The 1,153,433-nt window shown below is 38.0% G+C and overlaps 3 protein-coding genes, 2 non-coding genes and 2 pseudogenes across 9 annotated transcripts; 5 read left to right on the plus strand and 2 right to left on the minus strand.

Moving 5' to 3' along the window:
* The first annotated feature begins 1,931 nt into the window (after positions 1 to 1,931).
* On the plus strand, positions 1,932 to 2,040 carry LOC122894893. Its single transcript, XR_006381896.1, has one exon. It is a non-coding gene; the product is annotated as a U6 spliceosomal RNA (small nuclear RNA).
* A 3,087-nt stretch (positions 2,041 to 5,127) lies between these two features.
* GABRA5 (gamma-aminobutyric acid type A receptor subunit alpha5) lies at positions 5,128 to 89,849 on the plus strand. Of its 3 annotated transcripts, none has more exons than XM_044230944.1 (11): positions 5,128 to 5,201; positions 6,740 to 6,799; positions 7,219 to 7,378; positions 21,316 to 21,437; positions 23,291 to 23,358; positions 23,469 to 23,689; positions 53,783 to 53,865; positions 76,830 to 76,973; positions 80,061 to 80,213; positions 83,058 to 83,269; positions 88,565 to 89,849. In XM_044230944.1, the coding sequence occupies exons 3-11, from the start codon at positions 7,293 to 7,295 to the stop codon at positions 88,865 to 88,867; spliced, it is 1,392 nt and encodes a 463-aa protein (XP_044086879.1). In that variant the 5' UTR covers positions 5,128 to 5,201; positions 6,740 to 6,799; positions 7,219 to 7,292; the 3' UTR covers positions 88,868 to 89,849. The 3 variants fall into 3 exon arrangements, with proteins under 3 accessions (XP_044086879.1, XP_044086881.1, XP_044086880.1); XM_044230946.1 differs by having other exon boundaries at positions 80,165 to 80,213; positions 88,565 to 88,796; XM_044230945.1 differs by lacking the exon at positions 5,128 to 5,201 and adding an exon at positions 5,380 to 5,474.
* A 27,413-nt stretch (positions 89,850 to 117,262) lies between these two features.
* On the plus strand, positions 117,263 to 824,421 carry GABRG3 (gamma-aminobutyric acid type A receptor subunit gamma3). 3 transcript variants are annotated; one of them, XM_044232134.1, is made up of 10 exons: positions 117,263 to 117,383; positions 122,654 to 122,802; positions 169,808 to 169,875; positions 495,178 to 495,398; positions 497,350 to 497,432; positions 745,997 to 746,134; positions 804,128 to 804,280; positions 817,800 to 817,996; positions 818,292 to 818,369; positions 822,300 to 824,421. In XM_044232134.1, exons 1-10 carry the CDS (start codon positions 117,331 to 117,333, stop codon positions 822,579 to 822,581), a joined length of 1,422 nt encoding a protein of 473 aa, XP_044088069.1. In that variant the 5' UTR covers positions 117,263 to 117,330; the 3' UTR covers positions 822,582 to 824,421. The 3 variants fall into 3 exon arrangements, with proteins under 3 accessions (XP_044088069.1, XP_044088070.1, XP_044088071.1); XM_044232135.1 differs by having other exon boundaries at positions 818,292 to 818,351; XM_044232136.1 differs by lacking the exon at positions 804,128 to 804,280.
* On the minus strand, positions 307,997 to 308,064 carry LOC122894937. Its single transcript, XR_006381926.1, has one exon. It is a non-coding gene; the product is annotated as a small nucleolar RNA SNORD29 (small nucleolar RNA).
* LOC122894392 (3-hydroxyacyl-CoA dehydrogenase type-2-like) lies at positions 420,406 to 421,060 on the plus strand. Its single transcript, XM_044232137.1, is given in 2 exon segments — positions 420,406 to 420,719; positions 420,721 to 421,060. Coding segments are annotated over 2 exon segments (498 nt in total). The 5' UTR covers positions 420,406 to 420,425; the 3' UTR covers positions 420,925 to 421,060.
* Positions 624,246 to 624,419, minus strand: LOC122894810 (annotated as a pseudogene).
* A 57,066-nt stretch (positions 824,422 to 881,487) lies between the features above and the next one.
* On the plus strand, positions 881,488 to 881,888 carry LOC122893884 (annotated as a pseudogene).
* The last annotated feature ends 271,545 nt before the right edge of the window (positions 881,889 to 1,153,433 follow it).

A 1,153,433-nucleotide genomic window follows, 5' to 3' on the forward strand; every position in this document is an offset into this window, starting at 1 on the left:
AGCTGGAGGACTCACACTGGTTTGTGAACTTACAACAGAGCCATAATAAACAAAAGAGTGTGGTATAAGCATTAAAAATAATAATAATAAGCCCAGAAATAAATCCCTGCATATATGGTCAAGTGGCTTACCAAAGTGTGCCAAGACCATTCAGTGACAGACAAAAGTAGTCTTTTCCACAAAGGGTGCTTGGAAAACTGAACATTCACATGCAAAGGAATGACTTTGAAACTTCACCTAACTATATGCGAATATGAACTCACCATACGTCAAAGCTAAAACTATCAGACTTGAAGAGAACAACATAGAAGAAAGTTGCATGAGTTTGAATTTGACATTGATTACTTGGATATGACACAAAAAGCACCAGCAACAGCAAAAAAAAAAAAAAAATAGACAAATTGAACGTCATCAAAATTTAAAATTTTAAGCATCAAAGGGCACTATCACTCAGTAGAGAAGCAACATAAATAATAGGAGAAACTATTTTCAAATCATATATCTGGTAAGGTATTAATATCCAGAATATATATTTAAAAAACCCTATCATTCAAAAATGGAAAAAAAGAAACAACCCATTTCAAAACTGGTCCAATCTGTATAGACATTACTTTAAGAAAGTATATACAAATATCCAGTAAGCACATGATGTGATGCTCAACATTACTAATCATTATAGAAATGCAAATCAAAACAATAGTGGCATTATAAAAACAAAACAACCGTAATTGGGTATTTTAAAAACAAAAAAAAATAGAAAATAGGTATTGTTGAGGAAGTGGAGAAATTGGAACTCTTGCTCTTAGGAACGCAGAATACTGAAGTCACTGTGGAAAGCAGTAGGCCGGTTCCTCAGAAAATTAAACATATAAAAAATTAAACATATAATTACCCTATGATCCAAAAATTCTACTTCTGGGTATACACAGAAAAGAACTGGAAGCAGGGGCTTGAACAGGTATTTGTATACCAATGCTCATAGAAACATTATTCACAGTAGTTAATAGGTAGAAACAACCCAAATGTCCACAGATACATGAATGCATAAACAAATTTTGGAATGGAATGTTATTCTGCCTTAAAAAGGAATAAAATACTAATCACATGCTATAACATGTATGAACCTTGGAAATATTATGATAAGTAAAACAAAACAGACACAAAGGGAGAATTATTATATGATTCTACTGATAGGAGATACCTAGAACAGTCAAATCTTTTAGTGTCAGAATTATACGCTTAAACAAGGTTAAGTGTAATTTTATATCAGGCATACCTTACCACAAATAAAAAAGATAATTCATTGTTAATGTAAAAGACAACTGAGGGACAACTTATGTAGAAGTAATGTGTGACAACAGCAAAAAACAACAGAAAAAAAAGAAGTATATTACAAGATTCATATACCATACATGAAATGGCATAATGTTAATTAAAGGTAGACTATGTAATACTTTAAAGGTATCTATTTTAAACTCTAGAACGAGTAAAAACAAAATAAAATAGATATAACAAGTAATACAGAGAAAAATGAAATCAGAATAGAAAATTTTAAGTCTTTTTAAAAACCTCAATTGCTTCAATTGCCAAGTAGTGTAAGTGAAGGAGTCAGGCTAAGTATAAAAATAAATAGACTATATTCTTCTAAGAAGCCCATTCTCAATATAAGTGGAGTAGGGTAGGATGAAAGGACAGAATGTATGCCTATTAATTGTTAAATCTGCTTTCAATTTTTTTCTCTTTTAAGAAAAGCCAGAGATCTCGAGTATTTTCTCACTCATTTCTTTGCTTACTTATTTATTTATGTGAAACCTGGTTTTTAATTGTTTTCTCTAATTTATTTTAAAACAGTACTGGCTAATTAAAACATGGTCATAGTTTATATGTAGCCTTCAGATGACTACTATGGAAGTTCTAATTTAAATAAGGTGAGTGCTCTATTTGGCCGCACAATATACTAAAATTGGAATGATATGAAGAAGATTAGCATTGCCCCTACACAACAATGACACACAAATTAATGAAGTATTCCATATTTAAGAACTAACGAATGAATGAATGAATGAATGAAATGAAAATAAAAGAAATAAATGATGAATTAAAAATACAGAGTATGCTTTCTGTGGATGGAGCATTTATTACATAGCACACCCCGTACCTTCTACCCTTGTTCCTTTGTTCTGTATACCCTTGTTCTTTTGCTTTTTTTGATATTTTCTGTCAAATACTCTTTCAGAGTCCAAATCAAGTGCCATCTTTCCCTGGAATTTTTCTTCCTCTTCTAGTCAAACTTGAGCTTTCGGTTTTCTTAACAATCAAGACTGCCTTGTCTCTGTTTGGGCAAAGCACTTAAAAATCTGCTTTGAATATCCAAGAATCAGCTTATTGTTCCATTAATGAAATAACTCAAACGTCTATTAAAGTCCCAGCATGGGCTGGCACTGTGATCTTCATACCTGCTTTTAGCCTGGATTTTCCTCCTTCCAACACTTTTTCTCTATACAGTTTGCCAAGGTGAATCTCTTCTAGAATTATGTCCTTCCCCATCCAACAAAACTATTCAGTAGCTCCTCTTATTTGCAGGAGGAAGTTAACTTCTCCCCATTTCCTGTCTTCTTGTACCTGGCCCCAGTACATCTGCCTCATCTTACCTCTTGCTTTCTTTACCCTGATTCTTCATAAATACAAAATTACCTACAGTCCCACAAAATTGCCTTATTCTGTACAAGTTCACTCTTAGCTTAGGACATCCTCCACTCAACTTGTCAAGTTCTGCTTCCTCATGGTGATATTGGTTCCCCATTTCAGCCATCTCTACTACACCTGCCCACATGAACAGAGCCTCCCTTCTCGGTCTCTGCTTAGGATGGCACAGAGGGGGTGTTATTGGGGCAAGTGCTCCACCCATTGCCCAGTTTCCCCATGTTCAGCTATTTTAGGCTCTCACACTGGAAACTAAATTCTTAATGAGACTGGTTAACCCTGAGGTTATGTGGAACTGGGGTGCCCTCTACTGCTTTCCAGAACTGTAACTAACTATTTTGCTTTATGTCTTTCAATAAAAGGTAAAATGCTAATGGAACAAATGGGAATTCAGCTGATAGACTGTTATTTCTCAGGGCAAACACTGAATTCTGTATCAAAACAAATAAGCACTATTAAAATGGTAATAAGTATTCCTCTACATATGAGTTTCTATATAGGTTTTGATATGTCATTATTTTACTATCCCCATAGGTCCATCTAACCTAGGGCTCAGTTATATGTTCATAAAAATTAAGAAAAGAGACTGGGTTATCATGTCATCATACAGAAGAGGTAAGTATCTAAGCCACAAGCTTAAATAAATTTAAAAGATTAGATTTTTTTAAGATAATTTCCACTATGTTCCATATGTTCAATATGCACTGAAATTAAACTAATAGAAAGGTTACCCAAAACATAGAAATTTTAAAATTGATTCATTAAAAGAACATAAATGCATTTATAGTGGGTATTTCATTACTTATCAATGATATCTTGATAAGGTGTTATTGTGAAGATTTAATGTAACTCTCACTAATCCCAAAGTAATCTCTGAGTTCTCCACATTTTCTTTTCTTGCAAAAAATTCTGATTGACTTTGTTTCATAACCTGGAAAGCTTTAAATTCACTAGTTATTTGAACTCTTTCATTTGTCTTATGCTGTTTAATCCTGAGAGAAAATTAGCTGTCACCGGTATACCTAAATCTAGAATTCTAAGACCTAAAAGGTGAAAATTATATTAAGTTGATTCTGATTGTTTTTACTGATTTTGACTGTCAACAAGACTATCTCAGTGATAGGCCTTTTGAAAAATTAGAAAATGAAGAAATGTATGTGTTCAAGTTAATCAGTTTAGAATCAGAAAAGCCTTTCAAATGAATATCTCATCTAATTTATATTTCATGCAGAACCACTTAAATCAGAATTATTTAATATTGTGGTAAATGTATATCCAGAGTAACACCTTCCGTATATTTGCTACATCTCATACATTTTTTTATTTCTTGTTCAGAAATATATTTAAAATTACTCATTTTTGGAGAAACTCAGAATTTTTGAAATGTGCAAAAGTATCAGCATGTAACTTAGATTTGGAACACCTGGTATTAGGCACAACTGAAGAATAAAGTAACTTCACACACTGAAAGATTAAAGATCCTTTCTGGAGAAGAGTAAGAGACTTGTCTTTTCTCACAATCATTCTGTTAAAAGTGACTATTAACAATGCAGTGTCACAAAAGCTGTGGAACAATAGTATAAAGCTCATCATTTTCTTGGTGGTTTAACTTTAAATCTTGATCATTTTCTCCCAGATGTTTTCATAGTCAAGAGGCATCTACCTCCTGAGGTACTGGGCTTGCTTTTTGCATCCATCTTATTTGTGCTGCTTGACCCTATTTCCTTCCAGTTGTCTTTAGTACCACCTCGCAGAGTCTGTATCACTGAAACAGAGACAGACATAACTCCACAACCCCAGTACTGAAACCCAGGTATGCATGGGTACCAGCGGCAGTGCAGTGCACCAAGGTCCCGGTCCCAGGAGCTCTCCCGTTGCTTAACCCCAGAGCTGCTCTCACAATCCTAGCTATAGACACGGTTTGTTGTTGTTGTTGTTGTTGTTGTTGTGCTTTGTTGTTGTTGTTGTTTTTGTCAAAAAATAACACTTCGTGGGGGTGGGGAATGTATATTGCGATTAGGTAAGTGTTTAATTCTAATCCAGTTTTGCTCTTTCTTTCCCGTCGCAATGAATTACAGGTAAAAAAGGAGCCTCACTAAGGAGTTCTTCCTCCAGAGAGGAGATCGGGGCATGGAGGCCTGTGGTAGGACTGAAGAGGAACACCAGGTTAGGGAGGTACTCAAGCTTGGACCTAAAAAAGAAAAACTTGGCCCAACGACCTCTGGCTACCGCTTTGCTGACAGTCCCCCTCCACCTTTGCTGTAAAAAGGGGAAACCAGTGGTTATTACAGGAGGCACCAAATATGCTCCTGAAGGCCATCAAGAAACTTCAGATATATGGCCTATTCCAAACCAGGCCAAGCCGCGGGCCCTCAGCCCTCCCCCTCTGCTGAGCCGGCCCGAGGGCGCATTTGGTGAGAGTCTGGCGGCCTCTACCGGAGCGCCTCTGCAGAGGAACGTTCGTCAAACCCAGAGACGACATGTGGCGCTCAGGAGAGGTGAGAGCGAGCGCGCGAGTGCACTGGGGGCGCGGGGGGATCTGCAGCGGGGCAGCGCGCGGCCTCGGGCGCGGCGCAGAGCGGAGCCGCAGGGCGGCGGCGGGAGCGCGGGGCGGTGGATCCGCTCGGCCGGGGAGAACTGGGCAAGTTCGCGCTGGCAGCATGGGGCGGTGACGCCGCACCGGCCTTCCGCGCCTGCCAGCCGGGCGAGAGCAGGCGGAGGAGGAGGAGGACGATGCACCCTCGCCGACGGCTCGCCTTCCTGGCAGCTGGGTAAGAAGATGCGGGCGAGGGTGAGAGAAAGGGCGGCCCCGGCCGGGCGCGCACCCCTCCCCTCGGCTCTCTGGAGCCGCGAACTGCATGGCCCGGGAGGGGAGGTGGAGAGCAGGCGGGGCGCCGCAGGCGGCCGGGAGCGCAAACTTTCCCTCGGCGACTGCGGGGGCAAAGCCAGCGCGGGAGGGCAGGGGCGGCCTGAGCGGTACAGCCTGGCCGGACGGGGCACCAGGGCTCACCGCGGGCCCGCTGGTAGGACTTGGGGTGTGGGAACACACGCCGCCGCCGTCCCTGGAGCCGGAGGGGCGAAATCGCCCACCTGGAGGACCCCGCCAGCCCCGGGGCTCTGAGGCGCTGGGTGTCCCGGCGCTGCTTGCGGGGTGGGCGCGGACTCCGCGGGGGTGTCGCGGGTGGGTTGGGCGGACTGCTAGAGGCCGGGGGTCTCGGAGCCGCCGCTGCACAGCGCGCTCCTCGCCGAGGAGGCTCCGACCTGAGGCTAGAGCAGTGGAGGTGTGTGAGGGCCAAAACGAGCGAGGGAGGGTCGGGGAGCGAGAGGCGCTGGGCGCGCTGCTGCGGACAGGGCGGGTGGCCGACGCTGCCCGGCCGCCGGCGCCAGGTTGGCTAGGCTGCGGCTCCGCAATGCCGCCCCCGCGCCCACCTGCGCCCGCAAACCCCCACGGTGGTCTGGGGGCGGTGGGAGCGGAGCCTCTCTTTGGGGGTCTTGGCTCAGGGCTGAGGGCGGCAGGAGGCGCCGCCCCGGCTTCCCGCATGCAGCGCCGAGTGCTCGCCGCCCGGAGTACGGCCCGGGTCAGGCGACAAGCTCCAGGACGCGCCCAGGCGACCACCGCATGGCATCCTGCCCTTCTCGACAGGAGGGCTTCAGAGGTGGAAGTACCTGTTGTATGTTTCCCAATTCCCGAGTTCGCCAGGGGTCTCCTTGGGAAAATGTTCCTTCTGAACACGCGGTGTTCCTCTGTAGTGTGCACCTATTTGCGTTATGCGCATATCGAGAAATATGTGCCTTCGCTAAGGTTAGTTGCAGAGCCCAGGGACTGTGCCTGCCTGGACTTAAAATGCATTAATTAGGGCCCAGCACAGAGATGAGAGACTTCCCCAAATGTAGTGATTAAGTTATTTAGTTATGGGGACAGAATGCTGAGAAAGCGGCAACCTTCTCTTATAAGCAGATCTTATATTATCGTGATCCTGTAGATTTGTTTCTTAAATGTGCCTTTTTTCCCCTCTTTCCACATACTTTCTCTCAGCACCTTGCAGAACAAGGAGTAGCTTGCTGGCTTTGAACGCGTGGCAAATATTTCAGAAAGGTAAAATGATTCCACTTGTGGATTTGACAGATGCAAAAAAACCCCAAAAAACAAAAAAGCCCACAATCAGATAACTTCAAACATTTAATCTAATAAGACTAATGGGTCATTTGATAATATGTTGAGAAATAAAGCAAAGTATTTGAAATGTGTAAGAAATAAATTAGAATGAGTCTGCACTCTGACTAAAAGTGGAAATTAAGCCCTATTGTAACTCCTTTTCATGCCCCAACTTACTGCCTAGTAGACACAGATAACACAGTGGAGCTGTGTTGGTGAAGGACGGCCAGGTTCCTTTCTCTTTGTAAATTGTGCTGCTGGCAGTATGAGTTGATTTCAGGAGTTGTCACACACACACACACACACACACACACACAAACATTCATGTTGTATGCTTTCTCCCTTTGTGTACCTTTCAGCTTCAAGATCAAGTTGGAGAAAGGAACAGTTATTCTTCAAAATTCATCTGCTTCAACTATTATTCTTATTGGGAATGGACAATGGAATGTTTTCTAGCTTTATCATGATAAAAAACCTCCTTCTCTTTTGTATTTCCATGAACTTAGCCAGTCACTTTGGGTGAGTTACCGTCTATGCTTTAATTTTATGTGTTTGGTGCACAAGTGCCTTTAAGAAACTTTGGTGACTAGTACATCAGCAAACCCTCCCTTTCGTCTTTGCAGTCCCATGCCCTTCCATTTGTTGTAAATAGAGTCCTCACGCTACCCCATGCTCTTGTTTTGAGCAGGGCTGTGCCACAGAGTATGTTTTCAGAAATGGAAGCAGAGGTGGTTTCAGAGGAGTCAGCTGTGTTTTCTCCTACTCAGGTTAAAACAAGATTTCTAAGTTCTCATGCATGAAGGACACTTACTGATTGTCAGTGTTTTGGTTGCCTTCCTTGGTTCCATTATGCAAAGCAATTGCCTTGACAGCCAAATCCACACTGTGTGGCATTGACAAGGACGTAACAGTGGTCCTGGCCTGAGGCAAAGGCTTTGAACAGTGGCCACCTGAATGCGGGTGTAGAAACTACTACGTGTACTAGAAACTACACGTGTCTGAAGATCTGCAAGACACACCTGGCCATCAGGCATTATTGATTTCTGGAAGGTCTTTCATATTGACCTTTAGTATTAGCATACTGATTATAATCTTTTTGTTTTGTTTTGTTTTGTTTCCATCAAACTAGGCATAACCAACATTCCAGGCAAGTGTTCTTATGGGTGCTGATCCTCCTCTCCTCTGACCTCCCCAAAATTGTTCTGGCTAATCGAAAGGAGTATAACTTGAAGTTGATGGAGCATAATTAAGAAATTAAATTTCATGACAAAAGTTGTCAAGCACTTGTTCCATAAAAATTGGTTCCGAAAGTTCCACGGTGTAGTCCACACTCACGTAAATCATGGAGGGATCTTGAGCATGCAGCAGCTCTCTTACCACCCAGAGACCCCTTCTCTCTGGCCAGTAGGGAGGACCCTCCCAGGTACATAACATTCTCTGTCCTGTGGTCATTTTCTGCTCTTCTGACCTTTCCAGGTCTCTACAGAGGAGAGAAACTGTGACCATTAGCAGTTGCCATGGCTGGTAAACGCCCACACTGGGACTGTAATCCAGGTCAGCCAGGGGCATGCTCGTCCCTCAGCATTGTCAGGACGGCAGCCTGAGCATGCTGATATGCACAGCCAGAGTATTCCCTTGGGACAGAGTATTCATTGTTATTCTTGCCTTGCTGGTGGTCTTGACTTGACATCTCCCCTATCCTGTCTTCAGTTTCCTTATCTGTTCAATGAAACTTTCCCTTTCCAAAGTGTCTCCCAGCTGTCAAATCCTATCAACTGTGGTGTTCCAGGTGTTCTCCTGAATGAAAACGTTGTAAGTGAACTCATACATAGTATTCACATTTCCAAGTAAAGACATGAGGTAGTTAGTATGTTTATTGACATACCGCATGTATTTAGCAGTATTTCAGAGGTGAAGAGTATGCTAGGATTGGAAACATTTTCTTTTTAAGATTTTGGTCCAATCTATTATCGTGAATTTGCATTCTGTAGGCATGAAGTTTCTACACTCCCTGGTGGCTGTTAGTCTGAAGTATGAAGTCATGTGCATATATGGAGGCTAGACATTAGACGCAGCTATGCTTTCTTATTTAATTTGGTGGCTTTCGGAGGTCAACTTCAAAATAGAGAGATAATTGCTAGTTTCCAGAAGCTAACACTGTGCAAGTGGTATAGGACACTTCAACCTCCCCATAGAATTAGCTGTGAGAGAAGTTTTGAATTTTAGTTTTATGCTCAACAGTCCATCCTGAAACAATGCCTACCAACTGCAGAAAATCTGTAAGACACAGAATATCACATAAAAAAAGAAAATGTCCTTAACTCCACCATACAGAAACAATCATCTTTTATATTTTGGTGTCTTCTTTCATTTGCCTCTATGCATATTTTGATACAGTTGGGATGATATTGCACCTTCAGTTTTGTACTGTGCTTTTTTCATGCTTTTTTTGTTATTACAGTTTCTTTAAAATATATGATTTAAAAATGGATGAATATTATTACACTGCATGAATGCTTCATCATCTGCTACTTCTCTAATTTGGGGTGTTTACATTCTTTCTGATTATGCTGTATAAATTTTCCTATAGTGAACACATTTGGCTTTAACTGTTTTAAATATTTGAGACCATTTCTATTAGAAGATATTTCTATAAGTTGATTTTTATATCAGGTTCCCTCAGTGCTTTTAACTTGTGACCCTGTGTGTCCAGTTGCATTCAGTGAAGTGGGATCACCAGTAAAGTGAAAGGGTGGGTTTCAAAAACCCTGGCCAGCCACAAAAGCCATTTTAACATCTGGGAGCATAAGTTTCTATTGATTTTCCTTCTTATACAGGAGCCTTCTTATACAAGGCTCCTCTCACTTGCTTATACTTTAAATGTACTTAGGAATTAACTTTGTTAAATTGCAAAGAAAGTTTCATAGGACTCATTTGGCTTAAAATCTTGACAAAATAACAGCTATGCAATCTGGAACACCTATTGTTATGTTATCTGCTTTAGGTAAATCCTAGGAGGAACCTTATGAGCTAAACACTTATTAGCCCAGTCTTACAGTCTGGGAAGGTAAGAGAGAAGGAGCTAACCCAGACAGGAAGCCAAGATTTCTTACTTAGCACTCTTCCGTGATTCAGCCCTGGTGGTCCTTGGCTACGTGGAGCTTGCTTGGCTGGTCTGAGTCAGACCAATCTATAGGGGGCGGGGAATGCAATTCTGGAAGGCATTCTCTGCATTGGGGTAGAGAGAGTTTTCTGTTCTGAGATTAGGGGGAGAAAAAGAGTGATGGTAAGCTCTGTCTTTTCCCCCTAAAGAACGCATTTGTTTGATTAGGTTTCAGAGAAAGATGAAAGGGGCAGCATGAAGGCCCTAAATTTGAACATTTCGGGACAAGAGAAATACTGACTTCTGCAGATGTTTAAAAGAAACGAGATAACTGGTGGAGAGCAAAGAGGGTTACAGAAGACCAGTCAGGGAACAAAAGGAAAAAAAGGCGAATGTGAGCTTTTGTGCATATACTTAGCGTTTGTGACAAGTATGTGGATTTGGGCAATCAGAAAATTTATAAATGTGATAAGTAAAACATATTTGGTGATTATGTAAGATAATTAATGTGAAATTGCTTTGAAAATATACGAGTATTCTTTCTTTTGCTTCTTCCAATTTGATCAGAGTCACCAGCAGCTCATTTTCAATAGCCTTTATAATTCTTTTATTAGTTTTAAGTTATATAACAGAGAATGAGTCAAACATATAATGGGACAGAGGCCTTATTTGACTGTCAGTCTTATGCTATGTCACGTTCAGAGACATGGTATTATTTGAAGCATTGTAATTATTTTAACAAGACCAGTAATCAGAAGAACACAGTATCGAAAAACTAGCACAGAAACGATATTTGACTCAATGTAATGTCCAAATACGTAATATTAAATTTAAACTGGAATTAATTTATTATCATTTGAAAAATCACAGTTTATCAGACTTGACAGACCAGTGATAATTTTAAGATAAATTTGAGGATTATCAACTTAATAATAAGGTAAAATTTATTTTCATTCATTTATTTGTATTAAATATATTTTAGGGGTTTATCTATTGGAAAACAAAAACTGCATTAGCATTTTATTACATGGGAACTACAATTAAATATACTTTAGAAACCATGTTTTATCATTTGCAATTAAAAGGAGATTCTTGTAGGAGTAACTTACGAACATGAACAAAGTTATTCTTTATTTGTCTACCTAAGTATGCTAACCTGGACCTTTGGTTTCATGAAGAGAGCTTTCTCATACACGTTCTCAAGGACGGTTCTTTTCTTTTAACTGGAGCAGAAAGTACATTCTCTCTGAATCATTCAAGTACTCACAATGTCTTTTTAAATGGCATGTTTTCTCTTATGAATCCCCAGATGGCAAGTTCTTTCTGCACCGTAGCTGCAGGTTCATGAGGCACAGGACAAACGGTCATTGTAACAATTATAAAAACACATGGAAGCATCACCTAAGCAGTTGGGACACTTGCAGGAGGTGGGATATCTAAGTGGAGGCCCCAGGGATAGCCAGAGATCAGAAGGGTAGTTCTTCTGCATAGCAAAAATTTTAGGTGACTAGGACTTTGCTACAGAGTAATACCCAATATATATATATATATATATATATATATATATATATATATATTTAAGGTACCAAAAGAAAATACTTTCCAATCATGTAGAGAGGAAACTTTTAGCATGTTCGTCATGCCAACAGGCAGTGAGCTAAGTAAAGCTTAGAAGGACAGTCGGCCAGCACCGACCCAGCCGACCCGGTCTGGCGATCAGCTCCAAGATGAGTCACTGGCTGGGTTCAAGGGGAGAAGGAGATTGTGGGCTTTTGGATTTTTACAAAGGTGCAATTGTATAACATGCATATTTTAACTGGTGTGAAATTTCAGAGGAAAATATTAGAATCAAAAGTAAAAAGATATCTTAGAACTCTGTTGGTAGCAACAGTAATTAACAGTGTTTATATGGGTATATCTCCTTCATTTCTAGAAGGCCATTTCAAAAAATGTGCTATTTAATTTCTTACTACAAATTTTTTTTTTAAAAAAACTCCTTTTGTAGATGAAAAGAGTTCAGGCTGACGAGCATAGGGAAATGTGTCTGAATTTCATGGGAAAGTGGCAGAATCAGGATCCATATCAGAGATCAGGACCTGGGCCAGTCCTCTCCATTGTGGGACCTTCTCCAAAATGTCCTGATATGTTGATTGCAGTCTAAAGGGAAAGAACGGGGGTGGAAATCTATACATTGGAAACAAAAGAATATTCTAATCTAGAACTCAAATAACACTGTTCTAAAGATAGTGTGTCTACCACTGCCCAAGTAAAATCAAACGCAAAATATCTCCTATGAAATAAAATATTATAGAGAAGTGATCATATGAGGGAAAGAAAGATGTGCCAGGAAACAGGCTTCAGTGACTCATTGAATACTCTGTTTTATTTGTATTTATTTAACAATTCATTTAAAGATCAAAAAGCAAACCTAAAAATATATTAAATCCAGAACCAGATCATTTTCAATTTTAACAAACAAAAAAAATTGGGCCATTACTCTACAATCGAATTGTATGTCCTGTTTTAGGACCCCTGTCAAGTATATAATAGTGTTGGGTATCACTTTGACAGAGAGCAGTCAGGTACTTCTGATCTCTGTTGCTGCACACTTGCTGTGTGGCTGTGGAGGAATTTCTAAACCTGCCTGCAACTCAGTTTCCTAATCTCAAAGTGGAGTTATTAATGGATCCCACGTCACAGGGCTGATATGGAGAATACGTTGCCAAATGTATGCTAAATGCTGAAACAAGGCCAGGTGGGGGGGGGTGTGCTGAGTATAGGCTAGCTATCTTTTTAGATGTTGGGACCAGAAGGCACCCAAGGTTTACTAAGACCTACAGGGCAAGCACGGTGCTGGGCCTAGGGCCAGAGCATGGCAAAGTCAATAACCTTAATCATGTCTGCAGAGTCTCCCTTGCCATGTAAAGTAGGACATCCACAGTCACAGTCTGGGATTAGGGTGTGAGCATTAGGCATTAGAGAACAATGCCTTACTGCTGCATCAATGTGCCAGGAACTGTTCTAGGTGCTAAGATCCTGCAGTGGGCAGAGATTGCCTGCCTTCAGGGAGGGTACATTCTCCTGTGCAGTGAACAAATACATTCAGTTGGGACACAATTGCCATGAAGAAACAGAGTAAGAGACAGTGAATGTGCTAGAGACAGATGACTTAGGAAACATCTAAAGGCAGTGAAGACATGGGCAGTGCTGTGTAGAGAAGGTTGAAAGGTGAGCGGAGCAGTGAATGCACTGGCATGCTTGGCATGGAAGGGGCAATGAAAGCAGTATAAGGAAGGGGGGGTAGGTAGGAGGCTTAATCAGAAAGGCAGTGGGGAGAGGAGAGGGTCAGATCATGAAAAACCTTATAGGACATGCTAGGTAGTACCAAGAAGAGTAGTTGGCTGTTATAGGTCATAGAGGGTCTTTGAGGGGTTTTAAGTAGGAGTGAAGTATGACCCAATTGAGATGTGACAATAATGTGACTTAAAGTTTAAAGGTTGCTCTGGCTGCTGAGTGGAGGATAGAATAAAATCTGGGGTGGAGATGGTTAGTAGAGGAAGGAGCAGAGATGGCATTTGAGAGAATACAGCAGCACAGGGAAGGAATGATTTGTTAATGGGTTGATGAAAGAAAGGAGTCAAGGATGATACCCCTTGCCCCCAGATATTTGACCTAAGAACGTGACACATTCAATTGCCTACTATTGAGCTAGAGAAGACAGCAGGAGAAAAAGTTCTAGCAAAAATCATGAGTGCAGCTATAGATGTGTTAAGCCCTGTTAGATATCCAAGGGTCCAGACAGGCTATTGGACATAAAAGTCCAGAGGTCAGAAAAAGCCTGGGCCTGGAAACATGAATTGCAAGTCTTTCATCTATGGCGGATATTTAAAGCCACTAGACTGGATGAGATCATTTAGGATTGACTGTAAACCAAGTAAAGTTACCTAGACTGTGCCCTGTCTAAGTTTAGGAAGGTAATGGGGTGAGGGCAAGCAAGAGGAGGAGGCCAGTGAAGATAGGAAGAACAAAGAGAGCAGCATCCCAAGGCCCGGTGGAGAAAATGTTGTGAGAAGGGAGACATGGTCGGATGAGGACTGAGGCTTGATTGTTGGATTTGACAGTGTTCAGTAGCCTCCAGATGACAGGCTTCATTGGAATGCACACAGCAAAAGCCAGACTGGAGTGGGTCCAAGAGAAGGGAGGAGAGGCAGCAGAGGTTTCTAGTGTAGACAACTCTTTTTTTTTTTTTTTTTTTATTTGACAGACAGAGATCACAAGGAGGCAGAGAGGAAGGCAGAGGGATAGGGGGAAGCAGGCTTTCTGCTGAGCAGAGATCCCGATTCAGAGCTCAATTCCAGGACCCTGGGATCATGACCTGAGCCAAAGGCAGAGGCTTTAACCCACTGAGCCACCCATGTGCCCCTCTAGTGTAGACAACTCTTAAGTGAGTTTTGAGATGAGGGGCAAAGAATGAAACAATAACTGGAAGGAATATGAGGTGAATGAGAGATGTTTTAAAGACCTGTTACATTGCAGCAAATGTAATTACTGATGGGAATGATTGGGAAGGGAGAGAAAACTATGTGAGATCAACACAGGATGGTTTATGTGCAGCATAATCACATATTTAGGGCATCCTGTGTGATTGGGGAGAGTCTAGGGAAATGTGGGTAGGATTAGATGAAGGGAGTGTGGCCTGCAAGAAGGGAGACCTATGTTTTACCTTGTAGGCTATAGGATTCTGAGCAGGGCTGTAGTGATAGGGATAAGAGTTGAGGCTACATGAAAGGTGCAAGCAGGGGTAAGCTAGAGAACTGTGTAGGGAGCTGATAGACAGCAGTGGAGAGTGAACCCGATGGCAGTGGGAACAAGCTAAGAGTTCTGGCATAATTTCATGGCCATGACTTTGTGCACATGAGACACATTTCAAGTCCATGGTTCCACCACAAGAGGGGATGACTCTTACTGGGAAACTTGGAATTGCCTTTCATTGTCTAGCTAGTGTCTACCATGTTTGTTATTTTCTTTTATGTAGTTTTTGAAATGGTTAAAGTAGCGTGCAATGGAAATTTCAGGAAAACATCACAAAATGGTGCCACTTCGAGGTATTTATTTAATAAGGTGAAAGTGACAAGCAAATAATCTGAAGATCTATTTCTCAGAAGTAATTAAATACTGGAGAAAAAAATGTAGAAATACAATTTAAGAAGACAGAGAAGCTGCCACTTAAAAGCAATCTAGTTCAGTTCCCAAAGTAAGTTCATTGCCATTATTGATCCCATCTTATGTAAATCAAAAATGGCTATCAACATAAGCGGAGATGACATCACAAAGAAATGTGATGTTATCACATTGCCTTCAGTAGCAACATTTGTGGAACAGTTCTCAACAGGTTTTTCTAAACCCCGGAAATTACGACATAACTGTTGACCTTGTACTCCTTTAAGTGCCAAAATAAGACACCCTCAGGCATCACCTGATGAAATACCTTTAAAGCTGGAATCTGCAGCATATCCTTATTACTATCATTATTATCATTAGAAATTATAATAATGGTAGATAAATAGATAAAGTTATGTTAGAGTAAAATCCTTCACAGTTCCTGAAAAAGAAACTTACTCTGAGATTGAACTAATGATACAATTCCCCTTTCAGAGTAATGTGTGGATTCTACTGCAGGGTTAACTCTGTGTGATAACTGGCTAATTTGGGGGATAGTTTGCTTGGGAGTCCCTTTCCTGTTGTACTCAGACTCTTCCTTATATCCGCCCTCAGAAATCTTGTTGCCTCTGTCACCACTGACATGGCCTTAGTAACTGGCCTCTATGCCTCTGGGCTTGCCTTTGCCAAGTCCATCATCCACAAAGCGCCAAACGGCCAGAGGGAAATAAAGTGCACCTGTTTAAATGCTTTAAAGCTCCCACTACCTTGACTGACTCCCACTCCCACTGACTCTAGGAGTGCAGCATGGCATGTGAAGTCCTTTATGGTTTAATGTATGCTGTCTCTCCACTAGCATGCGTTACTTTACTCACCAAAGATCTTTCGTAACCTCTACAAGCATCATTGTTTTCTTTCCCATGTCCACTGGTCACAACTCCTTCAACATCCCCTTCTTTGATTGAGAGCAGGTCAGTTCTCCTTTCTGGTAGCCCTGGACAGAGCTCCGTCTCTTTCCTTTAGGTTCCTAGAATGTCTTGTGCATCCTATAGATCCCTACACTTACCATGTTCTGTTGAAATGCTCTGTGAATGTGACCGATTCTTTTAGAACACAGCTGTGTCCTGCAGGTTGGGAATACTATCTTTGTCATCTTCATATACCCAGTACTCACCACAGTACAAGATAATTAAGTGGTTGACCTTCCAAAATACATTGTTGAGCTGAGCTGGTGAAATAAACACTGAGCCTAATCATATAGCCTCTTGAAGACATAATGGGGGAGAGAAGCTCTCTGAAGTCATGTAGAATCACTCTGGTTGTTGGCTTAAAGAGCAGCCTTTCCATTTCTAATCTAGATAGGCCTAGAGCCACCAGGGCTGCACACAAGCATCACTTGGGGACCTTAAAAAAAATAATAATACTGGTTCTTGTTTCTCCTGGATCGATTAAAGCCACATCTCTAGGGCCTAGAAATCAGAAAGAAGTTAGTGCAGGAGACCAGAATCAAATGCCCTGAAGAAGTAGTAAGACAACAAGGAGGGGTGAGAAATTTACACAACTGCCAGGAGTTTACTCTTTCTGAGGATGCTCATATTTCCTTTTCTTAAACACTCTGTTAAATCCATTTGTGGACCAAATTACTTGAGATTCTCATTCTGACTTCATCAGAAGTCCCTGAATGGCCCAGAACTTCAAGTTGGATGGAGTTCCATTGCATAGCTTTTTGAGAAGCCCATCCACACCCCTGAGCTTCATTCTGCTGTCCTACTGCACATCCATGTCCTTATGCATTTCACAGCCACCGCCTTCCTTTCTCAGCTTAGAATATGGGACTCAGTGGCCTTATTTCCTTATTTTTCAAACTTTCTTCAAATTTTAAAGTCAATGTAAAAGAGTTTAAGTTTAGTGATCAAGATCTTGTGTATTTTGTGCAGAACAATATTTGAACAAGGAAATCTCACGATGTTTTAAGAAGAATGGTTGATTCTATATTTCCTTTATTATTTTGTTTTATTTTTTAAATATTTTATTTATTTATTTATTTGAGAGAGAGAGAGAGAGAGAGAGAGAGTGCGCGTGCACACACGAGTAGGGTGGAGGGCAGAGGGAGAAGCAGACTCCCTACTGAACAGGGAGCCCTGACACTGAGCTGGATCCCAGGACTCCAGGATCATGACCTGAGCTGAAGGCAGATGCTTAACTGACTGAGCCATGCAGGCATTCCCTACATTTCCTTTATTATTTCCTTTCTAGAACAATCAATAATCTGTCAGTGTTGGAACTCTTCACATGGACTAGATATGACATTTTTTTTTAGACAAAATGCACTAAATATAAGGAAACAGTTCATATTTTAAGAAAACCTAGTTAATTAAGATCAATACTGAAGGGTCAGCCACCAAGCTTTTAAAATATTTCTTATATGTGCAAGGCTATTCTCAGTAATAATGGGGATCTGGCCTCAGCTCACAAAGATCTACTCCCCCACACAACTGAGCCTTTAGCTTCTCCTTGAAGCAATTGTGTACTCACAGTTGACCTAAGATCAGCAGAGATCCTTGGTTGTAGTCAATACAATTAAGAAAAACTGAATTGGAATGCCGACAAGCTCAAGCCTGCTGTCTGATCCTAAGTGGAGTGAGCGGTCAAAGAGATGAGGGCATCTTATGTTTCCATCTGGAGGCCTCATAGATGTAACACTAAAGGCATAGCGTTTTTGTATTATTTTGTTTTTCATGTGGTTTCAACTAACCAAAATGGAAAAAAGCAAGCTGAAGTTACTTTATACCTTAAGAGCAGTCCTCACAGATTATGCACCTTGAGAGAGGCACACCTAAGTTTGCCAAAGATCTGTGAGATTCTCCTGTGTGCAGTCATATCACATGTGTTTTAGGAGATGGGGAGGACCTTCCTCTCCATGGCTGTGGAAATGTTGCATTTCATAACCACACGCTGCAAATTAAGCATTTTTGAGGATAATCTGCGACCTCAGAAGGCTTCCTGGTTGTTCCTGAGAGAAAACCTCAACTCCTGCCCTGATAAGCATTTTCAGAGATTCTTTTTTTTTTTTTTAAGATTGTATTTATTTATTTGACAGACAGATCACAAGTAGGCAGAGAGGCAGGCAGGAAGAGAGAGGAGGAAGCAGGCTCTCCGTGGAGCAGAGAGCCCGATGCGGCGCTCGATCCCAGGACCCTGGGATCATGACCTGAGCCAAAGACAGAGGCTTTAACCCACTGAGCCACCCAGGCACCCCGAGAGATTCTTTTAGAATGTTTCCTACCGCCTAGGTCCTAACTTCTGTAAAAAGAGAGAAGTCACAGAAAATTTCCAGCCATGGCCTCTATTGTAAATAGGCCCTTAAATAATTACAAGAAGCAGTTATAGCAGAACAGGGCCGACACTGAAATTGATCAGTAACTGGAAGGTGAGATTTGAAATGCTTAAGCCTTGCATTCATTGCATTGCTCTTGGCAATGATTTGGGTATTTGTGAAATAGGTTTCAGAGCCAGGTGAGATAGTGTTTCTTTGGAACTGTAGTGAAGCAGACAGAGTACCAGAGGGCCAAGGGAGGCAGCGGTCATGAAGATGATCCCTACAAGCTCACAGTGTCTGGAACATCTTGGATGGTCAGTGATGTAGTCAAGGTTTGTCTCCTAATAGCCAGGGCTGTTCAGATCAAATGTAATTTAAGAACACTTCACGACAGATAATAAATAGCTTAGAAAAACATACTTGAAACACTGATATACTTTTTCTTTTCTCTTTTTCTGATTCATAGTGATATTTTTATTTTTTAATAAAAATTGAGATATAACTGATCATATAATGTGTTGATTTGATACATGTATATATTACAAAAGGATTACCACTGTAGCCTTAGCTAACACCTCCATCATTTCTCATAATTATCATTTCTTCAGAGGCTCCTGGGTGGCTCAGTTAGTTAAGTGCCTGCCTTCAGCTCAGGTCATGATCTTAGGGCCCTAGGATCAAGCCCTGCATAGCGCCCCTTCTGGGCAGGGAGCCTGCTTCTCCCTCTCCCTCTGCCTGCTGCTCCCCCAGCTTGTGCTCTCTCTGTCTAATGAAAAAATTTTAAAAAAATCCTTTCTTTTGTGGCTAGAACATTTAAGAGAATCTTTTGGCAGTTTTGAAGTTTATAATATAGTAAGTGACTGTAATCACTATTCTGTGCATTAGATCTCCAGAACTTTCATCTTCTAGTTACAAGTTCGTATTTTTTGACTGGCATCCCCAGAATTCCCCACCCGTAACGCCTGCTAACTGCCATCCTACTATTTCTGCAAGTTTTTTTTTTAGATTGCACAAAGAAGTGATCTGCTTTCTTTGCTACTGTGCATGCTCTCCCCTCCATGCTAAGTTAAAGAGCCAGTGAAGTGCCCCTCCCCAACCCAGACAGTTAGACATGGCCTAGAATTAAATAATCAAACTTGTTGATAAGAGTTATGACCACCATAAGAAGTGGACAGTGAGGACAGATTTAGTTTGAGCAGTTTACTCAATTGGGCAAGTACAAAATGTCACTGTTTCTTTCTCTCCCAGACTCAGGGGACAGTGGTAAGGCCTGTTACCACTGGTATTAGGTCTGTGAGGCTGAAGTTTTCATCATTCTCAAGAGTGAAACTATGGTGGATGTAAGAGAAAGGGAATTTGATATTTTCAAACACTGTCACAGAGTAAAAAAAAAAAAAAAAGTCTGTGGGCTGCATATGAACAGGACTGAATTTTAGCTTGTTAGAGTTTCAACTGTATGCTTAATGGTGATGTGAAAATTAGATCAAAAGAACTTTATAGTCTCTCATTCAAAAGGGAATAGCTTTAAAGCGGTAAAGAATTGATCTGTTTAGATGCAATCAATACAAATGACTGAGTTTCAAGAACTGGGTGGGGCAAGCATACATCGATTCTGCCCTCAACATCCAACTGCTGATGGTTGGTCTTACTCTCATTTCAGAGAATTTATGGCAAAGGAATCGCCATTAGTAGAGCTGGGGCACTGTAAGAGACACTTCAGGGAAATCCCAGGGATCTCCTGTTCTTCTCCCAAGTGCCCAGGGTGCTAACTTCCTGGGACCCACAGCTGGCTTTCAGCGGCATAAGTTCTACCCAAAGCCAAGCTATACGTGTAGGTCGAGGTCTTGGTAATTCCAAACATCTTGCTTTTTTGCAGCATTTGAAAGCAGCCGTAGAAACCTGTGGTGGGATCCGTGTTCCTGAGGTGTATTACCTTCTTCTAGACGTAGGGTTTTCTTTCCCTCCCAAATAATTTCCTCAGTTTGCCCACGTCTGCTTGAGACAGTTTCTCATTTCCATCTGCTCCAGATCATCCACACAAGTGTTTGGAACCTGGATAAATGCACTGAATTGGAAAATCCAGGACTGTTCTAGGTTTTTCTTTGAAGGTTCATCCTACTCTTCTTGGGGTTTTGCTCTAAGTCTGATATGCTGGGTCATTCAGAATACGGTGCTCCCTGAGTCCCTGATCTGAGGTGATGCTGAGTAAACCCTGAGGAGGGTTTTCAGTCCAGTCTTTATAATTCATGTCCCCTGGGTCCTGTGCCTTGGTTGGAGCTGAATGTGCCAGCAACAAGCAGTACCGATGAGTGAGGAAGCCCAGAGACATTTCACAAACTTGATTGTTTCTGTCACCATATGCTCTAATTCTGGCATTCTGCTCATGGCACAAATGCTCCCAATTAGGGATGCAGTGAAATTTGGGCCCACCAGTCTTTCGAATTGCATCATTTTGAACATCTTTTCCACACTCCACTGCTCATTACAGGTGATTCATTAACAATATGAAAACTCATTTTTTCTGTGTTTAAACCAAACATCTGAACTCTCCTAAGAGTGGATTAGGCACTGCTAGTCTAAGTTTTAAAAATGTCTATAATCCTAATAGAAACTGTGCCTCAGAATCAGGCAGAGATGGTTTTGAGCATCATGTTCTGTTGATGGGTGACCAGCCCAGAGCCAGCACACTCTATGGAAAGTCCAGAATTAAGGATTGTCTGTGAAAAACAATAGCCTAAATTAATAGAGGAGATGTTTTTCAGGTGCCCTCCCTCCAAGGCAAGTCGCCCTATCGTTTTCTGGTTTCTGTATTTTGAGAAGAATTTGTAAAAAATATTTAATGCACGTTTGAATTCTTGCTTCTCTGTTAAAAAGCTTTTCACAGATGCCAACCAGTTCAGTAAAAGATGAGACCAATGACAACATCACAATATTTACCAGGATCTTGGATGGGCTTTTGGATGGCTATGACAATAGACTGCGGCCTGGCCTTGGAGGTGAGTAGGTTCTCCTCTGCTGCAGCCCACTAAACTTGGCCTCAAACTCACATCTGCTGTGATGCAGACCATTCGTTCAAGAGCTTCCTTGCCAGGAGTTTGCACTGATGGTTGTTGCAAAGGCTCTCAGTATTCTTTGTTGTCATTCCCCAGGTACAAAAAGCTGGGGGATGTGGTTTATCTGCAAACTCCCTTTTCTTCAGATAATCTACCCATTCTGCTTCACTTAGAGAGGAAACAGTTCCTCTGTGTTACTAAAGCCAGAATTACCTTATGCTAAGAAATAACGCATAATCAACTTCCTACTCTCATATTGATGCAAATCCTTTTTGCAAATCCTTTCCACAATCCATTGTTTAATGCAATTGCTCTTTATATCTTCATATATTATGTTTAATTTTTTCACTAGGACCATAATAATTGTATTTACTTTAACCCCATAGAAGTTGATAAAAATAAGTGGTGAGCAAAAGATGTTTTCAGGGTGCAATTAGAACAGCTTAATTTTGTGCTGAGTCTCATGTGCTGTCTCCAGGCGTATGCAGTGCCCTTGGCTGTAGCTGATTTAGATGTGGTGCATTTGAACTTGCTCCATTAGGTAAGTTAGAGACCCTCTAGCAACTACATTCTTAGAGGAAAAAGTTCTTTTCCATTATTGCATTTTTAACAGGGAGATTCACTTAAAGCATGAATTGCCATTCACTACATTTTGGGCAGGAAAAGTCCACAAAGCCTCCTTGACACCGTCTTACTCCACCGTCTGACTTACGCCCCTGGGCCTCTTATGTCCAGAAGCCCCTGTCTCTTTGACCACATCCACAAGGATCAAAGTATGCAGCGATCCAGTTAGTTGCTGCTATACAGTATTTTCTCCTCTACCCAGTATGTGGCACACCTCTGTGGCACAGGAACATGAGAACACTGCAGAGAGCCAAAGGGGCTGACTACTGGGGCTGGCATCTCCGTGGGCATCAAAAGTACACACATCATGCTAACGCCTGCACATACATAACTACACACCATGCACATCTATGATTACCATGCAGCGAGATGTCCAGAGAAAAAGGTCCCCCTCGTCACCGCCCCCCAGCCCCCTAGCTGTGACTCAGCAGTGCTACCAATGGCATGGCAGTATTTATAGTGAACTGTAGTATACTGTTAACGATCCCCATTCATGACCACAGGGCCTGGGTGATGCCCAGGGAGCACACACTTTTCACCCTCAATATTATTAGCTACTTTTATTGCTCTATAAATTTCAATAATTGTAACTGATACAATAGTCTGCCATGATAGAAATTTCTAAACAATTCAAAATGCAACATAAGGTGAGATGGGTCTTCTCAAGCAGTCCTGTCCCAAGCTACACTGTGGACATGTTCTCATACAGCCTTTTCCAAAACCACCCACTGCTGTAGTCTGGAGCTGACATTCTTTCAGATCTTAATCCCCTCATCAGAACTGCCTAACCCTTTTAAAAGGTGTGGGATAGCGGGTTACACAATGTTAGATTGGGAGTCCTGCTCCAGGCTTAAGGAGGAGGAAAACTAAAGCCCGCCCCAGGTCCCACAGCCACGGCCCCGTTCTTCTCTGTTCATGACTGAGCCTCACCGGGCAAGAAGTACAATGAGAGCCAACACTCTTTCCTTACACGATGGGCATTTTATTTTCCTACTGTAGTTTGGAGCAGTTTGGCTTCCTTTGGAGTTTTTTCCAAATTCAACAAACACATTATTAAAGCCCTGTGATTGCCAAGAGTGAGATTGGTTACTAGGCTAAGGACATAACGACGCTGTGATGGGCGGATCTGTGGGAGCTCCGTGCCCAGGCAAGAACCTGTGTCTGTGTTTCAGAACGAATCACTCAAGTGAGGACGGACATCTACGTCACCAGCTTCGGCCCGGTATCCGACACAGAAATGGTAGGTCCCGGTGCATGGCCCCTCCCAGACCATTCTAAATAGGCACTGAAACAACTCCCCAAAGGGCCTTCTCTACTGACAGGTCACCCGGTTGCCTTCCTTTGCGTTAGGAATATACCATAGATGTGTTTTTCCGACAAAGCTGGAAGGATGAAAGGCTTCGGTTCAAAGGGCCCATGCAGCGCCTCCCTCTCAACAATCTTCTTGCCAGCAAAATCTGGACCCCAGACACATTCTTCCACAACGGGAAAAAGTCCATCGCGCACAACATGACTACACCCAACAAGCTGTTGAGGCTGGAGGACGACGGCACGCTGCTCTACACCATGCGGTGAGTACCTGCAGCTGCGGGGAGAAGGCACAGCGCGCACACAGGGCCCAGGGCAGCCGCGCACACAGCGCGCACACAGCGCGCACACAGGGCCCAGGGCAGCCGCGCACAAATCGCGCACAAAGCGGCAGAAGTGCCTGGCCAGGGGTGCAGCGCGGGGTCCTTGCCGCCGCCTGTCCTGCCCTTGGGGGATCCTACAGCTTAATGGGTACAAAGGTTGTTTTGTGTGTGAGCACCTGCATGTTTGCGATAGTTTTTGCCTTTTCACCTGTCTGTACTGATGTCCATGCAGATTATTTCCCTGAGCTGCAGTAGGCCCGTGTGTTTGCTATCTGTACTTGTTGGCTCCAGATAGCGTCTTTGGAACAGTGACGTAGATGATGTAAGTTAGGGAAAATTTATTTTATACAAAATTTTATTTAAAAATCTTTAAGGAGAATTGTTTTTATTGAAGCTGTGCACCCTATAAATTTTTAAAAAGCCCGTTTCTCACATGTTTTGAAAACATTCCAATGCCGAGGTTAAATTTTAGTATTTCTAATTTAAAATGATCAGTAGTCATTTTTAAATTCTGAATATTCATTGCCTTCGAGTAAATCAATACATCGACTGGCAAGAAAGGCTCCTTTATAGCTTTTTAGTTTCCATGGTGGGCCTAAGTATTTAAAAAAAAATTTTTTTTTAATTAAAAAATAAAAAAGCACTAAATCTAAGTTAAATTTTTAAAAAGAAACAACATGTATTTATATAAACATTATTGGAATTTCTCTCTCCATCAAACTTACAGTTCTTTACAATAAACAATGTTTGAAAGAAATAATCATAGTGGAAATAACACTGATGCTGCATCTTCTGAGGTTCATGCCCTAACATATGTTCCGAGGAATGTTTTGACATATTGTGCCCCAAACCTATTTGACAATAGATCTCGACTTTTCTTGTAACAGCTCCATAAGGATTCTGATAAATGAGCCTATAATACACACCTCAGCATTTTGCACTATTTTTCACTCTTCTTTTCCCTACATTGATCTTGAACATGTTTTGACCATAAATGGAAACATAAATTGTGAACATCAGTGCCATGGGGCAGCCTGTTCTCCATGGAGAGAAGTATGTGGAAAAGCTACGAAATATCTCAAGTGTAGAAAATGAGTCCTTGGACATCATTCTTGTTAAAGAGAGTCAGTCTATGCAGTGAATCCAAGGGCACTTTGTTCAGCCTTGTGAACAGAGACCAGGTGTGGAGAGTCCCAGGTCTTAGAAGATGCTGGGTGGGATGAATGATTGGATGCCATTAATATGGGGACCCCATGTGAGCCTGCTGTGTGCCTTCGTTCTATTCATAGAATAAAAATACTCCTGGTCCTCACAGATTATTGACCTTGATTCACATCTGGTTTCTAACACTGAGCAAGTGTAATTAGGCCCAAGACAGTGGGATGCTTTAATCTTGGTGCATGATTGCCTGGCCAGAGCTAGGTAGGCCCCTTGTTTAGAAGGGTAAGGGATAGCAGAGGTTCCTCTTACTGAGTGTCTATATACCTGGCAACTTTACAAACAGCCTGGCCACTATGTGATATCATTTGCATTGACCAACAAAGAGAATGAGGCTCTGAGAGGTTTGGTAATCAGCCCAAGGTCACACAGCTAGTGAGAAAAGCACGGGGAATTTGAATTCAGGTATAACCAATTTTCTTGTTTAATCCACCACACTTGAAAATTGAAGGACACAGCATTACTAGACATATCCTAGCTTTTTTCTTATTCTTGTCAAATATTATGCCCAGAAGGAAGATGATGAGAACCAGAGCAGCTTGTCAGCAATAACTTTTCCTTTTTTATGCAGAGGATGTATGCTAATGATTTGCGAAGTTGATAATGAGTTTTCTCTTTCAGTCATATACATTTGGAAAGTGCACGTAGTTTCACTTGAAAGGGTTATGAACTTTATGTGCTAGAACTATAGCTATAATTTGATACCATTTTACCTACTGATGTAGCAAAGAGTGTGATAGGACGAATCACACAGCTGTTGGTGCCCCAGCTGCCCCACCCTGTCAGTGTTAGAGCCTTTCTGTTTAGCATTTGGGTCAGGCCTGTCAAGCCTTACAAAAACAATGGTATACTTAGATGTGGTAATTCCCACCTAACATCCATATTAAGGGAATAAGTAAGAATATAGACTAAGCTTTAGGTACAAAGATTTTCTATTAGTATGTTACTTGTGGTACCAATCATTTAAAGGAATCTAAAAAATTCACATTTTCCAACTAAAACAATGTTTTTACATTTTTTTTTAAAGAGAGAGTATGAATATGCGGGGGCAGGCGTGAGGAAGAGGGAAAAGGAGAGAGAGACTCTTAAGTAGGCTCCACACCCAGCAACAGAGCTTGATCTCATGACCCTGAGATCATGACCTGAGCCAAAACTAAGAGTGAGAGGCTTAACTGACTGAGCCAACAAGGCTCCCCGATTTTTATATTTTTATCCAGACCTTGGACCTAATGAAAAAGATGAAATATGAAAGTGTAGAACAAACTAGGGTTCATGTGATGCTCTGAGACAAATGTCTAATAAAATACTGTTATCAGCTTCTAAAAGTAATTCCGTAAAGATCATGGTACATGGATGGCATTTATTTGTGTAAAATCCCTTCCATGCCCCAGAGATCATTTGAAGTAACATTCAAAGATACACACAGTTCTTAAGATGGAATTCTTTAAATAGGTGATTCCAAAAAAGCCAAGGGAACATTTGTTCCTAAATGTCTGCCAGAAAGTCTTAGGTGCTTGCCTGGAAGTCATTACCAATTTTGATTCTGAAGAACTTTCAACCACCAATGGGGCATCTGCTTATAGGATGTAAAGGTAAAAATCATCAGCTGCTCAGGATAATTCCATGGAGAACAACAAACATTTCTGGTTGGGCCCTCAAGAAGAGGATACATATAGAGTACTGAACAATTTGTTGAGGATGGTCTTTAAACAAACAGAGGGATACATTTTACAGAACTGTCCCCAGAGTTGTGCTTTAAACATTAGACAGGTGGCCAGGAAACCTCAAAGGGAACCCTAACATGGCAATTTCCTGGGCCTTCCCTTGCAGAACTGGAGAAAGGGGGTACAGAGCCCAGAGCTCAACATCAGTCCATCTAGGGACCAAAGGACTTGTCCTTCTGGTCAGCCTTGCTATTTTTTTTTCCTTTTATTCCTGGGTAGAACTTGTGGTTGTCATCACATAGCGGGAGGTCCCAATTCCACACCCAGGCAAACCCATGCAGTATAGGATGACCATATCTCTCAGGGAACATGCCAAATCTGATGATCCATTTTCCTTTATGAACGTGTGAACTGGGAGACAATGCCTTCCTCTCATCTCCACATTCTCCCCATCTTCTAATAGTGCAAACTCTTGTGAGACCCACAGTGATGACCACTTTATGGCATAGTTCCCTGGTCTTTGAGCCTCTGGCAGAAAAGCAAGTCTCTCTTATTTTCTTGTGATGGAAGCCACAATAGGCAAGAAAGAATTTACTAGAAGGCAGGCTCTGCTAGGACCACATGATCCTGCCTGTCTCAGAAAACCTGAATACCATTCTATCCAAGATCACCTTGCAAAAGACCTGTAATAGAGACATCTGAGCAAATATTTTGCACTTCCTTTGGACCACTGCAAGGGTCATAGAATGCACTGTACATAGTAAAAGTACTGGACAGAGTCATGCACTGCATGCCACTCCACATTGTCACTTTCACACACTACATATTAGCCTGTGCTATTTTTATATGAAAAAGGCATTTTTTTCAACTTTGATAAACATCTTTATTATGTGTGTTTTTAAATACTACTCTGAATGCATTTAAAAATGGCAAACACATCTCTTCACTTAAAAAAAAAACATTGTTCTTTTCCTACCAATCAAATACAGAACTTTTGAATTTAGTTATTACAATTGTTTTTAAATACTTCTTCACATGAATTATGGAAGATCTATCATCTGTTCCCTGAAATAACACTCTTCTAAAAATTTCCTGCACATACACATCTCATAAGCATTTTTATTGCATGTGCTTTTGGCACTTATCTTAATAGAAATGTGTATCTTTATCATTGCTTACACCCCATTTAGATTTTCATCAGTGGAAAGCCTTGCTTTGAATTGAACTATAATGTAGTGAAAAGAGCATGGACTTTAGGGTTAGACTGATTTAAGTTCAAGTCCTGACTCTGTCACTTAGTAGTCATGAGTCCTTGGTCATTTATCTTTTAAAACCATTTTTGTTGTGTTTCTTTTCTTACTAAGCAGTATAGCTGTAGGGTCTGAGAATTTGTTTGAAAACTAGTAGTAGATACTTTGATTCCTGGAATGGCCACTGGGAGGCAGCATAGTCACATTTTTGCATAGTAATTGGCAGCATCTGTTAAAGTTAGAAGACCAGTAATTTGAAGGAAGTTATATGTATGTTATACGTGTTTGACTTGTGGATAACATATCTAAAGGAAATTATACACTTATAAGTAGAATTTTTTAACAGTGCACTGATATGTATATGTACCCCTATATATCTGTATTTACACACACATATACACACACCAATGTGTAGATAAAAATGTCTTTCATGATGCCAACAGATATGCTGGCTAAATATTGCAATATTTAAGATAATCTTTATTTTAATGACAAGGACCAAAACATGAATTAAGAATTTGTAAAACATGGAAAATCACCAAGTATGGAATACAGCTATAACACTCTGACCAAAGGGAATCAATGTTTAAAGTTTGGTGTGTATCATGTACATGTGTTTTGTGTGTATATCAGTTTATGTCTGCACACATACTCTCCTATAGCTTTTGAGTGGTCTCACTCTCTGAAAAGTTTTTTGTAAGTAGTTTTTATAATTTAAAATATATTAAAAACTCTGCCTCACCCCCCCATCATTAAACATCATTCTGAAATGTCATGGTCCATCACGTTCCATCATGTGGATATCCTGTCCTTATATAGTGTCTTAACAAAAATTCACGTCCTTTCCATTTTTCCTGTCATAAGCAACATTGCCATGCAAACTCATAATTATACCTTTGGGGTAAATTCCAATAACTGACCAAAAGGTGAGACTTCTGATATCCACTTCCAAATTGTTCTTTAGAAAAACTAGCAATTTCCTTTTCACCAGGAGTGGGAGTGGAAATCCTGTCTGTTACTTCCGTCTTCACACTTTAAATGCAAAGACGAAGATGGAGTATTGCCCATTTTTGCTACACAAGATGTTATTGGTAGCCACTGTCTAAAAGTTGACTCATCCCGAGATTTCTAGTAACATGGGCTTTCTTCTTTCCCTTTGGGAGATGACTCCCACAGGATAGCATGTGCACTGTCTTGACTAAGAAGGATCTAAATTTGGGGACATGCAACCTGACCTAGACCACACCGCCACTCTGATCTCCATTACACACACATCCACACCCTCCCTCAGTTTCCTCAGCCATCGAAAACCAAGACTTCCCCAGGACTTCTTCCCGACATCTCCTGTTCTCCATCAGTCTATTGTACCCTGACTCACCTGTGGGTCCTCTGTGTTTTGTGGCACCATGAGTAATCTCGTTTCCTGCACCTGGCACCTGGGCTGGCCTTCAAGAGGAATGTCCTACATATTTATGCAGGGAGAGTGGTAATGGAATGCATGGCACTGCCTTCTCTTAGCCTAGGCCCTCCCACTTCTCAGACCTTAGTTTGAGGGATTGAGACAGGACACCTGCAGAATTTCTTTTTAACAAACATGCTCAGTGCATAGATTTCCACCAGTTTATAAAGACTAGAGTCGATGTTTGGATAACAATTTGTATTTGTGGGATACAAATGAGGATATTTTAATGCATACTTATTGCATATTTGGTTTGAAAACATGACTGGAATAATCCTGGGTCAGTTCAATCTGGTCAGTCTGGACTTTTGGACTGTTAGGCACACATTTCATGAAGGACACTTCATCTTTTGCAAATGGGCCATCTACAGCACATTTTTGTCTTCTGAGGTCCTGACCCCACAGAGGCTGTAAGATATTCTCTACTAGCAAGAGAGAAGCCAGGCTCCTGGTCAGCTCTTCACTTTCCTGTCTAGGCAGGGACCTTCTTGGAAATGAGCCACCTACAAACTTGGGGCCATGTCTTCAAAAGGTTTCCAGGAATCTCTAGTGACTGCTCTTTGGAGGTGATGGTTGCCAAGTTCTGGGTGGAAACCTCCAGGAAGCTGCTGGCTAGGGTCTTGGTTCCAGGCCCCCCCAGCCCCAGGCCCCCAGCCTCACAAAGTTAATGTCTGAAAAGAAAGAACCATTTAAGCTGATCTGCTAATTACTTTTCAGAAACGTGTGGCCTTTATTGTGTGCTGGGTGCTCCAGAAACGTAATTTCTTAAAACCTTAAGAATTTAGTACCATCATTATGCCCATTGGCAGATGAGGAATTAGACTATCACTAGAGCCCAAATGCCATATCCATCCTCCTATATCTATTTTGATATAATATCTTATCTAAGAAGTATACAATGGGAAGCTATGCACACCTTTTTGCCAACACAGGAGAAAATAATGTCCACCAGGTGGTGCTATGCCAATTTAGGATAGAGAGCGTTTCTGACCCTGCTTCTTTACTAGATTCAAGTAAAGCACTGGTTTTACTAAAACACTTTTGGGGCAGGGAAGGGGGCACCTGCTGCATTTCTGGAGTGAGTTGCATGGAAATGAAGTTGGCATATCTGCAACAGATCTGAGGATGCTCAGAGCCAAGAAATCCATCCTTAGCCCCACACTTTCCCCAGTGTATAATCAGCTTGAAACTACCACCAAGCCACTGTGTCACCAGAGTGCTGACTTACATGTTCAAGGAGGTGCTGAAAAGTCCTTCCCTCCCTTCATCTGGAAAAAGTGAATAACCAGCTCTCCTCTTATCAGCTAGGATTATGGTCAACGAATGCTGAAATTGGTCATCTCATCTCATGCTCACTCTCTCCATGCTTTGAGTTTGAGATGATCTATAAATATTAGACAAGTGTCTTGGGTAATATTAAATTTACAGGAGTCGTTGTCTTGGTAATGTGGCCAGTGCAGTGAGGCTTTCTGTATTTTCCCTGAAAATAATGAATTTGATGTGTATGGAAAGAAAGAAAAAGTGATGCTTATGGAAAAGAAGGAAAAAAGTGGTAGAGTCCTCCACACTTAAAATATTTCCTAGGTAAGCCTGGAATCATGAGTTTTTGTTTTTGTCTTTCCTATAATCTATGTTGTTCAATACAGTAGCCTATAGACACATATAGCATGTTAAAGTTAAATCAAATTTGAGGGGCACCTGGGTGGCTTAGTTGCTTAAGCAACTGCCTTCAGCTTAGGCCATGATCCCAGGGTCCTGGAATCATACCCATATGAGGCTTCTTACTCTGCAGGGAGCCTGCTTCTCCCTCTTCCTGTGCCTGCTACTCTGCCTGCTTGTGCTCTCTCTCTCTCTCCCTGTCAAATAAAAAACAAACAAACAAACAAACCATAAACTCTCTCTTAAAAAAACAAACTGAAATTCTGTTCCTTAGTTGTATTAGCCTATGTCAAGAGGCCAGTGGCTAGTTGTGGAGTGGCTTCAGTATTGGACAGAACAGATAGAGGACATTTAGGTTATCACAGAAAGTTCCATTGCAGTCAGCCTGGTTTAAGAGAAGCAAAAACAGTTTTTAGTGGTCATCTTTATCCACTGGCCCTTATTGGCTTATGATGTGCAAAGCACCATAAGCCAATAGGAATGAATAAAAAACAGTGGTCCAAGGATGCTGGGAATCCTCAGACTTCAAAAATATTTTAAAATAGTTTAAGGATAGTTGAAGTATTTATGCTATAATCGCTTACTTACATATTTATTTTTCAGATTTTCTGAGATGTAACTGACATAATATGGTATAAGTTTAAGTGTACAACATGCTGATTTGGTACACTTATATATGGTAAAATGATTGTCACCTCCATCGGATCACATAACTACCTTTTTTTTTCTTTTTGATGAGAACATTTAATATGTACTCTCTTAGCAACTTTCAAGTATATAATACAGTATTATTAGATGTAATAATTATACTATACATCAGGTTTCCAGAACATAATCATCTTATAAGTTTACACTTTTGACCAAATCTTCCCCTTTCCCACACCTGTCAGCCTTTGGCAACCATCAACATACTCTCTATGAGTTCAGATCTTTTAGATTATGCATTTGAGTTGTATCGTATAGTGTGTCTTCTCTGACTTATAACATGTAACATAATGCCCTCAAAGTTCATTTATGATTACTGCAAGTGGCATGATTTCCATTTTTCTTATAGTTGAATAATACTCCATTCTATAAATATACCACATTGTCTTTATCCATTCATCCATAGCAGAGCACCTGGATAGCTGCCAAGTTTCTTGACTATTGTGAATAATGCTGCACTGAATATGGGAATGCTGATGTCTCCTTGAGATCTTAGTTTTATTTCCTTTGGCTATATACTGAGAAGTGTGGTTATGGGATCATATGGTAGTTCTATTTTTTTATTTTTTTTTGAGAAACCTCTATACTGTTTCCATAGTGGCTGTACCAATTTGCATTCCCACTAACAGTTCACAAGAGTTCACTTTTCTCTACATCCTTGTCAACAGTTTTTATCTCTTATCTTTCTGATAATAGGCCATCCTGACAGGTTTATTTACTATAGTCCACTTCTTAATTTTTGCTTTTGTTGCTGGTGCTGTTTGTTGCCAAAATATCGTTGCCAAGACCAGTGCCAAGGAGCTTTTCCCATGTGTTTTCTTCTAGGAGTTTTATGGTTTCAGGTCTTATGTTTAAGCCTTTAATCCATTTCAAGTTATTTTTTGTGAGCGATATAAGATGGGTTCCAATTTCATTTGTCTACATGTAGTTGCCCATTTTTCCCAACACAATTGAAGAGACTATTCTTTTCCCAATGAGCTTGTTTAACTCCTTTGTCAAACGTTAGTTGATTGTATATATGAGGATTTCTTTCTGGGCTCTTGATTCTGTTCCATTGGTCTATGTGTTTATATTTAAGTAAGTATAGCCTAGTGCTTTGATTACGGCAGCTTCACAATATAGTTGAAATCTGGAAGCGTGATCCTCTAGCTCTGTTCTTCTTTCTAAGGACAGCTTTGGCTGTTTAGAGTCTTTGGTGGTTCCATAGGAATTTTAGGATTGTTTTATCTACTTCTGTGAACAAGTCCATTAGAATTCTGGTAGGGATTACACTGAACATATAGATGGCTTTCAGTAATATGGACATTTTAACATGGTTGATTCTTCTGATCCATGAACACAGGATTTGTGTTTGTTCGTATTTTCTTCATTCAATTTCTTTCACCAAAGTCATGTAGTTTTCATCTTTAACATCCTTAGTTAAATTCATTTTTAAGTCTTCTATTGTTATTTCATTTTCAAATGCCTCATTGTTAGTGTAGCGAAACACAGCTAATTTCTGCGTGTTGGTGTGGTATTCTGCAATTTTGTTAATTATGACAGTTTCTTGGTTGAGTCTTTAAGATTCTGTCTATATAAGATCCTATAATCGGCAAACAAAGAGGACTTATACTTATTTATTTCCAATTTGGATACCTTTTATTTCTTTTTCTTCACTGATTGCTCTGGCCAGCACTCCAGTACTATGTTAGAATAGGAGAGGTGAGAATGATCTTAGAGGAAAAACTTACAAACTTCCACCATTGAGTATAATGGTAGCTGTGGTCTTGTCATATGACTTCTTTATGTTATGTTTCTTTTTTTTTTTTAAAGATTTTATTTATTTATTTGACAAACAGAGATCACAAGTAGGCAAGGGAGGCAGGCAGCAGAGAGAGAGGAGGAAGCAGGCTCCCCGCTGAGCAGGGAGCCCGATGCGGGGTTCAATCCCAGGACCCTGGGATCATGACCTGAGCGAAGGCAGAGGCTTAACCCACTGAGCCACCCAGGCGCCCCTGTTATGTTTCTTTTATACCAAATTTGTTTTTACCATGAAATGTTTGTTGTAGTTTATCAGATAGTTTTTTGCATCTCTTGAGTTGATCATATGATTTTTATCTTTATTATCCTATTAATTTGGTGTTTCATATTTATTGATTTGTGTATATTGAAAAATCCTTGAATCCCAGAAGTAAATCCTGCTTGATCATGGTGTGTGGACCTTCTTTTTCTAGTTTTTATTTAAATTCTAGTTAGTTAACATATGGTGTTATAGTAGTTTCAGGTGTACAATATAGTGATTCAGCACTTCCATACATCACCCAGTGCTCATCACAAGGGCTGTCCTTAATCCCCATCACCTATTTAACCCATTTCCCCACCACACTCCCCTCTGGTAACCATCAGTTTGTTCTCTATAGTTAAGAATCTGTTTCTTGGTTTGCCTCTCTCTTTTTTTACTCCTATACTCCTTTGTTTTGTTTGCTAAATTCCACAGTAGTGAAATCATGTAGTATTGTCTTTCTCTGACTGACAGTTTTCTTCGCATAATACTCTCTAGCTCCATCCATGTCAGTACAAAAGACAGGATTTGATTATTTTTAATGGCTGAGTGATATCTCTGTGGGGGTGTGTGTGTGTCCATAATTTGGCTATTGTAGATAATGCTTCTGTAAACATCAGGGTGCATGTATCCCTTTGAATAAGTGGTTTTGTGTTTTGGGGGTAAATATCCAGTAGTGCAATTGCTGGATGGTAAGATAGTTCTATTTTTAACTTTTTGAGGAAACTCCATAGTGTTTTCCAGGGTGGGTGAACCAGTTTGCATTCCTACCCACAGTGCAGGAGGGTTCCCCTTTCTCCACATCCTCACCAACACCTGTTGTCTCTTGTGTTGCGGAGTTTGGTCATTCTGACAAGTGTGAGGTGGTATCTTGTTGTGGTTTCGATTTGTATTTTCCTGATGATCAGTGATGTTGGGCATCTTTCATGTATCTGTTCGCCATCTGATTGTCTTCCTTGGAGAAATGTCTTTTCCTTCCTTCGGTTCATTTTTAATCGGATTATTCATTTTTAGGTGTTAAATTTTGTAAGTTCTTTACATATTTTGGATGCTAACTCATATGTCATTTGCAAGTATCTTCTCTTATAATATAGGTTATCTTTTAGTTTTATTGATCGTTTCTTTTGCTCTGCAGAAGGTTTTCATTTTGATGTAGTCCAAGTAGTTTATTTTTGCTTTTGTTTCCCTTGCCTTAGGAGACATATCTAGAAAGAAGTTGCCCTGGCTCATGTCAGAGAAGTTAGTGCCTGTGTTCCATTCTAGGATTTTTATGGTTCTGAAACTATAAATCATGTGAGACCTGAGTCTCACATTTAGGTCTTTGATCCATTTTGAATTTATTTGTGTATATGGTGTAAGAAAGTGGTCCACTTTGTTCTTTTGCATGTTGCTGTTTTGTTTTCTCAACACAATTTGTTGAACAGACAGTCGTTTTCACATTGAATATTTTTTCCTACTTTTTTAAAGATTAATTGGCCATATAATCATAGGCTTATTTCTGGGTTTTCTATTTTATTCTAATGACCTATATGTCTATTTTTGTGCTAGTATCATCTTGTTTTGATTGCTACAGGTTTGTAACATAACTTGAAGTCTGGAATTGTGATGCCTCCAGCTTTGCTTTTCTTTTTCAAGATTGCTTTGGCTATTTGGGATCTTTTGTGGTTCCATACCATGGTTCTTTTAATATAGTGTTGAGTTGAACTTATTAATGTTTTGTTGTGAATTTTTGCATCTGTATTCATCAGGGACATATATCTGCTCTTTTCCTTTTTTATGGTGCCATTGTCCGGCCTTGCTATCAGGGTAATGCTGGCCTTGTAAGGTGAATTTTGGATTGTTCTCTCCTCTTCATTTTTTTGGAAGAGTTTGAGAAGGATCGGTGCTTCTTCTTCTTTTAATGTTGTCAGATTTCACCACTGAAACCATCAGGTCCTGGACTTTTCTTTTTTTGGAGGTTTTGATTCCTGATTCATTCTCCTCACACATTATTCATCTGTTTAGATTTTCTTTCTTTCTGAGTATAGATTCTTAGCCTCTTTGGTTAGGTTTATTCCTAGGTATCTTATGGCTATGCTTGTGCATAGCCCAAAGGGCTAGCTGCAGATCCTGGGCTCCAGTGGGGGACACAGTGGGGAGGGACTTAGGTAGCTGGCATCAGTGACTGTGAATACCAGTGGGGCAAAAGCTGGCAGAATCCGCAGGGGTTCCATGGTTCCAGGGGCTAGCCATTGGTTTCTTTGATAATAAAATCTGCTGGGTTTGTCCGCAGAGCAGATTACTGTGAACTGCTCTTGCTCCTACTGGGTGGCTGCTACTGGCAGTCCCTGTGTTTGTTCTCTGTTCTTCACCACCGCTGTCTCATTGTCAGTCTTAGTTGGGTCGAAGTGAAGCGGGAACTTAAGGTGGTGCCTTGAAAGGCCTGGAAAGTGTCCTCCTGGCTCTGAGTAATGATAGTTTGAGGGGTGGAATGATGGAACCAAGCAAAGTTGTCTTCCTTTCCTTTCTTCTGTGTGGTTATCTGCAGGCTTTTGTTCCATTGTGTCACTAGAGTTTCTTAAGTGGACTTCAGTTCTCTAATAGAGCTGTTTTTGTTCGTGGATAGCTGATTATTGATCTTTATGAGGTTATAGATGCTGGGCTCTCCTAAGTTGTCATTTTGGTTTTGTTACGTCCCTACAGTCTTTCAATTGGGGTGATTTTTTTTTAAAGCATTTTAAAAGTATGAATAACCAAATAGACTATAAATATTTTAATAGACTTCTAATAATGAAATAGTAAAGAGTGCTAATCTAATTTTTATTATTGAAATTATTTTTGTTTAAAATTGAACCTACCTTTTTTCCATAATGCTGTAGGCAATTTTAATAAGGTCAATAAATATACACTATTAAATGTAAGCCTAGGAAATGTTGTTTCTGTTAGCATTGAGATACAGAAGAAAAAGAACATGGGAGAATAATAGGAGGGGACTTTCAGGCTGAAAGTAAGGCCAGAATGGCTTCTTTAAGTCACTTTGCATTTGTGGCTAGAAGGATGCAGCAGCATTGGGTGGGTAAGAAAAAGGGTGTGCATAGACATGCAGAGCTCAGTATTTTAAGGAAACGGCAGGAGGTTAATGTGGGGAGTGAGGTCCACTTTAATGTATTGGGGACCTCTCTTGTGTTTTAAGCTTAGGAGTCTGCTGCCTTGTGAAAAAAATATGGCTTAAAGAACTCGGGCTTCCAAGTGGCATCAAGGAGCCTTGCTTGCTTTATCTAGGTAGGAGATGAAGACAACTCTGCCAGAGGCAGAAGCCATGGGGGGAAAATGGACAGGGTCATTTTGGAGGGAGAACTGACAGGATTTGCTGATAGAACTGAAATGGGGTGGTCTCTGAGAAGTGTGCAAAGTCATTCCCAGATCTGTCTTGCAGAAGTTGTGCTATTCCTCAAGGTAATGATTTGAAGGAAGGAATGAATGGAAACACTTGGAAGGGCACCAGGGTTTCTTGAGAAGGTAAGAGAAAGGTTAAATTTTGTTTTAAATAGCTTGAACTTGTGTAGTCTCTGAGACTGGTTAGTGATGATATGTAGTGCAGACAAAATGCAACCAAATTAGATGTTTATGTTTGGCTCTCAGCATTTTACTAAAGACTTTTCCTGAGTGTGGGGCAGCAGAGAGCAAGCCATGGGCACCAGGCAGTCAGCGCACTGGTGCTCAGACTTGGCGGGATGGCAGACAACATGAACCTTTCCTTCAGGGCTCTGGGTCGTGTCCATGCACTGGTGTTTACCTGCATTGGGTGCCCTGTCAGGCCCAAGCATACAAGCTATGCTTTGCTTACCTAAATAACCGAAATTTTCAAACGCTTCTGAAGGACGTACACCTCTCCCTGCTCTACATTCTTGGTGCAGCTGAGGTAGTGAAAACATCCTTACAGAAGATGTCAGTGCTGAACTTGGAGCAATGTGTGAGCACATGTGTGTTGAGGGGCGGGAGTAAGAGGATAGGCCTTAATCTTCTGATTGAAAGTATATTATTAAACAGGGAGAGGAGAGTCAAGACAGATCTGTTTGGACAGATCTCCCTGAGTGTTAATTTAAATAACTAAGCAGTGACCCTAGGAGCTGACCCATAGTCTGACTGCTTCCTTGTCTTCACTCAATCCTTCACTTAACCATCATTTTCTCTCTACTTGCTGTATCCCTTCACCAGCGCAAAAAAACCCGCATTGAACACCAGCTGTAGAATCTGGATGGCACCGAGATGGAAGCTGTCAGATTTGGGAATACAGCAGTGAGTGAGGGGAGGCCTGGCTTTTATAAGTGGGAGAGGAAGGAGGAAGGGGTTCACAGAAGTCATATCTGAGCTAAGTCTTGAGGAGGTGCGGCAGTTGGGAAGGAGGTGTGGAGTTGCAGGGGTGTCCCAGATATAGGGACAAACATGTTCAAAGTTTCAGTTGAAAGTATCAGTTGAAAAGTGTATTCTGCAGCAGGAATAATACCTAAGTGATGGACAGACACTGATTCAGAGGATCCCTGTATTCAGAGCAGTTCCTTTTGCTGTGGGCTGTGGGAAGTTTTAGGGCAAGGATCAGAAGAACATAGGCCACATAGGCCACACATCTACATTTCTACTCAGATATCTGTCTGTGGAGTGGGAGGACTCACTGTTTTCATTTAACAGGAGGGGACATTATGAGGTCAGAGGCCACATCAAAGCCACCAGGTGAGAAAGTCCTGCCCTACACAGCAGGGGGCAGGAGGTCTGGACCCCTGGCCTGGGAACTGCCATGAACAGCAGCTACACCATTCACTTGGGAAGAAAAAATCAAAATAAAAAACCTTCTGGAAGGGATCCATGTCTCCATGTAATAACTAGGATTCTGTCTGAATACTCGGACTACTTAAAGAGAGACTAGCCATGTGCCTCGAGCATAAACCTTGTTCATCAGACCCGCTGGCAGGGATCTGGCTCTGTACTTCACCAGATGCTATCATCTCTTGGTCTCAGGTCCCATCAGGCAGATTAGAACGGTCACTGTAGCATCTTCTCAAGCTGGGGAAATCACCAATGAGATGGTGCAGGCAAGGCTCCTAGCACAGCACCTCCCTGGACTCCAGCCTCACACAGGAGGTCTTCTGTCCACACCCCCATCCTATGCGTGACAGTATGTGTTTTCTCATAGCTTTGGACTGTTGCACTTTCTTTGTCTTCTGTTTACAATAAGTGATCCAAGGTAGCCAAGGATCTTCTCCTAGTCACATCCAGATTCCCTCATTTTCCCTTCTTCTCCATCTCTTGGCCTCCAGAACACTGAGGCACTAAAGCATTTGTTGTCCTTCACGGCATGAGCCTTTGTTTTCCTGTAATCTTCACTCTCCAACAACGTTCCTTTCCTCACTCACTAGGAAGGATGATAAACTGTGCTATTCATGGCCACTCAAGGTGTGTTTCCTGCTCTCTCGAATGGAGGTTAGACATCTATTTTGCCCTGTTTTGTGCATGATTGAACTAAGACTTGGCCACGTGGACCTAGAGAAAATAGGGTTCTTGTAGTGTTTTGTCTTCTGTATCACTCTTGGGTTTCTTTGAAAATTCATCTGCTTCTGTGGGTCCAACTACTCTCTGTCTACCTATATGCTTTAAGACATAGTCAAGCCCTGATTAATGGCCTACAGGACACCTCCTCATGCACATTCCACCAATGTTTGAAACTCATTCCAGTGTTCTCAAATAGTGACTGCTTCCCTAGTTCTTTGTTAACCAGCTGGTTTTGAATATCACTGCCTGCTTTTTAATTATTTCTCTACTGTACTGCGCGGGCCCTTCTGGGGGCCACCTTCTACTCAGCTAGCATGGTGCAAAGTAGTCATCACCACTTGTAGGACTAACTGTGTCCTGGGGACATAACTAACCCACGGAGGGGCTTTTTACTGCTTTTTAAAAATTACACTGCTAAAAATAATGCACCATTTCTATGTTGATGACCCTTTACTGAGTAGCCTTGAACTCAGTAATTTGAAGAGTAGTGAGAGAAACCTGAAACCTTACCTGATTCACAGAAACTCAGAAACTCCAGATAGTCTAGAATATTTGTCTGGTTTTGTGGGAGTGATAGACTGTCAAAATGAGTTACTGTGCATTCCACATATAAGTGAAATTATATGGTATTTGTCTTTTTCTAATTTGTCTTATTTCACTTAGCACAGTGCCCTCTGGGTCTATCTATGTTGGCACAAATGGCAAGAATTCATTGTTATTTTGTGACTAATTAATATTCCATACACACACACATCAATATTCTTTATCACTAAAAAACAAAACAAAACAATAAGAAAACAGAAACAAATCTAAACACAGAGAACAAACTGGTGGTTGCCAGAGGGGAGGTGGTTGAGGGGATGAATGAAATAGATAAAGAGGATTAAGGAGCACAAACTTCCAGTCGTAGAATACATGAATCAAGGAGATGAAAAGTACAGTATAGGGAATAAAGTCAACAATATGATAACTTTTTATGCTAACAAATGGTAACCACCACATTCATACATTTCATAATGTATAGAATTGTTTAATTATGATATACACTTGAAACTAATAAAATACTGTATGTCAACTACACTTCAGTAAAATAAAGAGGTCACCAAAGTAGAATCTAGAGCATTTTGAAATGTGAAGTGTAAAGAAGAGATTGAGAGCAATGACCCTGAGTGGCAATTCTAGATGGATAGTCAGTGTCAAGTCTCTGAGTATGGAAAAGGAAATCCCCTCTGCTCAGTGAATAAAGGACAACAGAAAACTCAGTGCAAGTCGTTGTGTTTTGGAGGATGCAGGCTGCCACTCTGATGTGGCTGCCCTTAGATCAATCTTCTTAGCCTCACTTAGTACATTAAGTGTCTGTGCCCCCACCTGCTGCAACACCATGCTTTCTATTAGCTCTCCTAAAGAAGGATGTGGTGTCATTATTTGAAACATTCTGGGTCTTAAAACATGTCAAATAACATTCTAAAACCAGCTGAAATGTCCCATTCATCATCTTTAACATTCAGAAATCTGGAAGAAGGGATTCAGGAATTGAAAATAGCTCCAGCTCACTACTTGCATGCCCTAAGACCTCTTTGTAAGTTCAGTGGACTATTGTTTTTCTGTTCTTTATATAATTTATCTTGTCTTTAATATTTCTTTCCTTCAATTAGTTTTAGGTTTAATTTGCTTTTCTTTTTCTAGTTTCTTAATATATGAAATGAGATTGTTTCCTCTTTTTTAATGTAGACATTTTATAGCTCTGAATTTCAACCTAGGGACTGTTTTTGTTGCATCCCAAAAGTTTTGGTATGCTGTGTTTTTCATTTCCGTTCATTTCAATGTTATTTTCTGATTTCTCTTGTGATTTAGATTTATTTGTTACTTAGTAATGTGTTTATGAAGTTTTCACTTTTCCTTCTGTTGCTGATTTTTTATTTTATTCCACTGTGGTCAGAGGAAATACTCTGTATTATTTCAATATTTTTAAATTTATTGAAACTTGTTTTGTGGCTGAACACATGGTTTATTCTAGATAACATTTCATGTGCCCTTAAAAAAATGTATATTCTCCTGTTGTTGGATGGAGTGTTCTGTATATGGCTGCTTGGTCTGGTTTGTTTATAGTGTCTTCTCTTTAAGTCCTCTATTTTCTGACTAATATTATGTCCAGTTTGTCTAACCATTATTGAAAGTGAAGTATTGAAGTGGGTTCATGTATGTATATAATTTCTCTATGTTATGATACATTGAACATTTTATCATTATTAGTGTCCTTTTAACAAATTTTGTCTTACATTCTCTTTGGTTTGAATAGAATGTCTTCTTCTATCTTTTCACTTTCAACTTCTTGGGTTTTGGGAACTAACATGAATCTGCTATAGACAGTATAATTCATATTTCTTTATTGATTCTATCAGTCTCTTCCTGTTAATTGAAGTTTTTATTCCATTTATATTTAATGTAATTACTGACAAGAAAAGACTTGGCCTTTTTTTTTCTATTTGCTTTCTATTTGTTTTACTTTGTTTTTGCTTCTTAATTTTTCTATTAGTATCTTCTTTTGTGTTCAGTTGATTTTTTTTCCTAGTGTACCATTTCAATTCCATCTCATTTCTCTTACTGTATATATTTTAGTTACTTTCTCATTGGTTACTCTGGGTATTTAAATTAACATCTAAATTCATGAAAATCAAATTTGAATTAATACCAACTTAGTTTTAGTGGTATCCCAAAACCTTGCTTGCATAGCTCTGTTCCCTTATTGTTAATTGTAAAAAATTACATCTTTTTCCATAGTGTAGCTACTAATGTAAATTAATAATTCTCGTCTTATGCATTTGTCTTTTAAATAATATAGAATAAGAGAGGGGTTATAAACCAAAATATAATACTGGTATTTATATTTATGTATGTTGTTAAAATCTGGAAGAGTTCCACAAAAATTAAAACTCTCAGTCTTTGCAGAAGTTCTAGATGTGTTGGGGTGCTCCTTCAGTGCTTAGCCAGGCAGTTTACAACTTCCATAGCTTTCATTCCCTGCATTTGAAGGGCCCTTAGCTCAGCTGGAAGTGAGAACTCAGTCTTCTCAGGTCTTTTCTGAGCATGCATCCAGCCCTGGGCATGCACATATTTTTCTAGATTATCTGGAAGATGTAGAGTTTTTAACCCTTACTTCCCCAAGTATCCCTTTCCCTAGCCTCTCCTTCCTAGACTTTTCAGTGTCTGTTGCTTGTCCCAACTGTATACATTGCCCCATGGCTGTGGTGAATATATTTGTGTTTAAATGTTTTAAACAAATGGTCCTTTAGAGGACCCCTTAGCCTTGGAAAACTATGAGTCAGTTGAAATGAAAGCATACCCTGAGTCAGTCCTTCAGGGACCTTGAAGGACCTTCAGGGATCCTTGAAGGGACCTTCAGCAAACTGCAGCAGGATGTGGGCTACCATTTTCAAGGTCACTGCAGAGCTAGAGAATGGGGGCTGATAGCATTAAGTTCAAATGCCACAGAGCTTGCTCACTGAAATTCAGGTATTCATTTTCTTCACTAAGCATTCTCCTGGCTATCGTAGGTTCTTTATTAGATTCCAGTTTTCTAAAGAAAAGAAAAAAAGATAATGCTGACAGTTTTTGTCTGCTTATTCATTGTTTTGTGGATGTTCCCTAAATCACCACTTTTGCTGATGTCACCTTTACTTCTCCCCAGGTATTTTTAAGGCATCTATTATGTGTCAAGTTTTGCATTATATATTTGTATTCAGGGCTTAAAACAGCAGTGTAAAATAAGCTTTATAATCCCCTTTAGTGGATAGTTTGGGTACAGGAATGTTGAGTAACACAGCAAGTACACAGAGCCTGATATGAGAGTTCAAGTGGGGTCTCTTTAATTCTACTACCTCTTTTCTCTGCTTTCTCATATGTTACAGTATTGGTTGCCTTATGATTAAAGACATACTTGAATTTCATTTTGAGAAAGGAACTTCTTTGTATATTTGTGCTATTCCTTTTTTTGCAGTGTTTTTTTTTTTAATTGTTCAGGCTTATTTATTTTCCACATTTGATCTAATAATAATTATTGCTGGGCATGTGAATACATATAGAAAGAACCAAGATGCCCTTCAACGGATAAATGGATAAGGAAGATGTGGTCCATATACACTATGGAGTATTATGCCTCCATCAGAAAGGATGAACTTTTGTAGCAACATGGACGGGACTGGAAGAGATTATGCTGAGTGAAATAAGTCAAGCAGAGAGAGTCAATTATCATATGGTTTCACTTATTTGTGGAGCATAACCAATAGCATGGAGGACAAGGGGCGTTAGAGAGGAGAAGGGAATTTGGGTAAATTGGAAGGGGAGGTGAACCATGAGAGACTATGGACTCTGAAAAACAATCTGAGGGGTTTGAAGTGGCGGGGGGGTGGGAGGTTGGGGTACCAGGTGGTGGGTATTATAGAGGGCACGGCTTGCATGGAGCACTGGGTGTGGTGAGAAAATAATGAATACTGTTTTTCTGAAAATAAATAAATTGGAAAAAAAATTTAAAGAAAATATTTCCACTACCAGGTTAATCATTACAGTGCCTTCCTGAGAAACAGGAGTATTAAGAATAGATACAGCCATGTAAATCAAAATAGATCAATAAAGTTTGTGTTCCCTTTTGATAAAAATATGCTAAATTTGAAAAATTATCACACATACACTAGTTTTCTCAACATAAGTAAGAATTGCTGGCATCTTCTTCCCAATAGCGGAAGAGGAATACTAAGTTCAAAGAGAATTTTTAGCACAGCATAATTCCAATGGTTGGTCTCATGTACATTCTTCTTACAGTAAGAGTACAAAATGAATAAATTAGCCCACAACTAACTAATGAAATCTGTAACTCAAGCTTGAAGTAAGTTGTAGAATGTGTCTCTGTTGCTAAAAAGAAGATATTTATTATGTTAAAACAGTTTTTAAGGTGTGAAACTCTACAATTGTATAAATCAGAACATTCATCATTTTAGTATATTCTTATTTCAAATTTCATATAGTTTCCTAATTTCTGCTTTTTACAAGGTTTTCTTTCACTAAATTTAAATTCTGTTATATTTTATGAAGGTCACCGCACACTCTATTCTTTTAGTTCTTCATTGGATACTCCCCATTCCCATACCTCACTAACCCCTGATGATCTCATCTCTTCGTGATCTCAGGCAGAACCCCTGCCTGTGATTTGGGTAGGGCCAGGGTTAGTGCTATGGTGAAGATCCCTTAGAAGGTTGGCTAACCAGGACAAGCACAATGGTCAGGACCTGAAAGCAGCTAGGCTTGCAGTTTTGATCTGGACCAAACACAATTGCAGATCTACAATCATCACAAAAGGGAGCAGTACACACATTACAGTTAATAAAAAGTCAAAGGAATGGATGAGCCTGGCAATGACCTTTGGATTCCAGCATACACAGTTCCCAACTTGACAATGTTTAGATTCAAAAAGTTCAGTTTTTACATATTTGACTGAGTTTTAAAATACATTTTTCCTCAAAACATTATTATAAGTTGTAATTAGATTCCCAAGAACTGGTAGTTCCTAACTAACCAATAGTATGCATGGTATATCGTGTTAGTGATTGTTCATAACAAGTAAATGCAAGCAAATGAATGTTGCATTCTTTTATTTCATGAAAAAGTTTGCAGTTTTTTTCCTGAATGCAGGCATACAAGGGAGAAAGCTCCAGTCGGGTAGGATTTTAGCAAGAGGAAGGTATCAAAGGGAAATTTCTGAAGGAGAAACAGGGCTATATGTATTCCTAACACTAGTAAATTTATGTAATTTATATTAAATATAATATATTACATATTTTATTAATAATAATGCCAATTCTCTGTAACTGAATACATGAATAAACTTCTCTGCATTTGTCAATCTAGAGGTGAGTCAAATATAAGAAGAGGAGGCCTGTACTCCTCAGATCTGGGCTTGCTTTCAGCCACCCCCTCACAGTAGAAGAGATCCTCCTTGAATGCAGTGTGACTCTCCAGGTCCATCAACAGTGTGGATGTGACTTGCTATAGAGCAAGGAGAACTTTCCAGCAGCATTCCTCCTAGAGGGTTGAAGAATCCCTTCACAACGCCGTGCAGGTGGGAATAAGCCAGAGGCAGCACAATGAGGCTACAATAAGAAAGGAAGCTACCTGCAGGAATGCCAGGTGAACAGAATCAGCGTCACTCTATCTCAAAACCCTGCAGCCTTTCAGATGGGAGCAGCTGGGGTAAATAGAAAGTTATCTCCATTAAGCATTCATCTGTTCTTTACAAGGAATCATAGGGCTAGAAACGTATCATTACCCAATGAAGCCTTATTTCTTTCATAACACCAATCATTAGATGCTGTGTTAATACTTAATTCTGAGTCCCCAAATAAATTTCTTATATTGCCTGAGAGTCACTGTAGCATCTTTCAGAGAGGTTGTGTTTCCATTGAGTGACTCTAGCTGAGGCATGATGTACAGCTCACAAACTGACGAAGGCAGGACACTTTGCACAAGATGCTATTTCATTAGCAAGGTCTGAATTTTCACAGTAGCTAACACTTTGTGAGCTATTTATAAATTGGCTAATATTTCTTTCAAATTTCTTTCTTAACTTTGGAAAATGATTTCAAAATACAGATGGGGCTCCTATTCAGCACACTAAAAACTGGCCATTTGACTTGTAATACTATTTTTTAAGGGAAATTACTGTATTAGTTTTCCATTGCTGCTGTAACAAATTACCATGAACTTAGTGACTTAAGACAACATACATTTATTGTTCACTGCTCAGGAGACTAGAAAACATTTGGCAAGATTGTGTCTCTTTCAAATTCTCTAGAGAAAACTATTTCCTTGCCTTTTCCAGCTTCTACAGGATGTGTGCGTTCCTTGGCTTATAGTCCGGCATCACTCCTTCCATCATCACATCTCTTTCTCTGACTCTGACACTCCTTGGCTTTCTTCTTATAAGTAGCCTTATGATTACATTGGGATCAAACCCAGATAACCCAGGTTAATCTTCCCATCTCAAGAGCCTTAATACCATCCTATCTGAAAAATTCCTTTTTGCTGTGATAGGTAGGAAGGATTAGGACATGGCCATCTTTGGAGGTTATTATTTTGCCTACCACAATCTGTCTTCTGGTCCTCCCCAAAACTCATGTCTTTCCCCCATGCAAAAATATTAAACCCTTCCGAGTATCTCCAAATGTCACAACTCATTACAGCATTGAATTAAAGACCATATTCTCAACTAAATCTCAGCAGCTCAAAAGTTCCAAATATCATTATTGGAGATATCTAAATAAGCTACGATTGGTTATGATCTACCCTGAGGCACAGTTCCTTCCCATTGTAAATTTGTGGAACTCAAGAAACACATTTCTGCTTCCCAAATCAAATGGTTGGACAGGCATATGATAACAGTTACAGATACTCTCATTTTAAAAGGGAGAAAATGTCTGGAAAAAAAAAATGAAGCACTCTTCCCTCTCCGCCTTTTCAGTTCAAATTGGCAGTGTTTCTGCTGGTATAAAATTCTCAAAAGTTTTGCAGGTCTTCTGTGCATGTCTAGAGAGTTCACACTGCTGGACAAAAGGCTCCTACTTAAATCTTTCATGGATAATCTAATCTTTATTCCTGGCTTTTACGTACATAGTTGAGCGATACCATGAGTCACATACCTAATCTCATAGAGTCTACTGTGTAACTGAACACTCTGACCTATTGATACTTTTGAGACATTAGTTTGTGCAACCACACCCTTATCTTTATTTTAAGAGCATTCTTCCCTGATAGTTTATCTCTTCTAATTATACCATCTTTTGCAACCTGGATAGACAAAATTTCCTAAATCAAGTCCTGGTCCCTTCAGTTGGCAGTTCTTCCCTCATCTTATCTTTTTCTTCTCACATTTTATTATAAGCAAAAGGAAGAAAACAGGCCACAAATATAACACTTTGCTTGGAATTCTCATCTAAGTATCCAATTTCATTATTTTATCAGTTGCATATAACACCCAGAATTCTTTCTGGATTCTCTAGAGGAGAATCTGTTCCCTGCTCTTCCAACTTCAAGAAGCTACCCACATTCCTGAGTTCATGGCCACATTGCTCTGATCTCTGCTTCTGTCATCACATCTCCTTTTCTTACCTGGATACTCCTGCCTCTATTTCATAAGATCCCTTGTGATTATACTGGGCCCCTGTGGATAAACCAGGATAAGCTTCTGTGTCCCAAGGGACTTAATTTAATCACGTTGGTAAAGCTCCTTTAGATACCAAAGTATCTATAGGTTTGGGAGTGTGGAGAGTTAGGACATATGGGCATCTTTGTAGGACCATTTTTCTACCTGTCACCACCATACCTTCTGCGACACTGATGTAGTATTTCCATGTGAGTGAAGAAGGCTCAAATCTAAAGAGATTATTGGGTAGACATCTGGAGACTAACCCCCTTTTCACACTTACCAACTATTTTTTTTCTTTCAGAAAATAAAAGTGGCAGTTATTTTCTTTCTTCTTCAAATGGGATCAGAGAGGTTAAAAGACAGTTTTACAAAGTTTACACAGTTAGTTAGTGGCAAATTCTAGCTACCCTAGAATATGACTCTTTTAGCCATCTTAAAGTGATCCACTGTGAGCTGCCCCTGGTCAAGCAGAAAGCTCCCTAGTGAGTCCAGTACCCTAACCCCTTGATTAGGGTGATACAAATCCAAGTTGAAGCAAGTAGTTTATTTCACAAAATGCCCTTTCCTAACCCTAAAGAAAAAACTGTTGAAAATTGGGACATGTGTTTCAACAAGTTAATGCTTGAATGTCTTAACAGAAATGGGAAGCATAATAGAAATTTGACCTCTGGGGGGAAATGCTGGATTCTTGGATCTACCAGTAATTCAGTGAAGTTTTTCCATAAGGCACATTTCTTAACCTTTTAGGTTTTATTTCCTTCATCTGAAAAGTGAAAGTTTCTAGTAGGTGGCCTGGCTGGCTCCTTTGAGCTATGCCAATCTATTATCCCTTAGAGTGCTTTGATCTCAATTCTGTATGAAGGAGGTTGGTTGTGTATCAAGGCATTCTACATTTCAGGAAAACCATCAATGGAAGGCTTCCTCTTATCTAGAGATATTTTTTGAGTATTACAAAAGCATAGGCCATTTTTGAAATGTTCAAAGAGATAAAAAATTTGAATGTTGCTCCCCTACTGAGGCTGAAACATTTGCTATTGGGGGTTTAGCTGAATAATACATTCATCCTTTAGAAGAAAGATGCTATCATAGATATATATTTTTCCAGTGTTTGGAATTCCACTTCTAAGGAGATATGTTTAAATGGGGGAACAATCCGTGAGGCTTTAATGATAGCACTTTTTGAAAGGGTAATTGTAGAATTACTATCTTTATTATGTTTTTACTAGAATTATTTTTTCTTTAAACATACTCTTTTTCTCAGGTCCAACTAAATCCCGTCCACTGGTCTCTTCCCACCATCACTAAACTCTCTGCTCCTGCAGCTATATTCTGAAAGCAGACTTCTTACTGTATAATCCTTATCATCTTTATATGTTAGTGCAGTAACTTTCAGGAAGTAACCAGCTCTCAGGGCCGAATAGCCAGAATAAAGCAGGACATGAGATGAACTGAATAAGTAAGAGATGAGACTACCATGACAGAAAGGAACACTTCTCATCACTCTTGTAAATACATCGTGCTGGCCAAGAAAGAAGGAGGGCATGAGGAAAAGGGGGAAAAGCCAGGAATGGGCAGTGTGCCCAAGGTGGGAGGTCAAGTCTCCATGAGGGGATCTTCTCTGACAAGTAGGGGCAAACACTAGAAATGCCAGGTGGCAGTGCCTCCAGTGGTCATGGGAATGGAAGCAACGTACCAACGTGAGCACAGAGGGAAGAGGAATTAACCATGATTCATGACACTGTCAAGGACTCAGCCAACACATCTGGCTTCAAGTCAGCCTCCAGACCCAGTGGGAAGTAGAGAGTTTCCTGGCAGACAGAAGCCCAGTTATATGAGCTGGCAGACATGGCTGTGTCTAGAGAGAAGCTTTCTCCGTGGAGAGACCATCTCCACATCACACGGATGATGGGAGTGGGTCCCATAAAGTTGTCAGCATTTTGGGAGGGCAACTTAAAGACTGCCGTGCTAGGTCTGCTGGCTCAAGTGTGCAGTACCTGTGGCTGGCCTAAGACAGGATCACCTGAAGCATCCCTGCTTACAGCCTACCTCACACTGGTCCCACTGCCTGAGCCCAGGGCTGTCTTTGCACCTGCATCTGTAAACTGAACAGAGGCTGTAAACCAACACAGAATCTCCAAATCAAACCTGTTCTCCTTTAAGCTTCTGCAACCCTGCTGTCTTGTGTGCTGCTTCTCACATTTATTGCTTTTACCTGGCATTACAGCTTTATACATACTTCCTATCTTCCCACTAAAAAATTTGCTTCTGAAGAAAAATTTTACGTTTTCTGAGCTCATTGTGACTTTACTGTCCAAAACATTTTTTTCCAATTTATTTATTTTCAGAAAAACAGTATTCATTATTTTTTCACCACACCCAGTGCTCCATGCAAGCCGTGCCCTCTGTAATACCCACCACCTGGTACCCCAACCTCCCACCCCTCCGCCACTTCACTCCCCTCAGATTGTTTTTCAGAGTCCATAGTCTCTCATGGTTCACCACCCCTTCCAATTTACCCAAAAGCACATACCCTCCCCAATGTCCATAGCCCTACCCCCCTTCTCCCAACCCCCCCTCCCCCCAGCAACCCACAGTTTGTTTCGTGAGATTAAGAGTCACTTATGGTTTGTCTCCCTCCCTATCCCATCTTGTTTCATGGATTCTTCTCCTACCCACTTAAGCCCCCATGTTGCATCACTACTTCCTCATATCAGGGAGATCATATGATATTTGTCTTTCTCCGCTTGACTTATTTCACTAAGCATGATACGCTCTAGTTCCATCCATGTTGTCGCAAATGGCAAGATTTCGTTTCTTTTGATGGCTGCATAGTATTCCATTGTGTATATATACCACATCTTCTTGATCCATTCATCTGTTGATGGACATCTAGGTTCTTTCCATAGTTTGGCTATTGTAGACATTGCTGCTATAAACATTCGGGTGCACGTGCCCCTTTGGATCACTACGTTTGTATCTTTAGGGTAAATACCCAGTAGTGCAATTGCTGGGTCATAGGGCAGTTCTATTTTCAACATTTTGAGGAACCTCCATGCTGTTTTCCAGAGTGGTTGCACCAGCTTGCATTCCCACCAACAGTGTAGGAGGGTTCCCCTTTCTCCGCATCCTCGTCAGCATCTGTCATTTCCTGACTTGTTGATTTTAGCCATTCTGACTGGTGTGAGGTGATATCTCATTGTGGTTTTGATTTGTATTTCCCTGATGCCGAGTGATATGGAGCACTTTTTCATGTGTCTGTTGGCCATCTGGATGTCTTCTTTGCAGAAACGTCTGTTCATGTCCTCTGCCCATTTCTTGATTGGATTATTTGTTCTTTGGGTGTTGAGTTTGTTAAGTTCTTTATAGATTTTGGACACTAGTCCTTTATCTGATATGTCGTTTGCAAATATCTTCTCCCATTCTGTCAGTTGTCTTTTGATTTTGTTAACTGTTTCCTTTGCTGTGCAAAAGCTTTTGATCTTGATGAAATCCCAACAGTTCATTTTTGCCTTTGCTTCCCTTGCTTTTGGCGATGTTCCTAGGAAGATGTTGCTGCGGCTGAGGTCGAAGAGGTTGCTGCCTGTGTTCTCCTCAAGGATTTTGATGGATTCCTTTCTCACATTGAGGTCCTTAATCCATTTTGAGTTTATTTTTGTGTGTGGTGTAAGGAAATGGTCCAGTTTCATTTTTCTGCACATGGCTGTCCAATTTTTCCAACACCATTTATTGAAGAGCCTGTCTTTATTCCATTGGACATTCTTTCCTGCTTTGTCAAAGATTAGTTGTCCATAGAGTTGAGGGTCTATTTCTGGGCTCTCTATTCTGTTCCATTGATCTATGTGTCTGTTTTTGTGCCAGTACCATGCTGTCTTGATGATGACAGCTTTGTAATAGAGCTTGAAGTCCGGAATTGTGATGCCACCAACTTTGGCTTTCTTTGTCAATATCCCTTTGGCTATTTGAGGTCTTTTCTGGTTCCTTTCCAAAACATTTTTGACTCTTTTAAGTTCTCTGTCCCATTATTTGCTTTACTTTAAAATTTTCTTAAACTTGCTAACAAACAGATAAAGTCAACATTATTTTCTTTTGTGTTGGCCGAATGCTTTCTTCACAGGCTGTGATTTTTTTTTCTTAAAGATTTTATTTATTTATTTGACACACACAGGGGGTGCAGAAGCAGGGAGAGTGGCGGGCAGAGGGAGAGGGAGAAGCAAGCTCCCTACTCTGCAGGGAGCCTGATGCGGGACTGGATCCCAGAACCCTGGAATCTTGACCTGAACCCAAGACAGATGCTTAACTGACTGAGCCACTCAGACGCCCCCAGGCTGTGATTTTTAAGTCAAAATTTTCTTAATTCTGATAAGTTAATACCTTATCCACTTCATGGTTTCTGATAATAGTCCTTTTACATAATTTATGTTTGAAGAAGTCCGCTGCAGATTATTTATGAAATAAAACAATCTAAAAGTCTAACAATAATCACTTTAAATATATATCCATTATTATGTTTTATTATCTATGTATCTGTATATAGTGTATACAGATACATATACCCACACATCTGCATCCTAGAATTAAATAATTCATCTTTCAAAGTCATGATTATATAGAGATTTTCACATGGGAAGTACTCTGTTCCCAATGTTAGGTATATGAAAGACTGAATTTTGTATGCCAAGAACAAAAAGAAAATAAACCATAAAACCAAAAAGAAAATATAAATACATGTCAGAAAACTCTGGACAAGACTTACCAGGTAAAATTATAAGTGAAAGGACATCTATTTATGGTTTTCTCCTTTACAGTTCTCCTGTACTTTCCCATATCATTCTTTGAACATATACAGTGTATCATTTTAAATGCCATCTCCCTGCCTGAATGTGGTATGTGGTGCTGGGTTCTAGTCCATATGCACTCCCACCTTTTAAGCATTACTCCATCCCTGGGGGAATGGTGCCTCAAACCAGAGGCAGCAGATGATTTCTTCTCTTTGATGGACACAGACATTTCTTACACTGGCTCATATTTTTGTGTCATCCATTCCAGGAATACATACATTAACTACTCTGTCTGCAGTTATAAAATGTGAGTTCTGTACGCAATTTAATAACCAAAAGTTAATCTGTTTTAACAAGTGGAAGTAGTAAAGGCAAAAATGAGTGTTTTTGCATTTTTATTCTCACCCTGGGCACATAGGCAAGATCCAGATTCAATATAAGAAGGAAGGACCAGTAGTGCTAATACCATGTCAAATTAACATTTGTATGAAAATGTAATTATAACATCTGTTTAAAGGTGAATGTTTTCTATTATGATTTCATTCTGTATAATTTCATTTTAAATAGTAGAATAAGAAACTTAAACAGATTAACTCATTAATGAAATTTAGATTCACTATCTAATTAGTAAAGTCTGTAGAGGAGTAAAGGCAGGACAGTGTGGCAACATTGGAAGTGTGCAGAACCTGTTACCAGTTAGTATGTGGTGGACATGCCATTACAGAGACACAGCAATAGGGGGCCTGGTTTCAGATCATGACTCCACAACTTAATAGTTCTACATGCTTGTCCTGATCCTTTAATATCTGTTCCACACTTTCCTGCCTTAGAAACTGGGATATTAACAGCAGCAAATCTCCTAAAGCTATTTTGATTAGTTGTGTTGATGCAGCTAAGCATTTAACACAGTGCCTGGCATAGATCTGGTGGATATTATGTCCATTACAGTTTGAGACATTGGTGACAGTGGTCATAGATGGCGGTATTATTATCTGGGAGACCAGGCTTGGATTAAAAACAATTAGTTGTTCCAGAAAGTTGCTCTCATAACAATTTCACCTACTCTTTAGTGTCATGTCATCAGTCCAGTACACAATAATTGTAGCCAGCTTCTGGTTAAAATGTGGACTGAGCATTTATTACACAATTATGTTTTTTGAGGTTATCAAGTATTTTAGAAAATACATATATTTTCAGCCTTGTCAAAGGAAGTTTTCTTAGATTATTCTGAATATGGGATGGGAAACAAAGAATAAATCATTTTTAAAGGCATCTGAAAATTGCTTTGCAAGTGGTAATGTATGTACAGACACAAACACCAACCCTCAGAACCGATTAGATTTGACTTAAGCCTTATTTCTAAATGCATCTTCAGTGCAAGCCTGTACAATTTGGTGAAACAGTTTAGGCAATTTCATGAAATATGGTAATTAAAATAATGAGTGACATACTTAATATGGCTTATTGGAACATGGTGACTGCTCAGTAAATAGCCAGAATTGGCGAGTTATTTAAAGATCTTCATCTCTTACTTTTCAGCCTGACCATCTCCGCAGAGTGCCCAATGCAACTTGAGGATTTCCCGATGGATGCCCATGCTTGCCCTCTGAAATTTGGCAGCTGTAAGTTGTTTTCACAAGTAAGAACCATGGATATACTTTTGGGGTTATTTCCACATTCATTCAGAATTTAGGTTCCGTATGCAAATAAGCACAATATGTGGCAGTCTGCTTGAGAAGACCGGAATGTTGCGGATTACTCATACCTTTGTCCTTGTCTGCAGCCTCATCCTCACTTCTGAAATGTTGGAAGGCAGGGTTAGAACCAAACTGTTCCCTTCTTTCTTTATGCTATCCATTTGTGCTTAAGTTATGTGAAGTTTTCATGTTTGAAATCAGAAGAATGTGCTCTTTGAGACTGAGCATCAGGTTTTTTATAACTGATGAACCAATATTGTTACATTATCATTAATTAAGGTCCATAACTTACGTTAGTGTTCACTCTTGTGTTGTATATTATATAGGTTTTGGTAAGTGTATAGTGACATGTATACATCATTATATTATCATACTAAGTGGTTTCACTGCCCTTAGAATGTTGTGCTCCACTGATTCACCCTCCCTTCCATCAGTCCCTAAAAACTACTGATCTTTTGTATCCATAGTTTTTCCTCTTCCAGAATGTCATATAATTGGAATCGTATAGTATGCAACCTTGTCAAATTGCTGCTTTTACTTTGTAATATGTATTTATGGTTTCTCTGTGCCTTTCATGGTGGAAAAATTTATTTCCTTTTAGTGCTGATTACTGGTCCATTGTTTGGTAATACCATAATTTATCCATTCACTTGCTGAAGGACATCTTGTCATATCCTTGTGACATATGATACTGAATAGCTTTTGCTTTTTAAATTAAGTTCAATTAGCCAACATATAGTACATCATTAGTTTTCGATATAACGTTCAACAATTCATTAGTTGCACATAATACCCAGATCACGTGCCCTCCTTAGTCCCCATCACCAGCTACAATCCCCCCACCCACCTCAACTTTTTTCCCAGAGTCCAGAGTCTCTCATGGTTTGTCTCCCTCTCTTGAGTTCTTCCCATCCAGATTTCCCTTCCTTATCCTGTGGTTCTTTGCACTATTCCTTATATTCCACATATGAGTGGAAATGTATGATAATTGTCTTTCTCCAACTGACTTATTTCATTTAGCATAATCCCCTCCAGTCCCATCCATGTTGGTGCAAATGGTAGGTACTCTTCTTTTCTGATGGCTGAGTAATATTCCATTGTATGTATGAACCACATCTTCTTTATGCATTCATCTGGTTGAAGGACATCTTGGCTTCTTCCACTTAAACTACTGAATAACTTTTCATATATTTATTTGCTCTCTGTTCATGGTATTTTGGTGAGGTGTTTGTTCAGGGCGTTTGCCCATTTTTAATCTGCTTGTTCATGTTCTTATTGTTTAATTTCAAGAGTTCTTTGTATATTTTCTGTACCCATTCTTTATAAGATATGTATCTTGCAAATATTTTCTCCAAGTCTACAACTTATCTTCTCATTTTCTTGACAATGTCTTTCATATAGCAGGCATTTACAATTTTAATGAAGTCTAGCTTATGAATTACTTCTTTAATGGATCATGTCTCTGAGGTATATAAAAATAAGGTTGTCTATATTTTCTTCTGTGTCATCATCTAGGAGTTTTATAGTTTTACATTTTACACATAGATCTGTGATCTATTTTGAGTTAATTTTTTGTGAAGATACAAGGTCTCCTTCTAGATCCTCTTTTTTTCTTTTTTTTTTTAATTTGCATGTGGGTGTGTAGTTGTTTCAGCACCATTTGTTGAAAAGACTATCTTTAATCTATTGTATTGCCTTTGGTCTTTTGTCAAAGATCAGATGACTTGGTTTGTGTGGGCCTATTTTTGACCTTTCTAATCTGTTCCATCGGTGTGTTTGCCTATTCTTTTGCCAATACTACCCTGTCCTGAGTACTATAACTTTTTTTTAATACTGTAACATTTTTTAAAATATTTTATTTATTTATTTTACAGAGAGAGCGAGCACAGGCAGATAAGAGTAGCAGGCAGAGGCAGAGGGAGAAGCAGGCTCCCTGCTGAGCAAGGAGCCCAATGTGGGACTCGATCCCAGGAGGCTGGGATCATGACCTGAGCCGAAGGCAGCGGCTTAACCCACTGAGCCACCCAGGTGTCCCAATACTATAACATTTTTTAAAGAATATTTTTATTTATTTATTTGAGATACAGTGAGAGTGAAAAGGGGGTGGGGAGCATGACTGGGGGGAGGGGCAGTGGGAGAGAAAGAAGCAGGCTCTCCTCTGAGCAGGGAGCCCAACTCAGGGCTTGATCCCAGGACCCCAGGATCATGACCTGAGCCAAAGGCAGACACTTAACTGACTGAGCCACCCAGGCACCCCAAGTACATGAAGAAAACTTAAAGCTATATTGCTAAGGCAAAGAAACGTATCTGAAAAGGCTACATACTCTGTAATTCCAACTATATAACATTCTGGAAAAGGTAAAGCTATGGGGACAGTAAAAAAGATCAGTGACTGCCAAGCATTAGGTAGGGAAAGAGGGACAACAGAGGATTTTTTTAGGGCAGTAAAAATTATTCTGTGAATACTCTAACATTTTATACTCAGTCTTGAAGTTGGGTAGTGTCACTTCTCTGGCCTTGCTCTTCTCCAATATTATGCTGGCTATTCTTTTGCCCCTCCACATAAACTTTAGAGTCAGTTTGTTAATATCCACAAAATAACTTTCTGGTATTTTTATTGTTATTGCATTCAATCTATAGATCAAGTAGGGAAGAACTGACATCTTGACATTATTTAAGCCTCCTGTTCATGAACAAGAAATAACTCCATTTGTTTAGCTTTTTATTTCTTTCATTAAAGTTTTGTACTTTTCTTTATATAAACCAGATTACATTGGCCCCAAACCAAAGATATTGCAAAAATGACAAAACTTTGGATCAGTATCCCTGACCTTTTAAAAAGTCCTTAACAAAGTACTAGTACATTGGATTCAATAAAATGAATAATACACTATGACCAAAACCAAGTAGTTTATTCTAGAAATGCAGGACTGAGTTATAATCCACTATTTTTTTTGCTATTTTAACATTCTAAACAAGAAAACCAACATAATAGGGGCGACTGGGTGAGTCAGTCGATTAAGTATCAGACCTTTGGTTTCAGCTCATATCATGCTGTCAGGATTGTGAGATCAAGCCTCATGTCAGGCTCTGCACTGGGTATAGAGCCTGCTTGGGATTCTCTCTCTCATCCCCCTCTACCCCTCTACCCTGCTCACACACTCCCTCTGTAAAAAAATATAAAATTTTTTTAAAAAAGGAAAAAAAGAAAACTAACATAGTTATATCAATTGATGCAGGGAAAACATTCTCAGAAAACTAATAGTAGAAAAGACACTCCCGAATTTGATAAAGTACTTCTACAAACAAACAACCACAATGAAAAACTATAATATTACACTTAATGTAAAAAAAAAAAAAGACTGAATAGTTTCCTAAGACTGAGAATAAGATATTGATGTCTGCTTTCACCACTTTTACTCAACATAAGGAAATTCTAGCCTTTGTAGTAGGACACGTAAGGGAAATAAAAGTGTACAGATTAGAAAAAGAAGAAAAATAGGTTTTTTTCTTGTTAATCTTTGTATCTTTTATTCGCTTGTCTTGTCTTATTGCATTAGTTAGGACTTCCAATTTTTTGCCTGGCTGTTTCACACCAGTTCTTGAGAAAGAGGTATTAAAATCTCCAAATATAATTGTGTATTTCCACTTTCAGTTCAATAGTTTTTGCTTTACATATTTTTCAGCAGATATTTGGTGAATATACATTTGGGATTGCTAGGGCTTCTTGGTGGATTTGCATAATATTCTTCTCTGTCTCTGGTATTTTTCTTTGTTTTGAAGTCAGCCTGATATTTATGTAGCCATTCTTGCTTTCTTTTTGAATAATGTTTGAATGATATTTTATTTTTTTCTTAATTTACTCTCAACACTTATATATCATTATGTGAAAATAATTTTCTTGTAGATGGCATATAGCTAGGTCAGATTTTTTAATTAACTTTGTCAATCTATGCCTTTTAATTGGTGTATTTTCATCATTTACATATAATGTAGCTATTGATATGTTAGTGCTTGGGTCTGCCATTTGTTTATTTTTTGTGTTGTTCCCTATTTTTTTCATTTCTCTATAATCTTTTTTCTGCCTCCCTATTGGTTAACTGGATAATTATTATGATTAATTATTGTATTATTATTAAATTTTATTTACTTATAGTATTTTTTCTATACAGTTTTTCCTCAGCTCATAAAGGGATTACATCTTGATGCACTCATTGTAAGTTGAAAATATTGTAGGTTGAAAACACATTTATTATACCTAATCTATAGAACATTATACCTTAATCTAGCTAACCTTAAATGTGCTCAGAATACTTACGTTAGCTGACAGTTGGACTATATCATCTAACATAAAGCCTCTTTTATTATAAAGTGTTGAATATCTCATGCAATTTACTGAATATTACACAAAAATGGAAAACAGAATGGTTGCATGGGCATAGTATGGTTGTAAATGTGTCAGTTGTTTACCCTTGTGATCATGAGGTCGATTGGGAGCTGTGGCTCAGTGCCACAGCCCAGAACCACATATTGCTAGCCTGGGAAAAGATCACAATTCAAAATTTGAAGTGTGGTTGATACAAAGGGTGTATTGTTTTTATAGCATCATGATGAAAAGTCGTAAGTCAAACTATCTTAAGTTGGAAACTGTTTATGTATATTTTTTGTATAGCTTTTTAGTTGTTGCTATAATTGTTTACATACAGTTAACTCTTGGACAATATGACAGAGGTACCAACTTCCCACCCAGTTGAAAATTCATGTATAACTTTTGACTCCCCAAAACTTAATTACTAATAGTCTACTGTTGACTGGAAGCTTTACCAATAAAACCTAGTCAATTTACACATATTTTGTATGCTATAGGTGTTACATACTGTATTCTTATAATAAAGTAAGCCAGGGGAAAGAAAATGTTATTAAGAAAATCCTAAAGAAGAGAAAATATATTACAGTATTGTACTATACTTATAAAAAAAACCCCATGTATTAGCGGACCTGCATGTTCATACCCATGTTGTTTAAGGAGTCAACTGTATCCATAGCTTATCACTTAACTAGATCAAATGAAAAATAAAAACCTTACCTCCCTTTTATGTGCTGATCTTCCCAGAATTATAATACAGTTGCCTAAAGATGTTCTTTTTGTACATCTAGAACCATATCAGAGAATGCTGTAGTTTTTATTTGAACTATCAAACTTAGTTTTACAAACTCAAGACAAGAAGGAAAATTCTATTATATTTACTCATATTTTTACTTACTGTGTTCTTTTTTAAGTGTTCCAAGATTTCTTTTTTAAAACTAAGCTATTTTATAATAAAATACTAATAAAAATTTAGTAAATAAAATAAAAATACTAACGATAAAATATTTTAAAATAAAACTTATTTTATAACTCCTTAGCAAACTTCTGTTAGCCATTTTTTAGGATAGACTAGATTGGCTTTGCTCCATTGATTGTCAAAGATCAGTTGACTTGGTTTCTGTGGTTCTATTTTTGAGCTTTCTAATCTGTTCCATTGGTGTTTTTGCCTGTTTTGCCAATACTACTCTGTACTGAGTACTATAACTCTCGCAATAAATTCTCTTTGTTTTCCTTCATCTGAAAATTTTTTATTTTTCCCTTCATACCTGATGGATATTTTCATCAGATATATGTGTTCTGATAGTTCTTTGACACTTGAAAAATGTGTTGCTTTATTCTTGCTTTCTTGCTTACTGATAACACTCAAATCATTTTTCCCTTATAGGTAAGATATTATTTTTCTTTGGTTGCTTTCAAGATTTTTTCTTTGCCTTTAGTTTTCAGGGGTTCAACTCTGACGTGTATTGGTGTAGATTTCTTTGAGTTTATCCTGCTTGGGCCTTCCTAAGCATCTTGAATCTAGATTTTTGCCAAATTCAAAAGTTTGAGCAATTATTTTTGAATACTTTTTCTGCCCCAGCCTCTTTCTCTTCTCTTTTCCTAAATCCAATGTCATGAATATTAGATCTTTTATTGTTGTTGTTGTTATACCTCCCCATAGGTTTTGAAGCTCTTTTCATTTTCTTGGGTTCTCTCCATTTTTCATACTTCTGTTCTTTAATTTCTGTTATTTTATCTTTGAGTTTACTAATTCTTTCTCTTTTCTCCTCCATCCTGCTTATGAATTCATGTATTGAGCTTTGTATTACGTTTTTTTTTGTATTTTTCAGTTCTGTCAAATTTAATATTTCTGTTAACTTGACTGGGTCATGACATGCCCAGCAATTTGGTCGAGCATTATTCTGGGTGATGTCTGTTAGGATGAGTTTGGATAGATTAATAGATTGAGTGAAGCAGATTGCCTTTCCCAATGTGGGTGGGACTCATTCAATTAGTTGAAGTCCTGAACAGAACAAAAAGGTTGACCTTCCTATTACAAAGGAAAACTTCTCTTACCCGACCACCTTGATCAGGACCATTGGTCTTTTCCTGTCTTTGGATTCAAAGTGAAACATCAGCCCTTGCGTCTCTGGCCAGCCAGTTCTGAGACTGGTAGTACACCATCAGCTTTCCTGGGTCTTCAGCTTGCTGACTACAGGACTTCTCAGCATCCATTTTCACAAGAACCAATTCCTCATAATAAGCTTTTTTTAAAAAAAGAATGTCTACCTATGTTCTGTTGGTTCTATTTCTCTGGAGACTAATACATATATTGGTTCTGAGAAGTGGGTGCTGCTGTAACAAATACTTAAAAATGTGGATGTTTCCTAAAAAAAGTAAAATAAAATGTGTAAGTGTCATTAGAACTGCATAATGGGTAGAGAGGCTGGAGAGTATTGTGGTGCAAGATAGAAAAAGCCAACATTGCTTAAAGGGACTTGGTGATTCTGGTTAAAGATGAAAAGGGAAAAGGAGAGCTGGAGAGAAAGCCTTCATCTTCTTAGAGAATCCATAAATAATCACGAACAGAATGCTGGTAGACATGGCTCTTCTGGTGAAGTCTCAGTAGAAATGTGCGACAAGTTACAGGAAACTGGAGGAAAGGCAATCCTTGTTATAAATTGACTAAGTTGTGTCCAGAGCAGTTGGCTGAATTGTGTTCTAGTGTTTCATGGAAGGTAGAACTTGTGAGCAATAAAATTGGATATTTAGTCGAGATTTCTAAGCAAAGTGTTGAGTTCCTCATCATTGCTCATAGTAAAATATGAAAAGCAAGGGATGGATTTGAGAAGGAATTATTAAGCCAAAAAGAATTAGAATTTAAAGATTTAGAAAATCTTTAACCTTCCCTATTCTGAAAAACAAGGAAGCTTGTTATGGAGAAAACACCAATAGCGTGAGTAGACAATTGCTTCATAAAATTGACGCCCATCATGTTGATTGGCTGCCTCAGCAGAAACCAGAAACAGTGACTCCAAAGGCAATTCAGAGATGATAAGGACTGCTCGTACCATCACAGGCCTCAGTTTCAAAGGGCAGAACTGCCAACCAGCAGAACTGTGTGGACAGAGTTCTTGCAAAGAACCTTGACAGCAGCACATCAAGAGCAGTGGGGTGAAGGTGCCGCCCCACTGGGCCTGGATGGCAGACCATTGAACCAAAGAGGACGATTCTCAGGCCTTAGGAATGTTCCTTGCTAGGTTTTGGATTTGCATGGGACTCATCACCCTTTTCCTTCTGATTTCATTTTTGGAATCGGAATGTCTATCCTCTGCCTGCCCCACCATTGTGTTTTAGAAGCACATAATTTGTTTGGTTTCACAAGTTTACAGCTGAAGAATTTTGCCTCAGGATAAATTGAATCTCACCCATATCTGATTTAGATGATACTTAGATGAGACGTTGGGCTTTAGATATTGGGGCGGATGCTGTTATTAAGATTTTGATGCTATTGAGGTGGGATGGATATATTCTGCATGCAAGAAAGACATGAATTTGAGGGGGGCAGTGTCAAAGTGCTATGTTCTGAATTGTGTCTCCCCCACACATTACAATGTTGAAACCCCAATCCACAATGTTATGTTTGGAGACAGAGCACAATTAAATGACAGACACGTAACACAGAGATTAAGATTAAGGAAGTCATAAGGGTGGAACCCTAATTCAATAGGATCGGTGCCCTTAGAAGAAGAGGAAGAGAGAGAAATCTTTCTTTTTCTGCAAACACATGCAATGAGGAAAAGCCACGTCAACACATGGCAGAAAGGCAGCCATTTGCAAGCCAGGAAGAGAACTCTCACCAGAAACAAATTTGCTGGCACTTTGGTCTTGGACTTCCCAATCTCCAGATCTGTGAGAAAATAAATCTTGCTAATTTAACCACCCAGACTATGCTGTTTTGTCATGGTAGCCCAAGCAGACCAACATAACTTATAAAACTTCTGTTTGGTCTTTCCTTATCTCTTCTATTTCTTTACAGAGACCTTATAGTTTCTCATTTGTTTCAAGCATATTTTGAATTGTCATTGCAGCATTTTATTATGGCTGCTTCAAAAATTATTTGTTGGGTAATCCTAGTATCTCTCATATTTGTTTTGGTATGTATTGATTTTTTAAAAATTCAGTTTGATCTTCCTAGTTGTTGGTATGATAAATAATTTTCTGTTGGAACCTGGACATTTTGTGTATTGTGTTATGAGACTCATTCAAGTCTCCTGTTTTAGTTGGCTTTTTTTTTTTTTAAAAAACCCTGCTCTAGCAGGGAAGGTTGCAGCATAGCCTCATTACTGCCAGGAGTGGGTAGAAGTCCAGGCTCTCCACTCAACACCCATGACACAGGGTGTGTGGGGCTCTTTATTTCTGCTGGGCAGGTGCAGGATTTCCAGCTGCATACCGGACCTCTGCAGATACCAAATGAGGTAGGGTGCTTCACTGGCATTGTGCGGCAGCAGAATTCTCAATTTTTACTAATTCTCTACTGAAACAGCTCCAGCAAGGAGCAGGAGGGACCTGCTACTGCTGGATTAGTGTGGATCTCCGGGCTCCCCACATGGTTGCCAGCACACTGTAAGGAATGGGTGTCATTACTGCCTCATCGGAGTGATGGTGCTAGTTCCCTTTGCTCTGATGCCACTACGTTGGTGAGTTGGGAATCTGGTGAAACTGGAAGTCTGGGACCTTCACTTTCTTCTTGGTCAGCAGAACTGCAATTCTTCTGTGGTGTTTGACTGGACTTCTCTAGTTACTGTTTAAAAGTTTTCTGTCTTGATACGCTGACCCTTTCCTGGTCTTTGGGCTAGAGAGAGTACAGGCTTATGGTGGCAGTGTTACTGTACTTTGTTTATGCCTTATGTGTTTCTGGGTTGCTAAGCTTCTTGGGCTCCCGTCTGAGATGTATGAGGTAAGAATAAAACCATAGAACTCACTATTGGGTCATCTCTTGGGAACCAAGACCCCAAGACTTGTCTGCTTATTCTTTCTACCTTTCAGATTCTTCCTATATTTTATGTCATGTCCAGGTTTTCTAGCTGTATTTAATGGGGGAAATAGGGAAAAATACATCTCCATTTTCCTGGAAGCAGAAGTCCCCTTACATATGTTTTTATTTTTATTGGTACTTCCTAGAGTTTGTTAAACCTTGAATATATAAATTGGTCTTTCATCAAATTTGAGGAATTTGATGGACAGAGACCACTCTTCCTTCAAATATTTTTCTGTTTCATCCTCCTTTTTTCCATCTGGAGTTTTAATTATATTCATTTTTTAAAGAATTGTTTTCTTTCTGTATTCTTTCTATTGAATAATTTACATCAGACTGTCTTCAAGTTCACTGACTTTTTAAAGAAAGATTTTTATTTATTTATTTTTTATGAGACAGAGAGCACAAGAGAGAGAATATGAGGGGGAAGATGCAGAGGGGGAAGTAGACTCCCCACTGAGCAGGGAGCCTGATGCAGGTCTCAATCCCAGGACCCTGAGATCAGATCATGACCTAAGCTGAAAGCAGATGTGTAACCAACTGAGCAATCCAGGCTCCCCCCAAGTTCACTGACTTTTATGTCATTTTCAATATGCTGCTTAATTCATACAATAAATTTTTTATTTAATATCTTTGTCAGTTTTAGAATTTGTATATAGTTCTTTTAAATGGTTTCAGTGTCTCTGCTCAACTTACTCTTGGTTTTTCATTACAGAACATTATGTTTTTTTCCCTTTACACTCTTTTTTTTTTTTTTCTAGCAGGTGATCCCTTTACACTCTTAAGCATAACCATTTAAGCTGCTTTAAAATCCTTGTGTGCTAAATCCAGGATTAAATCCTCTTGGGGTCATTCCACATTGATCATTTTTTTTCTCTTAATTGTGGGTCTGTTTTTTTCCTGTTTCTTTTACATTTAATATTTTGAATTAATTCCTGGATATTTCAGTGTTATATTGAAGAGACTGGATTCTATTAAACTTAGAGTATCACTTTCTTTTTAGCTAATTAACTTGACCAAAGGAAAACTCCAAACTCTGTCTTTGGTGCAGTAGGAAACAGCTGACATTGTCAGGTGGTTCCTCTACCTTAGTTGGGCTGACAGGATTATGCTCTAGGAATGCGTAATTCAGGGGTAAGTGTTGATAGTGTAGAGTTCACATACATCCATTACATCAAGTTTGGGGCTCCTCTGTAGCTCTTTTTCTTTCTAGGATTTTACACCGCATTTTTCAGATGCATTATTTTGATAGCTCTAGACTCTTTTAGGTTCTTCAAACCCGTAAGACTAACCCATAAGCTTTAGTCACCTCACAGCTCTGACTCAAAGCTTTTTAACTAAAAAGGCATTCCCTTCTTCTAAGTGGCAACTCCCTCCAGTTTCTTCCTGTTTGTTCACTCTCCAGGGCCTTCAAGGAGTTACTTCTCTTTTACATGGTGTCCAGAGCTAATAGCTATTACCTGATTAACAAACACTGGCAGGAGAATTTCGTTTGACTCCAGGGGTTTCCTTTTGTATTGCTTCTCTCATCTCAAAGAGATGTTTGGAATTAGGAGAGGGGACTGTGTGTGATGAGCCAAAAGTTTAGGTTGGATGGAAATAATATATGTATTTTTTCAAACAATGAACCTTCAATGCCATGGAAAAATTAAACATATATTTATTGAGGGGAAGCAGTATAAGGGAAGGAAGCTTTCAGGAGGATTTATTTAAGTCATTTGTTGTCTTGGGGTAGCTGTGCACACCAGTGCTTGACAAGACTTCAAAAGATCCTACGGCATCTTATTTGGGAATCCCTGATTCATGTCCCTGAAGGGAAATGAATTGTGCATGTCCCCAAGAGGAAAATGAGTTGTATGACTTAAAATTATACCCTCTTTGCATATGAAAATTATGCTCTTGATTTGATCAAAGGCAAAACACTGAAAGTGAAATTGTCATTTTTTTCATCATTAATCAAATAAATTCAAGATAGTGTGATGTTTAAATATAATGACAATGATATGCAGGACAGGCAGCACAAAAGCCATTTTTGGTGGAAGAAAATATATGACCCTCTAAATCCTTCTTCACTAAATTTTCTCATATTCAACTGCCAACCAGCTGCAGTTAAGTCATTTATTACATTCAAAGATAAAATACGCATCTGATAGGATCTCATCACTTCTACAATCAGTCGCACCAAATGACATCAATTAGTGTATGTATATGTGTATGTGTGTGTGTGTATATACACATATAATTTGAACTCAGTAGAAAGCCTAAAATCAATATAAACACTTCATGAATTCAGTAGAGATTTTGAACTTTCATGCTAAATTTCTTTTTTATCTGCCTGGTATTTTGAAGATTGGTTTTAGATGCTGCTTGTATCTTTATATCTGATGTTAATATCATTACTACAATATACAAAACAATTAGAAGGATTTTTTAAAAGATTTTATTTATCTGAGAGAGAGAGAGATAGCAAGAGAGAGCATGAGGTAGTGGCAGGGAGAAGGAGAAGAAGCCTCCTCACTCACCAGAGAACATGATGTGGGGCTTGATCCCAGGACCCCAGGACCATGACCTGAGCCAAAGGGAGATGCTTAACCAACTGAGCCACCCAGTTACCCCAGAAGGATTTTGATTTTCTTAATACATCATGTTTATATACAGTTGTCCAAGGGCTAGAAAACTGCAGAAATTTCACCTTTCTTCAGCTTATATGGTTTCAGCACAGGGCAAAATAATTTTAAGAGAAGAAATATTATTTAAGTTTTTTTTCTTACTTATCTTTCATCTTTTTTGATTTACTAAAAATAGCTGCTTGGCCAAGTAGTTCACTTATACCATGGGCATCTAAGCATGATGCAGAGGCTAAATGTGATAGTATAATGAGTTTCAAATTACCCAATCTAACAGTTCTCTGCTATTAGGAGACAAAGGAATGCAAATAGGTGTCATTATTCTAATGAGCCACATGCTCTGGCTTCTCTAATGCAGACCTGAATTAACAGACATTTCTGTTATTGCTATCTCTACTCTCAAGAACTGAAACAAATGTTGAAATTAGCCCTACTTTACAGAGGGATGTTTTCTAGTCCATAAGGAAATCCCGAGAAGATAATGGCATGGCTTATATTTGGAAGTGAATGCTTAAATCAAGACTTTTATAAAAGAAAAAAAAAACTTAAATTTTTTTGTTCATTTTATTTGCAGAATGATGCATTAAATAGTAGATTAAGTCATGAGACAACATCTGGATTCATGAAAATATATGCTAAATTAGATACAGATGCCTCTTTGGTAAACATCCAGTGGAGAGAATTTCACAAAATCAGGGTAAATCTCCCTGTAGTGAGCTATTAGTTCATTCAAACATGTGGAATTATGACACTATTAGCTGCATTCATCATTCCCAGCATGTAGCGACTCAGCATGAGTGTGGGTGATGTAGAACACAGATTTCAGAGTATCTAATGAGGGTACGATAGTCTGTGAGGTCTTGAAGCACATTGAAGTTCTGTCTGTGTTGTGTCTGAGTTTAGATGCACTAGTAAGCCTTGGTTACTGTTTAACCAGTAACCACTGGCTGTGTTCTTCCTTCTGCTGGGTGCAGTTAAGAATTACAGGGGCGCCTGGGTGGCTCAGTGGGTTAAGCCGCTGCCTTCAGCTCAGGTCATGATCTCAGGGTCCTGGGATCGAGTCCCGCATCAGGCTCTCTGCTCAGCAGGGGCCTGCTTCCCTTCCCTCTCTCTGCCTGCCTCTCTGCCTACTGTGATCTCTTTCTGTCAAATAAATAAATAAAATCTTTAAAAAAAAAAAAAGAATTACAGAAGCATGAGTAGTGCTCTGCTCCCAGTGAACTAAAGGACAATTGTATAATAAGGTTAAATATCATTGTACAGCTGAAAGCCAGTTGGAATTCAGACAGGGAAACTCATCATGGGGATGACACTTTAACCTGGAAGGATTTGAGTAGAAGGCATAACCAAGATAAGGGCAAAGCGCAAAGGACTAGGGGTTGATTAGTGAAGGAGATGAACACCTCCTCTGGGGAAATGACGGGATGGCCTTAATGACTCAAATGTGAAAGTATGAAAATAGTAGTCAGACTGGGAGACGTTTGTGGAGCAAGGGGAGAATGTCTGGACTCACTATTAGGGAGGTGACACCCAGAGCTAGGAATTAGCCTGAAGCAATAGAAATGCGGAGAGTTGAGAGCAGGGTGGTGGCCAGATGTGACAAGTGGATATGAAGACTCGAAGGATCAAGGATGACATTACGATTTTAGGACATCGTAACACAGGAAATCTATTTTCTGTGAGGACATTGAAAGTAATTAGAAGAAACTACCAGTTTCAAGGTTTAGAAAAGCTGGTTGGTTTATGAGATAGTGGGAAACTACATGAAGGGATTTTTTCCTGTTACCTCTAGCCTTCTGCTCTGCTTCTCACTCCTTTCCAGAAGAAGAGGGTCTTTTCTGCTGGGTGACTGATAGTCCTTAGTCCCTCTTTCCTGATTTGTTCCCATTTAAATCCAAGAACATGGAGAGTGCAGTTTTTTGACTGTCTTTCTGTCAGACCAGTCAAGCCATTGACTGTAATTTTACGGACTGGACTGTGGAGTGGTTATGGGCCATTTGACTGGCAAATCTCAACCTTCCTCTGGAATTCCTTTGGTAATAGGGCAGAAGTATTATCTGTCCATCTCCACCTGTAGATAGCTGTCTTTATGTCTCAGTTGATTCTAGGCAAGGAATAAAGCCTGGCAAAGCCCCTCTTTTAACTTTTACCTGGTGACTCGAAAGCAGGGATACTGGGTATCTAGTAGGTTGTTAGAGATAATGTATGTGCATACATTCATATCTTACAAAGTTTGTAATCTAGATTGCAGTCGATAGGTCAGGTGTTGACTTGGACCTCAGCTCAGAATACTGAGGTTTAGGGAGGTTGAGGATTCTGCAGAAGGTCCCCCAGGTGATGGGTAGTGAGATTTTCTGAGGCAGTTATTCTGTTCATTCCCATCTTCCATTTAGAGAAGAGAGGAAGGCTGAGGACATGGCTGTCAGAGAAGTTAAATTCTGTATGTCTGGATTGCCAAATTCTGCTTTTTGGGTACAACCTAATCAACATTTCTTCTATCATCATAGGCAATGAATGCACAGAGTAAAACAGATTTCCTACCTGGTTATTGGCAGTTCCTGGGTTCCCAGGTGCCCATGTAGCCTGGCTGATAAGGCTAAGCACATTAGGTTTGCTTCACACATTGGGTTTGCTTTTTATTGACAGAAAGTGAATTCAGGTAGAAAGATCTTTTCATAGAGCTGAATCTGACACACACCAAGAATCCTTCCCACTATATGGGTACATTCCTAATATTTATTAAGCACCTACTTTGTCAGGCATATGTTAAATATTTGACATTGATGAATATACTTTGTCCTCACAGTACCCCTAGGAGATAAGAGTTATTTCCCCCAATCTACAGATGGGAAAATAGAGGCTTAAAGTTCATGCTGGTTGTTGAAGTTCAGAGTTGTGTCACCATATTTCTCTCATAGTTTGGCGAACACTCATTGCTTTTGAAAGACCTTGTAAATAAGGATTAATCATGACATCACTACCTCCTCATCAGTATTTGTAAAGCTAGACCTTAGGAAAACAGAAAGTGTCAATCCAGGAGAAGGAGCCACTCAGGCAACTATGATGAATTCCCCAGTCAGTTAAAAGTGAAAATATTTCAGACCTTCCTGCCTTGCTCTGCTGATATATGGTCAACAGGAGGTGAGCACTGTGTTTCTGGAGCTCTAAATCATGACAGATGATAACAGAACAAACCTGATTGCCTCATTTACTGTTGTGTCTGGCTAAGAGATTGAATGCCACACAGCTGACACAAAGAGGAGAATTGAGTGCTACTAAATACCCAAGATGAAATGCACAGGACTGATCATTTATTCCACCCTTAGTTCGAGGAAGAGAGCAGAACTCACCAGTGCTGCACTGTCATGCCAGAGGTCATACTGCCTCTTGTTCTTGTTACTGTTAATGCAATTAACGTTATCAATACCACATTTGATACTTACTAACAATTTGAAAAGTAAGATGATGTGAATTATTAGTATGTATTGTGACACTCATATATCACTTTGTGATTTTAAGTAACTTTTAAATTTTAGGTAAATTTTAAATAAATTTTAATTTTAAATGATTTTTATTTTTATTTCAAGTAAATTTTAAATTTAAGTAATTTTTCAAAATTTTAAGTAAATTTTAAGTAACTTTTATCTGGTTACAATTATTATTGTGTTCTTATAAGATAACTATTATAGACCCCCCACCCTCCCCACATACACACCAACAATGGAGAAAGAGGCTTGTGTGTCCAGCAAGTCTGCAGGTATCAAAACCAGCCTTGTCCCCAGCCACTGATCCCTGCAGCACAGACCTCCCTGGTCAACATGCTTAGCCTCAGGGCCCAAGGAGAGCCATCTGTAACTGTGTGCCATCTCCAATCTCCCCACAGAAAATGATGTCCAGCACTGCAGTTAGGAGAGCAGATGGGGTGGGGTCTGTGCCTTCCATAGGCCTGCTCCAGTCTCCACACCTACCTCCATGGCTCCACCACCCCAGGACTCACATCTGCATCCTCACTTCCTCACTCAGCCTCCCTCCAGGCCACCAGAGGGGACTTGTGCCCCCTAGACCTCTGTCACTTTCCAGAATGCTCCCTGTGTCCTGATGTCCTTTCTCTCCTGACTCTTATATGTTCTTTGCTTCCTTTCCCTTCTCTCTTGAGCAGATCCAGGCACCAAGTAGACAACTCCACGAGGGAAACATTGTTTCCTGTTTTCCGCACTCTTTGTAGATACCATCTGTGTTCCTAGATGTTCTTAACTCTCAGAACTGACCCTGATGACTCTGACCTATTACCCTGGGATTTGAACTTGCTTATGAGCTTCTGGATTCACATTTTCCAACCTACTCATATTTCCCAAGGGTTGGGGGTAGGGGTGGGGAGACCCTTCTCTTGACCAGAGTTAAGACTCACAACTCCCTTGTGGTTTGGGAAATAAAATGAAGAGGTATTAATGGGACATCTGCAGCCCTCCTCTCTGGAAATATAGCCACGGGGTGGGGGGGTTGTGGGGAGACAGCTTCCCAGTATGAGACAGATGAGCTGGGGATAAGATACAGGGCAGGTGTAAGGACAATAGAAATGGAAGCTGCCTGAGTCACTCTAGGGACAGTAAGAAGCCAAGGGATCCTATCTCATCACCGTCTACTGTCTGCTCCACACTCACAGCCTTGGCAAGAATCCAGCAGGGTGCTCTGTCCAAGTCCATGTCTGAGTGCCATAGCTCTTAATATTCAGGGTCCTATAGCATTTACATAGTAGGAAGGAGATAAAATCTCATTGTTATTTATATGGAACTCAGGACATCTTCACAGTCTTGGCATATGCCCAGTGTCTATGACTAGACATTTGGAAACCAGCTTGCTAAGGGACAGGGCGTCATCAGCCCCTATATACACTCTCAGTGCCCAGAGCCACCCATCTCCCCAGCAGAGAAGGGAAGTTACAGCAGAAGCACTTGTGTCAGGGGAACTCCAAAGCTGCCATGTGAAAAATACACTTCTATATTACTTAAAACTTAAAAACAGAAGGTCATGTTAAAAACAAAACAAAGGAATACCACTCAACATATACCTGCAATGTGAGTTAAGTCTAGCATCCATTTTTCATCAGTTGCTTTAACAGTCTATTTACTTCCATTTCATATCATTTATATGCAGATAATCTCAGAATTATATAAATAATTCTCATGGTTCTGCCCCAGCCTTGCTTAGCAACTTTCTGACAAGTTGGCCTATCATTAGACCTTTGCTCAGGGATAGGGAGCACTGGTTATTGGAAAAGACTAAGTATCACATATCTACGGGGAGAAAATCTAGCAAAAGATAGAGAATAGTATACTTTATTGAAAAATATTTCCTTACAGAAGACTCTTTTAGGTACTTCCCAGCTTATCAATAGTGATGCTGTCAGCTAGGAATGTTGGGCACTTGCCTGGCCATATTATTCGTAGTGATGTTTCTCTGAGCGGAGCCAGTGCCCTGGTGGGATCAGCCCTGTGTTTCTCATGATGATTGCAAGATGCACCTCAGCAACAACCATTAGGGAACTTTGAAAAAAAAAAAAACATGTATTATTCACCTGCATGCCCGGGACCACAGGTAGAGAGAGGGAAAGAGAGAGCACAGACCTAGGGTCTTTTTATTGGGGACTAGGTTGGGGTGATGAGGGTTTGGCAGCTTCACTCTTTATTACTGCCAGATTTAAAACATAAGAGCAAGAATTAGGGTACAGGAAAGGAGAAGTGGGTGACTCCAGTGGCCAGCTATCTAGGTCATCCCAGGCTTTCTAAAAGGGGAACCTCATGGGTGGGGCGGCCTTGCTCTTTATTTAGTTGTGTAGCTGGCAGTGTGATCGAGAGGGATGTCTTTGAAGGGAGTGCCTCCAAAACCAAAAGCTTAACATCAGGTGCTTGTAGGGGCTCCTGGGTGGCTCAGTCATTAAGCATCTGCCCAGGGTCCTAGGACTGAGCCCAGCATCGGGCTCCCTGCTCAGCAGGAAGCCTGTTTCTCCCTCTCCCACTCCCCCTGCTTGTGTTCTTTCTCTCGCTGTCTCTCTCTTATCAAATAAATAGATAAAATCTTTTTAAAAATCAGGTGCTTATATTACAATCAAAAAAGCTTATTGTCAGTCACTTTCACTACGGAGACCTAAATATGTGGAGAGATACTTCATGTCCATGATGAAAAAGATATGATTCCAGAAGATGTCATGTCTTCCTCAGTATAATCTATAATAATACAGATCCTGTTTAGTTCCAATATAAATCTCATCAGAGTATTTTTAGGAAAGTTGATTCCGACATGCATCTGGGTGAGCATAGGACCAACAATAGCTGGGGCCCCCTGAAGAAGAAAAGATGGGGACCTGACCCTTCCTAGCTCTTGGCATCTTCCGAACAGGACAGGAAAAGGGAGCAGAGCAGAAGATCCAGCAGAGAGAAGACCCCTGGATGAAAGAAACCTCACTTGGTGGAGCAAAATCTGCAAATGAGCAGGTGGGAGGGATGGCTTGAATGAAGTCAGTGGCAACACAGAAAATGGAGAAAATGCCATTGGATACCTTAAATACAATCAACTCCTGGTGATTAAGGCCCTAAGGGTGAAAGACAATGCATTAAAACTTTGATTATGCACATGTAATACATAGTGTGACCTCAGAACAGGGAGAGCCTCTGAAATAAGATGCGGAGAGATGAAAAGATGGATAAATTAGACTAAAATTAATGTTTTTCAAAAAAGAAAATAAAAGCCAATCATACAGTGAAATAGCCACAAATGTGAAGATCTGTGTAACACATAAAACAAAATGTATCAGAATATATAAAGGGAACATGAATCAAATGAATAATAACATGAACATGTAAAGCAGAATATGAAAAATAATTTCACAAAGAAAACATAGCAAAGCCGGGGGAAAAAAAAAAAAAAGTGTGTGGTTGGGGAAGCTTCGTTTAAGGACTTCTGGCGGGAAAGTAAAACTACAAAGCAAACAATGAAGTGATTATCATAAAATTCAGTTACCACCTTGTAGGGAGGAGGGGAGCTTACAGTGAGTCATGCACAGAGGGTCTTGAAGCTTCTGGGGCTTTCCTCTGTATTAAGCTCAGTGTTTCACCATACATGATGATTTCATTATTTTTGAACTGTTATAGGTACTGTACTGCACATAAATGAAGAATAAAGGTAGTGATCTACATTAGCAAAGAAACATCTGCACTTTTTAGTAGAACTCTTGGTCATTCCAGAGACCATTCTCCTGGCTTCTATCTGTTAAGATCTCTGATCTAAGTGGATAGTTTTGCTTGTTCAGCCTAACAGCTGCAGGGGTCCTTCACAGTGCAGTGAGCTAGCCCCTTCTGGTGGAAAATTGCAGGGCATGCTGTCCTACTTAGGGAGGCCTCCCCTGCCAGTCGCAGCAGCAGACCTCTGCAGCTCTTCCTCATCTCCTGAGACATCTACAGATTGTTCACCTGGGAGGGTGCATGGTTCCTTTCACCCTAGAGTGAGGGTCGTTCTGTTTAGGTAGCTGGGAGCAAAGATTACAGCTTTGTTCAAAAGGTGTCAGAGCGGTTGGGCGTGCATCTGTTCATACTCATGGACTTGATGATGGGACAAGTGTGTTGGTTTACTTCCAGGGACCTCAAGAGACAGCTGGAACAAATAAGCCCGTCAGTTCCTCAAAGCCAGCTGCTCTTGCTGAGGTGGCCAGATTCTACTAGGTCCTGGGGTCACTCCTGAGCCATCAACTGAAGCCTGTGACACAGGCCTCCCGGACAAGGACATTCCCCATGCCCTTCCACGGCAGTGCCTGCTGATCCAGTGGCTTTGCTGTTCTCCCCTCAGCTTCTCAGACTCCAGACCCTGCAGCACCCTAGGAGGGCATGCCCCACCCTTTCTTTTTCTCCACCAGCACCCCTCAGGTGATCTCACCAGCCTGTGCTTCAGCTGACATCCATATCCTGGTGATGGGAGAAGTCACATCCATCCGGGACAATTCCCATGATCTAATGTGTACAACTGTCCACTCAGCATCCCCAAGGAAAGCCCTCAAAGGCCTCAACTCTGACATATAGGCACCTGCATTGCTCCCCTTTCACTGGATGCCATGTCCTTCCAGAATCTCTGCCATCCTCCCACATGCAAATGACCTGTCCAGACGCCCAGACTAGCCACCTTCTCCCTCTCCCAGTTCACATGATTTGTTAGCACCTGGACGACCCTTTCCTTTAACATGGATCCCGAATTTCTCCTCTTTGTACCCTTGCCCACCACCCTCATCTTCCACCTAGATTATTTTAATATTGTCGTAGGCAGTCTCCCATTTGTCTGGTTCCCACCTCTGTTCTATTCTCCCATCTCAGCCAGATGGATCCTTTTATTTTTTTTTAATCTCTAGATAAATTAACAAGTTTATTCACTAAATGTTCATCAAGTTTTCTGTAAAGTATAAAAATTTAATGAAAGTTATAAATTGTTCATTATTTTCTATTAAGGAATATAAGAAAAAATTCTAGAAATAAATCTACATTCAGGTGCCACCCAACTGACTCTAGTTAAACATAATGAAGAGTATAAAATTTATGCCAAAGTTAACCAAAATCATCATGAATTCCAAATCCCTCAATATTTGATATTTTCAAGGACAAAAGTAAAATTAAAATGTCTATAAAATGAGATGTCTTTATTTCTTAATTTCTCTTTCTGCTGCTTCACTGTTGGTATATAGAGATGCCACAGATTTCTGTACATTGATTTTGTATTCCGTGACTTTACTGAATTCAAATTATTAGCCCTAGCAGTTTTTTGGTGGAGTCTTTCAGATATTCTATATAGAGTATCATGTCATCTGTGAATAGTACAAGTTTTACTCCTTCCTTGCTTCTTTTTTAGGTCTTGTATTTCTTTTTGTTGTCTGATTGCCGTTGCTAGGACTTTCAACACTACGTTAAATAACAGTGGTTCATTACAGTTTCTTCTTTCACCTTATGCTTAAAATTAAATAAAAATTATATTGTTAGAACCTACAGTTTAAAGTTATAGAATCTTAGTAACATTTGACTCAACTAATTAGTTAAGCCAGATGGATCCTTTTAAAGTATGTTAGAATATGTCTGTGTCTTCTGACTAGCTCAGAGCAAAAGTCAAAGGCCTAAAAATGGTCTTGAGGCACTGTTTTTTAAAAAGATTTTATTTATTTATTTTCCAGAGAGAGAGAGAGAACATAAGCAGGGAAGAGTGGCAGGCAGAGGAAGAAGCAGGCTCCCTGCTGAGCAGGGAGCCCAATGCCGGACCCAATCTCGGGACCCTGGATCATGACCTGAGCCAAAGGCAGACCAATTGAGCCACACAGGTGGCCCAAAGCACTGTTTTATCTGGTCTTTTCCTCCGCCCCCTGCCTGGCTTTTCTCCAGGTATTGCAGCAGGACCTTTGCAGCATCCATCCCTTGGATGCTCTTCCTCCTGACAGCCACGTGACCAGCTCCTGCACACTTCTTGGGTCTCCTAAATTAGGCCTTCCCAGACAACGCCATTTAAAATTATGCCTCCTCCCTTTTCATAGCTTGTAGTTCTCTATAGCATTAACACACCCGTTACATGTTTTATGTGTATTTGTCTCCCTCTTCCCTTCTCTGTTCCTCATCTACCTGTCCTAGTTTTCTATTGCTCTATGACAAGTTATCACACACTTAGCAGTTTAAAGCCATACCTATGTAACTAACCTTATCATGATAATTGTTTCACAATTCATACATATATAAAATCTTTACATTGTATACCTTGAGCTTACATACTGCTCCATGTCATTCATATCTCAATAAAGCTTGGGAAAAGAAAAAAAAAAGAAAATAATATCTTTATTTTCTTAGAGTTCTATAAGCCAGAATATAGTGTGTTTGCCTGATATCTCTGTGCTGGGTCCCACTGGCCAGAGTTATAGTGTTGGCAGGGCTGCGTTTCTTTCTGGGGGTGAATCTACGTCTAGCTTCATTCAGGTTGTTGGCAGGGTTCAGTTCTGTACGGCTATAGGTTTGAAGTCCCTGTTTCCTGCCAGCTGTCACCACGGGTGGTCATTCTCACCCTTTAGAAGCTGCTCACATTCCATGTCCCCTTCCACCATCTTCAAAGCCAACATTGATGGTCAAGTACTTTCTTCATGCTTCAGATTTCTCTGAGCTGGGTCTCTGACTGGCTCCAGCTGGAGAAAGTTCTCTGTTTTTGAGGGCTCAAGTGATTATACTGGGTGTACTGGAATAATCCAGGATAATCTTCTGATTTAAAGGCCTCTAGCCTTAACTCCATCTGTACAGTGCCATATACCATATAAGGTAACATTCATAGACATGATACCAGGGGGAGGAAGTCTTACCTACCATGCCACACTCCCACCAGAATAGCAACGGGACGATAAGTACCAGTTGCAAAGTGGAGTCTTTATCATAACTAATGCTCTCAGGGGCTGCTCATGTGCTCAATGCATTAGTGCGTTATGGAGCTTGTATCGTGACAGCAGGAACTCCAAGAAGTAGCTACTGTTACTGCCCCATTTTACAGATGGAAAAGATGAGGCACAGAGCATAGGTGACTCTCCCAAGACCACAGAGCTGGGAAAGCCCCCAGCACTGTGGTCTCAGCCCATGCAATACTGTACCCTACAGAGAAAATACATGCTAGGAAGCACCAGGCACTGATTGCTGACCACCCAGATCTTTAGGAGTGAAAAGGATCTAAACAGTAGTGACATCTGCCCTGGTCTGACCACCAGGACCTTTAACTTTGACCTTCCACTCATCTCTCTTGCTACGTTTATAAACATCTTTGGTTGTGCAGGCTGGAAATAATTCCTTGCTTTTATACCACCTTCTGCTCACCCCCCATACAGATGCATATCCTAATTCTGAAGTTGTCTATGTCTGGACTAATGGCACCACTAAGTCAGTGGTGGTGGCAGAAGATGGCTCCAGGCTGAACCAGTACCACTTGATGGGGCAGACAGTGGGCACCGAGAACATCAGCACCAGCACAGGTGAGACCAAGTGCATGTAGAATGACAAACCCTGGGAGAACTCGGTGCTCCTGTGGTATGTTGGTGGGGAGGATTCCCCTCAGGCTCACCTCAGTTCTACTTAGCAATCTGGGGCATGGCTGTTGCTGTGCAATGCTGGACACAAGGACCCCTCCAGTTCAGGTCCCAGTTCCTGCAGTGGCCTACAGAGGCACCAGCTGCAGTGACTGGCAGTATTGAGAGCCATGGGAGGTGTAATCTCAGGTGTGTTTGCCTTCATGTGAGCACACCCCTGTGATTGCTTGTTCTGCCTGGAGGATGCATGAACCTGCTTATATAACAGAGCTCCTGCTTCAAGCACTGAGACACAGAGGCAATAGTAGTCTCTGCAGGAAAGGTAGAGAGCTTCCTGCAGGTTTCCTGTTTACCTGCTCCCCTTCCTCCTGTTCTGAACATTTCTAAGATTTCCCAGGGGTTGAATTTTGCACAACAGCATCATAGAAACAGCTGAGGCCTCACCAAGAAGGAAGGGGCTCTCACTCTCACATGCATAGTGCTGGGGTGAGTACCACAGGCCGAGTACAACCTGGATTCACCTGACACAAAATGGGTGAGGTGTCCAAAAGAACAGAGGAGGTTCTACTTTCTGCACTTGAAAGGTGTGTCCCCGGTTGACTCCTGGCCACAGGGGGCCCTGCCTTAGCAATCAGGAGGCTTGGCTGTTAGCAGAAGAGGAGATTCCACTGCCTCAGAGAGTCTCCAATGCAGAGAAGAAAAGTGTAGCCGAGATAGAGTGGGCCCTGTAACAGGGATGAGTTGCAAGTCCCAGAAGGTACCCTGGTCAGCATCACTCTTTCCCACCACTGCCAAACCTCAGAGCTGGCAGGAAGTGCATGCTGCTTCTACATACAGGCTCCCAGATCCTACCCACTGGCCTTATTGCTGGACATCCCAGGGAGAGAGAAGAGAGCCTGGCAGGACTGAGAGGGTGGTAGCCTAATTTTGTGGGAATAAGTGAAAAGGTGGTGTAGCAGATGTGTGGGGTAAAGAATTGCCATGCTAATGGAGGATGCTACAGTCCGGAATTGTTTCACATAGTTCTTTAAAAATGTATAAATGGGGTTTCTGCCTCTATTTCTGTTCTAAAAAGATGGTCTTTTTAAAAAAAACATTATTTTATATTGCTACTTTCAACTCAAAAATAAAACAAATTGGTGGGGTGAAGGGATGAGCAAAATGGGTGAAGGCGAGTGGAAAATATGGACTTGCTATTAAGGAATGAGTAAGTCACGGGAATAAAAGGCACAGCATAAGGAGTATAATCAATGATACTGTTTAGGGATGTATTGGGACAGATGGTAGCTACATTTGTGGCAAATACAGCATAATGCATAAACTTGTTGAATCACTATGTTGCACATCCAAAACTAGTGTCACATTGTGTGTCAACTTTACTCAAATTAAAACAAAACAAAACAAAACAGAATGAGAACAACAATAAAAACATTATAAGCAAGAGAGTAATCTCAAACTCTACTGCAAAGAAATAGAATGGCATTTCCCCTCTTTTCAGATGTCAAGGAGAGGCAAAGTTGGATCATTATAAAGATCCAGTCCTTGCTCTTAAACATATCTCATCCTCCTTCTCTTTGTTGCTGCTTCTTTCTGCTGTGTTGGAGCCCACTCAGCCACTCTCCTCTGCTCTGACTTGCCTTGGAACTATGGGGACAGTGTGGCCTGCCTCTGTTGGCATGTCACAGGCACTCCTAAGGATTTTGATCTCCTTTTCTGTAAGGGGGCAGATTTTGCTGCATGTGATTTTAATGGTTCCCTCTGCCTATGACATCTGGCACGCCGTGAGGAAAGGCATGTAGGGACACATCCACAGCTGGCCATGCTGAGCTCTGGGCTCCGATTCCAAAAGCAAGCATCGGAGCTTGTTATCTGGCTCAGTTGTCCCAGTGCTCCACATTGGTCTCCAGCAGACCACCCCACAAATAGACAGCTCCCACTGCGTCTGCTTTAGGGGCTGCCTCAAGCCCTTCTCCCCACTTTGCAGTTCCATCCAGCCACGCCATCTACTCCTTGCAATTCAGCAAAAGAACTCTTGTCCTCAGATCAGCTTAACTCTGCTTCTGCTTCTCAAAGCAGCCTTCCCATCTCCCCATAAGCAGTCTCCAGAGATGAACAGTGCAGAACAGGAAATACTCAATAATATTGTAATAATGTTATTTGGTGACCAATGATGGCTACACTTATCATGGTGAACGTTGAGTAATGTACAGAATTGTCAAATCAATATGTTGTACACCCGAAACTTATATAACATTGTACGTGAACTATACTTGAATAAAACAAACAAACAAACAAACGAAAACATTCTGGCACTGGAGATTCTCCAACTGACAGCCATTCACACACCCTCCGACCACAGCCCATCTCAGCTCCTTACCAGTTCACCATCAAGGCAGCATCATTCTCAGCAATGAACGGAAGGTCCCCGCTGGCCTCCCACACTGCCAGGCAGATCCAGAGAAGTCCCTGGGGCATTGCCAAGGAAATGCCCCAAGCTCCCTGGTAGGCGGCGGGAAGGGGGGCTGCCAGGACCCGTGGCCTCCTCCAGCTGCAGTTGCTCACCCTCCACCCAGGTCTGGCAGGGAGCACGGAGCAGAGGGTTGGTCACCCCTAGCTTCTTCCAGCCTTCCCTGGCTGGGAAATAGGAAGAAAATTTCTCCACCTGCAACAGGGCTCTGTGATGTCCTGAGTTATATCTGGAGAGGCTAAATCCTGAAATCCTGATGGCAGTAGCGGTGAGGGGGTGGGCAGAGAGTGGCACAGATTGTGACCAGAGATTAGGAAAACACACAAATCTGATTTTCCCCAGGAAAAACATCTACCAGTAAAGGCTCTTCAGAAGATGAGGCTCATAAGACTGACTTAAAATTAAGAAATCCCTGTATCCTCCATTCTTTCATTTACTCCAACAATATAAACTAATACTTTTCTAAGGGGGAGATGGAGAGAAGGACCACCTCTGGTCCAGGAGCAGGAAGGACAGGCAAGACTCTAGGACAGGGGGCTGTCCTGCATTAATTTGCTTATTTGCAGGGGAATACACAGTCATGACGGCTCATTTCCATCTGAAGAGGAAGATCGGTTACTTTGTCATCCAGACCTACCTTCCCTGCATAATGACCGTGATCTTGTCACAGGTGTCCTTTTGGCTGAACAGAGAATCGGTCCCTGCCAGGACAGTGTTTGGTGAGTGTCTCTAAGCCTGCACTGGTGTCTTGGGACTGCTTCTGACTATCCCCAAACAACAAAATCCTCTAAACTCCTAGTGATTACTGTCTGTTCTGTGACCTGGAAAACAAACAGACCTATTAGTTAAGAATCCAGTGTTAGGGAGGACATGTATTGCATGGAGCACTGGGTGTTTTATGCAGACAATGAATCATGGAAAACTACATCAAAAACTAGTGATGTACTGTGTGGTGACTAACATAACACAATTTTTTTAAAAAAGAGAATTCAATGTTAAGGATTAGGAGTAAGGATGGCTCTCTAACAAGGGTTTAGGAAATGATGCATGATCTATTTGATCATTGTTTCCATTTTGAAAAGCCTTTGCTGGTAGCCTTTTTTTTTTTTTTTTTAAGGTTTGAAACTGTCGGCACTCTGTCTTATGTGATATTTTGCTACAGTATTTTCATACTTCTCCCAAAGTACTACTTTGTTTGTTATCAGGCAGTTTTCTTTGAAACGTGTGTGCCACTTTAAAATGAATTCCCAAGGGCATTCAATCCATCATATCTTATATGGTAATAATAAGTCACATATCTATATATCATATACACCATCATATTTATGGGGTATATGATATGAATATGTGGACATTTGCATATTACATAATGCATATATATTATACATAGATATTCACATAGACTTATTTGCAGATACACATATATATGATAAGAATCTAGAACATCATTTGACATCCCTAAGACATGCGTTAGGTTTAGCAAGATATAGTTCAGGAGGTACCTTGGCAGAGCAGACATAGTTAAGCATTTAACTCTTACCTTGAAGCTCTGCTTCCTCACATCTGTGTTGCGATACTAAAGGTAGTTTTGCAGGTCAGTTGTGATAATGGCTGCTGACATATTTCTAAACCATAAGGTACACTTCATGCCTCAGCTCTTAACTACTGCAAAGAAGGAAACCATGACCTGCGTTTTATGTTACCACTACCTAGTCTGTAGGAAGTCTAAGAGCCCAGGGAGTTTCTAAGTGATGGCCCAGGAGTATTCCTGTCAGACTATTTCTCTACCTACGTGGCCAGCTACACTTGCTTCAGGAATGTTTCAAAGGGGTATGGAGGTTAGTTCATGGCCAGGCAGTGCTTCCCCAGTAGTTTAGGGGAATATTAGTAGGTGGGTAGGAAAAAAAAAATAGTTTGGAGAATGCTGGATATTAGTTTCTGTTTCTTCTGGGAGATTCCCTAAGCAATTTGGGATGTTCAAGGACCCAAGAAGTGCAAGAAGTCTATTTCAAGGTCATGCAAAGAACCTTCTCCCCCAGCACAATGATTAAGTGGGTTTCTAAGAAAAATCAAAGTTGCCTACTGATTTTTCACTATGCATTAATTCCACTCATGGTACCATGCTCAGTGAGTACATATAAATACCTTTGAAGGATGACATTGGATGAAAACTCAGCTGCTGTGACCACCAGTGACATGACATACTTGGTGCTCTGATTTCCTAGGGCTCCATAACAAAGTGCCATGCCTTGAGGGGTTTAAACAGTGGAAATTACTTGTTTCAATTCTAGAGGCTACAAGCCCAAAATCAAGAGGTCAGCAAAGCTGGTTCCTTGTGAGGGCTGTGAAGGAAGGGTCTGTTCCAGGGTTAGGGTTAGGACAGGCAATTCCAGTGTTCGCACCCCATGTGCATGTCTGTGGTACCAGTCATATTGGATCAGGGGCTACCCTAACAATCTCATTTTAACTTGATTACTTCCGTAAAGGCAAGTTTGCAAGTAAGATTACATTCTGAAATTCTGGAGATTAGGATTTCAACGTATGAATTTGGGGGAACATAATTCAACCCATAACAAGTGCCTTGTGCCCACACGCCCACACAAAACTGTGGTAAGGAGGAAGGCACCACACATGTGGCAGCTGCGTGGGCTGTAAAGGGTCCTGCAGACCTGGATCTGAATACAGGTTCTCATTTGCCAGCTAGTGAAATGGGGTACATTGCTAAGTATTTTTAAATCTTTAAGCCTGTTGCCTGTGAATTGGGATAATGAGATTGTGGCTTAGATCAGTCTGGCACTGATTGGATACTAGATGGATGGCTCATAATCAGCCAGTCCTCAATGTCCCCCTCCAGTAGTCTGGCCTTGCTGCATGGTCATTGCAGAGTTTCCACAGAAGCCAAGGCAGACAGCCACAGGCACCTCACACAAGGGCTTCGAGGGGACTTTGTTCCGTCTTGGGTAGAGTGAAGTGCTGAGATCCAGATCCAGATTCAGACACGGTTCTTCTCTTGCACTTGGCTCCTCGAAGTTTCCTGGAAGTCTGCAAGTTGGGTTAATCCATGTAGAAGCAAGTCTGTCTCTAGTTTGCCTTGAGCCTAGTACTCACAGGGTACATAGCACATTTTATTGAAAGTCTTCACTAGATGCCATGTGAATGTCATTGCCTGTTATCTATTGGGTATCGCCCCTTTGCCACAGAGGGATATGACCTATTTAACACATCATTGTTGGACATGAGCTATCTGCTGGGCTTGGTTCAGGATAATGGGAACACAACATATGTATATATATCAGACCCAAGCCCCACCTTCCTCAGTTTATATTCTAGAGGAAGGAGCCAATTAATAAGATAAATCAAATAAGCAATATTATAAATGCTATGAGTTTGTTAAATGTTAGGAAATCAGGAGAGAGGGGCAGGTTCCATCTGGGGATAAAAGCAACCAGTTCCTTTCCTGTGTTCATCTGTCACAGTCAAGGGTGTTAGACTGGGGTCTGGGTGCCGATATTGATTCTTGTTTCCATTCTCCTTGCCTGACCCCCCGTCACTAACAACCACAGGGGTGACCACAGTGCTGACCATGACGACCCTCAGCATCAGTGCTCGGAACTCTCTGCCCAAAGTGGCTTACGCAACAGCCATGGACTGGTTCATAGCTGTGTGCTATGCTTTTGTGTTCTCTGCGCTGATCGAGTTTGCTACCGTCAACTATTTCACAAAGAGAGGCTGGGCCTGGGATGGCAAAAAGGCCTCAGAAGCCGCCAAGGTCAAGGTAAATTTTCACCTTCATTTTCCTTTTTTCCAGAGAAAATGTGCCTGATTTAAAATAGCAAATATAAGACAAGTGCTTCTCCTCCCTGTCTCCCATCCCTCCAGTGAAAAAATGACCTCATGCTTTATGTTCAAGGTTCCTGTCAAGTCTTATTGCAACAGGTCCTGTTTCAACTTTGTTTTGAATCATCGGCTTCGATCAAGCAAGAGGTCTCATGCCATGTGAATGGCTTGGACTTGCATAGATTTTATTGCATAGATATTGCATAGATATCTATTGCATAGATATTATTTTTGCTAAAGTACCTCCTGTCTGTTCAGTCATTACTTGTCCAGTTTTGAATTATACATCTTCTCTTCACTCTTCTGTCGCTTCAAAGCAGTAGATCATCTGCAGGGTAGCTTTAAGGAATGAGGAGAGTGTGCCACCTACTAGAAGCCTCAAAAGACACTCTGTTCCACTGAGGAGATGATTCGGTTCACTTAAACGATGCACAGTTATTGTGGAAAGCATTACTCTGTTCAAAGCAATTCAATATCGGGTATTTAGAAGGTGATCAGTGCCTAAATCTAAGGAATTGTTGAAGAAAACAGGTCACACAGAATTCCAAGCTGCTGAACCATGTCCTTGGTGAGATGAGAATAACATATATGGAACAGAAAATAAAACGGCACATGATAAACTGTTAATTATACCATGCATTAAACAAAATAGGCAAAGCTTTTCCCCTGAGACAAGAGCAGGCCAAAGTTAACAGGGTAGACCTGAAGTAAAAATCTGTCCTTGAAAATCAAAGATCTGTCCATGAGAACTCAGCATGAAGGGAGTCCTGGAAGGTATTATAGAAGACTGGAATTGTATGGCCTGACCTCCCAACCAGGGCCACAAACCAGGAAGGGCAACCCAAGACACTTTTTACTGAGAACACAGCTGTGTCTCACTGATGGCCTCATACTTGCTTTTTGCACTTAGCACAGCTATTTCCTTCCTCCTCCTCACGAGTCCCCTCCCATGCCAGAGTTTCAGTCTGAGAAAACCCATTTCCAAGTCCAGCTTTCCTGTCTGGCCATGTTGGATCCATGATGGATCCTCTCAGGGGAGAAGGGACAGCAGGGAGGGCCTTGACAAGCAGCAACCCCAGGAGTGGGTGTTTTGGGGGTTGGAGACCAAGTGAAGGAGTAAGAGTGAGATGACCATAATGGATGATTGATGGTGACCTGGGAGAACATTTGTAGAGGCAGACTAGGGATTCTTGACCAAAGCATCTAGACTTGATGATGAAAATAAAAGAAGCCATGGAGGAGGTTTGCAGGGGGAGGAACATGAATGGAATTGGGAGGGAGGGCTTCCCAACACCCAGCACTATGTTGCCGGAAGTTAAATGATTGCTAAGGGCTTGGTGGCTCCTTGACAGTGGACTGGAGACAGCCAAGTCTGAGTAGGAAATCAGGTGAGAGTCTATTACAGGAATTGAGGCCTCAGGCTCATATCTTAGAGTTTAAGAGAAAGGGATGGGTGGAGAGCCCCAAAGTGTCATGTAGGCTCACCATCCTTGTCAGCCACCACTTTCACACTTGGCTCCACTGTTGTTACTCCTTGCCATAGACCCAGATCTGAAGGGAGAGGGAGAGATGATGTTAACATAGATTGCCTAGTCCTAGATTAGCACTGATCTTTTAGAACAAGCAGTACACTTCAGTGTAACAAGCAGTACACTTCAGTGTCTTGTGCAATTTCAAGACTACATGTTGTTCTCCAGAAGGCTGTGGTGCTGGGGATCCTACCATTTAGGACTGAAAGGGGTTGTGCAGCTGAAGCATCAGGACATCTGAAGACATTCAGGCAGGGAAGTCACACATGAATTAGTGGTTAGTACACATTAATTAGTAAACATAGTATTAGCCTATTCGCATAAACTGACTTTTACTTAGAAGTAGAGAGCTTGAAAAATAGTCTAGGTTCACCATTGTCACATGTTGGGATCTCCAGAGGCAAACGTCAGCTAAGGGTTTGGGGTGAAACATAATTTTTAAGGGTGAACATCAGTGAAAGAACAGACCTTATTTAGAGCAACATTCAGTAGAGGAAGAAGTTGAAGTCTACCCTGAAGGAGTTGGAGTTGAAGGATGTCTCCCACCCACTCTGCCCGCAGTTGGGCAGCAAGTCATCCTGGAAAGGGGACTGGGAAACATCTCTGGGAATGCTACAGCCATTGTGACTGCTGAATCCTGGGCTGCTACTCATCTCCCCAAGTAAAACATGCATTACCAGGACAGATTAGTGTCTTCTAAAATGTCTGTTCTTTTCTTGGCCCCACCAAGAAATGGGAGCCATTCAAGGTAGTAAATTCATAGTAGTTTCTTCTTGCAGACCAGTGTGGGTGCACACATGATCATTGGTATATGGAAGAGCTGTAGTATTTCTGAAGAGTGGCCCAGAGGGTCCCTACTCTGGCCCAGGACTGTTGTAGCCTACCTCATGTTACCATGTGGTCACCATGCTTTTTTGTATCTGGTTACACATTTATTCTACCTCCCTTTTCACTTGCTTCCATTTTCTCCTTGTTCCATGTGTTTCCTTTCTACTTGTTATCTTTTCCATAGTTTTAATGGTTGATAGATTTCTTTTAATTTACTCTCCTATGTTTTCACAATTAAATTTTACCTAATGGTGCTATATTAATGGAACAGAAATTTTGCAATGTTTTATTATGTACATTTGCAAACTGACAGCAACGTTTAAAGAATCTTACAATGAAAATCTATTATGAACATTTTACTATGCTTGTGTCACTACCGTCTATTTGTCCATCATCTATCTATCCATGCATTCACTCTTCTTCGATCCATCTTGCATTCTTATCCATTTCGAAGTAAATTTTAAAGGACAATACATTTCCCAGTAAATATATTTATATACATGTAAATTTATGTATGTCATTAACTAGAGTTCAGAATTTATTTACAGTTTGATTCTTTCAAAGAAAAATTTGCATAGTGTAAAATACACAGATATTAAGGATACATTTGCTGCATTTTGATGAACATGTTCACCTGTGTAATGCAAATCCCTTTCAAGAGAGAGAACTTCACTAGTACTCCAGAAAGTTCACCATGCCACTTCCCAATCAACAGATGCCTTTCCAGTTTCTACCTCAACAAAGACAACTACTGTTCTGATTTTTTTTTTACCATGAATTATTTTGCCTGTTGTAGAATTTCTTTTTATTTCCCATTTTATTTTATTTCTTTTCAGTGTTCCAACATTCATTGTTAATGCACCATACCTAGTGCTCCATGCAATACTTGCCTTCCATAATACCACCACCAAGCTCACACAACACCCCACCCTCTTCCCTCCCCTCAGTTTGTTTCTCAGAGTCCACAGTCTCTCATGGTTTGTCTCCCCTTCTGATTTCTCCATCTCACTTCTCCTCTCCATCTCCCAATGTCCTTTGTGTTATTCCTTATGCTCTGCAAGTAAGTGAAACCATATGATAATTGATTCTCTCTGCTTAAATTATTTCACTCAGCATAATCTCTTCCAGTCCCATCCATGTTGATAAAAAAGTTGGGTATTCATCCTTTCTGATGGAGGCATAATACTCCATTGTATATATGTATATGGACCATATCTTCGTTATCCATTCGTCCATTGAAGGGCATCTTTGTTCTTTCCACAGTTTGGCAACTATGGCCATTGCTGCTATGAACATTGGGGTACAGGTGGCCCTTCTTTTCACTACATCACTATCTTTGGGATAAATACCCCGTAGTGCAATTTCAGGGTCATAAGGTAGCTCTATTTTCAATTTCTTAAGGAATCTCCACACTTTTCCAAAGTGGCTGCACCAACTTGCATTCCTGCCAACAACGTAAGAGGGTTCCTCTTTCTCCACATCCTCTCCAACACACGTTTTTTACTGTCTTGTTAATTTTGGCCATTCGAACTAGTGTAAGGCCATTCTAACTGGCCATTCGAACTGGTGTTATCTCAATGTGGTTTTGATTTGAATCTTCCTGATCCCCAATGATGATGAACATTTTTTCATGTGTCTGTTAGCCATTTGTATGTCTTCTTTGGAGAAGTATCTGTTCATGTCTTCTGTCCATTTTTTGATGTGATTATCTGTTTTGTTGGTGTTGGGTTTCAGGAGTTCTTTATAGATCTTGGATATCAGCCCATTGTCTGTAGTGTCATTTGCTAATATCTTCTCCCTTTCTGTGGGTTGCCTCTTTGTTTTTTTGACTGTTTCCTTTGCTGTGCAGAAGCTTTTGATCTCGATAAAGTCCCAAAAGTTCATTTTTGCTTTTGTTTCCTTTGCATATGGAGACATATGTTGAAAGAAATAGAAGTTGCTGTGGCCAATGTTGAAGAGGCTACTGCCTATTTTATCCTCTAGATCTTGATAGATTCCTGCCTCACGTTGAGGTCTTTTATCCATTTTGAGTTTATCTTTGTGTATGGTGTAAGAGAATGGTCAAGGTTCATTCTACACATAGCTGACCAGTTTTCCCAGCACCATTTATTGAAGAGAGTGTCTTTTATTCCAATGTATATTTTTTCCTGCTTTGTCGAAGATTATTTGACCATAGAGTTGTGGGTCCATATCTGGGCTCTCTACTCTGTTCCACTGGTCTATGTGTCTGTTTTTGTGCCAGTACCATGCTGTCTTGATGATCACAGCTTTGTAGAAAAGCTTGAAATCAAGCAACGTGATGCTCTCAGTTTTGTTTTTTTAACATTTCCTTGCCAATTTGGGGTCTTTTCTGGTTCCATACAAACTTTAGGATTGTTTGTTCCAGCTCTTTGAATAATGCTGGTGGAATTTTGATCAGGATGGCATTGAAGGTATAGATTGCTCTAGGCAGTATAGACATTTTAACAATGTTTATTCTTCTGATCCTTGAGCATAGAATGGTTTTCCATCTTTTTGTGTCTTCTTCAGTATCTTTAATGAGTCTTCTGTAGTTCCTTGAATTGAGTACAGATCCTTTACCTTTTTGGTTAGGTTTATTCCCAGGTATCTTATGGTTGTTGGTGCTATAGTAAATGGAATCAGTTCTCTAATTTCTCTTTGTATATTTTCATTGATAGTGTATAAGAAAGCAACTGATTTCTATTATAGAATTCTTTAGTCAAAACTGGCCACATGGTGTTGTAGGCTTAGAAGTCTGTGGAGAACCGCCTTTCTCAGAGCTAAGTTGATATTTCTCTCTCTCTCTCTCTTTTGAGAGATTAACTCTTCAGTTGCCTGCAAATGTCATGCCCTTACAATCTTATTATATTTTCCAGAAAAAGGAGCGGGAACTCATATTAAACAAGTCAACAAATGCTTATACCACTGGGAAAATGACCCACCCCCCCAACATCCCAAAGGAACAGACCCCAGCAGGGACCTCAAATGCATCTTCAGCCTCAGTAAAGCCTTCTGAAGAGAAGACTTCTGAAAACAAAAAGACTTACAACAGCATCAGCAAGATTGACAAAATGTCCCGAATTGTATTCCCGGTTTTGTTTGGCACTTTCAACTTAGTTTACTGGGCAACATATTTGAATAGGGAACCGGTGATTAAAGGGGCTGCCTCTCCAAAATAACCCACCACACTCCCAAACTCCAAGAGAGCCATACTTCCAGCAGAATGGTACCAAGGAGAGGTTGAGCTCAGAGGGAATTTCAATATTCGGGCACTATCTTTCAGGAAATTTTTGCATGTTTAATAATATGTACAAATAATATTGCCTTGATGTTTCTATATATAACGTCAGATGTTTCAAAGATGTCACATTGATAAATAAAGCAAACAACTTTCTAGGAAAACAGGAGATAATGGCTCTGACACTCAGATACTCAGTATCTTACACTGATAGTTTACAAACAAGATAAGTATATTTTTAACTGTTCCAAGTGTTACCTAACAATGTTTTTTATACTTCAAATGTCATTTCATACAAATTTTCCCAGCAAATAAATATTTTAGGAAATGCTCCATGATTATTACTTGACCAACTCTCTTGCAAGAAACAAAGATCACAAAGAGCACATTTTTCATTAAAAAGGAAACTGTGGGCATTTATGTACAAAACTAATTGCCTTTGATAATTCTTACTGTTCTGTAATTAGAAAGTATTGCATGATCTTACATTAAGAAATAGATTAGGCAAATATTTATGCAGAGAAATTTAATAACAGAAATATATGGTATGTTAGACTAACAGATAAATTATTTCCCCAAGGAAAAATTTAACTGCTTTAAAAATCTTTTTTTTTTTTTTGAAAAGAAACATTTCTCTCACCCCACCCACCTCCCTATCCAACTGAATACTGATCAGAGAAAGAAAAGGAAGTGTTAAAACAAAAAGTGATGTGATGACAGTCTTGGCATTTGGCCCATGCATTCACTGGCTGAAACATTGACCACCTCTCTTGGCAGCCAGCGTGTAGTGCTTCAGTGGTGAGAAATTGTAATTGAGTTACTTTCCATTTTATTTCCTTGTACTTATTTCATGATTGACTTACTGCTCTGTAGCTTTTGTATATGAACCTTAAATGTTCATTAAAAAATAAAAAATGAACCAATCTTGTGGATAAATGTCATTTTTTGAAAAAAGAAATCCTTATTTTGGTGGGCTCGTTTCCTAAAGATGCCATAGAGAAAACCAATCATGAAACTGCTTTGAAAACAAAACAAAAAAAAAACAAAAAACCCTCTTGGTTGTTCATGTCTGTTTCAATTTAATTCTCTGGAGTAGGGTAGTAAACAGAAAGCAATTTCAAAAAGGGTTAATGAGAAAACCAGAAGTTCATTGCCACGACATATGTCACATGCATCCTACCTGTGGGTGTTGCACAGTGGATTCTTTCCATGGGCAAAGTAACTGCTCAGTCCTTGCTCCTACCATTTGATCTTCATGAACAGTGATGCAAAGTACTGCATTTGGATAATCTATTTTCTGTTGAAGGAAGTATCTGGGAATGACAGGTATAAAATAAACACTTCCTGCCTCCTCTGTGACTCAGTTGGAATTATAAAAGGGGAATTATGATGGTTAGCAAACAGTATCAAAATTAGGCCTGCCTAAATGGACTACATAATGGTACACAATTCTTTAATACCAATTTACTTCACTGTGTTTGGTAGACACAGCCATAGCCATGGCTGTGGACACACACATAGGCAGATATTCAGCAATGTCTTTCATCCTGAATAACCATGTAAATGCCCCCAACATCCTTTCATTGAGGACTCCACGTATTTATCCTGGAAAGACTTTTCATGGGATTTAGCTACTGTATTTGAGTAGTAGGAGAGATCATTTTGTTCTTTAAAAAGAAGCATGCCCATTTTTCACTATCTCTGCCTGGTTTCAGGATATCACACAGAGAAAGGTAAAGGTCAACAAAAAGGTGCTCTTAAATCTTCAAGCAAGAAACATTTCTTGGTTATACATGGTACTATATTTGTAGAATTAATATGTGTGTTTTTCCTATGTCACAACACAAAATCTGCTATAACAAAAGGCAAACCCAGCTCAGTATGAAGCTTCTGTTTTATCAATTGTTTAGTTATAGTCTGCCTATACAGTTCTCACAGTTTAGCATTGCACTGTAGTTTGGAGAAAAAATATACTCTAATTTAGTTCTAGATGGCTATACATACAAACACCTTAAAGGTCTAATGGAAAATTATGTCTTCCACATCAAGTTGCAATAATTTTCTTGACAAGTTCTAGCCTCTGTTACAGAGAATCCTAGGAGCTCTGCTGGGTGAATTCCAGTTTGAAGGTATGCCTATTGCATTTACATGCTGCTCAGTCTGAAAAAGGATTAATATTTAGTGAAAAAGATCACATTAGTTTTTTGCTCTCTGATTTTGTATGGTAGATATTTCAGTTTGTTATTTTTAATGAGGACATAATAAAGAATCACCTTGGGAAGAATGATAACAAGGCAAGAAATAAAAATTTTTTGGAAATAATTATAAATTACAGTGTCCTACTTTTAGAATGAGGGTATGTATTTCAATGTATTTTTTTGACATTACCATAAATAGAATATTCTAATAAGTGAAAAATCAGTATTACTTTTGTATTTCTCAAGAATTTATGGATCTATCTAGGGCAGACTTTGGCTAAAGATGGCCTAAATTCTTGTATAAATAATTGGGTTCAAATGCTTCTAGACTAACCATCAAAGTTTAAGTAGTATAGCAAACACTATCCTACCTCACTGAAGGTTAACAAAGAGGTTGTAAATCTTTTTTTTTTTTTCATTTTCTTTTATTTCTTTTCAGTGTTCCAGCATTCATTGTTTATGCACCACACCCAGTGCTCCATGCAATACATGCCCTCCATGATACCCACCGCCAGGCTTACCCAACCCCCGACCCACTCCCCTCCAAAACCCTCAGTTTGTTTCTCAGTGTTCAGTCTCTCATGGTTTTTCTCCCCCTCCAATTTCCCCCAACTCACTTCTCTCCATCTCCCCATGTCCTCCGTGTTATTCCTTATGCTCCACAAATAAGAAAAAGCTTATGGCAATTGACTCTCTCTGCTTATTTCACTCAGCATAATCTCCTCCAGTCCCATCCATTTGATATAAAAGTTGGGTATTCATCCTTTCCGATGGAGGCATAATTCTCTATTGTATATATGGACCATATCTTCCTTATTCATTTGTCTGTTGAAGGACATCTTGGCTCTTTCCACAGTTTGGCAACTGTGGCCATTGCTGCTATGAACATTGGGGTACAGGTGGCCCTTCTTTTCACTACATCAGTATCTTTGGGATAAATACCCAGGAGTGCAATTGCAGGGTCATAGGGAAGCTCTATTTTCAATTTCTTAAGGAGTCTCCAAACTGTTTTCCAAAGTGGCTGCACCAAACTTACATTCCCACCAACAGTGTAAGAGGGTTCCCCTTTCTCCACATCCTCTCCAACACATGTTTATTCTATTTGTATGTGAATGCCTTAGAAATAGTGTTTAATGTCTCCTATGGAACAAGCTATTGGAAGTAGGCATAGTAAATGAGAAATCTGTTTTACAAATAAACATTGAAACCCAAAGAGGTTAATCAACTAATTCAAATCATGTCTTATGTTTGAAGAAAATGCAGGCCTAGATTTTAGTTCTCCTAGTTCCTAACTCCGAGTTCACAAAACCATGTGATTGCTTCCAGGGGGAAGTTGATTTAGATAAAAAATGTAACCTAAAATGAAAAATCTTGCTTTGCGATCTGGTTGAATGATTATATATTAAGAACACCTTAGAGGAGGGGCGCATGGGTGACTCAAAGGGTTAAAGCCTCTGCCTTCAGCTCAGGTCATGATCCCAGGGTTCTGGGATCAGGTCCCGCATCAGGCCCCGCATCGGGCTCTCTGCTCAGCAAGGGAGCCTGCTTCCCTTCTCTCTGCCTGCCTCTCTGCCTACTTGTGATCTCTGTCAAATGAATAAATAAAATCTTTAAAAAAAATAAACAAACACCTTAGAGGATATTTTTGGTTTATATTTATTTTTGTTTTGTTTTTGTTTTTGTCACTGAAAGAGTGACCTTTTTTTTTTTTTTTTTGCATGTCAGTACTGTTACACATTCATATGTAATAAAATTATAAAAAGATACAGGAGGAAAAATAATTGATGTGTAATAGTGCATACATGGGAAGTAGAAAGTGAGGAATGGAATGGGATAGAATTTACAGGTTTTACCTGCATCTGTAACATTAGTTTTTTAAAAGTTGAGGGGTACCTGGTTGGCTTAGTTGGTTAAGTGTCAGACTCTTGATTTCAGCTAGGGTCTGATCTCAGGGTCATGGGATTGAGCCCTCAGGCTCTATGCTTAGCAGGGAGTCTTCTCAGGATTCTGTCTCTCTTTCTCTCTCCCTCTGCCCTCCCCCCTGCTCATGCTCTCTCTCTCTCTCTCTTTTAAATTTAAATTCATTAATTAACATCTAATGTATTATTGGTTTCAGAGGTACAGGTCTGTGATTCATCAGTCTTCTATAACATCTAGTGTTCATTACAACACTCTCCCCAATGTCCATCACTCAGTTACCCCATTCCTCTACTCTACCCCCGCTAGCAATCCTCATTGTACTTCGCATGATTAAGAGTCTCTTATTGTTTGTCTCCCCCTCTGATTTCATCTTATTTTTTCCTCTCTTCCCCTATGATTCTCTACTTTGTCTTTCTCTGATTGACTTATTTCACTTAGCATAATACCCTCTAGTTCCATCCACTTCATTGCAAATGGCAAGATTTCACTTTGATGGTATTCCATTGTATATATATACCACATCCTTATCCATTCATCTTTCGATGGACATCTGGGCTCTTTCTACAGTTTGATTATTATGGACATTGCTACCATGAACATTGGGGGTGCAGGTGCCCCTTTGGATCACTAGAATTGTATCTTTGAAGTAAATACCAAGTAGCTGAGAGCATGACCTTTAAGTCTGTACCTTTTTTATGTAAAAATTCTGTGCTTCTGCGCGATCTTAGAAACTCCTTTTGATGGAATGGACCTGTCAGTGCAGCACTCTCTATCTCACCTCCCCCCATCTAAAAGACAAAGAAACAGCAAGTGAGGGAATTGGTAGAGAGAAGTGATAAGGAAGGAGGAAGCAAGGAGCAAATGGGTGGAGGGAAGAAGGGAGGGGAAGGAGAAGCCCTGATTGACTGGAGCAAAGTATCTTGATGTGATTGCTCCTTCCAGAGTACTGATCCAAATGATTACGGTTACTGCATTGGGCAGGGTCTACCTCAAGGAGAAAGCATAACTACGATGACATCAAGTCTTCAATCAACATTAGTTTCCATTGTAAGAACTGGCTTCAAATCAAAAAGAACCATTTTTAGAAAATTGGAAATGCCTTAGTTCTCTGAGTGAAAACAGTGTTTTAAATACTTAAAAATTAGTCTTGGGGGCCCCTGGGTGGCTCAGAAAGTTAAAGCCTCTGCCTTCGGCTCAGGTCATGATCTCAGGGTTCTGGGATCAAGCCCCACATCGGGCTCTCTTTTTGGCGGGGAGCCTGCTTCCTCCTCTCTCTCTGCCTGCCTCTCTGCCTACTTGTGATCTCTCTCTGTCGAAAAAAATAAATAAAATATTTTAAAAAAATAGTCTTAATGTCTTTTTTACAATACTAGTCCATCTGGGATAATCAATGAACAAACATGTTGAGAATTTGAATATGAATAACTCTGATCATTGCAATCACTTGCCAGGTTTGCAGTGATATAAGGTAATGCTTTTGAAGTGTGCAAAAGGCTCATTTCATCAAAGGTTCACGTGATTATGTTTGTCCCTATTGTTTTCAATAGAATTTCTCAACCCCAAACTCAGATGCCCTGTATCTTCTCTTGAAATGATAATGGGTTCTGTATGGAAACCTGTGATTCAAAAATATTTACTGCTTAGAATTTCCCTAATACAAAAGTCTGAAGAAATGAATTTCTTAGCTTTTCTGAGTTCGAATTGAAAGACAAACAAAACCAAAGATGAGATACTCTATTTTATAATGTATAATCTTAGCAAATTTTGAAATGAGCTGTAATTGACACAATACTAATTCAAGTCCAGTTTACTCTACATCCTTCATGTTGCTACCGCTGCCTCTCTAGCAGCCAACACTCTTCCAGAGCACTGGCAGATGCTCAGTGAATGTGAACTGCTAGAGGGAATGAATACTGGAAAGTGGATGGACTGGATGTCATGAAACTTCTTTGGGTAACGGTGGTTGTATCCCAATCAAGGAAAATATTTTCTTAAGAATGTATAAAATAAAATTTTCAGGGTTTTTATGAACTTATCCATATTTTCACATAACAACACTACTGGGAGCACAACCTCACATAGCAACCACTGGCTTGGTCTGGCTAACCCTTTAGGTAGAGTGCCTATAAAATGTATTATCTAGGGGTGAGCAGGTGGTAGAGTGAGCACCTCAGTAAATTATCTCCTGTCAAAAAATGACAACACTGGCAAGATTATCAAAAACAATCATTCCAGAACTCTGGAAATTTAACCAAAGGCATACAACAAATTAAAAGTACTTATCGAAGAAAAATTACTGAACCTAATTTGAAACAGAGAAGTCTATGGATTTTAAGTTAGGGTTAATTCCCATCTTTCTATCAACTCTTTAGAATGATAATGTGAAGACCAGAGCCTTGCTGCCACCAGGGGGAGCTAATGTGATTTGGAACATCACCAAAAAAAAAACCCCTGTCCCTAGGGCTTTGTCACTATTTGACCTGACTTGGAGCTTCATGATAAAACTTTATTCCCAGGGTGTAGCTGATAACAGTAGAAACCAGTAGTAGTCAGGGAAGGTCTTTATCATGGCTTCATAAAGCTGTGATACTAGCTGGGCAAGAAGGAGCCCAGAAAAAAATTTAAAAGGAAGATCTATCTACATAATTACACATCCATGGTGTGCTAGGAACACCTCTGACATATTCCTGGGAGATCTGGAATGTTGTTTGCATGTTCAGGGTTTTTTGAACAGTAAAGGAATTGCTGAGAGATCTATGCTGATGCATCAATGACACCTAAGAAGCTATGACTAAAAACCAAGAATTAAAACAAACAAATGGAGATTTCACACTACATGGGATACAAACACTACTGACTTGGTCCTAGGAAGTCACTAAACAAAAGAGAAATCAAATTCCCAATAACAAAAACAGCAACAAAAAGTACAATAACAACAAACAGTGGTGAGATGGGAGGGATGATCAGATTCCAAATGGACTAAAATATACATCTAGTATATTTAGTTTTCAACAACTATTAGGAGGTGTGCAAGGAGACAGGGATGTACAGCCTGTATACAGGAAACAAAGCGATCCAAAGAAATTGACCCTGAGGGTGCCTGGATGTCCGACATAATAGGTGGGCTTTAAATGAGCTTTTATAAATATGTTCAAAGAAAAGGAAATTATAAAGAAAAGTGGAACAACAATATTTCGCCAAATAGGTAATAGCAATACAGGGAGAAATCGTTTTTATAAAGAATCAAATAGATTCTGTAGTTCAAAAAATAATTAACTGAAATGAAAAATTCACTAGAGGGTCTCAGTATCAGATTCTAACAGGCAGAAGAAAGAATTAGCAAACTTGAAGACAGTTTAATAGATATTAATGTCTGAGGAACAGAAAGAAAAAGAATGAAGAAAATGAACAGAGCTTAAAGTACCTATGGGACACCATCAAATGGACCAACATGTGCATAATGGAAATTCCAGAAGAGGGAAAATGATAAAGATATTTGAAGAAATAATGATCAAAATTTTCTAAAATTGATTAAAAAACATTAATCTACACATCAAAGAGGTACAAGCAACTCTAAGTATAGTAAACATAAAGAGATCTATACCTGAACACATTCTAATCAAGCTGTTGAAGGCCAAAAACATAGGAAGAATCTCAAAAGCAACAAGAGAAGAGACTTCTCATGTACAAATTATCCTCCATAAGCTTAACAGCTAACTCCTCAGAAACCATGGAGGCCATAAGGCAGGGTTAAGAGGGCTAAGAAAATATCTTTCTTAGATATTTAGATATGCACTTAGATATGCACTAGAAAATATCTAATACAAAGGAAGGGAAAAACAAGAAACACCGGGACAAAGGATGTAAGAAAACAAATAGCAAAACAGAAGATGCAAATCTAATCATATCAATAATTACATTAAAAGAAATGTATTTAGTACTCTAATCAAAAGTCAGAGATCATCAATTGGATTTTTTTTAAAGACCCAACTATATGCTGTCAACAAGAAATAGGTTTTAGATTCAAAAGCACAAACAGGTTGAAAGCAAAGGATGAAAATGTATAGCATGCATACATACAGTAATCAAAAAAACACTGGAATGATTATACCAGTATCAGAAAAAGCGACTTTAATACAAAATATATTACCAGTCAAGGTGAGACATTTATAATGATGAAACAGTCAATTCGTCAGGCATATGTAAAAATTGAAAACAGACATGTACTTAACAACAGAGCCCTAAAATACATGAAGTAAAAAGTGACAGAATTGAAAGGAGAAATAGCTCAACAATAATAGTTGGAAATGTCAATACTCCACTATCAACAGTTGCTAGAACAACTAGCCAGAACATCAGCAAGGATGCAGCAGACAAAAACAGCACTATCCTTAATCTCACTAAACACACTGAGGGTTGCAGGGGGGTGGGGTGAGGCAGGTAGGGAGAGGGTGGTGGGGTTAATGACATTGGGGAAGGTATGTGCTATGGGAGTGCTGTGAAGTATGTAAACCTGGCGATTCACAGACCTGTACCCCTGGGGCTAATAATACATGATATGTTAATAAAAAATTAAAAATTGTAATAAAAAACCCAGCACTATCAACCAATTTGACTTGAATGATGTCTACAGAACGCTTCACCCAACAACATCAGAAGATACACATATTCTTTTCAAGTGCACCATTCTCTGCGATAGCACATTTTCCATGCCACAAAACATAAAATCATAAAAGTTTGTTTTCAAAACACAGTGAAATTAAATTAAATATTTATTGTTCAAAGCAAGATACTTTTAAGAGGGGCTCAATACTGATAATTACACCATAATTGACATAAATGAAAACTAACGAGCAAATCAAGGCATGTTCTCATTCTTCCTTTAGCTGGGAATCAACTATACTGTCTGCCATAGTTCTCTCTCTCTCTCCTTCAGTCATCTCCAATTTGAAACTTATCTCACTGTAAACTTTTGAGTTTGTAACACATCTTCTAGACCAGTTTGAGTTGGGGTATTTCAGGGTTCATGCACTTTATTTTTAAATGAATTAATCTTAAGTTCAGCATGCCTATTTAAAACAATTTTTAAAGACAAGTTTAGTTTGATTTTTTTAGTTTTAAATTAAATCCACATGACAAAGGGGGGCTATGGGAAATTCTAAAAAAAACCCGTTTGGCTTTGTCCATTTGTTGCATTTGGCTTCAGACTCAGTCTTGGCCTTTGGCATGTTTAGCATTTTATTTATTTATTTATTTATTTTAAAGATTTTATTTACTTATTTGACAGACAGAGATCACTAGTAGGCAGAGAGAGAGGAGGAAGCAGGCTTCCCACTGAGCAGAGAGCTGGATTCAGGGCTCTATCCGAGGACCCTAAGATCATGACCTGAGCTGAAGGCAGAGGCTTTAACCCACTGAGCCACCCAGGCACCCCTGTTTAGCATTTTGGAATGGTTAATTTCTACTTATTGTATCTACCTGGAAATTCCATGCTTTACTAGAAATGTATGCTATTCTTAACCTCAAACATCCTAAAACCTTGAAATGGTAAATAAGAGATGGGAAAAGGGATATTTTTCACTTCTTTCACCTATTATTTCACTTACAGGGGTGAGCTAACGGAGTCTGATTATATGGAGGAGATTTTGTTAGTAGTCATATTCTGACCTACATGTCTGCGCATAAAAGGGGCAGACAAAGTGTAAATGTTTGGTCAAAACCACTATTCTTCTCAATTCCTGACCATTGTATGTGACAGAAAGCAGTTTGAATATTTTTGTGATCCTTTTATTTTTATTTTTTTTAAGATTTTATTTATTCATTTGACAAAGAGAGAAAGAGATCACAAGTAGGCCGGCCGGAGGAGGGGGAAGCAGGCCCCCTGCAGAGCAGAGAGGCTGATGCGGGGCTCAATTCCAGGACCCTGAGATCATGACCTAAGCCAAAGACAAAAGCTTAACCCACTGAGCCACCAGGTCTCACGATTTTTATTTTTTTAAAGATTTTATTTATTTATTTGACAGAAAGAGAGAGAGAGAACACACAAGCAGGCAGAATGGCAGGCAGAGGGAGAGAGAAGCAGGCTCCCTGCCAAGTAAGGAGCCTGATGTGGGACTCAGTTCCAGGACCTGGGATCATGATCCGAGCCAAAGGCAGCCGCTTAATGGACTGAGCCACCCAGGGGTTCCTTTTGTAGTCCTTTTAATTTGCTACTAGAACTAACAGTATACCTCCAAATGATTTTTATGATTTTGTATTTGTCAACGGTAACCCAGAGAAGCAAATCAGCTGGATATATATAGATATAAATAATATAGATATATAATTGCTTACACAATGTAGGGGGTGACTAAGCAAATTTAAAGTCTATAGGGCAGACCACCAGGATGGGTGACTGGAGACTTTAATTACATCAGCAAATTCCCTTCATAACAGCACCTAGGTTAATGCTTGATTGAATAATTGGTAATAGTAGCCTAACCAGATTCACATATCAAAATGCCACCACAGTCTATCCCTTGTCAGATTAGTACCCTCAAACTGTATCTAATGTCTCCTTAAACTGTATTCATTCAGTCTCCTGATAAAGATAATAACAAAGTTCTATCTCTGCATAACATGATACAACTAACCTATCCACAACCAAAAACACACCAACATTTTCCCAAGATGAGTACACAAAGTCTTTGGGTGCTATTCATTCATCCTGATATTTCATATCTTAAATAATGAGATAGAAAATTACTATCAACACATTTTCTATTAGATGAAGGCATAATAAAGAGGAAAAAAAAACAAAAAAAATTTGTATATCCATACAAAAGTATTCACACCAAAATAAAGAAATATTTGTAATTATTAGTACTAATTTCTGAAATCGCCCTCGTGGTTAGAGCTGGCATTTACAAATACCTCCTTCCACAAATCATTTCATGTTTGCTTTACTCTCAGCAAGCATTTCACCTGAAGGGGTGAACCAGGTCCATTCCTGAAAGGTGTCTGTTATTAACAGTCCTGCTTCTTCTGGGTTGTTGAAGTCTTCCATTGGCTTTAATCACAGGACATGAGAGTACTAAATGATTCCCCAAGAGGTCTCCTGTATTCCAGACACACTCTTTCCTACCTCTATTAAGTGACAGTAGTCGAGTTTCTCCTTGGTAATCAGGGTCAGTCAATCCACCTAGTGGTGACTCTATTTTGGCCTTTTGATTCAGAAGCATGAGGACCCCAAAATGGCTGGTTGCCAGACTCATCTTTTAGTTTTCAGTGGAATCAATGTTATGTCCCTAGGTGGAAGCATTCCTGCCTTTGGATCTGAGCTCTCTAGACCAGTAGAGTCCAAGATCAAGGGAATGGGAACCAAAATTTTGCTAGGTATCGCCAATTAACCAGTGTCATAGCTGAGTCTTCAACGGGTATTTGTCTTAGTTGGTTCTGGCTGCTATAACAAATTACCAGAGACTGGGTAGCTGAAACAACAAACACTTCTTTCCCATAGTTCAGATGATGAGAAATTCAAGATCAAGGTGCCAGCAGTGTCTGCTGAGAGCCCACTTCACTGGTTTTCAAAAGGTTGTCTTCTCTTTGTTTCTTCTTTATAGAGGAGAGCAGAGAGAAAGAATTCTAATTCTAATTAGGATACTAATTCCATCATGAAGTCTCCACTCTCATGACCTAATAACTTCCCAAAGGCCCTCCTAATATCATCACAGTGGGGTTAATATTTCAACATGTGAATTTTAGGTGAATACAAACATTTAGTTTATACTACTATTTCACCATTCTATTAAGAAAGTTGCTGTAGGATAATGAGGAACATAGTAAGACCAATGAATTCCACGAATGTGGGCCCATTGTCATACTTTATTTGTTGTGAATGAATTTCTTATCAGAAGCAATGCTGTCTGGAATACCATGGTGGTGGATAAGGAATTCTGTTAAGTCCATGGAAAGTGCTTTTGGCAGAGGTGTTATGGGCAGGGAGGGCAACTTTATATCCAGAGTAAGTACCTTTTCCAAAAACAGCAAAACACTCCCTTTTTACAGTGGAAGCAGTCCAAAGTAATCAGCCTCTACCACCAGGTAACACCATGGGCACTGATCACCCTGAGAACTGGTGCCACACTGAAGACACAGTGTAGCACTCTGATGCTGGAAAACTGGGCTCTCAGCAGTGGCTGCAGCCATGTTGGCCTATTTGAGTGAAAGTCCATGTTGCTAAGTCTAGGCAAAACCTCCATCCTTGTCACCATGGCCTCTGTTCATTAGCCTATTGGTCAATGACATAAGTGGCTGAAAAAAGAGGTTATCTGGTATCCCAAGCATGGGTCATACTGATTCCTTAATTATTAAAAATCATCACTGCTGAGGTCATCTCTTGGTGAGCACTCTCATGGGACATATCTGTCTTTCTTCTGTGCACATATGAAAAGTTCTTTCCCTATGCATCTTCCCCAGATGACCTTTTCGCCAGTATTCTAACTGTATTTCCTCCAAGTCTCTGGTTGTCCAGACACACTACTGCCACAGTCCATGAAATAGAACAGATTCAAATGCCTGAACATCTTTCCTTCCAGGTAAAATGGCCATGGGTATTTGAGTGTCTTCCCTTTTTTGAATGGGAAATGTGATCAAGATTTCTGTGGAATAAATGTTGCATAAAGCTAAAGAATTGGTATACCAATGGAAATGAGAATAAGTGGGTATTGTAATAAAAAGACAACATGAGAGATCCCAGTGATAAGGGAAGTATTCTATATTTTGATTGTATTAATGCCAATACTTTGGCTATAATATTGTGTCATCATGCCATAATTGTTACCTGTGGAAGAAATTTATTAAAGGATACCTGAGGTTTCTTTGTATTGTTTTTTTACAAGTTCATATGAATCTGCAATTACATAGATAAAAAATGTTTAATTAGTTAAAATTTCCATCCTTTTCCAAATTAATAAAAATGCAGAGAAAAAAAAAGACAAAATGAATGTTAAATTGATACCTCTTTTCTCCACTGCATATGAGAAACCAGAAGATAATGAGAGTTAAGGGAAAATAACTTCAAATTAAATTCTATACCCAAGACAAATATATTTTTAAAAAGAAAATACAGTGGAGACATATTTAGGTTAATAAAATCAGAGATTTAATGCCAAATGATCCTCACTGAAGGAAATTCTAGGAGATGAAAAAAGATACTAGAAGGAAGTTCTGATAGGAAGAAAGAAATGTGAGCAAAATTGTTGTGAATGTGTCGATAAATCTAAACTTGCACTAAAGACACAAATCAATTTAAACATTGCCTAATGTGTGGGAAGAAAATAAAAGAGGAAAATAAAGTCCTGGACAATTATAGCATGTGATGTAGCAGGAAGAGGACGTCTGATTGGAGTTAGGATATTCAATGTACTCATATTATTTTTGATGAAGTAAAAAATTTATTACTTTCAATCCTGGTAAAACTAAGGAAACTTTGTTAAAAATAACTGATAGTAAGTACTTCATGTGTTTAATTTTGAATCTAAAATGCAAAGGAAGGGAATGAGGGTAGGAGAATAGTATACAAATGTTAAATACTGTGACAAAGCAAAAGAATAAAACTGAAAAACGAGAGCAGGAAGAACAGAGAAACAGGAGGATAGAACTACTTTCTAACTGTTGTAGAGGGAAGAGGCAAAAGAGAAGGACATTCAAAATAGCCAAAGTGGAGAGTAAATTGTATTCCAAAATGAAATCCAAAAAGAACAAAGAAGACATACCACATAGAGATAGTTTAGACCTGATACCAAAGTGAGTCTTATTATAAAGGTGAAGATCTTATCTCTTTTGTCAAAAGTAAAATATTTTTAAGCAAGTTCATAGTGTAGAACCCAACTTTATGTTCTATATAAGAAATACCCAAAAAACCCAGTGATCCAAAAAGTCCAAATACAAAGATCACAGCAAAGATATACAAGATAAATGAAAATTAGAAGGAAGCAGGTTTGAAATCTTGGCATCAGGTAAGGTAGCATTCAGGAATAAAGTAATTGAACGTGACAAGCCACAACTACAAACAAAGATATAACAGAATATCTAGAAATACACTAAATTATATAATGATCACCCATACAAGGCAGAAACTATGCGAGATGAAAGAAGACAAGGATATAAACACATAAATATTAGAAACTGTAACACACCAATATTAAGACAAGATAAAACAAGAGAACAAAAAGTAAGTAAAGATAAAAAAAAAACAGTAGAATGAAGTGGGACTTATGGATATATATTGAGTATTGCACACTCATAATTAAGAATATACTTCTCAAATAGACATGGAACAGTGGCAAAATTAATCACTTATTAGGATATTCACTAATATTAAAAAACACCGTACACTTTAAAGTAGAAATTTCATGAACATACTTTGATCATAAGTAATAAAGCTAAAAATTAAGGACAAAATTTAAAAAAAATCTTTTCCAACTAGAAAGTTAAAAATTCTTCCATTAAATAGTATAAGAATAAAAAGGAGACATAAAAATTACCAAAATTACAAAAAAAAAGAAAAGTAATTTTAAACTGCTCATAACAGTCTGTGAGATAGGGGCACCTGGGTGGCTCAATGGGGTAAAGCCTCTGCCTTCGGCTCAGGTCATGATCTCAGGGTCCTGGAATCAAGCCCCGCATTGGGCTCTCTGCTCAGTGAGGAGCCTGCTTCCTTCTCTCTCTCTCTGCCTACTTCTCTGCCTACTTGTGATCTCCTTCTGTAAAATGAATAAATAAAATCTTAAAAAAAAAAAGTCTATGAGATACATTTAAGGCATGCCAAAAGAAAATTCACATTCTTAAACACTTATATCAATAAAATGAAAAAATGCATAAAAAAGGAATTAAATTCTCACTCAAGAAGCTAGAAGTAAAACAATGAAATAGGCCAAAAGAAAGCACAAGGTAAGTATAATAAAGATAAAAGCAAAAATTAATGATGTAGAGCATATAAAAGCAGTAGACCTAACTAATGAACAAAAACTCTGGTGATAAAATGAAATGCGCAATCAATTTAGGGATAAAAGGGAATCACACACAAAATAAGAAATGATACCACATATACAGAGAAAAACAAAAAGAAGTCAAAACAGAAAGAGTACTTAGCAAACCTTTATTCAAAAACATGGAAAATGGATGTTATGGATGATTTCTTAGATGAAATACAGTTTACTGAAATTAACCTTCTCAAAAATAGACAGATTTAGCTTGAGGAAACCATTTTCCATAGAAGAAAAGAAAATAACTTTATCAAGAAATGTCTACACAGGGGAGGGAGGAAAATGGCAAAGGAGTTGGACTCCCTAGTTTCATCTGGTCAGTGGAATTCAGCTAGAGAGCTATCAAATCATTCTAAACACCTGTGACTCACCAGAAATACTGGGAGTACCTGGAGATCTAAGAAAATGAATGCTGCAATTCTACAAATAGAAAAAAGACCACTTTTTGCAAGGTAGGAGGTGCGGAGAACTAAATCTGAGGCAATATACCAGAAGATTAAGTACATGAGGAGGGTGCCTCCATAAGCCTGCTACCAGAAACTGATATAGCCTCAGAGTGCAAAATCAGAACTTTTAGAAGTCTGCTCCAGTGAGGGCCATCCCTGCTCAAAAGGCATTCAGATGGCAAAATGGGGGATAATCCTAGGTGAGACAGTGTGGTCTACAGATCCCTGGGGCCACAGAAAGAACAAGTGTGTCTGAGTGTGGCAGAGTTCCCAGGCACTGGCATGGGAAAGCGAACTGCAATCAGCAAGCTCCAGAGTGACTTCTCAGCTAGATGTTGCCATAAACTGCAAACCCTGGCATTGTCAGGCAACTACTCTCTGAATAGGGGCCTAGCAAGCAGCAGAACCAGGGTGATGCCTCCCCTTCCCCTGGGAGGAGTGGCGCAGGTGCACACCACAATAGTCCAGAAGGTTTGGGGACCCGAACTAAGGTTGCACGCCTAAGATAGAAATGCTTGGTCACAGGTTGAGTAGGCACAGAGTTTGGACAGAGTGATTCATTGCTTTTCCTTGAGGGTCCACTGAAGAGGAGGGTGTGTGATCTTTCAACTCTGGAGCTAGAGATCAGGAGGCCACCATTTTCATTTTCATCCTCTAAAGTGGTATGGAAAGCCATCAAGAAACAAAAGCCACATAGAGCAATCCAGAGGCCTGACACTAAGCCTGTTCCTCTGGCAAGGGTGATGCAATTCCACCTGGGCAAGGGCACCAGAGAATGAGCACAACAGGTCCTTCCCCCAGAAGATCAGCAAGAACATTCAGTTAATACCAAGTTTACCAATTACAAAGAACTACAAAACTCCAAACTGAAAGTGGGGGGTGGAAAACAATTTATCACGTTAATTAACATCAAAACAAAGCTGGGATAGTAATCCTTATATAAGACAAATTAAACTGTAAACCAAAGATTGTAGTAAGAGATGAGGAAGGATACTATATCATAATTAAAGGGTCTATCCAAGAAAAAGATCTAACAATTTTAAATATTTATGCCCCCTAATATGGCAGTAGCCAATTATTTAAACCAATTAATAACAAAATTAAAGAAACACACTGACAATAATATAATAATAGTAGGGGACCATAACACCCTGCTCACAGCAAGGGACAGATCATTTAAGCAGAATATCAGCAAGGAAACAATGACTTTGAATGACACACTGGACCAGATGGACTTCACAGAAATATTAAGAGCATTCTATACTAAATCAACAGAATACACATTCTTCTCAAATGCATGTGGAACATTCTCCAGAATAAATCACATATTGGGTCACAAATCAGGTCTCAACTGGTACCAAAAGATTAGGATTATTTCCTGCATATTTTCAGACCACAATGCTTTGAAACTGGAACTCAATCACGAGAGGAAAACTGGAAGGAACTCAAACACATGCAGTTTAAACAACATCCTACTTAAGAATGAATGGATCAACCAGGTAAAAAGAATTTAAGAAGAATTTAAAAGTTAATGGAAACAAGAGAAAATGAAAAAACAACTGTTCTGAACCTTTGGGTTGCAGCAAAAGCAGTAGTAAGAGGGTAGTATATACCGACATAAGCCTTTCTCAAAAAACAAGAAAGGTCTCAAATACAAAACCTAACCTTATACCTAAAGGAGCTGGAGAAAGAATAGTAAATAAAGTCTAAACCCAGCAGGAGAAGAGAAATAATAAAAAAATTAGAGGAGAAAACAATGAAAGTGAAACCAAAAGAATAGTAGAAGAGATAAATGAACCAGGAGATGGTTCTTTGAAGGAATTAATAAGATTGATAACCCCTGCCCAGACTTTAAAAAAAAAAAAAAAAAGAATGGACCCAAATAAGTAAAATGAATGGAAGAGGACAGATCAGAACCAATACTGAGGAAATACAATTATAAGAACATATTATGAACAAGTACATGCCAAAAAATTAGGCAGTCTGGAAGAAATGGAGGCATTCCTAGAAACATATAAACTACCAAAACTGGAACAAAAAGAAATGGAAAACCTGAACAGACCCGTAACCAACAAAGAAATTGAAGCAGTAATCAAAACTTTCCCAAAAAACAACAGCCAAGGCCAGATGGCTTCCCAGGGGACTTCTACCAAACACTTAAACATAATTAATATCTATTCTTCTGAAGCTGTTTCAAAAAATAGAAATGGAAGGAAAACTTCCAAACTCCTTCTATGAGGCCAGAGTAACCTTGATCCCCAAACCAGACAAAGAGCCCACCAAAAAGAAGAATTAGGGACCAATGTTCCTGATAAACATAGATGTGAAAATTCTTTTTTTTTAAGATTTTATTTATTTGATACAGAGAGAGAGAGAATGGAGCAGGGGAGCAGCCAAAGGCAGATGTTTAATGAATGAACCACCCAGATGCCCAGAATTCTCACCAAGATACTAACTAATAAGATCCAATAGTATATTAAGAGGATTATTTACCATGATCAAGTGGGATTTATTTCTGAGTTTCAAGGGAGATTCAACATCCACAAATCAATCAGTATGATACACTACATTAATAAAAGAAAGGACAAGAACTACATGATCCTCTTGGTAGATGCAGAAAAAGCATTTGGGAAAGTACAATATATTTCTTGATTAAACCTCTCCATAGTTTAAGGATAGAGGAAACATACCTCAATATCATAAAAGTCATATAGGAAAAGTCCACATCAAATATCATTCTCAGTGGTGAAAAACAGAGCTTTTCCCCTGAGGTCAAGAACAGGACAGGGATGTCCGCTATCACCACTGTTGTTCAACATAGTACTAGAAGTCCAACAATCAGACAACAAAAGGAAATAAAAGGCATCCGAATCACCAAAGAAAAAGACAAACTCTCACTCTTTGCAGTTAATATGTTACTCTATGTGCAAAACCCCAAAGACTCCACCACAAAATTACTAGAACACATACAGGAATTCAGCAAAGTGGCAGGTTATAAAATCAGTGCACAGAAATAAGTTGCCTTTCTATACAATAACAATGTGACTGGAGGAAAAGAAATTAAGGAATCAATCCCATTAACAAATACACCAAAAATCATAAGATACCCAGGAATAAATCTAACCAAAGGGGCAAAAGATCTGTGCTCTGAAAACTATAAAACACTCATGAAAGAAATTGAGGAAGACACAAATAAATGGAAAAACATTTCATGGTCAGGGATTGGAAGAAGCAGTGTTGCTAAAATTCCTATGCTACCTAGCAATCTATACATTCAATGCAATCACTATCAAAATACCAGCAACATTTTTCATGGAGCTGGAACAAATGATCTTAAAATTGTATGGAACCAGGAAAGACCCTGGATAGCAAAGGTAATGTTGAAAAAGAAAACCAAAGCTGGTGGAATCAGAATTCTGAACTACAAACTACATCACAACGCGGTAATCATCAACACAGTATGGTACTGACACAAAAACAGGCACACATATATCAATGAAACAGAATAGAGAACCTAGAAATGGACCCTCAACTCTATGGTTGACTAATCTTTGACAAAGTAAGACAGAATACCCAATGGAAAAAGATAGTTTCTTCAACAATGGTGTTGGGAAAATTGGACCGCCACATGCTTAAGAATGAAACTGGACCATTTTCTTACACTATACACAGAAATAATCTCAAAATCAATGGAAGACCTAAATGTGAGGCAGGAAGCCATCAAAATCCTGGAGGAGATCACAAGCAGCAAACTCTGTGACCTTGCTTACAACAACTTCTTGCTAGATATGTCTCCAGAGGCAAGGGAAACAGGCAAAAATGAACTATTGGGACTTCACTAAGATAAAAAGCCTTTGCATAGCAAAGGAAACAATTGACAAAACCAAATACCACTGACAGAATGTGAGAAGAATGTCTTATCAGATAATGGGCTAGTATCCAAAATGCATAAAGAACTTCTAAAACTCAACTGTCAAAGAACAAATAATCCGTTCAAGAAACGGGCAGAAGATATGAACTGATATCTCTACAAAGAAGACATCCAAATGGCTATCAGACAAATGAAAAAAGAAATGCTCCACATCACTTGGCATCAGGGAAATGAAAATGAAAACCACAAAGAGATAACCACCTTACACTGGTCAGAATGGCTAAAATTAACATCAGGAAACAACAGATATTGGAGAGGATGTGGAAAAAGGAGAACCTTCTTACACTGTTGTTGGAAATGCAACCTGGTACAGCCATTCTGGCAAACAGTATGGAGGTTCATCAAAAAGTTGAAAATAGAGATACCTTGCAATTTCACTACTAGGGATTTACCCCAAAGGTACAAATGTAGTTATCTAAGCACTGCAGTGTTTATAGCAGCAATGTCAACAATAGTCAAACTATGGAAAGAACCCAGATGTCCATTGACAGACAAATGGATAAAGAAGATGTGGTATATGTATATATACAATGGAATACTACTCAGCCACCAAAAACTGAAATCTTGCCATTTGAAATGACATGGGTATTACGTTAAGCAAAATAAGTCAATCAGAGAAAGGAAATTATCATATGATCTCACTTATATGTGGAATTTAAGAAACAAAACAGAAAATCATAGGGGAATGGAGGGAAAAATAAAACAAGATGAAATCAGAGAGGGAGACAGACCAAAGAAGACTCTTAATCATAGGAAACAAATAGCGTTGCTGGAGTGAAAGGTGTGGGGGGATAGGGTAACTGGGTGATGGACATTAAGGAGGGCACATGATGTAGTAAGCACTGGGTATTATATGACTGATTAATCACTAAAATCTGCATCTGAAACTAAGAATACACTGTATGTTAATTAATTTAATTCAATTTAAAAATAAATGAATGAATGAATGAATGAATGAATATGCCTTATTATTGCCTAGGACAACCCAGTATATCATAAAGTTGTCAATTATCCCTAAGTTAATTTATCTGGTAAAGATGAAGAAAGTTTTTTTTTTTTTTCTGCAGCTGTCCCAGTGGAGAGTAAAATTAATTTGGAAAAATACATAAAAGTATATGAAAATACTGTACAAGAAGACTAAGAGCTATTGCTAACCCAAACAGATGTTAAAACATAGTACAAAGTCTCTGTAATTAAAACGGTGGTATTAGCACATTATTAGTGAAACAGCCATTGGAATTGAATAAATATTTAAAGTCAGATCTAGGTACACATAGAAATTTAGTATATAATAATGGTGATATTTTAAATCAGTGGGAGCAATCTTGAACTTTTGAATAAGTAGTGTGGGGAGATCTGGATAGCTATTTGGAAAATATTAAAATTACATTCATACCTCACACATTGCACATGCATATACTCCAAATAGATCAAAGATATAAACATAAGAAATGCAAGCTTATAGGTATCAGAATAAATAATGGGTGAATTATTTTATAACTTAAATGTAGGGAAAAGTTTTCCAACTAAAGCCAAATCAAGATGCAAAAAAATAGTGACAAATTTGACCACAAAAATATTTTTAAAGTTTGCATGATGAGAAAAATTTAACCAAGTCAAATAAAAAATGACAAATAGGAAGGAATTATTTATAACATGTACTATAAAAAAAAACCCATAATATATAAAAATATAAATTCTTGAGTGTAAGGACAGGATATGAAGGAATCTTACAGAAAAAGGTTCAAAAAGCATAGGAAGGCAATTTGCTAAAATATAAAATGTTTACAATTTATATTTAAAAATAAATAAATATATAAATATATGAAAAATGAAGGAAATAGACACACCTCCAACAGAATGGAAATAAACATGCACAAGAATATATAATCTAGCATTATATTTAATTGCAAAAGATTGAAAATTACTAAAATTCCCCAACAAAGTAGAATGATATAAAAATGGTAGTATTTACTCACAGAGTAACTTCATAGAATGGAAAAGAATGGCAGTAACTGGTATAGAGTGGTTTCCAAGATACATTTTTGAAGAACTTAAAGAAGAGAATATGCAAAAAATTTTACCTAGCATGCAATATAAAAAAACAAAGGAAAGGAATAAGAAAATAGTTATTCACCTATTTATTTTTTGTAAAAAAAAAAAAAAAGGAAAGAAAGAAAAAACAAAAAGCAGAAATTCATGGAATAAGTTATATACAAGAAGGGTATGTATGGTGAGAGGCAAATGGAAAGGATAGGGTGGGATGACATTCTTTTGTGTATTCCTTACTCCTCTTTGTATAGTTTTGACTTTTAGAATCATATTAATACTTTACATATTAGAAAATAAATTTAAATTTACGATGAAGGGGAAAAATCCCTAAAGTTGAGTACAAATGGATACAAATGAAGTCTGCTCCAGTTCAAATTAATAGCATACTCTCATTGGGAAAAACAAACAAACAAACAAACGAAACTTAGACCAAATAACTTTTGAACACAGTATTTTGATTACATTCTTGAATTCTTAATTTAAAGAAGACAGGGACACTTGGGTGGCTAAGTAGGTTGAGCGTCTGCCTTCAGTCCAGGTCATGATCTCAGAGCTCTGGGATCGAGACCCGCGTTGGGCTTCCAGCTCAGTGGAAGGCTGCTTCTCACTCTGCCTGATGCTCCCCTTGCTAGTGCTCTCTCTCTCTCTCTCTATTTAAAATCAATAAATAAAATCTTATAAAAGGGTGGGACAAAAAGATCTGAAAAGAAATCCTAAACTCAATCTTGAAATCTGCTTTTCATTGTAGTTATGATTACAATAATTCTGAAACTACCTTGCCTATATTGTAGGGTTGAGTAAATTAATAAATACGTTAATTTTGTTGAAGATTGGGAGTCTCAATGTGAAAGAAGAAAGTTACAAGTAGAAGTGCAAAGGTAAGGAAGAATGCTATGGGAATACCATTAGTACTCATTAATAATAAAATATAACATAATATATGATATATTACATATGTAATATATAAAATATATCATGTTATATATTATATATAATTAATTCTATAATATTATAGAAGATGGTATGATATATAATATTCTATAGTAGTATAGTATAGTGTACCTATAGTGTAATATAGTGTAGTAGAATATATATATATATATATTATTCATTTTAGCTCACCCTTCTAGAAAGCCTCAAACTAATGACACTTCAGAAGAATTAGATCTTGTTTTCTAAATATCATACCTGATTAAAAGGAACCAGGAAGAAATTGTGGCTTTGAGAGCTAGAAAAGGAAATTATGAGTGGGCCTTGAGAATCTCCTTGCACCGCAAAGTAAGAATGTGCTCAAAAGTATACTGGGAATATACTAAAAGGATGTCAGCTTGGAGAGACTCCTACTGTCTAAATCTTGGATAATATGAGAAAGCAAATAATTACAGATATGGATTAAAAAGCACTGAATAAAACAAAAAAACATGAACCCATGATGAAAATGGTAAGAGAGAAAGTGTTTCCTTATAGTATACTAATAATAACTCATAAATGTAGAAGGAACAACAAAATTACCTTTTACAACTAGCTAGTGGGACGCCTGGGTAGCTCAGTCAGTTGAACTCCAGACTCTTGGTTTAGGCTCAGGTCTTGATCTCATGGGTTCTGGGATCCAGCCCTGTCTCTCTCTGTCCCTCACCCCACTTGTACTTCTCTCTTGCTCTCTCTCTCTCAAATAAATTAATAAATCCTTACAACTAGCAGGGAAGAACCACCAATGTAAGCTATAACTAAAATAGTTAATGTTTTCAAAGAATTTGTCCTAAAGAATAGTTAACAATAATTCAAGAAGAAGGAAAAAAAAAGTTACTTCAGTGTAGAAATAGATACCAATTTAACCAAGTGATCAGCAATATCCATAATAGGATAAACTAACATATGTGCCCCCATGTGAGAAAATCAACATTATTATGGTAGATTTGTGCCAAAAATTCATAACTCAATCTGAGCAAGAGGAAACAGCAGGTAGACGTTAACTGAGATGCATTCTACAAAATCACTTTGACTATTGAAACCATCAATGTTATGAAAGATCAAGAAAGGCCAAGAAATGTTCTAGATTAAAAACAGACTAAAGGAACACAATAAATTGTAAATTGTGTGACCCTGAATGGATCTTGGAGTACATGAGAGGAAACGCTTTGAAATATGTAATTGGAACAATTACTAAAATTTGACTATGGACCGTAGATTATATTATATGAAATTTGTGTATTATTTTTATCAGTTACTTTTTAAGCTTGTGAAAATTTACAATTTTGGAGGAAGCTTACTTCCCCCGAGTGCATGGAAGTGCAACCAGCCTAGAACAGCTAAAGAAATAAATTCAGAGTACTAAAAAAATGCTATTAAGAATAATTTTGAAGCTTTAGTAATTTTCAAAAGTGTGATATTGGTCCAAATATGGACAAAGAGATCAACAGAATAAAACTCAGCAAAAAAGATGCATTCATATATGGTCAACTGATTTATGCAAATTTAGTGGTTAAAAAGATGGTATTTTAAATAAATCATGCTAGGTCAGTTAGTTGTTAGCATAAAAAGAAATAAACAGTGACTCACAAATAAAGTCATATACTAAAACTAATTAGAAACAAAATCTAGACCTAAAATAGGAGTTTTCTTCTAAAGCTTTCTGAAGAAAACCTGGTATTCTATATTTCCGATGGTTGAGTATGCTATCATTTATTACATAGGACACAAAGAAATAATGTTCATGAAACACTATTCAGAGAATGTAAAGACAAACTATCAACTGAGAGAAGATATTCATGACAACACATGACAATAACACACATGGCAACACATGTTAAAGAGCTCATATCAAAAATACATAATGAGCTTTTATAAATAAAAAGAAGAGGACCAGGCTAATTTTAAAATGGACCAAAGACTTGAATGACACTTCATAAAAGATATTCTAATGGCTAGTAAGAATTTGAAAGGCGCTCAGTGAAATTAGAATTAGAATAAAATACAGAATGGCTATAATTTTTTTTAAAAAAGCTATAAAATCACATTTCACTAAAGCTATGTATGGAACTCACTCATAGCTAATGGGTGGTGAATTGATACAACTACTCTGAAAATCTCTTTAGTAATCATTATTATAATTAAACATATACCCTCCCTGTGGTCTAAGAATTCCATTTTTAGTCAGAAAACTAAGAGAAATGAGCACATATTTCTACACAAAAAATGTACCAATATGTTTATATAGGATAAATAATATGTAGTATATTGAATACCACAATGAAATACCATGTGCAGCAAAAAAGCGTAAGGAATGAATACATCTTGCCGACACTGTATTGGGTGAGGTAAATCACATGTTAAATAAAACATACTACATGATTCTGTGTGAGCTTCAAGAGCAGGCAAAAACCTGTCTATTGTGACAGAAACCAGAAGAGTGTTTACGTGGGGTCAGGACTGCCTGGGAAAACGACCCAGTAACTGGGAGGGAGCACCTGGAATATGTTCTAAATCTTTATCTGGATGATATATATGTGCTATTCTTATACATATGGCATATGAATGTATAAAAATTCATTGAGCCATAATTTTAAGATGAGTGCAATTTGTTGTGTGTGTTCTCTTAATATTTTTCCGTGAAGAAAGTTTTTTTTCCCAAACAATTATAAAACATCATAATATAATTCAGAAGTATAATTTTGAGAGCAGGGGAGATTGCATTCAAACCAAATTCAGAAGCAATAAAGAGTAAAATGCAGAGCCGATGCAGTCAGTGGTCCAGTTATATTCAGCACGGTGACTCGCTCTGCTCCTTCACGCCTGCAGGAGGTGAAGCGAGGCCAGGAAAGAAAGCCTGAGGTATTTTTCAGAGACGCCGCAAGAGGATCCCTAACCAAGCAGCCAGTCTGGCTGCCTCCGTAGGTTTCTTCCCGCCTCCTGCAGAGATGCAGGTTAACCCACACGCTGTGCAGGCCAGCACGGGTCTTTCCCCGAAATCCTGAAGTCTAGACTGGATGCAAAAATCGAAACAAACAGCATGCATTGCTGGAAGATGTTCGAAAGTCACAGAAGTGCGCGTGTTTGGGTTGAGTGGGTCGATCCCCAACCCTTACCTCTTGTGTTAACGTTTAATTTTCCTTTGTCTTCCTGTGAACTTGGGGAATTGAATGAAATCAAGTCCCGCGTACCCACCCAAGGGGAACTGTCAGTGTCTCTGGTGCTGAAGATGGAGAGAGCGGAGGTAAACCTAGAGTAAACACCGCGCATGCTCCGTAAAGATTACCACTCTCCCCATCCCCCATCCCTTTTCCTTCCCTTCCCCTCCCCGCCCCTCCGGTCAAACTGGGCAACAAGGAAAATAAAAATCAAAGCCTGGAAGTTTGTCCTTTGCAGATTCTATATTTTGGATCTTGCATTTTGCTTTTACACTTATGCCCAGAAAGCTTGTTTTGGATTTTCCTTCCTCTCAACTCAGTTCGCTTATAAAAAAAGAGAGGAAAAGAGAGGAGAGGAGAGGAGAGAAGAGGGAACATTTTGCTTCAGACCCCAACATGAGAAAGGGAGCTTTTGAAAGTAAAATGGTCATGTCTACCAAGCTGACCCATTAAGTCCAGTAAGTGGAGCAAAGCATTCCAAATACCAGAAGAGCTTCGAAAATACTTAAGTGTTGCTCTATTTTTATTACAAATAACTAGTAAACATTTTACTCATGCTCAAATAATAAAGAATGCAGGTACAAGTCTAAAACTTTGCTCAAAGGAGGAAACAACAATTGTTCACTGAGTTCCTACTCATCTGAGAGGCAGTATGACATAGTGATTAAGACTGAGACATTGGAACTGACTGTCTGGGTTTTAACTTCCAGTTCTCAACTTGTGAGATAGGGAAGTGACCTAACTTCTCTATATTTTTCCCTCCATCTTTGAAATAGGAAGATTGCTAGGAATTAAAAATGAGTTAATCAAAGAAAAGCCTTCACTTCAGCCCTGTGCTCCCTTATGTTATCAATATCTGAAGGTTGTTTTTACCTACATTCCTATTGCTGTGTTAAAAATTGAGGGTCAGAATTCTTTCTTTACTTGCAGTTTTCTCACACATTTAAAAACTATGTGAACATTTGACATATTTCTATTAGCAAGTAACAAATGATAAGTCATTACCTAACTGATTTTTAAAGTGTTCAGTTGTGTGATAGAGAAAATTAGAGATTAGGGCAGAGTATGATAAAAACTCATATTCCCATGAAGCTGGAAGAATTTCTGGAAGTGGCAGAATGCTGGAATGTTGGGGGTCCTCTTAGAAAATAAGACTTGAATGGGGTCTGTGCATTTAAGTAAGAAAGATGTGGAACGCAGAGGAGGATACCAGAAGGAACCCTGAGAAGCAATGAGCTAGAGTGAGCTCAAGGCCAGACAGAGATAGGAAGATAGTAATGACAAGGAAGCAACCAATACTGTCATCCTTGACTTCACGCCACCCCACTTCATGACCATGGTCATGTTGATGAACTAGAAATAAGAGAGAAAACACCAGACAACTTCCAACTTACTGTTCTATATATTTTATGAACAAAAATATTTGACAATATTAAGAAACAGTATCATACTCTTTCATAATTATATGAATAACATTTCAAATATAAAATACTTTATAAGAACTATTTTTTGCAGTATAAAAGCAAACTTCTTAGCGGATTTATTCTAAACTATGCTAATATTGTAATACTCGGTGACAGACTAGCTTTAGGGGTGACTATTATAAATGAAAACACAAATGCAATTTTCAGTCTTGGGGAATGAAAATACATTGAACGAAGTGTTCTTCCTGGTTCGATCAAACAATGTCTTCTACTTTTTGACTGAGGGTCTTTCTCTCTCCTACCTTTAACTTTTTCACCTATTTATTGGTATGTGTTACAATGGTACATATTAGGAGTGCTTTTACCTAAATATCCCTAGCGAGCCGCTTTTTCACCCAGAATCTTACTAGTGCATAGGAGTTCAGTAGACCTAGCGGGGCATGTGCATGGAAGGGGCGCTTTCAGCAAACCATCTCACTCCTTTGCCATGGCTACCTAGCTGAAGATGTGCGGGGAAGGTCGGGCAACAGGAGGTCAGGGAGCACGGGAGAACCATCATGTCTGCTGAGAGGACAGAAGGGACGCACTTTGCCCAACTCGGGAGCTAGCTCTCAAGGAGGAGGTGCCAGTCCCTGGGATCCTTCTAAATGCTCCCTGCGGGATCCCCAAGCCTCTCCTCTCCCGCTGAGCCCCGCCCCCTTCCCGGCCTCAAACTCTTGAGTCCATTCAAACCTTGCTTTCTTCGCTGCGCGCGTTGTCAGGCGTGTAATTGGGGAAACTCCTCCCCGCCGGGACCGCCTCGCCGGCGCTGCCAGAGGAACGGCCGCCTCGCTGCCCCCACCTCCGAGCGCGCGGCGGCCTCACACCGCGCGCACAGCCCACCGCCGGGGCACTGGCGCTCAGCTCGCGGCGGAGGGGGCAGTGCCTCGGCCGGCCGCGGGGCTGCAGGGCCAGGGACGGCCCGCGCCCACCAGCTCCAGCCACCAGGCTGCGCGGACCGGGCGCCCGAGCGCGGGCGGGGGGCGGCGCGCCGCGGTGGCCGGGTGTCCCGCGTGCGCCCCGCGGAGTCGCGCGCAGACCCGCCGGCCGTCGGGGGCGCGGCGGGCAGCCGGAGCCCACACCTGTCCGACCGCGGCTGCCGGGAGTCTGTGTGGCGCCGCAGTCCGTGGCACGGGAGGCAGGGAGAGAGAGGAGAGCGGGAGGAGGCGAGGCCCGTGCTTCGGCTGACGCCGCGCCCGGCTGGAGGCCCTGGACGCCGCTCCCCAAGCTCCACCGCACCATGGCCCCGAAGCTGCTGCTCTTCCTCTGCCTGTTCTCGGGCTTGCACGCGCGGTAAGTGGCGCCGGGGGCCCCACAGCCCCGGGCTCTGAGCCCGGCTGGAGGGCGGCGGGGGGCGCTGTCTGCCAGTAAGGAATCCCCGCGCGCCCCGCCGTCGGCTGGGTTGCGACATAGCCCGCTTGGGCCAGACCAGAAGAAGAGGGGAAGTCGGCCAGCACCTCACCTGTCCCATTGCCCCCTTACATGGCCGTCTGCCTTTCCAGGCTGGGTGGCTGCAGCCTTCCCTGCAACTGCGAATGTGGGGACTCTGAGATTAATGGGCTTCTCCTGAAGCTTTTAGGATCTGGTTGTTTTAAGGGGTTTTGAAAACCACTATCATAAAGAACCGAAGGTGTCTACCTCTTATTTACCCCCTTCCTACAAGTGTTCCAGGGGCGCGCGCGCGCACACACACACACATACACAGGCTGATATTCTGTATAATTTACATCATTGTGAAATCTCCCAGGAGCCAGAAGTCAAGATTTCCTAGCTGCCTAGTTTGGATCACACTGACAAAGAGCATCCAAGCTGGGGGCAGGTGGGAGAGGATTGGAACAAGGGGCTGTTTGCAGCCCCCCCGCCCGGCCAGGGCCTGCAAACACACACTGTACACATGCACCCCTTTTAGATGAGCCACTTTTTGCACACAGGAACATATACACCTTTACCCCATAAGGCAAACACGTTGAAATTGATAGTAAGGCTTCTGCCTGGTAACTGTAAGATATCATTTTACCCCAAATACCCTTAATCTGCCTCCTAAAACAGCAACCCACTGATGGGAGCTTAGAAACGCTCCTGGAAGGGATGAAGATGGCTCATTAGGATGGAAGGGCAGTGGAACCAGAAGAGTTAAACCCTATTGCTGTAAATAAAACTGGATATTCTGGGTTTGGTTTCTTTAATTCTGTCTCCCAGACTAGTTCTTTGGCCCATAGCCTGCAGACTTTGGAAATCAGAACAGCTCCATTACCCCCAACACCCTCATCCCAAGAATCTCGGGATGCCCCTTTCCCCAAAACATTCTTTGTTCATTTCCTGAGTCTGGAAGCCAGGGAGCTAGAGAGCCTTTCTATGGGCAGTTAGTCCTGCAGGTGTCAGCAAGCAATGTCAGGTCTTAGATTTTCATTTATATTTGTGAAGAAGGAAGGCACATTAACAAATCTTAGAAGACATAAAGGGACCCGCATTTTCACTCCCCACTTTTGACAGGGGTGTTTGACCCTGAGAAAGAAAACCCCAGTCCTCTCCTCCAAACCACTTATCCCTATTAAGATGTGAGAGTGTGAAAGGCAGACAATGTGCCAGAGACCGTGTCCGCTGGTGAAACGCAGGCAGCTCTCTCAACCAGGCATAGTACTCCTTGGGTCTTTCAACTCAAGTTTCTTCCTGTCTAAGAAGAGAGCTAGGGAAGCTTATGGAAGTGCACTTTCTGAAGTCAGCTCTGCCTGGATGTATCTCTGTTTAGAGGAAGAAAGACCAGCAGATGTCAACAGGCCTAATGTAGACGTCTGAAATATATAATCTTGATCTGAAGTTGCATCTGCGTGACCTTTCTGTTGCTGCCAGCTGCATGAAGTAACCTGCATTTCAGAGTTAGATAATTACATATAGTTTAGACTTATAGCTACTTAACATGCTACAAGGAAAGCTGCTTATTGTCCTCATTAGTATGTGTGCTTAGTAGGAAGATATCTTAGTATCTAACATGAAGTAGTCGGGTTTCTAAGGATTCCCAAATACATGAACAATTTCTTAAGATTCTTCATCCTTCCTTTTCACCAAAGCAGATGTAATGATATTAGTATGTTCTGTATCTTGGTTCATTCCCTGGCCTTTATAATAGAGGTTACATATCTGTTACAAAAAAAAAAAATCCAAATGTTAAACTAATTGCTTTGTTGTATGCCTCTCCTTTGTAAGTGTCTTTGTTCTTTGAATGGGTTTCACAGACATGTAAAGTAATCTGATGTCCAGTGTCATCTTTCAAAACTATTATTAATGCTGAAGGGGTTCTCGTTTGTCCTCTGGAATGCCTTTCTGGTGTTCAGAGTCCCTGGAAAAGGCTCTGACAGTTGTGCTCTGTGGTGATGGTTTGGTAACTCCATGGAGAGAAAAGCACCCTATTCCTGACACCCATGGATAAGCTCATTATGCGTTACAATGCACTATATCATGCCTGGACCCTGGTGATTCCTTGCAGACACTTAACTGCTTTCTGAGGTTTAGGAGTTCCTTTTAATGTTTAAAAATACTTCAGATTTTGTCTCTGTACTTCTAGTTGAAGAGAAGGTGTAAGACCTGAAAATAGCATCTGAAGATTGAACAGTTCTTTGACGATGACAATACATTGCTGATTTGTTTTTAAGAAAAGCTAATTGCAGTGATGGTATTTAAGATCCAACATTCCTGATAACAGAACACTCATAAAGATTATATATAGCCCACCTAGAATTTAGAAAAGCTGATCATTCTAGTTTTATTCATATTCTAGTGGGTCCTCTGAGACAAGATTTGTTTTTCATGAAAGGGAGGATTTTCCTGTGGGGCTGGTGGTCTGACACTTAGCACTGTGAGATTTCTACTTCATTCCCTAAAGTCCTGCAGCAAACTGACAGACGAGGATTGGGAGAAACTCCGTGTTGGTCTCTAAGAGGACAAGAGGATCTCTGCCCACACTTTGCCATTGTGTACCCCAACCCAGCTACTGCGCTGCAGGGGCTGGTTTACCTGCTGAAGGGGTGAGAGAGGACCCTGCTGCTTTTCCTTCCTCTTTCCCACTCTCACCTGCCTTGGCCTCTAAGGAAGAAGCTTACGCAATTTCAGGAAAACCCTCTCGTCACCACTAGAGGGAGAATTCGGCTCATTATAATACCTGCGTTTGAAGTAGCTCCAAGTCTTTTCTCAAAAACGAAGGCTGTGTGTATACAGAGCACTGATGAACAGATAGTGTGCTCAATCTATGTACATATGACCACTGGGGCAGTAGAAAATCACAGGGCATGGAGAGCACAGTCTGGCCTGTGCTGGTGAGCTGTCTTTGGGGATGGGGGAGGGGACACAGGGAGAGGGATAAGAGAGAAATGTAGGGGAGGGGAAGAGAAGAGAGAAGAGAGAGAAAGAGGCAGAGAGACAGAAGAGAGAGAGAGGAAAGCACTATGGTGGAGTTGGAACGTGTCTTGAGAATGTTGTGTATGATTCTGCCAAAGTGATCTGTCCCTCTGTCCGTAGTCCCTCCAAATGGTTTTGCCTCAGAATGAATTGCAGTGATTGCTTCCAGCTAACCATGTCCTGTAGAACCTGCTTCAACCTATTCCTTTTTTTCCAAGATGATAAAATTAATATCCCTGACAATATTTCTGATAAAATATTCTACAGTGACATTTTATATTCTGTAGTGTTATTTCTAAAAGTTCAATTTTACAAATAATGAAATGCAGCATATCACTTCTTGACTGTGTCCCAAACTTTTTAAGTTCCTATTGATGGCGAATGTTCAGTGCAAATAAAAACTCATAGCATTTTCTAGTTTCTGCGGATAATTTATTTTAACCTTCTAGCCAATAAAATATTCAAGAAATGGAAGTATAGTCTAAGATAAGCCTAGGAAAACCTTAAATGAATTCAATCTGCCAGACATATGCCATATACTCATTTTCAAAATCTCATATATATGTATATAGTCAAAAAAGGACCATACTATGTGACACTTCCCTAGTCTAGGTTAAGGCTAGGTAACACTCATAAATGAAGGGGAGGGAGGTGGGGGAATGGGTGAGCCTGGTGGTGGTAATTGAGGGCACATATTGCATGGAGCACTGGGTGTGGTGCATGAACAATGAATCTTGGAACATGAAAAATAATTAAAATAAAAAAGAGAAAGAAAAACTACTGTAATGTATTACATACATGACATATGCATATACTTACATATTATGTAAAGTCATGTATACTATTATACTATATATATAATTACATGATTATGATATTATTTATATGATTGTGAGCATTTAAACAAAGTAGAGGAAATGATTTTTTGAAATTTTTTTCTCTTCCTTTCTTTCATGTTCATTATGGAGAACTTAAGCAAATCCAGAAATTAACTTAAAGAAACTTGAGTCCCAGAGCACAACTGCCCTGGTATGATTTAACATTTTGGCTCCTGTGTGGGAAGCTAAACAGAAATGATCTCATACCAAGTCAGGACAAATAAACCTCAATACAATTTTCTATTCTAGATTTTGTTCTCTTTGGTGAAGAAAAAAGTCATTAAGGCATTTATATTGACAAAGTATAAGAAAACAAGCAAAGTTGTTTGTTGTTTTACAAGTTTTTCTTGCCTTTGTAAATGAAAGTCCACCTGGAAATGCTGCTGAAGGAGGCTTTCCTTTTTTCAAGCCCAAATGGTTGTGTTGTTGATTTGGCCTCACTCACTGAGAAAACTAGCTTGTCATTCTGAGGCCTCTCCATTCAAGTACTCCTGTCAGTGTGTATCACCCAGGAGAGGCGGCTGTCCTGCTACACGAGACAAGCTCAGATATGCTCAAGCATTCATTTCAGCCTATTTATTAAGAGGCCAAATGATTAAGACATATTAGAAAGTCTTTTCTTTAATTTTTAATATCTGTATTAATCTGCTCTGTAGGAAATGAATCAGTTTTTGTTGTAAGAGGTAAAATTACCAGAGGGTATTCTCTAAACATCATCTTTGTTCCTTGCCACCACACATGAGTGCTGGCCAAGCAGACCACCTCATCACATCCCCATGTATCTAGAATGAAGGTTTCAGTCTCCTTAAGAAGCACAAAAGTTAGACTCAGCTATTTTCAGTGAGTGCGATTCTGCAAAAGCAATTCTCACCTTCAACTAAAACGAGGTCTTGGCAGTAGGGGATGGAAACAACATCATAAAGTCACCATTTGACAAACATCTGGAAGGTTGAACCTTCAGAGGTTCTCAGGGTGGGACCAAACATGGCTGATTGCTTGCTGTTTGATCTTCTGGCATTGATTTGCTTATCATTTTGCCTATAGCTTACCAAAGACGAGGAATCATTTTGTGACATTTAATGAAAACATTATGACATGTTAAGAGCAGTGGCATTCCTCCTATTGGATTCTTTCTAAATGGTGTTTTGTTTTCATTTTAGAGGTAATCCATTGATTGGGCTGTGAGTATTGGGGACTGTCTACTTATGTCAGTGGTGCTTGAGTGAGCCAAGCTTAAGACATTTCCTGGCCCCTGCTGCAACTTATACTTCACTCTTTGTGCCATAATTACAGGTCCAGAAAAGTGGAGGAGGATGAATATGAAGATTCATCATCAAACCAAAAGTGGGTCTTGGCTCCAAAATCCCAAGACACTGATGTGACTCTTATTCTCAACAAATTGCTAAGAGAATATGATAAAAAGCTGAGGCCGGATATTGGAAGTGAGTGTTGATGTTTGTTATTCTAATAGAAAATATACCATGATGATATATTTTTTAAGTTTTTTTTGTTTTGAATATTTACAGATTCACAGGAAGTTGCAAAGATGGTGCAGAGTCACAGAATTTATGAGTGTAGTATGACAGCAAAGCCAGGAAATTGGCATGGGTGCAAGGTGTATGCATGATTTCATGTCATTTTATTGTGTGTGGATTTGGTGGAAGGATCACGGCAATCAAACTACAGAACTGTTTCATCATCATAAAGATCCACTCCTGCTGCCTCTTCATAGTCTCACCCACCTCCCTCCTCCAAAATTCCTAAACCTTGTCAGCCACTATTTGTTATTTCTGTGTTTTGGTCATTTTTAGAATGCCACATACTTGCAATCGTTCAGTATGTGACCTTTTGAGATAGAATTTTCTTCCCTCAGCAACGTGATTTGGAGATCCATTCAAGTTGTTGTGTGTGTTACAATACACACAGTAGTAGTGTGTACTAGTAGTAGTTCTTTCTTATAGCTAAGCAATCTTCCATGCCAGGAAGAAACACCTATTGAGAAATATTTTTGTTGCTTCCAGTTTTTGTTTATTACAAATAAAATGACTACGTGCATTTGTATTCAGCTTCATGCATGGAAATATGATTTCATTCCCTAGGATGAATGCCCTGGAGTAGTATGATTACTAGGTTGTATGATGAATGTTTAGTTTTTTAAAGAAACTGTCATACTTTTTTTTCCAAAGTGTCTGTACCATCTTCTAGTCAAACCAGTAATGTTTGAGAGATCCAAGTTCTCTGTCTTCACCAGCAATGAGTATTGTCACTATTTTTTTAAAATTTTACTTACTCTAATAAATCTAATAGGTTGATGCTTCATTGTTGGTTTGATTTGAATTTTCCTGATGATGGTTAATGATATTGAACTTCTTTTATGTGCTTATTTGCTAGCAATATATCCTCTTTATTGAAATATCTCTTTATTTTAGTTGCCTTTAAAAACTGGATTATTTTGTTTTGTTTATTTTTTTTTCTGTTAAATTACTGAGTCCTTCATATAATCTAGGTAAGATTCCTTTGCCAGATGTAGTTTGCAGATGTTTTTCTCTCAGTATATAGCTTATCTTTTTATTCTTTTAACAAGATCTTTCACCAAGGGAAAGTTTTTAATATTGATGAAATTCAATTTATTGATTTTTAAATACTTTTTGGGACATACTTTTGAAGTAATGACTAAGAACTCTTCATTAAGCCCTAGTTCCTGAAGATCTTCTCCTTTGTTTTCTTCTGAAAGTTTTATAATTTTGTGTTTTACATTTAATTCATTATCTGTCTTTATATAAAATCAGTGTGCGAGGTTTAGAGCTGAGTTCCCCCCGCCATTCCCCCTCCCCACCCCGGCTATGGGTATCCAGTTCCTCTATCACCATTTATTGAAAAGTCTATCTTTCTTTTGTTGAATTCCATTTATAACATTTGCCAAAAATCAACCAGCATAGGCTATTTCTGGATTCTCTATTTTGTTCTATTTATCTATGTGTCTATCACTGTGTCAATACCCACTTTCTTGATTGCTATAGTTACATAATGAGACTTGAAATTGGGTAGATTGATTCAACCTCTTTATTCCTCTTTTTAAAAATTATTTTAACTCTTATAAGCCATTTATTTTCCATATAAATTTTAGAATTATCTTGTCTATATCTAGAAAATCTTTTCTGGTAAGTCTCTCTATCTAAGTATCTTTATTCCCAAACTCTGTCAGTTTGGGAAAAATGCCATCTGCACTATGTTGAGTATTCAAATCCACAAATGTGATATGTCTTTCCATTTTAGATCTTCTTTAATTTCTTGCATCCAGTATTTTATAGTTTTTAGTATACAAGTTCTGTATATATTTTGTTAGATTTACACCTAAATATTTCATGGTTTTGGAGTAATTATAAAAGGTACTGTATTTTAAAATTTCCTTTTCCCTATGTTCATTGCTAGATATATAGAAATACAGTTAATTTTTGTGTAGTGATTTTGTGTTCTCTCACTTGCTGAAACTCACTCACTAGCTTAAGCAAGTTTTATGTGTTTGTTTTTTGATACATTCCTTGGGATTTTTCTGTACATGCCATCATGTCATATGGGAAGTTTTATTTCTTGCTTCCCAATTTTTATGTCTTTTATTTTATGTTATTGCTTTATTTCACTGACTGGAATTTCCAGTCATCACTGAACAGTACTGGTGTGAATGGACAACTTGCTTTACTCCAGATCTTAGAGGAAGGACATTCAGTCTTTCACTATTAAGTGTAATGTTAGCTGTATTTTTGTATATATATTTTTTTATCAAATTGAGGGAGTTCCCTTTATATCTGGTTTTCTGAAAGTCATTTTTTTTCCTTTAATCATGAACAGATGTTGAGTTTTGCCAAATACATTTTAAGCATCATTAGATGAGATCATGTGACTTTTTTGGGGGGGCAGTTAATATGGTGGATTAGGTTGAGTGATTTTCAAATATTGAACCAATCTTCCAACCCTAGAATAAGCCTCACAGCATTATATGTTTGATAATATTCTTTTTAAAAACATTTTTTTAAAATATATTGCTGAATTTTACTTGCCAGTGTTTTGTTAAGGATGTTTGCTTCTCTATTCATGAGGAACATTGGTCTGCAGGTTTCTGTTTCCTTTTTTTTTTTTTTTTTTTTGACAATCTGTTTGGTTTGGTATCAGGTAATACTAATTTCACAAGATAAATTAGGAAGTGCCCTCTTCTGTTTTCTGGAAAAGATTGTGCAAAATTTTGTGTAAACTTCAATATTTTATAGAATTCTCCTGCAATATTCTCTGGATCAGGAGATTTCTGGAGTTTTGTCATTAGAAATTAATTTCTTTAATAGGTATAAGTCTCTTCAACTTACCAATTTTATATTAGGTAAGTTGTGATCATTTGTGCTTTTTAATAAATCGGTCCATTTCTCTTAGGATGTTAATTTATATGTGTAAAATTGTTCATGATATTCCTTTATGATCTTCTTAATATCTTTATGACCTATAATATATCTCCTGCTTCATTTTTGATATTAGTAATTTGTGTCATCTGTCTTTTTTCTTTGTCATCTTGCTAGAGGTTTGTTTGATTTACTTTTTCACAGAACTACCTTTTTGTTTCATTGTTTTTCTCTATTATTTTTCTGTTTTCAGCTTCACTAAACTTCACTTTTATTTTTATTATTTGCTTTTTTCTGTTTGCTTTGGGTTTATTTTGAAGCTTTTCTTTTTTGAGATAGCACTTATTTTTTGACGTGAGACTATTTTCTAATGTAAGCAGTGGTGCTTCAAATTACCCTCTCTGCACTGCTTTAGCTAGTCTCTCACAGATTTGGGTATGTTGAACTTTCATTTTTATTAAGTTCAATGCATTTATTTCCCTTGAGAATTTTTTTCCTTGACTCAGATTATTTATTTTTATATATATATATATATTTATTAAAGATTATTTATTTATTTATTTGACAGAGAGAGATGACAAGCAGGCAGAGAGGCAGGCAGAGAGAGAGAGGAGGAAGCAGGCTCCCTGCTGAGGAGAGAGCCCGATGCGGGGCTCTATCCCAGGACCCTGGGATCATGACCTGAGCCGAAGGCAGCAGCTTAACCCACTGAGCCACCCAGGCACCCCGACTCATATTATTTAGAAGTGTGTTTTTCTTTTCCAGATGTTTGCAAATTTTCCCGTTATCTGTTACTGATTTCTAGTTTGATCCTTTTATAATCAGAGAATATAGTCTATATGAGTTAAATTCATTTGAATTTGTCTGTCTTTGATTTATGACCCAGACTATGGTTTATTTTGGTGAATGTTCCATGGAAACTTGAGAAGAATGTATGTTCTATTTGTTATTGAATGGATTGGATCCTGTTGTTTGATGGTATTGTTGCATTCTTCTATATCTTTGCTGATTTTGTGTTTGGTTTTTCTATCAGTTATTTTGATAAGTTAACAAGAGATAGACTAAAAAGTAGATTCTGATCTAAGACCAAGACAAGAGTGGTGTGTTTGACCAGGAGAGAACTGCATACAGTTATTTGTATAGGCCTGTGCCATATTCATGATGATGATCAAAGACCATGGGGTTGTGGCAGACATATTGTTCATAGGATGAACCCAATAAGAAGACTTATTTCTTCTCCGTGGGCCTCAGTTTCATTTAGAGCCCAGCAGCTTGCCAGCTCACATACTACCCCAGCCGGTTTATTCCTATGTCTTTCCAACTTTGAGGCTCAGGTGTCTAATTTATCAGTAGCAGGACATAGTACTACCTTGGTTCCAGTAGGCATAAACATCAAAACCCTTGTGGTGTAGTGAGCAGAGGGCTTAGAGATGCATATCCTCTGCATTACTGGAGCAGTCAAGTCATCATTACATGTTTCTGTTGTCCTTTCCATACAGTAAAGGAAGGGGACCAAATTACTTGTAAACTTCCTTCCAGTTTTAAGATAGTTATTCAGTAAGCAATACATCTAAATTACCATTTCACAAGGTTCATAAATTCAATTGTCACCACCTTTCCTCCTTCATAATTATATGAAGGGTCTATCTAGTGTGAAGAGTGTGCAACAGTTCTGTATTTATATAGAAAGAGAAGATTGAGAAAATGTTGCCAATTTCTTCATTAATTGTCAGACACTGTGCTTGACCTTACAGGAACAATAACTAAGACTTGTTCCCTGCATTTCTGATAAGTCCTTTACTTATCTTGTGCTATACTACAGCACTACACTTTCCATCTATGGTACTATTCAGTACCATGTTTGTCTTCTGTGGTGGAAAATTGGACATGGGTAGAAAGTGGATGAGCTCAGCTTCCCACCCAGGTCTCTGAAGATAGCTGAATCATTTAGCCACTGTGCTAGTTGTAGAAAATGCCAGGTGATTCTATTCAGAAACAGGAAACCCCTCTTACACACGCACGCACACACACAACAAAACCTCAGAAGGGGATGTACTAAGCCTTCGTCATGTACAACAGGCAAGCAGAATTCACAGTACTAGGGGTTTTATTTTTCTACTGTGTACATAAGAATTGTGAATTTTCTAAGTGAAACAGCGTAATACACACTAAGAAAGAATGCTTTTTAAAATGGCAACTCTTCTAAAACCTCATGTCATCAGAAGGTCTTTGTAATCTTTGAAAGAGATTTAAAAAACAACTAAATATAAATCCATAAAGCAGGATGCTCCTTTTTTGTTTCTTGACTTTAAAGTTCCACCAAGCACTTTGTCATGATCCCTGGGGCAGCAGAGTGACCTGATGGAAGTCTGCAGGATCACTGGTGCGTTTTAGGATTCCTCTTCCTGTCTCATTTAAATGCTAAATAATGTCTGAGTGGCAGAATCCAGCAACTCACTGATCCTCAGTCAGAATTACTGCCCCAAAACAGCTCTTCTGGTCAAAGATACTGAATTATACACCATTTTCTTTCATGGTTTAGAAGGACTCTGCTTTAAAGGACAATTTCCTATAAAAATCTGAATTTCTTTTCTTTTTTTTTTTCATGACTTTTTTCACTTGCAACCTATTTGTTACAACCATTATGCCTTTTCCTCAAGGCACAATCATCCTGTATTACATAACATAGTGCCATACAAGGATTTACCACTAGTTTACTGCAATTACCAGTTTATTTGCTCGCTTCTCCTACCCTCTCCCTCCCTCTCTCAGTCAGTCTGTTTGCTGTGCTTTCACTCTGTGCCAACCTCTGGGCCATGGATGTGTGGGGAGGAAAGCAGATACTTGGGTTTTTCTGAAGGGGAGGCTAGAGGGAAGGGTCCTGAAGACAAGCATGTAGGAGTCTATATTGGCATATTCAGATTCCTAGTTTTCAGTAAGGCAAGCCTGTTTAAGGTACTTGTTAGTTTAAATTCCTTGAAAACTCCATTTAAATTCTAGGATAAATCCAAGCCCTTAGAATGACATAAAGCAGGAAGCCGCTACTTGGCCCTTGCTTACTTCTCTGCTTTCACTTCCTCACACTCCACATCTCACATGTTATACCCTTTGGAGACACAAAAACCTCCTGCTTTCCTTATCTGGATGCTTGCTTTTACTGTTCTCTCATTCCAGCATGTGGTTCTCTTAACACACTTCTCCCTGTTTTGCACTGAGCTCTTTCCTACCTTTCTTCAAGCCTTGAAGTTACCTCCTATTGGAAGCCTTCTTCCATCATCTGTCCCCACTCTCACCTCCCTGCCAGTGTGGATCAAGTGTCTTCTCTGCATTTCTTCTAGCATCACTTTCTCATCTGTACAATAGGTACATTTTGAAGAACCGTCTTGAAGATGGCATAATGTGGTGCAGCCATGAAATAGCTTCTGCAACATTTTTGTGTACTTTCCACAGTTCTGCAGCTGGAAATTGATCTTCTTTCCCCCCACCCCAGGACACAGTTCCCAGTTCCTAACTATAGATATATCAGGGTACATTGGCATATCCCAACATACGTAGTCCAACTGCATCCACAAAGATCCAACATCAGGAAATAGATAAAACGGCTCATCACTGTTATTGTCCACAATAAATAGATGGAATCGAACAGACTCATTTATGTTGCACAGAAGTAACATATCCACACATAATTTTCTACGTAATTTTCATAATACAAATTGTGATCATTGTGTTTTAAAAATACTCATTATTTTCCAGCTATTATCACTCTTCAACTAACTTTTAAATTATGGATGTATCTGTTTTAGTTCCCCGTCTTTAACTATCCATCATTCTAAGTAATACTTCAGCTATGTCCTTTACTAGTTCAGGGTTATTCAGGGTATCATTTATCTCAGGAACAGATCTTGTCATGTGAACTCGAAAAGGCCAGAGGAGGATAAACCTTCTAATAAGAGAATTGTGAAAAGGAAAGGAAATGAACCTGAGTGAATTTCTCTCCCTTCAGGGTTTGAAGAAATTTGAACCAGTCTCCTGAAAATAGAGTATTTCAGAATACAAATTCCCTGACTGTAATCTGGATAGTCTATACCAAATACAGTCAGTACTGGGAAAAATAAAAGGTTATGTGTTGGGTTTTAAAGGTGAATGAACACTGAATACAGGCACAATGAATAAAAATGACTCATGAACCCTTTTAATTAAGGCAGAACATCTGAATAATCTTTTCTTGGCTATGTCCATGACAAGAGGGATTAATTTTTCTATTCCTCTTCTTCAGGCATTTGTCTATCTGGACTTCTTTTCCAGGCTTTTCTAAAGCTTATTTTCCCAGTTTAGTTAAAATTTCTTCTAAATGTGGAGTGACGAGCGTCCAATATGAGAAGAAGCTGTTTGCATGAGTGAGAAGGTGAGCTTTGCATTGCTATAACTTACTGGCAAAAGACGGAGAAACCCCAGCCTCCTCCTCAGTGGGGAATACCCCACTGGATGAGAGGCCACTTGGGCTTCTTTTCTTCACACTTTCCAGAGCTGGACATGGCCACTGGACGCTGATTCAAGAGTACTGAAGTGACAGGACCATTTTCTTGCTAGCGGGAGCTCCTGCCCATTCCAGGGTCACATTCCTGGATGTGAAAGCGGGGAAGGACAATGACTAAGTAGTGGGAATATGACCCCAGATAGGTCAGGAGTTAGTTTTGTGGCAGATAATGTATGTTAAACAACTAAAAGACATACCAAGTGGACTTTGAAGTATAATTTTTAAACCACACCTTATCATGTTGTTCTTTAAGATCTTTCAGTGCAGAATTATGAGGATGATTGAGTAACCTAAGAACTATAAAAAAAAATGCCTAAAGACTATTGGTCGCAGATGTGATCTCTCTGAGAGGGGCCCTGATTATCAGCCAGTAGAAAAGCAGAGAAAACCCTCCTGTGTTTCTGGGCTGGTTCCTGGTGTATGTAGATGTGACAGCCTCTGTCAGGACCTGCCATAGGACTTTGAGAGTTTAGGCTGGATCACAGAATTTGAGAGACTTTTGAAATGTGTGAAGGACTGTACAAACAATCAAATGTATCAAGATATGATGTATAATGGATATATACAGTTGTCCCTCATCCTGATGGTTTTTATGTTTCTAAGAAGAAAATAAGAGACATAAGGTTTTAATCTGAAGGAATGAAATACAAGTGTTGAAGGTGGGTGCTTGTATGCCAGAGGAAGAGATTGTTGATTTGTTGATTTTGGGGTCACTAAAGCATAGCAACTTGATCGACCACAATCTAAGTGCCTCAGCTGGGTACTGATTTTCAGATGATATTTCTAACTATCTATTCCTGTCTTAATGCACATCAGATGACTGTCTCAACTGTACATTTGTGTTAGGTCGGTTAGTCTTCATCTAAAACCACAGTGTACTATCCAGACGGGTAAGTCGTCGTTTCCCAACAATTACTGTATATCCAGAAAATAATTCAAATATATTCACTCCATTCTCAGAACAGATGTAGGAGGAGAGGAAACAGACATTCTTAATTGCTGTGCTCAAAGTAAAAGCTATTACTGTAGACTTAGTTAACTGATTTTCTCACAAAGTTAATTCAAATGCATAGGGAGGTGGAGAACAAATTTTGTGGAGAAATACCTGTCATCTCTGTGGGAGAGTAATTAGGCATCCAGAGGATGCTGGGTTAAGACCCATTACCTCAGCTCAACACATGTTGGTAAGTGACCCTTCCCCACATAATCCCTACCATTTTGGACATTTTTCACACATATAGCTTAACATTTAGGATTTCACCATGGCACTCTACCTAAGGCAGAATTCTGCATAAGGCAAGGCTATATGAGAGCATATCCCTATAGTCTGGTTCATTAAAAAAAAGAGTTTTTTACTAGGCTATATTTTTTCTTGTAGGAGACATATAATGGGATCTCAATGCACAAGTATTTTTTTTTTATCTGTAATTTGGTAAATAACTCTGATCACATGTCCCTAGGAATAATCTAATGACTGGACTTGATTTGAATATGCAATTTAGTTTATAGAATAACAAGTGATCTGTTTCTTATGTTTATTCATTACCACTGCAGGAATTGAGCAAAATAGCTTCATATGGCTTAGAGAAGGTTTGAGTGAGAAAAGAGCTGGACCCAAATAATGGGTTCCTCTAGCAGTTGCCAGCAGATTCACTTAGAGATACAACCTCACTGGCCTGTAGGCTTCCACCTCTAAATGGGATAATTAAAACTATATCCGAGTCCTGTTGTAAGAATTGTAGATTATAACACCTGACCCCTAGAGAGAGAACAGAATGTGTCATGTGCCTTCCACCCACTGTATTCCTAGACCTACACCTGTTTTGGCTACTGTTTCAGCCTAGTTTATGAGTCGTGAAGTAGAACTCTCAGGCAGCTACACTATCAAAAAAGCTTTGTCTTAGATCGAGATTTCTTTTCATCTGTTGGCATTTCATCAGTATGTAATTAACATCTTGATCCAAAATATCTTACAGATCCTTTTATAAAGTATTACTGTGCCCATACTGATTAGGTTGTTATCCTACTAATTCACATTTGAGGGACAAATGCAGATGGGATAATCATAGTTTCATAGAATATCATGGCTTGAAGAGATTCTAAAGGAAATCTGTCCAACGGTTTATGAATTATATCTGAATTACCTTGGGAGCTCTTTAAAATACAGAGATGAGGCCTGACCCCAAGGCATACTATAGAATATTATTTTTCTGTTTTCTAGTTCACTGATTTTCACTTAGATCTGTATTATTACCATTCTTAGACTTGCTTTAAATTTAATTTGCTTTATTTTTAGTTCCTTAAAGTGGAAGATGAACTTGCAGATTTGAGACCTTCTTAACTAATTTTAGTGTATAATGCTATAAATTCCTCCTAAGCAATACTATAGTGACAGTATACAGATTTCAGTATTTTGATTTCATTTACATTCAATTAAAAAAATACTAATTTCCTTTTTGATTTCTTCTTTCACCCATGCATGGTGTTCATTTAGATATGTGGCATTCATTTTCCAAATATTTGAGATTTTTCCAGTTATCTTTTTGTTTTTGATTTCTAATTAAAATCCACTGTGGTTAATGAATACACTCTGTATAACTTGGATCTTTTTAAATTTACTGAGACTTGTTTCATGGGCCAGGATGATCTATATTTGTGTGCACTTGGAAAGAATGTGTATTCTGCTATTTGAGGTGGAGTGTTGTGTAATTAGATTAGGTGAAGTTAGTTCATATTTATTTTTTAAGATTTTATTTATTTATTTGAGAGAGAGAGAGAGAGACAGAAATCGTGAGAGATAGCATGAGTGAGGAGGAGAGGGAGAAACAGGCTCCCCATTGAGCAGGGAACCTGACACAGGGCTTGATCTCAGGACCCTGGAACCATGATCTGAACTGAAGGCAGACATCTAACAATTAAACCACCCAGGTGCCCCAGTTCATATTTTTATAGAGATCTACTTGCTGATTTACTATTTTTGTTGTTGTTGTTGTTATTGAAATACAGTTAACATATGTTATATTAGTTTCAGGTGTACAATGTAGTATTGTGTGCTTACCACAATAAGCAGAGTTACCATGTGTCACCATATGACATTAAAATATTATTAACTATCTTCCCCATGCTGTACTTTTCATCTTCATGGCTTATTTATTACTTAGTGATTTTTAAAAACCTATTTTTATCAATTATTGAGGGTAGGGTATTGAAACCTCTGGCAATAACTACAGTTCTGTCTATTTCTCTTTATAGAATCAGTGTTTGATTCAGAAATTTAGAATCCATTATAAGGGTAGAAGCATTTAGGATTTTTATGTCCTTTTGATCAATTGACCACATCATCATTAGAAAATGAATATCCTTATACCTGCAATATTCTTTTTTGTGAAATCTACTTTGATGTTAAATTAAACACTCCAGCTTTCTTTCGCCTAGTTTTAGTATAGTACAGGTCTTCCCATTCTTTTACTAATAATCTATATTCGTCATTAGGTTTAAAATGTGCTTCTTGTAGACACCATACAGGTTGGTTTTGCTTTCCTAACATTCAGTCTATCAATCTCTGCATTCTAATTGGAGTCTTTAGACCATTTACATTTATTGTAATTAATGTGATTAGATTTAAGTCTGTTGACTTTTTATTGATTTTCTACAGATTCTGTCTGTTGTTCCTTTTCCCCTCTTTTTATGATTCTCTTTAATTTCCTTTGTTATTATCTATTATCACTTATTTTGCTATTTTAGTGGTTGCTTTAAAAGTTTGTAGTATAATTTTTAACTTATCACAGTCTACCTCTAGGTGATTTTATACCAGTCTACACATAGTTATAAATGTGTGTGTGTGTATGGATACGTATTTCTATATTTCATCATTTTCCTTCTACATAAAGGACTTCCTCTGACTTTTCTTTCAGTATGAGTCTGTTATGATGAGTTTTTCAGCATTTGTAAACTTGAAAATATTTTTAGTTTACTTTAAAAAAATCTTTATTGAGATATAATTCATATACTCAAAATTCATTCAATTAAAGCATACAGTTCAGTGGTTTTTATTTTTGTTTGTTTGTTTATTTTTATGTATTTGAAAGACAGAGAGTGAGTCAGAGAGAGAGCTTGAGCAGGGGGAGGGCAGAGGATGAGAGAGAAGCAGACCCACTGCTGAGCAGGGACCCCCTACTCAGGACACTGGGATCATGACCTGAGCTGAAAACAGAAGCTGAACTGACTGAGCCACCCAAGGGCACCTTAATGGTTCTTAAATATTCAGCACATTCTGCTTCCATAATTTAGTTTAATAACATTTTCTTTTCTTTCTTTCTTTTTTTTTAATTTTTATTTTTTTATTTGAGAGAGAGGGAGGGAAAGTGCACAAGTTGTGGGAGGGACAGAGGGAGAGTGACAGGGGAAGCAGACTCCCCATTGAGTGCCCACTGTGGGACTCCATCTCAGGACCCTGAGATCAAGACCTGAGCTGAAATCAAGATTTGGACACTTAACTAGATGAGCATCCAGGCGCCCCTAGATTGAAAACCTTTTCATCATTCCCCCAAAAGACAAATATCTATTAGCAGTCACTATTCATTCCTACAACCTCCCACTTTGGGCAGTAGGCAACCAGTAATCTCATTTACATCTCTTATGATTTGCCTGTCCTGGACTTTGCATATAAATGGAACAGAATATGTGCATTTTTGTGACTGGCTTCTATTACCTAGCATAATTTTTAAGGTTCATTTATATGATAGCAGGTATCAATATTTCATTCTGAATAATATTTATTGCATGGGTGTATTTTGTTCATCCCATCATCAATTAATAATAACAAGGTTCAATAAGGTATTAAGATTGTTTTCACTTTTGGCTGGTTTCAATAATGCTTCTATAAATATGTGTGTATGGGTGAAAATTTTCTGAGTTATTTCTTTTTTTACCTATTGTTTATTTAGAAGTGCATTATTTATTTTCCACATATATGTGAATTTATCAAATTTCTTTGTTATTGATTTCTAATATAATTCTATTATAATTGAAGAACACATTTTGTATGATTTCAGTCCTTTTACATCTATCAAGTCTTGTTTTATAACATATCATATTATTCTAGCATGTTTTATGTGCATCTAAGGAAAATACATATTCTGCTGTTGTTTGATGGAGTGTTCTATAGAAGTCTATTAAATCTTGTCATTTTGTAGTGTTGGTCAATTTCTCTGTTTCCCTGTCAATTGCTGTCTAGTTGTTCTATGCATTATTGAAAATAGAGAATTGAAGCAAGGTATCATATACTGAATTATCTATTACTTCTTTCAATTACATTAGTTTTATTCCTAATGTAATTTGGGCTGGGTTAATAGTTATAGTTACTGCATTTGTCAATATATTGACTCTTTATAATTATGAAATATTCCTCTTAATTTCTAGTAACATTTTAAAAAAGTATTTTGTCTAATATTACTGTAGTTATTCCAATTTCCTACAGTGCTGTTCGCATAATACATCCTTTTCCATCTTGTTGATTTCACACTATTTGTATCTTAGAATCTAGAATGTTTCCTCGGAACCAAAAAAGTATTGGATCTTATTTTTATATTCATTTGGATTGTACTATTTAGTCATTTTACATTTAATGGTATTATTATTACAACTAGACTTCTGACATTTTGCTTTTCGTTTTCTATGTCTTATTTGCTTGTTTGCTTGTTTCTTTGTTTATTTATTCATTTTCTTTGGGTTCCTTTACTACTTTCTTTTATGTTAAATGGATACTTCATGTATAACATTTTAATTTCCTTAATGACTTAAAAAAATAATATTTTTCAACAGCACTTTTCGGTTTACAACAAAATTGAGAGGAAAGTACAGAGATTTCCCATATACCTCCTGTCCCCCACACATGCTTTGCTCATTATCAACATCACCACAAGAATTGTATAAATTCTAAGGACAAGCCTACATTGATGAATCATAGTCACATAGAGAACATAGTTATCTTAGTTTCACTCTTGGTGTTATACATTCTGTGGGTTTGGACAAACGTATAATGACCTGTATCCATCATTATAATGTCATGAAGAGTATTTTCACTGCCTTAAAAATCCTCTGAGCTCCATCTATTCATCTCCCTCCCCTAAACGAGCAACCACTTATCTTTAACTGTGTCCATAGTTTGGCCTTTCCATAATGTCATATATTTGGAATCATACAGTGTGTAGCTTTTTCAGATTGGCTTTTTTCACTTAATAATAAGTATTAAGGGTGTCTTCATATCTGTTTATGGCTTAATAGCTTATTTCTTTTTTTGCGGTATTACTCATTTGAATATACCACAGTTCATCCATTAACCTGCTGATGGACCTCCTGGTTGTTTCCAAGTTTTGGAAATTGTTAATAAAATTGCTATAAATACCCTGTACAGGTTTTTTTGTGGATCAGTGATTTTTAATTATATATTTTTTGTTATTGTCTTAGTATTTGCAAGCTGATTACACTACACATCTTGTCAAAATCTTTTCTACTCTAAATAATATCTACCGTAGATCATGCTAAGAAACACAAATAAATATAGAAATTTACTCTAGTAGCTTCATTCACTCACCCATTTTATGCTATTATAAATATTATAGTTATATGTATTATAAACCTAATAATTTATTCTTCAAGTTATTATTTTATATAATCTTATGTGTTTTAAATTGTATTTACTATTTAAATACTATACTTATCATTTCTGATTCTTTCGTTTCTTCTTGTTAGGTTAGAGTTGTCATCTGAAATTATTATCTATTCTGATACAGCTATATTCCCACCATGCTCTTATTGTTAAACATATCACTTGTCTTTTGCTATTGTTAAATGTATTTCATCAAATATATTTGTTGACAAACATATATTTGTTACATACTTTTTTAATTTTAAATTTTATTTCTTGTTATAGTACTAACAATACAACTGTATATGGACTGGGTTTTGCAATTACTTTTTAAATTAATTAGGAAGAAAACAGAGAAGACATTTGCAATTATGTTTCTTAAAATAATTGCCACATAATTATCTTTATCAGCTTTATGGGTTTATTCTTTTTTCTTTTTTTATTTGAATTATTGTCTAAGTTTGTTTGCTTTTCACCTGAAGAACTTATTTGGTGTTTCTTATAAGGCAGATCTACTAGCAAAAAAGTTGTTTCAGTTTTTGTTTTCCTGAAATATCCTTGTTTTGCCTTTATTCTGAAAGATAGGGTTTTTTAAAAAATATATTCAGCACTTTGAATATGTCATCCCACTGCTTTCTGCCTTTGTTTTTGATGAGAGGTCAGTTTTCAATTTAATTGAAAATTTCCTTGTATATGATGAGTTATTTTTCTTTCTGTTTCTGGCATTTTATTTTTGAGTTTCAACATTCTGACTATAATTTTTATGGATGTGGATTTCCTTGTGTTTCTCTTACTTGAAGCTAAGTTTCTTGAATCTGTAGATGGATGTTTCTCATCTAATTTGAGAAGATTTTAAATCTTACTTCTTTGAATATATTTTCTGCCCCTTTCTCTTTCTTTCTTTTTTTTTTTTTTACATTTTTTATTTTTTATAAACAAATATTTTTATCCCCAGGGGTAGAGGTCTGTGAGTCGCCAGGTTTACACACTTCACAGCACTCACCAAAGCACATACCCTTCCCAATGTCCATAACCCCACCCCCCTTCTCCCAACCCCCCTCCCCCCAGCAACCCACAGTTTGTTTCGTGAGATTAAGAGTCACTTATGGTTTGTCTCCCTCCCTATCCCATCTTGTTTCATGGATTCTTCTCCTACCCACTTAAGCCCCCATGTTGCATCACCACTTCCTCATATCAGGGAGATCATATGATAGTTGTCTTTCTCCGCTTGACTTATTTCGCTAAGCATGATACGCTCTAGTTCCATCCATGTTGTCGCAAATGGCAAGATTTCGTTTCTTTTGATGGCTGCATAGTATTCCATTGTGTATATATACCACATCTTCTTGATCCATTCATCTGTTGATGGACATCTAGGTTCTTTCCATAGTTTGGCTATTGTGGACATTGCTGCTATAAACATTCGGGTGCACGTGCCCCTTTGGATCACTACGTTTGTATCTTTAGGGTAAATTCCCAGTAGTGCAATTGCTGGGTCAATTACTGAATTCCTGTATAAGTTCTAGCAGTTTTGGAGTGGAGTCTTTTGGGTTTTCCACATATAGTATCATATCATCTGCGAAGAATGATAATTTGACTTCTTCTTTGCCAATTTGGATGCCTTTAATTTCCTTTTGTTGTCTGATTGCTGAGGCTAGGACTTCTAGTACTATGTTGAATAGCAGTGGTGATAATGGACATCCCTGCCGTGTTCCTGACCTTAGCAGAAAACCTTTCAGTTTTTCTCCATTGAGAATGATATTTGCGGTGGGTTTTTCATAGATGGCTTTGATGATATTGAGGTATGCGCCCTCTATCCCTATACTTTGAAGAGTTTTGATCAGGAAGGGATGCTGTACTTTGTCAAATGCTTTTTCAGCATCTATTGAGAGTATCATATGGTTCTTGTTCTTTCTTTTATTGATGTGTTGTATCACATTGACTGATTTGCGGATGTTGAACCAACCTTGCAGCCCTGGAATAAATTCCACTTGGTCGTGGTGAATAATCCTTTTAATGTACTGTTGAATCCTATTGGGCTAGTATTTTGGTGAGAATTTTCGCATCTGTGTTCATCAAGGATATTGGTCTATAGCTCTCTTTTTTGATGGGATCCTTGTCTGGTTTTGGGATCAAGGTGATGCAGGCCACATAAAAAAATGAGTTTGGAAGTTTTCCTTCCATTTCTATTTTTTGGAACAGTTTCAGGAGAATAGGAATTAGTTCTTCTTTAAATGTTTGGTAGAATTCCCCCAGGAAGCCGTCTGGCCCTGGGCTTTTGTTTGTTTGGAGATTTATAATGACTGTTTCAATCTCCTTACTGGTTATGAGTCTGTTCAGGCTTTCTATTTCTTCCTGGTTCAGTAGTGGTAGTTTATATGTTTCTAGGAATGCATCCATTTCTTCCAGATTGTCAAATTTGTTGGCGTAGTGTTGCTCATAGTATGTTCTTATAATAGTTTGTATTTCTTTGGTGTTAGTTGTGATCTCTAATCTTTCATTCATGATTTTATTTATTTGGGTCCTTTCTCTTTTCTTTTTGATAAGTCTGGCCAGGGGTTTATCAATTTTATTAATTCTTTCAAAGAACCAGCTCCTAGTTTCATTGATTTGTTCTATTGTTTTTTTGGTTTCTATTTCATTGATTTCTGCTCTGATCTTTATGATTTCTCTTCTCCTGCTGGGCTTAGGGTTTCTTTCTTGTTCTTTCTCCAACTCCTTTAGGTGTAGGGTTAGGTTGTGTACCTGAGACCTTTCTTGTTTCTTGAGAAAGGCTTGTACCACTATGTATTTTCCTCTCAGGACTGCTTTTGTCGTGTTTTGAACCATTGTATTTTCATTATCATTTGTTTCCATGACTTTTTTCAATTCTTCTTTAATTTCCCGGTTGACCCATTCATTCTTTAGAAGGATGCTCTTTAGTCTCCATGTATTTGGGTTCTTTCCAGACTTCCTCTTGTGGTTGAGTTCTAGCTTCAGAGCATTGTGGTCTGAAAATATGCAGGGAATGATCCCAATCTTTTGATACCGGTTGAGTCCTGATTTAGGACCGAGGATGTGATCTATTCTGGAGAATGTTCCATGTGCACTAGAGAAGAATGTATATTCTGTTGCTTTGGGATGAAATGTTCTGAATATATCTGTGATGTCCATCTGGTCCAGTGTGTCGTTTAAGGCCTTTATTTCCTTGCTGATCTTTTGCTTGGATGATCTGTCCATTTCAGTGAGGGGAGTGTTAAAGTCCCCTACTATTATTGTATTATTGTTGATGTGTTTCTTTGATTTTGTTATTAATTGGTTTATATAGTTGGCTGCTCCCATGTTGGGGGCATAGATATTTAAAATTGTTAGATCTTCTTGTTGGACAGACCCTTTGAGTATGATATAGTGTCCTTCCTCATCTCTTATTATAGTCCTTGGCTTAAAATCTAATTGATCTGATATAAGGATTGCCACTCCTGCTTTCTTCTGATGTCCATTAGCATGGTAAATTCTTTTCCACCCCCTCACTTTAAATCTGGAGGTGTCTTCGGGCTTAAAATGAGTTTCTTGGAGGCAACTTATAGATGAGTTTTGTTTTTTTATCCATTCTGATACCCTGTGTCTTTTGATTGGGGCATTTAGCCCATTAACATTCAGGGTAACTATTGAGAGATATGATTTTAGTGCCATTGTATTGCCTGTAAGGTGCCTGTTACTGTATATTGTCTCTGTTCCATTCTGATCTACCAATTGTAGGCTCTCTCTTTGCTTAGAGGACCCCTTTCAATATTTCCTGTAGAGCTGGTTTGGTGTTTGCAAATTCTTTCAGTTTTTGTTTGTCCTGGAAGCTTTTAATCTCTCCTTCTATTTTCAATGATAGCCTAGCTGGATATAGTATTCTTGGCTTCATGTTTTTCTTGTTTAGTGCTCTGAAAATATCATGCCAGCTCTTTCTGGCCTGCCAGGTCTCTGTGGATAAGTCAGCTGCCAATCTAATATTTTTACCATTGTATGTTACAGACTTCTTTTCCCGGGCTGCTTTCAGGATTTTCTCTTTGTCACTAAGACTTGTAAATTTTAATATTAGGTGATGGGGTGTGGGCCTATTCTTATTGATTTTGAGGAGTGTTCTCTGAACCTACTGAATTTTGATTCTCGTTCCCTTTGCCATATTGGGGAAATTCTCCCCAATAATTCTCTCCAGTATACCTTCTGCTCCCCTCTCTCTTCTTCTTCTGGAATCCCAATTATTCTAATGTTGTTTCGTCTTATGGTGTCACTTATCTCTCGAATTCTGCCCTCATGGTCCAGTAGCTGTTTGTCCCTCTTTTGCTCAGCTTCTTTATTCTCTGTCATTTGGTCTTCTATATCGCTAATTCTTTCTTCTGCCTCATTTATCCTAGCAGTGAGAGCCTCCATTTTTTATTGCACCTCATTAATAGCTTTTTTGATTTCAACTTGGTTAGATTTTAGTTCTTTTATTTCTCCAGAAAGGGCTTTTATATCTCCCGAGAGGGTTTCTCTAATATCTTCCATGCCTTTTTCGAGCCCGGCTATAACCTTGAGAATTGTCATTTTGAACTCTAGATCTGACATATTACCAATGTCTGTATTGATTAGGTCCCTAGCCTTCAGTGCTGCCTCTTGTTCTTTTTTTTGTGGTGAATTTTTTTGCCTTGTCATTTTGTCCAGATAAGAGTATATGAAGGAGCAAGTAAAATACTAAAAGAATGGCAACAACCCTAGGAAAATATGCTTTAACCAAATCAGAACAGATCCCATATCGTGAGGGGGGAGAAAGGGGATAAAAAGAGGTTCAAAAAGAAAGAAAGGCAAAAAACAAACAAACAAACAAACAAAAAAAAATTAAAAAAAGAAAACGAATAAAGAAAAGTAAAAAAAAGAAAAAAAATATATATATTAGATAAACTAGTTAAAAAACGTTAAAAAGGAAAAGGGTAAAAGTTAAAAAAAAATTTTAGCAAAAAAAGAGAAAAAAAAATGAAATAGAAAGAAATTACTTTCACTGCAAGACTAAAAAATCACAGGGAGAAAGCCATGAGTTCCGTGCTTTGCTTTCTCCTCCTCTGGAATTCTGCTGCTCTCCTTGGTATTGAAACCGCACTCCTTGGTAGGTGAACTTGGTCTTGGCTGGATTTCTTGTTGATCTTCTGGGGGAGGGGCCTGGTGTAGTGATTCTCACGTGTCTTTGCCCCAGGGGGAATTGCACCCCCCTTACCAGGGGCCGGGCTGAGTAGTCCGCTCGGGTTTGCTTTCAGGAGCTTTTGTTCCCTGAGCGCTTTCCGTAGAGTTCCAGAGGACAGGAATAAAAATGGCGGCCTCCTGGTCTCCGGCCCAGAGGAGCCGAGAGCCCGGGGCCCCGCTCCTCAGTGCGCCCTCAGAGAACAGCGCCAGTATCTCCCGTCTGCCTGATCTCCAGCCCTGCTCTGAGCTCACCAAGCCTGCGACCGGTTCAAGGTAACCCCGAGCTGCGAGCTTACTGTCGGCTCTGTCTCTGTAGCCGGCTTTCCCGTTTCAATACCCGCAAGCTCTGTGACACTCAGACACCCACGATCCTTCTGTGATCCTGCGGGATCTGAGGCCACGCTGACCCCGTGTGGGCTTCACCCCGGTTTAGCCTCGGGAGCGATGTCCCTCAGCGGAACAGACTTTTAAATGTCCTGATTTTGTGCTCCGTTGCTCCGCCGCTTGCCGGGAGCCGGCCCCTCCCCCCGGGGTCCATCTTCCCGTCGCTTTGGATTCACTTCTCTGCCAGTCCTACCTTTCAGAAAGTGGTTGTTTTTCTGTTTCTAGAATTGCTGTTCTTCTTCTCTTCGATCTGCCGATGGATTTGCAGGTGTTTGCAATCTTTAGATAAGCTATCTAGCTGATCTCCTGCTAGCTGAAGTAGTCTCAGCCTGCTACTTCTTCGCCATCTTGACTCCTCTCTCTCTCTCTTTCTGATATTCCCGTTATGCATATATTGGTATATTTGGAGGTATCCTGCATTTCTCTGAATCTTTGTTGACTTTTTTTTTTTTTCCTTTCTGTTCTTTAGATCACATTCTCTCTTCTGATTTACCTTCAAGTTTGGTGATTCTTCTATCAGCTGAAATCTACTGTTCAGTGTCTCCGGTGAATTTTTATTTTGGTTATTATTCTTTTCCATTTTGGAATTTCCATTTAGTCCTTTGTTATCTTTTCTCTTTATTGATATCCTCTATGCCATGTGACTTTGTTATCATATTCCTTTAGTTCTTTAGGTTTCCTTGAATTCTTTGAACATAGTTAGTTTGTAATAGCTGTTTTTGTCTGTTAAGTCCAATATCTGAAAGCCCTGAAGAGTAAGTGCCTAGTTTTTTTTTTTTTCCTCCTTGTCTGGGTCACAGTTTTCTCTTTGTGTGTGTGTGTGTGTGTGTATATGTATATAAATATATATATATATATATATTTTTTTTTTTTTTTTTTAAGTTTACACTTCAGATAATGTATTATGGCAACTCTGTATACTAATCCTCCATCATTTAAGCACTGATACTGTTTTTGGTTGTTTGGTCCTTTATTTGTTTAGTGACTTAACCTGTATTAACTCTGAGAAGTATAGTCCACCCCTTCCCCCCAGAGCATGCAGCCTTTGATGTATCTGCTCAGATTTTTTTTCCCCTTTTACCTAGTTACCAAGTGGTTGAGTCTTGCCTGAGTCAGCAGGTCTACTACATACTGGCCAATGCGTGTCCTTAAGTACCCTTTTCCAGTTAGATTTTTTATGAGAGGATGTCTTTGTGATATGGAGCCTACTCTCAAAGTTTTGAAATTTTATATTTTACCACATGTTCAGCTAGGGACTGAGATTGCATATCCACTCTCCCCCAACACACACACACATCACTCCTAAGATGTTGCACCTTTGTCATACAGTCTTCCAGACTTCCGAGAATGCAAATGGCTTTATTTTATAAATACATACATACATACAGACATACATAATTTTTTAAAAATAAAATAAATAAATAAAACCAAAGTCTGATTTCTTTAAGAATTGCCACTGGGTCAGAGTAGTTTGTTCTTCAGCCAGTGTTTGGTCAGTGGTTTCGTTTAAGCCCTTGTGTCATTGAGGCTTCTAGGCTTTACTGATGTATCTGTTTTGGGAAAATATTCTCAGTATATTCATATTTTGCTCTAATTGTTCCTGAGTAGATTGAGCTTAACACATATTCACAGAATTTCTGATGCCCAGTGTTGAGTGTGATTCCACAAGCACTCTCACTCTGATTCTCTTTGATAAACTTATGGGTGCCCTTTTTTTTTTGTTTGTTTTAATTTGTTTTGTTTTGTCTTGTTTTGTTACCAGTGGCATAAGCTAAGATCTTAATTGCTTTTTTCAGAAATCTCCATTGTTTGCAGCAACACCCTTAGACATGGAACTACCCACAATCTGGAGCCAAATAATATCATCCTCCTTATATAAATATGAAGAGTATTTCATATTTATGGCCTTCCTCTTTTCCTGGAAAGAGTCTCTCTCTCTATGCCACTGGATAGCTCTGGGGACTGGAACAGCACTCTGCTACACTCAGATAGTGACATTTCTGCTGTATAAGGACTGTGGGGGAGGGGTTTGGTGACCTTGGCCTATCTGGCTTGCTCTTTTCAGTATGCAACCTTCACTGTACAATTGTACAAGGTATGAACACCTGGATTAAGCTTCTTCCCTATGAGGAAGGCCTCAGTGATGAAAGGCAACATTAGTCCTCTAGACTATGCCTATCTGAAACAGAACTACTGAAAAATAAGGCTAAGAAGAGTGAAAATACTGGTAACCTTTCCCTCCAAAGGTGAAACCCTAACCCTAATCTCACAACCTGGAAAAGTGAGGACTTTTGCTATCTTGGTCAAACCCACTCAACATAGATTTCCATAGCAGAGTTTTTAAAATGGATCTGGGAATGAGGTGGAGGAAGTATTTTGTGTCTAAAATGCCATAGACTCAAACTGTTTTCACTGATGGTTAGTAGTTTTTCTTAAATGAATGTATCTCTATTTGCTTTATGTCCTTAGGAAATAGGGACTTTAAATTCTTTTCCCTCCAGCTTTATTGAGGTATAATTGACACATAAGAATTTAAGATGTTCAAATTATACATTATGATAATCTGATGTACGTATATATTGTGAAAGTATTCCTCTCATCTGGTTATTAACACATCCATCATCTTGTATATATATAAATATACATATATATGAGAGATATAAATTCCAATGTCTTAGAAAATTTCTAGTAAAAAATACAGTGTTGTCAACTATAGTCACCATGTTATACATTAGGTCCTAATAATTTTTGCTAGTTAAATGGCTATTTTGTAGGTCTACTGAAATCCTCATTCTGCCATTTTGAAAGTCCTGTTACTTACCTTCATTTTTGATATAGGATTCTGGGTTAGTAGCCATTTTTTTTGTTGTTGTTGTTGTTAATTTATTCCCTTTCAATGCTTAAAAGACAATGCTTCACTTTTATCTCACTTATCTTTTTCTGATGAGGAACGTACTATTGTACTTCTTTTTGGTTCCTTTGTACTACATATGATTTCCTCTTTTAAGGTATTTTTAAGATTCTTTTAAGATTTTTTTATTACCAGATCTGAGAAATTTGATTATGATTTGCCTCGTGGCATGTTTCTCATGCTTGAGTCTCCTCAAACTTCATGGATGTGTAGGCCTATAGTTTCATTAAATTCTGAAAATTTCAGCTATTATTTCTTCAAAGATGTATTTGTTCTGATTCCCACACATCTTTTGTCTTCTCTAGTATATATATATATATATATATAGAGAGAGAGAGAGAGACAGACAGACAGAGAGAGAGAGAGAGAAAATCCTAAGCAAGCTCCACACTGAGAGTGGAGCCCCATGCAGAGCTTCAGTCTCATGACCCAGAGATTATGACCTGAGCCAAAAATCAAGAATTGGATACTTAACAAGCTGAGGCACCCAGGCACCCCACTTCTGTAAATAATCCTGAATGTCATTCTAGGGCATGTTAAGTTACTCTAAAATAGTTTGATCTCCTAAATCCTGCTTTTTTTTTTTTTTTTTTTTTTTAATTTGTTCCGCAGATCTGGAGAAGTGCTCTTGGCAGATTCTAGGGCTAATTATTCTCCACTATTAAGTCAGACTTTTTGTGAGTACCAAAAACCCCATGAATTTTGCATTTTTCCACTCTGGCTTTTGAGAACAGGTGCTGTTTCCAGTCGTATGAGAGTAGAGGAAACCCTTCTCTAATCCTTATGGATTGTTCTTACACTGATTTCAGTTAGTTTTCCTTACCCACAAACACTAATAAGTGCTCTGCTGGATAGCAGAGAGGCCTTCTGCAGATCTCCATAATTCTCCTGAGCAGGTCTTTCATCTTCCAAGTTGTATTCTGTGAGCACAATATGCCTTCATCTCATTAAACTCTCAGCTCCATCTCTTCAACTCAGGCAATCCACAGAGCTCTGACTGGGTGCCTTATCAATGGCCACAGCCTGGAAACTCTTCCAAGGCAGTAAGCTGGACCGTTGTCAGGCTAACCTTACTTGTTTCCAGGCTCAGAGACCACTGTCTTTCATTACCACATACCCAGGGTCTTGAAAACCATTGTTTCACATATTTTTTCTGATTCTCTGTATCAAGTGACAGAGTAAATCCAGTTGCTATTACTCCATCTTGGATGAAACAGGAGTGTTCACTGTCCTGGCTGAGTTTAACATTGTAAGCTTGTTACTTCTCTATAGGCTAGCACTTGTGGACATTGAATTTCTTCTTTCCACTTGATTTGAGGAGCTACTCCTTAAATTGGTAATAGCAGGAGGGTTTGTATGTTCCTTTTTAGACCTTTTCTTACTGAGTTACTCCTTAAGTCATATTTGTAGCAGGGTAAGGGTATGCAGTAGTTAGTACTTATAGTGGTTTTATATCCACCACATTCTAGTACTTGTTTCTAATAGGTTGCAGAAAGAATGAGAAAGATGAGTTGATATGTCCATACCCTAGTGGTCTGTTTCTGACCACCATGTTCTGAGGTAGTCCCTGATTCTGTGTGAATCAACTGACCACTGTCCGGCTTAGAAACAGATGGGAGAAGGGGATTTCTCTTAAAGAGAACTGCCCATATCTAGCTTTTAAGATTCTGGTAGGAGAAGTGGACTCTTCAAGGATTGTTGGAGTATTATCAGCTAGTGGCAAATATTATGATAACTATCATGTATGTTATATATGTTTTTACCGTGATTACATAGGAAACCATATATTTTTACCTATGTCAACCACAATAGTGAAAGAGCTTAAAGTTTTAAAATATTCCTACCAATAAACCCAATCTTCCTCCAAAAATGAAGTTTTAAAAATAATTATCATTTTACTCAAACATTGACCAACCCTGTCATTACATGTACCTTGAGCCATAACTATAATACAGTTGTTGAAGGCTACTGCCTGAAGACACACCCTGATGACACACCACTGTGTTTTCTGTGAAAATCTCACCCACAGGGAGATTTTCCAGTGTCATCCTGGGGCAGAGTCTGTTCATTGTCTGAATCCATCTACTTCCCTCTGGCAGCAGGCTAGTCTTCACTGATAAAATTTCCTCACTAACCAGATCATTCTGATTTCATAAACTTCTTTAGAAATTTTTACAACAAGATTATGGTAGTTTAAACCATTGACATTTTCCCTCAACATTTAAATTGTTAAATATCTTAATGAGGTAATCTGCTTTGGGTACAACGTTTCATTTTTTTCCTTTGGTTATTTTTATTTTTAAGTTAAAAAAGACATTGTATTGTAAAAAATGTGGGATGTGTGAAATAGTATGAAAAATTAAAAATAAAAACACCACCTACCCAGAAGTTACCATATGTGAATATTTTGGCATACTTCTTTCAAGCGTCTATTAAAAAAAATTTAAAATAGTGAAATTATAGGCTTTAGTAGTCTCACTTTCTCCACAAAACTTTATAAAATTGATATTCATGTGTCATGAAATATTTTAAAGTTGTAATTTGATTGTTTTATCTTTCTCCATTATTGGACATAATATTAAAAACATATAACACACATGATAGTTATCATAATTTATTCATTTTTTAAGTTTTTTATTACTATAAATAACACCAGTGCATCAGTTTTTATCTACATTTCACATTGCTGTAAAATAACCCACTCCAAGTTTTAGTAGCTTAACACTGATTATTGTGTGATTTCACAGTATGAGTAAGAAATAGCAGGGCTGGGCTTAGGTGGAGGATCACCTGGGGCCTGGCTGGTGGCTACTGGTGTCACCAGCCCGCCTGCCCAGGTGGGATATATGGCATAAGTAGAAGAACCAGAATACTTGGACCTCTCTGTCCATGTGGTGAGATCTCCACGTGGTGTCTCTTCCTCAAGGTGGCTAGTGTAGGATTGTTTACAAAGGAGCAATTGGAATTCAGATGGGTCCAGAATCTTGTCATGAGCAGAAGTCACATAACATTACTTCTATGATGTCCTATTAGTCAAAATCAGTCAGAAGGCTTACTTAGATCAAGTAGATTCTACCCTTGCTGGTAGAGTTTTGGCCATTTTCAATCTACCATGACAGCTTTTCCCTACCTTGAATTTGTAGAAGCAGAAATACTTGGCCAAAGGATACAAACTTTCCAGAAAAGTTGGCCGAATACGTACTTCTCCCAGAAGGTAATGAGAGTGACCATCTTTAAAAACTTACCACTATTTCTCCAGTTCTAAATCAAAACCTTGAACATCAGTAGCATAAAAATGGTGAAAGGGATAACTTCATTTGGTTATAAATAGTTATATCTATAATATATAATATATAATCAATATTTATGGTATAATTAATATATATCATCATTAATATATCATAAAATAATCATTAATTAATATAGTATAATACTATAATATAATATAATAATATAAATAGTTATTGGTTCTTATCTGGACCAATGCTTTGGGCTTTATCTAGGTACATATTTTCTGAAAATAAATTCTTGAAAAGTTACCTCAATAAATCTTATCCACTATCCATCTTTCTAGAGAGCAATCCAAACTGTCAATAAACATATCATAGATACTGATATAGATAGATATGAATTTGGCTGTGAGTTGAAATTACCTTAAATGTTTCCATTATATGCTCCATTTAAAAGTAATTCAGCTAAATAATTATTTTAGATGCATTGCTTTTAAATGTAGCAGAAAAAAATCACATGTAGAATCTGTTGAAAATACATATGTATTAACCTACTTAAATATATTAGAATGCAGTCACTGAATATTTAGCATTACTGAATATTGTTATTATAGAAGGTTAATAATGAACCTAGATGGGTAAAAAACGGTGATGAACTCTTTAATACTCTCATATTCTGAATATTTGTTTTGTATTTCAGGTGAATATGCACATGCCCTTAATTTTAATTCTAAACTTATCATGAGCAGTTGTTCTCCCAAATATTCATAGGATAGGAAACTTTTGAGTGAAAATTCACTCAAAGATTCAGTTGAGAGTAGAGTCTGGGGTATAGTGGCCTGGATTCTGCTCGGATAGGAACTGACAGGCCTGTGTGGCCTCTGTATATAAAACTACTTAATCTGGCTGCTTTGTTCACCTCTCAAATTTCTTGCCTAGATATTAGGTGCTTACAGTTTCTTCCTTCCCTCCTCCTCCTCCTTCTTTTTCATCTTCTACTAATTCTTTTTCTTCTTCTTCTTCTTCTTCCTCTTCTTCTTTTTTAAATTTTTCCTTCACTACTTCCGACCAACCCCTGGCAAAGAGGCACATACATATATATTTTTTATGTTGAAAGGGAAGAAAAAAAAATTAATGTGATAAATAATACCAGCAGACAGGTCTCTTGCTTGCTTCCGAATATCACCATAAGGTGAGGTTTCTGTATCACTTCTTTGGGGTTAAGCTCAGCTGGTGAGATGATACATTCCCCTGAGCCTTCTCAACAGCACCTAGCCACAGACCAAGTCAGAGTACATTTTCAGTACAACTGTGACCCTGTGGTGGAGGCATCATCCCAGAAGGGAGAGTTGGAGGTGTGGGGAGGAGCAGGGACAGGTAAACATCCTCTGAGCAGTTTCAGACTCTGCTCTGCCTCTGTCCCTTGTCCTGTCTAGAAGAGGCTTTGTCTATAGCTGCCATGGGCATGTGCAGAAGTTCCTCAGAGGCACATGGGTTGATGGGGCCTTCTCTAGGTGGGCATAAAGAATTCCAAGTTTACAGAGTATTGATAACAACCCATATAGAATGATCCATCAGTTTGAAATAGGATTAGTCTTTGGAGTCTTCTCACCTCTTTCAATTTTGTCTTGATTTCCTTTTACCAAGCTGGTTATGCAAATCGGAAAGTGGTAAGCTTACCGATGTATTTGTATTTTATCAGGTGACACATGAAGATTGAAAAAAACAGTTTCAGTAAATAAATACATATACACATACATAGGTAGATGAACAGGAAAAGAAAAAAAAAAAAAGCTCTAGTCAGGTAAGGAAGAAATTTGAGTAGGACCAGGAATGTTGCTAAGTGTTCTTCAACTTTTAATGTGTATTTACTTGCCTGGGATTTTACCTAGTGCGCTTATTGCTTAGAAAATAATTGTGTCATAAGTGCTCAATAAATGCTAACTGGTATTGGTCTTACAGTTAAGATAGTACTCATCCTCAAGGCAGAGGGCCAATGTTCCAAACATGGCATCTTCAATTCAAAGTTGGAACTGGATTTGGTCAGTGGGCAACCAGGAAGGGTTAGACATGTTATAGTGATCACCTGTATGCTTTAGCACAGAACTGACCATTTCTCTAAAGATGTAAGGCATTTCTAGGGTGGGAGTCCTATGGTCTTTAGCCAACATCTAATTCTGAAAGACTAACGGTGCTTACTGTGTTGCAGACCTAGGCTGATATGTTGGATATCTATGCTGATATGTTATATAACTGGGCTGAATTTTGCATATCTAGGTCAATATGTTACATAGGTAAGCTGATATACTGTGTACCCAGGTTCATGCATTACATGCCTAAGCAGATATATCACATACCTAGAACCACTCCTATTCCCCATACATACATGTGTGTACATCTACTTCAGAAATTTGTCCTTTCTCTGTTAATGCCTTGCCCTGAAAGATTATTTTTGTTTGTTTGTCATTTGTTGTTTTTTGTTGTTTTGTATTATTTTATTTTGCCTGGAATAGTCTTAATCAGAGAATGTCCAGGACACAAGGATAGATAGGGTTCTATTCTCAGCAATTAGAGTAAGCAACTAATTAAATATTCTAGAAACATCTTACCTTTGCCTGGTCCTTTTATCTAAAGAAATTGAGGCAGCTTCACTGTGGTCAAAATAATATCCCCAGACATTCCAAAATTAAAAAGAGATTAAGGATAACATCAGGGAAATATCAAAGTTAGATTACAGTAGGTAGAGTAAGCTCTGTGCTCTTGAATTGTTCCCACACCATGTTCAGCCTTCTCTGTATTAATGACCCCTCACCCATTCATATTCACTTTGGCTCACTGTACTTTCTTCTCTTTTCTCAGCTCTGTTCCCATTTTTTTAACAAGACACCCATGTCCCACACTCAGGACCTACTCAGTTTTAAAGAGTTTAATCTCCATTCTGGTTTCCGTTCCACCATCCTAAAATTTGGTCCTTGATATAACTCAAGACTACTTAAAAATTGAAATTATTTTAAAAAAACTGAAATTCTTAATTTTATTTTAAACTCTGACTTTGCATCAACTTTTTTAGAGCATTTTTTAATTTAAATCCAATTAACCAAGGTATAGTACATCATTAGTTTTTGATATAATGTTTAGTGATTCATTAGTAGAGTATATCAGCCAGTGCTCATCATATCATGTGCCTGCTTTAATGCCCATCACCCAGTTACCCCATCCCACCACCCACCTCCCTTTCCGCAACCCTCAGTTTATTTCCTGGAGTCAAGAGTATCTTTTGGGTTGTTTCCCTCTCTGATTTCTCCCATTCAGTACCCCCCATCCCTATTGTCCTCTGCACTATTCCTTATGTTCCACATATGAGTGAAACCATTTGATAATTGTGTTTTTCTGACTGACTTTCTTCACTTAAAATTCTCCAACTGCTTTAGTCCTTTCAATTTTTGTTTTCCTTTTCACTTCATTCTGTTGAACCCCGACACCTTTTTAATAGCAATATATCTTTCCCTTTGCTTCCGTGAAATACTTTCTCCTCTCTTATTATCCCCTTTCTGGTATCTCTCTCCCTTCCCATCACCCGGATTCCTGGCCTTCAATAAGTTTTCTTCTGTTCTTCTTCTTCTTTTTAAAAATATGATCACTTATACTGTGATAGTGACATCACCATGTGTGACTTCAACCACCATCCACATGCATTCATAAAATATTTTCCAAAATGTGTCCTCTGGACTAGACCACTTTACTACTTCGTTCTTCATTTGCAGTTTACTTCTGGATATTTGAAGTGTATGCTATTCCACCAGACTCTTTAACTTTACATATGCAGAGGCTTTAAAATAGGTCCCAACAGGCCTGGCAGTTTCCCATCCCATCCCTACAGCTATCCACTGTTGCCAGAACCATCTGGATAAAGTCAGTGGTGACGCAAAGCCTCTTCTTGTTAAAGTTCTTCACCGTGAAAGTCAAACTTATTCTGGCAACAAAATGGTATAATAATTTTTATACCAAGGAACATTTTTTTCAAACATATTTTCCCTTCTTTCTTGCATGCATGCTATATACCAGTTAAAGACAAAGGCGCTGTCTAACAATTTTAGTATCTATTTAATGATTTCCACTTTCAGACTGCCTGAGTCACTTGTTTCTATTAGCCTCACTTTACAAGGTCACTTTGTCCTGTGGGCTTTCACTGCAAACCACAGTAAACTCTACAACATGTGTAATTTTATTAGAACATATTATTTTCAACTTTGTTGTCTACTTAGGCACATACATATCATTTTCTTTACTTCACTGTTGGAGCCTCACAGGTAGTTCATCTAATTTGTCCTTACTTTCCCCCTTGGTACAATGCTTGCACATAGTGGGCCATAACAAATTTTGATTGAATTTAATTAAATATTGTCTGATAACTCTATAGCCAATCTTTTACAGTGTGTTTCATTCCTTCTTGCAGATTCAGGCTTCCATATGCTATAATTTATTAATAGTGTGAAGACTTTCCTTCAGTGTTTCTTACAGTGAAAATCTGATGCAGATGAATTCTTTCAGATTTTGTCTGGCTGGAGATATATTTATTTCCCATTGATTTTTAGAGGATATTTTTGTGGGTACACAATTATAAGTTAATATTTTTTTCTTTTAGTACTTAAAAAAATCTTGCATCATTGTTTTCTGGCCTATATTATTTCTTATGATGACTCAGTCATCATTTTCCTTTTTTATATAATATTCCTTTATTAAATGTAAATTCTTAAGGTTTTGTTTTTACTGACTACTCAGCAGTTTGATAAGGACATGTCAAGATAGAGTTTTCTTTATATTTATGGTTCGTGGTGTTAAGTGACTCACTTAAGTCTGGGATTTGATATCTTTCATCAGTTTTGGAAAATTTTTTTCTAATCTCTTTAATTTATTTCATCCCAATATCTCTTTTTCTGAGAATCCAATTCTATACATTTTTTTCTTCATAAATCATTAGATGTAATTGGACTGTCTGAATATTCAAAAATAATTACAGTCAAGGCTCTATTAACTATGTAGGGCATCATGGCTATAAGGGAGTGCACCACAGTACTGAGAGCAGACTCCTCACACCATACTCACTCTTTATATCAGCATCTAAGTTTATTCCCATCATGGTACCCATCACTATCAAAATGCCTGATTTATGATTAGTTTACTTGTTTCCTATCTGTTTAACTCACAATGATTTAAAGTTTATGAAAGTAGGAGCTTTGTGTCTTGACTATGGACTGTCCTCAGGGCCTAGGACTCTGTCTAGCTCAGTAATTGGCCACTAATTATTTGTGAGTGAATGAAGAATGTTAAGTATGAAGGCAAGGATAGGACTTACCATATACTATTAGAAAGGACAATATTAAAATGTAAATATTAATAAAACCCTCTAATTCTAGTACTGAAATGTTGAATTGTAAAGGTAGATTGGAAAGTGAAATGAATTTGAAATCATTCAGTAAAAATATTTTGTAGTACTAGTGCGTAATTGGTTGTAATAGCATCACAGGATCACAGCTGGATTTTGCCTTCATATGAGTGGAATCATGTAGCATTTGTCCTTTTGTGACTGGTTTATTTCACTTAACAAAATGTCATCAAGGTTCATCCATACTCTAGCCTATAATAGCATTACCTTCTTTTCTAGGGATGAGTAGTATTCCATTGTACTTGTGCACACATTTTCTTTATCCATTCATATATTGATTGACATTTAGGTTACTTCTATCTCTTGACTATTATGATTTCAGAAGTTTTTAAGTTTGATGCAGTCCCATTTATTTGCCTTTGTTCTTTGGGCTTTTGATGTCATATCCAAGAAATCTTTGACAAACACAAGTATCATGAATATTTTCCCATTTAGTTTTAGGAGTTTGCTAGGAGTCTTACAGTTTTAGGTATTATGTTAAGATCTTTAATACATTTTGAGTTAATTTATTTATGTGGGGTAAGGTAAAGATATAACTTAATTCTTTTTCATGTAGATATACAGTTTTTCCAACATCAATTGTTGAAGAGATTGTCCTTTCCTCATTATGTAGTTTTGGCACTCTTGTCAAAAATCATTAGGCCATGTACACAAGGATTTATTTCTGGTTTTCTATTCTGTTTCATTGATTTATATATCTGCCTTTCTGCCACTACCACACTGACTTTGTTAATGTTGCTTTGTAGTATTTTAGGGATATGTGAGACTGCTAACTTGAGCCTTTTCCTTTTTAAGACTATTATGGCCTTTAAGGTCCCTTGAGATTCAATATGGACTTTAGAATGAGATTTTCTGTTTCTGCCAAAAATGTCACTGGTATTTTGGGTAGATTGACATCTTAAAAATATTAAGTCTTCCAGCCCATGAACACAGGATGTCTTTCCATTTACTGGTGTCTTCTTTAACTTCTATTACTAATGTGTTATTAGTTTTCAGCACACAAGTCCTTTGCTCCTTTGGTTGAATTTATTCCTAAGTATTTTATTCTTTTTGATGTTATTATAACTGGAGCTGTTTTTTAAATTTCTTTTCCAGATTGTTCATTGTTAGTGTATAGAAATTCAACTGATTTTTGTGATTTTATATCCCGCAATTCCGATGAGTGGGTTATTGTGTGTGTGTGTGTGTGTGTTCATATGTTGAACTAACTTGCATTCCAGGAATAAATCCCACTTGGTCATGGTATATAGTCCTTTTAATTTTCTGTTTCTGTTTGCTAGTGTTTTGTTGAGAGTATTTTATCAGACTTCAGAGACACTGGTCTATAGTTTTCTCTTCTTGTAGATCTTTGGCTGGCTTTAGTATTAGAATCATGATAGCAGCCTCACTGAATGAGGTTGGAAATATTTTCCTCCTCTTCAGTTTCTTGGAATAGTTTGGGGAGGATTTTTATTCTTCAAATGTTTAGTAGAAATCAATAGTGAAGCCCTCTGGTCCTGAGCTTTTCTATGTTGAGATTTTCATTGCTAATTCAGTATTCTTTCTAGTTATTGGTCTGTTAAGATTTCTCTTTTTTTCATGATTTAGACTTGGTAGGTTGTATGTTTCCATTAACTTATCCATTTGTTCCAGGTTATGCAATTTGTAGGTGTATAATTATTTGTTATTATAACTGCTTTTATTTCTGTGACATCAGTTGTAAGTCCCCTCTTCCAATGATAATTTTAGTTATTTGAATTTTCTCTCCTTTACTCTTAGTGTAGCTAAGAGGTTGTCACTTTTGTGGATTATTCTGAAGAATCAACTTCTGGTTTTAATTTTTTTCTGTCATTTTTCTATTATCTATTATGTTTAAGTCTTCTAAAATCATCATTATTTTCTTTCATCTGCTTTTAGTTTAGTTTTTCAAGTTCCTTGAGATGCAGAGTTAAGTTATTGGCTTAAGATCTTTCTTCTTCTTCCTCCTGCTGTCCTTCTCCCTGCCCCCCCCCCCACCGCCGCCTTCTTTTTAATGCAAGTGTTTGCTGGTATAAAGTTCCCCTTTACTACTATCTCTGCATCTCTTAAGTTTTGGTATTTGAGTTTTTGTTTTCATTTGTTTCCAGATACTTTCAAATTTCATGTGATTTCTTCTTTGACCCACTGGCTGTTTAAGAGTGAGTTGTTTGATTCCCACATATGTGTTTAATTCTCTCTTCTCATAGTGATTCCTAGTTTCATTACATTATAGTCAGAGAAGATAGTTTGTATGTGTGGTTTCAATATTCTCAAAATTAAGACTTGTTTTGTGACCTAACATATAGTTGGCTGCAGGAATGTTCATGACATTTAAAAAGAGTGTGTGTTCTGCTGTTGTTGTATGGAATGTTTTAAATCTACCTGTTAGGTGCATTGGTCTGTATGTCGTCAGATTTCCTGGTTCCTTATTGATCTTCTTCCTGGTTCTTATATCCATAACTGAAAGTGGGGTGCTGAATCTTTTACTAATAACGTGTTGCTGTCTATTTTTTTTTCCTTTCATTCTGCCAATATTTGCTTTATATATTTGGGAGCTCTAACATTAGGTGCATATATTTTTATATCTTCCTGGTAAATTGGCCTTTTTTGTCATTATATAATGGCATACTTTTGTTTCATGTGACACTTCTTGTCTTAAAGCTTCTTTCATCTTATATACGTATGGCTCTTTCTCTGTTCTCATTTATATGTAATAAGTTTTTCATCTTTCACTTTCAGCTAATGTGTGTCCTTAGATCTAGTGTGAATCTCTTGTAGACAGCAATTTGGATCTTGTGTTTTTTTAACTTTGAGCCAGTCTGTGTTTGTATCTGTTAATTGAGGCATTTAATCCACTTACCTTTTTTTTTTTTTTAAGAGAGAGAGAGAGAGAGGGAAAGAGAGATAGAGACAGAGAGAGAGAGCAAGAGAAAGCATGGGTGAGCAGACGAGGGGCAGAGGGAGAGAGAGAATCTTAAGCAGGCTACATATGGAGCTCAATCTCAAACACTGAGAACATGACCTGAGCCAAAACCAAGAGTCAGATGCTTAACCTACTGAGCCACCCAGGTGCCACAATCCATTTACTTTTAAAGTGATTATTGATATGGAGGGACTTATATTGCCATTTTAGTGTCTTTCATATGTCTTACAGTTTTTTGTCCTTTTTTCCCTTTCAATGCATTCTTTCATTTATTTTTTGTGGTGACATATTTTGATACCCTTCTCATTTCCTTTTGTTTTTATTTATAAGATACTTCCTTTGTGTTATACAAAACATCTTAAAACTATAATAATCAATGTTAAACTGATGACAACTTCAATTTCATATAAAAACTCAACTTTTTTACATCTCTGTACCTCCTGAAAACTTTATGCTTTTGATGACACAAATTATTTATTTTTATATTGTGTATTCATTAACATAGATTTATAGTTATGTTCTATGTTTTTTAAAAATTCTCTATGATATTTAAAGTGATTTATGTACCTACATTACAATACTCCGTAATTATATATTTATTAATATACCTTTACCAGGTATTTTATATTTTTGTATAGTTTTGTGTTTCTATTTATTATGTTTTTGCTTCAGCTTGAAGGACTGCCTTCAGCATATCTTATAGGGCAGGTCTAGTAGTGATGAACTTCCTTAGCTTTTGTTTAGCTGGGAAGGTTTTAATTTTGCCTTCATTTTTGAAGGACAGTTTTGCCAGACATAGTATTCTTGGTTGTCAGCTTTATCTTTCAGCACTTTGATTATATCATCCAATTACCATGGAGCCATCAAAGTTTAAGCTGAGAAATCCAGTGATGATCTAGTAGGAGCTCCCTTATATATGAAGAGTCACTTTTCTGTTTTCAAGATTCTCTCTCTGTCTGTGATTTTTTGAGTTTGATTATGATGTGTCTCTGTGTAGCTTTTTTAAGATTATCTTACTTGAAGTTCCTTGAGCTTCTTCAATTTTTATGTCCATTTATCTCCTCCAAATTAGGATTTTTTTGGTCATAATTTCTTCAAATAGGCTCTGCATTTTTGTTTCTTTTCTTTCTGGAACCTCCATATGCTTATGTTGTTCTGCTTGATGTTATTACAAAAATCCCTTAGGCTAGCTTCATTTTCTTCATTCTTTTTATTTTTGTTTTTTTAGCTTGGTAATTTTGAATGTCCTGTCTTTGAAATTACTCATTTTTTTCTTCTCTTTGGTCAAGTCTGCTCCTATGTTCCTCAAGTGAATTTTTTCAATTCAGTTATTGTAATTTTCAGCCCCCAAATTTCTGTTTGATTTTTCTTCATGATTTCTATATCTTTGATATTCTCATTTTACTCAGTATCATTTTCTTTATTTCACTTAGTTGTCTGCCTGTACTCTCTTTTCATTCGTTGATCATCCTTATGGTGGTTATTTTTAATTCTTTGGTAATTAATGTATTTCTGTTTAATTTCCTGGAGATTTAATATATTTCTTTGAACCCTGTTTCTCTTACCTTCTGTGGGATTTAGGCATTTGAAAAATCAATGACTTCTCCCCGTCTTTGTGGTCTGGTTTCATATCGGGAAGAAATCTTGCCTTGGATGCATCCTCCTTGGGCTTTTTCTTGTAATAGAATTGAAGAGGTTTGCCAGTACTACCCAGGAGCCTCACCTAGTGTCTGACTGCTGTCCTGAGGCCTCTCCAGTGCTGTAGCAAACTAGGCTGGAGCTCTTCTTAATGTTTTTGTGGGATACCGTAGATTTTGCTGATTGACCAAACCATACTGATGGCTCTTGTTCTCAGTAGTCCCCAACCTGATGCCCATTTCCTGTCAGTGCTTAAATTCAGACAAGATGGAAAGTAGCTCCTGGGGCAATTCTCCCAATAGTCAAAATGTTGAACGTATTCCTAACCCTTTTTTTTTCCTCTCCAGGGAGAAGTTGGGAAATAGGAGCTTTGTCTTGATATTTTCTCTCAATCTTAGGGGACAGGGCCCTGGTGAGTGGGTGCCATGAATTTTCTTGCTGGGCTTTCACGTGGCTGGCTTCAAGTTCACCTGGGGTGCAGAGACCTCTTAACTGGCTTTTGGACTTCTTACAAAGGCAGCTATTAAGTTGGGTTCTTTGTGGGGGTAGGAGGATCTGGGGCTTTGTTTTCAATCATCTTGCTGGTATTGCTCTGTTACACATTTTTAAAATTAATTTTTAATTTTTTTAATAAACATGTATTGTATTTTTATCCCCAGTGGTACAAGTTTGTGAATCGCCAGGTTTACACACTTCACAGCACTCACCATAGCACATACTCTTCCCAATGTCCATAACCCCATCCCCCTCTCCTGACCTCCCTCCCCCCAGCAACCCTCAGTCTGTTTTTTGAGATTGGGTCTTTTATGGTTTGTCTCCCTCCTGATCCCATCTTCTTTCATTTTTTCTTTTCCTACCCCCAGACCCTCCATGTTGCATCTCCACTTCCTCATATCAGGGAGATCATATGATAGTTGTCCTTCTCCAATTGACTTATTTCACTAAGCATAATACCCTCTAGTTCCATCCACGTCATTGCAAATGGCAAGAGTTCATTGCTTTTGATGGCTGCATAGTATTCCATTGTGTGTGTGTGTGTGTGTGTGTGTGTGTGTGTATGTATATATATATACCACATCTTCTTTATCCATTCATCTGTTGATGGACATCTAGGTTCTTTCCATAGTTTGGCTATTGTGGACATTGCTCTTATAAACATTCGGGTGTACATGCCCACGTTTGTATCTTTAGGGTATATACCCAGTAGTGCAGTTGCTGGGTCATAGGGTAGCTCTATTTTCAGCTTTTTGAGGAAGCTCCACACTGTTTTCCAGAGTGGTTGCACCAGCTTGCATTCCCACCAACAGTGTAGGAGGGTCCCCCTTTCTCCGCATCCTCACCAGCATCTGTCATTTCCTGACTTGTTAATTTTAGCCATTATGACTGGTGTGAGGTGGTATCTCATTGTGGTTTTGATTTGTATTTCCCTGATGCCAAGTGATGTGGAGCATTTTTTCATGTGTCTGTTGGCCATCTGGATGTCTTCTTTGCAGAAATGTCTGTTCATGTCCTCTGCCCATTTCTTAATTGAGTTATTTATTCTTTGGGTGTTGAGTTTGCTAAGCTCTTTATAGATTTTGGATACTAGCCCTTTATCTAATATGTCATTTGCAAATATCTTCTTCCATTCTGTCAGTTGTCTTTTGGTTTTGTTAACTGTTTCCTTTGCTGTGCAAAAGCTTTTGATCTTTGTGAAATCCCAATAGTTCATTTTTGCCCTTGCTTCTGTTGTCTTTGGCGATGTTCCTAGGAAGAAGTTGCTGTGGCTGAGGTCGAAGAGGTTGCTGCCTGTGTTCTCCTCAAGGATTTTGATGGATTCCTTTCTCACATTAAGGTCCTTCATCCATTTTGAGTCTATTTTCGTGTGTGGTGTAAGGAAATGGTCCAATTTCATTTTTCCGCATGTGGCTGTCCAATTTTCCCAGCACCATTTGTTGAAGTGGCTGTCTTTTTTCCATTGGACATTCCTTCCTGCTTTGTCAAAGATTAGCTGACTATAGAGTTGATGGTCTATTTCTGGGCTCTCTATTCTGTTCCATTGATCTATGTGTCTGTGTTTGTGCCAGTACCATACTGTCTTGATGATGACAACTTTGTAATAGAGCTTGAAGTCTGGAATTGTGATGCCACCATCTGTTATGCATTTTAAAGTATAGTAGGATCTCTCAGATACCATGCCTCTCATACCGTTCTGAATCTTCTCATTGTTTAAATTTGTAATGTATTAATTTTTCATACCTATTTTCATATCTATTGATGAATACAGTTTGATATTCCCAGTTAGGTAGTAGAAAGGACAAGGTGTTATCATGAAAAACATTTTTAAAATGTATCATTCCTGTAATGGCCAGTTATACTCATGCTTGGAGGAAAACTTACTTTAAACACTCAGTTTGCAGATGTAGAAACCGAGCCACAGAAAATTTAAATTATTTTCACAAGGTGGTGTGGTGTTTGACTACTTCAGAGTCAAATTTATAAGATTATTAGACTTTGTGGATGACTTTCTAAGTTCCTTTATCCTCTTATCACCAAACTCTTTTTTTTTTTTAAAGATTTTATTTATTTATTTGACAGAGAGAGATCACAAGTAGGCAGAGAGGCAGGCAGAGAGAGAGAGGAGGAAGCAGGCTCCCTGCCGAGCAGAGAGCCCGATGCGGGACTCGATCCCAGGACCTGGAGATCATGACCTGAGCCAAAGGCAGCGGCTTAACCCACTGAGCCACCCAGGTGCCCTCACCAAACTCTTTTAAGAGGTGGAGATTTATATACCAATTGGAGTTCTGAAGTTGTCGTTCTGAGCTGTAGCACTATTGTTCTTTTCATTCTTTTGAGAATATGAATTCTCAGGCTGTCTACCTCAGTAATACATTTTTATCCGAGTGCATACAAAAATGGAATCTCACTGTTTGCCTTCTTTCATATTACTTATCAGGTGTGACACAGGTCTGAGGTGATAACAACTGTATCTTTATCTTTTAGCTCTTGTTGGCCCACTTGAGATTACACACTTACAGAAAGATTGGGAAAGACATAGGGCTTTAGCATTGGCATCTATAGTTCTGGGACTGGGGGAGGTGGGATTAGCTGTAAACCTTATAATGGAATGTCAGAACCAAGTTAACTGGCCAAGTAGGAACCCTAATATACTTGAAATGGGACCCACAATAGTTCTCTCAATGCTGCGGTTGTCCATTCTATGTACCTCTTCCCTCCCAAATTCCTTCACCCATTCCCACATAACCTAGTATTCTTTTAGCTAGAGAATGGCATTTTAAAACACCTCTCTACTGACATGGTATAGATGGACTTACTTTAAGACTCAGAGGCAGTATTTGCATTTTCAGGAGTTTGGAAAGATTATTTGTGATGATGATGGTGATGGTGATGGCAATGGTGATGATAAACTGAAGTCATTTTTTAAAAGATTTTATTTATTTATTTGAGAAAGAGAGAGAGAGCGCATGCATGAGCACACACAAAAAGGGGGAGGAGCAGAGAGAGGGAGAAACAGGCTCCCTGCTGAGCAGGGAGACTTAGAGAGCTAGATCATAGGACTCTGGGATCATGACCTGAGCCAAAGGCAGATTCTTAATGCACTGAGCCACCCAGGTGCTCCCCCTCCCCCCATGGAAGTCATTGTTATCCAGAATTCCTTTAAGCCTCATTGCCAAAGTTAAGCCTCTGGGGAGTTGTGGGTGAACCCTGAGATTTTGCTCTAGTGAGGCTGCAGAATCCTGGATGAGTCACCCCCTCAATCATGTTTTTAAATGCCCATCTTTCAAATGGGAAAGAGAATCCTAGATATTGATTAGATGCAAATGCTTATTACCATGCAATGTAATAGATATTAATATTTTGTCTATGAGCATCAGCAGGAGGGGAGGCAAAGCTTAAAGGGACATTGGCGATGGAGTTGGGGAGTGAGGCTACCTAATGCGTCATCTTCCTCTTAGTTCAGGTAAAGGAAGGGGGCAATAAATTGGAGGGGCCAACAGCAGATGAGTTCCCACTTTTTCCTCAAAGGCAACAAAGATTAGAAGGGAGTTTATCAGCTACAAGAAGAGCCCTATTGTTTAACCTCATGAGCATGAGTTGGTATTACTTATTTCTCTTTTCTAAAAATTCATTTGCAGATATTTAAATATTTCTCAGTATATTTAAATTTCTCATGATAAAATTTAAGTGACCAGAATGACTTTTAAACATAAATATTAATTGAAAGGCAACACATAGAAGATTTTGGCATTCTTTCCTCCGTCAAACTGCAGATGTTCCAGCAATCATAGCAAACATTTAGTGAGCACCTACTACTTACTTCACAACAGTCTAACCACCCCTTTTGAGTCCCCATCATGATTTGGGTCCTATTATCAGCTTATCTTACACTTAGTGGGACTGAGGCACAAAGATGTTAAGTAAGACACATTTCTGGATTACAGAACTGGTAAATGGCAGAGCCTCTTGGACAGCCAGGCAGTATGCTCTTCTGGCTGTGTTGCCTCACTTAGCACATTTGCTCAGTGCTTGGGGTCCCATTCCTCCTCCCTCTTGCGACCAGTCTGGGGCCAACTCATGAAGGATTGCCTTCTCTGGAGAGCTATAATCACTTGGAGCTTTCCCTCACTCTGCATCTTCTATTCTTGTCAACACTGCCCCTATATTCCATCTATTGTAATCTATGTTTCTGTTGCTGCCTATTTCTTGCTTGTTTATGAATGACTATGAATGGTTTCATTTGCTCTCGCAACTCTCTCAATGCCACTCTCAGCTTTTACCTCTTTCAGGGAGTTAATGCAATTTCCATTGTAACAGATGCCTATTTCCAGGAGTACCCTTGTCTTGGACAATCTTTTATCAGTCTTGACCAATTGACTACTACTTGCATCAATCTGTGGTTGTCATCAAAATTGATTCTTCCTGTTGTAGTTTGGAATCTCATGTGAACATTTAATGTGTAAAATCCATTTAAATATAATAAAACCACCATTTTCAGGAACCATAGTTATCCAGTATACAATGAGTACCTACTGTGTACCAGGAACTGTGGCAGATGCTGTGGGAAAGGGTGAAACTGGATTACCTGTAGACCCCTCTCTCCAAGGGCCAGTCCTCACTGGGAATGTTAAAGGATGCTCATGACCTAAAAGTAGCAAATAACCTAACAATATGTAGATTCAGAGAAAGGCTATAGATCTTTTTCTCTCAGTTACTACATGTAAAATAATTTTTCCTAATAGACCCCAGGCACTTAGTGAAAATTTGTATAAGACTATCTTCTGTAAGAGATATTAATCAAATGACTGAGAAAAACCAAATGATTATTAGTAGGGTCCTTGTGGTCTCTGAGGCCTATCACTTCAACATGCTGGGTATTTTGTGTAAATCTTTAAACTCATTCCTTCTGGGATGGATTCCTGCTCTTTTACCTTTCCCAGAGGAATTGACGCCATAATGCCAACTCACCCAGGGTCTCATGAACACACATTACAGCAAGCATAACTCCTGTTTTCTACTGGGTTTTTTGTTTGTTTGTTTGTTTGTTTTAGTTTTCTCCTCCAATTCTTCTAAAGTAAAACATGCTGCCATAATTCTATGGTTTTAGAGAGGAATGGGGTGCTTTGGTCAGTAAAGCATCTGACCTTATTTTGAGGCATCAATGATATATTTGATTCATTAAATGACATTGGTGCTCACCTCTAGGGCCCAGAACCAGAACAGCAACCACCAAATTTGGCAGACAGAAAAATGAAAGATGTTTTTTAAGATTTATATGTAATGGGGAAGCAGTAACTGGTGGCAGATTATACAGAAATGTTTTTATTACCTGTTTTATTCAGGTTTAGCATTGTGGACAGCTGCTAAGAAGTACTCATTTATGATACAGCAATGCAGTCCATTAACAGATAACTTGTTGGGAATTTTGGAAATGAAATTTGATTTACTTTTCTATTTACAAGAGGGGCTGAATTGGTCTAATAGGAATCTTATTCTATATTAGATGTGCTTTTGGATGTCAAGTGTCAAAAAAATAGACTTTCTTGCATTGAAACAACCTAATTTACTTTTTATCATGACAGCTTTCCTTTTGTGTCCAAAGTCAATAAGACAGGCTTTAAGCAGCATACTGAAAAGCAAAACTCAGCCATGTACCCTTAGGTTCATCAGTAGACAGACCCACCCTAGACCTATACTCTTCCCACAGTGAGGCTTCTCTGACAGGTGCCATTTCTTTTTTCTTTTTTTTTTAATTTTTTATTTTTTATAAACATATATTTTTATCCCCAGGGGTACAGGTCTGTGAATCGCCAGGTTTACACACTTCACAGCACTCCATAGCACATACCCTCCCCAATGTCCATAACCCCACCACCCTTTCCCTACCTCCCTCCCCCTGCAACCCTCAGTTTGTTTTGTGAGATTAAGAGTCTCTTATGATTTGTCTCCCTCCCAATCCCATCTTCTTTCATTTATTCTTTTCCTACCCCCCAACCCCCCCATTGCATCTCCACTTCCTCATATCAGGGAGATCATATGATAGTTGTCTTTCTCCGATTGGCTTATTTCGCTAAGCATGATACCCTCTAGTTCCATCCATATCATTGCAAATGGCAAGATTTCATTGCTTTTGATGGCTGCATAGTATTCCATTTTGTATATATACCAGATCTTCTTTATCCATTTATCTGTTGATGGGCATCTAGGTTCTTTCCATAGTTTGGCTATTGTGGACATTGCTGCTATAAACATTCAGGTGCACATGTCCCTTCGGATCACTACGTTTGTATCTTTAGGGTAAATACCCAGTAGTGCAATTGCTGGGTCATAGGGTAGCTCTATTTTCAACTTTTTGAGGAACCTCCATGTTGTTTTTCAGGGTGGTTGCACCAGCTTACATTCCCACCAACAGTGTAGGAGGGTTCCCCTTTCTTCACATCCTTGCCATCATCTCTGACTGATAATTCTTGAGTACTTGTTCTAAGAGGAGGAAGCCCATGGTTGAGTGGAGAAAACTAACCAAACAGGTCTATGCATTGGTTTTGTGACAGAAGCAAGTAGAAGTGCAGTCTACATTACTGCCTTTTAGGCCATATACCTCTTTTAAGGGAATGAATGTGGTTGACCCCTGTCACAGCTTACCCAGTGCATCTTTTCCACATTCCTTTATGCTGCACAGTTTATGAGTTTGTGATTCTTCTCAGATACACTCATTCTGAATTTATAGGAAATAAAGACACCCAAATAAGCAAGATATAATTAAAAAAAGAATTGAAAACTAAACACATTAGCCCTCTTTTATACCTTTTGAATTGAATCTGCCTCCTTTCACTCAGAAAATCACATCCTCTGCCCCCCTCTCCCCACTTCTAGCTTTTTCACTTCTGTGTAACTCTTCATCCTTCTATCAACTACCCAGAGCTTAATCTTTTTTTATTGTGGTAAGATATACATAACGTGAAATTTACTATCTTTTCCACTTTTAAGTGTAGAGTTCAGTGGTATTGTAGGTATTCACATTGTTTTGCAACCATTACTGTCCACCACCCATCTCCAGAACTCTTTTCATCTTGCAGTGCTAAAACTCCACACCCATTGAACACCACCCTCCTTTACTCCCTCCTTCAGCCTTTGGCAACCAACGTTCTTCTTTCTCTCTGTGTGACTTTTACTACTCCATGTACCTCATAGAAGCGACTTACAATGTATGTCTTTTTTGACTGACATATTTCACTTATTATAATATCCTTAAGGTTCATCCATATTGTAACGTGTCATTGTATTGTGTATATGTATATACAAACACACATGCATATTTTAATTTTACATTTTATATTTATAATTTTAAGATTATAATGTTTTGATATCTTAAACTGCTCCCTCCCCCCCTTTTTTTAATTGAGGAGAGACTGCTCCTCTGGGCCTAGCCAGTTCTTAGAGATAGCATAGGACTTAGCCAGGAGCATACCTTTGATATGCAGGCTAACCAATCCAGAGCCATAGTCCCTCTCTCTGGCCCTTACACTGCAGGAACCAATATTCTTCTGCCTTAATCATTCCCAAACCACCAGAGATCACAGGAATTATTCAAACTATTCAATTCTAATTGTTTATCCTGCCTTGCTGTGTCTCTCCTGTGGAAACCCCATTTATGATCATGGTATAAGTGCCTTCTCCCTCTGCCTTTCCCTGGCTTCTGTCTTCTGACATGGTGGTATCTTTCCCATGTGATCCTGCAAGGCATATCTCCAGTCTCTAGGACTTGTGAATGTAAGGAACTTTGTTATCTGAGCATTTTGTCTTGTGGCTACATGTGACTGACCATCACATAAAAGAAAACAAAACAGTGAAAATCTTCCTTTCTAAGGCTAAATGATATTCCATATGAATACACTGCATTTGTTTTATCCATTTCTCCCTCCATGGGTACTTGGGTTGTTTCCACCTTGTTGGCTTTTGTGCATAATAGTGCTATTAACATGGGTGTACAAATATATGTTTGATTTTAATTCCTTTGGGTATATCAGAAGAAGTGGAATTACTGGGTCATGTAATTCTATGTTTAAATTTTTTTTTTTTTTTTAAAGAAGTGTCATACTGTTTTCCACAGTGGCTGTGTCATTTTACATTCCCACCATGAGCAAGAGTTTCAGTTTCTCCACATCCTTGCCACCACTTGTTGTTTTCCATGGAAGTGAAGTGGTATTGTAGTGGAGATGAAATAGTATCTCATTGTGGTTTTGATTCACACTCCTTTAATGACTGGTACTGTTAAGCATCTTTTCATGTGCTTAATGGTCATTTGCATATCTTTGAAGAAATGTCTAAGTCCTTAACTGTTTTTAAATCAGGTTTTTTGCTTATTTGTTGTTGAGTTGCAGGAGTTCATTCTATGTTGTGGATCAACCATGTATCAGATATGTGATTTGCAAATATTCTTTCCCAATCTGTGGGTTGCCTTTCCTTTCTGTTGACTGTTTCTGATACACAGAAGTTTTTAATTTTGATGTAGTCTAATTTATTTATTTTTTGTTGCCTATACTTTTGGTGTCATATCTAAGAAATCATTGTCAACTGCAGTGTCATGAAGGTTTTATCCTATGTTTTATTATAAGAATTTTGTAGTTTCTGGTTTAACTTTGGGTCTTTGATCCATTTTAGGTTAATTTTTGTATTTAGTAACATAAGGGTCTAACCTACTTTTACATGCGAATATCCAGTCTACCCAACACCATTTGAATGGTCTGGCCTCCTTTGTCAAAGATTATTTGGGGTGCCTGGGTGGCTCAGTGGGTTAAGCAATTGCCTTCATCTCAGGTCATGATCCCGGAATCCTGGGATCGAATAGTGCATTGGGCTTCCAGTTCCACAGGGAGTCTGCTTCTCCCTCTGACCTTCTCCCCTTTCATGCTCTCTTTCACTGTCTCTCTCTCTCAAATAAATAAATAAAACCTTTAAAAAGAAAACAGTTAATTTCCCCCTAGTTTTGTGTGCACACGTGTGCATCTGTGTGTGTGTGTGTGTGTGTGTTTTCCAAACTGTTATCCCTTAAAACCTTCATTGCACTAATGCACTTAATACTGATTTAGTACTTCCCACTTCAAGTTGTTAAGGCTTTATGTCTCTAGGTCATTTTTTAATTTAATGAGATTAAGAGCTCTGGAAGCCTAAACTCTAATACCATAAAATAACCAAAAAAGTCTCTTGCAAAAAGTAGGTTCTCAATTGATTGACTTAACACAGCCTTCTGTATGACATCACCAAAGGTTATGTGGTATCTGGAAACAGAAAACTTGCTGAATCCAGTGAAGTTGAAGAAATGTGCTACTTACTATTTATAGTAGTTAAAAAATCTGTCTAAAATGAAGAATAGTCCTTTTAGGAAATGTAACCACCATATATATAATACATACAATGGTGTTGGTTTGTTTTCCAAAATGCCAACAGCTCTTTGAAGCTAATATAATTTGGTTATCCTGACAGATGTTAGAGTAGTTGGCTCAAATTCATAATCATTGTTTTCATTTTCATAGAAGTCTGGAAAACGGCTTGGACTACAGACTGCTGGGTATGCAATTTATTGAGACTGTAAGCTCACAAGTGTCGTTCATAGTTCCGAAAATAGAGTGCGGAAGTCCAATTTGTGAATGATAGGTTATTTAGTGAAACTGAAGGAAGCTTATCGAAATAATTGCAGATACAAACACTCTTATATCTGAAATGATTTGTTTCATATGCAAAGGTTCAGAGTCTTGTTCCTGTTCCTCTGGGGAAGAAATATTCTAAAATTGGTGATGTCATTCCCTTTATCAGTTGCTAAGTGCAAAGAAGGGAACCTCCTTCTTTCCAAAAGGCATGAACCTCTGGCTCAGATGTTGGCCAGCTCTGCAATCTCATTATTGGTCTCTGCCAAGGAAAGAGAAACTGGTTTTCTTTAAGGGGAAATTAACTAATTTCACCTCTGATGCACAATGTTGGATTGTGGTATCTCACCACAATATCTCACCTATAAATTTTATGCCATCGTGGTTGAAACTGTTATTCCTTGACTTACGAAAGTGTTATTCATTTATTAATTATAGGATTTTAAATTTGTGATACATTACGTTTCTTTAGTTTTTACAGTAACAATAATCAATATTCCTTATTCTTCTTTGATGCGTGCACTCTCCAGATCTTAGCTTTGAGTCATTTTGTTAGGCAGAACAATTAGTTAGGCAGTCAGGTGATGGCTAACCATCTCTGATATTACTCATCACTGGGAGGCTTGGCTTTATAGAAAATGTTGGCAATAAGTTGCTTATGCAGTGTTTTCTGTCATTTAACATTTATCATCTTATATTTTCTTTGCCATTTAATCAGCTTAACAAATATTGCAGGATATCTTTACAGTCATCTATTCCTGGCAACTTGCAGGGTATAAATGTCCTATTTTCCAAGAATTTGTTAAATACAAGTAAGAATTTCTCATCCTTTGAGAATTTTAAAAAGGAAGATGGGCAGGATTTGAATTGCAACTACAAGGCAAATCCAAAAGAAAAATCCACCTTTTTCCCACATACCCATGAGGTGTTAGTGCATGAGTCAAAGGAGGTTGAATACTTCTTTCCTCCATCTCTCTGACACAAGGTATTAACACACATGTATTTTTCTCCACAGTAAAACCGACTGTAATTGACGTTGACATCTATGTTAACAGCATTGGTCCTGTGTCATCAATAAACATGGTAAGAAGCTCTTTTCTTCTCTGATCTGAAGACCTTAATATTAGTTCTTACATTCTTGTTGTGACTTTCTGTTTGAGATGTATCATGCAAGTTTAAACTCACAACTGACTTCTTAAATCAATAGCATTGATTTAAATATCGAAAATGGTTAAGAAAAATCATGCAGTGGAGTTTGTGATGCTAGGAGTGAGACATGGCTCTTAAAAGACATCTCACGCTCCACCTGCTCCACACACGTATTTAATGCACATAGATTTTCAGGCGAGATTATTTGCAGTTGTGCAGTCATTGGCTACTTCTGGTTTCATTACTATTAGGGATAAATATAAATGACAGATTTTTAACTTTTGGTTCAGTTTTTCAAGACCCCAAAGAGCTGCCTTTTAGTGTTTCTTAGGAAAGGATCTGAAATTACCCACATTATACTTTGCTCTTCAGTTTGAACTCTGGGGGTAAATAAACTGCCTTATTTTTATTTATTTATTTATTTTGGCAGGAGAAAGTGTGGTATCAAGTAAGTGATTTTCCTGAGTAGGGTATTCTCACAGATTTAGAAGCGAAATGAGCTCCAGAAGTAAATGCAATGTGAAAGAAGGCCTTCCCTGTAAAAGGTGCTTAGCTATGAGGAAAGTGTTGGAATGCTGGAGTATATTAGCATAAAAGTGTCCCAGGAGGTGCTGTAGGCTGGTGTCTTGGCTCCAAGTGGAGTGTGCAAGGTTTCAAGAGCATGTATTGGCATTTGTGGACCCAGTGATGGCAGGAACTCTTGTATGCTGGGGGGCTTCTTTGTACTTTACTGCTGCACACTGGCTCCTGGATTTGCAGGGAGTGGGGTGAGGCTGAGGGTGGGGAATTGCCAAAATGCTGACTTAGATGCTGTCTTTTCATTGCAGTGTTCTGTGGTTAGAAATAATCCCTCCAGAATTAGTAGCAAAAATCAGTTCTTTTCATTGCCAGATATTAAAAGTGTTCATCTTTTCTCTGATGATATAAAGTTTTCTATGTAGGGGTAAAATTATATTTATGGGTGACTCACTTAAAAATATGTCATCCATAAATTGAGGATGGGGCACTGGCAAAACGGTGGGTATTAAGGAGGGCACGTATTGCATGGAGTACTGGGTGTGGTGCAAAAACAATGAATACTGTTATGCTGAAAAGAAATTAAAAAAAAACACGGTGAAATGAATAAAAAAGAATTCAGTTCACACGGCTTATGGGCTGCGGATTGTAAAATGTAAATTGTAAATGTAATATTCCCTTTCCTTGATAAGTAATGAATCAGTTGACCGAATAAAGACTGTAATCACTTCTCAGTTCATTTGTTTCTTATTCTGGAGTTTTTTTCTTACATCAGTTCCACATTAAGTCTAAGACTAATTTGTACCCAACATTAAAAAAGAAGTGCCTCCATAGAGATATAGTTAACAAAATTATTTTAGAAAGAGGTGCTTGTATTTGTATATTGTAGGGATTTTCATGAACTTCTATAACTTTAAGATCTACTCATTGCCCAGGATTAAGCTTTGCTATTGGAATTGATAAAAATTTCTGTCTGGAGGTCATAGCTTCAGAGGAAGAGGCAAAGTAAGTGACAGTCATGTACAGAGTGATAAGGACCTGCTAATTGGCAAACACCCTCTTGGGAAAGCTGGCAACATTTGGAATAGATTTCTCTGATGAGGTCTCAATCTGAAGCTTGATAGATAGGCAGGTGTTTGCCAAGTGGGATGGTGAAGTCCTCAAAAGATGTCGGGAAGACAGGTGTGTGACCTGATTGGGGGGATGAGGGGCTAGTGTGCTGTTTGAAAAGGCAAGGGAGTGGGATATGGTTGGGGAGCACTTGGACCTTCCTGGGACTGAGGCCCGAAACGTTTATGAAGAGTTGGGTTTCATCCTTAGTCAGACATTGGCATTTGAGAAGTGCATTGACCGACTTCCATCTAAGATATGTATGTGCCAAATTTCCTAAGATTGGTTCATATCCAGCAAGATCTCTAGTCAGACCCTTTCCTCCATTTTAAAGAGAGAGAGAGAAAGAGAGAGAGCGAGAGAGAGCTCGCAATTACATGGCATACAAATGACAGTGATTTAAGTGGTGCATAAACAGTGTATCTTGGAACACTGAAAAAATAAAGTTAAATTTAAAAAAAGAAAAAAAAATCATTATTTTAAATAATCCACTTTGATCCCTCATCAAGAGGGGATGAATGATATTAAAATGGTCTGAGGTGTTGTAAGACCTGAGAAAAATTCATGAGCATCAAACCATATATGTTTTGTAGCAGACACACCAAAATACTACTACTAATGTTATATTTTTAATAAATGAGATTAAGTAGATAGCTTTTCCAGTTAACCTCTCACTTAAAAAAAATTGCCCAGGGGCGCCTGGGTGGCTCAGAGTTAACCCTCAGAGTTAAGGCTCAGAGTTAAGCCTTTGCCTTTGGCTCAGGTCATGATCCTGAAATCCTGGCATTAGACTCTGCTCGGTGGGGAGCCTGCTTCCTCCTCTGTCTGCCTGCCTCTCTGCCTACTTGTGATCTCTGTCTGTCAGGTGAATAAATAAATTCTTTAAAAAAAATAGCCTGAATATTGTGAAATTCATTTGGTCCAATTTTTCTTTCTTTCTAGGAGTTATCTACTGTAGTGAAAGGGTAGACCAATAAATGTTGGTTGCCTTTTATTTTTAAAAGTGAAGCAAGTATCTAAGCACCACTGGGCAAGCTGAACGATAGGAAATGCATTGCTCTGGAAATAATGGCATGTTTATAGACCGTTCTCAGCAGAACTAGAGTTGTCTAGACTATCTTCCTGTTTCCAAGATAAATATTAATGTACTACTAACTTATGTCAGCTAAGCAAAGCATAAAGGGTAGGCAAAGTTTTGATAGAGAGATAGCCAGGCAGGCAAAGGCTTGTTTTATGGATATATAGCTCAGTTAACCAATCTAGGTATATACAGGTACATTTAAATATTCAATTTGTATGTTCTCTGGGATGAATTTCTCTATTTCCTTTTTTTGTTTGTTCAGTAAACATATGACATACAACTATTGTGTGTCATGCAAGGTGCTGAGTGCAGGTTAAGACAAAGATGAGTGAGAGGAGTAAGTTTAGATTCATAAACAAACTATTATGGTACATAGGGGGCCAGAGCAGAGATAGATTCAATGCCAAGTGTCCCAGAAGGACAAATATCCAATAGCCCAGAGGGATGTTTCAAGAGGTTCATGAATCAAGAGCTTCTGAATTACTTTCTATTTAATTTAAATGTTTAATTTTTAGAAAGACTTATTTTTTTAGAGCAGTTTTAGGTTCACAACAAAGTTGAGAGGAAGGTAGAGAGATTTTTCATATACCTCCTACCTTCACACATGTGCAGCTTTACCCCTCATGAATATCAACCCCCTCATCCAGAGTGGTACATTTGTTACAATCAGTAAACCTATACTGACTTCTTTATCACTGAAACATTCTAGTTTACATTAGGGTTCACTCTTGGTAGGGTACATGTGTGAAGATGTATCCACCATTATAGGATCATACAGAATAGTTTCACTGCCCTCAAAACCCTGTTGGTGAAGCTGCTTCTTAAAGGATGAGCATTTCTAACTTGGAAATTTCCAAACTTCTAAATTCTTTTTAATAGAAATTGTGCATCATTTATTTCAAGACTAGGAATCTGAAGATCAGGAGAGCATGCACATTTATTTTTGAGTGTTCCCCGTAAGCAGCATTTTAGGAAAAGAACAAAGAAAACTAATGCTTTGATACCTACACTGTGGTATTGACCTCATCTCCTTTGATCATCACAAGGTCATGGTAGAGAAGATACTGCTCTTTCCACATAGTATGTTTGTAACGATTATGTAAAGCTCTTGAAGATGGAGATCCCAGGGCAATGATTCCAACTATGATCAAATGCACTTCTGTAGTCAATATTGAAATACAGCAGTAGAACTTATGGAGTTTCAGCTTTAACTTAGAAGTTGAGAAGATGAGGTCTCAGAGTGAGAGTAATGTTAGAATTATTTTCCTTTTCTTTAAAAAAATAAATAATAGACTTTATTTTTTTAAAGCAGCTTTAAAAATATTTTTCCAGCTTTGTTGTGATAGAACTGACATGTAACAGTGTTTAAGTCTATAGTTTACAACTTGGCAATTGGATTTATGTTTATTGCAAAATGATTATCACAATAAGGTTGGTTAATACCTCTATCACCCCACATAGTTACTCCCCCTTTTTTTGTGATGAGAACCCTTTAGATCTGAACAACTTTCAAATATATAATACAATAGTTTAACTATAATCAGCATGCTGTATGTTAGAGTCCCAGAACTTATTCATCTTGATGCTGCAGGTTCGTACAATTTGACTGGTACATCTTTCCATTTCCCCCACTCCCAGACCCTGACAGCCATGATTCTACTCTGTGTTTCTATGATTTCCATTTCTTTAGTCTCCACATATAAATAATATCATACAGTATGTGTCATTCTATGACTCACATCATCTAGCATAATTTTAAATTTATAGAAAAATTGGGCAGAAATCACAGAGAGTTTCCATATGCCCCCCCAACACACATACATACAATCCCTTTTCCTATCATTAACATCTCTCATTATTTTGGTACATTTGTTACAATCGTTAAAAGCATATTGATATATTATTAGTAGCTGAAGTCTTAGTTTATATTAAGGTTCACTTTTGGTGTTGTACTTCTGTGGATTTTCAGCAATGTATGGTGGCATTTATCCTCCATTGTTGTATCACATAAAATATTTTCACTGTCCTAAAAATCCTCTGTGCCCCACCTGCTCATCCCTATGCTCTAACCCCCAGCAACTACCAACACTTTTCCTGTCTCCATCGGTTGCCTTTTTCAGAAAGTCCTACAGTTGGAATCCTAGATTATGTAGCCCTCTCAGACTATTTTCTTTGCCTTTGTTTTAAAGAGAACCAGTGCCAAGTCATCTCAGGAAATCCAAGACACATAGTGACAGAGTCAAACGTGATGTGACTGTAATATCTGGTTGTGATGATGTGTTACCCAGAAATGAAGGGGCTGCTGTACAAGTCCTGAGGGCAGGTCAAACATCACCAAAGTATGCTCCATGGATTAGAATTATAAGACCTGGGGGAGGACATGCAGCCAGGAGGAGAAGGGGAGAACATGGGCCCGTGAAGCTTCTTGTGATGTCTATGAACCTCATCCCATCTCCTCTCGCTGTTGGCTACAGTTTTAAGAGGTGAAGCTAGGTGACCATGAATCATGGAAGTCCAAGAGGGAGGAAGGTGAGTAAATTCCATTACAGAAAAGTCTGATATGACTACAGGATGCCCATTGCTCATTAAAACTTTTCTGAAGGCATCTAATCTCAGGAAAGTCCAAAGGAAGTAAAGCTTGCAGTGCCCCAAAGATACCCTTGTTTTGGTTTTCTTTGCATTTATTCTGCTTAGGGTTTGTAGCAGTTTTGCATCTGTACTTTGGTACCTTTCATCAGATTAAAAAAATATATATTGGCTGCTATTTCTTAAATCTGGCTTCTGCACTATTCTTTCTCCCTCTTCACTCTCTAATACTCTAGTCACATGCATGTTTAACATTTCTCCTACATTCCCCTTGTCCCATATGCTTGTGGTCTTTTTGACATTCCTTTGCTCCAAGCTTCCGGCCTACCTTTCAGCAAACCATCACTCCTCATCTGTGTCCAGTTATCTCCAAAAACCATCTGTTGAGTTCTTAATTTCATCTCTAAAATTTTAATTTGATTGTTTCTAAGTTAGTTCTCTGGTGAAATTCTCTGTCTTGCAATCTATTTCCTTGAACACATTAATTATTAAATGTGACTGATAGCTGCAGGATCTGGCTATATGTGGCACCAGTTTTATTGCCTGTTCTATTGATAGGCCCCATTTTCTGATGTGCCTGATAATTTTGATTATATGCAGAAATTTGCAGAGGCTTCAGGTGATGTTGTCTCTCATGTCTGGATGTCACAACTGGTGTGGTCTGTCTTCAATCTTCCTGAGGTACTGTTGGGCTCTGTTTTTCTCCTACTCCAGGGCATACCTCCCCAACGGTCTCAACTGAGGTCCTGGGATGCTTCCCAGGGCCACTCTAAATGGATCTATACTTTAGTTTTTATAATTTTATAATTTATAAATTTATGATTTTGACCAGAAAATGGCCAACAGTTTTGCTCTTCTTTTTAAGCCATTTTTATGACTGCTTTTTAATTTCTTCTTATGTGGCTTAATCAGTAAATGTATTGAGGGCAAATGAACGTTGTATGGCTCACTTCCCCACTATTTGTTTTCTCTGAAATCTTAACCTCTCATATTAGGACTCCTTGACTTCCCCAAACTCCAGCTTTGCCTCAAGCTCGACTGCGTTCTGTATTCTTAGCAGCTGCTCTCCACCCAGCTCCTCCACATCACGTACCACACTGCCAGGAAATAGGTTCTGGGGAGATGACTGCAGGTGGGAAATCTGGTCTATCATGGCCAGTCCACTTTCTCACCTCCTCAAATTGATTATTATTATTTTTTTCTTTAAAGAGGGAGGGAGGGGATGGAGGGGCAAACAGAGAGAGAAAGAGAACCTTAAGCAAGCTCCACACCCAGCATGGAGCTGGACATGGGGTTTGATCTCACAACTCTCAGATCATGACCTGAGCCCAAATCATCAGTTCAATGCTTAACTGACTGAGCCACCCTGGTGCCCCAAATTGACTTTTTAAATGTGTATTAAAATAAATTAGATTTTTATATGTGTATTTTATCTAGCTTTTCTGTATGTTCTTAGTGAGACTATTGGTCTAGGACAAGCGATTTCCATCATTGTCATCCACATTTGGTTTGAAATTTTAAGTTTAGATGGAATAAAGTTTTATTTCTAATAATCAGCAAGGAAGTGATTTGGAGCCAAGAGGGAGACCCTAATGAAATATTACTGTAGGGTTTTTTTTTCTTGTTTTAGTGACCTCCCTGATTGCCTTCAGATTAGTGAAAAAGAGGAAATTTTTTAGAGTCTAGTGTCTATGATTTCCCTATATAATGACTCTCCAAGAGAAATTAGAGGAAGTTAATGATGTCTTTCTTATAGCAATGTTAGCTTTAGAAGATTAGAACACTTATCTGTTATGTGTTGTTTAAAAGGAAGGTCTTACAGATGTGGTTTCAATATTCTTTTAATAAGTGAAAAATAATACTTCACACATAAAGCTTGTGCATTTGAGATGTGGTTCATCACAGGATAAAAAGCCATTTTCAAGCTAACAGTGGTAGAAATAATAGTATATAAAATATAAACTTTATTAAATAAATCAGTAGAATATACTGGAGAGCGGGCACCTGGCTGGCTCAGTCAGAAAAGCATGTGATTCCTGATCTTTGGGTCTTGAGTTCAAGCCCCATATTGAGTGTAGAGATTACTTATACAAACAAAACTTTAAAAAAAGAAAAAGAATACACTGGAGGAGCCACACAGTGTAAATGACGATGGTTTCTGGGATTTAGAAAATAATCTCCAAGATTGAGAAAGATGATGACATTTAAAGACTTTTTCAACTTGGCATCCAGCAAGCCTCATTCTGTAGCAGGTATCCACTTGACTTTGAGCCCTAATGCCAACACCCACTTCTCTTTTTGATCCCCCTAGTATTCAGTCCAGTCCAGTCCTGATAAGTGTGTATCAGATAAATGAAGGGACAAAAATCATTTCGCTCTCTGTTTGTCCACATACATATGTGTTATATATTTATGTGTGAACAGATACACATCTTTCACACTGCACACTTTGCCATGCCTTTAGGTTACAATTTTATTAGTTACCAGATTAATTTCTCTTTCTCTAAAAATATTAGCTAACACTTTTCCAGTGTTTCCACTGTTGTAAGAAATTAGTCCTAATAATAAACCTGTGGAGGACATTGATATCATTACCCAAGCTTATGGCTAATGGAGCTAAAGTTGTAACCCTCATGTCCTATCTCAAAGGCTGTCCATCTGGAAGGTGGTAGAACAATCACTCACTCTTTGAAGTAAAAAGGAAATCAGTGTGAGCTATTCTAATAGATGGATCTTAAATGTAAAATCAGTGCATTTTAAACTTATATTCTATGTCTTGTTTTCTTTGTCCTCCTGTTTCTTGGAACTTTTCACCATTTTATACAAATGTTATTAGAGGTACTCCCTGGTAGGATGGGACATTCATGTGCATTGTGTGAATAGATGTGAACTTTTCAGTGATGTAAGAACAGTGTAATATCTGTAATGATAATAAAGCATCTGTCCTTTGTTAGTGGTGATCTTGCACACAAACTCCTTCAAATGTATGAATAGCTTCTTATTTTTTTCATCTTGAACTTTTCCATTTCTGTTGTGTATTTCACAATTGGTATCTGTCATTCTTCACAATATGGGCTCCATGATGTACCTCTGAAAAGAGCACCTTCTTTATGTTGTATATAAAAACCATTTTCTGAAAGGGTGGGCCATAGAAATGGGACTTAATATTAAAGAATCTGAAGAAGTTCTTGCATCTTACCTTGATGAATTACCTATAAGCCCTCACACAGGTCCAACTTGCCTAGAGGCAGAAAATAGCACTCAGTTTGCTATGGCCTTATTTTGCACCTGTGGTAGGATCAGAAGGACAGGTATGTTGTGCTGAAGTGTTGCTTCAGGTGGCAAGGTACAATTTTTGGCTCCTAAGAGGAGTTGGTCACATGTATCTTCCAGAGAAGTCCCTCCTATAGCATTGTGGAGGATGACAGTAGGGACTGGCAAGGCTGAGTTGGAGAAATATCTGAGGATTATTGTGTAAGCCCAGGGTGAGAAATATGAGTCCTAAACTTGAATAGTAGTGGTGGGATATAGAGGTGCGTGTAGACTTGAGAAATGTAAATTTCCAGACATGAAGATTGACCTCATGCAGGCATTAAAGAATGGGAGAAGTCAAGGGTGACTCACAGCTAACAAAGTTTGTTAATCCAATAAGTATTACTGAGCACCCACTATGTGCCAGATGCTGAGGCGTGTAATAGGGCAAAGTGTTTGTGTAATAAACCACAAAAGGCCAAAGTGTTTATGCAACTTCAAGTGCTACAGCATAAAACATTGAACAAGCACAAACACTATGGCTTCAATTTGTGGGCAGATCCACAAAGAAATAAAACATGTAAATGTGACCACACACTCAAGGTTTCCTTATATGAGAGTGGAGAGAGCTAGTAATGATTGCTTATTGATGCCAGATCACAGTGAGGGCTTTGTAGAACATAGTAAGTTGTTTGGATTTTAGGAAGAAACCTATGGAAGTTACTAAACAGATAAATTATGTAGCTTATCTTTCAAAAATAATGCTGTACCCTGACTCTGCAAAGGGTTGAAAGGCCAGCTTTACCCCTGTTGCCCAGCTCCCTGGAAGCAGCAAAAAGCATCTACAAATCTTGTTAATGAGACCTGCATTGGGCTTAATTGTACCCCCCATCAGATCCCTCCTACTTAAATTAATTTATTGAAATATTTTCCCCAAGTACATTAGAATGTGACCTTATTTGGAAACAGAATCACTGTAAGTGTAATTAGTTAAGATGAGGTCACACTAGAGTAGGGTGGCCCTTATCCAACAAGACTAGTGTTCTTATATAAAAAAAAAATTTGGACATAGGTATGTGCATAAGGAGAACACCATGTGAAGATGAAGGTAGAGATCTACAAGCCAAGGAATGCCAAGGATGGCCAGCAAGCCACTAGCAGCTAGGAGAAAAGCCAGGAATGGTGTCTCCTTCACAGACCTCAGAAGGAATCGACACTGACAACTCCTTGATCTTGCGGTTCCAGCCTCCAGAGACGACCCATTTATGTTATTTAAGCCACCCAGGTTGTGATACTTCGCTGTGGTAGCCCTAGCAGCATAAGATAGGGCCCATCCCATATTTTGTAGGTTCTGGTTATTTATAAGAGGTTGTCACTTTCCATGTGACCCTGACTTGTTGCTTCAGGAGGGCTGTAGTTTACCCACTACCTTTACCCTTTTCTCAGGACTCAGCGTCACAGCAAGGGTGACTGACCAGTCAGTGGAAGCAGGTGTAGCTTCCCTCTTTGTATAGCTACTCCCCTAGCAAGGTTGTATTTCATATTATATTCTAAGTCTAGGACAGTCCTAGGAGTTAGGGATTATTGTTCCACTTAATAATGAAGAGCACAAGACCACCCCCACAGAGATAAGTAGAAGTCCTACTTTAAGTAGTTCTGAAGCCAAGGCTGGTTCTAGAGGTGTGAGGGGGTGCTTCCTGAATCTCCCACTCTGAGAAATGAAGATATTCTCTGGTTTTGCAAGAGCCAGAGCTGGGACCTGTGACCAAACTGGCAGCCATTTTCAGCTCACCAGCAGTGAGACTTCCTAGGTGGGCAAGGAGGTTGGTATGGGTCACTGGACATGACCCATGGTTGTGAGAGATTTTACAGAAGGAAGAATTGCAGTCCCTACTCCCCACTGCTTCACTAGAAAGGCAACCACTCATGTCAGCTCCTTCTGGCCACTCTGCCCCATTTCACACTTTGAGATCTGTACAGGTTGTGAATCCCAAGGTCAATGTGAACATCAGATATTATGGCACCCTTATAATTGCTGTGGCCAGAATACCACTGCATAATTGATAACCACTTACTTTCACATCTGTCTTTCTCATGAGACTCAGAAATCCCCCAGGGCATGGGTTTGTATTTCTGTCATCCCCTGACTAGCACAGATGCAGGACTCAGAGCAGACTTGTATTTGGTGGGTGAGGTGCTATGGATGAATGACAGAATGGATCAAGCCCTCTGAGAACAGAATTGTGAGGGTAATATTTAGGGATGTCCATTCTAGAAGGCAGGACCTTTAGCATCTTGTTCACTAACAAACCTAGCTTCTGCATGATGCCAGGCACAGAACACTAAATACTGGTATTTACTGGAAGTGCATAATTTATCCTTTGAATCTAGGTGTAAGAGGCCCAGAGTTGTAGGCTGCTTTCCCTCATCATTTTACCTCTTTTAGTACCTGCTATGATGCTGGTCATGTATGTGCCTTGTTAGATGGTCTTAACCAGTAAGGAGTGCAGAATAGTCATCAGGAGTGCTTGGAGCTTGGCCCTCCCAAGGGCAGAGCATGGATGCAAAGGGAGCAGGAAATGTCCAGAGAAAGAGTAAAATGTGGGCATATGTTCTCTTCCTCATTTGTGAAGAATTAAGAGATGAGCAAGAGAGGCTGGTCTTTGGAAAAGATGCCATGCTTTCCCTCTGTGCTTCTAGGATTTCAGGTGGCAACAAAGAACACCTTATTTGCTTGGGGGCTATCAGCCGTTCATACACCCTGACACAGATCCAGGCTCCAGCAGCTGTTGTCTGGCCTCTCTTCTCCCAGCCCAGTCTAGGCTAACCCTGATAGGGGCTCTTTATGGGCCCCCTCAGCCACCTCCTCTCCTCCTCCCATTTAAGGCTTTCCTTCTGCTCCCTGGAACTTTACACCAGGAACTATTTTCTTTGTTTATATCTTTAATATCTTCTGCTCTCTCTTCAGGTTCTCACTTGTTTTCCCTGGGTTACTTCAGTTTTCTGACTGGCTTTCCTGTGTATAGTATTCTTTCTCTCCCACATTGTCTTCACACAGGTGCCCCAGTTGTCTTCCTGGAGGTGGGTCTCAGCTCGTTGCTCCTCTGTTGGAACACCTTGTGTGGGTCCTAGGTGTCTGTGGAATAAAGGCTCCTCGGCCAGCACTGTATGTCTTATACAGTTTGCCTCTAGCCTCTTTCAGCGTCACTACTCACTGTAGTCCCAGAAACAGGATGCTTTCGGCATGCTGAACTAACAGAGTTTTTCCAATTTCCTATTCCTAGCTCTGGCCTATTCTCCTCCTGTTCCTCTCCTGGAATGACTGTCCAATTTTTCTTTCTGTAAAGATCACATTCACTCATCAAGGCTCCCCACATTCTTTCTGAAGGCACCTCACCACTGCCATTCAGCTAATTCCTTTTTTGCAGCTACCATTGCAGAAAAAAAAAAATCCTCAATTTTGGTGTTCACCTCATGTTTCTTCATATTCCTACTAGTGGCATATATGTCTGACCCCTAACATTTTTCATTGCTCCTGGAGTTCACTTCTTGAAAACTGTTCTTTTTATTTTTTCTCTTGCTGTCATTTTCCAGGGTTCTGTGCACATAGAAGAGGATTAATAAGTGTGTACAGGTTGGTGAAATTCAGTCATAAGAAAATAATCGAGTGGGAAGGATGTAATAAATAGTAAGAATTAATTCAACTTTGAAATTAAAGAGATTTTTTAAAATTTTTTTACTTTTAGAGAAATTATTTTTAAATATAGTGTCTTACTCTAGTCCTAGAAAACTCCCATTGCGGAGTTCCCTTACACTTACTTAGCCATGTACCTAAGGGAATCTGCTTCTTGTTTTTTCTTCCCAGGAAGTTCTTCTTTATTTTGACACTTTTGTCCTCCTTCGTGCTTCTGCCATCCTCATGTTGTTCAACTTCGTTCTCATGTCCTTGAGTCTGCCAAGTCTTTGCTTTGGTCATACAGCTGCCTCACCGTGCATGTCCCTGCACTTGGTGTCCCCCGCAGCTCATGGCAGCAGAGCCGGGCCAGTTAGGATGAGGTGCGTGCCCCAGGTGGGTTGAGAATACAGTTTATTAACTAACATTTCCTGAGTTTACTGCCCTCAGGTTGCCAGGCAGTCACCCAGGACGAGGAGGAGCCTATACAATTATTCAGTCTGTATAAACCACATTGCTCACTCTTTCTTTGTCTACTCAAAAGCTCCTGAAATCCTGCAAGAGGATAGAACTAGAGTGAAACAAATGGCTGGCCCTTGGAGGCAAGCAGGTTGTACCTTTGCTCTCGGAGAGCAGAGCCTGCTGTTTCCAGGTCACCAAGGTGCCCCAGTGGAAAACAAGGTGCTGGGGGCCTTGTTGAGGAGAAGAAACATGCATGCAGTGTCCTCTTTGATCTCTTCTAAAGTAAATGTCCTACAGTTTCATGAGCCTATGACACAAAGAGGAAATTTTATAATACTGAAAAACCTCTTTCAAAATTTCCTACCAACAATTAATTGTGCCAATGATTTGCAATCACTCACCTTTTGTTTCTAGACTCTAATCTGCCCATCCTTCTCTTTCATAATATCGAAGTCTAAAGATAGACTTGTCCTTGGAGTTATGCAAGGAAATGAAAATGAATTATCAAAGAAAGCAGTAAAATACTGTTTTCCTTTCTTTTCTTTTGGCTTCAAAGTTACAAGTTAGAGATTTCAAGAAAGACATTTGAATAAGGAAACCAATTAAGGCTTAAGCTTTTAAAAGGAATTTACATGAGATTAAAAAAGAATGACCCTGTGAATTCAGTTTCCCTTTCTTTCTCTTCTGGAATTGTCCAGTCTTCTCTAACTAACTCTGTTTTGTTGAAATTGACCAGCAAGACCCCTTCTCTAGGAGGAGTTGACCTTTGTGTCAGGTGTACTGAACCGTGAAAACTCTTCCAGCATCCAGTATTTAAGGAGTATCCATGGACAACATTTGTTGAAAATCTCTCTCTCTGTCTAGCAGTGCTGGGCAGGCTAAAAGCCACAGAAGAGAGAGAACGTTAGCTGCTCTCTGCACTGTACACAGTGCTCCTTATTTGGAAAATTCTGATTTGAACATCTTGTGAGGTTTTTTTAGCCTAAGCTGTAGACGTGATTTCTGACTTCTTCCTAGATCTTGTGTGGCTATCTGGTAACTACTCCTCACTCAACAAATTCTTAACTGAACATCCTTACTTATCAGTCCAAATTCCTGCTTTTTGGTTTCTCTGTTGTTAGCAACATATTCTTTTGCAAAAGCAGCCTAGTCAAAACAAATGTATAAAGTCAGAATCAACTTTGATCTTGTGTCTTTTACTTTTCAAATATGTCTTGTCACCAGGTATGCTGCTGTTGGCACAGGTGATGCTACCAGCATGAAATCAGATCTCTAAACTTATCTCTGAAACCACAGGAAGATACTAGGAGAAGAAAAGTGCTACCATCCCCTGCAGTCCCTGGTAGAGCTCGCCTGGCCCTTAAAGTGGTATAAGAAGTCCTCAAATAGGTCCTCTTATCCATGAAGGATGGATGATATCCTCCAAACCCAGCTCTGTTCCTATATGCAAGGCAGGTCTCCATTTTGGGGTCTTATTTTGTGGTGTATGATTTCTTTAAAGGAAACTGAGGTAGAGAGCCAAAACTGGCCTCAGTGACGGCAATACCCAGATGGCCTAGCTTGATGCAAAGGACTGCCCTAATGGATCCCCTCTGTATCCACACTCTCACTCTTGATGGAAAATCTCATACTTAATGATTTTTCACCTGAACTAGAGAATTTCAATCGAGTAGCTCTACAGCCCCCCACCCCCACACTATTTTCTAAATTCTTACACAGAATCAAAATATATAAAATGGGTGGATGTTTGAGCTTCTCTGAGGCAAGTAGGAGGAGGAAGCTGGAGACATGCCACTCGGACCCTCCCACCACCTCAGGAAGCCACCTGCTTTTGGAGGCCCATAGAATGTCTTCTGAAAATCCCTCACCTAGAATGCTACAGCTCCCTCCTGCTGCTTCCTGTCTTCCTTCTGTATCCTTCCTGGACATGGCTGCCAGGTAACCTCCAGAATGTGCAAAGTAAGCTGGCCATCCCTCTGCTGAAAAGTTTTTGAGGAAGTCCCCTTGCCCTTTCATGTGGTTGTGTGATTACTGATGGCTCCCCTTCCCTGTGTACCATCCTAGGCTCCCTGCCTTCCCTTCTACCTGCTGGCACATCACCAGGTGTTGCTGGCATGATAACTGCAAGAGGCTCCCCAGCCTAGGGGCTCTTGGTCACTTCTCATAGCTGCCTGTTCACATTCTTTCTATGTGAACAATATTTTGGGGCTCAGCTCCAAACTGCTTGCCGTGGATGTCAGGCTCCCCACAAGGTTCATGGGACTTGTCCCTTGGCTGGTGCCATTGCTTCCACCAGGAATGCCTCAGTCCCTCTCTTTGCCTGTATCAGTGTTATTGTGCTTCTCCTCCCAAGCAGTCTTTTGCCATCATTCCAGGCTGAGCAGCAGACTCTCAGGAGTGATTATAGAGCCTGGTACAGATGTGTTAGACACTTAGCGGATACCATTGTTGACTTTCTCTCTGTAGGTCTGTGTGTTGTATTTAGTGGCAAGCCTTTATGGGTGGGGTCCCGCATTTGCAGGGCTCCAATGGCTGCCCTTAGCAGACGGCTCAGTAAATATCTTTTGCTCTACCTGAATCTGATTAGCTTGTGCATGCTTCTTCCACTGCCTGAAAGTTCCTCCCTGCCCAGACAAATGATTTCCATCTTTTCAGCTCAGCTCCAACATCTATTACTTCTTTAGTAATGTTTTCTTCAGCAAAGCCCAGGAGGAATTGTTGATTGAATTGAATTTGGTGGACCACTTCATTTTTCTACAACTCAGAAAAACACCATATTTTTTCCCTGTTGCTTGGATGTAAATATGCATTTCTCCATCAGTATATATTTCTCTATCAAGTCAGGAGTATACAGTTAAGTATGGATAGCTATCTATTGCAGCATAACCTATTATCTTTTTTTTTTTTTTTGAGAGATCACTATTTATTTATTTATTTATTTATTTTTCAATTTATTTATTTTCAGAAAAACATTATTCATTATTTTTTCACCACACCCAGTGCTCCATGCAAGCCGTGCCCTCTATAATACCCACCACCTGGTACCCCAACCTCCCACCCCCCTGCCACTTCAAACCCCTCAGATTGTGCATAACCTATTATCTTAACAGTGACTTAAGATGACATATTTCTTGTGTCACGGTTTATGTGGTTAGAAATCTAGGAACAGTTGGGGGGGGCATCTCTACCCCAAGATCTCTCGTAGGCCAATGAGGCCAGACCTTCAGACACGTCAGTGTTTGACTGGGGTTGGGGGAAGGATCCATTTCTGGCATCACTCACATGGCTGTTGGCAGGACTTGGTTCTTCACTGGTTGTTGGACTCAGGGTCTCAGTTCCTTGCTGGCCTTTGCTAGAGCCTCCCTTAGTTCTTGCCACACTACACCACACAGTTTTATTAGAGAGAGGCCAGAGAGAGTGAAGAGGGAAGGAAGGAAGGGAGAAAGAGAGAAAGGAAGGAAGAAAAGGAGGAAGGAGGAAGGAAGGTTGAGGGATAAGAGAGGAAGTGTGTAAGAGGCAAGTTTTTATTATCTAATCACTTCTGCCATAGTCTGTTCATTAGGAGCAAACCATTAGGTCCAACCCACATGGTAGTGGGGAATGTTCAAGGGCTGGAATGTCAGGAGGAGGAGATATTTGAGAGCCATTTCAGAAGCTGATGATCACACACCTGCTTTATGCCAGTCACTGTGCTGGTTTTCGTCAGTACTGTGAAAACAACCATGAAACTTCCTCTGCTGTGCTTCAAGCAGCGCACTTGGAACTGCAGACCGAAAGTAGACATGGCCTCTGAAATCTGGGTTATAAAACCTAGAAAGTATAGTAGCCATGAGTTCACATAACTGCTGAAACAGATTATTATACAAGTTGAGGTGAGTTATTTGGAGAAAAGGAGTGAGCAGCTTTGAAGTGATTGTATGATGGAGTTTGACCTAGATCAGAGATCATCGGAGGATTCCTTGAGGAACTCTTGAGATCTGAAGAGATGAGTTGAAATTAACCATGGAAGCAGGTGGTGGGAGTCCTGGGCTGGGCATCAGGGCATCCTGAACAGGAAGGAAGAGCAGGCGCGAAAGTCTCTTGGTGAGTGCTGCATGGCACATCTCAGACGCTCAGAGAGGGGCAAAACATCTCACCAACTCTGACCAGGAGAACAGACTGGAGAAAGTTGCTACCTTATGCTCCATCCTATTGGTTTGTACTCAGCCACATACTTCATCCATTTTGTCTTTCTGGAGTTCAGCTAGTGTGTACCACGAGATAAACTATTTGGAATGAAGTGATATATGCTTTGGCAAAATCAATTTAAACAGCTTCCAGCTAGAGCACAAAACCATAAATCTGCTGAAATTGCTGGGTATCAAGGGACGTTGGCCGTCACAGTACTTTGCTTTATCAAAAGCAGATGTGCCTTCAGTGAAAGAGAAAGGGAATGGAACTAGCACCTACTGAGTTCCCAATACCCACCAAAAAATTTACCCAAATTATCTCATTTAGTCCTCACAGAGCCCCATGAAGTCAGTATGATCAGTATCTTTTCAGAGATGGAATCAAGTGCAGTTAGACATTGGCCTGAGACCCATACCCACATCTGTCCACTCCAAGGGCAGTGTGCCCTCTGCAGAGTAGCTTTCCCTCACTTTGTTGCAACACCTCATCCCTACCAACAGGCCAGTTAATCCTAAGTGTACAGAGAAACCCTGCCTAACTTTGGAGCACAATTTCAATCTCTCTGTCTGCAAATGGTGGTGTTAATTATGTTTGCATCTCAGCCAGGGTGGGTGGATGTTAGCTTGACTTGAGAACTGTGGAAAGTTCAAAACTCAGAATGATGACAGAGAGCAGGCAGGCAAGCCCTGAGTCCTTATATTCTTCTTAAATTAGTTCTTCTTCCTCAGTGTCTCTCTGGCCTATTCCTGTTTTCTCCAACAGCGTGGAGACAGCAATGAAACTTCTCTGCTGTGCTTTGAGCTGCTGTACACTTGAACTGCAAACCAAAGACTGATGAGGAGACAGGGTGTGTAAAAAGATGAGGAAGACTGACCACACATCTTTATATACATCTCCATATACACATAGTTTCCTCGCCAGTCTTTGGTTTGCAGTTCTGTGTCACAGGAGAAGACTTTCCTCCATACTTCTTTTGCTCTTTAATACATTAGTAGGAAATTTTCTGAACTCTAGTTTCAAACATTCAATTCATCTTCATGTTTCATTTCTCTCCAATATGGGAGGCATGGTTTTCAGAGTCAGAAAGTAGGCACATGCTTTTACAATGTTATTCCAGTCTTGGACTGGAAGAAAACATTCATTACACTTTTGTCTTCCAGGCTTCTTTTGGAGGTAAAAAATCATGGGGCACATCTGCAGCTCACAAACGCTTAAAATAGCATGATATCTACAGGAAGAATTGTACCTAAATTGAACTGTTAATCACGGTCATGTCTCTATGTCTTTCTTGTTTTATATGTTTTATTATTTATTTAAAATCTTTCTTTAGTGACTCTCTTCAATACCTGAGATGGCGAAAGAGAGCATAAGATAATGTCTTCAGTGGGACCATATGGTATCAGTTACTTACTTAGCTAGTTACATAATTGTTCATGCTTGCTTGCTCTCCAGAGATAAACTACGACATATTCATTTAAAATCCAGCATATTGGGCATCGTTAGGTGGCTGTATTCTGAAGGAACATTCTGGTCAAGTGTCTGTATACTCACTGAGACTTTCCAGTCTTGTGCTTCTTATATTACCAGCATTATTGAGGAATAAAAAGTCCAGGGGTACACACTTGTGTAAAGGATACAACACACCCTCACAGCCCATCATAATTATCTGTGGCCTCACTGAGGAAGAACGAGGTCCAGTGCCTTCATGACTATAGTTGTCAGGACTGGCTGTCATTTTGATAAACAAAGACATGTCCAAGGCCTGGCTTAGAGGGAGCCCCGAAGTCATATCATAATTAATTATACAACTCCGATACATGTTCATGATTCTTGGTTCTCATATGTCTCTTGCACGAGAAAACATTCAGCTAAAGGACAAAGGTGGTTCCATTTGTATTGACGTTGCATCTATTGAATACAGAAAAGGGAATTGTCAGTGCCTGAAACATGTTTGATGATACACAGTTTTAAGTTTTTCAAGTTTATATTTCATAAGCATCCTTGAAAAATCATTTTTAGCTACAGAGGGTCATGGCCAGGCACTGTCTTAAAAGAAATGAGTTGGAAATATTATTGCATTTGCTCTTGGGCTGCTACCGACTCTGCTGATCTGGGAGAGGCAGCGTGAATCTATTTGTGGGCCGAAAGTGGAGTCACGATGGATTGCCTCGGCCCGGGAGACAGCGCTTAATTGTATACTTTATCTTTATTTGAATCTATTAGGTTTTAATCAGAGGTCATTTTGCTAAATGTTTTGAACCCGAATAAGGGTTTAATTTGCAAAACAACTGAATTACAGAAAATTAGAGAATCAGGTAAGTGGAAGTCTAAGCCGATGAATTGAGGACAGCTCATTTCTATTTAGTAAAATGATAACACAAAGGGGTTATTATTTTGTGTGAGGCGACACCCTAGCAGGAGCAGAGTTGGGCTCCATCGTGGGCTGAGGGGGTGGTGTTTGCCGTTGCCTGGAAGGAGGCTCTGGCAAAGGTCCTGCCGATGACTGCCCCAGAGCCTCATCCCTACTGCCCCTGGAGGCAGAATGTATGCCTGTCAGGTGCTCATTACTCTGCTGAGGGCTTGGATACCCAGACTCTCTCTCCCTTCCCGAGAGTGGTCACTGGTCTGGTTTCAGAGCCAGCGCACCCTCTGCTCCAGAGCCTTCAGCACTGGACCAGGTAGATATCACAGTCTCTGGGGAAACCTCATAAACTCCAGGTGCCAAGCCCATAGCAGAACAAGTGAACAAATGCCTAAACAGGAATTTGCTTAGAAAGGCCGCAGGGGGTTAATCTGGCCCCAGCAGCGGAGTCTTCTGGGGATGTGTCCTGGAGAGCAGAGGAACTTGCAGGATCAGGAGATTCCAAGTGAGTGCAGCCCCTCCATGAGGACCACAGGCAGGGCCACCAGAGTCCCACTGTTCCCTACACCCATGGTAGTAGACATGAGGATTTTAGGTATTTGAGAAAAAGATGAGGGTTTCAGCCTCCTGACACTGCCATTCATGCTAATATAAAATCATGAAATTATAACATCCGTTGGCTCCCTGAGAGCTGGCATTGTAATTCTTTCTAATAAAAAAGACATCTTCCCCTTAAATGACCGTCTAACTGTTACCTTGAATTTGTGCCATTGAGATGTCACTCTTATGCCGTCCAGGTAGTGACACCCCGGTCTCAGACTCCCCCAGCCAAGGCAAAGCTCACGGCCTGGGATTAGCTCAGAGTGCCGGGCTCCTCCAGTATCTCCCCTGCCCTTCTGCTGTGTCTAAACCTGGTACATCCCACCTTGGAACTTGGTCCTTCTAACTCTCTGCCCCTGGCCAATACAAGGTTTGTATCTCACATCCTGAAGGTCTTGATGAAATGGTCCGTTTCCCCAATCTGTCTCTTTCTCTGTTTTACTTCATGACTCTCGGGTATAGTCAGTCCCTGACTTTCCTCCGTGAGCTTTAGGGCTCCTACATTCACTGCTCACCATAACCTGGGCTCTGTACACCTTTGTGGGGCACAGACCTATTGGAGGAAATCTGCGCTCAGACACTAGAGAAAGTGCAGAATTGCAGAGATGATGAAAAATGCTGAGCTGCCTTCATAGGGTAGCTGTATGGATGAGTGCCTTATGTAGGCACAGGGTGCCATATGTGAGTTTAATGCTCTTGTGTCACTATCTTCACATTTTTATTAATTTTTGACCAAGGGGCCCTGTGTTTTATTTTGCACTGAGTCCCACAAATAATGGATGCAGCCCATCTCCCAGTGAATCTGTACCTTCAAGTAGTAACTTTGTTTCACTTGACAGGCTTACACAGCCCCAAATCCCATGAATTAGAGCATCACCCGTGCAAGCTATTATGCAGTCATGCAATTTCAAAATCTTCTAGAAAGATCTACTAGCCACTGGCTATTCACACTGTTTATATTAGTGTCTTCCAATTTTTAATCTTACGGTTTCTAATTTGCAGCTCATTTTTCTTCCTAGAAGCCTTACCAATTACTCACCTGCGTTGGGGACCGACTTTAATAGTTAAGAGCCACACATGCGGTTGGTTGGGATACCCGCACAGCACCCTGCAGAGATGTGGAGAGGAGAGCAGTTGTCAGTCATGCAGTAAGACAAATCGGGGCTCACATGTTCTAACTTTCAGGGTTTGACTCTCATGCTTCTTATCTCCATGTTTGAAAAGTGGAGACAATAGAACATCGATCAAATTAATTTATAATTATACCAGATAGCACATGTAAATATGTATAATTAGTTCATTAACTAGTAATTACTCCCTCAAAGAAAAGTAGGTTAAAAGGATGAGTGAAATGTACAGATGGCTAGAACTCAGGAGAGTTGGGTGTCTGGGAGCTTTAGTTGGGAGGTTGGGAGGAATGTGGGGGACGGAAGGCAAGAAGTCCAGGAGTGACCATATCCAGGATGCACGTGCCCTCCCTGAGCCTTTGTTTTGTATTGGTTAAACCTGTTATACATGTTAGTTAATGAAATGATTATGTCAGGTACTTGCAGTGCTCTCTGATATATGTTGAATAAGACCTATTATAAGTGAGTTCCTCTCTCTTGCTTGGAGATGGGACTTTTCAAAAGCAGAGATGAAGCAAGAATCTTTTGGTGGAGGAAGATGGTTTAAAGGTAATTTGTGGTACATCTTGTCATTCTAATACCTGTGTATATTGCAGATTCTTAAGTGAGTTTTCATCTCTAAAATACACATAAACTCAAATAGCATCCATTTATGCTTGGATAACACACAGGGAGATTAGCTTTAGAAAAAAAAAACTACACTATTTTATTTCTCTATGAAAGAGCAAATTTGCATTGGACTGTTTCCTTCTCCTTATGCTCTTGCATGGGGAGCTCTGTCTCTTAGCCTCTTAGATCAGCAGCATTGACTTCATATGATATTCCACCCCCGCCCCCCGGAGCAGGAGTGGGTTCACCTATAACACAAGCCCCAGGACCTCCAGCTAGCATCAGCAGGCTCTCCCTACCTGGGCAATGATAGAACATTGCTTCGTCTACCCATCTCTTTAGAGAGAATGCATCCCTCCATCTTCCTACCATTCTTAGAATAAAGTTCCATTTTAGAATTGAACTTAGGAGGATGTATGGATTTTACTAACAGTAAAACTGTTACTAGTCCAAGAGAGCAAGATTTCCTCAGATAAGTAAACAAAGTTATGTAGATGCTGCTGAGTTAAGATTCTAAGATTCAGACTTCCTAGTGTTGATCATTTTCATAATTAATGTTTTATTTCCAAATTGATGACAATGCATCATTTTTACAAGGTTTTTCTATTAAGTTGTAACATTTTATCAACTAATTGTTCATTTTAACAAATTATAAACTATAAATGTATAATTATAATGAAATTATAATCTACCATAGTAATAAAACATTACTAGTAGCTATAAATTATGTGTCATAATGTTGCAAATAGCCATACTTAAGTAGTTTGTTTACAATGTAAGATTCAATATAGTGATTCTGCTCTTCTAAGTTTGGTAGTTTCTTAATTCATATGAAAAGGTTAAGACACTTACCCACTATATAGGATGAAAGGAAAATGATTCAAATATTGTTCAATGTCTATTTAAGCTGTTGGTAATTTCTAGCATATAAATGCTATACCAAGTCTAGGTGTAACCAGAATCATTTAGGCAGTAAGATGCAATCCACAAATTTTGTGCACTTATATGCCCATAGTGTTTTTTGTTATTTTTTGTTTTGTTTTGTTTTTCCTGCCTGTCGCCTAAATGTCGAACATTCTGGTAAAGTTGGTGGTTTCTTTAACCGTTGCATTTTTTGTGAAGATTTTATTTTGTTTATTTTTTGAGAGAAAGAGAGAGCACGAGGGGTCGGGGGGCAGAGGGAGAAGCAGGCTCCCTACTGAGCAGGGAGCCCAGTGCAGGACTCAATCCTGGGACTCCAGGATCATGACCTGAGCCAAAGTCTGTCCTTTAACCAACTGAGCCACACAGGTGCCCCGAGATGGGCCACTCTTGATCTTTGTTTCCTGGAGCATGGGTTATTTTGATCATGACACCTCTGGCTGTCTTGAGAAGAAGTTTCTCACTTCCTTGCCTCCGCTTGAGACCAGGTTATGATGAAGGACTGAGCCTTCAGGTTCTGGAGCTTCAGAATATGGCACTTGAGGAAGGGAGAAAAAAATCATCATTCTGTGGTCCAACTATGGAGGATAAACCCCTCATTAATCACAGAAAATCCCAAGTGTGTGACACATCTTTTCTCTGGTAACCCCTTAATGAATCATTTGAGTGCCCCTCATGTCTCCATATAGCAGACCACATCCTTTTTACTGCTTCCAGAACACAAAAAAATATAATATCGACAAATAAATGGGACAAAAGAGTTAGCAAATAGATTAACCATTAATTTTTAAAAAATGTAATATATAGTTTTTGTTAATAGTTTTAAAATCTAAATAAAATGGACAATTTATAGGGAAGATAAGTTGAAATATCTGGACCCATGAAGTAAACAACTAACATTAGGAAAAATTATAAAAGTTGTCAAAGAATTGCCTCCAAATAAGACGTCAGAGCAAAATTCATATTTTTCAAATTTTCTCAGAATGAGTAGTTTCAGAACTATAAAACTCGACTGGGCATTACAAGGAGGATGGAAACGCACCCTCCTTGTAATAAAAGGTTTATTTTGTGATGACTTTCCTATGACTACTCTGCTTAACTCAGAAAGCTAGCGAAGGACGATGAAGTGCTGTACCTCTGTGGTGTATAATGAATTTAGATCAATCTCTACACAAAAGGCAATGCTTGCAAGGGAAACTCTGTATTACATTGAAAGGACCTTCTGCAGATCCCGGGACTACTTGACAGGGCGTAAGGTGGTTCTGCATCAAAGGACAAGAAGGTGCAGCTGTGCAAATGTCACAGCTGTAACACAAAGAAGGAAACACTTGTAATCATTGAGATTAACTACAAAAACCTTAGTGATAAACACTGTTCCTTTCCGCGGTGACCCTGAGACAGAGTCCTTGTAGGATGATTGTCAGCCTTTAAGCAAGAGTATCAAGCCTGGACATGAAATTGGGCAAGGTTTGGGAAATTACAGCCCATGGGCCAGATAGGAGCAAGATGTGGCTTTCTTCCTTGTCTTTTTTACTCTTCTCCTCTACCTCTTTTTCCTCCTCCTCCTTCTCCTCCTCTTCGTCTTCCTTCTTCTAAGCTAAGAAAAGTCTTTACATTTTTAAAGACTATTAAAAAAAAAAAAGAACAGCATTAGCAATACCACCAACAAAGCCCCCAAAACTAAAGAAGAATGTGTTATAGATTCTGTGTCCTGCAAACCTGAAATTTTTGATCTCTGGATCTTTATAGAACAGAGTTTTATGACACCTGCTCCAGCAACTTCCTTACCTTTCTGCCTTTACAATGTAACTTTTTTTAATATTAAACTCAATCAATACAAAAAGTAACATGAACTATTAGGTGAATAATTTGGGGAAATTTGTTCTAAAATTATTACTTGCTAATGACATGTTATATATTTAGGAAACCAAAAGGAGACAATGGAAAAGTTAGATGATAGAGATTTTTAAAGGTTTGAGAACAAAGATAAAAGCATTCTCAAAAGCCAGTAAGGAAAAATAAACCATCATCATACACACTGGGAAAAATATATATATTTTTTAATTTACAAAAGAAGAATCATGAATAGAAAACACAGGTACAAAACAATTATTAAATCAGTAATCAAAGGCAGTAACTCATTAAACAAATGTGTACTGCCTGCCTTCTCTAGATCAGGCATTGTTTTGGGTGCTGAAATAAAAATGAATACCAGACTTTACCCTGGGAATTAGCCAAGATGTTCTCAAAGGTGCTAACACAGTGTTGTGAAAGACTGTGGGGAGAGGTGAGATGTGTCATCCAGTGTTAGCAGGAGAATAATGCTGGGGTTTATGGGGACCAATTTTGAGAAGCCCACATATGGAAGTGCACCATGTCACATCTGCTAGGACGTTATGCATGGGCCAAATGGAACCTCTAAGCCCCACTACAAAAGCATCCACTGCAAACAGAAAACATATATGCGGGCGCCTGGGTGGCTCAGTGGGTTAAGCCGCTGCCTTCGGCTCAGGTCATGATCTCAGGGTCCTGGGATCGAGTCCCGCATCGGGCTCTCTGCTCAGCAGGGAGCCTGCTTCCTCCTCTCTCTCTCTCTGCCTGCCTCTCTGCCTACTTGTGATCTCTCTCTGTCAAATAAATAAATAAAATATTTAAAAAAAAGGAAAACATATATGCAAGATGAGAGAGGTGGGCAAATAGGTTGTTTTCATTGTATTTGTAATATTTATTCTGAAATGAATGAAACTAAATCATACAGTGGAGTTTTAAGAATGGTTCTAGCATATTATTCTGGATTCCTTTACTGACTCCTCCTAAGTCCCAACATTTTTATCAGGAGAAAGCAACAGTAGGTCACCCAGTTCCTATATATACAAGTGCTTGAACCTTCCTGAAAGAAACATGCTATAAGAATGTAGGCCATTTCTCCCACTTTGCAGACTCTGTGCTTTTCCTTGCTTAATGCATTGAATATATGAAGACAGAGTCTAAAGTAGACAGTGCTCTTCTATATCCATTCTCCAGGTGGAAAACATGAAATCCCCCAGCAAGACCTTGGCTGTCTTGAAGCATTCAGTACTTGGTCCCACCTGCCTTTTTTTTTTTTTTTTTCCCATCAAAAAAATCACCAGAGTATTAAACCTGGGCACGAAAATGGGCATTCCCAGGTTTGATACTGGTGTTCTTCTCAAGGGCAGTTCTTCCTTCCTACCATGGAGCACATGAACATGAGCTTATCTGTGAGAAACCGTCTATACCCTGCAGTCACTGAGAACTTTAATAAAGATATTTTCTAACTGGGTCCTTTGCACAAAACTAGTTAGTACAAGTGATCAGACAAAGATTTTATGAAACTAAGTAATTTCTATTCTTGTAGTTCCAATAGAGAACGTTTTTTAAATAATTAACAAGAAGGCTTCAACACCTATGGTTATTTAGGCTTTGGAAATCTCCAAATCCAGGAGAAAATGGCAAGTAAACAACTTAAATGTCTCAGATTTATGAAAACAAAATAATTCCAGAGGATGTGCCATGGAATCATTTGGGGTTTGCTCAACTGTCTGTGCCTTATACACCTACAGGGCAGCACAGTCCTGAAGGATGCCTCTATACTGTCTGAAAAGACTGGGCAGCAGAGGGCTCTGGCGATGAAGACAGTCTTTCTCTCCAGGTTATCCTTAGTGCTCCCTTTGGGCATGGCCTCCATGTCATTTCTATGTAAAATGTGCTGTCATTTTAAAAGGGATTTTACCATGTACTCATTCTTGGGAAACTTACAATACTGGTTGGTAGGTGTAAGACAATATCGTTCAAGATATTTCCCTTTTAATCCAAACACAGAAAAGCCACGTTTACTTGCCCAGAAGTCCCTGACACAAAGTAATAAAAAAGAAGTTCCCACAGATGTCCAGAATGAAGCTCATTACGTCTAGCCCCACTGCAGTGCCAGGAGGACTTGGCTGTGCCCTGTGCAGTCAGGTTTGTTGCATGCTGTGAGAGCTCAACTGCGAAGCTATTTATTCACTCACATTCATGGTGAATTTTAGGGATATTTCCCAAAGTTGAGGAAGCATGCAGATTCTTACAAACAGCTGGACGGCAAGGCCACGGACTTTTGTTGAAGAGTGTGCTAATCTGTTCTATTTCCAAAGACAGTCTTTGATCTTGAAGTTTTCTCTTATTGAATTCGCACGATGGCTCACAATGATAAGACATCAGGTCACACAGATCTTCAATATCCCAGAAGAGAACAAGAGAGTTGCTGATTTCTACTAGGAAGCCTAGGCATCCCAGTTTGCCCTGTCTCTGAGGATCAACTGGAAGGTAGTGGGAGTCCATATCCAGCTCTCTCCATAGAGCTGTCCTCTGTTCAGTGGGATTACAGATGGCAGAATCTGACTGAATAACTATGGATGAGGACAAAGATTTTTATGCATGCTTTTTCTTTTAAGCTTTAGATGTACACTTTTAGGGTGAAAATACTCAGCAGAGGTCTGAATCATTTGATTTCTCAATTTGATTAAGTTCTGAGAAATCTATTGAACAGGAAGTGAGCTACACTAGGCTCTCCCAGAAGTCACAGTATGTCTGAATTTGGGAAATCAATTTATAAACCTCCAAAATCTCTACCTACACATCTATTTCTAGTCAACTGTTTTGATCTATTGTTGTCAAGGTATTTTTTTTTAATCAAATTACTCTAAAGGAAACTAAGAACCACCATCACATGTCTAATCAGATGTACTGTCTGATTGTATCCGTGTAGTTATAAAGGCTAATTTAGTCTATTAGATTCCAGTAGATTCATTGACTTATTGTAAAGTGATATGTGATTAGCACTAAGTATGTAACTATCCGTTTTGTATAAAATAAAATTGCTTCTTAACTGCTTTTATATTGTTACAGTATGTGACCCCCTTCCCACTTTATTGAGATATAATTGACACATAACATTGTGTAAGTTTAAGGTGTACCCTGTAGTATTAGCTACCACCTCCATCCCATCCCACAGTTACAATTTAATGCTTTTTGAAAATATCTTAAGCTAAATGCAACCATTGTGACCAATAAAACCATTTGTGAAGCCTATACACAGATTTTGTATCCCATGGCCAAAATTAAAATAAATTTAGAGTTTGATTTGTTGGATAGGGAGCACTAAGCTGCTGTAACAAGAGAGTCCAAGTAATTCAGTGATCTGAAGAGAGTAAAAGTTTCTCATGTAGGAATTTGGAGGTGAGTATTTCAGGCTGGTAGGCTCATCTGGTCCCTCAGTCATTCCAGGAAACAGGCTCATAGTACATGCTTCTTGTCCCTTTCAGCATGTGACTGCAGAGCTTGGGGGGTACTCTCTACTTCTGTTTGCCCATATTTCTCTTGGAGAGAGATAAGTCCCAGAGCTACAATCAGCTGCAAGAGAGTTTATGAAACAGGTTTCTTTCTATCAGACACCTTCCATCTGTAACACCACTATATAGAACATTGGGAGAATAGATTTTGGTGGACAAATAGCAGTCTTTGCCACTACATTAGTCTGCACAAGTTACATGAGGAGTATTTTGTCCTGTAATTTCTGAATTGCTGTTGATGACCAGGATAACTTTAACCTTTATTCCAATTTGAAAATATGGTTCAATAAACAAGGAATGAGAATGTCTTTATCAAGTCTTTATCACTATTTTGTAACAGTTTCTAAACCCAGATTCTCATGGCATTTCTTTTGTTGTCCTCACTGATGGTTTCCTCCCATCATATGGTGACAGTGCACAGGGCGACTCACCTGGCAGAAACAAGTCCCTTTCATTTCCTTCTGGGCAACATGCACCACAGTTGTCACAGATTGAAAACTGTGTTGATATAAATATGTCTGATTATTTTCAGGCCATCTGGATCTATTTTAAAAAGTGATATTAGCAGGGCACATGACAAACAAACTCCACATCCTCTTTGGCTCTACTGAGGGGTCTAGCTATGCGTTTATTCTCATTACCAATCCCAAAGAGAAGGCTAAAATTGTATCTATAGTCAAGCAAAACCACCTGCGTTTCTCTCACCCTGTCGAGAAACCTGAAGAAGTTTGGCAAATATCCTTTTTCATTTCCAGCTTAGATGTTCAAGAGAGACTGAGATCCTGTGAAGGTAAATTATTGCAAAGTAAAAGGATTTGCACCCATATGCAAATCTACCTACCTAATGAAAATGCCCCTGTGGTTAGGAGACACAATTAGGTTATTGAGCCACCAGGTGGCACCACAGAGAGAGTAAATTTCTGCACCAGTCACCAGGGTATGGGAAGGTTTGTTCTTTGCTTAAGTCTCTGTTATTTCTAGCATCAAAATTTGGTCATACAGCTGTGCAAAGTTTATTGGAGAATGAACCATGTTCCCCTTCTAGTTTATTTCCTTAAATTATGTATGAACGTGTCCTATTAACTATAATCTTTTATCAGATTTCCAAAATTAAATGCTAGAATATAGACCATGCATTTATGATTCATCGCGGTTTTAAACCAAGAGATGAAGAACAGTGGAAACTACAGACTTTGAAAATGTGTACTTTAATTTGCATGCATGAAAGAGAATTTAAAATCCATTTTTTTTGTTTTTTGTTTTTGTTTTTGTTTGTTTTTAATTTCCAATATTGAACCACTCGTGGTCATGAATTTTCATGAGAGGAGAACTTAAGACTATTGGAATCTTTCAAACATAAACCCTCTTCTGCTTGTCTCCAGAAAGGACACACAAGGTGGTTACCTATTTGAACTCGTTCCATGGTTGGTCAGTGCACTTCCTTACTAGCTGACCGGTCCCCTGGGCAGGACTGAAACTCTACAAAGGTCCTACAAAATCATGGCATGTTGTTCTGGGAACTCTTTGGCAAACATCTGGCAGCCCCACAGGCACTCAGACATAATGGACTGTGTCATGGCCACATGTTGCAAAAAACTCCCTGCCCAGAAGGACTCAACTCAGCCTCAGAAGGTCCCTGAGATTTCTAAAATGTCAACAGATACTTGCATTAACACGCAAAGCAATTCAATGAACCCTGTGGAATTACTGTTTTACATGTTAGGTGGAGGGAGAGGATACAAAGATAATTCCTGATGAGAGTCTGCCCCCAAAGAGGAACAAGTGTTGAGGACACAGGAGCCCTTGCTAAGTAGAATCACACATACCAGCTGTAGGGGTGGAAGGAAAGAGTAACCTTTTCTTTCTGCTAACCACACTCTGCCAGTCTCATTGATTACTTTGTGTGCTTGAAAACAGATGAATCTGATAGCCCCAAAGCTCCCTCCTCTCTGTAAAGGGGTGGATACCTTAGGTCTGTTTTTGTTGTTTTGTCTTTTTTTTTTTAATATTTCTCTCTTTAGCTCTCCTGACTTGTAGCAGTTCCAACTATAGTTCCATTGTTCCTCCTGTGATTTTCTAGGGAAGCCATCAAATGCCCTTAAATATTCTGCAGTTTACCTAATGAGGCAATGGGCACTGCCTCAATATGATTCCAATGAGTGAAGCCAATAACTTCAAGTTTAATAGATGACAAGTTCACAGTACAAAGTTGAAATCTATTAAGGATGAGGGAACCTACTCTCTTGTGTTTAATATTTTCTTCTCCCAATAAAGATAAATAATACATGGACAAGTGTGTCTGTGCTGGCAGGAAATGAAAGGCTACCTTATGGAGATGTTGTGTACTTCTAATGATGATGGGAGCTTTGACCAAACACATATTCTTATATTGCTGATGCAATGAACTCTGTAGTTTCATGGGTTCCCCCAAAGAAGGCCTGAGTGGGTCATCACAAGAAATGCCACACTCTTTGGTCTCATGCCCTATCCTGGAGTGGCTGGATTCTTAACTCTGGCCGGCTAACTAATTAGGGTTTTTAATAAGTCTATGATAACAAAACAATGTTCCATTGAACTAACTAGTCCTTTTTTGTTATTAAAATTAAGCATCATATTTTACCATTTAAAAACTGCTGGATAAAAACTGCTTAGATTATGATCACAACTTTCTCAGGCTTAATCCATGTGCTTATTAGTCCTGTTCTCACATACCTGTCAGAGACAGCCAGGGATTTATGATCAGTACTAGTTTCAAAGAAAATGCTCAGATTGATTTATGGAACCAGTCTCCCTATCTTTTATCTTCCCGCCTCTCCCCTCTCAACAACAACAACAACAAAAAGAAAAGAAAAAGAAAAAAAAAAAAAGGAAGAAAGAAAAAGGAAAAAGTGTTTCCCCTGAGGACTGAAACTCCAGCTCTGACCCCAGCTTAGTCGATAACCTCAAGTAAATTATTTTCCAGCAACAAGCCTGGTTTTAAAAGGTAACTCAGACCTGGTAGAAGCCTTAACATCAGTGCCCCTTCCCTGAGTAGAAAATATCCCTGACAGGATCACCTGCCTCTGCTTCAGCATTTTCCATGCTTGAACAATTTGAATTCATAAAAAGATTCCTCTCATGATGCTAAAATCAGCCTATTTTATTTCTACATACTGGTCCTGTATTTTGCTGCCTGGAGTCTTCCAGAATAATTCTAACCAATTATCCACAGGCTCCCTTTGAAACGTTTGAAGGCAGCTGCCCTATTCTCAGTGTTCCTGTGTCGCATGCCTGTCCTCAGCTTCCCCAGACTCTGGTGCTCTGGTGGAGTTTCTGACCTGACCACACCACTGAACTGTCTGGATATCCATGAGCTTGTCTCAGAGTTCCGACCTCTAGGTTAAGCTTCCTCTGTAGAAAGAGCTGACTAGCACAGAGTCACGAGAGAAGAAAACAGCTCATTGCACTGATGGTTTTGTGTGTGTGTGTTCAGATGGGTGCCTGTGATTGAACACAGCCACTATTAAAAGACTGGGAATACTTCAGTCTTTAGCTTGAGAGTAGGAATAGATATGTTGACTAGACTTAGTGAATAGTTCAGACAGATATTTGTGCTCATTTGTAGGCCCCATGAGGACCAGATAGGATCAGTTAATATTTGCTACTTAAAGCTCAATTAATGTTTACTGAACTGAGAAGGATTTTAAAAAAATTAAAAGTAAACCCTAAAAGAGAAATTTAACAAATTACTTTCTCTGAAGTTTATTATTTCATTTATAAAATAAGTGGATTTAGCTCAAATATATCTGAAACCCCCTTCACTTCTTATTTTTGCTGGTGATTGGCAAATAATAGGAGTTCAGTCTCATGAGAAGTCGTATTCTGCACTGCAAAAATGCAAACATCATTACTCTTTCTTTCCCCAGTGAGGGACAAGCTCAAAAGATAAAATATATGCTTTGCATTACTCACTTGCCTAAGCCTGGCTAAGCTGTTGCAAGGCAAAAGCAAAGTTGGAACCGTGATAAAAAAAAAATGGAAACTTTAAAAGAAAAAAAAAAGAGTTTTGCGTTTAAATGTTGTCAGTGTCTATGTCACAACAATGACAACATATTATTGTCTCAACATATATTTCTTCAGACGGGAAATGCAGAGATTCAGATGGCTTTGGGAAACCTTGTGCACTGTTTCAGAAATCAATCAGTGGGGTTACCATGCAACACAGTAGTAATGCTTTCTTTTTAGTGAGCACGGAATTGACCAATGGACGGTCTCCCATGCCTGACCTCAGGAAATTCAGGCTGATCTGGAAGAGGGGAAATGGGCTGGTGTGGACTGGCTGCCCTGCCTGTTCACTTTCTCTGTATCCTTTCTCATTTGCATCCTCTTCCACCTGATGGGCATAATTTCAGTGTTAATGTGAAACCAACAAATGCTAGCCCTCACTGCTATCTAGGGACAAAAAGCCATTTTGTCCAGTAAGAGTACCTGTTTGTCCCTAATTAGAGAAATGACTGACTAAGTTACTGTCTCTAGAGAAGCAATAAATCATTTTAATGTTTTACTTCAAGATGCAAGTGTTGATTTGGGTTTCAGGAGGGAAAAAAATGGGAAGATTCAGGTCCATGGAGTGGGGTGGAGGGATGAGATATACAAGAGGCAAATGGCTTCTAAACAAGTGGGCAGGTGATTTTTCTCCATTTTTAAATTTTTTATTTTTATTTTTTTAAATCTGTCCCAAGATTCATTGTTTATGCATGCAATACACACCCTCCTTAATACCCACCACCAGGCTCACCCAACCCCATGCCCTTCTAAAACTCTCTGTTTCTCAAAGACCACAGTCTCTCATGGTTTGTCTCCTTCTCTGATTTTCCCCAATTCACTTTTCTTTTCCTTCTCCTAATGTCCTCCATGTTATTCCTTATGCTCCACAAATAAGTGAAACCGTATGATAACTGATTCTCTCTGCTTGCCTTATTTCACTCAGCATAATCTCCTCCAGTCCCCTCCATGTTGATATAGAAATTGGATATTCATCCTTTCTGATGGCTGAGTGATATCCCATTATGTATATGGACCACATCTTTATCCATTCACCTATTGAAGGGTATCTTGGCTCTTTCCACAGTTTGGAGACTGTGGACATTGTGGCAAAGGTGATTAAAAAACCTAGTGTTCACAAGGGAACAGGAAGAAGGTGGCCATTGTAAGTCTCATTAATGTTATGAAAGTGAAAATTTTTGACAGATGAGGTAAACTTTACTTGACCGTCAAGTTTGAAAGGCCCAGCTAGGCAAGGCAATGTGGTTACACATCTTGGATTCTCTGGACTCTTTAAAGCTGTTAAATCCACAGAGCTTTTCTTACCCTTCCCCTAAATCCATGAATCCCACTGTTTACAGGAACTCTACTCCCACTGCTTCCTGGAGGAAAGGAACATTTAATTTTCTGCCTTTTGCCCTTCTTGGTGGGACAGTCAAGGTGACCAGCTGGCCCACAGCCGAGTGAAGACTCAGGTTGGTGGTGTCCTTTAGCATCGTGGTTTCAGAAAGCATGCTGAATAATGGAGAACATTGCTGCCTTTTGTTCTTTTGATTATCCTCATTTCACTCCTCTTCACCTTCACCAAAGGTTCAAGGCACTTAAAGAATGAGTGGCTAACAGAGGTCTTCTTTCTGGCTCTTCTCATCATGGCAGAATGTTCAAGGGCAATTCCCGGCATGATCACCTTTGCATACCACCTTGGTATGTTTGCAATATTACACATTTTCTAACCATAAAGAACAAGTATTGATCATGCATTAAAAACCAGTTCTCATTCCACCTTCTCTTCATTTCATTCATTAAAGTTTATCCCTTTTTTATCTTTTTTAATCAATGTAAAAGCAAGACACTAAATTAAAGCAGTTAAACTTGTTTCTTCAGAAGTCACCAGAGGTGACCACCAGTAACAGAGACCCTCCCAGAAAGGCCTACATGCCACATCATTTAGGGTAGGTTCCCCCACAGTTTCTTTTTGGTGCCATGTTGTTTACTTTGTAGTTTCCAATAACTGACACCTGTGTTTTACAGTGCCTACCCACTGTACTGGTAATGCCTGTGTGGAAAGCTTCGGTTACCTGTTTACCTTACACTTAGCAAACTGGTAATGAATCAAAGCAATTCACTGAATAAATAAATGAATGCGTTTGATTCTTATTTGTACAACAAATTTCTTAAGTAGGTCTTTGCTATTGTCTCAGGACTGGGGCTTTCAGCTAACCCATAGTAAACATTGCATTCATCGAAAACCTGGTCCTAGATGTATATTTCTGAAAATTTGAAATGATATGAAGTTGTTTCATTATTATAGGAAGGATTGGAGGCAGAATTCCAGGAATATGTGTTTTCCTCTGGTTGGTCAGTGGTAAGGACACAGGAAGTCAGTTTCTCTCTTTTCTGCATGTCCCCTGAAAGCTGTGCAGTACAACAGATGGGTCTCTATGCCTCCCGTTGGTGACATCCCGTGGGTAAAACTGCTGGTCTTACAAGGAATTTGGGAGTCAACTCAAATTATGTCTATATGCTTTGTGTTGTTTTGATAAAAGATGTGTGGTGTAAGATTTTTTGTTTCCAGAGAGGTAACAGGAAAAGAGAAGAGGACAAAACACAACTTTGCTGTCTGCTGAGCCGCCATCAGGCAGTTGCTGAAGCCACAATACAGCCTGAGAGATCATAGAACTTCACATGCTTTTTTTTGAGAAACAATAGAAAAACAACCCAAGCATACTTTTAGCTTTTATCTCTACTGGAATCCTCTGTAGGGAATTGAACCAGACAGCTACAGCATTGTGTGGACCTCTTTTTTCATATAGACAAAATCCTGGCCAATTTAGACATGTCAGCTTGGATTTATATTTTAAAGGGAAGAGTATTCTCTGCGGGAAAGTGACATTTATTTCCAATGTACGTTCCCAGAAAATGACTAATTTTGCATGATCATAGTTCTATAATATTGCTCAGTGATAGCTGAAATAAATGAGCTAAAGTGACAGTGGCTGTTTGCAGGGATTAAAAATTGGTTTTTTTGGAAAAATTATATTTCAGACTTTCCTAAAATTCCCCCCTACTTTTTTTTTTCCTAACCCTTGATAGAACTAGGAATGCTTAATATACACATGTTCACACAAAACTTACTTAATGCTGACTATATCTTTTGAGCATCAAAGATGTCATCAGTTTAATTTATTCTGCCATTTTCTATATATCCCTGAAATCACGGTGGTCTTTTATTCTGTATCTATGGCTTTTAGAGATACAGTGTTGCTTAAACTTCCCAGCTAAGTGGTCTGAAAAACTAGTGGGCTCAAACCGTAGACAAGAGAAAGCACCTCACTAACAGTTAGAACAATTGGGACTAATTTTGATGAGATGTTAATTTTTTAATGGTATAATTCAGATATTTCTGTAAGAAAAAGAAAGTCACCATCAAAATGCAAGCACTTAAAAGTAGACCCCAGGTTGACTGAGGGATTTCAGAAAAGACTAGTGTTGTCCATAGTTGGATGGAAGCACTTCAAGTTTTTGGAAAACTTTAAAAGAGTTTTCAGCCCGAGTCCCACTCTATGTCAAGCACTCAAAGTAATAACTTTTAAGTAACTTCCCTTAAATAACTATTGTTTTCTTAGAGCATTAAAAAACACCCTTTATAATTTGCTATCTGTTGAAAAAGTGTCTTTTTTCTTTTCTGCTAGTCTTTTTTTAACCAAAATTCATTAATCATGGATGTTTGCAAAATTGAATTTCAAATGCAAAATACTTAACTCATTTTAAGCTAAATTTTCTTACTGATCCACTTATAAATTGTCATTGCAATGAATTTTTCAGAAAAAAAAACCTCATTACTTTCTGGAAAATGCAATGGAACAAATTTCTATTAAAAAAAATGGAAAGATCTTTTAACCTCAAAGCAGTTTTACAGAGTTGGCAGGCTATCACAGAGAGAGTGGCTACGATGGTGGGGAGAGGTATGGACTTCATCAGGATTCAGGAGGCACCACCTGGATCACATTTCCTGGATTCTCACTCCAGTTCAACTTGGAAGATAACATCACTTTCATTTGCATACTTCCAGAACAATCTGTCTTTTTTTTTTTTTTAAGATTTTATTTATTTATTTGACAGAGAGAAACCACAAGTAGATGGAGAGGCAGGCAGAGAGAGAGAGAGGGAAGCAGGCTCCCTGCCGAGCAGAGAGCCTGATGCGGGACTCGATCCCAGGACCCTGAGATCATGACCTGAGCCGAAGGCAGCGGCTTAACCCACTGAGCCACCCAGGCGCCCCCAGAACAATCTGTCTTGATTTTATCCTTTTAAATTCTTCATTCCAAGTTCTAAGGGTGAAGAGATTTATAATTTTTATTTAGAATATTGAATCTTGGAACACTGAAAAAATAAAATAACATTAAAAAATAAAATATTATATGCCTATATTTATGTGCCAAGATGTTGGGGAAGAGCTTTCAGGAGTAAGGGGGACAAAGTAATAAATAAACATACAAACAACTTCAGTGTGTATATGACTTTCGGGAATGCAGAGGGCTAATTTGTGAACTTCTCTCAAGAGAAATGAAAGCACTGATGTATACATAAATGAAATATTCCTACTTTTTAAAATTCCATAAACACATTAAAATATATTACAGCCTGAACTGCCTTCCTTCATACAGTTTCCCTTTCCCAGTCAAAGAAGCATTTTTACAGTATTTTATGCTTGTGTCTCACCAAATGAGAGGACCTGAGGTTTCGTGAAGATAGGACATGTTTTGAACTTGGATGGACCTAGATCCATCTAGATAAAATCAACAAAAAAGCATTTCAGCTATTTGCATGTTCCTGACATCTCGTTCCTGTTTTATTCAAAGCCAGTTGTATCAGGATTGTGAATTAGTGTTAAAGTTTCTATGTCCTGATTCACAGGCCCTGCCTGTGTCTATTTGAGGTTTTTATCCTTTCCTTTCTTCTTTTACGATATATTGTGGAAGAAGCTGCAAGCTGAAGCTCATGGTTGCCCCTTTCCAGAGAACATTCCATGCTGAATGGAACCACTCTATGTAGGAGGTATTGTACCACTCTCCCAGGACAGCAGAGACTGACAGCTGCTACAAGGCGCTGGCCCTTTTGCCATAAGTGGAGTAATTCTGTTATATGGTCCATGTTTCCCCTTGGGGCCAGTCTGCTTCCAGCTAAGACCTCCTCCTTGCTTGGCTTTTTTCTCTTACCCTCATCTGCTCCCCTCACTCTCCTTCTCCTGAAATCACTCCTGCAGTATATCCCTTGCCCAAGACCGCCATTTCAGGCTCTGCTTTCAGGAAGCCTGACCCAAGGCAGGACTTCCCAGGAACTTCGACACCTAGAACCCTAGATCTGTTGAAGTTGCTGTCCTTTCTGAGCCCAGCCTCCAGCCTTCCCCTTCATTCTTCCCTTTCATTCTGTTAATGCACTTTCACTAATCTCACTTCTGTTCTTAGTTAGATAGAGACCGTGCATATTGTTTGCAACCATAGAACTCTGACAGCTTGATGCTTGTATCTGTCAGCATCAGCTCAGGACAGAAGCTGTATCGTACTTTGAATGGGGGAAGTTTAATACAAAGAATTACTAACAGTAACAGAAGATTGGAGTAAAAAGGGGTTGGCGAATAAAAAGTAAAAAGAACACTAAAAACTACATGAATGAAAGGATAAAAGGAGAGAGACACCGGAGAAGGTGTCCCCAGGGGATATGATGCAGAATTGTTGGAGGGACTGTGGCCCTGGCTCACTGAGTGACAGAGAAGTCAGTGTAGTCCTGCACCAGCGGAATTTATTAGAAATCCACCCTCCAATTTGCTGGGAAAGTGTCTTTACTGGGAGGTGTCCAGTCAGGGAGTCACTCCACTACAGAATCACCCAAGGCGGGTGCTGGGGACGCTGCTGGCACTGGGTGCTACTGCCTGCTGTACAGTAAGGAGGTAGATGTGAGAGGAACCACCCACACTGCAGGAGCTGGGCACAGGGGAAATGGGTGCTGCAGGAGTCTAGACCTGGAAAGCCATGTGCGCTGTTCAGAGCCAGGCCTTGGAGACCCTGCCATGCTGCAGAAGGTGGAGACTGGGTAAGTGGCACACACTGCAGGAACCTGCTGGGCAAGTTCCTGAACCAAGAAGCAACCCTTTGCAGTGTCTCCACAGCACCCCCTGCTGACAAAACTTACTGCCAGTAGGCTGAGAAAACCTATTTATAGAGGGCCCGAATCCATTTCCATGAACTGGCAATGAAGGGCAAACTCAGAGCTGAGAGGCAGTTAATTAATAAATGGCACAGTGTCCTAGTTCTTCATGGGATGAACCAGCAGGAACCCTTTCTTAGTCTGGTAGAAGAGGGACTGTCTGATAAAGAGGCGGCAGAATGGCAAAAGAACAAGACATTGAAGGGAATGAATTGTTCACACTTTGAAAAAGAAAAGTGAAAACCATTTACCTTGGAACTGTAATAAGAGTATTTTATTTAAACAGAGCTCTCTAATCTCTCACTCTCTCGGCTGTCTACATCTTCCGAGATAGATAATACGCATGGATCTGAGGGCTCCATTTTCCAGCAAGCACACCAGCTCAAACATTGCAGGGACTCCCCACTTTACGTAGGAAATTGTTCTCTCTCACTGGCAAATGGGACTGCAAATCCCAAGGCAAATAAAGGACTGAAAGGAGGCACGCACACTGTGGATCAAAAAATTTTGCTTCTGTCCCTGTTCTTGCAAGCTTGCAGTCCTGCACCTTGGATGTCACAGAAATAGCTAAATGGATGCAGTGTGCCCTTGAGCCATGCATCTTTTCTTAGAAGTCTTAACCATAATGATGCTTTTTCAAAATGTACAATACTCTTGGACTTGTGATTTTCCCAAGGTTGAGTGTCAGTTTGGGATGAAACACTTTACCCAGACATTCATGACATAGTGGAGAGATCATTGTACCCAGAGGCAGGCTACTTCACTCCACACATAGCTGGGTCATTGTGAAAAGCCACTCCACGTCTCCTGTTTCATTGCTGCATCCATAAAATGAATGAGTTACATTGAAAGGCTCTAAAATATCATGTACTTTTACAGTTCTACTGGGTATCAAAGAACTGAATTATAGTAGAAGGCCTAGTGCAGGAATCACACTGTACACACACAACCATCTTTCCCCTTTCTCTCCTCTCCATACATATGTGTGTGCCTGAGTGGGTTTATATGCATACATATGAGGGGAAGACCGACAGGATATAGACTAAAATGTTAACTGTAGTTATTCTAGGAGGTAGGATTTTGGATGACTTAAATTTCTTTCTTTATACCTTTCTAAGTCTTCCAAATGTTACACAATCACAATCGTAGTCAGGAAAAGTAGATCTTATTTAGAAGTAATATTCACTTTATCATCTTGTAAAAGATGTGCCCAATGTTACACATGTACAAAAGTGAAATGTCCTGGTAGCCTGCTTACTGAGGGGAAGAATTCAGAGAGTCTGCAGCAATGCCTGTGGATTTGTGCTTTCTCCAAATGCTTTTCTTTCTTTCTTTCTTTCTTTTTTTAAGATTTTATTTATTTATTTGACAGACAAGAGATCACAAGTAGGCAGAGAGGCAGGCAGAGAGAGCAGGGGAAGCAGGCTCCCCGCTGAGCAGAGAGCCCCATGTGGGGCTTGATCCCAAGACCCTGGGATCATGACCCGAGCCGAAGGCAGAGGCTTTAACTCACTGAGCCACACAGGCTCCCCTCCAAATGCTTTTCTGTCTGGTGGACAGAAATCTATTTTCAAACATCCTCAACTGTTTCTGATCACACTGGTAAATTCCATCATTTGAAGGTGATCCAAGCTGCACTTCCCAGAAGAACCATAAAGAGAAGCAAGTTAGAGGAGAAAGAATTTTGTAAGCATGTTGGCATGAGGCAGAGGGTGGATATGCAGACTCCCTGACTCCCTGGGCAGAAATTGTCCTCCAATTTAGGAGAAGGGAAGTGTCCAGCTTCCAGTTATACCACCTTCTGTGCAAAACAAAACACATTTTTTCAACATTCTGAATGCTTTCCAAACTTTGCTTTGTGCCTTGAATGTCAATATAAACAGACAAAAATCATTTGGGGGTATTGCTTCCTGTTGGTGAGTTATCACTGCATGTGATGTAGCACAGGGACTGTTCTGGAACAGTATCAAGTAGTTATGATTATCTTCAAGATTGTATCTGTGTTTCATCATTGAGAGTGACTGTGGTGAAGGGAAGAAAAAATTCTCTACCCTTAAGGTCTTCCAGCTGGATTAAGATTGAATTTACCTGAGGCAGATTAACAGGAGAAGAAAACAAAATTTTATTATGTGCACACAGAGGCTCAATAATGAAATTGAGACCTAATGAAATGACCAAGGCAAGCAGTTTTTGTACTTTTAGACAAAGAGACAATAAATTCATGAACAATTGATAGGAATTAAAGGAAAAAAAAAAAGAAAAGCTTAACCTTGGGAGCTTCAGTTAAAAAGGAATTCTAAATTTCCTGTCTTTGGTGAAAAGGATGTCTCTTTACTTCCTGATACAGGGAGGGTAATTTCACATGGGAAATTTGTTTCCTGCAAAGATCTGAGGAAGATCTGAGGGTCCTTCTTGCACAGGCTGTCTGCTCAATGACTTTATTTAAAATAATCAGTATAGCAAAATGGTACATTTGGGGGCAGCCTGCCCTTGGCCCCTACAGTGGCCACATATGACTTGTCCCTGTGTCATACGTCCCGCCTCTGTTCAATCAGACTCCATCCATCCTATGGCATGAGTGGAACCCATTTTTAAGCAAGTCTTATAAATATGTAAGTTTCACATCAACAAAATATCTTCTTTATATTTGGGAATGGAATTATACTTGTACCCTTGTCCTTTTTGTCTTAGAGATTGAAGTATTGAATTTGATGAGATTGTTAAGGCTCACTGTAATTGGTATAAATAAAGACAATGGAACATGTTTCTGGTTGGCCCTGAGCAAGCTGTGACCCTAGAGACATCCTGGGAAGCCAGAAATGGAATGAACTGGTAGGATGTGTTTATTTAGTAAACTGGAATCTTTGAAATAAGGCACTGAAGTAAATGTCTCAATGATAAGCGGCCACATTTTATTCTGAGTTTAGAAAAAGAGAACTACCCAATTAATGTTCTTGGTGTTCAAACATAGTAGCTTAGAGTCTCCCACTGCCTGCTAAAACCAGATTCACTTTGCAAATGCAAATGAACCTTGCTAGGCCCTCTCCCACCTAAGGACCTCCTCCTGAGGCACAGGGAGAATGGGCTTCACTGCTGCATTCTAATTTCTCTTCCATCTGACTAACTTGAAAGATGTCTGATCTTGCATTCAGTGTCTGTGTTGTTTTTCAAAATCTGGGCTCCCTTGTATCCTAGGCAACCGTTTAGAGCAAAGATAATATAAAGTAGGAAGCTTCCTGTGTGTTTGTCACAGCCTCTAGCCCCAACTAGTAGCAACTATCATGGTACTGTCATTGACCTTTTGGGGTCAAAGCTCACAGTAGACAGAAGCCTTTGGTGGCACTGCCTGGGCTTGGCAGCCAAGGAGAGAACGCTCATATCCTTTAATCACCTCTCCGCTCTCCTCCCCTCTTTTGTCAGTACAGTCTACTAAGAATTGTAGAGAGGTGAGGAAAGAGATATTGTGCTAATTACACAGTTACCAATATACTGCCCAATCTCGGCTTTTCGTCCTTGCTGGCAAGTGCACCAGTGATGATGCAAACTTGGGTGTGTTTAATTAGGGAAGCCTGTTTACCAGTCCTGATACGGTGCTGCGGCTTGATAAATCTCTGACTTTGGCACCATGTCAGAAAATGTGATTGCTCTTCACTAACTAGGCAGTCTGCAAAGCGTTGCTAGCACCTCTCTCTCCTGAGTTCAGTAAGGGAGAGTGGATTTTTCCCCTCAGTGATAAAGCAGTACCCACTCTAAATATACTGAAGACTTATTTCCTAGAGATGCCAAAATTGTCATGTTTGCAGTCAGTTATGGATATTTACTCTGAATTTTGGTTGTTAAGATGTTACCTTCTTAAAGTGTGTTTTGGAGCTTGAACACTTTATTCAGGAGTTCTAGGACAAATTTTCTGGTGAATACCAATTACTTTCCTCTTTCACAGTTGTGGGAATCAGGAAAAATAATCTTGACACCTCCTCTCAGGCTGTACCAATTCATGCAAATGAAACCTCACAGAGATTTTTCTGCCCATTAGCCAGCCTCAGGGTGTGGACAAGAAATCTGGGTCATGTCTAATAAATCTGGATGATATTTAAGCCATATGCAAAGCTGGACCTCAGTTCATACAGCCTTGCTTTTCTCATTCTACCCTTAGAAATGAGAACCTATTACCACACTCATTCCCAGGCATGTTGCTAGCCCCTACCTTTCCTTTCTGGGTCCTAAAAGACTGGATACTCTCCTTGTATCATGTACGCATGGTCTGAAGACTCTTACCTGCAAGAAAAGACTATTTGTCTTTCGAAAAATGCCCTCTGTATAGTCCCAATCCATTTTCTAATATTGGTGAAGCAGACACACTTTGTTTTCAGCATCTCATCACCTCTTCTTTGAAGAATCCTTCTGATTCGTACAAACTCGCATACTCAGGTATGCATCTTATTCTAGAATTCTACTAAGTACTCAAAATGGCTGCAAACCCTCCTCTCTCGTGGGACATGCTCATCAATTCCCACCAACAGTTTTATCCTACAGAGTAGAAAATGTAGGCTTCTGGTGGTGGTTAGCCGTCTCTGCAATAGTGCATCCTTCTAGCTACCAAATATTCAGGTTTACCCTATTTTTGAAATATAGAACAAATCTATTCACTATTGTCCTCATCAGACAGCCACATTCTTGACCAGGACTGTGTTCAGCTCAATGTGCAAGGTGTTTGGGTCAGTCTTTCCAGTTCTGGTGTGACTTGGACATCCAGGGATCAATAAATCATGAAATATCTGGTTCTTGCACACCCATCCAATTTGTGATAGGCAGGTAGAGACAGAATTTTCTCATAAAAAATAAAACCAAAACAAACAAACAAACAAACAAACAAAACCTTTCTGGAGAAGAGAAGAAAGGGGTGCACACAAGCTTCAGGAATCCAACTTCATAAAGTCCCACATGGCAGAGGTTGATCAGCATTTCTGTCCTGATAGAGGAGGCAGCTCCTGGCAATGGCAGTGCCTTCCAGAGGTTCTTTCTTGTCCAGGATGCTTTATGGCTTCAGGTGTGGTAGGCATTGGAACTTCTTTAGAGTTGTCATAGTGTGTGAAGTTTTCTTTTGCTTAGTGGTGGCCACATTGAACCCATATGAAACAATAAACTTTATTTAAAGACAAAAATATCCCCTGATGCTTTATGATGTGAGGCGTCAACAGATTTGGTTGAGAATTCTTAATGGGATTTTATGGCTCAAGACATCTTTTATAATTCTACTTCTATCATTGGCTCTAGAAGCAGTCAGTTTCACCTACCTAAAGTTCCCACATTTCTAGATTCTTCTTCTATTATTTTGCTTTTACACAAATTGGTATTACTCTGAGCTTACCTCTTTCTTATAATACCTTGTTTACTAAGTTATTGTTACATAATTATATTACCCCAAACTCAGTAACTTAGAATAATATTTATTATTTCACATACTCTGAGGTGTAAGAGTCCAAGCACAGCTTCGATAGGCCTCCTGTAGGGCTGAGTTCAAGCTATCGGCCAAGGTTGAGTTCTCATCTGATGGCTTGACTGAGGAAAGCTCCACTTCCAAGCTCATGGGGTTATTGTTCACAGGTGGTTTCTTGTAGACTGTTGAACTGAAGGCCTCAGTTTGTTACTGACTATGGCAAAAAGCTGTCCCTAGCCCCTGGCATATGGATCCATCCAGCAGGGCTGTTTGCTTCATCAGAACCAGCCATAGAGAGTATTCTAGTGAGACTGACATTGCAATCATAATCATGAAAGTGACATCTGGTCATTGCATGCTATTTGTTAGAAACAAATCATGGATTCTGCCTACATTCAAGAACAATGGATTATATAAGGGCTTGAGGACTAGGAGGAGGTATAATTTCAGTCCACTCCAGAGCCTTTATTGAAAATGTCTGTAAATATATACTATAGCCTTTCCTTTTTACAACAAATTTTGCAGCAATTATTGTCCTTATCACACATACAAGAAAACTGAAGTTCAGAAAAATTAACAATCTGATAGTAAGTGTGTAGCAAAGGTTCAAATCTAATATTTAGTATGACACATTTAGAAGAGTGTGAATGTATATATGTGTGAGTGCACACATGTGCAAGTTTGTAATGTGTGTGTAAGTAATAAATGTAAGGCAAAGGTAGAAAGTGAGTAGAAGGAAGTGAAGCTGCAAAGATAGATTGGTGTTGGTTTGTAAAGTGCTTGAGCGTTACACTGAGGTTTTTTTTTTTTTTAAAGATTTTATTTATTTATTTGACAGAGAGAGAGAGAGCACAAGTAGGCAGAGAGGGAGGGAGAAGCAGGCTCCCCGCTGAGCAGAGAGCCTGATGTGGGGCTCGATCCCAGGACCCTGGGATCATGACCTGAGCCGAAGGCAGAGGCTTTAACCCACTGAACCACCCCGGTCCTACACTGAGGTTTTATTCTGAAGTTCTAGGAGGAGCCACTGTGTTTGAAGGACTGAGAATATATGTACTCTTTACTTATTTTTAAGTAATATTCAGTTATACCTAACGGCTCAAGTTCAAAGTTGATGATATCTTACTGATACCAATATGTGGATCTTAACTAAACTATTTCAAGTTAAATATGGTTATGATTCATAAAACAATTTTTTAAAACTGTTTGGCTATCTTGGCTATAATTTCTTCTCATTCGTTTGGAATAACATCACTGAGTATTTATTAGTAGTACTTGAGGTTATGTAAATGTTATTTAACAGGAAGACTGTCCTCTCTTATAGAACAAAACATCTCAAAGTATTTATTGGGGAAGGTTTATGTTGATTTTAAGGCATATTAGAAAATTGAAAACAAATACAGTTTTCTTACAAATGTTTCAGTGTGCAGGCTCTACCTTGGTTGAACTACACTGTAGATTCTTCAGGGAAGAAACTGAACCTTGTTTATTTTGACAATGCAGTACCAAGGACAGTGCCCACCACATAGCAGAAGCCCAATGCTGGTTTGTAGGAAAAATGAGTTGTGTAATTCATCTCAGCCTAGTGCAATAATGAAGTCAGCTTCTAGGAGATGACAGCTTTGGGCAGCCAGCAGAGAACTCTTCCTATGGTGTTTGTATAAGAAATCTGTTCTGCCCTCTGAGTAAATCATTGAACCTGAAAAAGTCAAATAATTCAAAACACAGAAGTCAAGCTAGAAGTGATGTTCAAAGTGACATAATTTAGAATATTTTTCTTAAGAATCAAACAATTTAAAACACACAAGTCAAGCTAGAAATAATGTTCAAAATAATAAAATTTAGAATAATTTAAAAAAATTACATGATGACCTTTGCTATTGAAAGAATTTACAGGGGCGCCTGGATGGCTCAGTGGGTTAAGCCGTTGCCTTCGGCTCGGGTCATGATCTCAGGGTCCTGGGATCGAGTCCCGCATCAGGCTCTCTGCTCAGCAGGGAGCCTGCTTCCCTCTCTCTTTTTCTGCCTGCCTCTCCATCTACTTGTGATTTCTCTCTGTCAAATAAATACATAAAATCTTTAAAAAAAAAAAAAAAGAAAGAATTTACAAGTCACTTTGTTAAGGAAGGCTTGGTGGAGGTGGTATTTGCACTAGAAGATAAGTCCTTTTTCTGTCAGACAATGAGAGGTTCAAGGGAGTCCAGTCTAGGGAAACCACAGTGTGAAGGTCCTGATGTGGAGAACTGCCACCCAGATACATGTGTGTCTAGTCTACCATCTACTTGTCCCTGCAAGAATGCAATGTGACTCATAGAGTGGAAATGTTCCTAGAGTTGATTTAGCATTAGAGTTTCTGCATTGAAGGTCACAGGTTTGTTGTTGTTGTTGTTGTTTTTATTTTTTTTCCCCAAGGGCTTCTTCAGAGTCCTGAACTTACTAATATTTAACTCCTGGATACCCTTCTTGCAGACCCTGCATGCATTTCCATTTGTCTTGGTTTCAAAGGAGTGTTGGCTTCGTATCACATTGTTTACATTGATTTAGAATGTCAGGGTTGAGTGGATCCTATAGACTGCCTCACCCAGCCTTCTGTGGGAGGCTGAAACACAGTTCCATGAAAGATATCACACCAAATCCCTGGGACTGTGAGTGTGCCCTATTTGGTAAAAAGGCCTTTGCTTATGGGATTGAGTTTACAATTTTGAGATGAGTTCATCTCAGATGATTGGGGGGAGGGTGTCCTAAATACAATGAGAAATGTCCTTATAAAAGAATGGCAAAGGGGAATATGAGGCAGAGGATAGAAGACACAGACAGAAGAGGGAATATGGCGTGAAGACAGATACAGAGATTAGAGAGATATGGTCACATTCCATGGAATGTGGCAGCCATTAGAAGCTGGAGAAAGCAAGGAAAGATTCTCCCATGGAGACTGGCAAAGAGTGGGACCTTGCAACACCTGGATTTCACACTTCTGACCTCCAGAACTGTGAAAGAAGAAGAGCTTGTTGTTTTAAGACACCAAGTTTGTGGTATTTCATTATGGTAGCCACAGGAAGCTTTACCACTGGAAAATGGAGAAATTGATTTCTGAGAGTTCAGTGACTTGCTCTCACCCAAGGCCTCCCTCTGATTAATCCATATATAATCCTTGAGTTTAGATTCTGCAGTTCTGCTCGGGTTTCACACCTCTTCTAATTGTCTTCCTCTGCCATTTCCCGGAACAGACCATCCAATGAGGCCGAACAGTGTGCAGTCTTAACAAGGTAGTTGGTAGAGCAATGTCACCCAGAGAAATACAGTTTCTCGAAAATACTCTCCATTTCCAGCCATGCTGGGCAGTCACCATGTTGCAGAGTGTTTGTGGTATACATCTTATGACCTGTACAGGTCCAACCATGCTAGCATCTCCATTTCATAAAAACTTTATTCTAATGAAAATTAGGACTAAAAGACCCACATGCATCCAAGGGCCCATGTAGCCACACTCTGGCTTATTAGATTCATTCCTGCTCGGCTGCATTTTCCAGAGCAGCTGGACTCTCATTCTCTCATTATTTTTTTCCTATTCTGTTCTATTCTGGGGTGTATTAATTTTAGAAATGCCAAGACAAATGGAGACTAATTTCCAAATTCCCCTTATGGCTTAATTGATTGTTTCCTGCACTGACCTTTGTGGGAAAGTGGCAGCCAGCAGGAAAATGAACATCCTCCTTGTGTCCTCAACAAGCCTTCTTCCCTGTTGCCCTGTCAGTTTCCAAAATACTTTGAGGAAATTGAGTAAAGATGAAAGAAACCATTTCCTGAGATGGCTAGTGATTTTCTGGGCTTTGTAATGATCAGCTGGTCTCTTCTCTTATTTAGCTGAAGACCACTTTGGTAATCAAAGGAAGGGCTTTCCCTCCTCTTGCCCTAATCAGTGCTTAAGGCTGAGATCTATGAAGACCAGAGACAAAGAGAGGGTTAAGAGTGGATCACTCTGAAGGGCAGTTTTGAGTATTAAAATAGTCCAATAAGCTCTTATGCAATGAGACTGACAGCACATATGTCTCAGCCCCCCACAGGCTGGCCAAGCCTTCTTTGGTTCACTTTTTAAGTCAGGTCACATCAGGTACTTAAACATATTCCATGTTAATATTTTCCCAGGCTCTCAGGGATACTAAAATGTGCAGAATGTAGACTTTCCGTGTATGGGGTTAATTTTTTGTGTCAACCCAAGTAAGTCACAAGGTGCCCAGATATTTGGTCAGTACTCTAGGTGTGTCTGTGTGCTTTTTTTCTGGATGAGGTTAACATTTGAATCACTAGAATGAATGAAGCAGATTGTCATCCCTTATGTGGGTGGGCCTCATCTAAACAGTTGAAGGCCTGAATAGAACACAAAGACTGAGTGAGTACCCTCTGGGTAAGAAAGTATTTACCTGCTTGGTGGCCTTCAACATTTAAAATAAAATAAAATAAACTTTATTCTAACTGAAATATTGGGTCTTGATGACTTGAATCTGCCACCCTTAAGATGAGAACTACACAGTTGTTTCTCCTGGTTTTCAGGCTGTTGGACTAAGACAAACTACACCATTGGCTCTCCTGGGTTTCTACCCCGCTGACTCACCAGCATATATACCTGCAGATTTTGGGACCTGCCAGCCTCCATAATCCCATGAGCCAGTTCTTTTTAATAAATCTCACTGTGTATACACTTATTAGTTCTGTTTCCCTAGAGAACACTGAATAACACACCTTGTTTTATTTTATCATTTGGGGCTTTGATCATTTTCTCATTCTTCTCACAATATTTCTAACTTTTAACAATCAAGTTCTTAGCTCTTCTCCAATGGAAAAAAAACCCCATATTTATGGAAGGGAAAACATGCCTTAACCATAAACACATTACAGAGGTCATTAAGATATTTGTAGAATTAAAATAAAATGACAGTAGAGAAACTGGAGGATGTAACATCAGACATCACTGGGTCATTGCCCAGGGTCTTCTCATCTGTAAAATGGGAATAATTATAGACTCTCTCTAAGACCATTGTTGGCATGATGAAAAGAGACATTGAAATGTCTTTTGAATGATGGCCTTATTACAGATTTTGATAAAAATCAGTTGATGAAATAAAGAGGACTGTAATGCATTGGATAGTGTCCTCCCAAAGTTCATGTCTTTCTTAAAACGTCAGGATGTGATCTTTTTGGAAATAGTGTTGTTGCAGATGTAGTCAATTAAGATGAGGTCATGCTAGAGTAGTAAGGTGGACACTTGATTAAATATGGCTGGTATCCTTATAAGAAGAGGGGAAATGCAGAGACACAGACACAGACAGAGAGTGTGTCATGTGAATGTGGGGATAGAGATTGGAGTGATGTGTCTATAAATCAAGGAATGCCAAGGATTATTGGCAACACCAGAAGCTGGAAAGACATGGGACAGTTCTCTACTAGAACCTTCAAAAAGAGTATGGCTTAGCTCTGCAAGATCAGGTGTGAGTATAGGCCACAGCACTTTGGGAGATAGACTTGGTGAACAGTGAGGATATTTATTAATATCCCTAACCTTAAACAGGTAGTTGCTAAAAAAAAAAAAAAAAAAAAAAAAGGCAAAGAGTAGAGAGACAAAAAGAGTCACTAAGAAAAAGAATCAAAAAGGCTGTTCTACAAAGTTGAACAACTGTTGGAAGTTAGAATACTTTTAAAAATTAAGGGCAATTTAAAATAAAATGGGAGCAGGAAGCATTGGTGTTTGAAGAAAACAACAGCTCTTCCATATAATTTAAGGACAAAAGCTACAAATAGAATAAATTTAGAAGAGACTGCATAGGATGTGTGTGTTGTGAGTGGGTGAGATTTCTCTGGAAGATGGACTTAAATCTTGGCAAGGACTAACAATCAATCAAGTGGCTGGGATAAAAGGAGACAAAATGGTAGTATAGCAGTTTCATGAAGAGGTCCAATGAGAGTTTGGCAACAAAGTCATTTTTCTTAGCCAATGGGACTGGACCCAGATCTTGCTATTAATAAACATTATTAAAAATAACTGGCATGTCCATTACCTTGTTGGAAAGCAAGGTAAATTGAACACACAGCCTCAAACAGTCCCAAAGCAGTCCTGAGAACTGGACTCAGTCACAGCCTCAAGACTTTTAATGGCAAAAGATGGGATGATGGAAAATGAAATAAAAATTAATTCTCATCTTATAAGGTTTACTCCTCTGTTCATCGTATTCCTGGCAGAAAAGTATCTTCCCAAAATAATTCGTGGTTCACTGTCTGCATGCAGAGGTTGATTTTTCCAGGGGCTGGCTTTTGGCTAAGGATAATCTCTAAGATCAAGTGAAAAGTGAGGCATTCTGTCAGCATTTCAAAGGAGTCAAGTCTATTTAAAGGAAGAAAGATGTTTCCCTTGGAGTTATCCTGAGGCCTTCAAACCCACAGGAAAACCCCTTGGGGAACAAAGGTAAATGACAGCATTTTTAAAATTCAAAAGATAACCTTGAATGATTGCCTATAAGCAGTGGGCATAGTTATGTCCCTCTCTGTGTCCACATCACTCCACTGTGTGACTTTTCAACTCCCACAATCAGAGTTGGAGTCTCTCTCTAAAACCTTTTCATCTGACCTAGCTTTGGGACTTACTTTTTCCTTGGGACTTAGGTGGAAGTTATCCTTCAGTCCAGGTCTGGGAGACAAGAAGTCTTATGGCTCCCATGTACTTGCTTGGAACCCTTCCCAAGCTGCATGGAAACCAGACATAGTAGCCTCTGGAGGATGGGAGAACATGTGGAACTGAGATGGGCCAACCCAGCTGAAGCCATCTTAGGTGGGACAGCCTTTTGGGGCTGATGACACCCACATGAATGAGCCCAACCACAATTAGCTAAGTCTGACTCACATCAGTAGGACTACTTAGTTGACCTATACACTCAAGAACAATAATAAATGGTTGTTAATTTAAGCCAGTAAATGTTGGCTATAGTGAAAACTAACAGATACAAATGGTAATATTGACAATTTGCAAATTAGAAAACTGAGACCCAGAAGAATGCTAGATGCATGGTAATAAAACCAGGGTCTACTTATTCTGATGTTTGTTTAATGACTTTTCCTGCTTGATTTGTTAGAAAACTGATGACAAATATTCTGGTAAAGTTGGTGGTTTCTTTAACCATTACATTTTTTGTAAATATTTCATTTTATGTTTTGAGAGAAAGAGAGAGCACAGGGGGGTGGGGAGATGCAGATTTCCTGCTGAGCAGGGAAGCTGGTGCGTGGCTCAATCCCAGGACTTTAGGATCATGACCTGAGCCAAAGGCTGATGCTTAACCAACTGAGCCACCCATGGGCCCCAACCATTGCATTTTTATAAAAATTCTTTTAAAATTCATTAAATATTCATTTATTGATTCTAAAATAAAAACATATTTGCTGATCAAAAATACATTTACTAGTGTTATTTGCCCTCAGGCTGTGCCTTATACAGACCTTCAGAGCATGTATGGACCAGAGGGATCTGGTCCCCAAATAGATATCAGAGTACATTGTGTGAAATGCTCTTGGGCTCTGGGAACTGGGAGAAAAAGAAAGGGTTGCAAATGTGGAGCAATGCGCAGGACAGAGGTCCCTGCCATCCAGTTATAATACCAACAGCACATGCTCTGCAGAGTCAGTATCTGATAGCCTGTATCTGAACATATCTGCTTATGGCTGACCCTGTTCACTGGGGGAGACATACTTGGAATGTTTGTGGCTTGACAGCATGAATGTCAAATATATTTTTAATATTAAAGAAGGCCCTTGGAGCTAGATATGCTAATGTGGCACATCCTTCTAGTGGCTATTACCTGGGCACATTTCACTGAATTGAGTTTTAATCCTCAGTGAAAGTTCTCTTGGGAACCCAGAATGTACTTAAGTTATAGCCTGTATATGAACACGTCTTGGTTAATCTTTAGTTGTGAGGCAAAGCAAACAGTCCCACAACATTATAATCTGGCCATTACAGTGATGATCATTGATCATTACAGATGTGGACATCATTGTGAGAAGCTCTGTTTTTCTCTGATTATGAAGATTCCCTGTGTCTAATTCTGGCTGAGGTATATCCAGATATGCCCTTACTCCTACTGCCATGTTATCCCCTACAATGAAGGGAGCAATCCTGTGTGCTCCCTCACGATGACATTTGGTATCAGACATGAAATGACTTCTGAAAAAAAAAAAGTCACAGGGCATTTGGCTTCTAATCTGGCAACCTGTACAATCCTCAAGTGACATGGAACCTGCTATCCTGCTTTTAGTCAAAGGAAATGAAGATGCAGATATAATGGTAGAGAAGAAAGAATCCAGGAGTGATCATGTGTCATTTATCTGGGAGAACACATGAGCTTCTGTGGCATTCATTAGAATTCTTAACCAAAATTTCAAAAATAGCAAAATGACTTCGTAGGCAAGGTTTCAGATCAGAAATGTTGTTTTAAGAAGATTCAAGATGAATGGGTGTACTCCAATAAATGGAACCTGATCTAAAATCACTAATGCAGGGGCTTGGCCTGTTTCTGAACCAAACAACTGAAGAAAGATGCCAGAGAATTTAAGATCAAAGGAAAATCACAGTGTCATTAAGTAGTTGGCAGAAAATGGGACTTATGTGAAAGGATAAAATGACCTTCTGTAGCTTACCAACAGACAGATGAGAAATAACTCTCAGAAAACACCAGACAGCTTTTTAAAATTCCCTGCAATAAAAGACCCCTGGCTTGGTGAATAAGGACCAACTAGAATAGCAGCAGGGATTTTGGTGAGCTTAGTAGAGGTCCAGCGCCCTGCAGCATCTGTTCCAACTATTCTGTTCCTTGTGCTCATCTTCCAGAGTCCTGCTGAGGTCCCTGGATCCCTGGGCCCCCCATAGTGTTTTCAGTGCTATAAGTTTTCTTCATTAACCATTTTCTATGCTTGAAGAAGCTTTTGTGCATATGTGCCGTGTAATTTAGATTTTTATCATTATTCTTTACAATATAAGGAAAGAATCAAATAAATCTAAAGTATACAAAATGTAATTTTTCATGTTTTTAATGGTAATTTACAAGCTGGGCTTGTTAGCATAACATAAATGAGGTAAGGAAAAATTAAGTGGTTTTTATTATTAAAATAGCACTTGCAAGCAAGCAAGCTAACCCTCATTAACAAAGGCTAAGATCATTTTTTCCTGACTTGTATTCACAAAGGAAGCTACATAACTGCATTAAATTTTTAGTTATCTGAACTGACTGATGGCAAAATTTGAATTACTGGAAGAAAAAGGGCCACTGACTATTTTTTCCAAGAATAAATTTCTTCACTTCTAAATACATACTGTTAAATGCAAAAGCCAGAGATGGCCTCTGCAAAGGTGAGTCTCTCTCCCCAGCACATCAAAGTCCACATGTGGATTCTTTCCCAATGTTGTCACAAAGCTCCAGGCCCTGTGTGCAGCATAGCACACCATTTCACCATACGTGTGGGGCATGGGTGCTTTAACACTGCATGAATGGACTGTAAGTACATGTTTTCTTTCTAGACTTCTTTTTTACCATTTATTCAGCAAGCCTCATTTTTTACATGCTGTGAAAGTGAACTACTCACCTTTCTCTGTCTACACAATCATAAATTCATTTACTAATAGCTTATATGTTAAACTGTTCACAGTGAAGAGCATGTGGAGGGCAGCCTGGTTTGGTTTCTGGGCTGGGGAGGCAGTGCAAAGACATAGCTTCTTCCCCACCCCAGGATCCCAGATCCCAGTAGGACCACTTTTTTTTTTTTTTTTTTTGTCTGAGACCCTGTCTTGGCTCAACCATTTTGCTTATGCCGCACCCCCCATCCAACTGAGAACTTGTCTAGATAACCAGTCTCACTGGAAATCCTCATTCTTTCAGTTCAAATTCAAATACTTGTCCTTGAGTCTTTCTGGATTATCCCACATGTTTCTGAATTCCTGTGGTGCCTTTGTCTCTCTTAGACTTTCTTTTGCAACTTCTCTTTTTTTCCCTTTGGTTTTCCATACACATGTCTCATTCTCTGGATAGGATGAAATTCAAGGAGGGACCCTAAATGTCTTTATCTCCACTGCATCTGGCAGGGTGCTTTCTACAGTCCATCTGGAATGGAAACGTGTATGTTCTGTGCTGGTCCTGGGCTAGGACGCTGGCATATAATAGAGATTGGTCTTTACCTCAGCAAGCTTTTGTAGTGAGGAAAATGAGGAGACTCTTAGAAGACAAGGCCATCATACAACAGTGAAGGTGAACACAAGGTACTTTAGGTTCATTTGGCACTGGTGGGGCCACAATCAGGTAGATTTCCAGAAAATTCAAAGTATACTCAGGAGGTGCTCATCAGTCAATCAGTTAATTGTCTCTTTGAGGTCATGGAAACCAAAGGAATGGTTAACAAATTTTGTACAAGATGGGCAAAAAATCCTGTTTTACGAAGCAGACGTGGAGCTAGTTTGCACCCAGCTTCTGCAAGCAGCCATATCCCTCACCCATGGAACTACAAAGCCTAAGCAGCTCCAAGGAGAGAGCTATCCTCTCTGAGGAACTTTCTCCTTTGCTACTTGAGCAAATAGGATTAACATAAAAAGTGATTCTTGTTTTGATGTTGGTGTTTTCTAATTGTTTGACTCAGCACTTGGAGCCTCTTTCACAGGATCTGGGACTTTTATAGTAATTGAAGTGTCTCTAATCTCAGCAATTCATACAAGTGGTTTATGTCAAAATTTGTTGAGAACTACTTCAAGGTTATTTATACTCAGTAAGTTCACTTTTGAATGAGCACAGGCCATGCCACAAGAGAGGGCATAGAAGGACTTCATTTCCAGGCTGATTTGAGTGGTGAGATTCACATGATCCTGAGGACCCTGAAGGAAGAGTTACAGATGAGCGGAGTTCATCCACATGGGACGCCCTATCTCTAAGCTGTAATTTTATTATGTGTAATTGCCTTTTACATAATGTTAATAGATTTGCCCCATTCTACTTAATTGATTCAAAGTATCCCATAGTATGGATGCATGGTCTGTTTTTTAACCAGTATACAGTTGATGGTGTCCCTAGTTTTTCCTCCAAACAGACTAGTTAGAAATTAAGCAGTTGCAGTTTTTAAGGTCTGTGCCCTTAAGTTTGCATAGTTATTGCCAAATTTTACTTGAAAAAAATTTAATATATTGTCTCAAATTATGTCAATTGTATAGAAGGATGATTTATTTTTTTTCACAAGCACTGGATATAAACCATTCTAACTTAGAAATTTACAAATCTAGTAATTATTAACAATTTGTTTTTAATGATCTATGATAGGGAGAGACTGAATGAGATATATTTATGTGTGTATTAGAGGAGGGTAGAGCAAGTTCCAGTTAATTTTAAAATATTAAAATGGTTACTTAAAATAAAATCAAAATTCTTTGGCTTATTTTATGTCTTGTATTTTAACATACAGAAAGACCTGATGTGTAAACTTTATAGTTTACTTTCCTCTCATAAGTCTAAAATTCTTTAAAATTGATATTATTTGAATAGATCATGCCTTTTAGATGGAAGATAATGATTTATGCACTCTACAGTAACCATCAATGTAAACATTTCATTGAAAATTTTAAAATTAACTCCAAATGGATATTCAAAATGGCATAATGCTAACACCTTCCTGTTCTTCCAATAAATTCATCCTCGATTCCTTTAAAAAAAAAAAAAAAGCCATCAGGGAGATCCAAATCAAACCACATTGAATACCACCTTACACAGGTTAGAATGGCCAAAATTAACAAGATGGTAAACAACATGTGTTGGAGAGGATATGGAAAAAGGGGAACCCTCTTACACTGTTGGTGGGAATGCAAATTGCTGCAGCCACTTTGGAAAACAGTGTGGCGATTCCTTAAGAAATTAAAAAATAGAGCTTCCCTATGACCCTGCAATTGCACTACTGGGTATTTACCCCAAAGGTACAGATGTAGTGTAAAGAAGGACCATCTGTACCCCAATGTTTATAGCAGCAATGGCCACAGTCGCCAAACTGTGGAAAGAACCAAGATGCCCTTCAATGGGTGAATGGATAAAGAAGATATAGTCCATATATACTATGGAGTTTCATGCCTCCATCAGAAAGGATAAATACCCAACTTTTGTATCAATATGGACTGGACTTGAGGAGATTATGCTGAGTGAAATAAGTCAAGCATAGAGAGTCAAGTATCATATGGTTTCGCTTATTTGTGGAACATAAGGAATAACATGGAGGACATGGGGAGATGGAGAGAAGTGGGTTGGGGGAAATTGGAGGGGGAGATGAACCATGAAAGACTGTGGACTCTGAGAAATAGACTGAGAGTTTTGGAGGTGATGGGGGATGGAAGGTTGGGTGAGCCTGGTGGTGGATATTATGGAGGGCACATATTGCATGGAGCACTGGGTGTGGTGCATAAAGAATGAATTCTGGAACACTGAAAATAAATAAATAAAAATAATAAATTTTAAAAAAAAAACCTAATGCTGTGCTATATGTTGGTGAATTGAATTTAAATAAAAAAATAAAGCTACCAAAAAATAAATAATTTTTTTTAAAAAATTTTATTTTTTCAGTATTTCAAGATTCATTGTTTATGCACCACACCTAGTGCTCCATACAATACATGCCCTCCTTAATACCCACCACCAGGCTCACCCACCCCTCACCCCCTCCCTTCCAAAACCCTCAGTTTGTTTCTCAGAGTCCACAGTTTCTCATGGTTCGTCTCCCGCTATGATTTTCCCCAATTCACTTTTCCTTTCCTTCTCCTAACGTCCTCCATGTTATTCCTTATGTTCCACACGTAAGTGAAACCGTATGATAATTGACTCTCTCTGCTTGACTTATTTCACTAAGCATAATCTCCAGTCCTGTCCATGTAGATAGAAAAGTTGGGTATTCATCCTTTCTAACTGTGTTAAGAATACATAGCATGAGATCACCCTCTTTATTTTTTTTTTTTTTAAGAATTTTATTTATTTATTTGACAGAGATCACAAGTAGGCAGAGAGGCAGGCAGAGAGAGAGGGGGAAGTAGGTTCCCTGTGGAGAAGAGAGCCCGATGCAGGACTCCATCCCAGGACCCTGAGATCATGACCTGAGCCAAAGGTAGAGGCTTAACCTACTAAGCCACCCAGGCACCCCCACCCTCTTTTTTTCTTTGTTCTTTTTTGTTATTGTTGTTGTTGTTATTTATTTATTCATTTTAAAATTATTTTTATAATTTTATAATTATAATTTTTATAATTAAAGTCAGCATATAATGTATTAGTTTCAAGTGTATGACATACTGTCTCAATAATTTTGCATATTATTCAGTGCTTACTATGATAAGTACAGTCACCATCTTTCACCATATAATATTATTACAATATTATTGACTATATCCCTTCCCTATGTTATACTTTTCATCTCCATGACTTGTTTATTTCATAGCTGGAAGTTTGTACCTCTTAATTCCCTTTATCAGTTTCATCCATCTCCCCACTCACTTGCCCTCTGGCAATTGTTTGTTCTCTGTATTTAAGAGTTTGTTTTGGAGCACCTGGGTGGCCTAGTGGGTTAAAGAGTCTGCCTTTGGCTCCGGTCATGATCCCAGAGTCCTGGGATCAAGCCCGGCATCAGGCTCTCTGCTCAGTGGGGAGCCTGCTTCCCCCTCTCTCTGCCTGCCTCTCTGCCTACTTGTGTCTGTCAAATTAAAAAATAAATAAATAAAGAGTTTGTTTTGTCTTATAGACTCCACATATAAGTGAAATCATATGGTATTTGTCTTTCTCTGTCTGGCGTATTTCACTTATTTCACTTAGCTCGGTGCCCTTTAAGTCCATCCATATTATCACAAGTGGCAAGATCTCATTCTTTTCCATGGCTTTTCCATGGCTGAGTAATATCCCATAATGGAATATATATATGTGTATACACACGCGCACACACACACACACACACACACTTAAATATCACATCTTCTTTATCCATCCATTTATTGATACAAATGATATATCTGAAAAGGGGATAATATACAAAATACATAAAGAACTTACAGAACTCAACTCCAAAAAATCTCAAATAGTCCAGTTTAAAAGTGGGCAGAGGACTTGAATAGACATTTCTCCAAAGAAGACATATAAGTATCCTACAGGCACATGAAAAGTGTTCAGCATCACTCATGATCAGGGAAACACAAATCAAAACTATAATGAGGTATCTATCACCTTCCACCATAAGGATTGGTCCAGCCACATCACCTTACACCTGACAGAATAGCTAGCATCAAAAAGACAAGAAATAACAAGTGTTGGTGAGGATGTGAAGAAAAAGAACCTTTGTGCACTGTTGGTAGGAATGTAAACTGGTGTAGACGTTGTGAAAAACAGAATGGAAGTTCCCCAAAAATTAAACATAGAAATATCATATGATCCAGTAATTCTACCTTGGGGAATTTACCAAAAGAAAAGGAAAACACTAATTGAAAAAGATATATGTGCCCTTGTGTTTAGTGCAGCATTATGTACAATAGCTAAGCTATGGAAGCAGCCCAGTGTCTATCGAGAGATCTACCCACTAAACAAAAATTTTAAATATTCAGTACAGCATTGATGAGATTAAATGTTACATATTATTTTGAAAAACTGATTATTTTAAAACGTTGACAATTTGTTTTCTTCCATAAAGAACATGGGAGTGGAGAATCAAATATGTGAATGATTATGACCTGTACATGCCTGTATAGACACTCCAAGAGGCACTTCATGAAATGTTCCCTTAGGGTAGGAGGCAGAGAAGGAAGCCACCTGTAACTGGTAGAAGGACTCAACCTCCTATATGTAACCTGCTCCTATTGGGAGAAGCATGTGGGCTGAGCTACCACTGAAGAAGTGTAGGCCATGGAATGAAAGACTAAGGACTAGAAGTTTAAGGCGCAGCTTGTTCCTCTGAAAACAAGGGCAGTAATTACTACCCTGGGTACCTTAGCAGGATTTACTGAAAATCCAAGGAATAATAAGCATGAAAGCATGTTGCAAATTGGAAAGTCTTATACAATGGAAGGAAGTTAAAACTGTAATAAAGTTTAAATTTGAAAGGTAATTTAACAAAAACTATTGTAGTGTAAGTGCCTAACATTAAGCTTTTTTGATTGCAATGTTAAGTGCCTGATGTTAAGCCTTTGACTGCCAAGGCATCCATTTCAATGACATCCATCTTGAATAATCATCCTGCCAGCTGCGTGGCACAGTTCCTCACTACACAACTATATAAGAAGCCAGGCCTGCCCACCCATGAGGTTTCCCTTTTAAGAAACTCTGGTAACCTAGACAACTGACAACCTAAGTGACCCTGCTTTTCCCTTCCCACACTCTAATTCCCACTCTTTAAGTTCACCAAGAAAGAATTAGCCTAGGAAAAATTGGACACCCCACCCTCAACTCTAATAAAAACAGAAGCCCAAGTCTGAACTCCCCTCTTTTTCTCTTCCTCCCTCTCTCCTTCCCTTTCCTCCCTTTCTCCCTGAGACCTCACTGTGTGGCCCTAGGTGTGCTGTGCACCTCCCAGGACTTCTGAGTAATAAAACTTGTTTTGTCCTGATGTTTGTTGCTGAAGTGCATCTTGGAGTCATAGTGAGAACCAGAAGGACTGGCCCAGCCATATACTGGCTCAACTCAGAGAACTGTCTGTGGGGCTGTCACCAGTAGGGTGGGCCCAGATGAGTGCCCCAGGCATTAGTAGTGATAGCATCAAAACAACTATGTTACTATATTAACATTATAATATTTATGTTTAGGTCTGTTAGACAATTCCCTCCCCCACCCATGGATAGTTTATTTCAATTGCTAATTCCTAAGTAAAGCATGCAAAAAATATTCAGGGTTGACTGAATTTGCTGATTTATTTTTGACATATTTAAAATGTAATCTTTGTACCAATCTCCACTCTGCAATGATGGAGCTCTTGACCTGCTCTGGGATGTCTGTGCTGCATTCTCAAAGCTCTGCTAGGTTAACAGTCTTTATCTCCATACCACATCTGTAGTATCCAGGTATCCAAGATAAATGGAGCCAGGAACATTCCACCCCATTGGAAGTCATGACTTCTATTCCCAGAAAGACTCCAACAGCAAAAGAAAACTGCCTGGAGCTTAAAATACACCCATGGGCATCTGGCTTGACAGAGTAATACGTCCTGTGGTCCTCTGCAGCCAAGCCCTGTTCTCCGAGGGCTGTTTTGACTGCAGCAGGCAAGGTTTCCATGACCTAGGAATCCTCTCCAGCCCTGAGTCTTCATGGTTGTTGCAGTCCAAGCTTGTTCACACATACACTGGACCTTGCTGCAGTTCTGTGGTACAGACCAGATACTTCTGAGTAAGTCTAGATATGGAAACCTTGCTGAGAAGAGAGGTGGTTGCTGTGCAGTGAGGCTGCTGACAGACACCTGAATCAAATTTGAGCCCCTGGACTTCCTGACCTCTAAGTTCAGAATTCTTGAATTTGAGGATCACATTTTCCATTTTGGCAAAAAATGTCCTTGGGATTTTGATAGAGATTGCTTTGGGTCTGTAGATGATTTGGGGGTAGTATTGACATCCTCTTTGGATTGTTAATTGCTAGTATAGAGAAATGCAGCTAATAGTTGATGAGTTTTTCTTGACTCCTACAATATTGCTGGTATTGTTTATTAGCTCTAATATTGTCATGTGTGTGTTTGTATTTTTTGGGTTTGTCTACATATAAGACAATGCCATCCTCAAATAAAGATAGTGTTAGGGCCTATTCAGCCAGAGCAGCCCCACACCAGTTGTACTGCCATTTTGCTGTAAAGCTTAAATTGACCTTGCCCCACCCCCAACCAGGGGAACTTAAAAGCAAGTCTGGGAAACCAGTCCCAGGTAACAATGTCCAAGTACAAAGGTGGGTCAGGCCAGGTGGAGGTATTCAATCAGTGGGGGTGCAGACTGTCTCCTAGCTACCAAGGAGTATGGGCCCACGCCCTTTGGGAGCCTTTTGGAGCCAATCTTAACCAAGGTGTGATAGGCTAAATCAAATGTCTACTAGGGTAAATTGTAATTCAATTGGTCGCCTAGCATCACTGTGGAGTTTCCTGTGTGTGGCCAGGCCCAACCACATGGACTTTGCTCTATAAAAGTTAGTCTGGAAAGCAGGGAGGGGTCGTCCTCTCTGTCGGGGCGGCCCCGACCAGTCTGTTTGACGGTCGGTCTGATTCCTGATGCTTGGCGTGGAATAAAGCTTTGCTTGACCTTCGCTTTGTATCAGTCTCGCTCCTCTAATCACAGACCTATTATTGGAGTACCCAATTTTGGGGGACCCAACATTAGCATTACTCCTTTCCTTCCAATTTAGAAGCATTTCTTTTCTTTTTCTTTTTAATTGAAGTATAGTTGACACATAAGATTATATTAGCTTCAGATGTACAAAATAGTAACTCTCTGTATATCCCCAAATGCTCACCATGATAAGTGTAACTACCATAAGGATATATTATATGCCATATATATATATATATATATATATATATATATTTGTCTCCATGCAAAGTTATTATAATATTATTGACTATATTTCTCATACTGGATGTTTCATCCCTATGACTTACTTATTTTACAACTGGAACTTTGAATCTCCTAATCCCCTTGATCTGTTTTGCCCATCTCACCATCCCCTCCCCTCTGACAACCACCAGTTCTCTGTATGTATAAGCCTATTTCTGTTTTCTTGTTCATTTGTTGACTTGTTATATTTTTTAGGTTCCATATATAAATGAAATCATATAATATTTGTTTTTCTCTTCTAAAACATTTAATTTAGCTTAATACCCTCTAGGTTCATCTATATTGTCCTGAGTAGGGAAATTTCATTCTTTTTAATAGCTGAGTAATGTTTCTTTGTGTATATATATATACACTACATCCTTTTTATCCATTCAGTTATCAAAGGATACTTAGGCTGTGTCCATATCTTGGCTATTGTAAACAATGCTACAATAAACATAGGGGTACATATGTCTTTTCCTATTAGTGTTTTCATTTTCTTTCAGTAAAGGCTTAGAAGTGAAATTACTGGGCTGTGTAATATTTCTGTTTTTTTAGTTTTTTTGTAGAGCTTCCATAGTTTTCTGTACTGGCTATACCAGTTTGCATTCCTACCAACGGTACACAAGAGTTCTCTTTTTCTTTCCATCATCACCAAAAGTTGTTATTTCTTGTCTTTTAATGCTAGCCATTCTGACAGGTGTGAAGTGATATCTCATTGTAGTTTTGATTTTCATTTCCCTGATGATGGGTGATTTTGTGCATCTTTTCATGTGTCTGTTGGCCACCTATATGTCTTCTTTGGAGAAATGTCCATTCAGGTCCTCTGCCCACTTTTTAATTGGATTATTTGGGCTTTTTGGTGTTGAGTTGTATAAGTTCTTTATATATTTTGTATATAAACCCCTTATCAGATACATCACTGGAAATGTATTCTCTCATTCAGTAGATTGCCTATTCACTTTGTTGATAATTTCCTTCATTGTGTAAAATCTTTTTAGTTTGATATAGTTCCAGTTATTTATTTTTAATTTGTTGCCCTTGCCTGATGAGAAGGATCAAAAAATTATTGCTAAGACCAATGTCCAATAATTTACTGCCTATTTTCTTAAGGAATTTTATGGTTTTGGGTCTTATATTTAGGTCTTTAATCCCTTTTTTGGTTAATTTTTGTAAACAGTATAAAAAAGTTGTCTAGTTTCATTCTTTTACATTTTGCTGTCCAGTTTTCTCAGCAGAATTTATTGAAGAGACTGTCTTTTCCCCCTTGTAAATTCTTGCCTCTGCTATAGATTAGTTGAACATGTAGGCTCTAGGCTCTATTCTGTTCTATGGATCTGTGTGACTATTTTTATGCTATTGCCATACAGTTTTGATTATTATAACTTTGTAGTATAGTTTGAAATCTGGGATTATGATAGCTCCAGTTTTGTTCATTATTTTCAGGATTACTTCAGCTATTTGAGGTCTTTATTGGTTCCAAACAAATTTTATAATTTCTTGTTCTAATTATGTTAAAAATACTATTGGTATTTTCATAGAAATTGCATTGAATCTGTTGAATGCTTTGTGTAACACAGACTTTTAACAATATGGATTATCCCAATCCACGAGCTTGGTATATCTTTTCATTTACCTTCTCCCCTCCAGTTTCTTTCATCAATGGCTTGTAGTTTTCAGAATACAGATTTTTTGCCTCCTTGTTTACATTTATCCCAAATATTTTATTCTCTTTGATACAGTTGTAAATGAAAGCGATTCCTAAATTTCTCTGTTAGTTTGTTATTAGTGTATAGAAACACAGATTTTGGTATACTGACTTTGTATTCTACAACTTTGCTGAATTCATTTATTCTAATATCTTTTTTTTGTGGCATCTTCAGTGTTTTCTGCATATATTATCATGTCATCTACAAATAGATGTTGTATTTCTTCTTTACAAATTTGGATGCCTCTAATTATGATAATTATGGTTCCTATGGGATTGCTGTGGCTAGGACTTTTTTTTTTAATTTTAAGATTTTTATTTATTTGTTTGACAGAGAGAGGGAGCACACACACAGGCAGAGTGGCAGGCAGAGGGAGAGGAGGAAGTAGACTCCCTGCTCAGCAGGAAGCCTGATGCAGGGCTCGATCCCAGGACCCTGAGATCATGACCTCAGCTGAAGGCAGATGTTTAACTGACTGAGCCACCCAGGCACCAGGTGGTTAGAACTTCTAATACTATATTGAATAAAAGTGGTGAGAAGGAGCAACCTTGTCTTGTTCCTGATTTTAGAGGAAAGGCTTTCAGTTTTTCTTCACCATTCCATATGATATTGTGTGGGGTTGTCATATTGTTTTTTATGTTGAGGTATTTTCCCTTTATACCTACTTTATTGAGAGTTTTGTTATGAATGGAAGTTGGATTTCATCAACTGCTTTATGTACATCTATTGAGATTTTCCTATGATTTTTACTTTTCATTTTGTTAATATGCTATATAGTGTCGATTGATTTGCAGGTATTGAACCATCTTTGCATCCCCAGAATACATCCCAGTTAACTGTGGTAAATAACCATTTTATTGTGTTGTTGAATTTGTTTTGTTAATATTTTGTTGAGGTTTTTTGCATCTATGTTCATCAGGGATATTTGCCTGAAATTTTCATTATTCTGTAGTGTCTTTGTCTGGTTTTGATATCAGGATAATGCTGGCCTTGTAGAATAAATTTGCAAGCATTCTTTCCTTTTCAATTTTTCTGGAATAGTTTAAGAAGCTTAGGTATTAACTCTTCTTTCAATGTTCTGTAGAATTTACCTATGAAGCCATCTGTCCTGGACTTTGGTTTGTTAGGTCCAACTTTGATACTTTTTACTTTTTTTTTCTTAGTTGCTCTAAATAAACTTTTAAACTTCTTGTACAGTGTTGACTGAATGTAGGGACAAAATTGCGCATCCTTGATCTTAGTAGGAGACATTTTCAACCTTTTGTCATTGAGCATGTTGGTAGTTATGGATTCACCATATGTGTTTCTATAATTTTAAGGAGGTTCTCTTCCATTTCTAGGTTGCTTTATTTTTAATCACTAAAGGCTAATGTACTTTGTCAATTGCTATGGCTGCCTCAATTGAGATGATTATGTAGTTTTCTCTTCATTTTGTTAATGTAGTGTATTATATTAATTTGTTTATCTTAAACCTCCATTACTTTTCCATGATAAATTCCAAAATTATTTTAAGAAGCTACTGCATTCAATTTGCTAGCATTTTGTTAAAGAATTTTGCATATATTTATTTTTTTCAGTGTTCCAAGTTCCATTGTTTATGTACCACACCCAGTGCTCCATGCAATATGTACCCTCCTTAATACCCACCACCAGGCTCACCCAATGTCCCACCCCCTTCTCCTCTAAAACTCTCAGTTTGTTTCTCAGTGTTCACAGCCTTTCATGGTTCATTTCCCCCTCTGATTTCCCCCAGCTCACTGCTCCTCTTCTCCTCTCCATCTCCTCATGTCCTCCCTGTTATTCCTTATGCTCCACAAGTAAGTGAAACCATATAATAATTGACTCTTTCTGGTTGACTTATTTTACTCAGCATAATCTCCTCCATTCCTGTCCATATTGATACAAAAGTTGGATATTCATCCTTTCTGAAGGAGGCATAGTTCTCCATTGTATATATGGACCGTATCTTCTTTATCCATTCGTCTGTTGAAGGGCATCTTGGTTCTTTCCACAGTTTGGTGACTGTGGTCATTGCTGCTATGAACACTGGGTACAGATAGTCCTTCTCTTCACTGCATCTGTACCTTTGGGGTGAATACACAGTAGTGTAATTGTGTATATATTCTTAACTTAATATATATTCTTAACTAATGTATATATATTCTTAACTGTATATATTGTATATATATTCTTAGTGTAATTGTATATATATTATTTTATTATATACATACATATATATGTGTATGTATAAATATATATATATATATTCTTATTGTTTTATAGTTTTCTTGTGATGTCTTTGTTTTACATTGTAATGATGACCTTATAGAATGAGTTGGGAAATATTCCCTCCTCTTCTAGTTTTGGAAAAGTTTGAAAAGGATTAGTGCTAATTCTTTGTTAAATATTTGGCGGAATTCATCATTGAAGCCACCTGATTCTGCCCTTTTCTTTGCTGGAAGGTTTTGATTGCTGATTCAACCTCTTTACTTGCTATAGGTCTATTAGATTTCTTGTTTTCTTTCTGAATCTTGTATCAGTTCTTTACGGAAATCACTTTCAGGGCTAAACCATCAAACACAATTTCCTAGGAATAAGGTTTGCTCTGCTCTTTCTGGAAGCAAGTAGCCCTCCGCCTGCCACCCAGGGCACACAAGCTACAGTTTTCAAGACTGATGCTGTATTGGGTAAGAGGGTTAGCCTAGAAAAGTTAAAATATCACAAAGCTCTCCTATCCTGTTTCAGTGGACTTATTCTTTTTTTTTTTTTTTTAAGAGTTTTTTTTTTTTTTAAACTTTTATTTTATTTTTTTTTTTTAAGATTTTATTTTATTTATTTGAGAGAGAGAGACAGTGAGAGAGAGCATGAGCGAGGAGAAGGTCAGAGGGAGAAGCAGACTCCCCATGGAGCTGGGAGCCTGATGTGGGACTCGATCCTGGGACTCCAGGATCACGCCCTGAGCCGGAGGCAGTCGTTTAACCAACTGCGCCACCCAGGCGTCCCTCAGTGGACTTATTCTTGACTTAATGTACACTTGGTTAGCAGCACCCTTTGACAAGCTTTGAGAGTTCTGATAAGGTTGATTCTGATAATTTTTTGTGATTTTTTTGTTGTTGTTGTTTCTTTGGGACCTAGGTTTCCCTACTGCACTATTTTTTTGCCACTCTTACTCCTCTCAAACTGTTCTTACTTCTTCAAGCATTATTTCTTTTTAATTTGGAGTTTTAAACATTTTCATTACTTTTACAGTCTTATCTAGGCTCTCTGGTGAAAGCATGCTATTGAATCAATTAACTCATGGCTTCCTTGTCTGGATCACATTGCATCAGTTGATAAACTAGCCATTTCATTTCTATGTGACTTGGTTCATCAGCTTTTTATTTCTTTTCTGGGAGAAATAAGGAATCTTTAGGGGAAATGGTCTCTCAGATTTGAATCTCATAAAGAATATTACTTGTGTGGGCAAATTCTTAGTATATAAGCAAACATGGCAGGGAATGTCTTTCTCATTTGCTTCCCCCACTATAGTATTTCTAGAGGATCCGGGAGGGTTCATGCACATCTGTTCTGCTTTTATTTTTCACTTATTTAAACCACATTGTGTCTTGATGTGCTCACCTTTGACATTTGTTACTGACCTTTGGCTGCTGTGTAAGGATCCATAACACTCTCACTTCATGGTTTTTTCTTGTTTTTCCCACCAATATTCTGAACATTTAAGGCCATGCTTCCCAGCCCCCCATGGACTAATTGTTTTCAATCTCTGGTGATTTAGCACCAGTGAAAACAGAGACCAGCCTGGAAAAAAAAAAAAAAAGATGTTGAGAAAGAGATGTGTTTATTAAAAAATTCTTTCCCTGTGTGCAAGTTGAATTAATAGATTTTTCAGAATGGAAAAGAACCTTTGAGATGACCTGTTCAGTATCTTCATTTTACAAAAGAGGGAATAGAATTCACAAAATCCCTTCAGGCAACAGATTCCTTCCCTCCAGGAAAGTATGCCTCTGCTGTATCACGCAGTTGCTAGTGTCTTCGTCTAGATGGCTCTTCTCAGTGACTTTTCACTGAGCCTTACCTGGTAGCTGAATTTTCAGATTGCTGTGTGGTATAGTTTAGAGGGAACTGAGAAGATCCCTTTCCTAATGTTTTCCTTGCATATTTCCCCAGTCTTTGAAATCCTACCACTATTCATTTCTCTAGATCTGTACTGGTTAGTATGAATGAAGGTATCTCTTCAGGAGGGATGGCAACCCAGAGCATCAGTGCCTGAGGTGAAGGCCCTGGCATCTGGAGCAGGAAGCAGGAGTAGAAAGGACTATACAAAAGAAAAGGGAACAAACCAAAGGCAAGTATGGTTGGGTTGGTGATTCAGAAGTAGAAGCACAGTGATTAAGATGGTAGAGGCTGAGCCAGGCTGACTCAGGTCAAATGGTGGGGTGGCGGGTGTGGGGGGGTACTCTGCCACTTATTACTGTGTGACTTTGACAGGTCAGTTATAGGTTCTGCATCTCAGTTTCTACATCTGTACAAGGGGGATAATAATGATAGAAAAGATTAATGAGGAAAATGTATGAAGCACCTAGGACTTACACAAAGTATATGAGCGTTAGCTAACTGTTATTACTTCATTGTCATCATTTGTAAACATATGTTAAGCACTGAGGCTCTCCAGTGGACTCAGGGATTCAGCTTTTCAGTATGCACAGGGTCCAGTCCAATGTGCTTTCTCTTCATCTTTACTGCTGGCTCTTCTACTGGGATGTACAAAATAATTACATGTATTGATACCCAAGATATTTTTGTGAAAAAGAACACTTTTAGAATTTTAACTTTTTTTTTTTAATTTTAGAAAGATACCAGGCTGGATAATTTTGGCAACTAATGTTTGGACGCTCGAAACAAAAACCCAGTTTTCCATATTGTAGTCAGAGAATGACCTAAAGAGCCCTAAAGAAGCTCCAAATGATATTGACACTATTGTACTTTTAAAATGTTGAGGTCACTTCAGCGTGTCATTGCATGCATTAATAATGTCTTACTGTCTACATATAGAGGGTGGCAGGGCATAGTGACTCAAAGTTTGGTCAGATAAGGGATCATGAACAAGTATATAATTTTCAACTCCATGCCTCATTTAAAAAATGAAAATGATACTAATAATACATTCTCCCAAAGTGTTCTACAACTTAAGTTGGTTTTATGCATGCAAATCACATAGCAAAGTGCTTGGCACATAATACACATTCGTAATTAGCATTAATGGTTGCAAATATTTACTCAATACAAACAACAAACCTTTACTGATCTGGGTGCTTCCATGTGCTCGACCCTGGGCTCTGAGCCAATAACTCAGGCACTTATCCTTCCCATTTCATAGTGCATACTCTAATAACTGATTATTCAAAGGCTGCAAGAGTAATCATATTTCCTTGTTATTTCTTTGGAAACCAGGGCACAGAGAGACTGAGAGCATTGCTCAAGGCATTTGTGGGGACATATAAGATTCCCAAATAAGGACTGTCAGACTATAAAGCTTTTCACAGTACCAGACTACCTTTTTGAAAAATTGCCTGTCCTGATATTTGTAACTTGGTCCAGAAAGCAGTGTCTACAAATCTCAGCCAAGGAAAAGAGATACTGGATTGTAACCATAAGAGACTGCCCTTCTTGGATCTTAGGAAAAGCCTCTGGCCCTAAGGAAAGGATGCCTAGATTCTTGAGGTCCAGAACATAAAGGCAGATGGCAGTAACACTGTGAACAGAGAGATCCAGGCCCCTTGTTATCTTGATAGACTAGGTCCCAGCAACATTGCTATCCCCTTGTGTCTATACTCAAAAGGCAATTTAAAAAAAATATACCATGAAGATTTTTTTCCTGACCACAAATGTGATAGATGCTTTACTGTTGAAATTTGAAAATTAAAAAAAAAATAACCCCCCACCACAAATACACACACAAAGAAGAAAAAAAAGTCCTAAATATCACCATTTACACTTAAATACATAGTTTTTCAAATATATACATTATGACAACATGTATATACACATATACTTTTTATACAGAATGCATTTTAAGTACCTAGGTAACTAGCTTCTTCTATACTGCGGTTCTTATGGTCATGAGTGAAAACCCTTGTCAGTATAGGTCCTTAATACATTCTCCACTCTGACAGGCAGGCATCTTTGCAAACAAACCCAGTGTACAATACTGGATTTCTGCCACTTTGATGCCTCCCATTGTAAAAAATAAATAAATAAAATAAAATAAGAGATGTCAGTTAACAAATTCCACAAGGAGCAGGACTTAGCCTGTCCTGCCATCATCATATCTACAGTCTCTGCCTCAGGCCCCTGTGTGGCTGGCTGTCAGCAACTGTGTTGAATGAAGGCATTAGTAATTTTTTTTAGTTAATGTGTACAGATTTTAAGATACTTAAAGCTTTAAGAATTAAGGTTTTAACAATAGCCAAACTATGAAAAGAACCTAGATGTCCATCAACAGATGAATGGATAAAGAAGATGTGGTATTGGGGTGTGTGTGTGTGTGTGTGTGTGTACACACACACAATGGTATACTATATAGCCATTAAAAAGCCCACAAAATCTTGCCATTTACAATAACGTGGATGGAACTAGAGGCTATTATGCTAAGTAAAGTAATTCAATCAGAGAAAGACAATCATCATATACATCTCTCTGATATGAGAAATTTTAGAGGCACGGTGGGTGGTCATGGGAGGAAGGAGGGAAAAAAAAATGAAACAAGATGGGACCAGGGCAAGAGACAAACCATGAGAGACTCTTAATCTCAGGAAGCAAACTGAGGGTTGCTGGGAGGTAGAGGGGATGGATAGGGTGCGTTATGGACACTGGAGGGTATGTGTTATGTGAGCACTGTGAATTGTGTAAGACTGAAGTTCACAAACCTGTACCCCTGGAGCAAATAATGCATCATATGTTAAAAAAAAAAGAATTGAGGCATATATATATATGTGTGTATATATATATATATGTACACACCTATATAACATCTGACATATGACATGCAATATATAATATATTAAAGTGCTTATATGTGTTCATACATATATGTTTGCTTATATGTGTATATATGTATGTATATATGTATTTATAATCTCCTATATGGCAAAAGAGAGTTCTAGGAATCAAGATCCTTTCAAAAATCACATCTGGAAGCTCAGCCTCAGTGGTCATCCAGCTTCTTGGCCATCTGTACACTTTCCTGCAATAGATGTGGTAAATGTAAGTTTTCTCATTTAAAATGATTTTCTCTGGCCAGGCCTCTCTTATACTGGTGATGTGCTGGAGTATGGTGGTGTCTGACAGTGAAACCCTTCTGGAATCCCATGTGGTTGTCTTTCATTACAATTTGCAAAACCTTCTCAGACTTCTCATAACCAAGTTCATACTAATCACTTGCTAGCAGGGAATGGGGAGTGGAGGCAAGTGTCATCTTCTCCCCACTCTTTCACTGAATTTAGGTTTTTCCTTCTGGTTGATGAGTTCTGTGGAGCAGGTGTTTGGGAATTAGGCCTCCTCAGAGAAAAGCCTTCAGGATTTGCCCTGAGGAGAGATCCTGCTGGATCCCTTCCATCTGCTCCTGCCTCTGATTCTTGGCACGAAGGCTGCATTCCCTTAACCACAGCCAGAAAGGATGTGCTTTCCCTGGCTCCCCCTGCTCTTCTGCTTCCTCTTCACACCACCCCAGTGTTCAGACACGGATGCCCACGTCTTTCCTGCATTCTGAGACTGAGTTCCCCTGGCTGCAGAATTTCCCAGGGGCCTACCTTCCTTTCCTGTGTATCCGTGACAGCTCTTCAATTTCCAACAGTTCAGCTTGACCTGGATTATTGCATTTGATAAACAGCCACCATATGGTCAGCCTGGCAGGCTGTGGATTCTTGCATTCAGAAATGCTCCAATTCATCATGCACAGTTCCCATCAAAATGTAGTCAATCAGCTCATACTAAATCATGACAAATTGTTCTTTCACAGATTCACAGTGGATGCCATCACACAAAGCAGGGTTCTGTTTCCATGTGTGTGGTTTTTTTTTTTTTTTAATCTCATGTTTGTCATTCAATTTAACAAATATTTACTGAGCAGAACCGAATAGAGGCCCTGGGCTTGGTGTTGCCATGGATCCTGAGGTTGGTGAGAGAAAGTCTCTGCCTTTCTGGAGTATCTGATCTGGGGCATGGCTAAAAGGTGCACACACACATCTGGCACAGATGAAGCATTGTGCTTTTGCTGTATTTTGGACATCAGGAGAAGTTGGATCTTTCAGCAGGGATGATGGATTAATTACTTATGTGTGTTCATACTCATTGTTCTTATATCTTTGGACTTTTAAGATAGAGCAGCAGTGCTACAAGCTGAACTGGGTTAAGACAAGAATCTTTGGTCAAGAGTAGTTAGCTATAGACAAAACATAAAATTAGAGCCAGCATTTACCTTTGAGTTTTGGGGAGCTCTGTGCGCACACCTTTTATTTGTATGTTTTCTGAGAAAGACAAATAACTGTGAGATACTCATTTCCCTTTCTAAATTTATTTTTTCAAATCTAGAACCACTTTCCAACTAAATTTGGACTGGGTCAGATAAAGGGCAAGGATTAGATCCTATCCACCTCCTTTTTGGGTTTCCTTTTATTTTTCTATCATTGTAGGATGTCTACCTCTGTATTATAACATCTGAGGGGTGCCTGGATGACTCAGTGGGTTAAAGCCTCTGGCTTCACCTCAGGTCATGATCCCAGGGTCCTGGGATGGAGCCCCACATCAGTCTCTCTGCTCAGCAGGAAGCCTGCTTCCTCCTCTCTCTCTGCCTGCCTCTCTGCCTGCCTCTCTGCCTGCTTGTGCTCTCTGTCTGTCAAATAAGTAAATCTTTTGAAAAATAAATAAATAAATAAAATTTAAAAATAATAAATAGTAAAACATCTGTGAATCACATGCTGATGTGTTATTTACATCAGTTCCTTCTACTAAGTTCTGAGGCTGGTGGGCAGGTACTTGCAAATTCTGGCCCACTTTCTGGGACATAAAAAGGTGAATGATGGAAGAAGCTGTATAGGGAGGCCTGGGGTGAGTGAAACAAATTGATTTGAAGCAAGGGGTGTGGGCTAGTGGGGGCCTGGGGTACATGGGGCTTAGGACGAGGGACCTATTTACCTGAGGTATAACCCCAAGAGTAGGAAGGGCTAGTAAGAAAAGATGTGTTCTTCCTAGACACAGCTCAGCTCATTCATATTTTCTTCCTGAGGCACAGAAAAGTTTATCCAGTTATTGTTACTTTTCTTTCCTTCCCCTCACTCTCCTTTCGTCTCTACGTTCCCAAACCTTTCTTTCCTTCAGTGCTCTGGCTTTAGTTATAATATTCTTTAAATTGGCTGATCACTCTAGAGCAGTGATACACAACCAGGGCAATTTTTCTGCCCTCTCCACCCTGACATGCACATACAAGAGGACATTTGGCAATGCTCAGAGCCATTTTTTCCCCCTGTTGGTGTGATGTATACAGGTAGTTCCACTGACACGAGTGGGTGGAAGCTGGAGATGCTGCTAAATATCCTACCATGCACAGGAAAATCCTAACTTAGGGGGAAATTATTTCCCCCCAAATAGAATGATCTGGCCCAAATGTCAATAGTGTCAAGATTTTGAGAAACGTTGCCCTAGGACATAAGGATATTTGGGATAAAGGATTCTATTACAAGCCTGTTACCATTATTAGCTAAAAGCTTCCTTCTTAAGTGTGTTTTTTTTTTTCCTTTTTATCTCTTTTTTTTACAAGAAGAGATGGCAGGTAGAATTAACAACAACAACAACAACAAAACCTAAAAATATATGGTCCCATGTATGTGGAGAATCTAAAACAAAACAAAACCAACTAATAGGCTCAGAGAGCAGAATGGTAGTTGTCAGAAATAGGAGTGAGGAGTGAGTGAAATGCGTGAAGGATTTCCAAAGGCACAAACTTCTGATTGTAAGATGAATAGGTCTTGGAGATGTAATATACCGCATACTGGTGATAGTTAACAACACTATACTGTATATTTGAAATTCGCTGAGAGAAGAGATCTTAAAAGTCTTTACCACAAGAAAAAAAAATTGTAACTCCGTGAGGTGATGGATGTTGACTAAACTTGTTGTGGTTATTGTTTACAATACATACATATATGTTATGTCATATAATGTTATACAATGTTAGACATATATGTCATACAATGTTATATGTCAGTTGTATCTCAATAAAATTTTTCTAACTGAAAAGAAAAGAGAGCAACAAAGGTGAGGTCCCTGTGGTGGGTCACAGCCCTCAAGTGCATCTAGCTACACCTTGGCCTGGACATGCTTCTCCATAGGGAGCCAGGAGACTGTGAGTGTCCTGTGTAACATCTTCCTTCCTGTGAATAGTAGCCCCTACCAGCAATGCTCATTGGCATTCAGCTATATCCTTTGCATGGTACCCACTAACACAGTAGCCCTTCCAAACCATTCCTCTGATTATTTTTTCCTTAAATATGTCATGAATATCTTTCAGTGTAAGTACCCATTGATGCACATTGTCTTTTTTAACGATGGCATGCTATTTTAATGCATAGGTACACCAGCATGTAATTAGCCAATCTCTCTGTTGTTTCCAATTTGAATTCTTCCAGTTATTCACAGTAAATACAATACAGCGGTGAACAACTGTGCAAACATCTTTGTAAGCTTGTCTGATTATTTCTTTGGTATAAATTCTTTTTTTTTTTTTTGGTATAAATTCTTATAAGTGGAATTACCCTAATAACACATCATCTGAAAAAAAAAAAAAACAATTCCATTTATAATGGCATCCAAATAAACAGTAACAGTGACGTCCTGGGTAATGCACAGTTAGAGTTAGGCCTGAATATTTGGAGTATTTTGAATTTTATTTTTTTTTTGTAAATATGCTCCAAGAACAGAAGAAGGGAAGATTTGGTTTTTAAAAAAAATACTCAATGCTAATATTACAGGGCCTACCTCAGAAAATATGCCCCCATTTTTTTAAAACCAAATTTTACTTGGATACCAGGAAAAAGAAGTACTTTGTTAGCTTTTAAATAAGAAATTTTGCATAATTATCATTATTTCTTAAATAATTTGAGCATTTTCCAAGCCTAGTTTTCAGAGTAAGTGCCTGAAAGCCTCCTAAGTCTGATAAGACAAGCAGAGTCTCTACTCATTAAAGTAAATCAGAAATTCTTATAAAATACAGATATGGCAAATTTCCATATGGAAAATGACAAAAAGAAATGACCAAAATGATAGAAATATTCAGTGTACCAGACAAAATGTTTAAACATATCAGGGAGACGTCTAGTTCCAGTCAAGATGGTGCAGCCCCATTGCTCTCAGGACCTTCATTTTAGGACAGAAAGTCCTTGGATCTAAAACAATAAACAAGTGTACAAAGACTGAAACATGGAAACAAGGAGGCAAATCACCTTGGGACTTTAAAAGAACAACACAATAGTGAGTTAGCCCCGGTGCCATAGTATGTTATCTGGAATGTTGCATATACAATTGAAACTCACTTGTTATACAATGAGACAGGAAAATCGCAGACTGAAAGAGAAGAGAAAATGAACAGATGCCATTACCAAGATAAATAAGACATTATAATTATTTAAACAAAGGATGTAGTATGCAGAGAAAATACTGAGATGATTACATTTAAAAAGTGGGGAAGATAAAAAAGCCTGAATGAAACGAGTTCCCTCTACTTCACTCAAAGGGCTAACATGTCAACACTAGTAGATTTGTGACTGTGATGCGTTACTGCATTGGTTGGCTAGGGCTGTCCTAACAAAGTCCCACAGACTGTGAGGCTTACTTAAGAGAAGCTTATTTTCTCGAAGTTTGGGAGGTTGGAAGTTCCAAATCAAAATATATGCAAGGATGGTTTCCCTTGAAGTCTTTCTCCTTGACTTGTAGACAGTTGTCTTCTGCCTGTGTCTGCTCTCTGTGTATGCCTGTTTCCTGATTTCCTTTTTTAAAAAAGATTTATTATTTTAGAGAGAGAGAGAGAGAAAAGGAGAGAGCACTGGGTAAGAGGCAGAGGGAGAAGAAGAGAGAGAATCTCAAGAAGACCCCCCCACTAAGCACAGAAACCAATGTAGCGCTTGAACCCATGACCCTGAGACCATGACCTGAGCTGAAATCAAGAGTCGGCTAACTGACTGAGCCACCCAGGTGTCCCTTGATATCTTCTCATAGGGACACCAGGCATATTAGCTTAGGGCTTACTTTTATGACTTCATATTAACCTAATTACCTCTTTAAAGACCCAATCTCCAAATGTAGTTGCATTCTGAGGTACTGGGGGTTAGGATCTAACATATGATTTGGGAGGGCCCATAATAGTTATGCATATTGTATTTTATGCAATTACACGTATATTATAATATCTAGAGCAATCACAAAGAAAGCCATAGAAGTGATAGGAGAAAAAAAAAAACCCTAAAACTAAAAATAAGATAAGAAATCCTTAAAAATGTTCAAGTATCCTTAGAGAAATAACAAAAGAAACTTAAGAATGAGAGAGGGAAATTAAAAACCAGGGAAAAACCCATTAATCACCACTATTAAGAAGAAAACAAAGTGTATCACTACAGATCCTATAGCCAGTATGGGGATGATAAAGATATAATACAACCAAATTTAAACCCAGATTTGAGATTATTTTACAAGTTAGAATAAATAAGCCATTTAAAAAAAATCACTAACTATAGAAGAAAAAGATACAACAGAGAACCTGAATATTCTTATGATGATTAAATAATTGAATTAGTGATTAAAAGCTCCCCAAAAAGAAATATTTAATTTCATTTGGTTACACCAGAGAATTTTACCAAATAACTAAAGAATATTTAATAATGACTTTGCATAATCTCTTCCAGGAAATAGAAAAGTGGAGAACATAATTCAACTCTTCTTATAAAGCTAGTGTTATTAGATACCAAAACCAGATAAAGACAATGCAAACAATAGAAAAACTACAGATTAGTTTATTTGATGAAACTAGATGCAAAAAACCATAACAAATATTAGCAAATAGAACCCAACGGAGTATAAAATAATTATACTTCACGACCAAGTAAGATTTATACCAGGTATGGAAGACTAGCTCAACATTCAAAATCAATCAATGCAATCTACAAAATCAATGGGCTAAAGAAACAAGCATCATATAATCATATCATTTGGTGCAGAATATGTATTTGATGAAATCTAATGCCTACTCATTATAAAAACTCTCAGTAAACTAGGAATCAAAGGAAACTTCCTTGATATGGAGCATCTACAAAATTAAACATCCAACCTACAGCTAACATTTTACTTAATGATGAAAGACTGAAAATTAGGAACAAGGCAAGTGTGTATGTTTTCACTAGTCTTATTCAACATAGTACTGACAGTCCTAACCACTACAATATGGCAAGAATAACAGGCAGTCTGGAAAGAATAACAGTATATTTATTTACAGATAACCTGATTGTCTACATAAAAATCACAAGGAATGTTCAAAATACACTTAGAACTAATGAATTCAGCAAGGTCTTAAGAGAAAAGATCATCATACAAATTGAATCATATCTATATATAACAGAAAATATGTAGAAGCCAAAGTTAAAAACACAATAACATTAATAATTGTTCCAAAAAATGAAACACTGAGGTATAAATCTAACAAAACATTCTATATACTGAAAATTACAAAATGCTGCAGAAAGAAATCTGAGAAGCCCTAAGTAAATAGAGAAATATTCTGTCCCATGTTTGGAAGACTCAACAAAATAACGATGTCAGTTTTCTCCTACTTGACTATAGGTTTAATGTAATTCTTGTCAAAATATTATCAATGAATTTGGTGGATATAGACAAGCTTGTTTTCAAACTTATATAAAATGAGGGCACCTGGTGGCTTCATAGGTTAAATGACTGCCTTCACCTCAGGTCAAGATCTCAGGGTCCTGGGATTGAGCTCTGAGCCAGGCTCTCTGCTCAGCAGGGAGTCTGCTTCTCTCTCTCTCTGCTCATGCTCTCTCTCTCTTTCTCTCTCAAAAAAAAAAAAATAATAATAATTATGGGGCACTTGGGCGGCTCAGTGTGTTAAGCCTCTGCCTTCAGCTCAGGTCATGATCCCAGAGTCCTGGGATCAAGCCACACATCAGGTTCTTTGCTCATCAGGGAGCCTGCTTCCCCCCTCTCTCTGCCTGCCTCTCTGCCTACATGTGATCTCTCTGCCAAATAAATAAATAAATAAATAAATCTTTAAAAATTATACATACATATATATGTATATGTGTATGTGTGTGTATGTATAATTGTATAAGACCTAGAATAGCTGAAGCAATTTCGAAAAAAAAAAGAATAAAACTGGAAGTATTAATCTATCTTACTTCAAGATTTTTTATGTAGCTGTGGTAATAAAGACAGTAAGTTTGGATAGAAGAATAGACAGGTAACTCAACAGAACAGAATGAGGAACCCATAGTAGACCCACATAATTATGCTCAACTGATTTTTGACAATGTTGGGCATCTATAGGCAAACAGACCAAAAAACCCTTACAGAACCTCAACATTAACTTCAAAATTTATATTTAAAATATTCACTCAAAATAAAATGTAAAATTATAAGCTTTTATTTTAAAAATAGGTAATTCTTAGGATCTAAGCTTAGTCACAATAATTCTTAGACGTGACCCAGATTCATAATAAAGGAAAAATTGATAAGCTGGGCCTCATTAAAATTAAGGCCCAACTGAAGAACTTTTAAGAAGATGAAAGGAGAGAAAATATTTGTAAACCACATATCCAAAAGAAGATTAGTACCTAGAATGTATAAAAAACTCAAAACTTAGCAGTAGAGAAACAAACAGTCCAATTGGAATATGGGCAAAAGACATGAAGAGACATTTCATTGAAGGACATAAGCAGATAACAAACAAAAGATGTTTAATATAACCAGCCATTAGGGAAATACAAATTAAAACCACAAGAAGAGGGGTGCCTGTGTGGCTCAGGTCATGATCCTGGGGTCCTGGGATTGAGCCTTCTATCAGGCTGCCTGCTCAGAGGCAACCCTTATTCTCCTTCTTCCCTCTGCCTTTCCCCACCCCTGGTGCTCTCTCTCACCCACTCTCCCAAGTAAATGAATAAAATCTTAAAAAAGAAAACACACACAGAAAAAGATACCCCTACAGGCCAGTCAGAATGACTAAAACAAAAGAATAGTGATAATGTCGCAAGGATATAGAGTCCAAAACTATTCATGTGACTGGTAATTCAACCCATTGTACTCTTGGACATTTGTCCCTAAGAAATGAAAACTATACAAAAACCTGAATGTACCTTTTCATAGCAGGTTTATGAGTAACAGCCCAAATCTGAAAGTAGTCAGATGTTCTTCAGTGGGTGAGAATGGCCAAACAATCTGGTCCATTCCTACCACTGAATAATACTCAGCTCTGAAGAATGAACTGTTGATACATAGAACAGTTTGGATGGTTCTCAAGTAAATCATGCTGAGTGAAAGAGTCCACTGAAAAGGTTACATACCATACAATTCTATTTAGATAACATTCTTGTAATGACAAAATCATAGCAACAGAGACCAGATGAGTGGTTGCTATGTATTGGGGGCTGGTGGCAGGAAGGAAAGGAAAGTGACTATGAATAGAGTTGTGTGAGGGATACAGCTCCGTGCCTTTACTATGATGGAGGTGACATAAATCTACACATGTGATATATTTGTGCTGAACGAAACACACACATGTGAAACTACAGGCAAAACTGGTGAAATCTAAATAAAGTCAGTGAAACTTGGTTGTGAATTTTTACTATAGTGTTGCAAGATCTTAACATTGGGGGAGACCAGGTCTGCATTACTTCTTAAACCTGCATGTGACCTACAGTGATCTCAAAAAGAAAGTTAAAATATATATGAGCATGCTTTTCACATGTGTGTATATGAATGTGTTAAGAATGATTTGGACATAATTTTATCCAGTGAACACTGTAGGGGGTGCCAAAGACTTCTGGTCTGAGAAAGGGTCTTCACAATAGGCACAGGCTGTGTGCATAATGTGAGTACCCTCACAGTCTTGCTACAGAGAGGCCACTCGGGTGTGAATAAGACCCACCTGGTGTCAAAGGTCTTCCAACATGGGCTTGTATCACCTGAGCTCTACTTAGCGGGGCCCTCCTGTTCAGATAAATGCATTGGGTGCAGTTGATGTTAGAAGTTCATGGATCCAGTTAATTAATTTTAATCTTAAAATACAAAATCCTAAAAACTTCCCTTTTCCAGTTTGGGAAATGACAGTCTTTGGTTTGTGGTATGACCTCCCTCTTTATTCCTAGTGGTCTAATTATATGAGGATTTGGGGATAACTAATCAGAATTTCCACTGAGGAGTTAAGACACTCACACTTGGCTCTAAAAAAATGATTTGGAGGCATATTCCGTCTCCTCAAATGTGTTCAAATAAATGCCAAGGTTCTGTAACAATAAATGATATTGAAGATGATGAAAATGATGATGATGGTGATGATAGTCTTCCTATGAGGGGCATTTCCCATGGTGGGAAGCATTGTTATTCAAATATTATTCATTGTTATTTGGATCTTTGGCTGAAGACTGTTCTATGGTCATATAACTACAAACACATAGCTTTCTATACTATATGCCTCAGGAATATGATGCTGTGGATTGAATTTCAGAATTGCCACCACTTTAACACATGAGCTCACTTCTCCTAATTGAAGTGCTGACAGGACATACCTTTTAATTCATTAAATTTAGTATATGTGATTATTAATATTTTATGTCTCAACATAAATATGTAATTTGAGTGAATGTTTGCATTTTTTTGCACAGTGCTGCCAAGAGTACTATGCATAGTAAAAGTTAACCAAGTCTCAAATCTTAAAAATCCCAGGGAAAGGGTGCCTGGGTGGCTTAGGCAATTAAGCATCTGCCTTTACCTCAGGTCATCATTCCAGGGTCCTGGGATGGAGACCCACATCAATCTCCCTGCTCGGTGGGGAGTATGCTTTTCCTTCTCCCTCTGCTGCTCCCCCTGCTTATGCACTCCCTCTCTCTCTCAAATAAAAAAAAAAAAAAAACTAAATCTTCAAAAAAAAAAAAAAATCTCAGGGCACCTGGGTGGCTCAGTGGGTTAAGCCACTGCCTTTGGCTCAGGTCATGATCTCAGGGTCCTGGGATCGAGTCCTGCATCGGGCTCTCTGCTCAGCAGGGAGTCTGCTTCCCTCTCTCTCTCTCTCTCTGCTAGCCTCTCTGCTTACCTGTGATCTCTCTCTGTCAAATAAATTAAAAAAAACAAATAAAATCTCAGAGAAAAAAAAATCCCAGGAAGAGCAAATAAAACTTACATTAATAGAAATGACACAAAATTATTTCTAACTAATATTTTCTTTAATTGTTTTTGGATTATTATCTTTTAAAGTTTAAAAACTTGATTATGCCAGGCTTTCATATTTGTGAATTCCGAAATAAGTATTGGTCACTGTAAAGAAAAACATTCTTCTCACACTTCTACTGCCATACTCATACCACTGCTGATACCAGTTGTGTGGGTTTTCCACACGTCAGGTAATTCTGTAACAATAGCTGGGTATCTTATAATTTAAATCAATCCTGACACCATCTACCTGGCCATACCATGAGATCCCACAGGTTAAGCTCAGACCCATAAGACTGCTCTACTTTCTATGCCAATTGCAAGACCTAGATTATCACCTGCACTTCTGACTACTGGCTATAAATCAGGTTTCCAGTGAGCTCTTCCTTAGGTTGCATTATTTGCAAAAATGGCAAACTCAGGGAAACAGTTACGTTTACTGATTCTTTAAATAATCAAGGATACAGATGAACAGCCAGATGAAGAGATACATAGAGTGAGGTCTAGAAGGGTCCTGAGAACGAGAACTTCTTTCCCCATAAAGTTGGGTCTATAGACATTAAATGGACAAACCTTTCAGAATTTAAAAAAAAAAAAAAAAAAAAAAAGGAAGAAAGTTTTATTCAAGCCAGCCCCAAAGTAAGGACAGCTGCCTGAGATACACAATCTTCACAAAGAAGAGTGTTCCAAAGAAAGAATGTTTAATACAGGGTTACACTTTTTTTTGTTACATTATTACAAATCATCATGATGAAAGACAGTTCATAAAATAATGGATCTTATCTTGTGCTTTTAGTATGTGCAAGGGTGCAGGCTTTGGAGGTAGGAACTTGGGGAGATTTTTACTCTTTAGTTTGAAATGTTTCTTTTAGGTTATTTGTTAATGAGGCAGATGTACAATGTGTGCCTGGGGCAGAAATAGAGCTCATGCTCTGGAGTTTGGTGAAGTAATTCTGGCCTTGATAAAAATACAGCTTCTCTGGCATTGCAGAAACAGGGCCCACAAACATTAAAAATTAAAAATTTCCTTTCTTAGGGTGCTTGACCCTTCTGGCACAGAGTTGTATTCATCAACCAAGGTCTCCAAACCCCATAATAGTGGGATTGTTATGAAGGTTTCATCATATAGGCATGATGGATTATTAACTCAGTTTCCTTTTTTCCTTTCTGGAAGAGGGGTAATTGAGCTAAAAATCCCAAGCCTCTAATCATGGTGTGGTCTTTCTAGTGACCAGCCCTGCCCTCATCATCCTGAAGCTATCCAGTGCCCAACAAGCATCGCCTCATTTCAACAAAATATATTCCTATCATCTAGAACATTCTAAGGGATTTAGGAGCTATGTGTCAGGAAGTTGGGTCAAATACCAGATATTAAAATAAAAGATCATGTTAATGCTCTTATCACTTAGGAAATTGAAAGAATTATATGTGCCACTGAAGGCAGAGACCAGTATACTATGTTTTATAGTCATACATTTCTTTTCAGTGAATGTGGAAGATTTGACAAGTGTTTATGTGTGTGTACTGTAATCTTCATCATATAGTAATATACTCAATGACACTAACCAACCATTCTCAGCAGGTTCTAGGCCTACTGTAGGCCTTGCCTCTGCTTTGACATACCCATCTGTATCCACATTTGTCCTGCACTGAAAAGTCAGTCCTTGGAACTGAATCCCCTATCCTTCAGTGTTCCTAATATCATATTAGCTCTGTCTAATGCTTAGAAGGTAAACTCTCTGTTGTCAAAGTCTCAAGTCAAAGACTTCCACTCAAGCATAGTTAAAGTAAGAGCACATGGAGCTTGGGGCTGCCCACAGTAGGACATATTCAGATGACACAGGTCTGTCCCTGCAGCAGGAGGGAATCAGAAGAAATAGGACCAGTTTATAAATACCAAAGTGTGGGCAGGCAGCCTGGAAAAGAGAACACTAAAAGGAATTGCTTCTTATTTTCCTTTAAATCTTTCTTTATTTGGTTTTATAAATCATAAAAATTATACACATGCATTGTAAGAAGTATATAATAAAAAATAGTTATGTATTAAAAAAGAGCTAACTCCCTTTTCTGGTCTCTGTTCTTTCCCACCCACTTGGGGTGACCAATATCAATAGTTTGGGGGTATGTTCACCCACAGTTTTCTCCTGGCTCTTATACATGCATTCAAATATAAATTATATGCCTTTTAAAATGACTGCCTTTTAAATGGTCTTTTGACATATCTGTTTCTCATGGTGAGGGCTCTCTTTAATGGTTAGTGGGAAAATAAATAAACAGCTGTTTTAATGAACAAAAGGCTAGCTCAGCCAGAACCCTATAGAATGTGCCTCTCAGTACATGGAAATTACCAAGTTGAGGCTGTCTTAGTGCGGCACACATGCATGTTGAGGCCACAGAATAGAACATCCCTTGCCTTAAGGTGTTTGGGGAGGGAGAAAGCCTACTCCTAATAAAATGTGAAGTCACGGGGCGCCTGGGTGGCTCAGTGGGTTAAGCCGCTGCCTTCGGCTCAGGTCATGATCTCAGGGTCCTGGGATCGAGTCCCGCATCGGGCTCTCTGCTCAGCAGGGAGCCTGCTTTCCTCTCTCTCTCTGCCTGCCTCTCCAACTACTTGTGATTTCTCTCTGTCAAATAAATAAATAAATAAAATATTTAAAAAAAAATGTGAAGTCACATGAAAAATAACTCTTGTTAGCTTCTGTTTACAGACTGTTGAGCCATTTGCTCTGCCTTAAAATAATGATTTTAGTAATTTCCTTTATGATATCTTCGTTTTTGTTTTTGTTTTTGTTTTGTTTTGTTTGCTTACACTTTGCCCATGGCACTTGATTGAATCAAATGACAAGAAAAGTGGCCAAGTCCTGTTGCCTTCCCAAGGCTTTTGTACATTGATGAACATGGTCCATTAAATGGTCAAGCTTTCCAGGCTTTGGAGTAGGAACTTGGATGCAAACTTAGTCTCAGGGCAAGGTAAATTTTAAGAGTGATTAAAATTTGTCTGTTTTATTAAACCTTTTTTCTTATTCACACATTGAGGGAAACGTGGAGGGCTGTACGTATGACTGGTGCTGTCGTATGCATTTGCTACACCGACACCAATTAAGTACGGCTTATGTTTCCTGTGAGATGTTAAGCTAATCTCAGCAGGCATATTACCTGTAGCTTTTTCTTCTGCCTCATACCGTTTTAACTGGGCTAGTCTACCTAGGTAAGAATAAAAGCCCCAGGTGATCTTCATTCCTTGGTTGAATGGGAGATGGAAGATGTAATACACTGAAATACAAGTTAACTGGAATCATACAGCTAAGAGAAATTCATTGTAACAAATTAAGATATTTCCTTCCAAGGTTATCTATGTGTAATTATAAGTTTTGAAATTTTAAAAGTAAAATTAAGAGGACCAGCGGAAGCAAAAAGAAAATTTAGTATTAAATGACAGACTTAATCCCCTTATATATCAATAATTACCTTAAATGTAAATAAATGGTTAAACAGGCGAGGCTGAAAATTTAAAAATGATCCAACTCTATGCTCCTTATAAGAACCTCACTTCAAATTCAATGATACAGGTAGGTTGAAAGTAAAAGAGTGAGGACAATTATACCATGCAAATATTGAATTAAAATTTAAAAAGTAGGATAATTATATTAATATCTTATGAAGTAGAATTCAATAACAAGATAAAGAAGGGCATTACATAAAGATAAAAGTATCAACCCACAAGGAAGATGTAATGATTCTAAACATGTGTATCAAACAATAGAGCCTCAAAATACATGAAGCAAAAACAGTTGAGACTTAAAGAAGAACTATATACACCCATTTGAGAAGTACATAGTCATATGTACTTCAAACATACTTCAGGAAGACTACAGGAGATCTATCAGTGCACTCAACCACCAGGATTTAATTGACAACAGCATACTCATTGTTTTTCAAGTGTTCATAGAACAGATACCAAGATAGATTATATGCTAGCTCATAAAGCAAATTTCAACAAACTTAAGAGAATTGCAATCATACGGGGTGCCTGAGTGGCTCAGTGGTTAAGCATCTGCCTTTGGCTTGGGTCATTTTCCCCGGGGTCCTGGGATCTGAGTTCTGCATTAGGCTCCCTGCTCAGTGGGAGGCCTACTTTTCCCTCTCCCTCTGTCCCTCCTGCTTGTGCATGCTCTCCGCTCCTTTAAATAAATAAATAGAGTCTTTAAAAAAAGAAGAATTGAAATCATACTTCTGTGCCTATAATACAATCAAATTAGAAATCAGTAACAGAAAGACAAGAAGATCTCTAAACAAATGGAAATAAATACATATCTAAATAATCCATCAAAAATTTAAAAGAAAAAATAATACATAGAATTGAACAAAAATGAAAACATATCAAAATATGTAGGATAAAGTTAAACCAGAGGGACATTCATAGCAAGAAATGTTTGCATTAGAAATCAGAGAAGATTTCAAATCAGTAATCTAACTTCCTACTTTAGGAAATTAGAAAAGCAAAATGGACCCAAATCAAATAGAAGGAAGACAGTACTAATGATAAGAGCAGAAATCAATGAAATTGAAAGTAGGAAAATAGTACACAAAATCAATGAATAAAAAAGCTGATTCTGCCCTCCAAATCAATAGAACTGATATGCAAGATGACAAAAATAAAAAGAAAAATGAAAATTATCATTATTAGGAATATCAGTACAAATCCTACAGCTGTTACAAAGGTAATGAGGAAACATTATGAGCACTTTTATGCTCATAAATTCAACAACTTTAAGAAATGTACCAACTTTAAGAAATGATCCTTGAAAATTACAAAAATTCAAGAGGATTAAATAGACAATCTGAATAGAGTCCCTGCAGAAATTTAATTTGTGATTACTACACTCCCCCCCCCCCGCAAAAATATCTTGGCACAAATGGTTACACTAAATAATCTCATGCAATCTCTTCAATTTTACACAAGCTCTTCTAGAAAATAGAATTAGGGTCTCATATCTCCAATTCTTTATACCATTTAAAAAGCTAAGTGTTTAATTTTAGGATAGTTTCAGATTTATAGGAAAGTCAGGAAGATAGTAGAGTGAGTTCCCATATATCCCACACCTAGTTTCCACTTCTGTTAACATCTTATATCAAAATGATACATTCATCACAAGTAATGAGCCAAAACTGAGACATTATTCTGAACTGAAGTCCATATTTTATTTATATTTCCTAATGGAATATATGGAAATGTGAGTTCTATGTCATTTTTCTGTTCCAGGATCCCATTTAGGGTAGCACATTATATTTAGTTGTCCTGTCTCCGTTGTGGGTTTTTTGTTTGTTTCGTGCTTTCTTACTTTCTGGTACTACAAGGTGCTCTAGGGTCATCTTATATATTCCCCTTCCCTAGCCCTAGCATCAGTCATTTTCTCCAAGAGTTTATGTCTTGTAACCTTAGACCACTGTTAGCATCACTGGAGCAGCCTTGGTATGGTGGTTGTATATGGAATAGGAGAACCATGCTATACTTTTCTGATATATTCTCAGTCTTTAGGTAGGCCTGTGTCTCAATGTTGTGGGCTTCATAGTTATTTTTGTCCTTGCTCTAGTGGTATAGATTTTCCTCCTACCCCATTCTTTCAGGGGTGGTAAAGTTTCTGAATTCTGCTATTGCAAAGTAATTTCCTCTGGAGAGAGGCTTTTGTTATGGAGCAGGCTCTGTGAATGTTTCACAATAATTACTGTCCCTTACCCACTACCAGGACCATTAGGATGGATTCCTCTTATGTCCTAACCTTGAAAATCTAAAGAGTTTATGTCTTGTAGCTAATCTAGGGATTCTGAACAATTGCAATGTATTTGTGTGTGTGTATGTGTGTGCTTGTGTGTGTGTTGGGAGTAGGGGTTTGCAAGACCCCAAGAAATTCTCTGACACCAGCTCAGTGTCCTACATAAAGTTTAGCTCTGACACTATGTACTTGGAGATAGCATCAGAATCCACAAGATAAGGGCCCAGTCCTATAAGACTGCCCACTCCAATACACACACTTCAAAAGCCAGTTGCAAGTGAAAGTTATTGCCTGTGCTTCTGACAGACTAGCTACAGATCAGGAGTTCCAACTGCCCCCTCCTTAGGTTTGATTAATTTGCTAGAGGGACTCACACAACTCAGAGAACTATTTTACTTACTAAATTACCTGCTTGTTATGAAAGGATATAACTCAAAAACAGCCAGATGGAAGAGATGCATAGAACATAATATGGACAAAGGACACAGAGCTTCCATGGCCTCTCTAAGTACAACTATCTCCAAGCATCTTCACGTGTTCACCCACCTGGAAGTTTTCCAAGCCCTGTCATTTTGGGGTTTTTAATGGAGGTTTCATTACTTAAACATGGTTGATTAAATCACTGGCCATTGACAATTGATTAATTATCCAGTCCTTCTCCCCTCTTGAGAGGTCAGAGAAGTAGAACTAAAATTTCCAACCCTTTAATCACATTGTTGGTTCTCCTGGCAACCAGCCTCCATCCTTAGAGGGCATCTGAAGTCACCTCATTAACATGACAAAAGACACTTGGTTGTTCTCATCACCTAAGAAATTTCAAGCATTTGAGGAGCTCTGTGCCAGAAACAGGGAGGGAGACTAACTAAAGTATCTCTTATAAACCACAATATTACAGAATCTGGTGGAGTTCCTGAGAAAAAAGGTCCAGGAAAGCATTGGGTGTATCTTATGATAGGGCCCACGAGATTTTCTCATTGTTGTACTCATCTAAGCTCAGCCTCCAGAAAATCAACCTTTCATTGATCCTGCCGTTTTATGGCTCCTGTGGCTTCTGCCCAGTACAAGCTGATCTCCTTTGCTTGCTTCTCAGAATGTTACCATCTCTTCAGATTTTGGTGTGACAGTTCGCCCTATGACTTTAGTTCTCTGAGGCGTCCAAGAAAGGTCATTGATTTTCAGTTTGTACAGATTTTTCTTGTCATAAAGCAGGAATGAGAGCTTTTGGGTTCTCTGAATATACGGGAACGAAATTCATATGTCCTACTAAACAATTTTTTTCCCACTTGAACTTCTACCTTAAGTATTTTCTTACGTCATTTAATTTCTTTAGAAAACACAATTTTGCGTTGTTTTCACTTACATTGTGGGCCTATAAATTAGACATCTGATCCCTCATGTATAATTAGTTAACTAGTTTGCTAGTTCATAGTACTATGATTTATTTGGAGACTTTTTCCATCCACTTACTTTATTTACAGTCAGTAATCCTTTCCAACAAGGAAACTCTGCCCTTTAAGTCTAGGAATAATCTTGAAATATTTCTTCAATAATTTCCTCTAATGGGATGCCTGGGTGGCTCAATCAGTTAAGTGTCTGGCTCCAGCTCAGGTCATGGTCTCTGGGATCAAATCCAGCATCGGGAGTCCTGCTGAGCAGGGAGCCTTCTTCTTCCTCTGCCTACAACCCCCCCTGCTTGTGCACTTGCTCTCTCTCTCTCTCTGACAAATAAATAGATAAAAATCTTAAAAAATCAATTTCCTCTAATATGTGTTCACTGATTTCACTTTTAAAAATTCCTACTCTTTAGATAACTTCTGGCGGGATCCTCTCTTTTACATATATTTTCCCTACTCTTTTCATTTTTCTTGTTGTTGTTGTTTATTTTTTTAAACTTTGGTCATAGCTTTCCTCAACTTTATGTTTTATTCCTTCTAATTAAACTATCATATTTTTCCCAAGAGCTTTTTCTTTCCCGAATAATTATTTTTTTCTCTTGAATGCAACAATTCTTTTCCTCTCTCTGAGGTTATATTAATAACAGTTTATTTTATGTTATTTTTCCATGCATTGCTTCTGCTTCCTCCAAGTTCTTTTTTTCCTGTTTGTTTTGATTTCTGTGTTTTTATATGAATCTATGTTTTTCACCTCTAGTGGTTCTTCCTTGTCTGTCCATAAATTTGGTTGTCATGTGACAAGTGGATCTAAGACTTTTCATTAGGTAGTGAGTGATTGGGAGTTTAATGGAGTAACCACATAGCAGTGTGTCTATGAACTAGACTAAGCTGAGAGCAAAGATAAGGGATTTTTCTGGCTGTGATCTGGTGAGAGGTTGGAGCATTTGGAGGAGGTATATTTCTTGAGTTTTAAGAACTGGGCAAACATTGAGACAAAGGTAGGCTAGACAATCAGAATCCTAATACAGTTTGGCAGAAGTCTGTGCCCCCTAGCTTATATCGTTCAATACTTTTTTTTTTTACGATTTTATTTATTTATTTGACAGAGAGAGAGAGAGAGAGAGAGAGATCACAGGTAGGCAGAGAGGCAGGCAGAGAGAGAGAGGGAGAAACAGGCTTCCTGCTGAGCAGAGAGCCAGATGTGGGGCTCTCCATCCCAGGACCCTGAGATCATGACCTGAGCTGAAGGCAGAGGCTTAACCCTCTCAGCCACCAAGGTGCCCCTTAATCATTCAATCCTTAAAGCTTTAAATCTAGAGATTCCTGCTTTCTCTTTTTTGAAATATGTCCCTTTGGGCATTTGTTTCTAAGGGAGACCAGTTTCATCAAAATTAAAAATCTGATATAGAATAAAACCTTCTACATGAATGAAATATGGGTAACGGCCACAGGAATATGAAACTGTATAAAAAACTTATCAACTATTTGATTACCTGGATACCTGGAAAAGATGAGATAAATGCTTAATTCTGCCTTCTCCCCTTTGTTTACGGGTTTGGATGGTAAGGCACTAGCTAATTATTTTGCAAAAATGAGTAATATTAAAAAAAATCTCTATAAAGGGGGCACCTGGGTTGCGCAGTGGGTTAAGCTTCTGCCTTTGGCTCAGGTCATGATCTCAGGGTCCTGGGATTGAGCCCCACATCGGGCTCTCTGCTCAGTGGGGAGCCTGCTCCCCCCCCCGCCTGCCTCTCTGCCTACTTGTGATCTCTCTCTCTCTGTCAAATAAATAAATCTTAAAAAAAATCTCTATAAAGGCATGGAATAAACATATCTGATATATTTTTAATCCATTGCACTTACTCTTACACTTACTAAAACTCAGATTGTCTTGTTTGTAGCCAGTGGGAAGATATTGAAATTTCCTCCTAACTTCTTTGGGTATATATTCAATAGTCTTTAACAGATTATTTGCATTTTGTTATAACAAGATACTCCAGGCTTATCTCATGCATTTCCTACTTTAAACCTGGAATGACCATTTCTTAAAAGAGTACCTGTTTCTCTTTACTGCTAAATAATATTTAGTGACTACCATATCGATTCTAGGAATACTCATTACTGGTAGATTTAACATTGTTTATAGGTTTTTTCAGTAGAACAACCTGGGAAATACGTGCTGTGTTGTTGTTATAAACTAAAATGCAGCTGAGTGCACACTGATACATTTAATTCAAACTTAGGACTATGTGATTTTACTTAATTTCATCAGTGTTAAAATCATATATTCTCTCTCTGGTGATTGGAGATCCCAGGTCCCTCACTTAATTTTTCATTTTCTTTGTTCTGAAACACACACATAACATTTTTGGCATAACAATAACAACACTAAGAAGTAGTGTTTTTTTAAGCATGTGCCGCAATAAAAACGAGTTTTGATTGAAAAAATTGTAGTCATGAAGGTAGCTGAGTAAACATAGATAAACATTCTGCTACAAGTTTCCAGGATGGTTTTAGTTAATGAATGAAGTCAGTGATTTAAAAGTGAAAGTAAGAGATGAAGTTAATTGACTAGATAATACAAGGTACAGATTTATTGAGGGAATAAGGAAATATTTACCCAAAAGGATTATTCCGTTTGCTCTTAGAAATGTACCATTACAATGAACTCACAGGTATAATTATCACCTGTAGCCTTTATTGCAAAGAGTTTATTATAATAATTACATGGAATAAGCCTTTTAGTAGAGGTAATTGGCCTTTTGATTTCTGGAAAAATTAATTTTTAGATAAATTTTGATAACTTATTAATGTTAAAATTTGCCCTTAGTTTACTTTCCTATTATCACATCCAGGACATACTTTAAAAAGTGAAATAAACAGAAACAGTGAGCTATTTCTAGACTTTTTTTTTTTTTTAAGTCAGCTATATCCTTTCACTAATGGTGGAACTTAGATAGGGTTTGATTGCTAAGAAACCTCAGAGGACCCAAAATGACCATGCCTACAAAGCTATAGTTTACTACAGGAAAAGGATTCGGTATAGCAGCAACAGCCACTAAAAAAAAAAAAAAAAAAAAAAAAAAAAAAAAAAATTGTGATAGTCAAAGACACCCTGATAGGTCCAGGTGAGACCTATAAACACTCATTCTCTCAGACCCAGAAGCACTGACACATGCACAGAGCGTCTTGGGTTCAGATGCCCAGAACTGAGTCTCAGTCAGGATATTTTAAAATTTGCTGGTTGTGTGGGCATATCCCAGCCACACAACCAACCGAAATAGCAGATACTAATGGGTTTCTCACCTTCATCACTGAGAGTGTAATTCATCACTCTCACTATTATTGTCACTGAATGGAAAGGGCTTGCTGCTTGGAATATGTCAGACACTAGATCGGCCCAAGTCCTTTCCGTTTGAGCAAATAGTTTTTATTACTTGCAGCATGAAAGGAAACAGGGAGATAGCTCTCAAAGCACTATCTCCTCATAGCATTATTACAGGAAGTTTAATTCATTGTATTAGGGAGCAGAGGAAGGCAGCTCACATATACATTAAAGAACTTAGGCATATTCTATTACTTAGGAACTTTGGTTCAGTTGTGCATTCCCAGCAGGTCAGCATGCTAGTGCATATACCATTTGTTCAAAAACTGGGAGAAAGCCCCACTCATAGGAGGAGATCTCAGTATTATAATGAGCTAAAAGTAAGTTTAAGACAACTTAGGGCGTCTTCTGCAGAGGTCCCCAACTTCAGTCTGGTTCAAACTGGCTCACATAAGGGATTATCAGATGAAACACCTAGCAAAGGACTCTAAGGTGAAACACCTAATTGGGTGTCCCCGTGGAAGGAACTGCTCATTCTTCAAAACAAAACACATTTTTCCCTGCTTTTGTCCCTATTCCCTCCTGTCTCTTCTAGTAATAGTTGTCAGCCGTCTAATTTAAGTACCTCCTTGTTGCATTCTAATGGATATTATCAATAAAATGCTAATGGTACAAACTACCCCCCAAATTTCTTAGATCTGTGCTTATAAACAATGTTGTCAATTATTATGTGTCATGCCTTGACTAGGTGTCAGTTCCAAGCAAGTGTCAGTATAACAGCTCAGGCTAGACGTAGTCCTGTTGAAATTAACTTCCACAACGTACTTTTGAATTTAGTATCAATCCAATACATATACTGATAAACATTTGTTTTATTAACAACTAAATTAGCAGTTAAAAACTAAAATTTTTATTAACAATTATTTTTATTAACAATTAAGTTAACAATTAACAATTAAAAATTCTTTCATGGGTTTATAAACAGTAAAATTTTCAAAGTTCCCAATTTCCAAATTAATGCAGTTACCTACAAATCTTGAAAATAGGATTTAATGCTGATTCATCGTTCATTTTCCTCTTTACAGAAAACAATAATAACCTTGACAATGACAAAAATAAAACAAGTTAGTAACAACTTTGATGTCCTTTACTGAAGGGAAGACAACCCATGGGCTGGGGGAGTCCACTGCTATAAGCAGAAAGAGTTAGGGGGTCCTGGAAAAAAGAAAGATGAGGCATAGCTTTTTTTTTTTTTTTTAAGATTTTTTTTTCCAATTTATTTATTTTCAGAAAAACAGTATTCATTATTTTTTCACCACACCCAGTGCTCCATTCAAGCCGTGCCCTCTATGATACCCACCACCTGGTACCCCAACCTCCCACCCCTCCGCCACTTCAAACCCCTCAGATTGTTTTTCAGAGTCCATAGTCTCTCATGGTTCATCTCCCCTTCCAATTGTGGGTTGCTGGGGGGAGGGGGGTTGGGAGAAGGGGGGTAGGGTTGAGGCATAGCTTTTTTGATATAAGAAAAGTCATTTTATGTCCCTGGCCATCTTGTGATCTATGCCTGACCAGCGCTATTTGACCAAAGCATATTTCTTGCAAAAACTTCCTGGGATATATTAAAATTGCAGAAGCATAGATCCCAATAGATAATGATTTTAAAGGAACTAAAGAATGTAAGAACAAAAAGCCACTATCAGGCCAAGAGATAGCCCAGTCATATCAGGGACAATAAATCAGTAGACCTCCTAGTGCTGGTTCAAAAGTAAAGATTGACCTGAAACACATTTTAAGTTATCTTTGTTGGATTTAACCCTGCTTGAGCACTCAGACACCAAACCAATTAAAGCCAGAGAATTGATGATGCTGACCCTTGCAGCCCTTGTGATTTAGACCTGGATTCCATCACCTTCAGATGACTATTGTTCCAAAACCATGTTAAATCCCCTATTGTCCAAGCCTCTTCCAATATATATGCAGTCAGGCATAAAGCTTTCCCAGTTTTGTGGTTCAAGGAGGTATTTCTTTGGGAAATATCCCTGGTATTCTCCTTTACTTGTTGCAAGTAAAACCCTTCTTTTTCCTATTCTTTGGCTTTGTTGTCTTTTGGTTTGACACCCACCGAAAGGACTCAGTTTTGGCTAACAGTGCCTCACAAGCAATGGAGCACTCTTCCCAAAGGATTTTGGGCAAGAGTGAGTTTTACAGATTGTTAGGAGAGACAATATAGAAATGGCATAGCTGGCTAGGAAGTTGGGAATTTCCCTTTAAAGCTAACAGGTCCTGTTGTGTAGGGTAAGCTGAGTTGGAGGATATAATTAGTGTTATGTTTCCTTGACACTGAGGTGTTTTACTTTGTTTGTTTTGTTTTGTTTTTTCCAATTTATTTATTTTCAGAAAAACAGTATTCATTATTTTTTCACCACACCCAGTGCTCCATGCAAGCTGTGCCCTCTATAATACCCACCACCTGGTACCCCAACCTCCCACCCCCCCGCCACTTCAAACCCCTCAGATTGTTTTTCAGAGTCCATAGTCTCTCATGGTTCATCTCCCCTTCCAATTTACCCAAAAGCACATACCCTCCCCAATGTCCATAGCCCTACCCCTCTTCTCCCAACCCCCCTCCCCCCAGCAACCCACAGTTTGTTTCGTGAGATTAAGAGTCACTTATGGTTTGTCTCCCTCCCTATCCCATCTTGTTTCATGGATTCTTCTCCTGCCCACTTAAGCCCCCATGTTGCATCACCACTCCCTCATATCAGGGAGATCATATGATAGTTGGAACTAGAGCGTATCATGCTTAGCGAAATAAGTCAAGCGGAGAAAGACAACTATCATATGTTTTGTTTTGTTTTTAATGTAGAATGACAGGTTCAGGTCCATTTTGTGGGTCTTGGTGTGCAAATTAACTTTATTAGCCTCTATAATTTGTTTATGATTATTTTTTTGTATACATGCCTGGAACTTAGTAATACACTTGTTACTTGAGTTCCTTAAGAGCCAAAAAAAACCTAGAAATATTTATTGTCTACTTATTTTTCTCAAGGCACAATGAAGGATTCTAGTAAACAATATTAGTACTGCAACTTTTACTACTTCTTCTATACTACTACTAAGGGAAGATAAGAAGAGGAAGTGGAGGAGGAGAATTATAGCTACCAGTTGTGTGTAAAGCTCTTCTAAATACTTTACACATAGTAACCCATTTAATGCTCATATCAACTCTATGAGGTAGGTAATATAACTGTCTTGATTTTTTAGATATGAACAAATTAAGGCAATAGCTCAAGGTCACAAAGCTAATAAGGAATGGAGACAGAATTCAAACCAAGAGTTTGGCTTTAGAGCACAAGTCTTTGTTTCATACCATTAACTCCCTTGTTTTTTGAATCTCATTTCACTTAGGTGTTTTTCTTGAAACCTGATTCTCCCTGTAAGTCTTACATATGCAAATTTCTCCCTTACTCCCCTGAGATGAGGCCTGGATTTCAGTTTAGATTCCTTCTTCCCTGAATGAAAGAAATATTCAAGATTCCTTAGATGCAATATTAATAGACCACAAAGAAGTGCTTTCTCTCTCCATATTCTGAAGGGCTTACCCTTGCCTTCTCCCTCATGCTCACAAAGTATTCCTCCTGTACCATTTTGCAGTGGGGTTGGACAAACGGACTCTGATAAGAGGGATCATTTGATTGTTGAGTGATTGAAACAAAGACATTTTTACAAGAACTCTCCTAAAAAAATCATAATTATTTGCAAATTTCCACAGGTGAAGTGTCCTTTACTTCAAACAATGTCATTTACATTTCAGGCCTGCTCAAACAATTAGAAAGTTTTTCTTTATGTAGACCTGGTCTCTGTCTCTAATTTCCATCCACCAATACTAGTTCTGATTAAAGAGTGAACCTACTTTTAACTAGCCTTTTAGCTAATGGGAAAATACTAATGATATTAATACTGATCACTAGTACCTCCTAAGTGCTACTGAGTGTCATGCTTTTTTCTAAGTTGTGTAAATGTGCTAACATGTTGTCTCTTCATGAAACACTCCTGAGATGGATGTTGATATTCTGATCTTCATTTTACAAATAAGAACACGTTAATTATAAAGGGAGAAAATCATGTCAAATGCAGGCGTAGGAGCTGATTTAAACTCAAATAGTCTTGCTCCTGTGTCTATGTACTTAACCAGCGTAGGGGAGAAAAGTTTTCCTTGACCCTCTTAGGGTCTACTTCTGGTATGAAAACTAAACTGTCAAAGACAGTCTAACAGGAAAAAAATTTTAAAAAGCATAGAAATTCATTTTATATTAGATCTACATGACACAGAGACTTCATAAGGAATGAAGACCTGAAGAAATGATTAAAATTGAATGTTGTATGCCAAGTTTGAGGAAGAATGGAAAGCTGGAAATGGAAAGAAATGTGGAAAGATATGGTAGGGCAAAAAAGTATGACCAAAGGGTGATAAATTGAGGGAAACAGCAAGTCCTTTTCCTTCAGATTCCACTCTTTGTCCCTTTGTCTTCAGAGATAAGGATACTCCTTTCTTCTGGGTATAGGGAGGACAACTTTCTCATGAGGAATCTATTACCTGCTTCACAGGAAGATCTGAAAGGTATTCTTACGCATGCCATTTCTCAAATTTCTTCAGACGACATATTCAGTACGCCAAGATGCTTTATTTGGGGGCAATATATCCTTGAAATCCATTATGAGTATACTATAATTGCAAACTGAAACCCCCACTTTGTCTTCTACTAATTTAAGTCTTCCTTTTCCAAAGAGTTTCTTGTGGCTTTAGCTTTCAGACTATTTGTTCACTCCATTCATAATGTAGTTATTCAATAAGTATTTCTTGACTGTCAGCCATGTACCAGGCACCATACAACCATGCTGCTTTACCTCCTTTAAAGGACTTTAGTTGGTGATACCTGTCAAACTTGAACATTGTTCTCCAACACATAGAATCAAGATGGGATGAAACCTGGTAGCATGGTTCATGTGTGTATATTATATGATGCATGCAGTAACAATGGTGGGATTAACCAAAAGCGCATTTCTTTTGATTCACAAAGAAGGGGCATATAGCCCAAGACATAAGACCTTTCCATTTCTCTACCATATATACTCCACTTCAGGGTGTGGTTTGTAATTTTTAACCTAAACTGAGAGATTTCAATTTATTCCTTAAAAAATGTGTATCATTAGAGTTGGTGCAAGATTCTGGCCTTTTGAGTCTGTTGCGTTCTATTTTCTAATTCATTTTCTTTTCCTCCAAATAACATGTCATTTATGAATTTGGTATCCAGAAACTCTGTTTTGCTTTGAGTTACTAATTCTAATATTGTAGAAGAATAGCACAAGGGCAGGCACCTGAGGCATGCCAAGGTGGCTTCTGTCCATTAAATGTCATTCAGGCATCCATTTAACATATAATTACTGCACATCTAGCTCTGTTTTAAATGCCATTTGGTGAGTCACCCAATCTCTAAAAAAATCTACCTCTGAAGTAATTGTTATGATCTAGACCACACTCATTCAGTCTTTGTAGAAATGAGCACATAAATCTTTATCAAATGTGATAGTAAAATTTAGGGTTATGCTTCAGTCATTTTCCTGATTCACTAATGAGGAAATGAATTAAAAAAAAAAAAATACCCTGCATGTACTATAATGACTCTCAGGGTTTATCTGTTTCCTCTAAATGTTTTGATCTCAGCCTAGAGAACATTATAATTTTGGCAAATATTGATGTCATGTTTAATAGAATACAGCAGGTACTATAAGTTAGTTCTCCGTGGCAAAACATGTCTTTTAGATGTGATTTGTTTATTTCACATAGTGTGTTAGTTGCATAATGTTATATAACAAAAAGAGCACAAACTGATGGCTTAAAACAGCACACATTTTTCATCTCAAATTTTCTCTAAGACAACTGTCTGAACATGGCTTAACTGGGTCCTCTGTTTAGGGTCTCATGAGGCTACATTCAGAATGTCATCTGGATGTGTTCTCATCTGGAGTCACAACTGGGGAAGAATCTGCTCTAAGATAACTCAGGTTGTTTGTGGTTGTATCGAAGGCTTTGGATTCTTGCTAATGTCAGTTGTAGACTACCTGTAGCTCTTATGTACCAGAGAATACTCTCAGCCCCTGGATACCACCCTGGCCCTAGTTCCTCTAGTTCCTAAAGGTCACCTCTAGCTCTTTGGTATATGGGCCTTCCCTACTTGGGTATTTACTTCATCCATCAATAAGGAGACTCTCTAGAGTGACTCTACCAGCAAAGCAGAGTCCTATAAAATGTCACGGAATCCTTGCAGTGACACTCCACCACTTTGCAAAGTTTCCTTGGTTAGAAGCAAATTGCAAGACCTGCTTATACCCAACAAGAGGAGACTGAAGAAAGATATGAACATGAGGAGGTGGAGGATCATGGGGGCTCTGTGACACATGTTTCAATAATCAAAGTTTAATTAAGTTTATTGCTACCACTTAAATGTTAGAAAATCATATATAAAAACCAAGTGTTTCCAGATTTTAAGAAGGCTGATAGGAGGTATGTTTTTATATGGCAAGGAATGGTACAGGCTAAGAAATAGCTAGTTCCTTTGAACAGATCACTTGATCTTATTTGTTCACAGTCTCTCTTTTCCTTACTGTATGCTGCTGTTTATCATGCTTGCATAGTTGTTCTTCTCACATCTAAACAACATCAATTATTTGTAGTACCTGTCTGGCCTCTGCTGGCATTTGAGTTTTTATGACTCCTATCTAAATATATAATATGACTTCTTTCCTTTCCTTAGGATTGCATGATGACTTTGATTGCTCCTACCCCTTGTGAAATTCTAGCCATCATTTTGTGTTAAAGATTATAAGGAATCATCATAGTCTATCTTTGGCCATGGAAAAGTTTCTAATCATCCACAGGTTTGTGCTTGTCAGTCGGTATTCCTTGACCAGGATCCTAGTGTTGAGACTGCTGGTTGTAGCTGCCAACTAAAACTGCTTTGGTGGAGGCCAAGTCCTGGAGCCACATCTTACTGTTATTGGAAAGTTGACTTGTAGGAAACTTCTTTAAATCTCTAACTTCCTTGAATGTGTTTCACATAGTATAGATATTCGCCTTAGTCAAAGGTAGCTTGAGGTTATAGATTAGTTGTCATAAAGATGTTAGTTATCCTTCCCTGGTTATTAATATCTCAATACTCTCTGGAGGCTGTGCTATCCCAAACTGATCACTTGTTTGGCCTTTAGGAGGAGGAGGAGGAGGAGGAGGAGGAGGAGTGGGGGGGGAGGTGGGGAGAATAAGAAAGAAAATAAAAAAAGTAAATAATCTGAGGTCAAACATAGCTTGTAATTCAGAGAATGTGCTGCCTCAGGGAAGGATGGTTATTCATTTTTAGACTACATTTCACTTTATTTATTGTCTCTGTGTAGCACAATTCTTATAGGCAACAAGAGGGTAGCATTCCTACAGATTATTTTATGTCTCTGGTACAATACGAACATCAGCTCCATCATGGCCGCTATATAAGAAATCAAATGTCTGCTTATTCTGGAAACTGGTTAACTTTCTCTCCAGTAACACGGAGCTTGCATTTTGGTTCCTTATTTGAAGCTGAACTGCGATAGTCTTGATTGCTTTAAAGCAGATGTTCATAGACTACAGATGCCTTTGCCCTTGGAGAGCACTCAGATTTTTACCTCACAGCTTCAGGGAGTCAGAATCTTAAAGACTGGCTCAGCTTCCCTTTGGTGATACCCATTCTGGTTTCATCATCTCTAATTTCCCTTTGAGCAGCTGGTAAGTTATTCAGTCAACAGCTATATGCATAATTACTGAGTGATTCCAGGGTTGTGCTGTAATGTGTCTAAAAGAGACTGTTGTAAAAGTTCCAGCATGGATCTGCCCAGCCAGCCGCCGCACAATAATACTAGGCACTATGGTAAAAACTGTGCCATCTATTCTTCTAAGCACTTTGCATACTTAGAAAGGTTATATAATTTGCCAAAGGTCATAAAGCTAGAATATAACTGAGCTGGGGTATGAACTCAGGCATTTTTTTTTTCCTCTGCAGTATTACATAATCCTAAAAAAGCACAGTATATAAGATCTGCTTTGTATAAATAATATCAATATAAACATTTATGTGCCAGATACTGTACTATATACCTCATATGTAGTACTGCATATGATTAAAAGAACAACCCAGTGAAATGAGATATATTATTATCATCTTATTTCAGAAATGAAGAAACCAACATACAGAAAAGTGATGTAACTTGTTCTAGGTCTCACAGCTAGAAATGGGTTCAAACCCAACATCTCCACTGTTAAACAATGTACTAGAAATTATGAGCTGTGTAGAGGAATTTATTTATCCACATGACCTTGTTCTGCATTTAATAAAAAAAAGAAAAGCAGAAAGGAGAAAGCCAGAGAAGCATCATTTCGGAAAAAAACCCTTTCTTACGGTACGAAGGCACAGACAGTCAGTGCTCTGCATCTAAGTCTGATCTGGCTCTGTGGCCCCATACCAATAGTATCAATAGACCTTGCTACTAAAAGGTGGCTGCTTAGCAACTGATCCAAAATCAAAGTAGATAATAAGCTTATGGTTATTCTTGAAGCTCAGTAAAACAGTTGTCCGTGATCGATTGTCATGGGCCTTGTCAGTTTTGTCTCTCATTAAAGGGAAACTGTTCTCAGAAATGTGTACCAGTCATTCACTGGGTGAATAAATACCTTGTTTTACATTGCAGCTCTAGTAGGGGAGGATAGGAGTGGAGAGAGGCACAGAAAACTCTCTGGTAGGAAAAGCCGGGGGTGCACTGAGTAAACCTCGTGCTCTTGGACCCGGCCTGCTGAAGGTTCTCTCTGTACTTTGGAAATCCCGGAGGAACTGTTCTGGTTCCCTTGAAAAGATTATATTTTGAAAGCTTGCCCTATCTTTTCTTTTTCTCTTTCAGCAATGTTGTTGAGACTACCTGTTTGATGCCTTATAATTACATTTTCACTCTAATTATAGCTGCTTCTTTCTAAAAAACTCAGTTCCTTCCAATATGACTCTTAATGCTTGCTTAAGTGGGCTTGTTTTCCACAAATGTTCATTAGACATTGGCTTTTAATGATAGAAGCCAGTTGTATTTCCAAAACATCTTTATATAATTATATTACCTTTTTTGAACCTAAAGAGATTCAGTCTGAGAATATGCCAAAGGGTTTAAAAAAAATTTTCTTTTTGAGTTAAAAAAAAAAAAAAAAAGAAGAGCCGAAATCTCTCACTGATAGATTCAGCAGCCACTGTTGTACAATAAAAGGCAATTCAAACGTAGGTAAAGAAATAGCCTTCTTAGCTGGAGTGCCATCTTACTGAGAGCGAGATTGTCTCTCAAAGTAAAACATGGTGAAAGGCAGCTGCCCACCACATGACTGGGTCATGTGGATTATGTGCAGGTGCCCAGAGTCTGCTCAGGACCACTACCAAATGCAACATTGGATCTAACTCTGTAATTGAATGCCTCTTAACAAAATTGAAGGGAAGTAATAAAAAGATGTATTAGGAGCGTATACAGTAAAAAGAAAACTGCCGTAGGTGATGCAGCAGAGGTAATTAGAGAAAGTTGCTGCTGATCACAGTGGAATGAAAGGTGCCTCTTCTTAGGCCAAATCCATTAGGAAATTAGAGAAGCAGAATCACACGCTATCACAGGAATCAGGAGCACAACAGAAAACCAATGAATAGCAAATTGAGAGAATGAAGTTTTTCATTTCACACTAGCTTTACTAAACACTTCACATACATTAGCCTATTGGATCTTAACAAATACCCTAGAGGTAAATATTGTCCACTTTGCCGATCAGTGGGCTAGGTACTTAGTCACAATCATGTGGCACTTAAAAGAGGTGGAACTCCCGGCCAGGTACTGTCTGACTTGGCGAATGCACCTTAACATTTATTTTAAAAACTCACATTGAAGTGCATCCAGTCCTCAAGTCTTTCATGCCAGTGGCATTGAGTATCGTACTTCTTACAATACTTCTGAGTCTTTGTTTCTGATCACCCTCAGGGTTGCACTTCCTGACTGGTTGACTGTGGTCACCTAACCAGGTAAGGTCATGGGTCTTTCACAGAAGTGATAGGTGTCACTGCTGGACCTGAGCATCAGATGGCTTATGTGAGGCCCTTCCAAACTCTCTACTCTCATGCTGTGGATGTGGTCCACTCCCATCCCCCCTGGTAGAGTAAGGCCACAGGGAGGATGGCACAGTGTTGCCTCTGCCAACCTGCTATGGAAAATGCAGAGTGAGTGAGGAATAATGTTTGTTGTTGTAGACCAAAGAAATTGTGGGGTTCTCTTTTGCAAAAGTTTAGTTTACCCATTATAATGGATTTGGAAATTGCTGCTAAGAATGGATGATATAATAACCAAACACCTGAAATATGCAGCACTGATTTCACGGTTGACAGTAGATGACAGGAGAAACATTCTCTGGGGCCGATGGCATCTTGATCTGTGTTAGACAGTGATGTAACATTTAGTTTTGATGAGCAACAATTTGGAGGCAGAGCAGGGACTACAGACCTCAGGGCCAGGGGAGAGATCAGAAAACAGATTGTCAATGGTACATGTTACTTTGGTATTAAAAGAGATGATCCCCCAAACAAGTGGTTTTTACAAGTAGAAATTTAAGGCACTAATAGAGTTCATAAATTCAGGGATGTATCAGATGGAAAAAGGCAATTACTTCTCAATTCCAAATTCTAAAGGTTAAAATTGAGAAGCATCTTGGTCAACAAAATCTGATTATAAATATACCAGGGGCAAGCACACAACTGAGAGTTTGCTCATTGTAATCACTAAAAATCTGACACCCAGTAAGCCCTTCCAACTGGGCATGAAGACTTGGAGAAAGAAATACAAATGCAGTCCTCACACCGGAGTGTGACCCACCAAAGCACCCACAGTGAAAGCACCCACAGTTGAGAAAAAAAAAAAATGATGGCAAGAAAGAGGAAGCTGAAGGCATGGGGAGAGGAGGCACAGAAATAAACCACACTTCACCAGTGTGTCTAGAGGGCTGCGGGTACAGCTGCAGGAATAGCTTTGAGCATGTCCTGTTGGTGGCATCATGCTTAAAAAAACATACTTGATTTCAGAAGACTCACACTGCCAAAATAATCAAAATCACAAAGACCTAAATACATGAACCTGAACAAAGTTTCTGTGACTGTGTGCAGCGTAACCCATTAAACATCTATGAGCAAGGCTAAGAAATCTGCTTAGTCCCCCGAAAAGGAATATTCTCCAGTGCCCACTGCAGAAGGGTCTAAGGAAGGTAACAGAAAGGGAAGCTCAGCCCTGCCTCCAAGGTCAGAGCCAAGGTTGTTGGGAGACCTATCAGAGAATGATGGGGATCCTTCCAAAGAGTTGGCATCCTTCAGAGCCAAGTCCCTGCCATCCTCCCAGTGGGTGGGAGACAAGGCAGGCAACTGGTCATTTTAGTTCTGAGTCCCCAGATGAAGAGGAACTGTGTCTGGGACTTGAGAGAGAGACTGCTGCGTATTCCACAGAATGCTGGAGCTGTGAGCCAGATGCCATGCATAGGAAGGCCCGTGGGTTGTCTGCCTGCTGGAAGGAAAGGAAGCCAAACCCTGACTAAAGTGCTTTTCATAAAATATTGCCACCCCCTGCCTTCCCTGTACATGGTGGGATTGTATTTCCTGACCCATATAGTTGGGTAGGCCTGGGGGACTAGTTCAGAACGAGATTGATACCACTTTCACATTTAATTGTCAGTTGGATACTCTTTAGCACTTATTTTTCTTCTGCCCTGGGGAACAACATGAAAGCTTATTCCAGACTGTTCCAGGAATCTGGGCTCACAGAGTGAAGGGCAAATAAAGTCCTGGATAACCAGGGAACAACAGCAGGGACACCTGGGATGTCCAAGGCCAGTGAGGTACAGACAATGACAGCCCCTGGACAGTGATCCTGAACCAAGGCTAGTCCGTGAATACCAAATCTTATTGGAAACATTGTCTCTTACGCTTCACCCCCCCCTTTTTTTTTTTAAGAAATCATAGGTTCTTCTATGAACTCTAATCCTTACATTTTAAGGTAGAGTGAGAATTTAAAGACAGTGGTGAACAGAGACTTTCTCATTGTCTGGACAACATGAGTTTAATTTTCAAAGAAACAATCATTTTTTTTTTCTTTAACACATATTTTGTGTGTCCTTTGAATAATAATACATGTAATCATAATAAAAATTGCCTTTGGCCTTGGTAGATTTGGACAACACATAACTCTCATTAAGAGTACAAATCAGGGGGGCACCTGGGTGGTTCAGTGGGTTAAGCCGCTGTCTATGGCTCGGGTCATGATCTCAGGGTCCTGGGATCCAGTCCTGCATCGGGCTCTCTGCTCAGCAGGGGGCCTGCTTCCCTTCCTCTCTCTCTCTGCCTGCCTCTCTACCTACTTGTGACCTCTCTCTGTCAAATAAATAAATAAAATCTTAAAAAAAAAAAAAAAAGAGTACAAATCAGGGCACTTGGATGGCTCAGTGGGTTAATAAGCCTGTGCCTTCAGCTCAGGTCATGGTCTCAGGGTCCTGGGATGGAGCCCTGCATCAGGCTCTCTGCTTAGTGGGAAGCCTGCTTCTCCCTCTCTCTCTGCTTGCCCTTCTTCTTACTTCTTCTCTCTCTCTCTCTGTCAAGTAAATAAAATCTTTGAAAAAAATGTATAAACCTTCAGCTGATGGGTGCATGAAGGGTAGTGGTGATAATGGAGGGCTATACTCTGTCCCATGAGCTGGTCAAAGAGCAGTCAGTTAAGGACATAGGTGTACATTCAATATTATGAAATGAGAAGCAACATATGTGACTTGGATATCATAATCAATAACATTAACACACATCTAGTGACATTTGGAGAGAAAGTCCTCTTTCATCCTTTAAAATCTTATTTGTTATGATTAAATGGCGTGTGTTATCCATGTCCAGTGGAGGAAATGAAAGTGGCTTTAATTAACTGTCTACAGAACAGTACCATGCATCTTATTATTTTAACAAGGTCTTTTTTGATATTTTAATTGATTTTGAGTTATGTATTTTGTTTATAAAACTGGATTTGCACTTCCATAAAAATTAGAAGATATGGAATTTAAAAAGAAGATATGGAATTTAAAAAGAAGATATGGAATTTATATATCTACTTTTAAGTTCCCACATATTTAAGTAAAATTAAGATTAAGATAATTTAAGTCAGTATTAGAAGTTTGAAAAACATTTTGGGGGTGTTTTCTTACTTCTTTCTTATTCTTACATACATAACAAAATTCATCATTTGAACTACTTTATAGCTCAGTGTCATTAGTAAACTCAAATTGTGCTGTCACCACCATCTGTCTGAAAAACTTTCTTCATCTTCCAAAACTGAAATTCTGTACCCATTAAAAAATAGGGGCACCTGGGTGGCTCAGTGGGTTAAAGCCTCTGCCTTCGGCTCGGGTCATGGTCTCAGGGTCCTGGGATCGAGCCCCACGTCGGGCTCTCTGCTCAGCAGGGAGCCTGCTTCCTCCTCTCTCTCTGCCTGCCTCTCTGCCTACTTGTGATCTCTGTCTGTCAAATAAATAAGTAAATAAAATCTTAAAAAAAAAAAAAAAAACTCCCCGTTCCCCATGCCTTCCAAACCCTAGCAACCACAATTCTATTTTCTGTCCCTATGAATTTCACTACTCTAGGTGTCTCTTGTAAGTGGAATCACACAATCTGTGTCCTTTTGTTGTTCACTTGATTTGCTTAACATAATGTCTTCCAGGTAGCATATGTAGCATATGTTAGGATTTCCTTTCTTCTTAAGGCTGAAGAGTATCCCATTCCATTTGCTTAGCATAATGTCTTCCAGGTAGCATATGTAGCATATGTTAGGATTTCCTTTCTTCTTAAGGCCAAAGAGTATTCCATTGCACAGATTATACCACGTTTGTCTATCTATCTCTCAATGGACGCTCGGGTTGCTATTACTTTTGACTCCTGTGAATAATGCTGATAAGAACATACGAACACAGATAGGTCGGAGTGCCTGCTTCCAAATCTTTTGGGTGTGTATGTACCAGAAGTGGAATTGTCTGGTCATAGCATAATTCAGTTTTTAACTTTTTGAGGAACTGCCGTACCATTCTTCATAGCAGGTGCACCATTTCTCATTTTCATCAACAGTGCCCAAATATTCCAGTTTCTGCACATTCTTTACTAACTCTTGTTACTGTCTGTTAATTTTTTTTTTCTTATAGATATCTGACTGGGTGTGAAGTGATATCTCCTCGTGCTTTTGATTTGCAGTTCCCTGATGATGAGTGATGTTGAACATCTTTGCATGTGATTATTAGCCTTTTATATATCTTTGAGGAATTGTTACTCATGTTCTTGGCCCACTTTTAAATCAGGTTGTTTTTTGTTTTGTTTTACAATGGTTGAGTTGTAGTTCTTTATATATTCTGAATATAAACTCCTTATCAGGAATATGATGTCCAACTATTTTCTCTCATTAATTTGATGTAATCCAATTTATCTAATTTTTATTTTAATGCCTGTGCTGCGGTGTTGTATCCAGGAAATCACTGACAAACCCAGTGTCATGAAGCTTTTTCCCTATGTTTTCCTTCTCAGAGTTTTATAGTTCCAGCTCTTACATTTAGGTCATTGATAAACTTTTAGTTTTGAATATGGTGTAAGGTTAAGAGTCCAACTTCATTTTTTTTTTTTGACTATCCAGTTTCCTGGCATTCATTGAAAAACTGTCCTTTCTCACATTTAATAGTAATGGTGCCCTTGTAGAAAATTATCTGACTATACAAGTGTGGCTTTATTTCTGGTCTCTCTTTTCTATTCCATTGGTCTCTATGTCTGTCTTTATACCAGTATTGCACTATTTGGATTACTGTGCTTGTAGTAAATTTTGAAATTAGAAAGTGGAAGAACTCTAACTTTGTTCTTCTCCAGATCTTTTTGGCTATTTAGGGTCTTTTGAAATTCCATTTGAATTTTGGGATTTTTTTTTTTTTTTTCTATTCTGGCAACAGGCATTGTTGGAAAGCAGACAGAGACGACACTGAATCTGTAGGTCACTTTACATAGTGTTGACATCTTAGTATTGTCTTTTAATCCATGAACACAGACTATCTCCTCACTTATTACTGTCTTCTTTAATTTCTTATAACAACATTTTGTAGTTTCTGATGCACAAGGGTTTTTGACTCGGAAAAATTAGTTCTAAGTATTGATACTATTGTAAATAAGGTCATTTGCTTCATCTCCCTTTTGGATATTTCATTGCTAATATATAGAAACACAATTGATTACCAGGTGTCAATTTTGTATCCTGTAAGCTTTGAATTCATTTATAGTTCTAAGTGTGTGTGTGTGTGTGTGTGTGTGTGTGTGCATGTGTGAGATCTTTAGGGTTTCTACATGTTAGATCATGTTATTTTTCTGAAAAAATAATTTTACTTCTTCCTTTCAAGTTTGGCTGCCTTTTAATGTCTTTTTCTTTCATAATTGCTGTGGCTAAGACTGCCAGTACTACAATGAATAAAAGTGGTAAAATGGTAATCCTTGTCTTGTTCCTGACTGTAAGGAAGTTTTTAGTTAGTAATTAATGGGTATGATGTTAGCTGTGGACTTTTTAATATATGGCCTATGTTATGTTGAAATTGTTTCCTTCTGGTTCTTTGTTCAGTGTTTTTATCATTAAAGGTGTTGAATTTCATCAGATGTTTTTCCTACATCTGTTGAGATAAATGTATAATTTTTCCCCCTTCATTCTGTTAATGCAGCACATTACACTGATTTTCATATGTTGAACCATCCTTGTTGTTCTACTTGGTCATGGTCTATAGTTCTTTTAAAATACTATTGAATTCTGTTTGATGACATTTCATTGAGTATTTTTGTATAAATATTGGTAAGAGATACTAGTTCTCTTTCCAAATAATGTCTTCATCTGATTTTGGTATCAGGCCTCATAGAAGGAGTTTGGAAGTATTTTTTCCTCTTCAATATTTTGAAAGAGACTGAGGGGGATTGGTGTTAATTCGTCATTAGATGGTAGAATTCACCAGTAAACCCATACAGTTTCTGGGCTCTTCTTTTTAAGGAGGTTTTAGAGTACTGATTCACTCCTCTAAGTAGTTATAACTTTGTTTAGATTTTCTGTTTTTTTCATTACCCAGTCTTGATAGGTTGTATTTCTGGACTTGCCATTTCATTTAGGCTATCCAATTTGTTGATATACAATTTTTCATAGTTTCTTTTTTTTAAGATTATTTATTTACTCTGAGAGAGAGAGAGAGCATGCACATGGATAGTGGGGCAGGCAGAGGGAGAGAGAGAATTGCAAGCAGATTCTGTGCTGATCTTGGAGCCTGATCTTGGTCTTGAGCTCATGACCCTGAGATCATGACCCAAGCTGAAATCAACAGCTGGATGCTTAACCAATTGAGCCACTCAGGCATCCCACCTCATAGTACTTTTTTATAGTATTTTCATTTCATTTCAGTAAAATAGGTTAGAATCTCCCTTTTCATTTTTTAATTTAGTTATTCGAGTTTTCCTTATTTTTTTCTTAGTTTGTCAATTTTGTGGATCTTCTCAAAGAACCAATTTCTGGTTTTATTGATTTTCTTTTTTTTTTTTTTAAGATTTTATTTATTTATTTGACAGAGAGAGATCACAAATAGGCAGAGAGGCAGGCAGAGAGAGAGAGAGGAGGAAGCAGGCTCCCTGCTGAGCAGAGAGCCCGATGCGGGACTCGATCCCAGGACCCTGAGATCATGACCTGAGCTGAAGGCAGCGGCTTAACCCACTGAGCCACCCAGGCCCCCAAGTTTTATTGATTTTCTTTATTGTTTTTTAATTGTCTATTCAATTTATCTTTGCTTTAATATTTATTTCCTTCCCTCAGCTAGCTTTTGGTTTAGTTTGTTCTTATTTTTCTTTCCTTTAAGTCTAAAGTTAAGTTATTAATAATAATAATAAAGTTATGGATTTGAAATATTTCTTCTATTTTACTATAAGCATTTACAGCTTTATATATTTCTCTTAACCCAGTTCGTGCTATATTCTGTAAGTTTTTCTATATGATATTTTTATTTTCATTAGTCTTAAAATACTTTCAAATCTCACATGTGATTTCTTCTTTGGCCCATTGGTTTAAAATGTGGTTGTTTAATTTTTACATGTTTGGAGATTTCCCAGATTTTCTTCTACTTCTGATTTCTAGTTTCACTCTAATTGTTGAGGTTTGTTCTGCTCAGGAATAAAGAACAGGAAATTGAATATGGCCATGCTTTCATTACCCTTTCTGCTTGCCTATCGAGAAATTAAGAGGTTTTAAAATAATGGGTTCCTTACTTTTTTACCAAATGTTCTGAATTAAATGCCTGCACATTCTCAGATTCTCCATTGCCAATTTTTTTTTCTCATTGACCAATTATTATTCATGGAAATTCCTACCCCTGGGAGAATGTGTTGTGCTTCTAGTTGCTGAGTCATGGGGTAACTTTCTGTAGCTACCACACAAGGGACTCTGGAGGCAGCTTATAGATTGCCTATATTTCACTTCAGAGCTGTGAATTGTCCTCCTCCTCTTTAAGCCTTTCCACCTTGGAATGGACTTCTAATAAAATGCTTTCATAGTGACACAGTCTAGTTGCTCTGCTTCCAAGTATATAATTGTTTTCTAACATCCAAATACAAACCGCTTTGGGAGAGCTTTCTATTAATTCTTATGACAATGGAGTTTCTCTCCATTAGGCAATTTGTGATGAATTATTTGAATTTGTCACTTGTAAAGTTGAATAGCAAATTGTTGTAAGTTGCAAATGCAATCAGTTTGTTAATTTGAGCATGATAAATGATTTTTGTTAATGTAAATACCTAGGTTCATCTTATAGTATGCATTTACAAGAATTCACATTTCAGCAAGATCTATATACTTCAGCAAGCTTAAAAATTTATCACAGAATGCCAAATATTAGGACCTCTTTGAGCTACTTGTATTTTAAGCATTTAATTGCAGAAAATCAACATTTCTTTACTCATAAACCAAAGGAAATTATTATTTGGTTCTTAAGGCCTTCCTATAATTAATTAAATTGTCTTTATCTCCTGCTACTTAAAGAAAAGACACTCACATCCTTGAGTGTGTCCATAGGCTCAGAAAAAAATTTTCTGACACCTCATTCATTTTATCCCTTATGGAATTCTGAGTGTAGGAAATGACCTTGGCCATAATCGTGATGATTGGCCAGAGACCAGAGTTTAAAATATATGTCATCAAATTAAACATACATAAATTAAAGAGCAAGTGCCAGGTGTTAAGCAGAGATTTGTCCCAGAGATAACAACATCATGTCCTTGAAGTGCAAATTTGCTGCCATTCCCTCTTCTCATGGTATTGAAAGGGCATCTCCCTCTTCAATTCTTTGCCAGGGGAGCCTAACACTACCTTTGTGAGTAACACCCTTCTACTCAAGGCCACCAGTACATCTATTCAAGGTTAACCTCCTTTGCTTGGCTTCTGGGGGCTTCGAAATGTGATGACAACCCACTTGTCTACCCAGATGCCCCCTACCTGCTGAGGACTCATGGTCACCATGCTATCCTCTGGCTTATTCCCACCCATGACTGGCTTGTCGTTTCACCACCACCCAGCTGTGCACTGTCTTCCTCAGAATGACCACAGGCACAAACTTCCTGGTTTTAGACAGAGCCCTCTCAAGGCCCCTCCTCCAGGAAGCCTTCCTGAAATTCTGTTTTTCATGTTGGTCTCATCCTTCACAGAGATCCTCCTGCATTCATAAGCTGGCATTTTGTAATTAGCACTTCTTCCAAAGCACATGACAATGATAAAACAATTTCCTCTGGAAGTTCATCAAAAATTCCTTGGAAAAAATGTTCATTTCTGAAGCTCCTGTGTTTCACTTCTGAATCTCACATAGTTGGTCCTCTATTCATTAAAATAAAAGAAAGAAAAGAGATATGGATTTCCAGAGATTCATTAATGATGTTCCCCACCTTAGAGTCAGTTTTCCAAAGTGTGATGAGAACAATTATCACCACCAGTGATAATGTGGGACTTGCAGACATCATAGAAAACAAGGTCAGTAATTTCCTCTAAAAATTTATATTCAAAATATATTATACTGATAAGTAAATGGGTACTTTCAGCTATTGTGAAGAGAAATAGTCAGTGACAATGTAGGATGCTAATTTTTTTATCATAAAATTTCACTAGTTTAAATAAATGTGATTAAGAAATGGTGCATTTATTTATGTGTGGATATGTATTCTTATGTAAATAAATAATGAAACATCAACCGATCTTAATTAGGGAAAGCATTAAATAACTTTGAGAGTAACAGAATATGTGGTTAGTTAGAACTTCTTTGAATGGATGGATAATGGTAATTTTCCTAAGTAGATGTTCTTATGTACTTGAAGACAATCTGTTCTCATAAGCAGCAAGGGGAATTCTGCATACCATCTTGTTTCCCAGCTTCTTCCCTGTAGCACCCACCATCCAGTACTTGGACTAGACATTTAAGGAGGATGGTTTTGATGCATTGGGTAGATGATGTTTCAAGCATGCTAATTGTGTGAGCTAGGGCAACTAAAGTCAAATTTTCCAGCACCAACTTTAGGTTTCCTGGTAGAGCTAAAGGAAATAGGGAGAAAGTCCAATAGTGGCCCTGAGGTGATGCTCAGTAAGCATGTTTTTTTGTGTTTTGTTTTTTTGTTTGTTTGTGTGTGTGTGTGCTTTCCTTTCCCTCTAACTGGGAGTTATGAAGAGGTCGTCATCCATGATGTGGTATGAGTGTGGCATCCACAGCCACATGATGTCTTGAAGCACAAGAAAGCTAGGTCCTGTCCCTTTAGCTCCAGCTCTGTCATGTATATGAAAGGAGGCTATGATCATTCATTAAATATAAATACAGTGATTAAACATTTTATCTTTTCTAAGGCTCTGAAAAGTTTTATTTAGCAAAATGACTTCTGCATCAAGAATTATTTATACTGGTCTTCAAAGTGAAAATTTTGACTGAACTTTATAATTATGAGGTAAGGTGCAAAACTGACATGTATAAGCTTTCAACGAGTCATTTTCAGAAGTATTGACTGTGTATTTGGATGCTCCTTAATTATATCTGAATATAATAGAAAACAACTTCAGATGAAGTATAGGTTTTAACATTAAGACTTGGATTGTGGCTCTGTTAATTCAAGTTTTTGCTTGTGTTTTACCATCTTTTGATTAAACGTGTGAATTAAGTGATGATGCTAAAAGGCTGGGATCAGTCATAGATTCTAGAGATCAGTTAATAAATGATCACTTATAATGAGCTCATAGGTTAGCTACTTCATGTTCTTCTTATGTAAATAGGGATATAAATTCTTTTTAAAAATTGCCATTTCCCATTTATGTTCTCTTGGGCATAATACTCTAAATTTGTTTGCTGGTCTAGAAAATGTGAATTAATCCTAGGTTCTCTGGTACTTGGGTGGCACGGTCAGTTAAGTGTCTGACTCTTGGTTTCAGCTCAGGTCATGATCTGGGGTGGTGGCATCAAGCTTCGTTGGGCTCCATACTCAGAATGTAATCGGCTTCAGATTCTTTCTCACTTCCCCTCTGCCCTTCCCTGCTTAATCTCTCTCTCTCTCCCTCTCTCTCTCAAATAAATAAATAAAATCTTTTAAAGAAATCATATGTTCCGGGTGGAACATCGGTGGCTCAATCGGTTAAGTGTCTGCCTTTAGCTCAGGTCATGATCCTCGGGTCCTGGGATGGAACCTTGAGTTGGGTGCTCGGCTCAGCGGGAAATCTGCTTCTTCCTCTGACTCTTTCCCTTCCCCCACTATAACGCACATGATTTCTCTCAAATAAATAAAGTCTTTAAAATAAATTGTAAGTTCTCCCCCATATCATCCAACTCAATCTGTGGGTCATAGGATCTCCCAATTATACCACCAAAATTCTCTCAAATGTAGACCACCCACTGTAGTACACCTTCCTTCTTTCAGCCCAAGTCCTTGCTATTTCTCTCTTGGATGACTATAGATGAGGCTGCTTCCGATCACTCCTCAGATTAGAATACTCTAGTGATTTCCACTTGACTTCTCTCTAAGAGCAAGACCCAGTGCCCTCCTGGGATGGCACTAGGATGTACAGGAGGCCCTATTACCTGAATTGGGCCTCCAGTCTCACCAATCTCTCCCAACATCTCCCATTGCAGACCAACTCCAAACTGTCTATGCAAGTTTTCCTGTAATCTTAATATCCGGGGTCCTCTGTCTGGGCGGCCTTCTTGCTTGTTGCCTCCCAGATCCAGTAATCCATGCCCTTGTCTGAGCTCTGTTCTTTCACCCCAAGGTTAGTCTTTAAAAAGATTTATAACATTTATCATACTGTCTTAAAACTAGACCTGTCTTACACTAGACCATAAACTAGACCATAAACTACGGATTCATTCTTATGGTTATCTCCAGTCAATAACACATTGCGTAACACAGTGTGTGATAATTCCCTGTAATAGTGGAGAGCTGGAGGAACCTCATGAGATAATTGTAATGCAGCAAAGCCATTGATGAAAACATCTCTAGAAAATGCCAAAATCAAAATGTTCAAATGAATTCAGAAGAAAGAAGCATATGGATAGAAGTACTATGAAAAGAGGAGGGGCCATCATTGCAGTGACAGCAAGAGGAAAGCCAAGGGCTCTGTCCAGAAAAGACTCCCCTTCCCAGGCTGAAATGTACCAGAAAGCATGTAGTTTGGAATATTAAAGCTAACTGTCAGTAAGCTTTTAAGTAACTCCCAATCAAATTCCCAATGGCCTAAGGGGACATGGTTACAAGACTGAGGCTAAAGTAAAAAACAATAATCCAGTACCACATTTTTACTTTATAGTTTTTACTTGTGGTCCCTCTGTCCTGAAGAAGGAGATCTTGAGGAAGAACCATATTATGTTGTTGTAATTTTTGAAAACTTCACTTATGTAAGCAAAGTCATGTTATTTTTCTTTTGATGTAATAAGTACATCAATGTCAATTTAATATTAGGTATTCTAAACACTCTGTGCACATCCTTTCTGGACAACCAAACCTAGTGCATAATGTACCAGAGCAAAGACCTGGGAAGTACTGTGACTAACCATTTGTAATACAGACTCCATACTTTTTCTCTGTTTTCAAAGAGTTCACAGAAGTTGCTTATAAATATTTGGAGGACTTTGTGACTGCTGCTTGGGTATATGTGGTTTTCTCTTTTATAAAGCCACAGGTATTCTCTGACAAGTGAACCTGTGTTCAAGTTACTTAGTCCTTGTTGTCTTTCTCTTCTTTGGGTGGTGTTGGGCTGGGAAGTTTGCTTCGTTTCCATCTAAGGTGTTTGTTTGTTTGTTTTGCTGGATGTTATGCATGGTTAAGTATGTGACAAAGTCCTTCATTAGATTTGACAAACCAGGTAATGCCCCTGTTAAATGAGATGGTGCAATAACACTTTTGAAATGTCTTTACTTTTCTATTTTTCTATTTTTAAATTTTTTTTATCTTGTTCATTTAACTTATTTGCTATTCCTACTTACTTCTCTTATTTGTAAATACTTTAAAACATAACAAAAAATCATGTTTCCTTTCTCAATCCTGTTTTCCAAAGGAAATTACTTTCAACTTTTCCAGCTTTTTTTTTTTTCTAATATGTAACCTTGTGGTTTAGAATAGTGTGCATATTTAACTTCTTTTATTCAATTTTAGACACAGGCTATTAACTTCCTATAATGATTGCTGAAGAATGTGGGTAACTCACAGCTCCTTTCCATAACCTTTATCCTTCCTGTGAAAGTGCATCTTAATTGGATAAACACATAATAAGAGTTTTCATTCTTTTGACCATGTAAATTCTGTTCACTCTTGGGGTAGTATACTGTAATTATATATCCATTCTCATCAAACTCTTTGTTTTTCCTTGGAATCAAAAATTGACTTTTTTTTTTCTACTTTAGTCTCAGTTTTCTTGGATCACATCACAAATCTTCCTATATTCTCAAACAGTTTATAAAATACCTCTCAGAAGAATTTTGTAGACACTCAATTCTGTCTGATTATTTACCCATCCCCCACCTCTAGAGCCCTGGCCTTGCACTGCTTCATGTAGAGTTATTCCCTGTGAGAGTGATATAACACTGACCGACACCTGTCCCACTAGGCTCTTCCTTGAGCTTCAGCTTCACCTCTCTCTGGCCTTGGATATCTTTGTCTAGAATCTCAGGCCTCCTTCATCCATGGTTAAGCTCCATTGTGGAGTTGAAAATCACTATCCCTCAGGATTCTGAAGGCATTGTTCCCTTGTCCTTCAGTTTAGCTGGTTAGGGAGTTCTATATCATTCTGATTAATTATCCTTTGTAATGTTTTTCTTCTCTCTGGAGGCTTTGGGGAATTCCTTTTATTCTTGGTGTTCTGAAATTTTACTATGAAATGACTAGAAATGGATCTTTTTTCATTTTACTATCTAAAGATTTTGGGGGGACCTTTATAATCTTGAATGTTTCTCCTTCTGTTCTGAAATTTCTTCTTATAGTATTTAGCTGACAATTTTACTTTTTTTCTTTTTTTTTTTTTTTGGCCTGTCTTTCTGGAACTCCTATTAACTGGGAATTGGACCAATCATATATTCTTTTCATTACTCCATTAACTTTGTCAGTTTTTTCCCATAGGGGAAATTTCCCTAATTTCAGTTTACAAATTTCTATTGAAATTTTATAAATTATCATGTATTTTCTAAGATTTATTTTCTTGTTCTCTGATTGTTCCTAAATAATAGCATATTGTTTTTATTTTGTGGATATATTGGCTTTTATCTTCCTGAGTATATTATGGTTACTTTAATATTTTCTTCTATGCTTCATTTTTTAAATCTTTTTATTTTATTGTCTGTTTCATGGTTCTGGTTTCTTGATATTTTACTGCCATTTATATCTGAAAGTGAATTATTAAAGAGTTGATTAAAATTTTTTGCGTGTATGTGGGTGGAGGGGAATGTATAGACCAGAGTGCTTCACTACAGGGTTTTTCCCGTATTTTTTCCTTTGGAGTTCACAATCATCAGCATTTGCTGATTTTTTTTTCCTTTCTTATTATTGTTTCTTTGTGATTATCTATCCAGAAAAATAGGTTCATGCATCCTGTCTGCCTTGGAGGGGATGTCATAGGGTAGGCTAGGACTGGATATAAACTTATTTTCTGACATTTGACATACTTAGCCTTTGGGATTGTGGAAAAACAAAATGTTCCTGGAATTCGTATTGTTTTTATTAAGAAGCCCTGGTCCCCTAAGCCCCAGATCTCACGAACCTTAAGAATTAGATCTCTAACCATTTGTTTAGTTAACTGCTCTGATCTGGAATGACAATAAAACATCTTGTATCTCCACAAAGAGGACCAAATCTTTACATCTCAGGCCAGATCCTAGGTTAGACTCTAGGGTTCCAAGAAGACCTAGATGGCTATCTCCCTAGGTATTTACATTTCAAAAAGGAAATGTCTCTAAGATGATAATTTCCTGAGACTCCTTTATTGACATACTAAGTGGCTGGAATTGGGACTCAGACCCATTACATTCCCAAGGAGATCCTGTCAGGTGGAGCAAGGGACAGCTGTTTCTTCCCCTTTAATAAGCAGAGAGATATCATATTTTTTTTTTTTAAAGTTGCGGCCAGCACGACGAATGGACCAGGGTAACCGTGGGGGCTAAGAGGACGATGAAAAAAGTTGAGACAAAGAGATGGGGGCAGGAGGGACACTGAAGAGGATGTCCAACAGTGCCAAATTTATTCCACGTCTTATAAGCATTTATAAGGTAAACCAGAATAGGAGGGGCATTACATTAGTACCTAGTCAGATAACTGCAAGTTCCTATAACAAGTTTACATTAACTACAAGCAAACCCCGGGAGCCCGGGTAGTTTTGGCTAAAGTCATTAGCAAGACAATCAACCAGGGAGTGGATCATGGGAGGTACAGAACAAGGATTAACTAAGAACTCAGGACTCTGGCCACATTGTTCCCTACTGCAGGGAGAGTGTGTGGGAAGTCACATAGGCAAGCGCACGACACAGAGCACAGACCCTTTCTCAGTGCACTCAACTTTCCCGTCCTTAGCCTTGTCAAGGTGTCCAGACTTTGAAGGAGACACAAGTCAGGGCCTGGTTTGGTCCTCGACTCCAGCTGTGCCGTGGCCTCCAACATAAAGATTTTATTTATTTATTTGACAGAGCGAGAAATCAGAAGTAGGCAGAGCAGCAAGCAGAGAGAGGGGGGAAGCAGGCTCCCTGCTGAGCAGAGAGCCCAATGCAGGGCTCCATCCCAGGACCCTGAGATCATGACCTGAGCCGAAGGCAGAGGCTTAAGCCACTGAGCCACCCAGGTGCCCCGAGATACCATATTTTCTTATCCTTCACGTACGACATGTCCAGCTACCCACACAGGGCAATTGATTTGGCTGTTACATTACTCTGTGGATAAGGACTAGTGAAAGTGGAAGAGAGGGGCACAAACATATTATTTACTATAATGTATTTAATAAGAACTATGCCTTTGATCCTGAATAACACATGTGCACATTAAGGATACAATTAATAAAGAGAAGATTAAAAACCCAAGAGAGATCCTGGGAATAAATAGTGTTTCCTTTTTTTAAGACCGCTTTTCACCAATCTATTCCCTTTTATCAACTTGTGTTTGCTCTTTCTGCTTACTACTCAGTCATTTCTCATTTATCCTACTGCTTTCTGTCTACTTATATTTGAATAAGGTTTAAATATTTCTAGCTTTATTGGAGTTTATAATCCTATTTCTCTTTCTCTTCGATGTTTCTTGAGAAAAGAAGTGAAAACATTTTTATTCCTCTGTATAGATTTGAAAACTATCAGGTTTCTTCTTTTTTATTTTATTTTACAATCAGCCTTTCATAATCTCTACTTTCATAATGGAATTCTAGATGGTTGACTTCATTTTAGAAAATACATATGATTTTGGTTTTTCTTTAATAATTTATTCCTTTATTATATTTTGCACAAATATTCTGTTTTAAGATGAAAGTCACATTGCAGACACTTGAAATGCTTCTGCTGTACGTGACTTTTCCCTCTTGATCAAATTCTCAGTGTTTTGCATAAGTCAGTTTTCCTTACATACCCATTTGTTTATTACTTCAGTCCAGTCCCTTCATAGCCACTGCAAAGGGTTACTGGGTTTCATAGGAGAGGAAACAGCATGAGAGTCTTCAGTTTAACCTTTCCATAAAGATTAGATTAATCTTACAAATACTTGTCAATTATTTTCACAGGTTGAAATTACTTTATTTATCAGATGAGAATTTCGCTAAAGAATCTTTCATGCTCGCAGATAAAAGCGAGGTAAATCATACATTATCAATAAAAGGAAAGGCCAGGGTGACAGGATGGCATTTCATAGCAGCATCTGAGATAATGATATGGTAATCTGTGAGTGTATCTTTCTTAGAGACCAAAGAAATGGCTGACAGTCTATTAAGACTAGAATGTTTTGGGAGGAGTGACCAAAACAATAACATAAAATATTGAATGGCTTGCTTTGAAATAACTGTCTAAAAGACAGGTTGAATTGTAACTGGCATTGGGTTCTGTTTTCAAAGCTGATTTGGATGTTTATATACCTCCTCTTGATTAATTCATAAATGTACTGACCAGAAACTTTGGTGTGATGACAATAATAGACTTTCATAATGTAGGGAAATAAATAGAAGAGGGAAAATATATTTCTCTATTGAAAGACAAGACAGTATTTTGCTACATTTTAAAGACATTTAAATGCAACCCAGAGGATGGCTTGTGAAATATTGAGAACTCTAAGTGGATTTAAGAAAATGGTGGAGAAAGAGCCTCCCAAAATTCATTCTTCCATAAAAACAATGTGAATACTGACAAAAATTGTAGAAATCAACTTTTTTAAGAAATCTAGAAATCAACCAAAGGCTTATAATAATCTGTAACATTTATTCAAGTAAAATATTTCAGTCTTGGTAAGAATAGTGAGTTTGTGGAATTTAAACCTGCTCTCTTCCCATGTCCCTCTGCACAGTTCTGTGGTCACCTTGAAAACCAACAGCCCTGGTCATGGTGAAAACCAGAAGCCTAGGAGATACTGGAAGAGGTAAAATGGATTTGGGACTTCCCTAAAGCAGAATTCCCAGAGAACTGTCATAATTCAGACTGTTTAGAAGTTCCCAGAAAGCTGTTTTATCTTTATTTGACCTAAATCAGAGTTGTCTTAGTACAAATAGTCTTTTCCCCAGAGATATTTGTTGAAAATATTTTCAATTTAATTTGTCCATTAAAGAAGACCACAGGGTGCCTGGGTGGCTCAGTCAGTTAAGTGTTTGCCTTCAGCTCAGGTCATGGTCCCAGGGTCTTGGGATAGAGTCCCATGTCCGGCTCCCTGCTGAACGAGGAGTCTACTTGTCTCTCTGCTCCTAGTGCTTGATCTCTCCTTCACTCTCAAATAAATAAATAAAATCTTTAACAACGACAACAACAAAAACAAGACCACACATTTATATTTATACTTTTATAATTTTATATATTTAACTTGTCATATTAATTTTATAATATATAATTTATGTTCTATTATATAATTTTATAATTTATATTTTATATAAAATACAGAAATAATTTTATACCACCATTTTCCTGTCTGCCTCTTACCCATGTGTAGAATGGCATTCCTTTCTAAATACAGAAGCTATAGGAAATGATAAAGTCTGCCTTCCTAGACATTCCCCCAGCCCAACAGAGAAAGAATCATATTCCTGTAGTGGAAGAAAAACATATATTATTGGCAAACCTATTTGCACTTGTGGTTAGGGAACACTGCACTATAAAGAATAAAAATAATTTTGCCAATAGTATATGCTTCTGTTCCACTTCAGAAATATGATAACTGGAATTCAATTGCTGCATGCTTGGAGCCGAAGATGGAAATTTTTATATTTTGGTGAAGAAAACATTACAAATACTTTTTGAGAATTATGTTTTGCAAAATTATGTGGTATATCCAAGTTTAAAAAAAACTCACCCATATGGCACTAAAATTTATGCTAACGTGATACTTTGCCCCATAAGAATTATGAACATATGAAATGCAAATTCCCAGGATTTGAACACAGGGGCCATAAAGTGAAGAAAAACTAGCAATAGTTTTTCATTTGATAACACAGTGAGTTAAAATAATATATTAAAATTCCTGTAGCCTCATCCTGAAGCTATGCATCACAGCTCTTGTGTCCCCCAACCCCGACTATCAGTCCTTTTGGTTTTACATATATTTATTATCAACCTGAACTTTGAAAGCACTTGAGATATATACTCCTGTGTTCCAGTATATCCTGGATTTGGAAGGTGGACATACAGACCTAGACTCAAATATTAGTTTGTCCATTACTCCCTGTATGACATTTGGGTAAAGTATTAATCTAACCACGTATCTATTTCCTTGCCTATAAACCAGAAATAATGATATTATCTTCTTATAATAGTAATAATTCTTATACAGGCATATTCCAAGGTCAGGTGCATATATGCTTATTATTATAGTTTTTACTATACTGAGGTATCACAATGTACAAGGCAGAATATATTGGACTATGTGTACAGTGCCAAAATTTCTCATGTTTTAGCAAATTTCTCTGGATCTTGGTTTTAAGATTTCTTGTGCGTAGAGCTCTCCTGTTGAATATAAATTACTATCTGCATTCTCCATCTACATTCACCCAGATGCACAGAAGCCCTACTACTTACCTGAATGAAGTGTGTGGAGTTCTTGTGTTCTTGGTTTACAAGTACTTGTTGAGCATCTACTTTGTGCAAGCAGGCTCTGGCCCCTGATTATACGGCAGTAAACGAGACCCACAGGTGGGCTTTCCAGGTTTTTCTCCTGACTGATTGGGTCAGGTTAGGTTTTCAGATGGGCAGGAGCTTCTGGAATGCAGGTGAGATGGGAAATACAGTTATTAGGAATGAGACTTGGATTATAAAAACCCATATGGAAAAGAATATGGTTAGTTTGGGGCTCCTTACACAAGAACAGAAGAGAAAACGCACTTAAAACCATGGGTCAGACACTGAAGTGAGCTAAACAGCCCCCACCATCACAGCAGATTTTGCATTCCTGTAGTGATTTTGGGCTGAGCACATATTAATCTAAACCTAACAGATCCTGTGCCTAGGAGTCCATGAGGAAACCATTTTGTTAAAGGCTTTTTATTTTCCCATATTCCATGCTCTCTTTAATGTGATTTTTAAAATTTACATTCAAATTATACCTACAAATCCTATTTAAATGTGCTTTATATTAAGCATTTTGTCTAATTATGGCAGTAATACAAAGGAATTATACTACTCCTACCGATTTCCATAAGAATTTTGAGTGTAATATGTTATTTTATCCTAGCCATGAGCCTGTGTTGTTTCCTTTTAAATAATGTGCCAAAGGTTAGAATAAAACAGTATTAATCTAGGGGTGCTTGGGTGCTTCAGTCGTTAAATGTCTGCCTTTGGCTCAGGTCATGATCCCAGGGACTTGGGATTAAGTCCTGCACCAGGCTCCTGCTCAGAGGGAAGCATGTTTCTCCCTCTCCCACTCTCCCTGCTTGTGTTCCCTCTCTTGCTGTGTCTCTCTGCCAAATAATAAATACAATTTTTTTAAAACCTACTATTAATATATTAAAAGTTTAATAACAAGAAAATAACATTTTTGTCAGATATGAATAAAAAAGGGAAAATAAAACACTCATTATTCCCTGATAAACCATGCCACTTGGGGAATACTTCCTTTATTAGATGAAAATACTTTACTGCTATTTTTTTATTTAGAAATACCATCTGAATATTAAATTATTCCGATAATGGCCTTTTACTTTTCTTTGGTTTAAAGACGTCATCCTTATAATTTACATATCCCTTTCCCACACACATTGCCCACCTTTCCCACAGAAATTATTTACCTCATTACATAGGTCATTTTAGTATTTCATGAAGTCATGTGACATTTTCTTCAAACCTCTCACATTGCTTATGCACCTACCAAGGATTTAAAAAATATATATTTCTTCTACTCCTCACTGTTCTCATCCCCCTTCTCGTTTCCTATTCCCCTTCTTCTCCCTCCTTCTGCTTCTTCTTCTCTTTAAAATATATGTTAAAAAATAAAATTTATGTTAATTAATGGAGTTTCATTTTCATCTTGAAAGAAAAAATAATACGAAAAGATTTTAAAAAGAAACATAAAGCTGCTTCATGCTCTACCCTTCCTGACTTGAGTCCACTTTCCATTCTCTACATTCTGTTATTTTCCTTCCCATTCCTGAAATACGTTCATACAAAAATTTTTGGATCAGCCATTGTAAGATAATTCATAATCGTGCTTACCAGAGATGACTAGAATTTAGTTTTCTACTTGTAAGATTTTATAGGCGAGATAAACACGACACCAGGCGAGGTAGGCACAAGGCAAGATTTATTAAAGGCACCCTTGGGTGAGGTTCCGCGACCCCGGAGAGGAGTCAGGGAAGTCGCACCGGGAGGAGGTCCAGTGGGTCTTTTATGTGGGTTAAGAGAGAGAATAAGTTCACAGCCATATAAGGTACGGTATTCGGGGATTGGAGGGTTGGGGGAGTCCTGATGTTCCGGTTTCTTGCATAGGTATTGGGTTACTTGTGGAGATGTGACCTGGGCATATATCCTTATGGCTGGAGAGTCAAGGGTTAGGGAAGGGCGTGGGGTGAGTAGGGGGAAGCCTGGAAGATGGCAGCCCGTCGGTCATTTCTATTGTTTCTCTGCATTCCCTGAGCCTCCGACCCAACACTACAACACTACTAACTACCTTTCCTTGTGTATTCTCCACTCCCATTCTCCCCAAACAAAACAAAATTTGATCAAATATATATCTCCTGCTTACAATGTTATAATCATGTGATAACTAAACTCTGCAAAATTTCCTAGTGTGATTTGCTTAATTTTTGGGGAGGAGAATAAAAATTCTGTTTGTTCAGGAGGTAACTCCTTTCTTTAAAAAATGTAATGTCATATCTTAGCATCAGCATCACAGTGTTTTATCAGTAATTCTGATTGAATCAAAATCTTCTCTAGGTCTGAGTTCTTCAACAGTCCCTTTTGGCCATCTTCCTCAGATTTGCTTTCCCTTCATCTGCTCATGGGCTGCCTACTGATTGGACCTGGAGTCTCCCTACAGCATCATCCTAGGAAGCCCCTTCCTCTCTTTCTTGTGTTAACTTCCTCATCTCTAGACCAGTCCTTCCCAGTCTTACGCATTCTCTTCCCTTATTTTGGTGGAGCATATTCTCCAAGAACTTCCTAAAGAATGTTCCATAGAAGGTACATTTTTGGGAAATCTTGAATATCTAAAAATTTCTTTATCTTCTCTCTTGTAGGCTGGCAATAATTGCACCTCAGAGTTACACAAATATTAATCTATTGCTGGCTAGATTCTGTTATTGAATGTGGATGGGCTCTATCTCATTCTTATTTATGATGATTTAATTGTGACTACTTCTTGCCTCAATTCCTTTACTCCTTGCCACAATCAGAAAAATTCTTTTCCCCTTCAAAATTTGTAATTTTATGATCCTGTGTTTTAAATACAAAGTATTATCTGGGTTTTGTTTTGTTTTTTTCTTTCATTATGCCAGGCACTAGGCAATTCTTAACTATCTGGAAGGTGAAGGCTTCGAATAATAAAAATTTGTCTTTTATTATTCCTTTTTTAAATATACCCACCGTAGTCTTAATGTGTTAACCATAATGCTAGTCTAACATGCTTCTACACATAAGTTTACAAACATTTGTATCTGAATGAAAGAAGATATAACTCAAAAGTTGATTTGTACACAGTGTAGTGTCAATGAATTTAACATATGTCTGTTCTTACATGCATCTATACACATGCTCCCAAACACTTCTATCTTAATGAAAGAATATGTTACAGGAAATACTCATTATATGTAATAGAGTTTCACTGAATCAGTAACAGGAATACTGTAAAGTGCTTCCACACATACCTTTATAAATACTTACATCATAATGAATAAAGATGTTATATGAAGGAAGTTATATACACAGTGTATTGCAATCTTTTGAGCATCTGGCTATTCCCATGTACTTCTACTGTATGTTACTTGAAAGAAGGTTTATACACAATACAGTTTCACTGAGTTAAGCATGTGACTATTCCCATATGATTCTACACATATGTTTATGAACACTTACAATAACAAATAAAAGTGTTGCTGGAAAGATGCATTATATGCAGAGTAGTTTTAATGAGCTCAGCATAATGCTACTCCTATATACTTCTACATGAGTTACATACCCCTATCTTAATAAATGAAAATGTCGTTTAAAACACGTATTATACAAAGTGTAGTTTCAATGAGTTAAGCATAAGGCTATTCACATATGCTTCTAAATATAAGTTTACGTACACATCTGTCTTAATGAAGAAAATGTTATTTGAAGAACACAGTATGCACATTGTAGATCTAGCGAGTTAAGCCTACTGCTATATCCATTTGTTTCTATACAGAACTTTACAAACACTTTTTTAAAGTTTTTATTTAAATTCCAGTTAATTAACATACAGTGTAAAATTATTTCAGGTGTACAATATAGTGGTTCAACAGTTTTATACAACACCCAGTGCTCATCACAAGTGAACTCCTTATTCCCCATCACCCATTAACCTATCCCATTAACCAAACCCATCCACCTCCATTCTGGTAAGCATCAGTTTATTCTCTGTAGTTAAGTTTCTTGATTTGTCACTCTTTCTTTTTTATTTTATTTATTAAATTCCACATATGAGCAAAATCATATGGTATTTCTTTTTCTCTGTCAGATTTATTTCACTTCATAATACTCTCTAACTCCTTCCATGTCATTGCAAATGACAAGACTTCATTCTTTCTTTTATGGCTAAGTAATATTCGTGTGTGTGTGTGTGTGCAGGCACATATATAATACTTATTTATCAATTCATCAGTCAGTGGGCACATAAGCTGTTTCCGTAATTTGGCTATTGTAGATAATGCTGCTATAAACATCTGGGTACATGTATCCCTTTAAAATAGTATTTTTATATTCTTTGGGTAAATACCTGGTAGTGTGATTCCTAGATCATAATGTAAGATTTTATTTATTTATTTGACAGACAGAGATCATAAGTAGGCAGAGAGGCAGGCAGAGAGAGAGAGGAGAAAGCAGGCTCCCTGCCGAGCAAAAGGCCCGCTCGATCCCAGGACCCCGGGATCATGACCCGAGCTGAAGACAGAGGCTTTAGCCCACTGAGCCACCCAGGTGCCCCAATGTATTTCTATTTTTAACTTTTTGACAAAACTCCATACAGTTTTCCACAGTGGCTGCAACAGTTTGCATTCCCACCAACACTGCAAAAGGATTTCCCTTTCACCACATGCTTACCAGTACCTGTTCTTTTTTCTGTTATCAATTGTAGCCCATTCTGACAGATATAAGGTGATACTATGTTGTAGTTTTGGTTTTCATTTCCCTCATGATCTGTAATATTGAGCTTCTTCCATGTGTCTGTTGGCCATTTGTATGTTTTCTTTGAAAAATATCTATTCATGTCTTCTGCTCATTTTTAAATTGGATTATATGTTTTTTGAGTGTTGAGTCATATAAGTTCTTTACATATTTTTGATACTAACCTCTTATCAGATACGCCATTTACAAATATCTTCTCCCATTTCATTGGTTGCCTTTTAGTTTTGTTGATTGTTTCCTTCACTGTGCAAAAACCTTTTATTTTGATGAAGTCCTCACAGTTTATTTTTGCCTTTGTTTCCCTTGCCTCAGGAGACATATCTAGATAGAAGTTGCTATGGCTGATGTCAGAGAAGTTACTGCATATTCTCTTCTAGGATTTTTATGATCTCATATCACATTTAGGTCTTTAATCATATTTATATATGTGGTCTAAGAAAGTGGGCCAGTTTTTCTTTTTGCATGGTGCTGTTCAGTTTTTCCAACACTATTTATTGAATAGACTGGCTTTTTTCCATTGGATATTCTTTCCTGCTTTACTGAATATTAATTGATGACATAATTGTGGTTTCATTTCTGGGTTTTCTCTTCTGTTCTATTGATCTATATTTTTGTTCCAGTACCATGCTACATACCACATACTATAGCTTTTTAAAACAACTTGAAATCTGGAATTGTGATACCTCCAGGTTGTCTTTTCTTTTTCAAGATTGCTTTGGTGTTTTGGGGTCTTTTGTGGTTCCATAGAAATTTTAGGATTGTTTGTTCTAGCTCTGTGAAAAATGTTGTTGGCATTTGGATAGGGATTACATTAATTATGTAGATTGTGTTGGGTAGTATAGATGTTTTAACAGTATTTTTTCTTCCAATCCATGAGCATGGAATGCCTTTCCATTTCTTTGTGTCCTCTTCAATGTCTTTCATCAGTGTTTTATAGATTTTAGAATACATGTCTTTCACCTCTTTGTTAGATTTATTCCTAGGTATCTTATTGTTTTGAGTGCAATTGTAAATGCAATTGATTTCTTAATTTTTCTTTCCACTGTTTCATTATCGGTATACAGAAACTCAAGAGATTTCTGTACATTGATTCTGTATCCTATAACTTTACTGAATTTGTGTTATCAGTTCTAGAGGATTTTTAGTGGAGTCTTTTGTGTTTTCTATATATATATAGTGTCATGCCATCTACAAATATTGGAAGTTTAACTTCTTCTTTGCCAATTGGGATGCTTTTTATTTCTTTTTGTTGTCTGATTGCTGTGGCTAGGGCTTCCAGTACCACATTAAATAAAAGTGGGGAAAGTGAACGTTGCTTTTTGCTCCTGACCATAGAGGAAAAGCTCTCAGTTTTTCTCCATTGAAGATGATATCAGCTATGGATTTTTCATATATGCTCTTTATATGTTGAGGTATGTTCCCTCTGAACTTACTTCATTGAAGATTTCTTACGTAATTGTCAAATGATTTTTCTGCATCTATTGAAATGATCATACATTTCTTACGTTTTCTTTTACTAATGTAATATATCACGAGAGATTTATGAATATTTTTTTTACCTTCTACTTTTCTTTTTTTTTCCAATTTATTTATTTTCAGAAAAACAGTATTCATTATTTTTTCACCACACCCAGTGCTCCATGCAAGCTGTGCCCTCTATAATACCCACCACCTGGTACCCCAACCTCCCACCCCCCCGCCACTTCAAACCCCTCAGATTGTTTTTCAGAGTCCATAGTCTCTCATGGTTCATCTCCCCTTCCAATTTACCCAAAAGCACATACCCTCCCCAATGTCCATAACCCTACCGCCCTTCTCCCAACCCTCCTCCCCCCAGCAACCCACAGTTTGTTTCGTGAGATTAAGAGTCACTTATGGTTTGTCTCCCTCCCTATCCCATCTTGTTTCATGGATTCTTCTCCTACCCACTTAAGCCCCCATGTTGCATCACCACTCCCTCATATCAGGGAGATCATATGATAGTTGTCTTTCTCCGCTTGACTTATTTTGCTAAGCATGATACGCTCTAGTTCCATCCATGTTGTCACAAATGGCAAGATTTCGTTTCTTTTGATGGCTGCATAGTATTCCATTGTATATATATACCACATCTTCTTGATCCATTCATCTGTTGATGGACATCTAGGTTCTTTCCATAGTTTGGCTATTGTGGACATTGCTGCTATAAACATTCGGGTGCACGTGCCCCTTTGGATCACTACGTTTGTATCTTTAGGGTAAATTCCCAGTAGTGCAATTGCTGGGTCATAGGGCAGTTCTATTTTCAACATTTTGAGGAACCTCCATGCTGTTTTCCAGAGTGGTTGCACCAGCTTGCATTCCCACCAACAGTGTAGGAGGGTTCCCCTTTCTCCGCATCCTCGCCAGCATCTGTCATTTCCTGACTTGTTGATTTTAGCCATTCTGACTGGTGTGAGGTGATATCTCATTGTGGTTTTGATTTGTATTTCCCTGATGCCGAGTGATATGGAGCACTTTTTCATGTGTCTGTTGGCCATCTGGATGTCTTCTTTGCAGAAACGTCTGTTCATGTCCTCTGCCCATTTCTTGATTGGATTATTTGTTCTTTGGGTGTTGAGTTTGTTAAGTTCTTTATAGATTTTGGACACTAGTCCTTTATCTGATATGTCGTTTGCAAATATCTTCTCCCATTCTGTCAGTTGTCTTTTGATTTTGTTAACTGTTTCCTTTGCTGTGCAAAATTTTGATTTTGATGAAATCCCAAAAGTTCATTTTTGCCCTTGCTTCCCTTGCCTTTGGCGATGTTCCTAGGAAGATGTTGCTGCGGCTGAGGTCGAAGAGGTTGCTGCCTGTGTTCTCCTCAAGGATTTTGATGGATTCCTTTCTCACATTGAGGTCCTTAATCTCTGTTTTGTTATTGTCTCTGTTCCTTTCTGATCTACCACTTGTAGGTTCTCTCTTTGCTTAGAGGACCCCTTTCAGTATTTCCTGTAGAGCTGGTTTGGTGTTTGCAAATTCTTTCAGTTTTTGTTTGTCCTGGAAGCTTTTAATCTCTCCTTCTATTTTCAATGATAGCCTAGCTGGATATAGTATTCTTGGCTGCATGTTTTTCTCGTTTAGTGCTCTGAAAATGTCATGCCAGCTCTTTCTGGCCTGCCAGGTCTCTGTGGATAAGTCAGCTGCCAATCTAATACTTTTACCATTGTATGTTACAGACTTCTTTTCCCGGGCTGCTTTCAGGATTTTCTCTTTGTCACTAAGGCTTGTAAATTTTACTATTAGGTGACGGGGTGTGGGCCTATTCTTATTGATTTTGAGGGGCGTTCTCTGAACCTCCTGAATTTTGATTCTCGTTCCCTTTGCCATATTGGGGAAATTCTCCCCAATAATTCTCTCCAGTATACCTTCTGCTCCCCTCTCTCTTTCTTCTTCTTCTGGAATCCCAATTATTCTAATGTTGTTTTGTCTTATGGTGTCACTTATCTCTCGAATTCTCCCCTCATGGTCCAGTAGCTGTTTGTCCCTCTTTTGCTCAGCTTCTTTATTCTCTGTCATTTGGCCTTTATATCGCTAATTCTTTCTTCTGCCTCATTTATCCTAGCAGTGAGAGCCTCCATTTTTGATTGAACTTCATTAATAGCTTTTTTGATTTCAACTTGGTTAGATTTTAGTTCTTTTATTTCTCCAGAAAGGGCTTTTATATCTCTGGAGAGGGTTTCTCTAATATCTTCCATGCCTTTTTCAAGCCTGGCTAGAACCTTGAGAATTGTCATTTTGAACTCTAGATCTGACATATTACCAATGTCTGTATTGATTAGGTCCCTAGCCTTCGGTGCTGCCTCTTGTTCTTTTTTTTGTTGTGAATTTTTCCGCCTTGTCATTTTGTCCAGCTAAGAGTATATGAAGGAGCAAGTAAAATACTAAAAGGGTGGCAACAATCCCAGGACAATATGCTTTAACCAAATCAGAAGAGATCCCAAATCATGAGGGGGGATTTCTCCCCCCTCACGATTGGGTGAGGGATCTCCTCTGATTGGGATCTCCTTTGATTGGGATCTCCCAATCTCTTCTGATTGGAATCTCCCAATCTCTTCTGATTGGGATCTCTTCTGATTTGGGGATAAAAAGAGGTTCAAAAAGAAAGAAAGAAAAAAAAAGAAAAAAAGAATTAAAAAAAGGAGATTGAATTAAAATTCAATCAAGAATTTAAAAAAGAATGAAGAAAAAAAAAGATTGAAGAGATTAGGATCTCTTCTGATTTGGGGATAAAAAGAGGTTCAAAAAGAAAGAAAGAAAAAAAAGAAAAAAAAATAATTAAAAAAAAAGAAAATTAATAAAGAAAAGTATAAAAAAGAAAAATATATATATATTAGATAATCTAGTTAAAAAACGTTAAAAAAGAAAAGGGTAAAAGTTATAAAAAATTTTAGCAGAAGAAGAGAAAAAAAATGAAAAAGAAAAAAATTAAATTAACTGCAAGACTAAAAAATCACAGGCAGAAAGCCATGAGTTCCGTGGTTTGTTTTCTTTTCCTCTGGAATTCTGCTGCTCTCTCCTTGGTATTGAAACTGCACTCCTTGGTAGGTGAACTTGGTCTTGCCTGGATTTCTTGTTGATCTTCTGGGGGAGGGGCCTGGTGTAGTGATTCTCAAGTGTCTTTGCCCCAGGTAGAATTACACCGCCCTTACCAGGGGCCGGGCTGAGTGATCTGCTCGGCTTTGCTTTCAGGAGCTTTTGTTCCCTGAGCGCTTTCCGTAGAGTCCCGGAGGACGGGAATACAAATGGCGGCCTCCTGGTCTCTGGCCCGGAGGAGCCGAGAGCCCAGGGCCCCGCTCCCCTGTGCGCCCTCAGCGAACAGCTCCCAGCAACTCACATCTGCCCAACCTCCGTCCGCGCTCCGAGCTCACCGAGCTTGCGACCGGTTCAAGGCAACTCCGAGCTGCGAGCTTACTGTCGGCTCTGTCTCTGCAGCCGGCTTTCCCGTTCCAATAGCCGCAAGCTCTGCGACACTCAGACACCCCCCCCCATCCTTCTGTGACCCCGCGGGACCTGAGGTCACGCCGACCCCGTGTGGGCTTCGCCCCGGTTTAGCCTCCGGAGCGATGTCCCTCAGCGGAACAGACTTTTAAAAGTCCTGATTTTGTGCTCCGTTGCTCCGCCGCTTGCCGGGAGCTGGCCCCTCCCCCCGGGGTCTATCTTCCCGTCGCTTTGGATTCACTTCTCCGCCAGTCCTACCTTTCAGAAAGTGGTTGTTTTTCTGTTTCTAGAATTGCTGTTCTTCTTCTCTTCGATCTGCCGATGGATTTGAGGTGTTTGCAATCTTTAGATAAGCTCTCTAGCTGATCTCCTGCTAGCTGAGGTAGTCTCAGCCTGCTACTTCTCAGCCATCTTGACTCCTCCCCGAGATTTGTGAATATTAAACCATGTTTGCAACCTAGGAATGAATCCCACTTGATCATGGTGAATGATTCTTTTAATGTATTGTTGGTTTTGATTTCCTAGTAGCTTACTGAGAATTTTTGTATCCTTTTCAGTAGGAATAGTGGCCAGTATTATTATTTTTTTTTATTGTGGAGTCTTAATCTGGGTTTGGTATCAAGGCAATGCTGGTATCATAGAAAGAATTTGGAAGTGTTTCTTCCCTTCCTATGTTTTTGAAATACTTTGAGTAGAGTAGATATCAGATCTTCTTCAAATATTTAGTAGAATTTGCCTGTGATGCCAACTGATATTGAACTTCTGTTTGGAGTTTTTTGAGTATTGATAAAATTTCTTTGAATGTTATCCACCTATGCAAGTCTTCTAGTTATTATTGTTTCAGTTTTGTGAGTTTATATAGTTCTAGGAATTTATCCATTTCTTCCAAGTTGTCTAATATGTTGACATATAGTTAATATTCTCTAAGAATTGTTTGTATTTCTGTGTTGTTGGTTGTTATTTCTCTGTTTTCATTTGTGATTTTGTTTGTTCATTCATTTGTTTTTTGTTTTGTTTTGTTTTTTTATAAGGCTGGCTAGAGGTTTATCAACTTTTAAAATTTTTTCCAAAAACCCGGTCTTGGTTTCATAGATCTGTGTTTTTTTCCCCCTATATCTTTTATTTCTACTCTAATCTTTATCATTTCCTTCCTTCTGCTGGCTTTAGGCTTCATTTGTTGTTCTTTTTCCAGCTCCTTTAGGTTTTTAGGTATAAAGTTAGGTTGTTTATTTGCGGTTTTTGTTTGTTTGTTTTTCATTTTGTTTTGCTTTGGTTTGTTTTTGCTTCATGAAGTAAGCCTGTATTGCTGTCTTGCCTCTTAGGATGGATTTTATTGCATCCCACAGGTTTTGGACTACTATGTTTTCATTTTCATTTGTTTCCTTGTACTTTTTGATTTATCCTTTGATTTCCTGGTTGGCACACTCATTATTTAGTAGCATGTTGTTAACCTCCATATATGTGTGGTCTTTCCAGACTTTTTTCTTGTGGTTGACTTCAGTTTCATAGCATTGTGTTCAGAAAAGCTATGTGCTATGACTGTGATGCTGAGGCTTGTTTTATGGCCTAATATGTGGTCTGTTCTGGAGACTGTTCCATGTGCTCTTGAAAAGAATGTGTATTCTGCTGCTTTAGGATGAAATGTCCTGAATATACCTGTTAAGTCCCTCTGGTCCAATGTGTCATTCAAAGCCATTGTTTCTTTGATGTTTTGTTCAGATGATCTTTCCATTGATATAAGTGGAGTGTTAAAGTCCCATAATATTACTGTGTTATTATCAATCAGTTCCTTTATGTTTGTTATTAACTGTTTAATACATATGGATGTCCCCATGTTGGATGCATAACTGTTTACAATTGTTATATTGTCTTATTGGATTGTCCCTTTTGTGATTATGTAGTGCCCTTCTTTGTCTCTTCTTATAGTCCGCGTTTTATAATCTATTTTCTCTGATAGAAGTATTGCTACTTTGGCTTTCTTTTGACATCCATTTGCATGATAAATGTTTTTCCATGACCTCATTTTCAATCTGTGTGCGTCTTTAGGTCTAAAATAAATTTCTTGGAGGCAGCATATAGATGAGGCTTTTTTTTTTTTTTAAACCATTCTGAAGCCCTTTATCTTTTGATTGGAGCATTTAGTCCATTTACATTGAAAGTAATTATTGATAAATATATATTTATTGCCATTTTATTACTTGTTTTGTCTTTCTTTCTGGAGATTTTCTCTGATGATTTCTTGATTTTGTCACTTTTGGTCTCCCCTCTAACTCAAAGGGTCCCCTTTGATATTTCTTGCAAGGGTGGTGTAGTGGTCCTTTAGTTTTTGTTTGTCTAGGAAACTCTTTGTCTCTCCTATTTTGAATAACAGCTTTCTGGGTCAAGTATTCTTGGGTGCAGACTTTTCCTATTTAGCACTTTGACTATATCATGCCACTCCCTTCTGGAATGCTATATTTCTGTTGAGAAATGTCCAACTACATGTTTTTCCTTAAAAGTTAAGGACTTGGGGCACCTGGGTGGCTCAGTGGGTTAAAGCCTCTGCTTTAGGCTCAGGTCATGATCCCAGGGTCCTGGGATCGAGCCCCACATCAGGCTCTCTGCTTAGCGGGGAGCCTGCTTCCCCCTCTCTCTCTGCCTGCCTCTCTGCCTACTTGTGATCTCTGTCTGTCAAATAAATAAATAAAATTCTTAAAAAAAAAAAAAGTTAAGGACTTTTTTTTTCTTCTTGCTATTTTTAACATGTTTTCTTTATTATTATATTTTGCAAATTTAATTACAATATGTCTTTGTGTTGGCCTGTTTTTTATTTTGATGTGAGTTCTTTGTGTCCCCTGAATCTGGATGTCTGTTTCCTTCCTCAGGTTAGAGAAGTTTTGAATTATAAAATTTCTGCCCCCTTTTCTCTCTCTCTTCTTCTTCTGGGACTCCTATAATATGAATGTTCTTATGTTCAATGGAGTCACTGAGTTCACTAAGTCTATTCTCATAATCTAGAATTCTTCTTTATCTCTTTTGTTCAGCTTAATGAAGCTTTCAATTAGTTTGCCTTCTAGATTACTAATTCATTCCTCTACTTCTTCCAGCCTGGTGTTCATTGGATCAAGCACATTTCTAATCTCATATATTGCACTCTTCATCTCTTATTCTTTTTTAACTCTTTTATTGCTCTAGTAAGGAGCTCACTGATGTCCTCTATTAATTTCTCAGACCTGGTATCTTTATGTTTCTTGCTTGAAGTTCTCCATGAGAGATGTTACTCGTATCCATTTCACTTTGATCTAGCCATGCCCTTGACTTGTTCTTTCATTTGGAATAATTTCTTCCATCTTGGCATTTTTTTTTTTTCTAAGTCTATGCCTTCTCTGTGTTAGAAAAGTCAGTTATGTCACCTGCTTTTGAAAGTAATGGCTTCATGAAGATGTCCTGTAGTGCCTGGGGCCCGGTGCTTCGAGGAGTGTCTCCACTGTGTGCGCATGAGCTCTGTTGTTCTGTTTTGGCTGCTCTATTCTTCACACCAGTCATCTTCTGAGGCTCTCCTTGCATGCCATAGTCAGTTTTTGCTCTGTGACCTGAATGCGGTAAGTTTTAATGAGGTATGCTCTGGTCTGCTTGTGAAATGAGACTTGTCACCATCTCTACTGTAACTGAGGCCATACAGAATTCTGGTTCAGAGAAGCAGTACAGGGAGGGGTTTGTGAAGGTCCTTCTGGTGGAGGGGTCTGCGTGCTGGGACTGAGATAAGTGTGACTGAGAAGGGCACTCCTACCAGAGCAGAGGGATGGAGCTTAGTGTATGCAAGTTAGGCAGCCAGTGTCTGTGCTGTGCTGTTCCCCACAGGGGACTCTATGTTTATAATGAAGGGCAGCAGAGGGAAATGACACTGGACAATTCCTGTGTTCCCTGAGAGGTGTCTCCATGGAAGCTGCCTTTCAGGGATGTACTCTAAGAAAAGTGAATAATCTCCCCACAGTGGGCCCCACATTCTCTTCAGATTGATGTGTCTAGGTTTAGGGTGTCTACCTCCAGTTTGTTTGCCTTCCTTCTTTCCAAGAGTAGGGCAGTGCCCTCCAGGCTTTATATCAGCCTTTAACCTTTGCTCATTGCATGAAGTCATGTAATTCAACCCTTCTCATTTTCCAAGCCAGTGGCTTTGGTGTAATGTTCCCCTTGTGCATCACCTTGTCTGTTCCTCTCTCTCCCTTCTCATTTTTTTTCCACGTCTTACCTTCTTTGATGTGGCCTCTTCTCTCTCTTCAGTTGTGGTGTTTGTTCTTTAGGTCTATTTCTGGAGTATTTAGGATGATTTGATACTTATTTATTTGTTTTTATGGGAAGAGGTAAGCCACCACCATCTTTCTCTGATGACTTTATTATATTATTTCTTTAATAAATTCTTTCTTCTGTGGTATTATCTTTCTCTTATAATTTTATTATAACCACTTTATATTGTATACATTTTTCTTATTCCACTAGTTTTTAGGAATTTTTTTACCAATTTACTCTCCAACTATCTACTAATTTTGAAAAACAAATAAACAAATAAAAATTCCAAAGGACTTTCTTGTCCTTGGAATATTCCTCATTAACGGCATCCTGCTATTATTTTGATGACTTAATAATGTCTCTTCTCTCTCTGAGGACATTAATCACCATTACTTTGAAGATTTTTCTGGTCCCACATTGCTTCTAATACCTCTGGTACTATTTCTTCCTATTTGTTTTGGAATACATTTTTATATAATAGAGAATTTCCTCACTTGTATCTTATTAATATTTAAAAATGAAGTACTTATGGGTGATTGGAAGTTCTCTGTAGGTCTCACAGTGGAGCGAAGTCTGGGAATCTAGAGGAAGTACTGCTTGTTAGTATTTCTAGGTCTTTTTACTTTGGCTTATTAATTTCACAAGGGTTTTTTGTTGTTGTTTGTTTTTTGTTTTTTGTTTTTCCTTTGCTTGGGAAGTTGCAAACTTGTGGACACATGCTGGAAACCAAATAAGGAAATGGCATTGTGTGCTCACCTTTTATTTCTGTGTCACTGAATCTTGGGTTTTTGATTCAGCCTCCAAAGATCAGGAAATTCCGTGTTTTATTGGGATGGAGAAAGACAATCACCGCTCTGTTTGTTTTATGATGTTTTAACTCCCTCTTCTCTTTTGGATCCATTACAAGTTCTTGTCCTGAGATACCGAGAACCTCTAACTCTTGAGATTCTTCATGGTTCTCCTTATCTAGAACCATGACAGTCTGAGATATTACCTCACTTGTGAGTTAACAAGTTGGCCTACTACAGTTTCATAGATTCTGGGAGAAGAGAGGAGATGCTTGGTTCAAAGACAAAAGACTTTATTATTCAGGTCACTGCAGTCATCATAAGTTCCATATTTCCCTCTATTCTCCTTGCCCCCCAAGTTCTGTGGGTAAGTGTGAAGCAGTTTGTGTCACAGCTGAGGATCTCTGAAGTTAGGAAACCTCAACATTTATTTTTTCATTTTATTCTATTTCTTTTCAGTGTTCTAGAATTCATTGTTTAAGCACCACACCTAGTGCTCCATGCAATACATGCCCTCCATAATACCTACCACCAGGCTCATCCAACCCCCACCCCCCTCCCTTCCAAAACCCTCAGTTTGTTTTTCAGAGTCTGTAGTCTCTCATGGTTTGTCTCCCCCTCCATTTTCCCCCAACTCACTTCTCCTCTCCAATCCCAACATTTTTAATGTCTGCACATCTTTTCATGATGTATTTGATGAAGGAATTTCTTAATTTTAAAGAAATTCAATTTATCAGTTTGTTCTTTTATGCTTATGTTTTAATGTCTTATTTAAGAGATGTTTGCGTTTCTCCAAATCATGAAATATTTTAAAAATTTTATTCTTGGGATGCCTGGGTGGCTCAGTAGGTTAAGCCACTGCCTTCAGCTCAGGTCATGATCCCAGGGTCCTGGGATCGAGTCCTGCATCAGTCTCCTTGCCCAGCAGGGAGCCTGCTTCTCTCTCTGCCTCTGCCTGCCACTCTGCTTGCTTGTACTCTCTCTCTCTCTTATAAATAAATAAATAAATAAATAAATAAAATTTAAAACAATAAAAATTCTATTCTTAACGTTTTAATATTTTAACATTCACATATAGGTCTATAATCTAGTTCAACTTAATTTTTTTCTATGACATGAGGTAGGAGTCAAGGTTAATTTTTTCCCCCACTATGATATCCATTTGCTCTATGACCACATATTAGAAGAACTATCTTAAACAGTGCATAGAATTCTAAAAACTGGGAGTATGTTTCAATACTTAATATGTTCTACTTTAATGAACTACAGAATGTGAGACCAAATGCAGCTGCCATTATTGTGTATTTACCAAATGGTGATTGGGCTATTCAAAGGAATAAAAGATCTGTTTTTAAGGAGGTTAAAAAAAACGATAAGAATAGACTTTATACATATACTATAATTCATAAAAATGAAGGAAAGAGTTATGTAATAAAATAGATAACATGTTTTTTCAACACCTCTTAACTATTACTGTAGTACTGCAGTTGTCACTTTTGTTCCAAAATATCTGTTCACTAAGGAAAATTAGGGAGTGTGGACAAATTGTACTTCTTGATATATTAAGGAATTTCCTAGGAAATCTCAATTAAAGAAAAAGAGTACCAGGAAAGGCAAATTGGATTCATTAACAAAGTTTTGGTTAATACACATAAAGGATCATTCTGAGTATGGTCACACTCCCTTTCTATGCTACCTGAAGAGATGTGGGAGGCAGAGGTTAAAGCTATCATTAAACCATTAAACCATTGTAGGATATTGGGGCCCTTGCAACCCCAATTTATAATTTCTTAAGCCAGGGTCTACACAAAAGGGTGAAGTTAATTATTTCTCACTTTGCTACTAACCACTGTGCAGTTTTGGTCCTCTGAGAGCTGCAGGACAAGTGAGCTAATTATAATGTCACCTTTTGAAGTTTTGGTTGTTTTTTTTTTTTTTTTTGACAGACAGAGATCACAAGCAGGCAGACAGGCAGGCAGAGAGAGACAGGAGGAAGCAGGCTCCCTGCTGAGCAGAGAGCCAGATGCAGGGCTAGATCCCAGGATCCCCAGATCATGACCTGAGCTGAAGGCAGAGGCTTTAACCCACTGAGCCACACAGGCACCCCTATAAAGGTGCCTATAATGGCACCTTTTGGACATGGCAGGTGCCAGATCAGATGGCAGTACACAGCAACAAAGGAAATCATATACAATGGATGAAGCTTGTCAAATGTATCTGGTATTTTCTAGACTAGGATTAGAGGAAAGAAAATGAGCATTACATTTTAACTGTCCAGAGAGCAAACTCTCTCTCTCTCTTTCTTAAAAATGTTTTTATCTATTCATTTAAGAAAGAGAGAGCATGGACAGGGGAAAGGTCAGAGGGAGAGGGAAAAGCCGACTTTCTGCTGACTAGGGAGCTCAATGTGAGGGAGGCTCTATCCCAGGACCCCAGGATCATAATCTGAGTTGAAGGCAAATGGTTAACTGACTGAGCCAGCCAGGTGCCCCATTATTTATTTATTTTTAAATATTTATTTATTTGTTTGTTTGTTTATCTATTTATTTGCTTTAAAGAGAGAGTGAACATGAGTGGATGGAGGGGCAGAAGTAGAGGAAGAGAATCTCAGACTTCCTCATTAGTGCACAGCCCAATTTGGGGCTTGATCTCATTAGTCTAAGATCATGACTCTGAGATGATGACTTGAGCTGAAACCAAGAGTTGGATGCTGAACCAACTGAGTCACCCAGGCATCCCTGGGATTGTTTCTTAGATGTGTGAAACATCCCTTTGAGGCTCTTAGATATAGATTATGAGAAGGAGAAGGGTTGGCATGAGGAAGAATAGGGATCTAGTTAGCAGCTAGGATAAAGACAAATAGAAAACTATCTTGAACATATAAATGTAAGGCATCATTATTATTGGATTTAAAACATTTAAATTACCTATTTGATTCTCTTAACCCAAGAGTTTGCAGCCAGTTTTCCTAAAGTGAAAAAGAAGGAATCACATGGAGGTTAAGAGATTTGTTTACTATTTTAGTAGTCAATCCAGGTCTGGTGGAGCCTAGATCTATGGACATCATTCTCTATCTCGTGCCTCTTTTCTCTGCAGCCTCACTGTTTCCACATGCCTTCTCACCCTAAATCCCTCTCAACAATCCTGACCCATCAGCCTACCAAGACCACTCTCAGGCAAATTCTGCTGAAAAATACTGCTCTTACTATATTTCTACTCTATTCAACATATGCAGAGACTCCCCACTGGCTCCTAGATTACATATGAATGTCAAAAAAACAAAAACTTCTATTTATAAAGAAATAGTTGTGTGCTAATTTGAACAGCTAGATTGTACAAAAAATGGCTTGAAAAATCCCTTTTGATATCCTTAAAGAGCTGGATTCCATTATATATATATCTCTCTCTCTTCAGAACCTCTTAACCTCAGAGTGGAATTGGGAAGAAATATTGCTTAGGTTCCCTCAAATCATTCTTGGGCACCAGACATTGTGCTGGACCTCGGAGCAAATAAGCACGTTACTTGTAACAGTGCCCAGGGAAAGACAAAGCTGTGGGTTATGAAAGTTCCTTCCACATGGCATCCCTTTACTCCTGCAATCTCCAGTTTCTCAGTTGTTCACATGTTTTCATAGTCTAAGTCATAGTGAGCTAAGTTTGATTCATCATAGCATGATCTATATTAACTTTTAACTTTTCCAAATTTACTTTCTCTTTCTCTCTTTCTCTCTCTCTCTCTCTACACACACACACACACACACACACACAGACACATGCACACACACATGCACACACACACAGAGAATTGTTTTTTTGCTAATATGTTGAAAATCAATTGCAGGTATCACAGCATGTCATCTCTGAATATTTCAGGTTCCCTACCTATGAATGAAAGTTCTACTCCCTACTCACAATACCATTAAAATAAAGTTATCATTTAGTATCTAATCTATGGTCAAAAATTTTCCAGTTGCATTTGAAATGTCTTCCATAGCTATGTTATTTTGATCCAAGAATCAAGGTTCACACGGGACACTAATTATGTCTCTTCAGTCACTTCTGAACTAGTTCGGCACCCTCCTTTTTGATTTGTTGGGTTTGTCATGGCATTTACTTTTGTGAGGATTCCAGGTTGGTTATGTGCTAAATGGTAGAATGTCCCACATTCTGGAATACCTGATTGTTGTATCATGATTAGATTTACAATGAACATTTTTTTGGCAGTAATATCTCATTGGTGAAATAATTTTGATTAAGCACTAAATACTAAGCATTACATTTTCTGTTTTTGTGATAAGGAGTCTTCATCATAATGGGCATGTGTTCCTTAGCTTCCAATAAAATTAATAAGTGATATCGACACACGTAGATCTTCTTCTCTGTATGGAAAATGATATCTCTCACATTAGATCCATGTTGCTTTTGAAGTGTTTAGAAATTCAGCTCCATAATCAGATCAGTAATCAGTCTTGGATCAGAATTTTCTGCATATTGTTCTTATAAATATCTCCAAGAGATCCAAGGTGGCAGTTGTGCTTCTAAATATTATTACTTGAAACCTTTAAAAAAAAAAAAGAATCCAAATTTTGACACAATCTACTTCTTTCTTTCTTTTTCTTTCTCTCTTTCTCTCTCTCTTTCTATGTCTTTATCTCTTTCTTTCTTTCTGATATGGGGCAGATGGATTGGGGTTTCTTATTAAAGTACCATATGAGTGATGATACATTTATCTACAACCAGATTCAGTGTTGGGAGGCACCTACATGATGATGTAATACAGTGTTCCAACTCACTGCACCAACTCCCTGCAGAGAACTGGTCCCCACTAGCCATGGCGACATCCATTACCAGTGGCATCCATTAAAATTTTTGAGATAAAATTCCCCCCTATTTTTATTTATCAATATAATTTTTAGTTCTTGTAAGCCTTTATCTACCTTAAAACCCTTCAAATATTTGTAGACAACTCTACATTCTCAGAAGAATTTTCTTCTCTGGTTTAAATATCCTAAGCTTGTCCTCTATCCCCTGGGTATTTCCTCTAAGTGGGAACTTTCTGCATGCTTTCTTTTTGAAATGTGTATTCCTGCCCTCTCTCCCTCCTTCCATCTCTCATTTCCTTGCTCAGACAGTAATTCAGGTCTCTCATGTACAAACCAGGCATGGAAATGCCAAGCTCACTGCTTGTCCTCAGTGAGCTCATAAATCACAAAAGTACAAGGAGATAATCAGAGGAACCAACAGTGCGCATAGCAGTGACTCAACACCATGACCAGGACTGGGGCTTCTGTTACACTCATCACAAAGGAGGAGGTGGTCACTGGACCCAGAGAAAAGAGAAGCTCAGTTTCGTATGAATGGTAATATTCTAGGGAAGAAGGAGCATGGCCTAAGTTCTGGATGGAAGAAGACGAAGTCATGGAAGGTACAAAGCAGGGAAGTGTAAGGTGGCAGGAGTATAGGATGAAGAAGAAAGCAGAAAGCCAGTTGTAAAGAGTCTTTGGAGCCTTTCTCAGTGGTTTGGATTATGTCTTGGGCAGTTGGAAGCTTCCAGAATGAGTTTTACATTACAGAGTTAGTAACAAGATAGACACACCCTTTAGAAGGATATCTGATGGAAAATGCATATCTATATATGAAATAGAACATTTTCTTGACTAATCATCAGATGTGCCAAGGAAGAAAAAAATTAAAAAAAAAACGTATTTTCCTTTTGTCTTAACACATTAGTATTTCTTACAGCAGCTTAGTTGGTTGTAAACAGAATATTACCATTGATTTCATTTTATTATTGTATTTGCTCTTTAAACTTTTAAGAAGTGATCTGACATGTATAACAGCTTCTTCTTTGGGTTTTAGAGCCTTTTTTTTTTTTTCATTTTTAGAAAAGTAAAGGCATTCTTTGCCCTCCTTCCCAGCATTAGTACTCTTTGGAGAACTCTCTGGGATAGAACAGATGTTGCAGGGAGGTCTGTTCCTGTTCTCTTGGCTTGGACCACATATAGAAAACTGTGGCAACCCTCAGCTTTCATGTACTGCAGCCACCATGCCCATCAGTATGGTCACACCCATTGGGTTCCTTCACCCAGTGAGGCACTGGCATTGGACTAGCAAAGCAAATAGCTCCTGCTGTTTCCAGAGGAATAAAGATACTCAATATATTATCACAAATAGTATTACTATAATTTTGTTTAAATAAAATGACAACAAAGGAGAAGCCAATCATCCTACAGGATGAATATCTCAAACTGTGTGCAGGTCACGCTTGTTTAGCAAAGATAATATCCCACCTTTCTTAGCATATTTTTTTTCACAGAGATGATGGAACAAGTCTTGCAGCCTGAAACTCTCTCCTGTGTTATCTCAGGGGAATTTAGACTGAAGACAGACTCTTCATACCAAAACTTAAGTGATAGGAAGCTTCATTCTTCCTAGGTTTAACTCGCCAGCCAATGTGACCTTGACTAATTTTGCTCAGCTCCTCTGAATATATACTTCTCTAAAATATAATTCCCTCTCTGTGGGGCACCTGCCTTTGGCTCAGGTCATAATCTCAGGGTCTTGGTATTGAGCCCCACGTTGGGCTCTCTGCTCAGAAGAGAGCCTGTTTTTCTCTCTTTCTTTGCCTGCCTCCCTGCCTACTTGTGATCTCTCTCTATGTCAAATAAATAAATAAAATCTTTAAAAAAATATATAATTCCCCCTCTCTGGTTCTCTGGACTATGAGCTCATGTAGAACGGGGGCTTCTCTTCATTTTTGTGTCCCAGCTCTTGCATAGTACAAGGCCCAGGCTCTGTGCTTTTGTTCTGTTGGTTTGGGATGAATAGTTGAAGGAATGACTACAGGGAGCACATCCTCAAGGCTACTATGCTCCCACCATCATATTGCCTCATGCTGCTTTTCTTTCTTCTGCCTTTGGTTCTCTTTGGGCCCTTGGATGTATTAGATGATGCCTACCTATGGTGGTTCATCGATTCAAATGCTAATGTCTTCCAGAGACATCCTAACAGACACACCCAGAAATAATGTTTTTGTTTTTTTTTTAAAGATTTTATTTATTTATTTGACAGGCAGAGATCACAAGTAGGCAGAGAGGCAGACAGAGAGAGAGGAGGAAGCAGGCTCCCTGCGGAGCAGAGAGCCCGATGTGGGACTTGATCCCAGGACCCTGAGATCATGACCTGAGCCGAAGGCAGCGGCTTAACCCACTGAGCCACCCAGGCGCCCCAGAAATAATGTTTTTTCAGCTCTCTGGACTTGTCTTAGCCCAGTCTACTTGATGCATAAAATTAACCATTACAACTCTCCCCAAAATGGTCACCCCACTTATGTCTGAAAACATACAATAATTTAGCAGGTCTCCCCATGAAAAGCAGAACATGTAGCTATTTTGTTTAAAAGTTTCTCCTTCTGTTTTTCTGCAAGATTCTTGTAGTCGAGGTTTGTGCAGAGGAATTAAGCCTAGGCCTGAGGGGAGAACCGTGATGGCATCACCTTATGTATATGGAAGTCCTTATTATTCTTTATTAGCATGTTTATTAGAATAGATAAGTTAGGCCATAATAGATATGTGCCAAATCCTGCACTGAGGGGTACAGATACAATGGTTAGCAAAATAGACATGGGGGTCATTGTCCTTATGGAACAAGGAAAGAAGAATGGAGGAAAAGCCATTTATCTCACACTCATAGAAAACATACTTCACAGATGTTGATAGGTGCTGTGTAGAGATGTCATGAAATCTATAATGGGAGAATTTATCTGATTAGGAAGGTCAGAGAATTTGCTGGCAACTGCTAGATGTGAAATGGAGTGAAAGTGGATGTCATGCAGAGGGAATGATATAACAGGGCATGAAGCTTGGAAGGAGCATGACCTATTGGATCTGATCAAAGACCATTGAGTCTAAGGAGGAGAATGAAGCGGAGCATGTTGATGGATGGGCCTGGAGAAGTGGGCTGAGGAAAGCTTACCCAAGGCTTGTAGGTGATAACAGCTATGGAAAACCATTGGGAATGGAGGATGTGGTGATAGGAAAGTGAACAAAATTGTGTGCCCAATCCCTTCCCTTTGAGGGTTCTTGCACAAGAGGAGCTATAGCTGATGACGAAGAAGAGCATGTGCTGTTTCCTCATTGACATAATTCAGCCTCCTTTGATAGCAACTCTCACTGTCTGTCTTATCTTGGGCTGTCATCACAGAACACAGGAGGCTGGATGGTTTAAACAACAGACATTTATTTTCTCAAGGTTCTGGAGGCTGGGAATCTCTGATCAAGGTCCTGGCTAATGCAGTTGCCAGATGAGGACCCACTTCCTGGTTAGTAGATGGCTGACTTCTTGCTATGTCATTACATGGTACTGAGAGAGAAATGCTGGTGTTTCTTTGTCTTTTTATAAGAACACTCCTCCCTCCATGGGGGCTCCATCCTCACAATTTCATCTAATCCTAATTCCCTCGCAGAGGCCCTTCCTCCAAATACCATTACATTGGGAGGTTAAGACTTCAATATATTAATTTTGGGTAAACACTGACATTCAGTCCATAACACAACCCTTTCAAAGACCATCAAGTAAAAGGCCAGCAACAATGACAATAACAATAATAGCCAAACTTTATGTAGCACTTTCCATGTGTTTGGGATGCTTCTAGATGTTTTACATATATTCATTTATCCTTCTAGCAGTGGCTTAAAAAAACAAAATTCCAACCTCCCTCTTTGAAAAGGAATTAATAGCAAAATTATTGTGCTTCAATTTGTCTGCATGGGATATCAGTCAACCAAACGCCCAGCCTTTCTTTTTTTTTTTTTTTTTTTTCTTTTTAAAGATTTATTATTTATTTGTGGAGGGAGGGACAGAGGGTGAGACAGTGTTGAGCAGACTCCATGATGAGTGCAGAGACCCATCTCACACCCTGAGATCATGACCTGAACTAAAACCAAGAGTTGGACACTTAAATGACTGCCACCCAGATGCCCAACACACATTCAAATTTAGATCCTCAGATAAATAATGCAGAAGCACTCAATGAACACCCAGCCCTTCTGCTCCCACTTCCACCTCACCTTTTCTCTTCTTTGGTAAAATGCTAAGTCTTATCTCAGCAGTTCAGATTCTTAAGTAGCACCCCTCTTCCTAGAGGTCACCCCGAAGAAAAGTCCTGTCTATGTCCCCATTATGACTAGCCCCATATTAATGGGTCCATGACTATCTCTCTTGTTTATCAGTCATCTCTGCCCCCAAACCCAATGTGTGGGTCACTGTAAAGCTTAAAAAAATATATTTGTGGAATAAATATAATTTTGGCCATGACGCTTGTTAGCATGTCCAAGCCTGGTGTATTTCTGCCCAAAGTGTCTTGAATCAAATATCTTGCTCAAATATCTCCCACATAAGTATATTCCTAATTACTTATTAACATCTGTTGAACCAGTGCTCCTAATTCTACTTCCTGGAATTGGCCTTTAAAAATTATGTCCTTCAAATATTTGGAACTATAATCCCATTACCAATAAGTCTTCCATTTTGGTTCAAAATGCTTTGTTGTCTCCTCTCAATCAGATTCCCTTTATTAGGCTGGTTGGACATAAGAAGTATTTTTATCTAACTTGTTCCTCAGAATATTCAACTTTATTAATAATTCCACTGGAAATTTTCCTATTCAACAATGAACTTGAAAAATAAGTTTCCAGGGGTGCCTGGGTGGCTCAGTGGGTTAAGCTGCTGCCTTCGGCTCAGGTCATGTTCTCAGGGTCCTGGGATTGAGTGCCGCATCAGGCTCTCTGCTTGACAGGGAGCCTGCTTCCTCCTCTCTCTCTCTGCCTGCCTCTCTGCCTGCTTGTGATCTCTCTCTGTCAAATAAATAAATAAGATCTTTAAAAAAAAAAAAAAAAAGAAAAGAAAAGAAAAATAAGTTTCCAACCATGAAGTGACTCCAGATGTAATTAATTCAGTGCCTAATGCTGGGTCCTTAATAGGGATAAAAGACTTCTGTTTATGCAGCATAAGGCTATACTAGCATTTTTCTATTTTATTTTTTGTGTATTGTTTTATTGGTCTATTGATTTTTGCTGGCTTAAATTTTGTTTGCAGACCAAACTCTGAGGCCTTTTCTCAAATCATTTCCTGCTCATGATCTCTTCTTATTCAGTTCTTATATACTTAATTTTTACTTTTTTTTTCCAATTTATTTATTTTCAGAAAAACAGTATTCATTATTTTTTCACCACACCCAGTGCTCCATGCAAGCTGTGCCCTCTATAATACCCACCACCTGGTACCCCAACCTCCCACCCCCCCGCCACTTCAAATCCCTCAGATTGTTTTTCAGAGTCCATAGTCTCTCATGGTTCATCTCCCCTTCCAATTTACCCAAAAGCTTGACTTATTTCGCTAAGCATGATACGCTCTAGTTCCATCCATGTTGTCGCAAATGGCAAGATTTCGTTTCTTTTGATGGCTGCATAGTATTCCATTGTGTATATATACCACATCTTCTTGATCCATTCATCTGTTGATGGACATCTAGGTTCTTTCCATAGTTTGGCTATTGTGGACATTGCTGCTATAAACATTCGGGTGCACGTGCCCCTTTGGATCACTACGTTTGTATCTTTAGGGTAAATTCCCAGTAGTGCAATTGCTGGGTCATAGGGCAGTTCTATTTTCAACATTTTGAGGAACCTCCATGCTGTTTTCCAGAGTGGTTGCACCAGCTTGCATTCCCACCAACAGTGTAGGAGGGTTCCCCTTTCTCCGCATCCTCGCCAGCATCTGTCATTTCCTGACTTGTTGATTTTAGCCATTCTGACTGGTGTGAGGTGATATCTCATTGTGGTTTTGATTTGTATTTCCCTGATGCCGAGTGATATGGAGCACTTTTTCATGTGTCTGTTGGCCATCTGGATGTCTTCTTTGCAGAAATGTCTGTTCATGTCCTCTGCCCATTTCTTGATTGGATTATTTGTTCTTTGGGTGTTGAGTTTGTTAAGTTCTTTATAGATTTTGGACACTAGTCCTTTATCTGATATGTCATTTGCAAATATCTTCTCCCATTCTGTCAGTTGTCTTTTGGTTTTGTTAACTGTTTCCTTTGCTGTGCAAAAGCTTTTGATTTTGATGAAATCCCAAAAGTTCATTTTTGCCCTTGCTTCCCTTCCGGGGGGAGGGGCCGGCTCCCGGCAAGCGGCGGAGCAACGGAGCACAAAATCAGGACTTTTAAAAGTCTGTTCCGCTGAGGGACATCGCTCCGGAGGCTAAACCGGGGCGAAGCCCACACGGGGTCAGCGTGACCTCAGGTCCCGCGGGGTCACAGAAGGATCGGGGGTGTCTGAGTGTCGCAGAGCTTGCGGATATTAGAACGGGAAAGCCGGCTGCAGAGACAGAGCCGACACTAATTTTTACTTTTTATCCCTTTAAAATTTCTTCTTAGTTTAAATTGATCACAATAACCTGCGGAGAATATTTTGGGCATTAATTTCACCTAAGATATTCCTCTCATTCTACAGAATGCTCATCTCTGGTTCATAATGTTATGATGTTCCATATTTCAAATGTGAACAAATGTTTATGATGCTGGGAAGTGTGTTCTCGGCTGATACTAACTTCTACTCTCTGAGCATGACTCCAATCCTCTTTAAACCTCTATACTGCTCAGCATATAGCTGCTCCATTTCTATGCTGGCCACAGCATTCAGTGTCCACAAATGCCTGTTAAAAACCAAGACATACAGGCTCTCTTTGGCTTTCCTCTAATCTGCAATTGCAGTAGCTGTCTTGAAAATGGTTTGCTGTCAACTTTTTTTTTTCCCCGCACTGATTCCATCTTATTCGTAGTGATTAGAACATCATTTATTAGAGGCTTAAAAACCACCCAATAATTATTTATTCTTACCATTGAGGAGAGATTGTTAGATTTACCTGTCTATCTCAGACCTACCATGTCCCTGTTAGGAAAATCATAACAGGATGCACTAGTTTCTACTATTCCATAACCGCTACCTTCTCTGCACTTCCAAGAGTTTGTAGTTAACATCTATATGGGGGTAATTCTCTTGAACATGAAACTTTCAACCTAATTGTAACCACTAAATGTTACCTTCCACAGCTAAGACTTCCTGGAAGTCCACGTTAGTCTTACATTTTCCTACACCCCCTGGATCTCTCATTATTTCTATAGCTCACTAGAGAGTACCATCTCCAGTTCTAAAATTCTCCCACCTCCCATTGCTTTGCTGGGCTTCACTTAGCATTAACATTTATTGCCATCTTTAACTTCTATTTTTATACCTAACCAAGTTCTAAGACTTGGTAATCTTACCTATCTGGCAGCTGTGCCTTCTTTTTAAATCCCAAGGTCTAGTTCATGTTCTTATATCCTCTTGCCTGGGGCATTCCCAATATAATCAGACCCTGCCCTTTGCTTCTCTCCTCATATGTTACAGCAGATCAGTTTGCTGAAGCCCCAATTTTATCCTGGTATTTTCCTTTCCAAAGCTTTCAAAGTTTCTCCATTTCCTGTGGAATCAAGTCTTCCTTTTATCCCTCTTCTTAGCCATCGTGTGTTAAGTCCACATGGAAATCTTCATTTTGTCATTCATTTCACATTCCTTTGGTGGCAGACTGAAGTTTATGACTTGATTCATTCTGCTGGTCAACCTTGTCTGTTGCTTCTCTCTGGAAGGCTGGGAAAACCTAAAAGGGAGGCAGCAAGGAGCTTGGGTTCAGAATCTCAGGCCAAACACTTCCTTGAAATGTATTTCCTTTACTAACAGAATGGAAATATCTATTAAAAAATATTAGTAGAATTGTAAAATGTGGCTGAGGAGTCCTGAAAACAGTGCTCAGAGTGTGATAAACACTTGCTGTATAAATGCATGCAGTTGCCTAGTTTAGGAGATTGAAGTGTTCATTATTTCAAGTACTATAACTTAACTCCAGTGAGCCTCAGTTACCTTCCTGAAGAGATGGTTGGTCATACAGATAAACAACAAGGTTTACAGTTAGACAGACCTGGGTTTGAGGTTCAGCTAAGCCACATGTTAGCTCTATGACCAAAGGAAAACTAGTTACAGTTAGTTACAAGAGTCCAGTTATGACATCCTCTTAATGCAATGCCTTGTAAGCATTTAAAAAAGAATAATTGAGGGGTGCCTGGGTGTCTCAATGGGTTAGAGCCTCTGCCTTCAGCTCAGGTCATGATCCCGAGGTCCTGGGATCAAACCCCACATCAGGCTCTCTGCTCAATGGAGAGCCTGCTTCATCTTCTCTCTCTCTCTCTGCCTGCCTCTCTGCCTACTTGTGATCTCTGTCAAATAAATTTTTAAAAAATTAAAAAAGAATGATTGAATAAATGGAATCCTGAAAATGGTTAAAGAAAGATGAACTGGAAGACAGCACTATCACTTTCTATTTAAATGAATGTGAGCAAGGCACTTGACCCCTCTCTGTTTCACTTTTCTCCTATGAAAGTGTAAGGATCAATGAAATAATGCATGTAAATAGAGTAGCATGCTCAAACTTATTTGGCTCTCAATAAATGTTAATTTTAATACATTATAATAAATAATAATTAAATAAGACATGATGCATAATGTTCCTGGTGGAGCTGGTGTGCAGTATACATTCAATAAATGACATTTGTCAGTCATCATCACTGTTGTTGTCATCATCATCATTCTTCTTATCATTCTACCTTTTCCAAATCCAAAATCATTCCTTTTGATAGAAAAGGCATAGATAGTATTTGAAATAGACTTAAACTCAGAAAAGTAGAAATCCAATGACTAGCTAGAGGCAGGTAATTCTTCCAGCTATTTCCAAGGCTGGAATTTAATCAAGGATAACAGTATTCTGGATTTTTACTTTATTTCACTCTGTGTGTGTGATATTCCTTAGTTTACTGTTGGAGACTAGAGAACATTTTTTTCCCTTATGATCACTATCCTACTCAATGGATCCTCTGTTATTTTTCAGAAAATAGGTGGAGAACCATGAAAAATGATTAGAGAGCTTACTAGGAATTTCAAAGAGCAAAAAGGCAAGTTGAAAGCTTCTAGGACAATGGTCCCAAGGGAGACACCTGTGACCATGACCTTTGCTTAAGATTTTAGAATTTTCTCAAAGCCTAATAATTCCTCTTTATTCCTATTACTTTACTGTGTGCTTACACTTCATCTCTCCCACCCTGCTTCCTTTCTTCTACAGGTAGAACTGTAGAACTTCTTATTCTTAATTTTCTCTTGGAAACTCTTTTCATCTTTGAGGACACCTTTAGCTCTTCCATCCCTACTTATATTTTACCTCCCCTCCTCTCTTGATTTTAATTCTTAACATATAAATTTGAATAATATGTTAAATGTTTTATACATTAGAGAAGATTTTCACATCTCTTAGAAAAAGTGAATTTATAATCTTTTGTTACTCTTCTCTGTGATCCTTGAATTGTTTTTTTCCCCCTCTCTGATTAGTAATTTTCATTTTTAGGAGAGTAGAAAAATATATTTTATCCTGAAGGCAATGTTTTTGTTTAAATAGGTGACTTTATGTGAATTTACTTATGATTAAAAAATATATTACAAAAGCATACCTATGCTAGACCTATTTTATGAGTACACAGTTACAACATGCGATCCCTACTGAGTGTCGGAATGTATCGTAACTTCTGTATTATCATTTCCAAGTCTCATTCCACAATGAGCCTTCAAACACAACTTTTGCCCATATTTTTCAGATAAGAAAACTGTTGTTTACAAAGATAATTATTTGGGGGAGCACAAGATTGAGAAGTGGCAGAGAGTAGCTTCAACCCAATGATAGCTGAGTCTAAACTTCTTCTGACTGGGAGATACTGAAGTATGGCTGGAAACGCAGAAAACCCCAGGGTTGGCATAGGGTTTTCATGTACTTCTAACGAAATTTATCTTAAAAAAAAAAGTTTATATTAAAACATATAGGATGTATTATATGATAGACTGCAGATTTTTCATGAATTTTAAAGCTACAATAGGTAACTTCAAAGTCATCAATGACAGCAACACTTTTGTGGGTTTCTTCATGAATTTTTTTAACTTTTCATTTTGAAATAACTAAAAGATATGCTCAGGTAAATAATTATTTAAAATAAAGTACATCTGTTTTATTTTATTTACATATATCAAATAAATGTATTTTACTTTAAATAATTATAGGAAAATACAACAGTAGTGTAGAGAAGTCCTGTGTATCCCTCACCCAGTTTCCCCCACAGTTTGCATTTTATATAACTACAGTGTCAAAATCAGGAGACTGGGATTTTTATAGTGTGTGGGTAGACATAGTTTAATGCCATTTTATCACATGTTTATATTTCTGTACCCACAATCTCAATGAAGATATAAAGCCATTCCATCACCCTGTTCCATCATCACAAAGATCTCTCTCCTGCTGCCTTTTTATGGTCATACCTGCATTTCTAATCCCCAAAAACTGCCACTCTATTTTCCATTTCTACACTTTTCTTCCTTGAGGGCATGTTATATAAGTGGAATCACACAGTATGTGACCTTATGAGATAGGCTATTTTTTCCCTCTCACTCCACAGAAAGTCCTTAAGTACTATCCAAGTTGTAGAGTGAATAACTAGTTTATTTCTTTTTACTGCTGAGTGATATTCCATAGGATAGATGTACCACAGACTCCTTAACTATGTACTTGCTGAGAGAAATTTTAGTTGTTCCCAATTTTGGGCTACTACAAATTAGGCAATTATGAGCATTATTATACTAGCCTCTTAGGGCTGCTTACACGAAATGCCAGAGACTGGGTAGCTTCAAAAACATAAAACTATTTTCTCACAGTTTTGGAGACCAGAAGTTCCAGATCAAGGTGCTGTCAACGTTGGTTTCCAATGTTCGTAGCTTGTACACAGAACCTTCTCACTTTCTTCTCACATGAACTTTCCTCTTAGAGAAGGGTCGGGGGGAGGGAGAGAGAGAAAGAGGTATTAAAAAAAATTCTAGTAAGGGACAAGATGGCGGGGTACTAGGAAGAGGCGTCTTTTCAGCTGGTACCCCAAAGTGAGCTGATTACCTACCAAAGAACTCTGATCACCCATGAAATCAGCCTGAGATCAGAATTATACACGTCTGGATCTCTACAGGGGCAGAAGACGCCAGTGAGCAGGTAAAGCGGAATGGGAACAGCGGACTGATATCAGAAGATAAACAAAAGGGGGAGGGAGCCACCAGAGGCGACCGGTGCAAAAGTAATACCCCGATACGAGCGAGAGTGCCCTGCGTCTGGGGACCAGCATTAACTCGGAGACTGGTTGAAAGCACTCCAAAAGAGCAAAGGATCGCGGGGGCAAATTGTGGGAATCGGGGCGGCTAGGGACAGGGGCTTGAGTCCCCAGTCCCAGACGGCCTCCCCGGCGCGGAGGCAGAGAGAGTGCGGCGGAGAAACCGGCTCCTGGTCCCTAAGCCGCCAGCGCGCCCCAGAGCGCGGGGGTTCCGGCTCCTGTGAGGGGATGGGAGCCGGTCTGCAGAACGCGCGCTAGCCCTACCACAAAGCTTGAGATGCGCGTGCACGTCGCTCCAGCTCTCCTGGGTTTCTAAGGCCCTGGGGCGCTTCTTGACCCGGGCCATTGTTTCAACCTCTAAGCCGCGCGCGCCCGAAACTCTTCCCCGGACAGAGGCGCGCAAAAGCCCAGACTGCGGCTTACGGACCAGCGCCCCGTTCTCAGTGCCCCAGACGCGCGCCCGACCCACAGCCGCCTCTGAAAAGAGGTGCACGCAAGCCGGGCACTCCCAGCCCCGGCCAGCGGCAAAATCTCAGTGTGCGATCGCTGCTTGGAACCTCTCTGGTGGTCAGGAGCTCCCAGACAGCCGCCACTGCCTTGGCTTTGGGGACGAGCAAAAGATCCTGCGCCCCCAGGGTCTTTAACTTGGAACCTGCACTGCCAGCGTCCAAGGGGGAATTTATTCAGCTTCTGCACCCAGACTGAGGCTTCTGAGATGGAGATCAGGAAGTGTTCCAGGGTGCACCTTGACTGCACCAGAGTTGATACATCCAGCTACATCTGTTCAGTCTTCTCCCACCAAAATGACTAGGAGGAGGAATGCCCAACAGAAGAAAAATACAGATGATGGACCTTCCGCAACAGAGCTAACGGCTATCAACATAGACAATATGTCGGAAAGAGAATTCAGGCTAACAATTATCCAGGCAATAGCTAGGTTGGAGAAAGCCATGGATGACCAAACAGAATTGATTAGAGCCGAACTGAAAGCGACCAGACAGGATGTTCACAATGTTAGGGCGGAGCTTAAAGCTACCAGGGAGGAGGTCCACAATGCTCTCAATGAGTTCCAATCCAATCTAAACTCTCTCAAAGCTAGGGTAACTGAGACAGAAGATAGAATTAGTGATCTGGAAGACAAACAGATAGAGAGAAAGGATCAGGAGGAAGCCTGGAACAAACAGCTTAGATCCCACGAAAGCAGAATTAGGGAAATAAGTGATGCCATGAAGCGTTCCAACGTCAGAATTATTGGAATTCCTGAAGGGGAGGAGAAAGAAAGAAGTCTAGAAGATGTCGTGGAACAAGTCCTTCATGAAAACTTTCCGAATCTCGCGAATGAAACCAGCGTCCATGTACTAGAGGCTGAACGGTCTCCACCCAAGATTATACACTCCAAAAAAACATCACGACACCTGATAGTCAAATTGAGAAATTATAATTGTAGGTATAATCTCTTGAGAGCTGCCAGGGCAAAGAGGCTCCTTACTTACAGAGGGAAGCCCATCAGAATAACGTCAGACCTGTCCACAGAGACCTGGCAAGCCAGAAGAGGCTGGAAAGATATATTCAGGGCACTAAATGAGAAGAACATGCAGCCAAGAATACTTTATCCAGCAAGACTGACATTCAAAATGGATGGAGAGATAAAGAGTTTCCAAGACCGGCAAGACTTAAAAGACTATGCAACCACCAAGCCGATACTGCAGGAAATATTAAGGGGGGTGCTATAAAAGAGGAAAAATCCCAAGAATAGCATTGAACAGAAATATAGAGACAGTCTACAGAAAGAAAGACTTCAAAGGTAACTCGATGTCAATAAAAACGTATCTATCAATAATCACTCTCAATGTGAATGGCCTAAATGCACCCATAAAACGGCACAGGGTTGCAGATTGGATAAAACGACAGGACCCATCCATATGCTGTCTACAAGAGACCCATTTTGAACCTAAAGATACACGCAGACTGAAAGTGAAGGGGTGGAGAAGCATCTTTCAAGCCAATGGGACTCAAAAGAAGGCTGGGGTAGCGATTCTCATATCAGATAAATTAGACTTCAAACTAAAGACTGTAGTCAGAGATACAGAAGGACACTACATAATCCTTAAAGGGACTATCCACCAAGATGATCTAACAATTGTAAATATCTATGCTCCCAATATGGGAGCAGCCAATTACTTAAGAAAACTGTTAATCAAGATAAAGAGTCACATTGATATGAATACACTAATCATAGGTGATCTTAACACGCCTCTTTCAGAATTAGACAGATCATCGAAGCAGAAAATCAATAAAGAAACAAGAGCATTGAATGACACATTGGACCAGATGGACCTCATAGATATATACAGAACATTCCACCCTAAAACAGCAGAATACTCATTCTTCTCAAGTGCACACGGAACCTTCTCCAGAATAGACCACATACTGGGTCACAAATCAGGACTCAGCCGATACCAAAAGACTGAGATTATTCCCTGCATATTCTCAGATCACAATGCTTTGAAACTGGAGCTCAATCACAAGGAAAAGTTCCGAAGGAACTCAAACACCTGGAAGCTAAAGACCACCTTGCTTAAGAATGCTTGGATCAACCAGGAGATCAAAGAAGAACTGAAACAATTCATGGAAACCAATGAGAATGAAGACACTTCGGTCCAAAACCTATGGGATACAGCAAAGGCGGTCCTAAGGGGAAAATATATAGCCATCCAAGCCTTGCTCAAAAAAATTGAAAAATCCAGAACACACCAGCTGTCTCTACACCTTAAAGAACTGGAGGATCAACAACAAATCAAACCAACTCCACACATAAGAAGGGAAATCATCAAGATTAGAGCTGAGATCAATGAGGGAGAAACCAGAGATACAGTAGAACGTATCAATGAAACTAGAAGCTGGTTTTTTGAAAGAATCAATAAGATCGATAAGCCACTGGCTACACTAATCCAAAAGAAAAGAGAGAAATCCCAAATTCATAAAATTATGAATGAAAAGGGAGAGATCACAACTAACACCAAGGAAGTAGAAACAATCATCAGAAGTTACTACGAACAGTTATATGCCAATAAGCTTAGCAACCTAGATGAAATGGATGCATTCCTGGAAAAATATAAACTACCAAAATTGAACCAGGAAGAAATCGAGAACCTGAATAGACCAATATCTAATAACGAGATTGAAGCAGTGATCAAAAATCTCCCAAAAAACAAGAGCCCAGGACCTGACGGATTCCCTGGGGAATTCTACCAAACCTTCCAAGAAGAAATAACACCTATTCTCCTGAAGCTGTTTCAAAAAATTGAAGCAGAAGGAAAACTTCCAGACACTTTCTATGAAGCCAGCATTACCCTGATCCCCAAACCAGGCAAGGACCATACCAAAAAGGAGAATTTCAGACCAATATCACTGATGAATATGGATGCTAAGATTCTCAACAAGATCCTAGCCAACAGGATCCAACAACACATTAAAAAGATTATCCACCATGATCAGGTGGGATTCATCCCTGGGCTACAAGGATGGTTCAACATTCGTAAATCAATCAATGTGATACAACAAATTAATAGGAGAAGAGAGAAGAACCACATGGTCCTCTCAATTGATGCAGAAAAAGCATTTGACAAAATCCAACATCCGTTCCTGATTAAAACGCTTCAAAGTATAGGGATAGAGGGAACATTCCTGAACCTCATCAAATCTATCTATGAAAGACCCACAGCAAATATCATCCTCAATGGGAAAAAGCTTGCAGCCTTCCCGTTGAGATCAGGAACAAGACAAGGATGCCCATTTTCACCACTCTTGTTCAACATAGTATTAGAAGTCCTAGCAACAGCAATCAGACAACAGAGAGAAATAAAAGGTATCCAAATTGGTAATGAAGAAGTCAAACTCTCTCTCTTCGCAGATGACATGATTCTTTATATGGAAAACCCAAAAGACTCCACCCCTAAACTACTAGAACTCATACAGCAATTCAGCAGCGTGGCAGGATACAAAGTCAATGTGCAGAAATCAGTGGCTTTCTTATACACTAACAAGGAAAATACAGAAAGGGAAATTAGAGAATCGATTCCATTTACTATAGCACCAAGAACCATAAGATACCTGGGAATAAACCTAACTAAAGAGGTAAAGGATCTATACTTGAGGAACTATAGAACACTCATGAAAGAAATTGAAGAAGACACAAAAAGATGGAAGACCATTCCATGCTCTTGGATCGGAAGAATAAACATCGTTAAAATGTCTATACTGCCTAGAGCAATCTATACTTTTAATGCCATTCCGATCAAAATTCCACCGGCATTCTTCAAAGAGCTGGAGCAAATAATCCTAAAATTTGTATGGAATCAGAAGAGACCCCGAATCGCTAAGGAAACGTTGAAAAACAAAAATAAAGCTGGCGGCATCACCTTACCTGATTTCAAGCTTTATTACAAAGCTGTGATCACCAAGACAGCATGGTACTGGCATAAAAACAGACACATAGACCAGTGGAACAGAGTAGAGAGCCCTGATATGGACCCTCAACTCTATGGTCAATTAATCTTCGACAAAACAGGAAAAAATATACAGTGGAAAAAAGACAGTCTCTTCAATAAATGGTGCTGGGAAAACTGGACAGCTATATGTAGAAGAATGAAACTCGACCATTCTCTTACACCGTACACAAAGATCAACTCAAAATGGATAAAAGACCTCAACGTGAGACAGGAATCTATCAGAATCTTAGAGGAGAATATAGGCAGAAATCTCTTTGATATCAGCCACAGCAACTTCTTTCAAGATACGTCTCCAAAGGCAAAGGAAACAAAAGCGAAAATAAACTTCTGGGACTTCATCAAAATCAAAAACTTCTGCACAGCAAAGGAAACAGTCAAAAAAACAAAGAGGCAACCCACGGAATGGGAGAAGATATTTGCAAATGACAGTACAGACAAAAGGTTGATATCCAGGATCTATAATGAACTCCTCAAACTCAACCCACACGAAACAGACAAACACATCAAAAAACGAAACAGACAAACACATCAAAAAATGGGCAGAAGATATGAACAGACACTTCTCCAATCAAGAAATACAAATGGCTATCAGACACATGAAAAAATGCTCATCATCATTAGCCCTCAGGGAGATTCAAATTAAAACCACATTGAGATATCACCTTACACCAGTTAGAATGGCCAAAATTAACAAAACAGGAAACAACATGTGTTGGAGAGGATGTGGAGAAAGGGGAACCCTCTTACACTGTTGGTGGGAATGCAAGTTGGTGCAGCCTCTTTGGAGAACAGTGTGGAGATTCCTCAAGAAATTAAAAATAGAGCTTCCCTACGACCCTGCAATTGCACTCCTGGGTATTTACCCCAAAGATACAGATGTCGTGAAAAGAAGGGCCATCTGTACCCCAATGTTTATAGCAGCAATGGCCACAGTCGCCAAACTATGGAAAGAACCAAGATGCCCTTCAACGGATGAATGGATAAGGAAGATGTGGTCCATATACACTATGGAGTATTATGCCTCCATCAGAAAGGACGAATATCCAACTTTTGTAGCAACATGGACGAGACTGGAAGAGATTATGCTGAGTGAAATCAGTCAAGCAGAGAGAGTCAATTATCATATGGTTTCACTCATTTGTGGAGCATAACCAATAGCATGGAGGACAAGGGGCGTTAGAGAGTAGTAGGGAATTTGGGTAAATTGGAAGGGGAGGTGAACCATGAGAGACTATGGACTCTGAAAAACAGTCTGAGGGGTTTGAAGTGGCCGGGGGGGGTCGGCGGTTGGGGTACCAGGTGGTGGGTATTATAGAGGGCACGGCTTGCATGGAGCACTGGGTGTGGTGAAAAAATAATGAATACTGTTTATCTGAAAATAAATAAATTGGGAAAAAAAATGAAAAAAAAATTCTATATCTAAGGAAAACATATTTCAAAAATGAAGGTGAGGGTAAAATACTCTAGGATTAATGAGTGAGAGAATTCATTATTTGCAGGGATAAACTATAAGAAACATGAAAGTAATTTTTTCATGCTGAAGGAAAATTATACTAAATAGAAGTTGTGCACTGAAGGATTGAAGAGCTCAGATAAATGTAAATATATAGGGAAATTTAAAACACTTCTTACTTCTTAATATCTTCAAAAGGCATTTGGTCATTTAAAGAACAAGTAATAATGTAGAATTAAGTTTATAATATATATGGAAATAACATGGTACATAGCACAAAGGATATACTCCTAAGTTTCTAATATCATATGATATGTAAATAATATAATACTAGTTTATAGTAGGCTCTGATAAAAGATGCATATTATTATTATTTTTTAAAGATTTTATTTATTTATTTGACAGAGAGAAATCACAAGTAGGCAGAGAGGCAGGCAGAGAAAGAGAGAGGGAAGCAGGCTCCCTGCTGAGCAGAGAGCCCGATGTGGGACTCGATCCCAGGACTCTGAGATCATGACCTGAGCTGAAGGCAGTGGCTTAACCCACTGAGCCACACAGTTGCCCCAAAAGATGCATATTATAAAGCATAGAGCCACCAATTAAAAAAAAAAAAACACAAAGAGGTATAGCTTAAAAGCAAATAAGGGAGATATAGTGAAATATGAAAAAATACTTAGTTGATCCAAAAGAAGACATCAAAGAACTATAAGGACCAGAGGACAGATAGAAAAAATAGAGAACAAATAACAAGGCAGAAGACAGAAACATACCAATAATCACATCAAATGTAAATGGACCAAATACTCAAATTAATTACCTAATACATTCGTTTTTCAATAGCAGTATTAGCACTCTTAATTATTTTGAAATCATGACAGTGGAATCATGTAAAGAATGTGACAAATAAGTTGTGTGAAAGAAATAAGATTTCATTTTTATTTTGTTAGCATTTTTTTGCCAATTGTTTTAAATGAGTGTTTAAAATAGGAAGGCTGATGTAAAAAATGTGCCAATTATCAGTATATTATTTATGCATTCCCCAAATAGATTTTGAATCTCTCAACTCAAGCATTTTTCAAATTGAAAATATATAATTACTACTTTCAAGTCTGTCCCTTCCAGATTGGGCTTTTAGTTCTCGCTCTGTAGCTGACTCAGACTTCACCAGGGCGGGTGACAGAAAAGAAAGAGCTGGGTATGGTCTGGTGCTGGGGTGACAAGAGAAGGATAGGAAGAGAGGACTAGTGTCTCAGGGCATAGAAGTCTGGATTACACTGCTCAGAAGTGGGTTGGGTGGGTTTGATGCTAGAGCCAAATCATCATAAGTTTCTCCTAAAATTATAGTCCATAATTTGGTAAGGCAGATGAAGCACCAGTATTTTAGAATCCATGCTCCTAAATTAAGAAATAAATTATAGCTTTGAGATTCTGCATCAATCTTAAATCTTGAAACCCCTTCACTTTAACTAATGATATCTTCTAATATTAAATATAAATTATTTTTCTTCCACTTGGTCCAATCTAAGAGCTAGAAATAAAGGAATAGTGTTGCATGTAAGTGTTCTTATAGAGTCATTATTCCTGATAGAAGGGCCCCAAAGTACCGTCCATGCCATTGCCTTTCTCCGCAAGGGGTTTGTGTGTGTGTGTGTGTGTGTGTGTGTGTGTGTGTGTGTGTGTGTTTGATGTGTATGGAGAACAAGAAAAAGGGAGAGAGACAAGAGAGAGAAAGTGGGAGAAGGAGAGAGAATGTTTTCCTCTCTTGCCACCTGACAACAGCATTTCTTACACAGTGTTGGTGCTGAGAAGTGAAGCTTCCTGAGTGCATAGAGTTGTTGCTCCTGTGAAATCCTGGAAGACCTTGAGTTCTCAGGTTGATGGCTTTCCGGTTGTAAAATTTTCCTGGGGATTGTCAGCACTGGGTTCCACACTGACCTTCACTCCCCTTTCCTCCTTTGAAACCCTTTGGCTCAGAGCCATGACTTGTGTGACTCAGACAAGTCACTATCCTGCTCTTTTGCATAGTTAACTCCTCTCTGACACTTCTGTTACTACTTCCATGGGATCTTCTCTGTCTTTCTCTAGCTCCAAGTTTTAACAGGACAGGTGGATCTGGACAGTATTACCTCATTTAGCTAACACATCTAGCAGGAGTGCACCTGCAGCTCCTAACCTCCACGAGCCAGAGATATCGCTGAATCCTTTTTAGTTCAGTGTGACTGCAAGCCCCATCGCTTAGTGTAATCCCAGTTATTACTGGCCAACACCTTACTCTCCCTCTAGGGACTCAGGGATTTCCATGCTACTCAGACCTTTAAAGAAGGGCCTCTAGTCTACAACCAGCCTCATTGCTCAGGTCTCTGTACCCAGAAATCCTGGTCACATTTCTCTTGTGCAAACTGCAGTCTCAGGATTAAGTGGTGAGTCTGGAAATACTGGGCAAAGCATCCAGCCACTCTGTCAGATGAGGGCTGTCAGGTTGCCAGCGCAGTTTGTACCCCATCATCATCTGAGTGGCCTGAATTTCACTCATTCATGTGTGAATGCACCTAGAGAAATACTCTTTCTGCTTGCAAACCTCACTCCCGTATTAAGAGAGCAACACCCCCATCAAACAGTTAGACTCATCTCTTGTGACAGAGGCATATAATGCACCATTCTAAAAGTCTATAATCATTTGCTAGCTCTAAAGCTGATATGTCAGGGCTTTCTTCTGGTTGCATTTTAACTACCTACTTCATTTCAAAATGCTCTGTGTGTGATTCTCTTTATTGATGTAGGGAAATGCTGTATGCAGTTAGGGTCCCATTAGCAGTTCAGCAGGGAATTGTCTGCATTCTAGCAGTGCTCAAAAGATAACCCAAACGCAAATACCCATTATGTCTGCTCCTTTGGCTAGCAATTCCAAGCCATCTGGATATGGTTAGTATGGTTTTATGAGAAAGGGAGGTGGTAAGGGGGCAAGGGGAGAGTGGACACCTAGTGTGGAAATTCTAAATGACATTCCTTGCTCCAAAGACTGTAAGACTTTATCTTTTACTTGTAGTGTATTTGAGGTTCTTTTGTCTTACAATAATATTTGCAAGAAAATTTTATTTTGAAATGTTTAAATGCATGCAAAACCAGAGAATACTATAATGAAACTGTGTATGCCCATCACTTGATTCACTAATTAAGACTATTTCTCCACATTTTTCGTGTTTTTACCAAAATACCAAATTTTGGGGGTTTTAATTTCAAACCCAAGCCTCTCATCATTTTATCCTTAGGTACTTGAGAACTCATTGTTTGGGGGAAAAAAAAAAGGACTCTTAACAGCTAAAACAATGTTATTATATTACCAACAAAATTGCCAGTACTTCTCTGACATCCCATATGTAATGCCCAGTCTACATTCAAAAGTATTTGTGTGGCTTCCTTGCTTAAAGCAGTATCAGACTCCACTGTCCACACTTGGAAATACCTACATGTCTGTTGAACGTCCTTTGTTCTCCAACAGAACCTCCATCTGCTTGTTTTCCATAGCATTTGATGCCAGCAAGCCAGGTCAGAGAAATCAGAGGGGTTCCTGCAGAAACAGCCAACAGGGTCCTTTGTTGCACACAGGACAGAAATCAAACATGAGCCAGCAGGACATGAAAGCAGAATTTATTGAAGGTATAGAAAGAGATACAGACAGAGTGTCTGGGAAACTCAAAAAGGAAAGGAGAGAGTCTCCTCTTTGGAGTCCGGGGGTTTTACTGAGGACGGTGTTTTGGTGTCCATGTCCTCCTGGGCATCCAGGAACCAGTTAGAACAAAGATGAGGACCTGGTGTTATTCCTTGGAGCCAGGGTTTTGGCATTAAGATGTCTAGCTCTGGTGGTCTGGAATCTGCATATGATAGCTTCATCTGGTCATTCTCACCTGGTTCTTCCTTAGATGTTACCTGTTCTGTAGAAATCATTAACTCCTTGTCCCTTACAAGGAAGACATAAGCCATTTGCATTCCAAGGCATATGTCAAGTGGGGTGGAGGTGCAGGTCCTAGAAGGAACTGAAGCAGGTAAAGGAGAAAAAGCAGATTTTTGGGAGCCCTTCAGTTTCCTTATCTCACAGTGATTTGCTAAAGAAATTTTGCTCTTTCCTTTCTCACTAGGCCATTTAACCTGTTCTATTACCCCTCCTTCTGTGCATTGCAAATACTGCATCACATCCGATGCCATCTCTTCCACTTTTAATAGAGCTTCTTGGTGCAAAACTACTTTCCCTCATCAATTAGAGCTATCTGGTTACCTGGAAAGGTTACTGTACAGGAAATGAAGGATAGATGTGAGATCTCCCCCGCCCCCCACCAGTTGTCAGTTTGTAGAGTGGTTGGTGCTCCAGTTCTCTCCAGTGTCATCCAGTGACTGTTCCCTCTCTCTCCTCCTCCTGCTCCCCCGACCCCTCTTTCTCTTTCCTTTCCTTTTCTCTATTTCACTTCTTTCCCTTCTCACCCTTGTACCTTGTTAAATATCATTATAAACTTACTCATTCTTATACATTCAGTGTATTTCAATCAGTTACAATGGTTACATTTTGATTCTCACGTATTTCTGTCTTTGGTCAATGGAAGTCCCATAAGTTGGCTTCTGGACTTTTCACATGATTCTCCTCAGGATGTCCCAGAATCTTTTTTTTTAACATTTCTTTCTCAAGCCCTGATATCAATTATCCCTCTCCAAAGCTCTGCCCCCATACAGTGGGGAATAGCTTTTAGAATACATCATCAGTTACCTATGGGTGAGTTTTCCTATTAAGTTGCACAGTTTCTAGAACCTTCTATGGTTCAGAGATAGGAAGTACACAGTGTCTAAAGAAAGCAGTTGGGATTAAGGGTTAGCCATAGATTTGTCAGTCTTCCACCAGGCCTTTCCCTGGGGATGGTGGATTTTGCTGTTTGTCTATCTCTCTGGGGTCCTCTGCTTCTGCACTCCTCTTACCCCAGGGAAACTTTGTCTTTTCTGGCCCAGGGCTTCTGCTACTCAAGGGACACCCTGCTTTTGTGACCATCCACTGTTTGTGACTATCACAGAGCTCCCTGATGCTGTGAGATCCATCAACCTCTTTGCCAAGCACACGTCCTTCTCTTACCTACAGCTTGGGGTCTCCACTGACTTCTGGTTTTACTGTCATTTGCTGACCTGGTTTCTATCAGGGGTCAAATCAACCTTTTGGAAAGATGGAAACTGGTGGGTAGCCTATGGGACCTCAGGTACCCCCTGCATCATCTGTGATCCCAATACCCCATGTTAACCCCACCCACCAGTTTGGTCACCACAAGTAGTTTAGGGCTCAGTCTATTCCCTGACACTTATTTGTTTCAAAGATGTTATCCATGAGTTTTCCATATGGTATCCCCATTGATCTGTTCGTCGTCTTGCATTGGGAATTTGGGAAAATCCAGAAACCACACAGACACTCTGATTCCATCACCCAATAATGTTTTAAATTAAAATCAGTATATAATTAGACATAGCCTAGACATATGCCTCTCATGGAGACATTACAGACATGTTCCCAGTGGAGAAGATAAAACAAAAGCAAATGCCAGAAAGCAAGGCAAATGGGCCCCTGAAGTTTCAACATCCCTCAGGATTGTCCTAAAGAAGGGATGCTTTATTCTCTTTGCCTTACAATGCATCCTGACCTTTGTGCTAAGAATAGTTCAGTTGTTGCTTTAAACATTTCTAGTTCACCTCTAACTGCTGGTTACAATGAAAGAAAAGAGCCATTGTCCCTTCCTCTTAAGCACACCTGCGGAGTCACCCAGCAGAATGGTTTGGAGCAGCGGGTCTGGGGCAAACCAGAAAAAGGCTTAGAGAGTAGCTCTTAGCAACCTTGTATTAAAAAGGCTTGGAGCTTAAAGGAAAAAAAGAAAAGAAAAGAAAAGAAAAAAGGCTTGGAGCACAAAACTGGTATTAGGGAAACTTATTTTAGCCTATGTAAATAGACATGCAGAGAAAAATGATAATAAGCAAAAAAAAAAAAAATTCTGTAGCTTAAATATGTCTCCTAAGTAAAATTAAACCTGTTCTTTTAGTTTTTATTTTATTAAAGTAATTGAAACACAATGTTGCATCAGCTTCAGATGTACACTATAGTGAAAATCTGTTCCTTTTTCTCTTTTAAGAGATCAACACACTCTTTGGTATGCTAATGCAATGCACATACATATAATAGCAATGTATATAATAATGAATTTCGTAAAGAAAGTCAGCAGTCAGCATGCTCCCAGCTACCTTGACTACCCACCCCTTTTATACTTATATTTTACTTGTATTATACTTATATTTTATATTTATATATTTATATTTTATACTTATACTTTATATTTATATATAGTTCATTCCCAAGAAACACAGCTATAGAATCAGTGTAATGGGGCTCTAGCACTTACCAGCACCAAAAAAACTACTATGAGCTTAAGAAAGGTAATGATACTTATTCTTAAACTACTTACTTATGAACTAATGTTTACTGAATAGTGTGGTGTCATCCCAGGTTATGCTAATTAACTATGCTAATTAAGGAGACAAGGGTGGTAGGAAGTCATTATAACAGAACATGATGAGTACAGCAATTACAAAGTATGAAGAATTATGGCTAAAAGTACAAGTGGTTTTATTGTTACTTTAAACATTGGTAGTTTATTTCTACTGTTAAAAGTTAGACTGAGGCACCCTAAAATTTTCATCTCTGTTTGCACAAACATCAATTTGAGTCAGGCAGTGCCAAGCCAGAAGTGGTTAGGAACGCCCCACTGACAGGAAAGGGGACAAAGCTTTTAAGGAGCAGACATAGAAGCAAAGAAAGGAAATGATTTGATTAGCTATAGCTTAAGCAGTTTCCTTATTTGGGAAAGCCTAGTTGACTGTTTATGTTTGTTTGTTCTTAAAAATTTCATTTCCATTTCTTTAAAAGATTTTATTTACGTATTTGTCAGAGAGACAGAGAGAGAGTGCACAAGCGGGGGAGCGGCAGGCTGATTCAACTGAGCCACCCAGGCACCCGCTAAATTTCTTTTTCTGGAATACCACTGCATTTATAAGAATTGACTCTGGCTTAGGTTTCGGTTTGCTTACATAGGCTGCCAAGGCATTAGAGCCACTCGTCTAACGGCCTGTTTGTTTAACCGTTTTAACACAAGTGATTGCCTCTGCCTTCAAAAGTCAGAAAAGCTTCCCAGAAGTGGGGGCCATAGAGTACCAGTCTGAGAACTTGCATGGCAGAAAGCTCCAAGAGTTGGGAGTGCCCAGTCCCACCATGTTGCATTACATTGTGTGCTTTTCCACTGGAAGGAGAGCTTGGAAAGTTCTGGGATACAAAGGCTGAATTCAGTGCCTGATTTTAAATAAAGCAACAAAGAGCATCAGTGACAATGCTCAAGTTATGAGTCTTGGATTAATGGAACATCGTGTGGAAGAGTTGGTGGTTCTGAAGCAGGAAAGTGAAGTTCTTGTCTCACGGAGTCAAAGAATAAGTCTCGCAGACAAAGGAGAGTGAGTTTTATTAAGCGAGGATACAGAAAAAGCTCTCAGGAATGACAGGGGTCCTGAAAGTGGCCTTCCACTGATAGTCTTTTATTTAAAACTGACAAGGGAGCTTGTGGTCTTAACATTCTTGTAATGTCTTGGTTGGAGTAAGGGCTGGTGACAAAATCTTTGATGACTCACATCTTCCTTGGGGTCTGCTTATTCTTTGTTGCTCATAAGTGACGGTCATAAAGAGACCCTACCTCTGACACCCAGGGCAGGGTGATCTGGTTTGTTCCCATATCTCCGGTTTCATTATGCTTGAGCATTTCTGTGAGCCTGATCCTGTAGCCCTCTACCTATCTCTCCAGGTCTGTCCCTTTTTCAGTGACACCCTTCAGATGTATATCAGTGGGGATGATCCCCAACTGGTATCATTTTTGGGGGGCAGGCAGAGATAAAGGAATTTTCTAAAGGAATTTTTATATGTTAAAGTAGACTTACAGGATCCTGGGGCAGGGTGGGGGGCAGGCTAAGATTGCTTTTTGCCCTTTAGCAAAGTGTCAACATTCACACAGTTGAGTCTGTAGTGAATGTCACTCTAGGGGAATATTATTCTGACTGTTTTAAGGACCCATCAATGGGCTGCAAGTAGTAAGGAAATTTAATAACTTTTTCTTTTCCCTTTGTTTCCTACATTAGTGTGGTTTGTGTATGTCATACCTGCCTGCGTGTATCTCATTTCTGTGGTTCATTAAGCAGAAGGACACCACTTGAATGCTTCAATGCATTTCAATTTCTTTTTTTATTATATTTTATTTATTTATTTATTTTCGAGAGAGAGAGAGAAAGTGCACACAAGCAGAGGGAGTGGTAGGCAGAGAGAGAAGACTCCCTACTGAACTGGGAGCCTAATGTGGGACTTGATCCCAGGACCTGGGGATAATGACCTGAGCCAAAGGCAGACACTGATGCGACTGAGCCACCCAGACATCCCACATTTCAATGTCTTTCTAAAAACTTTTCAGGGCTACCAAGAAGACTAACTTAACCAAATCATGAAAAATGATATGAAGTAATCATAGATGTTTCAACAGTGATTATGAGTATTATTGACTCAGTTAATATTTTCTCTTGGTTAAAAACCACAAATCATACAAGCCTAAATGTCAAAAATTGTGAAATTCCTCTTCAGCAATTCAAATTAATGCCAGAATCAGAAATACTACATATTTTGTAAATGAAAATAGTATCACCAATGAAGAGCCACAACTTGCCATTTTGAAACGTGTCCAATTTAGCAATCTAGAAAAGCAGTGTTGTCAGTGTTCCCTCAAAGAGCAGCTTGCAACAATGTCCCACACATTGTCTCATGCCCTTTGCAATGCAGTGTCTCTATGCATCCGTCATATGCATCCAAGTTAATAATGGATTAGTCACATTCAGAAAAGGTGCATTGTGCTTTCTCCATTTTTGTTGATAATGGTGCCTCCAGGTTTATAATCCCTTATTTTTGGCCTACTAACCTCTTTGTAATACAGATTCCTCTGATTTTGTGATGTGATTGTGATTTTGTGATGAACTAAGCTTGTTGCTTAGTCTGACTCCCAAGAAATTTATCATTTTCTCTTCTGCTATAGTATGAAAACTTTAATCAAGGATTACCCAAGTGAGCACTTTGCAGTTTGAAAATGTTCAGAGTTTACCTCTTTACAGAATACAAAGAAACAGAACACCCTAGGGTTCTATTGCTGGGTCAGGAACCCATTTATCTTGTGTCTTCAAAAGTTTGAATTCCTACTTGTTGCCATTTGTTCCTTATTCTTTCATGGCAGCAATTTCAAAGGCCACAGTATTGCAGGTCAGAGGAAGTGCAGGGTGCTTGGAAAAGGAAACAATGTAATGATGTCAACTGGGGGAGGGGAGCAGTTTCCTCTTCAGCCTGGTGTGCCTCAAAACAGCTCTTCTGCTTTTAATCTCTGTTACCCCATTGTTCTCTGCTGTCAGAGTAAGTTCATCACCTTGTAGATGTAACTGAAGGCAGTTCTGAGGAGTCAGAGCAGTTCTGCCTTGGAGTGCATTGTGCTAGCTGATAGACTGCCTGCTGGAAATCCTTGGATCCTTGGCTCTCCCCGGGAAATGGTGGGCTCAGTGTGCTTCATCTTAATGTCACAGAGCTCATGAAGATGCTAGCTGGCACCTAGGGCTGATAGAGATGAATTGGTCATGACCACCACATTCTTTCTGAAGAAACTTAGTACTATCTAAGTAGAGGTATGGGGACAGTTAGTTTAGAAGACTGAGTAGATTTCAGCAGCTGAGAACAGATAGGCAAGGGCCTGAGTGGAAAAGCAAAGAAAAAGAAGACACTGAACACGATAACAGGTGTAAAATTCTCCCAGATCACTTAGTGACAGTTGTTTTCAGATGCATTTTCATCCTCAGGTAGCCCACCCTCTGGTGGGCTCTGGTATCCTCTGTGTAAAGTACTAGACTCCTACATAGTAGCTTGCATTCACCTTCTTGAGATACACTGATCAACGTATTTCTGTTAGCCAACCCTGGCTCCTTTCATACCCTTAAGCTCAACACAGGGCTCCAACCACATCATCATTTGCCCTATTCCCTTCACCCCAACTTAGATTCCATTTCTAATGTGAACCTATACTCTCTGTGTGTGCACGTGTGCATGCTTGCATGTGTTCAAGCAGAGTCAGTTCTAGACACTATTGGAAAACACCACCACCATCAGTTCTATTTTCTTTCATTGTTCTTTTATCTCCTCCTTCATTCTCCCTGGCCCCAAACCCACTGACTAACACTAATGCTCTTTCCATCCACACTCTGTCACTGTTAGCATATATACTCCTTATGGCCTCTGAAAATTCTCTAATTCTTAGTTAGGACTGAGATTTGGACTGAATGACCAAATGCACAAAATTGTTTTGGTTTGGTATTTTAAGCTTTGTTTTAGTCATCTCAGACCACAATAACAAAATACCATAGACTGGGTTACTTAAACGGCAGAAAGTTTCGTCTCACAGTTCTGGAGGCTGGAAAGTCCAAGATCAAGGTGCCAGCTGATTTGGTTCCTGGTAGGACCTTCTTTATTGTCTTGCAGATGGCAGCCTTCTCTCTGTGTCTTCACATGGCAGAGACTCATTTAACCCCATCTCTTTGGAGTCTCATGCTTATGACCTCATTTTGCCTTAATTACTTCCATAAAGGACTTATCTCCAAATATAGTTATATTTGAAATGGTTTGAAGTGGTGGGGTTTGGAGCCAATGGTCAAGAAAGAATTCTTGACACATCTTCAGTGCAAAAAGGTTGGATTATTAAAGCACAGGGATAAGACCTCTGGGCGGAAAGAGCTGCATTGGGATCATGAGGAGTGGCTGATTATATACTTTCAAGTTGGGAGGGTGTTAGGGATAGTGTAAGTCTCTAAGGAATTTTGGAAACAAGGTTTCCAGGACCTTGGTGGGCAAGCTTTTGTTAGAAAAAGGCCATTTATTACTGTCTAATAAAGCCTTAGTCATGAGACCCTTCAGATGTATATCAGTGGGCCATATGCTCGGGGGATGATTGCTAACATATATATTGGGGGGGTAGAATTTTCCAAAGGAAATTTCTAAAGTAATTTTTATATGTTAAAGTAGATTTACAGGATTCTGGGGGTTGGGCTATGCTCTTAGCAAAGTATTAAATTGAGTATTAAATCGAGAATTAAAATTAAAAAGTATTAAATCAAGGCAGCTGTGTTCCTAGAGAAATGTCATTCTGCCTGTTTCAAGGACTTGTCAGTGGGCTATAGGTAGTAAGGAAATTTAATTTTTCTTTTTTTAAAGACTCATTTACTTAGAGAGAAAGGGGGAGAGGGGCAGAGGGCAAGAATCTTAAGCTGACTCCTTACTGATTGCAGATCCCAGTGTAGTGCTCTATCCCAGGGTCCATGAGATCATGACCTGAGCCAAAACCAAGAGTAGAATGCTTATATAACTGAACCAACCAGGCATCACAGAAATTTAATTTTTCTTTTGCCTTTGCGTCCCACATTGACATTGGGCATTAGAGCTTCAGTGTATGAACTTGGGGACAAGGGACACATTCAATCCACAGCACGGTTGGAAAATCCTCTCTCACATCAGTTGTTAGTTTAGCTGGTAGATCACACTGACTCCACTTACATGAGCCCCAATTTCAACCTTCATGACAAGGAGCAGTGAAGTAAGGACCTAAAGAGGTGAAGAGTTAAAATTCAATAAATTCCTTCATATCTCACCATCAGATTTATTTATCTCCCAACATTTCAGGGTGAAGACATTGCAAGCAGACACCTGGTAGGAAGGATGGTTTGTTAAAAGCTGATTTTCTGCTCTAGTCCTGCACCACTGACAGCCACTGAGAGCTGCTTATGTCATGTGGGCAATTTGGGGGATGTTTTTCGTGGGGATTCTAAAATAAGCATAATCATGATGCCCCATTCCAAATCCCCAAAATCTTTCCTTCTAGATCAGGGAGGGAAAAAGAAGACAGCCCTCTTGCCAACACACACCCTATTTACTAGAAGTCTTACCCAGACTCACACCTGGGACTGGATTTGTGTAACAGACATATCCCAATACAAATAGCTGTGCATGCAGCAAATAAGGAAGGCCGAGTTACAGATGTGTGGCCACTGAAAGAATTGGGCAGAGTTTAGGGCCAGAAACATGGATTTCATGATTTCTGTCTGAATGAATTGCTAATTCTATTAGTTCTATGATAATGCACTGTCATATATATACACAAAGCCATCTGACCACACACGTACATCCAAGCCACATCTTTCTGGAGGCGATTGTTCCTTTTTCAGTTACATAATATATCAATGATAAATGATTATCCATTCACTTACAAATACTTAGGGAGTGGTTGTTACATGTAAGCACTCCCCAAAGTGCTGCGTAAGAAGCAGTAAACCAAAGACTCTAGCACCAAGAATGACAAGTTCTGGTCATATTCAGATCATAAGATCCTAGTTAAGATATCTCTGGACTTTTTAATGACATACATGCCATATACTTAATTTTTTTATGCCATATACTTAGCAATCTTTCCCATTCAGTTCTGCACACAAGAAAGTACAATGAATTCCCAAAACTACCAAATGCACAGCATTTCCACTATAAAATACAACTGAATATGACTGAAAAATATACGTGAATCCTGTTGAGAGTTACTACTTCGTAAAAAGCAATACAATTGAATGTCGACATGCATTTTAGAATAACATTGACAAGCCAATAAAAATGCAGATTCTGAGACACCCTTGCACATCAGTCCTGGGGATGGTCCCTCACCACAGGTACTTTCTATTGTTTCTCTGGCTGATTTATAGACCTCAAGCTCTATGCCAGAATGCAAACTGATGTGTGGACCTACATAATTCACTCCCACAAAGTAGTCTTGTTAGGTTTATTATTCAAATATGCGTTTATTTAAAATTATAGTAAAAAAAGTCATGGGCCTGAGAAGTTATTCTCAAATACTCAAGACTTTGGGTAGTCAACTCCATGAGTTACAGTTTTACTGGCTTTTATTGTTTTTCATAAATGAAGTTTAAGAGGAGGCCCTTAGGAATCAGAGATCATGCTCTGAATCTATATGCCCTGATGCCAGGACACACCTGGGCTTCCGTTCCTGATTTATGCAATGGAGGTACAGATTCCTGTTTCCCAGCATGGTGCTGAGATTTGAATGAGATGACCTGAGGAGGGTTCTTAGCTGAGAGGCCGGTAGAGAGAGAAAAGAGCTTCCCACGCAGCCATCAACTAAAGAGATTTGTGCTGAACTCTAGTGGCCCCACTGGATATCCAGCTGTGCACAGCTGGATTTTCAACTGCTGCAAATCAAAAGTGGTTCTGCTGGGGGCTGGCTGTGTGTGGGCTCAATGGTCTAACTAGCAAGATGTCCACTTGACGGAAATGAGCTACCACCGGCTTGGGCTGCTAATGGGCAACTAATGTTTACAAGAAACCTACAAAAAAAATCCTTTGATAACTGAGGACATAGTCTTAAGGTGATGCCAAGGTAAATTGAGCAAACAGCAAGAAAATAAAACTCCCACTTTATGATTTATTCTTAGTTTTTACTGAAGAACGACCAGTTTATCTTAGAAGAGCCTTAGGTGGTGGATTTCTTTAAATCCTTGACTTCGACTTTGTGAAATATTATTTCACAGATGACAAGCCAGTTTGTTTGTTTTCAATTTTTTCCTCCTGGCAAGCAGTGAAATGGTTGGCTGGAGTTTTAAATGGATGACAAACATACCTCATTTCTTTCTAATAACTGCCTGATCGTGTTGTTGATTTCTGAATGATAAGGATATAAAAATAAGTTATCTTTATTACCACCTCCCCTACTCCCTTAGCTACAGAAAGACTGGAAAGAGAAAACAAAACAAAACATTAGGCTTGGCTTTCAACTAGCATTTCGCTCCTGGCCTTGAGATAAGAAGAGAGAGAACTGAGTGATGGAGATGTGTGCCCGAGGTTGCACAGCTAAGCAGAGGGAGCCAGACTGAGAACAAGCAGTTTGGATCCCCATTCCCTGCTTTCTATCCAATACTGCACATTTAGATAACAAAAAGTGCTGTTTGGAGGGAGGTTTGAAATGGTTCTGGACATTAAAAACTCTCAAAGTATATTTTTCCCCATTTTACTGAGACGTAATTGACATACAACATTGTATTAGTTTGAAGTGTACAACATGATGACTTCCAGATGTATATATTGTAAAGTGGTGACATTTTATGGTTGCAGCTCTTTTCTTGGGATGAGAACTTTTAAGATCCATTCTCCTGGTCATTTTCAAATACAAAATACAGTATTATTAACACGGTCACCATGCTGTACATTACATCTTCAGAACTTATTTACGTTATAACTGTAAGTTTGTACCTTTTAACCACCTTCACTCATTTCTTACCCACCCCCACCCCTGCCATGACAACCTATCCCTGGCAACCACCGATCTGTTCTCTGTATCTATGTTTTGTTTTTCAGATTCCACATGTAAGTGAGATGGTAGTGCATTTGTCTTTCTCTGGCTGACTTATTTCACTTGGTTCTGGAGGATTTGGCTCTGGGTGCAGATCCCAGCTCCACACCACTACCAGGGCCCTTGATCATGTGGATCACAGCTCTGCATCCATGAAATATGGGCAGACCTCCCAGGGTTGTTGTGAAATTTAAAGGAGACGTTGCATGAGAACTCCTGGTGTGAGGCACTGAGCATAGAAAGCACTCGATAACTTTTGCAGTTCTGGTTATTGCTGGGCTTAACATAAATGCCATGCCATAAAGTGAGGCTTAGTGAGGTGAAATTAGCCGAAGAGCACACAGGTCGTAAGTGCTACAAGGTCGATGTCTGTCTAACACTGGAAGCACAGGGTGGGAGGAGGAGTAGGTGGAATGATCCTTCTGGTTTCTTCCAGGTTTCCTCTATAGGAAACTCTAGAAAGAACAAAAACCATTGCATTTAAAATGTGATATATTAGCTGCCTGCTTCTGTCCTGAACAGCTCTCACAACGAAACTTGCCTCTCTGTTCCATTATGTGAGCAAAAAGTTGATGTTCATAGGAGTGCTTGTTGAGGAGATACCAATGGCACGCCCCATAGCAAAATAAACATCTGCCTATTTCTTTAATTATTGTCTTCTCTAAATGAGTGTTTACTTGACCTTGAAAGCAGTGTGGATGAAGTGGCAGCTGCATATGCTCCTGGTGGGAGTGACCTTCTCAGGAATCAGCAGTGGAGCTCACGCTTCTCCTTGAGGCTGGTGTCCAGTGGAGTACATACAAGTGAACGTCAAATATGCATTTTACGGAAGGCCTCACAAGAAAGGATTACGGATAGATGGAGCCAAAGCTTATTGGAACAAAAAGACCACATATTGACAGGCTGCTTTGTTTCTTTTTTATTTTGATTGTGTGGTTAGAATGACAACCATTGTATTAATCTGGTCCTGGAGGTGATGCTCTTTTGTTTTAAAGTGAATTTGTTTCTTGTTGTTGTTGTTAAGTTCAATTAGCCAACATATCATCATTAGTTTCTTTTGTAGTGTTCAATGATTCAGTAGTTGTGTATAATACCCAGTGCCCATAACAATATGTGCCCTCCTTAATACCCATCACCCAGTTACCCCATCTTTCCCCCTCCTTTCTATAATCCTCAGTTTGTTTCCTGGAGTCCAGAATCTCTCATGGCTTGACTTCCTCTCTGATTTGTTCCTTACTGCAACAAAACAAGACTGTCTGCAACATATCTCAATGCTAGCATTAACTTGGTTCCCATCTGATGGTGCCTGGATGAAAGAGAATATTTCACCCTGCCTACTGCGAGGGTGAGCACAGCAGCCATGAGTGAATACCCACCACATAAACTTCTGTGGCTGGTTTGTCTTATTTATTTTCCTTTATTTCTCTCTCCCTTCCCTTCTCTCCTTCCTGCCCTTCCTCTCTCTCTTTCTCTTTTCTTTCCCACCTCTCTAATTTTCTTTCTTTCCTCTCCCTTTCTTTCTCCCTTCCTTCCTTCCTTTCTTTTTCTTGCTTTCTTCTTTCTTTTCTCATAAAATAATGCCTCCATTTCTTCCAAACAAAAAAAAAAAAACCCAGAAGAATAAGTAGGATGTTGTTTACCAGCTTATCTGTGACCCTTTAACATAGAAATTACAGCAGATACAGTTTAGCAAGATTTCTTGGCTGACGTTGTCTGTGTGCAGTTATGACATTTTATGTTTAAATTCAGTTTATATGGGGCAAGTATGGCTTTCCCTCTCACTATAAATTATCTAACTAGTTATGAAGTTGAATTCTATGAGCCATACTAGACAGACTGTTTCAGCACTCTTCATTTTTAAAATACATGCTCCTTTGGGAATTTTACATGAAACAAAATGAGAAATTCATGTTTTTCCAGAGAGTAGCATGTTAGTCAACTGTTCAGGATTTCCATCGAGTATTTGGTGCTTCACCAATGGCATTGCTTCTCTAGCACAAGATGCATCCCTGAGCAAAGCAGATGCACCCCCTTCCTTCAGAGAGCTTGCATTCTGGCATGAGGAAGAAGAGTGACTGACCCATTTTCCATGTTAGATGAGAGGTCAGACAAGTCTTCCTATAAGAGTCCAGATGATAAATTCTTTAGTCTTTGACCACTGGGTCTCTCTCACCATTGCTCACCCATGTCCTTGTAGTAGAAACAGCCATGGACCATATGTGAATGGGCATGGCTGTGTCCAGTGAAGGTTTATTTACAGAAGTATATACCTTAAGTGGACTTGACTTGAAAGTCCCAGTGTGCAACTCCTGGGCTATATTCATCACTCCCTACAAAATCTTTTCTTAGGGCCTCGGTATTTACTTCATTTTAAATTTTTTATGGATGTTGCTTACATTCTCTACCCCTTTTAGCTGCCTTCAGCTTTTTAGCTCATTTATACTTTATGAAATGCAGAGAACAGCATCTCCCACATTCTATATCGATACCCAGTTATCACTACACATCTTCCCTGGAATAATCCCCACTAATCCAAACAAATAAAAAGTAGAGAGAAGAAATAGAGCAGAATATTTGTCTTTAGCTTCTGTCTGCTGCTTGACTAAACTGCATCTGCTTTGATTTCTAAAGAAGAGATTAAACAGAAATTCTTCTCTGTTGAGTACCTTTTGGATCCCTACCAGTGTGCTGTCTTTTGCATATGCAGCTGCGGGACATGGCCGCTATCCTTTTAAATGTGGGCAGGTCAGGAAGAGAGTTAGAAAGGCAAATACCCAGCGGAGTACAGCGGTAAAGTTAACCAGCAGAGCTCAACATAGGATGTCACTGGAGTACATGGAATGAGCATCTAACCAGGTGTGTGTGTTTGTGTGTGTGTGTGCACACGTGTGTGTAATAAGAGAAAAAGAAAAAGGAATATAGAAGGAAAAAAATAAACAGTCATTCTGAGCAGCAAACACAACACAACAAACGTAACAACCTGCCCAAGGATAGTGGACCTGTGTCCATAGTATTTTTGAATACTGGGAACTGCTTCTTGAGAGTTTTGCTCTACATAAATAACTCGGGATCTTTGAGGCCTGGAAGTCTGGTTTAGGGCTAACTAGTAGGATGAGAAAAATAGTCCAGCAAACATACAAGTTCCTTTATGGAGGCTGGACAACATGACCAGTTTACCAGGGACTGGCCACTTCTATGCAGGAATGCCTGTCTCTGAAGACCACAGATTCAAGGCCACATGAGCCCTAGGTAGGGGTCAGAGTTGAGGTCAATGTTTGAATGTTGACAGGTGGCCAAAGTAGAAGAAAAGATCCCTCTTTCTTTCTTCAGCCTCCAGTAACACCTGTAATTTCTTTTTTTTTCCCCCAAGTTATTTATTTTCAAAAAAACAGTATTCATTATTTTTTCACCACACCCAGTGCTCCATGCAAGCCGTGCCCTCCATAATACCCACCACCTGGTACCCCAACCTCCCACCCCCCCGCCACTTCAAATCCCTCAGATTGTTTTTCAGAGTCCATAGTCTCTCATGGTTCACCTCCCCTTCCAATTTACCCAAAAGCACATACCCTCCCCAATGTCCATAACCCTACCCCTCTTCTCCCAACCCCCCTCCCCCCAGCAACCCACAGTTTGTTTCATGAGATTAAGAGTCACTTATGGTTTGTCTCCCTCCCTATCCCATCTTGTTTCATGGAACACCTGTAATTTATTTTAAACTTTCCCTTCCTAATTGCAGACCACAGAGCTGGCCTTTATTTTACATATGCTAGAAAATGAGTGTAGTAAGAGGAGTATTCATGAATACATTTTCCCCCATGTAGATGACTTTCAGCTTTCTAGTTCCCATAGTCTTTAGTGGCATATTGTCCTATCTTCTCCCAGCCAGGGATTCTTTGCAGTTCTGGGCTGCTTCAGCTATGTGAATTTTTTCTCTATCATATGTACGCACCTATACATACAAACACAGGCACTTTCACAAACACATGCTCGCTTTCAAGCAGGAGACCTGCTGGTTAATTAAGTTGGATGTGGATAAACTCTTGTTGAAAATGTGTCTCCTTGTGTCCATTGAGAGGACCAGATATTGCATCTTTAATGTAATTTTGGCTAACAGAAGTTGACCATTCCTTCAAGATAAGAAGCTTGTCTTCCTTCAGTCATCTCTTCACCAGGACTATGCAGCACAGAACCTTTCATGGGACCCAAGCAAACACTCCATATGCTCAAAATCACAGGAAGTCCCTAGAACACATAAAAAGTCATCATTCTTAAGTTATAGGGATAGATCTAACTATACCCTTCAGGCAGTCTCCTTTCGAAAATGTAATTTGCAATTTGGTGTTCTTAAAGACAGTTCATCAAATGTTAAGTTGTTCTGTCGTCCTCAAATGGAAGACTGGTTGGGGACCAAGAGGTCCTCTGGCATGGCAGCACTGTAAGGGCTCCTGAAGGCTGGAGCTCTCTGATGTTCTGTGTCTGCTTGTTATCATTTCATTCTGTCTCCTCCTGATCTTATGCTCTCCTAACATTTTGAAGCCATCAATAAAGTGTCTAAACAGTCCCTCTGTTTCTAATTAACATTTCCAAGCTTCTAAGCTTCCAGAAGCTTGAAATTCAGAAAACAAATCTTAAAGTAAAACAGAACTGGAGGAGCTTGGAAAGATGATGGAGTAGGAAGACCCTGAGCTCACCCTGTCCCACATTTTCAACAAGAGTTCATCCACATCCAACTTAATGAACTGGACAGTGATCCAAAGACTGGCAGAACAAACTCCACAACTAAATATAGAGAAAAAGCTGCATCTGAAAGTTTACAAAAGTCAGAAGGATAGAAGGAGTCTGCCCACAGGAGAGAGGGAGCTGTGTACTCACAAGAGAGGGCAAAGAAACTAGCCCTTGAACTAGGAAGCTCCCGTGGGGAAGACTAATCCCTTTAAACGTTTGGCTTTAAAAACCAATTCTAGTTTTTAAATTTTTATATTAATTCTGGAATTTTGTAAAACTGGTAGGACTTGGAACCTGGAGCTTTGGAGATCAGCTGACTCACCACTGGATGAACTAGAAGGGCACGTAATAACCCTTTGCCACCCTTGAAGAGAAGCCTGCATGGAGAAACAGCCTACCAATGGTCGTTTACACAATGCAGGGGGCAAACAGAGGACAGACATTCACACCGACTTCTGAGGATGTTAGGGGACTTCTCTGAAAATGAGGGAGTTGGTAGGCATTGTTTTCCTCCACTGCCTCCCAAGCATAAGCGCAGAAAAAACTGCTAGAGGCAGGGCTGCACAAACACTTACTACCTAACCCACTAGCAGTATATCAGGCCCACAAGTTCTCCTTGGAACTTGCCCACTCCAAACCTGCTGGCTTCAGGCCTGGGCTGAGGGCAAATTTTGTTAAAAACTCACAAACCCCACACCCAGATGCCAGATACACAGCTGCCACTGACACTGTGTACCTCTCTTGTGCTTAGCTGTGCACCCCCTTGTGTGTCTACCCAAACATGCACCACCCCAAGACACCACCATGTTCCAAGGGTTGCTGCACTATCTTGACCCTGCCTAGGGGGCCCATAGGTACCTCTGGCCCCACCCAGTTATGCAAACCTGACAACAGTCATGTGCCTCACCCAGCTGTCAGGTGCATAGCCTAGGTCATGCCAGCTACCACAATAGGCTAAAAGGCCACACCATGCTTAGCCACACATCCCCAGCCACTATTTGGCTCTGCAACTAGCCTCTTGCCCCTGGCTGCCCTGGCGCACAGCCGCCTGCCATGCCAGTACTGAACAAGATCTGTTGTAGGAATTGTGTCCTACATGCGCTCCCAGAGCTTGCTTACTAAGTCCCACTAACACCACAGAGAGCAAAGCACACCCCAAATCAGGCAGAGAGTCAGTGCAAATGATTGCACTGAAAGGAAAAGTGACTCAGACACAACAATAAGGTGTAAATAACACACAGAGGATACTTTCCTGAAGTGCCAGGTTTTGGTGCACAGGAAACACAGCACTGCAAGGCACTCTAGGACCTCTTCTTCATAAAGCCACTACTTTGAAGAGGAAAAGACACAGCTGACATTGTTAACACAGAGAAATAGACACAGAAAGCCAGACAAAATGAGGAAATGGAGAAATTTATCCCAAATAAAGGAACAAGGGAAGGCCACAGTTAGAGATCTAGCAAAATGGATATAAGTAACATGCCTGATACATAATTTAAAGTAATAATTATAAGGATACTCATTGGACTTGAGAAAAGAGTGGGAAATATGAGTGATATCCTTACACAGAGATAAGGAAATCATTGTAGCAATAAAGGGTACAATAAATGAAGTAAGGAAATAGTTTGATGGAATAAACAGCAGGCTGAAAGAAACAGGAAGAAATTAGTGACCTAGAAGACGGCGTAATGGAGAGTAATCAAGCTGAACAAAAGACAGAGAAAAGAATTATACAAAATGAAAACAGACTTAGGGAACTCAGTGACTCCATCAAACATAATAAAATTTGTATTATAGGAGTTCCAGAAGAAAAAGAAAAAGGAGGCAGAAAATTTATTTGAAGAAATGCTAGGTGAAACATTCCCAAATCTGGGAAGGGAACAGATATCCAGATCCAGGAGGCACAGAGAACCCCCAACAAAATCAACAAAAGCAGACCAACACCAAGACATATTGTAATTAAGTTTGCAAAATGTAGTGATAAAGAAAACAACAAGACAAAAAGTCATCAATTTACAAGGGAAAAATCCATAAGGCTAGCAGGAGATTTCTCAACAGAAACATGATAAGCCAGAAGAAGGTGGCATGATGTATTCAATATGCTGAATAGGAAAAATCTATAGGAAAAAAATAGCCAAGAACACTATACAGAAAGGTAATCATTCAGAATAGAGAGAGAGATAAAGAGTTTCCCAGAAAAACAAATACTAAAGGAGTTCAAGACCACTAAACTAGCTCTGCCGGAAATATTTAAAGGAACTCTTAGAGTGGAAAAGAATACCAACAATGGCTTTATAGGTAGATATGAAACAAACAAACAAACAAAAAAAACAGGAAAAATGAATATTTCTGTAAAAAATCAGTCATGGAAATCACAAAAAATAATAAAAACCTAATAACATATACCTTAAGTGTGGGGAGGAGAGGAGAAAAGAATAGATTCAAACTTATATCACCATCAAGTTAATATAGACTGTTATATACAGAAGAGGTTATATACAACCCTAACGGTAACCATATATAAAAAACCACTAATGAATAAGCAAAGAATAAAGAGAAAGAAATCCAAATATATCATGAAAGAAAATGAACAAAACATGAAAGAGAGAAAGACAGGGAAAGATCAGAGAAAATCTTTAGAAACAACCACAAAACAAGTAACAAAATGACAATAAATACATATCTACCAATTTTTTTTTAATGTAAATGTATAAATGCTCCAATCAAAAGACCTAGGGTGGAATTATGGATAAAAACCAAAACCCATCTATATGCACCTAGGAGAGACACATTTTAGACCTAAAGACACCTGCACATTGAAAGGGAGGAGGTAGAGAAACATCTGCCGTGCAAATGGATTCTTTTTTTTCTCAAAAGAAAGCCAGAGTAGCAATACTTTTATTGGACAAAATAGATTTTAAAACAAAGACTGTAACAATAGACAAATAAGGCCACTATATAATAATAAAGGGAACAATCCAGCAAGAAAATATAACAATTATAAATATGTGTGCACTCAATGTGGGAACAATTGAATACATAAAACAGTTAATAACAAACATAAAGGTACCAATTGATAATAATACAATAATAGTAGAGGACATTAACACCCAATTTGCATCAGTGGATAGATCATCTGAACAGAACATCAACAAGAAAACAAAGGCTCTGAAGGACACACTGGACCAGATGGACTCAACAGATATATTCAGATCATTCCATGCTAAAACAACAAAAGACACATTCTTTTCAAGGGCACATGGAACAGTCTCCAAAATAGGTTACATATTAGCCTGCAAAACAAACCTCGATAAATTCAAAAATTTCAAAATCATACCATGCATATTCTCTGGACACAAAACTATAAAACCAGAAATAAACCAGAAAAAAAAATCTAGAATACACAGAAGTTAAAGAATATGCTACTAAACAAGGAATGGGTTAACCAGGAAATCAAAGAAGAAATCAAAAAGTATATGGAAACAAATGAAAATGAAAGCACAAATGGTCCAAAACAGCAAAAATGATTCCAAGAAAGAAATTTATTGCATTACAGGCCTGTCTCAAGAAGCAAGAAAAATCTCATGTAAACAACCTAAGATTGTACCTAAAGGAGCTAGAAAAAGAACTCCAAAACAAAAGCAAAAACTAAAACCCCTGAGACCAGAAGAAGAAAAGAAATAATAAAGATTAAACAGAAATAAATAATAAAGAAACTAAAAAACAAAATAAAACAAACAAATAAAATAGAAAAAAATCAATGAAACCAGGGGCCAGTTCTTTGAAAAAAATCGAAGAAATCGGTAAATTTCTGACCAGAATTATCCAGAAAAAAAGAGAAAGGACTAAAATAAATAAAAACAGAAGTTAAATAAATAAATAAATAAATAAATAAAAATAAAAACAGAAGTAAGAGAGGGCAAACAACCAATGTCACAGAAATACAAACAGTTATCAGAAAATATTATGAAAAACTAGATGCCAACAAATTGGGCAACAAGAAATGGATAAATTCCTACAAAAGTGTAAATTTCCAAAACAGAAACAAGAAATAGAAAATTTGAACAGACTGACAACAAGCAAAGAAATTGAGTCAGTAATCAAAACCCTACAAACAAAAGCTTAGGACTGGATTACTTCACTGGAAACTCTACCAAACATTTAAAGAATTAATACCTATACATCTTAAACTATTCCAACTATGGAAGGAGAAGGAAAACTTCCAAATTCATTCTAAGAGACCAGGATTAGCCTGATGTTAAAACCCGATAAAGACGTCACAAAAAAAAAAAAAAAAAGAAAGAAAGAAATATAAGCCAATATCCTTTATGAATATAGTTGTAAAAATTCTTAATAAAATCTTAGCAAACTGAATTCAATAATACATTAAAAAAAATCATTCACCATGATTAAGTGGGATTTATTCCAGATTGCGAGAGTGGCTTAATATTCACAAATCAATCAGTGTGATACATTACATCAATAGGAGAAAGTATAAGAACCATATGATCACTTCAATAGAGGCAAAAGAAGCATTTGACAAAGTACAATACTGATATATGATAAAACCCTCAACAAAATAGGTATGGAGGAACATATCTCAACATAGTAAAGGCCATCTGTGAAAACACAGCTAATACCATCCTTAATAGGGAAAAACTGATTATTTTTCCCCTAAGGTCAGGAATAAGACGAGGATGTCCACTTTCACCACTTTTATCCAACATAGTACTGGCAGTCCTAGCCACAGCACTCGGACAACCAAAAGAAATAAAATCCATCCATATTGGTAAGTAAGAAGTAACACTTTCACTATTTGCAGATGACATGATAATTCACAAAGAAAACCTGAAAGACTCTACCAGAAAACTGCTGGAACCAATAAATGAATTCAGTAAATTTATGGGATAAAAAAAATCAATGTACAGAAATATAATGTATTTTTATACCCTTGTAATGAAGCAGCAGAAAGAAATTAAGAGAACAATCCTGTTTACAATTGCACCCCAAATAATAAGACACTTAGGAATAAACTTAATCAAAAGGGGAAAGGCCAGTACTTGGAAAACTATAAATAGAACACTTTGAAAGTTATTCAAGACAACACAAAGAAATGGAAAGACATTCCACGGTCATGAACTAGAGAAACAAATACTGTTCAAATGTCTATACTGTTCAAAGCAATCTACAGATTGAATGCATTCTGGATCAAAATACCAATAGAATTTTTCATAGAACTAGAATGAACAATCCTAAAATTTGTGTGGAACCACAAAAAGATCCTGAATACCCAAAACAACCCTGGAAAAGAAAAGAAAAGCTGGAGATACCACAATTCCAGACTTCAAGTTATCTTACAAAGCTGTAATAATCAAAACAGTATGTTACTGGCACAAAAAAACCCACATAGATTAATGGAACAGAATAGACATCCAGAAATAAACCTACAAATAAACAGTCAATTAATCTTTGGCAGAGGAAAGCATATCCAATAGGAAAAAGATAGTTTCTTCAACAAATGGTGCTGGGAAAAGTGGATGGCAACATGGGAAATAATGAGACTGGATCACTTTCTTTTGCTATACACAAAAATAAACTCAAAATGGATTAAAGACCTAAATGTGAGACCTAAAACCACTAGAAGAGGTGGCTAAGTTGGTTAAGTATCTGACTCTTGATTTTGGCTCAGGTCATGATCTCGGTATCCTGAGACTGAGCCCCATGTCAGGCTCTGTTGGGTGTAGAGTCTGTTTAGGATTCTCTCACTCTCTCTCTCTCCCCTCTCTCTCCAAAAAATCAATCAATCAATCAATCAATCAATCCTGGAAGAGAACACAGGCAGTAACTTCTTTGACATTAGCTATAGCAACTTTTTTCTAGGTGTGTCTCCTGAGGCAAGGGGAACAAAAGGCAAAAAACAAACAATCGAGACGTTATCAGAATAAAACTCTTCTGCACAAACAATCAACAAAACTAAAAGGCAACCTACAGAATGAGGAAAGATATTTGTTAATGATGTATCTAATAAAAGACTAGTATTGAAAAAATATAAAGAACTGATAAAACTCCGCACCCAAAAAACAAATAACCCATTTAAAAAGTGGGCAAAGACATGAACAGACATTGTCGCAAAGAAGACATCCAGATGGCGAATAGACCCATGAAAGATGTTCATTATCACTTATCTTTAGGGAAATGCAAATTAAAACTACAATGAGACATTAGCTCACACTTGTCAGGATGGCTAAAATTAACAACACAGGAAACAACAGGTGTTGGTGAGGATGTGAGGAAAAATGAACACTTGTGCAGTGTTAGTGGGAATGTAAACTGGTTCAGCCACTGTGAAAAACAGTATGGAGATTCCTCAAAAAGCTAAAAAGAGAACTATCTTATAATCCAGCAATTGAACAACTTGGTATTTACTCAAAGAATAAAAAACACTAATAAAAAGGGATACATGCATCCCTATGTTTATAGAAGCATTCTTTACAATAGCCAAGATATGGAAACAGCCTATGTGTTCATTAATTGTTGAATAAAGAAAAAGTTCATATATATGCATATGAACAAGTTATATATATAATGTATGTGTATACATATATATATGTATGTATACACATACATATATATAATTAATTCATAAAAAATGATGAAATCTTCCATTTGCAATGAATGGATGGAGCTAGAGAGTACTATGTTAAGCAAACTTAGACAAAGACAAATACCATATGATTTGATTCATATGTGGAATTTAAGAAACAAAACAAATGAACAAGGGAAAAAATATAGAGAGACTAATCAAGAAATAGACTCTTTCTTAAAAAGATTTTTATTTATTTATTTGACAGAGAGAGATCACAAGTAGGCAGAGAGGCAGGCAGAGAGAGGGGGAAGCAGGCTCCCTGCTGAGCAGAGAGCCTGATGCGGGGCTTGATCCCAAGACCCTGAGATCCTGACCTGAGCCGAAGGCAGAGGCTTTAATCCACCAAGCCACCCAGGCACCCCCAAGAAATAGACTCTTAACTGTAGAGAATAAACTGATGGTTACCAGAAGGGAAGTGGGTGGGCAGGATGGGTGAAATAGCTGATGGGGTTTAAGGAGTGTATTTGTCATGAGCACAGGGTGTTTTATGGACATAGTGAATTACTTCATGGTACACCTGAAACTAATATAACATTGTATGTTAACTAACCATTTAAAAACAAAAAAATAGTAAATCAGAATCTGAGCAACTTAGATTCATGGAAAGTCTGGCTATGTTTTGGCTCCTGGGAGGTTTACTTGGGTGAACTTCAGTCCATGCTGGATAGAACGATAGGGGTTACATTTCTTGAGGTCTTGATACAAGCTATCTCCATACAGACCCCATTGTGGAACTCTTTTTTTTTTTTTTTTTAAGATTTTATTTATTTATTTGAGAGAGAGGGAACACAAGCAGGGGGAGCGGGGAAAGCGAGAAAGTAGGCCTCCTGCCGAGCAGGGAGCCTGATGCAGGGCTCGATCCCAGAACCCTGTGATCATGACCTGAGCCAAAGGTAGACACTTAACAAATAAGCCACCCAGAAGCGCCCCACCCCCGCGCCAGTTGTGGAACTCTGACTAGTCCTTCCAGAATGGGGATATTAGGAGATAGTTCCTGTAGAAAACATACTGATGCCTCGAGATTCCCTGCTTTTAGCCAGTTGATTACTAGATCACAGAAGCAGTACCATGATTCATTGGTTAACCTATGAAAAATTAATATAAAAGTGAGACATTTGAGCCACAGCTGGAGAGTTGTTAACCATGTGATAAATAAGACTTTTGGTATAACAGAGAAATACTGCTTAGGAAACAAATAATACTTGAAGCATTAGAGACTTCCTGTCTTAGAAACAAACCCACTTAGAAGGTTTAAATACTCTTAAACTAGAATACAGGTCATCAACATGCCTATTTTTATAGTGTAGTTAGGCTTATGCACAGATACATTGAAAAATAACTAACAACATATGCTAATATGTTTTTCCTCTTATCATTGATTTGAGAGTATAATTTAGAATGATAACTTGTTTTTTTTTTTTTTCTTTTTGAAACTAGTAAGACAGGCCAGTTAAATATCTCCAAGCCTCTGTGCTAATAAAAATGAAACACATTCAGCTCCACTGGTCTGTCCTCCTGCTCTCCCATCTAGATTTTGACTCTGTGTTTGTTTGAAACATTTACTATCTATTCATGAAGTTGTATGTATAACCTCATTAAATATACATAAAAATACTGTGGTGTTGGAAATTTGTTTTCCCATTCTAAAATCAAGAAAATTGAGGCTTAACTAATTTGAGTTCAAACTCAAGAATGTTCAGGGACAATTGCACTTACATTTTCAGCTTAAGGAAAACTATATATAAGGGAAAAAAACTGAATCTTGTCATTAAAATGAGCATCTTGAAAATTTGAATAAATTGACAAAAAACTTCTGGAACTAATAAGTGATTATAGCAAGTGATGATAGCAAGGTTGCAAGATACAAGGTTAAAATAAATAAGTCAGCCCTTTCCCTATACCAGTAATGAACAAGTGGACTTTGAAACTAAGTTCACAATACTATTTACATTAGCACCCCAAAACAATGAGGTATTTAAATATAACTCTAACAAAATGTGTACAGTATCTTTATGAGGAAAATTACAAAACTGTGGTGATCAAAATAAACAGATATTCCTTGTTCATGGATAAAAAGACTCAACAGTTTCCTGATGTCAGTTCTTACTAAATTCATTTATGGATTTAATGCAAGCCCAGTCAGAATCCCAGAAAGTTATTCTGTGGCTATTGACAAAATGATTCTGAAGTTTACATGGAAAGGCAAAATACCCAAAATAGCCAAGAAAATATTGAAGGAGAACAAAGTTGGAGCACTGATACTATCTGATTTCAAGACTTTACTATAAAGCTACAGTAATCAAGGCTGTGTGGTATTGGTGGGAAAAAAATAGTCAAGTAAATCAATGTAACTATATAGCTCTATTGATCTCAGAAATAGAGAGGTCCCAGAAATAGACATGTATATTCAATTAATCTTTGAAAAAAGCAATGGAACAAAGATAGTCTTCAAGAAATGTGCTGGGACAGCTGGATATCTACAGGCATAAAAATGAGTCTAAAAAGGATTTTATACCCCTCACAAAAATTAATTCAAAATAGATCATAGATCATAGACTTAAATGTAAAATGTAAAGCTATAAAACTCTTAGAAGTTAATGTAGGAGAAAATCTCGAGATGACCTTGAGTATGGTGATGGCTTTTGAGAGACAGCACCAAAGGCAAGATACATAAAATAGATAAGTATTAAGCTGGGCTTCATTAAAATTTAAAACTTCTGCTCTATGAAAGACAATATCAAGAGAATGAGAAGACAAGCAACAGACTGGAAGAAAATACTTGCAAAAAACTCACATCTGATAAAGGACTGTTATCCAAAATATACAAGAAAACTCTTAAAACTCAACAGTAAGTAAACAAACAACTTGATTAAAAAATGGACCAAAAATCTTAACAGACAATTCACCATAGAAGATATACAGAGAGCATTCTAAAAGATGTTCCATATCATATGTCATCAGGGAAATGCAAATTAAACAACCATGAGATACCACTCTACATCTCTTAACATGACCAAAATCTGGAACACTGACAACACCAAAGGCTGACAAGGATGTGGAGCAGCAGGAACTCTCATTGATGGTAGGAATGCAAAATGGTATTTGGAAGACAGTTGCTTTCTTACAAAAACTAAACATACTCTTACCATACTGTCTGAATTGTGCTCCTTGGTATTTACCCAAAGTATCTGAAAACTTACGTACATATACAAACCTGTACACACACATTTATAGCAGTTTTATTCATAATTCCCAAAACTTGTGAGCAGCTGAGATGTTCTTCAGTAAGGGAATGGATAAACAGACTGTGGTACAACCACATCAGTGGAATGGAATATGATCCAGTGCTAAAAAGAAGTTATCTCTCAAGCCATGAAATGACATACAGAAAACTTAAATGTACATTACTAAATGAAACAAGTCAATCTGAATAGGTTGTATACACTATATGGTATCAACTCTATGACATTCTGGGAAGGGAAAAACTATAGAGACAGTAAGAATATCATTGGTCTCCAGTGAGAGGGAAGTATGAATAGGAAGAATGAATATAGTCTTGCTGACCCCTCTTCCTCTTTTGAGATTCCCAACCTTTCCTTGCAAGGAGTTACGCAAAAATGCTGGCTGTTTCTCTTTAAAGGAATATTGGCATTGAGGAAATTTGACATAGAGTAGACTTTAGATAGAAGGCTGGCAGAACTTATCTAGGACTAAAAAGAAGAAGAAGAAATAAGGAGGGATAGGGGTGCCTGGGATTCTTAGGGTATTGAAATTATTCTGATGATACTATAATGATGGATACATGTCATTATACGTTTGTCCAAATCCATACATAAAACATCAAGAACGAACCCTTGTGTAAACTACAGACTTTGGCTGATTATGACATGTTGATGTAGATTCATCGATTGTAATACGGGGGAGGCTATGCATGTGTGGGGGTGGGAGTTTATGAGGAATCTCTGCATTTTTCTTAATTTTTCTAGGAACCTTTAACAGCTCTTTAAAAAATCATTAAAAAAGAACATCTTGTATACTTTCCAGGGAAATGAATTAGAAGATTAAACATGGGTTTTTCAGCCACTAAACCAGTTTCATTTATTTCAGATTTCCTCCAATATATTTAACATTGAATCCAATTGAATCACTCATACTCACATTTTTTTTTTTTAAGAGGAGGCACATGTCTTGTTTTATCAAATAGCCTTTGGAACCCCTGGTCATTGAGATTGAGATCCCATTGCAGGTGCCTGAAGAGCTTGTGTAAGCCCTGCTGGAAAGCTGAATTGTCCTCACCTCCCTTCAGAGAAAGGGAGGGTTGGTCAGTAGGAAACTTTCAGGGGGAATGAAAGTTTATGTAAATGCCACCTCTTCTCACATAAAACAAAACCAAAACAGAAAAATCCAAAAGTTGTGCTCCGATATTAGAATGAGTTGTATGTATGGTTATACCATTGGTAACACATGGAAATATATGCATATCGGTAGGATGGCAGGTCTCAGTTTTGTGTTTTGTATTTATCCCTACTTCTTTCTTTTTTTTTTTTTTTTAAGATTTTATTTATTTATTTGACAGACAGCACAAGTAGGCAGAGAGGCAGGCAGAGAGAGGAGGAAGTGGGCTCCCTGCTGAGCAGAGAGCCCCATGCTGGGCTTGATCCCAGGACTCTGGGATCATGACCTGAGCCAAAGGCGGAGGCTTTAACCCACTGAGCCACCCAGGCACCCCTATCCCTCCTTATTTCTTCTTCTTCTTCTTCTTTTTAGTCCTAGATAAGTTCTGCCAGCCTTCTATCTAAAGTCTACTCTATGTCAAATTCCCTCAATGCCAATATTCCTTTAAAGAGAAACAGCCAGCATTTTTGTGTAACTCCTTGCAAGGAAAGGTTGGGAATCTCAAAAGAGGAAGAGGGGTTAGCAAGACTATATTTAATGGGTAATTCGAGACCCTGCACACTCCTAGTGGCTTCTGAGCTCCCTGGCTTCCCTTTCTTTCTCTAGTTCAATATAAGGCACTCTCCCGGACTTTGCTGTTCTTTCAAATATGCTACAGCTCCCTAGGCAACCATGACAAGGCCTGACACAGTTCAATGATCAATACATTAGGAATGTGAGATATGTCTTCCCTGTGCCGCTCTCCAGAAAGCACTTTGAGGAGGGGTTGCACATGGCCTGAGGGCAGAAGCATAGAAAGATTTGCCACTGTCTGTCTTCTTCAGTTTTTGTCCCACTCTTGCCCTAGCCTTAAATATGTGAGCCCTTCTCAGGGACTTTCTCCTCCATGTGTTTCCTAAGGGTTAGGGTTAAAATAGGCAAGGAGTTCTCCAACAGGCACCTCATTCTTGCCATTGAAACTTTCCTGGGCTTCCCTGGAGTTTATCATTCTGCAAGCTTTGAGCCCATCAAGATCCTAGGTCTAATCCTGAGAGATACTTCCAAACTTCTCCCACACATTGCAGGGACCTTAGAACACTTCCTTATGATTACTGGAAAAGACTCAGTTTACCTCTCTATATCTGATGCTGTATCATCAAAAATATTTGCAAAACCTGTGTGGGGGAATTGGCATCCAATCCTTGGGCATGAATCACAAGCCAAGACCAGAGTATTCTGAGTCACTTGCGTAGATCTGCAATGACTGGTGTGTGACAGATGAATGTGGGCAGTGAGTCTCTGTGAGGACATGTGTGTTGTTTTTTCTAGTCTTAGGGATGGATTCTGCTAGGTCATGTCCTCTCTCTCCTGGTCCCTCTTCTGGGAGCTGGTGAATATCTGCATATTGTTACCTAGGATTAGTGGCTCGAATTAAAATAATTTATTCATATATGCTTCTTTTATGAGCGAGTTTGCAGGCTGTAGAAAAGATGAAAGTGTGTCCTCAGTTGCATTTACACACAACTTAATGAACTGAGGGAATTGGCTAGGATAAACCTGCACTGTATCAAGATTATCCAAAGATCTCTGCATACTGTTGTTCTAATATGGTGTTAGTTCATTTGCGACATTTTACAAATAAGACTGGCGCAGGCTGGCCATCCTGTAGATCGCAAAAACTAAGGGAGGTGGATACTGGGCCAAACATGGGTTTGCCTCTGCATGCTTGGGGTGGAAACATACTAGGCTATGGATTTGGTGATAATTAGGCACACAAAGATGAAGTTTACCAAGATTTGAGAGAAGAGCAGGGAGACTCTCCAGAAAACTTTGGAGACAGTGAAAACTAGAGGGGCTTCCAGCTCAGTTCCACCGCCTGGGAATACAGAGGTCCTTCTGCAGAGCAAGCCAGAGCCCAAGGAGTTGGGCATTCAAAAGTCACACAAGCAACCATTGCTCTGAATGCAGTCCCCGAGGCAGAAGCTTCTTTATTACTGAGGATCACCTGTTCTGACATTTATCTCCATCAGTGTGTTTTCAAGAAAAATCCACTGTGTATTTCACAAACCAACTCTTGGGAATCAATTGTTAAGCACCGATGGTTAGCAAACTTGGAGCTGGGCTCATACTGTGACTATACATTTCCTTTTTCTGCAGGTGTAATCGCCCAAGCTTTAAACTTGCCATTATATTTGACCAGTTCATTTCCATGCAGGGATGCTTGAACATCTGCTATGGCTGTTAGTATTGGGAGTGGACGACAAGTACAGCCCTAGTCTCCACAGTTCTATACATGTGATATTTTGGGAAAGGCATTTTAGCTTCTTTTCTTCATCCACTTGGGCATCATGAGATGCCTTCTGAGATGCTACTGTACAGCTGAATAACACCCGCTACTTTGTGTTCTCTAGAGGCCCCTTCTCTGGCCTCACAACCTTACCCCAGAACCCCCTGGAATGGCCTTCCTGGTCCTGCCTCAGTTTCCAGAATTGCAAATCTCCACCCACACCAGCAGAAGTCTCTAGGATCCTGTTGCAGGCTGTGGCCACACTGGTTGTTAAAAATTTTGCTTTCACCCCTGCCTGCCTCAGGTGGTAATGCTGTGTATGGAAGTGTGTTGTAAACAGTAAAGTATTAGTGATCACACTGTCACTACAGTTTGACAATCTCTGTGTCATGCAGTGAGGGACACAAAGGAGACCAAAGTATTTTGATCTCAAGATAGACACACATAACACAGAAAGCAGGTTCAGTGGGTAGTCCTCATAGGCCAGACACTGGCCAGCTCACCTGTGCACAGCCTCCTAGGAGGCAGAGCTATCTTGCTTCTCCCTGGAAAGGGCTTTGAGGGAAGTGGGATGAGCAGCACTCCCAACTTCAGGGGCAGGGGTGAGAGGAAGATGTGAACAAGGGTCACAATCTCTGAGTGCCCTAGTGACTTGCACTTCGGAAGTCTTACCATTCCTCTAGGCTTTGGGGGACTCTCTGTCTTCCTATCATCCATGCTCACAGGGTGGTAGCCCTACTTCTTCCTCATGGCAAGAAGGAAAAGAAACTTTCCTCTACCCTTTTAGGTTCAATAATTGAGGCCCTGCAAATTGGACTGAAAAAGGACAGGAGAAAAGGTTTATTTCGTATGCACGTGGTAGGCCTCACAGACACAACATGAAAACCCCAAAGAGACAGGCAGACCTGGACGTCTATAAACCATTTTAACAAAGGGCAATAAATTTCTGTAGAAGTGATACATCAAGGGAAAAGGGTTTTGAGCTTCTAGGATGGTAAACTGTGAGACAGTAAATATATAAGAAAACCAATGGAAGATAAGTTATTTAGTAATGCTTGTGTAGTCCAATCTTAGTCCAAATTCCCCTGGAAGAGGGGATTTATGGCAGTCCTTATTTCTCAGAAGTTCATGTTCTTAGTCAGATAAGGGATGCTCTGAGAAGGCTTCTTGCTATACTTATGGAATCTCAATGGCCTTCAGCTTAAAATAATCCATAGCCAATGTGGCATATTTGGGGTGGCACATCTGATCTTGACACAGCAGTGATGAATGTTCACATCCCAGGGCAGCCATGCCCTGCATTTCCTCATTAATACTCAGTTTCTGTCTGTCTGACTGCGTTGAATGTGGCAGCCCAGCCTGAATGTGTCCTCTCAACTCTATTAACCCCTCTATCAACTCCAAGGCCAAGCTCTGAGGGTAGTAATGCAACTCTTTTATCTTGCCTTTTTTGCAGAATGGAAAAGGATTTAGCAGAGGACTCAGGACTCATCATTGGGTTTGAATGGCTGGGACTGATGCTAACAGGTGGGTGACCTTGATCAGGTCACCTTCCAAAATAGTCTCCTTTTCTCTGCCTTAACAGTATGATACATGTTTTATGTCTATTCACATTAACACAGAGAAAGTCAGCTACTATTATTCTAACTATTGCAGTAACAACTAATGAACACAAACCCTGTGGTTTCCTCCTGCCCCTGAAGACCCTGGCATTCTCTCTGCCAGTCTCTCAATTTACCTATGTTCTGCTCTACCCTAGGCCTTCTCCTTTTGGTTGCAGTTCAAGCCCTAACTCTGCCCTGAGATTCGGAAACCTTTCCTGGACTTGTTTCTTTCTTGGTTTTGTTTCTTCCCTCTAGATTTTAAGTTCCTTAAGGGAACAAGGGGCCGAAAGGAACCCTGTACCATATATATATATATATATTTTTTTTTTTTTTCTTTTCCAAGTGGATGGCATTGCTCTACACATGGTAAGCAGTGATTGCTTTCACCTAAATAGTCCTCCTTGCCTGAGGGCATGGGTTTCCCTTTGGGGCAATGGCTTGTTCTCCCTGGCCACTGTAATTGCCCAACAGATAAGCAGAGTCCAATTAGGGCAAAACCTCTTTCCCAGTATTAATCATACAAGGTCCAGGTGAGAGAAGTTCTGTCCCCTTTCTGGCCTTTGAATTGTGGAGGTGCCCCACACACAGCTGTCACAGCCGGTGATAGGATAGAGCAAGGAGGAGCAAGATGATGGCTGAGGATCCCATGGCCTTGGAAACCTGCTATGTGATCCCACAGCTGTCCACCCTCAGCCTCCACCTTCCTGGCCTCTGCCCAGCAGCCAACAGGTCACCACCCTGCAGACTGCATCCCTCAGGCTCCTGCTGGCTGGAAAACGGTGCCTCTTCCCTCCTCGTGTTGTTTAAAAACATCTCCCTAAAAGTAATATGATTTACTTAAAACAGATTTTCAGAAATGCAATCATTAGATTCAAGTCTGTTTGCTATGACTTGTGCAAATGTTTCTCTCAAGAACTATTCCTGGTTATATATATTCAGCAACAGTTGAGGAATAGGGCTATTTTACTACTGCTATTTTACTACATACTTACTACAAGGGCTATTTTACTACATGGTAGTAGGAGCAGGTGTTTGTTGCCATCATTGGTCCGTAATCAAAAATTGCAGATCAGAAATTCTGTTCAAACTTTTAAATTGACAATACTTTATATGCAAGGCTTATTGAACTTTTTAATTGGTTGAAACTAGAATTATTTTTTCTTTCTTTCTTTTTATTCTCTCTATCCTTTATTCAATAAATATTGAGGTGCACATAGAGACTACATCGAGGGAAGAAAGTTGCTCAGACTTTTGGGATTAATTAAAGGGAATTAGAATATGTTCTAAATAGATGAAGTTTTTTTATTTAATACATGTTAACATTATATAAAATATTCCAGGAATATTTGTCTTCTGAAACATGCAGAAATGTGGTTCTTTTCCTTTCTTCATGACTTTCATTTTTAGACACTTGCTCTGCTCCCAATATGCTCTGTAGAGGAAAACCTCCTTCTCTTCCCATTTGCTTGAGGAAGAGGCTGAAGACCAGTTAATTCCTAGGTGCAATGTTAGTTTATGTTACTGCACTTTATATATTTAAATCACAAAATCAATGACCACATGGTTTGAAAAAGAGTAGAGGAAGTTATAAAACAAACAAACAAACAAAAACCCAGAAAAACAAAAAGCAACAATCTTTTTTTGTTTGTTTGTTTTGGCAAGATTAAGGCACAGCAACTAAGTGGATACTGATTTTTAGTTTTAAAGCATTCAGAAAAGGAGTCTGGTAAGAGATGCTGTTTTCAAGATGGATTCTCAGAAGGCCCTGGGGGACAAAGACATACCCATGTATACCAAGTTTGGGGGCTCCTATCAGGTCATCCATCACACTAGTGACTTAAAGTACATTTCCAGTTCCTTCTGTAATATTTTGCCTTATTACAATCTAGTGGTCATTTTCTAGAATGTCTAAATAGCCCTTCATAACTTCTTCTGAGTGTGCCTGGATAAATGTAGCCTGTTTTAGCTTCATAAAATGTTGTTTCCGTCTGTTTCTCAGCTACTCAAAATTTGAGGTCAGTGAACTGACATCGCCTGTCCATATGGCAAATAAAGATGATGAAAATCCTGTTTTTTATTTTTTATCTTCTTTCTAAAGTAAAGCCGTGCACTAGACATTTTTATGATTGCCCCCAAATGGGTTACATGATTGAAATCCATTTAGTTTGAGGATAGCAGGTGCTTTTGGTTTTCCTTTGCTGGCTCTATATTCTTTTTTTAACTCTTTTTAATATATTCATCTGCCTTTCAAATGCAGATTTCTCTATCCTACTGGTCTCAACCCTTCTCTATCTTCCCTCCTTATTCTTTTTTTGGGGAACCTTTCTGGGGAAGCTAATTCTAAGATTCTGACACGTTCTTCAACAGAAGATTCCCTGAATGCTTTCTACTTTGTGAACACTATCCTGGGTGGAGTCTATGCCCTACCCCTTCAACACTGAGAGTCAGTAGGTCTGAGCCAGGTGCATAGGCTTGAATATTGGCTCTGTTCTTTACTGGCAATGTCATCTCAGGCAGGGTGCCCGCAGATTTAAAATGGGAGTAATAAAATAATCTGCTGTAAAGATGTTTGAAGATCATATACAAAGTCTCAGAAGAGCACCTGAGAGATACTTCATGTCGAATAAGTGTTAGTCATAATTATCAGTGATATGATCTCTGTCAGACCAACCTCTTCACTTGGATTTCATACTAGAACTTTTGGCAAAAGATCCAAAAGCAGATTCGTAATTTTCTAATGTAAATTAGTGGAGGATGTTGACTTTGGAATTCAGAGGGTACTTGAATAAAATATGGGTGCATGAATCAGGAACACAGAATCAGTGCAAATAATAATCTAGGAATTAGAGGTGTCAAATACATTCCTTTTTATCTCCAAAGATGGAGCTCCTTAATCCTGAATGTGTTCAAGATCTAAGAGATATTTGGAGTGAATTCTTATTTTCAATTAGATGACCTCTTTTGCAAACCAGAGACCGATTCCAACCATAGCTACTGTGATGCCCTGGGGAGCCATAGGCTGAAGCCATGCCATTGCCAGTGGAGACACTCTCTTGTGAATAGTTTCAGCCCAGGAACACACAAAGAGGGCCTCACATAAATTCTTGATAGTCTCCCTTTAGATTCCTTGCCACACTTGGGTGCCCAGAGCAGAATTAAAACCATCTGCTGCCAAGCTTAATAGATCCTTCCACTTTCCTTCATTTGTTTGCCTCTTTTGGTTGATTCTTATTTACTTTCTTGAGGGTAGATTTGAAGTAATTGAAATTCATGATTCATTCTTTTTAAAAGCAGAGAAAGGAGTGCTGTGAATAATTTAGAGATGTAACATCCATTTGTATCTTTACAGCATCTCTTTTCAATCCAAAACTGGTGGGGGGGGTGGCGGTGAGGAAACTTTCCTATAAACAACTAAAACATGGGACACCTGGGTGGCTAAGTTGGTGAAGTGCCCAACTCTTGATTTTAGCTCAGGTCATGGTCTCAGGGTCATGAGACTGAGCCTCGAGTTGGGCTCGGGACTGGGCATGGAACCTGTTGAAGATTCTCTTTCCCTCTACCCCTCCCCCACCCAGCTTATGTGTGTGCATGCTCACTCTCTCTCTCTCAAAAAAAACTTCCAAGAACAAACAAAAATCTAAAACACATTTTTTTTTCATTGTGCAGGAACTTGGGAGAAGTTTATAATTAAATGATTTTTCTTACTAAAGTAATAGAGATGCATTCCAAAACACTGGAATAGGAAGAAAAAAAAAAAAAAAAACGTTAAAGATCCACAGTCTTACTACATGAACACAGCTACAGCTTCTTTAAGCATTTTGATAGGATTGTTTTTAAATGTTTAAAATACTAGGTAGATTACATAGATCAAAATAAATGTTATATCTTTAAATATGGGTGTGTATTTTTTTATACATTATACATAGACACCCCATATTGCTACATATATTGCTACATACCTAGATAGATATAGAAGGATATTTAAATAAATTATCCACAGCCTGACACTGCACACTCAGAGAATGTGAAATCTCGTGCAGGATAATGCTCAGCTGAATCCAGTGAGTGGCTGCCCTTAAATTCAGTTTGTCCCACTTGCTCATTGCAAGACATGTTGACTGATATTTTCATGTTAGAGAACACTGCTATACACGATCTTTCCTATATAGAACCATTTTCTTTAGGTGAATTCCCAGCACCTACCTGGGCCTAACATTGGATATTTCTTAAAACTTTAAATCTACTTTAAATCCCAGCCTCCCACTGCTGGTCCCCAATTTCCCAGGGAATGATTAACAGTTAACATGATTTTCACTAAGAGAAGGCATTCTGTAGTATCTCATGTTTGTGTCCTCACTGTGCCAGCACCTAGAGTTGTAAAACACGGAAAAATCTTATTTCAGCCAAGCTGGATTTTAGTTTCTCTGAGAGCAGAGTCATTTTCTTAGAAACCCTGAAATATTGAATCATGTTACCAAGTTTTTGTTGTTATATGGAAAATAGCTCTTACAGAACCTGGACAGTATCTAGTTTTACCTGAGCCTGGGAAGTGGGTCCTCCTGTGGGCCTGACCTTTCTCTGATGCAGACTGGTGATGTTGGCTGATGGACAGCATGGAGCTATTGGTCTAAGGGGAATACCATGCCAGGATATTGCTTCCCCTCTGTGCTTCAGTTTCCCTACCTGAATGGGAAAAGACTAGACATCAACAGTTGTTGCTGAAATCCCTTTCCCTGCCCTTGCAAAGAATCACCACAAAATGATTTATGATAGGAATGTATTCTTTTTTGTTTTCCAGCTTTATTGAGATATATTTACCATATACCATTGTGTAAGTTTAAGGTACAGAGTACATTATGTCATGTGTTAACCTATGTTAATTTGATACATTTATATATTGCAAAATAATTGCCCCTAAAACATTACCTAACACCTCCATCATGTCACACATTACTACTTCTTTTTTGTGAAGAGGATATTTAAAATCTATTCTCTTAGCAACATTCAAGCATATAATACAGTACTGTTAACCATAATCATCATGCTGTATATTAGATCCCCAGAACTTGTTATCCTTATAACTGCAAATTTGGACCCTTTGACCAACATCTCTTTACTTCCCCCACCCCAAAGTCCCTGGCCAGCAACACTCTTCTTTCTGTTATGATGAGAATGTATTTTGTCTCCAAGTATTTAGGATGGAAAGAAAAGCTTAAATAGTAACAGTATAGATTATTTCTAAGACCCTACAAGTGCAAAATTCACTTATGCTATGTATTTAGGAATGACTTTAGTGGATTGTATACAGCATTTTAGCAGAACCATTTGCGAACTTAATGGAGTTCCTTTTCCATTTACAAAGTAAAGCACTTCACAGCTATGGCTCCAGGAAGCAGTATTCAATATGACCATGGTTTCCTTCCTATGGAAGAGTCAAACATTATCTTTTAGTATCGGGGAGGGCCATCTGGCCATGATGTGAACTCCCTGTATGGGGACAAGAAGGGAAGTTCTCCCACTTCTTGGGAGTCCCGACTCTACTCCACCACTTTGACAAACAGTAAGCCTTTTCTTTTCATCCTGCAGGGTATGGTCACTAGTATGTTTATCTAGTCATTCATAATCAAATATTTTATTCTTCCCGATTTTATTATCTTAACTCTATTGTCTTAAAATAATCACAATTTAGCTTACACGGTTTTAATATTTTTAATTAGAAACAAAAGCTATATCTGAAAGCCTCCTCTTGCTGTGCTTCCCATGATAGTGACCAAAACTTACAGCAAGGAAGCTTGATCTCCCAGGACACTGCTCTGCAAATCACAGAATTATAGCTACCACTTGGAAAGGATGAGCAGAGAATATTGAAAGTGGGCTTCAAGCAAGTCTCTCTGGGCTTGTGGGGATCTAGCCTTTCCTCATCACTGATTTCTTTAGTCTAAGACTTTACTTCTAGAGTCTGAATATGTTTACTTATAGATGAAGATCCACTGTAAAATTTGTTTTTCATTCCTGACTGAGGAAGAATAATCTTTAAATCAAAATTCTGGACTTGTAGATGGATAAGATTACCTTCACCCTTGCAACATGTGCTCCATCCAAAAGGATAAAGACCAAAGTGTAAAAACACTCCTTCATTCAACTAACAACACTTTGTCAAGGACTACTATGTTCTAGTCCTGTCAACCCAAAAACAGTATGATGAATTTTACAACATATCTGGTAAAATGCATCTAGAATTACCAGTTGCACTGTAAGAGGTTTGCTTTACCTGCTCTGGGAATCAGAGAAATCCTCTGTCAGAGTGCAATACCGAGAGTGACCTGGGGCTTGCAGGATATGAGAGTGGGGTGTTGAGGATGGAGAAGAAGGTCCAGAAGAGAGAGAACTCCTTGTGGCTGAACTTCAAGCATCAAGGAAGAGACTAGAAGATAGGGACTGATGCTCAGATCTTGTGACTAAGGCGCTTGACCTATTTGGTGCTCCACTTGGAAGTCATGACCATTTCTGTCAGTTAATTTTCTCTAGAATTGGTCAGCAGGTAGGCACAGGCACCCAGAGGGCAATGTGGAAGCCCTTCAATGTGGAAGGCCTTTAATGTGGACGTTCTTCAATGTGGAAGAACATGTTGATGGATATGAGTCTAAGAAAATGAGAGTAGGAAGTTGAAAGCCTGAGCAGAAAGGGGTCAAGGTAACTGTGTGGGCCTCAGCAGGCAAAGAGTGAGGACAGAGTGCTCAGGGACAAGTGCAGGGCACATTCCAAGGTATAGAAACTCATGTTATGGGAACATCACCAAAGGTTTGGGAGTAGCTTTCTTGGACACCTAGAGATTAGAGGAACAAGGTCTCTGGAGCCATGGGCCTAGGCAGATGAGCTGTCAGCCCAGGGAGCATGGTGTAAATTTTGTGCTCACAGAAAGCATGGTCCTGACTGCAACAAGACCCAGGTGCTCTGGGCTTTGGGGGAGGAGGGAGTGCAGGTCACTGGTGAGTGCCCACCTTCTGGCCTACAGGGCCCATGCTGACAGAAGTGCTGAGTAGGGGACTTCTCTTCCACTTTTAGCTAATGTAATCTACCAGTGAAAAGTCCCAAGTTTATAGAATCAGCGCTGCCATACCTTTCCTAATGAGTGATCTTTCTCTCCGTTCCTGGAGACATGAGGAGCACCTTGACCTGATTCATGTAGGGCACCTGATTCATGAAGGGCACCTTGACCATTTATTTGGTCATAGCCAGAACTTCCTCTTAAACTATTGTTTTATCTCCTGGAAGAATGGAGCACTAAGGGAGTTTGACTGGATCATATCATCCCTCACTGTTACAAAAGGAACTAAACCCCAGACCTCTGCCTCCCCAAGGAACTTTTTATCCTCCTTTAATAAAATGTCCATCCCCCCCTTAAAACAAACAAACAAACAAACAAAAACAAACAAACAAACAAAAAAAAACACGAAAGAAAGGAGAAGAAAAAAGAAAAAGGAAAGGAAAAAAACAAAAACAAAAAACAATGTTCTTCATAAGTTGCAAAAAGCGCCAAAGGCCCTGAGGCAGACTGCAAAGTTCCCTAGATGTTAACTTATGTAGAAGATTGGGTTGGGGAACCTGGGTGGTTCAGTCAGTTAAAGCATCTAACTTTTGATTTAGACTCAGATGGTAATCTCAGGGTCTTGTGATCTAGCCTAGTGTTGGGCTCCTTCTTCAACAGGAAAGTGTGCTTGAGGATTCTCTCTCTCCCTCCCACCCTGGGCTATCTCTCTCTAAAATAAATAAATAAATCTTTAAAAATAAAAGGCTCTTGACTTAACATTAAGGTATCAAGTTTATTAACAGGAACTAGAAAATATGATAATCTCATAATTAAAAAAGAGACAAAAACAGCCATGGTAATCTCTTTTATAGAAAAAATCAGTTACTAGATTTTAACCATGAAATACAGAAATGCTATCAATTATTTAGTAGAAAAGCCTTGTACCCTTTCTGCTCTTCAAAAATAATATAATGGCTGAGGCAATTATCCAATAATTCCATCCTACCATGCACATTTTTCCTCATGGTCTTAGTAAAACATATAAAACTGCAAGTTGGTTTTTTTTTTTTTTTGCTTGTAATTAGGAATACAAAATTTTATATATTTTTATAATTTGGTTTATTTAAACTTTTTCTTTTTTTAAGATTTTATTTATTATTTAGAGAGAGAGAGAACACGTACAAGTGGGGGAGGGGCAGAGAGACAGAATCTCAAGCAGACTTCTCGCTGAATGCAGAGCCTGAGGCAGGGCTTCATCTCACAACCCTGAGATCATGAACTGAACTGAAATCAAGAGCCTGGTGCTCAATCGACTGAGCCACCTAGACTCCCCTATTTTAACGATTTTAATGTTCACAAAAATAAATTGAAGGATAATGTTTACCATGTTTTCAAAGTTAAATGACCATGTTGGAACCTATTAAATACCCATTGTAATACAGAGCTCTGAATTTCTACATTGAATCAAATCTATAGCATGAAACTGAGGTGCATTTATGATGGTAACTGTCTGAAATTGATTTACAGATAAAACCTAGGGAGTTTTTGTACTGTTTCATTTGTTTCCATATGTCTAACAGCTTCTACCTGTCAGAATATCAGGGCTTACCCTAGAGAAGGCAATGTGTCAGGTGGACAGACTACTCACATTCATTTTCCTTAGTTTCTACCTTGGATGTTACTCTTACTGTTACTTTTTAATTGTTAATTTTTTCCTTACAAATACTTGTTCTCCAAGCGTGGATTTTTATCATTTGTGTATGTTCAATAGTTTGCATACGATTTCCTCTAAATTATTTGCTGTTGGTTTTTGGTAAACAGGTTTCCTCTGCTTTGTTTGGCCCTTTAATAGTGGAGAAAATAATTAGTCCAGCCCTCTTTGCAAGAGCAGCCATTTGAAAATGGGAAACACTTCTATTGTGGTCTTCTTATTTATTTATTTTAACATTGAATATTAAGCCATTAAATGACTTAGCACTGAAAATTGTTTAAAGTGGCCTAAAAATAAATTTTACAAATTATAGACCTGAGCCTCCCATGCTGTCGTAGCCTGTCATTAGCAGCTGGGTGTAAAGGACTTTGCAGGAGGCAGTAGAGCAGCTGAAATCTGGGTCATTGTTTTGGTCCTTTGAATAGTGAATATAGTTTTAAAACTGTATTTTAAGTGATTGGACCAAATTAAAAGCGTTGTGTGTATGTGTGTGTGTGTGTGCACAGGTAGGCTTTCTTCTTAATATTAAAGGGTATTCAAGAAAATAAATCTTTAACATACTTACACTTTCTACATAAAATATCAAATATCTAAATCTCAAACTAATGTTTTCATGTTACATACACACTAGTGTCACACATATTTATATGAATAAACTAAGACATTTTAACGTTATCTTTATATTTTACATATTTTCCCAAACACCTAATTTTTTAAAAAAACCTATATGAAAAAAATCCTATATGTTCAAGTACTAGAGGCCTAACAGAGCAATATAATTCAGTTAAGCTAGTGATAACAAAAGAAAGAGAGAAAGAAAGAAAGAAAAAGGGAAAGAAAGAGAGGGAAAGAAAGAAGAAAGAAGGAAGGAAGGAAGGAAGGGAAAGAATAGACCCAGCAGGAGTCTTACCGAGCTTTAAGGCAGTACTTTCACTTGAGAATTTTGGAGGCCTCTTGAGCAGCAAATTTGTCTTTGATCTCAGCACATTCCCTGAGGTTCAAGTGCTACAGATGTTGTGAAATGGGAAGGGGGAAGAGGACATCAGCAGAGGGAGAAGAGGAGGGCTAGGTCGTATACCAAGAAGACTGTAGCCTGGAATGAAATAAGCTGTTAATTTCTAAATGTCTTATATTATCTGCCATCATTCATGGATGTGGGTTGAAAACCTGAATTTGGTGACTTTCTTTCTTGGAAAAAAGCTTCTGGAAAAGAAAGGCAGAGGGTGCCAGTTGAGGTTGTCATCATAGAACCCTCCCTAGTCTCCTAGCTGTAGAAGCCAAAACAGAGATTTCAGCTTTTTGTCATTTTCTTTTTAATTGATTCATTTTCTGGATATGGTAACATTCTTATGTTCTGCTTGGTAGACAGGGGATATCTAAATTGTGTTGACTCTTCCACTGTTTTACGAGGGAAAGAATGATCCAATTATCTAAACCTTGCAAAACATATTAAAATGTTTTTTTTAACTTGACAAAGATCCTTTCTACTTCATCAAACGATCTAAATAGATGGGAAAACTGTAATGCTACTCTTGTTTACTGTGGTTCTTAAGAGCTTCTCATACAAAAAATCCAATTTTTATGATGGTAAATAATAAAGCCAACTCCATAATAAATTGTGTTAGGCCTCTTACAATTCAGGTAAAAATAAATTTTTAATATGTGAAAATTATATAAAAAGTGAGACAATTTTATATTAATTTTCTCAGAGAAAATGGAAACATCACTTTATAATAATTGTGCTATGTTAAATGGAGTAAAATCCAATTTCATTGCAGGAAATCCTGTCATAATTCAGTCTAACTTTGAGGTCTTGAAAATAGCATGTAACCACCTGGAATATAAATTGAGGGCAGATTCTTCAAACTTAAAATAACTCAGTAAAATAACAGAAAGTGAATTTGATTTACATTAAATTTAGTAGGTACTTAAAGTGACCCATTTTCCTCATGCCTCTGGCCTGAAATCTAGTGGGGGCAAGTGTGGTCCAAGCAGCTGCCATTTTACCTGGGTCCACCTTCCTCATTCCAGATCTGAGGTCTTCTGTACAGAGTTTACACATGTCCACTTACTGGATGGAGACCACAGATCTTGGTGAACTGTGCTGGGGGGTGAAAGGATAGTTTAACAGTGTGCTGGACTGAAAAGGACACCCGGAGTACACCAGGGGTGACTCTCTATCGTAGGTGTAAATTGAGGCAGCTTCTCTCCTGCCAGGTCACATTGTAAGTGCTGAAACCCTGGACATTCTGTTTATGATCAGTCAACCTTGACTTGGGGCCAGGAGGCAAGGAGACATAGATGAAAGAGGAAAGGCCATTATTCTCTTTTGTTTGATGACATAAAGAGTTGAAATTACTTTTATTCACAGACAATTCAGTGGAAAAATGATACAGTGTCTTAAATATTTCCTCTGAAATAAGATACAATAGTTACGTCCATGGTGATTGAGCTAACTCTCTTCTACCTACATCTCTAAAGGAAATGAGTTGATGAGAAACTTGCTTCTTTACTTTTGACCCAGTGACCTCTGGGGAACCTGTGTCAGTCAAGAGGGGCTGTGCTCTCCTGGGTATGCTGCAGAGAAAACAGGTGGAAGCAGACATTTCCTCTGTGAACATCTGTCCATTTGAATGATTCCCTCACTCTGAAGTGGCTCTGTTTGTCCCTGGAGTGGGAGAGATGAGAGCCTGGATTGAGAAGAAGTAATCAGAGGTGAGGTTGTGTGGGAAGCTACACTTGTCCCACTGGGTGGTTTGCCTGGAAATGTGGAAGCCTTTCTTCTCAGGCTGGGACAAAGAGATGGGGCTGCTGGGTGATGGGTTGGGTTTATCTTTGCCTTGTACTCAAACATCTATTTGTTAGGTTTCCTTTTTCTTCAAATTTCTCTTTTATTTAGCTAAACTTTGAAAGCAAGTGTACAGAAGTGGAATAGGGTGTGTGTCTCAGTCAGTTTGTGCTGCTATAACAAGATACCATAGACTTGATGACTTTATCAATTATTTCTTACGGTTCTAGAGGCTGGAAGTCTGAGATCAGGGTGCTAGCATGGTTGAGTTCTGACAAAAACCTGTTCCTGGTTTACAGACTGGCTTCTTCTTACTCTTATCTCCACACAGCAGAGAAAGAATTTCTGTCTCTTGCTCTTTTCATAAGGGTATTAATCCCATCCTGGAGGCACTACCCACATGACCTCATCTAACCCTAATTTTATCTCAAAGGTCTCACCTCCAAATATCATCACACTGGAGATTAGAATTCCAACACATGAGTTTGGGGGGATACAATCATTTGGTCCATAGTAGTTTATATAAATAGTGAACCCACTTCTTTAATATTTTTCTACAAGATACACTAGACACCTATAGAAACCACTAGATAGCTTGACTAACTATGGGGTTAATTTTTCCCCATTCACGTTTTTTAATGTTTCTTATAAACTGTGACACTATTAGATGTAATATGAAATTAGCATTCTATGAAAATTATTTTATACCATTAAATAAGTAAAGTGATTTACATGTATGTATCACATCTCCCTCTTTACATATTATGAACCATGCAACTCAAGACCACAGAACTTTAGAGAGGAATATTCCTGTCTTTCTTTCCTTTGCTCGTCCTTTTTTCTTTCTTTCCTTTGCTCGTCCTTTTTTCTTTCTTTCCTTCTTCATTAGTCGGAGAAGATTTAAAAAATAAGGAATAAAATTCTATAATTATATTAAAAAGGAACCCAAAAATTAATTAGAAATATTTAGTTCTAATTCTATTCTGTTGGGTTCTTGACATTAGGTTGATGGGATAATGTATTAAGAAAGATTATTATTGTGTAAAATGCAAAACAAAACAAAAAACTTCCAGAAGTCCACATTCTCCCCAAGGAGACTCCCCATTGTCTCATCTATAACACCTGGGCAAGGGTGTGGCTCTGCACCATATGTCCCTGGGTCCCAATGTCAGCCCTGTCATATTCTTGCTGTGTGATCTTTTCACATGTATTTAGCTTCTCTGGGCCTCAGTCTTCTCATATAAAATAGAAAGACCTTCTTCCTAGGGTTTCTATAAGAATTAGTTGTATTAGTATACTTAAAGCTTAGCTCTCTGCCTGCTCCATAAGTAGGCTGCTTCAGAGCCGAGGTTTATCCTCCATTTCCTCCAATGTTAATGCTGGGAAGGAGGGATACGTTCTTGGTTCTGGAGCTCACTGTATTCTGAGTTACGGAGCTGCTGGGTTGTGGTGCTGGGATAATGTGATTTGGAGTCATCATCTTCTAATTACTAAGTTGGTGGTTCCTTTAGAGGATTCTGTATTTGGTCATTTATAAAGTCTTTATATTGAAGTTTTCAGATTATTGATCAATAAATATTCTGACCCATGTACAGTGGAATTCCTTTGTGAATGATCTAACAACTAAGAAGCAAAGCAACCCAGTCCAAAGAATGCTTGCATCATTAATGCCTGCTTCTAGGACCCCAAGAGAGATTACCTGAGCTCCAGCCACTGAAATGTTTAGGTCCTCTTTGAGAGCAGCTGTAAACTCAGCCCTCAGCTGTAATCCTACCAAGAATTGGCCAGCATGAGAGAAAGAGGGGGCAATGTTGGGTCAGCAAGGAGATGATGAAAATGTACCTCTGTGATCTGACAAACAGCCACATTTGCAGCCTCTTTACTTGGTAGGAAGCATGTTCTGGTCTCCTTTCTCCTCATGCAGTGGCAGAGAAAGTGACCTTCATATCCCTGGGGAGTCTAGTTATTACTCTAAGAGGCTTCCACTGGAAGCTCTAATTTTTTTTTTTTTTTTGTCTTAGACACTTACACAAATTTTACATTTTAATTTAAATTACATTTACATTTGTTCAAAGGAATAAAATATAATGTCCCTAAATCTTTCCAAAATAATGCTATGAAAACAGATATATTTATTGTCCTTGCTCCTGCACAGGAAATGGAACTTGGCTTTGAGAGACATGAATTGATGGCCACCCCCCATGGCCCATCAAATCTGCAGGTATTCTTAGCTGGCTATGGCTGACTGCTGGCTTACCTGACACTCTGGCATTTAACTCCACATGACTCAGTATATTTGTGAAATTATGTACTTATCCTCATAAATCATGGTTCGGTTTAGACTTATTTCTTCAAACTAGCATGTGGAAAGCTGTGATGTGTATAGGAATTTTGTCTTCCTCAGGTTTAGTTTAGAAAAAAATACCAATTTATCTTTCCTATATGAACACAGCAAATGACATTGCATGTGACAAAAGAACACAATAGAGAGGATATATTTCTCAGTTATATGTTAATTCAGATTAAGATATTAAATTCAAAGGGAGAACAAGCAAGAACTAAAGAGATAGTCCTTGATATTTTGATACTTGATCCCTTTGAAAAGCAATCTAATGTCACTGTTTGTCCACTGAGGTAAAACCTTTCCCCTGGACTGGGTAAAAAATGTGCTGGCAGTCACAGCCTTCTTGACGAACATGTTTTGTATCATTTTGTGACATTTTGCAATTTGCGTCTTCCACTTGCGGTTCATATTTGTTGTGAATCACTTTTCTGCTTCCCTTGGACCATAAGGATGTATGCCTCATTCCAGGTAGGATCCACATTATGTCAGGCAAGCAACTTATAAAACTTTCCCCCACTTCAAGGAAATAAGACAACTTGCATGAAGCTTGTGCCTTTGGGGGCATACTGCTGCAGTCCTAGAGGCTGTCAGAAGTGGCCAGTGGGAGTGAAGTGCTGAAGCATATGCCTCACTGGTCTTGAGGAAGATCCCCAGCAATTAGAATTTAAGTGGGCTTCCTTGACAGTAGCCCTAGGCTTCCTGTCCTCTACTCTCCAGTGTGCTGCAATGTTCCTTGCCTGGGATAGTGAGGTGATAAAACCATGATAGAGTCATATTTATCCTACAGGTGCTACTGCTGGGACATTTTTCTCTGTGAGAACTCTAGAAACACACATTTGAAGGTTTTTTTATTTATATTTTCCTTCATGGTGTTCTCTATCAACCACAATTCCTATTGGCATGGCACTTTTTATACCATATTTAAAGTCTCCCTTCTTACCAAGTTTGATACTGTAGATTCTAGGTCAAACAATGGCTAAAGAGAAGCTCTGAAACGGAGAGCTTCTTGACCCAAATCACTCAGGGAGACCACACCAATCTTTTGTAAAAACAGAACTTCTGTTTACCAGGGCAGGCGCCTCTGATTTTATTTCTGCAGGGATGCCAGAACTCTGTTGCTAGTTTCAAATGGAAAATGGTTTAAAATATCCACTCTGTCATGCAGACCACTCAGTGCGCACTTGCTGTGGTTGATTGTTATGTTAATGACCCTCCAGAGTCCAGCCTTATATATCCAAGGACATAGTTCTTTCTACATTGATTCTGGACTGGGTCCTGTGGTCCCTGACCACTTAGTCCTAAGCAAACCTGACAAGGGCCTTGTTATGTGCTGTATGTGGGAGCCTGCCTTCTTAGAATGCTGCCATATTGCCAAGAATCTTCTCTAAGCTTCTTGAAAATTAGGCTCACAAAGAGGGAAATAGTGAGCTCCCCCAGGGACACAAGCCCACAACAGAATCCAGGTGCTGTAGTGAACTCAGCAGCAGGCCCTCAAAGCCAATTCACAGAGTCAGGAGAAATAGTACTTGGTTCTTCTTCTTCTTTTTTTTTTTTAAGATTTTATTTATTTATTTGTCAGAGAGAGAGAGAGCGAGCACAGGGAGACAGAGTGGCAGGCAGAGTCAGAGGGAGAAGCAGGCTCCCTGCGGAGCAAGGATCCCGATGTGGGACTCGATCCCAGGACGCTGGGATCATGACCTGAGCCGAAGGCAGCTGCTTAACCAACTGAGCCACCCAGGTGTCCCTACTTGGTTCTTCTTTAAGGTTACACTTTGAACTGCTTTATTATACAATATATCTTTGATGTACTTTTGGATGACACATTCCATTTTCCACTGAATAAAGTGACAATATTGATACTTAGGAATTAGAAAACATTTTATATCAATCACTGATACTACTAATTAATGAAATTATTCAGTACAATCATTAGTGTTGCTCTAACAAAAAATTTTCTTTTTTATAAACTCTGAATTATATTTAATATATGCTTTATAACCACAATAAAAGTTCATAGATTTGTTGCACATTTATAGCCTAACAGGCAAACTAATCTATAGATTGAGTTTTTAACATGCAAAATCACATCATCTGAAAATGTTTTGTGCCCTTATTCCAAGTTTTGTAATTTTCTTTCTTGCATAAATGTCCTGGCTAGGATGTCCAGTACAATACTGAGGATTACTGTTCTCAGACATCCTTGTTTCGTCTCTCATCTCAAAGAGAAAGCTCTCAGTGTTTCATCATTCACTATGACTTTTTGCTATATATTTTTCCAATTACCTAGGTTTAAGAAGATTATTTTCCTTTAATCTGCTAATGTAGAGTGAACCACATAGCTCAAGCTTCATAGGTATAAACAAAGTTAATGAAAATCTAATTTATTTCTATATAGCAGTAAGAAAGAGCAAGTGGAATTTTCTACAGGACACATTTACAGTTGGAGCAAAATATATAAAGTACCTGGGAATAAAACTAAAGACGATGAGACAGATCTTAACAGAGAATAATAAATTAATTTGAGACAGTTAAGAAGATCTTGACCTAAATAAGTGAGGAAATGAAACATTTCACGGATAGTTAGACTTAATATTGTATAGATGACAGTGACCAACATACATTGTGGCCCTGAGGAAATCTCAGTGGGTTTTTGAATAGACATTGATACTAAATCTTGCATGAAATACCATGCCTAGAACAGTCAAAACTCTGCTACAGAGGGTAAAAATCATTTTGTGGCCTTGCCCTGACATTTATCAAGACTTGTTATCAAGCACTAATAATTATGGTATATAGGATTGGTGTAGAAATGCCTAAGTAGACCAAAGGAGCAGAAACAGATTGATGTATAGATCTCTTTATGGATGGGTCCTAGAAACACAACAAAAGTAGAATTTCAAATTATGGAGAGTGAATGAGGACTTATAATAAATGTTGCTGGATAATTTGTTGATTTGATATATCTGTATCTATATACACACAAAAAAAACAAATAAAAATAATTGATATACATATTAAAAATCTTTCTATGCATATATACATATACATTTTACTGGATAATTAGGTTATATACATACTTAGATGGGTTAAAATTATGAATTACCATTTTATTACATAGTAATCCAAAAGGACAAATACTAAGAGTATGTAAAATCTTCCTTGCAGAAAAAATCTCGGACTAGATGGCTTTAATAGTGAATTCCACAAAGCATTTAATGATGAATTAATATCAATCTTTGTCAGACCCTTCCAAAAATAGAAATGGAGGTAAGACTTCCAAAATTATTTTATGAGGACTGCATCGCCCTCATACCAAAACCAGATAAGGACACCAAAGAAAATTACAGGCCAATAGCCTCAATGAACATGGATGCAAAACCCTCAACAGAATATTAGCAAACTGAATTTAATAATACATTAAAAAGATCACATACCATGATCAAGTGGGATGTACTCTGGGGATGCAAGGATGATTTAACATCACAAATAAATCAATGTGATGAAATACATTAACAAAATGAAGGATAAAAATCACATGGCCATCTGAACAGATGCCAAAAAACATTTGATAACATTCAACATTCACTAATGATAAAAAACTCTCAACAAGGTGGGTATAGCAGGAATATAACTCAACATAATAAAGGCCATATACATATACATATACATATACCTTGTCATATAAAATCCCACAGCTAATACCATACTCAATAGTGAAAACCTATAATGCTGAAAATGTTCCTGTAAGATCAGGAATAAGACAAGGTTGTCCATTCTCACCATGTTTATTTCATAATAGTATCAGGAGTTCTAGCCAGGACAATCATACAGAAAAAAAGAAATAAGAGATATCTAAATCAGCAAGGAAGAAATAAAAATGTCACTATTTACAGATGACATGATATTGAAAACCCCAAAGACTTTACTGAAAAACTGTCAGAACTAATAAGCAAACAATAAAGTTGAGGGATAGAAAGTCAATATACAAAAATCTGTTGCATTTCTATATACTAATAACAAAATTATTATTATTAAGAAATGAATAAATTAAGAAAACAATCACATTTACAATTGCATCAAAAAGAATAAAATATCTAGGATTAAATTTAATGAAAGTTGAAACACCTATACACTGAAAACTATAAGATATTGATAAAAGATATTGAAGAAGACATAAATTGAAAGATAGTTTGTGCTCATAGATTAGAAGTAGTTAATTCCTTTTTAAAATGAATAATATTCCATTGTACAAATATGCCACATTTGGATCCATTCATCCATTGGTGGACATTTAGGGTTGTTTTTACTTTTTCTACTGTCATAAAGAGTACTGCTGAACATTTGTGAACAAATATTTTGTTGTATATCTGTTTTCAATTATTTTGGATATATAACTTGAAGAGGAATTGCTTTCAATATGAGAACTCTGTTTAACCCATTAAGGAACTGCCAAACTATTGTCAAACTATTTCATAAAATGACTACAATGTTTTATATTCCCATGAGCCAAAGTACAAGGGCTCCAACTTCTCCACATCATCATCAACAGCTGTCATTTTCCACTTAAAAAAAAAAATTATAGGGACACCTGGGTGGCTTAGCGACTTGAATGATTGACTCTTGGTTTTAGCTCGAGCCCTGTATTGGGCTCTGTGCTCACCAGAAAGTCTGCTTGAGGTTCTTTCTCTCCTTTTCCCTCTGCCCTTGCTCCTCACTTCTCAAATCAATAAATAAAATTTTAAAAAAATATAGCCATTACAGTGAGTGTGAATTGGTATCTCACTGTGGTTTTGATCAAGGAATGAGTAAAGAAATGGGATGGAGATATGTATATATATATATATATATATATATATATATATATACACACACACACACACAAACATACATACATATATAAATATACATACATATATGTATGTATATGTATACTCATTACAGTAAGTGTGAATTGGTATCTCACTGTGGTTTTGATCAAGGAATGAGTAAAGAAATGGGATGGAGATATGTATATATATATATATATACACACACACACACAAACATACATACATATATAAATATACATACATATATGTATATATAAACATAAATACATATAAACATATATATATAATTCACCATAAAAAATGAAGAAAATCTATTCATTTGTGAGAAAACAGATGGCTTTGAGGGTATTATGTAAAGTGATATAAGTCAGACAGGGAAAAAATACTATATGATCTCACTTTTATGTTTAATCTAAAAAACAAAAACAACACAAACAAATAAAAACACCACAAAAACTCATAGATACAAAGAACAGATGGGTAATTGCCAGAGGTGTAGGGTAGTAGATGAAATGGATGAGGGTGGTCAAACCATACAAACTTAAATAAACAAAAGAACAATATAAATGGATTCCTATAAAACAGAAAATGGCAAACAACCCATGATAATGATGGGCAAAGAAATTTAATAGGTATTTCACAGGAAATGTAAATAGTCAATAAAAATCTGAAAGATCCTCAACCTCATGAGTAATTGAGGATTGCCAAGTGAAAAATACAAAACTTTGTTACTTGGAATTATAATTTTGTTACTTGGAATTGCATAGAGAAATAGTAAGTCTACAGTGCATGTAAGAGAACTATTAGCACAAATTTAAAGTAGTGAATGCCTTCAGAAGAGAGATCTGGACATACAAGGGATTGACGCCCCTACAACATTCTACTTCTTAATCTGAGAAGTCTTAATAAGAGAGTTTGCATGAAAAAGAACTGCTACACTTAATATATTTTTATACATTCTTTTGAGTGCATATTTTATTTACAATTTAAAATAGGATAAAAGTTAATTGTAGAGCCATGTATATTATATGAGGCCATTAAAAATTATTTTTAAAAAACTGGCAAAATTTACTTGGTAACATAGGAAAAACCCATAAGAAGGAACATCACAGGTTGATGAGAGCCTCAAGGAGTTAGGTATGGGGCTCGGGGAGAAGGATGAATGTTTTGCTTTGTGTTTGCATGATTTTATTTCTGTCACATACATATATTACTCTAAGTAATTTTAATAATGGAAATAAAATTCATAGCATAAGTCCATACTCCAAAAGTTTTTAATAATCTACAATAGGTTTAGAAATCACATAACTCCTGCAGCAATTTTTAGTACTTTTACTTTTTTTCCCCTTAAATGAAATCTACAGCAGAAAATCATAATAGAAGACAGTGGTCTTGAAAGGGGCCCAGAGCCCTCTTCAAATACTCTCATTTCACCCTATCCCCAATTGACCCAAGTCCCCAAACCCTGGGAAGTGGGTAACCCAAGTTGGAAGCCATCCTGCAGTGCAGCAATTTCATGGTAGAACAGGCCAATCTGTGATGTATTAAAGGAAATTGTTCACTAGGCACTTGTTAAAAATATCAGGGCAGATTTTATTCAAGACTATTGCAATTGGCTGAACTCAAATCCAAACACCTGTTGGACAAGTGGGAATTTATAGTCAATGTACAGAGTCAGGGGTTCAGTGGAGGGAAAATTACTAAGAGGAACTTGTTTAGGTATCAAGGGTAGAGGGATTCTCATTTGACTGACCTAACAGGATTCTTGCTGACAGCAGTTCAGGATTTCTACATCATAGGTGGGGATGAGGAACTTGATGAGATAGCAGAGATGATCAGATACAAAGAGTTGGGGGATTCCAGCAAAAAGGACTTAGCAGAATTCTTGCTAAAACTATGCTAGGCAGGACCGGCAAGGATAGGATAGATACAGAAGACCAAGGTTGAGGTATAGGTGAGAAGAGAGTTCAGAGGAATGGGGCTAAACTTTGGTCAAGGAGAGAGTCTTGTTATTTATACTAACCTAAGGTGTTTCTTGACTGTGTTATTTCCACCAGAGTTCATAAACTCTTTGAAGAAGTGAACTAGAGGTTTGGGAAGAAGGAAGGTGGAGGAAAACATGTAAGAAGTAGAGTCAATATTCTCTTAATGTGAATTACATGCAAATAGGAACACAGGATCCTAGGAGATTGGAAATGCAATAAGAAAGTTCAGAGTCTTGTTTATCCAATTTTGAGAATTACTCCTGTCATGGATACAACTGGGCACAGATTTCCAAGCTATGGGGGAAACTGAGGTGTGGGCTGGTGATCCTACCTTCCTGCAGAGAAGTAAGTGAGTGCAAGTAAGGAACAGGATGCATGTTTATTTTTGGTTTTATTTTGTTTTAAAATTCTATTTTAATTTTTTTTAAATGGGGAGGTACCTTGGTCAGAGGTTTGAGTAATGTTATTTAAGATTTTATTGAAAAAAATTTCACTATCCAATGTTAAGAAATGCATTCAAAGTAAACCTTTTATATAAGGGATGGTTAATTCCTTCCTTAGCCTTCCTTCCATCCTTTCCAACTACAGTATATTTGACTTTTGAAATTGTCTGCAGATCACACATTTTATGTGTATAAGGGCCCTCATTTAGACCTGCAGAGAGAGTTCCTATTTTGGACATGTCCTCTTTCATTTGTGTGTGTGTGTGTGTGTGTGTGTGTGTGTGTGTGTATGTGTGTTTAAGATTTTATTTATTTATTTGAGAAAGAATGAGAAAGAGAGAGTACCAGGTAGGGGAGGGTCAGAGGTGGACTAGATCCATGAACTCCAGGATCATGACCTGAGCAAAAGGCAGTCCAACCAATTGAGTCACACAGACACCCGGAAAATGGAGTTTTTGATAGCATTTGGGGACATTTTCCTGTTTGACAGTAAAACAATTAGCCACCTCTTCTCTTAATGTGAAAAGATAAACAGATAAAAGATAAACAGACTGTTTAGCAGCAGACAACTAGGGATTAGTTGAAAAGCAATTCCTCTGCCTTCCTCTCTTCCTGTGCTCTTCCATAATGCCTAGGAGCTGTGCTTTCTTTTCAAAGGGGTACTCAAAGTTCAGGAACTAGGGCACTTGGTTTTGGCACATTACTTCTATTAGCAGGCAAATGGTTGATAATAGACAAGGGAGGTAAAAGGTCATAGTGAGGAGAAATTTAAGAGAAGGCTGAGCCCAGAGGCTAAGTTTTTGCATCACAGTAGGTGGAAAATATGACTGGCACTAACTCAGTCTTGTCACAGAATTGTAAAGATTTAAGTGTTTTAGGGGGTTGGAATTTCCAGGTTAAAGTTTTTATTTTATTTTATTTTATTTTTTACTAAAATGATTGGAAAAACTGAACTCCTTCATAGCCAGTTACAACTCCACACTAGTATCCAGGCAGCCCTCTGGGATTTACCACTGTTCTGTGGCTTCTACATGCTCTGCATTTGGCATTGTAATTACTGTCCCCCTAGAAGCTTTGATTTGCATGTCATAACATAATAAGTGTAAACTAACTAAAAAACTCTCATAAAATCATTGAGTCTCAATGACTGTGCCCACATATTTCTTTGGTAAAATTCAGCCAATTCATTTAATGTGTTCAAACTGGAATACCCATTAGGAAATGTGTATCACTCTATCCCCCATATCTTTTTTTTTAAATTAATTTATTTATTTTCACCATAACAGTATTCATTATTTTTTCACCACACCCAGTGCTCCATGCAATCCGTGCCCTCTATAATACCCACCACCTGGTACCCCAAACTCCCACCCCCCCGCCACTTCAAACCCCTCAGATTGTTTTTCAGAGTCCAAAGTCTCTCACGATTCACCTCCCCTTCCAATTTCTACCAACTCCCTTCTTCTCTCTCACTCCCCATGTCCTCCATGCTATTTGTTATGCTCCACAAATAAGTGAAACCATATGATAATTGACTCTGCTTGACTTATTTCACTCAACATAATCTCTTCCAGTCCCGTCCATGTTGCTACAAAAGTTGGGTATTCGTCCTTTCTGATGGAGGCATAATACTCCATAGTGTATATGGACCACATTTTCCTTATCCATTCGTCCGTTGAAGGGCATCTTGGTTCTTTCCACAGTTTGGCGACCCTGGCAATTGCTGCTATAAACACTGGGGTACAGATGGCCCTTCTTTTCACGACATCTGTATCTTTGGGGTAAATACCCAGGAGTGCAATTGCAGGGTCATAGGGAAGTTCTATTTTTAATTTCTTGAGGAATCTCCACACTGTTCTCCAAAGAGGCTGCACCAACTTACATTCCCAACAACAGTGGAAGAGGGTTCCCCGTTCTCCGCATCCCCTCCAACACATGTTGTTTCCTGTCTTGTTAATTTTGGCCATTCTAACTGGTGTAAGGTGATATCTCAATGTGGTTTTAATTTGAATCTCCCTGAGGGCTAGTGATGATGAACATTTTTTCATGTGTCTGATAGCCATTTGTATGTCTTGATTGGAGAAGTGTCTGTTCATATCTTCTGCCCATTTTTGATATGTTTGCCTGTTTCGTGTGGGTTGAGTTTGAGGAGTTCATTATAGATCCTGGATATCAACCTTTTGTCTGTACTGTCATTTGCAAATATCTTCTCCCATTCCATGGGTTGCCTCTTTGTTTTTTTGACTGTTTCCTTTGCTGTGCAGAAGCTTTTGATTTTGATGAAGTCCCAAAAGTTTATTTTCGCTTTAGTTTCCTTTGCCTTTGGAGACATATCTTGAAAGAAGTTGCTGTGGCTGATATCGAAGAGATTACTGCCTATGTTCTCCTGTAGGATTCTGATGGATTCCTGTCTCACGTTGAGGTCTTTTATCCATTTTGAGTTTATCTTTGTGTACGGTGTAAGAGAATGGTCGAGTTTCATTCTTCTACATATAACTGTCCAGATTTCCCAGCACCATTTATTGAAGAGACTGTCTTTTTTCCACTGTATATTTTTTCTTGTATTGTCAAAGATTAATTGACCATAGAGTTGAGGGTCCATATCTGGGCTCTCTACTCTGTTCCACTGGTCTATGTGTCTGTTTTTATGGCAGTACCATGCTGTCTCGGTGATCACAGTTTTGTAATAAAGCTTGAAATCAGGTAACCTGATGCCCCCAGTTTTATTTATGTTTTTCAACATTTCCTTAATGATTCGGGGTCTCTTCTGATTCCATACAAATTTTAGGATTATTTGCTCTAGCTCTTTGAAGAATGCTGGTGGAATTTTGATCTGAATGGCATTAAAAGTATAGATTGCTCTAGGCAGTATAGACATTTTAACAATGTTTATTCTTTCAATCCAAAAGCATGGAATGGTCTTCCATCTTTTTGTGTCTTCTTCAATTTATTTCATGAGTGTTCTGTAGTTCCTCAAGTACAGATTCTTTACCTGTTTGGTTAGGTTTATTCCCAGGTATCTTATGGTTCTTGGTGCTAGAGTAAATGGAATCGATTCTCTAATTTCCCTTTCTGTATTTTCATTGTTCGTGTATAAGAAAGCCACTGATTTCTGCACATTGACTTTGTATCCTGCCACGTTGCTGAATTGCTGTATGAGTTCTAGTAGTTTGGGGGAGGAGTCTTTTGGGTTTGCCGTATAAAGAGTCATGTCATCTGCGAAGAGAGAGTTTGACTTCTTCATTGCCAATTTGAATACCTTTTATTTCTCTTTGTTGTCTGATTGCTGTTGCTAGGACTTCTAATATTATGTCGAACAAGAGGGGTGAAAGTGGGCATCCTTGTCTTGTTCCTGATCTCAACGGGAAGGCTGCAAACTTTTTCCAATTGAGGATGATATTTGCTGTGATTCTTTCATAGATAGATTTGATGAAGTTCAGGAATGTTCCCTCTATCCCTATACTTTGAAGCATTTTAATCAGGAACGGATGCTGGATTTTGTCAAATGCTTTTTCTGCATCAGTTGTAAGGACCATGTGGTTTTTCTCTCTTCTCATATTAATTTGTTGTATCACATTGATTGATTTGTGAATGTTGAACCATCCTTGTAGTCCAGGGATGAATCCCACCTGGTCACGGTGGATAATCTTTTTAATGTGCTGTTGGATCCTGTTGGCTAGGATCTTGTTGAGAATCTTAGCATCCATATTCATCAGTGATATTGGTCTAAAATTCTCCTTTTTGGTAGTGTCTTTGCCTGGTTTGGGGACCAGGGTAATGCTGGCTTCATAGAAAGAGTCAGGAAGTTTTCCTTCTGCTTCAATTTTTTGAAACAGCTTCAGGAGAATAGGTGTTGTTTCTTCTTTGACAGTTTGGTAGAATTCCCCAGGGATTCTGTCAGGTCCTGGTCTCTTATTTATTGGGAGGTTTTTTATCTCTGCTTCAATCTCATTACTAGATATTGGTCTATTCAGGTTATTGATTCTTCCTGATTCAATTTTGGGAGTTCATAGTTTTCCAGGAATTCATCCATTTCATCTAGGTCTAAGCTTATTGGCATATAACTGTTGATAATAACTTCTGATGATTGTTTCTATTTCCTTGGTGTTCATTGTGATCTCTTCCTTTTCATTCATAATTTTATGAATTTGGGCTTTCTCTCTTTTCTTTTGGATTAGTGTGGCCAATGGTTTATCTATCTTATTGGTTCTTTCAAAACACCAGCTTCTAGTTTCATTGATACGTTCTACCGTATCTCTCGTTTCTACCTCATTGATCTCAGCTCTAATCTTGATGATTTCCCTTCTTATGTGTGGAGTTGGTTTGATTTGGTTTTGATTATCCAGTTCTTTAAGGTGTAGAGACAGCTGCTGTGTTCTGGCTTTTTTAAATTTTTTTGAGGGAGGCTTGGATGGCTATGTATTTTTCCCTTAGGACCGTTTTTGCTGTATCTCATAGGTTTTGGACCGAAGTGTCTTCATTCTCATTGGTTTCCATGAATTGTTTCAGTTCTTCTTTGATCTCCTGGTTGATCCAAGCATTCTTAAGCAATGTGGTCTTTAGCTTCCAGGTGTTTGAGTTCCTTCGGAACTTTTCCTTGTTATTGAGCTCCAGTTTCAAAGCATTGTGATCTGAGAATATGCAGGGAATCATCTCAGTCTTTTGGTATCAGTTGAGTCCTGATTTTTGACCCAGTATGTGGTCTATTCTTGAGAGGGTTCCATGTGCACTTGAGAAGAATGAGTATTCTGTTGCTTTAGGGTGGAATGTTCTGTATATATCTATGAGGTCCATCTGGTCCAATGTGTCATTCAATGCTCTTGTTTCTTTATTGATTTTCTGCTTCATTGATTTGTCTATTTCTGAGAGAGGCATGTTATGATCTCCTACGATTAGTGTATTCCTATCAATATGACTCTTTATCTTGATTAACAGTTTTCTTAAGTAATTGGCTGCTCCCATATTGGGAGCATAGATATTTACAATTGTTAGATCATCTTGGTGGATAGTCCCTTTAAGGATTATGTAGTGTCCTTCTGTATCTCTGACTACAGTCTTTAGTTTAAAATCTAATTTATCTGATATGAGAATCACTACCCCAGCCTTCTTTTGAGGTCCATTGTCATGACAAATGCTTCTTCATCCCTTCACTTTCAGTCTGGGTATCTTTAGGTTCAAAATGGGTCTCTTGTAGTCAACATATGGATGGGTCCTGTCGTTTTATCCAATCTGCAACCCTGTGCTGTTTTATGGGCACATTTAGGCCATTCAAATTGCGAGTGATTATTGATAGATACATCTTTATTGACATCAAGTTACCTTTGAAGTCTTTCTTTATGTATATTGTCTCTATATTTCTGTTCAATGCTATTATTAGGATTTTTTCTCTTTTATAGAACCCCCCTTAATATTTCCTGCAGTGTTGGCCTGGTGGTTGTATAGTCTTTTAAGCCTTGCCGGTCTTGGAAAGTCTTTATCTCTCCATCCATTTTGAATGTCAGTCTTGCTGGATCAATTATTCTTGGCTGCATGTTCTTCTCATTTAGTGCCCTGCATATATCTTGCCAGTCCTTTCTGGCTTGCCAGGTCTCTGTGGACATGTCTGACATTATTCTGATGGGCTTTCCTCTCTACATAAGGAGCCTCTTTGTCCTAGCAGCTTTCAAGAGATTATACCTACAATTATGATTCCTCAATTTGACTATCAGGTGTCGTGATTGTTTTTTTGGAGTGTATAATCTTGGGTGGAGACCGTTCGGCCTCTAGTACATGAACACTGGTTCCATTCACGAGATTGGGAAAACTTTCATGAAGGTCTTGTTCTACTATATCTTCTAGACTTCTTTCTTTCTCCTCCCCTTCATAGATTCCAATAATTCTGACATTGGAACGCTTCATGGCATCATTTATTTCCCTGATTCTGTTTTCCTGGTTTCTAAGCTGTTTGTTCCCGGCTTCCTCCTGATCCTTTCTCTCTATCTGTTTGTCCTCCAGATCACTAATTCTATCTTCTGTCTCAGTTACCCTAGCTTTGAGAGAGTTTAGATTAGATTGTAACTCATTGTGAAACTCCTCCCTGGTAGGTTTAAGCTCTGCCCTAACATTGTCAGCATCATCTCTCATCGCTTTCAGCTTGGCCCTAATCAATTCCGTTTTGTCATCCATGGCTTTCTCCAACCCAACTATTGCCTGGATAATTGTTAGCCTGAATTCTCTTTCCGACATATTGTCTATGTTGATAGCCATTAGCTCTGTTGCAGAAGGTCCATCATCTCTATTTTTCTTCTGTTGGGCATTCCTCCTTCTAGTCATTTTGGTGGGAGAAGACTGAACAGATGTAGCTGGATGTATCAACAGTGGTGCAGTCAAGGTGCACCCTGGAACACTCTGAGCAATCAGGCTTCCCCACCCAAACAAGAGACAAAAGAAAAAAAAAAAAAAGAAAAAGAAAAAAAAAAAAAAAGAAAAGAAAAGAGAGAGAGAGAGAAAGGAAAGAAAGGGAAGATGAAATAGAAGTTTCAGCCCAAATGGGCCCCAAGGTAAGATTTATGAAGTAGACAAACAAAAACAGACAAACAAAAAGACTGATTCAAGTATATGATAAAAGAAAATATATATATATATATATATATATATATATATATATGAAAATAAAGGAAGAAGCTCATCAAAAAGAACTCCAAGTGTAAGATTTATATGCTACCAGGACAAACACAAAAACAAAGAAACACTGGTGGAAGAAATCTCAGTGTGTGCAAGGAAAGTTGTTTTTATTCTTCCTGGATGTATCTTGATATCTTTGTTAAAGAACTCAACTTTCCTAAGATAAGGGGGATTAAAAATTGGTTTACCTATAGGGGTAGTATTGATTAGGGAAAGGGGGTTACTTTGAAGTTTAACTCTATATGAATATTAGAAGATAAAAATAAAAAGGAATAAACTAGACTAAACTAAACTAAAATTTAAAAAAAAAGGAATTCAAAAAGTAGAAATGCAAAAGAAAAACATCGGTGTATGTATCAAAAAGTTCAGGTTAGAAGGTTATTATGGAATTTGATGTACAGTACAGCTCGCTGTGATGGTAAATAGGTTAAAAAAATTACCTATGTATAAAAAAAAAAAAATGAACCAGAATAGTGGGAACGAGTGAAAAATAAAAGTTTTCCTATGAAGTAGTGGTTGTTCTCTTGTAGTCCTTTTTTTTTTTTCCCTCTCCTTTTTTTTTCTTTCTTGGTTTGTTTTCTGAGGGAGGGGCCTGCCGCGTAGGTTTTCAGTCAATGATGTTCCCTGAGTTAAGCTCCCCCCCCAAGGGGGTGGGCTCAGAGGAAACTGGTTTTCTTCAGGTTTTTGTTCTCTGGCGGTTTTTATGTTTGTTCACTTTTTTTTTTTTCTCTCACTTTGACCGTTTTTGATGGTTTTTGTAGTTTTAGAGGAAAAGAAACCGCACCCTGATCTCCCTCTCAGAGAGAAGCCTCAGTCTGGCTGCAGAGCCCAAATAAGTTCCCCCTTGGCTGCTGGCAGAGCAGGTTCCAAGTCGCGGACCCTGGGGACACAGGAACTTTTGCTTGTACCCAAAGCCAAGGCAGTGGCGGCTGTCTGGGCAGCTCCAGCCCGCCAGAGAGGTTCCAAGCAGCAATCGCACACTGAGATTTTCCCGCTGGCCCGGGCTGGGAGTGCCTGGTCTTTCTGGGTCTAAGAGCGCCTGGCTTGCACACACCAGTTTCAGGGGAGGCTGTGGGTCGCGCACGGGTCTCAGGCTCTGAGAACCAGGCGCAGGTCCGAAAGCACCAGGCTGGGCCTTCCACACACCTCTCTGTGGGTAGAGTTTGGTGCAGGCGTCTTAGGCTCTGAAACAATGGCCCGTATCAAAGGGCACCAGCTGGGCCTTTGTACCTCTCTCAAGGGAGTATCTCAGGCTCTATAGCAGGGCTCTGTGTTCTGCCACCCGTGGCTCCCATCCCCTCCCAGGAAACGGACCCCATGCATTCTTGGGCGGGTGCGCTGGCGGCTTAGGGACCAAGAGCTGGTTTCTCTGCTGCACTCTCTCTGCCTCAGCACCAGGGGAGGCTGTCCTGGGACCAGAGACTTAGCCCCTGTCCCTAGCTGCCCTGATTCCCACAATTTCCCCCTGCGATCCTTTGCTCTTTTGGAGTGCTTTCAACCAGTCTCCAAGTTACTGCTGGTCCCCAGACGCAGGGCACTCTCGCTCCTATTGGGGTATTACTTTCCAACCGGTCGCCTCTGGTGGCTCCCTCCCCCTTTTGTTTATCTTCCGATATCAGTCCTCCGTTCCCACTCCGCTTTACCTGCCCACTGGCGTCTTCTGCCCCTGCAGAGATCCAGACGTGTATAATTCTGATCTCAGGCTGATTTCATGGGTGATCGGAGTTCTTTGATAGGTAATCAGCTCCCTTTGGGGTACAGGTTGAAAAGGCGCCTCCTCCTACTTCCCCACCATCTTGTCTCCGTCTCTATCCCCCATTTCATTAAGTAATTTTCACATTCATAAAACAAGGTAGATAAATGGTTTTAAATCAAATGATTATTTCAGAGCTTCTTAAATAAGACATTAATGGCTATAATCCATGATTCCCTAACTCACAGTTTCTGGGTCTTTTGGGACTCTCAGGGACTGGCAATTAATCCCTACCTTTTTATACCCCCAAAGGGGTACACTGTCTCTCTTACCCCTCTCTCCTTGCCAGGGATTGCTACCAATGAGAGAAGGAAGGAAGCTGTCCTTTGCACAGGATATTTGTTCTTTCTGGATTATTTTTATCGTGTCTTCCAATTAAAATTACAAATCCAGTGAAAGCTGACAATGGATAGATATTTTTGTTATTTACCTAACAGATTTTAGCACAACTAGCTTTAAGCATATCAAAGTTACTTATTAGATTGGATGATTGCTGAGTTGAATGATCTTTATAGATTATTAGAAAGATATAAACTGACATAATTCATGAAAGTTAATGATACCCTCAGAAGAAATTGAATCTATGAAATAAATGGGAAGCTATTGGTGACAATGCCAACAATGACAATGCCGACCATTTTTTAATCACAAGACTGAGTGTAAAGAAACTACGTTCAGATGAACACAACCCCTTTTCAGCTCTAGGTCATCATAGTTTGATCACCTGAAGAATGGTATTGCAGCACATTTTATAAAGAACCATGGCAGGGACTCAGGAAACTTGTAAGTAGGACACATCCAACATGCATGCACCCATTTAACAAAACAAAACAAACAAATAAACGAAAAAACAAATCCCCAAATTTCTATGAGATCTCCAGTGTATTTAGAGTTCATTAATGAAGTAATCCCTCCGTACTACTTAATGTCTAGTTGATGTTTTCATGTCATCAAAAGAGGTGTGCTGTGGACTGAATTGTGTTTCTCCCAAATTCCTGAGTTGAAGCCCAACAAACCCATCATTGACTGCATTTGGAGTTACAGTCATTAGGAAGAGTTTAAGTTTAAATAAGGTGATAAGATGGGAAGACCTAATCTGATAGGACTCGTGACCTTACAAGAAGTAGAGAGAGAGGTCTCCCTCCTTCCACACACACATGCTGATAATAAGCCATGTAAGGATATAATGAGAAAGCAGCTGTCGGCCATCCAGGAAGAGGGCCCTTACCAGAATATGACCAGGCTGGCACTCTGATCTCAGACCTGCAGTCTCCAGAATTGAAAGAAATAAATTTCTGTTGTTTTTAGGACACTCTGTGGTATTTTGTTATAGCTTCCCAAACAGGCTGAGATAGATGCCATGGTCCATTCAACTGACTTTACAGCCCAGCAGGTAGATTTCTCATCTGTAAAAGGACACTAACAATGTTCCTAATATAGAAGGTCTCTGTGAGGAGTAGATGAGTTATGTGGATCTGTGTGTATTAAATTTTTATTTATACCTGTTGTGCATAGACTGCACAGTGCTAATGAACACTTGAACATTTAGTTCTATCTGGGGGAAGGAAGGGAGGGAGGAAGGGAGGAAGGAAAGAATGTTAAACATAGGAGAAGAGTTTATTCAGACCCTCCATCAATTCTGTACTTGGGAGGTGAAGCACTTGGTCCTTTGCATTGGACATACTATGATAGACTCATCCTAGCACTCCACACCTAATAGACAGCAACCATGGTACATTTGCCACTTCTTTTTCTTTTGTTTTTGTTTCTTATTAGATATGTGAAAAATGAGGCACCACCCTCCTTCCCACTCAGGAATTCCTGAGGAAGACCTGGGAGAATAGTATACATTATCCCATTTATTTCACATTAGGGCAATAATGTGGAAAGATATGAAGTGAATTTGTAAAGTCACAGAGATCTTAGATGAGATTTATTTTATCATTTCACTCTTTCCTTCCCTAATCTGTAGTAGGAGGAAAATAAACATAGATTAAAGCCAAAATCTTTGTGTATGACACATAATCAAAATAAATAATAATTTTTAATGCTACATATGTTTCCTTTCTCTTTCCTGTTTGTAAGAGTTGGAAATTTTTGAGTTTTTTAATTACTTAAAGAATTTGCTTCCTGTAACAAGACCAAGTAAAATTTCTCAATAGTTAGAAAATGTTCAGCAACTACTGGTTAATTCACCTGAAGTTTCAAAGATCAGTCAGCATCGCTAGTGTACTAAACTAACTTGGATGGGTTAGGGTTGCTTTAAATGCGTCTATATTTATCATGGTTGTTAGTATCCTAAGAGTCAAACTAAAATTCTGAATTCAGAAGAGTATTTGTAAAACATTTTTATGCTTGGACCTATAGCTAATTGTATTAGGATAATACCATATCCTTATTATAATACTAACAATGATTAGTTATGCCCTCAATGTTTAATTCAGTCATTACTATTGATGCTTTAAAACTTTTATGAAAATCCTAATGAGTTAGTGCTATCAATTACTTAATAATTTTTCTGAAATTTGAACTTTAGAATGGCAAGCCCATACAAATCCACTGAAATTTCCCACTTGCTTTATGATTTTGTCATCTTTGGCTTTTTAAAGCTTCCTGTATTTTGTTATGTGTAAGATAACTTTATATTTTTAGAAAATGAATTAAACACAGCTAATTATCTTGCTAGCAAGGTGGTAAAAGCAGCCAGCAGGGCCCTTAGAGCAAAAATGGGGCCATCGTACACACAGATGTGAGAAACTCTTGGTCAGGGATGTGGGTAGGCTAGTGATAGATAGTAGGAGTTCATTGCCTAATGATGTAGAACATTGAGTTCTGCAAGTGATGATTTCCATACATGAGTATTTGCATGATTTGTGGAAATTACTTCATATTTAGCTAACACATTAAAAATATATGGCCCATTTCAAAAAAATGTCCAGAAGAATAATTAAATGTTTTTCTTCCATCTGGATTATCTAAATTGGTAATTTCTAATATTCCTGACAATGTTCTTTATATTTTATAAAGTAGGTGCGAATTATGACTAAATTGTGTTGACAAAGAATAAGAAAACACCTATTTAAATGTATCAAGATTAATCTAAACTTAAGGTAACAGATATTTTCAAATTGAATTCTGAAATTTTTTATTTTTCTTTTAGGTCTGCAGAATGACTTCTATAGAGACCTCAGTATATTTATGTTTTCTGTTATCATGATGAAATGATGTGTAAAATGTTGATTTCAGTGTTGCATGGCATGTGGTTAGGTGCCTTTCCATACCATTGTAAATGTTTAGGATAGTGGTGTTTGTTTCTTTGTTTTTATTTACTTATTTTAGGCTTTGAAACTTTTCATCAAATACAATTTTATATGCAATCCTGATTTAAAAAGCTGAGATGTTCTTACTGAAGTTGGGGCAAGTGTAAGTCCTTCCATGTCCACCAACCCCTGCCTCCCTTTCTGCCACCCCTGTTGACCCTTCAGGTAACTCCAGATATCCTGAGCATTGGGCATTGGTAAGAAACAATGTGAGAATAACTGTTTTAACACACATTAAAATAATTGGATTCATTTGCCTGGAAAAGCAAGTGTAAATTGTGTTTCTTAATGTCTTTTCAAGATCAAAATCTTCATGTGTATTTTAAGATACCTGAGGTTACAACAGTTCATTTCTTCAGAGGCAGATAGAGTAGAAAATCATAATCTATTACAAAGAATGTAAATTGGTGATAGCATTATCTCCTTTGTTTCTTCATATATGCTTATCACTTTAATTTATCAAATTAAGACATGTAGAAACAATTGGGTAAAAGAATGGTTGACTTTTTAGGAAGTATACTATTTCTGTGACTGAATGCCATACATCCTAGTGCAGCAGGTGAAACTTCATGGTTTCCAGCACAGTCTCCCATTTAACATGCATACTGGGTATCTGGTGACAGGGCTGTGTTGCAATTGAGATGTTTGGATGCTGCATCTAAAATTCTCACTTTTTAAATCTCCATTTAAATGTTCTCATTCATGTACTATTTGATTCTAGTCACATCAACTACTATCCTTGTGCAAAGTTAGCAGTCCATGAGCATTCTAATTTCAGTTGAACATCTGTCTTTCCAAGGTGATCAATCAAGGCAAGCCAGATTTTGCCTCTTGATATGTCCCTTCTTCTAAAGTGAATAGCATAATAGATTTTGAATTTTTTTTTAAGTTTTTCCTCTAAAAGGCCCACTTTCCACAAAAGCTAAAACTGGATTTAATAGTATATCTGCAACCCTGTATATTAGTTAGAAATTGAGCTTGATAAATAGTCATGAAGATTCCACATAAATGGCTTAGCCATACAAGAGCTGATTCTCCCAGAAGTTGTCTATAAGTAAATAGTTCAGAGCTAATAGGGTGGCTTCTTAAAGTCATCAGGGATCCAGGATCTTACCTCTTGGTTCTGCTCTGTCTTGGTTGCTTTCAACTTTCATGTACATAATGGATGGCTTGCCTGGACAATTGCTTTTCTAGCATTTCAGGCAGCAAAAATGAAGAAGGGTATGAGAAGGACTTGTAGAAGTTATATATAACACAGGATCTTTTTAGCTGAAACTCAAATTTCTGGCTATACCAACCTGGAAGAGACCCTGGGCAATTCTACTCTTTAAGCTGGACACATTTCCTAGGGTTCTTTAGTAGGACATGTGGTCAAACAGGAGACAACTATATATATTTATGATGCTGCAAGATTCACTTGTTTTGGGCTTAGATGAGTTTTGTTTTTTTCTTAATTTTTTGAGTATTTTTGATTAAGACAGTTTGTGTCTACCCAAATTATTAATTAACTATGGAAAATCCCATTCGGTCTTTCCTGAGTAGACCTTAATTTACATAAAAATTAAATTTACTCACATTACTTTGGACAAAATAATGAATTCTATATCTCATTTCTTTTGAAAAGCCTTGTTGCAATAATTCCCAATCAGAATAATGATACTTCAAGAACTCAATGTATTTATCAAACCAATGCTCAAATTACTTTCTATCCAGTTGAAACTGATAGTTGATATATGTTAAGTCTTCATTGGACAGAACAGGATAATAGCAATCGCAGTTTGGACCACCATCTGCTAAGGACCACAGAATGAGCCACAACAGAAAAATGCATGGGTGATGAGAATTTGATGTGAGGTAATTTTCTTTTTTTCTTTTTTTTTTTTTTTTAATGTTTGTTTTTTTTTTTTTTTTTCCAATTTATTTATTTTCAGAAAAACAGTATTCATTATTTTTTCACCACACCCAGTGCTCCATGCAAGCCGTGCCCTCTATAATACCCACCACCTGGTACCCCAACCTCCCACCCCCCCGCCACTTCAAACCCCTCAGATTGTTTTTCAGAGTCCATAGTCTCTCATGGTTCATCTCCCCTTCCAATTTACCCAAATTCCCTACTCCTCTCTAACGCCCCTTGTCCTCCATGCTATTTGTGAACTTATTTTTGACTCTCTTCCTATTTCTTCCTAATATCCATGAAGATACCATTGACATTGCAGCTGCGTGAGTGGAAGGATAGATGAGAGGGATAGTGGGAATCACCATAAATTATTGTGAGTCATAGCATTTTGAATTCTGCTAAGATTATAGACTTCAGTATCAAATCGTCTCAATTTCAAAGAAGTTTTCTGGATCCCTACCAGTTACTCTTCAACTCCTGTTAGGGAATACTCCTAATAAAATTCCCTTTTTATAATTGCTAGAAAGATAAACATTTGATAAAAAGAATAAATACTTGATACGGTTGCATGTTTTTCATTCAGATGCAGAAAGGAAGGTACTCTAATGTTACCATTATTAATACTGTAGAAATATACAAGACCACCAAAAAAAGAAAAAGTGAAGGCTGCTTTTTGTTTGGAGCTTCCTATAGCAAGGAAGTCAGCCATAATCACTTGGAGGTGGTGGAGACTCAAAAGCAGGTAAAAAAGTGGGAGAACTTTATGTGGGAAAAAGGAAAGGTTTCAGCGCTGCCCTGAAGGCCATTGGCATGGGAGTCTGGAGGTGGGCTAACTAGAAACAGGGCATCTGTGTAATTGGTTAGGAGTGCATATCTGCTTTTCTTCAGTTGTTCTTAAGTTGGAAGTGGAGGCAAAAATTAGGGAAATTGGCAGTTATTGACCAAGCTGAGAACATTTTGAGTGAATTGCTGTTGTTTGGCTTCCCTGGCTGGTTGCTGCAAAGGTCATGGCTCAGTTTATGGTTTTATACATGGTCTGGCCATTGCCTGTTTGCATAGTCCATCTATTAGTATCAGTTTAATATAAATTAATACTAATAAAGCTTAATGGGAATCCTCTTAAATATTATGACAGAACATTTTCAGAATTTCCATGGTGTTCTTCCTCCTAGAGAGAAGTTATTTAAAGTTCCTAATAGGGGTCCCTTCTTTCTATATGCATCTCACAGGTCATGTGTATGGGTTGAGATGTGTGTAAAGCAGGACCTCCTCAGCCCTGTGAGGTGTATAGAGAGAGAGACATGGACACTCTAACAGAGGAGGGCCTCACAGAAGAGGGCTGCCATTCTGTATTGTGATGTGAGAGCTGAGGAGAAGCTATAAGCGGGAGATGAGGTCTGTTCTGAACCTTAATATATGATGATCTGGGCCAACTAGCAGTTTCCAGGCAGAAGGAGCACATGAAACAGCCCTACCATTTGGAAAGGACATCTTTTTCAGGGGAACTACTTCCTCACTTGTGAAAGACCTCATGGATTCAATGGATTGTGTAGATTCAATGAAGTAGCATTGACAATACTGGAACCCCGTTGCCCAGCATTTAGTTAACCCTCAAGGAATGATATTTATATGTGAACAAATGTGCTAATAAGTAACTGAAATTATTGAGAAATATTTAGTTAAAAATGGGATTTTCCTTCAAGCTGTCTTAAAAAGGTGGCTGAAATATGCTTTAGGTATCCAAAAACCTGACACAGCATAGACGCAGTCTCTGTCTCTGTTTTTCTTTAAAATATAGCAATGTCAACATATTTAGGAATGTTTAATTCTGAGATGATATGGCATACTTTTTACATGGGGAAAATGAATGTGAATGTGGTTGAACATAGCTGAGTCATATAATCATTTTATGAATACTTTCTACATATATACATGTTCCATTTACAAATGGAGATTGATGTGCAAAGATAAACAAATACATCTGAGATAAGGCAGTTGTTATTCTCTACAGGTTGGGTATGATTTGGTCACAAGTGTATAGACCATTAATATAATAAAATATTATCCATCAACTTCTCTCTTAAGAAAACTACCTGGCAAAGCTTTCTTAGCTTTTTTGTTTTTTAAAATGGCTTTAAGTAATATTAAACTTGGACAACTGTCCCAATTAAAGCATGACTCTAGCTCAAAGCACTAGGATTCCAATTCTAACATCATTAGTTTCCTTGAATTAAAATCATAACATACCTAATTAGATAAATATTGTGGCTATCATGATCTGATTATTAAGCAGCAATTTGGAAAGACCTGCCATGAAAGAATATTTCTTCTGGTTTTATAAATATTGAAAGGCAGCAGCACTGTAACAAAAGCATGTGACCTGAATATAAGATGGTAATAAATAGCATCATGATTTACAAATGCGTCTTTTGCTTATAATTGCATTTTGTGCATGTGTACTCATACCCATATAAATATACATTTATATAAAATCCCATCTTTAAATTGTCTTATATATACCCCTCTTCTCATGAGCTCTGGATGTCCCTGCTGTCCCTAAGTCTCTTATTTCTCTTGTCACCGCATCCATCCTCCTTGCAGAGCTGCTGCCTCAAGCACACATTGGGCTACCACCTTTGATTCAGTTTTCTCACTTCCAACCTCCAAGAACCATAAGCTCAATAATTGATCTGCTTTGTATTTAGCGTTACAATATTTAGCCTTGTAATATTTCCAGATGTTATCTGATGCTGAAAACCCCACACTTTCATTCTTATTCTGAGAAGTTTTCTTCAAATACTACTCAACCCTACCATAAAAGAAAAAAAAAATGTCTATTTTAAGAGACAGAAAAGAATCCCCCCGAACTGTCACATGGTACATGTAAGCAGATGATCACTATCCGAGTCTGAAACACAGAGAGAAGACGACGGGAGTGACTCCACTGTCATCTGTATGCATTTCTACTTATTTTTTCTCCCAGAAACCATGCAGAAAAGCTCTTCATGTATTTGGAAAAGCAGTTTCTGCCTCATTGTCTAATTTTTGCCCATTGCCATTGAAGTCCTCCAGACAGGTGTCCTGTCTCACCTGCAGTCTCCCTAATCAGGCAAAACTGCTTTTTCAAATCCTCTGTGAATCTCACTGCTTTAAAAATCATCCCATTCCAGTCCTGTCCATGTTGCCACAAAAGTTTGGTATTCATCCTTTCTGATGGAGGCATAATAGTGTATATGGACCAAGAGATTATGCTGAGTCAAGTAAGTCAAGCAAAGAGAGTCAATTATCATATGGTTTCACTTATTTGTGGAGCATAACAAATAGCATGCAGGACATGGGGAGTTAGAAGAAGGGAGTTGAGGGAATTTGGAAGGGAGGGTGAACCATGAGAAACTATGGACTCTGAAAAACAATCTGAGGGTTTTGAAGGGGTGGGGGGTAGGAGGTTGGGGGAACCAGGTGGTGGGTATTGGAGAGGGCACTGATTGCATGGAGCACTGGGTGGGGTGCAAAGACAATGAATACTGTTATGCTGAAAAGAAATAAAAAATTAGAAAAAAAAATCATCCCTTTCTCCTAGGAATAGGTGCCATAATCCTATTTCAGTGGGTTTCTACTGTCATTCTCTATTTGGTCACCATCAAATCTGGTGCAGTTTGCATGTAGATGAGCCACCCTGCCTTCTGTTTCCCACCTAGTACTATCTTTCACATGATCAGGGCTAAACCAGCATTGTATAATGGTTGGGTTATTGCTCATCCCAGTAGTATCAAAAGTCAAGGCAAAGAACTAAAGTATAACTCCAGAAAATAGCACATATACCCAAGAGAGAGAACATGAGTATTTCCCAACATTCAATATTGGTACAAGTTAAATCCTCTCTTAATTTTTGTACTTGAGTTGTTTGGACACATAAAGCTTTGGCATATGGTTCCAGTCATGTCACTGGCATTAAGAACAAATTAAATATTCAAATCAGTGATCTGTAGAGTATTTGATGATACCAGTAATGACACCTAAAAATGGAAGAATTTCAAATGAGAAGGAAGTAAAAAAGAAGAATGGCCTCCATAGATCTTGGAGAAAGGAAGGACTACTGGGACTTCAGGGGCCTGTGTCTCAATCATTAAGGAGAACACCATTGAAACAATGAACCATCTCAACTTTGAGGATGGATTGGCAAGTCTGTGTTCTGGGTGGTAGGGGTGGTATGTAGAGTGAGGGACACATACAGTCTGCCTGCAAGGAGCAACAACATGGAACTTAATTAAATGGCTGGGATATCTAGAGACAACATACAAGGAAGAATATTCGGGACATCTGACCAATATGACTTGGGTTGTAAAAGTGACAGTGACTTCTAATTTTCCAAGTAGACACATTTGGGAAGAAGGTCAGGAGAAATGCTTGAACCTGAAGGTCCTGGACTACAGGTGACAGCCATTATCATTGGGTTTCTCAGATTCATGTACCATGCTCCTCAGAGGTTTCTTCCCAACATGATAAAAAACAGACCCAGGGTCTAAAACCAGAGACCTGTCATACAAAAGCAGGGCTGAGAGGCTTGGGGTAAGTCACCAGTTACTCATATATCAGGAGGGAGGCTCCAAGATTTCCACTTCAAAGCTTGCCATATGCACCTGCTGAGGACATCTATGAATCCATTCCAAGATCAGTCCATGGAACCTACCCTACTCCAAGACCACAACACCACAGGGCATTCACATGTCTGCATCTATGTTAGCATCTCACACCAACTCAGCCTGGCTATGTGAACTCTATTACTATCATAAGTTTCCTACCAGGAAGGAAGACATATCTTTTGCATGCCTATTAGTGTGAATTAGATGTAGAGCCAGGCTTGATATGCTGATGAAATATTTTTGTTGGTAATAAAGAAGCCACAATATCTGATTGTGGCCATACCAGCAGACATGTAATGCATTTGTTTTTTTCAGATATAATATATATAATATATAATAACCAGTTTTTCTCTCACTTCCCATGATTGGAGGATAGTGAAATTTGGTGTTCTGTAGGACCACAGAATTTCAAATAAGACCATCTCTGCCACACTGATAAAAGATAGAGAACCTTATAAGACCTTTGGAGAGCATAAGTGACCTGTTAAGTGGACAGCCACCCTCTCCTGGAGTGTCTCTTCCATCTTTTCTACTTACCTGCACACTGGTAAATTGTATGATGGAACATTTGTGTCTTGGGGGTACTTTTCAATGAATATGATGACACAAAGAAGGCACTGGGGTGGAAAATGCCTAGGGCCTTATGCATGGATATAATGCATAAACTTTACGTGAACTTTATTGAAATCTTAAAGATTAGTCAAGTTTCACAACCAAATACACAAAACATGAAAGTGAACTTTGGCTTTGATGCCAACTAAGGTTGAACTGGGAGTACCTAATCCCACATTTGGGACATCAGGCTCTCTGGGAGCAGGGTGCATATCTGGACAACTGTAGGCTAGTTGTATTGTTGCCTTTCCTAAAGGCATTAATTGGTACTGAAGCCTACTTTATTAATGGATCCTGCATTTCACCATGATTATAAAGTCTGAAGGTGGAGATTTACACACACATACATGTCTGATCTACTCCACCTCAGCCCCACGCCTTAAACACAGCTCAGGGCTATGTCTTTGCGATTTATCCTGCCTGGCACCATCTTTCCCCAGATCTTCTTGGGTCCCTTCTCCCTTCCTCAGAGCCATTTCCTGATCATCCCTCCTCCCTGAGGCTTTGCCCTGCTTAATTTCACCATGGTCATAGTGTCACCACTAAACACACTATAGCATTCTTTGTTGTCCTCCCCTTGTAGGATTAACTACAAACTACTGCATCCCAATAACCTTCAACTGTATGACAGTGTGAGCTCAATGACACATGTTACTTGAGCAAATATGTGTATTAATTAAAGAATGTGGCTTTAAAGGAGATTACCTAATTGATCACTCAAACATTTTCAACCCAACCTGCAAAACCTTTTGCCAGACACTGTGGAGGAGGGACAGCACAAAGAAGGAAGTAATGGTTCATTTGGCAAGACATTCAGAAAGAAGTTTCTGCGTATTTCCATTTGATGCATTAAGATAATGACATTTTTGTGATTTGTGAAACTGAACAGGTTAAGTGTCAGGGGACAAAAAGGAGCCAGGAGCCTTAGATTTGACCTTCAGTTCAAGGCAGCAAAGATGCTGAAATCCATGGGGTAGAAGCAGGCAGTAACCTGGCACAGCCTGGCCTAGGCAGGGGGCATCACCATGTGCACATTGTTTCCTCAACTTTCTGTCCTTCTCTTCATCTTCTCCTCTACTTCTTCCTCTTCTTTCCACACTCACCTAACCCCCAACCCCCCACCCACCACCACATTTACCTCAATTCCATTGGCCTGGTTGGGCACTCCTGAGTTTAAGAACAGAGATGACTTGTCCCTGGACACAAGTGATCTTTGTGCATCCAGCCACACTCTCCCATCCTTACCCCATGGAGGAGCATCTGTGTTGTTTTGCCCGAAAGCTACTCTCTGTTCCGTGCCTTGCAGCAAAGCTTTGCTTGCCGTCAGATCTGTCCTGTCCAGTACCATAACCACGGGTCACAAGAGGCTATTGACATTTACATTAGTGAAAAATAAATAAAGTTAAAATTTTGCTTCCTTAGTGGCACTGGCCACATTTGAAGTGCTAAATAGTCATGCATTTTATGTGAACATTTCTAACATTGCAGAAAGTTCTGCTCTAGAGCAGAACTCTATATTTGAGCAGAACTAAATATATTTTCACATTGTCCTCGACTGTCAGGTTATAAGGTAGGAACAGTGCAAATTCAGAGGCTGTTCAGAGTGTAAAGGAAGAAAAGGGTTAGCTGCAGGCACTGTTTCTGTTAGCCATCCCCAGGGCTGGAGCCCCCTGCTTTCACAGCTTCTCTTTGCATCCCATCCCTGCTTCCCTGTCTCACCTTCGGAAGACCTGGGGCAAGCTGAACCGTCAGGCACACTTTATAAACCAGGGACCACCTCCCAAATGCTCTGCTTGTTTCTTCCTATCCAGCTTCACTGGATATCCACTATCCACTCACTTTTGCAGAGAGAGCTCTGAAGTGAATTGACAGGCCATGCCTGTTTTCTGGCATATTCTAACACCTATATGGTAGTTACTAGAAAGGTAAACTCTTTCATCGTGATTCTCCTTTTGCTGTCTTCAAGTACTAACTCCTTTCATGTTTTATTTCTAGCACAGCAGAAGGTTTTTCTCTAGACACTTTTGCATTCCTGATTTCCAAGGTTATGGCCAGTGAGGGTTTCTTTTGATTACAAGAATGACAGTGTTTGATTACAAGAAGGACAGTGTGCCTTCAGAGACAGTGACATATCTCTACCTTCCATTCTTCTCAATGCACAGAGGATAAGGGGCACTTGGAAAATGTAGAATATTTGGAGAGTAAAATCTTTTTATGTGTTTGTTTACATATTTGTTTTTTTTCATTGGTTATTTGATTTTAAAAGTGCTATTCTTGGGGTGCCTGGGTGGTTCAGTCATTAAGCATCTGCCTTGTGCTCAGGTCATGATCCCAGGGTCCTCGGATTGAACCCGCTTAGGACTCCCTGCTCACCGGGGAGCCTGCTTCTCCCTCTCCCATTAACCCTGTTTGTGTTCCTTCTCTGTGTCTCTTTCTCTGTCAAATATTTTTTATTTAAAAAAATAAAATTTTTTTAAAAAGTGATATTCTTAATGAATATAAGTTGTATCCTATTGACTTGAATCAAATGTTACAGATGAACTACAGTGCTTTTTGAAGATATCCTAATAAAATATTAAATATAATTTAGTAAGCTGTAAATCACTTGATGGGCTTTCAAAAAATTAATTCAAGCATTTGTGTGAGGTTTTGATTTATTCTAAGTATATATTCCTTTCTGTAGTTCAGAAATGATTCTGTAAGGAAGTCTAGTCCAGGATAACCTGAGAAGGAAAAGCGAAAGAGACAGAATTGACTGCAGCCTTTTTTTTTTTTTTTCTGTGTCCCAGCCAGCCAGTCCCCTCCTTTGCTGTGGCTGCCTCTGTCTGCTTGGGCCAGGACCTTGGGATCCTTGTTGCTAACAGATAGGACTTCCCTGCAGGGCTACTCACATTCAGCCCTCTGAGAGTTTGGGTGATACGCCCTGCCAGGGCTTGAGGGCTGATGCCTGAAAATCCCATATAGATGAGCCTCCTTGAAAAAGATGCATGCTGAGGAAATTAATAATTGCTAAAGTAAAATTTGCAATCTCCCTCCCCTTGTCTAGTGCCCCTTTACTGGTGATACAACACTGGCTTTTCATGCGCTAGGGTTCCAGTATATCTGGCCTGATGGCTTGGAACCCATCAGGCCAGATATACTGACCTGGGGGGATGAATTGGCCCCCAATTTATCATCAGGGGCCAGCCCAGGTCTGGCTTCCCTGGGCCCTTACCAGCTCCAGACCTTAGGCTGGGTAGTCACTCAGTCAACACTACTTCCCTAACTCCCAAGGGGCCATCCTATCCCATGCATGGACCCTAGGTAAAAAGCCTGTGCCCTTAAGGTATTGAGTACTTAACATAGATGAAATTGCCCCAAGTCTGGGGAGAACATACCTGCCTCCATATCTCCCTTTGCCAGGGGAAACTCATGCCATCTGTTTTGTGGGCAAACCAACTGGACCTCTGAGGAATTTGTACAACATTCTTACCCCCCACCCCCACCCAAGAACTCTGCAACAGTGGAAATTAAATGCATCTGCAGGGTCAAGTGGGGCAGATTCTTTCAGATGAGAAAATTTGACTCTGAAAGGCGACCCTTCCCACCTGTGTGCCTAACACCAGGCAGAGCAGAAAGAAAGAAAGAGCAGAACTAAATCTGGAAGAGATTTCTGAGATAATCCAATGTCATTATCTTACGGATAAAGAAACTCAGGATTTGAAAGGCCCAGGTCCAGAGGATTTCATTGTAAATAACAGCACAGCACTCTGCCTAACAGTTTATAATTTTAATCGGTAATCATTTGTATGTCTCCAACACAGGGTTTGTATTAATCTGGCCATGTGTCTTCAAGGATCGTGACATTTGCTTTCACATTGAAAGCCATTTACTTTTACTGAATTAGAGCGTGGGCCCAAACACTGGCTCTGGCGCTCAGAGCCAATATGATTGAGGTCATAATGTCAGGTTATTTCCTCAGTGATTTAACGATGTAGACAAACACACTGTATACTGCCATGGCAGTTTCACTGAACTAACATAAAACAGTTTTGGGGTATCATTGACCTAATCACAGGGCTCCTGGGCCCACTCATGGCGTGTTTGCCTGTCAGCCCGAAAGGACTTCCTGGGAAGGAGACATTGCAAAGACAGCAGGTATCAAAATGTAGACTACTGTATTTTCTACATGGATGGGTTTAGGCATTTAGGGAAATGAGGGATTTTTAGTGAGAATGCCCAGAGAGGGCTCTCCTGGGTGCTACAAGGGACACAGCAGGGTGAATTGCACTGGAGCTCTTTGTCTCTTCCCTGCCCTGGTAGGGATGGCTCATGTCCCTCCCTCCCTTGGTGCTAACCACCTGGCTGGCCAAATTATCACATTCCAGGCTTTGAGAAATCCCCATGAGGTAAAACTCCCCAGAGGGTTTCCTGGCCCTGTGTGCACACATTCCTTTTGCTGTTGGTTAGAAAATGAATTTTCAAAGGCAGAAGCCTCCCTGTGGAGTAGGCTTCCTCTGGAAAGACTCTCAAGAGACCCGGCCTCTGACCTCAGTGTTGTTAGCCTTAAGTTCAGAGCACAAAGCAGGAGAGTAGCCCAGGCACCTGGAGTCACAGTTCAATACTGTAGGTGCTCACCCCTGGTGGGAAAGGCAGAAACTCTCTTCTGATCTCACCAACAAACCTTGGGCTTAGGACTCCATCTGTGGTGCCGTGGGTATTGTCTTGTATGGTATAATGGGATGGAAAGTAATATTCTCATTCTACCATGAGCCAGATTTTAGTTCTTTTATTCCCAGCTTCTTGGAACAGCTCAGTTTCACTTTGGGGAGAGGGATATATGACTGGCTGGTGATATTTTAAATTTCCTGCTTTAAATAGAATCATTCTCAAAGGTTGTGTCATTCTCCAATTGACTTGTTTTCCCTGTAATTCGAAAAGTAACCTAATGTGATGCTTGAAATTAATTTTCCCAATTACTGACTATAATCACTTTGCTTTGAAGAATCTTAGGCATCTGTGAAGAATCCTATCTTGCTGCAGTTCTAGAATTCTTCCAGCAACTGCAAAGACATTGCCCCAGAACTCAGAGGTGACAGCGCAGTTGTCTGGCTCTCAGCTACTCAGCACACTAACAGTCACCCAGGCACATGGTGTCAGGTGAAGATAAAGGCTGGGGAGGGAAAGACCTAGGCAAGTGGACCCGAGAGCAGGGAGGCAGGGTGCGGTTGGGAAGGGTCTCTGCAAGGGGTTGCATTCAAACAGCAACCAGACAAAGGGAAGGGTTTGCATGCGGACTTCACAGGAGCACAAAAGACAAGGGACCAAAAACAGGAAGTAGCTCCATGTGTTACAGACCGGAGAGAAGGCAAGGTGAACTGAACACAGGAGAGGGACACTGTTAGATGGAGTACATCACATGGGAGGGTTCTTTAATGCTTTTCTGAGTAAGCTTCCGTGTCGTATTAATCAAGGAAATGGCACTGTCTGGGTTTGATTTAAGAATCTTCTCCCTTGTGCTCCACTTCGTGGGACTAGGTTGCAGTAGGATAGGAGCAGAGCCCATGCTGCAGGGAGAAGTAATCCAGCACTCTTGGAGAGAAAGGGATGGAAAACGGAGAAGGCAGATGAGAAATGAGCAACCTGGCTGCTCTGACACTGGCAGGGAGGAACACACTGAGCTACCCTGGTCCCACCTGTGCCAGACACCACTCACTCTACCCAGACTTCTTTTAGCAGCTTGTCCAGGTTCACAGCTGCATGGAGACCTCTGTGTGGGCTTCCCAAGGCTCCCCAGGGCTGCCCCTCAGGGCATATGACCTATCTGGCTTGGCATTTGATGCCGAGAGAAGAAATATTTTGTATTCTTCCCACACAGTCTAGTCCCCTGGGCAAATGATGGACAGAAACAGGATCCCACAGATCCATCCCTCCACCTCTTCTTCCATGGGCAGAGAACTTCCTCCTGGGAAATGCCCTGTGAAATCAAAAGCCAGGAACTCCAGACACAAACTTATTGCTGGCAGCCTGTGTTGGCACCCTTTGTCTGACCCCTTTCTTCCTCCACCCTCAATAGACCAGTAGCTCCAGGAACCTTTGCTGTGTGCAGCTTTGGGGAAGCCAGGCCAAGGCAATGATCAGCTCAGAGATGTCAGGCTACTCATGCCTTGCTTGGCTTGTCAAAAACCCAGATAACAAAATTAAAATCTCCTGATCAATAACATGGTAACCAGTGAGAGTATATTGGATACATAAAAACGGTTGGTGAATGGGAGCTTTCAAATCCTAAAGGCTAGGGGCAAGACCTTCTAGAAAGGTTTATAAAAATAAAAAGGAGGAAGTTGTTTAACCTTTATAATGACTAGATATTATCGTGGGGTTTCTAGATGCCAAGGGATTGTTTAAAAGTGATTATCTTATACCATTTTTAGAAAGGTGACTTAAGTTTATTTTATGATTATTGAGCCATTTACAAGAAACACCCCAAGTTAAGTTTTGCCTATGTTCATAAAATATTAGATTTAGTTTTGCCTACCTGGTTTAAATCGTGTCCTCTGCTCAGAGAATTTTGAGGTGTGGTCTTCATTTTGTTTTGTCCTTTGATGGGCTACTGGCTTATGTATAAAACTGAATGAAATGGGTGCGGACATGCCACCTACTCTCACACATTACCATTTCATTTCGGACTATATCTTTAGGTGATAGGGAGGACATAAGGTCTTTTCAAATTGAAATTTCTATTTCATTTTTATATTTTTGGGGAAATGTATTAGTGATCTATTATACCTCATTCTTTAGAATTTTGTTGTAAGTAGTAGTGGTATCATAAATTAGGCTCCTCCAAGCAGCTCACATGGTCCATTGCATCAATCCTCCTGAGAGGCATTTGGTGATTAAGCCAGTAAGGGCTAAGGGGCAGAAACAGGCTGGAATCAAGGTCTGGAATCTTCAAGACAGAGGGGTTCTGGGGCTACATAGCACCCCTTCTCCTAAGTTGGCTTTGAAGATGCCAAGCTACATTTGAAACTGAAATACACTTTGGTTATTTTTGTGAGTTATTAGTGAGTGTGGCAAGCAGAATAATGGTCCTCTCTCCATGTAATATGTCCATGTCTGGGAACCTGTGAATATGCTATGTTAAAAGACAAACAGAACTATACAGATATGATTAAGTTAATGTCTTGATATAGCAAAATGATGCTGTATTATCTGGGTGGGCCTTCTGTAATCATGAAAGTCCTTTTCTTAAAATATTTTATTTTATTTTTGTTAACATATAATGTATTATTTGTTTCAGGGGTACAGGTCTGGGACCCATCAGTCTCACACAATTCACAGCACTCACCATAGCACATACCCTCCCCAATGTCCTTTAAAAAGGGAGGCAGGATGGTGTGGAAGGAAAGAGATATGGCGGCCCTGGGCCAAGGAATCTGGATGGCCTCTAGAAGCTAGAAAAGGCAAGAAATAGATTCTATCCTCAAGCCTCCAGAAAGAATGCAACTCTGCAGACCCATTTTAAATTTCTAGCCTTTAAAACAAGATATAAATCTGTGTTGTTTTAACCTAAATCTGTGGTAATTTGTCAAAGCAGTGATAAAAACTAATACAATACAGTGTTTCTAGAGTGATTCTACAAAATCATAATTTCAGTTGGTCACATTGTATTGTGTTCAAGGATTTTTCATCCCTGCAGAAGAATATTTAGACTAGTATGTGAAACAATAGGGTATTTATTTACTTATATCTTTATAAGCAATTTGGCTCAAAACAATCAGTTTTCTACTGAGAACTTTCTTAGTTTATAAAGTAGTTCAACAGGAAAATGTTATTTATATTTTAAAAACAGCTTATCGTCAATGGTTTAAATAACAGCCTTGCACTGTGTATCACATACAGGTTATTTTCAAATGCATTATTGTGCTTGCTTCAGTAGTAACATGGACCTGGGATGCCAGTCCTTCAAGAGAAAAATTATGAAGGGAACCATTTGATTTCCAAGGGTATCCTGTGTGTAGGAAGAAAATCTAAAGGACACATGTTGAGCTTAGGTGTGAATATATAAAGATTAAGCCTTATTTCAAGATCATCATAATTGCAATGCCCAACATAAATCTTAGTGATGAATGTACAAACTGTTTTTAAATTAAGAAATATTTGACATATAAAACTGTATAAATTTAAGATGAAGGCTATGTCGATTTGGTACATTTATATACTGTAATATGATTATCCCCATGACATTATCTAACACCTCGATCATGTCACATAATTAACATTTCTTTTTTTTTTTGAAATAAGGACAGTTAAGATCTAGTGTCTTAGTATCTTTGAAGTTTATAATACAGTATTGTTGACTATAATCACTATGCTGTGCATTAATTTTCCAGGATTTATTTTAACTACTAGCTGTAAGTTTGCATCCTTAAATAATATCTCCCAATTCCCCCACCCACCAGCCGCTGGCAGCAGCCTTTTACTCTCTGCTTTTATTAGTTTGGCTTTTTTAGATTCCACATAGAAGTGAGGTCATACAATATTGGCCTTTCTTTGACTTATTTCACTTAGTATAATGCCCTCAGGGTCCATACAAGTTGTTGGAAATGGCAGGATTTCCTTCTTTCTCATGGGTGAATAACATTCCATTGTATATAAATACCACATCTACTTTATCCATTCATCTATTGACCAAAAGGAAATGAAAACAGGATATTAAAAAGATATTTGCTCTCCCATGTTTATTGCAGCATTATTGACAATAGCCAAGATATGGAACAACCAAAGTGTCTGTCAAAGTATGACCTTTTAAAAAGTGGTTGCATAATCCACCCCTCTATCTCTACAATCTTCAGAATCACTATCTCCACAGCCTAAGAAAGTCTCCTTTATAACTCTAAGCTTTGAGTGACTCCCAGCTTCACTGGAGACAATTTTTTGGATTGGTGGGGAAGACTGGCACCCCCTGATGCCCATGTTGGTGCCCCCCATGCCAGGGGCTAGCACTGTTCCCAGAGGATACCCATATCTTTTCTCACGTTTTTAAAAATTGAAGTATAAAGAATATTATTAATATAATATTCTCCAGGTATATAACAATGATTTGACAAGGATATATACATTACAAAATGCTCACCATTCTGTGTAGTTACCATCTGTTATCATACATTATCACGATATATTGACTATATCTCCTATGTCTATTTCTTTTTAGTATTCCTGAACATCCCCGTCCCTTGGGTTCTTTCTTTCTGCAGCTCTCACTTCCCTACCAGTCCTGTAGTGTGGCTCTGATTCTCCTTCATCCACTTCTCTATTCTCTCTTGTGCTCTCTCTTTCTCTTGACTCCTTCTTTTTCTATTGCAAGATGTCCTTGGGTACTGTGAATACAACAGAGGGCTTTCTACAGAACCTTGTTTTTTCTGCTTGTTATAGTCAGTCGTTAACTATCCAGAGTCTCGTATTACTCCAATACCTTGGGAAGATGCCTGCCTGTGATACAAAGAAAGACTCCTTTTTTTTTTTTTTTTAACTTTCATGAGTTCTAAGACATCATGGTCGCATCATCTTCAGGTCCCAACCCTTCAAATCTTGCGATGGATAGTAAGAGATAAGCTCAAAGATTCTCTTATACCTTTTGGGAGTTAACTTGTCATCAGTCTCTTTCCCTGAGGCATACTGGGACCTACACCATCATTGGCCTTATTCCCATTTCCATGAGACTGAGGAACAAAATGGCACATCTTTACAACATTGAAGATAGGAAGAAGAGCGTCTTTATTGCGAGTGATGGGAAACATCTTGGAACATGGAAATCAGGTGGAGAAGTGGGGTCTTTGAGTGGGGTAACTGCAGCTCAAAGCCCACTGAGGGACTACAGAAAAGGGGCATGCTTGGTCATAGAGAACTGGAAGAGGCCCAGTCTTCAGATACATGAAGCAGGAAGAATCCACCATTGATCTCACAGAGAGAGTGTGACTTTCCCTGTCCCTAGGAGAATCATGCTGGAAGTCATGTGTTTGCTACCAAAGAACACACAAAAGTTGTTCTTCAAGAGAGTTGAACAGGGAGGTAATGAAAGGCAAGGTTCCTGAGTACAACCTTGGGCATTTGTCTATTTGGACATCTGTCTGCTTACCCTAGAGTTCCCCTTCCTAAGGAGGAAGGATGAAATCTCCCTTAAGAGCTTTCCTCTTGCCTTCCATGTAAATATGTATGGATGGATAGCAATGTCCACGATGTTATGTTATGCCATAACATAATAGTATAGACTACATGGCTTAAACAACAGAAATTTATTTTTTTCACAGTTCTGAAGGCTGAAAGTCTAAGATCAAAGTTTGTTTTCTCTTAAGGCTTTCCTCATTGACTTACAGAAGGCATTTTCTTGTTACTGTCTCACATGACCTTTTCTTCTAGTGTACATCCCTGGCATCTTTTCTTTTTCTTATAAGGTCACAATTCTATTGAATCAGGGTCCCACCCTATGACCTCATTTAACCTTAGTTACATCTTAACTACCCCTATCTTCAAATATAGTCACATTGGGGGTTAGGGCTTCAATATATAAATTTTGGAGGGACAAAATTTAGTCTATAACATGTGTGATGGTAAAATAAGATATTTATGTATGTCAAGGGATCAGACAGTTTGCCTGGTAAAAACTGGTAAACCAAATTTCAAGGAAGATCCTGGATCAGGAAATAAGGAGCCCAAAGTGGGAAATCTGTGAAGAGGATTCAAAGATGATCCTGTGTAGATGTTCTGTAGAAAGGAACAGTGCAAATGGACTGGTGGGTGGTAGGTCAGGAGCAAGGGCACTGGGAAAAAGCAGGTATGCACTGAATGATGTAACATGGGCCACAAACACAAAGGTAGAGGAAAAATAATTATGGAAAAAGCTACAGGATGTACATAAGTAAAAGGACATAACAATACTCCACCTATCTCTGTGGTAAAAATACTAACATAAATTATTTGTTTTTCAACTTTCAGAATCAACATGGAAACTTTGTGTTTATAGATGACCAAATAGGAGCTGAGAGTTTTTTAAAAGAGAAGGAAGGGAGAATAGGTTATTCTGTAGCACTCTGAGTCACGATCTGTTATCTGCAGAAGGAAACATTTGGAAGCAGGTGATTTAAAGTTACAAATGTAAGCAATATAGGAAGTAATAACAGTCTTAGAAGCATTTTAGGAGAGTTGATTTTCATGTAGTAGAGTCTAGAATTGGTAAATCAATATATGTTTCAGTGGCAAAGTGTTATCAGGAGAGCTGGAATTAAACCTCTGAGATGAGGAAAAGTTGGAAGAATTAACACCCCCATCTTTACCTCCACACTTGCTTCTGCTCAAGGTAGAGGGTATTTAGGTTGGTGAGATGGGCAGGGAACTGTTGATCCCCATCACATATCCTTCTGATACTCTTTTTGTTCATATATGAGTATTTAATTAAATAGGTATATCAAATGCATGTAATTAAATATATTTGATATTTATAACATTGGCATTTTGGTTGACAGAGGCTTATAAGTAAAAACTACCTCTCCCTCTCCTTTCTTTCTTTTTTTAAGATTTTATTTATTTATTTGACAGAGGGAGAGAGAGATTGCATGTAGGCAGAGAGGCAGGCAAAGAGAGAGGGGGAAGCAGGCACCCTGCTGAGCAGAGAGCCCAATGAGGGTCTCGATCGCAGGACTCTGAGGTCATGACCTAGCAGCTTAACCCACTGAGCCACACAGGTGCCCCTCCTTTCCTTTTTATATAAATCTTTTCCTGGCATATTTATGCCTGTAGGATTAAAGGAGCATCTTTTTTTCTTTCTTTCTTTTCTTTTTTTTTTTTAGGAGCATTTTCTTAACTTGCAAAATTATTGAAAAATTTATTTCATTTCACAACAAGGCATGTTTTTAAATTGTCCCATTTCTACCTAAATAAAAAGCCTCCATTATATGAATGACTACCATTTAAGGTCTACATTTTTTAATTCTATAAATTTATATGTTGTGAATTGAGGCCAATAATACCATTTTCCCTTATTTTTCCCTGTGGATCACTTGGTTACACATCTGTGTCTTATATGCAAAGCTGCTATAGTAAATGCCTTTGTTTTTTTAACTATTGCTTTCTTCCTTTCTCCCAACAGTTTTCTGAACATAGTCCATCTTGCCTTTCTTTTCCATGCGTATACAGCAAATCAGAACTCATTTTTGAGAACTGATTACACAGCCATTCTCTATCAAATTCTTCCCTTTCCAAACTTCCTGTGTTAGAGTAGAAAACAATGACAAAAGCTCCATATTTGTGCATCCTACTTAGGCTGTGACCTGAGACCTGTGTATTTTTCAAGGGAGGGAAAATATAATGTGTGCCAGGGAAGGGAAAGGAGCATCTCAGTATTGAAAGGGACACTTTCATTAGTTATCTCTTTTCAGATCAAAGCTGCAGAGAGTCAGTGATGCTGGATGCCTCTAATGAGCCATCTCTGTAACGCTTGCTTATAAGAATGCTGTTTTCAAAACAAGGATACAGAAGGGTTTGTTGATCTATAATGTGTCTTGATGACTCTTTTCCAGATCTTCACAACCCCTATTACATGAGTGATTTATTTTTAGGGTCTAGTTCTGCCTTGTTAGGAAAGTGATGTTTCGTTAAGCCCTTCTCCTCCCTGCCCCATCATCTATAGTTGACTCCCACTGGAGTGTTGAAGAAGTTTATAAATTTTACTCACTTGTTTGTCATTTGTAATTATTTCAGGTGAGACAAATATCCCACCTGTTTTAAGTATCATCTTCAACAATTTGGGAACTTTCTAGGGATGCACATATAGAACTAAAAGGCAGTGAAGTAACTTGCTAAGAAATCAATTTAATAAATATATTTTTTAATTTACCAAATAATTTTGAGAAAATGTAGTCCACTAAATTATGTATCTTCTCTCTATTCCTTCATTCTGCCTAGTGCCATTTTTCTACACAAAAGAAACACGTATTTCCTCTTTTTAAAATTAGCAAATAATTTTGAGAAAATATAGAGTCCACTAAATTATATGTCTTTTCTCTCTTCACTATGCCCAGTGCTATTTTCTACACAAAAGGAACACACATTTCCTCAATTGGTTATTGTATCAGTTTGGCACAGGTGAGAAGTACTAATTTTGAATCAACTGGGCTCTCATCCCCATCATAGGCAAGGATACATGTTAATGAATTCCTCTTTGAAAATGAAATCATCAGAGCTCACTTACATTAAAGCCAGGAACTGTCATGGATAGTGCAGATTGCATCAGTGGTAATGACAGATTGGCAATGGTCATGAAATTCCCTGAAGGACAGATGAGAAAAGGAGGTGATTTGAATTTAGCACTCAAGTGTAGAGTCATATAGCTAGGTTCTTGTTTTCCTGAATTTAATAACATTTTGATCTTAACCCAAGTGGTCAGTCATCGGTAAGCTCTAGTGTATCTCAAGAAAATTCATCTGAAATGTGTGATGTTGTTTTGTTCGTCACCGAGCCCTAATTTCTAGTAACCATTCATTCTATGACAGAGATGATGCTATAACTGATACTTGAATATTTCCCCACATTAAGAGATTTGAACTTTTTAAACACTTTCAAATAAGCAAATGAAGCTTGTCGTTAGCCATTTTAGGAGCAGATGGAAAGATCTGATACACAGATGGAAACCAAAGTATTTAAAACACCCATTTTCTTTCTATCTATCAGTGGGAATCATTTTTGTTTTAAACTTATACCCTAACCTCCCACCCCCCCCGCCATAAACCAAAACTTCTATGCCTAGGATTCATTTCTACCAAGTCAGTGGTGTTCAGTTATGATTCCTGAAACAAAACTTTATGGATTATTTTTACATATTGATTGATGCCACTTGCTGAAACAGTTGAGTAGATGAATACTGATCAGACTATTATTAAATAAATTACAATGGTAACTTAAAAGCACTGGAAAAGAGGAGCACAGGATTCTGTGAGAACCCATGTCTTGGTCTGGTGAAGGGTTAAGAGTGCCTCTTGGGAGATTAAAGTTTGAATTGATAGCTGAGAAGTAAACATGGCTTGTTGGGCTCAAGAAGAGGTGGCAGTTTTCTATTTGGAGGTAACAGCAGACGAAGGATGTAGAGGTGTGGAGGAATGCTGGCACGGACTTCTGGAGAAACTGAAGCCAACAAATCTCATGGTTAGAGAGAAAAGAGTGAACATCCGAGACATAACACAACGAGTTGATAACAGTCAAGGTACCCAGGGCTCTAGAACCATCCAAGAGTTTGCTTTTCATGGCCAGAGCTAAAGGAAGCAGTGGAAGCTTTAGGCATGCATGTTACATTAATGGATATGCATTTTAAAAGGCTCCTTCTGGCCCCAACTAAAAGTAGATATTTCAGGGAGCAAAAGTGAGTACTTTCGTTTTGGCACATGTCCTTTACCAAACATGCGCACTGCAATTTTCTTCTCACAGCCTTTGCTTGTTCTTCATTTTCTTAGTACTGTCTTTAGAAGAGCAGTTTTTTTTTGTTGTTGTTTGTTTTAATTTTGCTGAAGTCCAGTTTATCTAATTTTCTTTCTTTCTTTTTTTTTTTTTTCCTTTTTCTTTCATGGGCCATGCTTTTGGTGCTTTACCTAAAAACTCATCAACAAATCCAAGCTCTGTGTTTTTTTTCTTGAAGATTAGAGTTTTAGGTTTACTTTTAGGTCAATGGCCTATTTTGAGGTAGTATTTACATGTGATGTGAAGTATCGATCAGAATTTTTTCTTTCCTTCCTCCCTCCCTTTCTCCCTCCCTTCCTTTCTCCTTTGCTCCCTCTCCCTCTCTCCCTCCCTCTCTCTTTCTCTCTTTCTCTTCCTTCTCTCTCTCTTTCTTTCTTTTCCTTTCTTTCTTTCTTCTCTTCTTTCTTTTCTTTCATGGATACCCAATCTTTCCAGGCTATTTGTTGAATACTACTTGTTGCAAAGATTATCATCCCGCATGGTCTTCTTATCTTTGTCAAGAGTCAGTTATTCATGTGTGTGGGTCTGTATCTGGGCTCTGTCCTTTTCCATTGATCAATTTATTTGTTTTGATCACACTGTCTGGATTACTATAGCTTTAAATAAACCTTGAAGTCAGATCTATAGCCGTGTATAGTTTTGTTCTGCCATTCTTCTCTTTCCAGGTTATATTGGCTATTACAGGTGTTTTGCATTTCCATATGAATTTTACAAATAGGTTGTCAATTTATAAAAAAAAAATTACACTGAATTTTTATTAGGAATGCATCAGTCAGTTTACATCAAAAAGATCATTTGGGGGGCACCTGGGTGGCTCAGTGGGTTAAAGCCTCTGCCTTCGGCTCAGGTCATGATCCCAGGGTCCTGGGATCGAGCCCCACGTTGGGCTCTCTGCTCAAGAGGGAGCCTGCTTCCCCCACCCTCTTTCTCTGCCTGTCTCTCTGCCTACTTGTGATCTCTGTCTGTCAAATAAATAAAATCTTTAAAAAAAATCATTTGGGAGGGTTAAATGTTACATTTCCTTTCTAAAAATAGTATTTTTGGATTTACTATACTAAAAATGTGCTTAAATTTCTGCATGTATTTCCATGAGGAATATTGCTGTGTAATCTTGTAATGTCTTTTCCTGGTTTTGACATTAGGGCAATCCTAGATCATACAATGAATTAGGAAACATTACCTTTTTTGCAGCTTTTTGGAAGATGTATACAGATTCTATAGTTTGGTTTCATTTCTTTACTTATATGTTGATTACAGTCACCAGTGAAGCTATCTGGGCCTGGAGTTTTGTTTTTTCTTTGCTTGTTTTGTTTTGTTTTATTCTGCTTTATTTTCATGGGAAGGATTTTTAATTGAAAATTCTATTTCAAAATAGATACAGGGATAGTCAGATTAACTATTTCTTTGCTTAAATTTGGAAGTTTGTGTCTTAAGGAATTTGCCCATTTTATCTCATGTATCAATTTATTGTCAGAAAGTTGTAGTCTTACCTTATCTTCCTTTTAATAGCAATAGAATGTGTGATGTCACTCCTCTCATTTTTGATACTACTGATTGTGTCTTCTCTCTTTCTTGATCAGCCTGGCTGCAGTTTTGTCAATTTAATTGATTTCAAAGAACTAGCTTTCATTTTAATTTTATTTTTGTTGTTTTCTGTTTGTTTATTTTAGTGTTTTACTTCTTGAGCTTTATATTTCTTTTCTTTTAATGAAAGGTGAGGATTAAAGAAAAGATGAGGATGTTAATTTGCTCTTACTTTACAAGTTTCTTAAGACAGAACCCAAGGTGATTGATTTGAGATCTCTCTTCTAATATGTTTAGTACAATAAGCTTAGTGCAATAAGAAATTAACTTAGTGCAATAAATAATAAAATACAATTCTGCTTTAGATGCATCCTGCATGTTAACAATGTTAGGTTTTCAGTTTTTTTCATTTCAAATATTTTCTCCCAGTGTAGTTCTCTCCTCCAGTGCTCTGTTTTGCAAACTCAGTCACCTAGGTTTTCCAGGCTCTCACCTTCATCTCCTCAATGCAAGGGTTTCCTTCATTGCCCTGAAGCCTAGGAGCTCTTCTAAGTCAATAGACCAGCACAACCATAGGAGTCACCTCTCTTCATTCTCTTTTCTTGGGAACCATCCACTGATGCCCAGTTTCTTGCAAACACTGGAAGTGAAGTATCTTCACTTCTACCACCTGTCATCATCCATGGTCTCTCAACAGGGCTACTTCAATGCCTATTCTTCCACCCCTCACACGAAAATATCAACCAATCTGCTCCCCTCTGCTGGAGTATCTGCTTCCCAGAATCTCTCTGTGATCTCCACTGACTTCAATGTAAAACCTAAATATCTTTAATTTGGAGAGAAGACTTTTCTTTTTAATTTATTTTTATATTTATTATTATTATTATTATTATTATTATTATTTAGGTAGGCTCCATACCCAGTGTAGGGCCCAGTGCAGGGCTTGAATTCATGACCCTGAGATCAAGTCCTGAGTCAAAATAAAGAGTTGTAAAAAAAAAAATAAATAAATAAAGAGTTGTATGCTTAATCAATTGAGCCTCCCAGGTGTCCTAAGCCAAGAATTTTCTTGATCTTCCTGCTAGCTTTCTTTATCCTGGTCCTTTCTCAGGCTACCTTACCCAGCACACCATTACCTGATCCAACAGTTCAAAGTCACATGGAGTTCTCATAAACCTGTTCTGATTCACAGGTTGTCATTTTCCTATAATGTCTTCTGTCTCTAGATGTCATCAAGAAATTCTGGCTATTATTTTAAGCATCAGCCTAAAATTGTATCCTCTAATAACCAACACCCCCATCCCTCACGAACTTCAATGTTTTCCCTTTTGTGTTTATACTACATTTTGCACAACCTCACTTCTAGCAAGCATCACATTTAAATGAATTTTTGCATATCTATCTTGCTAAAACTCTCTAAAGATCTTGAAGACAGGGCTTTTGCCACTCTTGGTTCATCTTCTATGTCCCAGGCCTTGTGTAGTGATGTTAATAAGTAGTGAATATACTCACAGACCAAAAGAACAATTCAGCATGAAATTGGCCTGAGGATGATGATCATAGAACATCACTGGAAGCCTGAAAAACTGGTTATAGGTAATTGAAAGATGTTTTATTGTTTATTTTCTGCTTAATATATATGTCATAAATACACATGGCTATTCTATGTGTCTGGAAAAAGATATTATTAGTACTAACAAATATTAAGTATCATATTAACTATAACCATAAAGACAAGGGGAATTGTTTTTAAACATTTAAAATTTAATACTTCCATTATTAACTATTTTATACTGGAAGATACTTACTACCCGAGAGTCATAGAAATTAAAAAATCCATCACCTGAAAGGAAATTATGTCAGGAAAAAAATAATGAATATTCCAGATAGTATCCAAAATAGAAGTGGTACCAAAAAAAAAAGGAAATAAAAAGACCACTTTTAGAAAAATTAATCCATTTTCTCTGTGCTATTATGAACGATCTGTGTTTGGGCTTAGGATCTAGAAACACCTCTTTTGCAAGCGGGAAAGGCCACGAGAAGATGTATTCAGATGCCTAGTAAGTGAATTTTTCTTTTATCTTTAAAACACAAATGATGGTGTGGACATTGCGGTTGGTCATCCTAGCTTTGTTTCACTCTGTCTGTTGGCACCTGGTCATGTAGCCTTGCTCATTCAGCAAAGAAATTAAGGCAGATTAAGAGGAAAAAAGTCCATTTATAGATGATGTACCTTGACTTCACTACCTAATACCATAACATGCAAAGAGAATAGACTAACTCAGCTATTCTTCTGGGATGTAGGTGGCCAAGTGCCACTCCCGGAGAAACTGGCAGAGGAAATTCAAGGATTCAAGGTCATGGTGATGACTATTTTTATTTCTTCTCTTATTATCATTTTATGTTATGTGCCCAGTGAGATAGAGCCTGAGCAGAGAGGGGGAAACATTGAATTTAGGGAGTTTATCTCTCTAACCCTCCTTCTGTCACTAGGGGTTGATGAGACGATGGGAAGAAAGGCTCTTCCACACAGTCAGAACTCTCCCAGCTGGCCTACCCACTGAAATTGCTGGTTCTGATAGCTGGACCCAAGTTTGCAGCCCTGCAAGGCAGATCTTTGAGTTGTGCTTGGCTCTTCTGCCAGAAATGTCTCTTTGTGTCTCTTGGGCTGTTACTCAGGCTCACATGCTTGTGGTTTGTGTGTGCCATATGTGCTCTGACATGCGCTAGGCACTAGAGGTAGAGGTAAGTCGGGCTCAGTCCTCACCCTTGGGGATAGCAATAACCAAGAGGGTTGGGTGGAAGTTGGGCTGGAAGCATCTCAACTTCCACTTTGATGATAGCTAAGCACAGGAGAGGGGTATGTTTCAGTCTTATTGGAGAGAAAGGATGTTTCATAAGAAGACTGCATTTTTTTTTTCTTTTTCTCCATTAGGAAAGTAACAGGTATGTAAGCAACCAACCACCAGTCACAAACGTGACAAGAAAGCGAGACATTCTCTGTAATCTTCTGCTAGTAACTGTGTATCAGAGTAGGCATGTATAGGTGGCTGAGGGTCCCTCCTGGATAATGCAATTTACAGAGGGTGATGGAGACTCCTGCAATATCTTAGGAGATCAAGTGCAAAGAGAAAGATGGCAGAGGACATATGCAGGCTCCAGGGAGGTCTTGAGGAATAATACCCATGTAAGCTCTGCCAGTAAAGCCTGCCTTTTTAAATCACATTAACTAGATTTGAAATTTCCACCTAACTTTAATGAGCATCATTCAATTTACATAAGGATTCCCAGTGTATATTACTAAAGTCCTCTGTATATGTGCTGCTGAAGTGAGCACTACTAAAGTCCTCTGCAAAGAGCTATGTCTTTTGAAATTCTTCAAAAGCCTTTCTCCCCCCTCCCACCCCGAATGCCTGGCTGCTAAATCAGGGCTGAATCATGCTCCTGAAGACAGGGGAGGAGACCAAATAGAGCAGCTGAGACCCATGGTACAGCATCTCAGCCACGAATGTGATGAAGCTGAGTGCTGGTGGGGGGTGTGTGCTTCAGTATCATTCAGGAGAAAGGGTGCTTCATAAGAAGACTGCCTGTTCATGAAGACATACAACTTAAAGAAGAATCAGGCCCATTCCTTGGAGGATTTCCAGCGAGTTCTTAATGTGAATCTCCTAGGCACCTTCAATGTGATCCGCCTGGTGGCCAGTGAGATGAGCCAGAACGAATCAGACCAGGGAGGCCAACGTGGGGTCATCATCAACACTGCCAGCGTGGCTGCCTTTGAGGGCCAGGTTGGACAAGCTGCATACTCTGCTTCCAAGGGGGGCATGGTGGGCATGACCCTGCCCATTGCTCGGGATCTGGCTCCCATGGGCATCCGAGTGATGACCATTGATTGCTCCAGGCCTGTTTGGCACCCCGCTGCTCACCACCCTCCCAGAAAAAGTACGCAACTTCTTAGCCAGCCAGGTGCCCTTCCCCAGTCGACTGGGTGATCCCGCTGAGTATGCTCATCTGGTACAAGCTATCATTGAGAACCCATTCATCAATGGAGAGGTCATCCGGCTGGATGGGGCCATTCGCATGCAGCCTTGAAGGGAGAGGGCAGAGAAAACACACGCTCTTCATTCCTTGCTTCCCTTGGAGTACTTTACAGCAACCTGGGAGGAAGTCCCACAGCCATCTTGTAACTGCCTAGCTATCACACCCCGTACCTAATAAAGTCTCTGTTTCTCACAAAAAAAAAAAAAAAAAAAAAAAAAAAAAGACTGCCTGTTTCTTTTTCTCCTTTTAGAAAGTAACAGAAGAAACTGGCTCTTTGGCTATCCAAAATAGAATTAGGGCAAGTGAATTTTTAGACATTGTACTTTTTAATAATGAATCAATTACAAAGTGTTTTCAACAAAGTATTTAATGGAAACGTATATTCTCACAGCAAGGGTTAAACTATTTTTTTTTTCTAAAGCACCAGGTGGTAAATATTTCAGGCCAAGTCTTGCAACTTGTCACCTCTGCTGTTGTGCAAAAGTGGCCAGCCACAGACCACATGCAACTAATGGGGTATGGCTGTGTTCTGATACAACCTGATTTACAAAAAAAGATTCCTGAAAGACATTGTATATAGCTTAGTTCAATTGTGTGTTTAATACCTACACTTTGATAAAATTGCTTCAATAAGTTCCAGTCTATCCTGTTGCAACAAAGAAATCAAACAGTAGAGAGCTTAAAACACATAGACGCTTATTTTATTTCTCTTTCATGTAATGCTTTGACATGAGCCATCAGGGCAGTGGGATGACTTTGTTCCATGCAATTACTCAGGGTTCAGGTTCCTTGGATGCTTTGATTCATCATTTTATGCAAGGGCATTATGATGTTCTGCATGGTTAAAACTAGGTTACTGCCTGTCTGCATTTCTGCTGGTAGCAAGAAAAAGGGAAACATAGAGGAGGGACCTAATGGTCCAAGACATAGAAGCTGCATGAGCTTATAAGAAATTGGTAGCCTCTCCACACTGGGCTGCACAGAAGACTGGGAATTGGGGTCAGCCTGGGCCCAGCTACAAGTGGAGTCACTGTGGACATGAAAGATTCTGAAGCCCAACTGGAGTTATCTTCCAAGTAAATGCACACTTGAATGCAAGGTAGAGAAAGGGATTATCTGCTTATTTCACTGCTGTATTTTAGTGAATGGCTCAGGGTGTCAACATATTCCACACTTGATTTCATGAATAAGCATGTCCTCCTGATACAACCTTAACATCATATTCTCCAGATCTTCTTAATGATCTCATTTCATTAGTTACCTATTACTGCATAACAAAGTGCCCCCAAACTTAGTACCTTATGTAAACATTTAATGTCTCACAGGAATTCATGAGGGGCTTGCTTGGTGAGGCTGGCTTTGGGTCCATTAAAGGTTGCTACCAAGAAGTCCACTGAAAGTTCTATCAAAGGAGGACTATCTTCAAGTTCACACACATGGCTGCTGGCACGAGGCCTCCATTTCTCACCAAATGGTTATCTCCATAGGCTGCCTGAACTTCCTCACAACATGACAGCCAGCTTGCCCCAGAACTAGAGACCCAAGAAAGGATAAGTCCAAGATGACAGTCATAGCCATTTATAATACAGCACTTCTGCCACATTTTGTTGGTCACATAGGCTATCCTTGGTAGAAGGTTGGAGGGTACTACACAAGGCTGTGAATAATAAATAACAAGGATCATTGAGGTCCATTTTTGTGTCTGTTCTTTAAGTCCTGTGTCAAAAAGCACCACGTATCACATACTGGCTTGAAGTCTAGAATACCTGCTGAGACATGCTAAGCCTATGCAATGATTTAAACATGTGGCCAAAGAGAAAAGTTTGCATGTGGAAATATCTGGGAAACACTGAATTTAGTAATTTAGTACAAAAAGTAAAACTTTTTGTTTGTTTTGTAATTTCAGGATTTCTTAGAGACTTTGTTATAGTAAAATTCCTTATGAACCTTGGCAGGGTTGGAGCACACGGTGGGCATTGTTCCCCAATGTTATTAGACCATGGACAACTTTTTCATGGAACCTCTATTAACATTTCATAGAAATTATTTCACAGTGAAAGATTCATAGAAAGGCTGCTTAGAGAAAAAGACATAAACACTGTAAGAGGACGCAGCCTCAGTCCCATGTCAAAGATAGAGTAATTATCTGAAGTGAAAATTCATGTGCATTACATGGTTCATTTACTTGTCTTGCTTGTCAGCTGCGGAAAGAATGTGGCACTGGCCCTTGAAGAATCATCTACTCCTCCAGTCATCCTTGGTTATTTATCATTCTTCCCTCTGCCTTCATCTTCTTTCTCATCCTTCCTTCTATAACACAAATCATATATATGCATAGTACTTTGCTTACATCCTTCTTGAAAGAACACTGCAGTTAATCATGGTAAATATTGTGTTCATTAAAGAATAAATTAGTCTTAAAGGCCTCTTTCCTTTTACCAAATTGTTGTCATTTCTTGAATTACTAAAATGTTTGTGTTGGATGTAAAGGCAAAAACCATAGAAATGCCAAGTGTTATGAATTGAAGGCTAACAAAGGCAACATGATAAAGTAAGTGATGCAATAAGCTCAGTGTTTCCTGGACTTGGGCCACAGAGTGCTGCATCTGCATAGTGTATCTGTTCATCTGTGACCTCTGGGATATGGCAATGGAAAAACAAAGACTCCACCCTCGGTGCAAGCATTGGTGAACTCAGTCATGCATGCTATAATCATGGATGTCAGGTAGATTTGCATTCTATGCATCTTAAGATTCCCTGGGTTGTCTGCAAGTAACCTTGAGCTGTTGACTTATACTTGAATGTTATTGTTCAAAATATCCTTGTTCTTTCTAAATCTACCTATTATCTCTTTGAACTAAACAAAATATTTTAAAAATTATAAAATAATGAGATTTTAGTATTAAACATTTTACTGACATAGAGCTTTGTAACTAGTCCTATCGAGTCAGTGGACCTTTAGGGACTGCATGAAGAAAGTGAGGTTCAGTGATGAAAGTCTAAGAAAGTCCATCTCGCCATTGGGATACTTCCCCCAAATGGCACCGAACTTCCCAGGTCTGTTCCCACAAGGGTTGGGTTGAGCTTCTGATAGTTCCCAATGGTCTTCACTATTCTGTCTCTTGAGACATAAGAGAAAATGTATCTTCTCACAAATGCCACCAGATAAATACTAATTGTCTCAGTGTGTGGTCAGTTTTTAGTATTACTTCTCTATGATAAACAGAGAAACCCTGAATATTTAAATTAGGCCATCAGTAAAATGCATTAATTAGCCACTGATTTCTGTGATTGCAGAGCTGACCAAGGGACCTCATGTTATCATTTAGTAGCAAGAAAAAATGATAATGAACACAGGGATGTCAGAGAAAATAAGGAGTTTTGAAACTGGAGTGGTAGAAATATTAAGTTGGATGATAATGACCTTCTCCAGCTTCTGCCCACGCCACATCATGGTCCCTACTTCTGCCAGTGATGCAGATGACCTTGTGGATTGTAGGGCTTGTGGAAATAAATAAGACCACCCATATCTCAACAAAGAGAGGTTATTCATAGGTTGCTATAGTAAGGAAATCAGCCACCATGACTTGCATTTGACAGAGACTCAAAAGAGGACAGTAAGGTTAGAGAGCTTTATAGTGAAAAAAGTGATGGCTTAAGGCATGTCCTGCTTGGAGGTTTGCTGGCATGAGGAAGCTGGAGGCAGGCTAATTAAAGTTGGGTATCCTATGTGATTGGTTTGGGGAGAATATTTGGCTTTCTCTGTTTTTTCCTGAGTTAGAAGTGTGGGCAAAAATTAAGGAATCTAGCAGTCATCCACCAAGCCCTGACCATTCTCAACCAATGACCGTTGCAGTTGAGTTTAGCTTCCTGAGCTGTTAGCTGCAGAGGTTACAATGCAGAGTTCTATTGTCATACGTGGCCTGGTTGTTGTCTGCCTGTATGTTCATTCTTTCAGATTGGGATTAAATGGGATGTCACCAAGTATCCAGCAAAGCACCTCATGTATGGTAAAGCTTTCAATGAAACATACTACAATTTTTAAATATTAAGAAACAAATAAGACTGGGCTTAATTACCAGGAGACTTGAGTATGGGAATAATGAAAATTTTGTTTGGAGAATTTTGCCCTGAAATGCTATGTGGAATTGATTAAAGGGATAATGGTGGCATGATGCAGGCCTGCATGACCATCTCAGAGTAAGAAATGCCTGCTCCACAAAACAGCTTAAAGTATAAGAAAAACCTGACAAAGCAAAGCCAAAGCAGGGTCTGAATTCAGATTCTGAGACATGTATTTTTTATATCCCTGTGTGGATGTCATTCCATGCCACTGGAATTATTAATTTTACTGGGGTTGGACAATATTTGTATTCTATGCCTCCCCCACAACCCCCAGCTAAAATACAAACAGAAGTTTGGTGTTGACTGGATATCTCTGAGAGAAGTTTGTAGTTTACTTAGATGAAAAATAAGGAACAAAATATCAACACTCAGAAGTTAACAAGGTGCTCAAGAAAGGGAAAGTCAGGATGAGGCAAGTCTCTGAGACTGAGGGCTGAGATGTTTGACTACAGCAGATTTTGACAAGGGCTGAGGAGGCTACAGATCCAAGTTCAGACTGACAAGAAATCAAAGAATTTTTCCGCAATTTCTCCTTTATTTCCTCCCTCTCTCTCTCACTTCCTTCCCTCCTTCCTCTCTCTCTTTTTCTTTTTCCTTTTCTTTTCTTCTTTCTTTCTTTCTTTCTTTCGTTCTTTCTTTCTTTCTTTCTTCTTTTTCTCTTTCTTTCTATCTCTATCTATCTCTATCTCTCTTTCTCTCTCTATCTTAACTCCTGCAAGGAATTCTTTGAGAAAGAGACAGAGTGAATGAAATGTATACAGAAGATAGTATCTGTGAATGATTTTAGAAACATATGACTCATGACCACACGTGTTTTGAAGTCTTCTTGTTCTTACCCACTTTGTTCATTCCTTTTATTTTTTCCTAATCACTATGTAATGTTGCAGGGTATGGAATGGATATTTGAGTACAAAATAGTTTATATTGAATAATTATGAAGAGGGAGATTATAATTACTCACCATAAATTCCTTGATGGCTTCTGAGAATCCATCCTGGTATCTAACTGGAGGAGACTGATAGCATAATTAGTGGGATCAGTATAAAAATATTCATAGACTTTCCTTGTTCCAGGGCATATAAACTTGTAATTATATAATGATCTATTGATAGCCTGACATTCACTTCTGCAGTGCATTTAAGCTTTTTCTCCCATTTTCTACTTTATAATACTGGTTATAAAGACTGTAAAAAGACTTCCATTTTAACTACTATAATTCTGTGTAATTGTAATCTAAATTTACTATTGTTAATCAGTAATGAAGAAATATAAAGACAATTGAGCCATTATTTTTAACTTTTTATTTTGAGATTATTATAGATTATGAGGAAATCACAAAAATAGTACAGAAAGTTCTGGGAACTCTATCTCATTTTCCCCTGGCGGAAACATCATGCATAACTTTAGGATAGTATCAAAACTAAGGGGTGCCTGGATGGCTCAGTGGGTTAAGCTTCTGCCTTCAGCTCAGGTCATGGTCTCAGGGTCCTGGGATGGAGCCCCACATCGGGCTCTCGGCTCAGCGTGGAGCTTGTTTCCTTCTCTCTCTCTGCCTGCCTCTGCTTACTTGTGATCTCTCTCTCTGTCAAATAAATAAATAAAATCTAAAAAAAAACCTAAGACATTGATTTGGTAAAATCCACAGAATTTATTTAGATTTTACCAGTTCTATATGCACTCATTGTGTCTGTGTGTCTGTGTGTGGTTCTAAGAAATTATGTTACATGGTAGGTACCTGTAATTACCACCACAGTAAACATACAGGACTGTTTCCTTACCACAATGGTGTCTTGAGAAGATGTGCTCTGCTTGATAGCCAGAACCATCTCCACTCCTATTTGTAACTACTGGAAACCACTAATCTGTTTTCCAAGAATGTTTTATGACAGAATGTTACATTTTGGGATTGCGTTTTTTTTCCCCTCTCAGCATAATTTTTTTGAGATTCATCCAACTTGTTTTTATTCATAGTTTGTTTCTTTGTATTCCCAACTAGGATTTCATGGTATGGATGGACCACAGTTTGTTTAACCATTCATTCATTGAAGGACATTTGGATGATTTGTAATCTTTAACAATTAGAAAGCTGCTATGAACATTCTTGTACAGGTTCTTATGTGAGCCCCAGTTTTAATTCCTCTGTAATAAAAACCCATGAGAGTGATTTCTGTATAATATAGTAATGATATATTTAGTTTTATTTATTTATATACTTACTTACTTATTCATTCATTTATTTATTGAATTTATGAGACTACCAAACTATTTTCCAGAGTGACTGTACCATTTTACATTCCCACTACCAATGTGTGAGAGATTTATTTTCTCTACATCCTTTCCACATTTGGTGTCATTACTATTTTTTTATTATTATCATTTTAGCTATTTTTTATAGCTTTTTTTAAAAATTTTATTTATTTACTTGTCAGAGAGAGAGGGAGAGAGAGCAAGCACAGGCAGACAGAGAGGCAGGCAGAGGCAGAGGGGGAAGCAGGCTCCCTGCCGAGCAAGGAGCCCGATGTGGGACTTGATCCCAGGACACTGGGATCATGACCTGAGCCGAAGGCAGCTGCTTAACCAACTGAGCCACCCAGGCGTCCCTCATTTTAGCTATTTTAATAGGTGTGTTGATATCTCATCATGGCTTTAATTTACCTTTTCTTAGTGGTTAATGATATTGAACTTTTTATTGTATGCTTACTTGCCATCTATATATCTCCTTTAGTGAAATGTCTGTTGGTGTTTTTGTCCATTTTCTAATTGGATTGTACTGTTGAGTTTTGAGAGTTCTTCATATATTCTAGATAGGGGTCCTTTGTCAGATATATGGTTTGCAAATATTTTCTCTAAATCTGTATGTTGCATTTCCATTCTCTTAATAGGGCTTTGTGAAACAGAAGTTTTTAATTTTGGTAAAGTCCCATTTATTTTCTGTTCTTTTTTGTTGTTGTTTTTCTTTATGGATCAAACTGTTGGTGTCAACTCTTCATCTTAATGGAAGTCTTAAAGTCTCTTCTCTTATGTCTTATTTAAATTGTTTTGTACCTTCACAGTTTTCTTTTGAACCTATGATCAATTTTTACTCAATTTTTGTATAAAGTGTGAGACTTTGCTATAAGTTCACTTTTATTTTTCCTGTGGATAACTAATTGCTTCAGCACCATATATTAAAAAGAATATCTTTCCTTCAATGAATTACTTTGCACCTTTACACACAATCAGTTGGTCATACATTTTTGGGTTTATTTGTGGATTCTCTATTCTGTTCCTTTGATCTGAGTTTCTATTTTCTTCCAGAACTGCAGTCTTTTGAGTACCACATTTAAATAGTAAGTCTTAAACATTAGATAGAAAGATTCCTCTCACTGTTCTTCATTTAAAAAATTGCTATAACTATCTCACTTATTTGCATTTCCACATGAATTTAGAAAAGGCTTTTTCTACATCTATAGGATTTTGATAGAAATTATAATAAATTTCAGATCAATTTGGAGTCAGTCATCTGAAAATATCAAAGCTTCTAATTCATGAATACATTATGCTTCTCCATTTACTTGGGTCCATGATTTCTTTCATCAGTATTTTGCAGTTTCCTGTGTATAAGAGCTACATAGTTATTATTAGATTTATACCTATATATTGCATCTCTAGTCATTGTAAATTATAATGTGTTTTTAATTTATATTACATTTCTGAAATAAAATTCTCTTGGTCATGGTGTATAAATTCTTTTTGTGTGCTGCTGGATTTGATCTGCTAATATTTTGTTGAGTATTGCTGCATTTATAATCATGAAGGATATTAGTATTCTTCCTTTTCTTATACTCTTTATCTCGTTTTGGTATTGGATAATACATGAGTTGGGAAGTTTTCCATTCTCTGCCATTATCTAGAAGAGATTGGATAGAATTGATCTTAATTCTATGAACATTTGGGAAAAAAAAATTCTATGAACATTTGGTAGAATATCTGCTGAAATAGTCCAGACTTGGAGAGATTTTTTTCTTAAGAAACTTTAAACTGTATATTTAATTTATTTAGTTAGTATAAGGCTATTTATTTGCAAAGACTTTACGTATTTATTTGTTGGAGGGAGAGACAGAGAACGCAAGGAGGGGAAGTGGCAAGCAGAGGTAGAAACAGGCTCTCCACTGGGCAAAAAGTCTGATTCAGGACTTGATCCCAGGACCCAGGATCCTGACCTGAGCAGAAGGCAGGCATTTAACCAAGAGCCACCCAGGCGTCCCTAGGCTATTTATTTATATGATCTATTTATTGTTAGTCGACTTTTGTTACTTTGTGTTTTGGGGGGAAATGGTCTATTTTATCTAGGTTATTGAATTTATGTGTGTAGAGTTGCTTATTGTAGTCCTTTATCATTCCCTTAATATTTGCAGGGTGTGTTATGACACTCACTGTTTCATTCCTGATAATGGTAATTTGTGACTTTCTTCTTTGTCAGGCTTTCTAGACCTTTGTGAACTTTCTGAGCCACCCAGGTGCCCCTAGTTGTATCTTACAAATTTTAATGTGTTTTATTTTTATTTTCATTCAGCTGAATGTATATTTGATTTCTTTTGTGACCTACTCTTTGACTTATGGTTTTTTTAGAAGTGTCTTGTATAATTACCAAATGTTTGGAGATTTTACTGAATTTCAGTTTCAATTCACTGTATATGCCCTCAACACCTATACATTTGTTGAAGTTTGTTTTGTGATTCAGGATATGATGTATTCAGAGAATGTTTGATAGCTGCCTAAAAAAATATGTATCTTGTTGATAGTGGTGGAAAGTTCTGCAGATGGCATTTCATATCTGTTGATTGATGGTGTTGTTTAGTCCTTTTATATTCATACGCATTTTTTGACTAGTTGTTCTATCGATGTTAAAAGGGAGTGTTGATATCTCCAATTATAGCAGTGAATGTGTCGATTTCTTTTTTCAGTTTTATGTTTTGTTTCATGGACTCGAGTCTATGTTGTTTATGCATACACATTTAAAAATTGTTATGTCTTCTTGGTAGGTTGACCATTTCATCATTAAGTAAAGTCTTTTTCTGTCCCTGGTAATTTTCTTTGCTCTGAAGTCTTTTTATCCTATACTTTCTTTTGATTAATGTTTTTATAAAACCCATTTTCAATACATGTGCCTTTTCCTTATTTATGTTTCTGGTGAAAATCTATTATTCATTCAAATATTGTTCTCCATATGTAAAGCTTGTTTCTCTCTAGTTTCATTTTTTTAAAGGACTTTTTAAAATTATTTATTTATTTGACAGAGAGACAAGCAGGCAGAAAGGAGGCAGAGAGAGCAGGGAAGCAGGGTCCTGCTGAGCAGAGAGTCCGATATAGGGCTCAATCCCAGGATCCTGAGATCATGACTTGAGCTGAAGGCTCAAACACCCCTCTCTCTAGCTTCTTTCAATGTTCTTCTTTGTCCTTTATTTTCAGAAGTTTGATCAATGTGTTTTGATATGGATTACTTTGGATTTACCCTGCTTCCTTAATATGTAGGTTAATGTTTTTTGCCTAATTTAGGAAGTTTGATTTATTTGTTTTGTTTGTTTGATTTTTTTTAAAGATTTTATTTATTTATTTGACAGACAGAGATCACAAGTAGGCAGAGTAGCAGGCAGAGGGAAAGGGAGAAGTAGGCTCCCTGCTGAGCAGAGAGCCCGATGCGCTGGATCCCAGGACCCTGAGATCATGACCTGAGCCTAAGGCAGAGGCTTTAACCCACTGAGCCACCCAGGTGCCCCTGTTTGTTTGATATTGTTTTTAGTACTTCTTCTGCCTGTTCTCTTCTTTCTCTCCTTTCTTGACTCTGTCATGAATGTCGCATCTTTTCCTATAATACCAATGTCTCTAAAGCCCTCTTTCTTTGCTTGTTTTTTAAGTTATTCTCTCTGTTTTTCAGACTAAGTAATTTCTGTTTATCTATTTTCAAGACTAAACACTAAAGAATCAGTAGATTCTTTAGTCCCTCATCTCTATTCTTCTGCTAAGCCCATCCAATAGGAATATTATATTATATATTGTATTTTTTAGTTCTAAAGTTTCCCTTTGGGGGCACATGCATGGCTCAATCAGTCAAATATCTGACTTTGGCTCGGATCATGATCCCAGGGTCCCGGAATCAAACCCTGCATCAGGCTCCCTGCTCAGTGGGAGTCTGCTTCTCCCTTTTCCTCTGGTCCTCTCCCTGATCTCTCTCTCTCTCAGATAAATAAATAAAATTTAAAAAAAAGTAAATAAATTTTCCACTTGGTTCTACTTTATTATCTATTTCTTGTTTTGTGATTTTCAGTATTTTCACTTGTATTAACCGTGGTCTCAACTACTCCTAAAAACATTTTTATGATGACTGCATCAAAATTCTTTTCAGATAATTCTGACACCTTGTCATCTGGTTGTTGGTTTCTGTTGGTTGTCTTATTCCATTCAAGTTGAAATTTTCCTGGTTCTTGGTACTATTAGTGATTTTCAATTTTAACCTGTTATATTATGTTATCAAACATCGGATCTTCTCTTTTACCAATTGTTCTCTGAAACCATGCTGTCAGGTAAAAAGGGGAACCAAGTCCTTACTGATGGGTGGTGGGATGGAAGTCCAGGCTCTACACTCATCTTCAGACACACTGGTTGGAGAGGTGCTTGGTTGTTAGTGGGGGAGTGAAGTCCAGGCTGTCTGTTTAGCTCCCTCCAATATCCCACTCAGCAAAGAGGAAGGGCACTTTGTATGGCTGAGCTTCGGTGGAAACCCAGGCTGCTCATTCAGCCTCTACCAGTATCATCCTGCCGGGGAGACAAGAGGCTCTTCCTCCTCTGGGTGGAATAGACATCCAGGATTCTCACTTAGCTTCTGATGGCACTTTGGAGGGGTTGGTGCACTTTGTTTTTACCAGACATTTGTTGATAAGGTTAGGGACAGTACATTAGTGTTTCCCTGATGCTCTAGTTGAGTAGGATGTGTGTTATCAAAAAGATTTTTTATCTTGCTAGGATTTCCCTTTCCTGGTTTAATGGCAAACAGAAGCAGGCTTTTCTTGAGGATATTTTTGTCTATGCCTATTGGCATTGCCAGGTCACAGGCTTTCCCAGGTCCTCTTTGGGATTTTGAGACAAAAAAAGAAACTCAGAGAATTTACCACTGTGTTGGTTCTTGACTCGTGGGATCCCAAGCTGATCTGATACCTTCTCCTTACCTTTTAAAATTATGTATAGTTTTTAGGGTTTTTAGCTATACTCAGTAGGAGAGAGGAGAAAAAAATAGTGTATTAGTGTATAAGTATATAATCTATTTTGTCTTGTCCAGAACTAGAAGTCCTCAATCAAGTCATTTTTGTGGTCTCCGAAAATCAGAAGACAAACTAAGCAGTATACAAGAATAGACACATACGTATTCTCTTCCTTCCGATTAACAACTGCAGTTTATAATAAAATGTCAGTCATCTTACTCAAGGTCATGAGTCGCAGAAACATAGATTTAGAAGCAAATTTAACACCTGCTTCCTATGGGAATAAAATTTGTTCACAAAAATCTAGGAGTTCATAAAAATATTTCCCAAATATTTGCCAAGTGACTCTTGAGATTCAAGTCATGAAAAAATAGAACTGTGGTCAGTTTTGGTTACATACAGGACATGGTAAATAAGAAAGATAAGTAAAAGTATCATCTATGTCTTTAAGAACAGACACCAGGACATTTTCTTTGTGTGACATCTTTCTATCCATTTTTCTCTGTGTCTGTCTCTGTCTTTCTCTCTCACATACACACACACATGGCCCAGAGGAAGCAGCATCTGAACACCACACCCCTTTTGTTTTTCCCACTGGGAGAGACTGGCTGGAACCCAGCAGAGCAATAAGAGGAAAACACTGTGAGCACTTAAAAAAAAGTCTGAAAAATCCTCTCATACTCAGGATAATCAAGATTTGACGGGAGTTTCCATGGAGACAGAATATAACTCATTATTAGCTTACAAACTCCAAATAATTTAACTAGCTATCTACAAAAATGACTCCTGTTTCCTTCCTCTTCTTTGCCGTAGTCCATAATGATGGAAATGAAATACAAGAAAAAAACAGTTGTATTTTCAGTTCTAATAGCTTTTGAGAAGAAAGACCGCATGGAAATAAATCAATTTATTAAAAAAATCATATGTGCATTTTTTTTCTCTTTATTAGGTGACATTTCAAAATGTAGAAAGCAGGTATTGCATTTGGCTAATGAAGACTCTCAGGCCTTTGTTCTAACTTCTGCCTTCAATCCTTAAATTTGACATGATGACTTATTAATCCTTGGATACAATAAAGAATGTTTCCACCAATCCATAAAGAGCTATGAATTGTAGTACCTTGGAGATTTTGTTATGGGTAAATGTCAGAGCAGAACAACCTGTTCCTCCCTACTTAGTTCTATATATGTATACTTAATTCAAGAATTGGGTATTAGGGGCGCCTGGGTGGCTCAGTGGGTTAAGCCGCTGCCTTCAGCTCGGGTCATGATCTCAGGGTCCTGGGATCGAGTCCCGCATCGGGCTCTCTGCTCAGCAAGGAGCCTGCTTCCCTCTCTCTCTCTGCCTGCCTCTCTGTTTACTTGTGATTTCTGTCAAATAAATAAATAAAATCTTTAAAAAAAAAAAAAAGAATTGGGTATTAAGGAGGGCACGTACTGTGATGAGCACTGGGTGTTAATACACAACCAATGAGGGGCTCCTGGGTGGCTCAGTGGGTTAAAGTTTCTGCCTTCGGCTCAGGTCATGATCCCGGCCAGGGCCCTGGGATTGAGCCCCACATCGGGCTCTCTGCTCAGCAAGGAGCCTGTTTCCTCCTCTCTCTCTTTGCCTGCCTCTCTGCCTGCCTCTCTGCCTACTTGTGATTTCTGTATGTCAAATAAACAAATAAAATCATTTAAAAAATACACAACCAATGAATCATTGAACACTGCAAAAAATTAAGATCTTTAAAAAAATAATTTTAGAGACTCAAATTTTCCTATAACGTGTTTTCTGTAATGTGGTAGCTATAGTTTGCTGAGCTTTCAGAGGTGTGTGTGTGTGTGTGTGTGTTACCTGTAATATGGTGTGCAAAGGAAAGGATGAGCTCTGAAACCAATGAGAGGAAAACTCATTTGGCTTCTCTAAACCTCATTGTTCTTCCAGGAATAAATGTACTAATTTTTCTTGATAAAAACTTTATCAACTTGTACTGAATTTTTTTAAAATTCTGAAATCTGAAATTTTACATCATTTGAATTTTCAGTCATTCAGCAAAAAAAAGAGAGAGAATAGAAAATAATATATTTGCTTTTTTCTAAATGAGAAATAATAAGATATTTAATGGCATGTAGTATAGATATGTAGTTTGTTAATTAGTATTAGCCATTAATATTTGATGACGGAGGAGACATAACCACAGAATGAGCAGACATTTAAGTTTTTTTTTTTTCCCCTGCTTTTATTCTTAGCTACAAAATCTTTATCTCCTTTGGTGATGAAGGAGTTTGAGAGGAAAATGGATCCCATCTTGTCTGCCATCAAAACAGACTGGTTTATACTAGGCAAGAGGTCACTCATTACATCTGTAGACATCTTGCCTTATTTTGTCTCAAGTTGTACTTTCTACCTCTCTTTATTTCTGCATTTATATATAATCCTAATTGTGCCTTATGGTCTGCTTCTGGCAATAGAATGAAGCTCCCAGACAGCTGAGTGGGCATCTTATTCACCTTTGTGCCAATAACACATTGCTTGGCACATGGTAGGATCTAGAAAAATATCTGAAATATTAATTAATTCATTTGGAAACTTTCTTTGCTTAAAAATAACCAAAATAGGCAGTCATAAGAGATCACAGAACACAAAACCAATCTTATAATTTACACGCCAGGCAAATGTACAAGCAAAATGAGCCTTACATTTAAATTTTATTCATTCATCAAGCATTTCCTAAAATCTTCATTTGAATTGACCTGATATGTATGTATATACCTCTTAAATGCAGGGCACCGTTATACTTTAACATATACAGAGTCAAGTGAAATATAGTCACTCCTTTCAAGCCCGAGACCCATGATGATGAGCCCCAACTTAACTGAATCTCCTGACATCGGGACCATTTTCTTTCTCTGGGGCTGGATGGTTGGTTTGTTCTTCTTCCCATTTGGAAAGCTTCAAACAGCTTCCTACTCTTCCCACAAGGGTTGATATAGGGACATGTTCCTTGAGGTTGTGCTCTGAGGAAGGGATGGAAACAAAGGGAAGTCTGCTGCATATGAAGAGAAAACAATGATAAGAAAGAAGGCAACTGTGTGGTCGTGGAAAGGAGAGTAACATTTGAATCAAATCTTCCCAGTCATCAGAAGAATCTGGTTGAAATGACTTTACATAGAAAAGGTGCAGTTTGTACTTTCAGTGTTTGGAAAAATGGAGAAGAAACATCAATAATTCAAGGAGTGCACAGAGCTTGAGTACTTTCAAGAAAGAAGTTCCTGAATGACTACTCAGAAATACAAGATCTCACCTCAAGCAATAGAAATATTATAAGGAGTTCCTTGGTATAGAACAGAAATATACCATGATATATTTTAATCAGTAAATCAAGTATTCATGTAAGGGAGAGTCCTACCTTCTGAGGCTCACCCTCAGACAGTGGTGTCTTAATTTCATTCCTCCTCATCTTTTTCCTAGATTGGTAGCTCCTGGCATAGATAGGTAGCTACTATGCCCTTTCCCACCAGATCTTTCCTCAATGTAATCCTACAACTCAGCATGTAATATGCAGTTAAAATGATCAACAGATCCATGATACAGAACTCCATAGCATTATCTTCTGCTATTGCTGGTTTGAGTGTCCCATGGATAGGAGTGAAATCTTGTTAGTTGATTGTATTGTTCAGTTATTCTATATCTTCCTCATTTTGTGCCTAATAGTGCTGGTGACAGTGTGGTGTTGAAGCCCCCAACTCTGTATTTGTGGACTTGTCTATTTATCTTTTTAGTATTCTTGTTGCATTTATTTTACAGTTGTGTTGTTTTTGACATGCTTTTTTAGAATCACTGTCTTCTTGGCAAATTGATCTTTTTTTATCATCATGTAATGTGCTTCTTTAATATCTGATAATTACCTTTGTTCTGGAATCTATTTTATCCTTTATTAAGGAATGATTCTTTCTAAATCTCCCTGATTCACTGGGATAAGCAGTTCTGTTTCTCACTCCTATAAGAAGGTGCTGTGGCTCTGTCCTCGGTGAGGCTCTGTCCTTGGTGAGGCCCTGGGATCATATCATACTGCAATGTCAGTTGCCATGGTTGGTGTGATGACCCATTGCCAGAAGAGAAAAAGATTAAAAAAAAAAAAAAAAAAAAAAAGCTGATGTCACAGGATAACTGACAGTAACTGCTTTGTACCTATGGGTTTTCTCACCCAAGGAAGAGACAGTACAGAAGAGATCTCGCAGAGGGTTAGAAATCTTTTTTTTTTTTTCTTTTAAAGGGAAACTTTTTTTTAAAGATTATTTATTTATTTATTTATTTGACAGGGAGAGAGATTACAAGTAGGCAGAGAGGCAGTCGTGGCAGGGTGGTGGGGGGAAGCAGGCTCCCCTCTGAGCAGAGAGCCAATGCAGGGCTTGATCCCAGGACCCTGAGACCATGACCTGAGCTGACGGCAGAGGGTTAACCCACTGAGCCACCCAGGCAGCCCAAGAGTTAGAAATCTTGACAAAAATGATTTAGAAGAAATACGAGCTGAGTGGCAAATGAAATAATTCACAGGTTGGCTTTTTCTTTTCTTGCTTCACACACAGTCATTCTCCCGAAAGACTCCATGACATCTCTGTTAGTTATGTTTTCAAAAAAAATAATTTTTTTTTTCTTTAAAGCTTTGAGGTAAAACCATGGATAAAAGTGATTTCATCAAGTTGACCAATAAACAAGTAGATCTCTTATAATATAAATCAGGAACCCACACTTGACTTTCAGATATGAAGGTTTAACTTAATAAAATCATATTTTGTTCAATTTAGTAATTCTATTTTTTTTACATCAGTGCTTTAAGAAAAATGAATTCAGTATTTAATGGATTTAGGGTTAAAGAACTTCTGTTGCTTTCAGGAAATCAAGATAATTTTATCATAAGCTATGTTCTATATTGTATATTGTCAGTACTCCACACTAAAAGTAATAAAATGAGTGACTGTCACATCATAGAAAGCTAATTCTCTTAGGGCTAATAAATTAAGGAATTGGGGAATTGATGGCTTGGAAGGAATCTTTGAGATGGTCTTGTTCAGCTCCTAATTTTGTAAAGGGAGTGGGTGGGTCAGGGCTTCTTAGCCTTGCAAGAGGTCTCCTAGGAAAGGACACAAAGAAAATGTATAATCTTATTTATATTATATTTACATTACTATATTATATAATATTATTTACATAATATATATATCATTATGTTGGGAGATTTATAATATTAAGAATAAAATGAAAGTCTTCAGTAGGTAATATATATGAGAAATATTTTCCAAAAAAATGTGTTCAATATGTTTTGAGTAAAAATAGAATTATTGAATCAGTACAATTAGGCAAAAGGTCATGATTAACAAGACCATGTCTTAAAGATATATTTGAATATGCAGACATTTAAGTATACTTTTGAGGTTATGTCGATCACAAGAGAAAGGATTCAGATAATGAAACTGGTGCAGGTGAAATGACTAAGATGGTAAGGCTTAGAGTAAGAAGTTTACCTTATCTGGTAATAGATTAAGTCTAGAAGGCATATTATAAAAGTCTGGATCACATGAGATACTATGATAAATTTCTCAGTTTTCAGCCCTGAGGATACATCAGCAGATGAACTGCTAATTGAAATCTGTAGATATTTTACTCCTTATTGCATACCAAGTTCCAATTAAATGTAAATAAATATTAACTTTCAGGTACATATAAGTAACACTAAAAATTATTTACTCTTTTTTTAAAAAAGAATTATTTACTCTTTTCTATGAAATCATTTACCAATTCTTTTCTAACTTTTGGAATAATCTACTATCTTAAACTACTTTGGTTTGATAAATTGACTTCACAACTTTTTTATTTACTTCCTTCTGAAATTCAACATCAATGACCTTAATAAAATTCCCAAATCATATCCTCATTTTATTAGGTTTTTATTATTGTGAGGAACAGCTGTTCAATGTTAACACCTTCTTTATAATTTAACAAGTGTTATATTCATCAACAGACATTGGCCATCACCCTGTATTTATTCATTGCCTTTTGCAAGCGAATTAAAATGAAAAGTTTATTTAGAAACATTACCAACCTTTTCTCAGCCATATTAAAAACATTTCAAAAAGCTTAAAGTCAAACAATAATTGCTTTTGATAAACAATAACGTTGGTAATATAAAGAAGGAAAGGTGAGTTGGCTTTGGTATGAGTCTCACTTCTTTATATGCTTTCATCTTCTTGCAATCTTTTCATATAAATTCTTCCTCTTTCCAAATAGATTTTCAGAAAAAGTAGGAAGGTTAATCTATGAAATAGGCAATAGAAAAATAAAATATTAATGTAGCAGAATATGCAAAGAACACCCTCTTCCTACACATCTTCATGGGCTTTGTCATGAATGATGAATATGTTTGCATGTGTATCTGACCTTTATAACATTTTCTTTTATATGGAGCTGCAATGCTGTGAATAAGAAATACTCTTCTTAGATATTCCTGAAAATAGCTATTTTATATGTTAATTTCCACTGATATCCTGAGTCAAAGTCTATCTGCTTAGGCTTTTAATTTGGTTAATTATGAAAATTTGTTTTTTTTTTTAAGATTTTATTTGTTTATGTGAAAGGGAGAGAGCACAGGCTGGGGAGAGTGGGAGAGGGAGAAGCAGATTTCCCCGCTAAGCAGGGAACCCAATGCAGGGCTCAATCCCAGGACCCTGGGATCATGACCTGAGCCGAAGACAGATGCTTAACAAACTGAATCTCCCAGATGCCCTGGAAATTTGGTTTTCTTTTTGGAAATATCTTTATAAATTTTAAGCTGATTATTTCAAGCAACTTTCATTTGTTTATAGTGCTGTTAATGAAGTGAGACAGTGTTTCCTTTTTATTAGTTGATATTTTCTTTAAACAACAAGAAGTAGAATACTTAAGATAAAACTAAAATCACTTTGTTTGCCTCCTAATACCTGTCGACATTGCTATGACCAGAATCAACCACACTCATGAATTTGGTGTGTATTCTTCCAATCACTATATTTTTTACTTCCACTAACTAGCTGTATTATCTCTAAAATCTATAATATGGCTTTGTGTGTCTTCAAATTCACACAAAAGAAAAAGGAGGGAAAGGAGAATCCATCAGTAAACAGTAATATTCAAAGCTAAACAGTGAAATAATATTTGCATTCGTGAGACTGCAAATCTTAAAATGTCTGATGACATCAAATATTGGTAAGGATATGCAAAAATAGGAACTCTTTCCTATATCTTCCTGAAGGAAGTTAAAATTGGTAAATTACTTTGGCAAATAACTGGTTATAGGTAATCATTTTTAAATAAGATAAATATTTATGCATTTACACATTCACAATTATAACTCTCAATTAGTAAGATATTTTTATTATGAATAAATATTTATTATGAATGAGGAAGGTTTTTCTTCAACTACTGAGGTAATGCTACAATTTCTTACTTTATATATAATTTCTGATGTTGAGCCAAACTTGTGTTCCTGGCAAAACTTGCATTTATTCAGCATGATTTATTGTCTTTATACACATTTAGTTTTGATCCAAGTATTTATTTAAGATTTTTTATTTTTGAGTTTGGCAGAATAATGGCCCCCCAAAGACATCTGCATCAGTTATTCAGTCTGTGAATGTTCTCTTACATAAGTAAGGGGACTTTGCAGCCGCGATTATGTTAAGTATTTGAGATGGAGAGAGGATCCTAGTGTCTGGTATGTGAACCTAATTCCGGGGGTTCATATAAGAAAGAGGCATAACACCAGAGTCAGAGAAGGAGACATGACAAGAAAACAGCTAAGTGATGTCAGACTAGAGCAAAGGAATGCCTCTGGAAACTGGAAAAAGCAAGGAAATGATTCTACCGTTGGTCTTCCACAGGAGCATGCAGCCCTGCTGACCCATTTTAGACTTCTCATCACCAGAACTACAAGGGCTGCAGTTTGTGCCACTACATTTGTGGCAATTTGCTGCAACAGCAGTAAACAACGATGAAAACAACGTCTTTAATTGCATTGGTATTTTTCTTGTATTTTCTTTGTTTTGTTTATTGTCAAGGTTATTTTCACTTTATAAAACCAGTTAAATAACTTCCTGTTTTGTTTTTGTTTTTGCTTTATTCTCTGAATCACTTTTACAAAGGAGAAATCATCCACTCATTCAACACTTGATAAAGTAACTCCCCTGACTATGTATGTTTTTTGTTTGGATGAGGGTTGGGGGAAGGCGTTGGCAAAATATTTTACAACAATTTCAGTTCTTTTAGTTGCATAAGGTAGCTTCCTGTTCTTAGTTTATTTTTAGGTTGATTTTGATAAATAAGAACTCTGCAGAGAATTTCTTATTTTATCTAAAATTTTAAATTTATTCATACTAGGTTGTTTGTAGTATTCTTTTGTTATTCTTAAAACTTATACTACATTTGTGGCTGTACTCTTTCTTTTATTCCAAATATTTTGTATTCATGGTTTCTTTTTCCTTTTAAATAAGTCCTCTTAAAGTTATTTTTTGTTTTATTCAGGTTCTCTTTTAATATTTTCCATATCTTTTTCTCTAGCTTTATTCACATATAATTTATACATAATAAAAGTTGCTAATTCTGTGGATTTAGTTTATTGATATTAATTATTTACAGTCATGTAACTTTCTCTACAAGCGACATTTCTGTCACCCCATCATCCTCATGACTCTCTGCAACCAATCTCCTCCATTGATACAGCCCCAAGCAGTCATTGATGTACTTCTGTCACTAGGTTTTGCTTAGGTTTTGGTTCAAAATTTTATATAAATGGAATGATGCAATATGTAGTCATTTGCAGTTGATAGCTTTTACTTCTTGCCATGTTTGTAAGATTCATCCATGTTGTATATATCAATAGTTCATTTGTTTTTGTCTAATTAATATTTTATAGCATAGACTACTACAATTTATTCATTTACAACTTGACATACATTTGAGTTGTTCCCAGAGTTTGTCTATTATGAATAATACTACTCTGAGCATTTGCATACAAATCTTTATGTGAGCATATGCTTTTATTTCTTTTGGGTAAATTCCAAGGAACGGGCCTCCAGGGTTTGGATGATAAGTGTATGACTAATTTTATAAGATGCTGACAAATAATTTTCCAAAGTGACAGTACCATTTTGTATTCCTACCAGAAATATAGAAGATTTCAAGAGACTCCACATCTCTAGCAATGTTGAATAATGTCTTTGAACATCTAAGGATTGAGTTTGGGTCTATATTTTTATTTTTCCCTATGATGTCTGATTTTTGTTCCTCTGTTGTTCCTTTCCTACCTCCTTTTATGGGATTACTTTAGTATTCTTAGAATACAACTGTAGATTTTAGGTTGTTTCATGTATAATACTTTGCACTATATTTGAGTGTTTGTTTTAGGAATCAAAATAGGCTTCTTTAAGTTTTCACAGTCTTTTAGAATCGATGTTGTACTACCACACACAAAATAAAGAAATTTCAAAGTGGCGTAAATCCACTTAATTCTCTCCCCTATACTTTATACTATAGTTGTTAAAAGTATTGTAACTGCATATATTATATATGAGAAAATATATTATTTGCTCAAAACTGTCATATGTTTATAAGGAAATTAAGAGGAAAATGTAAAAAGTTGATGATTTTTATTTACACAGGTATGTAACATTTGTGATATTCTTCCAAGTTTTCATATAAAATTTTTCTCAAACCTGAAGAATTTTCATTACATACAGACATACTTTTTTCCAGTTTGGCTATTTAAATATTATTTGTCCATTTTTTCTTCCCTTTCTACCTATTCCCTCTTTTTAATAAGACCAATTCCTCAAATGTTGGTGTCTAAGAGGTCTCCAATTATTTATATATTTTAATTTTATTTTACTTATTTTTCAATCTGGACAATTTATTTTTGAGTTCATTGGCACTACCATCTATCACCTATGTTTTTCTCTTTATTATGGATAAATTTAAATCCCTGTATTAAATGAATAATATGAGAAAACATTCTAACAATATCACATATTTATGAAACAAAAAGTGCAGTGAAAACCTAATGACCTAACTTTGTAAATAAGTACAGTCTGTAGGAGTAAAGATTAAATGCTGTAAATAAACACTGTACACTAGAAGGTAAATTTGTGTCTTCTGGGGGTATGGTTTAAAATTCTGGTACCACTATATAGTATACTACAATTGCACAATTAAATAAGTGGATGGAAGATTAGGAGTCAGGTTTCTCATAGTTGGAGTGAGAATTTTTACATAAGCAAGGGGAGGAAGCTGAAATGATCTGTGTGGTAGTAATTTAGAGTTGGTTATGATTTAGCTGAGTGTGAATTCATGTTTAGTTTAATATAGATATAGCTACAAGTAGGGATATTTATAAATAAGTGTATACATAGAGTAGAACACACATAGATATAGTCCCTTATTCTTTCAGCTAAGAATGCCTACAAACAACAAGCATAATTAGTATCCAGATAGGGGTTTCTAATAACAATCTTCAATAAAAAAGATGTAAACCAGGGCTTCTTGGAGAAATAGCAGATTCTAGGACTAGAGAAGGAAATACATGAATCTGGAGTATCTTATAGTGCCAGAAACAAGACAGTTCTAAACACACACACACAAACACACACACACATACACATTGGTATAGGTATGTCAAAAATGCACATGAGCCAATAAAAAAGCTCCCCAAGGCCAAAGCTGGAAGAATTTGAGCCAAAAACACATAAAGTACAATTGGTTTATAAATGAAAGTATAAAATAAATACCAATGAGACCATATATAAATGAGATATAAATGAGAGAGTAAATAAATAAATGATTGTGGAGAAGAGGCAAATCTTCCTTATAGGAAAATTCCAGATAATTTATGTATATACTCCTTTCCAGGAGGTGGAGCTTAATTTTTCTTCCCCAACTTGAATGTAAACTGGGCTTAATGATTTTCTTCTAAAGAAATAGAATATGGAAAGAGGGCAAAAAAAAAAAAGTTTACAGAGGAGAAATTTGACAAACATGACCTCATCCTGGGGATCAAGGTCAACATCAGCAGTGCTAAGCAGGTGTGTGCCCTGGATACGATGTATTGAGTGTGTCACTATACTTCTTGTGGTCTTCCTCCAAAAACCATAACCAAAGTCTAATCATGAGAAAAACATGAGACAAATCACAATTAAAGACGTTCTACACAATTCCTAACTAGTACTCTTCAAAATTGTTAAGGTAATAAAAGACAAAGAAAGTATGAAACTGCCACAACTGTGAAGAACCTAAGGAAAAATGGCAACTAAAAGTGATGTGATACACTGGATGGGATTGTTATGGAAAAACCCAAGTTTGGCTACTTGCAGCTCAAAAAGCCAACGCTCAAGAAACAAGTTTTGTTTGGAAAAGAATAGGAAATTCATTCCAAAGAGAGAGAAGGGACACTCTTGCCCAAAAACCAATTCCAAGATTTCTGCCTGGCCCAAAATTTTTTTAAAGGAACTTCACAGCAGTTCACCAGTAAAAGGGAAGCACAGTGGTCTGTAACACTTCTTGATTGGTGCAGACTCAATGTTGACAGCTACAGATCTTATTATGGTGTTTGGAGGTTGTGTATTGGTGCTGATGGAGCGGTTGTATAAGAAAGTCTGGTTCTGAGTCTTTCTAGGAAGCAAGGCATGATCTATAGATACACAAAGCAAGGTTTAGTTAATCAACCATGTGGACTAAAGGTTTACTTAATCAATCTTTTGGGCTAAATCATGTGCTTGCTGAAATTTAAAGACTACTAAGCTGGCTGGAGGGGTCCAGGCATTAGTTTCAGGATCATGGAATAAAAAATGTATGTATTAGGTAAAAACTAAGAAATATGAACAAGGACCTCCTGGGTGTCTCAGTTGGTTAAGTATCTGCCTTTGGCTTAGGTCATGACCTCCAGGTCCCGGGATCAAGTCTGCATCAGGTTACCTGCTCAGTGGGGAGCCTGCTTTCTCCTCCTTCCTCTGCCACTCCCCCTGCATGTGTTCTCTCTCTCTCAAATAAATAAAATCTTAAAAAGAAAAGAGCTTGTATATTTTTAAAAAAAAGAAATATGGGGGCGCCTGGGTGGCTCAGTGGGTTGGGCCGCTGCCTTCGGCTCGGGTCATGATCTCAGGGTCCTGGGATCGAGTCCCGCGTCGGGCTCTCTGCTCAGCAGGGAGACTGCTCCCCTCTCTCTCACTCTCTGCCTGCCTTTCTGTCTACTTGTGATCTTTCTCTGTCAAATAAATAAATAAATTCTTAAAAAAAATTTAAAAAAGAAAAAGAAATATGAATAAAATATGGGCCTTAGTTAACAATAATGTATCAATATTGGTCCATTAATTGTCACAAATATTCTATACTAATGTAACATGTTAATAATAGGAAAAACTGGGTAAAGGTTATAGGACAACTTTATATTATCTTTCCAGTTTTTTGTAAGTCCAAAACTGTTCTTAATTTTAAAATTATTAAGAAAATGAATAAAACATTAAAAAAACACACTTACAGTTTGTTGAGTGTACAATGAATTATAGGTGCCCCAATAACAGCAGAAGTCCTCCAATTTTCTGGGGCACCTGAGTGACTCAGTTGGTTGAGAATCTAATCCAGTTTTGGCTCATCATGATCTCAGGGATGTGGGATCCAGCATTGTTTTGGGCTCTGTGCTCAGTATAGAGTCTGCTTGAGATTCTCACCGTCCCCTTCCCCCTCCCTGACTCCTCTCCCTGCTCACACTCTTTCTTTCTTAAATAACTAAATAAAATATTTCTTTAAAAGTCCTATTTTCTCATAAAGCTTTTCTCAGTAATTATAGAAATAATAATATTAACAGAGAATTTTATAGGTGTTTCAGAAATACATACTCATATATACATACACACTGTATTTATGGCCAAATTGTCCTTAAATTCCCAAGATATTTGGATATTTGATGTGATGTGGGCCAGAAGCAAATGGTCAAGAAAGAATTTTGATACATTTTGGTGCAAAAAGGTGTTTTTATTATAGCACAGGGACAAGACCTCTGGGGCAAAAAGATCTTCACTGGTTTTGTGAGGAGCAATTGGTTACATAATTTTAAGTTGATGGGGTAGAGATAAAGGAGGTTTCTAAAGTTATTTTCTTTGTTTTTTAAAAAGATTTTTGTTTATTTATTTGAGAGAGAGAGAGAGTGAAAGAAACGGCAAACACAAGTGGTGTGAGGGTCATGGGGAGAAGCAGACTTACCGCTGAGCAGATCCTGGTGTGGGGCTTGATCCCTGGACTCTGGGATCATGACCTGAGATGAAGGCAGACACTTAGCCAACTAAGCCACAACAGCAATTTTAATATGTTAAACAATTCTTAGAGGATCCTGGAGGTCTGGCCACTGTCAAGCTAAGGTTTTTTGCATCTAGTAAAGCATAACATTAAGGCAGTTGTGAGTTCCTTGAGGAATGTCTAATACTCTGTTTGTCTCAAGTATTTGTCAATGGACTGCAAGTTGTAAGGAAATTCAATTTTATCTATATTTCTTTTGCCTTTGTTCTCCTTATCAAGGCAACCTTCCATAACTGACTGTTCTGAGTATTATAAAGCTAGATATAATGCATCCTTATGAAAGTAGATCTATGATTAATGGTTTTGGATTCTGTGTAATTTCAGATATCACTTTTATTTTTTGGATATTATCTTAACTTTATAGTAAGTTGCTGCGAATCTTAACGTTTTGTGTGTTAATATCTGTGCTATGTCTGGATGACATATTAGTATAACCTTGGTTTTCATTCTTAACATCGATCATTAAAATTATCCCTTTCTATGATCTGTACCCATATAATTGAATCTCACTGAAATCTATCAACAAGGCAGCATATGGTCTTATTTTAAAACACCAGTTTTCATTTAACTTCAAGAAGTAAAACAGAATTATGCAGTCCATTTGAGAAGTTTCTTAGTTAATGAAAACATTCTGTAAAAAATGAATATTTTGCCCTTTTATAGCATTCCAGGTCTTGTCAAAATCATTGAACTCTTTTAAAGTTAACTGAAGAACAAAGAAATGTGTTCGAGGCAGAGTTGTAATTGTGACTTCAGTTCATCCTGCTATACATTTATGGATCTAAGTGCTGTTGGGGCAGCCCTCCATTAGAAAGAAGAGCCTGTGCTCTTTCTTCAGGCTGTCCTCTTTGTATGTCTAATAAATTCAGTTATGGGTTAGATGTATGTGAGAGAAAGAAAGAGAAAGGAGTGTATATATCCATGTAATAAACAATTCAAATGCCTTTGAGGTATTTGCATACTCGTGTTAGAACAGGTTATCTGATACTGTTTCCTAGGCAATAAGCCATGTCACTTAGCTGAAATAAGGACTGTATCCTGGTATGCAGAGAAGGCAGAGAAGCGGTGATGTGAAAAGCAGCTTTCTGCAAGCTATTACTATTGTTAACAAGATGCAGTCTATTTCTATAAAAGCAGTAAACAGAAGTGCTTTCAGACAAGGGACAAAGGCAAAAGAAATCGGGGCTATTTCCATAGCAACAGGGATCTACTGTTGTTGGTAGATTATACTTTTTTTTTAACCTAATAATATTGATATTACTCATTAATGATTTTATAGAAGTAGAAATTTAGAAAGCCCCTGATCCTGAACTAATGACTTAAAATGTAAGACGTAGAAACTGCATTAATTGAAAATGTCACTAAAGTCCAGGGGTGATGTGGTGAATTTGGATGACTGACACTAGAGAAACTAAGAGATTACTGACTGCTACAAATGTTGCTTTTTGTTTTTCTGAAAAATTCAGAGAAATCTTCCTTAATTTATTTGTACCAAGGACTGTGTCAGGGGACAAGTGCAAGATATAGAATATGTCGACATAATGTGTGCCTAGGCCTCTCAGTCAGTTGAGCATCAGCCTTCTGCTCAGATCATGATCCTGGAGTCCTGGGATCGATCCCCGTGTCAGGCTCTTACTAAGCAGGGAGTTTGCTTATCCCTCTGCCCCTTACCCTGCTCATGCTCTCTCGCGTGCGCTCTCTCTCTCTCTTAAATAAATAAAGCCAAAAATAGACATTAGAGAAGTGATGTAAATGGAATTAAGTTTAGAATGTGTAAAGGGAATCTGAATAGATTACAACATTACATACAAAGATCTGATTTAAAAAGAGAGAGAAAAATGTAATTGAAACAATAATGTGTTTTCTTTAGAAGTAAATCCTGGAGAGAAAAAAAGAAAAGGAAACAAAGGGTAAGATTTCAGAGCTGGAAATGCACTTTAGGACCATGCATGTTCAATTTGCATATGAAGTGTTAAAAGGCATTCATTTATGCAAATATTTATTGAGCCTCTACTATATGCCAGATACTATTTTGAGTACTTGGGAGTATATGAGTGATTTAAAACAGACAAACATCTCTGTCTTTGTGGACTTATATTCTCAAGTGAAAATAAAGACAATAAAAAGTAAGTAAAGATAATAAATAAGAAAGTTGTGCATGTGTGTGCATGACAAGTGCTATATAAAAAATGCAAAATCAGCAGGATAGCAGGCATGAAGGTGGAGCTGCAATTTAAGATGGAGTATCAGGGTTGGCCTCATTGCATAAGCAACATTTGCAGAGGTTAGCAATGCCAAATCGCTTAGGAAGACCATCCCAGTTAGAAAGAAGGGAACTGTCTTGACAATATCACATGCTCAGATAATGGTAGACCAGGATCAAAACCCAGTGCCTGTCCTCTCTGTCTCATTGTCTTCTCTATCTCTCAATTTTAAATAATTGCCCACCAATATCATTTCCTGTACAATTGTTCTAGTTCAGAGGTTCTCGGTGGGCTGTCGTTGGACCAGCAGCATCAACATTATCTGAGAACTAGTTAGAAATAAAAACTATCAGGCCTTACCCAAAGACTTACTAATTGAGCAAGCTCTTCAGCTCCCCAAGCTTCTGATAGTTATTTCTCTAAATACACTGCATATCCTCTTCAGTGACTTCGCTCACTTTTGATTCTGGGGTCTGTAACATCTTTCATAAATGAGTCCTAACTTATCAACTATCCTAGTCCCATAATATCCCAGTCTGGTTTGTTTGTTTGTTTGTTTGTTTGTTTTGTTTTTTTGTAAGAAGGAAATATTCAACAGAAGTTATTCCAGAATAAAGAAGACACACCTTCAATGTACTGTAATCAGAGCCAAATGATGACAGAATGGATACCCAAAGATGAAGGCCTGTCCTGGTGCTATCCGAACAAAAACAAATATAAGAACAGCCAAGTTCAGGGCACCTGGGTGGCTCAGTGCATTAAAGCCTCTGCCTTCAGCTCAGGTTATGGTTTCAGGGTCCTGGGATCAAGCCCCGCATTGGGCTCTCTGCTCAGCGGGGAGCCTGCTTCCACCCCTCTCTCCCTGCCTGTCTCTCTGCCTACTTATGATCTCAGTCTGTCAAACAAATAAATAAAATATTTTTAAAAATATTTAAAAAAAAGAATAGCCCAGTTCTGGGACACCAATTCACCCAACCTGGAAGAAATTTTTGGGGAAAGGAATCTCATCCATAGAAAAATAAATGATTTTCTAAAACCAATCTGAAAGTAATGTGTCTCTGGAGAGAAAGACCCAACAAAAGTCACTGTTGAGTCAATTTTCACCTAAATGTGGGGCAGTATAGATTTTCAATTAAATTTTTTTATGTTTTCTTCCTTTCTGTTACTTAATATTAGAATTATACTCTAACTTAAGGTGGATAAGTAAAAGGATACATTATATCTTATTGTTCCTTTCACTTCGGCCTAAATCTTACTAGTAGTCATGATGTTTTGAACCATGTTGGACTTTTATTTCTGATAATAGATCATAAGGAGATCAGAACACCTAATCCACTAAAAATAACCACAAAAACTGAACAAAATACAAAAATTCTTCTTGAAAGCAGAATCAGGCTTTCTGGAAATCAAGCATCATGGCTGTGAAAGGTTTTGGGACAGAGATTCAAGGGATAAAGAAAATTCACAGTAGGTATCCAGGCAGTTAGGACTATGTTACCTTAAGAAGCATCTACATTTGGGGAGAGTTGTTGACAAGATGATACTCTGAGCAGAAATTCTAGCCAACTCTATAGGGATTAGAGACAAAAAATTAGAGTCCAGAGACCCCCAGAATATGTCTGGTGATACCTGCAAGCTTTGGATTTCAACTCCAAAAGTCTATAGACTAGGAGTAAAAGTGGATGGAAATAGACCCACACTTAATCCGGTTCCTAAATCTGCCTGCCTCTCTGCTTATCTATGATCTCTCTCTGTCAAATAAATAAATAAAATCTTTAAAAAAAAAATACTAAGGCATTCTTTCAGCTATGAGCAAGTGATCCTAGACTGTAATTCCCATGAAAAATAAAAGCACCAGTAAAGGTAATTATGTAATTACAAAAGACAGTGAAATTGCATATTTCTTCTCTTAATTGATTTAAAAAGCAATTGCATAAAACAATATGTATATATATAGAGAAATGTAATTATTTAATAATAATAGCATAGAGGAAGTGAGAATAAAACTGTATTAGATGAAGATTTTTTTTTTTAAAGATTTTATTTGTCAGAGAGAGAGAGGGAGAGAGAGCGAGCACAGGCAGACAGAATGGCAGACAGAGGCAGAGGGAGAAGCAGGCTCCCTGCCGAGCAAGGAGCCTGATGTGGGACTCGATCCCAGGACGCTGGGTTCATGACCTGAGCCAAAGGCAGCTGCTTAACCAACGGAGCAACCCAGGTGTCCCTTAGATGAAGACTATTGACACCAGATGCTAATTTGAATCTATTAGAAAAAAGGAAAATAATCAGAAATGGTAAATAAGATGGCTAATATAACAAACTCTACAGATGCAAGTGTATACTTGATCACGTTTCTTCTTTCGGCTTTCTTATAATGTATAAGATTATATTAATAATAATTAAACAATGTGTTGAGTTTTTAACATATAAATATCATACATATAAAAACAACAACACAAAAATCAGAGGAAATGGAGCTATGTAGGAGTAAAGTCCAAGAACAACAACTGAAAATATATTTTTTATAGATAAATATAATTTAAAAAATTACTCTAGAAACTCAAATGTTATATTAGAAAATGTGCACTTAATATAAGTGAAGTAAGTAAACAAAGAACAGAAGAATAAAAGAAGTATGAATTTTAAATTTTTAAATTTAAAAATATTTAAAAATATATTTAAAAAATATTTAAAAAAGCAAATGGCAGATGTAAATCCAACCATATGAATGACAGTAAATTGGACTGAATTAAATAATTTAATTAAAGGCAGAGATTATCAGATTAGTAAAAAAAATGAAAGATGTTACCTACCATATACGTTTTACGAAGACACCGTTAGATTCAGGGATGCAAATAGGTTGAATGTAAAATGATTGGAAAGAGATTAATGCATAAACAGCTAACATTAGTGTGCCAAAGTATCTATATGAACATCAGGCAAAATTGACTTTAAGAAAAACAAATGTTGCCAGAAATAAATAAGGGTATTACATAATGATAAAATGGTCAAAGCATCAGGAAGATATTAACAAGAACATAAAAACAGAGCCTCAAGTAAGGTCAGCATATGGAATATAGTCGGTTATTAGTGGTTCCTGGTGACAGAGTGTAGCTACATCTGTGGTGAGCACAGCATAATGTATAGAATTATCAAATCACCATGTTGTTCACCTGAAACTAATGTAACATTATGTGTCAACTATACTTCAGTTAAAAAAAAATCTCCACGGCTTGCATGGAGCACTGGGTGTGGTGAAAAAATAATGAATACTGTTTTTCTGAAAATAAATAAATTGGAAAAAAAAATCTCCAAAATACATAAAGCAAAAACAGAATTGAAAAGAGAAATACACAATTCAACAATAATATTTGGAGTCTCCAATGCCCACTTTTAATAATGGATAGGACAAATAGAAATCAATAGGGAAATAGAAGACTTAAACAGCAGTATAAATCAATTAAACCTAACAATTGTCCCTGGAATGCTCATTCCAAAACAACAAAATGCACATCTTTCTCATGAGCACCTGAAACATTCCCCTAGAAAAACCACATCCTGGACCAGAAAACCAGACTCAATAGATTTAAAATGATTGAAATCATGCCATGTATAATCTTTTTAACAACAATGTAATTGAGTTAGAAATAAACTGTATACATAAAAAGCCCCAATAAAGTCTGTTTTTAAAAAGCAGTGTGTGACTTTTCCATGGTTCTTGGCCATAAGGTTAATATTTAATAATTAACTACTTTTATATACCAATGGGAGATCAGTTAAAATTAAAATTTTCTTAAATATACAATGTATAAGTTCTTATTCTAGGTTAGATAGGATAAACATTCTTCACTCTTTCTTTCCCAACTCATTACAGCAATAAAAAACATAGGCAGAAGGGGGGGACAAGATGGCGGGGTAGTAGGAAGAGGCGTCTTTTCAGCTGGTACCCCAAAGTGAGCTGATTACCTACCAAAGAACTCCGATCACCCATGAAATCAGCCTGAGATCAGAATTACACACGTCTGGATCTCTACAGGGGCAGAAGACGCCAGTGAGCATGTAAAGCAGAATGGGAACGGAGGACTGATATCGGGAGATAAACCAAAGGGGGAGGGAGCCACCAGTGGCGACTGGTGGGAAAGTAATAACCCAATCCGAGCGAGAGTGCCCTGCGTCTGGGGACCAGCAGTAACTCGGAGACTGGTTGAAAGCACTCCAAAAGAGCAAAGGATCGTGGGGGGAAATTGTGGGAATCGGGGCGGCTAGGAACAGGGGCTTAAAAACCTGGTCCCAGATGGCCTCCCCGGCGCTGAGGCAGAGAGAGTGCGGCGGAGAAACCGCTCCTGGTCCCTAAGACGCCAGCGCGCCCCAGAGCACGTGGGTTCTGGCTCCTGTGAGGGGATGGGAGCCGGGTGGGTCTGCGGAATGCACGCTAGCCCTACCACAAAGCTTGAGATACGCGCGCACGTCTCTCGAGCTCCCCTGAATTACTGAGGCCCAGCGGGCGCTCCTTGACCCGCGCCATTGTTTCAAAGCCTAAGCCGCGGGCACGCGTGGGAAACTCTTCCCCGGACAGAGGCGCGCAAAAGCCCAGCCTGGGGCTCACGGACCCGCGCCCCGTTCTCAGTGCCCCAGACGCGCGCCCGACCCATAGCCGCCTCTGAAAAGAGGTGCGCGCAAGCCGGGCACTCCCAGCCCGGGCCGGCGGCAAAATCTCAGTGTGCCATCGCTGCTTGGAACCTCTCTGGCAGTCGGGAGCTCCCAGACAGCCGCCACTGCCTTGGCTTTGGGGACGAGCAAAAGATCCTGCGCCCCCAGGGTCTGCAACTTGGAACCTGCACTGCCAGCGGCCAAGGGGGAATTTATTCAGCGTCTGCACCCAGACTGAGGCTTCTCTCTGAGAGGGAGATCAGGATACAGTTTGATTTCTTCTAATAATACAAAAACCATCAAAGGCGGTCAAGGTGAGAGGAGAAAAAGTGAACAAGCATAAAAACCGCCAGAGAACAAAAGCCTGAAAAAAACCAGTTTCTCCAGAGCCCACCCTCTTGAGGGGGGCAGGAGGACTCAACTCAGGAAACATCATTGACTGACAACCCATGTGGCAGGCCCCTCCTCCAGAAAACAAACCAAGAAAGAAAAAAAAAAAAGGACTACAAGAGAACCACCACTACTTCATAGGAAAACTTGTATTGTTCACTCATTTCCACTATTCTGGTTCATTTTTTTTTTTTTACACATAGGTAATATTTTTAACCTATTTACCATCACAGTGAGCTGTACAGTACATCAAATTCCATAATATCTTTCTAATCTGAACTTTTTGATACATACACCTATGTTTTTCTTTTGCATTTTTATTTTTTGAATTCCTTTTTTTAAAAAAAATTTTAGTTTAGTTTAGTCTAGTATATTCCTTTTTATTTTTATCCTCTAATATTCATATAGAGTTAACTTCAAAGTAATCCCCTTTCCCCAATCAATACTACCCCTATAGGTAAACCAATTTTTAATCCCCTTTATTTTAGGAAAGATGAGTCCTTTAACAAAGATATCAAGATACATCCAGGAAGAATCAAAACAACCTTCCTCGCACACACTGAGAATTTATAAGAACTCTCCCATCTTCTTCCACCAGTGTTTCTGTGTTTTTTGTGTTTTTCCTGATAGCATATAAATTTTACACTTGTGGTTCTTTTTGACGAGGTTCTTTGTTTGCATATATATATATATATATATATTTTTTTTTTTTTTTCTTTCTCTTGCCATATAATTGTATCAGTCTTTTTATCTCTTTTTGTTTGTCTACTTCATAAATCTTACCTTGGGGCCCATATGGGCTGAACCTTCTCTTTCATCTTCCCTTTCTTTCCTGTCTCTCTCTCTCTCTCTTTTTTCTTTTTCTTTTTTTAAAGATTCTTTATTTATTTATTTGACAGAGAGAGATTACAAGTAGGCAGAGAGGCAGGTAGAGCGAGAAGGAGGAGGAAGCAGGCTCCCCGCTGAGCAGAGAGCCCGATGCGGGACTCAATCCCAGGACCCTGAGATCATGACCTGAGCCGAAGGCAGCGGCTTAACCCACTGAGCCACCCAGGCGTTGTTTTTCTTTTTCTTCTTTTCCTTTTTTTCTTTGTCTCTTTCTTTTCTTTTGTCTCTCGTTTGGGTGGGGAATCCTGATTGCTCAGAAGTGTTCCAGGGTGCACCTTGACTGCACCAGAGTTGATACATCCAGCTACATCTGTTCAGTCTTCTCCCACCAAAATGACTAGGAGGAGGAATGCCCAACAGAAGAAAAATACAGAGGATGGACCTTCTGCAACAGATCTAACGGCTATCAACATAGACAATATGTCGGAAAGAGAATTCAGGCTAACAATTATCCAGGCAATAGCTAGGTTGGAGAAAGCCATGGATGACCAAACAGAATTGATTAGGGCTGAACTGAAAGCGACCAGACAGGATGTTCACAATGTTAGGGCGGAGCTTAAAGCTACCAGGGAGGAGGTCCACAATGCTCTCAAGGAGTTCCAATCTAATCTAAACTCTCTCAAAGCTAGGGTAACTGAGACAGAAGATAAAATTAGTGATCTGGAAGACAAACAGATAGAGAGAAAGGATCAGGAGGAAGCCTGGAACAAAAAGCTTAGATCCCACGAAAGCAGAATCAGGGAAATAAATGATGCCATGAAGCGTTCCAACGTCAGAATTATTGGAATCCCTGAAGGGGAGGAGAAAGAAAGAAGTCTAGAAGATATTGTGGAACAAGTCCTTCATGAAAACTTTCCGAATCTCGCGAATGAAACCAGCGTTCATGTACTAGAGGCTGAATGGTCTCCACCCAAGATTATACATTCCAAAAAAACACCACGACACCTGATGGTCAAATTGAGGAATTATAATTGTAGGTATAATCTCTTGAAAGCTGCCAGGGCAAAGAGGCTACTTACTTACAGAGGGAAGCCCATCAGAATAACGTCAGAAAGGTCCACAGAGACCTGGCAAGCCAGAAGAGGCTGGCAAGATATATTCAGGGCACTAAATGAGAAGAACATGCAGCCAAGAATACTTGATCCAGCAAGACTGACATTCAAAATGGATGGAGAGATAAAGAGTTTCCAAGACCGGCAAGGCTTAAAAGACTATGCAACCACCAAGCCGACACTGAAGGAAATATTAAGGGGGGGTTCTATAAAAGAGGAAAAATCCCAAGAATAGCATTGAACAGTAATATAGAGACAGTCTACAGAAAGAAAGACTTCAAAGGTAACTCGATGTCAATAAAAATGTATCTATCAATAATCACTCTCAATGTGAATGGCCTAAATGCACCCATAAAACGGCACAGGGTTGCAGATTGGATAAAAGGACAGGACCCATCCATATGCTGTCTACAAGAGACCCATTTTGAACCTAAAGATACACACAGGCTGAAAGTGAAGAGGTGGAGAAGCATCTTTCAAGCCAATGGGACTCAAAAGAAGGCTGGGGTAGCGATTTTCATATCAGATAAATTAGACTTCAAACTAAAGACTGTAGTCAGAGATACAGAAGGACACTACATAATCCTTAAAGGGACTATCCACCAAGATGATCTAACAATTGTAAATATCTATGTTCCCAATATGGGAGCAGCCAATTACTTAAGAAAACTGTTAATCAAGATAAAGAGTCACATTGATATGAATACACTAATCGTAGGAGATATTAACACGCCTCTTTCAGAATTAGACAGATCATCGAAGCAGAAAATCAATAAAGAAACAAGAGCATTGAATGACACATTGGACCAGATGGACCTCATAGATATATACAGAACGCTCCACCCTAAAAGAACAGAATACTCATTCTTCTCAAGTGCACACGGAACCTTCTCCAGAATAGACCACATACTGGGTCAAAAATCAGGACTCAACCGATACCAAAAGACTGAGATGATTCCCTGCATATTCTCAGATCACAATGCTTTGAAACTGGAGCTTAATCACAAGGAAAAGTTCAGAAGGAACTCAAACACCTGGAAGCTAAAGACCACATTGCTTAAGAATGCTTGGATCAACCAGGAGATCAAAGAAGAACTGAAACAATTCATGGAAACCAATGAGAATGAAGACACTTCGGTCAAAAACCTATGGGATATAGGAACGGCGGTCCTAAGGGGAAAATATATAGCCATCCAAGCCTCGCTCAAAAAAATTGAAAAATCCAGAACACACCAGCTGTCTCTACACCTTAAAGAACTGGAGGATCAACAACAAATCAAACCAACTCCACACATAAGAAGGGAAATCATCAAGATTAGAGCTGAGATCAATGAGGGAGAAATCAGAGATACAGTAGAACGTATCAATGAAACTAGAAGCTGGTTTTTTGAAAGAATCAATAAGATCGATAAGCCACTGGCTACACTAATCCAAAAGAAAAGAGAGAAAGCGGAAATTCATAAAATTATGAAAGAAAAGGGAGAGATCACAACTAACACCAAGGAAGTAGAAACAATCATCAGAAGTTATTACGAACAGTTATATGCCAATAAGCTTAGCAACGTGGATGAAATGGATGCATTACTGAAAAATTTAAACTACCAAAATTGAACCAGGAAGAAATCGACAACCTGAATAGACCGATATCTAATAACGAGATTGAATCAGTGATCAAAAACCTCCCAAAAAACAAGAGCCCAGGACCTGACGGATTCCCTGGGGAATTCTACCAAACCTTCAAAGAAGAAATAACACCTATTCTCCTGAAGCTGTTTCAAAAAATTGAAGCAGAAGGAAAACTTCCAGACTCTTTCTATGAAGCCAGCATTACCCTGATCCCCAAACCAGGCAAGGACCCTACCAAAAAGGAGAATTTCAGACCAATATCACTGATGAATATGGATGCTAAGATTCTCAACAAGATCCTAGACAACAGGACCCAACAGCACATTAAAAATATTATCCACCATGATCAGGTGGGATTCATCCCTGGGCTACAAGGATGGTTCAACATTCGCAAATCAATCAATGTGATACAACAAATTAATATGAGAAGAGAGAAGAACCACATGGTCCTCTCAATTGATGCAGAAAAAGCATTTGACAAAATCCAGCATCCGTTCCTGATGAAAACGCTTCAAAGTATAGGGATAGAGGGAATATTCCTGAACCTCATCAAATCTATCTATGAAAGACCCACAGCAAATATCATCCTCAATGGGAATAAGCTTGCAGCCTTCCCATTGAGATCAGGAACAAGACAAGGATGCCCATTTTCACCACTCTTGTTCAACATAGTATTAGAAGTCCTAGCAACAGCAATCAGACAACAGAGAGAAATAAAAGGTATCCAAATTGGTAATGAAGAAGTCGAACTCTCTCTCTTTGCAGATGACATGATACTTTATATGGAAAACCCAAAAGACTCCACCCCCAAACTACTAGAACTCATACAGCAATCCAGCAACGTGGCAGGATACAAGGTCAATGTGCAGAAATCAGTGGTTTTCTTATACACTAACAATAAAAATACAGAAAGGGAAATTAGAGAATCGATTCCATTTACTATAGCACCAAGAACCATAAGATTCCTGGGAATAAACCTAACTAAAGAAGTAAAGGATCTGTACTTGAGGAACTACAGAACACTCATGAAAGAAATTGAAGAAGACACAAATAGATGGAAGACCATTCCATGCTCTTGGATCGGAAGAATAAACATTGTTAAAATGTCTATACTGCCTAGAGCAATCTATACTTTTAATGCCATTCCGATCAAAATTCCACCGGCATTCTTCAAAGAGCTGGAGCAAATAATCCTAAAATTTGTATGGAATCAGAAGAGACCCCGAATCGCTAAGGAAATGTTGAAAAACAAAAATAAAGCTGGCAGCATCACCTTACCTGATTTCAAGCTTTATTACAAAGCTGTGATCACCAAGACAGCATGGTACTGGCATAAAAACAGACACATAGACCAGTGGAACAGAGTAGAGAGCCCAGATATGGACCCTCAACTCTATGGTCAATTAATCTTTGACAAAACAGGAAAAAATATACAGTGGAAAAAAGACAGTCTCTTCAATAAATGGTGCTGGGAAAACTGGACAGCTATATGTAGAAGAATGAAACTCGACCATTCTCTTACACCGTACACAAAGATCAACTCAAAATGGATAAAAGACCTCAACGTGAGACAGGAATCCATCAGAATCCTACAGGAGAACATAGGCAGAAATCTCTTTGATATCAGCCACCGCAACTTCTTTCAAGATACGTCTCCAAAGGCAAAGGAAACAAAAGCGAAAATAAACTTCTGGGACTTCATCAAAATCAAAAGCTTCTGCACAGCAAAGGAAACAGTCAAAAAAACAAAGAGGCAACCCACGGAATGGGAGAAGATATTTGCAAATGACAGTACAGACAAAAGGTTGATATCCAAGATCTATAATGAACTCCTCAAACTCAACCCACACGAAACAGACAAACACATCAAAAAATGGGCAGAAGATATGAACAGACACTTCTCCAATCAAGACATACAAATGGCTATCAGACACATGAAAAAATGCTCATCATCATTAGCCCTCAGGGAGATTCAAATTAAAACCACATTGAGATATCACCTTACACCAGTTAGAATGGCCAAAATTAACAAGACAGGAAACAACATGTGTTGGAGGGGATGTGGAGAAATGGGAACCCTCTTACACTGTTGGTGGGAATGCAAGTTGGTGCAGCCTCTTTGGAGAACAATGTGGAGATTCCTCAAGAAATTAAAAATAGAACTTCCCTATGACCCTGCAATTGCACTCCTGGGTATTTACCCCAAAGATACAGATGTCGTGAAAAGAAGGGCCATCTGTACCCCAATGTTTATAGCAGCAATGGCCACGGTCACCAAACTATGGAAAGAACCAAGATGCCCTTCAATGGACGAATGGATAAGGAAGATGTGGTCCATATACACTATGGAGTATTATGCCTCCATCAGAAAGGATGAATACCCAACTTTTGTAGCAACATGGACAGGACTGGAAGAGATTATGCTGAGTGAAATAAGTCAAGCAGAGAGAGTCAATTATCATATGATTTCACTTATTTGTGGAGCATAACAAATAGCATGGAGGACAAGGGGAGTTAGAGAGGAGAAGGGAGTAGGGGGAAATTGGAAGGGGAGGTGAATCATGAGAGACTATGGACTCTGAAAAAAAAATCTGAGGGGTTTGGAGTGGGGGGAGTGGGAGGTTGGGGTACCAGGTGGTGGGTATTATAGAGGGCACGGATTGCATGGAGCACTGGGTGTGGTGAAATAATAATGAATTCTGTTTTTCTGAAAATAAATAAATTGGAAAAAAAAATGAATTACTACACATAGTCAAGGAATTTACCATTGTTTTTCTTCCAGGATCTTCTGACCTAAATTCAACACAAGTTGAAACCTGGAAGTCAGCACTATTTTTCAGGCAATGAGAGCTCCTAAAATAAGCCCTCTAGTCTGGCTTGAGGCATTAGAATAGAACTAATTCATAGAAAGGACAAAATCTCCCATTTCTTCCCCCCATTTCTTTTATTCTCTCACATCTGAGTCCCTTTATGAATCAAGTGTATCTCTGTATAGTCTAAATATATATTGGAAAACAGAAAAGTGTGAAAACATCATTTAAAATAAGTCTAAAATTGAAAGACTCGGGAATCAAAGTAACAAAATATGCACAGTGTCAGTTTATAGAAAACTAAAAATGTGATGAAATAAATCAAAAGAACATAAAAATGAAGAGTTACATTGTGTTCATCAAATGGAAGTGTCATGTAGTAAAACATAAAAATTATCCATAAATTGATACATAATTTTAATGGAAAACCAATCCAAATGCCAGAAGGATTTTTGTAGATATGGACAAGTGATTCTACAATTTATTGGAAAGGTAGAGGAACTAGACTATCCAAATTCTGGATAAGTATGATAAAGTTTTAGTTTTAGTTTTATCTTCTGATAATTTTGGAAAATGAAGAACTGTTCCATGATCTTATTATGTTGATAATTACACAATTATATACGTGTTTAAAATTCATGGAACTATATATCCACAGAAAGAGTTACTGTATGATAGATACAGAAATAAAATATAATATCAAATACCTAAGGAACTCCCAACAAAAGATGCATATAACTCTATAGCTAACTATAAACCATTAAGGAGAGAATTAAGAGCCCTAAGTAAAGGTTGGTGTTTTCTATGTTCATGGATATGGAAGACTCCATTTTGGAAACAAGCAAGTATCCATTAATCTGTAGAGTCAATGCAATCCCTACCAAAATCCTATCAGTTTTTGTTTTGTAAAAAAATTATAAGCTAACCCTAAAATGTATGTAATATGCACATAACCAGAAATGCCCAGCATACTTTTTCTGTTTGTTTGAGTATAGCTCACACACAATGTTACATTAGTTTCAAGTGTACAACTTAGTGATTTGATAAGTTTATACATTATGCTGTGAAATTTACCACAAGTGTAGGTACCATCTGTCCCAATACATTATTACTACAATATCATTGGCTATATCCCTTATTCTGTGCCTTTTATTCCTGTGACTTATTCATTCCATAACAGGAAGTCTGGATCTCCCAATCCTGTTCACCAATTTTGTCCAGCCCACCACCCACATATTTTTTCACCCCCATACTTTTGAATAAAAAGAACAAGTTGTGGGGGGGTGGGAGGTTGGGGTACCAGGTGGTGGGTATTATAGAGGGCACGGCTTGCATGGAGCACTGGGTGTGGTGAAAAAATAATGAATAATGTTTTTCTGAAAATAAATAAATTGAAAAAAAAAAAGAACTAGTTGGAGGGAGTTTCTCTACTAGGTATCAGTATTTATTAGAAAGCTATAATGGTTAGGATAGTGGTATCTGTGTCAAGGTACACTAACAGGGAAGTGGAACAGATTCAAGAGTCTGGAAAAAAGGCCTAGGCATAGATAGATACTAGATTTTTGAAAAGATTAGTAATGACAGCAGAGAGAAAAATGTGGCCCTTTCAATCAGTAGTGTTGGGATAACTGTATGGCAATATGAGAAGAAAACTTAACATCTATCTCACACAAAACCCAATTCTGATAGATTATAGACTAAAGTATGAATGACAAATCAATAAAACTTCTGGACATAAATAAATGGAGATAATCCCATTAGTGTTATAGTCCTGGGAAATTGACAGATTGGAACCTAAATTTGAAGCATTCTCATCAAACACATTCTTTCTCTTCTTATGATGACAGATACAAGTCATATTACATTTATGCACAGAAATCCTTTTATCCTATGAAATCATGTGCTTTAAAATAATTTTGGTAATATTGACCATTTTTATAAAGCACATTCATTATTAAAATGTTGAGACTTTCCAAATAATAAAATGGTCTTAGATGTACACAATGGTCTTAGATCTACACAATGGACCTTAGATCATATGCAGACTATACAAATGTATATTTCACTGGACTTCTGAAATTTTTCAGCATGCAGTCTTTTTGCAGTTCAAACTTGATTTGACTTTTTTTTTAAAAAAAGATTTTATTTATTTGTTAGAGAGAGAGAGCGCGCATGGGAGCACAGGCAGACAGAGTGGCAGGCAGAGGCAGAGGGAGAAGCAGCCTCCCTGCTGAGCAAGGAGCCTGATGTGGGACTCGATCCCAGGACTCTGGGATCATGACCTGAGCCGAAGGCAGCTGTTTAACAAACTGAGCCACCTAAGCATCCCTTTGATTAGACTTTTTTGAAAACATCCAAATTCTGATTTTTGTAGTTGTAGCATTCTCATTTTTAAACATTACCTATAGTGAGTTCTTTTTAAAAATTTGTTTAATCCACTTTGACAACTTCAAATGATATTTTCTTTGTAATTATATTTTATAAATTACATTCACTTATTCTGCTTTCTAATTCATTAGTATTTTCAGAAAAAAATTCTGAAAATGGTTTGGCTCTCTCTAATTCAAAAGAAAGTATATCTTCACTGAACCATCTTTGGATAGAAAATTCAGAAAGTCATGAACTCTACCTCATAGGGCAGTTGGACAGATTAAAAAATAATATTTGTCAAATAATTGTAACACTTGGGATGTATGAGTGCACGGTAAATTAATTACTCACTGGTGCATTAAAATGCCTAAGATTATAATCCAGGATTTTATTCAATGTCTTTAACCTGGGTATATTTCTCATGTGAGAGAAATTCCTCTGATTGATGAGGAATTTAGTTTATTTTAGAGAGCAGAGCTTTCGGCATGACCTCTAACTTCCACCTGAACTATAGCTGTCAAACAAGGAGTGTTATTTTATGAAGTGATGTTTTCATCTCTACTAGTTTATATGAGAAAGGGTGATTTTCAAACAACTCCTTTTTTAAAAAAAATACCAGTTTCCAAATTAAAATCTCTTCTTAGATATTTGTGAGAATCCAAAATGTTTAAATAGAGGAAGATTAACGATATCTCAGAAATTTCCTGCAGTGTCACAGAGTACGATCTATCTAGGAACAAAACAAAACAAAACACCTCTTTTCTGTGAACCCTAATCCCCAAGTTTATAAAGTTTGTGCTCGCTTGGTTTGCTTATTTTAAACTTTCTAGGTCAGAGGTCCTAAACTCTGATGTGTTTTGGAGTTCCTCTCCATTTTTGTAATTGTTTTCCAGGTCCTTCCTCCATATCCTGCTTCAACCTTTCCCTTTAGTTAAGTGCTGGTTCATGTGCTTCCCATGTATCTGTCCTCTCAGCCTTGCACTGAAAATCTGACCCCTCCTCCCTCTTTTTTTTTTTTCTTTTCCCCAATTTATTTATTTTCAGAAAAACAGTATTCATTATTTTTTCACCACACCCAGTGCTCCATGCAAGCTGTGCCCTCTATAATACCCACCACCTGGTACCCCCAACCTCCCACCCCCCCGCCACTTCAAACCCCTCAGATTGTTTTTCAGAGTCCATAGTCTCTCATGGTTCATCTCCCCTTCCAATTTACCCAAAAGCACATACCCTCCCCAATGTACATTACCCTACCCCCCTTCTCCCAACCCCCTCCCCCCAGCAGCCCACACTTTGTTTCATGAGATTAAGAGTCACTTATGATTTGTCTCCCTCCCTATCCCATCTTGTTTCATGGATTCTTCTCCTACCCACTTAAGCCCCCATGTTGCATCACCACTTCCTCATATCAGGGAGATCATATGATAGTTGTCTTTCTCCACTTGACTTATTTCGCTAAGCATGATACGCTCTAGTTCCATCCATGTTGTCGCAAATGGCAAGATTTCATTTCTTTTGATGGCTGCATAGTATTCCATTGTGTATATAAACCACATCTTCTTGATCCATTCATCTGTTGATGGACATCTAGGTTCTTTCCATAGTTTGGCTATTGTGGACATTGCTGCTATAAACATTCGGGTGCACGTGCCCCTTCAGATCACTACGTTTGTCTTTAGGATAAATACCCAGCAGTGCAATTGCTGGGTCATAGGGCAGTTCTATTTTCAACATTTTGAGGAACCTCCATGCTGTTTTCCAGAGTGGTTGCACCAGCTTGCATTCCCACCAACAGTGTAGGAGGGTTCCCCTTTCTCCGCATCCTCGCCAGCATCTGTCATTTCCTGACTTGTTGATTTTAGCCATTCTGACTGGTGTGAGGTGATATCTCATTGTGGTTTTGATTTGTATTTCCCTGATGCCGAGTGATATGGAGCACTTTTTCATGTGTCTGTTGGCCATCTGGATGTCTTCTTTGCAGAAACGTCTGTTCATGTCCTCTGCCCATTTCTTGATTGGATTATTTGTTCTTTGGGTGTTGAGTTTGCTAAGTTCTTTATAGATTTTGGACACTAGTCCTTTATCTGATATGTCGTTTGCAAATATCTTCTCCCATTCTGTCAGTTGTCTTTTGGTTTTGTTCACTGTTTCCTTTGCTGTGCAAAAGCTTTTGATTTTGATGAAATCCCAAAAGTTCATTTTTGCCTTTGCTTCCCTTGCCTTTGGTGATGTTCCTAGGAAGATGTTGCTGTGGCTGAGGTCGAAGAGGTTGCTGCCTGTGTTCTCCTCAAGGATTTTGATGGATTCCTTTCTCACATTGAGGTCCTTAATCCATTTTGAATCTATTTTTGTGTGTGGTGTAAGGAAATGGTCCAATTTCATTTTTCTGCACGTGGCTGTCCAATTTTTCCAACACCATTTATTGAAGAGGCTGTTTTTTTTTCCACTGGACATTCTTTCCTGCTTTGTCAAAGATTAGTTGACCATAGAGTTGAGGGTCTATTTCTGGGCTCTCTATTCTGTTCCATTGGTCTATGTGTCTGTTTTTGTGCCAATACCATGCTGTCTTGATGATGACAGCTTTGTCATAAAGCTTGAAGTCCGGAATTGTGATGCCACCAACTTTGGCTTTGTTTTTCAATATCCCTTTGGCTATTCGAGGTCTTTTCTCGTTCCATATAAATTTTAAAATTATTTGTTCCATTTCTTTGAAAAAGATGGGTGGTACTTTGATAGGAATTGCATTAAATGTGTAGATTGCTTTAGGTAGCATAGACATTTTCACAATATTTATTCTTCCAATCTAGGAGCATGGAACATTTTTCCATTTCTTTGTGTCTTCCTCAATTTCTTTCATGAGTACTTTATAGTTTTCTGAGTATAGATTCTTAGCCTCTTTGGTTAGGTTTATTCCTAGGTATCTTATGGTTTGGGGTGCAATTGTAAATGGGATTGACTCCTTAATTTCTCTTTCTTCTGTCTTGTTGTTGGTGTAGAGAAATGCAACTGATTTCTGTGCATTGATCTTATATCCTGACACTTCACTGAATTCCTGTATAAGTTCTAGCAGTTTTGGAGTGGAGTCTTTTGGGTTTTCCACATAGAGTATCATATCATCTGCGAAGAGTGATAATTTGACTTCTTCTTTGCCGATTTGGATGCCTTTAATTTCCTTTTGTTGTCTTATTGCTGAGGCTAGGACTTCTAGTACTATGTTGAATAGCAGTGGTGATAATGGACATCCCTGCCATGTTCCTGACCTTAGTGGAAAAGCTTTCAGTTTTTCTCCATTGAGAATGATATTTGCGGTGGGTTTTTCATAGATGGCTTTGATGATATTGAGGTATGTGCCCTCTATCCCTACACTTTGAAGGGTTTTGATCAGGAAGGGATGCTGTACTTTGTCAAATGCTTTTTCAGCATCTATTGAGAGTATCATATGGTTCTTGTTCTTTCTTTTATTGATGTGTTGTATCACACTGATGATTTGCGGATGTTGAACCAATCTTGCAGCCCTGGGATAAATCCCACTTGGTCGTGGTGAATAATCCTTTTAATGTACTGTTGAATCCTATTGGATAGTATTTTGGTGAGAATTTTTGCATCTGTGTTCATCAAGGATATTGGTCTATAGCTCTCTTTTTTGATGGGATCCTTGTCTGGTTTTGGGATCAAGGTGATGCTAGCCTCATAAAATGAGTTTGGGAGTTTTCCTTCCATTTCTATTTTTTGGAACAGTTTCAGGAGAATAGGAATTAGTTCTTCTTTAAATGTTTGGTAGAATTCCCCCGGGAAGCCATCTGGCCCTGGGCTTTTGTTTGTTTGGAGATTTTTAATGACTGTTTCAATCTCCTTACTGGTTATGGGTCTGTTCAGGCTTTCTATTTCTTCCTGGTTCAATTTTGGTAGTTTATATGTTTCTAGGAATGCATCCATTTCTTCCAGATTGTCAAATTTTTGGCGTAGAGTTGCTCATAGTATGTTCTTATAATAGTTTGTATTTCTTTGGTGTTAGTTGTGATCTCTCCTCTTTCATTCATGATTTTATTTATTTGGGTCCTTTCTCTTTTCTTTTTGATAAGTCTGGCCAGGGGTGTATCAATTTTATTAATTCTTTCAAAGAACCAGCTCCTAATTTGGTTGATTTGTTCTATTGTTTTTTTGGTTTCTATTTCATTGATTTCTGCTCTGATCTTTATGATTTCTCTTCTCCTGCTGGGCTTAGGGTTTCTTTCTTGTTCTTTCTCCAGCTCCTTTAGGTGTGGGGTTAAGTTGTGTACCTGAGACCTTTCTTGTTTCTTGAGAAAAGCTTGTACCGCTATATATTTTCCTCTCAGGACTGCCTTTGTTGTGTTCCACAGATTTTGAACCGTTGTATTTTCATTATCATTTGTTTCCATGATTTTTTTCAATTCTTCTTTAATTTCCCAGTTGACCCATTCATTCTTTAGAAGGATGCTGTTTAGTCTCCATGTATTTGTGTTCTTTCCAAACTTCCTCTTGTGGTTGAGTTCTTGCTTCAGAGCATTGTGGTCTGAAAATATGCAGGGAATGATCCCAATCTTTTGATACCGGTTGAGTCCTGATTTAGGACTGAGGATGTGATCTATTCTGGAGAATGTTCCATGTGCACTAGAGAAGAATGTGTATTCTGTTGCTTTGGGATGAAATGTTCGAAATATATCTGTGATGTCCATCTCATCCAGTGTATCATTTAAGGCCTTTATTTCCCTGTTGATCTTTTGCTTGGATGATCTGTGCATTTCAGTGAGGGGAGTGTTAAAGTCCCCTACTATTATTGTATTATTGTTGATGTGTTTCTTTGATTTTGTTATTGGTTTATATAGTTTGCTGAGCCCACGTTGGGAGCATAGATATTTAAAATTGTTACATCTTCTTGTTGGACAGACCCTTTGAGTATGATATAGTGTCCTTCCTCATCTCTTATTATAGTCTTTGGCTTAAAATCTAATTGATCTGATATAAGGATTGCCACTCCTGCTTTTTTCTTATGTCCATTAGCATGGTAAATTCTTTTCCACCCCCTCACTTTAAGTCTGGAGGTGTCTTCGGGTTTAAAATGAGTTTCTTGGAGGCAACATATAGATGGGTTTTGTTTTTTTATCCATTCTGATACCCTGTGTCTTTTGATTGGGGCATTTAGCCCATTAACATTCAGGGTAACTATTGAGAGATATGATTTTAGTGCCATTGTATTGCCTGTAAGGTGACTGTTACTGTATATTGTCTCTGTTCCTTTCTGATCTACCACTTGTAGGCTCTCTCTTTGCTTAGAGGACCCCTTTCAGTATTTCCTGTAGAGCTGGTTTGGTGTTTGCAAATTCTTTCAGTTTTTGTTTGTCCTGGAAGCTTTTAATCTCTCCTTCTATTTTCAATGATAGCCTAGCTGGATATAGTATTCTTGGCTGCATGTTTTTCTCGTTTAGTGCTCTGAAAATATCATGCCAGCTCTTTCTGGCCTGCCAGGTCTCTGTGGATAAGTCAGCTGCCAATCTAATACTTTTACCATTGTATGTTACAGACTTCTTTTCCCTGGCTGCTTTCAGGATTTTCTCTTTGTCACTAAGGCTTGTAAATTTTACTATTAGGTTACGGGGTGTGGGCCTATTCTTATTGATTTTGAGGGGCGTTCTCTGAACCTCCTGAATTTTGATGCTCGTTCCCTTTGCCATATTGGGGAAATTCTCCCCAATAATTCTCTCCAGTATACCTTCTGCTCCCCTCTCTCTTTCTTCTTCTTCTGGAATCCCAATTATTCTAATGTTGTTTCGTCTTATGGTGTCACTTATCTCTCGAATTCTCCCCTCGTGGTCCAGTAGCTGTTTGTCCCTCTTTTGCTCAGCTTCTTTATTCTCTGTCATTTGGTCTTCTATATCGCTAATTCTTTCTTCTGCCTCATTTATCCTAGCAGTGAGAGCCTCCATTTTTGTTTGAACTTCATTAATAGCTTTTTTTATTTCAACTTGGTTAGATTTTAGTTCTTTTATTTCTCCAGAAAGGGCTTTTATATCTCTGGAGAGGGTTTCTCTAATATCTTCCTTGCCTTTTTCAAGCCCGGCTATAACCTTGAGAATTGTCATTTTGAACTCTAGATCTGACATATTACCAATGTCTGTATTGATTAGGTCCCTAGCCTTCGGTACTGCCTCTTGTTCTTTTTTTTGTTGTGAATTTTTCCGCCTTGTCATTTTGTCCAGCTAAGAGTATGTGAAGGAGCAAGTAAAATACTAAAAGGGTGGCAACAACCCCAGGAAAATATGCTTTAACCAAATCAGAAGAGATCCCAAATCGTGAGGGGGGATTTCTCCCTCCAATCGTGAGGGGATCGTGAGGAGAAATCCCTCCTCACGATTGGGTGAGGGATCTCCTCTGATTGGGATCTCCTTTGATTGGGATCTCCCAATCTCTTCTGATTGGGATCTCACAATCTCTTCTGATTGGGATCTCTTCTGATTTGGGGATAAAAAGAGGTTCAAAAAGAAAGAAAGAAAAAAACGAAAAAAAAGAATTAAAAAAAAGAGATTGAATTAAAAATTCAATCAAGAATTTAAAAAAGAATTAAGAAAAAAAAAGATTGAAGAGATTAGGATCTCTTCTGATTTGGGTATAAAAAGAGGTTCAAAAAGAATGAAAGGAAAAAAACAAAGAAACAAACAGAAAAGAATTTTAAAAAGAAAACGAATAAAGAAAAGTACAAAAAGAAAAAATATATATATTAGATAAACTAGTTAAAAAACGTTAAAAAGGAAAAGGGTAAAAGTTAAAAAAATTTTAGCAAAAGAAGTGAAAAAAAAAAGAAAAAATAAAGAAATTACTTTCACTGCAAGACTAAAAAATCACAGGGAGAAAGCCATGAGTTCCGTGCTTTGCTTTCTCCTCCCTTGGAATTCTGCTGCTCTCCTTGGTATTGAAACCGCACTCCTTGGTAGGTGAACTTGGTCTTGGCTGGATTTCTTGTTGATCTTCTGGGGGAGGGGCCTGGTGTAGTGATTATCAAGTGTCTTTGCCCCAGGCGGAATTGCACCGCCCTTACCAGGGGCTGGGCTGAGTAATCCGCTCGGGTTTGCTTTCAGGAGCTTTTGTTCCTTGAGCGCTTTCCGTAGAGTTCTGGAGGACGGGAATACAAATTGCGGCCTCCTGGTCTCCAGCCCGGAGGAGCCGAGAGCCCGGGGCCCCGCTCCCCAGTGCGCCCTCAGCGAACAGCTCCTAGTAACTCGCGTCTCCTAACCTCCAGCCGCGCTCCGAGCTCACCGAGCTTGCGACCGGTTCAAGGCAACTCCGAGCTGCGAGCTTACTGTCGGCTCTGTCTCTGCAGCCGGCTTTCCCGTTCCAATATCCGCAAGTTCTGCGACACTCAGACACCCCCGATCCTTCTGTGCCCCCGCGGGACCTGAGGTCACGCCGACCCCTCGTGGGCTTCGCCCCGGTTTAGCCTCCGGAGCGATGTCCCTCAGTGGAACAGACTTTTAAAAGTCCCGATTTTGTGCTCCGTTGCTCCGCCGCTTGCTGGGAGCCGGCCCCTCCCCCCGGGGTCTATCTTCCCGTCGCTTTGGATTCACTTCTCCGCCAGTCCTACCTTTCAGAAAGTGGTTGTTTTTCTGTTTCTAGAATTGCTGTTCTTCTCTTCGATCTGCCAGTGGATTTGCAGGTGTTTGCAATCTTTAGATAAGCTCTCTAGCTGATCTTCTGCTAGCTGAGGTAGTCTCAGCCTGCTACTTCTCCGCCATCTTGACTCCCCCCCCCTTCACTGTGGCACCCATTCTGAGGATGTGGTATCTTCTGTAAGGCTTGAAAAGTGTCTACACAGCTTTCCAGTACCACTGTGAGGACTGCTTTCCAATCTGAGAATGAGGTCAACAGTTTCTTGTCTGGCTAGCTCAGGCTAACACTTTGTATGCCCCAGTTTGCATAGTGGCCTCATGGGACCCAAGCATGGGAATCAGCTGTCATTTTCTGTGTTAGCCACCATTTGTCTTAGATTCTTCTTCATTATTCCAGATTCATCCAGACTTCCTTTAGAAGTGCCTTGTGTTCATTGAGAATCCCCACTAGTGCAAAGTTATTTAGAGACCTGGCAAGGCTAAGGACTTGCTATGTTATTTCTAAATATTAAAAAAAAAAAACAACTAGATGTCCATCAACAGATGAATGGATAAAGAAGATATGGTATATATACACAATGGAATACTATGCAGCCATCAAAAGAAATGAAAGCTTGCCATTTGCGATGACGTAGATGGAACTAGAGGGTATCATGCTTAGCGAAATAAGTGAAACGGAGAAAGACAACTATCATATGATCCCCCTGTTATGAGGAAGGGGAGATGCAACATGGGGGGTTAAGGGGGTAGGAGAAGAATAAATACACAAGATGGGTTGGGAGGGAGACAAACCATAAGTGACTCTTAATCTCACAAAACAAACTGAGGATTGCTGGGGGGAGGGTGTTTGGGAGAAGGGGGATGGGGTTATGGACATTAGGGAGGGTATGTGCTATGGTGAGTGCTATGAAGTGTGTAAACCTGGCGATTCACAGACTTGTACCCCTGGGGACAAAAATATATTATATGTTTATAAAAAATAAAAAATTAATTTTAAAAAAAGCAATAGTTTTGTCTGAAGATAAAATGTGATTCGGCAATAAACTTTGACCAGGAATGGTCACCAACTGTGACCAACTTCATGCTGGTATCGGCTGTACAACGAAACATTTTGTATGAACTTACATTTTCTCATGGAATGGTCAAACACTTTCAGGCTAAAAAATGTTATTGAGAAGTCTCCTTGTTAAATTACAGATCTTTTTTCTCTGTTCTCACCACAGGAATAAAATGTAATGATGTGATGGAATGGAGGTGCTAGCTAAAGCAATGGTAATGATCACTTGCAATATATGTGTGTCATACATTGTATATCTTAAAACTTAACACAGTGAATATGTTAATGATTTCTTGATAAACTTGGAAAAAAGATTCCCCCCCATCCTTTGCTCATCCAGTTTAGAGTATTGTTAACATAATTTGCAATACATTTTAACACGCACTGTGTTAAAACAACAATAACAGCACTATGAAATCTGGAATCCTGATTTTTATGGTTGCTGATAAGAGAAAGAGCTCGAGTCAATTCTTCAAGAGTAAAATCAAATAACACAAAGTAAAAACCTTGCTTATGTAAGCACCTAATACAGCTTCCTTTACAAAGTTTTACTAGACCATTTTACATTCTAAAATTCTCACAATTCCCTTTTGGGTAGTGATGAGTACTTCTGAGTGATGCCTAAAAGGAAATTACTTCATCATTCTGGAAAAAAGCTTAAAGCAGGGATCTCCCAGAGGCCTATTTACGGAGGTAAATATTAAAAATATAACCCAGTACAGAATTACAATACTTCTCTCTATGCACAGGAAAGTTACATTATTTTTTTTTTCCACCTTCCACTGTTACCTTTATAGAGCCTCCTATAAAGCAAGGTCCCAAAGGGAGTTTTACATGTTTATAGTCACCTCTAATTGTAAGGGTCCCCTAGGGTAACACAAAACCTTCTGTTGGAAAGGAGAAGAATACTGTATGTTCTACCTCCTTCTTCCTTCCTCTACCTTGGAACATTATGTGGATTCTCTAAATCACTGATGAGGTCCCAGGAGCTAAAAAGGTGTTATTTCATATTGGTCAGAAGTTCGGTTTGTCCTTTATTGTGGTGCTGCCCCGGGAATGCTGCAGAATGTTGAGTCAGATGGTGACTCAATTCATTTCATGTTACTTTACCTGGAAGGATTTTATATCTCTGTAATACATCCTTTTTAGAATGTATTTAGCTTTTGCACATATGAAGGCAATTCCTAGAATGGGGGCTAGCACCCCCTTTAATTAATGAGGAAAGGTGAATACTACCACAGGCTGGGTGTTTGCCGCCAGAAAATTTAGGGATTTACTGAGCTGTCTTAGAACCTAGGCAAGCACCTAGACATCTACAGATGACATGGTTTTCTTTAAATATCTCTATGCAAAGGTGTACTTTACAATGGGAAAGCATATCATTTGCATTATTTTTCAAAATTGACAGTAAATTTTGTTTTGCATAAGTGCAAGCACTAATGAACTAGAAATTTTCTTGTAGACATTGTGACTACCTTCATTCTCTTAACATTCTCTACATATTCAAGAATTTTAATGGTCTCTGTCAATGTGCAGGGATATGAAAAGAAAGCCACGCTGCCATGACTATTTGTAAAAGGTGATACTTACTTCATATTGTCACTTCTTCCATGGCCAGGTATACTCTTTCACAAATTAGTACATTGATACAATTGTTTATATATTTACTAGTTACATACATGTAATATGCATTTGAATAATAGACATTATTTGTATAATGTATATTTGTATAAATTTTATATTTTTACTTTTGTATAATTTGTATATATTTTTGTATATTTTGTATATACTTGTATATTTTGTATAATTTGTATTTTTGTATAATATTTTGTATATTTGTATAAATTTGTATAAACATACATAGACTAAGCTTTCAAATAGTTTTTAAACTAGGGCTATATGAGCTGACTAAATTATTTCTTAAAAACAAATGGCCACTTATTTGTGGAGCATAACAAATAGCATGGAGGACATGGGGAGTTAGAGAGGAGAAGGGAGTTGGGGGAAATTGGAAGGGGAGGTGAATCATGAGAGACTATGGACTCTGAAAAACAATCTGAGGGGTTTGAAGTCGTGGGGGGGGTGGGAGGTTGGGGTACCAGGTGGTGGGTATTATAGAGGGCACAGATTGCATAGAGCACTGGGTGTGGTGAAAAAATAACGAATACTGTTATGCTGAAAATAAATAAATTTAATTTTTTTAAAATGGCCCTAATGTGTTAAATGCAAACTATATGTTTCTATGGTGCAATTAAAATATATATGAATCATTATTTTTCCAATTTGCATAGCTAATCTTTGGCATGAAGAGGTGTTGTAGTATGCCCAAGTTTTCACTACCTTAAGTAGTGATGTGGGATATAAACCCAGGCAGGCTGACTCTAGGTTTGCTTCCATCAGGACACACCGTGAGAGGAAGCAGAAAGAGTGATAGAAGCAATGGGCTTTGCAGTTCTTCCCTTAGAACAACATGAGAATATGAGGCTAATAAGTTTGAGAAAATGGTCAGACCTGGGCTATGATGCTTTCTCAGTCCCTGGTGCTGTCAGTCATGAAGTGCTTGGGATGGACCCATTTTTTAAAAGAAATCTGGGTATAGGGAAGCATCTTTGAAAGGTACCACCTCTGTTTTCATGTTGCACTGTGCTCCAGACATGTATGATCCCAGAATCATTCCCAGTTCTGCCATTTGGAAGGCACTCAATACTGTTTTTGAGAACTAGAATCATACAAATATAATAATTGTTAACACACATTTCTTGTATTATCTGTAATGGAACAAAGTAAAATTTGTAAACCATTTTTTTAAAGTTTTTATTTCAATTCTAGTTAGTTGATTTCAGGAGTTGAACTTAGTGATTCAGCACTTATATATAATACTCATTCATCACTTATATATAATACTTATATATAATACTCAGTGCTCCTCAAAACAAGTGCCCTCCTTAATACCCAACACCCATTTATAATTTGGCTTTTTTTAAGGTAACATATACTGTATTACTAATTTCAGGATAGAGTTTGGTGATTCATCAGCTGTAAATAAGACCTGTTACATGAAGTGCCCTCCTTAATGCCCTTCACTCAATTAACCCCACTCACTTTCCCTCCGACAACCCCCAATTTGTTTCCTATAGTTAATAATCTCTTATGGTTTGCCTCTATTTCTGTTTTATTTATTTTTTCTTCCCTTCCTCTATGTTTATCAGTTTTGTTTCTTAAATTTCACATATGAGTGACATCATATGGACTTATTTTACTTAGTATAATAAATTCTAGCTCCATCCATGTCATTGCAAATGGCAAGATTTCATTCTTTTTGATAGTTGAGTAATATTACATTGTATATACATATAACATTGTTCTTCACCTATTCATCCATCAATGGGCATCTGGGACTTTTTGCATATCTTGGATGCTGTGGACATTGCTGCTCTAAACATTGGGGTGCATGTGCCCCTTCAAATCACTGCTTTTTTACCCTTTGGATAAATACCTAGCAGTGTAAGTTTTGGGTCATAAGATATAAACCATTTTTGAAATTTCAAAGATAAAAGTTCCTGACGAGTATCTAGTCATCAAGGGGTGACAAATGGAAACTATTTTTATGGCAGTCCCTCTTTACTTTGGATATGCATGTGCCGTTGATATTCCCTCTAGTGGTATGTTTGCATTTTTATGTTTTTATGTTTATGATTTTACTTGTGACTGTGATTCTCTTTGCTGTCTTTTCATCATAATACCAACTTCTTCAAATCTGGATGAGACTACAATGGCATTTTCATCATTTGATTCCAATCTGTTTATGAAAATAGAAAAAATAGCAATTTTTAGATAGTGGAAGGCTATATTCCATTTTCAAGTAAACGTATTATGATATATTTGCAGTCCATACAGAAATTCCAATTTCCAAGAGGCAAGATGGCAGAAGAGAAGGGGACCTCATTTCATCTGGTCCCTTGAATTTATCTAGATAACTATCAAATCATTCTTTACACCTATGAATTCAACCAGAGATGTAAAAAAAGATGTTGGGATTCTACAAATAGAAAAACAATAAATTTTTGCAATGTAGGGGTGCAGAGAAGTGAATCTGAGGGGCTATATTGGAAGATAAATGGTAGGGGGTGTAGGGGAGCCTCCATAACCTGGCTACTGGAAAATGATATAGCCCCAGACTGCAAGATTGGAACTTTTAGAAGTCTGCTTCAGTGAGAAATGTCCCTGCCCAAGAGGTGATCAGACGAAGTGGGGCAGAATCCTAGGGGGGACAGTGTGGTCTCAGGATCCCCAGGGTCATAGAAAGAACAGGGGTGCCTGATCCAAATTTCCCAAGCGTTGGAGCAGGAAAACCAGCTATTGTCAGGGAGCCCAGAAGGGGGTTCTCAGATCAATTTGCCATAAACCCTGAACCCCAGCAGGATCAGGGAACTGCTGTCCATGTAGGGGCCCTACAAAGGGAAGAAACACAGTGACACTCCACCTTCCCTGGGAGGATCAGTACAGGCATGTACTACAGGAATCTGCAGAGTTTGGCACACACAGATTGAAAATTGCTTTTCCCTGCTGACTCCCTGAGGAGGAGGCCAGGAACTTTGACCTCCAGGGCTAGAGATCAGGTGTGGCCAATTTTATTTTCATCCTCTAAAGGGAAGTGGAAAGCCTTCAGGAAACAAAAGCCTCATAAAGCAACCCCAAGCAACTTACACTGAACCCAGCTCACTGGCAAAGGGTGGTGCAACTCCCAGGCAAAGATACCTGAAACTCAGCTCAAGGTCCCTCCCTCAGAAGACCAGCTCGAACAGCAGGTGAATATCAAGTTTATGGAGCCTACAAAACTTCAAAACTCCAAGCCTAAGGGAAAATAGTATATGGAATTCAAGGGATTTTTTCATGATTCTTTTATATTTCAGTTTAAAATTTTCCTTTTCCTTTTTTCCTTCTTTTCACTAGTTTCTTATTTTGTCAACTCTTTGTTTTGAAGTCTTTTTTTTTTTAAAACTGACATTCTTACATTTACATTTTATAGATATAGTCTTCATTTTTGACTTCTTTTCACTGTGTTCAATTTCATATATATATATATATATATATATATATATATATATACACACATATATCTATATATATATTTCCTTTCTTTACAAATTTGGGATTTAGTGTTTTCTAACAAGTAGACTAAAATACACCTAGGACCAAGTGGATCACCCTGTTTTGTCCAAATGAACATTATATGTTTCTCTCCCCTCCCCCCTTTTATCTTTTTCTTTTCTTTTTTGGTTTCTTACCTCTTCGGATTTGCCTAATGTGTATTTCGCTTGGGTCATGTTGATATTTTTGATTTTGCTCTCTTGTTCATCCATTCTTCTCTGGGCAAAATGACTAGGAGGAGGAGGAAAGAACCAGAAGTAAATTTCTCTACCACAGATCTAGTCAGTATGGATATAAGTAAAATGTCAGAGCTGGAATTCAGAATAATGATTATAAAGTTACTAGATGGGTTGAAAAAAGTCATAAGAAACACCAGAGAATCTCTTAGTACAGAAATAAAATTTTATGATGCTGAAGTTAAAAATGACTTAACAGAGAGAGATGCAGTCTAAAATAGATCCTCTAACAACTAGGATAAATGACACAGAAGAAAAAGTCCGTGACATAGAAGACAAGATGATGGAAATGAAGGGTTCTGAGGAAAAGAGAGAAAAGCAACTAATGGACCATTAGGGAAGGCTTTGAGAAAGCTTCGATATCATAAAGTGAAACAATATTAGAATCACTGGGGTCCTGGAAGAAGAAGAAAGAGAGAAGGGGACAGAAGGAATATTTGAGCAAATCATAACTGAGAGCATCCTTAATCTGGGGAAAGAAACAGGCAATCAAGCCCAAGAGGTAGAGAGAATCCCCCCTCAAAATCAATAAAAATAGATCAACACCCCAACATGTAATAGTGAAACTTGAAAATTTCAGAGATGAAAAGAAAATCCTAAAAGCATCTCAAGATCAGTGGTTCTTAAGCTACAGGAGTAGGGTCATCAGACTGGCAGCAGACCTATCCACAGAGACTTGGCAGGTCAGAAAAGGGTGGCATGATATATTCAGGATACTAAATGAGAAAAATAGGCAGCCAAGAATACTTTATCCAGTAAGGTTGACATTCAGAATGGAAGGAGAGATAAAGAACTTCCTGGACAAACAGAAACTAAAAGAATTTCCAACCCTGGAGAAATATTAAAGGGGATCCTGTAAGTGAAGAGAGCCAAAAGTAACATAGTCTAAAAAGAAACAATCTACAGAACAGGGACTGTACAGATAATACAATGGCACTAACTTCTTATCTTTCAGTAGTTACTCTGAATAAATGGGCTATATGCTTCAATCAAAAGAGACAGAGTATCAGATTGGATAAAAAAGCTAGAATCATCCATATGCTGTCTACAAGATACTCATTCCAGACCTAAAGACATACCCAGATTGAAAGTGAGGGGGTGGAGAACCATTTATCATGCTGATGGACATCAAAAGAAAGCTGGAGTAGCAATATTCATATTAGAAAAATTAGTTTTTTTAATGTGTACAATTTTAATGGTTTCCTGCAATTGGAAAAATACATGGCATATTGATCAATTAGTATCCTTTTTGTACTTATATTATAAAAGTTATGCTTTCATTAATTATAAGTACTGAAGATTCCAAAATGGAATTTGTATCTAGGTAGTGCATTTTAATGTAAACAATTAAAACACATGAGAGATTATGGACTCCAGGAAACAAACCGAGAGTTTTAGAAGGGAGAGGGGTAGGAGGATGGGTGAGCCTGATGATGGTATTAAGGAGGGCATGGGTTGCATGAAGTACTGGATGTTATATGCAAACAATGAATCATGGAACACTACATCAAAAACTAATGATGCGGGGTGCCTGGGTAGCTCAGAGTGTTAAGCCTCTGCCTTCGGCTCAGGTCATGATCTCAGGGTCCTGGGATCAAGCCCCACATCAAGCTCTCTGCTCAGCAGGGAGACTGCTTCCCCCTCTCTCTCTGCCTGCCTGTCTCTCTGCTTATGATCTCTCTTTCTCTGTCAAATGAATAAATAAAATATTAAAAAAAATGATGCACTGTATTGTGACTAACAACATTAAAATAAAATAAAAAAATAAAATATAATTATGCACATATACATACAGAGTTCTAAAAATGACATAGGCTATTGATTCAATCTGCAAGCCAGGTATATAATACAAATTAGGTTTTTTTTTTTTTTCCAATTTATTTATTTTCAGAAAAACAGTATTCATTATTTTTTCACCACACCCAGTGCTCCATGCAAGCTGTGCCCTCTATAATACCCACCACCTGGTACCCCAACCTCCCACCACCCCCCGCCACTTCAAACCCCTCAGATTGTTTTTCAGAGTCCATAGTCTCTCATGGTTCATCTCCCCTTCCAATTTACCCAAAAGCACATACCCTCCCCAATGTCCATAACCCTACCCCCCTTCTCCCAACCCCCCTCCCCCCAGCAGCCCACAGTTTGTTTCATGAGATTAAGAGTCACTTATGGTTTGTCTCCCTCCCTATCCCATCTTGTTTCATGGATTCTTCTCCTACCCACTTAAGCCCCCATGTTGCATCACCACTTCCTCATATCAGGGAGATCATATGATATTTGTCTTTCTCCGCTTGACTTATTTATAATACAAATTAGTTTTAAACCAAAGTGATGAAGAGGGACACGACATCATACTTAAGGGGTCTATCCAACAAAAAGATCTAACAATTATAAATATTTATATTCCTAACTTGGAAATAGCCTATTATATAAACCAATTAATAACAAAATTTTAAAAAAATGTCAAAGATAATACAATAATAGTAGGGGAATTAAATACCCCACTCAGAGCAATGGACAGATTATCTAAGCAGAAGATCAGCTAGGAAAGAAGGGCCTTAAATGATGCACTGGACCAGGCAGACTTCACAAATATATACAGAGCATATCCTAAAACAACAGAATACATATTCTTCTTAAGTACACATGAAACATTATCCAAAATAAATCACATACAGGGTCACTCATCAGGTCTCAACCAGTACCAAATATTGGGATTATTCCTGCATATTTTCAGACCACAATGCTTTGGAACTTGAACTTAATCACTGGAGAAAATTTGTAATGAAGTCAAACACTTGGAATTTAAAGAACACCCTACTAAAGAATGAACGGGTCAACCAGGAAATTAAAGAAGAATTTTAAAAAATTCATGGAAACAAATAAAAATGAAAACACAATTATTCTCAAGTTTTCATACAACTATGGTGGTCCTAAGAGGGAAGTACAAACCAATAAAAGCCTTTCTCAAAAAGTTAGAAAAAATCTCAAATACACAATCTGAATATACTAATAAAGTTACTGGAGAAAGAACAGCAAATAAAGCCTAAACCAAGCAAGATAAGAGAAATAATAAAGATTAGAGCAGAAATCAATGAAATAGAAACCAAAAGAATACTAGAACAGATCGATGAAACTTGAAGCTGCTTCTTTGAAAAACTTAATATTAATGATAAACTCCTAGCCATACTTCTAAAAAAGAGAAAGGACTCCAATTAACAAAATCATGAATGAAAGTGGAGAGATCACAACCAATACCAAGGAAATACAAACAATTATAAGAACATATTATGAGCAAATATATGCTAACTAATTAGATCTGATAGAAATGGTTGCATTCCTGGAAATGTATAAACTATGAAAACTGAAACAGGAAGAATAGAAAACCTGAACAGACACATAACTGGTAAGGAAATTGAAGCAGTGATCAGAAATCTCCCAACAAACATAGTTCAGGGTCAGAAGGCTTTCCAGGGGAATTCTACCAGTAACACCTATTCTTCTGAAACTATATTAAAAAAAAAAAAAGAAATAAAGAAAGAAATGGAAGGAAAACTTCCAGACTCATTCTGTGAGGCCATCATTACCCTGATCCCTCAAAAAGAAAAAGGCCCTATCAAAAATGAGAATTACAGAATGATGTGATCCTTTCAATTGATGCAGAAAAAGCATTTGGCTAAATGCAGCATCCTTTCTTGAATAAAACTCTCCACAGTGTAGGGATAGAGGGAACACACCTCAATATCATAAAAGCCATCTATGAAAAGTGCACAGTAAATATCACTCTCAGTGAATAATTGAGAGCTTTTCCTTTAAGGTCAGGAACACAACAGAGATGCCCACTCTTACCACTGTTGTCCAACATAGTATTAGAAGTCCTAGCCTCAGCAATCAGACAACAAAAAGAAATAAAAAGCATCAGATGGCAAAGAAGAAGTCAAGTCTCACTCTTCACAGATGACATGATACTTTATATGGAAAACCCAATAGACTCCACCCCACAATTACTAGAACTCATACAGGAATTCAGCAAAGTGGCAGGATATAAAATCAACCCACAGAAATCAGTTGTATTTCTATACACTAACAATGAGACAGAAGAAAGAGAAATTAAAGAATTGATCCCATTTACAATTGCACCAAAACCCATAAGATACCTAGGAATAAACCTAACCAAAGAGGTAAAGGATGTATACTCTAGAAACTACAGAAAACTTAAGAAAAAAATTGAGTAAGACACAAAGAAATTGAAAAACATTCTATGCTCATGGATTGGAAGAATAAATATTGTTAAAATATCTATGCTACCCAAAGCACTATACAAATTCAATGCAATCACTACCAAAATACCATCATTTTTCACAGAACTGCAACATATAATCTTAAAATGTGTATGGAGCCAGAAAAATACCCCATATACCCAGAGAACAGTTGAAAAAGAAAACCAAAGCTAGTGGCATCACAATTCTGGACTTCAAGCTACATTACAAAGCTGTGATCATAACAGTACTGGTACAAAAACAGTCATATAGATCAATGGAGCAGAATAGAGAAACCAGAAATGGACCCTCAACTCTATGGCCAACTAACCTTCAACAACACGGAAAAACATAGCCAGTGGAAAAAAGACAGACTCTCCAATAAATGGCACTGGTAAAAGTGGACAGCCACATGTAGAAGAATGAAGCTGGACCATTTTCTTACATCATACACAAAGATAAACTCAAAATGGATGAAAGACCTAAATGTGAGACAGGAATCCATCAAAATCCTAGAGGAGAACACAGACAGCAACCTCTTCGACCTCCGCCACAGCTATGTCTGGCTAGATGCCTCTCAAAAGGCAAGGGAAACAAAAGCAAAAATGAACTATTGGGACTTCATCAAGATAAAAATCTGCACAACAAAGGAAACAGTCAACAAAACTAAAAGGTAACCTATGGAATGGAAGAAGATATTTGCAAATGACATATTAGATAAAGGGCTAGTATCTAAGATCTATGAAGAAATTATGAAACTCAACACTGAGAAAACAAAGAATCCAGTCAAGAAATGAGCAAAAGATGAACAGACATTTCTCCAAAGAAGAAAGACAAATGGTCAACAGACACATGAAAAAATGCTCCACATCCCTTGGCATGAGGGAAATGCAAGTCAAAACCACAATGAAATACCACCTCATACCAGTCCATATGGTCAAAATTAACAAGACAGGGAACAACAAATGTTGGCAAGAATGTGGAAAAAGTGGAACCCTCTTGTGCTGTTGATGGGAATGCAAGCTGGTATGGTCACTCTGGAAAACAGTATGGAGGTTTCTTAAGAAGTTAAAGATAGAGCTACCCTACAACCTAGCAATTACACTACTAGGTGTTTACCCCAAAGATACAAATGTAGTTTTTCAAAGGGGCACCTGTACCCCAATGTTCATACCTGCAATGTCCACAATAGCCAAACTGTGGAAAGAGCTGAGCTGTCCTTTGAAAGATGAATGGATAAAGAAGATGTTGTGTACATAGACAAAGGAATATTACTTAGCTATCAGAAAAGATGAATACTCATCATTTACATCAACTTGGATAGATCTGGTGGGTATTATGCTAAGTGAAGTAAGTCAATCATAGATAATTATCATACAGTTTCATGCATATGTGAAATATAAGAAATAGCATAGGGGATGGGGTGGCTGAATGATAGGCATTAAGTGATGTAGTGAGCACTGGGTGTTATATGCTACTGATGGATTATTGAACATTATATCTGAAACTAAGTATGTACTATATGTTGGCTAATTGAATTTAAACAAAAAAAAATGGAATACTCTTAAACACCTATATAACAACCCAAAAAGACTATCTAAGTACTGTGCTGGTTTTGAACTATAATTTTCTTCCCCATTTCAAAGAATACATGCTATGATGTAAAGAATAGAGAGATAGTATCCAAAAGATAATAAAGATACTATCTAAAATTGGACTCAGTTTTGCAATAGGTTTGGTAGGTTTGAAGACATGAATATCACAAACTTTGAGGAGTTAAACTTTCTAGGAAAGGGAAGGGGATTGAAAAATGTAATGCCAATAAATGTAACATCTGGTGTATGGGCCTATCGGTCAGCTTGCTGTGTAACAAACCATCCTAAAAATATGTGGGTTTTTATTATTCCTCATGATTCTTGGATTGGTTGTGTAAGCTGTATGATCTAGGATGGCTAGATTAGGATTGGCTAGTCAATGATGGCATTACTCATCTGTCTAGGTGATGGCTTGACTTTAGCTGGGGCCATGAACATGTCTGGGCATTTGTCTCATTTCTAGCAGATTGACCTAGACTCATTTGTTTGGTGGTTACAGGGTTCCCCAAAGCAACAAGAGGGGCCAGCCCCAGCACTCAAGACTTTCCAAGTTTCTGCCACATTTGCTATTAAATCACATGTACAAGGCCATGGACAAAATAAAAAGAATCTTTATAGCTGTTTTCACAAATAACTTTCCAAAGTCCAAGACACATTTTTACCCTTCACCTACCTCTTTAAAGTTTTGCTAATGTGCACATAAAGATTCAATATCACAGATTTTCCACTTGGTAGTAAATTTAGATAATAATGTTTGTGAACTGTCATAGTGAATATTGAGACAGTGAGAGTTTGGGTAGCAAGGACAGGTGCATTTTCAAATGGAAATCTGAAAGTGGCAGAAACTGTGTTTAAGGAAAAATGAACACCTTTGGATAGCTTTGTGTTGTACTTCTTATACTTTCAACTAACCTTTGCCCCTAGATGAGTTATCTGAGCAGCCTATAATTGGAATGGGTCTGTGATTATCATTTTATAAAGAAAATTTCCAGTGATTCATTTTACTAATATATTTATCCATCAGTACCACGCATGGTGCTAATGTGCTTGGGATCTAAGGAAGAACGCCTTTGGCCCCTGGGAATGTGTGTCTCCTGCAAACCCAATCTCCAAGTCCCTGTCCTTTATTAATCATTTTTTTCCCATTTGACCCTCTTCTATGTTAAAGGAAAGGGGAAAGTGTTAGGAAGTAATTTTTCTGAGTTTTAGAAGTTACAAATTGATATCATTAAGAAGCATGATTTTTCTTCTGTTTTGTCAAAATGCTCCACATGTTGCAATAATTCATGGCCTATTTAAGTATCATTAAGCTCTCCAATTATTAAAACAAATTATGAACATAGTTTCTCCACATGCATGATGTTTTAAACTGGGGGATTCTGCACATGCATCATTAGTGTTTTAAACACATTAATTTCACAGCTACTTATCGATTGCATAAAATGTTTATCTGTAAGAATAATTTTTTTCTTCTACAGAAAGGAAAAAATGATTAATGGCATTACAAAGAAAGTTTGAGAAACATAAAAATATTTCTCCATGGATGGGAAATGTTTCTTCAACATTTAATCAAATGGAGACACAATAAAACATCTACCCCATGTACCACATATACCATCTTCACTATACCCCCTTGAGTTAGAGTTTCTGTCAGGGCTTCAGAATAAATGAGTATCCCTCCAAACCCCACTGTCCCTAATCCCAGAGCATTATGGTGTGCTCTTTTCCCTTACAAGAAAGTAATATTGGGGTTGGGGACAGGAATCCAGTCTCACTCTTCAAGCTACAACCTCACACATGGCTCTGACTATAGTGGCCCCCACTTATCTGTGGTTTCACTAGCCCTTAATCAACCTCAGTCCAGAAGAGATGACTCTCCTCCTGATCTATCATCAGGTCAGTAGTAGCTTAATGCTATGTCACAATGCTTATGTCATTCATTTCATCAGCTCATCACATACACATTTTATCAGCTCACATCATCACAAGAAAAAGGATAACTATAGTACTATAAGGTATTTTAAGAGAGATCACATTCATGTAACTTTTTTTTACAATACATTTGTTATAATTGTTCTGTTTTTAATCAGTTATTAATATCTTACTATCTTTAATTGATAAATTAAACTTTGTCATAGGCATGTCTGTATAGGAAAAAAAACATAGTATATATAAGGTTCAGTACTATCCATGGTGTCAGGTATACACTGGGGGTCACAGAATATATACCCCCCAAAATGATGGGGGGAGGCAACTCTACTTCATTTAGAACTCAAACATACAAAGTTCTTTCCAGTGGCAGGAAATAGAACATGTATAGAAGTCATTCTATCTCATCTTTATTGCAAAATTAAGACAGAAAGGAAGGAAATGGAAAATTAATTTCAACAGTGAAACACTAATGTAAGCAAGGATATGGAAATATAAAATGTTAGAATTGGAAGGTCCTTACATAAGCTACGTTAACCACCCCATTTTACAGATAAGAAAACTGAGTCCAAGGAAAGTAACCTCATGTGGTTTGCAAACAGGGTGAACAAGGAGGGAACTTCTGCTTTGGAGCCCTTCCTCTCACATTTCCAGTGGTTTCTACCTCTAACAACTAGATTTCAGTTGCTCTCAATCACCTCCAGGGAAGCAGGTTTTGACTATGTAGTTTAGAACAATTGGTACTTAGCTGCTCAGTGTGACTTGATGAAAATTACTTAATCTCTTAGGTCTCAGTTTACCCCCTGAGAGGAAGGGTTATTAGAGTCTTTTACTCAGTAATCAGAACCTAGAAGGTACAGAAGCTTCTGTACCTCATAAGAGTGACTTTGGATAAAGTTCTCATCTTGCTATATAATTTACTGATTTCAGATCTGCATTTCAAAGTATTTTATTGTGAAGGTATATAACCTGTGTATTAATGGGAATAGGGACCAGAGACAATAGGAGAGGAGGGGCAAAGAGGAGGGCCCTATCTTCAGGACACTCTTTGTTTTGCCATTTTTACACAGCACCATTGTAAGGCTAAAACTCTGGCCTGAGGAGTTAAGGTGCCTACCCACTTCATTCAGTCTACCCTGTCTGGCAGAATTGTTACTCTCTCATCCAGTATGCTTTTGAACTTGCTTGCTCCACTTATCTGTATGGCTCACTCCTGTACCTCACCAAGGTCTTTTTTATAAGTCATCTTCTCAATAAAGAAGGCAGTAACTCCTCCCTGCATCCCACTCCCCTTTCCAACTCTTCCTGGGTACCAGTTGGTACAGGCTGAGAAGTGATCCTCTTACAAACTGCTCCAGGTAATTTTGCATCCACGATATGTGTCCAGTGTGAATCAACAAAGACTGTGCTCCATAGTTTCTCAGAGGCTGTAAAGGGGTTGTGCTCTGAAAACACCATCCCAGAAATGGCACACCCCACTCTGTTTACATTTCACTTCATCACAAATAAGATGTCCAGCCACGGCCCCAACAGGGGGTAAGGGAGATGCAATTCTACCACATATACACAGAGAGGGCTGGTGCAGTTTTTGGTGAATAGGACCAATGACCACCATAATCTGGCCAAATATTTTCTCTTTCCTTCGTCAGGGAAGATTCACCCTACCCTTCTTTAAATGAAGCATCCCCAAATGTTCACCTGGTCCCAGCCTCAAGCCCAAGATTATTTGAATGTGTGCTGGCATCCACATTAATTCACATGGTTTTCCTTTGTCCACTGACTCCTAAACAAAAAGAAAAGCTATTTGACCTATCCCCACACGTGTAGTATATCTGCACTGATGGAGAAGAGCCAGGAAAATCACAGTCAACTCACTGGTTTGCAGCAATTCTGAGACCCCACTGGACAGATCCTGAGCAGGCTCTGTTCCCTGGGAAGAAAGCAACTCCTTTGATTAAACTAATTCTGCTCCCAGGGTATGGCTCCAAAGGACAATTTTCCTGGCTCTTGACTCCATTGTTTAAGAGTTTATTATTTTTCCACTAACTGCATTGGTCATGGGAAAGTGGGCACTGGAGATGAAGCCCTCATTAAGGTCTAATCAGCTTTTCCGATTACAATCTGCCCTTTATAGAGAGGAATGCAAAAGTACATCTTAGTTTCACATAGTCACAGATTTCTTTTCCTGACTTGATGGTCCTTTGGCAGTAGAACTCTCTAAAACCTAGCCAGCTTCTTACCTATTAAGAGAGTTTCAAATGTGCATAGCCACACTCACAGAACTTTTGTCAACGCAATTCTAGGGTCCAATAAGTGTCTTGGCTTTCCCATGTCACTGCTTCTCCCACCCTTTTACTTTCAAATGAACTCTTACTCCTTCTTTTAAATGAAGTACAAGTGACTTGGCTATATCAGCCTTCAGTGGAAGAGTTAGACCTTGGTCTCTTATCCTGAAACCATATACAATTAAAGATTTTATAGGGTGGCAACTTAACCCATTTACCAATTTTTAGCAGTCGTCTGATTATTTCTGCAAAGCTGAGTTTCAATAGGCTTTTAACTCTCAAGGGATTTCTTGATATGATTTACTGATGGAGATGAGGAGCAGTTGCCTTTTCTAATCCTACAAGAAACTGTATGTGATTTATCTTTCTTTTCTCTTTCATAACTACTTTCATAATTGGCCTCACTTGCTGGCCAATTAGCTTCTGAGATAATTTCTTTCTTATGTAAACTTACCAAGCACAGCCAATAGCAGCCAACACATTCTAATTAATGTTCCTTTTCCAACCATTGTTCAAAGAGCTCTGTACTCATTAGACATGCTCTGCCTTACTGCAGGTGTCAACTTTACCAAACATTTTACCCATGTGTGACATGAGCAACCTTGCTTTCAGTCCTAAGCCAACACTACACATTATATATTTGTTATAGCATTATTTTTCAATGTACTGATTTTGTTTTTATTGAGATAAAATTGATATTTAACATAATATCAGTTTCAGCTATACAAATAATGATTTGATTTACATATATATTGCAAAATGGTCACCACAATAAATCCAATTAGAAATATATTTTTCTTGCGACAATCTACTCTTAGTGACTTTTGATTATGCAATACAGTATTGTCAACTATAGTCACAATGCTGCACATTGCACCCCTGGGATTTATTCATCTACTAATGGGAAGTGTGTACATTTTGATTCCCTTCACTGCTTCTTCCACTTCTCAGTCTCCACCCCTGGAATCCACTAGTCTTTTCTCTGTATCTATGACTTCAGTTTTTTGTTTTGTTTTGTTTTAGTTTCCACATATAAGTGAAATCATAGGTATTCGTCTTTCTTTTTCTGACTTATTTTACTTGTTTCAGCACTGTTTGAAACCCATGCTTATTTATTTATTTTTGAAGTTTTTTAAGGTATTTTTTTAGAAAGAGAGAGCACACATGCATGAGTGAAGGAAGGAGGAGAGAGAGAGAGAGAGAGAGGGAGAGAATCTCAATAGACTCCTCACTTGCTAAGAACCCAATGTGGGACTCTATCACAGGACCCTAAGATCATGACCTGAGCTAAAAACAAGAGTTGGACACTTAACGGACTGACTTTTGGTGCTCCAAACCCATTTTAAAATTAGTCAGTATACAACAGGAAATAACACATATGCATGCGCGCGCACACACACACACACACATACACACAAATTTCCTCTTGTCTCTCTCTGTGTGTGCATTTCCAAGTTTAGAGTCTGTTCATGAGAGACATGGGCAAAGTTCTGGAAGGCGATAATGACACAGAGGTTATTATTGCCCAGAGGCATGTTTAGGCAGGCAAATGGACAGAGGGGAGGACTTGCACTGGGTCCCTCTAGATGTTGACAGTTCATTCAGCCCTGAAAGTTCCCGCAATAACCTGCCCCTAGCTTTGTTCCCCTAGCTGTTCAAATGCTTAAGCAAGACTCAAATTCCCTATACATAATTCTTTCCACATTAAAAACTTGGATGCTTTTTGTCTTATCTTGCTGGAATCCTAACCAAATTCATTTTTCTGGTTGCTATATGTGACCATCAAACTCATGCTGTTTTGTTTTTGGTTTTTGGCTTTTAACCTTAACTGAATATTTAATTCCCAGACTAAAATATAAGCTCCATGAAGGGAGAGGGAGAGGATTTTCTTGACGGCACAGTGCTCTGTCTTTAGTGATTTGCAGGGCATGGCATACTCACTGCCACAGAGAGATGATGAATGAATGGATTTGTTAATAACAAACAGGATCTGGTAAGTTGAATTAACTACCTCAGAAAGGGTCTTTAACTTGAAACTTGGTGGAAAGAATAAATGTGGGATTTGTTCAGAATTACTAAACCCACACTCTGTAAGAGTAATTCATTATTATATCTAACATGTAAATGAAATGAAAGAAATAAGAATCTCTAACAGTTTGCTTCTAGATCCTCTTTACTATGGACCTAATTGATGATAATCCTTTAAACTGTGCTTACGGTAATGGCCTTTGGGATGGTACAGTCTCGGGACATTTCTTTAGGTCTCATGGTGAAATTGGTCCTATTCCACATCTAATGGTTGCAGCAAAGTCTTATTCTGTTCTGGGAATACCAAAAAGTTTCTAGTTACAGAGGTCCTGTGAGCCTCATCAGCCTTCTGTTGGCGTGGGTGTCTGTCACCTTTATAATTCTTTGTTGTTGCCCATTTCTTACTTTCCTTTTTGATTTGAGTGTGTGGTTCAATAAGACTTTAAAGTGAAAATGATAATCATTATATAAGTTAATACTGTATGGATCTATGCCAGACACTAAGGGTTTTTCATTTAATCATCTCCTTTCTTCTTTATAACCCATTTAGGATGTGGGCATTCCACCCATTTTACAGATTAGAATGAGGCTTCAATAGGTCATATTACCTGTTAAAGCTTGGACTTGTGAATGCAGGGGGATCTGATTCTGGGCTTTCAATTATAGTCTACTACCACTAGCCCCTTATCACATTTTATGTGTTTATTATCATTTAAGACTTACAGAATATTTTGTACATATCTTATCACATAATAATACTGGTTATCATTTGTTAAAATGTTTACCATGTTGAGCAAGGCACTATACTGAGAGCTGGTAGAAAGGGATGTGGGGGATAAGGATGTAAACATGAAGGAAAGCCAAACTTTTTTATTTTTTTATTTTTTAAATTTTTTATAAACATATATTTTTATACCCAGGGGTACAGGTCTGTGAATCGCCAGGTTTACATACTTCACAGAACTCACCAAAGCACATACTCTCCCCAATGTCCATAACTCCACCCCCTTCGCCCAACCCCCCTCCCCCCAGCAATCCTCAGTTTGTTTTGTGAGATTAAGAGTCACTTATGGTTTGTCTCCCTCCCAATCCCATCTTGTTTCATTTATTCTTCTCCTACCCACTTAAGCCCCCATGTTGCATCACCACTTCCTCATATCAGGGAGATCATATGATAGTTGTCTATCTCTACTTTACTTATTTCACTAAGCATGATACGCTCTAGTTCCATCCATTTTGTCGCAAATGGCAAGATTTCATTTCTTTGATGGCTGCATAGTATTCCATTGTGTATATATACCACATCTTCTTGATCCATTCATCTGTTGATGGACATCTAGGTTCTTTCCATAGTTTGGCTATTGTGGACATTGCTGCTATAAACATTCGGGTGCACGTGCCCCTTCGGATCACTACGTTTGTATCTTTAGGGTAAATACCCAGCAGTGCAATTGCTGGGTCATAGGGCAGTTCTATTTTCAACATTTTGAGGAACCTCCATGCTGTTTTCCAGAGTGGTTGCACCAGCTTGCATTCCCACCAACAGTGTAGGAGTGCTCCCCTTTCTCCGCATCCTCGCCAGCATCTGTCATTTCCTGACTTGTTGATTTTAGCCATTCTGACTGGTGTGAGGTGATATCTCATTGTGGTTTTGATTTGTATTTCCCTGATGCCGAGTGATGTGGAGCACTTTTTCATGTGTCTGTTGGCCATCTGGATGTCTTCTTTGCAGAAACGTCTGTTCATGTCCTCTGCCCATTTCTTGATTGGATTATTTGTTCTTTGGGTGTTGAGTTTGCTAAGTTCTTTATAGATTTTGGACACTAGTCCTTTATCTGATATGTCATTTGCAAATATCTTCTCCAATTCTGTCAGTTGTCTTTTTGATTTTGTTAACTGTTTCCTTTGCTGTGCAAAAACTTTTGATCTTGATGAAATCCCAATAGTTCATTTTTGCCCTTGCTTCCCTTGCCTTTAGCGATGTTCCTAGGAAGATGTTGCTGCGGCTGAGGTCGAAGAGGTTGCTGCCTGTGTTCTCCTCAAGGATTTTGATGGATTCCTTTCTCACATTGAGGTCCTTCATCCATTTTGAGTCTATTTTTGTGTGTGGTGTAAGGAAATGGTCCAATTTCATTTTTCTGCATGTGGCTGTCCAATTTTCCCAACACCATTTATTGAAGAGGCTGTCTTTTTTCCATTGGACATTCTTTCCTGCTTTGTCGAAGATTAGTTGACCATAGAGTTGAGGGTCTATTTCTGGGCTCTCTATTCTGTTCCATTGATCTATGTGTCTGTTTTTGTGCCAGTACCATGCTGTCTTGATGATGACAGCTTTGTAATAGAGCTTGAAGTCCGGAATTGTGAGGCCACCAACTTTGGCTTTCTTTTTCAATATCCCTTTGGTTATTTGAGGTCTTTTCTGGTTCCATATAAGTTTTAGGATTATTTGTTCCATTTCTTTGAAAAAGATGGATGGTACTTTGATAGGAATTGCATTAAATGTGTAGATTGCTTTAGGTAGCATAGACATTTTCACAATATTTATTCTTCCAATCCAGGAGCATGGAAATTTTTCCATTTCTTTGTGTCTTCCTCAATTTCTTTCATGAGTACTTTATAGTTTTCTGAGTATAGATTCTTAGCCTCTTTGGTTAGGTTTATTCCTAGGTATCTTATGGTTTGGGGTACAATTGTAAATGGGATTGACTCCTTAATTTCTCTTTCTTTTGTCTTGTTGTTGGTGTAGAGAAATGCAACTGATTTCTGTGCATTGATTTTATATCCTGACACTTTACTGAATTCCTGAACAAGTTCTAGCAGTTTTGGAGTGGAGTCTTTTGGGTTTTCCACATAGAGTATCATATCATCTGCGAAGAGTGATAATTTGACTTCTTCTTTGCCGATTTGGATGCCTTTAATTTCCTTTTGTTGTCTGATTGCTGAGGCTAGGACTTCTAGTACTATGTTGAATAGCAGTGGTGATAATGGACATCCCTGCCATGTTCTTGACCTTAGCAGGAACGCTTTCAGTTTTTCTCCATTGAGAATGATATTTGCGGTGGGTTTTTCATAGATGGCTTTGATGATATTGAGGTATGTGCCCTCTATCCCTACACTTTGAAGATTTTTGATCAGGAAGGGATGCTGTACTTTGTCAAATGCTTTTTCAGCATCTATTGAGAGTATCATATGGTTCTTGTTCTTTCTTTTATTGATGTGTTGTATCACATTGACTGATTTGCGGATGTTGAACCAACCTTGCAGCCCTGGAATAAAACCCACTTGGTCGTGGTGAATAATCCTTTTAATGTACTGTTGAAGCCTATTGGATAGTATTTTGGTGAGAATTTTCGCATCTGTGTTCATCAAGGATATTGGTCTATAGCTCTCTTTTTTGATGGGATCCTTGTCTGGTTTTGGAATCAAGGTGATGTTGGCCTCATAAAATGAGTTTGGAAGTTTTCCTTCCATTTCTATTTTTTGGAATAGTTTCAGGAGAATAGGAATTATTTCTTCTTTAAATTTTTGGTAGAATTCCCCCGGGAAGCCGTCTGGCCCTGGGCTTTTGTTTGTTTGGAGATTTTTAATGACTGTTTCAATCTCCTTACTGGTTATGGGTCTGTTCAGGCTTTCTATTTCTTCCTGGTTCAGTTGTGGTAGTTTATATGTTTCTAGGAATGCATCCATTTCTTCCAGATTGTCAAATTTGTTGGCGTAGAGTTGCTCATAGTATGTTCTTACAATAGTTTGTATTTCTTTGGTGTTAGTTGTGATCTCTCCTCTTTCATTCATGATTTTATTTATTTGGGTCCTTTCTCTTTTCTTTTTGATAAGTCTGGCCAAGGGTTTATCAATTTTATTAATTCTTTCAAAGAACCAGCTCCTAGTTTGGTTGATTTGTTCTATTGTTTTTTTTGGTTTCTATTTCATTGATTTCTGCTCTGATCTTTATGATTTCTCTTCTCCTGCTGGGCTTAGGGTTTCTTTCTTGTTCTTTCTCCAGCTCCTTTAGGTGTAGGGTTAGGTTGTATACCTGTGACCTTTCTTGTTTCTTGAGAAAGGCTTGTACCACTATATATTTTCCTCTCAGGACTGCCTTTGTTGTGTTCCACAGATTTTGAACCATTGTATTTTCATTATCATTTGTTTCCATGATTTTTTTCAATTCTTCTTTAATTTCCCGGTTGACCCATTCATTCTTTAGAAGGATGTTGTTTAGTCTCCATATATTTGGGTTCTTTCCAAACTTCCTCTTGTAGTTGAGTTCTAGCTTCAGAGCATTGTGGTTTGAAAATATGCAGGCAATGATCCCAATCTTTTGATACCGGTTTTGGTCTATAGCTCTCTTTTTTGATGGGATCCTTGTCTGGTTTTGGAATCAAGGTGATGTTGGCCTCATAAAATGAGTTTGGAAGTTTTCCTTCCATTTCTATTTTTTGGAATAGTTTTGGAATAGTCCTAATTTAGGACCAAGGATGTGATCTATTCTGGAGAATGTTCCATGTGCACTAGAGAAGAATGTGTATTCTGTTGCTTTGGGATGAAATGGTCTGAATATATCTGTGATGTCCATCTCATCCAGTGTATCATTTAAGGCCTTTATTTCCCTGTTGATCTTTTGCTTGGATGATCTGTGCATTTCAGTGAGGGAAGTGTTAAAGTCCCCTACTATTAATGTATTATTGTTGATGTGTTTCTTTGATTTTGTTATTAATTGGTTTATATAGTTGGCTCCCATGTTAGGGGCATAGATATTTAAAATTTTTAGATCTTCTTGTTGGACAGACCCTTTGAGTATGATATAGTGTCCTTCCTCATCTCTTATTATAGTCTTTGGCTTAAAATCTAATTGATCTGATATAAGGATTGCCACTCCTGCTATCTTCTGCTGTCCATTAGCATGGTAAATTCTTTTCCACCCCCTCACTTTAAATCTGGAGGTGTCTTTGGGCTTAAAAAGAGTTTCTTGGAGGCAACATATAGATGGGTTTTGTTTTTTTATCCATTCTGATATCCTGTGTCTTTTGATTGGGGCATTTAGCCCATTAACATTCAGGGTAACTATTGAGAGATATGATTTTAGTGCCATTGTATTGCCTGTAAGGTGACTGTTACTGTATATTGTCTCTGTTCCTTTCTGATCTACCACTTGTAGGCTCTCTCTTTGCTTAGAGGACCCCTTTCAGTATTTCCTGTAGAGCTGGTTTGGTGTTTGCAAATTCTTTCAGTTTTTGTTTGTCCTGGAAGCTTTTAATCTCTCCTTCTATTTTCAATAATAGCCTAGCTGGATATAGTATTCTTGGCTGCATGTTTTTCTCGTTTAGTGCTCTGAAAATATCATGCCATCTCTTTCTGGCCTGCCAGGTCTCTGTGGATAAGTCAGCTGCCAATCTAATATTTTTACCATTGTATGTTACAGACTTCTTTACCTGGGCTGCTTTCAGGATTTTCTCTTTGTCACTAAGACTTGTAAATTTTACTATTAGGTTACGGGGTATGGGCCTATTCTTATTGATTTTGAGGGGCATTCTCTGAACCTCCTGAATTTTGATGCTCGTTCCCTTTGCCATATTGGGGAAATTCTCCCCAATAATTCTCTCCAGTATACCTTCTGCTCCCCTCTCTCTTTCTTCTTCTTCTGGAATCCCAATTATTCTAATGTTGTTTCGTCTTATGGTGTCACTTATCTCTCGAATTCTCTCCTCATGGTCCAGTAGCTGTTTGTCCCTCTTTTGCTCAGCTTCTTTATTCGCTGTCATTTGGTCTTCTATATCACTAATTCTTTCTTCTGCCTCATTTATCCTAGCAGTGAGAGCCTCCATTTTTTATTGCACCTCATTAATAGCTTTTTTTTTATTTCAACTTGGTTAGATTTTAGTTCTTTTATTTCTCCAGAAAGGGCTTTTATATCTCCCGAGAAGGTTTCTCTAATATCTTCCATGCCTTTTTCGAGCCCGGCTAGAACCTTGAGAATTGTCATTCTGAACTCTAGATCTGACATATTACCAATGTCTGTATTGATTAGGTCCCTAGCCTTCGGTGCTGCCTCTTGTTCTTTTTTTGTGGTGAATTTTTCCGCCTTGTCATTTTGCCCAGATAAGAGTATATGAAGGAGCAAGTAAAATACTAAAAGGGTGGCAACAACCCCAGGAAAATATGCTTTAACCAAATCAGAAGAGATCCCAAATCATGAGGGGAGAGAAAGGGGATAAAAAGAGGTTCAAAAAGAAAGAAAGGAAAAAAACAAAGAAACAAACAGAAAAGAATTAAAAAAAGAAAACGAATAAAGAAAAGTACAAAAAGAAAAAATATATATATTAGATAAACTAGTTAAAAAACGTTAAAAAGGAAAAGGGTAAAAGTTAAAAAAAATTTTAGCAAAAGAAGAGAAAAAAAATGAAAAAAGAAAGAAATTACTTTCACTGCAAGACTAAAAAATCACAGGGAGAAAGCCATGAGTTCCGTGCTTTGCTTTCTCCTTCTCTGGAATTCTGCTGCTCTCCTTGGTATTGAAACCGCACTCCTTGGTAGGTGAACTTGGTCTTGGCTGGATTTCTTGTTGATCTTCTGGGGGAGGGGCCTGGTGTAGTGATTCTCAAGTGTCTTTGCCCAAGGCGGAATTGCACCGCCCTTACCAGGGGCTGGGTTGTGTAATCCGCTCGGGTTTGCTTTCAGGAGCTTTTGTTCCTTGAGCACTTTCCGTAGAGTTCCGGAGGACGGGAATACAAATGGCAGCCTCCTGGTCTCCGGCCCGGATGAGCCGAGAGCCCGGGGCCCCACTCCTCAGTGCGCCCTCAGAGAACAGCGCCCAGTAACTCCCTTCTGCCTGACCTCCCGCTGCGCTCCAAGCTCACCAAACCTGTGACCAGTTCAAGGTACCCCCGAGCTGCGAGCTATCAGCTCTGTCTCTGTAGCTGGACTTCCCGTTCCAATACCTGCAAGCTCTGCGACAGTCAGACACCCCTGATCCTTCTGTGACCCTGTGGGACCTGAGGCCACGCTGGCCCCATGTGGGCTTCGCCCTAGTTTAGCCTCTGGAGCGATGTCCCTCAGCAGAACAGACTTTTAAAAGTCCCAATTTTGTGCTCTGTTGCTCCGCAGCTTGCCAGGAGCCGGCCCCTTCCCCCGGGGTCTATCCTCCCGTCGCCGCTTTGGATTCACTTCTCTGCCAGTCCTACCTTTCAGAAAGTGCTTGTTTTTCTGTTTCTAGAATTGCTGTTCTTCTTCTCTTCGATCTGCCGATGATTTGCAGGTGTTTGCAATCTTTAGATAAGCTATCTAGCTGATCTCCTGCTAGCTGAAGTAGTCGCAGCCTGCTACTTCTTTGCCATCTTGACTCCTCCCCCCGAAAGCCAAACTTTTGACAAAGAAAACAAAGCATACAGAAAATTCATTAACGGAACCACTTTGCCTCTCCTTTTGCTCTATTTCAGGAATATCAAATTGACATATTTTTTGCTCAGACCTGGACAGACAGTCGCCTTCGATTCAACAGTACAATGAAAATACTCACTCTGAACAGCAACATGGTGGGATTAATATGGATTCCAGATACAATCTTCCGTAATTCTAAAACTGCAGAAGCTCACTGGATCACCACCCCCAATCAGCTCCTCAGAATTTGGAATGATGGGAAAATCCTTTATACTTTAAGGTGAGATGTTGGTGGATTTTTAAACACTGACAGGTTGATAATTTAGATCATTTTAGAGATGGGACCCTATTTTCATTGTTGCATTCTATCACTTCTCATGTTTGACAGGCTACAGGATCCTGAAAAAGTTTGTTCCAATGTCACTATATGTGAAAATAAAGAATAAAGGCATACAGATGATCTTCAATGAATATAAACTGATTCCTTCATCAGAATCCATGTCTGTTGGAAGTGGGCTATGGAATTTTCTTTAATATATTTAACCCATGGGTCCACTAGGCTAGAAAAATAAAGATGCCTTGGTGTACTAATTAACAAATGTAATCATAACCAAATTTAAGACCACAGGAAAAAAAGATCACAGAGGACATTTCCCAGTACATCCTTAATGGAAGTGGCAGCTACAGTGTAATGAGCCTTTCTGGGGGCCAGGCAGCCCTTACAAAGTTGGGCAAGGTAAGAGAAACTGTACTTCAAAGACGTGAATTGACTTGCTTGTCCAAAGTCACCATTGAGAACTAGTGTTACCAGAATTTGTGCCTGTGTCTGTATCTCTCAGAACTCTTTCCACCAGGCTGGCCCAAGTCTAAGTAAACACCAAGCTGTAACATACCAGAGGAATACCCTGCACCTTGGGCAGCTTTTCTGTTTGCCTAGAGTTAGGATCAGGGCAGTACCCTCCAGACACTGTTGTTCCCACTGCCTATGAGCTCTTAGGAGCACTATATGTGCTCACTCTCTTCTATCATTTTATTTCACCACCTTTGCAGCACCATGGCTCTTCTCTCTGTCTCCTGTTCCTGCTTTTGTGAAGCCCTTTCTCCTTCTGATTTTTCTGCCTCAGGACTCCCTCATTACTAATTTATTTCCACATCTATTCTGAAGTTTCCCACATGCCTACCTACAACCCAGAACTTCATTTCTGGAATCCAGATGCTTGGAGCTCCTGCCTATGGGACGTCTCCTCCTGAGTGTCTGAAAGGCATTGTAAATTCCGCATGCCTCAGCAGAAGGTGACTTGTCTAACTCTTCTGACCCATTTATGTTCTTGGCTCAGTGAAGCCCATTACCAGCCCCTGAGCACTTCTCTTCTCTCACCCCCACATTTAGTAAATGAGCTCTTATTTGCAGGTGAGTTGTGGCCACGCGAAGTCTATAACTCAGAATGGTAAACAAGTATCCACAGCACAAACAAAAGTACAGATTAAAACCAAAAGAAGTGGAAGATTGGAGAATTTCAACTTTCAAGGAAATAATAATTTTGTTAGGCGGGGAACAACAGCAACAAATCCACAGCAGGTAGCTCAGCTGATGGATTAGATTTAGAAAGTTGGAGTCTGTAACAGGTTTTTCCACATTAGTCTTAAAGGAGTGCAGAAAAGACTCTGAAGTGAAGGTGAACCTCAGCAAACCAGACTGGGGACATCACCTATCCTGGGATCCTTCATAGGAACTCGGGCCCCAGGGCTGTCTGTTCTTGAAGGATGCAATGCACACGCTTATATAGCCACCACCTGCATAGTCTAATGAGAGTGTTGTTCAAATTTGAAGTCCCTTCTACAAGTATATTAATTTGGCATTATACCTATTTAGACAAATACACTAGTTTGAAAATGGAAGGTTTTAATTCAGTCAAACATATTGAAGACAAAGACGTATAAAATAATAGTTGTTTTTATTGTCTCCTCTCTGACTTGAGTTTTATTTCTAGACATAGTTTGGAATTTTTAGTAACTGAAATTCTCTCTGCTACCAATAATTAAAAACAGAATGAAATAACACAAAAGCCACTAAATGGTTATCCCTGAATGGCACCAATGCCGAGAGTGAGGTAAGTGCACTGCTCTCACTCCCCAGTTATGGTAAAAGGTGACTGATCCTTAGCTTTGACCTGAGACTTTTCTGGGTTGCTCCTGGCTGACCTCAAGAGTGACCCTTGGCTCTCCTGCAGGCTCACTATAAATGCAGAATGCCAGCTGCAGCTGCACAACTTTCCCATGGATGAGCACTCCTGCCCGTTGATTTTCTCCAGCTGTGAGTACCAATTTGGGGTATAAATGCTGTGTAAAGGAATGTCTATCTTCTGTTGATTTATGACAGATGGTCATGAGATTGATTATAGCATCATCACGTCACAGAAAAAATGGATAATGATTTTGGTATTAGACACGTGGGTATTTTCACTCTATTGTGTAAGACGTATGTTACAGAATACGTAACATTGGAAAAGCTGTGAGCAACCTGACCATTACTTATAATGATGAAAGTGTCAGAAATTGGTGAACAGTTGACTTACAAATAACCTTTATGCTAATGAGCTGTGCATATTATCCTGAAGTATACAAAATTCATTTGTGATAATTTTGGGTTTAATATTATCTTCAAGCAAGGCATTTTGTCTTCTGAATTGAAAGATAAAAATTTATTTAAATATATTTACATTTGTCTTATTGCAGTACTGTAGAATATAATTTTTCACTATTTTATTTTCTAATATCTTACATATGATTAATATTAGCTAACAAACTAAATTCTTCAAGACAATTCTAGTGCATACAAGGATACATAAAAAAGGAAATATCAAATTTATGTTTTTATAAAATAACATTTTAAGTAAAGCTCAATAGGGAAATATATCTGTAGAATTTAGAATAGTTCCTTTTAAATGTGTTGATTACAAGTAGCTAAGTATGACTCATAAGAATTTAATTAACTTTATTGGCTTTCTATAAAATTGCATATAGAGCTTGACAAACAAATGTGATGAAATCTCAAGCAGAGCTTTTGTGACTTCCCTTGCTTGACATTAAAGTGAAAAGACAAAAATGAAATAAGAGATGAACACACTTTACAGTTCATTTTAGGCAGTGAAAAAGACAAAGTAGAAAGCAAAATTACACTGATCTACACTGGGCAAAAATATTCTTTTGCAGAGATTAGTTTAATTAGTTGAATCCTAATTTAAAATAACATTTTCCCCCAAATTATTATATATGTTGACAACACATATTTTTAATGCCTAGGAAGTAGATGGCTAATGTCTGTGAATGTCTGGTAAACATGCCTGTAGGTTTATTAGGACTGCTATTCTCTATTTATTTAATTACTTTGAAAATTATGGAACCATTCAAATAGTCTATTTCTTTGTGAGTCAGTTTGGTATATATGTATATAATTTTCCTAGTAATTTTTCCACTTCACTATTTACCAGTGTTCTCAGTGAACCCAGTTTAGCTATGTAGACCCTTCCAATACCAGTGTTCTCAGTGAACCCAATTTAGCTATGTAGACCCTTCCAATGCTCTGATATGTTATTAATTCATCTATTTACTTTATAATTTTAATGGTTGTTTCTTATTATTTTAGACATCCTATATTTTGCTTTTTTTCTAGTTCTTTATGCAATTTGACAACATCTTATTTCTTCACTAAATTTTTAATGTCATCTTCCATTTATTTAAATTTCCAAAACTTTCTGATATCTTTGTGGGAGCAACTTTCAGACTTTGTTGTTTTGTTTTGCTCAGTTACATGGTAATTCGTTCACTTTTCTGTTCAATAAGTAATTTTTCATTTGAGCTCATGTTTCTTGTAATTTTTTTTCTGTAGGATTTCTTTGGGGCTTACATTTAAAATGGGTTTTTCTAAGGAGGTTTTGCTCTGGCTCTGGTGTCTCTATAACTTTAAAGTTTAAACCTGGATTCCTAGGCTACAGAGTTGGTATGGATTCTAGCTACAGATCTGTGATTTCAAGTTGTGACTTTACATTCCTGGAAGGAATTTTTTCTTTTCTATTGTTCCCAGAGCCAAGTCAGGACAGAGAATCTACTTTTAGGGAGAGTTTCTCCTGAGTCCACAAGCTGAGGAGCCCAGTGTCCATCAATAGATGCGTGGATAAGCAACCAGTGTCTATCAACAGATGCATGGATATACAAAAAGTGAGAGAAAGGATAAAAGATCATGATCCTACCATATATTGTCTATATGAGGCACAATTTAGATTCAAAGACAAATCATTTGGAAGTGAAATTATGAAATAAGATATATAATGCAAGTAGTGATCAAAATAGAGTTGGATTAGTTATATTAGTATAAAACAAAATATATTAAAGAAAGTTGTTATTAAAGACAAAGAAGCACATTTAATAATAAAATGTATCAACATATCAAGAAATACACAGTAATAATAAACAGGCATAATGTTCTAATAATGCAACATTAAAATACATAAAGCAAAATTAAAATTTAAGTAAAAATTGACCTATCTGGAGAGAAAAACAGATGACTCAGCAATAATAGTTAGATATTTTAATAACTCACTTTCAAAAATGGAGAGAAAAAACTAAATAGTTCTACCAGCGAAACAGAAGACCTGAATAGTACTTCGAAGAAACCAGATCTAGTAGATATATATAGAGTAGTCCACTGAACAACAGAATATACAGTTGTTCTTAAGTGCACAGGGGGCTTTGTGCAAAATAAGCCTTATAGTAGGTAATGAAGTAAGTCAATAAATTTCAATGTATTAATTAAGATTACAGGATACAAGAGCAATATACAAACAACATTTGTATTTCTATAAATTATAAAATGAAACCTTGAATAGGAAAGTAAAAAAACAATTAATTTACTAAAGTATCAAAAAGAATATAATACTTAAGAGTGAATTTAGCAAAATAAGTGCAAGAGTTGTATGTTGAGAACTACAGAAATGTTGAAAGAAAAGAAAGAAAATCTAAACAAATGTAAAGGCATGCTATGTTCATGAACTGAGACTTAATGTTTTTAAGGTGGTTGTGCTTTTCAAAATAATCTATAGATTCAGTGCAATACTTACCAAAACCTCAGCTGGATCTTTTCCTCTGAAATTGACAAATTGATTCTAAAATTTATGGGGAAATTAAATAAATCTAGAATAGCCAAAAAAAATCTTGAAAGAAGAACAAATTTAGAGGGCTCACACGTCTGATTTCAAAACTTACTACTAAGGTACAATAATGAAGACAGTGTGGTCTGGTACAACTATAAAGATAGATATACAGATATACTCAAATCCCATCAACTGATGAACAGATAAAATTTGATATGCTCATACAACAGAATATATCTTTCCCTTAAGTAGTTTGGGAAAAGAAACAAATCTTCCATGCAGAAGAATTCCTAATAATTTATATAGATATTCCACCCTCATGGAGGTGGAACATAACTCCTTACCTCTTAAGTCAAGGATGAGCATAGTGACTTCCTTCCAAGAAATTTATCATAGAAAGGGATAAAATGAGGCATTTTATAGTGGAGAAAACTGACAAACACTACTTCAGCCAGGTAATTAAGGTCAATATGAACAGATATAAATTGTATTGATAGTAGGTACCCTTGATATGATGTGATGATAAAGGCACTTCCTCCTGTGGTCTCCCTTCTAAAAACCCATAACCTCATATAATCATAAGAAAAACACCATACAAATCTTAATTGAGATACATTCTACAAAATCTTGAATAGTACTGTTCAGAAATGCCAATGCCATTGAGAACAAGGAATGTCTGTGAAACCATCATAGCCAAGGTGGTATCTTGGATGACATCCCAGAATAGAAAAAGAGCATTAATTGACCATAGAGTTGAGGGTCCATATCTGGGCTCTCTACTCTGTTCCACTGGTCTAATGTGTCTGTTTTTATGCCAGTACCATGCTGTCTTGGTGATCACAGCTTTGTAATAAAGCTTGAAATCTGGTAACGTGATGCCGCCAGCTTTATTTTTGTTTTTCAACATTTCCTTAGCGATTCGGGGTCTCTTCTGATTCCATACAAATTTTAGGATTATTTGCTCCAGCTCTTTGAAGAATGCCGGTGGAATTTTGATCGGAATGGCATTAAAAGTATAGATTGCTCTAGGCAGTATAGACATTTTAACAATGTTTATTCTTCCGATCCAAGAGCATGGAATGGTCTTCCATCTATTTGTGTCTTCTTCAATTTCTTTCATGAGTGTTCTGTAGTTCCTTAACTCTATGGTCAATTAATCTTCGACAAAACAGGAAAAAATATACAGTGGAAAAAAGACAGTCTCTCCAATAAATGGTGCTGGGAAAACTGGACAGCTATACGTAGAAGAATGAAACTTGACCATTCTCTTACACCGTATACAAAGATCAACTCAAAATGGATAAAAGACCTCAACGTGAGACAGGAATCCATCAGAATCCTAGAGGAGAACATAGGCAGTAATCTCTTTGATATCAGCCACAGCAACTTCTTTCAAGATACGTCTCCAAAGGCAAAGGAAACAAAAGCAAAAATAAACTTTTGGGGGACGCCTGGGTGGCTCAGTTGGTTAAGCAGCTGCCTTCGGCTCAGGTCATGATACCAGCGTCCTGGGATCGAGTCCCGCATCGGGCTCCTTGCTCTGCAGGGAGCCTGCTTCTCCCTCTGCCTCTGCCTGCCACTCTGTCTGCCCATGCTTGCTCTCTCTCCCTCTCTCTCTGATAAATAAATAAATAAAATCTTAAAAAAAAATAAACTTTTGGGACTTCATCAAAATCAAAAGCTTCTGCACAGCAAAGGAAACAGTCAAAAAAACAAAGAGGCAACCCACGGAATGGGAGAGGATATTTGCAAATGACAGTACAGACAAAAGGTTGATATCCAGGATCTATAATGAACTCCTCAAACTCAACACACATCAAAAAATGGGCAGAAGATATGAACAGACATTTCTCCCATCAAGACATACAAATGGCTATCAGACACATGAAAAAATGTTCATCATCACTAGCCATCAGGGAGATTCAAATTAAAACCACATTGAGATATCACCTTACACCAGTTAGAATGGCCAAAATTAACAAAACAGGAAACAACATGTGTTGGAGAGGATGTGGAGAAAGGGGAACCCTCTTCCACTGTCGGTGGGAATGCAAGTTGGTGCAGCCTCTTTGGAGAACAGTGTGGAGATTCCTCAAGAAATTAAAAATAGAGCTTCCCTATGACCCTGCCATTGCACTCCTGGGTATTTACCCCAAAGACACAGATGTCGTGAAAAGAAGGGCCATCTGTACCCCAATGTTTATAGCAGCAATGGCCACGGTCGTCAAACTATGGAAAGAACCAAGATGCCCTTCAACGGATGAATGGATAAGGAAGATGTGGTCCATATACACTATGGAGTATTATGCCTCCATCAGAAAGGATGAATACCCAGCTTTTGTAGCAATATGGACGGGACTGGAAGAGATTATGCTGAGTGAAATAAGTCAAGCAGAGAGAGTCAATTATTATATGGTTTCACTTATTTGTGGAGCATAACAAATAGCATGGAGGACAAGGGGCGTTAGAGAGGAGAAGGGAATTTGGGTAAATTGGAAGGGGAGGTGAACCATGAGAGACTATGGACTCTGAAAAACAATCTGAGGGGTTTGAAGTGGCGGGGGGGTGGGAGGTTGGGGTACCAGGTGGTGGGTATTATAGAGGGCACGGCTTGCATGGAGCACTGGGTGTGGTGAAAAAATAATGAATACTGTTTTTCTGAAAATAAATAAATTGAAAAAAAAGAGCATTAGGGGCAAATTGATGAAATCTGAAAAAGAAGACTGGACAATAGTGTATCAATGTTGACTCATTAATTGTGGCAAATGTACATATTAGTGTAAGATATTAATAATAGGGGAAACTAGGTGTAGTGTGTTGGGAACTACCTGTAGTCTTCTTATAATTTTCCCCATAAGTTTAAACCTATTTTAAATTTCAGCAAAGGAAACAGCAGAAAACCAAAAGACAATCTATAGGATGCGAGAAGATATTTGCAAATGTCTTATCAGATAAAACGCTAATATCCAAAATCTATTTTTTTAAAAAAACAACTTATTACACTGTTGGTGGGAATACAATCTGGTACAGCCACTTTAGAAAACAGTATGGAGTTTCCTCAAGAAGTTAAAAATAGAGCTACCTTATGACCCAGCAATTGTGCTCCTGGGTGTTTACCTCAGAAATATAGATACAGTGAAAAGAAAGCCATATGCACCCAAAGTTCATAACAGCAATGTCCACAATATCACAACTGTGGAAGGAGTCAAGATGCTTTTCAACAGATGAATGGATAAAGAAGATGTGATTCATATATACAATGGAATATTACTCAGCCATGAGAAAGGACAAATACCCACCATTCGCATTAACATGGGTGGAACTGAAGGAGATTATGCTTAGTGAAATAAGTCAAGCAGAGAAAGACAATTATATGGTTTCACCCACGTGGAACATAAGGAACAGCATGGAGGGCATGAAGAGAATGTAGGGAAAACTGAAGGGGGGCAACCATGACAGCGTGAGAGACTGGACTCCAGGAAACAATCTGAGGGTTTCAGAGGGTATGGGGTAGGGGGATGGGTTAGCTCAGTGATGGGTATTAAGGAGGAAATGTGTTGTAATGAGTGCTGTGTATTACATGCAAATAATGAATCATGGAGCACTACATCAAAAACAAATGATGTACTGTATGGTGACTAACATAACATAACAAAAAATATTTATAATCTTAAAAAAAAACTTAACAAACTTAACACCCCCAAAATCTTTACTTCATAAAGATAGAAATATGAGTAATCATACTGAGGTGGCATTATAGGCCCAATTCCTAAATATAATTGATCCAAATTGCTGATAAATTAATATTTTATGGTCTTACGTGAAATAATAAAGTGAAAAATGACAAATAAAGATCCTATGCCTCCTCCTTCACTCCAGTGAAACAAACTTCTGAATTATTAGAAATTTCTGGAAACCCTGGGCCAGAAGTTCCAGCTTAGAGATCTCAGTGATAAACAGTATTTTACAATGGTTCTTACATATTTTGGGGTCACATTCCACTTTGAGATTCTGGACAAAACTATGGTCCTTTATTCATACACTTAGAAAATTTAATAGAATATTTTGAATCTATCAGCTACATAATTTGTAGTTCAGAGTTTAAAAACTCCTCATCTAGTCCCTCTTGCTCATGTGTAGATGAGGAAACAGAAACAGATGCTGTCACTGTCCAAGGTTAAGGGATTAGAAATGGGATTCTCTGACTTCTGGAAAGTGCTTCTTCCATGGTATTAAACCAATTACTATTTAGTCTGCCTCAAAAATGTCCTTGAACTTGTTCACTGTTAACTGTTTCTACCTGTTGGGGTTTCCACTCCCACTCTTGTATTTCAAGTTCATTATATACATATATCCTGACATTGGCTTACTAAAATATATATATAAAAATCCTGTACTTCTAACTGTTCAAAAGTTCTTACCCCTGGTGATAGTATCAAGCTTGAATGCTTTACCATAACCTACAAGATTCCTTCTTCCCTCTCTAACTTCACTTCATTCTGTCTTGAAAGTGCATGCTTTACCATTTCTTTTATGGATTTTGTCTCTTTTTCATTCAAAATATAGCTATATACAACACTAATCTATCTCCTTTATATTTTCATTTTATTTATTTTTTTAAAAGATTTTATTTATTTATTTGACAGAGAGAAATCACAAGTAGATGGAGAGGCAGGCAGAGAGAGAGAGGAAGGGAAGCAGGCTCCCTGCTGAGCAGAGAGCCCGATGCGGGACTCGATCCCAGGACCCTGAGATCACGACCCGAGCTGAAGGTAGCGGCCTAACCCACCGAGCCACCCAGGCGCCCCTATATTTTCATTTTAAATTTTTTTTTTTAAAGATTTTATTTTATTGATTTGAGAGAGAGAGACAGTGAGAGAGAGAATGAGCGAGGAGAAGGTCAGAGAGCGAAGCAGACTCCCCATGGAGCTGGGAGCCTGATGTGGGACTCGATCCCGGGACTCCAGGATCACGCCCTGAGCCGGAGGCAGTCGTCCAACCAACTGCGCCACCCAGGCGTCCCTATATTTTCATTTTAAACTAAAGCCATCCTCAATAACTTGTGTATAGACAATTCAAACACAAAGATCTAGTGTCTATGGATTTTACTCATAGAGTTTTAATTGCAAACCAAAAATAGCTTATTCTACAGTTTTTAGTTACATGATTTAATAATTTAATAATTTCACCTGCAGAACAACACATATGAAAGGAGTAAAATATAGTCATTGTGAGTAGAATGGAGGCCTTTAAAGAGGATCATAATCATCATGACAATAGGATTATCCTCCATATTCCTTCATGGTTACTTGATGAGGAGGGATGTTTGCTAGCTCTTCTAGCATTCCATGAGCCCCTCATTCAAGAGTAGCTATGTGCTTGATGAGAAATGGCATCTGGTGGCCAATGACAGTTGTGCTTCACTTTACTCAATTTCATGAGAAGTTTCTGTGAAGGAAGGAGGACACACTAACCTGTTGTGTTTTTCTTAGGAATTTGGTTATCTACTCAATAACAGTACCTCACATGTATAAATTTCAAGTCCACCCCTCCATTTTCTGTGAGCTTCTGATTATTGATATGTTCAGCTTCCTTCTGATGTTGAGCTCTGATACCTCTTTCCATATCTCTTTTAATATCTGAAACTGTTATGCTATCATATCTAGAAGGATATTGCTTTCTATTCCTGATCTTGAATTATTTTTAAATTGTTCTTATAAGATATAATGAAAAAATATATATATGGATATATATATGATATATCTTATCTTGTAAGATAAATTGAAAATATATATTAGTGTCCCAGAGATAGTTATCTTTGATCATCCTTTAATTATTTTCCCTGTTGTAGTCTGGTATGTCAGAAATTACTGCTTCTTTTTTTCCTTATCTAGTGCTCCTAACTCCAAGAAACTCATATTCTGTACAGATGCCAAGATTTACTCTTAGCCCTTCTTCACTCTGTACCATGCTCTTCTATTCTATAGGGTAGGGGTTGCAAATGCAATGAACACACACACACACACACACACACACACTCTCTCTCTCTCTCTCACAAAACAAAACAAAACAAAACAAAACCAACACAAAACAGAGCCACATCAAGAATTTCAGTGAATGACTCTGGTTACCATATGTATTTTTTTCCCTCGTAAGTATACAGCAAGAAACACGACTACATGCTTGACAAATAAATAGCAGCTGACATTTAATTTCAGGCTCCAGTGTACAACAGGTCATGGTGGAGATTATGGCAAAGTACATAAATTGCCTGTGAGAGAATCACTTTCAGTGTTTGCCAGATTTTACTTTGATGGAACACAGGAAAGATTTACTAGGTGTTTTTATTTCTCAAGGAGGAGATTTGAATGTTTATATGAAGGCTTCCAATATTTCTAAAAGTCAACAACAAATTCATTTAAGAGTAAATGTATAATTAAAACATTTTGTAGGTTAAAACTTTACTGACCAAATAAAATATATCCATGAGCTGTATAAGCAACAGCACAGTCTCTGTATTAGCTTTTTCCTCTGTTTTACATTTCTTTTAAACTGTGTAACTGTTCCCTCTGAGTAGCATTGTGGTCTCTTTATTTTCTGAAGTGTTTATTTTCAATTAACACTCCTTGATCTTCTTTTATCATACTAAGAGAAATAAATGCAAACCAAAGATATAATTATACATTTTCTAGGAGTCACATCATTTTTTAAAGTGGGCTTCATGTTCAGCAGGGAGCCCAGTGTGGGGCTTGAAATCATGACCCTGAGATTAAGACCCAAGTTGAGATCAATAGTTGGGCACTTAACTATCTGAGCAACTCAGGCTCTTGAACTCACATTTTAAAAAGTTAAAACAAACATGAAATTAAATTTAATAATATTTTATTTAACAAAATTTATCAAAATATCATCATTTAAACATGTAATAAATGTGAAAAATAATTGGTGAGATGCTTTAATAAATCAGTATGGGACAGTTTCATAGTGTCTTCAATATCCAATGTGTATTTTATGTTAACCTCGCTTTTTAGTTTGGAGTAGTCACATTTCAATTACTTAATAGTTTACCTACAGCTCATGGCCAACTGTTGTTGGAAACCACAGTCTTAGACTCTCCCAGAGGTTTTCAAACCAGCTATTCATCTCCTTTAAATCTGTGTGATTTGCTTAAAATCATAATGTTCTTGATTCCTCTTTCCTATGTTGCTCCCTGTTCATGTCATTTACCTAAGTACCTAGGTGTAGTCTGAAAGCTAAAAGACATTAATACAAAAAAAAAAGATATTAATACACCTAAATACCTAGGTGTAGTCTGAAAGCTATAAGAAATAATTGAAGAAAACACAAATAAATGGAAAAATACTCCACGCTTATGCATTGACAGAATCAATATTGTTAAAATGTCCACACTACTCAAAGCAATAAGATACAGTGCAGTCTCTATCAAAATTCCAATAGCTTTTAGAAAAAAACAGACACAAATCAATGCAACAGAAGAGAAAGTCCATAAATAGACCCATGCATATATGCTCAATTGATTAATGACAGAGGAACCAAGAATATGCAATGGAAAAGACAGACTCTTCAATAAATGGTGCTGGGAAAACATGAAAAAAAAAAAAGAAAAACAGTTGACCAATATTTTACACGTACAAAAAAATTACTCAAAAAGGATTAAAGAGGGGTGCCTGGGTGTCTCAGTGGGTTAAGCATCTGCCTTCAGCTCAGGTCATAGTCTCAGGGTCCTGGGGTTGAACCCACATTGGAATCTCTGCTCGACAGGGATCCTGCTTCCCCCTTCTCTCTTTCTGCCTGCCTCTATACCTCCTTGTGATCTCTGTCAAATAAGTAAATACAAAAACGTTTTTTTAAAAAGGATTAAAGATTTAAATGTAAGACCTCAAACCATAAAACTCTTAGAAGAAAACATAAGATGTAAGTTCCTTGACATAGGTCTCAGTAATGATATTTATAATCTGATACCAAAACCCAAACTAAATAAATAATAAATAAATAAATAAATATCTGGGGGATGCATCATACTAAAAGGCTTTTGCACAGCAAAGGAAACAAAAAAAAAGAAGAAGAAAGAAAGAAAAGGCAACCTATTGAATGTGATAAAATATTTGTGAATCATATATATGGTAAAGGACTAATATCCAAAACATATAAAGAACACATACAATTCAATAGCAAAAAAAAAAAAGACAATTTGATTTAAAAGTTCCTTTAGTAATGCATGCCTTCTATTTTCCTTTTAATACATACCTGCCATGACGAGATGGGAAAAAAACAAAAACAAAAACAAAAAAAAAGACAAAGGGCAACAGAAACCAGTTTCAGCTGATCAAAAATTCCCCAGTTCTGTGGCTATGAAGCTAAAATCATTGCTACTGAATTTGATTGAGACCGTGGTTCACTGTGTTCCAATCCTTTCATGGCTATAGGATCCCTGAGGAATATTGACTTGGAAAAAGAATCTAAAGACATCAGTGAGGTTCATGCTCCAAGTTAGGTCTCAGAACCTAGAGGGAGGTTACCATCTACATCTCATGGTCAGTTGAACTGTATCCTTTCAAGACAGGAAGGCAGGCTGGTCAGGACTGGAGGATTTCACTTAGCCTTATCACTATCAGGTTCCAGCAACATCTGATGGACTGTGCAGAGGTACATACAAACCAGAAAGACTTATTTTTAGGAGTCACTAATACCTTCTTTATTACTATGTGTGCTGCAGCCAGAATACAGCCAAATGTATTTTATTCTTAGCCTTTGTTGATGTGACCTGGAGAGGGAACTAAGTACTCTTGGTTCATCCAAATGCTTTCATGGTGTGTGTGTGTCTTAAAATAAGCTGAGTCAAATTTGCTTGTTTCCTGAATGCTGCCCAAGTGCATTAATGAGTTGGGCCTTCTGCCAGGTAGAGCATCCTGGCAGGTGGGGCTGTCTCCCTCCCATCCCTTTTGCTTTGGAGGAAAGGAATCACACAGCTCTTTGAAAGTTATTTTCCTTTGTTGGGAGGAGATAATTACCAAATAGCAGATGGTGTGAAATGCCAGCAGTCATCCTATGTCCTCTGAAGCTCAGGTGTGAGACTTCCAAAAGGAAACCCATCTTCCTTGGGGAGAGTGGTGGTTAATTTTACCTGTCAATTTGGCCATGCTATGTGTTGCTTGGATAAATGGTAAAACATTATTTCTGGGTGTGTCTGTGAGGGTGTCTTCAGAAGAGAGATTAGCATTTAACTAGTAGACTAAAATAGATTACCCTCTTCAGTGCTGGTACCCTCATCCAGTCCACTGAAAGTCCAAATACAACAGCAAGGCAGAGGATTATGAAACTTGCACTCATTACTCATTGCTGTCTTCTCCTGCCCTCAGGCATTTCTTCTACTGGTTCTGAGGCCTCCAGACTCAGACTGGGACTTACATGATTAGCTCCCAATTGTCAGGTCTATGGACTCAGTCTTGCATAGGCATACCTCATTTTATTTCCCTTCACTCATTATGCTTCACAGATATTGTGTCTTTTTTTACACAAATTGAAAGTTTGTGGCAACCCTATGTTGAACAATTCTATTCATGCTAGTTTTCCAACATTATTTGGTCATTGCATGTCTCTGTGAATATTTTGGAAATTCTCACAATATTTCAACCTTTTTCATATTATTATATTTGTTATGGTGCTTTGTGCTCTATGATTATGATTCACTGGAAGCTCAGATGATGGTAGTCTTTGTTAATAATATAGTATTTTATACTATATATAGTTATAGTTTATATAGTTATAACTATATAGTTTATATAGTTAATAATATAGTATTTTAAATTAAGGTATGTACATTGTTTTTTTTTTTTTGTTCATACTATCATTGCACACTTTATAAAGTGCAGTTAGAATGAATGCTGGGAAACCAAAAACCACATTTGACTAGATTTATTGTAATGCTTCCTTTATTGTGTGATCTGGAACTCAACCTACAATTTCTCCAAGGTATCCTTACATCACCAGCTCTTTTGAGTCTTCAGCTTATAGATGACAGATCATGGGACCTCTTGGCCTCTACAACCGCATGAGCCAGTTCCTCTAATAAGTCTTCTCTTATGCTTATGCCCATCTATATCTGTTTATCCTGTTGGTTCAGTTCTTTGAAGAACCCTGACTGATACTGAGAGGAAGTTCCCACCCTTCCAAATACCAATATGTGGATTCCAGGGTCTCAAATGTTCCAGCATCTGCTTGAATCTACATAATTTGGATGCAGTTAGAATGAACTCTCTGGCATGTCTGGGAGACAAAACTGAGTCTGGCACCCTACACCTCTCGGTGAGAATCAAGACAGCACCGTGGTAACCAGGTTTCCCATCAAGGACCACATCAGGCAACCTGTGTGGTGGGTGAGGTGGACATTGTCACATTCTCTCTACCTGTCCCATACTCCTCAAGGGACTTACCCTACACTTGCCAGGCGGCTCAATTTCCCATGTATTCCTTGATCTCTGCCCTCTCCTGTTCTGTATTGTCTCTACCTTCCCATGTAAACCTTGCAGGGGGATGGTGGGAGGATGTGTACTGCAATGGTTATGACTGGTCATGCCTTCTACAATGACAGTGATGGTATCCGCAACAGAAATAACAGGGCTTTGGGATATCCTCCATGTAAATATTACCCTCAATGTGGTGGAAACTCATTAAAAGTGGTAAACTACCGATACACATGATTATCATGGCTTCACTGTCCAGTCTTGAAGGTGGGTTATTTTATTCTAGCTTTAGGTAAAGTAAGATGTTCAGAGAAGTTAAGGACTTGATCATGGCAGAATAAAGAATGCTTCACTGCAAGAGGTGTTGTGAATTTGAAGGCTGTGCTCTTCTTTTTTTCTTTTTTTCTTTTTTCCTCCTCTTCTTTTTTCTTCCATAATGACATTCTGCCACTTTCATTTTTTTTAAAGATTATTTATTTATTTATTTGGCAGACAGAGATCACAAATAGGTAGAGAGGCAGGCAGAGAGAGAGAGAGAGAGAGAGAAGAGAAAGCAGGCTCCTGCTGAGTAGAGAGCCTGATGCAGGGCTTGATCCCAAGACCCTGAGATCATGACCTGAGCTGAAGGCAGAGGCTTTAACCCACTGAGCCACCCAGGCACCCCTTGCCACTTTCATTTTTTGAAATGATTTTATTGAGGTATGATTGATGTGTAAAAAGCTGTACATATTTAATGTGTACAACTCAATAAGTTTGGGGGTAAATATATACCCATGAAATCATTACCACTATCAAGGCCATAAATATATCCATATGTCCCAAAGTTTCCTCCAGCTCCCTTTATTATTTTTCATTGTTTGATAATTGCACTTAACATAAGATCTACCCTCTTAGCAGATTTTATGGACGTAGTGAAGTATTGTTAGCTATAGGCACCATGCTCTAGAGTGGATCTCCAGAATTTATTTATCTTGCATAACTGAAACTTTGCACCCTTTGACCATTACTTCCCTATTTCCTCCTCCCTTGAGACGCTGAAAGCCATCTTCCTACTCTCTGCTACGTGTTTGAATATTTTATGTTCCGCACATAATTGAGATCCACGTACATTTTGTATTTCTGTGTCTGGTTTATTTCATTTAGAATAATGCCCTCAAGATCCATCCATGTTGTTGTAAATGAAAGGATTTCTTGCTTTTTCAAGACGGTGTAACATTCCATTATGTGTGTGTGTGTATGTCTGTGTGTGTATTTATGTATATATCACAACTACTTTATTCATCCATTGATGAACACTTAGGTTGTTTCCAGTCTTAGCTGTTATGAATAATGTTAAAATAACATGGGTTGGAAGAGCTCTTTGAGATCTTGATTTCACTTCCTGTGAATACATGCTCAGAAGTGGAATTGCTGGATTGTAAGGTGGTTTTTCTTTTAATTTTCTGGGAAAACTCTGTACTGTTTTCCATAGTGGTAGAACTGGTTGACATTCCCACCAACAGAGCACAAGGGTTTCTTTTTCTCCACATCCTAGCCTAATGCTATTTGTTATCTTTTTGATAATAGCCATTTTGATAGGTGTGAGGTAACATACCATTATCACTTTGATTTGTATTTCTCTGATGATTAGTGATATTGAACATTTATCATGTACCTGTTGGCCAGCTGTATGTCTTTGAAAATCTGTCTATTCAGGTTCTTTGGCCATTTTTTAATCACATTATTTTTCCCTACTGAGTTGTGTGATTTCTTTATATATTTTGGATATTAACCTCTTACCAGATATATGGTTTACTAATATTTTCTCCCATTTTGTAGACTGCTTTCCATTTTGTTGATTGTGTTCTTTGCTTTACAGAAGTTCTTTGTTTCATGTAGTCCCACTATACCCAACCCTGTCAGAGTGGATCGCTGGAGGTATCTTGCCTCTTTCCCAAATGACCTACAATAGGTGGAGGTAAGGAGAATGGTATGGTGGTAGGAAGGTCAAGGAAGTGCCAGAGAAGATGATATTTCAGGATCCTGCAGATTCTATCATATAGTAGCTAGACCACTTCTCTTGACACCTAAAGGATATGCAGAACATGGTCTTGGGTGTGCCTGTATTCAAGCCTGGATCACACGGAGAAGAGTGTGTTTTGTGACTCTTGCACTGGAATGTACACAGAGGGTGTCTGCACATTCCAAACACGGCATGCCTGTAAAAAAACGAAGTTGAAGTATCGGAGGTCTAGAGTGAAATAGGAGTGAGCTCTCCTCCACTTTCACCACTTCTCACTGTATAGGTGTTTTCATATTGTCTAACCCTTCTGAACATGATATTCTCATCTATGAAAGCAGAATAATACATACATAAATTAAGTGATAGTATGTATACAATGAGAACCACTTCCCAGGGCTCCACTAGAGGTCAGGAGGGAGTCATCTGATCCTCATTACTATGAAGAACCCTGTGGCAGTAGAATATTAGGTGCAGATTCTGTGAGGGAGGGTCTAAGGACATCAAGCAAAGCTTTCTAGTTTAGAATCCCAGCTCCCTGCTCACTCACTATAGAACATCAGGGAACTTCTTATATATCTTTCAACCCCTTTGTTTTTTTAGTTACTAAGTTTTTGTTTTGATACAGTGTTATGTTAATTTCAGGGATACAATATAGTGATTCAACAATTCCATACATTACCTAGTGGTTATCAGGGTAAGGGTACTCCTTAATCCCCATCACCTGTTTAACCCACCCTTCCCTTCCATCTGCCGTCTGGTGGTGATCAGTTTGTTTTCTATTGTTAGGGTCTATTTCTTTGTTTTTCTCTCTCTTTTTTTCCCTTTGTTTTGTTTCTTAAATTCCACGTATGAGTGAAATCACATGGTATTTGTCTTTCTCTGACTGATATATTTTGCTTAACATTATACTCTCTAGCTCCATCAATGCCATTACAAATGGAAAGATTTTATATACTACTCAAAGCAATCTACAGATTTAATGAAATCCTTATCAAAATTCTGATAGCATTTTTTACAGAACTGGAGCAAACAATCCTAAAATTTGTGTGGAACCATAAAAGACTCCAAACAGCCAAAGAAATTTTGAAAAAGAAAAATTAAACTGGAGGTATCACAATCCCAGATATCAAGATATACTACAAAGCTGTGATAATCAAAACAGTATGGTAATGGCACAAATAGATCAATAGATCAAAATAGGAAACATAGAAATAAACCCATATTTATATGGTCAATTAATCTCCAACAACGGAGGAAAGAATATGCAATGGGAAAAAGACGGTACCTTCAATAAATGGTGTTGGGAAAACTGGTCAAGTACATGCAAAATAATGAAACTGGACAGCTTTTTATACTGTGCAAAAAAAAATAAATTCAAAATGGATTAAAGACCTAAGTGTGAGACCTGAAACCATAAAAATCCTAGAAGAGAACACGATCAATAATTTCTCTGATCAGCAGTAGTCACATTTCTCTAAATCTCTTTAAACCTCCTTCTTCCCATCTGTAAGCTGAGAATAACAACAAGTTACTAAATGATGGAAAAGGACTAGAGGCACTCTGTTTAGAGATACTAGTTGGTTTGGTCAAGGATGTCAACATCAATAGGACTGGGATAGCAAGAACAAGTGTGAGAGATGTTTGTACATTTCCCCTCTTTCTGTTGGATTTCCCAATGATGTACAACTATAGTAGACACACTCTGCACAGGGAAGGCTTTCTATGGAAAAGGAAAAAGACTAACTTTCACACTATTATCTTTTCCTACTGAGCTCGACTTCTCCTAGTCAGAAGAATCTACCCAACAATAAACACATTTCTGTATATGATTGTCTGCAGACACCAAGCTCTGTGACTTGAAGCTCTGTGAAATGAAGCTGGTGATATGATGGCCACTCTCCTTTCCCTAGGCCATATCAATGATATGTTCACTGAACTGTGCATTGTTGATGAGATGTAATTTAAGGTTTAAGAAAATCAAGGTTTCAATCTGAGAATACTAAGAAAGTTCATTTTGGGGGAAGTGATGGGGAATCTTATCAGTGGCAGTAGTAGTCCAGCTCTCTGTGTTCTGCTGGGGATCAAAAGTACCCCAGTGATTTATGGTACAACTTCATTGAACTACCATATCATGGGGAAAACATCAGTAGTCTGACCATTCTGCCAGTCAAGACCTCACCCCCATCCTCAGCCATTACCTCCACATCAGCACCAATACCATAGACAACAGATGTGAGCACCATGACATCAAGAGTATGCAGCTAATTCTGCCCAAGTGCACAGCCATAGCATAAACTGATTTGAAGGAGCCAATGAAAGTAGTGGGTGTTGCCAAAATGCTTGATCCATCACAAGCAAATTCTGCAAAAATAACAAGGTCAGAAAACCTACATGTTTCTTACATCTTGCAAAAAGCAAAACTTCAAGTCAGCAAAGATGGAACCAAAGCTTCAGCAACAACAACTGGGAATCTAATCACAAGGTCATTACTTCCTTTGTTCATTGTAGACAGATTTATTTTTATTTATTTTTAATTAATTTTTTTACATTTTTATTTACATTTTATTTACATTTTAATTTTTTTTACATTTTTACATTTTTTTTACATTTTTACATTTACATTACATTACTTTTTTTTACATTTTTTACATTTTTTTTACATTACATTTTTTTACATTTTACATGAAATGTAAAAGTGTTGTCTTATTCTTGGGGCAGACAAACAAACACTGAAGAGTACACAAAAGAAACCAAGCAAAGCACAGACTGCTTGGTTATGAAGAAGTATTGTTTTCCTCCTTTTTTTATAGTTCTGCTACATATTTTTTATACAGTATTTTCTTTCTTAAAACAAATTCTTAGGAAGAGATACTCAAAGATACAAACATTTCTGCTCTGGGATTTATTTTTAGGGGAAAACAGGTCAGGACAACTGGAACACTGGAATGGAGAATGAAGAGGAAGACTTCAAAATACCTAAGTGATGCCTTAAGCTAATGAACAGTTACCTACGTCAACAATCCACTTGAGTATTTACCTACCAGTTCAGGATTTTTGTTTTATTTTATTTCTACATTTGGCTTTCCAGAAGAAATTTAATGAGTGTGGTGGGGGCAGGATAGACAGCTAATAGTTGTTTCCAATTTTATAGAAGAAAATTATTTTCCTTTAAAACTTTATCCCCTAACAAAGTCTTGATGGTAAACATTACCTGAGTGAATAGAAATGGTGAAATCTCTGTTCTCTTTGTGTGTCTTTATTGTTTTATATAATGTATGTATTCTCTAAAATAAGTCTTAAACACTTTCTGAATTTTAAAAATACAGTATGAACCGTGCTGAATATGAGGGAAACCCTGGTTTCTTCCCTGCTCAGACCTACTCACAGGCTGGGGTAGAGGGATTGTGGCTTAATGTTAAGCATAGACCTCCATGCTCGAACATGGGAATCTTCAGTGTATCCCTAACACTTACGTAGGTGCACTTAGTATGAGCCAGACACTATTCTGAGCAATTACGGTCATCACCCCATTTGATCCTTAAAGTGACTTTTTCACAGCGTGGAAATCCAACAAGAGAAATGAGGTCATCTACTACATCACCAGGGGTCTTAAGCACAATGGTTATTGATTCTGTGCTCTTTATTATTATTATTATTATTATTACTTCTATTATAATAATAATTATTACTATTGGTAGAGGAGAGGTGGAGCAAAAACAGATATCCAGGTCAAAAGATATGAGATGTATTTTGGTGCAGTATGGCTTTATCCCAATAAACCATTTTAGACAAAAATAAGCACACGCACACACACACACACAGACACACACACACAGAGTATATTTTATCTTTGACACTTGTGTCAACTTCTAACCATACTGGAGTTAGAAAAATTATTAGGGAAATGTCACTGCTGCTATAACGATGTATGAAATGTCTGAGCATGTTGGCTGATTTTCAGAGTTTTAAGAGGCAATGCTTCATTCTCCCAAAGTAATTAATTCGGAAGAGGAGTAAATGCCAGTTAGTATATCTCAGCATCAGTGTGTCTGGGTCCTGCCACTGCTGAGTTACAGCAAAGGGTGCATCCAGTTCTCTGGGCTGATGCCACACCCAGCACCAAACAGTGGCACAAAAGCAGTGACGGATCTTCTTTTATGCATGTATTTCCTGTCAATGTGCAGAGAAGCACATTTTGAACCCCATTCCTACCAGCCAAACCCCCTTTTACAGATGAGAAAACTGAGTTTTACATAAATAATAAACTTCAGGTTCAAGGTCATATATAGTAGTGCATAGTAGTTAAAATCAACACTTGTTTTTTCCCAAATGCAGGGTTTTCTCTACCAGACCAGACTTTACCTTGGTTGGGGGTATAGCTCAGGGGTAGAGCATTTGACTGCAGACTTTACCTTGGCAGTTATTACCTAAATAGAGCGAATGTCAAGGCAAATGACCCCTTAGAGGACATTCTAGAAATGTATTATCTGTCATTTCCATCCATACTCTGAACACTGCCTCCTCAATGGATGATTGAAAGGCATGAAACTGCATGCAGGACATGACACAGCTACTGCTTCTATTTTCCCCAAACATTCCAGATGGAAAAGGAACTTGGAAATGTAAATCTCAGGGTATTCCTAGGGAAAGGAAGCATTTTTCAAAGGAGAACCTGGCACATTCTTTATCAAAGCTTTGTGGATGTCATTTGTAAACAGCTTGTTAAATGGTACTAGGAATTCCTTAGGGCTTCTCTCCCCTCCAATTTGCCTTTGTTCCACTGAGTGAAGCAAGATGGGGAGCCTGCCTTCTAGATCCTGATTCAGAGGGTTCTTTCTTTTTTTTTTTTTTCCAATTTATTTATTTTCAGAAAAACAGTATTCATTATTTTTTCACCACACCCAGTGCTCCATGCAAGCTGTGCCCTCTATAATACCCACCACCTGGTACCCCAACCTCCCACCCCCCCGGCCACTTCAAACCCCTCAGATTGTTTTTCAGAGTCCATAGTCTCTCATGGTTCATCTCCCCTTCCAATTTACCCAAAAGCACATACCCTCCCCAATGTCCATAACCTTCCCCCCTTCTCCCAACCCCCCTCCCCCCAGCAACCCACAGTTTGTTTCGTGAGATTAAAAGTCACTTATGGTTTGTCTCCCTCCCTATCCCAGAGGGTTCTTTCTGAAACAGGTGAGCCATGGACAGAAAGCAGCACTTTTGCTCACCTGCTTCTTCCCTGTGGCTGGGCTCTTTGGAAGCTTCACAGTGTTTCCTACTACTCTGCTTAGGGGTTTAAGTGCATCTCAGCAAGGGTGTGGTGGATAGTTCTAGGATTTTTTGAGCCATAAAAAGTGGGTGCTCTCAGTGAACAACAGCAAAATAGAGTAAACTGTGAACACAGAACCTCCACAAAAAATATTTTGAATTCCCTGCCTGTCTACTATAAAACTTGTCTTTTTCTCCTTTAAATTCTCCTGCCCTTTAAACTGTCCAATGATAGTTTGCATGGTGCCACTAACTTATCTGACCTTCATAGATAAATATGAAAAAGGAAGGAGAAATCTGGACTAAGAGCTTGACTTTTTCATTATTTAGGAAAAGTTGCTGTGCTTCATTTCACTTGTCTACTGATAAACCTGTTTAATAGGTGTAAGAAGATGATGGAGTGCAGAAGACCTTAGGGTCTTCAGTTATGAAATGAAAGAATGTCTGGGAAAAGTGCTTTGTTGTCACTTTAACAACATGAAAAGATAAAAATAGGTAATCTGTAAACCATGTAACTTCTCCTGCTGAGTCAATGAAGCCAGAATAATGTAATTGTAATTTCTGTACACTGAGTCATTATTAAAAAAACAAAAACTAAAACAAAAACAAAAACTTGTTGAGTTTTGGAGGTTAGGGATCATGTTTTCTGTGAGCTATGAAATACCTGTTTACAGTAGGTGCTTAAAAGATATTTAATCTGTGTAGATAGCTGGCTAAGTTCAACTGTGTATATTAACAACTCAAGATGATGTAGCCCACATAATGCCTCATTTTGGGAATACCATTTATTGGTCTAAGTAGGTGGTGAGCTCATTAATGACAATATATGCTGCTCTTACTAAAGAACGTTGCCCATCCACAAATTCTAAAATCTCTTCTCAAACAAGAAGAGACATAGGAAATCTCTGTAATTTTGTCTCAGTTTGGCTGTGAAGCTAAAACTGTTCCAAAAAATAAAATCCATTAAAACAAACAAACAAACAACAACAACAACAACAAAACAAGTCTGAGGGAGAGAATCCAAAGAAGAGACAAATGGGAAGTAAATCTTCTCCCAAGGATTTGCACTGGGACCTTGTTGGAGCAGGTGTGTTGGCAGCTTTCCAGATAGTGGAGACGTCTCTGAGCTGACCTGGGCCAGAGTTGCTTTATCATTGGCATACAAGCAGGAAGCACCTGGTCAGAATACAAGTGGGCAAAAACTTGGTTAGTTTTTTCAAGCAGGAAACAACCCTATGGGTATAGGTGACCAAGTCTCATTTGAAGTCCCAGAGAGGAAGTCTGGGCTTCAGGGGCTGCTAAATGGCTGTGTGATATAAGGCCTGTGTCAGATGTTTCTTGACACACTGATGAGGTGCAGGTAGACCCAGGAACATGGATAAATTCATTGAGGAGGACAAGACATCAGGAACTGGTCGCTGAATGATTAGCACAAAAGTTGGGGTGTACAGTGTGCCTCCCGAGAGAACTAACTGCATTGAGGTGGTAAGCAGGCCAGAACTGGGACTACAGATTCACAAAGGATTGCATGCTCTGAGTGTATATTGTATAGCAGAAGGAAGAAAAAGCCAAAAGATGCCCACTCAAACTAGGAAAAGAAGTCCTATTCTTTTTTTTTTTTTAATTTTTCCAATTTATTTATTTTCAGAAAAACATTATTCATTATTTTTTCACCACACCCAGTGCTCCATGCAAGCCGTGCCCTCTATAATACCCACCACCTGGTACCCCAACCTCCCACCCCCCCGCCACTTCAAACCCCTCAGACTGTTTTTCAGAGTCCATAGTCTCTCATGGTTCACCTCCCCTTCCAATTTACCCAAATTCCCTACTCCTCTCTAACGCCCCTTGTCCTCCATGCTATTTGTTATGCTCCACAAATAAGTGAAATCATATGATAATTGACTCTCTCTGCTTGACTTATTTCACTCAGCATAATCTCTTCCAGTCCCATCCATGTTGCTACAAAAGTTGGGTATTCATCCTTTCTGATGGAGGCATAATACTCCATAGTATATATGGACCACATCTTCCTTATCCATTCATCCGTTGAAGGGCATCTTGGTTCTTTCCATAGTTTGGCGACCGTGGCCATTGCTGCTATAAACATTGGGGTACAGATGGCCCTTCTTTTCACGACATCTGTATCTTTGGGGTAAATACCCAGGAGTGCAATGGCAGGGTCATAGGGAAGCTCTATTTTTAATTTCTTGAGGAATCTCCACACTGTTCTCCAAAGAGGCTGCACCAACTTGCATTCCCACCAACAGTGTAAGAGGGTTCCCCTTTCTCCACATCCTCTCCAACAATGTTGTTTCCTGTTTTGTTAATTTTGGCCAAATATACAGTGGAAAAAAGACAGTCTCTTCAATAAATGGTGCTGGGAAAACTGGACAGCTATATGTAGAAGAATGAAACTCGACCATTCTCTTACACCGTACACAAAGATCAACTCAAAATGGATAAAAGACCTCAACGTGAGACAGGAATCCATCAGAATCCTACAGGAGAACATAGGCAGTAATCTCTTTGATATCAGCCACAGCAACTTCTTTCAAGATACGTCTCCAAAGGCAAAGGAAACAAAAGCGAAAATAAACTTCTGGGACTTCATCAAAATCAAAAGCTTCTGCACAGCAAAGGAAACAGTCAAAAAAAACAAAGAGGCAACCCACGGAATGGGAGAAGATATTTGCAAATGACAGTACAGACAAAAGGTTGATATCCAGGATCTATAATGAACTCTTCAAACTCAACCCACACGAAACAGACAAACACATCAAAAAATGGGCAGAAGATATGAACAGACACTTCTCCAATCAAGACATACAAATGGCTATCAGACACATGAAAAAATGCTCATCATCATTAGCCCTCAGGGAGATTCAAATTAAGTCCTATTCTTTTTTAGTTTCTTTCCTATGCCCTGTGCTGACAATACTTAACACCATACCAGCTGTAAAAGATAATTGTTGACAGGGGTCCATGTCTGTCAACACAGAGCAGGTAGTAGAGGGTGAATTTAAAGCTATAAGGTAATACATTTATAAATGCAAATAACTATCAAATGCATATTATTTTAAATATAACTTGAATTTGTGTATTAATTTCCTTCCCTCTATATACTGATTCTTTAAACTTTCACTAACACTCAGATTTAAAATCTGTTCTCTACTGATTCAACTAAATCGCCTACCAAAATAGGAAATCTGAATCATTCTTCTTCAAAATATTTCAAAAATTACTCATTCATAAGTGAACTTCAAATTTATTTATCTAGAAAAGAGAAAGCAAGAAAATAAGGAAGGAAGGAAGAAAAAGGGAGGGAGGGAGGAAGAAAGAGAAAGAAAGAAAGAGAAGAAGGAAGGAAGGAGGGAAGGGAGGAAGAAAGGAAAAATGGAGAGAGAGACAAAGACAGAGAGGGAGGAAGTTGACAGTCAAAGAGCACCCTTCATAAATTTTCATTGTTTGGGAATAGAATTAAAACAATCCTGTTATTCTTTTTGTGAGCATGAACAGAGGACTTGGGTAAAGATTAAATACCAAGTGAACTATATTCTATACCTTTGGACACATTTCCTTTCTTTGGATGACCAAGAAGTAGAGAATATCAGATAAATCTATACATTTTCATGTTTCATTGTAGCCGGGGAGAGGCTATAGAATTGAATATGATGCATATCTTTTGTGCTTGAATAAGAAGGAAAATAGTTATGGTAAAAGGGAGTATTTGTTTCAAGAATCTATACATATCTTTGACACATATCTTATATCAAGTGGTGTATTTCCTGAGAACTTAGATTTCAGGTCATCATCTTATGAAATACATGCTCTGTACTGAGAGGACCAGGAGGGAAGAGCATCATGACTGTTCTCAAATTGTTGGCTTATTCTTTTTTTAAGCTTTTATTTAAATTTCTGTTAGTTAACATGCAGTGTAATATTAGTTTCAATCATACAATATAGTGATTCAACACTTCCATACAACATCCAGTGTGCAATCACAAATGCCTTTCTTAATCCACATTACTAATTTAACCCATCCCTTACTCACCATCCTTCTATAGCTGAGAGCCTATTTCTTGGTTTGCCACTCTCTTTTACTTTTTTTTTTTTTTTTTTAGTTTTCAGCATAACAGTATTCATTATCTTTGCACCACACCCAGTGCTCCATGAAATCCGTGCCCTCTATAATACCCACCACCTGGTTCCCCCAACCTCCCACCCCCTGCCCCTTCAAACCCCTCAGATTGTTTTTCAGAGTCCATAGTCTCTCATGGTTCACCTCCCCTTCCAATTTCCCCCAACTCCCTTCTCTCTAACTCCCCTTGTCCTCCATGCTATGTGTTATGCTCCACAAATAAGTGAAACCATATGATAATTGACTCTCTCTGGTTGACTTATTTCACTCAGCATAATCTCTTCCAGTCCCATCCATGTTGATACAAAAGTTGGGTATTCATCCTTTCTGATGGAGGCATAATACTCCATAGTGTATATGGACCACATCTTCCTTATCCATTCGTCCGTTGAAAGGCATCTTGTTTCTTTCCACAGTTTGGTGACCATGGCCATTGCTGCTATAAACATTGGGGTACAGCTGGCCCTTCTTTTCACTACATCTCTTTTTTTTTTCACTACATCTCTTTTACTTTTCAACCTTTGCTCATTTGTTTCTTTTTTCTTTCTTTTTATTATGTTCAGTTAGCCACTGTTTAATACATCATTAGTTTTTGATGTAGTGTTCATGGATTCATTAGTTACATATAATACCCAGTGCTCATCACAACATGTGCCCTCCTTCATACTCATCACCCTGTTTCCCCATCTTTCCACCTCCTCCACTGTGAAACCCTCAGTTTGTTTCCTGGACATAGCCTCTCATGGTTCATCTCCCTGTCTGATTTCTCCCCCTTCAGATTTCCCTCCTTTCCCCTGTGATCCTCTGTGCTATTGCTAATGTTCCCTGCTAGTTCCATCCATGTCGATGCAAATGGTAGGTATTCATCATTTCTGATGGCTGAATAATATTCTATTGCATATACATACCACATCTTCTTTATCCATTTGTTTCTTAAATTTCATATATGAGTGAGATCATATGGTATTTGTCTTTCCCCAACTGACTTATTCTAGTTACCATAATACTCTCTAAATCCATCCATATCATTGCAAATAGAAAGATTTGATTCTGTTCTATGGTTGAGTAATATTTCATATATAGGCCCACATTGAGTGCATAAATATTTTTAATTGTTAAATCTTCCTGTTACTATTACATAGTGTCCTCTTTTTCTATTGTTACAGCCTTTGTTTCAAAGTCTAGTCTGTCTGATATATAATTTTCTACTCTACCTTTCTTTTGTCATCCATTTGCATGATAAATATTTTTCCATTTCCTCACTTTCTTTTAATTTTTTTTTTGCGTGTGGCCAAAAGCCATACCATTTTATTTATTCATTTATTTATTTATTTAAAATTAAATTAATTTATTTATTTTCAGAAAAACAGTATTCATTATTTTTTCACCACACCCAGTGCTCCATGCAAGCCGTGCCCTCTATAATACCCACCACCTGGTACCCCAACCTCCCACCCCCCCCACTCCAAACCCCTCAGATTGTTTTTCAGAGTCCATAGTCTCTCATGATTCACCTCCCCTTCCAATTTCCCCCTACTCCCTTCTCCTCTCTAACTCCCCTTGTCCTCCATGCTATTTGTTATGCTCCACAAATAAGTGAAATCATATGATAATTGACTCTCTCTGCTTGACTTATTTCACTCAGCATAATCTCTTCCAGTCCTGTCCATGTTGCTACAAAAGTTGGGTATTCATCCTTTCTGATGGAGGCATAATACTCCATAGTGTATATGGACCACATCTTCCTTATCCATTCGTCCATTGAAGGGCATCTTGGTTCTTTCCATAGTTTGGTGACCGTGGCCATTGCTGCTATAAACATTGGGGTACAGATGGCCCTTCTTTTCACGACATCTGTATCTTTGGGGTAAATACCCAGGAGTGCAATTGCAGGGTCATAGGGAAGTTCTATTTTTAATTTCTTGAGGAATCTCCACATTGTTCTCCAAAGAGGCTGCACCAACTTGCATTCCCACCAACAGTGTAAGAGGGTTCCCATTTCTCCACATCCCCTCCAACACATGTTGTTTCCTGTCTTGTTAATTTTGGCCATTCTAACTGGTGTAAGGTGATATCTCAATGTGGTTTTAATTTGAATCTCCCTGAGGGCTAATGATGATGAGCATTTTTTCATGTGTCTGATAGCCATTTGTATGTCTTGATTGGAGAAGTGTCTGTTCATATCTTCTGCCCATTTTTTGATGTGTTTGTCTGTTTCGTGTGGGTTGAGTTTGAGGAGTTCATTATAGATCTTGGATATCAACCTTTTGTCTGTACTGTCATTTGCAAATATCTTCTCCCATTCCGTGGGTTGCCTCTTTGTTTTTTTGACTGTTTCCTTTGCTGTGCAGAAGCTTTTGATTTTGATGAAGTCCCAGAAGTTTATTTTCGCTTTTGTTTCCTTTGCCTTTGGAGACGTATCTTGAAAGAAGTTGCGGTGGCTGATATCAAAGAGATTTCTGCCTATGTTCTCCTGTAGGATTCTGATGGATTCCTGTCTTACGTTGAGGTCTTTTATCCATTTTGAGTTGATCTTTGTGTACGGTGTAAGAGAATGGTCGAGTTTCATTCTTCTACATATAGCTGTCCAGTTTTCCCAGCACCATTTATTGAAGAGACTGTCTTTTTTCCACTGTATATTTTTTCCTGTTTTGTCAAAGATTAATTGACCATAGAGTTGAGGGTCCATATCTGGGCTCTCTACTCTGTTCCACTGGTCTATGTCTCTGTTTTTATGCCAGTACCATGCTGTCTTGGTGATCACAGCTTTGTAATAAAGCTTGAAATCAAGTAAGGTGATGCCGCCAGCTTTATTTTTGTTTTTCAACATTTCCTTAGCGATTCAGGGTCTTTTCTGATTCCATACAAATTTTTGGATTATTTGCTCCAGCTCTTTGAAGAATGGCATTAAAAGTATAGATTGCTCTAGGCAGTATAGATATTTTTTTTTCCCCAATTTATTTATTTTCAGAAAAACAGTATTCATTATTTGTTCACCACACCCAGTGCTCCATGCAAGCTGTGCCCTCTATAATACCCACCACCTGGTACCCCAACCTCCCACCCCCCCGCCACTTCAAACCCCTCAGACTGTTTTTCAGAGTCCATAGTCTCTCATGGTTCACCTCCCCTTCCAATTTACCCAAATTCCCTACTACTCTCTAACGCCCCTTGTCCTCCATGCTATTGGTTATGCTCCACAAATGAGTGAAACCATATGATAATTGACTCTCTCTGCTTGACTGATTTCACTCAGCATAATCTCTTCCAGTCCCGTCCATGTTGCTACAAAAGTTGGATATTCGTCCTTTCTGATGGAGGCATAATACTCCATAGTGTATATGGACCACATCTTCCTTATCCATTCATCCGTTGAAGGGCATCTTGGTTCTTTCCATAGTTTGGCGACTGTGGCCATTGCTGCTATAAACATTGGGGTACAGATGGCCCTTCTTTTCACGACATCTGTATCTTTGGGGTAAATACCCAGGAGTGCAATTGCAGGGTCGTAGGGAAGCTCTATTTTTAATTTCTTGAGGAATCTCCACACTGTTCTCCAAAGAGGCTGCACCAACTTGCATTCCCACCAACAGTGTAAGAGGGTTCCCCTTTCTCCACATCCTCTCCAACACATGTTGTTTCCTGTTTTGTTAATTTTGGCCATTCTAACTGGTGTAAGGTGATATCTCAATGTAGGCAGTATAGATATTTTAACAATGTTTATTCTTCCGATCCAAGAGCATGGAATGGTCTTCCATCTTTTTGTGTCTTCTTCAATTTCTTTCATGTGTGTTCTGTAGTTCCTCAAGTACAGATCCTTTACCTCTTTTGTTAGGTTTATTCCCAGGCATCTTATGGTTCTTGGTGCTATAGTAAATGGAATTGATTCTCTAATTTCCCTTTCTGTATTTTCATTGTTAGTGTATAAGAAAGCGACTGATTTCTGCACATTGACTTCGTATCCTGCCACATTGCTGAATTGGTGTATGAGTTCTAGTAGTTTGGGGGTGGAGTCTTTTGGGTTTTCCATATAAAGAATCATGTCATCTGTGAAGAGAGAGAGTTTGACTTCTTCATTGCCAATTTGGATACCTTTTATTTCTCTTTGTTGTCTGATTGCTGTTGCTAGGACTTCTAAGATCAGGAACAAGACAAGGATGCCCACTCTCACCACTCTTGTTCAACATTTCCTCACTTTCAATCTGCAGGTGTCTTTAAGTCTACAATGAGTCTCTTGTAACAGCATAAAGATGGGTCTTTTTTCATCCATGCTGACATCCTATGTCTTTTGATTGGAGAGTTTAGACCATTTACATTCACAGTAATTGTTATTAGATACATATTTATTACCATCTGATAAGCTATTTTTTTGTTTTTTTCTGGAGATTTTCTCTGATCCATCCTTATCTTTCTTGCATATTTTGTTGTGAATTGATTGTGAAAATGATATATTTGGATTTCCTTCTCCTTTTTCTTTGCATTTTCATTAATGGTTTTTGATATATGGTTACCATTAGTTTTGTATTTAATCTCTTCTGCAAATAGCAGTCTATATTAAGTTGACAGTCATTTAAGTTTGAACCTATTCTTTCTCCTCTTCTTCTCATATTTTTGGTATATGTTATATTTTAATATCCTTTTTATATGTTCCTTGACTTATTTTTTACAGAAATATTCATTTTTACTTCTTTTGTGATTCCTGCCTTTATAATGTCATTTTTGGTCCTCCCTTTCCACCCAGAGCCTCATGAAGTATTTCTTGCAGGGTTGATCTAGTGGTCACAAACTCCTTTCTTTCTTTCTTTCATTTGCTTGGGAAATGCTTTATCTCTCCTATTCTGGACAATAACCTTGCTGAATCAGATATTCTTGGGTGTAGATTTTTCCTCTTTAGCACTTCGGATACATCATCCCACTCCCATCTAGATTGCTTTGTTTCTGTTGAGAAATGTCCAGCTACCATTATGTGCTATTTCTTGTAAGTTAAGGACTTCCTCTTGCTTTTTCTTTTCTTTCTTTCTTCCTCCTTTTCTTTCTTTCTTTTTTTAATTTTTGTGTGTGTAAAACAATATAATATTTATTTATTTATTTATTTATTTGCGTACGATGTATTATTTACTTCAGGAGCACAGGTCTGTGAATCATCAGTCTTACACAATGCACAGCATTCACCATAGCATATAATCTCCCCAATGCCCATAACCCAGCCACCCTATAGCTCGACCCCACCCCAAGAACTCTCAGTTTGTTTCAGAGATTAAGAGTCTCTTATGGTTTTTCTCTCTCCCTGGCCCCAACTTCTTACATTTTTGTTCCTCCCTTCCCCCCATAACCCCACCCTGCACCTCAAATTTCTCATATCAGAGAGATCATATGATAATTGTCTTTCTATGATTGACTTATCTCACTCAGCATAATACAGTCTAGTTCTATCCATATCATTGCAAAAGGCAAGATTTCAGAGTTTTTTTGATGGCTGTGCAGTAGTCAATTGTATTTATATACCACACTTCTTTATCTATTCATCTGTTAATGGACCTCTAGTCTCTTTCCATAGTTCAGCTATTGTGAACATTGCTGTTATAAACATTTGAGTGCACGTGCCCTTTTGGATCACTACATTTGTATCTTTAGTGTGAATACCCATTACAGTGATGGCTGGGTCATAGGGTAGTTCTATTTTCAACTTTTTGAGGTAATTCCATACTGTTTTCCAGAGTCACTGTACCAACTTGCATCTCCACCAACAGTGTAGCAGGGCTCCCCTTTTTCTGCATCCTCGCCAACACTTGTGTTTCCTGACTTGTTAATTTTAACCATTCTAACTGGTGTGAGATGATATCTCACTGTGGTTTTGATGTGTATTTCTCTGATGCCAAGTGATGTTGACCACTTTTTCATGTGTCTGTTGGTCATTTGAATATCTTCCTTTCAGAAATGTCTGTTCATGCCTTCTTCCCATTTCTTGATTGGAGTATTTGTTCTTTGGGTATTGAGTTTGATAAGTTCTTTATAGATTTTTGGATACTAGGCCTTTATCTGATATGTCATTTGCAAATAGCTTTTCCCATTCTGTTGGTTTTCTTTTGGTACTCTTGACTGTTTCTTTTGCTGTGCAAAAGATTTTGATCTTGATGAAGTCCTAATAGTTCATTTTTGCCCTTGGTTCCCTTGCCTTTGGCAATGTTTCTAGGAAGAAGTTGCTGCGGCTAAGGTCAAAGAGGTTGCTGCCTGTCTTCTCATGGATTTTGATGGATTCAGGTCTCACACTAAGGATTTTGAGCCCATTTTGAGTCTATTTTAGTGTATGGTGTAAGGAAATGGCCCAGTTTTATTCTTCTGCATGTGGCTGTCCAATTTTCCCAATACCATTTGTTGAAAAGACTGTCTTTTGTCCATTGGATATTCTTTTGAAGATTAGTTGATCATAGAGTTTAGGGTGAATTTCTGGGCTCTCTATTTTGTTCCAGAGATCTATGTGTCTGTTTTTGGGTCAGTACCATACTGTCTTGATGATTACAGTTTTGTAATAGCGCTTGAAGTCTGGAATTACGATGCCACCAACTTTGGTTTTCTTTTTTGATGTTCCTCTGGCTATTCTGGGTCTTTTCTGGTTCCCTATAAACTTTAGGATTATTTGTTCATTTCTTTGAAAAAAGTTGATGGTATTTTGATAATGATTGCATTAATTGTATAGATTGCTTTAGGTAGCATAGACATTTTCACAATATTTGTTTTTCCAATCCATGAGCACAAAATGTTTTTCTATTTTTTTGTGTGTGTCTTCCTCAATTTCTTTCATTAGTACTTTAAATTTCCTGAGTACTGATTTTTTGCCTCTTTTATTCCTAGGTATCTTATGGTTTTGGGTGCAACTGTAAATGGGATCAAGTCCTTAATTTCCTTTTCTTCTGTTTTGCTGTTGGTGTGTAGAAATGCAAATGATTCCTGTGCATTGATTTTATATCCTGACACTTTACTGAATTCCTGTATGAGTTCTAGAAGTTTTGGAGTGAAGTCATTTGGATTTTCTGCATAAAGTATCATATCATCTGCAAAGATTGAGAGTTTGACTTCTTCTTTGTTGATTTGGATGTCTTTTATTTCTTTTTGTTCTCTGATAGCTAAGGCTAGGACTTCTAATACTATGTTGAATAGCAGTGGTGGTAGTGGACAGCCCTGCCATGTTCCTGGCCTTAGGGGAAAAGCTCTTCGTTTTTCCCTACTGAGAATGATATTCACTGTGGGTTTTTCACAGATGTGTTTTATGATATTGAGCTATGTACCCTCTATCCCTACACTGTGAGGAGTTTTGATCAAGAAAACATGCTGTAGGTTGCCTAATGCTTTTTCAGCATCTATTGAAAATATTTTATGGTTCTTGTTGTTTCTTTTATTAATGTATTGTGTCACATTGATTGATTTGTGGATGTTGAACCAACTTGAAGCCCTGTAATAAATCCAACTTGCTGTTGGCGAATAATCCTTTTAATGTACTGATGGATCCTATTGACTAATATTTTGGTAAGAATTTTTGATCTGTGTTCATTAAGGATATTGGTTGGTAATTCTCTTTTTTCATGGGGTCTTTCTCTGGTTTTGGTATAAGGAAATAATCCCTCATAAAATGAGTTTGGAAGTTTTCCTTCCATTTCTTTTTTGGAACAGTTTCAAGAGAATAGGTATTAATTCTTCTTTAAATGTTTGATAGAGGGGAACCTCGGTGGCTCAGTGGGTTAAAGCCTCAGCCGTTGGCTCAGGCCATGATCCCAGGGTCCTGGGACCCTGCTCGGCAGGGAGCCTGCTTCCTCCTCTCTGCCTGCCTCTCTGCCTACTTGTAATCTCTGTCTGTCAAATAAATAAATAAATAAATCTTTAAAATAAATAAATAAATAAATAAATATTTGATAGAGGGGTTCCTGGGTGGCTCAGTTGGTTAAGCAGCTGTCTTCAGCTCAGGTCATGAACCCAGGGTCCTGGGATCAAGCCCCACAGTAGACTCCCTGCTCAGTGGAGAGCCTCTCTCTCTCTCTCTTTCTCTCTCTCTCTGCCTGCTGCTCTGCCTACTTGTTATTTCTCTCTCTTTCTAATAAATAAATAAAATCTTAATTAAATAAATAAACAAGCAAATAAATAAATATTTGATAGAATTCCCCTGGGAAGCCATCTGGCCCTGGGATCTTTTTTGCTGGAAGAATTTTGGTTACTGCTTCAATCTCCTTACTGGTTATGGGTCTGTTATTTCTTCCTAGATCACATTTGATAGTTTATACATCTCAAGGAATACATCCATTTTTTCCAGGTTGTCAATTTTTCTGGTGTGTAGTTGCTTATAATATGTTCTTATATGGAAGTTTTTCTTCCATTTGTTTTTGTATTTCTTTGGTGTTGGTTATGATCTCTCCTTTTTCATCCATGATTTTATTCATTTGAATCCTTTCTCTTTTCTTTTTGATAAGTCTGGCCAGGTGTTTATCAATATTAATTCTTTCAAAGAACCAGCTCCTGGTTTAATTGATTTGTTCTTCTGTTCTTTGGTTTTTATTTTATTGAAGTTTGCCCTGATCTTTATTATTTCTCTTCTGCTGGGTTTAGGCTTTGTTTGCCATTCTTTCTCCAGCTCCTTTAGGTGTAGGATTCGGTTGTGTATTCAAGACCTTTCTTGTTTCTTTTTCTTTATTTTTTTTAAAGGTTTTATTTATTTGACACAGAGATAGAGAGTATAAGTAGGCAGAGCAACAGGCAGAGGGAGAGGGAGAAGCAGACTCTTCGCTGAGCAGGGATCCTGATGTGGGGCTCAGTCCCAGGATCCTGGGATCATGACCTGAGCCAAAGGGCACCACTTAACTAACTGAGCCACCCAGGCACCCCACCTTTCTTGTTTCTTGAGAAAGGCTTGTATTGCTCAATATTTTCCTCTCAGGACCACCTTTTCTGCATCCCAAAGGTTTTGAACAGTTGTGTTTTCATTTTCAATTGTTTCCATGATTTTTTTAAAAAAAATCTTCTTTTAATTTCCTGGTTGATTCATTCATTCTTTAGTAGGATGCTCTTTGACCTCCATGTATTTGTGTTCTTTCCAATCTTCCTCTTGTGGTTGAGTTCTTTCTACTTTCAAAGCATTGATGTCTGAAAATATGCAGGGAATGATCCCAATCTTTTGGTACTGGTTGAGACCTGATTTGTGACCCAGGATGTGACCTATTCTGGAAAATGTTCTATATGCACTAGAGAAGAATATGTATTCTGTTGCTTTGGGATGGAATCTCTGAATATAACTGATGTTATATTCTTTCTGTCTTTATTCATTTATTAGAAAGAGAGAAATAACAAGTAGGCAGAGCAGCAGGCAGAGAGAGAGAGAGAGAGAGAGAAACAGGCTCTCCACTGAGCAGGGAGTCTACTGTGGGGCTTGATCCCAGGACCCTGGGGTCATGACCTGAGCTGAAGACAGCTGCTTCACCAGCTGAGCCACCCAGGAACCCCTCTATCAAGCATTTATTTATTCATTTATTTATTTTAAAGATTTATTTATTTATTTATTTATTTGACAGACAGAGATCACAGAGATCACAGACAGAGATCTGCAGAGAGGCAGGCAGAGAGGAGGAAGCAGGCTCCCTGCCAAGCAGAGAGCCCAACTCGGGGCTCCAATCCAGGACCCTGGGATCATGACCTGAGCTGAAGGCAGAGGCTTTAACCTACTGAACCACCCTGGTGCCCCTCTATCAAACATTTAAAGAAAAAATAATACCTATTCTCCTGAAACTGTTGATCTTTTGCTTAGATGATCTGTCCATTTCAGTGAGGGGGTGTTAAAGTCCTCTTCTATTCCTGTATTAATTTTGATGTGTTTCTTTGATTTTGTTATTAACTAGTTTATATAATTGGCTGCACCCATGTTAGGGGCATAGATATTTACAGTTGTTAGATTTTCTTGTTTGACAGACCCTTTAAGTATGATACACTGTCATTCCTCGTATCTTATTATTATCTTCATCTTAAAATCTAATTTATCTGCTATAAGGATTGCCACCCCAACTTTCTTTTGATGTCCATTAGCATGGTAAATTGTTTTCCACCCCTGCACTTTAAATCTGGAGTTTGGGTCCAAAATGAGTTCCTCGCAGATGGCATATCAATGGGTCTTGTTTTCTTTATGCATTCTGATGCCCTGTGTCTTTTGATTAGGACATTTAGCCTATTTTCATTTAGAGTAACTACTGAAAAATATTAATTTAATGCCATTGTATTGCCTTTAAGGTGACTCTTACTGTATATTGTCTCTGTTACTTTCTGGTCTGTTTCTTTTAGGCTCTCTCTTTCAATATTTCCTGTAGGACTGGTTTAGTGTTTGCAAATTCTTTTAGTTTTTGTTTGTCCTGGAAGCTTTTTATCTCTCCTTTAATTTTCAATGAACACCTAGCTAGATATAGTATTCTTGGCTGCATATTTTTCTCATTTAGTGTTCTGAATATATCATACCAGTCCTTTCTGGCCTGCCAGGTCTATGTGGATAGGTCTGTGCCAATCTAATATTTCTACCATTGTATGTATGTCTTGTCCCAAGGTACTTTCAGGATTTTCTCTTTGTCACTGAGACTTGTAAGTTTTAGTATTAGATGACAGGGTGTTGGCCTATTTTTATTGATTTTGTGGGGTTACTGGGTAGTTTTCTGTGCCGCCTGCATTTTGATACTTTTTTCTCTCCCCAAGTTAGGGAAGTTCTTTGCTATAATTTATTTCAATATACCTTCTCCCCCCCCTTTCTTATTCTTCTGGGATCCCAATTATTCTAATATCGTTTCTCTTGAATTCTCCCCTCATGGTCCAGTAGTTGTTTATCTTTCTTTTTCTCAGCTTCTTTATTCTCCATCATTTGGTCTTCTATATCACTAATTCTCTCTTCTGCCTCATTTATCCTAGCAGTAAGAGCCTCCATTTTTTAAATTGCACCTCATTAATAGCTTTTTTTTTTTAATTTCAACTTGCTTAGATCTTAATTCTTTTATTTTTCCAGAAAGTTTTTTTTTATTTCTCCAGAAAGGGATTCTCCAGTATCTTCTATGCTTTTTTTTGAGCCTAGTTAGCACCTTGATAATCATCATTATGAACTCTGATTCTGACATCTTACTAATGTCTGTATTGATTAGGTCCCTAGTCATCAGTACTGCCTCCTGTTCTTTGATTTTGGATGTATTTTAGTCTGTTAGAGGAAAATGCCTCCCAAAATTTTAAAGAAAGAAAAACTTATATATATACACAAAATAAGAGTAAACATGATGAAGGGATGGAATATGACTGTAAAGATGAAAATGTAAAACGATTCTAAAAATGAATTGATAAAAAGTTGCTTGAAAAAGAAAGAAAAAAAAAAGGGGAGACAATGTGATCAGGCTGGAGACTAGAACAAAGGTACATGCTTGATTTAGGGTATATTTTGATCTGTTAGAAGAAACTGTATCCCAAAATTTTAAAGAAAGTAAAACTTAAATGTATACAAACAATAAGGTTAAATACAATGAAAGAATAGAATATGACTATAACAGTGCAAATTAAAAAAGATTTTTTAAATGATATTGATAAGATAAAATATTTAAAATAGGTTAGACTAGGAAAGAGGGAAAATTTAAAAAATAGAATAAGAAAAAAAACTTTAGAAGATTTAACTTTGAAAGACTAAAGAATCATGGGGAAAAGAAAAAAAAAAGCCATGAATTCTATGTGCTGCATTCTCCTCACTCTGGAGTTCCACAGTTCCCATTGACTGGTGATCTTGGTCTTGGCTGGATGTTTTTGTTGATCTTCTGGGGGAGGGGCCTGTTGCTGTGATTCTCAAATGTCTTTGGCTGAGGTGGAATTGCCCCACCCTTGCACCAGGCTAAGTAATCTGCTTGGTTTTGCTCTTGGTAGCTTTTGTTCCCTGAATGCTTTCCGTACAGCTTTGGACGGGAATGAAGATGGTGGCCTCCTAATCTCTGGTCTAGAGGAGCCGAGAGCTCAGTGCCCTCAGAGAAAAGCAATCAATCACTCCTGTCTGTCTGGTCTCTGGCTGTGCTCTGTGCTCACCTGGCCTTTGACCAAGCATTTCTATCTCTGGCACACAACCCCATTTGTAGTCTCCAAACTCAATAGAATCCTGCAGTGTGCTCCTGTGCCACTCCTCCCAGGGGAGGAAGGAGGGATCTCCCCAGATATGCCACCTTTTGGGGTATCTGCTCCAAGAGAAGTGGCCCGACTATGCTGGGGATTATGGTTTATACCAACACCGAGCTGAGAACCCACTCCTTGTTTCCGTGTTTGCAGCCAGCTTCTCCACTCCAGTACCTGGGGGCTCTGCCATACTCAGGCACTCCCAGTCTTTCTGTGTCCCCAAGGGACCTGAGGCCACACTGTCCCAGTGAGGGCTCCACCCGCCCCCCCACCTTCCACTCAGCTTCTGGAGCAACATCTCTCATGGAGTGGACTTCTAAAAGTTCTGATTTTGTGCTACAGTGTTCTACTGCTTGCCTGGAGCTGGCCCCTCCCTTTACAGTCTATCTTCCCATATTCCGCCTTGGATTCATGTCTCTGCACATCTTACCTTCCAGAAAGTGGTTAGTTGTCTGTGTCTAGAATTGCTGCTCTTCTTTTTTGATCTCCTGTTGAGTTTATAAGTGTTCAGAATGGTATCATAAATATCTAGCTAAATTACTGGGGCCCAACAAAATTTAGATCTCCTATACCCCCACCATCTTGATCCTCCCCCCATATTGTTCCTATTTAAACAGTTATATTTACATCAATTAAAAGTTATTAAAATATTTTATTTTCTCTTTATTTTTCCCTAATACTTCTTTATTTATGTTGATCTTAATTTCTGACATTATTTTTCTTCTGTCTGATAGACATTAACATTTCTTGAAGGGCAAGTCTGTTGTTGACAAATTTCCTTATTTTGATTTTATATGAGAAAGCGTTTTTCCTTCACTTTTGAAGGATAATTTATCTGGATATTGAATTCTAGGTTACTGTTTTATTCTTTCTTCCAGCATTACAATACTTTCGTCCAGTATCTTGCTTGATATTTTTTGGAAGACTTTATTATTGGGTTTCTAGAAAAATTAACAAGAAGTTACAGATTTTCCATATACTCCCACCCACCCCCACACACATAGCCTCCCTTATTGTCAATGTCCCCCACCAGAGTGGCACATTTGTTATAATTTATGAGCCCACATTTACATGTCATTACCCCAAATCTTTAGTTTACATTTGGGCTCATTCTTGGTGTTGTACACTCCACAGGTTTTTGAAAAATGTATAATCACATATTCACATTATAGAGTACTTTCACTGCCCTTAAACTCCTCTGTGCTTTGCCGGTTTATCTATGCATCCTGCACCCATCCCATAGCAACCACTGATTTTTCCACTGTTTCCAGGATTTTGCCTTTTCCAGAATGTCATATAGTTGAAATCACAGTATATGGCCTTTTTAGATTGGCTTTTTTCACTTAATAATGTTCATGTAATGTTCTTCCATGTCTTTTTATGGCTTGATAACTCATCGCATTTTAGTGCTAATTACTATTTCATTATTTGGATGTACCATAGTTTGTTTAACCATTAACCCACTGAAGAACATCTTTGTTGATTCCAAACATCTGTGTGGAGCTTTTAGTGTGAACATAAGTTTCAATTACTTTGGATAAATAACAAGATGTGTGATTGCTGGATTGTATGGTTGGAGCTTGTTTTGTTTTGTAAGAAGCTGCCAAACTGTTTTCCAAAGTGTTTGTACCAGCATGGTTTCTGACATGTGCACTGAAATTCTTGTCCTTGTTTCTCTAATGTTAGGATTCATAAGCCCTCTTACTACTTGCTATCATACTCGTGTTTTGTTTTGTTTTGTTTTGTTTTCACATTTACTGTTTGCCTTATTTTTCTGCAGTTTGAATATGATATGTCTAGGTTATTTTGTTGTTGTTGTTGTTGTTGTTGTTTTAATGCTTCATGTTTTCTGAGCTTTCTGGATCTGTTGTTTGGTGTCTGTCAATCTTGGAAAATTCTTAGCCCTTATTGTATTACTTCATATATTTATCTCCTCCTTTCTTTCCCTTCCTTTTAGTATTTTATTTTTTTAAAAAAAGATTTTATTTATTTATTTTTCAGAGAGAGAGAGAGAGAGAGGGCACAAGCAGGGGGAAAGACAGGCAGAGAGAGAAGCAAGTTCCTTGCTGAGCAAGTAGCATGATATAGGACTCAATCCCAGAACCCCAGGATCATGACTCAAGCTGAAGACAGATGCTTAACCAACCAAATGAGCCACTTAGGCATCCCTCCTCCTTGTAGTATTATAATAAAATATATGTATTTTATATCACTATATATATTATTTCTATTTTACATATATATATATTTTAAAGATTTTATTTATTTATTTGACAGAGATCACAAGTAGGCAGAGAGGCAGGCAGAGAGAGAGGAAGAAACAGGTTCCCCGCTGAGGAGAGAGCCTGATGTGGTGCTCGATCCCAGGACCCTGGAATCATGACCTGAGCCGAAGGTAGAGGCCTCAACTCACTGAACCACCCAGGTGCCCTTACATATATATTTAACAATGTATATATGTATATATTTATTTTTTTAAGTAGGATCCATGCCCATCATGGGGCCCAGGCTAGGGCTCAAAGTCATGACTCAGATCCAGACCTGAGCTGATATCAAGAGTCAGATGGTTGACCAACTGAGCCACCTAGGCATGCTTTTAATTATGTATATATTAAGCCTTCTGTAATTGCCCTACATTTCTTGAATGTTATGGTCCCTCTTTTTTTTCCCCTCACTTTCCATCTGTTGTGGAAGTTTCAAATGACATATCTTCATTATTTCCTTGGTTGTGTAAAGTATACTGATGAGCTCATAAAGATAGTCTTTACTTCTGTTACAGTGTTTTTGGTTTAAAATATTTCCTTTTTTGATATTTATTTATTTATTTTAGAGAGAGAGAACACATGTAAACGGGGGGTGGGGCACAGGGAAAGAATCTTCAAGTAGACTCCCCACTGATGTAGAGTCCACAGTCATGGGACTGGATCTGACAACCCATGAAATCATGACCTGAGCTAAAACTAAGAGTCAGATGCTCAACCAACTGAGCCACACAGGCACCCCTATAACATTTCTTTATTATTTTTTTTTAGTGTTTTTAGCTTTCTGCTTATATGACTCAATGGTTCCCCTTCTTTTCCATTAGAACCTTTAATATATTAATCATAGTTACTTTAAATTTCTTATCTGATTATTCCAACATCTGTGTCATCTTGAGTGTAGTTTTATTATTGGCTTTGTCTCCCCAGAGTTTTTGTTGCCTTTTGGCCTGCCTTCTATTTATTTTTGAAAGCCAAACAAGTTATATTAATTAGTAAATATCAAGAAAAAGGCCTTTAATGTGAGAATTTATGTTAATCTGATGAGGAGCTGGGCTCTGTGTCACATTTGCTGGAGCTGTGCGTGTCAAAGGCTAAAAATCCCTCCAGTGTCCTTTTTTTCCCCCCAGTGTCCTTTTTGAGTGATTTATGCTTGCCAGGTGCACCTTCTCAGAGAGAGTCTGCATCTTACAGCTCTCTCAGCTCTAATCCACTGTTCTTACACTGGAGCCTTATTGGTTTATAATGAAGTATTGGGGAGGGGGAGCTCTCTCTAATTTTATAATTGCATGTAAGTCTTTAAGTAAGCCTGGGTTTCTGGCTATGACTTTCACAAGTGTTTCTCCAGTGGTATAAGATATTTTCTTCCTTACCCCTTACTCACCTCCCTGGCTACAGTATGTTTATCTGATATCCTTGAAGCCCTAGTTCCTGTTGACTGTATCTCACCACCTTTGGTGAGATAGGAATGCCAGAGGGGCCTGAAGTGCCAGGAATACATTTCACCATCTGAGATAAGGTTCTGGTAAAGACTTTTCTCCTCTCCAGTAGGTCTTTGCTATGTAGTGAAGGCTCCAGGTATATTTTATAATGATTAATCTTCTCCTGCCAGAGAAAAGAAGATATCTTTCTTGGATCTTCACTTTAAGAACCTTATAAGGTTTCTGGAAGTTAAGTCCATGAAAATGATGGAAGACCTCTGAGGTTGTGGTCGTAAGAAGTTTTTCAGTCCATTTTTGTTCACACTGAGCCTCCAACAATCATCAGAATTAAATGTGAGTGTTCCTATCAGCTTGTTGCTTCAGTGATTTCTCCAGAAAAATAAATAGACCTTTGCTTTGATTCTATGTTTACGTGTCTCTCCATATTTCTGAGTGATGATTTGCCTTGTGACCTCAGTTCTTGGATGGGTCTAAAAAAAGTCAGTGACTTTCAATTAGTTCAAGCTTTTACCATTGTTAGGGCCAGTTGAGACAACTTGCAAACTCTTTTCAGCCTGTAGCTGAGCCCAGAAGTATCTTCATATGCTATTTCAGTTACGGCGAATAGTTAAGAGTCAGGAATTTTCAAAGAAAGATGTCTTGAAAATGGAAACAAAAGTTTGCAGAGTTAATTAAATGTCATACACTCCTTTCATCAGTAAGAATTTATTGAGCAGCTACTGTTTATGAGATAGTTTAGACTGCTGTATTTATGAAAAAATTAATTAACTTAATCCCTTAAAAGCCCCACTGTGATACATACCATTGTTGTTTTCACTTTTCAGATGAGGACACTGAGCACAAGGTGCTCAAGTAATTTGCTCAAGTCCCAAGAGTGAAGATTCTAAAAGAAGTCTGCAGATCTCATTCTCTTAACCATTGTATTTTGCCTCTCTCCAACTATTATGTGTAGATAATATACTAACACATAATAATGCAAATAATAATAAGGAAAACAAAATGTTCTCTGACATTTTAGGAGGCAGGAAATTACTCCTGTCATGGGAGATCAGGGAAGACTTGGCATTTCCATTTATTAAAGCTAGGATTTAATAGACAGTTATGATGACAGGAGTTTTGAGAGGAAAGAAAGTGGTGGACAGACCCAGAGATTCATAAACAGTGTGCAGTGCAAGAGAGAGAGAGAGAGAGAGAAACTTAGAACAGGATGTCAGCCTGGGAGATCTCAACTGTTTCCTGACAACAAGAAAGAGAGCTTTGAATTAAGAACTGAAAGATCACTTGCATGTTTGAAAAAGATCAATGTGTAACAGGGAGCACTGGAGAAATAAGGAACAGAGACAAACATATCAGTTAGATACTTGTTAGACAGTTGTGTAGTGAGAGTGGAAAGGAGGAGAAAGGGCCAGAGGGGACAAAGACTAGTGAGTTGAAGAAATAAAAAATGACTCTAGTGTTTAAAGTTTCTGTAATTAGAGAATGATGAAATAGATTGCTAATGAACAAATTTATATATATAAACATATATATGTTATATATGTCATATATTACATATATATGTATATATATATAATGAAATTGGATATATATATATATATATATATATATATAATGAAATTGGAACCCTTAGGGGAGAAGTCAAATACTCCTTTAGCTTTTAGGGTGGTTATAATTAGTTGGGCTAGAATCTAAAATGAAGGGTGGTGATCTTCTCAATAACCAGAGACCAAAGAAAAATTATGTCTGTCATAACTCTTACTCATGAGAGGGATTATGTCATTTTTTTTTCAGAAGAGACACACTTTTAGTTAAGTTTAAAGTCTAAAGAAAGTTTATTCAACTCAGATAAAGGGGACAATAGAAATGGTGAAGGGTGGTGTCCTCAGCTCCCAGTCTCACCAGAACATTGTCAACACTGTTAAGATTAAATGGCTCTTTGCAATCTCCCAGCTTTAGGAACATGCTGACCAGACATTGGGTCTGCCTTTCTGTCCTTGCAAATGCCCAACCCCCACCCCCACCCCACCACCACTAGGGCATTTCTTCATTGTTTGCCTGGAATAACAGAACCTTGCCTGCTTTGTGAGCCTTGTAAAGTTTTACACAGTTCATAGTTTGTGAGGTTATCACCAAAGGAGATGGAGGGATGTTTAGAACTTGTGTTTTGGGGGAAACATGCATTTTAGAGGAATGGTTGCACTGCAGTCTTTTCCCAGAAACATATTTTTTGGGGGTCCCCAGTGATTTGTAGACCATGTTTATTATTTTGTCAGACTTTACTACATCCTTTACTGCCCTATTTTTTTTTCTTTAGTGACAAAAGCACTTCTTATCAGTATTTATTTTTGGCAACTTAAATAATAGCCAAAGGGTTATTGTGTTGGGTTGTGATTTTCCCATGTACACACAATAAACTTTATCTGGAGAAATTACCACACCTTTATTCCTTCCAAATTGCTTTCCCAACCATCCTTTTAGCCTTCAGGACTTCTCCCCCCGTATATCAGAAACATTTAAAAGTTTCAAGCTTGAAGGTGTCTTACAGATAATCTCATCCAAGATTTTCACTCCATTCATGAGGAGCCAGGGCTCAAAGAGCCTACCTGTGCTTCTCACAGCACATAGCCGGTCCTGGTAGATCCATGGGGGAAACCACATCTCCTGATTTCTGGTCCAGTGATATTTTTATTACTCAATTTTCAGAGAAATTATAGGAGGGAAAATCCAACATCAATTCAATAATGTAAAACAGTCTTTTTAAAAATGGATAATTTATCAATACATAAAAATAGAAATATTGAATATAGATTGATAGGAAGATATGCAAGGGATGACTGCACAAAAAAAAAGGGTTACCAATTATTTGCCAAATGAATTGTAGAGATCCCATTGGTCCTTAGGTTTGGAGAGCCAGAATAGAGCTGGATCAGAAGTGAGAGAAAACTGGGATGGCAGGTCTGCCATGGGAGGAGAGCCCAGCAAGGCTGACTCTGGAAGCCCTGGTAGGAGAGGAAAGGCACCCCAGACTTGGCAAACCAACAGGGTGGCCTGTCCAGAGTACTGAGACAGAAGACCTGTGCTGTGTAGCTTTTGGAGGTTACAGGGTTTCCACATGAGATAGTTTGTCCACTGGACATTCCTTTGCAGCTAAAATACACGGGTATTTTAGGCCAGGTATTCTTTCTTGTGAGTGTTTTTTTTTTTTTTTCTTTTTGTCCCCTTACATTCATTTAAGACTGCCTGGCACGTAGGGACTCTGCCAATCCACTCAGCCATTTAATCTCCATCTCTCTGTCCCTCTTCACCTCGTAAATCAGGACAGATAGTGAGAGAAAGAGGACCAAGGGAGAGTGCGTGCAGTTCTCTACACTAAAAAGGGAGAGGGTGTGTGGGGATGACATTTGTTAGCTTCTCTTTTTCATTTTCCTGAACGAGAAAAAATGACCCAGGAAATCCAACAGGACGTAAATCTAAGGTGAACCAAGCAAGTTGTTAGCCTTCAAATTAAGACGAAAACATACTGAAGTATGGGATTCAAAGAATGAAAAAAATGAGAGACCGTGAACACATTTTGGGTCAGGGGCTGTCTGAGATTATTCCTCAGTGGCCTGTCAGGCAGGTGCTCACATCACCCCATGCTGCAGAGGGGGAAGGAGACTGCAGGAGCAACTTGCTTGGGGCCACAACCCACACTATTAGGATCATGGTTGGACTCAGCCCTTAATCCCTATAGCTGAGCTTAAGTGTCAATGCTGAGTGATGCTCTCACTGTCTTCCCCATGCCCCACATTTGACACAGAAGCAGGATGAAATGGTGGAAGTCGTAGGGCCCAGTAGTGGGCCCAGAGATAGTGACAGTTAACTCACAGGATTGTGGGGATAAAATAAAGGAAACCACCTCTGTGACGTGCCCAAGATTGGCCCCAGCTTGTGCTCATTTGGTAAAATATTGATACCTCATTTTATCTCTATTTTCTAATTTTGCTATTGTTTACAAAGAGGCACTGAAAGGGGATGGGTATTCTGATATCTGGGTGCCCATCATGTATTTCAATTGTAACACCTACAATCCACCCCAAACCTGTCCCTTTCTGTTCTTTTCTCTGCTCATTAAAAGAAAACTCTGTCTTTACAGAATTTAGAGTTGTCCTGGACGTCTCTCTCACTCCCTCACATGTAGTCACTGCGTTCTCTAAGGGCCTATGTGTGCTCTCAGCGTCTGGGTAGCTTCCTCCAGGCCCGGTGGCAGTTTCTTCATGTGCAGGCAGGTGGATGCCTCTTGCCACCACTTGGGCATTATATGTCATCTCATTAGAGCAGCCAGACTGGTCAGATATCAACTTGCAATTGCTTTCCACCTCACTCAGAATAAAGACAAAGTCCTTACCACATTCCCAAGGCTTGTCCACCTCCTATACAGACACACTATGGGTCCTCCAGGGCCTCAGCCACACTGGATGCCTGTGTTCTGCCCATGTCAGCCATACCTGCCTGCAAACGCTGATCAGCTCTTCTCTCAGACCAGAAGCTTCTTCTCATACAGCTTCTTCTCATACACCTATGCATCATTTTCTTGCATTTCTTGCATTTTATCAAGGTTATGGTGTAAAGTTTCACCATATTCAAGAAGCGTTCTGAGATTTGTTTGTAATGAAAGTACTACACCCACCCTTGTGCTCTGCTATATTTCCTTTGAGATGTCACTCATGTTCTTGTTCCTGCATTCACTGCCTTTTCCACCCCAGTGATTACCATGAACACAGCAGTTTTCTCTGTTCACCCTGGCACCTCTCGCCCCTGAAGGCAGTACCTGGCACTGTAAGAGCTCAAAGTGCTTTTGAAAGAAGGGAGGAACTCTGAAAAACAGTCTGAGGGGTTTGAAGTGGCGGGGGGGTGGGATGTAGGGGTACCAGGTGGTGGGTATTATAGAGGGCACGGCTTGCATGGAGCACTGGGTGTGGTGAAAAAATAATGAATAATGGTTTTCTGAAAATAAATAAATTGGAAAAAAAAAAGAAAGAAGGGAGGAAGAAAGGGTTAATGAGGTAGCTGGCCAATTCCAAAGTCAGATCTCTTTGGCTCAAATATAACCTTGCACTGATGACCTTGGGCAATTATTGTATTTTCTAAAGCCTCAGGTTCATAGTCTGAAAAATTATGGTATAAGAGGAGAATGAAGTTAGACAACCATTATAGAATGGCAAGCCTTGTCTTGGTGACAAAAAAACTGACAGCAGGTGCAAGTTATCATTTGTACACTTATTCACCATGGGATTAAAGAAAGTCCCTGTCCACCTCCTTCTCAGAAAAACAAGATGGAATTCAGTGAGGTGCCATCATCACCATAACCTTGAATCTTTTCTAATTAACAAGTGTATACCCTTTTTCAGTTATTTTGACTACAATGAATGAATATATCTTGGGCCCCACTTCACTTTGAGATGGAAACACAATGACAGCACCTACCCCCCACAGAAGCTGTCTAAGGATGGCTGGCGCTGCCTGTGTGTGGATGGGGACTTTGAAGGCTCAGCACTTGTCAGGGGCCTGAGGAAGGGCAAGAGCACTTAGCTGCACAGGGAAGCATCAAGAGAAGACTTTAAAAAATGCTGATGTGTTTTTTCATATTTAGTGGCTTACGGCATCGTTATATCCCAACCAGAGAAGCTACTGTAAGAAATTAATATTTGTTAAGGTTCACTTCAGGGTTGTTGCATTAGAGACTGTTTCACATGTGTTTAAAAAATGATTCAATTCCCATAGTCTTAATATCTACCACAGTTTTATGGAAGACTCCCATTAACTAGATAAATGCTCCCAGAAGTCAGTGGCTACACTTGCTATATTCAGCACCACATGTCTTGCACTTAACCTGGGTGATGCACAACCCATCTTATGGAGTTTTTGAATGGACTTCTGCTGTTTAGTGGTGTTCATAACCAGGACTTGTACATCATGTGAATTCTTGTTTCAATCAAAACACTTTTAATAATCAATAATCAATAATTCTGGGATGGCCAACAGGACCAAATTGTGTTGTGCCAGAAAAACCCAGGATGTTCAGGTTTCACATCAACAAGAAAAGGTCTGTCTCCACTGGCTTCCACCGTGAGATATGCCTTGTTTGTCTCCAACTTTCTCTATGTGTCAAAATCTGTCACTAGATGGGAGCTGGTAGTGACTCCCAACCTTTAACTTGGTGGGAAGTCTGTCTCAGTGTGTAAACAAATGGACCATGAGAATAGAGAGAATAAGAGTGTGCAACTGTAAAACTCAACAATAAAAAGACAAATAGACTAATTAAAGATGGGGAAAGGATTTGAATAGGCTTTTCTCCAAAGAAGATACACAAATGGTCAATCAGTTCATGAAAAAAATGCTCAATAACCCAAGTCATGAAGGAAATGTAAATCAAAATGCAATGAGGTGCTACCTCAACCCACCAGGAGGGCTAAAACACAAAGACATCATAATAAGTCTTTGCAAGGATGCCAAGAAATTAGAAACTTTCATTGCTGGTGGACATGTAAAACGATGCATCTGCTTTGGAAAACAGCTTGGCAGTTCTTCAAACAGTTAAACATAAAGTTGCATATGATTCATCATTTCCATTTCTAGGTATATAGCCAGGAAAAATGAAAATATACATTCACACTTATATAAAGCTTGTTCATGAATGTTCCTAGCACCATTATCCATTATAAACAAAAAGTGAAAGAAATACAAATGTCCACCAACTGATGAATGGATAAAAAAAGGTGTGATATATCCGCATAATGGAAAATTATTCAGCAGTTAGAAGAAATGAAGTCCTGGGGTATGCTACAATATGGATTAACACTGAAAACACTTTATTCAATGGAAAGAAAAGCAGATACAAAAGGACCAATATTTGTATGACTCCACTTACATAAAACATCTACAATAGACAAATTTATAAAGACAAAAAGTCTATTAGTGGATGCCAGGGACTGGGGCTAAGGAGGAATGAAGAATAAAAGCTAAAAGGCATAGATTAGGCTTTCCTGTTGGAGTGAGGACATGTTCTGGAATCAAATATTGGAGTTCAGGAATATTTTCTCTATCCCTATACTTTTTTTTTTAAATATTTTACTTAATAAGTTTTTTAATTCCTCTGTTAACATTTTGGAATACATCATTTTTTTTTCCAATTTATTTATTTTCAGAAAAACAGTATTCATTATTTTTTCACCACACCCAGTGCTCCATGCAATCCATGCGCTCTATAATACCCACCACCTGGTACCCCAACCTCCCACCCCCCCCCGCCACTTCAAACCCCTCAGAATGTTTTTCAGAGTCCATAGTCTCTCATGGTTCACCTCCCCTTCCAATTTCCACCAACTCCCTTCTCCTCTCTAACACCCCTTGTCCTCCATGCTATTGGTTATGCTCCACAAATAAGTGAAACCATATGATAATTGACTCTCTCTGCTTGACTTATTTCACTCAGCATAATCTCTTCCAGTCCAATCCATGTTGCTACAAAATTTGGGTATTCATCCTTTCTGATGGAGGCATAATACTCCATAGTGTATATGGACCACATCTTCCGTATCCATTCATCCGTTGAAGGGCATCTTGGTTCTTTCCATAGTTTGGCGACCGTGGCCATTGCTCCTCTATCCCTATACTTTGAAGCGTTTTAATCAGGAATGGATGCTGGATTTTGTCAAATGCTTTTTCTGCATCAATTGATAGGATGTATCAATTGATAGGATGTGGTTCTTCTCTCTTCTCTTATTAATATTGGTAATTAATTGATTGGTAACCAATGTGTAAATATACCAAAAACAACTGAAATTTCCACTTTTAAAGGGTGACCTTAATGGTATGTCATTTATAGTTAGATAAAGCTGCTATTAAAAATGAATATAGATGATTTATAAGGTGTATTGATCATAATGAATTTTTTATGGTTATATAATAAATTATATCTTACCCTTGATTTCTGTAACAATTAAATTGAATAAAGATGTTTCTATCCAGAAAGTGAGGAAGATTTTATGGAGGATGTGATGGAGGCAGGAGATCTCAATGTATAGCTAAATTTGACTTCCTAGCATCTTTGCAATTTTTACCTTTTAACCAGAGACGCAAGAAATAAATCTCCTGTCACTGTGGTTTGTCATTAAGTTATTTATTACTTTGATACTTATTGAGGACCCACTATGAGGCAGGATGCGAAAGGAGCTACTAGTGGCCCATCTATTCCTCATCTTCAAACTTTCTTTGATGTCTACATATGGATTCATATTCATGTGCATGTTCATGTTCATAAGACTTGCCACAATACATGCAAAAAGCCTTAGAAAAGTGTATGTTCACTCACTGAAGAATCCTAATTCTCAGACTTTATCTTAGGGAAATAAAGGATCATTGTTATGGAAAAATGTGTCCATCTCAGCATTTCTCAAATTAGTAAAGAGTTTAACCAATCCAAATATTAAATAATCTGAGATAATTTTTTTTTAAAGCCTCATTCACAGAGCTTGTCTTTTTTTTTTTTTTTTTTTTTTTTAAGATTTTATTTTATTTATTTGAGAGAGAGAGACAGTGAGAGAGAGAATGAGCGAGGAGAAGGTCAGAGAGCGAAGCAGACTCCCCATGCAGCTGGGAGCCTGATGTGGGACTCGATCCCGGGACTCCAGGATCACGCCCTGAGCCGGAGGCAGTCGTTTAACCAACTGCGCCACCCAGGCGTCCCTGAGATAATTTTAAAAAGATCCCGGTGTGTCCTTTACAAGAACAGACTGCACACTTTGAACATGGTGCTAAGGACTTGTATTCATGACGTGGAAAGAATTTCCCAACATAATGTTGACAGATAAATGTAGTTAGATCACAGCAGGAGTTCTATAACCCCATGGATTTATTTGATTTATACAGATAAGGGTAAAACAAGTACAGTACAATGTTAATTAAAGATTCTACATGGATAGGGTGCTCATTATAAAAACCTTGCAGTGTTTTTGTACACTTGAAATTTTTGTAACATTATAAAGATAAGTTAACTTCAAGAGTGGGACATTTATTAGTTTTGTTTTTATTTTTGTTCTTACTGGGATTCCACAGGGAGGTACTCCAATGCAGAAATTACCCTTGCAGTCTAGAAGTCCTCCATTATGATTAACTCCCATCCTCTCATTGTCTTCCCTAATACTGAAGAGACTAGCCCTTTATGTTCATTCTTCCCATTCTGCCTCTGAAACTATTCCCAGTGAATAACTTGAATTTCTTAAGATACATTAAGTCTCAGTGAAATTTATATTAGCAGCCATGACTTCTAAATGTGTGAATTGACTTAGCATAAGATTAAAAAAAAAAAACAGTGAATGTGCCCACTAATAAAACAAAAATGTTCTCAGTATTAGGTAAAACTCATAAAAATTATTGAAGACCCAAAAAGCTTTTATTGATATGCATTATCTCCATCAGTATTTACTAAATTAGAGATTAAAGGAGTCATTTTTTAAAATTATATTTTATATTTTCAGTGTTCCAAGATTTATTGTTTATGTCCCACACCCAGTGCTCCATGAAATATGTGTCCTCCTTAATACCCACCACCAGGCTTACCCACCCCCACCCCTCCCTTCCAAAACCCTCAGTTTGTTTCTTAGAGTTCACAGTCTCTCATGGTTTGCCTGCCCCTCCGATTTCTCCCAATTCACTTTTCCTTTTATTCTAATGTCCTCCATGTTATTCTTTATCTTCCATGAGGAAGTGAAACCATATGATAATTGACTTTCTCTGCTTGACTTATTTCACTCAGCATAATCTCTTTCAGTCCAGTCCATGTTGATACAAAAGTTGAGTATTCATCTTTTCTGATGGAGGCATAATACTCCATTATATATATGGACCACATCTTCTTTATCCATTTGTTTGCTGATGAGCATCTTGGCTCTTTCCACAGTTTGGCTATTGTGGACATTGCTGCTATGAACATTGGGGTACATATTGCCCTTCTTTCCCCTACATCTATATCTATGGGGTAAATACCCAGTAGTGAAATTTCAGGATCATTGAGCATTTCTATTTTTAATTTTTTGGTGAATCTCCATACTGTTTTCCAAAGTGGCTGTACCAACTTGCATTCTCACCAACAGTGTAAGAGGGTTCCCCTTTCTCCATATCCTTTCCAACATTTGTTGTTTTTGCCTTGTTAATTTTTGCCATTCTAACTGGTGTAAGGTGGTATCTCAATGTGGTTTTGATTTGTATTTCCCTGATGGCTAATGATGATGAACATTTTTTCATGTGTCTGATAACCATTTGTATGTCTTCTTTGGAGAAGTGTCTAAAACTGAGTCATGTTAATATATGCATTTATTAGTTCATTTAAAAATAACAAAAAACCTGCATAAGTAATGTGCTTCTATAGAAACAACTATATTATTCAAAACAAAAGAATTTAGCAAGAATTTAGTGAAATTATTTTACATTTTTCCAAATTTCTGTAATATCTGACTTAATGAAAGACAGATGATTTTCATATCTTTCTGTGCATTCAGTATTTTATGATATACAATTTTGATTGAAGAAAAGCCAGCCTGAGACAGCTTTGCAGTTAAAAAATGGATGAGCATTTTATTAGACTTTTCAGGTAATCATGGATGTACTTCCTTGATGTCACATGAAATTCAACAAGGAGAAATTTCTTTGAATTTAATTGCAGTGTGAATCCTGATACAGTATAATGAACTCTTCATATTATCACATTGCGATCCATTGGTCTATCTGGTTATTTGAATATACCTTTTACCCATGCATGGTTTTGGAGCATCATGCACTGGTCATTTGAAAAATATTGGTTCAGAGAATCATGCAGATCATCCAAATGTTGACACAATATCACGAAGATCACACTTGTTAATGTTCTCAACAATCTCATTAGAACAGTATTTAACTATTGGGAAGCTATCAAACTCATGATGGTGAATACAAGTTTCCCAAAATTTTAATGTCTGCTTGAAATCTGAAATTTTAGTATTGTCCACAAAAATTTTCAATTGTTTTCCTAGAAGTGACAGATTCCCTTCTTTCTTCTCAAGAAAGTATCTACCGAACACCCAAGTCTGAGTATAACCATAAGTTGCCTGCTTTTTGTTTTTGTGAATAGCATTCTATTTCATGAGAAAAACTGTACCTTTTAGCACCATGGGTGTAAGGTTGGCTGTAGGTGAATATTGTAAATTCATTCTGAATCCTTTCTGGGAACTGCTTTATTGAAGACATTATCCTTCCCAGCTTTAGGAAATTTTATTTCAATGCAAATAATACTGTGTAGAAACAGGAAAAGAAGTGTAGAGAGAAGGGCTGGTGGTTGGGAGCAAAGCAATCAATCAATCCAGAGGTGAAAGAAGAAGTGACACACTCTAAATGTACCTCCCCAGTGGGAAGCTGTGCCTTGAGCTAACAGATCTGTCTGAAGCCCCTTATTCTGTTACCCCTCCAGGGTTCCAATGAGATCCAAAAAGAAAAACCGTAAGAGCACAGGACATGTGATAAATGAGACAATGGATTAACACTTAAGAATGTAAAGAAAATGTATTGCATAAAAATAATTTATTCCCTATTCAATGACAGATATCAAGAGCCTACTATGGGTGAAACGTACAGTCAAGAAGCAAAGATTTTTTGTTATTTTTCTCTTGAAGCACACAGAAACTTAGGAGACTATGGTTGCTGTGTGAGCTGGAAAGTAGTTTGTTTACATGTCTTGAGGCGCCTTGAAGGGCTAGCCTCAGCCTTAATTCACAGAGTTAAGCAGTGCAGAGTGCCACTTTGGGGGGCATTTGATCAGAAGGTCTGACTCCTACCCTGGTTGTACTTTTGGAGGGCGACAAGTTCTTAGATCAAGAGCCGCAGTGACACCCTCTGGTGGCAATGAGGCACTGCAGGCTTCTTTTATAGACCATGAAGTTTGGAGGGAAATCCATGGAAAGGCATTATGCGGAAGGCCGGTTTGGCCTCCCTCCTCCCATCCAGGATGTCCCAGAGGCCTCCTGGCCCCATGCCAGTCCCACTTCAGGATGGTGCCCCAAACATCATGAGCGGGACTCATCTTCTCAGCGGGACAATTGTCTATTGTCTCTTTGGTCCTTCACTTCCCTCAGTCAGAAGCTGTTTAACATGTTATGCAATTATAATGAAATATATTTATTTTTATTGTTATACCTTCTTTTCAACCTTTTTTTCTCAATATGTTCAATTTTAATCAGACTGTAATGTTTTCCACAGTGACCTATAATTAAAACTTAATTGAATGAAAGAAGATATATTCATTTAGTTATTTTGTTTTTTAATTTTTTTAAAGATTTATTTATTTATTTAGAGAGAGAGTGTGTGTGAGCTGGGACAGGGGCAATGGGAAATGAAAAGGAAGAGAATCTCAAGCAGAGTTCCCTGTTGAGTCTGGAGTCAGGGATGGGGCTTGATCCCATGACTTTGAGATCATGACCTAAGTCGAAATCAAGAGTTGGGCACTTAACTGACTGAGCCACCCAGACGCCCCAGTTATTTTGTTTTTGCAAGTGATCAAATAAAATACAAAACAAAAGGTAGGATAAACAATGCAATTCTTTATGAGCCTGGATATTATAAACTGTGGTTTGGAGCTGAGGAAACAAACATTTGTGATCTATCTCCATGGTTAAAAGTATAATAAAATATAAAATGAAAGGGAAAGTATCTGTATAAGCATTTCTATCTAATTTTCTGTGATCATTTCTGTGAAGTTATTAGAGTGAAATGACATGTTGCAATTTTTGAAGGTTTACTAGATAATCTCTGTTATTTCCATGCATGTTTATCTTAACCCCCCATCCAGATTTTTCCTTTCTTTAAGACAGATTTGAAGCAGAGGCTTATGTAAGCCAGGGAAGTCATGCCAAGATTATCTGAACATCTTTATAAAACCTTCACGTTCTCTGATTTAGGTCTGATATAAATATTTTTGTATGTGTCCTCTTTCTCTTCCTCCTCCTCCTCTTCCTCCTTTGTAAGATTTTCTACTTTGTTTGTTAATTTACCCCACAGTTTTTTGGTATGGCGCACACATTGGGCTCTGTATTAGGGCCTGGGTGCAGAGGGAACCTGCTTCTCTATCTCTAGGAGTCAGGACCCAGAGCATTTCCAGACCATGATGCAGTGTCAAAGGTACTATGCAAGGAGAGAAAATACTTTTTTTTTAAAATTTTTATTGGGTTATGTTAGTCACCATGCAATACATCATTAGTTTTTGATGTAGTGTTCTAAGATACATTGTCTATGCACCATACCCAGTGCTCCATGCAATAAGTGCCCTCCTTAATACCTACCACCAAGCGCACCCATCCCCCCCTCTAAAACCCTCAGTTTGCTTCTCGGAGTCCACAGTCTCTCATGGTTCATCTCCCCCTCCGATTTTCCCCCTTTTGCTTCGTAAGGAGAGAAAATACTTAAGGGTTCACCAGGTACTTTTAACCTAACCAGGGGAGGTGATACTCAGTCTGAAACTGAAGTAGCTATAGCAGGACAGGCAGGATTATCCAGTGACCAGGAGGATGGGGGACATCCAAACCTTATTGCTTTTTCTCGGGCAGACTCATTGGGAGTCCTATCCTGCCTGGAGAGTACGATTCAAAGAATGAGCAGATCGGAGGGCTTGAGAAATGTGTCTATTGGGGCATGATCCTGGCTTCTGAAAGCCCAAGTAAAAAAGAACTAGCATTCTCTTGTCCAGATATTTAACTGCTCTGGACCCAGGGCCCTGCAAGTCAGTTGGAAGATATTTTACCTGGAAAGCATTTTCCTTAGAATGTGTGGTTGTTTCAATGAGAATGTACCCAAGGGAGATTTTATTAACATGAAACACCACAGGTGAATAATTCCTAGTAGACAAACCATCATTGTCCAGGCATGTGACCTGGATAAGGAACTCCCAGTCTCCCTGCCAGTGTGTCTAGTGGCAGGAAGTGCTCCTCCTTGAGACACCTGGGTGGCTCATTTGCTTAAGCATCTGCCTTCAGCTCAGGTCATGATTCCAGAGTCCTGGGATCAAGTCCCACATCGGGATCCTCCTTGCCCCATGAAGAGCCTGCTTCTCCATCTGCTTGTGCACTCGCTCTCTTTCTCTCCCTTTCTCTCTGACAAATAAATAAATAAATAATTTTTTAAAGGAAATGCTCTTCAACATGCTCACTATTCCTTTGCAGTTACTACATAAGCCCTGCAATCCTCCTTCTGCCAAACAAGACTCTCCTGTTGCAAAGATGACCCCTGAGAAATTCAAAGGTTGCCACTGTGATATTAAACTCCCTTCTGCTTCTGGGAGGAGGAGCCCAAGTGTCTTTGGCTCCCAGAGGAATGTGTGGGATGCTCCCTCATCTGTGTGAAATGGCACCCTTGATGCTTCCAGATGGTGCTGTGTGTCCATGAGTCAGGCAAATATGGAGTTGAGCTCATGCATTCAGGGCTGAGGTCCACTTCTTAGCAGTATGACCTTGGGTAATTCATTCTGGGACTGACTTGAGGTCTTTGCCTCCATAATTGGGAAAGAGAAATCATTAATATCATATTTCAATACCACTATGCAAGAGTAAAACCATCACTTATTTAAATGCCTAAATATTAAGCCTGGCAATGAGCAAGTCCCCAGTATTTGTGGTCCATCATGATCATAGCCTTTCCCAGGCTGAATGAGGGCACAGAAGAGCAGAGCCTTCTGCTCATATTCTAGGCCCCAGGGCTCTGAAGGAGTATATCCATATGGTGTGTTTAGCTGTAGGTTCAACAAAACACTTGGGCTTGTGGTGTGATCTAGCATGGCACCTGGGGCACTTCCACAGTGAACCTCTTTCTTCTGGGTCAGCCCACTTCCACAGTGAACCTCTTTCTTCTGGGTCAGCCCGTTTCTGGATTTTGAGTGAGGTCTGTTTATCTAAATGGTACCACAGAGGTGGGAAAAGGCCAATTCAATGTCTTAGGTAGGATTCTGAATTAACTTGTTCCTGGAATGATGCTAATAAACTAAAACTGAGAACTGGATCAGTGCTTTCTGGGAACATTATTCCATTCTGGAGGTAAGGGTGAAGGGAATAGCATTATTTTCCTGGGTAAACTTCCATGAAATTGAATTCAAGCTGGTTTCACCCTCATGAACATCCCTGGCAAAAGACAGCATACCTCTCCTCTCCCTGGAGAGCCCAGAGAGGATTCTTCCAAATTTGGGCCCAAGCACACTGACCTTTAGTGAGGGTGAGTGGTCAACAGACTGAAGATAAGAGGGCAGGTGATCCTTCTGCATTTATGTATTCTAGTATAGGTGTCTCTCACTTTTTGTTACACTCCTAAATCTGCCCTTCAGTTAGAGACAGTCTAACAGAAATGTATCTGTCAGGGATGCCTGGGTGGTTCAGTTAGTTGAGCACCTCAATCAGTTCGTCTCAGGTCATGATCCCAGGATCATGAGATTGAGCTCGGAGTCTAGCCCCCCATCAGGCTCTGTGCTCAGCAAGGAGTCTGCTTGATACTCACTCGATTTCTCCCACTGCTCTTCTCCCTCTCTTTCTCACCCTCTAAAACAAACAAAAAAAACAAGCAAATAAATCAATCTATTAAAAAAGGAGTATGGCCAATTAAGTCAAATCACATTTCCCATTCAATCCATAATTTCAACAATTCTAAAATGATTATCACATAATCTGTAAATATTAAGACTTATTTAACTGGTTGATTTCACTAGTCCCTTTGAGGATAATTCAATAACCCCCATTTTATTTACTTTGAGAAAAGTTCATGTTACAAAATTAATATACACACATGTATTTTGCAGACACTCACATTCAACATCATTTTTCTGTCTCCCAACTCATTGTACTTAATTATGATGACCACAAATGTCACTTATACAAAATGATCTTCTATTTGCTTCCATGTACTTAATGTTAGATTGGATATTTTCCCAAGCTACTGAAAGTCTTTCAAGAGCTGAAATTGGCTTAATTAAATGTACATAAAGAATATTAAAAACATACAAAAGTGGAGAAATGACACCTTCTACAATCATCTTCATATTTTGTTCTTTATCTGGTGGTTTCACTTTAATGACAGAAATTAGGTTAAAATGTAAAATCTAGATTAGTAGGTCCCACCAAGAGGGAATTTTTGCACATGGCAAGTGCCCCAGCAGGATTCATTTGTGAGGTTCAGACATAGAATTAAAGATGATGTTTTAGTTTGAGTCAGTGTGTGAAGATGTTCTTTGGAAGAAGTCAAGAATCAAAATTAAAAAAAAAAAAGAAAAAGAAATATTGTGATGACCTTATAATTCCACAAAAGTAGAGCTTTTCAAGGGACTAGTTTTTGGCTAAGAAGGCAATAAGAACAGATTAATGCCTCTTTCAATCGTTAACTTTTCATGGTTTTTACTTTTCAGTGTACATTAAGACCCTTCTGATGTAGTATTTATTTCAGTATATTAAAATGTAAAAAAAAGACATTAGTGAAAATGCCTCCCATTTTGTGATTTTTGTCATGTAACAGGAAATGGAAATTTCACTAAAAGGATGTTGCTCTGTATACCTTGAAATTCAGTTGGATGCCTTTTACTTACCACTGACATCATGCTCTTCTCTAGGTTATAGTCACTGCTTCCAACTAGTTAGGGTTTACCTATCCATCTCAGATGTTAGATGTATTTCAAATGATGTATCATGTAGATGTATCAGTATTTCAAATGATCATCTCTCCACACAATGTTGCAACTGAACCTGTTTAAACTGTCAAAAATAACACTTTGTTCTTCAGTATGTCAAGGGACTAGAGAGTACATAAGAATAAAACAAGTAATTATATTGATAAACAAGAGTTTATGAAAATAATGATATTGTATATTGTTTCAAATTATAGAAAGATTTACAATAAATCCAGTTTTAAGAGCTTATAATAGGTACATAGTTCATTAACAATTTGTATCCTCCTCAAGTTTCTGTAAACTTTCTGGCCACCCCAAATGCTCTCTGTGTTTGAGGGAAAAAGACCCTACATCTCCATTTTTCAGACTCCCTCACAGACATTGCCGAGGCACATTTCCATCTTGCAAAGAGGTATATCTCTTGATAAAATCAGCAAGAGTACCCTGAATTTCTCATGTTGTAACTTTGATATGATTTCTATATATTAAGGAATGAAAATGTGGAGGAAATCTGTGCCCATTCCCCAGTAAGTCCTACCAGTAGGATTCTAGGTCCAGCTAGGAACAAGACCTCGCTCTAATCTCAAGCCTAGACAAAGAAAATGAATTCCCAGTGTTTGCCACTGGGAGCACTAGAGCTGTGACCTCCCTTCAGAAGGGTCCAAAGTTGAGGCAATCAGCCCAAGTTTCTGTATCTCCATATCAGTGGCAGGTCATTAGCCATAGGTGTTCCAAGGAGGAGGCAAATCCTGGGCATGGTGGTCCCATGTAACTGTGGGTGATTGCCAGGGAAAGATGCAGCTATGAACTGACTTTCTCAGCAGCTGAAGGTCAGGTACATCTGCCTGAAGAGAGGATCTGGGATGAAGCAGCAGGTTATCTACAATGGAAGCTGAGTGAAAGGATGTGAAAGACATGAGAGGATTCACTCATTCAACACATATTTATTAAGCACTGATCACACACCCATGAAGGTTCTTGGCATGGGGAAAACAGGTGAGCATGGCTAACATATCACCTGACCTCATGATCACAGCATTCCTGGGAAGAGAGGCAGACCATCAGAAATCAGGCAAGCATAAGAAAATTGGTTTATAAAAATTAAGATTTAAGAAAGAGGTAAGTGCTATGAAGTAAATAAAGTAATGATTGGTGTGGAAGTGTATAAGGCTTGGTGAGACTTGTTTGAAGTGGTATCAAATGAGCTGAACTGAAAGTATAAAAGAAGTTCCTCTGTGAAGACCTGAGGATGAGCATTCAGATATAGGGCTGGACAAGATAGAGGGAATTGTCAGGCCATTGAATCTAAGCCCCTTGCCACAGTGGTTAGGTAACTTTAAGAAATCTAGTTCTGTCCAAAGTGGGGGGAGGGGGATGGCACCAACCAAGTTAAACTGATGAATTTAGATTCTTCTTTTTTTTTTTTTTTAGATTTTTAATAAGTGTTAGTAGGTCTCTTAGTGCCACCATATAGTTTGTTTTATTTTAGACAAGTTTGTGAGAGAAGGATGGCCACTCTTAGGTCTTGCTCATCCTTTGTTCTCAGAGCCTATGCCAGTTTGTCTATATAGGCTAATTCATAAAGAAAGCCTGGAATGGGAGGGCTGTGCTTCTTAATGGGTGCTGGTAATGACCAGATGAGCCACCCAGGCCAGACAAATATGGCCCAAAATGTCCAGCATTGTTATTCACAGAGGGTCCTCAGTGGTATGGGGGGTTTCCTTCTGGATGCTTCAGGAAGTCTTTAAGAAGGACTGCAGTTGTGGGGCACATGGGTGGCTCAGTTGGTTAAGTGTCTTCCTTTGGCTCAGGTTATGATCCCAGGGTCCTGGGATTGAGTTCTAAACTTGAACTCGGCTCCCTGCTCAGTGGAGAGCCCACTTTTCTCTTTCCTTCTGCCACTCCCACTGCTTGTGCTCCTTCTCCCTCTGTCAAATAAATAAAATCTTAAAAAAATTTAAAAAAGGACTGCAAACACTTTGGATACCTATGAGGACAGTACTTTGAAGAATCTATAGAATAAGAGCAGACACCCAAACTAGGAAAGAAGTAGGTTATGGGGAGGTGCCTGGGTGGCCCAGTTGATTAAGCATCTAACTCTTGTTGTTGTTGTTTTTTTTTAAGATTTTATTTATTTATTTGATAGACAGAGATCACAAGTAGGCAGAGAGGCAGGCAGAGAGAGGAGGAGGAAGCAGGCTCCCTGCTGAACAGAGAGCCCGATGTGGGGCTCGATCCCAGGACCCTGAGATCATGACCTGAGCTGAAGGCAGCGGCTTAACCCTCTGAGCTACCCAGGTGCCCCTAACTCTTGGTTTTGATTAAAGTCATGATCTCAGGGTCAAGAGACTGAACCCCAGCTTGGGTTCTGCGCTCAGCACCAAGTCTGCTTGAGATTATTTCCTCCTTTCCTTCTCCTCCTGCTCATGCTCTCTCTCTTTTTCTTTTTAAAATGAATAAATAAAATCTTTAAAAAAAAAGAAGTAGGCTATAGGACCTAATCTAGGGACAATAGGATACAAAAGTAGACTGGGTTTGCAAACCTGAGGTCTGGCATCACTAAAGCAATGACATTACAAGATGGGCCATGTTGTCTTTCTGGAGTTTGTTCATGCCTGAGAGTAATGGAGAAGGATAGGAAACTTGGACTAATGCTAGTCCAAGCTTTTTTTTCTGTCCAATGAGAGTTTCTGCACAGATGCTATAGAGAGAATGACTGAGTCATGAGTGAGAAGAGGGAGATGGTAGGGGATCCAAGATGAAATGTCATGAAAGGAGAGAGGAAGAGGACTCCAGAGGCAAGATGCACATTAGAAACTTAGTGAGATCTATTTTCACTATTCATTCACCCTCCAGGACTTAGTCCTGATTTTGAGCAGGTCTAAAGACTTGAGTCAGTTCTGACAAAGGTCCAAAACCTGTGGTCATCCATTCCCAGGGTACAATTGCCTCCTCTATGACAGGCACTGCTGCAGGAGCTGGGGATACAGACGAGGAGAATCCATATGCCTCCCTTTCACCCCTGGAGTGAGAATGCCTCTCATTCCTTGGCTACAGTGAACAGACACATAGTAGGGACTTTGTCTTTTGAAGACAAACTTATTGTCAGTATCAACCACCCTCTCTGTCTGACTTAACCCCAGGATTGAACAGTGAGCAATTGTATTTTCCCTTTCTCCACCAATTTCCCACCTTGAGGGCATTTCCTCCTCCCCTCTCTACCATTTATGCATCTATTCAGCTCTCAGCTCTCAACTCAGTCACAATATGTGAGTTGTTAATTCTTCAAAGGCATAAGAGAACAAAGAGGACAGTAAGTCTGCTATGGTGCTTCAACATCTCCCTGGAAGGATGACTGCATGGTCCATCTTGATGCATAGCCTGTCTTCTGTAGTCCTTCTGTCTGTACACAGGAATGTGGGATCGGATAGGTACATATATTGGACCTAAATGGACCTTCCTTTAGAAGAAGATGGAACTAATATTTATACCAAAAGAGGAGAAGGATAGTAACAGAGACTAGCCACTAGTCAAGCACAAGATATCATGCTGTGGACATGTAACTCTACATCAAAATCATGTTCACAGTGACCTCAGTAAACATTTTAAGAACCAGATTTTTGACATTGTAAGTTTATATTACAAAAATCTTTTTTCTGGTTTTATACATTTCAAGAGAAAAACTAAGTAGACTAATCGCTTCCAACTAAAGGGATCTGTTTTTGTGTTTAGAATTTATTTTGCATGGCAGTCACAAGGCTAAGTTATACTCAGGCACTAAGTAGACGTGTCCTTTTGGACATTAGTATGATCTCACAGGGCAGATTGTGCTTCTACATGTCTTAAGGTGACCACAGTTTGAATCTGAGTAATGATGAGATTGCGATGTTGCCTAGACAACAAGTCCTCCAACCACATGAAGGAAAAATATTCTTGGAGGACCCAGCACCAGTGGCATCTCTTAATATGACTGTAAATGGAGATACTATTCAAATATTATTTGGAAAGTCCTGGCCCCATTTAAATAAGAAACTTACATACACATTCCCTGCTATGAGTAGAAAGTGCCATTGTACACTAACACTGACAATATTTCCTTCACAATACCAAGAGAGCAGTGGAGGGCAGGAGAGTATGGTGTTTTCTAGAACTATTTTTTGTCAGCCTTCCTGGAGTACTTGAATTTGCTTGAAGCATATTATTTTAAAAATACCTCTTTTTTAAAATTTCAATTCTATTGCCCAGCATATAGTGCATCATTAATTTCAGATGTAGAGTTCAATAAATCATCAGTTGTATATAGCACCCAGTGCTCTTCACATCATGTGCCCTTCTTAAGGCCCATCACCCAATTACCTTATCTTTTAACTTGGGTGTGTCATGTTCATATAGCATAATTCCAGACTGTTTACCAATCAAAGGTAATAATAATGTAGTAATTGAGGTCAATATCAAAGAAATGTGAATACCATTCTATGTAATATTCCTACAAGTTTCATATGGCATTATCACTTTTTTGGTCTTTTTATTCTGAATTAATTTCAGAATTATAGGAAAGAAGCACAAGTAGGAAAAATAATTTTTGTATACTTTTTTACTTATACTCCCCAAATGTTAACATTTCACCACATTTACTTAATTATTCTCTCTTTATACACACACACAAACACAAAAACACAAACACCCAAGGTTTTTGAGGGTTTTTGTTTGTTTATTTTTGCTGATCTAGCTGAGAGCAAGTTACATATTGCCTTTTTACCATTGAATACCTCACCCAGTATTTCCTAAAATGCAGGACATTCTTTTATATAATATGAGAATGTTTATAGTAATAAGGGAATTACATTGATATGATACTATTATATAACCTACCAACTTTTAAAAAATTTCACTTGCTGATCTGACAATGGCATTTGTAGCTAAAATCATACACACAGTCCAAGGTTATGAGTCTAGAATAAACAGCTGTATTTTTCCTGTTCTGATTTCTTAAGCCTCCTTTATTGTGGAGTGGTTCTTCAGTCTTTTCAGTTATTTTGTAGAACACCTCTCCATAGGATTTGTGTGATGTACCTTCATGAACAGAGTTGCATTATGTATTTTTGGCAGGAGCACCACTAGGGAACATTGGCAGTGCCTCATGTTGGGGGCACATGATGCTCCTTGTCCCTAACTGGTGATGTTAATTTTGATTACTTGTTAATACAAGTCACTATTTTTTATATAAAGTTATTAATTTTCTATGTGTAATTAAGTATTCTTACAAATGCTGCTTTCAAAATATTCCTGGAGGATGATCACTGTCATTAAAAATATAGAATCAGAGGTTCAGAAGTTACATAACTTGCACAAGTCACATATTCTGTTAGGTATACAGATTCAGGTCTAATGCCAAAGTTCAAACACTTTTCTCTCTACTATTAAAGAAAGGAGCATAAAATGAAAAAAAAAGTTTTATTTTTATATTGATTTATTTTTTTTAAAGAATTAATTTATTTATTTGACAGAGAGAGAGAAACAAGTAAGCAGAGAGACAGGCAGAGAGAGAGGAAGGGAAGCAGGCTCCCTGCTGAGCAGAGAGCCCAATGTGGGACTCGATCCCAGGACCCTGAGATCCTGACCCGAGCCGAAGGCAGCGGCTTAACCCATTATGTTTTGTTTTTATTCATCAAAGTTGCTAAAATAATAACATTTGAGTAATTGTAGATCTAATTGGAAGAATAGTCCTCTACAAGGCAGTTTTTTTTTTCTTTCTTTCTTTTTTAATATTTTATTTATTTATTTTCTGAGAGAGAGAGAGAGAGAGAGAGAGCAAGAGCATAAGCCAGTCTGGGGAGGGGGGTGTGCAGTGAGGGAGAGGGAGAAGTAGACTCCCCACTGAGCAAGGACCCTGATGCAGACCTGATCCCAGGACCCTGGGATCATGACCTGAGCTGAAGGTAGACACTTAACTGACTGAGCTGCCCAAGCACCTGACAGTTTCCTTTCCTTTTTTTTTTTTTAATTTCTTCTCAGCATAACAGAATTCATTGTTTATTTATGCACCACACCCAGTGCTCCATGCAATACATAATAACCAATGCTCCATAATACCTATCACCTGGCTCCCCAACCTTCCACCCCCCGCCTCTTCAAAACCCTCAGATTGTTTTTCAGAGTCCATAGTCTCTCATGGTTCATCTCCCCCTCCAATTTCCCTCAACTCCCTTCTCTCCATCTCCTTATGTCCTCCATGTTATTTGTTATGCTCCACAAATAAGTGAAACCATGATAATTGACTCTCTCTGCTTGACTTATTTCACTCAGCATAATCTTTTCCAGTCCCATCCATGTTGATACAAAAGTTGGGTATTCATCCTTTCTGATGGAGGCATAATACTCCATAGTGTATATAGACCACATCTTCCTTATCCATTTGTCCATTGAAGGGCATCTTGGTTCTTTCCACAGTTTGGTGACCGTGGCCATTGCTGCTATAAATATTGGGGTACAGATGGCCCTTCTTTTCATTACATCTGTATCTTTGGGGTAAATACCCAGTAGTGCAATGGCAGGGTCATAGGGAAGTTCTATTTTTTAATTTCTTGAGGAATCTCCACATTGTTCTCCAAAGAGGCTGCACCAACTTGCATTCCCACCAACAGTGTAGGAGGGTTCTTCTTTCTCCACATCCTCTCCAACACATGTTGTTTCCTGTCTTGTTAATTTTGGCCATTCTAACTGGTGTAAGGTGATATCTCAATGTGGTTTTAATTTGAATCTCCCTGATGGCTAGTGATGATGAACATTTTTTCATGTGTCTGATAGCCATTTGTATGTCTTGATTGGAGAAGTGTCTGTTCATGTCTTCTGCCCATTTTTTTGACATGGTTATCTGTTTTGTGTGTGTTGAGTTTGAGGAGTTCTTTATAGATCCTGGATATCAGCCATTTGTCTGTACTGTCATTTGCAAATATCTTCTCCCATTCCATGGGTTGCCTCTTTGTTTTGTTGATTGTTTCCTTTGCTGTGCAGAAGCTTTTGATCTTAATGAAGTCCCAAAAGTTTCCTTTCAAAATTATGAAAGAATAGGAAGACAAAAGGAAAATGGAAGCATTTCTTTTTCTTCTGCAATCCATGCAAGGAAGGACAGAAAGCTCCTTTTAAGTTTAAGTAAAGAGGGGCTCCTGGGTGGCTCAGTGGGTTAAGCCACTGCCTTCCGCTCAGGTCATGATCCCAGGGTCCTGGGATCGAGTCCCACGTCGGGCTCCCCGCTGGGCAGAGAGCCTGCTTTCCTCTCTCTCTCTCTCTCTCTGCCTACTTCTCTGCCTACTTGTGATCTCTCTCTGTCAAATAAATAAATAAAATCTTTAAAAAAAAAAAGTTTAAGTAAAGAACCCAAAGACACCCATAGACATACTAGAATGAGGCATAAACTATTTTTACAGTTAGAAAATCATTTTTACAGCTGGAAAATTTTAAAACTGGAAAATCACAGAAGTGGAAGCTTTTGATCTTCAGCAAGATCAAAAGCTTCTGCACAGCAAAGGAAACAATCAACAAAACAAAGAGGCAACCCATGGAATGGGAGAAGATATTTGCAAATGACAGTACAGACAAACGGCTGATATCCAGGATCTATAAAGAACTCCTCAAACTCAACACACACAAAACAGATAACCATGTCAAAAAAATGGGCAGAAGACATGAACAGACACTTCTCCAATGAAGACATACAATGGGCCCCATGGAGTGCAGAAGAGGATATCAGTATGGGTCCCAGGGTATGTGATAAGCCACAGTTGTCCAGCCAGCCAGGTTGCAACTGGACATAGAGTCTGTGATTCCAAATGTCTAACTCCATGCTCTTATCTAAATCAGACATAGAGTCTGTGATTCCAAATGTCTAACTCCATGCTCTTATCTAAATCAGATGTAGAAAGATCTTTGGAGCAAGATAAAAGTGTATCCCCTTAAAATTGAGGGCAAGAACAAAAAAGGAGAAAGAAATCTCATTATCTTTTTTTTTTAATGACATTCATTTAAACTTCATCACATGGTATCATTCTCACTGATTCTTGTATGTTGGGGACAGGCCATGAGTTTGCCAATTAAAAGTATACCACCTGTGTTATAAAGCTGTCTTGTTCTGCCTTTGCTCTCTGCCTTGAAGTAATTGCTCAGTCTTTCCAGGTTCTTCTCCCATCCCTGTTCTCCTGGCTAAGGTGTGTCTGTGCATATCATGAGTAGAGTAACCAGTACTTGGAGGACTGTGTCCTCCCAGTGATGAGGGGAGCCCTGGTCCTCACATATGTCCTTGTACATATGTGTTAGCTCATCTCTGTAGCAGTGGCCTTTTCCTAACTCATCCTAAGGTGCCTCCTGCATCCACTTCTGATCTGCACAATTTGTAAAACCTGTATTCTCCTCTGCCAGAATAGAACCTGGCACCACTATTCCCCACCAACTTGAACTTCATTTTTTCTGTGCCTCCTCTGTCTCTGCAAACCCACACTTCCAGGACACTCAGTTCCAGCTATGTGATTTCTGTACCCCCTATTACAGGAGCATCATGAGAGGCCCTCTGGCTGGCCACTGGCTATTAACTTTCCTGTGGCTCCACTAACCTCTGGTGGCTTAGGAGGCAAGATTCTCAAGGGAACTGAGGGATACCCCTGAGTGTTTTTCCAGTCCACTTGGCCTAAGCCTCCTGAGGCCCAAGGCTTTTACTCCTGTCTCCCTCACATGTTGGGACCTGCTGCTTCAGATTTCTCTATCTAGGTGTTTTTGTTTTGTTTTGTTTTGTTTTGTTTGTTTTTGTTTTTCCCCTCCTCTGGAGTTTCATGCCACTCCCCCCTCCAGGCTGGTAAAAATATCCGTGGCATCTTTCTCATTCCCCACCTTTAAAACCTACCTGTCATACATATCTGTTTACGTCATCTAGATGCAGATACTAGTCTTCTTCCTCCTTCTCTAAAACAATATAACTTACCCTCACAGACAAAGGGATGCAAAAGAAGCCAGCTACCAATAAAAATGTGTGGTGTCTAAAGGTCAAAGAGTAGCTCCATTATTCCAAACAATTTTGTAAATCTTGGTAAGGGTGGGCAGCAAGGATACTATTGTTTTATTATTAAAAGGCATTTTATATTCTGTTGAGGAGCTAGTAAATTTACAGTTTTCTTTTTTTGCACAGTCCACTTCCCATTACATGGAGAGAGGGAAGGAGAGAGAGGAAAATGAGGGATTGGGGAGACAATGGGAGAGATACAGAGAGAGGAGAGGGAAAAAAGTGAGAGAGTAGAAGGGAATGAATTAGGAAGAAGTTAAACTTTCAAACTATGCTTAAAACCCTTCAAATATAGTAGGAGTATCTATAAATATTATGACAAAATTGAATCATTTTATATACAACATATGTGTCAGCTTCTCTAAATTGTATGCAGCTTGTTGATTATTTAAATTTTAGTCATCTAATCATACAGTAATTGTAAACCCACATGAAGCCATGTGGCTCTCATTTGTTAACCTTCATGGGTTGTACCAGTTTTCCTTCTGTTTACTAGGCAAAGAGGTCCAAATGTGAGATAAGGAAAGTCAGACAATTGTAATGGAATATTTTTATAGGTGGGAAGGAGATAAGGGTAAATCTCTTACCTTTCTCTGTCTCTCTCTTTCTGAGCTCTGTGTCCTTTCTTGCTCCTGTCCATCTCATTGGGGTATTTCCAGGCTCAGGACCTCACCACCTCCTGAAGCCCTCAGAATGGCCAGGAATGGGATAGAAAAAGGACTGATGGGAAGAGCCATTCAGCTTACAGTCTTGGAAAGAAGGACTCTTCCTTCTCTTCATTTAATTTCTTCTGCATTTAAGTAAAGTCAGAGCTTACTGACTCAGATTATAGCTTGGATTCAAAGGAATGGAGACAAGAAGACAATTTGCCCACCCCCATACAGGTTTTAAACTCATTCCTAAAGCTTATCATCATCAAACTTAATAGAGGTGTGTGGGCTCAACAGCATGGACACACACACAGACACACACACACTCACATAAAATGTTACTATGGTTGGTCAAGAATGTTGTGATATAGTAGATCTAGGTATAAGGAATATGAAAAGGACATGAAACTGCCCTCACAATTCTACTGTCCCTGTCAGAAAATAATAATATTGCAATCAGTTTATTGCATAATACCAATAATTATAATGCTATGAACACTAATGGTTATCCTATCTGACATGCATGTGCTGCTGCCACCGTTCCTGTCACTGTCCTGGTGTCGTCTTACTTAACTCTCACAACACAATTTGTTGTCAGTTTACTCCAGTTTTACAAGATGCTGATGCACAGGGTCGAAGAATAACTCACTCTGGGTAACATAGGGTTTAACATACAGGTTTTGTTATACTCCAAAAATGAGAAGTAGAACATCGTGGAAGGAACAAATGCATCCACTTAGGAGTCTGGGAAGCATCACAGTAGAGACAATGAATAAATGAGGATTTGACAGATATGAGGAGTTTTCTGGATTAAAAGGAAGCAATAAAGTGAAGGAAAGGGAAGGGAAAGGATTGAAAGGGAAGGGGAGGAAGGACATTGACAAAGGCCAGCATGATGAAAAGGCTTAATACTTGGTGAACTAATTTCCCTACTGGTGAAGCTCCAAGTTAAACAGCCCAACACCTTGAAATGATCTTTGATAGGAAGGGAAGAGTCAGATAATAAATCATCTACGTTTTCTAAGACTTTTCATTCGCTTTTTAAAATTTCACCATTTAAAAAGGTTTTATATGTTTTTTCATCCCACCTAGTATTTTTGCTTTTTAAATGTAATTGATCTTTCTTAGACATAATACTAAAAATGTACTGAACAGCTTAATTGTATCTTGATCATTCAAAGGATTTCTTTAATTTTAAATCCTCAGAGGTCATTTTTATTTGACATCAGGTAGTATTACACCATAGGTGTATAGGGAACCAATTATCAGAAAGTTCTAGATAACTCAAGTATATTCAGCAAGGAAATCTAATGGTAAATGAATAAAAAAACAAGGAGATACCCAGTTCAGATATTCTTTAGAAGACCTTTCATTAATGGGCATAAGAAGCACATCTAGGAAAATTGCTCAACTCAAAAGCTGAATTGGAAATGTAGACAATACCAATATATGCTGTTTCAACACAAAATGATGCAGCTATTCTGTCTAAAAACTGGGTGAGATTCTAGGAATTTTTGTTGTTGTTGTTGTATGAAGTTAAGACACATCTGAAAAAACTTTCCAATACGGGTATTGACAAAATTTCTCATTTTGTCTCATCTTCTTTCATCACATGAAGACTGAGAGTGAGATGTTCCCTCTGCCCCCTTACTCTTCAGATAAGCATGTGAGGCCCATAAATTCCAATGTGTAAGCTTAATAAGTTGGATACTGATTGCAAAATCCTTCAACACATCCTAATCAAGTGAACTTTTAGTTCTTGAAGAACAAAGCCATTCTTTAAAATATGCCTTTTACAGAATTCACCAGCAAAAGCATCAAAAAACAACATGCTTAAGTGGAACTAAATATTGCAATAGTCACTTTTCAACTGAGGTCCTTAGTTTTCACATCTGTTAAATGAAGTAATTTGCCTGGGTGATTTTGAAGTATCTTTCAGCTTTGACAATGTGAAAAAATTTCAATCTAAAATGGAACTGAAGGATATAAAATGGAAAATCTCATGCATATGCCCTCAGGAAAACAAAAGTTAAAAGACCGAGAAACTAATATCTTGTAAATGACTGATTTACAGAACACTGACAATATTGGAATGTTTTTAAGTGATAAGGAGTCGGTCGGGGGTTATTTCATATCAACCATGGAAAGTATTGCTACATTCTGGGGCATGAGCAAAAAATGACCCAGGTCGGGTTGGTCGCGCAAAATAAACTGAGCAATTTTGTCTGTATGACTGGACTTGTTCTGCCTGCTTGGGCAATTTTTGAAGCTAGTCTTTTTTTATTATTATTATTTTAACAGACTCTAACTGACCTTTTCCCTTTTTAGATTTCCTGCCTATAAAACAGTCTGCCTAAAACCCTTAGTGGATTTGCTTGTAGATTGCTACTGTTGGTCCTCCCAAATTGCAATTCATCAAATTGCAATTCAGTTGCAATTGCTATTCCTTCATCTTCTAGACAATTTTGAGTTTGCCTCAGTTTATCTCTTTATTTAGGTAGGCATCAACCATAATGACTACATTAGGCATTTAGTAGAACCTAGGGGCAAACTAAGGAGAACAATGCAATGTACAGATTGCCAGGGAAGAATTACCAATGAGATGGTTACTTAGCTACCTATCTTGCTCAAACAATGGCCTGGAGTAAACAGTTTACAGCTTTCCCTTGCTTTGTTTTTGCTGTCAGCATCAGACAATTTAAAGTTGCCAATCTCCTACCTGTTTGGATAATGTCCAGATTGCTTGGTGAATTGTTTCTGTCATTCCACTCGGGATCTGAGCAGCAGTCTGGGGCCACCCATTTTGTTTGGTCCAGCAGACTTCAGGCACTGTGACATGGACCCTAGAATCTCGGAAGTCCACTTCAGAAGAGAAGCCAGGTGCCTCCCACTTCATTAGTTGCTTGTTTAAAGCAATTTCATGTTTCTTTTTTTTCCCCCTCAACAGTTACATTTCAATGATGAAAATAACAAAATGAAGTGGCAGTCTGGCACATTCTCCTGCTGTATTTAAAATAACAAATATCTGTGTTTCTCATGTATGGAGATGCTACCAGTTACTACTATAAAGATATCATTGTTGTTCCAACAGTGGCCAAAAATGGGTGTGGATCCATGTGCACACTGACAAACTTGTTGGTTCTGCACTGCACAGCTGTGACATTCACTGCTCTCCTGTGTCCTTTCTCAATCACCAGGTCAAGATACTAGAAAAAACCAAACATACAAGCAGCTGTGTCTGATGTTGAGTTTTAAAAATGACATAGATGCCCTCATTTACCTCTGTAATCACATGATTGCCCTACATTAACCAGCTTTTAAGGCCAGTGCACTAAGTTCCATTGTCTAAAACTCCTAAAAAAAAATAGAAATAGAGTGAAGTGTGTAAACCTGGCGATTCACAGACCTGTACCCCTGGGGATAAAAATATATGTTTATAAAAAAATTAAAAAATTAAAAAAAATAGAAATGGAAAATTTTGTGAGAGAAGATAAACTATACTAGATCAGATACTTCGAATCAGATTAATGATTAACCATTTATAGAACACATTAACATTTTCATGCCTGTTTTTTCCCTCAAACAACATTTTTTTAATGTTTTACAAATATATCTGCAATTCCCAGTTGTGAAGTAAACAGTACTCTCTTTTAGCCTACGTAAGAAGATGCAAGGAATTTATTGAAGAAACTCCTGATAGTTTTCTACAAAAGAAGGATGATTTAGAAAGATGAATCTGCTCTGTTAGAAGGAAAAGCTGACCCTCTTATTAATATATATTATATTATATAACACATATATAATATATTATATCATGTAACATAGATATATAATATAATATAATATTATTGATAATATAACATGATGTAACATAACATAACATAACATAACATAATATAACATAAATGTATCTTTCCTTGTAGTTTGTGGCAATTATTTTGGTGATAGTTAATAACACATTTCGTAATACAAGACTACCATTTATAGTTAATGTTAAATGATTTCCAAAACCATTAATGATTGGGTACCAGAAGAAACTGAAACACAACTTGTTTCTATGGATTTTGACTCTTCTGTTTATATCCAACAAACCTGTGCATATGTGAGGAAAAAGAAAAAGAATTACAAAAAGATGACCTATTTCCCTAAATTTCAATTGCAATAAAGCTCATTATAATGATTTGTCATTCACAAATATTAGTATTTTACTTCAGTATAACTTATAAAAATCAAATAATGATAATGTTATCAAAATATTATATTGATATCCTAAAATAAGAGCATGAAAGTGATGGGAACATGATGTTCAACAATGTTAATTCATTTTTTATTCCTTAAGAGCAAAGAACACTGGATTTTTTTTTAACAGTTTAAAATTTAAAAAAAGTCAACAGCATTGCAATGGCTTTAAGCACACACCTTTTAGTTTTACTTGTTTCATTGACAAAGAATATATTTATATTTTATTAAGTTAATAAAAACCTAAAATAGTGTACAAAATTATATTCAAATATTAACTCAGCTTCAAGCTTTAACCTGTCCACATTTTATAGAATAGAATTATTATAGGGCTTGATTCTTATTATAGGATGCTTTTTAGCTAAAATAATATCAGAATCTTAGGGGCTGATTTTATGGTGTTTTTGTGTGTTTTTTTTATCAGTTGAATTATTAAAACCTAGTTTGATTAACAACCAAACTTTATGATTCTTAAGAACAAGTTATTTACAGCATTAGCCTACTTCTTAGAACTTAAGTCCACCACTAAATACAAAAAGTTACCATCACTGAGCCTGTTTAAATTGTCCAACTCAAAACCAGCTATCCCTTTGAATCCTTCACTGTGTCTCCACCTCTGATTGCCCCCCTTCTAGCCCCAGCAGCACTCACTGAGCCCAGACCTCTCTCCAGGTCCCAGGCCATTATACCTTGAATGGTCTTTAAATGTAACTGACAGCTCCTTTTGGGCATCAGCCATACTGTGGTGATCTGATAACTAGATTTGTGGCCTCAAGCAAGGTACTATCCCATATGTGTTCAATTTTCTCCATTTGCAAAATACTAGGGTTTAACCCATACCTAACAGTACCTATATAAGTGAAAGGACATACAGATGTCAATTAAAATACAGTAGGAGATGAGGTGCCTAGGTGGCTCAGTCAGTTAAGCAGGTGCCTATGGCTCAGGTCATGATCCCAGGGTCTTGGGATCAAGCCCCATGTTGGGCTCTTTGCTCAGCAGGGAGCCTGCTTCTCTCTCTTGCTCTCCCTCTCACTATGCCTGCTTGTGTTCTCTCCCTCTGTCAAAGAAATGAATAAAATGTTTTAAAAAGATAAAGTACAGTAAGAGAAAGATTAGCCATTCTAGCAAGGGCCCAGTCTGGGATTTAGAATGCATGGGTTCAAACTCTTCTTTTTTTAATCTTTTTTTTTTCAAAATTTTTTATTAAATTCTTGTTAGTTAACATATACTGTAGTATTTATCTCAGGAGTAGAATTTAGTGATTCCTCACTTACATATAGCATCCAGGGCTCATCATAACATGTGCCCTCCTTAATACCCTCAAATTATTTATCAGGAATTTGCATAATCTAAGTGTCTCTGCCTACAAAATGAAGAATTCAAGCTATATGCTGTTCAAGTATAATTTTCAAAAAGCTAAAAGAATGACTTAAGAATATAAAATGAACATGTGTCAAATATTTTAATAAACACATTAAAAAATGAAGAAATCAATAAGATGCCAAACTGGCTAGATGAGCATTTGAAGAATAAGGTATTTATAGGAAATTTGATTTTAAAACTGATAGAAAGATTACTGTGTTAGATATAGAATCATTAAATCCCTTCAGGAAAATAACCCTTAATGTTTAGGGTTATCTGTTCTACCAGACAATATTTTTTTATTTTATTATGTTATGTTAGTCACCATATAGTACATCATTAGTTTTTGATGTAATGTTCCATGTTCCATGATTCATTGTTTGTGTATAACACCCAGTGCTGCATGCAATACATGCCCTCCTCAATATCCATCACTGGGCTAACCCATTGCCTCACCCCCCTGCCCTCTGAAACCCACAGTTTGTTTCCCAAAGTCCATAGTCTCTCATGGTTCATCTCCCCCTCTGATTTCCACACCTTCATTTTTCCATTTCTTCTCCTAATGTCCTCCATGCTACTATTCCTTATGCTCCATATATAACTGAAACCATATGATAATTGTCCTTCTCTGCTTGACCCTTGTCCTTCTCTTTGCTTAACATATTCCCCTCAAGTTTCATCCATGTTGATACAAAAATTGGGTATTCATCCTTTCTGATGGTTGAATAATATTCCATTGTGTGTATGGATCACATCTTCTTATCCATTCATCTGCTAAAGGGCATCTCAGCTCTTTCCACAGTTTGGCTATTGTGGACATTGCTGCTATGAACATTGGGGTACAGATGGCCCTTCTTTTCACCACATCTGTATCTTTGGGGTAAATACCCAGTAGTGAAATTTCTAGGTCATAGGGGAGCTCTGTTTTTAATTTTTTGAGGAACCTCCACACTGTTTTCCAAAATGGCTTCATCAACTTGCATTCCCACCAACAGTGTAAGAGGGTTCCCCTTTCTCCACATTCTGTCTAACATTTGTTGTTTCTTACCTTGTTAATTTTTGCCCTTCTAACTGGTGTAAGGTGGTATCTCAATGTGGTTTTGATGTGTATTTCCCTGATGGCTAATGATGATGAACATTTTTTCATGTGTCTATTAGCCATTTGTGTGTCTTCATTGGAGAAGTGTCTGTTCATGCCTTCTGCCCATTTTTGACTTGATTATCTGTTTTCTGGTTGTGGGTTTGAGAAGTTCCTTATAAATCTTGGATACCAGCCCATTATCTGCAGTACCATTTGCAAATGTCTTCTCCCATTTCATGGGTTTTCTTTTTGTTTTGTTGACTGTTTCCTTTTGTACAGAAGTTTATATGTTGATGAAGTCACCAAAGTTCATTTTTGCTTTTGTTTCTCTTTCCTTTGGAGATATGTCTTGAAAGAAGTTGTTGTGGCTAATATCAAAAAAGTTACGGCCTCTGTTCTCTTCTAGGATTTTGATGGATTCCTATCTCACAATGAGGTCTTTCATTCATTTTGAGTTTATCTTTGTGTATGGTATAAGAGAATGGTTGAGTTTCATTCCTTCGTATATAGCTGTCCCATTTTTCCAGCACCATTTATTGAAAAGATTGTCTTTTTTTCCATTGGATATTTTTCCTGCTTTGTAGAAGATTATTTGACCATAGAGTTGAGGGTCCATTTCTGGAGTCTCTATTCTGTTCCATTGGTCTATGTGTCTGTTTTTGTACCAGTACCATGCTGCTTTGGTGATCACAGCTTTGTAATATAACTTGAAATCAGACAATGGGATACCCCAGATTTGTGTTTTTCTTTTTCAACATTGCCTTGGTGATATGGGGTCTTTTCTGGTTCCATACAAATTTTAGGATTGTTTGTTCCAGCACTTTGAAAAATTCTTTTGGTATTTTGATCATTGTGGCATTGAATGTTTAGATTGCTCTAGGCAGCATATACATTGTAAGAATGTTTATTTTTCCTATCCATAAACATGGGATGTCTTTCCATCTTTTTGTGTCTTTGTCAATTTCTTTCACAAGTGTTCTGTAGTTTCTAGATCCTTTATCTCTTTGATTAGGTTTACTCCAAGTATCTTAAGGTTTTTGGTGCTATTATTAATGGAATCAATTCCCTAATTTCTTTTTCTACAATTACATTGTTAATGTATAGGAAAACAACTAATTTCTGTGCCTTGATTTTGTATCCTGCCACATTACTGAATTGCTGTATGAGTTCCAATAATTTGGGGGTGGGGTTTTTTGGATTTTTCACATAAAGTATCATGTCATCTGCAAAGAGAGAGTGTTTGACTTCTTCTTTATTTATTTTTGTTGCCTGATTGCTGTTGTTAGGATTTCCTGCACCATGTTGAACAATAGTGGCAGGAGTGGGCATCCTTGTTATGTTCTTTATCTTAAGGGAAAGGCTCTCACCTTTTCCCCATTGAGAATGATATTCACTGTGGGCTTTTCATAGATGACATTTTATGGTATTGAGGAATGTTCCCTCTATCTCTACACTCTGAAGAGTTTTAATCAGGAAAGAATGCTGTATTTTGTCAAAAGTTTTTTTCTGCATCAATTGAAAGGATCATATGGTTCTTGTCTCTTCTCTTATTAATGTATTTTATCACATCGATTTGATTTGTGAATGTTGAACTACACTTGCATCTCAGGAATAAATCCCACTTGGTCACGGTGGATAATCCTTTTAATGTACTCTTGAATCTACTAGGTAGGATCTTGTTGAAAATTTTGGCACCCATATTCATCAGTGATATTGGTCTGTAATTATCCTTTTTGATGGGGTCTTTGTCTGGTTTGGGGATCAAGGTAATGCCGGGCTCACAGAATGAGTTTGGAACTTTTCTTTATGTTTCCAATTTTTGGAAACACCTTCAGGAAAATAAGTATTATTTCTTATTTGAATGTTTGTTAGATTTTCCCTGGGAATCTATCCAGTCCTACATCCTTGTTTTTTGGGAGGTTTTTGATCACTGCTTCAATTTCATTACTGGTTATTGGTCTATTCAGATTGTCAATTTCTTCCTGTTTCAGTCTTGGTAGTTTATAAGTTTCCAAGAAGGCATCTATTTCTTTTAGGTTGCTTAATTTATTGGCATAAATTTGTGGATAGTAATATCTAATAATTGTTTCTATTTCCTGGTATTAGTTGTGATCTCTCTCTTTTCATTCATACTTTTATTAATTTGGGTCCTTTCTCTTTTCTTTTGGATAAGTCTGGCCAATGGTTTATCAATCTTATTAATTCCTTCAAAGAACAGCTTCTAATTTATTTTTTAAATATTTTATTAATTTATTTGACACAGAGAGAGAGAGGGATCAGAGGTAGGCAGAGAGGCAGGCAGGGGACAGGGAAGCAGGCACCCACTGAGCAGAGAGCCCAATGTGGGGCTTAATCCCAGGATCTCAAAATCATGACCTGAGCCAAAGGCAGTGGCTTAACCCACTGACCCACCCAGGTGCCCCCAAAGAACAAGGCTTCAGTTTCGTTGATATAGTCTACTGTGTTTCTGGTTTCTAATTCATTAATCTCTGCTCTAGTCTTAAATATTCCTCTTCTCCTGAATTGCTTAGGCTTCATTTGTTGATCTATCTTTGTCCAATTCTTTCAGGTGTAGAGTTAGTTTGCATATTCAGGGTTGTTTGTTTGTTTGTTTTGAGTGAGGCTTGAATGGCTATGTATGTGCCTGTTACAGCAAAGATTGCCTTTGGTGTATCCCATAGGTTTTGGACTGATGCGTTCTCATTTTCATTGGTTTCCATGAATTGTTTAAGTTCTTCTCTTACTTCCTGGTTTACCCAAACATTCTTAAGCAGGATGGTCTTTCACTTCCATATGTTTGAATTTCTTCCATTTTTTTTTCTTAATTGAGTTCCAGTTTCAAAGCATTGTAGTCTGAGAATATGAAAAGAATAATTCAATCTTTTGGTATCAACTGAGACCCGATTTATGACCCAATATGTGGTCTATTCTGGAGAAAGTTCCATGTGCATTACATTAAAGAAGAAAGAGTATTCTGTTGTTTTAGGGTGAAATGTTCCATATATTATGAGGTCCATCTTGTCCATGTGTCATTCAGTGCTCTTGTTTCTTTATTGATTTTCTGTTTAGATGATCTGTCTATTGCTGAGAGTGGAGTATTGAGGTATCCTACTGTTAATGTATTATTATCCATATGTCTCTTTATTTTGGTTAACAGTTTACTTATGTAGTTGGCTGCTCCCATGTTGGGGGCATAGATATTTACAATTGTTAGAGCTTCTTGGTGGATAGACCTTTTAAGAATGATATAGTAACCTTTTGTATCTCTTACTACACCCGTTAGCTTAAAATCTAATTTTTCTGACATGAGAATTGCTACCCCAACTTTCTTTTGAGGTCCTTTGGCATGAAAGATGTTTCTCTATCCCCTCACTTTCAGTCTGGATATATCTTTAGGTTCAAAATGAGTCTCTTATAGACAGGATATGGATGTACTATGTCTTTTTATCCAATTGGCAACCCTGTATCTTTTCATGGGAACATTTAGGCTGTTCATGTTGAAAGTAATTATTGAAAGGTATTATTTTGTTGTCATCATATTGTCATCATCATGTGTAGTCCTTGCTTTTTTAGATAGTCTCTGTAAATTTCTGTTCTATATCACTCTGGGGGTCTTTCTTCTTTTGTATACCCCCCTTAGTATTTCTTGTGGGGTCAGATTCATAATCACATATTCTTTCAGTTTCTTCTGGTCTTGGAAGCTTCTTGGCTCTCCATTCTTTTTGAATAACACCCTTGCTGAATAAAGTATTCTTGACTACATGTTCTTCTCATTTAATTCCCTGAATATGTCTTGCCAGCCCTTTTTGGTTTGTCAGAACTCTGTGGACAGATTTGACATTACTATGATACCCTCCCTCTTTACATAAGAAATCTCTTCCCTCTCTATGCTTTCAAGATTGTTTCCTTGGATTTTGGATTAGCAAATTGTACAGTTATATGTCATGCTATTGTTCTATTCTTGATCTTGGGAGGGGTCCTCTCTGCCTCTTGTACAGGAATGCTTGTTTCCTTCCCCAGGTTATGGAAGTTCTAAGCTACAATTTGCTCAAATATATCTTGTAGATATCTCTCTCTCTCCATCCCCCTCAGGGATCCCAATAATTCTGATATTGGAATGTTTCATTGAGTCATCGGTCTCTCTCAGTTTGATCCCCTGGGCTTTAATCTGTTTTTCCCATGCCACTTTGGTTTCCTTCTTTTCTATCACCTTATCCTCTAGCTCACTAATTCGTTCTTCTGTCTCATTTACCCTGGAAGTCAGAGTATCCAGTTTAGACTGCATCTCATTCATAGCATTTTAAAATTTGGCCTGATTAGATCTAATTTCTGCCCGTAGAGATTCTATATTGTCATTAATATTTTTCTCAAGCCTAGATGTCAACTTCATAATTGTTACTCTGAAGTCTATTTCAGACATCTTGGTTATATCCATATCCATTAATTCTGTGGCAGAGACCACAGTCTCTGATCCTTTCTTTTATTGGGGTTCCTCCTCCTAGTTGTCTGTTAAGGAGTGGTTGAAGGAGAGTACAGAGTTTGAAGTATTAAGCACAACACAAGCAGGCCCACCTGTTTTATAGGGACTTTAGGGTTGTTGGGTTCTTGTTCTTCCAGTCTGTTTCCAGGTGTGTCATCTCACTGGGGAGGGGCTTGGCATGCTGGTAGAAATCCAGTTCAATTCAGGAGATGGGTTGAAATAGTTGAAATAGGGTCCCCTGCTCCTATGCTATCTTTTTGTTTTTGTTTTTGTTTTTCCTACCAGACAGAAATTATTTGCATCTCTACTCAGCAGAAGCCTACAAGTTAACAGGTGGCTTCACTAGGACAAGAGCTTTCAATCAGTGGTCTTGACAGTTTTCAATAAAAGGGCTCTCACAACTCTAAAATGCTATGAATCAATATGAGTAATATTTAGTTATATTACTGGCAAATGTATTAAAATTTATTTGAAAAATATGAAGTTTTCCAGCTTCTGGCATTTACTTTTGGTGTTTATTTTTGTTAATACCCAATATTACAAAAAATATTTTTTTTTGTTTTACAAACATGATTAAAAGATGGATAATCTTACTTATAAACACTCAAAAGATAATTAATACTCAGTAATAGAGAATCTTCATTAGACCCCTCTCCTGGTCACTCAAGCTAATTTTAGGTTTTCTCTGAAACACTATCCTGTACTAGCTGAAGTCCCAATGTAATGAATATGCTACTAATATTTTCATACATCGTTATTTTGTTATTTATTTTCTATTCTCAGAGGGGATGCTCAAGGTTAGTTTAGATTTCATAAATAGCATTTAACTTTCTTTTTGTCAAAAAAGAGTTAAAACTGATGTATCTTAGAACGTTTTATTAATATATTTGCATTTTGAAATTTAAGAATCCAATTAATATTTTGTCTGTTTTCAAGTTTGTCCCTGTTACTCATAAACAAATTCTTTACCCATACCACCAGGTTGTATGGTCTGTGTATTTTTACTGTCTCGGAGTAAAAATAGAACCTATAGCAAGCACTGACTCCAAGCAATATATTTGGGAAGAGACCTCAGAAAACACTGGTAACAAATCAAAGGTTTGCATAGAGTAAGCTGTGGTCTTCTTGAATAAAACACACTTCAAAACTGTCTTAACTGGGGGTAAGGAAGCTGGGGGCTTATCCTCCAGCTGCACTTACCATTGGCTAAAATCCCGCCACTTGTAGTGGGAGGAAGCTTTCAAACCAAATTCCAGAAACCAAACACTCGTATTGGAGCTGTGAATGCCAAAGGGGCCAACACCATCCACCTGGATATATCATTAAAAGTACTTTGTTTGAACATGGCTCTTTGTAAAGATTACCTGTGGAGTCTTTGAAATAATACCTAGTATTGGTTTTTCATGCTTCATTCAACTAAATTTTAGTTGGCTCTTACCACATTCTGAAATCATTTTTTTAAAAGATTTTTGTGTTAGAGTAAGCTGTGGAAAATTCAGATGGCAATTAAATGATCATATAATATTAACAGGCATAAGAAGTTAGAAAAGGAACCATGGAAACAATTTAATTCACCCACTAACCTTACAGATGATTGAGTAACTTGCCCCAAAATCGTCAGTTGGTGAGTGGTAACTTCTTGTACCACAAGTGCTATCTGCTCCTAAAAAAACAAAACAAAACAAACAAACCCCTGTTTTATCTGATGTCATGATATTAGGATAGACTCCATGCAGAAATTATGAGGTAGGAAAGTTATCTGATGTCCTTCTACTTCTTTTTAAACAACTAACAATCTCTCCCTTATCAACATTCCCAAAGTACTTATTCCTTCCTTGGTCCTTGGTTCCTTGAATGGGCTACTTGAGGCACAAATATGGAATAGCTGAATTTGGTCAGTTTTGTTGGACCATCTGTCAGATATGAGAACTTTGATATCTATCAGAAGGAACCAACAATGGCTAATAGAGAGTTGGGCATTTGGCAAGAACAAAGTTACCCAGTGAGAATGTACCTTACTAGTGAAGTCAATATTACTGGAATAAGTAAGGGCATATTTACTGTCACTGTATGATTCAGGTATGGATTCTGAAACACCACAGTCTTGCAATTACATAAGTAACCTAATATGCCATGCATGTTTAAAGCATTGTTATTTTTGATCCATGTTTTGACCCTGTATTTTATCTATATAAAGCCTTAATTATTGATTTATTGAAGTCATGATAAATGGTTAGAGTTCTAATGGTTAAGCTAAAGCAGCAATTTCACTTATTTTATGAAAGGTGTGTCATCTCACTGGAAAACTAAGATGAGGTCATATAAATCTCTTGTTTTCTGGAACTGGTGTGTGTGTGTGTGTGTGTGTAGGAAGCCAAGTTAATTGTGAACAGATGGGAGAAGGGGTTATGAGACATTAAAAAAGAAAGTTGGGTGCAGTAGATCTTCAATGAATGCCATCCACAGATGTGTATATTAGAAAAGGTTTGTTTTGTTCTGTGCCCCTGTGCATGTGTGTGTATTTATGCGCATGTCTGTTCTTTGCTGTCTTTGTTTGAAAGATCCCCACTTATCCTACTCTGAAGAAGTAGGATGAGCTTGAAAAGCTAAGACTTCCCAGTCTCCCAAAGCCAAGGGTCATCTCTTCTCCTTTGCTTCCACTCTTTTTTTCTGCCTTTCATGGTTTTATCTGTGCAGTTTGTATTTTGTTTTTTCCATTCTTCTCTCCTCAACGTATTTATTATGCTTTTTTTTTGCCCTGTTCAGTGGTTGCTCTTGAGTTTGCAATATATATTTACAACAAAGTCGAGTTCACCTTCAAGTAACACTGTATCACTTCACAAGTATTGCAAGTACCTTATAACAGAGTATTCCAAGTTCTCTCACTTCCTTCATCTCTTGTAACATTGCTGTCATTCATTTCCCTTAGCCTTAAGCTATAGTCAAATTGATAACTATTATTATTTTGTACAAACTATTCTCTGTTGGGTTAATTAAAAATAATGCAAATAAAATACCTTTTTAACCTTTTTCCCTAATGTTCTTCTTTGATTTATGTAGATCTTAGTTTCTGACTTATATAATTTGCCTTCTTTATGAAGAATTTCTTTTAATATTTCTTCAAGGCAAGTCTACTGGCAACAAATTCCAACAATTGTTGTTCATATGAGAAAGTCTCTATTGTTTTCCACTTTTGAAGAAAAATTTTTCTGGATACACAATTTCTAGGTTGGTGGTTTTCTTCTTTCAACATTTAAGTAGTTTTCTCCATTGTTTTCTTGTTTCCAAGATTTATGAAAAGAAATACAAAGTAATTCTTATTTTTACCTCTCTGTAAATAAGGGGTTCCCCACATGTATACCTGGCCTCTCTCAAGTTTTTTTTTTTTTTTAAATTTTCTGCAGTTTGTATATGATACACAACCCTGTTTTTTTGTTGTTGTTGTTATTTTTGTTTTTGTATTTACCCACTTAGTAGTCTCTGAAATTCCTAGATCTGTGCTTTGATGTCTATCATTAATTTTGGAAAATTCTCAGTTAATATTTTTCAAATATATCTTTTGCTCCTTTTTTTCTTTCTTTCTCTCTAGTTTTCTCATTGTGTACATGTTACATTTTTTTCATCTTTATTTTTTATTTTTTATAAACATATAATGTATTTTTATCCCCAGGGGTACAGGTCTGTGAATTGCCAGGTTTACACACTTCACAGCACTTACCATAACACATACCCTCCCCAATGTCCATAACCCCAATCCCCTCTCCTGAGCCCCCTCCCACCAGCAACCCTCAGTCTGCTTTGTGAGATTAAGAGTCACTTATGGTTTGTCTCTCTCCCAATCCCATCTTGTTTCATTTATTCTTCTCCTATCCCTCTAACCCCCCATGTTGCATCTCCACTTCCTCATATCAGGGAGATCATACGATAATTGTCTTTCTTTGACTGGCTTTTTCACTAAGCAAGATACCCTCTAGTTCCATCCATGTCATTGCAAATGGCAAGATTTCATTTCTTTTGATGGCTGCATAGTATTCCATTGTATGTATGTGTGTATATATATATATGTGTGAGTATATATATATATATAAGTATATATATTACATTGTATGTATGTGTGTGTGTATATATATATATATATATATATATATATATATATCTCACATCTTCTTTATCCATTCATCTGTTGATGGACATCTAAGCTCTTTCCATAGTTTGGCTATTGTAGATATTGCTGCTATAAACATTCGGGTGCATGTGCCCCTTTGGATCACTACGCTTGTATCTTTAGGGTAAATGCCCAGTAGTGCAATTGCTGGGTCATAGGGTAGTTCTACTTTCAACATTTTGAGGAACCTCCATGCTGTTTTCCAGAGTGGTTGCACCAGTTTGCATTCCCACCAACAGTGTAGGGGGTTCCCCTTTCTCCACATCCTCGCCAGCATCTGTCATTTCCTGACTTGTTGATTTTAGCCATTCTGACTGGTGTGGGGTGATATCTCATTGTGGTTTTGATTTGTATTTCCCTGATGCCGAGTGATGTGGAGCACTTTTTCATGTGTCTGTTGGCCATCTGGATGTCTTCTTTGCAGAAATGTCTGTTCATGTCTTCTGTCCATTTCTTGATTGGATTATTTGTTCTTTGGGTGTTGAGTTTGAAGTTCTTATAGATTTTGGACACTAGCACTTTATCTGATATGTCGCTTGCAAATATTTCCTCCCATTCTGTCAGTTGTCTTTTGGTTTTGTTAACTGTTTCCTTTGCTGTGCAAAAGCTTTTTTATTTTTTTTTTGAACTTTTTTTTTTTCAATTTATTTATTTTCAGAAAAACAGTATTCATTATTTTTTCACCACACCCAGTGCTCCATGCAAGCTGTGCCCTCTATAATACCCACCACCTGGTACCCCAACCTCCCACCCCCCCGCCACTTCAAACCCCCCAGATTGTTTTTCAGAGTCCATAGTCTCTCATGGTTCACCTCCCCTTCCAATTTACCCAAAAGCACATACCCTCCCCAATGTCCATAACCCTACCCCCCTTCTCCCAACCCCCTCCCCCCAGCAACCCACAGTTTGTTTCGTGAGATTAAGAGTCACTTATGGTTTGTCTCCCTCCCTATCCCATCTTGTTTCATGGATTCTTCTCCTACCCACTTAAGCCCCCATGTTGCATCACCACTCCCTCATATCAGGGAGATCATATGATAGTTGTCTTTCTCCGCTTGACTTATTTCGCTAAGCATGATACGCTCTAGTTCCATCCATGTTGTCGCAAATGGCAAGATTTCGTTTCTTTTGATGGCTGCATAGTATTCCATTGTGTATATATACCACATCTTCTTGATCCATTCATCTGTTGATGAACATCTAGGTTCTTTCCATAGTTTGGCTATTGTGGACATTGCTGCTATAAACATTCGGGTGCACGTGCCCCTTTGGATCACTACGTTTGTATCTTTAGGGTAAATTCCCAGTAGTGCAATTGCTGGGTCATAGGGCAGTTCTATTTTCAACATTTTGAGGAACCTCCATGCTGTTTTCCAGAGTGGTTGCACCAGCTTGCATTCCCACCAACAGTGTAGGAGGGTTCCCCTTTCTCCGCATCCTCGCCAGCATCTGTCATTTCCTGACTTGTTGATTTTAGCCATTCTGACTGGTGTGAGGTGATATCTCATTGTGGTTTTGATTTGTATTTCCCTGACGCCGAGTGATATGGAGCACTTTTTCATGTGTCTGTTGGCCATCTGGATGTCTTCTTTGCAGAAACGTCTGTTCATGTCCTCTGCCCATTTCTTGATTGGATTATTTGTTCTTAAGCTTTTGGTCTTGATAAAATCCCAATAGTTCATTTTTGCCCATACGTCCCTTGCCTTTGGCGATGTTCCTAGGAAGACGCTGCTATGGCTGAGGATGAAGAGGTTGCTGCCTGTGTTCTCCTCAAGGATTTTGATGGATTCCTTTCTCACATGGAGGTCCTTCATCCATTTTGAGTCTATTTTCATGTGTGGTGTAAGGAAACGGTCCAATTTCATTTTTCTGCATGTGTCCAATTTCCTGAACACCATTTATTGAAGAGGCTGTCTTTTTTCCATTGGACATTCTTTCCTGCTTTGTCAAAGATTAGTTGACCATAGAGTTGAAGGTCTATTTCTGGGCTCTCTAATCTGTTCCAATGATCTATGTGTGTGTTTTTGTGTCAGTACCATGCTGTCTTGATGATGACAGCTTTGTAATAGAGCTTGCAGTCCGGAATTGTAATGCCACCAACTTTGGCTTTCTTTTTCAATATTTCTTTGGCTATTCGAGGTCTTTTCTGGTTCCATATATGTTTGGAGATTTTTGATGACTGTTTCAATCTCCTAACTGGTTATGGGTCTATTCAAGTTTTCTATTTCTTCCTAGTTCAGTTGTGGTAGTTTATATGTCTCTAGGAATGCATCCATTTTTTCCAGATTGTCAAAATTGTTTGCATAGAGTTGCTCATAGTATGTTGTTATAATTGTATTTCTTTGATGTTAGTTGTGATCTGTCCTCTACATGTTACATTTTTGAAATTATCGCCTGGTTATTGGATATCCTCTTCTGTACTTTTGTTCTTATTTTTCTTTGCATTTCTATACTGGACGTTTATATGGACATGTCTTCAAGAGCACTAATTATTTTCTTGATTATGTCCAGTCTATTTATGATTCCATTAAAAACATCCCTCATTTCTGTTAACAGTTTTTTTTTAATTTTTAGCATTTTCTTTTTTTTTAAATTTATTTATTTTCAGAAAACCATTATTCATTATTTTTTCACCACACCCAGTGTTCCATGCAAGCCGTGCCCTCTATAATACCCACCACCTGGTACCCCACCCTCCCACCCCCCCGCCACTTCAAACCCCTCAGATTGTTTTTCAGAGTCCATAGTCTCTCATGGTTCACCTCCCCTTCCAATTTACCCAAATTCCCTACTCCTCTCTAACGCCCCTTGTTCTCCAGCTATTTGTTAACTCCACAAATAAGTGAAACTATATGATAATTGACTCTCTCTGCTTGACTTATTTCACTCAGCATAATCTCTTCCAGTCCCGTCCATGTTGCTACAAAAGTTGGGTATTCATCCTTTCTGATGGAGGCATAATACTCCGTAGTGTATATGGACCACATCTTCCTTATCCATTCATCCATTGAAGGGCATCTTGGTTCTTTCCATAGTTTGGCGACTGTGGCCATTGCTGCTATAAACATTGGGGTACAGATGGCCCTTCTTTTCACGACATCTGTGTCTTTGGGGTAAATACCCAGGAGTGCAATGGCAGGGTCATAGGGAAGCTCTAATTTTAATTTCTTGAGGAATCTCCACCCTGTTTTCCAAAGAGGTTGCACCAACTTGCATTCCCACCAACAGTGGAAGAGGGTTCCCCTTTCTCCACATCCTCTCCAACACATGTTGTTTCCTGTTTTGTTAATTTTGGCCATTCTAACTGGTGTAAGGTGATATCTCAATGTGGTTTTAATTTGAATCTCCCTGATGGCTAGTGATGATGAACATTTTTTCATGTGTCTGATAGCCATTTGTATGTCTTGATTGGAGAAGTGTCTGTTCATATCTTCTGCCCATTTTTTGATGTGTTTGCCTGTTTCATGTGTGTTGAGTTTGAGGAGTTCATTATAGATCCTGGATATCAACCTTTTGTTTGTACTGTCATTTGCAAATATCTTATACGATTCCGTGGGTTACCTCTTTGTTTTTTTGACTGTTTCCTTTGCTTTGCAGAAGCTTTTGATTTTGAGGAGTCCCAGAAGTTTATTTTCGCTTTTGTTTCCTTTGCCTTTGGAGACGTATCTTGAAAGAAGTTGCTGTGGCTGATATCAAAGAGATTACTGTCTATGTTCTCCTCTAAGATTCTGATGGATTCCTGTCTCACGTTGAGGTCTTTGATCCATTTTGAGTTTATCTTTGTGTATGGTGTAAGAGAATGGTCGAGTTTCATTCTTCTACATATAGCTGTCCAGTTTTCCCAGCACCATTTATTGAAGAGACTGTCTTTTTTCCACTGTATATTTTTTCCTGTTTTGTCAAAGATTAATTGACCATAGAGTTGAGGGTCCATATCTGGGCTCTCTACTCTGTTCCACTGGTCTATGTGTCTGTTTTTATGCCAGTACCATACTGTCTTGGTGATCACAGCTTTGTAATAAAGCTTAAAATAAGGTAAGGTGATGCCGCCAACTTTATTTTTGTTTTTCAACATTTCCTTAGCGATTCGGGGTCTCCTCTGATTCCATACAAATTTTAGGATTATTTGCTCCAGCTCTTTGAAGAATGCCAGTGGAATTTTGATCGGAATGGCATTAAAAGTATAGATTGCTCTAGGCAGTATAGACATTTTAACAATGTTTATTCTTCTGATCCAAGAGCATGGAATGGTCTTCCATCTATTTGTGTCTTCTTCAATTTCTTTCATGAGTGTTCTGTAGTTCCTCAAGCATAGATCCTTTACCTCTTTGGTTAGGTTTATTCCCAGGTATCTTATAGTTCTTGGTGCTATAGTAAATGGAATCGATTCTCTAATTTCCCTTTCTGTATTTTCATTGTTAGTGTATAAGAAAGCCACTGATTTCTGCACATTGACTTTGTATCCTGCCACGTTGCTGAATTGCTGTATGAGTTCTAGTAGTTTGGGGGTGGAGTCTTTTGGGTTTTCCATATAAAGAATCATGTCATCTGTGAAGAGAGAGAGTTTGACTTCTTCATTACCAATTTGGATACCTTTTATTTCTCTCTGTTGTCTGATTGCTGTTGCTAGGACTTCTAATACTATGTTGAACAAGAGTGGTGAAAATGGGCATCCTTGTCTTGTTCCTGATCTCAATGGGAAGGCTGCAAGCTTTTTCCCGTTGAGGATGATATTTGCTGTGGGTCTTTCATAGATAGATTTGATGAGGTTCAGGAATGTTCCCTCTATCCCTATACTTTGAAGCATTTTAATCAGGAATGGATGCTGGATTTTGTCAAATGCTTTTTCTGCATCAATTGAGAGGACCATGTGGTTCTTCTCTCTTCTCTTATTAATTTGTTGTATCACATTGATTGATTTGCGAATGTTGAACCATTCTTGTAGTCCAGGGATGAATCCACCTGATCATGGTGGATAATCTTTTTAATGTGCTGTTGGATCCTGTTGGCTAGGATCTTGTTGAGAATCTTAGCATCCATATTCATCAGTGATATTGGTCTGAAATTCTCCTTTTTGGTAGGGTCCTTGCCTGGTTTGGGGATCAGGGTAATGCTGGCTTCATAGAAAGAGTCAGGAAGTTTTCCTTCTGCTTAAATTTTTTGAAACAACTTCAGGAGAATAGGTGTTATTTCTTCTTTGAAGTTTGGTAGAATTCCCCAGGGAATCCGTCAGGTCCTGGGCTCTTGTTTTTTGGGAGGTTTTTGATCACTGCTTCAATCTCGTTATTAGATATCGGTCTATTCAGGTTGTCGATTTCTTCCTGGTTCAATTTTGGTAGTTTATATTTTTCCAGGAATGCATCCATTTCATCTAGGTTGCTAAGCTTATTGGCATATAACTGTTCGTAATAACTTCTGATGATTGTTTCTACTTCCTTGATGTTAGTTGTGATCTCTCCCTTTTCATTCATAATTTTATGAATTTCGGCTTTCTCTCTTTTCTTTTGGATTAGTGTAGCCAGTGGCTTATCGATCTTACTGATTCTTTCAAAAAACCAACTTCTAGTTTCATTGATACGTTCTACTGTATATCTGGTTTCTCCCTCATTGATAGCTCTAATCTTGATGATTTCCCTTCTTATATGTGGAGTTGGTTTGATTTGTTGTTGATTCTCCAGTTCTTTAAGGTGTAGAGACAGCTGGTGTGTTCTGGATTTTTCAATTTTTTTTTGAGCGAGGCTTGGATGGCTATGTATTTTCCCCTTAGGACCATTTTTGCTGTATCCCATAGGTTTTGGACCGAATTGTCTTCATTCTCATTGGTTTCCATGAATTGTTTCAGTTCTTCTTTGAGCTCCTGGTTGATCCAAGCATTCTTAAGCAAGATGGTCTTTAGCTTCCAGGTGTTTGAGTTCCTTCGGAACTTTTCCTTGTGATTGACTCCAGTTTCAAAACATTGTGATCTGAGACTATGCAGGGAATCATCTCAGTCTTTTGGTATCGGTAGAGTCCTGATTTGTGACGCAGTATGTGGTCTATTCTGGAGAAGGTTCTGTGTGCACTTGAGAAGAATGAGTATTCTGTTGTTTTAGGGTGGAATGTTCTGTATATATCTATGAGGTCCATCTGGTCCAATGTGTCATTCAATGCTCTTGTTTCTTTATTGATTTTCTGCTTCGATGATCTGTCTAATTCTGAAAGAGACATGTTAAGATCTCCTACGATTAGTGTATTCCTATCAATATGCCTCTTTTTCTTGATTAACACTTTTCTTAAGTAATTGGCTGCTCCTATATTAGGAGCATAGATATTTACAATTGTTAGATCATCTTGGTGGATAGTCCCTTTAAGGATTATGTAGTGTCCTTCTGTATCTCTGACTACAGTCTTTAGTTTGAAGTCTAATTTATCTGATATGAGAATTGCTACCCCAGCCTTCTTTTGAGGCCCATTGGCATGAAAGATGCTTCTCCATCCCTTCACTTTCAGTCTGCGTGTATCTTTAGGTTCAAAATTTGTCCCTTGTAGACAACATATGAATGGGTCCTGTCGTTTTATCCAGTCTGCAATTCTGTGCCATTTTATGGGTACATTTAGGCCATTCACATTGAGAGTGATTATTGATAGATACGTTTTTATTGACCTCGAGTTACCTTTGAAGTCTTTCTTTCTGTAGACTGTCTCTATATTTCTGTTCAATGCTATTCTTGGGATTTTTCCTCTTTTATAGAACCCCCCTTAATATTTCTTGCAGTGTCGGCTTGGTGGTTGCATAGTCTTTTAAGCCTTGCCGGTCTTGAAAACTCTTTATTTCTCCATCCATATTGAATGTCAGTCTTGTTGGATAAAGTATTCTTGGCTGCATGTTCTTCTCATTTAGTGCCCTGAATATATCTTGCCAGCCTCTTCTGGCTTGCCAGGTCTCTGTGGACAGGTCTGACGTTATTCTGATGGGCTTCCCTCTGTAAGTAAGGAGCCTCTTTGCCCTGGTGGCTTTCAAGAGATTATACCTACAATTATAATTCCTCAATTTGACTATCAGGTGTCGTGATTTTTTTTGGAATGTATAATCTTGGGTGGAGACCTTTCAGCCTCTAGTACATGAACACTGGTTTCATTCGCGAGATTTGGAAAATTTTCATGAAGGGCTTGTTCCACTATATCTTCTGGACTTCTTTCTTTCTCCTCCCCTTCAGGGATTCCAATAATTCTGACGTTGGAATGCTCCATGGCATCATTTATTTCCCTGATTCAGTTTTCGTGGTTTCTAAACTGTTTGTTCCAGGCTTCCTCCTGATCCTTTCTCTCTATCTGTTCCAGATCACTAATTCTATCTTCTGTCTCAATTACCCTAGCTTTGAGAGAGTTTAGATTAGATTGGAACTCATTGAGAGCATTGTGAACCTCCTCCCTGGTAGCTTTAAGCTCCGCCCTAACATTGTGAACATCCTGTCTGGTTGCTTTCAGTTTGGCCCTAATCAATTCTGTTTGGTCATCCATGGCTTTCTCCAACCTAGCTATTGCCTGGATAATTGTTAGCCTGAATTCTCCTTCCAACATATTGTCTATGTTGATAGCCGTTAGCTCTGTTGCAGAAGGTCCATCCTCTGTATTTTTCTTCTGTTGGGCATTATTCCTCCTAGTCATTTGGTGGGAGATGACTGAACAGATGTAGCTGGATGTATCAACTCTGGTGCAGTCAAGGTGCACCCTGGAACACTTCTGAGCAATCAGGATTCCCCACCCAAACGAGAGACAAAAGAAAAGAAAAAGAAAAAAAAAAGGAAAAGAAGAAGAAGAAAAAGAAAAAGAAAAAAAAGAAAAAGAAAAAAGAGAGAGAGAGAGAGAGGAAAGAAAGGGAAGATGAAAAAGAAGGTTCAGCCCAGATGGGCCCCAAGGTAAGATTTATGAAGTAGACAAACAAAAGGAGATAAAAAGACTGATACAAGTATACGGCAAGAGAAAAAAATATATATATATGCAAATAAAGATAGAACCTCGTCTAAAAGAGCCAGAAGTGTAAAATTTATATGCCATCAGGACAAACACAAAAAACACAAAAACACTGGTGGAAGAAGATGGGAGAGTTCTTATAAATTCTCAGTGTATGCGAGGAAGGTTGTTTTGATTCTTCCTGGATGTATCTTGATATCTTTGTTAAAGGACTCAACTTTCCTAAGATAAAGGGGATTAAAAATTGGTTTACCTATAGGGGTAGTATTGATTGGGGAAAGGGGATTACTTTGAAGTTGACTCTATATGAATATTAGAGGGTAAAAATAAAAAGGAATATACTAGACTAAACTAAACTAAAATTTTAAAAAAAGGAATTCAAAAAATAAAAATGCAAAAGAAAAACATAGGTGTATGTATCAAAAAGTTCAGGTTAGAAAGGTATTATGGAATTTGATGTACTGTACAGCTCGCTGTGATGGTAAATAGGTTAAAAAAATTACCTATGTTTAAAAAAAAAAAAATGAACCAGAATAGTGGAAATGAGTGAACAATACAAGTTTTCCTATGAAGTAGTGGTGGTTCTCTTGTAGTCCTTTTTTTTTTCTTTCTTGGTTTGTTTTCTGGGGGAGGGGCCTGCCACATGGGTTGTCAGTCAATGATGTTTCCTGAGTTGAGTCCTCCTGCCCCCCTCAAGAGGGTGGGCTCTGGAGAAACTGGTTTTTTTCAGGCTTTTGTTCTCTGGCGGTTTTTATGCTTGTTCACTTTTTTTCCTCTCACCTTGACCGCCTTTGATGGTTTTTGTAGTATTAGAAGAAATCAAACCGCACCCTGATCTCCCTCTCAGAGAGAAGACTTAGTCTGGGTGCAGAAGCTGAATAAATTCCCCCTTGGCCGCTGGCAGAGCAGGTTCCAAGTTGCAGACCCTGGGGGCGCAGGATCTTTTGCTCATACCCAAAGCCAAGGCAGTGGCGGCTTTCAGGGAGCTCCCGACCGACAGAGAGGTTCCAAGCAGTGATCGCACACTGAGATTTTGCCGCCGGCCTGGGCTGGGAGTGCCTGGCTTGCGCGCACCTCTTTTCAGGGGCGGCTATGGGTTGGGCGCGCGTCTGGGGCACTGAGAATGGGGCGCTGGTCCATAAGCCCCAGGCTGGGCTTTTGCTCGCCTCTGTCAGGGGAAGAGTTCGGGTGCACGGCTTAGGCTTTGAAACAATGGCGCGGGTCAAAGAGCACCGGCTGGGCCTTTGTAACTCAGGGGAGCTTGAGGGACGTCCGCGCGTATCTCAAGCTTTGTGGTAGGGCTAGCGTGCGTTCTGCAGACCGGCGCGGCTCCCATCCCCTCACAGGAACTAGAACCCAAGCATTCTCGGGCATGCTGGCGGCTTAGGGACCAAGAGCGGTTTCTCCACCGCACTCTGTCTGCCTCGGCGCCAGGGTGGCTGTCTGGGACCGGGGACTTAAGCCCCTGTCCCTAGCCGCCCTGATTCCCACAATTTCCCCTGCGATCCTTTGCTCTTTTGGAGTGCTTTCAACCAGTCTCCAAGTTATTGCTGGTCCCCAGACGCAGGGCACTCTTGCTCGTATTGGGGTATTACTTTCCCACCGGTCGCCACTGGTGGCTCCCTCCCCCTTTTGTTTATCTTCCGATATCAGTCCGCTGTTCCCATTCCGCTTTACCTGCCCACTGGCATCTTCTGCCCCTGTAGAGATCCAGACGTGTATAATTCTGATCTCAGGCTGATTTCATGGGTGATCGGAGTTCTTTGGTAGGTAATTAGCTCACTTTGGGGTACCAGCTCAAAGGTGCCTCTTCCTACTCCCCCGCCATCTTGTCCCTCACCTAGCATTTTCTTTTGATCTCAGAATTTTCCTCTTTATGTTTACATTGCCCATTTATTCCTGCCAGATGTTCACTTTTTCCATTAGATATTTTAGCATATTAATTACAATTGTTTTAAATTTCTGGTATGATAATTTCAAAATTTCTGCCATATCTGAGTCTGGTTTTGAAATTTGGTTCATCTCTTTAAACTGTATTCTTTTGCTTTTAGGATGTCTTGCAAGTTTTTTTTTTTTTTTTTTTTTTGGAAAGCTAGATATGTTGTATTTGTAAAAGGAATTGAGGTAAATAAAGCTTTAATATGAAGTCTTGCACTTATCTAGCTAGGAGCTATGTTGTGTTTATTCTTGGCTCTAGCTGTGGTTGTCAGGGGCTAAAATTTCCTGATTTCTTTGCTTTGGTCCCTATGTTGTCTTTAGATTTCCTCAAAGACATCTTAAATGAGGTCTATGATATGTAGTTCTTTCAGCTGTATGCTCCTATTATAATAAAGAAAGCTATTGATGTGGTAGTAAGGTGTCAGGGGAGGAAAAGTGTTCCATAGTTCTAATATGAATTCTTAGTTTCTTAGTGTGCCTGTTTTCCTGGGCCCTGACCTTTGCAAATGTTTCTCCATTGTTTCCACTCAGGTGAAACAAGAAAGCTAATGGGAGCATGGATAGGTATTTCTCTTCCCCAAGGTTAGTTGGGTTCTGGTAAAACAATATTTTACTTTTTTTTTTTTTTTTCTGGTAAAACAGTTTCCTTGACAGCAGGCCTTTTTAATAACAGAATGCTTTAGGTATATTTCAAAATGGCTAATTCCCCCTTCTTCTGCTGGAATAATAAGAGGGTTTCTCTGGTCTTCACTGTGAAAACCTCGTGGATCCCCTGGGGGTAAAAGTCATGAAAATGTGAGAGTCCTCCAAATACTGGACTCTCTGGAATTTTTAATTCTCCAGATTTGTCCACACTAAGTCTCTGGCAACTTGGCCATTACAGTTCAGTTTTCTATACCAATACTGGTTCCCATGGAAGTTTCTGTTCCTAGAGTTCTGCTTCAGTAAGTTATAAGTTCTGTATTTACTTGTCTGTCTTCAATTTTGAGAGCAATGGTTTTCTTTGTGACCTCGGTTCTTTAAAAGATCTAAGATGAGTTATTTTCAGTTTATTCAGCTTTTTTTCTTGTGATGTTTAGAGTGATGTTTTCCAAGTTTCTTATATGCTGGACCAGAAAATAGAGAAGAATGGAAGTCTTCCTCCTTTGTTTCTCCTGATACTCTCTTATGTATAAGATCCAGGCTGATGTACATTTTACCCCTCAATGATATATCTGATTGGATATGCAGAATGAGACAAAGGGAGGCTGAGATGACTTTTAGGATTCAGAGTTGTGTTGAATAGTTGGAAGTATGATTTATTTATGAGCTTTCCATCTATGTCACCTTGCTTTTCTGCTCTTTCATACCCCAATTACAAGAATATCCAGAGGAATTTATTATTTTAGAACATAATTTATTAAATATGTAGTGTAGTTGTTATGATTGCTTCTATAGTCTCTATCAAAACCAGTGTTGCATTTGTAAAACTTTGCTAAAAATTAAGCAACACTTAGTTGATATTTTGCTGAATTTCTCTAATTTATTCACAGCACATTTATTGAATATCTACTATGTGTTAAGTACTCTTCCAGGAACTGGAACTACATTAGTAAATATGATAGAGAAAAATGCCTATCTTCTGGGCATGGTGTATTCTTTAGTAGAAAAAATCAATAAGCAAATATGAGAAATATCCAATATGCTATATGAAGATAAGATATATGGGTAAAACTAAGGAGAGGCATATAGAAATGCTGGAGAGGGGGATCTTTCAAGTAGTGTAAAGTCAGATGTGTTGATTAAATGACAAGGGCATCAAAGGCAGATGCAAAAACAAGTGTAAAGTTTCTAAGGCAGAGCATACTTAGGCTGTTGAAGAGAAGCTAGAGGCCACCATATGACTTTCACTTGAGTGAAGATGGGAGCCATTGTAGAGTTTTAAGCAGAAAACATAATTTGATTCATGTTTTTTAAAAGTTTGTTCTGGATATTGTGTGGAAAATAAATGGGACAAGAACAAGGGTACAAACAAGGAAACAAAAAGAGGACAAGTTATAGTAATAGTTTAGACTAGTGTGTATTAAAAGAAATGATAAGGTATAATTGGATTCTAAATTTATGTTGAGTGTATAGTGAAAACCATTTGATGAGGGATTAAATATATGGGATGAGAGTACAGAAGAGTCATGGATGAATCAAATTACTATGTATAGCGATGAGGAGCACCAGGAGAAGAGTCAGTTTTGGTAGACTAGGGGACAATTTTCAGCTCTTTTTGGAGGATATTAAATTTGATATGTTTGGTAGATATTTAGAAGTGTTGAGTACAGTTGGAAATACCACTACTAAATTTAATGGAGAATTGAAAAGGAAAACACTTTGAATGGATGAAATCATATAAAGTACAAGTTGAGAGAAAAGAAAAATAACTGAACACTGACTCTTAAAACACTCCTGCATTAAGGGATTGGAGAGATGAAGAGAAAACAACCAAAGAGACTGAGAAGGGGTGCATGGGATAAAATGATGCATAAGGACCCCATCCTGACAACAATTTTGACTGTGTTGACTAATAGTTGATGTGTGTTTAAGCACTTTCTTAAATAAGACATAGTTATCTTCATCTGAGTAAAGTTACTTTAATTTGGGGTTTTCATGAAGATAGAAAATCTGTTTTGTCTTTCTCTCCTGTTACTCAAGACAACTCTTGCAGTTGTTTAATCTAGTTTACCAACTAGGCTATGTGTACTTTGACAGACCCCTGTCTTAGGGTCCCACTGAAACTAGGATACTGTAATTCTAGACTGTAACTTTAGGCAAGTCCTTTTTTTTTTTTTTTAAGATTTTATTTATTTATTTGAGAGAGAGACAGTGAGAGAGAGCATGAGCAAGGAGAAGGTCAGAGGGAGAAGCAGACTCCCCGTGGAGCTGGGAGGCCGATGCGGGACTTGATCCCGGGACTCTGGGATCAGGACCTGAGCCGAAGGCAGTTGTCCAACCAACTGAGCCACCCAGGCATCCCAGGCAAGTCCTTTATCCCTCAGTTTCCCTATTGTAAGTGATTGTTCATCTAGCTTCCCAGAGTAATTCTGATTTCTTCTTATTTCACAGCTATATGCCCAGTTTAGTAATTGTCCCATTTGTTTCATTTGTCAATAAAATACAACATTAAGTGAAATATTTCTAGCCATTCTGCCAACTGTATCAAACAAAACAGGGCATAGGTATATCCAAGTACCTATAAGAAGACACAACATCTGAAGGAAAAAAATATTTCTCACCTTATAAAATTTCACTAAGTTTGAATCATTATAAATGCATATGTCATTATCTTCACTGTTTATTTTGCTAAACTTCCTTAATTGAAATTTTAAAATAATTTTAAAAAATCTTATTTATCTGTCAGAGAGAACACAAGCAGGGGGAGTGGCAGGCAGAGAGAGAAGCAGACTCCCTACTGAGGAAGGAGCCTAATGCAGGACTTGATCCCAGACCTTGGGATCATGCCTTGAGCCAAAGGCAGACACTTAACCAGCTGAGCCACCCAGGCATCCCACCCAGGCAATGTAATTTTTAATCAGTGCTTATGTGTTTGAAACTAAAGTAATTTTATAAAATAGAGTTTTTGATAACTACAGGTTTATTTGTATAATGTTACCAAGTGCAGTGTCAATGGAAAATTGATTTAGGCCAAATGATTAATATTTTTATTGATTGTTCTGCAAATTTTCTTTAAGAATGAGCAACATTTAAGTACCACATAAGAGACTTTATATAGTAGATGTCTTCTGCTATTTTTATTTTAGTTAACTGTAATCTGTTCAACAGAGGAACTAGGTTTAATTTTGCTCAACAGAAATGCAAACGTATCAGTTCAATGCTATATTTATATTATATTTAATGGTTACTGTATGTCTAAAGTGCAAAACCTGAGGTCAAGTAATTTCGGCAATAGAAAACATGCAGGACACAATGGTTCACTGCAAGAGGCACAGAAGATGGCTCAGGCTTCCAGAATCTGTCGCTTCCCTTGACTAAATGCAAATCACATGTCACTGAGGATGATTTTCAGAAAAACCTTGAAATCTAGCATAAGCCTAGAAAATGAGAATTGAACATTGTATTAAATAAGATGATTCTAGCCATGATATCCCAAAACCTACCAGCTGGCTGAAAAAATAAAAGAAGATATTTTAACAAAAGGATTTTTGGAAATTACTAAGACCAAATGCAAGTGAAAGGTGAAACACACACACACAAGTACCTGGGAAAGGTGCTGTGAGATCAGTTTAATTGATAGAATAATTTAATTCATGTTTCAGATTAATTACTAATATTTAGAGAATAGAGAATCATAAAAATATCCTGATGATTGGTCCCAATTTAGTAATGATTTAACATATTCTGTGCCATAGAGCACCATAATTTTTTTTAATTTGTATTTAAATACCAGTTAGTTAACATACAGTGTAATATTAGTTTCAGGTGTAGAATTTAGTGATTCAAAACTTACATAGGGCATGCATTGTTTAACACAAGTGCACTCCTTAATCCCCATCACTTATTAACTTATTGCCCCTCCCACCCCCTCTCTGGTAATCATCAGTTTGTTCTCAGTAATTAAGAAGGACAAATACCATATGATTTCATGCATATGTGGACTTTAAGAAACAAGACAAATTACCATGGGGGAAAAAGAGAGGAAAACCAAGAAACAGACTAACTATTGACAACATAATTCTGAGTTACACATTAATGATATTGTACAAAAGTAGGGAAAAGTAGAAAAGTCTTGTGGGTAATACAAGTAAAAAAAATGCCTTTATTTTTTAAAACCCATATTATGTACAAACTTTGCACTGTACATGGTATCTGGCCCTCATAGTAATTTTCCAATATAGACTTTTTGTTTAATTTTAATATTACTATTACCATTATATTACTATATCAGATTAATTTTCTTAATTTTATTTGTACTTCTAATTTGATCAAAGTATAATTAGCATACCTTAAAATGCACATATCTTAGATGTTTGGTTTAATGTATTTTGACACCTGTCCACATCTGTTTAAGCATAATCCAAAAAGATATAGAAAATTTCTGTTATCCCAAAAATATTCATCCTGCCCTTTTATGTATTATTAAGTATAGCTTTTTTTTTTTATTCTGATGCCTTAACATTTTTGGATTTTGCTGATCCTATAAAGGACTGCCTTTCCCAGGGTTAACTAATTCCTAGGGATAGCAAACAACTTGCCTGGGAGAAAACCAACCAATCCAGAGCCCACACCCAAAGAACCTCCTGCAGGATCTCTTACACTTGTCCCTCTACACCTATCTGTTCACCCCAGAGCTAGGTACCAGACAACTAGGGACAATCTATATTCTCTAGAGTCCGCTGAAATTATTCAAACTAGTCATTCCTAAACAGCTTACTCTGCATTATCTATTCCCTTCTATACAAACTGTATTAAAGATTCTTGATCACAGATTCACCCCTTTCCCTGTATCCCTGAGCAAATCTGGTGCTTTATCTTTCGCCTCTCCTGACACTACCATTATGTGTATTTTGGAGTGCTAAATGATATTCCACAGGTCTCTAAGTCTCTTCTTATTTTTCCTCATTTTTTTCTTGTGTTTTAGAGTAATTTTTATTGGGCAATCTTTAAGTTCATTCTTTCTTCTACCAGTTCAAATCTGATATTGCCTTTAAAAAAAAAAAAAAGATTTATTTATTTGACACAGAGAGAGAGAGCCAGAGAGCACAAGTGAAGGGAATGGTGGAGAAAGAAGCAGAAGCAGGCTCCCCACTGAGCAGGGAGTTCAACGCAGGACCCTGGGATCATGACCTGAGCTGAAGGCAGATGCTAAACCAACTGAGTCCCCCAGACACCCCTAATATTGAGTCTTATGAGTGAATTTTTGTTTCATTTATTGCCCTTTCAAATCCAGAATTTCCATTTGGCTAATTTTTACAATTTCTTTTCTTTTTTTTTTTAATTTCTTTTCAGTGTAACAGTATTCATTGTTTATGCACCACACCCACGTGCCCTCTCTAATACCCACCACCTGGTTCCCCCAACCTCCCACCTCCCGCCCCTTCAAAACCCTCAGATTGTTTTTCAGAGTCCATAGTCTCTCATGGTTCACCTCCCCTTCCAATTTCCCTCAACTCCCTTCTCCTCTCCATCTCTCCTTGTCCTCCATGCTATTTGTTATGCCCCACAAATAATTGAAACCATATGATAGTTGACTCTCTCTGCTTGACTTATTTCACTCAGCGTATTATATTTTGATACTCTGCATTTTGTGACTCATCATCATCATACTTTCCTTTAATTCCTTGAACATACTTACATCTTCTCTGTAGCTCTTGTGTGCTTGTCCAACATCTGGACCCTCTCAAAGGGTTTCTCTTGATTTTTTTACTATGCATGTGTCACACTTTCCTGTTTAACATCTCATATTTCTTTATTAAAAACTGGACATTTAAGATAATGTAGCAGCTCTGTATTATAAGATTTATTGCCTTGAAGGTGTTTTTTTTTTGATTATTGATTTGCCCAGAATAATTTTGTAATATCTTTTACCCTCACAGAAAGAGATTCTGATCTATTTTCTTCCTTTCTTCCTCTCCTTCTTTTCTTTCTTTCTTTCATCTTCTTTCTTCTGTTTTTCTTCTCTTCTTCTTCTCCTCCTCCTCTTCTTCTTCTCCTTGTCCTTCTTCTTTCCCTTCTTCTCCTTCTTTTTCTTCTTCTTCTCCTTTATTTTTCTTTTTAAATTTGGCTTTGTAAGTGGATCAGCACAACTTTAGTTGTGTTTAAACTCCTTGAGTGAATTAGGTTATCACCCTTTGCCACTGGATTTTTTTTTTAATTAAAGGACCTGGTGTGTCTCTTCAGCATTCCAAAGCCCCTCTCTAATCTTCTGAGCAGGTTCAAGATAAGCGAAATATTAGCATGGCCCTTTTTGGCAGTCTCTTTCTCTGGCTCTATCTGTCAAGTCTCTGGTTGGTCTGCTTTTTTCTTCAACTAACATCACAGTCATGTTAGCCTTCATAGTTTGCCACTGAAATTTCTATTGTTTTGAAACAAGTATTTTATTTTTAATAGGAAAATCTTATTTTCCCATGCTCTGCTTCAAATAAAATAAGCCTTGTCTGACAGTGCAGTGGAGCTGTCAGTACTCATGGGATATCCCCAACAATCATGGAAGAACTTACATATCATGCAGCTGGGGGTGGGTAAAGGCAATCCATGGCAAAATTGACACAGATTTTATAGTCTATATTCAGTATACAACAGCTTTCTTTAATGAATTATTATTGACTTGTTATATGTGCTTCAACCAATATCTTTAAATCATAACTTTAGAAAATTTTGTGGTTTTTTGTTGTTGTTGTCTGTTTGTTTGTTTGTTTGCTTTTTTCTGGAAAAGGATTTACCAAGTTATTCTCACAGACATTCTGCTACCATGGATTACTTTTGTGTTTTTCTTTTCTTTGATTTCAGAAAAATAGAATTATATAGTGTGTGCTTTAGTGTGCATGTGCATGTGTGTGTGTGTATCTGACTTATTCTGACAGCTTAAAAAATTTTTCCATGTTACTATTTGTCTGAGTAGTTTTTCTATTTTTTAATTTTTCCAATTTATAAATAATTTTGCCTTCACATAGAAACTTGAGAAATAGTACAGAGAATACCTGTATGTTTTATCCAGAATCTCCCAATATAGTTTGCAGGATCAGACAAAGAAATTGACATTGATAAAATATATTAACCAAATGACAAACTTTATTTGGAGTTTACCAGGTTTTTTTTTTTCCATTTCTTTTCAGTGTTCCAAAATTCATTGTTTATGTACTACACCCAGTGCTCAATGCAATATGTGCTCTCCAAAATACCCACCAACAAGCTCACCCAACATCCCCCCCAGAACCCTGTTTGTTTCTCAGAGTCCACAGTTTCTCATGGTTTGTCTCTGCCTCTAATTTCCCCCATCTCACTTCTCCTCTCTATCTCCCAGTGTCCTCAGTGTTATTCCTTATGCTCCACAAGTAAGTGAAACCGTATGATAATTGACCTTCTCTGCTTGACTTATTTCACTCAGCATAATCTCTTCCAGTCCCGTCCATGTTGATACAAAAGTTGGGTATTCATCCTTTCTGATGGAGTCATAATATTCCATTGTATATATGGACCATATCTTCTCTATCCATTAATCTGTTGAAGGGCATCTTGGTTCTTTCCACAGTTTGGTGACTGTGGTCATTGCTGCTATGAACATTGGGGTACAGGTGGCCCTTCTTTTCACTACATCTGTATCTTTGGGGTAAATATCCAATAGTGCAATTGCAGGGTCTTAGGATAGCTCTATTTTTTATTTTTTGATGAATGTCCACACTGTTTTCCAAAGTAACTGCACCAACTTGCATTCTCACCAAGAGTATAAGAGGGTTCTCCTTTCTCCACATCCTCTCCAGCACTTGTTGTTTGCTGTCTTGTTAATTTTGGCCATTCTAACTGGTGTAAGGTGGTATCTCAGTGTGGTTTTGATTTGAATCTCCCAGATGGCTAATCATGATGAACATTTTTTCATGTGTGTGCTAGCCATTTGTATGTCTTCTTTGGAGAAGTGTTTGTTCATGTCTTTGCTCATTTTTTGACATGATTATCTCTTTTTTGGGTGTTGATTTTGAGGAGTTCTTTATGGATATGAACCTTTTGCCTGTAGCATCATTTGTGAATATCTTCACCCATACCATGGGTTGTCTCTTTGTTTTGTTGACTGTTTCCTTTGCTATGCAGAAGATTTTGATCTTGATGAAGTTCCAAAAGTTTATTTTTGCTTTTGTTTCCTTTGCCTTGGGGACATATCTTGAAAGAAATTGCTGTGGCTGATGTAGAAGAGTTACTGCCTATATTTTCCTCTAGGATTTTGATTGATTCCTGCCTCATGTTGAGGTCTTTGTGGATTTTACCAGTTTTTAAATCCAATTGCGTGTGTGTGAGTGTATGTGTGTGTGTCTGAAAATTTATCATGTGACTAAATTAATGTAGCCTCCACTATAATCAGGACACAGGACTATTTTATTGCCTAAAAGAAATCCTCTATCCTTTTACATTCATATCCTCTACCTAAATCTAACTAGTCATAACCATCTATCTGTTCTCCATAAATGATTTTATAATTTCAAAAATGTTATATAAGTAGAACAATAGAGGATGCAAACTTTTTGAGACTGTCTTTCTTCACAGAATAATGCCACGCAAATTGTTGCATGTATCAATAGTTTCTTCCTTTTACTGCTGTATAGTATTCTATTTTATGGATTTAGTATAGTTTGCATATCTACTCACCCACTGATATTTAGATTGTTTCCAGTTTTCAGTAATTACAAAGAAAGCCACGATGGAAGCTTGTGCACTGTCATATGAACATAAGTTTTCATTTTTGTATGGTAAGTAATGTGGTATGGAATGGTTAAGTCATAAGGAAGATGAATGTTTAATTTTATAAGAAATTGCCAAAATGTTTTTTTTAAGTTACTGTCATTCCATATTCTCATCAGAAATGTAGGACGTTTTCAGGTGCACTGTGCTCATCCCATTTTTAATTTTACCAACTTTTTTTTTTTTTGTCATTCTGCTTTAACTTGAATTTACCTTTGACTAATAATGTTGAATATATTTGCAATACTTATTTGTCATCCATATGTTTTCTTTAGTAAACTGTTTACCCATTTTCCAATTATATTTTTTTATCTTACAATTGAGTTAAGAAAGTTCTTTATGTATTTTTGATAGAAACAATTCTTAAATGTATTATGTGCAAATGTTTTCTCCCAATCTGTTAGCATATGTTTTTCTTCTATTAACAGTGTCTTCACAGTGATAAAAATTTTGATTTTGATGAAACTCAGTTTACCATTTTTTCTTTTGTGAATTTTGATTTTGTGTTGAATCAAAGAAATCTTCAGTTAATTTTTGATCAAGATTTTCTATATTTTTAGAAAATATTATTTTGTTATACATTTACATCTATGACACATTAAGAGATAATATTTGAACTTTATAAGTTACAAGGTTTAAATTAAGGTTCATTTAGTTTTATGAATCATTTATTGTTTTATGTGTTGAAAAGACTATCAACTCTCTATTAAATTAATTTTGCATCTTTGTAAAAAAAACATTGGCTATACTTGTGTGAGTCTGTCACTGGTCTGTCTTTTGTCTTACTGATCTATGATTTTATTGCTATGCTAATTCCATACTATATTTATTATTATAATTCCTTAAATTAGATAGTGAGAGTTCCGTAACTACTTTTTAAATTTTCTACATATTTATCTTTATTTTTTCATTTATTTTTATTGTGTTATGTTGTTAGTCACCATACAGTACTTAGTTTTTGATGTAGTGTTCCATGATTCATTATTTGCATATAATACCGAATGCTCTATGCAATATGTGCCCTCAATACCTATAATTTTGTTCTTTTACAAAATTGTTTTACCTACTCTAGTTATTTTTCCTGTACATATATGATTTTTGAAATAGTTTTCCTATTGCTACAGAAGAAGAAAAAAAAAGACTTCAGGGTTTTGATAGGAATCTTATGGTACTAGTGGCTTCTCCAAGAGTTCCAGTATACATCTTTAATTTATCATGGTCTAGCAATGTCAACATTTTACCACTTCAACTGGACTGTAAAAATCTTATATTTCTTTACATTTTTACATTTCTTTAACCTACCCTTCTGTCTTTTATAAGTGTTTTAAATATTTCTACTATGAACATTGAAAACTGCGCCTGGGGGGCTCAGTGGGTTCGGCCGCTGCCTTCGGCTCGGGTCGTGATCTCGGGGTCCTGGGATCGAGGCCCACGTGGGGCTCTCTGCTCAGCAGGGAGCCTGCTTCCTCCTCTCTCTCTGCCTGCCTCTCAGCCTGCTTGTGATCTCTCTCTGTCAAATAAATAAATAAAAAAAAGAAAACTACATTAAATGGTGTTATTATTTTTTATTAAATCATCAAACATAATCTTTAAAAAAACTCTAGAGAAAAATGGTGTATTATGATAACTCAGATATTTATCATTTCTATCACTTTTTTCTTAATGTTTATGTTCTGTGTTCCCCTCTGTTATCATTTTTCTGTTTGAATAACTTCCTTTATCAATTATTCTAGAATGGGTCTAATACCAGCAGGTTCTTGTCATTTTATTATTATTTTTTTTAATTTAAAAGAATATATTTTTTTACCTTTATTCTTAAAGGCTATTTTCCCTAGAGCTCAAATTCTAAGTTGACAGTTTTCTTTCAGCATCTGGCAAATTTCATGATATTTTGTTTAGGCTCTCATGATTTCTGATGAACTTTATAATTGAACAATTATTCCCTGGTAAGTATGTAAGCAATGTTTCATGTCTCTCTGGATACTTTAAGTTTTGTTGTTATTGTTGTTGTTGTTTCTTTGTCTTTGTGTTCTCTTTCTTTCTTTCTTTCTTTCTTTTTTAATTCCAGAAATTTGATTATGATATATCTGGTGCAGATTTCTTTGAGTTTATATTTTTTGGAGTCTCTCATCTTCTTGAATCTGTGGGTTTATGTATTTCACTAATATTGGGAAGTATTCTTTCATTATTCCTTCAAACATTTTTTTTCCCAGACCACACTTTTCCTTTTCTCCTTCTTGTACTTTCATAATGCAAATATCAGTCCTTTTGTACATCTCTCAGGTCCCTGAGTCTCTGCTTCTATTTTTACAATTGATTTTCTATACATTGTTTAGATCGGAATGTTTCTAATCCCATCCTATCTTCAATCCACTGATTCTTTTCTCTGTCATCTCCATTCTGCTTTTGAGCCCATCCACCAACTGTTCTATTTTAGTTCCTTCATTTCTGAGCTCTAAAATTTTCATTTAGTTCTTTTGTATATCATCTGTTTAATTGCTGAGACTTTCTATTTCCCCATATGCTTAAAGAGTTTTGAATTATTTGTTAAAGCATTTTTTGAGCACTGCTTTCAAATCCTTGTCAGATAAGTAAGTACACCACATGTGTTTTCTTGGTGTTGATCTCTGCTGATTATCATTTGTCATTTCAATTGAGATTTCACTTTTTTTGATATGATGAGTAATTTTGGACTGTATCCTAGACATTTTGAGAATGAAATTATGATACTTCTGTATCTATTTAAATCTATTATTTTAGCAAAAAATAAATCAGTAGGTTTCCAAATACATATTCTGGTGCACATTTGTGAGCTCATTTGAATGTTAATTTTATTTTCAAAGTATATGCTGCAGTGTTCTGGCCCACCCTACTTAGTACTACCCAGAGGCCATTTTTAATCACATATCCCATATTCTAGTTCATTTATTAAAGCCTTTCTGTTTATTCTGGTTGGTTTCATTCATTCACAACTTCGGTGTGTGCCCAGGACTCAAGACACCACTATGAAATATTTTTTTCCAGTTTTATCCTCTTTAGGTGGAGGAGGTTGGAAGCCAACTCTGCTGTTATTTTTTCAGTACACACTTGGGATGCTGGCAGGTCTCTGCCCCCCAGTGTCCACAGACCCACTGGAGAGTGAGAGGAGCTATACCTCTGCTAATAAGAGTGCAGAGTTGGTGGACTTTGCAGTGTTCCTCCCCACAATCTCTACAGCACCTTCTGGGCAAGGTGAGAAGTTTGCTATTTTTGTGACGTTCACCTGGAGTAAGGCAGGTATAGCCCCTCAAATTTTTATCTTGCAGGCCTACCCTCTTCCTAATCTCTTGATTAGAAAGAGTGGAGTTTGTGTGTGTGTGTGTGTGTGTGTGTGTGTGAATGAATATGTATGTGCATACATGCATGGAGACATGTGAGTGCACAAGTGTGTATTGTCCCTGGCATTTTCAAGTTGCAAGTTTCTCAATTTCTCAGGCCAATGTATATATAAAATATAAACACAGAATCCCCAGAAACTCACCACCATGTCTTCCCTTCTTTAAAAATTATATTTATATACTAGTTAATTAACATACAGTGTAATATCAGTTTCAGGAGTAGAATCATTGATTCATCACTTACATACAAAACTCACTGTTCATCAAGTACCTTAATACACTTATCCAGCAAATTCCCCAGCTGCCTTTGTCCATCACCCCTCTCTTTGTTCCCTATCTTCAAGAGTCTCTTATGATCTGTTTCCCACTCTTTCTCCCCTGCCATAGGCTCTTCTGTTTTGTTTCTTAAATTCCACATATGTGTGAAATCATATTGCATTTGTCTTTCTCTGACTTATTTCACTTATCATAGTATACTCTAGTTCCAGCCATGTCACTGCAAATGTCAAGATTTCATTCTTTTTGATGACTGATGAATGAAAAAGATTTCATTCGTTTTGATGATGAAGAAAAGGTGATGGTCATCTTTCCTTCATCTATTCGGTAGTCAATGGACATTTGGCCTCTCTCCATAGTTTGGCTATTGTTGATAATGTTGCTATAAACATCAGGGTGCATATATCACTTTGAATCTGTCTTTTTGTATCCTTTGGGTAATTACTTGGTAGTGCAATTGCTGGATTGTAAAATAGTTCTATTTAACTTTTTGAGAAACCTCCATATTGTTCACCAGTGGCTGCACCATTTTACATTCCCACTAACAGTGCAAGAGGGTTCCCTTTTCTCTGAATCCTTGCCAACACTTGTTGTTTCTTGTGTTGTTGCATTTAGTCATTTTGGCAGGTTCACCCTATCTTCTTTTGAGTCTCAAAGTCCCTAGCTATTCTAACTTCTTTCTCTCATTTCAGAATATTCTGATAGTTGTTTTATACATATTGTCTAGGTTTTTGAGTTGTGATCGGTGGGGGAGGAGGGATGGTGGAACATGATTATTTCATCTCTTCTGGATTTTTTTCTTTTTAAAGATTTTATTTATATATTTATTTATTTGTCAGAGAGAGAGAGAGCAAGAGAGAGAGTGCACAAGCAGGCAGAGTGGCAGGCAGAGACAGAGAGAGAAACAGGCTCCCTGCTGAGCAAGGAGCCCAATGTAGGACTTGATCCCAGGACCTTGGGATCATGACCTGAGCCAAAAGCAGCAGCTTAACTGACTGAGCCACCCAGGTGTCCCATTTTTCTCGATTTTTAAAAATGAATTTTCTTATGTTTAATGAATATACCAAAATTTGCTTTCCCTTCTTTTGTAAGTAGACATTTGGACTGATTTCAGGTTTTTTGTTTGTTTGTTTGTTGTTGTTTTTTTGTTTTTTATGAAGAAAACAATTCTTGTTTAACTTTCAATCAAATAGTTTGACTTCTTTTAGGTAAGTGAACTAATGTGTCATAAATAAACTATATTTTTACATGGATGAAAAAAACAAAAATGATGGATAATAAGGGTTATTTCTTTGAGTTTTTGGAGTTTCACACCTAATTTAGAGAAAATAGAAGTACTTTTAATAAAATAGTACAGGAGCACCTGGCTGGTTCAGGTGGTAGTGTGTGTGGCTTTTGATCTCAGGGTTGTAAGCCAAGTCCTCATTGATCTCTAGATTACTTAAAAATGAAATCTTAAAAAAATTCTACTTTTAGTACAAAATGGTTGACTGAGTAGGACATTAACTTTTCTTTCATCCATTATCCTGCCAAAATTATGGAATATATATAAAAATAAAATAATTTCATAACATCACAAAAGTTGAAAAAGGTTTTCATTATTAGAACAGACTATTAAAGTACATGTGAAAAATTAAGGCAATGGAATATTATACAGTAATAAAGATAAATAAACTATGATGACATCCCATAAAGATAACTATAGAGCAATATTATATTTAATGGAAAATGCTCAAAAGATTGTTTACATCATAGATTGTTTACTTAATGGTAACATTTATAGAAAGTAAAAAAAAACAACATATGTGTATACATGTATGTGTGTGCATACACACACATACACACACACAGAGGCAATACAAATATATAAGAGGAAATCTGGGGAATAATAAGCACTAAGATAATTATTCCACTGTGGATATTCAAATAGGTGGGCTTGGTGGGGGGACTTCCATGTTAGAAGCAGGGTGTTATTGAAGTCCTATTTTTTACCTCAGGTGGTATTTTGTGGGAGCTAATTATACCATTAAAAATATCTAGCTGAATAAATTAATAAAAGAAGACTTTGAAGGACCAATAAGTGTTTGTCATGAAACAAAGATAATGATTCATCCAATTAGGTGTGCCCAAGATCCTTAAAAGGAAAGTGGAGAGGAAGGAAGGAAGGAAGGAAGAAGGAAGGAAGGGTAGAGAGGGGGAGGGATGAAAATTAAACACAGATGGGATTGTGTTAACTGTGATTCAAACATTGTTGAGAGATTTGCAGCACAGGCAAAGCTAAGAAGATTCATGTCCAATAAGGTATCAGAAAATCCTCAGGATTTTTCATAGCACTGTGAAAGACCAGGACTAGTCCTTGGTGATGGTTAAGGGAAATGACTCAAAGGGCTTTTGACTACTACAATAATTCTGAAATCTGAGATGTTTGGCTGTGGTGTTGTATTCCACATAACACTATTGTTTTCATAGTGTCTGTAAATAAAGTATCTGCAGTAGACATGTGCTGAGTATGCATGGAGTCAGAGTAGAATCAGTGGAGAACACACCAACTGGATATCATAAACTTCAAGGAAACAGAGTTAAGTCACAAAATATAAAACCTTAGAATAACTAGTAATTATAATTATCAGAGTGATGAGAATTTGTTACATCCCTAAAGCAATAATAAATACTATATGCAAAAGAAGAAAGCAAATTCCTTTATGGTTAGTGATGATAAACATTTTTTCATGTGTCTGTTAGCCATTTGTATGTCTTCTTTGGAGAGGTGTCTGTTCATGTCTTCTGCCCATTTTTTGATATGATTATCTGTTTTTTAGTTGTTGGGTTTGAGGAGTTTTTTATAGATCTTGGATCTATAGCCTTTTGTCTATAGTGTCGTCTGCAAATATATTCTCCCATTCCATGGGTTTCTTCTTTGTTTTGTTGACTGTTTCCTTTGCTATGTAGAAGCTTTTGATCTTGATGAAGTCCCAAAAGTTCATTTTCACTTTTGTTTCCTTTGGCTTTGGAGACGGGTCTTGAAAGAAGTTGCTGTGGCCAATGTCAAAGAGGTTACTCCCTGTGTTCTCTTCTAGGATTTTGATATCTATCAAAAGGGAATGATATCTATCAAAAGGGATTTTGATATCTATCAAAATCCTAGAAGAGAACACATGGAGTAACCTCTTTGACATTAGCCACGGCAACCTGCTTCATGTTGAGGTCTTTCACCCATTTTTTTTTTCTTTTGTTGCTTATTTATTTCCTCTTTTTTTTTCAATATATTTATTTTCAGAAAAACATTATTCATTATTTTTTCACCACACCCAGTGCTCCATGCAAGCTGGGCCCTCTATAATACCCACCACCTGGTACCCCAACCTCCCACCCCCGCCACTTCAAACCCCTCAGACTGTTTTTCAGAGTCCATAGTCTCTCATGGTTCACTTCCCCTTCCAATTTACCCAAATTCCCTACTCCTCTCTAACACCCCTTGTCCTCCATGCTATTTGTTATGCTCCACAAATAAGTGAAACCATATGATAATTGACTCTCTCTGCTTTCACCCATTTTGAGTTTATCTTTATGTATGGTGTGAGAGAATGGTTGAGTTTCATTCTTCTATTAAATATATTAAATAAGTTAAATAATTAAATAAATATTAGATAACTAAATAAATTAAATATATGAATTCTAAAGTTTCAAGCATTAAGATTCACTAAAAGGACAGAATAATAATTAGACAACATTGTGATCTGGCAAATGAAGCTGAAGAATTTTTACAGAATATGAAGAAAAAAGCAATGAAATAGTTAATTACAGAAAATAAAATCTGAAATTATGAAGAGAAGGATATAGAGAGAAGAGGAGAGTAGAGGAGAGGGAGGGAGAGAGGACCTGGAAAGAAGCAATGGAATTTAGTAATGAAATAATAATTGAAAATTAAAAATTAGGAATTGTCGTTGAGGAATGACTTTCATAAGTGTCTACAGAGTGCCTTTAGGTGTATTCACTCATCCCACAGTCCTGCTGCCCCAACCCACACCACAGACAATAGACAATAATGACATTTATAAAATCCAGAAATGGAAGAAATTTTACACATTTAATAGGGAAATAAATGAAAAAAGATTGTTCATACTGGCATAAACCTTAGTCATCTAACTAATAAAAATACTACTGCCTTATGGATTTCAGGGTTTCTTCCAAGAAATCCACTGATAGTTTTACTAGGGAGTTCTTTTATGTGATGAGTTGTTTTTCTTTTCTTGCTTTCAAGATTTTCTTTATTTTTGGCAGTTAATAGTGTATCTATCTCTGTGTACGTTTTCAAGATTTGTTTTACTTGGGAGTAAATTGATTTTCTTGTATTTGTATATTTATCTCTTTCCTCAAATTTGGGAAGTTTCAAATAACCTCTCTGATCTTTTCTTTCTCTCTCTTCTGCGTCTGAGAAACCATAATCAATATATTGGCTAACTTAATTATGCCCCATAAGACCCTTGAATTTTTCTCATCTTCTTTTTAAATATCTATCAACTATCTATATCTATATTTCTATCATCTACCTGTATCTATCATCTATTTATTTATTTCAGACTCAGTAATTGCAAATGACATGTTCTTATATTCACTAATTCTTTCTTCCTGATAGAGTCTGCTGATATTTCATCCAGTGAATTTTTCAATTCAGTTATCATGATTTTCAGCTTCAGAATTTCTATTTGATTATATTTTTAATTTCTATCTCTGTTTATATTATCTTTTTGTCCTTAGAGTATTTTTATGATTTCTTTTCATTTAGGTGGGGTTTTTTTGTTTTTGTTTTTGTTTGGTTTGGTTTTTTGGTTTGTTTTTGTTTGTTTGTTGTTATTGTTTTTGGTATTTTATCTTTGGTCTTTGAGAGCATTTAAAACAATTGCTTTAGTCTTAAGTAAGTCCAGTGTGTGTGTGTGTGTGTGTGTGTGTGTGTGTGTGTGTGTGTTTCCTTCAGAGACTCTTTCTGGAGAATTTCTTTCTTTTTTTTTTTTTTTTCCTTTAAATGTGGTGTTTTTCTTTCTTTGTGTGCCTTGTGATCTTTTGTTAAAGTCGGACATTTGGGGAAAAAAAATCCACATCCCCCATCTTTGCAGACTGTAAAAGGTGTAAAAGACCTTTCCTACTCAGCTTCTTCTTTTTTTTTTTTTTAAAGATTTTATTTATTTATTTGAGAGAGAGAGAGAGACAGTGAGAGAGAGCACGAGCAAGGAGAAGGTCAGAGAGCAAAGCAGACTCCCCATGGAGCTGGAAGCCTGATGCGGGACTCGATCCCGCGACTCCAGGATCACGCCCTGAGCCGAAGGCAGTCGTCCAACCGACTGAGCCACCCAGGCGTCCCTCCTACTCAGCTTCTAAAACTCGAGATCTATCCAGGGTGAAGTCTTAATGTGTTCTTGGTTATTTTATGGGTATACCTCCCATTTGTGTGTGTGTGTGTGTGTGTGTGTGTGTGTGTATTTCCCCCAGTTTTCTCTAACTGCTTTTAAATGACTTAATTTAAAAAAAAAATTATCCCAGTTTCTTCTAGGGAATTTAGGTATTCTATTGTATTACTTTTCTTATAATTTCTTATTTATACCTTCCGTAAGTCTATAGGCCTTCTGAAGTTTTCACACACTGCTATGTCTGCCACTATCTTTCTGGCTTTCAGCATGAAATCCAAATTACATTACCACAGTTTGTTTCTGTCTGAGTTTGAAATCAAGTAAGACAGGTACCAGTTGCTTACATACCCCACAGACAAGTCAGAACACTGCAAAGTATAGCCACTCTGCTCTTTCTGGTCCAAGTGAGGGATCTAGGACTTTGACTCCTTTTTCTCAACCATACCACCCCTCACCACACCAGTGAAATGTGGGACAAGGGTGAGAAAAGTGCCATTAAATGGATTCCTGATGTTAATACATTTTTTGAGCAATTGGATCCATCCTTTTCTGAAGCCATACCTGGCTTTAATTTTGTCAGTTACACAATCCAATAAATTATTTTTTAAGTTATTCTGCACTTGATTTTATGATTTGCAATGGAAAGAATCATGACTATATATATCTCCCTTAAACAGCAGTCCTCTAAATGTAAATAAATAAAGATATACCTAAATAAATAAAGCCTAGAAGCTGTGTGCATAATTCAAACATGAAATTCACACAGAAAAAGAAACACTAATGGTAATTTAACAACAAAAAAATTGCCTATCAATGAAATAGGAAATATAAATAAAGATAACAATTGAGTGTCATTTTAAACTATGAAAGTAGCAACAATTAAACTGTTTGAAAGGGTCCAATGGTGAGTATGTGTGGAATGATGCAGTTTTAAAATAATCTAAATCAATATATCACCTTGAAAATAACTTGGTATTCAATGCAAGTTTTATTTAAACCTTCAATATTTTTCCAAGTCAGAAAATATTTCCTGTACGACCAAGAACTAATCAGATGTCTATATAAGTTAAAAGCTTATCCAGCCACATTTTGTGCAAATGCAACCAGTGTCATCTGAGGTCAAATGGATTCAAGATACATGGATTATTTTGATAAATAATGTGTAATATTTGTGTGTACCCTCAGAAAAATGCTGGTCATTGTTTAAATTTTATTACTCAGCACATATTCCTGAGCTTTTAAAGTGCTGTCTTCTTGCTTTTAGTCCATCCCACAATCTAATTCTGATTTGTAAAATGTATACATATGATAGCACCCAAGAGTCACACCTACTTAGAGTAAGCTATTTAAATGGACTGTGCTAAAAAAATTTAATTTGGTAAAATGCTTAAATTTAATTAAATATTTAGTTAAACATTTGGTTTCCATTTTTCCTTTAATAAATACAGAAAACATAAAACAATTGAAAAAAGCATGTTGTGTTCTATCCTCATTTATGGTTAAATTTAAAAGCAGTACAAAATATGCAGACATAAAACTGCCTACAGGGTATAAAAATGTCACAAAGCCAAGGAAATATGTAAATAATTATTCAAGAACAAAGAATGTAATCTATCTCATCTCTTATGCTAACTTTTCGTGTGCTAGGAATCTATTAAAGAATGCATAAAAATATAAATGTCAATGTTTAGAGTATAAATATCTCATGATGCTCCTAGTGAGGTGTTTGCTATTTTTATTGCTTTAGTTTTTTAAAAATCAAATACTCACAGTAGAAAAATCATATAGGAGAAATATTGAGCAATAAATACTTTAATGAGTAATTCTTCATAAATAATAATACCACAAGTCAATTTTGCTCCTTTGATGACCTCATTAGAAAATTGGAAAACAAACCACTGTTGTTTATTGTTAACATTAGTTGCTCTGTAGAAATTATATTTGACTTCACTAGGAATAGATTATAAACTGTGAACAGCTTGTAATTTCTAAAATACAAGTTAAGAATGAACAAGCCAGGGACACCTGGGTGGCTCAGTCAGTTAAATGTCTAACTTCGGCTAAAGTAATGCTTTCAGGGCCCTGGGGGTGAGTTCTGTATCAGATTCCCTGCTTAGCCAGGAGTCTGCTTCTCCCTCTCCCCCTGCTCCTCCCCTGCTTGTGCTGTCTCTCTCTCTCTCTCAAATAATTTTTTTTTAAATGAAGAAACCAAAAATAAATCTTGATGTTTTTTCTCCTTTGAAGCACTGGACTTCAAGCTATTGCCATGATTTGATTTGTTTTATTGTGATAATCAAGAATCTATTAGATTAGTAGTTAACAGCATGGTACACCCCAGAGTGTGAGTAAGTCCACAGTACCCAAAATGCAAATATAGTTCATCAACTGAATGAAGTAGATTCACCTTCCTCCTCATGGCCCCCATGCTGTTACCTCATCATAGTGACCCTGGGGAACATGGTATGTTGTCTGCACCTTTGTCCCTGGTCATTTCTATAGATGTCCCACAATGAGTCAGATAAGAACTAGAGATCCATTCCATGTTTTTTCCTCTAGCTAAACCAAGAAGGAAGGCTAATGAAATCTTTTTTTCAGGCCTTTATGGTCTGTCTGGGGATTTTCTTGCCAGTTCCAGAAAGTCTGCGGTATTCTGATCAAAGGATGCAAACAGACATCCCTCAGGTAGACAATAGCCCCTAATGCAGGCTTGGAACCAAATATTCACATAACTTCTCAAAAGACATTGTTAAGAAAAAATAAAATAGCCCCCAGTTTTGCCCACAGGAATCATTTTAAACTCTGTTTAAATCGTGCTGATACTATCTCAGTCCATTCATTTGGAAAAGTTATTCATTATCCATGTAACTAGATCAGAGTGACCCAGGGAAGGAAACAGCAAAGAGCAAGACATTTTCCAGGTTTTTGCTCCACATAGCCACATAGCTTAGATGAAAATAATTTGCTGACATCTGGTTTAAGAGTTAATTCCCAGTTTCAATACATACACTATGACATGCATCATTTTCTGATTTCTTTAAAATAAACTTTAAAAAAAAATTTAGGATAGTTTAGATTTACAGACAAATTATGAAGATAGTATAGAGTCCCTACACCCTCAATCCCCAGTATCCCTATTATTAAGATCATACGTTTATGAAAATTCACAAACTAATGTTAATTAATTAATGTCCACCAGTAAGCCTACTGAAGGAATTCTTCATTTATATTATAATGGTTTTGATTTCTATCATTACCTTTTGACACTTTAGAATTTCCATCTTTCTGCTTATATTCCCCATTTGACAAGTTTTCTAACTTTTTTAAAAAATGTTTTATGTGTTTTCCCATGTTTCTCACACCTCTACCCCATGCCTACCTTCATTGTTCTAGCCCATGTAATCTTTAAAGCCCTGATTCTGTTGGCTCTCTTCCCATGCCCTCTTAGGTGAGAAAATAGGGGTAAGGGTAGCTGTAGCAGGAGGAATCTCCTTACCCCAACAGGGCTGGCAATGCCTTTTTGCCCTGTAAAGTTGGTCTTTCTTATTGAGAAAACTGGGCATATTTCTCTGTGATTACTACACTACACCCTACTTCACCCCACTTCCCCTTTTTTCTACTCCTCACTCCAAAACCTAAAGGGTGTCTTTCTTGAGTCTTCATTCTTAGAAACTTATGAGGTCCTTGAGGTAAAGTCCCAATGTGTTGGAGTCCTCCATTACTGGGCTCCATGACTTTCTTTAATTCTTGCTCAAACTCAACCTCAAGCATTCCATCAATATCACCATTTAAGGTTTCAACCATTTTATGGTCAGCTGCTTCTGCTCCAGGTAACTGATTTCAGTTGTTTTTCCATGGATGCACCTGTCTCTCTAGATGTCAGGGTGGCAGTTTGACAGCAACCTCAATTCTCTGATGGGTCCAAAAAGTCATTGATTTTCAATTTGTCCTGTTTTTACCTGTGGTGTAGACTGGAGTAACAAATTCCAAGTTCTTTGCATGTTAGAATTTTTAAGGTAAAATAATTTCATTAATTAGGAGCACATTTTTGAAATCAAAATTTTATATGGCTTTAGGGTCTTTACTTTTTATTTTATGTTATTTTATTTATTTTATTGTATTTTTTCAGTGTTCCAAGATTCATTTTTTATGTACCACACCCAGTGTTCCATAGAGTCTTTACTCTTAACTCCTATGCAAACTGCCTGTAACCTACATACAGTCCTCAACAACTAAATGAGAATTATCCTTGCTAGCAATTGCCACCAATAAATAGAGGAGGGATGGCACTGCTACATTTTTTACTATATGATGTACACAGATCAAAAGCTACATATAAAAGAAGATGCATGAGTGAGTATGTTCTTTTCATTAAGCCTGACCAATAAGGAGAGCCCTAACTTACATCATTTTAGATATCGGGAATAAGCAAAGAGGTGTGTTTAGAAAGGTCATGTATTTTAAACAATGATTTGGTACCTTTTTCCCAAGTTGTTTGATTAAAACCAGAAGCAAAATGTTTAAAGTGAAGATGTCCAAAGTAAATTTTCATATTAGTATACTAGTACATTTGTCAAAATGTACTCATATTCCCAAAATGCACTTCAAGTCTCCATAGGGATGTAAGAGGGGAGGCAATGTGAAGACCAATAGTCATGAGAATTTCCTGTGCAAACGCTGGGTAAGAACACAGACACCAGATACAGTAATAAAAATACTGTGGTGGGAAATGCTTTACTTGGTTTTGGTTCTATTAAAAAAAAGCATCATGGATAAGAGAGTCACAAATCTGTTAGATAAGGAATATTCTTAAGAAAGACACAGTATGACTTCTTGCTATGTATATCAGTTATGAAAATGGACAATTTGGAACCATCAAACATTACCTGTTCACTTTGCCTTTCATCATTAATCTGACCAAAGTCTTTCACATGCAAATTAAAGAAAATTTTGAGAAGAGAGTTTTATTTACTCAGAGAAAGATAACTATTTAATATTAAATAATGTCAATGCTATCCCCCAAAATTTTCTCTGAAACTTGACAGTTTTTCTTGTAAGCTTCCATGGTTATTTTTTTTTTAATAATACTGTTTTTATTATCTAAGTTTGAAAAAAAAAATCATTCTGGTCTCTCTTATTGCCACCCCCCAAGGAAAGAATTTATCCCCAGGATTAACAATGAATGTATTTTTCTGTTTATTTAGCATAATCAAACACTCCTCAGCCAGAGGAATTGTACCTAAAGGCTACTGCAGGACTGTACAAAAATCTCAGTTCATTAATGATCAAAAAAAGAATGTGACCTTTCCAAGGCCCTAAAATAGTTTCTCACTAAGAATCTGATTGAGTTTCTTGTTTTTTCTTCCTTTATTTTCCCTTACTTCTTCTTCTTCTTTTTTTTAAAATTTTTTAATTTTTTATAACATATATTTTTATCCCCAGGGGTACAAGTCTGTGAATCGCCAGGTTAATACACTTCACAGCACTCACCAAAGCTCATACCCTCCCCAATGTCCATAACCCTACCCCCACTTCTCCCACCCCCCTCCCCCCAGCAACCATCAGTTTGTTTTGTGAGATTAAGAGTCACTTATGGTTTGTCTCCCTCCCAATCCCATCTTATTTCATTTATTCTTCTCCTACCCACTTAAGCCCCCATGTTGCATCACCACTTCCTCATATCAGGGAAATCATATGATAGTGGTCTTTCTCCACTTGACTTATTTCACTAAGCATGATACACTCTAGTTCCATCCATGTTGTCGCAAATGGCAAGATTTCATTTCTTTTGATGGCTGCATAGTATTCCATTGTGTATATATACCACATCTTCTTTATCCATTCATCTGTTGATGGACATCTAGGTTCTTTCCATAGTTTGGCTATTGTGGACATTGCTGCTATAAACATTCGGGTGCACGTGCCCCTTCGGATCACTACGTTTGTATCTTTAGGGTAAATACCCAGTATGCAATTGCTGGGTCATAGGGCAGTTCTATTTTCAACATTTTGAGGAACCTCCATGCTGTTTTCCAGAGTGATTGCACCAGCTTGCATTCCCACCAACAGTGTAGGAGGGTTCCCCTTTCTCCGCATCCTCGCCAGCATCTGTCATTTCCTGACTTGTTAATTTTAGCCATTTTGACTGGTGTGAGGTGATATCTCATTGTGGTTTTGATTTGTATTTCCCTGATGCCGAGTGATATGGAGCACTTTTTCATGTGTCTGTTGGCCATCTGGATGTCTTCTTTGCAGAAATGTCTGTTCATGTCCTCTGCCCATTTCTTGATTGGATTATTTGTTCTTTGGGTGTTGAGTTTGCTAAGTTCTTTATAGATTTTGGACACTAGTCCTTTATCTGATATGCCGTTTGCAAATATCTTCTCCCATTCTGTCAGTTGTCTTTTTGATTTTGTTAACTGTTTCCTTTGCTGTGCAAAAGCTTTTGATCTTGATGAAATCCCAATAGTTCATTTTTGCCCTTGCTTCCCTTGCCTTGGCGATGGTCCTAGGAAGATGTTGCTACAGCTGAGGTCGAAGAGGTTGCTGCCTGTGTTCTCCTCAAGGATTTTGATGGATTCCTTTCTCACATTGAGGTCCTTCATCCATTTTGAGTCTATTTTTGTGTGTGGTGTAAGGAAATGGTCCAATTTCATTTTTCTGCATGTGGCTGTCCAATTTTCCCAACACCATTTATTGAAGAGGCTGTCTTTTTTCCATTGGACATTCTTTCCTGCTTTGTCAAAGATTAGTTGACCATAGAGTTGAGGGTCTATTTCTGGGCACTCTATTCTGTTCCATTGATCTATGTGTCTGTTTTTGTGCCAGTACCATGCTGTCTTGATGATGACAGCTTTGTAATAGAGCTTGAAGTCCAGAATTGTGATGCCACCAACTTTGGCTTTGTTTTTCAATATCCCTTTGGCTATTTGAGGTCTTTTCTGGTTCCATATAAATTTTAGGATTATTTGTTCCATTTCTTTGAAAAAGATGGATGGTACTTTGATAGGAATTGCATTAAATGTGTAGATTGCTTTAGGTAGCATAGACATTTTCACAATATTTATTCTTCCAATCCAGGAGCATGGAACATTTTTCCATTTCTTTGTGTCTTCCTCAATTTCTTTCATGAGTACTTTATAGTTTTCTGAGTATAGATTCTTAGCCTCCTTGGTTAGGTTTATTCCTAGGTATCTTATGGTTTGGGGTGCAATTGTAAATGGGATTGACTCCTTAATTTCTCTTTCTTCTGTCTTGTTGTTGGTGTAGAGAAATGCAACTGATTTCTGTGCATTGATCTTATATCCTGACACTTTACTGAATTCCTGTACAAGTTTAGCAGTTTTAGAGTGGAGTCTTTTGGGTTTTCCACATATAGTAACATATCATCTGCAAAGAGTGATAATTTGACTTCTTCTTTGCCGATTTGGATGCCTTTAATTTCCTTTTGTTGTCTGATTGCTGAGGCTAGGACTTCTAGTACTATGTTGAATAGCAGTGGTGATAATGGACATCCCTGCCGTGTTCCTGACCTTAGTGGAAAAGCTTTCAGTTTTTCTCCATTGAGAATGATATTTGTGGTGGGTTTTTCATAGATGGCTTTGATGATATTGAGGTATGTGGCCTCTATCCCTACACTTTGAAGAGTTTTGATCAGGAAGGGATGCTTTACTTTGTTAAATGCTTTTTCAGCATCTATTGAGAGTATCATATGGTTGTTGTTCTTTCTTTTATTGATGTGTTGTACCACGTTGACTGATTTGTGGATGTTGAACCAACCTTGCAGCCCTGGAATAAATACCACTTGGTCGTGGTCGTGGTGAATAATCCTTTTTTTTTTTTTAATTAATTTACTTATTTAAGATTTTTTTTAATTATTTATTTTATTTGACAGAGAGAGAGATCACAAGTAGGCAGAGAGGCAGGCAGAGACAGAGGGGGAAGCAGGCTCCCTGCTGAGCAGAGAGCCCAATGCGCGGCTCGACCCCAGGACCCCGGGATCATGACCTGAGCCGAAGGCAGCGGCTTAATCCAGTGAGCCACCCAGGCGCCCCGGTGAATAATCCTTTTAATGTACTGTTGAATCCTATTGGCTAGTGTTTTGGTGAGAATTTTCGCATCTGTGTTCATCAAGGATATTGGTCTATAGCTCTCTTTTTTGATGGGATCCTTGTCTGGTTTTGGGATCAAGGTGATGCTGGCCTCATTAAATGAGTTTGGAAGTTTTCCTTCCATTTCTATTTTTTGGAACAGTTTCAGAATAGGATTTAGTTCTTCTTTAAATGTTTGGTATAATTCTCCCGGGAAGCCATCTGGCCCTGGGTTTTTGTTTGTTTGGAGATTTTTAATGACTGTTTCAATCTTCGTACTGGTTATGGGTCTGTTCAGGCTTTCTATTTCTTCCTGGTTCAGTTGTGGTAGTTTATATGTTTCTAGGAATGCATCCATTTCTTCCAGATTGTCAAATTTGTTGGCGTAGAGTTGCTCATAGTATGTTCTTACAATAGTTTGTATTTCTTTGGTGTTAGTTGTGATCTCTCCTCTTTCATTCATGATTTTATTTATTTGGGTCCTTTCTCTTTTCTTTTTGATAAGTCTGGCCAGGGGTTTATCAATTTTATTAATTCTTTCAAGGAAGCAGCTCCTAGTTTCGTTGATTTGTTCTATATTTTTTTTGGTTTCTATTTCATTGATTTCTGCTCTGATCTTTATGATTTCTCTTCTCCTGCTGGGCTTAGGGTTTCTTTCTTGTTCTTTCTCCAGCTCCTTTAGGTGTAGGGTTAGGTTGTGTACCTGAGACCTTTCTTGTTTCTTGAGAAAGGCTTGTACCGCTAAATATTTTTTTCTCAGGACTGCCTTTGTTGTGTCCCACAGATTTTGAACTGTTGTATTTTCATTATCATTAGTTTCCATGATTTTTTCAATTCTTCTTTAATTTCCCGGTTGACCCATTCATTCTTTAGAAGGATGCTGTTTAGTCTCCATGTATTTGGGTTCTTTCCAAATTTACTCTTGTGGTTGAGTTCTAGCTTCAGAGCATTGTGGTCTGCAAATATGCAGGGAATGATCCCAATCTTTTGATACCGGTTGAGTCCTGATTTAGGACCAAGGATGTGATCTATTCTGGAGAATGTTCCATGTGCACTAGAGAAGAATGTGTATTCTGTTGCTTTGGGATGAAATGTTCTGAATATATCTGTGATGTCCATCTGGTCCAGTGTGTCATTTAAGGCCTTTATTTCCTTGTTGATCTTTTGCTTGGATGATCTGTCCATTTCAGTGAGGGGAGTGTTAAAGTCCCCTACTATTATTGTATTATTGTTGATGTGTTTCTTTGATTTTGTTATTAATTGGTTTATATAGTTGGCTGCTCCCACATTGGGGGCATAGATATCGAAAATTTTTAGATCTTCTTGTTGGACAGACCCTTTGAGTATGATATAGTGTCCTTCCTCATCTCTTATTATAGTCTTTGGCTTAAAAATCTAATTGATCTGATAGAAGGATTGCCACTCCTGCCTTCTTCTGATGCACATTAGCATGGTAAATTCTTTTCCACCCCCTCACTTTAAATCTGGAGGTGTCTTCAGGTTTAAAATGAGTTTCTTGGAGGCAACATAGAGATGGGTTTTGTTTTTTTATCCATTCTGATACCCTTTGTCTTTTGATTGGGGCATTTAGCCCATTAACATTCAGGGTAACTATTGAGAGATATGATTTTAGTGCCATTGTATTGCCTGTAAGGTGCCTGTTACTGTATATTGTCTCTGTTCCTTTCTGATCTACCACTTGTAGGCTCTCTCTTTGCTTAGAGGACCCCTTTCAATATTTCCTGTAGAACTGGTTTGGTGTTTGCAAATTCTTTCAGTTTTTGTTTGTCCTGGAAGCTTTTAATCTCTCCTTCTATTTTCAATGATAGCCTAGCTGGATATAGTATTCTTGGCTGCATGTTTTTCTCGTTTAGTGCTCTGAAAATGTCATGCCAGCTCTTTCTGGCCTGCCAGGTCTCTGTGGATAAGTCAGCTGCCAATCTAATACTTTTACCATTGTATGTTACAGACTTCTTTTCCCGGGCTGCTTTCAGGATTTTCTCTTTGTCACTAAGACTTGTAAATTTTACTATTAGGTGACGGGGTGTGGGCCTATTCTTATTGATTTTGAGGGGCGTTCTCTGAACCTCCTGAGTTTTAATGCTCATTGCCTTTGCCATATCAGGGAAATTCTCCCCAATAATTCTCTCCAGTATACCTTCTGCTCCCCTCTCTCTTTCTTCTTCTTCTGGAATCCCAATTATTCTAATGTTGTTTCGTCTTATGGTGTCACTTATCTCTCGAATTCTGCCCTCGTGGTCCAGTAGCTGTTTGTCCCTCTTTTGCTCAGCTTCTTTATTCTCTGTCATTTGGTCTTCTATATCGCTAATTCTTTCTTCTGCCTCATTTATCCTAGCAGTGCGAGCCTCCATTTTTGTTTGAACTTCATTAATAGCTTTTTTTATTTCAACTTGGTTAGATTTTAGTTCTTTTATTTCTCCAGAAAGGCTTTTATATCTCTGGAGAGGGTTTCTCTAATATCTTCCATGCCTTTTTCGAGCCTGGCTAGAACCTTGAGAATTGTCATTCTGAACTCTAGATCTGACATATTACCAATGTCTGTATTGATTAGGTCCCTAGCCTTCGGTACTGCCTCTTGTTCTTTTTTTTTTTTTTTTTTTGTGGTGAATTTTTCCACCTTGACATTTGTCCAGATAAGAGTATATGAAGGAGCAAGTAAAATATTAAAAGGGTGGCAACAACCCCAGGAAAATATTCTTTAACCAAATCAGAAGAGATCCCAAATCGTGAGGGGAGAGAAAGGGGATAAAAAGAGGTTCAAAAAGAAAGAAAGGAAAAAAAAAAGAAAGAAAAGAATTTTAAAAAGAAAATGAATAAAGAAAAGTATAAAAAAGAAAATATATATATATTAGATAAACTAGTTAAAAAGGTTAAAAAAGAAAACGGTAAAAGTTTAAAAAATATTTTTAGCAGAAGAAGAGAAAAAAATGAAAAAGAAAAAAAGTAAATTAACTGCAAGACTAAAAAATCACAGAGGGAAAGCCATGAGTTCCCGTGTTTTGCTTTCTCCTCTGGAATTCTGCTTCTCTCCTTGGTATTGAAACCACACTCCTTGGTAGGTGAACTTGGTCTTGGCTGGATTTCTTTTTGATCTTCTGGGGGAGGGGAGTGGTGTAGTGATTCTCAAGTGTCTTTGCCCCAGGTGTAACTGCACCGCCCTTACCAGGGGCCGGACTGATTAATCCGCTCAGGTTTGCTTTCAGGAGCTTTTGTTCCCTGAGCCCTTTCTGTAGAGTTCCGGAGGATTTCCCAAGGATGGGAATACAAATGGTGGCCTCCTGGTCTCCGGCCCAGAGGAGCCGAGAGCCCAGGGCCCCACTCCTCAGTACGCCCTCAGAGAACAGCGCCCAGTAACTCTCGTCTGCCTTACCTCCAGCCGTGCTCCGAGCTCACCGAGCCTGTGACCGGTTCAAGGTAACACTGAGCTGTGAGCTTACTGTCAGCTCTGTCTCTGTAGCTGGCTTTCCCATTCCAATACCTGCAAGCTCTGAGACACTCAGACACCCCTGATCCTTCTGTGACCCTGCGGGACCTGAGGCCACGCTGCCCCCGCATGGGCTTCACCCCGGTTTAGCCTCTGGAGCGATGTCCCTCAGTGGAATAGACTTTTAAAAGTCCTGATTTTGTGCCCGTTGCTCCACCGCTTGCCGGGAGCCGGCCCCTCCGCCTGGGGTCTATCTTCCTGTTGCTTTGGATTCACTTCTCCACCAGTCCTACCTTTTAGAAAGTGGTTGTTTTTCTGTTTCTAGAATTGCTGTTCTTCTTCTCTTTGATCTGCTGATGGATTTGCAGGTGTTTGCAATCTTTAGATAAGCTATCTAGCTGATCTCCTGCTAGCTGAAGTAGTCTCAGCCTGCTACTTCTCCGCCATCTTGACTCCTCCTCCCATGGTTATTTTAGATAGGTGAAACATTTTCTAAGGGAAATAGAATGTTTACCTTCTTTCCATGTACTTAGAATATATTCAAAGAACATAGAAAGCTTCTGTAAAGTCTCATATTTTTATTTAAAGGGGTATATGCTAAAATAGAAAAAGTCAGGAAATCAAGAACTGCAAAGAAAATGAAAGGATGGTCAGTGTTTTCCCAATCGTAGTGGAGGTAATAACTCAAACCACCAACAACAAAATGATGGTTATCAAGCTATTTTTTTATGTACTGGGAGTTATGTGTGCTTGTCCATCACATTTAAAATTAAAACTATCCTTTTATTTTGAAGGAAAAACACACCCTAATTTAACTTATTCCTTTATGTTTATTTCATACATTTAATGAACATTCTAGAGGAAGTATATTAGAGTTATCTTAGTGATAGTATTTTCCGAAGAAATGTTGAGTAATAAATATATCATTTGAATGGCATATGAACATAGAACAAGTACGTTAAGACTTTATATGTAGTTCATATATCTCCATCCATATATTTTTATTTTTGGACACTGGTCTTCCAAAGTGACAATATAATTCACATTTTACATGAATACTTGTCACATGCCTGGTTTTAAAAATGGAATACAATATTTTTCCTCCAGAAATTTGTATTTTAGTCGTACGGAGTATCCATGCCCTCAACCTCCATTAGACTTTTATGTGGCTATGTCAGCAGAACTGCATTCTAAATTTGGTTAACAGAATCTGGTCAGTATTTCCTTAAGGTGGTCCTAAAGTCTTTAATTAATGTATCTCCTGTAGTTATTAATTTTCTCAATGTGTATGGCCTCCAAGAAAGCATCTCCAATGTCTCCCAAAAGAACCAAAGTAATTTCTATTTTTCCTCCAGCAAATTTTCTGGTCTTATTAAATATAAAATGATCAAATTTCCTAGTGCTATTAGAGATTTCTTTTCCCTCTATTAAATTCTTTGCTTTGTAAGCTGAGACTTTTATGTACTATAGACTAAGATGTTCTCCACTGTTTCAATCACTCTTGGGCAGCAGGAACTTATTTGGTGCATTAACTGTTTTTGACTCTAAGGACCATGTTTAGCATAACAGGGGAAGTATGCACATGAATTATTCCTCTGTAGTTTAGAATAGTTTATTTTTTCCCTAAATTCAACAGCAAGAGTTTCCCAAGTTTTCAGGAAATAGAGCCAGATGCATGTATTCTTGAGGCTATCACCCAAATTTGGTTGCTGAGGATGCATACAGTGTTCATAAGAGAAACTAAGAGGAAATGATGCTGGCTTCCACGTTAGAAATATCAGTGATTTGTGAAATAAGCAGGTTTTTAAAGGAAACGATGTCTGGGAAAGTGAACCGGCAGGAGAATTTTGTCCCTAACAACTATATCAAATGAGAGGGAATGCAAGATGGAAGCTGTAATGCTGGGTAGCAGACTCTCCCAGGCAGATGATACCACTGCAATAAGATCTTTTCTTCTGAATTCCTGGAATCTGTGGCATTGGAAGAAGGCATGAGCAGAACTAAAGAACAGATCACCTAAGGGATTAAGCACAGAATTAAGCATAGAATTAAGTGTTTATACACATATTTTGAAGTTTAAATACATAGGTTAAATTTGTAAATTTTGAAGTTTAAATACATAATTTAAATCTGTAGGTATTTTTTGTCAAGGGAAAAAAAAAGGTAGTGAGTTTCCACATATAAAATGTCTGAAATCAAAATTATAAGATGACTTTTCTTGCTGAAACCACAATATTAATTTTATAGGGAATACAGTTTGACCATGCCTGTTTGGCTCTGAAGAAATTTGGCTTTATTGTGTAGCAAACAACAACAGAACAAATAAACAGAAGATAATATACCATCAAATAAAAAGAATTAATATGTGAAGACATTATTTTCTGCATATATGATTATCATTCTCAAAATTTAAAGAGAGACAAACCTAGATTTGTTGAGGCATGAAAATAACAAAGAGACAGAGAGAAGCTCATGCTTAGACATGAGAACACAATACTGTGCTAGACTGAAATTTTACTGACTCACGTTCATTAACCATACTTCAGAATTTTACCAATACAGGAGTTCTATCAAAAGCATTTAAGTTTCCTGTGTTTGAAACTGACATTCATTTGAACACTTCAAATTTTAGGTTCCCTCTCATTGGCTCTAATCTTATCACATGAAGCAGAAATGCAGAGATCCAAAGGGGGAAATTAGTGTGTCAGATTGACACTTAATTATGCAATACTTTGGTTTTCTCAACTGAGAAAATGAGCTATGCACAGGAAATGAGATTTTCTAGAGGGATATTAGAAATACACAGAGATATTAGAAATACACTGAAGGATATTAGAAATACACAGTTGGATGGCTTAACCATTGTAGAGAATTGTTTGATGCTATCTCCCAAGCTTAAATATATACCTATTCTATGATCTGGCAATCCCACTCCTGCCATATGTTCAAGAGAAATAAGTGCCCACAAATATTCACTTCACCTTGGTTCAAAGTTTCAAACACCCATCTACAGAAGAATGGACAAACAGTGGTACCTTCATACAAATAAATGCTTCTCAGCAATAAAACATAGAATGAACTGTTGATATAGGTAACATGATGAATATCTCATACTTTAAAAAAAAACAGACACACACAAAAAATGTGTACTGATTATTCTAATTATATGAAATTCAAGAACAAGAGAAAATAACATGTGAGCAGTGAAGGCCATATTCACTAGAATTATGTGCTAGGTAGCATACAATTTTGATTTCAGGAACGTCTTTTGTTTGAATAAAATATGAACATACCAAGTGATTAGGATTTTCCTGTTTATATCCCACATTATGAATACTTTAAATTTCTGTTATTGTTTGAATTCCAAAAAACTAACCATAGGGTTGACTTTTTCTAAGATTCTTTTGTAACTCTGACTTCAACAACTTTTCTTCAGTAGCTGTTTAAACACTGCTATATAAATGAATTTCCCATGTAATGCCTCATAAGAATTATATAAAATTTCACTTATGCTAAGAAAGTAATTTACCAAGTTCATTTATTTCTTAGACCTATTTTTTGGTTCTCAAAAAGAAGTAGTTTGCAAATATCATGAGTTGAAAGCAGAGTTTTTATCCAACTTAGAGCAAAACTCCCACACAAAAGAATTTGTTTCAATAACGGTATCCTTTTTTTCTATTTTTATGTTTTAATTTTTATTTTATTTAATTTTTATTTTATTTTTTAGTAACTATTTCTTAAAATCTTTGGTAATCTTTTCTAAGCACAGCAATATTGACTGACAAAGAAATGCACTTTTACTTGTTACCAAATCATTTTCAAGATATTATATCTGCCATTTTTACAGAAGGAGAAATAATGTTTTCAAAAACCAGTACTGAACATTTTTTATTCTGTGAGAAAAATTTTATAGCATATAAGAATAGTCTGGATTCCTAGGGCTTTTCCTTCCCTAATGCTGCCTACTAGAAGAAGGATGATTTTAACATACTCCACAAGATAGCTATCTTTTGTTGTTTTCTTAAAAGAAAAATTCAACTGAAATCAAGAATTATGAAGTGAAGGGATGCCTGGGTGGCTCAGCCACTTAAGCAGCTGCCTTTGGTTCAAATCATGATCCTAGGGTCCTAGAATTGAGTCCCACATCAGGCTCCTTGCTCAGAGGGATCTTGCTTCTCCCTCTGCCTGCCACTCACCCTGCTTGTGCTCACTCTCTATCTGATTTAAAAATAAATAAATAAAAAATATTTTTAAAAAAGAATTATGGAGTGGCACTTGAGCCAGGTATTAACAAAGCAAAGACTGAAACCATATCAGATTCACTAAAATTATTCACTAAAAGAAAATCTGAGTTTCTGAGTATGTTTTTTAACATTGAATAAAATTATACATACATACAGTATAGGAACAAGTCAGTGCATTTTCCCTACATATTCACCCATGTAACCACCACTATTCACATATAAAACCCTTCAAGAACCCTAGAGGTCTCTCTTGTGCATTTTCTAGGTAATACCACTACATACCAAACCCCAAACAGAGGTAACATGGCATTTTGAATTCTATCTCCATTGATTACTTTTACCTCTTTTTGGAAATCTTATAAATTGTACCATTTTGTATAATCGTTTTTGATTCTTTCATTCATCATATTGTAAGATTCATCCATGTGTGTACAAGTGGTTCATTCTTTTTCAATTAGCAATAATCGCGCCTCGGATAAACCTCATTGGCTACGATACTGCCACTGCGCAAAGCTTGGTTCATTCTTTTTATGGCTGAATAATATTCCAGAGTCTAAGTATGCCATATTTTAATTTATTGTATTTTTTAAGTGTAATTGGATTATTTCAAGTTTATGGATATTACCAATAAACTGTAAGACAGTGTTGGTTATATATTTCTGGTGAATATATAGATATATAGATATATAGATATATATATATATAGATATTTCTACTAGGTATATAATTAGCAGGATGGTGCTGATGGTGCTGATGCACTTCTGCCTCTGGAAAGGTGGCATAGTGATGTAGCCCTGCTGATAGCTTGATTGCAGCCCAGTGAGATCAATGTGACTTTTGACTTACAGAATTATAAATTAATAAATTTGTATGATTGGATTAGAGTTAAGGTTTCAACCTATCTGTATCAATTTCTCTGTATTTTCAATCTGAAGTGAGCTTTGTACAGAGAGTGAATTGTTGGATCTTTTTTTCTCTTCAATTTATTCTGTCAATATTTGCCTTTTAATTGAATATTTAGTGATTTTACATGTGATGTAATTACTAATGAGGTAGGATTTACAACAGACATCTTCTATTTGTTCTCTATATGTCTAATGTCTTTTTTTGTTCCTTTATTTCTCCACTTCTGCCATCTTTTGTGTTAAATATTCATTTTCTAGTGTACCACTTCAGTTTCTTTTTTGTGATTACTGAATGTTATGTTCTTAGTGTTTTCCCTAGAGATTACAATTAGCATCTCAACTTAAAACAATTTAGTTTAAGTTAATACTGATTTAATTTGAATAGTTTACAGAAATTTGTCTTGTTTTTTTTTTTATAATATGTGACTTCTTCCTCTTCCTGTCATTATTATTATCATCATTATCATATAAATTACATTGTTTACCTCATATGTCGTATTTCAAATCATATGGGAGTGGAAAGCTTTTATAAAAATACATTGCTGCTGGACTCCTGGGCGGCTCAGTGGGTTAAAGCCTCTGCTTTTGGCTCAGGTCATGATCCCAGAGTCCTGGGATCAAGCCCCGCATCAGGCTCTCTGCTCAGTGGGGAGCCTGCTTCCCTTCCTCTCTCTCTGCTGGCCTCTCTGCCGACTTGTGATCTCTGTCTGTCTAATAAGCAAATAAAATCTTAAAAAAATACATTGGTGCTTTTATTCATTATGTTATGCTCAGTATAAGTATAGCCACCATCTGTCACCACATACTATTATAATATCATTGATTGTATTTTTTATGCTCTCTCTTATTCCCATGATTTATTAATTCCATAACTGGAAGACTGTATACTTAAATTTAAAAAATAATAATAAATAAAATTACAATTAAAATTTGAAAAAGAGTACATCAATACTATTTTTTACATTTGCCTATGTGATTACATTTACCTTGACTCTTTTTGTGGCTTGTCTGTCTCTTCCTTTCAACTGGAAGGCCCTTTAGAATTTCTTATAGGGGATGATAAAAACTGATTCTCTCAATTTTTTAAATCTAAGAATGTCTTAGTTCTTTCTTAAATTTTGAACTATAGTTTTGTTGAATGTGGAATTATTGGTTGACAACCTATTTCTTGTGGCAGCCTATTTCATTGCTGTCTGAACTCCATTCATTTTCTTGAGAAACCATCTTTTCTCTTATTGATGATCCCTTGTACATGATAAGTATTTTTCCCTTGTTGTTTTCATAATTATCCTTTTGTTGTCTTTGTCAGTTTGACTATTATGTTTAAATGTGTGGAAATCATGGAATTTATTCTAGTTGTAATTTATTGAGGTTCTTGGATATGTAGATTAATGTTGACATTATATTTAGGGATTTTGAGGAAATTATTTTTAAAAAATTTTTAATCTCTTTCCTCTCTCCTTGGGCCTCTCATTATGCATGTTGATAACCTTGATGGCATCTGAACCAAAGCTATGTTCATTTTCCTTCATTCTCTCCTCTCTTTTTCAGTTCCTCAGACTGAATAATCTAAATTGACCAATTTAAAATTTCCTTTCTTTTGCCAGTTCATATCTCTGATGAGACTCCTTTGTGTAATTCTTATGTCACTTATCATACTTTTCAACCCTGTGATGTCTATTAAATTCATCTGTATAATTTCAATCTTTTTTCTGCTATTATATATTTGGTGAAATCTAAGGACTTGTAGATATTAATAGGCTAATTCTAAAATTTAGATGGAAAAGAAAGAGATATTTAAAGAATTTTGGAAAGGAAGAACGAAGTTTGAAGCCTTGTATTACTTAATTTTTATACTACTATAAAGCTAAATCAATCAACACAGTGTTATTGTCAAAGCCACAGACACAAAGATCTCTGGATAGCATTGAGGGTCTATAAATAAATCCACACTAACATAGCCAACTGAGTTTTGACAAAAGTGCAATGGAAAAGATCATCTTTTCAACAAATAATGCTGGCAAATTGGATATGCATACAAAAAATAAACTTAGACACCTAACACTTTACATAAAAAGTAACTAAATATAAAAAGTAACTAAAATGGGTCATTGACATAAATGTGAAATGTAAAATTTGCATATTTCTGGAAGGAAACATAAGAGAAATTTTGCCTCATTTGGGGTTAGTCAAGGTATTTCTTAGATATTACTTCAAAAGCATGACCTATAAAAGAAAAAAAAGGACATTATATTTATTAAATTTAAAATACTTTGTTGTGCAATTAGATACAGTAAGAGAATGAAAAGACAAGCTATAAACTGAGATAAAATATTTACAAATCATATTTGAACAAAGGGTTATACCCAGAATATATGAGAATACTCAAAAGTTAACAATATATAAACCTACAAAAATATATAAAAGACTTCAATATTTCACCAAAAAAGTGTATGACATTAAATATGTATATGAAAAGATGTTCAACTTCAGTAATCATTAACTGACTATAAAGTAAAACTACACTGGGGGATGGATACATACCTGTTAGAATGACAATTAATGACGACACTTGTCATGACCAACACTGAATAATGTGTAGAATTGTCAAATCAATATACTGCACACCTGAGAGTCATTTGACATTGAATGTTAGTTGTATTTATTTTTTTAAAAAATAATTTATTTATTTGAGAGAGCGTATGAGTGGGAATGGGGCAGAGGGACAGGCAGACTCCCTGCTGAGCAAGGATCCTGACAGGGGGCTCAATCCCAGCACCCCATGACCTGGGCTGAAGTTAGACTCTTTACCCCCTGAGCCACTTGGGTGCCCCTGCCTGCTAATTATATTTCAACAAAAGAAGAATAATAAAACTGCACATTTAAAAAATGACATATGGGGGTGCCTGGGTGGCTCAGTTGGTTGGACGACTGCCTTCGGCTCAGGTCATGATCCTGGAGTCCCCGGATTGAGTCCCACATCGGGCTCCCAGCTCCATGGGGAGTCTGCTTCTCTCTCTGACCTCCTCACTCATGTTCTCTCTCACTGTCTCTCTCTTAAATAAATAAATAAAATCTTTTAAAAAAATAAAAAAAATAAAAAATGACATATGAAGTGCTGGTGAGGATATAGAACAACCAGAACTCTTTTATATTTCCTCTAGTAAGCAAAATGGTGCAACTACTTTAGAATACAGTTTATTGGTTTATGAAAAATTCAATACACATCTGCCATATAATTATTAGCATTCCCACTTCTAAGAAATAGAAAAATATATATATACATGCACAATCTGTACATGAAATTCTATAAATTTATAAAACTCATAATTGCCAAAATCTGAAGACAACTCAAATTTCCTTTAACAGTTTTAGTTATAAATAAGCTATTACACATTCATATAATGAGATGCTACTCACAATTTTTTAAAAGATGAATTAATGATTTATGCAACAAAATAGAAAAATATTGCGTTTATTTATTGCATTGTATAATTTCTATTATTTTGAGAAAGAAAACAATTTAGGAGGAAAAGGAGTATTTGGTGGTTGTCTTGGATTAGGGATTAGAAGGCATTGTCAGTAAGGGGTGGCATGGGGAAATTTGGGGAGTGATGGAATAATGCTGGTGAGCACAAGTCTATGTGTTTATACTGGTGGTGGGTATTATGGAGGGCATGTACTGCATGGAGCACTGGGTGTGGTACATAAACAATGAATTCTGGAACACTGAAAAGAAACTAAAAAAATAAATAAAAATTTTTAAAAATTCAATGGAACTGCATTCTAACAAAAGTTAATTTTTGGTCAGCGTAAGTTTTTAAAAATCATCAGTGTACGAAAGTAAAGATGAAATTCATCTCTGACAAATGAATCTGATTACCTTATGGTGGCACCATATGACCACACTAAAAAGGGTAGGTGAGAAAAGAGCTGTCCACAGTAACAATTTTTTTTTTATTTAATCTTCAAACGCTAAAGATAAAAACAACTGCAATTTTAATTTTGACTACCATGTTTATTTCATAATGTCTATAATTCCAATCCTGGTATATAAGGAAATGATGACTATTTATAAATGCTGTAAGAGTTTGTCATTATTATGTAATTTCTCCATATTTTCTGATTCATCATGTCCTAAGTTTTCTACTTGGCTTTTGGTAAATATTGATCCCATTCCATGTAGTTCATCTTTTTTAGACTCTTCTGTAATCTGCCTCTCTTATTCCATTCACAATGGCCCCTTCAATAAACCACAACACATTTCTTCTGCCATGTAAGGGACATACTCCTCTGATTTTTCAGTGTTTCTTTCTTTTAATTTTTTTTCTCTGCTTATGCTTATGGTATGTTCTTTCTCAGCCCATTCCTGTACTTTCCTCCAAACTTCAGATTAAGTTGATAATGATTAACATGTAACCTATACAAATAGAGGATATTTTATATACTGGTATTTGTTTTGGGTGTTCACAGTATCACACTAATCTTTTTTTTTCCAATTTATTTATTTTCAGAAAAACAGTATTCATTATTTTTTCACCACACCCAGTGCTCCATGCAAGCCATGCCCTCTATAATACCCACCACCTGGTACCCCAACCTCCAACCCCCCCCCCGCCACTTCAAACCCCTCAGATTGTTTTTCAGAGTCCATAGTCTCTCATGGTTCACTTCCCCTTCCAATTTACCCAAAACCACATACCCTCCCCAATGTCCATAACCCTACCCCCCTTCTCCCAACCCCCCTCCCCCCAGCAACCCACAGTTTGTTTCGTGAGATTAAGAGTCACTTATGATTTGTCTCCCTCCCTATCCCATCTTGTTTCATGGATTCTTCTCCTACCCACTTAAGCCCCCATGTTGCATCACCACTTCCTCATATCAGGGAGATCATATGATAGTTGTCTTTCTCTGCTTGACTTATTTCGCTAAGCATGATACACTCTAGTTCCATCCATGTTGTCGCAAATGGCAAGATTTCGTTTCTTTTGATGGCTTGCCACACTAATCTTTATCTCAGCATCAAAGTTTTTTTTTTCTGAAACTTTATTTTCTATGTCATTTATAAATGTAAGTCAAAGCATATTATAGTTATAGCATATATAAATGCCAGTTCAAGACACTTATGGAAAAACCTAAGGCTGACATTTGCTGGAAAAGACTTTTCTGGTTGTCAAGATCTTAAATGGTACCTGATATTTAAAATTACATATATATATATATTAATTATATAATACATAAACTGCAATAATTACATATATATACTTACTTTAAGGTGATATGTTTGGAGTTTGATGGGCTTCTCCTATTATAAGTTTTTAGAAGGTAGAGATCAAGGAATAGGTAAAATTTATTGCCATTCTCAAAACCATACTCACTAACTTAAATTATTTCCTTTCTTATATTCCATAGCATGTTTTTTTAAAAAAAAGATTTATTTACTTATTTAAGAGAGAAAGCAAGAATGGAAGGGAGAGAGAGAAAGAGAATCTACAGCAGACTCCCTGGTGAGTGATGAGCTGAACATGGGGCTGGATCTCACAGCCCTGAGATCATGTTCTGAGCTGAAATCAAGAATGGGGGCCTAACCCACTGAGCCACCCAGGCACCCCAATGTATCACATCTTTAAATTTATAAATATTTATTAAGCAAATGTCATTATATTTGTTTATATCTGTGTGTATGCATGGTTGCAAATTATGGTAAGAGTTGCAAAGGAAATTTTTATTCACACCTTTTTTTTAAAGAAAGAATTTTATCTGGAAATCACAAATACTTACTAATTTCCTACCAGCATGGTGTACTAGAAATGTATAAGACAAAGCATAAGAATTAAAAAGTTTTACCATCTATTTGGGAAGATCTCACATACACATACACACACACCCCAACCACAGCACAATGGAAGGCACTGTATAATTAAATAATGTTTGAGTTCAGTAAAGGACTTGCTAAAAGACCAACATGGACTAAAACTATTTGCTAAATTTTTCCAAAGATTGAACATAATAGTCCCTGAACTACAGATAAAATCCACATTATTAGGAGTGCACAAGAGAAGCAATTCTGCGTAGAAGAACAAATAAAACATGGAGGTGGGGTTAGAACACAAGTGTGGGGCACATTCAACACGTGACAGCCAAACAGAAATTTGTTTTCTGCATTGTGAACAAACCTTCCCATCATCAGAGCAGCAATTTCTGTTTCACTCTTAACTTTAAATATGAAAAATGGCAGGACTTTCTTCTCATTAACTAATCTAGATGAAAATAGGACTGGTTAAAAAGTTGAAAGAATGGCATAGTCTGTGGGCAGCTAAAATTTGTTATTACCTGAAATTTCAGGAAGTTGGTTTAGTAATAGTAGGCTTTCTACCTGAAGACTTCCTCTGAGTTCATTCAGAAACTGAAAAGACCCTACAAAAAAGATTGAGTGATTAAATGAAAAATGGACAAATCAATGGATGTCAATTCTGTCTATTGAAAAGGAGAGAAAGGACAAGTGCTCTCTCTGACTGACTCAGATGCTTAAGATGCTTAATAATGGTTTCTAATCCAGCACTTAATCAATATTCAAGTGCCTTATTTAATTACATAGCAACGGTTTCTTTGTAATCCCTTTGCTTTCCCTAGACGTACCTAGTAACCTTTGTTCAAACTGTAGTGCATTTTCAATTAATATATCAAAAGGCAGTAGCTTAAGCTTTGACATGTTTAGAAACCTTTGACTTAGAAGTATGTTTTCTAAAGAAATTCATTCCTGTGCTTGACCTCAGGACACTTAGTAGAGGAAAGAGAGTATTTTTTTTTTTTTTTTAAGGTGAGTGAAAATATCGTATTTATTTATTTTTTTTTCCCAATTTATTTATTTTATTATAGATTTATCTTTAAGCATTATCTGTACTTGCTATTTGAATGGCTGACTCTGAGCGTTTCGTCCATTTTGTGAAAAATGTCTTCAAATTTCTGCCTCGACACTATTTATTTCCTCTGAGTGATGACAGTAGACCCATATCTTCACAAGTAGACAGTAAAGGTCAGACCTGAATCAGATGTTAAGTATCCCCTTTTATTAACACACTCTTTAGGGTACTCAGACAAAGAAGAGAGGCATTTAGACTTATTTCCAGGTAAAATATAAGCAGGTATATATTTTTATATAATAATCTATATGAATAATTAAAGTCTGTGTCTATTGCTTGCTGGTATTATTTTAATTTTTATTCCATATTTTCAAGGTTGAAATAAAATCTAATTATTTTACAACTTTGTTATCAGATAATTTTTTGAAGCAAATATCTACTTCACAGATGATGTTCCCCCTTCTCTACTAAAGTCAAATACTGAAGGTTTTAGCACTATTTTTCCTCCTCTTTACAACTGGTAGCTTTTGGAACACTAAAGTGAATCGTCCTCAACATATTTTTAAAAATATCCTTTTAGGTCCTTCCTTAGATAATAGAAATAAATAAGTTTATTTTGGGTATTTCTGATCTAAGATTTTTATCTCACATTTGTATTTATTTTTCCATGATTTTGCATAGTATTCTGTTAAATGTAACTAAAATTCTGCCATTATCCATGCTGGGATAATGTTATTTGGTGTTTTTGCATAATAATAATTGACTAATTTCCTTTCACTTTATTTCCCTTCCATGTACTTGTTTGTTTACTTGTTTTATTTTATTGTTTAATTTATTTATTAGAGAGAGATGAATGAATGAGTGAAAGAGAGCACAAGCAGTGAGGTAAGGGAAAAGCAGGTTCCCTGCAAGCAGAAAGCCCAACATAGGGCTCTATCCCAGGACCCTGAGATCATGGCCTGAGCTGAAGGCAGACGGTTAGCCAAATGAGCCACCCAGGCACCCCTGTTTACTTGTTTTAAGTGGCATTTAGGAAGGCCTTGATTTTCTTAGAACTAAACTATGTTGGACAAACAAAGCCAGATTTTTTTTTAATGTGTAACTTTATAACTCTATTATTCCTCATCGTTAGGTAAGAATATTCTCTTTCAAAATAGTTAGATGAGGAGTGTTCCAAGTTTAAGATAAGCTTATCAAAACAGCAAGAAATCAACTGATTCAAAAAAACTTTGTTTCCTAAATTTCTTTAATACTGTTGTCATTTCGCTTGTATGTGGTAGTGCAATGTGCATTCAGTGCAGAGAAGTGTGTCTTATAAGCAGTAAGCAAAGAAGATGAATTTAATCTCAGGGCTGGCTAACTCAACTACAAAATTGATAATTAAAGATGAAATGGTCCTTTTGCTTTTCATTTTTCTCATTTGAAGTGCCTGAGAAAAAACAAGGTATCCAAAGGGAAATTAAACATTTTCCTTTTCTCTCCTGATTTTCAAGCCCTCCCAAACATAAAGGTTTGATAACTTATAAAAAGCACTTGGTGATTTTATTATTGAGATGAAATCCGGAAGTCCAAACCTAACCAGTTTATGTATTTCCTACAGACCCTGAAGTTCAAATATTGTGGTTCCCTTCTCAAAAGTTACACCTTGCCATGCACATGCAAAACACCCATCAGGGTTACAGAAGGGAAGTGGGTGGGGGAATGGGGTAACATGGTGATGCATATTAAGGAGGGTATGTGTTGTGAGGAGCACTGAGTGTTATACACAACTCATGACCTGTTGAACACTACAAAATAAACAATCAAACAAACAAACCACCCAGTAAGGGGTTGTTGAAAAAAAGTCACCTAAAGTGAAATGTTGACTGCAGGATTTGACAAATCCTTGGATGGGGAAAAGAAAAATAAATAAATGGATGATGTGTGAAACTGGTCAGCTATCTAATAACATCCAAAATTTGGGTCTACTTGGCTATTTATTTATTTATTTTTGAATTTTTATTATGTTATATAATCACCATACAGCACATCATTAATTTTTGATGTAGTGTTACATGATTCATTGTTTGTGTATAACACCCAGTGCTCCATGCAATCTGTGCCCTACCCAACACCAGGCTCACCTATCCCCCTGCTAAAATCCCCAGTTTGTTTCTAGAATCCATCTTCTCTTGTGGTTCATCTCCTCTTCCTTAAGCCCAAGCTTTGATCTCTCCCTGTTCAAGAGGGCAGGAGGCTGACAGATACCATCTCCTCTTTGGGAAGCAGTTATGCAAGAGACATTGGAGAGATCCTATGTCCGTCAGAAACTCTAAGTTAGGACTGTGAGGATAGAAATTCTTTATCATCATCATCTGCTGTCCTTCTGCATGCACTGACCCATTAGTTCTTGTGGAAACACTTCTATTTATCTTCTGCAGAATAAAACTGACAAAATAAAACATTGAAAAACTAAAGGATAGATAATTCATAAGAAAAAGCCTAACATATGAACAATTGGAGTCCTAACCAAAGACAAGATAGAAAATAAGGCAGGCAATATTTGAAGTAATAATAGCCATGGAATTTTCAAAACTGATGGAAGATATCAAATAAAAAATTCAAAAACCTGTATGAATTCCAATCAGGATGAATGAGAAAGTAATTCAAAAATACTTAAACACATTGAGGTAATCAGCTGAAAAATTAGACCAAATAGAGAAATTTAAAATTCCTAGAGCAAAAATACTCCTTTTCTTGAAAGGTGCAATCTTTGGATTGAGGGCTCTGTTCCAAATGAAAAGATGCAATTCAGAGGACAACAGAGTGAGTGAATTCCTCAACATACTTTGAAAAAATAACTGACATCAGGGTCTTTGGGGTCCCCATACTTTGGAGTTCCCTCCTTAAAAACTCTTAAATCCCTCTCTGTTGCTTGGGATTGCCAGTGCATCCAGGTGGGACATCTCCAGCACAGACCAGGTCCTGCATGGCTCTCACTTCCTGGATATGACAATTTTAAAAATATCTAACTCACCTTCTGGTATCTGTGACCAGGGGGTTGACCAGTTGGTTTGGGAACCTGAATCCCGGTTGTATACATCTGGCCCTTGTCTGTTTCTTTCCTTAGGAGTGCTTTCTAACCCTCTGTTCTGTACATAACATCAAGTAAATGCCCCTCTTAGCCCTAGATCTTATGCCTATGGTTCATCCTGGGGTCCAGTGGCAAGGCCTGGTGCTGGGTGCTTTCCCAGTTCCAGATGTCATGAAGTTTATTTACATCCACCTAATATAAAATAAACATTCAATTCAGAAAAGAAGCAGATATCATTGCTTTCTTTTCAGCTTCTCTTGGTAACACATTATGAGACTTTGAGTCATGCAGTGATTTTTTTTCCCCCATGGTCAAATATTAATTTTTTTTAAGCCACAATAAATCATCTTGCACAATATGTGTTATACGGCTATTCAAAAATAACTTTTAAGGGCACCTGGGTGGCTCAGTGGGTTAAGCCGCCGCCTTTGGCTCAGGTCATGATCTCAGGGTGCTGGGATCGAGTCCCACATCGGGCTCTCTGCTCAGCCGGGAGCCTGCTTCCCTCTATCTCTCTCTCTGCCTGCCTCTCCGTCTACTTGTGAATCTCTCTCTCTCAAATAAATAAATAAAATTAAAAAAAAAAAACTTAAAATGTTAAGACAATTAAATAACTTGCCACACAACAGGAACTTTTCTGGATCTACCTCCCAGTAGATTCATCAGGCAAGATTTATTTACCATGTCTTCCAATTTATCTCCTTCTTGGCTTCCATATCACCTCTCTGAATTGTCTACCATCCACAATACCCGCAGCTTTAGTCTCTCCATTTCAGTACTTTCTGCAGTGCTCTCCTCTTTTTCTTCCAGAGTGGATTGGTGTCTCAGTTGGTAGCTCTACTCTTCTTAGTGTGAATATGCTTGCAGAGCCATTATCATTTCAATAACTGTCTCTATTTGAATGAGTTTCATACACTTAGCTCCTATCCAGACTTCTTTTTTTTTTTAATTGACAGACAGAGATCACAGGTACGCAGAGAGAGAGGAAGGAAAGCAGGCTCCCTGCTGAGCAGAGAGCCTGATGCGGGGCTCGATCCCAGGACCCTGGGATCATGACCTGAGCTGAAAGCAGAGGCTTTAACCCACTGAGCCACCCAGGTGCCCCTCCTATCCAGACTTCTGTCTTAACTACAGATCCACTCATCCCACTACCACCAAATGTCCCATCATTTCTTCAAAGTCAGGATTCTGCAAACCTCATTCATTACTACCCACCAGGCCCTCATTTCCCATTCCAAAACTGTTATTTCCATTTCTTTACCCAAGTGAAAACACTATCTGCACCTTTGCTCAGATGGTTATCAAAGCTTGTGGATTTTACATGGAAGTTTATTTTCTCTGCTGCAACACTGTCAAAGTTGGAGCCAAAACTATTTGTGGGGCACCTAGGTTGCTCAGTTGGTTAAGTGTCTGCTTTCAGCTCAGGTCATGATCTCAGGGTCTTGGGATCGAGCCCCACATCATGTTCCCTTCTCCCTCTCCCTCTGTCCTGCTTGTGCATTCTCTCTCTCTCTGTCAAATAAACAAACAAGCAAATAAATAAATAAAATTTTTAGAAAGACTATTTCTGTATGAAAAAACTTCTAGACTTAGAGCAACAATAAAGACATGGAAAATTCTAGAAGATAAAACTTTTTTCTTACAGTTTTCGTCTGGGGACAGAGTAACCTAAAACATTTGGTATTAACTCATTTGCTATTTAATTTCATAAAACATTGCTGAGTAACTTTTACTCACCTAATTATTTTATGAGAAAAGAATTAAGTAAAAATATTAAAGGTTTTGGGCACTCTATTAGGCAATGAGGTTAAAAAGCTTATTCCCCACTTCCAAGGAGATAATCTATCAGAAAGTGAACCATGACGTTCTCCCTGCCTAGGGCTTGTGGATAGTAAAAGGAGTATATACATTACATTTCTGGCTAAGCTTCACTTGGTCATTGACTAATACCATTGCTTGAAGTAGAACATAGCCTTGGGTAATGTTTTATAATTTTTAAAGATTCTTTTGATGGTAGGACACTCAGTACTCAGGTAGATGAAAGGCAAAACATGTTTATAACTTGCAGTTTCACACAAAAGAAGGCTGCCAGGCAGGTTCAAATCAGAGGGTGACCCCTGACAGAGTAACAGCACGGTGCAACTCTAGGGAACAGCTTGTACATGGCATGTGGGGTGGAATTGACCAGGTTTTATGGATTCCCTATAGATTAGCTAATATAAGTAATTTCTTGGGCTCAGAGGCATAAAGATTGTCCTTTGTTGTCTGATATATGGCCCTGAGTGATTAGGGCTATTGTGTAGTGGCTCTGTGTGTGAGATCCTGATAAGAGAAGTGGTTTGGGTATGGATTTACTCAGCTGCTCAAGAAAGGGAACTGATCAGCTTCTAGCCAAGACCCCAAAACTAAGTCCAGATGGCATTTCAAACAAACAAACAAAAAAACTTATAAGCAAGTGATTTGTTAATCTAATTTTTGCCTTCCTTGTCTTAGATTATGATACCTACAAGACGTAAAATTCTGTGATTTTTTTTTTCAACTATTAAAGCTGTGTCCTTTGGTTTAGGAACATTGATAATGTGGCAAGTGCTTATCCTTTTATGAGAGGTTGTCATGGGTTGAAGGCTGTCAACCATTGTCTTTGGTGACATGACCCTTTCTCTTCAGACTTTGTCAGCACTATTAACTTCAGGGATGGTGACCACAATCTCTTGTTGATAGTATGATCTTTGTTAAGCAGTGATCTTCAGTGTTCTGTCAACAAGACTGTATTTCAAGACTCTAGTCTATTTGCTGTTTCCAAGCTTCCATTCTAAATGTGAACATGCTACCCTGATTCCCATGTAGACTTCATCCAGCTTCTGTAAATAGTGAACAGAGATAAGGGCTAGAGAAAAATTTACTGTAGGTCGAGCACTTCATTTAGTTTGGCTATTTCTGGTTATTGCCACTGCTCTGAATCAAATTCTGCCTTAAAATGCAGTATCTTCTTCTGTAACAATTTAATTATTTAGAAGAGACTATGTCCTGGACCCACATCAGGTGAAGTCAGCAACTTTCTGTATAAAGAATTGAGAATATCAGAAGTCATCTATGCCTTTTCTCAAATCTCTCCAATTAACTTTTATGTAATTGTACTACATTTTAACCAACAGAAAATAGGTTGTTTAATTTTGAAAATAATAAAAAGGAGTCTCTGTTTTAAACAAATCCTAAAAGATAGCATATGTTTTATTAATGGGAAAAAGCAAAAGCACTAAGTTTCTCCTCTATCATTCTCATCTTATCAAAATACTGCCTCTTTCTTAAGGCGACTCCAGTATTTTTAGTCTTACCAAACATATCTGGGGCTCAAAGAGCCCATGAAACCAAATCAGAGGGTGTGGGACAGAAGGATTAGAAGCCCTTAAACCCTGCAATTGCACTCCTTGGTATTTACCCAAAAGATACAGATGTCATGAAAAGAAGGGCCATCTGTACTCCAATGTTTATAGCAGCAATGGCCACGGTCGCCAAACTATGGAAAGAACCAAGATGCCCTTCAACGGATGAATGGATAAGGAAGATGTGGTCCATATACACTATGGAGTATTATGCCTCCATCAGAAAGGATGAATACCCAACTTTTGTAGAACATGGACAGGACTGGAAGAGATTATGCTGAGTGAAATAAGTCAAGCAGAGAGAGTCAATTATCATATGGTTTCACTTATTTGTGGAGCATAACCAATAGCATGGAGGACAAGGGGTGTTAGAGAGGAGAAGGGAGTTGGGGTAAATTGGAAGGGGAGGTGAACCACGAGAGACTATGGACTCTGAAAAACAATCTGAGGAGTTTGAAGTGGCGGGGGGGGTGGGAGGTTGGGGTACCAGGTGGTGGGTATTATAGAGGTCATGGATTGCATGGAGCACTGGATGTGGTGAAAAAATAATGAATACTGCTTTTCTGAAAATAAATAAATTGGAAAAAAAAAAAAAAGAAGCCCTTAAACCCATTGAGTGTTCTCCAGAGCAAGAACCTCATCACACCAGTTTATGTTAATTTATCGAATTGCTACTTACAGAGTTAGAAAACACTAAAACCAGAATTCAAAAAGCATGGGACACAGAGAGAATGCTTTACTTCAGGAGGAGAGAAGGGTGGGGAATTGACAACAATCTGCTAATGCACCAGAAGAAAATAGGGAGCAACAAAATGCAAAGGGCTGGGCATGCCTGGTGGCACATGGAGTGGGACCTATGGAGGAAGTGTCAGGGATAGGTAGGAGTTAAGCTGATGGCAATAACTAAAACAAGGGAGTACTCCCCATCCCCTACTGAAAACTTTAAATTTTGAAATGATTATAGATTTCAAAAATTCCACATAGAATTCCATGTAGTCTTCCCCACACTTATTGCAATGGTGACATCATATATAACTGAAGTGAAATAACAAAACCAAAAAATTGACACTGGAACAATATTGGTAAGCAGAGTACAAACCTTATTTGGTGCTTACCTTTTCTTTTAATTGACTTATTGATTTGTGTGTTTGTATATTTCTAAGTGGTTTAATCACACACACAGATAATGTGCAACCTTAACCACAATCAAGATACCAAACTGTTCTATCATTTCAAAAGAATTCCTTCCTGCTACTTTACATTAGCACCATGCATCACTACTCCCCACCCACCTCCCAGCCCTGCCCCCTAGCAATCACTAACCTCTTCTCTGCTCCTGGTTTTGAGATCTAGATAAATATTATCATATAAGCATGTAACTTATAGCTTAATTGGGGGAATATCTTTACTACATTGAGTCTCCCAATCCATCAACACATTATGTCTCTTTATCTGTATTTTCTTTGATTTCTTCTATCAGATTCGTTTTTCACTAAGCATAGGTTGTTGCCTAAATCAGTAGTGTGTTTCTTTTTATTACTGAGAAGTATTCCATTGTATGGATGTACCAGATTTCCTTTGGCCACTCACTCCTTGAAGAGCATCTGAGTTGTTTCCAGGGTTTTTGCTATTACAAATAAATCTGTTATGAATAATTATTATGAATAACTGTTCACAGCTTTTTATGTAAACATAGTTTTTATTTCTCTGCTACAAATTCCTAAAAATGTGGCATGTTGTAAATTTCATTTATCTTTTTGTTATCTTTTCATTTATCTTTTTGTTTATCTTTTGTTAAACATCTTTATTAAACTATCATTCCTGGTGGCTCAGGAGGTTAAGCCTCTGCCTTCAGCTCAGGTCATAATCTCAGGGTCCTGGTATGGAGTCCTGCATTAGGCTCTCTGCTTGGTGGGGAGCCTGCTTCCTCTCTCTCTCTGCCTACTTGTGATCTCTCTCTTTCTGTCGAATAAATAAATAAATAAAAATCTTAAAGAAAAGCTATCATTCACATAGTATACCCTTTTAAAATGTATGATTCAATGGTTTTTAGTATATGCACAGACACATGCAATGATCACCCCACTCAGTTTTCATCACCTGACAAAAAGACCCATATATGTCCACTATTGCTGTTTACCTCAATTTCCCCTGTACTCTTCAGCAAGTAATCTACTAATCTACCAAATGGCACTCTAGATGTGCTTATTCTGGACTTTCATGTGAATGGAGTCATATAATATCTGGACTCCTGTGCCTTATCTCTTTCATTTAGCATAATGTTTTTCAGTTACATCCAAGTTATATCATGCATCCAAGTTATATCATGCATCAATACTTTGTTCCTTTTTATAATTGAATAAAATTTCATTGTATGGATATACCACATTTCGTTATCCATTTATCTGTTCATGGATATGTAGCTTGTGCTCACTTTCAACTATTGTAAATAATATTGGCATAAACATTTGTGTACATGTTTTTGTGCAGACAACTGTTTTCTTTTCTTTTGGGTATATACTAAGTAGTAACAGGCCAAACTCATATGGTAACTCCATGTTTAATCATTTGAGGAACTACCAAATTGTTCTCCAAACCAATTGCATTATTTCACATCCCTGCCAGAAGTCTATGAAAGTTCTGATATCTCTGCAACCTTATCAGTACTTGTCATTATCTCACTTTATTATTCTAACCATCTTAGTGGGTGTGAAATGGTATATCATTGTGGTCTTGTTTTACATTTCCCTGATTACGAAGGTGACCAATGATGTCTATCTTCTTTCATGTGTTTATTGGCCTTTTGTATATATTCCTCAAGCCACTTATCATGTATTTGATTTGTAAATATTTTCTTCTTCTCTATGGATTGGTATTTGCACTTTCTTAAGTGCCCAAGAAATCACAAACATTTTAAAAATTATTTTGATGAAGTCTGTTTATCTAAGTTTTCTTTTCTTAACCAACAAAATGGTTGCTGTCATATCAAAGAATTCTTGCCGAATCCAAGGTCATGAAAATTTTATCCTATGACTAATTTTAACAGTTTTATAGTTTTGGTTCTTTAATTCATCTTGAGATAATAATTTCTGTATACAGTGTGAAGGAAGGATTCAACTTCATATTTTTTTTTGTGGCTATCCTATTGTCCCAGCACTATTTTTGAAATGTACATCTTTACTTTTATTAAAACAATAACAACAACAACAACAACCTTTCAGACAATTTTCCAGAGTATTTATGCTATTTAGATTCCCACAAGCAATGTGTGAGAGATCCAGATGCTCTGCAAACTGGTTAGTAATTTGGTAACATGACTATTTTTATTTTGGCTGGTATACTAGGTAAACTTGAATTTCCATATGGCAAATGATGTTGAATAACTATTTCTCTGTTTATTTGTCATTTGTCATACATATCTCCTCTCTGATGAATTATCTCTGCATGTATTTTCCCATCCTTTAATTGTTTGTTTGCTTGTTTTCTACTGAGTTTTGAGTTATGTATTATAGATATAAGACTTTTGTCATATATATGTGGTATAAACTTTCTCTTGGTCTGTAGGTTTTTTAATTCATTCTGTTCCTAGGGCATTTTCATAAAACCAAATTTTAATTTTGTTGAAATCTAATTATCTTTTTTTTTTCTAATGTAGATCTTGCTTTTGGTATTACATCTAATAACATTTTGCCTTTGATCTCAAAGATTTCCCCATGTTTTCTTATAAATATTTTAGGGTTTTTTTGGTGGTTGTTGTTGTTGTTTTCTTTTTTGAGAGAGAAAGTGTATGACAGAGAGCAGGGGGAGAGGCAGAAAGAACAAGAAAGAGTAAATCTTAAGCAGGCTCCATGCCCAGTGTGAATCTGAAGTCAGGCTCCATTTCATGACCCTGAGATCATGACCAGAGGCAAAATCAAGAGTGAGATGCTTAGCCAACTAAGCCACCCAGAAACCCCAAAAATTTTTATAATTTTACACTTAAATCCACTTAAAATTAAGCTTTATCCATGACATAAAGTTTAGGTTACAGTTTCTTTCTTTTACTGGTATTTGATTGTTCCTATACCTTCTGTTGAACAGGCTATGATTCCTCCATTGACTTGCTTTTGCCACATTGTCAAAAATCATTCAGACATATCTAGTCTATTCCTGTGGTCTTTAGTTTGTTTTAGAGATTTGTATTTCCACCATCTGCTCATATAACACTATCCTGATTATTATACCTATAAATTAATTCTAACATTATGTAGTGTGCTTCCTCCCACTTTAGTTTTCTTATTTATTTATTTATATTTATTTTTTAGTTATTCAAGTTCCTTTGTCTTTTCACATAAATTTCAGAATAAGATTGTATCTACAAAAGAATCTTGCTGGAATTTTGATAGAAACTAGGAAAAAATGATGATGCCTTTCCATTATTGTGTCTTCCAATCCAGGGATACATTGTATTCCTCCATTGATTTAGATGTTCTCTGAGTTCTTTGGTTTGTAATTTAGTATGCAGATTCTATACATACTTCATTAGACTTAGATTTTTCTTTCTTTTTTTTAATCTTTTTTGGGCTGATTATAAAAAGCATTGTTATAAATTTTTGTTTCCACATGTTCACTGCTAATAGGTAGAAATGAAACTGATTTATGTGTTAACCTTATGTCCTTGCTAAACTTATTTATCAGTTCTAGTAAAGTTTTTTTTCTTTTAGATTCTTTAGGATTTTGTATATAAGAAATTAAACAGTTTTCTTCAATCTGTGACTTTTACATCATTTTTGTTTGTTTGTTTTTCTTTGCCTGATTACAGTGGTTCAAGCCTCTGGTTCTGTGTTCAATTAGAGTGGTGCATTGTTTTAATATCAGAAAAAGAACACTCATATTTTTTAGCTATAAAATATGATGTCAGGTGCAGAGTTTCAAGGTTCTATCAATTCTCTTTATCAAGTTGAGGAGGTTTTTCTGTTTTCCTAATTTGCTAACAGTTTCGATCACAAATGAGTGTTTTATTTTTGTAAAAACAGTTATAAAAATTGTAAATTTTTTAAAAAGATTTTCTGCATGAATTGCTATGATCATGTGATTTTTCTTCTTTGACCTGTTGATATGGTGGATTACATTGATTGATTTCTAAATGTTTCTAGATCCTAATAACTAGATTCTAGTAGATTCTAGTTATTCTGTTACTAGATTCTACTAGATTCTAATTATTCTAATGTTACTAGATTCTAAATATTACTAGAATGAACCTCACTTCTTAGTGACTTGTTGTCATTTTTATAGACTACTAAGTTCAATTTTCTATTTTTGAAAAATACAGTAAAAATACACATAACACAAAATTTACCATTTTATGTAGCAGAGTTCAGTGGCATAAAGTGCAGTCACACTGTTCAGCAGTCAATCTCTATAACTATTTTCATCTTGAGGAACTAAAACTCTATGTCTATTAAACAACTTCCCATTTCCTCCAAGATCCCCTATCCATGGCAATCACCATTCTATATTCCATCTTTATGAATTTGACTAATTTAGATATTTCTATAAGTAGAATCAGACAGTACTTGTCTTTTTGTTACTGGATCATTTTACTTAGCATAATGTCCTCAAGATTCAAACATAGCCTGTGTCTGAATTCCCTTCCTTTTGAAGACAGAATAATATTTCATTGCATGTATATACCACATTTTATCTATCCATCTGTCAATGGACATGTGGGTTGGTGTTCATATTTTGGTTATTGTGAATGATGCTGCTAGGAACATGGATATACAAATATATCTTCAATATCCCACTTTCTATTCTTTGGGGTATATATCAGTAGTAAAATTGCTGGATCACATGGTAATTTAATTTTCAATTTTTTGAGGAATCTGCATACTCTTTTCCATTGTGGCTGACCATTTTATATTTCCATCAATAGTACAAAAGAGTTTCAATTTCTTTACATCCTTTCTATTATTTTCTTAAGTTCATTGTTTAATTACAGTTGACATGCAATGTTACATAAGTTTCAGGTATGCAACATAGTGTTTTGAGAATTCTGTACATTACTCATTGTTTGCCATGATAACTATAGTCACCATCTGTCACCATACAGTTGTTACATACAATATTTTTGACTATATTCCCTGTGCAGTACTTTTCATCTTTATAGCTCATTTATTTTATGACCATAAATTTGTACCTCTTAATCCCCTATGCCTATTTCACTAATTCCCTCACCCACCTCCCCTCTGGCGACCTTGCTTTATTCTAAAGACCTTGCTTCTTTTTTAATTAGTTTGTTCATTTGTTTCTTTTAGATTCCACATCTAAGTAAAATCCTATTGTATTTTTCTTTCCTTGATCTGACTTATTTCACTTAGCATAACTGTAAGTTCATCCATATTGTCCATATTGCCATCCATATTGCCATTAACAATGGCAAGAATTCATTATTTTTTGTGGCTGGGTATATGTATATACCACATCATCTTTCTCCATTCATTTATTGATAGACACATGTGTTGCTTCCTTATCTTAGCTATTGTAAATAATTATGCAATAAACATAGGAGGCATATATCTTTTTGAATTAGCATTTTCTTTTTTTTTTGTTTTTTCAATAAATAGTATTGGGAAAACTGGACAGCTACATGGTAAAGAATGAAGCTGGAGTACTTACACCATACAAAAAAAAAAATCAAGATAGATTAAAGACCTAAATGTGAACCAAGTGTGGTCTGGAACCATAAAACTCCTAAGGAAAATATAAGCAGTGATCTCTTGGACATTGGCCTTAGCAACATATTTACAGATATGTCTCCTCAGGCAAGGGAAACAAAAGCAAAAATGAACTATTGGCTACACCAAAGTTAAAAGCTTTCGTAGAGTAAAGGAATCCATCAACAAAACAAAAAGGCAACATAGTGAATGGGAAAAGATATTTGCAAATGATATATTCAGTAAGTAGTTCATATCCAAAATATATAAAGAACTTATACAACTCAACATCAAAAATAAAATCCAGTTTAAAAAATTGGCAGAGAATCCAAATATACATTTTTCCAAAAAAGATGCACAGATGGCCAATAGACACATGAAAAGATACTCAACATCACTAATCATCAGGGAAATACAAATCAAAACCACAGTGAGGTATTTCTTCATACCAGTCAAAATGGCTAGAATCAAAAAGACAAGAAATAACAAGTGTTGGTAAGGATGTGGAGAAAAGAACTCTCCTGCCCTGTTGGTGGGAATGTAAATTGGTGCAGCTGCATGTATTATTTGTCATACGCAGCCCATGAAGTCTTGTCAGTTAGCCTAATGGTCAGCTAATCGTGGGGGAAGATCTCCTTAATACCTTGAACCAATAGGAATTCTAGCATTTGCTGAAGCTCTGTGAGTGTGTGTGTGTGTGTGTGTGTGTGCGCGCGCGCGTGTGCATGTGCGCACGCACATGTGTTTTTGATGGAATTCTTTCAGTGCTTCCCCAGACAGTTTAAAACCCTTCACTCTTCCTTCACTCAACCTTCACTCTTTTTTTTTTCCAATTTATTTATTTTCAGAAAAACAGTATTCATTATTTTTTTCACCACACCCAGTGCTCCATGCAAGCTGTGCCCTCTATAATACCCACCACCTGGTACCCCAACCTCCCACCCCCCCGCCACTTCAAACCCCTCAGATTGTTTTTCAGAGTCCATAGTCTCTCATGGTTCATCTCCCCTTCCAATTTACCCAAAAGCACATACCCTCCCCAATGTCCATAACCCTACCCCCCTTCTCCCAACCCCCCTCCCCCCAGCAACCCACAGTTTGTTTCGTGAGATTAAGAGTCACTTATGGTTTGTCTCCCTCCCTATCCCATCTTGTTTCATGGATTCTTCTCCTACCCACTTAAGCCCCCATGTTGCATCACCACTTCCTCATATCAGGCATGTACAGGGCGTTCTTGACTGAGTTTTCCAGTCAAGTCAAAGAAACACAAGCCCTGTGAATGGGGTTTTCCACAGAACTGCCACACAGATTAAATAGACTAGGTGATTCTCTGGAAATTCTAAACCATTCTGTATCTTCCATTGTTGTTAGGTGCTGTTTTTCACAGTTACCAGTTCTGTTAGGAAAGATGTTAAGGTTCAATTTCGATGGCCGAGAAAGAATTCTTGAAACATTTTCGATAGAAAAAAAAATGGTTTTACTAAAACATGGGACAGGACCTATGGGCAGAAAGAATTGCACTGGGGTCATGAGGAGTGGCTGACTGTATGCTTTCAGGTTGGGAGGGGGTTAGAGAGAACATAAATCTCTAAGGAATTTTGAAATCAAGGTTTCCAGGACCTTTGGGGGGCTACCTATTGTTAAGAAAATGTTATTTATTACTGTCTAATAAACCTTAGCCATGAGACCCTTCAGTTACATATTGGTGAGTCACATGTTTGGGAAATGACTGCCAACATGTGTCTTGGGTGGGTGGGTGGGGGACAGAGATAAAGGAAGTTTCCAAAGGAATTTTTAAAGTAGACTTACAGGATCCTGGGGGTCAGGCTGATTGCCTTTGCCCTTAGCAAAGTATTAAATTGAGGCAGTTGGGTTCCTTAACGAATATCACTCTGCCTGTTTCAAGGTCTTGTCAGCGGGCTATAGGTACCATAAGGAAATTTAATTTTTCTTTTACCTTTGTTTCCCACATCAGTTTCTGGGCTTCTCAGTGTCAGAGCTTCCATTGAGAGTAGGAGTATGGGATGGATACCAACCAAATTAAATGCCACATGGTTTGCTTACATTACCGAGATTCAGCTATTTTTCTTGACTAAACATTGCTTAGATTGTTGCAAATCTTTGATTAATTTTCAGGGTTCTGATATGTTTCATCTTTATTTTTATTTCTTTTTTGAGTGTTCTTACTGCTTTTATGAATGAGCAGATTTTTGGACTTCCTTCTTTTCTCAGCCATTGCAAAAGTATTTCTCCACACCTCTATTATTAACATATATGAACCTTCATATTTAGAGTGGATTCCTTATGGACAACATTTACTTAGGTCTTCTGTGGGGTGTGTGTGTGTGTGTGTGTGTGTGTGTAATCCAGTCAGATGCTCTGCATCTTAACTGATATATTTAGGGTGTTTATATTTAAAGTGATTACTTATATAAGTGATTATAACTACAATCTTAAAATAGTTTTTTTTTTAAGATTTTATTTATTTATTTGATGGTCAGAGATCACAAGTAGGCAGAGAGGCAGGCAGAATGAGAGAAGGAAGCAGGCTCCCTACTTAGCAGAAAGCCCAATGCGGGGCTCGATCCCAGGACCCTGAGATCTTGACCTGAGCTGAAGGCAGAGGCTTTAACCCACTGAACCACCCAAGCGCTCCAACACATTTTTGATTCACTGTGTTTGTTTCTTCTCTTTTTATGACCTCCATGATCTTAACTGATAATTTTATATGATTCTATTTTTTATTCTCTCTTAGCATATCATTTGTACTTTTTTTTCACTTTAAGTGGTTGCTATGGAATTTATAACATACATCAATAACCTAAGCTCACCTTCAATTAGCACTCTACCATTTAACATATAGCACAGGCACTTTCTAACAGAGCACTCCCAATTCTTTCCTCTGATTCCTTGTATTTTTGATGTCTAATCATCCAATACCTTATTTCTGTTATTGCCTTTAACAGTTATATTTTAGATCTAATTAAGAATAAAAAAAGAATAAGAAAAATTTAAAAATATTGTTTTACCTTATTTTTTTCTTTGTAGATCTTTTCTTTATGTGGATCTAATTCTTCTTCATATCACTTATTATCTGCTTGAAAAACTTCAAACATTTCTTGCTGGGCAGATCTTCTGACTTTGAGTTCCCTAATTTTGTGTCTGCAAATCTTAATTTCTCCTTAACTTTTTCCATCATACAGATTTCTTTTAGTTAAACATTTTCATTTTGCAATAATTGTAGATTCACACACAGTTGTGCAAGAAATAACTTGGAATCTTCTTATGTCCTTTATCCATTTCCCTCAGTAGTACTATCTCACAAAAGCATAGCACAACGAGAAAATCAGAACATTGACATTGACACAGTCAAGATACAGAACATTTCCATCTTCACAAGTATGCGTTGTGCTATCTTTGTCTTTTTATGGTTTCATTCACTTCCATCCTGTCCTTAACCCCTGGCAGCCACTAATCTGTTCTCCATTTTTGTAATTTTGTCATTTCAAAGTTATATAAATGAAATCACACAGTATATAAGCTTCTTAGATTGGCTTTTTTTCAATGAACATGATTCTTTGAGATTCATCTAGGTTGTTGTGTGGCTTTTGTCCTTAATAAGTAAAACATATTTTTAAAAAATGACTAAGTCATGTTTATACTGTGTTCTCCATTCACATAACATAAATCAGTGAACTAAGTTCATGAATTTGAGGTGGGTGAGAAAAAAAAAGGGTAAATTGGGCATTCTTTGAACCTCTCATATATTTGCACATGGAAGAGAAAAGGAGTGGCCTTTTTGGGCCATTTTTGAGCATTCTAATGCAGAAAGATTATACAGTGCTGTATAACTGTCAGCTTTCTTCTTTCCTCAAGCTCCAGCTCAGTTAAGGACTAGGATTTTGTGTCATAAGTTATTTCTTTGACGGAAAAGGCAAATATTATGACTTCTCTTAAGAAAGTAAAAATTAAAGTTTTTTTCCCAGTAATTATTACTCTAATTTCAATCTTGCATATCCAGTTACAAATGATATATTTGTTTTTTGGAAAAATATCACAGTAGGATAGTCACTCTTTGTTTCCTACTTATTGCAAGTCACTGTAAAAATGAATATAATTAATTGCAAAGTTATTTTTAATGTTTATCTAAATTTGTTTCATTATTCTTTTCAAGTCAAAGCAACCAAAGTGAAAAGATGCATAAATCCCTTGAGAACAAACACCAAATGAGGCAATAAATAGATTATAAATCATAGCTTATCCATTTTAGTGATATGTAGGAAAAATATTTTGCAGATGATAATGCACACTTACAGGAGATTTGTGTTTACAATAATTCATGTTTAAAGTATTGTCAGGGAAGTAATTACAAGTCTGCCATAACAGCTTCTGTTAATCTTACACACCTTAAAGTTGTTATTAATTAAGGAAAAACTATAGATATAGAGGAAGATCTAAACATGAATTAATAAAGTTAGTTGGGGAGAGCCAGTTTTACTGCAGTTTAGAGGTTTTATAAAGAAATTTATTATTAATAAAAGAAATGCATATTTTTAGAAAATAGATTATATGTTTAAAAGAAAAAGCAATTAATATATGTGTGCTAACATTAGAAATGAATTCTCACCTGTGCTTAATGTAGCACAAGAAAATCCTGATACTTAAGTTGTGGTTAAGGTTTAAATCACATTTGAGTAGATAATTTAAATGTTCAGTTTCATATTTAATTGGGCTCTTATCTTAAAAAATGCATTCAGATCAGTGTATATAACTTACACTTACTGGTTGATTTTAAGATGTAGAATTACAGAAGGAGGCAAGAATGTGAGTTCCAGCTGCTCAAGCTTGCTGACAGAATAAAATTTCTTCATCCAATGCTATAATTTTGCATTTATGCCTAACTAAAGATGGCTCCGTTTCTTCTTTCCTACAACTATTTTTTGGGGGTGGAAAGAAAGAATGAGATGACAATTTTTTCCATATTATTTTTCTCTTGAATATTTTCAGTTAATTAATGTTCATGTTCAGAAGGACTAATTTGAATAAAATCTCTACCAAACATCTTTTAGATGCCTGATTTATTCTAGGAAATTAAATTTACACAGATAAAATGTGCAAGGTTGATTCCTTTAGAAATATTAATGTTCACAATATTTCTTTTTATTGCTTATAAAGGAATGATAGCTATTTCAGCACTTAGTGGAATTCAGTGACAAATACTGTATAGCTTATACTGAACCAAATTTTTATTCACAAGCACCTTAAAGTTTACGGAATAAGGATATGCCATAATTTTTTAAAAGCAAATAATCTAAATGTTTCATTTCTGACTCTTCTCTCTCTTTGGAATAAGTTCATGTCATCTTTTCTGCTGCATGAGTTTCCTTAAATTCTCACAATTTCTCCCTTCTTCCATTCCATTAATCACCTAACCTTTGTTACCCTTTCAGACATCTGTGTGAACACCACACTCCCTATTCTAATGAAAAATGGGTTTCTGAACAACCAGAAGGAGGTTTATCTGAGGAAGGCTTCCTTCCGAGCCTGAAAGAGTCTATGACTCCATATGACTCCATTACTGTAATGTTTTGAGGGGCAGGGTCCTCCCATTTATTTTAAACAAACAAAACAAATATTTAGAAATTGGGAACTCAAAGGTAATATGGGGATTACAGAGGAATTGTTACGAAGGTAGTAGGTATTCATTTGATCTAATTAATATCTTGAGTCTATGGATTTGCTCTCCATAGCATCTTTAGCCTGGATGGCTGAGACCCAGTTGTCAGCATCACAGAAACACTCTTTCAAGTAGTCATATCCCACCTCAAAGACTGACCACCTGTTGTCTACGGGGGTTCCAGCATTCTCAAGTTCAAATTCCTTTTTTTCAAATAATTTCCTTGCCTTGTGTTTTTCAGTTTCTTGGGCATCCTCTTCAACTGAATTTTTTCTTCCTTACTCTTTGGAAATAGGTTGCCAAAGTCTTAAAAATAATAGTAATTACCTTTCTAAGAACTTACCTAAATAATAAGAGGTATGGGTAGTCAAAGCTGCTCACTGAAGAGAAATATTGTAAATGACTTGAGAGTGTTAAACAAGGTGACTGTTTAATAATAATACTTTGTCCATTTAGTGGAATTCTCTATAGCCAGAGTTCTCACCTGGAGGTGATATTGCTCTCCTAGAGAACATTTGAAAATATCTGCAGACATTTTTGATCTTTACTACTGGGAGTGGGATGCTAATCATGTCAAGTGGGTAGAAGTCAGGGATTATGCTAAACATCCTAAAATTGAAATTTCTTGATCCATCAGAAAACTGCTCCTTAGTTGACATTCTCTTCCTTGAGAATACACCTATCCTTCTGGAAATAGCAATGATTTTCAATGATCAGTTGACTGATGGCTCCCAAATATATTCTTCCTGCCCCCTACTTATGTTTCTCTCTGGTTCCAACACTTTGGTATGGAGTGGGCAGTGTTTTCATCTCTAAAACTCATTTCCTATCCTCCTCACCTACACCTAAAGCATAAGCTTTAGTTAGCCCTTCAGTTCCACAGGCTCACTGACCTTCTAGGGTCTTTTCCTTCTCTTTCATATTCATCTATTTGCATTCTGGTTATAATAAAAGATGTAATAAAGATATTTGGGTTCAAAGCCAATGGCCAAGAAAGAATTCTTGAGACATCTTTTGTGCAAAAAGATGGTTTTATTAAAGCATGGGGACAGAACCGATGGGCAGAAAGAGCTGCACTTGGGTCATGAGAAGTGGCTGATTGTGTACTTTCAGGTTAAGAGGGGGTTAGGGAGAGCATAAGTCTCTAAGGAATTTTGAAAGTAAGATTTCCAGGACCTTTGGGGAGCTAGTTTTTGTTAAGAAAAAGTCATTTATTACTGTATAATAAAACCTTACTCATGAAACCCTTCAGATGTATGTTGGTGGGTCACATGTTTGGGGGATGACTTCCAAAATGTATTTTGGAGGTTGGCCATAAAGGAAGTTTCCAAAGTAATTTTCATATGTTAATGTAGACTTACAGGATCCTGGGGATCAGGATAAGATTGCTTTTTGCTCTTAGCAAAGTATTAACATCAAGGCAGTTGAGTTCCTAGATGAATAGCATTCTGACTGTTTTGAGGTCTTCTCAGTGGGCTATAGGTAGTAAGGAAATTTAATTTTTCTTTTCTCTTTGCTTCCTGCATCAATAAATGCCAATAATCTCACTCCTGGGCCATTCTTTCCTTTTCCATTTTCCATTTCCTGCCAGAGTTGGTGCTTTCCTAGAACACCATCTATTACTCCTAGTATATCAGAAGGACCCTCTACCTTTGTCCTCTCTCTAACAAGGGAGTCTTGCCCCAAGTGTTTTGTTTTGTTTTGTTTTGTTTCTATTCTTCTTCCCCTCCATGTCTATAACTGAACAAAGTTTCCCTCTCCTGTCAGTCCAAATGGTATTTGTCACTTAAGTGTATGGATAGTTGGTGGGCCTGGTAGGAGCTTGACAAGTAGCAGGCATGCATTAGGGTCTGTGTCCCCATTTTCTAGTGTCTGCCCTTGGACTAGCTCCCTTGCTCCCTAGAGCCTCTGTTCTTGCATAAAGGCTCAGCTTATCCAATTTCCTGTGGAGCTTTGGAAGGGATTAGATAATAAGGCAAGTGTGAAAGGTATTCATGTTCAGGCATTCAGAAGAGGAACTGATCACCTTCCTCTTTCTCTGTTTGCCCCCTCCTTCCTCACTACTCTTCACTGTCTGGTGAGTCTAGGCAGGATACAGGTTCATTTGCTTGACTGTCTGGGTCACTTTTCTCTCCAGAAGCAATGTTCTTTGCTCCCTTCTCTGTTAACAGATATTAAGTCAGGGCTACCCATCTACTCTTGGAATCTCTCCTTGGTGTACTCTATTGTGATGTTAATGTTCCCCTTAAGAAAGGAATAACCAGGGTAACTAGCTACAGGTGATAGATACTCTCACAGGGGAAGATTTTGAATAGTTGGAGATGAAACGGGTTGTGGTTGCACCGACTGTTCATATTTCCTAGAAAAAGTCTTCTGTATCCCATCATGCTGCCCACAGCTCCCTCCCCACAGAGCTTTATGCCCTCTATTCCCCAGCTGTGCCTGTCCTTCACCTTCTGATAGAAACATTGACATACCACAACCTGCACATATTAGTCACAGTGCCCCAGAGGGCAGCAGTGACTTTGACACTTAGCCAATGTGAATTCAAAGACTGCTTCTGCACTTTTCTCTATGAGTGTCCTTTTCTCATATGCAAAATGGGATAATAAAGAATACTTCACTAGAGTGATGGCAGAGTTAAGCATGTGCCTGACTGCTGGACATCAACATCCCAACCTCTGCCCATAGTCAAACTGTGCAGTAACTATACCTTGGCAAGATTGGCAGGCCTTCCCAGCCTTAGAGAAGGCTTAGCAAATGAAGCAACCCCTAAATACTTTTGAGATGGTATGGTTTCACCCCAACTAAAGACTGATTGTGAGCAAAAGTAACTTCCTTTGCTACAAAGCATTGCATGCTCACAGTACAAGTGGAGGAAGTGACGTGGTCCTCTCTTGGATGAATGTTCGGAGAGGATGCCTGAAGGTCAAGGAACTTCTGAGCCCACCGCGAGCTCCAACACTCCAGCCTACATTGGAGGGCAAGATGGGGATGAAAGGAAGGATCTCCTGGGATCCAACTTCACACTTAGAGACATAGTAGAGAGGAAAGGTCACACAGCCTCAGGAAGAAAGCCTGGAAAGCAGGACTTTCCTTTTGACAGTTTGCACTTTGCACATCTGCAGTGAGAGAGAGGGATTTCCTAGAAACAAAAAGGCACTCCCTGCAGAAACAAGCATCCAGCCCTGACTCTAGGATTTGGTGGATACAACCAACTTCTACTCCAGCCATGCCTCTGGGTAGCAGAGACTCTTCTGCCCCACAGACACATTCTGATGGTCCCCACAGGTAAGCCTTTAACCTCACATTACAGTAGGCCCTGGTACATTTTTAGAAGAGGAATATGTTAAGGAATTAACGGGTAAACACACGTATTATATTTTTTTTAAACATAGTTTTTACTTAAAATAAAACATTTTTTCTTTTTCCAACTAGAAGGAAAAACCTCCAGTACAATTATGTCACAAATTGTGGCAATCTTTAAGTTTTATTGCACAATCGATTTATGTTTAAAAAAAAAAAGTCAAACCATTTAAGTCAGAGACAGCAGGGAGCGGGCATGGATGTCAGTGTTCAGGGAAACAGTTGCCATGACAACTCAGGGCTTTTCTAGAAGCCAGGCTCCAGCTCAGGCTCAGTGGGCTGTTGCACAAGATGCCTCTATGGGCACAAATGTTACACACATAGTTCAGGTTCTGAATATACACATACTGCACCTCTCATAACACATAGAGCTCTCATTATGTTGTCATTGGTTTTCTCCAACACATCAGTATGGTGAGTCTTCTTGGACATGAACAATGGCTCAATTAATCACAGACTGATTTGCCATCTCCCAAAATATGAGGTGTTTTTGTAAGGCTTCATTGTCCAGTTCTGACAGTGTTCCATGTGCCTTGGCTTCTAGAATCCTGATGCTTGAACAATCCCCCACTTTTCAAAACCTCATACTATAGCACCCACTGCATTTACACATACAGATGGCCTCAAGCCTGACAACCCTTTGGTCTTTATTTCTGCTACCTGGTTTCTCTGTCTGTACCTTATTCCCTTCAGGCTTTCTCAGTTGTGTAGTATACTATTTTTCTGTTAAACTGATGAATACTAAGGAAGAAATAGTTCAGTGTGGTCCCTGCACCATACCCTTCACCCTCAACTGCCTGGCCAAGAGTTATTTGTACTTATAAAAGGGCATCATGTCACTGTTGCCAAAACATGGAACTTCTAGGTATGTCCTTGTAAGCAAGGTAGCAAAAGTAGAAGAGTTATTTAAACTTTTCAAAAACTCTTCTGTACTAAAATTATGAATGTTACATAAGTAACTTTATCTAGCTCACTTACATATAAGGCTGGTTCCATTATTATTTACACTAAAGGGGAAAATACAGCTTTAAGGTAAAAAGAGATATTTGGCAGATAGTAATATTTTGTTCTCATATCACACCTGCATGACAGAAGAGGGGTTTTGATCACCGGTGTTTAGAATTGCAACATGTCAAGTTGCTTTTCTGACAAATAGGTTGGAAAATTGCTGACAAAAATTTATAGGATAGACTCGAAGAGCAAAGTTGTTCCTTTTTTTTTATGTATTTAAAACAAAACACTTCAGGAGTCATACATTTTAAGATTTTTTTTAAATTTTGTTTATCTTTGAAGATAATCTGTTTTCCTATTAACTTAAACATTGCAGTATTACAATTCTGGATATAATAGCAGAGGCTGTCAAGAATATCAAGTGACGTTTTCTGCCCTTGAAAACTTTCATTTTTGGTAACGAAATAGTAGTATACTACTTAAATTCAGTACTTCTATAGGCAATGGACACTTCCCTGTAAATCCCTTTTCTATTAGAATTTTCCTGCTTGCACATGCTTTCTCAGTATTCTCTGAAATAGCCTTTCAGTTACTAGTCAGGTAAAATGAAAAGAAAGGATTTTTGAGTTAAAAAGCAAGATAAATATCCCTTAAGAAGATAAGAAAATGAAGAACACGCACTGTTAAAATAGTGTCAAACAAACGCATAGAAGAAGAAACAATTATGCTCAATAAGTGAATGTGTTAAGGATTTTGTGGTTGATGTCTGATCCCCTTCTTATACTTTTTGCTCATTCAGACAAGTTAAGAAGCCCTTTTGTTTTTTTGACTCCTGGACCCCCCCTTTGACATTTCCATTGGCTGATTACAGTCTGTATTGTATCTTTTTGCTGAAATAAACTGTAACTGAGAGTAGAATGCCTTGTCTGAGTTCTGTGAGTTCAAGTACATTATAAATCTGAGGGTGGTCTTGGGGATTCTCAAACTTGAACTTGCTCTTGGAGTGTGCTCTTGGAGACCCCTGCACTTTGTGGTTTTATAAAACCAAATATCTATTTATCAATGTCTGAACAACTTTAATTTGTTCCTAAGTCAATGCAGTATGAGATTTTTGAAAGAATTTTGTCTTATTACACCCTTAGGAGAATGGAATTGTGGTTATATGATTGGTATGAAAATTTAGACTTGGAATGTGCTGTTTTTAGTAAGATAGTATAAATGTGTTCTCAGTTTTCTTCTTTTATTCAATGTCTGAAATTTCGGTTTGCTTAAAAATAAGAAAGAGACTCGCTTCTTCATGTGAGCTTGGCTTAACAGTGAAGCAGCTAACAGATTTGTGATAAATAAACCTTCATTCCTGCAAGAGAAGTAGTGGAGGGTTATAAAATAATCACCTTTTATTCCAGGTTGAATTTGTAGACAATTCAAATACTCCAAGATTTTCCCCTAGAGTAAAAACTTCAGAATTTCTATAAAGAACAAGGGACATCTGAGTTATGTTCCAAGATGAGAGGCCATCACCAAACACAACCTTCCCAGAGAAAAGAAATAGCTGGCCACTGAAAACGTTGGCTGGGAAAAAAGAAGCGGACAAACCATTTCTTTTGACTCTGCGTATTTAATAACAAAGATGGGCCTGGTTTGCTGATACAAACAGGCATGAGGAGGAAAAAGAAATATTTTAACACTTGAAAAAAGTACCCCTTCAGGAGCCTGTGTTCAACACAAGGACTTATGCAGGAGGTAGTCCTAACGGAAAATCCAGTTACAGACTTTAACTAAATTCATTAGCTAAAAAACACAAACGTGGAATAGATTTCAGCATTGGAAAGAACAAAAGAAAGCCATCCTTAAGAACTTCCCTGCTGCTCCTCTGGGTGTGGCTTATAGTACTTAATGCTTTTGGTCTCAGAGATTTTCCAGGAACATTTGGAATTAGCCCTGCCATATTATCATTAGAGAATTGTGTTCTCTGAGAAACCCTGAATGACAACCAAGCATCTGATGTTTAGATCCATCAACAGAGGAAATAAAATTCTATTATTTTAACACTCTCTCTTCTGGGAAGTGATCCAAATATGTGACCCTAAATATGTTCTTCTATATAAGATTTATGATAGTGTTATACAACAATATCATTTTATAATTGTGTTTCATAGTGACTGGATTTTAATTTCTTAATATTTGATGAAGTATAATTTTAAATCCCACATCTTGATTCATCCACATTTAAATACTCTCTATATATGTAATATTACCTCATCTTTACTTAAGTAATTTGAAGCATCCATTTTCCAATCCATTTTGTAGACAAGGCACCTAAATTTTAAAGGCATTAAAAATAGGTAGTATGGTTGCCAAGAATTTACTATCAGATAATCTCTGTTCAAGTCTTACCTTTCCTATTTGGGCTGGATATTTCACTCTTCTAAGTCTTTTTCCTCATTTGTACCCTCCTTATAGGGCTATAGCATAGTTTAAACAAAATATAGCATACAGTAAGCTTGACACAGAGGCCTGACACAGAGGAAGTGCACAATAATGTTTGTATTATTTTTATTGCTATTATTACTAGGCATATGGTAACTGACTGGACCTGGATCAATACCTAACACATGTCATTTACAAAATTTGGACTCAAAACTCTATTTTCATGTCAAATTTTCATTTCATTATTTGTTAAAGGGGGAAAAAAAAAGTCCTGTTTGAACAAATTGGGACCAAGTGCGGTGACTCAGTAGTTGAATAAATTTCATTTAAAAATTGATATGAGGGGCACCTGAGTGGCTCAGTGGCCTCTGCCTTCAGCTCAGGTCATGATCCCAGCGTCCTGGGATCGAGCCCCGCATTGGGCTCCTTGATCAGCAGGGAACCTGCTTCCCTTCCTCTCTCTCTGCCTGCCTACTTGTGATCTTTCTCTCTCTGTGTCAAATAAATAAATAATCTTTAAAATAAAATAAAATAAAATAAAAATAAAAATTGATATGAATATAGTGACACACAATGTTACCTTGATTTCTGGTGTATAACAGTGATTTGACACGTTTATATATTGTGCTATGCTCACAAGTATAGTTACCTTAGTTATATTGCTATTATAATAGCATTGACTACATTCCTTACTTTTTTTTTTTTTATCCCCATCGGCTAGTCATTCCATAACTGGTGAATCTCCCACTCCCTTTCACTCATTTTGCTAGCCCCAGACCCCTCTTCTCTGGTAGCCATGAGTTCTTTCTCTATTTATAGTTCTGATTCTGATTTTTGTTTGTTTATTCATTTTTTAAATTCCATTTATGGATGGAATCATACAACATTTTTTCTCTCACTGACTTACTTTATTTACATAATACTCTCTAGGTCCATCCATGTTTCTCAAAGGGCTCAATCTCATCCTTTTTATGGCCATATAATATTCCATTGAATATATATACACTTTCCCTCAACCATTTGTCTCTAGATGGACACTTAGATTGCTTCCCTGTCTTAGCTATTATAAATAATGCTGCAATAAACATAGGGTTGGATATATCTTTTCAAGTTAGTGTTTTCATTTTCTCTGGGTAAATACCCAATAGAGGAATTATTGGATATTATATTTCTATTTTTAATTTTCTGAAGAACCTTCATATTGTTTTCTACTATGGCTGAACCAATTTACATTTCCACTAATAACATACAAGTGTTCCTTTTTCTTCACACTTCCACCAACAGTTGTCATTTCTTGTCTTCTTGATTTTAGCCATTCTGACAGGTGTGAGGTGATATCTCATTGTGGTTTTGATTTGCATTTCCCTGATGATGAGTGATGTTGAGCATCTTTCCATGTGTTTATTGGTCCGCTGTATGCCTTCTTTGGAAAAAGTATCTATTCAGGTCCTCTGCCCATTTTTAATTGTACTGTTTGGGGCTTTTTTGGAGTTGACTTGTATAAATTCTTTTTTTTTTAAATTCTTTATATATATTTGGATATTAACCCTTTATCAGATATAACATTTGTAAATACCTTCTCCTATTCAGTAGGTTGCCTTTATGTTTTCTTGTTTTTGTTTTGCTTTTGGTTTTGTTTTTTTGTTTGTTGTTGTTGTTTTCCTGTGCAAAAGATTTTTATTTTATTTATTTATTTTATTGTAGTCATGGTAGTTTATTTTTGCTTTTGTTTCCCTTACCTCAGGAATACATATCTGGGAAATACATATCTGGGAAAATGGCCAATCTGAGAGAAATTACTGCATGAGCTCTTTTCTGGGATTTTTATGGTCTTAAGTATCACATTTAGGTCTTTAGTTCATTTTGAGTTTAGTTATTTGAGTTTATTTTTAGGTGTGGCATTAGAAAATAGCTCAGGTTTTTTGTTTGTTTGTTTTTGCTTGTATGTTGTCTGCTTTGCCCAACACCATTTATTGAAAAGATTCTCTTTTCCTTCTTGTGTATTCTTGCCTCCTTAGATAAATTAACCATATAAATATAGCTTTGTTTCTTGGGTCTCTACCTTGTTCTGTTGAACTGTATGTCTGTTTTTGTGCCAGTATCATACTGGTTTGATTACTAAAACTTTGTAGTATATCTTGAAATCCAAAATTATAGTACTTCCAGCTATCTTCTTCTTTCTCATGATTGCTTTGGCTATTAAGATTTCTGTGGTTCCATATAAATTTCAAGATTATTTGTTCTAGTTTTTTGTAGAATACTATTGGTATTTGTATGTTGCTTTGGGTAATTTGGGCATTTTGATGATATCAATTTTCCCAGTCCATGAATAAGCATGGAATATCTTTCCACTTGCTTGTGCCATCTTAAATTTCTTTCACCATTATTTTATAGTTTTCAGAGTGCAAGTATTTCATCTCTTTGGTTAAGATTATTCCTAGGCATTTTTCTTTTTTTGGCAATTATAAATGGTTTTATTTTTTAATTTATCTTTCTGTGACTTTGTTGTTGGTATTTGGAACACTACCAATTTCTGGGTATCTTATTTTGTATACTGTCACTTTACTGAATTTGTTTATTCTATAAATTTTGTGGAGTCTTCAGGATTTTTTGGGTATAGTATGTCATTTGCAAACAATGGCAGTTTAACTTCTTTACCGATATGGAGGCTGATTCTTTTTCTTATCTAATTGCTGTGGCTAAGACTTTCAGTACTATGTTAAATAAAAGTGGTAAAAGTGGACAGCCTTGTCTTGTTCAAGACCTTAGAATGAAAGCTCTCAGTTTTTCACCAGTGAGGATTATGTTAGCTGTGGATTTTTCATGTAATGTTGAGGTATGAGTATTATATGATTTTTAACTTTCATCTTTTTGGTGTGGTGTATGACATTGATTGTTCCATGAATATGGAACTATCCTTGCATCCAAGGAATAAATCACAGTGGATTGTGATGAACGATCCTTTATTACATTTGTGTATGCATTTTGCTAATATATTGTTGAGAATTTTTGCATCTATGTTCATTAGAACACATGGGCCTGTAATTTTCTTTTTCTGTGGCAACTTTGTCCTGTTCTATAATCAGTGTAGAGCTGGCATCATGGAATGTACTTGGAAGCTTTCTTCCCTTTTTTAAAAAATTGTTTTTATTTTTTGGAATAGTTTGAGGAGAATAGGTATTAACTCTTGCTTAAACGTTTGGCAGACTTCATTTGTGAATCTGTCTTGTCCTGGACTTTAATTTTTTGGTAGTTTCTTGATTACCAATTCAACTTAATTACTTTTAGTTGGCTTGTTCAGATTTTGTTTCTTGCTGATTTCGGTTCAGAAGATTGCATGTTTCTACGAATTTATCCATTTTTTTTTCCAGGCTGTCCAGTTTGTTGACATATATATATATATATATATATATATATATATATATTTTTTTTTTTTTTTTGGATTCTCTTATACTCCTTTGTATTTCTGTTGTGTCGATTACTTCTCCTCTCTCATTTTTTATTTTATTGATTTGGACCTTTTATCTTTCTTTCTTGATGAGTCTGGCTAAGGGTTTCTCAATTTTATTTATCTATACAAGAACCAGATCTTGATTTCATTTATTTTTAAATTGTTTTTAGTCTCTACATCATTTATTTCTTTTTTTTTTCCCATTTTTTTTCCAATTTATTTATTTTCAGAAAAACAGTATTCATTATTTTTTCACCACACCCAGTGCTCCATGCAAGCTGTGCCCTCTATAATACCCACCACCTGGTACCCCAAACTCCCAAACCCCCGCCACTTCAAACCCCTCAGACTGTTTTTCAGAGTCCATAGTCTCTCATGGTTCATCTCCCCTTCCAATTTACCCAAAAGCACATACCCTCCCCAATGTCCATAACCTTTCCCCCTTCCCCCAACCCCCCTCCCCCCAGCAACCCACAGTTTGTTTCGTGAGATTAAGAGTCACTTATGGTTTGTCTCCCTCCCTATCCCATCTTGTTTCATGGATTCTTCTCCTACCCACTTAAGCCCCCATGTTGCACCACCACTCCCTCATATCAGGGAGATCATATGATAGTTGTCTTTCTCCGCTTGACTTATTTCGCTAAGCATGATACACTCTAGTTCCATCCATGTTGTCGCAAATGGCAAGATTTCGTTTCTTTTGATGGCTGCATAGTATTCCATTGTGTATATATACCACATCTTCTTGATCCATTCATCTGTTGATGGACATCTAGGTTCTTTCCATAGTTTGGCTCTTGTGGACATTGCTGCTATAAACATTCGGGTGCACGTGCCCCTTTGGATCACTACGTTTGTATCTTTAGGGTAAATTCCCAGTAGTGCAATTGCTGGGTCATAGGGCAGTTCTATTTTCAACATTTTGAGGAACCTCCATGCTGTTTTCCAGAGTGGTTGCACCAGCTTGCATTCCCACCAACAGTGTAGGAGGGTTCCCCTTTCTCCGCATCCTCGCCAGCATCTGTCATTTCCTGACTTGTTGATTTTAGCCATTCTGACTGGTGTGAGGTGATATCTCATTGTGGTTTTGATTTGTATTTCCCTGATGCTGAGTGATATGGAGCACTTTTTCATGTGTCTGTTGGCCATCTGGATGTCTTCTTTGCAGAAACGTCTGTTCATGTCCTCTGCCCATTTCTTGATTGGATTATTTGTTCTTTGGGTGTTGAGTTTGTTAAGTTCTTTATAGATTTTGGACACTAGTCCTTTATCTGATATGTCGTTTGCAAATATCTTCTCCCATTCTGTCAGTTGTCTTTTGGTTTTGTTAACTGTTTCCTTTGCTGTGCAAAAGCTTTTGATTTTGATGAAATCCCAAAAGTTCATTTTTGCCCTTGCTTCCCTTGCCTTTGGCAATGTTCCTTGGAAGATGTTGCTGCGGCTGAGGTCGAAGAGGTTGCTGCCTGTGTTCTCCTCAAGGATTTTGATGGATTCCTTTCTCACATTGAGGTCCTTAATCCATTTTGAATCTATTTTTGTGTGTGGTGTAAGGAAATGGTCCAATTTCATTTTTCTGCACGTGGCTGTCCAATTTTCCCAACACCATTTATTGAAGAGGCTGTCTTTTTTCCATTGGACATTCTTTCCTGCTTTGTCGAAGATTAGTTGACCATAGAGTTGAGGGTCTATTTCTGGGCTCTCTATTCTGTTCCATTGGTCTATGTGTCTGTTTTTGTGCCAGTACCATGCTGTCTTGATGATGACAGCTTTGTAATAAAGCTTGAAGTCCGGAATTGTGATGCCACCAACTTTGGCTTTGTTTTTCAATATCCCTTTGGCTATTTGAGGTCTTTTCTGGTTCCATATAAATTTTAGGATTATTTGTTCCATTTCTTTGAAAAAGATGGATGGTACTTTGATAGGAATTGCATTAAATGTGTAGATTGCTTTAGGTAGCATAGACATTTTCACAATATTTATTCTTCCAATCCAGGAGCATGGAACATTTTTCCATTTCTTTGTGTCTTCCTCAATTTCTTTCATGAGTACTTTATAGTTTTCTGAGTATAGATTCTTAGCCTCCTTGGTTAGGTTTATTCCTAGGTATCTTATGGTTTGGGGTGCAATTGTAAATGGGATTGACTCCTTAATTTCTCTTTCTTCTGTCTTGTTGTTGGTGTAGAGAAATGCAACTGATTTCTGTGCATTGATCTTATATCCTGACACTTTACTGAATTCCTGTATAAGTTCTAGCAGTTTTGGAGTGCAGTCTTTTGGGTTTTCCACATAGAGTATCATATCATCTGCGAAGAGTGATAATTTGACTTCTTCCTTGCCGATTTCGATGCCTTTAATTTCCTTTTGTTGTCTGATTGCTGAGGCTAGGACTTCTAGTACTATGTTGAATAGCAGTGGTAATAATGGACATCCCTGCCGTGTTCCTGACCTTAGTGGAAAAGCTTTCAGTTTTTCTCCATTGAGAATGATATTTGCAGTGGGTTTTTCATAGATGGCTTTGATGATATTGAGGTATGTGCCCTCTATCCCTACACTTTGAAGGGTTTTGATCAGGAAGGGATGCTGTACTTTGTCAAATGCTTTTTCAGCATCTATTGAGAGTATCATATGGTTCTTGTTCTTTCTTTTATTGATGTGCTGTATCACATTGACTGATTTGCGGATGTTGAACCAACCTTGCAGCCCTGGGATAAATCCCACTTGGTCGTGGTGAATAATCCTTTTAATGTACTGTTGAATCCTATTGGCTAGTATTTTGGTCATCAGAAAATATTGGGCTATAGCTCTCTTTTTTGATGGGATCCTTGTCTGGTTTTGGGATCAAGGTGATGCTGGCCTCATAAAATGAGTTTGGGAGTTTTCCTTCCATTTCTATTTTTTGGAACAGTTTCAGGAGAATAGGAATTAGTTCTTCTTTAAATGTTTGGTAGAATTCCCCCGGGAAGCCATCTGGCCCTGGGCTTTTGTTTGTTTGGAGATTTTTGATGACTGTTTCAATCTCCTTACTGGTTATGGTTCTGTTCAGGCTTTCTATTTCTTCCTGGTTCAATTTTGGTAGTTTATATGTTTCTAGGAATGCATCCATTTCTTCCAGATTGTCAAATTTGTTGGCGTAGAGTTGCTCATAGTATGTTCTTATAATAGTTTGTATTTGTTTGGTGTTAGTTGTGATCTCTCCTCTTTCATTCATGATTTTATTTATTTGGGTCCTTTCTCTTTTCTTTTTGATAAGTCTGGCCAAGGGTTTATCAATTTTTTTAATTCTTTCAAAGAACCAGCTCCTAGTTTGGTTGATTTGTTCTATTGTTTTTTTGGTTTCTATTTCATTGATTTCTGCTCTGATCTTTATGATTTCTCTTCTCCTGCTGGGCTTAGGGTTTCTTTCTTGTTCTTTCTCCAGCTCCTTTAGGTGTAGGGTTAGGTTGTGTACCTGAGACCTTTCTTGTTTCTTGAGAAAAGCTTGTACCGCTATATATTTTCCTCTCAGGCCTGCCTTTGTTGTGTCCCACAGATTTTGAACCGTTGTATTTTCATTATCATTTGTTTCCATGATTTTTTTCAATTCTTCTTTAATTTCCCGGTTGACCCATTCATTCTTTAGAAGGATGCTGTTTAGTCTCCATGTATTTGTGTTCTTTCCAAACTTCCTCTTGTGGTTGAGTTCTAGCTTCAGAGCATTGTGGTCTGAAAATATGCAGGGAATGATCCCAATCTTTTGATACCGGTTGAGTCCTGATTTAGGACCGAGGATGTGATCTATTCTGGAGAATGTTCCATGTGCACTAGAGAAGAATGTGTATTCTGTTGCTTTGGGATGAAATGTTCTGAATATATCTGTGATGTCCATCTCATCCAGTGTATCATTTAAGGCCTTTATTTCCCTGTTGATCTTTTGCTTGGATGATCTGTCCATTTAAGTGAGGGGAGTGTTAAAGTCCCCTACTATTATTGTATTATTGTTGATGTGTTTCTTTGATTTTGTTATTAATTGGTTTATATAGTTTGCTGCGCCCACGTTGGGGGCATAGATATTTAAAATTGTTAGATCTTCTTGTTGGACAGACCCTTTGAGTATGATATAGTGTCCTTCCTCATCTCTTATTATAGTCTTTGGCTTAAAATCTAATTGATCTGATATAAGGATTGCCACTCCTGCTTTTTTCTGATGTCCATTAGCATGGTAAATTCTTTTCCACCCCCTCACTTTAAGTCTGGAGGTGTCTTCGGGTTTAAAATGAGTTTCTTGGAGGCAACATATAGATGGGTTTTGTTTTTTTATCCATCTGATACCCTGTGTCTTTTGATTGGGGCATTTAGCCCATTAACATTCAGGATAACTATTGAGAGATATGATTTTAGTGCCATTGTATTGCCTGTAAGGTGACTGTTACTGTATATTGTCTCTGTTCCTTTCTGATCTACCACTTGTAGGCTCTCTCTTTGCTTAGAGGACCCCTTTCAGTATTTCCTGTAGAGCTGGTTTGGTGTTTGCAAATTCTTTCAGTTTTTGTTTGTCCTGGAAGCTTTTAATCTCTCCTTCTATTTTCAATGATAGCCTAGCTGGATATAGTATTCTTGGCTGCATGTTTTTCTCATTTAGTGCTCTGAAAATGTCATGCCAGCTCTTTCTGGCCTGCCAGGTCTCTGTGGATAAGTCAGCTTCCAATCTAATACTTTTACCATTGTATGTTACAGACTTCTTTTCCCGGGCTGCTTTCAGGATTTTCTCTTTGTCACTAAGGCTTGTAAATTTTACTATTAGGTGACGGGGTGTGGGCCTATTCTTACTGATTTTGAGGGGCATTCTCTGAACCTCCTGAATTTTGATGCTCGTTCCCTTTGCCATATTGGGGAAATTCTCCCCAATAATTCTCTCCAGTATACCTTCTGCTCCCCTCTCTCTTTCTTCTTCTTCTGGAATCCCAATTATTCTAATGTTGTTTCGTCTTATGGTGTCACTTATCTCTCGAATTCTCCCCTCATGGTCCAGTAGCTGTTTGTCCCTCTTTTGCTCAGCTTCTTTATTCTCTGTCATTTGGTCTTCTATATCGCTAATTCTTTCTTCTGCCTCATTTATCCTAGCAGTGAGAGCCTCCATTTTTGATTGAACTTCATTAATAGCTTTTTTGATTTCAATTTGGTTAGATTTTAGTTCTTTTATTTCTCCAGAAAGGGCTTTTATATCTCTGGAGAGGGTTTCTCTAATATCTTCCATGCCTTTTTCAAGCCCGGCTATAACCTTGAGAATTGTCATTTTGAACTCTAGATCTGACATATTACCAATGTCTGTATTGATTAGGTCCCTAGCCTTCGGTACTGCCTCTTGTTCTTTTTTTTGTTGTGAATTTTTCCGCCTTGTCATTTTGTCCAGCTAAGAGTATATGAAGGAGCAAGTAAAATACTAAAAGGGTGGCAACAATCCCAGGAAAATATGCTTTAACCAAATCAGAAGAGATCCCAAATCATGCTGGGGGATTTCTCCCCCCTCACGATTGGGTGAGGGATCTCCTCTGATTGGGATCTCCTTTGATTGGGATCTCCCAATCTCTTCTGATTGGGATCTCCCCGTCTCTTTTGATTGGGATCTCTTCTGATTTGGGGATAAAAAGAGGTTCAAAAAGAAAGAAAGAAAAAAAAAAAAGAATTAAAAAAAAAGAGATTGAATTAAAAATTCAATTAAGAATTTAAAAAAGAATTAAGAAAAAAAAAAGATTGAAGAGATTAGGATCTCTTCTGATTTGGGGATAAAAAGAGGTCCAAAAAGAAAGAAAGAAAAAAAAAGAATTAAAAAAAAGAAAATGAATAAAGAAAAGTATAAAAAAGCAAAATATATATGTATTAGATAATCTAGTTAAAAAACGTTAAAAAAGAAAAGGGTAAAATTATAAAAAATTTTAGAAGAAGAGAAAAAAAAATGAAAAAGAAAAAAAAAATTAACTGCAAGACTAAAAAATCACAGGCAGAAAGCCATGAGTTCCGTGGTTTGTTTTCTCCTCCTCTGGAATTCTGCTGCTCTCTCCTTGGTATTGAAACTGCACTCCTTGGTAGGTGAACTTGGTCTTGCTTGGATTTCTTGTTGATCTTCTGGGGGAGGGGCCTGGTGTAGTGATTCTCAAGTGTCTTTGCCCCAGGCAGAATTACACCGCCCTTACCAGGGGCCGGGCTGAGTGATCTGCTCAGCTTTGCTTTCAGGAGCTTTTGTTCCCTGAGCGCTTTCCGTAGAGTTCCGGAGGACGGGAATACAAATGGCGGCCTCCTGGTCTCCGGCCCGGAGGAGCCGAGAGCCCAGGGCCCCGCTCCCCTGTGCGCCCTCAGCGAACAGCTCCTAGTAACTCGCGTCTGCCTAACCTCCGGCCGCACTCTGAGCTCACCGAGCTTGCGACCGGTTCAAGGCAACACTGAGCTGCGAGCTTACTGTTGGCTCTGTCTCTGCATCCGGCTTTCCCGTTCCAATATCCGCAAGCTCTGCGACACTCAGACACCCCCGATCCTTCTGTGAACCCGCGGGACCTGAGGTCACGCCGACCCCGTGTGGGCTTCGCCCCGGTTTAGCCTCCGGAGCGATGTCCCTCAGCGGAATAGACTTTTAAAAGTCCTGATTTTGTGCTCCGTTGCTCCGCCGCTTGCCGGGAGCCGGCCCCTCCCCCCGGGGTCTCTCTTCCCGTCGCTTTGGATTCACTTCTCCGCTAGTCCTACCTTTCAGAAAGTGGTTGTTTTTCTGTTTCTAGAATTGCTGTTCTTCTTCTCTTCGATCTGCCGATGGATTTGCAGGTGTTTGCAATCTTTAGATAAGCTCTCTAGCTGATCTCCTGCTAGCTGAAGTAGTCTCAGCCTGCTACTTCTCCGCCATCTTGACTCCTCCCCCTACATCATTTATTTCTGCTCTGTTCTTTATTATTTCTTTTCTTCTATTCACCTTGGATTTTGTTTATTCTTCTTTAAATTTCATTTTTGTCTTGAGTAGATCAAAGAGAAACTTGATTCTACTCATTTGCTTTTGATTCCTTCCTTTCCTAACTTTTATATACAAATCTATACCTAAACATTTTCATAAATTAAGATATATCTAGCATGGGGTGCCTGGGTGGCTCAATGGGTTAAAGCCTCTGCCTTTGGCTCAGGTCATGATCCCAGGGTCCTGGGATTGAGCCCCTGCATTGCATCAGGCTCTCTGCTCAGCAGGGAGCCTGCTTCCTCCTCTCTCTCTGCCTACTTGTGATCTCTGTCTGTCAAATAAATAAATAAAATCTTTTAAAAAAAAGATATATCTAAGGCATCCCCTGGAGTGACTTGTTATATTTAACTTCTCTGAAATTTAAAAGGCTTATGGAATAGCATGTAGGTGGCTCAGTCTGTTGGACATCTGCCTTCAGCTTGGGTCATGATCTCCGGTGCTGGGATCAAGCTCCACAGAGAGTCTGCTGCTCCCTATCCCTTTGCCAGCTGCTACCCTTGCTTGTGCCCTCTCTCTCTTTCTCTGTCAAATGAATAAATAAAATCTTAAAGAAATAAAAAAATAAAAGTCTTACGCAAATAAACCTTTAAAGTGCGGGTTTTAGGATAGGGAATATGGCTTCCCTTTGAAAACTACTACCACGGAACGTGAAATCTGCTACCATCTCCTATGTTGCTCTTAACTAAATATGAAAATATAACTGTGTTGTATGATTAAGGATACTGCTCTTTCATTCATATCAGAGGTATATTGCCAAGGGTCATTTTCATTCTGGATTTATTACTTTCTGGTCTGGGATGATTTGGCAAAATCTAAACTGAAGCCTTGCTCCCATTTTTTTTTTTTTCCCCACAAGAATGATTGACTAATGGCATACCTGGGGGCTCAGTCAGTTAAGTGTCTGCTTTTGGCAGGTCATGATCCCAGGTCTTGAGATTGATCCACGTGTTGGGCTGCCTGCTCAGCAAGGAAGCCTGCTTCTCCCTCTCACTCTGCCCCTGCTCCTGTGCTCTCTCTCTCTCTCTTGCTCATTGTTTCTCAAATAAATAAATAAAATCTTAAAAAAAAAAAAAAAGAATGATTGACTAAGGGGAAAAAAGAAGGGGGAGAGAAATTAAAATGAGACCATGAATGATCTTCTGCTATTCTGTTGACTCTGTTGTTATTTAGGAGATTTGTGTAATTTTCAAAAATAAAATATGTAGGAATCTGAATTCTTCTTGCTCACTTTTATGTGGATAGGGCCTACATTGTTTAGCCTACTGCTTCCTAATTGGTCCACCAGATAGGAATGAAATAATCAGAGACTAACTTAATAGGAAAAAGTCTTTACCACATTCTTACCTAATACTTATGCTTAACCACAAGAATTGATGGCATGTGATTTTAACTGTTTCTGACTGAATAAGCAAATAAGCAAACAAGCAAGGAATCTAAAACTGAAGAAAACATAAGGTCCATTTAAATGTTGTGTCAGTTCACAAATGGATTTCCTAAAACTAAAATAGCTACATGCCAAAATTTTGTCTATACTTCTCAATGTTTACAACAATTCAGGGAGGAAAGTTGAATGTGAATCTGTGAAACTAAGCATTTTGAAAGTTCCAAAAGTATTTTCATGGGCAAAAAAATAACGTATACTTCCATTCTCTTACTTAGGTATGCTTAAACTAGATTTTTGCAATGTAGAATTATAGATCAAACTGAGTCTCCTAATATGATACTTTATTTTTTTATTTCTATTTTTCCAGTGTTCCAAGATTCACTGTTTATGTACCACACCCAGTGCTCCATGCTATATGTGCCCTCCTCAATATCTACCACGAGGCTCACCCATCCCCCTCACCTTCTAAACACTCTAAACCTTCAGTTTGTTTCTCACAGTCTCTCATGCTTCATCTCAGCCTCTGATTTCCCCCAATTCACTTTTCCTTTCCTTCTCCTAATGTCCTCTATGTTATTCCTTATGTTCCACAAGGAAGTGAAACCATATGATAACTGACTTTCTCTGCTTGACTTATTTCACTCAGCATAATCTCCTCCAGTCCTGTGACATTGATACAAACGTTGGGTATTCATCCTTTTTGATGGAGGCTCAATATTCCATTGTATGGTATGGTGTAATATCTAAGAAAGCATTGCCAAATGACGGTCATAAAGTTCTATTTCTGTTTTCTTTGAAGAATTTTATAATACTACATCTGATATCCAGGTCTCTGATCTCTTGTTAATTAATTTTTGCATATGGTGAGAGGAAGTAATCTAACTTTATTCTTTTTCATGTGCATAACCAATTATCCCAACACCATTTGTTGAGAAGACTCTTCTTTCACCCAGTCAATTGTTTTGGCACCCTTGTCAAAAAATAATTGACCACATACATGAAGGTTTATTTGTGAAATTTTAATTTTATTTCATTCATCTACATGCCTAAGATTATGACATTGCTACCCTATCTTGGTTATTGAAGTTTCATAGAAAGTTTTAAAATAGGGATCTGTGAATCCTCCAACTTTTTCTCTTTTCCAAGATTGTTTTGTTTATTATAGGTCCTTTGAATTTCCACATGGCTTTTGGGATTAGTTTGTTAATTTCTGTAAAATGCCATCTGGAAGTTTTACAGTGGAATTATTTTGTAATTTTCCTTTCTTTCTTTTTTTAAAGATTATTTATTTATTTATTTGACAGAGAGACACAGAGAGATCACAAGTAGGAGGAGATGCAGGCAGAGAGAGAGAGGGGGAAGCAGACTTCCTGCTGAGCAGAGAGCCCAATGTGGGGCTCGATCCCAGGACCCTGGGATCATGACCTGAGCCAAAGGCAGAGGCTTAACCCAATGAGCCACCCAGGTGCCCCATAATTTTCCTTTCTAATTGTTCATTGCTAGTGTATAGAAACACAATTTATTTTAGTATATTGATCTTGGAAACTGCACATTTACTGAATTTCCTTATTATATTTAATAGTTTTCTATTAAATAGTTTGGATTTACTAGTTTACTAGATTAATAGTTTGGATTACTTAGGATTTTCTGTATTTTATACCATGTTATCTATACATAGAAATAGTTTTACTTCCTCTTTTTTATTTTTTAAATTTTTAAAAAGATTTTATTTATTTATTTGAGAGACAGAGATCACAAGTAGGCAGAGAGGCAGGCAGAAAGGCAGATAGAGAGAAAGAGAGGGGAAGCAGTTTGCCTGCTGAGCAGAGATCCAGATGCTGGGCTTGATCCCAGGACCCCGAGGTCATGACCTGAGCAAAAGGCAGAGGCTTAACCCACTGAGCCACCCAGGCACCCCACTACTTCTTCCTCTTTAATATGAGAGCCTCATTTTATTTTCTTGCTTAATTCCTTGTATAGAAGCTCTTGTTCAAGCCTGCATAGTAATGGTGAGAACAAATATCTTTGTGTTGTTCCTAGGGTGAAAGCAGTTTTTCAATATTCAGCATGCTATAAACTATGAGTTTTTTTGTAGATACCCTTTATCAGGTTTAGGAAATTACATGCTAACTACCCCCTATTGGTTATCTGCTCTTATTATAAAAAAGTATTTGTTTTGCTAATTTTTTCTGAAACTATTAAGACCATCATATTTTTTCTTCATTATATTAATAATATGCATTTTACTGATTGATTTTCATATATTAAATGAAATTAAATTAAAATGTTAAACCAATTTTGCATTTCTGCACTCTCTAAAAGTATTTCCTTATTTCCCTTGTGATTTCCTCTCTGATATTTTCATTATTTAGGAGTGTGTTGTTTAACTTGCAAATATTTGTGAATTTACCAAATTTACTCTTGCTATTAATTTTAATTTAATTCTATTGTGTTTGGAGAACATATTTTGGATGGTTTCAATAATTTTAAATGTAATAAGGTTTCTTTTATGGTTTAGTCTATGCTTCATCCTAGAAAATATTCTGTGGTACTTGAGGAGAATATGTATTCTGCTATTGTTTGGTGGAGATTTCTATAGATGTCTGTTAGTCTAACATCTTTAATTAAAATAATAGTTCAGATAAAATATTGACTTAACTTTAATATTGTATAAGAGCTCTGTTCCAGTATAGCTCCTTTCCCTCACCTCATCTTTGTGCTATTAAGTATATACAAATTATTTATTTGTATGTTATTAACCCATCAACACATTTATATAATTATTAACGTATGTATTTGTTTTTTAGACAGAAGAGTGTAACAAGCAAATTACATTTATAGTCTTTTATATAAACAACTATAAATTTCTTTGGTGTTCTCTATTTCTTTGTATGGATTCAAGTTATTGTCTAGTGTTCTTTTATTTGCTGAGGTGGTTGAGTAGATCCAAGAATCACATGCCTAATCTTATAAAAGAGCCTTCTGTGTGATTGTGTATTCTAGTTTTTGATCCTTAGGAGGAAAAGAAAGTCTAGCCACATTCTTGGAGTTTTCTTCAGAACGCATTTCCTCACTATTTCCTAAATTTAGCGTCTTTTGCAAGGATAAGCTGATAATTTTTCATATCATGAAATCCTGGTTCTTTTTTACATAACAGTTTATCTCCTTATTTTATCTCTTTCCTATAAGATTTTACTATAGGCAGCAAGAAGAAACACTCTGCTCAAAAAATCTCCTTAGTTAAACTCACAACTTACTGTTCACAAGTTATCAGTGGGCCAGGGTCAAAGCCAAACCCAAGGGCCAAGTCCCGGGGCAGACCTGCAAGCAGGGTAAATGGGGGCAACCGCATTCCACGTAACTGCAGCACATGATTTTGCAAGTTTCTTCTACTATAGAGCAATGAGTCTCCTTCCTTACTTTTCAATGACACATTCCTTATTTCCTTTTAAGGCCTCATCCCTAGTGCCTTTAATATTACTATTTCTATCAACAGTGTGCTTATGGTGTTTTAAATGTTCTTTGAGATAATGTTTTCTTTAGCATGGTCCTCACTTTGAATTCTGCTAATATCTTCATTTATGCTGCCTTATCAAGAAAATCTAGGCTTTTTCTGTTGCTCTCCTATGAATGATGCTAGCCTCTGTCCACTGCCCAAAGTCAGAACCCCACTTCCAGTATCAAAATCCAGTATCAAAAAATTAGTTTCCTATTGCTGCTGTAACAATTACTACAAACTTAGAGATTTAAAAGAACATAAGGTCTCTTATCCTATAGGTCTTATGTTCAGAAGTCTAAAATAGATCTTAGCTAAAATCAAGTTGTCAGTAGATCCTTTTTCCTTCCGCAGGCTGTAGGAGATTCTGTTCTTTGCCTTTTCCAGCTTCATGAGGCAGTCTGCATTCTTATGTTCATTGCTACACTGGTCCAGCCTCTGTTCTATCATCACATCCTGATCTGAATCTAACCCTTGCCTCCTTCTTAACAAGGATCATTGTTTACATTAAGCCCACTTTGAGCCCTGAACAATGCAAGATACTTTTCCCCTCCAAAACTCTTAATTTCATCTGTAAAACCCTTTTGGCATGTAAAGTAACATACAAACAGTTTCTGGGAATTATGATGTCAGTATCTTTGTAGGTTATTATTTTTCCTACTGATACTGCCAAACAGAATAAACAGTGAAAATTCTATGGTCTAGGACTTGTTGGGGAATCCCTAGTACATTCTGAATCTTTTCGTGCCTTCTAAGCTGCTGGTATTCATAGCTACTGTGGTCAGGAAGCCTTTGGTTTTCAAAGCCACCACAGATGAGGGGAGAGGGTGCTGGAAGTCACAACACCACAGAGTCTTTTCTTCTCACTAAACGGTCAACATTTGTCTATGTAAATTGTCCTTGATCTGTTATAAGGCTTTGTTATAATTTCCAGAGTTCTGAAAAGATTAAAAGTTTTCCAATGTTCTACTTGCTATTATGGAGTAGTGGCTTTGCAGAGATCCTTACTCTGTCACTATAGAAATGTTGCCACTCTGGTGGTTATTTTAAAATCCAGTTGATCCACTAGTTTATCAAAATGATCTCATTAATTATTTTAGCATCTTTAATTTACCCTGTGAAGCCATCCTTGAGTTTAGGGGTACCATTGCATGTGGTTGTGTATAGTTCATATGACAAAAATGTGCCTTATCACTCTGCTTTGGTGGATTCTGATTCAGAACTTTCTGGGAACCAGTGATTATATCAGTCCCCACATCTTCAAATGTCCTAAAGATAAATTTCAAGATGACCTGTGCCTTCTGTAGAAACACTAAAAACCTAAGATTAATAATTTTCTAACAAATGTTTATTTCCTCCCAAATGTTTAGACAACACAATTCTTATGGAACTGTACATGTATCTTTTTTTTTATAACAATTTTCTTCACCGGGTACCCATGTCAGTGCAGCTATGTGAAGTCTTCAATCTGACCCAGGAAATATATTTGCATAACAAATTGCAGGCAGTTGATTTTTAGCTTTTTGGTTTGACTAAAGCTTTTTGGTAAACATGGAAATTGTTCATGTGACACTATAGTTCATGCACATCATAAGCAGCCCAGAATAATGCATGACATATTTATGCAGATGTTAATAGCAGATTCAATTAGAATAGTTAAAATTTGTGTTTATGGCTAGAAAAAGATGGAGACAATGAGCACTTAAGGATAATCATTTTGTCAAATAAAATTATGAGGAATGACTTCTTTGAATAACAGTTGAAGTCAAGCACAATGAAAAAGAAACATTTAAGTTATACACAGTAATTTGTACTGCAGTATAAGGACATAAACAAGAGAAAAATAGATGGTTAGATAGATGATAGGTGATAGAAAAAAGAAGGAAAGAAGGAAGGAAAGAAGATGGAAGGAAGGAAGGAAAGGAAGGGAAAGAAGAAAGAAAGAAAGGAAAGAAAAAGAAAGAAAGGAAGGAAGGAGGGAGGAAAGAAGGGAAAGATAAAGAAAGAAAGAACGAAAAAAAAAAGAAGAAAAGAAGGAAGGAGACTTCAGTATAGATAGTATTTCTGACAGAGGTCTCATCTTGTCATCCTTTTTGTCTTTATAATACATAACAGTGATGGATTAAAAAAATACCATCTTTGATATGAAATAATTCATGAGATATTATATATATATACATATATATGAAAATTCAGAATATAGAAATAATCGTATTCATATTGAATGCCTCTTAAAACTGAAACAAATGATAGCATATACTATAGCATATACTATACACAACTAAAGTGAGTCTGTAGATATAACATTTCTCTCATATGTCATTAGAATCAGTGTCACTTATTAAAAGCAGTAGACTTGGGCCAGAGCAGTGGGGTAGTCTCCTGGGGGAGACGAGGGGGGAACTCTCATTTCTCTCCAGGGGCTTTGGTTTGGAAGTTCTTTCTCCAGTGTGTAAGGAGGAGGGAAATTTTCCTGCCTCCTGCTTTACAACTGGATCCCTCTTCATCTGTAGTCTGGTTTGGGTTAGTTGTGTTCCATTTGTGCATTTATCTGAATTTTCATCCTGCTCTCATCTCTTTCTACTCTTCCCTAGTCACCCAGCCCAAGAACCATGACACCTTTGTTTTTGCTCCAATATGCCAAACTTTCTTTTACTGAGCTTTTGTATTAACTCCCACTCTGTTTGGATACTTTTCCCCTGCAAGTGCAGCACTTGTTCCCTCACATTTTTAGGACCTGTTGGAGGTTTTCTTTACCCTAAGGGCTTTCCAAATAACCCTGGGTATCCTGCCATAATCCCCATCCCACAATCTCTTTCCCCCCTTATACTACTTTCTTTCTGTTCAGCAAACTTCCTCTATAAATGTCAAAGTGGTCAGTAGTTTAGGCTCTGTGGGCTATATTGTCTCTCTTGCAATGACTCAATTATGTCACTATGGCATATGGAAAATACACATATAAATGTATGTTGTAATTCTATAAAATTTATTTACAAAAATAGGTGTAGTCCAGATTTCACCAATAGCCATTGTATGATGGTCCCTGCTCTAGAACTGGCACTTTGCACCCCTGGAAAAATGTTGCTTATTTATTGTATTTATTGTATTTTACCAGAACATGAGTGCTCAATAAATAGGTTGAATGTATGAGGAATGAATAAAGAGTGTCGCTTAAACATTGAATGGTTGATACTAGTTTCTTCTTACCTTTTCTCTGTTAAATAATTTAAATTTATGGCATTAAAATCACCACCAAAGCCTACTAAAGTAAAATGTCTAAATCTGGAGACAAGTCAGAGTCCAAAACCCCTTAGACTTCAAGTCTCCCAACTAGTTGTCCGTTAGCCATTTTTATAATCATTTAGCAAACATTCCATACATAGTTTGTTGATGCTTCCTTTATATCAGGTATGAATTAGGGGGAGCAGGATCCAGTTCGCCTTCCAGCTGCTGGTAGTTTTATTATTTTATTATTTATTATTTTTTTATTTATTATTTTTTATTATTTCTATGAGTTCTGTGAATGGGTGCAGGGCCAAGAGAGGCCATCGTGGTAGTTCCCATACCATAAAGATGTTTGACTTACACAGTGCAGTGAAGATGAAGAGAAGTGTTCAGACTCAAGATATATGTTGGGGTTTGTACAGATAGTAATTGTTGATGAACAGAGTATTAGAGTTACTGAAGGGATAAATAAGATACTTTCATTTTTGGCTTGAGCAGTGAGTATGTGGGGGAATAGACTTGTAGACAATCGTAAGTATTTTGGACATGGAAAGGTAAGGTTGTGATTCCTATTACATATATAATTGGAAATTCTGAGTTACTCACTCAAAAGATGTGCCTGGAGGGTAGGAGAGACTAGGAGAGAAAGAAATGTAACAATTATCCACAGGTCCTTTGTATTTAAAGCCTCAGCACTGAATATAGCCCCTTAGAGAGAAAGTGCAGATCACAGGATCCATGACTGAGGGCTGGGTCCCTACGTGGACTGGCCCAAAAGTGGGGGAAAAACATGCAAAGGACAGGGAGAACATCCAGGAGGTCAAGAGGAACAATCAAGGGGCAGTCCACAGTCTGATCAGAACACTAGCAATAATATATATTTCTTTTCAGGTTCTATTTACTTAGCTTTGATAATGTTGATTATTATCAAGCATCTTTTAATTTGTCACACACATGCCAGACTGTTCTAAAATTGCAATTGCTTAGGAAGAGTGAAAAAAAAATGTTAAAACTTCAGGTGAATCTGCTGACATGATGCAATTTATTCAGCATATAAGCAAATGAAGTTGCAAATTTGAGTTACTGATAATAGCAACTCTAATTGGTCTCTGCTTAATAAGTGGAATATAATTAAATTTTATTAAATACAGGATTTTGGTGGGAAAAGAAATTTTCTTTATTATCTATGAAATAGATTATTCAGCTTTTTTTGCAAATCTTTTCCTACTTTCAACTCCCCTCTACACCTCACCCCACTTTTCATTTTAATGGAGGCATTTCCTTCCACTCATTCCTTCATTTTTAAAAGATTTTATTTATTTATTTGAGAAAGAGAGAGAGCACAAGTGGTGGGGGGTGTGCGGGGAGCCCAACACAGGCTTGATTCCAGGACCCTGAGATTGTGACCTGATGAAGGCCGATGCTCAACCATTGAGCCAACCAGGGGCCCCTTATCCCTTATTTTGCAAATATTTGTAAAGCACCCACTATATCCAGACCCCGAACAAAAAGCTGGCATGCAGTGGAGAAAAAGAAGAGCTGAGTAACTCCCAGGGAAGCATTCTCTCTGGGAGAAATGCAGGAATGAATATGATATCTAACTAAGCCTAACAGAACTGAATTCACCTCCTACAAATGACGAGAGGCTGTGCCTTAGGAAGCAGGCCTGGGAAGGCCTCTATGGAAATGCTGCCTCAGCTGAAAACAAAGCAGGAGAGAAGTCTGTGTGCTGATGTGTCCTCTGTGAGCATTCACATTTCAGCAAAGGAGCGAGGAGGAGAGAGGATCTCTGTGGATCCAAGGTAGACCCCTGAAGATGTTCCTCCTGCATCAATAGGACATCACCAGTTCAGTTCCTTAGGTGCAAAGTTATCCAGATTTGATTACCTGAACATAATGGTGTGATTGTTGAAGTGACATTTGAATTCCTTACTTCTAATAAATGTATCACCAGAGATCTGTTCAGTGTTTTCTTAATTGCTTAGCTAAATGTAAAACTATTTTCTCATAATCTCATTCATATCACACATTTTTGTGAAGGTTTTTTATAAAAAAAATAAATTATTTGAAGTTCAGAGCTTATTTTCTAAAGACAGTACATAAGGCCAGCATTATCTGTGAAGTCAAAGTATGTGGGAAATTCACATGTTTAGAAACATACAACCTACCAACATTCAACAACCAAAAGTCTGGGAATAAATGGACTCACAGGTAAATTCTACCATTAAAAAAAGAGTTTATTCTTATTCTTCTCAAACTATTTCAAAAAATAGAAAAGGAAGAGAAGCTTCCAAACTCATTCTATGAGGCCGGTATTACTCTGTTACTTGGGAGTTTTTTTATCAGTTCAATATCCTTATTCATTATTGCTCTATTCAGTTTTATATTTCTTCATGATTCAGTGTTGGTAGGTTGTATGTTTCTAAAACTTTATCCAGTGTTTCAAGGTCACTCAATTTGTTGGCATATAATTGTTCAAGTAACCTCTTATGAACCTTTGCATCTTTGTGATATTGGTTTTAATTTTTCCTCTTTCACTTAAAATTTTATTTACTTGAATCCTCTTTTTTTCTTGGTAAATCTAGCTAAAGGTTTGTCAAATTTGTTTATCTTTTGAAAATACCAATTCTTAATTTTACTGATCTTTTCTAGTCTTTTCAGTCTTCATTTTATTTACTTCTGCTCTGATCTTTGTGTTTTTCTTTTTTTTTTAAATCCAAGTTAGTGAATATATAGTGTAGTACTGATTTCTGGAGTAGAATTTGATGATTTATCACTTACATATAACACCCAATGTTCATCCTAACAAGGGCCTTCCTTAATGCCCAGCACCCATTTAGCTCATCCCCCCACCAACCTCCTATCCAGCAACATTCAGTTTGTTCTCTATAGTTAATAGTTTCTTATGGTTTGCCTCCCTTTCTGTTTTTTTTTTTTTCTCCTTTCTTTCTTTTTTTAGAGGGGGCAGGGGCAGAAGGAGAGGGAGAGAGAGAAACTCAAGCAAGTTCCACACCCAGCTAGAAGCCAGAGGCAGTGCTTGATCTCACAACACAGTCTCAGGGTCATGACCTGAGCCAGAATCAAGAGTCACATGCTTAACCAACTGAGCCACCCAGATGCCCTTCACTCTCTGTGTTTACCTTATTTTAGTTTTCCTTCCCTTCACCTATATTCATCTGTCCTGTTTCTTAAATTCTACATATGAGTGAAATCATCTTCTTCCGCTAACTTTTGACTTAGTTTGTTCTTTTTCTAATTGCTTGAGGTGTAAAGTTATGCTGTTTATTTGAGGTTTTTCTTTTTTTTTAAATGTAAGCATTTGTTACTATAAATTTCCCTCTTAGCTCAGCTTTTGCATCATCCCAAAAGTTTCCGTATGTTGGGTTTCCATTTCCATTTTTTTCAATATATTTTTTATTTCCCTTTTGATTTCTTTTTTGACCCATTCAGAAGTGTGCTAATTCCTATACATTTGTGAATTTTTTAGTTTTCCAATTTATTTATTTTCTCCTGTTACTGATTTCTATTTTCATACCATTGTGATTAGAAAAGATAGCTGGTAGGATTCCACTCATCTTAGGTTTGTTTTGTAACTGAGCATATGATTTAACCTGGACAATGTTACATGAGAACTTGAGAAAAATGTGTACTCTGCTTTTGTAGATGGAATGTTCTGTATATGTCTATTAGGTCCATTTGGTTTAATGACTAGTTCAAGTCCAATGTTTCTTTACTGATTCTCTGTCTGGATAATCTGTCTATTGTTGAAAGTAGGATACTGCAATCCTTTACTTTTATTATATTGACATCTTCTACTCTTTTCAGATCTGTTAGTATTTGTTTAAAATATTTAGGTATCCAATGTTGGCTGCATATATATTTACAATAGTTACATCTTCTTGATAAATTGACCCATTTATCATTATATAATGACCTTCATTGTGTCTTATTAGTTTTGACTTTTAAATCTGTTTTATGTAAGTATAGCTCCCCCTGTCTCTTTTGGTTTCCATTTGCATGAAATATCTTGTAATATACCTACACTTTGAGTCCATGTGTTCTTGAAGCTGAAGTGAATCTCTTATAGGCAGAATAGTGTGGGGCCTTTCCATTTAACCACTCTATGTCTTTTGATTGAAGACTTTAATCTATTTACATTTATTTATTTTTTTAAATTTAGGTTTTTCAGTGTTCCAGGATTCATTGTTTATGCACCACACCCAGTCCTCCATGCAATACATACCCTTCTTAATAACCACCACCAGGCTCACCTAACCCCCCAGTCCCCTGCCCTCCAAAACCCTCAGTCTGTTTCTCAGGGTCCACAGCCTCTCATAGTTAATAGTCTCTTATGGTTTGCCTCCCTTTCTATTTTTTTATTATCTTCCCCTCGAATTTACCCCAATTCTTTTCCTTTCCTTCTCCTAATGTCCTCCACGTTATTCCTTATGCTCCACAATTAAGTGAAATCATATGATAATTGACTTTCTCTGACTTATTCCACTCAGCATAATCTCCTCCAGCCCAGTCCATGTTGATGCAAAAGTTGAGTATTCATCCTTTCTGATTTATTTACATTTAAATTAATGACTGATTGGTAGGGAGGGACTCTGAAGTTTGGTATCTGTGAATATGAAAACCTGAGAGCCAAAAGCTGGTGAAATCTGCAAGGAGTCCAAAATGTCTGTGCTGGCTGTTTCTTCAGTGGGAAAAGGTGCTGAGGTTATTAAAGGAATTACGTTGCTAGTTCACAAAGATGCCTTCCCATGTCCTATTTCAACTCAAATATGGATCTTCCTTGTTAACCCAAGTGAGGAAAAAGAAAAGATCAGGATTTGTTTTTGGTTTTGTTTCTGTTTTCTTTTTTTTTTATTTCAAAAAATCATAAATATTAAGAACAACAAAATTTGTCAGATACTTCTAATTGTTTTGAACATTTATTTCAATGATCCATTTCACATGACTTATGAAATATTGCTCTGATATTCTTTTTCAAAGGGACAGACTACTTTGGAACGTTTGTACAATGTCAATTTTCTTTACTCATTGTAGACTTATATCTCTTGCAGGGAAAATATTTTGTCTTCCTAAGTTCGTCGTGCTAAGTTATTGATCTGTATAAGCCATACGGCAGGTGTTCACTGTTCTGCTCTAGGTTAACAGATAAATCTCAGTGTATCCTATGAGGTGGTTGTTTTTCATGTTTGGCATGGAAAGTAGCCCTGGAAAGATATTTATCTTATATCTTTGGACTCTCAGCTACAAAGCAATCAGGAATTCCCAAAGCACACTCTAGGGTGAGTGTGGTGACAAATCATTTCTCTTCTCCTTGATATGACAGAACAATTTCCTGATAAAAATATGTCTTCATCTTCATTTTCTCTGCTTGGAACCAAAACCTCATCTCTAAACTCTTGGGGGCTTTCAAACCACCCTGAGGACATATCCAAATCAGGGAGGTCCCAGACCAGCAAGTAGCTGTCATTGAGCCCTCCCCTCTTAAATTTGCTTGTCTGTGCCTGTGGCTTTCTGGGAAGAAATAGCCAAGTCCACACATTCTAATGCAGTGGTTTCCATAGGATGTTCAGAGTGTTAATGTTATTTTTTTTTAAGTTTGTGATAAGGTTTGGAAACCACTGAATTAAACATATTTCAATGAAGTTTACTTGGGAATTTGAAAGTGAAAGCATGGTATATAGCATTCCCCAAATTATTTTGCCACAGACTCATATTGTAAAGAAGCACTTGAGATTACACAAGGGAAAATCTTGGGCCAAACAGTGAGCTTTGCACAAAGCCAGCCAGCCCCAGAGAAACCTACTGCTCCCTCCTTAGAGCCTCTAGGAGGGAGGAATGACTTCCACCTCTCCACCCCCAGTATCGGAAGAGTTCACAGCTGATATAGTTGGCAAGACTTTCTATTAGCCTCCTCCTCTAATCCTTTGTTCCCAAAAGCATAGATTTCTCTGTGTTCCCTTTCTATTTCTCCCAGAGTTTTCCCTTTTTTATAGTGTTTATGAGGATTACTATCCTGTGAGTGCACCAGAACAGTGATGTTCTCTATAACCGCAGCCTCAGAATGGTGGATAATGCATGAGAGTGCTGAGTAGATGGTGGCTGAATGAGCACTGGAACACACTTATGGGCACAAGTCCACTTTATAGCATGAACAAATGAATATACCACAGCTCAGCTTCTCCTGGTAGCAAACAACTAGGGAAAGGAATCCACTAAAGGAAACCAACACATATGTATTTTGATCAAGGTGTCCAGTCAAGCCACCTTGGGCGCTGTCGGACACTCTTGAAGCTAGACGATACAGGTAATACCTTCACAAAAAATGCACTTTGGAATCCAATTAAGTTCTCTCTTCCATATATTTAGTATTGGGTTCTAGTTTTTATCCTGCTCTAACGACCTCCACAATTACATTTTTAATCTTATTTTTCCACAACATGGTCACTTTATACAGGAAATTTGAACAAGGCTATAAATCCTGAAAACATTTTTATATCTCAGATAGAAAAATAGAGAAAAACATTAAACTGTTTTCTTCTAAGTAGTAAACTGCATGAGGTCAGAGGGGCCAGCCATCAAAGCAAATAGGAACTGTCAAATATCAAAGGCAAGAAGAACATTTCTCTTCAATAAGGGTGCTCTTTATGCTACCAAAGTAGAGAGTGGTCTAGGAGCTGGCCAGAGTCTGGCCCTCCCTGCATGAAGTCTGCTATGGGCTGAACTGTGTCTCCTAAAAATTTGTATGTTGGAGTCCTAACCTCCAGTACTTCAGAATGTTACTACATTGAAAGATGGGGTCTTTGAAGAGGTGATTAAGGTTAAATGAGTTCATATTTGTGGGCCCTAATTGAATCTAACTGGTGTCCTTACAAAAAGAGATTAGGACATAGACACACACACAGAAGGATGACCACATTAGGGATTAAGGAGATGTCCATTTGCAATCTGAGGCCTGAGACATCAGAAGAAACAACCCTGCTGACACTTTGATATCAGATGTCCAGCTCCTAGAACTATGTGGCATATATTAATTTTATTATTGAAATGACCCATTCTGTGCTATTTTATTATGGCACAAATGGCAGTCAAAAAAAACCCATATAAAGTCCTTCCTGGGGAGCATCCAGGTGGTATGTGACTCTGTCACACAACAGCTTGGATTTCCTCAGTTTTTATTTCTTATTCATTGATACCCTTGGGAACCTTTTGCATGTTAGGTAGGGTTGTTCATGTTTTAATTTCACTTTCAATGGACATCTCCTCAGAAAATTTAGAGTTAAAAAAAACAAAACAAAACATTCTGCACTGATGGATTTTTACCTATTGGCTTTCCAAAGAACTATAAAGTAAGAACAAAGGAAATTTTAGTCATAACCATGGAATTAATTGTTATAAAATCAGAAAACTCAACTAAGCTGACTAGAAGTTGTGTAAAAATTTAAGGTCATGTTTGTTTTTGTTTGTTTGTTTTTCTTACTTTTTTTTTTTTTAATGAAACTAGGAATTTTTTGTTAAGGATGATGAATGCCCACTTGTTCTTCCCAGTCACCTAATAAAAATGACATTTTGGACTATAGTGAAATGTGACTGCTATAATTCTCTTTTCTCTAGCCTTTCCCATTGAACTCACAATTATTAGTCAGTAGATCAAAATTCTGCCATTAAAGTACCAGTATTCCCAAAGGGTAATGTATCTTCCTAGCTGATAAATCTAGAAATTATTCTACAAATAAGCTGCAAGAAATATATAACAATTACCTGCATGATTGGGAGATTTTGATAGGCACTTAAGTATTATCTCATTTAACCAGCATCTGATGATGATTTTTAAAAAATATTTTTTTTATTTATTTATTTTGTCAGAGAGCGAGAGAGAGAGAGAGAGAGCATGCACAGGGAGAGTGGCAGGCAGGGGGGAAGCAGGCTCCCTGGTGAGCCAAGACCAAGATATGGGGCTTGATCCCAGGACTCTGAGATCATGACCTTAAACGACTGACCCAACCAGGTCCCTGATGAAGACATTATTAATCTTTTACCCTGAAAGCAAATTAAGGCCTAGTTTGGTTAGTGATATGACCATAGTTTAGAACTAGAAATACAATAAGTTGCAACATCAGTCAAATGCCTGGAGACACTCATAGTGACACTAAGGCCTTAATAAATCAGAATATTTGTGGCTTGATGTGCTGACCAGGGAAGTTCTTGGGAAAGCCCCTAGGTTCATCAGCATAAATTTACAGAAACAGTTTTAATAGATGCCATTGGAAACATGTCTTCTATAGGAAGTCCTTCCTGATAGTTGTTCACTTTGTGATGATGTCTTGGCCACAGTTCTGCTGAGCTGTATCACCACTGGGGCTTCAGTCAGTGGCAGCTCCCAGGGAGAATGTTTCTGTTTTCTCTAAATGGCCCTCTGAATGTAGTGCATACTGTATGTGTTCCCCCAACTGCCCTTGGATTCTGCTGGCATTCCAAGGCATCTTCCCCAGACATACTTTCTTTGTGATGGGCAGCATCTTTAATGGAAGGCTACCAGAGCAGATGCTGCCTGGAGCTCCAGAGAGATGGGAAGTATATGTCCTCCAAGTGCTGCCCTTTCTGCAGACAGGTGCAGAAGTAAAATTACCCCAACTCCCACCTCTTGCCTTATGGGGCAGCTCTGAATGTGGTCCATACCAAATTTTTTGAGTCCCTTTCCTTACTTGCACCCCCTTACCCACACATTACTCATTTTCCAGCTTCAGAACTTGTCTCAGGGTCTACTTGCTGCTGAAGAGCCTAGGACAAAGTATCTTGTGCTTTGAGTCATTTTGTAAGTTTATTCAAACACACACACACACACACACACACACACATACACACATGAGCAAACACACAATTAGTATTTTATTTGGAATGGCATTGAATTTTTAATACATTTGGTGTGAATTGATGCCTTTGTTTAGGTTTAACTAACAACAAACCCTAAGAGAAGTGCAAATAGCAATCTGGGACATGAAAGAAGCACTACTACAGGAACACTATCAAGAAGGAAGGGACACAGCCCACTTTACAATGAAGTGTATAATTATGCAATTCACCAATTCTGCAGGGAAGCTCTGAAAACGAGCACAGTTCAAGGCCTCAGAATTGTCTCACTGGAACATTAATACATCAGAACCACAGCAATGGGTTGAAACCTGTCCCCAAGGGATAATTATTCTCCAGTCTTCCAGCCACCATACAAATAGTCAAAAAAAGAGACCTTTGTGGCCAATAAAATGAGCAGGCAAATGGGAGGTTAAGCTTCCAAGCCCTAAAGCTATAGGAGTATAGGGAACTGAGAAGGACCTCACAGACAACTACAATTGATACCTGCACAAAAGTGAATTTCAATCTATGGATACAGAATATGGAATGCAGAATGATTAAATTATCTTCCCCCCACCCACTCTGTAAGCTTCTGTATATGTTTTTAATATCCTTTAATTATTTAGTAGTAAAAGATTTACATTTTCCTTTTTAAAATTTTTATTGTGTTATGTTAGTCACCATACAATACATCATTAGTTTTTGATGTAGTGTTTCAAGATTCATTGTTTATATAAACACCCAGGTCTTCATGCAATATGTGCCCTCTTTAATACCCACCACCAGCCTCCCCCACCGCCCTACTCACCTCCCATCTAAAACCATCAGTTTGTTTCTCAGAGTCCATGGTCTCTCATGGTTCATCTCCCCTCAGATTTTCACCCCTTCACTTTTACTTTCCTTCACCTAATGTCCTCCATGTTATTCTCTATGTTCCATAAGTAAGTGAAATCATATGATAATTGACTCTCTCTGCTTGACTTATTTCATTCAGTATAATCTCCTCTCATCCCATCCATGTTGGTGTGGAAGTTGGGTATTCAACATTTCTGATGGCTAATATTCCATTGTATATATGGACCACATCTTCTTTATCCATTCATCTGTTGAAGGGCACCTCAGCTCTTTGCACAGTTTGGCTATTGTAAACATTGCTGCTATGAGTATTGGAGTACAGATGGCCCTTCTTTTACTACATCTGTATCTTTGGTGTAAATACCCAGTAGTGCAATTGCAGGGTCATATGGTGGCTCTATTTTTTATTTTTTGATGAATGTCCACACTGTTTTCCAAAGTGGCTGCATCAACTTGCATTCCCACCAACAGTGAAAGAGGGTTCTGCTTTCTCCACACCCTATCCAACATTTGTTGTTTTTGCCTTGTTAATTTTTTGCCATTCTCAATGTTTCTCAGTGTGGTTTTTCTTTGAATTTTCCTGATGGCTAATGATGAACATCTTTTCATGTGTCTGCTAGTCATTTGTATGTCTTCAATGGACAAGTGTCTGCTCATGTCTTCTGCTCATTTTTTTTTTTAACTTGATTATCTGTTTTTTGGGTGTTGAGTTTGAGGAGTTCTTTATAGATCTTGGATTTTAGCCCATTGTGTGTAGTATAATTTGTGAATATCTTGTGCCATTCCATGGGTTGCCCCTTTGTTTTGTTGACTGTTTCCTTTGCTGTGCAGAAGCTTTTATCTTGATGAAGTCCCAAAAGTTCATTTTCGCTTTTGTTTCCTTTGCCTTTGGAGACTTGTCTTGAAATAAGTTGCTGTGGCCAATGTCAAAAAGGTTGCTGGCTATGTTCTCCTCTAGGATTTTGATGGATTCCTATCTTATGTTGAGGTCTTTCATCCATTTTGAGTTTATCTTTGTGTATGGTGTCAGATACACAAAGAATGGTCAAGTTTCATTCTTTGATACATAGCTTTGGATCAACCAGGAAATCAAAGAAGAACTTAGACAATTCATGGAAGCCAATTAGAATGAATACACATTGGTCTAAATCCTATGGGATATGGCAAAGGTGAGCCTAAGAAAGAAATACATATCCATCCAAGTCTCACTTAAAAAAATAGAAATATCCCAAATACACAAACTATCTTTACACCTTAAAGGACTGGAGAATCAACAAGTTAAGCCAACCCCACACATGAGAAGGGAAATAATTAAGATTAGAGCAGGGATCAATGAGTTAAAACCAACAACACAGGGCGCCTGGGTGGCTCAGTGGGTTAAGCCGCTGCCTTCGGCTCAGGTCATGATCTCAGGGTCCTGGGATCAAGTCCCGCATTGGGCTCTCTGCTCAGCAGGGAGCCTGCTTCTCTCTCTCTCTGCCTGCCTCTCCGTCTACTTGTGATTTCTCTCTGTCAAATAAATAAATAAAATCTTAAAAAAAAAATAAAACCAGCAATACAAAAGAACACATCAATGAAAATAGAAGCTGGTTCTTTGTAAGAATTAATAAGATGGATAAACTGTTTGCCAAACTAATCCAAAAGAAAAGAAAGAGGACCCAAATTAATAAAATTATGAATAAAAAGGGAGAGACCATGACTAACACCAAGGAAATAGAAACAATCATCAGAAATTAATATCAACAGCTATATGCCAATAAGTTAAGCAACCTAGGAGGAATGGATGCATCCCTGGAAACCTATAAACTTCCAAGAATGAAACAGGGATAAACTAACTGACAACCTGAATAGACCAATATCTAGTAACAAGATTGAAGCAGTGATGAAAAACCTCCCAAAATACAAGATTCCAGGACCTGATCGATTGCCTGGAGAATTCTACCAAACATTCAAAGAAGAAATAATAGTCTCCTGAAGAATTTAAAAAAAAAAAATAGGAAGAGATTGAAAACTTCCAGACTCTTTCTATGAAGCCAGCATTACCTTGATTCCCAAACTAGGCAAAGACCCCAACAAAAAGGAGAATTTCAGACCCATATCCCCGATGAATATGGATATAAAGATTCTCAACAAGATCCTAGCTAATAGGATCCAACAGTACCTTAAAAAGATTATCTACCATCACCAGGTGTGATTTATCCCAAGATGCAAAGGTGGTTCAATATTCTCAAATCAATCAATGTCACAAAACAAACCAATAAGAGAAGAGAGAAGAATCACATGGTCCTCTCATTGATGAAGAAAAAGCATTTGACAAAATACAGTATCTTTTCCTGATTAAAACTCTTCAGAGTATAGGGATAGAGGGAACATTCCTCAACTTCATAAAATCCATCTATGAAAAACCCACAGAAAATATCATTCTCAATAGCAGAAAGCTGACAGCCTTCCCATTGAGATCAGGAACACGACAAGGATGCCCACTCTAGCCACTATTGTTCAACATAGTACTAGAAGTCCTAACAACAGTAATCATACTACAAAAATACCCTTTTTACAGTTTCATTGTTATTTTATAAGAAAACAACTGATTTCTGTGCACCAATTTTGTATCCTGCCACATTACTGAATTGCTGCACGAGTTCTAGTAATTTGGGGGTGGAGTCTTTTGGGTTTTCCACATAAAGTATAATGTTATCTGTGAAGAGAGATTGACTTCTTTGCCAATTTGAATACCTTTTATTTCTTTTTGTTGTCTGATGGAAAAACATTCCATGCTCATGGATCAGAAAAATAAACATTGTTGAAATGTCTATCCTGCCCAGAGTAATCTATACTTTCCACACCATCCCAATCAAAATACCATTGGCATTTTTCAAAGTGCTGGAATAAACAATCCTAAAATTTGTATGGAACCAGAGATGACCCCGAATGTTGAAAATGTTGAAGGAAAGGCAAGGAAATGTTGAAAAAAAAAAAAAAAAAAGCTGGGGGCATCATGTTGCCTGATTTCAAGCTTATTACAAAGCTGTGATCACCAGACAGTATGGTACTGGCACAGAAACAGTCAAATAGACCAATGGAACAGAGTAGAGAACCCAGATATTTACCCTCAACTCTATGGTCAAAAAATCTTTGACAAAGTAGGAAAAAACATCCAGTGGGAAAAAGACAGCCTTTTCAATAAACGGTGATGGGAAGTTTGAAAAGATTTACATTTTAAATTATATATCAAGTGCTACCTTTTAAGTTTTTCCTCCAATTATTTACTATTAATACATGAAAAGATAATCGATTTTTTAAAAGGAACATTTGAGTAGTTTACTTATAATCAACTTTATTTACTTCTTCCTCTACAGATTAATTATGCCTATTCTAGAATTTTATGTAAATGGAATCACAAGTGTAGAGTATTTTGAAATTGACTATTTTCACTCAGCTTAATTTTTTTAGATTTATTATGTTTTTATGTGTAAAATTAGTCCATGCCCTTTTTATTAGTGAAAAATATTCTCTTATTGTAGATAGACAACAATTTATTAATCCATTGGTTGATGGAAAGTTAGGTTGTTTCCAGTTTTGAGCTTTGAGGATTAAAGCTACTTTAAGCATTCATATGCAAGTCTTTGTATGCAAGTCTTTGTATGCACATAACTTCACAATTCTTTTTGGTAAATACCTGGGTGTGAAATAATTTGGCCAAATAAAAAGGTATGCTTCACTTTATAAGAAACTATCCAATAGTTTTACGAAGTGACTGTACAATTTTACATTTCCGTCAGGAAGATTATGAATGTCCTGGTTGCTCCACTTGGTATTATTCATCTTTTAAATTATAGTCATTCAAGTAGATGTGTAGTGGCTTTCCTTCTCAGTTTTTTTTTTTTTTTAACGTGTATCTTTCAAAAAGAAAGAGCCAAAGGTATTAATTTGGGAGAGTCCAATTTGTGTCATTTTCTTTGATGTGATTTTTGTGTTCTGTGATAAGTAATCTTGACTTACTTCAAGGAGGTGAGCATTTTTTCCTATTTTTTCTTCTTGGTGGTTCATATTTATAATTTTTACATTCAAGTCCATATTAAATTACATTAAACATTTCTAGTTAAATCTTGTAAATGGTGAATGGTAAGGGATGAGCTTTACTTTTATTGAAAAGACTATCCATTCCCTATGACTTATCTTCACTCTTTCTGTCAAAAATCAATTAACCAGATATGTCAGATATGTGTGAATCTAATTCTTGATTCTGCTCTATTTTATCCCAGTAACACAATGTCTTGATTACTGTAGATATATAGTAAATCTTAAAATCCATCTTTGATCTTTGAAAAAAAATGTTCTAAGTCATAAACATATAGTTTCCAAATTATTTTCAGATTATCTTGTTGATTTCTGCAAAATAATGCCTACTGGGATTTTGACTGGGATAAAATTAAATCTACAGATCAAAGACAATTGGCTTTTTAAGAATTAAAGTCTCTCAATCCATTAAGTTGGATATGTCTCTTCATTTAGCTGGGTAGTCTTCAAATGTTCTGAATAATACTCATACCACATATTATACAACATATTTTGTTTAACTTATCCCTAAGAATCACTCTCTTTCTCTCTCTCTCTTAAATTTGTTACAATAGTCTTTATTGTTGGGACATATTGAGCCTCAAGTTTGGGGAATCTCACATTTTAATGCAATTGTAAGTGGTATTATACTTTAAATTTCATTTTAAACTATTTCTAATAGAGAAATATAATTTATTTTTGTCATTGACTTCATATCTGAGACTTTGCTAAATTAACATATAAGTTTAAATAAGTTTTTGTAGATTTGCTAGTATTTTCTACATAGAAAATCATGTTTTCTTTTTTATTTTCCAATTGGCTTGTTTTTATTTCTTCTACATGTCTGATTGTTCCTGCTAGAATGTCCGTTACCACACTGAATAGGAATGGAAACAAAGTATGTCTTTTCCTTGTTTCAGATTTTAGAAGGAAAATTGTTACTCTTTCACCATTAAATATGATGTTAGCTAGTTTCTTTATGGATGTCTTTATTAAGTTGAAGATGCTCCTTTTACTCAAATTTCCTGGGAGGTTTTATCATAAATCCATTTATGATAAATATACACTTATCAAGAATTGGTGTTGAATTTAATCAAATGCTTATTTTATTTATTGGAAATTATACTGCTTTCTCTCTTAATCTGTTAATATGGTAAGTTACATTGATCTAATGTTAAAATGATTTTGTATTTCTGGAATGAGCTCCACTTGGACATGATTGATATATTGTCTTTTTTAGATTCAAATAACTAATATTTTGTTGAGGTGTTCATGCTCAATTTCTTTTCTTGAAATACTTTTGGTTTTGGGGCACATGGGTGGCTGAGTTGGTTAAGCAACTGCCGTCAGCTCAGGTCATGATCTCAAGATCCTGGTACTGAGTCAGGCTCCCAGTTCTGTGGGGAGCCTGCTTCTCCCTCTCCCTCTCCATGCAGCTCTCCCTGCTTGTGCCCTCTCTCTCTGTGTCAAATAAAAAAAAATTTTTTTTAAAGAAATATCCTTAGTTTGGGGATCAGGTTATCAAAGTAAAAATGGCCTAATAAAATTAGGTGGGAAAAATTGATTTAAATTTTTTTTAATTTATTTTTTCAATTATTTTTCAATTCAAATTATTTTATTTACAATTATTTTTCAAAATTCAAATTTTATTGAGTTTTATTCAAAATTCAAAAAATTTATTTTTATTTTTTAAAATTTTATTTAAAAATTTAAAAATTTAAATTTTTTTTAAAATTTAAAATTAAATTTTTTAAATTTAATTTTATTTTTTCAGGTGAAAAAATGCACCACACCCAGTGGTCCATGCAATACGAGCCCTCCTTAGTACCCACCACCAGGCTCACCTAACCCCCCATCCGCCTCCCATCCAAAACCCTGAGTTTGTTTCTCAGAGTCCATAGTCTCTCATGCTTCATCTCCCCCTCCAATTTCTCCCAGTTCACTTTTCCTAATGTCTTCCATGCTATTCCTTATGCTCCACAAGTAAGTGAAACCATATGATAATTGACTATCTCTGCTTGACTTATTTCACTCAACATAATCTCCTCCAGTCCCGTCCATGTTGATATGAAAGTTGGATATTCATCCTTTCTGATGGAGGCGTAATATTCCATTTTATACATGGACCATATCTTCTTTATCCAGTCTTCTGTTGATGACTTTTCTTTATTTTTAAGTGTTTTTTTTTCACACAGCAATATGGATATTTTTGTGAAATTCTGTTTCTGCATTTATTGAGAGAATCATGTGTTTTTTATCCTTTATCATATTAAAATAGTATATTATATTAATCATTTTTTTGGATATTAAGTTGTCCTTGTCTACCTGAGATAATACCACTTAGTAATATTATATAATCCACTTTATATGTTGCTGGATTTGATTTGCAGTATTTTGTCTATTACTTAGGGGAGGTTGTTCTAGAGTTTTGCTTTGTTTTATCTTACAACATGCTGTCTGGTTTAGTATCCAGGTAATACTGGCCTCACAAAAAGTTAGAAAACATTTTATCTTCTATTTTGTGGAAAACTTCCTAAAATATTGATATTAACTCACTATTAAATGTTTTGCAGTATGTGCCTGTGAATAGATATAGGCCTGGAATTTCTTTGTGGGAAGTTTTAAAGTGTGAATTCAATCATTTAACTTGTTAGAGATCTATTCAGATCTATTCAGATCTGCCCCTTTCTATTTCTTCTTTCTCTTTCTGTGTATGTTCAGCAGCAATGTCTCTTCTTTCATACCTAATTTTAGTAATTTGAGTTTTCTCTGTTTTGTTTTCTTGGAAAGTCTATGTGGAGTTTCATTTTGTTAAACTTTTCAAAGAGCCATTTTTTTATTGTTTTATTTTCTTTAACCTTATATTTTTATTTCATTAATTTATTCTCTGATCTTTATTTTTCTTACTTTTGCTAACTTTAGGTTTAATTTATCCTTATTTTTCCAGTGTCTTAAGGTAGAGTTTATTTATTACTCTTATATTTCTTCTCTTACAGTATGGATATTTACCACTATAAATTTCCTTCTATGGATTGCTTTAGTTGCATTCTGTAAGTTTTGTCATATTTTTCTTTATTTTTCATCTCTAATTTAATTATAATGTGGTAGGGAAATATTACTTCTATACACCTCTATACTCTCTCCTCTTTTTAATGCAATTAATATAGCACATAGTGCTTAATAGTTTTTAAGTACTGGATGTTACATATAAAAATATACTGAGATAATATTAGCGCACAGATATAATTCATTCTTCAGAGTGAGTTAAATTTTCTTCTGGCAGGCATTTGCAACCATGAGATGATTTGCAGGTAGTTTTCAGTTCTACAAAGCCTTCTACCTCTTAACCACACTTACTCATTTAAGACTGAATGATAGTTAAAGTCTCTATAGGATTTTGCCTTATACTTCATGCTTCTTTGTCTCCTTTCCTATCTAATCCCCTTTCCTACTTCCTAGTTGTTTTTCCCAAGAATACATTTTCCTGGGTGACTTGTTTCCTTGTGTTTTGTGTGCTGCTTGATTATGAACTAACATTTACTTAATCTTTCCCATACTATTTTTAGAGTCCAGATGCTTTACTTCAAAGATAATTTTTTTACAGTGAAGATTAAACCATAATTTATTTAATATAGGCATCTTTCCATAGAGAATGAGATTTTCCAATGTCTCATAATTATAAGCAATATAACAAAAATACAAATGTGTATTTGTGCATAGGTGAAAATATTTTAGTAGAATAAATAGGAACAAAATTACTGGGGCACCTGGGTGGCTCAGTAGGTTAAAGCCTCTGCCTTCAGCTAAGATTATGATATTAGGGTCCTGGGATTGAACCCCACATCAGGTTCTCTGCTCAGCAGGGATCCTGCTTCCCACCACCCCCTGCCTGCCTCTCTACCTACTTGTGATCTCTGTCTGTCAAATAAATAAAATCTTAAAAAAAAAAAAGGAATAGAATTACTGAGTCAAAGACATGTCTTTAAAATTTTAATTTTGATACGGTCAGAATGCTCTCCAGGAAAAAGGTATCAGCATTTAAACTCCTACCAACTGGGTATACAATTGTCTATTTTATTAAGCCTTGTATCAACACACAATATTATTTATTCTTTTTAACTTCAACCAGTATGGTGAATGAAAATATATCTCATGATTTCATTTTTTTCTTTTTCTGACTAAAGGAAGTTGGCCAAAAATTTAAACTTCTTTTGGCCATTTGTGTTCCTGTGAATGGCCCATTTTTAACCTTTGCTCATTTTTCCATAACAAAGTTTGAGGATGCACATTTTGTTCATTCTACACAGCATTTTATAGTTCTTGTCAAAGTACTGGAACATTAAGAAATGGGAATATTTAACATTTTTAAAAATCCATATTTATAGCTTCTCCTGAATATTAAGGCTCTTCAACCTGGGCCCCTTTTGGCCATAAATACCAGGAACAGAAGGAAGGCTTTTTTCCTCTAGTGGTGCAGGTAGGTCTTGGATCCCAAGTTCCTCTCCCAGAGATATTTTTTGTTTTAATTCTTATGGCATCCATTGTGCAAAACAAAGTTGGGGATACTTTGGCTCTGCTCCGTTGTTCTAGCTTAATGTGGAAATCTTAGATTCTTATCTGCCACTTTGTGACAGGCTGAATAAATGAATTAATGCAGGTAAAACATTTATGGAAGCACTTTGCATATTTAAGGAGTCCCTGAATAGTATTGTCATCATTATCATCATTATTATCATTAACATTACCGGTTCTCAACCTCTGTGTCAGGCTGTCAGCACCACCAAAAAAGAACAAAGACTCATAGGAGGGACTCTGCTGAGACTTCTTTTATTATTTTTCTTTAAGTTCATAATAAATTAGCACACAGTGGATAATTACATCTATTTATTATCTCAGGATTCTGTAGATCAGACATCTGGCATAGCATGATTGGGTTATGTGCTCAGGTTGAAATCAAGAAGTTGGCCAATTACATGCTTATATGGAGGGTCCTCATAGGGCCCTCTCCCAAACTCATTTCTGGTGTTGAAAGAATTCAATTTCTTGTAGCTATAAGAATGAAGTCCTATTTTCTTGCTGACAGGCACCCAGGGATATCTCTGAGCTCATATATGCCACTCACAAGTTCTTGTTCCTTATCCTCTTCCATATCAAAGCCAGGAACAAAGAGCTTTCTTCATTTTAAAATCCCTCTCACTTTTGCAACGTTTTGACTAATATCTGTGATCATTCATAAATCTCTGTACTTGTAAAGGGCTCATATGATTAGGTTAAGGCCACCTATAATCATTCTATTTTAAGGTCAACTGATTAGTAATTTTAATCATATCTGAAAGCTCCCTTTTCCATGTAAAGTATAATCATGTGAACTAACATCAGACACCAAGATTATGGGGCCTATCTTAGAATTCTACAACACTAATCATGGCAGCCCTAAAGAAACGGCACTCATAGGACATCTTTAAAATCACATCAGTTAGTAGAGCTATGAAAATAAACCCATATTGTTCCACACAATGCCTCATTTCTATCTTTCTCTGTACATTTGAAAACTGAGCTCTAGTGTAAGCCCACTGATTTCCTGGACTACAGAGGGTCCTTATCTCCCCAAGTGGATGGTCTTACCAGTGCCTGAGGTCACCTATCCAACAGGATCAGCAAGAATCTCTAAATTTTCATTTTACAGCCCTCTTCAGTACATAAGAGCTATACAAATAGAATTCTAAAGACTTTTGGTAAGATTGAATTAATTCTAAGTGAGATTCCTAGGCCAGGTAACTCATTCATAAATAATGCAAAATAGATTCCCTGATATTCTGGTACTTATTTATTTATTCCCTCCACAACTGTTATGAATGCAGAAATGTTTCAAAGCTCTCCCATCTGTGTCAAAGTCAAAATGTGTTTTCTGATGGCTTGAATTCAAATTTGCTTATTTGATTTCTTTTTTCCCCTCATGGTGCCAAGAAATTGGTCTGGCAATTAGTTAGCTATGTAGTTATCTCTTAGTACAAAGGTCAGGTGGATGTGATGTCACTGAACTCCACATCAGCCACACCACTGCTGTACCCTCTGTCATCTGCACATTCATAATGGATGCCTCAGGCACCTACCACTTCTTTCCCAAAGCTGTATGGTGTTCATATTCACTTACTAATTACACTAAACGCACAACAAGAAGGCTATTGGAGGAATCTCTTTTACTTAGATGTGAGGCACTTATTTCTACCTCTGATTAGGTTGACAACAAAGCTGTACCCACTGGGAGGAGGAATCCCATTCATCAGTGAGGCTTGCCCTTTGAAATAAAAATCCATTGCATGAGCCTGGGCTTGAGGTCGTTTTCACAAGGGCTGACAACTGGTATTCCACACACACTTATCAGAAGTAAAGAAATAGATCTCTTTTTACCATGCCAGAGGCAGGCTTCATTGTTGCTGAATCCCGATGAAGCCCACAGAATCCTTGAGAGGGAGCTAAAGCATCCAGAGTGGATGCAAAGGCACAGGGACCTGGTGGGTTGATTATTGCAGGAACAATAACTAATTAACTGATGTGGAAGAATTTCAACAGTTTAGAAATTTACTCAGCCATGTCAGTATATACTTGACTTAGGAGAAACAAAGTTAATGGGACCTATTCTACCCATATATTTTTGCCTTTTGCTTATTTCACTCCTCACTTCTATCCCTGGATGAACATCCCTTTCTTTGTGTCATCTTAAAGAATTCCATTTCTCAGGACATATTTTTCTGTAATAAAGACCTATGAGATGTTAACTATAAGCTGTAAGCTGTCCAGAAAAAAAAAAATACAATGACTATTAGGGAGGAGGAAGTGCTCTAGGCAAGAAAGAAATGCTGGGAATAGAATCTGGAGGCCACACACGAGAACACTGACCTTCCTAATGTCACAGAAAGCACTGAGGGTCACTGTAAGAAAATGCTGCTAAATTCTGGCTCACACTTACTATAGATATCTCACCTCCTCCAGTACCCAGAATCCTTCTCCTCCATGACCTTATATAATTTACAGAGGTATCCCCAAGACCTAAAGCCAATTCTCTTATACCCTATTGTTCTACCCCCAAACTGATTTTCCCAGTAACAGAGTGAAGACCTCGACACTATTTGAATTCTGCTCTTGTTGATCATTTTTCTGCTGAACTGAACATATGTGGTTTGGGAAGATGGAGAAAATATGCAGTGAAACATGGACCCTTAAAACACATCATGTCTACAATACTCTCATGTGTGACTAAGTTCAGAGAACTATTCCATCTTAATGTTTCAGGGAGGATTGTGGAAATCTCATAAATGACAACCACAAAGCACTCAAACCATGATCCTGGTACAAACATGAATGACAAGTTTCTCTTATTCACATCACATATTCTTTTGACAGATCAGATTGATGGTTTTGAATATTTAACTTGACAACATAAAGCTTTGAAATTTGGGCAGGTAATGTGTGTGTGTGTGTGTGAAGTCTTACTATACTCTCAGGTGTCTGTTTTCAACAGAACAGTGGTACATTTCATGAGAATCTAATAGTACTTGATTGATTTTTTTTTCACTTGGTGCAGATGAGACCTGGACATATTTCAAACATCACAGAATATTTTGTATTCCTAAAACAAGACATGTATTTAGTCCAGTATTTGAAATATAGCATAAGAAAGAGTGGTTCACTGAATTGTTCTTTGAATCACTCCCTGATATGGTCAGAGAAGAGCTCTCTTCACATTCCAATCCTTCCATGATATGAGAGGCATAGCTGTCCCTGAGGGATAGATAACATGGTAAAAAAAGAGTTAGACCACCTCTTTTCCAGTGTGGGGAGAAATGCCCTGATTCAGTGAAATGTTCTTAGCTGTAGTTTGGTGTCCTTTTCTCTGAAGGTTGCTATAACAAAATACCTTAAACTGGATGGCTTAAACAAGAGAAATTTATTTTTTCGTAGTTCTGGAGGCTAGGAAGTCCAAGATCATGATGCTGGCCAATTGGGTTTCTGGTGAGGATTCTTCCTGGTTTGCAGATGATCACTTGTTTCCTCATATGACAGAGAGACAGAACAGGATTTCTGGTGTCTGTTTTTATTAAGACATTAATCCAACTCAAGGACCCTACTCTTATGAGCTTTTAAACCTAATTATCTCCTAAAGATTCCATCTCCAAATAATATCACATTGGGGTTTAAGGCTTCAACATATAAATTTGAGTGGGACACAATTCTGTCATAGCAGTTAGTGTAGATCCATGATTTGTAATCCCATATAGTATTGTAAAATTTGCACTATATTTGCTAAAGCTGCACTGTTGTTTGAATATGTGTTCTCCCGGATTCATATGTTGAAATCTTAAACCCTAAAGGTGATAATATTAGTAGGCAGAACTTTGGAGGTGCTTAAGTCATGAAGGAGAAGCCCTCGTGAATGGGATTAGTGTTTTATAAAAGAGGATCTAGAGATATCTTTAGCCTACATTGTTGGTACACAGTAAGTAGGCACAATGAACGAGGGAAAGAGATTTCAAAACAAAGGTGACCATGCTGGCATATTAGTATTGGACTTTTCAACTTCCAGAACTGTGAGCAATACATTTCTGTTTTTTATAAGCTATCCCACCCATGGTGTGTATTACAGCAACCAAGCAGACTAAGAAAAGCTACCATAAGAAAATACCATAAAATGGTTGGCTCAAACCACAAAAATATATTGTCTTACAGGTTTGAAAGTTGGAAGGTATCAAGGTATTGGCAAGAAGGCTCCGTCACAGGGCTGTGAGAGAGGAACCTCTTCCAAGGCTCTCTGCTTGGCTTGCAGGCAACCATTTTCACCCTGTGTTTCTTCATATATTGTCTTTCTTCTATCTATGTTTGTGTCCACATTTTCCCTTTTACAAGGACACCAGACATTGAATTAGGGCCTACCTAATGCCATCAATTTAACTTGATTACCTCTGTAAAGACCTTATTTCCAAATGAGGTCACATTCAGAGGCATTGGAGACTAGGATTTCAACATGTGAAATTTGGAGGAAACAATTCAAGTCATAACACCCATAACACCCATGCTTCCCTCTTACAACAAATACCTGATGTATCTTACTTTTCTGAAATAAAATCTGTAAATAATATAACCTACTTACACAGAAAAATTAAAAAGAAAACGAGTATAATGCTCTGTCACATCAGGGGGAAAGAAAATGAAAGTAATTTAGAATAATAAGGATTTCACTTCCACCTTGTGCTTTAATTATTCTTAGGAATCACTGAGCTGTCTTGGAATTTCCAGAAAGACATGTGTGTGACTGCATGTGTCTGTGTGTGTGAGAGTGTGTGTACTTATGGGTCGGTATACATATGTGAGTGTGTGTGCATTAATGTATGCATATGAGTGTGGTATGTGTATGCATATGACTATGTGTATGTATATGAGTGTGTGAGTATTGTATGTGTATACTTGTGTGTGTGTGAGGGAGAGAGATGTTATTCACTGAGACTATGATGGTTGTGCCTTTTCACTATATTCAGGTCCTTGTCACACTTGATGCTGTCAAGGAGGCATTTAAAAATAAATACCTCCTCATCTAGGACTCATTAGCTGTGGATGGTAAATGCTCTGTTTACAGATAGTATCTCAGGGTACAGAGGAGATCTAGGGGCTCTGAACTAAGTCAAGAATGATGGGGTTGAGCAGATAGGGAAAAGATACAGACTACATGTACTGATGATTAAATAAAGGACAAGTGGGGGATGACTCTGATAATTTTCTGCCTATATGTCCAGAGAAATTGTAATATTTTTACCCAAGAGAAGGGATAGTGAAAAGAAATAAGAATTTGTTACAAAAGAGAATAAATTTCATTGTAGATACATTGAAATAGAAATTGAAATACACAGCACAAATCTGACCTGGAATTCAGCTAAATGGGACTAGAGTGTAGATCTGGAAGGCAAAAATCCATGCAAAATAGAAGATTCTAGCAGGAGAGAGCATATAGGCTTCTCACTTGTAAATGCAGCTCATTTTCATTTGAATACCAGTTATGACATAATTATTCGCATAATTATGCTTGAAAAATGTAGTTTGAATACACATCCATAGCACTAGGATTTGATGATATTATCTTATATGCTTCAGAGAACCCTGATTCAAATCAGTTTGGCAAGTTTTGATGAGTGCACACTCCGTAATCCTTGTCAGGGAGCGAAGATAAGGATCTCTGCTAGGTTCACTGATACGTCTTGTATGCATAGATTCCATATGGTAGCTACCAGAAAACAATTGTTCGTTGAAGTGACTGTCCTCATAAAGCCTGTAGAACTTGAGAAAATACAAGACTTCACACATGCATGTTGTGGCTGCACACAAATGTAAACATATAGGCATGCATGCATAGCATACATATGCAAAGATACTAAATTACAATTTTCTTAAAGTAGCTCCTACTGGGACACCTGTGTTTCTCAGCCAGTTAAGCGTCCAATAATTGATCTCAACTCAGGTCTTTTTCTTAGGGTCATAGATTCAAACCCTGCTTTGGGGCTTGAAAGAATAAAAAATAAACTAAAAAAATAAAAAATAAATAAAAAATTTAAAAATAAATAATAATAAAGTAGATCCTGCCATGTATAGTCTGAATGAGGGGTTTTCCAAAGTGTTTCTTTTGTAGATTTTTCAGATAGACTCAGGAAACTCCCTGAAAAACAAAATCTAGTACATTTATTTAAAACCAATTTTTAAGAGTCTCTAATACATTCATCATCTCCAAGAGGGGAGAAGAATGTGTGTGCTGTCCAAAATGTACCTTTCGCAGACACATAGTGTCTTCCTTTCTTTTCTTCTTTCTTCAACCCCTCATTCTTGCCCTGATGTCCTCCTATAAAGGTGTCTCCTATACCAGTAAGTGAAGGAAAGGAACGTTTTGAGAGTTGTAATCTTTCACACAGACCTCTGCCTTTGCAGAGTTGGAATACTACACCTCCCTGAAAGTTCTCAAGCTCAGGCTGGGCCACTTTCTCCATCATCTGGGCATCTCCTCAGTAGTATTCCTTACCTCTGGAAACTCAGCTCAGGTGGGATAGAAGAGCCCACAAAATTCAATCAGCAAATTCCCTGCTCTGCAGAAGACTTTTTTTTTTTTAATCATCTTACCCCATTTGGCACCAGCCATCCCATTAGCCTTCAGTAATGAAATCTAATCTTTTTAAAAAGTCTATTTTGAAAAGTTAAGATGGTAAATCCCATGAAAATGGAAAAATATAGAATGTTTACATTTCTTGTTGTTATTAGATAAGGAAGGAAATAATTTTGTTCTTTGAGATTCTTACATTTTACTGGGGGAATCAGATAAACTGGTTTAAAATAGTGGAAAACAAAATGAGAAATATGGAATCATTATGTGGGCTCCAGGTCTAGAAGAATGAACCCATTTGTGTGAGTTGTATAGGAAAAGGTATCCACGTTGTGCTGGGGTATTGTATAGGTTATGACAATGTGGGCCGTCTCTGAGATGGCTAAACACCTACATGAGTCATGCTTTAATCAACTCAATATGAAGTTTGTGTGACGTTCACTTGAAAGAACTGATTGTCCTCAAATGCTTGCCAGACTCAGTAGAAAGTGAGGTGTTCTCCTGGGGTATATGAAAGTACTGGTGACTTTGATTTTGTACCTTTTCTATAGATGCACGTATATAAGTCTTTTAAAATACTCAAAATATTTGAAATATGATTTTTCAAATTCACCCTGCTATCAGGCATCTTGCACTAAGGATAGGCAGAACGGATGTCTGGTTCATAAATGGAGATTCTGGAAAAATTCTGCCTCCTCCGTGAGAATAGTTATTTTTTGGCAGACATAGACATTTGGGGGTGGATTTTCATAGGCTTGACAAAAACATATCTTTTGCAACTTCCTTCCCTGCTGTCATTCTTTTCATTTTTAATCTACTGCATATGCTTCCTCAAAATATGAAAATATAGAAGTTATTAATATACCCAAGAGTAGAATAGAACATAGCCATTTAATCATATCAGTAACCTTTGAAATCTCACAAAATCCCTCAAACTATTTAAAGTTCATGATGCCACCAGTCTTACTCTTTTTTTCCCTGTGTAATTTTGATCAACAATTTCTTATTTCCCTCATCCTCCCCAGCCCCCAATAACTACCATTCTATTCACTGCTTCTATGAGTTTTTTTTTAAATATATCACCTGTAAGTGATCTCATACAGAATTTGTCTTTCTCTGTCTAGTTTATTTCATTAGAATAATGCCATCTAGATCCACCCATGTCATCACAAGTGGCAGGATTTCCTTCTTTACCATTGATGAGTAATATTTCTGTGTGTGTGTGTGTGTGTGTGTGTGTGTATGACATCTTCTTTATCCATTCATCCATTGATGGACATTTATGGTATTTCCATATCTGTTGTGAATACTGAAACCATAGACATGGTTATGCAGATATCTCTTTGAGATCCTGATTTTGTTTCCTTTGAAAACTTGCCCCAAAGTGAGATTACAGGATCATATGGTAGTTTTACCTTTTAATTTTTTCGGGAGCATCCATATTGTTTCCCATAGGGACTACACTAACTTACATTCTCACCAATAGTGCATAAGCATTCATTTTTCTCCACACATTTATCAGCACTTACTGTCTCTTGTTTTATTGATGATGTCCATTCTTTTTTTTTTGTCTACCTTCCAATTTTATTTGTTTTATTTTAATTCCAGTGTAGTTAATATATATTATATTTAGATTAAATTGTACAATATAATGATTCAACAATTCTATGTATTATTCAGTGCTCATCAAGATAAATGTACTCTTTAACCCCCCTCACCTATTTCAACTATACACCCCATTCACCTCCTCTCTGGCAATCCTGTTTCCTATAGTTGAGAGTTTGTTTTTGTTTGTTTCTTTTCATTTCCCTTGTTGATTTGTTTTGTTTCTTAAATTCCATGTCTGAGTGAAATCACAGGCTTATTCCACATAATATTATGCTACTGAGATTGTTCTATATTGCATGTTGTTGCAAATGGCAAGTTTTCATTCTTTATGACTGAATAATATTCCAATAATTCTTTTTTTTTTGTAAGATTTTATTTATTATTTGACAGAGAGAGAGAGAGAGCAAGAGAGGGAACACAAGCAGGGGTAGCAGGAGAGGGAGAAGCAGGTCTTCCCCTAAGCAGGGAGCCTGATGCAGGGCTAGATCCCAGGGCTAAGCTGAAGGCAGATGCTTAGCAACTGAGCCACCCAGGCACACCCCAGTCATTATATATATATATATATATATATATATATATATATATATTTCTTGAGTTGTTTATTCTAGCCATTGTGACAAGGAAGAGGTGATATCTTACTGTGTTGGTGATTTGCAGCATCATCAAGTGGAGACAAGAGCCACTTACACCAAGCCCAGCACCCCTGTGCCCAGCAGGTGCATCTCTATGAGAACAAGTCAGCCTGAGAATCAGTGCAAGAGGCCTTGCACAAACTCCTCATGTACTACTGATCAAAGTATCCTGCAAAGCTTCACTTCAATTCTTATTTTTATTTTTAAATTACTGTATTTTTATTTCTGAATTGTTACAAATAATATATATTAATGTATATATTCTATAGATGTGTACATATATGTATATATGCATATGTGTGTGTATATATATCTTCTTATATACATTACATATATATATATATTCTTTTAAGAAGCAGACCAAAACACATCTAGGGTATAGATTTTTTTTTTCCTAGACAAAATGATAAGATGGGGAAATCACCCTCCCCAAAAAAGAACAGGAAGTAGAAGTAATATCCAGGGATTTAATCAATATAGATATAAGTAAGATGTCTGAAATAGAATTTAAAACAATTATAAGGATACTAGCTGAGCTTGAAAAAAGTTTAGAAGACACTAGAGAATCCCTTACTACAGAGATAAAAGAACTAAAATCTAGTCAAGCCAAAATTGAAAATTCTATAAATGAGATACAAACCCAAATGGATGGCATAATGATGAGGATGGATGAATCAGAGTAACAAATCAGTGATATAGAAATAAAATTATAGAAAATAATGGAGCTGAAAAAAAAAGAGGGAAAGAAATACATTAGATCGTGAGGGTAGACTTAAGGAGCTCAGCAACTTCTTAAAATGTAATAACATTCATACATTAGAAGATAAAGAGAGAGAAAAGGAGAAAGAGGGTTTATCTGAGCAAATTATAGTTGAAAACTTCCCTAATCTGGAGAAGGGCACAGACATCAAAATCCAAGAAGCACAGAGAACTCCCACAAAATTCAACAAAAGCCAGCCATCACCAAGACATATCATTGTCAAATTCACAAAATGCAAAGATACGAAAAGAATCCTGAAAGAAGGAAGGGAGAAAAGTCCTTAAAATACAAGGGAAAACAGATGAGGTTCTCAGGAGATCTATGCACAGAAATAAAGCAGGGCAGAAGAAAGTGGCAAGAGGTACTTGGGTGTTTCAGTTGGTTAAGCCTCTGCCTTCAGCTCAGATCATGGTCTCAGTGTCCTGGAAGTAAGCCCTGCATTGGGCTCTCTTCTCCACAGGGAGTTTGCTTCCCCCTCTCTCTGCCTGCCTCTCTACCTACTTGTGATCTGTCAAATAAATAAATAAAATCTTTTTTTTTTTTTAAGTGGCAGGATATATTTCATGTGCTGAATGGGAAAAATATGCAGCCAAGAATATTTTATCCAACAAAGCTTTCATTCAGAATAGAAGGAGAGATAGTTTCCCAAAAAAACAAAAACTAAGGAGTTTGTAACCACTATGCCAGCCCTGCCAGAAATATTAAAGGGACTCATTGAGTAGGTGTGTGTGTGGGAAAGCAATACAGACTAGAAAGGAACAGAGAACATCACCAGAAATTTATAGGTAACACAATGGCATTAAATTCACGTTTTTCAATAATCACTCTGAATGTAAATGGACTAAATGCTCCAGTCAAAAGACACAGAGTGCCAGAATGGATAAAAAAAAAAAAAAGACCCATCATATGCTGGCTACAAGAGACTCATTTTAGTCCCAAAGACACCTGCAGATTGAATGTTAGTGAATGGAAAGCCATCTGTCATGCTAACGGATGTCAAAAGAAGGCCAGAGTATTCATACTTATTTCATATAAACTAGATTTTAAACAAAGACTGTAACAAGAGATGAAGAAAGGGATTATATCATAATTAAGGGTTTATCCAAAGAGAAGATCTAAGAATTGTAAATATTTATGCCCCCAACTTGGGAGCACCCAAATATTTAAATTGATTAATAACAAAATTAAAGAAACTCATCAATAATAATAATAATAATACAACAATAATAGGGGAATTTAACCCCACTTACGCCAACGGATAGATCATCTAAGCAGATAATCAACAAAGAAGCATTGACTTTGAAAGACACACTGGACCAGATGAACTTAACAGATATATTCAGAACATTTCATCCTAAAGCAGCAGAATACACATTCTTTTCAAGTGCACATGGAAGACTTTCCCAAGTCAAAAATCTGTCTTCACCAACAACAAAAAGATCAAGATCATTCCATTCATATTTTCAGACCATACTATGAAACTTGAAGCCAACACAAGAAAAAAATTTGTAAAGATCACAAATACATGAAGGTTATAAAGAAGATCCTACTAAAGTATGAATAAGTTAGCCAGGAAATTAAAGAAGAAAATTAAAAAGTATGAGAAATCAAATGTAATTTAAAACACAGCAGTCTAAAACCTTTTGGATGCAGTAAAGGCAGACTTAAGAGGGAAGTAATTGTGATACAGGCCTACCCCATAAAGCAAGAAAAGCCTCAAATACACAACGTTAAACCTAAAAGATAGAAAGAGAACAGCAAATAAAGTCTAAAGCCAGCAGAAGGGAAATAATAAAGATTAGAGAAGAAATAAATGGTACAGAAAATACAAAAAAAAACCTTGTAGAACCAATGAAACTAAGAGCTGGTTCATTGAAAAAATTAATAAAATTTTAAATCTCTATCCAGATTTATCAAAAAGCAAAAAGAAAGGACCCAAACAAAAATCAAGAATGAAAGAGGAGGAATCACAACCAATGCTGCAGAAATACAAATAATCATAAGAGAATATCATGAAAAATTATATGTCAACAAATTGGGCAATCTAGAAGAATTGGACAAATTTCTTGAAGTATACAAACTACCAAAACTGAAAATGAAACTGAAGAAGTAGAAAATTTGAACAGATCCATAACCAGCAAGGAAGTGGAATCAGTAATCTCAAATCTCCCAACAAAATAAAGTCCAGGACCAGATGGCTTCCCAGGGTAATTTTACCAGAAATTAAAGAAAATGTAATATCTATCTATTCTTCCAAAATTGTTCTAAAAAACAGAACTGGAAGAAAAACTTCCTAACTCATTCTCTAAGGCCAGCATTACCTTGATCCCAAAACCAGAAAAAGACCCCACTAAAAGGAGAATTACAGGCCAATATCCCTGATAAACACAGGTGCAAAAATTCTCAATGAGATACTAGCAAAATCAAATCCAACAGTACATTAAAGAATTATTCACCACAATCAAGTGGGATTTATTCCTGGGCTGCAAGTGTGGTTCAATATTTGTGAATCAATCAATATGATATACCACATTAATACAAGAAAGGATAGGAACCATATGATCCTTTAATAGATCTAGAAGAAACATCTGCAGAGGACAGCCTCCATTCTTGATAAAAACTCTCAATAAAGTAGGTAGGGATAGAGGAAATGTATTTCAACATCATAAAGGCCATATACAAAAGACCTGCAGCTAATATCCTCAATGGGAAAAAAAAAGCAGAGTTTTTCCTTTATGGTCAGGAATAAGATACGGATATCCATCTCAACATTACTATTTAACATAGTATTTGAAGTCTTAGTCTCAGCAATAAACAACAACAACAAAAAAAAATAAAAGGCATCCAAATCAGCAAGGAAGAAGCGAAACTTTCAATATTAGCTTACAACATGATACTTTACTTAGAAAACCAAGACTCTACCTGAAAACTGCTAGAACCAATAAACAAATTCATCAAAGTCTCACGGTATAAAATCAACATACAGAAATCTGTTGCATTTCTATACACCAACAATGAAGCAGCAGAAAAAGAAATCAAGGAATCGATCCATTTACAATTGCACCAAACCAATAAAATACCTAGGAATAAACCTAACCAAAAAGGGAAAAGATATATACTCTGAAAACTACAGAACATATATGAAGGAAATTGAGGAGGACACAAAGAAATGAAAAACATTCCTTGCTCATGGTTTGGAAGAACAAACATTGTTAAAATATCTATACTATCCAAAGCAATCTATGTATTTAATGCAATTTCTATCAAAATACCACCAGCATTTTTCACAGAGCAAGAACAAACCCTCATCAAATTTGTACAGAACCAGAAAATACCCTGAATATCAAAGCAGTCCTGAAAAAGAAAAGAAAAACTGAAACCATCATGATTCTGGACTTCAAACTATATTTACAAAACTGCTGTCATCAAGACAGTATGGTACTGACATGGAAATAGATAAATCAATGGAACAGAATAGAAAACTCAGAAAGGGACCACCAACTATATGGTCAAATAATCTGTTTTCTAAATATTTATTTATTTATTTATTTGAGAGAGAGAGAGAGAGAGAGAGAGAGACAGCACAAATAGGAAGGGCAGAGGGAGAGAGAACCTCAAGCAGATTCCATGATGAGCACAGAGTCTGACACAAGGCTTAATCTCAGGAATTTTAGATCATGACCTGAGCTGAAACCAAGAGTCAAGTGCTTAACCGAACGCACTTCCCAGGTTCCCCATGGTCAATTAATCTTTGATGATATAAGAAAGAATATCCAATGAAAAAAAGATAGTCTCATCAACAAATTGTGTTAGGAGAACTAGACAGCAACATGCAGAAGAATGAAACTGCACCACTTTCTTACACCATACACAAAAATAAATTCAAATGGGTGAAAGACATTTATGTGAGACTTGAAGTCATAAAAATCCTAGAGGAGAAAACAGGTAGCAACTTCTTTGACATCAGCCACAGCAACTTCTTGCTAGACAGGTCTCCTTATGTAAGGGAAACAAAAGCAAATATAAGCTATTGGGACTTCATCAAGATGAAAAAGGTTCCGCGCAGTGAAGGAAATAATCAACAAAACTAAAAGGCAACTTTCAGAATGAGAAAATATTATCAAATGACATAGCTGACAAAGGATGAGTAATCAAAATCTATAAAGAACTCATCAAACTCAAAACAAAATACCTCAAATAATCCAGTTAAGAAGTTGACAGACGACATGAATAGACATTTCCCCAAAGACGTACAGTTAGATGGCTAACAGACACTTGAAAAGATGCTCAACATCACTCATCATCAGGGAAATACAAATCAAAACCACAATGACATACCACCTCAACACCAGTTAGAATGGTTAAAATTAACAAGTCAATAGGTGCCTGTGTGGCTCAGTGGGTTAAAGCCTCTGCCTTTGGCTCAGGTCATGATCTCAGGGTCCTAGGATCAAGCCCCACTTTGGCCTCTCTGCTTCATGGGGAGCCTGCTTCCTCTGCCTGCCTCTCTGCCTACTTGTGATCTCTGTCTGTCAAATAAATAAATAAAATATTTTTAAAAAATTAACAAGTCAAGAAATGACAGATGTTGGCAAGGATGTGGAGAAAGTGGAAACCTCTTAGACTCTTGGTAGGAATATAAACTGGTATAGTCACTCTGGCTATTGAAGTATGTTTCCTATAAACATACTTTGTTAAAGGCTTTTATCAGGAATGGATGTTGTACTTTGTCAAATGCTTTTAATCTATGTATTGAGATGATCATATGATTTTTATCCTTTCTCTTATTGATTTGATATATCATGTTGATTAACTTGCAAATATTGAAATCCCTCTCACATCCTGGGACTAAACCCCATTTGGTTGTGGTGAATGATGTTGTTAATGTATTGTTCAATTTTTTTTTTGCTAATATTTTGTTGAGGATTTTTGTATTTACATCAATCAGAGATGTTACTCTATGGTTTCCTCTCTCTCCCTCTCTCTCTCTTTGGTGATGTGTTTATCTGGTTTATCAGTGTGATACTGGCTTCATAGAATGAATTTGGACTTTTTCTTTCCATTCTATTTTTTTGTAATAGTTTGAGTAAAATAGGTATTAACTCTTCTTCAAATGTTTGGTAGAATTTGCTGTGAAGACATCTAGTCCTAGACTTTTGTTTTTTTGTAATTTTTTGATTATTGATTTATTCTCCTTGCTGGTAATCAGCCTGTTCAAATTTTCTATTTTTCACTACTTTAGTTTTGGTATGTTATACGTTTCTAGGAATTTATCCATTTCTTCTAGGTAGCCTAATTTGTTGACATGTAGTTTTTCATAATATTGTCTTACAGTTTGTATTTCTGTGATGTTGGTGGTTGTTTCTCCTCTTTCATTCATAATTTTATTTGACATTTCCCTCTTTTTTGAGTTTCTTATTTTACTTGTTTGTTTCAAGTTTTTATTTAAATTTTATTCAGCTAATACATATGGTAATATTGGTTTCAGGAGTAGAATTTAATGATTTATCACTTACATGTAACAAGTACCCTCCTTAATACCCATCACGAATTTACCCCATCTCCCCCACCTCCCTCCATCAACCCTTAGTTTGTTCTCCACTGTTACAAGTCTCTTATGGTTTACCTCTCTCTCTATTTCTCTCTCTCCCTCTCTCGTTGATGAGTCTGGCTAGAAGTTTACCAATTTTGTTGAACCTTTAGAAGAACCGTCTCCTGGCTTCATATGCTCTTTTGGTGTTTTTTCGTTTTGTTTTTAGTTTCTATATCACTTATTTCTGCTCTAGTATTTATTATTTCCTTCCTTCTGCCTGTTTTGGTTTCATTTATTCTTTCTTTCCTAGCTCTTTATGTGTAAGATTAGGTTATTTATTTGAGATTTTTTTCTTGCTTCCTGAGGTAGGCCTGTAATGTTATAATTGTTCCTCTCAGAGACACTTTTGCTACATCCCAAAGATTTTAGACAATTGTGTTTACGTTTTCATTTGTTTCTCTATAATTTTTATTTTTTCTTTAATTTTTTGGCTGACCCACTCATTGTGTAGTAGCATGTTATTTAACTTGCATATACTTGTGCTCTTTCCAGATTTTTTTCTTGTGGTTGATTTCTAGTTTCATAGTGTTGTGATCAGAAAAGTTGCATGGTATGATTTTGATTTCTTTTACTTTGTTGAGACTTGTTTTGTGGCCTAATATGTGACTTGTTTTGAGAATGTTCTATGTGCACTGAAAAGAATGTTGTTTTAGAATAGAATGTTCTGAATATATCTATTCAACCTATCCGATCTCAGGGCGCCTGGGTAGCTCAGTCATTAAGTACCTGCCTTCAGCTCAGGTCATGATCCCAGAGTCCCAGGATCAAGCCCCATATCTGGCTCTGCTTGGCGGAAGCCTGCTTCTCCCACTCCCTTGGCTTGCGTTCCCTCTCTTACTGTGTCAAATATATAAATTATATAATAATGTATATATTAATCATTTATTATATTATTTATTAAATATAAATTAATTATTAAAAATAAACAAATTATATATAATATATGTATATGTATATATGTACATATATAATATATTTATATATGTATTATATATAATTATATATAGATTTTTAAAAAGATTTATATAATATAAATATATATAATATATAGTTATAAATGTATTATAATTTATATAATTATATAAATATATATATAAATTATATAATTATAATATTATAATTTCTGTTTAGATGATCTGTCCATTGATGTAAGTGTGGTATTCAAGCCCCCTACTCTTATTGTATTACTATTGAGTAGCTCCTTTATGTTTGTTATTAATTGTTTTATGTATTTGGGTATTTTCATGTTGGGTGCATAAATCTTTACAATTGTTTTATTTTCTTGTTGCCTTGTCACCTGAATTATTACAAAGTGCCCTTCTTTGTCTCTTATTATAGTCTTTGTTTTAAAATCTATTTTCTCCAGTATAAGTATTGCTGCCCTGACTTTCTTTTCACACCCATTCATGTGATAACTATTTCTTCCTTTCAATTTTAATCTGCCTGTTTCTTTTGGTTCAAAATGAGTCTCTTGTTAGGATATATATGGATCTTGTTATTTTATCTGTTCTTTACCCTATATCTTTTGATTGGAGCATTTAGTCCATTTACACACAATGTAATTATCAATAGGTACATATTTATTGTCATTTTGCTATTGGTTTTGTCATTGTTTTGTATATATTCTCTTTTTCTTTCTTCTAAGGGAAGAATTTGGCTTTCTTTAGTGATATACTATGATTTAGTTCTCTTTAGTATTTGCATATCTATTACTGATAGATCAGTGGTTTGTCACTGATTTGCAGTTACCACTAGATTTGTCTATAACATTTTCTGCACATAACAATCTATACTAAGTTGATGGTTCTTTATTCCTGTCTCCCCACATTTTAGGTACAGGGTATGATACTTTATATCTTTTATTTTGTGAATTCCTTGACTGATCTTTACAGATATACTTATTTTTACTGCTTTTATGTTTCTTAATTTCTTACCCATCCTTATGGGCTTTCCTATGCACTCAGAGTCCCCTTTAATATTTCTTGCAGTGCTGATTTAGTGGCCATGAATTTCTTTATCTTTTGTCTGCCTAGGAAACTCTTTGTCTGTCTTTCTATTGTGAATTATAGTTTAGCTGGATAGCATATTCTTGGCTTCAGAATTTTCCTTTCAGACCTTTATTTATTTTTTAAAATATTTTTATTTATTTATTTATTTATTTATTTGACAGAGAGACAGAGAGAGAGATCATAAGTAGACAGAGGGAGAGGGAGAAGCAGACCCCTGCTGAGCAGAGAGTCCAATGTGAGGCTCAATCCCAGGAACTTAAGACCATGACCCAAGCCATAGGTGGAGCCTTAACCCACTGAGCTACCCGGATGTCCCTCTTTCAGCCCTTTTAAATATAGCATTCCTCTCTTCTTTAAAAAAATATTTATTTATTTATTTATTTGAGAGATAGAGAGAGAGAGAGTGGGGAGAGGGACCAGGGGAAATCATCTTCAAGCAGACTCCTCATTGACCACGGATCTGACATGAGGCTTGATCTTATAACTCATGAGATTATGACCTGAGAGTTGGACACTTAACCAACAAAGCTACCCAGACACCCCATCATGTCCCTCCTTTCTGGTCTGCAAAGTTTCAGTTGAAAAAATCAGATGATAGCCTTATGGAATTTCTCTTGTATGTAACAGTTTTCTTTTCTATTGTTGCCTTTAAAATTCTTTGTTTACCACTGGTTTTGCTATTTTAATTATTATGTGGATTGGTGTGACCTCCTGGGGATGATTTTGTTTGGGGATCTCTGGGCCTCCTGGAACTGAATTTCCTTTTTTTTTTTTTTATTTATTTGATAGAGAGAGAGACAGTGAGAGAGGAAACACAAGCGGGAGGGTGGTGGGAAAGGGAAAAGCAGGCCTCCCACTGAGCAGGGAGCCTTACACGGGACTCCATCCCAGGACTCCAGGACCACAGTCCTGGCTGAAGGGTCAGAAGGTCCACCTACCTTAAGACTGAACCACCTAGCCACCCCTGGAACTGAATTTATGTTTACTTCCTCAGATTTGGGTAGTTTACACTATTTCTTCAAATAAATTTTCTGCTCACTTTTCTTTCTTTTTCTCTTGGGATCCCTATAATGTGAATGTTATTACACACGATGGAGTCACTGAGTTCCCTAAGCTTATCACATTTTGCATAATTTTTTTTTCCTCTCATCTACTCAGTCCTTTCAATCCTTTTCATTACTTCAATCCTTTCCATTACTCTGTCTTCCAGGTTGTTAATCCATTACTCTGCTTCCTCCAACCTACTATTTATTTTATCCAGTATATTTTTAACTTCACTTATAGTGTTCTTCATCTCTGATTTTTTTTTTATCTCTTTGTTAAGGGCTCTTTTCTCAAGTCCAGTGATTATCTTTATGATCATTACTTTAAATTCTCTATCTGGCATATTATCTATCTCCATTTTGCTCAGGTCTCTCACTGTAATTTTGACCTGTTATTTCATTTGAAACATATCCCTCTGTCTCTTCATTTTGTCTAACTCTTTTTTGTTGTGTCTTTGTGTTAAGAAATTTAGCTATGCCTCCTTTCTTGAAGGTAGTGGGTTAGGGGGGAGTAGTGGGTGGCACATGCACTTTCACAAGGTGGCACTGGTCATTTGCCAAGAACAGGCCAGCCAGGGTGGGACCACATAGCATATGTGGGTGGGAACCCAGTGTTCATAACTTTTGTTCTCTAGTCCTCTTCCACCATGCTGTGTGAGCATAATAGACACTGCCCACAAGTTATTTACCCCAGTTATCCTCCACAAGGAATGTGATGCCCTTGTATTGGCAGTGGAATGGCAGTGGGGGGTTGGGGATTACAGTGTCCACAAGTTTTCCACAGGGATATACTGTCACTGTCAAGACTAGGGCCCTTCTAAATACATGAGTTGGGAGACTCAGTGTTGGCAAGTTTTGTGTTGGTCTTCTCAGGATGGGACCCACAACATAGTTACTGAGGCAGGACTGGTTGCAGGGAGTGGGGAGATGTATAACTAAGTTATGTAGTGAATATTTTCATTGTGCTGGTTCCCACAGGTGACCAGTATTTTCATGCTAAGGGACACGGGAGGGAAATGGCACCTGCCAGCTGCTTTGTCCCTAGAGAATTTTTCCAGCGATCTCTGTCCCTTTGGGATATACTCTGCAATTAGTAAATAAATCTCCCTCCCATATGCTTCAAATGTTTTTCAAACTGCTGCTTGTGTGCTATATCTCCACAGGCTCTTTGTTATATTGCTTTTTTCCTTTTCTTTTCTTTCTTCTATCGATCTACCTAACTTTCTTTCTTTCTCTCTTTCTTTCTTTCTTTCTTTCTTTCTTTCTTTCTTTCTTTCTTTCTTTCTTTCTGTTGTTGTTATTTTGTTTCCTTAAAAGTGAGGACTCAATTTCCTATTGCCTTTTTAGATCTCCTATAGCCAAGCTGGCTAATTTTTAAAGTTCTAGGATTTAAGTCCCACTAGTAGTAAGAAATCATGGAATTCAGTTTACTTTTTTCTTTTTTTTTTTTTTTAAATTTTTATTTATTTATTTATTTTTTTTTTCCAATTTATTTATTTTCAGAAAAACAGTATTCATTATTTTTTCACCACACCCAGTGCTCCATGAAAGCTGTGCCCTCTATAATACCCACCACCTGGTACCCCAAACTCCCACCCCCCCTTCACTTCAATCACCTCAGACTGTTTTTCAGAGTCCATAGTCTCTCATGGTTCATCTCCCCTTCCAATTTACCCAAAAGCACATACCCTCCCCAATGTCCATATCCCTACCCCCCTTCTCCCAACCCCCCTCCCCACAGCAACCTAAAGTTTGTTTCGTGAGATTAAGAGTCACTTATGGTTTGTCTCCCTCCCTATCCCATCTTGTTTCATGGATTCTTCTCCTACCCACTTAAGCCCCCATGTTGCATCACCACTCCCTCATATCAGGGAGATCATATGATAGTTGTCTTTCTCTGCTTGACTTATTTCGCTAAGCATGATACGCTCTAGTTCCATCCATGTTGTCGCAAATGGCAAGATTTCGTTTCTTTTGATGGCTGCATAGTATTCCATTGTGTATATATACCACATCTTCTTGATCCATTCATCTGTTGATGGACATCTAGGTTCTTTCCATAGTTTGGCTATTGTGGACATTGCTGCTATAAACATTCGGGTGCACGTGCCCCTTTGGATCACTACGTTTGTATCTTTAGGGTAAATTCCCAGTAGTGCAATTGCTGGGTCATAGGGCAGTTCTATTTTCAACATTTTGAGGAATCTCCATGCTGTTTTCCAGAGTGGTTGCACCAGCTTGCATTCCCACCAACAGTGTAGGAGGGTTCCCCTTTCTCCGCATCCTCGCCAGCATCTGTCATTTCCTGACTTGTTGATTTTAGCCATTCTGACTGGTGTGAGGTGATATCTCATTGTCGTTTTGATTTGTATTTCCCTGATGCCGAGTGATATGGAGCACTTTTTCATGTGTCTGTTGGCCATCTGGATGTCTTCTTGGCAGAAATGTCTGTTCATGTCCTCTGCCCATTTCTTGATTGGATTATTTGTTCTTTGGGTGTTGAGTTTGTTAAGTTCTTTATAGATTTTGGACACTAGTCCTTTATCTGATATGCCGTTTGCAAATATCTTCTCCCATTCTGTCAGTTGTCTTTTGATTTTGTTAACTGTTTCCTTTGCTGTGCAAAAGCTTTTGATTTTGATGAAATCCCAAAAGTTCATTTTTGCCCTTGCTTCCCTTGCCTTTGGCGATGTTCCTAGGAAGATGTTGCTGCGGCTGAGGTCGAAGAGGTTGCTGCCTGTGTTCTCCTCAAGGATTTTGATGGATTCCTTTCTCACATTGAGGTCCTTAATCCATTTTGAATCTATTTTTGTGTGTGGTGTAAGGAAATGGTCCAATTTCATTTTTCTGCACGTGGCTGTCCAATTTTCCCAACACCATTTATTGAAGAGGCTGTCTTTTTTCCATTGGACATTCTTTCCTGCTTTGTCGAAGATTAGTTGACCATAGAGTTGAGGGTCTATTTCTGGGCTCTCTATTCTGTTCCATTGGTCTATGTGTCTGTTTTTGTGCCAGTACCATGCTGTCTTGATGATGACAGCTTTGTAATAAAGCTTGAAGTCCGGAATTGTGATGCCACCAACTTTGGCTTTGTTTTTCAATATCCCTTTGGCTATTCGAGGTCTTTTCTGGTTCCATATAAATTTTAAAATTATTTGTTCCATTTCTTTGAAAAAGATGGATGGTACTTTGATAGGAATTGCATTAAATGTGTAGATTGCTTTAGGTAGCATAGACATTTTCACAATATTTATTCTTCCAATCCAGGAGCATGGAACATTTTTCCATTTCTTTGTGTCTTCCTCAATTTCTTTCATGAGTACTTTATAGTTTTCTGAGTAGAGATTCTGTGCCTCTTTGGTTAGGTTTATTCCTAGGTATCTTATGGTTTGGGGTGCAATTGTAAATGGGATTGACTCCTTAATTTCTCTTTCTTCTGTCTTGTTGTTGGTGTAGAGAAGTGCAACTGATTTCTGTGCATTGATCTTATATCCTGACACTTTACTGAATTCCTGTATAAGTTCTAGCAGTTTTGGAGTGGAGTCTTTTGGGTTTTCCACATAGAGAATCATATCATCTGCGAAGAGTGATAATTTGACTTCTTCTTTGCCGATTTGGATGCCTTTAATTTCCTTTTGTTGTCTGATTGCTGTGGCTAGGACTTCTAGTACTATGTTGAATAGCAGTGGTGATAATGGACATCCCTGCCGTGTTCCTGACCTTAGTGGAAAAGCTTTCAGTTTTTCTCCATTGAGAATGATATTTGCAGTGGGTTTTACATAGATGGCTTTGATGATATTGAGGTATGTGCCCTCTATCCCTACACTTTGAAGTGTTTTGATCAGGAAGGGATGCTGTACTTTGTCAAATGCTTTTTCAGCATCTATTGAGAGTATCATATGGTTCTTGTTCTTTCTTTTATTGATGTGTTGTATCACATTGACTGATTTGCGGATGTTGAACCAACCTTGCAGCCCTGGAATAAATCCCACTTGGTCGTGGTGAATAATCCTTTTAATGTACTGTTGAATCCTATTGGCTAGTATTTTGGTGAGAATTTTTGCATCTGTGTTCATCAAGGATATTGGTCTATAGCTCTCTTTTTTGATGGGATCCTTGTCTGGTTTTGGGATCAAGGTGATGCTGGCCTCATGAAATGAGTTTGGGAGTTTTCCTTCCATTTCTATTTTTTGGAACAGTTTCAGGAGAATAGGAATTAGTTCTTCTTTAAATGTTTGGTAGAATTCCCCCGGGAAGCCATCTGGCCCTGGGCTTTTGTTTGTTTGGAGATTTTTAATGACTGTTTCAATCTCCTTACTGGTTATGGGTCTGTTCAGGCTTTCTATTTCTTCCTGGTTCAATTTTGGTAGTTTATATGTTTCTAGGAATGCATCCATTTCTTCCAGATTGTCAAATTTGTTGGCGTAGAGTTGCTCATAGTATGTTCTTATAATAGTTTGTATTTGTTTGGTGTTAGTTGTGATCTCTCCTCTTTCATTCATGATTTTATTTATTTGGGTCCTTTCTCTTTTCTTTTTGATAAGTCTGGCCAAGGGTTTATCAATTTTTTTAATTCTTTCAAAGAACCAGCTCCTAGTTTGGTTGATTTGTTCTATTGTTTTTTTGGTTTCTATTTCATTGATTTCTGCTCTGATCTTTATGATTTCTCTTCTCCTGCTGGGCTTAGGGTTTCTTTCTTGTTCTTTCTCCAGCTCCTTTAGGTGTAGGGTTAGGTTGTGTACCTGAGACCTTTCTTGTTTCTTGAGAAAAGCTTGTACCGCTATATATTTACCTCTCAGGACTGCCTTTGTTGTGTCCCACAGATTTTGAACCGTTGTATTTTCATTATCATTTGTTTCCATGATTTTTTTCAATTCTTCTTTAATTTCCCGGTTGACCCATTCATTCTTTAGAAGGATGCTGTTTAGTCTCCATGTATTTGTGCTCTTTCCAAACTTCCTCTTGTGGTTGAGTTCTAGCTTCAGAGCATTGTGGTCTGAAAATATGCAGGGAATGATCCCAATCTTTTGATACCGGTTGAGTCCTGATTTAGGACCGAGGATGTGATCTATTCTGGAGAATGTTCCATGTGCACTAGAGAAGAATGTGTATTCTGTTGCTTTGGGATGAAATGTTCTGAATATATCTGTGATGTCAATCTCATCCAGTGTATCATTTAAGGCCTTTATTTCCCTGTTGATCTTTTGCTTGGATGATCTGTCCATTTCCGTGAGGGGAGTGTTAAAGTCCCCTACTATTATTGTATTATTGTTGATGTGTTTCTTTGATTTTGTTATTAATTGGTTTATATAGTTTGCTGCGCCCACGTTGGGGGCATAGATATTTAAAATTGTTAGATCTTCTTGTTGGACAGACCCTTTGAGTATGATATAGTGTCCTTCCTCATCTCTTATTATAGTCTTTGGCTTAAAATCTAATTGATCTGATATAAGGATTGCCACTCCTGCTTTTTTCTGATGTCCATTAGCATGGTAAATTCTTTTCCACCCCCTCACTTTACGTCTGGAGGTGTCTTCGGGTTTAAAATGAGTTTCTTGGAGACAACATATAGATGGGTTTTGTTTTTTTATCCATTCTGATACCCTGTGTCTTTTGATTGGGGCATTTAGCCCATTAACATTCAGGGTAACTATTGAGAGATATGATTTTAGTGCCATTGTATTGCCTGTAAGGTGACTGTTACTGTATATTGTCTCTGTTCCTTTCTGATCTACCACTTGTAGGCTCTCTCTTTGCTTAGAGGACCCCTTTCAGTATTTCCTGTAGAGCTGGTTTGGTGTTTGCAAATTCTTTCAGTTTTTGTTTGTCCTGGAAGCTTTTAATCTCTCCTTCTATTTTCAATGATAGCCTAGCTGGATATAGTATTCTTGGCTGCATGTTTTTCTCATTTAGTGCTCTGAAAATGTCATGCCAGCTCTTTCTGGCCTGCCAGGTCTCTGTGGATAAGTCAGCTGCCAATCTAATACTTTTACCATTGTATGTTACAGACTTCTATTCCCGGGCTGCTTTCAGGATTTTCTCTTTGTCACTAAGGCTTGTAAATTTTACTATTAGGTGACGGGGTGTGGGCCTATTCTTACTGATTTTGAGGGGCGTTCTCTGAACCTCCTGAATTTTGATACTCGTTCCCTTTGCCATATTGGGGAAATTCTCCCCAATAATTCTCTCCAGTATACCTTCTGCTCCCCTCTCTCTTTCTTCTTCTTCTGGAATCCCAATTATTCTAATGTTGTTTCGTCTTATGGTGTCACTTATCTCTCGAATTCTCCCCTCATGGTCCAGTAGCTGTTTGTCCCTCTTTTGCTCAGCTTCTTTATTCTCTGTCATTTGGTCTTCTATATCGCTAATTCTTTCTTCTGCCTCATTTATCCTAGCAGTGAGAGCCTCCATTTTTGATTGAACTTCATTAATAGCTTTTTTGATTTCAATTTGGTTAGATTTTAGTTCTTTTATTTCTCCAGAAAGGGCTTTTATATCTCTGGAGAGGGTTTCTCTAATATCTTCCATGCCTTTTTCAAGCCCGGCTATAACCTTGAGAATTGTCATTTTGAACTCTAGATCTGTCATATTACCAATGTCTGTATTGATTAGGTCCCTAGCCTTCGGTACTGCCTCTTGTTCTTTTTTTTGTTGTGAATTTTTCCGCCTTGTCATTTTGTCCAGCTAAGAGTATATGAAGGAGCAAGTAAAATACTAAAAGGGTGGCAACAATCCCAGGAAAATATGCTTTAACCAAATCAGAAGAAATCCCAAATCGTGAGGGGGGATTTCTCCCCCCTCACGATTGGGTGAGGGATCTCCTCTGATTGGGATCTCCTTTGATTGGGATCTCCCAATCTCTTCTGATTGGGATCTCTCAATCTCTTCTGATTGGGATCTCTTCTGATTTGGGGATAAAAAGAGGTTCAAAAAGAGAGAAAGAAAAAAAGAATTAAAAGAAAGAGATTGAATTAAAAATTCAATCAAGAATTTAAAAAAGAATTAAGAAAAAAAAGATTGAATAGATTAGGATCTCTTCTGATTTGGGGATAAAAAAGGTTCAAAAAGAAAGAAAGAAAAAAAGAAAAAAAAAGAATTAAAAAAAAAGAAAATGAATAAACAAAAGTATAAAAAAGAAAAATATATATATTAGATAATCTAGTTAAAAAACGTTAAAAGAGAAAAAAGTAAAAGTTATAAAAAAATTTAGCAGAAGAAGAGAAAAAAAATGAAAAAGAAAAAAATTAAATTAACTGCAAGACTGAAAAATCACAGGCAGAAAGCCATGAGTTCCGTGGTTTGTTTTCTCCTCCTCTGGAATTCTGCTGCTCTCTCCTTGGTATTGAAACTGCACTCCTTGGTAGGTGAACTTGGTCTTGCCTGGATTTCTTGTTGATCTTCTGGGGGAGGGGCCTGGTGTAGTGATTCTCAAGTGTCTTTGCCCCAGGTGGAATTACACCGCCCTTACCAGGGGCCGGGCTGAGTGATCTGCTCGGCTTTGCTTTCAGGAGCTTTTGTTCCCTGAGCGCTTTCCGTAGAGTTCCGGAGGACGGGAATACAAATGGCAGCCTCCTGGTCTCCGGCCCGGAGGAGCCGAGAGCCCGGGGCCCCTCTCCCCTGTGCGCCCTCAGCGAACAGCTCCCAGTAACTCGCGTCTGCCTAACCTCCGGCCGCGCTCCGAGCTCACCGAGCTTGCGACCGGTTCAAGGCAACTCCGAGCTGCGAGCTTACTGTCGGCTCTGTCTCTGCAGCCGGCTTTCCCGTTCCAATATCCGCAAGCTCTGCGACACTCGGACACCCCCGATCCTTCTGTGACCCCGCAGGACCTGAGGTCACGCCGACCCCGTGTGGGCTTCGCCCCGGGTTAGCCTCCGGAGCGATGTCCCTCAGCGGAACAGACTTTTAAAAGTCCTGATTTTGTGCTCCGTTGCTCCGCCGCTTGCCGGGAGCCGGCCCCTCCCCCCGGGTCTATCTTCCCGTCGCTTTGGATTCACTTCTCCGCCAGTCCTACCTTTCAGAAAGTGGTTGTTTTTCTGTTTCTAGAATTGCTGTTCTTCTTCTCCTCGATCTGCCGATGGATTTGCAGGTGTTTGCAATCTTTAGATAAGCTCTCTAGCTGATCTCCTGCTAGCTGAGGTAGTCTCAGCCTGCTACTTCTCCGCCATCTTGACTCCTCCCCCCGGAATTCAGTTTTCAAAGCCAATTATTATGGGAATTTGTCTTTGCTGTGTGGACTCCATGGTGTAATAGTCTGTTTCTCACCCTTCTCCACATTCATGACTCCCCCTTGTCCCTGGAAGGCCTGAGAGTTCCTTTAGCTCCTTATAGTGTCTCTGCCCTTCTTACCCTCTTTAATATGGTCTCTTCTCTACCTTTAGTTATGAAGTTTGTTCTGCCAGCCCTCAGGATATTTTCCAGGTTATTTATGTTGATAAGAGTGTTCCTAGTTGCATCCATAGGATGAGGTGAGTTTAGGGTCTTCCTACTCTGCCATCTTTCCAAGAAGTTCAATGATACCTATTCTAACAGGTGTGAAGTGACACTTCCTTGTGGTTTTGATTTACATTTCCCTGGTGATTAGTGATATTGGGAACTTTTTCTGTGTACCTGTTGGATGTTTGGTTGTCTTCTTTTGAGAAACACTGATCTTATTCTTAAGTTTCCCTCCACTCTGCTTGTCCTCCAACCCCATTTGCTTCTATTCTTCCTTTTCTTACATTATTCCTTCTGTTTCATGGATATGTCTGTGAACTTCTCCCTATGGTCTTGTCATAAAACTCTTGAGTTCTGCAGTTTATTCAAATCCTATATTGAAAGTGATAGTCACAGTGATGGCTGCCATGTCAACAGGTCAGGCAATGTTTACAGGAAAAACTCCTACACAAGGTCATTTTGGGGGAGACATTTGTTTATGCAGCTAGTGTGTCCATCTTTAGATAAGCTTTTCATTATTCCCCTAATGTTTTTATAATAATAACACAGAACTTCCTTGAACATTTTTGGAAAAATTGAACATATTTGATATGACATGGACATAAACATCTGCCCCTGGCCCTACAAAAAACTGAGAGAAAAGCTATTGTGCAGCATACCTTATCTAGATATTTATAATTCTTCTTGGGAATTTCTGTATTAGACATCTAAATATAGAAAAATTGAGTAATGAATTTCTAATAACTTTACTTCAGAAATGAAGAAACTTTGAAAGGGTAATTGATCACACTGGTGACATTGGTGTTAATATTTCCCAAGCAGAGGAAATGACATGGTCCAATGGCTCAAGGTTCCACGTGGCTCAGTAATGCTGCCACCATGCAGACACCTAGTGTTGCTGATATAATCATGTTTTGTTCACACTAGCAGAGCACAAAAAGGTGAAACCCACACATTGGACCCTGTTATTTAACTGCTTGGTGTATTCAGACCATAATGGCAAAGTGGCTATTGCATTATGATCTATCTATCTATTCTTCCATTCATGTGTTTCAGTCCTTAGCAAATCATCCTTATCTGCATTTGGAAAAGTGCTCAGTTTTGCTTCTTGCAAAGCAGCTCTCACATCAAACTATACATATGTTGACAAAGTGAAAAATTGCAAACAGTAACACCTGCAGGAAGCAATAATGAGTTCATCCAATTCTATACTAAATCTTGTATAAACTGTAAACTTGGAATGTTACATGGTCATTATTAATCTTTTCTTTCTGCCTTTAGGCAGTTAACTCTAAGTGCATTCTCTTTGACATCAATAAACATAGACATCATTCCCATTTACTGTAGTATCTAATGGTTGCTCAGTATACATTTTCCATTTTCATTTTAATAATGCTGTGCCTGAGGTCTGAAACTGCCAAAAAAGAATTTGCTTCATTGGAGCCTTTCTCTTTTACTGGAATCTTAAATTTTTTAAGGTCTTTTAAAGTAAAAAACTGTTAATATTCCTGGTTATCACCATTAGCCTGGCTGGCAAGAGGTGGAAGATAAACAATCCAAGAAAATAAATCAGTGCAAGCAGCTATAGAACATTCTTTGTGTTCATACCTCTCTTCTAATCTTCCATTATTTGTGTATGTGTGTATGTGATGAGTATGTGTATGTGTATAGGTGTATGCATGTGAGTCTTTGAGTGATGTATTATGAGTGTGTTCATATGATGTGTGTGCGTTACATATGTGTATGCATGTCATGTGTGATTGCATAAGTGTATATGTGTGTAGGATATGTATGAGTGTGTGCACATGGTATATAAATGTGTGTGTGTGTATGTGTGTGTGTGTGTGTGAACCTAATCTGAAGATTCTACATCTCCTAACTCTCGACCATTAAATAAAGCTTCCAGATGCCAGGACTACTGGGATATTACTGGATACAGCCTGGCAAAGGAGGCAGAAGCAAGGCTGGTGAAAGATGTTTTTTTCCCCTTATTGTGAATTTTCAGGAAAGTGCATAAACAAGGCCTAAAACTCCTTTCCGCCTCCTCTTGATACTCCACTGCATCTCAGCTTCCATGTTAGTCAGGACTTTCCATGGAAATAGAACCAATAGGGTATAAAGTAATTTATGGTAGGAATTGGTTTATGTGATTATGAAGGTTACAAAGTCCCACAATCCGCCATAAGCAAGCTGAAGAGCCAAGAAAGCTGGTGGTGAAATTCAATCTGTCTGAAGTTCTGAGAATCAGGGGGAGCTGATGATGCAATTTCCAGTCCAATCCCAGAAAGAGGTAAAGACAAGTCCCAGCTTAATACGCAAAAAAAAAAAAAAAAAAAGGTAGGGGACTCAAATTCACCCTTCCTCGCTTTTTGTTTTATTCACACTCTCAACTGGGATGCCTGCCCATATCAGGGAGGGCCATCTGCTTTAAGATTCCACCAATTCAAATGCTAACCTCATCTGGAAACACCCTCACAAACACAGCCAGAGATATGTTGAGCCAGCTATCTCTTTAAACATCTATCTATTCCAGTAACCCTGTCAATCAACACAAAAAATTAACCATCATAAGTCCACCCCTTGTCAACATAGCACCCATACACATCGCCATAAACCATGAGTAATCTCCAAATAAAGACAATGGCAAATCATAATTCCTAACATGATACAAACACCATGATACAACTGTCATGCTACAACTATCCTACTTACAACCAAAACACAGTAACTTCTTCCCCATAAAAGGGACTAAGTCCTTACTCTTCTTGATATCCTCGAACTTAAATGCTATAATGTAAAGTTAATAGTACTTAAATATTATGATACAAAGTCAATACATCTTGTGTTACATAAAGGAGTAAAAGAAGGAAGAAAAAAGATATTTGAATACATATACTCATAATGAAATAAAGAAGACAGTTACTCATCAGACAGTTATAGCCCTCTTTTGTGTAACTGGTCATGTGTTCACAGTTGGTATTTATATGTATATTCTTCTACTATGCACTCCATATTTCCTTTGCCTTCAACAACAGCTCACTTCGTCATGATTCTTTACCTAATGAGATGACCAAGTCTTCATTCTCAGAGTCTAGGCCTTTGCTAGTTGTGGTTGAATTGAGTTGTAGTTTTTTATTTATCTTAACCACAGGGAATGAAGAATCACTTGTATTCCAGACATAGTCTTCTTTAACTCCATTGTGGTGTGGTATTACTTAATCTTCCCTTGGTGTTCAGGATCAGTCATCCCAGCCAACACAGTAACTGCCTTCCTTTCCTGTTGATTCAGAAACACGAGAGATCCAAAGTGAATGGGTGAGTGTTTTCTCTTTCAGCTCAGTGGGATCTCTGTTGTGTCTCCTGGTGGAAACATTCCACCTTTTGAAACTACGACCTCTGTTCAGGAGGACAGGAAGGAAACATTTTGCTTGTGGATCATAGACAATGAGTGGTGACACTCTCATTCCCATCCCTTGATTTCTGAAGTCATAAATCCTGGCTATGAGAGAAGTAGCACCATTTATTGGATGCTGATCCAGAACATACACAATCTCATGAATAATCTTGCCTTACCCCTGCAAGGTATTGCCATCCAGCTGATGCTGCCTTTGAGTCTTCAAGAGGTCAGTCCACCATTCTATGAAACAGCTGCTTCAGGATGGTGGAAAATATAGTAATATTGGTGAATTCCATGAGCATGTGTGCATTGTCAGACTTTTTTACTGACACATGCTGGACACTGACCAGTGTACTCTGCCTGAAGCATGATCAGGTTAACATCTTCAGGGCAAGCAAATGCAGATAATGGCAAGCCCCACTGGAATGTGGCTTATAAGGGACATGTTTCTCTTATTTTTCAAACGCAACTAAATGACTCATCACAATGCTCTACCCTAGTGAATCACATTGACAATTATTCTGTTTATCTTCATTACAATTTGGGGAAAAACACCATAGAACCATTCAATAATAGTAATTTTTGACATGTATTTGTCTAGCCAATTCTCACTCTGATTGAAACAGTTGAAATTGTCCAATTTAATATAGCCTTGGTTACTTGGAATATAATGCTTTTTCCCTGAAATTGCATCCCTATGCTTATTCACATGCTTATCAAGTCTTGAGAGGTTTTCCACAGCTGTTTCATGATTTGGGGAAATGTAAGCTCAATTTCATTATCTGGCTGAGGAGCAATCGATTCCTTGTGGTTTCTTTGGATCAGAGATTGGGAAGCAATTAAATGTGTCTCTCAGGAGAGTATCCTAACTGAGAAGGGCTCACTTTCTCCTTATGCTTTGACAAAAAATAACCCAAATCTAGACTTATTTTCCAGAGGTTATTTTTTATGTGAGCTAAATGGATGCAAATTGCTGCTTATAAGAGAGGAGGCAATGACAAGAGTCTAGGCTGTTCAGTCTTTTATAGGAATTCTTGGTTTCTGTGGCACCCAGGCTGGAAGAATATAGTTCTCCAGGAGGATGCTGTAAGTATAGGATCCCCAAGAACTTGTTTTCTCTGACTGTCCTGTCTCTATCATATTTCTGCCTCTCCTTTCTGGTTCCAGCATTCCATACCCACTATTTTCATGCTCTCATAGTTCGATTCTACCAATATCCTCTCTTACAAAATTTTCCTTCCCCCGGGACACCTGGGTGGCTCAGTTGGTTAAGTGTCTCCTTCAGCTTAGGTTGTGATCCCAGAGTCCAGGGATGGAGCCCTGTATCAGGTCCTTCTCTGTATTCTCAAGACATACATCTTTCCTCAGCATACATTCCTGAATATTAACACTGGTTGTTCTTTGCCCTTTGTTTCAACAATTTTAAATGAAATATATGATAGCTATTAAAAATGTGTCAGTGTAAAAGTATAAGAGGACTTTTCTCTTTCTTTTTTAATGGTGAGACAAGCAGTCTTCAGAGTCAGTTCCCACATGGTAGTGATTTTCTCTCTTCCACCTTTTTTTTTTTTTTAAGATTTTATTTATTTCATGGCAGCCCATAGGGTGGTATGATTGCTTTGTTCTCCCTTTGTTCTCCCTCAGTCTTGCATCCTCATATCCGTGGTGAGTCCCTGGAACTTCAACATGAGCATATGCATCCTGTGGGCCTTGGTCAGCCCATGTGCTTCATGTCACACAGGTGACAATGTGGGAGGTTTCTAAAAAGAAGGGAAAACCACTTTTAAGGATGTCATCATCCAAAAAATGTCACTCTCCACAAAAAAAAAAAAAATTGGAAAACAAATAACAATTAACAAATGAAATTTAACTATCAGGGTGATAATTTGAACATGGTCCCTGGCCAGTCCTTTGCAATTTCATGGATGCAAACTTCCTTCAAACTCTAACCAGATTCCTCAGACTGATATTCACTGTTCAATATGCAGAGGTTTTCGTTCCCATTTTTTGCCATCAAGTGATCAAAGAGTGTAACTGGCATGTTCTCTATATTTATCTCCTGTTAGTTGTTTCTGTCTGGGGGGAGGTGTGGGGAAGGTGACCATGGCTAGCTGAATCATGGGGAATCTAAAAATCTCAGCGTCCATTCACTAAAATTAGACTGTGTCACTGCTGTTGTAATTGCTCAGAGTCCATACTTCTGGAGTTGTAAATGTATCCAGGAATATTTGAACTTAGTAACAAAGCATTGATCATTGGATAAATGTAGGTATTATAATAGTATAACCAGAAAAAAATATTTAAATATATTACCACTGTCAATACTTTTGCCCATAATTTCCTCAAATAGAACATTTTATATATTTTTAGTTTCTGGTTTTTCATATTGTTTTAGGTAGATAGACAATATATATATATTGTCTGCCTGACTTTTTTTGTGATAAGTTGCATGAGGCAATAAATCAAACAATGTCTAAATTAAAGTAAAAGTCATTCCACCCCTCCTGATGGCAACCTATATCTCTGCTTGACGCTGAGTTAGTGCATGGCTTCTCCCATGCGTTTATGTTTGCTTGTGGAAGCATACAATAGTATGTACATGAATACACACATGTACACATACCTGTTTTTTGAGATAAACTTATACTCAACATATCTTTCTGGATCGTGTGTTTTTTAAAGGGCCGTGGGCATACTTCCAACTCGGTGCATGCTCTGCTACCTCCTTCTTTTTAACAGTTTTATTATAATCAAGAACATAGATGGAAGATAATTTTTCCACCTTTAAAAACAGCATGGCAATAAATATTTTTTACTATTATTATTTGTTTTCTGGGGCTGAATTTTTATCAAACAAATTCACAAGTCAAAATTTATGACATTTGCTACTTTAAAACATAGTGCCACATTTCATTCCATGATTTTATATTAATTAATAATATGTAAGTGACCCTTTTTTTTTAAACCACCTTTACCAGCCTGGGTGTTATCACACCGATCTCATAAGAAAAGTAAATCTCAATTGTTGCTTTTATTTTTATTTTCCTGACTGTTGATTAATTAGGTCATTTCCTACCATGTTCACTGGCCACTTGCTCCTCCTACTACTGCTCACTGATCTTGCCAATATTCTCTCCCATTCTTTCTGAACCACACCATGCTTGCCTTTCTTTGTTCACAGCCTTAATGCTGTCTGAAACCTCCAAGTTTCTCCAGCACTTTCTTCACCTCCTGATTATCTCACATCGCAAGCCCATCTGTCCCTCTCAGTCTGTCTCTCCATCTACCTCTATACGCTTATTGTCTCATTCCCCAGGAAAGCAGGTAGTTTGGCACAATCCTTGCTGTTTCTGCAGCACTGAGAGTGATGTCAGGTACCTAATAAGGTGGAAACAAAGAGTAGAACAACCAATCAGCCAAGGTTCTGAATTTGAAAGAAAACAAAGAAAAGGAACTAACCACAAAAAAATTCAATACAGAACAATTAAACAAACACATCTAAGATTATGAAAGAATACAGAAATGATAATACTTATTTAAAGCCATAAAAAAATACATGAGAAATTTAGAAAAAGAAATTTTAATGGAAGAATTATACATAATTTTCTAACAAAAAATAAATGGCCAAAATTGGTTCAAGAATTAGAAAACACTAAAGGACCAATAACTGAAGAAAAGTGAATGATTCACAAAAAGCTACTATTTTTAAAAGTATGAAAAAGCAACCAGACACAAAGGTGAACATACTAATTGTTCTCACCTGGGGAACAACTTTAAAAAACAATGTTGATTATTCTAATTAAAATTGCAATGTTGAAATCGTATTTTATTATAATCTTACTTCTGCTATCACATGAACATAGGATTTTCAACTAACCTTTGTGTTAAAATGTAGCACCCATGGTGCACCACAATCTAATATTTTACCGAAGCTGCAAAGATTCTAAATAATTTACTGATAAGCTTAATTCGCAAGTTTTTTTAATTGAACAGTACAACTGATTAGAACTTATTTCAGTAATGTGCTGGTGGTACATTGGACTATCTCTGAAAATAATTTATTAAATAAACATATTAAAACCTAAAAAAATAATTCAGTGGCATATTTAATTAAAACCCTAAGCATGGGGACACCTGGGTGGCTCAGTGGGTTAAGCCTCTGCCTTCAGCTCAGGTCGTGATCCCAGAGTCCTGGGGTTGAGCCCTATAGCGGGATCTCTGCTCAGCGGGGAGCCTCTTCCCTCCCCGCCCCCACCCCACCTGCCTGCTTGTGATCTTTCTCTCTCTCTCTGTGTCAAATAAATAAATAAATAAAAAGATTTAAATGTCCCTTCCTTTAAAAAAATAAAAACAAAAAAATAAAACCCTAAGCGTGCATTACAGGGAGAAATACCAGGTGCCAGACACAAAGCAAGCATCAGGGATGTTAACACTGCTTCAGTGAATTATATGAAGAAAATAAAAATAAGTATCATGAATTTTGGAAATTTCAGTATTATTATTTTTAGATGAAATGACCATATATCCTGAAAAAGTAATGTATGCAACTGTATGATTAAAATTAATAGAAGTTTTGAAATGGGCTCAGTAAAAAATTAATACATAACATTTAACAGCTTTTATTTATATAATCAATACGTATGTAAAATATAAAAGAAAAATGCCTCTCTATTAGACAGAAAATGAAAGTAAAAGGAAATTTATACATCACTGGGAACATTTTTTTTAACATTAATGGCACAAGACATAGGCTAAGAAAATCACCAAAATTCTATTGAAGAACCTAAAATATAAGTCCTTTAAATGAGGAATATGTTCCTGAAAGAAAAGACTTGCTATTGCAAAGATGTCTTCCATGATTAATCTGATAATTAAGATATTTCAATCAGAATTCCAATGGTGTGAGTTTTTCTGTATAATTGTTCTGATAATTGCTGTTATAAGTGCTGAAGGGATCTGAATGTTAACAATAATGCAGGGGAAGATTACGGTGATGACGATAAGCTTCAACTGCCTGACCCCTCATTTGCACAGACTCTTTACAACCCCAAGGATCCTGGGATCCTCAGAAAATCTGCAAAAATATACTCGAGCCATGCTATGTGATGATGCTTACCCCTTTCCACATTGCCTCTCAAGCACTTTGGAGGGGGCAATGAGCATATTGGTGGCCACATTTAGGATGCAGCAGAGGAGGCTGTTTGGAGTCAGAGGTGTCTGCACTTCACACCTGAGCACACATCTTGAGACATGTTCCTGAGTCCATGCACCATTCCTGAACTTCTCTTTGGGGTTGCTAGAAGCAGCTCTGCACTTCCAAAACTTTTCAGGAAAATTAAGTGAAAAGGTTAGAGTAATGGCTGACAGCTCTTCTGCTGCTCTTGGAAAACTAGATGTTTACTACATTACTTAATGAACTTCCCTCTCCTGCCTCCCATCCCAATGAGTGAACTCAATTTGGCATCACCAAATCCAGAGCCCCTTCTCATAACTAGAATTTAAGATTTGTTGAGTCTTTATTCATATCACTCACATGCAGCTTGCCATCTGTTAGTGAAAAAGGGGCCAGTTTCACTCATGCATTGGTGCCCCCAAATATTTATTAGAGGTCTGAGAACTGTATTTTTATGGTACTCCTTTTTTTTGAATAACAACTTTATTGAGTTTTATATACCATAAAACTTACTAGTTTGAAGTATACATGTCAGCAGTGTTTGGTATGTTCATAGACTTGCACAACCATCATCACTACCTAAATTAAAACATTTTTGTCACCCCAAATGAAACTGTACCCATTAGGCAGGCACTCCCCATTCTCCTGTCAGCCCTAAGTAACCACCAATGTATTTTCTGTCTCTCTAGATTTGCCCATTGTAGACATTTCATGTAAGTAGAATCATACAATATGTAGTTTTATTTTTACATCATCAGTTGGTACATGCCGGGTTGTTTCCACTTTGGGGCTATTATGACTATTGCTGTTAGGAACATTAGTTTCCAGGTTTGGAGGTGAACATATGTTTTCTTTTCTCTTGGGTATATACCAGGAAATATACGACATTTTGAGGAACTGATAAATTGTTTTCCATAGAAGTTGTACCATTTTACATTCCTACCAACAGTGTTCAAAGGTTCCAATTTTTCCACATTCTCTCAAATGCTTGCTGTTTTTTTTTCTTTTTTTTTTTTTAATTGTACCTACACTGGTGTATGTGAAACAGTATCTCATGTTAGTTTTGATTTTCATTTCCCTAATGACTAACGATGTTGAGCATCTTTTCCTGCACTTATTGGCCATACACATATCTTCCTTTAAAAATCCATTTAAACCTGTTACCTATTTTTAATTAGACTATTTGTATTTTTATTGTTGAGAGGTAAAAATTCTTATATATTCTGGATTCAAGTGTCTCATCAGATGCATGATTTGCAAATATTTTCTCCCATTCTGTGCCAGCATGCTTTTAAATGTTCATAGCAGCAATGTCCATAATAGCCAAACTGTGGAAAGAGCCAAGATGCCCTTCAATAGGCAACTGAATAAAGAAGATGTGGTCCATATATACAATGGAATATTACTCAGCCATCAGAAAGGATGAATGCCAAATTTTTGTGTCAACATGGATGGGACTGAAGGAGACTATTTTTATTTTTTTTAAAAACCATGTAGGATATTAAAATTGCACAATAAAGCTAATAATTTCAAATTTATGACTGGGTAATTCTTTGTGAGTAGCTGAATTTTTTTAAGTAGTGAGTAGGTGAAACCTTGGAAGACTTCAGAAGCCACATACACACATACTCCCAGGCACAGAGCACACGGATTCCTCTCAGACTGCGCTAAACAAGGACGGTCAGAAGATGTGGTCCCATTCATTTGGTGGGTGGCGTGTCAAACTCGTGTGGCTACACTAGCCCCTGCACACCTCTGCTGGGCTCATTTGTCTTCCATCTGGTGAGATTAAGGATTGATGACACTTTTCTGAGAAAAGAAAATTTAAAAAATATACAAACGGTACAATTGAGGGTCGGTAGTGACCTAATGCCACAACCAAATGCCCACATCTTTCCCTTCACTTCTTCCCCTCAGATGGACATTTTATCATCTCACACCATCATGACAAGGGTGTGAAAGTTCTAACAAAGATGCAAGAAAGAAAAGGAACACTATACAGCAAACTAAGAGGAAGTATATGGACACTGTAGATTTAAAAATATGAATACACAAGCATACATATACAGTATGACTTATCAAGCCTATCTGAAAAAAGAAACTTCTGAAAGCTTTCAATCTCCTAATCATCAAGACTGATTATGATTTCTAGGCAACTGATGAGTTACTTTCAACATACACCTCAAATAATGTGCCCCGTGGTCACTGGAACCACAGATTTCAAGTACACCAGTGATGAGAAAGCTCTTACAATGTTTTTATAAATATATACACAGACAAAAAGTTTTTTTCACCTTTTCTGAAGCTAAGAAACCTTTAAAAATAACACACACACACACACACATAAGCCCAAGGGTCTCTGGTTGACTATTAACTTCCCAAAAGACTTAGGACTGCTGTCTCCCAAGGGAAACACAATTCAAAAGATTTTAACTTTTACCAACTGATTCCCTAAAGGGTAAACATACATCCCATAGAAAATTTTGGCTTGTTGAAGAAGAAGAAGGAGGAGGAGGAGGACGTGAAGAAGAAGAAGAAAAAGGAGGAGGAGGAGGAGGGGAAGTTGTCAACATTTAGAAGCTAGGAGGTTTTAAACAAAATTACATATTTCTACTTTTTTTTTTAAAGTCCAAATATTTGGTGACTCTGGCAAATTCAGGGAGTAGGCACTACTCTAGATAGAGCTGTGTGCTACAGGTCTCTGTCACACTTACCCTCTCGTCCCAGTTCACCCATGGCCTCTCTCATTTATTTTCCCTGCTTCCAAAGGCACTGAACTTGAAAACAAGTTACTTTTCACACCAATCCCCCCTGTAAAATACAATTTCCATTCCAGAATCAGGACATGTACACATATATATGTGTACTGAAAATAGCACAAAATAATATTTTTGGGGACAATGTATGATGGCTTCTGATATATTCTTTTCTATTCTACTGTACTTCATTTAAAAATTCTGGATATGATCCAATATAATGATTTCAAAGACCCAGTCTTCAAAGACACTGGGTCTTTGAAATCATTATATTGGATAATATCCAATATAAATTATATTGGATATGATGGGATATATAAGACTGGATATATTGGATATATCCATATATATATATGGATATATATATTGAATATATATTAAAAATATATATTTTTTAAGATTTGTATTTATTTGTTAGAGAGATAGCGGGGGGAGAGAGAGGGAGAGAGCAAGAGAGTGTGCACACAAGTGGGGGGCAGCAGGCAGAGAGAGAAACAGGCTTCCTGTTGAACAAGGATTCTGATGCTGGACTCAATCCCAGGACCCTGGGATCATAACCTGAGCAAAAGGTGGATGTTTAACCAACTGAACCACTTGGCATCCCTAACCTATCATATTTAAAGAGATAAAGCCCCAAGAGGTTGAGTGGCTTGTCTATTATCTAGGAAGTAGGTAAACAATGTGTTTAGATGAAAAAAATAACCTACAAACTTCAATTCAAGGGACCTTATTTAATAAAAAACAGCCACTGAATGTTGGACCACATTGAGTTGAGAAATTTCTGAATGAAAAATTTTGAGGAAGAATCTGGACTGATTTTTAACAGTGGATATAGTTTTATGACCTGGCAGCAGATACTATGATACCTAGTAGACTCTACAATATCCAGGGGACTACAAAATATTCTGTAGTCCCTATAGTACCTGGTAGACCCATAATGTCCGGTAGCCCCTAGACTATCTGATAGACCTTACAATATCTCTTAATCTCTGTACCCTCCTACTCTGACAGTAATAAATTTGACATTGATGCCTGAAGCAACCCCCCACCTCTGGAGTACTTTTGTGATATTTGCATTGAGAAAATAACATTTTTCCTAGCATCAGGAAAATTATTATTATAGTTGGCTACATTAACAACCATAGACAAGAAATTGATTGCAATTGTCAGAGTGGAATTTATTTTTTCTTGCTTAGAAACAAAAATAAATTTAAAAACAGCTTCTTATTACATCTTTTAAGTCAATGGTGTTCTCTTTCACCTCTGAGCATTTCTCAAAGTAGGTCAAATGCAACAGATAAGGAAGCTACCACTTAACTCTCATCATTCAAAACAAATACCACTTTTCTCTAGACAAAAGGCAGTGCAGAGTGTAATTTTTCTCTAAGGCTGTTGCCTCTTGACCCATTGTGTCCTAAGCTGAAAGTACAGAAGATGTACTTTACAAGAAGAGCCCACCAGAAGGGCATGCAAGAGAGCATCCTCCAAGGTGGAACATATTGACAGTTGGCATAGCTAATCACCCTCCCTCCTTTAGTCACCTGGAGTGGAAACCCATAATGGAAAGCCTTCTGAACAGCTCAACAAAAAGAGGGAAGAACTTTTCAAATGCAGTATTTTGAATGAAGGATGTAATTTTATTTTATATTTGGCACCACAATAAAAAGTACGATTGACATTAATTCAGTAATCACCATGGCCTGGAACACTGCTGAGTACTTCATACGATCTCTTAGTCAGTTTGGGCTGCTATTATAAAATTCTGTAAAATGGGTAGTTTAAACAATAAACATGCATTTCTTATAGTTCCAGAGACATGAAGTCCAAGGTCAAAGTGTCAAATTCGTGTCTTCTGATGGCCCACTTCCTGATCTACAGATCTCACTGCCATGTCTTTATGTGGCAAAAGAGTGATCATCTTTCTTGTGCCTCTTCTAAAGACACCAATCCCAAGAACTCCACCTTTATAAGCTAGTTACCTTTCAAAGGTCCCACATCCATACTCCAACACATTGGGGATTAGAGCTTCAGCATATAATTTGGTGGGGTGTTAGAAACACATTCACTCTATAACATTTAATTATGTGCAGTCCTTGGTGCCTTGACACTATTAGGGGCTAGGCTCCCATCTACGTTCTTCACATTTCACAAATTAGGAGCCTAATACTTGGAAAGTATCTCACTTAATGGGATCAAAGCCTTAGAGCATATAAAAGGCAAAGTTTGATTCCAGGCTATAGGGCTGCTGGTATTGCTGTTTTTGACATGCCCATATATTTTCCTTTTGATAAACCTTTTAGGCTCCCAATGGCTATTTTGTTGGCTAAATATAAGCTTTGGTTTACAAATTGTATGAACATTTCCCAGTCTTTTTTTTTAAATAAGGGAAAGAGTGCCATGAAACCCCAAGTTATAGTTACCCAACATCAACATTTTGCTCTTTCAACTTAGAATGCCTCCTCTCATTTGTTAAAGAATGACTTAGGTGCCTCTAAAAGATATGCACAAGTGTCATTATCACACAAAGTTAATAGTGATTCCTTAATATCATAGAACACTCAATCTAAGGCCAGTTTTGCAGATTATTTTTACAGTCATTTGCAAATCAGTATCAATCAAGGTCTACTCAGTACATTTGGTTGATATTTGTCTCAAGTCTCTTTTAATGAATACAAGTTCCCTCTATTTATTTAGACATGAATTAGGCCATCTTGCCTATCAAGTTTCACACATCCTAGGTTTGGCTGATTGTATTTTCATGGTGTCATGTATTCCCCACATTTCTTACAAACTGGTAGTTAGCCCTAAAGCCTTAGTATTAGAACACTTCATAGACAGTCCTGTATAATTTTGATTACAGTATGGCAGAAGGAACATAATGTCTGCTTGTCCATCTTTAGTGATGTTAAGACAGACTCCTAGGTTTTTCAGATGCTGCAGAAGGGCATAATTTAATCACACCACTTTTTCCTGCATTCATTAGCTGTGGTTCATATGTAAAAAATAACTTCTCGTAATCAGCATTTATTTAGCATAAATTCAGTCCTTAAAGGGTACCCATAAAAATGCATATTGCCCTTTATTTATCAATTTTCAGTACAATTTGTTTGCTCCCAGCAACTTCTAGTTCTTTCTCTTTTTTTGGTTGAGGATTGGTGTCTTTATCAACTTATGGTTCATTTTTATTAACTGTTTAGTCACAGATTTTACTATCAGATTTTTGGTCTTACTTTTTCTCATTTTTACATGTAATTCTTTATCAGTAAAATTAGTCCTTTGATTCTGTTATATTAACCATATTTTTCTCAATTTATCACTTTTTGTTTTTACTTTCCTTTAAGAATACTTCTTGCTATTAATTGTTAAATCATTTTTATATTGCTAATTTCATAAATATGTTTTTTAATTGCTTTTGGATTTTGAGTCATTGTTAGGAAACTTTTTTTTTTTTTAAGATTTTATTTTATTTATTTGAGAGAGAGAGACAGTGAGAGAGAGCATGAGCGAGGAGAAGGTCAGAGGGAGAAGCAGACTCCCCATGGAGCTGGGAGCCTGATGTGGGACTCGATCCCGGGACTCCAGGATCAGGCCCTGAGCCGGAGGCAGTCGTTTAACCAACTGCGCCACCCAGGAGTCCCGTTAGGAAACTTTTTTAACATCCAAAGTTGTGAAGGTATTCATTCCTATTTCTATTATAGTACTTGATGAAGTTCTAGAACCTAGGTGAGGTTTGGTGGGCTGAGGTCCGGAGCCGATGATCAAGAAAGAATTCTTGAGACATCTTTGGTGCAAAATGGTGGTTTATTAAAGCACAGGTACAGGACCTGTGGGCAGGAAGAGCTGCTGCCCCAGGTTGTGAGGGATGGCAGGTTATATACCTTGTGGTTGGGGGTGGGGGTGAAGGGATGGGAGGTTTCAACGGAGTTTTCGTATGTTAAAGAGGGCCTACAAGGTGCCAGGAGGACACCTTGCCCTTGTGGCTTGATCAATGTCATCTTTAGGCCAGCCATTAACATCAAGATATTTGGGAGATTCTTGGTAGGGTGTTATGATCCTGCTATCATTTACATTCCCTTCTACCTCAGCCTCCTCCAGTTTTGTTTATGATGGGGAGGTAGACATTAGGTCTTGAGGAACTGAGAGTTATTTGCCTCTGGAAATTTGTGCTATTGATAAGGTAACCTCCCTGTTTGTAGATCTCTAGGACATCTGTAGAGCAAAGGAGATTCCTGTCCTGCAGGATTGTGATCTCAGCAAGTTAACCATTTATTGTTTTATGGCAGTCAGGGGTGCCTGAGGAATGCTACACATATTAACGGAGGGGAGCAGGTGGAGAGGGGGGTGCAAGGTGCCAGCTTTTGCTCTGTCCTCAGCCAGCCTCCTGCTCCCTCATCAGTACTTGCAATTTCTCTGTTTGTTTTGTTTTTCCATAGTTAGATCTCTGATCTTTTTTGATTTATCCTAGTGTATGGTATAAGAATGCACCCAATTTATATTTTTCTCAAATGGATTCCACAGATCATAAACTCCCTCCTCCGCACTAATCTAAGTTGCTGCCTTCATCATATACTAATTCCAAGAGAATCTCACCTGTCTTGGTCCCTTGGGCTGTTATGTACCAATTCCAAAATTGTATTTAGTGTAGTCTTTTTCATATTAAATAGTCTTAAAAAAAGAAAAACTAGTTCCCCTCATTGCACTTCTCCTTATAATTCACACTTATTATTCTTTCAAGTAAAACTGACAAATAATCAACTTGTGTGGAAACAGAAAAAAAAAAGAAGCAAATGATCTTAATTGAGATCACATCAAAAGTATATATTTAACTTGGGTAAATTCAACACCCTTACATTGTTGAGTCGCCCTATGCGAGAACATGGCATGTCTCACTTATTTAGTTTACTTTTGTCTCATAACAACTTATGGACTGCCTCTTATAGAATTTCACATTTTTGTTGTTATAACTGGCTATTTTATGTAGCTAAAAAAAATCATTTGTGTTAGTTTGTCTATTATTCTCTGTCTTGGCGCAAAACAATATTTTCTTTCTAATTTGTGTGACTTTATTATTTTATTTATTTATTTTGCTAGAAATATTTTGGTTAATGTATCCAATACCATGACAAATAATAGTGAAGATAATGGACATTGTTTTAAAGGAAAAAGAAAGTTTCTAGTATTTCCTTTTCTTAAGTTATTGGTTTCCAGTAATATATGCAGACCATGTATATACAGTTGTATATACATGTACAGTTATACATATATCTGATATATCATTTAAGCCCTCCTTTAGGGAGTATTTTTTATTAAATACATGCTACATTTTATCAAATATCTTTTCCTTCCATGGAGATGAACATCAGATGGATTACATTCATGAATTTCCACTCTTTCCATCCTATTAATCTCATTAGATCATATGTATTTAAAATAATATGCTGATTGAGACTGTTTACTAGTAATTTATTTGAAGTTTTGTATCAGTATTTGTTAAGTGAGATTTGCTTTTCTTGTGGATCCATTATCAGGCTGTATATCATTGTTATACTTACTATACAAAAATAACTAGGATGTTTTCCTTCATTTTCTGCTCTCTAGATGGGCTTAAATAGCACCAACGATATCTGATTATTAAAGGTATTGTCAGACTTCCTGTGTTTCTACCCGGCCCGGTGCTTTTTCACAAAGTCACTCTTGCTACAACCTTCCATTTGTCCTTCTGTGGGAATCAAATTGTTTTGAAAGAAAATGTGAAACTATGAAATAGGAGAAAAATGCACATGGTTTTGAAAATTACAACTTGCAAAGTGAATTTTTTATGAGTAAAATGCTATCTAATTGTGAAACATTATTGTTTGTCAAATCTGTGTTAGAAGGAACTATAAACTTCATGACAAACTTGACCAGCCACTGAAGTAATGAATGTCTGGTACATGAATCATTGATTATTTTATATGTTAACTATTCAATATAATAAGCTGATTGGTCAGATTGTTTAATCAAAGCCTAATTTTATGTATTTCACTGTGAAGTGAGGAAAAAGAGTTTTCATGTTTTCACAATTAGCAGATCAAACAGGTCAAGTGAGAAAGACTGATCAGATTTGGTTTCCCAAGGAATATAAGGTTATGGCATGGATTTTGAATTCTGTATGATACTGTAGTAAATATTATACCTGAACTGACAATTTAAGTACTGGGCTAGATCTCACGTGTATGTGAAAGAACTTATTGCTTAAAAAAATAAAATAAAATAAAATAAAAATAAAAATTTAAAAAAAATCTTTGTTTTAATGCAACAACAAAGCAACAGTTAATAGAAAAAGCCAGTAAAGATTAAATCTTTGTCTTAGCTTTTTCTTAATATTGTTTTCTAGCTTCAAAAATTAGAAAATGCTTTATTTGGGGCACCTCGGTGGTTCAGTCAGTTAAGTGTCTGATTCTTGAATTCAGCTCAGGTCATGATCACAGGGTCATGAGATCCAGCCCCACCTCAAGCCCTGTGCTCAGTGCTGAGTCTGCTTGAGATTTTCTCTCTCCCTCTGCCCCTCCATTCTGTACTTTCTCTCTCTCTCTCTCTCTCTCAAGTAAAAATAAATAAACCTTAAAGAAAAGAAAAAGAAAAAGAAAGAAAGGAAGGAAGGAAGGAAGGAAGGAAGCAAATACTTTGTTTTATAGGATACACACAGAGGGCCTGAAGATAGTTTTTTTCCATCATGGCAGCCAGGTACTAAACCTGGAAAGTAAGCATATCTGCTACTGCCATGACTCTTAATACAAACTTTGGTAAAATCACTGTAACATGAAGCGAGCTGGGCAGTTTGATGGACAAAATTAGGAATTAACTTTGTTGATATGAAAACTTTATTTTCATAATCACAGGGCATGTTTTTCTTTAAAATATTGTCATCAAGTAGTGTTAATATCATATGTACACACAAATCACACATATGCATGTACATATACATGTACACATACAAAAAACTGACTTTCAAGTAGAAGGAACCTATTCAAAATAAGTTGAGAATAACTAATAAAATTAATAATAGAACTATAAAATAACTATAATTAAATTTTAGAAATGCTTATCTGAACATATTTTAAGGAAAAATTACTTAAACATCAATACAAAGATAAATGCAGAAATGATTGATAAATTTACTTATACAAAATTGTTGAAGTTCATTATATCAGATAGACAAGAAAAATACCAAGAGAGAGAAAACAAATGGGAACGAGAGACCTTCTCTAAATGATTCAAAATTACCCCCCCAAAAAGTTTCTATGCCCTGCCCAGAACTTTGGAAGGTTCCTGCAAGTAACAGCCCCTTGACCTTAGAACATTGCTTGGCACATAATTGCAGTTATACATGACAATAATATGATGGTGGTGGTGGTGGTGGTGGTGGTGGTATTGGGGAAGTTTATAATCACTGAGATGATGATGATGATATGATGACCATAACTGAAATGATATTTATGATGATTATGTGTAGGAAGAGGAAACATAGAAGAGAATTTAGTAGCTAAGTAAGATACTGAAAATTTCCTCCCACTTTATCTCCTCTCTGAAATCCCAACTACCATTGTTATTTCAAGTTATTGCATGTATCTTTGGAAAACTATGATGAATTTAAGTATAAATATGTTTTATTGAAGGTGTTACATATACATTTATCAACACATTAGTATTGATTTATTTGTGGCAGGGAGGATACAATGGGAGGCCTTCTGAATTAGAAATAAAAATAGAAGTTTTGTAAAAGGAGAAGTCAGGTAGAATGGAGTTGAAAGAAGGCTCTGGGTTTGTTCTGTAGCTTGGATGAGCTGTGTGGCACTGGATAAGTTATTTAATATTACAGTGCTCAGATCAGTCTACAACAGGATTAAGATTAAATGGAAAATGTAGTTAAAAATCCTATTGAGCCTGGTGGCATGCAATAAATAGAAGCCTTTGTTTGTTGCTCTTATTATTGTTATTAGAATTTTGGCATAGGGAGATCAACTTTGGAGTGGTGGAGTAAGGATCTTAGTGACCACTTTTCCACATAAGCAGTGAAAATACTGGCAAAGCAACTAAAATCAACCATTTTAGAATACCATAAATTAACCAAAGTCATATAAAAAACTGAAAATTTTCTATCAAAAAGAAACGTCTGAATCTCAGAAAGGCAACAGAGCCTGTACATGTCAGCTTAGGACTATTCCCTTTCTCTCTGCCTCCCTGCTACCTCAGTAGCATGGTAGTTCTGAAAGATTTGCAGGCTCACAATGAATGGAGAGGTAAGAGCTTTATACAAAGAGCACCATCAATATTATGTCAAAACTAGCAGTATTTGAAAAATTTCATTCCCAAAGTGTTGTTGGTCATTCGATTAGACTCAGAGCTCAACACAGCTAAAAAAAAATAAATTTAAGAAGCAGTATCATCAGGACATCGAAAAAAATGGAAAACTTCTGACAATGTTATATCTGCCTGTTTGTGATATCAATTTTTTTCATCAAAAGAAAAGATCAGCCTACCATCCCCCCTTCAAAAAAAAAAATTAAAGCAAGACCTAGATACAGAGAAATTTGAAAAGCTCCAGCAAATTCTTAGGGATCTATAAGAATTTTGCACACATGTGAAGTGCTGCATGCATGCCCAGGAAAGACCTAGGAAAGGAGAAAGCCCTGGTCACTCACCTCTTGCTTGGAGGAATAGTGCAAACAGAAAATTAAAGCTAAGCCTGTCTTGTAAATTGTTTAAAGTTTAAAGTCAAGCTTTCACACATAGAAATCCTTGGCAGAGGTAGAAAAAATACAGGCATGGCATTTAAGGAAACATTCTTACTGATCATTGGCTGACTACTAAATTATAATGAACCAAAGGTGACCCCTAGGAGACCAGGCTTGAAAACAAGAACATAAAATTAACAACAATAACAAAATACAGCAGGAAACTCAGTGTCTACACACTGTGGAGAATACAGAGTTTCAAATTAGCCTGGAAGAGTCACTAAGAAAATAAACAACAAGAAGAAAACAAAAACAGAAATCCAAGAACAACTACCACCTCTGGAGTGGAGAGAGGGTTCTGATACTGGAGTTATTATAATGCATTATCTAAAATGTCTGGTTTCCAATGAAAAATTACAAAACCTACCAAAAAAAGGCAAAGCATATCACATACACAGGATAAAAATTGTCAATAGAAATAATCCTTGAATACTCCCAGATGTTGGATGTACTAGACAAAATTTAATTCTGCTATTTTACATAGATTAAAAGAACTAAAATAAACCAGTGTCCAAAGAATTAAAGGCAAGGAAAGTCTGACAACTACGTGTCATTAAGTAGAGAATATCTGTACAAAGATAGAAATTATTAAAAAGAAACTAATTGCAATTCTGAAGTTAAAAAGTACAATGACTGAAATAAAAAAGTCACTAGCCAGCTACCAACAACAGATTTGAGGAAATAGAAGAAAGTATCAGCAGACTTGAAGATAGGCAAGTAAAGATTATCCAGTAAGAGAAAGAAAATGAAGCCTGAATGGAGAAAAATGTGTAGAAATTCATACACCTGTGATATATCATAAAAATTACCATTATACAGTGAATGGAAGTCTCAGAGAAGAGCAGAGAAATAAGGCCAAAATTATTGGAAAAAATAATAACCAGAAGAGGCTCAAGAAACTCCAATGAACTCAGAGAACCATACCTATTCACAGCAAAGTCAACTTGATGATTTCTCATCAGAAACCATGGAGGTTAGAAGACAGATAAGAGCTTCAAAATGTTGAAGGAAACAGACTGGCAACTAATAATTCTATAACTAGCAAAACTTTTCAAAAATGCAGGAAAATCAAAAGATAAGCCTAGAATGAGAGAAAATGTTTATAAAACATATGCCTGATAAGGGACTTGTCCCAAAAATAAACAAATAATTCTTAGGACTCTACAATATGTCTTCTTTGGAGAAATGTATGTTCATGTCTTCTGCCAATTTTATTTTTTATTTTTTATTTTTTATTTTCAGCTTAACAGTATTCCTTGTTTTGCACCATACCCAGTGCTCCATGCAATCCGTGCCCTCTCTAATACCCACCACCTGGTTCCCCCAACCTCCCACCCCCTACCGCTTCAAACCCCTCAGATTGTTTTTCAGAGTCCATAGTCTCTCATGGTTCACCTCCCCTTCCAATTTCCCCCAACTCCCTTCTCCTCTCTAACTCCTCTTGTCCTACATGCTATTTGTTATGCTCCACAAATAAGTGAAACCATACGACAATTTTTTTACATGATTATTTGTTTTGTGTGTGTGGAGGTTGAGGAGTTCTTTATAGATCTTGGATATCAGCCCTTTGTACTGTCATTTGTGAATATCTTCTCCCATTCCTTGGGTTGCCTCTTTGTTTTGTTGACTGTTTCCTTTGCTGTGCAGAAGCTTTTGATCTTGGTGAAGTCCCAAAAGTTCATTTTTGCTTTGGTTTCCTTTGCCTTTGGAGACATATCTTGGATGAAGTTGCTGTGGCCAATGTTGAAGAGGTTAGTGCGTATGTTCTTCTCTAGGATGCTGATGAATGAATGAATTCCTGCCTCACATTGAGGTCTTTTATCTATTTCAAGTTTATCCTTGTGTATAATGTAAGAGAATGGTCGAGGTTCATTCTTCTACATGTAGCTGTCCAATTTTCCCAGCACCATTTATTGAGGAGACTGTCTTTTTTCCACAGGGTATTTTTTCATGCTTTGTCAAAGATTATTTGACCATAAAGTTGAAGGTCCATATTTGGGCTCTCTACTCTGTTCCACTGGTCTATGTGTCTGTTTTTGTGCCATGCTGTCTTGGTGATCACAGCTTTGGAATAAAGCTTGAAATCAGGCAACGTGATGCCCCCAGTTTTGTTTTTCTTTACTATAGAGTATTATGCCTCCATCAGAAAGGATGAATACCCAACTTTTGTATCAACATGGATGGGACTGGAGGAGATTATGCTGAGTAAAATAAGTCAAGCAGAGAGAGAGTCAATTATATGGTTTCGCTTATCAGTAGAGCATAAGAAATAACACGGAAGACATGGGGAGATGGAGAGGAAAAGTGAGTTGGGGGAAATTGGAGGGGGAGATAAACCATGAGAGACTGTGGACTCTGAGAAATAAACTGAGGGTTTTGGAGGGGAGGGTTGTGGGAGGTTGGGTGAGCCTGGTGATGGGTATTATATAGGGCATGTATATTGCATGGAGCACTGGGTATGGTGCATAAACAATGAATTCTGGAATACTGAAAAGAAATTCAAAAAATAAAGAAATTTTTAAAAAGTTCATTGGAAAATTAAAAAAAAGACTCAACAATATAAAACAAATAACTCAAAAAATGAACAAAAAATCTGGATACCTCACCAAAGAAGACGTATATGTGACAAATAAACCCATGAAAAATTGCAAGATATCATCAGTCGTTAAGGAAATGTAAATTAAACAGCAAGGTACCATTTCACACCCACAATGGCTATTATAATTAGAAAGACAGTCATTAGCAAATGTTGGAAAGAATATGGAGAAATTGGAACCCTCATGCATGGCTGGTAGGATTTTAAGGTATAGACTTGAAAAACAGTTTGGCAGTTCCTCAAAAATGTTAAGTGTAGAGTTACCTTATGCCTCAACAATTTCACTCCTATTTACATATCCAAGGAAATTGAAAACTATGTCAGCACAAAATCTCATACAGAAGTGTTTTTAACTCTTGAGAAATTAGGTGGGTACACAAACACTGCTATTTGCTTAGATAGAAAAATGGAGGAGAAAAAAGTCTGGATTAAGGGAAAGGAAATCTGTTCTGGAACAAGATGTAAATCTTTTTAAAGGTTTTCTTAAGGATCTGGGAACCATTTCTTTAAAATATAACCAAGAAAGATAATATCCCAATTTCCTTGTTTCTATGGGAAGGTCATAGCTTAATTCAGTGGAAACCTTGCCCCAAGTTGCAAAACTACCTTTCATCCTAAAGATATGTGAAGTCCTTATTTGCTTAAAAAACAAATCACTAACATTCATAACAGCATTATTCATAGAAGCATAGAAGTGGACTCACTGCCTATCAACTGACAAATGGATAAGCAAAATTTGGTATATTCATTTAGTGGGATATTGCTGGGTAATAAGTAAGGATGAAATCCTAACAAGGGTTTCAATATGAGTGACCTTAAACACATTATGCTAAGTGAAGGACATCAGTTCAAAAGATAATATATTATATGATTCAATTTATATGAAATGTCCATAATAGGCAAATATATAGACGGAAAATATATTAGTGGATGCCAAGAACTGGATGAAACAGGTGATGTATGCAATGCGGGCAAGGAAGGAGAATGGGGATTGACTACTACTAGTGGGTCTGGGGTTTCATTTTGGGTGATAAAAATATTCTAAAATTACATTGTTATAAAAGTTACACCACTCTGAGAATATACTAAAAACCACTGAGCTGTGTATGTTTTATGTATTTGAATCACACCTCAATAAAGCTGTTTAATAAAACAAATTAAAAGAAAGAATTACAGCATAAAGTACTTTTTCTGATTATGATAATATAATAGGAAGATAAAGCAAGCAGTACAGTGGCTTATGACCAAATAAAAGGTCTAGTTACTTCATAGAAATGTCTGGGTCTGAGTCTTAGTGACTTGAAACCAAGATTGTCAAGTTAAAAGAGAGCAGGTATCCAAGCTATGGTGACAATAACTTCACAGAACAATACACAATCAGAAAGCAGGGGGCATGCCAGGGTTTAATTTTAGTCTTTGAATGAGGGAGCCATGATGGGAAGAAAGGGAAAATACCAGGAAGGAATATCATCTTTACAAGATTTACAAATTGATCTTCACAATGTCTAATTAGAAATCTCCAACCACTTATTAATATGTTTGTATAAGTATGTATTTATCAGTGTGGTGTTTTTCATATTCAGGATGGTACTGCATGTATTTCTCTCTACCACAGTCACGCCATCAGTGTCTATATGAATCTGTGAAGGGCTAATGATATCAATGCTATCATGTGTTGAAAGACAACATGGGATCTAGGCCTGCCCCGGGGAGCAGACCTTACCATAGAGCCTGGAGGCAATTACTCTAGAAAACAAGTATTATCCAAGTGGTATTCAGAAGTAGAGATCCGGGAGTTGAGAAGTAGTTATTGGCACAATCTCTGGCTTGGGTCAGGGAGCCCAAAGGGCCCTAATAATAACATCGGTCCATGACACTTGGCTCTGGGCAGGTTGTCACCCTAGGCTTAAGGCAGCAGAAACATACCAGTATCTTGCTTCCTGGAGTATTGAATGAATAAGATAAGCATTGGTCTATAATAAAAGTTAAAGTTCACTGATCAGAACTGGAGACTGATGTCAGAGCAGGACTGAGAGTCAGTTGACCTCTGGAATTCTGAAGTAATTGCCTTATTGAATCTGTCTTTCTTAAGATTTGAATGGTCTAAGTTCTGGGGAAGGGCGAAGGTATTATGAGCCTAGGCCAGGTAGTTAGATCTCAGAGTCTGGAAACTAGTAATACTCTGACCAGGATCTCCACATTTTGAAAATGACCACACCCTATGGTGACTAAAAGCGGCTCTCCAAGGTTAAAGAAATAAAGACAGTAACCCTCTTATATGGTGTGTCCACATAAATGAGGCTTGTGGCTGGGAACATCTTGCTGATGAAGATCTGTAGCAGGAATTCTCTGGGTTGAGTGGCCTTTAACCATTAATTTTTGAGTTTAAATGTCTTTGAGGAAATTTTTGAGAACAAATATGGCCTAAAATTTAAACTTCTGTTAAATGATCAGAATTATAATTTTGACTTTTATTCTTATAAAACTATGTCTTCAAGTGTTAATATTTATTCTGTATTTTCAGATGGCTACCCCAAAGAAGAAATGATTTACAGATGGAGAAAAAATTCAGTTGAGGCAGCTGATCAGAAATCCTGGAGGCTTTATCAGTTTGACTTCATGGGCCTCAGAAACACAACAGAAATTGTAACAACATCTGCAGGTAGGAATTAATTTAAGGAAACATAGCTCTCAAAAAAAAAATCTGACTTTTTCCCCTGGTGCCGGAGGCATAATCAAGCCTTTAATGTAGAATTTCATCATGTTTATGTTTTAACTAGTTATATTAGGGCAATCAAATACCTCGGCAATATCTGAGACAAAACAACTGATTCAATAGTGAAAATATTTTTAATGTTTTATTGGGATGGAAAAATGATCATGAGAATTGTCTTATTTTTTAATCAAGATGGCATTTACATCATGTTTATAAATTTAACTAGGATTCCCACTACCAACCATATTTATATAAACTGATTTTACTAATAACGAGAGTTCTACAACTTTCCATATACATAATATGAATAAAATATTATTGAGAATCTACACATAAAAGAAGCTGCTGTGAAATGTCCTTTGAATTTTAATTTCTAGCTTCTTCCTTTAACCTTTATTTGAGCTTTGTATTTCTTTTCCAATATACTGAGCACAATAATTATCCACCAGTTTGATTTTATTAAGTGATCATTAAGTGCATAATGTAAGGTACGTAGTTAGGTAGAAAGAGATGTTTCCTCTATTAGCATATTTGAATATTTTAGGGATTTTTGTTTGTTTTATAGGGTTTTTCTTCTTGCTTTGTTTTAGGAGGGTTTTTTTGCTTAGTTTTGACTACTTATTTATTCCTATGACCCACTGTTTTGCAACTAGTTTATTTTGCCAGTGTGTGGGGCACAGATGAGGTTAGAACCAACCTTTCTACTGGTCTTATTATTAATATGAATAGCTTTTAAAACTTCATAATAATTTGTTTCATCAATGACTAAGATTAAGATGTAAACTTTGATAACCACTGGTTAATATCTTTAAAGGATAGCCTGAATTCTGGATAGAGTTGAAAATATAGAATATTTACACATTAAGAAAAGTCTGAAAAGCTCTCTGATTAACAGAGAAAAAACTTCCCTATAGGTGTCATGGTGATAAAGGTGAGAAATGCCATCTGTGTTTAAATATTAAACAATGATAAAGTTAAAAAAATAAAGAATCATAATTTATTTAAATAATCTGCGGAGAAAGCAAAAAGGGAAGTGTTTTAGAGAGACTTTTTCCCAATTATGAGTCACCTACATTAAGAATGTAATTCTGCTTCTTGAATGGTAGAAATGCACTCGTAGACCTTTCAGTATAAGGCAGCCCAAGGAGGGTACCTAAATGAGGGGATTGTTCTAGCATTTAAAAGCTAAAAAAAAAAAAAAAAAAAAATTGCCAAATGTCGATTCTGTTTTTCCTTTCTTGGTGTTTTCTGAAAGATGATGTTAAAGGATAGGAAATTTCAAAGGAAAGTAAAGCACAGCTGCTATGGGGTTTTGAAATTGACTGTAAGAGAATACCAGCCAGCACAGGGAAGCAGCAAATAGAGGGAGCTGTGGAGTCAAGGTAATAGTCTGAGTGACTGTATGCTAAGTGATACTTTTACCAGGCAGAAAACCCATTCCAAACTCAGGTTCAGCTACCCTATGCTTGAAATAAATATCAATAGTCAAGGGGCGCCTGGGTGGCTCAGTGGATTAAGCCTCTGCTTTTGGCTCAGGTCATGATCTCAGGGTCCTGGGATTGAGCCCAGCATCTCTGCTCAGCAGGGAGCCAGCTTCCCCCTCTCTTTCTCTGCTTGCTGCTCTGCCTACTTGTGATCTCTCTCTGTGTGTCAAATAAATAAATAAAATCTTAAAAAAAAATCAATACTCAAGAGATGTGTGATGGCAGAAAAAGAAAGGTTGCTTTATTCAGGAAGCTGAAACCTAAGACGATGGTATGCTAACATCTCAAAGATCATCTTCCCTGTCCAGCTGAAGTTGGACGGTATTAAAGGGAAAGGCATAGGAAAAAGGGAGGGGGAATCCATCCAGGAGCTAGTCCTCTGTGGACATGATCCTGAAAAGACTTGCTGACATCAGTAGCAGCTGTTTTCAAATGCAGTCAGACCTTATCTTCTGGGAAATTTTGGCCATTCACTCCTCGAGGCCAGTGGTCTGCAAATCTCAAGGAAAGTAATTTAGTTTTGCTAGGGATTAAGGGACTTAGTTCTGCAAACAAGGAATGCATAAACTTGAAGCAAGTTTACACTTCAGATGGGTTGGAGTGCTATTATGTTACTGTTGGTTTAAAAAATATGTGGAAGACATTCACTGGCAGCAAGGAGTTTTTGGTCTCACTGGAAAAACATGATAGATATGAGAGACTTATGAACAAACTAGGAATTTATACACCAGCATAACAAATAGACCTTATATTAAGTTAAATTGTACTCAAGATGGAAGCAATGTTTAGGACAGTCCTTAATGAATAAGAAATGAATGTTTCCCGGGATTTTTTTTTTTTTTTGTCATTCCTTTTTCCATGAAGTCAGTGAATGTTTTAGCATTGATGAATGTTCTCCATCTACTCCTCTTCTCTGGCTTCCCTTATTTTTATATAAATCTCCACATTATATTGAATCTTGTTAATCACTCCATCTCTTTTAGAAAATAAGCAAAAAAATGTTCTAAAGAAATTAATCTAAATTAAAAAAATTAAACTCCCTTGCCTCTAATAAATCAGATGATACTGTTGGAAGATGAGAGTGAGATATAAATGATGGATTTACACTCTTCATTTCTAAATTTCTTATGAGCCCAAGGTGGTCACCTCCCATATCTGTCTTTAGCAGCCCAATATTCTATCTTATTTGCCCAGTGGAAGATCCTGGAGAAATCATTACAATCCCTCTTTTGCACACTCCCTCAGTCCCCTTTCCCCTTTTTCTTGTGTACATCCAACCATAGTGAAATCCAGCCCTCTACCTATTCCACACCACAACCATACAGCATTATGGGGGAAAAACACTAGTAAATGAAACACACTGTTTTCATCCCTGCTCTCTTTTGAAGGTGTTATCCATGAATTTCAAGAGAGTTTTGAGGTTATCATATCATAGTATGTGATGGTCCAGTGTTTCTCAATCTTTTATTCATTATACCTCTCCCAAAGAGTCTTTTTAGGTATTTTTAACCACCTCCCTTATAAATATTGATACTACAGATATGCTTGTATATATTTTCATATATGATGGCCTTTTGGAAGGCTACACATAGCAATATCAAAGATTTATCCCCTCCCTACCCCCCAAAAAGAATTTTCACTCCCATAGAAATAAATATCACCTCCATTAAAATCCAAACCTTAGTCTGTTTATTCTTTCTCTTTTCTAGAAGGGGTTTCTATTTTGTTCTTGGTCCCAACATCTGACAGCTACACCTTCTTTTACTTTCCACTAGTGATCTTGCTCCTCACTGTTCCTGGAATCTTGAGGAAATCAGAGAATGTCCCAACATCTTTGCCCACCTATTGCAACTTTTCCCTCATAGTGTTGCAGATGAGCTCCCATTGCTTATCCATATTTACACCAGATCCTGTTCTTTCCCCCTACACAAGAGATTGCTCCAGCAAAACTCCCTCTCACTCACACCCTTTTTTTTCTTTTCTTTTCTTTCCTTTTTTTTTTTTTTTTTGCTCTCTACTGGATCTTTACTATCATCTACTTAAAAATAAGCTTTTATTTCACGAACATATTTTTTTTAATTGTTTTAGTTAGGTCTCCAGCATGCAACAAGTGACATACACAAACTAGGTAATTAGAAGTTAATGAAGGGAAGAAACTATGCACAATCTTGCTGGCAGGGCTTATGACTTATTGCAATAATGGATTGTGGTAGGCAGAATAATGGTTCCCAGAGATTTCCATTTTCTAATTCTCAGAACCTGTGAGTACATCATGTTACATGACAAGGGGGAATTAAGGTAGCAGATGGAATTAAGGTTGGCAGTAAGCTGACTTTCAGATGGAGAGGTTATTCTGGATTATTGAGATGAGTTCAATGTGGAAGAGAGAGTCAGAAGTGTCTGACGGTGGAAATGTGTCAGTGGAAGAAACTCACAGAGAAGAACAGCTATGCTGGATTTGAAGATGGAGGAAGGGACCATCAGCCAAGGCAAGTGGGAAGTTGTAGAATCCGGAAAGAGCAAGGAAATTAATTCTAGAACATCTAGAAGGAAACATGGCCCTACTTATATCTTAATTTTAACCGAACAAGATATGTGTCAGACTTCTAACCTGAAGAACTGCAACATAACAAATTTCTTGTTGCTTCAAGTCACTAATTCTGTGATCCTTTGTTACAATAACAATAGGGAACTAATATAGACATATTGTAATAATCTCAAGCTAGTGGTATTGGGAAGCTTTTACCACTTTGCTGAAGAGGAAAGAAGAGGGAATGGTTACTGGAATCTGGAGAAATAGAAGAAGTGAGGAGACTGCATGACAATTGGTGTCACTTTCAGTAGACACTGAAAGCGTCTACTTTCCAGCCAACCTGCAGAACAGAGGCAGGGCAGAAACCTAAGGATACATGACTTAAGCTCCTTTACCTCACATTATCTGTTCCTTTTCTCCAGTAGCCAGAAGCCGAGGCTCAGGGAACTTATATGGTGCACCCTAGGCAGAAGCTTCCTGGGGATGAGGCAGGTGGAAAAGAGTAGAAAGTAGGTACAGAGGGGCAACAGAAGGTGCCCAGCACACTGTTATTCTAATCCTTCATCCTCCACAAGATTATGCCTTATTTGTGCCCTCTGCAGCAAACCTTTCTAAAGAATCATCCTGTCTCACTGACCCAGTACCTCCATGCCAACCTCTTGAGCCCACTCTAGCCAAGCTTTCCTTTTTACTTCTCCACCAGTACTGTTGGTAACCCTGGGTCACCAGGGACCTCTACAATGATAAACCTTCTTCTCTAATCATGACTCATCTTCCCTTGGCTCCCAGGACACTCCCCTTTGGTTCTCCTCCTCCTCATGTCTCTTTTGCATTTTTTAATAAAGATTTTATATATATTTATTTATTTACTTATTTATTTGACAGAGAGAGATCACAAGTAGGCAGAGAGGCAGAAAGAGAGAGAGGGGGAAGCAGACTCCCTTCTAGACAGAGAGCCCGATGTGGGGCTCGATCCCAGGATCCTGGGATCATGACCTGAGCCAAAGGCAGAGGCTTCAACCCACTGAGCTACCCAGGTGCCCCCTCTTCTGAATTTTTGTGTTGGACCTCCATGTTCTCCACCTTCTATTCATTTGGGAGTGCCCCAGAGCTCTGTTTTCTATCTATACTCACTTCTCTGTGAGTCTCATACAGGCTTCTGTGGTGTTAACTCCAAAATTACATCTTTAACTCCTAGATCAAACATCTCAAAAATTCCAGCCCCATAGACTCAAATGCTTGTTCAGGATTTTCTCTTGGGATGCCTTGGAAACCAGCTCTACTCAGCAGGTCCCAAACTAATGCTCACAGGCAATTCCACCCATAGTCTTTCCTTACCAGATGATGGCCCCTCTATCCTTTCATTTTCTCAGGCCCAAACTCTAGTATCATCAATTCTTCCTTCTTTGATACATCAAATCCAAAATATCAGCAAATGCTTTTGATTATATCTTCAAAACATTCTAAATATGGTGGCTTCTACCAATTCCATTGCTACTATCCTGATTTGACTCATCATCACCCTTTTCCTCATTTATAGCATTAGCTCCTTTTACCCTTTGATTCTAGACTTGCCTACGTATGGTCCACCACAAAGTAATATTTCATTATAGAAGTCAGCATTTATTTGCTCAAAACTATTTCATGACTCCACTTCTTACTTAGAGGAAATACCAGTCTTCATGATGGCCTACCAAGCCCTACATGATCTACCTCCTGATGGCCTGACCCCCACCCCTCTCCCAAGCACTCTCTCAGACTGCTCCCACCATATCAAGTGTGTTCTGGCCATTTGACTTTTGACGGACTGTTCTATGCCTGGATGACTTTCATTAGGGTTTCTGAATGACTAATTCCCTATGTTCTGTAAGTCATCTTACAGAACATCAAAAATCATCTTCTCATTGAATCCTACCCTACGAGCAATCTCTGCCTTCACTGGTTGATATAATCTATCATATAATTTATGTATGTGTTATGTTTATCTTATTTTGTGTGTTACACGAAGGAGTTATTATCTATGTTGAATGTAAACTGTGCTTGACTCCTAGTGATGCTCTCTTAAATAAGTTAGAAAGGAAAATATTTGAGTCAAGGAGATTAGTTCAGAGGAATTTGTGATTCTAGACAAGAAATCATGAGTGTTGACTCAGAAATAGGCAATAAGAAGGAAAAGTATTATATTTAAAAGACTTTCTGTCATTTAAATGAGCAAGTCTAGTAAGTTATATATAAATGAGATGAGACAAATACCTTTAAAAACAGAGGATAATGAAGTAAGGCATATTGGAGAAATATGTGATCACATCAGTCAAAGAGGATTAGACATGTGTTGGAGGGAATCACGAGACTGACTCAGATATTCTGGAGAAAAATTCTCACTAAGATTCCTCAATAGCTGATATGGCTCCAAATCTAGTAGGCTTATCTGAAATGGGGGCTGAACAAGTTGATGTTCATGTTTCTGTAGAATCATGTAGTAGAATCAAGCATGTCGGTAACTACTCACAATCAAAGGGTGATACCCATAAGAACAGATCTAGATCAAGTAGCTTTTGGAATAATGTCTGCCTGAGATTGGATCCCTCCCTGATTGTCCCAGCTTGTGAAGTTCTTTGCCTGAAGGGAATATAGCTGTTGCATTTCACCTGCACTTTCAGGGAGATTCCTGAGATCTCACCTTGGTGCAATATCAATTCTGGCAACTGGCTGTAAATCTGTGAATATAACATTTTCCCCAAAGATCTGTAAAGCAGTTTGGTAACTGGGAGATCTCAGATATAGCACAATGAGCTGGAAGACCTTGACTATAATAATACCACCTAATATGTAATATCTCAGTCATTATTTTAAATGTTTTATATGAATTAGCTCATTTAGACTTCACAATGCCCACACGTTATTACTGTTAGGGAATCCAACACTCATCAGGATAAAGTAATGTGCCTACAGCAAGTTATTGGTTGAACTCAAATGCTTCAAAGCCTATATGAACTACTCTTGCTAGAGAACCCTAGACAAGCTTTATGAATATGGGATGAGCTGTTAAATATAGGTTTTAAATATAGGCAATGTTATTTCTTTGTTAAAATATCATGATAGAAAATGCTAAAATATTTAGGAAGTGGTGGAAATATTCATAATGAGCTGATTTCTTCCTGAATATTTTTATACAAACTTTGCTATGCCCTTTAAAGTATTTTCAACTACTATTCTTAGATTCAATCATCTATTAACTCTTTTAGTTGCAAAAGGGTTCCTGGAAAAGCTAAAATGTGCTGGACACTTCTCGAGGAGTCTTCATGTTTACAATTACCTTAAGGATTTAGAATTTAGTGAGAGATGTGTCAATATAAATGTGTTCCACCAACTGCTGCAGGAGCACAGAGGTGAAGGGAGAGCTTATTGTTGGCACTTCACATATAACCAGGTGTCTCAGCATCTCCCCAGCATTTTCTATGGGTCACCAGTATACTACAAGATACCAACATTATGTCAGCAAAAGTGTTTCTTAACTATGGTGATAAATTAGGCAACAGTGCATATAGCATTCTCTTCCTGAAGATATCCAATATGTCTAAACACAAAGAAGAATTATTTTAAATAAATCAGTCTGTGTTTAATCCTGCACTTTTCAGATGGATTATACCATAAAATACTTTTTAAAAAAAAAGATATTTATTTATTTATTTATTTGACAGACAAAGATCACAAGGAAGCAGAGAGGCAGGCAGAGAATGAAGGAGGGGAAGCAGGCTCCCTGCTCAAGTGGGGCTCGATCCCAGGACCCTGGGATCAGGACCTGAACTGAAGGCAGAGGCTTTAACCCACCCAGGTGCCCCTCTTTTTTTTTTTTTTTTTTGATGGAATATCCAACATCTTCCTGGGTAGCATTACTAGTCTGCAAAACACCACTTTGGGCATTCCATTTGCGTATAATAATACTGAGGTGTTTTGTTTGTTTGTTTTTTTGTTTTTTTGTTTTTTTTTTTTTTTTTAGACAACAGTTTGGTACTGAATGTCATAATTTAGAGAAAAAATTTAAAAAAGATAACCTCACAAATCCAACATAGTAGTCAATAATTGAGCTTTTACGTTGGACAAATATGGAATATTTACATACACCGCTTACCTGTACTATAAGAGAGGAAAAGAAGAAATACTTTCTGCCACAGAAAAGCTTGCAAATTTATTTCTTATTTAAATTTTTATCATGGAGAATACTAATTTCCTTCAAATGAAATTATTTATTTTTACAAATGCTGTGGTCCATAAGAAAATTGGAGTAAGTCTGAGTTCACACTTTTTAAAAGTTTTATGGCCATAGTCAATCTTTTGTATAATTACACCTATAGCAAGAACTTTACATTTCAAAAATATTCCAATTCATATATTTACTAATTGATAATTTTTACTTGCACTGTTAGCCATCAATGGGCATTAATCACAACAACAATATCATTCTCACAGATTGTTGTTGCTTATTGGCAAAACTTAGACCATGTGAACCAGAAAATCAATTCACTAGTAGGATGAGTGTTTACAAAATAAAATTAAAAATACAAATATTTCTTTTAGGTGTTTCTTTATTTGGCATTCACATTCTTGTGTTGTAATGTTTCCAAGTATGAAAACAAAAGCAAAAACACACAAAAAAGTCTGCTCCTGTAGAAGTTTATCTACACATCAAAAATATTAGGTTTTTATACTCTTTAAGAATATATTGATAATTCAGGTGCGTTCCATGTTATGCAGTGACTCCTCACACTATTCTTAGCTTCACATCATCTTCCTAGGATCCCCAGAATGCTCTTACAAATATGACTGCAGCTAGGGAGATCTGACTTGATACCCCACTTCCTACTGAGGGAATTCCCAGGTAAAGCATTCTTCTTTGTATAGAAATGCAAGGTTAATAGGATTCATATCCAATAATGGATATGAAAAGGAGGTACTATGAACCCCTTAAAGTCCTAAAGCAGCTTCATGACAAATGTCCAACTTTGCCATGTTGATCACCCTCTTCATAATCTTTTTTATATAGATAGATTTATTTTTTCACTCATTCATTCATTCCAACCACTCATTTATTCATTAATCTAACACCCAATTAAACCTCTGGTTACAATTGAGGTTTGAAAGAAAATGCAGCGGGAATAAATGGGAAGGAATATTTCTCATATATAACTGTGAGAAATTTCTGTGGACTGAAGATAATGTGACATGAGAGTGTGGTAGCTGGAGGCCCCAAGGATGAGAAAACATGCTGTACCTGCACACCACAGTATGCTGTTCTGTATGTGTTTTTCTGGCCAAATCCAGCATGAATTTAGGTGTCAGCAATTAAGACAGTTTAATGAATATTCATGAAACACAGTTGTGTGGCTAAGTGTGTCTGGCATTTTACAACGTAGAGGATCACCGGCAGTACTCTGATGACGTTTTAGAGAAACTCTGTTAGAAAAATATCTTTTTACTTTCTTAAATTTTGTTTGTTTGACGAGGTCTTATTTATTTATTTATTTAAAATTTTATTTTTTTCAGTGCTCCAAGATTCATTGTTTATGCACCACACCCAGTACGCCATGCAATACATGCCCTCCTTAATACAAACCACTGGGCTCACCCATCCCCCCAACTCACTCCCTTCCAAAACCCTCCATTTATTTCTCAGAGTCCACAATCTCTCATGCTTCATATCTCCATCTGATTTCCCCCAATTCACTTTTCATTTCCTTCTCCTAATGCCCCCATGTTATTCCCTATGCTCCACAAGTAAGTGAAACCATATGATAATTGACACTCTCTGCTTGACTTTTTTCACTCAGCATAATCTCCTTCAGTCCCATCCATGATGATACAAAAGTTGGGTATTCATCCTTTCTGATGGAGGTATAATATTCCACTGTATATATAGACCATATATTTTTTTTCTTTTCAGCACAACAGTATTCATTGTTTTTGCACCACACCCAGTGCTCCATGCAATACGTGCCCTCCCTAGTACCCACCACCTTGTTCCCTTAACCTCCCACCCCCTGCCCCTTCAAGACCCTCAGGTTGTTTTTCAGAGTCCATAGTCTCCCATGGTTCACCCTCCCTTCCAATTTCCCTCAACCCCCCATATCCTCCATGTTATTTCTTATGCTCCACAAATAAGTGAAACCATATGATAATTGACTCTCTCTGCTTGAATTATTTCGCTCAGCATAATCTCTTACAGTCCCATCCATGTTGCTACAAAAGTTGGGTATTCATCCTTTCTGATGGAGGCATAATACTCCATAATGTATATGGACCACATCTTCCTTATCCATTCGTCCGTTGAAGGGCATCTTGGTTCTTTCCACAGTTTGGTGACCGTGGCCATTGCTGCTATAAACATTGGGGTACAGATGGCCCTTCTTTTCACTACATCTGTATCTTTGGGGTAAATACCTAGGAGTGCAATTGCAGGGTCATAGGGAAGCTCTAATTTTAATTTCTTGAGAAATTTCCACACTGTTCTCCAAAGAGGATGCACCAACTTGCATTCCCACCAACAGTGGAAGAGAGTTTCCCTTTCTCCACATCCTCTCCAACACATGTAGTTTCCTGTCTTGCTAATTTTGGCTGTTCTAACTGGTGAAAGATGGTATCTCAATGTGGTTTTCATTTGAATCTCCCTGATGGTTAGTGATGATGAACATTTTTTCATGTGTCTGATAGCCATTTGTATGTCTTCATTGGAGAAGTGTCTGTTCATATCTTCTGCCCATTTTTGGACCATATGTTCTTTATCCATTCATCTTTTGAAAGGCATCTTGGCTCTTTCCGAGTTTGGCAATTGTGGTGATTATTGCTATGAACATTGTGGTACACATGGCCCTTCTTTTCACTACATTTGTATCTTTGGGGTTAATACCCAGTAGTGAAATTGCAGGGTCAGAGGGTAGCTCTGCTTTTAATTTCTTAAGGAATCTCCACACTGTTTTCCAACATGGCTGCACCAACTTGACTTCCGACCAACAGTGTAAGAGGGTTCCCCTTTCTCCACATCTTCTCCAACACTTGTTGTTTCTTGTCTTGTTAATTTGGGCCATTTTGACTTGTGTAAGGTGGTATCTCAATGTGATTTTGATTTGAATCTCCCTGATGGATAGTGATGATGAACATTTTTTCATGTATCTAATAGCCATTTGTATGTCTTCTTTGGAGAAGTGTCTCTTCATGTCTTGTATTTTTTGACAGGATTATGTTTTTTGGGTGTTGAGTTTGAGGAGTTCTTTATAGATCTTGGATGTCAACCTTTTGTCTGTAGTGTCATTTGTGCATATCTTCTCCCATTCTGTGGGTTACCTCTTGGTTTTTGACCATGTCCTTTGCTGTGCAGAAGATTTTGATCTTGATGAAGTCCCAAAAGTTCATTTTTGCCTTTGTTTTTATAGACAAATGTCATTTCTTATTTTCAATCTCCAAACTCAAAATGATATGACAATAATATAGAATTACACATCTCTTTTTTTCTGAGAAGATTAACGCATTTGGGGCATTATCTATATAATGGTTTCTCAGAATCATTGTGAAGTTTGAAGAGGATGGATATTATTATTCAATATTTTTAAATAGGTATAAATAATTCTATGGAACTTAACTGTGAAATAGAAAAACATTGTAGAACCTCTCAATCTTAAGGTTAGTTTTCCAGTCTCTAGGTGTGTTGTCAACACCAAGTACTTTGAGGTGGACTGTCGTCATTATTGCATCACATCATCACAGAACCTATGTAAACATAATCTTCATTAACCTCAACATCTTTTGGGTGTGAACCTGGGAAGCCACTTTTGTCTGACTGGTCCTACTTTTCTCCATTAACAGGAATATAAAAGTATTATATATATTACTCTGAGACTTTGATATAAAATAATAAATATGTTCACCTAAATTTTGCAAACACTGTTTAAGAGCATGAGTGACTTAGGGGCTCCTGGGTCGCTCAGTGGGTTAAAGCCTCTGTCTTTGACTCAGGTCATGATCCCAGGGTCCTGGGATCAAGCCCTGCATAGGCTCTCTGCTCAGCAGGGAGTCTGCTTTCCCCTCTCTCTCTACCTGCCTCACTGCCTACTTGTTATCTCTGTCAAATAAATAAATAATATCTTTAAAAAAAAAGAGAGAGAGAGCATGAGTGACTGTATTTGTTTCCTGGGGCTGTTGTAACAGTAGCATGGAATGGTTATTTTACAGTTCTGGAGGTGTTAAGTCCAAATTCAAGGTGTCATCAGGATTATTTCCTTCTGAGCATCGTAAATGAGGATCTGTCCTAGCTCCCCAACCCTGGCTTGTAGATGACATTGTTTCTGTGTCTTCATGACATCTTACTTCTGTCCGTGTCTGCTCTGTGTTCAAATTTCTACTTTTGTATAAGAATATCAGTCATGTTGGATTAGGAGTCCACCCTACTCCATCTTAACTAATTACATTTGTAATGACTATTATTTCCAAACACGGTCACATTCTAAGGTACTGTGTCTTAGGACTACAATACTTTTGGGGGAACACAATTCAACCCGTATCAGTAACCTAGAAAGTATCACATACTATGAAAATCAGTGTTTTAATTGTATTTGGAAATGAGTCTTTCTCTTTGTCTCAAACAGATTCTTTATACTTGGTTTCCCTTAAGGATCAGTGTTCTCTCTGAAGTAAACTGTTTGCAGTCACTGAGAAGAAAACAGGCCATGAACCAGCCTTGTTAACATGAATGTGACCTGTTAATAGGCATCCTCTGCATCACCTAGTAGGTGGTAAGAAATTGAGATTCCAGGGCCTCACCCTAAAACTTTTAGATCAAAATCTTTTGGTTAGGATCCCAGGACTCTAGATTTCATACCCCTCCAGTGATTCTGATTCTGAAGGTTGGCATACACTGGGTGGATCAGACTAGATTATAGCTGGTGGATAAAAATTGCATTCCTGTGACTTTGAAGTCAGTGAAGAATAATCTACTATGATTTCTGACTGACTCAACACTGTGTTGCATTTCTTTTGCTACTGATGTTTTTGAACATTCTGTATCTAATCCTTTTACCTTCCTCAACTATTTCTCTGACGATGCTTGCAGAATATCTTTTCCTTTGTATTAGGTAAATGCTACCTTGTGAAATTAAAACCAGAAACTTTAGATCTAAATATATAAAGTCTATAATTATAATAGGGAACATATCTACAGACATATCTCATAGAAATTGTTGTTTTGGTTCCAGACCACCACAGTAAAGCAAATATCATAAATTTGGGGGGGGTTCTCAGTGCATATAAAAGTTATGTCTATAATAGACCATAGTCTATTAAGTGTGCAATAGCATATGTTTAAGAAAATAATGTACCTATCTTAATTGTAAAAATATGTTATTGCCAAAAAATGCTATTATATGAGCTTTCAGCAAGTCATAATCTTTTTGCTTGTAGCAGGTCATTCCTTGGTGATGATGACTGCTGACTGATAAGGATGGCAGTTGCTGAAGGTTGGGGTGGCTGTGGCAATTTCTTAAAACAAGAAAACAATGAAGTTTGTCACATCAATTGACTCTACCTTTCAGAAACAATTTCCCTGCAGCATGCAATGCTATTTGATAGCATTTTATCCACAATAGAACTTTGAAAATTTAAGTCAATCCTCTAAAAACACTGACACTATTTTATCAAATAAGTGTATGTAACATCATAAATCTTTTGTTGTCATTTCAACAAACTTCACAGTATCTTTGCCAGGAGTAGACTCCATCTCAAGAAAACCACTCTTCCTTTGCTAATCCACAAGAAGCAACTCCTCCTCCATTAAAATTTTATCATAAGATTGCAACAATTTAGTCACATCTTCAGGTTCCACTTCTAATTCTAGTTCTCTTGCCATTTCCACTACACCTGCAGTTGCTTCTTTCACTGAAGTCTTGAACCTCTCAAACTCATCCAGGAGGATCAGAATCAACTTCTTCCAAACTCCTATTCATGTCGATATTTTGACTTCTTCCTATAAATCACTCATGTTCTTAATCGCACCTAGAATGGTGACTCCTTTGCAGAAAGTTTTTAATTGACTTCACCCAGAACTATTAGAGGAATCATCATCTATGGTAGCTATTATTCTATGAAATTTATTTCTTAAATAATAATACTTGACAGTTGAAATGACTCCTTGGGTCATGGGCTACAATGGATGTTACATTAATGGGCATGAAAAAAATATTAATTTCATACCTCTCTATCAGAGCTCTTGGGTGACCAGGTGTATTGTCAATGAGCAGTACTATTTTTGGAAATAAATCTTTTCTGAGCAGTAGGTCTCAATAGTGGCCTTAAAATATTCATTAACCATGTTGTAAACAGATGTGCTATCACCCACACTTTAGTATTCCATTTGTAGAGCCCAGGCTGTAGATTTGGCATAATTATTTTTCTTTAAATATATATATATTTAAATATATATATATATATAAATATATATATATATATATATATATATATATATATATATTTTAGAGAGAGAAAGAGAAAGAAAGAGCAAAACAAGGGGCAGAAGGAGAGGGAGAATCTCAAGAACATTCCTTGTTGAGTGTGGAACTCAACACGGGGCTTGATCTCACAACCCCAAGATCATGACCTGAACCAAACTTGAGTCAGTTGCTTAACAGAGACACCAAGGCACCCCAATTTAGCATAATTCTTAGGGGCCCCAGGATTTTTAGAATAGTAAATAGATGGCTTCAATTTAATGTTGCCAGCTGTATTAGCTGTCCTTTGAAGTTTTGAAGCCACATGTTGACTTCTCCTCTATAGCTATGAAAGTCCTAGACAGTATCATAATTCACTATAAGGCTTTTTCATCTGCATTGAAAGTCTATTGCTTAATGTAGCCACCTTCATTAATTATCTTAGCTAGCTCTTCTGGATAACTTGCTGCAACTTCTGCATCAGCACTTGCTGATTCACCTTGCACTTTTACATTACGGAGATGGCTTTTTTTCTTAATATTCATCAACCAACCACTGATAGCTTCAGACTTTTCTTCTGCAGCGTCCTCAACCTCTCTCAGCCCTCATAGCATTGAAAAAAGAGTTTTGCTCTGCACTAAGTTTTTCTTAAGGGAATGTTATAACTGTTTTGATTTTCTATTCAGACCATTAAAGCTTTCTTCATATCAGCAATAATGTTGTTTCACTTTCTTATCATTTCCCTGTTCATTGAAGTAGCACCTTTAGTTTTCTTAAAAACTTTTCCTTTGTTTTCACAGCTTGGATAACTAGCACATGAGGCCTAGGTTTTGGCTTATCTCAGCTTTTGACATGCCTTCCTTGCTAAGTTTAAACATTTCTAGCTTTTGATTTCAGGTGAAAGACATGTGACTCTTCTTTTCACCTTCACTGTTAGAAGCCATTGTAGGGTTATTAATTGGCCTAATATTGTTGTATCTCAGGGAACAAGGAGGCTTGAAGAGAGGGAGAGAGAGAGGGAAACAGAAGAACACGACATTTTTCAATTAACTTTGTCATCTTGTAAGGGTGTTATTTATGGTGCCTCAAAACAATTAGAATAGTCACATCAAAGATCACTTGATCACAGATCCTCATAATAAAAATAGCAATGAAAGAGTTTGACATATTAGGAGAATTATCAAAATGTGATACAGAGACACAAAGTGAGAAAATGCTATGGGAAATATGGTGCCAGTACATTTGTTGTCTACACAGTTGCCACAAACCTTCAATTTATAAAAAATACAATACCTGTGAAGTGCAATAAAGCAAAGATTAGTAACACAAGGTATGCCTGCACTAGGTTGTTATTTTAACAACTAAATTGTGTATATCAATAACTTCACTGAGAAAAACATGCAGGAAATTTAAGGATATATATATTGGAATTATTTGAAATAAGTCAGTGGTGAGACATTTGGCTTGGGTTTTCAAATAATTGTATTAATTTAAAAAAAGTAAACTATTTGTAGATATGTATATATGCACAAGTTGGTATATACAGATACATTTTCTTGCTCTGTCAGCTGAGAGGTTCCAGAAGCAATGACACCCCGGTATCAGTGAACCCAAATCTTGGTTTCTAATGCTATTCTCCAGTAAAAGGAAACAGTGCTTCTTGGAGGAATGATTGATTGTATGGCTTGGGCAGGAAATATATAAGTAAGATAAGAGCATCTTATAGTGCCAGGAAGAAAGAAAACACACAATGACAAGGTATGTCAAAGGGAAATAGAAGCCAACTAAAAGATGTCACAATTTTTAAAGCTGAAAAATTTGAGCAATAAAATAAATAGTGTTCAACTATAATCCAAGAGTAAAATAAGTATACATGACAATTATCTGGAGTCCCTACTGACATAAATAAATGATTAAATAAGTAAATAGGAGAAATTTGACAGATGTCCTGTGCATAAAAATTTACATAATAAATTATGTAGATGTTATGCCCTCAAGGAAAGGTAGACTAACTCCCACTCCTCAAGTTTGAACTACACATACTGATGGAAAAAAATAATTTTACTAGGAAGACATCTGACAAACACTAGCTCAGCCAGGGGATGAAGGTCAGCAACAACAGTGATATAATGTCAGTGGTATATATCTTTAAAATGATGATGTGATGAAAATGGTACTTTACCTCTGGTCATTTCCTCCCAAAATCACAGAAGCCCAGTCTAATAATGAGGAAAACAGTAGCAAATCACAATCAAGGGATATCCTACAAAACACTTTACGAGTACTTCTCACAACTATCAAGGTCAGTACAAACAAGGGAAGCCTGAAAATCTGTCACAATCACTTAAATTATATAGTATCCAGGTTAGGATCCTGGAACAGAAAAAAGACATTAGGAGAAAACTTTAAAAATCTTAGTAAAGTATAGACTTTAGTTACTAATAAGGTACTAATATTGGCTAATTAATTGTATCAAATGGGCTATACCAATGCAATTATTAATAATAAGGGAAACTGGGCACCTGAGTGGCTCAGTGGGTTAAAGCCTCTGTCTTCGGCTCAGGTCATGATCCCAGGGTCCTGGGATTGAGTCCCGCATCGGGCTCTCTGCTTAGCCAGGAGCCTGCTTCCTCCTCTTTCTCTGCCTGCCTCTCTGCCTACTTGTGATCTGTCTGTCAAATAAATAAATAAAAATCTTTAAAAAAAATAATAATAAGGGAAACTGAGTGTAGTGACCATGAGAACTCATTACCTTCACAATTTTGCTGTAAATCTAAAACTGTTATAAAATTTTAAAAATTCATAATGATGAAGATCTGCTTCCAATTATTTTTGAGTGGTTTGCAGTATGCCAACTCTTTAACTGAAATAAACTAAAAAATAAATGGATAGGATAACATTATAATCTCTTTGAAGACATTAGGTAGGTGCCAAACCATGACTTGAGGGTACAAAACCCTGGAAATGTGGACACCACATAGGAAGATGAACCCAGATTCTGTTGTGACTTTATCTTTGTGAACATTTGCTGAGCATCTGGAAATAGAAAATGAATTTTAAAAAATATAGGTAAAGACTGTGGAGAGAGGGTACTCTAAAAAGCTATCTCTTTGGGTTAGAGCATCAACAAAATTTAATAATTAAAAGCCCTTTGGGCCAGAATCCCAGGGGGAAAGAAGGAAGAGGAAATGAACTCTGTTCTCCAGGCATTTTCTGAATTCTGATACTATGAAGAGAAGGAAGTTAAAACAAGCAAAAACCTTTGAGAAGAATAGTCTAACCACTCTTCAGTGTTGAGAAGACAAGAATTATCACTGAGAATGTAACAGAATTGGGGTCATGGTGAAGACACCAAGAACTCAGAATCCCTGAAGGGTTATGGCCTAGAGCAATTGTGAAAGAGACCAAAACAAAAAAATAAATAAATAAAAATAAAAACAAACCAGCAAACAAATAAAACCAACCACAAACACAAAAATAAAATAAAACTCATCCTACTACTAAATGAGGCTTGAGTTACTCCAACTCTTCATTGTGATAGACTGACTAATCCCATACTTACTTACTGCCCCCCCCAAAATAAACTGTCTTTGGAGGATCAAAAGAAAAAAAGTTTCATATAAATTTCACACAAGGTGTATGCTGATGCCAAATGAACAAAACCCAAAGGAAAAATGAAAGAAGATAAACACAGACCCACAGGTGATTAAGATATTGGAGTTAGCCAACAAACACTTTAGAATGGAAATAAATAATATTTTTAAAAGAACAGAAGAAAAGAGAAAATTATAAATGAAAATATTTATACTTTCACCAGAGAACAGGAATTTATAAAATAGGAAACATTCCGATGGATTATTGTAATTCAAGGATTTTAATTTTAAACACAAAAGATAAAGTTAAATTACTAGATAAAAATAGATAAAAGGACAAATATGACTACTAAACTATAAAAGAGATCAATAGAAAATATCAAAACTGAGGAAAAACATAGAAAGGAATAAATAATTAAAAAGATAAGAGTGTTCGGGCACCCAGCTAGCTCAGTCGGTAGAGCATGAAACTCTTAAAAATATAAGAGTGTAATAAATATGTGAGATATGTTAAAAAGTTATAATGTAAGTGAATTGGTAAAGAGAAAAATTAAAACTAAGTGCAATTGGAATCCCAGAAATGTAGGCCATAGAAAATGGGAAGCACTATCTGAAGAAATAAAGGCTTATACTTACCATAGATAAATGACGACATTCAGTCACACAGTAACACTTGTGAACTCCAGAAGATGTATAATACAAAGAAAACCACTAAACTGCCAAAGACCAAAGGCAGAAAGTATGTCTTTAAGCATGGAGAGTAAAAAAGACAGATTACCATCAAAGGAGCAAAATTTACACAGACATCTGACTTTGAATCCAAAATCAAGGCTGACAAAAGACAATGGAATTCAAAATGTGAAGAGAAACAATTTTTCTTTTCATTCATAGGTCCAATTTAAGAAGCAAAACAAATGAACAAACAAACAACAACAAAAAAAGAGAGACAGAGAGGGAAAGACAAACAAAAAACCAGACTCTTAAACAACCTTGTGATTTGCCATAGGGGAGGTAGTTGGGGGTGTAAAGTTTTATAGGCGAGATAAACACAACACCAGGCAAAGTGGGTGCAAGGCAAGATTTTTTTTTTTAATTTTATTTATTTATTTATTTATTTTATTTTATCCTTCATTGATCTAACTATATTTTTTGTATACACATAGGGTTTTTTTCTTCTAAAAGAATTTGGGATACAACTTCTAATAGATCAAAATTTATTTGATCGTCTGATCAGAAGAAACTTCTTAAATTTTACAGTCATATAAGGACGGATGATAATTTAAAATTATCCATAAAAAATTATACTTTTGGTGAAAATTTATTTTGATCTATTAGAAGTTGCATCCCAAATTCTTTTAGAAGAAAAAAACCCTATGTGTATACAAAAAATAAAGTTAGATCAATGAAGGATAAAATAAAAAAATTAAAAAAAATAAATATAATTAATTAATTAATTAATTAATTTAAAAAAAAAGAAAGGCAAGATTTATTAAAGGCACTCTCCAGTGAAGTTTCAGCACTCAGGAGAAAAGGGGAGCCAGGAAAGATGCACCGGGAGGAGGTGGGCACCCTCAGGCGAGGTTCTGCGATTCTGGAAACCAGAGTGGGGTAAGTGCACTGGGAGGGAGTTGGCTGGGGGGTCTTTTATCTGTTTCCTGCATAGGTATCGGGTTACCTATGGAGATGTGACCTGGGCATACATCCTTTTGGCGGGAGAGTCAAGGGTGAAGGAAAGGGTTGGGGGGGTAGAGTGGGGGGGTGTGGATGAGGCTGGAAGATGGCGGGACCCAGCGGTCATTTCTATTGTTCCTCCTGCACTCCCTGGAGCCCTGCCAACCTAACAGGGAATATAATCACCCAAAATAGATAAAAGGGGTTAACACTATGCTTATCTTTATGAGCTCTGAGAAACATATAGAGTTGTTGAATCATTATAGTGTACACCTAAGACTAGTATAACACTATATGTTAATTATAGTTCAATTAAATATAAATAAAAAGAAACAATTTGATATCCAACAAAATAGGCACTAAAAATAAAAGTGAAATGAGATTTTGTGATTTTTATAGCAAACGGCTTTTCTTTTTGGTTAAATGTTTAAGATATTTGCATACTAACCATTTATTTGCTGTAGCCAGGCTACCCATAATGTCCATCTGAACCTGAGTCTAGTTATCTAAAATCATGTGGACAAGAGACACAGCATTTCTTATCCAGAGTGTCAAAGCATCTAGAGCAAGGTTTGTGAAATGGGACCGGAAATGTGAGACACTTTCTGTGGTGGGCATACTTATTGCAAGCTTAGAGCATGTATCGAAGGAGGAGATCAAGTCAGAAACCTGGGGCCTAGATTTAACGGCACTAGTAGATTGTCCCCTGGTGTGTTTTTGTTACAAAGTCCTAAGATACCAAAATTGTTATTGTCAAAGTAACCATGGGAAAGAATTGCTCTTCCCTGACTTTGGCAAAAGCCATACCATTTGATGAGAATGCCTGATATTTTCAAAAAGTTTATTCAGGCTTTAAGCTTAGCAGCTTTTGTAACTAATTCTCCAAAATCCCCCCAAATTATTTTGTACATGAAATTTTATATATTCAATAGATAGGTCATGCTCCAGTTGAAATTTTTTAACGTGTTTTCTCCGACAGTGCCCGTGGTAAAAAGTAAGCCCAGAGGGTAGGAGCGAAGGAGCCAGACTGCCCGGCTTTGAATGCAGCAGCACCACTCACCTGCTATCTGACCTTGGGCAAGTTCTGGGATCCATGCACGCACATCTCTCATAATGAGAAGGAAATTGCCTTTCCCTTTATATGGCTGCTGTGAATTGAAGTAAATGACCATATGTAAAGTGCATAATTGCCATCCCTACATATAAATATTATCTCTTATTATTACCTTAATCCACTTTCTGTAAGAGGGAATTGTGAGATTTCTGCAGTTTCATTTAGTAAATAGTCCATGAAATCAACTGTTAGCATTTTATACAATGAGACATGCTTTACCATGGCACTAGAGTGAGATTTATATCTTGAATGCAAATAGGAATATATGTTTAAAATAGCTCAGTAGAAGAAACTCTAAAAGTGGTTTCTTCTTGGCTTTTTGTCATATTTGTCCGAGTGCAATCTGAGTAATAAATCAGTCTGGGTTTTAAAGTCAGAATTTTAAAAATAGCGACAGTGTCTTTGTTCACAAGATTGAGTGAAAAATCTTTCAAACCCACTGTGAGTCATCTTCTTTCTCTAATTCAGAGAGGAAATGTGGAAAAACCATGGCTTGGTTGAATGAACTGCTCACCCACTAAGAAAATTGAAATTCTATGATACAAATCACATCTGACTATGTCTGCTCTTTTAAAATCAAATTTAATTAATTACTCCTTAAAAGCAAAATTATCTTTCCATGGGACCTGAACAAATTATAACACTTAGTATATGGTGACAGTGATATTTATACATATACCATTTTAAAGTTTTCATTTGCTTCTCATCCCGCACTCTGAGGATGGTAGAACATGTGTGAATATCTTTATTAATACATAGGGGACTGAATCTCAGGAAGATTGTGGGCCATGTCCCACACCCCCAATATGCACTGCAGCTGATGTTTGAGCCTGTTACTCTGAGGTCAGTGTCTTTTCCATGACACATCTGAAACAACAAGTTAAACTTGCTTCTTGCAGCCAACTATCAATTTTCAGAATGTTTTCTTTTCTCTAGTCCTATGTTGGGTTAAACTTTTTTGGATATATTTCCTGCTGTGGCTGATATTGTATATCATTTTTTGGTTTTTGTTTTGTTTTTCATTATGGAGTTACATTCTTGTTCCCAATCGTCTGATCAGAAGAAACTTCTTAAATTTTACAGTCATATAAGGACGGATGATAATTTAAAATTATCCATAAAAAATTATACTTTTGGTGAAATTTAGAACTCTGGCAAGGAATACTCTAGCATATCCCCATGTTTAAAATGCTAGTTCAAAAAAAAAATAAAAAAAAATAAAATGCTAGTTCACAGATGACAAAACTAGGCCTTAAAAGCATGCTTGTTTGTGTAAGCCAGTGTCAAGCCTCAAGACAGCTATCAAGTGTTCTGAGTACACCATTCTAAAACGTGCTAGAGGAGTCCTGTTAGAATAAAATCAAACAACTTTCCAAACCTTGTGCTAAAGTCGCCTGGCATACTTTAATTCCTGTCTACATCCTAGCAAGCATGTCACACCATACTTCTCCACAGTCCATTCTTCACCACCCTGGTTAACTTTACCCTTCATTTGTATGCATTGATATTGACCAGCCAGGAAGACATTTTTAAGAATCTCTCAAACACCAGGTTGAATAGGACAGCCATTTACTTCCACAGTTCCTGACCTTGCCAAAGGTAACATTTAGCACTTTACAATGTATTGTGATTGAAATTTCAAAGAGAAAATATGAGACATGTAGAGAACAAGAACTCTAGAGCCATCCTGTCTGGGTTTAAATTCCAGGCTTTATACTTACAAGTTGTATCATCTTGGACAGTTATCTTACCTCTCTGAGACTCAGTTTTCTCGTCTGTAAAATGAGAAAGATAATACCAGTGCCTGCCTCATAGACAAGGATTTTTTGAAGATTAAATGAGCTTGAAATGTTTCAGTAATCATTGTCTAGCATTACTTTTATGGGTATTTCTCAATACTGACCTATTTGTATCTCAGGGTTCTAGCAAAGTACATAGTTCTCTTGAAAAGAAAATACTTGGTAAATATATGAATATGTGGAAGAAAAAAGAGCCATTTGTTAACCAAACAATAAAAAAGGTAAATGTTTCACTTTGCCAACATTTAATTGTCATTTTAGAAACATGAATATGACACCCTTAAGGTGATATAATAATAAAGAAAATGTATTTTGAATTTTAGTAGTATATTTTATTTTTTATTTAGTATTTTGTTTATAGTTTCATGATTTAAAATTTGATTAAGAAGGACAGTTTTATCTACTTTGTACTTTATAGATAACACTTGTTTTGGTATGTGGATACAAATGTCTGAACTGATATTTGGGAAAGAAACAGAGCAGATTAATTTATTAAGTTCTTTAATATACATATTTATATTTAAATTTATGGTAACAAGTTCATTTTCTATGAAAAACCTGAATACTTTTGTCAGGAGTCAGTCTTAAGAAGTTTACACTGTTAATAACCTGGAACCTGTTTGGAGGCTGGCTGCCTAGGTAGGGAATTAATTCCTAAATTAGGAATCCCTTACCGGTCAGGAGCTTTAGTTGTTAATGTTCATCCAGAAAGTAACTCACCTAACTCACCTGGAGATTTTTGTTTGACTTCCATTTTCTCTTTAATCAACATACAGTCTGGGCAAACTTAGACCTATTTTCCAAAATAACTGTTTGCTTGCTAGGGACAACCTTCCTTCACCATAGTGATGGTACTATGATGGCACAGTAGGCCATCAGTTATATAAGTTGGAGAACACTTCCTTTGTCCAACGACACTTTTCCTATTGGTTCTGTCTGTTATGGTTGTCACTGAATGTCTATTTCAGTATAAGAAGTAATCCTTACAGACCCCAAATTTCCCTGGGAAATTTGGAACCCTGTTCTTTGGAACTTGCTACCTTTTCCACTCTGCTCTTGACACTCACTGAGACAGGAGAATCAGAAGGCTTGCAGGGGTCCACTTCTAGCTCTTCCTCTCTCATCCCTCCATGCCATTTCTTCATATTGTCCTTGCCTCATTCCTATGCCTGTATCTATAGCCATCAGAGTCACGCTGCTTTGGATTTAGTATTTCACCTTCTCTCTTTAATTGGTTCTTAAAAGAGAGAGAGAGGGAAAAGATGAAGAAGAAGAAGACTTATTCAATTTACCAGAATATCATATAGTTACAGCAGGATTGCTGTGGTTTTCCAATTGCCTGACCCTTGGCAGTACCCTTCTCACATTTTCTTTGCTGTGCTCTGCTGACAAGAAGACTATTCTGGTTTAGGTGAATAATCCATGTGAGCCCACCCCCACTTTGCTTTTGGTGGGCTCCACATCAGCTCCTCACTGAGGCCCATGTCACCAAATCATGATCATCAATGACTTAAGGTCACTCTTCTTGGGAGTACATACAAACTGTTAGTCAACCTTCTTAATCTTCCTAAGGAAATAACATAATTCAAGAAACCACACATCTGAGGAAAATCTTACACTGAGGAATACTGATAAGACATTTAGAAGTTACCGTTACACCTGTATTCTTATTTCAAATGCATAGGCAATATTGGCAGCTGGCATACCTCTAAATTTTCTTCTCCATTACTCTATATACTAATGCTATCATTATTTCATTTTTTACACTTTTTGTAATATCACATATGATGTGTAATTTGTTTATCAAAGCCTTGCTATTAAATCATGTTAAGGTAATTCCTTGATCCTTTGCACCAAAAGGTTTTGTCTTATCAATATATAAAGCTCTAAAAGTTTGGAGTTTATCCAGAATTGCAGTGTTGTGACTTGCCCATTTGTCGGGACTAATTATGCTATACTTAGAACAAAGTATCTTGAAGGAGGGGGAAAAAATGTAGCTAGCAAGCCCATAGCTTTAATGAGGATGTAAAGTGCAGACTTGGCTAAGAATTTATCACAGTTCCCTAAATATGTCTTAAGTAAAAGGATAGGGTGCATTCCAAGAGCTTTTTATTTCTTCTGTAATAGAGTCATAAAGGAGTAAAAAAACATATGTTTTGATCTTGGTTTATGTCTCACATCAAAAAGATCTAAAGAATGGTGTGAAGTTAATATCACTGGCTCCTAAAACATCATAAGGTGTTTAAGCCCATGGCCCAAGGTGAATCTCTGCACCAATTCAACATTTGTGCTGGTTAGTGGGCAACAAGTGTGTCTGAAATAGATAGATCTGTTGTATTCAGAGGTTCCATCCCAGGCCTTTATCTCAAAGGGTTTCTCTTTTTTTATGCCATTTTTTATTACACTGAAAGCCAGAATGCTTTCTAAGAATGAAGCTTCAAAGTACACTTGGATTGAATAGAATGACACTATTTTATAAAGAAATGTGTTTTGCTGAAGAAGAACAGCTATTTGTTTAAGACAGATTTTTATATTGTTCTTTGTACTGAAGAAAGAACCACTGGTAAACATACATCTGTGCATTTATGATTTGTATATAAAGCCTGGCCTTAAACATCATACATGTTATTTGAAGTTTCTGTCATCAATGATATTCTATGTCTGCAATTCACAAACTGTTCAGTGGCCCCAAAGGAAAAGATGATTTATTGAATAAGAAGACCATGAAAGGATTAGTTATGTTGAACAAGGAAAAATGCTTATAACAAAATGTTAGATCAAATAAAATAAGACCATAATGATGGTTTTACTGTCATCTCTGGGGAATATTTTGCATCCTTAAATTATGTGTGCATGTTTCATATGTTTTAAAATATTGTTATTCTTTTTTTAAAGATTTTTAAAAATTATTTTAGAGAGAGATAGAGCATATGAGCAGGGGGAGGGACAGAGGAAGAGGGAAAGAATCCAAGCAGACTCCACACTGAAGGTGGAGCCCAATCCAGAGCTCCAAATCAGAACCCCAAGATCTGGACATGAGACAAAAACAAGAGTTGGATGGCTAAATGACTGAGCAACCCAGGGGTCCCTGAAATACTGTAATTATTAAAAACTTAAAAATCATAGGAAAATACAAAAAGGAGGAATAAATCTCCATCCTTCACCAATCATTAATATCTTGGTAAATATATTTCCAAAGGGTTTTTATTTTTAACATTAAACATACTATGTTGCATGTAATAGATTTGTTGTCATATTTAAAAAAATTAAAACTTTAAAAATGAAGAAAATTACAAAGATGAGAGGTTTTTTTGTTTGTTTATTTGTTCTTGCTTCTGTTTTTAAGTATCTCCTAGTAAAGCCCACAGCTAATATTAAGTAGATGTATTCCACAACTGTATGCAATGAGCCCACACAGATTAGTAGATCAATATGTAAGCATAGAAATGTAGATGTGTTTTTTGGACAACTTAGAATGGATGAATTCCTAGAAACATAGAATCTTCAAAAATAAAACAGGAATAAAGAAAATTTGAACAGACCAATTACCAGCAATGAAATTGAGTCAATAATAAAAAGACTCCCAACAAACAAAAGTCCAGGACCAGAAAGCTTCCCAAGTGAATTTTAACAGACATTTATTTAAAGAAAAGTTAGAACTTATTGTTCTCAAAGTATTACAAAAAATTGAAGAGGGAGGAAATCCACCAAATTCATTCTATGAGGCCAGTACCACCTTGTTACCAAAACTAGATAAAGACAACACCAAAAAAAGAGAACTGCAAGCCAATATCTCTGATAAACGTACATGCAAAAATTCTCAACAAGATATTAGTGAACCTAATCCTAAATAAACTAAAAAAAAAAAAGAAAAAAAAATTCACCAGGATCAAGTGGGATTTAGTTCCAGGATGCAGTGTTGGTTGCACATTTGCAAAACTGTCATTTTAATATACCACATTAGTAAGAGAAAGGATAAAAGTCATATATCATTTCAACAGATGTAGAAAAAGCACTTGACAAAGTACATCTATTCATGATTTAAAACAAAAAACAAAAAACCTGGGCAAAGTAGGTCTAGAGAGAACATACCTCAAAATAATAAAGGCCTTCTATGAAAAATCCACAGCTAACATCATACCCAGTGGGAAAACCTGAGATTTTCCCCCAAGGTTAGAAACAAGAAAAGGACGTCTAAGCTCACCCTTTGATTCAACACAGTATTGGAAGCTCTAGCCACAGCCATTAGACAACAAAAAGAAATAAAAGACAACCAAATGAGTATGAAAGAGTGAGTCTTGTTATTTGTAGATGACATGATACTATATACACTAAAAATCCAAAAGACTCCATCAAAAACTACTAGAACTGATAAATGAACTCCATAAAGTTGCAGTATACAAAATCAATGTGAAAAAATCTATTGCATTTCTATACACTAATAACAAAGAAGCAGAAAGAGAATTAAGAAAACAATCCTGTTTACAATTGCACCACCAACAACAAAATACCTAGGAATAAAACTAACCAAAGAGATGAAAGACTTGTACTTTAAAAATTATAAAACCCTGATTAAAAAAAATTTAAGACTATGTAAAGAAATGGAAAGACATTCCATGTCTTCGAATTAGAAGAACAAATATTGTTAAAACGTCTCTATTACACAAAACAATCTACACATTCAGTACAATCCCTATCAAAATGCCAACAGCATTTTTCACAAAACTAGAATAATCCTAAAATTTGTATGGAATCACAAAGACCTCGAGTAGCCAAAGTAATCTTGAAAAAAAAATGGATGTATTGCAACTCCAGATTTCAAGTTCTGTTACAAAGAAACAATAATTAAAACAATATGGTATTGGTATAAAAATAGACACATAGATCAATGGAGTAGAACAGAAAACCCAGAAAAAAATTATATGGTCACTTAGTCTATGATAAAGGAGGAACAAACATAAAATAGGAAAAAGTCTCCATGTCTGGTTAGCTACATGCAAAAAAAAAAAAGAAAGAAAGAAACTGGACCACTTTCTTTGACCACACACAAAAATAAACTCAACATGAATTAAAGACCTAAATCTGAGATCTGAAATCATGAGTCCTTGAAGAGAGCACAGGCAGTAAATTTTCTGACATGAGCTATAGCAGTTTCTTTCTCAATGTCTCCCAAGACAAGTGAAATAGAAGCAAAAATAAACTACTGAGACTATATCAAAATTAAAAGAAAACTGAACAGCAAAGGATCACAACCTACAAATGGGAGAAGATATTTGCAAAGGATATATCTGATAAAATATTGTATCCAAAATATATCAAGAACCTATACAATTTGACACTAAAAACCAGACAATCCAATTTAAAAAAATGGGCAGAAGACATTTCTCCAAAGACGACATATAGATGATCAACAGACACATGAAAAGATGTTCAACACTGCTCTTCATCAGGGAAATACAAATCAAGACTACAATGAGATATTACCTCACACCTGTGGAAACGACTAAAATCAAAACAGAAGAAACAACAGGTGTTGGTGAGGATGTGGAGAAAAAGGAACCCTCTCTCACTACTGGGAAGTCAAACTTGTGCAGCCCCTGTGGAAAACAATATCTTCAAAGGTTCCTCTGAAAGTTAAAAACAGAACTACCCTAATATCTAGTAATCACATTACTGGCTAATTACCAAAAAAACACAAAACACTAATTCAAAGAGATACATTACACCACTGTGTTTATTGCAGCATTATTTACAATAGCCAATGTTGGAAAGAGCCCAAGTGTCCATTGATAGATTAATGGATAAAGAAGCAGTGGTGTGTGTGTGTGTGTGTGTGTGTGTGTGTGTGTGTGTGTGTGTATATAATGGAACACTACTCAACCTTTAAAAAAGAATGAAATCTTGCCATTTGCAATAACATGAATGGATCTAAAGTATAATGCTAAGTAAAATAAGTCATAGAAAGACAAATACTATATGATCTCACTCATATGTGGAATTTAAGAAACAAAATAAGCAAAGGAAAGAGAGAGAGAGGGAAACCAAGAAATAAATTTTTAACTTAGGGAAAAAACTGAGGGTAGGTTGGTAGGGGATGGGTAAAATAGGTGATGGGTATTAAAAAGTACACTTATTATGATGGGGAAAAAAACCAGCAGCAACAATAGTTATTTAGAATTTAGACCAATAAAAACATCTTTCAGGGACATTGTTGGGAATTTTATGTGCATGATGTTAAAAAAGTCATAATAAAATAAATAAATAAAAATGTAGATATGTTTCATAACAATTTTATATTTGATGCTCATTTCTAAGTTAAATAATGTATATAATTTCTCTTGGTTCTAATTAAATAATAGGAAATTAAAGAGTAATTAAAACTTCAAACAAATGTTTTTCCACTAATGTTAGAGAGACTCAATAGACTCAGCTCCAAGACACTGAGGTAGTGGCCAATACATTTCAGCTAGAGATCATCAGGAACACACCTACAGTTAAACAAGCTGGAATTATTACTCATTGATTGAGGGAGAACATGAAGTGTGGAAACCATGGGGCATTTCAGTAAGAGGAACATTAAAGAATTATAGTATTCATGTGTCTGGGGGAATAAGGTTTGAGGGTAGGACTTGGCTCTGATTTTGGATGCTGCCACATGGTTATCTGTGAGTATCATGTCAGCTCCTACTGACCCCAAGGGAGCCCTGGCCAGTAGTATCATGTCAGCTCCCAGATGCCAGAGACTCTTTTCTCTTTCTCAGAGAGATCTTTCCAAGTTTTCTTATTTATATTCCACATGGCTATATATTGCTTACATTAGGATTTTTCACTGTTAGATTCCATAAATTTCAAATTATCTTCTGGAATGATATTTTCCAAAATTTTAAAAATTCCTTCTATATTAAGGTGAATCCAATGATTACTAAATTTCCTGATGTAATATCCCTTTGTCCTTGAGTTCTTTTTTTTTTTAACAGAAGAAAATAAAATTTAATTACATATGTACAGGAAAAACACATACACATGAGATTTTGAAGGCAGTCAGACAAAATGAGTTATATATGCTCTATTGCTCTAAGGAGACAGGGATAAGGTCTGGGAAGTCAAAGGGAAGGCAATTCACAGAAAAATGAAGAATAAATGTTTGGTAAACAAACGTTTGCTATGCTATGCAGAAAAATGGGATATAGAGAGATATTTTAACAAACAGACCTTGCTAAATTCCTTTCCTTCTACCACCCCTACTTCATATTATACTGTAGTTGTCTATGGTGAAATAGCTCCCTTCCTGGAATCTCTGTTTAAATTCTTTTAAGGAGGGGAAAGGTCAACTTGGAAGTTTACTTTTTTAATAGCAAAAACTTAATTTTTCACTACATTTTTATTTAAAAAATTTTAAACCTTTAGAATAATTCCAATGAGCATTTGTATGCTCTTCACCGAGATTCATCAATTGTTAACATTTTGCTGTGTTTGCTTATCTTTTTCTGAGGGGTGGCCAAGTTAACACTATTTATGGGATATGTATGAACTTTGCATTTGCAAGATGGCTTATCCACATTTATTGTGTTGTGGGATGGAGCTTGAGATGAGAAGAGGAAGTAGGAAGCTGCAGGCTTGGGGCCAGAAACCAGAAGCTTACTTTCCTTATAGTGCCATGTTCCAGGATGAATTCTAAAGATCGAGGAATTTCATATTTGAACCTAGACTACTAGGACACAATAAAGTATATTTATCAAGTTAGGAGGATAAAGAGGATATAACATATTTTATTACTTTATTAAATTGGTTTATGCCTTCTAACCCTCCAGATATACAATAAAGTTCTCTATTTGTAATCTTGTCCTGGGTTATAAAAACATTAGGGGGGCACTTAACACCTATTTAGAAGTAAAAGGGAAATACTGCTTTCCCACCGATTTCACTTATATGTAGTATAGGGGTTCAGAAGGAGTAGCCCCAAGATATGCTGCTTTGGCTTTCAGATTATTTCAAGCTGAAAACATTTAAGGCCCAGAAAATTCAGGAAGAAACTTTGACCTTTTCCCTGAATTCTTAAATTGAGCCAGTACTTAATGGGGTGGGTTTTATTTTTTAAGTTTTTTTTTTCCATAAAAGACCCATGACTGCTGTATCCCCTGACTCCTATTTTTAAGAATGTTTGCCCTTGCTTTTATTCTTTAATTGTGTCTTAGCTTAGTCGGTTTCTTTCCCTCAGAACTTTGTAGACATTTTTTTCTATATCTTCTGGCCATGGATGTTGATTTGGAGATATCTGAGGCCAATACAATGCTTTCCCCTTAGAAGCCTATACCATATCAGAAAGATAGCAGCTTTACAGAGGTAATTACTGTGAATTTCCAATACTCCATTCACATGGCTTGTCTACTGACTCATATGAGAAGTATTATCAGCTTTTGGAATTAGAGCTGGGCTTATTCTAGCCTTTGATTATAATTTAGGAAAAAGCTATCTGACATTAGGAATTTATTAGCAAACAAACATGGTCAGTTATAGGGATACTAAGCACCATGCTTTTATTATCACAAGATAGCTAACATCATATGGCTTAAGATACATTTTTTTCATAACTATAATTGCACATTATAACAATTCGTAGAATTTTTAGGATTTAGTTTGATATAAAGATGTAAGACTAATACTAAAAATACTGGAAACACAGATTTGAGAAGCATTACATTCTAAGCACCAATTGATCTCAGATAAAACATCCCCAGAAGGAGTCTTAGGAGATAAGATATAGTCTACAGGGGAGACTGACTTCTTAATAGCCACTTTTCCATTCAAATCTTTCATTATTTAAATATAGCTCTAAATCTAGAGACATATTACTGACTGTAAACAACCCAGTCATAAGCAAAAGGCACAAGTCCTGTTAAAAAAGTATTCAACTCTAATCTGAGAATTAGCCTTACATTTGTTTTCAAAAACAACTCAACTCCTGTTTGATATAAAGCTTTGTTTTAATGAAAATGTTTATTTCCATGTAAGAAGCAAGGCTTCTGAGGATATTAGATAAGCAATGAGCATTAGCAGCAATTAAGCTTGTAATCCTTATTGAAGTAATTAGATACAAATTATGAATTTTATTTGGTCCTTGAATGTGTCATAAATTGTCTACAACATCAGCATAGTTTAAAAACATAGTCGACATGTGCTGGCAGCTTCCTTCTGCTAGGCCCTGTTCTGAGGGCTTTACACTTAACTTATTTAACTCCCCAACAGCTATAGGAGATATAGGTACCATTATTATTCCTAGTTCACAGCTAAGGAAAATAGGGACACAAAGAGATGAGGTACCTAGTCAAAAGCCAGGTAATACAGTTGCTATGGCTGTACTCTGAAATATGTTACTCTGTTTCTTTACAAAATAAGAGTTCTGATGATGGATGAGTAAATGCACTACCAATTCTGATAGGGACAGAGAACAAAACTATTGCATTTGAGTCTACAAAGCACATCAGACAGTTGGCAGGTGCTAAGAATATTACCAAAAGAGTGAGGAAAGCAGAGGAGGACCAGAGTCCACAGCTGTTCCTATGAGGGCAATATCTTGCTTAACCTACTCATACATTTGACTGCAGTCTGAAGTGGCAATTGGATTTTCATTCATTTATTGGCTGATATGATTAGTAATCATCTCCTCTGAGTAATGCCTCTTGTTAGAATTAGAAATGCAATTGTGACTGCAGGAAGCAAAGGCCTGGCTCTTCTAAAAAAGATTTCTTAAGATTTTATCCATTTATTTAAGAGAGAGAGAAAGAGAGAGAGCACAAGTAAGGGGAGGGGTACAGGGACAATAGACTCCCTGCTGAGCTCAGACTCTGATCTGGGGATCCATCCCAGGACCCTGAGATCATGACTTGAGATGAAGTCAGACACTTAATTGACTGAGGCACCCTGCAAAAGCCCAGATCTTAATGAAGTTTGTAGTCAGTAGGGACTGTCACCAAAAAGTATGAAATCACAACTGTGATAAGTTAAGGAGAATAGATGGACAAAATTCTCTGTAAGACAGTAACTGGGGAGCCTGACCTCACCTAAGTAGCCAGGAAGGTGATCTTCAAACTGAGACCTGAATGAACGAGCAGGTACTTACCAAGCAAAGGGGTACATTTGGCATGGTGGAAAATGTGGCTCTGGGAAGCTAGGTTTTTAGAAGGAGCACAGTGCCACTGAAGAAGACCTGGTATCTGGAAGAAGCATAAAAGACAGATTAACTTGAAGAAGTAAGCATATGTCTCTCTGTATGGGAAGTATACCTTACATATTAGCTGACCTGAGCTGGTCAGAGAGTGACCAGGAAAACAGCTGAGAGAGTTGAATGTAGGGGATTGGTTAGACAAGTGATTAAAAGGCAGAGAGGCAACCAGGGCATATAAGATGGCCTAGAGATTAGTAAAGATGGGACACCCTAGTCCCCCATATTAATGGGACAAAGGAGAGAGTATTCAGAATAGCCTCATGGAAGCCCAGTTAAGAGGAACCTCATTGAACCTAGTGGGCTCCATGTCCCTAACACATAGCCAAGACAGCCAGGGAGAGGGGAAAAAAACTTGGTTTCTCCAGTTCTCCACTCTACCAGCTATTTTTCCCACTGAAAATCATTTAGCCACTTACCTTGGACCTAGGGAAATAGTCACAGTTGCCACTCTCTGTGAAGTACAGAATGGATCAAAGGAGATACCAGGATAGATCTGTAGTAAGAGGCCCAAGGCCAGGACAGACATGACATAAACCTGTCTTGTTAAAAATGTCCCTTAAATTCGCACTCCCTAAAATCTGCCTTTTCTGGAAACATCTTCTATGTTAAGTTCCATCTGTCAATTTGAAATCTGAAAAAAGCTGCCCAGCCTACTCTCCAATCTCATTTATTTTTATTTTAGGATACGTTCATTTATTTTATAAAGTTAAAGTAGTGTAGTACAAAATCTACAGAGTCCAACGTCACAGATTGAATAATTATATTAATAATATAACCAATTGTCTATTATTTTTGGTAATTTGCAGGCATCATCTGTATTTGCTATAAAACAATCAACTCAAGAACGTTATAATAAGGGAGAATAAAAAGATAAAAGATGACCATAGATTAAGCCTTGAGTAACTGTCGCATCAACATTAAGAACCAGCACCTGTTTCTAAATGTTGCCTGGGGTATAAAAGCAGATTAGCACGTTTGTCCCTAAAGAACACACATTTCAACTACAATTATGTGCCAGGAACAGAGATTCTCTTCTCCAAAGCAAGACCCACAAATCTTCCCAAAATATTCCCAGCAGACAGTTACAGACTGATCATGAGGCCAGTTCTTGAGCTTCTTTTAGAGTCTCAAAATCAGTCACCTGAAAAGCATTTTAAACCCTCATCACAGATGTAATGAGTTCTATCCCAAAAGAGGCTCATTCTTCTACCATCTGTTTAAATCAGGCTTCCTAACTGACAGTCCATCCCTGACACTGAATTTGAAGGAATTCTATCAGCTGTGGAAAATCCCAAAGATTTAAAACAAAGAATTGAACAGACTTAATATGAAGTAAAATATATTTATGAAACAACCCTTGTGAACCCTCCTCCTCAGACTTCTTCAGGCACTTGAGCCTGTACCCAAGTTGTCTTGGTTGGTAATGTTAAAACACCTTTGAACACCTGGAGATGAGAAACTAGTAGTTTTAATTTTAATTCTATCTCTGATTTTCCTTAATGGAGTTGCCTACAAGTAAGAGAATAGAGTGTCACAGCATATTGAGAAAATGCCAACTTTAGAAGATGACACTTGTTTTATTACGAGAGTTGGTCTTGCATTATCATGCTGAAACATTCTCAGAAGTTGACTTATGATGACCTGACCAAGGGCCTACCACAGATCTGGTGATAAAATCGCCAACAGAGTCCAACCACAAGGTAAGGAGAGCACATAACTCAGATTTAACAAAAATCAGATAGCTTAGGTAAATGAAACATACAACTTTGACAAAATCTGAATCAGAATCATTGATGATTTTTACTGAGCTCATTTTCATTCAACATTTATATTCAACAAAATTTTCATTTAGTTAAAAATACTTTCACATTAGTTGGTTGATAGGGTGTTTTAATTATCTTTTTAAATTTTAATTATTGATTAAAATATGAATATAAGAAATATATATAAATGATATATACATGTGTAGTCTTTTTTTTAAAGATTTTATTTTATTTATTTGAGAGAGAGAGAGAGTGAGAGAGAGCACGAGCGAGGAGAAGGTCAGAGAGCGAAGCAGACTCCCCATGGAGCTGGGAGCCTGATGTGGGACTCGATCCCGGGACTCCAGGATCACGCCCTGAGCTGAAGGCAGTCGTCCAACCAACTGCGCCACCCAGGCGTCCCATACATGTGTAGTCTTATATATATTATATATGTGTAGTCAAGTTATAAAGATTATAAAGTGTGTCACAGATTAGTAACACAATCAAGATATGAAATATTTCCATAACCACAAGGATCTCTCATGTTGCCCTTTCATAGCCATGCTCATTTCCCTTCCTCTTTCATTCCTTCCTTAATTCTTGACAACCATTAATATGCTCTCCATTTCCATCTTGCCATTTCAGGAAGGCTAGCTATGTAAGTGGAATCATGCAAAATGATACTTCTGGCCTTTGCTTTTTATCTATGTCATTACCATTTAGAGGGCTGGTTATTCTTGTGTACATCCATGCTTCCATTTTTTTTCCCCCCATGAGAATGATTTCCTTTAACATTTCTTGTGGATCTACTGGTGATGAATTCTTTCCTTTTTATATGTCTGGAAAAGTTTATTTTTCTTTATTCTTGGAAGATATTTTTGCTGGTATAGCTTTATAAGTTTACAGGATTGCTTTTATTTCTCTTTTGAAAAGGTTTTAGATTTACAAAAGAATTATAAATTGTAATGTAGAAACTTCTCACTTACCTTTTGCTTACTTTCCCTTACTGTTAACATGTTATATAGCCATGGCAAAGCTGGCAAAACTAAGAAGTTTACGTAAGCACGAAAGTATTAGCTCAGCTACAGCCTTTGTTGACACTTTAATCAATTTCTTCATTAATGTCCTTTTTCTGTTCTAGGATCCAATCCCAGATACCATGTTGTATTTAGTTTTTATGTGTCCTTAATCTCTTCTAATCTGTGGCAAATTGGCCTTGGCACTTTTGGATACTACTGTGAAATATTTTGTGGAATATCCTCAGTTTAGGCTTTTCTGACATTTTCTCATATTAGAAATTTTCCATCACATAATATTAGGGATTATGTGATATCAACATTACTTGTTACAGGTGGCATTAGTCTTCATCTCTTTGTTTAGATACTGCCTGCCAGATTTCTCCACTGTAAAGTTACAATTTTATCCTTGTCAATTTTCTACTAATTAGAAGTCAGTCACTAAGTCTAGCCCATATTCAATGGAAGGGAATGATGTTAGCTGCAGTGTTTTTGTTTTTGTTTTCTTGTAGATGCTCTTTATAGATTAATGAAGTTCCTTTCTATTTTTAGTTTTCTGAGATTTTTCTCATAAATGCATGTTCCCTTTCCTCAAATTGTTTTTCTACATTTCCTAAATGATCAAATAATTTTTCCTGTTCATACTGCATTACACTGACTGATTTTTTAAATGTGAACCAGCCTTTCATTCCTGGTATTAATCTTACATGTCATGATGTGTGTTTTATATATATTGCTAGATTCAATTTGTTCTTATTTTGTTGATGGTTTTTTGTGTCTACATTAATAAAGAATATTTGCCTTCATTAGTTTTATTAACTTTTCTTGTAATATATATATATGTCTGTTTTTGCTATTAGTAAGACAGGCCTCATAAAATGAGCCAGAAAATATTCCTTTTTGTCCTATATTCTGGAAAAGTTTGTGTTCATAGTACTATAAATGCTTTATAAAATTTGATGTTTGATAAAATTTCATAGAGAAGCTGTGATTAGAGTTGTGTACTTAGAATATTTTTAATTAAAATTTAATTTCTTTAATATATATAGATTTATAAAGATTATTTTTTTAATGAGTTTTGATAGTTTATTTTTTTAAGGACTATGATAATTTAACCTATGTTGTAGAATTATTGATAGAGCATTTTTCATTTAATTTTGTAATCATATCATTATGTTGCTCCCTCTTTTGTTTATGATCTTGATTTTTTGTGCTTTATCTTTTTGTCCTTGGCAAGCCTGTCCAGGGCTTTTTCAGTTGTATAGGGAAAATTCTAAGATGGCTTCCAAAATTTTGTAACCTCAGTATATTCTTCCATACATTAATTTGATATATTTTGCTCCCATGATTAGGTTATGTTATTTACATGGCATAGTTGAATTTAAGATATGGAACTTATCTGGATGGACCTTGCTTAATTACATGAATCCTTTAAGAAAAACAAGAGTTTTCTCTAGCTAATTCCAAAAGTGAAATTTAGAGTAAAACATTAGAAGGATTTCATGTGTCTTTGTTGGCTTGAATGTGGAGTTAACAATATGGCAAATAGTAGACAGTGTGTTATTGTCCCATAGCTCTTGGTTTCTCTGTTCTGATTTTTTAACTTATTTTTTTTTCCTTTGTGTTTCAGATTGGATAATTTCTGTTCAACTGTTGTCAAGCTCACTGGTTCTTTCCTTTGGCTGTGATAAGTCTATTGATATAACCATCAAAGACATGCTTCATGTTCCCTATGTTGTTTTGTTTTGTTTTTTGAATTCCCATTAGATTCCTTCGTATTAGTTTCCATTGATCCACTGAAATCACCTATTGGTCTTGCATGTTGTATACCTTCTCCATTAAAGCCTTTAACATATTAAATGATTATTTTAAACATCTCTTTTATGTCTGGTTCTCTTTCTAAAGCAACTGAGCCACCCAGGCGTCCCTGGTTCTCTTTCTAATGACTGCTCTGTCTCTTCAGACCACTACTCTTGGATTATTGTTGGACATATTGTATAGAATAATAGACACTGAGGTAAATGTTTTGTATGTCTAGAGATGAGTATGCCTTTAATCCTCCTAGGCCTTTAGTGTAAGGGTTTTTGCTTATATGGTAGGAAGTTGATATAGGTTTAAAGTTTTCTTCCTACTTGACTTTGAGTCTTGTGACTTGGATTTGAGTCTTCCCTTTTCTTCTGCCTAGGGATGATCTGTCTCTCCACAATTTCTTTACCTGGATTACACTATTGTTTTTATTCACTGCTCGTTAGTGTATTAGTGGTTATAACAGGGGAAGGTGGTTGTTATCTGATATTTTGACTGAAATCTAGTCTTGGGCAAAATTTGTGAATCTAGTTCTTCAGGTGTTTCTCTTCCCTCTCCAGACATAATGTTGAGCCTAGCAAGTATTCCTACTCTCCCTGAAAGTAGAGTTTCCTTTATTTTCCAGTTCCTCTCTCACAGCTGCAGTAGGTTTCCAACAGTTCCCTAATGCAACAACACTTGCTTCTCTCTTCCTGTATAGTAAGATATTTATTTCACAGGGAACACAGCAATACATGTCTGGGTAGAGCTTTGTCAGTAGAGACTGTTGCCTTCTCATAGGTTGTACCATTGGAGAGGCTTTCTCAGGATTCTCCCTGATCCTCCCTTTGAAAGCCCTTGAAATTCCTGGGTAAGAAACCTGCAAAAGGATGGAAACTCTCATCTCTGGGGCTCTCAGAGTTTTCATGTTTTCATGCTACTCACATTTAGCATTTAGTAATTTGGTAAACACTTTTGGCTCAATAGTCTTAATGGATAAGATAGTGTTTGATGATGCTTATCTCAAGTAAGCAGTGCTTAAATAAGCAAATGTCTACTAGTGTTTCTCTAAAGATTTCAGATAAGTCATTTGCACTGAAACCTTACATCCTTGATAGATTCAATAAAAGTTATTAATTTGTAAAAATAATATTAATTTGCAATCACTACAAGCAAATGAATACATTGCCCCAGTTAGCCAACAGTAAACAGTGTTCACAAACACACAGGTAATATTCCTGAGAAAGGGAAAAGAACAAACCAAATACAGTAAAATATTTAAAGATATTATTAGAAAAAAAAATCCTGAAATGAAGGAAGACATGACGCTGGAGACTAGGTCCCAGGAAAACAGTATATGAGATGTCTTAATAAAGTTATAAAGAAATAGCAGAGAGGCTGGGAAGATGGCAGAGTAAGAGGACCCAAAGCTCACCTCATCCCATGAAAATAACTAGGTAACACTCACATCAGCATAAATAATCCAGAAAATGACTTTATGAAGACTGGCATAACAAATTCCACAACCAAAGGTAGAGAAGAGGCCATCTCAAAGAGCTAGGAAAGGCAGAGATAAATGGGGGGGGGTAGCTAAATGAACCATGGCTGTTCATTGGGAAGAGGGAACCTCAGGCATAGAAGAGGGGAAAGCAGACTATTACAACAGAGAGCCAACACAGGGAAGATGAATCCTCATATCAACTGGCTTTGAAAGCAAGAGGGGTAGAATTTCTTGAGTTCTTACAATAGTGGGGTTTAAAGACTAGAATTTCTCCATGAAAAAAAAAAAAAAGTGCTTGGGTCATTCCGTCAGTTAATGTCTGCCTTTAGCTCAAGTCATGATCCCAGGGTTCTGGAATCAAGTCCCACATTGAGCTCCTTGCTCAGCGGGGAGCCTGTTTCGCCCTAAGCCTGTTGTTCTCCTGCTTGTGCTCTCTCTCTCTCTCTCTCTGACAAATAAATAAATAAATAAATAAAATATCTTTTAAAAACCTAGAATTTTAAAAATCAGCAGATTTAGTTCTGGGACAGCCTGGGTGAAGCGTTGGTGATAGGAAGTTGAGTCTTTACCCTTAAAGTGATAGCAGGACAGCTTGTGGAGATACAGTGTAAGAAGCGATTCAAAAAGCACCTGGGATATACAGGAGGGAGTTATTTACTAATCTTAGAGCATGCCCCAGAGGGACAGAGTTCAGTAGGGACTTCACTAGAAAAAAAAAAAGGAGCTGGAAGGCACCATTCCCCTTAATCTCCCAGCATAAACAGGGCCACCAGTGGGAACCAGCAGGGTGCCAATATTCACTGCTTAACTTGCTTGCTCCACCGAACCCCCAGGGCTTAAGTAGATCTGCCCTTACAAGTCATATTTGCCCCAGTCCTGAGACTTCAGACCCATTTCCCAGAAGATTAGCATGAACTGTGACAACACCATTTTCCAATACGCGTTATGCAGAGCCTCAGTCCCAATAATGCTGACAGAAGCCTGAAACCATCTTGTTAAAATTGTATGCCCTGTCCACATGCATTTTGTGGGTCTACACAGGCTGGCCCTGTCCTGGCAACAGCAGCAGAAGAAGGTCTCATTACACAGGCAGACCAGTGCTCACACTGAAAACCACATGTCCCACCTTGGCTGAGAACAAACCACTGCCCACAACAGACAAAGAGAGCCTTTACAGAATACTGCACTGAAGGAAAAAATGGCCAGGACACAACAGCAGGGCACACAAAACACAGAAGATACCCCCTGAAGCACTAGGTTCTGGAAAAAGGGGACACTGTATTGCAGAGCACTTGAGGACCTACCTATTCATCATAAGGCCATTACTTTCAAGAGCAGAAGATGTAGCAGACTTTACTAACACAGAAAGACAGAGAGAAGTAGACAAAATGAGAAGACAGAGGAATAAGCCCCAAATGAAAGAACAAGACAGTTATAACAGTATAGAAGCAAAATGGAAATAATACGTTGGATAGAGAATTTAAAGTAATAATCATAAAGATACTCACTGGACTTGAGAAAGAGTAAAGGACATCAGTGAGACCCTTAACAAAAAGATAAAAAAATAGAGATAAAAAAACAATAAAGTAAATTAAAAATCCACTAGATGGAATAAATAACAGGCTACAGGAAGCTGAGGAACAAATTAACAACTTGGAATACAGAGTTATGGAAAGGAATGGAGCTGAACAGGTGAGAGGAAAAATATGCCAAATGAGATAGATTTAGGGAACTCAGTGATTCCATCAAGAGTAATAACATTTGCATTATAAGGATCCCAGAAGAAGAGAGAGAAAGGAGAACAGAAAATTTATTTGAAGAAATAATAGCTGAAAACTTTCCTGATCTGGTGAAGGAATCCAGATCCAGTAGGTACAGAGATCACACAACAAAATCAGCCCAAAGAAGTCCACACTAAAATGCATAGTAATCAAAACGGCAAAAAGTAGTGATAAAGAGAGAATTTTAAAAGCAATAAGAGAAAAGAAGACATTTACATACAGGAGAAACCCCATAAGGCTATTACCATATTTTTCAACAGAAATTTTATATGCCAGAAGGGAGTTGCATGCTATGTTCAAAGTGCTAAATGGGAATAATCTGTAGCCATGAATAGTCTCTCCAGCAAGGGTATCGTTCAGAATAGGAGAAATAGTTTCTCAGACAAAAGAAAGTTAAAAGCATTAACAGAGTTCATGACAGCTAAATTAGCCTTACCAGAAATGTTAAAGGGGACTCTGAGTGGAAAGGAAAAATCATAAATAAAAATAAGTGAGAAATACAAAGTCATTGATAATAAATATATCTGTAAAAACGATTCAAGGCATTCACAAGATAAAAACATAGAGAATATGAGACCATATACCTAAAACCTAAGGGATAGAGGAATAAAGAATGGGTTCAAACTTAAGTCACCCAACTTCTACTATTGTGGAAGATGTTATATACAAACCTAATGGTAATCACAAATCAAAAACCAGTAATAGACATGCAACAAATAAAGAGAAATACATCTAAGTATATCATTAAAGAAAGCCAGCAAAAGGTGAGAGAAGAACTACAGAGAAGAACTACAAAAAAAAAAAACTACAAAATAAGTAACAAAAGGGCAATTATACACACATAAAAATAATTACTTTGAACATAAATGGACCAAATGCTCCAATCAAAAGACAACAGTGACAGAATAGATAAAAACTGAAGTCCCATATATATGCTGCCTACAAGAGACACACTTCGGACCTAAAGACAAAAACAGATTTAAAGTGGAGAGACATTCATCATGCAAATGGATGTCAAAAAAAGGTGGATTAGCAATGCTTAAATTGAACAAATAGATTTTTTTTAAAGACACTATCAAGAGCTAACAAGGACACTATGTAATAATAAAAGGAATAACCCAACAAGAAGATATGACAACTGTAAATATTTATGCACCCAACATGGGAAAACCCAAATACATAAAACATTTAGTAGAAAATATAAAGGAACTAAGGAATAGTAAACAATAATTATAGGGGACTGTAGCACTCCACTTACATCAATGGACAGATCATCCAAAACAAAAAACCAACAAGGAAACAATGGATTTGAATGACACACTGAACCAGACAGATTTAGTAGATATATCTAGAACTTCCCATCCTAACATACCAGAATGCACATTCCTCCCCAGTGTAGATGGAACATTCTCCAGAACGGATCACATATTAGTCTACAAAACATGTCTCAACAAATTTAAAAAAAAAAAAAGATCAAAGTTATACTGTATATCTTTTCTGACCACAGTGCTGTGGAACTAGAAATTGACCACAAGATAAAATCAGGAAAGACACAAATACATGGAGGTTAAATAACATGCTACTAAAGATAGAATGGGTCAACCAAGAAAGAAAAAGAATCAAAACTACATGGAAAGAAATTACAATGAAAGCAAAATGGTCCCAAATCTTTGGGAGGCAGCAGAAGTAGTTCTAAGAGGGAATCTTGTAGTAATACATGCTTACATAAAGAAGCATGAAAAACTTCAAATAAACCACTAATTTTATACTTAAGTAGCTAAAAAAAAAGAAAAAAGAACAAAGAAAAACCAAAAGGTTAGAACAGAAATAAATGAAATAGAAAAAAAAAAAAAAAAAAAGGACTCAAATAACCTACCGAAAGTGAAACAGGGAAGAACAGAAAATTTGAAAAGAAAATTACCAACAATGAAATTGAATTGGTAATCAAAAAACTTCCAACATACAAAAGTCCAGGATCAAATGGCTTCACAGATGAATTCTACCTAACATTTAAAGAAGAGTAAATATTTATTCTTCTCAAACTTAAAAAAAAAAAAGAAAAAGATGGAAAACTTCCCAATTTATTCTGAGAACAGCATTATGCTAATATCAAAACTAGATAAAGACACTACAAAAGAGAGAGATAGAGAGAAATGTTTTTCACAGAACTAGAAAGAAAGAGTCTTGAAATTTGTATGGAAGCATAAAAGAGCCTAAATAGCAAAAGCAGTCTTGGGGGTGGTGTGGGGGTGGGGGGGGAGGTGGGGAGAGAAGGGCGAAGCTGGAGGCATCACAATTCCAGACTTCGAGTTATATTACAAACTGTAGTAATCAAGACCATATGGTACTGGCACATGGATCAAGGGAACAGAATAGAAAGTCCAGAAACAAACCCACGGTTATATGGTCAATTAATCTTTTTTTTTAAAGATTTTATTTATTTATTTGACAGAGAGAGATCACAAGTAGGCAGAGAGGCAGGCAGAGAGAGAGGAAGGGAAGCAGGCTCCCTGCTGAGTAGAGAGCCTGATGCAGGACTCGATCCCAGAACCCTGAGATCATGACCTGAGCCGAAGGCAGCGGCTTAACCCACTGAGCCACCCAGGCGCCCCTGGTCAATTAATCTTCAACAGAGGAGATGAGAATATCCAATCAGAGAAGGTCTTTTCAACAAATGCTTTTGGAAAACTGGACAGCTACATGCAAAAGAATGAACCTGGGCTATTTTATTACACCATACACAAAAATAAACTCAAAATTGGCTGAGGGCCTACTTATAAGACCTGAAACCAGAAAAATCCTTGAAGAGAGCACAGGCGTATATGTCTTTGAATCAGATGTAGCAACTTTTTTCTACATGCATCTTCTGAGGCAAAGGAAACAAAAACAAAATTTAAACATCAACATGAAAAGCTTCTGCACAGCAAAGGAAACAACCAAGAAAACTAAAAGGCAACCTACTTAATGGGAAAATATATTTGCAAATGACACATCTGATAAAGGGTTATTATTCAAAATATATTGAGAACTTAACACCAAAAAAAACCAAATAATCCAATGAAATGAGCGATTACATGAACAGATATTTCTCCAAAGAAGACATCCAGTTGGCCAACAGACACATGAAAAGATGCTCAACACTGCTCATCATCAGGGAAATGCAAATCAAAGTCACAATGAGATATTACCTGACAGCTGTGGAATGGTTAAAATAAAAACCTCAAGCTGTGCCTGTGTGGCTCAGTCAGTTAAGCATCTGCCTGTGGCTCAAGTCATGATCCCAGAGTCCTTAGATCAAGTCCCGCATTGTGCTCCTTGCCCAGCAGAGAACCTGCTTCTCCCTCTGCCTGCCACTCCTCCTGCTTGTGCTCTTTCCTTTCTCTCTCTCTGACAAATGAATGAATGAATGAATGAATGAATAGAATAGAATAAAAAACCCAAGCAAGAACAAGTGCTGAGGAAAATTCAGAGTAAAAGGAAAGCTCTCTCACTATTGGTTTGAATGCAAACTGGTGCAGCCACTGTGGAAGACAGTATGGAAGTTCTTCAAAAAATTAAAAATAGAACTATCCTGCAATCCAGTAATCACACTATGAGGTATTTACCACAAAATATACAAAAATACTAATTTGTCAGTCAAGCAGAGAGAGTCAATTATCATATGGTTTCACTCATTTGTGGAGCATAACCAATAGCATGGAGGACAAGGGGGGTTAGAGAGTAGTAGGGAATTTGGGTAAATTGGAAGGGGAGGTGAACCATGAGAGACTATGGACTCTGAAAAACAGTCTGAGGGGTTTGAAGTGGCGGGGGGGGGTGGGAGGTTGGGGTACCAGGTGGTGGGTATTATAGAGGGCACAGCTTGCATGGAGCACTGGGTGTGGTGAAAAAATAATGAATACTGTTTTTCTGAAAATAAATAAATTCGGGGAAAAAAATAATCATCACAGTAAGGTTAAAAAAATAAATTTTCCAGTTAAAAGACAATGATGGCTGGACTAGATAGAAACACAACAAAATCCACTTCTATGTATAAGTGGCAAACCTGGAACATCATGCTGTAAAAAGTTTGACAGTAAATGAATAGAAGGATTTTTCAGGGAAATGACCAAAAAGAGATGGTATAGCTGTATGAATTTAACAAGCAAATGGTGGTACACAGAGGAATGCCATTCAATTTGCCAGGAAAATACACAAATAAATTTTTATACTTAAAAAAAAAAAAAAACAAAAAAAAAAAACAAAAATACTAATTTGAAGGGATAGATGCACCCCTATGTTTGTTGCAGCATTATTTATAATAGTTGAACCATAAAATAGCCTAAGTGTCCATTGATAGGTGGTGAATGGATAAAGAAGATGTGTTATATGTAATATGGAATATTATTCAGCCATGAAAAAGTCTAAACTCTTTATGCTTTCAACATGGATGGACTGAAAGAGCATAATGGTAAGTGAAATAATCCAGTCGGAGAAAGACTAATAGCATATCATTTCATTCATATGTGGAGTTTAAGAAATGAATCAAAGAACAAAGGAAAAAAAAAAGGAGGGACATAACAAGAAACAGACTCTTAACTATAGAAAACAAACTGACAGTTACCAGAGGAGAGTTGGGTGAGGAGATGGATGAAAGGATTAAGAGTATACTTATCTTGATGACACTGAGTAATATATGGAACTATTAAATTACTATATTATACACCTGAAACTACTAGAATACTGTATGTTAACTACATGGGATTAAAATTTTAAAATTTTTTTAAAATTATAATATAGAGAAAGAAAAAATTAAAACAACAAAAGATTGCTCAAGATGATCTTTCTGTTCTGTTAATATGTGACCAGAGGTAGATAATTCTGCATAGAAAGCCCAAAAGACAGAATCCATAGAAATTATTATTCAAATTAATAAGATTTTAAAGGTAGTTTAAATTTCATTTCTGTATGCCGGAAAAACAGAGTTATAAAATGTAATTTAAGTAGAAATATAATTTAAATATATCATTGTCCATAACAACAGAATATATACCCAACAACAATTAAATTTAACACAAGACATGCCAAGACTGTATGGAAGAAATTTAATGTCTTATTGAAGGATATTCAAATTGAAATAAGTAAATCTTTATGAGGGCTAAAATTTTGTTTTGTTAAGTGTTCTACCTCCACGTAGCCACAATGAACTATAAATAAATGAAGATACATTAATTTATTGATATACTAAAAAAAAAATACCCAAAGTGTGGGGGCCCTGGGTGGCTCAGTGGGTTAAAGCCTCTGCCTTAGGCTCAGGTCATGATCCCAGGGTCCTGGGAACAAGCCCAGCATCAGGCTCTCTGCTTAGCAGGGAGCCTGCTTTCTCCTCTTTCTCTGCCTGTCTCTCTGCCTACTTGTGTTCTCTCTGTCAAATAAATAAATAAAATCTTTTAAAAAAATACCCAAAGTGTTTATTAAAGAACTTGTGTTTTTTTTTTTTTTAAGTTTTATTTATTTGAGAGAGAGGGAGGGAGGGAAAGAGAGAGAGCACAAGTTAAGGGAAAGGCAGAAGGAGTGGGAGAAGCAAACTCCCCATTGAGTAGGGAGCCCAACACAGGGCTTGATCCCAGGACCCTGTGGTCACGACCTGAGCTGAAGGCATACACTAACTAATTGAGCCATATAGGCACTGCAGGGAACTTTTCAATCTTTACAATTTATATAGAAACACAAAGACCCACCCTAGCCTTGGTATGCTTGGAGAAGAATACTAAGTTTGAGGATTTTTCTACTAGTAATCAATGCAATTGTATTATTTTTCCATCTCTTGTTTTCCAGTTTTATTGAAGTATTATTAACAAATAACATTGTTGTGTGTTTATGGTATATAACATGTTGATTTGATACATGTAAATTTTGCAAAATGACTATCGCAATAGGATTAATTAACTCTGTCACTTTACATTATTACCTTTTTTGTGGTAAGGTTATTACAGATTTACTCTCAGTAACCTTCAAGTATATAAAACAGTAGGGTAACTATAGTGACTATGTTGTATATTAGACCCCTAGAACATATTATTCCTATAACTGGAAGATTTTAACTTTTGACCAATATCTTCCCACTCCCCCATCCTCCCCATCCCTGACCCTGGAGACCGCAATTCTTCTCTCTGTTTCTATAGTTTGGCATTTTTATAGCTTGCTTATAAATGAGATTATAAAGTATTTTTCTTCTGTGTCTGACTTATTTCACTCAGATAATGCCCTCGAGGCCCATCCATGACGTTTGTTGCAAATGGCAAAATCTCCTTCTTTCTCAGGGCTGGAAAATATTCAGTTTTACATATATATGTGTGTAAACATATGTGTATGTGTGTGTGTCTGTGTGTATGTAAGTGTGTGTGTGTGTATATATATAATTGTTATATTGTTTTATAATTGTTATATATAACAAAACAAAAACTTACACACATACATTATATATAAATATATATTTATATATACATGCATTATATATAAATATATATTTATATATACATACATTACATATAAATATATATTTATAATATAAATATATATTTTATGAAGTATATTTATTTAAATAAATTTATTTATTTTTATATATAAATAAATATATATTTATTTATATATATTTATATATTTATATTTATTTTATTTATCTTATAAATATATATTTATATATAATATATGTGTGTAAGTTTTTGGTTTTGTTTTTTTTTCACTTCTTTTATCCATTTATCTCTATGTGAACACTTAGGCTGTTTCCATACCTTGGCTGTCCTAAATAATGCTGCAATGAACATGGGATACAGATATCTCTTTGAGAAACCTTTAGATATATACCCAGAAGTGAGATTGCTAGATTATATGTTGTTCTATTTTTAATTTTTTCAGAATCCTCCATACTGCTTTCCATAGTGTTTTCACCAGTTTATATTCCCACCAAAAGTGCATAACTGTTCTCTTTCTTCCACATCCTCTTCTGTAATTGTTATTTCTTGTCATGTTGATATTAACTCTTCTAAGAAGTATAGAGTGATATCTTATTATCATTTTGAGTTGCATTTCCCTGATATTATGGATGTTGAACATCTTTTCATGTATTTGTAGACTATTTGTATGTCTTCTTTGGAAAAATTCTATTTTGGTTCTCAGCCTGTTTTTAGTCAGATTTATTCCTTGTTGAGTTTCTTATATACCTTCCGTATAAATCTGTTATCAGATATACGGTTTGCACCTATTTTCTTCCATTCCATTTGTTGTCTTTACCTTTTATTAATTATTTCTTTTGCCATGCAGAAGCTTTTTAGTCTGATATAGTCCCACTGTTTAATTTTGCTTTTGTTGCTTGTCCTTTTGGTATCACATCCAAAATAAATTTTTGCCAAGGCCAATGTTAAGGAATTTTCCCCCTACGTTTTCTTCCAGGAGTTTTATATTCTAAGGGATGGACATTGAAGTCTTTTAACCATTTTGAGTTAATTTTTGTGAATAATATAAGGAATCAGTTTTATTATTTTGCATGTTATTTTTCAGTTTTCCAGTTTATTGAAGAGATTATGTCCCTTATTGAATATATTTAACTTCTTGGTCAAATAGTAGTTGACCATATATGTGTATGTTTATTTCTGGGCTTTCATTCTGTTCCATTTGTCTACCTATTTTAATGCCATTACTATATTGTATTGATTACTATAGATTTGTAATATAGTTTGAAATCAGAAATTGTGAAGCCTCCACTTTTGTTCTTCCTCAAGAGTGCTTTGGCTATTTAAGGGTCTGATGGCAGTGCACAGATCTGCCCCAAAGGCCAGCTTGAGGGGTGGCCTTAGGGTGAGGTTCAGTTTCTGGTATGGTCTCGGGGCAATGTTCATAGTATCTCTGAGGTTTAGGTTTTTCACTAGGACCATGCTCTCCAGCAACTCCCTGGGGATTCCAAGTGGCCTGGTTTCTTCCTGTGCTCCTACCTGGCACGGCCAGGTGTCCCAAATCCATGTGCCTTCAGAACTAGTGTTTGGGCCCTGTCTGTGCCCCAGCCAGGGCTAGGGTTGAGGTTATGGACAGGGAATCCACAGTCCAGAGGCCTATCTGATGGCACCACCCAGAACTCCCTGGGGGGTGGTTGAGGGTGAGCATTAGGGTGAGGCTTAGGGTTCATGTTTGGATTCAGCGATTAGACACATGATGGGGCTGAAGATCTCCATGCTCTCCAATGGGATCCCAGTGGTTGCACCTGGCATGGTTTCCTCCTGTATTCTTGGCTGATTTGTCAAGGATGAGTCTATGTCCCAAATCCCATCTTTGCTGAGACTTGGCATTTAGGCCCAGGGAGGGACAAAAACCAAAGCCATGCCTATGCTTAGGGTGAGGATCCAGTGGGCAATATGCACCTATCATTTATATCTGGACTGATCTTTGTTTTTTTTTTTTTCTCCTTCCTGCTAAATCTGGTCTTAGCTTGATTTATTTTCTTTCCTTCCTTCCTTCTTTCTTTCTTTCTTTCTTTCTCTCTTTCTCTCTTTCTTTCTTTTTTAGTTCCTTGATATGTAAAAGTAAGTTTTTTTATTTGACATCTTTGTTTTTGCTTAAAGCTGGTATTGGTCACTATAAAGTTCCCTCTTATAATCAGGTTTGCTACATCCTATAGGTTTTGGTACCTCATGTTTTCATTTTTATTTGTTCCAAGAATTGCTTTTATTTCTCTTTGGTCTCTTCTTTGACCTACTGGATGTTCACAAGTGTGTGGTGTTAAGTTTCCACATATTTATAAATTTTCCCTTTTTTTTCCTGTTGCTGATTTGTAGGTTCATACCATTGTGGTTAGAAAAAGAATTGGTATGACTTTAATCTTCTTGAATTTGTTAAGACTTGTTTTGTGACCTAACATGTGATCTATCCTGGAAAATGTTCCCTGTGCACTTCAGAAAAATATGTATGTTTGCTGCTGTTGGATGGAATGTTTTGAATATGTCTGTTAGGTCCATTTGGTCATTGATATAGTTCAAGTCCAACATTTCCTTATGGATTCTCCATCTGAATCACCTCCCCATTGTTGCAGGTGGGGTACTGAGTTTGTACTATCGTCTATTTCTCTCCTCAGATTTTTTGGTGATTGCTTAGTGTATTTAGATGCTCCAATGTTGGGTGCACTTATATTTGTAATTATTATATCCTCTTGATGAATCGACTACTTTGACATTACATACTGACCTTCTTTGTCTCTCATTACTGTTTTTGACTTGAAATCTTTTTGTCTGACATAAATATAATCTAACCTTGTTATCTTCTGGTTTTCACTTGCATGGAATTTCTTTCTATCCCCTCACTTTGAGCCTATGTATGTCTTGAAAGCTGAATATCCTATAGGCAGCATAAAGTTAGATCTCCTTTTTAATCTATTCAGCCACTATATGTCTTTAATTGGAGAAGTTATTCTATTTACATTTAAAGTAATTGTTGATAAGTATGTATTAACTAATGCCATCTTATTCATTGTTTTCTGGCTATTTTATAATCCTCTTAATCCTTTCTTTCTCTCTTGCTGTCTTCCTTTGTAAGTTGATAACTTTCCATTGTAGTATTCTTTTATCCCCTTCTCTTTATCTTTTGCATATCTATAGTAGACTTTATTTCCATAGGACAGTAGGTTTTTGCCTCACAGTTACCATAAGGATTAAATAAAATACTTACAGCTGTGAGTCTATTTTACATTAACTTCTCTTGCATTAAAAATGTTATTTTTATTCTTTCTCTTTTACTTAATTTTTTATATTTCTGATATCAGAATTTACCTTTTATTTTGTGCCCATTAACAAATTATTGTAACTATAATTATTTTTAATACTTTTTTCTTTAAGTTTTATATTAAAGTGGTTAACACTCCATCATATAATATTTTAAAAATATTCTGAATTTGATTATATACTTACCTTTATCAGTGTGTTGTATATTTCCATGTTTTTATGTTACTGACTAACTTCCTTTTGTTTCAATCTGAAATCCTTTCGGCATTTCTTTTAAAGCAAGTCTAGTGGTGATGAACTTTTAAAGCAAGTCTAGTGGTGATGAACTCCCTCAGCTTTTGTTTGTTTGGGAAAGTCTTTAGCTTGCCTTTATTTCTGTAGGACAACTTGCAAGGTAAAGTATTTTTGGTTAACAGATTTTTTTTTTTCCCCTTCAGGACTTTGGATATATCACTCCACTCTCTCTTGGTCTGCAAGGTTTCTGCGGAGAATTATGCTGATAGCTTCTTTGGGGTTCCCTTGTATGAGAACAATTTTCTTTTCTTTTTCTGCTATAATGTTCTGTCTCTTTTATTTTAGTCAGTTATATTACAATATATTTTGGAGAAATTGTTTTAGATTGAAATGTTGGGGTTACCTATCAGCTTCATGATCTTGGGTATCCAGACCTTTCCCCAGATTTGGGAAGTCTCAGTCAGCCATTATCTATCTAATTAAAATTTTTATCTGTGTCTCTTTTCCTTCTGGGACTCCAGTAATTAAATTGTTTCTATTAATAATATTCTATAGATCACATAGATTTCTTCACTCTTTTTTCTTCTTCTTCCTTTATTCTTTTTTTGACTGAATAATTTCAAAAGTCCTGTTCTCCTATTTAAGATTCTTTCTTCTGATTTATCAAATCTGCTGTTGATGCTTTCTATTGCATTTTCCCCCCCACCTCATTAATTGTATACTTGAGCTCCAACATTTCTGTTTGGTTCTGTGTGTGTGTGTGTGTGTGTGTGTGATTTCTTTTTCTGTGTCAAATTTCTGATTTTTTGTGTGTCTTGTTTTCCTAATTGTATTATATTGTCTTTCTGTGTTTTTTTTTTTTTTTTTTGTAGTTCAGTGAGTTTCCTTAAAATGGCTATTTTGAATTCTTGGTCAGGCAAATCATAGATCTCTGTGTTTTGTGTTGGTTATTGGAAAATTATCGTGATCTTTGTTGGGGTCCTGTTTCCTTATTTTTTTATATTCCTTTAAGTCTTGCATTGCTGCCTTTGCATTTGAAGTAGCAGTCACTTCCTCCAGTCTTTACATACTGACTTTGGGAGATAAATACATTCCATCAGAACTGCTAGCGATTCTGAGTCTTTCTCACACTTTTTCCATGAGTGTGCCTGCTCCCTCTTGTGGCATAATATTCAAACTTGTATGCCTTTTCTCAATCCCCAAAAGCCATAGTGGGTGCTGACAGCCTCTCTTTTGCTTTCCCTAGTGCTTTGCTAAGAGCTCAAGCTTGTAGTTTCTCCCAGTCCTATGGATTTGGATGAGCTTTCTGTGTGTACTCACTAGCCATCTGCTGAAGCTTGCTCTCCCCACCCCAGAAAAAGCACACTGGGAGCTAGCCACTTTTGGGGGAGGGAGTGGTACACAGAGCACTGGAAATGCCTGTGGGCCAGTTAGGGTGGTCCATAGTTGAGATTTCCCCAGCAACTTGTTGGAAGACCTCCTGATGGAGTCCATGAGACTACTGGGAGGATCTGTGTCTCTTAATTATGTTCCATTCCTAGCCCTGGTTGCTATTCTTTCAGTGCTCACCACCCTCCAGGCATGCAGGTCAGGACTCAGCACTCTGTGTGAGAGGAGGGAAAATGGGCCTCATTAGCAGCATCCCACACAGCTAGGGAAGCCAAGTACTCCGTCACATTTTCTCACTTACCTCTGTGGGAGAAATCACAGACCAAGAACATCTCTCTTATCACTAAGCTGTGCTGCTTTGCGGTATGGGTGATATGGCTAAAGTCAAACTATTCCTCTTCATTGTATCCAGTCTCAGTTTTTTTTTCTTTTTCTTTTCTCTAGCAATGTGTTTTAACATCTCCATTGACTCTTGGGCTTCCATGAAGGCTCTCTCATCTGTGGGTAAATGTCTAAGTCAGTGTTCTTTAGAGACTCCCAGTTGACCCACAAGGCTGGAGCTGGTTCATGAGCCATTTTGTGGTCCACAGCTGGGATTGAGTTCTTCATGTCTATCACCCAACACACAGTAGGTGTGACTTTTCATGAGTCCCTTGGCATATTGTGCTAGCAACAGAACCAGTGACAAGTGAGGCTGTAGATGAGTCCTCATGTAAACAGAGCTGTTTTTAGGTTCATTGAGTCAGTCGCCTTAGTAAAAGTCTGTTTTCTTAAAATGGCTGTTTTCATTCTTGAATGATTTCATAGTCTCCTACCTGGATCTCACAGCTCCCACAAAAGTGCAAATATGGATGGATGCCAAATTAGTGTTATTGAGGAGGAATAAGTTCAAAGGACATCTTATTTGGCCATCTTGTTTATGTCACTCTCCTTTAATTTTTCATTTCTGAGTAACAGATTACCACAAATTTAATGGCTTAAAACAGAGCATTCAAAATTCAGCAGTTTCTGTGACTAAAAAGCATGGGTTTGGCTTAGCTTGGTCCTCTGTTTAAGCTCTCATAAGACTGCAGTTGGGGCATTGGCTGAACTTCATTCTCATCTGGAAGCTTGACTAAGGAAGACTCTATTTCTATACTCATTAGGTTGTTCACAGAGTTTATTATTTGTAGCTGTAGAGCTAATGGTAGTTCACTTCTTCAAGACCAGAAGGAGAATCGCTTTTCATGAAAGTCCCAGTCCTCCTTTAAAGGGTTTTCACCTGACTGAACCAGGTCCAGTGATAATTTCTCTTTGGATTAGCTTGAAATCAACAGATCTCAAAATCCATTCACCTTTGCTCTATAAAGTAACCTGATCAAAGAAATGACAGGTTACATTCTATTGGTTAAAACAAAATCACAGGTTCTCACACTCAAGGTGAGAGAATTGTACCAGTGTGTTATTAATATAGGGTCATTTTATGTTGCATCTCCCAGTTTTAATAACTAAGATAATGAGGTAATTATGCTGGAATTGACATGTAAAACAGATCCGTACATATATGGATATATGAACAAAACAGATCCATACTTATATGGCATTGTGGATGACTGAGGGTGACAACGAATGATGCTGTGACAGCCAATCTTGGACTTTAAGAAATTTAATTTGAAGAAGAATCAACTACATATAAAAATAAAAACAAAACTTATAGACAAAAACAATATAATACCTTTGTGATAAGAAACAGATTCTCAACAGCATGAACAGTAACAAAAGTTTGATAGATTTAATTCCTTAAAATGAAGAATTTAATTCATGAACATATGTCATAAACCAAAGAAAAAGATAAGTCTTCCATGGAAAAACTTTTTTTTTTTCTTAACTGAATATTGCTTTCTAATAACCAAGTCTTGGCCAGCTTTTGAAGGGTACTAACTTAGGATATTTTGAAAGGAGACCAAGGAGATACCTGTGTGAAGGAGTGAGAAGACATGACCATCACAAGGGGAGCAAATCTGGAGAAATAGCAATGATGTTTAAGAGAGATTCAATGATGATTCACAGACCTGTACCCCTGGGGCAAGTAATACATTATAGGTTAATAAAAAATAATTAAAAAAATGAGAAATTCAAAGGAAGTTTTTGGTGCATAAGGTGTAATAAATAAGGTTATTGATAGCATGGAGTAAATAATTATTTTTAATCATTCTTTCTGGAAAAAAATGCTGGAGTACGGAAGATGTGGCTGGCAAGTCTTTAGCTTTGGGAGAACTCTGATTCTTACTAATCTTTGTACTTCCAACTTCATGAAACACAGTATTAGCTTAATAAATTTGTATTTCATAAATATGTGCCATTGTGCTAAAAGGTAGTGCTACACGTGCTCTTCCAAAAAGCTTACACTGGCTCAGGAAACACACACATACACACACACAAATGAACAATTGGCAAAGAGCAACTTGTTCTTATAATTCCACTAGGCCCAAGTTGATTTTTTTTTTTTTTTACTTTGATGGATCAAAGAGAAGCTTCTCAGTGCCTCCCCAATTTTTTCTTTTCCATTTTCCCCCAGGGAAGTGGGCATCAGGCACATTCCAGGTGGACTCTGGAGAACCTCTGTGGATTCTAGATCCCTATTATCTGGCATGAGTCAACCAAAAAACTATGTCCCTTTGGTTTGGAAAGAACTTATAACAGAAAATGAAAACCATTCTGGTCCAGTTCATGAACTGCATTAGGAAAGCTGCACATTGATAAAAGTGCATAGCTTAAACATATCATAGAGAGGGAAAAAATCGTCCAAGGAACACAAAGCAGGAGCTGAGACTTCACACCCAAGTTGGAGCAGACTGGGTCCATGGGGGTGTGTGAGTGTCTGAGTGTGTGAATGTATGTGTGTGGGTATATGTACACTTACAGAAGGGGAGCAGATAGAAAGAACTATATTATTCTTCAGTCAAGAGCCCTAAACCTAATGGCAGATATAACTTAGGCATATACTTGGTCTGTCTGAAGAGCTTTTCATGTTTACAGATAAAGGGAGGAACTTTTGCATCCTCTGAGGGTTTTTATCTCTTCTCCTCAGGCCTACACAAACAAATTATGTGTATACAGAAACATGTGATGTATCTGGAAATTAGGACCCCATGGCCTCTTCTTTCCAATTTAGGATGAGAGGCACATTGACTATGTGTTGTTCTTATGTGGGGCAATGGTCTAGAACCCACAATTCCTCCCTCTCTGGAACTGCTTCTTGTAGTGTGTCCCAAAACCTCACCAAGAACCAACTGAGTTATAATATCAGGCCCCAGAATGTGGCCCTGACAGTCCATCTGTCTTTCATACTTGATAATGGGACATTCGGCAGATCTCTGGGTTAGCAAAGATGTATGCTGAGCACAGGTATAGTGTCCATTTACTTCTTGTTGGGGAGAAGCAGATAGATTTACTAAAATGAATTGTGTGTCTGCTCTGAAATTGTCCCTCTTTATCTTTCTCAGAAAACTACAGTGGTAGCTGAAGAAATTATTCAACTCTGGATATTCCATTGAGGCTGCATTCATAACTGATTTATTATGTTTTGTCTTTCTATGTTTGTTTTCTGCTTGGCTTTTAATTGAAATTTTTGTAAAAATTAATAGACATTTAAGTATCACACATAATTCAATAATATTTCCCCAGGAAATGATGTAACTTGGCATTCATATTAGAAAAATATCTTTGTGTCTTTTGATTGCTTCAGGTTAATCATTTTTATTTCTTTGCAGTGAAATGTTAATTTGCTTAGAATTATAAGTGTTTCTTGGAAAATGATCTCAGTATTGATGTTTCTATCAACCATCTTGAATACTGCTACAAGAGAACACCACAAAACACTCTAATAATTAAAAGGAGGTTTTCATATGGACTCAATAGAATCTCCTTTTCAATCTTCTTAAGTAAAAATGGGACTTTCATTATGATCTTTTCATTAAACAAACACTAATCGATTGCTTATCACTAAATAACACTGGTAAACAAGAGAGAGAGATTCTATAACCCAATCATTTTATTGGTCTGAATAACATATTAGCAATTATAGGAATGAATTAATAAGAGTTGTTGAGAGGGGCATAGTGAGGATTTCCTGGTAAACTAAATGATTTCTAAGCTGAGATTCAAAGTAAATGGAATTACTGGGATGCAGGGGAAAAGAAAAGTGCACCTAGGCAGATAAATAGAGATTTACTGGCCCAAGGGAAAAGGTCTTGGTATATCTGAGGACTTGGGGAGACTCTGATGTCCAGAGTGCAGACTTCCTTTACAAGGGGCAAAGGGCATTGCATGCAGAACGATATAGACCATACTAAATTTATGACAATAATACAAGAGTAGCAAGATGTTGGTGAAGGATTATAAGGAGAGATATGTTGGATATTTGTGTTTTAGAATGATCTTTTTTTTTTAATTTTTTTCCAATTTATTTATTTTCAGAAAAACAGTATTCATTATTTTTTCACCACACCCAGTGCTCCATGCAAGCTGTGCCCTCTATAATACCCACCACCTGGTACCCCAACCTCCCACCCCCCCGCCACTTCAAACCCCTCAGACTGTTTTTCAGAGTCCATAGTCTCTCATGGTTCATCTCCCCTTCCAATTTACCCAAAAGCACATACCCTCCCCAATGTCCATAACCTTCCCCCCTTCTCCCAACCCCCCTCCCCCCAGCAACCCACAGTTTGTTTCGTGAGATTAAGAGTCACTTATGGTTTGTCTCCCTCCCTATCCCATCTTGTTTCATGGTAGAATGATATTTTTGATGATAGGACATAGAATTGTCTGGAGTGGGAAAGGGTTAGTTGTTAGGAGACAGATGGGAGCTGTAATAGAATCTGGCATTTGTGGGGAAAGGAATTAAGAACAATGCAGGAAATGAGGAAGGGAAAAGGAGGAGTCACAGGTAGCTTCTGTATTTCTGCCTTGCCTAGTGAGAAGGACTTGACTTTGGTGAGAGAAGAGTAGGCATTGGTGTGGGGGAAGATGATAGTTCCAATCTGGACATGGTAATTTCAGGTGCCAAAATGCTGAATCCAGAATGCTGAAGAGTGAAGGTTAAGCGGAGGTGGGGGACAGACGTGTTCTCAACAGGATGTTGCCTAGAAAGGACACAAAGAAATGATTTTGGAATAAATTGTCTAATGCATTAAGTGTGCACCCTCTCCCAACTCTTTAAGGAATCTCATGGAATCTTTAGTAATAACTTTTATGGTGTGGCTTTGTTTTAGTGGGAGGAAGCAGAATGTCATAAAATGATTTCTTGTGTTTGTTTTCTGGGTTGGCACAGCCTAACTGCTGGAGTCATGAAAGGATAAGATCAACATAAAAATATCAAATAAAACATAAAATACAAGGTTGATATGCTAAAATAATGCTATAAAATAGAAATATAAAATTGTTACATAAATTTATGTATGAAAGTTTATGTTTAGCTCTGTTACTATTAAAAAAACAAAATGACTATATATCTGCTTGAGGGTAGATTATGTTTCCCTTTATTTTAAACATAAAACATATAGATGAACTCAAGCAATAGTAGCTCATTGAGTAATGGTCTATCACAGAATAGATGTGCATGTCTGTCTCCTCTATAAATTAATATGTTTGTTTGTCTTTTTCCAGTGATCAGTAAAAGGTCCTGCACAGCCATGGACAAAATAAAATTTATAAAAATTAAGTTTAAGAACACCAGCATTTTGACCTTTTTTCACAATTTGATCTTATTGTAGTTGTATATTTTTATTCAGGTCATACATTTAACAAAATTATTTCCCTGAAATATTCTTTAATCAAAAAAAGTTGTTTTACTTTTGATAATATTTTATTACAGGTGATTATGTTGTCATGACCATATATTTTGAATTGAGTAGAAGAATGGGATACTTCACTATTCAAACATACATTCCCTGTATATTGACTGTGGTTTTATCCTGGGTGTCATTTTGGATAAAAAAAGATGCTACACCAGCAAGAACAGCATTAGGTGAGTTTCAAAAACAAAAACAAAAACAAAAGTCTCCCGTCATTTTATATAATATTGATACAGAATAAAAATTCTTCCAGTGTAAGAGATTTAGTTCAAATGTAATTGATCTAATTTGAAGGCTACTTAAACTGTGCTTAGATTGTTTCAAGTAGTCAAGTTAGACTCTTTCCGACAATAGAGTTCCAAGTGTGCCACTTAAAATAAGCTGGGTTAGAGATTAAGAATAAATCAATTGCATCATCTGATACTATGCTCTAAGGATGAACTCATCATAAAAATACTGTCACATCCTGGGAATCTGCCACACTGAAAAGTCTCATTACATTAGTGTAAAGGGACACAGCTTTTCATATACTTTTGAGGACTAAAGACATAATATCAGTAAAATAGTCTTTCAGTAACAAAAGTTCTGATTGCCTATAGCAACTTTACCATTAAAAAAGAAAGTGATCATTTTTTCCAGCTACAATCTACACACTAAATCTCAAAGTCTTTTCATGAATTATCCTCTGATGCCCAAAGTCCTCCTAATAAAACACTAAATTCCAGGGGTTTTAGAATTATGTAACATTTTTATACCAATCTTTCTTTATGATAGGAGCATTACTTAACTTTCAATATTTTTATGTATGAAAACATATAATGGGTAAGAGTGATATAAAGGTTGTGTCTGCTTTAACATGTTTTTCAGAAAAGAGGGCATTTTCTCAATTTCAAAATCTTTGCAAATGTCTCATATTTTTTTCTGTATTTGTTACTTTATTCTTTGTTTGTTCAACCAACATAGTACTTTTTGAGCAAGATAAATAGCCTGTAATACCTCCACCAGTGTTAGTTTTGCAACTAGAAAATACACAATAGAATTGATAAAGTATTCAGCAAAGTAACTATTTAGTAACTATTTTTGAGGTTATGAACTCACAATTGGTCAGGTGCCATAGTAAGCATGACTTGAAAAATCAGCTCTCAAACAATATAATATGTAGTAATGGTTGCACAATGTGAAGTTATGAAAGTCCTGTCAAAGAGTCACCATGGTGGCATTAAGGAGATAGAGATACTAGAAATACATAATGCTTGAAGATAATGGATTTACAGTCTAGAAGAGTAGAGAAAAGTCATTAACATCAGAATATTTGGTTAAGACACCAGAAAAGGCTATGCCTGAGACTGAAGGGGTACTCTAGAACCCCTCTAAATAAAACTTAAACCAAACCATAACAAGATCAAGGAGAACCATCAGTAGATTAACTGCCATAAGAAAGCATTTAACATGGCTTAAAAAAGGATGATACATTTCATAATCTTTGTATTGTATCATCCACAATATTGAGTATGCAATAAAAATTATTCAGTATTCTTAGAAGCAGGAAAATGTGACCCATGATAAAGACAAAAAATAGTCAATATAAAAAGAAAAATCTGGTGTTGAATCAGCAGACATGAGTTTAAAGCAACTTATTATAACAATGGTAAAGTTCTTACAGGAAAATATAATGTCAGTGAATGAACAGATAGTTAATCACAGCAGGTAAAGTATATTAAAAAGTAAACTCTAGAATGAAATGTATAATAATTAAATTGAAAAATTCACTAACTGAACTTACTAGTAGATTGAAGATGGCAGAAGAAAAGATCATGCATAATTGAAACCATCATATAAAATTTATCTAATATGAAGAAGAGAGGGATGAAAAGATTTTAAAAGATGTAGAAAGCCTCAATGATCAGTAGGACAATATGAAGATGTATAACTATAACTTGGGTTCTAAAATGAGAAGAGAAAATGAATGAGATATATATTTTTTTTAATAAATGAGGTTAAAGTCAGACATTGCCAAATGTTGTCCATGATCCTCACTCCACAATGAGCCTCACTACATTGTGAGGTAGATATAGATGGGTAACAGAAGTGCATCACATTGGATTTGCTTTTACTGTGTAATGGGGATAATAATAACATGAGCTTTGAAGAAGAGGAGCAAGATGGCAGAGTATTAGGAGACCTAAATTTCATCTGGTCCCAGGAATTCAGCTAGATAGTTATCACACCATTCTGAACATCTACAAGCTAAACAGGAGATCAAAGAGAAGAATAGCAACAATTCTAGAAACAGAAAAGCTAACACTATCTGGGATATAAGACATGCAGAGAGGTGAGTCTGAGGTGATATACAAGAAGATAGGCCACAGGGGGAGGGGCTGGATCCCAGAAAATAGTAGAGCATCAGAGCACAAAATTGGAACTTTTAGAAGTCTGCTCCATGGAGGGACATCACTCCAGAGGCTAAGTGGGGGTTAGAACCCTCATTGGGATGGGTGTGGTCTCAGGACCCACAGGGTCACAAAAAGACCAGGGGTGCCTGAGTGTGGCAGAGCTCCCAGGTATTGGAGCAGGGGAGCCACCTGCAGTGATGGAGCCAAGGAGGAGGCTCTCAGCTCAGGATTACCTTAAACTGTTATCTGAGGCACTGTCAGGCCACTAATCTTCAAGCAGGGGATCCACAACTGGCAGATCCAGGGAGACCTCCTCTCTCTCCCCAAAGAGGAGTGGTACAAGAACATGCCACAGGAATCTGCTTGGTTTGGAGACTCCAAATGGGCCCGGCCATGTGCCAGAGATAGGAAGGCTCAGTCATAGTCTGGGTGAACTTGGAATATGGCTGGAAACCAGGGAGACAGGAGTGTTTGACTGCTTTTCTCTGAGGGAACACTGAAGGGGGGGGGCAAGCTCTCAGCTCCTCCAGGCTGGAGATTGGGAGGCCACCATCTTTATTCCTGTCCTCCATACTTGTACAGAAAGGGTTCAGAGAACAAAAGTTACTGAGAGCAAAACAGCAAATTACTGAACATGGCCCCTGCCAAGGGTGGTGCAATTCTACCTTGGGCAAAGACATTTGGGAATCATTGCAAATCCCCCAGAAGATCAGCAAGAACATCCAGCCAAGATCAAGTTTACTGATCAATGAGAATTGCAAAACTCCAGATCTAGGGGAATATAGCACATTAGAATTCATCGCTTCCCCCCCATGATTCTTTACTTTTTCAAAGTTAAACATTAAAAATTTTATTTTTTTATTATTCTATTTTTTTATTTTACCTCTTTCCTGTTTTAACATATTTTAATTATTTCATTTTATCAATACCTTTTAAAAATCTTTTTTTAATTTTCATTTTTATAGTCATATTCTCTCTCTTCATTGTATTTAACCTTATTTTTTGTATACATATAAGCTTTCCTTTCTTTAAAATTTGGGATACAGTTTCTTCTAACAGACCAAATATACCCTAAATATAGCATATGACTTTGTTCTAGTCTCCAGCCTGATCATGTTCCCTTCTTTTTCTTTCTTTTTTTCAACCAACTTCTTAGTTACCAATTCCTTTTTAAAAATCTTTTTAAAATTTTCATCCTTAAAGTCATTCCATCCTTCATCGTGTTTACTCTTGTTCATATATATATATATATATGTGTGTGTGTGTGTGTGTGTGTGTGTGTAAGTTTTTCTTTAAAATTTTGGGAGGCAGTTTCCTCTAACAGACCAAGATACACCCAAAATCAAGTCTGTGGCTCTGTTCTATTTATCAGCCTAACCATATATTTTATTTTCCCTTCTTCTCCCCCTGATTTTGGGTCTCTTCTGATTTGGTTATTGTATATTTTTCTGATCTTGTTTCTCTTTTAGCATTTTGTTCTCTTACCTGTCTATTCTTCTCTGGACAAAATGGAAAGGTGGAAAAACCAACTCAAAAAAAAAAAAAAGAAAAAGAAAGAAAACAAGAGGCAGTACCAACTGCTGGGGACCTAATCAATATGGACATTAGTAAGATGTCAGAACTAGAGTTCAGAATGGCAATTATAAAGATGCTAGCTGGGCTTGAAAAAAACACACAAGATAATAGACAATCCCTTTCTGGAGAAGTAAAATCTCTTTCTGGAGAAATAAAGAACTTAAATCTAACCAACTTGAAATTTTAAAAAAAGTTATTGAAAAGGTGCAATCAAAAGTGGAGGGTCTTACTGCTAGGACAAATAAGGCAGAAGAGAGAATTAGTGATATAGAAAACCAAATGATGAAGAATAAAGAAGCTGAGAAAGAGAGATCAACAACTACTGGATTACAAAGGGAGAATTCAAGAGATAAGTGATACCATAAGACAAAACAATGTTAGAATAATTAGGATCCCAGAAGAAGAAGAGAGAGAGGGGCAAAAGGTATATTGGAACAAATTATAGCAGAGAACTTCTCTAATTTGGGGCAGGAAACAGGAATCCAAATCCACGACGCACAGAGAATCACCTCCAAAATCAATAAAAATAAGTCAACATCCTGTTATCTAATAGTAAAACTTACAAATCTTGGAGACAAAGAGAAAATCCTGAAAGCAGCTTGGAACAGGAGGTCTGTAACCTATAATGGCAGAAATATTAGATTGGCAGCAGACCTATCCAGAGACCTGGCAGGCTAGAAGAGACAGGCCTGATATATTCAGAGCACGAAATGAGAAAAATATGCAGCCAATAATACTATATCCAGTTAGGCTGTCATTGAAAATAGAAGGAGAGATAAAAAGTTTCCAGGACAAACAAAAACTAAAAAATTTTGCAAATATCAAACCACCCCTACAGGAAATATTTTCCTCTAATCAAAGAGAGAGCATAAGAGAAATGACCAGAGGGGAACAGAGAAAATATACAGTAAGAGTCACCTTAAAGATAATACAATGGCACTAAATTCATACCTTTCAGTAGTTACCCTGAATGTAAATGGGCTAAATGCCCCAATCAAAGGGTATCAGAATGGAGAAGAAGAAGACCCATTGATATGCTGTCTGCAAGAAACTCATTTTAGAACAAAGACACCTCCAGATTTACAGTGAGGGGATGGAAAACAATTTACCATGCTAATGGACCTCAAAAGAAAGCTGGGGTGGCAATCCTTATATTAGACAATTAGATTTTCAGCCAAAGACTATAATAGATGAGAAAGGACACTATGTCATATTAAAGGGTCTGTCCAACAAGACTGTCTAACAATTTTAAATATCTATGCCCCTAATATAGGAGCAGCCAACTATATAAACCAATTAATAACAAAATCAAAGAAACACATCAAAAATAATACAATGATAGTAGGGACTTTACACCCCTTCACTTAAATGGACAGATCATATAAGCAAAAGATCAACAAGGAAATAAAGTCTTTAAATGACACACTGGACCAAATGGACATCACAGATATATTAAGAACATTCCATCCCAAAACAATAGAGTACACATTCTTCTCTAGTGCACAGGAAACATTCTCCAGAATAGATCACATCCTGGGTCACAAATCAGAACACAACTGGTACCAAAAGATTGGGATCATTCCCTGTGTATTTTCAGACCACAATGCTTTGAAGCTAGAATTCAACCACAAGACAAATATTAGAAAGAACTCAAATACATGAGGGTTAAAGAGCATCCTTCTAAAGAATGAATGAGTCAACAAGACAATTAAATGAGAATTTTAAAAAATTATGGAAACAAATGAAAATGAAAACACAACTGTTCGAAATCTTTGGAATGCAACACAGGTGGTCCTGAGAGGAAAGTATAGAGCATTACTAGCTGTTCTAGAGAAACAAAAAAGGTCTCAAATACATGACAAGGATATTCACTCTCACCAGTGTTGTTCAACATATTACTAGAAGTCCTAGCATCAGCAATCAGACATCAAAAAGAAATAAAAGGCATTCAAATTGGCAAATAAGTCAAACACTCTCTCTTCACAGATGACATGATAGTTTATATGGAAAACCCAAGAGACTCCACCCCCAAACTACTAGAACTCATTCAGCAATTCAGTAATGTGGTAAGATACAAAATCAACATACAGAAATCAGTTGCTTTCTTATACATCAACAACGAAAATACAGAAAGAGAAATAAGTGAATCAGTTCCATGTACTATAGCACCAAGAACCATTAGATACCTGGGAAAAAACCTAACCAAAGAGGTGAGGATCTGTACTTGAGGAACTACAGAACACTCGTGAAACAAATTGAAGACAGAAAAAGATGGAAAAACATTTCATGCTAATGGACTGGAAGAATAAACATTGTTAAAATGTCAATACTGCCTAGAGCAATCTATACTTTCCATGCCATCCTGATCAAAATTCCACCAGCATTTTTCAAAGAGCTGGAACAATCTTAAAATTTACATGGAACCAGAAGAAACATCGAATTGCTAAGGAAATGTTGAAAAACAAAAACAAAACGGGGGACATCACATTACTTGATTTCAAGCTTTACTACAGCTGTGATCACCAAGAAAGCACGATACTGGCACAAAAACAGACACATAGACCAGTGGAACAGAGTAGAGAGCCCAGATATGCAACTCAACCTTTCTCTTACACCATACACAAAGATAAACCCAAAATGCATAAAGAACCTCAATGTGATGCAGGAATCTATCAAAATCCTAGAGGAAAACATAGACAGTAACCTCTTCAACATCAGCCACAGCAACTTCTTTCAAGATATGTCTCCAAAGGTAAAGGAAACAAAAGCAAAAATGAACTTTTGGGACTTCATCAAGATCAAAAGCTTCTGCACAGCAAAGGAAACAGTCAAAAAAACAAAGAGGCAACCCACGGAATGGGAGAAAGTATTCACAAATGACACTACAGACAATGGACTGATATCCAAGATCTATAAAGAACTCCTCAAACTCAACATACACAAAACAGATAATCATGTCAAAAAATGGACAGAAGACATGAGCAGACACTTATCCAAAGAGCACACACAAATGGCTAACAGACACATGAAAAAATATTCATCATCCTTAGTCATCAGGGAGATTTAAATCAAAATCACATTGAGATACCACCTTACACCAGTTAGAATGGCCAAAATTAGCAAGACAGGAAACAACATGTGTTGGAGAGGATGTGGAGAAAGGGGAACCCTCTTACACTGTTGGTGGGAATGCAAGTTGGTGCAGCTACTTTGGAGAACAGTGTGGAGATTCCTTAAGAAATTAAAAATAGAGCTTCCCTATGACCCTGCAATTGTACTACTGGGTATTTACCCCAAAGATACAGATGTAGTGAAAAGAAGGGTCATATGTACCCCAATGTTCATAGCAGTAAAAACCACAATTGCCAAACTGTGGAAAGAGCCAAGATGCCCTTCAACTGATAAATGAAAAAAAAAGATATGGTCCATATATGCAATGGAATATTATGCCTCTATCAGAAAGGATGAATACCCAACTTTTGTATCAACATGGATAGGACTGGAGGAGATTATGCTGAGTGAAATTAGTCAAGCAGAGAGAGTCAATTATCTTATGGTTTCACCAACTTGTGGAGCATAAGGAATAACACTGAGGACATTGGGAGATGGAGAGGAGAAGTGAGATGGAGGAAATCTGAGGGGGAGATAAAATATGAGAGACTGTGGACTCTGAGGACAAACTGAGGGTTTTGGAGGGGAGAGGGATGGGGGTTGGGTGAGCCAGTTGGTGGCTATTACAGAGGACACATTATTGCATGGAGCACTGGGTGTTGTACATAGAAAACAAATTTTGGGTCACTGAAAATAAAATTAAATTAAATTTAAAAAATACACAATTGAACCCTATCTCTAGGAGTTGGAGAAAGAACAGCAAATAAAGCCTAAACCCAGCAGAAGAGAAACCATAAATATCAGAGCAGAAATCAATGAAATTGAAACCAAAATAACAGTAGAAATCAATGAAACTAGGGGCTGATTCTTTGAAAGAATTATAAGGTTGATAAACCACTGTCCAGTCTTATCAAAAAGAAAAGAGAATGGACCCAAAGTAATAAAAATAGTGAATGAAAGAGGAGAGATCATAAACAACACCAAAGAAATACAAAAAGTTATAGGAATATATTATGAGCAACTCTATGCCAGCAAATTTGACAATCTGGAAGAAACAGGTGCATGCCTAGAGATGTATAAAGTACCAAAACTGAACCAGGAAAAAGTAGAAAACCTGAACAGACCCATAACCAGTAAGGAGATTGAAGCAGTAATCAAAAATCTCCCAAGAAACAAGAGCCCAGGGCTAGACAGTTTCCCAGAGGAAATCTACCATACATTTAAAGAAGAATTAATACCTATTCTCCTGAAACTGTTCCAAAAAATGGAAATGGAAGAAAAACTTCCAAACACATTTTATGAGGTCAGCATTACCCTGATCCCAAAACCAAAGAACCCTTCAAAAAGAATTACAAACCAATATCCTTCATGGACATGAATGCAAAAATTCTCACCAAAATACTAGCCAATAAGATCAAACAGTACATTAAAAGGATTATTCACCATGACCAAGTGGGATTTATTCCTGGCCTGCAAGCTTGGTTCAACATCTGCAAATCAATCAGTGTGATACAATACATTAATAAAAGAAAGAACAAGAATAATGATATGCTCAATAGATGCTGAAAAAGCATTTGACAACGTATGGTTCCTTTCTTGATCAAAACTCTTCAAAGTGTAGGGATAGAGGGTACATACCTCAATATCATAGAAGCCATCAATGAAAATCCCACAGCAAATATCATTCTCAATGGGGAAAAACTGAGAACTTTTCTCCTAAGCTCAGGAACACAGCAGGGATGGTCACTATCACCACTGCTATTCAATATAGTACTAGAAGTCTAACCTCAGCAACCAGGCAACAAAAAGAAATAAAAGACATCTGAATTGGCAAAGAAGTCAAACTCTCACTATTTGCAGATGATACGATACTTAATGTGGAAAACCCAAAAGACTCCAGTCCAAAACTGCTAGAACTCATACAGGAATTCAGTAAAGTGTCGGTATATAAAATCAATTACACAGAAGTCAGTTGCATTTCTATACACCAACAACAAGACAGAGGAAAGAGAAATTAAGGAGTCGATCCTATTTACAATTGCACCCAAAGCCATAAAATACCTAAGAATAAATCTAACCAAAGAGGCAAAGAATATGTACTCAGAAAACTATAGAATACTCATGAAAGAATTTGAGAAAGACACAAAGAAATGGAAAAACATTCCATGCTTATGGCCTGGGAAAGCAAATACTGTGAAAATGTCTATACTACCCAGAGCAATCTACAAATTCAATGTGATCCCTATCAATATACCATCAACTTTTTTCAAGAAATGGAACAAATAATCCTAAAATTTATATGCAACCAGAAAAGACGCTGAATAGCCAGAGGAATGTTGAAAAGGAACACCAAAATTGGTGGCATCACAATTCCAGACTTCAAGCTCTGTTACAAACTGTCATCATCAAGACAGTATGAAACTGGCACAAAGACAACCGCATAGACTGATGGAACAGAATAGAGAGCCCAGAAATGGACCCTCAATTCTATGGTAAACTAATCTTTGACAAAGCAGGGTAGAATGTTGAGGGAAAAAAGACAATCTCTTTAACAAATGATGTTGGGAAAATTTGAAAGCCACATGCAGAAAAATGAAACTGGAGAATTTCCTTACACCACACCCAAAAATAGACTAATAATGTATAAAAGACCTCAATGTGAGACAGGAATCTATAAAAATTCTTGAGGAGGACACAGGCAAAAACTTCTTCAACCTCAGCTACAGCAACTTCTTCCTAGAAACATCACCAAAGGCAAGGGAAGCAAGGGTAAAAATGAACTATTGGGACTTCATTAAGATAAAAAACTTTTGCACAACAAAGGAAACAGTTAACAAAACCAAAAGACAATCAACAGAATGGGGAAGATATTTGTAAATGACATATCAGATAAAGGGCTAGTATCCAAAATCTATCCAAAAGCTTCTAAATAGCTTAGCAAACTTAATACCCAAAGAACAAATAATCCAATCAAGAAATGAGCAGAAAACATGAACAGATATTTCTGCAAAGAAGACATCCAAATGACCAATAGACACATGAAAAAGTGCTCCACATCACTTGGCATCAGAGAAATATAAATCAAAACCACAATGATATATATAACCTCACACCAGTTAGAAAGGCTAATATTAACCAGTCAGGATATGTTTGGTGTTGGCAAGAATTCAGAGAAAGGGGAACCCTCCTACACAGTTGGTGGGAAAGCAAGCTGGTACAGCCACTCTGGAAAACAGTATGAAGTTTACTAAAAAATTTGAAAATAAAACTATCCAATGACCCAGCAATTACACTGCTGGGTATTTACCCTAAAGATGTAAAAATAGTGATCTGATGGGACATATGCACCTGAATGTTCATAGCAGCAATGTCCACAATAGCCAAAATATGGAAATAGCTTTGATGTCCATCAACAGATGAATGGATAAAGAAGATGTGGTATGTATGTATGTATGTATGTGTATGTGTGTGTATATATGTATGTATATATGTATATGTATGTATGTATGTATATATATATAGTCCAGCCATCAAAAAAGAAAAAAGAAACTGAGAAACCGAATTCTTGCCATTCACAATGATGTGGATGGAACTGGAGGGTATTATGCTATGTGAAATAAGTCAGTCAGAGAAAGACAATTATCATATTATCTCACTGATATGAGGGATTTGAGAAATAAGACAGAGGATCACAGGGGAAGGGAGAGAAAAATGAAACAAGGTGAAACCAGAGAGGGAAACAAACCATTAGAGACTCTCACTCTCAGGAAACAAACTGAGGACTTCTGGAGGGGAGGAGGGTGGGAGGGATGGGTTGGCTGGGTGATGGACATTGGGGAGGTATGTGCTATGGTAAGAAAAGAAATAATTAAAGGAAAAAAAGAAAATAGAAGAAATTGAGGTTAACAATCCCCAAATTTAGTGAAAAAATTTCTACTTACATATTCTGTAGACATGACATGGTCACATTTTTTTTAAAGTTAAATTGCATATTTATTAGAAAATCATTATTTCTATAAGAACATATCTATCATCAGTGTAGACTTTCCAAGTTTACACAGCACTTTTTCCCCATCTATAGAAAAGAGAGCCTGGCATTCTGTTTTCACTATACTGATTAAAGAAACAAGTTCAAAGAAGGTAGGTGACTTTACATGACCAAATGCTGAGAAGGCCCAGAGCAAGGCTGAGGGCTTTGACCTCCATGTCAATATCCTTTTACATATGACTAAGCTGTCCACCCTATGCTGTTAGCATCATTCTTTAGCTGGCACTGGCTAACCCTCCTGAGGAGGTGCCGGGAGGCACTGAAAAGGAGCTGTGATGCTCAGCAAAGGTAGAAACTCATGTGCACTTATCCATCATATCTAACCTATCATGGAGTATTATTACCTGGTGGATATTTTATAGTATCTTCATGCAAGCACAAAGTAGTGAGTGTTAATGTCAATATTCCTATGATTCCTGAGTCCATGTCACTAGCCTCCCTGTCCAGCAGCTCTAGCAGTTTCTGATTTTGCAGGAACTCATCTAGAAGAGAGTTAGTCTTAACTCCTCTTGTGTAATAATCATCCAGTCATTTCATTCTTCTTAATGCTTAGTAAACTCCCTTCCTTTTTATTATTGTGTTATGTTAGTCATCATACATCATTATTTTTTGATGTAGTGTTCCAAGATTCATTGTTTAAGTATAACACCCAGTGTTCCATGCAATAAATGCCCTCCTTAATACCCACCAGCAGGCTCACCCACCCCACCACCCCTTTCCCCTCTAAAACCCTCAGTTTCTTTCTCAGAGTCCATAGTCTCTCATGGTTCATCTCCCCCTCCAATCCCCCCCTTCACTTTTCCTTTCCTTCTCCTAATGTCCTCCATGTTATTGCTTATGTTCCACAAGTAAGTGAAAACATATGAAAATTGACTCTCTCTGCTTGACTAATTTCATTCAGCATAATCTCCTCCAGTCCCATCCATGTTGATACAAAAGTTGGGTATTCATCCTTTCTGATAGAGGCATAATATTCCATTGCATATATGGACCATAACTTCTTTATTCATTCATCAGTTGAAGGGCATCTTGGCTCTTTCCACAGTTTGGTGATTGTGGTCTTTACTGCTATGAACATTGGGGTACATATGACCCTTCTTTTCACTACATCTGTATCTTTGGGGTAAATACCCAGTAGTGCAATTTCTGGGTCTTAGGGTAGCTCTATTTTTAATCTTTTGAGGAATCTCCACACTGTTTTCTGAGTTGGCTGTTCCAACTTGTATTCCCGCCAATAGTGTAAGAGGGTTCCCCTTTCTCCACATCCTCTCCAACAGTTGTTGTTTCTTGCCTTGTTAATCTTTGTCATTCTAACTGATGTAAGATGGTATCTCAATGTGGTTTTGATTTTATTTTTCTCTGATGGCTAATGATGATGAACATTTTTTCATACGTCTGCTAGCCATTGGTATGCCTTCATTGGAGAAGTGTCTGTTCATGTCTTCTGCCCATTTTTTGACTTTTCCTTTTAAACCATCCATCACATATGTGTCTGTTTTTTTACTCTTGTCCACAGTCTTTGTTTAAATATTTATTATTGACTTATGTTTATAAAATAGTCAAAGTCAGAACAACACTCTTATTAGTTAGCTAATTAATCAATGAATCAACATAGTCCATATGAAGCATTCATTGAAATGCCTAAAATGTGTTAGGCACAATGCTTGATGACAAGTAAGCAAAGATGAGCAAGATACAGTTTTGCTTATAATGATCACACAATTTATTCAGAAAGACAGACATAAAAAGACTAGAAAGACATATGCAATTCCCTGTGTAAACGCAGAAACCAGGCACATAGAAGGTAAAGGTAGTGCAGATTCCCTTGTTAGCAACTCTCTTTGGGGTGCCAAAAGCAATGCCACCTCATTAAGAGAAGTACTTCAACTGGGTCCTAAAGAAAGTTTGGAGTTTAAAATTGCAAAAAGAAAAAGTAAGGAAGGAAACAGTTTATCTGCGAGGAAGAACAGTGTGAGATGTGAGACAATGTATGGAGGACTGCAAACTATCATTATTTAGAAAATACTTAAAAGTCAATTATATGGTTTCACTTATTTGTGGAGCATAACAAATAGCATGGAGGACAAGGGGAGTTAGAGAGGAGAAGGGATTTGGGGGAAATTGGAAGGGGAGGTGAACTATGAGAGACTATGGACTCTGAAAAACAATCTGAGGGGTTGGAAGGGGCAGGAGGTAGGAGGTTGGGGGAACCAGGTGGTGGGTATTAGAGAGGGCACAGATTGCATGGAGCACTGGATGTGGTGCAAAAACAATGAATACTGTTATGCTGAAAATAAATAAAAAAATAAAAATCAAAGACAATGTGAAACTGAGAATTTCTGAATAAATTGAAAGGTGTTGGCTTAATTCAGGTATTTTAACATTATTGTATGAAATATGACAAAAATTTTATGGAAATGCTTGCAAGATTATATAGACATTAAAATTTAAACTATTATTACATTTATGCAATGCCAAGAAGGATTTACCTAAAAATAGAACACTGTTGGTGTGGAGGAATTTTGTCTGGCTCCTTTTACAACTTGATAACTATTCCCTGTACAGGCATCACCACAGTGTTGACCATGACCACACTCAGCACAATCGCCAGAAATTCCTTGCCTCGTGTGTCCTATGTGACTGCCATGGACCTCTTTGTGACAGTTTGCTTCTTATTTGTCTTTGCTGCTCTGATGGAGTACGCCACCCTCAACTACTATTCAAGTTGTAGAAAACCAACTACCACTAAGAAGAAAACATCGGTGAGTTCCAGTAGCAAAGATTTTCTGGAAAAGTAGTGGAAGGAGAGTTTTTAATAAATGATCATTATTCCTTGGATCTTATGATATGTTTTATAAATAGCTACTTCAACAAGATGTCAAAAAAACAAGATATTCTGAATATATGAATATGACCCTAATGCACCTCTTTAACTTCACCTACCAGTGACATGGATTGATGTAATCACACCTCAAAGATTGCTCTTAGCTAAGGTAATATATGATGCAGATTTCCACAGAAGTTTCCTAATTATTTTTTTTTCTGTTTTTCTTATAGTTGTTACATCCAGATTCCTCAAGATGGATTCATGAGCGAATAAGCCTACAAGCCCCCTCCGTATGTATAGCCGTGAAGGTGCAAATATTTCTGAGAACTCTTACTAAACTAAGATTGAATGATATCTTAACTGTTTTTGTATGCATGTATTGAAGAACAATGAGCAATGTACATAACCCCACAAAAATTTGTATACTTTTTAAATATCCAATTTGGAAAATAAAGGAAAAAATAATCATCATCCTTCTACCTAGGGATTAGCATATACATATATATTCCTGTTTTTTAACTCAAAATACATGATGAATAAGTTTCTGTCTTATAAATATTATTTTATAAGACCATTTCAATGACTGCATTATATGTTCATGATTGATGCACAGACAATCTTGGCTGGATACTGGGCTAATTCACACCTTCTCACTTTGATACATATCCTTATCACTGCAGTTTTGTATAAACCTGTGACTATTAACTTAATACAAATTCCTAGAAGCAAAATTGCTGGACCAAAAGGGTTGCTTGGCTCCATTAGCAGTATGGGACACCCACCACTCAGAACTCTCCCTGTATTAGGTTTGATAGCCAAACAAAAATATGACTTCTGTAAACTGTTCCCTTAGCATTTCTTTGATTATTGATAAAGTTGAATATTTTGCTTATTTATTTTTACTTGCATTTCTGTTTTGGTGAATTGTTTTTATGTCTTTTGACTTTTATGAAAAATTTTTATATAACTTTTTTAACTTTTTTGTCTTTTAACCTTTTTAAAGTAACGATCTGCCAGTTATTTATACTATATATTATGTATATTGTATCTTATATAACATAAAACTTATATAGTCACATATCAAATAGTTAAGGATATTAATATGTTTTTTATTATGTAGTTTTATTTCCGTTTTTATGACAATGTTGTCACTGTCATTTCTTGTGCTTTTTTCCACATGCATCATTTTAAATCTCCTGTTACCAAATCTATCAGACTTCCCTTTTGTGGTCTCTGCCTCTTGATCAGAATGATTAATTCCCCCTCACTTTCTTTTGTGCACTTACTCTTTTGGACACTATGTTCTAAGTGTTTTCATGTACCAATTCATTTTATCCTCACAACAACCCATTCTACTGATGAGAAAACTGAAATACAGTGAAATTAAGCTCTATAAATATTGGTTAAGTTTCAATAATTTATAATATTATTATTTAATTTATTAATGCATATGGATTTTTAATATGTGGATTGAGGTAAGAATCTAACTATTGAAAAACTGAGAAATGTTTTTAAAAAATCTGATGTGACCTACCTTTTTATTATGTAACAAAATTTATTTGTAACTACTTGCATCCCTTTATACATATCAATTCACTAATTACACTGAATGTTTTATGCACCCCCCATATGTGGTTTTCTAACTGCTGATCAGTAATTTATGTTTAGTGCATTTTAACATGCTTTTTCAAGGAGCCTACTTAGTTATCTGTACTCTGCAAGTGTATCATTTTAGTTCTGACAGAAGGTGAGTGGTGAAGCCACTTTTACAGCTGTGGCAAGCCACAGAGAACATACAGATTTGCCAGCAAATGCTCCCAAATAGTAACAGACTGAAAAGTAATGGAAAAGGTTTGAAGTGGGGATGTTGTAACAGAGACAAGTCAGAACAAATAGCCGGAGGCCCAGAAAGCACATTTCACACACAGCCAGGGGGCTGGGAGTGGAAGAAGAATATTGACATCTTTGGTATAGAAAAGATACTGCCAAAAGAAAGAATTTTTTACCATAGAGAAAAAAGAAATTTTCACAAAAGAATTGTTTTTGGTTTTGGTTTTTTTTTTTTTTTAAGAGGGAAAGTGTGAGAAATACACACTTTTGTTTTTTTTTAAGAGGGAAAGTACATAGAAATACAATTCACAGAGAAAGGGCTCTAGGCCAGGTGAAAAGACACAGAGAGATCTTCAACAAAAGTTCATAAAGCAGCCGAATAAAAAGGGAGTTTTCCAAGGTTGGATGATAATTGTCCATGTCTTCAATGCGATTCTGAAAGATCCACAGGGATAGTCTAGTTAAAGGGCCGTTCCCACTAACATCTATAGAGATGGGGAGCCTCTGAGCAATGAGGGACAGGAGCCAGGCTTCACTAACAATCATGTGTGCACTTTGGGACAAGCTGTCTGAACATTTCTGTGCCTGTTTCCTAACCTGTAAAATGCAAGGCTAACCATTCCATATGTACATGCCACCCAGGAAGCATAACATTTCCGGGGAAGTCATAGGACTGCACTGTACATGTAGGCAAAGCAGGAATGAGTCAGGTTCTGCTTGGCTGCAGATGACCTTGAGGACTCATTAATTGAATTCCCCATTTTGAGCACAGTTTGAAACTTTTATGACAAATGAGAGGTATGCATTTAAAAAAGTACTGAAGCAATTTAACATACGGCTTTTTAGGGCTCTTAGCATCTAAGTTTTTTGCAATATTATAAAATGCAATTAGTTTTATTTCCAAAGAGTGAACTATAAAGATATAAATAGAACTCTCTTAATTATTAGATCAGGCTTGTATACGTTTCAACAATCATGAGTTTTTAGTTTGCTAAATGAAGAAGGGAAATAGGGGTTTCTCTTGCCCCTAGAAATCTTGCTACTTATTTGCCTACAGCTCCTCTTGTCACCCTTTAGATCTCTAGGGAGCTTCACCCACCCCCTCAGAAACTTCTGATGCCTTTTCTGCATCATCTTCCTTTAGGCCTGTCCTGCCAATAATGGCCAGCTTCTCATCTCTGTGTCACTACACAGCACCAAGTGCTGAAGAAATGAAAAATGATTGAACACTGTCCAAACATACATGCAATTATTATTTAATAAAGGCAGATTTTTCCAACTGAACCTTGCCAAAAAAAATGCAGATTCCTCAAATGCAGTGGACTACTTTTTTTTTTCAGCAACCACCCACCACCCCAGTGATTTTTTTTCCAATTTATTTATTTTCAGAAAAACATTATTCATTATTTTTTCACCACACCCAGTGCTCCATGCAAGCCGTGCCCTCTATAATACCCACCACCTGGTACCCCAACCTCCCACCCCCCCGCCACTTCAAACCCCTCAGATTGTTATATCCACTCAGAGTTAAGAATCATTAACCTAAAATGTGTCCACAGTAGAGCCTATAAAACAACAAAGTTTTTGTTTCTGTTCATTGCCTGGAGTTGTGGAGGAAGGTAGAAGCCTGTACCATGACACTCCTGACTGGCCCTTGGTATGTGTGGCATACAATTATTATCAATTTAATACATAACTCGTAGCTATTTGGAAGAATTCAAACAAGTGTCTGAGAAATTGACAAGTCTATTTAAAGCCACTTTCTCTTACTTATGAGTGAACATAAGTCATCTCCTCTCCATTGACTTTTCCACATCAGGAGGAAAGCCTGGGAAGCAGAAAATAAAACATTCCAATTGTACACACTTTTGGCTGTGACTCTTGATATGACAAGTGGTGTCTGACCACCACACACTGAAAGCTAATTTTTTTAATGTAAATTACATGTAACAAGAAGATTCTATCATCATTCTTATATAGCATAGTTTTTACTATTTACTAGTTAGGAAATAAAAAATTTATCTCTCCACATTTGAAGTGTCCTCCTTAACATTTAAGGGATTATATGCAATATGTACATATTTACCCTCAATCAATTGAAAAGCCAGAACAGAGACTTGAAATGGTTAATACATATCTGAAAATGTTCTCAACCTCCCTCATCAATAATCTGAGTTATGCAAGTTTTGAAAACTTCACCATACTTTTTTGCATTAAATTTGCAAATATAAAATTGGCAGACTGAACTCTCAAAGATCAAACTGTCCAGTACAAGGATGTGTGGGAAGAAGCATGACATTATTCTCTTTATCTAAAGGACAGACATAAAACACATCTATTGCTTGATCATCTCAGGTTGTTCTTATTGCATTTCATGATGATTTTTGTGTTGTTCTTGTTGCCTACAGAACTATTCTCTCCTCGACATGAGGCCACCACCACCTGCAATGATCACTTTAAACAATTCTGTCTACTGGCAGGAATTTGAAGATACCTGTGTCTATGAGTGTCTGGATGGCAAAGACTGTCAGAGCTTCTTCTGCTGCTATGAAGAATGCAAATCAGGATCTTGGAGAAAAGGGCGTATCCACATAGACATCTTGGAGCTGGACTCATATTCGCGGGTCTTTTTCCCCACATCGTTCCTGCTCTTCAACTTGGTCTATTGGGTTGGATACCTCTATCTCTAAATGTTGCTATAGTGATGAGTGAAGAGCACTAGGTTTCCCTCTTTACCTTTCACCCTCCCCAGACCAGTAGTGACCAACTGGAGTAAGAAGGAAGGACACTGCTCAGTTTATCTGAAGTTATACATTACCTATGAGCAGTACAGGAGTACGTGGCAAATATTTCTATTATGTATTTCACACTTACACACATGCGTACTCACACACACACACACACACACACACATTAATTGAGTTTTAAAGTGATATTCTTGCTAATCCCTTATTGAATCTGTAGTGTGGTGATGTTTATGAATGGTTTCAGATATTGAAAGCAATTGCCAATTATCGTTGCCAAGAAATCTGTAAAAGGTGAAAGCAAATATCCAAGAAGCTCTCTCTTGGGCCAAGACTCCCCTTCTATAACTTTTCTTCGCAGCCCTTGGATGTACCAGTGCCCACACTCATGGAGTCACTGTTTGCTGGGACATGCTCATGCTTGAACTCAGCCCCACATTCTCAGGCAGTCTGAGTTCAAGTGTGAACTGCAGTGAGTTTTGACCCAGTTTCCTCTCCTGTGGCTTCATTTACTCTGGTACCATCATTGTTTCCTAGCATTCCTTTATCAAATAATATCACCCTAGGCTTGGCAAGGGTGTATTTGCATCACCCACAAGTTTCCGGTTGAGAAAAAAAAATGATTTTCAAAATTCTCATGTTGCTGAATTCAATGATGTCGATTGTCTCTGAATATCAGTTACTTCTTTTTTCGAAACTACTGAGAATCAGCAGTACATTTAACTTTGGGACTAGTTCAGTTGGAGTTCAACATTTTACCTTAGTTGGGTCTTACTAGACCAAAATACAACCCCAGAATATGGGTTTTGCTTATGTTATACTATTACAGGGTCAGTGATTAACTTCATCTTGCAAAGACAGATATATACCATTTACAAGACTTTGTCTTGAAAATGTTTTCCGGAGTGTAAAAGAAATGTAGCTAGAATTTAGAAATATTTTAGGGAATATTAACTTTCAAGTCAAATCAACCTTAGTTGCAAAAACAAGGGCAATGGCTATTATCAATGATATATTTTGATGAACAAAAATTATTTTATACTTTGAAATATGAATATATAGCAAGATCCCAAAGAAAAAACAATGCCCTGAAATTATTACTCTTTTGATATTTTTATAACACAAAACTAACTTGCTTCTTGATGTTAGTTCTTTGTTATAACTGGATGCCAGTATGTACTTCACAAAACTCTTCAGAAGTTTCCCACCATTTGTAGGAAAAAAAGTCCCACCAGTTCATTAATAATGCTTTGGCATTATTAAAATTTTGGTACTAAAATTTTGGTACCAGTAGCTCTGGGCTTCTCACTTTTCTCACCCAGAAAACTGAATTAATTTTATTGGAAACCATAAAATTTTATTTTAATTATCTATTATAAATATAATTATTACTCAGCAAAAAAGGTAAAATAATATACAGAGAGAATATCTAAAAGTACTGATTTCACACAATTTATTGGATGCAGACCAGATAGAGAGGCTAGAAAAGTAAAATTAGATGAATCTGTTTATTTTATGAACATCATTAATATCAAGTGAATGCAAATATATTGGGATACAATCACCCAGTTTTCAAGGACTGAGTCCATATATAGTGTGAGATATTCAAGCCCATTGCTTTTCTTCTTGTCAACTCCCTGCCTTTTAATCTGATAATTCTACATAGGCCACAAGCCAATTCGGTTCTAGCTAGCAAATTCAGCTTAAAACATAAAATAACAATAAATACTTGTGGAGAAATAAGTTGAACCTATTGGCTTAATAAAATTTCTACTCTACTGGAGAATTTCACCTTCTAGCATCCTTGTTCTGTCTCTTATGCATAAACCACCCTCCCACACCTGGCAGTGATGGTCTGGAGGCACTATGACCAAAGGAATTGCTCCATGTCTCACCAAAGCACTGAGAACCCATGGAAGGTGGCCCAAGGTCAGTCTTCTTCAAACATAATTTTCAACTTTATGAATTTATAATATCTAAATATGATATGAATTTATAAATCTAAACATGAAGGATTTCAACCTGTTATATCTTTTAAAAAGTTCTGGAGGGAAATGAATTTTCTAGTGAAATTATTCTGGAAGAAAAATAACCCATGAATGCTTTCATAACATAAGTTTGGTCCAATTTTACCTTAAAAATGTTATTAATGCTTCTTGTTTCAAAGCCACTCAATATTCAACTTTCATTGGCAACTCTTACCTATATATAAAACATACCAATGACCTGTTTTCTGAATCCAACCATTCCTTTCTCCCTGACCTCAGTCATTCTGCTGATCTAAACATACTAGTTTATCATTCATTTTCCATGAAGGGAAACTTTCATCTCAAGAGAGTCTAATAGATGTTTACTCACAAGGTGTAAAATACATTCCTGCACATACAGCAATCTACCCACAATAGGTTCTAACTAAAAAGAACTCAAACATCCCCTTAGAACACATTAATGTCAGTTTCTCTACAAGATTCCCTGTTCAAGTTTTCTTTATAAATTTCAACTTCTGAAATGAGCCTTCAGTCCACAATACAGGAGGGTGGCATGTACTTCATGCAGATGCAGAACTTAGGGGCTTGCCTATTAAGTATGTATGAGTTTACCTTTCGGAGGAAGGAAGAGGAGAGGCATAAGAAGAATGTGAGGGAAATGTATCACTCTTAAATTGAAGAATTCTCCTTCACCAGTATGCTTGGTTAGTAGGGTTTGTGTGAGGTGTACAGATGTAAGACTGTTCTGCACAGACCCAGCACCCTTACAGCTCTGCCCAGCTTGCTTTGCATTTAGACTTGTGAAATGTTTTTGTGTTTTTGTGCAGCTGGTGGGGAAGTTGTCGAGTGACTGGTATTCTAAAGGTGCTACTGTGTTTCTTACTTTCAGAAATACTGTAAACTGGAGAAATGAGAGTTCTGTATTTTGAAAAGGATTTCTAATTTCTTACCACTGTGGATCATACTTACAACTGTGACTGTCTCTCCTTTAAGCTGCATCAGGCTGAGAGGTAATGAGAAGGCATTTCACATAAATGGAATTAGATAAAAATGCCTCTTCAGAACCTAGAAAATACAGTTTGTACAAAGTCTTAACACCAATGATCAGAGGAGAGAGATTCTCAGGTACTGGACAGAGAAGGAAAGTATTATTATAATTTACTCTGGACCCAGCCAATACTGCCCCCAATTTGCCCAACATATGCCTTACAATAACACATAAAGCTTAAATCATACGCATCTTATCATTTTTTCCATTTCCTATGATTACATATATTTCATGCCAGGTTTTTTTTTATTGTTTATGAATGGATAGAGACAAGACTTTCATTTTTTATGTGCCAAGCAGTCTTATCCTTACTTGTATATCAGATCTGTCAAGAACACAGTTTTTGTGGCTTCAGTTGGAAAAATGCTTGTCCTCCATGGCAAACTACTTTCAGGCGACATAAGGGAAATTTTAGCCAATCTAAAAGTCAGTGACATAATGCTTATGATGAGATATGAGTGTCCACATAGAACCTTCACACCAAGTCTTTTACCTGGCCATAGCTTGCTGCAGTAAAAGTGTCTAGACAAATTTTTTGCTGCTCTGCAAAATATCACACTCTGCAAGCAAAGGTGGGTAATTGACAACCCCATTTTGCATTAAAAATACTTGCTACAACTAGGAAGCAATGGGGCACTCTTTATCTAAAGGGCTAGAAAATAACACAAACAAAACCTCTTCTTCCTTAATCATTTTTATCTTAGCTACCGATAACCGAAAACTTTCAGTGATTTACTTTGCAAACTTGAAGAATTATAACTGGTTTCCAACTATCATACTTCTCATTATATGAGATCAATGTTCTTGAGACACAAAGCACTTTGAAATCTCTCCATAATCTTGCAATTGTCTGCTTGTTCTCAGTTTATGAACTATATACATATGAAGTTTCATTCTCGATTTCTATAAAAAAGAAAAGTTAGTGACAGGATAAACATAGGTATAAATATATAATGAAATGTTTATGATTATTATTGGGCTTCAGAACACTATTGTTTTTAAAATATTCAGAAAGGTGTCTGGAAATAAGGAAGGGAAACAATCTGCAAATACACTGTCATTGTAAAATTCAGAATTTTCTCGAGTCCCCTTCAAATTGTCCTAAATTGAGGAGGTGTGCAATCTGTACATGTTTCTTCTCTCAAATTTGCCTGTAGGAAGCCTTCAGATTCACATGGTTTAGAAGTATCTCTACATTGTATAATAACATCCAAAGAACCAAAAAAGAACAGTTTGGGCTAAATGACAAATCCCTTCTTATATTCATTCTTGACTTACTTTTTACTTAAAAATAAATTTCTATCATTATAATGAGAAAACATGTATATGGTAAGATAACAGGATAACAACCTAGCCATTCATATCTCCAGGAGAACAAAAACTTGGCTTTTTTTTAAGAGTCTGATAGTCTTTAAGACTAAAAACAAGAGCATTTTGGCTCCTCCTTTTAAAATTTCTTCTGATTACAAGTTAGCAATTCCAGGCTATAAGCCTGATCTAGTTCTAGTAAAGTCAAAAGAAAGAATGTCCCCTACCATTTTCCCTTTAGTTAAATGATGCTTTGGTTTTTAATGTTGTCATTAAAATACCTTAACCCTCTTATTACTCTGCTCACATAAAAAACAAATTTTAGACTAGTTTAAATCAGTGTTAAAATTAGTTGAACAGTCATTAACAAGTTTTCAATGTTTTAAGCTATCCAAGTAGGGTTTTCAAATAGTTTAACATAGGAACACAAGCTAGAAAATTAGAAAGACAAAACACACAGAAGTGTGCGCATGCACACACACACATGCACACACGCTCATACACACTCCCGTACACACACATACACATACACAAAGGAAACACTGCTTGAATGCAACATGCAGGTAATTGAAGGAAATATAAATTGTTGTACTTGAATTATTCAGATAATGACCTACTTTCACCATTTCACTTTTCAAATTTGTAACCACAACACAGTTTTCCCAGCCCAGTGGAGCAGCTCCACAAAGTGAGGGTGATAAAGGTTCCTGCAGGGAAGGAAGGTCCTTTACTTCTGTTGAAAAGTTTAAACTCAACAGATTGGAAAGAATAGTAAAGATTGATTGTCAATAATGAAATGCCCCAGATGGAGAAGGTAGCTGCTATCTTTTCCTCTTTTGTAGTTGTTTGGAGTTTCTTCTTTGTATTTCCCCTAATGAGTTATCACAAAAAGATTAAAGTTCCCAATTTCCATTAAAATGTAGAAGTCCTAACTCAGTTAAACTGACTTTCAGGAATTAATGGTAAGTACTTTGATTTGGTTAGAATTTATTACAATAGTTTTTATTATGTACTGTTCATATTCATAGGAGGAGAAGTTTGAGGGAGGTCAGTTTGTCAACTGAGTGAAAGCCCATCCATGCATAGAACAAGAGTTTAGTCACTTCGATGGAGAGATCAGACCACCCCAACCTCTATCTAGCCATTACTATCCCCGCCAATCCATCTACTATTTAATTAACATGCCTCGTTCATTTAGTCCCTGCACTGGTTAGTGCAGGGTAGCCCTGGAATCTACAGAAAATTTTTAAAAAGAAAACAAAAACATGAGAGACTATGGACTCTGAAAAACAGTCTGAGGGGTTTGAAGTGGCGGGAGGGTGGGAGGTTGGGGTACCAGGTGGTGGGTATTATAGAGGGCACGGCTTGCATGGAGCACTGGGTGTGGTGAAAAAATAATGAATACTGTTTTTCTGAAAATAAATAAATTGGAAAAAATAATAATAAAAAATATGAAAAACAAAAACAAAACAAAACAAAACAAAACAAAACAAAAACAAAACAAAACAAACCTGCATTCTGCAGTTTCAATCCAGTTGCCAGATAAGAAATGACAGGAAATTCACCTAATTTTCTGACTTAATTTTCAAATTGTGAGCCACATGGGGAAATATTTTAGAAGAAATAAACTGTCACCATCATCATCATCACCATCACCACCATCACCACCATCACCACCGTTACTACTATCAACACCATCACCATCATCACCACCATCATCACCACCATCACCATCACCATCATCACCACCATCATCATCACCATCACCATCATCACCACCATCACCACCGTTACTACTATCACCACCATCACCACCACCATCATTATCATCTATATCCTTTTTTTTGTTCCATACTAGTCCTTACCATTGATCCAAAACAAAGGTTTAATTTTTTTTCCAAATCATAATGAAGTCATAACTTAAAAAGAAAATGGATAAGTTTCGTTTTAGTTTAAATATTAAATGCACAGATCTTAGTTTAAAATGTTGTTTTCTTAAAACATTTCCATAACTTCCCTGTGTCCCTCCAGTTCTGTCTACCCTTCTTCAAACAAAATTTGCAATAATTCCCTAGGGTAACACTCTACCTACTTTTATTTATTGGTTTATTCTGGGTTTTGTGTCTCACTTGACTTTTTTTATTCTTTTTCATGAAGATAACATATGTATTGCCTAAGAACTTTTTCTCCTAAAATGGATGCATCTGTGGACACCACAGATTTTCTTAACCCAAAGGGACAATCAATATGCTTCATATTGTACAATTTGGGTCTGGGTTTTGATTCCCCCAATCAGTCTTGAGATTTTTACTTTGAGATAGAAATAGACACAGGCAAAATAATATTGAATAAATTTACAGTGTTTACTATTATAATTATCTGTTTAGAATAACTATGAAAACATTGTAAAGATACTTCCTATTATTCTTGATCTTCAAAATGACTAATTTTGTGCTAGTGAACAATGTTTACATGCATATATTTGTACTACTACATGATGTGTTTTTCTTTACAAGCAGCTCCTGGATTGAGTGAAAGGGTCATTCTTCATGAGTGCATTTTCTATGGAAGACTTCAGAAGAGTAATAATTTTCAGGGATTGGGCCTGGGTTGTCTTGTAAGAAGCAAAGGGCCATCTTGTGTTCACATGCAGTGATGTGTGTATTTGTGTATGTATGTACAGTGGTAAAACTGGAACAACATATTAATATGTGTATTACTCTACCCATCACCCCAAATGTAGTTGAAACAAGTAGAAAGGACCACAGTTTCCTAGTGGTAGCATCTTAGCTTACTAAGTGTTTAATTAAGGAAAAAGGAGTGTGGGGGAGAGAGAGAGAGGGAGAGAGAAACTCATAATCTCTACATTTTCTGGAAATGTGGGATCACATTTTCTCTTTAAAAAAAAACAAATTTAAATACATGATCAGAAGTTTGTTCTGAGTTCAAACAAGCTTGTCTCCTACTAAGAACACCTGATCATATTTTTTACTTGGGTGCAAGTATGAGTGATTACTTGGTCATTTGTGCAGGTGGTCAGTATCATCTGATAGCTGGAAGTGGTTCTCAAGACATAGGTGGCAAATAGACGTCCTCATACTTGTTTAAAACACAGCTTTCCAGTACAGCGTGATTAAGCATCCATCAGGTCTAGTGTGAACAATGCGATATAGGAATTAGCCATAGTGCATGGACTGCCCTCTCTTTTTGAAGCTCGTGTAGAAAGTTAAACCATCTTAAGCCCTGGGAGATGCCCAGGCAGAAAGGAAGGGCAAAAGCCAGGGGTGTGCTCTCTGCCTCAATAGAATCCTTCCTGCTTGTAAAGCCATCCCACTCAGTTGGGAGGACAGTAGAGGGATTCCAAAGTCTTAGAGTATCTTGGAAACAGCTCTGAGCACAGTGCCGATGAGGTTGGCCCCAAGAAGGTGTTCACCCTGCTCAAGTGGGTGCACCCACCTTTCTCCAGCAAGTGGACCAAGGACCAGGCCAGGGCCCTGCCCTCACCAAGTGGCCTCCAACAGCTCCTGCTCCCCTATCATCACACAAAGGCCTAGAAGCCCTGACTCCCAGTCTTCGGGCCATCTTGGGCCATTCTCCACGGTCCCAAGATGGTAATGAGGTCCCGTTGTCCTCCCCTCTGTCAAGGACGTAACTCCCTGCTAATCATGCAGCTCGGCTCGTGGTGTCCTAGTGAAACGAGGGCGCACTAGCGCCCGACGTGCCTTGGCGACACGGGCGGCACCGCGCCCCGCTTCGCCCGTCTGGTCCTGCCGCACCCTCTAGGCCCCCTGCCCTGGGCCAGCTGGACCTGGTGGCTGGGCCACCCTCTGTATTTGTATTTGGATTCCTACGTTTGTACTTCTAATACAAATAAATGCACATGTTGTCAAAAATACTTGAGCCAGGAATGAGCATTTTTCTGGTTTGGGGTGGCCTATGAAGACTCGGGAAAGGCAGGCTTGGGTGGAGGTCAAGGGTGCAGTTTTATATGTGGGTCCTTCCCATCAGAGAGGCATGGCAACAACTGCTCTTTTTGGAAGCTCAGCTCCCTGCTCAGCCCCACACAAGGACAGATTCTGCAAATGTTGAAGGGAGGGGGTTAATTGTCTTCTCTGGCAGAAAGTTTGTAAGAGGACAGTGTCCAAAGGAAATGCCTTCCTCTTCCACTCCTGCCAAAGCCCGTGAACAAGGATTTCAAGCCCACCCTTGGAAAATAGGAAACCCCACTCCAGCCAAGCCAAGGCAGCTGGTGCCAGCCTCCAGGGCCTCACTTGCAACTCAGAAATGGATTAAATAGTGTGGGAAGGGATCATACACCTTCTATGTTTCTGGAGAAGAAGCCTGGCCACCTCCAATGTCCAAACACTGGCTCTGGGGAAAGGTATTGCATCCCCACACTAAGTAAAGGCAAACCTTCACAAACAAAAACCACAAACCAATTACAGTTGCCAACACTACAGGCTGACAGAAAATTTGTTCTCTAATCCATTTGAACTGAGCACATATTACTGAAAATGAACAACCCCAGATCCTCTAGCACAACTACTATGACTTCAACAAGACTGGACTCTTCAACAAGGTGACACTACTTCTTCTTAGATGGGCACTCTGCTGGTGGAAGGTAGGGAGAGGCTCTGAGACATTTTCTACTACCTCTGCATGTTTCTGTCTCTGCTCTCAGTCCTAACAAAGGACTCAAAATGTGACATTATGTTTTCAGAAGTTGATTAGACTTCTCCAAGATAGCTAGTCTGGTGTTTTCAGCAACTGCTTCTATATGTGCTTTAACACTGGTGAACATTTCATGTTCATTAATTGCTTCCTCTTACTAGAATTGTCACATTCTCTCTGGCCTGTGGCCAAAGTTGCAGGCCCCCTTTGAGGAATTATAACAATAGCTGTCATGTATGTACTATAAGAACTTTGCACACATTGAATCACTTAGTCCTTCCAGCACCCTGCGATGGAGATTCTATTTTTGTCACCATCTTGCTGATAAGACAACTGAGATGTGGGTTAAAATAACTTGCATGGACGGGTCTGGAAGAGATTATGCTGAGTGAAATAAGTCAAGCAGAGAGAGTCAATTATCATATGGTTTCACTTATTTGTGGAGCATAACAAATAGCATGGAGGACAAGGGGCATTAGAGAGGAGTAGGGAATTTGGGTAAATTGGAAGGGGAGGTGAACCATGAGAGACTATGGACTCTGAAAAACAGTCTGAGGGGTTTGAAGTGGTGGGGGGGTGGGAGGTAAGGGGTACCAGGTGGTGGGTATTATAGAGGGCACGGCTTGCATGGAGCACTGGGTATGAAAAAATAATGAATAATGTTTTTCTGAAAATAAATAAATTGGAAAAAAATAACTTGCCCAACAATATAAACCTAGAAAAATGCAGATGAAGGATTTAAAGACTAGAATGTGACTTTGAGCACTTCAAAGCTCCTGTGCTTAGCAGCTACATGCTGCCAGTTGGTATCTTGAAAACCTTGTTATTATGGAGTGAACTTTTGAGACAGTTCTTTTACTGCAGTAGCCATTCACTTTTTAATTAACTTAAACACACTTGTTTGGAAAAGAACATCTCTTTCAAAGGGACATCTAAAGAATGTGTTAAAATAGCACACTGAGATGATCTGTACTTAGTAGGCATCTCTCAACTAACTCTCAACTAAAGCAACTCTCAACTCAAAAGTCATACATAGAATATCCATTCACTTGATTGCTTGACTTATAATTTAAGAAGAGAGTTCATGCTCAGGCGCTAAAGCTACCAGATGCAGAACTAGAACTCTAGATAAAAGAGAGACTACCTAAAGTCTCAAGATTGGGGACCCTGAGACTTGGAGTGGCATATTTGAACTTCTCACACCAAATGCTTTTCTGAAAACCTTTCGATGACTTTCTCTGGGCTATTAGCCTCAATGAAGTTAGACACAATGAAGTGTCATCCAAACATAGGCCAGAAGTGCTTCAGGTCTGTTCCAACAGGAGAGGGCCGATACAGCATCTTAGGTATTTGTATTGAAAGTATACTAGAAAGCCTGCCTGGAAGTTATTTTTAAGGGTTTTAGAACTAGAAAAGACTGGCTGGCTGCATTAATATATGAAGGAATTAAATAGCACCACCAATTCATTTTTTAAGGTTAATGATAAACTAATCAAGAAAAAATCACTATTTAAACCTGGATTCATAGTGGTATTTAGCCAAAAAAATTGAGATGCTTGCACTTCCTTGATATACTGTAGAGGAAAAGCCTAAGTCTTTGGGAGGTGGGGATGTTGGAATGAGTCCATCATGTGCAATTAATCCATCCACCATCTAACCACAAACAGGGACACTCAGGGATAACTCCTCCAACTAGAGGTTGAGAACTAGAGGTCCTCATTGAGGGAATCTCAACACCCATGAAAGCTCAGGGGAGGCTGCAGATGATGGGAATGTGCTACCATGGACCTGAGATCCCGGTTTCAGTTGAAATTATTAAGGCATGAAGTAGCAGGGCCAGGTGGTGTGGCTTAACCTTCAGAAGCAGTGGATTTAATGAGAATAATAAGCCCTAGGAATGGAGAACATGTCAATCCACAAACATCTGAGGCAGTGGCTAACTGATGCCAAAGTCTATAGGAATGACTTAGATGCAAAGCATACAAGGGCATTGCTTGATATATATACTCAGGGAAGTTCTAGGGAAAGCAGGGAGAAACTCATGTTGGCATAATGAAAGTTCATGGACCCTTACTGCAGCCCCAGGTTTAAGCTGATTCACAAAGTCAGAGTCCCATTGTGGAGCATGAATCACATGTTCATGATCACTAGCCATCAGGGAGATTCAAATCAAAACCACCTTGAGATACCACCTTACACCAGTTAGAATGGCTAAAAGTATATCCTGAGGTTCTTCCTCCAAGCCTTGTTCAGAGAAATGGAGCTATTCATCAGGGTGACTGTGTCAGGAGAAAAGGGAAATAATCATAATTTCTAGAGTTATTTGACATTGGGTATGAGTTTTAAAAATGCCTAAGAACACAAAATGACACTAGGTCCAAGGTCAGAGTGGGGCTATGGAAGTCAGGGCATAAACAGTCTTTTATCTTTCTCTTTGCTTATTCTATACTTTAGGAGCCCAGAGGACTAAGGCTCTTAATGTGTAATACAAGTACACATACTGTAAATTTTATGGAATCTTCAAAAATTTGTTCTTTGAAGACTGAGAGACATAAGCTTTAAGAAAAATCATTCTAGGGACACGTGGGTGGCTCAGTTAAGCAACTGACTCTTGGTTTTGGCTCAGGTCAGGTCTCAGGCAGTGGAATCAAGCCTGGAGTTGGCTCCATGTTCAGTGTGGAATGTGGAGAGATTCTCTCTCCCTCTCTGCCTCCCCCCACCCCCACCTCATGCTCTCAAATAAATAAATAAATAAATAAATAAAAGAGAAAGCATTCTACATGCAAAGTGTTTACCAGTGAAGTCACAGCTAAACCTTGCCAAATGAAACATATGTTGGTATTTAAAGGAAGGAAAACCAGACTACAAAAGTTACCAAGATATGACTGTTTATGTGACAAAAACAGTCATTTTCTTTCTTTTTTTTTTTTTGAAAGGAGTAATATGTTGTTTTTATTACTAGAGAAAAAACGATGATTAAAGGAGTGAAGAAACCTTACTAAGCAGATTTCTGAAGAGTCATTTTCATTTTTTTAAAGAGTTATTTATTTAGTTTAGAGTGAGAAAGACAAAATGAGGGGGAGGAGCAGAGGAAAAGGGAGAGAGAATATCAAACAGACTCTATACTGAGTGTAGAGCCCAACTCAGGGTTCAATCTCAGGACTCTGAAATCATGAAGTGAGCCAAAACTGAGTTCAACACTTAGCTGACTGCACGACCCACACATCCAAAAATCAATCATTTTCTACCATGGTTAAATAATATGAACAAAGGATATCACATATCTTTAAACATCAGTAATATAAAATTCAGGGACAAACATATTCTTATTAAATCCATAACAGAAAAGCTCATGGCTTTATTTATTTGAGGCAGTTGAGATAGGAGACAAAGTGCCTTTTCCTTTCTGACTGTGTTCCATACAATGTTCCGCATGATGCAGAACAGGTTACCAGTTTGCCTCCACATTTGCTGACCTATGGAGTGAGGACTAGTACAATATGAAGGTCAAGTGGAAGCTGGCCTAACTGCCCCAGTTCACCAAAATAATAAACCCAAAATATTTCCATAGCCCTGGAGAAGTTTCTGTCTCTTTCCATCTAAGATGCAAAATATGGAGGAGAAATGAGTCTACCACCCCTTTGTAACTTGCACATGCATCTGGTACAAAAGCTGAACAGACCTTAGAGAATGACTTTTTGTAATAAGTGACTTTGGGGATTATTATAAAATAAATCAAGTTATGGTGTCATTTACAGAGACTATTCCAGGTGTGATATATTTTCTGGAGCAAATGAACAAAGCCCTTGACAGTTAGTGTGCAGCTACTGACCCAGCAAATGTTTTGATTTTAGTCCCAATTAATAAACAACAATAAAAAAGGATTGGCTCTTTCACCTGCAATGGCCATTAATACACTTTGACAATGTAAACTCATGTGTTTCTGTCATGATATATCCAGCCCAGAGGGACCTTAATTATCTTGAGAGCCACAGAGCATTATACTAATCCATTTCAATGGATTCAAAATTATTTAAGTCTTTCAAACAGCAGAATTAAGGATTCTAGATGCTTTAGAGTCTGATAAATTCTGGAGAAGCCCAGGATCCCACTGTATGAACAACTTTCCTAGGAGCCAACTGATCCTGGCCATGTCTAGGTAGTTCTTCTACATGTAGAGACAAAATGTTCCATCTTCAGTCACCCACAATAAATAAATAAATGTTTGATACATCTCTTTGGATTTTGGAAGCAATATATAAAACGTGTAGCTATAACGTTTTTATGTATTTATTGCATAGCTCATAAAGCCAAAAATGTAGGGTCGAACTCATAGTAAAAGAAGTACTCAAAGCAGGCCCTAAGTAGGTACAGGTTGAAGTGCACAGTAGACCTTGTGACTCAGCAGAGCCAATGGTATTTAAGGTATCTGCAACAAACAGGGATGTTGTGTGGAATCTCTGATAGGCTGTAATAGGAAAATCATCAGGCCTGTGCCTTGAATTTTGGAACAAAGACTTGTGCTCCTCTGTTGACAACCATTCTACATTCCAATAGCATTTTCTGGTTTGCTATTGTGCTTGTGGAAATTTAATACCTGCTAGTGACTTGCCAAGGCAGATATGTGGCCTGATATGACCATCATAAATGGAGATGCTATGTATGACACCATGCCTGAATGGAGGTGGAAAGCATAAGAAATTTTGCTTGAGCAGCAGGTACAGATTCTCATGGTATCAAGTCCATATATAAGATAACCATGACAGAAGGGATGGGGGACATGTATAAGCTCAACAAAATGAACTTCCCTTCACCAAAAATGATCTGCCACCAATAAGTGTTCATGTGTTACCAGAGGAGACCAATTCTATCCTCCGATATAGCACCATTCCTTAGGGACCCTAGACATTCACCTGGCCAGTTCATTACATAAAACACATCCTTGTTCTAGTGGTGAGTATTTCCTCTTCATTGGAATAGATAAATATTTTTTATGTGAATTTACCTTTCTTACCAATATAACCATGTACATATCTGCCCTTCTCATTCATGGTCATTGAAGCCCACATAGCATCACCTCTCCTTTTCAGGCCAATTTGACTTGCCAGAACTTCAAATGTTCTCATAGATTTATGAATGGCCTAGAAACAAATGATCTTATTGGTGGCAAATGTTTAAATAGTAATGGTATAATGATATAATCAGTGATAGAAAACACACCACAACTCCTCAGTCAGATAATCCACATTGTCTAATAACACTAGCCGTAATTCCTAAAGGACCAATGGGATAGAAATAAAAAACAAAAGAAATAAACTGTCAGAGCAATTCAGATGTTAACAGACTCACAAAAAAGAGGGCTGCCAGATTTCTGGACACTCAACTTTAATCTGATTTGTCTGTCCCTCTCACCTTCTTCAGCGTGCCTTGCAAGGTTTGAATAAAGCATAAATCTCCTAATATTAACACAATACGGAGCAGAAAATCCCTGCACTTGAGTGAGGTAGCAAAAAATGGGGCCAGCAGACACATGTGTATACTTACGGAGAAGCAGCATCTAGCAAAAAGTACAGATCACCTGGTGCCAGAAAGTTAAATTTTAAGAGCTTAACTCCTATACATTTTCCCCTGGGGGAAAAATAATTGAATAAACTAAGCAAGTAAGAAAATGCAAATTCGAGGATAATAATCTTCCATAAAAGAAAAGCCTTTTTAAAGATAGGAAGTTAAAAAAGTGAGTCCTGTCCAATCCATTTTCCTCTTCCATCCACAAAGCCTATTTTGCCTAATTCCTCGTTTCTAAAAATTAGATGCTGATAAGCATGACACCTGTGATTCCTGCTTAAGTTAGTTTCCTAAGTGCCCCCTCTGGAGGTTCTGACTTTACTAGGTCTGGAGTAGGATCCGGCATTCACCATATACCTTTGTAAAACATTTATCTAACTGAATTGGGAGGAGGTAATGTAGAAAAAACATTTTGGGGATGTGCTATCTGAACAAAGCTCTTTAGTTGTCCCCTTAGAATAGAAGGTGGATGCAAATCATAAATTAAATGGATATATCTTTGAGGCTGATAAGTTTTTGTTTGTTTGTTTTTAGATTTTTAAATTTATTTTAGGAAGAGAAAGAGAGAGAGCATGCTCATTGTTAAGGGCAGAGGGAGAGGGAGAGAGAATCTCAAGCAGACTCCATGCTGAAGCCAGAGCCCCATGTGGGGTTCAATCTCACCACCCTGAGATCATGACCTGAGCCAAAATCAACAGAGGACGCCACCCAAATGCTCTAGGCTGAGAGGTATTTTTGAAACGATATTGAGGTAATAAATCTTCTCTGCAAGCAGTACAGTCCCAGAATTAAGTAGTTGGGCCTCAGACACTGAATTTGTCAAGGGAGGCTAATAGAACAAACTCTGAAAGCTCAGCCTCCACATAATCAGAACTTCCTTACATCACAGCCTCGACAGGCCAACAGAGGGATTCAGCCGCATTCAACGTGTGGAAATATACGTGACTTCCCCTACATGGTTCTGGTCTTTGTTTCCACTTATTGAGTGGATGGGGAAGAGAGATGAGGCTCACAGATGGCAGTTGTATACCAGCTGGGTTGTCAAGTGGCACTTGTGCCATGAGGCAGAGCCAAAGAGCATGGCCGCACCCAACTGACTGCACAGGAGGCTGAGAAGTGTCTGTCAGCCTGCCCAGGAAGAAAGAGGGGGGAGCTTGGAGTTAGGCCAGTAAGAGTCTCTGCTATACAGGTAAACAGAAGTGAAAGTGGGGTGGGGAACCCCTGCAGTTCAAATACCAGCAAGCAATACTGGATAACCCTGTAGCTGATCAATAAACACAGCACATGGTTTTCCATGTGCCAGCAAATGCCGCAGCACCTGGATGCTTATTAGAAATGCATTCTTGGACCCATCCCAGACCCACTGAAATAAATCTGCATTTATAGGCACCTTAAAATTGGAGAGATACTGACTACTCTTGCCAAGTCAGAATTGTCTCCACATAGTTTAATCTTATGGTATCTTCAAAGGTCAGTGAAAATGAAAAGATTCTGATTCAGTTAAAGTTCACCAGACATCTCGACACATATTACTTCAAATTTAACAGCAATTAAAGTAATTTCATATGTGATAAAATGATACATTTCATATTCAGATATATCAATTCCTGTGTATTTCTAGAGTTCTGAGCTCCAAGAACTATCATTAAATCATGTAAGAGCATATAGAATACATAAACATCAGAATTCATACAAGACAAACATATTTATACATATTTAAGATTGTGTGAGATAAAATTCAGATCAAATATCATCACTTCAATCACCTGTGCCAAGAAAGTTGAGAAGCCTGAATGACAACTATTACATTGATGGTCATTTGGGCAAAAACCCAGAGTTACTAAAAGGTTTGCATGGCTATGAGTACAGATGCAATCTACTTTTCACTCTATACCAAGTCCTACTAGGCAGCCATTGGCAGATCTGCATTAAAGATCTGCATTATTTCTTTAGGCAAAAGCCCTTCCATCTGTCAAGCAAGAAGTGTACTAACAAACTCACTGTTGCCAGTGCAAGGCAGGAAATGAAGGCTCTACTCAGAGGAATGGGTGAAAATCATAGCAGAAGATAACAGAATGGTATTCTGATATTTCAAGTATCTTCCCCAAAGCAGGCTGTTTTGTATAATTTTAAAGTATGCACTAAACATCTTCTCCAGAAAAAAATAAAATTTCACTATCTTGGATATTGTAATTCTCCCTTAAAAAACAAGTATTGTAGAAAGAAGTCCCATATGGGCAATGCACATGAAGGTACAACAGGTAATAAGCATTTTCAGTCTTATTACCAATTTTAATATAATAATCTTTATGATTCTCAATGTTTCTTTTCATATTTATTTTATTTGTGAACCACCAGGAAAAAACACATGTAAGAAGGAAAAGAATAGAAATCCACTTTAGAAATGAAGCCAGCTAAGGCCACTAAACATACACCATGATCCAGTACCAAGGTGCTTCTCAGTAAATCAAAGGGCTTAGGTTCAGAGATCTCAAATATGTCTCCAAGCTCTCTAAAAATGTGAGAAAACAATCCTGTTGCATTTATATTATACTTGACCTAACTTATTATATGCCCCAAATTGTCACCAGTTCATGGGTTCTATATTGGCAATAAGAAACAGATTCATTGATTTCAGTTCAGACCTTACAGAAGTTACAATACAAAGACGTACATATAACCCCTTTGGGTTATTTTCCTGTAAATCATGGTTCAGTTTTATTTGGGGTGGCGAGTCAAGGAGGGATTTCCAGCAGAATGATTTTTATAATAGATATTACATATTGGTGAAATTTAGGTCTATTCTGTAAAAACAGGACAATTGGGACTTTTCTAATAATGTGGTAGTTTTGAAGATATTGAATGTATAATATTTAAAAGCAGAAAACCATGCCAAGGTTTGAGTGTGTATTTTCCATACTATCTTCTGTCAAGTCTTTGGAGTGTTGGGGAGCATCAGGGAACTCTACTGGACAGTCACCTTAGCCAGAGAGGTCCTGGGAAAGTTTTACATAACAGGATTCTTTTAAGATAGGAAAATTGAAAACAAAGCTTAAAGTTTGAAAACCTTTGATACTGTCTGAGTCTGGCTCTCTATCCCTCCATTTGCCAGCATGATGAAGATGGGAACAGCCTGGATAAAATGAGGTAACATGTGTCCAGTCTTCAGAATGGACCTCTGTGTGTGGAGAGTATGTGACATATGTCTGGTGTCCTGGCTGTTGCTACTGTCATCATGACTGTTGCTATGTCACAGTGTTACGCAGTTATCCAGAGTAAAGGTACTCTCCACAGGGGTATGGCTGTGAGAGCCATATACATGAGATTTTGGATACCATAGACCATTCTAAAATGTTCATCATTTCATTTCTTCTCCAAAGTTAAGAAATGGGGCAAACTAAAACACTAGGTAAAAATACTAGTTGCAGAATTTTGGATAGAATTTTGGATATACTAAATTCATTCGCTTACTGAGATAATCTATACAGTTGTCCATAAAAGAAACAAATGTAAGCATGATCTTACATACATACATTCCTACATGCACACACACACAGACACGGACACACACACGCACACACACATAAGTATGTCTATCTTCTTGGCTTAGGAAAAAATGTTTTCTTTCTCCTTGCTTTCAACTCAACTCAGTGGTAGAATTCAGACAATGATGAAGCCTGAGAACTACAAAAGAGCTCTTGGTATGGAATGACTTTATCTAAGCCATTGTGTGAAATGATTTGACCAAACTCTAGCATGGTTTCTGGCAGCTTAAAGCCATGTCTGCTAGATGACCCTCCTTAAAATGCCTACCCGAGAAGGTTCAGTGTTGCCAGGATTTAATTTTTAGCCAAATCTACTTATTTGTACCAGCTAAAACCTGGTATCAGCCAGATAGGCCCCTGTACCTTCTCTTAGAACAGTTATATTCAAAAGCTTCAAGTTGTAAATCCTTTCTCTGCCCTTTAAGATGTAACTCCTCCATTGCCAGAGCAATTTACTCAAGGACCTAAGAGCTGTATTGGTGATAACTGTTGATAATAATTTCTGATGATTGCTTCTATTTTCATGGTGTTAGTCATGATCTCTCCCTTTTTATTCATAATTTTACTAATATGGATCTTCTCTCTTTTCTTTTGGATTAGTTTGGCCAATGGTTTATTGATCTTACTGATCCTTTCAAAAAACCAGCTTCTAATTGTGTTGATGCATTCTACTGTATCTCTGGTTTTTATCTCATTGATCTCTGATCTAATCTTGATTATTTCCCTTATTGTGTGTGGGGTTGGCTTAGTTTGTTGTTGATTCTCCATTTCCTTGAGGTGTAAAGACAGCTGGTATATCCTGTATTTTTCAATTTTTTTGAGGGAGGCTTCCATGGCTATGTATTTTGCCATTAGGACTGCCTTTGCTGTATCCCATAGATTTTGGACCAAAGTGTCATCATTCTCATTGGTTTCCATGAATTGTTTAAGTTCTTCTTTGATGTCCTGGTTGATCCAAGCATTCTTAAGCAAGGTAGTCTTTATCTTCCAGGTGTTTGAATTCCTTCCAAACTTTTTTTTTATGATTGAGTTCCAGTTTCAAAGCATTATGATCTGAGAATAAGCAGGGAATAATCTCAATCTTTTGGTATCAGTTGACTTGTGATTTGTGACCCAGTATGTGGTCTATACTGGAGAAAGTTCCATGTGCACTTGAGAAGAATGAGTATTCTGTTGTTTTAGGGTGGAATGTTCTGTATTTATCTATGAAGTCCATCTGGTCCAATGTGCCATTCAATGCTCTTGTTTCTTTATTGATTTTCTGCTTGGATGATCTGATTATTACCAAGAGTGGCATGTTAAGATCCTCTACTATTAGTTTATTCATATCAATATGACTCTGTATTTTGATTAACAGTTGTCTGATATAGTTGGCTGCTCCCATATTGGGGGCATAAATATTTACAATTGTTAGATCTTCTTGGTGGATAGACTTTTTAAGAATGATGTAGTGTCCTTCTGTATCTCTGACTATGGTCTTTAGTTTAAAATCTAATTTATCTGTATTGGTGAAATGCACACCTTCTAAGAGATTACTTTCTTCTTGCTCCCAGCCCCTGTGGGAGGATATGGGCCAACCCATACCACTGCCTCTGATCATGAAGATATGAGAAGTGTGTTTCTCTTCCAGATAAAAAACCAGTTAATAAAACCTGATGTCCTAGTCACATAGACTAAAACACTCCACACTTCTCATTGTCTATCCCCTAGCACACCCAGCCTTTAGAAAATCTTTGGCCTTTTGTTTTAGCAAAGTTGAGTTTACATGATGCTGTATGCTTTGCCTATTGCAGTAGTTACTACTGCACAAAACCTACCCTTACCAGCTTAAATAGTGTCCAGTTTTGTTTATCTTTGACAAATCTAATCTGTAAAAGCATCACAAATGTGGCATAGTTCAACTTTTTGTTATAGGTGATCTTCATATTTAAAGGAATCTGCCATTAAGTATTGTAATGGAAATAAAACCATAAAAAATAAGTGAAGTCAATTGCTATAAGGGAATAGCTATAAGTTAAGTTTACTTAACTAGGAAAAAAATGTTTTAATCCCAGTATGTTTAGCATTACACAGATCCAGGTTTTTCCCACTGGCCAGAAAAATATTAATGCAGAATTTTTATTACAATACAAATCAGAATTTATGTAGATATGTTCATTATTTATTTATTTTTTTTTTAAAAGATTTTATTTATTTATTTGACAGATCACAAGTAGGCAGAGAGGCAGGCAGAGAGAGAGGAGGAAGCAGGCTCCCCACTGAGCAGAGAGCCCGATGCGGGGCTCGATCCCAGGACCCTGAGATCATGACCTGAGCCAAAGGCAGAGGCTTTAACCCACTGAGCCACCCAGGTGCCCCAAGCCTACTCTTTTTTTACCTCCAAATAATAAAAAAGATAAATCAAGGAGAAAAACTTATGTTTGTGTAGATCAATGTTATGACATTGCATACACTTGTCCATGTTTCATTTGGGAGTAAGCTTCACTCACTAGTGCATTTAAAACACCATTTCATTCAGGAGAAATAAAAATGAACACTGATATTCATACATAACTTTTGAAGTTTTTTTTTAATGTAAATCCAGTACGCCTGTATTATTTATAACATTCTTTAGCATTTCGGTTCTAATGCTGTGAGATCAAATCTGCCATACTGAGCAGTAATGGAAATAACCCCTGACAACTGGTCTCCTAAAAAACACCCTTTGGGACTCAAATTTTAGGTTCAGGTGAAGCTGTGTAAAAGTGCCCAGGCAGTGCAGCCACCCCAAGCTGGATGAAGAGTTTTCCTTTCACTTCCAAGACTCCATTCACAGAGATGAACTAGAGAACAGGAGAGCCACAGAAACCCTTAGAAAACTTGCTGGTGCCTTGCCAGTAAGCACAGATTGAACACGGCTCAATGCCCCACTCCAAGTCTGGGCAGCCTGTCCTCAGCCTGAATGTGCTCAGGGGTGGGCTTCCAGATAAGAACAAAGACAATCAACTGTCCCAAAGGCATTGTTAGAGCAAAGCCATGTCTGCCTCATGATGAGATCCCAAGAAGAGGGTCTGGTACATTGTGGGTATTCAGTCCCCATTGATTGGATAAGCGCCTACATGACAGAGACTGCTGAGGCTAGAATATCTGACCTGGGCATTCTGCCCCTTCCTACATAGTTTCACATAAGTACTTTTGGAATCAGGACTCAAAGCTAAAAAAAATATTATTTTCTTTGGAAATGGGGAATATTCTTTTCCAAAGCTGTCAGCTAGGTCTACTCCACCAATACATACATATATCGTAATTGTATATAATATGCAATTAAAAATACATACAAATGGCTAGCAGACACATGAAAAAATGTTCTTCATCATTAGCCATCAGAGAGATTCAAATCAAAATCACATTGAGATACCAGTTAGAATGGCCAAAATTAACAAGACAAGAAACAACAAGTGTTGAAAAGGATATGGAGAAAGGGGAAACCCTCTTACACTGTCAGAGGGAATGCAAGTTGGTGCAGCCAACTTGGAAAACAGTGTGGAGATGCCTCAAAAAAATAAGAATAGAGCTACCCTATGACCCTTCAATTGCACTACTGGGTATTTATCCCAAAGATGCAAAAGTAGTGAAAAGAAGGGCCATCTGTACCCCAGTGTTCATAGCAGCAATGGCCACAATTGCCAAATGGTGGAAAGAGGCTAGCTACCCTTCGACAGACGAATGGATAAAGAAGATATGGTCCGTATGTACAATGGAGTATTACATCTCCATCAGAAAGGATAAATACCCAACTTTTGTATTAACATGGACAGGACTGGAGGAGATTATGCTAAGTAAATAAGTCAAACAGAAAAAGTCAATTATCCTATGGTTTCACTTACTTGTGGAGCATAAGGAATAACATGGAGGATATTAGGAGAAGGAAAGGAAAAGTTAATTGGGAGAAATCAGAGGGGGAGATGAAGCATGAGAGATTGCAGACTCTGATAAACAAACTGAAGGTTTTGGAGGGGAGGGAGGTGGGGGGATGGGTGAGCCTGGTGGTGGGTATTAAGGAGGGCACTTATTGCATGGAACACCGGGTATCGTACATAAACAATGAATTTTGGAACACTGAAAAAAATAAAATTAAATTTAAAAAATATATCAAGTCTTTAGGAATAAGGCTTAGGAAAAAGTAAAAGTCAACATAAAATCCTGACTTCGCCTCTTCATTGTCCTCCTCTTCTCCTCCTGCACTGAGTATCATTCACCCTTAGCACACACAGTGATAAACAAGTTGGCCCAGGTGAAGCAGCAGGTGGCGGCAGCCTTGGCAGTTGATTAGGAAGTATGTCCTCGAAGATTTATATCCTCAGAAATAGACAATGCAGAGGAGGGAAAAGGCTGTGGGACTTGAACTAATGTCTTTTGAGCAGGTTTCAATTGCCAAATCCCATTTATCCTTGGACATCCTTAAGCTTGAAAAGAGGAAGTATTTTTAGGTTAAAGATCTTACATCTAAGCAAGCTAGTAACCATTGGTCAATTCTTCTGAGTTTTCAGGTATGCTTTATAAATTCCTGGTCTATGGTAAGTGGTCAATGGTAATTAGTTTTTATCCTGATGATTAGGATGATTATTATCATCTGATCAATTCTGTTTTCTTTAGTTCACTTATCAGTCAACAAAGATGGTCTGCTCTGTGTCCTTCCTATCCATACCCCCAATGGGGTTTCATTTCCACTCTGATATTTTCTCCTCCACAGAACATGTGACAGTCACACAAGGGGGGGGGGATGACATTAAGTGCTGTGGCAATCACTGTTTTAGAATGTCTGTTTCTATTATGAAAATGAATAAGAGTTTCATTTATTCATGAATCCCTTCAAGAAAAATTTGCAAGTTTATAAGGAATGTAAGTTTTTATTAGTATTTTCCATGAAGTAAATTTAATATGCCTAGCAATTACTGGAGAAAATGAGGGGTGTTAGCTATGAAACAGAGGTCATCACAGAAACCTCAGAAGACAATAAACTTATAAAACAATTACTTTTATTGCTCCATTTCCATAAAGTCCTCATCTTTAATGTGGGATAAGATAGCAAAACATAATAAGGACAAAACAGAGTCAACCACTGCATAATATATATTTTCACTATGATGTTTCTAAGGACATATTTGCTTTTGATCATTAGCACATAAAATGTTTACTGAATATTCAAAGTTAAATTCATTTCCCTCTCCCAGCACTTCTACTTGTGGCCTTAACTTTACCTTCAATGACCCTCAAAGATTTACCATTAAATACTATGATAGGGAGAAATGAGGCACTCTTATAAATTGTTTATAATTACTCAAAATATTATATTGACTTTTTAGACCAATAATTGTAACTTTTAAACTAGTGGATTTTTTTTTGCTTGGTTTTGTTTTTAATTTTCTTTAGTGTTAAGTGTCTAGGAAATGTCTTTACTTCAGTTTGCATATATCACAACCGTCCAGTTCAGGTCAGTCCAACTAAACAATCATCCTGCACCGAGCATATGAATACAAAGATCAAGACAAGTAGAAACTCAACTGTGAGCTTAGGTTCCACTTCTCTCAGTCATCTAACTGATATTGGTTCCAGCTGTTGTCCTTCATTCTAGGGAAAATTGGCTAGAATCTGTACAGCATCTGCAAATTTCCCGGGGAACTCACAATTTCTGGTCCCCTCTAGTGCTGAGATGACTTTCCCTAAACCCCAGATTCTACTGACACTTCACCTTCCAGGAATGTTCTTTTTCTTTTAGAACCAATTCTTTTCTCTTAATCTCTTAAAAAAAAAAAAAGGCATGTAGGCAAGGCTGTTCAGTATATAATAGATTTTACTAAAGATTTGGACCAAGAAAGGAGTTTGCATCAGAGTAAGTCAACTACCTGAAGTTAGATATTAGCCTTGCTTAGTCTTAAACTGCTTTTACCACCCTAATACCAAGAATTTCTCACATTTCTGCATAGGCCATAGTCCAGGCATTGTTGCTCAGTCTCTCCCTCCCCATACACTCCTTTCTTTTCCATCCCCAATGCATCCTTGTTTTAGTTAGACAGATTTAATCTTGGTTCACCTTTTTTACTCTGTTTAACCTGATCTGCTCCTCATGGCCTCATCCTATATTATTTTTACCCCACTATGGAGGTTCCTGTTATAGATCATCTCAGCATCTCCTGAGATTGTATTTGAAAAAGTTAATTAGATTAGCACTACATTGATTCAAACACAGTCCTCCTCCATAGTGACAAATTGTGCACATGGTGGAGGAGAAACTATAGTGATGTGTTCAAGGTTGTGAACATAACAGAAGCATCCAAGGAGGTTTCATGGAGGACCCTGAGAGATAAAAGGGGTTTGAGGGATGAGCAGATGTCCCAAAATATCAAGAAGTAAAGATGTTTCAGGGCAGAGAATGGGAATCCATTGTCCATAGGCAAGAGGTTTTCAGACATGATTGGAAGGCTACTGGCAGGATGTTGTTATTTTTAGCCAGAGGAGGGATTTGGGGAGAGAAAGCTGGGTCCAGATGGGGAAAAACTTTTCATGCCATGAATCCTTAAGAAAATTAGATTCTGTCAAGAAATTGAATTTTGGAAAGATCCCTCTGATGACAATATAAAGAAGTTACTGGTGGAGGGTTTCAAGACTGAAGGTGGGAGACACATATCAGCTGTAGAACTGGTTCAGATAAGTTTGAGCTTTGCTTTAGTAAGACAGTGGCAGGAAATGAGGAGAAAGAACAGATGAGGGAGTTACTGGAGGGTAAAACCAATCAGATGATGCAGTACACCACTTTAAATGATGGCATAAAGAGAGAGAAACAGATCAGGAGAGCTTCAGTATTCTTCTGAGTGCCTAGCAGGCCCACTTTCCTAGAAAATGGGGGAAGGAAGCTTCTGACAACTCTTCCCACATTTTCTTGCCACTACAATATCTATAGCCACTGATACAGGTGCAGGATTAAGAAGCAGAGCTAGGTTTTCATGGACAATTTGCAACCAAAAGGTCTTCCAGTCAGGAGGACTAATAGAGCAACAGTTCACGGTGAGTTTTTTCTGACAAATCATTCCCTGAAATGTTTGCTTGCATGATAGAGAACCTGGGAATCTAGCTTAGGTCTCAAAGCAAACTTCTATTTTGAGAACAGTGCAGCTCCTACTGGTGACTTACCATCAGTCCCCTGGAGATATTTTAATGGGCTCCTCCTAGCCCCAGGTGTGTCCTGGAGATATTTTAATGGGCTCCTCCTAGCCTGGAGATATTTTAATGGGCTCCTCCTAGCCCCAGGTGTGTCCTCTCAAGGAACTGCCCTGGATGACCCTCCAAAACTAGTTACAGGTGTCACTTACATCTGAGCCTCAGCCTTTCTCAAAAATTTTAGGTTAAGTGAAGATTTCCACTAACTGACAGAGGATGAAGAATAGCGAATTTCTATTTCTGAAAATAGAAAATGTCACATCCAACATTGTGAAGCTATTTCTAATCCTTCATGCTGGGTCTAAACTGTTGTCCTACTACAAAATATGTGGCACTCATACACACACCAACATCCCAAAATACTCCATGAGGAATTAAGTTAATGATACTGCAAACTATTTTAAGCATACCATATATGCCACTACTATTTCTTATAATAACAAAGCAACCATTTATGTGAGTTTAAATTATGCCTAGATGTACTCATTTATTCATTTCTCTAATCAATATGTTGCATAATTAAGAGTACTTATTATGGACTAATCAGCATGATGCATATTTAGAATATACTTACTATGTACCAAACAATAGTGAATAAAACAAAAATTTCTGCTTTTATATATCTTACAGGGGCAAATGGAAGATAAGTCAGGTTCTAAGAACTTTTCTGAAATGAACTTAGTTAATCCTTACCTTAACCCTATTATGATCCCCATTCTAAGATAGAGAATCTAAGCCACAGAACAGTTACACTCACCCAAAGCTACACAGATAGTAAGGAGAGTAAAGAAGTCATTTCCTAACCACAGAAGTGTTTTATTAGGTTGTGACTGATACCGCTAGCCATTTGTGTTATCAAGAAATCATCACTTCATGTGGAATTATAAATAACTATAATAAATCTAATTTTTAAAATTAAACTTTACCTTATTGAAAATGGGTGAAAGACCTTAACAGACACCTCACCACAAAAGATGTACTAGAAGATGGAAGATAAACATAGGAAAAGATGCTGCACATTAGGTAGTCACTAGAGAATTTCAAATTAAAACAGTAATGAGGGGTGCCTGGGTGGCTCAGTGGGTTAAATCCTCTGCCTTCAGCTTGGGTCATGATCCCAGGATCCTGGAATCAAGCCCCACATCAGGCTCTCTGCTCAGCGGGGAGCCTGATTCCCTTCCTCTCTCTCTACCTGCCTCTCTGCCTACTTGTGATCTCTGTTTGTCAAATAAGTAAATAAAATCTTTTTAAAAAACTGCAATGAGATACCACCATATACCTATTAAAATGGTTAAAATACAAAACACTATCCAGCACTGAAAGCTGGTGATAATGTGGATCAACAGAAATTCTCATTTGTTGTTGGTGGGAATGCAATACAGTACAGATACTTTGGAAGACAGATGATTTCTTACAAAACCAAACATACTCTTACCATACTTCCCAGTAATCAAACCCTTTGGTATTTACCCAAAGGAATTGAAGACTTATGTCCACACAAACACCTGCACATGAATGTTTATGGCAGTTTATCCATTATCACCAAAACTTGGAGGCAACCAAAATGTTCTTTGGCAGGAGAATGGATAAGTACGTGCATCCAGATAATTGAATATTGTTCAGCACTAAAAAGAAATGGCTGTCAAACCATGAAAAGACATGGAGAAAACTTAAATACATATTACCAAGTGAAAGAACTTAATGTAAAAAGGCTATATACTATATGATTCTAACTATATGACATTCTAGAAAAGGCAGAACTATGGAGAGAGTAAAAAGATTAGTGCTTGCCAGTGGTTGGGTGGGAGAGATAAATAGGCAAACACAGAGGATTTTTAAGGCAATGAAAATACTCTGCATGATACATCAATGGTGGATACATGTCATTATACCTTTGTTCAAACCCACAGAACATACAAGACCAAGAGTGAACCCTACTGTCAGCTATGGACTTTGAATGACTATGATTATGATGTGCCAATATAGGTTCATCCTTGGAGATAAAAACAAAACAAAACAAAACAACAACAACACACCATTCTACTGAGTGATGTTGACAATGGGGGAGGCTATAAATATGTGGGGGCAGAGGATATATGGTAAATCTCTGCTCCTTCCTTTCAATCTTGTTGTAAACCTAAAAGTTGCTCTTTAAAAAGAAGTCCTTTAAAAATAGTAGATGTTCAGTGAATTCAGTTTACTTAACATAAAATTAAACTTTATGCCTGTTAAGAATTGCCTTCAGCTGTAAGTAATAGAGAACTAACTATAGTGGATGAAACAAATAGCTGTCTTATTTTTCACACATGACAAAATTTCTGGAGGTTGGGATTCTTGGGTTGCTATAGCAGCTTCAAAATAATTTGGGGGACCATGCTTCTATTCTTATTTCACTCAATCATTCTCCATGGGCTACTTTTATCCACATTTGCTTGCCCATATTCTCAGTCATTTTTTCTTCACATTTAGGCAAAAACGGGGAAAACAAAACAAAACAGTAAAAACAAAAACACTCTCCTGTCAACTAAGTCTGCCACCTTGAAAAGAGTTTTCCTGGAATTCCAACAAACAATATGTGTTTATATCTCATGAGTCAGAACTGTGTTCCATGGTCACCTCCAGCTGGGCACATTGGTACCTAAAACAAAATTGGAATTTTGTCAGTGAAACAAGAAGAGTGGATGTGTAGAAGCAAATCTCTCTTAACTTCATAATCATCTTGGGTATTCTTGGGGTTGTGGTGCTTTTTTTTTTTTTTTAATCTTTTAAAGTAAAATTTAACCAACTGTCACAAAAGAAAAATGTTGGGATATTTCTATGATGATTGTATTGATTCTATAGATCTCAGGGAGCATTGATATCTTTATAGTACTGAACTTATAGTCAAAATATAATTTGTTGCAATACTCAGGTATTTAATATCACCCAACAGTCTTTTGTAGTTTTTTTGTAGGTATCATTTTTTATTGGATTTATTCCTAGCGATATAAGATTTTTAGTGTTATGGTGAGTGGGTTAAATATTTGTAAGTTTTGTAGCCAGTATATGAAAATAAAGTTTACTTTTTCATTGATGTTAAGTCCAGTGACATGCTAAGTCAACTTTGCTATGCTAATATATGGATTTTATTTTTTTAGGTTTTTTTTTGAATTCTACTTAACATACAGTACAATATTAGTTTCAAGTGTATAATATAGTGATTTAGTACTTTCTGATGCTCATCACAGTGCACTCCTGAATCCCAATCACCTACTTAACCTTCTCCCCTCCCCTTTCCTTCTAGTAACCATCAGTTTAAATTTGGATCTGTTTCTTGGTTTGCTTCTCTCTCTCTCTTTTTTCCTTTGATCATTGTATCCCAAATTCCACATATGAGTGAAATCACATAGTATGTGTCTTTCTCTGACTGATTTATCTCACTTAGCATAATACTCTATAGCTCCATCCATATCATTGTAAATGGCAAGATTTCATTCTTTTTTTTTCCAATTTATTTATTTTCAGAAAAACAGTATTCATTATTTTTTCACCACACCCAGTGCTCCATGCAAGCCGTGCCCTCTATAATACCCACCACCTGGTACCCCAACCTCCCACCCCCCCGCCACTCCAAACCCCTCAGATTGTTTTTCAGAGTCCATAGTCTCTCATGGTTATAGACATTGGGGAGGGTATGTGCTTTTGAGTAAATTGGAAGGGGAGATGAACCATAAGATTTCATTCTTTTTGATGGGTGAATAATATTCCCCGTGTGTGTGTGTGTGTGTGTGTGTGTGTATCATATATTTTTTATCCATTTATCAGTTGATGGATATTTGGGCTGTTTTCCTAATTTTCTATTGTAAATAATGCCATTATAAACATGGGGTGTATGCGACCCTCAAAATCAGTATTTTTGTATCCTTCAGGTAAATAAATACCTACTAGCGCAATTGCTGGATCATAGAGTAGTTCTAGTTTTCATTTTTTGAGAATCCGCCATACTATTTTCCATAGTGGTTGTATAGGTTTGCATCCCACCAATAGTGCAAGAACATTCCCCTTTCTCAGCATCCTTACCAATACCTGTTGTTTCCTTTGTTGTTACATTTAGCTATTCTGACAGGTATGAGGTGAAATTTCATTGTAGTTTTTATTTATATTTCCCTGATGATAAGTGATGATGAGCATCTTTTCATATGTCTATTTGCCATCTGTATGTCTTCTTTGGAATAATCTCTATTCATATCTTTGGCTCATTTAAAATATGGATTTTAGACTTGTATTTCTGTGGGAACCAAGATGTCTTTGGTGAATAAAGACGCTTTATTTCTTCCTCAACAATTTTTTTTCTTTTTCTATTACATTTTTCCTTTTTTTTTTTAATGTTCTTGTCAGTTCTTGTCAAATTAGATGCCAACATTGTGTTGACCTCATCAAATAAATTGGGAAATATTTCTAATTTTTTTTTAATCTAGAGAAGTTTAAGAATGATTAGAATTATGTTTGTCTTAAATACTTGTAAATATTTCATTGGGGAAGGATTCTGGGCCTGGAGTTCATTTTGTGAGGAAGATTTTAGTTATTATTTCAGTCACTGTTGTTTAATAGAATAGAACTACTCAGCCTTTCTATTTGCCTGTGTCAGTTTTGGTAAGCTGTAATTTTCATGGAATTTTTTAGACATATTTTCATTTCTTTATCAGAAAGAGGCTTCTTTGGCCTGGGTGGCCCAGTTGTTAAATAGCTGCCTTCAGCTCAGGTTATGATCCTGGCATCCTGGGATGGAGCCCCACATCAGGCTGCCTCCTCATTGAGAGGCCTGTTTCTCCCTTGCCCCTTCCCCCTGCTTGTGTTCCCTCTCTAGCTGTGTCTCTCTCTGTCAAATAAATAAGTAAAATTAGAAAAGGAAGAAAGAAAGAAAAAAAAAGAAAGAAATAAAGAGAAAGAAAGAGAGAAAGAAAGAAAGGGGCCTCTACACTGTAGCCATCTCTCTCCATTACTTTAAACATTTTTCTTTTTTATTTTCCCCCCTTAGAATATTGTACAGCTGACAGAAGAACTCCCAATGCAGGAAAATACAAACTGGCATATTTAAAATGAAATCGTATGAATCATGGAGTTTCTTTAAGAGCAAACTTTCAAATATATTGACAAATATTGTCTTGTCCCTTCTAGTTCCTTTGCCTTTCCACAGAAATTTTAGAATTAGCTGTCTTGGGGCGCCTGGGTGGCTCAGTGTGTTAGAATTAGCTGTCTGTAAGTCCAAAAAAAAAAAAAGCATCTGAATTTTATATGGATTGCTTCAAACCTATAGAATGAATTAGGCATAAATGATGTCTTAACAATATAAAATCATACCAAATATCAACCATGAACACAATACATCTCTTCATTCTTTTAGATCTTCTTTGATTTTTTTCATCAGTATTTTATTCTTTGCAGTATACAGATTCTGCATACATTTTGTGAGATTTGTTCTTAAATATTTCATTTAGGGTGTATTTTAAATTGTATTGTAATTAAAATTTTAAATTCCTTGTATAATGATCCTGAGACATGCACTTATTAGTTCTAGGAGGTTTTTCATCAATACTTTAACAATTTCTATATAGACAAATATTGCATCTATGGATAGAGACAGGTTGATTTTTTTCTTTTTTAATTTGTATTGCTTTTGTTTCTTTTGCTTGCCTTATTGAGGGGCCAGAACTTCCATCTTAACACTGAGTAGAAGTGATAAGAAGGGATAATTTGGCTTATTCTAAAATGTAGTGGGAAAGCATTCAGTGTCTTCTTATTTGGTATTATGTTAGTTGCAGGATTATTGTTGTTTTGGAAAATAATGTTTATTAGATTAAGGAAGTCCCTTTCTACTCCTACTTTGCTAAGAGTGGTTTTTTTATTATTATGAATGTGTATTTAATTTTTTAAATGTGTATTTAATGTTTCTTCTGCATTTTTGAAATGATCATGTCTTTTTAAAATCCTATTTAGTTTGTTGATATAATTTTATTGGATTTAGAATGATGAACAAGTTTTATATTCTGGGAAAGAGCCCCGTTCGGTCATGTTGTACTATCTATAATCTGGATATGATTTTATATTATCTTGTTCAGGCTTGCATCTACATTGTGTCTCCTATAGTGATGCTTTTGTTTAGTTACGATACACAGGTCATGTTACCCTGTATAATTGATTTTGCTCCCCGTTCCGAGGTCTGCTTTTTTTAAGTTAGTATTTCTATACCAGCTTTTCTTTATGCTCATATTTGAATTCTTGCTTTTCTCTCCTTTTATTTTGAAATGATCTATGTATTTACATGTAAAGTGAGTTTTTAGTAAAAAGCATATTTTTGAATCTTATATTAAATCCAATTTTAAAATCTATTTTAACTAATGTGTTTAGAGCATTCATATTAATGTGATTATTAAGATTGCTAGATTAAAAACTATCTTTTTTTTTTAAAGACTGACTTTTTTATTTGAGGGAGAGAGAGTGCATGAGCTGGTGGAAAGGCAGAGGGAGAGACTGAAGGGAAGCAGACTTCCTGCTGAACAGGAAGTCAGATGTGGGGCTCAATCTTAGGACCCTAAGATCAAGATTTGAGACAAAACTAAGTCAGACACTAACTAACTGAGTCAACCAGGTACCCTAAAAACTACCATCTTGAATGCAGTTTTATATTAGTTCCATATTTATTTTATTTAAACATTTTATCTACCTTTAGTGCTTGTCTTTATCAACCTTAGTGCTTGTCTTAAGGTTTATTATACACATCTTTCATCAGAATCCAACTTTGAATAATATACTAGTTCTTATGTTGTTTAAGAAACTTATAAAAATATATTCCAAATTTCTCTCTATAATCTTTTTATTTTGTCATACATTCTGCTTTTACATATGCTGTAAATTACATGATGTATTGCTACTATTTTTGCTTCAGAAAGTTAGTTGTCTTTTAGATCAAAGGTTAAAAAAATTAATTATTCCACTTCCAGTGTTCTTCATTTATTTGTGTCGATCTAAATTTTAGTCTTTATCATATTCCTTCTGCATGAAAAATTTCCTTTAATTTCTTAGAGAGTAGTTCTGCTAGCAATGAATTTTTTCTCTCTCTTTTTATATAAAAAATATATATGTGTGTACATATATATTATATATATTGCCTTTATTTTGGAAAGATTTTTTTAATTAAAGAATTCTTGATTGTTAATTTTTACCTTGAAAACTTTAAATTTGTCACTCCATCGTCTCCTGGTTTGTACACATATTAATAAAAGTCTCCCAATTTATTTCCCTTATTCCCTGCAGGTAATATATTTTATCAGTTCTCCATTCCTATAGTTTAATCTTTTCAATTTTATCAGTTCTCCATTCCTATAGTTTAATCTTTTCATGGATGTCATATAAACGGAATTATTTTGTAATCTCAAATTTATGTCTGTAAAACAACATAATGCCTGAGCATGTATTAATAGTCTGCTCCTCTTTATTTATGAGTAGTTATTTGGGTAGGAGAAGAATCTATTTTTTTTTAATTTTTAAAGACTTTATTATTTGACAGAGAGAGACAGTGAGAGAGGGAACACAAGCAGAGAGAGTGGAAGAGAGAGAAGGAGGCTTCTGGCTGAGCAGGGAGCTGGTTGTAGGGCTCAATCCCAGGACCCCAGGATCATGACCTGAACCAAAAGCAGATGCTTAATGACTGAGCCACCCAGGCACCCCTGAGTGGTTATTTCTTTCTACACTCATCCAACAATTTAAAGACATTTGGGCTATTTCCAGTTTTCAACTATTACAAATAAAGTTGCTATGAATATTCATTTGCAGGCTTTGTGTGAACACAAGTTTTCATTTTCCTACCCAGGGATAGAATTGTTTGACTATATAATGAGTGTGCTTTTCAATGTATAAGAAACCAACAAACAATTTTCATGAGTGAGTTACCAGTCTGTACCCCCACCATCAACTTACCAAAGTTCCCTACGTTGCAACCTAGTTAACACTTGGTATGCTCAGTCTTTTTTATTCTAACCACTTTAATTGATGTATGTTAGTTTCTCATTATGGTTTTAATTTGCATTTCCATAATGGCCAGTGTTGTTTGACAGCTGTTTATGGGATTATTTGCCATAATTACATCCTCTTTGGTGAAATGTCTATCCAAGTCACTTGTCCATTTTTAGAATTGGGTTGTTTGTTTTTATATGGCTGAGATTTGAGAGTTTGTTATGTATTTTACATACAAATCCTTTGTAAGATATATATATATATTTTTAATTTTTTTTAGATATATGATAAGCAAATATTTCTTCCCAGTTTGTGGCTCAAGCTTTCATTCTTTTAAAACTATTTTACAAAGGGCAGAAGTATCTGGTTTCAGTACAGTCCAATTTATCTTTTTTTTTTTCTCTTGTGGATCATGTTTTGGTCTTGAAGCTAAAAAATCTTTGTACAAGTGAAATTTCTTTTTTTTTTTTTTTCCCAATTTATTTATTTTCAGAAAAGCAGTATTCATTATTTTTTCACCACACCCAGTGCTCCATGCAAGCTGTGCCCTCTATAATACCCACCACCTGGTACCCCAACCTCCCACCCCCCCGCCACTTCAAACCCCTCAGACTGTTTTTCAGAGTCCATAGTCTCTCATGGTTCACCTCCCCTTCCAATTTACCCAAATTCCCTACTACTCTCTAATGCCCCTTGTCCTCCATGCTATTGGTTATGCTCCACAAATGAGTGAAACCATATGATAATTGACTCTCTCTGCTTGACTGATTTCACTCAGCATAATCTCTTCCAGTCCCGTCCATGTTGCTACAAAAGTTGGATATTCGTCCTTTCTGATGGAGGCATAATACTCCATAGTGTATATGGACCACATCTTCCTTATCCATTCATCCGTTGAAGGGCATCTTGGTTCTTTCCATAGTTTGGCGACTGTGGCCATTGCTGCTATAAACATTGGGGTACAGATGGCCCTTCTTTTCACGACATCTGTATCTTTGGGGTAAATACCCAGGAGTGCAATTGCAGGGTCGTAGGGAAGCTCTATTTTTAATTTCTTGAGGAATCTCCACACTGTTCTCCAAAGAGGCTGCACCAACTTGCATTCCCACCAACAGTGTAAGAGGGTTCCCCTTTCTCCACATCCTCTCCAACACATGTTGTTTCCTGTTTTGTTAATTTTGGCCATTCTAACTGGTGTAAGGTGATATCTCAATGTGGTTTTAATTTGAATCTCCCTGAGGGCTAATGATGATGAGCATTTTTTCATGTGTCTGATAGCCATTTGTATTTCTTGATTGGAGAAGTGTCTGTTCATATCTTCTGCCCATTTTTTGATGTGTTTGTCTGTTTCGTGTGGGTTGAGTTTGAGGAGTTCATTATAGATCCTGGATATCAACCTTTTGTCTGTACTGTCATTTGCAAATATCTTCTCCCATTCCGTGGGTTGCCTCTTTGTTTTTTTGACTGTTTCCTTTGCTGTGCAGAAGCTTTTGATTTTGATGAAGTCCCAGAAGTCTATTTTCGCTTTTGTTTCCTTTGCCTTTGGAGACGTATCTTTAAAGAAGTTGCTGTGGCTGATATCGAAGAGATTACTGCCTATGTTCTCCTCTAAGATTCTGATAGATTCCTGTCTCACGTTGAGGTCTTTTATCCATTTCGAGTTGATCTTTGTGTACGGTGTAAGAGAATGGTCGAGTTTCATTCTTCTACATATAGCTGTCCAGATTTCCCAGCACCATTTATTGAAGAGACTGTCTTTTTTCCACTGTATATTTTTTCCTGTTTTGTCGAAGATTAATTGACCATAGAGTTGAGGGTCCATATCAGGGCTCTCTACTCTGTTCCACTGGTCTATGTGTCTGTTTTTATGCCAGTACCATGCTGTCTTGGTGATCACAGCTTTGTAATAAAGCTTGAAATCAGGTAAGGTGATGCCGCCAGCTTTATTTTTGTTTTTCAACGTTTCCTTAGCGATTCGGGGTCTCTTCTGATTCCATACTAATTTTTGGATTATTTGCTCCAGCTCTTTGAAGAATGCCGGTGGAATTTTGATGGGAATGGCATTAAAAGTATAGATTGCTCTAGGCAGTATAGACATTTTAACGATGTTTATTCTTCCGATCCAAGAGCATGGAATGGTCTTCCATCTTTTTGTGTCTTCTTCAATTTCTTTCATGAGTGTTCTATAGTTCCTCAAGTATAGATCCTTTACCTCTTTAGTTAGGTTTATTCCCAGGTATCTTATGGTTCTTGGTGCTATAGTAAATGGAATCGATTCTCTAATTTCCCTTTCTGTATTTTCCTTGTTAGTGTATAAGAAAGCCACTGATTTCTGCACATTGACTTTGTATCCTGCCACGCTGCTGAATTGCTGTATGAGTTCTAGTAGTTTGGGGGTGGAGTCTTTTGGGTTTTCCATATAAAGAATCATGTCATCTGCGAAGAGAGAGAGTTTGACTTCTTCATTACCAATTTGGATACCTTTTATTTCTCTCTGTTGTCTGATTGCTGTTGCTAGGACTTCTAATACTATGTTGAACAAGAGTGGTGAAAGTGGGCATCCTTGTCTTGTTCCTGATCTCAACGGGAAGGCTGCAAGCTTTTTCCCATTGAGGATGATATTTGCTGTGGGTCTTTCATAGATAGATTTGATGAGGTTCAGGAATGTTCCCTCTATCCCTATACTTTGAAGCGTTTTAATCAGGAACGGATGTTGGATTTTGTCAAATGCTTTTTCTGCATCAATTGAGAGGACCATGTGGTTCTTCTCTCTTCTCCTATTAATTTGTTGTATCACATTGATTGATTTACGAATGTTGAACCATCCTTGTAGCCCAGGGATGAATCCCACCTGATCATGGTGGATAATCTTTTTAATGTGTTGTTGGATCCTGTTGGCTAGGATCTTGTTGAGAATCTTAGCATCCATATTCATCAGTGATATTGGTCTGAAATTCTCCTTTTTGGTATGGTCCTTGCCTGGTTTGGGGATCAGGGTAATGCTGGCTTCATAGAAAGAGTCTGGAAGTTTTCCTTCTGCTTCAATTTTTTGAAACAGCTTCAGGAGAATAGGTGTTATTTCTTCTTGGAAGGTTTGGTAGAATTCCCCAGGGAATCCGTCAGGTCCTGGGCTCTTGTTTTTTGGGAGATTTTTGATCACTGCTTCAATCTCGTTATTAGATATCGGTCTATTCAGGTTGTCGATTTCTTCCTGGTTCAATTTTGGTAGTTTATATTTTTCCAGGAATGCATCCATTTCATCAAGGTTGCTAAGCTTATTGGCATATAACTGTTCGTAGTAACTTCTGATGATTGTTTCTACTTCCTTGGTGTTAGTTGTGATCTCTCCCCTTTCATTCATAATTTTATGAATTTGGGATTTCTCTCTTTTCTTTTGGATTAGTGTAGCCAGTGGCTTATCGATCTTATTGATTCTTTCAAAAAACCAGCTTCTAGTTTCATTGATACGTTCTACTGTATCTCTGGTTTCTCCCTCATTGATCTCAGCTCTAATCTTGATGATTTCCCTTCTTATGTGTGGAGTTGGTTTGATTTGTTGTTGATCCTCCAGTTCTTTAAGGTGTAGAGACAGCTGGTGTGTTCTGGATTTTTCAATTTTTTTGAGCAAGGCTTGGATGGCTATATATTTTCCCCTTAGGACCGCCTTTGCTGTATCCCATAGGTTCTGGACCGAAGTGTCTTCATTCTCATTGGTTTCCATGAATTGTTTCAGTTCTTCTTTGATCTCCTGGTTGATCCAAGCATTCTTAAGCAAGGTGGTCTTTAGCTTCCAGGTGTTTGAGTTCCTTCGGAACTTTTCCTTGTGATTGAGCTCCAGTTTCAAAGCATTGTGATCTGAGAATATGCAGGGAATAATCTCAGTCTTTTGGTATCGGCTGAGTCCTGCTTTGTGACCCAGTATGTGGTCTATTCTGGAGAAGGTTCCGTGTGCACTTGAGAAGAATGAGTATTCTGCTGTTTTAGGGTGGAATGTTCTGTATATATCTATGAGGTCCATCTGGTCCAATGTGTCGTTCAATGCTCTTGTTTCTTTATTGATTTTCTGCTTCGATGATCTGTCTAATTCTGAAAGAGGCGTGTTAAGATCACCTACGATTAGTGTATTCATATCAATATGACTCTTTATCTTGATTAACAGTTTTCTTAAGTAATTGGCTGCTCCCATATTGGGAGCATAGATATTTACAATTGTTAGATCATCTTGGTGGATAGTCCCTTTAAGGATTATGTAGTGTCCTTCTGTATCTCTGACTACAGTCTTTAGTTTGAAGTCTAATTTATCTGATATGAGAATCGCTACCCCAGCCTTCTTTTGAGTCCCATTGACATGAAAGATGCTTCTCCACCCCTTCACTTTCAGTCTGCGTGTATCTTTAGGTTCAAAATGGGTCTCTTGTAGACAGCATATGGATGGGTCCTGTCGTTTTATCCAATCTGCAACCCTGTGCCGTTTTATGGGTGCATTGAGGCCATTCACATTGAGAGTGATTATTGATAGATACGTTTTTATTGACATCGAGTTACCTTTGAAGTCTTTCTTTCTGTAGACTGTCTCTATATTTCTGTTCAATGCTATTCTTGGGATTTTTCCTCTTTTATAGAACCCCCCTTAATATTTCCTGCAGTATCGGCTTGGTGGTTGCATAGTCTTTTAAGTCTTGCCGGTCTTGGAAACTCTTTATCTCTCCATCCATTTTGAATGTCAGTCTTGCTGGATAAAGTATTCTTGGCTGCATGTTCTTCTCATTTAGTGCCCTGAATATATCTTGCCAGCCTCTTCTGGCTTGCCAGGTCTCTGTGGACAGGTCTGACGTTATTCTGATGGGCTTCCCTCTGTAAGTAAGGAGCCTCTTTGCCCTGGCAGCTTTCAAGAGATTATACCTACAATTATAATTTCTCAATTTGACTATCAGGTGTCGTGATGTTTTTTTGGAGTGTATAATCTTGGGTGGAGACCGTTCAGCCTCTAGTACATGAACGCTGGTTTCATTCGCGAGATTCGGAAAGTTTTCATGAAGGACTTGTTCCACGACATCTTCTAGACTTCTTTCTTTCTCCTCCCCTTCAGGAATTCCAATAATTCTGACGTTGGAATGCTTCATGGCATCACTTATTTCCCTAATTCTGCTTTCGTGGGATCTAAGCTGTTTGTTCCAGGCTTCCTCCTGATCCTTTCTCTCTATCTGTTTGTCTTCCAGATCACTAATTCTATCTTCTGTCTCAGTTACCCTAGCTTTGAGAGAGTTTAGATTGGATTGGAACTCATTGAGAGCATTGTGGACCTCCTCCCTGGTAGCTTTAAGCTCCGCCCTAACATTGTGAACATCCTGTCTGGTCGCTTTCAGTTCGGCTCTAATCAATTCTGTTTGGTCATCCATGGCTTTCTCCAACCTAGCTATTGCCTGGATAATTGTTAGCCTGAATTCTCTTTCCGACATATTGTCTATGTTGATAGCCGTTAGCTCTGTTGCGGAAGGTCCATCCTCTGTATTTTTCTTCTGTTGGGCATTCCTCCTCCTAGTCATTTTGGTGGGAGAAGACTGAACAGATGTAGCTGGATGTATCAACTCTGGTGCAGTCAAGGTGCACCCTGGAACACTTCCTGATCTCCGTCTCAGAAGCCTCAGTCTGGGTGCAGAAGCTGAATAAATTCCCCCTTGGATGCTGGCAGTGCAGGTTCCAAGTTAAAGACCCTGGGGGCGCAGGATCTTTTGCTCGTCCCCAAAGCCAAGGCAGTGGCGGCTGTCTGGGAGCTCCTGACCGCCAGAGAGGTTCCAAGCAGCGATCGCACACTGAGATTTTGCCGCTGGCCGGGGCTGGGAGTGCCCGGCTTGCGCGCACCTCTTTTCAGAGGCGGCTGTGGGTCGGGCGCACGTCTGGGGCACTGAGAACGGGGCGCTGGTCCGTAAGCCGCAGGCTGGGCTTTTGCGCGCCTCTGTCCGGGGAAGAGTTTCACGGGCGCGAGGCTTAGACTTTGAAACAATGGCCCGGGTCAAGAAGCGCCCCAGGGCCTTAGAAACCCAGGAGAGCTGGAAGGACGTGCACGCGCATCTCAAGCTTTGTGGTAGGGCTAGCGCGCGTTCTGCAGACCGGCTCCCATCCCCTCACAGGAGCCGGAACCCCGCGCTCTGGGGCACGCTGGCGGCTTAGGGACCAGGAGCCGGTTTCTCCGCCGCACTCTCTCTGCCTCCGCGCCGGGGAGGCCGTCTGGGACCGGGGACTCAAGCCCCTGTCCCTAGCCGCCCTGATTCCCACAGTTTGCCCCCGCGATCCTTTGCTCTTTTGGAGTGCTTTCAACCAGTCTCCGAGTTAATGCTGGTCCCCAGACGCAGGGCACTCTCGCTCGTATCGGGGTATTACTTTTGCACCGGTCGCCTCTGGTGGCTCCCTCCCCCTTTTGTTTATCTTCCGATATCAGTCCGCTGTTCCCATTCCGCTTTACCTGCTCACTGGCATCTTCTGCCCCTGTAGAGATCCAGACGTGTATAATTCTGATCTCAGGCTGATTTCATGGGTGATCAGAGTTCTTTGGTAGGTAATCAGCTCACTTTGGGGTACCAGCTGAAAAGACGCCTCTTCCTAGTACCCCGCCATCTTGTTCCCCCCTACAAGTGAAATTTCTTATATTTTCCTTAGTAATTGTACTGTATGGGATTCTATATCTACATCTTTGATCTATTTTTAGCTAATTTTCTAAATGGTGCAATGTACAGATTAAAGTTTAACTTTTTAAAATGTTTTTGTATGTGATATCTAATTATTTCAATACCATCAGTTGACTCCATTGTGCTATGCTATCCATTGTTTTGCTGAGACATCTGAGATAAACCTTATTACTTATTACTCCCTTGAAGGTAAGTGTTTCTTTCTTGTGAGTTTCTTTCTTTCGTTCTTTCTTTTTAAAGTATTAGCTTTGATTTCCTTTATTTAGTTTGTGCAAGTTTAATCTAACTCAGAAATATTTTGATGTGTTTTCTTTGTACAGCTGACCCCTGAACAACACAAGCATTATTGGTTCTGACCCCCATGCAGTAAATAATCTGTTGTAACTTTTGACTCCCTCCAATCTTAACTACTAAAGCTTACTGTTTGACCAGAAGCCTTACAGATAATAGTTAAATGACACATATTTTGTATGTTTTATGAATTATATGCTGTATTCTTATAATAAAGCAAACTAGAGAAAATAAAGAAAATCATAAGGAAGAGAAAATTCATCTATACTGTATTGCATATATCCAAAAAATAATAATAACCCCCATATAAGTGGAGCCATGCAGTTCAAAACTATGTTGTTCAAGGGTCAACTGTAATTATCATGACTGACTTTTTAAGAAATTCTTGAATCTAGGGCTTGATGTCATCCATCAGTTTTGAAAACTCTTAATCAGTATTCTTAAATTATTTTATTTTCTACATTGTTTTTGCTGCTTTACTGTTGGGCCTTTAATTACATATACTATAGATCCTTACCTTGTTTTCATCATGCTTCTTACACTTTTTTACTCCATATGTTATATAGTTTCAATTTTTCCTCTTTGTGCTTTAGTATGACCATTTTGTCTTGACCTAGCTTCCATTTCTCTAATAATTTCTTCTGGCATTTTTAATATTCTGTTAAAAATGGATGCTCTTAACTTCAATTCTAGAAATTCTGCTTTATTCTTGATAAATTATAGTTTCTACTGACATTTCTTTCTCATCATCTATATTCCTAGTATTGACAATTACTTGTCATTTTAGAGTTCATGCCTAAAATCTCTGATGTCCATATCACTAATGGGTCTATTCTCTCATCTGTTTATCATCTCTTCCTGTTTCTTGGCATGCCTGTTAAATACCAGATTCAATGGCAGAAGTTCTTCAAGGAGGATTATAGAGACTCTAAAGAATATTATCTTCCCAAGAAAAGATTCACCCTATCAAGTGGTAAGTAACTATTATAGGAGAGATCTCTTCAACTTCATCAGTCTTGACCCCCTGATTTTTTTTCCAATTTATTTATTTTCAGAAAAACAGTATTCATTATTTTTTCACCACACCCAGTGCTCCATGCAAGCCGTGCCCTCTATAATACCCACCACCTGGTACCCCAACCTCTCACCCCCCCCCGCCACTTCAAACACCTCAGACTGTTTTTCAGAGTCCATTGTCTCTCATGGTTCACCTCCCCTTCCAATTTACCCAAATTCCCTACTCCTCTCTAACGCCCCTTGTCCTCCATGCTATTGGTTATGCTCCACAAATAAGTGAAACCATATGATAATTGACTCTCTCTGCTTGACTTATTTCACTCAGCATAATCTCTTCCAGTCCCGTCCATGTTGCTACAAAAGTTGAATATTCATCCTTTCTGATGGAGGCATAATACTCCATAGTGTATATGGACCACATCTTCCTTATCCATTCATCCGTTGAAGGGCATCTTGGTTCTTTCCATAGTTTGGCGACTGTGGCCATTGCTGCTATAAACATTGGGGTACAGATGGCCCTTCTTTTCACGACGTCTGTATCTTTGGGGTGAATACCCAGGAGTGCAATTGCAGGATCGTAGGGAAGCTCTATTTTTAATTTCTTGAGGAATCTCCACACTGTTCTCCAAAGAGGCTGCACCAACTTGCATTCCCACCAACAGTGTAAGAGGGTTCCCCTTTCTCCACATCCTCTCCAACACATGTTGTTTCCTGTTTTGTTAATTTGGGCCATTCTAACTGGTGTAAGGTGATATCTCAATGTGGTTTTAATTTGAATCTCCTGAGGGCTAATGATGATGAGCATTTTTTCATGTGTCTGATAGCCATTTGTATTTCTTGATTGGAGAAGTGTCTGTTCATATCTTCTGCCCATTTTTTGATGTGTTTGTCTGTTTCGTGTGGGTTGACCCCCTGATTTTTGACTTGGGCTGTGTTTCAGACTTTTTGATGCTCAGTGAACATTTGTTATTCTGACTTCTAGGGTATAGCTTTTGGGGGTTCTATATTAAATCTTTGTCTTCAACATGGACTCTTCTACTTGGAGGTTCTTAAACTCCATTTTTTCCTCTCCCTGCCACCCTGATATTGATGGAAGCTCCACTCAGCTTTTAATCAGATTTCTCTTTATTTTTGGCCTCCCACCCTGTGAAGTTTAAGAATCAGCAAATGCCTGAAATAAAGCCTAGAGCAAAATTTTGTGCTTATTTCTTTGAGGTGACCTTCTCTAGGGGACCTTAGCTACCAAAATTCTGGCAATTTTGACAAACCCAGAATATAAGGTTTTTGTCTCCAGAACCCCCATGCAGTTGCCAAGAGGTATCTCTGCATCTTTCCTTCTGCATCTACCTTTTACATTCTTTTAATATTCTTGCACTGTGCATATGTCCCAAGAGAAATGATATACATAATGTTTCTGTCATTCCAATAAGCTTTACTTTTCTCCAGAATCATAAGACTTCCATTCTGGCTGCTTTAACATCTCTCTGATGTCTTCACATAAATGCTTTAGTGTTTTTTTTTCTTTTTAAACATTGTTAAATTAATTTAATAATATTTTATTGAGGACTTTTTGCATCTATGTTTGCAAGAGATATTAGTTTTTTATTAAAATGTCTTTATCTCATTTTGGTACATTCATCATGCCTGGATTGCAAATCTAGAATGAAGAGTGATTTGATATTAAATTTTCCTAGTAGTAAGTTAAACTTAGAATCATCTTCATGGGAAGACTTAGTGCTCAGGAAAGAGCTGGATCTGATAAGTGAGGGTCAAGCCATCCCAGCTTCACAAAGAGGAAGCCAGGTGTCGTGCTAGAATTAAAGCTAAATCTGTATTTCACTCTAAGATAAAATCTGCTTTGAAGAAACTTGTAGGTGTTTTTTGTTTGTTCTTCCATGAACAGTATATCGTTGTACAGTTGAATTAATTCAACAGCTACTTATTGAATCTTCATTGATGATCCCACCTGAAATCTACCACTTTCCAAAAATATACTTCTGATATCGCTACTGTTCTGCTTTCATTAAATCTCCTTATCTAAAGGATAACATCTATTTTCTTTCTCTGGCAATTAAGCTTTCCCATCATCTGACACCAAAACATTTTAATGCCCATGCAATCCCTTTTTATGTGGACTAAATTCCAATCAAACTAAATATCCACCCTTTTAATATGACTTTCATTTTTCCACATGAATATCTTCACTTACCTTTTTTCCCTAGCCTGTAGAGATTTTTCTGTACTCTTAGTCTGGACATGTTCAATTTACCCATACTCTTAAGGTTCTGCTTAAATATCATAAGCAAAGTGGGATTTCTTCAGCATGAATAATCCTCTGCTGGACTCCTAGAACAATTTATCAGTACATGCCCTTAGGAAATGAATGCTTTCTGCTTTACATTATAGATACCTAACCATTTCTTAATAGAACATCTCCTAAACTTGAAGGATGGATAATCCTAGAAGCTGGGGGCTCAGGATCTTACCACCACAAACTTTTTCAAGTTTATTAGCAGTGTCACTACTCCTACAAACTAGACATTTTGGAAACAAATCAAGGATATTGATTTGACTTTCCAAGGCAGGGACATGTGTTCAACAGAGTCTCAAGATCCAATCTGGGATTATCCCACAGGCCCCAGTTGATTTGGGATTCAATCTTCTGTCCCTTCCACCAGGCTAGAGATGGGTTAGCTAAGTGGTCTGTTACACAGAAGCCATAAATGATGTCATTAAATTCACATCCTGTTTTCCCTTCCTTCCCTCCTGGGAGGAAATGTTGAACCAAAGGGCCAGAAATTGGGATTTCCATACATGAGCCTTTCTCTGTAATGGGGAGAGGTGAGACAAACAGGATTCATGAATGTCATTTACAGGGCTGGCCATTCTAGGAATAAAGAACCTATGTTTGATTTATCTTTATATATCCAAAATTATCTGATGCTAACTAGATATTCAATAAACAGGCAAAAAATGGGCTTGTGAACTTCTTTCAAGTTATGTATCCAAAGGCAAAGGAAACAAAAGTGAAAATGGATTTTTGGGACTTCATCAAGATCAAAAGCTTCTGCACAGCAAAGGAAAAAGTCAATAAAACAAAGAGGCAACCATGAAATGGGAGAAGATATTCACAAATGACTGTACAGACAAAGGGCTGATATCCAACATCTATAAAGAACTCCTCAAACTCAACACACACAAAATAGATAATCACATCAAAAAATGGGCAGAAGACATGAACAGACACTTCTCCAAAGAAGACATACAAATGGCTAACAGAAACATGAAAAAATGTTCATCATCATTAGCCGTCAGGGAGATTCAAATCAAATCCACACTGAGATACCACCTTACACCAGTTAAGATGGCTGAAATTAACAAGACAGTAAACAACTGTGTTGGAGAGGATATGGAGAAAGGGGAAGCCTCTTACGCTGTAGTTGGGAATTCAAGTTGATGCAGCCACTTTGGAAAACAGTGTGGAGATTCCTTGAGAAATTAAAAATAGAGCTACCCTATGACCTTGCAATTGCACTATTGGGTATTTACCCCAAAGACACAGATGTAGTGTAAAGAAGGGACATCTGTACCCCAATGTTCATAGCAGCAATGGCCACAGTCGCCAAACTGTGGAAAGAACCAAGATGCCCTTCAATGAACGAATGGATAAGGAAGATGTGGTCCATATATACTATGGAGTATTATGCCTCCATCAGAAAGGATGAATACCCAACTTTTGTATCAACATGGACAGAACTGGAGGAGATTATGCTGAGTGAAATAAGTCAAGCAGAGAGAGTCAATTATTATATGGTTTTACTTATTTGTGGAGCATAAGGAATAATCTGGAGGACATGGAAAGATGGAAAGAAGTGAGTTTGGGGAAATTGGAGGGAATGATGAAGCATGAGAGACTGTGGGCTATGAAAAACAAACTGAGGGCTTTGGAGGGGAGGGGAGTGGGTGGTTGGGTGATCCTGGTGGTGGGTATTATGGAGCTCATGCAGTACGTGGAGCACTGGGTGTGGTGCATAAACAATGAATTCTGGAACACTGAAAAGAAATTTAAAAAATAAATAAAAATTAAAAAAAAAATGTTTAAAATGGCCATGTGTTCTTTCATGTTACAAGGAAATATTTAAAATGCTAATCCCTACTAAAATGTGCTTGAAAGCCATGTATTTTAAGCCATATGAAAAACAAAGTGTTTGCTGCTTAGCATGTTTTCAGCATTAAATTATAAATTCTACTTGATCTTTTTCTCAGAGCTGTATGTATTTTCCCTGGCTTGAGACAGCTCTCCATTGTTGAGTCCAGTGTTCAGAGCTTCCCTGTTATGTAAGGTCAATGTTAAGGTAATGTTCTTGAGCTATAATTTCATTGGAATAGGTAGAGAGCATCTTATTCCTTAGCTCATTCTAGCAGCTAGGGGATCCTGAAGTTCAAAGTCCTATTTAATACCACCCTCACTCCTCTTTCATTCCTTCCCTTCCCTTCACTAAAGTTGAGAAAGAAGGAGAGGAAAAAATGAAAAGAATCTCCCCAAAGGAGACTGTGTCTGAAATCCATAATAAAGAATCAGTTTGTAACACAGCTCTCACATTATTTGTAGAAAAATCTTTTTATCTCTTGCACAGTCTTCTTATTTTCTGTTAATTTCTCATGGGAAGACCAGACCAGCAGTTTTGGGTTACAGAAAAATTGAGAATTCCTACAACAAATTTCTCAGGGCTCATGAAACTGATTTTACCAGTATAAAAAATAAAGTGAAGATGACCAAAACTGACTCACTCTGAATTCAGCCAGGAAACCAGTGCCAAGGAACCCCACACCTGGGACAGGTAAGCAGAAAGGGTCTGTAGGGTTTGGTCCCAACTATTGTTTACTAGACAGATAATCTTGATTCTTATTTAACCCTTCTGAGTTCTGTTTCCTCGTTGGGAAATAGAGATATAACATAGATGGTTTTCAGGATTTCATGAGATTGTACATTGAAAAGTATAAAGCACTGCTTCTCATGACATATTAATTTTTTGGCATTGCCTTAATCTCTTCTGTCTTCATCAGGCATGGGCTCCTATCCCTGTGGCTCAGAGATACCCCAGCCAGCACTTCAAGAATGGAATGAGTGGAATCAGGAACACAGGTGGGGAAAGAGCCTTCCATACTACCTCCAAGGGCCTTGCTGTGTTCCAATCTGGCCACTGCTGCAGATGAGGTTGTCCTACCCTAAGGTGTGGGCACTGTGGTGCTGGAATGGACTCCATAGTTATGCATATAGAGAGAAACACAGCTGATGTAAATTGGACAACACTTGTGTGCTGATGTGTCCAAATGGAACTTCTAAGGTAAAAACAAAGATTTGAAACGAAATCTTGCCATTTGCGACAACATGGATGGAACTAGAGCATATCATGCTTAGCGAAATAAGTCAAGCGGAGAAAGACAACTACCATATGAGCTCCCTGATATGAGGGAGTGGTGATGCAACATGGGGGCTTAAGTGGGTAGGAGAAGAATCCATGAAACAAGATGGGATAGGGAGGGAGACAAACCATAAGTGACTCTTAATCTCACGAAACAAACTGTGGGTTGCTGGGGGGAGGGGGGTTGGGAGAAGGGGGGTAGGGTTATGGACATTGGGGAGGGTATGTGCTTTTGGGTAACTTGGAAGGGGAGGTGAACCATGAGAGACTATGGACTCTGAAAAACAATCTGAGGGGTTTGAAGTGGCGGGGGGGTGGGAGGTTGGGGTACCAGGTGGTGGGTATTATAGAGGGCACAGCTTGCATGGAGCACTGGGTGTGGTGAAAAAATAATGAATACTGTTTTTCTGAAAATAAATAAATTGGAAAAAAAATGCAAAAACAAAACAAAACAACAACAAAAAAAAAAGATTTGATCCAAAAGACTCCAAAATTGAGACCATTCTTTTGTTAGCATGGTGTGAACTACACCCCTCTTCCCATCAACTCCCAGCAGTTGCCAATGGTGGGAAAGGAGAAAATGGAGAAAAAGGGTTCTAGTGTGGCTCTTTTCAGTGCACTAGGTCACATGGAACCAGGGTCTTCAGAATTCAATATTGCCAAATTGAATTTTATGCATGTATCATTTTATAAAGAAAACTACATTTTATGAAGAAAAATTCAAGTTGAGCCACAGTGACCATGTATATTAGTAACTCAATAAATAATCCACTAAACAAATAACACCCAGAATGTGTCAAGAATCAGGAATAAAAAAAGAACCATTATACAGTGGGGGAAAACCCTTCCATATATAAGAAGATATTGAGTAGAACTATTCCCTGGACCCAGGACATCTCAACCTCAGCACTATTGACATTTTTCTTGTGGGGTAAAATCCGGTACATTATAGGATGTTTAACAGCATCTCTGGCACCTAGTCATTAGATATTAGTAGTATCCTCTCCCAGCTGTAACAACAAAAATATTTCCAGGTTGACAAATACCCCTTGGAAAGGAAGAGTAGGAAATTCATTATCCCTACCATTAAGAACCTACCCTAGTTCCAAACTTGGGGACTGAGAACTAAACCAAACAACAAATATTCATGCTATCCACAGCTTTAATTTGGACACACTCCAGTGTTATCAATAGTTGGTCATGCTACCCTGATCATTATTCCTATTTCTACCCAATCTGTCTGCCTGCCTGTCTATATAGCATCTATCTATTTATTTTTGAACTAAAATTGGTATATAACATTACATAAGTTTTAGGTATACATTATAATTCAATATGTGCATTCATTACAAACTTACTACTTTTGTAACTAGAATTTTACTACTCTAGAAGTCTAGTTACAATTTACCAAAATAAATTTGACACCCCTTGTTCATTTTACCCACCTCTCAATGGGTTTCCCTTCTGATAACGACTAACATGTTCTTTTTGTCTGTGAGGTTTTTTTTTCTGTTTCTTCTGTTTCTTTTGTCATATTCCACATATGAATGAAATACTCTTCTTTTTTTTAATTTTTAACTATTTCCTTCTGTTTATTTCACTTAATATAATACTTTAAAGGTCCATCCATGTTGTCACAAATGGCAAGATTCCATTCTTTTAATGACTGAAGAGTATTCCATTGTGTATACATGCCATACATTTATCCATTCCTCCACCGATGGACATTTACATTTTTTTTCCATATCTTACTTATTGTAAATAGTGATGTATGACCATCATGGTGCATATATCTATTTGAATTAATGTTTTCATATTATTTGGATAAATACCCAGATATAGAATAACTAAATCATATGGCAATTCTACCGCTAAATTTTGAGGAATCTCCATACTGTTTTCCATAGTGTCTGCACCAATTTACATTCCTACCAATAGTGCTCAAGTGTTCCCTTTTTCCCACATACTCTCCAACACCTTATTTCTTGTCTTTTTGATGATAGATAGCCATTTTTTGTTGTTGCTGTTGTTGTTGTTTTGTTTTTTGTTTTTTCCCCAAGATTTGGGGAAGGGCAGAGCTGGTAGAGGAAATCCTCAACAGACTCCCTCCTGAGTGTGGAGCCTGGAGCCCAGCATGGAGTTCGATCTGTGATCCTAAGCCAAAATCAGGAGTCAGACACTGAACCAACTGAGCCACTGAGGGGCCCTTGATGGTAGTCATTCTAAGAGGTGTGAGGTGATATCTCCCTGTGGTTGTGATTTGCATTTCCTCAATAATTACTGATGTTGAACATGTTTTCATTTGCCTGTTAGCCATCTGTATGTCTTCTTTGGGAAAATGTCTATTCAAATCCTCTGACCATTTATTAACTGGGCTCTTTTTTCATGTTGTTCAGTTGTAGGAGTTCTTTATATATTCTGTGTATTTACCCCCATTAAATATGTTACTTACAAGTATTTCTTCTCATTTAGCAGATTGCCCTTTTTTTTTTTTTTGGATAATGTTTTCCTTCACTGTGCAGAAGCATTTTAGTTTTTGTTTGTTTGTTTGTTTGTTTGCTGGTTTTTCCTTTAGAACTTCCTCAGAGAGGAAGGGAAAGATGGAGGAGAAGTAGGAGACCCTGTTTCAACTGGTCCCCTAAGTGAGCTAATTACCTACCAGAACACTCTTGAACACCCATGAAATCAGCTTGAGATGTAGGATTATATACTTCTGGATCTCTATGGGGGCAGAAGACACCAGAGGAGAGGAAAAGCAGAGTGGGAACAATCAGGCTGATATCAAAGGATAAAAAGAAGGGGGAGAGAGACAACAGAAGTGACCCACTGGAAAGTAATACCCCAATATGAAAGTGCCCTGTGATTGGGGACCAACATTAACTTAGAGTCTGGTTAAAAGCACTCAAAAAGAGAAAAAGATCTAAAGGGGCAACTGGTGGAATTGGGTGGTCACAGGCATGAGCCTAAACCCACGGTTCCAGGATGACCACCACTGGCAATCACCCATGCCAGAGAGAGTATGGTGAAGTCCCCAGGGTTGTGTGGCTTGCACCATGGCTCAGCTGAGCACACTCCTGCCCCCGCATGAGGAACTCTGGTGATGGCACCAGCCTGTGCTCTCTAGAACTTTTGCACACTGCATGACTGGGGTCTGACCCACTCCCCACCTGTACCTGAGAAAACTCCATGTGGGCACTAGCTGGAGGTCTCTAGGACCGGCCAAGGGTCTGGACTCTCCCAGCCTGGGCCAAAAGGAACTCAGGCAATCTCCCTGAGATGGCAGCCTGAGGTCTGGACTCCAGACAGCAGTTCTGGCAAAGGTAGCCACCAGAACAGGGCTCCCTGGGCTAATATCGCTTGCAGTTTTAGTGGCAGGGGGCACTTGTTCCCCTCTAGGTGGTTCAGAACACACAGATATTGGGGTTTTACAGTTTTAAGGGGACACTGTGGTAGTTGTCCTTTTATTATTTTGTCTGGCTTTATTGGGGAGGGGTCTGCAGCATTGTTTCTCAGTCAGTCTTGCTTGGGTTGAGTCCTCCTGTCCCCTGTCAAGCTGTTGGGCTCTGTGGAAACTGGTTTTACAGGCTATTGTTCTCTGGAGGGTTTTTTTTTTTTTTCCTTTGGTGGCTTTTTGCACTTTTTGGAGGTTTACTGGAAAGCAAACTGCACCCACACCTCAGTCTCAGAGAGAAGCCTCAATTTGTTCCCCTCTAGGTGGTTCAGAACACACAGACTCCCCCTCTGCAAATTCTGCTGAGCCATGCAACCTTCCACAGGTGGAGCAAGTCCCCAGCCACTCTCTCAGGGGTCGCCCAAAGTGCCCACTTTCAATCCATGAGTATGAAATACATTTCCATTTACTTATATCTTATTCACTTTCACTCATAAAAGTGTTATAGTTTTCAGTATATTGATCTTTCACCTCCTAGTCTAATTGTCTTGGCTAGGACTTCCAATAATTTTTGAATAAAACTGACAGAGTGAGCATCCTTGTCCTGTACTTGATCTTATAGGAAACTCTTTCAGCTTTTCACTTTTGGGATATTAGCTGGGTAGTTGTCATATGTAGCTTACATTATATTGAAATGTGACCCTTCTATTTCCTTTTCATTGAATTTTTATCATAAATCGATGTTGAATTTTGTCAAATGTTTTTTCTGCATCTATTGAGATGACCATATGATTTTTATCCTTCTAGATGTTAATGTGATATGCTACATTTTTTGATTTACAAATGTTGAACTATTCTTGAATCCCTGGAATAATTCCCACTTGATCATTGTGCATTATCTTTTTAATGTTGTCCAGTTCATTTTGCTAATATTTTATTGAGTAGTTTTGTATCTGTGGTCATTAAGAATATTAGCTTGTAATTTTCTTTTTTTGTGGTATCCTTGTGTGATTCTGCTATTAGGGTAATGCTGGCCTCATAAAATGAGTTTGGAAGCATTCCCTTCTCTTCAAATTTTTTGAAAGATTTTTGAGAAGGATAAGCATTAAATCTTTCAATGTTTAGTATAATTCACTAATGAAACCATCTGGTTTTGAACTATTGTTAGTTGGGAGGTTTTTTTTTAATTTTTTTTCCAATTTATTTATTTTCAGAAAAACAGTATTCATTATTTTTTCACCACACCCAGTGCTCCATGCAAGCCGTGCCCTCTATAATACCCACCACCTGGTACCCCAACCTCCCACACCCCTGCCACTTCAAACCCCTCAGATTGTATTTCAGAGTCCATAGTCTCTCATGGTTCACCTCCCCTTCCAATTTACCCAAAAGCACATACCCTCCCCAATGTCCATAACCCTACCCCCCTTCTCCCAACCTCCCTCCCCCCAGAAATCCACAGTTTGTTTCATGAGATTAAGAGTCACTTATGGTTTGTCTCCCTCCCTATCCCATCTTGTTTCATGGATTCTTCTCCGACCCACTTAAGCCCCCATGTTGCATCACCACTTCCTCATATAAGGGAGATCATATAATAGTTGTCTTTCTCCGCTTGACTTATTTCGCTAAGCATGATACGCTCTAGTTCCAGCCATGTTGTCGCAAATGGCAAGATTTCGTTTCTTTTGATGGCTGCATAGTATTCCATTGTGTGTATATACCACATCTTCTTGATCCATTCATCTGTTGATGGACATCTAGGTTCTTTCCATAGTTTGGCTATTGTGGACATTGCTGCTATAAACATTCGGGTGCACGTGCCCCTTCGGATCACTACGTTTGTATCTTTAGGGTAAATACCCAGTAGTGCAATTGCTGGGTCATAGGGCAGTTCTATTTTCAACATTTTGAGGAACCTCCATGCTGTTTTCCAGAGTGGTTGCACCAGCTTGCATTCCCACCAACAGTGTAGGAGGGTTCCCCTTTCTCGGCATCCTCGCCAGCATCTGTCATTTCCTGACTTGTTGATTTTAGCCATTCTGACTGGTGTGAGGTGATATCTCATTGTGGTTTTGATTTGTATTTCCCTGATGCCGAGTGATATGGAGCACTTTTTCATGTGTCTGGAGGTTTTTGATAACTGACCTGATCTCATCTGTTCAGATTTTCTATTTCTTCTTGATTTGGTCTTGGAAAATGATGTGTTTCTGGGAATTTGCCCAGTTTTTCTATGTTGTCCAATTTGTTGGTAGGCAATTGTTCATAGTAGTCTTATAATCCTTTGTATTTATATATCAGTTGTAATTTCTTATTTGCAATTTTGTTTATTTGAGCCCTCTCTCTTTTCCCCATGGTTATCAAAGAACCAGACCTTAGTTTCATTGACCTTTTTTTTTTTAAAAAAAAATTATTTCTATTTCATTTATATCTGCTCTGATCTTTATTATTTATTTCCTTCTACTAACTGTGCTTTGTTCTTATTTTTTTTAGTTGTTTTAGGTATAAAGTTAGATTATTTGAGATTTTTCTTGTTTCTTGAGGTAGGAGGAAATGCTATAAACATTTCTCTTAAAACCACTTTTGCTGAGGTTTCCCAAGATGGTGGAGGAGTGGGAGACTCCATATCAACTGGTCCCCTGAATTTAGCTAGAAATCTACCAAGTTACTATGAACACCCATAAAATCAACCTGAGATATAAGATTATACACGTATGGGGGCATCTGGGTGGCTCAGTGGGTTAAAGCCTCTGCCTTCACCTCAGGTCATGATCCCAGGGTCCTGGGATCGAGTCCTGCATTGGGCTCTTTGCTCAGTGGGGAGCCTGTTTCCTCCTCTCTCTCTGCCTGCCTACTTGTGATCTGTCTGTCAAATAAATAAATAAAAATCTTTTTAAAAAATGATCTCACTCTTCCCACATATTAAAAAAAAAGATTATACACATATGGATCTTTATGGGGGCAGAGGATCATCAGATGAGAAGTTCAAAAGACAGAGTTGTGATTGCATGGACAGATATTGGAGGATAAACAGAAAGGGGATGGAGTTGCCAGAATCTAGCCATTGGAAAGTAATACCCCAGTGCAAAAGTGTCCTGTGCCTGGGGACCAGCAAAAGCTTGGAGATTGGTGGTGGCAGGATGGGAAGGGATGGATAACAGCACTCAAACAGAACACAGGGGCAAAGGTGGACCTAAGCCTGCAGTTCCAGGGCTGGCTGTAGTGGCTGCCCACATCTGAGAGGACCTGGTTCAGATTTGAGTTCATGGTTCTGGGGCTGGCAGCCACCACTACTGCTGCCACTGCCCATACCTGAGAGGACCTGGTTTGGACTTGTGCCCACAAAGCTGGGGCTCGCTGCCACCAGGGCCAGGGTCACCCAGACTGGGATTGCTCATGGTTTTGGTGGCACATGGAGGAGCAGAGACAAGTGGGCATCAGGATCAACCACTGGAGGATCTCTGGAGGACATGCACCACCTATGGGAGGCTACAGTTTTTATCAGCACTTACAAAGGAAAGACTGTGTGTTCTGGAGGATTCAGAGAAGAGCAGACTGTGGTTTCTCTCCTCTAAGGAAGAGGTCTGAGTGTGGACAGTTTACTTGTTCTGACCCTCTGAAAAGGTGTGAAAAGCTGCCAGAGAACAAAAGCCTCCAAAGAACAAAAGCCCAAAAAACCTGTTTCCATGGAGCCCAGCCCCTTGATAGGGGGCAGGGCAAATCCACCCAAGTAGGATTGACTGAAAAACAATGTGGCAAGCCCCTTCCCCAGAAGATAAGCTAGAAGAACAAGAGAACAACAATCCCAGGACCCTCATAAAACAGTAAAACCCCAACACCATGGGGGAAACAGTATACTAAGCTCCTGGTGTTGCCTCGTGACCTGTGTATTTCTTAGATACAACTTTTCTCTCTCTCTCTTTCTAATTCTTTCTCATGCTTCTTCTTTTTTTTAACCTACCTATCATTTCAACTAGATATTTAATACAACATATCTCATAGTAACTTTTTAACTGAACTTTTTCACACATATACTTTTTTTCTTTTTCCTTATATATGTAGAGAGAAATATAAACTTCAATGTAGTCCTTTTTTCCTCATTTAATACTGCCTTCACACATATACCAGTTTTAATTTCCCCTTATCTCTGGGAAGTAGAGTTCTATAAGAAAAAAAAATATATACCCAGGTAGAACTGAATTATCCTTCCTCGCTCACATTGAGGGATTACAGCCACCTTCCCTTCATCCTCTCCCCTTTTATTTTGGGTTTCTTGTGTGTGTGTGTGTGTGTGTGTGTGTGTGCTGTTTGTATGTATATGTGTGTGTCTTTTTGTTTGTTGTTTTTGTTTTTGTACGTTATAAATCTTATTCTTGGGTTTCATTATGGTTAGGTGTTTTATTTTGTTTTGCTGACTTTTTTTGTTTTTTTGTTGTTGTTTGTGGGTTTGTTTTGTTTGTTTGGTTGGTTTGTTTTTGTGGTGGCGGCTTCTTATTGCTCTGAAGTTTACCAGGGTGCACATTGCATGGATTGTGGTTGATATTATTGGCTGTACATGCCCTCAACCACACTCAACAGAATGACTCAGAATAGAAACTCCCAAAAGGAAAAGATCCAGAAACAATGGCTTCTCCCACAGATCTAATGGATATGGATATAAGCAAAATGTCAGAAATAGACTTCAAGGTAGTTATAAAGCTAGGCTGGAGAAAACTATTAAAGACAACATAGATTCTCTAAGGGGAGAAATGAGAGCTGATCTGGCAGAAATTAAAAATGCTATCAATGAGATCTAATCTAATCTAGATACTCTAACAGCTAGGGTAAATGTGGCAGAAGAATGAATTAGTGATTTAGAAGACAAACTGATAGAAAAGGAGGAACAGGAGGAGGTTTGGAACAAACAGAATTCATGAAAACAGAATTAGAGAAATAAATTATGCCATAAAACATTCCAGTGTTAGAATTATTGGGACCCTGAGGGAGTGGAGAGAGAGAAAACTAGAAGATATATTTGGGCAAATAAAAGCCGAGAACTTCCCTAATCTGGGGTATGAAACAAGCATTACTGTCCTCGAGGCAGAGACGACCCCTCCCAAGATCAAGGAAAACAGACCAAAGCCCCAGCATGTAATAGTAAAACTTGCACATCTTAGAACCAAAAGAAACCATCTTAAGGAAAGTTAGGGGGAAGAGATTCCTTACATACAGAGGTAGGAACATCAGAATAATGTCAGACTTGTCCACAGAGATCTGGCAAGCCAAAAAGTGCTGGCAAGACATATTCAGGGTACTAAATGAGAAGGACATGCAGCCAAGAATTCTTTATCCAATAAGGCTGTCATTCAGAATGGATGGAAGGATAAGGAGCTTCCAGGGCCTGCAGAGACTGAAAGAATATGACCACTAAGCTGACCCTGCCAGAAATATTAAGGGGGGTTCTATAAAAGGAAAAAGACTCCAAGAGTGATATAGAACAGAAATATGCAGAGACAATCCATAGAAACAAGGATTTCACAGAAAACATGATGACAATAAAATCTTATCTTTCAATAATTATGCTCAATGTGAATGGCCTAATTGATCCCATAAAATGGCACAAGGTTGAAGATTAGATAAAAAGATAGGACCCATCCATATTCTGCCCACAAGAGACTCATTTTGAACCTAAAGTTACATCCAGGCTGAAAGTGTAGTGATGGAGAAACATCTTTAATGCCAATGGACTTCAAAAGAAAACTGGGGTGACAATTCTCCTATCAGGGGCACCTGGGTGCCTCAGTGGATTAGGCCTCTGCATTAGGCTCAGATCATGATCTCAGGGTCCTGGGATAGAGCCTAGCATTGGGCTCTCTGCTCAGGAGGGAGCCTGCTTCCCCCACCCTCCTGCCTGCCTCTCTGCCTACTTGTGATTTCTCTTTTTGTCAAATAAATAAATAAAATATTTTTAAAATATTCTCATATCAGACAAATTAGATTTTATGCTAAAGACTATAATTAGAAATACAGAAGGACACTATATCTTTCTTAAGGTGTCTATCCAACAAGAAGATCTAACAATTGTAAATATCTGTGCCCCCAACATGGAAGCAGCCAACTACATAAGCCAATTGTTAAACAAAAATAGAGACATATTGATAATAATACATTAATTGTAGGAGACCTCAACGCTCCACTCTCAGCAACAGACAGATCATTTAAGCAGAAAATCAACAACGAAACAAGAGCTTTGAATGACACTGAACCAGATGGACCTCATAGATATACAAAGAACTTTCTACCCTAAAACAAGAGAATACTCAATCTTCTCAAGCGCACATGGAACTTTCTTCAGAACAGACCACATACTGGGTCACAAATTCGGTCTTATCTGATACCAAAGATCGAGATTATTCCCTACATATTCTCAAACCACAATGCTTTGAAACTGTCATAGTCAGTTTCTTGTCAGTCACAAGAGAAAGTTTCAAAGAAATTCAAACAATTTGGAATTTGTTCAATTTGGAAGCTAAACGCCATCCTGCTCAAGAATGTTTGGGTCAACCATTAAATTAAAGAAGAACTTAAACAATTCATGGAAACCATTGAGAACGAAGACACATTGGTCCAAAACCTTTGGGATATGGCAAAAGCAGTGCTAAGGAGAGGAAATACATAACCATCCAAGCCTCACTCAAAAAACTAGAACACCCCCCCCAAAATGTTCTCCCTCTGTCCCTCCTCCTGCTCCTGTCTCTCTGCCTACTTTTGATCTCTATCTGTCAAATAAATAAATAAAATCTTTTTAAAAAAATAGATGAACATAGGGGAAGGGAAGGAAAATAAAATAAGATGAAAGCAGAGAAGGAGGCAAACCATAAAAGACTCAAGTCTAGGAAACAAACTGAGGGTTGCTGAAGGAGAGTTGGGGGAGATGAGGTTATTGGGTGATGGGTACTTGATATAATGAGTACTGGGTGTTTATGCAACTGATGAATAAGTAAGCTTTACCCTTGAAGCTAATAATACACTATATGTTAACTAAATTGAATTAAAAAAAAAAAAAACAGCCCACCTGCCGGTACCTCTGCTTCTGTAGAGATCTTCTAGAGACTTTTATCCCTTCAGTATATCCCCTAAGACTAGTCAAAGAATCTCCCTCAAATATGATCCAGGTGTTTCTCAAACTACTGCTTCTTTATTGCGACTCATAATAATGTGATTCTGTATGAGTCCTTCATGATAGCGCTCTCAGTCCTTTGCCTGTCTCAAACACTAGCCCTGATAGTTTCAAAGCTAATAATTTGGGGAGCTTCCTTTTCTGTTGCAGGTCTCATGGGTTGGGTTAACCCATGTGGGCAAACTTGTTCCTCAGATAGGAGCTGTGCCTTTATGTTATCCTTCCTTTTTGTAAGTCACCACATTGGGGATGGGGGTCCTTAGCCAGATCATTTTTGCTCTTCCTACTGGTCTTGATATGACTTGCTTGTTTTGTTTTGTGGAAGAGCTTCTCTTCCAGTTTTCAGATATTTTTCAATGAGAATGTCCTATATGTAGTTGTGACTTTGTTGTGTCTGTGGAAGGAGGTGAACTCAGGTTCTCCTTATGCTGCCATCTGGAACCCATCCTCCGACATCCTCCCCAGTCTGTTTGAAAGAAAGGTAGGAAAGAGGAAGAAAAAGAGAAAGACTAGTTATCAACAGAGGAAGAGTTTCTAAGAAAATGAGTCACTTAGAATGACAGTGAGAAAATACTGGTATTGAAGCAGTGACCAGGTAAGAAAATATTTTCTAATATGCCTGCAGTCTGAATTTATGAGCAAGAGGGTGAAATGACCCAGAAGGTGAGGGAAGGAAGAACCCAGAGTAAAACAAATCCCTCTTCCCTTTAAGTCTTCAGATGTAATTCAATTTGAAGAAGATAGTAATTCAGTCATTATGGAGGTGCTTCTCTTTTTGACCAAGTAACAGGGAAAAGAATTAATCTCCTGCTTGGCAACAAAAACGTGACAGAATATTTGAAACAATGGTTTTTCAGGACAGGGAACATCAGACATTGAAGACTGGAGATCTCTCAGAGATGGGAAACAAATTAGATGAGCCCTAAGGTCACTCTAGTTTAATGCCCTGAAAGAGTTTCCAGTGTGTGGTGTAGGTAGGGAGATCCAGGAACACCATGACAGGTCCCTGAGTCAAGGAGACATTGATGAGAGTCTGGGAGACTAAGATGGCTAGAGTTTATAGGACAGAACACCAGAAAAGTAATGGTGTAAACACTCCAATTAAGGCAGGATTTTTCAGCTTGGACAAATGGCAAGACACTTTATAAACTAGCTACAAGAAACACACCTTAAATACTAAGACACAAATAGGTTAAAAATAAAAGGATGAGAAAAGGTATATCATTCTAAAAATAAGAGAAAGTTACAGCAGACACATTAATATAAGATTGAAGTAGACTTCAGAGCAAAGAATATTAACATAGATAACTGAATCATATTATTTGGACCAAGGGACAATTCATCAAAAAGACAAAATAGCTGTATAGATCTTAATCCCACATTTATAAAACTTCTATAAAAAACATAAAACAAAGTCTTTCTGACACTAATTCAGGCAAATTTTAGATAAGACACTGAAAGCAAAATTCACAAAAGAAAAAAAAAATAACTTGGATTCCACCAAAATTAAAAACTTCCTTGTCTTCCTTGGTGCTGCCTATAGAGGTGGTAGCCAATCTCCTCTCATCATCATGGTCACCCTCAGAACTCTGGTGAAGCTCAAGATCATTAAAAAGAGGACCAAGAAGTTCATGTACCACCAGTCAGACCAAGATGTCAAAATTAAGAGCAACTGGTGGAGATGCATAGGGATAGATAGCAGCGAGCACAGAAGACTCAAGGGTCAGATCTTGATGCCCAGCAGTGGTCAGAGGAGCAACAAGAAAACAAAGCACTTGTTGCCCAATGGCTTCTGAAAGTTCCTATTTCATAAGATCAAGCAGCTTGAAGTGCTGTTGTGCAACAAATCTTACTGTGGATGTGCAACAAATCTTACTGTATAGCTGCTCTAAAGATCACAAAGTCATTGTTGAAAGAGCAGTTCAGCTGGCCATTGGTCACCAATCCCAATGCCAGCAAAGAAAATGAATAGCCTGGGGTGCCTGAGTGGCTCAGTGGGTTAAGCCTCTGCCTTCAGCTCAGGTCACGATTTCAGGGTCCTGGGATTGAGTCCTGCATCGGGCTCTCTGCTCAGCAGGGAGACAGCTTCCTCTTCTCTCTCTGCCTGCCTCTCTGCCTACTTGTGATCTCCCTCTCTCTGTCAAATAAATAAAAAAAATAAAATCTAAAAAAAAAAGAAATGGATAGACAGTGTATGTACATGTTATATTTGTGTTAATAAAACTATTAAAAAGGAACAAAATTTAAAACCTCTTTTTCCTTTCCTCATTTAGAAGGAAAATCAAGACAGTGATATTTGAAGACCATGTGTAAATATTAAATGTCCTGGACATCTACAAGATGCCAAGGATCCCTGTTTGCTGTGTTCTGGGGCATCTTCTTCAAGAAAAAAAAATTAATAAATAAAAAGCCCCCTCCGCTATGGTGATGCCTTATATGGCCATCTGGGAATCTGAGACCAGGTAGACTATAAGCAGGGAAGTCTGGTAGGATTCAAGTACATCACAGATCACAGATCCTTGAAGTAAACTCAGTCCTAAAGTCTGAGCTGGACTTACTTTGTATCTAGTTGGGCTGTCAACTGCTTTGTATAACACAGCTAAGTTGTAACATCTAAACAAATTCTGATTAATATAATGATTTTTTAAATGTTAATTTTATTTAAACAAAATTAAATCTTCCTATTCTGAAGAAACCTAACCTAAACCCATTTAAATTATAGGACTTAATTTATCAATTCATCCAACCATTCATTTATTGGTTTGTTTGATTATTTTTGCCACAACCTTCTAAAAGATGGCAGTGGTCTAGCTACTATTAACAACGATGTAGAAAATAAATCTAAATCCCAGAACGGATTGCTCAGTATGGACTGGGCTGTTTTGTTATTTGTGTGTCTATGGCAATTATATCAGGCTGGCACATTAGCCTGGAGGATCTTGGGAACTGGTCAGTTGCAGGCTTAGGACCATATTCCCTCACATGCACTCATCCTAAAGGGAGAAAGGCCCCTCCAACAGAAAGCCATACCAGTGGATGGGACACAGGTTCAGGGTCCTGGAAAGTGGAAGGGAGCTAACCCCAGCATGACTATACCACTTTTTGTAGGCTGGGGGGAAGGTACTGTGGCATGTTGAGTCTAGGGTGATCCCTACAGCATCTTGGAGGGGTGGGCAGCCCTCAAGAGCAGCCACCATCAGGAAGGGTTTTTTTGGATCATGGTAGGAGTGAACATGGAGGTCACATGAAGGGCATTGTGGTCCCAGAAAGAACTGAAAGAACACTGGTCATTGCTTACCATTTTGTTATTGACCAAGGAAAAGAGATTTTTCATGTTCCCTCCTCCATTCACCAGAGGGCACTTGCAGGGGAGGTAGAGGACATAATGCTTACTTTGACAAGCAGCAGTGTACATTGCATAAGCAGTTTAAGCTTCCTGAGTGAGGAGTGACACAAAATGAAGCTTGTTTTTGTTAGAACCCAGATGAGATCTCCTTCCTCCATGGAGGTAACTGGGCTGCTGCATTCAAGGCCCAACCTGGCAAGTATCTCCAACAAAGTGGACAGAGCAAATGAGACAAGCAAGGCATTGGAGGAAAGGACAGAAAAAAATGAATGCCATTATGGGTAGCTGCACAATGATCCATTGAAATATTGCTAACAACTCTTCAGTCATCATACCACTTATGACGTGAATATGTTGGGTAGGATGGATCAATCTTAAGGAAGAACAGTGGAAAACACAGTGATCTGGACAAACTGTAGCCCTCTGGCTAAATCCCACCTACACCTGTTTTTATACATAAAGTGTTATCCTTCAACAAATCATTTATGAGTGCTTTCATGCCTCAATGGCACAGTTGAGTAATTATGACAGGGGATTAAACCTAAAATATTTACTACCTGAGCTTTTTAGGACAAGTTTGGTAGGCAGAATAATGGCCCCTGAAAAGCTTACATAGTAATCCCTGGAACCTCTGAAAAATCTTCCCTTACATGGCAAATAGATGTTGCAGATGTAAATTAAGACTCTTAAGAAAGTTAGGTTGGATTATCCAGGGAGCCAAATCTAACGCTATGGGTCCTTAAAAGCAGAAAACTGGACAGATGGCAATGTGAAAAGGACTGTACCTTGGCTTGGAAGAAGGAGAAAGAGAATCTGAGAACAGAATCCATGATACAAGTAATGTAGATGGAGAAGCTAGAAAGGGAAAAGATGTATTCTTCCTGACAGCCTCTAGAAAGGTATACATGCCTGCTGAAACTGTAGTTTTAGCCCCATGAGACCCTTCTCAGACTTCTGACCTACATAACTGTAAGATTCTATTAAGTCACCATGTTTGTGGTGACCTCCTATGGCATCAACAGAAAACCAGTTCATGATTCTAAATTTGATTTATATTTAATTTGATTTATTTGATTTGATGATTATTTATTTAGCAATCAGCTACAAGATACCACATTATATCAGACACCACCATGCACTGGGGACACAGGAGACCAAGAAATAGTCCTGATCGTTATCCTTCATGTCTGTGCTGTGGACTATGGAGGGTCCTAGGTCACGAGTATGTATGACAGTGGTAGGGGACAGATCATAGTGCATTCATTACCTTCCACTTTCCTTTGTTCATACCCTTCCCACTTTCTGGAATCAAGTTTTCTCTATGTTGCTCATTTAAGTACTTTGTTCATATCACCAACAAAACATTTATCATATCTTTATTGGTTCTCCATGTAACCAGTTTACTGAGTAAAATGAATATGATGAAGCATGGATGTGGTTTTATATTGTCCCCAATGTCTTAACAACTATGCTCTTGTGAATTTCACTTTCTATTTCTTGAAGATAACCTAGGTAGATCCGAGAAATTTCAGTACATTTATCCATTTAAAATATCCATTTTAAATGAAAGCTGTATTACAGTATGTGATACACAATAACTGGCACATATTAAAAATGTATAATTTAATAGGGTTTTACATATGTATATATCCACCATCACCACAATCAAGATAGAGAATCAATCCATCATTCCAAGAAGTGTTTTCCTGCCCATCCTCACTCCTTATCCACAGTCAACCACAGATCTGCCTTTTGTCACTATAGTTTGCACTCTTTAGAGTTTGGTGCAAATGGAATCATACAGAAGGTATTCTTTTTTGTTTAACTTCTTTTAGTGAGATAAAAATTCATTCTTATTCTGTGTATCAATAGTTTGTTTTCCTTTAGTGAATAGATATGCCACAATTTGCTTATCCATTAACCTGTTGATGGGTATCTAGACTTTTTCCAGTTTGAGGCTATTAAAAATAAGCTGCTACAAACATTTCTGTACAAGTCTTTGTATGTGGCTTATGTTCTCTTGGGTAGATAAATACCTAGGAGTGATATGACTCATATGCTAGGTATACATGTTTAAGTGTTTGAGAAACTGCCAAACTACCAAAATAATTAAACTGTTTTACATTCCTACCAGTAGCGTAAGGATATTATTTCCTACACATTTTTGATAGTGCTTGCTATGGCTAGTCTTTCTAACTTTATCTGTTCTAATACCTGTGTGTTGTTTTAGTTTTAATTTGCATTTCTCTTATTATTAATGATGTTGAACATCTTTTCATGTATTTATCTGCCAGCCAGTTAAGTTACCTTCTTTGGTTAACTGTTCAGATCTTTTGCCTATGTATTTATTCAGTGTTTATTTTCTTGTTGAGTTTTGAAAGTCTAGATACAAGTCTTTTTTCAAATATAAGGCATGAAAATATTTTCTCCTAAGCTAGCTTATCTTTTCATTTCCCTAACTACATATTGAAGAAATATTTATTTCTAATTCTTAAGAAATCCTATTTATCATTTTTATTTTTATGAGTTGTGCTTATGGTATTATATCTAATTATGAACTCTTTTTTTTTCAATTTATTTATTTTCAGAAAAACAGTATTCATTATTTTTCACCACACCCAGTGCTCCATGCAATCCATGCCCTCTATAATACCCACCACCTGGTACCCCAACCTCCCACCCCCCCACCACTTCCAACCCCTCAGATTGTTTTTCAGAGTCCATAGTCTCTTGTGGTTCACCTCCCCTTCCAATTTACCCCAACTCCCTTCTCCTCTCTAACACCCCTTGTCCTCTTTACCTAACCCAAGATATGGCATATTTTCTCATGTTTTCATCAAAAAGTATGATTTTTTTTTTACATTTTGCATTTAGTTGCCTTGTATTTTGAGTTAATTTTTACATAGTGTGTGAAGTCTAAATTGAGGTTTGTTTATTTTTCTTGTATATGGAAATTACAATTGTTCCAAAATTTGATTAAAAAATTATTCTTTCTCTTCTGAATTACCTTTCAATATTAATAAGAATATTAATTGACCATATTTCTGTAAATCTTCTTCAGGATTTCATTCTAGTCTACTGAAGGGTCAGTTTTCTAATCTATGAACGTATTATATCTATCCATTTACTTAGCTCTTGGAATTCTGTAGTTTTCAGAATATACATGCTTTTTTAGATTTAAACAGAAGTATTTTTGGAGCTACTATACATAACTTTATTTTTAATTTAGGTTTTCAGTTACTTGCTAAACTCATTTTTAAAAATAGATCAATACTAGAAATAAATACCATTCCCTACCCATCTCCCATATTCTTGCTAAAGACACCTTTTTTTTTTCCAATTTATTTATTTTCAGAAAAACAGTATTCATTATTTTTTCACCACACCCAGTGCTCCATGCAAGCTGTGCCCTCTATATTACCCACCACCTGGTACCCCAACCACCCACCCCCCTGCCACTTCAAACCCCTCAGATTGTTTTTCAGAGTCCATAGTCTCTCATGGTTCATCTCCCCTTCCAATTTACCCAAAAGCACATACCCTCCCCAATGTCCATAACCCTACCCCCCTTCTCCCAACCCCCCTCCCCCCAGCAACCCACAGTTTGTTTCGTGAGATTAAGAGTCACTTATGGTTTGTCTTCCTCCCTATCCCATCTTGTTTCATGGATTCTTCTCCTATCCACTTAAGCCCCCATGTTGCATCACCACTCCCTCATATCAGGGAGATCATATGATAGTTGTCTTTCTCCGCTTGACTTATTTCGCTAAGCATGATACGCTCTAGTTCCATCCATGTTGTCGCACATTAACAAAAAAAAAATAATAATCAGAGTGGCTTGGGGAGGAGTCAAGATGGCGGAGAAGTAGCAGGCTGAGACTACCTCAGCTAGCAGGAGATCAGCTAGAGAGCTTATCTAAAGATTGCAAACACCTGCAAATCCATCGGCAGATCAAGGAGAAGAAGAACAGCAATTCTAGAAACAGAAAAACAACCACTTTCTGAAAGGTAGGACTGGCGGAGAAGTGAATCCAAAGCGACGGGAAGATAGACCCCGGGGGGAGGGGCCGGCTCTCGGCAAGCGGCGGAGCAACAGAGCACAAAATCAGGACTTTTAAAAGTCTGTTCCACTGAGGGACATCGCTCCGGAGGCTAAACCGGGGCGAAGCCCACACGGGGTCGGCGTGACCTCAGGTCCTGCGGGGTCACAGAAGGATCGGGGGTGTCCGAGTGTCGCAGAGCTTGCGGATATTGGAACGGGAAAGCCGGCTGCAGAGACAGAGCCGACAGTAAGCTCACAGCTTGGAGTTGCCTTGAACCGGTCGCAGGCTCGGTGAGCTCGGAGTGGGGCCGGAGGTTGGGCAGACGCGAGTTACTGGGAGCTGTTCGCTGAGGGCGCACAGGGGAGCGGGGCCCCGGGCTCTCGGCTCCTCCGGGCCGGAGACCAGGAGGCCGCCATTTGTATTCCCGTCCTCCGGAACTCTACGGAAAGCGCTCAGGGAACAAAAGCTCCTGAAAGCAAAGCCGAGCAGATCACTCAGCCCGGCCCCTGGTAAGGGCGGTGTAATTCCGCCTGGGGCAAAGACACTTGAGAATCACTACACCAGGCCCCTCCCCCAGAAGATCAACAAGAAATCCAGGCAAGACCAAGTTCACCTACCAAGGAGTGCAGTTTCAATACCAAGGAGAGAGCAGCAGAATTCCAGAGGAGGAGAAAACAAACCACGGAACTCATGGCTTTCTGCCTGTGATTTTTTAGTCTTGCAGTTAATTTAATTTTTTTCTTTTTCATTTTTTTTTCTCTTCTTCTGCTAAAATTTTTTATAACTTTTACCCTTTTCTTTTTTAACGTTTTTTAACTAGATTATCTAATATATATATTTTTCTTTTTTATAGTTTTCTTTATTCATTTTCTTTTTTTAATTCTTTTTTTTCTTTCTTTCTTTTTGAACCTCATTTTATCCCCAAATCAGAAGCGATCCTAATCTCTTCAATCTTTTTTTTTCTTAATTCTTTTTTAAATTCTTGATTGAATTTTTAATTCAATCTCTTTTTTTTAATTCTTTTTTCTTTTTTATCTTTCTTTCTTTTTGAACCTCTTTTTATCCCCAAATCAGAAGAGATCCCAATCAGAAGAGATTGGGAGATCCCAATCAGAAGAGATTGGGAGATCCCAATCAAAGGAGATCCCAATCAGAGGAGATCCCTCACCCAATTGTGAGGGGGGAGCAATCCCCCCTCACGATTTGGGATCTCTTCTGATTAGGTTAAAGCATATTTTCCTGGGATTGTTGCCAACCTTTTAGTATTTTACTTGCTCCTTCATATACTCCTAGATGGACAAAATGACAAGGTGGAAAAATTCACAACAAAGAAAAGAACAAGAGGCAGTACCAAAGGCTAGGGACCTAATCAATACAGACATTGGTAATATGTCAGATCTAGAGTTCAAAATGACAATTCTCAAGGTTAGAGCCGGGCTTGAAAAAGGCATGGAAGATATTAGAGAAACCCTCTCCAGAGATATAAAAGCCCTTTCTGGAGAAATAAAAGAACTAAAATCTAACCAAGTAGAAATAAAAAAAGCTATTAATGAAGTTCAATCAAAAATGGAGGCTCTCACTGCTAGGATAAATGAGGCAGAAGAAAGAATTAGCGATATAGAAGACCAAATGACAGAGAATAAAGAAGCTGAGCAAAAGAGGGACAAACAGCTACTGGACCATGAGGGGAGAATTCGAGAGATAAGTGACACCGTAAGACGAAACAACATTAGAATAATTGGGATTCCAGAAGAAGAAGAAAGAGAGAGGGGAGCAGAAGGTATACTGGAGAGAATTATTGGAGAGAATTTCCCCAATATGGCAAAGGGAACGAGCATCAAAATTCAGGAGGTTCAGAGAATGCCCCTCAAAATCAATAAGAATAGGCCCACATCCCGTCACCTAATAGTAAAATTTACAAGCCTTAGTGACAAAGAGAAAATCCTGAAAGCAGCCCGGGAAAAGAAGTCTGTAACATACAATGGTAAAAGTATTAGATTGGCAGCTGACTTATCCACAGAGACCTGGCAGGCCAGAAAGAGCTGGCATGATATTTTCAGAGCACTAAATGAGAAAAACATGCAGCCAAGAATACTATATCCAGCTAGGCTATCATTGAAAATAGAAGGAGAGATTAAAAGCTTCCAGGACAAACAAAAACTGAAAGAATTTGCAAACACCAAACCAGCTCTACAGGAAATACTGAAAGGGGTCCTCTAAACAAAGAGAGAGCCTACAAGTGTTAGAGCAGAAAGGAACAGAGACAATACACAGTAACAGTCACCTTACAGGCAATACAATGGCACTAAAATCATATCTCTCAATAGTTACCCTGAATGTTAATGGGCTAAATGCCCCAATCAAAAGACACAGGGTATCAGAATGGATAAAAAAACAAAACCCATCTATATGTTGCCTCCAAGAAACTCATTTTAAACCCGAAGACACCTCCAGACTTAAAGTGAGGGGATGGAAAAGAATTTACCATGCTAATGGACATCAGAAGAAAGCAGGAGTGGCAATTCTTCTATCAGATCAATTAGATTTTTAAGGCAAAGACTATAATAAGAGATGAGGAAGGACACTATATCATACTCAAAGGGTCTGTCCAACAAGAAGATCTAAAAATTTTCGATATCTATGCCCCCAACGTGGACGCAGCAAACTATATAAACCAATTAATAACAAAATCAAAGAAACACATCAACAATAATACAATAATAGTAGGGGACGTTAACACTCCCCTCACTGAAATGGACAGATCATCCAAGCAAAAGATCAACAGGGAAATAAAGGCCTTAAATGATACACTGGATGAGATGGACATCACAGATATATTCAGAACATTTCATCCCAAAGCAACAGAATACACATTCTTCTCTAGTGCACATGGAACATTCTCCAGAATAGATCACATCCTCGGTCCTAAATCAGGACTCAACCAGTATCAAAAGATTGGGATCATTCCCTGCATATTTTCAGACCACAATGCTCTGAAGCTAGAACTCAACCACAAGAGGAAGTTTGGAAAGAACCCAAATACATGGAGACTAAACAGCATCCTTCTAAAGAATGAATGGGTCAACCGGGAAATTAAAGAAGAATTGAAAAAAATCATGGAAACAAATGATAATGAAAATACAACGGTTCAAAATCTGTGGGAAACAACAAAGGCAGTCCTGAGAGGAAAATATATAGCGGTACAAGCTTTTCTCAAGAAACAAGAAAGGTCTCAGGTACACAACCTAACCCTACACCTAAAGGAGCTGGAGAAAGAACAAGAAAGAAACCCTAAGCCCAGCAGGAGAAGAGAAATCATAAAGATCAGAGCAGAAATCAATGAAATAGAAACCAAAAAAACAATAGAACAAATCAACCAAACTAGGAGCTGGTTCTTTGAAAGAATTAATAAAATTGATAAACCCATGGCCAGACTTATCAAAAATAAAAGAGAAAGGACCCAAATAAATAAAATCATGAATGAAAGAGGAGAGATCACAACTAACACCAAAGAAATACAAACTATTATAAGAACATACTATGAGCAACTCTACGCCAACAAATTTGACAATCTGGAAGAAATGGATGCATTCCTAGAAACATATAAACTACCACAACTGAACCAGGAAGAAATAGAAAGCCTGAACAGACCCATAACCAGTACGAAGATTGAAACAGTCATTAAAAATCTCCAAACAAACAAAAGCCCAGGGCCAGATGGCTTCCCGGGGGAATTCTACCAAACATTTAAAGAAGAACTAATTCCTATTCTCCTGAAACTGTTCCAAAAAATAGAAATGGAAGGAAAACTCCCAAACTCATTTTATGAGGCCAGCATCACCTTGATCCCAAAACCAGACAAGGATCCCATCAAAAAAGAGAGCTATAGACCAATATCCTTGATGAACACAGATGCAAAAATTCTCACCAAAATACTAGCCAATAGGATTCAACAGTACATTAAAAGGATTATTCACCACGACCAAGTGGGATTTATCCCAGGGCTGCAAGGTTGGTTCAACATCCGCAAATCAGTCAATGTGATACAACACATCAATAAAAGAAAGAACAAGAACCATATGATACTCTCAATAGATGCTGAAAAAGCATTTGACAAAGTACAGCATCCCTTCCTGATCAAAAACCTTCAAAGTGTAGGGATAGAGGGCACATACCTCAACATGATCAAAACCATCTATGAAAAACCCACTGCAAATATCATTCTCAATGGAGAAAAACTGAAAGCTTTTCCACTAAGGTCAGGAACACGGCAGGGATGTCCATTATCACCACTGCTATTCAACATAGTACTAGAAGTCCTAGCCTCAGCAATCAGACAACAAAAGGAAATTAAAGGCATCCAAATCGGCAAAGAAGAAGTCAAATTATCACTCTTCGCAGATGATATGATACTCTATGTGGAAAACCCAAAAGACTCCACTCCAAAACTGCTAGAACTTATACAGGAATTCAGTAAAGTGTCAGGATATAAGATCAATGCACAGAAATCAGTTGCATTTCTCTACACCAACAACAAGACAGAAGAAAGAGAAATTAAGGAGTCAATCCCATTTACAATTGCACCCCAAACCATAAGATACCTAGGAATAAACCTAACCAAAGAGGCACAGAATCTATACTCAGAAAACTATAAAGTACTCATGAAAGAAATTGAGGAAGACACAAAGAAATGGAAAAATGTTCCATGCTCCTGGATTGGAAGAATAAATATTGTGAAAATGTCTATGATGCCTAAAGCAATCTACACATTTAATGCAATTCCTATCAAAGTACCATCCATCTTTTTCAAAGAAATGGAACAAATGATTTTAAAATTTATATGGAACCAGAAGAGACCTCGAATAGCCAAAGGGATATTGAAAAACAAAGCCAAAGTTGGTGGCATCACAATTCCGGACTTCAAGCTTTATTACAAAGCTGTCATCATCAAGACAGCATGGTACTGGCACAAAAACAGACACATAGACCAATGGAACAGAATAGAGAGCCCAGAAATAGACCCTCAACTCTTTGGTCAACTAATCTTCGACAAAGCAGGAAAGAATGTCCAATGGAAAAAAGACAGCCTCTTCAATAAATGGTGTTGGGAAAATTGGACAGCCACGTGCAGAAAAATGAAATTGGACCATTTCCTTACACCACACACAAAAATAGATTCAAAATGGATTAAGGACCTCAATGTGAGAAAGGAATCCATCGAAATCCTTGAGGAGAACACAGGCAGCAACCTCTTCGACCTCAGCCGCAGCAACATCTTCCTAGGAACATTGCCAAAGGCAAGGGAAGCAAAGGCAAAAATGAACTTTTGGGATTTCATCAAGATCAAAATCTTTTGCACAGCAAAGGAAACAGTTAACAAAACCAAAAGACAACTGACAGAATGGGAGAAGATATTTGCAAACGACTTATCAGATAAAGGACTAGTATCCGAAATCTATAAAGAACTTAACAAACTCTACACCCAAAGAACAAATAATCCAATCAAGAAATGGGCAGAGGACATGAACAGACGTTTCTGCAAAGAAGACATCCAGATGGCCAACAGACACATGAAAAAGTGCTCCATATCACTCGGCATCAGGGAAATACAAATACAAATCACAAATACAAATCACAATGAGATATCACCTCACACCAGTCAGAATGGCTAAAATCAACAAGTCAGGAAATGACAGATGCTGGCGAGGATGCCGAGAAAGGGGAACCCTCCTACACTGTTGGTGGGAATGCAAGCTGGTGCAACCACTCTGGAAAACAGCATGGAGGTTCCTCAAAATGTTGAAAATAGAACTGCCCTATGACGCAGCAATTGCACTACTGGGAATTTACCCTAAAGATACAAACGTAGTGATCCAAAGGGGCACGTGCACCCGAATGTTTATAGCAGCAATGTCCACAATAGCCAAACTATGGAAAGAACCTAGATGTCCTTCAACAGATGAATGGATCAAGAAGATGTGGTATATATACACAATGGAATACTATGCAGCCATCAAAAGAAATGAAATCTTGCCATTTGCGACTACATGGATGGAACTAGAGCATATCATGCTTAGCGAAATAAGTCAAGTGGAGAAAGACAACTATCATATGATCTCCCTGATATGATGAAGTGGTGATGCAACATGGGGGCTTAAGTGGGTAGGAGAAGAATCCATGAAACAAGATGGGATAGGGAGGGAGACAAACCATAAGTGACTCTTAATCTCACGAAACAAACTGTGGGTTGCTGGGGGGAGGGGGGTTGGGAGAAGGGGGGTAGGGTTATGGACATTGGGGAGGGTATGTGCTTTTGGGTAAATTGGAAGGGGAGGTGAACCATGAGAGACTATGGACTCTGAAAAACAATCTGAGGGGTTTGAAGTGGCGGGGGGGTGGGAGGTTGGGGTACCAGGTGGTGGGTATTATAGAGGGCACAGCTTGCATGGAGCACTGGGTGTGGTGAAAAAATAATGAATACTGTTTTTCTGAAAATAAATAAATTGGGAAAAAAATTACATTAGTCAGTTAAAGAGGGCTTTAATAGAAGGGTAGAGGATTTAGTTTTTGCCTACAAACATGGGGATTCCTTGCTAAGTCTTTTAGAATCAAATGTGCCATTCCTGGATAATTTCACATCTTTAACTATTAGAAAAATGTAGCAACACTGTTGTTACTCATACTGTTAAGGCTCTTCACAACACATTCCTACTGTAATGTTATAGATCTGCTTATCTCTGAAGTTTCTAGTAGCACTTAATCCTAAACATAATAAATCCTTAGTATCATTATTTATAATGCATATCATCCATTCCTCTGATTGTGAATACTGACTGCTAAGTGTTCCCAAATTTTCTCACTGTGCTACACTGATGATGACTGCAGATGTAAGAAAATGTGAAGTATCATTTGTTTTCTACTCATGTTGAGTTTTCCATTTTCCAACCATGTACTTGTTTTAAGTCTTTATGCCAGATACATTTTATTCCAAGAATGGGTTCTCACTCAAAATTGACTACACCCTTGACTTCCGCACACCCCAACCTGCAGGAAGGATAGGTAAGGAGCTTGAGGGCAGGTGGAAAGGGCAGTCCCATTTAGGCAAGGAATATTGGTCCCTTGCTTTATTCCTGACCCAAGACTGACCCAGGGCAGCTTGACTTTGTACGTCAATGGAAACATTAGATGACATTGATTAGAAGTGACTGTTGATTGGGGAGGGTATGTGCTTTGGTGAGTGCTGTGAAGTGTGTAAATCTGGTGATTCACAGACCTGTACCCCTGGGGATAAAAATATATGTTTATAAAAAATAAAAAAAATATTTAAAAAAAGAAGAAGAAGAAGTGACTTTTGATGTACCAACTCACTTTTTTCACTTAATGAGATTTTTGGTAGGTTCTTTATAAATTTCTATATGAAGAATTATGTCACCTACAATTAAGGACTTTGTCAGTCCCTTCCTATATGCCTTTTCTTTCTATTCCTCACTGTATTGCACAAGCTATGATTTCCAGTACAACATTAAATAGAAATGATAGGAGCAGATACTCCTACCTTGCTCCTGATGACAAGGAAAAATATTTGTCTGCTTTAGGATTTTTGGGGGGGGGTTGGGTTTCCTTTTTGTTGTTGTTTTTAGGTTTTTTTTTTTTTTTGCAGATTTATCAAGATTTTTTTTTACAGATGATTTATTGATGTTGATTAATTGTTTGGTAGATGCATTTTTGCTCTTTATCAGATTTCCTCTCTATTTTTAGGTTGCTGACTTTTTTCTTAACCATGCATGTATGTTGAAATTGTCAAATTTCTGCATCGATTAGTATGATCTTGTGGTTTTTCTTCTTTATCTATTAGTATTATGGGTTGCATGTTCAAATACTGAATCAGCCTTGTATCCCTGTAATTATTGGACTTGGTATGCTACTTTGTTGTAGATTATAGTTTTCTTCTACTTTATTGATATTATTGATACCAATCAATAATATCAATCTAATTAATTGATGTCTGATATTGATATCAGACATAAAAATAATTGGAAATTTCTCTCTTTTCCATTTACTGGAAGCTATGTGTAGAATATATGTTCTTTAAATATTCAGTAGAGTGCTTGTTTTGGCAGCACATATACTAAATATTCAGTAGAATTTGCCAATAAAACTGCAAGGACCTGGTATCTTTTTGGAAGTTCCTTAATTATGAATTAAATTTATTGAGTGGATATAAGATTAGAAAAGTTACTGGGTTTTTGTTTTTTTTTTACACAAGAGATTTTGGTAGTCGTGGTTTTTAAGAATCAGTACATTTCATAAAATTATCAAATGTATGCACACAGGATTGTTTTAATAGTTCCTTATTGCAGGGCACCTGGGTGGCTCAGTCAGTTAAGTGTCTGCCATCAGCTCAGGTCATGATCCCAAGGTCCTGGGATCAAGCTTCTCATGGAGCCCCTCATTGGATTCCACCTAGAGCCCTAAAGACCTTCACTGAGGCCCATATTAGGCTCCCTGCTCATTGAGGAGCTTCCTTCTCCCTCTCCCTCTGCGTGTTTGTGCTCTCTCTCTGTCAAATAAATAAATAAATAAATAAATAAATAAATAAAATCTTTTAAAAAAATTTCCTTATTGCCCTTATTGTCTGTATTGTCCATTAGTATCTCTTATTATCTTTGGTCATTGTAGTGATGTCCTTGCTGATAATGGTAATTGGTGTCTTTTCTCATTCTCTTTTTTTCCTAAGATTTATCAATGTTATTGAGTTTTTTTTTAAAAAACCTGTTTTTAATGACTTTATATTTTTTTCTATTTCAAGGGCATAGATTTTTGTTTTATATCTGTTAGTCCTTTCTTCTGTCAGCTTTGGGTTTGTTTTATTCTTTTTCTAGTTTTGTAAGTTAAAAACTTCATTAATTTGAGGGGTTTCTTATCAATGTAAGAATTTAACACTGCATGTTATCTGCATTCCACAAATGTTGATATGTCATATTTTGCATTCCACAAATGTTGATATGTCATATTTTCACTTTCATTTTGTTCAAAAATATTTTCTAAATTCCTTTGAAGCTTCTGTTTTGACTACAAATTTCTACAAGTGTGTTATTTAACTTTAGAGTATTGGGGAATTTCTCTTTTCTGTTCCCATACCTATTTAATTTCACTATGATCAGAGAACATACTTTATAGATAACCAATCATCTTAAATTTAAGTTTGTTTTGTGAACTAAATTATCTTCTCAATTGAAATGTGTTTTATGAGCTCTTGAAAGGAATAGACATTCTGCTGTCTTTGGGTGGAGTTTTCGGTAACTGTTATCTGAATCAAGTTGATAGTATTATTCAGTTTTTCTATGAGCTTATTGATTTTCTAATTCCTCTTTTGATTGCTATATGAGGAGTATTGAAATCTCCAATTATAATTGTGGATTCTTCTATTTCTACTTTCAATTCTGCTTCATGTTTTTTGAACTTCTGTGTTAGGTGCATACGTATTTAGATTGCTATATCTTTTTGGAAAATTTACCATTTTATCATTGTACAATGACTGTCTCTATCCATGGTAATTTTTCTTGCTCTAAAATTTATTTAATCTGATATTATTATTGGCATTATTATAGGGATAAAAAATCACTTATTCTATATTTTACTCTCCAAATAGGATTTGCTTTGATCTTACACTATTTTTAGTTATCCACATATCAATATGCTAAGAGAATGTCAAGACCTATCTGGAACAACTATGCAATGCTGAAATTAATATTTGTAGAATTTAGTGATTTCTGTTAAAAAGTCAGTGGACATTTATTTGGTTTGACAAATCTTCCCCATGGGTGGTTTGATACTCTGCAAATGTAGTTTAGTGTGTGATGACACAGATTTAAATTCCTAAAGAAATCAAATAAAAATGAATCAAAATGGTAGAGTCCACATCATAAACCCTACTCTTCATGTCATTTTAGATCTTAGTCTTATAAACCTTCATTTGTTATCACTGTTTAGTAAACACTAAAAAATTACTTAATATGTATTATTATTCAAATATGACCTAATTTTTGGTTCTTCTTAAGAGCCTGCCTGTCCAAGTCAGATATTTTGTTCCTGCAAATGGTAGCCTACAGTGTGTGTATAGAGGGACAGAAAGTGAGAGGGTCTCATACCTTTCCTCAAACAATCTATGCATTGAGCACTTTTATTACATGATCATTCTACCTTGCACAAGAGACCTCTGTCCCAGAGTCCCTGTCCTGTTCTCAGTCTCTGTTGTTCTTCCACCAGACACAGTTATGTCTTCATGCTTGCTCTATTTCACTCTTCACTGAGGCTCTGGGAGCTGTTAGTGCTAAAGCTGTCTGCCCTTCTGCTGCTAAGTATGGTAAATGGCTCTTCCTACCACAAAAATAATATTTAACAATCATTAAGCTCGTGCCATATATGCCAAATTATTCAAAGCAGTTTTCATATATTTCATTGGATCCTTATAATAATCTCTTGAACTAAATTTTATTTTAGTCCTATTTTATAGGTAAGGAAACTGAGGCATTGAGAAGTTAAATAGCCTACTCTAGGAACTGCTTAGGATAACACAAACAGAACAGTTGGCCTGAACAGGAAGCAGGAGCTTCAAAAGTAAGTGTCCTGACCTTCAGACAGCTGATACAATTTAATCTGCTTGGGCTTTTTCTTTTCGACAATTGAGGCTCTGTTACTAAGTAAGCTTTTTTTTTTTTTCTTCTTAGTATTACTTCTCATGTAAGAAAGTCTTTGCTGCCTTGCCCTGCCTTGCAAATAGCTATCAGTTCATCCATATAATTTTTTTTTTTCAGCTCAGGGACTTTTATTCTTTTTAATTTATTTTTATTTTTTTATTTTCAGCATAACAGTATCATTATTTTTGCACGACACCCAGTGCTCCATGCAATTCATGCCCTCTACAATACCCACCACCTGGTACGCCGACCTCCCACCCCCCATCCCTTCAAAACCCTCAGATTGTTTTCAGAGTTCATAGTCTCTCATGGTTCACCTCTCCTTCCAATTTCCCCCAAGTCCCTTCTCCTCTCTATCTCCCCATGTCCTCCATGCTATTTGTTATGCTCCACAAATAAGTGAAACCATATGATAATTGACTCTCTCTGCTTGACTTATTTCACTCAGCATGATCTCTTCCAGTCTCATCCATGTTGCTACAAAAGTTGGGTATTCGTCCTTTCTGATGGAGGCATAATACTCCATAGTATATATGGACCACATCTTCCTTATCCATTCTTCCGTTGAAGGGCATCTTAGTTCTTTCCACAGTTTGGCGACTGTGGCCATTGCTGCTATAAACATTGGGGTACAGATGGCCCTTCTTTTCACGACATCTGTATCTTTGGGGTAAATACCCAGTAGTGCAATGGCAGGGTCATAGGGAAGTTCTATTTTTAATTTCTTGAGGAATCTCCACACTGTTCTCCAAAGAGGCTGCACCAACTTGTATTCCCACCAACAGTGTAAAAGGGTTCCCCTTTCTCCACATCCTCTCCAACACATGTTGTTTCCTGTCTTGCTAATTTTGGCCATTCTAACTGGTGTAAGGGGATATCTCAATGTAGTTTTAATTTGAATCTCCCTGATGACTAGTGATGATGAACATTTTTTCATGTGTCTGATAGCCATTTGTATGTCTTGACTGGAGAAGTGTCTGTCCATATCTTCTGCCCATTTTTTGATATGATTGTCTGTTTTGTGTGTGTTGAGTTTGAGGAGTTCATTATTGATCCTGGATATCAACCTTTGTCTGTACTATCATTTGCAAATATCTTCTCCCATTCCGTGGGTTGCCTCTTTGTTTTCTTGACTGTTTCCTTTGCTGTGCAGAAGCTTTTGATTTTGATGAAGTCCCAAAAGTTCATCTTCGCTTTTGTTTCCTTTGCCTTTGGAGACATATCTTGAAAGAAGTTGCTGTGGCTGATATCGAAGAGATTACTGCCTATGTTCTCCTCTAGGATTCTGATGGATTCTTGTCTCACATTGAGGTCTTCTATCCATTTTGAAATAATCAAGATTAGAGCTGAGATCAATGAGGTAGAAACCAGAGATATAGTAGAACATATCAATGAAACTAGAAGCTGTTTTTTTAAAGAATCAATAAGATCAATAAACCATTGGTGACACTAATCTAAAAGAAAAGAGAGAAAGCCCAAATTCATAAAATTATGAATGAAAAGGGAGAGATCACAACTAACACCAAGGAAGTAGAAACAATCATCAGAAGCTATTATCAACAGTTATATGCCAATAAGCTTAGCAACCTAGATGAAATGGATGCATTCCTGGAAAACTATAAAATCCTATAATTGAACCAGGAAGAAATTGACAACCTGAATAGACCGATATCTAGTAAAGAGATTGAAGCAGTGATCAAAAACCTCCCAAAAAACAAGAGCCCAGGACCTCACGGATTCCCTGGGGAATTCTACCAAACTTTCAAAGAAGAAATAACACCTACTCTCCTGAAGCTGTTTCAAAAAAGTGAAGCAGAAGGAAAACTTCCTGACTCTTTCTATGAAGCCAGCATTACCCTGATCCCCAAACCAGGCAAAGACCCTACCAAAAAGGAGAATTTCAGACCAATGTCACTGATGAATATGGATGCTAAGATTCTCAACAAGATCCTAGCAAACAGGATCCAACAGCACATTAAAAAGATTACCCACCATGACCAGGTGGGATTATTCCTCAGCTACAAAGACGGTTCAACATTTGCAAATCAATCAATGTGATAGAACAAATTAATATAAAAAGAGAGAAGAACCACATGGTCCTCTAAATCGATGCAGAAAAAGCATTTGACAAAATCCAGCACCGGTTCGTAATTAAAATGCTTCAAAGTATTAGGATAGAGGGAACATTCCTGAACTTCATCAAATCTATCTATGAAAGACCCACAGCAAATATCATCCTCAATGGGAAAAAGCTTGCAGCCTTCCCATTGAGATCAGGAACATGACAAAGATGCCCACTCTCACCACTCTTGTTCAACATAGCATTAGAAGTCCTAGCAACAGCAATCAGACAACAAAGAGAAATAAAAGGTATCCAAATTGGCAATGAAGAAGTCAAACTCTCTCTCTTTGCAGATGACATGATTCTTTATATGGAAAACCCATACACTAATAATGAAAATACAGAATGGGAAATTAGAGAATCAATTCCATTTACTCTAGCACCAAGAACCATAAGATACCTGGGAATAAACCTAACCAAAGAGGTAAAGGATATGTACTCGAGGAACTACAGAACACTCATGAAAGAAATTGAAGAAGACACAAAAAGATGGAAGACCATTCCATGCTCTTGGATTGGAAGAATAAACATTGTTAAAATGTCTATACTGCCTAGAGAAATCTATACTTTTAATGCTATTCCGATCAAAATTCCACCGGTATTCTTCAAAGAGCTGGAGCAAATAATCCAAAAATTTGTATGGAATCAGGAGACCCCAAATTGCTAAGGAAATGCTGAAAAACAAAAATAAAACTGGGGGCATCACGTTACCTGATTTCAAGCTTTGCTACAAAACTGTGATCACCAAGACAGCATGGCACTGGCATAAAAACAGACACATAGACCAGTGGAAGAGAGTAGAGAGCCCAGATATGGACCCTCAACTCTATGGGCAAATAATCTTCGACAAAACAGGAAAAAATATACAGTGGAAAAAAGACAGTCTCTTCAATAAATGGTGCTGGGAAAACTGGGCAGCTATATGTAGAAGAATGAAACTTGACCATTCTCTTACACCATACACAAAGATAAACTCATCCATATAATTTTGCATTTGTAAGTGGGAAGCCATTCTTCTCACAAAGCCCTCCAGGAGTTTCCATCTCACAGTACCAGAACACTCTTCACAGTGGGCCCTCCAGCCCTCCATGACAGACATCCCACTTTCACATTACTGCTCTGCTCTACCTTCCCTTCTGTCTTCACATCATTCACTCTCTGCTGCCTCCTGTCTAGCTGCTAAACATTGCATCCATCCTTAGCATCTTTACTCAGATGTCCACCCACTTCTCTGAGGTCTTCCCAAATGATTCCATTTTAAATTAGAAGCACTAACCCCTTTCCTGCTTATTTTCTCCTCAACACTATTATTGTGCTCAGAGAATAAAGAATTCAGGCCAGGAATGGACATTCAGTCAGTATGTGTTACGTAATAGCTTCACCCTAGGATAACAATGCTGAAAGTGTAGTTAACTTCTTCCCAAATGTATCTGAACTATGGCATCAGGCATGCCCAGGTCTCAGACCTATAGTGGTTGGCTGGAGTGGATCACAGCAGCCTTCTTTTTGCCAAATCAGTTCATTCAGGGATTCAGAAACTGGATCTATTGCTGGCACCTATGAATCTCTTCCTCCTGGAAATTCAGTTTTCTGATTGCAAATCCTAAAGATTTTTCTAGACCTTATATTATTATTTCAGTAATTTTACACATTGTGTTGTTTGCTATAAATGATATCCCAAATATCTAGAATGTGTATAAAGAAAGTTTTTGCAATGGAAAGGGATCACTGGTCCCACAGTTGAAAACAAAATGAAGGCTACTTTCAGTTCTTTTGAGTGTATCAAAGGAAATGTCTTTTAAATTTTAATCAATCAGTTTGTATGAATTATAAGAACACATTTGAAATTGGAAGAAATGACATATTTAAGAAGAGAGTTGAACGAGCTCACAGACCACTGTGTTCATGAACTTTCCCACACCCCATCTATTGTAGTTTGTGGAATAATTGGTCCTTGTTTACAGAAAAGAGTTGAAGGATTTGTCTGGCTAATAAAAGTAAAACACCATGTATCTTATTATAAAGGAAGTAGTTTGAAGCATTTGACCTCACTCAGAATGTTTTTCAGTCCCTTGGTATCCCAGAGTTTATTAAGTCAAGGATAAATTTTACTCATACCAACCTCCTAAGAGTTCAAAAGACAAATACCAGATCTAATATCTTTGTTTCCAAGGTCATTGTACCTTAGGGATTAGAAACCCTCTCTTCACCATTGGAGCACCCCCTCTCTTGCATTGCTATATCAATCTAGCAAACAGAATGGTGAGCCTAGGTTCAGAGAAATGGAGGGGAAGTTTTGAGAATCCTCTTGTCCATCCATGAGCAGCTGGGATTTTCTGCCCCAGTGTTGCTGCAAGAAGGATTTGGAGGTGATTGTGTACAGGATGTATGAAGAAGGGGACCCTGGTGGATGAGAGACTGCCCTGAGCATAGACAATCTGTTATGCATTTGTCAGACTTGATCAGAATTTCCCACTTTCTTATATCCACCTAATACCACTGTTTAGCCCCCTATTTTCCAGATTGACTTCATATGCCATGGTCAATTCACTGACATTAAATACCTATCACCTTGACTGGCCTATCACCTTGACTGGAGTTCAGGTTACTGAAAATTTCAGCTCCACCCTCTGTGTGGAGAGGATGTGTCAGGGGATAACATGTAGAGACAATGGAAAGTTGTGGGGAAGAACTGCAGAGGGAGGCAATTTCCTGTCAGGGGAAACCTCAGAAGTGGTCAGAAGACCAACAAAGGCACTTCAGGTTCATTGTTTTATTTACTTGTTATTTTTCCCAACATTTCACAACCAACTGTATGACTTGCAAAGGTAATGTCAATTTCTTTTTTTTTCCAATTTATTTATTTTCAGAAAAACTTTATTCATTATTTTTTCACCACACCCAGGGCTCCATGCAAGCCGTGCCCTCTATAATACCCACCACCTGGCACCCCAACCTCCCACTCCCCCGCCACTTCAAACCCCTCAGATTGTTTTTCAGAGTCCATAGTCTCTCATGGTTCACCTCCCCTTCCAATTTACCCAAATTCCCTACTCCTCTCTAACGCCCCTTGTCCTCCATGCTATTTGTTATGCTCCACAAATAAGTGAAACCATATGATAATTGACTCTCTCTGCTTGACTTATTTCACTCAGCATAATCTCTTCCAGTCCCATCCATGTTGCTACAAAAGTTGGGTATTCATCCTTTCTGATGGAGGTGTAATACTCCATAGTATATATGGACCGCATCTTCCTTATCCATTCATCCGTTGAAGGGCATCTTGGTTCTTTCCATAGTTTGGCGACTGTGGCCATTGCTGCTATAAACATTGGGGTACAGATGGCCCTTCTTTTCACGACATCTGTGTCTTTGGGGTAAATACCCAGGAGTGCAATTGCAGGGTCATAGGGAAGCTCTATTTTTAATTTCATGAGAAATCTCCACACTGTTCTCCAAAGAGGCTGCACCAACTTGCATTCCCACCAACAGTGTAATTTGGGTAAATTGGAAGGGGAGGTGAACCATGAGAGACTATGGACTCTTAAAAACAATCTGAGGGGTTTGAAGTGGGGGGGTGGGAGGTTAGGATACCAGGTGGTGGGTATTATAGAGGGCACAGCTTGCATGGAGCCCTGGGTGTGGTGAAAAAATAATGAATAATGTTTTTCTGAAAATAAATAAATTGGGAAAAAAAACCACATTGAGATATCACCTTACACCAGTTAGAATGGCCAAAATTAACAAAACAGGAAACAACATGTGTTGGAGAGGATGTGGAGAAAGGGGAACCCTCTTACACTGTTGGTAATGTCAATTTCTAACCAATTTTGTCACCAAGTGAATATGATGTACTCCCAGGACACATCTTCCCAGACTAATGTGTTATTTATGTAATATTCTCATGTGGGCCTACTGACATACTGACACAACTGTTGACAAACTAACAAAATAGAACATCACTGCTGTGCTTATCTTCCCCCAAGCCAAACAGTGATTATAAGCATCTTTTTCACATGCTTAGGATCCCTTAAAAAAAGACATTGAATAAGCCATTAGATTGAGGAGCAATTTAATAAACAATTTGCTGACCATTAATAGTATACAGGTTATAAACTTTAGCATAAAAATACATGTGTGTACCCTCAACTCTATGGTCAAATAATCTTTGACAAAGCAGGAAAAAATATACAGTGGAAAAAAGACAGTCTCTTCAATAAATGGTGCTGAAAAAACTGGGCAGCTATATGTAGAAGAATGAAACTTGACCATTATCTTACACCATACACAAAGATAAACTCAAAATGGATAAAAGACCTCAATGTGAGACAGGAATCCATCAGAATCCTGGAGGAGAACATAGGCAGTAACCTCTCTGATATCAGCCACAGCAACTTCTTTCAAGATATGACTCCAAAGGCAAAGGAAAGAAAAGTGAAAATGAACTTTTGGGACTTTATCAAGATCAAAAGCTTCTGCACAGCAAAGGAAACAGTCAACAAAACAAAGAGGCAACCCATGGAATGGGAGAAGATATTTGCAAATTATAGTAGAGACAAAAGGTTGATATCTGGGATTTGTAAAGAACTTCTCAAACTCAACACACATGAAACAGATAATCATATCAAAAAATGGGCAGAAGATATGAACAGATACTTCTCCAAGGAAGACATACAAATGGCTATCATCATCACTAGCCATCAGGGAGATTCAAATTAAAACCACATTGAGAGGGGCACCTGGGTGGCTCAGTGGGATAAAGCTTTTGCCTTCAGCTCGGGTCATGATCTCAGGGTCTTGGATCGAGCCCCACATCAGGCTTTTCTGCTCAGCAGGGAACCCGCTTCCTCTTCTCTCTCTGCCTGCCTCTCTGCCTACTTGTCATCTCTGTCTGTCAAATAAATAAATAAAATCTTAAAAAATAAACACATTGAGATATCACCTTACACCAGTTAGAATGGCCAAAATTAGCAAGAGAGTAAACAACGTGTGTTGGAGAGAATGTGGAGAGAGGGGAAGCCTCATACACTGTAGTTGGGAATTCAAGTTGGTGCAGCCACTTTGGAAAACAGTGTGGAGATTCCTTGAGAAATTAAAAATAGAGTTACACTGTGACCCTGCAATTGCACTACTGGTTATTTACCCCAAAGATATAGATGTAGTGAAAAGAAGGGCCATCTGTACCCCAATGTTTATAGCAGCAATGGCCACAGTCGCCAAACTATGGAAAGAACCAAGATGCCCTTCAATGGACGAATGGATAAGGAAGATGTGGTCCATATACATTAGAAAGGATGAATACCCAACTTTTGTATCAACATGGATGGGACTGGAAGAGATTATGCTGAGTGAAATAAGTCAAGCAGAGAGAGTCAATTATCATATGGTTTCACTTATTTGTGGAGCATAACAAATAGCATGGATGTAGAGATGTAGAGGGGAAGGGAGTTGAGGGAAATTGGAGAAGGAGATGAACCATGAGAGATTATGGACTCTGAAAAACAACCTGAGGGTTTTGAAGGGGCGGGGGTGGGAGTTCGGGGGAGCCAGGTGGTGGGTATTACGGAGGGCATGTATTGAATGGAGCACTGGGTGTGGTGCAAAAACAATGAATTCTGTTGTGCTGAAAATAAATAAAATAAATAAATAAATAAAAATACATGTGTGGCTTATCAGTGTATGGGCATATATTATATGTTTATCTTGTAATATCCATATATCTGTCTTAACTAGCTAAATCCCATAATTCCTGTCAATCATTATGAATTTGCAAGATTTAATTGCAGTTGGACTTTGATTCTTAGTCTAATATTTCGTGCAATTATACATATAACTTAGAAATGAAGAAAAACCAATAAGCAAACTCATCCTTTGTTATCCTCTGCTTAATATTATTGTTTCAGTTACACAGATTTTAAGCATCCAGTATTTATGTTTTAGTTATTTTGTGTTCATGTAATGTAAAGGAAAAATCTGAACATGATTTTTACTTTACAGATGCATTTAGAACATAATTCTTGTGTAAGACACTACTTATTATAATTACTTAAGTTCAGCTGTATTGAATGAAATAAATGCTATCAGTCAATATTAAGTGTGCTAAAAAAAAAAGTGAAGAGGATGTTTTTACTTATCAAAAATATACCACTGTGATTAAAAGATTAATATGTGAGTCATTCCAGACAAACTGCCTAGTTTGTCTAATGTCCATGGGTTCACAGACTACTGGTCCTCCTCCTAAGCCATAGGAAAGTCTCATTTGCCTAGGATTCTCAAACAGTCACTTTTTCTGTGACCCTTTGATACTGAACAAAAACCACCTCTGCACTCAGATGCCAGGACCTGTAATGAGGTTTAGCAGGGACAGGACCAGCAGTCCCCAAACATTTTTTTAAAATATTGTATGTACAGATTTTACAGAGCCTGCATAATCTGGGCCAGTGAAATATGAACAGAAGTGACCCCCATCTCTGACCCATAAATAACTCCCATGTGCCATCCCTCATTTTCCTTCCCATGCAGAGGACACTGGACCCTAGGAGAAGACAGAGTCTCCAATCAAGAAGGCTAAATGCCAACATCCCCTGTGATAAGCTACTCACTGGCTTATTACACAATGTAAGCACCATTTAAGCAAACAGTGTATGTGCCATTTAAGCCTCTATCACATTAGGGCATTGCAGCTTAGCAATTTAGAGCAGTTAGTATTACCTAAGTCACACCATCATTCCATTCTGTGCACCGGGATATGGTTTGGAGGGATAGGAACCCCTGACATCTCTCTAACTCTGCCTTTTCTTCCCTGCTTGGGGAACTTGAATAATCTGAGGATGGAGTGGGTAGAAGTTCGAGGTGGGGACAGGACAGGACTGGTTTTCCCATAATTTATCTATTTTCAAAATATTTTCTTGATCCCAGTATGTGATGTCTTTGTTGTTTTTCCCAATCTGACAATTATTCTTAGGATGAATTGCAGCTCCAAATCTCTGAACTTGAATAAGACCACATCACTGTGGGGGGGGCAGGGAGACAGTTTAGCCCACCAAACAGGACAACCATGCACAGGTATTCAATACAAGGATTCTTAGAAGTGGTGTTGAAGACACAACATACAACTACTAAAATTCTTTGGTCCTAGACCCAGGGGTACAGAAGTAAAATTTCATTCTCCCAAATTTGACATAACTGCATGATTGCAATCCTCCAAACTATCTAAGGAAGGGGCATAATCCTCCCTCTTGCCAGGTGAGTTCACAGACAGTGTAATGATGCATTGGTTCATTCAGGTTTGAACACAGTCTCTAAGAAATTCTTTAACCTCTGAAAGTTTTCTGACCCTCATTATCTCTGTAATTATTTCTATGCTTTAGGTCATAAGGCAATTGTTGCTACAGTGTTAATTTTCCCTTAGGGCCACAGTGACTCTTGAAGTTATGCTGACATATCTGGTCTGGTACTGAGGATAAATTGTGTGGTCTCTCTCCATGACTGAAGCAGGAGAAGGCACAGATTTCCACACTCATCTCTAGCGTGGGGACCGGGACACAGAGCTCATCCTCACCCCCAGTGAAGGACTATCTACCCTCATCCTTCTACCAGCTGCCCTTTACGTGGCCTCTCTAACACCTGCAAACACCTCTTTTATCTTTTTGCCTCACTGAATTTCATATTTTATGTGGGGATTTTCTGGAATCTAGAAACCAAAGGGGAGCTGAGGTCCTGACCTGTCATGTTGCCATCTCTGTGGATTCTAAGGCATGTGGTAATGGGAACCTCTGAGGTTCCTAATGATTTCTGAAACTAAAGGTGGAAAAGCCACAGATCCAATCTTCTCTTGGGTCCCCAAATTTCCTCCCCCAAGACTCTTTCCCCCGCCTTTTTTTAAGATTTTATTTATTTGAGAGTGTGGCTGTGAGAGAGAGAGAGCATGAGGGTGGGGAACCCCTGTAGAGGGAAGAGATAAAGCAGATGCTTAAGTGACTGAACCTCCCAGACATCCAAGACTATTCCTTTAAAAAAAATCTATTTTCCTTTTATTAAAGATGAGTTATTTTTCTAGTTGAGATGACTGATGTTGGATTGACCCTGTTCCCAAAATATGTGTGTTTACATAAATATACATATTTTTAACTTTTTTTTTTTGCTTTCACCCAAATCATGTGTTTTTAAGCCTAAAATCTAAGAGTTAACTGTGTGTTTGTTGTGCACTGATCTCCTTTTGGGTTGAGATCCCTGATTTCTCTGACACCATGCTTTGATGAGGACTAGTTCCTGGTTAAAGGAAAACTTTTGTTAATGTTTCAACTTGTGTGGGTCCCTGTATCTAATTGGGACTAATTAACATATATTATTGTCCTTTCTAATTGAGAGTTTCAATTATTTCTGCAATTTGCTTTTTCTGACAATGTAAAAAATTGGAAATTTTAAGGTTATTTTCATCTAGAAAAAGGATAATCTCCCATCTTCTAATTCTGCCTTTGTCTTATCTGCATTGACAAAAAACCAAACAAACAAAAAAGCACAAACATCAAATGTTGTCTCAGACTTCTAGAGGGAAAAAATAGTATATTGCCTTGTGCCTTGGGAGAAAACAAATATCAAGAACAACTATACAGATATTATTTTTATAGAGAGAAACAAAACACATTGGTTACATTGCCTTAGGTATGAAAAGGCAGGGATCACGCCCATGCTGACCCTAGTCCTTACAGATAAGAAGACTCAGCCATCATGAACTTTGTAGTTCTGATGGAAAAATAATGACAGAGACTAGGGCCTACAACCTGGCACCAGCATCTTGTGAGTGCTCTCCTGACAGGGAACATGCACACATGGACAGCAGTTCTTAACCACAGTAAGTGGGTCTCCCTCATGTATCCTGTTATTTTATTCAGTATAGGATTGAAGAGGATTCAAGAAATAGGTTGATTAAAAAAAATCTTAACATTAAAAAGAAAGAATACTTGGATCTTCATAAAAGTTCCTAAAAAAAAAAAAGATTTATTGACTTATCTATGAGAGAGAAAGCATGCACATGTGTGGAGAAAAAAGCAGAGGGAAAGAGAGCATCTCAAACAGACTCCCTGCTGAGCATGGTGTCTGATATGGAGCTTGATCCCACAATCCTGTGATCATTACCTAAGCAGAAACCAAGAGTTGGACACTTAACCAACTAAGCCATCCAGACACCCTTCATAGAGGTTCTGAAGAATATAAGAATATACATAAACATCTGCATCATTATAAATGGTTCAAAAGCCTCAAAATTAGGGATATCACTTCCCACTGATATAACCCACATTTTGGAACACAATGAAACACACACATACATGTACACATAGAGACACACATGCAGTAAAGGATTAAAGCCTAAAATGACCCTTCTGAAAAAGGTAAAGGTAAAAAATCAGCAGAGCATAAGTTACACTCAGTCACTCACCATCTGTGATTTCTTTTCTCCCCGCAACTTTGTATCAATGGGTCCTATCTGAATCTTGAATTATTGAAGCTGTCACCTCTATTCTGCAGCAAAAGTGGCATGAAACCTACAATGGTGAGATTAATTCTTATGTTTCACTGATCTACAGCAGCCCCATCCTTATTTGAACTATTCTTAAAGCTTTGCTCACCTGTAAGAGAAAATTTTCACTTTCCTACATCAGAAGGAGGTAGTGAAGCATGGAACAAATTATAAAACAAAACTGGTAACATCAGTATAAATGAATCTTTTAAAAGCAGACTTAAAAATATTGTTTAATGTGAACACTGAATATCTTTAAATGCCATCAGGATACACAAATGACTAAGTACTCATATTTAAGTGTGAGAGTTTGGATGTTAATGGGAAAAGTGAAGAATGAGTCTTCTGTCTTTGATGGTTTCCTTTAGCTCACTGATGTTTTACTCATCCCACTACCTCTGAAAAACAGATCTTCTATTCCGATCACTATTTATTTATTTGACAGAGAGAGATCACAAGCAGGCAGAGAAGCAGGCATAGGGAGAGGAAGGGAAGCAGGCTCCCCGCCGAGCAGAGAGCCCGATGCGGGACTCGATCCCAGGACCCTGAGATCATGACCTGAGCCAAAGGCAGCGGCTCAACCCACTGAAATAAAGTTACATCTCACTTCATTTGGAATTAATCTCAAATATGGTGCTAATATCAGCTAAGTTTATTTAGGGCTATATTAATCAATCAATCAAAAACCAAGATGTTTCCAAAATCTAGTATATATAAAGCATTGTCAGCTGTAATGACAAAATATTTTACAACAAAAAAGTTATACATCAAGTTAAGTGTTTTATATAACATATTTTACACATGTAATATATTCTAATCTTAAATAATATATTAAGAATGTATATGCTAGGGGGGCATTTGGGTGGCTCAGTGGGTTAAGCATCTGCCTTTGGCTTAGGTCATGATCTCAGGATCCTGGGATCAAGTCCCGCATCAGGCTCTCTGCTCAGCAGGGAACCTCTTCCTTTGCTCTCTCTCTGCCTGCCACTCTGCCTACCTGTGATCTCTCTCTGTCAAATAAACAAATAAAATCTTAAAAAAAAAAGTATATGTTAGGGAGAAGGCAAGATGGTGGAGGAATAGGAAACTGAAATATCATTAGGTCCCAGGAGTTCAGCTAGATAGTTACCAACCATTCTAAACACCTACAAACTCAACAGGAGATAGAAGAGAAGAAAAGCAGAAATTCTAGGAACAGAAAACCAACCACTTTCTGGAAGATAAGATGTGTGGAGAAGTGAATCCAAAGCAACAGGAAGATAGACTAATGGGAAGATAGACAGGAAGAGGACCGCCAGCTCCTGGCAAGAGGTGGAGCAGTGGAGCACATCAGAGCCTTGACAAGTCTGCTCCACTGAGGGATGTTGCTCCAGAAGTTAAGCAAGGGTGGAGCCCCGATGTGGTCTTAGGACCTGTGGGGTCACAGAAAGACCATAGGTGCCTGAGTGTAGAAGAGCTCCCAGGTATTAGAGCAAGCTGGCTACAGAGACAGAGTTGAGGACTGTGCTCTCAGTTCAGGGTTACCTTAAACCATGATCTAAGGCACAGTTGGACCACTGCTCTTTGAGCAGGGACACCACAAGTAGCAGATCTGGGAAGACTCCTTCCTTTCTCCTCCAGGAGGAGTAGCATGGGAACATGTGGCAGGAATCTGCTGGGTTTGGAGACTCCAAATGGGGCTATGAGCCAGAGATAGAAACATTTGGTTACAGGCCAAGTGAGCATGGAGAGTGGCTGGAGACCAGGGAGACAGACGGGATTGACTGCTTTACTCTGAGGGCACACTGAGGAGTGGTGCCCTGATCATAGCTACACCAGGCTGGAGTTTAGGAGGCTACCATTTTCATTCCTGTCCTCCAAAACTCTATTGAAAGTGTTCAGGAAACAAAAGCTACCAAGAGTGAACCCAAGCAGATTACTTAGCTGGGCCCCTGGCAAGCATGGTGCAATTCCATCTCAGGCAAAGACATTTGAGAATCACTGCAGCAGGCCCCTCCCACAGAAGATCAGCAAGAACATCCAGCCAAGGCCAAATTTACTGATCACCAAGAACTGTGGAACTCCAGAGGTAGGGGAAAACAACACATAGAATTCATGGCTTTTTTCCATCCATGATCCTTTAGTCTTGCAAAGTCAATTTTTCTTTAACTTTTTTCTTATTCTATTTTTTTTTAACTTTTCCTCTTTCTTCTTTTAATTTTTTAACTATTTTATCTTATCAATACCTTTTTAAAAAATCTTTTAAAATTTTTATTGTTATACTCCTATTTTATCCCTTCATCGTATTTAACCTTATTTTTTGTATACATATAGGTTTTTTTCTTTAAAAATTTGGGACACGGAGGAGTCAAGATGGCGGAGAAGTAGCAGGCTGAGACTACTTCAGCTAGCAGGAGATCAGCTAGATAGCTTATCTAAAAAGTGCAAACACCTGCAAATCCATCGGCAGATCGAAGAGAAGAACAGCAATTCTAGAAACAGAAAAAAAACCACTTTCTGAAAGGTAGGACTGGCGGAGAAGTGAATCCAAAGCGACGGGAAAATAGACCCCGGGGGGAGGGGCCGGCTCCCGGCAAGCGGCAGAGCAACCGAGCACAAAATCGGGACTTTTAAAAGTCTGTGCCACTGAGGGACATCGCTCCAGAGGCTAAACCGGGGCGAAGCCCACGCGGGGTCGGCGTGGCCTCGGGTCTCGCAGGGTCACAGAAGGATCGGGGGTGTCTGAGTGTTGCAGAGCTTGTGGATATTGGAACGGGAAGGTTGGCTACAGAGACAGAGCCAACAGTAAGCTCGCAGCTCGGTGTTGCCTTGAGCCAGTCGCGGGCTCGGTGAGCTCGGAGCGCGGCCGGAGGTTGGGCAGACGGGAGTTACTAGGAGCTGTTCGCTGAGGGCGCACTGGGGAGCAGGGCCCCGGGCTTTCGGCTCCTGCGGGCCGGAGACCAGGAGGCCGCCATTTGTGTTCCCGTCCTCCGGAACTCTACGGAAAGCGCTCAGGGAACAAAAGCTCCTGAAAGCAAAGCCGAGCAGATCACTCAGCCCGGCCCCTGCTAAGGGCAGTGCAATTCCGCCTGGGGGAAAGACACTTGAGAATCACTACAACAGGCCCTTCCCCCAGAAGATCAACAAGAAATCCAGGCAAGACCAAGTTCACCTACCAAGGAGTGCAGTTTCAATACCAAGGAGAGCAGCAGAATTCCAGAGGAGGAGAAAACAAACCACGGAACTCATGGCTTTCTCCCTGTGATTTTTTAGTCTTGCAGTTAATTTAATTTTTTTTTCATTTTTTTTCTCTTCTTCTGCTAAAATTTTTTTTAAACTTTTACCCTTTTCTTTTTTAATGTTTTTTAACTAGTTTATATAATATATATACATATATTTTTTTCTTTTTTATACTTTTTTTATTCGTTTTTTTAATTCTTTTTTTTCTTTATTTTTGAACCTCTTTGTATCCCCATATCAGAAGAGATCCCAATCTCTTCAATCTCTTTCTTTAATTCTTTTTTAAATTCTTGATTGAATTTTTAATTCAATCTATTTTTTTAATTCTTTTTTTTTCTTTTTGAACCTCTTTTTATCCCCAAATCAGAAGAGACCCCAATCAGAAGAGATTGGGAGATCCCAATCAGAAGAGATCCCAATCAGAGGAGATCCCTCACCCAATCGTGAGGGGGGAAAAATCCACCCTCACGATTTGGGATCTCTTCTGATTAGGTTAAAACATATTTTCCTGGTATTGTTGCCACCCTTTTAGTATTTTACTTGCTCCTTCATATACTCTTAGCTGGACAAAATGACAAGGCAGAAAAATTCACAACAAAAAAAAGAACAAGAGGCAGTACCGAAGGCTAGGGACCTACTCAATGCAGACATTGGTAATGTGAGATCTAGAGCTCAAAATGACAATTCTCAAGGTTCTAGCCGGGCTCGAAAAGGCATGGAAGATATTAGAGAAACCCTCTCCAGAGATATAAAAGCCCTTTCTGGAGAAATAAAAGAACTATCATCTAACCAAGTTGAAATCAAAAAAGCTATTAATGAGGTGCAATCAAAAATGGAGGCTCTCACTGCTAGGATAAATGAGGCAGAAGAAAGAATTAGCGATATAGAAGACCAAATGACAGAGAATAAAGAAGCTGAGCAAAAGAGGGACAAACAGCTACTGGACCATGAGGGGAGAATTCGAGAGATAAGTGACACCATAAGACAAAACAACATTAGAATAATTGGGATTCCAGAAGAAGAAGAAAGAGAGAGGGGAGCAGAAGGTATACTGGAGAGAATTATTGGGGAGAATTTCCCCAATATGGCAAAGGGAACGAGCATCAAAATTCAGGAGGTTCAGAGAATGCCCCTCAAAATCAATAAGAATAGGCCCACATCCCGTCACTTAATAGTAAAATTTACAAGCCTTAGTGACAAAGAGAAAATCCTGAAATCAGCCCGGGAAAAGAAGTCTGTAACATACAATGGTAAAAGTATTAGATTGGCAGCTGACTTATCCACAGAGACCTGGCAGGCCAGAAAGAGCTGGCATGATATTTTCAGAGCACTAAACGAGAAAAACATGCAGCCAAGAATACTATATCCAGCTAGGCTATCATTGAAAATAGAAGGAGAGATTAAAAGCTTCCAGGACAAACAAAAACTGAAAGAATTTGCAAACACCAAACCAGCTCTACAGGAAATACTGAAAGGGGTCCTCTAAGCAAAGAGAGAACCTACAAGTGGTAGATCAGAAAGGAACAGAGACAATATACAGTAACAGTCACCTTACAGGCAATACAATGGCACTAAAATCATATCTCTCTATAGTTACCCTGAATGTTAATTGGCTAAATGCCCCAGTCAAAAGACACAGGGTATCAGAATGGATAAAAAAACAAAACCCATCTATATGTTGCCTCCAAGAAACTCATTTTAAGCCCGAAGACACCTCCAGATTTAATGTGAGGGGGTGGAAAAGAATTTACCATGCTAATGTGCTTCAGAAGAAAGCAGGAGTGGCAATTCTTCTATCAGATCAATTAGATTTTTAAGGCAAAGACTATAATAAGAGATGAGGAAGGACACTATATCATACTCAAAGGGTCTGTCCAACAAGAAGATCTAAAAATTTTCGATATCTATGCCCCCAACGTGGGAGCAGCCAACTATATAAACCAATTAATAACAAAATCAAAGAAACACATCAACAATAATACAATAATAGTAGGGGACGTTAACACTCCCCTCACTGAAATGGACAGATCATCCAAGCAAAAGATCAACAAGGAAATAAAGGCCTTAAACGACACACTGGACCAGATGGACATCACAGATATATTCAGAACATTTCATCCCACAGCAACAGAACACACATTCTTCTCTAGGGCACATGGAACATTCTCCAGAATAGATCACATCCTCGGTCCTAAATCAGGACTCAAATGGTATCAAAAGATTGGGATCATCCCCTGCATATTTTCAGACCACAATGCTCTGAAGCTAGAACTCAACCACAAGAGTAAGTTTGGAAAGAACCCAAATACATGGAGACTAAACAGCATCCTTCTAAAGAATGAATGGGTCAACCGGGAAATTAAAGAAGAATTGAAAAAAATCATGGAAACTAATGATAAAGAAAATACAACAGTTCAAAATCTGTGGGACACAACAAAGGCAGTCCTGAGAGGAAAATATAGCGGTACAAGCCTTTCTCAAGAAACAAGAAAGGTCTCAGGTACACAACCTAACCCTACACCTAAAGGAGCTGGAGAAAGAACAAGAAAGAAACCCTAAGCCCAGCAGGAGAAGAGAAATCATAAAGATCAGAGCAGAATCAATGAAATAGAAACCAAAAAAATATAGAACAAATCAATGGAACTAGGAGCTGCTTCCTTGAAAGAATTAATAAAATTGATAACCCCCTGGCCAGACTTATAAAAAAGAAAAGAGAAAGGACCCAAATAAATAAAATCATGAATGAAAGAGGAGAGATCACAACTAACACCAAAGAAATACAAACTATTGTAAGAACATACTATGAGCAACTCTACGCCAAAAAATTTGACAATCTGGAAGAAATGGATGCATTCCTAGAAACATATAAACTACCACAACTGAACCAGGAAGAAATAGAAAGCCTGAACAGACCCATAACCAGTACGAAGATTGAAACAGTCATTAAAAATCTCCAAACAAACAAAAGCCCAGGGCCAGATGGCTTCCCGGGAGAATTATACCAAACATTTAAAGAAGAACTAATTCCTATTCTCCTGAAACTGTTCCAAAAAATAGAAATGGAAGGAAAACTTCCAAACTCATTTTATGAGGCCAACATCACCTTGATCCCAAAACCAGACAAGGATCCCATCAAAAAAGAGAGCTATAGACCAATATCCTTGATGAACACAGATGTGAAAATTCTCACCAAAATACTAGCCAATAGGATTCAACAGTACATTAAAAGGATTATTCACCACGACCAAGTGGGATTTATCCCAGGGCTGCAAGGTTGGTTCAACATCCGCAAATCAGTCAATGTGATACAACACATCAATAAAAGAAAGAACAAGAACCATATGATACTCTCAATAGATGCTGAAAAAGCATTTGACAAAGTACAGCATCCCTTCCTGATCAAAAACCTTCAAAGTGTAGGGATAGAGGGCACATACCTCAACATCATCAAAACCATCTATGAAAAACCCACTGCAAATATCATTCTCAATGGAGAAAAACTGAAAGCTTTTCCACTAAGGTCAGGAACACGGCAGGGATGTCCATTATCACCACTGCTATTCAACATAGTACTAGAAGTCCTAGCCACAGCAATCAGACAACAAAAGGAAATTAAAGGCATCCAAATCGGCAAAGAAGAAGTCAAATTATCACTCTTCGCAGATGATATGATACTCTATGTGGAAAACCCAAAAGACTCCACTCCAAAACTGCTAGAACTTATACAGGAATTCAGTAAAGTGTCAGGATATAAGATCAATGCACAGAAATCAGTTGCATTTCTCTACACCAACAACAAGACAGAAGAAAGAGAAATTAAGGAGTCAATCCCATTTACAATTGCACCCCAAACCATAATATACCTAGGAATAAACCTAACCAAAGAGGCTAAGAATCTATACTCAGAAAAATATAAGGTACTCATGAAAGAAATTGAGGAAGACACAAAGAAATGGAAAAATGTTCCATGCTCCTGGATTGGAAGAATAAATATTGTGAAAATGTCTATGCTGCCTAAAGCAATCTACACATTTAATGCAATTCCTATCAAAGTACCATCCATCTTTTTCAAAGAAATGGAACAAATAATCCTAAAATCTATGTGGAACCAGAAAAGACCTCGTATAGCCAAAGGGATATTGAAAAAGAAAGCCAAAGTTGGTGGCATCACAATTCCGGACTTCAAGCTCTATTACAAAGCTCTCATCATCAAGACAGCATGGTACTGGCACAAAAACAGACAAATAGATCAATGGAACAGTATAGAGAGCCCAGAAATAGACCCTCAACTCTATGGTCAAATAATCTTCGACAAAGCAGGAAAGAATGTCCAATGGAAAAAAGACAGCCTCTTCAATAAATGGTGTTGGGAAAATTGGACAGCCACGTGCAGAAAAATGAAATTGGACCATTTCCTTACACCACACACAAAAATAGATTCAAAATGGATTAAGGACCTCAATGTGAGAAAGGAATCCATCAAAATCCTTGAGGAGAACACAGGCAGCAACCTCTTCGACCTCAGCCGCAGCAACATCTTCCTAGGAACATTGCCAAAGGCAAGCGAAGTAAAGGCAAAAATGAACTTTTGGGATTTCATCAAAATCAAAAGCTTTTGCACAGCAAAGGAAACAGTTAGCAAAACCAAAAGACAACTGACAGAATGGGAGAAGATATTTGCAAACGACATATCAGATAAAGGACTAGTATCTGAAATCTATAAAGAACTTAACAAACTCAACACCCAAAGAACAAATAATCCAATCAAGAAATGGGCAGAGGACATGAACAGACGTTTCTGCAAAGAAGACATCCAGATGGCCAACAGACACATGAAAAATGCTCCATATCACTCGGCATCAGGGAAATACAAATACAAATCACAAATACAAATCACAATGAGATATCACCTCACACCAGTCAGAATGGCTAAAATCAACAAGTCAGGAAATGACAGATGCTGGCGAGGATGCGGAGAAAGGGGAACCCTCCTACACTGTTGGTGGAAATGCAAGCTGGTGCAACCACTCTGGAAAACAGCATGGAGGTTCCTCAAAATGTTGAAAATAGAACTGCCCTATGACCCAGCAATTGCACTACTGGGTATTTACCCTAAAGATACAAACGTAGTGATCCGAAGGGGCACGTACACCCGAACGTTTATAGCAGCAATGTCCACAATAGCCAAACTATGGAAAGAATCTAGATGTCCTTCAAAAGATGAATGGATAAAGAAGATGTGGTATATATACACAATGGAATACTATGCAGCCATCAAAAGAAACGAAATCTTGCCATTTGCGACAACATGGATGGAACTAGAGTGTATCATGCTTAGCGAAATAAGTCAAGCGGAGAAAGACAACTATCATATGATCTCCCTTATATGAGGAAGTAGTGATGCAACATGGGGACTTAAGTGGGTAGGAGAAGAATCCATGAAGCAAGATGGGATAGGGAGGGATAAAAACCATAAGTGACTCTTAATCTCACGAAACAAACTGTGGGTTGCTGGGGGGAGGGGGGTTGGGAGAAGGGGGGTAGGGTTATGGACATTGGGGAGGGTATGTGCTTTTGGGTAAATTGGAAGGGGAGGTGAACCATGAGAGACTATGGACTCTGAAAAACAATCTGAGGGGTTTGAAGTCGTGGAGGGGTGGGAGGTTGGGGTACCAGGTGGTGGGTATTATAGAGGGCACGGCTTGCATGGAGCCCTGGGTGTGGTGAAAAAATAATGAATACTGTTTTTCTGAAAATAAATAAATTGGAAAAAGAAAAAAAAATTTTTGGGACACAATTTCTACTAATAAATCAAAATATACACTAAATCTAGCACATGACTTTGTCCTAGTCTCCAGCCTGATCATGTTCTTTCTTTTTTTTTCTTTTTCCATACAACTTATCTTATTAATTTCTTTTTAAAAATCTTTTTAAATTTTCATCTTTACAGTCATATTCCATCCCTTCATCATGTTTACGCTTTCTTTTGTGTATATATATATGCTTTTCTTTCTTTAAACTTTTGGGAGGTAGCTTCCTCTAAAAGACCAGAACACACCCAAAATCAAGTGGGTGGCTCTGTTTTATTCACCAGTCTAATATTTATGTTTGTTTGTTTGTTTCCCCCCTTCCATCTTCCCCCAGTTTTGTTTCTCTTCTGATCTTGTTAGCGTATATTTTTCTGGAGTCTATGCCACACTTTGGGATTTTGTTCTCTAATTCATCTATCCTTATTTGGATAAAATGACAAGGTGGAAACACTCACCAGAAAACAAAACAAACAAACAAAAAAACCCCACAAAAACCAAGAGGCAGTACCTATGGCTAGGAACCTAATCAGTACAGACATTGGTAATATGTGAGATCTAGAGTTCAAAATGATGATTAACAAGGTACTAGCAGGGCTTAAAAAAGGCATGGAAGATATTTAAGAATGCCTTTCTGGAAAAATGAAATCCCTTTCTGGAGAAATAGAAGAACTAAAATCTAACCAAGTTGAAATAAAAAAATATATTAGAGAGGTGCAATGAAAAATAGATGCTCTTACTGCAAAAAAAAATGAGGCAGAAGAGAGAATTAGTGATATAGAAGACCAAGTGACAGAGAATAAAGAAGCTGAGCAAAAGAGAGACAAACAACTACTGGACCATGAGGGGAGAATTCAAGAAATAAGTGATACCATAGAACAAAACAATATTAGAATAATTAGGAACCCAGAAGAAGAGAGACAGAGTCAGAAGGTATATTGGAGCAAATAGTAGTAGAGAACTTCCCTAATATGGCAAAGGGAAAAAGCATGGGGAATCTGCCTCAAAATCCATAAAAATGGGTCCATATCCCATCATCTATTAGTAAAACTTACAAGTCTTACTGACAAAGAGAAAATCCTGAAGGCAGCTCTGGACAAGAAGTCTGTAATATACAATGGTAGAAATATTAGATTGGCAGCAGACTTATCCAACAGAGACCTGGCAGGCCAGAAAGAACTGGCATGATAACTCAGAGCACTAAATGAGAAAAATATGCAGCCAAGAACACTATAACCAGCTAGGCTTCGTTGAAAATAGGAGGTGAGATACAAATCTTCCAGGACAAACAAAAATTAAAAGAACTTGAAAACACCAAACCAGCCCTACAGGAAACACTGAAACAGGTCCTCTAAGCAAAGAGAGAGCCTAAAAGTAGTAGACCATAAAGAAGCAGAAACAATATACAGTAACAGTCACCTTATAGGGAATAAAATGGCAATAAATTCATATCTTTTAATAGTTACCCTGAATATAAATGGGCTAAATGTCCCAATCAAAAGATGTAGGGTATCAAAAAGGATTAAAAAAATAAATAAATAAAAGACCTATCGATATGCTGTCTATAAGAAACTCATTTTAGACCCAAAGACGTTTTAATCAGGAACGGATGTTGGGTTTTGTCAAATGCTTTTTCTGCATCAATTGAGAGGACCATGTGGTTCTTCTCTCTTCTCTTATTAATTTGTTTTACCACATTATTGATTTGCGAATGTTGAACCATCCTTGTAGCCCAGGGATGAATCCCACCTGGTCATGGTGGATAATCTTTTTAATGTGCTGTTGGATCCTGTTTGCTAGGATCTTGTTGAGAATCTGAGCATCCATATTCATCAGTGACACTGGTCTGAAATTCTCCTTTTTGGTAGGGTCTTTGCCTGGTTTGGGGATCAGGGTAATGCTGGCTTCATAGAAAGAGTCAGGAAGTTTTCCTTCTGCTTCACTTTTTTGAAACAGCTTCAGGAGAATAGGTGTTATTTCTTTTTTGAAAGTTTGGTAGAATTCCCCAGGGAATCTGTCAGGTCCTGGGCTCTTGTTTTTTGGGAGGTTTTTGATCACTGCTTCAATCTCGTTATTAGATATCGGTCTATTCAGGTTGTCGATTTCTTCCTGGTTCAATTTTGGTAGTTTATAGTTTTCCAGGAATGCATCCATTTCATCTAGGTTGCTAAGCTTATTGGCATATAACTGTTGATAATAACTTCTGATGATTGTTTCTACTTCCTTGGTGTTAGTTGTGATCTCTCCCTTTTCATTCATAATTTTATGAATTTGGGCTTTCTCTCTTTTCTTTTGGATTAGTGTGGCCAATGGCTTATCGATCTTATTGATTCGTTCAAAAAACCAGCTTCTAAGGCGCCTGGGTGGCTCAGTGGGTTAAGCTGCTGCCTTCGGCTCAGGTCATGATCTCAGGGTCCTGGGATCGAGTCCCGCATCGGGGTCTCTGCTCAGAAGGGAGCCTGCTTCCTCCTCTCTCTCTCTGCCTGCCTCTCTGCCTACTTGTAATCTCTCTCTGTCAAATAAATAAATAAAATCTTTAAAAAAAAACAGCTACTAGTTTCATTGATACATTCTACTGTATCTCTGGTTTCTACCTCATTGATCTCAGCTCTAATCTTGATGATTTTCCTTCTTATGTGTGGAGTTGGTTTGATTTGTTTTTGATTCTCCAGTTCCTTAAGGTGTAGAGACAGCTGCTGTGTTCTGGATTTTTCAATTTTTTTGAGGGAGGCTTGGATGGCTATGTATTTTCCCCTTGGGACCGCCTTTGCTGTATCCCATAGGTTTTGGACAAAAGTGTCTTCATTCTCATTGGTTTCCATGAATTGTTTCAGTTCTTCTTTGATCTCCTGGTTAATCCAAGCATTCTTAAGCATTGTGGTCTTTAGCTTCTAGGTGTTTGAGTTCCTTTGGAACTTTTCCTTGTGATTGAGCTCCAGTTTCAAAGCATTGTGATCTGAGAATATGCAGGGAATAATCTCAGTCTTTTGGTATCGGGTGAGTCCCGATTTGTGACCCAGTATGTGGTCTATTCTTGAGAAGGTTCCATGTGCACTTGAGAAGAATGAGTATTCAGTTGTTTTAGGGTGGAATGTTCTGTATTTATCTATGAGGTCCATCTGGTCCAATGTGTCATTCAATGCTCTTGTTTCTTTATTGATTTTCTCCTTCGATGATCGGTCTGTTTCTGAGAGAGGCATGTTAAGATCTCCTACAATTAGTGTATTCATATCAATATGACTCTTTATCTTGATTAACAGTTTTCTTATGTAATTGGCTTCTCCCATATTGAGGGCATAGATATTTACAATTGTTAGATCTTTGTGGATAGTCCCTTTAAGAATGATGTAGTGTCCTTCTGTGTCTCTGACTACAGTCTTTAGCTTAAAATCTAATTTATCTGATATGAGAATCGCTACCCCAGCCTTCTTTTGAGGACCATTGGCATGAAAGATGCTTCTCCATCCCTTCACTTTCAGTCTGGGTGTACCTTTAGGTTCAAAATCGGTCTCTTGTAGACAACGTATTGGATGGGCCCTGTCGTTTTATCCAATCTGCAACCCTGTGCCATTTTATGGACACATTTAGGCCATTCACATTGAGAGTGAATATTGATAGATACATTTTTATTGACATCGTGTTACCTTTGAAGTCTTTGTTTCTGTAGATTGTCTCTATATTTCTGTTCAGTGTTATTCTTAGGGGTTTTCCTCTTTTATAGAACCCCCCTTAACATTTCCTGCAGTGTTGGCTTGATGGATGCATAGTCTTTTAAGCCTTGCGGGTCTTGGAAACTCTTTATTTATCTCTCCATCCATTTTGAATGTCAGTCTTGCTCGATAAAGTATTCTTGGCTGCATGTTTTTCTCATTTAGTGCCTGAATATATCTTGCCAGCCCTTTCTGGATTGCCAGGTCTCTGTGGACAGGTCTGACGTTATTCTGATGGGCTTTCCTCTCTACATAAGGGGTTTCTTTGTCCTAGCAGCTTTCAAGAGATTATACCTACAATTATGATTCCTCAACTTGACTATCAGGTGTTGTGATTTTTTTGGGGATATATAATCTTGGGTGGAGACCGTTCAGCCTCTAGTACATGAATGCTGGTTCCATTCGCGAGATTGGGAAAATTTTCATGAAGAACTTGTCCCACTATATCTTCTAGACTTCTTTCTTTCTCCTCCCCTTCAGGGATTGCAATAATTCTGACATTGGAATGTTTCATGGAACCATTTATTTCCCTGATTCTGTTTTCGTGGTTTCTAAGATGTTTGTTCCAGGCTTCCTCCTGATCTTTTCTGTCTATCTGTTTGTCCTCCAGATCACTAATTCTATCTTCTGTCTCGGTTACCCTAGCTTTGAGAGAATTTAGATTAGATTGGAACTCACTGAGAGCATTGTGAAGCTCATCCCTGGTAGCTTTCAGCTCTTCCCTAACATTGAAATCATGATCTCTGGTCGTTTTCAGTTCAGCCCTAATCAAATCTGTTTGGTCATCCATGGCTTTCTCCAACCTAGCTATTGCCTGGATAATTGTTAGTCTGAATTCTCTTTCCAACTTATTGTCTATGTTACTAGCCATTAGCTCTGTTGCAGAACGTCCATCCTCTGTATTTTTCTTCTGTTGGCATTCCTCCTCCTAGTCATTTTGGTGGGAGATGACTGAACAGATGTAGCTGGATGTAATGACTGTGGTGCAGTCAAGGAGCACCCTGGAACACTTCTGAGCAATCAGGATTCCCCACCCAAATGAGAGAAAAAAGAAAAGAAAAAGAAAAATGAGAGAGAGACAGGAAAGAAAGGGAAGATGAAAGAGAAGTTTCAGCCCAAATGGGCCCCAAGGTAAGATTTATGAAGTGGACAAACGAAACCAGACAAACAAAAAGACTGATAAAAGTATATGACAAGAGAAAAATAAATATATGCAAATAAAGGAAGAACCTCATCAAAAAGAACCCCAAGTGTAAGATTTATATACTATCAGGACAAACACAGAAACACATAAACAGTGGTGGAAGAAAAAGTTGGGAGAGTGGTTATAAATTCTCAGTGTGGGTGAGGAAGTTTGTTTTGATTCTTTCTCCAGATTTAAAGTGAAGGGGTGGAAAACAATTTACCATACTAATGGGCATCAAAAGAAAGCTGCGGTGGAAAACCTTATATCAGATCAATTAGATTTTAAACCAAAGACTATAAGTCTTTGGAGTCTCCAAAGTCTCCACCCAAGATTATACATTCCAAAAAAAAGAGATGAGGAAGGACACTATATCATACTTAAAGGGTCTGTCCAACAAGAAAATCTAACAATTTTAAGTATTTATGTCCCTAACATGGCAGCAATGAAATATATAAACCAATTAAAAACAAATCAAAGAAACACATGGACAAAAATAAATAATAGTAGGGGACTTTAACACCCCTCTCACTGAAATGGACAGATCATCTAAGCAAAAGATCAACAAGGAAATAAAGACTTTAAATGACACACTGGACCAAATGGACATCACAGGTATATTCAGAACATTCCATCCCAAAGCAACAGAATACACATTCTTCTCTATTTCACGTGGAACATTCTCCAGAATAGATCACATCCTGGGTCACATATCAGGTCTCAATCAGTACCAAAAGATTAGGATCATTTCCTGCATATTTTCAGACCACAATGCTCTGAAGCTAGAACTCAATCACAAGAGGAAAGTTGGAAAGAATATGGAGCATCCAACTAAAGAATGAATGGGTCAACCAGGAAATTAAAGAATTGAAAAAAATTAATGGAAACAAATAAAAATGGAAGAGATTATGCTGAGTCAAATAAGTTAAGCAGAGAGATTCAATTATCATATGCTTTCACTTATTTGTGGAGCATAACAAATAGCATGGAGGACAAATGGTGTTAGAGAGGAGAAGGGAGTTGGGGTAAATTGGAAGGGGAGGTGAATCATGAGAGACTATGGACTCTGAAAAACAACCTAGGGGTTTGAAGTGGCGGGGAGGTGGGAGGTTGTGGTACCAGGTGGTGGGTATTATAGAGGGCACGGATTGCATGGAGCACTGGGTATGGTAAAAAAATAATGAATACTGTTTTTCTGAAAATAAATAAATTAATTTAAAAAAAAACAAAAAATAAATAAATAAAATTAAATTAAAAAAATAAAAATTAGAAAAAAATCCAAGATCCAATTAAAGGTCTCTTACTGCAAACAAAATAAATAAATATAATAAAATTTCAGAATAAAAAAAAAGAAAAGAATGAATGGGTCAACCAGGAAATTAAAGAATTGAAAAAAATTAATGGAAACAGATAAAAATGAAAACATAACTGTTCAAAATCTTTGGGATATGGCAAAAATGGTCCTCAGAGGAATGTACATGGCAATACAAGCTTTTCTCAAGAAACAAGAAAGGTCTCAAGTACACAACCTAACCTACACCTGAAGGAGCTGGAGAAAGAACAGCAAAGAAAGCCTAAACCCATCAGGAAAAGAGAAAAAATAAAGATCAGAGCAGAAATCAATGAAATAGAAACCAAAAGAACAGTAGAACAAATCAAGAAAACTAGGAGTTGGTTCTTTGAAAGAATTATAAGGTTGATAAACCCCTGGCCAGACATATCAAAAAGAAAAAAGAAAGGACCCAGATAAATGAAATCATAAATGAAGGAGGAGAGATCACAACCAACTCCAAAGAAAGACAAACAATTTTAAGAACATATTTTGAATATAGTATGTATGTTTATATAGTGTACAAATTTAAATAAAATTGATTTGAGCTGAAAAAAAAAAGAACAGATTTTGAGCAACTCTACACCAGCAAATTTGAAAATCTGGAAGAAATGGATGTCTTCCTAGAGACATATAAACTACCAAAACTGAACCAGGAAGAAATAGAAAACCTGAACAGACCCATAAGGAGTAAGGAGATTGAAGCAGTCATCAAAAATGTCCCAACAAACAAGAGCCCAGGGCCAGAGAACTTTCCAGGGGAATTCTACCAAACATTTAAAGAAAAATTAATTCCTGTTGTCCTGAAACTGTCCCAAAAAATAGAAATGGAAGGAAAACTTCCAAACTCATTTTATGAGGTCAGCATTACCTTGATCCCAAAACCAGACAAACCCCTCAAAAAGGAGAATCACAGACCAATATCCTTGATGAACACAGATGAAAAAATTCTCACCAAAATACTAGCCAATAGGATCCAACAGTACATTAAAAGAATTATTCACCACGACCCAGTGGGATTTATTCCTGGGCTGCAAGGTTGGTTCAACATCTGCAAATCAGTCAATGTGATACAATACATTAATAAAATAAAGAACAAGAACCATATGATACTCTCAGTAGATGCTGAAAAAGCATTTGACAAAGTACAACAACCTTTCTTGATCAAAACTCTTCAAGGTGTAGGCATAGAGGTCACATACCTCAATATCATCAAAGCCACCTTTGAAAAACCCACAGCAAATATTATTCTCAATGAGGAAAAACTAAGAGCTTTTCCCCTAAGGTTAGGACATGACAGGGATGTCCACTATCACCACTGTTATTCAACATAGTATAAAAAGCCCTAGCCTCAGCAATAAGACAACAAAAGGAAATAAAACTCATCCAAATCAGCAAAGAAGTCATCAAACTCTCACTCTTTGTAGATGATATCATACTTTATGTGGAAAACCCAAAAGACTCCACTCTAAAACTGCTAGAGTTCATACAGGAATTCAGTAAAGTGCCGGGATGTAAAATCAATGCACAGAAATCAGTTGCATTTCTACACACCAAGAGCAAGATCGAAAAAAAGAGAAATTAAGGACTCGATCCCATTTACAATTACACCCCAAACCATAAGAAACCTAGGAATGAACCTAACCAAGAGGCAAAAAATCTGTACTCAGAAAATTATAAAGTACACATGAAAGAAACTGAGGAAGACACAAAGAAATGGAAAAACGTTCCATGCTCATGGATTGGAAGAACAAATATTGTGAAAATATCTATATTATCTAAAGTAATCCACACATTTAATGCATTCCCTATAAAGATATATAAAAATATCATCCGTTTTTTCAAAGAAATGGAACAAATAATCCTAAAATTTATATGGAAACAGAAAAGACCTTAAATAGCCAGAGGAATGTTGAAAAAGAAAGCTAAAGTTGGTGGCATCACAATTCCAGACTTCAAGCTCTATTACAAATCTGTCTTCATCAAGACAGTATGGTACTGGCACAAAAACAGACACAAAGACCAATGGAACAGAACAGAGAGCCCCAAAATGGACCCTCAACTCTATGGTCAACTAATCTCAACAAAGAAGGAAAGAATGCCCAATGGGAAAAAAGATAGTTTCTTCAACAATGGTGTGGGAAAATTGGACAGCCACATGCAGAGGAGTGAAACTGGGCCATTTCCTTACACCACACACAAAAATAGACTCAAAATGGATGAAAGACATCAATGTGAGACAGAAATTCATCAAAATCCTTGAGGAGAACACAGGCAGCAACCTCTTTGACCTCAGCCACAGCAACTTCTTCCTAGAATCATCGCCAAAGACAAGGAAGCAAGGGGAAAATGAACTATTGGGACTTCATCAAGATCAAAAGCTTTTGCACAGCAAAAGAAACAGTCAACAAAACCAAAAGACAACTGACAGAATTGGAGAAGATATTCACAAATGACAGATCAGATAAAGGGCTAGTATCCAAAATCTATAGACAACCTATCAAACTCAACACCCAAAGAACAAATAACCCAATCAATAAATGGGCAGAGGACATGACCAGATACTTCTGCAAATAAGACATCCAGATGGCCAACAGACACATGAAAAAGTGCTCCACATCACTGGACATCAGGGAAACACAAATCAAAACCACAATGAGATACCACCTCAGAGCAGTCAGAATGGCTTGAATAAACAGGTCAGGAAATGACAGATGCTGGTGAGGATATGGAGAAAGGGGAACCTTCCTATACTGTTAGTGGGAATGCAAGTTGGTGCAGCCACTCTGGAAACCAGTATGGAGGTTCCTCAAAAATTTGAAAATAGAGCTACTCTATGAGCCAGCAATCACACTACTGGGTATTTATCCTAAAGATACAAAATCCTAAAGATTTTGGTTAATCAACCAAAAGAAAAAGTCCCAAATGTACAAGTGGAAAAAATCAAATTGTTGACACAGGCTTAACTAATACCAGCTACTTTTATGTATAGCTGTATACGTTCAAAAAAGCTATCCTATTTGTATATACAAAAGTTGTTTATACACAAGTCTGTACATAGGGTCTATACATTTATTTCCTCAGAACCCTTAGGTGCCACCTCTTGGTGAAGACACCAACACTTCATTTACATATCTTACAAAAAAAGACTACTTCCAGGATTGACAACAATGTGCATCCTGTATTCAGACCATGTAGGCTCCATTCGACTGGTGATCCAAAGGGACACATGCACCCGAATGTTTATAGCAGCATTGTGCACAATAGCCAAACTCTAAAAAACAACCTAGATGTCCATCAAGAGATGAATGGATAAAGAAGACATGGTGTATGTATACAATAGGATACTATGCAGCTATCAAAAGAAATGAAATCTTGCCATTTGCAACGATGTAGATGGAAGTAGAGGGTATTACGCTGAGTGAAATAAGTCAATCAGAGAAACAATTATCATATGATCTCTGATATGAGGAATTTGAGAGGCAAGGTGGGGGGTTTTGGGGGGTAGGGAAGGAAAAATGAAACAAGATGGGATTGGGAGGAAGACAAACCATAAGAGACTCCTAATCTCACAAAGCAAACTGAGGGTTGCTAGGGGATGGGGGGTAGCGATAGGGTGGTTGGGTTATGGACATTGGGGAGGGTATGTGCTATGGTGAGTGCTGTGCAGTTGTAAGCCTGAAGATTCACAGACCTAACCCCTGGGGCAAATAATACATTATAAGTTAATAAAAATAATTTTTAAAAAAGAATGTATATGTTTAAGACATGACATTTGCAAGAGTGTCTTGAAGACAAAAATATTTTTTTAATATTTTAATCTTTATAAAATATCACTTATTATTTACTTTTTCCATTATGTTTTGTGTTGCTTCATTTCATATTTTAAGTTTTTGCCTATGCCAGAGTTGCAAATATTTTCTTCTAAAGTTTTTTTTATTAATTCTATATTCAAGTTTATGAGGGATTCAAAAGTCATACCTATGTATAGTGTGAAGTATGCTCCAAAGTTCCTTTTCTCCCCCATAGGGATATCCAATTATCTCAGGATGATTTGTTGAAGAGTTTTCCTTGTTTCCATGAATTATCTTGGTATACTTGTTAAGAATCAATTAAACATAAAAAACAAACAATTGCTATACCAAAATAAAAAGTTTTTGTACAGTTGAAGGAAACCATGAACAAAACAAAAAGGCAATCTACTGACTGGGAGAAGATTTTTGCAAATGATATATCTGATATGATTAATATCCAAAATATATAAAGACCTCATTCAACTCAACACTAAAAAGCCCCCAAATAATCTGATTTAAAGATTAGCAGAAGACCTGAATAGACATTTTCCCAAAGAAGGCATGTGGATGGCCAATAGGCACATAAGAAGATGTTCAGCATCAGTAATCATCAGGAAAATGTTAATCAAACCACAATGATATATTACCTTACACCTGTCAAAATGCCTAGTATCAAAAGAAACGAACTAATAAGTGTTGATAAGGATGTGGTGAAAATGGAACTCTCATGCATTGTTGATAGAAATATTGGTGCAACCACTGTGGAACACAATATGGAGGGTGTTCAAAAAATTAAAAATGGAAGTAAAAAATTTAAAAGTAGTGACAGCACACAATCCAGTAATTCTACTACTATTTACCCAAAGAAAATAAAAACACTAATTCAGAAAGATATATGCAGCCCTATATTTGTTGCAGCATTATTTACAATAACCAAGATATGAAAACAACCTAAGTGTTCATCAATAGATGAATGGATAAAGATGTGATTATAAGTATATTTGTGTGTGTGTGTGTGTGTGTGTGTGTGTATACAAGAAACTAAAACTCTCTTCGAAGATATATGTACACATACCTTATTTTATTTTTAAGATTTATTCATTTACTTGAGAAAGAGAGAGATCAGGGTGGCGGGAAGGGAAGAGGGAGGGGAAGAGAGTCTTTTTTTTTTTCCAATTTATTTATTTTCAGAAAAACAGTATTCATTATTTTTTCACCACACCCAGTGCTCCATGCAAGCCGTGTCCTCTATAATACCCACCACCTGGTACCCCAACCTCCCAACCCCCGCCACTTCAAACCCCTCAGATTGTTTTTTAGAGTCCATAGTCTCCCATGGTTCACCTCCCCCTCCAATTTACCCAAAAGCACATACCCTCCCCAATGTCCATAACCCTACCCCCCTTCTCCCAACCCCCCTCCCCCCAGCAACCCACAGTCTGCTTCGTGAGATTAAGAGTCACTCATGGTTTGTCTCCCTCCCTATCCCATCCCGGTTCATGGATTCTTCTCCTACCCACTTAAGCCCCCATGTTGCATCACCACTTCCTCATATCAGGGAGATCATATGATAGTAGAGAGTCTTAAGCAGTATCCACATTCAGTGTGAAGCCTGATGCAGGGCTGGATCCCACAGCCCTGAAGTCACAATCTGAACCAAAACCAAGAGTGGGTTGGTTAACTGTGCCACCCAGGTGCATCTGTCTTATTTTTTCATAAGGAAGGGTGGAATCTTTTAAATTCCCTCTATATATTTCATGCATCCCTCAACCTGTTCCTCTATAGCAACCACCAGCTTGTTCTGTCCATGAATCTCTTTCTGTTTTGTTTTGTTTGTTCATTCATTTTGTTTTAGATTCCAAATATAAATGAAATCATATGCTATTTGTCTTTCTCAGTCTGACTTACTGAATTTAGCATAGGATCCTCTGGTCCATCCATGGGGTTGCAAATGACAAGATCTCAGTTTTATGGCTGAGTAGTTCCATTGTATATACATGCAACATCTTTATCCATTCACCTACTGATGGGCCCTTAGATTGCTTTCATATCTTGGCTGTTGAAAATAATGTGGCAATGAATATGGGGTGCACATGTTTCTTTTTCTTTTTTTCAAATTGCTATTTTTTTTCTTTGGATAAATACCTAAAAATGGAATTGCTGGATTATATGATAATTCAATCTTTAGTTTTTTAATAAACCTCCATACTGTTTTTCACAGTATATTCTTTCTATGTGTTAGATATTTTAACTGCACTTCCCTATCTTGAAGGACTGGCCTTATGTAGGTGATGTTCTGTGTCGCTTAGTGGTGCAATTATCTATAGCCATCAGAACTAGGTGCTTCACGGATGTTCCATATGTTGGCTGTGTTCAATCTCCTATTACTGTGATACCACAAATGCCATGAGCAATTGGTGGGCAAGGTTGACACCCAGCCTTGCTGGCTGCCTATCCTGTGGATGTGATTGTGGACAAAGTTATCCTTCTGTTGGCTGTGAGGCCCAGCTAAGATAGAGAGTTGTGCTGGGTTCTCAACAGGATGTGCCCAATGGAATAAGCAGTGTAGAGGGAGGAGTCCAGTATGGCACCCACTTCTGCCAGGATCAACATGGCAGAATAAGATAGCAAAAATAGCAGCCATCATTTTCTCAGTCTCTGGGTATTCTTTAGCAAGACCACATGTCTGCTTCTTCTACATGATTCAGTGCTGTCTTATTGTGGAAGCACTGTTCATCCAGTATCTAGATGCCCTAAAGATAAAATTATTCCATATGTAGTTGTAGGTTTCTTGTGTCTGTGAAGAAAGATGAGTTCAGTGTCTTCCTATGCTGCCATCTTGACCTCTCTCTCCCAGACAGTACTTTACATAGTATTTTAAAATTTCAATTCCAGTTGTCTGTGCTAGTATATAAAAGCATACAGTGATTTTTATATATTACCCTATACTCTATAATCTTGCTAAATTTACTTGGAAGTTCTAGTACTTGTTTTGAATGTCCAAGATGTCCTACATTAAATGATTTTTTTAAGTGTTTTAGTTGAAGCACCTAGGTGGCTCAATCAGTTAAGTGACCAATTCCTGGTTTCAGTTCAGACCATGATATCAGGGTCATGAGATCAAGCTCTATGTCAAGCTCTGTGCTTAGCATGGAGTCTGCTTGGGACTCTATTTCTCTCTCCCTCTGTTCCTCCTCTTTGTTCTCTCTTTCTCTCTCTCTCCAAAATAAATAAGTAAATCTTTTTACAAAAAGTTTTTTAATGGATTTTATTCCAACAATATAAGGTTAGTTTAACATATGAAAATTAATCACTATAATACACCATATTAGTAGAATTAAGGAAGGAAAACCACATGACATATCACTAATGCAGAAAGAGCTAATATCATAATCAATGTCAAGAAAGTAAAAACTCTCTCTGAATGAGCAACAAGACAAAGATGCCCACTATCACTACTTCAATTGAACATAGGACTAGAAGTTCTAGTCAAGGTAATCAAATATAAGAAGAAATTAAAAGCATCCACATTGAAAAGTTATTTCTGTTCACAGATGACATGGTCCTATATGTAGGAAACCCTGAAGAATGCACACACACACACTGCCAAAGCTGGTTAATTCAACAAATTGCAAGATAAAAAATGAACACACAAAAATTAGATGTACTTCTATACACTGGAAATAAACAATTCAAAAGGATGAAAATTTTGTTTTAACTAGCATTAAAAAATTCTTTAGAAATGAATTTAATGAAAAAAGGTGAAAGACTTGTATGCTGAAAACTACAAAACACTGTGAACAAAGAAATTGAAGGCCTAAATAAGTGAAAGTATATCCCTTGTTCATGGGTTGGATGGCTTAATATTATTACACTGATAATCTATCAAAGAATTTACAGATTCAACACCCATCAAAATCCCAGTGTCATTTTCTGCAGAAATAATTTTTAAAAATCCTATAATTCATATGCAACCTCAAGGAACCCAGAATGATTGAACAACTAGGAAAAAATACAAAGCTGAAGGACACTTCCTTATTTCCAAACTTGCTTCAAAAATACAGGAATCAAAATAATATATTATTGTCATTAGTACAAACACATAGGCCAATGGAATAGATAGAGTACCCAGAAATAAATTCTTATGTCTGATTTTCAACAAGGGTGCCAAGATCATTTAATCAGGAAAACACTGTCTTTTCAATGTAGTTCAGGGAAAACTAGATCCACATACCAAAAAAAGTTGAGGTCCTATCTTGTATCATACACAAAAATTAAGTCAGTTGGATCACAGATCTAAACTTAGGAAATAAAACTAACATTGAGCAGAATAAAAATAAGAAAATATTTATGCCACTGGAGGATTTATAATGATTTCTTAAATATGACACCAAAAACACAGACAACAAAAAAAGAAATATATAAATTGAACTTTATTAAAATTAAAAACTTTATACATCAAGAGCATCTGGATGGTTCAGTTGGTTAAGCAACTGCCTTCAGCTCAGGTCATGATCCTGGAGTCTCAGTACAGAGCTCTGCATCAGTCTTCCTCCTCACCAGGGAGTCTGCTTCTTCCTCTGACCCTCTCCACTCTCATGCTCTCTCCCTCTAATTCTCTCACTCTCAAATAAGTAAATAAATTCCTAGGAAAAACTTTATGCCTCAAAGTACACTATCAAGAGAATGAAAAGATAACCCCCAAGATGGAAGAAAATATTTGCAGATCATATATCACATAAGTACCTGTGATTTATGTACATTTATAAGTCATATCTATCTGTTTATATATATATGATTTGTATATATTTAGAAGTCATTTATCTATATATCACATGTATATGATTACACATATATATATTAACATCCAAAATATATAAAGAACTCCTATAACTGACAACATAAAAACAACCCAACTTAAAAATAAGCAAAGGACTTGAACAGACATTTTTCCAAAAAAGATATATAAGTGGACAATAGCCACATGAAAAGACGTTCAACATCAAATCAAAATCAGCATGCAAATCAAAATCATAACTAGATACCAGTTAATAGTCACTAAGATGGCTATTATAAAAAAAATAATTTAACAAAAAATTTAAAAATACCAAGTGTCAATAAAGATGTAGAGAAATTGGAACACTTGTACATTGCTGGTGGGAATGTAATTATGAAAAATAATTTGGTGGTTCCTTTAAAACATTACCAAAGACTCAGATTCCACTATAGGTATATATGCAAAAGGATTGAAAACAATACCTCAAACAGATATTTGTGTGTCATTGTTCATTGCAGCATTATAACCCCAACAACCAAGAAATAGTAACAATCTAAGAGCCCATCAACAGATGAATGGAGAAACAATTGTGGTATACCCATACAATAGAGTATTGTTCAACAATGATAAGAAATGAAGTTTGAGCACATGCTACAACATGGACGAACCCTGAGAACATTATGCTGAGAAAATCTGACAAAGAAGGAGAAACAAACAAATTAGATAGGATATCTAGAATAAGCAAATTCATAAGAGACATGATGTAAAATATAAATTACTAGGCAGTAGGTGGAGGCACATACAGGGAGTTATTGCTTAATGATTATAGGTTCTGTTTCTGGTGTTGAAAATTTTAGGAAATAGATTGTGATGATAGTTACACAACACTCTAAATGCACTTAATGCCATCAAACTGCAAACATAATAATGGTTAAAATTTAAAATTTATGTTATATAAACTCTACCAAAATAAATAAATAATCATCTATTTAACACAGAGACAAGACAGCTTCACTTCCTGTTAAAACTTGATTCCTTTAATTGCTTGCTCTATTTCAATGATGAGCATTCTAAAACAGTATTGAATAGAGGTAGTGATAGTGGGAATCTTTTCCTTTATCTCCATTCCTAACATGGGAAAGCATTGATATTTCAACATAAGCATGATCAACTGTAGGGGTTTTTGAAGATACTCTACATCCTATTTACAAAGTTTACATCTATTCCTGGCTACTTATGTTTTTGTCATTAATAGATGTTAACTTCCTTCCAAACACTTTGACAAATCATTGTAGTTGGTCATATGGTTCCTTCCATTACTCCCTAATGTGGCAAGTACATTGATGGAATTTTCAATGTTAAACACACTCTGTATTACTGGGAATAACCATATTCTTGATGCATTTTTTAAAAATTTTACATGTTACTGGATTCAATATACTATTGCTAAGTAATTTTGTATCTATCTATGTTCATGAGGGATTTTTTTTTCTGAAATTTTACATTTCATAATGTCTTTCTCAGCCTTTGGTGATGAAGTTACTCTGGCCTCAAAATAAATTTAAAAATGCTCCCTCATCCACATTTTCTGGAAGTACTTGCATACAATCAGTATTATTTCTTGTTTTAATGTTTGAATTCACCAGTGGAACTCTCTGAGCCTGGAATATGCTTGGTGGGAATGTATTTGATAATGATTTCAAATTTTTAAAAAGATATAGAGCTATTCATATTTTTTCCAACATCTAGTATTCATTGTTAAGTTATATTTATAAAGTAACTCACCTATCCCACCTAAGTTTTTAAATGTGATGTTATAAGTTGCTTATATATTTTGCTTATTATATTTTCATGTCATTGTGATTTCTTTTATTCTTAATATCAATGATTTGTGTTGCTGTTCTTGCTTTTCAGAATAAAGGTCTATGAGTTTTGTTTTTATTTTAAATAAATCAGCTTTTGATTTATTTTTCTTCAGCGTTTATCTGTCCTCTAATGTACAGACTTATGCTTCTTTTTTTTTCCATGTTTGGGTTTATTGTACTATTTGTCTAGCTTCTTGAGGTAGATCACTAGGTCATTGTTTTTACACCTTTCTTCTTTTCCAATAAAATCATTTAAAACTGTAAATTTCCCTGTGTACTCGTTTTAACATATCGAAGGATTCTGATATGTTGCATTTTCACCATCACTTAATTTAAAATATATTCTAAATTATTTTACATTTTATTTGAAGTCTATCCTAGATAACTTATTGTCATCAATTTCTGATTTAATTCCACTGTAGGCAGAAAAGATACTCTGCATTATTTCAATCTTTTAACTCTATCAAATCTATTTGGTGAATGTACCAGGTGCACTTAGAAAGAAAGATTCTGCAGAACAGAGATTAAATATTTTTATAATTATCAAGTCAATGGGGTTGGTTGTTGTGTTCATGTTTTTATTGGTATATTGTTCTATTGATACTGCAAGTTGCTGAGAATACATGTTAGAATCTCCACTACAGATTTGGGTTTATGAATTTGTCCTTTTATTGCCATCAGCTCTTCTTTATGGATTTTGAAGCTCTGAATAGTTGCATGCACATTAAAATTTGTTATACCTTATGGATAAATTGACCCTTTTATCAGTATGAAATGTCTTTATTTATCTTTGGTAATATTCCTTGTCTTAGGGTCTATTTTATCTGATTTTAACATAGTCATGACTAATTTATTTTTTTCTTTGCTTGATATAGCTTTTGTACTACTTAAATATAAGATAATAGCTGGATTAGAATAAAATAGAATTATGACAAAAATAGCTTGGGAGTAAATGATAGTGAGCCAGAAAATAAAATTCACAAAGAATAAAAGAGAGCTATTGTTGCAGAAATAATGCAGAACAGAAGATGCAAATCTGGAGGCTCTTAGGGTGGAGGGAAGATGATGGTCCAGAAGAAGCAGTGAAGAACAGGCAGCAAAGGCACCTATGCCCTCATCACCCTAGGGACTATACATAGGTGAGAGAAAAATCAGTCACCATTTGATTAATACTGTGTCCCTGTGTGACCAAGACCAACAAGGATAAATGGTATAATGGAATTGGTCCCTTTAAATTGACAGAAGAGGGAGACCATTGTGATCATGCAGATTTGGGTGATCTGCTTGGTTTCTGCCAAGAAAGGAGTCTTGGAGTGGTGGGGTTCCCAATCTGATCTCTTTTAGCATTTAACTCTGTCTACAATGTTCATTGTAAGGTTATTTATTAAATCTCTATGTTTTTCATTACGTTGCCTGCTCCCATTTCTGTGTTTGCTCATGACTGTATTCCACTGACTAGCCCAATGTCTAATACAAAAAAAAAAGACTCTCAGATATTGGTTGGAAGAATAGTTAACATGAATGCTGGAACATACTTGAAAATGATTTGGCAATTTGTATTCACTATCTTTAAAATATTAATAAGATTAAGAACTGCAACTTTACTTCTGAGAATCTATCCTAAAAATTGTTAAATGTTATTAAAACATTATTTATTTGAAAATGCATATAACCATTTAAAATCTTCCCAGAAGGAAATTGTTTAATAAACTATGATATAGCCACAGAATGGAATATAAAATTGTTAGGAAAACTTGTTTAAAATTCATAGCCATGTATAATATACTCCTTTTATAATGTTCAGTAAAAAATTTTATAATGCTAAGCCAAAATATGGATGTAAAATTACAAAGAGAATGTAGACTATGCCATGTAAAAAATAATAGGAAATAGTGGCAGAATATGTGTGAGTGACTAGAACCATGAAAATTTTCATTTTCTTTAACACACCCTGTACATTTAATATTTTAAATCTCTTACTTTTTAAAAAAAAGATTTCATTTATTTATTTGACAAACAGAGATCACAAGTAGGCAGAGAGGCAGGGGCAGCAGGCTCCCTGCTGAGGAGAGAGCCTGATGTGGACCTGGATCCCAGGACCCTGGGATCATGACCTGAGTGGAAGGCAGAGGCTTAACCCACTGAGCCACCCAGGTGCCCTAATCTCTTACTTTATTTAATAATCAGAAAGGATAAGCTTAGATGGAGGAAGGCTGCGGAGAATAAGTGTCCAGGGAAATAGAAATTGAACTAATACCTTCTCTTCATGTTTACAAAATTCCATTAGCCAACAAGTGTAGGCACAACATTTATTCCCCTGATCACTGCATTTTTAAAAGTAGCTGTTATAACACATTTAGGTGTGGGGATATCAGAAAAATCACTTTATTGAATGTTTGGAGAGCTAAAATCTGGTCTTGTTAATATTCCTTTTTCTTCTTTCTTTCCTCATATATATTTTTTTTTTTTGGTCTTCCAGTTACTCCTGTTTCATTGAACTCTCAGGTCCTCAGCCCTTACTCCATCCTCTACTAAAGCCAAGGTCTCATGGCTAGGTGGTAGAGGCCACAACCCAAGCACATGCCACATTGGGCCAACCTTGACAGTGCAAAGGGGATATCAGTTAGAATCATCCTGGTTCTCAAGCATTGGAAGGCTTTTTGATGGAATAAGGAAGGAATGTCAAAGAGAGTGTGGGCTTGTTTTATGCCCCTGTCCTTTTCACAGAGCAGCAGATTGAGTCCCTGACTGCTCAGCCCACCTCTGAGGCACATCTATGTGGAGCACAGCTGCAGAAGCTGAATAGCAGTGAAAGGACAAATTTCTTCTTTTTACTTTCAAAATGACCTTAATCACTTGTTCTGATTATAACAATATTACAATTTCATTGAGCCAATGCATGCTACTCTATGCAGAATTGGGCAAACTTACCCTTAAAACCCATTACTTAAACATAACTACATTTTTCTCTTTCACTGAGTAGTCTTGCTGATCTGTGAACACACACACTCACTTGGACATTGCTGGTATTTACCATATCATCACCTCTCAGCAATTTTCCACATTAGTAAATACAGAATGGATGTTGTTGGATGTTGTTCTGCCTTCCATACGAAGCAGAGCTTTGCACTGGACTGAGTTGAGTGCCAAGAGCAAAAACTGGTTTTCTATGCCAGAGTGAAAAATGAGTGCTACCAGGACAAATTCTAGAACAAAGAAGAATCACACCCAGCTTTGCCAGTCAAAAAGGGCTTCCTCACCACTAGCATTACTAAATTCATTCTTTGACAAGCCTGAACCGGTGTCTTGTCTCCTCTACAGTTACCCTCATTCCTTCTCTATTATTACCACATACTTTTTGATGCGTGATATGTGATATTTTTTAATTACCCCCATAATGTTTCTCACACTCCATCAGTGTCTTTGGGTGGTCACTCCTAACCTTGCCCTTCATTTTATAAAGTCTCTCTAGAACTGTAAGAAGCAGGTTTCCCATGGCTCTCTACCCTGCATCACTGAGCTACTGTGTGCCTGAGATACTTCACCTTCCCTAGCCTAGCCCTCCTCTAGCACCTTTTGCACATATGAGTCACCAGGATTGCTTTTCTCCTAACAGAGAGGTCCTGTAATCACTCATTAAATATATGAACAGCTAAATTCCCTTTTAAGGATCAGCTTCTGGAGCTACTCATGGTTCTAGTCATAGTATAAATCAAATCCTGACAAGAAACACAAAGCTGTGATCACCAAGACAGCATGGTACTGGCATAAAAACAGACACATAGACCAGTGGAACAGAGTAGAGAGCCCTGATATGGACCCTCAACTCTATGGTCAATTAATCTTCGACAAAACAGGAAAAAAATATACAGTAGAAAAAAGACAGTCTCTTCAATAAATGGTGCTGGGAAAACTGGACAGCTATATGTAGAAGAATGAAACTCGACCATTCTCTTACACCGTACACAAAGATCAACTCAAAATGGATAAAAGACCTCAACGTGAGACAGGAATCTATCAGAATCTTAGAGGAGAACATAGGCAGTAATCTCTTTGATATCAGCCACAGCAACTTCTTTCAAGATACGTCTCCAAAGGCAAAGGAAACAAAAGCGAAAATAAACTTCTGGGACTTCATCAAAATCAAAAGCTTCTGCACAGCAAAGGAAACAGTCAAGAAAACAAAGAGGCAACCCACGGAATGGGAGAAGATATTTGCAAATGACAGTACAGACAAAAGGTTGATATCCAGGATCTATAATGAACTCCTCAAACTCAACCCACACAAAAAAGACAAACACATCAAAAAATGGGCAGAAGATATGAACAGACACTTCTCCAATCAAGAAATAAAAATGGCTATCAGACACATGAAAAAATGCTCATCATCATTAGCCCTCAGGGAGATTAAAATTAAAACCACATTGAGATATCACCTTACACCAATTAGAATGGCCAAAATTTACAAAACAGGAAACAACATGTGTTGGAGAGGATGTGGAGAAAGGGGAACCCTCTTACACTGTTGGTGGGAATGCAAGTTGGTGCAGCCTCTTTGGAGAACAGTGTGGAGATTCCTCAAGAAATTAAAAATAGAGCTTCCCTATGACCCTGCAATTGCACTCCTGGGTATTTACCCCAAAGATACAGATGTCGTGAAAAGAAGGGCCATCTGTACCCCAATGTTTATAGCAGCAATGGCCACAGTCGCCAAACTATGGAAAGAACCAAGATGCCCTTCAACGGATGAATGGATAAGGAAGATGTGGCCCATATACACTATGGAGTATTATGCCTCCATCAGAAAGGATGAATACCCAACTTTTGTAGCAACATGGACGGGACTGGAAGAGATTATGCTGAGTGAAATAAGTCAAGCAGAGAGAGTCAATTATCATATGGTTTCACTTATTTGTGGAGCATAACAAATAGCATGGAGGACAAGGGGCGTTAGAGAGGAGTAGGGAATTTGGGTAAATTGGAAGGGGAGGTGAACCATGAGAGACTATGGACTCTGAAAAACAATCTGAGGGGTTTGAAGTGGCGGGGGGGTGGGTGGTTGGGGTACCAGGTGGTGGGTATTATAGAGGGCACAGCTTGCATGGAGCACTGGTGAAAAATAATGAATACTGTTTTTCTGAAAATAAATAAATTGGGAAAAAAAAGTGAATCAAAAAAAAAAAAGAAACAGATGGCATTCTCAAAGTGGTCAAATGCAGATAGTTGTATGAATGAACAGTTCATAGAGATATAGACAGAGTAATGAGCCAACAAGGGATGGTAAGATTGGGGGGATACCAAGGAAAGAAATAGTCAAAAACATTGACCGTGTTGGTATAGACAGGAGGAGACAAGATTGTTGCCAGAGGCTGGTTGGAGCCAGAGCCATGAAAAAATGATATCTGATAGGCGATTTGGCCATGGAGGAATGCAGCCATCGCCAGACACATCAGGCAGGAGCAGATAAGGCCAGCCTGACACCCTGTCATTTCCCTACAACAGTCCTCAATTTCCTGCTGGTATCCCCATTGGCTGAACCCAACCTGAAGCCAGAACGCACAGAAGCCCAATGATGCAGTCTAAATGTCAACTTCCTACCACACATAGCAGGGAAAACAAGGGGGAAGAATGGATCTACTGGGGTAAATAGAAAATAATCTGCACCTGTGTTAAGAGACAGAGAGGAAAAATAGCAGATGATTCTCATGGCTCATGCCTGAAATCAATATATATCCTTTGACCTACGTTCTATGATCAAACCTCAGTCACATTTCTCCTCTAGGAAAACTCTCACACTCATGCATCCAGTTGAAGAGATTGCAGGGAACAAGTAGCTGTCTCTACCACAGATATTTTATATCTCTGTTCTAGAGCTCAATTGAAAAAGAAAAAGGAGAGGAGATAAGGGCAAAAAGAGGGGAATTCTACTGGGTTATTCATTCAGTTTTTTGCACTTCTCAGGGCAAGCAAAATGTAGGCAGACTCTCATTTCATCCTTATTGGTGTGACAAAGTATCAACAATGAAAAACATATCCCATAGAAAGTCAAATGTGTCTTCAATGAGAGAACCCTTAATTTCAGAAGAGAGGATAACGTCAAATCCCCAGAGTATATTCAGGAAAACAAGCAGCAATCCCCAAGAGCCTTGAGAAGAGGTTTTGCCAAGGTTGAATGCAAGAATAAAACCAGCCTCGTAATGACCCCATGAAAGTGCTGGAGACAAAGCTGAAAGAAGTGACCTTCAATAGGGTACCATTTCACATGGCATCCAGCTTTGCTTTAGGCTCAGGCCAATCTTATGGTGCTTATTTTATATTACAGTATAGAAAGAACACGTTCTGTGAGATCTGATGTCAGAATTAGAATGTCAGCTGCACGTCAAAATGTAAGTGATTCAATGCCAGATTTTTGAATGTCAAGCATAATCGCAGAAAATGCCCAGAGAAGTTTCCCAAAGGAAATAGAAACAACACTGGTAACAATAGTGACTAAGGGGAAAAATCTAATCAACAGAGTTATCTTCAGATTAAGGAAGTCGAAATTTCAGCGAGGCTGCTTGCTGCTTCTGTAAAAAATAACTCTGAATATCTACAACACACTGAGAGTTGGCAACAGTCCCAGAGCAATTGATGGAATGATCCTTTTTTTTTTTTTTTCCCTCCAAAAGGATTCCCTGGCTCACAGCACTTCACTTCATAGGAGGGGCATTTCTGAAAACAAAATACACATCCCTTTTGAACATCAAGGGAGGTTTAGCTTTGGGTCCAAAAGACTGCCTTTGATGTTGAAGACATGGGATGTCGTTCAGCAGGATGAGGGGATGCCAAGGGGTACAGTCATAAACCAAGACTAAAGAGCCAAGGATGGATAAATTTTCAGTCACTCCTTGTGATGGTCCCCTGCTGGGCTTTCTGACCATGTGGAGAGATGATGCTTTGCCTTTAGTAGATAAAGATTGAATAGAAATAGATGTACCTATGTTTCCCAAAGTTACCAGAAGAATTTTGAGGTTCACACCTGGTTCCATGGGAGAGGAGTGGTGAGAGTTGAGGGTTACCAGAGGCAGTAGAAGAAAGGAGTGAATCACAGCCAAGGAGAAGCAGGAGACAGGGTGAGGGTGAAGGGAGAGGAAGACAGAGGAATGAACAAAAAGGTCTGTTAGAGAATTGAAAGGCAAGCACAAGGAGAAGAGCAATCTTTCCAAACAAGGGCAAGAAAGACATATGTCTGGGGTAGGTAGTGACTGCTGGCTGCTGCTGGAGCAAGTAAGGCCACTGACACCCATGCATGCATGAGCAGTCAATGTGTACATTTTTATCAGAGATTATGGTTGGAGTTAATTGTATGTTGATAGTGGAGGAAAAATATCTATTTTTGGTAGTAGAACATGAGATGTTTAGAATGCTCAGGGACCAGAAATACAGATTTTAAGAGCCTATCATGTTCTGATACTAAATATCTGAGTAATGCACGTACTATAGAGTGAGACAGTATGTAGGCAAAAATGGAATTTTCTAACTTCTCATTTCTTTTCATAACCTAGATAGCTGCACCCTTGACTGGATAACTTCACTCACAAGTTCATGAATCAAGCAGCCAGAACTGTACCTGTTTCCTCTATATGGCCACCTCCAAGGAACAGAACTATTCATTTTCCTTTAGAGAATTCAGTTTAAGGGGTGCATATTGAAGTCCTTGACAACATCCTAGATACTCTCAAATAGGTGTACTAAATCCTTCTACAACTCACTGGATTTGCCGAATCTAATTCAAGATTGTAGTCAGTGTCTTTTCTCTTGAGTGTTGTTACTGAAGATTGAAATAAGTTTTCTAGACTCAGCACAGTTCAAAACAAAAATTTTCCCCTTGAGGCTCAAGGGGGTTTAACTGGATTCACTCAGGAGCCTCAAAATAACCACTGTTGTGAATTGCATGTACTAACATGCCTTCAGTGGCTGTCGCTGAATTAACAAGTGATTCCCTGTGGAGGGTGTGACTAGTTGGTCATATCCAAGTTGAGTCAGAGCAACTCACATGGGCTGTAAAAGAACAGCAAATATAAATAAAACAAATGAACTACACAACCCATATTCCAGAATTTGAAGCTTGGATTCTTTAACAATGTCCCAGGAAAGTAATTTTCAGATGAAGAAAACTTGCTTTGGTTATAATAACAGCATATCTTTTGAAAGTAATAAAAGAATGTGAACTTTTGCCCATTACATATGAATTTGTTGTTGACTCCATTAACAAAGCAGTGGAAGAATTCAAAGGAACAAGATGATTTAAACTGGTGAGAATATTAGGGGTTTGTATACTTTTAAAATCTAGGAAACTGTTATGAAAGGCACCTGGATAAATGACCCACATTTTTATATTCCCACTGCACATATTCAATTGTTCCTCAGAAAGAGTCCCTTAAGGCAGCAGCTTACTGTGTACATGACAAGAAACTTCCCTGTTTGCTTGTTCTCCACTCTGCCTCACACCAGGTCCCAGACTAATTCTTGTCATCTCTCTAACATAGAACCTATTACAGCACCTCAAACTATAGAGTGTTTTGTGTTTCAAAATTCATAGTTTTTTTTTGTTTTGTTTTGTTTTGTTTTCTGTTAGCACATCACTCAGGATTAAGTGCTCTTAAAATAGAACTCTCTGAGGGGTGCTATGGTGTTGTAGAAAACTATTTTTTTTCTGTGTTGTTTATTTCTTGGCCTTGAGCATCCATTTACTTTCTAGCAATCATTCCTTTTCTCCTCTGGAAAAAGAAGTGCTCCTTCATTCTCAGCCCATGTGCACCCAACATGGAAAGGAAACTGGTTCAAGGTCACCATATGACCCTTCAGAGGCAACAATACTAAGACAAGTATTCAGGAAAAGCGGGGACTTACTCCTTCTTGCTAAAAGCAAAGAGGCAATTATGCCCTACACATCTATCAGAATGGCAAACCTGGAAGAGTGACAACACCAAATACTGGTGAGGAGGAACAAGCTCATTCATACATCACTGGCGGAAGTACAGACTCTGGAAAACAGGTTGACAGCTTCTTTAAAAAGTAAATATTCACTGACCATGAAGGTTTGCCAATTGCCCATTAACTTCAGCAGATACTAAAGTTAATTCAGAATGTGTGTTGTAAAGACACAGCAGTCCTTTTATATATTTGTTGTATAAATTTTTTCAGTAAACTATGAAGTTCCAGTTGGGTCAAATTGTGGACCTTTGTTTTTAGTTCTGTTTTGTTTTGTTTCCTCCAGAGAGCTTCAACTCAATATTGTGAGGGTTAGGAGCCTTCTCATGGCAAAGATTACTTTATAGGGTTTAAGGATCCTGAGATTACACTGGGCTTGAACTATGTCCTTTACTGTGCCCTTGGCTGCCTGAAGTGTTTTCTCTATAACCGGGATCAGGATCAGGATCTTGTGGTGACAGGATGGGTGATGCCGTGAAAGAGCACAGGGCCAGCAATCCAGAGGTGAATGCGTTGAAACCAACTTCTGCTGCAGCCTCATCTTATCATCCTTTGTGGGCCTCTTCTTTTTTCTTTCTCTCTCCCCAAATTCCCTCAGTATTTTGGATTTCTAGTTGCATAAAGTCAGAATTTTTGGTTTATGTCTCTGTTCAATCACCCATAGTGAGGATCTTCTGAGTGGTTACAGGAAAAATTTGGGGTCTTAATGGCCTGCCTCTTCCTCCAGGAAATTCCAGTCAATTTCACCAGGGTCAGGGGCCACATCCGGTAATCATTTCATCTATGATACAGACATGGGAAGTCAAGCACTGTGATCACTAGGTTAGTCTTTCGCTGGGCTGGTAAGAAGTACAAAGCAAAGTACAGGCACATTGGCTAGGGGTTTCACATTGAGAGATGAGTTGAGAACCAAATGCTTTTCTGCCTGCTCCTTTTTTATCATCAGTGCCTGGGCCATGGGCTCCCTTGGATAACTACCTAGACATCCTTGAGAGTCAGGAGAGCCTACACAGTACATCAAGGGAGCAAGAACACAGGAAAAAGGAGCTACTCTTGCCTGAACAATAACTATTCGGCCACTGGGGTGCTATGTTTAAGTCCTCCAGGGCGGTGGTCTCTGTCTAGAAAATCTCAAAAAGGGCTATCCATGGGTCTGGAATGCACTATCACAAACCACATCTGTATGGCTGCTTTAAGCAATCAGTGATAGTCACCAGGATATAGTCATTAACCACAGTGATCTTGGTAATCAGGATTTAGGTGCTGACCAGTTAGGATGTTGGGTTGCTACCATTTTCACATGTGGGAGATTCAGAGACCACCTGTCATATAGGCCCAATCTATATGGCAGGTCATGCTGTGGTAGAATTAACAGTTCTTATCTTGTAATTTGGGATGGAAAGAGATGACAACATGTGGCAGAAAGATAATACAGTGCCACATAAGCCAAACTGCAGGTCTACTAGCAATTGGTGGATCTATCCCAGCTGCCTATTGCTGTATCATAAAACCAGTTACATAGCCAAGGAGAACTTAGTTCCCCACCCTAGGCTTACAGGGATAACAGAACACATGACACCAACACTGGATAGCTGAGATTATCAGTAGTATTATTATACCAGAGTCTGGGGAGAAGGACACAGAATGCCATGCAGGTACACACAAAAGCTTCACTAGGGAACAGAGTGAACAACCAAGACCTATGGGAGGCAGGGTTTGTAGTAAGAAGAGGGTGAGGTGACCCTACTTTCCACTGGTGAATGAGATTTATTTGTTTGAATAATTCAACAAACTAGCCAGGAACTGCAGCCCACCACTCAAAGATAAACAGGACCTGCACATGGTTCATTTGATAAAGAGTTGTTTGGCTATGCAACCTTATTCTTGGGAGCAGAGTGAGTAGGATGACTTGTGGTTAAGGCATTCAAGGCCGTTCCAATTTTGTCAGATGTCAAGGCAGCATATACTGCTAATTTTAAGCCTTACACAACACTTGTAGCTTCCATGTATAATTTTAAATTGAGCTGTGTAAATAAAGGAGTACATTAGAAAGAACTTTTACCAAATTCTATCTGAAACACTGTCAAATTGAGGAAAAAAAGCCAGTAACTTTCAAGTTGTTGCTTCATGCATACAGCAAATATTCTTGCACAATGTCCATATTTTTTCAGCATTTTGTAAAACAGGGAAATAATTAGTCTCTAATTCACCATAAAACTAAACCACTAGGGAGTAACAGAACAGTCATTAACCAGACACTCGGACTCACTTCATTGCCCTTACTGGGACAAGGAGAGGACCAAAAACAATCAGGCATTTCTGACTAGTGTGGGCCTTAGCAAAATAATGTTCTCATCAAACTCTGAATTTTTAATATTAATCAAAGACAATCTTCTTCACCTTAGAACCAGCACAGGCATTTTGTGCATCCTTCATGTCCATTTCTCTATTTTAAACCTGGGCAGACCTACCCAGTCATACACAGCTAGCTTTCTCCTCTTGACTCCAGAGAGCACCAAGCCCCCACCCTGTGATGCCTTTAGCCTTTATTCACACCCTTTTCGTTCTACTGTGCAAAGACTGAGCATTAACCAGTCAAGTAAAACAGAGTCCTGCTATGGCTTTTAATGTCAACTTCCCTTCAAGCAGAAAAGTGGGCCGCTGTGGAATGACAATTGAAGACAATGGCAATGAAAATCTAATTCCCAGAAGCCAGCACTCCACTTTCAGCAAATGATCAAAAAAAGGAGATTCAGTATTTCTTTCCCATTAGCAGCAAAAAAAGAACTTGGAAAGGATAAAACAATACAGGTGGAATTGCTTTGGGGCTGCCCATGGGAAAAGAGAGTAAGCTAGGGGGATAACAACAGAAAAAGCCAGTTTAGCTAAGTCAGTTACCCCAGTGGGTCATCAGGAGCCTCAAGTAAGCTCCTGAGTTTAAGAAGGGAAAGGAATGTATCAAGGCCAATGCCTCTGAGCAAACTCAGAGGAAGGATTTTTTCTGGAAAAAAATTTTTGGAAGGGATGTTCTTCTGCTAGTTCATACTCTCTGAGAGTGTGTAAATCTAAGATAATATGCACATTCACTTCTATACTAAAGAAAGCAAAACACCAGCTTAGAAGCAAATAAATATAATCTGCCTGCCTCCAATAAAACAGTTCTTAGTTTGCACATTTCCTACCCATTGTGTTCTGTCATTTTTATAATTTACAACCTTTGTACCACAAAGCCTGCCTAGGACACCATCTGAGTAGGCAGACTTTCTCACCATCTGGCCCAGGACCAGATGCTACTAGCTATTTGTCCACCCCAAGCAACCTCCTGGAAGTTTCCTTCTCCAGGGATCCCTTTTTTTCTATCATATGGATTATTGGAACACTTACTCCATGCCTGAGGGGTACTGAATTCCTGCTCACAGGCCAATTACAACCACATGCATGTGCTTGAAAGGAATCCCATGCAGGGACTGGGCCAGCCAAGGGGAAACTGGTTGTATCTCTCAGAAATCTTGAGATGTCTTGGCCTCATCCAAGGTAGCCTCAACAGAGACCCCAGAGCACTTCCAGGCAGACATTTTTTTTTTTAAAGGGGCGCTGCACCTGGGTGGCTCAGTGGGTTAAAACCTCTGCCTTCAGCTCAGGTCATGATCCCAGGGTCCTGGGATCGAGGCCCACATCAGGCTCTCTGCTCAGCAGGGAGCCTGCCCTCTCTCTCTGCCTGCTTTTCTGCCTACTTGTGATCTCTGTCTGTCAAATAAATAAATAAAATCTTTTAAAAAAATGTACCTTCCAAGGACATGCACATAAGGACTCATGATAATCTAAGAGGTTAAATCTGCACTGGAGCATGCTAGGCACTGGTTCTACTATGGCAAGCATTCAATATTGATCCTGCCCTCAGATTGCCCATGCTTAGAGGAAACTGACTGACGAAATAATCACAAAAATACAGATGTAATAGCAACTATGATAATTCACATTGAAAGATATATGAGGCCCTAGAATCCTACCATCTGGAGGTTGACCTTGCCTGGGATGTAAGCAAGGTGTCACTAAAGCAAGCTGAGACCTCTAGGATGAGAGATAATGAGCACAGTCAGGTGGAAGAGGCATGAGCCTGAACAAGTGTAAAGGCCCTATGGTGGGAGACAAAACAAAATCAGGTTTTAAACAACTGGGGGTCTGTAGCACAGAGGATGCTGTTCTGGACCATGACTGAGAAGCATTAAACAGAGTAGAATACATAAACTCCTGGGATATGTCTTCATAGCTGGAGCACCAGGAGGCCATGGGAGGGTCAAAACAAAGAGAAATAGGAAAGAGGGGTATACAAGGTTCAGAATACCTGACAGCTGTTAGCAGGTTATCAGCAGGTTAGATAACTGGGTGAGAGTACACCACGGTGGGACAGCCAAAAGAGTGTTACAGGAGCTGCCTCAGGAACTCCATCCTCTATATATCTACCATGAGGAAATCCTTCCAAGGAGTGGAGGAAGGTTGGACCCAGGTGTAAGGAGGAGTTGCTTATTGGCAGTCCTGAGCAGGGCACAAAGAATGGGGAGGATGGAAGGTAAAAATAAGAAGAATGGAGAGGGAAAAAGAGAGGAAATTGTAGATGGGGGGGGGGTCTTGAATTGGAGGGGGATACCGAATCAGCTTCTTTTGATCATTTGCGGAAGTGCTGGTTTCTAGGAGTTTTTTGTTCTCATCATCTTCAATTGCCATTCCACAATGGACCACTTTTCTGTTTGAAGGGAAATTGACATTAAAAGCAGTAGCAGGACTCTGTTTTACATGACCAATTAATGCTCTGCCTTTGCACAGTGGAATGAAAGGGGTGGAAATAAAGGCTAAGAACATCACAGGGTGGGGGCTTGGTGTTCTCTAGAGTTAAGAGGAGAAAACTGTGTGTGACTGGGTAGGTCTGCCCAGCTTTAGAATAGAGAAATGGACATGAAGGATGCACAAAATGTTTGGTGCTGGTTCAAAAGGGAAAAAGCTTGTTTTTTACTATTAAAATTTCATTGCTTGATGATAACATCCATGAGGGGGAGGAGGAAGAGAAGAAGTAGGGGAAAATAAGAAGCTGTTTGTAGGGAAGACTACAATCTCTGTGCTAGAGACTTGCATTTGGACACACAGTGGTGTCACCTGTGCAGAGGCAGGAAGGGTACAGAGTAAATCTAGTGGTCTCTGGAGGGAAGCTGAAAAGAAGAGGATCAGAGATGACTGACCTGGAAGATGACCTCACTTCAAGGAAAGAAAGGAAGTGTCAACCAGAAACTGATGGATGGCTAAGATAATGTAGTGTCATGGAAGAGGAGAAAAGAGAATATCTCATAAAGAAGAAAGAAGAGAGCAATGAGCCATGCACTGTGACTGTGATTGGCCAAATAAGGCAAAGCTTTAAAACATCCTTTGTGGGGCACCTGGTGGTTCAGTCAGTTAAGTATCTGCCTTCAGGTTAGGTCATGATCTCAGGGTCCTGGGATGGAACCCTGTATTGGGTTCCCTATTCAGTGGGGAGGCTACTTCTACCTTTCCCTCTGCAGCTTTCCCTGTTTGTATATGCTTGCTCTCTCTCAAATAAATAAATAAAATATTTAAAAAATTAATTAAAAAAATAAAAATGTCCTTTGTGTATACCATGTTCACAGCAGCATAAGTCACAACAGCCAAAGGGAGAGAAAACCCAAATGACCTTAAAAGGATGACCAGTAAACACTCTATTATATACATGCAATAAAATATTATTCAGCTTTAGAATGGAAGGAAATTCTGACACATGCTACATCATGGATGAACCTTGAGGACATTATGCTGAGTGAAATAAACCACCACAAAAAGACAAATACCATATGATTCTGCTTATATAAGTTTCCTAGGGCAGTCAGATTGAGAGACAGAAAGCAGAGAGGTCATTTTCAAGGACTGTGGGAAGGAGAAACTGGAAGCTAGTGTTTCATGGGAGAAAGTTTCAATTGGGGAAGATGAAAAAGTTCTGGAGATGGATGGTGGTAATTGTTGTGCAACATTGTAAATATACTTAATGAGACTGAATTATACATTCAAAAGTGTTTAAAATGATTGACTCTATGGTTTTGGTTTTTTTGTTTTGTTTTGTTTTGTTTTGTTGTTGTTGTTTTTAGCCACAGCAGGAAACTAAACATAAAATGTCCTTTGGGCTTACAAATAAAGAGGACATTGGTGACCATAGCAATGGCTAATTTGACAAGGGGATATTTCAAAACCTGACTGAAAGGGTGCATTTGGGAAATGGTGTCAGTGGGTGAGACAATTCTATGGAGATTTTCCCTGGTAAGGAGAGGGGCAGCTGGCCAGGGTTGATGCCAATTATGAGTGGGTTTTTTTGTTTTTTGTTTTTTCCATGGAAGAGGCTTGAACACACAGGCAGCATCCAGGGGTGTGGATAGTTGAAGACCCTGGAGGAGGCTGGGAAGCAGGACACAGGGGAGCAATGAGCTGGAGCAAGAGATGAAAACAGGCAGAGTGAGGGCTGTTTGTAGAAAGAAGAGGAGGAAATTCTGATCCCATGGCCCTTATTTCCCTTGCAGTGTATCATTCATCAGCAGCCCCACTGAAATACTTTCCCCTTTGTACAATTCCCATTTTGCATCCAGTACACAATGTCAGGAGAATGGTCCAAGATGAGAGCTTTAGCTTAAAAAATAGAAGATGAGGTTGGTATGTTAGATTCCACATAGGGTCCAGGTCCCCATCCCTTCCCCTTGCCAATTTTGGAGGGAAGATGAGCATTTTTGGAAGAGGTTGAGGAATAGTACTTCAACATGAAGTGCTGATTTGGAGAGTTGCTCTCCTGGAGGATGTTGACCAGAGCATGGGTGCTAACATTTTGGATTCTCTCTTCCAAGATAAGTAGATATGAGGAAGACTCAACCCAGTAGATGGTGGCTCTCTTCACTTCCTATTAGAGGAGTCTCATAGTTGCCCCATCATACTCCAAGCAGGCCAGGCATCTCCTCTTAGGTGCTGCTTCATGGGTGGCTTGCAAAAGCCACTTGTGTACCCTCTTCCTTTCCATCCTCACAGAATTCTGTGCTGGGACTTTCCTCACACTAGAGGATTCAGGGGTGTGACGTGCATCTTGGCTTAAGGTGAGTAAGGTTGAACATTCCAGGTACAGAACTAATGCATTCTATTCACCCACACTCGGATCTGGGCCTCACATCTGCCCATCTTCACTGCCTTTGTCTTTAGTGGATACCTCCTCTGAAGAGGTAGAGGAGGGCAGAATTCTGTCATTTCTGGGCCCTGACATAATGCCTTAATAACAGCTCACCGAGTCATTGTTTCTTACAGAGATTAGAAAAGGGATTTATCCTAACATCCTCAAACAAGAATGTGTGAACAAACCCCCATTCTCATCATTTTAGGGGCTAAAAATAGCCTAAGAACACATTTTTAATCTTTTTAATAAGTACAAAGAGACACCTTCCAAAATGTATGGTATAACAGAACTGCTAAGGCCTTAGACATAGGCTGTTACAAACATGGGTCTTTATTCAGCTTGTGGTGGCCATAGCAGAGGTAGCAATGGACGAGATCTCTGACTCCTCATTCTGTATTAATAAGAAGGATACTATCTGTGCTGTCTTGTCCCTAACAATTTGCATCATTTGGTAAATGAGCCATCCTTATCTTCTTTCTTGTTGCAAGGCAAAGTATGATAATATGCATGGAATTGGTTAGAAGGTTAATGTCAGATTATTCTAAAAGTAATCAAGTATGTTATCATCACCTTATGCCAACCATATAGAAAGCCATCTCCATGCAGATGACTATCTCCAAATTTGCTGTGTTCCAGGAATCCAAGAGTGGACATAGCACTGAAAGTTTCTTGAATCATCTCAATCCTTGTTCTTTGTACTCAGAGAGTGAGCCATTTGTTTGATATTTGTCATATACCTTGATGTCTATGATTGGTCAGCTCTCCACCTATATGATGTCCAGACTAAGAAATTGAAGCCTGAGATTGGCTGAAGTGAGTTGGTAAGATGGAATTCTAAAGCCAAGTGCTGTGTTAAAATCCTGGGTCCATCATTACTAGTTGGGTGACTTTGGATAATATATTTCAATTCTCTTGTACCAATTCCCTTATTGGTAGTTTGAGAAGATAAGGATACCCATCATGAAGATTTTTTTGGGATAGATAAATCCTAAAACACTTAGCATAGGACTTAGCACATTCATCAAATGTCAGCTGCTTCTCACATGGTTATGACATATGTGTTGCCTATGTTGCCTGGAACAATGGGTATTTACTAGCCATTCAAGACATTGATATGTAATTCTCTGACTTGGGAAGAAAAGGGAAATTTCTTCATCTTTCACAAATTTCTGTGCTTTTATAGCCTCCTCTCTGAGCTCTGATATGAATCTGTGATGGGAGTGAAAATGACTGGCCAAGCTCCATGAGGCCATGAAGATAAAAATGCTGGGACAATGCCTGCCCTGAGCCTAGCACAGCAGTATGGACCCAGCTGGAGTCCCCAGAAATAGGATGAAGATTCATCAATACTAAGGATATGCATAGCTTTATGTTCTAAGAAGCTGTAAGTCTTTATTGAAAGAACTGAATTCTATGGGTTCTCTAATCTAAACCTGCACACTTAGGGAAAGCATTGTTTTCATAAGACCCATCATAATTGTTGATTGTCTCCAGGTTCCATCAGACATGAGGGCCACTTCAAGTCCTCAGATTTACTGAATATTATAAAAATGCTATTTCTCCCTCAAATTATTCTATAAGTTTAACATGATGCTAATAAAAATTCCAATTGGAGTTTTTGAGAAACTGAAAACACACTTAAATTATATAGAAGAATAAATATCCATAAAAAGCCAAATAAACTTGGAAAATACAATTGTAAAGAGTGTATGTAAAATATTATGATGTTAATTTTTCAATATTGAGCTACCAATTCTGTTTTGAATTGCAGGTATCTCTGCATTTTAAAAATGTCTTATATTAGGTTCAGAAGGAAATATTTTGCATAGGAATAGCACATATTAATACCAGGAAACATTTCAGATTATCCTAAGAAGCAGGTTTCTCTGTCTTCTGAAAAGGAGATTTTTAGCTTTGAGTCCACAGAACAAGTGTAATAAAAACACAGTATTACAATTTTAAATGTGAATTGATAGGCAGCAACTTCCCCCTTTGTGTTCAATTTTGAAATGCCGCACAATTAATCCTCATAAGGTGTTTCATTGCACCTGTTTATAAAGACACAGAAGCAGGAGGTATAGCTAAGGATTTCACAAAAGATGGCTGGAGACAATTTTTCAGAGCCAGGGCTCTGAAATCAAAGTCTGGACAAAGTCTTATGATCTATGACCATACCTTAGTTCGCCAAGAATCAGCATGAGAACAAAAGAAAGGATCCCACATATTTTTTCCCCCTTTGCACAGCAATTTCTTAAAAAATGCATGTAGAGAATGAATGACACTGTTTGTGTGTCTTTATGAATGTTGATCAATCATCTAGTTGTTCATCTGTTCTGCATCCCACCCACTACATGCTATGTGGAATCAGCAGAGATGGCAGCATAGGGATCCAGAAAATGGAGGGCACAGGGACTCATTCAGGATAAACTCAACCGCATCCCTTATTGGCCAGTCAGAGCCACTCAGAGGGAAATGAATTAATCAACCAATTATGGGGATTTTTTGGGAACTTATGTGTCACACACTCTAAGGGATACAAACAAATGTCAAACTTGGTTCACAGTCTAGAGAAGAACTTATAAATAAAAATATCATTTGCAACACCTGGCAGCAACTGATGTATAACTTAACTCATTGACTCAGATCTGGAAAGGTTTTAAGAGCATGATGGTCCTGGTTCCAAATCTGAGTGCACATCAGAATCCCAGAGATACTTTTTAAAAATAACAATTTCCAAGACCCATCCCAGAGGTACTGAATAAGAATATAAGGGAATTTGGGAGGAGAGGGAGAAGATGACGGGGTAGTAGGAAGAGGCGCCTTTTCAGCCATACCCCAAAGTGAGCTGATTACCTACCAAAGAACTCCGATCACCCATGAAATCAGCCTGAGATCAGAATTATACACGTCTGGATCTCTACAGGGGCAGAAGATGCCAATGGGCAGGTAAAGCGGAATGGGAACAGCGGACTGATATCGGAAGATAAACAAAAGGGGGAGGGAGCAACCAGAGGCGACCGGTTGGAAACTAATACCCCAATATGAGCGAGAGTGCCCTGCGTCTGGGGACCAGCAGTAACTTGGAGACTGGTTGAAAGCACTCCAAAAGAGCAAAGGATCGTGGGGGGAAATTGTGGGAATCGGGGCGGCTAGGGACAGGGGCTTAAGTCCCCGGTCCCAGACAGCCTCCCCGGCACTGAGGCAGAGAGAGTGCAGCGGAGAAACCACTCTTGATCCCTAAGCCGCCAGCGAGCCCGAGAACGGGTGGGTTCTGGCTCCTGTGAGGGGATGGGAGCCGCGCCGGTCTGTAGAACCCGCGCTAGCCCTACCACAAAGCTCGAGATACGCGCGCATGTCCCTCATGCTCCCCTGAGTTACAGAGGCCCAGCCGGCGCTCTTTGACCCGCGCCATTGTTTCAAAGCCTAAGCCACGTGCCTGAAACTCTTCCCCAGACAGAGGCGCACAAAAGCCCAGCCTGGGGCTTACGGACCAGTGCCCCATTCTCAGTGCCCCAGACACGCGCCCGACCCATAGCCGCCTCTGAAAAGAGGTGCGCGCAAGCCAGGCACTCCCAGCCGGGGCCGGCAGCAAAATCTCAGTGTGCGATTGCTGCTTGGAAACTCTCTGGCGGTCAGGAGCTCCCAGACAGCCGCCACTGCCTCGGCTTTGGGTAGGAGCAAAAGATCCTGTGCCCCCAGGATCTGCAACTTGGAACCTGCTCTGCCAGCAGCATATTATCTTCTAATATTCATATAGAGTTAAACTTCAAAATAATCTCCTTTCCCCAATCAATACTACCCCTATAGGTAAACCAATTTTTAATCCCCTTTATCTTAGGAAAGTTGAGTCCTTTAACAAAGATATCAAGATACGTCCAGGAAGAATCAAAACAACCTTCCTCACACACACTGAGAATTTATAAGAACTCTCCCATCTTCTTCCACCAGTGTTTCTGTGTTTTTTGTGTTTGTCCTGATAGCATATAAATTTTACACTTGTGGTTCTTTTTGACGAGGTTCTTTCTTTACTTGCATATATATATATTTTTTCTCTTGCCATATACTTGTATCAGTCCTTTTATCTCTTTTTGTTTGTCTACTTCATAAATCTTACCTTGGGGCCCATCTGGGCTGAACCTTCTTTTTCATCTGCCCTTTCTTCCCTGTCTCTCTCTCTCTCTCTTTCTCTCTCTTTTCTTTTTTTTTTTTTTCTTTTTCATCTTCTTCTTTTCTTTTTTTTCTTTTTCTTTTTCTTTTCTTTTGTCTCTCGTTTGGGTGGGGAATCCTGATTGCTCAGAAGTGTTCCAGGGTGCACCTTGACTGTACCAGAGTTGATACATCCAGCTACATCTGTTCAGTCATCTCCCACCAAAATGACTAGGAGGAGGAATGCCCAACAGAAGAAAAATACAGAGGATGGACCTTCTGCAACAGAGCTAACGGCTATCAACATAGACAAATTGTCAGAAAGAGAATTCAGGCTAACAATTATCCAGGCAATAGCTAGGTTGGAGAAAGCCATGGATGACCAAACAGAATTGATTAGGGCTGAACTGAAAGCGACCAGACAGGATGTTCACAATGTTAGGGCGGAGCTCAAAGCTACCAGGGAGGAGGTTCACAATGCTCTCAATGAGTTCCAATCTAATCTAAACTCTCTCAAAGCTAGGGCAACTGAGACAGAAGATAGAATTAATGCTCTGGAAGACAAACAGATAGAGAGAAAGGATCAGGAGGAAGCCTGGAACAAACAGCTTAGAAACCACAAAAACAGAATCAGGGAAATAAATGATGCCATGAAGTATTCCAACGTCAGAATTATTGGAATCCCTGAAGGAGAGGAGAAAGAAAGAAGTCCAGAAGATATAGTGGAACAAGTCCTTCATGAAAATTTTCCCAGTTTTATGAAAGGAACCAGCGTTCATGTACTAGAGGCTGAACGGTCTCCACCCAAGATTATACATTCCAAAAAACATCACGACACCTGATAGTCAAATTGAGGGATTATAATTGTAGGTATAATCTCTTGAAAGCCACCAGGGCAAAGAGGCTCCTTACTTACAGAGGGAAGCCCATCAGAATAATGTCAGACCTGTCCACAGAGACCTGGCAAGCCAGAAGAGGCTGGCAACATATATTCAAGGCACTAAATGAGAAGAACATACAGCCAAGAATACTTTATCCAGCAAGACTAACATTCAAAATGGATGGAGAGATAAAGAGTTTTCAAGACCGGCAAGGCTTAAAAGACTATGCAACCACCAAGCCAACACTGCAGGAAATATTAAGGGGGGGTTCTATAAAAGAGGAAAAATCCCAAGAATAGCATTGAACAGAAATATAGAGACAGTCTACAGAAAGAAAGACTTCAAAGGTAACTCGATGTCAATAAAAACATATCTATCAATAATCACTCTCAATGTGAATGGACTAAATGCACCCATAAAACGGCACAGGGTTGCAGATTGGATAAAACGACAGGACCCATCCATATGTTGTCTACAAGAGATGCATTTTGAACCTAAAGAACACCCAGACTGAAAGTGAAGGGATGGAGAAGCATCTTTCATGCCAATGGGCCTCAAAAGAAGGCTGGGGTAGCGATTCTCATATCAGATAAATTGGATTTCAAACTAAAGACTGTAGTCAGAGATACAGAAGGACACTACATAATCCTTAAAGGGGCTATCCACCAAGATGATCTAACAATTGTAAATATCTATGCTCCCAATATGGGAGCAGCCAAATATTTAAGAAAACTGTTAAGATAAAGAGTCATATTAATATGAATACACTAATCATAGGAGATCTTAACACGCCTCTTTCAGAATTAAACAGATCATCGAAGCAGAAAATCAATAAAGAAACAAGAGCATTGAATGACACACTGGACCAGATGGACCTCATAGATATATACAGAACATTCTACCCTAAAACAACAGAATACTCATTCTTCTCAAGTGCACACGGAACCTTCTCCAGAATAGACCACATACTGGGTCACAAATCAGGACTCAACCAATACCAAAAGACTGAGATGATTCCCTGCATATTCTCAGATCACAATGCTTTGAAACTGGAGCTCAATCCCAAGGAAAAGTTCCGAAGGAACTCAAACACCTGGAAGCTAAAGACCACCTTGCTTATGAATGCTTGGATCAACCAGGAGATCAAAGAAGAACTGAAACAATTCATGGAAACCAATGAGAATGAAGACACTTCGGTCCAAAACCTATGGGATTCAGCAAAGGCGGTCCTAAGGAGAAAATACATAGCCATCCAAGCCTCCCTCAAAAAAATTGAAAAATCTAGAACACACCAGCTGTCTCGACACCTTAAGGAACTAGAGAATCAACAACAAATAAAACCAACCCCACATATAAGAAGGGAAATCATCAAGATTAGAGCTGAGATCAATGAGGTAGAAACCAGAGATACAGTAGAACGTATCAATGAAACTAGAAGCTGGTTTATTGAAAGAATCAATAAGATCGATAAGCCACTGGCCACACTAATCCAAAAGAAAAGAGAGAAAGCCCAAATTCATAAAATTATAAATGAAAAGGGAGAGATCACAACTAACACCAAGGAAGTAGAAACAATCATCAGAAGCTATTATCAACAGTTATATGCCAATAAGCTTAGCAACCTAGATGAAATGGATGCATTCCTGGAAAAATATAAACTACCAACATTGAACCAGGAAGAAATCGACAACCTGAATAGACCGATATCTAATAACGAGATTGAAGCAGTGATCAAAAACCTCCCAAAAAACAAAAGCCCAGGACCTGACAGATTCCCTGGGGAATTCTACCAAACTTCAAAGAAGAAATAACACCTATTCTCCTGAAGCTGTTTCAAAAAATTGAAGCAGAAGGAAAACTTCCAGACTCTTTCTATGAAGCCAGCATTACCCTGATCCCCAAACCAGGCAAGGACCCTACCAAAAAGGAGAATTTCAGACCAATATCACTGATGAATATGGATGCTAAGATTCTCAACAAGATCCTAGCCAACAGGATCCAACAGCACATTAAAAAGATTATCCACCATGATCAGGTGGGATTCATCCCTGGGCTACAAGGATGGTTCAACATTCGCAAATCAATCAATGTGATACAACAAATTAATATGAGAAGAGAGAAGAACCACATGGTCCTCTCAATTGATGCAGAAAAAGCATTTGACAAAACCCAACATCCGTTTTTGATTAAAACGCTTCAAAGTATAGGGATAGAGGGAACATTCCTGAACCTCATCAAATCTATCTATGAAAGACCCACAGCAAATATCATCCTCAATGGGAAAAAGCTTGCAGCCTTCTCATTGAGATCAGGAACAAGACAAGGATGCCCACTTTCACCACTCTTGTTCAACATAGTATTAGAAGTCCTAGCAACAGCAATCAGACAACAAAGAGAAATAAAAGGTATCCAAATTGGTAATGAAGAAGTCAAACTCTCTCTCTTCGCAGATGACATGATTCTTTATATGGAAAATCCCAAAGACTCCACTCCAAAACTACTAGAACTCTTATAGCAATTCAGCAACATGGCAAAGTCAATGTGCAGAAATCAGAAATCAGTGGCTTTCTTATACACTAACAATGAAAATACAGAAAGGGAAATTAGAGAATCGATTCCATTTACTATAGCACCAAGAACCATAAGATACCTGGGAATAAACCTAACCAAAGAAGTAAAGGATCTGTACTTGAGGAACTACAGAGCACTCATGAACGAAATTGAAGAAGACACAAATAGATGGAAGACCGTTCCATGCTCTTGGATCGGAAGAATAAACATTGTTAAAATGTCTATACTGCCTAGAGCAATCTATACTTTTAATGCCATTCCGATCAAAATTCCACCGGCATTCTTCAAAGAGCTGGAGCAAATAATCCTAAAATTTGTATGGAATCAGAAGAGACCCCGAATCGCTAAGGAAATGTTGAAAAACAAAAATAAAGCTGGCGGCATCACGTTACCTGATTTCAAGCTTTATTACAAAGCTGTGATCACCAAGACAGTATGGTAATGGCATAAAAACAGACACATAGACCAGTGGAAGAGAGTAGAGAGCCCAGATATGGACCCTCAACTCTATGGTCAATTAATCTTCGACAAAACAGGAAAAAATATACAGTGAAAAAAAGACAGTCTCTTCAATAAATGGTGCTGGGAAAACTGGACAGCTATATGTAGAGGAATGAAACTTGACCATTCTCTTACACCGTACACAAAAAACAACTCAAAATAGATAAAAGACCTCAACGTGAGACAGGAATCCATCAGAATACTACAGGAGAACATAAGCAGTAATCTCTTAGATATCAGCCACAGCAACTTCTTTCAAGATATGTCTCCAAAGGCAAAGGAAACAAAAGCGAAAATAAACTTTTGGGACTTCATCAAAATCAAAAGCTTCTGCACAGCAATGGAAACAGTCAACAAAACAAAGAGGCAACCCACGGAATGGGAGAAGATATTTGCAAATGAAAGTACAGACAAAAGGCTGATATCCAGGATCTATAAAGAACTCCTCAAACTCAACCCACACAAAACAGACAAACACACCAAAAAATGGGCAGAAGATATGAACAGACACTTCTCCAATCAAGACATACAAATGGTTATCAGACACATGAAAAAATGTTCATCATCATTAGCCCTCAGGGAGATTCAAATTAAAACCACATTGAGATATCACCTTACACCAGTTCGAATGGCCAAAATTAACAAAACAGGAAACAACATGTGTTGGAGAGGATGTGGAGAAAGGGGAACCCTCTTACACTGTTGGTGGGAATGCAAGTTGGTGCAGCCTCTTTGGAGAACAGTGTGGAGATTCCTCAAGAAATTAAAAATAGAGCTTCCTATGACCCTGCAATTGCACTCCTGGGTATTTACCCCAAAGACACAGATGTCGTGAAAAGAAGGGCCATCTGTACCCCAATGTTTATAGCAGCAATGGCCATGGTCGCCAAACTATGGAAAGAACCAAGATGCCCTTCAACGGATGAATGGATAAGGAAGATGTGGTCCACATACACTATGGAGTACTATGCCTCCATCAGAAAGGATGAATACCCAACTTTTGTAGCAACATGGACAGGACTGGAAGAGATTATGCTGAGTGAAATAAGTCAAGCAGAGAGACTCAATTATCATATGGTTTCACTTATTTGTGGAGCATAACAAATAGCATGGAGGACAAGGGGTGTTAGAGAGGAGAAGGGAATTTGGGTAAATGGGAAGGGGAGGTGAACCATGAGAGACTATGGACTCTGAAAAACAATCTGAGGGGTTTGAAGTGGCGGGGGGGTGGGAGGCTGGGGTACCAGGTTGTGGGTATTATAGAGGGCACGGCTTGCATGGAGCACTGGGTGTGGTGAAAAAATAATGAATACTGTTTTTCTGAAAATAAATAAATTGAAAAAAAAAAGAGAGAAGGGGAAGAAACTTTTACTAGAAAAGATAGTTTTGTGTTAAAATTAAATAATCAAAAATACTATAAAATTAAAATACAGATTGGTAACAAAACAAAAAGAAAGAATATATGGATGAAGCTCCATAGCCTCATACCATAATACAAAAATCTCTAGGTTTCAATCAAATATCATTCATCATACCAACAACCAGGAAGATCTCACAATGAGTGGCAAAAGACAGTCAAAAGATTCCAATATTGAGATGACAGAGGTGTTAGAATTATCTGACAAAAAAGACATAAATTGCTCTTTAATGAGCAATTACAAATACACTAAAGCAAATTTTAAAAAAAGAAAACTGCATCAAAGAAATAGAAGTTATGAAAAAAAACTAAATGGAAATCTGAGAACTGAAAAACAATATAATCAAAATAGGAAGCTTGATGAATGGGTTCAACAGCAGAATGGAGGAGACCGGAAAGAATCAGTGAATTTGAAGATAGAACAATAGAACTGCCCAATGTGAACAGAACATAAATAGAAGAAAAGTGAACTGAGTCTCAGGGAGCTTTGGAAGGAACCACAATATAAGCTGTAGCATTTATGTCATTAGAATTCTTCCTTATTGCCTGCCAGAATGGAAACTGTGACTCCCATATGGTCTCCAGTGATTCTGGTTGGGGTAGGGAACTTGGGAGTGGGGTGGTGGTGATATTCATTTCCATCTGGCAGAGGAGTAATGTCCTGGCTTTCCATATGGGGTGATTTATGACGGCCTCTTGAGAGTGGAAAATGTAAGCTACCCACAGGGCATTTGCTGGCAGGATTGGGGTAGGGCCATAGTTGTTCTGTGGGGTTTGGCAAAAGTCAAACATTGATTGTCCAAATATTTTCTCTCACTTGACTGCCCTTTCCTCGGTCCTTGGGCTTGGAGTCCTTTTTAGTCTGTGTTTACTCATGATTCTGTTTTTCTGGTTTCTTCAGGACACAGTCTGGGGCATATGAGGTAAAAGGAAAACCCAGAGAACTCCCTACCAAGTTTTTTGAGTGCTAAGGTCCCTGGCAGGTCTGTCTTCTTCTCTTTACCTTCAGGAGTCTTCTTAATATTTCTTGTACTGAGTAGTAGGAATAGAGAAAAGAATATCTACTCAAATTTTCTTGGAAGTGGAATTTAAGATACTTTTCAAAAATTCAGATTAGAAATTATATGCTTCCCTAGAGTTTCTGATAGAACTACCTCTAATGGGATTATTTTCTCTCCTTCCTTCCATTCCCACTGATAACCTTTGCTCACTGCCAGGAACTCTTATGGTTTCACTTTATATCAGAAAAAAAAATAGGTAATTTATTTAATTGTGAAGAGAAATATATTTTATTTTAATAATGAAAGCAATTTTTCAAATATGCATACATTCCTCAAAATACTGTTTTTGGGGGAAGCTGGAGGGCATACCTTTTTTCCACCCTCTGAAAAACTACCTTCCTTAAAGGTCTCCATTCCTTTCAAAAGTCAAGGCTGTATTTGTTGGAACAAGCAATAAACTGTCCTTATCTCACCAGTACTAAAAAGAGACTCTCATATAATTTGGAGCCTGCACACTTTAAGTAGGAGACAGACTGTAATATTAATTTCCTTACAACTTGAGCCAGGGCATCATTTTAGGCTGACCTACCTTTAATAATCAATGTTTTTACTGCCTCTTAACTCTAACTTTCTGGTTTACAGGATTTTACCATGTCTTCACCCAGCCTCATGGCCAGTCAGGAGAGGTAGTGTACTATACACTGATAGAGAATCCCAGATAATAAGAGCTATCTGACCTCATAGTAACACAGACAGGAGTTTGGACTACAACCTATTTTTTTTCCAACAGTTCAAAGGTCTTCAACTACGCTCAGCTCCTCTATATGTAGATCCAGGTTAAAGTAACCTTCTTCTCAGGTGTCTTTGTACATCGATGGTTTTCACCTGGGTTCAGTTTTGCCCCCTAGGTTATATCTGGCAATGTTTGGAGACATTGATGATTGTCACAACTGGGAGCACACTACTGGGTAAAGACCATACATGCTATTAAACATCACACTAAGGGCGCCTGGGGGGCTCAGTCGTTAAGCGTCTGCTGTCAGCTCACATCATGGTCTCAGGGTCCTGGGATCAAGCCCTTTGTCTGGCTCCCTACCTGTGGAAGACCTGCTTCTTCCTCTCCCACTCTCCCTGCTTGTGTTCCCTCTCTCACTGTGTCGTATCCAAAAAAAGCAAAAACAAAAACAAAACAAAACAAAAAAACCTCACAGCACACAGGACAGCCCCCACCACAAAGAAATACTAGATTCAAAATAGTGGCAGTGTTGAGAAATTCTGATATGCTTAAATCTTTAAGAACCTGTTTATGAAGATGGTTCCATAATACAAGCTGTATATTACCTAGTGACATTTCTCAAATTGAATTTTTTGTTGTTGTTGGGGGGAGGGTACATTTATTTTCAACAAACTCCAAAAGAGAGGAGAGAACATAGTCCAACAGGTTTGGGAAAATCTCCAAAATATATCCCCCTCTTGGAGATTTGCAATGCTCATGAGCACTTAGAAACATACACAAGTTGTCTGAAGCAAGAAATATTTCTATTTTTTGAACACACCCTTTTCCTAAATTCCATGTCCTCTGAACTCCTTCTATTCTGTGAAACACAAATTAGCATACAATGACCTTTAGGCAATGTTTCAACTTGAGATTTTTGAAAGGAATGGTTGTCATGGGTATTTAGGTATCTTAAGAAAATTTTCATTTTAATACCTTTAGAACAGACAAGTACTGCAAAAGGAGATAAAACCTTCAAATATTAACCTTAACTTCAAACTTCCATTAAAATTCTATTGTAAAGAAGAAAATAAAGCCTCAATATCTCTGATGATATTTTCTGTCTTTAAAAAATATGTATTGTGATCACAGTACTATCCTAAGAAAGATATTATTTGACCATGTCCTTGAGTCTAACATAAACAGCCTGCACCCTCATAAACCAACAGTATTAAAATATCTAAGGTTTATTTATATATTTATTTTAGAATTATTTTACTGGGGCGCCTGGCTGGTTCAGTAGGTTAAAGCCTCTGCCTTTAGCTCAGGTCATAATCTCAGGGTCCTGGGATCGAGTCCCACATTGGGAATCTCTCCTCAGCAGGGAGCCTGATTCCCCCCTCTCTGCCTGCCTTTCTGCCTCCTTGTGATCTCTGTCAAATAAATAAATAAAATATTTTTAAAAAATAAAAAATAAAATGATTTTACTATAATAATGCCCCAGCACAATTCAGAGGAATGAATTTGAAATCATACACAATTCTAAAATACAAAGGAATATATTCTATCCTTTTAGAGAATATCTTCATGTCCATAAATATGGGGCAGAAGCAGTTTTACAATAACAGGATCTGATTATTCTCCTTTTGTAAAACCTATCCTTTTTTTTAAGCCAACAACATGTTACCAACATCTTTTTGGAGTCACTAATCATTATAAATCCTTAACCATCTTTCTAATGTCTACACAGTATTACAATGTATGTACAACCTGAAATTAACTTGGTAATATTGAATATTATTATTTCACACACTTACTATTACAATGTCTCACTTAACCTCTTGTTTAATTCTTTTTCTATTTCAGCAATTTTTTCCATAAGACAATGGCCAATTGACTCAAAATATGAAGCTTTTATATTTTTGTACATATTTTTACATAAATATTAGACAAATTCATAATCCAACATGAAGTATTAAAATTACTTCATGCCATTTGATGTGGAAATGTTGGTTGGGTTCAGAGCTGATGGCCAAAAAAGAATTCTTTTGATTTTTTATTATGTAAAAACATGTTTTATTAAAGCATTAAGACAGAACCTGTAGGTAGAAAGGGCTTCATTGTGGTTGTGAGGAGCAATTGATTATGTACTTTGGAGTTAGGGGAGGTAAAGACAAAGGGAGGTTTCCAAAAGGACTTTCATATCCTAAAGAAGACTCACAAGAGGCAGAGGCAGCCAATACAACATATATGAAATTCTTTGAGTAGACAGGATCATCTGTCAGCTAGAAGTTATGACAAAGAAGGAGTACTGGCACCAGGCAGGGAGACACGGGAAAAGACAAAAGAAGGTTAATATTATAATGAGAAAGAGAAGTCCAGTAAAAACAGCATTGATAGTTGACCAAAATCTTCCTCTAGTCCAAGAGTTAAGCCAATCACTAAAGGAAAGAGAGGGATCTTTTGAAGTGCTGATTTGCGTATTTATATCTTTTAGCAATCCTATTATGTTTTTGTGATCTCTGGAATATATACACAACATTCTGTTTTTATGATAGCACATGTTCCACCTTGGGCAGCAGTTAAAATATCTAATGAGACACCTTTATGGAAAAAAAAAAAAGAAAAATAGAAGCTCATGGTTGGGACAAATTACAAACCTTGTGTATGGGGTCTTGAGTGCTTAAGAGCTTAAGATCTTTAAAAAAAAGTTATTAAAACATTTGCTCTCTATAATAACCGTCATTTTTATTTTATTTTTTAATTCAACTAGCCAACATATAGAACATCATTACTTTCAGATGTGGAGTTCAGTTAATTGATAAGTTGATACAATATCCAATGCTCATCATATCATGTGCCCTCCCATCACCCAGCTACCCCATCTCCCCACCCACCTCTCCTCCAGCAACCCAGTTTCTTTCCCATAGTTAAGAGTGTCTCATGGTTTGTCTCCCTCTCTGATTTCTTCATTTTCTATTTTTTCCTTCCTTCTGCTGTGATCTTCTGCACTGTTTCTTATATTCCTTATATGAGTGAAACCATATGATTCTTGTCTTTCTCTGATTGACATATTTCACTAAATATACTCTTCAGTTCCATCCACTTTGATGTAGATGTTAAGTATTCATCCTTTGTGATGACTGAGTTAATATTCCATTGTGTAAATATACCACTTCTTTATCCATTCATCTTCAGTGGACATTTCGGCTCTTTCCATAGTTTGGCTGTTGTGGACATTGTTGTTATAAACATGGGGGTGCCTCTCTAGATCACTACATTTGTATCTTTGGGGTAAATACTCAGTAGTATAATTGCTCTGTTGTAGGGTAGCTCTATTTCAAACATAGTGTTTTCCAGGGTGGCTGCACCACCTTGCATATTCTCACCAATCTCACCAATCTGGCATTTCCTGATCTGTTAATTTTAGCTATTCTGACTGGTGTGAGGTGGTAACATATGAGGGTAGAAACATTAAGTTGGCAACAGACCTATCTTTTCCGTGGAGACCTGGCAGGCCAGAAAAGACTGGCATAATATATTCAGGAAACTAAATGAGAAAAAAACCTAACCCTAACCCTAACCCTAACTCTTAATCTCACGAAACAAACTGTGGGTTGCTGGGGGAAGGGGGGTTGGGAGAAGGGGGGTAGGGTTATGGACATTGGGGAGGGTATGTGCTTTTGGGTAAATTGGAAGGGGAGGTGAACCATGAGAGACTATGGACTCTGAAAAACAATCTGAGGGGTTTGAAGTGGCGGGGGGGTGGGAGGTTGGGGGTACCAGGTGGTGGGTATTATAGAGGGCACAGCTTGCATGGAGCACTGGGTGTGGTAAAAAAATAATGAATACTGTTTTCCTGAAAATAAATAAATTGGAGAAAAAAAAAAAAAGAATGCTTTAACCAGCTTGGCTATCATTCAAAATAGGGAGTGATAAAAAGCTGGTGGCATTGAATGTGTAGTTTGCTCTGGGTAGCATAGACATTTTAACATTATTTACTGTTCCAATCCATGAGCATGGAATGTCTTTTTCATATCTTTGTGACTTCCTCAATTACTTTCATAAGTATCCTGTAGTTTTTAGAGTACAGAAACTTTACTTCTCCTGTTAGGTTTATTCCCAAGTATCCTATGGTTTTGGGTGCAATTGCAAATTGCAAACTCCTTATTTTCTCTTTCTTCTGTCTCATTGTTTGTGTATAGAAATGCAGCTGATTTCTGTACAATGATTTTATGTCCTGTCACTTTGCTGAATTCCTATATGAGTTCTAGCAACTTTGGGGTGGGTGGAATCTTTGGGTTTTCCACCTGAAGTGTCATGTCATCTATGAAGAGGAACAGTATGACTTCTTCATTACTGATTTGAAAACCTTTTGTTTCTTTTTGTCTGGTTGCTAAGACTAGGACTCCTAGTACTATGTTAAACAATAGTGCTGAATGGATATCCCTGTCCTGTTTTCAGTTTTTCCCATTGAGAATGTTATTAGCTGTGGGCTTTTCATAGTTGCTTTTTATGAGTTTGAGGTATGTTCCCCTCTATGTCTACACTGTGGAAAGTTTTAATCAAGAAAGGATGCTGCATTTTGCCAAATGGTTTTCCTGCATCAATTGAGAGCATCATGTGATTCTTGTCCATTCTTTTGTTAGTGTGATTTTTCGCATTGATTGATTTACAAATGTTGAACCATCCTTGTAGCCCAGGAATAAATTCCACTTGGTTGTGGTGAACAATCCTTTTAATGTACCATTGGATCCTATTAGCTAATATGTTGGTGAGAGTTTTGACATCTATTTTCATCAGGGATATTGGTCTGTAATTTTCCTTTTTGGTGGGGTCTTTCTTTGGCTTTGGGATCAAGGTAATGTTGGCCTCATAAAACAAGTTGGGAAATTTTCCCACCATTTCTATTTTTTGAAAGAGCTTCAGAATAGGTATTAGCTCTTTAAATATTTAGTAGAAGTCATCTGGGAAGCAATCTGGCCCTGGATTCTTATTTTTTGAGAGATTTTTGATTATTGCTTCAGTTTCCTTGTTGGTTATGGGTCTATTCAGGTTTTCTATTTCTCCCTGTTTCAGTTTAGGTAGTTTATAAGTTTCTAGGAATGCACCTATTTATTCCAGATTGTATGACTTGTTGGCATATAATTACTCATAATCTGTTCTTTTAATTGTTAGTATTTCCTTTGTGTTGGTTGTGATCTCTCCTCTTTCATTCATCAGTTTATTTATTTGTGCCCTTTCTCTTTTCTTTTTGATGTCCAGTAAATTCAATCCAATTTATCATCCAAGAAAACTTTAAAGTTTTAGGTTATCAGAGACTTTGAAATCTATCTTAACAATGACCCATGAAAATTTTGAGACAGACAAAACTAGCCATCATTTTAAGTCATCTTTTTGCTAACAAATAGCAACAAAGATACATAATCTTATTTGACCTTTAGTCAACCTAGATAGAGGTAAGTTTCATATTTAATGCTGATAACACTAAAGACATGACTATCTTAATTATGCCAACAAATTTAAATACTGAATTGTGTTCCACTTGTGTCCCCTTAAAAGTCAATCAATTTGTTCCCATTGTCAATTTTTACCTGGGACACTTCTGGGGAAATCTGAAGTGGGTGACATAAGTCCAAGGGGTGCTCTTTGCTCCTGGACAGTGAAGGTAGAAGGAAGAGCAAATGGTACTGGTCCAGATGGCATAGAAACCAGTTGTGTAGACCATACCTAGTGGTGCAGAAATAGGAGGGGGAGTGGAAGACAGAAAAGGTGGGGTGCCACTAGAAGGTAGAGAGAAAAAGTTCCATGTTCTAAAACTTTTCTGCTCAGACAGATGAACAGAGAGCTTGTTTTTATCCAGCAGAGTAGAAATAGGCAGTCCACGTCAGACCAGAGAAGACAGGAAAATTCCCCAAAACAAAAGGAACTTCAGCAGAGGCTGGGGAGTATTGCATAAAGTCTCCATCCTGAGGTAGACTAACCACAGAATTTTGGGTCCAATTATAGCCATTAAACCAAGAAATGAATGAAGGAGAAACTCCCACACACAGCTAGAATAACCTGAGTCTATTAGGAAGAAGAGTGAGAGAGTCAGCACTCCCTTCATCAGGGATGGCCTATGTTTCCTCCAGCAACCTGGGTTTTACCCAGAGGAGGCCTAGATAATCATCACCCAATATATTAGGAAGGGTTTAAGAGCCAAACACATTCAAGCAAACACATTCTGCAAGAGGCCCTTGGGTTGGGGTCCTAATCTAGAGACATGAAGATTTGAATATAGGGTAACTCTGTCCATTTGCCCTGTTTCTTAAAGAAGAGATCTGTTATATCATACTGAAGCTTATGCCCTATTAGTGGGTCATTTTCCCTTACCCCCTAAGGAGTGCTGAGGCCATACAGTGTGTGTGCACGTGTGTGTGTGTGTGTGTGTGTATGTGTGTATGGAAAAAACATATATGTTTTTTCATTTCCTTAAATCCTACAACTGAAATTTTTTCCAGCGAATTAAAGGCATCCTAAGGGAGAGCCCAAGGGGACTGGAGAAGTTCCATGCTCCTAGAAAAGTGGAGACTGTCCATTACCAAGAAAATATTCCTGACTCCCAGCTGGATCTCAAATGCAGGATATATCAGAGGTTCCTGATGATGTCCCTTGAACAAAATCACTCTGATCACTCCCTGCCATAAAGACCCTGTAAGAAGGAAGCCAGCCTTTCCCCAACTCCCCCATCACATTCTAGACTACAATAGGTGGCAGGATATGGATTGAGTTTGCCTTGTTGTGAAGGTCATACCATGAAGGCCATGCTGCACCTTGGATTGCCTTGTCATGAAGACTGTCATTGACCTGCCAATTTTTAACCCACAGAAAAGTTTTAAAAGAGGAAAATACCCATGTTTGTAATTTAAGTAGTTAGTAGAGGACGTTGATGGAAAACCAGTGGGTTAAGCCACTGCCTTCGGCTCGGGTCATGATCTCAGGGTCCTGGGATCGAGGCCCGCATCGGGCTCTCTGCTCAGCAGGGAGCCTGCTTCCTCCTCTCTCTCTCTGCCTGCCTCTCTGCCTGCTTGTGATCTTGCTCTGTCAAATGAATAAATAAAATCTTTTAAAAAAAATAAATAAAGATAGAGATCCATCCTGATCTGAGTCACATTCTAAAATATGTAGTCTTTACAGCCAACTTCGTTAAGAAGCAGTCTCCAGTTGTGTTTTAATTCAACTGGGTACTGGTTTTGGCAGGTTCTGAGTGGAGGTCCTGTGGTCAGAAGGAGCTTGACCAGGGATGTCAACAAATGAGGAGGAAACCTTCCATGGAAGTCTTAAGATCAACAGCCATGCAAGTCACTTAGGTGACTATCCCTAGCCCAAGACAGACAATTTTGTATAGGGACAGAAACAAAAAGAAGGCATCAAGTTTCTTTTTGCTGACAAATAGCAACAAAGATATATAATCTTATTTGACATTTAGGAAACCTAGATAGAGGTAAGTTTCATATTTAATGCTGATAGAATGGTCCTATTACCATTCTGGCAAGGGTACTACCTATCAGCCAAAAGGCAGAGTTTCTCCTCCCTGTAGAGTAGCCACAGGCTAGAGGATTGCAATTGACATGAAAGTGTTTCAGTAAGACTGTACTCTTTGAAAAGCCTCTGAAATGAAAATTAAGAGAAAAGAGAAGTATGCAACAAGCTCACACCAAGACTCAGAGTCAAGCAGAGAAAGTCAATTATCATGTGGTTTCACTTACTTTTGGAGCATAAAGAATAATACGGAGGACATTAGGAGAAGGAAAGGAAAAGTGAGTTGGGGTAAATTGGAGGGGGAGAGGAACCATGAGACACTATGGACTCTGAGAAACAAACTGAGGATTTTGGAGGGGAGGGGGTGGGGGGATGGATGAGCCTGGTGGTGGGTATTAAGGAGGGCACATAATGCATGTAGCACTGGATGTGGTGCATAAACAATAAAACTTTTAAATGAAAATTTAAAAAAAAAAAAGACTCGGAGTCCAGATAAGAAGACTCAAAGCCCCACTTTTGGCACTTAAATGATGTGGGAATATTGGTTGGGGTTCAGAGCTAATGGACAAGAAAGAATTCTTGAAAGATCTTTAGTGTAAAAGGTGATTTTATTGAAACATTTGGGATAGGACCTTGGGGAGAAAGGGCTGCCCTAGGGTTGTAAGGAGCAACTGATTATATACTTTGACATTAGGGGAGGTAGAAACAAAGGGAAGTTTCTAAAAGGACTTTCATGTGGTAAAGAAGACACAGGATCCTGGAGCCCGACCTATTGCCAAACTAAGGTTGTTTTCCCCTCTAGCAAAGTAGTAACATTGAGACAGTTGGGAGTTCCTAGAAGAATGCTTCAAGTATTTGCCAATGGGCTACATGTTATAAGGAAATTTAATTTTATCTACAATTTCTAGTTCCTTTGTTCCCCATATCACCACTGTCAATATTGGATTAGGTTAATGATATTTAATCTTTGTCATTCTGATGAATAAAAACTAATATCCAAAAAAAGAGACTAATATCCAGTTTTTATTTGACTTTGTCTTATTGTAAATAAATGTGAATATTTTCATAGAATGTAACCATTGATATTTTCTGCCAGTACCTGAAATAGACTTCAGAAAAGATGTAAGTATATACCCAGTTCCTAGCTTATTTTAATTTTACCACAGAGAAGCCCAGTTACTCATTTAAGCCACATATTGAGTCAGTGCCACACTTAGCACTGTCCTCACTTTCCTAGAGAGGCCCTCAGAGTGAGGCCTTCCTGTCTAAACAGGAAGATCTCATCCTCACCTCCAAAGCCTGACTGTATTTTGACAGCCCATTGGGTGCCTTGGATGTCATAAGCTTCAGGGAACCATTTACTAATGCTCTAAAACCTGATTTTAGCCTATTCTGAATGCCCAAAGAGTAAAAATCAACTTTTCGTGGAAACATCTAACTGCCACCTTTGTGTAACTGATTTTGGAATATACAAGTAAATATATCCAAAATTGTAATTATATTATTGTTATAAATTTGAGTAGTTATACTTTTAAATGTTTGTAATTATGCTAAGAAATATTATTGTACACCTTCTGGATCACTATACTAAGTATTTGTAATACCAAATAGACATTCACTTCCAACTCAAAAAAGTCACAAATTTTTTTGATCTGTAGCAGAATGTAATTCACAAAAATATTTTAGTAACATGTTTTGCAGAATGGATGATCTATTAAAAATTAGTCTTTGGATATATTTTAAGACAAATTTATCATCATGCTCAGGTCATGATCTCAGGGTCCTGGGATCGAGTCCCACATCGGGCTCTCTGCTCAGCAGGGAGCCTGCTTCCCTCTCTCTCTCTCTCTCTACCTACTTGTGACCTTTGTCAAATAAATAAATAAAATCTTTAAAAAAAAAGAAAGAAAGAAAGAATGATAGAGCAAGCAGCAGAAATTGGGAAATCTGAGTAAGAACTATGTTAGTCACAACTATTTTTAAAAAATAAAAAATATATTTTTTAGAAAGAATAAGCACTAATGCATAAAACATAAACAGACAAATATTCTTGTCTTTTTCAAAAGAAAATGATAAAGAAAATTTTAAATGGCCAAAGACACAGACAATTCAGAAAAATGTATGTATCCTTCAAATGTATGAAAATAAATTCAAATTCATTCACAATAAAAGAAATGCTAAGGGAAACTACTCTGAGATATAATTTCTCACCTATCAGATGGGCAATACTGAAAAAAAACACCTCTATAAAACATTGCTGGAAAAATGTAAATTCCCTTTTAGATGGAAATTTGGCAAAATCTAGCATAAGCTACCCCTTCCCTTACACCAAGTCTCCACTAAAGTAAAAATTCATTAGAAATAAAATGTTCACCATAATAGATCACATCTGGGCCACAAAATATACCTTAACAAATTTAAAAGAGGAGAAATCATAAAAAATACATTCTCAGACCATACAGAATTAAACCAGAAGTCAATAACAGAAAGATATCTTGAAAACCCTCAAATATTCATAAATTAAATAGCAAACTTCTAAGTAACTTAGGAGAAAATTCTAATTTTTTCAACAAACTAAAAATAAACTCATCAAGCTTAGGATGATGGCAGAGTAGTAAGACCCTACACTCGCTCCATCTTATGTTTGCAACTAGGTATCATTCACATCTGTACAAACAAACTGGAGTGACTGGAAGACTAACAGAACAAACTCCACAACTAAATGTAGAGGATGAAGCTTCGTCTAAGAGGTTAGAAAGGACAGAAATGTGATCAGGAGCTGCCTACAGAAGGGAGGGAACTGAAGGTGCAGAAAGGGGGAACAGTCCCTCGTACCTGGGAGCCCCCATGGGAAAGATGAATCCCCATAATGTCTGGCTGTGAAAACTAGAGGGGCAGAATTCCCTGAGTTTGTATAACCAGCAGGACTTGGAGCCTGGAGCTTTAAAAGTCAGCTGACTCAGTACTGGGCAAGCCAAGAGGGCAAGTACTTTCTGTATAGGTTTCCTGTACATATTCTGTACAAAGCCAAGTGATAGCTGGGTCCCCATCTTAAAAAGACAGCAGCCATAGAAAGGTAGCACAGAAATGACAGTTTGCACAATGCCTTGTTTATACTGATTTTAGAGCATGTTGGGAGCCTTCTCTGGGAACAAAGGATCTGGCAAACACTATTTTCTTCCAGATCCCCCAGCATAAATACAAGGCCACCTGTAAGAGGCTGGGCTGGACAGACATTTGCTAATTAACATGCTAGCAGTGTGCTCTGCCTATGCATTCTCCTGAGGACCCACTAACTTCAAACCTGTTGGTCTCAGCCCTGGGCTCAATGCAAATTTTGTCAATGGTGCATGTTTATACCCTGCTATCCACCATGCACCCGCCAACCCCCATGCCACACTGCTTCATACAGCTGGCTGCCACCTGATTCTGGCTGTTTTGCTTTGAGTAACCCAGCCTAAGACTAGCAGCTACTGCAAATTTTGCTAATACTACTGTCCTGCCCTCGCTGCCCTCCTATGGTCATGCCCCTTCAGAGCCATCCTTCCTGGGAATCATTAACACCACAGAGAGTAAACACAATCCACAATAGATAGAAAGTTAGTGCAGATGTCTGGACTGAAAGAAAAAGCAACAAAATGAGGGGACAAAGGAGTATGTCCCACACAAGGAAACAAGACAAAAATCACAGCAAGATATCTAAGCAAAACAGAAATAAGTAATCTACCTTGCAGAGAATTTAAAGTAATGATTATAAAGATATTAACCGGATTTCAGAAAAGGATGGAGGACATCAGTGAGACAGTTGACAAAGGGATAAAAAATAACATAAAGATGAAGAACCCAATAAATTATATTAAAAATACAACAGATGGAATAGTAGAGGCTACAGGAAGCAGAACAAATAAGTGACCAGGAGGATAGAGTAATGGGAAGCAACCAAGCTAAACAGGTGAGAGACAAACAAATACTGCATGTAAGAATAGACTTAGAGAACCCAGCAACTCCATCAAAGCATAATATTCATAATATAGGAGTCCCAGAAGGTGAAGAGAGAAAGGGAAATAAATAATGTATTTAAAGAAATGATACCTGAAAACTATCCTAATCAGGAAAAGCACAGAGATTAACAGAATAGAATAGAAAGCCCAAAAATATATCTGTGTTTATATGGTCAGTAAGTCTTTTACAAAGCAGGAAAAAATATCTAAGGGAAAAGACATCTCTTCAACAAATGGTATTGGGAACACTGGATGACAACATGAAGAAGAATAAAACTGGACCATTTTCTTAACATCATACATAAAAATTAATTCAAAATGGATGAAAGACTTAAGTGTGAGACCAAAAACTATAAAAATCCTAGAATAGGATGTAGGTAATAATTTCTCTGACATTGGACACCATAGCCTCCTGAGACAAGGGAAACAAAAGAAAAAAAATGTATACTGAATGGGAGAAGATATTTGCAAATGATGTATCTAATAAAGGATTAGATATTAATTAATCTTAATATGAAGAACTTATCAAACTCAACACCCAAAAGCCCAAATAATCCAATTAAAAAATGGGCAGAAGACATAAACAGGCATTTCTCCAAAGAAGACATCCAGATGGACAAGAGACACATGAAAAGATGCTCAATGTTCTTCCCTCATCAGGGAAATACAAATCAAAACTATGATGAGATATCACCTTACACCGGTGGAAATGGCTAAAATAAAAAACTCAAGAAACAAATGCTCATGAGTAACTGGAGAGAAAGGAATGCTCTCACACTGTGGGAATGCAGACTAGTGCAGCGGCTGTGGAAGACAGTATGGAGTTTCTTCAAAAAGTTAAAAATAGAACCACCCTACAATCCAGTAATCACACTCCTGGTTAATTACCCCAAAATGCAAAGACACTAATGCAAATAGATATATGCACCCTAATGTTTATTGCAGGGGTACTTATAACAGCCAAATTATGAAAGCAGCCCAAGTATCCATTGTTAGATGAATGGATAAAGATGTGGTATATACATTTAATGGAATATTACTCAGCCTTAAAAAATGAAATCTTGCTGAGTGCATTGACATGGATGAAGCTAGAGAGTATTATGCAAGTAAAATAAACCAGTCAGAAAAAGACAAATACCATCAGATTTCATGCATATGTGGAATTTAAGAAAGAAAACAAGCAAAGGAAAGAAAGAAAGAAGCCAAGAAACACTCTTAACTATAGAGAACAAACTAGTAGCTACCAGATGGGGGTAGGTGACAGTATGTTGAAGTGGCTGAAAGGGATTAAGAGTACACTTTTCAAGATTATCACTGAGTAATGTATAGAACTGTTGAAACACTAGATCATATACCTAAAACTAATATAACACTGTATGCTAACTATACTGGAATTTAAAAAATAATGAAAAATTTGAAGTAAATAAGAACATAAGAAAGAATAGGATTTACAATCACAATAAAATAAAATAACTCATCAAAATCTGTGGCATACTATTTCATTGTTTAGAGGAAAAAGAACAAAAGATCTAAAAGCATTTAATCTCAGATTGAACCTCAGGAAACTGAAGACATATTAACAAGTTGGACCTAAAGCAAATAGATGGAAAAGAAATAATAAAAATTAGAGCATATGTCAATGAAATAAAAATACAAAAACAGAAAAGGAAAACAAAGTCATTCACTAAAATATTAATAAAGTTAACAAACTTCTAGCCAGGCTAAGAAGAAAGATAATACAAATTACTAATGCCAGGAATGAAAGAGGCAGTTTACTACTGAGTCAGTAGACACTAAAATTATAATAATAAACTATGAATAAAAAAAGAATTTTCTTAACGTATTGAGAACTATTTGCAAAAATTCTATATAATATTCTCATTGTTAAGAAACTGAATGTTTAATAATTTGGAATTAAAGATATTTGTAATAACACGCAAGAGAAAAATTCTTAGGTGTACTTCTAACAGAATATGTACAGGAAACCTATACAGAAAACTGCAAAACCCTGGTGAAGATTATCAAAAAGATCCAAATAAATGGAAATATATACTATGTTTAGAAGACTTAATACATTAAGATGTCAATTTTCCCTTGTTTATCTACTGATTCAACAAAATCCCAACCTAAATCCCAGCATGAAAAAAATAAAAAAATAAAATTTTAAAAATCCCAGCATGATTTTTGTTTTGTGTTTATCAGCAAACTGATTCTAAAATTATACAGAAAGACAAAGAATTGAGAAAGGACGAACAAAGTTGAATGGTTGACACTGCTTGATTGAGACTTACAAAAAGCTGCAGTAACCAAAATAGTATGGTATGAGAAAAGTATGGTATAATCTGGGAACAGAATAAATAAATAGATCAATGGAACAGTACTGAGAGCCTACGAATAGACACACAAATGTCGTCATCTGACTTTTAACAGAGGCACACAGGTACTCACCAGAGAAAGTGTAGTCTTTTCAACAAACACTGGCCTGCACAATTAAATGTCCTTTGCAAAACTGAGTGAATGAATGAATGAATGAGTGAGCAAATAAATAAATAGGAGCTTAGACATTGACCTAATATCTTACACAAAAACTTAGTCAAAATGGATCATATAGGGGCGCCTGGGTGGCTCAGTGGGTTAAGCCGCTGCCTTCGGCTCAGGTCATGATCTCGGAGTCCTGGGATCGAGTCCCGCATCGGGCTCTCTGCTCAGCAGGGAGCCTGCTTCCCTCTCTCTCTCTGCCTGCCTCTCTGCCTACTTGTGATTTCTCTCTGTCAAATAAATAAATAAAATCTAAAAAAAAAAAAATGGATCATATACCCCAATGGAAAATGAAAAACTAAAAATTCTAGGAGGAAAGAGGGAAAAATCTATATGAGTTTATTTTTTGTGATGAGATTTTAGAACACTAAAAGCATGATGAAGGAAAAATTCATAAATTAGACTAATATAGTTAAAAACCTTTGTCCTTTGAAAATCTCTGTTATTATAATGAAAAGACAAGCCACAGACTGGGAAACAATATTTTCAAACAACATATCTGAATTGTGACTGGAATTTTTAAAATTCATCTTTAAAACTCAACCCAATTAAAATCTGGGCAAAAGATCTAAACCATATCATCCAAGAAGGTGTACAGATGGCAAAAAAAAAGATGATAAACAATTCAACATAATTTCTCAACTGCAAATTAAAACAGCAGTGGATTACCCATACTCATCTATTATAATTGTTAAAAAAAAAAAGTCGGGGCGCCTGGGTGGCTCAGTGGGTTAAGCCGCTGCCTTCAGCTCGGGTCATGATCCCGGGGTCCTGGGATCGAGTCCCACATGGGGCTCTCTGCTCAGCGGAGGCCCTGCTTCCCTCTCTCTCTCTGCCTGCCTCTCTGTCTACTTGTGATCTCTGTCTGTCAAATAAACAAAATCTTTAAAAAAAAAAAAAGAAAAAGAAAAAAAAAGTCAACCTCATAGGGTATTTGTCTTTCTCTGAATGATTTATTTCACTTAGCATAATACTCTCTAGATCCACCCACATTATTGTAAATGGGAAGATTTCATTCTTTTTTATGACTGAATAATATCCCATCATATTTATACTCCACATCTTCTTTATCCATTCATCAGTCAATGGACATTTGGGCTCTTTCCATAACTTGACAACTGTTGATAGTGCTGCTATAAACATTGGAGGGTATGTGCCCCTTTGAATAAGTATTTTGTATCTTTTTGGTAAATACCTATTAGTGCAACTGCTGGATCATAAGGTAGTCCTATTTTTAACTTTTTAGGGAACTTCCATTGTATTTTCCAGAATAGCTGCACCAGTTTGTATTCCCACCAAGAGTGTAAGGGGGTTCCCTTTGCTTTGCATCCTTGCCAAACTCTCTTGTTTACTGTGTTGTCAATTTTAGCCATTCTGACAGATATGAAGTGATATCTCATTGTTGTTTTGATTTGTATTTCTCTGAAAAGGAGTGATGTTGAACATCTTTTCATGTGTCTGTTGGCTATCTGTATGTCTTCCTTGTAAAAATGTATATTCCTGTCTTCTGCCCATTTTTTAACCAGATTATTTGTGTTCTATGTGTGTTGAGTTTGGTAAGTTCTTTATATGTTTTGGATATTAACCCTTTATCAGATATAGATGTCATTTGAAAATATTTTCTCCCATTCTGTAGTTGCCTTTGAGTTTTATTGCTTGTTTCCTTCACTGTGCAGAAGTGATTAAGTCTCAGTACTTCATTTTTGTTTTGTTTCCCTTGCCTCAGGAGACATATCTAGTAAGAAGTTACTATGGCTGACATCAAAGAAGTTACTGGCTGTTTTCTTCTTTAGGATTTTGATGGTTTTCCATCTCACATTTAGATCTTTAATCCATTTTGAATTTATTTTCTGTAAACGTGGGATTTTAAGAGACAAAACAAATAATCATGGAGGATAAAAAAAAAAAGGAAAACCAAGAAATAGACTCTTAACTACAGAGAACAAACTTATGGTTACCAGAGAGTATATGTGCTGCCAAAGCAAGCATGATGGCTACCAGAGAGGAGGTCATTGGGGGAGATGGGTTAAATAGGTGTTGGGGATTAAAGAGTGCACTTGTTGTGATGAGCACTAGGTGTTGCAGGGAAGTGTTGAATCACTAAATTGCACACCTGAAACTGTAATATTATACTCTATGTTAACTAATTGGAATTTAAATAAAAATTTAAAAAATAATTAGGAAAGTTTTAAAATTTTAAAAAACTGACAATTTTTTGTCAGTTTTGTTTTTTTTTCTACATCCTCACCACCAATTGCTGGTGAGGATATAGAACAAAAGGCACTCTTATACATGCTTATGGGAATGCAAAATGTTACAACTGTTTCTGAAGTACTTCATAGTTTTTCATAATCAATTGTTTTACATATAATCTGACAGTTGTACCCCTATGTACTCAATTGATTTAAAAAAGTTATGCCACACAAAAATCTGCATGCTAATGTTTATAGGAGCTTTATTTGCAATTGTCAAAACTGAAAACTACCAAAATATCCTTCAACCAGTGACCAGATAGACAAACTGGTACATACACACAATGGAAAAATACTATTCAGTGATTTTAAAAAGACCTAGCAATCTTTGCAATAAAAAAAAAAAACATGAATTTTAAATACATTTTACTAAGTAAAAGGAGCCAGTCTGAAAATGCTACCTACTAAATGATTACAATTATACAATATTTTGGAAAAAGCAAACTTATAGAGACAGAAAATAGATCAGTGGTTGCAAGGGCTTTGTGAAAGGGGGAAGACTGAATATGTAATGCACAGAAGATTTTTAGGATTGTAAAATTCTTGTTTGGTATTTTATTGCTGCAAGGGTGACACTATCTATTTGCCAAAGCCCATAGAACTTTTTGGCACAAAGAGTAAGTTTTATGCATATAAATTAAAGCAAACCCAACTAGATTGGTAGAGGATACCAGACAGAAGTGCAGACTGTAATGAAAGAATTTAAATGTGTTTAAAACATATGACATAATCTCACCAAGGAAAGAGAGCTGGAGAGAAGAACTGCTGAGCTAAGTAACTTGGGGAATAAGTAGATATTGTAAAACTAAAGACAAAATAAACTACCATAAGTACTATACACCAGATGCCAAAGTTATTTCTCAAGGATGCCATTGTACTTATATCCTGTAAATGATTAAGTAAATGGATGGTGGATGCTGGGAGCCAAGTTTCTCACTGGTGGTGTGCAAGGTTACAGAAAAGCAAAGAGTATTCAGAATGGGTCACACGTGTGGGATTAGAGCTGATGACAGCATTATGAATTCACATTTTGTTTAATGTAGATACAAATGGGTATATATAGAAATACTAATAGATATGTGTATAGATAGACTAACACACCCACGTATTCTTTAAAGCTCTGTCTGCTGAGCAAGCTCAGGAACAACCATGCCACAGCCACAGCACACACAGCACCTAGGGCTTACTTTGTGGTACCTTTCCAGTAAAAGGAATCAGGACCCCTTGAAAAAGTGGCTGAATTTAGGGCTGGGACAGAAAATATTATAGACAACACTAGAGCATCTTGTAGTGCCAGAAAGTAAGAAAGTGCTGAAAAACAAGATGATGTGTTTTATTAGAAGAATACAAGCACCAAACTGCATGACCTCCCAATGGAGATGAAACATAGAGCAATTTGAGCAACCCAAATTACTACTACTAATAATAATAATGTGGTGTTAGATTACAACTTAAAATATAGTAAAATAAATATTCATGGGTGCTGACATAAATTAATTATTAAATAAACAAGTCAATGAGGGAGAACAAACAAATCTCTTGTAGGAGATGGAGGATGGGGTGGGAGGAAATACCTTCACAATGGAAAAACTTGATCAAAAATATCTCAGCCAGGGTGCCTGGGTGGCTCAGTTGGCTAAGCAACTGCCTTAAGCTCAGGTTATGATCCTGGAGTCCTGGGATTGAGTCCCACATTAGGCTACCTGTTTGCCTGCTTCTCCCTCTGACCTCTCCCCTCTCATACTCTCTCTCTCTCCCATTCTCGCACTCTCTCTCAAAAATAGATAAATACAATCTTTAAAAATATATCATCCAAGTGATCAAGGTCAACATCATCAGTGATATTTAATGCTGATAGTATGTACCCTTGATATGAGGTTATGATAACAGCATTTTTACCTCAGTGGCTTTTCCTACCTAAAACCCATAACCCCATTGTAATCCTGGAAAAGAAATCAGACAAAACCAAACTGAGAAGTATTATATAAAATACTGAAAACTGTCAGAATCTTCAAAACAAGGAAGGTTTAAGAAAGTTTCACAGTCTAGCAGAGCCCAAAAAGACATGGTGGCTAAACATAATGTATTGTGTTCTTAGATGGGATGGGATGGGATGGAATGGAATGGGATCTTAGGAAAGGAAAAGAACATTAGGTAAAAAACTAAGGGATTCCATGTAAAGTATGAACTTCAGTTAATAATAAAATATCAATACTTGTTCATTAGTTGTGACAACGGTATTAAACTAATGTAACATGCAATAGGAGTAACTAGGTATAGAGTATAAAAGAACTATCTGCATTAACATTGCAATTTTTCTGTAAAACTTTTCTGAAACAAAAAAGGCTTATTTAAAAAATAATTACCAGATGATGTAATAAGCACAGTAATAGACATATATATATTAGGGAAGTACAGAGGAGGGGTACTTACCATAGACTGTTTTTATATCTCAAATAATTTTAGAAATAAAATTTCAACCAATTATTTCCAATTTTAAAACATACCGTTCCATAATAATTATTAACTAAATTATTATTTTTTAATTAAATTAAATTGTTAATTAAGAATTTTTAATCTTAGGTGCCTGGGTGGCTCAGTTGGTTAAGCGTCTACCTTCCACTCAGGTCTCAAGACTCTGGGATCAAGTCCCACATAGTGTGCCTTGCTCAGTTGGAAGCCTGCTTCTACCTCTGACTCTGCCTGCCACTCCCCAGGCTTGTGCCCTCTCTCTCTCTCTCTCACTATCTCTCTGTGTCAAATAATTAAATAAATAAATAATTTTTTTTAATTTAATCTTTTCTTTAAAGATTCTAAGGGCATCTATAAAGATATTAAGGGCAGGGAGAAGTCAAGATGGCGGAGAAGTAGCAGGCTGAGACTACTTCAGCTAGCAGGAGATCAGCTAGATAGCTTATCTAAAGATTGTAAACACCTGCAAATCCATCAGCAGATTGAAGAGAAGAAGAACAGCAATTCTAGAAACAGAAAAACAACCACTTTCTGAAAGGTAGGACTGGCGGAGAAGTGAATCCTAAGCAATGGGAAGATAGACCCTGGGGGGAGGGGCCGGCTCCCAGCAAGTGGCAGAACAATGGAGCACAAAATCAGGACTTTTAAAAGTCTGTTCCGCTGAGGGACATCGCTTCAGAGGCTAAACCTGGGCAAAACGCACGTGGGGTCAGCATGGCCTCAGGTCCCGCAGGGTCACAGAAGGATCAGGGGTGTCTGAGTGTCGCAGAGTTTGCAGGTATTGGAACGGGAAAGCCCGCTACAGAGACAGAGCCAACAGTAAGCTCATAGCTCAGTGTTACCTTGAACCGGCCACAGGCTCGGTGAGCTCGGAGCGCGGCCAGAGGTCAGGCAGACGGGAGTTACTGGGCGTTGTTCTCTGAGGGCACACTGAGGAGTGGGGCCCCGGGCTCTAGGCTTCTCCGTTCAGAGACCAGGAGGCCGCCATTTGTATTCCCATCCTCTGGAACTCTACAGAAAGCTCTCGGGGAACAAAAGCTCGTGAAAGCAAACCCCAGCAGATTACTCAGCCTGGCCCCTGGTAAGGGCGGTGCAATTCCGCCTGGGGCAAAGACACTTGAGAATCACTACACCAGACTCCTCCCCCAAAATATCAACAAGAAATCCAGCCAAGACCGAGTTCACCTACCAAGGAGTGTGGTTTCAATACCAAGGAGAGCAGCAGAATTCCAGAGGAGGAGAAAGCAAAGCACGGAACTCATGGCTTTCTCCCTGTGATTTTTTTTAATCTTGCAGTTAATGTAATTTTTTTCTTTTTCATTTTTTTCCTCTTTTAATGCTAAATTTTTTTTAACTTTTACCCTTTTTTTAACGTTTTTTAACTAGTTTATCTAATATATATATTTTTTCTTTTTTATATTTTTCTTTATACATTTTCTTTTTAAAATTCTTTTCTTTTTTTATTTTTCTATTTCTTTCTTTCTTTTTGAACCTCTTTTTATCCCCTTTCTCCCCCCTCATGATTCGGGATCTCTTCTGATTTGGTTAAAGCATATTTTCCTGAGGTTGTTGCCACCCTTTTAGTATTTTACTTGCTCTTTCATATACTCTTAGCTAGACAAAATGACAAGGTGAAAAAATTCACCACAAAAAAAAGAACAAGAGGCAGTACTAAAGGTCAGGGACCTAATCAATACAGACATTGGTAATATGTCAGATCTAGAGTTCAGAATGACAATTCTCAAGGTTCTAGCCGGGCTCAAAAAAGGCATGGAAGATATTAGAGAAACCCTCTCCAGAGATATAAAAGCCCTTTCTGGAGAAATAAAAGAACTAAAATCTAACCAAGTTGAAATAAAAAAAGCTATTAATGAGGTGCAATCAAAAATGGAGGCTCTCACTGCTAGGATAAATGAGGCAGAAGAAAGAAATAACGATATAAAAGACCAAATGACAGAGAATAAAGAAGCTGAGCAAAAGAGGGACAAACAACTACTGGACCATGAAGGGAGAATTCGAGAGATAAGTGACACCATAAGACGAAACATTAGTATAATTGGGATTCCAGAAGAAGAAGAAAGAGAGAGGGGAGCAGAAGGTATACTGGAGAGAATTATTGGGGAGAATTTCCCCAATATGGCAAAGGGAATGAGCATCAAAATTCAGGAGTTTCAGAGAATGCCCCTCAAAATCAATAAGAATAGGCCCACACCACATCACCTAATAGTAAAATTTACAAGCCTTAGTGACAAAGAGAAAATCCTGAAAGCAGCCCGGGAAAAGAAGTCTGTAACATACAATGGTAAAAGTATTAGATTGGCAGCTGACTTATCCACAGAGACCTGGCAGGCCAGAAAGAGCTGGCATGATATTTTCAGAGCACTAAACGAAAAAAACATGCAGCCAAGAATACTATATCTGGCTAGGCTATCATTGAAAATAGAAGGAGAGATTAAAAGCTTCCAGGACAAACAAAAACTGAAAGAATTTGCAAACACCAAACCAGCTCTACAGGAAATACTGAAAGGGGTCCTCTAAGCAAAGAGAGAGCCTACAAGTGGTAGAGCAGAAAGGAACAGAGACAATATACAGTAACAGTCACCTTACAGGCAATACAATGGCACTAAAATCATATCTCTCAATAGTTACCCTGAATGTTAATGGGCTAAATGCCCCAATCAAAAGACACAGGGTATCAGAATGGATAAGGAAACAAAACCCATCTATATGTTGCCTCCAAGAAACTCATTTTAAACCCGAAGACACCTCCAGATTTAAAGTGAGGGGGTGGAAAAGAATTTACCATGCTAATGGACATCAGAAAAAAGCAGGAGTGGCAATCCTTATCAGATCAATTAGATTTTAAGCCAAAGACTATAATAAGAGATGAGGAAGGACACTATATCATACTCAAAGGGTCTGTCCAACAAGAAGATCTAACAATTTTCAATATCTATGCCTCCAATGTGGGAGCAGCCAATTATATAAACCAATTAATAACAAAATCAAAGAAACACATCAACAATAATACAATAATAGTAGGGGACTTTAACACTCCCCTCACTGAAATGGACAGATCATCCAAGCAGAAGATAAACAAGGAAATAAAGGCTTTAATGACACACTGGGCCAGATGACATCACAGATATATTCAGAACATTTCATCCCAAAGCAACAGAATACACATTCTTCTCTAGTGCACATGGAACATTCTCCAGAATAGATCACATCCTCGGTCCTAAATCAGGACTCAACCGGTATCAAAAGATTGGGATCATCCCCTGCATATTTTCAGACCACAATGCTCTGAAGCTAGAACTCAACCACAAGAGGAAGTTTGGAAAGAACCCAAATACATGGAGACTAAACAGCATCCTTCTAAAGAATGAATGGGTCAACCGGGAAATTAAAGAAGAATTGAAAAAAATCATGGAAACTAATGATAATGAAAATACAACGGTTCAAAATCTGTGGGACACAACAAAGGCAGTCCTGAGAGGAAAATATATAGCGGTACAAGCCTTTCTCAAGAAACAAGAAAGGTCTCAGGTACACAACCTAACCCTACACCTAAAGGAGCTGGAGAAAGAACAAGAAAGAAACCCTAACCCCAGCAGGAGAAGAGAAATCATACAGATCAGAGCAGAAATCACCTTACCTGATTTCAAGCTTCATTACAAAGCTGTGATCACCAAGACAGCATGGTACTGGCATAAAAACAGACACATAGACCAGTGGAACAGAGTAGAGAGCCCAGATATGGACCCTCAACTCTATGGTCAATTAATCTTCGACAAAACAGGAAAGAATATACAGTGCAAAAAAGACAGTCTCTTCAATAAATGGTGCTGGGAAAACTGGACAACTATATGTAGAAGAATGAAAATCGACCATTCTCTTACACCGTACACAAAGATCAACTCAAAATGGATAAAAGACCTCAACGTCTCAACGTGAGACAGGAATCCATCAGAATCTTAGAGGAGAACATAGGCAGTAATCTCTTTGATATCAGCCACAGCAACTTCTTTCAAGATACGTCTCCAAAGGCAAAGGAAACAAAAGTGAAAATAAACTTCTGGGACTTCATCAAAATCAAAACCTTCTGCACAGCAAAGGAAACAGTCAAAAAAACAAGAAGGCAACCCACGGAATGGGAGAAGATATTTGCAAATGACAGTACAGAAAAAAGGTTGATATCCAGGATCTATAATGAACTCCTCAAACTCAACCCACACAAAAAAGACAAACACATCAAAAAATGGGCAGAAGATATGAACAGACACTTCTCCAATCAAGAAATACAAATGGCTATCAGACACATGAAAAAATGCTCATCATCATTAGCCCTCAGGGAGATTCAAATTAAAACCACATTGAGATATCACCTTACACCAGTTAGAATGGCCAAAATCAACAAAACAGGAAACAACATGTGTTGGAGAGGATGTGGAGAAAGGGGAACCCTCTTACACTGTTGGTGGGAATGCAAGTTGGTGCAGCCTCTTTGGAGAACAGTGTGGAGATTCCTCAAGAAATTAAAAATAGAGCTTCCCTATGACCCTGCAATTGCACTCCTGGGCATTTACCCCAAAGACACAGATGTCGTGAAAAGAAGGGCCATCTGTACCCCAATATTTATAGCAGCAATGGCCACAGTCACCAAACTATGGAAAGAACCAAGATGCCCTTCAACGGATGAATGGATAAGGAAGACGTGGTCCATATACACTATGGAGTATTATGCCTCCATCAGAAAGGATGAATACCCAACTTTTGTAGCAACATGGACAGGACTGGACGAGATTATGCTGAGTGAAATAAGTCAAGCAGAGAGAGTCAATTATCATATGGTTTCACTCATTTGTGGAGCATAACAAATAGCATGGAGGACAAGGAGCGTTAGAGAGGAGTAGGGAATTTGGGTAAATTGGAAGGGGAGGTGAACCATGAGAGACTATGGACTCTGAAAAACAGTCTGAGGGGTTTGAAGTGGCGGGGGGTGGGAGGTTGGTGTACCAGGTGGTGGGTATTATAGAGGGCACGGATTGCATGGAGCACTGGGTGTGGTGAAAAAATAATGAAAAATGTTTTTCTGAAAATAAATAAATTGGAAAAAAAAATCTCCAAACAAACAGAAGCCCATGGCCAGACAGCTTCCCGGGGGAATTCTACCAAACATTTAAAGAAGAACTAGGAGGGGGGACAAGATGGCGGGGTACTAGGAAGAGGCGTCTTTTCAGCTGGTACCCCAAAGTGAGCTGATTACCTACCAAAGAACTCTGATCACCCATGAAATCAGCCTGAGATCAGAATTATACACGTCTGGATCTCTACAGGGGCAGAAGACGCCAGTGAGCAGGTAAAGCGGAATGGGAACAGCGGACTGAGATCGGAAGATAAACAAAAGGGGGAGGGAGCCACCAGAGGCGACCGGTGGGAAAGTAATACCCTGATACGAGCGAGAGTGCCCTGCGTCTGGGGACCAGCATTAACTCGGAGACTGGTTGAAAGCACTCCAAAAGAGCAAAGGATCGCGGGGGCAAACTGTGGGAATCGGGGCGGCTAGGGACAGGGGCTTGAGTCCCCGGTCCCAGACGGCCTCCCCGGCGCGGAAGCAGAGAGAGTGCGGCGGAGAAACCGGCTCCTGGTCCCTAAGCCGCCAGCGTGCCCCAGAGCGCGGGGTTCCGGCTCTTGTGAGGGGATGGGAGCCGGTCTGCAGAACGCGCGCTAGCCCTACCACAAAGCTTGAGATGCGCGTGCACGTCGCTCCAGCTCTCCTGGGTTTCTAAGGCCCTGGGGCGCTTCTAGACCCGGGCCATTGTTTCAAAGTCTAAGCCTCGCGCCCGTGAAACTCTTCCCCGGACAGAGGCGCGCAAAAGCCCAGCCTGCGGCTTACGGACCAGCGCCCCGTTCTCAGTGCCCCAGACGCGCGCCCGACCCACAGCCGCCTCTGAAAAGAGGTGCGCGCAAGCCGGGCACTCCCAGCCCCGGCCAGCGGCAAAATCTCAGTGTGCGATCGCTGCTTGGAACCTCTCTGGCGGTCAGGAGCTCCCAGACAGCTGCCACTGCCTTGGCTTTGGGGACGAGCAAAAGATCCTGCGCCCCCAGGGTCTTTAACTTGGAACCTGCACTGCCAGCATCCAAGGGGGAATTTATTCAGCTTCTGCACCCAGACTGAGGCTTCTGAGACGGAGATCAGGAAGTGTTCCAGGGTGCACCTTGACTGCACCAGAGTTGATACATCCAGCTACATCTGTTCAGTCTTCTCCCACCAAAATGACTAGGAGGAGGAATGCCCAACAGAAGAAAAATACAGAGGATGGACCTTCCGCAACAGAGCTAACGGCTATCAACATAGACAATATGTCGGAAAGAGAATTCAGGCTAACAATTATCCAGGCAATAGCTAGGTTGGAGAAAGCCATGGATGACCAAACAGAGTTGATTAGAGCCGAACTGAAAGCGACCAGACAGGATGTTCACAATGTTAGGGCGGAGCTTAAAGCTACCAGGGAGGAGGTCCACAATGCTCTCAATGAGTTCCAATCCAATCTAAACTCTCTCAAAGCTAGGGTAACTGAGACAGAAGATAGAATTAGTGATCTGGAAGACAAACAGATAGAGAGAAAGGATCAGGAGGAAGCCTGGAACAAACAGCTTAGATCCCACGAAAGCAGAATCAGGGAAATAAGTGATGCCATGAAGCGTTCCAACATCAGAATTATTGGAATTCCTGAAGGGGAGGAGAAAGAAAGAAGTCTAGAAGATGTCGTGGAACAAGTCCTTCATGAAAACTTTCCGAATCTCGCGAATGAAACCAGCGTTCATGTACTAGAGGCTGAACGGTCTCCACCCAAGATTATACACTCCAAAAAAACATCACGACACCTGATAGTCAAATTGAGAAATTATAATTGTAGGTATAATCTCTTGAAAGCTGCCAGGGCAAAGAGGCTCCTTACTTACAGAGGGAAGCCCATCAGAATAACGTCAGACCTGTCCACAGAGACCTGGCAAGCCAGAAGAGGCTGGCAAGATATATTCAGGGCACTAAATGAGAAGAACATGCAGCCAAGAATACTTTATCCAGCAAGACTGACATTCAAAATGGATGGAGAGATAAAGAGTTTCCAAGACCGGCAAGACTTAAAAGACTATGCAACCACCAAGCCGATACTGCAGGAAATATTAAGGGGGGTTCTATAAAAGAGGAAAAATCCCAAGAATAGCATTGAACAGAAATATAGAGACAGTCTACAGAAAGAAAGACTTCAAAGGTAACTCGATGTCAATAAAAACGTATCTATCAATAATCACTCTCAATGTGAATGGCCTCAATGCACCCATAAAACGGCACAGGGTTGCAGATTGGATAAAACGACAGGACCCATCCATATGCTGTCTACAAGAGACCCATTTTGAACCTAAAGATACACGCAGACTGAAAGTGAAGGGGTGGAGAAGCATCTTTCATGCCAATGGGACTCAAAAGAAGGCTGGGGTAGCGATTCTCATATCAGATAAATTAGACTTCAAACTAAAGACTGTAGTCAGAGATACAGAAGGACACTACATAATCCTTAAAGGGACTATCCACCAAGATGATCTAACAATTGTAAATATCTATGCTCCCAATATGGGAGCAGCCAATTACTTAAGAAAACTGTTAATCAAGATAAAGAGTCATATTGATATGAATACACTAATCGTAGGTGATCTTAACACGCCTCTTTCAGAATTAGACAGATCATCGAAGCAGAAAATCAATAAAGAAACAAGAGCATTGAACGACACATTGGACCAGATGGACCTCATAGATATATACAGAACATTCCACCCTAAAACAGCAGAATACTCATTCTTCTCAAGTGCACACGGAACCTTCTCCAGAATAGACCACATACTGGGTCACAAAGCAGGACTCAGCCGATACCAAAAGACTGAGATTATTCCCTGCATATTCTCAGATCACAATGCTTTGAAACTGGAGCTCAATCACAAGGAAAAGTTCCGAAGGAACTCAAACACCTGGAAGCTAAAGACCACCTTGCTTAAGAATGCTTGGATCAACCAGGAGATCAAAGAAGAACTGAAACAATTCATGGAAACCAATGAGAATGAAGACACTTCGGTCCAAAACCTATGGGATACAGCAAAGGCGGTCCTAAGGGGAAAATATATAGCCATCCAAGCCTTGCTCAAAAAAATTGAAAAATCCAGAACACACCAGCTGTCTCTACACCTTAAAGAACTGGAGGATCAACAACAAATCAAACCAACTCCACACATAAGAAGGGAAATCATCAAGATTAGAGCTGAGATCAATGAGGGAGAAACCAGAGATACAGTAGAACGTATCAATGAAACTAGAAGCTGGTTTTTTGAAAGAATCAATAAGATCGATAAGCCACTGGCTACACTAATCCAAAAGAAAAGAGAGAAATCCCAAATTCATAAAATTATGAATGAAAGGGGAGAAATCACAACTAACACCAAGGAAGTAGAAACAATCATCAGAAGTTACTACGAACAGTTATATGCCAATAAGCTTAGCAACCTTGATGAAATGGATGCATTCCTGGAAAAATATAAACTACCAAAATTGAACCAGGAAGAAATCGACAACCTGAATAGACCGATATCTAATAACGAGATTGAAGCAGTGATCAAAAATCTCCCAAAAAACAAGAGCCCAGGACCTGACGGATTCCCTGGGGAATTCTACCAAACCTTCCAAGAAGAAATAACACCTATTCTCCTGAAGCTGTTTCAAAAAATTGAAGCAGAAGGAAAACTTCCAGACTCTTTCTATGAAGCCAGCATTACCCTGATCCCCAAACCAGGCAAGGACCATACCAAAAAGGAGAATTTCAGACCAATATCACTGATGAATATGGATGCTAAGATTCTCAACAAGATCCTAGCCAACAGGATCCAACAACACATTAAAAAGATTATCCACCATGATCAGGTGGGATTCATCCCTGGGCTACAAGGATGGTTCAACATTCGTAAATCAATCAATGTGATACAACAAATTAATAGGAGAAGAGAGAAGAACCACATGGTCCTCTCAATTGATGCAGAAAAAGCATTTGACAAAATCCAACATCCGTTCCTGATTAAAACGCTTCAAAGTATAGGGATAGAGGGAACATTCCTGAACCTCATCAAATCTATCTATGAAAGACCCACAGCAAATATCATCCTCAATGGGAAAAAGCTTGCAGCCTTCCCGTTGAGATCAGGAACAAGACAAGGATGCCCACTTTCACCACTCTTGTTCAACATAGTATTAGAAGTCCTAGCAACAGCAATCAGACAACAGAGAGAAATAAAAGGTATCCAAATTGGTAATGAAGAAGTCAAACTCTCTCTCTTCGCAGATGACATGATTCTTTATATGGAAAACCCAAAAGACTCCACCCCCAAACTACTAGAACTCATACAGCAATTCAGCAGCGTGGCAGGATACAAAGTCAATGTGCAGAAATCAGTGGCTTTCTTATACACTAACAAGGAAAATACAGAAAGGGAAATTAGAGAATCGATTCCATTTACTATAGCACCAAGAACCATGAGATACCTGGGAATAAACCTAACTAAAGAGGTAAAGGATCTATACTTGAGGAACTATAGAACACTCATGAAAGAAATTGAAGAAGACACAAAAAGATGGAAGACCATTCCATGCTCTTGGATCGGAAGAATAAACATCGTTAAAATGTCTATACTGCCTAGAGCAATCTATACTTTTAATGCCATTCCGATCAAAATTCCACCGGCATTCTTCAAAGAGCTGGAGCAAATAATCCAAAAATTTGTATGGAATCAGAAGAGACCCCGAATCGCTAAGGAAACGTTGAAAAACAAAAATAAAGCTGGCGGCATCACCTTACCGGATTTCAAGCTTTATTACAAAGCTGTGATCACCAAGACAGCATGGTACTGGCATAAAAACAGACACATAGACCAGTGGAAGAGAGTAGAGAGCCCTGATATGGACCCTCAACTCTATGGTCAATTAATCTTCGACAAAACAGGAAAAAATATACAGTGGAAAAAAGACAGTCTCTTCAATAAATGGTGCTGGGAAAACTGGACAGCTATATGTAGAAGAATGAAACTCGACCATTCTCTTACACCGTACACAAAGATCAACTCAAAATGGATAAAAGACCTCAACGTGAGACAGGAATCTATCAGAATCTTAGAGGAGAACATAGGCAGTAATCTCTTCGATATCAGCCACAGCAACTTCTTTCAAGATACGTCTCCAAAGGCAAAGGAAACAAAAGCGAAAATAGACTTCTGGGACTTCATCAAAATCAAAAGCTTCTGCACAGCAAAGGAAACAGTCAAAAAAACAAAGAGGCAACCCACGGAATGGGAGAAGATATTTGCAAATGACAGTACAGACAAAAGGTTGATATCCAGGATCTATAATGAACTCCTCAAACTCAACCCACACGAAACAGACAAACACATCAAAAAATGGGCAGAAGATATGAACAGACACTTCTCCAATCAAGAAATACAAATGGCTATCAGACACATGAAAAAATGCTCATCATCATTAGCCCTCAGGGAGATTCAAATTAAAACCACATTGAGATATCACCTTACACCAGTTAGAATGGCCAAAATTAACAAAACAGGAAACAACATGTGTTGGAGAGGATGTGGAGAAAGGGGAACCCTCTTACACTGTTGGTGGGAATGCAAGTTGGTGCAGCCTCTTTGGAGAACAGTGTGGAGATTCCTCAAGAAATTAAAAATAGAGCTTCCCTACGACCCTGCAATTGCACTCCTGGGTATTTACCCCAAAGATACAGATGTCGTGAAAAGAAGGGCCATCTGTACCCCAATGTTTATAGCAGCAATGGCCACAGTCGCCAAACTATGGAAAGAACCAAGATGCCCTTCAACGGATGAATGGATAAGGAAGATGTGGTCCATATACACTATGGAGTATTATGCCTCCATCAGAAAGGACGAATATCCAACTTTTGTAGCAACATGGATGGGACTGGAAGAGATTATGCTGAGTGAAATCAGTCAAGCAGAGAGAGTCAATTATCATATGGTTTCACTCATTTGTGGAGCATAACCAATAGCATGGAGGACAAGGGGCGTTAGAGAGTAGTAGGGAATTTGGGTAAATTGGAAGGGGAGGTGAACCATGAGAGACTATGGACTCTGAAAAACAGTCTGAGGGGATTGAAGTGGCGGGGGGGTGGGAGGTTGGGGTACCAGGTGGTGGGTATTATAGAGGGCACAGCTTGCATGGAGCACTGGGTGTGGTGAAAAAATAATGAATACTGTTTTTCTGAAAATAAATAAATTGGGAAAAAAAAAAAAGGGAAAAAAAAAAAATAAAGAAGAACTAATCCCTATTCTCCTGAAACTGTTCCAAAAAATAGAAATGGAAGGAAAACTTCCAAACTCATTTTATGAGGCCAGCATCACCTTGATCCCAAAGCCATACAAGGATCCCATCAAAAAAGAGAGCTATAGACCAATATCCTTGATGAACACAGTTGCGAAAATTCTCACCAAAATACTAGCCAATAGGATTCAACAGTACATTAAAAGAATTATTCACCACGACCAAGTGGGATTTATTCCAGGGCTGCAAGGTTGGTTCAACATCCGCAAATCAGTCAATGTGATACAACACATCAAAAAAAAGAACAAGAACCATATGATACTCTCAATAGATGCTGAAAAAGCATTTGACAAAGTACAGCATCCCTTCCTGATCAAAACCCTTCAAAGTGTAGGGATAGAGGGCACATACCTCAATATCATCAAAGCCATCTATGAAAAACCCACCGTAAATATCATTCTCAAAGGAGAAATACTGAAACCTTTTCCGCTAAGGTCAGGAACACAGCAGGGATGTGCATTATCACCACTGCTATTCAACATAGTACTAGAAGTCCTAGCCTCAGCAATCAGACAACAAAAGGAAATTAAAGGCATCCAAATCGGCAAAGAAGAAGTCAAATTATCACTCTTCGCAGATGATATGATACTCTATGTGGAAAACCCAAAAGACTCCACTCCAAAACTGCTAGAACTTATACAGGAATTCAGTAAAGTGTCAGGATATAAGATCAATGCACAGAAATCAGTTGCATTTCTCTACACCAACAACAAGACAGAAGAAAGAGAAATTAAGGAGTCAATCCCATTTATAATTGCACCCCAAACCATAAGTTACCTAGGAATAAACCTAACCAAAGAGGCTAAGAATCTATACTCAGAAAACTATAAAGTACTCATGAAAGAAATTGAGGAAGACACAAAGAAATGGAAAAATGTTCCATGCTCCTGGATTGGAAGAATAAATATTGTGAAAATGTCTATGCTACCAAAGCATTCTACACATTTAATGCAATTCCTATCAAAGTACCATCCATCTTTTTTAAGAAATGGAACAAATAATTTTAAAATTTATATGGAACCAGAAAGGACCTCGAATAGCCAAAGGGATATTAAAAATGAAAACCAAAGTTGGTGGCATCACAATTCCAGACTTCAAGCTCTATTACAAAGCTCTCATCATCAAGACAGCATGGTACTGGCACAAAAACAGACACATAGATCAATGGAACCGTATAGAGAGCCCAGAAATAGACCCTCAACTCTATGGTCAACTAATGTTCGATAAAGCAGGAAAGAATGTCCAATGGAAAAAAGACAGCCTCTTCAATAAATGGTGTTGGGAAAATTGGACAGCCACATGCAAAAAAATGAAATTGGACCATTTCCTTACACCACACACAAAAATAGACTCAAAATGGATTAAGGACCTCAATGTGAGAAAGGAATCCATCAAAATCCTTGAGGAGAATACAGGCAGCAACCTCTTTGACCTCAGCCGCAGCAACATCTTCCTAGGAACATCACCAAAGGCAAGGGAAGCAAAGGCAAAAATGAACTATTGGGATTTCATCAAGATCAAAAGCTTTTGCACAGCAAAGGAAACAGTGAACAAAATCAAAAGACAACTGACAGAATGGGAGAAGATATTTGCAAACGACATATCAGATAAAGGACTAGTGTCCAAAATCTATAAAGAACTTAACAAACTCAACACCCAAAGAACAAATAATCCAATCAAGAAATGGGCAGAGGACATGAACAGACGTTTCTGCAAAGAAGACATCCAGATGGCCAACAGACACATGAAAAAGTGCTCCATATCACTCGGCATCAGGGAAATACAAATCAAAACCACAATGAGATATCACCTCACACCAGTCAGAATGGCTAAAATCAACAAGTCAGGAAATGACAGATGCTGGCGAGGATGCCGAGAAAGGGGAACCCTCCTACACTGTTGGTGGGAATGCAAGCTGGTGCAACCACTCTGGAAAACAGCATGGAGGTTCCTCAAAATGTTGAAAATAGAACTGTCCTATGACCCAGCAATTGCCCTTCTGGGTATTTACCCTAAAGATACAAACGTAGTGATCCGAAGGGGCACGTGCACCCGAATGTTTATAGCAGCAATGTCCACAATAGCCAAACTATGGAAAGAACCTAGATGTCCTTCAACAGATGAATGGATCAAGAAGATGTGGTATATATACACAATGGAATACTATGCAGCCATCAAAAGAAACAAAATCTTGCCATTTGTGACAACATGGATGGAACTAGAGCATATCATGCTTAGTGAAATAAGCAGAGAAAGACAACTATCATATGATCTCCCTGATATGAGGAAGTGGTGCTGCAACATGGGGACTTAAGTGGGTAGGATAAGAATAAATGAAACAAGATGGGATTGGGAGGGAGACAAACCCTACGTGACTCTTAATCTCACCAAACAAACTGTGGGTTGCTGGGGGATGGGGGGTTGGGAGAAGGGGGGTGGGGTTATGGACATTGGGGAGGGTATGTGCTTTGGTGAGTGCTGTGAAGTGTGTAAACCTGGCGATTCACAGACCTGTACCCCTGGGGATAAAAATACATGTTTATAAAAAATAAAAAATGAAAAAAAAAAGATAATAAGGGCAATTCTTTGTACCATTACAGATTCCTTCATGTCATAAAAGAAGCCTAAAGTGATATAATTCTTCAATTTTCTAGATATTTTCATCATAAAAATAATATATACATGGAAAAGTAACATAATAGGATGTACAGTTTAGAGATTTTATCTCAAAATTAGCCTCCCTCCTTTCTGCCTCCTCATGACATCTCTAGTCCAACTCTAAAATGTCCCTCCAAGACAGCTGTGAATGGACAAACAACATGGGCACAAATATGACTCTGGGAACTGAGCCATCTGCAGAGTTTCCCAGGGCCTGCCCCATCCAGCCTCCAAGACAGGGCACCACTTTGTTCCTTGTTTTGTGCTTCATGTTTCCCTGTCCCCAATAATGTTTCAAATTCTGCCCCTACATCTGCTCTCACCTCAGTGAATTCGAGCAAAAATTTGATATCCACCCCCAATTCCAACCCCCAAAACCTATTTTGTTGGTGATTTGTTGAGTACACCAGCAGGGAGGAGCAGTGAAAGAAGGTGGTTATCTGTGTTCGGGGAACTATATTCCAAGGCAAATATGCAAGGAATGATCACAATCTTTTAGTACAAGTTGAGACCTGATTTGTGACCCAGTATGTGATCTATTCTGAAGAATGTCCCATGCACACTCTATACTTTTTTTTGTCTTAAATGTTGAAAGTGTATGTTTTTATTTTAGAGAGTGCTTTATGCTGTGAATAAACAGGTATTATATTATGACCATCACTGAAATTAATTTGGAGAAACTGACAACTAAAATCTTTGGTCATTTTTTTTTGAGGGACTACAGCCTTCTTGCCCATTCTTAGTTTATGCATCACTCAATCCACAAACCAGAACATGAGTTTCCTCTCAGAATTTTTAGTTTTCTCCCTCAGAGTAAAATGAACTAATTTTGATATTGCGGACCTACAGAACTGCTATTCAGTACATCCAATTACTGAACTTCACCCATGAGACTCCCCCAAACTCAGGAAACTCATAGAAGCTTCTACCTATCAATTTTATCTTTTGGAGACTAAGGAATTGCTGGAATGGAAAAAAGAAACATTTTGAGTAAAACCCTCAAGAGGAGTCATAAAATGCCTAATAGTTACCTCAGCTTCATTATAATGTTAAAATACCCTCCCTGAGCAGGGAATAACCTTCATTAGCAATAATACATAATATTTCAATAAGCATGTTTCCTCAGTACACACGTGAAACATTATTCCTGCTTATTATATGCAATGATAAGGCCTCCTTGGAATATTCATTCCAAACCTTAATGAAAGAGAATCATGGCTTACTTCTGTTCAGGGAGTCATGGCTTTGGAAATTTTTCCCCATGATCTACATATTTGCTGCAAATTAAGATGACTTTGTTTGGCAACTTTACCTGGTGTAGTCTATGTCTATAACTCACCAAGAAGCAGACCCACATTGGTTCAACACATCTCTTTCTAAACCCCAGTTTCAGGGATGAAAATACTGAAGGCTGACCAAGTCACAATCAACCTGTTCTTCATTTTATAGAATTTTTCTATCAATCCAAAAGTTTTCCCTTAAAATGGTAAGCAAAATAAGAAACAAATAGTAATGCATGTAATATCAGTATCAAAAATCTAAGCACACTTTACTACCGTGTAATGAACTATGGACACATTAAATATGCTTTCTTTTGCTCTGTTGACTCTTGTAGAGACCAAAACCCCACAAAGACCACGGGAAAGACTTGCCATCATAATATTATTCTGGAGAGATGGCTGTTCTCAATTTACATGCAACATTTTTATGTTCACTCATTCATTAGTTTTTCACTCATTCACTCATTCATTAGTTTTTCATTTTTTGGAAAATTTACTTTGTGTTATACATTATTAAGTAGATGAAAATATAGCAAAGTAACTTCTGACATGGTATCTGCCTTCACATAACAAAACAGTAGGATGACAGATACGTAAAGATATCATGAAGCACTATATGACAGTGCAATAATAAAAATGGCATATCTCTAGTTTCTTTGGGAAAGTCTAATTAAATATTTATGCTTTCTAACAAAAATTCTAAGCCTCTTGAAACTTCCCAAATGAAGAAGGCAAGTAAAATTCCAGGCCTTCAGAAAACATCACTTTAATAGAATGACATTTCTGTCTCTAAAGCAAACTGCTTTGGGAAATAACCTGATTAATAGATAACCTTGCTTTATGTTTATATATGTAGAATAGTAGTTGAGTTCTAAGCTATTAAATTAAAAGCAAAACAAAATCTGGTGAGAAATGACATATGATAATCATCAAAAGGAACTATTCTGTTCCAAAGTGTGGCTCACTTCATGATTTATCAGTTAACAAAATAACTACTTTTTATTGTGCTGTTTTTCCTTTCAACTAGGTTGCTTTGGTAGCCATTTTAAATAAAACCATGGAAATTACTTAAAATCATTTCGAATACATTGCTCAAGAATCTCATTTCCTGATATATATCTTCAATCAAGTGTCATATTATCCAGCTGTGATGAGAAGAAAGAAGTAGTGACTCACAGATTGTAATTGTTTTCCTATATGCATCAAAAAATAATCCACAGTGAAGGCGTTACATGTCTCTCTCCTTCTGCTCCATAAATTTCACCAACATCTTTCAGGCATCAGAATGGAAATGTCCTTGGATGATACAATTAGTTCATGTATGCTGCCACTTACTGATTACCCAGATCAAAAAGGAAAGGAAAGGAGACCGTGAAGATCATCAGACAGTTAAACCCATGCCCCATCTCCCTCAACTTCTCTATGAAAATGTTTAAGCAGTGACATGGTAAATAAACCACTTTTTTCTCTACTCCTTCCAAAGTAAAAATATAGCAAAATAATGTTTTTATGCCAGTAGGAGTGAGGCAAGAGACATATGGTAGATATACAAGTGTATTTACCAGCATTCTACACCTCAAAATTACCTACTCTTGAATATTAACAGCTATTGAATTAGTTAAAAGTTCTAATATAAACATAAAGGCAATAAAATACACAGTGCCATTGAAAAAATATCTACATTGATTGGCCTTTGGTCAAGATGGCAGAGATGTAGCAGGCTGAGACTACATCAGGTAGCAGAAGATCAGCTCGATAGCTTAACAATCCATTGCAAACACCTACAAATCTAACAGGAGATGGAAGAGAAGAAGAGCAACAATTCTAGAAACAGAAAATTGACCACTTTCTGAAAGGTAGGGCCAGCGGAGAAGTGAGTCCAAAGCGACGGGAAGAATAGACCACAGAGGGAGGGGCCAGCTCCTGGCAAGCAGCAGAACAATGGAGCACAAATCAGGACTTTTAAAAGACTGCTCCACTGAGGGACATTGCTCCAGAGGTTAAATCAGGGTGAAGCCCACATGGAGTCAGTGTGACCCGAGGTCCCACGGGGTCACAGAAGGATTAGGGGTGTCTGAGTGTCCCACAGCTCTCAGGTATTAGAGTAGGGAAGCTAGCTACAGAGACAAAGCCGAGGAGTTAGCTCTAATCTCAGGGTTACCTTGAACTGGTCAAGGAGATGGGAGCAATTGAGCACTTTTCTCCAAGCACAGCCAGAGGCCAGGGAGATGGGAGTGATTGAGCGCTTTTCTCTGAGGGCGCACTGCAAAGCAGTGTCCAAGCTCTTGGCTCCTCCAGGCCAGATATTGGGAGGCTGCCATTATCATTCCCATCCTCCAGAACTCCACAAAAAGTGTTCAGGGAACAAAAGCTCCTGAAAGCGAACCTGAGCAGATTACTTAGCCTGGCCCCCGGTAAGGGTGGGGCAATTCCACCTTGGGTAAAGACACTTGAGAATCACTACAATGGGCCCCTCCCCCAGAAGATCAGCAAGAAATTCAGCCAAGACCAAGTTCACTTACCAAGGAGAACAGCGAATTCCAGAGAAGAAGAAAGCAAAGCCTGGTATTCATGGCTTTCTGCCCATGATTCTTTAGTCTTGCAGTTAATTAATTTTTTTTCTTCTGCTAACTTTTTAAAACTTTTACCCTTTCCTCTTTTAACATTTTTAACTAGTTTATCTTAATAATACCTTTCAAATAATAATAATAATAATCTTTTTTGAACCTTCATTATTATAGCCATATTTTATCCTTTATTGTATCTAGCTTTCTTTTTTGTAGACACATAGAGGTTTTTTTCTAAAAAATTTGGGGTACAACTTCTCCTAATAGAGCAAAATATACCCTAAATCTAGCTCTGGGCTTGTTCTATTCTCCAAACCGAGCAAATTCTCTCCACTTTGTTTTTCCTTATACTCCCAACTAACTTACTTTATCAACTCCTTTTTAAGAAATTAAAAAAAAAACTTTTTTTTCCTCATCTTTACAGGTATATCCCATTCCTTCATTGTGTCTATCCTTATATATGTTTTTCATTCTTTAAAATTTTGGAAGGTAGTTTCTTCTAAGAGACCAAAATACTCCCAAAATTAAGTGGGTGTCCCTTTTCTAGTCACCAGCTAAATATATATATATATTTATATTTATATTTATATATATATATTTATATATATATTTATATTTATATATATATTTATATATATATTTATATATTTAGCTGGTGACTAGAAAATATATATATATTTATTTATATATATATATAATTTATATATATATATATATATAATTTATTTTTTAGTATTTTGTCTTTATTTGCTTTCATTTTTTTTACTTTTTTTTTCCTGAACTTCTTTTTATCCCTTTCTCCTTCCTATGATTTGGGAACTCTTCTGAGTTGGTTAAAGCACATTTTCCTGGGGTCTTTTCCAACCCTTTAGTATTTTATTTGCTCCTTCATATATTTTTATCTGGACAAAATGACAAGGTGGAAAAACTCACCACAAAAAAAAAAAAAAGTACAAGAAGCAATACCAAAGGCCTGGAAACTAATCAATATGGACATTGGTAATATGTCAGATATAGAGTTCAGAATGATGATTCTCAAGGTTCTAGCCAGGCTCAAAAATGGCATGGAAGATATTAGAGAAACCCTCTCACAGAGATAAAAGCCCTTTCTGGAGAAATTAAAGAACTAAAATCTAACCAAGTTGAAATAAAAAAGCTATTAATGAGGTGCAATAAAAAATGAAGGCTCTTACTGCTAGGATAAATAAGGCAGAAGAAAGAATTAGTGATATAGAAGACCAAATGACAGAGAATAAAGAAGCTGAGCAAAAGAGAGACAAACAAATACTGAAACATACAGAGAGAATTCAAGAGATAAGTGATACCATAAGATGAAACAATATTAGAATAATTTGGATTCCAGAAGAAGAATAAAGAGAGAGGGGAGCAGAACGTATATTGGAGGAATTATTGTAGAGAATTTCCCTAATATGGCAAAGGGAACAAGCATCAAAATCCAGGAGATGCAGAGAACCACGCTCAAAATCAATAAGAATAGGTCCACACTCCATCACCTAACAGTAAAATTTCCAAGTCTTAGTGACAAAGAGAAAATCCTGAAAGCAGCCAGGGAAAAGAAGTCTGTAACATACAATGGTAAATATATCAGACTGGCAGCAGACTTATCCACAGAGACCTGGCAAGCCAGAAAGAACTGACATGATATATTCAGAGCACTAAATGAGAAAAACAAGCAGCCAAGAATATTATATCCAGCTAAGCTATCATTGAAAATAGAAGGAGAGATTAAAAGCTTCCAGGACAAACAAAAACTGAAAGAATTTGTAAACACCAAACCAGCTCTACAGTAAATATTGAAAGGGGTCCTCTGAGCAAAGAGAGACCCTAAAAGTAGTAGATCAGAAAGGAACAGAGACAATGCACATTAACAGTCACCTTACAGTCAATACAATAGCACTAAATCCATATCTCTCAATAGTTACCCTGAATGTAAATGGGTTAAATGCCCGAATCAAAAGACAGAGGGTATCAGAATGGATAAAAAAACAAAACCCATCAATATGCTGCCTACAAGAAACTCATTTTAGACCCAAAGACACCTCCAGATTTAAAGTGCGGGTGTGGAAAACAATTTACCATGCTAATGGACATCAGAAGAAAGCTGGGGTGGCAAAACCTTATATCAGGCCAATTAGATTTTAAGCCAAAGTCTATAATAAGAGATGAGGAAGGACACTATATCATACTCAAAGGATTTGTCCAACAAGAAGCTCTAACAATTTTAAATATCTATACCCCTAACATGGGAGAAGCCCACTATATAAACCAATTAATAAAAAAAAATCAAAGAAACACGTCGACCATAATACCATAATAGTAGGGGACTTTAACACTCTTCTCACTGAAATAGATAGATCATCCAAGCAAAAGATCAACAAGGAAATAAAGGCCTTGAATGACACACTGGACCAGATGGACATCACAGATATATTCAGAACATTCCATCCCAAAGCAACAGAATACACATTCTTCTCTAGTTCACATGGAACATTCTCCAGAATAGATCACATCCTGGGTCATAAATCAGGCCTCAACTGGTATCAAAAGATTAGGATCATTCCCTGCATATTTTCATACCGCAATGCTCTGAACCTAGAACTCAATCACAAGAGGAAATTTGGAAAGAACCCAAATACATGGAGACTAAACAGCATCTTTCTAAAGAATGAATGGGTCAACCAAGAAATTAAAGAACTGAAAAAATTCATGGAAACAAATGGTAATGAAGACACAACAGTTCAAAATCTGTGCGACACAGCAAAGGCAGTCCTGAGAGGAAAATATAGAGCGATAAAAGCCTTTCTTAAGAAACAAGAAAAGTCTCAAGTACACAACCTAACACTACACCTAAAGGAGAAAACAAAACAAAACAAAACAAAGAAAACAAACAACAATAAAGAAAGCCTAAACCCAGCAGGAGAAGAGAAATCATAAAGGTCAGAGCAGAAATCAATGAAATAGAAACCAAAAAAAAAAAAAAAAAAACCCAATAGAACAAATCAATAAAAGTAGGAGCTGGTTCTTTGAAAGAATTAATAAGACTGATAAACCCCTGGCCAGACTTATCAAAAAGAAAAGAGAAAGGACCCAGATAAATAAAATCATGAATGAAAGAGGAGAGATCACAACCAACACCAAAGAAATATGAATAATTATAAGAACATACTATGAGAAACTCTATGCCAACAAATTCAACAACCTGGAAGAAATGGATACATTCGTAGAGACATATAACTACCACAAGTGAACAAGGAAGAAATAGAAAACCTGAACAGACCAATGAACAGTAAGGAGATTGAAACAGTCATCAAAAATCTCCAAAGAAACAAAAACCCAGGACCAGATGGCTTCCAAGTGGAATTCTACCAAACATTTAAAGAAGAATTAATTCCTATTTTTCTAAAACTATTCCAAAAAATAGAAATGGAAGGCAAACTCATTTTATGAGGCCAGCATCACCTTAATCCCAAAAGCAGACAAGGATCCCATGAAAAAAAAAAAATTACAGACCAATATCTCTGATGAACACGGGTGCAAAAATTCTCACCAAAATACTAGCCAATAGGATCCAATAGTACATTAAAAGGATTATTCACTACGAGCAAGTGGGATTTATTCCAGGGCTGCAAGATTGGTTAAAAATTCGCAAATCAACATTAAAAAGATTATCCACCATGATCAGGTGGGATTCATGACTGGGTTACAAGGATGGTTCAACATTTGCAAATCAATCAATGTGATACAACAAATTAATATGAGAAGAGAGTAGAACCACATGGCCCTCTCAATTGATGCAGAAAAAGCATTTGACAAAATCCAGCATCCGTTCCTGATTAAAACACTTCAAAGTATAGGGCTAGAGGGAACATTCCTGAACCTCATCAAATCTATCCATGAAAGACCCACAGCAAATATTATCCTCAATGGGAAAAAGCTTGCAGCCTTCCCGTTCAGATCAGGAACAAGACAAGGATGCCCACTTTTACCACTCTTGTTCAACATAGTATTAGAAGTCCTAGCAACAGCAATCAGAAACAGAGAGAAATAAAAGGTATCCAAATTGGCAATGAAGAAGCCAAACTCTCTCTCTTCGCAGATGACATGATTATTTATATGGAAAACCCAAAAGACTCCACCCCCAAACTACTAGAACTCATACAGCAATTCAGCAACATGGCAGGATACAAAGTCAATGTGCATAAATCAGTGGCTTTCTTATACACTAACAATGAAATTCAGAAAGGGAAATTAGAGAATCGATTCCATTTAGTATAGCACCAAGAACCATAAGATACCTGGGAAAAAAACCTAACTAAAGAGGTAAAGGATCTGTACTCAAGGAACTACAGAGCACTCATGAAAGATATTGAAGAAGACACAAATAGATGGAAGAACATTCCATGCTCTTGGATCGGAAGAATAAACATTGTTAAAATGTCTATACTGCCTAGAGCATCTATACTTTTAATGCCATTCTGATCAAAACTCCACCAGTATTATTCAAAGAGCTGGAGCAAATAATCCAAAAATTTGTATAAAATCGAAGGAGACCCTGAATCTCTAAGGAAATGTTGAAAAACAAAAATAAAATGGGGGCATCACGTTACCTGATTTCAAGCTTTATTACAAAGCTGTGATCACCAAGACAGCATGGTACTGGCATAAAAACAGACACATAGACCAGTGGAACAGAGTAGAGAGCCCAGATATGAACCCTCAACTCTATGGTCAATTAATCTTCGACAAAACAGGAAAGAATATACAGTGCAAAAAAGACAGTCTCTTCAATAAATGGTGCTGGGAAAACTGGACAACTATATGTAGAAGAATGAAACTCGACCATTCTCTTACACCGTACACAAAGATCAACTCAAAATGGATAAAAGACCTCAATGTGAGACAGGAATCCATCAGAATCCTAGAGGAGAACATAGGCAGTAGTCTCTTTGATATCAGCCACAAAAACTTCTTTCAAGATATGTCCCCAAAAGCAAAGGAAACAAAAGTGAAAATAAACTTTTGGGACTTCATCAAAATCAAAAGCTTCTGCACAGCAAAGGAAACAGTCAAAAAAACAAGAAGGCAACCCACGGAATGGGAGAAGATATTTGCAAATGACAGTACAGACAAAAGGTTGATATCCAGGATCTATAATGAACTCCTCAAATTCAACACACACGAAACAGGGAAGCATATCAAAAAATGGGCAGAAGATATGAACAGACACTTCTCCAGTCAAGACATACAAATGGCTATCAGACACATGAAAAAATGTTCATCATCATTAGCCCTCAGGGAGATTCAAATTAAAACCACATTGAAATATCACCTTACACCAGTTAGAATGGCCAAAATTAACAAAACAGGAAACAACATGTGTTGGAGAGGATGTGGAGAAAGGGGAACCCTCTTACACTGTTGGTGGGAATGCAAGTTGGTGCAGCCTCTTTGGAGAACAGTGTGGAGATTCCTCAAGAAATTAAAAATAGAGCTTCCCTACGATCCTGCAATTGCACTCCTGGGTATTCACCCCAAAGATACAGACGTCGTGAAAAGAAGGGCCATCTGTACCCCAATGTTTATAGCAGCAATGGCCACAGTCGCCAAACTATGGAAAGAACCAAGATGCCCTTCAACGGATGAATGGATAAGGAAGATGTGGCCCATATACACTATGGAGTATTATGCCTCCATCAGAAAGGATGAATACCCAACTTTTGTAGCAACATGGACGGGACTGGAAGAGATTATGCTGAGTGAAATAAGTCAAGCAGAGAGAGTCAATTATCATATGGTTTCACTTATTTGTGGAGCATAACAAATATCATGGAGGATATGGGGAGTTAGAGAGGAGAAGGGAGTTGGGGTAAATTTGAAGGGGAGTTGAATCACGAGAGACTATGAACTCTGAAAAACAATCTGAGGGGTTTGAAGTGGCGGGGGTAGGAGGTTGGGGTACAGGTGGTGGGTATTATAGAGGGCACGGCTTGCATGGAGCACTGGGTGTGGTGAAAAAATAATGAATACTGTTTTTCTGAAAATAAATAAATTGGAAAAAAAAAGAATAAGTGCAAGCCACTTCAGCTGAAAAATAATTTAACAATTTACATTGGCTCGCAAAGAAAAAATCAGCTCTATGCTGTATTCAGGATATACATCTAAAACCAAGAAGAGAGTTGGAGGATATCGAAAGGGGAGATGACCCATGAGAGATGACTCTGAGAAACAAACTACAGGTTTTGAAGTGGGGAGTTGGAGAGGTGGATGAGCCTGGTGATGAGTATTAAGGAGGGCATGTATTACACGGAGCACTGGGTTTGATGCATAAACAGTGAATCTTGGGACACTGAAAAAATAAAATAAAGTTTTAAAAAAAATTCGCAAATCAATCAATGTGATACAATACATTAATAAAAGAGAGAACAAGAACCATATGATTCTCTCAATAGATGCTGAAAAAGCATTTGACAAAGTACAGCATCCCTTCCTGATTAAAACTCTTTAAAGTGTAGGGATAGAGGGCACATATCTCAGTGTTATCAAGCTATCTATGGAAAAACCCACTGCAAATATCATTCTCAATGGAGGAAAAACTGAGTTTTTCCACTAAGGTCAGGAACACGGCAGGGATGTCCATTATCACCACTGCTATTCAACACAATACTAGAAGTCTTAGCCTCAGCAATCAGACAGCAAAAAGAAATTAAAGGCACCCAAGTCAACAAAGAAGAAGTTAAACTATCACTCTTTGCAGATGATATGATACTATAGATGGAAAACCCAAATGCTCCACTCCAAAACTGCTGGAACTTGTACAGGTTAAGTGTCAGGATATAAAATCAATGCACAGAAATCAGTTGCATTTCTATACAGCAATACAAGACAGAAGAAAGAGAAATTAAGGAATCAATCCCATTTACAATTCCACCCAAAACCATAAAATACCTAAGAATAAACCTAACCAAAGAAGCAAAGAATCTGTACTCAGAAAACTATAATGTACTCATGAAAGAAATTGAGGGAGACAAAAAGAAATGGAAAAATGTTCCATACTCATGGATTGGAAGAACAAATATTGTGAAAATGTCTATGCTATCTAGAGCAATCTACACATTTAATGCAATCCCTATCAAAATCGCATCCTTTTTTTTTTTTTCAAAGAAATTGAACAAATAATCCTAAAATCTATATGGGACCAGAAAAGACCTCGAATGGCCAAAGGAATATTGAAAAAGAAAGCCAAAGTTGGTGGCATCACAATTCCGGACTTCAAACTCTATTACAAAGCTGTCACTATCAAGACAGTATGGTACTGGCACAAAAAGAGACACATAGATCAATGGAACAGAATAGACAGCCCAAAAATAGACCCACAACTCTATGGTCAACTAATCTTCGATAAAGCAGGAAGGAATGTCCAATGGAAAAAGACAGCCTCTTCAACAAATGGTGATGGGAAAATTGGACAGCCACATGCAGAAAAATGAAAATAGACCATTTTCTTACACCACACACGAATAGACTCAAAATGGATGAAGGACCTCACTGTGAGAAAGGAATCCATCAAAATCCTTGAGGAGAACACAGGCAGCAACCTCTTTGATCTCAGCTGCAGCAACTTCTTCCTAGGAACATCGCCAAAGGCAAAGGAAGCAAGGGAATAAATGAACTATTGGGATTTCATCAAGATCAAAAGATTTTGCAGAACAAAGGAAATAGTTAACAAAACCAAAAGACAACAGACAGAATGGGAGAAAATATTTGCAAACAACATATCAGATAAAGGGCTAGTATCCAAAATCTGTAAAGGGTTCAGCGAACTCAAAACCCAAAGAACAAATAATCCAATCAAGAAATGGGCAGAGGGCATAAACAGACATTTCTGCAAAGAAGACATACAGATGGCCAACAGACACATAAAAAAAGTGTTCCACATCACTCAGCGTCAGGGAAATACAAATCAAAACCTCAATGAGATACCACCTCACACCAGTCAGAATGGCTAAAATTAACAAGTCAGGAAATGACAGATGCTGGCGAGGGTGTGGAGAAAGGAGAACCCTCCTATACTATTGGTGGGAATGCAAGCTGGTGCAACAACTCTGGAAAACAGCATGGAGAGTCCCCAAAAAGTTGAAAATAGAGCTACCCGGTGACCCAGCAATTGCACTACTGGGTATTTACCCTAAAGATGCAAACGTAATGATCTGAAGGGACATGTGCACCTGAATGTTTATAGCAGCAATGTCCACAATAGCCAAACTATGGAAAGAACCTAGATGTCCATCAACAGATGAACGGATAAAGAAGAGGTGATATATATATATATATATATATGTATATATAATGCATATAATTTCAAAAGAAATTATATATATGTATATATATACATATATATATATATATATTATGCAGCCATCAAAAGAAATGAAATCTTACCATTTGTGATGACATGGATGGAACTAGAGGGTTTTATGCTTAGCAAAATAAGTCAATCAGAGAAAGACAACGATCATATGATCTCCCTGATATGAGGAAGTAGAGATGCAACATGGGGGGTTTGGTGGGTAGGAAAAGAGTAAATGAAAGAAGATGGGATCAGGAGGGAGACAAAACATAAGAGACTCTTAACCTCACCAAACAAAATTAGGGTTGCTGGGGGGAGGGGGGTCGGGAGAAGGTGGTGGGGTTATGGACATTGGGGAGGGTATGTGCCATGGTGAGTACTGTGAAATGTGTAAACCTGGCGATTCACAGACCTATACCCCTGGGGATAAAAATACATTATATGTTTATTAAAAAATTAAAAATTAATTTAAAAAATTTAAATTTTAATTTTAAAAAATCTACATAGCATAATTTACTAGTACCTTTGTAAGGTGTTTAAACAGATGTGCAGAAGTCAACACTAAGCCAACAGAAGTGGACCTTGGTCTAATAGAACAATTATTTTAATGCTGAGAGTCACTTAGTTTTTACCTGGGTTCCATAAACACTAAACTATATTTATATGTTAATGTACATTTCTTTGTTTTTCTTCTCTTCCCATATAGAAAATTCTAATTTTTCCACAGTCTATGCATAAATTCAATAGAAAGACAGTAGCTGGAAAGTATATTTCCACCATGATAGCCACGTGATTATGTATGGATGGTTGTGTACACAATTTGAAATCAACTGAAATGGAATTGGTCGAGTTTCAGATTAACTAACCTGTAAAATATTCTTAAGACACCATTATCACAAAAAGTAATTATTATTACAAAAAGTAATTACCTCCCAAGTAATTAGTCTTCACAATGGCTAGTGTAGATTTGTCATTTTACTTCCTTTGTGGTAATAAAATTAAACCTATAAAATATTTTCTTATAACCAATTAGCTATGAGAACCCTGAGGAGCTGAGTATGGACGGTAATCCATGAAACACAAATAATCAACATGTTATTACCTGAGGGGAGCTGAAGAGAAGGAAAGAAAAAGAAATAAAATTTAATTATAGATCTGTTTGAAAAGTAGTTTGATTGGACTTTCCAAGATGGTGAAGGAGTAGGAGACCTCAGTTTTGCCTGGTGCCAGGAATTCACCTAGATAGCTATCAAATCATTCTGAACTCCTGTGAAGTCAAGCAGAGAACTAAGAAAACAATTGCTGCAATTCTACAAATAGAAAAGTGACCACTTCCTGCAAGTTTAACAAGACAGAAGAACTCACCTCAAAAAAGAAGACAAGAGGCTTCAAAACATGAACTAAATCACAAGAGGAAATTTGGAAGGAACTTAAATACATGGACATTAAAGAAAGTTCTACTAAAGAATTAATGGGTCAAACAGGAAATTAAAGAATAGTTTAAAATTCATGGAAACACATGAAAATGAAAACACAATTTTTAAAAACCTTTCAGATGCAACAAAGTGTTCTGAACAGGGAAACACATAGCAGTACAAGCCGTTTCTCAAGAAACCAGAAAAGTCTCAAACACATAGCCTAAACTTATACCTAAAGGAGCTAGAGAAAGAACAATAAATAAAACCTAAATCTAGCAGAGGGAGAGAATTAATAAAGATGAGAGCATTAATCAATGATATAGAAATCAAAAGAACAGTAGAACGGATCAATGAAACTAGGAGCTGGTTCTTTGAAAGAGTTAATAAGATTGATAAACCCCTCCAGACTTATCAAAAAGAACACAGAAAGGACACAGATAAAATCATGAAAGAAAAGGAGAGAGCATAACCCAAAGAAATGCAAATAATTAAAAGGACATATTTTGAGCAACTATATGGCAACAAATTAGGCAATTTGGAAGAGATGGATGCATTCCTAGAAACATATACTACCAAAACTGAAACAGGAAGAAATAGAAAACCTGAACAGACCTATAACCAGCAAGGAAATTGAGGCTTTAATAAAAAATCTACCAACAAACAAGAATCCAGTACTGGATGCCTCCTAAGGGAATTCTACAAAACATTTAAAGAAGAATTAAGACCTATTCTTCTGAAGCTGTTCCAAAAACTAATGGAAGGAAAACTTCCAAACTCTTTCTATGAGTTCAGCATTATGTTAGGTCCAAAATCTGAAGAGCCCACCAAAAAGGACAGTTATAAACCAACATTCCCTATGTGGACATAGATGCCAAAATTCTCGCCAAGATACAAGCTAATAGGATCCAACATTAAAAGGATTATTCACATTTAATGTATTATTAAATACATTAAAAGGATTATTCACCACAATGAAGCAGGATTTATTCCTGGACTGCAAGGTGGTTCAACATCTATATATCATTCAATATGATACACTACACTAATAAAAGAAAGGACAAGAACCATATCATCCCCTCAACAGATGCAATAAAAGCATTTGACAAAGTAAAGCATCATTTCCTGATTAAAGCTCTTCACAGTATGCAGATAGAGGAAATATAACTTGATATCATAAAAGCCATGTACAAAAAGCCCCTAGTGAGTATCATTCTCAATAAAGAAAACATGAGAGTTTCTTCCCAAAGTCAGGAAAACAACAAGTGTGTCTTCCCTCACCACTGTTGTTTAATATATTGCTAGAAGTCCTAGTCTCAGCAATCAGATCACAAAAAGAAATAAAAGGCATTCAATTTGGCAGATAAGAAGTCAAACTCTCACTCTTTGCAGATATCATGAAACTCTTTGTGGAAAACCCAAAAGACTCCACCCCCAAATTGCTAGAACTAATACAGGAACTCAGAAATGTGGCAGGATATAAAATCAATGCACAGAAATCAGTTGCATTTCTATACACTAACAGTGATACAGAGAAAAATGAAATTAAATAATTGATCCCATTTACAATTATACCCAAAGTCATAAGATACTTAGGAGTTAAAACTAACCTATGAGGTAAATGATCTGTACTCTGAAAACTAGAGAGCATTTATGATAGAAATTGAAGAAGACACAAAGAAGTGGAAAAACATTCCATGCTCATGGATTGGAAGAACAAATATGATTAAAGTGTCTGTGCTACCCAGAGCAACCTAGACATTCAATGCAATCTCTATCAAAATACTATTGGTATTTTTCAGAGTTGGAGCAAATAACCCTAAAATTTGTATGGAACCAGAAAAGACCCTGAATAGTCAGAGGAATGTTGAAAAAGAAAACCAAAGCTCGTGGCACTAAAATTTCATACTCTCAGCTCTACTACAAAGTTATAATCATCAAGACACTAACGTAAAAGAACAAAAACAGACACATAAATCAATGGAACAGAATAGAGAACCCAGAAATGGACCCTTAACTCTTTGGTCAACTAATGTTCTACAAAGCATGAAGGAATATCCAATGGAAAAAAGATAGTCTCTTCCACAAATCATGTTGGGAAAATTAGGCAGCCAATGCACAGAAGAATGAAATGACCATTTTCTTATACCATACACAGAGATCAATCAAAATGGTCAAAAGACCTAAATGTGAGACAGGAATTAATCAAAATCCTAGGGAACACAGGCAGCAACTGCTTTGACCTCTATCACAGTTAGTTCTTGCTAGACAAGTCTCCAAAGATAAGAGAAAGAAAAGCAAAAGTGAACTATTGAAACTTTATCAAGATAAACAACTTTTGCACATCAAAGAAAACAATCAACAAAAGTAAAAGACAACCAATGGAGTAAGGAGAGGATATTTGTAAATGTTATATCAGATAAAGGGTTAGTATACAAATCTATAAAGAACTTATCAAACTCAAAACCCAAAAAACAAAGAATCCAGTCAAGAAATGGGCAGAAGACATGAATATATCTCTCCAAAGAAGACACCCAAATGGCCAACAGAGACATGAAAAACTGCTCAACATCACTCAGCATCAGGGAAATACAAATAAAAACCACTATGAGATATCACCTCACACTGGTCAAAATGGCTAAAATTAACAAGTCAGGAAATGACAGGCATTGGCAAGGATGTGAAGGAACTGTCTTACACTGTTGATGGGAACGCAAAATGGTACAGTCACTCTGGAAAATGGTTTGGGGGATTCTTAAAAAGTTAAAAATTGAGCTAGTGTATGACCCAGCAACTGCACTGCTATGTATTTATCCCAAAGATACAAATGTAGTGATTTGATGGGACATCTGCATCCTAATGTTGATAGCAGCAATGTCCACAATAGCCAGACTATGGAAAGAGCCTTGATGTTCATTAACAGATGAATGGATGGATTACCATACATATATATGGATTACTATTCAGCCATCAAAAAAGAAAAAAAAAAGAAATCTTGGTATTTGCAATGACATGGATGTAACTAGAGGGTATTATCCTAGTGAAATAAGTCAATCAAATACAGTTATTATATGATATCACTCATATGTAGAATTTAAGGTACAAAATACAGAATCATAAGGGAAAAGAGAGAAGAATAAAACAAAGCAAAATCAGAGACAGAGACAAACCATGAGAGACTTAACTATAGAAAACAATTTGAGGCTTGCCTGAGGGGAAAGGGGGGAATGGCATAATTGGGTGGTGGACATTAAAGAGTCCACATGATAGAATGAGCACTGGGTATTATATAAGACTGATGAATCACTGAACTCTACCTCTAAAACTAATAATAGTCAGTATGTTAATTAATTGATTTAAATTTTTAAACAATTAGTTTGATTGAAGTTTTGTTTGACAACCAATTTTTTCTCTTCTCCTACGTTTCCTAGTAGTGCAAACAGAATAGCCCCAAATCAGGTATTTTATACCCAGAAACATCAAATAAAACTAGAAATTCCATCTGCCAACAGAATAAAACACTAATGTTTCTGGGGAAGTTTTCAGCAATAAATTTAATATTAAACCTATGAAGCATATTGAGCCCAGATTTATGGTATTAATGTAATACAGGAATTACAAAACAAGAAACTGGCCTAAACCTGCAGTTTAAATAGTTGGTCATCTAGAGTTTGGCACAATCAAATCAACATTGTAAGAAAACTTGCACAAACTCAAGGAGAACAACTGTTGACCCCACCCAAAATTAGTTAGTCACAAACCCCTTAAGGAGATGAATCATCACAGAAGGTAGTACAGAAGCTATTAGCAGGAGAATTCAACCTCCCAGGAAGAAGAAGTATAGGACCATCTGTGAAAAATAATAAAATGAGTTAAGGTAAATGGTTAAGGGGTGTTCTAGATTGAAGATGACAATATAAAGAATTTTTTATTTCTTTTTTCTGGAAATTCCTCAAAAGAAATAAGAAGAACAAGAAACAGAATCACAAATGATAACTTCAGTGAAGGTACTACTCCTGCAAACCACTAAATGTATAGAGGGCCACCAGAAGAAAAAGCACAAGCATGTGTGGAGGGAAGCAGTAGGAGGAATGTATATTCAGTGCTTGTCTCAATAATGAGGATCAAGTTCAGGTAGTGTGCCCACTGAAATGGAAGCAGAAGCTGCCAGCATAATCTCTCTTGGGCCTCATTTGGTTCCAGGAAGCAGAAGAGAAACTTAATGGTGAAACACAGAGAAAGTTGTGAATTTTTATTGGTTGGGAGGAATTAGACTAACCCACAGAAAAAGGAAGAAAGGAAGAAAAGAGGGAAGGAAGGAAAGAAGAAAGGAGAAGAAGGAAGGAAGGAAGGAAGGAAGGAAGAGAGAAAGAAAGAAAGAAAGAAAGAAAGAAAGAAAGAAAGAAAGAAAGAAAGGGAAAGGAAAGGAAAAAGAAAAGAAAGAAAACCTATGTTGTCAGGAAAATTCTTGTTAGACTGGAACATGGTCTTGTTTCTTCCCCATCATGCTGTACCCTGTAAATAGCCTAGAAACATGTAATTCCTCAAATTCAGTCAAGCACAGAGGATCTAGAAAATAACCTATACAAAGAGAATCTACAAGAAAAAGAAAGGGAAGAAAAGAAGACCAGAAGAAAAGAAGGCCATTTTGGAATGGCAGGTGAAAAACTTTGCTAGAAAAATGTTTCCAGAAAAGTAATAAAAATTGTTTAAAATGACCTCTAAATTTTTAAATCAGACTGAATTAATCCTCTCTATGTTTAAAGAACACAAAACAAAGATTTGGAAAAGAAAGTTCAGGGAAGGAAAAAAAAAAGTATGAGGATATGAAATATGAGTTGGCGGAGCTCCTTAAAGAAGGTTAAGAAAGAAACTGAACTTATAAAGAAAAATTAAAGTGGCAAATGCAAAAAAAAAAAAAAGAGTCACTGTTGAAAACAGCATGGTCAGCACATACGACCCATAGGAAATTAATTTTTTCAAATGGTTTATAAACACAAATAAAAACAAAGCAGAATCTGTGACAGAGATTAACTGTGTCACAAAGTCTAAAATATTGATTATCTGGCTTTTTATAGAAAGCATAGATATTAAACTTGTGAAAAGTAAATTAATGAAGTATAAATGAATGAAGAGTTTTAAAAGATTAAAAGATTATGAATATGAGAGATTTAAGATTGAACACTCATAATTGGAGTCACCCTAGATGAAAATTAAGTATGAAGCAGAACAAGCCCTTAAAGGTATAATTCAAGAGAAATAAAACATACATACATGTATCTACCAATTAAAGGAGGAATATTGTCCAGGAGAAATAATAACCTAGATCAGTCAGCTCTAAAACAGAGATCATTAAAGCTATCATACTTCAAAGAGAATCCCCTGAAAAGAGAAGTGAAAGGGAAAGGAGATTCTTAATAAGGGAAGACTTGATTAGCAGTTCTCCAGTGTTAGATACAAACAATTAGAGTTGAGAGTCTGTTGAGGCAGAGAAAGCTTTCTTAACTCCCAAGGGTTATAACTTAGATTAGAAGAAACCAATCCAAATAATAATCAGATTCTACAATGACAACACTTAGTCTAGAATCCACCAAACTACACTCTGATTTCGCCTGAAACCACATAAATCATACCCCCAATAACCAACTAAACCATGAAAAAATTAGGGAAAATTGCCTGACAAAAGCTAAAATACATCTCCTGAGAGGATATTATTCTGAACATCTACTATTTTTCACACTAATTTCCAATATTTAATAAAAATTAACTGGACACAGAAATAAATAAGGCCAGTAGGAAAATAGACCAAACAAATCTACATATAACCAGATGTTAAAGTTTTCAGTTAAAACAGATTAAAAAAACAAAAACAAAAAACCCTGGTAAGTATATATATATATATATATATATATATATATATATATTTTTTTTTTTTTAAAGAGAAAGCAAGAGAGAACAAAATGGAGATCCTTTTCTACCAGAAGATAGAAACTGATGGAAAAGACTCAACTGGAAATTCTAGAACTGAAAAAAATGAAATAAGTAAATAAGAATTTCATCAGGACTTAATAGGTAACCAGACAAAACTGAAGAAAGAGTTGGTGACCCAAAAGAGAAGTCAGCAGGTATCATACTCATTGGGAAAAAAAAAGAAAGAAAAAAAAAAAAAGGAGGAGGACAAAAAGACAGGAAATATAGGGCACTTGGGTGATTCAGTCAGTTAAGCATCTGACTTCTGGTTTTGGCTCCGGTCATGATCTACCTCTGTATCAGGCTCCCCACTCAGTGGGGAGTCTTCTTGTCTTCTTCTTTTTCTTCCCTTCCTCTAGCTCAAACACACTCGGAATCTAAAATAAATAAATAAATCTTTTTATTTTTTTTTAAGGAGAGAAAACAAATAAAAGAGAAATATATGGTGTAAATTTCTAACATATATGTAATTGCCAGTCTACAAGTACATGAAAGAGAGAGTAGGGCAAAAAGCAGTATTTTCAGAGGTAATGGTCAAGGCTTCCAGTACTATATATAATGGAGTAACTTATAGTAGATTAGCACTACAGAAAATAACCAGAAAAACCAGAAAAAAGTACATGAAAGAGAGTGTGCTTTAGAAGTGACCCCATGATTCCCATGGTTTCCTGGATCTAGTTCAAAAACTGAAATCTGGTCACAGCATGATTGTAATGTGAAGGATGTATAGATCATAATACAGGGCAAATGCCAGGCACAGAAATGAGGGGGTATGCTATGTGTGTGGTAGGGGAAATCTGTATGGGGATCTACCATGAGTCTTTGACTGAAAACTGGACCACACAAAATACTTTAAAATTTACAGAGAGCAGTTATTCTGGTATTGAGAGAGAAGGAGTAATACCAGAGATTTAGTAGTGCAAGAAGATATTGGAGCCAGCCAATCAAAAGTAAAACCAAGTACTAACAAAACCACAAAGGAAACAATTTGGAAGATGAGTCCACTAAGAAAAGAGGATTTGAGAAATACATTGGTCTTTATGTATGTTTTCCCTAACATGACACAAAACAAAGCCAAGGAAAGTTCAGAGGAACCAGCCAATCACTAACTGCCTTAAAGGTTGACAATTAAGTTCTTGAGACAATATTATTCCAAAATTCCAAAATTCCACAATTACTAGAAATGTAACAAATGGAAAAATGTGGTCCATAGTAAAAAAAAAAAAAAATCAGTTAATAGAAATTATTGGAAAGATGGCCAGCTGTTAGATTTAGCAAAGACTTTAGAACAGCTATATGAATACTATTTTAAAAAATTAGAGGGATGCCTTGGTGACTCAGTTGGTTAGGCATCTGACTTTGGCTCAGGTCATGACTTCAGTGTCCTGGGATCAAGCCCCATGTGGGGCTCCCCACTCAGCAGGGAGTCTTCTTGTCCTTCTCCCTCTGGCCCTTCCCCCAACTCATGCGCTCTCTCAAATGAATAAATAAAATCTTTAAAATTTAAAAAAATAAAGAAAGTATTGAATGAGCCAATAGAGACTCTTGGAAACACACAGGTATTATAGAAAAGAATCACATGAAACTTATAAAACTATATATATATATATATATATATATATATATATATATACACATATATATGAAATTTTAAAAAATATACTTAAAATTAAAAAAAATCCACTAGATGGGCTTAAACATAGATTGGGGATATCAAAGGAAAGAGTCAGTAAATTTGAAAGGAGATAAATAAAAACTTTGCATTCTGAGGAAAAAGAGATTGAAAAATGAGAAGCTCCTAGGAACATTTAGGGCAACAAAAATAGTAAAACACATATGTAAATGGAACCCTAAAGTGAAAATAGACTGCAAATGGATTTGAAAATAGTATTTGGCAAAATGATGGTTAACATTTTTCCAAATTTGATTTTAAAAATCAACCTGCACATCCAAGAATATTTGTAGCTCTCTAGCAGGATATAAACATGGGAAATCACACCTAGATGCATCAGAGTGAAATTTAAAGGAAAGATAGAAAAGGAAGAGAGAGAAGAAAGAAAGAAAGAAAGAAAAGAAAGAGAGAGAGAAAGAAAAGGAATTAGGAAGAAAGGCAGGAAGGAAGGAAGGAGAAAGAAATAGAGAGGAGGTTGGGCTGTCAGCATGGCTGAAATGCAATGTGCTGGCATCATGGCTTGGATATACCTCCTTCTAATGTGGTTGTAATTGGCATCATATCCCACACCAAAATGTCTTTTGAGCAGAAGAAAGAGAGGGGAACTATAAAGTGAGAGCCAGTTCCTGCTCTACTCTGCAATTTGGTAGAAAAACTTTTACCCCATGACAAACCAGGGTGCAACTTGCCTGGAACAGGAATGATGTATTCAGCTATACATCCCCTCAAACACCTCTCACCAAAATGACTAGGAGGAGGAGCACCCAACAGAGGAAAAATTCAGAGACTGTGCCCTCTCCATCAGAACTATTAGAAATGGACATAAACAGAATGTCAGAAAGGGAATTCAGGATAACAATTATCCAGGCAATGGTTAGGTTGGAGAAGACCATTAGTGACAACAAAGAATCTCTAAGGGCAGAAGTGAGAGTCCATCTGGCAGAAGTTAAAACTGCTATCAATGAGATCCAATCTAATCTGAATAATCTAACAGCTAGGGTAACCAACACAGAAGATAGAGTTAGTGATCTAGAGGACAAACTGATACAGAAAAAGGATCAGGAGGAGGCCTGGAACAAACAGCTTAGAAGCCATAAAAACAGAATTAGGGAAATAATTATAATTATAATTATAAATGACACCATGAAACATTCCAGCATCAGTTATTGGGGTCCTGGAGGAGGTGGAGAAAGAGAGACTAGAAGATATAGTTGAGCAAATTCTGGATGAAAATTTCCCTAATATGGGGGGGGCGCCTGGGTGGCTCAGTGGGTTAAGCCTCTGCCTTCAGCTCAGGTCATGATCCCAGGGTCCTGGGATCAAGGCCTGCATCTGGCTCTCTGCTCAGCGGGGAGCCTGCTTCCCCCTCTCCCTTTGCCTGCCTCTCTGCCTACTTGTGATCTCTCTCTGTCAAATAAATAAAATCTTTAAAAAAAAATTTCCCTAATATGGGGAATGGAACATGTATTCATGTCCTAGATGCAGAAAGAATACCCCCCAAGATCAATGAGTCTAGAAAGACATCCAAACACTTAATTGTGAAATCCATGAATCATATTTTCAGACAAAAGTTTTTAAGGGCAGCTAGGAGGAAGAGATCACTTACATACAGAGGAAGGACCATCAGAATAACATCAAACGTGTCCACAGAAACCTGGAGAGACAGAAAGGTCTGTCAAGACATAGCAAGGTCACTAAATGAGGAGAACATGCAGCTGAGAATATTTATTCAGCAAGGCTGACATTCAGAATGGATGGAGAGACAAAGAGCATCCAAGACCAGCAATGTTTAAAAGGGTATGTGACCACCAAGATGACACTACAAGAAATATTAAGGGGGGGGGTCTATAAAAGAAGAAAGAACCCAAGAGTGACAGAACAGAAGATATTTACAGAGATAATCTATAGAAACAAGAACTTCACAAGCAACATAATGTCAATAAAAACTTATCTTTCAATAATCACTCTCAACATGAATGGATTAAACATTCCCATAAAAGAGCACAGGGTTGAAGACTGGATAAAATGACATATGCTGTCTACAAAAGACACACCTGGAAACTAAAAATACATCCAGACTGAAAATGAAGAAATGGAGAAACATCTTTCATGCCAATGGGCCTTAAAAGAAATCTGAGGTAGTGATTCTCATATCAGATAAGTTAGATTTTAAGCTAAAGACTGTAGTCAGAGATATAGAGGGACACTACCTCATTCTTAAAGAGTCTATCCACTAAAAAGATCTAACAATTGTGAATATTTATGCCCTCCATATGGGAGCAGCCAACTACATAAGACAACTGTTAATCAAAATAAGGAGTCGTATTGATATGAATACATTAATTGTAGGTGATCTTAACATGCCACTCTCAGTAATAGACAGATCATTCAAGCAGAAAATCAGTAAAAAAACAAGAGCATTGAATGACACATTGGACAAGATGGACCTCATAGATATATACAGAACATTCCACCCTAAAACAACAGAATATTCAATCTTCTGTAGTGCAAATGGAACTTTTTCCAGAATAGACCACATACGGGATCACAAATCGGACTCAACCAATACCAAAAGATTGGGATTATTCCCTGCATCTTCTCAGACCATAATCCTTTGAAACTGGAACTCAACCACAAGAAAAAACTTGGAAGGAATTGAAACACTTGGAAGCTAAGGACAATCCTGCTCAAGAATGTTTAGATGAACCAGGAAATCAAAGAAGAACCTCCACAAATTGTGGAAACAAATGAGAATGAAGACACATTGGTCCAAAACCTTTGGGATACAGGAGGTCCTAAGGGGGAAATATACAGCCACCCAAACCTCCCTCAAAAAAATTGAAAAATCCCCAATACACCAACTGTCTTTACACCTTATGGAACTGGAGAATCAACGACAAATTAAACCAACCCCATACACAAGAAGGGAAATAATCAAGATTAGAGCAGAGATCAATGAGTTATAAACTAGAAATAGAGCAGAACACATCAATAAAACTAGAAGAAAGTTCTTTGAAAGAATTAATAAGATCAATAAACCACTAGCCAAACTAATCCAAAAGGAAAGAGAGAAGACCCAAATTAATAAAATTATGAATGAAAGAGGAGAGATCAAGACTAACACTAATAGAAACAATAATCAGAAATTATTATCAACAGTTATATGCCAATAAGTTAAGCAACCTAGAGGAAATGGATGCATTTCTGGAAAACTATGAACTACCAAGACTGAAACAGGAAAAAAATGACAACCTGGATAGACCAATATCTACTAAGGAGATTGAAGCAGTGATCAAAAACCTCCCAAAAAACAAGAGCCCAGGACCTGAGGGATTCCCTGGGGAATTCTACAAAACATTCAAAGAAGAAATAACACCTATTCTCCTGAAGCTGTTTCAAAAAATTGAAACAGAAGGAAAACTTCCAGACTCTTTCTATGAAGCCAGCATTACCCTGATCCCCAAACCAGACAAAGACCCCATCAAAAAGGAGAATTTCAGACCTATGTTCCTGATGAATATGGATCCCAAGGTTCTCAGCAGGATCCTACCTAATAGGATCAAACAATACATTAAATCCCACCATGACCAGGTGGAATTTATCCCTGGATGCAAGGGTGGTTCAACATTCACAAATCAATCAATGTGATAGAACAAATCAATAAGAGAAGAGAGAAGAACCATATGGTGCTCTCAATTGACACAGTAAAAGCATTTGACAAAATACAGTATCCATTCCTGATTAAAATTCTTCAAAGTATAGGGAGAGAGGGAACATTCCTGAACTTCATCAAATATATCTATGAAAAACCCACAGGGAATATCATTCTCAGTGGGGAAAAGCTCACAGCCTTCCCACTGAGATCAGGAATATGACAAGGATGCCCACTGTTGCCACTGTTGTTCAACACAGTAATAGAAATCCTAGAAACAGCAATCAGACAACAAAGAGAAATAAAAGGTATTCAGATTGGCAGTGAAGAAGTCAAACTCTCTTTATAGATGACATGATACTGTGTATGGAAAACCCAAAATACTCTATCCCAAAACTACCTGAACTCATACAGCAATTCATTAATGTTGCAGGATACAAAATCAATACACAGAAATATGTTGCTTTCTTTTACACTAACAATGAAAATATAGAAAGGGGAATTAGAGAATGAATTTCATTTACCATAGCACCAAGAACAATAAGATACCTGGGATTAAACCTAACCAAAGAGATAAAGTGTCTGTACTTGAGGAACTACAGAACACTCATGAAAGAAATTGAAGGAGACACAGAAAGCTGGAAGAGCATTGCATGCTCATGGATCGGAAGAATAAATATTGTTAAAATGTCTATACCGCCCAGAGCAATCTGTACTTTCTGTGCCATCCCGATCAAAATTCCACTGCCATTTGTTCCAAGTGCTGGACAAACAATCCTAAAATTTTCTGGTATGAAACCAGAAGAGACCCTGAATTGCTAAGGAAATGTTGAAATAGAAATATAGGAATAATAATAAGGAAATGTTGAAGTAGAAAAATAAAGTTGGGGGCATCACATTGCCTGATTGAAAGCTTTATTACAAATCTGTGATGACCAAGATAGCATGGTACTGGCACAAAAACAAACACATAGACCACAGAACAGAGTAGAGAGCCCAGATATGGACCCTCATTTTTATGGTCAAATAATCTTGGACAAAGCAGGAAAAAAATACACAGTGGAAAAAAGACAGTCTCTTCAATAAATGGTGCTGGGAAAATTGGACAGCTATGTGTACAAGAATGCAACTCAACCATTTTCTTACACCATATACAAAGATACACTCAAAATGGATAAAATACCTCAACATAAGGCAGGAATCTATCAAATCCTAGAGAAGAACATAAGGAATAATGTCTTTCACATGGGCCACGGCAACTTCTTTTGAAACGTGTCTCCAAAGGCAAAGCAAACAAGTGAAAATGAATTTGGGGGACTTTATTAAGATCAAAACCTTCTGCACAGCAAAGAAAATAGTCAACAAAACAAAGAGGCAACCCTTGGAATGGGAGAAGATATTTGCAAATGACACTACATCAAAGATCTCTAAAGAACTCAAATTCAACACCCAAAAAACAGATAATCACATCAAAAAATAGGCAGAAGACATAAACAGATATTTCTCCAAAGAAGACATACAAATGGCTAACAGACACATGAAAAAATGTTCATCATCATTAGCCATCAGGGATATTCAAATCAAAATCATATTGACAGCGCCTGGGTGGGTCAGTGGGTTAAGCCTCTGCCTTCAGCTCAGTTCATGATCTCAGGGTCCTGGGATCAAGCCTCACATTGGGCTCTCTGCTCAGTGGGGAGCCTGCTTGCCCTCTCTCTCTGCCTGCCTCTCAGCCTACTTGTGGGGTCTCTCTCTCCCTCTCTTTCTCTGTCAAATTAATAAATAAAATCTTAACACACACACACACACACACACACACACACACACACACACATTGAGATGCCAAAATTAACAAGACAAGAAACAAGTGTTAGAGAGGATGTGGAGAAAGGGGAACCTCAACTGTGGAAGAAGCTGAGATGCTCCTCAACAGACAAATGGATATAGAAGATATGGTCCATATATAAATGGAACACTATGTCTCCATCAGAAAGAATGAATACCCAACTTTTGTATGAACATGGATGGGCCTGGAGGAAATTATGCTGAGTGAAATAAGTCAAGCAGAGAGAGTCAATTATCATATGGTTTCACTTACTTGTGGAGCATAAGGAATAACACAGAAGACATTAGGAAAAGGAAAGGAAAAGTGAATTAGGGGAAACTGGATGGGTGATGAAGGAAAGAGACTGTGGACTCTGAGAAAGATACTGAAGGTTTTGGAAGTTAGGGGGGTGAGGGGGTGGGTGAGCCTGGTGGTGGGTATTAAGGAAGGCACATACTGCGTGCAGCACTGGGTGTGGTGCATAAACAATGAATCTTGGAACACTGAAAAAAAAGAAAATAAAATTTAAAAAAATTTAAAAATAGAAGAAAGAGGAAAGGAAGGAAGGAAAGAAGGAAGGAAGGAAGAAAAAGAGAGGGAGTTTAAAATCAGAAAATATTAATTAGGTAGCTAAAAAAAGCCCCTAATACTTAGAAACTTAAACACACATACACATGCACACACACACACACATGCACACACATACACACACATGCACACATGTTTTCTAATGTATTTTTTAGTGTCTCTGCTTCTCTGATTGACTCCCGACTAGCACAGAACCAAAGGGTTATTAAAGGGAAATTTTCAGTTTAATATCTATATTAGAAATTAAGGTGAGGTTGTTGTTGTCATTGATAGTGGATTTTGGCTTACACTAGCAAAGTTTAAGTCACACTACATGCTGGCTATGGTCTGTTGGAAGCTGTTTTCCCAATGCATATGTCTGTTCATCCTTAGACTCAGATGTGAAGAAAAAGCCTACTTGGGATATATCACTCTCTTGACAGAAAGAGCAAGAAAACTGAGCAGAGATGTAGAATGCTCTTTCAGGAAGAGGGAATAAATACCGAAAAGAGTAATATTATTACCTCCATTTAGTTAACAGCAGTTTCTAATTCATGGTAAGTTCTCCATAAACATTTAATGATGAAAATTAAAATGAATGAATTTTAAAGATGATATGGAAGAACTTTCTTTTATAAAGATGGTTTAACTGCTCTTCTCTTTGTTCCCATAATAACTTGTTTTTAAGATTTTATTTACTTGACACAGAGAGAGTACAAGCAGGGGGAGCAGTAGGCAGAAGGAGAGGGAGAAGCTGGCTCCCTGCAAGGAGTGTGATGTGAGCTGTATCCCAGAACCATGGGATCATGACCTGAGAAGAAAGCAGATGTTTAACCAACTGAGCCACCCAGATGCCCCTTTTAACTTTTAAGTATCTTTGTTTTAATCATAACTGTTTGACAGCTTCACTGAATAGAATTTATTTCTTGAACACAAAAATTTGGTCTCATTGGTCTTGTTCCCTCTTTTTAAAAATTGAGTTATTTATTTACTTATTCTCATTAATCTTCAAATCTCACTCTCACACCTTATAGTTATTTTAATGTATTTAATAATTATAATTTTGCTTCAATTCTTGAAAAGCATATATTGTAATGTGTACCTGTATTTTATGGAATATACATTTTTAAAATCAATGATCTCAGATTAAACTTTGAGAAACTCAAATCTCAAATAGGTATACTTAAACTTAAAACTTAAATCTCAAATAGGTATAAAGAATGAGATAATAAAACACAAAGTGAATAAAAAATGAAAATGATATTTAATAGAAAAAAGAAAACTGGAACTCTCTGAAAAAAAAAACTAATTGAAGAACTTAAGCAAGACTAATAAACACATTCATGCAGAACATGTCTAAAATAAGATATTTAATTTCCAAAAGAATGCTACACTTTTAGTTCACATTTCAATTAATACCAATTTTTTCCTCTGATTTCTCAGGCATTGGCATTATTCTGGATTCTCCTCATTCTCCTATATCCCACATGCAATCTACTGGGAAGTCAACCACTTGCCAGTCCTATATCCAAAATACCAGCTGACCCTTTAGTAACATGGGTTTGAACTGTGCAGGTCCACTTACATGCAGGGTTGTGGGGGTTTTTGGGTTTTTTGTTTGTTTGTTTTTAATAAATAGAGTCCCATAAATGTATTTTCTCTTCCTTATGATTTTTTAATAACATTTTATTTTTTCTAGCTTACTTTTTAAAATAATATGGTATATAATGCATACAATACACAAAATAAGTCTTAATCAACTGTTTATATTATTCATAAAGCTTCTAGTCAACAGTAGGCTATAAGTAGTTAAGTTTGGGGAGTCAAAAATTATATGTGGATTTTTTACTGCAAAGGGGTCAACTCCTAACTATGCGTTGTTTAAGAGTCAACTACACCTCTCAGCCAGAATATTTTTCACCACTTTTCCTGCTATTATGATAGTGTAATCTCCCCACTAGGCATTACCTATATAACTGTAATGATCTTCTAACTGGTCTTCCTTTTTCACCTCTAGCTCATTACACTTAGTTCTCCATAGAACATTAAAGATTTTATTTATTTATTTGAGAGAGAGAGAGAGTGCATGCACAAGCTGGTTGAGGGGTAGAGGGAGAAGCAGACTCCCCACTAAGCAGGGAGCCTAATGTAAGCTCAATCCTAGGACTTGTTATGCCCAAATTCCGAGACCCCCCAAAGACGACCACCAGAGTCCAGAGTCAAAGCCAAACAGCAAGAGTTGTTTATTACGAGTTCGAACCCGGACCTCCGCACACTTGTTGTCGGTGACACTAAGAGGTCCTGAGCTCAGGATCACAGCACTTTTTATACACTATTTTTGGGGAGGCAGGGACTTAGCATACATCATAGTTTCTCATAACAAATCACTACATACCACGGGAAAATCAAACAGCAACTCTATAATATGACTGGCACGCTACAGAGTGGGAAAAGGCTGGGAACAGAATATTGGTTAGGTCAAAGGGCTGTCATTCTTCAAACTGCTTGGTTGGCACCGCTAGGGTATGTGTCACCTCAGGATTGGCGGGGGTCTCCCTGTCAAGCCGCGGGATGTCAGATGGTTATTATCTCCCCTATCCAAAGCTGAGTGGGGGGTCTGGGAGCAGTCACTTTGTCACATTCAATTCTGGGTAGGAGTTTCTCTGGTGCCAGATGGCTGTTATCTCTTGGCCCAGAGCCGAGTGGGGGTCTGGGAGTGGCCACTCTGCTAGGTTCAATTCTGGGCAGGGGTTGTGTGGTTATAGAGTGCCTATAGAAAGTTTGCTGGTAATTTTCCGTCTCCTCATGGGTTAGCAAGTGAAGGTACAGAAGCAGAAATAGTGGTTATAGTTATAATTTAGGCATCTCAGACTCTGGTATCATGAACTGAGCTGAAGACAGATGCTCAATCCACTGAATAACCCAGGTGACCCCACAATAATGTTTTGGTTCTATTAGTCAGATCATGTAATTTCTTATTATGTTGTATAAACCTCAACTCTGGGAGGGTTTAACACCCCCCTCCCCCCCGTCTATACTGGCTGACTTGCTATACCTGCAGAACACCAACCTCCTTTCTCATCTTTTTGGCACTTGCTATTCTCTTTGTCCGGAGTGTTTTCTTCCCAAACCTTGTTATGACTTGCTAGTATTTCTTTCAGTTCCCTATTTAAACATCACTGCTGTAAAGAGGTCTTTGACCACTGATGTAAAACAGCCTCCAATAACCTCTCATTAAACTCTATACCTTGCTTACTTAATTGGTTTCTTATAGTCTGTACTAGTACCTTATATTTATTCATTCCCTAAAGGTAAGTAGATCATTTGTCTTCATTACTGAATCCTCCATACTTTTTAACAGTACCTCAGCCATATAAATATCCAGTTAATGAATGAAAAAATGAGAAAAGGGGTCAGAACCCCAAATGGGGGAGTGGGGATTATAATAGAAAACAAAATGGTAATCTGAAGTGTGGAAATCAGAATAGAGAGTAGTATATAAATATTTCTCAATACTTGTTACTTCTAATAATGCAATGAACATGTAGCACAAATCAAAAATTATTCAAGAAGTGAATAATGTTACAAAAGGCATAATATTTCTTTGGTAGACCTCTGCACATGCATAAATCTGCTGCTTAGTTTTTGGTAAAAAGAATTAAATGTATGAATCTGAAATCATATGTTAAAGTAAATAACATGATCAAAATTCCCTATGCATTAAATAAAAGAAAAAGTATGATATAATGAGACTAGAAACTAGCAAATAGCTTTATATCTTATCAAAAAAGTAGAACAAGCATTAACATTAAGCATTACATAAATGATATAAGATGAAGACTGAATGCCACTGAAATATTGCATAATATTATTTCTGTGTCTTTTCTGTAATACAGATAGTTAAGAATTTTCTCCAAAATGGTGCATTCATTTCTTTTTTTTTTTAGTTTCTTTTTTTTTCAATTTATTTATTTTCAGAAAAACAGTATTCATTATTTTTTCACCACACCCAGTGCTCCATGCAAGCCATGCCCTCTATAATACCCACCACCTGGTATCCCAACCTCCCACCCCCCCACCACTTCAAACCCCTCAGATTGCTTTTCAGAGTCCATAGTCTCTCATGGTTCACCTCCCCTTCCAATTTACCCCAAAGCACATACCCTCCCCAATGTCCATAACCCTACCCCCTTCTTCCAACCCCCCTCCCCCCAGCAACCCACAGTTTGTTTCGTGAGATTCAGAGTCACTTATGGTTTGTCTCCCTCCCTATCCCATCGGTGCATTCATTTCTTTATCCATTAAAATTTTAAAACTTAAACTTCAGCTCCAGAAAAATGTTTAAGTTCAGTACTGGTTCATTCTTGGTTCAGTCTCAAATGACTGCACTTATTTTTTTTAATTCTCTTTCTTACCTTTGTTTAGTCTTTCCCTTCTTCCACCCCTACCACCTACACACACACACAAGCACACACACACACTCACACACTTGCTACTGTGGGGCATGGGCTATTTTAAGTGACTAATTACAGAATGAGGAAGAGAAGAAGGAAAGGAAACTCTGTGGGAGGGAAGGCATAGTAGTTGAGAAAGGACACACAGAAGATGGGCAGAGGAAATATAGCAAGAGATCTACAGAGAGTGCATAGATTATTTAGATAGCAAATATATAATTCAAAACAATGTGGTTGAATGAATCATTTAATCATTTTTTAACTTAATTGCTTTCTTTGATTAAACTTAACTTTAAAAATCTAATTCTTTGAAGTTAATTTTTATTTTTTTTTTGCAATATACATTTTTTTCCAATTTATTTATTTTCAGAAAAACAGTATTCATTATTTTTTCACCACACCCAGTGCTCCATGCAAGCTGTGCCCTCTATAATACCCACCACCTGGTACCCCAACCTCCCACCCCCCCGCCACTTCAAACCCCTCAGATTGTTTTTCAGAGTCCATAGTCTCTCATGGTTCATCTCCCCTTCCAATTTACCCAAAAGCACATACCCTCCCCAATGTCCATAACCCTACCCCCCTTCTCCCAACCCCCCTCCCCCCAGCAACCCACAGTTTGTTTTCTGAGATTAAGAGTCACTTATGGTTTCTCTCCCTCCCTATCCCATCTTGTTTCATGGATTCTTCTCCTACCCACTTAAGCCCCCATGTTGCATCACCACTCCCTCATATCAGGGAGATCATATGATAGTTGTCTTTCTCCGCTTGACTTATTTCGCTAAGCATGATATGCTCTAGTTCCATCCATGTTGTCGCAAATGGCAAGATTTCGTTTCTTTTGATGGCTGCATATTTCTTCAATAATTATCTGTACATTTTTGACAAAGGCTGTATTAAACAAAAATTCATTGTATAATCAAATTTATTTAAATTAAAAGATAAGTGATACATTTTGTTGTTATACAGCAATTTGTTGTATACCTGTGGAATGAAGATATTTCATCTCTATAGTCTAAACCTTTTCTTCTTGACTTTGACATGGACAGTACTGACACATACATTTGCACATTGTTCTTAAATGCTAACAATTCATCTTGGATCTTTCCCTTAGAGGTATATGTGGAGAAAAGTAAAAAGAAACTTGGAGCAAACCATTGTGAGGCTCAGGTGCCAAGCTACAAGGAAAAATACCATGTCGGGAAAAAAATCACTTTTCCAAATTTCAATATTTTTTTCATTAGAAGAAAAACAAGGATGAATGCATATTGAAAATTTATTTGTTCTCCCATACAAAATATGTCAGTAATGAATGATGCCTCTCCTTTGTCATTATTACCCCACTGGTTAGGCTACATTCTTCTTTGTTAATGATCACAGAACTCTGCAGCACCAACATCATCCACTCCATCTAAATCAGTCTCAAAAATTAATTGACCAGAATAAACACACTACAGTGAAGATAAGTCAACAGAATTACCTGGCTATTGGCTCTTAGTTAATCAACATAGACACAACTTTAATTCAGGCACAACTAATATTTTTTAAAAAAATGAACAAGATTTTCTGACCTTCTACTCAATCCTACAGCTGAATGTAGACCTTGGTGAAGATACACACTCAGTTACCTATCCTGAAAGATGCTTTCCATCATTCATTTATTGGTCATTTTTGTTATAGCTGTGTAGACTCATATTAATGCATTTATTTAATGCTCTGAAATAAAGTGTCTGTAAAAGTGATCAGGTTATCAATGAGCACTAATTCTGCTAGTTAGGTAAGTTGAGAAAGAGAAAATGAGGGTTCTAAGGTTTAGGCAAGAGTATTATGATGTACATAAGATAAAATTACTTCACACGTATTCATACATACATACACACACACACACACACACGAATAAGGGAAGAATAATGAAAAAATGGGGCAAAATGGCAAGTCAGTGTGGTAGATATATAGAAGTTTTTCTACTCTAATGACAATGTTTTTGTAAGTCTAAAATTATAACAGATGAGAATTTACAAGTAAAGAAACAAAAAAGAAATATAACTAGGCATATAGAAAAAGAAAATATATGTCAACAATTCTAAAACTCAACAGAAAGCAGAAAAATAGCTCAGGAATTCAGGCAATGGAGTTACCAGATATGAGCTTTAAAATTACCATAATTACAGTATTGAAAGAACTTAAAAAATTCAGATTTGAGTGTGGAACTTCAAGCTATAAAAAGAACAAAATGTAAATTCTAAAAGTGAACAAGAGTGACTAAAATTAAGAGCTAAACAGAGTCATGAGGAGGGCCATGGGAAAATGTCATGTTGCAGGCATTCCAGGCTAAAGGGCAAGTGCACAGTGGTCTAGGCCCAAGGAGGCTGCCTCCAGTAAGTAGGGTGGCACATTAGTAGGCCTGCAGTGAAATGATCACTAGGCTGAAGGGCAGGCTGTGACTAACTGAAGGACAGGATGTTCTGGGCACAGAAGCCTAGAGCACAGTTCATCTTGCAGAAGTGCAACTTTGCAACTTTGAGGTGATGCTTCCTACATTCTTTGTCTTATTTTAAATCTTCATATTGGCTTATAGGCGAATCTATCTCTCAACACTTCAGCAGGCATTGTCTGTGAGTGAAGGCCTCGATCCACTCTTCTTCTTCAGAGGTGTGAGGCCTGGCATGGGCATCAACAGCTTTGACTCTCCTCTATGGAATCCCAAACTCTGTTAGCCTGAGGTAAATTTGTGCTCTGCTCCTCTATCACTGCTTTTGTTGATTTTTTTTTAATTTAAATTTGATTAGCTAATATATAGCACATTCTTAGTTTCAGATGCAGAATACAATAATTCATCAGTTGCATATAATATCCAGTAATTATCACATTACATGCCTTCTATAATGCCCTTCAACCAACTAACCCCCTAGCCGCCCCCCCACCTCTCCTACAGCAATCTTTGGTGTGTTTCCTATAGTTAAGAGTCTCTCATAGTTTGTCTCCCTCTCTGATGACTTTTCATTCAGTTGTCCCTCCCTTCCCTTATCTTCTGTGTTGTATCTTATCTTCCATTTATAAGTGAAACCATATGACAATTGTTTCTCTGATTAATTTATTTCACTGAGCATAATACCCTCCAGTTCCATCTATGTTTATGTAAATGGTAAGTATTCATCCTTTCTGATGGCTGAATAATATTCCATTGCATTTATATACACACCACATCTTTATCCATTTATCTGTAGATGGACAGTTTGGCTATTGTGGACATTATTGTTATGAATATTGGGGAGCAGGAGTCCCTTTGCATCACCATATTAGTGTCATTGGGGTAAATACCTACTAGTGTGATTGCTGTATTGTTAACCTTTTGAGAAACCTCCGTACTGTTTTCCAGAGTGGCTGCACCAGCTTGCATTCCCACCAACAGTGTAAAAGTGTCTGCCTTTTCCTGCATTCTCACCAAAATTTGTTGTTTCCTGACCTGTTAGTTTTAGCCATTCTTAGTGGTGTGAGGTGGTAACTCATTGTGGTTTTGATTTGTAGTTCCCTGATGCTAAGTGATATTGAGCATTTCTTCATGTGGCTGTTGGCCATTTGGATGTTTTCTTTGGTGAAATATCTGTTCATATCTTATGCCCATTTCCTCACTGGATTGTTTGATTTTGGAGTGTTAAGTAAAATAATTCTTTATGGATCTTGGATACTAGTCTGTTATCTGATTATGTCATTTGCAAATACCTTGTCCCATTATATAGGTTGTCTTAGTTTTGTTGACTATTTTCTTTGCTGTGCAGAAGTTTTTATCTTGACCAAGTCCCAATATTTATTTTTGCTTTTGTTTGCCTTGCCTTTGGAGATGTGTCTAGCAAGAACTTGCTGTGGCCGAGGTCAAAGAGGTTGCTGCTGGTGCTTTCCTCTAGGATTTTTATGGATTCCTGTCTCACATTTAGATCTTTCAACCATTTTGAGTTTATCTTTGCATATGGGGTAAGAAAATGGGCCAGTTTCATTTTTTCTGTATGTAGCTTTCCCAACACCATTTTTGAATAGGCTCTCCATTTTCCCTTGGATATTCTTTCCTGCTTTGTTGTACATTAGTTGACCATAGAGTTGAGGGTCCATTTCTGGTTCTCTATTCTGATCTATGTGTCTTCTTTTGTGCTTTTACCATGTCTTAGTGATTAGAGCTTTGTAATAGAGCTTGAAGTCTGGAATTGCAATGCCACCAGGTTTCTTTCATTTTGTTTTGTTTCATTTCAAAATTCCTTTGGCTATTCAGGATCTTTTCTGATTCTATACAAAATTTAGGATTATTTGTCCCAACTCCATGAAAAATGTTGATGGTATTTTGATAGAGATTGCATTGAATGCATAGGTTGCTCTGGGTGGCACAGACATTTTAACAATATTTGTTCTTCTAATCCATGAGCATGGAATGTTTTTCCATTTCTTCATATCTTGTTCAGTTTCTTTCATAAGCATTCTTAGTTTTTAGAGTACAGATCCTCTACCTCTTAGGTTAACTTTATTACAAGGTATCTTATGATTTCTGGAAAAATTGTAAGTGGGATTGATTCTTTAATTTGTCTTTCTTTTGTCCCACTGTTAATATATAGAAATCAACTGTTTTCTGTGCATTATTGATTTTATGTCCTGCCACATTGCTGAATTCCTATATGAGTTCTAACAATTTTGGGGTTTTTGGCAGGGCTTTCACATAAAGTATCATGCCATCTTTAAAAAGAGAGAGTTTGATTTCTTCTTTGCCAAACTGAATGTCTTTTGTTTCTTTTTGTGGTATGATTGCTAAGGGCTAGAACTTCTCATGCTATGTTGAACACCAGTGGTGAGAGTGGACATCCCTCTCATGTTGTTGAACTTTGGGGAAAAGCTGAGAATGATATTCACTGTGGGCTTTTTGTACATGACTTTAATGATACTGAGGGATGTTCTCTTTATCCTTACACTATGGAGAATTTTAATCAATAAAGGATGCAGCATTTTGCCAAATGCTTTTTTTGCATCAATTGAGAGGGCCATGTGTGTATTGTCCTTTCTTTTTTTTTATTTATTTTTTATTTTCAGCATAACAGTATTCATTATTTTTACACTACACCCAGTGCTCCCTGCAATCCGTGCCCTCTATAATACCCACCACCTGGTACCCCAACTTCCTACCCCCGCCCCTTAAAAACCCTCATATTGTTTTTCAGAGTCCATAGTCTCTCATGGTTCACCTCCCCTTCCAATTTCCCTCAACTCCCTTCTCCTAACTCCCCATATCCTCCATGCTATTTGTTATGCTCCACAAATAAGTGAAACCATATGATAATTGACTCTCTCTGCTTGACTTATTTCACTCAGCATAATCTCTTCCAGTCCCGTCCATGTTGCTACAAAAGTTGCATATTTGTTCTTTCTGATGGAGGCATGATACTCCATAGTGTAAATGGACCACATCTTCCTTATCCATTCGTCTGTTGAAGGGCATCTTGGTTCTTTCCACAGTTTGGCGACCATGGCCATTGCTGCTATAAACATTGGGGTACAGATGGCCCTTCTTTTTACTACATCTGTATCTTTGGGGTAAATACCCAAGAGTGCAATGGCAGGGTCATAGGGAAGTCCTATTTTTAATTTCTTGAGGAATCTCCACACTGTTCTCCAAAGAGGCTGCACCAATTTGCATTCCCACCAACAGTGGAAGAGGGTTCCCCTTTCTGCACATCCTCTCCAATATATGTTGTTTCCTGTCTTGTTAATTTTGGCCATTCTAACTGGTGTAAGGGGATATCTCAATATAGTTTTAATTTGAATCTCCCTGATGGCTACTGATGATGAACATTTTTTCTTGTGTCTGATAGCCATTTGTATGTCTTCCTTGGAGAAGTGTCTGTCCATATCTTCTGCCCATTTTTTGATATGATTGTCTGTTTTGTGTGTGTAGAGTTTGAGGAGGTCATTATAGATCCCGGATATCAACTTTTGTCTGTACTGTCATTTGCAAATATCTTCTCCCATTCCGTGGGTTGCCTCTTTGTTTTTTTGACTGTTTCCTTGGCTGTGCAGAAGCTTTTGATTTTGATGAAGCCCTAAAAGTTTATTTTCACTTTTGTTTCCTTTGCCTTTGGAGACAGATCTTGAAAGAAGTTCCTGTGGCTGATATCGAAGACATTACTGCCTATGTTCTCCTCTAGGATTCTGATGGGTTCCTGTCTCACGTTGAGGTCTTTTATCCATTTTGAGTTGATCTTTGTGTATGGTGTAAGAGAATGGTCGAGTTTCATTCTTCTACATATAGCTGCCCAGTTTTTCCAGCACCATTTATTGAAGAGACTGTCCTCTTTCCACTGTATATTTTTTTCCTGTTTTGTCGAAGATTATTTGACCATAGAGTTGAGGGTCCATATCTGGGCTCTCTACTCTGTTCCACTCTTCTATATGTCTGTTTTTTTTTTTTTTAAGGGATCACAAGTAGACAGAGAGGCAGGCAGAGAGAGAGAGGAGGAAAGAGGCTCTCCAAGGAGCAGAGAGCCTGATGTGGGGCTCGATCCCAGGACCCTGGGATCATGACCCGAGCCGAAGGCAGAGGCCTTAACCCACTGAGCCACCCAGGTGCCCCTATGTGTCTGTTTTTATGCCAGTACCATGCTGTCTTGGTGATCACAGCTTTGTAGTAAAGCTTGAAATCAGGTAATGTGATGCCCCGGTTTTATCTTTGTTTTTCAACATTTCCTTAGCAATTTGGGGTCTCTTCTGATTCCACACAAATTTTTGGATTATTTTCTCCAGTTCTTTGAAGAATACTGATGGAATTTTGATCAGAATGGTATTAAAAGTATAGATTGCTCTAGAAAGTATAGACATTTTAACAATGTTTATTTTTCCGATCCAAGAGCATGGAATGGTCTTCCATCTTCTTGTGTCTTCTTCAATTTCTTTCATGAGTATTCTGTAGTTGCTCAAGTACAGATCCTTTACCTCTTTGGTTAGGTTTATTCCCAGGTATCTTATGGTTCTTGGTGCTATAGTAAATGGAATCGATTCTCTAATTTCCCTTTCTGTATTTTCATTATTAGTGTATAAGAAAGCCACTGATTTCTGTACATTGACTTTGTATCCTGTCATGTTGCTGAATTGTTTTATGAGTTCTAGTAGTTTGGGGGTGGATTCTTTTGTGTTTTCCATATAAAGAATCATGTCATCTGTGAAGAGAGAGAGTTTGACTTCTTCATTACCAATTTGGATACTTTTTATTTCTCTTTGTTTTCTGATTGCTATTGCTAGGACTTCTAATACTATGTTGAACAAGAGTGGTGAGAGTGGGCATCCTTGTCGTGTTCCTGATCTCAAAGGGAAGGCTGCAAGCTTTTTCCCATTGAGGATGATATTTGCTGTAGGTCTTTCATAGATAGATTTGATGAGGTTCAGGAATGTTCCCTCTATCCCTATACTTTGAAGCATTTTAATCAGGAATGGATGCTGATTTTGTCAAATGCTTTTTCTGCATCAATTGAGAGGACCATTAGGTCTTCTCTCTTCTCTTATTAATTTGTTGTATCACATTGATTGATTTGCGAATGTTGAACCATCCTTGTAGCCCAGGGATGAATCCCACCTGGTCATGGTGGATAATCTTTTTAATGTGCTGTTGGATCCTGTTTACTAGGATCTTGTTGAGAATCTTAGCATCCATATTCATCAGTGATATTGGTCTGAAATTCTCCTTTTTGGTGTGGTCTTTGCCTAGTTTGGGGATCAGGGTAATGCTGGCTTCATAAAAAGAGTCAGGAAGTTTTCCTTCTGCTTCAATTTTTTGAAACAGCTTCAGGAGAATAGGTGTTATTTCTTCTTTGAAGTTTGGTAGAATTCCCCAGGGAATCCATCAGGTCCTGGGCTCTTGTTTTTTGGGAGGTTTTTGATCACTGCTTCAATCTCATTACTAGATAACGGTCTATTCAGGTTGTCAATTTGTTTCTGATTCAATTTTGGGAGTTTATACTTTTCCAGGAATGCATCCATTTCATATAGGTTGCTTAGCTTATTGGCATATAACTGTTGATAATAACTTCTGATGATTGTTTCTACTTCCTTGGTGTTCGTTGTGATCTCTCCCTTATCATTCATAACTTTATGTATTTGAGCTTTCTCTCTTTTCTTTTGGGTTAGTTTCACCAATGGTTATTGATCTTATTGATTCTTTCAAAAAACCAGCTTGATACGTTCTACTGTATCTCTGGTTTCTACCTCATCGATCTCAGTGCTAATCTTGATGATTTCCCTTCTTATGTGTGGAGTTGGTTTGATTTGTTATTGATTTTCCAGTTCTTTAAGGTGTAGAGACAGCTTCTGTGTTCTGGATTTTTCAGTTTTTTTGAGGGAGGCTTGGATGGCTATGTATTTCCCCCTTAGGACCACCTTTGCTCTATCCCATAGGTTTTGGATCGAAGTGTCTTCATTGTCATTGGTTTCCATGAACTGTTTCAGTTCTTCCTTAATCTCCTGGTTGATCCAGTCATTCTTAAGCAAGATGGTCTTTAGCTTCCAGGTGTTTGAGTTCCTTCAGAACTTTTCCTTGTGATTGAGTTCCAGTTTCAAAGCATTGTGATCTGAGAATGTGCAGGGAATAATCTCAGTGTTTTGGTATTGGTTGAGTCCTGATTTGTGACCCAGTATGTGGTCTATTCTTGAGAAGGTTCCATGTGCACTTGAGAAGAATGAGTATTCTGTTGTTTTAGGGTGGAATGTTCTGTATATATCTATGAGGTCCATCACATATCTATGTGATGGACCTCATAGATATATACAGAATGTGTCATTCAATGCTCTGTTCCAATGTGTCATTAAATGCTCTTGTTTATTGGTGTTCGTTTGATTTTCTGCTTCAATGATCTGTCTAGTTCTGAGAGAGGTGTATTAAGATCTCCAAAAATTATTGTATTCATATCAATATGACTTTATCTTGATTAACAGTTTTCTTATGTAATTGGCTGCTCCCATATTGGGGGCATAGATATTCACAATTGTTAGATCATCTTGGTGGATAGTCCCTTTAAGAATGATGTAGTGTCCTTCTGTATCTCTGACTACAGTCTTTAGTTTAAAATCTAATTGGTCTGATATGAGAATCGCTACCCCGGCCTTCTTTTGAGGTCCATTGGCATGAAAGATGCTTCTCCATCCCTTCTCTTTCTGTCTGAGTGTCTTTAGGTTTAAAATGGGACTCTTGTAGACAACATATGGATGGGTCCTCTCGTTTTATCCAGTCTGCAACCCTGTGTCGTTTTATGGGCACATTTAGGCCATTCACATTGAGAGTGATTATTGATAGAAAAGTTTTTATTGACATCATGTTACCTTTGAAGTCTTTCTTTCTATAGATTGTCTCTATATTTCTCTTCAATGCTATTCTTGGCCTTGTCTCTATATTTCTGTTCAATGCTATTCTTGGGCTTTTTCCTCCTTTAAAGAAGCCCCCTTAATATTTCCTGCAGTATCGGTTTGGTGGCTGCATAGTCTTTTAAGCCTTGCCAGTCCTGGAAACTCTTTATCTCTCTCCATACATTTTGAATGTCAGTCTTGCTGGATAAAGTATTCTTGGCTGCATGTTCTTCTCATTCAGTGCCCTGAATATATCTTTCCAGCCCTTTCTGGCTTGCCAGGTCTCTATGGACAGGTCTGACGTTATTCTGATGAGCTTTCCTCTGTACATAAGGATCTTCTTTGTCCTAGCTGCTTTCAAGAGGTTCTGCCTACAACTATAATTCTTCATTCTTACTATTATGTGTCTCAAAGACTTTCGAGAATCTGTAATCTTTGGGGAAAACCTTTTGGCCTCTGGTACATGAACGCTGGTTCCATTCACAATATTTGGAAAATTTTCATGAAGAACTTGTTCCACTATATCTTCTACACTTCTTTCTTTCTCCTCCCCTTCAGGGATTCCAATAATTCTGACGTTGGAACGTTTCATGGCATCATTTATTTCCCTGATTCAGTTTTCGTGGCTTCTAAGATGTTTGTTCCATGCTTCCTCCTGATCCTTTCTCTCTATCTGTTTGTCCTCCAGATTACTAATTTTATCTTCTGTCTCAGTTACTCTAGCGTTGAGAGAGTTTAGATTAGATTGGAACTCAATGAGAGCATTTTGAAGCTCATCCCTGGTCGCTTTCAGCACTTCCCTAATATTGAAAACATGATCCCTGGTCGTTTTCAGTTCAGCCCTAATCAATTCCGTTTGGTCACCCATGGCTTTCTCCAACCTAGCTATTGCTTGGATAATTGTTAGCCTGAATTCTCTTTCCAACATATTGTCTATGTTGATAGCCATTAGCTCTGTTGCAGAAGGTCCATCCTCTGTATTTTTCTTCTGTTGGGCATTCCTCCTTCTAGTCATTTTGGTGAGAGATGGCTGAACAGGTGTAGCTGTGTGTATCGACTGTGGTGCAGTCAAGGTTCACCCTGGAATGCTTCTGAGCAATCAGTGTTCCCCACCCAAATGAGAGGAAAAAGAAAAGGAAAAGAAAAAAAGATAGAGGGAGAGAGACAGGAAAGAAAGGTAATTAAAAGAGAAGGTTTAGCCCCAATGGGCCCCAAGGTAAGATTTATGAAGTATACAAACAGACACAAACAAAAAAAAAGTATATACATATACATACATATATATATGCAAATAAAGGAAGAACCTTGTCAAAAAGAACCCCAAGTGTAAGATTTATATACTATCAGGACAAACACAAAAACACAGAAATACTGGTGGAAGAAAAAGATGGGAGAGTGGTTGTAAATTCTCAGTGTGGGTGAAGAAGGTTGTTTTGATTCTTCCTGGATATATCTTGATATCTTTGTTAAAGGACTCAACTTTCCTAAGATAAGGGTGGATTAAGAATTGGTTTACCTATAGGGGTGGTATTGATTGGGGAGAGGGGACTACCTTGAAGTTTAACTCTATATGAATATTAGAAAATAAAAATTTAAAAAAGGAACAAATTAGAATAAATTAAACTAAAATTTAAAAAAAAAGAAATTTAAAAAATAGAAATGCAAAAGGAAAACACAGGTGTATGTATCAAAACCTTCAGGTTAGAAGGTTATTATGGAATTTGATGTACTGGACATCTCACTGTGATGGTAAATAGGTTAAAAAATTATCTATATAATAATAAAAAATTAACTATATAAAAAATGAGCCAGAATAGTGGGAACAAATTAATAATAAATATTGTCCTATGAAGTAGTGGTGGTTGTTCTCTTGTCATCTTTTTTTTTTCTTCCTTTCCTGGTTGGTTTTCTGGGGGAGGGGCCTGCCACGTGGGTTTTCAGTCAATGATGTTCTCCCAGTTAAGTCCTCCCGCCCTCCTCAAGGGGGTGGGCTCTGAGGAAACTGTTTTTTTCAGGCTTTTGTTCTCTGGAGGTTTTTATATTTGTTCACTTTTGTTTTTCTCTCTCGCCTTGACAGCTTTTGATGGTTTTTGTAGGTTTAGAGAAAAGCAAACTGCACCCTGGCCTCCCTCTCAGAGAGAAGCCTCAGTCTGGCTGCAGAGCCCAAATAAATACCCCCTTGGCCGCTGGAAGAGCAGGTTCCCAGTCGCAGTCCCTGGGGACTCAGGATTTTTTGCTTAAACCCAAAACCATGGCAGTGGGAGCTGTCTGGGCAGCTCCAGACTGCCAGAGAAGTTCCAAGCAGTGATCGCACACTGAGATTTTCCCACTGGCCTGGGCTGGGAGTGCCTGGTCTTTCCGGTCTGAGAGCACCAAGTGCCTGGTCTTTTCTGGCATTTGTGTGCATCTCTCTCAGGGGAGGGTGCGGGGCATGACTCGGACTCTGATGGCACGGCAGGGCACTTGCGTGGGGACTGCAAAAAGGCTGTGCTTCTGTTGGCTGGCAAGGCTCCCAGCCCCTCACAGGAGCCGGGTGCCACACACTCTCAGGTGCGCTGGTGGTTCAGGGACCGAGACCTGGTTTCTTTTCCACACTTTCTCTGCCTCTGCACCAGGGGAGGCTGTCCTGGGTCTGGGGACTTAAGCCCTGACCCTAACACCCCGATTCCTGCAATCCCCCCCACCCCCCGGCGAGCCTTTGCTCTTTTTGAGTGCTTTCTACCAGACTCCCAAGTTAATGCTGGTCCCCAGGCGCAGGGCACTCTTGTATTGGGATATTACTTTCCAAAGAGTCGCCTCTGGTGGCTCCCTCCCCCTTTTGTTTATCTTCTGATATCAGTCCAACTTTCCCACTCCGCTTTACCTGCCCACTGGCGTCTTCTGCTCCAGTAGAGATCCAGACATGTATAATTCTGATCTTAGGCTGATTTCATGGCTGATCGGAGTTCTTTGGAAGGTAATCAGCTCACTTTAGGGTACAGGTTGAAAGGGTGCCTCCTCATACTTCCCCGCCACCTTGTTTCCCCCTGTCCTTTCTTTTATTAATGTGATGTATCATGTTGGTTAATTTATAAATGTTAAAGTACACTTGCAGCCCAGGAATAAATCCTACTTGGTTGTGGTGAATAATTCTTTTAATCTACTGTTGGATTAAAAGAATTATTGGCTACTATCTTGGTGAGAGTTTGGCATCCATGTTCATAAAAGATATTGGTCTGTAATACTCTTTTTGGTGGGGATTTCATCTGATTTGGGGACCAAGGTAATGCTGGCTTCAGAGAAAGAGTTTGGAAGTTTTCCTTCCATTTCTATTTTTCTTTTCTTTTTTTTTTTTCTTTTGACACAGCATCAGAAGAATAGCTATTAGTTCTTCTTTTTGTTGTTGTTTATATTAATTTATTAATTTTCAGCATAACAGTATTCATTATTTTTCCACCACACCCAGTGCTCCATGCAATCCGTGTCCTCTATAATACCCACCACCTGGTACCCCAACCTCCCACATCCCCGCCACTTCAAACCCCTCAGATTGTCTTTCAGAGTCCATAGTCTCTCATTATTCACCTTCCCTTCCAATTTACCCCAACTCCCTTCTCCTCTCTAACTCCCCATGTCTTCCATGCTATTTGTTATGCTCCACAAATAAGTGAAACCATATGATAATTGACTCTCTCTGCTTGACTTATTTCACTCAGCATAATCTCTTCCAGTCCTGTCATGTTGCTACAAAAGTTGGGTATTCTTCCTTTCTGATGGAGGCATAATACTCCATAGTGTATATGGACCACATTTTCCTTATCCATTCGTCCGTTGAAGGGCATCTTGGTTCTTTCCATAGTTTGGCGACTGTGGCCATTGCTGCTATAAACATTGGGGTACAGATGGCCTTTCTTTTCACGACATCTGTATCTTTGGGGTAAATACCCAGGAGTGCAATTACTATAGCACCAAGAACCATAAGATACCTGGGAATAAACCTAACCAAAGTGGTAAAGGATCTGTACTTGAGGAACTACAGAACACTCATGAAAGAAATTAAAGAAGACACAAAAAGATGGAAGACCATTCCATGCTCTTGGTTTGGAAGAATAAACATTGTTAAAATGTCTATACTGCCTAGAGCAATCTATACTTTTAATGCCATTCCAATAAAAATTCCACCAGTATTCTTCAAAGAGCTGGAGCAAATAATCCAAAAATTTGTATGGATTCAGAAGAGACCCTGAATCATTAAGGAAATGTTGAAAAACAAAAATAAAACTGGGGGCATCACGTTACCTGATTTCAAGCTTTATTACAAAGCTGTGATCACCAAGACAGCATGGTACTGGCATAAAAACAGACACATAGACCAGTGGAACAGAGTAGAGAGCCCAGACATGAACCCTCAACTCTATGGTCAATTAATCTTCGACAAAACGAAAAAATATACAGTGAAAAAAAGACAGTCTCTTCAATAAATGGTGCTGGAAAAACTGGACAGCTATATGTAGAAGAATGAAACTCGACCATTCTCTTACACTGTACACAAAGATAAACTCAAAATGGATATTAGTTCTTCTTCATATTTTTGGTAGAAGTCCCCTGAGAAACCATCCAGCCCTAGACCCTTGTTTGTTGGGAAACTTTTTGATTACTGTTTCAGTTTCCTTTCTGGTTATGGGTCTATTCAGGTTTTCTATTTCTTCCTGTTTCAGTTTTGTCAGTTTATAAATTTCTAGGAATGCACCCATTTCTTCCAGACTGTCTAATTAGTTGGCTTTTTTTTCCTTAGAAAGCGTAATGATCTTTTATTTTTAATACATTAAATTAATAAAGTTTATTTATAGAAAAATGAGTATTTCTCCCTTCCTTCTCATAATATGTTCTTATAATAGTATTTACTTCATGTTGGTCATGATCTCTCCTCTTTCATTCATGATTTTATTAATTTGAGTTCTTTCTTTATTCTTTTTTTTTTTTGAATTGAATAAGAGATTTTATTTTATTTTATTTTTTTTCCCAATTTATTTATTTTCAGAAAAACAGTATTCATTATTTTTTCACCACACCCAGTGCTCCATGCAAGCTGTGCCCTCTATAATACCCACCACCTGGTACCCCAACCTCCCACCCCCCCCGCCACTTCAAACCCCTCAGACTGTTTTTCAGAGTCCATAGTCTCTCATGGTTCACCTCCCCTTCCAATTTACCCAAATTCCCTACTACTCTCTAACGACCCTTGTCCTCCATGCTATTGGTTATGCTCCACAAATGAGTGAAACCATATGATAATTGACTCTCTCTGCTTGACTGATTTCACTCAGCATAATCTCTTCCAGTCCCGTCCATGTTGCTACAAAAGTTGGATATTCGTCCTTTCTGATGGAGGCATAATACTCCATAGTGTATATGGACCACATCTTCCTTATCCATTCATCTGTTGAAGGGCATCTTGGTTCTTTCCATAGTTTGGCGACTGTGGCCATTGCTGCTATAAACATTGGGGTACAGATGGCCCTTCTTTTCACGACATCTGTATCTTTGGGGTAAATACCCAGGAGTGCAATTGCAGGGTCGTAGGGAAGCTCTATTTTTAATTTCTTGAGGAATCTCCACACTGTTCTCCAAAGAGGCTGCACCAACTTGCATTCCCACCAACAGTGTAAGAGGGTTCCCCTTTCTCCACATCCTCTCCAACACATGTTGTTTCCTGTTTTGTTAATTTTGGCCATTCTAACTGGTGTAAGGTGATATCTCAGTGTGGTTTTAATTTGAATCTCCCTGAGGGCTAATGATGATGAGCATTTTTTCATGTGTCTGATAGCCATTTGTATTTCTTGATTGGAGAAGTGTCTGTTCATATCTTCTGCCCATTTTTTGATGTGTTTGTCTGTTTCGTGTGGGTTGAGTTTGAGGAGTTCATTATAGATCCTGGATATCAACCTTTTGTCTGTACTGTCATTTGCAAATATCTTCTCCCATTCCGTGGGTTGCCTCTTTGTTTTTTTGACTGTTTCCTTTGCTGTGCAGAAGCTTTTGATTTTGATGAAGTCCCAGAAGTCTATTTTCGCTTTTGTTTCCTTTGCCTTTGGAGACGTATCTTGAAAGAAGTTGCTGTGGCTGATATCGAAGAGATTACTGCCTATGTTCTCCTCTAAGATTCTGATAGATTCCTGTCTCACGTTGAGGTCTTTTATCCATTTTGAGTTGATCTTTGTGTACGGTGTAAGAGAATGGTCGAGTTTCATTCTTCTACATATAGCTGTCCAGTTTTCCCAGCACCATTTATTGAAGAGACTGTCTTTTTTCCACTGTATATTTTTTCCTGTTTTGTCGAAGATTAATTGACCATAGAGTTGAGGGTCCATATCAGGGCTCTCTACTCTCTTCCACTGGTCTATGTGTCTGTTTTTATGCCAGTACCATGCTGTCTTGGTGATCACAGCTTTGTAATAAAGCTTGAAATCCGGTAAGGTGATGCCGCCAGCTTTATTTTTGTTTTTCAACATTTCCTTAGCGATTCGGGGTCTCTTCTGATTCCATACAAATTTTTGGATTATTTGCTCCAGCTCTTTGAAGAATGCCGGTGGAATTTTGATCGGAATGGCATTAAAAGTATAGATTGCTCTAGGCAGTATAGATATTTTAACGATGTTTATTCTTCCGATCCAAGAGCATGGAATGGTCTTCCATCTTTTTGTGTCTTCTTCAATTTCTTTCATGAGTGTTCTATAGTTCCTCAAGTATAGATCCTTTACCTCTTTAGTTAGGTTTATTCCCAGGTATCTTATGGTTCTTGGTGCTATAGTAAATGGAATCGATTCTCTAATTTCCCTTTCTGTATTTTCCTTGTTAGTGTTTAAGAAAGCCACTGATTTCTGCACATTGACTTTGTATCCTGCCACGCTGCTGAATTGCTGTATGAGTTCTAGTAGTTTGGGGGTGGAGTCTTTTGGGTTTTCCATATAAAGAATCATGTCATCTGCGAAGAGAGAGAGTTTGACTTCTTCATTACCAATTTGGATACCTTTTATTTCTCTCTGTTGTCTGATTGCTGTTGCTAGGACTTCTAATACTATGTTGAACAAGAGTGGTGAAAGTGGGCATCCTTGTCTTGTTCCTGATCTCAACGGGAAGGCTGCAAGCTTTTTCCCATTGAGGATGATATTTGCTGTGGGTCTTTCATAGATAGATTTGATGAGGTTCAGGAATGTTCCCTCTATCCCTATACTTTGAAGCGTTTTAATCAGGAACGGATGTTGGATTTTGTCAAATGCTTTTTCTGCATCAATTGAGAGGACCATGTGGTTCTTCTCTCTTCTCCTATTAATTTGTTGTATCACATTGATTGATTTACGAATGTTGAACCATCCTTGTAGCCCAGGGATGAATCCCACCTGATCATGGTGGATAATCTTTTTAATGTGTTGTTGGATCCTGTTGGCTAGGATCTTGTTGAGAATCTTAGCATCCATATTCATCAGTGATATTGGTCTGAAATTCTCCTTTTTGGTAGGGTCCTTGCCTGGTTTGGGGATCAGGGTAATGCTGGCTTCATAGAAAGAGTCTGGAAGTTTTCCTTCTGCTTCAATTTTTTGAAACAGCTTCAGGAGAATAGGTGTTATTTCTTCTTGGAAGGTTTGGTAGAATTCCCCAGGGAATCCGTCAGGTCCTGGGCTCTTGTTTTTTGGGAGATTTTTGATCACTGCTTCAATCTCGTTATTAGATATCGGTCTATTCAGGTTGTCGATTTCTTCCTGGTTCAATTTTGGTAGTTTATATTTTTCCAGGAATGCATCCATTTCATCAAGGTTGCTAAGCTTATTGGCATATAACTGTTCGTAGTAACTTCTGATGATTGTTTCTACTTCCTTGGTGTTAGTTGTGATCTCTCCCCTTTCATTCATAATTTTATGAATTTGGGATTTCTCTCTTTTCTTTTGCATTAGTGTAGCCAGTGGCTTATCGATCTTATTGATTCTTTCAAAAAACCAGCTTCTAGTTTCATTGATACGTTCTACTGTATCTCTGGTTTCTCCCTCATTGATCTCAGCTCTAATCTTGATGATTTCCCTTCTTATGTGTGGAGTTGGTTTGATTTGTTGTTGATCCTCCAGTTCTTTAAGGTGTAGAGACAGCTGGTGTGTTCTGGATTTTTCAATTTTTTTGAGCAAGGCTTGGATGGCTATATATTTTCCCCTTAGGACCGCCTTTGCTGTATCCCATAGGTTTTGGACCGAAGTGTCTTCATTCTCATTGGTTTCCATGAATTGTTTCAGTTCTTCTTTGATCTCCTGGTTGATCCAAGCATTCTTAAGCAAGGTGGTCTTTAGCTTCCAGGTGTTTGAGTTCCTTCGGAACTTTTCCTTGTGATTGAGCTACAGTTTCAAAGCATTGTGATCTGAGAATATGCAGGGAATAATCTCAGTCTTTTGGTATCGGCTGAGTCCTGCTTTGTGACCCAGTATGTGGTCTATTCTGGAGAAGGTTCCGTGTGCACTTGAGAAGAATGAGTATTCTGCTGTTTTAGGGTGGAATGTTCTGTATATATCTATGAGGTCCATCTGGTCCAATGTGTCGTTCAATGCTCTTGTTTCTTTATTGATTTTCTGCTTCGATGATCTGTCTAATTCTGAAAGAGGCGTGTTAAGATCACCTATGATTAGTGTATTCATATCAATATGACTCTTTATCTTGATTAACAGTTTTCTTAAGTAATTGGCTGCTCCCATATTGGGAGCATAGATATTTACAATTGTTAGATCATCTTGGTGGATAGTCCCTTTAAGGATTATGTAGTGTCCTTCTGTATCTCTGACTACAGTCTTTAGTTTGAAGTCTAATTTATCTGATATGAGAATCGCTACCCCAGCCTTCTTTTGAGTCCCATTGGCATGAAAGATGCTTCTCCACCCCTTCACTTTCAGTCTGCGTGTATCTTTAGGTTCAAAATGGGTCTCTTGTAGACAGCATATGGATGGGTCCTGTCGTTTTATCCAATCTGCAACCCTGTGCCGTTTTATGGGTGCATTGAGGCCATTCACATTGAGAGTGATTATTGATAGATACGTTTTTATTGACATCGAGTTACCTTTGAAGTCTTTCTTTCTGTAGACTGTCTCTATATTTCTGTTCAATGCTATTCTTGGGATTTTTCCTCTTTTATAGAACCCCCCTTAATATTTCCTGCAGTATCGGCTTGGTGGTTGCATAGTCTTTTAAGTCTTGCCGGTCTTGGAAACTCTTTATCTCTCCATCCATTTTGAATGTCAGTCTTGCTGGATAAAGTATTCTTGGCTGCATGTTCTTCTCATTTAGTGCCCTGAATATATCTTGCCAGCCTCTTCTGGCTTGCCAGGTCTCTGTGGACAGGTCTGACGTTATTCTGATGGGCTTCCCTCTGTAAGTAAGGAGCCTCTTTGCCCTGGCAGCTTTCAAGAGATTATACCTACAATTATAATTTCTCAATTTGACTATCAGGTGTCGTGATGTTTTTTTGGAGTGTATAATCTTGGGTGGAGACCGTTCAGCCTCTAGTACATGAACGCTGGTTTCATTCGCGAGATTCGGAAAGTTTTCATGAAGGACTTGTTCCACGACATCTTCTAGACTTCTTTCTTTCTCCTCCCCTTCAGGAATTCCAATAATTCTGACGTTGGAACGCTTCATGGCATCATTTATTTCCCTGATTCTGCTTTCGTGGGATCTAAGCTTTTTGTTCCAGGCTTCCTCCTGATCCTTTCTCTCTATCTGTTTGTCTTCCAGATCACTAATTCTATCTTCTGTCTCAGTTACCCTAGCTTTGAGAGAGTTTAGATTGGATTGGAACTCATTGAGAGCATTGTGGACCTCCTCCCTGGTAGCTTTAAGCTCCGCCCTAACATTGTGAACATCCTGTCTGGTCGCTTTCAGTTCGGCTCTAATCAACTCTGTTTGGTCATCCATGGCTTTCTCCAACCTAGCTATTGCCTGGATAATTGTTAGCCTGAATTCTCTTTCCGACATATTGTCTATGTTGATAGCCATTAGCTCTGTTGCGGAAGGTCCATCCTCTGTATTTTTCTTCTGTTGGGCATTCCTCCTCCTAGTCATTTTGGTGGGAGAAGACTGAACAGATGTAGCTGGATGTATCAACTCTGGTGCAGTCAAGGTGCACCCTGGAACACTTCCTGATCTCCGTCTCAGAAGCCTCAGTCTGGGTGCAGAAGCTGAATAAATTCCCCCTTGGATGCTGGCAGTGCAGGTTCCAAGTTAAAGACCCTGGGGGCGCAGGATCTTTTGCTCGTCCCCAAAGCCAAGGCAGTGGCGGCTGTCTGGGAGCTCCTGACCGCCAGAGAGGTTCCAAGCAGCGATCGCACACTGAGATTTTGCCGCTGGCCGGGGCTGGGAGTGCCCTGCTTGCGCGCACCTCTTTTCAGAGGCGGCTGTGGGTCGGGCGCGTGTCTGGGGCACTGAGAACGGGCGCTGGTCCGTAAGCCGCAGGCTGGGCTTTTGCGCGCCTCTGTCCGGGGAAGAGTTTCGCGGGCGCGAGGCTTAGACTTTGAAACAATGGCCCGGGTCAAGAAGCGCCCCAGGGCCTTAGAAACCCAGGAGAGCTGGAGCGACGTGCACGCGCATCTCAAGCTTTGTGGTAGGGCTAGCGCGCGTTCTGCAGACCGGCTCCCATCCCCTCACAGGAGCTGGAACCCCGCGCTCTGGGGCACGCTGGCGGCTTAGGGACCAGGAGCCGGTTTCTCCGCCGCACTCTCTCTGCCTCCGCGCCGGGGAGGCCGTCTGGGACCGGGGACTCAAGCCCCTGTCCCTAGCCGCCCCGATTCCCACAGTTTGCCCCCGCGATCCTTTGCTCTTTTGGAGTGCTTTCAACCAGTCTCCGAGTTAATGCTGGTCCCCAGACGCAGGGCACTCTCGCTCGTATCGGGGTATTACTTTTTCACCGGTCGCCTCTGGTGGCTCCCTCCCCCTTTTGTTTATCTTCCGATATCAGTCCGCTGTTCCCATTCCGCTTTACCTGCTCACTGGCGTCTTCTGCCCCTGTAGAGATCCAGACGTGTATAATGCTGATCTCAGGCTGATTTCATGGGTGATCAGAGTTCTTTGGTAGGTAATCAGCTCACTTTGGGGTACCAGCTGAAAAGACGCCTCTTCCTAGTACCCCGCCATCTTGTCCCCCCCTCTTTCTTTATTCTTTTTGATAAATCTGGCTTCGGGTTTATTGATCTTATTAATTCTTTCAAAGAATCAGCTTGTTTCGTTGACCTGTTCTGTTCTTTAGGTTTTTATTTCATTGATTTCTGCACTAATCTTTATTTCTCATTGTCTGCTTGGCTTAGGCTTTATTTCTCCAGGTTCTTTCTCCAGGCCCTTTAGGTGTAAGTTTAGGTTGTGTGTTTGAGATTTTTCTTGTTACTTGAGAAAGGTTTGTGTTACTATGTACTTTCCTCTTAGGACTGCCTTTGCTGCATCCCAAAGGTTTTGAGCAGTTGTGCTTTCATTTTCATGAATTTTTAAAAATTCTTCTTTAATTTCCTGGTTGACCCATTCATTCTTTAGTAGGATGCTCTTTAACATCCAAGTATTTGAGTTCTTTCCACATTCCCTTTTATGATTAAATTCAAGTTTCAAAGCTTTGTGATCTGAAAGTATGCAGGGAATAATGCCAATCTTTTGGTAACAGTTGAGACCTGATTTGTGACCCAGAATGTGATCCATTCTGGAGAATATTCCATGTGCACTCAAGAAGAATGTGTATTCTGATGGTTTAGGATGGAATGTTCTGGATATATCTGTGAAGTCTAATTGGTCCAATGTGACATTCAAAGGTCTTTCTTCCCTGTTGATCTTCTGGTTAGATGATTTGTCCATTGCTGTGAGTGGGTGTTAAAGTCCCTTACTAGTGTTGTATTATTATCAATGTGTTTCTTTAATTTTGTTATTAACTGGTTTATATAGTTGACTTCTTACAACTTAGTAGCATAAATATTTATAATTGTTAGATCTAATTTGATACAATCTTTAATTATGATATAGTGTTCCTCTTAATCTTACTACAGTCTTTGGTTTAAAATCAAATTTGTCTGATATAAAGATTGCCACCCCAGCTTGCTTTTGATGTCCATTAACATGATAAATTTTTCTCCACCACCTCACTTTAAATATGGAGGTGTCTTTGGGTCTAAAATGAGCTTCTTGCAGAGAGCATATCAATGGGTCTTGATTTTTTATCCAATCTGATACCCTGTGCCTTTTGATTGGAGCATTTAGCCCACTTACATTCAGAGTAACTCCTGAAAGATATGAATTTTGTACCATTGTATTATCCATAAAGTGTCCTTTTATGTAAATTTTCTCTGTTCCTTTATGGTCTATGTTACTTTTGGACTCTCTTTTCACTTACAGAATCCCTTTAATATTTATTGCAGGTCTTGTTTAGTGATCATAAATTTCTTTTAGTTTCTATTTGTCCTGGAAGCTTTTTATCTCTTCTTCCATTTTTGAAGGAAAGCCTTGTGGAATAAAGTATTCTTGGCTGTATGTTTTTCTCATTTGGTACCCTGAATATATCATGCAATTCCTTTTTGGCCTACTAGGTCTCCTACCAGTCTAACGTTTCTATCCTTGTAGGTTAAGTAGTTCTGGTCTTGAGCTGCTTTCAGTATTTTCTGCTTTTCTCTGAAATTTGCAATCTTCACTATTATATGTTTGGGTATCATTCTATTTTTATTGATTTTGAGAAGGGTTTTCTCTACCTTCTGGACTTGAATATCTTTTTCTTCCCCAGTTTAGGGAAATTCTATTATGATTTGCTTACATATACCTTCTCCCCACCCTTTTTCCTTCCTCTGGAGGTCCCAATAATTCTACTTTTGTTTTGCTTAATGGTATTGCTGATATCTAGAAACATCCCTTCATGGTCTATTAGGTTTTTTTTTTTCCCAACTTTCTTCCTTTCCATCATTTTGTCTTCTATGTCACTGACCCTGTCTTCCACCTCATTCACCCTAGCTGTTAGAGCATCCAGTTTAGACTAAATCTCAGTGAAAACATTTTTAATGTTGACCCAATTCGATTTTACTTCTTCATTAAGGGGTTATCTAGTGTCTTTTATGATTTTTTCAAGCCCAGTTACTAACTTTATAATTGTTATTCTGAATTCTAGGTCTGACATTGTACTTATACCCATATCGATTAAATCTATCACAGGGAGATTCAAATTAAAACCACATTGAGATATCACCTTACACCAGTTAGAATGGCCAAAATTAACAAAACAGGAAACAACATGTGTTGGAGAGGATGTGGAGAAAGGGGAACCCTCTTACACTGTTGGTGGGAATGCAAGTTGGTGCAGCCTCTTTGGAGAACAGTGTGGAGATTCCTCAAGAAATTAAAAATAGGACTTCCCTACGACCCTGCAATTGCACTCCTGGGTATTTACCCCAAAGATACAGATGTCATGAAAAGAAGGGCCATCTGTACCCCAATATTTATAGCAGCAATGGCCACAGTCGCCAAACTATGGAAAGAACCAAGATGCCCTTCAGCGGATGAATGGATAAGGAAGATGTGGTCCATATACACTATGGAGTATTATGCCTCCATCAGAAACGATGAATACCCAACTTTTGTAGCAACACGGACGGGAAGAGATTATGCTGAGTGAAATAAGTCAAGCAGAGAGAGTCAATTATCATATGGCTTCACTTATTTGTGGAGCATAACAAATAGCATGGAGGACAAGGGGCGTTAGAGAGGAGTAGGGAATTTGGGTAAATTGGAAGGGGAGGTGAACCATGGGAGACTATGGACTCTGAAGGACAGTCTGGGGGGTTTGAGGTGGTGGGGGGGTGGGAGGTTGGGGTACCAGGTGGTGGGTATTATAGAGGGCACAGCTTGCATGGAGCACTGGGTGTGGTGAAAAAATAATGAATAATGTTTTTCTGAAAATAAATAAATTGGAAAAAAAATCTATCGCACAGACTTACCTCTGGTTCTTTCTTTTGTTGTGAGTTTCTCCTTCTAGTTATTTTTGCCCAGAAAAGAATTAGATGAATGAGATAACAAAATAAGAAATATACCAACCACGATCCAGCAAAGTATACACTAGACACATCCAAAAAGATCAGAAACCAAAAAAGTGGAGAGAGGAGGTGGGGGTCTATAATTTAACAAACTCTGTATCCTAAAATTGTAAAGAAACAAAAGCATATATATACAAAAATAAAATTGAATACAGTGAAAGGAAGCCAAAAATGAAGAATATATCCATAAAATGAAAATGAAAAAAGGAAAATTTTAAAAAGACTTTAAAAAAAAAAAGTCAATACAATAAACTAGCTCAAAAGGAAAAAGAAAATTTCAGGCTGAAAGACTAAAAAATTATGGGGAAAAAACCTTGAATTCTGTATACTATCTTCAACACAGGAATTTTGCACTTTTGTGTGATTCATAAACTTAGTATTCTTCTGATGTCCCTTCTGGTCTTCTGAGGGAGGGTACTGTTGCACTGATTCTCAGGTGTCTTTGTCTGAGTGGAGTTAACATGACCCCTTACCAAGAGGCTCAACTCAGTGTAAGCTGCTTCCATTTCCTCTGTGTCTTTTTTCTGTAAATGCTTCCTGGCCAGCTTTAGAGGATGAAAAAAATAAGAATGGAGGCACCCTAATCACCAGTCCCAGTGCTGAAGTGTCCACACTCCAGTGTACCCTCAGGGAAAAGCAATCAATCACTTTTGTTTGTATCAAACTCTGAAGACTCCTGAGGTGCACACCTGCACCAATCATGGGAGTGGGGGTGTTACTGGGGCTCCACTCTTCACTGGGTTGATGGATCCTCAAAGCACCTGTCTTGTTCCTCCCTGGGAAAGGAGGAGGGTCATGTTGCTTGCTGGGCCCCTACTTGAAGAGCAGTCTTCTGTGGTTTGTTGTAGCTGGGAGCCCACTCCAGGACTCACTAATTGTAGCCTGCTTTCTTGTTCCAATATCTGGGAACACAGTCACACGCTAGCACTCCCATTCTTTCTGTGACCCTGGTTGATCCTAAGACCACACTCTCCCAACTAGGACTCTGCCCTGCTTCACCACCTGAGCACATTCCAGGATGGGATGTCCCTTGCAGGAGAAGATTTCTAAAAGTTCCAATTTGGCATTCCATTGCTCTATTACTTTCTGGTAACCAGCCTCTGAAGACTCCCTCCCCCTTCCCTTTATCCTCCAATATATCCCCTAGATTCACTTCTCTGTACTTCCTATCTTGTGAAAAGTGATCACTTTTCTATTTGTAGACTTGAAGTAATTCTTCTCTTAGATGCCAGGTTGAATTAACAGGTATTCAGAATGATTTGATAGATATCCAGCTGAATTTAAGGGACCAGATGAATTTACAGTCCCCTACTCTTCCACCATCTTTCCTGCCTTCTCCAGATTTTTTTTTAACTTGGAATTTTTAACTTGGAATAACCCCTTTTAATTTGGAATAATCCCAGTGCTATATTCAGCCTTTTAACACCCACCTCTCTACAATTGGCATTTTGGCCTTTAAAAAAAAATTATTTTTTTTCTTTTCTTTTTTGTTACTTCCTGTAAAACAGAACCTGAATTAAATAGATGTTTAATCTTCATTTTGGTCCAACTTGTGTTTTCAACATCAAATCCATTTCAGTGACTCACTCAAGCTCTTAATAACCTTGACTGTAAGGCTTTCAGTTTCACTCTTCACTCTACTGTTTAGCTTGAAGAAGCTAAACAGTATTTGCAGAACTTGTCAACATTTTCCTCACACCTTGAAAGGAGAACGGACTTCAAGCAACTGCTTATAGAAAAATGTGGAATCAAAGGTGCATGAGTGTTGAGGTTCAAGTGCTGAGAGGATAGTGAAGGTGTGCCACTAATGGAGAAATTGGTGTCAAGAGGAAAGGCAGCTCTGTGCTGGGAGCATTATAGATACCTTCAGTTTAGGCTCATTATTATGCAATCTGTCACAAATATGAATGAGAATTTTAGTGTCATTTTTAATTTTTCCTGAATCCTGGATAGATTTGTTCCTAAAGACAGAGCCAGAATTAAAGATTTCATTTGCCCTTTGCACATATATAAATTCAATTGGTTTTACTTTCTCACTAAGACTTTTGCTTTAGTTAGGGTCTTCCCCTTCTTTTAAAATCAAGGCCACAACATTAATTTGCATAATGAATGCAAGCAATCTGAACTTGATCTCTGAGGATGGGTGGTAGCTGTGCATAGGGGCTGGTTGAGCTCCCACCTGGAGTTGGCAGGATTAATTTTCTGTGTTCGAGATGTGTTATGGCCTATGTGTATCTCCCTGCAGTAGCTATTTTTATACCTTTACTGATTTCAAAAGCTTTTCTTTCTTTTCCTTTTAACCTTGAGATCAGTAGTTGCTTGCACAAAAATGTAATTCCACTGGGGGCGAAACTGTGAGAAGAAGGAAATGGTTTCCAACTCTAAGGATTAAAGTGGGACAATAATCTGACTTCAGGGTGTTCTGAGCCATGCTGAGCACTGTGCAATGCTGAAAGCAGGAATCAGGTTCTCGTGATACACCTGGATGCTTAGCAAAAACAAAACTAGAATTATGTTCCAATCATTTCTGTCTAGTTATCACCTTAATACTCCCAAATTCTTTTAAATGTTATTACAAATGTTGAGAGCAACAACTAATTCAATTGCAAATTGATCAAATGTGCTTATAGGGATGTGTCAACTATGTATTATTTACTAACAAACATTTCTAAATATTCTTAGCACCCCGAGAAATACTCTGGTCTATAATCCTGTCTTCACAACACATTATATTGTACTTTTCTTCTTAGTGTTCTGCAGTCTCTGTTAGTTTGTTTGTACCTAAAATTTCCTCAATTAAACTGAAGTGAGAGTTTGTGGCCCATTCACCTAAAGATTCCTTTGAAACATTGCATTGCATGGTGTGTGTTCTCCCAAGCAATTCCATTAAGATAATATTAACTTTTTCTAATTTAGAACCCAGTACTTTATGTATAAATACAATGGAAAAAAAAAAAGAAAAGAAAACCTAATACTTATTTTCAGATTACACTGAGACAAATCACAGATGTTGTAGATATGCTTTTCATAAAACAGTATCACTGTTCATTCAACAACATGGTTCTAGTTCCCCCTGATGATTCATTGGAAACAGAAGATCTTAACAAAATACCCCTTCTTTGTGGCTTATTCCTTTGCTTTCCTCACTGCCCCCCTCCGTCATGGGCAAAGTTCTGGCTTCCTGCCTGCCTGACTGAGATGTGCCTTCTCTCACAGTATGAGGACCAACAGCACAGCAAACTTTACTCCTTATAGCACATTTTCCCAGCAGGCGGCATGGTGATGACTTATGGCCTTAATAATCTCTTACATTTATCGATAACACTTTATACTCCAAAGTGCTGTACTTGTTCATCTCTTTGAAGCTGAAAAACCACTCTCCAAGGCCACATCTCCTTGCTTCAATTACAGACACAAGCTCAGGAAGGCTTCTTGACTTATTTACAATTCCAGAGATGTATGTGGGAAACCTAGAGCTAACTGGAGCCAGAATCCAGGACTTCTTACCCTTAATATTTATTCACTAAAAAGTGCATCTATTTATTCTAATCTATTTATCTATCTATTCAGATTAGCTATCTTTAAAAAGCTGTCCCAACAGAAACAATAGAATACAACTTGATGGATTTCCTGAGCATTTCAGCCAAAAAAAAAAAAAAGGAGCATTTCAACATATTGACCTCCTCTTCTTCTCTAGCTCTTACAAAACTAGACACATATATTAATTCAATGAAAAATTATTTATTATGCATCCATTGTACAGCTCTGTGTAAGGTGCTTTCAAACATGGTTCCCACTTTTTCTGAGGCAGCAGCTTGTCAAAGAAGGGGCAGATGATGTCCCAGGAAGATTCTGCAATTATTGTGACTGAGTAAGAGACATGGGTGCACAGTGAAGAGGGTTCCAAGCCACTGCTGGTGCTTAATATCACATATGTGAGTCAGGACATGCATATTATTCTTGGGGGACCACCATGCAATGACAGTCAAAGATACATTCATAGAAAGGGAGGTATCAGGAAAAGAGGTGTCCAGGAGAGCTTTGGAGAGAGAAGTGTGAGTAACAAGAAGGATACTTGGAAAGTAAGTACTTGGGTAAGACTCCTGCCTGAAGATGTCTAGATTCAGTGAATGGGGGGTGGGGAACTACTGAGCCTGCAATGGGGGAAAACCTCCACCAACTCAAGGCACCCTCACTGATCTTCCTTTTAATGCTATTAATATTTCTGTTTTACTGAGAGTGAAGAAGATGTAAATTGTTGGTAGAACGAACTAGAGTGAAACTCAAATCTTAGTCTCAGACATCTATTAGAATATGGTTCGGCATTTACCAGACTGCCCAAAGATGTGGGAACTCTGAAAGCCAGAGACGTTCACACAATTTTCATTTTTACTGGAGAAAATTATGTTCTATTTATTGGTTTAATTATATCTCCCTCTTTCTAAAATAAAGAGTGATACCCATTGCTTTATAATATTGAATATTCATACTACTATGAAAATAGATTTTTTTAAATAGAAAGCTAGAAGCTATAATAAATACTAAGGAGTCTAAATCTGTAGTCCTCCACCCTGCTTATGGAGCTGGCATTATTCTTTAGGAGGGCAGGACAACTCAGGACTCATCCTGAATGGAGAGTGACAGCTGAGAAGTTGATAAGAACCTGCAGACTCGGAACAGCTGTTGTCTATCCAGTAATCAACGTGACATTTTTTATTGCTGTTTCAAGAAAACAGTGTGTCAGCCACAGCATCTCTGTTTATTTTGGGTGCTTTTATTTTTTGAAATCATGAACCAGAATCAGCACATAGAGTAAGAGATAAATACTCCTGGTTGGTTCTAGCTTTAAAATATTCTGCCTTTTGTTTTTATTAATGTCCTGAATATGGGCATAATAATCTATATAACTTGAGTAATTACTGGCAAACCCAGTCAATAATTCAAGGTAGTCTCTATAAAAACCTGAGATTGAAAAACAGAGAATAAAGCAACTTTACTAAATCATGAATTTGGGAATCTTCAGAATTACATATGCCATACTTTGAGCAGATGTCTTTTTTACTAATCTAGCTAAAATAACATGAAACCCGAATTCAAGATTAAGAAGCCCCTTTATTTGCAACATTCCAGTCAACTTAAAATGTATGGATTTACAAGCCCAGTTAGGTTGAATTTTTTTAATTAAGTATATTATGGTATTTTCCCAGATCACAGTAAAAGATCAGCATGTCATCAGTTTTTACTGATCAGTTTTTTTTACAAAAAAAAAATCAAGGTGGATCTCACACCTATATGAGGCCTCTTTGTGAAGTAGACTCTTTATTAACACTTGGCTTACCAAAGGGCTCACTGCAGTCTGAGTTCCCTAGGCCAAGGACAGTGGGAATAACTCCTGGAGTTCTAAAATACTTTAGCAGTAGGATTCAAGTCCTGACTCAATAAATTAATTTCAGACTATTATTGAGAAATTAGTTTGTGAAGCAATGACTTTATCAAATTGTCTTCTTTAGTATTTCTAAGAATATTTGGTACTTAAAACTAATAAATGATGTAAGATAATATATTTTACAAAATTATAATGAGCTACCACCGAGAGGAGACAAGATGGCGGGGAAGTAGGAGGAGGTGCCATTTCAACCTGTACCCTAAAGTGAGCTGATTACCTACCAAAGAACTCCAATCACCCATGAAATCAGGCTGAGATCAGAATTATACACGTCTGGATCTCTATGGGGGCAGAAGATGCCAGTGAGCAGGTAAAGCAGAGTGGAAATGTTGGACTAATATCAGAAGATAAACAAAAAGGGGAGAGAGCCACCAGAGGTGACCCATTGGTAAGTAATACACCACTACAAGAATGCCCTGCATCTGGGGACCAGCATTAACTTGGAGTATGGTTGAAAGCACTCAAAAAGAGCAAAGGATCATGGAGGGAAACTGTGGGAATGGGGGCAGTTAGGGACAGGGGCTTAGGTTAGGACCCAGGACAGCCACCCCTGGTGCTGAGCCAGAGAGAGTGCTGTGGAGAAACCAGGTTTTGGTCTCTGAGCCACCAGTGCACCTGAGAACAAGTGGGGTCTGGCTCCTGTGAGGGCCTGGGAGCCTCACCAGCCAGCAGAAGCACAGCCTTTTTGCACTCTCCATGCGAGTGCTGTGCCATGCTATCAGAGTCTGAGATGCACACGCCCCAAACCCTCACCTGAGAGAGGTGTGCAAAGGTGCCAGCCCTGCGCTCTTGGACCTGGGAAGACCAGGCATTCCCAGGCCAGGCCAGCAGGAAAATCTCAGTGTGCAATCATTGCTTGGAATCTCTCTGGTGGTCTGGAGTTGCCCAGACAGCCACCGCTGTCGTGGTTTTGGGTACAAGCAGGAGTTCCTGTGTCCCCAGGGACTGCAACTTGGAACGTGCTCTGCCAGCAGCTGAGGAGGAACTTACGTGCTTTGGAGTACCCAAAGGAGAATACACTGAGGCTTCTATCTGAGAGGGAGGTTGGGGTGCAGTTTGCTTTCCTCTAAACCTCCAAAAATCATCAAACATAAAAATCATCAAAAGCTGTCAAGGCAAGAGAAAACAAAATAACAAACATAAAAACCTCCAGAGAACAAATCCTAAAAACCAGTTTCCTCAGAACCCACCCCCTTGAGGGGGGCGGGAGGACTTAACTCAGGGAACATTGCCTGAAAACCCATGTGGCAGGCCCCTCCCCCAGAAAACCAACCAGGGGAAAAAAAAGAAAAAAGAAAAGACGACAAGAGAACAACCACCACTACTTCATAGATACTTTTATTTTTAATTCGTTCTGACTATTCTGGTTCATTTTTTAAAAATATATAATTTTTAACCTATTTACCATCACAGTGAAATGTCCAGTACATCAAATTCCATAATAACCCTTTAACCTGAACTTTTTGATACATATACACATGTTTTTCCTTTGGTTTTCTATTTTTTTAATTTTTTTTAAAATTTAATTTAGTTTAGCTTATTCTTTTTTTATTTTTATTTTTTAATATTCATATAGAGTTAAACTTCAAAATTTAAATTTCCTTCTAAACCCCTTTCCTCAATCACGCTACCCCTATATGTAAACCAATTTTTAATCCCCCTTTATCTTGGGAAAGTTGAGTCCTTTAACAAAGATATCAAGATACATCGGACTCTGAAAAACTATCTGAGGGGTTTGAAGTGGCGGGGGGGTGCGAGGTTGGGGTACCAGGTGGTGGGTATTATAGAGGGCACAGCTTGCCTGGAGCACTGGGTGTGGTGAAAAAATAATGAATACTGTTTTTCTGAAAATAAATAAATTGGAAAAAAAAAGATACATCCAGGAAGAATCAAAATAACCTTCCTCACCCACAATGAGAATTTATAACCATTCTCCCATCTTTTTCTTCCACCAGTGTTTCTGTGTTTTTGTGTTTGTCCTGATAGTATATAAATCTTGTACTTGGGGTTCTTTTTGACAAGGTTATTTTTTTTTTTGCTTTGCATATTTTTTTTCTATTGTCATATACTTTTATCAATCTTTTTCTTTGTCTGTTTTTGTTTGTATACATCATAAATTTTACCTTGAGGTCCATTTGGGCTGAGCCTTCTCTTTTATCTTCCCTTTTTTTCCTGTCTCTCTCTCTCTCTCTTTTTTTTTTCTTTTTATTTTCCTTTTTCTCTCATTTGGGTGGGGAATTCTGATTGCTCAGAAGTGTTCCAGGGTGCACCTTGACTGCACCACAGTCGATACATCCATTCACCCAACTCTCACCAAAATGACTAGGAGGAGGAATGCCCAACAGAAGAAAAATACAGAGAATGGGCCTTCTGCAACAGAGCTAATGGCTTTTGACATAGACAATATATCAGAAAGGGAATTCAGGCTAGCAATTATCCAGGCAATAGCTAGGTTGGAGAAAGCCATGGATGACCAAACAGAATTGATTAGGGCAGAACTGAAAGCCAACAGGGATGATGTTCACAATGCTCTCAATGAGATCCAATCTAATCTAAATTCTCTAGCTTTTAGACAGAAGATAGAATTAGTGATCTGGAGGACAAACCGATAGAGAGAAAGGATCAGGAGGAAGCCTGGAACAAACAGCTTAGAAGCCATGAAAACAGAATCAGGGAAATAAATAATGCCATGAAATGTTCCAACGTCAGAATTATTGGAATCCCTGAAGAGGAGGAGAAAGAAAGAATTCTAGAAGATAGAGTGGAACAAGTTCTCCATGAAAAATTTCCCAATCTTGTGAATGGAACCAACGTTCATGTACTCGAGGCAGAATGGTTTCCCCCCAAGACTATAGATTCTTGAAAGTCCTCAAGACACCTAAGAGTAAGAATTAAGAATTATAATTGTAGGCAGGCCCTCTTGAAAGCAGCTAGGACAAAGAAGCTCCTTATGTACAGATAAAAGTCCATAAGAATAATGTCAGACCTGTCCACAGGGACCTGGCAAGCCAGAAAGGGCTGGCAAGATATATTCGAGGCACTAAAGGAGAAGAACATGCAGCCAAGAATACTTTATCCAGCAAGACTGACATTCAAAATGGATGGAGAGATAAAGAGTTTCCAGGACCAGCAAGGCTTAAAAGACTATGCAACCACCAAGCCAACACTGCAAGAAATATTAAGGGGGGGTCCTATAAAAGAGAAGAAATCCTAAGAATAGCATTGAACAGAAATATAGAGACAATCTACAGAAAGAAAGACTTCAAAGGTAACTCGATGTAAGTAAAAATGTATATATCAATAATCACTCTCAATGTGAATGGCCTAAATGCACCCATAAACCAACAAAGGGTTACAGATTGGATAAAACCATAGGACCTATCCATACGTTGTCTACAAGAGACATATTTTAAACCTAAGGATACACCCATACTGAAAGTGAAGGGATGGAGAAGCACCTTTCATGCCAATGGGCCTCAAAAGAAGGCCAGGGTAGGGATTCTCATATCAGATAAATTAGATTTTAAACTAAAGACTATAGTCAGAGACACAGAAAGACACTACATAATTCTTAAAGGGACTATCCACCAAGATGATCTAACAATTATAAATATCTATGCCCCAATATGGGAGCAGCCAATTACATAAGAAAACTGTTAATCAAATAAAAGTCATATTGATATGAATACATTAATACATTAGTAGTAGGAGATCTTAACACGCCTCTCTCAGAAATAGATTATTGAAGCAGAAAATCAATAAAGAAACAAGAGCATTGAATGACACATTGGACCAGATGGACTCCATAGATATATACAGAACATTCCACCCTAAAACAACAGAATACTCATTCTTCTCAAGTGCACATGGAACCTTCTCAAGAATAGACCACATACTGGGTCACAAATCAGGACTCAACCGATACCAAAAGACTGAGATTATTCCCTGCATATTTTCAGATTACAATGCTTTGAAACTGGAGCTCAATCACAAGGAAAAGTTCAGAAAGAACTCAAACACCTGGAAGCTAAAGACCACCTTGCTTAAGAATGATTAGATCAACGAGGAGATCAAAGAAGAACTGAAACAATTCATGGAAACCAATGAGAATGAAGACACTTCGGTCCAAAACCTATGGGATACAGCAAAGGCGGGCCTAAGGGGGAAATATATAGCCATCAAGCCGCCCTCAAAAAAATTGAAAAATCCAGAATACACCAACTCTCTTTACACCTTAAAGAAATGGAGAATCAACAACAAATCAAACCAACCCCACACATAAGAAGGGATACAATCAAAATTAGAGCTGAGATCAATGAGGAAGAAACTAGAGATATAGTAGAACATATCAATGAAACTAGAAGCTGGTTTAATGAAAGAAACAAAGATCAAAAAACCTTTGACCACACTAATCTAAAAGAAAAAAGAGAGGGCTCAAATTAATAAAATTATGAATGAAAAGAGAGAGATCACAACTAACACCAAGGAAGTAGAAACAATCATCAGAAGTTGTTATCAACAGTTATATGTCAATAAGGTAAGCAACCTAGATGAAATGGATGCATTCCTGGAAAACTATAAACTCCCAAAATTGAACCAGAAAGAAACTGACAACCTGAATAGATCGATATTTGGTAATGAGATTGAAGCAGTGATCAAAAACCTCCCAAAAAACAAGAGCCCAGGACGTGACGGATTCCCTGGGGAATTCTACCCAACTTTGAAAGACGAAATAACACCTCTTCTCTTGAAGCTGTTTCAAAAAATTGAAGCAGAAGGAAAACTTCCAGACTCTTTTTTTATGAAGCCAGCATTACCCTGATCCCCAAACCAGGCAAAGACCTTACCAAAAAGGAGAATTTCAGACCAATATCACTGATGAGTATGGATGCTAAGATTCTCAACAAGATTCTAGCAAACAGAAGCACATTAAAAAGATTATCCACCATGACCAGGTGGGATTATTCCTCGGCTACAAGGACGGTTCAACATTTGCAAATCAATCAATGTGATAGAACAAATTAATATAAGAAGAGAGAAGAACCACATGGTCCTCTAAATCGATGCAGAAAAAGCATTTGACAAAATCCAGCATCCATTCCTGATTAAAACGCTTCAAAGTATAGAGATAGAGGGAACATTCCTGAACTTCATAAAATCTATCCATGAAAGACCTACAGCAAATATCAATGCTCAATGGGAAAAAGCTTGCGTCCTTCCCATTGAGATCAGGAACACGACAAGGACGCCCACTCTCACCACTGTTGTTCAACATAGTATTAGAAGTCCTAGCAACAGCAATCAGACAACAAAGAGAAATAAAATGTATCCAAATTGGCAATGAAGAAGTAAAACTCTCTCTCTTCACAGATGACATGACTCTTTATATGGAATACCCAAAAGACTCCACCCCCAAACTACTAGAACTCATACAACAATTCAGTAATGTGGCAGGATACAAAGTCAATTTACAGAAATCAGTTGCTTTCTTATACACTAACAACGAAAACACAGAAATGGAAATTAGAGAATCGATTCCATTTACTATAGCACCAAGAACCATAAGATACCTGGGAATATACCTAACTAAAGAGGTAAAGAATCTGTACTCAAGGAACTACAGAACATTCATGAAAGAAATTGAAGAAGACACAAATAGATGGAAGACCATTCCATGCTCTTGGATCGGAAGAATAAACATTCCTAAAATGTCTATACTACCTAAAGCAATCTATAGTTTTAATGTTATGCCGATCAAAATTCCACTGGTATTTTTCAAAGAGCTGGAGCAAATAATCCAAAAATTTGTATGGAATCAGAAGAGACCCTAAATTGCTAAGGAAATGTTGAAAAACAAAAATAAAACTGGGGGCATCACATTACCTGATTTCAAGCTTTCCTACAAAGCTGTGATCACCAAGACTTCATGGTACTGGCATAAAAACAGACACATAGCCCAGTGGAACAGAGTAGAGAGCCCAGATATGGACTCTCAACTCTATGGTCAAATAATCTTCAACAAAGCAGGAAAAAAATATACAGTGAAAAAAAGACAGTCTCTTCAATAAATGGTGCTGGGAAAACTGGACAGCTATATGTAGAAGAATGAAACATGATCATTCTCTTACACCGTACACAAAGATCAACTCAAAATGGATAAAAGACCTCAATGTGAGACAGGAATCCATCAGAATCCTAGAGGAGAACATAGGCAGTAGTCTCTTCGATATCAGCCACAGCAACTTCTTTCAAGATATGTCCCCAAAAGCAAAGGAAACAAAAGTGAAAATAAACTTTTGGGACTTCATCAAGATCAAAAGCTTCTGCACAGCAAAGGAAACAGTCAAAAAAACAAGAAGGCAAACCACGGAATGGGAGAAGATATTTGCAAATGACAGTACAGACAAAAGGTTGATATCGAGGATCTATAAAGAACTTCTCAAACTCAACACACACGAAATATATAATCAAATCAAAACATGTGCAGAATACATGAACAGACACTTCTCCAAGGAAGACATACAAATGGCTATAACACATGAAAAAATGTTCATCATCACTAACCATCAGGGAGATTCAAATGAAAACCACATTGAGATACCACCTTACACCAGTTAGAATGGCCAAAATTAGCAAGACAGGAAAGAACGTGTGTTGGAGAGGATGTGGAGGAAGGGGAACCCTCATCCACTGTTGGTGGGAATGCAAGTTGGTGCAGCCTTTTTGGAGAAAAGTGTGGAGATTCCTCAAGAAATTAAAAATAGAGATTCCCTATGTCCCTGCAATTGCACTACGGGGTATTTACCCCAAAGATACAGATGTCGTGAAAAGAAGGGCCATCTGTACCCCAATGTTTATAGCAGCAATGGCCATGGTCGCCAAACTGGAAAGAACCAAGACGCCCTTCAATGGATGAATGGATAAGGAAGATGTGGTCCATATATACTTATGGAGTGTTATGCCTCCATCAGAAAGATGAATACCCAACTTTTGTAGCAACATGGATGGGACTGGAAGAGATTATGCTGAGTGAAATAAGTCAAGCAGAGAGAGTCAATTATCATATGGCTTCACTTATTTGTGGAGCATAACAAATAGAATGGAGGACATGGGGAGATGGAGAGGAAAAGGGAGTTGAGGGAAATTGGAAGGGGATTTGAACCATGAGAGAGTATGGACTCTGTAAAACAATCTGAGGGTTTTGAAGAAACAGGGGGTGGGATACAACCTCGTTTGGAAATATCTTCTCCCATTCTGTCAGTTGTCTTTTGGTTTTGTTAACTGTTTCCTTTGCTGTGCAAATCCTCAAGGATTTTGATGGATTCCTTTCTCACATTGAGGTCCTTCATCCATTTTGAGTCTATTTTTGTGTGTGGTGTAAGGAAATGGTCCAATTTCATTTTTCTGCATGTTGCTGTCCAATTTTCCCAACACCATTTATTAAAGAGGCTGTCTTTTTTCCATTGGACATTCTTTCCTGCTTTGTCGAAGATTAGTTGACCAAAGAGTTGAGGGTCTATTTCTGGGCTCTCTATTCTGTTCCATTGATCTATGTGTCTGTTTTTGTGCCAGTACCATGCTGTCTTGATGATGACAGCTTTGTAATAGAGCTTGAAGTCCGGAATTGTGATGCCACCAACTTTGGCTTTCTTTTTCAATATCTCTTTGGCTATTCGAGGTCTTTTCTGGTTCCACATAAATTTTAGGATTATTTGTTCCATTTCTTTGAAAAAGATGGATGGTACTTTGATAGGAATTGCATTAAATGTGTAGATTGCTTTAGGTAGCATAGACATTTTCACAATATTTATTCTTCCAATCCAGGAGCATGGAACATTTTTCTATTTCTTTGTGTCTTCCTCAATTTCTTTCATGAGTACTTTATAGTTTTCTGAGTATAGATTCTTAGCCTCTTTGGTTAGGTTTATTCCTAGGTATCTTATGGTTTGGGGTGCAATTGTAAATGGGATTGACTCCTTAATTTCTCTTTCTTCTGTCTTGTTGTTGGTGTAGAGAAATGCAACTGATTTCTGTGCATTGATCTTATATCCTGACACTTTACTGAATTCCTGTATAAGTTCTAGCAGTTTTGGAGTGGAGTCTTTTGGGTTTTCCACATAGAGTATCATATCATCTGTGAAGAGTGAAAATTTGACTTCTTTGCCGATTTGGATGCCTTTAATTTCCTTTTGTTGTCTGATTGCTGAGGCTAGGACTTCTAGTACTATGTTGAATAGCAGTGGTGATAATGGACATCCCTGCCGTGTTCCTGACCTTAGTGGAAAAGCTTTCAGTTTTTCTCCATGGAGAATGATATTTGCAGTGGGTTTTTCATAGATGGCTTTGATGATATTGAGGTATGTGCCCTCTATCCCTATACTTTGAAGAGTTTTGATCAGGAAGGGATGCTGTACTTTGTCAAATGCTTTTTCAGCATCTATTGAGAGTATCATATGATTCTTGTTCTTTCTTTTATTGATGTGTTGTATCACATTGACTGATTTGCGGATATTGAACGAACCTTGCAGCCCTGGGATAAATCCCACTTGGTCGTGGTGAATAATCCTTTTCATGTACTGTTGAATCCTACTGGCTAGTATTTTGGTGAGAATTTTTGCATCTGTGTTCATCAAGGATATTGGTCTATAGCTCTCTTTTTTGATGGGATCCTTGTATGGTTTTGGGATCAAGGTGATGCTGGCCTCATAAAATGAGTTTGGAAGTTTTCCTTCCATTTCGATTTTTTGGAACAATTTCAGGAGAATAGGAATTAGTTCTTCTTTAAATGTTTGGTAGAATTTCCCCGGGAAGCCGTCTGGCCCTGGGCTTTTGTTTGTTTGGAGATTTTTAATGACTCTTTCAATCTCCTTACTGGTTATGGGTCTGTTCAGGCTTTCTATTCCTTCCTGGTTCAATTTTGGTAGTTTATATGTTTCTAGGAATGCATCCATTTCTTCCAGATTGTCAAATTTGTTGGCGTAGAGTTGCACATAGTGCAACTCCTCTTTCATTCATGATTTTATTTATTTGGGTCCTTTCTCTTTTCTTTTGGATAAGTCTGGCCAGGGGTTTTTCAATTTTATTAATTCTTTCAAAGAACCAGCTCCTAGTTTCGTTGATTTGTTCTATTGTTTTTTGGTTTCTATTTCATTGATTTCTGCTCTGATCTTTATGATTTCTCTTCTCCTGCTGGGTTAGGGTTTCTTTCTTGTTCTTTCTCCAGCTCCTTTAGGTGTAGGGTTAGGTTGTGTACCTGAGACCTTTCTTGTTTCTTGAGAAAAGCTTGTACCACTATATATTTTCCTCTCAGGACTGCCTTTGTTGTGTCCCACAGATTTTGAACCGTTGTATTTTCATTATCATTTGTTTCCATGATTTTTTTCAATTCTTCTTTAATTTCCCGGTTGACCCGTTCATTCTTTAGAAGGATGCTATTTAGTCTCCATGTATTTGGGTTCTTTCCAAACTTCCTCTTGTGGTTGAGTTCTAGCTTCAGAGCATTGTGGTCTGAAAATATGCAGGGAATGATCCCAATCTTTTGATACTAGTTAGGTCCTGATTTAGGACCGAGGATGTGATCTATTCTGGAGAATGTTCCATGTGCACTAGAGAAGAATGTGTATTCTGTTGCTTTGGGATGAAATGTTCTGAATATATCTGTGATGTCCATCTCATCCAGTGTATTATTTAAGGCCTTTAATTCCCTGTTGATCTTTTGCTTGGATGATCTGTCCATTTAAGTGAGGGCAGTGTTAAAGTCCCCTACTATTATTGTATTATTGTTGATGTGTTTCTTTGATTTTTTTATTAATTGGTTTATATAGTTGGCTGCTCCCACGTTGGGGGAATAGATATTGAAAATTGTTAGATCTTCTTGTTGGAAAGACCCTTTGAGTATGATATAGTGTCCTTCCTCATCTCTTATTATAGTCTTTGGCTTAAAATCTAATTGATCTGATATAAGGATTGCCACTCCTGCTTTTTTCTGATGTCCATTAGCATGGTAAATTCTTTTCCACTCCCTCACTTTAAATCTGGAGGTGTCTTCGGGTTTAAAATGAGTTTCTTGGAGGCAACATATAGATGGGTTTTGTTTTTTTATCCATTCTGATACCCTGTGTCTTTTGATTAGGGCATTTAGCCCATTAACATTCAGGGTAACTATAGAGAGATATGATTTTAGTGCCATTGTATTGCCTGTAAGGTGACTGTTACTGTATATTGTCTCTGTTCCTTTCTGATCTACCACTTGTAGGCTCTCTCTTTGCTTAGAGGACCCCTTTCAGTATTTCCTGTAGAGCTGGTTTGGTGTTTGCAAATTCTTTCGGTTTTTGTTTGTCCTGGAAGCTTTTAATCTCTCCTTCTATTTTCAATGATAGCCTAGCTGGATATAGTATTCTTGGCTGCATGTTTTTCTCATTTACTGCTCTGAAAATATCATGCCAGCTCTTTCTGGCCTGCCAGGTCTCTGTGGATAAGTCAGCTGCCAATCTAATACTTTTACCATTGTATGTTACAGACTTCTTTTCCCTGGCTGCTTTCAGGATTTTCTCTTTGTAACTAAGACTTGTCAATTTTACTATTAGGTGACGGGGTGTGGGCCTATTCTTATTGATTTTGAGGGGTGTTCTCTGAACCTCCTGAATTTTGATGCTCATTCCCTTTGCCATATTGGGGAAATTCTCCCCAATAATTCTCTCCAGTATACCTTCTGTTCCCCTCTCTCTTCTTCTTCTGGAATCCCAATTATTCTAATGTTGTTTCGTCTTATGGTGTCACTTATCTCTCAAATTCTCCCCTCGTGGTCCAGTAGCTGTTTGTCCCTCTTTTGCTCAGCTTCTTTATTCTCTGTCATTTGGTCTTCTATATCACTAATTCTTTCTTCTGCCTCATTTATCCTAGCAGTGAGAGCCTCCATTTTTTATTGCACCACATTAATAGCTTTTTTGATTTCAACTTGGTTAGATTTTAGTTCTTTTATTTCTCCAGAAAGGGCTTTTATATCTCTGGAGAGGGTTTCTCTAATATCTTCCATGCCTTTTTTCAAGCCCGGCTAGAACCTTGAGAATTGTCATTTTGAACTCTAGATCTGACATATTACCAATGTCCATATTGATTAGGTCCCTAGCCTTTGATACTGCCTCCTGTTCTTTTTTTTGTTATGAATTTTTCCGCCTTGTCATTTTGTCCAGCTAAGAGTATATGAAGGAGAAAGTAAAATAGTAAAAGGGTGGCAACAATCCCAGGAAAATATGCTTTATCCAAATCAGAAGAGATCCCAAATCAGGAGAAATCCCCCCTAGATTGGGTGAGGGATCTCCTCTGATTGGGATCTCCTCTGATTGGGATCTCCCAATCTCTTCTGATTGGGATCTCTTCTTATTTGGGGATAAAAAGAGGTTCAAAAATAAAGAAATAAAAAAAAAGGGAAAAAAAGAATTAAAAAAAGAGATTGAATTAAAAATTCAATCAAGAATTAAAAAAAGAATTGGGAGTCTGGGTGGCTCAGTGGTTAAGCTGCTGCCTTCGGCTCAGGTCATGATCTCAGAGTCCTGGGATCGAGTCCCGCATGGGGCTCTCTGCTCAGCAGGGAGCCTGTTTCCCTCTCTCTCTCTCTGCCTGCCTCTCTGTCTACTTGTAATTTCTCTCTGTCAAATAAATAAATAAAATCTTTAAAAAAAATAGAATTAAAAAAAAGAGATTGAAGAGATTGGGATCTCTTCTGTTTTGAGGATAAAAAGAGGTTCAAAAATAAAGAAAGAAAAAAAGAATTAAAAAAAAGAAAACGAATAAAGAAAAGTATAAATAAGAAAATATATATATTATATATATTAGATAAACTAGTTAAAAAACGTTAAAAAATAAAAGGGTAAAAGTTAAAAAAAATTTTAGCAGAAGAAGAGAAAAAAAATGAAAAAGAAAAAAATTAAATTAACTGCTAGACTAAAAAATCACAGGGAGAAAGCCATGAGTTCCGTGGTTTGTTTTCTCCTCCTCTGGAATTCTGCTGCTCTCCTTGGTATTGAAACTGCACTCCTTGGTAGGTGAACTTGGTCTTGGCCATATTTCTTGTTGATCTTCTGGGGGAGGGGCCCGTTGTAGTGATTCTCAAGTGTCTTTGCCCCAGGCGGAATTGCACCGCCCTTACCAGGGGCCGGGCTGAGTGATCTGCTCGGCTTTGCTTTCAGGAGCTTTTGTTCCCTGAGCGCTTTCTGTAGAGTTCTGGAGGACGGGAATACAAATGGTGGCCTCCTGTTCTCCGGCCTGGAGGAGCTGAGAGCCCGGGGCCCCACTCCCCATTGTGCCCTCAGAGAACAGCTCCTAGTCACTCCCCTCTGCCTAACCTCCGGCCGCTCACGGAGCTCACCTAACCTTCGAGCTCACCGAGCCTGCGACCGGTTCAAGGCAACACCGAGCTCTGAGCTTACTGTTGGCTCTGTCTCTGTAGCCAGCTTTCCCGTTCCAATATCCGCAAGCTCTGCAACACTCAGACATCCCTGATCCTTCTGTGACCCTGCGAGACCCGAGGCCACGCCGACCCCATGTGGGCTTCGCCCCGGTTTAGCCTCTGGAGCAATGTCCTTCAGCGGAACAAACTTTTAAAAGTCCTGATTTTGTGCTCTGTTGCTCCTCCACTTGCCGGGAGCTGCCCCCTCCCCCTGGGGTCTATCTTCCCATCGCTTTGGATTCACTTCTCCGCCAGTCCTACCTTTCAGAAAGTGGTTGTTTTTCTGTTTCTAGAATTGCTGTTCTTCTTCTCTTCGATCTGCCAATGGAATTGCAGGTGTTTGCAATCTTTAGATAAGCTATCTAGCTGATCTCCTGCTAACTGAAGTAGTCTCAACCTGCTACTTCTCCGCCATCTTGACTCCTCCCCGGAAGTATAGACATTTTAATAATATTAATTCTTCTGATTCATGAATTCAGGATTGTTTTCCATTTATTTGTGTCTTCTGTTTCTTTCATCAATGTCTTATAGTTCTCAGTGTAGAGACCTTACACTTTCTTGATAATTTATTCCTAAGTATAACTTAGGAATTGTTGTTTTTGATGTTATTGTAAATGGGATTGTTTTATTTCTTTTTCAGATAATTCATTATTACTGTATAATAATGTTATTGATTTTGGTATGTTTTGTTTTCTGCAACTTCACTGTATTTGTTGATTAAATTTAATAATTCTTTAATAGTCTTTAGGACTTTTTATACATAACATTATGTTATCTGCAAATAGAGACAATTTTTATTCTTCCAATATTACATTGATTTGTGAATATTGAACACCTTTTGCCGAGGAATAAATCCCACTTGATTGTAGTGTGAATAATCCCATTTTTAATGTACTGTAGGATTCGATTTCCTAGTATCCTATTGAGAATTTTTCCATCCATGTTCATCAGGGATATTGACCTATAATTCTCCTTCTTAGTGGTGTCTTTGAAATCAAGGTAATGCTGGCCTCATAAAATGAGTTTGGACATTTTCTTCTACTTCTACTTCATGGGACAGTTTCACAAGAAAAGGTATTAATTCTTTAAAAATTTGGTAGAATTCCCCGAGGAAGCCATTAGGCCTGGACTCTTTGTTGGGAGATTTTTGATTACTGATTCAACTTCTTTGCTGATTATAAGTCTGTTCAAATTTTTTATTTCTTCCAGTTTCAATTTTGATAGTTTCTATGTTTCTAGGACCATAACCATTTTTTTCCAGATTGCCCAATTTGTTGGCATATAATTGCTCATAATATTCTCTTAGAATTGTTTGTACCTCTGTGGTGTTGGTTGTGATTTCTCCTCTTTCATTCATTATTTTATTTATTTGGGTCCTTTCCATTTTCTTTTTGACAACTTGGGCTAGGGGTGATAATTTTTTTTTAATTCTTTCAAAGCAGCTCCTAGTTTCATTGATCTCTTTTACTGTTTGTTTGTTGTTTCTGTATCATTTATTTCTGCTTTAATCATTATTATTTTCCTTCTTCTACTGGCTTTAGGCTTCAGTTGCTTTTTTATAGCTTCTTTATATCTTCTTTAGGTATAAATTTAGGTTGTGTATTTGATATTTTTCTTATTTCTTGGAGTAGGCCTGTATTGTTATATACTTTCTTTTATATGTCTTTTTATGACCACTTTTGCTGTATTCCAAAAGTTTTGGATAGTCTAATTTTCATTTGTTTCCATGTATTCTTTTATTTCTTCTTTCTTTCCTTAACAAATTCATTCTTTAGTAAGATGTTCTTTAACAGCATGTATTTGTGGTCTTTCCAAAATTTTTCTTGTAGTTGACTTCAAGTTTCATAGCATTGTGTTCTGAAAATATGCATGGTATGATTTCAGTCTTTTCATATTTGTTGAGGCCTGATTTGTGACTCAGTATGTGATCTCTTCTGGACAATGTGCAATGTGCACTTGAGAAGAATATGCATTCAGCAGCTTTATGATGAAATGTTGAGAATACATCTGTTAAGTCCATCTGGCTCAATGTGTCATTCAAAACCATTTCTTTGTTGATCTTCTGCTTAAATGATTTGTCCATTACTATAAGTGGGATGTTACAGTTCTCTACTATTATTGTATTATTATCGATGAGTTTCTTAATGTCTCTTATTATTTTTTTAAGATTTTATTTATTTATTTGAAGACAGAGATCACAATTAGGCAGAGACACAGGCAGAAAGAGAGAGGAAGGGAAGCAGGCTCCTGCCGAGCAGAGAGCCCTATGCAGGGCTCGATCCCCGGACCCTGGGATCATGACCTGAGTGGAAGGCACAGGCTTTAACCCACTGAGCCACCCAAGTGCCCCTTTTTATTATTTTTTTATGTATTTGGATGCTTCCAAGTTTGGGGCATAAGTATTTACAGTTGTCAGATCTTCTTGTTGGAAGAACCCCCTTTTTTATGATATAGTGCACTTCATCTCTTGTTATGGTCTTTGGTTTATTTATTTTGAGGGGGAGGGGCAAAGGGAGAAGAAAGAGAATCTTAAGCAGCATGATCCATGCCCAGCACAGACCCCAACATAGAGTTGATCTCACAACTATGAGGCTTAACCAATTGTGCCACCCAGATGCCCCAGAGTGTCTGATTTAAAATCTAGTTTTTCTGATATAAGTATGGCTTTCTTTTGATGCCCATTAATATGATAAATGGTTTTCCATCTCCTCACTTTCAATCTATAGGTGTCTTTAGGTCTAAAATGAGTCTCTTTTAGACAGCATATAGAAGGGTCTTATTTTTCTGGTTTTTTATTTTGTTTTGTTTTTATCCATCCTGATACACTATGTCTTTTGGTTGGAGCATTTAGTTCTCTTGCATGCAGAGGGATTATTGAGACATGAAGATAGTACCATTTTATTACTTGTTAAGTCATTTTTGGAGATTTTTCTGGAGATTTTCTCTGCTCCTACCTAGTCTTTGTCACTTTTGGTCTTTTTTTTTTTTTTTTTTTTTCCCCTACTCAAAGTGTTCCCTTTAATATGTCCTGCAGGGCTAATTCAGTGATCAACATCTCCTCAATTTTTTGTATTGTCTGGGAAACTCTTTATCTCTCTTTCTACTCTGAATGGCAGCCCTGCTGGATAGAGTATTCTTGGCTGCACATTTCTCCCATTCAGAATGTTGACTATATCATGCCAGTCTCTCTGGCCTGCTAAGTTTCTGTAGAGAGGTCTACTGCTAACCTTGTTTGTCTTCTCTTTTAAGTTAGGGATTTCTTTTCTCTGATTTTAGGAATCCCTTATCTCTGCATTTTTTAAATTTTACTATGATATATCTTGGCATTCGCCTGCTTTTGTTGATTTTGATGGGAATTCTCTGTGCCTCCTGTATTTGGATGTCTGTTTCCTTCACCAGATTAGGGAATTTTTCAGCTATAGTTTCTACAAATAAACTTTCTTCTCCGCCTTCCTCTCTCTTTTTCTTCTAGGGCTCCTGTGGCACAAATGTTATTATCTTTGGGGTGCCTGGATGGCATGGTCAGTTAGGCATCTGCCTTTGGCTCAGGTCATGATCCCAGGGTCCTGGGACAGAGAGCCAAATTGGGTTCCCTGCTCAGTGGGGAGCCTGCTTCTCCCTCTGCCTGCCACTCTGCCTATGTGTGCTCTCTCTCTTTCTGTGTTAAATAGATAAATATAATCTTCAAAATAAAAACATACTATTACCCCTCACAGAATTCCTGAGTTTCCTAACACTACATTCACAGTCCAATATATTCTTTCCCTCTTCATTTCAGTTTTACTTTTTTCCATAATTTTATCTTCAATATCACTTATTCGTTTCTCTACTTCTTCCATCCTTGTGTTCATTACATCCAGTCAGTTTTGCATCTTAGTTATGGCATTTTTTATTTCAGCCTGACAAGTTTTTAGGTCTTTTATCTTTACAGTAAGGGACTCCCTTGGTGTCTTCTATGCTATTATATAGCATATGCAATATGCATTTTATATATATATATATATATATAAATATATATATATATTTATATATATATATATATATATATATATAATAGCTATGCAAGCCCAGCTGTTATCCTTATGATTATTGTTTTAAGTTCTAGATCAAACTTATTACCGGATGAAACTCTACTACTTTGAATAGATTCCTGGCTGTGACCTCCACTTTTTCTTTCTTTTGTGATGAATTCCTCCATCTTGTCATTTGTCTAGGTCTCTGTCTTCTTCTGTGTGTTAGGAAAGCCTGTTTATGGTTCCTGCTTCTGAGAGTAATGGTTTTATTAGGAAAAGGTCATACAGACACCAGGATCTGGCACTTCAGGAAGTGTCTCTGGTGTGTGTCATGTGCACTCTGCTGCTGTTTTGACTGTTGTTTCCCTCAGGTCAGTCCTCTAAAGAGTTTCTCCTTGCCTGTAGTGGGGAGTGATTAGAGCTTGTCCAGAGTGTGGCAAGTTTTAACTAGGTGTGTTCTGGCCTGCTTCTTTAAAGAGGCCTGATCTAATTTTCACTTAAAGATAAAGATTTGTAGCATTCTTGGTGTAGGGAGGAGTTGGGCTAGTCTTCTGGGGGAAGGGAATTCATTGCTCTGGTTCTCAAGCACACTTGCCCTAGTAAAGAACCACCTGCAGAGCACAGGGTTCAGGGCTTGGTATAAGTGGCTCAGGCCTCCACTGTTGGCACTGTACTGCTCACTGAAGTCAGTCCATGTTGATGAGCAAGGAAGAAAAATGGCACCAGCACTCTCCCTTAACTCTGGAGAGGGGAGTTCATATTCACCACTCTTTAGGAAGCCCTCACTAAAAAGCAATTTCCCCTCATATATCCCAGGAATTCCTCAGATCCCTGCCTTCACCTTGTCTGTATCAGGGTTATCTGCCCACCTGTCAGCACAATATGCCTGTGTTTTATCTCAGACACATGAGCTGAGTTTCAAAACCAAACTTTAGGGACCCAGCTTGCACAGACCCACACTGGTCCTCTGTGGGAGTGTCTTGCCACACTGATTCTAGTGCCAGTTTGTCCCAGAAGGGCAGTCACACACCAATGTGCAGGAGCTTGGAGTTTAGAGTAAAGCACAGCAAAAATCCTGAGGTTAGCTGCCCTCAAGAGGTGTCTCTGCCCCTATGCTTAAGGGTCAGAGGAGTACAATGGTGCTCACGGCTCTTTTGGTCCCTGAGAGACAGTGCCACCCCACCCAGATGCACTCCAAGAAGGTGGAAATATGTCTTCCAGTACATCCTAGGAGATCCTCAGATCATGTAACAAAAACTACATATTTTTGATGTAGTGTTCAATGACTCATCAGTTTCTGCCCTCTTTTGCCATGGGAGAATGTCAGTACCCACCAGGCTCAACATCAGCCATGGGGTAGACTTCTAAAACTCCATGAGTTCTGCTGGTTATAAAAACTCAAGAAAATCAGTCCCTCTCATTTTCCAGTTAAAAGCTTTAGGGAAATGTTTTCCTCATGCTATCCCCTATGCAATCCCTTCTTTACCCCCCATCAGAGCTCCTTCCTCTCTGTAACATCTGTGATCTTTTTCTCTCACAATCACATCTCTGCACCTCTTATGTTCCATGATGTGGCCTCTTCTCTTCCTCTAGTTGTGTGGTTTGTTTTGTCAGTCCTCAAATCGATTTCTTGGATGTTCAGAATGATCTAATATTTATCTAGCTGTGTTCAAGGGACAAGGCAAGCATTAGGTCTTCCTATTACCTTAACTCCATCTCAACTCCTTCCTGCTGTCATAACTCTTTCTAGTATTAATTAATCTTTAATGGTTGGTGAAATTCACCAATAAAGCCATTTGTTACTCGGCTTTTATTCATTGAGAGATTTTTGACTACCAGTTTAATTTCCTTACTAGTCATATATTCAGACTTTCTATTTTTTACTGACTCAGTCTTTGTAGTTCATATGTTTCAAAGAATGTTTCCATTTCTTAGAGATACTCCTGTTTGTTTGACATATTTTTGTTCTTACAATTAGCTTCTTACAATTCTTTGCATTTCTGTGGTACCAATTGTAATCTCTTTTTTGTTTGTTTGTTTTGTTTGTTTGTTTATAATTTTGCTGATTTGAGTCTTCTCTATTTTTTACTTGGTTAGTCTAGGTAATAGTTTGTCATTTTTTTTAATCTTTCCAAAAAAGCAACTCTTCATTTGATTAATCTTTTGTACTAATTATATGTTCTCTATTTTATTTATTTCTGTTTTCATCTTTATTATTTCCTTCCCTTTGCTAACTTTGGGCTCAGTTTCTTTTTTTCTTTTTTTTTTTTTTAAACTTCCTGAAGGCATAGTTAGGTTGTTTATTTGAGATCTCCCTTGCTTCTTAATGTGGGTATTTATTGCTATAAACTTCACTGTTAGAACTGTTCTGTTACATCTCATAAGTTTTATTATGTTGTACTTTCTATTTCATTTGTCTCAAAGCACTTTTTTATTTATCCTTTAATTTTTCTTTGATCCACTGGTTGTTTAGGAGAATTTTGTTTAATTTCCATGTATCTTGGAATTTTCAAGTTTTCCTTTTGTTATTGATTTCTAGTTTTATACTATTGTGGTCATTTTAATCTTCTTGAAATTGCTAAGACTTGTTCTGTGGCCTAACATAAGGTCTATCCCAGAAAGTGTTCCATGTGTGTTTGAAAAGAATGTGTATTCTGCTGTTATCAGATAGAATTTTCTATAGATGTCTCTATAGTGTTGTTTAAAAACATGCCTGATCAATCAACCCACTCTTGAGAGAAGAATATTAAATTTTCCAACTATTATTGTATTGTTGCTTATTTTTCCTCTTAGAGCTATTAGTTTTGCTTTGCATTTTTAGGTGTTCCTATATTGTACACAAAAGTGGATCAGTGGGTTAAAGCCTCTGCCTTCAGCTCAGGTCATGATCCCAGGGTTCTGGGATCGAGCCCCGCGCGGGCTCTCTGCTCAGCAGGGAGCCTGCTTCCTCCTCTCTCTCTGCCTGCCTCTCTGCCTACTTGTGATCTCTGTCAAATAAATAAAAATTTAAAAATTAAAAAAAATATTTACAATTTTTATATCTACTTGAGTATTTATTATTAAATAATTACTTCCTTTTTCTCTCTTTTCTTTTTTCTTTTTAATTTAAATTCAGTTAGCCCACATGTACTACATCTCCATTTTTTTTTTTATGTAGTGTTCAGTGATTCATCAGCTGCATATAACACCCAGTGCTCATCACATCACACGTTCTCTTTAATGTCCATCCCCCAATTACCCCATCCACACCTACCGCCCTTTCTGCAACCTTTAGTTTGTTTCCCGAAGTCAAGAGTGTCTCATGGCTTTTTCTCTTTTTATCACTTTTAGTTTAAAGTCTATTTTGTCTGACATAAACCCAGCTATGCCTGCATTTATTTATTTATTTGTTTGTTTGTTTTTGGTTGTTATTTGCTGGAAATCTCTTTTCCCACTCATTCACTCTTAGGCTATGTATGTCTTTAAGGAATAAAGTGAGTCTCTTATGGGCAGCATATCATTGGATCTTGGTTTTATTAATCCAGTCACGAATCCCCAGTAGCTCGCCGTGATCGTATAGTGGTTAGTACTCTGCGTTGTGGTTTTATTAATCCAGTCAGCCATCCTATGTCTTGATTGGAGGACTTAATTATTTATGTTTAAAGTAATTATTGATAACTAAGGACTTTCTATTGTCATGTTGTTAATTCTTTTCTGACGTTTAGTAGAGACATTGTTACTTGTTTATTATTCTCCTGTCTTTTTATGTGTGTTTCAATGCCTTGTGGTATCAACGTGCTAGGACTTTGTCATTTTCTTTTTAATTAATTTCTTTTTAATTACTACAGATTTTCCTTTGTGGTTATGATGAGGCTTACATAAAACATCTTAAAATTATAACACCTTACTTTAAACTAATAATAATTTAACTTCAAAAGCATCTCTAAGCTTTAGACTTTTACTTCTCCCTCCCCTCACGTTAGGTTATTGATGTTAAAATTTACATATTTTTTAATATTGTGGAACTTATAGATTATTATAGTTATTGTTGGGCTGGCAGGAAGGGCTACTAAAGATGGCGAAAGTTCCCGCCACAAGACCTGAGCTCGGACAGGAGAACAAAGGCCCAAGCAGGAATCTGAGACCCCCCCCCGCCCCCCGCCCCGGGCTCCTGTGGACCAATGGGATCCCGATGAGCAGGCGGGACATCCAAATAAGGGAAACTTGCCAAAAGACCCCTGAGCTTGCCCCAAGACCCTTAAAAGCCCCCTCCTACCTGCCTTGGGCGCGACTTCCCCCACTCTGCTTTCCAGAGTTGCGGAACCTCGCCCGAGAGTGCCCACCTCCTCCCGGTGCAACTTTCTCGGCTCCCCTTCACCTGGGCCCTGAAACTTCACCGGAGAGAACCTTTAATAAACCTTGCCTTACACCCACTTAGCCTGGTGTTGTGTTATATCGTCGGAAAACTTTACAGTTATGGTTATTTTTATTACATTTTTTAACTATGAAACTAGAGTTACACACCATTTATCATAATACCAAATCCAAATTTGACAATATACTAACCATTACTAGTGAATTTTACATTTCCCTCTTTTTACATTTTATGATGTTAATTAGTGTCCTTTTATTTCTACTCAAAGAACTCCTTTTAGCGTTTCTTATCAGACAGGTTTAGTGGTGATGAATTCCCTCAGCTTTTATTTCTACAAGAAAACGTTTATTCCCTCCTTTACTTCTGAAGGAGGACTTTGCCAAAAATTGTATTCTTGATTAATAACTTTTTCTTTCAGTATTTTTCATATTTCACCTCATTCTCTTATGATCTGAAAGTTTCTGTTGAGAATTCTGCCAATACCCTTATGTAATATCACATGTAATATCACTATTTCCTTTTGCTGCTTTTAAATTCTTTTGTCTTTGAGTGACTTTTGACAATTTATTTATTAATTAATTTACTTATTTATTTATTTATAATGTGTCTCAGTGCATCTTTATTTAAATTCAACTTATTTGGGATTCATTGGGCCTCTTGAGTCTGGATGATTACTTCTTTCCCCAGATTTGGAAAGTTTTCAGCCATTGTTGCTTTAAACATATTTTCTGTCCCTCTATCTTTCTTTTCTCCTGGAATTTCCATAATAAAATTTCTTTTTAAAATTGTGTACCGTAATTCCTGTAGGCTCTCTTCACTTTTTGTTTCTTTTTTTTTTTTTTCTTTCTGCTCCTCTGAGTAGTTTCACATGCCCTATCTTCTAGGTTGCTGATTCTTCCTTTTGCATAGACAAGCCTACTTTTGAAGTGCTCTGTTGAATTCTTCAGTTCAGTTATTATTTTCAATTCTAGAATTTCATATATAAATGGGTCTGTGAGCCATGCTTTGCAGTGGGTATGGTTATGACTCTGGTTTCTGTTTCTGTGGAACTGGAAGGGTCCACTTCAGGCTAGTCCCAAATTTTCCCAAATAGGCTTTCTATGTGGGAGGAGCTGGGAGCCATGATCCATGTGGATAGGGCTATGACTGAGCTCTATACTAGGGGATAGACAGACCAGGTTCCAGGGCCAAAAAACCCTCTCATCTGCGGACCCAAATCAGGCAGAGCTGTACCCTGCCAAGTTTCCTGGTCAGACTACATCCCTGGCTTAGTTCTACAGATAAGGAAAACTGCTGGTTGGGATTACTACTTGGACTCTGTAGGTAGGAACTCAGTTCAGCAAGTTTTGAGTTCTGGTTTTTGGAAGCCCGTCCCCAATTACATGTTGTTGAGCTCCAAAGATTCCCATGCAATCCCAATGAAGCAAAACCACAGTAGGAGCTCCCACGAAGTCACCCACAAAACTGGGGATAGGTCTGGATATCATTCCTGGGCCCTCTTTTTCTACTCTAGTAACCACAGGCTTAGGGGAGACTTCTTAGCATGCTGCTCTGTCACTGCCCTGGAGAAAGGACAATTCAGTCTCTTAGTCTTCTGATACAGTCTCTCTTGGTCTCTGTGGGACAGAAAGGCTCTCCAGCCTCACTCCTGTGTTCTAGGATTCTCACAACAGTGTCTTATTCATAAATAGTTGTTAGTAGTTCTTCTTGTAAGGAGGAGCAAAATCAGGAAAAACCCATGTCATCATCTTGGTGATGTCATTCCCTCTCACTCTTTTTAAAACTTCATTTATCTACATGAAATGGAAGTAGATTATATTCCTCTGATTTGGGTGACCATTTAAATTTGATCTCTTAGAGTCCACAGCCTTAGTGGTAGAGTGCAAGGCTGGATTAGATCAGTGCGTTAATTCCTTCCAGTTTTCACATTCTAAAATCCTGAACATAGTTTTCTTTTGTATAAATTAAAAGGAAATTCTTGAGCATTTTATGTGTTCTTGCCTATGCAATTATTTCAGGGATTAAGGGAGGAAGTGTAGTTGCTAAGAGTCCAGAGGAGGAGGCAGTCTGCTGGATGCAAAGGCTGACCTCACCACTTACTGTCTTTGAGACCTTGAAACCAGTCACTAATTCCCTTGATTCTAAAGCACCTCATTTGCAAAGTGGAGATTATAAAGGTGCTTGCCTCCCAGAGTTGTTTTAAGATTTAAATTAGTTCATGATTATTTGAAGCATTTAGAATAGTGTCTGGCACAGAATTAGTGCTTATAAGTTTATTAAGTAAAATCTCACATATGGAACCAAACTTAGCAGAAGGATCTCACAGATGGATTAAGGAAAGAAATTAACATAGGAACCCTTTTTGGGAAAGGTTTACCAAAGTTAACCTGGAATGTGAAAAAGATACAAATAACATGTTATTATTAGATTCAGTGTGAATTGAAATTAGCAAGTGCAATATGCCTACTTGGAAACAACCTCAACATCAGGTTAGGAATGTTTTCTTTTATAAATGGGTTAATAGAATCTATTCATAAGAAGATTTTAGGTGACACAGTATAAATGACTAAGGATTTTCACTTCTCAAGTTGAAGACAAACTGTCCTTCAAGAAATACCCACTAATCCATTGTGTTTACTCTTCCCTTATTTAAATTACCAAAGCCAAGTATTTTGATGAATTTAGTTATGTCCTTTGCATATGAAAAGGTATTTTATTTGTGAATTCTTAAGCATTTGCCTTTCCTTCCTCTGAAGAGACCCCCAAAAAACTGATGCCAACAACTTTATGAAGAATAAATAAAACCTTACTAAAAGACCTGTGTGAATAGCTAAGTGAATGGGTCAAGAGACATTCAAGAGGCAATGTGGGTGGAGATATCATTTCTTCCCTCATGAATCTGCAGACTCAATGCCATTCCAAATAGAAATATATAGGATCCTTAGCAAAACTTGACAGACTAAACCTAAGGCATGTCTTGCTATGTGTGTGGGTTAGCAGAGCTAAAACAATTAAAACAAAGATGGGAACTTAACTGTCTGAGTCTTAAACCTATTAGAAATCCATGGGAATTAAACAATATAGTATGGACACAAGATTTGCCAGTAAGTAGAACAGGATAGCCCAAAAATAGCAAAATGATTAATTCAGGAATTGATATAATGTATGATAAAGATATCATTTAAAACCATGAAGAAAAAAGATGTTTCAGTAAATACAGGCACTAAAATTGACCACCAATTTGGAAATAAAAGTGAAATAGCTAATTCACATCATTTATAAGAGTAAATTCTAGATTAATTTTAGAATTAATGACAAAGAAAATAAAAAAATAAAGACAACTTAGAGGGGCGCTTGGGTGGAGTAAGCATCTGTCTTCAGCTCAGTTTATCATCTCCAGGTCCCAGGATCAAGCCCCATGTCTGGCTCCTGGCTCTGCAGGGAGTCTACATCTTATCACCCTTTGCCCCTTTCTTCTGCTTATGCTCTCTTTTTCCTTCTCTCTCTCTCTCAAATAAATAAATAAAATCTGAAAAAAAAAAGAAAAGAAAAGAAAAGAAAGGCAACTTAGAAAAGATAGGAGAACATCTTTATGACTTTGGAGAGAACAGGGCCCCCACATTCAATTAGTGATAGTCTTAGAGGAAGAGATTGAGATATCTTACTCCTTCAAAACTAAAAACTTATGTATGAGCACAGATACCATAAATATATCATATTTAGATTATATAAAAAAACACCTAACTACAAATAAGAAAAAAAAAATCCAGTCAAAAATTTCCAAAAAAGAAGAATGATAGGCAGATTGCCTAAAAGAAAACACAAATGGCAAATAAGCATATAGATGTGTTGAGACTGAGATATCATTGAGCTATAAGAAAAAAAAAGCTACCTGGTTGCATAGCAGCCATTGCTTCCTAACATTACAAAGGCCAAGCCACTGGCCCACAGGGAAAGAAATGGAGCCCAGTCATGTGCCTTTCCCCTATCTTTAACAGCCCTACACAGTCCTAACCATCTAAGTGTTCTTAATGGTTAGCTTTGACAAAACATAAGTACATTTACCCAAGAGCATATGGAGCCAAATGTGAAAGGATAAATTGGCAAATTTGCCAAATATGGAGGCAAATTTGAAAGTAGATGTGGTGGGAAACATAAGGATGTGAATATCCTTCAGTACATTAATGGAGTATGAACAGAAAATTCTTTGTGTTGTTGGGATAAAACATCTTCATGTTTTATTCATGCTAATGACTTAAGGGCACTAATGGCTTTCTACAACTTGAATGGTGAAGCGAGGTAGTGTTAGTGTAAAGGACACTAAAGTCTCTGATGTCATACTGGAGACTCAAATATATGTCCTATGTGGATAAAGCAATGACATAAATATAGTACCAAAGTTGAGAAGATTACCCGCAGACATCTTCAAACAGTTTGGAGTGCTTGCCTCTGGGAATGGACCCTGAGTTGGGAACTCAGAAAGAGGCCCCATTACTTCTACCAGAAGAATTAGATATTCAGTTAAGCAAAATAAATTGATTTTTTAGAAATAAAATGAAATAAAATGAAAAAATGGGCTATAAGCCAACAATATGGTAAAATCTCCAAAAAGGCAATTTCCAAAAACTTTTTACTTTAACAGTAAGCTGTAAGATTCATGTGGGTTTACTTATATAATGAAATTTGTTAGGACTCTCACTTTATTTCCTTCCAAAGCAGAGAGTCAATTTTGGCACTTCTTACATCTATCTGTGGAAATAATTTCTTCACCACTCTAAATGAAGATTCTAAATACGTTCCAGTTCTTATCCCATTGACACTGATGGCCTTATCCCATGGGCTCATTTCTTCTCATTACCTTCCAGATGAGAATCGGGTGGGGGCAGACCAGAATCTGTTCTTCAAGTTATTTACCAAATCGGTTTGCCTTTGAGGGACACATGGTATCTCTATTTATATTTCTTTTTCTTATTTTTATCTTAGAATTAAATATGAAGGAAAGAATTCATGAATTTGGAGAACATCATTCCTAAGAAAGTAAAGAAATGATAATACTTCTCTATAGCTAAAAAGGGGTTATTGAGATATATGTGGAAGCAAGACAAAAGAAATGATCCTAATCTGATAACTCTTAGAGTCACTGGGCAACATAATTAAGGAGAAACATAGTAGAGGGGCTTGAGACACTTTTACTGAAAATTAAGTACAATTATAATTTCTTTGCAAAAAAAAAGTGTCAATAGTTTTGTTTGATGACCAGTAATGACTTCCATATAATACAGACACTACTTCTTCTGGAGCTGTTAGATTCTATTAAACTAATTAATCATAACTAGTCTACTGACAGATAAAATTCTCACATGAAACTAAAAGCGAAAAACCAAGAAGGAAATGTAAAATAAAGATCCAAAAAGACTTCTACTTTTCCACTCCTCTTACCCATAATGCCATCTGATATCTGAGCTCTCCTAAAACAAAACAAAACAAAAAACAACAAACAAACAAACAAAACAAAACAAAATAAAAAACCCTCAGCACCAAAAGTCCCAGCCAACCAGGATTCTAACACCCCTTGTCTTGGCTGAGTTATCACAAGTCTCCTTCTCTTGAATATTACTTCCCTTGTCTACTTACCCACCCTGCCCTAAATATTCAAGTTCTCTTTCTACAGTGCCTGATCCCTTCAGTGCAGATTGAGTCTTCAATTAACCTACTGAAATCAGTTTTTACGTTTTTCCTCTTTCTTTTATCTTCAGCTCTTTTGTTTTTCTCATGTAGAGAAAGAGAAATAATTTTATTCACCAGGGCCACTTTAAGGGAATTGGCATTTGTTCAGAAGAAATTCCATGGTACTCAGTTTGGGATAGAAATTAGGAGTTTAGGATGGCAGTTTAGGTGGGAACAACCATACATGGGATAAGAAAGCTATGAAAGTCCTTCCACTGTGAAGGGAAGAAAGAAAGAGAAGAGGGAGGAGAGAGAACATATTCTCCCAAATAGTCAGTAAAACTAATGTAGATATTCATGGATTTATGCTTGAAACCAGTGAAGATGGTTTGAAACCACAAAAAATGACACATCATGTCAAGAATTGTAGAGGTGAAAAAAGAATATTTTTGAGGATGTGGGAGACAGAGACAAAGGAAAATGTGGAGAAGGGGGACAGGATGCCACAGATACCCTGAAGTTGGCTCTAGAGTCTCTACATGGAATGAGTGAGGTAGTGGCCAACCCAGTACCATAGGTCTTAGTTTTGGTTTCACAATTATGATCTAACAGGTAGGGAGATTAGACAACACAGAAAACAGCTTTATTGCCAACACACAAAAGCAGAGAGAGGAGTCCAAGATGGCAGAGGAGTAGCAGATCTTAACTTCCTTTGGTCCCAGGAATTCAGCTAGATAGCTACCAAATCATTCTGAACACCTGTCAACTCAACTGGAGATCTTAGAAAAGTGACCACTCTGCAAGATAGGAGGTGCAGAGAAATGAATCTGAGGTGATACATAGGAAGTTAGACGGTGGTGGGAGGGAGCTTCTGTAGGTTGGCTACCAGCAAGTGATCTAGAAGTGGAGCAAAAAATCACAACTTTAAGAAGTATGCTCAAGTGAGGCACATTGCTCAGGTGGCTAAATGGAGGTGGACTCCAACCTGGTGATGATGGAGTAAAAGGTTAACTGAGGACATAGCAGAAGCTGGAACCCTCCCCCTACCCCATGTGATATATGTAACATTCCTTAGGCACTCCTGGCTGTCCAAAAGGGAAAACAAATGGTTAACTGATAGAGATCACAGTTCTGCAAGATAGGAGTCTCCTTCAGTTTACAAATGTCCTTGTGATTTACAAGGAAGAAGATTTCTTATCAATACCCTAACTTCCAGGGACCCATAACTCAGTTCCTAAAGCCCTCAAATCAACCCCCCTCCACAAAATTGAGGGATGCTGATGTGGAAGGAAATGTAAATAAAACTGAATTTCTTCTAAATCTAAATCTCATTGACAAGGATGTGTGATAGGAGGAATGTAACATTCCTCAAGGAAATTCCCAACTGTCTTCATGTTAGTACCTCATTAGAGGGAAAAGCACCTTGGCTTGGTAATAACTAGGTCTCCATTATCCTGAGATTCTTCTTTACTATATGACAGACCTTCTGAACACCCCCTTTGTCCTCACCTCCCCAGCTCCTAAGCATATAATCAACCATACCTCACAAACCCAGAGCAGTTAATTCTGCCCACAGGTTCTGTTCCCATGCTTTAATAAAATCACCTTTTTGAACCAAGATGTCTTAAAAATTCTTTCTTGGATGTTAGATCCAGATCGTGTCCCCCCAAACCTCACTTATATTCTAAAACTTTATCACTGGGACAGTGTGATCTCAGGATCTTCAGGGTCACAGGAAGACCAGAAATGCCTGGGTATGGCAGAGCTTCCAGGCATTGGAGCCAGGAACTGGCTGTAATCAGTGAGCCCAGGAGTGGGCTTTCAGCTCAGGGTTTCAATAAACCACAAACTGCAGCATAGTTGAGCTACTGCTCTCTGAGCAGGGACCTGACAACACCCAAAAAACAAACAATCCAGTCAAGAAATAGGCAGAAGTCATGAACAGATATTTCTGCAAAGAAGATATCCAAATGGCAAACAGACACAGGGAAAAGTGGTCAACATCACTTGGCATCAGGGAAATACAAATCAAAACCTCAGTGAGATACCACCTCACACCAGTCAAAATGGCTAAAATAAACAAGACAGGAAATGACAGATGCTGATGAGGATGTGGAGAAAGGGGAACACTTCTACACTCTTGATGGGAATGCAAGCTGGTGAAGCCTCTCTGGAAAACAGCATAGAGGTCCCTCAAGAAGCTGAAAATAGAGCTACTCTACAACCCAGCAATTGCACTACTGGTTATTTACCCTAAAGATATAAATGTAGTGGTCTGAAGGGACACGTGCACCCAAATGATTATAGCAGCAATGTCCACAATAGCCAAACTATAAAAGAGCCCAGATGTCCATCAACAGACGAATGGATAAAGAAGATGTGGTATATATAAACAGTGGACTATACTACTCATGCATTAAAAAAAAATGAAATCTTGCCATTTGCAATGACATGGATGGAATTAGAGGGTATAATTCTAAGTGAAATAAGTCAGTTAGAGAAAAATAATTACCATATTATCTTTCTGATATAAGGAATTTGAGAGACAGGGCAGGGGGTCATGGATGGGAGGGAGGGAAAAATGAAATAAGATGGGACCAGGGAGGGAGACAAATCATTAAGAGTCTCAATCTCGGGAAAAATACTGAGGTTTCTTGGAGGGGAGAGAGGTGGGAGGGAAAGGGTGACTGGGTTATGGACATTGGGGAGGGTATGTGCTATGGTGAGTGCTGTGAGTTGTGTAAGACTGATGATCCACAGACCTGTACTCCTGAAACAAATAATACGTTATATGTTACTTAAAAAAAAAAAATACCCAGAATCTAATATATGGTTCTGCTCTATTCACATATCTGATCATATTCTCTTTATTGCTGTTTTTGTTTTTCTTCTTATTTTCTTTTTGCTTTTTTAAAGACTTTTAAAAATTTTCATTTTACAGTTACATTCTATCCTTTCAATGTATTTAATTTTATCTTTATATATATATATTTTTTTCTTTACAATTTAGAGATGTAGTTTTGTCTATCAAACTGACCAAAATACACTTAAGAGATAGTGTATTGCTCTGTTCTATTCACCTCATTGTTTATATACATTCTTTTTTGTTGTTGGTTTTTTCTTTTTTGTTTTTTCTTCTCTTTTAATTTTGAATTTTATAGTTACATTCTATCCTTTCATTGTTTTTAATTTTATTTTTCTACATATATAAGTTTTTTTTTCCTTACAACTTTGGGATCTAGTTTTCTAAAAAACAGACCAAAGTACACACAGAATCAAGTGTATTGTTCTATTCTGCTAACCTGTCTAAGTATATTCTCTTTTTTTCTTCTTTTTTTTCTCCTGGTTTTGGGTCTCTTCTGATTTGTTTAGTTCATATTTCTCTGGACTCATTGTTGCCATTCTAGTATTTAGTTTTCTCATTCACCTATTTCTCCTGGAAAGAAAAACAAGATGGAAAACTCACTTCAAAAAATAGAAGAAGAGGCATAACTGACTGCCAGAGACCTAGTCAGTATCAACGGAAGTAAGATATAAATACTAGATTTCAAAATAATGATTATAAAGATACCAGCTGGGCTTGAAGAAAAGAATAGAAGACACTAGAGAATCCTTTCCTAAGAAATGAAAGAACTAAAATCTAACCAATTTGAAATTTTTTAAAAAGTTATTAATGAGGTGTAATAACAAATTGAGGCTCTAACTGCTAGGATAAATGAGGCAGAAGAGAGACCCAGGGATATGGAAGACCAAATGATAAAGAATAAAGTAGTTGAGATTAAAAAGAGATAACTACTGGATCACAAGGGGAGAATTTGAGATATAAGTGATACCATAAAGTGAAACAATATTAGAATTAGGATCCCAGAAACAGAGGAAAGAGAGAGGGGGGCAGAAGGCATATTGGAGCAAATTATAGCAGAGTATGTCCCTAATCTGGGGAAGGAAAACAGGCATCAAAATCCAGGAGGCACAGAGAATCCCCTTGAAAATCATTAAAAATAGGTCAACATCCTGACGTATAATAGTGAAACGTATGTCTCATGGACAAAGAAAATCCTGAAAACAGTTCAAGACAAGAAGTCCATAACATACAAGGGTAGAAACATTAGACTGGCAGCAGACCTATCCACAGAGACTGGAAGGCCGAAAGAGACTGGCATGATATATTCAGAATGGTAAGGGAAAAAATGGAGCCAAGAATATTTTATCCAGCTAGGATGTCATTCAAAATAAAAGAAGGAGTGACAAAAATCTTCCAGTACAAAGAGAAACTAAAAGAATTTGTAATCACCAGAACAGTTCTATAAGAAATATTAAAAGGGATCCTTTAAGCAAAGAGAAAGCCAAAAAGTAACATAGACAAGATAATGTAACAGTCACTCTTCAGGTAATTCAATGGCACTAAAATCATATTATTCAATAGTCACTCTGAATGTAAATGGGCTAAATTCATCAATAAAAAGACACGGGGTATCAGATTGGATAAAAAAGCAAGAGCACTGATATGCTGTCTGTAAGAGACTCATTTTAGACCTAAAGACATCTCCAGATTTAAACTGAGGAGGTGGAAAATCATTTATCATGCTAATGAATATCAAAAGAAAGCTGGGATGACAATCCTTATACTAGAAATATTAGATTTTGAAGAAAAGACTGTAATAAGACATGAGAAAAGACACTATGTCATAATTAAAGGGTCTATCCAACACAAAGATCTAACAATTATAAATACTTATGCTCCTAACATGGTATCAGTCAGTTATATAATGCAATCAAAGAAACACATCATAATAATGCAATAATAATCAATAATAATGCAAGGGGACTTTTACATCTCCCTCACTGCAGGAACAGATCATCTAAGCAGAATATCAACAAGGAAATAAGGACTTTGAATAACACACTGGGCCAGATGGATTTCACAAATATATTCAGAACATTCCATCCTAAAGCAACAGAATACACATTCTTCTCATGTGCATATGGAACATTCTCCAGAATACATCACATTCTGGGTCAAAAGTCAGATCTCAACTGGTACCAAAAGACTGGGATCATTCCCTGTATATTTTCAGACCACAATGCTTTGAAACATGATTTCAAGGACTCAAATACAGGGAGGCTGAAGAACATTCTACTAAAGAATGCATTGGCTAACAAGGAAATAAAAGTAAATTTTTTTTTAAAAAATTATGGAAACAAATGAAAACAAATACACAACTGTTCAAAACCTTTGGGATGCAGGAAAGATGGTCCTAAGAGGGAAATATAGCAATACAAGCCTCTCTCAAGAAACAAGAAAGTTCTCAAATACAAAATCTAACCTTCCACCTAAAGGACATGGAGAAAGAATACCAAATAAAGCCTAAACCCAGCAGAAGAAGAGAAATAATAAAGATCAGAGCAGAGATCAATGAAATAGAAACCAAAAGAACAGAACAGATCAATGAAACTGGGTGCAGATTCTTTGAAGGAATTAATAAGATTGATAAACCCCTAGCAAACTTATCAAAAGGAAAGGAGAAAGAACACAAATAGATAAACTCATGAATGAAAGAGTTGATTTTGATCAACGCCAAAGAAATGCAAACAATTATAAGAACATAACATGAGGAACTATATAGCTACAAATTAGGCAACCAGGAAGAAATGTATGCATATAACTGCCAAAATTGAAACAGGAAAAAATAGAAAACCTGAACATACCCATAACCAGCAAGGAAATTGAAGCAGTACTTAAAAATCTACCACCAAACAAAAGTCCAGAACTGGATGGTTTCCCAGAGGACCTCTACCACATATTTAAAGAAAAATTAATGCCTATTCCTCTGAAGCTATTTGGAAGGAAAACTTCCAAACTCTTTCTATGAATTCAGCATTACCTTGATCCCAATCCAGACAAAGACCCCGTGAAAAAGAAGAATTAGAGACAAATATCCCTGATGAACATGAATGCAAAAATTTTCACCAAGATATTAGCCAATAGGATCCAATAGTACATTAAAAGGACTATTTATAGTGACCAAGAGGGATTTATTCCTGGGCTGCAAGAGTGGCTCAATATCCTTAAATGAATCAATGTGATACACTATGTAAACGTAAGAAGAAAAGAATCATATGATCCTCTCAATAAACGCAGAAAAGGCATTTGATAAAGTACAGCATCCTTTCTTGATTAAAACTCTTCACAGTGTAGGATAGAGGGAACATACCTCAGTATTATAAAAACCACATATGAAAAGCCCCTAGTAAATATCATTCTCAAAGAGGGAAAACTGAGAGCTTTTCCCCTAAGGTCAGGAACACAGCAGGAATGTCCACTATCGCCATGTTGATCAACATAATACTAGAAGACCTAGATTCAGCAATCACACAACAAAAAGAAATAAATTGCATCCAAATTGGCAAAGCAGAAGTCAAACTTTCACCCTTTGCAGATAACATGATACTTTATGTGGAAAGCCCAAAAGAATCCACCCCAAAGTTGCTAGAATTCAAACAGGAATTCAGTAAAGTGGCACAATATAAAATCAATGCACAAAAATCATGTGCATTTCTATACAAAAACAGTGAAACAGAAGAAAGAGAAAATAAGGAGTTGATCCACTTACAATTGTATTGAAAACCATAAGACACCCAGGAGTAAGTCTAACTAAAGAGGCAAAGGATCTGTACTCAGAAAACTATAGAATATTCATGAAAGAAGTTGAGGAAGGCACAAAGAAGTGGGAAAATGCTGCATGCTCATGGACTGGAAGAACAAATATTGTGAAAATATCTTTGTTACCGATAGCAGTCTATACATTCAATGTAATCCCAATCAAAATATCATCAATTTTTTTCCACAGAACTGGAACAAATGATCCTAAAATTTGTATGGGAGCATAAAAGACCCCCAAATAGCCAAAAGAATGTTGAAAAAGAAAACCAAAGACGGGGGCACCACAATACCTGATTCCAAGTTATATTACAAAACTATAACCATTAAGACAGTATGGTACAGGCACAAAAACAGACACATAGATCAATGGAACAGAATAGAGAGCCCAGAAATGTACCCTCAACTCTATGGTCAACTAATCTTCTACAAAGAAGGAAAGAACATCCAATGAAAAACAGGCAGTATCTTCAACAAATGGTGCTGGGATAATTGGACAGCCATATGCAGAAAAATGAAACCAGACCATTTCCTTGCACCATATACAAAAATAGACTAAAAATGGACAAAAAATCTAAATGTGAGACAGGAATCCTAGAGGAGAACACAGGCAGAAACCTCTTTGACCTTGGCCCTAGCAACTTCTTGCTAGACATGTCTCCAAAGGAAAAGAAAACAGGCAAAAATAAACTATTGTGATTCCAATAAGATAAAAAGTTTTTGTACAGCAAAGGAAACAGTCAACAAAATGAAAGCCAACAAACAGAATGAGAAAAGATATTGCAAATGACATATTAGACGAAGGGCTAGTATCCAAAAATCTATAAAGAACTTTAAAAAGTCAACACCCAAAAACCAAATAATCCAGTCAAGAAATGAGCAGAAGACATGAACAGATATTTCTCCAAAGAAGACACCCAAATGGATAAAAGACACATGAAGAAATGTTCAACTTCACTCAGCATCAAGGATATACAAATCAAGACTGCACTAAGATATCACCTCACACCACTCAGAATAGCTAAAATTAACAATTCAGGAAAGACAAATGTTGGCAAGGATGTGGAGAAAGGGGTCCTTCCTACACTTTTGGTGGGAATGCAAGCTGGTGCAGCCACTCTGGAAAACAGTATAGAGGTTCCTCAAAAAGCTGAAAATGGAACCACCCTATGCACTACTGAGTATTTATCCAAAGATACAAATGTAGTGATTTGAAGGGGCACCTACACCCCAATGTTTATAGCAGCAATATCCATAATAGCCATGGAAAGAGCCCAGAGGTCCATTGACAGATGAATGGATAAAGATGTCAAATCTTGACATTTGCAATGATATGGATGGAACTAGAGGGTATTATGCTAAATGAAATAAGTTAATCAGAGAAAGAAAATTACCATATGATCTCACTAATATGTAGATTTTAACAAACAAAATAGAGGATCATAGGGGAAGAGAGGGAAAAAATGAAACAAGATGAAACCAGAGGGATAAAAACTATAAGAGACTCTTTATCATAGGAAATAAGCTGAGGTTGCTAGAGGAGAGAAAGGTGGAGGGATGGGATAACTGGGTGATGGGTATTAAGGAGGGGATGTGACATAGTAAGCACTGGATATCATATAAGACTGATGAATCACTGACTTACACCTCTGAAACCAAGAATACATTAATTAATTGAACTAAAATGTTCAAAAATTTAAAAAAAAACCCACCCAAGAATGAGAAAATTGACTCTGTAGTCAAGGTAGTCTTGGCTAGTATATGTGTGTGTGTGGGGGGTGTAATGATAAATATCTCACTTGTTGCTAGAAGAGCAACCTACATCCAACCTTCACACATCAGACAAAACCCCATGTTGTGTCTGTACAAGGTATCATTCATTTAGGGAAACTCTAGGATAGGTGTTTTCTTTGGGAAGCCATCACATCATGTTTCTAAAGGGAGAGATGGTCACTTTCCTGTCACTTTATACACAAAAAGGAATCTTCAGAGCACAAATGTCACTTATTAGTGACCACAAACTATGACTGCTTTAGTCTGAATTTTCTTTTTTTTAATTTTCTTTTATTTTTTCAAATAAATTTATTTATTTGACAGAGATCACATGTAGGTAGAGAGGCAGGCAGAGAGAGAGAGAGAGAGAGAGAGAGGGAAGCAGGCTCACAGCTGAGCAGAGAGCCCCATGTGGGGCTCGATCCCAGGACCCTGGGATCATGACCTGAGCCAAAGGCAGAAGCTTTAACACACTGAGCCACCCAGGTGCCCGTAGTCTGAATTTTCAATGAAGATATCCATACCAAACACAGACCAGAACCATTAAAGATTTACAGAAGAGGACATATGGGAGTAGACACAAAAGGTGATTCTGTATGCATTTCTCAAAGGGTTTATTTACACATCTCTTATCTTCCCTGGCTCTACTCTTATCAATAAGTGAGAATTTAATTACTTAAGTAAGGATAAAATTGTAGATACACTCATTTTTCAATTAACAAGCATTGTTCTAACTTTAGATTAAAAAAAAAAAAACCTGCATGCATATCCAATAAACAGTGATAGCAATCATTGCTAAATTTTATTTTATTTTTCCTTATTGGGTTCCTTTCTGGGGTTAGGAGTGTTCTATATTGAGTTATTAGATCTATTCCATGGAGACAGAGATGCATTCCTGGGAAGAAAGCTACCACTTCCAAGGACCTAAGCACTTCTAGGTGGGACAGAGCAGTAAACTAAGAATTTTGAAGTGGACACTGGTGAGGTTTTCTGGCTCCAAATAAAACTTAAGCTTCCTTCTAAATTCCCCAGCGTGGGTGGCAACAACAGCTCTTTCCTGTTGGATGACTTTAAATTGGAGTTCTCTTGACAACTACCCTGTCCCTGCCCCACATTGATGCAAGATCATCTGAAGCTGCCCCTTGTCTTCTTTTCTAAATTCTATTCTTGGCTTTGCCCCACATCTCAGAAAGGATGCATGTCACCTTTCCTCTTGTTACAATTCCAGCAAGTGGTTCCCAGTGCTCCCATCTCAGGCTCAGTGAGGACAGGGCCCTACTGATTTCCCCGTGTGAGTCTAGGATCAGATTTCTAAAGCCTTGGGCACAGCCATCACTGCAGCCAGCCCACACTCCAATATCTTCACAAGGACAAGTGAAGGATTCTGGCCTTCTGGCAAGGAGAGAATGGGAAAGAATGGGCAGCCCATCAGTTTTCCATCTGGCTATCCTGGAGTGGCAATAACACAGGGATGTGAGGATGTCCAGGGTTCTTCCCTCACATGGCCTGCCAAATCAGGCTGCTTTTGAGTGTATTTAAATCCTTAAATCCTCCTTTTGAAACACAAATTTCTATTCAGTGTAGCTTTAGTCATCCATGTCAAAATGCAAAGCCAAGAGGATATGGGAGCCTTGAAGAGTTGTGGACTTGGTTCTCACATGGTAAAGACATGTTGGATATTGGCATCATTTGAAACCTTTAATTGGAAAATCTGGTGGCATCAGTGAAAAACTTGATCTCAGGATCTTTTTATTTTTTATTTTTTATTCTTTTTTTAATCTTTTAATTTTTTATTTCTTTTCAGCGTAATAGTATTCATTGTTTTTGCATCACACCCAGTGCTCCATGCAATCCATGCCCTCTCTAATACCCAATACCTGGTTTCCCCAACCTCCCAACCCCATCCCTTCAAAACCCTCAGATTGTTTTTCAGAGTCCATAGTCTCTCATGGTTCACCTCCCCTTCCAATTTCCCTCAACTCCCTTCTCCTCTCCATCTCCCCTTGTCCTCCATGCTATTTGTTATGCTCCACAAATAAGTGAAACCATATGATAATTGACTCTCTCTGTTTGACTTATTTTACTCAGCATAATCTCTTCCAGTCCTGTCCATGTTGCTACAAAAGTTGGGTATTCATCCTTTCTGATGGAGGCATAATACTCCGTAGTGTATATGGACCACATCTTCCTTATCCATTCGTCCCTTGAAGGGCATCTTGGTTCTTTCCACAGTTCGGCGACCATGGCCATTGCTGCTATAAACATTGGGGTACAAATGGCCCTTCTTTTCACTACATCTGTATCTTTGGGGTAAATACCCAGTAGTGCAATTGCAGGGTCATAGGGAAGCTCTATTTTTAATTTCTTGGGGACTCTCCACACTGTTTTCAAAGTGGCTGCCCCAACTTGCATTCCCACCAACAGTGGAAGATAGTTCCCCTTTCTCCACATCCTCTCAAACACATGTTGTTTCCTGTCTTGCTAATTTTGGCCATTCTAACTGGTGTAAAGTGGTATCTCAATGTGGTTTTAATTTGAATCTCCCTGATGGCTAGTGATGATGAACATTTTTTCATGTGTCTGATAGCCATTTGTATGTCTTCATTGGAGAAGTGATGCTCATATCTTCTGCCCATCTCTTGACATGATTATCTGTTTTGTGTGTGTTGAGTTTGAGAAGTTCTTTATAGATCCTGGATATCAACCTTTTGTCTGTACTGTCATTTGCAAATATCTTCTCCCATTCCATGGGTTGCCTCTTTGTTTTCTTGACTGTTTCCTTTGCTGTGCAGAAGCTTGTGATCTTGATGAAGTCCCAAAAATTCATTTTTGCTTTTGTGTCCTTTGCCTTTGGAGACATATCTTGAAAGAAGTTGCTGTGGCTGAGATCAAAGAGGTTACTGCCTATGTTCTCCTCTAGGATTCTGATGGGTTCCTGTCTCACGTTGAGGTATTTTATCCATTTTGAGTTTATCTTTGTGTACAGTGTAAGAGAATGGTTAAGTTTCATTCTTCTACATATAGCTGTCCAATTTTCCCAACACCATTTATTGAAGAGACTCTTTTTTCCACTGTATTTTTTTCCTGTTTTGTCAAAGATTATTTGACCGTAGAGTTGAGGGTCCATATCTGGGCTCTCTACTCTGTTCCCCTGGTCTATGTGTCTGTTTTTGTGCCAGTACCATGCTGTCTTGGTGATCACAGCTTTGTAATAAAACTTGAAATCAGGTGACGTGATCGGAAGAATAAACATTGTTAAAATGTTTATACTGCCTAGAGCAATCTATACTTTGGATGCCATTCCAATCAAAATACTACCAGTATTTTTCAAAGAGCTGGAGCAAATAATCCTAAAATTTGTATGGAATCAGAAGAGACCCTGAATTGCTATGGAAGTGTTGAAAAACAAAAATAAACCTGGGAGCATTAGGCTCTTTTTAAATCCCAGAGTCTTCATGCAAACTGACTCTTCTTTAGGATCTTGATTATCTTGTTTAATTTTTACAGTGTACTAAACCACAAATAACTAGAGATTTTATATTATTTTGGTTTTTGTTTGTTACTAGCTTAACTTCATAAGCTTGATTTGCATAGTCATATATGGAGTGCTTACTATGTGTCAGATCTTTTAAATACCCCATATGCCTAAGTATAAGTATATTCCTACCCTAAAAAGGAATGTTACATATCTGTATGTAACACTGTAACCATGTCACATATGTAACCATGTTATATATCTGTCAGCCTTTCAAATACTTTATCTCAAACAATATATTAATGCTAAGGGAAGATACTTGAGTCTAAATTAATCTCAATAGATTAGTTTGGGATTTTTATAGCTGTCGTTTGATGAAAAGAAAGGGGGAAAAAAGAGGCAAAGAAATCTAACATAGAACTCAAGAAAATTTAGTACAAGGAAGGAAGGAAGGAAAAGAAAGAGAGAGAGGAAGGGAGAATAGCAAGGAAGGAAAGGAGAGAGGAACGGAGGAGGGGAGCAGAAACATCATTTACGACTAATGTGTATGAAAGGATAAACATCCTGCAGACACACAGATATTATGAAAATATCAAGGGAATTCTACAATAGTCTCTATGCTTATAAATCTGAATGGATGAGATGGACCAATTTCTTGAAAGACACAAGTTGCCAAAACTCACTCAAGAAACTGGGTAGTCCTATAACTCTCAAAGAAATTTATTTTTTACATAAAACCCTCCACAAATAAGTCTCTAGGACCAAATAAATTCGCTGGTGAATTCTACTAAATTCTTAAGGAAGAAATAATACCAATCTTACACAACCCCTTCTAAAATGTAGAAGAAGCAATGTACCTATTCTTTTGATGGGACCATAATTATTTTAATTCAAGAACATAAAAAAGACATTAGTGGAAAAACAGGTGAAATTCAAATAATGTGTGGAGTTTAGATTAGTAATATTCTATCAGTGTCAATCCCTTAGTTTTGGTAAATGTACATAGTTATGTCAGGCATTAGCATCAGGAGAAATTGTGCAAGAGTTAGACCAGACTACCTGTTCAATCTTTGCAACTATTCTTTAAGCCTAAAATTACCTAAAAACAAAAAGTTTTAAAATAATATGCTGTATGGTGACTAACATGACATAATAAAAAAAATACACTGTGAGTTAGGGATATCTATTTCCATTTTTCAGACAAGAAACCTATATTTTAAAAGAATAAGCAATTCACCAGTCTCAACCCAATATTTAAATCCAAGTGTGTTTGACTAAATCTATCGATATATCTCTGCTATTTTATTTCTCTTAATTACCAAATGTACCTTAAAACTTATAAGACAAAAAAGTTCAAGACATTCCACAAAGTCTATTGCATCTGATGTAGTGATTAACCTATGGAAACTTACTGTGCTATGTATAATACTACATGCTGATGTAGTCCTATGACTTGCCCACTATATTGTCTGAACATTTGGATGAAAACACTAAGGCTACTTCAACTGCTCAAGACCATGCAATAACTAAGCAGGAGAGCTAGAGTAGGGAACTGTGCCACTTGATGCCAAAGCCCAAGCTTGCTTCTCTCTATTATTCCAGGTGTCTGGATATTATGATGGTTATTTTTATTTGTCATTTTGGCTAGGCCTTTTAATGAATTTCATATTTAAAACCCATTACCCTCTACAATGTGAGTGGGCCTTTGTTAAGAAATAGAGTGAATTCTTCCAAAGAAAGAAAAATTCTGCTTTCAGACTGACTTCAGACTTGAGCTACAGTATCAACTCTTCCCTGTGTCTCCAGTCTGACAGCCTGTCCTGCAGAATTTGGACTTGCTAACCTCCACAATCACGAGTCATTCCTTAAAGTAAATGCCTTTCTGTCTCTCTGCCTCTTTCTCTCTCTGTTTCTGTCCTTCTCTCTTTCTCTCTCTCTCTCTCTACACACACACACACACACACACACACGTGTATGTGTTTATATATTGTATGCATATATGTACACATCCCTATGTAAAAAAGGCATTGTATATGTTTATGTGCATGTGTACCTATGTTATACATGTATGTATATGTGTACATTTACATGTGTACATATAAATGAAAGAGAGAGGTTTGTTTTAAGGAATGGACTTACAATTGTGGACACTAGCAAGTCCAAATTTTGTGTGTGTGGATGTATGTGTGTGGATGGAGAGAGAGAGAGAGGGAGGGAATACATGTAATGTAAATATCAGCTCTAATTCCCCACAGTTTCTGTTTCTCCAGTGAGCCCTAATAACAGGTTTCCACACTAACTCTGAAGAATAAAAAAGTCAAATATTGGGACGCCTGAGTGGCTCAGTGGGTTAAGCTGCTGCCTTCGGCTCAGGTCATGATCCCAGGGTTCTGGGATCGAGTCCCACATCGGGCTCCTTGCTCGGCAGGGAGCCTGCTTCTCCCTCTGCCTCTGCCTGCCTCTCTGTCTGCCTGTGCTCTCACTCGCTCTCTCTCCCTCTGTCTCTGACAAATAAATAAATAAAATCTTTAAAAAAAAAAGTCAAATGTTATTATTCCCACCTCTCCCATCAGAGGTACAAAAACCATCCATCAAACATCCTTTGGCTTAGGCAAATGACCCCAGAGCAGACAGAAGGTATATTCCAGTCTAGAACAAGAAAGAAGTATGAAATATGATTAAATATTAATTTACTTGCATGTGATATGGAAGGGCACATGGTGGAATGAGGTTGCTGGGAACCAGATGGAACTTAGGGTTGAACCAGTACAGTGCATGCCTTGGGTAAAATGAAAAAGAAGACTCATATGTAAGGTTGAATCAGAAGGCTGTGGAGTCCAATAATTTGGGACCTCAACAGAAGACTAAATCCAATAGACATGGTTCTAGTTGAATCCTGTCTCCCTTGCTCAAGACCTATACATTTAATTACCCATTGGCCTCTCTACAAAGATGTTAGGCTCCTCAAACCCAAAATGCCCACAACTAAAGTTTTCCCACAAAACTTTTTGTTTTAAGCTAAAATCCAGTAAACATTGCTGTCACCCTCTCACATCCAAAGGAAAAATATGACTGGCATGCTTTGCTCTTTCTTCAATCTCCAGGCCCTGTTGATGTCCTCTAGTGAACTTCTCTTAAGACCAAGTGCACTTTTCTTTTTTTTTCTTTTTTAAGATTTTACTTATTTATTTGACAGAGATTACAAGTAGGCAGAGAGGCAGGCAGAGAGAGAGAGAGAGGAGGAAGCTGGCTCCCCACTGAGCAAAGAGCCCAATGTGGGGCTCCATCCCAGGGTCCTGGGATCATGACCTGAGCTGAAGGCAGAGGCTTTAACCCACTGAGCTACCCAGGTGCCCCCCAAGTGCACTTTTCAACCTCCATGGGTACACCCAGTTGACATCTCCATTGTAATTTTCCTGAACTATTACAATACTCACCTGAACTCGCTCTCAGCTTCAATTTTACTCTTCTCCAACACAGCTGGATGCTGCACTTGCTACAGTGGAGAAACAGCACAACTAAGGAGCTGTTTTCAAGTATTGATTTCATCAAGTATCCTTTCCTTCCATTTTGCTCTTAGGGTAAATCTGGTATCTTTAACATGGTTCTACACAAAGGCCACTGCTTTAGCTCTCCCACTCTTTCCTTTGCTCACCATGTTTGGAACAACTATAAGACTTTCACACACACACACACACACACCCAATGCTGGGCCCTAACACAAATATTTATTCTAATACAATGTGTTTTGCCAAATCTTCTGCCAATTACCTTCTACTCATCATGCAAGTTTTTTCTTAAGCCTTTCATTGTCTGAGACGTTTCACCTACTCTATTCTCTAGTGATGTCTACTTTGAATTTCCTCTGATAGGAAACCATGCTTCATTCATGACCCTCCATCTCATTCATGACACTCCATGTCATTTGTCATTACTTGATTTCTTCCTGTCTTCTGCAGTTGTGGAAACATGGTTGCTTCTTTCTGAACTGTGACAACAGCAGTGGGCACAGTGTTTAATATATTGTACTCAATAAACATGTTTTCACACAAATTAAATTATTGAAAAGGTAAAATAATGCGACCACTTGCTTCCATAAAGTATATTTGCACATTCATTATGAGTCAAATAAAATATAAACAGTTGCAGCCAAAAGTTAATGGAGAATACAAGTAAATAATATAGGACAATTTGTATAACTGTGATATCGGAGTCACATTTTTTGTCCCAGTATTGTACATATGAGAAACAATTGATTAGGTACTATGAATTTTTCTATCTGAAAAATGAAACAAGTAGATAGTGATTTAAGTTGGGATAGCAGCACATATTTATTAGATTAGATAATTTGGATTAGAATTTTATCTGATTTAAGCTTTTAATACTAGCATCTTTTCCCTAAATAGTAAGGTAACTTAAGCATCAGTTAAATCCTAACATATAATTGTCAGTATTCATTGAAATTTGGTGTTTGCTTGCACCCAGAACAAGCAACAAGGAATAAATAAGATACAATGAAATAAAGATAACAACGCAAAGTTATTACTGCAACTATATATTCAGCAGCACCAAGGGAAACAATATTCATGGCTATGATAACTATCTGATCATATTTCTTTTGAGTTAAATGGTTCCTAAGAATTAAACACAATTTGTATTTGGACTATGTGATTTGATTAATTTTGTGATTAAACATGTGTCTTTCCTTGGATAATAAACTCTATAAATATAATCAGTGATGCTGTGTGTATCCTTCTTGAGGGGCCTACCATGGTTTCTAGAACACCACAGATACAAAAAATTGTTAAATATATAATGAAGAATGGTTAGATTTTGTAAAATACATGCACACATAAATGTGTGTGTGTGTACACACACATATATGGTAAATATGCATATATAAATATAAAATAATTAAATATATATAAAAGCTTAAACAATTTCACAATACTATCCTATATACTTATGACCTAATTCCCAAGGCCAAGATTAACAAAGCTAATGGGAATAGTTTGTAGAGAATTTTCACCCAGTGATTTTCATGGAACAGATTTCCTGAAAGAATAATGGACCCAAACAAAACCTATCAGAATACTGTATCTATTGTCTCTCCTTATGTCTATTGAGTTTCTTAGCTGCATTTCCCCCCTCGGACCACTGTGGCATCCAATTTATGATATAAAGGGCAGAGTCCCTTTTCTCAATCTCCAATTTGAAAAACCTTGTTAAGACTCTGAGAGGGCTTGGGTTACCTGCACTCACCTGAACCAATCCTATGGTGAGAGGGATGGGGTACTCTGACTGACATGACTCAAGTGAAAGTGTGGCTCTGCAATGGGTAGCTCCAGCATAATCAAGGAAAGTGGAATTTGCCCAAAGGAAGAAAGCACATGATGGGTTCCCAAAAGACAGGTTCTCCTACATCCCACTCTGCAGCAACTGAGTGAGACAAAGAAACAACCCAGTGACTTGAAGTGCAAAATTTAAGAGAGTAAGGGGGTGTAAATGTTCACAGAGTAAGCTACAGTGTTCATCTAACAGATCTACTATGAACACTGGACACAGTAACTTGCACTTCCTGTCTGAATGAATAGCACCATGACGATTCACAGCCCTCACCTCAGGCTTCAAGTAAAACGGAAGAGCATAATCACACTCTTTATCATCATTATCATTCCATCCAGCCACACATCTGGGCAGAAGTCTGTGGTGAAAGCCCTGGCCACCCAGCATCTTTGTGTGCACTGTAATGTGCAGATAGGAAAAACAAACCCAAACCCATTTACTGTGTATGGCAAATACCCTGGTCACACCCAGCTCAACTTTTCACAGAAGGCCCAGGGTATGATCTGTATGATCTTTAAAATAACTGGGATGGATTCCCATATACACCTGTATAAATAGATTTATTAATTGAAATGTACTTTAAGAAAAGATAAAATCTGTAAGTAAACTAATTTATAAGTTTTTAGATATTCTGCAGCTGTCACCAATTTTCATTTGACTTAAGTGGGATGTGGTTTCCCTGAAGCTGTTCTTTTGACAGTGAGAAAATCTTGATCCCCAAAGATGCTACTTATAAAAGCAGGTCTACACTGTCCTCTAATATAGGCACGAGACACATGCAGACTTGAGCACAGAGAGGTGAAATAGCATAACAAGTTCACACTCTTGATCGACAGCCTCCAGAATGAGAATGTCCACTAAGACACTGTCTTATTATGAAAATGAATTTTAACAGGCTTATAATTTTGTTTTTAAAAATTCCATTATACCAACTGTGAATTACAGAAATACCTCAGAGTTATTGTGGGTTCAATTCTAAGCTGTTGCTATAAAGCAGATATTGCAATAAACTGAGTCAAATGAGGGTTTTGGTTTTATATACAAATGTCATGTTTACACTCTACTGTAGTTTATTAATCATACAATAGTATTATGTCTAAAAAATGTATATGCCTTAATTTTAAAAATGTTTTATTGCTAAAAAATGTAAACTATCCATCTGAGCTCTCAGGAAATTGTAATCCCTAATCACAGGTCACCATAACTAATATAATGATAATGAAAAGTTTGAAATATTGTAAGAATTACCAAAATGTGTCAGAGACACAAAGTGAGCAAATGCTGTTGGGAAAATGATGCTCAACTCAGAGTTGCCACAAAACTTCATTTTATGAAAAACATAATATCTGCAAAGTGCAATAAAGGGAAGAGCAATAATAGGGTGTATGCCTATAATGAGTACTGGCTTGTAAGGAAAGTGGAAATATGGACAGGACAATGTGTGAAAGGGAAGAAACACGTATCAGTGACAGTTCTCTGTATATAGCCAACTAAACATGCATTTAAGATTCAGGACACTCACCAAAACTGTCATTTGAGCAAATGACTCTTATTTATGTCTTCTTTGTTTTGAATGGATCTTGTATGTTTTAGAACACTACTTCATTAGTTATGATATCTCCACCAATCACTGATTGATGCTGGTCATATAGTCTTGTCACCCTAGAAAACAGCATCACCACTTGATGAAAACTTTGGAAAAAAAAATTGGGCTGCTGAGAAAGTCTTTGAGTGCTCTAGGTTTTCACTGGTGTATTTTTAATCCAGAAGATAGATGTGTTGATTCCAAATACCTTTTGAATTCTCTGCCGTGTTTTCAAATTTGTCTCACTGCCAAGGTCTGGGACACAGGAGGGAACAGAGCACAGAAGCACATGATTGTCGTGACACAAGGGATAGATAGACTTTTTCCCGAAACAGAAGACACTCAGCCCTGGTGAGACCCTCATCCAGCCACATGTCCTAAAAGTTGTGGGTAACTTGGGGTTCTTCACTTGTCAGACTGAATGACATCATGTTCTGAGTGAGCTGTAGCTAGGAAATGAGGAAGCCTGTTGTTGGCACTTATATCCCAGTCTCAGGCATTCTCAGTCTGCTCTTTGTAGACTAAAGGCAAAGCTCTTCATACAGAATATGAGTTGTCATTCAGAATCTGACTGGTCAGGGCTTTGTGGACTGGTCTAATTCAACAAGATTGTCCTGATATACAATATTTAATATAAAATCATGTCAGACAGTAAGAAAAAAAATCCTATGCAAAAAAATATATTAATTGAAAAGTTATAGCATTAAATGGTATAATAATATTTCACATATTTTATTTTGATTTAAGCATAATAAATATTCTAAGCTTCTCAGCCTGAGAAAGGTAGGTAGTTCAGTGGAAATGAATGACAAATAATCCATAATTAAGGACAGTAGAAAACTAAAAAGGACTAAGAATTATTTTAAGATGTTCTCTTTTTATGGTGAGATGGTGGAGTATATCCAGGAACATCTAAAAGAGAACATAGCTTTAGAAAAAAAAAAGTATAACTTCCAGCAATTAGTAGGTCTATTCAGGAAAGCAAGATGTAACTGAAGAACTTGAATGTCAAATGTTGTGATTTTGTAATTTAATAAAGGGCATGTGTGTTTAAATTATATAGTAGAAGTCGTCCTCATTTAATTGGTATTGTGCCATTTGTAAATTTGGGTATCTATTATTTACAATTTACAAGGAACAATGCTTATTATAATTGGAAAAGCATAATGTACCTGCCACAAGATGGCAATGTTCATCAGGTGTAACAGTTCCTCCATGGGTGAATGCAGGTAATAGGTAGTGTTAATGGCTGCAACTCAATGAAACATTGAACAAATCAGCCTTCTTTTATTATTATTTTTATCCTGGGAGCATTAGTGGGGTGTATTCTAGAGAAGGCCACCCAATAAGAGGGTCTTTGATGGTATTGTCTAAGCTGGTGTGATGCATATCAAATTTGATGGAAAGCATGGGCTAACAGAGAAGTCTACATCTGACAGTTATCTCTGGATAACGGTCCAAGGAAGGAATGAAAGTGCAAAATCAAAATAATGGGGCCATACTCAATAAGAATGATCAATGCTGAGGCTCCTGTGCATGAACCACTGAGGGAATTAAATAGGCATGATGGTGAGTGGATAGACGGTTATGGAATTCTAAAGACATTCTGAAAAGCCATTATGGAATGGCAAGAAGGATGATGAGAAGGATATCCAAAATGTCAAAATAAAATAGGTAATTGGAAACTATTGGAGGGTTAATTATCTGGAAGCAGATGGAAAGGAGTGTACCAACCTGCTTCTTATGTTTGAGCTGAGGGTGATGAGGAAAAAGTAACAATTCCAGAAAAGAGTGTCTTTAAAAAATGACACTGTCAAGGAAAGATCCAGATTCCTTCAACTGAGAAAAATAAGGAATGTAAGGGAAAAAATCCATTCTAATAAATTAGAACTGTTTCTCCCCAAACTGTCCTATGAGATATTGAAGAAGTACTCCATGGAAAAAGAGATTCAATATTTGGAGTCACTCTATAGTGTGTCTTCAAAAAGATCAGGCTTTTTGAAGAATTTGAGGTGGGAAGTTGAATAGGTAAAGCATGGGGGATTTTAAGGCAGTAAAACTATTCTCTACAATACTGTAATCATGGATACATAACAGCATGCATTTGCCAAAGTGTCACAAGTTTTAATGCACAAGGAATGAATGTTAATTGTGCAAACTTAAAAAAATAATTTAGGAGGTTGTGGAATCCCTTGGGTGGAATCTAGAATTTGCCAAGAAATCTGTGTTACAAATATATGAAACAATCCCCTGAAGGAGTGAGAGAAAAGTGCTACCTAAGTAACTCTGTAAATGTGTGATATTTGTTAGACTAAAGGCAAAAGGAACTACACGTAATCATTATTGTATCCCAGGAGGGTATGGGTTAATAATTCTGATTCTGTAACACATATATACCAGAGTTGAGCGATGAATGAATGGCAGACAGTGGGAGCCAGTGGTCTCAATCTTGGAGTGGGAGTTTACCAATAAGCAAGGGAAGGAGGGATATAATGATTCATGTAGTAATATTAGTATAGTTGTAGATATTAGTATAAACTCATGTTTAGCTTAATACAGATAAGATTAATATGACTACAGTAGTATTTAGACACATGTGTGTATACACAGGCTAGTATACATACAAACATCTCCTTGCTCATTGATGACACAGCATAGAATCGACAACACTCCAGTATCAATGAGTATTTGTAACACTCAGATATTGATTTCTAATCCCATTCTGCAATAAAAGGAACAAGGACTCTGTGGAGAAATGGCTTTTTCTGGGCATGGGGAAAAATACAAGATAAACCTGGAATATCTTTTTTTTTAATTTTATTTTTATTTTTTGTTTTTTAATTATGTTATGTTAATCACCATACAGTATATCATTAGTGTTTTTTTAATTAATTTATTTATTTTTTAACATATAATGTATTATTAGCCCCAGGGGAACAGGTATGTGAATCATCAGGTCTACACACTTCACAGCACTCATCATAGCACATACCTTCCCGAATGTCAATAACACCACCATTCTCTCCCTATCCCCCTCCCCCGGAAACGCTCAGTTTGTTTTGTGAGATTAAAAGTCTCTTTGGTTTGTCTCCCTCCCGACCCCATCTTGTTTCATTTATTCTTTTCCTACCCACCAAAACCCCCACATTGCCTTCCAACTTCCTCACATCAGGGAGATTATATGATAATTGTTTTTCTCCAATTGACTTATTTTGATAAGCATAATACCCTCTAGTTCCATCCATGTCATCACAAATGACAAGATTTCATTCCTTTTGATGGCTGCATAGTGTTCCATTGTATATATATACCACCTCTTCTTTATCCATTCATCTGTTGATGGACATCTAGGTTCTTTCCATAGTTTGGCTATTGTGGACATTGCTGTTATAAACATTCGGGTGAACATGCCCCTTCAGATCACTACATTTGTATCTTGATGGTAAATACCCAGTAGTGTAATTGCTGGGTCATAGGGTATCTCTATTTTCAACTTTTTGAGGAACCTCCATGCTGTTTTCCAGAGTGGTTGCACCAGTTTGCATTCCCACCAACACTGTAAGAGGGTTCCCCTTTCTCTGCATCCTCACCAATATTTGTGTTTCTTGACTTGTTAATTTTAGCCATTCTGACTGGTTTAGGTGGTATATCATTGTGGTTTTGATTTGTATTTCCCTGATGCCGAGTGATATGGAGCACTTTTTCATGTGTCTGTTGGCCATCTGGGTGTCTTCTTTGGAGAGATGTCTGTTCATGTCCTCTGCCCATTTCTTGATTGGATTATTGGTTCTTTGGGTGTTGAATTTGGTAAGTTCTTTATAGATTTTGGATACTAGCCTTTTATTTGATATGTCCTTTGCAAATGTTATGCCCCAATAATGGGTCCATAATTAAAGGAGCAAGACTGATACAAAGGGAAGGTCAAGCAAAGCTTTATTTCGCACCAAGCATCAAGAATCTAACTGAACGTTTGGGGCCGCACCTCTTACAAGAGAGGGCGAACTTTCTCTCTTTCACAGACTAGCTTTTAAGGGCAAAGACCATGCGGTTGGGCCTGGCCATGCACAGGTGGCTAATGAGATTGTAACACACACAGGAAACTCCACAGTGATGCTAGGTGACCAATTGAGTTACAATTTACCCTAGTAGACATTTGAACCAGCCTATTACACCTTGATTGGGATTGGCGCCCAAAAGGTGGGGCCCATACTCCTTGGTAACCAGGGAGACAGTATGCATCCCACCCCACAGATCAGATGTCTCTACCTGGCCTGACCCACCTTTGTATCTAGGCTTTGTTACCTGAAGCTGGTTTCAGGGACTTGTCTCCAAGTAAATCCCCTGGGGGAAGGGGAGCAGGGACCAGTTTCTAAATAGGTCCTTACAGCAAATATCTTCTCCCATTCTGGCAGTTGTCTTTTGGTTTTGTTGGCTGTTTCTTTTGCTGTGCAAAAGCTTTTGGTCTTGATGAAGTCCCAATAGTTCATTTTTGCCCTTGCTTCCCTTGCCATTGGTGATGTTCCTAGGAAGAAGTTGCTGTGGCTGAGGTCAAAGAGGTTGCTGTTTGTGTTCTCCTCAAAGATTTTGATGGATTCCTTTCTCACATTGAGGTCCTTCATCCATTTTGAGTCTATTGTCATGTGTGGTATAAGAAAATGGTTCAGTTTCATTTTTCTGCATGTGGCTGTCCAATTTTCCCAACACCGTTTGTTGAAAAGTCTGTCTTTTTCCATTGACCATTCTTTCCTGCTTTGTCAAAGGTTAGTTGACCATAGAGTTGAGGGTCTATTTCTGGACTCTATTCTGTTCCATTGATCTATGTGTCTATTTTTGTGCCAGTACCATACGATCTTGATGATGACAACTTTGTAATAGAGCTTGAAGTCTGGAATTGTGATGCCACCAACTTTGGCTTTCTTTTTCAATATTCCTCTGGCTATTCAAGGTCTTTTCTGGTTCCATATAAATTTTAGGATTATTTGTTCCATTTCTTTGAAAAAAAAAATGGATGGGATCTTGATAGAGATTGCATTAAGCGTGTAGATGGCTTTAGGTAGCATTTCACTTTCACAATATTTCACAATATTTGTTCTTCCAATCCATGAGTATGAAACATCTTTCCATTTCTTTGTGTCTTCCTCAATTTCTTTCATGAGAACTTTATAATTTTCTGAGTAGAGATTCTTTACCTCTTTGGTTAGGTTTATTCCTAGGTATCTTATGGTTTTGGGCGCAACAGTAAATGAGATTGACTCCTTAATTTCTCTTTCGTCTGTCCTGTGTTTGGTGTAAAGAAATGCAACTGATTTCTGTGCATTGATTTTATATCCTGACATTTCACTGAATTCCTTTACAAAATCTAGCAGATTTGGAGTGGAGTCTTTGGGGTTTTCCACATAAAGTATCATATCATCTGCAAAGAGCGATAGTTTGACTTCTTCTTTGCCAATTTAGATGCCTTTAATTTCTTTTTGTTGTCTGATTGCTGAAGCTAGGATTTCTAGTACTATGTTGAATAGCAGTGGTGATAATGGACATCTCTGCCATGTTCCTGACCTTAGTGGAAAAGCTCTCAGGTTTTCTCCATTGAGAATGATAATGGGTTTTTCATAGATGGCTTTGATGATACTGAGGTATGTATGCACTATCCCTACATTTTGAAGAGTTTTAATCAGGGAGGGATGCTATACTTTGTAAAATGCTTTTTCAGCATCTACTGAGGGTATCATATGGCTCTTGTTCTTTCTTTTATTAATGTATTGTATCACATTGATTGATTTGCGGATGTTGAACCAACCTTGCAGCACTAGAATAAATCCCACTTGGTCGTGGTGAATAATCCTTTTAATGTACTGTTGGATCCTATCCTATAGTAGAGAATAAAATACTAAAAGGGTGGCAAAGACCCCAGTAAAATGTGCTTTAACCAATCAGAAGAGATCCCAAATCATGGGGGGAAGAAAGGGTGTAAAAAGATGTTCTGAAAAAAAAAATTTTAATAAGGAAAAAATATTAAAAAGAAAATATTTATATATTAGACTAGTGAATAGAACAGATTCACCCACTTAATTTTGCAAGTGTTTTGGTCTCTTAGAAGGAACTACCTCCCAAAATTTAAAAAAATGAAAAACTTTATACACACACACATACACACACACACACACAATAAGGGTAAATACGATGAAGGGATGGAATATGACTATATAGATGAAATTTTAAAACAATTTTTCTAAAAAAGCAGTTGATAAGTTGGTTGGGAGAATAAAGAAAAAGAAAGTAGAGAGAATTACCTCAGGCTGGAGACTAGAACAAAGCCCTATGCTGGATTTAGGGTATATTTTGATCTATTGGAAGTTGTATCACAATTTTTTTTTAGAATAAAAAACCTTATGTGTATACAAAAAATAAAGTTAGATACAATGAAAGATAAAATATGATTATAATAATGAAGGTTCAAAAAGATTTTTTATGAAACGTGTTGTTAAGATAAACTACTTTAAAAAATGTTAAAAGAGGAAAGAGTAAAAGTTTAAAAATTTTAGCATTGGAAAAAATTAAATTAAAAAATTAATTAACTTTGGAGGACTAAAGAATCATGGGGAGAAAGTCATGAATTCCATGCTTTGCTTTCTCCTCCTCTGGAATTCTGCTGTTCTTTTTGGTAAGTGAACTTGGTTTTGGCTGGATTTCTTCCTGATCTTCTGGGGGAGGGGTCCTGTTGTAGTGATTCTCAAGTGTCTGCCCAATGCAGAATTGCACTACCCTTACCAGAGCCGGGCTGAGTAATCCGTTCAGGTTTGCAGGAGCTTTTGTTCCCTGATCGCTTTCAGTAGAATTCCGGAAGACAGGAATGAAAATGGTGGCCACCCAATCTCTGGCTGGGAGGAGCTGAGAGCTCAGGGCCCCAGTCCTCAGCACATCCTCAGAGAAATCACTCAATCACTCCCATCTCCCTGGCCTTGGGCCACACTCCGAGCTCACCCAACCTGTGACCAAGCATCTCTTTGGCACACAGCCCCACCTGGAGTATCCAAACCCAGGAGATCCCTGTGCTCTTCCAGGGGGCTGTCCATGGATCTTGTGGGGTCCCTGCTCAAAAATCAGTGACCTGACTGTGCCACAGATCACAGTTTAAGGTAAGCCCAAGTTGAGAGCTCATTCCTCCTGTTGGGTCGGCGGCTCTGGGAATGCAGGAGGAACAATAAAAATGGCCACCAGACTGTCATTTTCCAGGCCACCCTCTTCCTTTATCCATGACTCTCCTGCCAGAAGGACATATGCTGAGGACATGCCACCATAAGTAAACTGCTACCTATGCAGGAAACAGGAACATCAGGACTCCCCCAACTCTCCAATCATTGAACACCTTACCTTATATGGCTGTGAACTGATGCCCTGTCTTAACCTAAATAAAAGCCCCACTCGACCCCCTCCTGGGCATGACTTCTCTAACTCTCCTCTCCAGAGTCATGGAACCTTGCCTGAGGGCGCCTTTAAATGTTTTGTTTTTTTTTTTTAAGATTTTATTTATTCACTTGACAGAGAGAGATCACAAGTAGGCAGAGAGGCAGGCAGAGAGAGAGAGGAGGAAGCAGGCTCCCTGCTGAGCAGAGAGCCCGATGTGGGACTTGATCCCAGGACCCCGAGATCATGACCTGAGCCAAAGGCAGCGGCCTAACCCACTGAGCCACCCAGGCGCCCCCTGAGGGCACCTTTAATAAGCCTTGCCTTGCGTCTATCTTGCCTGGTGTCATGTTAGTCTCACCTGTAAAACCTTACATTTGGTGCCAAAATCCAGGAGGAGATCAAGCCTGTAAAACCTTACATTTGGTGCCAAAACTCAGGAGGAGATCAAGCCTCCACCCTGGTGAGGAGGCTTTCTCCTCTCCCTACCCAGACCTGGACCTGCCTCTCTGAACACCACTTCTGAAGCCGTGGTGAGTTTTCCCTGATTCTGCATCTCTCCAGAAAGCCCTGTCCTAATCACAGCCATGTCAGAGCGGACCCCGCCAGTCACCAAGTAACCTCCGTGACTCTGGGAGTTGGGAGACATTCTAATTTCATGGCAGTCAACACTGTCTCTCCACAACCCAGTGCTGGATGAGGGGATGCCTTCTTCCAACCCTCAGATTGCCTGGCAAGAAATCATGGGGATCTCCCAATCCAAATTCGACCCCAAAACACCCCTAGGGTGTCTATTGGCTGAACTTAAGACCCTGGAACTGGACCAGGACCTGCAAAAGTGACATCTCATACATTACTATACTGTCAGTTGGCCACAATACTGATTAGACAATTAATCCCAATGGCCTCCGGAAGGCACTTTTGATTACCAAATTCTCACAGATCCAGATAACCTTGTCAGACACCAAAGCATATGGGCCAAGGTCCCTTATGTTCAGGCTTTCTGAACTTGTGCCCTGGTCTACCCCTCCCCTCCCCACTCCTATCCCAACTCTTGAAAAAATTATCAGCAGTAGATGTGAAACTTCAATCAAAGTTTACTGAGGGTCAAATAAGCTCATGTTATTTGTTAAAATCTGTTACCAAAGAGATGACTAAACTGATGGTTAATTGTCTATCTCAGAGTTTTAAGGGTAATTGCGGAGATGGCTTTCAAAGTCTTTGGTAACCTGAAAGTTTGAAGTTTTGCTTGGATAACAAATAAAATTAAATTTGTTGAACATCTAGGTCTTTTCCAAATAGGATAAAGTGCTAAAGTATTTAGTACTGGATGTAGGTTTGTGTTTTTGACTTCTTACTGCAAAGAAACTAAGAATATTTAAATCTGTTGGTAAACATGTTTTGCACTAAACTGATTCATAAATTTGCCATTAAAGAATTTTGTTGTAACAGTTCACAATTGGTTAATTCTTAGTCTTCACTAAAGATTAAGGTGTTTCTAAGAGTACAAAATTCTGCTCAGTGTAACTAAGACTGATGGAAATAAAGGAAACAACTCTGTACATGGAAAAGTAGAAGATATGTAAGAAAGATTTAAGGAATGGAAATACATTTTGTTGAAGGTAAGAGAAGGTAATTTTGTACTAAATGAGATGGTTGTTTGGAAGGAAATGGCTTGGGACAAAACCTGAATGCAAAGGAAAGTTGTAAAATGTTGTGAGGAGAAATCTTTGGAATGGAATTTTAGGTATGGTAAGGATGGACTAATTTTGAAATGAAAAAAAAAAAGAAAAAAAAGAGAGAGACACTGGTATAGAAGAGCTGGTTTTCTCTCTGTTTAAAAGGGCAAAGTTTTCTTAGGTTAATTAATCTGCTGTTAAGAAGGAAACATAAACAGTTGTTTCCTCTTTGCCTGTCCAGAAAAAACATCTTCCACATTTTGCCTATATCTCAAGTGTTTAACATTCCTAATTATATTTAGGTATGTGTTTTAAAACTTTCCAAGATTTTAGCAATCATCAACAAGATTTAAATTGTAAATGAGATCACTCTGACTCATAAGCCTTTTCCTTAGCATGCTAAGTTACTCGGGAAGTACTGCTAAGCCAATAATAAACCTTGGGTTACATTTGGATAAATGCTGTAACTACTCTAGATGTTCTATACATTTCCTAAAGTTTTTATGTTTTGATAAGGTCAACATTTAATATTTAATTATTGAAATGTTATATGTCACAGAAGTAACCTGATTTTCGTGCCAGTCAAATTGTAAACTCTCATCTCATCAGCTCCTTAACCATATCTATTCTGAGTTTTTGTCATTTATAATTGTTTTAATTAACATAAAATGAACTCCACATTAAAGGAGATTCATATAAAGGACTTTCAGGACAAATACAGGGATTTGATACGTTAAAAATCCTAAAACTGAAATGGGTAAGAATTTCCAGAAGTAAAAGCTGCATTCAAAATAAAGCAGAAGTGTCTGATCATATCTTCTGCCCATTTTTTGATATGATTGTCTGTTTTGTGTGTGTTGAGTTTGAGGAGTTCATTATAGATCCTGGATATCAACCCTTTGTCTGTACTGTCATTTGCAAATATCTTCTCCCATTCCATGGGTTGCCTCTTTGTTTTCTTGACTGTTTCTTTTGCTGTGCAGAAGCTTTTGATTTTGATGAAGTCCCAAAAGTTCATCTTCGCTTTTGTTTTCTTTGCCTTTGGAGACATATCTTGAAAGAAGTTGCTGTAGCTGATATCGAAGAGATTACTGTCTATGTTCTCCTCTAGGATTATGATGGATTCCTGTCTCACACTGAGGTCTTTTATCCATTTTGAGTTTATCTTTGTGTACGGTGTAAGAGAATGGTTAAGTTTCATTCTTCTACATATAGCTGTCCAGTTTTCCCAGCACCATTTATTGAAGAGACTGTCTTTTTTCCACTGTATATTTTTTCCTGTTTTGTCAAAGATTAATTGACCATAGAGTTGAGGGTCCATATCTGGGCTCTCTACTCTGTTCCACTGGTCTATGTGCTGTTTTTATGCCAGTACCATGCTGTCTTGGTGATCACAGCTTTGTAGTAAAGCTTGAAATCAGGTAACGTGATGCCCCCCATTTTATTTTTGTCTTTCAACATTTCCTTAGAGATTCGGGGTCTCTTCCAATTCCATACAAATTTTTGGATTATTTGTTCCAGCTCTTTGAAAAATACTGGTGGAATTTTGATCGGAATGGCATTAAAAGTATAGATTGCTCTAGGCAGTATAGACATTTTAACAATGTTTATTCTTCCGATCCAAGAGCATGGAATGGTCTTCCATCTTTTTGTGTCTTCTTCAATTTCCTTCAGGAGTGTTCTGTAGTTCCTTGAGTACAGATCCTTTACCTCTTTGGGTAGGTTTATTCCCAGGTATCTTATGGTTCTTGGTACTATAGCAAATGGAATCGATTCTCTAATTTCCCTTTCTGTATTTTCATTGTTAGTGTATAAGAAAGTCACTGATTTCTGTACATTGACTTTGTATCCTGCCACGTTGCTGAATTGCTGTAGGAATTCTAGTAGTTTGGGGGTGGAGTCTTTTGGGTTTTCCATATAAAGAATCATGTCATCTGTGAAGAGAGAGAGTTTGACTTCTTCATTGCCAGTTTGGATACATTTTATTTCTCTTTGTTGTCTGATTGCTGTTGCTAGGACTTCTAATACTATGTTGAACAAGAGTGGTGAAAGTGGGCATCTTTGTCATGTTCCTGTTCTCAACGGGAAGGCTGCAAGCTTTTTCCCATTGAAGATATTTGCTGTGGGTCTTTCATAGATAGATTTGATGAAGTTCAAGAATGTTCCCTCTATCCTTACACTTTGAAGCATTTTAATCAGGAATGGATGATGGATTTTGTCAAATGCTTTTTCTGCATCGATTCAGAGTACCATGTGGTTCTTCTCTCTTCTTATATTAATTTGTTCTGTCACATTGATTGATTTGCAAATGTTGAACCGTCATTGTAGCTGAGGAATAAAACCACCTGGTCATGGTGGATAATCTTTTTAATGTGCTGTTGGATCCTGTTTGCTAGGATCTTGTTGAGAATCGTAGCATCTATATTCATCAGTGATATTGGTCTGAAATTCTCCTTTTTGGTAGGGTCTTTGCCTGGTTTGGGGATCAGGGTAATGCTGGCTTCATAGAAAGAGCCTGGAAGATTTCCTTCTGCTTCAATTTTTTGAAACATCTTCAGGAGAATAGGTATTATTTCTTCTTTGAAAGTTTGGTAGAACTCCCCAGGGAATCTGTCAGGTCCTGGGCTCTTGTTTTTTGGGAGGTTTTTGATCACCACTTCAATCTCATTACTAGATATCAGAAGATATGAGCAGACACTTCTCCAATGAAGACATACAAATGGCTATCAGACACATGAAAAAATGTTTATCATCACTAGCCGTCAGGGAGATTCAAATTAAAACCACATTGAGATATCACCTTACACCAGTTAGAATGGCCAAAATTAACAAGGCAGGAAACAACATATGTTGGAGGGGATGTAGAGAAAGGGCAACCCTCTTCCACTCTTGGTGGGAATGCAAGTTGGTGCAGCCTCTTTGGAGAACAGTGTGGAGATTCCTCAAGAAATTAAAATAGAGCTTCCCTATGACCCTGCAATTGCACTCCTGGGTATTTACCCCAAAGATACAGATGTGAAAAGAAGGGCCATCTGTACCCCAATGTTTATAGCAGCAATGGCCACGGTCGCCGAATTGTGGAAAGAACCAAGATGCCCTTCAAGGGACGAATGGATAAGGAAGATGTGGTCCATATACACTATGGAGTATTATGCCTCCATCAGAAAGGATGAATACCCAACTTTTGTACCAACATGGACGGGACTGGAAGAGATTATGCTGAGTAAAATAAGTCAAGCAGAGAGAGTCAATTATTATATGGTTTCACTTATTTGTGGAGCATAACAAATAGCATGGAAGACATGGGGGGGTTAGAGAGGATAAGGGAGTTGGGGGAAATTGGAAGGGGAGGTGAACCATGAGAGGCTGTGGACTCTGAAAAACAATCTGAGGGGTCTGAAGTGGTGGGGATGTGGGAGGTTGGGGTACCAGGTGGTGGGTATTATAGAGGGCACAGATTGCATGGAGCACTGGGAGTGGTGAAAAAAATAATGAATACTGTTATGCTGAAAATAAATAAAAAATAAATTTAAAAAAATAAAGCAGAATTAGTAACATGGGAGTAAATGAACTAAAAGATTATAGTGTTGTGTCTTATTTTAAACATTGCTGGTTCTGTAATATTTACTTTTCCACACTAAGGAAACTTTTACTTAAGTTACCTATGACTTACAGAAATGTAAAAATATTCATTTATAAATAAATCAAGGCATTCAACTTTTCTCTCTATCTGAACCCTCTGAAACTCAAAAGGTCTCAACAAGTATTCTCTCTTCCATGGCAATCAGTCATTTGCATAAGTTCAATAAGAATCTGTTCTCTGTGTAACATGACACCATAGGAAACACTGGTTATTTTACCAAGGCTTTGACTGGAATGTCATATTTAAGAAAGACTCAGATATAAACAGACAGCTTAAAGGAACTAAGGTTGACTTTATAAGACATGGATTCATAAAGCCCCTTGTCACTGTTGGCCTAATACCTTGCTTACAGAGTTCCCAGCAGCCTCATCAGGTGAGTAAAGAATGACACTTCCTGCCAGCTGCAGGAAACTCAGGATAGTTTGGGGACCTCAGGAAGAGGAATTCACCCAAATTGGCTGATCTTGCAGGCATGTCTGATGGCAAGTATGTGGCTTGGCCTCTGGCATGGAGAGGCTACTAAAAGTTCAACCTAGAGATTCCTTATAAGGAATTTCAGCAAAGCAGATTCTAAAAGATCTATATGATCATTCACTGTTCTTGCTGAGCTTATGTAAATAATTAGGCCAAATCTGTTAGCCTGCCCAGAAAAACCAGTTTCTGTGTTTTATCAGATCTTTAACCTTCTCATTCTCCTTTGCCTCTTATTACTAATCACCCCTTATGTTCTTCACTTAATTCATCCATGATGTTTCCAGGATCACTGTCAACCAACTCCTCCTGCATCCCTACACCCCCCTACCCACATCTAAAAAATCCCACAACGATGCCCCCCACCCCAGCAGGAAGTAGCCAGATCTGAGTTGCCACCCCTATTACACCAAAAAGGTCAGAATGCTGGGTCAGCGGCTCTGGGAATGCAGGAGAAAATATAAAAATGGCCACCGGGCTGTTATCTTCCAGGCTCCCCTCTTCCTTTACATATGAATCTCCTGCCAGAAGGACATATGCTGAGGACATGTCACCATAAGTAAACTGCTACCTATGCAGGAAACAGGAACATCAGGACTCCCCCAACCCTCCAATCACTGAATACCTTACCTTATACGGCTGTGAACCTATGCCCTGTCTTAACCCAAATAAAAGACCCACTCAACCCCCTCTCAGGTGCGACTTCCCTGACTCTCCTCTCCGGAGTCGAGGAACTTTGCCTGAGGGCACCTTTAATAAACCTTGCCTTGAGCCTATCTCTCCTGGTGTCATGTTTATCTCACCTGTAAAACTTTACATTTAGTGCCAAAATCCAGGAGGAGATCAAGCCTGTAAAAGCTTACACCTCAGCTCTGTCTCTGTAGCTGGCTTCCCCACTCTAATACCTGTGAGGTCTGCAACACTCAGACACCCCCAATCCTTCTGTGATGCCGTGGGACCTGAGACATGCTGTCCCCATGAGGGCTTCACCCCAGCTTATCCTCTGGAGTGATGTCCCTCAGTGGAGCAGACTTTTAAAAGTTCTTATTTTGTGCTCCATTGCTGTGTTGTTTGCCGGGAGCTGGCCCCTCCCCCTGTGGTCTATCTTCCCATCACTTTGGATTCACTACCCTGTTGGTCCTACCTTTCAGAAAGTTGTCGATTTTCGGTTTCTAGAATTGCTGCTCTTCTCTTCCATCTCCTGTTGGATTTGTACATATTCGGAATGGCTTGATAAACTATCAAATCATTGATCTCCTGCTACCTGGTGTTATTTCAGTCTATTATTCCTCCGCCATCTTTACTCCTTACATCATTGGTTTTTTTTTTTTAAGATTATTTATTTATTCATTTGACAGAGAGAGAAATCACAAGTAGGCAGAAGTAGGCAGAGAGGCAGACAGATAGAGAGGGAGAAGCAGGCTCCCTGCTGGGCAGAGAGCCTGATGTGGGGCTCGATCCCAAGACCCTGGGATCATGACCCGAGCTGAAGGCAGAGGCTTAACCCACTGAGCCACCCAGGTGCCCCACATCATTGGTTTTTGATGTAGGGCTCCATGATTCATTGTTGGCATAAAACACCCAGTGCTCCCTGCAATATGTGCCCTCCTTAACACCCACCACCAGGTTCACCCATCCCACCACCCCTCTCCCTTCCAAAACCCTCAGTTTATTTCTCAGAATTCATAATCTCTTATGGTCCATCTCTCCTTCCAGTTTCCCACCTTCATTTTTCCCTTCCTTCTCCTAATGTCCTCCATGCTATTCACAAATAAATGAAACCATATGATAATTGACTTTCCTTCCTTGAGTTATTTCTATTAACATAATCTCCTCTAGTCCCATCCATGTTGATACAAAAGCTGGTTATTTATCTTTTCTGATGGCTGCATAATATCCATTGTATACATGGACCACATCTTTATCCATTTGTCTGTTGAAAGGCATCTCATCTCTTTCCACAGTTTGGCTATTGTGGACATTGCTGCTATGAACATTGCAGTACATATGGCCTTTCTTCTCACTTAATCTGTATCTTTAGGTTAAATACTCAGTGGTGCAATTGCTGAGTCATAGGGTAACTATTTTTAATTTTCTGAGGAACCACCACACTGTTTTCCAAAGGGGCTGCACCAACTTGCATCCCCACCAACAGTGTAAGAGGGTTCTCCTTTCTCCACATCCTCTCCAACATTTTTTTCTTGCCTTGTCATTGTTTGCTGGTGTAAGGTGGTATCTCAATGAACTTTTGATTTGAATTTTCCTGACCGCTAATGATGATGAACAGTTTTTAATGTGTCTGTTAGCCATTTGTATGTCTTCTTTGGAGAAATGTCTATTCATGTCGTCTGCCTGTTTTTTGACTTGATTATTTGTTTTTTGGGTGTTGAGTTTGAGAAGTTCTTTATAGATATTTGATATCAGTCCTTTGTCTGTTGTGCCTTTTGCAAATATCTTCTCCCATTCTGTGTATTGTTTTGTTCTCTTTGTTTTGTTGACTGTTTTCTTTGCTGTGGAGAAGTTTTGATCTTGATGAAGTCCCAAAAGTTCATTTTTGGTTTTGTTTCCTTTTACCTTTGGAGACATATCTTGAACGAGGTTGCTGTGGCCAATGTTGAAGAAATTACTGCCTATGTTCTTCTCTAGGATTTTGATGGATTACTGTTGCACCATGAATGAGGTCTTTCATCCATTTTCAGTTTATCCTTCTTTATGGTGCTAAAGATTTCCAATTTCCCCAGCACCATTTAAAGACTGCCTTTTTTTCCACTGGATATTTTTTCCTGCTTTGTCAAAGATTATTTGACTATAGAGGTGAGGGTCTCTACTCTGTTCCATTGGTCTTGGGGATCATAGCTTTGTAGTATAGCTTGAAATCAGGCAACGTGTTGCCCCAGCTTTTTTTGTTTTTTTCTTCTTTTTCAATACTTTGTTGGCAATTTGGGGTCTTCTCTGGTTCCATACAAATTTTAGGATTGCTTGTTCCAGCACTTTGAAAAATGCTGATGATATTTTGATTGGAATGGCATTGAAAGTATAGATTGCTCTGGGAAGCATAGACATTTTAACAATGTTTATTATTCTGATCCATGAACATAGAATGTTTTTCCATCTTTTTGTGTCTTCTCTAATTTCTTTCACGAGTGTTCTGTAATTCCTTGAGTGCAGATCTTTTACCTCTTTGGTTAGGTTTATTCTAAGGTACCTTATGGTTTTTGCTGTTATTCTAAATGGAATCCCTTCTCTAATTTCTCTTTCTACAGGCTCACTGTTATAAGAAAGCAACTGATTTCTGTGCATAGATTTTGTGTTCTGCCACATTACTGAATTGCTGTATGAGTTCTCATAATTTAGAAGTGGAGTCATTTGGGTTTTTCACATAAAGCATCATATATCATCTGAAAAGAGAGTGTTTGACTTCTTCTTTGCCAATTTGAATACCCTGGGGGTTTTTTTGTTTTTTTGTTTTGTTTTGTTTTGTTTTTGTTTTTGTTTTTTTTAATTGTCTGATTGCTGTTGCTAGGACTTCTAGTACTATGTTGAACAACAGTGACAAGTTTGGGCATCCTTGTTGTGTTCCTGACTTAAGGGAAGCCTCAGATTTCCCCATTGAGAATGATATTCATTGTGGTTTTTTCACAGATAGATTTCTATAAAATTGATGAATGTTCCTTCTATCCCTACACTCTGAAGAGTCTTAATCAGGAAAGGATGCTGTATCTTGTTAAATGCTTTTTCTGTATCAATTGAGAGGATCTTGTATTTATTCTCTCTTGTCTTATTAATGTGTTCTATCACATTGATTGATTCGCAAAGATTGAATCACACTTGCATCCCAGAGATAAATCCCATCTGGTTGTGACGGATAATCCTCTTAATGTACTGTTGAATCCTATTAGCTAGGATTTTCTTGAGAATTTTTGCATCCATATGCATCAAGGATACTGCCTTTTTGATGGGGTCTTTGCCTGGTTTGAGGATCAAGGTAATTCTGGCCTCATAGAAAGAGTCTGGAAGTTCCTTCTGTTTCTATTTTTTTGAAACACCTTTTGGAAAATAGGTATTATTTCTTTTTTGAATGTTTGGTAGAATTCTCCAGGAAATCCATCAGGTCCTGGACTCTTGTATTATGGGAGGTTTTTGATCAATGCTTCAATCTTGTTACTAATTATTGGTCTATTCAGGTTGTCAATTTCTTCCTATTCCAGTCTTTGCAGTTTATAGGAATGCATCTATTTCTTCTAGATTGCTTACTTATTGGCATATAGCTGTCTATAATGATTTCTGATGATTGTTTATATTTTCTTGGCATTAGTCATGATCTCTCCCCTTTTATTCATAATTGTATTAATTTGGATCCTTTCTCTTTTCTCTTGGATAAGTCTAGCCAGTGGTTTATCAATCATATTAATTATTTCAAAGAACCAACTTCTAGTTTTGTTGATGTGTTCTACTATATTTCTGATTGCTAATTCATTAATCTCTGCTCTAATCTTAATATTTCCCTTCTTATGCATAGGTTAGTTTTAATTTGCTGTTAATTCTCCTGTTCTTTGAGGTTTAAAGAAAGTTTGTGTGTTCAGGATTTTTCTATTTTTTTGAGTGGCTATGTTTATGGATGGCTATGTATTTCCCTCTCAGGACTGACTTTGCCATATTGCACAGGCTTTGGGCCAATGTGTCTTCATTCTCATTGGTTTCCATGAATTGTTTAAATTCTTCTTTGATTTACTGGTTGACCCAAACATTCTTGAGCAGGGTGGTCTTTATCTTCCAAGTGTTTGAATTTCTTCCAAACTTTTTCTTGTGATTGAGTTCCAATTTCAAAGCATTGTGCTCTGAGAGTATGTAGGAAATAATCTCAATCTTTTTGTATTGGTTGAGACCTAATTTGTGACCCAGTACATGGTCTATTCTGAAGAAAGTTCCATGTGCACTGAGAAGAATGTGTATTCTGTTGATTTAGGGTGGAGTGTTCTGCATATATATATGAGGTCCATTTGGTTCAGGGTATCATTCAAAGCTCTTGTTTCTTTGTTGATTTTCTGCTTAGATGATCTGTCTGTTGTTAAGAGTGGACTGTTAAGGTCTCCTACAATTAATGTATTGTTATCAATGTGTTTCTTTATTTTGGTTTAACAGTTGGCTTATGTAGTTGGCTGCTCCCATGTTGCAGGCATAAACATTTACAATTGTTAGATATTCTTGTTGGATAGACCCCTTAAGAGTAATATAGTGCCTTTTTATCTCTAACATAGTCTTTAGCTTAAAATCTGATTTGTCTGATATGAGTATTGCTACCTTGGGTTTCTTTCGAGGTCCATTGGCATGAAAGACATTCTCCACCCTTTCACTTTCAGTCTGGATGCATCTTCTGGTTCAAAATGAATCTCTTGTAGACAGCATATGGATGGGTCCTGTCTTTTTATCCAATCTGAAACCCTGTGCCATTTTATGAGAACAATTAGGCCATTTACATTGAAAGTGATTATCAAAGATATGATTTTATTGTCATCATGTTGCCTGCGAGATTCTTGTTTCTATAGAGTATTTCTGTAAATTTCTGTTCTATATAACACTTGGGGTCTTTCTCCTTTTATAGAACCCTCCTTAGCATTCCTTGCAGGGCCAGCCTAGTGATCACAAACTCTTTCCGTTTTTGCCAGTTTGGGAGCTCTTTATCTCTCCTTCCATTCTAAATGACAGCCTTGCTGGGTAAAGTATTTTTGGCTGCGTGGTCTTCTCATTTAGTACCCTGAATATGTCTTGCCAATCCTTTCTGGCTTTCCAGGTCTCTGTGGGCAGGTTTGATGTTATTATGATGCTCCTGCTTCTGTACTTAAGGATCCTCTTCCCCCTAACTGCCTTTGGTTCTAAGATTTCCAAGTTTTACTATTGCTATTACATGGTGAGACATTGGTCTGTTCTTCTTATCTTGAGAGGGGTCCTCTTTGTCTCTAGGACATGAATGCCTGTTTCATTCCCTGGCCCAGAGAAGTTCTAAGCTTTGATTTGCTCAAATATATTTTCTAGACCTATCTCTCCCCCTCTCAGAGGTACCAATAATTCTGACATTGGAACATTTCATGGCATGATTTATTTCTCTAATTCTGTTTTCATGGGTTCTAAGCTGTTTGTTCCAGACTTCCTCCTGATCTTTCTTTTCTATCATTCCTATTCTAGATCACTAATTCATTCTTCTGCTTCATTTACCCTAACAGAGTATCTGGATTAGATTGGATCTCATTGATAGCACTTTTTAAGTTCTGCCAGATCAGCTCTCACTTCTGCTCTTAGATAATCTATGTTGCCATTAATGGTTTTCTCCAACCTAGCTATTGCCCACATAACTGTTATCCTGAAGTCTATTTCCAACATTTTGCTTATATCCATATCCATTAGTTTTGTTGCAGTGGTCACAGTCTCTGATCTTTCCTGTTTTGGGAGTTCTTCATTTTAGTCATTCTGTTGAGGGGTGGTTGAGGGAATGTACAGAATCCAAATCACTGACAACAACCCATGCAAGAAACACATGTTTTATAGTGATCTTAGGTTTGTTGGACTTTTGTTCTTTCATCCTGTCTTCTGGTGGAAGGGCCTGCCATGCTATTACTCAAGCAACCCTGTTTGGACAAAGTTGCCCCCTTGTGTGGGGGGGATGGGCTCTGTGAAAACCAGTTTTGGGGGGGTTCTCTCAGGTGGCTCTCCCTGGTGGCTTTCCACAGCTCTTCCCAGAGTCAGAGAAGAAGTGACCATATCCAAACCTCTGCCTCAGAAGAGAGAGATCACAGCCTGTTCTTCGGTAAGCACTTCAGACCACACTGTCTCTGTTTTTGTCTGTGCCGCTAAAAAACACAGCATCTTTCGTTGTGCACCCCACAGTAGCATTTCCAGCCCTCGCTTCCAGGTCCAGGCACATCTCTACCCTTTGTGCTTCTAAAATGGCCAGCTGCCCCCAGTTCTCATGTGCACCCCTGCAGCTCCAGGTTTCAGTCTGGAGGGCTGGATCTATACCTACAGAATATCTTCAGTGGTTGGTTTTGATGTATGAAGTGGGGAGCCATGATTCTGTGTGCAGATATTGGAAGATAAATGGAAGGGAGAGGGAGCCTCTGGGATCCTGTGCCATCAGAGTGCAAAAGCCTCCCATGCTGAGGACCAGGCTTAGATTCACGAACTGGCAGTGACAGGGAAAGGACTTTAGGGCCGCCTGGAATGTCTTTAAAAGCATTAAGAAAGTGTGTTTTGTTGCTATTGCTGCTTGTTGTTTGTTCATTTGTTTTTAATATGATGGTATATGCTGAAGGGTCACAGAACACAGCAGCCAGCTAAAAGAGCTTCCACTGCCCAAAGCTGACACCATTTGAGCAACACAATAAAGTATTATTGGATTATAACCCAAATTTTAATACACACCCATGGTTTGAATGAATAAATAAATAAATGGGGGTGGGGAAAGACAAATCTCCCTTGCAGAAAGATCTCTAATATTTTTGTAGACACTCCACCTTAAATCACGTGGAATATAACTTCCCATCCCTTTACTATGGTCCACACAGAGTCCCTCCTTTGCAAAGACTGCACTATGGAAATGAAATTGAGAGGAGTAACTTTACACTAAAGACACCTGACAACCAGTACTTTAGGAAGACAGTCAACATCCACATCAACAATGGAGGGTCATTTGAAAGGCCCAAAGAGCAGACTATGCTGGGGGCTTGTTCCAACCAGTAAGTGTTCCCAACAAAAGAATGATTTGGAGCTATGGGGCTGTAGGAAGTTCTAGTTAGTTTTCTTTCATTAACCATCTAAGAAAATTCATTGCCAACATACACAAACTATTAGCGGGGTTAGACCTCAGCAGAGAATGCAAAGATATCTAGTGACTTCCAGAATTTCTTGGCTCCCCACAGACATAAATAAGTGACCCCACTACCTACCAGTACTTTGTCTGCAAACAGTTATCTTGTGCTTCTTGCCCCTAAGAAGTATCTGCACCTTAGTATCAGGGGGCAGGACCTGCTCACGTTCCAGCATTACATCATTACCCTTATGACCCCCAAACATTCCAGAGGTTAATAAGTACTGCCAAATATGCTCATAGCATATTGTAAAACGCAAATTGTTTTCAGCAAGTTGTAAAACATCTTGATGTTATTGGTTCTGAGACCATGTTAAAAAAAATTACAACCTACAGAAAATAAAAATGAAGAGACAAAGGTCATCATTTCATGATAAGACAGGCAAGTCATCCTTGTGGGCATCATTTGTTCTCACTAATTATTTGTTCACAATATGGATTTATAGTAACATTAGCAGCATTTAACTCTTCATATTGACATATCCATTGTGTGTTTTTTCCAACACCATCAAACAATTAATTATCCATAGACACTGGCAGGGTGTCACACAGATTCAGCTTGATTCTGACATCATCTATCTAGAGACAGTATCAGATCCCACAGATTAAGGGCTTAGCCCCCAAGACTGCCCCCACTTCAGACACCAATCACAAGTCCAGGCTATTACCTGTGTTTCTGGCTGGTGAAAAATCAGAGGTTTCCCTTGTCTCCTTCCATGGGTTTGACTAATTATCTAGATCATCTTGCAGAACTGAGAAACACTTTACTCACTAGATTACCAGTTTATTACAAAGGACATTGAAGGATACAAATGAATAGTTAGAAGGAGGTATACATAAGAGCTGTTTCCATGAAGCTGGAGCTATACACATGGATGCATTCTGGTTCAGTAACCTGAAAGCCTTCCAGACCCCATCCTATTGGGGATTTATGAAGACTTCATTACACAGACATTAAATTAATGGCTATTGGTGATTAACTCAACTGCCAGCCCCTTTCCCGCCTCCAAGGTCAAGGGGTTAAAAGGTCAAGAGATCTTGAAGTCAAGGTTCCAACATTTAATCACATGGTTTATTTCCCCAACAACCAGACTCCATCCTGTGGTCATCTAGGGGTTTTTCAAAATAATTGCCCATTAACATAAATTCAGGTGAGTTTGAAAAGGGTTTGTTATGAATATCAAGACACATTTATCACACTCACCATTTAGGAATTCCAAGGGTTTTAGGAACTCAGGCTAGAAATGGGGATGAAGATGAAATATGTATTTCTTGTAATAAATCACAATATGTTGTGTTAAGTATTATTAAGTGTATTTTCTGTTCTCACAAAAACCACACAAGGTAAACACACTTGAAATGCTCATTTATAGATGATAAGGAAGGGTCATACACCCAGTGAGTTTTGAGGCCAGGACTCAGGTCCGGGTATGTCTCCTTCCACAGAATCTCAACCACTCCTCTCCATGATTATCCAACTGTCCCAGGTAGACATCAGTGTTGGCAAGAGGATATTTCATCTTCTCAGTGGTAGACACATCATCATATATGTTTGACTAGTAATAATCAGAAATAAGAACAATAAAATTCTAATAAATGGATAAAAATAAAGATATATATCAAAAATTTGCTCCATGCTGCATCACAATTATCAAAAGTTGAATAACCAATGAATGGAACTATTTATTTATTAGATGGATCATTTTCCACAATTATTCATAGCCAGATCTGGCATCAGATTTCCAACCCAAAAGTATGAGAGAAGAGCAATAAAAGAAGAAAGTGATAGCCTTTTCAACCCCTCAGGTCCTGTGTGTTCCTCTGTTAGCAAGAGCAGGAGTCATAGGTTCTCTGTGTGGAAATAAACAAAGACTATCCAAATGAGAACAAGCAGAGGCTATTTATTCAGCACTTGCTAGAGCAAGGAAGTCAGTCATCATCATTTGCACTTGGCTGAGACTCAAAGGCAAGCAGAAGAGAGGGGAAGCTTATAGGAAAAAAGGAGAGTGTCATGATAGGAGACTGTTGGCATAGGAGGCTGGAGGCAGGCTAACTAGAAGTGGAACATCCTGTGATTGGTTTGGTTTTTCCATTTGGTCTTGATTTGGGACCAGGGAGCAAAACCCAGGGAAGCTAGCAGCCATTGACCAAGTCCCAACCACTCTTGACTGATAACTACAGAGGTGTGGTTTGGCTTTCTAGGCAGGTTGCTGCAGAGGATGTACAGGGTTCCATTGGCATATGTTCCATTGGCCACCCTCCAAATGTCTATTCAGTTTCACATCTGGGTAACCTTAATTACAGATGACTATCTTTCACTTTGAGACTGAGAGTGGGTGGTGTATATGGGGTGCAAAAAAGGGAAGTAGAAGGCCCATCCTAGAAATTATGTAGTGAGACGAACACAAATGTGGAAGAGAATAGGAACATGTGCACATACACATACAAACACACACACACACACACACACACACACACACGGATTGGCACTCCTACCACTATGTCAGGGACAGCTGTCCTCTTATCACCAAAGGTCTTCTCAGAACATGTCTTAGACTTGCTTCCTACTTGATGGCACACATAAAGGTAAGGTTTCTCTCTGGAAGCCATAGACACTGCTCAAAATTTGCTTTCTCTCCACCATCATTACCTTTTGCCAGTAATTGTGTGGCATAGCAGCTCATGTGATTTTCCCAGAGGTATACCCATTTGCAAAAATGGAACATGAACCACATCCCTGTCATTAAAGCTAGCTTCGATCTCAATCTTCTAGTCCATCTAAATGCAAATAATAATGATATGGATCAGCCACCCCCAGGACTACACAGCTGCTTAGTAAAATTGCAGTCTTTGATTTAGTCAAATACCAGATTTTCCATCTTTCCTTCCTTGTATACATTGGGAGGCCTCTGCCTCAGTGAGAAAGGCCATTCACCTCTTTGCCACTGTCTTCTCTTAGTGATGTACTGCTCTCTGCAGTGATGTGTGTTCATTTCCACTATTGAACTGTCTGCATGAATGCTCCTTCTAGACCCTAAACATAAGTTAGCACCTGTAACTACATTTCCAGGGGCAGCAGAGGAGTCCTTCTGAACAAGAGTCTGAATTCTCTGCCCTTTACTTGCTTGAAAGATCGTATTTAGCTGCCCCCACCTGCAGGGGTAACTTTGTCAGCTAGTACATTTCTCAAATCTTTAGTCCTAAACAGGTCAGCCAAATATGGCCACAGGCTGATACCTGTTTTGTAAATAGAGCTTGTTGGTACAGTGGCCATCTGTGTGCATATTGTCTGTGCTGCTTCGCAGAGACAACTACCAAGTCAGTAGTGACAGTAGAACTCTAATGGCTAAAATATTTACCTGGCCCCTTAAGAAAAACTTGCCAACCTCTAGTCTAAATATAAGTTTAAGCTTTGCAGTTTTGAACTTCAAAGTTACACTGATCCCTTTACTCTTCACAGAGAGGAGATTAGCAGTAACCCTGCTGATGGCCCCAAAGCTCTGGTGGATGAGTGAAATACTGGACACAGCCAGGTGCACTCACAGATGAAGCAAGATCACTTCTCTCCTAGATAATGTGTGAAGAGCTCACTCCACACACCCTACATCACCCTCACTTTGAGGAAGTCTGCTGGCCAGATAGATAGTGATCCTTTCTTTGTGCCCTTCCTTGACTTGTCCTTCTTGGGCAGGCAGCATAGCCCCTGCCCAGGCCACGGGTGAGCTGTGGGACTCACTTTGGTTTCTGAGGTGTTTGCAGGTAGGATGCAGTAGATGCTTAACATGGGTCCTGTGGTGGCAAACTTGCAATCCTATGGTGGCTCTGGGACTGATGGAGTCCGCACTTCCTTCTTCCCATGTGACCTCTTTGCTTCTCACACTGTTTATGATGTCCTGAGGATCATCCTGAGCAAGCTTTACCAAAGAGCCAGTGCCCCCCTTGGAACATCCACAGGAAATGATGTGGATAAAAAGAAGTCTAACATCCAGAAATGTAAGAAGGGTCAGGTCAGGGTCAAGGGTCAGGGTCAGGGTCAGAACAGGTCAAATAAGAAAAGTTATTGCCTGAACTGTAGTCTGGACAAATAGAAGTCTGTTTCCACAAGTCAACTTTATCCCTTTGGGAAAAAGAGACAAAACATGAATCGGCTTCAAATGGTTTTCTGCTCCAAGTTTAATCAGTGCGAGTTCCAGAAATGATCATAGAATGGCGAGGCTCTTAGGATGAAGAAAATGAACTTCATTACCATTCAATAAAGTAGAGAGTGATATGCAGTTACTGCTTCACTCCTAAGAAAGCAAGGTTGTTTGCAGCAGTTTCTGAGTCTCCAACAAAGGGCCCTTTGTTATTCAATGCCATTTACAAATGCCAAGTGTTTGCATGGCTCAAGGATTCCAGAGCACTGTCTTCAAAACCCTTCACTGGATATGAGCTGGAAGGAAAGACAAGAAAAGCAAAACCTGGCCAAATCTCCTGCATGCCTCCCAGCATGCTCATCCAGGAGCCAGGCAGTCCTCCACAAGGATGACTTCTAATTTTCCCTGAGCTCTGCTTCAGAATTTCCCCAAGACCTGAATAGGAACACTGGATCCCACACATGAGTGCAAACACGCACACACACATATACACTTACACATGTATACCATATACATACATGCACATGCAGACACAGACACATCTATACATACCCACATTCCCCTACATATACATACACATGCATATGCACGTTTGCATGTTAATACCTTGTTGACTGTATGAACTTTCTCATTGTTTTAGAGGGTGTTCACATTTAAGTCTCCATTCTTACTCTGTCCCTTAGAAATAACTCATAAACCTGCTTTGACAGCTCTCAAGCACAGTCAGCCACAACCTAGCAGCTTTGGAAATCATCTCAGGTGGAAATGCCTTTTTAAAGGCATATTTAGGGGCACCTGGGTGGCTCAGTGGGTTAAGCCACTGCCTTCAGCAAAGACCATGGTCTCAGGGTCCTGGGATCGAGCCCACATCAGGCTCTCTGCTCAGCGGGGAGCCTGTGTCCCCCCTCTCTCTCTGCCTGCCTCTCCACCTACTTGTGATCTCTCTCTCTCTCTGTCAAATAAATAAATAAATAAATAAATAAATAACTCTTTTAAAAAAATAAAGGCATATTTAATTGCTCATTGCACAAGCTAAGGCGATGTGAGTAAGACTCAGAGAAAACCACAGGGGAGCACAGAGATCTCTGAGGTGCTAGGAAGACCAGCCCTGGTGGACTGGGACATTTCAAGTCAAATACTCTGAATTTTTGTTTCCTTTTGCCCTAATATGTCTCTCGCATGCCTTTCCTTTCTAATCTTTTAGTTTTCCTTTTTCTTTCTCATATGAACACTTAGGTTTGAATTTTACTTTGTTAGCCAAACTGAAAGTCCTTTATTTTTTTTTTTTTGTTAAGAATTGAGTTAAGTCCATTTACATTTGCTGAAATGAAATGACCAATATATTTGATGTTAGTACTGTCATAGTGTTTGTCATATTTCATGGTGTATTCACTATATCCTATCGTTTTACATTTCATATCTTTCAAGTAAGCTAACACTTTTCACACAAAATCATATTCTTGTAAAATTCAAAATTAAAGGGGAGAATAGCCAACAAATACAAAAGGATAAATGAAACAATAAGTCATCCATGTCTCCTTTGAGGTCTGATTTCTGTCCATACCTTTGCTTAGTGAATTCTTCCAGAACACTGAATGAGAAATTAGAGCCATGAGCCCATAGTAAGGAATGGGGGAGAGAAGAGAGTGACTCTGTGACATGGGACCAAATCCATGGTCCACACCAGAAGTACACAATAGTCAGGAGAGTATTTTGTAAACATAAAATATCACACAAACATAAGCAACAGCTATTATCATTGTCCCTGGCCCCAGGTAGGGTGTAGAGTCAATAACTTGATGAAATACATGGACTCCTTACGAGAGTGACAAGAGCACCTGGGCTGGTTCACAGGTGAGTCAGGCATCCCTCACCATGTGGTTAACCTTGCAGCACACAGGAGTCACATTCACAGCACAATGTAAACTGAAAAAATACTATATTCCAGGGTTGCTGGGAGGCCTGAAAATCTACAAACCTGTGATTAAATGGGATGCAAACCAGGAAAATTATACTCACCATTTTGGTTTGGTGTAAGGATAAGATATAATAAATGCAAAGTTTCTGTAACTGTTCTTGGCAATAATATATACTCAGTAAAGAGTAGTAATTGCTATTTTCTTTTAGTTTGTTAAAGTAAAAAAAATAGATCTGTTATATGGCCCTGCTGTGCATGCATTATAGAGATGCAATAGTGTAATAGAGATGCAATTTGTTAGAGTAAAAAAATTAATCTGTTATATACCCCTGCTCTGCATGCATTATAGAGATACATTATAGAGATGCAATTTAGAGAAGCTACTCACATTTAAAAATGTTCCTCTGATCCTTAGTGGTCCTTTGACCTTTACTCAGCTCTAATACCAGTATCAGGTTATTCTACATCTCATGTAACTGTTGAATGAAGGAGTAGTGATGACAATGATGATAGCAAGGCTTCATGGTGCTCACTCGTCACGTTCCCAGCAGAGGTGAATATGCAGAACCAGGCTAAGTTCTCAGTAGTCAGTACACGGGAAGGCACCGCCACATGCCAGTCTCAGCTACCTCCATGTCCCTCCCCCAAGGTGCTGAGACTTGGTAACAGATGGAGACAGAAGGTAGAATCTCAGCTGTTCCTAGAGCCCTGTTTGCTAAGACCTGACATGCTCCCTGGGGAGGAAAGCTGGACAGGATTTTTCCTGTCACTTGATGTCCCCACACAATTAGGGAGCAGTCCTTTATTCTTCTAGAATTCAGGTCAAATACCAAGGACACTTATGGCTCTATGTGGCTTGAGCTGCCTCTCTCATGGTTTCCTGAAGTTCCTAAGCTGCCTTTTCTCACCACCGTGGTCCCAGGGTGCACCATCACTTCAGATCTTTTTAACCCAATGAGTCCTGTGACCTAGCCTGTGCTCTACTCTGACAAGTCTTGTGTGTTTATGGGGCAGCCCCAAAAGGATGTGTGAAAACATTTATTAAGGTAATCACACCTGGGGGATGAGAACTGCTCATGGCTCAAGAGCATTCTGCTCTCTCCCACCCCTGCCACTACTCCTACCTCCCCAGCTGTGATGCAGCTCACCTCTTACCTAGATGGAGAGGGTCTGAGATGGAACCTATGCAGTTCAGCATTGCCTAACTACATGCCTGCTGTTGTTCTCACCCTGCTTTTGTTTTATGGACTCTGCAAACTGGGAAACCAGAGAGTCTGCACCAGCTTGCCTACCACCACTACAACCCACCTAAATAGCCCTGGGAGTGTGATGGGCATTGCAACATTTCCCTAGTCTTCTTGTTTTTCTTCATTAATTTTCCTTTAGCCTGGTTTGTTTACTTCTTTTTTATTATTAGAATAAATAATAAATTTTATTATTATATTTTATTTATAGAACACAAATATCATTATTTGTGTTCCATGCACTGAGAAGAGTCCCTCCAAATGTGTTTTTTTAATTAGGTCTTAAACTAACAAGTGGACACCTCCCCACTGGACAATCAACCAAATTGTTCCAGGCCTCAGAGGTTTCTACTACTCCATCCAACCTCTTTGAAAACCTGCTTAAAGCAGTTGGATCTTCTTGCCTTTTATGGTTGAAAGACCCATGATAGGCCTTATCTCCCTGCAAAGAAGAAACTACCTAAGATCCAGAATAGAGTTTAGGAGCCCTTACTTATTTTCTTTTGTCTAGGATTCATTCATAGTTTGTTAGCTGCAGGCACTGAGTACACTATATGTTATTGACCTTGCTTGCCTAAGAGAGAAACAGCACCCCACCCTAAGGAGGAACATATCAACTTTCAAGGCAGAAGGTTTGGTCAAACGCTCGTGCTCTATCAGAAGCCACCTTCCACTAACAGTAATAGTGAACCTGGAATCTTTCTCACCAGGCAGTTCTTGCCATTCTGGCCAGGGAACAAGGAAGCCTGAAACTTGTGGGCTTCATCACCATCCAGCATGATCCAACATGGCCTTCCTGGAGATCCTGAGACACCATCCTCCTACTTCCCTGTGGCCTTCTAAGAAAACAGACCTCAACGTGAGACAGGAATCCATCAGAATCCTAGAGGAGAACATAGGCAGTAATCTCTTCGATATCAGCCACAGCAACTTCTTTCAAGATACGTCTCCAAAGGCAAAGGAAACAAAAGCGAAAATAAACTTTTGGGACTTCATCAAAATCAAAAGCTTCTGCACAGCAAAGGAAACAGTCAAAAAAACAAAGAGACAACCCACGGAATGGGAGAAGATATTTGCAAATGACAGTACAGATAAAAGGTTGATATCCAGGATCTATAATGAACTCCTCAAACTCAACACACACGAAACAGGCAAACATATCAAAAAATGGGCAGAAGATATGAACAGACACTTCTCCAATCAAGACATACAAATGGCTATCAGACACATGAAAAAATATTCATCATCATTAGCCCTCAGGGAAATTCAAATTAAAACCACATTGAGATATCACCTTACACCAGTTAGAATGGCCAAAATTAACAAAACAGGAAACAGCATGTGTTGGAGAGGATGTGGAGAAAGGGGAACCCTCTTCCACTGTTGGTGGGAATGCAAGTTGGTGCAGCCTCTTTGGAGAACAGTGTGGAGATTCCTCAAGAAATTAAAAATAGAGCTTCCCTACGACCCTGCAATTGCACTCCTGGGTATTTACCCCAAAGATACAGATGTCGTGAAAAGAAGGGCCATCTGTACCCCAATGTTTATAGCAGCAATGGCCACGGTCGCCAAACTATGGAAAGAACCAAGATGCCCTTCAACGGATGAATGGATAAGGAAGATGTGGTCCATATACACTATGGAGTATTATGCCTCCATCAGAAAGGATGAATACCCAACTTTTGTAGCAACATAGACGGGACTGGAAGAGATTATGCTGAGTGAAATCAGTCAAGCAGAGAGAGTCAATTATCATATGGTCTCACTTATTTGTGGAGCATAACAAATAGCATGGAGGACAAGGGATGTTAAGGAGGAGAAGGGTGTTGGGGTAAATTGGATAGGGAGGTGAACCACGAGAGACTATGGACTCTGAAAAACAATCTGAGGGGTTTGAAGTGGCGGGGGGGTGGGAGGTTGGGGTACCAGGTGGTGGGTATTATAGAGGGCACGGATTGCATGGAGCACTGGGTGTGGTGAAAAAATAATGAATACTGTTTTTCTGAAAATAAATAAATTGGAAAAAAAAATAATGAATACTGTTTTTCTAAAAATAAATAAATTGAAAAAAAAAGAAAATAGGACTCATTAAAACTCAAACAAAACTATGAGTTGTTTTTCCTCAATCTTATAAAAATCAGTATATGTACCAGTACTAAGTGCTCGTCTAGTCACACAGACTATAATATTTGTGAAAGGGGATTTATTTTAGCAGTTTGAAAAATGTTCATTTTCTCAAGTTCTCACCCCCTCTTTTTCTTCTGTGTACCTGAATATGGCTGTTGCTGAGATGCTGGATGTTAAAGCACTGACTCAGAATCAGTTTAGCGCAGTCAAATAATGGGACTTTATCCTGAATTCTTCATGGATCAATAAAAGGACAGATTCAAATAGACTTGTTCTATCAGGTCTACAAGGAGTACTAACACCCTTAGCTGAGCCACTAGGGCATTGTCAAACAAAGACCAAAAGCATGATTTTCATACATTTATAAAATGAACATGTTAAAGAGTTTATTTAACTCATTATCAATGGAGGGAACTAGTAAAAGATTACAGCCAGTTACAATGAAGGAAAACTAAGAACAGACATATTAACAGATCAGGAATATTGACAGGAATGTATAAATTGAGGCAAACTGGCCTCTTCAACCATGGGGAGGAAGTTAGTTGGAACCCCCACAGCACTGTGGAGTTTACATGGCACAGACGGGAAATATTTTTCATTGCTGTGACTTGTCTGCAAGTTTCTGAGTTATAAAATAGTTTCCTTAGAACCAGAGTGGATACCCTGGAAGGGTAAGCCACACACAGGGAAGTTTGCCCCCAAACACATCTTTTTATATGGGTAGGCAGGCATCCCCACAGTTCTGGCACTGGGATCAATTGCTGGGGCCCCAGGTCTGCCTCTGCCTGTGGTGGAGGCTGTGGATGGAGATCTGTGTATTTCTAATTCCAAAAACAACTTCCCCGATGATTGGGTTCCTCATTAATTTGAGTGAAGAATTAACCTACAACTTATATTCTCCACAGTCTCTTTTCTAATTTTCCTCTCTCTGAGATCACACTCAGGGGTCCCCAAAGCTACATGGAGTATTGATAGGAGGGATATTTGGGATATGGCCAACCTTCAAAATCAAAGCTAATCTAGGCACCATCATGCCTTCAATTCCATCTGCAATGTTTAATCAGCCATGTATTTATAGTGGTCTATTTTTTAAATGAAATATCCCTGGAATGCATTCATTTAGTTAATGATGCTAATAATAATAACTTAAGTAATTAATATTTAATGACCACATCATATTATATTATATGCAAAGCCCTTTCAGGCATTATCTCATTAACTAATCACAATGATTTTAAGGAATGGTTATTATTAGTATTCCCATTGTGTAGGTGATAAGGCCAAGATCCTGAGAGGCAAGACACAAGCAGAGGTAAGGCTGTGACTTCTATAGCCCTGGTACCTCTAGAGTGCTCTGGATTTTCTTATTTCAAGGCACCAGTGCTATAGAAGGGCCTACAGAAGGTGCATTTGTGTGAAGAAAAGAGAAGGAAAGTGTGAGAAGTAGAAGTAGAAGGAAGACAGAATGAAAGCAAGGATCCTCAAGGACAAGATTTCAGTTTTACTCCTTGGAACACAAAAAACCTTTTGGGTGAGAAAGAGTCTTTGTTCTCATACTCTCTAATTGTTTATAAAAGGAAAATAACAGAGCAAGCTGGCCTTTAAACCAACCAAACAGCAATTGAGCTGTTTCATTACTCCATCCAAAGTAATCAGAGAAAGAGCAGCAGCTCCAGCTGCAGATCAAAGGGCCAAACAGCAAGTTACTGAAACTCCACCTGCCTTTCAGGTCATTTGATCGCCAAAGACCAAAGGACTTGTAGAAGCTGAGGGATTTAGCTGTGTCTATTTTCCAAAACAAATGCTCTTCTTAAAAGTATGTCTTGAAATGACCTTTGCCTCAGTGATTCAGAAGAGAAGACAGATTAGGCTGCCCCTCAAACCCCCACCCCACCGCCACACACACTAATTTATCCAAGCTGAGTATCCTTCTGAAAAACCAGGGAACTCTGTTAACAGAGGGTATTATAAGGCTCAGAAGCCTCAGTTCTCTAAGGAGCCACCAGACCTCTGTCACAATGAAGCTGTCAAATGTGGCCTGTCCTGTGCTAACACAGAACCAAATGGAAAAGGACATGTAAGAAGCTTTGGTCAAAAAACAGACATTCAACAAATATCTGTTGAAGTAGTAGGAATTAATGACAATTGTGCCTACAGGCTAATCTTTACCCTACAGGAACAGAACAGATTACACTAATACTTTTGTAGAAATGAATGGATAAAAGGCCTTTTCTTTTTTAATCAAAATTTAGATTTTCTAAGTTCAAGGCTAAGAACTCAGAGTAGTATAACTCAAATAGAATCAGATCGCCTCTGCACAGAATATTTGCATGGTCTGTTCTTGGAGAATGATGTTAAATTCTAGGCATTCAATCCATTATCACTCCAAATGAAATGCTCTTAGAAGAAAAAGAAGGGTTTTTAGCACATTCTCCTCCAATTTCAGTCAGAAATATATTTTTAATGGACACAATGAATCCTTTAAATGCATTTTAATAACAAAAATGATTTTCAGATACCCTTACTAAACTGCTGTTATGTGCCCCCTACACACAGGGCAACCCACCAGAAAAGAAATGGGGACACAGCAGCCAGCAAATCACAATGGACTTGGTAATTTCCTAATATGCAGTGCTTGTCTAGTACAGTTGATTCAGAAGGCATCTTTTTTTCAGACTGTTGTTAATCATCTTATGACTACTATTATTATAACTAGTCTTATGACATCCCAGCATTGTCCCAGAGGTCCTTACCACAGCCCCACCATGCAGAAATCAATACCTCCATGTTATGACTGAGAAAGCAGAGGCTTAGGGAAGGCTTACCCTGTACTAAGGAGCAAACTTTTCAGATTCCAAAACCCAGGTATTTCAACACCATTTATGCCACTGGCCACACTGAAGTCTCCTTTCTGACCTCCCATTTGCCCTCCGAGGTAGGCCAGGCAGGGCCTGACATCTGTAAGATCTCATGGTCAAAGCATTTCTCTATTGCAATTTCTCCTTCCCCTAAATGAAATAATACCCTAAGATAAAATGCATCTTTAAGATAGATTCATTGTTATCTAGCAGTACTATCATTTTCTATTCACAAGTGAATAAACTGAGACACAAGAAGTATGCAGATCTCACTGAGGTATACAATTTAGACAGCAACGTTATTAGCTCAACAGCTATGCTTTCTCCTGGTATGTGTTTCATACAGATTTTTCCATCTATATGGAGGAAGAGCCTGCCCCAGAGAAAAGAGAGTCTAAAAATTTTCAAAGTAAAAGACAAAAAGTTTCACAGTGTTAATAAGGGGAAACCTCACTGAGGATGAAATCTGGTAGGCCAAAGGGGAAACTGTAACACTCAGGGGCCAATTACAGACCTACTGGAAGAATCCCTAATGAGAAAGAATCATCAGTTACAGGCCCCAGAGAGAAAGCTAGACATTGCATCTCCCACAAGAAGTCAAACACCCAAGCAACACAGTTAATGAACCCTCGCTTTTCTCCAATGGACTTCCCTTCAAAACAATCCCTCCCAACTTTCTTCTTCTCCATAAAATAATATTCCCTTGTTTGTTGGGCTTGCTTATGATTTTGCTTTTAAATTGCTATTCTCTGTCAGTCTTGAATAAACCCAGTTTTGCTGGTAAAGTAACTGTTTCATTTTTTAAGGTTAGCAATAAATCTGTCCTCCTCACCTTCAAAGGAATTTCAACCTGGGATATGAGAAATTATGAGAATTACAATAAAACTATTCAAATTATGAAAATTACAGTAGAATTCCGTTATGTGAAAAAGAGATGAAAATACCCCTCCAACCCACCCCCATTCATAGCAAAATATGGCTCCATGTTAAGTATGTCACTTAGAACTCTTTGGGGCCATCAGTTCTAAGTAATTAACATAACACAGTTGATCCTCATTATTTGTGGATTTATCTGTGAATTCACCTGCTCACTAACATTTATTTGTAACCTCAAATCAATATTCACTGCCCTTTTCTAGTAACTCAGAGCATGGTAAAGAATTTGAATCACTGACATATACATTCCCAACTGAGGTGTAACAAGGAAACACTCTGCCTTTTAGTTTCAGCTTTCATGCTATAACAAGTGTTCCTTTTGCAATCCATTTACTATCATGTTTCTCTAATTTTTGTGGTCCTTGTTGGTGATTTTGCCATTTAGAATGACTCCCAAGCACAGTGCAGAATTGTGTGGTCTGATGGAAAAGGAAAGAAACCTCAGTTGAAAATAAAAGTAAAGCAGAGCAAAGTTTTATTAAAGCATGCCCCAGGGTAGGAGCAGGCCAGTCAATGGCTCAGGAACTCTGGGTTGTGGGCTTCTATCAATTTTTTCTTTTGGTTGGGTTCTGGGGTCACAACATTTGAGTGACTGGCCTCGATTATATAATTAGCCAGTTACCATTCTCCTACCCAAATGTATTCAAAGTACCTGCAAGGAGTAGGAAAATACAGCTTTATTTCATACTAGTAAATGTAAATGTAAATGTAAGTCAAATAAGGACAAGTGCAACAAGCACAATAAACTTAACTCTTCCTCTATTGAGATACTGTAACCACATCTCTGTCAGGATATCTAAAGTCCATCTTCCTGTCACTCATGACTAGCCTCCTGCCTAATATTCCTAAAAGCCAGAAGGTAGTGATGTGCCTTATTGGAGAAAATATGTGTCGGATAAGCTTCATATTCAGGCAGAAGTTACAGTGCTATTGGGCATGGGTTCAAGGTAAATAAATCAACAATATATGTTAAATTAGTGTCTTTAAACAGAAATACACATCAAACAAGGTTCTATATTAATTGGTTGACATCCATGTGACCTAATCACACTGACTAATTGTGACTAATTAGGCACTGGAGCCTAATCCTGTATTTTACCTAGAAGCAATGATTCAGAATTCACCAATGCAGTGTTCTGGGTAACTTCAGACAACACAACTAACTACTGGGAGAATGGCAAGAATCAGGATAGAGGACATGCTGTGATAGCCTTTCTTTTGTAAACTGACTCCTCTGGTTTGCCAATTTCAAAGTAAGCAAGAGTTTACTTAGCAACTACTGAATCAGCTTGTTTGTGTGGGAGAGAGGGAGGCTTTAGAAAGAAGTGGCAGACACTTTGAAACTAGGTAAATTAGAAATGTGCAAACCACCCCCGAATAACGCAAAATTAAAGTTCATTTTGATGCCTTAACATCTGTTCTGAGAAGAAACAGGAGGTGGACCTCAGGGGAAAAAAGAAAAAAATTTTCAGGGCTGGACCTTTCTGGGAATATTCTTTTGTAACCCCAGTTTTTAATCTAAAGGTAATGCTGAGTATTCACAGAAGCCAAGTTTCTTGCAAAGAAATCAGGTTTGGAATAAAATCTGCATTTCCCACCTTCTGACTGTAATGCTTCAGCATACTGTAAGAAGCTCTCCAGCACCACCCCTCCCTTAAGATGCATTTTTGCAAATTCCTCCCTTGGACCTCCTGCCTGCCTGTCTTTTCATTAGTGCCTAGTATCCATTTGTCTCCTTTTACTCCCTTTTCACACTGTCCCAGAAATGTGGTTTTGCCCATGGTAGTATTACAGGGTTGCAGCATTCTTGTTTCATGGAGTTGAAGAACGAATCTCTTGGAAAAAATGGTGACGTGAAATTTTAAGTGAAGGTGAGAACAGAAAGGAAAGGAAAACCTCTTTAGAGTAAGAGGGATCCTGAATGTGTTGCCATTGAGGGCTTTTATGGTCTGGTCAGTGTATATAGAAAACTGACCAGGGAATTTGGCAAATTTCATGTCAACAACATGGCAGATTTGTAAATATCATGAGAATATCCTGCCTATATATAGAAGGAACAAGGTGTTCTTGTAAATATCATGAGAGCAAACAAGACATTTCTTCTCTCTGCTTAATATCTCCTCTAATTCTCTACATCTGGGATTTCTGTGAGCCTGTACACAGGGCCGCCTATCTGTTTCTCCCTATCTAGCCTCACCTGTTCCTTACTCAGCTATCAATACCAAACTACACCATACCTATTCCCATCCCCACTCTGTGACCTGCTGCTATTTATATCTTGGTTGGACCACAGAACTTATACACACTGTAGAAGATCTTGTTGCATGTGATGTGGTAAGTAATGATAATTGCAATAACAATTAGGCACTGAATCACATTTATTTACTAAATCCTATCTGTGAGACTTGATCCCACTTCCAACAGACAAAACTTTGACAGACATTTCTATCAAATATGCTTTTAATTATTTTGCACTTAATCTGATTCCTGTCATGCTTACCATTTGCTCCAGAGAAACCAGGACCATTCAAGTTTTAGAAACTGTACATTCATTAGTGTTCTTGCTTGTAATAGGAAAAATATAGTATTCTGACCAGATGTTTTTACACATTAAGGAATTGGAATATCAACAACAATGTGGCCAACCCCATGCACAAGAAGGGAAATAATCAAGATTACAGCAGAAATAAAAGAGAAAGAAACTAGAGTTATAGTAGAACACATCAACGAAACTAGAAGATGGTTCATTGAAAAATCAATAAGATCGATAAACCTCTGGCCAAACTAATCCAAAAGAAAAGAGAGAGGACCCAATTAATAAAATTATGAAAGAAAGGGGAGAGATTATGATTAACACCAAGGAAATAGAAACAACCATCAGAAATTATTATCAAACAGTTATATGCCAGAAAGATAAGCAACCTAGAAGAAATGGATGCATTCCTGGAAACCTATAAACTTCCAAGACTGAGTCAGGAAGAAATTGACAACCTGAATGGACCAATATCTAGTAACAAGATTGAAGCAGTGATCAAAAACCTCCCAAAAAAACAAGAGCCCAGGATCTGACAGATTCCCTAGGGAATTCTGTCAAACATTCAAAGAAGGAATAATACCTATATTCTAGAAGCTGTTTCAAAAAATAGAAACAGAAGGAGAACTTCCAGACTCTCTTTATGAAGCCAGCATTACCCTGATCCCCAAACCAGGCAAACACCCCACCAAAAAGGAGAATTTCAGACCCATATCCCTGATGAACATGGATGCCAAGATTTTCAACAAGATCCTAGCTAATTGGATCCAACAGTACCTTAAAAAGATTATCCACCATGACCAGATGGGATTTATCCCTGGGATGCAAGGGTGGTTCAACATTCGCAAATCAATCAATGTGATGAAAAAAATCAATAAGAGAAAAGAGAAGAACCACATGATCCTCTCAATTGATGCAGAAAAAGCATTTAACAAAATACAGCATTCATTCCTGACTAAAACCCTTCAAAGTATTGGGATAGAGGGAACATCCCTCAACTTCATAAAATCTATCTATGAAAAACCCACAGGGAATATCATCCTCCATAGGGAAAAGCTCACAGCCTTCCCTTTGAGATAAGGAAGATGAAAAAGATGACCACTCTTGTGATTATTGTTCAACATAGTACTAAAAGTCCCAGCATCAGCAATCAGACAACAAAAAGAAATAAAAGGTATTCAAATCGGCAAAGAAGAAATCAAACTCTCTCTCTTCATAGATGACATGATACTGTATATGGGAAACCCAAAAGACTCCACCGCAAACTACTAGAACTCACACAGCAATTCAGTAATGCGGCAAGGTACAAAATCGATGTACAGAAATCAGTTGCTTTCTTATACACTAACAATGAAAATATAGAAAGGGAAGTTAGAGAATCAGTTGCATTTACTATAGCACTAAGATCCATAAGATACCTGGGAATAACCAAAGAGGTAAAGGATCTGTTCTCAAGGAACTAAAGAACACTCCTGAAAGAAATTGAAGAAGACACAAAAAGATGGAAGACCATTCCATGCTCATGGATTGGAAGAATAAACATTGTTAAAATTTCTATACTGCCTAGAGCAATCTATACTTTCAATGCCATCCTGATCAAAACATCATCAGCATTTTTCAAAGTGCTGGAACAAGCAATCCTAAAATATGTATGGAACCAGAAAAGACCCCAAATCACCAAGGAAGTATTGAAAAAGAAAGAAGGTGGGGCATCACGTTGCCTGATTTCAAGCTATACTACAAAGCTGTGATCACCAAGACAGCATTGGGCTGGCACAAAAACAGTAGCACGAAAACATAGACAATGGAACAGAGTAGAGAGCCCAGATATGGACCCGCAACTCTATGGTCAAATAATCTTTGACAAAGCAGTAAACGATATAGAGTGGAAAAAAGACGATCTTTTCAATAAGTGATGCTAGGAAAATCGGAAAGCTATGTATAGAGGAATGAAACTTCTCTTACACCATACACAAAGGTAAATTCAAAATGGATGAAAGACCTCAATGTGAGGCAGGAATCTATCAACATCTTAGAAGAGAACATAAGTAGTAACGTCTTTGACATTGGCCACAGCAACTTCTTTCAAGACATGTCTTCAAAGGCAAAGGAAACAAAAATGAAAATGAACTTTTGGGACTTCATCAAGATCAAAAGTTTCTGCACCACAAAGAAAACAGTCAACAAAACAAAGAGGCAACCCATGGAATGGGAGAAGATATTCACAAATGATAGTACAGATAAAGAGCTGATATCCATGGGACGCCTGGGTGGCTCAGTTGGTTAAGCAGCTGCCTTCAGCTCAGGTCATGATCCCAGCGTCCTGGGATCGAGTCCCACATCGGGCTCCTTGCTCGGCAGGGAGCCTGCTTCTCCTTCTGCCTCTGCCTGCCATTCTGTCTGCCTGTGCTTGCTCTCTCGCCCTCTCTCTCTGATAAATAAATAAAATCTTTAAAAAAAAAAAAGAGCTGATATCCAAAATCTATAAAGAATTCTTCAAAGTCAAAACACACAAAACAGATAATCACATCAAAAAATGGGCAGAAGACATGAACACACACTTCTCCAAAGAAGACATACAAATGGCTAACAGACACATGAAAAAATCTTCAGGGTGCCTGGGTGGCTCAGTGGGTTAAAGCCTCTGCCTTCGGCTCAGGTCATGATCCCAGAGTCCTAGGATCAAGCCCCACATTAGGCTTTCTGCTCAGCAGAGAGCCTGCTTCCTCCTCTCTCTCTGCCTGCTTCTCTGCCTACTTGTGATCCCTGTCAAATAAATAAATAAAATCTTAAAAAAAAAAATCTGCATCATCATTAGCTATCAGGAAGATTCAAATCAAAACCACATTGAGATACCACCTTACACCAGTTAGAATGGCCAAAATTAACAAGACAGGAAACAACAAGTGTTGGAGAGAATGTGGAGAAAGGGAAACCCTCTTACACTATAGTTGGGAATTCAAATTGATGCAGCCACTTTGGAAAACAGTGTGGATATTCCTTAAGAAATTAAAAATAGAGCTACCTTATGAGCCTGCAATTGCACTACTGGGTATTTACCCCAAAGATACAGATATAGTGAAAAGAAGGGCCATCTGTAACCCAATGTTCATAGCAGCAATGGCCACAGTTGCCAAACTGTGGAAAGAGCCAAGATGCCCTTCAATGTACAAATGGGTAAAGAAGATATGGTCCATATATACAGTGGAATATTATGCCACCATCAGAAAAGATGAATACCCAACTTTTGAATGAACATGGACAGGACTGGAAGAGATTATGCTGAGTGAAATAAGTCAAGCAGAGAGAGTCAATTATCATATGGTTTCACTTACTTGTGGAGCATAAGGGATAACACAAAGGACATTGGGAGAAAGAGAGGAGAAGGGAGTTGGGAGAAATCACAGGGAGTGATGAACCACAAGAGACTGTGGACTCTGAGAAACAAACTGAGGGTCTGGAGGGGAGGGGGGTGGTGAGCCAGGTGGTGGGTATTATGGAGGGCAAGGGCACATATTGCATGGAGCACTGGGTGTGATGCATGAACAAAGAATCTTGGAACACAGGAAAAATAAAATAAAGTTTAAATAAAAAAATAGTATTCTGTAGACTGGAAAGACAAAAAGGAACTACAGATATTTATGTTTGGAGAGATAGCAAAGGGAAAGATAGCAACATTTATAGAATATAATTCGAATGTTGAATAGATACAAATCTTACCCATTTCCTGTCAATGTTTACACTGTAAACACTGGGCTCCTGTCAATGTTTACACTGCAGATGGTTTCAAGTGGAGTAATTCACACCAGAGGTTTATTTCATAGACTGCATCAACCACATATTCATCTTTCACAGTATTTTCAGATAATCTGCCATTAGTGGCATTCAGTTTTGGTTGAATATGGAATCCGAAGGGAAAGTTTTTGGTTTTTCCCCTCCCCCCGCTGAGAAATGGATTTAATAAGTGTCTGAAAAAAGCAATAGGAATGTCAAAGGAAAGATAAATGAAGGTCAAATCTGAAATTCTAATTTGAAATGACCTAGCTGTCAAACTGGACAGATATCATGTTACGTATCAACTTTCTAAGAAAAAAAAAAAAAGTCTCAGGTAAGGTGGAGGGTGGAAAATAGCTGGAATCAGGCCACAGGGTTCTTAATTTCTTGTCCTTTTCTGCAGAGACCACCCCCAACCCCTTACCCCCCACCCCCCCACCTCCCCACCTCCCCACCCCCCCCCACCAGGCTGGCACACAGCAGGACCTCTATTCTGGGAGGCTTCTGGGGGTTCCCTATGCTGTTTCAAAATGTTTTCAGATGCTACTCTTAAGTTAGTTGGTTACAAACCGTGAAATGCAAAGTAGTTACTTAGAGGCAGAGTGAGTATATCTCAAGAAAATTAATAAAGGGGAACTTCATTGAAGTGGACTCTAGATATTAGAAAGGGAGCTGGAAGTGGAAAGCTATATCACTCAACCGCAGTTACAGGAAGAATTATCAATTACAGATCCCCACAGAAAGTTCAACTGGAGAGAGTCATAAATTACAGGACCCCAACAGGGCAAGATACATATTTCATCTCCTCCAAGGAACTGGCAACTCCTGTAACTCAGCCAATGAGAAATCATCACCACCTCGAACTCTTACTTCCTTCCAATGAACGTTTGTTCAAAATAATCCATCCCAAGTTCCTTCTTTTTCTCCATAAAATAACTCCTCTCTTCTGTTTGTAGGACTTGCCTATGTTTTTGCCATAGCTTGCTTGTCTTGAATTGCAATTTCATTATTCATGAATATGCCCATTTTTGCTGGTTAAATTATTTTAAAGCTAACACTTCCAAGATGGATTTCCAGGACTTAGGGGGGTGCCAACTTCTGCCTCCATGTGGAGGGCGGTGTGACCTGGCCAAGGCCAGGCCTGCTATCTGAGCCATGCTGTCCCTGAAAAAGCAGTAGGGATGCCTTGGGCTTGTGTCTGACTCTCCCACCCACAGCTAGAGGATGCCAAGGACTTGGAGCTCAGAATCAGTAAAACAGAGTGATAAATATACATACCTTCCCCATATAGCTGATGAGGTTCATTAAAATATGTCTGAGTACTCTGTTTGCTATGAATGATTTAAAAGGCTTAGAGAGGCTAGATGAGGACCTCAGGGTAGCTGCAAGGTCTGGAGTAGTGGGTTCTGCACCAGGTTTAGCCATAGAGCCCCCAAATAAAAGCAAGTGCACAGGGCACCTGGGTGGCTCAGTGGGTTAAGCCGCTGCCTTCGGCTCAGGTCATGATCTCAGGTCCTGGGATCGAGTCCCGCATCGGGCTCTCTGCTCAGCAGGGAGCCTGCTTCCCTCTCTCTCTCTCTGCCTGCCTCTCTATCTACTTGTGATTTCTCTCTGTCAAATAAATAAATAAAATCTTTAAAAAAAAATAAAAAAAAATAAAAAAAAAAAGCAAGTGCACAAGCTGAACATATCAAACAAAGGCATGTAGTTTCTGAGGGAAGAAAATGGGAGGGTCACTGCTTATCTGTCTGGCCCTTAGCTCAATAGTGCCATGGGGTTACTTGGTGCACAGTATGACCATCATGCCTCCCCTACATTATTCCCATCAGGACTGAAGAGAGGTTCTGAGCCTTGCCTACAACCCTACATTCTGATCTTTGGTCATTACTGACCATTTGACTCTGTCCTTCCTTTCCTGCCCAGCCCAGATATTACAGAGACAACTTCTAACTTCTTCCTCTTCTGGAGAGACATGATGACCCCTCTCCTTCCATCTATTCTGATAATGTTGCAGGGTTCTTGTCTCATGGAGTCAAAGAATGAATCACACAGACACAAAAGGGTGAAGAGAAGTGAAAGTGTATTAAGTGTAGGTGAGAATGGAAAGGAAAGAAAGAAAGGGGGAGAAAAAAAGCTCCCTAGAGAGAGAGGGGTCCTGAATGTGTTACTATGGAGGGATTTTATGGTTGGTCTCCCTTAGAAAACTGACCAGGGAACTTGGTGAATATCCGGTTTATAACATTTAGGACAAGGAAGGTGGATTTGTAACTATGGGGTAAATATCTCATCTCTATTTAAGATCAACAAGGTGGATTTGTTATGCTCCCTTCTCTCTGGTTAATATCCATAACATTTCTCCACATCTGGGATTTCTGTGAGCCTGGTCATGTAGTCTCTGCATGAGCCTAGTCAAGGCAGCCAGGGGCCTCCTATCTCTCCCTGAATATATCTTGACCATTTCCTTACTCAGTAACATTGACTTGGGCAGGACACCATTAGGGCAGCATTCTCCCAAGTGGGCTTTGTGGATCCCAGGAGAAGTAAGACCATCCACCCCGCAGGAACTAGAAATAAACACTGGGACTTCTTAATGTTTGATCTCACCAACATAGTAGCACATGTTTAAAATTTGGATAATATATAAATAAGGATTCATGTTCAAAACAAATTTACTGTTAGGTGTCCTTGACTAAAAAAAAATTAGAATCCACTGAGTTCACCACAATTTAACTGATTTTAAATTTTGTTAAAGATTTTTTGTTTATGTATTTGATAGACAGAGATCAAAAGTAGGCAGAGAGGCAGGCAGAGAGAGAGGGGGAAGCAGGATCCCCACTGAGCAGAGAGCCAATGTGGGGCTTGATCCCAGGACCCTAGCTGAAGGCAGAGGCTTTAACCCACTTGGCCACCCAGGCATCCAACTTAACTGGTTTTATCTAGTAACTTCCTTTAGAGTTTGAGCTTCATTCCTGTAAGCAAGTGACTTGATGAAATATGGTAAATATGTACCATGCTTTTGTGAATGCTTTTCTCATGTTCTGAAATCCAGGCTATCCTTGGCACTTCCCTTTCCTTAATTACTATGTCCCCTCCATGTTCACCTACCCCACATGGACCCCACAGCCTGCTGCCTGTCCCATGCCCTCATGCTCTTCTCTCTGGACTTCTAAGCATTCCACAGTATTTCCAACACCCTGTAGGCATCTATTGAGAGCCACTTGTGTGCCAGCCATTCCTGTAGGCATGAAACAAAACAGCCCCACTCTCAAGGCTGGCACTCCATTGGAGACGGTCTCCTAACTGTCCCCAGCCCTTCCTACACCCCTTCCTTAAAAGTAGATTCCGTACAATGCTTCCAGAGGGTACTCCTCAAAGTGAAAAAGATAATCAGGACACCTTTCACACACCTCCATCTCTTTTAAAAACATGATCAGGGACACCTGGGAGACTCAGTTGATTAAGCCGCTGCATTTGGCTCAGGTCATAATCCCAGGGTCCTAGGACTGAGTCCCACATTGGGCTCCTTGCTCCAGGGGTAGCCTACTTCTCTCTCCACCTCTGCCTGCCACTCTGCCTGCATGCGTGCTCACTCTCTCTGTCTCCCTCTCTCTCTCTCTCTCTCTGACAAATAAATAAATAAATAAAATCTTAAAAAAAAAAAATGATCAGCTCCCATCACTCTTGAAATAGACTAAAACTAAAAGAGCCTAGGAGGAAGCCTGGGCCATTGGTCCTGTCCACACATGGCCTTGCCTTTAGCATGCCAGCTACTCTTGAACACACCTGGAAGCCACCCTATTTCTCCATCCTCTCAGGGCCTGTCACTTGCGGTTCTCTCCCTTGACACACTCACACCCTTATGCAGCATACTTTCCCACCAACTGGCCCTTTTGCCTCTTTCCTATTGTTGACGAATTGCTTCCTTCCACATTTTCTGCAGCTGCAAAGTTGGCAGCTGTAGACTCTGCCTACTAAAGCTCTATGTGGCCATGCTGGCCATCATCCCCATCCTGCGGCCTCTCAGCCTGGTTCTCCTAACATCCTTTAACACATTTATTCTTCTCTTAAACTATCTATAGGGGTCTCTACTGTCTCAACAAAGAGGTCTCACAGATGTGCCTTGCTTCCACAACATTTGTCATCCTCATTATTTCTCATCTATCTCCTCCTCTAGGCTGTGAATTCCATGAGGCAAGGTCACTGATTTTTCTCACCACCCGGAGACCTTGACCAGGTTCTGGCATGAAGTGACATCATATAAATACTAAGGAATAAACAATTCATTCACGCGTGGAAAGATTTACATGCTTATATTTGCCATAAGCAATTACTAGTATGGTGAGGGAGATTCAGAATTTCCCCAATAGAAAAATAGAAACCAGTTCCTTTTACTGTCATCGGCTAGGCAATATTAAATTAACTGGCTCATGCTTGTGTCCACAGGATAATGTGAAGCAGACTAGGCAGACATTGGTGCCTAAGTTCCAGGCACTCTTATAGGTACTAACTGTAGGGGCCTGATCAGCCAGAGGGAGCCATTTGGTTGTAAACTTAGGTTGACCCTGCCCCTCCCAGAGGAACTTACTTGCAAACCCCGGATATAGGGGTGGGCCAGGCCGGATGGAGACATCTAATCAGTGGGGCGTGCATATATTTACTATGGTAAATTGAAATTAAACTGGCCACCCCTATTGCTGACGCAGCATGACTGTGCAGTTTTCCCTGTGTATTGCAATTTCATTGGCCACCTGTGTGTGGGCCGGGCTCAACCCCCACCTCTATAAAAGTTAGTCTGTGAGGCTGGGAAGCGGTAGTCGTAGGGAGCGTTGTGGTCGTAGGGAGGGTCCTGAGCATCGCCATTGGGGAGCAGCCGTCAGCCGTCCCTGGGGAACAGCTGTTGCCTGGGAGTGGCCGTGCCAGGGAGCGGCCGTCATCAGAGCTCGTGTTCTGGTCGTTGTTGCCTCTTTGTAAGAGACAGCCCTGACTGGTCAGTTTGATTTTTGATGCTGGGCATGAAATAAAGCTTTGCTTGACTTTCGCTTTGTATCAGTCTCATTCCTTTGATCACGGACCCATCACTAATGACAAAAGCTTATCCTCTAGGAGTTCACGACCTAAGATTCAAAAATTATACTAATAATTGTCCACCATTGTCATTATGCTATTTTATTTATCTGTTTTCCAACTAGAAAAGCTACCCAGTATTTTTCAGTGTTAAGGTCTTTTCTCTTTCAGAATGTCTTTCTGGTTCCTCCTAGAAAATATCTGCAAATCATATATCTGATAAGGGGTTAATATTCAGAACTAATAATATATAGAAAACAAATTATCAGAGAATTCCTACAACTCAACAACCAAACAACCAATCTGATACAAAAATAAGAAGGGATTGAATAAACATTTCTACAAAGAAGATCTGCAAGTGGACAATAAATATATGAAAACATGTTCAACACCCCTCGTCATTGGGAAATGCAAAGCAAAACCAAAGTGAAATATTACCTCACACCCATTTAAGATGGTTACTAAAGACAAAAACAAACAAACAAACAAAAAAAAAAACAAATAGAAATTAGCAGGTATTAGCAATGATGTGGAGAAGTTTGAACTCTTGTTCAATGTTGCTGGGAATGCAAAAGGGTGAAATCACTGTGGAAAATAGAATGGCAATTCCTCCCAAATAAACACAGAATTACCTTATGATCCAACAATTCTACACAGAATTACCTTATGATCCAGCAATTCTACTTCTGGGTATATACCCTAAAGAATTAAAAGCAAAGACTCAAAGAGACATTTGCACACCTGTGTTCTTAGAAGCACTGTTCACAATAGCCAAAAGGTAGAAGTAATCCAGGTATCCATCAAAGGATGAATAAACAAACAAAATATATTCTATATACACAATGAAATATTATTCAACATTAAAAGGAAAGTAAATTTCTGACATATGCCACTACTTAGAACAATCTTGAGGACTCTATGCTAATTTGAACAAGCCAGTCACAAAAGGACAAATACTGTATGATGCCATGGCTATGAGGTACCCAGAGTAGGTATGTTCACAGAGATAGAAAGTAGAATGGAGGTCGCCAGGGGTTGGGGGAGGGTTGAATGACTAGTTAGTGTTTAACGGGCACAGAATTCCAGTTTGGGAAGGTGAAAAATTTCTAGAGATTAATGATGGTGATGGTTGCATACAACAATGCAAGAGTACTGACCTCTGATCTATACACTTAAACCTGGTTAAGATGGTAAATTTTATGCTGTGTTTATTTTTCTTCCATGAAAAATAAAATGTAACAAAAGGAAACATGCTATGATTCATGCTCCTTTGACCTACCAGAAAGTATGAACTAAACTGCTAACCCACACTATAAGCTGTCTAAAGATACATATTTATTCAAAAGTATATATTTACATATTACTATTTTATGATTCCTGAAAAATGTTTCCAATCTGAAGGAATTGAGTCAGAAATGGGAAGGGAAAGGGACCAGCCACCACAGAGCCCCACTGTTTGTGCCTGCTCTAGACTTTTCCCCCAAGTCTTCTATTCTGGTGTTATGTCCCCAAGGAAAGCCAAGGGTCACTGACAGCTCTGCCCTTGCAGAGTACTCTCAACTCTTGAAGACATTTTCTGTGAATTACCTTGGGACATATTGTGACAAATATTTTTCTTTACTATTCTTAAATATCCTTACTTTGACTGTCTTTTAATGGTTAAGTTACTCTTCCAGTCAGCCTGGGCATTGCTCTTCTTGCCCTAGGATTTACTTGTTCTGTCTTATCTGTGTATTTTGAGTAAGAGTTAAACATTTTCATTCATGTTATGCACCTTCAAATCATTGAAAATCATTTTTCATATGCACCCCTGTTCTTCTTTCTCTAGCTAAGTGGAATTCTCATTATCCAGGAAACTCCCTAAAACCTAGCTGACCTCAAAAGCTGAAAATCAGTTTAACAGCTGTAAGAATTCTTACAGCACTGGGAAAGGCCAAATGCATCCCAGGCTGCAGGCTCCATGCCCATCTCCAGTGTCCCACAGAAACAGCTGCCCCTCCACTAGTCCTGGGTTTACCCTGGCCCAGCTGCAAGATGGTAGCCAGGAGAATGGGTCCTGACAAGAGGGAGGTGGGTGAGGCAGGAGCAAGCAGTGCCCAGCCCAGAGAACCAACAATAGTGACTCTGCCTGATATTTGGAGGGGAGTCTCAGACATCCCAACTGATTCACCATAAGGAGGGACTGGAAGAAATTTCCTATGTGATAGTACCAGGAAAGCTTTTCAGAGTTCTTCCACCATAGCCTGGCAAAGATATTCAGCAGCTTCAGGATGAGAGAGAGGTGGTGGTTTCCTGCTCCACTCCTGCAGTGGTCCATCTGTGCCTCTGACACACCTGGGGATGAGTCCCAGCTCTGCTGTGATCCTTGATAAGCACTCAGACTCTGCACGTCTTTGGTTTCTTCCATTAAATGCCACACACAAACCCGGCTTGTAGGCTTCCTCTGCCTCCTCCTGCTGGGTTACCCACCGTAGAGTGTGTAAGCGCCTATTTAGCCGGAGTGATTTCATTTCGGTTAAACAGTGATTTTGTTGTTTATGCAGTAAAACTTAAACTGACCCTGCCCCTCCCCCACCCCCACCACGGAGGAACTTACTTAGAAGCAATTCCGGGAAACCAGTAAAATATGGTTGACCAGTCTCTGATAGCAGAGCCCAAATACAAGGGTGGGTCAGGCCAGGTGGAGACATCCAATCACTATCTTCCTAAAGAATGTGGGCCCCGCCTTTCGAGTGCCAATTCTGACCTAGGTGATAGGCTAGCTCAAATAGCTACTATGGGATGAATTGTAACTCAATTGGCCACCCGTGTGTGACCTAGCATGACTGTGCAGCTTTCTCTTTCTGTTGCAATCTCATTAGCCACCTCAAAGGCCAGGCTCAACCACATGGCCTTTGCTCTATAAAAGTTTGTCTGTGAGGCTGGGGGTCATCGCTCTCGCTATAAGAGGCAACCCTGAACGGTCGGTTTGATTCTTGATGCTTGGTGCGAAATAAAGCTTTACTTGACCTTCGTTTTGTTATCAGTCTCACTCCTTTGATCATGGACCCTATCAGAGTGCACTCTTTATGGTATCACCCAGACATGGAACACTGTCCTTGTCTTTGATTTGAATTGATTTCACTTTTCCTTCACTATCGCAAGGGGGAAAAAAGCACCCAAAGCTTTGATGTGTATAGCAGATTTTTGCACTTTGCAAAACATCTGCAGAGATGGAGAAAATTAACAATAATCTACCTAAAATTACATAGTGGGTATACTGACTCTCATTGTCATTTCAACTATTTCCCTTCCTCTTCCTCTCTCTCTTCCAGTGTCCAATTTCTGATATATTTTAGAGTAAATAAATTTCAATCCCCTTCCTTTTTGTGTCTCCTCTGTCACTACCACGCTTATGCATCTTACCTGCACCCCAGGCATTACTATGATATTTTTCTAAGCCAAAACCATTTTCTCCATGAAAGGAATCAAGCTACTTAAAAAGAAAAATCCTTAACAATTATTGGGAGTACAACGACTCATACCTGACTCAGAAATGAACATAAAGTGATATGTTGAAACAAATGCATAAAATTGACCCTGGCCTGGCCTTGCCACAAGGGATCACCTGATGAATGAGTTTTGAAAGGCAGAGAGCTGAGTGCTATTCCAGCACATCTCATAGACAGAATCACACCCACAAGGATGGGTGGGGTGTCATGGCATTGGGGTAGATGCTACATATGTTTTTCAGTCAGTTTTCTCAAATAGAGCCATAACAATATTTGGAAACAAATACACATTGTGTGAAAATATTGTTTGGCTCATCTGAGTGTGGGAGTTCTGCCCATAAGCAGATAATGCTTTTAACTGGAAGAAGGACATTAACAGAGTGTTCATCAGGACATAGCTGAACACTGCACAAGAGACATCTGCTATGGGCTTGGTTTTTAGTGCTCCAAGGGCCCTGGAGACAGGTTTGAATTATTTAGTTCTTTTGCCAAATAACCCCTGTAAATCCATGCTCCCATGGTGAATCAGAAGAATGTGCCATTTCTTGGCTATACAAGCAGAGATGGTCTATGATTAGCACCTGGTTTTTCTTGGCTGTCAGTCAGTTGGTGGATGAGCACTGAAACAGGTTTAGTAGCTAATAGAGCATACCTGTCTGGAAGCTAAAGCTTAGATTTGTAAGGGAGGCTAGCGCAAATTGTCCCTTTGTTAGCCTGCCCACTGGCTCTGGTTTGAAGGCCAGAAGATTTCTGCTAAGACAAAAATGTTACCTGGATATTTGGGTTCTGCAGCTGAGTTGAGGCAGGAGAAATTTTCACTTGATTGTTGTCGTTACTAAATGAGCAACCTTCCTAGTACACAGTAATCCCACAAATCATTCTATAAGCCTGAGAGTGTGCCTTCAGAGAAACGTCTGGCTAAAATAAGAATAAAAGAAGGCAATTTGGTGATGGTATGTCACCCCTGGCCAGGAAAGACACCAGGGATAAGCCAAGAGAAGCACAGGGTTAGACATGCTTTGATACACTGAATACCAGCTGAGACCTACTGTGAGCCTGGAACTGGAAAGCAAGTGCAAGTGCACAGGGATCCAGAACTGCCTGGGGACCAGGGCTGTGGGCATGGCAGTCCCAGCTCCTGTGATCTGTGCCAGCAAACAGCTTCCCAGGCCCAAATCCAACCCACTGCCTGTTAGCATACCCCTCAAGCTAAGGATGATCTTCACACATTCAGATGGTTGAATAAATATCAAAAGAAGAATAGTATTTCATCACATACAAAAATTACATGAAATTCAAATTGCAGTGTCAAATAAAGTTTTATTGGAACACAACCACACACATTCATTTATATCCATCATGTTTCTGCATAACAGAATTGGGTAGTCAGGAAGGAGACACAAATGGACATGCTTTAAAGTGTTTACTTTCTAGCTCTTCATACAATGTATGTTGATTCCTGTGCTAAACTGCCTGCAGTAAACCAAGTTGTTACTTTTGCCCACAGCTGGTAAATATTCCCAAAGTCTGAGTCAGGTGCTGCCTGAGGGCTAGCAACCAGTGTAAGCAGCTTCATCAGGACTCCTCGGCAGCACCCGTGTGTTTGTGTGTTGGCATGCACTTTTCCTTTTTAGGTACTTCAAATGACAAGGAGAAAAGAAAAGGGAAGGGCTGGTAGTGAAACAGTACTCAAACAAAATTAAATGATGAAAGAGATTGAAGCTTTCAATCGAATCCACCTGCATAGATCCATGGATGGCTAATGCAGCCCAGTGACACAGATGGTCCAGACCTGAAGGGGACTGGGGAGGTCCAAGGGCAGCCTGCAGAGATGAGAAGAATGATTAGCTGCCCTGAACTAAGCAAAGAAGGATATACTTGCTGAGTCTGTTGGAGAAATGTCTTTTATTTGAATAAAATACATATTTTATTTTATTTGAGATTATTCCTTGTAAAATGGTAAAGATTTCAATTACCATAATTTCTCATTATTTGCTTTGCTATTTTGGTTAATCCCAAATTCTCTCAGCCATTTCAAACCTCACATTTTGTTTTTCTTCACCCTCTCTTGCTTCGTAGCTGCCTCTGTGTTTGGTTGGCTTTGAAATGGTTATTTTAGAAGAATATAATGTCTTCTAATCCAAGAGAAAGAAAAAGAAAGTAAAATAATAGTATCACTTAAGATATTATAAGGATTTGACGGAAGAACAAAATGAAACGCTTCAAAATCAATCTGGTCAAATGGAATTCTTTCTGCCCAATAACTGCCTTCAGAGCACAGTTTTTCTCTTTTAAATCCTCTAAATGTTGAAAGAGACCTAGTAAGTCACTGCTGCCATTTGGAAATGTCAGAATGTCTCTCACTTGGTTTCCCTGATGCCTGTAACTTGAAACACCACACCACAAACCACAAATACACATACACCTCCCACATGTATGCTACAAACACATACTCTGGACGGGCACGCACACACACACATACACACACACACACACCCTCAACAGGCAACACACACACATACACATTTTGGGGTTCTATAAATAAAAACAATCCTCTCTGAGGCATTTGCTCTGCAGACAAAGAAACAGACCCAGAATGCTTATCCAACATGACACACAAAAGGATTTGCACCGTCTGTAAGAAATTGGGCTTTTGGCTTGTCATTAAGATCGGTGAGGACATGTG

Source organism: Neovison vison, chromosome 13 (genome assembly GCF_020171115.1).
Source record: "Neovison vison isolate M4711 chromosome 13, ASM_NN_V1, whole genome shotgun sequence".
Lineage (NCBI taxonomy): Eukaryota > Metazoa > Chordata > Mammalia > Carnivora > Mustelidae > Neogale > Neogale vison.

What these genes read in the sequence shown, in the direction of transcription:
- GABRA5 (XM_044230944.1), top strand. Translation starts at nt 7,293, where the DNA reads ATGGACAATGGAATGTTTTCTAGCTTTATCATGATAAAAAACCTCCTT. An exon ending in ACTGCGGCCTGGCCTTGGAG is followed by an intron (nt 21,438 to 23,290) that starts GTGAGTAGGTTC and finishes TCTGTGTTTCAG; the next exon opens with AACGAATCACTCAAGTGAGG. An exon ending in ACGCTGCTCTACACCATGCG is followed by an intron (nt 23,690 to 53,782) that starts GTGAGTACCTGC and finishes CTTACTTTTCAG; the next exon opens with CCTGACCATCTCCGCAGAGT.
- GABRG3 (XM_044232134.1), top strand. Translation starts at nt 117,331, where the DNA reads ATGGCCCCGAAGCTGCTGCTCTTCCTCTGCCTGTTCTCGGGCTTGCAC. An exon ending in ACCAGCAAGAACAGCATTAG is followed by an intron (nt 804,281 to 817,799) that starts GTGAGTTTCAAA and finishes TTCCCTGTACAG; the next exon opens with GCATCACCACAGTGTTGACC. An exon ending in CCACTAAGAAGAAAACATCG is followed by an intron (nt 817,997 to 818,291) that starts GTGAGTTCCAGT and finishes TTTTTCTTATAG; the next exon opens with TTGTTACATCCAGATTCCTC.